The following is a 935000-nucleotide window of genomic DNA, read 5'->3' as shown; positions in this document are numbered from 1 at the left end:
TAACCCAAAACCTAATCCTAACCCTAACCCTAACGTAAATCCTAGCCCGAACACTAACTCTAACCCCAACCCCAACCCTATCACACCCAAACCCTAACCCTCTCACAGGTAATCCAAACCCTAGCCCTAACCCTAAACCTGATCCTATCCCTAACCCTAACCCTAACCACAACCGTAACCATGACCCTGACCCTTCCCCATCGCTAACCCTAACGCTATCACAGGTAACCCTAACCATATCCCTAACCTGTCCCAAACTTTAACCCAATCCCTAAACCTATCGCAGGAGACTAACAATAACCCTAACCCTAACGCTGTGACACCCTTACCCCTAACACTAACCTCTAACCCGATCGATACACCCTAACTCTAACCCTAACCCAAACCCTAACTCTCACCCTAAATCCTAACCCTAACGCTTTCGATTCACCCCACCTACCCTAACCCTATTGATCCACCCAACTCTGACACTAACCCTAAACCCTAACCCTATTGATCCCCCCCACCAACACTAACCCTATCGCAGGAGACAAAACCTAACCCTATTGCAGGTAACCCGCCAATCATAACCTTAATCCCAACCCGAACTGTAACCCAATCGCACTCTAACCTTTACCCTAACCCTAAACTTAATCCTATCTCATTATCCCTATCCCTAACCCTGTCGCAGATAACCCTATCGCAGGTATCCCTAACCCTATTGCAGCCTAATCCTAATCCTATATCACTAAACCTAACATTAACCCTAACCCTAACCCTGGCCCTATCCTTCTCCCTACCCCTACCCCTGCCCCTAACCTTATCATTAACAGTGACACAGCCTAATTAATGCAAAGCACATGTGTTTTTCTTGCAGGTTCCTTCAATAGTGGCAAAAAAATCTATCCCCATCTGTAACATACATGCATATAATACTCATCATTCAACTAATCCTAATTGCTTTTCTAAACTTATTATGAACCCAAACTCAAAGTTCCACCTTAAATTTTGCCTTCGCTAGTGGTCAATGCATCCACCATTAATGATGCATTCGTGACTTCTGTAGTTACAAAGAGAATTACAGCACAAGAACCTCCAAGCCTGCATCGATCCAGATCCTCTACCTAAATGTGTTGTCTACTTTCTAAGGATCTGTATCCCTCTGCTCCCTGCTCATTCATGCGATACACCTTAAATGACGCGATCGTGCCCACCTCTATGACCTCCACTGGCAATGTGTTTGAGGCACCCTTGTACTCAATACCCTGTCTGATGAAGAAAAGCATGCCATTCGATTTCTCAATGACTCTTTCAAGCTGTGATACCACCTTCAGGGAACAAATCGACCTGAACACTCAGATCTCTCTGTACATCAATTTTCCCCACGGCTTTTCTATATAGTTTGCTCTAGAATTAGATCCTCCAAAACACATCACCTCACATTGCTCAGATTGAACTCTATCTGCCATTCCTCTGCCCAACTCTCTAATCTATCTGTTGCATTCTCTGACAGTCCCTACACTATCTGCTATTCCACCAATCTTAGTGTAATCTGCAAACTTGATAATCAGACCACCGATACCTTCCTCCAGATCACAAACAACAGAGGTCCCAGCATGGATCCCTGTGGAACACCACTGGTCACAGGTCTCTATTTTGAGAAACTCCCTTCCACTACTACTCTCTGTCTCCTGTTGCCCAGCCAGTTCTCTATCCATCTAGCTAGTACACCTGGACCCCATGTGACTTCACTTTCTCCATCAGTCTACATGGGGAACCTTATCAAACGCCTTACTGAAGTCGGAGAAAGTGAGGACTGCAGATGCTGGAGATCAGAGACAAAAAGTGTGGTGCTGGAAAAGCACAGTCAAGCAGTATTGGAGGAGCAGGAGAGTTGACGGTTTGAGAATACGCTCTCCTGGTGAAGAGCTTCTGCTCGAAAAGTTGACTCTCCTGCTCATCGGACGCTGCCTGATGGTCTGCGCTTTTCCAGCACCCCACCTTACTGAAGTCCATATTTATGACATCTACAGCCCTTTCCTCATCAATTAACTTTGTCACTTCTCAAAGAATTCTATTAAGTTGGTAAGACGTGACCTTCCCTGCACAAATCCATGTTGCCTATCACTGATAAGCCCATTTTTTCCAAATGTAAATAGATCCTATCCCTCAATATCTTCTCCAGCATCTTCCCTACCACTGGCAGGCTCTCTGGTTTAAGATTACCTGGATCATTCCTGCTAACCTTCTTAAACAACGTGACAACATTAGCAATTCTTCAGTCCTCTGGGACCTCACCAGTGTTCAAGGATATCTGTTAAGGCCCCAGCTGTTTCCTCTCTCAATTCCCTCAGTAACCTGGGATTGATCCCATCTGGACCTGGGGACCTGTCCACCTTATTGCCTTTTAGAATATCCTACACTTCTTGCCTCCTTATGCCAACTTGACCGAGAGGAATCAAACTTCTATTCCTAACCTCAACATCCGTCATGTGCTTCTCCGCAGTGAATACTGATACAAAGTACTCATTAAGAATCTCACCCAATTTCTCTGACTCTATGCACAACTTGTTTCCTTTGTCTTTTGACTGGGCCAATCCTTTCTCTCATAGAGTACAGCATGGCAACAGACCCTTCGGTCCAACCTGTCCATGCCGACCAGATATCCCAACCCAATCTACTCCCACCTGCCAATACCCGGCTCATATCCCAGCTCAGGACAACACTCTCACAGACCTGCAAAGGACCTCTACTGTTCTTCATCCTCAGAAGAATCCATACACTAAACAAATATTGGAAATTAAAGACAGTAAGTACCAAAAACTTTCATGTACTTACCCCCACACTCTGGGTTCCTCAACTGTTCCAGTATCTTCCATTGGCCTCCAAAATCACTTGGGCGCCATTAACCACGCGGCCGCGAACCATGACGTCACTTCCGCCCCCACCGAACTCGCAGCCTCCACGATCGCCAGGAAGACCATCGCCGACAAATTTGCGGCCTCCGCGGGGTCCCCGGCTATCGGGAATAACACCGTTTCTGTCATCACCACAGCCACTTCCGCCCCCTGGGTTGCCATCGCCGCAGCCAATTCCGCCCCCATTGACATCACTAACCTGCACAACCACCATGCCGCATGCATCTCCGCTCCCATGCCGATCTCTGTCACCACGCCTAACCCCACTGCCACGCCGATCTCCGTCACCGCGCCTAACCCCGTCCCCACGCCGATCTCCGTCCCCGCCCCCACACCCAACCCCGCCCCCACTCCCAGCTCCAGTCCCACACCAGGTCCTAGCTCCCAGCCCTGCTGTGTTTTCACCATCCCTCCAGAACTACCCCTCTCTGAGGATGAAAGATCAGTCCTCAGCAGAGGCCTCACCTTCATTCCCCTACGCTCTCACATTAACGAGTTCAACATGCGGCGAGACATCGAACAGTTCTTCCGCCGCCTTCGCCTCCACGCCTACTTCTTCAACCAGGATTCTTGTCCACCCTCTGACAACCCCTTCTCCCGCCTCCAACGCACCCCATCCACCTGGACACCCTGTGCTGGCCTCTTACCTGCCCTCGATCTCTTCATAGCCAACTGCCGCCGCAACATGAACCACCTCAACCTCTCAACCCCTCTTACCCACTCCAACCTCTCACCCTCGGAACGTGCAGCCCTCCACTCCCTCCGTTCCAACCCCAACCTCACTATTAAACCGGCAGACAAGGGAGGCGCGGTAGTAGTTTGGCGCACCGACCTTTACACCGCTGAGGCTAAACGCCAGCTCGCGGACACCTCCTCCTACTGCCCCCTTGACCATGACCCTCACCTCCCACCACCAAACCATCACCTCCCAGACCATCCATAACCTCATCACTTCAGGGGATCTCCCATCCACCGCCTTCAACCTCATAGTCCCACAACCCCATACCGCCAGTTTCTACCTCCTGCCCAAAATCCACAAACCTAACTGTGCCAGCAGACCCATTGTCTCAGCCTGCTCCTGCCCCACCGAACTCATCTCTGCATACATCGACACGGGCCTGTCCCCCTTAGTCCAAGAACTCCCCACCTACGTTCGGGACACCACCCACGCCCTCCACCTCCTCCATGATTTTCGCTTCCCCGGTCCCCAATACCTTTTCTTCACCATGGACATCCAGTCCCTGTACATCTCCATCCCCCATCATGAAGGACTCAAAGCCCTCCACTTCTTCCTTTCCCGCCGTACCAACCAGTACCCTTCCACTGACACCCTCCTTCTACTGACTGAACTGGTCCTCACCCTGAACAACTTCTCTTTCCAATCCTCCCACTTCCTCCAAACCAAAGGAGTAGCCAGGGGCACCCACATGGGCCCCAGCTATGCCTGTTTCTTGGTAGGATATGTGGAACAGTCCATCTTCCGCAGCTACACTGGCACCACCCCTGGCACCTTTTCCTCCGCTACATCGATGACTGTATCGACGCTGCCTCGTGCTCCCATGAGAAGGTCGAACAGTTCATCCACTTTACCAACACCTTCCACCCCAAACTCAAATTTACCTGGACCCTCTCAGACTCCTCCCTCCCCTTCCTCGATCTTTCCATTTCTATCTCGAGCGACCGAATCAACATGGACATTTACTATAAACCGACCGACTCCCACAGCTACCCAGACTACACCTCCTCCCACCCTGCCCCCTGTAAAAACGCCATCCCATATTCCCAATTCCTTTGTCTCTGCCACATCTGCTCCCAGGAGGACCAGTTCCAATACCGTACAACCCAGATGGCCTCCTTCTTCAAAGATCGCAATTTCCCCCCAGACGTGGTTGACGATGCTCTCCAGCGCATCTCCTCCACTTCCCGCTCCTCCGCCCTTAAGCCCCGCCCCTCCAATCACCACCAGGACAGAATCCCACTGGTCCTCACCTACCACCCCACCAACCTCCATATACATCTTATCATCCGTCGTCATTCCCGCCACCTCCAAACGGACCCCACCACCAGGGATATATTTCCCTCCCCTCCCCTATCAGTGTTCCGAAAAGACCACTCCCTCCGTGACTCCCTCGTCAGGTCCACACCCCCCACCAACCCAACCTCCACTATCAGCGCCTTCCCCTGCAACCGCAAGAAAAGCAAAACTTGCGCCTACACATTCCCTCTTACTTCCCTCCAAGGCCCCAAGGGATCCTTCCAAATCCATCAGAAATTCACCTGCACCTCCACACACATCATTTACTGCATCCGCTGCACCCGATGTGGCCTCCTCTATATTGGGGAGACAGGCCGCCTACTTGCAGAATGTTTCAGAGAACACCTCTGGGACACCTGGACCAACCAACCCAACCACCCCGTGGCTCAACACTTCAACTCCCCCTCCCACTCCACCAAGGACATGCAAGTCCTTGGACTCCTCCATCGCCAGACCATAACAACACAACGGCTGGAGGAAGAGTGCCTCATCTTCCGCCTAGGAACCCTCCAACCACAAGGGATGAAATCAGATTTCTCCAGTTCCCTCATTTCCACTCCCCCCACCTTGTCTCAGTCTCAACCCTTGAACTCAGCACCGCCTTCCTAACCTGCAATCTTCTTCCTGACCTTACTGCCTCCACCCCCACTCCGGCCTATCACCCTCACCTTGACCTCTTTCCACCTATCGCATTTCCAATGCCCCTCCCCCAAGTCCCTCCTCCCTACATTTTATCTTAGCCTGCTGGACACACTTTCCTCATTCCTGAAGAAGGGCTCATGCCCGAAACGTCAATTCACCTGCTCCTTAGATGCTGCCTCACCTGCTGCGCTTTTCCAGCAACACATTTTCAGCTCTGATCTCCAGCATCTGAAGTCCTCACTTTCTCCATATCCCTCCAAACCCTTCCTATTCATATACCCATCCAAATGCCTCTTAAATGTTGCAATTGTACCAGCCTCCACCACTTCCTCTGGCAGCTCATTCCACACATGCACCATTCTCTGCATGAAAAGGTAGCCCATTAGGTCCCTTTTATATCTTTCTCCTCTCACCATAAAGCTGTGCCCTCTCGTTCTGGACTCCCCCACACCAGAGAAAAGACCTTGTCTATTTATCTTATCCATGTCCCTCATGATTTTATAAACCTCTACAAGGTCACCTCTCAGCCTCCAACACCCCAGGGAAAACAGCCCCAGTCTAATCAGCCTCTCCTTATAGCTCAAATCCTCCAACCTTGGTAACATCCTCATCAATCTTTTCTGAACCCTTTCAAGTTTTACAACATCCTTCCGATAGGAAGAAGACCAGAATTGCATGCAATATTCCAAAACCAACATCCTGTCCAGCCACAACATGACCTCCCAACTCCTATACTCAATACTCACCAATCAAGGAAGCATAGCAAATGCCTTCTTCTCTATTCTATCTACTTGCAACTCTACTTTCAAGGAGCTGTGAATCTGCACACCAAGGTCTCTTTGTTCAGCAACACTCCCTAGAACCTTACCATTAAGTGTATAGGTCCTGCTCAAAACTCGCTGTATAAGTCCTACTAAGATTTGCTTTTCCAAACTGCAACACCTTGCATTTATCTAAATTAAACTCCATCTGCCACTCCTCAGCTTATTGGCCCATCTGATCAAGATTCCATTGTAATCCGAGGTAACCTTCTTCACTGTCCAATACACCTCCAATTTTGGTGTCATCTGCAAACTTACTGACTATACCTCCTATGTTCACGTCCAAATCATTTATATAAATGACAAAAAATAGTGGACACAGCACCAATCGTTGTGGCACTCCACTGGTCACAGGCCTCCAGTCTGAAAAATAAGCCTCCACCATCATCCTCTGCCTTCTACCTTCGAGCTAGTTCTGTATCCAAATGACTAGTTCTCCCTGTGGATGACTAAAAGGATCAAAGAAAAAAATAAACTATGAGGACAAACTAGCAAGTAATATAAAAGTGACCAATAGCCAAGAATATGAGAAGGAATCACTGGAGAATTGTATCGGAGAAACTAATGGGATGAAAGGCAAATACGTCCCCTGGCCCTGATGGCATGCACCTTAGGATCACAAAAGAAATAACAAGGGCACTATGGATGACAGGTGAAATTGTAGGACGAGCAAAGAGGACAAAGGAAGCGTGCATAATATCTAGGCGACTGAAAACAGACAAAGCTTTGGAAGAATTTCGGGAAAGTAGGTCCAATCTGAAATGAGGAATTAAGAGGGGCAAAAGGATTCATGAAATATCTTTAACAAACAGGGTTAAGGAACACCCCAAAGCATTTTATTTGTAGATAAGGAGCAAGAGGGTAACGAGAGGATGTTGACTGGTTGGGCCAATGGGCTGAGAAGTGGCAGATGGAGTTTAATTCAAATAAATGTGAGGTGCTGCATTTTGGGAAAGCAAATCTTAGCAGGACTTATACACTTAAGGTCCTAGGGAGTGTTGCTGAACAGAGAGGCCTTGAAATGCCGGTTCAGAGCTCCTTGAAAGTGGAGTTGCAGGTAGATAGGATAGTGAAGAAGGCGTTTGGTATGCTTTCCTTTATTGGTCAGAGTATTGAGTACAGGAGTTGGGTGGTCATGTTGCGGCTGTACAGGACATTGGTTAGGCCACTGTTGGAATATTGCGTGCAATTCTGGTCTCCTTCCTATCGGAAAGATGTTGTGAAACTTGAAAGGGTTCAGAAAAGATTTACAAGGATGTTGCCAGGGTTGGAGGATTTGAGCTGAGGGGAGAAGCTTAACAGGTTGGGGCTGTTTTCCCTGGTGCGTCAGAGGCTGAGGGGTGACCTTATAGAGGTTTACAAAATTATGAGGGGCATGGATAGGGTAAATAGGCAAAGTCATTTCACTGGGGTCGGGGAGTCCAAAACTAGAGGGCATAGGTTTAGGGTGAGAGGGGAAAGATATAAAAGAGACCTATGGGACAACGTTTTCACACAGAGAGTGGTACATGTATGGAATGAGCTGCCAGAGGAAGTGGTGGAGGCTGGTACAATTGCAACATGTTCTAATCATTACTTCCAGGGGGATATTTTACTCTGAGGTCATTTGTTAAACCTGCCTCATTAAAGGATCCAAGATCACCTGCTCCCTGGTTGGTTCCATGACATATTGCTCCAGAAATAGTCCCTAATGCACTCTATGAATTAATTATTGTAGCTACCCTTTCCAATTTGATTAACCTAACCAATATGAAGATTAAAGGAATCCATAATTATTGCATTTTTATATACTTTTAATTATTCCTCCAGTACAGCTGCTATTTGGGGTTGTGTTCACTACTCCCTAGCAATGTCTTCTTTCCCTTTATCCAAATGGACTCATCACCATCTGAGCTTAGATTGTTTTATGTTATGCTACCCACCATCTTATCCTCCCTTCCTGGCTTTTTGAAAGGTCAAATATCCTTGAATGTTACTTTCTCAGTTTTGATCTTCACATTAAAAAAATCTCCATAATGGCAATGAGATTGTCAAGTTTTGAGACGATTTGGAGCTCAGGTTGAGGTTCTGTATGCAGGATTGCTCATTGAGCTGGAAGGTTCATTTTCAGACATTTCATCATCATACTAGGTCATCATCATCAGTGAGCCTCCGGCTGAAGCACTTTCATGGCCCACTTTCTATTTATATGTTTAGGTTTCCTTGAGCTGGTGATGTCATTTCCTGTGGTGGTGCTATTTCCTGTTCTTTTTCTCAGGGTGGTAAACAGGATCCAAGTCAATGTGTTTATTGAGTTCCAGTTGGAATGCCATGCTTTCCTCTTTCTCGTGGGGAAGAGAAAAATGAAGGCATTAGTGATGGGGGATTTTGCTGTAAGGGTGACTCCAGGGTAGTTGTTGCCTCCCTGGTGCCAGGGTCATTGATGTCACTGAGTAGCTGTATAACGTTCTGAAGGGGGAAACAGAAATGACAGAGGTTGTGGTAAATGTTAGTCCCATGGATGGGATCCTGCAGGAAGAATGTATGGAGCTAGGAAATAAATTAATAAGTAGGGCCTCAAATGTAACAATCACAGAATCTGTACAAGCTGGATGTGTTGTACCCTTGCCCGATCAAAACAAATATCCTAATGCGGAAATTTGCTGGTATTGTGATAGTGGCTTCAATCTCGATGAAATGTTAAGGAATCAGAACCTGTGCAGGTAGAAATATAGGAGAGACAAAGATGGAAATGAAAGATAGAGAAACAGAATGCAAATAAGAGTTAGCAGCAAATGAGGTTCTACTACAAAAATGAATGTATAAAAATATCAAAAGGACAACTTTTAAGACACACACCCAAGTTTATACTGCATTCGCAGTAATGTCGATGAAATAATATGCAATTAGTTGTAAACAGGTACAACATTTTTGTGATTACAGAGACATGTTGACAGGGTCACCAATGCTGAATGAGAATATTCAATCTTCAGCAAGGACAGCCAAAACAGAAAAGGAGGTGTGATGACATTGTTTGTGAAAGACAATGTCAATGGAATAGCGAGAAAGGATATTGGTGCAGGAAATCGAGATGTAGAATCAGTCTGGTTGGACCTAAGAATCATCAAGGGGTGGAAAATAGACTAGGAATTGGCTGTAGAATTCCAAAGATTAATGGTAAAGTAGGACACAATATTAAATAGGAAATTAGAGATGCATGCACTAAGGTCCTACAGTAATCACAAATGATTTGAATCTACATACAGACTGGATAAACCACATTAGAAATAATAATGTGGCAGATGAATTCTGGGTTGTGTATAAGGTATTTTACTTTAGACCAGAACATTCAGGAACAAAATACAGTACAGGCTATCCTAGATTTAGTTTTGTGCAATGAAAAGGGGTTAATTAATAATCTAGTTATGAGAGTTCCTTCAGGAAAAAAGTAATGAAAGCATGATTAGAATAGAAAATGTATTAGTACAATCTGAAACTAGAATCTTGAATCTAACAAAATTAAATAGGTGTGTTGGCTTGAATACACTTGGTAGCTTCATTAAAATGCTAGTCAGTGAATAGGCAATGTTTAATATTTAAGGAAAACTGTTTGCATTTGAAGTTATACATACATTTTGGGCAGTAAATCACAATGGGAAAAGTGGCTACTCATGGTTAACAGAAGAAATTAAGTAAACTATTAAATCCAACGATCATAAGAACAAAAGAAATACATGCAACAGTTGGTCACTCGGCCCCTCAAGCCTGCCATAACATTCAACAAGATCATAGTTGATTTGCTCCATTTCTCTTTTCCGCTAGCTCATTATAGACCTCAACTCCATATTTCAGAAATCTCTTCTCTTTAAATATTTTCAGTGATCTCTCTAAATTCCAGAAGTTACAACCCTCTGGGAGAAGAAATTACTTCACATCTCAGATTTTAAATGAAGGTTGAGCTCCTCAAAAGCTAAATTCTGGATCCTGATATCTGACTTGCTTGCAGTCACACCTCTTGTCCCTGACCATGATCCAAATTTGATGTTAGGTACCGATATGCACAATATAAGATCTGACAGTATTTCGGGTGATGTATTAGCATTGACTGAAAAAATCAGTTAAGATACAAACTGAGTGCCGGTATTATTAATTGGTCATTTTCAAGTTGGAAAGATGTAACAAGTAAATGGCGAGGACATAATCCTAATTTATCATCTATATTATTGACTTGGAGGAGAAAGAGGCAGTGTGTAATGCATCCAATTTGTTGACGATACAAAAATAGATGAGAGGGCATGTTACCATCATAGAATCTCTTCAGTGTGGAAACAGGCCATTTGGCCCAACAAGTCCACACCTATCTGCTGAAGAGTAACCCATCTAGACCCATTCCCCTCCCCTATTGCTTTACATTTACCCCGATTAATGAACCTAATCTACACAATCCTGAACACTATGGGCAATTTAATGTGGCCAATTCACCTAACCTACATATATTTGGATTATGGGAAGAAACTGGAGCACGCGGAGGAAACCCACGCAGACATGGGAAGAATGTGCAAACTCCACACAGTCAGCTAAGGCTGGAATCAAACCCAGGTCCCTGGCACTGTTTGGCAGCAGGACTAACCACTGAGCCACCATGCTGTTATGATGAAGACACAAAGATATGGATAGGTTGTGTGAATTGGCAAAAGCTTGGCAGATAGATTTAATCTGTAGGAATGGGAATCCATGCACTGTGGTAGGAAAATTCATAGGCATACTATTAATTAAATGGGTGATAGACTTTAAAAATGCAATACAGAGGGATATGGGTATTTTTATGTCTGACCAAATTATGTCTGACTGAGTTTTTTGAAGAAATGACAAAGATTAAACAAAATGTTAGCATCCAGGTGATTCATATAATTAAGAAGGCAAATGGAATTTTGCCATTTGGAATTTAAAAATAGGGAAATTGTGATGCAATTGTACAGAGTGCTGGATGCACAAGGAGAACAGTTTAAAATTTTGGTTTTCATATTTAAGAAAGGACGTACATATTGGAGGAAGTTCAAAACAGATGCACTAGGCTGATCCCTGAGATTTTTGAAAAGCCCAGTTTTCCAGAATCATATTGCTATGCCTGTAACTGCACATAGATTCATCTGACCTCCTACAAAAAGGAATTCTACTAGAGTAGCCAACTTGGAGGACCTTGTCGGGACATTGGCCTATTAAAACTTATTCACTGAATTAATGGATTTTTAAAAGATGTTCATAGCTTTCTTTTCCTGTTTCCTGCATGCTTATGTGTATTTGTGTTTTGCAAAAATTTTATTGCATCAATAAACTATCTTTACAAGAACATTTTCTTATTCAGTATGTGGATGAACCTACTAAAGATGGAGCAAAACCTGACTTGGCAATATGGCAGGACAAGTGACTAAGGTGTCAGTGGAGGAGCACTTTGGGGCTATTCACAGGTGGTTGGAAAGTGGGAGGCCTTCAAAAATAGTCCAGATACAGTATTTTTCTATTAGTGTAAAGGGCAAGGCTGGTAGTATGGGGAATGCTGGATGACTAGAGAATGTGAGGCTCTGGTAAAGAAAATGAAGCACATGACAGATATAAACAGTTGGGATTGAATGAATCCTTCAAGGAGTCTCAGGGCAGTAGGAACATTCTCATGAGGAAAATCAGGAAGGCAAAAAGGGGACATTAGATAGCTTTGACAAATAGGGTTAAGGACAATGCAAAGAGATTCTATAAATACATTAACGGCAAAAGAGTAACTATGGATGAATTGGGCCCTTTAAAGGCTGTTTATGTCTGAAAAACAGGAGATGGATGAAATACTAAATGAGCATTTCACGTTAGTATTACTTTAGAGAAGGATATGAAAGCTGGTAAACTTGGAGAAATAAACAGAAATACCTTGAAAAGTGTTCATTTACAGGGGTACAGGTGCTGGACATCTTAAGGTGGATGAATTACTGGGACCTGATCAGGTGTCTTCCAGAACTTTGAGAGAGTCTAGGGAGGTGATTGCTGGGCCTCTTGCCGAGATATTTGTATCATCAATAGTCATGGTTGAGGTGCTGGAAGACTGGAGGGTGGTTAATGTGGTGCTATTATTAAAGGAAGGTGGTAAGCAAAAGCCAGGGAACAATAGACTGGTGAGCCTGAGGTTGTTGGAGGGGATTCTGAGCGACATGTATTTGGAAAGGCAAGGACTGATTAGGTATAGTTAACATGGCTTTGTGAGTAGGAAATTATGTCTGACTAACGAGTTTTTTGAAGAAATGACAAAGATGATTGATGAAGGCAGAGCAGTGGATTGTTGTCTACATGGCCTTCAGCAAGGCGTTCAACGAGGTTCCACATAGTAGACTGGTCAGCAAGGTTAGATCACATGGAATCCAGGGAGAGCCAATCATTTGGATATACAGGGTGGCGGTAAGAGATTTTACTTTGAAAACAGCAATATGGCTCACCTTTATCCACAAGAGAAAATTATAAATGGTACAAAACAACTATTTTCATTTTAGGAGTTGCAGGAAAAATCACAAAGTACCTTCTGTTGCAATGTTGAATAAACAAACTTTATTTTGAGTGACATATGTAGTGATATCAGGTGTGATCAGGATTTAAGATATAGTCTGTATACCCAAGAGGTAATGCACATTACAGGTTAAAATGTAATGTCAATCAATGACAGAACTAAATAAGATGAGACAATTTATGGTGAAGTGGTGCAGCCTGCCTATTGGCCACAAATCACAACATTTGGGGGGGGGGGGGGGGGGCGCTTGTTAATGAATCTGTATAAACTTAGGCTGATGCTCATTGATTTATTAAAATGTTATGATGCCACCAACTCACTGCTGATCAAATAATTTGGCCCCTTATGCTATTTAATTTAATGAAAATAAGGGCTTTGTATGCCAGGGAATATATGATGGAAGATCCATTTTTGAAGAAAGGAGGGTATGAGGTAGAAAATTGGTCATGGCTTTATATTGTTTTAATGCATTAAAATTATCACCCTATTTGTACAATTTGTTTGGGCACAGCAATTCACACTATAGAAGAAAAATAAATCTCCCTATCATTTTTGCAAGACGATGGCAGTATTTCAAAATGAACCAAGGTTGTAGGCAAACAGCCAAAATTCAGAACCACACTTGTAAAGCTCTGTTTTCCAAGAGGGTGGCATCTGAGAGAGTAGTCAGTTTTAAAAAAAACACTCTAAAATGCACACACATTCCCATCACAATTCACTCATACCAGAGTGAAAGAAAAGACCCCCCTCCCTAAATGCTGTTTATTTTTACATATAATGGTGCATTTTTCAGAGTCCAACATTTTATACTTCGTTATTTTACATTTGCATAGTAAAAGAAGCAAAGAGGGAGACACAATAGTTAAAACTACGAGTTGTTGAGTTTCCAGAGATAAACTCCTTCACTGAGACAGTTTAGTGGAATTGATAATTCTTTGAAGGTCCTTATGATTCTCAGCTGCTGTTGGTCATTATAGGAAGCAGTTGTCTCAATGTTTGTGACTTTTGCATGGAACATATTATTACATCATGACCTGTTGGACGTAAAATAAAACATTTGATTATCTTAGCTCCTGATCAGACACAAGAACCAAACATGGAGATACAGTCGGGATTAAAGACACCTTAAACAGGAACTTCTTAAAGTATCTGACATGTTTTGTTTAGGATCATAGAATCCCTCTAGTGTGGTAGCAGGCCCTTCAGCCCAACAACTCCACACCAACCTTTCGAAGAGTATCCCACTCAGACCCATTCCCCTAACCTATTATCCTATATTTACCCCTGACTAATGCATCTAACCTACACATCCCTGAACACTATGGGCAATTTAGCAAGGCCAATTCACCTAACTTGTACTTCTTTGAATTGTGGGAGGAAACCGGAGCACCCCAAGGAAACCCACACAGACACAGGAGAAGGTGCATAATCCACAGTCTGGGGACTCGTTGTTGGGATTTGAACTGGTTTAGACAGATTTGAATAGATTTGGGATACGAACATTTCAAATCTGGGTCTCTGGCAATGTAAGGCAGTAATGCTAACCACTGAGCCACTGTGCCGCCCCTTAGATGGAAGGGATCCAGCATATACAGCTTTTTCTGAACAACAATGACAGTTAGACCAGGTTAGCAATCTATGAAAAAAATTGTGCACTATGGTCATTTTAGTGTTGTAGTAGTAAAGCAGAGATTATGAATTCAAATTCCATCAGGGCAAGTAATGAAGTTTGACAAGTTTTAGAAACTCAGGAGATCAAAAACATTTATCGATATAAGGAGACATTATGACATTGTTCACATGATAAAGAATACTAGTGTTTCAGATTGCCACCCACTCCCTCCATGCTCAATTTCTCTAATATTGTGGTTCACAATCTGGAAAGGTAGGAGGGAGGGAGGGAGGGAGGGAGGAAAAACAAGAGAGAAAATGATAAATAAAAATCAAGGTTCATTCCTGGCCTTGGATGATGCCACGCAATAACTATTTGCTGACATGGGCTGAATTTGCTCCTTCCGACTGTGACATAATCCTACTTCAATGGCCTCGATGAAATTAGGCAAACAACAAAATCTTTCCTTTTTCTTTGTTCATGGAACATGAATGTTCCTAGCTGGGCTTGTACGTGTTGCTATCCCTAATTGCCCTGGACAAAGTGGTTGGGGGCAAGCTGCCTTCTGAAACCACTGCAGTCCTTGGGCTGTTGGGACATCAACATTGCTGTTAGAAAGGCTATCCAGAATTTCACCTCGTAAAAGTGAAGGAATATCAGTATAATTCCAAGTCAGGTTGAAGGACAACTTCGTGATGGTGGTGTTTCCAACTCTCTGGGTAGTAGAGGTTGCAGGCTTGAGAGCTGCTGATGGAGAAGCCTTGGTGAAGTTTTGCAGTTCATTTTGTGGATAGTCACATTGCTACTACTAAGCATCAGTGTTGAAGCAAGTGAATATTGGAAGTGCCAGGTTCAGTGCAAACTAATTTGGCTGCTTTGCCATGGATGATGACAAGTTTCTTGAGTGATATTAAAGCAGGCCAGTGGGGAGTATTCAATCGCACTTCTGACTTGTGTTTAACAGATGACAGACAGCCAAAGGCAAGATAGGAGGTTGGCTATTGACCAAGGAATTCCTAGTTTCTGGCCTATCCTTGTGGCCACTGTATTTATATGGCTGCTTCAGCTCAGTTTCTGGTAACCAACAGATGTTGAATAAGCAGATTCAGTCATGTAACACCATTGAATATGAAGGGGTGGTGGTCTTTGCCTGGCTCTCGACAACAAAAGTGTTACTATTTACTTTTCAGTCCAATCCTGGATATTGTCCAGCACTTGCTGCATTTGGACATAGCCAGTTTTAGTATCAGAAGAGTTAGAAATGGTACTAAACATTGTGCAATCATCAGTGAGCATTACCACTTCTGACCTTATGATGGACAGAAGGTCATTAATGAAGCAGTTGAAGATGGTTGGGGTTAAGAAACTACCCTGAGGAACTTCTACAGAGATGTTTCAGGACTGAGATGAATGATCTCCAATAACCTTCCTGTGTGTTATGTGTGACTTCAAATAGCTCTGAGGTTTCCTCTTGATTCCCACTGACTCCAAGTTTGATAGGGTTCCTTGACGTCAATACATAGTCAAGGGGAGTCACTTTCACTTCATCCCTAAAATTCAGTTCTTTTGTCAATGCTTGACTCATGACTGTAGAGGTCAGGAGCCCTGGCCTTTGAAAGCTGGTTGATAGAATTGTTACTGACTCTTCTATCACTTTCCTGATGATCAAGTCTACTGGTGGGGTGGTAATTGGCTTGTTTGAAATTGGATTTGATACGCTGTGATGATATTATGGCTTTAAGAGGTTATTTTGTCATATTTTTTTAAAGACAGGTTTTAAGACGGGGTACTGAGGTGTCTATTCAAAATTCAAAGTACGTGAGATGATCTGTTTTCTGAATTTTTCTTTTCCCAAAGGTGTGTTTATGGGATATTACTCAACTGGAACAGTTAATTAGTTAAGCCAATTCTTATTTTTCTGTTTTGTTGTATTTTACCTATAGTGCATGAATAAAGTGTGTTTGGCTTAACGCTGAGTAGCTTGATGAATCGAATTACATCTGGAACACAACACCTTACATTTACCTTGAAAATAAGAAAAAGTTAGGGTCTAGTCTACCTTCTTAACATATGTTGAGGGGGTTTGGTCAGGTCTATAACAATGCTTGTCGAGTAGATGCCAGTGTTGCAGTGGTGTTGGAGCAGCTTTCTAGGGGTACAGCAAGTTCTCAAACACAAGGTTTCAATAGTATTGTCAGAATGGTATCAGTGCCCAAAGCCGATGCAGCATTCAGTACCTCCAATCATTTCTTGATATCATACGGAGTGAACTGAATTGGCTGAAGACTGGCATCTTTGATGCTTGGCACCTCCAGAGAAGCCTATGATGGGCCATCTACTTGGCTAAAGATTACCTTTTACACTACTGTGTTGGGGTTTCCCAACTGTTGAGGATGATAATAGTTGTGCAGCTTCCATTTCCTTTTGGTTATTAAATTGTCCAGCATGATTCACAACGGGATGCAGTAGGTCTGCAAAGTTTAGATCTGATCTGTTGATTTGTGATTGTTCAGTCTCTCTATTGCATGCACGAGCAATTCCGTATTGTGGCTGTCAGTTCTAAAGGCTCAATGCACCCAAAACATTAATATTGCTTTCTTTCCACTGATGCTGCCAGACTTGCTGAGTTTTCCCCCAGCAATTTCACTTCTTGTTACCCTGCTAATGTTTGATCTGGTATAATAAGATTTCATAGGGTCTGCAGTCAATGTTGAGGCCTCCTAGGCCCAACTGTTGCCCGATCATAAACTTTGTCATCACATGAGCAAGTCTGTCTTCAGGGTGATGGTGGTATCTGGATCATTGTAGGGTATGATTCGATGAGTATGACTATTGTTCGTCTATTCTGCAAGACAGCTCACCCAATTTTGGTATGAGCTCCCAGATGTTGGTAAGGGGGACTTTGCAGGATTAACAGGGCTTGTTTTGCTGTTGTCAATTCCAGTGCCATGTGGTCCATCTGATTTTGTTTGTTTCTTTCAACTTTGTAGCAGTTTGATTCAATCGAGTGGTTTGCTAAACTATTTCACAGGTAGTTAACAGTCAACAATGACATAATCAGTAAGGATGGCAGATTTCTTTCCATAAAGGACTTCAGTAAACTAGCTAGGCTTTTACAATAATTGACAGTCATTACATGAGTGCCAATAATCTAGCTTTTGATTCCAGATTTTAACTGAATTCAAATTTCACCATTTGCTATGGATTTGAACCCACATCCTCAGTACATCAGCCTACACCTCTGAATTTCTAGTCCACTTATATTACCACTGAACCACCACCTTTTACTCATCTTTCCTACTCACTTTCAACCCCACATAAGAAATCTAATTTTATACATGTAGCACATGCAATAACTCTTACCTGTTGCCTTGTCGCAAAATTTGCTGAAATTATGTGGGAGGAAAGAAAAATATATGCATTAGTAAAAATAGTTTCAACTACAAAGTGAGAGAGTGCATCACCATAAAGTTCCCTTCTAAAAACCTAATTTCAAAAAACTGCAATTCACCTGAACATCATCTGATTATGAATCAATGGGAGCAATGGAATAGCCATGCTTGATTTGATTCAAAACATTATAATTGATTTGAAAATTACATAGTTCACCTCATGCTGCAATCTCTTCTGAAGTTGTCACAGCACAAAAGACCATAAAACCGTAAGAAATAGGAACTGGAGTAGGTTACTCAGCTCCTCAAGCCTGCTCTGCCATTCAACAGGATCATGGCTGATCTGACATTCCTCACATTGACGTTCCTGCCCTTTCTACATAACCCTTGATTCCTAGACTGATCAATAATTTCTCAGCCTTAAATGTACACAAGGACCTTGCCCCCACAGCACTCTGTGGCAAGGAGTTCCAAAGACTCTCAACCCTCAGAGAAGAAATTCCTCATCTCTTAAATTGGTGGCCTTTTATTCTGAGACTATGCTCTCTGGTTCTAGACTCATCTTCTCAAAACATCCTATAGAAACATCCTCCCATCATTTATCCTGTCAAGCCCCTTTAAGAATTCCACATGTTTCAATGTGATCACCTCTTATTTTTCTAAACCTTAATGAGTAGAGTTCCAACCTGTTTAACCTTTGTTTATAAGTCAATCCTTCCATACAATGATCTGAGAGTTTCCACCTGCTTCTTACTATGATCCAAAGTCCTCACTTGCTTTCAAGAAAACCACCATCATTCTGGTACCAAAGAAAACGCATGCAGCATGCCTCAAGGCCTACTGCCCAGTGGCTCAGACCTCCATAATTATGAAGTGGTTCCAGAAGAGAGTCATAGCTCATATATACTCTAGCCTCCCAGTCTGCCTTGATCCCTTGCATTTTGCCCGCCATCACGACAGGTCTACGGCACAGACTACCTCTCAGTCATCTCTGGAATATCTGGATAACCAGGTTACCTATGTCAGGCTCCTACTTATCGACTACAGCTCTACCTTCAACACTCCAACTCCAACTAAACTAACCGCGAAACTCCGAGACCCAAGTCTCTGCTCCACCCTCTGCAACTGGATCCTCAACTTCCTGACCCACAAACCGAAATTGGTGATTGGCAACAACACATCCTCCACAATATTCCTCAACACCACTGCTCCACAAGGCTGTGTTCTCAGCCTCTTACCATACTCCTTACACACTCATGAACGTGTAGCCAAAAGAAAAGAGATAAAGTGCTTGGTGACATGGTGTAAAGATTATAATCTTTCTCTCAATATCAGCAAAACAAGGAGCTGGTTATTGACTTCAGGAACCAAGCTGGAGGGGACACACCTGTCTACTTCAATGATGCTGAGGTGGAGAAAGTCAACAGTGTCAGGTTCCTAGGAGTGAAGATCACCAATAATCTGTCCTGGTCCACCTAGGTTGATGCAACAGTCAAGAAAGCACAACAACGTCTCTGTTTCCTCAGGAGGCTAAGGAAATTTAGCATTTCTGTGAAGACTCTTACAATTGTTACAGATACACCATAGAAAGCACACTATCCAGCTTGGTATGGCAACTGCTGTGCCCAGTTCCATAAGAAACTACAAAGAATTATGAGCACAGCCCAGTCCATCATGCAGGCCAACTTCCATCTATTGACTCCATTTAACACTTCTCGTTGCTTCGGGAAGGCAGCCAACATCATCAAAGACCCCTCCCACCACAGTTATGATCTCTTTCAACCGCTTCAGTCAGGCAAAAGATACAAGCACTTAGACACATGAACCAACAGATTCAAGAATAGTTTCTTCCTTGCTGTTGCAGGACTTCCGAATTAACTTCTCAAATTTTTTATTTAATGTTGATCTGGCGCTTTGTGCACCTTCTGTGTGGCTGTAAAATTGTATTCCTTATTCTGTTTTATTACCTGCATGCACTTTGTATGGTATGATCTACCTGTGGAAAACAAAACTTTCGTGTCCATGTGATAATAACAAATCAAATCAAATCAAGGATCATTCTAGTGTACTTTCTCTGAACTTCCTCCAATGAAACAATATATTTTCTTAAATAAGGGACATAACCACCCTCAGTACTCCAGATGTGGTCTCCCCAGACCTTGTACAGTTGCAGTAAGACTTCCCCATGAGCCTTCCAAATTACATGCTAGCTTTCTGCTTTTCCTGCACAAATACCTCCAAGTCCCTTTGTGCTGCAGTTTCCTATAGTGTCTTTCCAATTAAATAATATTGCTCTTTTGTTCTCCCTCCCTTCCAAATGAACAACTTCACAATTTCCCACAAGGTATTCCATTTGTCAACATTTTGCCCATTTACTTAACTTATCAATATCTCTCTGTAAACTATTTGTATCTGCCTTTCCACCTATTTTTATATTGTCTGCAAATTTGGCTACAGTATGTTCACTTCCTTCCTCCAAATCATTGATATATATTGTAAACAATTGTTGGGTGAGCACTGATCCCTGTGGAACCCCAGTGGTCATGGGTCTCCAACCTGAAAAATAACTCCTTTTTCCCACTCATTGTTTCCTGTCCATGAGCCCATTTCTTATCTGTGCCTTTATACTATCTCCAACATGTGGGCTTTAATCTTAACCTTTTGTGAGGTACCTTGTTGAACACCTTCTGGAAATGATAGGAAATGACTCTCTCTAATACAGTCACTGTTTTCCAAATGCTTGGCTATTACACCTTTTACAATGGACTCTAGCAGTTTTGTCACTATCAATGTCAGACTAACCAGTTGATAATTCCCCTGTTTTCTCTCTACTTCCTTTTCCTTTTAAAATAATGGAGTTACATTAACTACCCTCCAATCCATAGGAACTGAACCAGAGTCTACTAAATTTTGAAAGATGACCACCAATGCAACCACTATTTCTCAAGCCACTTCTTTTAACTACTCTGGAATACAGATTATCAGGCTATGGTGTTTGATTGCCCTTTAATCCCATCAATTTCCCAAACACCATTTCCATACTCGGGCTGAGGTTATTCAGTTCTTCCCTCTCATGAGACCGTGTTTCCCAGCACTTTTGGGACATTATTCATGTCATAGAACATAGAACATAGAACATAGAAGAATACAGCGCAGTACAGGCCCTTCGGCCCTCGATGTTGCGCCGATCAAAGCCCACCTAACCTACACTAACCCACTATCCTCCATATACCTATCCAATGCCCGCTTAAATACCCATAAAGAGGTAGAGTCCACTACTGCTACTGGCAGGGCATTCCATGAACTTACAACTCGCTGAGTGAAGAACCTACCCCTAACATCAGTCCTATATCTACCCCCCCTTAATTTAAAGCTATGCCCCCTTGTAATCGCTGACTCTATACGTGGAGAAAGGTTCTCACTGTCAACCCTATCTAACTCCCTAATCATCTTGTACACCTCTATCAAGTCACCCCTAAACCTTCTTTTCTCCAATGAAAACAACCCCAAGTGCCTCAGCCTTTCCTCATAGGATCTTCCTACCATACCAGGCAACATCCTGGTAAACTTCCTCTGCACCCGTTCCAGTGCCTCCACATCCTTCCTATAGTATGGCGACCAAAACTGCACACAATATTCCAGATGCGGCCGCACCAGAGTCTTATACATCTGCAGCATGACCTCAGGACTCCGGAACTCAATTCCTCTACCAATAAAAGCCAGTACGCCATATGCCTTCTTCACTGCACTATTTACCTGGGTGGCAACTTTCAGAGATCTGTGTACATGGACACCAAGATCCCTCTGCTCTTCCACACTACCAAGTAGTCTACCATTAGCCCAGTAATCCATCTTTTTATTACTCTTACCAAAGTGAATCACCTCACACTTAGCTACATTGAACTCCATTTGCCACCTTTCTGCCCAGCTCTGCAGCTTCTCTATATCCCGCTGTAACCTGCCATATCCTTCCTCACTGTCTACAACTCCTCCGACTTTCGTATCATCCGCAAACTTGCTCACCCAACCTTCTAACCCTTCCTCCAGGTCATTTATAAAAATGACAAACAGCAATGGTCCCGAAACAGATCCTTGCGGAACACCGCTAGTGACGGCACTCCAAGATGAACCTTTGCCATCAACTACTACCCTCTGTCTTCTTCCAGCCAGCCAATTCCTAATCCAAACCTCCAACTCACCCTCAATGCCATATCTCTGTATTTTCTGCAGTAGCCTACCATGGGGGACCTTATCAAACGCCTTACTAAAATCCATATATACCACATCTACCGCTTTCCCCGCATCTACCTCCTTAGTCACCTTCTCAAAGAATTCAATAAGGTTTGTGAGGCACGACCTGCCCTTCACAAAACCATGCTGACTATCCTTGATCACATCATTCTTATCCAGATGTGCATAAATCCTATCCCTTACAATTCTCTCTAAGACTTTGCCCACAACAGAAGTGAGACTCACTGGCCTATAGTTACTAGGATTATCCCTACTCCCCTTCTTGAACAAGGGAACCACGTTTGCTAGCCTCCAGTCCTCTGGCACTACTCCTGTAGACAAAGAGGACACAAAAATCAAGGCCAATGGCTCTGCAATCTCCTCCCTTGCTTCCCTTTATGAACAAAGAACCAAAGTATGCATTTAATTGGTCTGCAAGCAATTTGTTCCCCATTATAACCTCCCCTGTTTTTGACTGTAGGACTAGGAAAGATTTGTATCAAAGGAATTAAGACTTAACTTTAAGGAACAAGCAAGGAACAAAAGTGCAGTTTGGTAGTCAGCAAGGCAAAATAGTAGATTACAAGTTCAAAGGCATAAAAACAACTTGCGCTTCTTTCAAAAATAATTCCACTGGGAAAGAAGTCTAAGCTGAATATGAAGTTCAGGATTAGTACAAAAAAGTATGGGTGCATTTTTAAAAGCTGATGAGAGGAGAAAGATCAGTTGCAAGTTTTAGGAGAATTGGACTGAAACTGAAGATCGTGGCATTAGCATTGGATGTAGGTAAAGAAAAAAATATATACTTCATGATTACAGTCTTTGATTTGATTTGATTTATTATTGTTACATGGATCTAGGTACAGTGAAAAGGTTTGTTTTGCGTTCAGTACAGGCAGATCATATCATACAAAGTACATAAGAGTAATAGAACAAAGTGAGGAATACAATGTTATGGTTGCAGGGAATGTGCACAAAGAGCTAGGTCAGTATTAAATTTGAAATTTGAGAGGTCAATTCAGAAGTCTAATAACAGCACAGAAGCTGTTGGAAGAGATTATAGTCGGGCTGGAGGGGTCTTTGATGATGTTGGCTGCCTTTCTGAGGCACCAAGTAGTACAGATGGAGTCAATGGATGGAAGATTGCCGTGCATGATTGACTGAACTGTGCTCACAATTCTCTGTAGTTTCTTGTGAACTGGGCATAGCAGTTGCCGCACCAAGCTGTGATGCAACTGGATAGAATGCTTTCTCGGGTGCACCTATAACAGTGGTTACAGTCTTTATGCCTAAATGTCTTAGCCTCCGAGGAAATAGAGGCATTGTTGTGCTTTCTTGACCATCACATCAATGTGGATTGACCTGAACAGATTGTTAGTGATCATCAAGTATAGGAACTTGACGCACTCAACCACTTACACCTCAGCATTATTGATGTAGATTGGGGCGTAACCTCAGCCTTGCTTCCTGAAATGCATGACCAGCTTTTGCATTCTTCCTATATTGAGTGAGAGACTGTTATCTTCACATCATGTCACAAGCACTTGACCTCTTTCCCTTATTCTGTCTCATCACTAAATGTGAGGAGGTTAAAAGGCACATTGAAAATAGGAAAAGCCATCTGCAACGTCTTTCTTGACTTAAACAGCTCTGATTTCCAATGTTTTATCTTTGAGTAGAACACAGCACGCATTTTCCTGCCTTTCCCCCTTTTACTTCCTTTCCTTTATTTTCTCAGATTTTAAAGTGATTTTTCTGCTAAGAAAACATACCTCGGAGTAGCTGAGAGTCGGAGTGGAGTGGGCTGGAAGCTTAGAGCAGTACGGAGCGGCTGGGAGCTGGAGCAGAGCAGGCTGGAGGCCGGAAGTGGCTCCGAGCCAGAATGGGCTGGAGGCCTGGAGCAGTGTGAGAACTAGAGTGAATCAGGCTGGAGGCCTGGAGCAGAGTGGGGATGATTGTTGGACTGGGGTCTGGTACAGGCGGTCAGTGGCATGCGAGGCTTGTCAGACCTCGTGGAAGTCCCAGTTACTGTAATGTTTATTTGTAATTTGTTTATTTGAGGTATAGGGAGAGGCTAAATAGGCTGGGCTGTTTTCTCTGGTGCATCGGAGACTGAGGGACTGGAAGGTTTGAGCTATAGGGAGAGGCTGAATAGGCTGGGATTGTTTTCCGTGAAGCATCAGAAGCTGAGGGTTAACCTTATAGCGGTTTATAAAATCTTGAGGTGCATAGATATGGTAAATAGACAATTTCCTCTGGGGTAGGGAATTCCAGAACCATAGGTTTAGGGTGAGAGGGGCAAGATTTAAAAGGGACCTAAGGGGCAACATTTTCATGCAGAGGGTGGTGCATGTATGGAATATGCTGCCAAAGGAAATGGTGGAGGTTGGTACAATTACAACATTTAAAAAGCATTTGGATGGGTATATGAATAGGAAGGGTTTAGAGGAATAGGAGTCAAATGGGACTAGATTAATTTAGGATATCTCGTCTGTATGGTCGGGTTGGACCAAAGAGCTTTTCCATGCTGTACATTCCTATGACTCTATTATTTATCCTTTTAACTATATCTTATTTCTAACCTATACTATAGATCACTAAGGTAATGCAACTTCTTTTCCCCTCTTTTTGTGTCTAAGATTTGTACCCAGGTACTTTGTACCTAAGATAGTGTCATGAGAGGTAACATTGTAAACTTTTTACTGTATGTGAGTATGTGTGACAATAAAGGATATTTGATTCTATTCTATTCTATTAAAGGCTGTCAAAACAATTGTTGAAATGTCTAAACTGACAAAATAGAGACTGAGCTCTTTTACTGACACCTGTCTGCAGATAATCGAGAAAATCAAAGTGGGAACAAAAACAAAAATAGCATTAGTGAAATAGATAATAACCAAATTAAATTTCAAGGTTACAAACTAAAAGCAAAACAAAGTTCAGTGGAATGGACAACTGATTCTATAATTCAGATCTTTGTCTATCATATATCTACTAAATAGAAGAATGTCTGTTTAGATCTACAAAATATGAGAATTGCTTCTACCCAGTCATCTTGCAACCTGGCTTTCGCACAGTTTCCAACATATACTTGTGGCAGTTCATTAAGGCTTGAGTGCTAATCATGGTAGCTTTAGGATCTGACTGGTATGCAGGGACTGCTGTTTTTCTCACTACTAAATGTTTCCATGACATATACTACCTGTGCTCTAAGAATTTTTGATTGATAACGTTCAAGCTGACCTGACATGTTTAATTTAAAGCAAAAACAAGTTGCTAGAAAAGCTCAGCAAATCTGGCAGCATCTGTGCAGAGAAATCAAAGTTAATGTTTTGAGTCTGGTGACTCTTCCTCAGTTCTGATGAAGGGTCACTGGACTCAAAACATTATTTTGATTTCTCTTCACAGAGCTTTGCCAGCAACTTCTGTTTTTGTTTCTAATTTATAGCATTCACAATTCTTTGGTTTATGCTTAATTTGAAGGCATCACTAACTGTGATCATATTACACGCTTACAATTCATTACCAGGGGAGCAATTTTGCAACCATTAATTTGATACTTTAGCTTTCAGCCTTCCAATTACATAATACAAAGTTATGTTTCAAATTTATTTATCTTTAGTTATGTTCAGGTACCTTACACCTTGGAGAAACAACATAGTTAAAAACTTCAATGAAATGTGTTATGGGTCAAAGGCTGATTTAAATTTTGGCTTAAACTTTCTTTCCTTTCTCTGAGAGTCGATGCAGTCAATCTATGTAAAGCAGTTCATAGTTGTGAGGATTTTAGCATTTGCAGTAATTTTGAACCCGTATATGAAAACTGGTAAAAGAGAAACAAATCCATTGTAATAAATACAGCACAGCCATCATAATACTTACGGTTGCAAACCGGGAAAGAACTGTTGATTTGCTCCATAACATCAGTGAGATCTGTACTTGTGTCCTCAGGTGGAATCAGTAAATCATCTAAAAGCAGGATAATGACAAACCAAGAAAAATCAGAAGAAAATCACACAAAAATGAATCTGATTGCCCTTAATTTCATGGAGAAAAGCACTCTCATCTGACTGTGCAGTCACTAATATCATTGCAATCTTGAGTAACATTACATAATGCCTGTAACATTTTCATAAAAGAAAAAAATGCATAGTATCTTTCACATCCTCAGGATGTCGCAAAGTGCTTTGAAACAATTAATTAGACAGAGATAGATAGGCTCTTCATTAGTAAGGGATCAAAGGTTATAGGAGAGAAGCCCGGAGCATGGAGTTGAGAAACATATCAGCTGTGATTAAATGGTGGAGCAGACTCAATAGGCCAAATTCTGTTCCTAATCTTTTGGATACTAATGAGACTAAAGTCTGGTAAGTCCCTTGGACCTGATGGGATGCATTCTGGGATATTACAGGAGACAGTTACAGAGACAGTGATGCACTTCAAGGATCTGGAGCTTCTGGCAAAGTCCCAAAGGATTGAAAGCCATCAATGTAATACCCTTATTGGAAAAGGAGGGGGGGGGGCATGGGGAAAATATCAGTCTATTATAAAGGATATCATAGCAGAGCAATAAAAATATATAATGTGATGAAGCAGAGTCAGCATGGGTTCATGAAGGGGAAATTATGCTTGATTATTTACTTGAATTCTTTGAGAAGGTAACACAAGATAGATAAAACGGAAACAGTGGGTGCAATTTATCTGGTATTCAGAAGTGTTTGATAAATTATCACAGTTTAGGCTATTTAATAAGAAAAGAATGCATGGTGATGGTAATATATTAGCATGAATAGAGGACTGGCTAACTAATAAATATAGAGAAATGGGATAAGGAGGACATTTTCAGTACGGCGACCTGTAACAAGGGGAGTGCTTCAGGGATCAGTGCTGGGCCCACAGTTATTCACAATATATTTTAATAGAGTCATAGCATCATCAGGATGGACAGCACGAAAACAGACCCTTTGGTGCAACTTGTCCATGCCAACCAGATACCCTAACCTAATCTAAGTCCCTTTGCCAGCACTTGGCCCATATCCCTCTGAACCCTTCCTATTCATATACCCATCCAGATGCCTTTTAAATGTTCTAACTGTACCAGCCTCACCACCTCCTCTGGCAGCTCATTCCATATATGCACCATGCTTTGTGTGAAAAAGTTGCCCCTTAAGTCCCTTTTATATCTTTCCCCTCTCACCCTAAACCTATGCCCTTGAGTTCTGGACTCCCCCACCCCAGGGAAAAGACATTGTCTGTTTATCCTATCCATGCCTCTCATGATTTTATAAACCTCTATAAAGTCACTCCTCAGTCTCTGATGTTCCAGGGAAAACAGCCCCAAACTATTCAGCCTCTCCCTGTAGTTCAAATCCTCCAACCTTGGCAACACCCTTGTAAATCTTTTCTGAACCCTTTCAACTTTCACAACATCTTTCCGAAAGTAAGGAGACCAGAATTGCACGCAGCATTCCAGAAGTGGCCTAACCAATGTCCTGTACAGCCGCAACATGACCTCTCAACTCCTGTACTCAATACTCTGACCAATAAAGGAAAGCATACCAAACACCTTCTTCACTATCCTATCTACCTGCTCTACCTTCAAGGAACAATGAACCTGCACACCCTAGGACCTTACTATTAAGTATATAAGTCCTGCTCTAATTTGCTTTTCCAAAATGCAGCACTTCGCATTTATCTGCCACTCCTCAGACCATTGGCCCACCTGATAAAGATCATGTTGTAATCTGAGGTAACTTTTTTCGCTCTCCACTACACCTCCACTTTTGGTGTCATCTGCAAGCTTACTAATTATACCTCCGATGTTCACATCCAAATCAATTACATAAATGACAAAAGGTAGTAGACCCAGTGCCAATCTTTGTGGCACACCACTGGTCACAGGCCTCCAATCTGAAAAGCAACCCTCCACCACCATCTTCTGTCTTAATGACTCGGAAGAAGAAAATAAACTATATCTATATATATATATATATATATATATATAGAGAGAGAGAGAGAGAGAGAGTGAAGTTTGCAGATGACACGTTGAGCAGATTGGGCCTGTATAATGAACTGTCGGAATAAAGAAGAATGAACAGCAACCTTACTGAAATAAGTAAGATTCTTCAAGGACTTGGGTAGGCACGGAAAGGTTTGTTCCCCTTGTGGATCTTGGATCAGAGAACATAAGCTCAGAATAAGGGGCCACATATTTAAGATCGAGATGAGGTGGAATTTTTTCTCTCAGAGAAGTGGTGAGGATGACACAGAATCTGCAAAGGGATACAGACAGATTAAGCGATTGGGCAAAAACTTGGCATATGGAATATAAACTGAGGCTTATGCATTTTGGTAGGAACAATAGGGGAGCTGAATACGATTTACATGAAGAAAGACTACAGAAAGCGAGAGAACAGAGGGATTTGGGAGTCCTCACCCATGAATTACAGAGAGTCTAATATCCAGGTTCAGCAGATAACAAAGAAACCAACTGGAACATGGCTTTTATTTTCAAAGGACAGGGAATAGATAAAGTCAGGAGGTTTTGCTAAAACTGTACAAGGCACTAGTTAGACAATAGCTAGAATCCTGTGAACAATTTTGGGTCCCTTATCTAAGGAAAGGTATATTGGGATACCAGGTATGGAGAGACTGTCTAATCAACAGACACTGAGCAGATTGGGCCTTTATTTGTTGGATATAGAAGAATGAACAGCGACCTTACTGAAATAACTAAGATCCTTCAAGGACTTTGGTAGACATGGAAATATCTTTTCCCCCTTGTGGATTTTGGACCAGTGAGCATAAGCTCAGAATAAGGGGTCACATATTTAAGAGCGAGATGAGGTGGTATTTCTTCTCTCAGAGGGTGCTGAATCTGTGGAATGCTTTACCAAAGAGGACTGTCGAGGCTAGGTCATTAAGTATACTCAAGGCTGAGATAGATTTTTAATTTTTATGGGAATCTTGTGTTATGGGGAAAAGGCAAGAAAGTGAAGTTGATAAGCATCAGATCAGTTCTGATTCTCATTCAATCGCATAGCAAGGCTGAATAGCATACTTCTGCTCCTATGTCTTATGGTCTAACTGGAAAACAATATCACTTCTGGACCCCAGAATTTAAGAAGTATCAGAAAGTTTTGGAGTGTTATGGTAAGGTGGTAAAACATTATTCACCTTTAAATTTGGTTATGAATGTGTAGAAGATGACAATAGATCATCAGTAGATTGAATGCTCTATGGAACAGCATGTCCCAGCATTAGTGGGATATGAAATGGCATTGCTGTAGAAAATAATTGTCTTTTAAGGATGAATTTTAAACTCTCATCATTATCATTTAATGTTACGCAACATATTGTTAGCAAGATTTTTCTGTTGCTTGTGGATTAAGAAGTATTTTTGTGAATCTTTTCATTCATCACTAACCTGTCTGTGAGCTGAAGTCTTCATTATAGGCTTGACTATTTTCAGCAAGCTGAAAAGATGCAGTTGGGGAAACAGGAGTAACTCCATTCAGTTTGGCTTCTGTCAATGGCTATGAAAAATTTGTAACAGTACAAGTAATACAATAATAATAACATACTGCTTTGAATTTTAATAAGATGCACAGGGATTTATAAATATTCTTGATAAATAGTTATTAAAGAATATAGATAGTTTATTGTCATCATTAGAATGTCATTTGTTATAAACTACATATAATCTTAACTTGGAAGGGCTCTTGTGACACTGGTAGAGTCTCTATCTCGAGGCTAGAAGTCCTGGGTTCAAGTTCCAGTTGTTGAACAGGAATATCATAAGAGGTTGATTGAAATTTTTTAGAATTCTTTATTTAGATCAAGGATGTTCTGTACAATTGAAGAAGAATCATTGAAATGTTAACTCTGTTTCTCCCTCCACAGATGCTGCCAGACTGGCTGTGTTTCTCCAGCATTCTACGCCTATTATGAAGTATTCTTCAGTGGTCACTGACTACAGTGGGAATGCAGCCAAATGAAGTATTCCATCATGACTGATTGCGTCTATTAATGTTAAAGAAAATGCCACCCTCTATACTGAAATGAGGCAGAGACCCTAATATCTAAGTGTTTACTTAGCTCAGGAAAGATTGCTTGATTTACTTTTTAGGTGCGATAGGATTAGGAAAATAATAATTTATCAGATAATTTCCAAGTTTCTTTTAACTCCAAATCACAGGTTAAACTAGAAAAGGGATCAGAAAGACAAACATACAAACAAGGAACAAGAGTAGGCCACTTAGCTCTTCAGGCCTGCTCCACCATTCAGTAAGACCTGGCCTGATCGGATTTTAACCTCAACTCTAAATTCCTGCGTTCCCATAGTCTTTCATCCCCTTGGTCATCAAGAATCTGTCCACCTCTACCTTAAAAAATTAAAGATCTGTATTCTCTGTCTGAAGTGGCAGAAGAGTTGAATTGATACTTTAGATCTGTCTTCACTGGGGAAGACACGAGCAATCTCCCAGATGTAATAGTGGCTGAAGGACCTGAACTGAAGGGAGTTTATATTAGGCAGGAAATGGTGTTGGAGAGACTGTTAGGTCTGAAGGCTGATAAGTCCCCGGGACCTGATGGTCTACATCCCAGGGTACTGAAGGAGGTGGCTCTAGAAATCGTGGATGTATTGGTGATCATTTTCCAACGTTCTATAGATTCAGGATCAGTTCCTGCGGATTGGAGGGTGGCTAATGTCCCACTTTTTAAGAAAGGAGGGAGAGAGAAAACAGAGAATTATAGACCAGTTAGTTTGACCTCAGTGGTGGGAAAGATGCTGGAGTCAATTATAAAGGACGAAATTACGACACATCTGATAGCAGTGACAGGATAGGTCAGAGTCAGCATGGATTTATGAAGGGGAAATCATGCTTGACTAATCTTCTGGAATTTTTTGAGGATGTAACTCTGAAGATAGACAAGGGAGAACCAGTGGATGTTGTATACCTAGACTTTCAGAAAGCCTTTGATAAAGTCCCACATAGGAGGTTAGTGAGCAAAATTAGGGCCCGTGGTATTAGGGGCAAAATACTGACATGGATTGAAAATTGGTTGGCTGACAGGAAACAAAGAGTAGTGATAAACGGCTCCCTTTCAGAATGGCAGGCGGTGACCAATGGTGTGCCGCAGGGATCAGTGTTGGGACTGCAGCTTTTTACAATATACATTAATGATATAGATGATGGTATTAAAAGTAATATTAGCAAATTTGCTGATGACACAAAGCTAGGTGGCAGGGTGAAATGGGAGGAGGATGTTAGGAGATTACAGGGTGACCTGGACAGGCTAGGTGAGTGGACGGATGCATGGCAGATGCAGCTTAATGTGGATAAATGTATGGTTATCCACTTTGGTGACAAGAACAGGAAGGCAGATTACTACCTAAATGGAGTCAAGTTAGGTAAAGGGGCAGTACAACGAGATCTAGGTGTTCTTGTACATCAGTCAATGAAAGTAAGCATGCAGGTACAGCAGGCAGTGAAGAAAGCTAATAGCATGCTGGCCTTCATAACAAGAGGAATTGAGTATAGAAGCAAAGAGGCCCTTCTGAAGCTGTACAGGGCCCTGGTGAGACCGCACCTGGAATATTGTGTGCAGTTTTGGTCTCAAATTTTGAGGAAAGACATTCTAACTATTAAGGGAGTGCAGCGTAGGTTCATGAGGTCAATTCCCGGAATGATGGGACTATCTTACGCTGAAAGATTGGAGCGACTGGGCTTGTATACGTTTGAGTTTAGAAGGCTGAGAGGGGATCTGATTGAGGCGTATAAGATTATTAAAGGATTGGACACTCTGGAGGCAGGAAGCGTGTTTCTGCTGATGGGTAAGTCCTGAACCAGAGGACACAGTTTAAAAATAAGGGGTAGGCCATTTAGAACAGAGTTGAGGAGAAACTTCTTCACCCAGGGAGTGGTGGGTGTATGGAATGCTCTGTCCCAGAAGGCTGTGGAGGCCAAGTCTCTGGATACTTTCAAGAAAGAGTTGGATAGAGTTCTTCAGGATAGTGGAATCAAGGGGTATGGGGATAAGGCAGGAACAGGATACTGATTGAGGATGATCAGCCATGATCATAATGAATGGTGGTGCAGGCTCGAAGGGCAGAATGGCCTACTCCTGCACCTATTGTCTATTGAGGAGGGCAATTCTAAAGGTCACAATTCTGAATAGAAAAATATTTCCTCTGTCTTAAATGGGTGTCCCCTTATTTTTAAACTAGGACACATAATAAAAAATTCTCCCAAAAGAGAAACTATCCTTTCCACATCTACCCAGTTAAGTCCATTCAGGATCTTGAATGTTTCAATTAAGTCACCTCTAACTCTTCTAAAATCTACAGGATACAGGGTTAGCCTGTCTAGCCTTTCCTCATAAAACATTTCAGTTATTGGTCTAGTAAACCTCGTCTGAACTGCTTCCAATATTTTAAAACATCCTTCCATAAGTATGGTGATCAGTAGTATACAGAGTACTCCAGATGCAGTCTCACTAGTGCCTTCTATAGCTAAGCATAACCTCCTTACTCTTACATGCAATTCCCCCTCACAATAAACCATAACAATCTACTAGCTTTCCTGATTATGTGCTATACCTGCATATTAACCTTTTGTGATCTATTCACTCAGACACATATATCTCTCTGCATCTCAGTATGGAAGCAGACCATTTGGTCCATTGAATCCACACCAACTCTCTGAACAGCATCCTTCCAAAACCACCTCCCCAATCTATCCCTGTAACGCTGCATTTTCCATGGCTAATCCACCTAACCTGCACAAGTGTGAGGGGAAACTGAGAAGGGAAACCCACTCAGACACGGGGAGAATATCCAAACTCCACACAGGCAGTCACCCAAGGGTGGAATAGAACCCAGGTCCCTGGCAATGTGAGATAGTTGTTCTAACCGCTGAACTACTGTGTCGCCTTGAAATGTTGGCACAATTCTGTTGAGGGGTGACAAACGGCCATGGGATATCTAAAGGCACTGAGGGTATGAGGTGCTATGGAGAGGGTGGAATGGCATGGATTGACATGGAGGGTATAAAAAGCCATGGAGTTTGGGTAGAATGGGCTTGAACTTGCATTGGGAGAGCATGACGGACTGAGATATGAGTGCTAGTGGGTTTTATGTCTTTTATTTATTATCATAGAATCCCTGAAGTGTGGAAATAGACCATTTGGCCCAACAAGTCTACTCTGGCCCTCCAAAGAGTAACATACCCAGACCCATTCCCCTACCCTATTACCCTAGATTTACCTCTAACTAATGCGCCTAACCTACACATCCCTGAACATGATGGGCAATTTAGCATGGCCAATTACACAACCGGCACCTCTTTGGATTGTAGGAGGAACCCTGAGGAAATCCACGCAGACACGGGAGAACGTGCAAATTCCAGACGGACAGTCGCCCAAGGGTGGAATCGAACTTGGGTCCCTGGGCTGTGAGGCGGCAGTGCTAACCACTGAGCCACCGTACTGCCCACTAACTAGGATAAAACCCCAGATGTTTGTGACTGGTCTTTGAAACAGCAACCTCCACACTCAGGCGACCTATGACTGTTACGAAACTCTTTCCAAGGTCAGTTTTCCTGATTCCAGCTAGCATCTGCATTTCCCATCTACCACCAAAAAAAAATTCCAAAGTTTGGGGTACTCTCTCCGAGGTTGCAAGATCCTATGATCCCGATTCAGGAATGAATAATTGGTTGTAGTTTTTAAAAATCAGCTAAGTTTTCACAGTAAATTAGTTGTTCAGGAATTTAAACTATGTGAACAGATGCTACATCAGTTGGCCTGTTAACCAAAGCAGTTCAATTTTATTAAACAATTACTGTCAGTTTCAGCCAGTTTTGTTAACGATTTAAGGAGCACATAAACTTTTTTTCAAATCTCAGACGTGACTATTAAACAGATATTATCCGGATTTACTTTATTCATATATATTTCATCAACTCGTACATCCCAAACTGTGGGTACACAACAGGAAAATGGGAGCTGTTTAAATTCAGGATTAAATTAAAATTTGAACCAGTTATAAAAAAGGGTCACTGGGTTGGAAATGCTACCTCTGCTATCTGTCCACAGATGTTGCCAGACCAACTGCGTTTCTCCAGCAATTTCTGTTTTTGTTTTAAGTTCATTTTTCCCTCCTGTGTAGTTCATGCTTGCTCCCTTTCTCTTATCGGCAAAAATAGAATCCTTCAGAATTGGGGTGAAATTAGCATCTAGATCCTGTCTTCCATTTGTGAAGGTCTGCACAGTCAGCTAACTCCACAAAAATCTATCCGAAGGATCTAGAATTTACCTCAAATGCTTCATACTATTGTTGAAGTGCAGGTAAAGTATCCTGTAGTTTGTGAGCCAGCAAATTGGCTGCTCAATATAGGAAGTATTTTGCTTGGTTCATTTCATTTAGGTGCCAATTGTTTAGATTTGTAGTAGCTTTAAGAAAGTGACTGCAATGTTTTATTGACACTTGGAACATTCAAAACAACCAAGAGGGTGGTATAGCTGGTCACTAGTGAGAGTTAGAACTAGACATTTCTCTTCTATGCTAGCAGTGACTTTGCAGTTCTGCTCAGGCAGTAGCTTTATTCACATTAAATCAGCTATCTTTAAGAAAAAGGAACATGAGTCACCTAAGCCTAAACAAATGACTCTTAAAAAATATTGACATCACAATGCCAACTTACTATATCACATATGGTGTAATGAAACATTTTATATTACTATTTGGTCAAAAATTAAAATTTGAATTATAATCCATGAAAGACTATTTTAGTCATGAAAATTACCACCCTAAATTTTACAACCTGAACTCCTGCAGCTGGTGGCAAATGCTTGGTCAAGTCAGGATTGGATCAGATTGCTGCATTCCATTTCCATGGTTAAAAAATGTCAGATGACATTCACTGCAAACTTAATAAAATGGCCAGTTCAGTGGATGAAGGAAGGAAAATAATTCCTAAACAATAGTTTCTAAGCATGCTCAAATTCCTTCAGCAGAAAGGAAAATATTCTCCAGCAACAAAAACAGAAATTACTGGAAAACAGGTGTGGCAGCATCTGTGGGGAGAAATCAGACTTAATGCTTTGAGTCCAGTGATTCTTGATCAGAACTGACTGCAGTTAGAAAACCGTGATGGATATAGTGAAGATGTTTGGGGAGAGGGAAGGGGTGAGCAAAGGGGGAGGTGAGTAGATAGATGGAGTCAGCACCAAAGCCAAACACAGAGAGGGGAAGATATAAAAGAGACAGAGAGGCAAAGAGAGTGTTGAGTAAGTCAGGACAAAAAAGAAGCTGAATAAGTGATAATGATGATTAAGAATAGGAGAGAAGTGGTAGGCAACCCGTGTAATATGATAATAGGACTAAGACACGTTCAGAATGGATTTTCTTTGAGAATAGGTTAGCTGTGTTGAAAGCAACCCATGCCATGACGGGATCTGGATGTAGGGTTAGATTAAAAAAATGGAAGGACATGATCATGTGGGATTTTAATCTTTGTATTGGTTGGTTAAACCAAGTCAGTCAAGGCAGCTTTGAGGAGCTGTTCCTAGAGTGCATATGCGATAGCTTCCTCAAAACAGTATGCAATGGAACTCATAAGGGAGCAAGCTATCTGAGACTGGTACAGTGTAATGAGACAGGAATAATTAAGTATCTCATAGTCCAGGATCCTGTTGGAAGGAAAGATCACTGTATGGTTGAAATTAACATACAGATGGAGGATGAGAAGGTAAAGATCCAATACCAGGGTCTTTTGTTCAAACAAAGCAGGCTTCAGTGGGACAAGAGAGGAGTTTTTGTTGCTGGAGGATATTTTCCTTTCTGCTGAAGGAATTTAAGCATGCTTAGAAACTGGGAGCAAAGACAATATGGTGGGATAATTGAGGAACAGTGGAGTAATGCTTCACAGTGCTCAGCAGAAGTCTGTACCAGTGAAAAGAAAGGAAAAGGGATAATCAGCCATGGATAATTAAGGAAATAAAGGAGGGTATCAAACTGAAAGCTAATACATACAAAGTGGTAAAGATTAGTGGGAGATTAAGGGAATTGGGAAATGCTTAAAAGTTAACAGAAAGCCCCAAAAATGAAATAAAGAAAAGTAAGATAGATTAAACTAGCCCAGAATATAACAAATAGATGGCAAATGTTTCTGCAAATATATCAAATGACAAAGAGTGACTAAGCTAAACACTGGTCTTTCAGAGAATGTGAAGGAGATTTAATAATGGGAAATAAGGAAATGGACAAGGTGTTCAATGGGTATTTTGTATTGGTCTTCACAATGAAAGACACAAATAACATGCCAATAGTTGATAACAAGGAGGCTATGGAAGGTGAGGTCCTAGGATCATGATCATGAAAAAGATAGTATTGGGTAAACTAAGAGAGTTAAAGATAGACAAGTTTCCTGGCCCTGGTGGAATACATCCCAGGGTACTAAAGAGATGGTGGGGGAAATAGCAAATGAGCTTGTGGTAAGTTACTAAAATTCATAGGTTTCTGGGGTGGTTCCAGCAGATTGGAAAATATCAACTATGATATCACTGTTTAAAAAAGGGGATAAACAAAAGGTGGGTAACTATATACCTATTAACTTCTGGAGTGGGGAAAATGCTTGAATCAATAATCAAGGCAGAACAGCAACATCTTCATCTAAATTGTCCCAATGGGCAGGTGCAGCATGGGTTCATGAAAGGCAGGTAACATTTAGCTAATTTACTGGATTTCTTTGAGGACATTAAGAATGCAGTGGACAACGGGAAACTAGACGTTGTGGTGTATCTGGATTTCTAGAAGGCATTCGACAAGGTGCCACACAAAAAGCTGCTGCAGAAGAGAAAGGTGCAAGGTGTTACAAGTAAGGTATTAGCATGGTTAGAAGATTGATTAACTAACAGAAAGCAAAGAGTGGGGATAAATGGGTGTTTTTCTGGTTGGCAATCAATGGCTAGTGGTGTGCTTCAGGTTGTGACGCAATTGTTTACAATTTACATTGATGATTGAGAGTTGGGGACCAAGCGTAGTGTGTCAAAGTTCACAGATAACAATAAGGTGAGTGGTAGAGCAAAGTGTACATAGCACATTAGAGTTTGCAGAGTGTTATAGACAGATTAAGTGAGTGGGCAAGGGTCTGGCAGAAGGAGTACAATGTTGGTAAATTTGAGGTCATCCATTTTGGAAGGAATAACAGCAAAATAAACTGTTATTTAAATGGTGAAAATTGCAGCATGCTGCTGTGCAGAGGGACCTGGGTGTCCTCGTACATGAATCAGAAAAAGCTGGATTGCAGGTGCAACAAGGTAATTAAGAAGGCATGGAATATTGCCCTTCATTGCTTGAGGGATGGAGTTTGAAAATAGGGAGATTATGTTGCAGCTATATAACATGCTGGTGAAGTCACAACTAGAATTCTATGTACAGTTTTGATTTCCTTACTTGAGAAAGGATGTATTGGCACTGGAGGAGGTGTAGCTGAGTTTCACTAGGTTGATTCTGGAGTTGAGAGGTTTGGCTTATGAACAGAAGTTGAGTAGACTGGGACAATGCTTATTGGAATTTAGGAGATTGAGGGGGTTCTGATTGAACCATATAAAATTATGAAGGGAATAGGTAAGATGGAAGCATGGAGGTTGTTTCCATTGGTGGATGAAACTAGAACTGGGGGCATCACCTCAAAATAAGGGGAAGCAAATTTAGGACTGAGGTGAGGAGGAAGTTCTTCAACCAAAGGGTTGTGAATCTGTGGAATTCCCTATCTGGTAAAACAGTTGAGGCTATCTTGTTGAATGCTTTTAAGAAAAGATAATTTTTTTATTATTCAAAAACTAAGGGTTATGGTGAGTGAGCGGGTAAGTGGAGTTGAGTCCACAAAAAGATCAGCCATGATCTTGTTGAATGGCAGAGCAGGCTCGAAGGGCTGCATGGCCTACCCCTGTTCCTAGTTCGTATGTTCTAAAGAGTCTGGATGGCTCCAGGGTCCTCAAGTGCAAGTTGAGATGCTGTATTTGTAGCTAGTGCTAAGGTCGCTGGAGCACTGCAACAGGCCTAAGACAGAAATGTTGGCAAGGGAGCATGGTGGTGTGTTGAAGTGGAAGGCAACTTAGAAGCTCAGGGTCATTTTTACAGTCAGAAGGTAGGTGTTCTGCAAAGCAGTCACCTAGTCCACGTTTTGTCTCTTCAATGTCAAGGAGCCAATATCCTCCAGAATCTGTTAATACTACATGAGCAGATCATCAACTTCTTAGTTTCAACTGATTTTCGGTAATGGCTTTAGAATATCTGCACGGAATATTAAGTTTTACTGTAATATATCCAGTCACATGGACAATGGCCTTGAATTTAAATCGAACATTGCTACTAGGCTGCAGCTTACTGCTGCTGATCTCATTATTCATTTCAGCTCAATTTCACACATTCCAACTCAATCCAGCTACGTCTGGAGACAGTTTGCAAGGCAGACCAGCATGTTAATTGATTGAACCACCAAACTTTAACTAACTATAGCGCCTGTAGCTTCACCTATTAGTTCCCATTAAACTGAATGCCTGATTAGTTTGTACCTCTTCCAGGAGTTTTCGCAGTCGACACAGCTGTGACTCCAGTTGTTTGTTGTGGTCCTCCAATATCTGCATTCTGGCCTCAAGTCGCCCTTTGTGTTGTCGTAGAAGCTTAGCCTCAGCCAAGAGCTCAGCATCTTGATAATTTTGCTGAACTGCTGATAAGGGTGGTGATGGGAGGGGTTTTACATCTCGTGGACTTTGCTGTTGCTTTAACCTTTCATATTCAGCCTGCAGATTTCTGTTATGATAAAAGCAATTAGAGTTTCAGTTTATGCTATGGATACCTCTTTCTTTGTCTTGTATTTAGAATTCCAAGTTAAATGTCACATAAACAAGCTTTGAATAACCCATCAAATGTCTATACAGCACTTTTTGCAAAATTGCAGTTTTTTCAGGTATTGACTTTGCTTATGATCACATTTCCTTTAGTGTTGGTGGCTTTCTATTGTCAAGTGACTGACTCTTGTTCACAAGTGAGGCTTGACAGGAAGATCATCGACAGATCATTGAACTGCTGGGACTTGGGGACAGGGGAGAGGGAGGAGTTGAGCAGGCAAAGTCAATCCTATCCTCACTTGACGTTCTAATGTCCAAAGTGACTTAAATTGTGATACTGATTTGAGATTAACAGCGGAATACATAAACTGCAGGTTTCAAGTGACTCTTAACAGGGAACTAAAGTGAGAGCTTACTTTTCCTTGGAAGTGTGCCTATACCATACCTGGAATTACACCCTTCATCTCTGCTTGCACGAATAAGAAAGTGCTACAATAATCATGTTAATTAAGCTAGGTTTGCATCTGTTTAGGTATACATACAGGGCAGCAATATATGTAACATTCACATGTCTTTCTGAAGTTAAATGGGGGCCCATTTAATTATCAGACCCTCCAAGTGCTTCAAATATATGTAAACATAGTCTTACATAAATAATAAATGCCTTTGGTTTGTTGTTGAATATCTGTTTCTTCATATGCTACTGTACATAACCAAGCTGCTTTAGTGATTGTGTACGTGTATAAAGATAGTTTTATGAATAAAATGTATTTTTGAAAATCAAATTGAAATAAATCCAAAATTGCAGGCAACTAGTAAAAGGGTTGATGCACTGGAGTGCTGCTTTGTTGCATTAGAGTACGACTGGAGTTTGGCAAAACAAGGAGCTAGATGATTTGTCACGAGATGAGAGGAAGGGGCAGAGGACTGCTGGGAAGGTGAGTATAATGGTTTAAAATACTTACCTCAGGTGTCGAGGCCTCCATTTGCTGAGAGTTATGAGGGAGGAGTGGAGGACTGCATGGGAAGGTGAGTTATAAAACAAAATGTTTTGAACAGAGAGGCGAAGAGAGAGGGCAGAGAGAAACAAGGGCTGCCAGGAAGTCTTTAAGTGGGTGAGATCTAAATCTGAGACCCTACACCGTAGGACTTCCCTCCCACCCACCTCCTCTAACCTTACTAAGAGTCTGTAAACTCGGTAAGTTTTCAGGTTTTCTCATTTCTTTTTCTTCTCTTCCTTTGTTTAGTCTTGTGCAGGCTTTCAGATTAGCAGGGTATGGCTGATAGGGCAGTTGCATGTTCCTCCTGCAGAATGTGGCAAAGATTAAGATTGATAAGTCCCCAGGGCCAGACCAGATTTACCCTAGACTGCCCCGGGAAGCAAGAAAGGAGGTTGCTAAGCTGCTGGCGAAGATCTTTGCTTCCTCACTCTGCACGGGAGTCGTACCGGAGGATTGGAAGGAGGCAGATGCTGTTCCTCTTTTCAAGAAAGGTAATAGGGAAATCCCTGGCAATTGCAGACCAGTCTGTCTTACGTTTGTGGTCAGCAAAGTTTTGGAAAGAATTCTGAGGGATAGGATTTATGACTATTTGGAAAAGTGTAGTGCGATTAAAGGCAGTCAGCATGGTTTTGAGAGGGGCAGGTCATGCCTCACAAATCTTATTGAGTTCTTTGAGGAGGTGACAAGACAGGTCGATGAAGGTTGATCAGTGGATGTGGTGTAAATGGACTTCAATAAAGCATTTCATAAGATTCCCCATGATAGGCTCATTCATAACATCAGGAGGTAAGGGATACAAGGAGATTTGGCTATCTGGATTCCGAATTGGTTGGCTGACAGAAGGCAGAGAGTGATTCTAGATGGAAAGTATTCTGCCTGGTGGTCAGTGTTGAGCGGGGTCCCGTAGTCCTGTTCTTGGGCTCTGCTCTTTGTAGTTTTTATAAATGACTTGGATGAGAAGGTTGAGGGATGGGTTAGTAAATTTGCAGATGACACAAAGGATGGAGGTGCCATTGATAGTATTGAGGGCTAATGCAGGCTGCAGTGTGACATAGACAGGATGCAGAGCTGGGTTGAGAAATGGCAGATGGAGTTCAACCCGGATAAATGCAAAGTGATGCATTTTGGAAGGTCGAACTTGAACGCTGACTACAGGATTAAAGACAGGATTCTTGGCAGTGTGGAGGAACAGAGGGATCTTGGTGTTTAAGAGTCGCAAGGCTTTGCTACAGCTCTATAAGTCCCTGGTGAGACCATATTTGGAATATTGTATTCAGTTCTGGTCATCCTACTATAGGAAAGATACAGAAGCTTTGGAGATGGTGCAAAGAAGGTTTACCAGGATGCTGCCTGGACTGGAGGGCTTGCCTTATGAAGAGAGGTTGACTAAGCTTGGACTTTGCTCTCTGGAGAGGAGAAGGAAGAGTGGTGACCTGATTGAGGTATACAAGGTAATGAGAGGCATGGATAGAATCAATAGCCAGGGATTTTTTCCCAGGGCAGGACTGACTGGCACGAGGGGATCATAGTTTCAAGATATCAGCAGAAAGGTATAAAGGGAACGTCAGAGGAAGATTCTTTACGCAGAGAGTTGTGAATGCATGGAATGCGTTGCCAGTGGTGGTGGTGAAAGCAGAGTCATTGGGGTCATTTAAGCGACTGCTGGACATGCACAAGGATAGCAGTGAATTGAGGGGTGCGTAGGTTGAGTTATTTTATTTTACAAAAGTGATGCTTAAAAGGGACTTGTGCATCAATTGCTTAGTGTGCATTAGACAGGTTCTGTTTGAATCTTGAAATCTCTCTGATTTAAACCTTATCCATTAACAATATAGTTAAATTAACCTTGCTTATCATCCTGTGTCTTCACACTTACCTCTGTTCCATTATTAAAGAAAATCATCCACAAGTTTATGGCTTCCAAGTTTAACTTCTTCAACAGAAGAAACATCTGACTCCAATTTATCTGAAATTTATTTTGCCTAATCGCCACAAGCTGTTTCACTTGCTCAATACCTGTATTGTCATGGAGCTCCATTTGCTTCTGGGCCTCAAACCCATTGAATTCCAAAACCCCTTACCTTCTGAGCCAAAGTTCTTTAAACAACCAACATTTGATACAGAAATTATTTTACATTATTTTACTTGATTATTAAAGTCAGAATAGTATATAAAACTAGTTTATTTTTCTACTGACTATACCAACTTCGCAACCAACATGGTGACGGAATGTCATACCAATTTAAGTATACATTGCTTTCACCAGAAATTCCTCCTTCTCTGTCATGTTGTCACAACAGGATCCTGTTTTTCAGATAGGCAGCCACAAGGTTGTAATTTCAATTATTTTTGGAGTTTGACTATAAAGGCAAGAAAACCATTGTCTTCATCAGTTGCTGCTGACTCTGTCCAATTATCAGGGAGAAAGTGAGGACTGCAGATGCTGGAGATCAGAGTCGACAGCGTGGTGCTAGAAAAGCACAGCAGGTCAGGCAGCATCTGAGGTGCAGGAGAATTGACATTTTGGGCATAAGCTGCGATAGGATTAGGGTTAGGGTTGAATGTCTATCCAAATAGCAGTCAGTCAGACTCTAGTATCCTTCCTGTGATTAAATCCTTGGTACTGCTTCTCAAAGTGCAGAGCCCACCAGCTTAACATGGGAACAGTTCTTAGGGGGAAGCTGGCAACTTGTAGTAATGTTAAGACCAGGTTTTGAAATTATTAGGGAGATTGCAATAATAAATGAGCAATATCATATATTTAACACAGAAAAATATCATCAGGTACTTCATCGAGACATGGGGAAAATGAATGCTCAACTAAAAAAGCGATTATTTGTAGTAGCCAATAGATCAATTGATAACTGAATTTTATGCAGTACCTCAAAAAAGGAAAGGGGAGATGGAGAGACAGGGGAACAAGTCTACAAACATGGCTGAATTTCTTCAGTTATGGCAGCCGGAAAGGGAGGGCTTGTTCCACAGAATAAACAAGAACCTTCAAAGGAAAAATCGACATAATTGAAAGAATACTTCAAGAGTAAACAATAAAATAAGTCCACCTTTGCTCCTCTTCAAGATTGGCAATGATGCATTCTAACTCACTCCGCTCCTCTTTCTCCACCGATTTGAGGATCTGCACAGGACTCTGGGGCTGACTTATGGGCGATTCTCTCCCCAGTGTCAGACAGTACTGTTGAATCAGTATATGCTCATCATCACTGTATGAAGAAAACAATTATGCAGTCATATTTTTCACAGCTCGTGTCATGCATAAACTGTTAATAGATATCAACAATTCCTGTCCTGCTTGCTATAATACACTATAAATAAATTCAACTGATGTTTAATTATAACATAAAAGCACAAACTTTACTGAGTAAATTATTGTTGAATCCCTATCTATAACCTGAAATTATCGATTTGAATACTCAGTATTTTAAATGGTAATCCATACAAATCATATTTTGTGTTCCTTTCCCAGCTCCAATGACTCAAAACAAAAGGCAACACGAGGTACTAAATACTTTTGGAATCAAAGTATTCAGGAAAGATAAGAGGAAGAAAGAAGGGAGTTAGTTTGCTATACTAAGTATGGAAAACTTTACAATGATAGAGAGAAAGAGAGGGAGAGAGGATGAACTTGGAGGACCATTTATTTACTTGAAGTGTGGCATCACAGACTGGGTATATTTAATAAACCGCGAATTAACGAGGAAGACGTTGCAAAGTAAAGTTGCAGGATAATTACAGAGGGATGGATAAAGGATAGGAAGTGACTTTAATTATCGTAAGATAAACTGAGGTGTTAGACCTGGGATTATGGTGATGGTGGGGGGGGTTGATGTATACAAGAGAATGTTCTTGATTTGTATGTTTCTAGGCTAATAAGGAATGAGGCAACACTGGATCTGCTTCTGTGGAATGAGGTTTGTCAAGTGGATAAAATGTAATTGACGATTCTATCCCTACACCTATTGCAGTGATCACTGTATCATAAGGTACAGATTAGCTATAAAAACAAACAAGAAGAAATCCAGAGTAAAATTAGCATGGCTTTGTGCAGGGCAGATCATGTCTTACTAACTTGATTGAAGTTTTTGAGTATTTGACAAAGGTGATCGATGAGGGTAGAGCAGTGGATTTTAGTAAGACTTCCTACAAGGTTCCACATGGTAGGTTCATCCAGAAGATTATAATACATGAGATCCACAGTGACTTGGCTACATAGATTCAGAATTGGCTTGCCTAAAAAAGGCAGAGGGCAGTGTTGGAAGGTCGTTTTTCAGGCTGGAGGTCCTGGACTTGTGGTGTTCTGCAGGGATCCGTACCGGGACCTCTGCTGTTTATGATATATAAAAATGACATGGATTAAAATGTAGATGGGTGGGTTTGTAAGTTTGTAGACAATACAAAGATCGGTGGAGTTGTGGACAGGTAGAAGGGATATAGATCGGTCGCAGAAATGGGTGGAGAAATGACAGATGGAATTTAATCCGTCAAGTGTGAGGTGCTGCACTTTGGGAGATCAAATGTGAAGGAAAAGTACACAGTTACTGGCAGGACCCTGAACAGGAGTGATATACAGAGAGATCTTGGGGTTCAAGTCAATAGTGCTCTGAAAGTGGGCACACAAATAGATAGGGTGGTAAAGAAGGCATTTGGCATGCTTGCCTTTGTTAGTCAGGGAATTGAGTACAAGAGTCAAGGCGTCATGTTGTAGCTTTATAAGACTTTGGTTAGACCACACTTGGAGTTCTGCGTTCAGTCCTTGTCACCACATTACAAGAAGAACGTGGAGGCTTTAGAGAGTGTGCAAAAGAAGTTTACCAGGATGCTGCCTGGAATAGAGGGTATGAATTAAAAGGTGAGGCTAGAAAAACTTAGGTTGTTTTCTCTGGAGCAGCAGACTGAGTGGAGACTTGATAGAAGTCTATAAAATTCTGTGTGGAAGCATGAGCTTTCAGAGCACTGCTCCTTCACCAGGAGGAGTGAAGGAGGTTGTGGAATATAAGAGACAGAACTTATAGCAAAAGCTTACAAAACTGAAATGATATATTGAAAAATACCTGGATTGTTTGTTAAATCTCTCACCTTTTAGAATGACCATGTTGGTCTCAGTTGGACTTTAACCTGGGGTTGTGTGATTTTTAACTTCATACACCCCAATCCAACACCAGCGTCTCCAAATTATAAAATTCTGAGATGCACAGCTTGGAATTATGGTCAGATTCTTTTTCTCAAAATTGAAATGTCTAAAACTAGGGGGCATGCATTTAAAGGTGAGATGGAGAATATTCAAAGGAGATGCAAGGGGCAAGTTCTTTTTTTATACAGAGTGGAAGGAGTGTGGAACATACTGCCAGGGGTGGTGGTGGAGATAGGGGATACGATAGGGGCGTTTAAGAGACTTTTAGATAAGCACATGAATATGCAAGGAATGGAGGAATATTGACCAAGGCCAGGCATGGGAGGCAATGGTCTAGTGGTGTTATCACTAGACTGTTAATCCAGAGACCCAGGTAATTTTCTGGGGACCTGGGTTCAAACCTTGCCATGGCAGATGGTGGAATTTGAATTCAATAAATATCTGGAATTAAGAGACTGTGATGACCAGGAATCCATTGTCAATTGTTGGAAAAACCAACTGGCTCATTAATCGCTTCCTTCCTTGAGGAAAGCAAACTTCTGTCCTTACCGGTCTGGCCTATATGCGACTCCAGACCCACCGCAATGTGGTTGATTCTTAACTGCTGTCTGGGATGGACAATACTGCTCATTATCCAGCGATGCCCTCATTCCATGAATGAGTTAAAAAAATGGAAGTAGTTTAACTTGGCATCATGTTCAGCACAACATTGTAGGCCAAAGGGCTCATTTCTGTGCTGTACTAATCAATGTTCTATTTGGGGCTGGGCCATTTTCAGAAAGGTGAGAACTGGCACAGGAACACTGGAGTCAGGATTTTCAGGCACAACAGCAATGGAACAATAGATTACCTTTGAGGACACAATAGTTTGGATACAATCTCATGAGGAGGAAATAAAGCCTGAGATCTGTGGATGATGAAAAAGATGAAAACTAAAACAAAGGATAAAAAGCACTCATAGAACAGATGTCAAGTTGATAACACAAGTGAAACCTAGGTTGGATATTGAAAGTAAATGAAAATAAGAGAGCAAAAAATAGTCTGGGAAGAAATCAGCAGCTAACATGAAAGGGAATTTAGCAGTCATCGATCGGTATATAAAAAATGAAAAGGTAGTGAGAAGAGAGTGAGGTTGATTAAGTCCTAAGGAGGAGATTTACACATGGAGACAAAGAACATGGCTGAGGTATTAAATAAGCAATTTGCATTTGTCATTCCTGAGGAAGAAGATACGACCAAAGTCTTAGTGAAAAGAAGTGGTTGAGACTCCGGATGGATAAAAATTAATACAAAGTAGGTACTGAGAGGCTAGCAGTACAGTAAGTATGTAAGTTAGTAGAACAATGTGGGTTGTGTAGAAACAGGTTGTAAGTTTGCTCGCTGAACTGGAAGGTTTGTTTTCAGACATTTTGTTACCATCATCAGTGAGCATTCACTAAAGCCCTAGTGTTCTGTCCCGTTTTCTATTGTGTGTCTCGATCTGTTAAAGTGGGTGATATTATTTCTGGTTCTTGTTCTCAGAGGTTGATAAATGGGGTCCAAATTGATGTGTATATTGATGGGAGTTCTGGTTTGAATGCCAGGCCTCTAGGAATTCACGTGTGTGTCTCTGTTTAGCCTGCCCTAGGATGGATGAGTTGTTCCAGTCGAAGTAGTGTCCTTCTTCGTCTGTATGTAAGGATACTAGTGATAGTGGGTCATGTCTTTTGATGGCTAGTTGGCCTTCATGTATCCTGGTGGCTAATGTGCAGAAACATAAAAAATAGGTACAGGTGTAGGCCATTGGCCCTTTGAGTCTACGCCACCATTCAATATGATCATGACTAATTACAGAATGTCAGTATCCCACTCCCACTTTCTCTCCATACCCCTTGATCCCTTTAGTCACAAGGGCCGTATCCAGCTACCTCTTGCAAATATTTAACAAACTGGCCCCAACAGCTTTCTGAATTAGAGAATTTCACAAGTTCACAACTCTGAGTGAAGAAATGCTTCCTCATCTCAATCCTGAATGGTTTACTCCTTATTCTTAGGCTGTGAAGCCTAGTTTTTGACTTCCCAACATCAGGAACATTCTTTCTGCATCTAGACTGTCCAGTCCCATCAGGATTCTGAGACCCCCTCATTCTTCTAAATTCCAGTGAGTAAAGCCCAGTTGATCTGGTCTTTCCTCATATGTCAGTCCTGTCATCCAGGGAATCAGTCTGGTGAACCTTCACTGGACTCCCTCAATAGCAAGCGACTGTTTCCTTAGACTAGGAGACCAAAGGTGCACTCAATACTCAAGGTGTGGCCTGATAAGGGTGAAAATTATGGGGGCACTTGCCAAGATATTGTTATCCTCATCAGATGCAGGGGTGGCTCTAGAGGACTGGAGAATTGCAAATATTACACTTTTGCTCAAAAAAGCATGTCAGGGTAAACTTAGCAAATAAAGGTCAGTCATTTTAAGTACAGTGCAGGGAAAGCTCTTAGTAATAATAATGTTGTTAAAATGAACAGACACTTGTCGTAGGGTGGAGTAATTAAAGAAAATTAGCATGATTTGTTAAAGGTGAATTATCTTCAACTAATTTGATTGAATTTTTTGATGAGAGAACACAGTGAGATGAGGAAAGTAATATGATAGATGAAATTCCAAAACTGTTTTGGTAAAGTGTGATAAAACTGGATGGATGCCAGGAGACAGACAGTAACAGTGAAAAGCTGTTTACCGGTTGAAGGTCTGCAGTGGCATTTCTAGGGAAATGTACTGTCAGCAAGTTTGTTATAAAGGCATGGTTTGACTTCAGTAGAGTAATGTATTCAATTCTGGACATCACACTTTAGTAACGGCATAAAGACATTGGAGAAAGTACAGAAAAGATTTACATAAAGGGTTCCAGCAAAGAGAGACTCCAATTATGTGGATAGATTGAACAATTGGGAATTGTTCTCCTTTAAGGACAGCAGGTGATGATGAGATTTGATAAAAGTTTTCAAAGTCTTGGGGAGTCTAGACAGTGTAGATAAGAAGAAATTATTCCAATTGGCAAAAGGACCAACAGCCAAAAGGATAGAAAGTGAAGAACAAAAGAACAAACAGCAACAGGACAACACAGTTTTTGATGCCATAAGTGGTTATGATCTAAAATACAGTGCCTGAGAATGTGCTGAAGGCATATTCAACCAAGACTTTCAGATGGAAATTGGATAAAGACCTGAATGAAAAAAAAAATCCAAGACCATGACAGAAAGCAGGGGTGTGGGATTAACTGTTTATTCTTGCAAAGAACAGTAGCAGACATGATGGGCTGAAAGTTCTCCTCTGCTATAACCATCCTATGATTAAAATTCTTCAAATTACTTACATACTTCCTGTGGTTGAGCTACTGTCTGTAAGCAGAGAGCCATTCTTTCTCTCCATCTGTGCCAACCTGAATAAAAGGTACCATCATTAAATTCTAGTAAACAATCAAATTAATCCAAAACCAAAGCAAGAACAGAAATTGCTGGGATAGTTCAGCAGGTCTGGCAGCATCTGCACAGGGAAATCAGAGTTAATGTTTCGGGTCCAGTGACCCGATGGGGAAAATACTAAACGAGTATTTTGCATCAGTGTTTACTGTTGAGAAGGACATGAAAGACACAGAATGTGGGCAAATAGATGGCGACATTTTGAAAAATGTCCATATTACAGAGGAGGAAGTGCTGGATGTTTGAAACACCAAAAAGTGGATAAATCTCCAGGACCTGATCAGGTATACCCTAGAACTCTGTGGGAAGCTTGGGAAGTGATTGCTGGGCCCCTTGCTGAGATACTTGTGTCATTGATAGTCACAGGTGAGGTGCCAGAAGACTGGAGGTTGGTTAATGTAGTGTCACTATTTAAGAAAGGTGGTAATGAGAAGCCAGAGAACTCTCGACCAGTGAGCCTGACATCGGTGGTAGGCAGGTTGGTGAAGGGAATCCTGAGGGACAGGATGTGCATGTATTTGGAAAGGCAAGGACTGAGTAGGGATAGTCAGCATGGCTTTGTGTGTGGGAAATCATGTCTCATGAACTTGAATGAGTTTCTTGAAGAAGTAACAAAGAGGATTAATGAGGGCAGAATGACAGATGTGATCTATCAGTAAGGCGTTCAACAAGGTTCCTCATGGGAGACTGGTTAGCAAGGTTAGGCCTCATGGAATACAGGGAGAACTAGCCATTTGGATACAGAACTGGTTCAAAGGTAGAAGACAGAGGGTGGTGGTGGAGGGTTGTTTCTCAGTCTGGAGGCATGTGACAGGTAGTGTGCCACAAGAATCGGGCTGGGTCCACTATTTTTCATCATTTACATAAATGATTTGGATGTGAACATGGGAGGTATTGTTAGTAAGCTTGCAGATGACACCAAAATTGGAGGCGTAGTGGACAGTGAAGATTGGTACCTCAGAGTACGAGCACAATGGGCTGAGGAGTGGCAGATGGAGTTTAATTTAGATAAATGCGAAGTGCTGCATTTTAGAAAAGCAAATCAGAGGCAGGACTTCTACACTTAATGGTAAGGTCTTGGACAGTGTTGCTGAAGAAAGAGACCTTGGAGTGCAGGTTCACAGCTCCTTGAAATTGGAGTCACAGATAGATAAGATAGTAAAGAAAGTGTTTGGTATGCTTTTCTTTATTTGTCAGAGCACTGAGTATAGGAGTTGGGAGGTCATGTTTCGGCTGTACAGGACATTGGTTAGACTACTTTTGGAATATTGCATACAATTCTGCTCTCCTTCCTATCGTAAGGATGTTGTGAAACTTGAAAGGGTTCAGAAAAGATTTACAAGGATGTTGCCGGGGTTGGAGGATTTGAGCTATAGGGAGTGGCTTCATGGGCTGCTGCTGTTTTCCCTGGAACATTAGAGGCTGAGGGCTGACCTTAGAGAGGTTTAAAAAATTATGAGAGGCATGGATGGGATAAATAAACAAGGTATTTTCCCTGGGGTGGGGGGAGTCCAGAACTAGAGGGTATAGGTTTAGGGTGAGAGGCGAAATGTATAAAAGGGACCTAAGGGGTAACCTTTTCACGCAGAGGATGGTGCATGTATGAAATGAGCTGCCAAACGAAGGCACCTGGATGGCTATATGAATAGGAAGGGTTTGGAAGAATAGAAGTGAAATGCTGGCAAATGGGACAAGATTAGGCTCGGGTAAAGAAACTACCTCTGCCATCTGTCCTATATCTATTACCCCTCAATTTTAAGTTATATTCCCTCGTGCTAGCCATCACCATCCAAGGAAAAAGGCTCTCACAGCCCACCCTATCTAACCCGCTGATTATCTTATTTATCTCAATTAAGTCACCTCTCTACCTTATTCTCTCTCATGAAAACAGCGTCAAGTCCCCCAGCCTTTTCTCTTAAGACCTCCCCTCCATAGCTGGCAACTTCTTAGTAAATCTCTTCTGAATCCTTTCCAAAGCTTCCACATCCTTCCTATAATGCAGTTACCAGAACTGTACGCAAAACTCCAAGTGTGGCTGAACCAGAGTTTTGTACAGCTGCAACATGAACTCATGGCTCTGAAACCCAATCCCTCTACCAATAAAAACTACCACACCGTACGCTTTCTTAACAACCCTATCAACCTGGGTGGCAACTTGCAAAGATCTATGCACATGGACACCGAGATCTCTGCTCATCTACACTGTCAAGAATCTTACCATTAACCCAGTACTCTATTCCTGTTGCTCCTTCCAAAGTGAATCACGTCATACTTTTCCACATTAAACTCCATTTGCCACCTCTCAGCCCAGCTCTGTACCTTATCTATCTTCCTCTAATCTGCAATATTCTTCGACAGTGTCCACAACTCCACAGACCTTAGTGTCATCCACAAATTTATTAACCCATCCTTCTACGCCCTCTTCTAGGTCACATATAAAAATGACAAACAGCAGTGGACCAAAAAACAGATCCTTGTGGTACACCACTAGTAACTGAACTCCACGATGAATATTTCCCATCAACCACCACCCTGTCTTCTTTCAGCTAGCCAATTTCTGATCAAAACCGCTAAATCACCCTCAATCCCATGCTTTCGTATTTTCTGCAATAGTCTATCATGGGGAACCTTGTCAAACGCTTTACTGAAATCTACATACCCCACATCAACCACTTTACCCTCATCCACCTGTTTGGTCACCTTCTCAAAGAGAAGATTTGTAAGTCACGACCTACTCTTGTTGACTATCACTAATCAACATATTCCTTTCTAGATGATTATAAATCCTATCTCTTATAACCGTTTCCAACACATTACCCATAACTGAAGGAAGGCTCACTAGTTTATAATTACCAGGGTTGTCTCTACTCCCCTTCTTGAACAAGGGGACAACATTTGCTATCATCCAGGCTTCTGGCACTATTCCTGTAGTCAATGACGACGTAAAGATGAAAGCCAGAAGCTCTGCAATCTCCTCCCTGGCTTCCCAGAGAATCCGAGGATAAATCCAATCTGGCCCAAGGTACGTTTTTATTCTCTCACTTTCCAGAGTTGCTAACACCTCACATAAGCCTTCTTCTTCCTCTTGACAAGAGATTCAACTTCCTTAGTAAACCACGGCTCCCTCACTCGATCACTGTCTCCCTGCCTGACAGGTATATACTTATTAAGGACCCACAATAGATGTTCCTTGAATAAGCTCCACATTTCAACTGTGCCCATTCCCTGCAGTTTCTTTCTCCATCCAATGTATCCTAAATCTTGCCTAATCACATCATAATTGCCTTTTCCCCAGTTATAACTCTTGCCCTGCAGTAAATACCTATCCATTTCCATTGCTAAAGTAAACATATCCGAATTGTGGTCACTATCACCAAAGTGCTCACCTACCTCCAAATCTAACACATAGCCTGGTTCAGTGCCCAGTACCAAATCCAATGTGGCCTCATCTCTTGTGGCCTGTCGACATACTGTCAAAAGTGTGTTGCTGGAAAAGCACAGCAGGTCAGGCAGCATCCCGGGAGCAGGAGAATCAATGTTTCGGGCTGGAGCCCTTCATCAGGAATGCAGCCTGCTGTGCCTTTCCAGCAACACATTCTCGACCCTGATGTCCAGCATCTGAAGATCCCACTTTCTCCTGTCTACAGACTGTGTCAGGAAACACTCCTGCACACATTGGATAAAAACTGACCCATGTAAAGTATTCAAAGTACAGCATTTCCTATCCAGAATCATCTTTGCAATCCTTTCCTCTATATCTCTGGAACCATTTGGAGGCCTATAGAAAACTCCCAAAACGGTGACGTCTCCTTTCCTATTTCTAACCTCAGCAGACAAGTCTTCAAACATCCTTTCTGCAACCATAATACTGTCCTTGACTAACAATGCTACACCTTCTCCTCTTTTACCAGCTTCTCTGTTTTTACTGAAATGTCTAAGCCTGGAACCTGCAATAACCATTCCTGTCCCTGCTCTATCCATGTCTCCAAAATGGTCACAACATCAAAGTCCCAGGTACCAACCCATGCTGCAAGTTCACCCACCTTATTCCAGATGCTCCTGGCGCTGAAGTAGAAACTTGAAACCACCTTCTTGCTTGCCGGTGCACCTTGTGACCTTGAAACCTTATTTGTGACCTCACTACTCTCAACCTCCTGGACACTGGAACGCCAATTTAGGTTCCCAACCCCTAGCTGCATTAGTTTAAACGCTCCTGAAGAGCATTAGCAAATTCCCCCCCACCCACCCCAGGATAATGGTTCCGCTCTGGTTCAGGTGTAGACCATCCTGTTTGTAAAGGTCTCACCTACCCCAGAATGAGCCCCAATTATCCAGGTATCTGAAACCCTCCCTCCTGCACCATTCCTGTAGACATGTGTTCAATTCCTCTCTCTCCCTATTCCTTTCCTCGCTAGATAACAACTGTTTATTCTAGCTCCAAGTTTCCACCCTAGCTCCCTGAATTTCTGCTTTAAATCCCCATCCCTTTTTCTACCTATGTCACTGTTGCCTATGTGGACCATGACTTGATCTCCCCTTCCCCCTCAAGGATCCTGAAAACATGATCCAAGACATCACAAGCCCTGGCGCCTGGGAGGCAACACCCCAAACATGAGTGTCTCATTCCCACACAGCCTCCTATCTTTCCCACTAACTATGGAGTCCCCAATGACTAATGCTCTTCTCCTCTTTCCCCTTCCCTTCTGAGCAACATTTGGACATGTACTTGCAGAGGACGAATTTGCAAGGTTATGGAACAAGCGTGAGGGAATAATACTAAATTCAAAGAGTCATGACAGTTACCATTGACCAAATCATCTCCTCCTTTGCTTTATAATTCCATGGAAAGATTTTAAACTCTCCTATGTAAGGATTTGCAGACAGGTAGATCCGTAAAATGGTATTACTGACAGCGGAGATGTCAGACAGTCTCCCATCTTTGAGTGAAGTAAGAGCCCTTCAGTGAGAAATTAATGGCCAGTTAAGTGACCCACTTATGCCTCCATTTGACATGCTGCAGAATGAGGCTGGAGACAGGTTGCAACTTGGCAAGTAAGATCACTCAGGCTCTGGTGGGAAAGTGAAGGTTGGGGAGCTGCTTTCCATACAAGACCGGTTTCAATCAAAACATCCCAGCCCCAAGCACCAAGCAATTCCACATTGCTCCTCCCCACCCCGGTACTCTATCTTCCTTGATCTGGCATACCAGCTGAGTCCTAGCAATAACCATTCCATTCAGCTTCAGCAATGAGCACTGTTAGGGCCTGAATATAGACCCAGCAATGATTACTGCTCCCTGTGGTGCCACTGGGGTCAGAGAACTACTGGCCACCAAAATAAGGATGGAAGCCTTACTCCAAGGTAATTAATCTCCCAAATTACATTAAATTATTGTGGGGTCACAGGTGTGGACTTAAGTAGGAGATTTGGCCACTTCTCCTGTATTCATTTATGGGATGTGTGCTTCACTGGCTAGGCCAGCACTTATTATCAAACCCTAATTGCCCAGAAGGTTATAAAGTATCAACCACATTGCTGTGGGTGCGGAATCACATGAAGACCAGACAAGGTTGGGATGTCAGATTGCTGCTCCGAAAAGACATTATAGAATATGGAACATAGAAAAATACAGCGCAGTACAGGCCCTTTGGCCCTCGATGTTGCGCCAATCCAAGCCCACCTAACCTACACTAGCCCACTATCCTCCATATGCCTATCCAATGCCCGTTTAAATGCCCTTAAAGAGGGAGAGTCCACCACTGCTACTGGCAGGGCATTCCATGAACTCACGACTCGCTGAGTAAAGAATCTACCCCTAACATCTGTCCTATACCTACCACCCCTTAATTTAAAGCTATGCCCCCTTGTAATAGCTGACACCATACGTGGAAAAAGGTTCTCATGGTCAACCCTATCTAAACCCCTAAGCATCTTGTACTCCTCTATCAAGTCATCCCTAAACCTTCTTTTCTCCAATGAAAACAGCCCCAAGTGCCTCCGCCTTTTCTCATACGATCTTCCTACCATACCAGGCAACATCCTGGTAAACCTCCTCTGCACCTGTTCCAGTGCCTCCACATCCTTCCTATAGTATGGCGATCAAAACTGCACACAACATTCCAGATGCGGCCGCACCAGAGTCTTATACAACTGCAGCATGACCTCAGGACTCCGGAACTCAATTCCTCTACCAATAAAAGCCAGTACGCCATATGCCTTCTTCGCTGCACTATTTACCTGGGTGGCAACTTTCAGAGATCTGTGTACATGGACACCAAGATCCCTCTGCTCTTCCACACTACCAAGTATCCGACCATTAACCCAGTACCCCATCTTTTTGTTACTCTTACCAAAGTGAAGCAGCTCACACTTACCCACATTGAACTCCATTTGCCAGCTCTGCAGCTTATCTATATCCCGCTGTAACCTGCCACATCCTTCCTCACTGTCTACAACTCCTCCGACTTTCGTATCATCTGCAAACTTGCTCACCCAACCTTCTAGCCCCTCCTCCAGGTCATTTATAAAAATGACAAACAGCAATGGTCCCAAAACAGATCCTTGCGGAACACCTCTAGTAACTGCACTCCAAGATGAACTTTTACCATCAACTACTACCCTCTGTCTTCTTCCAGCCAGCCAATTCCTAATCCAAACCTCCAACTCACCCTCAATGCCATACCTCCGTATTTTTTGCAGTAGCCTACCATGGGGAACCTTATCAAACGCCTTACTAAAATCCATATACACCACATCCACCGCTTTACCCCCGTCCACCTCCTTAGTCACCTTCTCAAAGAATTCAAAAAGGGTTGTGAGGCACGATCTGCCCTTCACAAAACTATGCTGACTATCCTTGATCACATTATTCCTATCCAGATGTTCATAAATCCTATCCCTTACAATTCTCTCTAAGACTTTGCCCACAACAGAAGTGAGGCTCATCGGCCTATAGTTACTAGGGTTATCCCTACTCCCCTTCTTGAACAAGTGAATCACATTTCTGGCACTATTCCTGTAGACAAAGAGGACATAAAAATCAAGGCCAATGGCTCTGCAATCTCCTCCCTTGCTTCCCAGAGAATCCTAGGATAAATGCCATCAGGCCCAGGGAACTTATGTATTTTCACCCTTTCCAGAATTTCCAACACCTCTTCCCTACATACCTCAAAGCTGTCCATTCTAATTAATTGTGACTCAGTATTTACATCGGCAACAATGTCCTGTTCCTGAGTGAATACTGACAAAAAGTATTCATTCAGTGTCTCCCCAATCTCTTCAGCCTCCACACGCAACATCCCACTACTATCTTTGACTGGACCTATTCCTACCCTAGTCATTCTTTTATTCCTGACATACCTATAGAAAGCCTTTGGGTTTTCCCTAATCCTACCAATTAAGGACTTTTCATGTCCCCTCCTTGCTGCTCTTAGCTCTCTCTTTAGATCCTTCCTGGCTACCTTATAACTCTCAATCGCCCCAATTGAACCTTCACGTTTCATCTTTACATAGGCCGCCCTCTTCCCTTTAACAAGGGATTCCAATTCTTTATTAAACCACGGATTCCTCACACGACCCTTTCCTTCCTGCCTGACAGGTACATACTTATCAAGGACACTCAATAGTTGCTCCTTGAACAAGCTCCACATATCAATTGCGCCCTTGCCTTGAAGCCTAATTTTCCAAGCCACGCATCCTAAGTCGTGCCTCACCGCGTAATAATTTCGCTGCCCCCAGTGATTACTCTTGCCCTGCAGTGCACACTTATCCCTCTCCATCATTCGAGTAAAAGTCACCGAATTGTGGTCACTGTCCCCAAAGTGCTCACCTACCTCCAATTCTAACACCTGGCCTGGTTCGTTACCCAGAACCAAATCCAGTATGGCCTCACCTCTTGTTGGCCTGTCTACATATTGTGTCAGGAAACCCTCCTGCACACATTGGACAAACACTGACCCATCTAACGAACTCGAGCTATAGCTTTCCCAGTCAATATCAGGAAAATTAAAGACCCCATAACAACCACCCTATTACTTTCACTCTTCTCCTGAATCATCCTCGCAATCCTTTCTTCTACGTCTCTAGGACTATTAGGAGGCCTGTAGAAAACTCCTAACAGGGTGACCTCACCTTTCCTATTCCTAACCTCAGCCCAAACTACCTCAGATGGCAAGTCTTCATCCATCGTCCTTTCCACCGCTGTAATACTATCTTTGACAAGCAATGCCACACCTCCCCCTTATTAGTGAACCAGACATCCTTTAATGATAATGGTCAGTGGCTATTTTGTCACTATTAGCTTTTTAATTCCAGATTTTTTTTATTGCAATCAAAGCTTCACCATCTGTCACATGGGATTCGAACCCATGCCCTAGACCATTAACTTCGGGTTCTGGATTACTAGCCCAGTGACACCAGCCTCTATATCCAGTCACTGTATGTAAAGACTAGCACCTTGACTGGGCAATGTATTTTCTGTATATGGTGTACAGTTCAGATAAACGTTTTTGATATCAACATTCTGGTGATCTTATGTTAAAAAAAAAACTGGAAGGAATGGAATACATGAATTAAATTCATTCATTACATATCGTGCTTGATCAAATCTCAGGTTAAATTAAAACAGAAAACAGAGGGTCATAAGCTAGACAATAGTGAATTTTGATTTTGATCACCAAGATGCAACAACTAAGTGACTTTCCATTTGGCCAAAACAAGAGAATCCCTACAGTGTGGAAGCAAGCCATTCGAGTCCACACCAATTCTCCAGACAGCATCACACCTAGAACCACCCACCTATTCTATCCATATAACTGCATATCCCATAGCTCATCAATTAGCTTGAACATACCTTGACGCTATGGGCAATTTAGCATGGCCAATACACCAAATCTGCACATCTTTGGACTGTGGGAGGAAATTGGAGCTCCCGGAGGAAACCCAGGCAGATACAGGGAGAATATACAAACTCCAGAGACAGTCACTGAGGGTAAAATCAAACCCAGGTCTCTGGTGCTGTGAGGCAGAAGTGCTAACCACTGAGCCATCCCTACATAAACCAGTATAATCACTTCACACTGTATAGAAACAAATTATAATTTCAATGAAGCAATGTATTTTTTAACCTGTTGGCATAATGTTCTATTCTCGAATGCGTGTCATCTTGAGTCAGTTGTGGAGACAGTGTAAGGCTGCAAACAAATAGCAAAATACTTGATTTCCAATATTTTAAAGATATGAAAGACCAATAATGTTTTCTTATGTTCTTGGGTTTAATAAATTTAATTAATAAATTAGAGAAGTGATGTTATCACAGTCTACTACAACAAAAGTATAAGTTCAGGCAGCAGTCAGGTTGGAACCAACTCTCCATCTCATTATCAACATAAACCAATATTAATAAAATGTTAAGGTGTGGTATTTTCTTTTTGTGTGGTGGTATATAGCAAAATTTGGCAGAATATTCAGGAATTACAACACTGATCACATCAGCTCGAACACTGCTCATGCAGGATGAAATACAGGGAAATTCTTTTAAAAAAAGACCATCTTCTCGGCGTATTATGATACAATTCCATGGTCATCAGATGGGATTTGGATAAACAAAAATTTATTACATTCGATTTGAGTCTGGACATTCAAATACTGGATGCTGTTAGTCTAACAAGTAGTGAAGCAAATGATTGGGATTAATTGATTAATTAATTGACTGGATAGACAGAAAGGGGAGAAACAGATGGGACTGATATGTAGAAGTGAGTGGATGTGCCCTCCTGTGGCAAGGTGGTAGTGTACCTGAACCAACAGATCCAGGTTCAGGCCACATCTGGTCCAGACGTGTGTAATAATACCTTTTGGTTTTCTTGTAGCACAGTGGTAGTGTCTCCTACCCCTGGGCCAAGAGGCCTGGGTTCAAGTCCCATCTGCAACAGAGGTGTTTCATAACATCTCTGAACAGGTTGATTAGGAAAAATGGGTTAAATTGAAAAAAAGTTACACTGAGTAGTCAATAAGCACTATCCATAAAGAAATATTTCTTGGTTTCTTCTCACCAACTAGTATGGATCCAAGTGACAGACATCATAGGTTTAATTATTTATAATAGTAATAATTCATTTCTAAAATAAAGTCCAATTTCCTGTACAATTTGAAGATTAGTGGGAGGATTGGAAAGCCTTTAAAAACCATCAAAGGACAACTAGAAAAATAATAAGGGGACAGTTAGTAATGGGAACAAAGAAATGGCGGAACCTTGCATCATTCTTCACTGTAGAAGACACCAATAGCAGACCAGAACCATAACAAGCCAGAAGGGTGAAGGGCAGATGTGAGTATAGCGGCCAACTCTAAGAAAAAGGGACTGGGTAAGCTGAAAGGTTTGAAGGGGGGTAAATCACCTGGATCAGATGTATTACACCCTAGAGTGCTGAAGGAGATGGCTGAGGGGATAATGAAGGCATTGATGGTGATCTTTCATGAATCACTGGAGTCAGCAAGGGTCCCAGAGTATTGGAAAACGAATAATGTAACACCCCTGTTTAAGAAGAGATGAGGACAGAAGATAGGAAATGATAGGTCAGTTAGCCTGACCTCAGTCATTTGTAAGGTTTGAGAGTCCATTATTAAGGATGAGATTGCAGAGTTTTTGGAAGTGCATGATAAAATAGGGGTGAGTCGCCAAGGGGAGGTTATACTTGACAAATCTGTTAGAATTCTTTGAGGAGGTAATAAGCAAGTTAGACAAAGGAGAGCCAGTGGACATAATCTATTTGGAATTCCAAAAGGCCTTTGAGAAGGTGCCACACAGGAGGTTGCTAAAAAAGACAAGAGCCAATGGTGTTAGGGGCAAGGTACTGGCATAAATAAAGCATTGGCTGACTGGCAGAAGGTAGAGGGTGGGGATAAAGAGGTCTTTTACAAGATGGCAAATGGTGAATAGTGGAGTCCTGCAGGGGGTCAGTGATGGGACCACAAATATTCATGTCATATATTAACGATCTGGATGAAGGAACTGAGGCATTGTTGCTAAATTTGCAGATGACACATAGATAGGTGGAGGGACGGGGAGCGTTAAGAAAGCTGGGTGGCTGCTGAAGGACTAGGAGAAAGGGTAAAGAAGTGGCAGATGGAATACAATGTGGGAAATAGTGAGGTTATGCACTTAGAAGGAAGAATAGAGGCGTGGAGTATTTTCTAAATGGGGAAAGGCTTAAAAATCTCAAGGACAAAGGGACTTGCGAGTCCAGTTTAGGATTTGCTTAAGGTTCAGTTAGCAGTTGGAAGGTAAATGCAATGCTAAATTTATTTCAAGAGGGCTGGAAAACAAGAGCACAGATGTACTATTGAGGCTGTATAAGGCTCTGGTCAGACCACCTTTAGAACATTGTGAGCAATTTTGGGCCCCATTTCTCAGGAAAGGTGTGCTGGCTTTGGAGGAGATCCAAAGAAGGTTTACAAGAATTATCCCAGGGATGACGGGCTTGTCGTATGTAGAACAGTTGAGGACCCTGGGTCTATAGTTGATGGAGTTTAGAAGAATGAGGGGGGATCTCACTGAACCTTATAGAATACTGTGAGGTCTCAGAAGAATGGACATACAGAAGGTGTTTTCACTGGTAGAAGATACAAGGTCCCAAGGTCACAGCCTCAGAGTCAATGAGACCACCCTTTTGTACTGAGAAGAGGGGGAATTTCTTCAGCCAGAGGATGGTGAATCTGTGGTACTCACTGCTACAGAAGGCTATGGTGGCCAAGTCATTGGGTCTATTTAAGATAGAGATTGATAGGTTCGTGATTAGTAAGGGGATCAAATGTTACAGGGAGAAGACAGGTGAATAGGGTTGAGAAACGTATCAACAATTCAATGGTGGAGCAGATTTGATAGGTTGAATGGCTGAAGTCTGCACATATATTTTGTGGTCTTATGGTCTCTGATATGCTCTGTAGCCAGTTCCATATATGTCACTTATATAAATTGAAAACTCAACAGGGAAGTCTTAAATTCTATGGTTTAAATTCTTACAGTTTGCTCTACCCATTTTTTTAAAGGTCTGTCATTCAGGAAATAAAGCTCATATTCCTATGTTTTCCACCATGGACAATCAAACAGCCTGACTAAGCTTTAAACAACTCAACTTGATGCCAAGAGTGCATTATTACAGTAATGAACTATGTTTGAGGTAAAACCACCCACTTGGCATGCTGAATAGAAGATGCATGTACTCACTCATACTGTTCAGGCCACATACTGATAACTGTGACAGGACTGCAAAAAAGAAAACAGGAGGAAATCTCAGAACATTGTTAACACAACTCAATTAAGATGCAATGTCTAACCTTAATAAAGTAAAACCATATGCCTGTAATTGGGACGGAACCAGACTAAGAAGTCACCTGCAAAAGCAAATAACTGCCAAAGGTGAATTCATTAAATCTATTTGAATTACATTAATCTATTATACCTTTGGTAAAATTATTGTCTTGATTTCCATATACACTTTCTAAGATGTATTTATATTATGTTCTCTCTTCCCAAGAAATTATTACTGCTTAACGAAATGAAAAACTAGAGATGATAGAAATCTGAAATAAAAATAGATTGCTGGAGAAACTCAGCAGGTCTGGCAGCATCTGTGCAGCAAGATTTATGCTACTTTATGCTCTATTATGGTTCAATGTATTTACATAACACCAACATATCCTCTGAATAATCTTTCTTCCTCAGCTTTGAATTTCTAGTTTTATATTTCATCCTTTTACTTCTCTTTTCCAGCACAGATAAGGCACGCATCACAAGTCTTGGCAGTCGTTTAGGTCAGCTTCTGTATCACTGGTTTGCAACGCAAAGTGACACCGACGGTATGGGTTTAATTCCTGTACTGTCTGAAGACACCGTGGCACAACTTAGTTATGGCATCAAAGGAATGTCCAAAGCTTTAGACTTTCTGACCACATACTGTGAAGTTTTGGTGTTCAGACAGAAAGTTTAACTAAAGAAACAATACTGGACTCAAAATGTCCATTCTGTTTCTCTCTATATATGCTGCTAGGCCTGCTGAGTTTTCCATTTTTATTTTCAGATTTCCAGCATCTGCAATATCAAGTTAAATTCCATTAATTCTCATGTTTCTATCGACATTGAAACTAACAGTTCTTGATTTAGTTTTTACAGCATGGCATCAAAAACAATCCTTCAATATTTAGACAGGTAAGAAAGTTACAGAGGACATACAGAATTAATTCATTGAGGTGAATTAATTAATCTAACACAAGGCAAGATCCTGCCTATTTTCTGTGTCTATCAGCACCAAATGTCATTCCCTTCCCTGTGCTTCCCATTTTCTGAAGCCATTAACTTATTGGGAAGATTTCCCATATGTCCTAGAAATACAGGAACAGGAAAACACCAGTCAGCCCAAGCCTGCTCTGCCATTCAATTAGATCATAGCTGATCATCTACCTCAACACACCTATCCACATTATTTCTATATCACTTCATGTCATTGGTCTCCAGAAATCTATTAATCTCAGTCTTGAACCTGCTCCATAATTGAGTTTTCACAGCCCCTGGAAAATAAATTTTCAAAGAATTATCTTCCTCTGGGAAACAAAATTTCTTCTCATCTCAATTCTAAATGGCCTGCCCCTTATTCTGAGACTATGTCCACTAGTTCTAGATTTACCTTTTTATTCCTGATGAAGGGCTTTTGCCCAAAACGTCGATTTCGAAGCTACTTGGATGCTGCCTGAACTGCTGTGCTCTTCCAGCACCACTAATCCAGAATCTAGATTTACCAGTGACAGGTAACACCCTGACATCACTAAGCCTGTCACGACTTCTACAAATTTTATGAGATGACCTCATTAATACAGATCTGGTTTCTTCAATCTCTCCTCATACACAATGCTCCCTTCTGAGAGATTAATCTGGTGAATGCTTCTTTCCACTCCCTTCTGCCAAATATATCCCTTCTTAGATCAGAGGAGCAAAACTGTATGCAATACTCCAGGTGCAGTATCACCAAGGCTCTACACATTTGCAGCAAGAGATCTTTATTTCTGTATTCAAATCCTCCTGCGATGAAGAACTACATATTATTTTCCTTCATATTGATTGTCGCAGTTACATTATGGCTTTAGTGACTGGTATGTTTCGGCACCAATAGTTTACAACTGCTTACAATTTAAGAAATATTCTGTTTTCTTTGCCAAAGTGGACTTGTAAAAAATTTACTCATTTGTGGCACATGGGCATTGCTGGCTAGTCCAGCATTTATTGCCCATCCTTAGTTGCCTTTGAGAAGGTGGTGGTGAACTGCCTTCTCGAACTGCTGCAGTCCACCTGCTGTGGATTGACCCACAATGCCACTGGGGAGAGGAATTTCAGGATTTTGACTCAACAATAGTGAAGGAACAGCAATATACTTCCAAGTCAGGATGATGGGTGGCTTGGAAGGGAACTTGTAGGTGATGGTATTCCCATATATCTGCTGCCCTTGACTTTCTGGATGGAAGTGGTTATGGGTTTGAGATCTTTGGCAAATTTCTGCAGTGCATCTTGTAGATTGCAACGCTGCTGCGACTGAGCTTCAGTGGTGGAGGGAGTGCCAATCAAGCAGGCTGCTTTGTCCAGTGTCAAGCTTCCTGAGTGTTGTTTGAGCTGCACTCATCCAGATAAGTGGGGAATATTCCATCACACTCTTGACTTGTGTTTTGTAGATGATGGACAGGCTTTGGGGAGTCAGGATGTGATTCAGTTGCCACAGAGATCCTAGCCTCTGACATGCTCTTGCAGCCACTGTATCTATGTGGTGAATCCAGTTGACTTTCTGATCAATGATAACACTCCCAACGTTGCTAATGGGGGGTAAATGATGGCAACACCACTGAATATCAGGAGAGGTTGTTAGATTGTTTCTTATTGGTGATGGTTATAGCCTGGCATTTGTGAAGCCTGAATGTTGCTTGCCACTTCTCAGCCCAAGCTTGGATATTTCCCAGATCTTGTTGCATATGAACATGGACTGCTTCAGTGTCTGAGGAGTTGCAAACAGTGCTGAATGTTGTGCAATTATTGGCGAATATCCCCACTTCTGACCTTATGATGGAGGTAAGGTCATTGATGAAGCAGCTGAACATGGCTGGGCCTGAGGAACTCCTGCATAGATTTTCTGGAGCTAAAATGCTTGACTTCAAACAACCACGATTGTCTTACCGTGTGTCAGGTATGACTCCAACCACCAGAAACTTTGCCTCCTGATATCCATTAATTCTAGTTTTGCTAGGGCTCCATGATGCCACACTTGGTTGAAAGCAGCCTTGATGTCAAGGGCTAACACTCTCTTCACTTCTGGAATTTATCTCCTTTGTCCATATTTGAACCAAGGCTGTAATGAGGTCAACATTCCAAACTGGGTGTTACTCAGCAGGCTATTGCTGAGCAGGTGTTGCTTGTTAGCACTGTTAATGACACCTTCTATCATTTTACTGACAATCAAGAGTATACTGATGGGGTGGTAATTAGCCAGATTGGACTTTTCCTGCTTTTTATGCACAGGACATTCCTGGGTAATTTTGCACGTTATCAGGTAAATACCAGTGTTGTAACTGTACTGGAACAGCTTGGCTAGAGGGGTGACAAGTTCTGGAGCACAAGTCTTCAATACTATTACCAGAATATTTTCAGAGCACATATGCTTTGCAGAATCCAGAGTTTCCAACCATTTCTTGAAATCTTGTGGAGTGACTTGAATTGACTGACTGGTATCTGTAATACAGGGACGACTGGAGACTGAGATGGATCAGCCACTCAGCACTTCTGGCTGAAGTTTACTGCAAAAGCTTCAACCTTACCTTTTTGCATTGATGTGCTTGGCTCTTCCATCATAAACAAGTCACTAGAGGAGGCAGCTAATTGCCCACCGTGGGCAGCACGGTGGCACAGTGGTTAGCACTGCTGCCTCACAGCACCTGAGACCTGGGTTCAATTCCCACCTCAGGCGACTGACTGTGTGGAGTTTGCACATTCTCCCCGTGTCTGCGTGGGTTTCCTCCGGGTGCTCCGGTTTCCTCCCACCGTCCAAAGATGTGCAGGTCAAGTGAATTGGCCATGCTAAATTTCCCGTAGTGTTAGGTAAGGGGTAAATGTAGGGGTATGGGTGGGTTGCGCTTTGGCGGGTCGGTGTGGACTTGTTGGGCCGAAGGGCCTGTTCCCACACTGTAACGTAATCTAATCTAATCTAATCTAATCTATTCAGGACTGGTTGTGGGGGCACTGCCAAGTTTAGATCTGATTAGGTTTGGTTGTGGGATTGCTTAGCTCTATCATTTGCTGCTTATGCTGTTTAACATGCAAGTAGTCCTGTTTGGTGGCCTCACCAGATTGACATCTCATCTTCAGCTATGCTTGGTGCTGCTCCTGGTATGCCCTCCTGCACTCTCCATTGAACCAGGGCTGATTCTCTGGCTTGATGGTAATGCCTGAGTGGGGGATATGAAGGTACAGATTGTGTTGGAGTACAGTTCTCCTGCTCCTGATGGCTCATGGATGCCCAGTACAGGTATTGAATTGCTAGATCTGTTCAAAGACTGACCAATTTAGCTTCACATGTAATCAAATTATATTATCTTGTGTTCATATATTCCAGCTGTCATGTTCTTGACCATTCATTTAGCTTCTCCAAATCCTCTGAAATGTCCTTGCAGTCTCTTCACAACTTACTCACCCGAGCAGCTTAAACTTGGCCTTCATTAGAGTAGTGTTCAAAACTGGGGATGCTCAAAAGTCAAAAATGTAGGAGTGCACATATACAAGATGGTTTTTGAGAACACTATGTTGAGAAAACAACAAGGGCTATTCTGTAATGAAAAAGTGCAAATTAATGATTTTGTTGTAAAATAGCCTTCAGAAAAGTGTGACCTTAATGATAGAATTCCACATTGAACTTGAAAATGATACAATTCAATTGGAGACTAGGGTCTTAAATCTGAAAAATAGATGTATGAATGTATAGAGGCAAGGGGGGCTCTTGTAGATTGCCAAACATTAAAAGTCATAATGGACCACAGGTAATGGTTTCAGTTAAATAATTAATATATGGTTTACAACAAACATACACACTTCTTTGAGGCATAAAAACCCACCAGGAAAAGTGACATGACTAACTAGAGAAGTTAAAGATTGCATTAGATTAAAAGAGATAACTTAAGGATTTCTATCAACCCAGTTATGTTATTTATTATACACTCTGGAGCATGTGGGACTTAAACTCTGAGTCTCCTACCTCAGAAACTGGGACTACCACAGCACCATAGCAGCCCAGTAGGAGATGGCTTATAAAGTTGCCAAAAAAAGTATTATGTCTGATGATTTGCAACTTTATAAACTGAGCAAATGAGGACTAAGAAATTTTAAAGGGAAAATAGAATATGAAAGTCAACTATTGAAAAACATAAAAACAAACTGTCTAGGAACGTAAAATGGAAACTGTCAACAAAGACTAAGATTGGTCAATCTCAGAGAGACAAGAAAATTGATATTGGGAAACATGAAAATGGCACTGAAACTAAATACTTTATGTCTATCTTCATGAAGGAAGATACAAAAAGAGCTTACCCAGAAATACTTTGAAAGAAGGGAAAGAAATTAGGATAAAAAAGTATACTGGAGAAATGAGTGGGACTGAAAATTGATAAATCCTCTTGGAACTGATGATTTACACCCCAGACTGTTGAAAAAGATGACTGTAGCGATAGCAGAGGCATTGATGGTCATCTTTCAAAATTATCTTGTTTCTGGATTGGAAGGTTGCAAATGTAACCCCAATATTTTAGAAAGGAAGGTAAGAGAAAGTAGGCAATGACCAAGCTGTCAGCCTGACATCAGTGGGAGGAAAATTATAAAATCCTATAAAACTGCTAGAATCTGTTATAAAGGATGCGATCAATGGGACATTTAGAAAATAATGTTTGAGAATCTGCTGAGAGTTATTTTGAGAGTGGAACTAACAGAGCAGCTAAGAGGGAACCAGAACATGTTGCATTTAGAAGTTTAGAAGGCTTTTGAGGAGTCCCCACACAAATTAATAAACAAAGTTACAGCACATATGATAGAGGACAATGCACTAGCATGGAATGAAAATTGATTAATAGACAGAAAACAATGTGTGAATAAAGAGGCTCTTCTCTGGTTGGCAGGGTGTGACCAGTAGAATCCTGTTAGGATTTGTACTTGGACCACAGCTGCTCATAATCAATATCAATGATTTGAATAGGGTAATCAAACGTAATATTTGTAAGTTCGCTGATGACACAAAAATAATTGGGACTTTAGGTTGTGAGTAGAATGCAAAGAGAATTCAAGGGAATTTAGATAGGTGAAAGCAAGAATATGGCAGATAGAATATAATATGACAAAATGTAAATTTAGCCACTTTGTAGGAAAATAAGAAATGCAGAAAGATTGGGTACTGTTAATGCACATAGAGAAAGTAATAGCTTAGTAGTGCTGACTCTGGACTAGTAATCCAGAGACTCAGATAATTCTCTGAGGACCCCGTCCACTGGCAGTACAGACCCAGCAGAAGTTGTGACACAATGGTATACAATAAAAGTTGCCGATTGGGTCCTAAATATCAATTCCGGACCCCATGAGGGCTAATGGGATTAGATTCAGCATAGTACGAAAACGTCCTGTTGATTATCATGTAACATCTTCCTTGCGCAGATGAATCAGTTCTCCAGAATTTTGAACAGCACTTGGAGAAAGCAATGATGGTGCCAAAGACACAGAAGTACTCTGAGAAGACACGGAAGTACTTCAATGTCCACCACAAAGAGTTGCTCATAAGCTCCACGACTGACCAGGTTGATCGGGTCCAAAGGACATCGCTGTTCGGTTGAGTCTTCAGTAGATGGAGAGAGAACCAAGAAGTGGGAAAAACATACTCCACCTAATCTTCACAGGTCTGCCTGCTGCAGATCCAAATGTCCACGACAGATTCGGTAAAAACGATCATTGCACAATCTTTGTTGATACCAAGTCCCGTCTTCACATTGAGAACAGTTTTTGGATTAGTGGTGCTGGAAGAACACAGCAGTTCAGGCAGCATCCGAGGAGCAGTAAAATCGATGTTTCGGGCAAAAGCCCTTCATCAGGAATATTCCTGATGAAGGGCTTTTGCCTGAAACGTCGATTTTACTGCTCCTCGGATGCTGCCTGAACTGCTGTGTTCTTCCAGCACCACTAATCCAGCATCTGCAGTCATTATTTTTACCTACATTGAGAACAGTGTCCATCGTGTTGTGTGCACTTTCACCGTGCTAAATGGGATAGACTTTGACCAGATCTAGAAACTCAAGACTGGACATCTATGATGCACTGTGAACCATCAGCAAAATTTCAACCCTAACATATCTCATGAGCTAACATATTCCCCACTCTATCGTTATCAATCTAAAGGATCAACTCTAGGCTCAATGAAGCAGGTAGGAAGGCATGCCGAAGCAGCCCTAGGCATACCTGAACATGACCGTCAACCTGCCAAGTTATAAAACAAGACTACTTGTGTGCCAAATGACATAAGCAGCAAGTGATAGTCACAGCCAGAGGATTCCACAACAAACAGATCAGATATAAGCTCTGCAGTGCTGCCATATCCAGTTGTGAATGGTGGTGGACAATTAAACAACTCACAGGACGAGTAGGCTCCACAAAAATCCTCATTGTCAATGATGAAAGAGCTCAGAAAATCAGTGCAAAAGATAAGGCTGAAGCATTCAGGGAAACTTCAGTCAGAATCGCCAAATGCATGATCCATCTTGGCCTCCTTCAGTGGCTCTCAGCATCTCAGATGCCAGTCTTCAGCCATTTCAGTTCAAAGAACAAAAAGTTTACGGCCCAGGAACAGGCGCTTCGGTCCCTCCAAGCCTGAGCCGATCCAAATGTACTGTCTAAACCTGTTGGTCAATTCCTATGCATCTGTATCCCTCTGCTTCCCACCTTCTCATGCATCTGTCCAGATGCATCTTAAACAAATCTACCGTGCCTGCTTCTACCACCTCTGCTGGCAACGCGTTCCAAATGCCCACCACCCTCTGTGTGAAGTACTTACCTTGTGTATCCCCCTTAAACCTTCCACCTCTAACTTTGAAAACATGACCTCTCGTTATTGAATCCTTCACCCTGGGAAAAAGCTTATCTCTATCCACCCTGTCTATACCCTTCATGATTTTGTAAACCTCAATCATGTCCCCCCTCAATCTCCTTTTTTCTAGTGAAAATAAACCTAACCTACTCAACCTTTCTTCATAGCTAGCACCTTCCATACCAGGCAACATCCTCGTAAACCTTCTCTGCACCCTCTCCAAAACGTCCATATCATTTTGGTAATTTGGCGCCCAAAACTGTACACAGTATTCTAAATGTGGCCGAACCAATGTCTTGTACAATTTTAACATGACTCTCCAGCTCTTATACTCAATACCCCGTCCGATGAAGGCAAGCATACAATATGCCTTCTTGACCACTCTATCAGCCTATGCAGCAACCTTCAGGGTACAATGGACCTGCATTCCCAGATCTCTGTGCCCATCAACTTTTCCCAAGGATCTTCAGTTCATTGTATAATTCGCTCTAGAATTAGACTTACCTAAATGTATCACCTCACATTTGTCTGGATTGAAGTCCATCTGCCACTTTTCCGCCCAACTGTCCAGTCTATGTCTATCCTCCTGTATTCTCTGACAGTCCCTTATGCTTCTTGTCACTCCACCAATCTTTGTGTCATCTGCAAACTTGCTGATCATACCAACAGTACCCTCTTCTAGATCATTTATATACATTACTAACAACAGTGGCCCCAGTACTGACCCCTGTGGAACACCACTGGTCACCTTTCTCCATTTCGAGAAACTCTCTTCAACTACTACTCTCTGTCTCCTGTTGCTCAACCAGTTCTTTATCCACCTAGCTAGAACACTCTGCACACCATGTGACTTCACTTTCTCCATTAGACTACAATGGGGAACCTCACCTCTCGCCTTACTAAAGTCCATGTACATGACATCAACAGCCGTTCCTTCATCTATCAACTTGGCCTCTTCCTTGAAGAACTCTATCAAGTTGGTAAGGTACAATCTCCCCCGCACAAAACCATGTTGCCCATCACCGATAAGCTCACTCCTTTCCAAATATAAATAGATCCTATCTCTCAGTACACTCTCCAGCAACTTCCCCACCACTGACGTCAGGCTCACTGGTCTGTAGTTACCCTTCTTGTACAGGGGACAATATGAGCAAACTTCCAGTCCTCCGGCACCTCACCTATATTTAAGGATGCCACAAACATATCTGTTCACTCCATATAATATCTATGCTGGGGGCTCTAACAACACTACAACAATAGTACTGAAGATCTGTGCTCCAGAACCGACCAAACTCTTTGCCAAGCTATTCCTGTACTATTACAACACTGGCATTTACCCAACAATGTGCAAAATTACCCATATCTTGTATATTCTGCACACAAAAAGGAGGGCAAATCCAACATGGACAATTACTGCCCCATCAACCTACTCAATCATCAATAAATTATGGAAGATGTCATAAACAGTGCTATCAAGTAGCACTAGCCTTTTGATAACCTGCTCACTGGCACTTAATTTGGTTCCACCAGGACCATTCAGCTCCTGGCACCATTACTACTTTAATCCAAACATGGACAAAAGAGATGAATTCCAGAGGTGAAATGAGAGTGACTGACTGCAAGAGTGTGGCATTAAGGAGCCCTAGCAAAAATGGAGTCAGTTGGAATCAGTGGTGGGTGGGTGTGAGGAAACCTCTCTGTTGGTTCGGGTCATACCTCGTTCATTGGAAGATGGTTATGATGGCTGGTGATCAATCATCTCAGGTCCAGAACATCTCTGCAGGAGTTACTCAGGGTACTGTCCGAGGTCCAACCATCTTCAGCAATTTCATCAAGGATATTTCCTCCATCGTAAGGTCAATTGTAGGAATGTTCACTGATGATTGCACAATATTCAGCACCATTCACCTACTCAGATACCCAAAGCAGCCCATGTCCAAAAGCAGCATGACTAAGATAATATTCAAATTTTTGGTTGACATGTGACAAGTAAAATTCACAGCATGTAAGTGCTGACAATGACAACCACCAACAAGAGACAATCTATCCACCATAGCTAGACATTAAATGGTACAGCCCTCACTGAATTCCTCACTATCAGCCATCACTAATGACCAAAAACTTAACTGGGTGAGTCATAAAACTACTGTGACTACAAGAATAGGCAGGAAGCTAGGAATCATGCAACAAGTAACTCTTGATTCCCCTAAGTTTGTCCATCATCTACAAATCACAAGCCAGGAGTGGGATAGAATACTCTACACCTATGTGAATGAGTGCAGCTCCAACAACACTCGAGAAGCTCGACACCATCCAGAACAAAGCAACCACTTGACTGGCACCACATCCACGAGCATCCACTCCCTCTATCATTGCTGGTCAGTAGCTACAGTATGTTCCATCTACAGGATGCACTGTAGAAATTCACCAAGGCTCCTTAGATAGCACACTCCATGCCCACACCCACTACCATTCAGATGGATAGAGGGTGAAGACACATGGGAACAGCACCACTGCAAGTTCCTGTCCAAGCCGTCCTTATTTGAAAATATATCGGCATTCCATCAAAGTTCTGTACTTCCTCCCTAACAACATTGTAGGTGTAGCTGCACCAAATAAACTGCAGCAGTTCAAGAAGACAGCTACCACCTTCTCAAGGACAACTAGGGAAGGGCAATGAATGCTGGTCCAGCCAGCAACGTCCACATCCCATGAGTGAATTTAAAAAAAAGAATTTTTTAAAAATTCAAGAATTTTCTTTTTAAAATGGGAAGTGATTGGGTAGTGTTAATATTACAAAGGGACATTGGTGTATTTCTTCATAAGTCATTTAAACCTGACGTGCAGGTGCAGCAAGTAATTGGGAAAGTAAATGGTCCAATGGCTGTTACTGCAAGATGATTTGAATACTGGAGCAAAAATGTTTTGCTGCAAATGTATAGATTGTTGGTGAGACCAAATCTGGAATATTGTGTAGTTTTGTCCCCTTGCCCAAGATATGGGAAGATATACATGCCATAGTGCAAAGGTTTAACAGATCCTATGATCGCGAGATTGTCTGACAAGGAAAGATATAAGAGGTCGATGTCATTAATCACTAAGGTTTAGAAGAATGAGGTGACCCAACTGAAACTTAGAAATCTTAAAGGGCTTGACAGGTTAGATGCAAAAAGATTACTTCCTTGGCTTGGGGTTTCACTAGGGGACACAGTCCTAAATGGCCCAACCCCTATTCTGAGACTGACATGAGGAGGAATTTCTTCACTCAGAGGGTGCTGAGTCTTTTGAATTCTCTGTCCCAAAGGGCTATGAAGGTTCAATCATTGAATATGTTCAAGACTGAGATTGGCAGGTTTCTTTAAACATAGCAAGGCAGGTGAACATGCAGGAAAATGGTGTGTAATGAAGGAATGTGTGGATTCTTAACTGCCTTTTTAAATTCCTGAGGAAGGGCTTATGCCCGAAATGTCGATTCTCCTGCTCCTTTGATGCTGCCTGACCTGTTGCGCTTTTCCAGCAACACATTTTTAAGCTCGCCTGCCTTTTTAAATGGCCTGGTAAGTCACTCAATACAAAGACAAATAGGTCAATAAATGCTGAGTTACTAGCCATGACCACATCTAATGAAAGGACAACAAAAATGAACAATCAGATTTAGCCTCAGACAGTTACCAGGGAAGGGATAGAGTTGGTTGTGAGGGAGTGAGGTTTGTGGCACCGATCAAACACAGTGGACAGCATTTAATATTGTCAAACTGTGTTTTGATCAATCACTGGAGCGCCTCCTTTCGCAAGGCCTGCTGCATTAAGTGCCCAGATATAGTAATTAGATTAGATTAGATTACTTACAGTGTGGAAACAGGCCCTTCGGCCCAACAAGTCCACACCGACCCGCCGAAGTGTAACCCACCCATTCCCGTACATTTACCCCTTTACCTAACACTACGGGCAATTTAGCATGGCCAATTCACCTGACGTGTACATCTTTGGACTGTGGGAGGAAACCGGAGCACCCGGAGGAAACCCACGCAGACACGATGGAGTCTGCAACAACAGCAGGGATTATCTCACAGCAGGACCCTCTTTCCAATGCCAGGACTTTAGATCAGGAACTGAGTGCCATCTCCTTTTGCTGAATATCAGCAGCAATGGGCTGAGTCTTTACATGAGAATTAATTATATAGTTAAGGGCTTCAGATCAGTGGTAGGACAGAAAGGCTATTCACAATCTTTCTCTAACCCTAACTCAATCACATACTTATTCAGGGCAGAACTGGGAACAGCAGTGGATCCCCACTGGTTACACTTCTGCTGGATTAAATGCCCACCTGACACCAAACTTGTCACAGGCAAGAGCATTCAATGGTTTCATCTTATCACTTAATTGGAAGAAATGTCGTCTCACCCAATAGTAGATGTTAGATTGGTAATCTGGAATGAGGTAGAGATGGTTGTCATCATGGAAACAGATCTATTTATAAATGCTGTCACTGAAGGGAACCATGTTGAAGAGAAATATGAGGGGTCCAGACAGATGAATGAGAACAGAAGCAATTGGTTGCTAATCTCCGGCTATGATTAGACAACAGAGTGAAGCCTGTCAAGTACAGGTCAACATAACTGGACAAGTATGGAAGGATGAGAATGTGACCAAAAACTGCAGGAACATTTTGAAAAGGACAAGGAGGGATAACTCACTTTTGTCACAATCATAAAGGATGTAATTTATAATTTTGACAAGAACTGTAATTGTACTGTGGCAAGGCTATAGACTTGATCAGGTGAATTCAAATATGAAGTTGCAAGAAAGATAGCAATGAGTTTAAAGCGTTGAGAGCAAAGGGAGTTTGGAAATGAAGCAGAGTAGTTTGTGGGGATGGGGGGGGAATTGATTGTAGTTTTTAAGGGTAGAACTGGAGGAGAGAGAAAAATATTAAGAAAGGTTGCACATTGCAATTAGTGACAGTATCAACCAGCCTTTAGTAGATGCACTTTCTGAGTGAGTAATTACAATGTTTTGAAGGTGAGCGGATCAACAAAATCATTTAAGGCTCACTTGCTGTTGCATTATGCATTTCTGATATATACACAGATGGACAACCTCACTCTCCTGCTAAGCTGCAGAATAAGTAATGCTGCAATATTTGTCATCATACAAATGGGATTTGATACATTAATAAATCTCACACGAACAAACTTACATCTCAAGGTTCTCGCCTTCCAGGACTGTTTGCACTGGCAAATAACCTAAGCGAGGATGTTTGGCAAAGTATTTCTTTGATCTGAACTTATTTTTCAGCACCTTGGTGAAATCACGCACATCTTCACCTGATGTTGTCTGAAAATGTAAAATGAATCAAATTTAGTTAAGAATTAAGATGAACCAGTCAATTCAATTCACTCTATCGCCCATAAAATCCCTACCAAATGTCTTCAAGGATGTGAAATTAAAGAGGATTAAAGTTGACTTTCTTTACAAAAAGAGTTAGACATGCTTGAATGATCCATTTTGAACAATTACGCTTGAGTTTCATCTCAAATTTAATAAGTTTTAATTATAGAGTCATAAAGTCATACTGCACAGAAACACAACCTTCGCTCCAACCTGTCCCTACTGACCATAATCCCAAACTAAACCAGTCCCAGCTGCCTGTGCTTGGCCCATATCCCTCCGTACAGTTCTAACATCCTTCTATCTTCTGGGTACAACAAAGCCTCAAGAGACTTCACCATCTTATGGTCAACTACTAAAACCAGCCAATAGTTAATTTCAAATGATATGTAGATGCAGGATTCACATCAGTGGCCTTTCTGGTTAAATTGCTAATTATTTTAACAATGTATAATTGCTAATTCAAAATTCACCTTATTGGGTTTCATGTTTTTTTTCTGTGTTGTATCAAAGATGAGAATAATACATTACTGAGAAATTATATTGGTTTGGAGAATCAAAATATAGGTGCAGTTACCATAGTCCAAAGGACATTAGGGCTGTTCTCTCAGTGGAGAGAGTTTACTGGACGTGGTTTACACTAAAGATCACCACATCTCAGGCAAAAGAAGAGGTTGAGAAGGAGAATCCTTCATGGTAGCCTCAGCCAGTGTAGGATCTCATGCTGTTTGTGTCGCTCTGCATTGTCAACCAGCCAAGTGAGCCACCAACCCCCAGACAAAATATGGAATTTTTATTAAGGCTGTGCCAGTCTCAGATTTATAGATCCACTGGCAAAAGATATAGCCCAGGAACAGCATACAGATCAAGAAATAAGAGGATCTTGTAGGAAAGATGTTGTAATAAACTTTGGCCTGGAGGATTCTTTTTCATTCATGGGAGTGGATGTTGCTGGCTAGGATGAATTCCCTGTAGAAGGTGGTGGTGAGCTGCCTTCTTGAACAGCTGCAGTGCTGTTTGGAAAGAAGCTCCAGAAAAAAAAAATGGCCAAACTAACACACAAAGAAGAGGACACCACAACACACACCTGGGTTAAAAACCTCTCCCACAGACAGCTCACAGACACGGAAAGAACAATCCTGGCCAAGGGACTCAACTACAACCACAGGGATGCCAAGACAGCAGACTTCCTAGCAGCACTAGAATGCACACTCAGGAACAATGGACTGACAGAAGAGACACAACAAACGGTGAGACAAAGTATCATACCGCTGATAACAAGAAAAAAACAAACACATAACCTCAACACCAAGGAGAGGGAAGCACTAAAATCACTAAGAAATGATAAGAACATAATTATACTACCAGCAGACAAAGGCAGAATGACGGTCATCCTGGACAAAGCAGAGTACATGCAAAAAGCACAACAACTACTTGCAGATACCAACACCTACCAAAAGAGGGAGTTTGACCCCACCCCACAGCTCACCAATAGGATAAACAACACACTGAGGAATCTACAAAAAAACGGACAGATAACCAGGTCTGACCTACAAAGAATGAAACCTGAAAGCAACAACACCCCCAGATTCTATGGACTACCCAAAGTGCACAAACCAGACATCCCACTCAGACCCATCGTATCACTACCAGGGACACCATCACACAAACTGGCCAAAGAACTACAGCAGAAACTGAAACACCTGATCAGCGGATCCAGACAATCTATACAATCGACACAGGAATTCTTGGACATCATCAGAAATATACACATAGACAAGGAAGAAACTATGATCTCATTCGATGTAACGGCACTGTTCACCTCCATCGACAAAACACTAGCCAAAGAAACAATAGCCAACCTGCTGGACAGACATAACAGACAACAGGACGTTGAACCCATCAACAAAGACGGCATACTTAAACTACTGGACTTGTGCCTCACAACACACTTCACATTCAATAACCAAATATACGAACAAATCAACGGAACACCCATGGGCTCACCGATCTCTGGACTCATAGCAGAAGCAGTAATGCAAAGGTTAGAACAAACAGTCTTACCACAACTTCAACCCAAACTCTGGGTCAGATACGTGGATGACACCTTTGTAATAATTAAAAACACAGAAATAGAGAACACACACCAGATCATCAACACCACACTCACAGGAATCCGATTCACTAGAGAGGAAGAAAAGGACAACCAACTCCCATTCCTAGACGTGATGGTACAGAGAACACCGAACGGAGAATTCACCACAAAGGTTTACAGGAAAGCCACACACACAGACCAAGTCCTAAACTATGAAAGCAACCACCCCAACACACACAAATGAAGTTGTATCAGGACACTATTCAAAAGGGCCACAACACACTGCAGCACACCAGAACTACAAAAAGAGGAAGAGGAACACCTATACAAAGTATTCGCCAAAAACGGATACCCCCGCAATTTCATCAACAGATGCCTAAGGGAAAGACAACGGAACGAGGACATGCCGCAACCCAAAGGACTAGCCACACTACCATACATCAGGAGCATTTCTGAACTGACAGCCAGACTACTGCGACCACTAGGACTCATAACAGCACACAAACCAACAGCCACGCTCAGACAACAACTCACCAGAACAAAGGACCCGATACCCAACATGAGCAAAACTAATGTAGTGTACAAGCTCCCATGCAAGGACTGCACAAAACACTACATCAGACAAACAGGAAGACAGCTAACAATCCGTATCCATGAACACCAACTAGCCACGAAACGACACGACCAGCTATCCTTAGTAGCCACACACACAGACGACAAGCAACATGAATTCGACTGGGACAACACTACCATTATAGGGCAAGCCAAACAGAGAACAGCCAGGGAATTCCTAGAGGCATGGCATTCATCTACAGACTCTATCAACAAACACATCGACCTGGACCCAATATACCGGCCACTGCAGTGGACAGCTCGAACTGACAACCGGAAGCGGCAGAGACAGGCCACTATAAATACCGGAGAAAACAGCACAGAAGCGCTTCACAGGAGGCTCCCAAGCACTGACGATGTCACCTAGACAGGGGACGAAACGTTTGCAAGACAAATTCCCAGCTCGACGAACAGAACCACAACAAGCTCCAGGATCTTAACCCAATACCTATGAAAAAACAGTGATATAGTTCCAAGTCAGGATGGTGCATGGCTTGGAGGGAAACTTGAAGGTGGTGCTCCATGCATCTGCTACTCTTGTTGCTTGAGGGGTAGAGGTCACAGGTTTGAAAGATGCTGTTGAAGGAGCTTTGGTGAATTATTGCAGTGCATCTCCTCAGACAATACACAGTGCATCAATTGTGGATCAGTAATAACAGAATGAATGTTGAAAGTGGTGGATGGGGTGCCAATCAAACAGGCTGCTTTGTTCTGGATGGTGTCAAGTTTCCTGAGTGTTGTTGAAGCTGTACCAATCCAGAGATTATTCCATTATACTCCTGAATTGGACTTTCAGTATCTGAGGAATCATGAATGGTGCTGAACACTGCACAATCATCAGAGAACACCCTCACTTATGACCTTATGGTGCAGGGATGGCTTTTGAAGAAGTAGTTGAAGATAGCTAGGCCAAAGATACAAATTTGAGAAACTTTTGCAGTGATGCCTTGGAGCTGGGATGATTGACCTCAAACAACCACAAGTATTTTTCTTTATGGTATGACTCAGCAGACTGTTTTTCACTTGATTCTTACTGACTATGGTTTTGCTAGGACTCCTTGATGCCATAATTGATTAAATAGTGCCTTGACGTCAGAAGTAGTTATCTACACCTGTTATGGACCAGGCCAGACTCCCTCAAAATCTTTTAAGAAGGTAGCCTAGACCCTAACTTTTTCTTATTTGAAAGCCAGATGTGAAGCGGATATTCAAATTGTGATGCAGCTGGTCAAACCACTCGGCTTTAAGCAAAACAGAATTTATTTAAACACCACAGTTGAAACACAAACAAAAGGAAAAGGAATTTAGAATAACTCAACTACTGGAAAACTTAACCGATCTGATACTGCAACTTAACTAAAGAGCAGTTCCAATCCAATAACATTCCATAAACACACCTCTTGACAAAAAGGCAAATTCAAACACAGGTTCTTACAGGCAGGAAGGAACAACTTCCAAAGACAACAAAGAACAAAGAAAATTACAGCACAGGAATTAGCCCTTCGGCCCTCCAAGCCTTTGTCGATCCAGATCCTCTATCTAAACCTGTTGCCTATTTTCTAAGGCTCTGTATCCCTCTTCTCCCTGCCCATTCATGTATCTTTCTAGATACATCTTAAATGATGCTATTGTGCTTGCCTCTACCACCTCTGTTGGCAACGCGTTCTAGGCACCCACCACCCTCTGGATAAAGAACTTTCTGCACACATCTCCCTTAAACCTTTCCCCTCTCACCTTGAACTCATGACTCCTACTAATTGAGTCTCCCACTCTGGGAAAAACCTTCTTGCTATCCACCCTGTCTATACCTCTCATGATTTTGTAGACCTCAACCAGGAACCCCCTCAGCCTCCATCTTTCTAATGAAAATAATCCTAATCTACTCAACCTCTCTTCATAGCTAGTGCCCTCCATACCAGGCAGCCTCCTCTGCACCCTCTCCAAAGCATGTACATCCTTTTGGTAATGTGGTGACCAGAACTGTATGCAGTATTCCAAATGTGGCTGAACCAAAGTCTTATACAGATTTATATAAAGACTTCAGAAAGGAAAGTCAGTCAGGAATTTTCTGCTGAAGTCTGAAACTTTCTGGACTGCAGCATCTTCTGAGTGCTACAGCTAAACCAAACTAGAAAAAACCCAAACTGGGAGAACTGGTCCCTCCTCTGCCATTGTTAAATTAGGTTCTTCCTAGACTCCTGTTTAAAAAAAAACCCAAGGACAAAATAACCTTGTTAAAGTGACGGCATCATCACATGTCTCAGGATTACATTCACAGAGTGCACTTATAGTCTTAGAACTGTACTACAGGAACCAAACGGGATTAGGATATTTTAAACCTGGTAACATGTTCTGAGAAATGATTCATAAATCACATCATAGTACAGGATCGTCTGGGTAAGAATGATCAGAATGTAGTAGAACTTTATGTCAAGTACCAGGATGAGAATTTTGGTCTGAAACTGATTGATGTCTTAAATGCAAAGAGATGATAATTATAGGAAAATAAAAACAAAGTTGGACTGGGAAAATATTTTAGAAGGTAAGACCATACAGAAGCAATGGTAGATGTTTTAGGGGATATTTCATAACTCTAACCAAAATATTGTCAATTTAGAATGGAAGACTCTACAGCTAGGATTCATCATTGTACAATCTGATGCCATCTATTAAAGTTAAGAATGCTATGGATGCATGTTTGCTCGCTGAGCTGGAAGGTTTGTTTTCAGACGTTTCATCACCACAACTAGGTAACATCATCAGTGAGAGCCTCTGGTGAAGCGCTGGTGGTAAAGATTGGACAACTGTGCAAAAATTGAAAACATTTCTTAAGTGAACAAAAGCTGACTAAAATAATAACAACAGAGACATTAGTATAAATACAGTAAAAATGTCTACAAGTATATAAAAAGGAAATGGGTAATGTCAGTGAATATTGACTCCTGAGAGGGCGAGACTGGGGAATTAATGATGGGAAATGAAGGGAATGGCAGAAATTTGGAACCAATATTTTCAATCTGATTTCACAGCAGAAAATACAAAAAAAGGTGCAAACGTAGGAAGCAAAAGGAAGAAGGAACTTACAATCATAAAGGAAAAGTTTGAGGAAAACTGAGAAGACTGAAGGTTTACAAGTTCCTGGATCTGAACCTGGATACCAGGTGTTGAACACTAGAAGATAATTATATGTAAAAAGTCCAAATCCACGTCTTACTGTGAGAGCTTTATTTCTGTTAACCATATTCCAGAAAACTCAACCCACTAATTACTAGTTCCCCATACTTATACAACAAACTCACACTTAATTTATCCTTAATCAATATACACATGACCTGTTCCCTCATTCCATTAGTTCTCAAGCATCCCTTCAGACTAAATTAGATGATAACACAAGCGCTTATGAGAGATGGCTGATTCGATATTGGATGGATTGGCCACAATCTTTCCTAGATTCTGTGAAGATCCTAACAGAACGTGGTAAAGTATAGAGGCTACTTAGTCTAAAGTTTTTCTTTAGGAAATTATTTAGAATCTATTACTGAGAAGGCAGCAGCAAGCCATGTGGAAAATGATAATACAATCAGATACAGTTGACGTAGTGAAAAGGATACATTTATGCATTTGGTGAATCCATTCAAATTCCTTGAAGCAAGAACTCTAATTCCTTATCAAACAAGGCAAATAAAGTGAAATAAGTAGGTGTAGTGCATTTGGATTTCCAGTTTTGGTCTTTTAAACTAGGATATACTTACAACAGCAGTTCTCAGAATGTTCATAATATTAATTCCAGGGATAAAAAGGACTGTCTTGTACAGCGTGATCTGGACAATATTCAGGCTTGGCTGATTACTTGCTGGGTCAAAATCCTGGAATTCACTCTCTAATGGTATTGTGTCTACCTCCAGCACACAGATTACAGCAAGTCAAGGAGGAAGCTCACCACCACCTTCTCAAGGACAACTAGGGACAAGTAACAGCCAGTTAGCTCAGCCAGTGATGCGTAAATGCACAACAGAATTTTTTAGAAGTGTGTCCATATAAGTGACATACAAGTGACCATCTCCAACAAGCGAGCATCTAACCATCTCCCCTCAAAATTACTTTTGCTGAAATCCCAGCATCATCAATGCTGGCAGTTACAATTGACTAGAACATAATTGAATGCAGCATATAAATAATGTTGCTTCAAAACAAGGTCTGAGACTTGGAAACATAAGACCAGATGATACAGGAGCCGAATGAGGCCATTTGGCCGTTCGTGTCTGCTCCATCATTCAATCATGGCAGATTTTTTTCTCAACCTTATTCTTTCACCTTCTCCCTGCACCTCTTGGTCCCCTTATTAATCAAGAGCCTATCTTCAATAGACTCAATAACTTGGCCTCCACAGCCTTCTGAGGCAATGAATTCCACAGATTCACTCCTTCCTCATCTTAGGTTCTAAAGGGTCAATCCTTCAAGTCTGAGGATGTACCATTGGATCTAAGTCTTTACTACTCATGGAAACATCATCTCCACATCCACTCTATCTAGGCCTCTTAGTATTCTGTAAGTTTCAATCAGATCTCCACTTATCTTTCTAAATTCCATTGAGTACAGACCCAGAGACCTCAACTGCTCCTCATGACAAGCTTACATGCCCAAAACCATTCTTGCAAACCTCCTCTGGACTCCGTCCAATGCCAGCACAACCTTACTAAGATATGGGGCCCAAAATTGCTCACAATATTCCAAATGTGGAGTGACCAGAGCCTTATACAGCCTCAGCAGTACATTTATGGTCTTGTATTCTCTAGCCCTCTTGAAATTAATGCTAACATCACATTCCTAACTGCCAACTGAACCTGCATGTTAACCTTGAGAATCCTGAACCAGGACTCCGAAGTCCCATTGTGCTTCAGATTTCCGATGCCCTTCCCCATTGAGAAAATACTCCACACCCCTTCTTTTACTACTAAGTAACTTGTTTAACTAATCAATCTGCCTGCATTGCACACAAGGCAAAGCTTTTCACTGTGCCTCAGTACACGTGACAATAAATTCAATTCAAATCAACTTCGCAGTATCCCACATTGTATTCCATCTGCCACTTCTTTGCCCACTCTCCCAGCTTGTCCAGGTCCTTTTGCGGCCTCTCTGCTTTCTCAACACAATCTGTCCCTCCACCTATGTTTGTATCATCTGCAAATATAGCAACAATGCCTCTCAGTTTCTTCATCCAGATTGTTCATGTATAACATGAATAATTGTGGTCCCAATACTGAGCCCCTGCAGGACTCCACTAGTCACTGGCTAGTAAAAGACCCCTTTATCCCCATTCTCTGCCTTCTGCAAGTCAGGCAATGCTCTATCCAGTGCCTTACCCATAACACCATGGGCCCATTTTATTCAGCAGCCTCCTGAGTAGCACTTTCTCAAAGGTGTTCCTGAAATCCAGACATCACATCCACTAGCTTTCTTTTGTCTAACTTGCTCACTTCCTACTCAAAGAATTCTAACAGATTTATCAGGCATGACCTCCCCTTGAGGAAACTATGCTGATTCAACCCTATTTTGCCATGCACTTGCCAGGACTCTACAATCCCATCCTTAATAATGGACACTAAAATCTTACCAATGACTGAGGTTAGGTTAACTGGCCTATAATTTTCCTCCTTCTGCCTCTCTCCTTTCTTAAATAGGGGTGTTACATTAGCTGTTTTTCAATTCTCTGGGACCCTCCCTGACTCCAGTGATTCCTCAAAGATCACCAGCAATGCTTCACAATTTCTCAGCCATCTCTTCAACACTCGGGGTGTAGTCCATCTGGTCCAGGTGATCTATCCACTTTTCAAACCTTTTAGCTTTTCCCGCATCTTCTCATTAGTTATGACCACTGCATTCACTACTGCCCCGACTCTCTGAAAGTTATGATATGCTATTAGTGTTATCCACCATGAAGACTGATACAAAGTACCTATTTAATTCTTCTTCCATTTCTTCATTCCTTATACTGCTTTTTCAGCCTCATTTTCCAGCAATTCAAAATCCACTCTTGTCTCTCTCTCTCTCACTTCTTATACCTTGAAACAAAACTCTTGCTATCTTCTTTTATATTATTAGTTAGCTTGCCCTCATATTTCATCTTCATCCCCCTTGTTGGTTTTTTAGTTGTCCTCTGCTGGGCTTTTAAAGGCTTCCCATTAATTTTCACCACGTTTTCCCTTTTGCTTTTATGCTGTCCTGAAGAGGATAAATAGGGTGGTCAGTAGGACTTTAAACTTCTGAGTTGGGGGGAAGGGAAAGTGAAAGTGACAGGGAGTATGGAGTTAAATGGAAAGATAAGCGGCAGGATAGCCATATGTGCAGGCAGATTTAAACTTGAGACAGACTGGCAATGCAGCAAAAAGGAAGGATAACTTAGGACATCTTATGACTTCCAATATCTCTAATGATAAGAAAGTTAGCATTAAGGCACTTTACCTGAATGCTCGTAGCATTCGTAACAAAGCAGATGAACTAATGGCACAGATCATAGTGAATGATTATGATGTGGTAGGCATCACAGAGACTTGGTTACAGGGGGGTCAGGACTGGCAGTTAAACCTCCAAGGATTTTCAACTTATCGAAAAGACAGGGAGGTGGGCAGAGGGGGCGGGGTTGCCTTGTTAGTTAAGAACAAAATTATACCTATGGCACTGAATGACATAGCGTCGGATGATGTGGAGTCTGTGTGGGTGGAATTGAGGAACCACAAAGGCAAAAAAAACATAGTAGGAGTTATGTACAGGCCTCCTAACAGTGGTCAGGACCAGAGGCACAACATGTACCGGGAAATAGAGAAGGCATGTTAGAAAGGCAAGGTTACATTGATCATGGGAGACTTCAATATGCAGGTGGACTGGGTAAATAATGTTGCCAGTGGATCCAAAGAAAGGGAATTCATGGAATGCTTACAGGATGGCTTTTTGGAACAGCTTGTCATGGAGCCCACAAGGGAGCAGGCTATTTTGGACCTAGTACTATGTAATGAATTGGCTTTATAAAAAATCTTAAAGTAAGGGAACACTTAGGAAGCAGCGATCATAACATGGTAGAGTTCAGTCTGCAGTTTGAAAGAGAGAAGGCAAAATCAGATGTAATGGCGTTACAGTTAAATAAAGGTAATTATGAGGGCATGAGAGAGGAACTGACAAACATAGACTGGAAGCAGAGCCTAGCAGGGAAGACAGTAGAGCAAAAATGGCAGGAGTTTGTGGGTAAAATTGAGGACACTGTACAGAGGTTCATCCCCAAGAAGAGAAAGATTATCCGGAGAGGGATTAGACAGCGTTGGCTGACAAAGGAAGTCAGGAAATCTATCAAAGAAAATGAGAGATCCTATAAAGTGGCCAAGAGCACTGGGAAATCAGTAGATTGGGAAGGCTACAAAAACAAACAGAGGATAACAAAGAGAGAAATAAGGAAGGAGAGGATCAAATATGAAGGTAGGCTAGCCAGTAATATTTGAAATGATAGTAAAAGTTTCTTTCAATACATAAGAAACAAACGACAGGCAAAAGTAGACATTGGGCCACTTCAAACTGATGCTGGAAGCCTAGTGATGGGAGATAAGGAAATAGCAGGAGAACTTAATAAGTACTTTGCATCAGTCTTCACAGTGGAAGACATGAGTAATATCCCAACAATTAAAGGGAGTCAGGGGGCTGAGTTGAGTATGGTTGCCATTACAAAAGAGAAAGTGCTATAAAAGCTCAAAGGTCTTAAAATTGATAAATCTCCTGGCCCCGATGGGCTATGCCCTAGAGTTCTGAGGGAGGTGGCTGAGGAAATAGCAGAGGTGTTGGTTGAGATCTTTCAAAAGTCACTGGAGTCAGGGAAAGTCTCGGATGATTGGAAGATCGCTGTTGTAACCCCCTTGTTCAAGAAAGGATCAAGACAAAAGATAGAAAATTATAGGCCAATTCGCCTAACCTCGGTTGTTGGTAAAATTCTAGAATCCATCATTAAGGATGAGGTTTCGAAATTCTTGGAAGAGCAGGGTCGGATTAGAACAAGTCAACATGGATTTAGTAAGGGGAGGTCGTGCCTGACAAACCTGTTGGAGTTCTTTGAAGAGGTGACAAGTAGGTTAGACTGGGGAAACCCAGTGGATGTGGTCTACCTAGACTTCCAAAAGGCCTTTGATAAGGTGCCACACAGGAGGCTGCTGAGCAAGGTGAGGGCCCATGGTGTGCGAGGTGAGCTACTGGTATGGATTGAGGATTGGCTGTCTGACAGAAGGCAGAGAGTTGGGATAAAAGGTTCTTTTTCGGAATGGCAGCCGGTGACAAGCGGTGTCCCGCAGGGTTCAGTGTTGGGGCCGCAGCTGTTTACATTATATATTAATGATCTGGATGAAGGGACTGGGGGCATTCTAGCGAAGTTTGCCGATGATACAAAGTTAGATGGACAGGCAGGTAGTACTGAGGAAGTGGGAAGGTTGCAGAAGGATCGAGACAGTTTGGAAGAGTGGTCCAGGAAATGGCTGATGGAATTCAATGTGAGCAAATGCCAGGTCTTGCACTTTGGAAAAAAGAATACAAGCATGGACTACTTTCTAAATGGTGAGAAAATTCGTAAAGCCAAAGTACAGAGGGATCTGGAAGTGCTAGTTGAGGCTTCTCTAAAAGTAAACATGTAGGTTGAGTCTGTGATTAAGAAAGCGAATGTAATGTTGTAAATTATCTCAAGAGGGTTGTAATATAAAAGCACCGTTGTGCTACTGAGACTTTATAAAGCTCTGGTTAGGCCCAATTTGGAGTACTGTGTTCAGTTTTGGTCCCCACACCTCAGGAAGGACATACTGGCACTGGAGCGTGTCCAGCGGAGATTCACACGGATGATCCCTGGAATGGTAGGTCTAACATATGAGGAACGGCTGAGGATCCTGGGATTGTATTCATTGGAGTTTAGAAGATTAAGGGGAGATCTAATAGAAACTTACAAGATAATACATGGCTTGGAGAGGGTGGACACTAGGAAATTGTTTCCGTTTGGCGAGGAGACTAGGACCCATGGATACGGCCTTAGAACTAGAGGGAGTAAATTCAGAACAGAGATGCGGAGACATTTCTTCAGCCAGAGAGTGGTGGGCCTGTGGAATTTATTGCCGCAGAGTGCAGTGGAGGCTGGGACGCTAAATGTCTTCAAGGCAGAAATTGATAAATTCTTGATGTCACAAGGAATTAAGGGCTACGGGGAGAATGCGGGTAAGTGGAGTTGAAATGCCCATCAGCCATGACTGAATGGCGGAGTGGACTCGATGGGTCGAATGGCCTTACTTCCACTCCTATGTATTATGGTCTTATGGACTTATATTGTTAGGCATGGTTGCCTCGTCTTTCCCTTAGTATGTTTCTTCTTCCTTGAAATGAATTTCTGCTGTTCCTCCTGAATTACCCCTGGAAGCCCCTGCCATTGCTGCTTCACCATCTTCCCTGATAGACTCCCCTTCCAACCCACTCTGGCCAGCTCCTCCTTTACATCTTTGTCGTTACCTTCACTCAATTGTAATGCCGTTACATCTGATTCCAGCTTCCCTCCTCAAATTGCAAGGTGAATTCTATCATATTAAGGTCACTGGCCCCTAGGGGCATCTTTACCCTAAGCTCCCTAATCAAATCTGCCTCATTACACATCACTGAATCTGGAATTGCCTGTTCCATAGTGGGCTCTTCTACAAGCTCCTCCAAAAAACATCCTGCAGACATTCCACAAATTCCTTTTCTTGGGATCTGCTATCAACTCAATTTTCTCAGTCCATTTACATACTGAAATCCTCCATGATTATAGTAACAGTGCCTTTCTTGCATGCCTTTTTTATCTCCTGATTTATTGTCTTTCCCAAATCCTGACTACTGCTAGTAGCCCTGAACATAACTCCCATCAGGGTCTTTTTCCCTTTGCAGTTCTTCTACTCTTCCCTCACAGACTCTACGCTTTCCAGCTGTATATCACTTCTTACTATTGATAGGGTTAAGGTTATTATGCAGGGAACACTGTGCAAATTACTCACCTCAGGATTCTCAAAGTCTGTCAACCATCTACAAGGTGCAAGTCAGGATTGTGCTGGAATACTCAAACTTGTCTGGACAAGTGATGCTCCAAGAAGTTCAACACATTCAGGACTAAGCAGCCTATTTGATCTACACTCCACCTCATCCACCATCTTGAACACACTCCCTGCACTATCAATGTACTGTGGTATCAAATACAAGATGCACTGCAGGAAGTTGCCACGCCTTCTTTGACAGCTTCTTCCAAACCAGTCACCTCAAAGGTGAAAGGCTACAAATGTATTGCAATAAGACCACTGCAAGCTCTTTTCTAAGGCTCACATCATTCTGACTTGCAATTGTGTCATCTGGGCAAAATCCTGTAACTCATTCCATAACCAACCATGCGAGTATACTCCACCAGATAGACTGCAGTGGTTCAAGAATGTGGTTCAACCTATCCACTTAAAAGCAATTAAATATGGGCCTTGCTAGCAATGCTGAAATCCTTGGAAGGATTAAAACAAAGTCTGCATTATCACGCACTTTGTTAAAACAAGACAAAAGATGAATGAAGAACCCCACCTAAGACTTTCTTTTCCATATACAGAGTACTATTTCAGTTACATAAATGATTTGGATGTGAGCATAAGAGGTATAGTTAGTAAGTTTGCAGATGACACCAAAATTGGAGGTGAAGTGGACAACAAAGAAGGTTACCTCAAATTACAATGGGATCTTGATCAGATGGGCCAATGTACTAAGAAGTGGCAGTTGGAGTTTAATTCAGATAAATGCGAGGTGGGAAAGCAAATCTTTGCAGGACTTATACACTTAATGGTAAGGTCCTAGGGAGTGTTGCTGAACAAAGAGACCTTGAAGTGCAGGTTCATAGCTCCTTGAAAGTGGAGTCAAAGGTAGATAGGATAGTGAAGAAGGCGTTTGGTATGCAAACCTTTATTGGTCAGAGTAGTGAGTACAGGAGTTGGGAGGTCATTTTGCGGCTGTATAGAACATTGGTTAGACCGCTGTTGGAATCCAAAGACCCACATAATGTGTGGAGGGCTTGGTTCAAATCTTCCCATAACAAATGCTGGAGTTTGAATTAAATGGAAAAAAATCTGGAATTAAAGGTCTGATGATGGCCATGAATGTGTTGTCAATTGTTGGAAAGATCCATTTGGATTGCTAATGTCATTTAGGGAAAGAAATTGCCATCCTTACCTAGTCTATCATACATGTAACTCCAGACCCACAGCAATGTGGCTGAATCTTTCGTGCCCTCTGAGTAATGCCCTTGTTGTGACAATGAATTTAAAAAGAGGTTTACTTTAACCTTCAGAAGGTTCTCAATAAGGTGCCTCAAAAGAACTTAGAATGTAAGGTTAAAGCCCAGAGAATTAAGGTAATGTCCTGAAATGAATAGGGAACTGTTTGGCAGACAGAAAATAAAGAGAAGACATAAATGGATCTTGTTCCAAGTGGTAGGCAGTGACTAGTAAGGTACCACAGGGATAAGTGCTTGGTCCCTAGCTATTCACAATATATATTCATGATTTAAATGAGTGTAATATCTACAGATTTGCTACAGATGACACAAAGCTGAGTGGGAGGGTGAGCTGTGAGGAGAATTCAGAGATGCTGCAGTGTGATTTGGGCAAGTTGAGTAAGTGGTCAAATGCATTACAGATACCAATAATTAACAGGTTATCAACATTGGCAGTAAAAACAAGGTGGCAGATTATTATCTGAGCAATGATAGATTGGAAAAGGGGAAGATGGATTGAGACCTGGGTATCTTTGAAAAGCATTTGTTGAAAATAGGCATACTGGTGCAGCAGGCAATGAAGAAGGCAAATGGTATATTGGCTTTCTTCATGAGAGGTTTCGAGTACAGGAGCAGGGATATCTTGCTGCAGTTGTACAAAGCCTTGCTGAGGTGACACCTGGAGTATTCTTTGCAGTTTTTTTCTCCTTATCTGAGGAGAGACGTTCTGACTATGAAGAGAGTGCAATGAAGGTTTACCGGACTGATTCCTGGGATGGCAGAATTGATGTAAGTAAATAGACTGTATCATTTAGGACTATAGTCACTGAAGTTTAGAAGAATGAAGGGCAATCTCAGAAACCGATAAAATTCTAGCATAATGAGTAAATGCAGGAAAGATGTTACCGATGATCAGGGAGTCCAGAATGGAGAGTGACAGTCTAAGGATACAGGGTAGACCATTTAGGGCTGAGATGAGAAATTTCTTCGCCAGAGAGTGGTGAGCTGAAAAACATTGAGTATTTTCAGCAAGGAGTTAAATATGTTTCAGATAGAGTTAGCTGAGGTGAACTGCATGGATGGATTAGAAGAAATGACAATAAACAAAGAGTGGCAGGCACTTAAGGAGGTAATTCATGACTCAGCAAAAATACATCCCAGCAAGGAAGAAAGATTCTCAGAGAGAGATAAATCAACCAAGGAAGTTAAGGAGACTATTAAGTTGAAAGAAAAAGCATATGTGGAGGCCAAAATCAGCAATGGCCCTGAAGACTGGGATAAATTCAGAATCCAGCAAAGCAAGACAATGAGAGAAAATAAGCAATTGGGTGAACTAGTGAATAATGTAAAAAAAAAGCATAGAGAAGTCAACATGAACATAGGCCCCTTAGAAAATGAATCTGAGAAGACGGTTTTGGGGAACAAGTAAATGGTAGAAGAGTTATTTTCCATCAGTCCATACAGTGGAAGAAACTTCAAAAATCTCATTAATATTGAAGAATACATGGGAGGAGTTAAGTGCCATTACTTTCACTAAAAAAGTAGCCTTAGACAAACTAATGGGGCTAAAGACAGACAAATCCCCTGATAGCTTTGCTTCTTAGGATCCTAAAGGCAGTAACTACAGAGATAATGAATGTGTTTGTTGTAATTTTATAAAGATTGTTGGATTCTGAAGAAACACCAGAAGATTGAAAAACTGCTAATGTGATAATTCCATAAGGAAGGGAAGTAAAAAGTGGGTAACTATAGTCTGATTAGCCTAACATATATTGTTGGAAAAGTATTCAATTCAGTTATTAAGAAAGTAATTGCAGAACATTTGGAAAATCATAATCTAATCAAGCATAGTCAGCATGAAAGGGAAATTGCATCTGACTAATTTATTAGAGTTTCCTATCTAGGCCGTCCTGATGCCAGTCACCCCCAGAGCCACATCGTGGGTAGGTCATTCTGAGCGCTGTTGTCCTGAGATGGGGTGATTGGGATGGGCTGTCCTAGAGGTCGTCGGAAGGTGTCAGAGCGGCCGAGAGCCAGAAAGTGTGCAGGGGCAGGCTGAGGTCCGGAAGGCTTGTGGGCTGCCCTGCGCGTTGCCTTCCCAGGAAAGGGGATGGGCTGTTCTAGAGGTGGCCAGAAGGTGTGAGAGGGCACTTCCACAAGCTGGACGGCACATTGGTGGGCGAGAGCCAGATAGTGGTGCTTAGGGGCAGACCGAGCCAGATGGTCAGTAGGCTGTCCTCAGCGCTGTCACCCTGGGCAGGCACCTAGGTGGGCTATCTAGAGGTGGCTGGAAGGTGCGAAGGGTGGTTAGGGAAGCCAGAAGGTGGGTAGACTGTCCTGACCGCTGTGTCATCTGGGGTGGGGTGGGGTTGGGGAAGCAGGACAGACTGTCCTAGAGGTAGTCAGAAGGTGTGTAAGGGCGGACTGAGAACTGGATGGGGCATAGGTGTGGGCTGCCTGAGTGGCTGGAAGGTGGGAGGGATGGGTGGTGTGCTGCATAGCCGGTAGAGGTATTGGGGGGGGGAGGAGAAGGACTGCATTTTATACACTTTATAAATGTAATTGGACTGTCTTATGTATTTGTTACTATTTTGTGATGATTGAAAGTGGGATTTGAGGTTTGTCCTCATTTCCTGAAAACTGGTTGAATGGTAGCTTAGGGGCTCTGGCTTTGCCGCTCCTCTCCCTTGTAAAATCGCTGTTTTTCTGTATACAGCTGTTAATGTGAACTGTTTTGTAAACGTATTGTTTAAATAAAATACAAAAAAAGGAAAAATGTAAACTGGAGATTCACTGTCTCTCTCCTGCGTGCACACACATCATGGGTGCTGGGGATAATATAAACTCTGCTGCTGTTAGGCGGTAGTGTGGGGAATTATATTAAAAATTATATTTTCCTTGGAGAACTGGCTTTTCAGCTGGCTAGTTGCAACCAGCGGTATTGTTATATTGGAGAAGGTGTGGGAATGGAAAAGGCAATTTGGTGATGGGATTTATTCTTTGTTCCACAGTCAGCTGTTTGGATTGAACTTACCTACCTTGCCTTGATTGCTGTACATGGCCTGAATCTCCATGGTGGACCTGACCCCATTGAGTAGGCTGGTTCATTTTCTGGAGGCTAGGTCCCCGGAAAGGTATTGTGCTGGTTTAAGTGGACTGGATCTTATGGGAGAGCTGGGCCTGCGTGTGCACCCTGGTGATGGAAGGACGACCAGCCATCAGGAGCAAACTCTGCCTTCAGAGGCAGGCTTAGGTTTGGGAAGCGGATTCTGGATTGGATGGCAGACTCTGGGAACAGCCCCTGTGTCAGTGGACTCTGCCCCTTGCAGTTTGCAGTGTACTCTGATGTGTATATCGTTTTTACACTGTATCTGTTTCTTGAACAAGGACTATGATGGGTGGGTGGCTGGGCTCGACCCTTGCACAATGGTTCTTAAGATTTGCACTTTGCTGTTTGGACTGAGCCCATGAGTTAACTGCACCTTCACTAATAGACTGTGTCTCTAAGTGGGCCTGGGCCTCAGTAGAAACTGAATACCTGTGTGTGCTGTGAGGTGTGCATTTAATGCATTCTGGAGTGGACTCTTTTTTTTGATGCTCAGGTTTATCACCTGAACTGTCTTGTGTGTCCCTGGGTTTGGCAGGCCTTACTGTGAGCCGGATAGTGAGTAAGTTGTGAAGAAAGCTGTCACCCTGAGAGTGGATAGGACATCCCACGAGTCGGATGGTGAGTAGGCCACCCCGAGAGCTGGAAAGTGGGTAGGCCGTCCTGAGTGTCGTCATCCCGAGGTGGTAACGGGACAAACTGTCCTACAGCGCACTGGGGTGGGCCCGAGCTGAGTGCAAGGCGCACCAGTGCAGACGGCACACTGAGGGGTGGATCGGGAAGGTGGGTACACCATCCTGATCGCCACTGTTCCGGGGCTGTAATAGGACAGGATGTCCTCGAGATGGATGGAAGCTCCGAAAAGGTGAATTGAGAGTCGGAAGGAGCAGGCTGCCTTTTAGTGGACTATTGGTGGGAGGGTTGGGCGTTTACTGGTTTACCAGGGGTGTCTGTGTAATGTCCTATCACTTGGTTCATTAGACTGTTTTTTTGTGTCCACTGTTTCCTCTTTGCTAAGTTAGGTGGGGTTTGGTGTGGTACACATCTTCCCCCCCAACACCCCTCCCCTTCCCGTGTATTGCTATTTTTATTCTTCACTGTTGATTGTTTGTATTTTTCTGGAGAGTTCAATAAAAAAATTAATAGATTTAGAATTTCCTCAGTCCACCACTGACTTTAAGCAGGCTGGCCACAGTTATTTCACTATTAATCCAGAAACTGAATTCCTGTTCTGGAGACCCAGGTGATGGTGGAATTTGAATTCAATAAATATCTGGAATTAAGAGTCCACCACTACTGATGGCTGAGAAAACCCATCTGGTTCACAAACAGTTCAGGGAAGGAAATCTGCCATCCTTACCTGGTCTGGCTTACATGAGTCCAAAGCCACAGCAATAACTCTCAACTGCCCTCTGACAGAGCCCAGCAAGCCATTCAGTTGCAATAGTCACCATGAAATCTCAATAAAATAACAAAACTAAACAGACCACCCTGCATCGACCTAGGAAGAGGAAACGATGATCCTGTAAACCTTGCAAATGCCTCTGACCATGATAGCATCAGGAAGAGTGACCACCACAAAATCCTCTTGGAGAGAAAGTCTTGCCTTCATATTAAGTACCACCGACTGTCATAGAGGTGTACAGTATAGAACAGAGTTACAGCTGGGGGAAAAGTAATTATGATGCGATTAGGCAAGATTTAGGATGCGTAGGATGGGCATAATTGAAATGTGGAATTTATTCAAGGCAAAGCAACTGCGTGTCCTAGATTAAATATGTCCCTGTCAAGCAGGGAGGAAATGGTCATGCGAGGGAACCGTGGTTTACTCAAGAAGTTGAATCTGTTGTTAAGAGGAAAAAGAAGGCCAATGTTGGGATGAGATGTGAAGGTTCAGTTAGGGTATTGAGAGTTACAAGTTAGCCAGAAAAGACCTAAAGAGAGAGCTAAGAAGAGCCAGGAGGGAACATGAGAAGTCATTGGCAGGTAGGATCAAGGAAAAGCCTAAGGCTTTCTATAGGTAAATCAGGAATAAAACAATGACTAGAGTAAGATTAGGGCCAATCAAGGACAGTAGTAGAAAGTTGTGTGTGTTGTCAGAGGAGATAGGAGAAGTGCTAAATGAATATTTTTTGTCCGTATTCACACTGGAAAAAGACAATACTGAGAAATAAGCTACTGGACTAGATGGGTTGAGGTTCATAAGGAGGAGGTGTTAGCAATTCTGGAAAGTGTGAGAAAAGGCAAATCTCCTGGACTGGAAAATCTCCTGGACCGAATGGGATTTATCCGAGGATTCTCTGGGAAGCCAGGGAGGAGATTGCAGAGCTTTTGGTTTTGATCTTTACATTATCATTGTCTACAGGAATAGTGCCAGAAGACTGGAGGACAGCAAATGTTGTCCCCTTGTTCAAGAAGGAATGATAAGCCTGGTAATTATAGACCAGTGAGCCTTACTTCTGTTATGGGTAAAGTGTTGGAAAAGATTATAAGAAATGGCATTTATAATCATCCAGAAAGGAATAATTTGATTAGGGACAGCCAACACCATTTTGTGAAGGGTAAGTCATACCTCAGAAATCCTATTGAGTTCTTTGAGAAGGAGACCAAACAGGTGGCTGAGAGTAGAGCAGTTGATGTGGTGTATATAGATTTCAGTAAGGCTTTTGATAAGGTTCCCCATGGTAGGTTATTGCACAAAATATGGAGACATGGCATTTTGCAGTTTGGACGAGAAATTGACTAGCTGAAAGAAGACAGAGGATGGTGGTTAATGGGGAATGTTTAGCCTGGGGTTCAGTGACTAGCGGTGTACCGCAAAGATCTGTTTTGGGGCCACTTCTATTTGTCGTTTTTATAAATGACCTGAATGAGGTCGTAAAAGGATTGGTTAGTAAATTTGCGGACGACACTAAGGTCTGTGGAGTTGTGAATAGCGCCAAATGATATTGCAGGTTACAGAGGGACATAGATAAGCTGCAGAGCTAGGGTGAGAGGTTGCAAATGGGGTTTAATGCAGAAAAATGTGAGGTGATTCACTTTGGAAGGAGCAACAAGAATAAAGAGTACTGGGCTAATGATAAGATTCTTAGTAGTTTAGATGGGCAGAGAGATCTGTGTCCATGTACACAGATGCCCGAAAGTTGCCACTCAGGTTGATAGGGTTGTTAAGAAGGCATATGGTATGTTAGCTTTTATTGGTTGAGGGATTGAGTTTCATGTTGCAGCTGTACAAAACTCTGGTGCGGCCACACTTGGAGAATTGTGGACAGTTCTGGTGACTGCATTATTGGAAAATTTGGAAGCTTTGGAAAAGGATTCAGACAAGATTTACTAGGATGTTACCTGGAACTGAGGGAAGGTCTTATGAGGAAAAGCTGAGGGACTTGAGGCTGTTTCATTAGAGAGAAGAAGGTTGAGAGGTGACTTCATTGAGACATATAAGATAATCAGAGGGTTAGATAGGGTGAGACCCTTAAGTGAGGACTGCAGATGCTGGAGTGCCAGAGTTGAAAAATGTGGTGCTGGAAAAACACAGCAGGAAGAAGGGCGTATGCCCAAAACGTCGATTCTCCTGCTCCTCGGATGCTGCCTGGCCTGCTGTGTTTTTCCAGCACCACATTTTTCAACCTCAGATGGAGAAGGCTAGCACGAGGGACATAGCTTTAAATTGAGGGGTGATAAATATAGGACAGATGGCAGAGGTAGTTTCTTTACTCAGAGAGTAATAGGGACATGTAACACCCTGCAACAGTAGTACACTCGCCAACTTTAAGGGCATTTAAATGGTCACTGGATAGGCATATGGATGAAAACTGAATAGTGTTGGTTAAAAGGGCTTCAGATTGGTTCCATAGGTCAGTGCAATATCGAGGGCCAAAGAGCCTGTATGGAGCTGTAATGTTCTATGTTCTAAGGTGATGGTGAGCTGCCTTCTTAAATCAATGCAGTCCTGAAGTCAGTGCCAAGATTTTGACCTTGCAATTGTAAAGGAATAGGCTGACAATGTTTCAAGTCAGGAAAACACTCGAGGTTACATGCATCTGTTGCTCTTGTCCTTCAAGTGGTACAAGTCATCAGTTTGGAAGGAGCATGCCTATTTCACTCTTTTTTATATCTTGTTTAAGCAATTGATTGTGTTGCCTTTGTTCTCAAATAGCCAACTGAAATTGACCATGCCGGTCACACGAGGATTGGACGATTTAGTGAAATGTTAGAAATTTGCTTGGGCTTTGGGAATGTATCCAAGCTCTAAAAAGAAAACTGAAGGACTACAGAAAACTGTTAAACTGAGGTAAAGGGACTGCTTTGGAAATGACACCTCATACTCAATCAGTACTTCTCGCTGGTCTTTATCATACATTACAGATGGTTACTTCATAGAGGTGCTATGTTATAGAAACATTTTCATCCATTTTTCTACTTAGAGTCATAGAGATGTACAACATGGAAACAGACCCTTTTCTCCAACTCATCCATGCCGACCAGATATCCTAACCTAATCTTGTCCCATTTGCCAGCATTTGGCCCATATCCCTCTAAACGCTTCCTATTCATATAACTATCCAGATGCCTTTTAAATGCTGCCAGCCTCCACCACTTCCAGCTCATTCTAACCATGCACAACCCTCTAAACCCCTAAGTTTCACACAGTAATTGATCCACAAGATTGGAACAATTCTATTGAGTGGAATAGTATATTACTTACGGGAGTGCAGTACTCCACCATTGGGTAATGCAACTTGTGTCCCTTTGCTGTGCGTCCTGAAAAGAAACAGCTTTGGCAGATATCATAGTTGAAGTGTTTGAGGCTGCGGTACCTGTAAAGGAAGAACAAGGAGTAACAGAAATGTTCATTTTTGTTTAAATATTTATTTATTTTTGTTCCAGTGAAAAAACAAAAGTTAAATGGTTAAGTTATGCAAATTTTTATTTTAAAGGAACTGACAATTGTTTTGGAGAGAAACAAATGCAAGAACAGTCATACTTTTGATGTTCTGGAAAAGGTGAATTTGAATTGCAGCGATTGTGACATGTGAAGCTGTAAAGGCAGGAATAAAGAAACAGGATATTCCATTTTCACCTAAGACAGCAGAAGGAAAGTTCTCCAGGAGAAGAGGGGAAAAGAAACAGAAATAATATGTAATAATGGCACAGAGACAGTGGTATGGTGGTAATATCACTGAACTAGAAATCCAGAGACCCAGACTAATCCTCTGGGGAAGGTGGATTCACGTTCCAATATTGTACTGACCTATGGAACCAATCTGAAGGTGGCTGGTCAAATGTAAATTCAATTCTTTAAAAAATCTGTAACTGGAAACTATTTCCAGTAATGCTATCACAAAACCACCATCGATTGTTGTAAAAGCCCATCTGATTCACTAATGTCCTTTTGCGAAGTATTCTATTATCCTTCTCCCATCTGATCTAGATGTGACTGCAAACCCACAACAATGTGGGTGGCTTTCAACTGCCCTTGGACATGACCATGCAATCCATTCAGTACAACAGCAATTTGTGAAATGTAATAAATGCTGACCTCACCAGGGATACCCACAGCCTTTGCAAGAATAAAAAAAATTATCGAGATGGCACAAAGAATAGATGTTGGATTAATGGACAGTTCTAAAATCAAAGGACTTGAACCAATGCAGTGTGAAATTGTCAACAGATGAATAGTCAGAACTGAGTACAGAATGGAGGTCATTAATATGATGAGATGGTGCAAGATGAAGGACAGTACCTTTAGAATTCCTGTCATTAAGGCAAACTCTAAGACTGAGCAAGCAGTTAGGATGCTCAACTATATGAACAGAAACTGAATAGCCATGAATATAATGTATTTGGAAACGAGCACAAAGGTACAAACAGCAGGCTCTGTTAAAATCTTTGGAGATGTCCAAGGCAATATTAAATAATGCACAAAGTGGTTTAAGGACAGAAATCCTAATATAAATAGCATTGGCAACAGGAAACTCAATGTCAATTACAAACTATTCCAGAATTTTCCAGGCAATAGATAAATTCAAACAGAACATCAGTATATATAAGGTACAAATATAATTTGGAAGTTAAAGAGATGTAAGGGATCACTTTTCTGAACAATATGCTAACCAAATACAGACTAAAAGTGCACTTGCAATAGGAAACATTGAGGAGATGGTAAATAAAGAAATAGATCTGGAAGCAGCAGTATAGTAGAATTGTAGAGGTTCACTGGCCTCAGGAACCAACACGTGACCTTTATAAAACAATGCCAGGCGACTGACTGTGTGGAGTTTGCACATTCTCCCTGTGTCTGCATGGGTTTCCTCCGGGTGCACTGGTTTCCTCCCACAGTCCAAAAAATGTGCAGGTTAGGTGAATTGGCCATGCTAAATTGCCCGTAGTGTTAGGTGAAGGGGTAAATGTAGGGATTTGGGTGGGTTGCGCTCCGGCGGGTTGGTGTGGACTTGTTGGGCCGAAGGGCCTGTTTCCACACTGTAAGTAATCTAATCTAATCTAATCTAAAAGGAAGGTTCTTTTCCAAAATTATGAGGGGCATGGATAGGATAAATAGACAAAGTCTTTTCCCTGGGGTCGGGGAGTCCAGAACTAGAGGGCATAGGTTTAGGGTGAGAGGGGAAAGATATAAAAGAGACCTAATGGGCAACTTTTTCACACAGAGGGTGGTACGTGTATGGAATGAGCTGCCAGAGGATGTGGTGGAGGCTGGTACAATTGCAACATTTAAGAGGCATTTGGATGGGTATATGAATAGGAAGGGTTTGGAGGGATATGGGCCGGGTGCTGGCAGGTGAGACTAGATTGGGTTGGGATATCTGGTCGGCATGGACGGGTTGGACCGAAGGGTCTCTTTCCATGCTGTACATCTCTAGGACTCTATGATCAAGCTTACAAATATAGGAAAAAAAGCTATTTATTCTTGGTGCTTCTCATTGGATGAATATGCCCGGAAGGTGTTCATCCAAAATTGGCAGATTTTCCCACAGTGGATGTAGGTGAAGGTGTAATCATAGCCTCTGCTGGGGGCAACTGGATCTATACCTCTTCTTTTGTCTTTCCTGCAGTCTCTTTCTTTAGTTACTAAGGTCTCTGTAGCATTCTTGATAATAGCATCTCCAGGCGTCATGACCTATGGCCTGCATGTACCACTGGCTATGGTCGGTGTGTCACACAAAAGGGGCCATTTTCAGGGAAACCTTGAAAGGTTTGTATGGGGCTCTTGTTCCATTTACCAGTCATCAGCTCTCTGTATAATGTGACCTTGAGCAGGTGACTGTCCTCCATCCAGCAGCACAACCTGCACAACACTGCTCGACGTTGGTTATGTTTCCAGGACTACAAGGTTCGTGATGTGGCCCTATCACTGGATCTTGAGGACGTAGTCCTGATGAAAGTGCTCTAGAAGATATACATGATGACCAGACAGGACCCATAACTCAGCACCATACAGAAGAGTTGTGAGGACTACTGCTTTGTATGTTTTCAACGTGGACTGCACTTTGGGTTTGTGTTGCTCCACACTTGTTTGGACAGTCTGCCAAATGCGCTGTTTGCTTTTGAAGACCTCCTGTCCACTACCTTGTCTACTGTGACATCCAACAATATGATAGTCCCCAATCAACTGAATTATGCTCCGGCCAAGAGGAATGCACTGTTTCCTTTTCTAATCCCATTCTCCACTGGTCATATCAAACTCTGCATTTAACCAAGATGGTGATATGGTCAATCATATAATTCTCAGACGGTATCAGCTTCAATATTAAGAACAGATCTGTCAGGTTTCTTCAGTCAACAACTACTAACCAGTTCATCAAAACAAACTTACTTAAACAAAGATGCAAAACTTTCTGAAAAACAGTTTGATTATACGAATTTCTATTTCTAACCTTCTAAGAAACTAACACACACATACACACAGAGACATACACAAGTCTGAAGAAATAAAACTGCAAAGCATTAACTTTGGGCGGCACGGTGGCATAGTGGTTAGCACTGCTGCCTCACAGCGCCAAAGACCCGGGTTCAATTCAGCCTCAGGCAACTGTCTGTGTGGAGTTTGCACATTCTCCCTGTAACTGCGTGGGTTTCCTCTGAGTGCTCCAGTTTCCTCCCACAGTCCAAAGACGTGCAGGTTAGGTGAATTGGCCATGTTAAATTGGCTATAGTGTTAGGTGTAGGGGAATGGGTCTGGGTGGGTTGCTCTTTGGAGGGTCGGTGTGGACTTGTTGGGCCTGTTTCCACACTGTATGTTATCTGAAAAAAAAGTAATCTCATCTTCAAAATACTTTGGCCAAGTAACAGTTCAACAAACAATAAAAGGAGGCCATTGATTTATGGTAATATGTGCTAATGGTATTCTGATTCTGAAGTTAATTTACCAACAAAAGCTGTTGGTACTGGGGTTCTTCTTGGAAAAAGTTGTGTTGTCTGAATGCCCTTTGGTTCAAATGATGGGGTGGATCCTCGAGAAGTTTCGCTTGTCTACTCTGTCCAAACCTGTAATGATTTTGAAAGCTTCAGAATAATCTCTTCTAAGCCTTATCCTCTCCAAGGAAAACAGTCTCAACTCAGCCAATCAATTTTCACAACTGAGATGTCTCACCCCTGGAATTATCATTGTAAATCACATCTGCTCAGTCTCCAACAAATTCACTTTCTTCCTATAGTATGAACGGTTTTCTTTTGCAATGGCTACACAAACCTATTCAGAAGTAACCTTGCTTGAATATTCCCAGCAACAGAAAGGAGGGTGGTCCCACGGTAGTTTGAGTGGTCTGACTTTTCTCTTTTGGTTTTTATAAGGTATCGCATTTTAAAGTTTCTGTGAAATCCTGCCCCTTCCCAGTAGTCCATGAAAAGCTCACACAGCATGGCCTACAGTGTTAGGCCATTATGCCTCAAAGCTTCAGATGAAATTCTATTAAATCCAAGCCTTCGTGGCTTTCAATTAGTTGATGGCAATTATAGTTTTCTCCACAGTTGATCTCTTGTCCAGTCCTTAGACAGGGAATGATTGATGTGATTATTGGCAGTATCATGCACCTTTTCCAAGATGGTCAAGCTTAGAAATGTAGGAGAACAGCTCACCAAAAAGGTGCAATTTACCTTTTTGAAATCCTGTCCAAATTTAATTCACTACTTATGGACAAGAAGCTTTATCAATCATTTTGCAACACTATTACATTCACTTTCATAGTATGCATACATACTGATTACAGGACTGATATAAAGGCTTTTGTGTAAATTCCTAATACTGTAACTGCAAATTAAAGAAGCAACCAGAAGCCCAGTCACAACCTGGTTCTGAATCAGTGTACCTGTAATCAATGTGGCTGGTAACAAAATTCCAAAAGCATGCAGCACTACCTCTCCCAAAAATTCAGACAAACGAGTTGATATCTAATTTGCCCTAATTACTTCTATGACCCATAAATTTGCTGGATTTTTAAAGATTACAGTTGTATTATTTGCTGAAGTTTGAAGTTTCTAATTGAACATCTAAAGTTAAAGCTTTCTTTAAAAACAAATTGCCACTAACTTTCTGCTGGTTTGCACATCTCACCTGAAACCTATGATTGGGCACTCTTTGCAGATGTTACACTTTGCTTGATGTTTTGCAGTTTCAGCAGCTGCCACACGGTGCAGAACAGGCAGCCAGACCATGGACTGAGGCTCCAGTCTCATCCATTCCACGAAGTGTTTAACATCAATCTCTGGTTTGTTCTGGCCCTAGAGGAAAATAAAAGACATTAATAATTATATGAGTTTATGATTTGGAGATGCCGGTGTTGGACTGGAGTGTATAAAGTTAAAAATCACACCAAGTTATAGTCCAACAGGGTTAATTGGAAGCACTAGCTTTTGGAGCGCTGCTTCTTCATCAGGTGGTTGTGGAGGACACGATTGTAAGACACCGAATTTATACCAAAAGTTCACAGTGTGATATAACTGAAATTATACATCGAAAAATATCCTGATTGTTTGATAAGTCTCTCTTCTGTTAGAATGACCATATTAGTTTCGCTCCTTTCATATGTAACTCTCAAAACCTTTTTAAAAAGTTAAATTCTCAAATGAACTTTAACAATTGGTGTCAGCCCAGATAATGTATCGAAGGTGTTAGCACCCCTGTGTGCTGCTGTCTGTGCCATAATGTTTAGACTGATTCTAAAAAATGAATTAACAGAGTCTTACATGGATTTATGCAGTTTTTGAACAAAGTACAATGTAACTCTTCAAGTACAAATTCACCCCATAAACATGTGTGTCTGGGCAGGGGTTTGTGAGAGAGAGTGTGAGTGCAAAGAGGTCTAAGTTTGTGGGAGGGTGCATGTGTGAGTGTGGGAGCGTGTGTGCCGGGGTTGGGGGGGGGATTGTGACAGTGGGTGTATGTGTGTGTTTGAGTGAGTATAAAGTAGTCTAGGTATGTGAGAGGGTGCATGTATGAGTGTGTGTGTGCGTGCGCGCGCGCATGTATGTATAGGAGTGCCTGTGTGAGTGTACAGTGCAATGGTGGTCACCTGTAGTGTGATATGAACCCAAGGTCCCGGTTGAGGCTTAGCTCTCAGCCTCTGCTCAGCCACGTTTTGCTGTTGCCTGTCCTGAAGTCCGCCTTGGAAGATGGTCACCCAAAGGTCCGAGGTTGAATGCCCTGGACCGCAGAAGTGTTCTCCAACTGGGAGGGAACACTCCCGTCAGTTGATGTTGTGCGGTGCCCATTCATCCGGTGCCGTAGCCTCTGCTCGGTTTCATCAATGAACCATGCTTCAGGGCATCCTTGCCTGCAGCGTATGAGATAGACAACGTTGGCTGAGTCGCATGAGTACCTGCCACATACACATGCCCCCATGTGGTGGTATTCATGTCCACACTGTGACACATCTTGCAGCACCTACCGTGACAGGGTTGTATGGAGTTGTCCTGAAAGCCGGGCAGTTTGCTACAAACAATGATCTGTTTGAGGTTTGGTGGTTGTTTAATGGTGAGCAGTGGAAGTTGGGGAAGATCTTGGCAAGGTGCTCATCCTCATTGAAAATGCGTTGCAGGCTGCGAAGAACATGGTGTAGTTTTTTGGCTCCTGGGAAGTACTGGACAACGAAGGGTACCCTGTCGGTTGCAGCACGTTCTGTCTCCTGAGGAGATCATTACGATTCCTTGCTGTGGCACGTCGGAACTGGTGGTTGATACGTTGAGCATCGTACCCCATTCTTATGAGGGCATCCTTGAGTACTTCCAAGTGCCTGTCACATTCCTCCTCATCTGAACAGATCCAGTGTACACGTAGGGCTTGTCATAGGGGATGGCTGTTTTAATATGTTTTGGGCGGAAGCTGGAGAAGTGCAGCATTGTGAGGTTGTCTGTGGGTTTGCGGTAGAGTGTGGTGCTGAGGTGTCCATCCTTGATGGAGATGTATGTGTCCAAGAATGAGACAGATAGTCGAGAGTAGTCCATGGTGAGTTTGATGATGGGATGAAACTTGTTGATATCACTGTGTAGTTTTATCAGTGACTCCTCGCCATGGATCCAGAGGAAGAAAATGTTGTCAATGTACCTGGTGTATAATGTTGGTTGGAGGTCCTGCATAGAGAAGAAGTCTTGTTCGAACCTGTGCATGAAGATATTGGCACATTGGGGTGCAAATTTGGTCCCCATGGCTGTTCCATCTGTCTGGATGAAGAACTGGTTGTCAAAGGTGAATACGTTGTGATCCAGGATAAAGTGGATGAGTTGTAGGATGGTGTTCGGAGATTGGCAGTTATTGGTGTTGAGTACTGAGGCTGTTGCCGCAATACCGTCATTGTGGGGAATGCTGGTGTGGAGTGCTGAAACATCCATTGTGACGAGGAATATTGCCGGTTTCATTGGTCTGTGAGTGCGAAGTTCCCGTAAGAAATCCATAGTGTTGCGACAGAAGCTGGGGATCCCCTGTACAACGGGTTTCAAGATGCCTTTGACATAGCCAGAGAGGTTCTCACACAGGGTCCCACTGCCTGATACGATGGGATGTCCTGGTGTATTGGCTTTGTGTATCTTTAGAAGGCAGTAGAAGTGGCCTATGTGAGAAGTATGTGGGATGAGGGCACGTAGGGAACTCTGAAGGACTGGATCCAAAGTCCTGATCAATGTGTTTAGTTCACAGGTGTGCTCTTTGGTCGGATCAGCCGAGTTTACTGTCTGCTATTCTCAATGATATGGTATCTAATACATTAGCACTGGGCTTTTCAACATTGCAAAAACAATTGGCTTCATGATTAAAAACGACTACTTTTTACAAACATAATAGCCTCAGATTAGTCATGGTATATGTTGGCTTCTGGAACTAAAGGTTATGAATTCAACCCTAAAATGAGCACAGAATCCAGACTAGCAATAAGAGTGAAACTAAGGAGTGTTGTACTACTGAAGGCTAAGTTCCAAAGGAGCATCTTTCCAATGTACAGTTCTGAGGGAGGACTGCATTATTGGAAGATCAATCCTGAGGGAGGACTGCACTGTCAGAGGATCATTCCTGAGGGAAGACTGCACTGTCAGAGGGTTACATTGCTGAGGTGGTGATCCTGAGGGACTGCTGCACTGTAGAAGGGGTAGTGCTGATGGGAATGCTACCATGTTGAAGGTGCCCTCTCAGACCAAGAATAGATCCGCTTTTCAGATGGACATTAAAATCCAACAGTTTCAAAAAAAAGAAACAAGATGTGTTCACTCAGTATTAAGGACAATGTTATGCTTTATGCAAAAGCATTCCAGAAAAGAACAGATTTACTAGTCAATTATTTTGTTGCGAGGTGTGTGATAATGCTGTGTATATACTGACAATTGCATTTGTTGAGATAGGTCATTGTACTTCAAAAAATCATTAATACGAAGGTTTTCAAAAGATTTCTCAGCAATGTCATTGATGTTTTACAAATGTGAGCCCAAGCTACAACTCACTTTAGCAATAAAGTACAGCTAAATATAACTGGTTTTGTATGAATGATGTAGAGATAGACTGTACTTAAAGAACAGTTGGGCATGGACTGGAAACACATACAAAATACAAAGTTTGCTGAATGGATGTTTAGAAAACAGAATAATTGATTAACAATGTGATGCAGACGAAAGGCAAATAGTAAACTGCAACCCGAGAAAATTCCTTGCAATAAGTGTTCTCTATTAGTAGAACACCAATGTTTGTAGAGAGTTCTGGACTGATTAAATACCTTATGGTGGCTAGACAAAAGCTGATAAGTGGCTCAACTTACAGAGTCATAGTCATACAGCATGGAAACAGACCATTCGGTCCAACTCATATGTGCATACCAGACATCCCAATCTGATCTAGTCCCATTTTCCAGCATTTGGCCCATATCTCTCTGAAGGCTTCTTATTCATGTACCCATCCAGATGCCTTTTAAATGTTGTAATTTTATCTGCCTCCACCACTTCCTCTGACAGTTTGTTGCGTACACGCACACCTTCTCCGTGAAAACATTTCCCCTCAAGTCCACTGACACACGACATCCCAACTCCTATACTCAATATTCTGACCAATGAAGTGGAGGTGCTGGAGTTGGACTAGGGTGGACAAAGTCAAAAATCACACAACACTGGGTTATAGCACAACAGGTTTATTTGAAACCACAAACTTTTGGAACCCCGCTCCTTCTTCAGGTAGTTAGTGAGAGACAATATATCAGACACAGAATTTAGAAGTAAAAGAGTAAAAGGTCATACAACTGATGCGAACATATTGAACAAACCCAAATGGCTATTAAGTCTTTAATCAGCTAGAATGGAGGTGCAGGTTTTGATTGATTAACGTGGAAATCCCAGAATTTCTTTCAAGTCACTGCCCAGAGATAACCAAAGGGTTCATCAGTATAAAAGAGTTGACATCGCAACTCAGACAATGCATTTTAGGTGTGAGGCCTTGTTTCAAGCCTGTCTGTGTCTTAACCTAGAGTCAGACTGGTTTTATTTGGAAGAATTTATAAAATGCCACATTAACTGACTGTCTACAGATTGTGTGCTTTTTGAACAAAACAGAATGTATCTGCAAATACAGATCTACAAATATAAATTCACCCCATATACTTATATGGGTGTGTCTCTGAGGGGGAGAGAGAGAGCGCCAGCATGTGTGTGTGTGCTTGAGAGAGAGTATGTGTGAGTGTGAGCGAATATGCGTGTGTGATAGAGTGTGCGTATGAGAGTGTGTAAGAAAAGGTGTGTGTATGAGAGGGTCTGTGTGAGAGAATGTGTGTTTGTGTGAGTGTGTGTGTGAGAGTGTATAATGTGGTGGGATCACCTGTAGTGTGACATGAACCCAAGGTCCCTTTACTACAAATATGAATTGGAGTATGTTGTTCAGCCGCTCAAGCCTGCTCCGCCATCAAATAGGATCTCTATGGCAAAGAGTTCCAAATGCTCCACTGCATACAGTTCTGGTCGCCACATTACCAAAAGGATGTGGATGCTTTGGAGAGAGTGCAGAGGAGGTTCACCAGGATGTTGCCTGGTCTGGAGGGCGCTAGCTAAGAAGAGGTTGAGTAGATTAGGATTATTTTCAATAGAAAGACGGAGGTTGAGTGGGGTCCTGATTGAGGTCTACAAAATCATGAGAGGTATAGACAGGGTGGATAACAAGAAGCTTTTTCCCAGATGGGGGACTCAATAACTATGGGTCACGAGGTCAAAGTGAGAGGGGAAAAGTTTAAGGGAGATATGCAGAGGATGGTGGATGTCTGGAACGCGTTGCTAGTGGAGATTGTAGAGGCAGACAGAATAGCATCATTTAAGATGTATCTAGACATATACTGAGTGGGCAGGGAGCTGAGGGATACAGATCCTTAGAAAATAGGCGACAGGTTTAGACAGAGGATCTGGATTGGTGCAGGCTTGGAGGGTCGAAGGGCCAGTTCCTGTGCTGCAATTTTCTTTGTTCTTTGTTCTCTCATGCCTCTGAGAGTTGAGATTCTTCCCAATTTCAGCCTTAATTTGGCATCCTTTTATTCTGAGACTATGTCCTCTGGTTCGAGACTCCCCCATGTTGGAACTATCCTCTCAGCATTTAAACTGCCAAGCCCCTTAAGACACCTACCAGTTTCAATGAGAAGGGATCACCTCTCATTCTTTCATTTGAATGAGTCAAGTCCCAACCTATTTAACATTTGCTCATAAGACAATCCTTTATTCCAGGGATCACCCGAGTGAAACTTCTCTGAACTGCCCCCAATGAAATAACCTCTTTCCTTAAATAAGGGGACCAAAGCTGTTCGCAGTTGATATGGTCTCACTAGCACCTCTCGCAGGTGCAGTAAGACCTCCCTTCTCTTACATTCCCCTTGAAATAAAGACCAATAATCTATTAACCTTCCTGATTGATTGATGCACCTGTGTGCTAGCTTTCTGTGTTTCATGCACAAGTACCCCTAGCTGTCTTTTCGTGTTGCAGTTTTCTCCAGTTTTTCCCCATTTAAGTAATACTGTTCTTTTGCTGTCCCTTCCAAACTGAACAACTTCACATTTTCCCGTGTTATGCTCCATTTGCCAACATTTCACCCACTTAATTAACCTACCAATATCTCTCTGCAAACTGTTGCATCCTTCTTGCTACTTGTCATTCCACTTATTTTTGTGTCATCTGCAAATGTGGTTCCAGTACATTCACGTCCTTTCTCTAAGTCAGTCATTGGGACACTTGCCATTTCAGGGTAGCAGTGTCAGCATCATAAACTCCCAGGATGGATCCTTTAGCCTGTTTCAATAATGTACTTTGATCTCAACTTTAAAAGGGACATTTCCCTGTGAAATATCCATAGGTCTGGATGTTTTGCATTATAAATTAGTGCTAGATAGAAAAATGTTTGTTGTTGTTGGCCCTTATAAACTGGTGTAGAATACACTTACATGTTGGAAGCAACTGCGGACACTTGGTTCAATGTTGCTGCCTCCAAATGAAGCTACCTCGCCCAGCTGCCGAGGGATCTGGACTGCATCATGAAGCAAAAGGCTCAAGCTTCGTTGGTCGCACAAGTCTGTGGATTCAGCTACTTGTTTGAAGAGATCTGCAAAAGTTATCAACAAGAAAAATACTGATATTTCTCATCTTGTAGGAGGTAGTTGAGAGCTCAATATATCCAATATATAGAAAATAGGTGCAGGAGTGGTCCTTCGGCCGTTCGAGCATGCGCCTGAATCATAGTTCCTTACAGTATGGAAGCAGGTCATTTGGTCCATCGAGTCCACACTGACCATCCGAACAGCATCCACCCACAAACACCTACTCTATCCCTGTAACTTGCATTTCTCATGGCTAATCAACCTAGCCTGTACAGCCCTGCAAATCTTCAATTGTCTTGTTTTGTAAATTATGTCAAAACATTTCGCTAATGAAAGTTTTACGCATATTTAGTATATGTCTTCTTTTCGTTATTTTGTTATCTTAATTCTTTATTTGTGAAAACCTTTTAAAAAATAACTTTTATTTGTTTAAAACAATGGATATTGTACGTTTCTTCAAGGAAATTACTTTGTCAATTTCTTACTCGATTGTAAATTTCAAACCTCTCTAATATTTCCTTGCAATCTTTATGTGACCTGGACGACAGGGCTTATTCATAAAGTCATAGAATCATACAGCATAGAAACAGTCCAACTCCTCAATCTAGTTCCATTTGCCAGTACTTGGCCCATATTCCTCTAAACTCTTCCTATTCGTATACTCATCCAGTTGCCTTTTAAATACTGTAATTGTACTAACCTCCACCATTTCCTCTGGCAGCTCATTCCATACATGCACTCCACTGTGTGTGAAAAAGTTGTCCCTTTTAAATTTTCTCACCCTAAACCAATCTATGGAAAAGACTTTTTCTATTTACCTTATTCATTCCCCTCATGATTTTACAAACCATTATGAAGTCACCCCTCTGGCAATTGGTGGGGGGGGGGGGGGGGGGGAGGAGTTGAGTGAGAGAGAGCGAGAAGCAGAGAGAAATAGGGACCCTTGCTGTTTGTGGAGTATATTAACAATTTGGACTTACACATTAGAGCTCTGATCAAGTCATTTCTTAATGACACAAAAATTGGTCATGTGGTAAGTAGTGATGAGGATATCAATGGACTGCTGAAGAAAATAACAGACCATAGGATCAAAGGCAAAGTGCCACATTGGATTCAAAACTGACTGCCAGACAAGAACAGTAAACTCCAGGAGGATATCAACAGACTGGTCAGCTGGGCACAGCCAACAGATCTCAACCTGGAAAAGAGTGAGGTAATGCAATTGGGAGAGACAATAGACAATAGGTGCAGGAGTAGACCATTCTGCCCTTCAAGCCAGCACCACCATTCATTATGATCATGGCTGATCATCCTCAATCAGTATCCTGTTCCTGCCTTATCACCATAAGCCTTGATTCCACTATCCTTAAGAGCTCTATCCAACTCTTTCTTGAAAGTATCCAGAGTCTTGGCCTCCACAGCCTTCTGGGACAGAGCATTCCGCACACTCACCACTCTCTGGGTGAAGAAGTTTCTCCTCAACTCTGTTCTAAATGGCCTACCCCTTATTTTTAAACTGTGTCCTCTGGTTCGGGACTCACCCATCAGCAGAAACACGCTTCCTGCCTCCAGAGTGTCCAATCCTTTTAATAATCTTATACGTCTCAATCAGATCCCCTCTCAGCCTTCTAAACTCAAGCGCATACAAGCCCAGTCGCTCCAATATTTCAACGCAAGATAGTCCCGCCATTCCGGGAATTGACCTCGTGAACCTACGCTGCACTCCCTCAATAGCCAGAATGTCTTTCCTCAAATTTGGAGACCAAAACTGCACACAATATTCCAGGTGCAGTCTCACCAGGGTCCTGTACAGCTGCAGAAGAACCTCTTTGCTTCTATACTCAATTCCTCTTGTTACGAAGGCCAGCATGCTATTAGCTTTCTTCACTGCCTGCTGTACCTGCATGCTTACTTTCATTGACTGATGTACAAGAACACCTAGATCTCGTTGCACTGCCCCTTTACCTAACTTGACTCCATTTAGGTAGTAATCTGCCTTCCTGTTCTTGTCACCAAAGTGGATAACCACACATTTATCCACATTAACCTGCATCTGCCATGCATCCGTCCACTCACCTAGCCTGTCCAGGTCACCCTGTAATCTCCTAACATCCTCCTCACATTTCACCCTGCCACCTAGCTTTGTGTCATCAGCAAATTTGCTAATATTACTTTTAATACCATCATCTATATCATTAATGTATATTGTAAAACGTTGCGGTCCTAGCACTGATCCCTGCGGTATCCCACTGGTCACTACCTGCCATTCCGAAAGGGAGCCGTTTATCACTACTGTTTGTTTCCTATCAGCCAACCAATTTTCAATCCAATTCAGTATTTTGCCCCCAATATCATGCGCCCTAATTTTGCTCACTAACCTCCTATGTGGGACTTTATCAAAGGCTTTCTGAAAGCCCAGGTCCACTACATCTACTGGATCTCCCTTGTCCATCTTCAGAGTTACATCCTCAGAAAATTCCAGAAGATTAGTCAAGCATGATTTCCCCTTCATAAATCCATGCTGACTCTGACCTAACAAGGCAAGGGATCACACTACGGATTACTGAAGATACCAGGATACTGCTTGGGTTGAGAGTTCTCTTGGAATCATAGTATGTAGAAGACGGCCCATGGCCCATCGAGGCTGTATCATTACAAATATGGAACTACCTTCGCTTGTCCCACTTTCACACACGACACCATAGCATTTTATGTTTTGACATTTCAAGGGCTCTTCCAAGTACTTTTCAAAGGTTGTGAAGTTTCCTGCTTCAACTTCCAGACCTTTACCACATTATGGATGAAAACTTTTCCTCAATTTCCTTCTAAACTTCCTGTCTTTCATTTTAAAATTATGCCCTCTTGTTATTGATGCTTTAACGATGGGGAACAATTCTTTCTATTCACCCTTTCCATGCCTCTCAATGTTCTATGCCTCTATCAGGAACTGCTCCCTACCCCAACCTCATCTGCTTCAAAGAAAACCACCTGAACTTTACTAGCCTCTCTTCATAGCTAAAATGCTCCATCACATGCAACATCTTTTGTATCCCTTCCAATGCAGTTACATCCTTCCTAATGTATGGTGACCAAAAGTGCACACACTATTCCAGCAATGGCCTAACCAAAATTATAAACAGTTCCAACGTGACCTCCCTACGCTTATAATCTATGCCATGACTGATAAATACTGGATTAGTGGTGCTGGAAGAGCACAGCAGTTCAGGCAGTATCCAACGAGCAGCGAAATCAACGTTTCGGGCAAAAGCCCTTGATTTCGCTGCTCGTTGGATGCTGCCTGAACTGCTGTGCTCTTCCAGCACCACTAATCCAGTATTTGATTTTCAGCATCTGCAGTCATTGTTTTTACCATGACTGATAAAGGCTGTCCCATATGTCTTCTTGACTACCCTACCTATTAGTCTGACCTGACCCCTTCAGGGATTTGTGAACAAGCACCCAAGGTCCTTCTGCTCCTCTAAGCCTCCTAGTGTCCTATGATGCATTAGATTTAGATTTAGGTTTTATTGTCATGTGTGCTCAAATATATGGTATGAGAATACAGTGAAAAGTGTACAATGTCGCCACACACGGTGCCATCTTAGGTACAAAGTATCTATGTGCAAAATCTTAGTTACAGAAGTAGAGAAATAAATAAGCTACAAAGTTCAGCACTGAGGTCTTCATAGTATAACTGTAGAAAAATAAAGAAATAAAAGTTAAGTCCAACATTACATTCCTTTCTTAAGCCATGGGCTTGCAGACACTCCAAGCTGTGCTTTCCCAAAGAGGGCTTACTCTCCTCCAGCCGGGCTATGAACCGCCCATGCTTGCCAGTCACTCTCGCCACTGCTGACCTTCATTGGGCACGCCAGGCTTTGCTGCATTAAGTACTCGCTTGTCTTATTCCTTCTTTGGGTTAAATTCTATCTGCCACTGTCCTTCCCATCTGACCGATCTAGGTCTGAGCTACGAGGAAAGATATGATAGGCTTGGGTAGCTTTCCTTGGAGCAGAGAGGTTGAGAGGGAACCTGGTAAAGGTATGTAAGATTTTGAAGGGCATAGGAAGGGTCGCTGGAAGGTGTTTTTTAAAATTCTAGACAGGTCAATAACCAGGGGGCACAGATTGAAGTTCAGAGGTAGAAAGCTAAGAGGAAAGTTGAGGGGAACTTATTTCACACAGTGTGGTGGGAATCTTGAACTCATTGCCTGCAAGTGTGAATGAGTCAGAAATTCTCCTAATATTTAGGCAGCATTTAGATATCCACTTGCATTGCCATAGCCTCCAGCGCTTATGGGCCAAAAGATCAAAAATTAGATGAATGTAGTCAGATTGTTGTTGACCAGTGCAGATACAATGGACCAAATGGCCTCCTTCTGCACAGCAAACATCTATGAATCTAAAATTACACAGCTTTTTCTTGAGGCATTTCTCCGCTTGCCTGACTCTTTGTAAATGTGAGGCTCACAAAATGAATCCTTTTATTAAGAGTTTCCATCTCGCTGAGAAAACTTCAGGCCAATTTACATCTGACAACCTGCTCTGACAACTGTGCTCACATTTTGATAGCTGCGACAATCCACAACATTCTAAATCAATCAATGATATTCCAGAAATGGTAATTTTTGCAAACTACCAAAGTTCACAGATGCTTTGAAAATACAGAGGAACTAAATCTGGATGTATCAAAAACTAAGTAGTTCTTCTTTGGACCATTGTCATATGTACAAGTTTCAATGAAATATGCCTCTTAGTTTTGAGATATATTGTTGTCAAGCAGAATAACAAATGGGCAAAAATATTACCTCAATTGAAATAGTGATAATATTTAGAGTCATACAGCATGCCTACTTATTTTTCCCAGTATTCTAATGATGAAAACATTATTGGTAACAAAAACAGCTGTGAAGGTTAGTGTCTTTGGGAAACAGAAGCATCATACATACTTAATGTATCATATATGTAGCAGACATGTACTGTGCAGGATCTGCAAGGAGCAGGTTTTGACTTCCGTTCATAGCAGTAGTGACTAAGTAGAGAAATATACTAATGCAGCAAAAGTTTTATTAGCTGGCACCTATGGGACCTGGAGTATGCTGGATGATCAAATATTTCAGTTGATCAATAGGTCCACATTCATCAATATTACACATCATTGTTATACTTTATTTACAGCATAAATGATTTAAATAATAATGCAACTTTGACTTACTGGCAGAAAGCCTTCTCATTTACACCCTCACCTGACTACCTGACATTGCAGAGATTATGGGAATACAGTAAACATCTAGTATTTCAGATATATAATTTTTGTCAGTTTATCGGGTGTGTCTGTTTGTTGAAACAAAGTTTGCTGTACCTACAACTTACATGTGTATTGGCAATGACTGACTCAATACTTACACTTGTATTTTTCCTCCAGGTGACCCTTGGATAGACACATCAAGCCAATTTTCAAAGACAGCACTCTGATTCTTCCACTCCTACCCCTGAAAAAGGAAGTTGCAGAATGTCACTGATAGGCTTTACTTATTTGTGTTCGACTGGAGTGAACAAAGTTAAAAATCACAAAAACTAGGTTATAGGCCAACAAGTTTATTTGGAAGTGCTTGTTTTTGGAGTGTTGCTCCTTCCTCACGTAGTTGTGGAGCAGGATCATAAGACACAGAATTTATAGCAAAAAATTACAGTGTCATGCAACTGAAATGATATATTGAACGAACCTAGATTTCTGTTAAATCTTTTAGAATGGGTTGCGGATTTTGGTTCATTAATATGTAAATCCCAGAGCTACTTTTAAGTGACTTAAAGATCAGCCATGTTGTTTTCCCTATCTGAACAGGCCAGCAACATATATATTTTTAATACATATATATATTAAATAAAATATATAGAGAGATTGCCTTAGTAATTCTTATATAATTAACTTGTACATATTTCTTTTGTTATGAAGTCAAAAGAGTGGATGTTTACTTTAAGAGAGAGGGTGCTTTACCGAGCTGAGAGATTTTGACAATCTGACAGAGATAAACTGAAGGATGACCTATCTGGAAAATACCACAATGGCATAGTTAGTGTTCTTCAGGATATTGTTGGGCTGAAAAATATGTTATGAAAGAGACTGAAAGGCTGGGTTTGTTTTCCTTGGAGGAGATGCTGAGGGGGGCATCTGATTGAGGTATAAAAATTTATGAGACGCATAGGCAGAGTACATTGTCAGAATCTTTTCCCCATGGCAGACATGTCTAAGACCACATGTTTAAAGTGAGGATTAAATAGTTTAGAGGAAATCTGAGAAAAACTTTTTTTCACTAAAAGGGTGGTAGAAATATGGAACGCACTGTCTGAGAGGGTGGTGGGAGCAGGTACTCTCACAATAGTTAAGAAGCATCTGGATTAGCACTTAAAATGCCAGGTCATAATAGGCTATGGACAAAGTGTAAGTAAATGGGATTGGTGTCGTTTGCCGTTTGTTGGTCAGCATAGACATGGTGAACCAGAGGCCTGTTTCTATGAGGGTAACAGGACAATTTACTCTACATCTGGTTGTATGTTCTCTGGCATTAACTGGGTGATGTTCACACTGTGTACTTTATACGTGTCATTCTCCAGCACTAATACTTGCCACAGTGAAGAGATAGTCAATATTTGATCCTGCACGGATCTGACCAGATGGAATCAAAGTGTATCAGTTTCGATTTTATGATTTAAAACAGAGGTCACTTAACCTTTCAACTATTTTATCTGTTTAGAGGGGTGACCTTATAGAGGTTTACAAAATTATGAGGGGCATGGGTAGGATAAATAGACAAAGTCTTTTCCCTGGAGTCCAGAAATAGAGGGCATAGGTTTAGAGTGAGAGGGGAAAGATATAAAAGAGACCTAAGGGGCAACTTTTTCACGCATATGGTGGTATGTGTGTGGAATGAGCTGCCAGCGGAAGTGGTGGAGGCTGGTACGATTGCAACATTTAAGAGGCATTTAGATGGATATATGAATAGGAAGGGTTTGGAGGGATATGGGCCGGGTGCTGGCAGGTAAGACGAGATTGGGTTGGGATATCTGGTCGGAATGGACGGGTTGGACCGAAGGGTCTGTTTCCATGCTGTACATCTCTATTACTCTATAACTGAAATGAAATTAGAACATAACGAAACCTTATGTCAATATATTAGGGTTGATTTTAGTGAATTGACAATCTTCACATTTACTTAGCTGATCAAACATTTATCAAAATCCAATATGTAGAATGCAGCTTAATGCACTTTAGGACAAGCTAAAGCATATATGCGACATTAAAGTGGAAATCATACATACGTATCAAAGACGTTCAGCAGCCAGTTTAAACACATGTCGACACAGAGTGGCACATTGACCAAGTCCTTGTGGTTTTGTTCCAAACCGTCATAAATGGTTGTTAAACAGTTGATTACTTCAGTCACATTCAGAAGTTGCTCATTTTGTGTCAATTTGTGCTGTTCGAAGATGCGTTGTGCTGTGTGCAACTCCAACAGATCCACTACAAAGGATGAAGAAAACGAACTTTGATTATGGTTTAACTTACTGGAGCTTTTTAATAAAATTAATTCTTTAGTTGATCTAGAAACAAATATTATGATTCAGAAAAGTATTCTGGAATGACAGAAACAGGCTGTTTCATTCTCAAATACAATAAGTCAAATCTGACTAGGGAACTGTCAGTGATGCTGGTCACATTCTGTAGTTCTATTTGTAACCTCTGCAGAGCAATATGGAGGAACAGTAGCTTTGTATGCTGTGAAGTTCTCCTTAATATTTGTGACGCAGGATTCAGAACAATTTAACCTAAAACATCTATCTCTTTCCAACTATATGCATTCACACAATGTCCAAATCCAAGTACTATCTAATTAGCTCTTTCCCAGGTTTCAAAATCGTGCATCTTCCAATCCCTACTTTCAAAATAGTGTGTCATCCAACCCCTACTTTACTTCTGGCAATCAACATTCTTTTAAATCACAGTTTACGTCACAGCTATTAATTTTTTATTCAGACATTTTTGTTAATATTAAAAAGTGCTCTGTTCTCTAGGTCTTGACCTAATTTTCTCTTGTAATTTTGTTGTTTTTTCATACACCTGGTGCATTCTACAGTGTCTACCAAAAACAAATAGTAGTTGAAGCAAGCCTCAGTTCAATGCTAGTTCACATGATGCCAAGATAACCTGGCAAACTTTGTCAAAACACCAAATGACAATTGAATCACTCTAAGTGTAGCAGAACCAACGTAAGTGGTGGTGGTGGAGCGTTGTTTTTCAGACTGGAGGCCTGTGACTGGTGGAGTGCCACAAGGATCGGTGCTGGGTCCTCTACTTTTTGTCATTTACATAAATGATTTGGACGTGAGCATAAGAGGTACAGTTAGTAAGTTTGCAGATGACACCAAAATTGGAGATGCAGTGGACAGCGAAGAGGGTTACCTCAGATTGCAACAGGATCCTGACCAGATGGGCCAATGGGCTGAGAAGTGGCAGATGGAGTTTAATTCAGATAAATGCGAGGTGCTGCATTTTGGGAAAGCAAATCTTAGCAGGACTTATACACTTAATGGTAAGGTCCTAGGGAGTGTAGCTGAACAAAGAGACCTTGGAATGCAGGTTCATAGCTCCTTGAAAGTGGAGTCGCAGATAGATAGGATAGTGAAGAAGGCGTTTGGTATGCTTTCCTTTATTGGTCAGAGTATTGAGTACAGGAGTTGGGAGGTCATGTTGCAGCTGTACAGGACATTGGTTAGGCCACTGTAGGAATATTGTGTGCAACTGTGGTCTCCTTCCTATTGGAAAGATGTTGTGAAACTTGATAGGGTTCAGAAAAGATTTACAAGGATGTTGCCAGTGTTGGAGGATCTGAGCTAAACGAAGAGGCTGAACAGGTTGGGACTGTTTTCCCTGGAGCATCAGAGGCTGACGTATGACCTTATAGAGGTTAACAAAATTATGAGGGGCATGGATAGGATAAATAGACAAAATCTTTTCCCTGGGATCGGGGAGTCCAGAACTAGAGGGCATAGGTTTAGGGTGAGAGGGGAAAGATATAAAAGAGACCTAAGGGGCAACCTTTTCACACAGAAAGTGGTACATATATGGAATGAGCTTCCAGAGGCACTGGTGGAGGCTGGTACAATTGCAACATTTAAGAGGCATTTGGATGGGTATATGAATAGGAAGGGTTTGGAGGGATATGGGCCGAGTGCTGGCAGGTGCGACTGGATTGGGTTGGGATATCTGGTTGGCATGGATGGGTTGGACCGAAGGGTCTGTTTCCATGCTGTACATCTCTATGACTCTAAGTGAAATCTAACGGCAATGTGAGGAATGAAGCTCTCAGAGATATACATTAATGTGACTGAAATCATTGATCTTTTCGGCTTCTTGCCCTCTCATGGGCAGCGAATGCCTGGTCCATGAGCACTTGCTGCTAAAAAAAAAATCCTCCTTACATCCCCCTTGATCTTTTCCCTAAAACTTGAATATGTCCCCTTGTCCTTGTAACATCATCTGTTAGACAAGGAGACACAACTTTTCCATGTCTGTCCCAATGTATCAATCCTTACATCTCCATTAAACCTCTCACCAAATCGTCTTTGCTCCAACAAAACAGCCTCAGCTAAACCTGTCAATAAAATGTTACATTTCTGAAACAAGTCGGGTAAACTTCATTGTTATTACTCATTGTTATCCTCATTATTATTCTTGAAGTTTAGTGACACATCTGGGTGCAATACTGCAATCATATTTCAAGGTTCAGGATAGCTTATTGTCTTTTACATTGCATGAGCTAGATTATACACCCTAATCCCACAGATATGAAGATGTGAGGGAACACACAAAATATAGAAGGTATTGTGTGCGTGTGGGGAAGATCTGGGGAAGTGTCAAGCAGCCTGCCTACCCTTTGGCCTGCTGAGACCAAATAATGGCCACTTAAGGGATCCCCTCTATTGTGTGGGGACACAGATACCAATCAGGAAGACAGTCAGCTTTATTGCACAATTGGGTTTAGGAAAACTGGGTTGGTGGGGGAACCTGTTTCACAGACTCCTTGGCCTGATTCGAGGCACTCCAACCCCTTAAACTCTCATCCAGCCTTTTGAACACCCTGAATAACCCTTGACCATTCCATACCCCTAGGGGCCCACCAGCCTGACCACAGCAACTTCAGATTCTTATGGGGTCTAATTGGTCTGCAGTTCTATAAGGTACAACTTCCATCTAGGACAGCGGCCAATGTCCTGCCTCCAGCTACTTTGAAGGTAAACTATAAGTAATAGGAAAAAAACACAACCATAACATCTTGTTTAAACAAATAAAAAGAAAATAAGAGGACAAAGTGAACACAGACCCCAATGAGGCTGAGGAGATAACAATGGGAAATCAGGAAATGGCAGAGGAAATGAATAAATACCTTGTAGCAATCTTCACAGCAGAAGACATTAATAACATTTCAAAATTACTAAATAATCAAGGGGCAAAAGGAAAAGAGGAAATAAATGAAATAAATATCACGAGAGAAAAGGTCCTCAGGAAACTAATGCACCAAAAGATCGATAGGTCTCCTGGACCTGGTGTGTTGTATACTAGGATATTAAAAGATGTTTCTACAGAGTTAGTGGATACTGGTAGTAATCTGCCAAATATTGTTAGATTCTGGAAAAGTCTGGAGGACTGAAATACAATCACACCTTCATATGAAAGGGATGGAGACAAAAAAAAAGTAAGTGCTCATTGGGAATGTGTTATAATCTATTCTAAAAGATGCAATAGCAGAGCATTTGATGTGGCAATACTTTGGCTTTAAGAGGTGTATTTTGTTTTGGTTTGTGGTCTGTTCCAAGCCAATAAGGAAGCAGCTTGTGAGGATTTGGGTTTTTTTAATGTAAGTTCAAACAACAGAAGCAACATGAATTGGTGCAGCCAGGCTCCCACAGAACCAAGGTTTTAGTTTAGATTTCAACAGGTGTTGGATTTCAAGCTGGCTGTGGAAGCTGTCATATCTCTCTCTCTGTTACAGCTAAAAGCTGGGGTGCTCTTTCTGCCAGTAGAATCGCATGTGAGACAATCTGTTTTACTGACCTTGCCTTTGCCAAGGATGCGTTTATGGGATGTTACTATATTGGAACAGTTGCAGTTTGATAGTTAAGTAACAAATTATTCTATTAATTTATTCCAATTCTTCTTTCTATTGTTTGCATTTTAACTTAGCATAAAGCATGTTTTGCTTAAAGCTGAGTGAGATGACCAACTGAATTACATCTGGAACACAGCACCTTATGCTTGCTTTAAATAGGATAAAAGTTAGAGTCTTGGCTATCTCCTTGATATATATGAAAGGGATTTAATCTAGTCCAAAACAGTGAAAGCAAGTCAAATAATCAAGCAGAGTCAGCATGGTTTCATGGTGGGGAAATCATGATTGACAATTTTTTTAAAAATTCTTTGAGGCATTAGCAGGCAGGATAGATAAAAAAGAACTAGTAGATGTAATATGTTTGCATTTCAAAAAAGCACTTGAAAGAATATTGCATCAAGTTTACCAAATAAGAAAGGAGCATATGATGTTGGGGTAGTGCATTAGCATGCATCGAGGATTGGTCAAAGCAATTGAAAAGAGGGAGTTAGATAAAGGGAGGCATTTTCAGCATGGTATCTTGTAACTAGTGGAGTGCCACAGGGATCAGTCCTGGAGCCATAGTTATTGTGAATAAAATATTACTGACTTATATATTGGAAGCAAAAGTACTATCACCAGGTTTGCAGATGACATAAAAATAGGTGGGAAGGCTGTTCAATTCCAAAAAGGACCTGGAGATTGAAAAACTACTGGAAAAACCTAGCAGGTCGAGCAGCATCTACGAAGAGAAAACAAAGTCAATGTTTCGAGTCTAGTGATTCCGTATTAATGACCGTTAACAGGTTTCCTTAGCTGTAGTGGAATGATGGCTCATTCCCCATAGCAGACTTCCTGCTTGTATGGACAGTTTTAAGCTACCATGTGACATATGGTTTCAGTTCTGGGATTGTTCCTGGTTTATCTTGCCACAAAGTACCACATCCATCACTTCCGGTAGTAGTGGGTCATTTTGACTGTCTCTCTTAATTTGTCCTGCCGTTACAGACTGTTCCCTACTTGTTTGAAGTAGAAAACGTCTACATAAGGACAGCTTGTCGTCAACCCATTTGGCAAAGATAATCTAAAATGCATCAACACTCTCTCCTAAATAGGATTGCCAATAGTGTATAAGTGCCATCAGACAGTAGCAAGACTCACCTCTCCACACGCTTGCTGCTATAGAAGGTATCCCTGAATGAGGCACAAATATTGTGGCTAATGGTTTGTGCTCTGTTGTTGGGTAAATCGCCTAAACAGATATTGGTGCAATCGCCCAACGCCAAAAATGTTTCCTGCAGATTCTCTCTCTATTTGTGCATAGTTCATTGCTGCTTTGTTCAATTATCTTGATGCAAAAGCCATTGTTTTTCTTCATCATTTGGCATGCAAACTGAACAACGTTGGATCAAAATGGGTCAGGACTTCTGACTTCAGTGTTAAAAGTTCTTTCACGTCAATCATCCTATGTCCAATTTTTGTCTTGGCATATTAAAGTGTGCAACAGCATGTGAATGGTTGCAAGATTTGGGACAAACCTGCCATAGTAATTTAGGAAGCCCAAAAGCTATTGCAGTGGGTTTACATTTTTTAGGTGTTGCTAGTTCAGTTATGGCTTTCACTTTTGAAGGGGACAAGAACAGAATTGCTGGAAAAGCTCAGCAGGTCTGGCAGCATCTGTGGAGAGAAATTAGAGGTATTCATCGAGTCCTGCCAGCAGGTTTTGAGTTATGTGACCCCACCTCAGAACTTCAAACACTTCTGTTTTTGTTTCTGATTTACAGCATCCGCAGTTCATTTGGTTTTTACTTTTGAAAGGAACTTGTGTAAACCCTGAGCATCAGTGATATGGCCTTAATATCCTACAGAAGATTTTTAAAAATCATATTCACCTTTCCTCACTTCTTCAAGTCTCTGATTAGTAGTATCTAATTTGCAAAGATGCTCTATTTAGGCTCTCCCTTTGACTAAAATATCATCTTGGTAACACTGGACTCCTTCTAATTCACTAAAATGGAGACATGGGATTGAGGATGATTTAATAATTTGGATGAGAAATTGGCTAGCTGACAGAAGACAGAGGGGGATGGTTGATGGGAAATGTTCATCCTGGAGTTCAGTTACTAATAGTGTACCACAAGGATCTGTTTTGGGGCCACCGCTGTTTGTCATTTTTCTAAATAACCTGGATGAGGGCATAGAAGGAGGAGTTATTAAATTTACAGATGACACAAAGATCATGGACAGTGCCAATGGATGTTGCAGGTTAAAGAGGGACATAGATAAGCTGCAGAGCTAGGCTGAGAGGTCGCAAATGGAACTTAATGCAGAAAAATGCGAGGAGATTCACTTTAGAAGGAGGAACAGGAATAAAGAGTATTGGGCTAATGGTAAGATTCTTGACAGTGTACATGAGCAGAGAGATCTTGGTGTCCATGTACGTAAATCTCCGAAAGTTGCGACCCAAGTTAATAGGCGTTGTTAAGAAGGCATATGGTGTGTTTGCTTTTATTGGTAGGGGGATTGTGTCTCGGGGCCAAGAGGTCATGTTGCAACTATACAAAACTCTGGTACAGCCACACTTACGAGTATTGTATACAGTTCTAGTCAGTGCATTATAGGAAGGATGTGGAAGCATTGGAAAGGGTGCAAAGGATGATTTCTTGGTATGGAGGGAAGGTCCTATGAGGAAAGGCGGAGGGACTTGAGGCTGTTTTCGTTAGAAAGGAGGAGGTTGAGAGATTACTTAATATAAGATGACCAGAGGATTAGATAGGATGGACAGTGAAAGCCTTTTTCCTCGGATGGTGATGGCTAACACAAGACGACACAACTTTAAATTGAGGGGTGATAGATATAGGAGAGAGGTCAGAGGTAGTTTTTTTTACTCAGAGAGTAGTAAGGGCGTGGAACACCCTACTGGCGACAGTAGTAGACGCACCAACTTTAAGGGCATTTAAATGATCATTAGATAAATATATGGATGATAATGGAATAGTTAGGTTAGAAGAGCTTCAGATTGGTTTCACGTTTGGTGCAACATAAAGGGCCAAAGGGCCTGTACTGCACTGTAATGTTATAAACTCTGATCCATGGCATGTTGGAATAATCCAAGCACAGATGTGACTCCAAATGGAAATCTTTTGTATTTGAATACTACTTTATGTGTTACAATCATCATGTGTTTCTGTGATTCTGGACTTACACTCATCTGGAGAAAGGCTTGACTAATGTTAATCTTACTGAAAAGCTGACTTCTAGCTAGTCCAGCAACTAGACCATACATACAAGACTTAGGACCTGGTTCCAGATTAATAGCAAACTTAAAATCACTATAGATGCATATCTATCCATCAGTGGTATGATAGATATGGCCCAATCATTTATGGATTCAAGGACTCATCTTGATTAATGTTGCTCAATTAAATTGTGTCCTAGAGATGTGTATCATAGAAACAGACCTTTTTGGTCCAACTCGTCCATGCCGATCAGATATCTTATATTAATTTTGTATCATTTACCGGTATTATGCCACCCACTGCGTTGAAAAAGTTGCCCCTGATTCTCCCTTTTAAATCTTTACCTCTCACCTTAAAGCTACGCCCTCTAGTTTTGGACTCCCCTGCCTTGGCTGTTCACCGTATATATGCCCCTCATGATTTTATGAACCTTTATAAGTTCACCACTCAGCCTCCGACATTCCAGTGAAAATAGCTCCAGCCTATTCAGCCCGTCCTTAAAGCTCAAATCCTTCAATCCTGGCAACATCACTGATCCAGTCTTGCAACATATCGTTTGACCCTTGTCCTTGATTTTCAATTCGACAGAGATCTTTTCCATGTTTCCCAGATCCCCTTGAAAGTAACGGCATGATTCTTTAAAATTTGTAATAAATCAGTCTCAGAATCTAACAAGCTATTTCCTTCAACCCAGTTGAGTTTGTTTTTGTTTTACAGCCATGTTCCTCCCAATAAAATTAGTAGATTATTAAATGCCCTCATTGCACCATTAGATTTTCTATTCTCTCTTCAGTTTCAGTCATTTTGTTGTATGCTGTTCATGTTTCTTTCTCAAACATGCACATTCAACCGGCCCTTTTGTGCTTCAGTTTCTGCATACAATACTTTACACCTGCAATTTGCTGCTGTGTGACATGTTTTTCCACATCAATGGCAATTTTGAGTCTGTGTTGGTGCTCGGCTCTCAACCACCACTATTCCTACTATTTCTTCAACTTGGAAGAGCCGGTGTTGGACTGAGGTGGACAAAGTTAAAAATCACACACCAGATTTAGCCCAACAGGTTTATTTGGAAGCACTAGCTTTCAGAGTGCTGCTATTTCTTCATAAGTTTTAGAACCCGGCTTCTCTGGCTATACCAGACTCCTTAGGAGGTTTAAGAGCATCCCCCTCATAATTCCAAGAACGCAGGGATAACTATACCTGCTTCAATTTTATGAGCTTGAACAAAATAATGTATTCTCTGCATGTTGGAGTTTCAGTTCTCTTTATTTTAAAAGATTTAACAGCCGAGCATTTGGAAAACAGTGACAAGATCAAACAGAGTCAGCACGGATTTACGAAAGGGATAAAGAGAAATCATGCTTGACAAATCTACTGGAATTCTTTGTGGGTGTAACTTGTTGAGTTGATGAGCGTGAGCCAGTGGATGTGGTTTATTTGGACTTTCAGAAGGCTTTCAACAAAGTCCAATATTATAGGTTAGTGCTTAAAATTAAAGCTCATGGGATTGGGGTAGTATATTGAGATGCATATAAAACCTTTCAGCAAGTAACAAAGAATAAATAGATCTTTTTCCAAATAGCAGGCAGTGACAAGTGGGGTGTCACAGGGATCAGTGCTTGGATCCCAGCTATTCACAACAGATATATCCATGATTCAAGTGAAGGAATGAAATGCGATATCTCCAAAGTTGCAGATGACACAAAGCTGGATGGGAGGGTGAGCTGTGAGGGGGATGCACAAGATCTGACAAGCTGAATGACTGGGCAAACACATTGCAGATACAGTATAAAGTGAATAAATGTCAGATTATACATTTTGGGAGCAAAAATAGAAAGGCAGATCATTATCTGAATGGATATAAATTGAGAGATGGATAAGTGCAACGAGATCTGGGCAACCTTGTTTTTCAGTCACTGAAGGTAAGTATGTAGGTGCAGCAGGTGGTAAAGATGGGAAATAGTATGTTGGCCTTCATTGTGAATGGATTTGAGTCCAGTAGTAGGGATGGTTGCTGCAATTACATAGGGCCTTGGTGAGACCCATACCTAGGATATTACTTGCAGTTGAGATCTCTTTACCTGGGGAAACATAGAGTCATACAGTCTACAGCATGGAAACAGACCCTTCGGTCCAACCCGTCCATGCCGACCAGATATCCCAACCGAGTCGAGTCCCACCTGCCAGCACCCAGCCCACATCCCTCCAAACCCTTCCTATTCATATACCCATTCAAATGCCTCTTAAATGTTGCAATTGTACCAGCCTCCACCACATCCTCTGGCAGCTCATTCCATACACGTACCACCCTCTGTGTGAAAAGGTTGCCCCTTAGGTCTCTTTTATATCTTTCTCCTTTCACCCTAAACCTATGCCCTCTAGTTCTGGACTCCCCGACCCCAGGGAAAAGACTTTGTCTATCTACCCTATCCATGCCCCTCACAATTTTATGAACCTCTATAAGGTCATCCGTCAGCCTCTGACACTCCAGGGAAAACAGACCCTGCCTGTTCAGCCTCTCCCTATAGCTCAGATCCTCCAACCTTGGCAACATCCTTGTAAATCTTTTATGAACCCTTTCAAGTTTCACAACATCTTCCTGATAGGAAGGAGACAAGAATTGCACGCAATATTCTAACAGTGGCCTAACCAATGTCCTGTACAGCTGCAACATGACCTCCCAACGCCTGTACTCAAAACTCTGACCAATAAAGGAAAGCATACCAAACGTCTTCTTCACTATCCTATTTACCTGCGACTCCACTTTCAAGGAGCTATGAACCTGCAGTCCAAGGTCTCTTTGTTTGGCAACACTCCCTAGGACCTTAGCATTAAGTGTATAAGTCCTGCTAAGATTTGCTTTCCCAAAATGCAGCATCTCGCATTTATCTGAATTAAACTCCATCTGCCACTTCTCAGCCCATTGGTCCATCTGGTCCAGATCCTGTTGTAATCTGAGGTAACCCTCTTCGCTGTCCACTGCATCTCCAATTTTGATGTCATCTGCAAACTTACCAACTGTACCTCTTATGCTCGCATCCAAATCATTTATGTAAATGACAAAAAGTAGAGGGCCCAGCACCGATCCTTGTGGCACTCCACTGGTCACAAGCAACCAGTCTGAAAAACAATGCTCCACCACCACCCTCTGTCTGCCAACTTTGAGCCAGTTCTGTATCCAAATGGCTAGTTCTCCCTGTATTCCATGAGGATCTAACCTTGCTAACCCATAGTGAACATTTTCAAATGCTTTACTGAAGTCCATATAGATCACATCTACTGCTCTGCCCTCATCAATCTTCTTTGTTACTTCTTCAAAAAACTCAATCAAGCTTGTGAGACATGATTTCCCACGCACAAAGCTATGTTGACTATCCCTAATCAGTCCTTGCCTTTCCAAATACATGTACATCCTGTCCCTCAGGATTCCCTCCAACAACTTGCCCACCACCGAGGTCAGGCTCACCGGTCTATAGCTACCCCTTACTGGAGGGGCAATGCAATGAAGGTTTACCAAACTGACTCCTCGAAGACAGGACTGACATATGAGAACAGGTTGAGTCAGTTAAGATTATATTCACTGGAGTTCATAAGAATGAGAGGGCTTCTCATAGAAATCGACATTCTGACAGGACTAGACAGGATAGATGGAGGATGGATGTTCTTGATGGCAGGGGAGTCCAGAACAAGGAGTTACAGTCTAAGAATATGGAATACAACTAAGATGAGGGGAAATTGGTGAGCCTATAGACTTCAGTATCACAGAAATAAGTCAATGCAAAAACATTGTATGATTTCAAAAATCAGTTGGATTTAGCACTTGGGGCTAAGTGGATCATAGGATATGAGGGTAAAGGAGGAACAGGTTGCTGAGTTGGCTGATCGGGCATGATTCTAATGAATGACAAAGCAGGCATGAAGGGCCAAATGACCCATTTCTGATCCAATTTTCTATGTTTCCATGTTAAGTAAGTGGCCAAAAAATTGGCAGATGGAATATAATATATGGTTATGCACTTTGGCAGGAAGAACCGAAGAGCTATATATTATTTAAGGAGAGAGAGATTGCAGAAAGCTGCAGTACAGGAGGATTTGGAAGTCCTTGTGCATAAATCATAAAAAGCTAGCAGCCAAGTTCATCAGCTGATAGGGAATGTACTGCTGCCCTTTGTTTTAAAAGGAATAGAATATAAGAATAGGAAAGTATTGCTAAAACTATATAAGACACTCGGCAGACCACAGCTCAAATACAGTCAACATTTTTGGTCCCTTATTTAAGGGAAGAAATACCAACATTTGAGGCAGTCCAGTAGATTCACTAAGTTGATTCTGCTTATGAGAGTTTTTTTTATATAAGGAGAGGTTGAGTAGGTTCGACTTGTATTCATTGGAATTTAGAAGATTGAGAGGTGACCTTAGTAATACACACACAATTCTTATGGGACTTGTCATTATAGGTGCAGAAAATTTGGTTCCTCTTGTGGGACAATCTAAGACCAAAGGGCATCATCTTAGAATAAGGGGTCACCCATTTAAGACAGTAGTGAGAATGAATTTCTTTCCTCTGAGGGTTTTAAATTTGTGGAATTCTTTACTTCAGAGGGCTGTTGACATGGGTCATTAAGAATATTTAAAACTGAGATAGACAGCTATGATCTGATTAAATAGTGATATAGATTCAATCGGCTGAGAGGTCCTACATCTTATGACTTTACAACCTCTACATTCCTGGGTTCTTCAGTCATTCAGTCTTTGGAAGGATGTCATTGCGTATTTATTGATTGCCACTGTCCATTTTGCCAAAGTGCCCAACTTCACATATCCTTTCGTTTTTCTTTTGGCATTTCCCATGTTATAAGGGGTCAACACAACGCAAACTGACTACAATTCTTTGTAATCATCATTTCTGGAATTGGTAGACATATCTGCAACTAACCCTACCCACCAATCCGGGCTGGGGTTTGGCTATGACACATGTTTACTTTCATGCACTGGATACTGGGTTCTTCTGTCTGGGAGCAGGAATCATACCCAAAGTTTCTGAATCAGGAGGAAGTCCACTGCTGACTGAATCACACGATATTGTGCACCACTTCACATTGCGGTGTATTGAATTCTATCTGCTACTTCATTGCCCATTCTGTCAGCCAATCTATATTCTGTTCTTCAGTCGATCAGAATCATCCTCACTATTTGAGCTGTAAGTTTGACAACAGTGGTAAATTTTGAAAGTTTATTATATTACTTTCGTTGAGGTGTGCAATGATAATAAGGTAACTAGGATAATCATAATCATTGAATCATGCAATATATAGGAGACCCTGAAAACCACAGAGTCTGCACTGTCAAAGATACAATACAAAATATACTAGCCCCACTGGCCCACAATAGGTCATTGCCTTAAACTTAATGACACTTCAAGTGCTTTTTAAAGATTGTGAGGTTTCCCGCCTCAACTACCCTCCCCTTCTGGATGAAAAAGTTTTTCCTTTAGTCACCTCTAAACCTCCTGCCTTTCACTTAAAAATTATGCCCCCCTTGTTATTGAGTGTAAAGTGTATAGTGTTGGATTTCTTCATATGCATTCAGCAGAGCTTATTATGTAAACACATAAAAGGTCCAACAAGGGACAGGCCTAATTCTTGGGAACAAAGCCGCTGAGGTGTTAAAGGTGATGGTGGGGAGGATTTTAGTACTAGCAACCACTGTTATGAAAAAGAAAATGATGGTTTAAAAAAATTGATTTTGGCTCAGAGGAAGGTAGATGCTATTAGGATAAGGCAAGATCTGACCAAAGTAGAACAGGAACAGCTACTTTTGGCAAAATCTATAGTAGAACAGTGTGATTGAAAAGAAAATGGGGAGAGTACAGGCGCAACACGTTTCCCTTGTGGTGAGATGTCAAAATAACAAGACAAAGAACTCTGGATGTCTAGGTACATTCAGGATTGGGTAACAAGGAAAAGAGAAGCTTTTAGCAGGTTCAAAAGGAACAAAGTACAGAAAGCTCAGGGGGATCTTAAGAAAGCAATTAGGAGAGAAGACAGGAGGCAGGAAGAATTTGGGAGATCCCAAGATATTCTACAAGCTATATTTAAGGGAAGAAGATAACCAGAAGAAGAGTGGAGCCCATTTTTAACCATGGGGACAAACTTTACGCCTTGCTGCAGGACACTGGTAGAGTGTTTCACTTCAATCTTCACTCAAGTGGAGGAGGATGTAGGTACAGAACTTGGGGAGAGGAACTGCGAGGTACTTGAACAGATTGACATAAGGAGTGAGGTTTTGCCAGGCCTAGTAGATAACTCTCTAGGTCTGGATGAGTTGCATCCCATGCTGCTATGGGAGAAATTACAGGTAGTCAGGTCTGTAGATTTTCAGAAGGGTTTGATAAGCTACAATACATTAGGCTACTTAATAAGAGAAGAGCCCATGTTGTTTGAGGCAGTATACTAGCATGGACAAAGGATTGGCTCACTAATAAAAGACAGAGTTGGGATAACGAGGGCATTTTCAGACTGGCAACCTGTAACTAGTGCAGTACCACAGGGATTGGTGCTGTGGCAACAATTATTTTTTTAAAAATCTTGGATGAGGAAAGTGAATGAGGAAAGTAGCAGGTAACACAAAAATATGTGGGAAGCTTATTGGTAAGGATTAAACCACAAGCCTGCAGAAGGATATGGACGGGCTAACCAAGTATGCAAAAACCTAGAAGATGGATATAATGTAGGGAAATGTGAGGTAATACACTTTAGCAGGAAGAATAGAAAAGTTTATTATTATTTAAATGGAGAATGACTGCAGAAAGCTATAGAACAGAGGGATTTACAAGTCCTCGTATACAAATTGCAAAAAGGAAGCATCCAAATTCACTACATAATGGGGAAGGCAAATGGTAATGGAATATAAAAGTTTTATCAAAACTGTACAAGGCAATGGACAGACTACAGCTGAAAAATATACTCACAGTGGAAGAGGCCCAAGTAAGGTTCATGAGGCTGATACCAGGTATTCTTTGCCACAGAAGGCTATTGAGGCTGGGTCATTAAGTAGATTCAAGGTTGAGATAGACAGGCCTTTAACCAGGAAGCAAATGAGTGATTCTGGGGAAAAGGCAGGAAAGTAGGCTTGTGAGTTCAGTTATGCCACAGTCTCATTGAATGGCAGAGCAGATTTGATGGGCTAAATGGCCTATTTCTGCTTTTTTGCTTTATGCTCATATTGCAGCTAAGTAGTTTGTATGGATTTTGAAAATGTCTTTGACAAGGCCCCACATAGGAGACTGATAAAGAAGGTAAAAGCACATGGCATCCCAGGATATCATGGCAACATAGATCTAAAAATGGCTTAGTGGTTGGAGACAGAGGGAGGTCGTAGAAGGTTGCTTTTGTGACTGGAGGTGTCCAATGGTGTACCACAGTGATTGGTGTTGGGTCCCTTACTGTTCATGGCATAGATATACACTGGATAAGAAGGTTGTGACATGATAAGTAAGTTGTGGATGACACAGATATTGGCCAGGTGGTTAAAAGTGTGGAAGAAGGTCTCAGGTTACAGGAAGATATAAATGGATTGGTCAGATTAGCAGATCAGTGGGAGACAGAATTTAACCGTGAAATATATGAGGTGATGCACATTGGAACAAGTCACAAGACAAAGGGGTACTCAATGAATGGCAGGACACTGTGAAGCTTAGTTGAACGGAGGGTTCTTAGGGTGCTTGTTCACAGAACCCTTAAGGTGGCAGGACAGGTTAATAGGATGATTAAAAAGGCATACTGAGAATTTGCCTTTATCAGTCATGTCTAAAAGGTTGTGTTGGAGCTGTGCAGAATTTTGGTTAGGCCAGAGCTAGAACACTGTATGCAGTTCTGGTTGCCACACTATCGGAAGGATGTGATTACATTGGAGAGGGCACACAGGAGAGGCACCAGGATGCTGCCTGTAACTGGTGCAGTACCACAGGGATTAGTGCTGAGGCCACAATTATTTAAAATAAATATCTTGGATGAAGAAAGTAGCAGGTAACACAAAAATATGTGGGAAGGTAATTGGTAAGGATTAAACCACAAGTCTGCAGAGTATATGGACAGGCTAAGCAAGTGGGCAAAAACCTAGCAGATGGAATATAATGTAGGGAAATGTGAGGCAATGCATTTTGGCAGGAGAGACGCTGCATAAGCACAGGTTGTTTTCTTTAAAGCAGAGAAGACTGAGGAGGGACCTGATTGAGGTGTATACGATTATGAGGGGCATGGGACAGGATGGATAGGAAGAAGCTGCTCCCTTAGCTGAAGAGTCAATAACAAGGAGGCACAATTTTAAGGTGAAGGGCAGGAGATGTAGAGGGGATTTGAGGAAAAGTATTTTCACCCACAGGGTGATGGGAAGCTAGAATGCACTGCCTATGAAGGTAGCTGAGGCAGGAAAACTCACAACATTTTGAAAAACTCCTGGGATGAGCACTTTAAATAACATACCGTTCAAGACTATTGTCCAAGTGCTGGAAAGTGGGATTATTGTAGATAGGTTTGCAGAGACTTGATATATTCCCAATTCAAATCATGTCCAAAAAACAGTGTGCTGGGGACACTGCTACTAATCATTCTCCGGTCTGTTCACCACAAATTATTGCTTCTGTCCTTCAACCAATCCTTTTTAACTAAATTTGACATAGACCTACCTATTCCATGAGCCTCAATTTTATAAACCAGCCTTGTATGTTCACCCTTCCCCCTCATCCTTATCTCAGAAAGATTGCATTGCTTGAGAAATAAGGAGTAAAATATTCCAGCATGATAGCTACACTCTGCTGGTGACAGCATCACCAGTGAAATGAATGCAATATGTTAAGTGCCCGATATCAATTGTTTTAAAACTGGGCTCTACAGTAAAGACTTTCCACAAACCAAATCATCTCCGTTATAACTTCAGATCAAACATTTTGGAAAAAAAGCATTCTAACTAAAGTTAGCTTCAGTCATGATAAATTAAATGCTACTAATTAGAATGAAAATATTCTCCAACCAACCTTGCTCAGCACTGCCTCTCTGCACTGCTTGGCTGGAAAACTGTAGTTAACAACAGGTATTCACTATTCATCACCCAATGGAAACAACTCAGTCATGAATTTTTAATTATTTCAAATTGAAACTCTTAACATTTAATCATGAATATGTGATGTTAAAAAAATACAAAAGAATCCCACTTTTTTCTTGATTGATGAGACCAACAACAGAAAAGCATTATTTGGAAGAAGTGAATATACTTTAGTTCCATTGTCAAACACCAATCCAGGGATATTGCATAGAAGGGCAGATACAGACATCTCCCTGATAGCTGTAAGGATGTATTTGCTGGCTTTTTAAAAAGTTAATTAGAACACTCTTTGCATGTAGCCCTTTGTATTATGAATATGTAATGAATATAGACAGAGAGTACAAATTAATCTGAAGGTGTTCAACCAAAAAGGTTCAAGAACTTTTGCCTTTCTTGAAGGTGAGGCATTGGAGAGAGCTCATATTTAGATGGAAATATGCAAAATCCATCAGTCTCCTGGAAAATCATCAACAGTGATGCAAAAGATGCACTTCTCTTCAAATGGATCTAATGAGGAAATCAGTTAATGTTCTAGAACATATAAGAACATACCAACAAGGAGCAGGAGTAAGCCATTATTCAACTATATCACAGCTAACCTTTTGCCTCAACATTATTTTCTACACATTAAATCTACATGTCCTTTGATAGCTTTAAGATTTAGAACTTTTCTTCATCAGTAGCAAGGACAGCATTTGCTGCCCATCTATAATTGCTCGTGAATGGAGTTGCTCGACTTTCTCAGAGGGCAGTTTAAGTGTCAATCACATTATTGTGGATCTGGAGCCACATGTGGGTCAGAAGAAATAAGAATGGCAGAGGTTTTTTTTCCTAAAGCACATTAGCGAACCAATCAAGTTTTTAAAACAATTGATGATACTTGTAACCATCATTGAGACAAGCTTTATTTATGACCATGTCAATTTGGAGCAGGAGTTGGTCACTTGGACCCTCAAGCCTGCTTCACCATTCAATAAGATTACGGCTGATTTTTTTGCAATCTCAACTCCATACTCCCACCTACCTCCAAAATTACATTGAATTGAATTGAATTCAAATTCCATCAGCTATCACAGTGGAAGTTAAACCTATGCTTTACAATATTATCCTGGGCCTCTGGATTACTAATCCAGTGACAGTAATAGTACCTCATTGATTCCCCCAATCTGTCATACAGATGAAAAGCATGGAAACAGACCCTTCAGTCCAACCTGTCCCTGCCGACCAGATATCCCAACCCAATCTAGTCCCGCCTGCCAGCACCCGGGCCATATCCATCCAAACCCTTCCAATTCGCATACCCATCCAAATGCCTCTTAAATGTTGCAATTGTACCAGCCTCCACCACTTCCTCTGGCAGCTCATTCCATACACGTACCACCCTCTGTGTGAAAACGTTGCCCCTTAGGTCTGTTTTATATCTTTGCCCTATGCCCTCTAGTTCTGGACTCCCCGACCCCCGGGAAAAGACTTTGCCTATTTACCCTATTCATGCCCCTCAATTTTGTAAACCTCTATAATGTCACCCCTCAGCCTCTGACGCTCCAGGGAAAACAGCCCCAGCCTGTTCAGCCTCTCCCTACAGCTCAAATCTTCCAACCCTGGCAACATCCTTGTAAATCTTTTCTGAACCCTTTCAAGTTTCACAACATCTTTCCGATAGGAAGGAGACAAGAATTGCACGCAATATTCCAACAGTGGCCTAACCAATGTCCTGTACAGCCGCAACATGGCCTCCCAACTCCTGTACTCAATACTCTGACCAATAAAGGTTTGCATACCAAACGCCTTCTTCACTATCCTATCTACCCGTGACTGCACTTTCAAGGAACTATGAAGCTGCACTCCAAGGTCTCTTTGCTCAGCAACACTCCCTAGGACCTTACCATTAAGTGTATAAGTCCTGCCAAGATTTGCTTTCACAAAATGCAGCACCTCGTATTTATCTGAATTAAACTCCATCTGCCACTCTCAGCCCATTGGCCCATCTGGTCAAGATCCTCCTGTAATCTGTCAATCCCCTTTTTGAACATACACATTGGCTGAGCCTCCACACTTTGAGACACAGAGTCCCCAAATTCACCTTTCTGAGTGAAGAGATTCCTCATATTTTATTGTTATTAAACTTTATTCTGAGATTGACCCAGTTTCTAGATCTCTGATCTCGATTCAAAATTACAATAAATTGGCTTTGCAAATGCACTGTAATATTACAGAGTGCCAAGAGATTGATTATTAATGTCTTAAGGCCAAGAGAAGAAACATCAACTTTGATTTTTCTTTAATGAAGTGCTGCTGCTATTATTGCAGAGGCTACAAACCCCACCCCCCCAAACACTTTCATTTTAATTTCAAACTTTTCATATCCAAGGGATAATTCTGTAACTTTCTGGTCTAACATAGAACAGTAGAGCACAGTACAGGCCCTTCGGTCTTCAATGTTGTGCCGACCTTTTATCCTACTCTAAGATCAGACTAAACTACTCTTCATTGTACAATCTTCCATGTGCCTACCCAAGAGTTGCTTAAATGTCCCTAATATATCTGACTCTATTACCGCTGCTGGCAGTGCATTCCACACACACCACCACTGTCTGTGTAGAGGACCAACCTCTGACATCTGCCCTAAACTTTCCTCCAATCACCTTAAAACTATGCCCCCACGTTTCTGCCATGGGACAACAGTCTCTGGCTATTCACTCTATCTATGCCTGTCAATATCTTGTACACCTCCATCAAGTCACCTCTCATCCTTCTTTGCTCCAATGAGAAAAGCCCTAGCTCCCTCAACCTTTCTTTATAAAACATGCCCTCCAGTCCAGCAGCATCCTGATAAATCTCCTCTGCACCTCTCTAAAGCTTCCACATCTTCCCTATAATGAGGCAACCAAACCTAAACACAATATTCCAAGTGTGGTATAAACAGAACTCCACAGAACTGCAGCATAACCTCGCGGGTCTTAAACTCAATCTCCTGCTAATGAAAGCCAACACACCATATGCCTTCTTAACAACCCTATCAACTTGGGTGGCAACTTTGAGGGATCTATGGACATGGACCCCAAGAAGTGCATCCTATCCAAACTATGCCTAGTGTCTAATCTTAAAAATGAGCCTAACTTTTAATATATTTTAATATCCTCACTATGCAACAAATCTATTAAATACTTAACATAGGATTCAGGTCAAGTTTGTTTTTTTCACTGATTGTTTAACTTCCTGGGCAGTCCCCCACGATTTCTCAGGAAATTATTAGTCTATCTCTATATCAGAACATTCTTCAAAAAGCTAATACTTTTTGCCAGATCTTGATATAAAAACTAGAAAGTTTTAGTTCACATTGAGTTACATCACACAAAACTACACTTGAACTTTTTGGTCATTTAAATCATTTGACAAGTAGATTCTATAAAGACAATCTACAAGATCAAGTAATGTCTGAAATGCTGTACATTTACTCCAAACAGTCAAGTTCAGTTTTGTTAGCTCCCACAAATCTTAGACAGCATGACTCTGGGTATAAATCAGCTCGGTCTGCTCAAATCAGCAAAATGCTTCTCCTTTTCTCATCCAAACAATGCCCAGGAGCAACAAAATGTTAAAGCACTGCAGTTTCCACATGCAATACCCAGCTCTATCTCATCATCCCTTCATTCAATTCTTCTGTTGTCTGTACATAATCAGACACTTTCCAATTAAATCTTGGACAGAATGAAGCCATTACCTGTGATCCTTGAAAGAAGGTCTGCTCACTAGCTCCCAATTTTCATTGTACTCTTTGTGTTAAAGTTGACCCAGAGTTTAATTTCTGACCACAATATACCTGATGTCAAAAAATCTACTTAATTTCATTTCTGTAACATTTGGGCCTGTGCAAGTCAATTAGCTTTGAAACCCTTAAGCATTGATTAACTCTAGGAATGGACATTCCAATGCATATCAAGTTGGCCTCCCAAGTTCTACTCTTCTTAAACATCAGGTCACCTAAAAGCCTGTTAACTGTCTTAACATGTGCAAAGTTCCATTCACCCATCACCCCTGCGTACTCTGATCTATAATGATTGACAGTTAAGCAATACCTTAATTTTAACATATCTATGCTTACTTTTACATCCCTCCGTGACCTTGCACCAACCCCGTACCTCCCTCCGCCAAGTATGTAATCTCTGCCAAACTCATAACCCTCCTCGGCACACTCCCTCCTTCATTTCCAACTTCTCAAACTCAATTAGTGCTGTTCCATCACCTCTTGGACAAGGTTTTAATCATTTGCCTTCAGATCCCTTTCAGTGACTAAGTACCAGATTTTACTTGATAAAGTTTCTATTACATGCCTTGGGATATTTTATAGGAGAAAGTGAGGACTGCAAATGCTGGAGATCAGAGTGTCAAAGAGTGTAGTGCTGGAAAAGCACAGCCGGTCAGGCAACACTCAAAGAACAGAATCAACGTTTCAAGCATAAGCTCTTCACCAGGAAGTGGGGGGGCAAGGGGGCTGAGGGACAAATGGGAGGCGGGCGGGACTGGGGTTAAGATGGCTGGGAATGGGATAGGTAGATGAACGCAGGGGTGAAGGTGATAGGTCAGCGAGGAAGGTAGAGCGTATGTAATGGAAAATTATCCATTTACTGTGAAATTAATTATCCATTTACTGTGAAATTTAAAGAGAATGCTTTTTTTTTCAAATCAATGCTTACCTGAGCTTTGTAAACGATGCTTTGATGAAGGTGTGCAGTTAGCTTATCTCTGTTTGAATTCTGTAAACATTCAACTCGACCTTGCGATAGTCGAACTCAGCGAAAGCTGAATAACTTATGTCTAGGACCGGGGATGAGAGGATAACAACTTGAGTTTCCCCAGTCTCTGCCCTTGAGAGTGTGATAAGGAACGTTATAAGGCAGGCAACTGTGTAATGTTTCAGTAGTCTTTGCATTGAGACATCTGACTTAGTGTAAGGAGTCAAAATCCTGCAGGATTTTTAATAAAGATCCTTTCTTTGCTCTTGCTAATAATTGAGTCAAGTTGATTTAATTTCCACGACACGTATAAGTGCCTATCACCTATCCGCTCCATCCTCCCCACCGATCAATGACCATCACCCCCAACCTTCATCTGCCTGTCGCATTTCCAGCTATCTTACCCCCAGCCCCAACCCCCTTCCATTTATCTCTCAACCTCTTTGGGCCACTCTCTCATTCCTGGTGAACAGCTTATGCTTGAAACATTGATTCTTCTCCTCCTCGGATGCTGCCTGACCGGCTGTGCTTTTTCAGCACCGCACTCTTCAACTTGGGATATTTTAAATATAAGTTGTTGTTGCAATTACTTTTCTACATAGTTATATTCTGGGCTTATATACTCCATGAAACTCATGATTAAGTTTATGCATTTTTCTGTTATAAATGTGTAAATGGTACAGTGACTTCAGGCAAAGGGATGATATGAGGTCAAATGCCAAAGTTGCACTCTTGGCTATTAGTTTCATGAAGCTGGCATCTCAAATTGGTCTCCCTTTTATTTGAAGAAAGTTTCTGTAGTCTCTCAAGTACTTTACGAATTGTACTTTTGTTGTTAACAATTTCCAATGAATGTCAACCATTACTTGTTTTTTTTTATTTCAACATTCCTTACATTCTCTTAATTTCTTTTGCTAACCCTGATTTGACCTTAAACTATTCCTCCTTGTCAGTCCTACTCATCAGTCCTTCATGCGCTTACTTTCCAATCATTAAGGAGACACCCTATTGCTTTCCTTAATCATTCTAGTCCAAGATGCCTGACTGCCCTTGCTGTACCCTTATCAGATTACACTTTCAGCAACTTTATAAACAAAAGTCTTTTGAGTTAAAGGTTGTAAGGCCATGCCTAACTAGTGTCTCAGCCACTGCAAAAACAGGCTAGTTTCAATCAATGATATCTGACAACAGACATGCAAGGAAGCCTGCAACAAAATAAAGCACAAAATTACAGATTCTGGAACATGTGGAGGTACTCACAACAGAGCGCTTTCTGGAGTCGGCGGATCTTCATTGCTGTCCGGTAAGCAGAAAAACGCACGTTGTTTAAATCACCTGCATTTGAAAAATATTTAAACTGTTTTTTCCTAATTTTCAGTACAACCATTTCAATTAGAACACATTCTCAACTGCCGCTCCAATGAACAGAGGGGGATGAATAGCTGCCAAAAAATATAAGACACAGTAAAGGGAAATGATAACAATTAGTTCAATTATTGTTCACATCTTTTCTGGAATGAGAACATCTCTGGGAGGACTAACTTCATTACTCATTCCTAACTGGCCTCATGTAGATGGTAGAAAGCTACATGAAATTCATGTCATAACTTGCAAGCATTATCTGGTGAATAGAAGGTGAGAGATAATAGTTGGTGACTCATGCAAGTCTCATTGCGGGCTTTGAGGCAGAAGGGAAAAGAGACAGATAATTATCCTTGGTGAAACGTTTAGATTTTTACCACCTGGTTTTACAGGGTTATGAGTGGCCTTGGATCTAAAATGGTATCTGTGGCTCACGTGCACACATCAAGTGCAAGTTGCCATGGATGCCATTCTGATAATTCTGTGTTGGATGCAGTGAATACCTGATGGAATGATGTCGAGTGCTGCCATGTTACAGCTGAATGCTTAATGTCCTCAATGTCACATAGCTAGATGTATGTTCACCAGGAACATGAATAGTCCCTCTGCCAGAGTTATTTAAAGACATTATCAGATTAATTCCTGATGGATTTATACCAATTACTGCCAAATTGTACAGGTTGGTACTTTCCAGACTTCTTTTAAGTTGCTAAAGTCCACAGCAGTAGATGCTGTTTATTTGGATTTGAGTAAATCCTTTGACAAAGTTCTGTACGTTAACTAATTAGTAAAGTTGTCACATGGGATTCACATAGGATAATTTTGAACTTGCCAACTGGATACATAATTGGCTTAATGGCAGGAGACAAGAGAGTATTGGTGGAGGGCTGCTTTCCAGACTTGACGCCTGTGACCAGTGGTGGTCCACAGAGATTGGTTCTGGGTCCTCTTTCGTTTGTCACTTTTTAAAATTATTTGGATGAGAATATCAAAGGAATGGTAGGAAGTTTGCGGGTGACACCAAAATTGATGGCACGGTAGACATTGAAGAACGTTTTCTAAGATTACAAAAGGATCTTGATCAAATGGTTCAATGGGCTGAAAAATGGCAGATGGAGTTCAATCTGGATAAATATGAGGCACTGCATTCTGGTACAACAAACAAGGGTAAGGCTTATACAATTAATGGTAGGGCCTTGGGTAGTGTTGTAGAACAGAGGAGTGCAGGCACATATAGTTTGTGTCACATATAGAAACGGTGGTTTAAAAGGCATTTGGCACACTTGTGTTCATTGCTCAGTCCTTTGAGTATAGGAACTGGGACATTATGTTGAGGTTGTACAGGACATTGGTGAGGCCTCTTCTGGAATATTGTGTCCAGTTCTGGTCACCCAGTTATAGGAAGGATATTATCAAGCTGGAGAGGGTTCAGCAAAAATTTACCAGAATGTTGCCAGGTATGGAAGATTTAAGTTATAAAGAAAGCCTGGACAGGCAGAGACTTTTTTTCTCTGGAGCGTAGGAGGTTGAGAGGTGACCTGACAAAAGTTTACAAAATAATGAGCAGTATAGACAGAGTTAATGGTAGTGTCTTTTCCCTACAGTGGGGAATTTCAAGACTTAGGGACCACATTTTTAAGGTGAGGAGAGAGATTTAAACAAGACATAAGGGGCAATTTTTTTTACACAGAAGGTGGTTCGCATGTAGAATGAACTTCCTAAGGAAGTGGTGAATGCGGATACAATTACAACATTTAGAAGACATTTGGATGGATACATGAATAGGAAAGGTATGGAAGGATATAGACCAGGAGCAGGCAAGTGGGACTATCTTTGTTTGGGACTGTTTGGACCAAAAGGTCTGTTTCTGTGCTGTATGACTCTATGTAGGTTCTGAAGGACTTTGTGCAAACCTCAAGGTTACTACGCAAATCATTCACAGACATGGATGCAGTCACAGACATTTGCAGAAAACCATGTCTGTCAATGCCCAATATTGTGGCAACCGTCATAACGCCTCCAAGTTGTAAGTCTGCTGTGCTAGCCACTTTGAACTATCATAAAAAACCAAAGGATAGCTACTGAGCTACACAGTCTACCCACAAACAACTTGTTTCTGACTCTGATCTGCAACCTATTCACATCCGGGCAGAACATTCACAGTAAAAGCCACGCTGCCACATGAAGTGTGACAGGGCAGGTGCTTGTCTTGCTGAAACAAATTTTCTGCTATGAGGATAACTCGGGGGAGCCTTTCAGCACTTGGCAGAGGTAGGAATACACATACATGAATGACTGGGACTGCAGTAGGTGAGAATGAAGGCGTTCAAAGTTCTGCCAGGGCCATTCAGCTCCTAGCGTCATTACAGCCTTAGTTCAAACATGGTCAAAAAAGATGAGGGAGTTGGGTGAGTGTGACCATCCTTGACATCAAGGCTGCATTTGACCAAATGTACAAAATTAAAACTTACACAACACCAGGTTATTGTCCAACAGATTTAATTGGAAGCACTGGCTTTCAGAGCGCTGTTCCTTCATCAGGTGGTTGTCAAGTGCTTCCAGTTAAACCTGTTGGACTATAACCTGGTGTTGTGTGATTTTTAACTTTGTATACCCCAGTCCAACACCAGCATCTCCAAATTTTGACCAAATGTGGCATCTGGGAACCCGAACAAAATTCTTTTCAATACAAAAGTGTGTGTGTTGGGGGGGGGGGGGGGGGGAACTCTCTGCTGGTTGGAGTCAGATCTAGCACAGAGAAAGATGGATGTGTTTTTTCAAGGTTAGAGTCATGGAAACAAACCCTACAGCATAAGTTAAAAATCACACAACACCAGGTTATAGTCCAACAGGTTTAATTGGAAGCACACTAGTTTTCGGAGCATCACTCCTTCATCAGGTGATTTTCATCAGGTGAAGGAGCGATGCTCCAAAAGCTAGTGTCCTTCTAATTAAACCTGTTGGACTATAACCCGGTGTTGTGTGATTTTTAACTTTGTACGCCCCAGTCTAACACCGGCATCTTCAAATCATGCCTACAGCCTAACACCTCATGCATCCAGAGAATATGACATCAAAGGTTCAGCTTCTTAAAATGGTGCCTAATTCCTCATAATGAACCTCCTACTTTGTCCTGCCTATGTCATTGGTACCTACATGGACTACAACAACTGGATTCTCCACCTCCCGCTGAAAGTCTTTCTCAAGGCCCAAGCAGATAAGACCACAAGATATAGGAGCAGAATTAGGCCACTCTGCACACTGAGTTTAGATCAGAGTGGTGCTGGAAAAGCACAGCAGGTCAGGCAATATCCGAGGAGCAGGAAAATCGACGCCTCGGGCAAAAGCCCTTCATCGGGAATAGGCTCTATTCCTGATGAAGGGCTTTTGCCCGAGGCATTGACTTTCCTGCTCCTCGGATGCTGCCTGACCTGCTGTGCTTTTCCAGCACCACTCTGATCTAAACTCTAGTTTCCAACATGTGCAGTCCTCACTCAGCGCAAACGCAGTGTACAGTCATTCACTCATGGCTTACTTGTTTCTCAACCCCATTTTCCTGCCTGTAACCCTTGATCTGCTCACTAATCAATAAGCTAACCATCTCTGTCTTAAATACACTCAATGACTTGGCTTTCACACAGTCTTCTGTGGCAATGGGTTTCACAGTTATGGACTCTCACTCTTTGCTGCACAGAATAGTCTCAATCCCTCTGATAATACTACGTTGCTTTTATCATTGAATGGTTCCCTCGATCAGTGCAAAAGTCAATTTGCGGAAACACTCTGTAGCTCTTGCCCTCCGGTTCCCCTGTCTGCCTCATTCAGGGTCGTGTAGAAACCCAGAAACTAGGAGCAAGAGTCAGCCAATCAGCCCTTCAAGCCTGGTCCACCATTCAATAATGGTTAAATGATCCTCTATTTCAATGCCATTTTCCCAGTTTCACCCCTACATCTTGATGCTTTTAACATCTAAAAATGTATTATAGAATCACAGAATCCTTACAATGCAAAACAGGCCATTCGGCCCACTAAGTCTGCACTGATCTTTTGAAGTGCATCACATCCAAGCTTGGACCTCACCCTTAGCCCACAACCTTGAATTTACCATGGCTAATCCACTTAGCCTGCACATGTTTGGATTGTGGGAGGAAACCAGAACATCTGGATGTATTCTGCGTAGACAAAGGAAGAGTGTGCAATCTCCACACAGACAGTCATCCAAGGCTGGAATAGAACCCAAGTCAGTGGCACTGTGAGGCACCAGTGCTAACCACTGAGTTACCGTGCCATCTATCTTGTTCTTGAATATATTCAGTGACGGCCTCTGTAGCCTTCTGTGGTTGAAAATTTCACAGATTCACTTTCCTTGAGTGAAGACATTTTTCTTCATCCTTGACCTAAATGGTCTACTCCAAATCCTGAGACTGTGTTCTCCGCTCCTGGAAACCCAAACTGGAAAAGCAGCTTCCCTGCATCTAGTTTATCCAGCTCACTTGGAGCTTTTTATGTTTCAAACAGATCCCCTCTCATCTTTCTAAACTCTCATGAATACAGGCTCAGTCGAACCCATATCTCCTCGTTGGACAGTCCTGTTTTTCCAAGTATCAACCTAGTGAACCTCTGCTGTAACACTCTCCTGTCCCTGATCACTGACCAAATCAGACAACCCAATCCTAAGGACCGTGACAGCCTCTTAGTACAAATAATCCACATAACTTTCCTGCTCCCTGATGTATCCCAGCATCTACAATGCAGCCTCCAGCTCATAAACATGAACTTATTCAAACATCAAATGTTTACAGCAAACATGCTTGCACTGGACCAAACTGGCAGGCAGGAGCTCCCACATGCTGTGTCTGAGTTCTAATTAACTACCTATCTATTTTTATTCAATTATAGATATTTACGTGTGTTTCATATATCTTATTAACTTTAATTCCAGTTGCTATGTTATGTTGAACCTTAGGAATAGAATAAGCCAGATTTATTACTGGATATTCATCAAATAGCTAGCTGCTTCTCCTCTAGCATTGAAAGGATCAATTACTGAAGGCTGAAAAGTTAGAAAAAGCAATGGCGCACCTCTTTCCCTTTCTCCCTTAATTATCCTGTTGCAGCACTCAACTGCAGTCAAATGCTAAGTTGCACTAAGATGGCTAATGATACATGCCTAACACAAAATGCTTAGCTAACCCAATTAAGAAGAAAGAATTGATCTGCAACTTTGAATAATCAAGCCCAAGTGCTCTTCCAATGGTGAACATGTTAAAATTCCACTTCAAATTGGGAACTTCTGAATTCAAACTGCAGATTTCAGTCAAATGCTAATAAATCACAAATAAAATTAGACTTGTACAAAGGGATAAGACTTCCTTACCCACCAACCACCAGTATTCAGTTCAGTGGATGGAAAAGGTCAAAATCCAGGTTAATACTTATCATTCAAGCAATATCACAAATTAACTAGTCATTATAACAATGCTGTTTGTGGAAGTCTTCTTTGCATATATTTGTTGCTGCATTTCCTACCTTACAATTATACTTCAAAAAAATTACTTCATTGGCTATACAGTGCTTTCAGTTGTTCAGAGTTTGGGGAAAGTGAAATATAAAGTTCTTTGTTTCTTGTGTTTATCCTATATTCTCAGTCACTTCGAGTTAGACATTATTTCAAGTATTTTTTGCCTACATGCATGCATCTAAACAATCCTAAACACACAGATATATCCAGAATGCATCTTCCTAATTTTTGGGGTTACAATGATCTAGTAGCGACACAGAATCCTCAGAGTCCTATTTTCAATCTACTTACCTAATGAGTGAAACAGTTGAGTCATTTTTGGATGGTCCCAACAAGTACTCTGAGTCTGGTGGCTAGATAGAGAATGCACAGAAATGAACATTAAATATAGAAGCTTACACTAGAAAACTCTGCAAACATTTCTTACCAGAAGTATAATGTATCAATATACTAGGATCAATGGCAAACAACTCAGAAGTGAAATCAGGAAGCACTTTTATTTTAATTTTTAAAAAATAGACAAAATCTCACAAACTCTCTCCTAAAAGAATGTGGGTGCTTTTTATTTCCCAATTCATTCAAATGACATGGACCTCACTGGCTGGGCCAGTAACTATTGCCTTAGTTACCCAGAGGGTAGTTAAGAGTCAACCACTTTGCTGTGTGTCTGGAGTCACATGTAGGCCAGACCAGGTAAAGATGTAGATTTCCTTCCTGAAAGGTCAGTGAACCAGTCTGACAATCGATAATGGTTTCATGGCCATCATCAATTCTCAATTCCACAATTTTATTGAATTCAAATTCCACCATCTGCCATAGTGGGTTGCAACAAAGAGGACTGAGGAAGACAAGAGTGGTGGATGTGATCTATATGGACTTCAGTAAGGCATTCAACAAGGGTCCTTATGGAAGACTGGTTAGCAAAGTTATATCTCATGGAATACAGGGAGAACTAGCCATTTGGATCCAGAACTAACTCGAAGGTAGAGGACAGAGGATGGTGGTGGAGAGTTGCCTTTCAGATTGGAGGCCTGTGACCAGTGATGTGCCACAAAGATTGGTGTTGGGTCCAATACTTTTCATCATTTATATGAATGATTTGGATATGAACATATGAGGGATAGTTAGTAAGTTTGTAGATGAAACCAAAATTGGAGATGTAGTAGACAGCGAAGAAGGTTACCTCAGAGTATAATAGGATCTAGATCAGATGGGCCAAAGGGCTGAGGAGTGGCAGATAGAGGTTAATTTAGATAAATGTGAGGTGCTGCATTTTGCAAAGGCAAATCAGAGCAGGCCTTATACACTTAATGGTAAGGTCGTAGGGAGTTTTACTGAACAAAGAGACCTTGGTGTGCAGGTTCATATTTCCTTGAAACTGGAGTCACAGGTAGATAAGATAGTGAAGGCGGTGTTTTCTTTATTGGTCAGAGCATTGAGTATAGGTGTTGGGAGGTTATGCTGCAGCTGTAACCTACATTTGGAATATTGTGTGCAATCCTGGTCTCCCTCCTATCGGAAGGATGTTGTGAAACTTGAAAGGGTTCAGAAAAGATTTACAAGAATGTTGTCAGGATTGGAGGTTTTAAGCTATAGGGAAAGGCTGAAAAGGCTGAGGCCATTTTCCCTGGAGCGTGGGATCTGTGCAGAATTTCCTCAAGATCCCTCTGCTCCTCTAAGCTACCTAGTGTCCTGCTATTCATTAAATAGGCCCTCATCTATTGTTTATACTAAAGTGTATTACATTAAACTTATCAAAGTTAAATGTCATCTGCCACTGTTCTGCGCATCTCGCCAAAATAGAACATAGAACAGTACAACACATTACAGGCCCTTCGGCCCTTGATGTTGTGCCGACCTTTTATCCTAGTCTAAGATCAGACTAAACTACATACCCTTCATTGTATGATCTTCCATGTGCCTATCCAAGAGACGCTTAAATGTCCCTAATGTATTTGACTCTGTACCACTGCTGGCAGTGTATTCCACACACCCACCACACGCTGTGTAAAGAACCAACCTCTGACATTTCCCCAAAACCTTCCTCCAATCACCTTAAAATTATGCCCCCTCGTGATAGCCATTTCCATCCTGGGAAAAAGTCATTGGCTATCCTCTCTATCAATGCCTCTCATCATCTTGTATACCTCTATTAAGTCATCTCTCATCCTTCTTCGCTCCAATGAGAAAAGCCCTAGCTCCCTCAACCTTTCTTTGTAAGACATGCCCTCCAGTCCAGGCAGCATCCTGATAAAACTCCTCTGCACCCTCTCTAAAGCTTCCACAACTTTCCTTTAATGAGATCACCAGAACTAAATACAATATTCCAAGTGAGGTCTAACCAGGGTTCTATTGCGCTCTTAAACTCAATCCTCCAGCTAATGAAAGACAACGCACCATACGCTTTCTTAACAACCCTCTCAACATGGGTGGCAACTTTGAGGGATCTATGTACATGGACCCCAAGTCCCTCTGTTCCTCCACACTGCCAAGAATCCTGCCTTTAACCCTGTAATCTGCATTCAAATTCGACTTTCCACAACGTATCATTTCACAATTTTCCAGGTTGAACTCTATCTGCCACTTATCAGTCCAGTTCTGCATCCTGTCAACATTCCCATTGCAACCGACAACAGTCTTCCATGCTATCCATAAGTCCACCAACCTTCATATCGCAAACTTATGAATCCATCTTTCCACTTCCTCATCCAATTAATTTATAAAAATCACAACGAGCAGAGGTCCCAGAACTGATCCCTGTGGAATACACTAGTCACCAAGCTCCAGGCTGAATAATTTCCATATACTACCACCCTCTGTCTTCTATGGGTCAGCCAGTTCTGTATCCAGACAGCCAGATTTCCCTGTATCCCGTCTCTCCTTACTTTCTGAATGAGCCTACCGTGGGGAACCATATCAAATGACTGCTAAGCTTCATGTACACCACATCCACTGCTCTACCTTCATCAACATGTTGTGTCACATCCTCAAAGAATTCAATAACGTTTGTGACGCATGACCTGCCCCTCACAAAGCCATACTGACTATCTCTAATCAAGCGATGGTTCTCCGAGAAATCATAAATCCTGTCTCTCAAAAGCCTTTCCAATAATTTGCCCACCACAGACCCAAGACTAATTAGTTTGTAGTTCCCGGGATTCCGCCCTTTCCGCCACCTACAAACAGACCCCACCACAAGATATATTTCCCTCCCCACCCATATCTGCATTTCGGAGAGACTATTCCCTCTGCAACGCTCTTTTTAAGGCTATACCTACCCACCATCCACTCCCGGCACCTTCCCCTGCCATCGCAAGAAGTCCAAACTTGTGCCACACCTCCCACCTCACCTCTGTCCAAACCCCAAAGGATCCTTCCACATCCGACAGAAATTTACTTGTACTTCCACACAGCATCCTCCGTCATTTCCACCAATTACAAACAGACTCCACCACCACAGATATATTTCCCTCCCCACTCTTACCTGCATTTTGAAGAGACCATGCCTTCCGCAACTCCCTTGTTAGGTCCATGGCACCCCGCCAACCCAACCTCCACTCCCAGCACCTTCCCCAGCCACCGCAAGAGCAGCTAAACCTGTGCCCACACCTCCCCCCCTCACCTCCATTCAAGGTGTCAAAGGATCCTTCCACATCCAATAGAAATTTACCTGTACTTCCACACACGTCTTCTGCTGTGTCCGTTGCACCCGATGTGGTCTTCTTTACATTGGGGAGACAGGATGCCAACTTGTGGATCATTTCAGAGAACATCTCCGGGATACCTGCTCTAACCAACCTCACTGTCTCGTGGCAGAACACTTCAACTCCTCCTCCTACTCTGCCAAGGACATGCAAGTCCTGGGCCTCCTCCATCGCTATACCCCAATCACACATACCTGGAAGAAGAACACCTTATCTTCCGCCTTGGGACTCTCGAACCACATGGGAGCAATGTGTATTTCACTCATTTCTTCAGTTCCCCTCCCCCCATCTTATCCCAGTCCCAAACTTCCAACTCAGCACTGCCCCCTTGACCTGTCCATCTTCCTTCTCACCTATCAGCTCCACCCTCTTTTCCGATCTATCACCATTACCCCCACCTTCATCTACCTATCGCATTCCCAGCTACCTTCCCCTCCCAGCCACACACTTCTCCCATTTATCCCACAGCCCACTTGGCCCGCAACCCTCATTCCTGATGAAGGCCTTATGCCCGAAACATCGATTCTCCTGCTCCTTGAATGTTGCCTGACCGGCTGCACCTTTCCAGCACTACAATTTTCGAATCTTATCTCCAGCATCTGTGATCCTCACTTTCTCCTGGTTCCCAGGATTATTCCTATTTCCTTTCTTGAACAATGGAATATTATTTGCCACCCTCAAATCATTTAACACTACTCCAGTGGTCAGTGAAGACGCAAAGATCATCCCCAAAGGTGTAGCAATCTCTTCCCTCGTTTCTGTAGTAACCTTGGCTATAATCCATCCGACCCAGTGACTTACCTATTCTCATGGTCTTAAAAATTTTTGGCACATTCTCCTTCTTGGCATCAACCTGTTCGAGTATATTAATCTGTTTCATGCTGCCCTCACAAACATCAAGGTCCCTCCCAGTAGTGAATTCTGAAGCAAAGTATTTATTAAGGACCTCTCCCACCTCCTCCAACTCCAGGCACAAGTTCCCTCCTCTATCCCTGATCGGCCCTACCCTCACTCTGGCCATCCTCTTGCTCCTCACATAAGTGTAGAATGCATTAGGATTTTCCTTAATCCGACCCGCCAAGGCTTTTTCACACTCCCTTCTAGTTCTCCTAAGTCTATTCTTCAGTTCCTTCCTGGCTACTTTGTATCCATCTTGAGCCCTGTCTGATCCTTACCTCCTCAACCTTAAGCAAGCTTCCTACTTCCTCTTCCTTCTCTCCAAATCTCTCGTCATCCAAGGTTCCTTCACCCTAGCATCTCTTCCTTGCCTCAGTAGGACAAACCTATCCAGCACTATCAGCACGTGTTCCCTAAACAACCCCCACATTTCTGTCATGCATTTCCCTGAGAATATCTGTTCCCAGTTTAGGTGCCCCCGTTCCTGCCTAATAGCATGGTAATTCGCCCTCTGCCAATTAAATACTTTCCCATACCATCTGCTCCTATACCGCTCAAAGAGTATAGCAAAGGTCAGGGAGTTGTGATCACTATCACTGAAATGCTCTCCCATCGAGAGATCTGGCACCTGAATGCTTTGTTGCCAAGCACCAAATCCAGTATGGTCTCTCCCCTCGTTGGCCTATTTATGTATTGAGTCAGGAACTCTTCTTGGACACACCTGACAAAAACTACTCCATTCAAACTATTTTAAGCGAGGAGGTTCCAATCCATATTAGGGAAATTAAAGTCACCTATGACTACAACCCTGTTACTTCTGCACCTTTCCAAAATCTGCCTCCCAATCTGCTTCTCTGTGTCTCTGTTGCTATTTGGGGGTCTATTGAAAACTCCCAATAAAATGACTGCTCCTTTCCTTTTTCTGACTTCCACCGATACTGACTCTGTGGACAAACCATCTTCGATGACCTCCCTTTTCTGTAGCTGTGATAATATCCCTGACGAGCAATGCCACTTGCCCCACCTCTTTTATTTCCCCTTCTATTCCTTTTGAAACATCTGAACCCTTGAACATCTAGCAACCATTCCTGCCCCTCTGATATCCAAGTCTCTGCAATGGTCACATCATATTTCAAGTACTGGACAAGATGTTTCCACTAGTAGGAGAGACTAAGACATGAGTGCAAAGCCCAGAGTCGAAGAGACAATCCTTTAGAAATAAGGCAAGGAAGAATTTCTTCAGTTACAGGATGGTGAATCTGTGGAACTTATTGCTGCAGGAAGTCAAGTCACTAAGTGTCTTTAAGACAGAGAGAGAGATAGGTTCTTGATTAGTAAGAGGATCAAGGGTGATGGAGACAGGCAGGAAAATGGGGTTGAGAAACATAACAGCCATGATCAAATGGCCCTAATTCTGCTCCTATATCTGGGCTCTTTTGAAGAAAAAACTCAGAAAATAAAAAAAAATGAAACCTATTTGGCAGAGTGCAGTTAATTATCTGCTTTAAGATGGTCAGAACTGAAAAGACATCAGCAGTGTATCTAAGACAGGCTTCCAGATGGTCACTGCAGTGACTCTGTCCATCATCTACAAGGCATAAGTCAGGAACACAATGGAACACTCTCCACTTGCCTGGGCGAGTACAGCTCCAACAATACAAGAAGGTCAACACAATATATTTGGAGTCAGGAAGTTTCAACAAAACCTTTTGGATGAAATTTTGTGATAATCATGGATCAAAACCCCTACTTGGACAAGCCAGATTTGGCAGCGGGCTCTAATATAAAGTGCTTAAAATTACAAGTTAGAACATCATCCAGGAGGGCAAATAGCAAATGCAGATACATTGAGCTGCCTCCCATTAGCAGATACACTACCAGTGGTACTCCTAATGGAAGAGTCTGTAATGGTATTAAATTTTCTGGACACACTCCCAGTCAGAGCTGACAATATCAGCCTGGTGATGATGGGTGAAACTAAAGGGCCATCACAAAAAGAATTGAAACTTTTATGGACCTGGAAATACCAGCACACTGCAGAGGACGCCATGTTGTTATAGGCAGCAAGAGTGATTGTCCCGAGCAAATGTCCCCACCAAATACCAGCTGAATTTCACCCAGGCCATCCAGAGGGCTCTAAAAAGAATATGTTGATGAGAAGTTATGTCTGGTGGCCAGGCCTGGATTGGTGGAGCAGTACCCAGAGTGCCAACAGGGACAAAAATCACCACCTGCAGCTCCCTCACATCTGTCATTTATTCAGGTCCTTTCATGGGTTCAATGTTCTTAGTCTTTGTAGACACCCACTCAAAGTGGCTGAACATGCAGAGCTTCCATTTGCCAAACATTGGTATGGCAACAGAAAAACTTTGTGCTTCCTTTCAATACATCGAGTCCTGGTTAAAGATAATGGACCATTGCTTACAAACAGAGAATTTGGACATTTCCTAGAGTTGAATGGGATTTGACAAAAGAGGACAGCTCCATACCATACATCATCTAATGGCCTGCCAGAAACAGGAGTCCAAACTTTGAAGGACGGCTTGTACAGTCTTGCCTTGCTAGATACCAAGCTGTCACAGTTCTTATCTGATTATAGGGCCACCCCACCAATAGCACTGGTAGAGTTGCTAATGTGTAGAAGACTCTGCACCAGTTAAGTCTGATCAGCGGTGTTGTTGGGGGGCTGGGTGGTGGGGTTCCAAAAGGTTGCTGGAACCCGTGGGTTCACTGTCTCCGCTAAGTGTTGATGAGTCCTTTGAATCAGAGATGGACATGATTGACATAGCTGCTTCAATGCCTTTGCTGTTGGAAGAGGAGAATAAAATTTAACTGAGGCACTTTTGCTCAAGAGGCGACCTCCTATGCATTGCACGTCACCTGTATCAAAGTTAGAGAAGCCTGACCTTATGCTAAAATGGCCCAGGAAGCTTATCAAGAGAAAGGACCAGTCGATGTCCTCAAACTCAGAGGGGAAGGGATATAGTGATTGTAAAGAGGTCAGTCTCATAAAATACAAAATCCTGGATTGGACCAGATGAACAGCCCCAATCAAGGAGCTATGGCTGACAGACAAAAACGGGAGTGTCAGAGGTATTAATTCTTGAATCTGACTCTGAATGAGGCAATACTAAAGTCAAGGATTGCTCATGTGTAAATAAAGAGTGACTTGGTGACAGGATACCAGCCTCTACGGAGTTACTTCACAGCTCACCATCATTTACACATGCTTGTGTTTCCACATGCTTTCGTTAATCATTTCTCACTTCTTAAGTTTCTTTTATGGAACAGTCCAACAAGGAGAAATTTCTTCAGGATACTTTCATTAACTCAAAAGCTGGTGTTAAAAAAAAGAACACTATTATTCTGAGCCAAAAGGAAGCTATATACTTCAAGAGATGACACTTTTGGCACACCAGCCTTCATTGGTCAGAATATTGAGTATAGGAATTGGAATGTCATGTTGCAACTATACAGAACATTGATGAGGCCACAAATGTAGAAATTGATGGAAACGCACAACGGATCTGGAAGCATCTGTGGAGAAAAAACAGAGTTAACATTTCGGGTCAAAACTGACCCTTCCTCAGAGCAGAGGTTTCGCTCCACAAATGCTGCCAGGCCTGTTGAGATTTTTCAGTGCCCATTTTTTGACTCTTATTTACAGCATTTGCAGCTCTTTCAGTTTTTATTGGTGAGGCCATTTCTAGAATACTGCATACAATTCCGGTCATACTCCTCTCAGGTTATTGTTAAAACTTGAAAGGATGCAGAAAAGACCTACAAGGATGTTGCTGGGACTGGAGGGTTTGAGTCATAGGGAGACACTGAATTGGCTGAGACTTTTTTCCTTGGAGTGTCAGAGACTGAGGGGTGACATTATAGAGTTTTATAAAATCATGAAGGGCAAGGACAGGGTAAATAGCCAAAGTATTTTTCCTTGGATATGGGACATCCAAAAACTAGAGAGTATAGGTTTAAGCTAAGAGGGGAAAGAGTTTAAAAGAACCTCCAAGGTCTACTTTATCACAGAGAGGGTAGTGTATGTATAAAACGAACTGCCAGAGAAATTGCTGGAGATGGGTACAATTATAACATTCAAAAGACATCTGGAAGGGTACATGAAATGGAAGAATTGACAATGATATGGACCAAATGCTGACAAATGGGATTAGCTCAGATTGGGCTGTCTGGTCAATGTGGCTGAATTGGATGAATGGGTCTGTTTTCTATGCTTCAAGACTCTATAACACAGCCTCATGTCTGAGACATTTCAGTCTCTCCATGTAGAATAAACAATCAGGTTTTTAAGTCATGACAGCTTTCAAACTTACTCTTGAAAACAGATGATAGACAAAATTATGTAAACTCATTCTTAATTTGTCGATATATCTTTCTTAGGTCAAACAAATATTCCACATTTATAATTTGAGAGTTTGTCATCTTTTTCAAACTTTCATGGTTTTAATAAGTTCCAAGTACTCTGATCCATAGTTCACTAATCCCCTCAACCTTTCCAATTATAACTGCATTGTTAGATTACTGTGCAAAACATATTTACATCTGAGCTCTTTAAATTTTATAGGATTGAGCAAAAATCCCCCTGTTCTGAAATACTGGACAAAGTTTTGGATTTTCTAGATTAACTTTTAAAAGTAAAAAAACAGCTGGTCTATGGGAAAATACACAGTCACAGAGATAGCTGTCTAAAAGCCTTGTTCAACTCGAAAATCCAATTCGCACCTCAACACTAACAGAACAATCATAAGAAAATGAGGATGGCAGGTGCTGGTGATCAGAGTCAAAAGGTGTGGTGCTGAAACAGCACCGCTGGTCAGGCAGCATCCGAGGAGCAGGAGAGTTGACTTTTTGAGCATAAACTCTTCACCAGGATGGTGAGTTTATGCTCTAAATGTTGACTCTCTTGCTCCTCAGATGCTGCCTGACTGGCTGTGCTTTTACAGCACCACATTTTTTTGACTCTAACAGAATACTCAACCAGGCCCAACACTATCTCAACCCAGACTGACTAGAGCTTCGGCAGATATCAGATATTCAACTTCAACCAATATTCAGGCACAGTAATACTAGACATTCCATTTAATCAAAATTCATTCTCACCTACTCTAAAATATCAGGAAGCCAACTGACCTCAGAAGGCAACACTAGTAACACAATGGCAAGCGCAGGTTTGGTGCAAAGATAGTGGGCCTGCAATTAGTACAACTGCAGGCTATGATCTGACCTGAGAGAGCTGTCCTCGTAGCTACCACCAGGAGTGGAATCCCACATAGCTACTGCCCCAAGAGCGATCCTCACAGCCATCTCCAGAATGGGGATCACAGTGTAATTCTGCGCAAGAACTATCTGCACAGCTATGTCCGAGAGAGGGATCCCAATGGCAATCCTGCAACCTACTGACACAGGCTAGTTACATACCAGGGGAACGAATGGCGACTGACCACAACCAGCAGACCTGAGCATCGACAACCTCTGAAAACTACCTACCCGACCGACACCACAATGCCTCAGGCACATCCTGAGGTGAAAACCAACTCACTAAAACCACCAGAAAACAAAAAGAACCAAGTACTCACCCTATAAATCCAAAACATGTCCTACCGCATCAGCAGACTCAACCCAGGCTGAAGACCTACACCGTCCGAAGTCTTCAGTGAGGCACTGGGTACAGCAAGCAGGTACATCTATCTGTACTTCCAATTGCGAATCGCCCCTAGTGGTGAGCTTAATTCCTGAGACCCCAAAGTTTCCAACCTAGCTAGCCGGGAAGGGGAGGTGAGTGGTACAATGCAGGGAAGCTCACGGGAAGGAAGCCTAATAACCGTTCCTATGATAAAAAACTGCTGTTTTGTTCTACTAGTGTTTAATCCATATTCAATTTAACAGTGTATCTAATGACTGTCGCCTGTATAATTGTGTTGATTTCATTGTTTTATTGCATTTGCCTTTTATTTCTTGTATTATACTTACCTTTTTGTAGTTAAATAAATGCAGAGAATCTTTTGCCCTGAAACACCTGTCTACTGCTTCTGCATTTTACAGTCCTGAAATAAGTCCAGTGTCAGAACTAGGGATCTGGAGCGATTTGAACCACCTAAAAAACGGCAAATTACTAGTCGTAAACCAGAAACCCTCCAGTTTCAAAATATTCCTGCAAAATCTGAGAATGAAGAAGAAGCCTTTTCATGGAAATTGCGGTGGTACATATTATTTCTCCTTTGACTTCCAGTCACTATTAGATACCAAGTTATTGTTACACAAGGGAAAGTCAGAAAATTCACAAGACAAGATTAACAACTGGGCAACAAATGGCAAACTTAACTTACCATTACCAATTATATACAATCAGTCCCTCCTGGAATTTTAAATTTTACCATTACTACATTCAAAAATATATGTGCACAGTATTACTCTGTATTCCTAAATACATTAATAGTTTGAAATGAACAGATAATAATCTCTTTCAAAATGGCAAGTAGTTAAGAGCTAATATAGCAAGAGTGCTGCTGCTGATTGCTGAATCAGTATGAAGGGGGCACAGACTCAGGATTTTATTTTAAATTCACTCATGGAAGCCAGCATTTATTACTTGTCCCTGGCTGTGCTTGAGAAGGTAGTGGTGAGTTGCATTCTTGAATCACTGCAATCCACTTGCTGTAGATTGATCAACAATGCATTAAGGAGGGACTTCCAGGATTTTGACCTAGCGACACGGAAGGACTGACAACATATCTCAAAGTCAGGATGGTGAGTGGTTTGGAGGGGAGCGAGCAAGGTGCTGGTGTTTCCATATATTTGCTGCCTGTATTCTTTTTGATGGAAGGGGTCATTGGTTTGGAAGGTGCTATCTAAGGATCTTTGGTGAATTTCTACAGTGTAACTGGTAGATAGTACACCCTGCTGCTACTGTGCATCAGTGGTGAAGGGATTGGATGCTTCTGAATGTGGTGTCAATCAAGCAGGCTGCTCTCTCTTGGATGGCATCAAGCATCTTGAGTGTTGTTGGAGCTGCACCCATCCAGGCAAGTGAGGAATATTCTATTACATTCTTGACTTGTGCCTTGTTGACAGTGGACAGGTTTGTGAGTCAGGAGGTGAGTTACCCAGTCTCCACTATTCTCTGGGGGATAGAATGCCACAGATTCATTGTGTGATTTTTAAGCTTTACTTCTTCCACAGTTCTAGATTTCATACTGAAATGCTTTTATCAATCATCACAAAAGAAGATATCTATTCATTCCTGTGAGCTGTGCTCAGAAATTTGACTCCATTTTGCACTGTAATTATATGGGCAGAGTCATCTTTGCTTCTTACAATTCTTGCTCCACTCCCATGCTGGGTTTGTGCATGTGCTCTAATCACAATAAACACAGCCTTCTTCTTATCAGTGTTTTAAATGGAACAGCCTACATTTTAAACCGTGTCACCTAGCTTTTCAAAATGAAGAAAACTCAAGGTTAGTGTATGTTGTGAAATTCTGAAAAGTGTAATTTTTGTTAATGGCTTCTTCTTCCAGTTTCAGGACCCAAATCTGCCACAAATTAGGGGCATGCATTTCCTTTGAACATCCCCCCCTCACCTTAAATGCATGCCCCTAATATTCAACACTGGGAAAAAGGTTCTAACTGTCAACCCTATCTATGCATCACATAATTTTATAGATTTCCATCAAGTCTCCCCTCATCCTCTGGTGCTCCAGAGGAAACAGCCCAAGTTTTTCTAGCATCTCTTGATAGTTAATCCCCTTCCATCCAGGTAGCATCCTGTTAAATATCTTCTGCATCCTCTCCAAAGCCTCCACATCCTTTCTGTAATGTGACAACCAGAATTCAATGCAATACTCCAAGTGTGCCCTATCCAAAGTCTCATAAAGCTGCAACATGACATCGTGACTCTTATACTCAAGTCCCTGACCAATAAAGCGTAGCATGCCACATGTCTTCTTTACCATCCTATCTACTTATGTGGCCACTTTCAAGGAGCTATGGACATGAACCCCATGATCCCTCTGTACATCAATGCTGATAAGGTTCCGGTCATTAACTGTATACTTTTCCTTGACATTTTACCTCCCAAAGTGCAGCATCTCACACTTACCCATATTCAATTCTATCTGCCACTTCTCCACCCATATCTGCAACTGATCTGTATCTCACTGTATTCTTTGACAAACTTCTATACTATTCACAACTCCACCAATCATTGCATTGTTTTCAAACTTACTAACCCACCCACCTACATTTTCATCCAAGTCATTTATATATATCACAAACAGCAGCGGTCTCAGTACAGATCTCTGTGGAACACCACTAGTCATGGACCACCAGCTAGAAAAACACCCTTCCACGACTACCTCTGCCTTCTACGGAAAGCCAATTCTGAATCTACGCAGCCAAGTCACTGTGAATCTCATGTATCTTAATCTTCTGAATGAGCCTACCATGACGAAAGCCTGACTAAAACAATGTAGACAACAACCATTGCCCTACCCTCATCAATCATCTTTGTAACCTCTGTGAAAAATTCAAGTTAGGAAGACATGATTTGCCGGTGAAAGCAATGCTGACTGCCTCTATTTAGGCCATGCTTTTCCAAATGTGTGTAAATCCTATCCCTAAGAATTCTCTCCAATAGCTTGCCAACCAATGATGTGAGACTCACCGGTCTATATTTTCCTGATTATCCCCATTTCCCTTCTTGAACAGAGGTAAACTATTACCTACTCGCTAGTCCTCCAGGACCTTTCCTGAGGCTAGCAAGGATACAAATATCTTAGTCAAGGCCCTAGCAATCTCCTCTCTTGTCCCTCTCAATACAAGATACCCAATACCACTTGTTTCTTGATCTCAAAATGCCCTAATATCCTAGCATGCTCCACACTAATCTCACGAGCCTCCATATCCTTCTTCTGGCTGAATACCAATGTGAAGCACTCATTTGGGATCCTGTACCCATTCTCTGTATCAAGCACAAGTTCTCTCCTTGATCCTTTAGTGGTACTACCGTCTCCCTAGTTATCCTCTTGTTTTTACTGTATATATAGAATGCCTTGAGATTTTCTTTAACTCTACATACTAAGGTCCTTTCATAGCCCGTTCTTGCTCTCTTAATTCCCGGCTTGTGCACTCTTAATTCCTGCCTTGAGTTCTTTTCTGCATTTTTTATATTCCTCACAGGCCATGTCCGATTTTAGCTTCCTAGAACTTACATATGAAATTCACAACCTCCCTTGTTATCCGAAGCTCTCTTACCTTATCATCTTTGTCTCCTTACTGGAATACACCAGTTTTGAACTCTGATAGTTTTGAACTCTACTAATCAGATTGTAATTCTGAGTTATACAATCAGAATTGTATAACTCTGATTATACAATTCACACATCTCAAATGTGGACTTGCTCGATAACAGCTCCACCCAATTAACACTTCCTAGCTTCTGCCTAATACTTAGGTAAATTGCCCATCCACAATTTAGTACCCTCCTGCAAGGTCCTGACATATCCTTATTCACAACCATCTTACATCTTAAGGAGTTGTGATCACTGTGCTTAAGAATTTTCTAATATTTCAAAACTTCATTCCAAAATAAAGTAAAATCATCCTCATTGCACAATATGAATACAAAAAAGTAGAAATTGACGGCGTCTGTCCTTGAACCCTACCCCTCCAACCGCAACAAGGATAGAACTCCCGGTCCTCACCTTTAACCCCACTAATCTCCGGACACAGGGCATCATCCTCCAACATTTCTATCACCTACAGTCAGACTCCACACCAGAGATATATTTCCCTCCACACCCCTATCTGCATTCCACAGAGAGCATTCCCTCCACGACTCCCTTGTTAGGTCATGCAACTTCACTTCACCCCCCCCCCCCCCCTCCCCCCACCCAACCCACACTCCACTCCTGACACCTTCCCTTGCCACTGTCCCCACACCTCATCTCTCACCTCTGTCCAAAGCCTCAATGGATCCTTCGACATCCGGTAGATATTTTCCTGTACCTCCAAACAGCTAATCTACTGTGTCCATTGCTCTTAATGTTGTCTCCTCTACATTGGGGAGACAGAATGCCAACTTGCGCAATGTTTTAAGAGAACATCCCTGGGACACACCAAACAACTCCACCACCCCGTGGCCTAACACTTCAACTCCCCCTCCCACTCTGCCAAGGAATTGCAAGTCCTGGGCCTCTTCCATCGCAAAACCCTTACCACTCGACTCCTGGAGGAAGAATGCCTCATCGACCGCCTTGGGACCCTCCAACCACATGGCATCAATATTGATTTCACCAGTTTCCTCATTTCCCCTTGCCCCATCTGATCCCAGATTCAACCCTCCAACTTGGCACCGCCCTCTTGAACTGTCCCATCTATCCATTCCACTCTCTGCTCTGACCTAACACCATTACCCTTGACCTGCATCTACCTATCGCTTTCCCAGCTACCTTCTTCCAGCCCCAACCCCTCACTGCACCCCCCCCCCCCTTCTATTTATCTCTCAGCTCCCTTCCCCAACCCCACATTCCTGATGAAGGGCTTATACCCAAAATATCAATTCTCTGGATGCATTAATATAAGAAAACTTACTTGATGTAATATGGCACTTTATTGTTGTGTGATACAGCTCTCTGCCAAGGCAACTGAACGGAGGCTAAAGAAATGAAAATAGAGGATTATAACTAAAAAATGCCAAGTGTATACAAAGGGCACCCGGCTGTTATTATAATGCACATCTTAACTGCCTGAGGACACAACTTAATTTTTATACTGAATGTAAACAGCAAAAAAAGTGTAGAATTTTGCTGAGGTCATAAATTTATTAATAATCCAGTAGCACAACTAACAGAACTTCACTCGAATTGTAGACTGCATGGTTTGCTTTTACATTTACATTCACGCACACACTTAAAATCTTCATGATTTGGAAGTGCCAGTGTTGGACTGGGGTGTAAAAAGTTAAAAATAAGCACTAGCTTTCGGAGCGCTGCTCCTTCATCAGGTGGTTGTAGAATATAGGATCTTAAAATCCTCAAATATTCTTCAATATTACTATACAAAATTAAAATACACCAAAATGGAGGCGCTATATTTTTGCAAGTGTGACTTACTAGAAAGAAAGTGTTGTGATGAAGGACCAAAATCCCGGTATGCCTCTTGTAATTGCTTGATCCGATCCTCAACAGCAACCTAAAATTAAAAAAAGGAGCCAGAATTGGTGCATTCCCTTTACAACTACAGTAGCAAAGGAAGTTGTATCTCTTTGATCTCAATGAATAAATTGTTGTTAATATTGACAGAATCATAAAATGGTTGTGACACAGGGTAATGAAGGCTGATTTGAAGAAAGGGGAAACAAGTTGCTATTAAAAAGGAAGAGGTGTTTGAGTCTTAAAAAGTATGAAGGGAGATAAGTCCCTGGGTTCTGATGACATTTATCTCAGAATATTGTGGGAGGTAAGAGAACAAATTGCTGGAGCATTGACAGACATCTCTGTATTCTCTTTGGCCACAGTTGAGGTCCCAGGACTGGAGAACAGCCAATGTTGTCCTATTGTTTAAGAAGGATAGCAGGGATAATCCAGGAAATTACCGGCCTATGAGCCTCACATTGGTGGTAGGGAAATTACTGGAAAAGATTCTCAGAGACAAGATTTACATGTATTCAGAAGCAAATGGACTAATTAACAGACAGGTTAATTAGTCCTTGTATGGGGAAGGTCATGCCTCACTAACTTGATTGGGTTTTTTTGAGGAGGCATCGAAGATGATTGCCGAGGGAAACGTGGTTGACATTGTCCACATGGACTTCAGTAAAGCCTTTCACAAGGTCCCTCATTGCAGACTGGTTCAAAATGTGAAGTCACATCGTATCGGGATGAGCTGGCAAGATGGATACAGAACTGGCTTAGTCATGGGAGACAGAAGACAACAGTGGAAGGTTGTTTTTTGGAATGGTGGGTTGTGACTAGTGGTGTTCCATTGGGATCAATGCTAAGACCTCTGCTGTTCATGGTTTACGTAAATGATGTGGAAGAAAACATGACTGGTCTAATTAGTAAGCTTTGGACAATACAAAGATTGGTGGAGTTGCGGATAGTGAGGAGGATGGTCAGAGGATATAGCAGGATATAGATTAGTTGGAAACCATGGGCGGAAAAATGGCAGATGGACCTTAATTGGAACAAGCATGAGGTCATGCACTTTGGAAAGTCAATTATAGGTGGAAATTATATAATTAATGGCAGAACTCTTAGGAGTATTGATATAAAGAGTAATCTGGGTGTACAGAAGGTAGCAGTACAGTTAGATAAGTTTGTGGGCGGCACGGTGGCACAGTGGTTAGCACTGCTGCCTCACAGCGCCAGAGACCCGGGTTCAATTCCCGACTCAGGCGACTGACTGTGTGGAGTTTGCACGCTCTCCCCGTGTCTGCCTGGGTTTCCTCCGGGTGCTCCGGTTTCCTCCCACAGTCCAAAGATGTGCAGGTCAGGTGAACTGGCCATGCTAAATTGACCGTAGTGTTAGGTAAGGGGTAAATGTAGGGATATGGGTGGGTTGCACTTCAGTGGGTCGGTGCGGACTTGTTGGGCTGAAGGGCCTGTTTCCACACTGTAATGTAATCTAAAAAAATTAGTAAAAAAGGCTTATGGCATGTTTGCCATCACTGGAAGGGGCTTTGAGAATAAGGATAGGCAAGTTATGCGTTCTAGAACTTTAGTTAGGCCATGCTTGAAAAATTGCATACAGTTCTGGTCACCACACGACCAGAGGGTACAGAAAAGATTGACCAGGATGTTGTCTGGTATGGGGGACTTTTAGCTATGAAGAGAGGTTGGATAGACTGGGTTTATTTTCACTGGAACCCAGGAGGTTGAAGGGTGACCGTCTAGAAGTTTATAAGATTGCAAGTGAATGGATACAGTGGAAATTTAGATTTTTTTCCCTCAGGATGGAGGGGTCAATTACCAAGGACACAGGTGGGGGTCAGGGAGTTGGGGGGGGTGGGAAGCGGAGGAGTAGTTTGAAAGAGATGTGCAAGGCAAGTTCTTCACACAGAGTGGTGAATGCCTGGAACGTGATGCTAGAGGTGGTGGTAGTGGAACAGACAAAAGAGCTGCATTCAAGAAACACCTGGACCAATACATTGAATAGACCGATACGGATTCTGTAAGTGAAGATGGTTTTAGTATGGAAGGGCAAAATGTGTCGGCGCAGGCTTGGAGGGTCAGTGGGTGTGTTCCTGTGCTGTACTGTTCTTTGTTCTCAGTTTAGATTCTGGTACCTATCTGCCTTTATGTCTCCCAGACCAATATCCCCAGAAATGAAGCACTGGACATGCAAGACCTGCTGCAATGGGTGAGCCACATTGTTCACATGGTGGACACAATATTCCTCAAATAAGTGCTCTACTCCAAGTTCCACAATGGTAAGCAATCTCTAGCAGGGTATAGGAAACACCACTAGGACATCCTGAAAGCCTCCCTAAACAAATGCATCACCTTCACTGACATGAGAAAATTGCTTGCCCTAGAATATACAAACTGGAGAAGAAGCATCTGTGAAGATACCAAACACTTCAAAAGTTGAGTAGAGCACATGGAGGCAAAGCACAAGCTTCAGAAAGAATGCACAAAATCCAGAGTTTCCAATCCACCTGCCTCATGATCTGCGGCAGAATCTGCAACTCCATGACTGAAGTGCTCAGCTCCCCCACTAACAATAGCATACAAAATAAGATATATGTACTTGTGGCGCAGATTGAAATTGCAGTATGATGTGGTGGGCGTCATGGAGATGTGGCTGCAAAGGGATCAGGACTTGGAGCTAAATATCCAAGAGTATCCATCCTATTGAGAAGACAGGCAGGCGGGCAGAGGGGGTGGGATTGCCTTGGTAGTAAAAAATGAAATTAAATAAGTATCAATAAACGATGTAGGGTCAGATGATGTAGAATCTGTGAATGTCGAGTTGAGGAACCACAAAGGGAAAAAAATACCATAAGGGGAGTTATCTAGAGGCCTCCAAAAAGTGGTCAGAACTTGGGGCATAAGATACACTGGGAGATAGAAAAAGTGTATAAAAAGGCAAGTTTAGTGATCATGGGAGCTTACAATATGCAGTTGGACTGGGAAAATCAGTTTGGTAGTGGATTGCAAGAAAAGGAATTTGTGAAATGTCTATGAGATGGCCTTCTGGTGGAGCCCACTAGGTAACAGGCAATACTGGATTTAGTGTTGTGCAATGAGGCAGACGCGATCAGTGAGCTTAAGGTGAAGGACTCCTGAGGAGGCAGTGATCATAATATGGTAGAATGTACTCTGCAAATTGAGAGGAAGAAAACAGAAGCACATGTAACAGCATTACAGTTGAGTAAAGGCAACTGCAGAGCATGAGGGAGAAGCTGACCAGAATTGACTAGGAAAGGAGTCTAGCAGGAAAGACAGGGGTACAGCAATAGCAAAGGTTTCTTGGAGAGGGTGCTGGAAAAACTGAAAGGTCTGAAAATGGATAAATCACCTGGACCAGATGGGCTACACCCAAGAGTTCTGAAGGAGATAGCTGAAGAGATATACTGGAAGCTTTAGTAGTGATCTTTCAGGTATCACTGGAGTCAGGGAGGGTCCCAGAGGACTGGAAGATCATTAAAGCATCCATTTCCCTCTTTTGAGATGCCTCAAAAGAGGTCATGCCTCACAAATCTTATTGAGTTATTTGAGGAGGTGACAAGACAGATTGAGCAGTGGATGTGGTGTATATGGACTTCAGCAAGGCATTTGATAAGGTTCCTTATGGTAGGCTAATTCATAAAGTCAGGAAATAAAGGATACAGGAAGATTTGGCTATCTGGATTGAGAATTGGTTGGCTGACAGAAGGCAGAGAGTGGTTGTAGATGGAAAGTATTCTTACTGGAGGTCAGTGTTGAGTTGGCTCCCGCAGGGCTATGTTCTTGGGCCTCTGCTCTTTGTAGTTTTCATAAATGACTTGGATGAGGAGGTTGAGGGGTGCGTTAGTATATTTGCAGATGACACAAAGGTTGGAGGTGCCATTGATAGTATCGAGGGCTAATGCAGGCTGTAGTGCGACATAGATAGGATGCAGAGCTGGGCTGAGAAATGGCAGATGGAGTTCAATCTGGATAAATGCGAAGTGATGCATTTTGGAAGTTTAAACCCGAATGCTGAATATAGGATTAAACACAAGATTCTTGGCAATGTGGAGAAACCAAGGGATCTGGGTGTGCCAGTACATAGATCCCTCAAAGCTGCCACCCAAGTTGATAGGGTTGTTTCGAAAGCATATGGTGGTTTAGCTTTCAGTAACAAGGGGATCGAGTTTAAGAGCCCCGAGGTTTTGCTACAGCTCTACAAGTCCCTGGTGAGACCACACTTGGAATATTGTGTCGAGATCTGCTCGCCCTACTATAGGAAAGATACAGAGGGTGCATAGAAGGTTAACCAGGATGCTGCCTGGACTAGAGGACTTGCTTTATGAAGAAAGGTTGAATAAGCTCGGACTTTTCTCTCTGAAGCGAAGGAGTAAGAGAAGAGACCTGATCGAGGTATACAAGATAATGAGAGGAATAGATAGAGTCAATAGCCAGAGACTTTTCCCCAGGACAGGATTGACTGGTACGAGGGGTCATAGTTTTAAGATATTTGGAGAAAGGTGTAGAGGAGACGTCAGAGGTAGGTTCTTTACACAGAGAGTTGTGAATGCATGGAATGCATTGCCAGTGGTGGTGATGGAAGCAGAGTCACTGGGGACATTTAAGCAACTGCTGGACATGCACATAGATAGCAGTGAGTTGAGGGGTGCGTAGGTAAAGTTATTATACTTTACATTAGGAGTAAGCCCGGCACAACATCATAGGCCTAAGGGCCTGTGCTGTGCTGTACTTTTCTATGTTCTATGTTCTAAAAGATGGGAAATTATAGGCCAATTAGCCTGACTACAGTCATTGGTAAGATTTTGGAGTCCATTGTGAAGGATGAGGTTTCTCAATACTTGAAAGTGCATGGTAAAATAGGGAAAAGTCAGCATGGTTTCATCAAGGGGAGGTCATGCCTGAAAATCTGTTAGAATTCTTTGAGGAGATAATGAGTAGGTTAGACCAAGGAGAGTCAATCAAGGCCAAAAGGCCTTTTATAAGTTGCCACACAGGAGGCTGCTGAGTAAGATGGTGTTAGAGGCAAGGTACTAGCATGGGCAGAAGATTGGCAGAGAATGGGCATAAAAGGGTCCTTCTCAGGATGGCAGCTGGTGACAAGTGGTGTTCCGCAAGGCTCAGTGTTGGGACAACTTTTCAATTTATACATGAATGATGTAGATGAAGGAACTGAGGGCATTCTGGCTATGTTTGCAGATGATACAAAAATAAATAGAGAGACTGGTAGTATTGATGAGGCTGGAGGCTGCAGAAAGATTTAGACAGGTTAGGAGAGTGGGCAAAGACGTGGAAGACGAAATACCACGTGGGAAAGTGTTAGGTCATGCACTTTGGTAGGAAGACTAGAGACGTGGACTATTTTCTACACAGGGATAAAATTCAGAAATCTGAAGTAGAAAGTTGGGAGTCCTAGTCCAGGTTTCTCTGAAGGTTAGCTTGCAGATTGAGTCAGTAAATTAGATTCAAAGAAATTAGATTCCCAGAGTGTGAAAACAGGCCCTTCGGCCAAACAAGTCCACACCGACCCTCTGAAGAGAAACCCACCCAGAGCCATTCCCCTCTGACTAAAGCACCTAACACTAGAATGGCCAATTCACCAGACCTGCACATCTTTGGACTGTGGGAGAAACCAGAGCACCCAGAGGAAACCCACGCAGACATGGGGAGAATGTGCAAACTCCACACAGACAATAACCCAAGGCTGGAGTTGAACCTGGGTCCCTGGCGCTATGAGGCAGCAGTGCTAACCACTGAGCCACTGTGCCACCAGTAGTTAGTAAGGCAAATACAACTTTGTCATTTATCTCAAAAGGTCTAGAATATAAAAGCAAGGATGTACTTCTGAGGCCTTCCAAGGCTCTGGTCAGACCACATTAAGAGTATTGTGAGCAATTTTGGGGCCCATACCCCGAAGGAAGGATGGATGTATTGGCACTGGAGAATCACGAGAATGATTCTAGGAATGAAAGACTTAACATATGAAGATTCGTTTGAGGATTCTGGGTCTATACTTGATGGTGTTCAGAAGGATGAGGGGGGAATCTGATTGCGGCATACAGAATACTGAATGGCCTGGACAGAGTAGATGTTGGGAAGATGTTTCCATTGCCAGGAGAGACAAGGGCCTGAGGGCACAACCTTAGAGTAAAGGGAAGACTCTTTAGAACGGAGATAAGGAGAAACCTCTTTAGCCATAGAGTGGTGAATCTGTAGAATTCATTGCTACAAAACTGTGTGGAGGCCATGTCATTGAGTATACTTAAAACAGAGATAGATAAATTCTTGATTGCCAAGGGGTCAAAGGTTATGGGAGAAAGCAGGAAAATGGGGTTGAGAAACCTAACAGCCATAACTGAATGGCAGAGCAGACTTGATGGGCCGAACAGCCTAATTTCTGTACCTATGTTTTATGGTCTAATATCAAATATCCAAGCAACAGAATTGTTCGGGACCCTGAAACAAATTGTGACCACAAAAGTGACTTCCCATGCCTCCACGCTTGAATGCAACAGCAACATTCAGGATGTTCCAGAGGCACAGAGCCAAAAGGCGACCTGCAGTAGGACAAGCAGCACAGTGATGTGAGGGACTACAAGCAACAATGATGAGTGCTGAACATGAACCATCTGAAAAGAAACCAGAAATATACAACTTTCCCACAGAATGGGAAAATAAATTTCTGTTCATAACCACAAACATTAAGAGCATTTGCCTTGTATATCACTGAAGTATATTGATAAGTTAAAAGGGGAGGTTGCAACGAAAGGGTTCCAAAGGTGCATAGACATTTCAAGGATAGCTTTCCCTTGAAGGACATGCTTCAGATAAAAATATTGATGAGCTGAAGGCCGCATGAAAGCTTAACAATCATTTTTCCAAAGCTGCAGCAAAAGCATCATTTCATATTTGCCATCTTCAGACAAAACACAAATCATTCACAGATCGTGCAGTAATTAAAGAAGCAATGACTGCAGTTGCAGCTTCTTTATTCAGAGAATTTAAGAACAATAAGAAATAAGAACAGCAATCCAGTATGTCTCTTGGTACATCCACAGATGAAAGACGAATAGAATCTTTATCCAAATATGCCTTTCAGCAAGTACAGCAGGATGTGAAGGACTGTGAATGCTTCCCAATGAAATTTGATAAACACACTGACATTGCTAACACAGCCGAGCTAATTGTTTTTGTGTGCATGGTCATCAAGGACACAACTACTGAAAGGGATCTTCTCAACTTTTGACACATAGAACAAGGGCTGAGGATATCTACAGTTAATTCAAAGCATATGTGCTTCAGGAAAAACATTCCTACCAAGAAGGTAGAACATTACAGCGTAGTACAGACCTTTCGGATATTGATGTTGCTCCAACTTGTGAAACCAACCTGAAGCCCATCTATTCTATACGATTCCATTATCATCCATATGTTTATTCAATGACCATTTACATCCCCTTAAAGTTGGTGAGTTTACTACCGTTGCAGGCAGGGTGTCCCCACACACTTACTACTCTCTGAGTGAAGAAACTACCTCTGACATCTGTCCGATGTCTATCACCCCTCAATTTAAAGCTATCTCCCCTTGTGTGATTTGGAGATGCCGGTGTTGGACTGGGGTGTACAAAGTTAAAAATCACACAACACCAGGTTATAGTCCAACAGGTTTAATTGGAAGCACACCAGCTTTCGGAGCAACGCTCCTTCATCAGGTGATTGTGGAGGGCTCGATCGTAACACAGAATTTATAGCAAAAATTTGCAGTGTGATGTAACTGAAATTATACCCTTCACCATCCGAGGGAAAAGTGTGAAAAGTTAACACACTTAACAACTCTATCAACCTGGGTGGCAGCTTTCAAAAATCTATACGTATGTACACCGAGATCTCTCTGCTCATCCACACTGCCAAGAATCTTACCATGAGCCCAGTATTCTGTATTCCTGTTACTCCTTCCAAAGTGAATCACCTCACGTTTCCACATTAAACTCCATTTGCAACCTCTCACCCCAGCTCTGCAGTTTATCTATGTCCCTCTGCAACCTGCAACATCCTTCTGCACTGCCCACAATTCCACTGACCTCAGTGTCATCTGCAAATTTACTAACCCATCCTTCTGCGCCCTCATCCAGATCATGTTGACTATCCCAAATCAGTCCTTGCCTTTCCAAATACATGTACATCCTGCCCCTCAGGATTCCCTCCAACAACCTGCCCACCACCGACATCAGGCTCACTGGTCTATAGTTCCCTGGCTTGTCCTTACCACCTTTCTTAAACAGTGGCCAACCTCCAGTCTTCCGGCACCTCACCTGTGACTATTGATGATACAAATATCTCACTAAGAGGCCCAGCAATCACTTCCCTAGAGCCCCACAAAGTTCTAGTGTACATCTGATCAGGTCCTGGGATTTATCTTCCTTTGTGTGTTTCAAGACATCCAATACTTCCTCCTCTGTAATATGGATATTTTTCAAGATGTCACCATCTATTTCCCTACATTCTATATCTCCCTATTCCATAGTAAATACTGTTGCAAAATACTCATTTAGTATCTCCCCCATTTTCTGCGGCTCCACACAAAGGCCACCTTGCTGATCTTTGAGGGGCCCTATCCTCTCCCTAGTTACCCTTTTGTCCTTAATGTATTTGTAAAAGCCCTTTGGATTCTCCTTAATTCTATTTGCCAAAGCTATCTCATGTCCCCTTTTTGCCCTCCTGATTTCCCTCTTAATTACTCCTACTGCCTTTATACTCTTCTAAGAATTCACTCGATCTATCCTGTCTATACCTGACATATGCTTCCTTCTTTTTCTTACCAAATCCAATGTGGCCTCGCCTCATGTTGGCATATCTACATACTCTGTCAGGAAACCCTCATGCACACACTGGACAAAAACTGGCCCATTGGAAGTATTCGAACTACAACATTTCCAGTCAATATTTGAAACTAGTTTCCATCACAAATGATGGTACATCAGCCATGCTTGCCACCAATGTGGGCTTTGTTGAATTTTGCAGAAATGATTCTGATTTTGTCTGTTTTGGCAAACATGACTATAATCCACTAACAAAGATTAATTACTTCATAACTTATTAAGGTTACACTAAAACAACAGCAGCTAATGCAAGAAGCAGAAATGAGTAGCTCTGGGACACTGTAAGACCATGTTCTCCAAAGTATAGGTCACAATCAACCAGTCGATTGCAGGATCTCTGATCATCAACATCGCTGCCTGCCACATTCCCTCAGCTTTGTCGATCATCACGCCACTGTATAAATTCTGCTACCGGAAACTGCGTGACTAGGCAAAGTTGCAATTAGACATTAATGATCAAAGTTAAGGTGAATTGTGAAGATTGTAAGCTCGGTTTGAGCAAGAGCTACAAAGAACAAATCCTCCAGCCTGATGTGAGGTAGTTAAGTCAAGGGGAGGTCCTGCAAGGATTTTTTGATCTGCTGCCAGAAACCGTCACTTTTCTTAAACCGAGGAACGAAATGTGCAGTGAGCTGTCAATGTGAGGTGGCTTGACTTTAGGTTCCTTGCAGATGTAACATCAAAACTGAACAGGTTGAACTACAGGGAAAAGACAGATTTAGCAAATATAATGTGTGTCCATGCTTCAAATTCTGGTTTAGATTAGATTAGATTCTCCACAGTGTTGAAACAGGCCCTTCGGCCCAACAAGTCCACACCGCCCCTCCAAAGAGAAACCCACCCAAACCCATTCTCCTACCCTATATTTACCCCTGACTAATGCACTAACACTGTGGGCAATGTAGCATGGCCAGTTCACCTGACCTGCACATCTTTGGATTGTAGGAGGAAACCGGAGCACCCGGAGGAAACCCACGCAGACACAGGGAGAATGTGCAAACTCCACACAGACAGGCGGGAATCGAACCCAGGATCCTGATGCTGTGAGGCAGCAGTGCTAACCACTGAGCGACTGTGTTGCCCACCATAACGAACAAAACAAATCTGAATCCTCAGACAGATGCATGAAAACTATGCTACAATAAATCATCATGAACTATATTCAGGCCTTTCATGAAGCTAAATATTTTAAAAATTCATTTGTGGGACTTGGCCATCACTGGTTGGCCAGCATTGATAGGCCATCCCTATTTGCCCTTGAGAAGGTGGGGGTGAGCTGCCTTCTTAAATCGTTGCAGTGCACTTGTTGTGGGTTGACCACAATGCCGGTAGGGAGAGAATTCCAGGATTTTGACTGAATGACTAGGAAGGAACAGTGGTATACTTCCAAGCCAGGATGGTGCGTAGCTTGGAGGGGAATTTGCAGGTGCTGGTGTTCCCAAGCACCTGCTGCCCTTGCCCTTCTGGGTGGAAGTGGTCGTGGGTTTGGAAGGTGCTATCTAAGGACCTTTGGTGAATTTCTGCAGTGCTTGTAGATAGCACAAACTGTTTCAACCGAGCGCCGGTGGTGGAGGGATTGAATGTTCGTGGATGTGGTGCCAATCAAGCAGGTTGCTTTGTCCTGGTTGGTGCCAAGCTTCTTGAGTATTGTTGGAGCTGCACTCATCTAGGCAAGTGGGGAGTATTCCATCACACTCCTGACTTGTGCCTTGTAGATGGTGGATAGACTTTGGAGTGTCAGGAGGCGAGTTACTTGCCGCAGTATCCCTAGTGTCTGACCTACTCTTGTATCTATTGTGTTTATGTGGTGAGTTCAGTTTAGTTTTTGGTTAATGTTGACCCCCAGGTTGTTGACAGTGGGGGATTCAATGATAGTAATACCACTGAATATCAAGGGGTGGTGGTCAGAGCGTCTCTCATTGGTGATGGTCATTGTCTGACATTTGTGTGGCGTGAATGTTACTTGCCACTTGTTGGCCCAAGCCTGGATATGGCTCAGATCTTGTTGCATTTGAACATGTACTGCTTCAGTATCTGAGGAGTCGCGAACACTGAACAATCATTAGCGAACACCCCACTTTTGACCTTATGACAGAGGCAAGGTCATTGATGAAGCAGCTGAAGATTGTTGGGCCTAGGACACTCCCCTAAGGGACTCCTGCACAGCTGCCCTGGACCTGAGATGACCGACCTTCCACAATGACAATCATCTTCCTTTGTGTCAGGTATGACTCGAACCAGTGGATGTTTGCCCCTTGATACCTCATTGATTCCAGTTTTGCCAGGGGTCCTTGATGCCACACTCGGTCAAATGCAACCTTGATGTTAAGGGCTGTCACTCTCACCTCACCTCTGGAATTTAGCTGTTTTGCCCATGGTTGAATCAAGGCTGTAATGAGATCAGGAGCTGAGTGACCCTGGCAAAATCCGAACTGGGTGTCACTGAGCAGGTTGTTGCTGAGCAGGTGCTGCTTGATAGCACTGTTGACGACTCCTTCCATCTCTTTACTGATGATGGACAGTAGACTGATTGGGCAGTAATTGGCAGGGTTGGATTTGTCCTGCGTTTTGTGTACAGGACATACCTGGGCAATTTTCTACATTGTCAGGTAAGTGGCAGTGTTGTAATGGTACTGGAAGAGCTTGGCTAGGGAAGTGCCATGTTATGGTGCACACATCTTTAGTACTATTGCTGAAATGTTATCAGGGCCCATTGCCTTTGTAGTATCCAATGCCTCCAACCATTTCTCGACATCATGTAGAGTGAATCTAACTGGCTGAAGACCAGTATCTGTGATGATGGGGAACCATTGCAGAAGCCAGAGACGGATCATCCACTCTACATTTCTGACTAAAGATTGTTATGAATGCATTAGTCTTATCTTTCGCACTGATGTGATGGGCTCCTCTAACATTGAGGATAGGGATATTTGTGGAACAGTAAGTTCTTTAATTGTCCACCGCCATTCACGATGGGATGTGGCAGGACTGCAGAGCTTAGATTTGAAACTTTGGTTGTGAGATTGGTCTATCACTTGCTGTCTTTGCCATTTGGCATGCAATCAGTCCTGTTTTGGACAACTGACAATGGTTTCATGATTATCAGTCGACTCTTAATTTCAGATTTTGTTTTAATTGAATTCAAATTCCAAAGTCTGCCATAGTGGAATTTGAACATAGGTCCCAGGGTTTCTGGATTGATAGTTGAGCAATAATACCACTTGGCCACTGCCTCCCTCCTCAATGATAATCTGTATTCATCAAGAACTATTGTATATACCATAATAAAAGATAAATGTTACGATCTGATTTCAAAATAATTAAATTGCAGTTTTTTAAATACTTCTCATTTCAATTACTTTGCTAAATATTTTCTAACTACCATCTCATCTATTTTATTGGAAAACTGATTAAACCTAAGGAGTAAGTGTTCTTACTTTTCAGTGACAAATCAGATCAGAAGACATAAGTTGAAATCCAATTAATTAATGAGTCTTTATCAGGTTGGAAACCCATAACTAGTGGAGTTCCTCAAGGATCAGTACTTTGGCTACAATTATTTATCATCTTTTACATAACTTGGAGAAGGGGACAAGGTTTAATGCATCCAAAGTTGTTGATGATATAAAAACACATGGGAGAGAATGCTGCCATCAGGACATAAAGAATTTGCAAGGGGATATACAGGGTGAGGAAGTGGGTAAAAAATTGGCAGATGAAGTTTAATGTAAGGAAGTATGCTTTGGTAAGTACAAACAAAAGGTAGACTAGTACTTAAATAGAGGGAGACTCCAACAAATGCAGGCAGGAGGACTTAGTTGTTCTAGTCCATGAAACACACATTAGCATGCAGGTGACTGATTGATTGATTGTTGTCATTTATATTGAGATACTGTGAAAAGTGTTTTGCAGATATAGGCAGATCATATTATACCAAGTGCATCAGGATAACAGAACAGAGTGCAGCATACAGTTTTACAGCCGCAGAGAATGTGCAGACAGCATTCAGAATTAACATTTGAGGGGTCCGTCCAAAAGTCAAATAACAATGGGAAGAAGCTGTTATCAAAACTATTCATACAGATATTCAAATTTTTATATCTTCTCCCTGAAGGAAGACAGTATAACAAGGGTGTAAGGGTTTTTTGATTATGTTGCTTACTTTCCTGAGGCAGTAGTATGAATACATGGAATGGATGGAAGGCTGTTTTGCATGATGGACTGGGCTGTGTTCATAATTATCTGTAGTTTTCTGCAGTCTTGGGAAGAGCAGTTGCCATACAGCTTCAGATAGGATGCTTTCTGTGGTGCACCTATAAAAATTAGTAAGAGTTCTTGTGGACATGCTGAATTTTCTTAGCCTCCTGAGGAAGTAGAGACATTGTTGTACTTTCTTGACCATCACATCGGCATGGGTGAACCAGGACATATTGCTGGTGATCATCACTCCCAGAAACTTGACACTGTCAACCATCTCCATCTCAGCACCATCGATGCAGACAGGGGCATGCCCTGCCCACCACTTCTAATGACCAGCTCCGTTGCTTTGCTGATGTTGAGAGATTATTATCTTTACACAGGCCACCAGGCACACAATATCTTTCCTTTCGTTGTTTGAGATTTGAACTACAATAGCTTATAAATGAAAATGGGGCGGAATTTGGCCACACAGTCATAATTGCATAAGGAGGGTAGTAGGGGCTTGAGTATGCAGCTTTGTGGGACACCGGTGTTGAGGATTATAGTGGATGTGGTGTTGTCACTATCCTTACTGATTATGGTCTATAGGTCAGAAGTCAAGGATCCAGTTACAGAGTTGGGAGCCGGGACCTAGAGTCTCAGAGTTTAGAGATGATTTTGTTTGGAATTATAATGTGAAAGATGGAGCTGTAGCTAGTAAGAGCCTCATGTGGGTATCTTTGTGGAACTGTTGCGCTAGTAGGCAAATTGCAAAGGATCAAGGCACTTTAGTAGGGTGGAGTTCATGTAAGCCATGAGGTAAAAACAATGACTGCAGATGCTGGAAACCAGATTCTGGATTAGTGGTGCTGGAAGAGCACAGCAATTCAGGCAGCATCCAAGGAGCAGCAAAATCGACGTTTCGGGCAAAAGCCTAAGCCATGACTATGGTGACGCAAGGAATTAAGAAGGCAAATGGGATTTTGGCATTTATTGCAAGGGGGTTTTAGTTCAAAAATAGCAAGGCTTGTTGCAATTGTACAGGGCCTTGAGAGGTTCACACTTTGGAGTACTGTGTACAGACTTGGTCCTTAAATATAAGAAAGATACAGTTCAAAAGAAGTCCACTGGGCTGATTCATGGGATGAAGGCGTCGATTTATCAAGATGGCTAAACAGACTAGGTCTTTATTCATTAAAGTTTAGAAGAATGAGGGGTGATCTTTTTCAAACACAATATTTTGAGGGGGCTTGACAGGCTAGATGTGGACAAGATGTTTTCATTTGTGGGGAAATTTCAAACTCAGCGACACAGCTACAGAATAAGGAAACATTCATTTAAATCCGAGATGCAAAACTATTTCTTCTCTCAGGGGTAGTGATTGTTTAGGATACAATTGTGGAAGCTAGATCACTGAAAGTATTTAATGAGGAGGTAGACAGATTTTTGAAATAGAGAAGTTAAGGGCTCTGAGAAGCTGGCATAAAGGGGGAGTTGAGTCCTGGAGCAGATCAGCCATGAACTTATTGGATGTCGGGGCAGGTTTGAGAGGTGGAACATCCAGATACTGGTCCAATTTCTTATGTTTGCATCTGCTTTCCTGGACTGAGGTGGAGTTTTATTGTGCCACATGGACAACTAGCTACTGGCACAGAATGAGGTGGAACTTATTTTCCCAATAAAACATTTAATGAGGCTCTATGGGATTAAGAAAATTTTCATATTCTGCTTTGCTGACATCAACCAAAATCTGCTCAATTCAAAGAAATAAATGCAGTCCATACAATGTTATGTCATTTTTCCCTTCTGTGCATCAAGTACACCTTTTTTTTCATAATTCTTTAAAGTATGTTTTTCTCAGGGACTTAAAATGTATGAAACAACACATAATACTGAAGTGTGCAGCAGATACCACAGTGGTCCACCTCCAAATTCTTTCAGATAGATCGAAAAAGTACCTGCTACCTGCAGCTTCATCAGAAGATATTAAATTATTCCACTGCGCAACCATTTCAGCAGAGTGGTTTGGGTGTTCACATCTCTCACTATTTATTTGGATTTGGTTCTGTGATTAACATTTAAGGTGCAGACTAGACTGGCACATTGTATCTTTGAAAAAGAATTATTACAAAACTGAATACTTACATAAACCATGATAATGATATATTAATTAATTGCCGACAAGAGAGGGTTCTTTATTTTGTACTTGGGTTTGCAGACAAATTATTTACTTATAATTGTAGGACAGTACATACTTTCTAGAGCAGATTAATTGGCTCTGAAAATGTTTTCCCTGTTACCTGAATAAGCTTCCATCTCATATTTAGGTCATCAAGCTGGTGAGAAATCTTTGGAGATAAAAAGACATCAAGTGGAGATAACTGACTAGCCAGATCATTTAATATTTTCACTTCTTGCTTCACCGGGGCAATTTCTTCTTGAAAAGCCTAATGGAGAGTAAGCAAACAAAATCTGAGAAACATGTTGAAGTTAATTATTAAACATCAATAAGAAATTAGGTTAAAACTAACATCCTAATATTAATACAGAATACAAAAGTGTCTGGTGAAAATGACATTCCATGATTAAAATCTTGAATTAAAAGTAACAGCAACCATGAAACTATCATAAATTGTTGGAAAAGAAAAAATGAATTCACGAATACAATTGAGGGAAGGAAATCTGCCATCCTTAGCAGCGCTGGTACATGACTTCAGATTCACAGGAATGTGGCTGACTTTTTACTGGCTTCCAAAATGGTGTACCAAGCCGTTCCTGGATGGGAAACGAACGCTCGCCTTGCCAGCAATGCGCTCATCCTGTGAAAGAATTCTTCTTAAAAAGTGAATTTAATAAGTGTGGCAGCATAGTTGCTCAGTGGTTAGCCCAGCTGCCTCACAGCACCAGATATCCGGGTTCAATTCAAGCCTCAGGTGACTGTCTGTGTGGAGTTTGCACATTCTCCCATGTATGTGTGGGTTTTCTCTGGGTGCTCTGGCTTCCTCCCACAGTCCAAAGATGTGCAGGTGAGGTGAGTTGGCAGTGCTGAGTTGTCCATCGTGCTCAGGGATGCATAGGTTAGGTGCATTGGTCAGGGGTAAAAATATTGGATAATAGGACTTGGAATGGATCTGGATGGTTTACTCTTGGGGGGAAGTCAGTGTGGACTTGTTGGGCTGAAGGACCTGTTTCCACATGGTAGACATTCTATGAAATAGGTAAGACAACAGAACAAATCAACTCAACAGGACTTTGAGGGGCAATACTACCTAGTCCTGCTCCCATTTCTTACATTATGTTCTCTCAATGCAGAATTGTATTTGAAGATATGTATATCCCTGCCTGATGCACATCATATATAATGACATCCTGACACATAGTCTTAGAGTCATACAGCACTGACACAGACCCTTCGGTCCACCAGTCCATGCTGAACATAATCCCAAACTAAACCAGTCCTACCTGTCTGCTCCAGCCTATATCTCTCCAAACCTGTCCTATTCATGTATCCATCCAAATTTTCTTTTAAACATTGTAAATGTACTCATATCTACTACTTCCTCAAAGTTCATTCCACACGTGAACCAACCTCTGTGTAAAAAAAACCCTCTTATGTATTTTTTAAATCTCTTTCCTTTCACCTTAAAAACGTGCCCGTGAATCTTGAAATTCATCATCTTTGGGAAAACTCAACTACCATCAATTCTATCTACCTCTCATTATTTTATAAACTTCTATCAGGTCATCTCTCAACTTCCTACACTCCAGTGCAAAAAGTCCCAACCTCCCCAACCTTTTTTATAACTCAAGCCGTCAACATCCTGGTAAATCTCTTCTGGATCCTTTCCAGAAACCCAGTCCATTAACCAGCTCCAATTCAAGCCACTTAAAAATCAGCATCCAGACATTGGGTTAGGTTTGCCAGAGGAAGTGCAAACTTTTCCTTTTTATACATCTCACCAAACAAAGAGTAGACAATTAGGATTGATGTGTAAAGGGTTTTAGGTTTTGGTAGGGCAAGTCAGGGCAGAACTTTTACACTTAATACTAAGCTCCTGGGGAGTGTTGCCAAACAACCTTGGGGTGCAGGTTCATTGTTCCTTGAAAGTGCAGTTTAATGAAGAAGGCGTTTAGTATGCTTGCCTTTATTGGTCAGTGCATTGAGTATAGGAGTTGGGAGGTCATCTTGCGGCTGGTTAGGCCAATTACTGCACTCAGTGCTGGTCTCCCTGCTATAGGAAAGATGTTGTGAAACTTGAAAGGGTTCAGAAAAGATTCACAAGGATGTTGCCAGAATTGGAGGGTTTGAGTTATAGGGAGAGGCTGAATAGGCCAGAGCTATTTTCCCTGAAATATTGGAGGCTGAGGGATAACCTTATAGAAGCTTATAAAATCATGAGGGACCTGTATAGGGTTAACAATCAAGATCTTTTCCTCAGAGTAGAGGAGCCCAAAACTGGAAGGCATAGGTTTAAGGTTTTAGATTAGATTACTTACAGTGTGGAAACAGGCCCTTTGGCCCAACAAGTCCACACCTACCCGCTGAAGCGCAACCCACCCAGACCCATTGCCCTACATTTACCCCTTCACCTAACACTACGGGTAACTTAGCATGGCCAATTCACCTAACCTACACATTTTTGGACTGTGGGAGGAAACCGAAGCACCCGAAGGAAACCCACGCAGACACAGGGAGAATGTGCAAACTCCGCACGGTCAGTCGCCTGAGCCAGGAATTGAACCCGGGTCTCTGGCGCTGTGAGGCAGCGGTGCTAACCACTGTGCCACCGTGCCGTCCATAAAGTGAGAGGGCAAAGATCTAAAAAAGACTTAAGGGGCAACATTTCCACGCAGAGAGGGGCACACATAAGGAATGAGCTGCCAGAGGAAGGGGAGGAGGCTGGAAAAGTTATGACACTTAAAAGGCATCCAGATGGCTAAATAAATAGGAAGGGTTTAGAGGGATATGGGCCAAATGCTGGCAAACGGGACAAGTTTAGTTTAGGATATCTAGTTGGCATGGATGAGTTGGACCAAAGGGTTTGTTTTCATGCTGTACATCTCTATGACACCCAGGAATGTGTAGGAATAATGCTTAAAGTTAACCTGTGAAATCCCACTGCTTTGGAGCAGAGTATCCACAAGGGTCCTAATGTTTATTCATGCAAGACAACATGACGTTATAATAGCAGTGGTTTGCAATGTTAACTGGAGACCATTGGGAAGAAACATATTGTGCATCAGTGGCAGCTTTACCAATTCATTACTGCTCCAGTTTGGTGTTAAAAATTGATAATGCTTTGTCGTACTGTGAATTATTTTGTCCAGATATTGAATGTTTGTTGTGGTAGGTTAAGTTAGTTGCCCAAGGAGCAGCTGTATTATTGTAAAGATATTTCAGTGAAGTTCAGCTCTCTTACCAAAACTGAGACGAACAGTTTTTTTTAAAAAAAGCTAGTTGTTGAATATCTAGAAAGTGTCTTCAATAAATAGACAATAATAAACCTCAATCACCCTCCCTGAGAGTGCATTCCACCATGTCCACACCCATCAATCTTACCGCATCTCATTCATGTCCCCCTCAACCTTCCCTGCTCTGAAGAAAACAACCCAAGCTTATCCAGACTCTCTTCATAGCTAAAATGTTCCACCATAAGCAACATTCTGGTGAATCTAGCTGCACTGCCTCCAGTGCAATTATATCTTTCACATAGTGCAGTGATTGGGAGATGACCTTATCGAAGCTTATAAAATCATTAAAGGCATGCATAGGGTGATTAGCCAAGATCTTCTTCCCAGGTTGGGAGAGTCCAAAACTCAGGACAAAGGTTTAAAGTGAGAGGGGAAAGATTTAGAAAGTACCTGAGGTTGAACTTTTTCACGGAGAGGATACGTGCATATAGAACGAACTGCCGGAACACTTTGTGGAGGCATGCACAATTACAACATTTAAAAGGCACCTGGATGAGTATATCAATAGGAAGGGTTTAGAGCAATATGAGCCAAATGCTGGCAAATGGGACGAGGTCAGATTGGGATGTTTGCCCGGTGCAGATAAGTTGGACTGACATCAAGAGATGATAGCTAGATTCTCCCTTGTTGGAGATGGCCATTGCCTGGCAGCACTTGTGTGGTGCTAATGTTGTAAAGGTAAAAACAATGACTGCAGATGCTGAAAACCAAATACTGGATTAGTGGTGCTGGAAGAGCACAGCAGTTCAGGCAGCATCCAACGAGCAGCGAAATCAACGTTTCGGGCAAAAGCCCTTCATCAGGAATAAAGGCAGTGAGCCTGAAGCATGGAGAGATAAGCTAGAGGAGGGTGGGGGTGGGGAGAGAGTAGCATAGAGTACAGTGGGTGAGTGGGGGAGGAGATGAAGGTGATAGGTCAAGGAGGAGAGGGTGGAGTGGATAGGTGGAAAAGGAGATAGGCAGGTCGGACAAGTCAAGGAGACAGTAACTGAGCTGCAAGTTTGAAACTAGGATGAGGTGGGGGAAGGGGAAATGAGGAAGCTGTTGAAGTCCACATTGATGCCCTGGGGTTGAAGTGTTCCGAGGCGGAAGATGAGGCGTTCTTCCTCCAGGCGTCTGGTGGTGAGGGAGCGGCGGTGAAGGAGGCCCAGGACCTCCGTGTCCTCGGCAGAGTGGGAGGGGGAGTTGAAATGTTGGGCCACGGGGCGGTTTGGTTGATTGGTGCGGGTGTCTCGGAGATGTTCCCTAAAGCGCTCTGCTAGGAGGCGCCCAGTCTCCCCAATGTAGAGGAGACCACATCGGGAGCAACGGATACAATAAATGATATTGGTGGATGTGCAGGTGAAACTTTGATGGATGTGGAAGGCTCCTTTATGGCCTTGGATAGAGGTGAGGGAGGAGGTGTGGGCACAGGTTTTACAGTTCCTGCGGTGGCAGGGGAAAGTGCCAGAATGGGAGGGTGGATCGTAGGGGGGTGTGGACCTGACCAGGTAGTCACGGAGGGAACGGTCTTTGCGGAAGGCGGAAAGGGGTGGGGAGGGAAATATGTCCCTGGTGGTGGGGTCTTTTTGGAGGTGGCGGAAATGTCAGTGGATGATTTGGTTGATGCGAAGATTTGTAGGGTGGAAGGTGAGCACCAGGGGCGTTCTGTCCTTGTTACGGTTGGAGGGGTGGGGTCTGAGGGCGGAGGTGCGGGATGTGGACGAGATGCGTTGGAGGGCATCTTTAACCACGTGGGAAGGGAAATTGCGGTCTCTAAAGAAGGAGGCCATCTGGTGTGTCCTATGGTGGAACTGGTCCTCCTGGGAGCAGATACGGCGGAGGCGGAGAAATTGGGAATACGGGATGGCATTTTTGCAAGAGATAGGGTGGGAAGAGGTGTAATCCAGGTAGCTATGGGAGTCAGTGGGTTTGTAAAAAATGTCAGTGTCAAGTCGGTCGTCACTAATGGAGATGGAGAGGTCTAGGAAGGGGAGCGAGGTGTCAGAGATAGTCCAGGTAAATTTAAGGTCAGGGTGGAATGTGTTGGTGAAGTTGATGAATTGCTCAACCTCCTCGCGGGAGCACGAGGTGGCGCCAATGCAGTCATCAATGTAGCGGAGGAAGAGGTGGGGAGTGGTGCCAGTGTAATTACGGAAGATCAACTGTTCTACATAGCCAACAAAGAGACAGGCATAGCTGGGGCCCATACGTGTGCCCATGGCTACGCCTTTGGTCTGGAGGAAGTGGGAGGATTCAAAGGAGAAATTGTCACGGGTGAGCACCAGTTCGGCCAAACGAATGAGAGTGTCAGTGGAAGGGTACTGTTGGGGACGTCTGGAGAGGAAAAAACGGAGGGCTTGGAGGCCCTGGTCATGGCGGATGGAGGTGTAGAGGGATTGGATATCCATGGTGAAGATAAGGCGTTGGGGGCCGGGGAAACGGAAGTCTTGAAGGAGGTGGAGGGCGTGGGTGGTGTCTCGAACGTATGTGGGGAGTTCCTGGACTAGGGGGGGATAGGACAGTGTCAAGGTAGGTAGAGATGAGTTCAGTGGGGCAGGAGCATGCTGAGACAATGGGTCGGCCAGGGTGGTCAGGCTTGTGGATCTTGGGAAGGAGGTAGAACCGGGCAGTGCGGGGTTCCCGGACTATGAGGTTGGAAGCTGTGGGTGGGAGATCTCCTGAGGTGATGAGGTTCTGTATGGTCTGGGAGATGATGGTTTGGTGATGGGGGGTGGGGTCATGGTTGAGGGAGCAGTAGGAAGAGGTGTCCTCGAGTTGGCGTTTGGCTTCAGCGGTGTAGAGGTCAGTGCGCCAGACTACCACTACCTACCACTTGTCTGCCCAAGCCTGGATATTGTCATGGTCTTGCTACATTTGAACATGGGCTGCTTTAGTATCTGAGGGGTTGCAAATGAACATTTTGCAGTCATCAGTGAACATCCCCACTTCTGACTTTATGGAGGGAAGGTGAAGCAGCTGAAGATGGTTGGGCTCCGGCACTAGCCTGGGAAACTCCTGAAGGGATGCCCTGGGCGTGAGAGGGCAGAGGTCCAACAGCCACAACGATTTTCCTTTGTGCTTAGTATGACTCCAAACAATGGAGTTCTTTTCCTTACCTTACAGGAATCTATCTCCAGCTTAAAAATATTCAATGACTCCAGCTCTGTCATCTTCTGAGGCAGCTTGTTCTACAACGTCATACAACTCTCGCAGAAAAAAAAGTTCTGTTTATCTGTCCTGAATTGGTAATCCTCATTTTGACAAGTGTTCCTAGTTCTTGACTCACCAAGTGAAGGAAATGTCCTTTCCACATACTCCTCGTCAAGACCATTCAGAATCATATATACTTAAATCAAATCACCCTTTCACTCTTCTGAACTTCAGCAAAAACAAGCCTAGTCTGTCTAATCTTACTTCATAAAACAACCCATTCATTCCAAGCATTAATCTAGTAAACCGGAACCTGAACTGCCTCCATTTACAGTCTTCCTCAAATGAAGCAACTTGTACTGTACACAGTATTGAGCATGGCCTCAATGCCATCTATAATTGATGCAGAACATCCTTACTTTTATGATCATTTCCTCTTGCAATAGCATACAGCATCCATTCACATTCTTAATCACTTGCAGTTAACGAGAAAGGCTGGTACAAACAATATATCGCATGATAATCCTAACGGAATGCATTTTCCAACACTTTAAATGTATAGGTAGATGTGTCTCAGTATCTTCTCATTTTACCCCAATTTAATCTCATTATAAAAGGAGTATATGAACTGATTAGGGATAGTCAACATGGCTTTGTGCATGGGAAATTATGTTTCACAAACTTGATTGAGTTTTTTGAAGTAACAAAGAGGATTGATGAGGGCAGAGCAGTAGATATGATCTATATGGACTTCAGTAAGGCGTTCGACAAGGTACCCCATGGGAGACTGATTAGCAAGGTTAGATCTCACGGAATACAGGGAGAACTAGCCATTTGGATACAGAACTGGCTCAAAGGTAGAAGACATAGGGTGATGGTGGAGGGTTGTTTTTCAGATTGGAGGCCTGTGACCAGTGGAGTGCCACAAGGTTCGGTGCTGGGTCCTCTACTTCTTCTCATTTACATAAACGATTTGGATGCGAGCATAAGAGGTACAGTTAGTAAGTTTGCAGATGACACCAAAATTGGAGGTGTAGTGGACAGCGAAGAGGGTTACCTCAGATTACAACAGGATCTGGACCAGATGGGCCAATGGGCTGAGAAGTGGCAGATGGAGTTTAATTCAGATAAATGTGAGGTGCTGCATTTTGGGAAAGCAAATCTTAACAGGACTTATACACTTAATGGTAAGGTCCTAGGGAGTGTTGCTGAACAAAGAGACCTTGGAGTGCAGGTTCATAACTCCTTGAAAGTGGAGTCACAGGTAGTTAGGATAGTGAAGGAGGCATTTGGTATGCTTTCCTTTATTGATTGGAGTACTGAGTACAGGAGTTGGGAGATCATATGGCGGCTGTACAGGTCATTGGTTAGGCCACTTGTTGGAATATTGCGTGCAATTCTTGTCTCCTTCCTATCGGAAAGAAGTTGTGAAACTTGAAAGGGTTCAGAAAAGATTTACAAGGATGTTGCCAGGGTTGGAAGATTTGAGCTGTCGGGAGAGGCTGAACAGGCTGGGGCTGTTTTCCCTGGAGCGTCGGAGGCTGAGGGGTGACCTTATAGAGGTTAACAAAATTATGAGGGGCATGGATATGGTAAATAGACAATGTCTTTTCCATGGGATTGGAGAGTCCAGAACTAGAGGGCATAGGTTTAGGCTGAGAGGGGAAAGATATAAAAGAGACCTATGGGGCAACTTTTTCACACAGAGAGTGGTATGTGTATGGAATGAGCTGCCAGAGAAAGTGGTGGAGGCTGGTACAATTGCAACATTTAAGAGACATTAGGATGGGTATATGAATAGGAAGGGTTTGGAGGGATATGGGCCAGGTGCTGGCAGGTGGGTCTAGATTGGGTTGGGATATCTGGTCGGCAGGGATGGGTTGGACTGAAGGGTCTGTTTCCATGCTGTACATCTCTATGACTCTATGAGTATATCTGAAAGTGGTCTCATCACAAGAAAGACAGACTTGCTCCATGAAAGCTGTCTAAATACATCAAGTAAACAAAAACATGAAATGGTTCTAGAAATTTCTGCAACATAACAATTAAATAAATGACTGCGTCATGAACACAACAGTTAACTGTTGCAACTGCACATCACAACTTGGAAAACAAGCAACACTGATTTTCTACTTTCTGTAAATGTGATTTTGAAAAGTTTTCATAACGCAGCACCACCGTGATTTTAAAAGGTGTAGAGTTTGAATTTAACCTACATCTAAACTATTTGCAGAATCTTTTAAATAAAACAAATTAAAATTGCCACATCAGCCCTAAAAATAGACAATATTATATATCAAAAAGCAGTGAAGTTGGAAAATGCATCATGATGCTACTTGAAGAAATCAAGGTAAATCTGTGTGGTACTGCTTTACGTCTGCCGCTTCAGCAAAACCCAATCAACTTTTAATGAAAATAACTGCTCAAGAGATATTCAAAGCAATGGCTGCTGTCTTTCAAAACCAAATGTCAGATTTTGCAGATAGTCCTTACCCTGAAAAAATACCAAATATGTTTATATGTAAAGAAAAAAATTCAGAGATGAAACTATTCAAATAATTTTCATTGGCACAACAAATATTCAAACTACAAAAGCATATGTATATGAAGACTTTGTGCTCAAACTTCTCACAGACACGTACAGCCAACAAATGTGAGAGACTGATATCCATTTATTTGTGGATCACCAATTCTGCTGCTGAGAAAATGGACCTACCACGCGATGGCAAATAAACTTAAATTTCGCGATGTAAATTCAAAGAAGGCAGCACACTGACAGCCATCCCTCCCAGAACTCAACACACAGTTGTAGAGTTCTGTTTTCACAAGTTGGAATTGTGTACATAAAGCACAACTCCTTCTTCAGTATATTTTCCTTCCATAAATCTGCTTTGAGTTGATATGCATAGAATTAATTTTATACACATTTAAAAGACTGTAAGTTCAAGGGCCAGTTCCAGCACTTTGTCTTGTATCTTCCTCTGCATCAAAACAGAACAAAGTGAAGACTGTAAGTCACATTTTCAGGTTTTAGTGACAAGGTGAAGTGTTAGAACTGCTCACTTGATGTTTAAATCTCTTAAACATGTATTTATACATGTATGTGAAATACATGGAAAGACTTTGAGAAAGGGATTAATTTTGTTGCTCTAGGAAAGAGCTGGTACAGATAAAATATGTTGAATGGCCTCCTCCCATGCTAACAATATCCATAACTCTTCTTGGCCCTGCTAAATTAAAGTGGGTATCCTGTCATTATGACTGTGAGATAGCATATTATGAAAGACAGTTTAATGGAGAAATCCTTTGTTATTAATGACACTTGTTAGCAGTAGACTTCCTTCTGAAGTCAAATGTTCAACATATCCCTGTGAGACTGATTTGGTTCCAAACAGTTATTAAATGTGGTTTCAATCCTAGCATGACTTAATAATAAGGCAAATTCCTAAAAGTTTTAAAATGAGAATGTCAAGTGAAGTATTTCTAATCTTGAGCATTTACAAAAGAAAAGATTATAACAACGGGCGCTGGCAGGTGGGACTAGATTGGGTTGGGATATCTGGTCGGCATGGACAGGTTGGACCGAAGGGTCTGTTTCCATGCTGTACATCTCTATGACTCTATAATAGTACAGACACACAGCAAAGACAGAGGCAATGCCTAAATGACTGTGTCTTACACCATGCAACTAATCCCCCTTATGGATGAAAGGTTGACCTTGTTCTCTACCTTCAGAATCACCCAGTCAATATCACCTTACCACGACTTATTCTATCTACCTGGTGTTCCACTTAATTATTTTCCGTCTTGCTCAAACCCTAATGTAATTCACTTAAATTTTCAATAAAATAAATTTCGAGATAGTGAGGACTGCAGATGTTGGAAAGTCAGAGTTGATAAAATATGGAGCTGGAAAAGGTTGAGCAGGTCAAGCAGCATCAGAACAGCAGGACAGACTACATTTTAGGCAGGACCATTCATCAGGACTGGAGAGGGGGAAGGGGCCTGAAAATTAAATAGAGGGATGAGGAAGGGGCTGGGGGAAATTTAGATGGGATGGCAAGAGTTGGATGCCTACCTGCATCCTCCTACCGAAATCCACCTATCACCATTCCACTTCTCTGCCCCCCAGCCCCACCTCCTCCCTCTATTGATTTCTCAGCCCCCTTCCCCCTCCCCAGTCTTGATGAAGGACTGTACAATAAAATAAATTTAATCTTATATTCTACAATTTTAAAATGTCCTTTTAAGGCTCCAATGATTCAATTAGTATACTGAACAAAATGAACACCTGCAAATGTTTTGTTAATACTTGGAGAATACAGTGGAAAATCAAGACATATTGATTGCACAGGTTGGCATAACATCAAGGGCTGAAAGGTCTATACTGAGCTGTAATGTTCTGTATTGACAAGTAAACAAATTACTAAATTTTGTTTTCTTGTCAGTAATACCCTTTGAACAGGACAGAAGTTGCAGGACTATGCAGAGAAACCAATTAAATATTGGGAAGACCAATGTTTGTGGTCCCCATACCAATCTCCATTCACTCCCTACTCACTGCAATGATCCTCCTTACAGTCTAATATGAAGCTGGTCTGAGCACAACCTTGGTGTTTTGTTTGATCCCACGAATGGCCGACCACATGTTCATGCAATTAGTAAGACCGTCTTTTCGCATCTCAGTAACACTGCCTACCTATCTCTTGTCTTGGCTCATTAGTTGTGAAACCTTCATCTGTAACTACATTACTTCTGGACTTGACTATTCCAATGCGTTCCTGCTCGAGTTCCACATTCTCTCTATAAATATGAAGTCATCTAAAACTCCACTGCCTGAGTCTCGTCTTGAACCAAATCCTATTCACAGTACTTGCACACTGACTAACATTGTTAACAGTAATAGATCAAGTAACTTTTAAAAAAAATTCTCGTTTTGTTTACAAATCCTTCCTTGGCTATGCCGTCCCTATTTTGGTAACATTCACCATTCCAACCATTTTTTAGGATATCTGCACTCCTCTAATACTAGCCTGTTGCATGCCCTTGATTTTAATAGAGCCACACATTCGATAGCCTAGACTCTAAACCCAAGAACTGACTTCATGCACCTCTTGGCCTCTGTACCTTATCATTTTTTAAACACTTTTTAAAACCAGCATCCTGGATCAAGTTTTTAATCATCTGATCTAAGAGCTTCTTATACAGCTTAAGTTGTATTCTGGGATCATTAATACTTTTTGAGATACCTTTGATTGTTTTACTCCATTAAAGAGGTTATATAAGTGGTTGAAGTCATTGCAAGGGGGGGGGGGGGGGGGAAGGGGAGGGGGAGGGGAGGGGGGGGGAAGGGGAGGGGGAGGGGAGGGGGGGGGAAGGGGAGGGGGAGGGGAGGGGGAGGGGGGGGAGGGGAGGGGGAGGGAGGGGGAGGGGGAGGGAGGGGGAGGGGAGGGGGAGGGGGAGGGAGGGGGAGGGGAGGGGGAGGGGAGGGGGAGGGGGAGGGGGGGGAGGGGAGGGGGGGGGGGGGAGGGGAGGGGAGGGGAGGGGGAGGGGAGGGGAGGGGGAGGGAGGGGGAGGGGGAGGGAGGGGGAGGGGGAGGGGGAGGGGGTGACTTGGGAAATTCTTCCAAAGGACTGCGATAAACCAAATAACCTCCTTCTACACTGGCCAATTCTGTTTCCACGAAAATGAAAACGATTTTTAAGACTTGGGAAGGTCCTTCATAAACGTCACTTGACAGATGCCTTTTGGGCAGAGGAGAGCTGCTGAGATGATAGAGCAAGAGTGAGAGGTACCAGTAGTGATTATATGCTGAACACAATCAAATGTTATGAAGTTGTTGAAAGATGTGGGTTTCAGCATTTTTGAAACTTTGATCATTTACCTTTATTTCCACAAAACATGAATAGGGGCAGCAGTTTGTTGCATGGCCATTCAAACCTACTCCACCATTCATGATGATTGTGGCTGATCCTCTACATCAATTAAACTTTGCCACTTTATGCTCATATCCCTCAAGTCTCATCCTCTTTTCAAGATATTTATATATTCAGGTGTAATCTCCCTTTCATTAACTTAATGAGAATTCACACCAATTATTGAACTCCTAATACTGACCCAATTGAGATCAATAAATTCAGCTGAGATCAGGAATTGACCTAGTCTGGGTAGTTGAGCTAGTTAATGCTTTTAAAATGTTTTCTGTGCAAGAGCCCTGGTGAGAAACATTATTAAAAAATAATCAATACAATTGCATGAATTGATCTCCAATCCTAAACCCTATTCAAGCTCAGCTGGCTAGATGGTTGGTTTCTGGTACTCAGGAACCCAACAGCATAGGCTCAATTCCTGCACTGCTGAGGTTTCCATGAAGGATTCTCAACCCATCTTCTCCCTGAGGCATGGTGATCTTTAGGTTAAACCACGATCAGTCATCTCTCTCTCTCTCTAATTAAGGAGAAGCCATATGACCTGGTAAGACTTTAACTTTAGTCCTGATAACATTGCAACCAGCAGATAACTCATCTGATATCACTGAGTAATAGATTCTTCAATTGTACTACTATAATTAGATAGCATGCTCAATGAAGTAGTATTAATTTGTAAATTAAGTCAACAACCATACAATCAATACCGTTTAAGTAGTCATATTATTGATTGTCTAGATGCAACATTTTGAATATATCTGTTCATAAATGAAGGGTAATGTGATTGCACTTACTGTGGCTTTGTCAATGTGATCCTGTAAGGAGTCAATAAGCAGGTCACCCACAGGTTGCCATTCAGTACGGACCCCTTCAGCTGTTATCACATGAGCCTCAAGATCATCCATAGCTTTCTGCAGTTCCTGAAGTTTCTCCAATGCCTTTTGCACCTGTTTCTGCCAGTTGCTTGCATGGGTGTTCAACAGTTCCCAATTTTCCTTCACTTCTGTTGATTGTTTGCGAACAGCTTTGGCAATTCTCTGGGCTCTCTCTTCCGGGGTAGATTCTGGAAATGTAAAATGCAAATATTCATCAACCATCATGACATCGATCTATAAAACTTAAATTTCCTTTATGAACTCCTTTCCTTTAAAAGCTCTCTAAGCACCTTCTCCAGGAACTAGGGTAAGTAGTATTAGATTGAAGGTTTTGTTACAGACAAATCAACGGTAATCTTGTGATGAGCTAGCAATTAGTGGAACTGTTAATGGAAGAACAGAGAGAATCAATACAAAGCCTAATACAATTCTTCAGGTATTTGAAATTTGTGACTACTAAGGAAATTTTTTAAAAAGAAAAGGATTAGAGTGACTAAACAAGTACAATACTCAACAAAGTTTTTCAGAATGTCTTTTACAGCTATGAAACAAACATCTAACACAAACCAACTTTCATCATTCAGGAGTGGCAAACTAGGATAATAAACCCTAAGTTTACCCTGCAAAGATTTCTCTAGGACACTCAATAAAGTTGGCGAGAGACATAGTTCCACACAACTTCATAAATCTGTTTCAAATCTCATCTTTTGAAGCACATACATAATTTTTCATTGTCAATTAACATTGTAATGTTGATTACACAGAGATAACATTTTAAGAGACCGATAGGCCTCGTATTGTTCATCCAATTATATTTGGCATGTCCGCGTTCAGTGCTTCTGTAACAAGTCCAATCCTAGTAAGTGGAGCAAATGGCAAGGTTAACATTTCAAAATATCTTATACATGTTTGAATACTGAAGGGTGTCAAAATTCAAACTGATTCAAACTACTGCTGCTGCTAAACTCTAAAGAGTCACAAACAGCAAGCAATTTTAAATAATTATGTAAAACACTCAACTGTATCATTTGATCTGAGAAACATTATAAGGCCAAACGATAATACTGCTCATGCATATTTAAATAAAAATCAATAATGCTCAGAAAATACTCTGGCAGCAACCATAGAAAGAAACGATGTTAATGACATTCATCAGAATTGGAAAAAGTCAAAGTAAATGCATTTATGCAAGGTGGAGGGATCACGTGGAGGAGAACGGAAAAAGAACAAACAGGAAGATCACTTCATACAAACTTCTGCTCATTATGGAAAGTGAATGAGAAAAATACATACAGAAGAGGCATTAATGCATGATAGTTTATATTAACTTGTCTCTGAATCTACCAAGCACTGAAATCTTTGAAATATCATGACAACGTTGAGACATCTGGAAAGCTCAGGGCCCAAGGAACGGTTCCAAACTATATGCAGAAACATAATGAAATAAAAACTGCATGGCAAGAACAGTAATATAAAAGTTAACGGTACTATTTCAGCAAGCTGTAGCTGGAAGATACATGGTTTGAAGTACAAAATTAACTATCTGTTGCTTGATGTACCAGTCTTCAGAATGAGGAAGAGATGAAGCTTAGTAATGACTTGTCTTACGAAGATAAATCTGAGCTAATTAATCTTAGTAAATAAAACAGTTTTACTGTCAGCTAACATACAGAATGCTGGTTTACAAAAAGGAAATCTGCATTGATTGACTTCAAGAAAATAAAGTGAAAGCTATTTATCTCAAATGTTGATTACAGACAGAATTGAAAATGAAAGATGAAGTGACAAAATTGGAGGCACAATTTCAAAACTGACATTGGGTATTAAGCAACTGAAAAAGACCATCCAGAACTGGCACCGTTACAAATGACCAGGACAACGCCTACTCCATAAAAATAAGAAACAGAAGACAGCTAAAATACAAAAATGGCTACATTGAATTAGAATTACAAAATACTTAAGTTAAACAATTTTACTTCACACATATATATCATTTGCAACAATATCCATTTAATATCAGTTCTTTCAACTATTGCAGCATTTTGACATTAAAAGAATATACTATCACAAGTATTACTTGCAATAGAAAACCCAGCATGTTCTGAAATCCTTTAAACTGCAAGTATTTTAATCCAAGAGTGCTCTTGCATTATCCTTCAGTTCCCCACTCATTGGATATGTTCTGTTGTGCTGTAATGCTTCAATATGGGACCAGGCATTCACTTTGCACACTTCTAACAGAGGCAGCACTGACAAATTACAACCTTCTTTCTGTGGGCTCTGTTTTTCTCTTCTCAGTGATATTGCATTAAAGATCAATAACATTCACAATTTCCTCAGTCTGAACATCTTCCATGTTAAAATGTGACCAGTAAAAGTGCTGCATTGCCTTCAAGTTAATAAAGATCCAACAAATCTGCTGCTTACAACACTCATTGCAAAATTTAAACATGAAATGATAACATGGAGAGGGGGATTTTGGAAATGGAATACATGTAATCATGTGGAAGGATGACACCTCCTACAGTTCTGCCTCGACCCAGATTAAATCCACGATGAGAAGGCTTGTACACAACTTCCCGACCTCACTGAAAGCTGAGTCCCCAATTGAGCAACTGACACACACTTACATCATTGTTGTGGTTCTGTTTGCCGAGCTGGGAATTTGTCTTGCAAGACATTGCAAGACAAATTCCCAGCTCGGCGAACAGAACCACAACAACGAGCACCCGAGCTACAAATCTTCTCCCAAACTTTGAGCACTTACATCATCCCACAACAATTGGTATTGACTCAGCAGTGGACAGAGGAATCACCATCAACGAGTGTGACAGGCCTTCAAATGCATTCATTGCGCAATACTGAAAAGGGGAAAGGGTGTGCTGAGAGTCACTCTCTTTCCACTCTCACCATCACTCACGGGATCTAGCAATAATTGTAGGCCTTGGTTGGGTGCCATAGTAGTGATGAGGGAGATGGCACAGGGCAGAGTGACACTAGGCACACGGACACACAAGTTGGCCACTGAGCCATCAGTTGGCCAACTTGACACACAAGATAGCAGCTGGATACCAACATGGAGAGAAACAACAGAATAGATACAGACATTGCCTAGGGCTACCAATGCACCCACAAACCAGTTGATTAGTTTAAGGTGGGTGGGGGACAGAATACACATGAGTAATGAATACTACCTGCTGAAGTGTTTGGGTCCAGCCAATACCTCTTATAGAAATGTAAAAGCCTGACACAGACTCAGTACAAAATGCTAATAGCCAGAGCTGCAGTAATCGTTCTTCTCAGGAAGAGCTATTAGCACCCATTACTACATTGAAACTGACAATGTCTACACTGAAACTAACAATGACCATGCGGAAATTAACAAAGGCTGCGCTGGAACCGACAAAGACTGAATTGAAACTATAAATAAATCTGCAATGATTGCCATAAACAAACCACGTTACAAAGACAATAATCTCATCACTGACCTATTGTATCACAAGATGTATAAAAGTTTCTTGACATGTGCTCCGGGTCGCAGCTGACCCTTGTGCTGTTAGTGTCTTTCTCTCCCCAGAGCTCTGGTATTTCCTTGCACAATAAACTCTGCCAATGAACCCCGATTCTGACCTCAAAACTGGTGTTTTTCCCCACAACAGTAGCAGTGGCCATCGCCTCCCAAGTGACACTGCTGCTCAGTTCAGCTGCTGGATTCTGATTAGCCAACAGCTCATGGCATGTGAAATTCCACCATACCTGTCACTGGCCTATCAAGTGCCAGAGGGAAGCAAGATCTGGCTGCCTACCCATGAAGGGAGTAAGATCAGCATGGCCTTCCCCACGAGAGGAGTAAAATGGGGCTGGGCTTTTCTTTGACAGCTCTACAAGTCAGCGAACTAAACCCTCGTCACTTCCACAGGATTCCATCTAGAATGTGAATAGCTGCCAATTCGTCATCTGCACAATCCATGCAACTTCTTTGCCTCCTATTTACAGCTGGACCTGCAGGCAAACTTTCAAAACCACTGTCCCAGAATAAACTGTCAGATTTTTTGCATAAAAGGCCTATTTTCGAGCTAGCAAGTCCAGGTAAATCAATCTCTCACAGCCTTTGATGCTGGAAATCAGTCAAGTACAAAGTTGCAACTTATCAGGGATATTTTATTACTGGAATTCAATTAAGTCGAAACTAAACAAAATTGGTATAATTGCAAGAGATAGACAGCAGTGAAACAGGGTTGTTTTTTGGATTGGGGCCTGTTATGATTTTGTTCCACAGGGATCGTTGTTGGGTCTATTTTTGTTTGTCATTTAAGTAAATGATTTAGATGAAAATATAGAAGGCATGGATATCAAGTTTGTGAATGGCACCTAAATTGGTTATATAGTGGACAGTGAAGGAGGTTATGATCATGATCAATTGGGTCAATGGGCTGAGGAGTAGCAGATGGAGTTTAATTTGGATATTTCCAAGGTATCGCATTTTGGTAAAACAAACAAGGGCAGGACTTATACAATTAAAAAAAGGGTCTTGGGTAGTGTCTTTAAAAAAAAGACACCTAGGGGTTCAGGTCCATAATTCTTTGAAGTTTGTGTCACATATAGGCAGGGCAGTTGAGGAAGCCATTAGCAAGCTAGCCTTCATTGCTCAGACCTTTGAGTAGAGGAGTTGAGCTGCCATATTGAAGGTGGACAGGATGTTGGTGAGACCTGTTCTGGAGTACTGTGTCCAGTTCTGGTCACCCTGTTAGAGACAGGATATTATTAAGCTTGACAGGGTTCAGAAAAGATTTACCAAGATATTGCCAGGAATGGGGGGGTTTGAGTTTTAAGGTCAGACTGGAGAGTCTGGTACTTTTTTCACAGGAGCATAAGAGATTGCAGGGAGTCCTAATGGATGTTTATAAAATAATGAAGGGTGTAGATAAGGAGAATGCCAGGGGTCTTTTACCTAGGGTGAAGGATTTCAAAACTAGGGGGCATATTTTTAAGGTCATAAAATCATAGCGACATAGAGTTCTACAGCACAGAGACAGGCCTTTTGGCCCAAACAGGTCCATGCTGACCAAAATGTCTATCCACGCTAACCCCGTTTCCTTGCTCTCGGCACATATCCTTCTAATCCTTTCCTATCCATGTATTTGTCCAAATGTCATTTAAATGCTGTTAATGTACCTGCCTCAACCACGTCTGCTGACAGCTCATTCCATATACATACCACCCTCTGTGTAAAAACATTGCCCCTCAGATTCCCTTTTATTCTTTCCCCTTTTACCTTAAACTGATGTCCTCTAGTCCTCAATTCCCCAATCCGGGGAAGACGACTGAATGCTTTCACTCTCATGATCCATGCCTCTCATGGTCTTGTACCTTTAAGAGGTCACCCCATCAGTCTCCTAAACTCTAAAGAAAAAAGTACTAGTTTGTGCAATCTCACCCTGTAACTTAAGATAATCGAGTCCAGGCAACATCCTTGTAAATTTCTTCAGCACTCTTTCCAGTTTAATAACATTCTTCCTATGACAAGGTGACCAGAACTGTGGACCTGAAGGCCCCACATGAAACTGCTACCTTGATTTGATTTGCCAAAATGCAAGACCTCATATTTATCTATATTAAACTCAATTTGCCATTTTTCGGCCCACTTCCTCAACTGATCAAAGTCCTACTGCAATTTCTGATAACCTTCCTCACTGTCCATGATACCACCTATTTTAGTGTCACCAGCAAATTTACTAATCACGTCTTGTATTCTCATCCAAATCAATGATACAGATAACAAACAGAAATAGGGCCAGCACCGACCCCTGAGGCATTCCAATACTCACAGGCATCCAGTCTGGCAAGCATCCTTCCACTAGTACTCTCTGCTTCCTACCATCAAGCCAATTTTGTATGCAATTTGCCATTTCCCCCAGATTCCACCAATCTAACGTTTCAGAGCAGCCCGTGTGGAACCTTATAAAAAGGATTTACTGAAATCCATATCAGTACTGCCGTGCCCTCGTCAACCTTCCTGGTCAGTTCATCAAAGAACTCTAAATTTGCGAGGCACGATCTCTCATTTACAAAGTCATGCTGACTAATCCTAATCAAACCCTGTTAGTTGCATGTATATTTTATCTTTCAGAATCTTCTCAAGTAACTTACCCACCACAGATGTTAAGGTGAAAGGAGAAAAAAAATTAAAAAGACATAAGGGACAACATTTTTTAGACAGAGTATTTCGTATGTGGAATGAAGTTCTAGAGCAAGTGGTGGATGTGGGTACAGTTACAATGTTTAAAAGACATTTGGGTAAGTACATGAATAAGTTTGGAGAGGTATGGTCAAGTGCAGGCAGGTGGGTCTAGTTTAGTTTGGGATTATGATTGGCATGGACTAGTTGGACCAAAGGATCTGTTTTTGCTACATGACTTTATGACTCGACAAATATAATTTTATTTAAATGCAAGTGCAACTTCTTTGGCATCGCTTAAGGGGAGGTCATGGACAAAAGAGCTTTGTATCTAGTCTGGTCCCATTTCTTTATGGTGAAGTATCCCCTGTCAGAAAGGTGGCCTAAATAGCCAAATCTAGGAAACAAATGCAAGGTTGGGCTCATTGAATTGAGGTTAACTACAGATCAACATCAAATATTGGGCTCAGATTCAGAAGGACCTTGCATTGCTTGACATACTATTGTTTCACACCACTTCAACTACTGAATATGGTGGATTGCTTTACAAGAAAAATAGTGAAGGGCTCTTTTATGTCATTTTGTAATTTACAACAGATTATCAAGGTCATTGATGTATGAAACTTGAATGAATCAAATTCCATTTTATTTTAGGAATTTAGTGATAATATCAGAATAGACCTTTGTAATTACAAGCGTTGTGATCCATTGATGGTGAGACTCGACAATCCAGATCTCAATTTCTTTCTCTTTACTATGGTATTCAATTACTGAACAAACTCACAACATAATGCTTACATATATTTTTAATAAAAGAACATGGAAAGTTATTAAATTAAAAGCTATGCCTTTCCCTTCTTATAACACGTAATATAGATATATAAATCAAACTTAAAACTTATGCATAATTCCTCCAGTTTAGAATCCAAGCTCACAAACAACAATAATAGATGAATACTAAGAGGGTTAGACCCTAAGACATAGGAACAGAAATTAGGCCATTCAGCCCATCGAGTATGCACCGCCATTCAATCAAGGCTGATAAGTTTCTCAACCCTATTCTCCTGCTTTCTCCCTGTAACCGTTAATCCCCTTTGATACTTAAGAACTTATCTGTCTCAGTCGTACATATACTTAATGACCTGGGCTACACAGCTTTCTGAAGCAATGAATTCCACAGATTCATCACTCTCTCTGGCTGAAGAAGTTTCTCCTTATCTCAGTTTTAAAAGTTCTTCCCTTTCCTCTAAGGCTGTGCGCTCAGATCCTAGTCTCTCCTACCATCGGAAACATCTTCCCAACATTAACTTTGTCCAGGCCATTCAGTATTCTATAAGCTTCAGTTAGGTCACCCCTCATCCTTCTAAACGCAGAGTAGGGGATTTTAATTTTCCCGACATAGACTGGGCCTGCAAGAGCGCTAAAGGCCAAGATGGGATGGAACTTGTTAAGTGCATTCAGGGAAGTTTCCCCAAGGAGCATATCAACAGTCCTACTTGGGAAGGGGCAAAACGCGACATACTTTTGGAAAATAGGGCAAAACAGGTGATAGAGGTAACAGTTGGGGAGCGCTTTGGGAGCAGTTACAATAAGTCTTTTGATTTTATAATAGTTATGGAGAGGAACAAAACTGGTCCACAGGTTCACCTTCTAAAGTACAGCAAGACAAATTTTGATGAATTAGACAGGAGCTAGCAGGGACTGATTAGACTAGTTTGTTTGCAGACAAAGGGATCTCTGGCAAGTGGGAGGCTTTTAAAAGTGAGATAGCTGGAGTTCAAGGTGCTTATGTTCCTGTGAGAGCGAATAGGCAAGGAATAGGGAACTCTGGATGACAAGAGATATTGAGGCTCTGATCGAAAAAAGGCGGCAGCATGGCTCAGGTACAGGCAGTTGGAATCAAGGGAATCTCAGGAGGTATATAGGGGATACAGGAATTTACTGAAGAAGGAAATCAGGAGGGCAAGAACGGAATACAAGACAGCCTTGGTTCTGAAGATTACAGTGAATCCAAAGAGGTTCTTTAAGTATATTAAAGGAAAAAGAATAACTAGCGAGACGAGGATCCCTCAAGTGCCAAAATGGACAAATATGTGTGGAACTGCAGGAAATGGGTGAGACCCACGATGAATATTTATCCTCTGTATTTACTGTGGAGAAATTCATCAAAACTTGGGAAAGGTAGTGGTGATTCCTTGGGGCCAGTCCATATCACAGTACAGGAGGTGCTGGACAAACTGCAATGTATGAAGGTGGATAAATCTCCCAGTCCTGACCAGATATATCCAAAAACACTCTAACAAGAGATTAGAGAAGCTATTGCAGGAGTCCAGGCTGATATACTTGCACCATCATTAGCCACAGGTGAGGTCCCTGAAGATTGGAGGGTAGCGAATGTTGTATGCGTTTTCAAGAAGGGCTGCAAAGAAAAACCTTGGAACTACAGACCAGTAAGGTAGGTGAAAACAATGACTGCAGATGCTGGAAGCCAGATTCTGGATTAGAGTGGTGCTGGAAAAGCACAGCAGTTCAGGCAGCATCCAAGGAGCAGGGAAATCGATGTTTCAGGCAAAAACTCTTCATCAGGAAAGACCCACTATAGACCAGTAAGATTGACGAGGGCAGGGCAATAGATGTAATCGATATGAATTTCAGCAAGGCCTTTGTTAAGCAAAAAAGTATTCTAATTAATTAATGACCATAACTTAAACCCTTGGTTCTTCAATTCAACCTCCACTCTCTCAGACAGTCAAGCAAGTATAATTAAGGGATAAATCAAAGGAAAAAAAATTAAGTATAACTGGCCAGTTCACTTAAACAGATTCCACGATCTATAGTGTCACAAGCCATGAGATTTTATATTAAGTATTTACAGTATCAATACTGTAAATCAGAAACAAAAACAGATATTGCTGGAAAAGCTCAGCAGGTCTGGCAGCATCTATGGAGAGAAAGCAGATTTAATGTTTCGGTTTGAGTGACCCTTCCTCTTGCTTAGCTTTTCCAGCAATTTCTAAAATTGTATCTTGCTTGGTTTATGAAAACACCAATGCATGCTAATAGCTTCCAATGGACTCTGAGGAATATTGACTTAATACTTGTAACTGAGGTTCTCTGAACGTGAAATAAGTTGAAACGGGAAGTCAACCAATCAAACCTCTGTTTGTAGCTTTAACAGGAACAATTCTTCTGATTTAAAGACAATTCATTCTTAGTCATGACATAGAAACTTCAAAAAGGGAACAGACAGGCCTGGACCTAACATTCAGAAATTAACCTTGGCGGGTGGAAGGAGAATCATTTTGGGGAGCGTTTTGGAGGTTCTGACTATACCTTAATTAGACTTAAGAGTACAGTGGAAAAGGATAAGGATGGGCCAAGAATAAATTTTGAAACTGGGCAAAAGCTAATTTTATAAAGATAAATATGATTTGCCCAAGTGAGCACATTGCAGATAACTGTCAGAACAGGAGAAGTCTTTCAAGGAGAAAATAGCAAGAGAACAGGACAAATAAGTTCTCATAAAGACAAAGGGTGGGACCATGACTCCAGAACTATGGATACCCATGGACATAAAAGTTAGGATTAAGAAAAAAAACTTATGGCAGGTACAGAGGGTTCAATAAGGCAGTCCCTAAAGGAGTATAAAATATGCAGTAGGGAGCTTAACAAATAAAGTAGGAAAACAAAGAAAATGCATAAGGAAGTAGTGGCAGACAGAACTAGATTTTAAAAAATACATATAAAGAGCAAGGGAATAACTAGGGAAAGAGTAAGGCCCATTAGGAGCCAATAAAAAATCATCTGTATGTGGACCTGGAAGAAATGGATACAGTTTTCAATTAATACCATGTACTGGTCTTCACAATGGAAAAGGATGATACATGTATAAACATCAGGGCAAAGGTACAGGTTAGATAATGTTACAAGAAATTGAGAGAGAAAAGGAGGTACTAGCAGGTTTAGCAGTGGAAAAGTCTGGAGGTCTGGATGAAGTACACCTTAAATTATTGTGAAAGGCATAAGAATAGTGCAGAAATTAAGTTGGTAGGTCAATTTCAATATCATTAGACAGGATGTGGCACACAGGTTGAGAACAGCTTCAGAAGGGGAACAGGGTTAATCCAGGAAATTACAGGATGGTGAGTCTTACATCAGTGATAGGGAAACTAATGGAGATGACTCTTAGGGACATGATTTACTTGAATTTGGAAAAGAATGGACGTTTTAGAGATTAGATTAGATTACTTACAGTGTGGAAACAGGCCCTTTGGCCCAACAAGTCCACACCGACCCGCCAAAGCGCAACCCACCCAGACCCATTCCCCTACATTTACCCCTTCACCTACCACTACAGGCAATTTAGCATAGCCAATTCACCTAGCCCGCACACCTTTAGACTGTGGGAGGAAACCGGAGCACCCGGAGGAAACCCACGCAGACACGGGGAGGATGTGCAAACTCCACACAGTCAGTCGCCTGAGGCGGGAATTGAACCCGGGTCTCTGAAGCTGTGAGGCAGCAGCGCTAACCACTGTGCCACAGTACGTTTTTGTGTGGGGGAGGTCTTAACTCTCAAATTTAATTGAGTTTTTTTGAGGAAATAACAAAGATGTTTGATGAGTGGAGGACAGTGGATGTTGTCGACAAGGACTTGACTAAATCATTTAATAGAGTTCACAGAATCCCTACAGTGTACAAACAGCCATTTGGTCCATCGCATCAACAGCGTCCCTCCAAAGAGCATCCCTTGTCCAGACCCACCTGCCTGTCCTATTCCTGTAACCCTGCACTTCCCACGGCTAATCCACCTAACCTGCACATCTTTGGATTGTGGGAGGAAACTGGAGTACCTGGAGAAAATACACACAGACACAGGAAGAATGGGCAAATTCCACACAGTCACCCAAGGGTGAAATTGAACCAGAGTCCCTGGTGCTGAGAGGTAGCAGTGCTAGCCACTTTGTCACCAGGCTGCCTACCTAAAGCTTTTGACAAAGTCCCTCATGGTAGGCTAGTCCAGAAGACGTAGTCACACGAGATCCAAGGTGAGTTGGCAAGTTAGATACAAATTTTGCTTGGTTGAAGAAGACTAAGGGTAGTTCCAGAAGGATTTTTTTCTCACTCAAGGGCCTTGACCAGTGGTGTTCTGCAAGGATTAGTATTAGGACCTCTGTTGTTTGTAATACTAGTAGTTCTCCTATAATGCGGTAGTTGCATTCCCGTGCAATACAGAGTTACAGTAAATTACACAATATAAATAATGGGGCCTGTGGGAAAAACAAGGTTGGGGAAAACCGCCAAAAATATCAGTAAAAACCAAAACAAAAATAACACATTATCCTAACACAAATGATGGTACAGCCTGAGTAAGGCTGTAAATCATATATTTTAATGAAATAATAAAGTAAATGTAACCCTTTAACACTAATACCACTGACTACAGCACTATACCTTTCATGAAGCTTTTCACCAGAAAGCATGCGAGCTGACTGACCATGTGGTTCCAATGTGGACATCCAGTCTTCCTCAAGATTCTCTCCCAGTTTGAAATAAAATTCCTTCTAAATGTAGACTACAGTTCCCAGTTTCAAGCTAAGTTACAAGTTGTAGAGCTGATTGCATTCCTATTTTTGCTGAACACAGTGAATTTGCATTTTGCAGACAGAGGATCCTGAAACCGGGTTCTGTTGTTCAGCTAGTGCCGGGGATGGAATTGCATAACAGCTAACAGGAGTTCGCTTTATAAAGAAAAGGTCTGCAATTCACAAATCGCATTACAACCGCCTTATATGAGAAATTATTTGGATGGAAATGTAGGTGATCTGATTAGTAAGTATGCAGACAATGAAAATTGGTGGAGTTGTGGACAGTAGGTAAGTTTGTCAAAGGAAAAGCAGGATATAATCATTTGGAAAGATGGGCTGAGAAATGGCAGATGGAGTTTAATCTGGACAAATGTAAGGTGATACATTTCAGGTGGTCAAATGCAAGAGGAAAGTATTCAGTAAATGGCAGGACATTTAGGAACATTGATATACAGCGCGACCCTGGTATGCAAGTCCATAGCTCTCTGAAAGTGGAAACCAGTGGTAAGGTGCGAAAAAAGGCATACGGCATATTTCTCTTCATCGGTCAGGCCAGTGAGTGTAAAAGTTGGCAAATCATGTTGTAGCTATATAAAACTTTAATTAGGCCATATTTGGAATATTGTGTGCAGTCCTCGTTGCCACACAATGGGAAGAATACGGAGATTTTGGTGAGGGTGCAAAAGAGGTTTACCAGCATGTAGCCTGGATTAGAGAGTATTAGGTATAACGAGAGGTTGGACAAATTTGGACTATTTTCGCTACAGCATTGGAGGCTGACCTGATAGATGTACATAAATTATGAGAGGCAAAGATAGGCTGGACAGTTGGAGTCTTTCCCCAAGGGTAGAAATGTCAAATACTAGGGGCCATAGGTTTAAATTGAGAGCAGAAGTAGGTTTAAATGAGGTGTGCAAGATTTTTGTTTACAGAGGAGGAGGTTGAAGCAGACACAACTTCAACATTTAAGAGGCATTTAGTCAGACACATGAACAGGCAGGAAGTAGAGGAATGTGGACCAGGTGCAGACAGATAGATTGGTTTTGGAATGGCATCATGGTCAGTGCAGACATGGCGGGCTGAAGGACCTGTTTCAGTTCTATACTGTTCTATGCTCTACTCACAGATAAATCTACATTTGGAAAGACTTCTAAACATAGCACACAAAGGGCCAGTGTTTTCCTTGAAGAATGAAGGGGAAGGACAGCAAGTCCAGGGCACCTTGGATATCAAGGGATAATGACAGTTTGATAAACAAAAAGAATGAAGCATTTGTTAAAAAGAGACCATTAAAATCAGCGGGCAACCTTCAGTTACACAGAGTGTGGAAGGCAGGCTACTTAAAAAAATAAAATAGCAAGGTAACAAGGGGTCTTTGGAAAGGTAGGATTAAGGAAAAACCCAATGTATTTGGGAAGGATATTAAGAGCAAGAAGATTGTCAGGGAAAGACTGGGGCCAATTACAGACCAAAGTAGAAATCTATGCATGGAGCCGGGTGATCGAAGGTGAATCAACTAGGAGAAAGTGAGGACTGAAGATGCTGGAGATCAGAGTTGAGAGTGTGGTGCTGGAAAAGCACAGGGGGTCAGGCAGCATCCTAGGAGCAGGAGAATGGACGTATTGGGCATATGCCCTTCATCAGGAATCCTGATGAAGGGCTTATGCCCGAAACTTCAATTCTCCTGCTCCTCAGATGCTGCATGACCTGCTGTGCTTTTCCAGCACCACACTCTCGATTGTAGGTGAAGCCTTAAATGAGCATTTCTCATCTATATTCACAGAGCAGAACACCATTGTGGCTAGAGATTTCAGTTGGGATGCTGAAGTTCTAGACCACATTAAGACCATAAAATATAGGAGTAGAAACGAGGCCATTCAGCCCATCGAGTCAGCTCCACCATTCAATCGTGGCTGATAAGTTTCTCAACCCCATTCTCCCCGTAACCCTTGATACTCAAGAACCTATCCATCTCAGTCTTAAATATACTCAATGACCTGGCCTCCACAGCCTTCTGTGGCAATGAATTCCATAGATTCACATTCTCTGGCTGAAGAAGTTTCTCTTTATCTCTGTTCCAAAAGACTCTAAGACTATGCCCTCGCATTCCAGTCTCTCCTGCCAATGCAAACATCTTGGGCATCAGCCCAAGATGCAAACATCTTCCCAACATGTACTCTGCCCAGGCCATTCAGGATTCTGTATGTTTCAATTAGATCCACCCTTGTCCTTCGAGTGTAGACAGAGTCTACAAAGAACAAAGAAAATAGCAGCACAGGAACAGGCCATTCGGCCCTTGAAGCCTGCGCCAATTCAATCTAAACCTGTCACCTATTTTCTAAGGATCTGTATCCTTCCCATTCACGTATCTGTCAAGATACATCTTAAATGATCTCATGCCCACTTCTACCACCTCTGCTGGCAATGCATTCCAGGTAATCACCACCGTCTGAGTAAAGAACTTTCTATGCATACTTACCTTAAACTTTTCCCTCTCACCTTGAACTCGTGAACTCTAGTAATTGAGTTCCCACTCTCGGAAAAACCTTCTTGCTATCCATTCTGTCTATATCTCTTATGATTTTGTAGACCTCAATCAGGTCCCCCGTTAACCTCCGTCTTTCTAATGAAAATACTGTTGATCTACTCATCCTTTCTTCATAGCTAGTGCCCTCCATACCAGGCAACATCCTGGTGAACCTCCTCTGCACCATCTCCAAAGCATCCACATCCTTTTGGTAATGTGGCAACCAGAGCTGTACACAGTATTCCAAATGTGGCCAAACCAAAGTCTGATACAACTGTAACATGACTTGCCAATTCTTATACTCAATACCCCTCTAATGAAGGAAAGCATGCCATATGCCTTCTTTCTTTTTTGTAAATATATTTATTAGCAAATTTTTTTAAACATTACCAACATATAAAATTATTGAAAAATACAATCAATAACAAATATCAGTATAATAAAAAGAAAAAAACACAAATTACAATACAACTACTGTCTCCTAACTATTAACCTACCCTCTAATACAAAACAAACCCTAACACTGTGCAAAGCAACACCAAATAAAAGAAAGAAAAGCAAAAAAACCAAAAGAAACCACAAAATACAGAACAGCTATGCTCGGTGCAAACATCCCAAACAGAGGAACGGGAGCATTGTATATATACCCTTATTAACTCAGGAGACCCTCTCTAGGGCCCAAGGCTTGACAAATCTAACCATCCTGGTTAAACAAATGCCCTAGTTAAGACAACTGACAAATCTGTTTCCAAATAACTCAAGCAGGACTGCCATGTCTTATAAAAATAGTCTGTTGTGTGGTGCACCCATGTTTGTAAAAAAAGTCCAAGGGAATGTGCTCCATTATTAATTTCTGCCGTCCCAGCAAGCCCGGCAGGTTCTCAGACACACAATTCATCAGAATATTCTTCCATACACAGTATGCAAGAATATTAAATAGTTTCTTCCCATGCCCGTCTAAAGATGGTAAATTCAGTAGACCTAAGAGGAGAGATATCGGGTTTACTTTGACTTCAGTCCTCAATACCCTCCCTATCTGTCCCGCCACAGCGCTCCAATAAACATGGAGCCTGTGGCATGTCCAGAAGCAATGGGTAACAATAACTACACTTATTTTACATTTGGGGCACACTGAAGATGCCCCTTTTTTAAACTTCGCCAAACAGTCTGGTGCCAGATGAGCCCTGTGCAAAACTTTTAACTGCGTATCACATGTCCTGTTACAGATTGAGATCTTTCGAGTATTCTCCCATGTTTCAGAAGAGATCTCCACTCCTAGCTCTTGCTCCCAGACCTCACATAACCGGTTAATATCCTGCCAGGCCATGCCACCCAGCAGGCGATAGAAGGCACGAACCGAAAGGATGCTTGTGGAGCATAGCAACAACCTCTCCATATCGGGCTTATAGGGCTTAGTGAGAAGCGTAGTCTTCTTCTGGATGAATTCGCTAACCAGATAAAAACAGAAAAGGTCTTTGCTGGGTAACCCGTATTTGCAGCTCAATTGCTCAAAAGACATCATAACCTCCACCTCAAACAAGTCTCCCAAACTAGAAACTCCTCTCGCTGCCCATAGTTTGAACCCTGACTCCATCATTCCTGGTCGGAACCCTGACATGCCAACTATAGGTATAAGTGGCAAAGTCTTGAAGAAACAACTCTCACTCTGACGCATCACACTCCAAGCCCTGACAGTACTAATGACAATGGGGTTCCGACAATGGTCCATAACTGTCCTCATCTTATCCATGAACAACAGGTTAATAAGAGGGCACTTTGCTTGGGAGGCCTCAATATCCAGCCATATTGAGTTTGGATCGTTACCTACCCAATCGCAGACAAAGGACCACAGGGAACTCAATTGATACCTCCTGATGTCTGGGAAATCAATTCTTCCCCCTCCTTGAGGCAGCTGCAATTTAGTAAGTTCAATGAGGGGCCGCCCACGATGTCAGACAAAGGAACCAAACCACCCCATAAGTTTCTGTGGCACTGTCGTGGGAAACATTATAGGGAGCATACGCATGGGATAAAGCAAACGAGGAAGAACATTCATCATAATGAGAGATATTCGGCCCGGCCATCAAATTGGAAGAGCCTCCCATCTCTGGAGATCTCGCCTTATATTGTCGAGCAAGTGAGCAAAGTTAGTCCAAAGTAACAGATCAAACTTGGGGTTAATAAAAATGCCTAGGTTCGAAACCCTGCCCGTGACCACTTAAAAGGGAACTTAGGATCGCCTTCAACTTCTGGCACATCCTTAAGGTTCCCCCAAAGGCATAGCCTCCGATTCTGCAAAGTTAATCTTATATCCTGAAATAGCCCCAAATGAATTGATATATTGTATCAAATGGGGTACGGAAGTCATTGGGTTTGATAAAAACAGATGGACATCATCCACATACAGTGTAATCTTGTGTGCCCTCAATCCCATTCCGGAGCAGTTATGTGGACGTTCTGACGAATAGCCTCTGCCAGCGGCTCTATCACCAACGTAAACAACAACAGTGAGAGGTGGCGGCCTTGCCGACTGCCCCGACCAATCATAAAATTCTCAGACTTCACCCCGTTGGTGATGACCACGGCCAGAGGGTGGTGATATAAAACCTCCACCCACCTCGTAAAGACTCCACCCAACCCAAACTGTTCTTAGACATAAAAAAGATACAGCCATTCCACCCAGTCAAATGCTTTCTCTGCATCTAAGGAAATCACCAACCCTTGAATCGATCGTTGCTGGACCACATTCAGCAACCTTCTAATATTATTAGAGGACCTATGGCCCCTTATAAAGCCTGTCTGGTCCTCTTTAATAATATAGGACAACACCCTTTCCAATCTCAGCGCCAGGATCTTGGACAGAATCTTGAAATCTGAATTTAATAGAGAGATGGGCCTGTATGAGGCACAATCCTCAGGAACCTTCCCCTTCTTAAGAATTAAGGAAACATTAGCTTCTGTCAAAGGTGGTGGGAGGCATTCATGTATATAGGAGCGATTGTACATCTCCAACATCAGCCCTGACAGAATCCCTATAAACTTCTTTTAAAACTCACCTGGAAGTCCATCAGGGCCATGCGCTTTCCCACTCTGAAGTTGCCTAGCTGCTTCCTGTATTTCCTGAACTGTCAAGAGGGCATTAAGGAGAGAGGCCTGTTCCAAGGTTACCCCTGGGAGGTCAAGGTTCCTAAAAAAGATCTCCATTTTAGCCATCCTGTCTTCGCAACCTTCAGACCGATACAATTCAGAGTAAAAGCTCCAAAAAGCCTCATTAATTGTTTTAGCATCGTACATAAGGACCCCGGCGCTGTCTCTGATTGCAGTAATGGATTGGGGAGCACGCTTTTTCCCAATCAGGTATGCTGAATACTTCTCTGGCCTATCCCCATATTCGAGCAGCCTCTGTCTAGCAAAAGCAAGTTCTTTCTTTGCGTTTTGTGTCAGTATTGAATTCAAGGCAGCCTGAAGGGCCGTGATCTGCTTTAGCTTAGTCACCAAAGGCCGCGCAAAATGTGCCGCCTCCGCGGCTTTCAACTGCGTCTGAAGTAGACGCTGCTGTTCCTCCTTTTGTCGTTTCTGGATAGCCGAATAGGAAATAGCTAATCCCCTAGCAAAGGCCTTCGCAGTCTCCCATAGCATAGACAGACTACTAGGCCTGCCTGAGTTGATAGTCAAGAATTCCTGAAACTCCTTCAAAAGGTATTCCACAAATGTGGAATCCTTAAGGAGAAAAGGGTCCAAACACCAGTGCCGCAAACCTAGCCCTTCGCTCTTGGCCTTAACCTTCAAGTATACTGCCGCTTGATCAGAGATAGCTATATTCCCAATTTTACAACCCATAATCGAATCCAGAAGGGCCGAGGGAGCCAGAAAGAGGTCAATCCTCGTGTAACATTTATGTGGGCTTGAAAAAAAGGGTGAAGTCCCTGCCGGTAGGGTGAAGACATCTCCAAATATCCACCAGCCCCATCTCCCCGCATAAGTCAACCACCTGCTTGGCCTACGAAGAAATAGTTGGGGACCCACATGGCATCCTGTCCACTGTCGGATGCAAAAGACAATTAAAATCCCCTCCCTATAATAATGTGCCGTGTTCCAAAAGCACTCAACTTAGAGAAAGCACTAATCAAAAATTTGAGAGGACGCGCCGGAGGACAGTAGATGTTTAAAATGCCATATTCCTCCCCATGTATCAGGGCTTTAAGTATCACAAACCATCCCTACTCATCTTTCACCTGCTCTAATAATGTGAATGGAAGATTTTTCTGGATAAGTACCGCCACTCCCCTACTTTTAGTAGTAAAGGATGAAAAGAATACCCGGTCATAACCCCCTGTTGTAATTTCAGGTGTTCCCCATCAAGATGGGTTTCCTGCAACAAAGCGATATCAACCCTTTTCCTCTTAAGGCTAGAAAGCACTTTTCTCCTTTTAACAGGCAAATAACTTCCCTTAATGTTCCAGGTGCATCATGTAATAAGACACTTCGCCATATCCCCTTTCAGACACCCTTGAACCCCTCGGAGGGAGAGCCCTGTTTACAAAGCGCTGAGCATAAGTAAATAAAGACTCATAGAATCAAAAGCTATATATACCAAAACTACCCTATCATAACTATTAACAACTATTACTACCAAAAAACTACAAAGAAAACCAACTATAAAACCCTGAATGGAAGACTCTTCCCCGTGTCCATAGGGGGCACTCACCCTACCCATCCCCTCCTTCACAGCTCCTTCACGTCTGGACTGTGCCCCAGATTTTGGCCAGAAAAAAAACAAGGAGATGATCCTTAAATCAACAGAAAAAAAAGACAAAGTCAGGATGAGCACTCCACCTATCCCTGGCTTCATGTCACCCTTTTTGTGACTAAAAGAGAAGCAGAACAAATAGAATAAAAAGGGAGAGAGACAACAAAGAACATCCACAAAATTTCCCATCAGAAAATCCAGTTATTAAAAAAAATTGGAACAACTTATTCCAAAGTCTTTTCCCCCCTTTCCAAAAAGGAAATTATTAGGGAAGAAGAAAGGAATAAAAAAAGGAAGGGAAAACATGGGGAAAGATAGAAAAGAGAACAAATATTAACCGTATTCTTCACACCAATCTGTCTATTTTAAAGTGTCCACAAATATTTTAGCTTTATTCGCTGAGTCAAATGTATAAACTGAGTTCTCACGGCTGAAATGAAGTACTGCGGGGTATCTCAGGGAGTACTGGATGCCCAGGTTCCTCAGCCTCTTTTTAACTTCATCAAAGGACTTCCTCTTTCGGATTACAGCTGCAGAGAAATCCTGGGAAAAACATGATTTTTGACCCCTTGTACAGCAGCGCCTGCGGATCTTTTCCCAGGGATCTGGAAGCTTCTAAGACTTTTTGCTGGTCCTTATATGAATGGAAGTGCACTAGGACCGAGCGGGGGCACTGCACTGGGTCTGACCTGTGCACTGTAACCCGATAAGCCCTTTCAATCGGAAGCCTGCTGGACTCGATGTGAAGGGTCAAAACCTTTGGCAGCCAGTTTTCAAAGAAGCAAGGCCCGCACCTCTCACTCCAGCACCTGGATCTGACTGGATGAGGACTTCATCGCAACTTCCGAGGCCTTAGTTCGACCCTCCACCTACTCCAGCCTCTCCTGCTCATGCTTCACCACAGCCAATTCCTGAGAGTCTGTCAGGTCCTTGGGGGGGTTCAGGAAAGGCTGCTGCTGCTGTCTCTGGAATGCCTGGTGCTGTAGGGGAGTATCCTCCCTGCTGCTGTTTGTTTGCTCCTTTTCCCTTTGGCATCTGTCCCACTCCCAAATATTAACAATTATGTGTTCTGTAAGGTTTTAAACTAATAATTCCACCACATAAGTTGGCCAGGGATGGCAAAAAACACCAGTATGCCTTGGCTGTTAGGCAGAGTTGTCCACAGCAGTTCTACAGAATCGCCGCCATCTTGCCGAGTCCCAACATATGCCTTCTTGACCACTCTATCAATCTGCGTTGCCACCTTCAAGGTATAATGGACCCAACACCCAAATCTCTCTGTACATCAATTTTCCCCAGGGCTTTCCCATTTACCATATAGTTTACTCTTGAATTGGATCCTGTAAAATGCATCACACCTCATTTGCCCTGATTGAACACCATCTTCCATTTCTCTGCCCAATTCTTCAATCTATCCATTCTCTGAGTCCCCTTCACTACCTGGTACTCCACCAATTTTAGTATCATCTGCAAACTTGCTAATCAGACCACCTATACATTCCTCCAGATCATTTATGTACATCACAAACAACAGAGGTCAAAGCATGGGTCCCTGTGGAACACCACTGGTCACAGTTCTCCATTTTTAGAAACTCCCTTCCACTACTACTCTCGGTCTCCTGCTGTCCCACCAGTTTTCTATCCATCTAGCTAGTATACCCTGGACCCCATGTGACTTCACTTTCTCCATTAGTCTACCATGGGGAACCTTATCAAACGCCTTAATGAAGTCCATGTATATGACATTCCCTCATCAATCAACTTTGTCAATTCCTCAAAGAATTCTGTTAATTTGGTAAGACATGACCTCCACACAAAACCATATTGCCTATCAATGATAAGCCCATTTTCTTCCCAATGTAAATTGGCCCTATCCCTCAGCAGCTTCCCCAACGTTGTAGTCAGACTCACCAGTCTATAATTACCTAGATTATCCTTGCTACCCTTTTTAGTGAAGGGGACAACATTAGCAATTCTCCAGTCCTCCAGGACCTCATCCGTGTTCAAGGATACTGAAAAGATATCTGTTACGGCCCCTGCTATTTCCTCTCTCATTTCCTTTCTGTAACCTGTGATAGATCCCATCCAGACCTGGTGACTTGTCCAGGTTATGTCTTTAAGAATACCCAACACTTCCACCCTCCTTATGCCAACTTGACCTAGCATAATCAAACAGCCATCCCTGACCTCAACATCCGTCATGTCCCTCTCCTCAGTGATTACCGATGCAAAGTACTCGTTAAGAATCTTTCAGACAGAAGGCGGCGTTGGGCAGGATTTGGTGGGGTGGGGGGGAAGAGGGGGGGTCAGTGTTGAGGGAGGGTCGGATGGGGCGTGGTTCAACAGGTTTGGGGGGCAGACAGAAGGTGGGGTTGGGGGGTGGCCGGGGGTGGTCAGGGACTCGTGCTGTGTGTTCCTGCTTATCTCTTGAACGGTGAGCGGACATAGCAAGTGCTCGCTGTGTCAATCCCATTGAACTGATTGGGACAGGAGTGGGAGGCTTCATCAATGCTGCAGGTCCCTAACACATAAGTTTTTGTCTGCTCAGAAACAAACACCGAGATAGAGAGAGGGAGCAAAGCAGGCTGAGCAAGGAAAAGGGAAATTTCAGAAAACTCCGAGCCCCAGAGGAGAGGCATTGAATCAATTAACCAAATTATCAAATATCTGAGTGAAATACTGCCCGTCCATCTCTTTTGGATAATCGAGGTTCCTCTGTATTCATTATGTAAATCTTTCCTTTATCAGACCTTCCAAACTGCATCACTTCACACTTACACTCTCAACTTGGATGACCGGATTTAATTGTTATCCAGGACAGATACTGTAGTGCTGTCAAATCAGGAAATAATTGGATTCATTAATGATTCTCCCATTTCCTCAAAGTCAGTTGATCTTCTGATTCTAAGGCTAAGGCAGCATTTTGGGATGGCTAATTTACAACTAGTGGTATCCACGAAACTGTGCTCTGCAAATAAAACATATCAATACATCTCCAAAATATGGTTGGATAGTAAAAAGTGCAAGCTTTTTGCATTTGAACGTGGTAATTAAGAACATTTTGCAGAAGGTAAAGTTGTGTAACTTTTTGTGAAAATGCAAAAATAGATTTCAAGATGCTGTTCTATAAAGTTTCTAGTGATTCAAAGTTACCACAATTATTAGGTAAATGGAAACATTTTCCATTGTTTCCACAACAACCAGATCTAAGTAACTGCCACGGAATCTTCCATCACTTGTAACAGGTTGCATTTTTAATAACAATGTGAAATGGATATGAGCTCCTGCATTATTTCTCATTCTCCAGCTTAGCATTAGTTTATTTCTAATGTCTTAGTCCTCTTTCATGCCAAGTGTTATACAGAAAAGTGCTTCTTTCTGCAATAAATTAAGTGGCTGACCTGTTTTAACATGGAGGTGTCGGCGTGGCTCCTCTGGCCCCTCTATGGGCTGATCTGCAAGGAATAAGCGAGCTGAATCCAGGGCAGTTACAATCGTCACCTCCTTATCCATTAGTTCTTGTCTGAGTGCCTGCATGCAAAATTTCATTAAGAAATTATTACAGCTTGAAAGTAACACCTTACACTTCCTTTTAATAAATCCAATCAATCTGCACTGTCAGAAATAACATACACTATCAAAAAGAATAGATTGCACTGACATAGTCATTCAGTGAGGTTTTTAATATTGAAAGTACCTATAATGCAAAAAGACCAATTATTAGAGCAACATTAAACATCAGCCAGGCAAAGCTGACACAATGTTGTTAATGGCCATTATAAGGGCCACATTTATCAGGAGGGTGTTCTTAATATTAAATGAACTAATTTGTGGATGGGGACAAAGGAAGAAGGAAGGCATATTTGTTAAAAAAAAAGATTGACAAATCACATGAGTTGGCAGAAGTGAGAATTGAGAAGATGATACCAAGATGCTTCAAGGGGACTTCGACGAGACGAAGTCAGTGGGCAAAAAATTTTGTTTGAATCACTTTTTTTTTTAAAAATGTGGCTCATGCTGGGTTTGTCCTCCCCTTCACCAGCTCTCATCTGTGGCTCCAAGGAATTATTAGCATCTGACAGAAGCCACTTCATTGTAAAATCATTTTGATAGTTAGGCCAAACCAGGGGAAGTTAAACACTGGATCTCTTACCCTTGGTGAAGACTGATTCTCCTAGACTGAAATTATAAGACCAATCTGAAGTACCATGGTCAGAAGCATAGAACTATGTTGTGGAACTTCTGGTTATTGGGACAATTCACTCCAGATACTCCCAGTTTAGAATACTGAAGAACTTGCAGCTTCTTGTGTTGTTGTTTCACTTTCAGAAAAAGAGAGCTTGATTTTTGTTTTTTTTGAGATGCACCCAAACAAATAAAAAGCATTCTGAAAAGACATAGTTGGTTTCTTGCGATTGAGAATAGGAATTGTTCACACAACAATGAGGGGAAATTTAGAGGACAAAATTCCATAAAATGGAATAGGGAATGTTTTTACTGCAAATGGCTATTAAAGCGCTACTGCTTCAGCTAAAAGGGAACTGAGTGAAATATTTACAAGAAGTTACAATTAAAACAAAAGGAACAGGTAGAGAAATTGGTTGAAAAGATTTTTTCTTCCCTCGAGTTAGGAGGGTAGCACTTGGCATCAGCAAGACAAAACCAATTCTCCTCAGGGCAATTTCTTTTAGTCAATTAGAGAAGTGCAAATGTGATTCTGTTGTTTAAAAAGGGTGCAAAGAAAATGTTCCTCTTTCTTCAGTGGTGGGAAAATTGTTAAAATCAATCTGAGAGATCAGATGAACTCACTTAGAAAGGCATGGATTAGTCAGGGATAGTCAGCATGACTTTGTTAAGGGAAGTACTGGATTAGTGGTGCTGGAAGAGCACAGCAGTTCAGGCAGCATCCAACGAGCAGCGAAATTGACGTTTCGGGCAAAAGCCCTTTATTCCTGATGAAGGGCTTTTGCCCGAAACGTTGATTTCGCTGCTCGTTGGATGCTGCCTGAACTGCTGTGCTCTTCCAGCACCACTAATCCAGTATTTGGTTTTCAGCATCTGCAGTCATTGTTTTTACCTTGTTTACTTTGTTAAGGGAAGGTGATTCCTGACAAATTTGATTCAATTCTTTAAGGAAGTGACAAGGAGGATCAATGAGGGTTGCACAATGGATTTGTCCACATGGATTTTAGCAAGGCAATTTACAGTACCCCACGTGACAAGTGCAAAAGAGTAAAAGCCCATGGGATACCGAGTAATGTGTTGACTAATCGGCTTAGTTACAGGAAACAAAGAGTAATTGTTGATGGGCAGCTCTTGTGAACAGAAAGCTGGTGTTTCACAGGGCTCTGTGTTGGGACCTCTGTTTATTTTATATTTGAACAATTTGGACTTGAACTGGGGTGGGGGTCATAATTGGTAAATTTGCAGACGACTCAAAAATGGCCGTGTAGTGGATGACGTAGAGGATAGCTCTAAGTTCCAAAATCTAGATGGGTTGGTAGAGTGGGTATGAAAGTGACAGATCGAATTCAATTCTCATAAGTGCGAGGTAATTCTTTTAAGGAGGTCAAAAAATAAAGGGAATACACTATAAATGGGAATATGAAGGGGAGATGAAGTGAGAGATCTTGGCCTATAAGTGAACAGGTTTCTAGAGATAGTGCTACAGGAAGACAAGGTTGTGAAGAGGGCATATGGAATCTCTTCCTCATTGGCAAAGATATAGAATACAAAAGTAAGGATACAATGATAAATATGTAGAGTACTGGTGAGCCCACAACTGCAGTATTGTGTGCAGTTGTGATCATCACATTACAGGAAGGGCATAATTACTCTGGACTGGGTGCAGAAAAGATTTACTAGAACATTGCCAGCGATGAAAACACTGTAAATATGAGGAGAAATTGGAAAGATTAAGGTTGTTTTCATAGATTTAATCTAAGTGGCTGAAGAATTAGAAGGGATGTGGAGAAAATCGTTTTTACGCAGAAGGTTGTGGGTGTCAGGAATTTGTTGCCTGAGTTGGTGTTGGAGGTAGAGACTCTAAACTCTTTTAAAAAGTACTTTACGTGCTGCAGGATAATGTGCGTTTGACAGAAGATAAGACTGGAAAGAGCACTGGGTGTCTTTGGGACGGCATGGACAAAGATGGCTGAATGGCCCCCTTCTGTTCTGTATTATTTCTGCAGCTCTATGTGGGCAGTGCAATAGGGCCACCATACATTGATCACCCGTTATCACCGTTGAAAAGGTATTGACCTAGCTTCATGGACTGCTACAGTCCATTTGGGATAGATATCCTGCACAAGGCTGACAGGTTGGAATTTCCAGGATTTTGGCTCAGCATTTGATCTGATTTATTTGATTTATTGTAGTCATGTGTACTGAAGTACAATGAAAAACTTTGTTTACGAGCAGTACAGATAGATCATATGGTGCTGAGACAGAGCGAGGCATAGAGATTACATGACACAGGAGATGTGCAAAGCAAGATCAACATTATCTGAAGTTATAGAGCCCTTTCATCAGTCTAACAACAAGGAAGAAGCTGTTTTTGAACCTATTTGTGTATGTTCAAGCTTCTGTATCTTCTGCCTGACAGAAGAGGTTGTAGAACAGCATTACTGGAATGGGAGGGGTTTTTGATGATAGCAGCCTTTCCGCAGCAATGAGGTGTAAATGGATGCCATGGATGGGAGATTGGCTTCATGATGGTCTGGACTGTGCACACAACCTTCTATAGTGTCTTATGGTCCTGGGCAGAACAGTTATCATACCAGATCATTATGCTCCATGACAGCATGCTTTCTATGGTGCATCTGTAAAAGTTGGCAAGGGTCCATATGGACAAGCTGAACATCCTAAGCTGCCTGAGGAAGAGGAGACATTGTTGTGCCTTCTTGACCGTCACATCTATTTTGGAAGTCCAAAGTAGGTTGTCAGTTATTGTCAATCCTAGGAACTTTATACTCTCAACCTCCACTTTTTTGATGTAGATAGGGGAGTGTTCTCCTTACTTCTTGAAATCAATGATCAATTCTTTTGTTTTGATGACATTGAGAGACAGGTTGTTGCCATTGCACCATGACATCAAGAACTGAAGGAACAGCAGTATATTTCCAAGTCAGGATGCTGTTTGTTGTAGAGGGCAACTTGGAGTTGGTGGGGTTCTAGTACACCAGCCACTCTTATACTTCTAGGATAGCAGGAAACCCTGGGGTTGGAAGATATTGTTAAAGAAATCTTGCTGAGTTGCTGCAGTACATCTTGTAGATGATGCACACTGATTACCCAAAGCATTGGTGATTGAATGAATATCTGAAGTGTACCATGGAGTGCAAATTAAGCAGACTATGTCCTCCCATCATACTGAGGTCTTGGATGTTATGGAGCTCCCCTCAGCCAGGCATGGACAGTGTTCAATTAGATTCCTGATTTGTGTCTCAGAGATAGTGGAAAGGCTTTGGGCAGTCAGGGGTTGAGTCACCTGTTAAAGAATACACAGCATCCTGAACTGTTCCTGGCTCCACAGTATTTATCAACCATGTCAAATTAAGTTTCTAGTTCATGTTCTCCCTTAGGATGCTAAAGTTTGGAATTTCAGGGATGGTCATTTCATTTAACACAGGTGGCTGTTTACTCTCTCAGATTGGGCACAGTCATTGTCTGACACATGTGTGGTTTAGGAGTTAGTGGCCATTTTCCACCTGAAGCCTGAATGCTGTCTTGCTGTAGGTAAACAAGGACTGCTTCATTATTTGCAAATTAAATTATTCAATCATTAGTCAAAATTCTTCCCTTCTGACCCTAAGATGGAATGCAGATCAGTGATGAAACAGCTGGAGGAGGTTGGGCCAAACACATTACCTGCTCCAACAACATCCTGGAACTGGGATGATTGAGATTCTACAACTACCACTATATTGCTTTGTGCGAGGTATGACTCCAAACAGTGAGAGTTATACGTTCCATTTCCACTGACTTCAATTTTGCTCACAATCCTCGATGACACACTTGGTCAAATGCTATGTTCATGTCAGGAGGAGTCATTCTTACCTCACCATTCAGCTTCTTTGTTCATGTTTGGACTAAGACTGTAATGTGTTTCAGAGGCGTGTAGTCCTGCCAGAATCCAAACTAAGCATTGCTGAGCCATTTTATTCTGTGTAAGATTGTTTTTTATTTGTTCGCATGTTCATCACTAGCTAACATTGTGCAATTATTAGTGCTCATCCCTAACCTTCATTCCTGAGTTGACCATTTTCTCATTCTTCCACTGTGAAAGTGAGTAAACATAATTTAGATATATAAATGGAAATAGTTCTGTTTAGACTTCAAATCCAGAACTTCCAAAATACACACTTTCTGTCTCAGTGAGACTTCAAATTTTTTCCTTGGAACCATGCAGCCTATGCACAGCACAAAGAAAAAGGGTCATATAGTGGCTGATGGGTGACCTCAGTTTAAGTGTTTTAATCAGTTGATTTTGATCAACAAACAAGTAAGTATACAAACATCCAAGTGTTGTTTGTCATGAGAAACATAAACCCTGTATTGTGAGAACAGAGAAATAAAACATTATATTGTATTATCCTACATCACAAGGCAAAGGGATCCTTTTATCAAATTGAAAGAAAGAAAACATATAATGTTGCAAAGGTTAGTGATAAGCCAGAGGATTGGGAAAGTTTTAAAAACCAAAGACAACCAATAAAAAAGCTAAATTTTGAGGGTGAACTTGCAAGTAATATCAAGACAGGCAACAAAAACTTCTTTAAATATATAAAAAGCAAGGGAGGCCAAAGTTAACACAGACCCTTTAGGGAATGAGGCTGGGGTCATAATATTGGAGAACCAGGAAATAGCAGAAGAATTGAATAAGTTATTTGCATCAGTCGTCATAGTAGAATACACTAACAGTATTCCAAAATTCCTACATAATCAAGGGGCAAAAGATAGGGGAGGATAAAATACAATAGCTATGCCTAGAGAAAAGACATGAAGGAAACTAATGGGGTTAAAGACTGTTAAATCCCCTCGACGTGAAGGGCTGCATTAAAGGATATTAAAAGTAGTTGCTACAGTGATAGTTAATGCGCTGGTCCAAATCTTTCAAGAATTGCTGGATTCTCAAAATGTCCCAGAATCCATAGGGTAAGCATGGTGGCTCAGAGGTTAGCACTGCTGCCTTTCAGTGTAAGGGACCAGGATTTGATTCCACCCTCAGGTGACTATCTGAGTGGAATTTGCACGTTCTCCCTGTGTCTGTCTCGGTTTCCTCCAGATGCTTCCGTTTCTTCACATAGTCCAAAGATGTGCAGATTATTGCCATGGGAAATGTAGGTATACAGGGACAGGGCAGGGGGTTGAGTCTGGGTGTGATGCTCTTCAGAGGGTCGGTGTGGACTCGATGGGCTGAATTACCAGCTTCCACACTGTACGGATTTTATGATTAATACCTTTATTTTATAAAGGTAAGGAGACAAAGAAAAGATAATTATTGGAAAATGCAAGAGTCTATTGTAAAAGATGCAATAGGAGATCATAGTTAATACAAAGAAATAGTGCATGACAAGTTTATAAGAATTATTTGAGGAGACAAGTAGAATATAGTAGAGAAAAGGGAACGAGAGCATGTAACATTCGAAAACAGGTTTGTAAAAATAATTACACTTAAAGCTATTTAATAAGACAAGACCACATGGTTTTGGGGAAGAATATTAGCATAGATAAGAGGATTGGTCAAATAATAGAAAACAGTGAATTGGGATAAGGGGGACATTTTCAGGATGGCAACCTGTAAATACTGAAGTGCTACAGGGATCAGTGCCAGGGCTGTAATTTTTGTGAATAAATATTAATGACATGGTGATGAAAATGAATGTACTATTACCAAGTTTGTGGATAACACAAAAATAGGTGGGAAGACAAGTGCTGAGAACGACAGAGTGCCTGCAGAGAGATGTAGACAAGACAAGACAAGACAGGCTGAGATAGATGGATTTTAATGAGTAAAGGAATCAAGGGCTCTAGGAAAATGGCAGGAAAGTGGAATTGAGGATTATCAATTAAGTCATGAGTGGCAGAGCAGTCTCAATGGGCTGAATGGCCTGCTTCTGTTCATACATCATAGCTGAAGAGTAAAATCTACAGACAATGGTAATCGAATCTAATGCAATATGGTAAATCAGCAAGAACATATGTGAAATTGCATAACCGAAAGTCAAAGCACAAAAGCCACCAAGGTAGCATATTCTTTGAAATTCCTCTTAATTCCAAACCAAAACATTGCAACAAAAACTTGCTACTGTCGAAACAAGAATGCAAATATTCATGTGGCTACTTTCATGAAGCGAAATATCAATATGATCTGTCACCACATCAGTGCTAAAATAAGCAATGCTGCAGTAACAGGTCAAATACAGACAATAGGGATGTTTATTAATAATTATGGTAGGGGATTTTAATCTTCCGAACATAGACTGGAACTGCCATAGTGTTAAGGGTTTAGATGGAGAGGAACTTGTTAAGTGTGTACAAGACAATTTTCTGATTCAGTATGTGGATGTACCGACTGGAGAAGGTGCAAAACTGGACCTACTCTTGGCAGGGCAAGGGACTGAGGTGTCAGTGGGGGAGCACTTTGGGGCCAGTGACCATAATTCTATTAGCTTTAAAATAGTGATGGAAAAGCATAGACCGGATCTAAAAGTTGAAGTTCTAAATTGGAGAAAGGCCAATTTTTTTGCAGTATTAGGCAAGAACTTTCAAAAGCTGATATTTACAGGTGAAGGGGTGGCTAGAAAATGGGAAGCCTTCAGAAATTAGATAACCAGAGTCCAGAAACAGTATATTCCTGTCAGGGTGAAAGGGAAAGCTGGTAGGTACAGGAAATGCTGGATGACTAAAGAAATTGAGCGTCTGGTTAAGAAAAAGGAAGCAAGCATATGTCAGGTATAGGCAGGAGAGATTGAGTGAACCCTTAGAAGAGTATCAAGGCAGTATGAGTATACTTAAGAGGGAAATCAGGAGGGCAAAAAAGGGGACATGAGGTAGCTTTGGCAAATAGAATTAAGGAGAATCCAAAGGGTTTTTACAAATACGTCAAGGACAAAAGGGTAATTCAGGACAAAATAGGGCGCCTCAAAGATCAGCAAGGTGGCCTTTGTGTGGAGCCACAGAAAATGGGGGAGATATTAAACGAGTATTTTGCATCAGTTTTAATGTGGAAAAGGACATGGAAGATATAGAACGTAGGGAAATAGATGGGGACATCTTGAAAAATGTCCATATTACAGTGGAGGAAGTGCTGGATATCTTGAAATGCATAAAAGTGGATAAATCCCCAAGACCTGATCAGATATACCCTAGAACTATGTGGGAAGCTAGAGAAGTGATTGCTGGGCCTCTTACTGACATATTTGTATCATCAATAGTCACAGGTGAGGCGCCAGAAGCTTGGAGGTTGGCTAACATGCTGCCACTGTTTAAGAAAGGTGGTAAGGACAAACCAGAGAACTATAGACTGGTGAGCCTGACATCGGTGCTGGGCAAGTTGTTGGAGGGAATCCTGAGGGACAGGATGTACATGTATTTGGAAAGGCAAGGATTGCTTAGGCATAGTCAACATGGCTTTATGCGTGAGAAATCATGTCTCACAGACTTGATTGAGTTTTTTGAAGAAGTAACAAAGAGGATTGATGAGGGCAGAGCAGTAGATGTGATCTATATGGAGGTCAGTAAGGTGTTCGACAAAATTCCGCACGGGAGACTGGTTAGCAAGGTTAGATCTCATGCAATACAGGGAAAACTAGGCATTTGGATACAGAACTGGCTCAAAGGTAGAAGACAGAAAGTGGTGGTGGAGGGTTGTTTTTCAGACTGGAGGCTTGTGACCAGTGGAGTGCCACAAGGATCGGTGTTGGGTCCACTTATTTTCGTCATTTATATAAATAATTTGGATGCGAGCATAAGAGGTGTAGATAGTAAGTTTGCAGATGACACCAAAATTGGAGGTGTAGTGGACAGCGAAGGTGGTTATCTCAGATTACAACAAAATCTTGATCAGATGGGCAAATGGGCTGAGAAATGGCAGATGGAATATAATTTAGATAAATGCTGCATTTTGGGAAAGCAAATCTTAGCAGGACTTATACACTTAATGGTAACGTCCGAGGGAGTGCTGCTGAACAAAGAGACCTTGGAGTGCAGGTTCATAGCTCCTTGAAAGCGGAGTCACAGGAACATAGGATAGTGAAGGTGGTGTTTGGTATGCTTTCCTTTTTTAGTCAGAGTATTGAGTACAGGAGTTGAGAGCTTTTGTTGCAGCTGCACAGGATATTGGTGAGGCCACTGTTGGAATATTGCGCGCAATTCTGGTCTCCTTCCTATCGGAAAGATGTTGTGAAACTTGAAAGGGTTCAGAAAAGATTTACAAGGATGTTGACTGGGTTGGAAGATTTGAGCTATAGGGAGAGGTTGAACAGGCTGGGACTATTTTACCTGGACCGTCAGAGGCTGAGGGGTGACCCTATAGAGGTTTACAAAATTATGAGTGGAAAATAGGCAAAATCTTTTCCCTGGGGTGGGTGAGTCCAGAACTAGAAGGCATAGGTTTAGGGTGAGAGGGGAAAGATATAAAAGAGATCTAAGGGGCAACCTTTTCACACAGAGGGTGGTATGTGTATGGAATGAGCTGCCAAAGTGGTGGAGGCTGGTACAATTGCAACATTTAAGAGGCATTTGGATGGGTATATGAATAGGAAGAGTTTGGAGGGATATGGGCCGGATGCTGGCAGGTGGAACTAGATTAGAACAAACAAAGAACAAAGAAAATTTACAGCCAAGGAACAGGCCTATCGGCCCTCCAAGCCTGAGCTGATCCAAATCTACTGTCAAAACCTGTCGCCCAATTCCTAAGCATCTGTACCCACCCCTCTGCTCCCCACCTGCATCTGTCCAGACACATCTTACATAAACCTATCGTTCCTGCCTCTTCCACCTCTGCTGGCAATGTGGTCCAGACGTTCTTTTTGAAGTACTTGCCACGTGGATCCCCCTTAAACTTTCCACCTCTCACCTTGAAAGTATGACCAGTTGTTATTGATCCTTCACAAACAACAGTGGCCCCAACACTGATCCCTGTGGAACACCACTGGTCACCTTTCTCCATTTCGAGAAACTCCCTTCAACTACTAGTCTCTGTTTCTTGTTGCTCAACCAGTTCTTTATCCACCTAGCTAGAACACCCTGCACACCGTGTGACGTCACTTTCTCCATTAGTCTACCATGGGGAACCTTATCAAACACCTTACTAAAGTCCACGTATATGATATCAACAGCCCTTCCTTCACCTATCAACTTGGTCACTTCCTCAAAGAGCTCTACTAAGTTGGTAAGGCACGATCTCCTCCGCGCAAAACCATGTTGCTTATCACTGATAAGACCAAACTTTTCTAAATATAAATAGATCCTATCCCTCAGTACCCTCTCCAGCAACTTTCCGACCTCTGACGTCAGGCTCACTGGTCTGTAGTTACCCAGAATATCCCTACTACCCTTCTTGTACACGGGGACAACATGAGCAACCTTCCAGTCCTCCGGCACCTCACCTGTGTTTAAGAATGCCACAAGGATATCTGTCAGGGCCCCAGCTATTTCCTCTCTCGACCCCCTCAGCAACCTGGAATAGATCCCATCTAGTCCAGGGGATTTGTCCACCTTAATAACCTCTAGCCTACCCAACACATCTTCCCTACTTATGTCAATGTGATCCAGACTATTCAAACTTCTATCTCTAATCTCAAGATTCATCATGTTCCTCTCCTTAGTGAACACTGATGCAATGTAATCATTCAGAATCTCACCCATTCTCTCAGGTTCAACACACAGCCTTCTTTCATTATCCTCCAATGGACCAATCCTTTCTCTAGTTACCTGCTTGCTTCTTATATAAGAATAAGGTGCTTTGGGATTCTCCTTAATTTTGCTTGCTAAAGCTATTTCATGACCTTTTTTAGCCCGCTTGATTCCTCATTTAAGACTTGTCCTAATCTTCTGATATTCCTCCAGGGCCTGTTCTGTTCTTAGCTGCTTAGACTTTATTGGATGCTTCCCTTTTCCTCTTGGCTAGTGATCAAATTTCTCCTGTCATCCATGGTTCACAAATCTTGCTGTTCCTATCCTTTGCCATCAACGGGACATGCCCATCCTGCACTATCTTTGAAAGCCTCCCACATATCAAATGTGGACTTCCCTTCAAATAGCTCTGTCCAGTCCACATTTCTGAGCTCCTGCCTAATTTTGATATAATTGGCCTTGACCCAGTTTAGTACTCTTCCCTGAGGACCACACTCATCTTTATCTAAGAGTATTCTAAAACTTACAGAATTGTGGCCACTGTTCCCAAAGATATCCCCCACCACAACTGGTCGGCATGGAAGGGTTGGACTGAAGGGTCTGTTTCTGTGCTGTACATCTCTATGACTCTATTGCCTTGCTACCTCTAGGTTAGGACATAATTTGGGATGGTCATAGTGTACAATGGGCCATTGACCGCAGGTAGGACTTGTTATCTATGATTGTACCGGGCTGTTGCTTGAATTATGCACAGATCAGCTCTCCCAATTTTGGCATACATCACCTGATGTTGATGACACTGACACTGCCAGATGTATAATTAACTGTATTAAAACTTGCTGAACTGACATGATTACATTTGCTCTGGTGTGTCCACAGCACTCACCAGAGCTCTGGATAATATTATTGTTATGCTACTATATCTTTCAAAGCAACCTTCTGTTTTCTTCAAAGCTGAACAATTTTGGACAAAGTTTCTCTTTCCCATTTCATCCTCTTTACATTTTTCATATGTTTGTCTTGCCTTTGCAAAACCTCATTACTGTGTATTTACCTGCTGCCCATAAATATAGGACTACCTTTTAAAAAATATGTTGCTACACATTCTCATTTCTCACTATTCCCATTCTGGTTCCAACATCGAACCCAATTTGTATCACTTATAAACATAATCAGAGCAATAAATCAATATTGATTCCTATAGCATACCATTTTCTGATTAGAAAAAGAGCAGATTGAAATTATTTTGGATTTCAAAATATGAGTTAGGGAATAAACTGATTACATTCACGACAAATAGAAAAAATGCTGAATAATTCAAAGCAAACCCTGTTTCTGGCCACAAGCATCCAGATAGTTTATTTCAATCAAACTCAGGTGAATTTTCTGAAACTTGGCAGAGATGTACAGCCAATTTGATCACAGCAGGAAAGAATGAAATATTTACATTTATGTAGTTTCTTTCATGATTTCAGGTTCTTCAAAACAGCTAATTACTCAGTTTTGATATGTAGTCAATGTTGTAATCCTTAAAATGTAAAGCTAATTTCTATGCGTAGGAAAAGGACCAATCAGCCCCTCGAGGCGAAAGTGAAGACTGCAGATGCTGGAGTAGAGGTCGAGAGTGTGATGCTGGAAAAGCACAGCAGATCAGGCAGTATCTGAGGAGCAGGTAAGTCGATGTTTTGGGCAGAAGCCCTTTATCAGGAACTGGCTGTGCCTTTTCAATCAGCCCCTCGAGCCTATTCCATCAATGAGGTCATTGGTGATCTGTGTCCTAATGACATATATCTGCCTTTGGCCCATAAACCTGTGCTCAGCAAATATTTATCTATTTCAGATTTAAAGTTAACAAATGATCAAGCAAAAATTGTCGAACAGAGTTCCAAATTTCAACCACCTTTTATGAATAGAAGTGCTTCCTAACATCTCTCCAAAATGGTCTGGCCCTACATTTTAGATTGTGCCCCCAGTTCTAGAATCCCCAACCAGGAGAAGCAGTTTATCAGGTTCATGTAGTAATTAATTTTTTATCTACTTTTCACGTGCAAATTGAAGCATAATAGTTGGACGAAACACTCTGAAACCATGGAATGGGATCTTTTACAATCATTAGAAAGGGTGAACAGCAATGTTTCTTCTCAGCTTCACAACTGTACAGTAAACAGGTAGAAGGCCTTGCAGGCCATTCACAAGTTCTGCCTTTCAAAACATGTGCATGCATAGCCTTGCAAAGAAAAGGTACCATGTACTTAAATAAATAGGCTGCACCCAATGAAAACAAAAATGGAGGAACTTTCCTTTTACTTATTCAAGGGATGTGGGCTTCTTGGGATTAGTGTTACCAGCCGAGGAGCAGGAGAATCGATGTTTTGGGCCGAAGCCCTTCATCAGGATTCCCAATGAAGGTTTTATGGCTGAAACATGAATTCTCCTGCTCCTTGGATGCTGCCTGAATTGCTGTGTTTTTCCAGCACCACATTCTCAATTCTGATCTCCAGCATCTGTAGTCCTCACTTTCTCCTCATACGTTAAAAGGTCAACCTGCAAGTTTACCTTGAAAGAATCCCGGACTAGAACTCTCAAGTCTCTTTGCACTTCAAACGTCTGAATTTTCTCCCCGTTTAGAAAACAGTCCATCCCTCTATTCATCCTACCAAAGTGCATGACCTCACACTTTCCCATGTTGTACTCCATCTGCCACTTCTTTGTCCACTCTCCTAACCTGTCCAAATCCTTCTGCAGCCTCCTCATCTCCTCAATGCTACGTGTTCCTCTACCTATCTTTGTATCATCCGCAAACGTAGCCAGAATGCCCTCAGTTCCTTCATCTAGGTCATTAATGTATGAAGTGAAAAGTTGTGGTCCCAATATTGAGCCTTGCAGAACACCACCCATCACCAGCTGCCATCCTGAGAAGGACCTTTTTATTCCCACTCTCTGCTTTCTGCCAGATAGTCTAGTATGGTAACACTTTGCCTTTGACACCAGGTGCCCTTATCTTACTCAATAGCCTCCTGTGATGTGAAGTAACTATTCAGTTCCTCAGCCATTTCCGACGTCCCCACTATTATCTCTTCGGCATCATGTTCTAGTGGCCCACTGTCCACTTTTGCCTCTCCTTTGCCCATTGCGTATCTGAAGAAACTCTGACAGTCTTCCTTTATATTATTGTTTTGCTTAACCTCATATTTAATCTTCTCCTTCCTTTTTTTTGTCGCCCTCTATTAGGTCTTTGTGAGCTTCCCAATCCACCGGTTTCCCACTGCCCTTCACCACATTATTTGGTTTCTCTTTATCTTTCATGCTATCCTTAGTCAGCCATGGTTGCCGCAACCTCCCTGTAGCATGCTTCTTTTTCCTCAGGCTGAATATCTGCTGTGTCTCCTGAATTACTCCCAGTAAAAAGGAACGATGGTCATTTTAAGAACTGGTACAGACATGGTTAATTGAATGGACTCCTTCTGTGCTGTAACAGTGATGCTGCGATCATTTGGTCCAATATCTGTCCCATGCCATGATCCAAGTTTTGCAATGAAACTCTACACATTGTAAGGTACCTTATGTCAGCCCACAATTTAAGAAAGGAACAAATTAAAAAAACAGGGAACTATATTCCCAATAAGCCTAACATCAGTAGGACAGAAAATGCTGGGACCTAACAGAAACAACGTGATATACGGATACTTGTATAACAAATATCTGATTGGATATTGTCAGCATTGATTTGCAAATGGTAAATTGTGTTTGAGTAATGTTCGAGTTTTTGAGGATGTTACTAACAAAATTGATAAAGGATAGTTGATGGATGTTGTATAATTGGATTTTCAGAAGGCTTTTGATAAGATCCTCTCCAGAAAGTTGATTAATAAAATTAAAGTACAAGGTGCTGACATGGATTAAGGATTGGCTAACAGACAGAAAATAGAGTAGGAATAAATGGGTCATTCTTGTGTTGACAGGTGAGGTATCAGAAGGATCAGTAATGTGGACCCTAACTGTTCAGAAGTAATGAAGTCTTGCTTCAATTGTATAAGAGATTAGTTAGATTCCACCTGCAGGACTGTGTGCAGTTGTGGTTTCCTCATCTCAGGAGATATACTATTACCATAGTAGGAATGTGATGAAAGTTCACCAGACTGGTTACTGAAATAATAGGACAGTCTTACGAAGAGAGATTGGGCAGACTGTGCCTGTATTCTCCACATTTTCAAAGAATGTGAGATGAAAACTGTATTGAAAATTACAAAATACTTAAAGGGATAGATAGGATAGAAATGGGCAAGATTTTTCCCATCTATGGGGAGTTACAACCAAGAGACAATTTAAAAATAAGGGTGATGCAATTTAGGATCAAGATGAGATTTTTTTTTCAACTCATTGTTGTGAATATTCAGAATTCTCTACCCTAGAAGGCTGTGAAAACTGTCTTTAAGTACTTAAAGGTTGAAAACTTTAGGATTACCAGTGGTATAAAGGCTATTGAAATAATATGTGTAAAAGGTACTGAAATATTCAATTAGCCAAGATGTACTGGATTGAATGGTGGAGCTGGCTTGATGGACTGGATGGCCAACTTTTATTCCCAAATTCCTACATTCCTAATCCCTTTTTTTGTATATTAGATGAATGCTGGAAATTCTTCCGAGTGCTATGACTTGCTAATTAGGCCAATGATACATAGCAAATCAAATACCAGTTATGTGCATATGGTATCACAGCCACGAATAATTGATAACAAGTAAGCAAACTTCTTTAGTCATGTGTAAAATCAATTACAATCATTTACAGCAGTACAATCTTCAGGGGTAATTGACAAAGCAATTCACCCTTCTAGGCAGTAACAGAAGTGTCGCTATAGAGTACTGTGACGATGCTGCTCTTTTAATAAGGTTATGCTGTCCTTGGCTTTTTTTCAGAGTGGTCGTAAAAGCAGTGGATCTGAAAAGTCTAGGTTTGAAGGGTTTAAGAGCTCATTTTATTATAACTAACAGATAATGCCTCAGACAAAAGGCTTTCAAGTTTTAGAAAAAAACACTGGTACAATGAAAGGGAAAGAGGCTAGTTCTCGCAGCTCAGTTTTTCTTTGGTTTGATTTAGTTTGGTGTTTAGCAGTCTGGCTATTCACTGAAAGCCAGACTTGAACTGCTGGTCCAAGAAACAGCTACATGGAAGAAGGCATTTCATGCTGAATCCATCTGCCATATCTCTCTCTCTCTCCTGTGATACACTGTGTTTGATTTTACCTTTTGTGCCAAGGGATGTTTATAGGGATTATTGCAAGCATTTGGAACAGCATTATTAAGTTGGGGTAATCTTTTGGGTTTTCAAATAGGTTAAGTTATTCCATATTCTGTTCTCTTTTGTTTGTGTTTCATTTGGTAATCTTGCAAATAAATTCTGTTTTTTTTCAAAATAAGTTGTTTGACCAGCTGCATCACTCCTGGAATATCTGCATTACACCTGCTTAAAACAACAAGCAAAGTTAGGGTCCAGGCTACTTTATTGAAATGTTTTGAGGGAGTCTGACCTGGTCCATAACAGTACCCTTTGTCATTCAGTACCTCCCTGGAGCGAGAAACAAATCCATGTCCTTCGCAGCCTTCAACATGCCATCAATGACATCAAACATCTTGCCAATGCCATCCCTATACTTCCACTTCTCGCTTTCAAACAGCCACCTAATATCAAACAGACCACGATTCAGCAAACTACCTAGTTGTCAGGAGGACAGTGACCACAACCCTGCCACAGCAACCTCTGCAAGATATGTCAGATCATTGACATGGATACTACCATTACATATATCACCCATCATGTACACAGTATGTACTCATTTAACTCAGCCAATGTTGTCTACCTCATACACTGCAGGAAAGGATGCCCAAAGGCATGCAATACCAGCGAGTCCATGCAGATGCTACGACAATGGATGAATGGACACCATGCAACAATTGCCAGACAGGAATGTTCCCTCCCAGTTGAGGAACACTTCAGTGGTCAAGTATATTCGGCCTCTGATTTTTAGGTATATGTCCTCCAAGGTGGCCTTTGAGAGACACAACAACGCAAAATTGCCAAGCAGAAACTGATAGCGAAGTTCCATATCTAGCCTCAACCATGATCTTTGGTTCATGTCATGCTAAATGTAATCCCATTGTTCTGTTCTGTTTTGACAGAATACCTTGATAACTTGTTTTTATCTCTCTACCTTAATTAGTTTGTATAGTTTGGATGACTTGTTACTTTTAGTCATGCAACTCTTATAGTTTTGTTATTCCAGCCCTGTGGTTTGTCTCTAGCACCATCCTACTTTTGATTTTTTTCTAACTACTGCTCTGGATCTTAGGTCATCTCTTCAGTGGCTATTCCAGCTGTTGACAGTTTACTCATACCATTTGACACTTTTGATCACCTTCAAAGACTTGTTATTCAGCCTGTCGACATTTCACTTACACTATTTGTATTTATCTTTTGACACTCTTAATCACCTGGAATTAACTTGCCATTATTTCTCTGCATATAAATTCTATGCCTGTGCACTTTCCTCCACTTCACCTGATGAAGGAGCAGCGCTTGAAAAGCTTGTGATTTCAAATAAGCCAGTTAGACGGTAACCTGATGTTGTGTGTCTTTTGACTTCGTCCACCCCAATCCAACACTGGCAGCTCCACATCAGTAGCACTTTATGCAGGCCTCATTGACAGCTAAAAACTGTATGCCAAGAAGACAATAAAAGACGACAATAGGAGTAAAAAGTAGGCACTTTAGTAAGGGTGATATGCAATAGAAACTCTACTTTGTTTGCCAAGTTTTAATCAGCACCTGCAAGATACTAATGGATAAATAAAGCAAAACTACAGGGAGAGGTCGGAAAAGAAGAGTTACTGTCAGCTAACGAGTACACTCACCCGACAATGATCATGTTGCTGCAGTAGAGTCTGAACATCACCTCCAATGGGCATCTGTTTTGTCAGCGCCTCGTTCTTGAGCTTTAACCACTTACATAGTTCTTCTAATGATGTGAGCAACCGGTTCCAACGTTCTGTGTTGGCTTCCAAATGAGCCCTGCAACAAATCGGGAAAGCAATCAGCAAGTCAGGAAACAGCGACCAATTAAATCTACTTAACATTCTTTCGCACTTAAGTCAATCAAGTAAAAAGCATTTTAAAAAAATCAAATTTTTATTTCAAATGATAAAAATTTAGGTTATTTGCTGAATTCTTTGTTCACAAATTACCAACAGTTCTGTCAAAATGGCAATGCATTTCCAATGCTTTAAACAGAATGGCTCCACAAAATCCAATCCCATTGGAAAACAGTAGCTGTTTGAAGACCTAGCACAAAGCAGGATGGTTGTCATTATTTTAGGTTAATCATCTCAGCCACAGACATCACTGCAGGAGTTCTCAGGCCCTGTTCCAGAATCTAAAGGAGGAAATCAACCCACATGAAGTAACAAAGAAGATTGATGAGGGCAGAGTACTAGATGTGATCTGTATGGACTTCAGTAAGGCGTTCGACAAGGTTCCCCAAGGTTAGATCTCATGGAATACAGGGAGAACTAGCCATTTGGATACAGAACTGGCTCAAAGGTAGAAGACAGAGGGTGGTGGTAGAGGGTTGTTTTTCATACTGGAGGCTTGTGACCAATGGAGTGCCACAACGATCGGTGCTGGGTCCTCGACTTTTTGTCATTTACATAAATGATTTGGATGCGAGCATAAGAGGTACAGTTAGTAAGTTTACAGATGACATCAAAATTGGAGGTGTAGTGGACAGCGAAGAGGGTACCAACAGGATCTGGACCAGATGGACCAATGGGCTGAGAAGTGGCAGATGGTGTTTAATGCAGATAAATGCAAGGTGCTGCATTTTGGGAAAGCAAATCTTAGCAGGACTTATACACTTAATGGCAACGTCCTAGGGAGTGTTGCTGAACGAAGGAATCTTGGAATGCAGGTTCATAGCTCCTTGAAAGTGGAGTTGCAGGTAGATAGGATAGTGAAGAAGGCGTTTGGTATGCTTTCCTTTATTGGTCAGAGTACTGAGTACAGGAGTTGGGAGGTCATGTTGCGGCTGTACAGGACATTGGTTAGGCTACTGTTGGAATATTGTGTGCAGTTCTGGTCTCCTTCCTATCGGAAAGATGTTGTAAAACTTGAAAGGGTTCAGAAAAGATTTACAAGGATGTTGCCAGGGTTGGAGGATCTGAGCTACAGGGAGAGGCTGAACAGGCTGGGGCTGTTTTCCCTGGAGTGTCGGAGGCTGAGGGATGACCTTATAGAGGTTTACCAAATTATGAGGGGCATGGATATGGTAAATAGGCAAAGTCTTTTCCCTGGGGTCGGGGAGTCCAGAACTAGAGGGCATAGGTTTAGGGTGAGAGGGGAAAGATATAAAAGAGACCTAAGGGGCAACGTTTTCACGCAGAGTGTGGTACGTGTATGGAATGAGCTGCCAGAGGATGTGGTGGAGGCTGGTACAATTGCAACATTTCAGAGGCATTTGGATGGGTATGTGAATAGGAAGGGTTTGGAGGGATATGGGCCGGGTGCTGGCAGGTGGGACTAGGTTGGGTTGGGATATCTGGTCGGCATGGACAGGTTGGACCGAAGGGTCTGTTTCCATGCTGTACATCTCCATGACTCTATTTCCTTGGCCTATCTCCTTTAGAGCCCGGAGATGTAGATTAATACGCCCTAAGAATTTATTAGCTTTCAATCACAGTAATTTTTACAGCACTTTTACTTTTAATTAATACTATTTTTCTTTAATTCCTCCTTTCCAACAAACCCTTGCTTCCCTAGCACTTTGGGGAAGATTTTTGTGTCTTCTTCTGTGAAGGCAGAACAAAATTAATTGCTTAGCTGCTTTGAAATTTGATTGTTCTCGTTATCAAATTATCAATTCTCCTGTTTCAGTCTGTAAGGAGCCTACAGATATCTTCACTAATCTTTTCTCTTTACATACTTAGAATCTCTTCCAGTCTGCTTTTATGTTTCTTACAAGTTTACTCTCATACTTTAATTTTCCACTCTCAACCATACCTTTGGTCCTCCACAGCTGAGTTCTGATCTGCTCCCACTCTTCAGGCTTGCTACATTTTCAAGTAATTTTATGTGTTTCCTCTTTGGATCTACTACTATCTTTTTTTTTGTTAATTTAGTCTGTATGGGCCACTTTTCCTGCATACATTTGTTCCTTAAATATTAACCTTTGCGTGATAAACATCATGACTTTTAATGAAGTTGTCCAGGCTATCACAGCCAACTTGCCTTCACATTTCCCTTTCTTTAGATTTTGGATCCTAGTTTTGGATTGAACTACTTCACCCGCTACCTCTATAAAGAATTCTATCATGTCAGGGCCACATTCTCCTAAAGTATCTCTCAGAATAACATCATTAATTAATCCTCTCTCCTTACACAAAACTAAATTGAGGATAGTTTGTCCCAGTTGACCCTTCAACACATTAGTCTAAAAATCTATCTTGTTCACATTCCATGAATTCATCAGCCGCAGCATTATTGTTAATCTGGTATACCTAGTCAATATGCATCTCTAACTTACGGTTTAATGCTGTCTCCTACCTCACCAATAATGCTTAGAGGCCTAGAGATAACTCTCACTCAAGTTTTTCACTCCTGGTTGCATCTTAGCTCCACATGGAATAATTCCACTTCTTGATTTGCTGAGCTGATATTCTTTCTCACTATTGCCAACGATTTCATCTTCTGGAAATTTTCCCTGTCCTTTCATAAGATTAAATATCCGCAGCTGTTCAGTTCCCAGCTTTCGTCACTCAGCAGCAAGTCTGCGTAATCACTAATATCTTATGCCTGTTAACAACTATTTGCTCTGTTAATTTATTTTATTGCGAATGCTGCAAACATTCAGATATCATAGCTGTAGACTTTTTGTACCCATATATGCTGCTAATCCTGGTTTTGTCTGTCTTTCACTTTTGGATTCTACTTTTCTATCTGTCATTTCTGTCTTTGTTTCCGTCCCTCATCACCCCACTCATTTTCACTTCTCCGCCACACTATTTGAAACAGTGTGTCTTTCAGGGCTATTTCCAAAGGCAGTTAAAAGTTAATGGTAAGGGGATTTTTCTTGATTAGTAAGGGTTACAGGGAGAAGGCAGAAGAAAGGGGTTAAGAAACATATCAGATGTGATCAATTGGTGGAGCAGACTTGATGGGCCAAATGGCCCAACTATGCTCCTATAGCTTTTGTTCTTATGGTCACACCACACTGCTCAGAATCTGGAGTCACGTCACAGGTATGAGACAAGGCAAAGTTGGCAGTTTTCCTTCCTTAAAGGGCATTAGGGAAGCTGATGCATTTTCACAGTCAACACTGGTTATAGACTTTCTTAAATTCAAATTCCAATATCTACCAAGCTAAGATTTACACCTGGGTCCCAGAAATGCTACCCAAGTCACGTTCCTTTGCAATGGATGCCTGTGAAACTTAGATAAAGGAGAAAGTGAGGACAGCTGATGCTGGAGATCAGAGTTGAGAGTGTGGTGCTGGAAAAGCACAGCAGGTCAGGCAGTATCCGAGGAGCAGGAGAATTGATGTTTCGGGCAAAAGCCATTCATCAGCAATGATGCTTGTGAGCCAAGGGGGTGGAAAGATAAATGGGAGGGGGTTGGGGCTGGGTGGGGGGAAGGTAGCTGAGAGTGTGATAGATGTCCCACCTATATTCAGGACATCACCCACGTCCTCCAAGACTTTTGTTTCCCTGGCCCCAATGCTTCATCTTCACCATGGACATCCAGTCCCTATACACTTCCATCTGCCATTGGGAGGGCCTCCAAGCCCTCCATTTCTTCCTCTCCTGGCATCTCCACCAGTGCGCCTCCACTGATACTCTCATTCGTTTGGCTGAACTGGTCCTCATCCTCCATAATTTCTTTTTTGAATCCTCCCACTTCCTCCAGATGAAAGGGGTAGCCATGGGCACCTGCATGGGCCCCAGCTATGGTTCACTGGTTACGTGGAACATCCATCTTCCGCAGTTACACCGGCACCACTCCCGACCTTTTCCTCCACTACATTGATGACTGCATCAGTGCCACCTCATGCGATGAGGTTGAAGAGTCATCAATTTCACCAACACATTCCACCCAGACCTTAAGTTCATCTGGACCATCTTGGACCTCCCTCCCCAACAACGGTGACAGACTCAACATGGACATCTTCTACAAACCCACTGACTCCCACAGCTACCTGGACTACACCTCCTCCCACAATGCCTCCTGTAAGAACCCTATCCCTTATTCCCAATTCCTCCACCTACACCGCATCTGCTCCCAGGAGGACCAGTTCCACCATAGAATACAGTAGATGCCTCCTTCTTCAAGGACCGCAACTTCCCCTCCCACATGGTCGATGATGCCCTCCAGTACATCTCACCCACTTCCCGCACCTCCGCCCTCAAGCCCCACCTCTCCAACCGCAACAAGGACACAACCTCCCAGTCCTCACCTTCCATCCCACCAACCTCCGGATACATCGCATCATCCTCTGCCATTTCCGCCAACTACAAACAAACCTCACCATCAGAGATATATTTCCCTCCCCACCCCATGCGCTTTCCATAAAGACCATTCCCTTCGCGACTCTCTTGTCAGGTCCATGCCCCTCACCAAACCCCTGGCACCTTCCCCCTGCCATTGCAGAAATTTCAAAACCTGCGTCCATACCTCCTACCTCACCTCTGCCCAAGGCCCCAAAGGAGCCTTCCACATCCATCAGACTTTTACCTGCACTTCCACACATCATTTACTGTATCTGTTGCTCGTGATGCGATCTCCTCTACGTTGGGGAGACAGGACACCTACTTGCAGAGTGCTTTAGAGAACATCTCCACAACACCTGCACCAACCAAACCCTCCGCCCCGTGGCCGAACACTTCAACTTCCCCTCCCACTCCGTTAAGATGATGCAGGTACTGGGCCTCCTCCAACGGCAAACCCCAACCATCAGACACCTGCAGGAAGAACGCCTTAACGTCCGCCTTGGGACCCTGCAACCAAATGGCATCAATGTGGATTTCACCAGCTTCCTCATTTCCCCTCCTCCCACCTTATCCCAGATCTAACCTTCCAACCTAGCACTGCCTCATAACCTGTCCCACCTGTCCATCTTCCTTCCCACCTAATCACTCCACACATCTCTCCACCTTATCACCATTACCCCCACTTCCATCTACGTATTGCATTCTCAGCTACCTTCCCCCCAACCCCATCCCTCCTCCCATTTAACTCTCCACCCCCTTGGCTCATTAGCCTCATTGCTGATGAAGGGTTTTTGCCCGAAACATCCATTCTCTCGCTGCCTGACCCTGCTGTGGTTTCCGAGCACCACACTCTCAAAACTTAAATTTAGTTAGCTTGAACTCATACTATTCTGAAGACCTAAAATGCTGAATTCCGCAACATGCACCTAACCCAGAATTTTGGCTTCCTCCTTAAGTCTTCTGTGGGGCAGCACGGTGGCTTAGTGGTTAGCACTGCTGCCTCACAGTGCCAGGGACCCGGGTTCAATTCCTGCCTCGGGCAACTGTCTGTGTGGAGTCTCCCCATGTCTGCGTGGGTTTCCTCCGGGTGCTCCGGTTTCCTCCCACAGTCCAAAGATGTGCAGGTTAGGTGAATTGGCCATGCTAAATTGCCCGTAGTGTGAGATGGATTAGTCAGGGGTAAATATAGGGGGTTGGGTTTCTCTTTGGAGGGTCGGTGTGGACTTGTTGGGCCGAAAGGCCTGTTTCCACACTGTAGATAATCTAATCTAATCTAAAGTGAGAGCTGTTCTTACCTCATAAGAACTCCCTGTTTTACCTCAGGTTCTCTGTCAACTTTGACACTGGTGTTCTGCATTTGGTCCAAAGCATGGCAATGGATAGTAAACCCACTGCAGTTTACTGACCTGATATTGACAGATTTAGTCTTTAGGTCACCCCATCGCTGGTTCATATCATCAAGTCGATGCTGGAGCAAGGCAGCTTCCTCTGAATTTCCCAAAACCTTCATCATTCTATGTCTGTTGCCATCAATACTCTTAAAGATGTCATTGTGAGCATCAATTTCAGCCTGGATATCCTGAAGAAAGCAATATTGTCAAGACTTTTTCTCTCTTCAGACACGTAACTGCACATTTTTAACATGTGTGCAATCTTTCTGTGTTGAACATACAATGGAAGCATTACAGAAAATCTAGGACTCAATTTTAAATGTTATAAAAATACACTATAATTTAGGCACCAACTGACACCTAGAATATACATTTGACAGAACACCTTGCTGTATTCTCTGCACTGCAATAGCAGATGGAGCAGTGATAGGATTACGCTTTTCCAAATTGTACCAACAAAACTAAGCGCAGAATTAAGGATTCTGTAGACTTTGCCACTGCAACATTTTTCTCTTTCCACATTAGGGCACTTAGGGCTTGTCAAAAACTGACAAGTGGGCCAAATTCCAGCAACTTTATATTAATGGTTCATACCCACTTAAAACTGCAAATTATCCAACTTATTTCACAACATCACAACTGCTGAACAAAAGATTTTCATCACACCACACTAGGCTTAACATCAACTCAGGTTTTAGGTGAAAGTACATGCCTCATTTTACGTTAAGACCAAGACTATGTTTTCTAAATTAGTCTAAACCAGTACAGAAACATTATGTCTTTTCATATTTCAAAATAAGAAGAACAGCAGATCAATTGTATTTAGAACCATGATGGGGACGGGGCACAATGCCCTTCAAAAGATCGATGCAGACCTGATGAGCTGAAGACCTTTTTCCACACTGGAGGGATTCTATGATGTGAGAAACATTAATCTCTTCACATTTTTAGCTGCCCACTAATTCAACAAGGTTACTGAAAAGTAATGCTTTAGAAAGAACTTTGAAGTATGCCAACACAGCACTGAAGACCAAGCAATACAAGGAGGATATATTTAAATTAAGTTAGAAATCTATAACTGTAATGCACTTATATCTGCAAATATAAAAAGTATCCGCATCCATCTTCCAGTCAATGGACCTTTAGATATATGAAGCAAAAACAATAAATTGTACTCAGGTTTTAATCACGTTATCTTCCTGTTCTCTGTGTTTACCCAAAGAGCTACATATTTCCAGACGATTGTTTCCATTTTGGATTTCCAGCATTTACCGTTTATTTGTAGCGTACATCAGCAGTAAGCCCTGGACAACAGCCAATATTTGTCACTAAGTGACAAATAACATACAAATACCAGGCAATAAACATTTCAAAAGAAAATCTAACCAAGTACTCGTTTAAATTCAATGGCATTAACATCATTAAGTTCCCTACTATCAAAATCTTGAGGGTTTCCATTGAACCATGTTAAAGCTGTGACAGCAACAGCAGGTCAGAGGCTCGGCATTCTGTTACCTCTATTCACTACATACAAAGCATAAGTTGGGAGTGTGATGGAATACCCTCGTCTTGTCTGGATCAAATAAGCTCCAACAATACTCGAAGAATTTCAAAACCACCCAGGATAAAGCAGCCCACTTGAGTGGCAGCAATTCCACCACATTCACCTTTACCTTGAGGCCAACCAGGAATGGTCAACAAATGCGAGCTCAGCCAGCAAAGTTCACATCCCAACTCACTGCAGCAACTCATCGGAGGCCCTCTAACAGCAAATCTGTGACCTCTACCGTCTAGAAGGTCAAGGCAACAAACATGACAACGCCACCACCTGCAAATTTCCCTCCAAGCCACACACCATGCTGGCTTGGAAATATATCGATATTCCCTCACCGTGACGGGGTCAAAATCCTAGAACACCTTCTTACACAGAACCATGGTTTTCCTGACATTCCAAGGTAATCAGGCATTGAAGAAGGCAGCTCACCACCACCTTTTCCAATGCAAATAGGAATGGGTAACAAATGCTGGCCCAGCCAACATGCCGTGAATGAGTCATTTGGAAACATGTGATGGAGAACATGTAGACCCTGTATTTGCATTATTCATTTGAATTAAATGCACTGCAAGAAGTGGTCAATCCAAGTAATTAACCTAATGGGTTGCTGGAACTGCAATCATCCAGGCAGTTGGACAGTATTCCATCACTAATCACAGGGAAGGCGATGACCTAGTGGCGTTCTTGCTAAACTATTAATCTAGAAATTCAGCTAACATTCTGGGGACCTATGTTTGAATTCTTCCATGGCAGAATTTGAATTCAAAAGAAATTTTAAAAATCTGGAATGAAGAACATAGAACACAGAACAATACAGCACAGAACAGGCCCTTCGGCCCACAATGTTGTGCCGAACATTTGTCCTAGCTTAAGCACCCATCCATGTACCTATCTAATTGCCGCTTAAAGGTCACCAATGATTCTGACTCTGCCACTCCCACAGGCAGCGCATTCCATGCCCCCACCACTCTCTGGGTAAAGAATCTACCCCTGACATCCCCCCTATACCTTCCACCCTTCATCTTAAATTTATGTCCCCTTGTAACACTCTGTTGTACCCGGGGAAAAAGTTGCTGTCTCCTATTCCTATTCCTCTGATCATCTTATAAACCTCTATCAAGTCACCCCTCATCCTTCGCCGTTCCAATGAGAAAAGGCCTAGCACTCTCAACCTATCCTCATACGGCCTATTCTCCATTCTAGGCAACTTCCTGGTAAATCTTCTCTGCACCCTCTCCAAAGCTTCCACATCTTTCCTAAAGTGAGGCGACCAGAACTGCACACAGTACTCCAAATGTGGCCTAACCAAAGTCCTGTACAGCTGCAACGTCACTTCACGACTCTTGAATTCAATCCCTCTGCTAATGAACGCTAATACACCATAGGCCTTCTTACAAGCTCTATCCACCTGAGTGGCAACTTTCAAAGATCTATGAACATAGACCCCAAGATCCCTCTGCTCCTCCACCTTACTAAGAATCCTACAATTAACCCTGTATGCTGCATTCTTATTTGTCCTTCCAAAATGGACAACCTCACACACGACAGGGTTGAACTCCATCTGCCACTCCTCAGCCCAGCTCTGCATCATATCTAAGTCCCTTTGCAGCCGACAACAGTCCTCCTCACTATCCGCAACTCCACCAATCTTCGTATCGTCTGCAAATTTACTGACCCACCCTTCGACTCCCCCTTCTAAGTCATTAATAAAAATTACAAACAGCAGAGGACCCAGAACTGATCCCTGCGGAACTCCACTTATAACTGGGCTCCAGGCTGAATATTTACCATCTACCACCACTCTCTGACTTCGACCGGTTAGCCAGTTCTCTATCCAACTGGCCAAATTTCCCACTATCCCATGCCTCCTGACTTTCCGCATGAGCCTACCATGGGGAACCTTATCAAATGCCTTACTAAAATCCATGTACACTACATCCACTGCTTTACCCTCATCCACATGCTTGGTCACCTCCTCAAAGAATTCAATAAGACTTGTAAGGCAAGACCTACCCTTCACAAATCCGTGCTGGCTGTCCCTAATCAAGCAGTGTCTTTCCAGATACTCATAAATCCTATCCCTCAGTACCCTTTCCATTACTTTGCCTACCACCGAAGAAAGACTAACCGGCCTGTAATTCCTGGGGTTATCCCTATTCCCTTTTTTTTGAACAGGGGCACAACATTCGCCACTCTGCAGTCCCCTGGTACCACCCCCGTTGACAGTGAAGACGAAAAGATCATTGCCAACGGCTCTGCAATTTCCTCTCTTGCTTCCCACATAATCCTAGGATATATCCCGTCAGGCCCAGGGGACTTGTCTATCCTCAAGTTTTTCAAAATGCCCAACACATCTTCCTTCCTAACAAGTATCTCTTCTAGCTTACCAGTCCGTTTCACACTCTCCTCTTCAACAATATGGTCCCTCTCATTTGTAAATACTGAAGAAAAGTACTCATTCAAGACCTCTCCTATCTCTTCCGACTCAATACACAGTCTCCCACTACTGTCCTTGATCGGACCTACCCTCGTTCTCGTCATTCTCATGTTTCTCACATACGCATAAAAGGCCTTGGGGTTATCCTTGATCCTACCCGACAAAGATTTTTCATGCCCTCACTTAGCTCTCCTAATCCATTTCTTCAGCTCCCTTCTGGCTATCCTGTATCCCTCCAACGCTCTGTCTGAACCTTGTTTCCTCAACATTATGTAAGCCTCCTTCTTCCTCTTTACAAGACATTCAACCTCCCTCGTCAACCAAGGTTCCCTCACACGACCATCTCTTTCCTACCTGACAGGTACATACATATCAAGGACACGTCGTATCTATTCCTTGAAAAAGTTCCAGATTTCCACGACATCCTTCCCTGACAGCCTATGCTCCCAACTTATGCTCCTCAGATCCTGTCTTACAGCATCGTATTTACCCTTCCCCCAATTGTAAAACCTACTCTGTTGCACGCACCTATCTCTCTCCATAACCAAGGTGAAAGTCACAGAATTGTGGTCACCATCACCAAAATGTTCACCCACTAACAAGCCCATCACTTGTCCCGGTTCGTTACCGAGTACCAAATCCAATATGGCCTCCCCTCTGGTCGGACAATCTACATATTGATGAATCTACTGATGACTGTGAAACTGTTGTCAATTGCTGGTGAAACCCATCTGGCTCACAAAAACCCTTTAAGAGAGGAAATCTTCCATCTTCATCTGGTCTGGTCTACATGTGATTCCAGACACACAGCAATATAGTTGTCTGTCAACTTCCCTGTGAAATAGCCTCGCATGCCTCGGTTCAGAGGCAGTTAATGATGGGCAATGTCATGTCCAGCCCATGACCCACTAGTGAATAATGATGAAAAAGATGGTGGACAGGTATTGGGAAGAGAGGAGGCAATGTACTCACTGCAGAATTCCTATCATATGACCTTCCCTTATAGCCACAGTATTTTGATGACTGATTCAGTTCCGAGTAAATGGTAACTTGACAATACAGAAATTCAGCAAGCAGATTATTCCTTTGCAAATGCTACAACATAGCACTGTCAAAGGCTGCTTCTATCACTTTGCTGAAGTTGTGATTATAACATGATAGATACCATTATTCAGTTCGAGAATGAGAAATCTGGATCAGAAACGACTGTACTTAAAAAAAAGGGAATTACAATGAAATAAGAATAGAATTAGCTAAAATAGGCTGATGGATAGATTAGTGGTATGACCATAAGCAAGCAGCGCAGACATTTAAGGAGGTCATTCATGAGTCTCAGCAAAAATATATCCCAGTAAGGAGGAAGGATTCTAAGAGAAGGATAAACCAACTACGGCTAAACAAACAAGTTAAGGAGAGTACTAATTTGAAAAAAAAACATATAAAGAGGCAAAAGACAGCGGTAGCCCCGAAGTGTGGAATGAATTCAGAAACAAGTAAAAAGATAATAAAGAGAGAAAATAAACTATGAGCACAAGCTAACGATGAATATAAAAACTGACAGTAAAAGCTTATTTCTGTAGACAAAATGGAAGACAGACACTGGATACTTCGAAAATAAATCTGGGGGCCTGGTTTTGGGAAATAAGGAAATGACAAAAGATCAAAAGGATATTTTGCATTAGTCTCTATTGTGGAAGATACTTTGAACATTCCATTACTACCAAAGAAAACAGGGGAGGGCTTGAGTACCATCACCACGATTAAAATAGTATTAGACAAACTAATGGGATGAAAGGTATGTAAGTCATCTGTCCCTAATGGCTTGTATTGCAAGATCCCAAAATAATTAGGTATAGAGGTAGTGGATACATTGGTTGTAATTTTTCCAAAAATCATTGAATTCTGGACAAGTAGCAGAGCACTGAAACCTGCTAAAGTGACATCTATTAAAAAAGGGAGGAAAGCTAGCAGCGGAGAGTAAGTCGTTGACTAATTCAAGGTTGATTAATAGATTTTGAACTTCTGGAACCAAGGACTATGGAAGGCAGGCAAGAAAGTGGAGTTAAGGCCCAATCAGATCAGCCATGATATTTTTGAAAAACTCAGCAGGCTCAAGGGGCAAATGGCTTATTACTATTTCTAAGATCTAAAGTGCGCTGTTAAGGAGCTCCCATGCCAGAATTAGGTTATTTTTAAACGCACAATTAATTCTCAACCCTTATTTGCCAAATATTAAGTTGGCAGTACAGTGGTTAGCACAGTTGCGTCACAGTGTCAGGAATCTGGGTTCAATTCCACCTTTGGGCAACTGTTTGTGTAGATTTTGCATATTCTCCCTGTGTCCGCATGGGTTTCCTCCGGGTGCTCAGGTTTCCTCTCACAGTCCTCAGATGAGGTGAATTGGCCGTGCTGAATTGCCCATAGTATGCAGGCTACATGGATTAGCTGTGGAAAATCGGGGTTACAGGCATAAGATAGGGAGATGGGTCTGGGTGGGTTGCTCATTGGAGAGTCGGCGAGGACACGATGGGCTGAATCATCTGCTTCCACACTAAGGATACTATGATTGTAGCATAAACTGGATTGTACCTAGAACATAATATTCAGTCATACATTTGATCTACTGTTTTGCTGTGTACCATGTTTGACATAATTAGGACACAGTATGAAAACTATATGAAATCTGATGCAAATGCAACCAAGCTGATTTACATAGTGTGTTGAACTGTGGAGACATTACTTCAAATAAACAAAACCTCTCTCCAGCTCGGCCTGCATCTTGTACATGAAGGAAACAAGCTCTGTACAAGAACTCAGGATTTATCAGCTAATAATCCTGTTATGTAACAAGTTACTCCTGCCCCATGTTTATGCATCAATTTATTAACGCCATAAAAGCAACATATTTGTGTTTTGCAAACAGATACAACCCCACTTCACAGTCATTCTGCCTTTGCATACTGATTTCACTAAATAAGTAATTTAGCACCTTTCTCTCTTACTCTGAAACTGCAATAAAAGACAACAAAACTCTCTGAAAATTCCCCTGTTTAACAAGATAAACCTTATTCTAATAATTCCATAATTGGTGCCATAGAGGCACCAAGGGCAGGAGTTCAGAAAATGAAATGCCAGTTCAATAACTCCAGGTACCTGACAGCAAACAGATGCAAATATAAGCACCATCCACTCTGGTCCAATTTTACAATGCTGTGATTAAGGTATTCTTGTTAACCCATACTGTATTGATTTCTCTCAGTAAATTAGCAGGGGAAATTAGGGCACAGCAATAGGTCAGCGGAACTAATTATAAACTCTCAGGCGTATAATTCAGACATTGAATAATTCATGCAGCCAATGGTGAAAAGCTAACAAGTTCCAGAAAATTGACAAAACTCCCATATATTGTGGTCCCCACTGTTTCCAGCTGGGAATAATGGCCAGAACAGATTTCCTCTGATATTCTTGCATTTCTCCATTTTAGTTGCAAATACTATTTCAAAAAAATTATAATAATGATAAATGTGGCACACAAGCATTCAATCAATGCATTTACAATTGGTGAATAACTGTCCTCCTCCGCCTTCCCCCTCAACTAAAAGTTGTAGAGATTTGTGGGGTTTAATGCAGAGTCTATTTAAGAATGACAAGTGATATTTGCTTTCAGATATTCACTGTAGAATCATTAAATATTGCATTTCACAGTTTAATTAAAGACAGAGATCTCCATAGAGGGTATGCTTTCTGTAATCGTGGCAGACATCCCTGGTAATTAACTAAAACACAAATAAACCACTTCACCAACTTATCCCAACATTTGAACACTTTGTAGCTCTCTATAAACTTAAATGTATTTTGACTTTTATTCCTGTGATACATTCATAAAACTCCATTATGTGTGGAACTAACACAGTTGTTAACCCACTTTGAAAGGGATCAACAATATACTGAAGTAGTATACAAAGAGAAAATGTGCGGTGGAATTAACCAGTGCATCAACAGAAATTAAACACAAAATGCAGAATATGAAATGAAGAATTAAATATTAGGCCATAAGATAAAAATCATTTCTTCTTACTATACCTGTTCAATCTTTCTTAGCAACTCCTGCAAGCTGAAGTTCAGGCCAATCATCGTTATGTCTCACCTTGACACAGCCTACATCTTTCTGCAATAGGTTATCCCATTACTGCTGTTGTGCTGCAGTTTTACATCTGCAAGAAGATTCAACTCCTGCTTTAACCTGTCCTAATTTTTCTCTTATACACTAAATCCATCAGGTCTTTGTTCACATATTGGCAGTTTCACACATCCATCAATTCAAAAGAACTTGTCCAAAGATACCTAGATCCAGGATGCTCAGTAGTCTTCTGCAGCTTTTAGTCATCTTCCATAGCGCTTTCATCCTCTTGGGCAGTTCTCACCTTAAAGTTTAGTCAAAGACTTCACTAATTCTAGTTTCTTGTGATGGCCCAGCTATTTTTTCTTAATACACCCAATGATGGGGTCTGTCTGAATCAAACAGTTGGTCTAAACCGCTGACCAAAAGGTCACAGGAGAAATTTTCGAAAGCACTTTCTGTGTAAAGATAACAAAGACAATCCTCCATTGGTGTCTATTATAAAATTTTATATCCAAACAATCACATCAAATTGGTCAGTCGCAGGGCAAGGAGGACCACAGCAAGAAGTAGGACTACTCCCACTGATCTGAAAGTTAATACTTGTTCATGCAAAAACACTTGGTTTTCCCAACTCCCTCCCTTTGCTAGAGGCTGAGAGTTCAGTGATCTGTGTCTGCTCGTCCGACTGTGCTTCCCTCCCTCTTACTAATGATTACTGCACTGCCTAGTTTAGTATAGGACCCTCAGCTAATATTCAACTGCTGCATTAAATGTCTGCAGTAATCTTCTATTCCCAGCTGCTGTTTATTATTTTAATCAGCATTCTGCCGCCTCCCTGTTCTCTGACGCTAGATACACTCCTATTTCCTGAGGCCTCATTTTTGGCAAGACTTCAGTCCTGGAGAAATAAGGAAAGGGCCAGACCCTGATTTCACAAAGAGTAAACATACACACAAAAAACATTTTGCAGTATACTCCTGCTACTGACTTTAAGCATAATACTCTCTCTATTTAAATGAAAAGCAGAGGTAAGTTTTCAGGTACTCAAAGATTTGTTTATTTAAAGTTTCAGTCAACGGAACATTGACGTTCATTGCAGTACTGAGCTGAAAAATACTTCTGTTATTTGTGACTAGCATTCTCATTTATTTACTTGCTAATCAGTTTCTTTTACTTAGAGATAAGAAAGGTAAAATGGGCATCGACCCAAAGGAGCATAGGGCTTTGCTCTTATTCTCAAGAGATGACTTGTGGTGAGTTTAACCTGAAGATCACTATGCCCCAGGCAAAGGCTTAAGTTGAAAAGTTGGAAATTGCATGGCAACCTCAGCCAATGCAGGAATTAAATCCTGGTTTTGGCATCACTCATAAACTAGCTGCCCAGCCAACTAAGCTAACCAAATTCCATTGTGTTCAACAATACTTGTACATTTAGTGGCACTCAAGGCTTGAAGCTACATTTGCACAGATTGCAGATAAGGATACAAAATTCAATTTCTGGAGGTAATATTCAGTCAAAATTAGAGAAACCCATGTCGTGCAATGGAACTCAGGCATCTAACTGAATTGAGTGAACCTTAACATGCTGTAAAAATAAATGACACGATAAGTCCAATGAAAAAGGATTTTACTTTTAAAAGCTCCACTTTACTGAAGTTGTCAGAGTAAAAAGTATTAAAGTTACCTGTAGGTATAAATTCATATACAGCTGAGAAAGGGGTGGCACAGTGGTTAGCACTGCTGTCTCACAAAGCTTTGCTCTATTCACTGCACCATGGTAAATACTGGATCTGAAATTTATTTGCAAATGTTTTTTCATCATTAATAATCTGTCCAGTCAGATGGGGTTACTGTACATTTCCTATGCATTCCATATAAGCAAAGAATCACAGAGTGAAAGGATTTCTTTGTGTGTTTTGTCAAACGCCCTACTCCACGGCCCCACCACCCCAGAGGGCAGGCGGGGCGAGATGCTCTTCAGCGAGTCGTTGTGGGCTGAATGGACTGTTTCCACACTGTGGCAAAAGTGAGGACTGCAGACTGCACACTGTAGGGATTCTACAAATAGTTGAGGCTCAAACACAAATTTTTGCATGATTGCACTATAATATGTGCCCATAATTTCTGCTCTCAATCCCCTTCCATGCCATGATGTTGAATGGTGGAACAGACTCGATGAGTTTAATGGCTTACTTATGCTCCCAGATCTGATGTTGGTATGGTCTTCCATTCTCCCTATTTCCTAACCAGGCCAATAATTTGCCTTTGCTTCCATGAACTCATACTTACCTATCCTCACTGACCTAACAGTTTCCAGTTCACCAGTGTTATCAATTTTTTAACATTTTATCTTTGATTAAATCCCTTTATGAGATCAGTCTGGAGGGATTATGGTGTTGAAGGTGGACTGTAGTCGATGAGCAAGATTTGACGTAGGGGTCCTTGTTGTCCAGATATTCCTGAGATAAGTGTAGGACTAGGGAAATGGCATCCACTTTGGACCTGTTAGATCAGGAGGCAAATTGTAGAGGATCGAGGTAAGCTGGGAGACGAGAGTTGATGATTCTGCAGGTCAGAGCGACTGGGTGGGAGTCATTTAGGTATAGACAAAAACGCAAAATAAAGGAGGCAACTTTTTTTCAAACAGAGTTGTGTTCACTGAGTTTTTGGAGAGGCATACATGTGGATGGCTCAAGGTTGTTTTCCCTAAACTTTATACACCAGAAGAAATTATACACATGGAAGGACAGTTTTTTTTTAAAACACTAAAGAGATTTTTTAAAATCGCGAAGAAGAGGTTTTTTTTGAAACAGAGTTGTGCTTATGGAGCTTTTGGAGAGGCCAATACGTAGATGACTCTGGAGTGAGACTTTTTAAAAATCAGACGGTTTTTAGCTGTCTTCTGACCTACTTCAGTTGTCATTTTTAATTCAATTGTTCAGCGAAGTGGTTGATTTTATTTAATATTTAATTTTTTTAATATTCTGCATGCTCGATTTCCTTTATGATGTGGAGGTGCAGGTGTTGGACTGGAGTGACAAAGTTAAAAATCACACACCACCAGGTTATAGTCCAACAGGCTTATTTGGAAGTACTAGCTTTCATAACACTGCTCCTTCGTCAAGGTGGTTGTGGGGCAGGATCATAAGACATAGAATTTATAGCAAAAGTTTACATTGTGATGTAACAGAAATTATATATTGAACAAACCTAGATTGCTCTTAAATCTTCATCTTTTAGAATGAGTTACAGGTTTCGGTTCATTAATATGTAAATCCAAAAACTTCTTTTAAGTCACATTCTCAGGAAAACTTAAAGTTTTATAAAAAAAGTGACATCTCAGCTCAGACAGTGTATTAAAGGTGTGAGGTTAGAGTCTGTCTGTTCCCAATCTTGAGTCAGACTAGTTCTATTCCCAAAGTAGGAATTTATAAAATATAACATGGATTAACTGCCTGCAGATTGTTTCTTTTTGAGCAAATTAGAATGTGTCTGCTAATACAATTCTGCAAATGCAAATTCACCCCCAGACTTACAGAATGGGTCACAACATTGGCCAAGTCACATGAATATCTGCTGCGTACATGGTGGGTGGTGTCCCCACATGTAATGGTGGTAACCAGGTCGATACTCTGACATGTCTTGCAGTGGTTGCCATGTCAGGGTTGTACAGTGTTGTGGTTGATGCTGTCCTAAAGGCTGGGCAGTTTGCTGCGAACAATGGTTCTATTTAAGGTTTGGCGGTTGTTTAAAGGTGAGAAGTGGAGGCATGGGGAAGGTCTTGGCGAGGTGCTTATCCTCATCAATAATGTGTTACAAGCTGCAGAGAACATGGCGTAGTTTCTCTGCTCCTGGGAAGTACTGGACAACGAAGGATACCTTATCAGTTGCATCCCGTGTTTGTCTCCTGAGGAGGTCATTACATTTTCTTGCTGTGGCATGTCAGAACTGGCGATCAATGAATTGAGCATCTTACCCTACTCTTATGAGTGCGTCCTTCAGATGTCTATCACGTTTCTCCTCATCTGAACAGATCCTGTGTATGCGGAGGGCTTGTCATATGTGTAACAAGAGTGCTGAAATGTCCAGTGTGATGAGGAATGTTCTGGTTTGACTAGTCCGTAGGTACTGAGTTTCTGTAAGAAATCTGTGGTGTTGCGACAGAAGCTGGGGGTCCTCTGTACATTACTCATCACAATGGACGTTTCAGCACTCTACACCAGCATCCTCCATGATGACAGCATCGCTGCATCTGCCTCAGTACTCAAAACCAGCAACTGCCAATCTCTGAGCACCATGCTACAACTCATCCACTTCATCCTCAAACACAACGTTTTCACCTTTGACAACTAGTTCCTCCTCCAGACACACAGAACAGCCATGGGAACTAAATTTGCAACCCAATATGACAATATTTTCATAAACAGGTTCAAACCAGACTTCTTTGCTGCACAGGACCTCCAGCCAGCACTATACACCAGGTATACTGACGATGTTAAAAATCACAATGCCAGTTTATAGTCCAACAGGTTTATTTGGAAGCACTAGCTTCCGGAGCACTGCTCCTTCATCAGGCGGTTGTGGAGAATAAGAATGTAAGACACAAAATTTATAGCACAAGTTAACAGCATGATGTAAATGAAATTATATATTGAAAAAGACCTGGGTTGTTTGTTAGGTCTCTCATCTTTTAGAATGACCACGTTGGTTTCGGTTCTTTCATATGTAAATCGCAAAACTTTGTAAAAGTTACATTCTCAAGTGAACTTTAACAATTGGTGTCATGTCGGCCCAGGTAATGTATTGAAGGTGTTAGTTTCCGTGTGAGGCTGTGTAACTAAGGTCAGACTGATTCTAATCTAAAAAACGGATTTCCAGAATCTTACATGGATTCCTGCAGTTTTTGAGCAAAGTGCAATGTAAAATGCAGAATTTTACATTTTGGCCATTCAGCCTCAGATCTTCGGGTGACCAAGGTAGACTTTGGGATATGCAACAATACAGGGTGGCTGAGCAGAGGCTGATAGCCAAGTTCAGTACCAATGGGGGATGGCATCAACTGGTTCCTTGGGTTCATGTCATACCTCAGGTGACCCCACTACATGATACACACACACACACACACACATTCTTGCATACATGCACACACATAAACCACCTACATTCTCACCCTCTCACAGGCTTATACTCAGTCACACTCATGCACACATGCAAACACAAACATTCACATGCACTCACACTCATGCACGCACACACACATATAAGGCTATGGGGTGAATTTGCAGTTGCAGAATTGTATTTGCAGACACATTCTATATCGCTCAAAATCTGCAGGCAGTCAATCCATGTAACATTTTATAAATTCCTACTTTGGGAATAGATCCAGTCTGGCTCAAGATTGGGATACAGAAAGACTCTAATCTCACACCTTTAATGCATTATCTGAGCTGAGATGTCACTTTTTAAAATATAAAACCTTAAGTTATCTTGAGAATGTGATTTAAAAATAGTTCTGGGATTTACATATTAATGGACCAAAACTTGTAACCCATTCAAAAAGACGAAAGATTTAACAGCAATCGGGGTTTGTTCAATATATCATTTCAGTTACATGACACAGTGGTCTTTTGCTATAAATCCTGTGTCTTGTGATCCTGCTCCACAGTTACCTGATGAAGGAGCAGTGCTCTGAAATCTCGTACTTCCAAATAAACCTGTTGGACTATAACCTGATACTATGTGATTTTTAACTTTGATAATCTTTGGGTAAGGAAAGGTAGTTTGTTCATTTAGATACAAGATTCTATTGAAAGCAGCTTCCTTTTAGGCTTAATGTCATTTGAGGGCATACAAGAGGCACAGAGTTACTTGTTTAGTAGATTTAGAGAAGTGATTACACAGCAGCATCAGTCAGATAGATCAATAACTGTCAGGAAAGGTGAGACTTCGTTTCGAAGTCTCCTGTAGCTATTCCTTTTATCAAACAGATATTTAGTTTTGAGTACAATTTAAATAGATAGTCTTTCAAAGGAAAATAGAACAGGCAATCAGTTCTCGGGCACTAAAAATGAATCTTGTGTTGGGCCGGGTTTGAGAAAATTTAAAAGAATAATTGTTATAAAGGACTGTCCTGTCAAGGGCACAGACAGGAGGTTCTGCAGCAGCAAGCGTGAATCTAAGGTAGTATATTGCTTTTGTGGTGTCAGGATTAAGGGCATCTCAAAAAGACTGAAGCATATTGTTATAGGAGAGAGTGAACCTCAAAAGTGATCATCCCCGGTGCCAATCACAAATGAGTGAAGGAGTAAAAGGATAAAGGGGAGAAATCAATAGCTGAAGACGTGGTGTGATGTTCAGGGATTCAGATTCTTGGATCATTGGGATCTCTTCTGGGGCAGAAAAGACTTGTTCAAAAAGAATGGATTTCACCTGAACTGGAAAGGAAACAATATCATAGTGGGGAGATTTGCTAGTTCTATGGAGAGGGCACAGTGGAGAGATCCTAAGTAATACAGCACATAGAAAGACAGATGAGGATGGTTATAAATCTGAAAAGAACAAGTTAATTATAAAAGACAGATCTGAGCAAGTCAGAGAATGAAGTAACTCTGAAGAATCTAATGGAGAGCTGGATTCAAATACAACCATGGTAACTCGTGGAATTTAAAGTCAATTCATAAATCTGGAATTGAAAATCTGGTCTCAGCGATGATGACCATCTGGTTCACTGATGTCCTTTAGTGAAGGAAATCTACTATCTTCACTGGACTGGTCTATATGGAACTCCAGAATCTTAAAGGACTCTTAACTGCTTTCTCAAATTGTTACTCAGTTCAAGGGGCAATTAGGAATAAGCAACAAAAGCTAGCCTTGCCAGTGATAAATACGACGCATGAAAGATTAAAGAAGACTAAAGATTAAAGATTATCCCACCAGATAGATACCAGTTCTGATGGTGAAATACTGCATCATCTTCATCATGTTCAGAGAATTAGAAATATATAGAGATTTACAGGTGTGTAAACGCCACTGCACCACCACTTTAAAGTCCAACTTCACAAACAAAGGTTTCAGCCCTGATGCTAATTCCTCTGAGACTCCTGCTCCTGAGCAGTTCAGAGCACTCATCATCCTGTGGTTAGATCAGAACATATATTTTAAGAAAACACTGTGCCAGGATTAGGTAAGTGATTCATCCTGTACTAAAACTATTTTTGCATCGTGCAAAGCTTGTGTTAGGACTCATGGCTGCAAACATAGACGTGCTAATAGGTCTTCCTGGCAGCCATTCATTTCGCTTGCAGCCAGCTGTATGATGCCTATCCTTAAAGAGCTAGCTCATCAGCTTAGTTCCATAAATGCAAAGGAAAAATTGAGAAAAGTAGTTGCAGGAAAGTCGTGTATCAACTCTGGTCTCTAATAACTGAATGTAAGAAAGACTAAAACCTTGTGTATCAAGCATTTTTTAATGTAATTTAAATAAAATGTATTCTGAAAAGGAAAGTAATCGTTGATGAAGAGCAGATGCGTTTCGCATACTTTTAAAATTTAACCCTTGTTCAGAAGAAAAGCACATTTTTCATATATTATGCAGTATGACCAGTATTATAAATGGACATTTCTCATTTTTGCTGATTACTGAGACATTATTTAACTTCATCATCTATATGTATGACAAGGTTATTCATTCAGTAGTCACAAAGCAATGTCTAAATTGACTGCTCAGAATAGTGTCCTGTTATCAGTCTTGTCTGTGCCATATACAATAACTTGAATTCAAATAAGATTTACTCAAGTGAGTTCAACTTTGGATATGTTCCTGTAAATACTTGATTAATTAACACATCACTAGATTCAATAGAATATAGAGATATATTCGTTTGGCATTGTATATTTCAATACAAATTTCTGTATGTGTCCACAGTCTCAATGCAAATGTTTCCAGTCCATTATTAATGCAGCATTTTAAGGTCCAGCTATCACATATGTACAATGAGAAAGCGCTGTTTTTAAAAGAAAAAGCATTTGAAAGCGTGGCTGCAGTTTTGAAAGCAAGTGACCTGTTGCAGACATCATGTAAACAACTAATTTCAGTTTGAGTTGCAAAATAAAAACAAGAACTCCTGTTAATAGGCCCAGTGGTTAGCACTGCTGCCTCACAGTACAAGATACTTGGGTTCAATTCTAGCCTCAGTCAACTGTTAGTGTGGAATTTTCACATTCTCCCTATATCTGTGTGAATTTGCTCCGGGTGCTCTGGTTTCCTCCCACAGTCCAAAGATAGAAGTGGAGGTGAACTGGTTATGCTAAATTGCCCATAGTGTCCAGGAATGTGCAGGCTTAGGTGGATTAGCTATGGGAAATGTACAATTTCAGGGACCCAGGTCTTTTTCAATATATAATTCCAGTTACATCACACTGTAAACTTTTGCTATAAATTCTGTGTCTTACCATCTTATTCTCCACAACCGCCTGATGAAGGAGCAGTGCTCCAAAACCTAGTGCTTTCGAATAAACCTGTTGGACCATAACCTGGTCTTGTATGATTTTTAACTTTGTATACCCCAGTCCAACACCAGCATCTCCAAATTAATATTTTCTCTTTTTTTAATTTCAGATTTCTAACATCTGCAGCATGTTTCCTTTATTAAATAAAGATAAACTGTTCCTGCTCATTAATGAATTGAGAACTAGGGGGCACAGTTTAAAAGTGTTTTGCAAAAGAAGCATATAAAGAGGTGAGAAAGAACTTTTCTTTAAACTGAATAGTTAGGATCTGGAATGTACTGCCTGGAAGTGTGAAGGAGGCAGGTTCAATTGAGGTATTCAAGAGGGCATTTTATGATTATTTATACAGAAACAATATGCAAGATTATGAGGAAAAGGGAGAAGATTGGCATTAAGTCAAATGTTCAGACAGCCAATGCAGGCATGATGGGCCAAATGGCTAACTCCTATACTGTAACAATTGTACAATCCAATCATTTCATACAATTTGTAAAATAATGTACTATTTTTTAAAAATCCTAAATGCAGCACTTTAAACTTATCCATGCAAAATTTTAGTTGCTAGTATGACATCCTTGTACGTATACAAATGTATTTTCTAATTTCTGATCTCAGATTTAGTCACACCCTCCCCTCCACCAGTTTGTCATTGTGAGAGAATTTAAAAATGAGCAGTTCACATTAAACCTATGAGACCATGCTGTTTGTGGTATCAACAAATAATCAGGATTTCAACACCCATTCCTCAGACACCCCATCATGTACTCTAACCAGCTCCAATCTTGACACTACTCCTCAAATGAGAACTTGCTGCTTCAACCAATTTCAATCCATTCTTGCGTTTTGTTTTAATTCCACCATATTAAGCTTCAACAGCCCTGTTATGTGGAACTTTATTGAAGTTTCTTTTTAAAGCCTAGGTATACAGGTATATCTGCTATTACATATGTTTCATGAATGCAAATCGGCTGTAACACAATTAACGAATTGTGAGCACTGTTTGGATAATGCAAACTTTCTACTGTACAGAAATAGCGATCTTCTAGAGCATGATTTTCTGTAGTGTGGGGTGCACAACTATCATGTTATACCTGCATATCAAATCAGCTATAATCTAAATGAATAGCAAAACAGATTCGTGGGTCCAGATAACCTTAAATTATTTGTGGCTTGGAATTTCCACAGTCTACCTGGGTTGTCACTTCCCTTAAAGGTCAAACTGGTTGGTCAACCAGGATTGCTCCATTCCAAACATCCATACGGGCCAATGTTAATTAGGTTCGCTGTTAGAAACCATGAAGTACACTCCTAATGATCATTTCTTGTATTTTACTCAGAACTTGATTAAGTGTAAAAGATTTTAAGTTTTCTGGATCTTCATTTGAAAGTTAACTTGTTTCAAATTTGCAAAACCAAGATCTTCCCAGAATATAATGTCCGTTTAACAATTACCAGCACCTCAAAAATAAAATCCCTTGTCTCCCTCAACACCTGGAATACATGCTTTTAAAGCCACTTTCAGAACAAAAGACTGCACTCTGAACAAAGCTTTGGGTTAATGGAAAGTATTTTATTTAAAGAATGTACTATCTTCTCAAACTCTTCGCCTTGCTTTCCTTTTTTCATCTCTAAATTGATGGATTGCCACAGCAGAGATCAGGAACCAGAGACAAGAGTGATCGTCATCATTATTATCCCAGAGTCCAACAGACTAGCTACTCCTAATGATGAGATGATTTAACATGGCCCCCAATTATTAGTTCAATCTAGAACTCTTTTGTTAAAAACAGACACGATATTTTAATTGCATCAGGAGCAGATTAAATGCAATCAGTTATTTTAACACACTCTCATCAGTTTTAATTTTTTTTTAGTTACTTCATTACTATGCATTATTTCTTTATTGCATCAGGAGCCAGGCAACCAACAAATCATCTGATGTACGCTATCACTTGCAAGTATGTACCTCAGACCAGGTTCAATCTTGATTTTCTCTCTCCTTCTACTTTCAGGAATCCCAGTGTTTCTTTGCCTTCCAACTGACCGATCAGTGTTTAAGCATATTGTTTTTAATACTGCAAAACATTACTTTTGAGCATAATATCCCCAAAATATGAATCTAGCAAATTAACAACTCAGGCTAATACAAAGCAGGAGCCACAAGAAATTCAAGTGGTGTATGCCAGCTAGAGTTGTCAGAATTGAGAGTGCGGTGTTAGAAAAGCACAGCCGGTCAGGCAGCATCTGAGGAGCAGGAGAATCGACGTTTCGGACATGAGCCCTTCATCAGGAATCCTTATGCCCAAAACGTCGATTCTCCTGTTCCTTGAATGCTGCCTGACCAGCTGTGCTTTTCCAGCACCACACTCTCGACTCTGATCTCCAGCATCTGCAGTCCTCCCTTTCTCCTAGCTAGAATTATCACATTAGTAACTCTTATTACAATTGCTAGCAGACTCTTGACACCCTCCAGGCATTGTTTAGAGAATCCTTTCTTCCAATTACTGTGTTAACAAGCAAAATCAGAAAGTGGAATTGTATTCTATTTGTGTCAAATTTCAGAAGTACATTGGATTTGATGGTAAAGAAAGAAACTAAATCAGATACAACAGCCTCAGATAATCAGACAAGTTTTACTTGAACTAACTATAGTGTCCAAGGGAAAGCACAGCACCAACCAAAGATGACTGCCAAACTACACAACCAAAAAACAAGCAGAATTTAAGATAAGGAAAGTCATGATTAAACTGCTCTCAAGAGAATGAGCCTTGAGAACTCCATCCAGTTGGCACTGGGATACAGGGAAAAATCCAAGGAGCAGAAGAATCGACGTTTCAGGCATAAGTCCTTCTTCAGGAATGAGGAGGGTTAACCAAGCAGGCTAAGATAAAAGGTAGGGAGAAGGGACTTGGGGGAGGGGCGTTGGGAATGCGATAGGTGGAAGGAGGTTAAGGTGAGGGTGACAGGCCGGAGAGGGGGTGGGGGTGGAGAGGTAGGGAGGAAGATTGCAGGTCAATTGCAATCTTCTTCCCGACCTCTCCGCCCCCACCCCCTCTCCGGCCTATCACCCTCACCTTAACCTCCTTCCACCTATCGCATTCCCAACGCCCCTCCCCCCTACCTTTTATCTTAGCCTGCTTGGTTAACCCTCCTCATGCCTGAAGAAGGACTTATGCCTGAAACGTTGATTCTCTTGCTCCTTGGATGCTGCCTGACCTGCTGCGCTTTTCCAGCAACATATTTTTCAGCTCTGATCTCCAGTATCTGCAGTCCTCACTTTCTCCTACAGGGAAAAATGCCAAGTCTGGAGGAACAGCACAGCATACCCACAAAGCAATTCAGATTGTTAAAGGCTTGCTGTATAAGAAATTAAAGAAGTTTGACTTCACTGCTTACAAACTGGCTGGTGAAAACAAATCAGGCATTTCTAAGTGAAGGTTTAACTCCAACAACATATGCTCTGAAGAACCAAAACAACAAAACAAAATTTAAAAATCAGGTGAATTTATTTCACTCTGCTCTTTAATGTACAAGTGTTTTGTTTGTCAGTTTCTAAACAAAATGCAAGATATAAAACGGCTGTCTACATACAAAGATTTTCATCATGTTTTCGTATTTAGCCAGAATACATTAGTTATTAGAGGATTAAATTAGTCTTTTATGACAAAGCTGCTCATAATGTTTGTCTAAATTGCAACAGGTTAGCACTTTGGTAATGCTGGATGTGCAGAAATGCAAATTTTGTGATATTACTAAACATAATCATTGTGCTCATCCATTTACAAACCAAATGTTTTCAAAGATATTCTGCACAATTAAAAAAAAATCTCTTTATTACTGCATGTTTAATCTTTCAGGGTAATGCTTCTAAATAGTTTGTTTTTGCATGTTATAATTTTCAAATCAGATAGAGAGCAACAGTATTTCCTCCAACACAAGTATTTCCTCTAAGTATTTCCAAACAACACAAAGACAGATTTGATCTTTTTTTATGGCACAGAAGCAGAACAGTTGCTGTCAGTCTCCGAATGTCAGAGTCTCTCGGGTAATCTGACAGCATACCCACTACAACATGACACTCAAGGCTCTACACAAATCAAATCTTCTCATTACTTCTAATTATTTTATGCAAATATTTGTACAGAAGAGAATTTTACAATCAGACTAGTTGAATGAATTCTTTTAGAGAAAAGCTGACAACGAACACAGAGTACACAGGCCTGACAAATTATTTAGGTCTCTGCCTACAAGTTCTAACTATTTCTTCATGAGAACCATAAATCTTTATGAATCACTAGATTTCCTTGACTACCTTGTCAGTATTTCGTAATAAAGCACATATAAATCAAAATCTTGGAATTTCCTCTCTAATGACATTGCATGTCTACCGACATCATATGGACAGCAGTGGTTTATGAAGGCAACTCACCACCACCTTCTAAAGTGCAACTCGGGACAGGTAGCGAATGCTGGCCCAGCTAGTTGCCCATATCACACAAGCGAATAAAAATTGTATACTGAAATAAAGGCACACAGTAGTAAGTCTAACTTCAGGTGAGCAAACTATTCGAAGCAATTCCGAGGAACAGAATTCATCTGCACTCAGAGACAGGACAGTCATGGTTTTGTTGAGGGGAGGTCATGTCTGACCAACTTGATTTAATTTTTCGAAGAGGTAACCAGTTATACAGACAAGGGCATTGTATTTGATGCAGTCTACTTGGACTTCAGCAAGGCTTTTGATAATATCCTGCATGGGAGATTGATTGTGAAGAGTCCTACTCTCTGAGGAAATTTGGCTATTTGGATCCAAAATTGGTTGAATAACAGGAAACAGAGGTGACGTTTGAGGGGTGCTTTGGTTGCTGGAAGCCTGTGTTCAGTGGGGTTCTGCAGGGATCAGTTTTGGAGCCGTTGCTGTTCATGGTATGTATGAACAATTTAGAGTTGTGTGCAGTGAGATTGATCAGTAACCTCACTCAGTAAGCTCGCAGATGGTAGAAAAATTGGTGGGGTGGTAAATAGTGAGGAGGTAGCTTTAGATTACAGGAGGATATAGGCAGGCTGGTCAGATTGGATGATCAGTGGTAAAAGGAATTCAACCTGGATACATGTGAGATGATGCACTTCAGCAGGACAAATAAGGCATAGGAAGACATGATGGAAGGTGGGATTCTGGACAGCACCGAGGATTCCAGGATCTTTGATTCACTAGTACCTAAAGGTATCAGGTCAGGTGGATAAAGTAATTTAGAAGACACAAAGGATACTTGGGAGAAAATGAGGACTGCAGGTGCTGGAGATCAGAGTCGAGATTGTGGTGCTGGAAAAACGGATCAGGCAGTATCTGAGGAACAGGAGAATCAACATTTTGGGCATAATCCTTTCACCAGGAATTTTCCCTTCTTCCTGATGAAAGTCTTGTACCCGAAACGTCGATTCATCTGCTCCTTGGATGCTGCCTCACCTGTTGGGCTTTTGCAGCACCACACTCAGAAGGGATACTTATCTTTGCTAGCCAAGGCATCGAGTTTAAGAGCGGGGGTGGTGGTGGGGGTGTTGGTGTTATGCTGGAACTATACAAAACTTAGGCTACAGTTAGTGTAATGTGCACAGTTCTGAAATTACAGGCGTGTACAGGTCGTAACTACAGGGGACATTGACGAGGATGTTGTCCTAGGTGGAGACATAGGTTTAAGATACAGGGCATGAGGTTTGGAAGGGATGAGAGGAAAATCATTTTCACCAAGACGGTAATGGGAATTTGGTACTCATTGCTAGTAAGGGAGGTTGAGGCAGAAATCCTCATAAGATTTAAGAACTATTAAGGTGTGCACTTGCTATGCCAAAGCATTCAAGGCAATGGACCAAATGCCGTAAAACAGAATTAGAATAGTCAAGTGGTTCTTTTCCACTGACACAGACTCAATGGGTGAAAGGGCCTTTTTCTGTGCTGGAGACCTCTATGAGACTAGAATCAGGTCATAAGCATAATAGGTTATTCATAATAATAATAATTTTGGTTGAAGACATTGGTTGAAAAATTCAAATTCTACTACCGAACATGCCCATTTCAAGAAAATAGCTCAGTATGATGCCCCAAGTGAGCAGTGATTGGAGAAAAGGATTCAATCTTATTACCGTTAGATACTGTTTCAACAAATCTCCTGTGCCATGTTAATGCTAATTGGAACGTATGTAATGGATTATAAAGTAATTTGAATGAAAGAGGGAGCACAAGGCAGGAATATGGGTATAAGTTAAATAGTTGAGATTATTTTAGGGACACAGATTTACCAAGCTTTCACTGGACAAAGAGTTCACTAAAGATGGTAGTCACAAATCTGTAAACATGATTGGCTCAAAAACAATCAGCTCAGGATCACACTGTGTGCTAAACTAAACCTTTTAACATTTTTGACACATGCAATACAATTCAACTGAGAGCTATCACTGTTTCTAGAAATATATACAGATATGGCTGTAAAAACTGCACAGCTCTGAATAAAAGTTAATCAAATCACTACATTTCCTTGAACATAGAGCCATAGAGTGACAGTCATACAGCACAGAAACAGCTCATGCCAAACATAATCTGAAACAAAACTAGTACTTTCTGCCTGCTCCTGGTCTATATCCCTCCATACCTTTCCTACTCATGTGTCCATCCAAATGTATTTTAAATGTTGTAATTGTATCCACATCCACCATTTCCTCAAGAAGTTAAGTGACAACTTGACTGAAATTATCTGCATTGCACAAGAGTTAGTTATAAGTCAAATACGGACAACTCCCATTCATATGATAATATCATGCAACCGATAAAACAGATTAACATTGAATAACCCAGGTAACAGGGGAGGCGGGGGGGGTTGAGTGTGGAATTTTAACGGAGCTATACAAATTGTACTAAAGGTTGTGCTAGGTTATGTAAATTAATGTTATGATGGGAACAGCATGGATTCCTAACTCCATGTGGCTGAAGTTAATGTTCTTTTGTGTCAAAAATCCAAGCATGAACGTCAGATCCAGTGATACAGATAGTAATGAATGTTGTGATGTTCAGTGGATATACATGAGCACAATCATTCCTGCTATCAAACAGCACTTCCTAGACAATAACCTGCTCACTGATACCCATTTTGGGTCCCACCAGGGACACTGTTGCTCCGAACGTTATTACAATTTTGGTCCAAACATGGACAAAAGCTGAATTCCAAAGCTGAAGCAAAAATTACTCCCCTTGACATCAAGGCAGCATTTGATTCAGCTTGGCTCAAGGAACCCTCAGAAAACTGGAGCCAATGGGAATCAGGTGGGAAATGCTTCACCAGCTGTAGATGTGGACAGCAAAATGGAGGACAAATGTGGCTGTTGAAGGTCAATCAGTTCAGTCCCAGGTCATTGCTGCAGAGTTCCTCAGTATAGGGTCCTAGATTTAACTAGCTTCAGCTACTTTATCAATGGACATAAATTCCTTCACAAAGTCAAAAGTGGACATGGTTACTGATGGCTGCAGTCCATGTCCAGATATAGCAAAACCTGGGCCACATTCACACTAGGACTGATAAGTGATAAGAAAGGTATGCACCACAAATGTGTCATGCAATGACAATCTCTAATGAGGGAGAATCTAAATCTCTTTACTTGACATTCAATTGTATTATCATCATTGAACTCCACCATGATCAACATCCTTGGAGTTACAATTGACTTGAAATTCAACTGGATCAGCCATATAAATACTATGGCTAAATAAAGATTGTCAGAGACTGAAAATTCTATGTCAAGTAACTCACCTGCTGTCTTCCTAAGGCTCGTCATCCGTCTATACAATATGGTCAGATGACACCAGGTTATGGTCCAACAGGTTTATTTGATATCTCAAACTTTCGGAGCATTGCCCCTTCATCACCTGATTGTGAAAGCTTGTGTTTTCAAATAAACCTGTTGGGCAATAACCTGGTGTTGTCCGATTTCTGACCTTGTTCACCCCAGTCCAACACCAGCACCTCCACATTATAATATATGATAGAGCATTCAAGAAGTTCAGCACAACACTCTTTTCGTCAATATTCACATTGGAAAAGGGCAATGTTAGTGAGAATACAGAGATACAGGCTACAAGATTAAATGACATTGAGGGTTGCCAAAGACGAGGTTTTAGCAATTTTGGAAGATCTGAAAATAGTTAAGATGAGATTCATCCTCGGATTCTCTGGGAAGCCAGGGAAGAGATTGTCGAGCCTTTGGCTTCAATCTTTATGTCATCGTTGTTGACAGGAGTAGTGCCAGAAGACTGTTCCCTTGTTTAAGATGGAGAGTCAGGACAACCCTGGTAATTATAGGCCAGTGAGCCTTACTTCGGTTGTGGGTAACGTGTTATAAGAGATAGGATTTATAATCATCTGGAAAGGAATAATATGATGAGGGATAGTCAACATGGTTTTATGAAGAGTAGGTCATACCTCACTAACCTTATTGAGTTCTTCGAGAAGATGACAAAACAGGTGAATAAAGGTAACGCGGTTGATGTGGTGTACACGGACTTCATTTGATAAGGTTCCACATGGTAGGCTATTGCACAAAATAAGGAGTTTTGGGATTGAAGGTGATTTAGCGGTTTGGATCAGAAATTGGCTAGCTGAAAGAAGGCAAGAGAGTGGCGGTTGATGGGAAATGTTCATCCTGGAGTTCAGTTACAAGTGGTGTGCCGCAAGGATCTGTTTTGGGGCCACTGCTGTTTGTCATTTTTATAAATGATCTGGAGGTGGGCGTAGAAGAATGGGTTAGTAAATTTGCAGATGACACTAAGCTAGGCAGAATTGTGGATAGTGTTGAAGGATGTTGTGGGTTACAGAGGGACATAGATAAGACGCAGAGCTGGGCTGAGAAGTGGCAAATGGAATTTAATGCTGAAAAGTGTGAGGGCAATTCACTTCGGAAGAAGTAACAGGAATGCAGAGTAGTGGGCTAATGGTAAAATTCTTGGCAGTGTAGATGAACAGAGAGATCTTGATGTCCAGGTGCTCGAATCCCTGAAAGTTGCCAATCAGATTGAAGGGGTTGTTAATAAGGCATATGGTGTGTTGGTGTTTATTGGTAGGGGGATTGAGTTTTGGAGCCCACAATGTCATGCTTCAGCTGTACAAGACACTGGTAAGGCTGCATCTGGAGTATTGCATGCAATTCTGGTCATTGCATTACAGGAAGGAAGTGGAAGCTTTGGAAAGGGTTCAGAGGAGATTTACTAGGATGTTGCCTGGTATGGAAGGAAGGTCTTACGAGGAAAGGCTGAGGGAACTGAGGCTGTTTTCATTGGACTGAAGAATGTTGAGAGGTGACTTAATCAAGATATATAAGATAATCAGAGGGTTAGAGAGGGTGGACAGTGAGACCCTTCCTCCTTGGATGATGAAGGCTAACGCGAGGGGACATAGATTTAAATTGAGGGGTGATAGATTTAGGACAGATATTGGGGTAGTTTCTTCAGTCAGAGTAGTAGGACCACGGAACAGCCTGCTGGCAACTGTTGTAGACTTGCCGATGTTAAGGGCATTTAAATGAGCATTGGACATTTATACCAATAATAATGGATGGTGCAGGTTAGATGGGCATCAGATTAATTTTGCAGGTTGGCACAACGTTGAGGACCGAAGGGCCTATACTGTGCTGTAACATTCTATGTACGAGGACAAGGCAGCCCACCCAGTACATTCAATATTTACTCCCTCCACCACTGCCCCATTAACGAGCATTGTTGTAACTCACTAAGACTCCTTTAACACTGCCTTCTAACGTTGTGACCTCTACCATTTCAAAGGATAAGGGAGCAAATGCATGGGAAGACAACCAACAGTAATTTCCCCTCCAAGCTACAACTACCCTAGCTTGAAATTATATCGTAATTCTATCACTACTGCTGGGTCAGACTCTTGGAACTCCCTCCCTAAAAACATTGCAGGTGGTCGTGCCCCAGATAGACAGCAAGAGTTCCAGAAGGAGGCTCACCATCATCCTCTCAAGTGTATAAATGTGGGCTCAGCTAGTGATACTCTTAACCCATGAAAGAAGAACAAGGAAATCAAGGGGAATTCACAAGAGGTTACCGCTAGAGATCTGCAAAGGATGCAAAAAGCTGCAAGAGCTCAGCTTTAGCTGTGCTGTTAGTTTTTATTAATCCATATATGAGATGTGGGTGTTATAGAGTCATAGTGTACTATAGCATGGAGACTTGCCCTTCAACCCAAACTGGTCAATGCAGACCAAAACGTCTATCCACGCAAACCCCATTTCCCTGCAATTGGCCTATATCCTTCTAATTCTTCCCTATCCATGTATTTGTCCAAATGCCTTTTAACTGTCAATGCACCCACCTCAACCACTACCACTGGCAGCTCAGTCCTTATGCTTGCCGCCCTCTGCGTAAAAAAAGTTGCCTCTCCAGTTCCCCATTATTCTTTCCCCTCTAACCTTAACCTCTAGTCTTCGATTCCCCAATGTTGAGAAAAAGGCTGAGTGTATTTACCCTACCCATGCTTCTCATGATCTTATACACCTCTATAAGGACCCCCCTCAGACTCCTAAGCTCTAAAGTAAAGAGTCCCAGCATGTCAAACTCTCCTTATAACTCAGAACATTGAGTCCAGGGAACATTCTTGTAAATTTCTTGTGCATTCTTTCCAGTTTAATAATACCTTCTGGTAACAAGGTGACCAAAACTGAATACAATACTCCAAATGTGAACTCACCATGTCCTGTACATCTGTAATATAACTTTCTATACTCAGTGCCCTCACAGATGAAGGCCAGTGTGCCAAAAGCCTTCTTCACTGCCCTGTCGACCTGTGACTCCACTTTCAGAGAACTGTGAACCTGAATTCTAAGACCCCTCTGTTCCACTAGACTCCTTAAGAGCTTACCATTCACCATCAACCTCCTACCATGATATGACTTTTCAAGATGCAAGACCTCACACTTATCTATATTAAACTCCATTTGGCACTTCTCAGCCCACTTCCCCATCTGACGAAGGTCCTGCTGCAATTTCTGAAACCATCCACAATACTGCCTATTTTAATGTCACCAGCAAACTTACTAATCATGCCTAGTACACTATCATCCAAATCATTGGTATAGAAATGGCACCAGCACTGACTTCAGAGGCACTCCACTAGTCACAGGCCTCCAGTCTGACAATCATCCTTCCACTATCCCAGCAACTTACACCTTTTTAATCATATCTGTAATAATCAGCAGTTTCTACACAACTTGCTCAAAGACTTCAAAACATTATTGGTTCTAGTCTAAATTTTAAAAGTTATAATTTGGAGCAAAAAAGTATATAGCTATTCATAAATAATAGTGCCATATACTGTCAGTACCTGTACCCTGTTAATAGGTCAGGCCATTAGATAAGTCAGTTATCATGTAAATTTGATCCTGTTTTCAAAGATACCACTCAATCTCTTCAAGACAAGTCTGACTAAATATTATTAACAGTGCTGATAATCTGGCAGCTTCATGACTGTTTCCTTTGAAGATTACTGAACAGGTGAAAAGGACCAGAATAATTTCTACTCAGGCAATTGTCAAAATTCTTCATTTCACAGGAACTGAGAACATTTTAGCAATATGCAGAATAACATTCTCTTTCTAACTTGATCTTTCTGAGGCCCCTTAGCCTGCTTTATTATATTGGAGGTAATATATAGTTGGAGGGAATTCAGTAAGAGATTGATTCACAATCCCAACACAAAATGATGCCAAAGGGCAATATTCAGAACATGAAAACATACACCATTTTGTGTTTTGCAATAACATTGCCGTAAGAGTTTAACACAAAAGGATGCTTGGATGCCATCACTATACAGAGGAACTTTGAATATCTGAATACCAATTATCCAAAAATCGGATTATCCAAAAGAGATCTCAAGGTCCCAATGGAAACATTACATCAAACATTACATTACACTGTTTCCAACAGTGATCACGTCTTCTGTTTACAGTGATTAAACAGGCACTGTCTCCAAATGACTGACTGCCCGCCCTCTCTCTCTGCCCACACTTTTCCTGGAGTTCTACAGAGGGGTGTACCCTAAACCCCACTTCCCCAGAAAACCTCTCCAACATTGTCCTGTACAGGGCAGAGATGGAACCTGTCAAACAGTTGCAGTAAAAAGTTGTGTGGCTATGTGTGTGTGCTATTTGGAGACTTACCCAACAAAGACAACTGCAGCAGTCTTGTTGGTGTATAGTCCAGCTGCCCAGGAGAGGGGGCAGGTGTGTACGGGGTTGGGGGGGGTGGTGGGCACGGTGTTAGATGGGGTTGGGGGCGGGGAAGTGTTGGGGGTAGGGGGTGGTGTTGGATGGGGTTCTGGGGGCAGGTAGAGGGTGGGGTCTCACATGCTGTGTGCTGATGGAACGGTGTGTTGGATGGGGTGGGGAGGGCGAGGGGCTTGTGTGCTTTGTGCTGGGGCGGTGGGGGCAGGGTCTCACGCACTGTGTGCTGCTGCAGTCTCCTGAACAGGGAGCAGACTTTAAAAACTCCGTGCCCCAGAGGAAAGGCATTTAATCGATTAACCAAATAATTGAATATCTGAACGAAATAGTGCACGCACATTTTGTTCGGATAATCAAAGTTCTCCTGTATATAGCTCTTATTTTGGGCAAATGATTTATACCTAAAGCTGTTTTCCAAAGTTCCCACTTTCTGCTTCACATTACCAAGTTGGCAGGGATCCTAGAACCAATTAAACATTTCAATTTGGCATCAGCTGTATTGTCAATTGACACTAGAGTCATAAAGTCGTACACCACAGGAGTAGACCCTTCAGTCCAACTTGTCCATGCCAACCAAGTTTCCCAAACTAAACTAGTTGCCTGTGTATGGCCCATATCCCTCCAAACCTTTCCTATTCACAGGTGTAGTGGACAGCAAAGAAGGTTATCTCAGAGTACAACAGGATCTTGATCAAATGGGCCAATCAGCTGAGAAGTGGCAGATGGAGCTTAATTTAGATAAATGCAAGGTGCTGCATTTTGGGAAAGCAAATCTTAGCAGGACTTATACACTTAATGGTAAGGTCCTAGGGAGCGTTGCTGAACAAAGAGACCTTGGAGTGCAGGTTCATAGCTCCTTGAAAGTGGAGTTGCAGGTAGATAGGATAGTGAAGGCGGCATTTGGAATGCTTTCCTTTATTGGTTGGTGTACCGAGTATAGGAGTTGGGAAGTCATGTTGCGGCTGTACAAGACATTGGTTAGGCCACTGTTGGAATATTGCTTGCAATTCAGGTCTACTTCCTACTGGAAAGATGTTGTGAAATTTGAAATGGTTCAGAAAAGATTTACAAGGATGTTGCCAGGGTTGGAGGATTTAAGCAATAGGAAGAGGCTGAACAGGCAGGGGCTGTTTTCCCTGGAGCGTCGGAGACTGAGGGATGGCCTAATAGAGTTCACAAAATTATGAGGGGCATGGATAGGATAAATAGAAAAAGTCATTTCCCTGGGGTCGGGGAATCCAGAACGAGAGGGCATAGGTTTAGAGTGAGAAGGAAAAGATATAAAAGAAACCTAAGGGACAACCTTTTCACGCAGAAAGTGGCACGTGTGTGGAATGAGCTGCCAGAGGAAGTGGTGGAGGCTAGTACAATTGCAACATTTAAAAGGCATCTGGGTAGGTATATGAATAGGAAGGGTTTGGAGGGATATGGGTTGGGTGCTGGTAGGTGGGACTAGATTGGGTTGGGCTATCTGGTCGGCATGGACAAGTTGGACTGAAGGGTCTGTTTCCATGCTGTACATCTCCATGACTCTAACTGTTGTAATTGTACCTGCATCGAACACTTCCTCCAGCAGTTCATTCCAGATGCAAACCACCTGTGTGAGAAAAAGTTGCCCTTCAGGTCCCTTTTAAATCTTTCTCCTCTCACCTTAAAAATACATCCTCTAGTTTTGAAGTCTGCCACCTCAGGGAAAAGATCTTGTTTATTCACCTTATCCATAGCCACCATTTTATAAACCTCCATCAGGATGCCTGCCAACCTCCTACACTCTAATGAAAAAGGTCCCAGCCTATTCAGCGTATCATTATAACTCAAACCGCCAGTGCTGGTAACATCCTAGTGAATCTTTTCTAAACCCTTCTCCAATTTAATCATATCCTCCCTATAGCAGGGCAACCAGAACTGCACACAGTACTGCAAAAGTGGCCTCACCAACGTCCTGTATAACCTCAATGTGACATCCTAACTCCTATGCTCAATTGTCTGAGGCTGAAGAGTGACCTTATAGAGGTTTATAAAATCATGAGGGGTATGGATAGGGTAAATAGACAAGGTCTTTCCCCTGGGGTGGGTAAGTCCATAACTGGACAGCATAGGTTTAGGCTGAGGGGAGAAAGTTTTAAAAGGGACTATGGGACAACTTTTTAAGCAAAGGGTGGTGCACGTATGCAATAAGCTGCCAAAGGAAGTGGTGGAGGCTGGTACAATTACAACATTTAAAAGGCATATGGGTGGGTATATGAATAGCAAGGGTTTCAAGGGATATGGGCCAAGTGCTGGCAAATGGGCTAGATGAATTTAGAAAATACGGTCAGCATGGACGAGTTGGACCGAAGGGTCTGTTGCCGTGCTGTACATCTCTATGACTTTCTGACTCAATGAAGGCAAGTATGCTAAATAACTTCTTAATCAATCTGTCTAACTGTGATGCAACTTTCAAAGAATTATGTAACTGAATCCCTTGGTCTTTCTGTTCGGCAACTCTATCCAGGGCCCTACTATTAACTGTATAAGTCTTGCCCTTATTTGTTTTACCAAAATGTAATACGTTGCATTAAACTCCTGCCACTCCTCAGCCCAATGGCTGAATTATTCAAGATCCCTTTGTAATTTTAAATGCCCCAAAATTGATCATTTAACTTCAGCAACATTAAAAAAAATTATGAAATAATAAGGTCATCTATCAGGATGCCTTTTTAAATAAAGTTGTGAAGTGAGGGCCTTGGAAGCAGTTGTAAATTTGGAAGGTGCTAAGTATCTTCGATGAATTTCTGCTGTGTATCTTGCAGACAATACACACTGCTGCGACTGGACATTGGTGGTGGAGGCAGTGGATGTTTGTGGATGTGATGCAAATCAAGTGGGCTGGTTTGTCCTGGATGGTATCAAGTTTATTGAGTTTGGTGGAGCTGCATCCATCCTGGCAAGTGGAAAGTATCCATCATATTTCTGACTTGTGCCGCATAGATGGTGGACAAGCTTTCGGAAATCAGGTGGCGAGTTATTGCTGCAGTATTCCTAGCTTCTGACCTGCACTTGAAGCCACTGTGTTTATGTGGTGAGTTCAATTGCACTTCCAGTCAATGGACACCTTAAGGATGGTGATAGAGGAGGATTCATTGATGGTGACACCATTGAATGTTATGGGGCAGTGATTGGATTGGTTCTTATCAGGGATGGTCAATGCATGGGATTTGTCTGGTACAAATGTTACTTGCAACTTCTCAGGCCAAGCCTGGAAATTGTCCAGATCGTGTTGCATTTGAACATTTGAGATAGAACATAGAACATTGCAGTGCAGTACAGTTTCTTTGGCCTGTGGAACCAATCTATCCTACACTTTTCCATTTTCTTCCATATATTTATCCAATGACCATTTAAGTGCCCTTAAAATTGGTGAGTTTAGATCAGAGTGGTGGTGGAAAAGCACAGGTCAGGCAGCATCCGATGAGCAGGAAAATCGACGTTTCGGGCAAAAGTCCTTCATCAGGAGTAGAGGCAGGAAGCCTCCAGGGTGGGGAGATAAATGGGGGGATGGGGCTGTGGAGAAGGTAGCAAAGAGTACAATAGGTGAATGGGGGTGGGGATGGAGGTGATAAGTCAGAGAGGAAGGTGGGGGAACGTAGCAAAGAGTAGTGAGTTAAAATTGGTGAATCTACTACTGTTGTGAGCAGTGCGTTCCACGCCCCTACTGCTGAGTAAAGAAACTACCTCTGACATCTGTCCTATATCTATCACCCCTCAATTTAAAGCAATGACCCCTCATGCTAGCCATCACCATTCGAGGAAAAAGGCTCTCAATGTCCATCCTATCTAACCTCCTGATTATCTTATATGTCTCAATTAAGTCACCTCTCAACCCTTTGCTCTGTAATGAAAATTTCTCTCAATTCCTTCAGCCTTTCCTCATTAGACCTTCCCTCCATACCAGGCAACATCCTTGTACATCTCAGTCAGGAGACCGATGCAGTCATTTTAGGTCTTTTCAGTCCATGAAAGTTTCTGATCTACAAATGAGATGGTGGATGTTACATCAAAATAGCCTGTACTTACCTTAATTCTAACAGTACTACAGATCTAGGAGAAAGTGAGGACTGCAGATGCTGAAGACCAGACTCGAAGAGTGTGGTGCTGGAAAAGCAGAGCTGGTCAGACAGCATCTGAGGAGCAGGAGAATTGGCTTTTCGAGCATAAGCCCAAGGGGGCTGCGAGATAAGTGGAAGGGGAGTGGGGGGAGAGATGGCTGGGATTGCGATTGGTAGATGAAGATCATAGTTCGGAGAGGAGGGTGGAGCCAATAGGTGGGAAGGAAGATGGACAGGATGGACAGGTAGGACAGTTCAAGGTGGGGTGGGGGGGGGGGGTGATGCAAGTTAGAAGGTTGCTTCCGGGATAAGGTGTGGGGGGGGGGGGGGTGGAGGTGGGGGGGGGGGGGTGGAGGTGGGAAGTGGGGGCGAGGGAAGGGACATGAGGAAACCCGTGAAATCCACATTGATCCCATGTAGTTGGTGAGTCCCACGGTGTCATTTCCACCACCTACAAACAGACCTCACCACGAGGGATATATTTCCCTCCCTCCCCCTAACTGCATTCCAGAGAGACCATTCCCTCCATGACTTCCTTGTTAGGTCCACAGCCCCCACCATCCACCCTCCACTCCTGACACCTTCCCCTGCCACCCCAAGAAGTGCAAAACCTGCGCCCACACCACCCCCTTCACATCCGTCCAAGGCCCCAAACAATCATTCCACATCAGACAGACATTTACCTGAACTTCCACACACGTCATCTACTGTGTCCACTGCTCCCGATGTGATCTCTTCTACACTGGGGAGACAGGACACCAACTTGTAGACCGTTTCTGAGAACATCTCTGGGACACACACACTAAACAATCCTACTACTCTGTGACCAAACACTTTAACCCCCCCAAGGATGTGCAAGTGCTGGTCCGCCTCCACTACCAAACCCTAACCATCTGATGCCTGGAGAAAAAATGCCTCATCTTCCACCTTGTGACCTTCCAACTACACTGTATCAATGTAGATTTCACTGGTTTTATTAATTTCCCTTCCCCGCCCCTCATCCCAGATCCAACCTTCCAATTCAGCACCGTCCTCTTGAACTGTCCTACTAGTCCATCTTCCTTCCACCTATCCACTCCACCCACTTCTCTGACCTATCACCTTCACTCCCCAACTTCATTTACCTATCACATTCCCAGCTACCTTCCTCCCAGCCCCAAACGCCTCCCATGTTTCTCTCAGGCCCCTTGGGCCACAAGACTCATTCCTGATTCAGGGCTTATGCTCGAAACGTTGATTCTCCTGCTCTTCGGATGCTGTCTGACCGGCTGTGCTTCTCAAGTACCACAGATCTGACAGCTTTCCAACTCTAGATCCTACATAGAGCCATATACCGAACTCCACAGGATATCAACTCACAACTTTAGCTGTACATATGGTTTGTGACAATCTGGAGACTAAGTTTTATTTGCATTAATTCAGTTCGGTCAAGACTCGGTTCATTAATTCCTCTTCAAGCATTTCCCTCAATTTCACAATACACACTCAAAACATTTTAAAAGAGGCAGCAATAAATATAATTTATCTAAATCTTTTTGGCACTGTCATTCATATTTACAGTACTGCAGCACTTCTTCCATTTGACAGTTTGTCATTACAAGGACATGTCAGCGCAATCAGGAAGACACTCATCCTGATTTTCAACTTGACTAAAAATTAAGATGCTCAAAAAAAAGTGAAACAGTGAAGTGTTTTTTGCAATTATGTTGATGCTTTTCATTTATATTACTTCTTCCAAGTATAATTTGAAACAAATGAGAGTCTAGGCTGGGTTCAGATGGGTGCTTTTGATGGATTGCTTCAAGCTTGTCACTATTATAACTCAATCAGAATGGAAACAGCTTCTAGCGTCTCATCTTCATAACAAATGCAATAAACTTTTCCAGTTAATTCATAAATGCCAGAGTTGAGAAAAGACACTGCCTCAATACCAAACTATTTATTGACTGGTGTTTAAGATGAAGAAATAATGCTTGAATAAGCATACAACACAGTGAAATCATCAATAAAGTATCAAAAGTAAAAGATGAACAAAAGTGGGATTGTCACCAGTTATGAGAAGACAATGAGGTCTGCAGATGCTGGAGGTCAGAGTTGAGAGCACAGCAAGTCAGGCAGCATCCGAGGAGCAGGAAAATCAACGTTTCAGGCTGGAGCCCATCACCAGGAATGAGGCTGGGAGCCTCAGGGGGTGGAGAGAAAAATGGGTGGTGGGGTGGGTCTGGGGAGAAAGTAGCTGAGAGTGCTATATTTGAATAGAGGTGGGGGTAAAGGTGATAGGTCAGAGAGGAGGGTGGAGTGGATAGGTGGGAAGAAAGATTGACCAGTGGGACAGGTCATGAGGGCAGTGTTGAGCTGAAAGGTTGGAACTGGGTGACCACCTGGTCAGGTCCACACCCCCCAACAAGCCACCCTCCCCTCCCGACACTTTCCCCTGCCACCGGAGGAATTGCAAAACCTGCGTCCACACCTTCCCGCTGCCCCACCACCACCTTACCTCCATCCAAGACTCCAAAGGAGCTTACCACATCTATCAAAGTTTCACCTGCACTTCCACACATCATTTATTGTATCTGTTGCTCCCAATGCGGTCTCCTCCACATTGGGGATACTGGATGTCTTCTTGCAAAGCGCTTTAGAGAACATCTCTGGGACACCCGCACCAATCAAACACACTGTCCCATGGCTGAACATTTCTCCCCCTCCCACTCTCCGAGGACATGCAGGTCCTGGGCCTCCTCCATCGCCACTCCCTCACCACCCAACGCCTAGAGGAAGAACACCTTATCTTCCGTCTCGAAACCCTTCAACCCCAGGGTAGCAATGTGGACTTCACCAGTTTCCTCATTTCCGTTCCCCCCCCCCCCCCCACCTTACCCAGTCCCAACCTTCCAGCTCAGTCCCACCCTCATGACTTGTCCCACCGGTCAATCTTCCTTCCCACCTATCCACTCCACCCTCCTCTCCGACCTATCAACTTTACCCCCACCTCCATCCACCTATTGCACTCTCAGCTACCTTCTCCCAGCCCCAAACCTCTCCCTAATATCTCTCAATCTCCAAGGCTCCCAGCCTCAGTGCTGATGAAGGCCTCTGGCCCAAACCGTTGATTTTTCTGGTCCTTGGATGCTGCCTCACCTGCTGTGCTTTTCCAGCAACACGCTCTCAACACTTGTCACCAATTATAATGATTTGGATGCAGTCAAACCTGAATTAAAACTGTCAGGTAGGTGAAGAAACAAAACTGTGATGCTGACAAATGCTGCCATGTTAGTTGAGAATGCCCCAGCAACCACACTGCAAAGAAAATGTAGACGTGGTGGAGTTATGAAATTGGGACAGAATGCTGTGGAGCAGAATTCTGAGTCTTTACCAAAAATGTACGGATTCAAGAACAAAGAACAAATAGAATTACAGCACAGGAACAGGCCCTTCCACCCTCCAAGCCTGCACCAATCCAGATCCTCTATCTCAACCTGTCGCCTATTTTCTAAGGATCTGTATTCTTTTGCTCCCTGCCTATTCATGTATCTGTCTAGATACATCTTAAATGACGCTACTGTGTCCACCTCTACTAACTTCCACGCATATCTCCCTTAAACTTTTCCCCCCTCACCTTAAACTTGTGATCCCTAGTAATTGAGTCCCCTACTCTGGGAAAAACCTTCTTGCTATTCACCACATCTATATCTCTCATGATTTGGAGATGCCGGTGTTGGACTGGGGTGTACAAAGTTAAAAATCTCACAACACCAGGTTATAGTCCAACAGGTTCAATTGGAAGCAGACTAGCTTTTGGAGGGTCGCTGGTGAACCTCCTCATCATTTTATCCAAAGCAACCACATCCTTTTGGTAATGTGGCAACCAGAACTGTACACAGTATTCCAAATGTGGTTGAACCAAAGTCCTATACAACTGTAACATGACCCGCCAACTCTTGTACTCAATATCCCATCTGATGAAGCAAAGCATGCCGTATACCTTCTTAACCACTCTATCGACCTGTGTTGCCACCTTCAGGGTACAATGGACTTGAACATTCAGACCTCTCTGTACATTAATCTTCCCCAGGGCTTTCCATTTACTGTACAGTTCACTCTGGAATTGGATCTTCCAAAGTGCATCACCTCACATTTGCCCAGATTGAACCTCTGCCATTTCTCTGCCCAACTCTCCAATCTATCAACATTCTTCTATATTCTCTGACAGTCCCCTTCACTATCTTAGTATACTCCACCAATCTTAGTGTAATCTGCAAACTTGTAAATCAGGTCACCTATACCTTCCTCCCTCCATGACTCTCTAGTTCAGGAAGGTTGAAAATAATAATTACTTTTCACTTTAGATGTCAGAGAGTCTGTACATTTCAGCATGTTGTTTTCATTTCTGATTTCTAGCTTTTGTTGTTCCCTTTCATTTTAGTTCCCGACAAACTCATTTTTCTCATGGACTTCAGTTAAAGAATAATTTATCAAAAAAATCACGATAATTTTAATAATTATTTCACAATTTTCCTGAAAGGCTGTTACTTTGCTGGAGGTGAACCCAAACAATTCCACCACACTCGTTTTTTTCAGCTGCATTCTACAATTGTGGGTGGCAGGTGGTACATTAATTCAGCAAAACACATAATTCTCAATCAAAATGTCTTTGCTCAGGATTTTCTGGCCCAAAATCTCTTCAGCGTACATAGATTTCATTCATTGCTTGTGTCAGGAATTATTGGTGCAACAGTGATTGGGAGAGTAATCTTTCAATATTCCTGTACTGATTTAGCTATATAAATATGGTTAGCTGCCTTTTGATTATTCCTTTTCTGCCTCCTCCATCCAATAGTCACTCATCATAAGGTGTTTAGTGCACGGGAAATCACAGGTGTTCCACTACTCCATGGTATCGCCGTCTGTTTGTGTTTTCTAATTTGTGGGGCAAACAGGCAATTATTTATTATATCAAGAAACAAAACAAGTACTGTATGAGTTTAAAGAACCTTAGAAGTTAAGCAAATTCCCTTTACACCCCAGTTTTACCCTGAAACTTTAAGGGCATTTAAATGGTCATAGATGCATGATAATGGAATAGTGTAGGTTTGAAGGGCTTCAGATCGGCTTCACAGGTCAGCACAACATCAGGAGCCGAAGGGCCTGTACTGTGCTGTATTGTTATATGTTCTATGCTAGAGCGGGGAGATTAAAGACTATTGACATTTGAACATTCAAACCCCAGGAACTATGTTAAGCAAGAAACTGTAAAAGTTTGTTCAGCACGTTCAAAGAAATGTTAGACAATTAAATGTAAAACTAAATGGATTTCACAAAACTAGATGAAAAGAGATGAAGATCATAAACTGTAAGATTCTAAGATACAGGTGCACAATTAGGCCATTTGGCCCATTGCATTGACTCTGCCATTCAATCACGGTTGATAGGTTTCTCAACTCCACTCTCCTGGCTTTTCCTATAACCTTTGATTCCCTAACTAATCAAGAACCTTTCTAGTTCTATCTTAAATACACTCAATGACTTGGTCTCTATAGCCTTCTGCATAAATAAATTCCAAAGAATCACTACCCTTTGGCTTAAGAAATTCCTCATTTCATTTCTAAAGAGTCATCCCTTCACTCTGAGGTTGTGCCCTCGGGTGCTCCTACTAGTGGAACTATCCTCTCCAGGTCCACTCTAACTGAGCCTCTTAGTATTGTGTAAGTTTCCATTAGATTCCCCTCAATTGTCTAAACTCCGAGTACATACCCAGAGTCCTCAACCTCTGCTTGTATGGCAAGCTCTTCATTCCCAGAATCATTCCTGTGAACTTCTTCTGGACTGCCTTCAAGGGCAGCACATCAATCCTTAGATACGGAACTCAAAACTGCTCACAACAATCCAAATGGGGTCTCACCAGAGCCTTATCTAACCTCAACAGGTATGCTTATAATTTGTTAAAGGCAATATTTTAAATTAATTAAAACATCTAAAGAGTTCCATTTTATCCAGGATAAACCCAGTCCTCAAAATATTTAGCCACAAAAAAGTGCAAATATTAATGAAAAGCTAACTAAGAAAAGGGATTCTGGGTCAGAGGAGATCCTGGGTAATCCAAGATGGAGGATGAGAAAAAAATTGTGACTGTAAGAGCTGCTTCTTTTTAGAGGTATTTTATGTGTTGGAGGTGATTTCCCTGAAATCCAGGAGCAGTAATTACTGTTTTATATACTTTTGCATTGTTTTGGAACTTTGGGGGATAAAAGATCAAAACAATGCACTTTAAAAAGGAAGACGACGAACAAAGGCATGGACCACACGGTCAGAGAAAGAAGCCTGACTGCTGTCTGAGACAGTAGTGAATCTGCAAAGTTACTACCTTTGCTGTTTGAGTTTGAGTATCTGTGGACATTGTAGTGCATCTAGGAAAAATTAACAAATAGCGTAATTCAGAGCTGACCTTGTTGGAATGTCTGTGGGAGAGCTCACAACACAGGAACAAATAAGTGCACAGTTTTTGTTTAAATGTAGCCTTGCTGTAAATCTACAACAGTGAACATAGCGGGTTCTTTCTTGATTATATGTTTTATTGAGATCTGTCTCTTGGTTAAGTTTTAAAAATATAAGCCATAAGTATTAAGTTAGCCTCGAGCGGAGATTTTTTTAAGCAATAAGACAGTGCTGTTTTGTGGGTCTATAGATTGTGAAAGAGCAAAGACGGCCTTTAGTCAAGTGATATGCTCGTCCTGTCAGATGTGGGAGTTTAGGGAGAGTTTCCATGTTACTAATGATGATGTGTGCGTGACATGTCTTTGGTTGCAAATCCTATCAAATTGCATGGATCGGATGCAGTATCAGTTAGAGGCAATAAGGAATTTACAGGAGCCAAGGGATGTGATGGATGACATTAATAGGGAGGGAGTCATGATTTGGAGATGCCACCTGATGAAGGAGCGGCGCTCCGAAAGCTAGTGCTTCCAATTAAACCTGTTGGACTATAACTTGGTGTTGTGTGATTTTTAATGTAGGAAGGGAGAAAAGCCACAGATATGGTCAGGTTGATGGGGTAACTCCAGGAAAGGTAGGAGGGGTAGATAGTGTAGGAGTCTTCTGTGGCTATCCCCATTGCAAACAAGTATGCTGCTTTGGAAAATATAGAGGGTGATGGATTCTCAGGGGAATGGAGCATGAACAGTCAGGTTTCTGGTACCGAGAACGACAGTAATATAATTTTCCAAGCAATCGACTGTGATATGGGACTCTTTAGTTGGATGCACGCACAGATGTTTCCATGATTGGCAGCGAAAACCAGGGTGTTGCCTCCCTGGTGCCAGGATCAAGTACATCTTGGAGAGGGTGCAGAATGTTCTCAAATGGGAGAGGGAATAGCAGGAGGTCATTGTACACATTGGAACCAATGACATAGCAAGTGAAAAGGATGAGATTCTGAAAGGAAAATACAGAAAACATTAGGTAGGAATTCAAAAAGGAGGTCCTTGAGGTTGGTAATATCTGGATTCCTCCCTTTACTACAAGCTAGTGAGGATAGGAATAGGATGATAAAGCAGATGAATGCATGGCTGAGGAGCTTGTGCAGGGAAGGGTTCACATTTTTGGATCATTGAAATGGCTGGTAGGTGTAGGGAATGTTGGATTATTAGAGAAATTGAGGTTTTAGTTAAGACAAAGAAGGAAGCATATGACAGCTACAGAAAGGATAGATCGAGTGAATCCTTAGAAGAATATAACGCAGAGGGAAATCAGGAGGGCAAAAAAGGAACAAGAGATAGATTTGGCAAATAGGGTTAAGGAGAATCCAAAAGGGTTTCATAAATATATTAATGACAAAAGGGTAACTAGGGAGAAAATTCCCTTAAAGATCAGCAAGGCAGCCTATATGTGGAACCACAGGAGATGGGAGAAATATTAAATGAGTATCTTGTTTCAGTGTTTACTGTGGAGAAGAACATGGAAGATATAGAATGTGGGGAAATAGATGGTGATATCTTGAAAGATGTCCATATTACAGGGGTGGTGGTACTGGATGTTTTAAAATGCATAAAGGTGGATAAATCCAGGATCAGGTGTACCCCAGAACTATGGGAGCGGGGGAAGTGATTGCTGGGCCCCTTGCTGAGATATTTGGATGATCGATAGTCACAGATGAGGTGCTGGAAGATCAGAGGTTGGCTAACTTGGCACCACTATTTAAGAAAGGTGGTAAGAAAAAGCCAGGGAATTAGACTGGTTAGCCTGACATCAGTGATGGGCAAGTTGTTGAAGGAAAACCTGAGGGACACAATTTGCATGTAATTGGAAAGGCAAGGACTGATTAGGAATAGTCAACATGGCTTTGTACATGGGAAATCATGTCTCATGAACTTGATTAGAGATTTTTTTAAGAAGTAATAAAGAGGATTGATGTGGGCAGAGCGGTGGACATGATCTATGTGGACTTCAGTAAGGTGTTCGACAAGGTTCCTCATGGTAGACTAGTTAGTAAGGTTAGATCTCATAGAATACAGGGAGAACCAGCCATTTGGATAGAGAACTGGCTTAAATGTAGACAATAGAGGGTTGCTTTTCAGATTGGAGACCTGCGACGAGTGGTGTGCCACAAGGATCAGTGCTGGGTCCACTGTTTTTCATCATTTATATAAACGATTTGGATGCGAACAGGAGGTACAGTTAGTAAGTTTGCGGATGACACCAAAATTGGTGGTGTTGGGAAAGCGAAGGAGGCTACCTCAGAGTACAACGGGGTCTTGGTCAGATGGGAAAGTGAGGACTGCAGATGTTGGAGATCAGAGCTGAAAATGTGTTGCTGGAAAAGCGCAGCAGGTCAGGCAGCATCCAAGGAGCAGGAGAATCGGAGATGACCTGAGGTGTGCAGTGAGAGAGGGACTCACTGAAATCCTTGTAGAGGGAGGAAGAGAGCTTCTTCAAGGAAGGCATCCTTGTAAGAGGATTCGCAATAGGTTAAAATCTTCGAGGAGCTCCTTGGATGCTGCCTGACCTGCTGCGCTTTTCCAGCAACACATTTTCAGCTCTTGATCAGATTGGCCAATGGGCTGAGGAGTGGCAGATGGAGATTAATTTAGATAAATGTGAGGTGCTGCATTTTGAAAAGGCAAATCAGAGCAGGATATATACACTTAATGGTAAGGTCTTGAGGAGTGTTGCTGAACAAAGAAACCTTCGAGTGCAGGTTCATTGTTCCTTGAAAGTGGAGTTACAGCTAGATAAGATAGTGAAGGCAGCATTTGGTATGCTTTCCTTTATTCGTCAGAGCACTGAGTATAGGAGTTGGGAGGTCATGTTGTGGCTGTAAAGACACTGGTTAGGCCACTTTTGGAATATTGTGTACAATTCTGGTCTCCCTCCTATCGGAAGAATGTTGTGAAACTTGAAAGGGTTCAGAAAAGATTTCTAAGAGTGTTGACAGTGTTGAAGGATTTGAGTTATAGGAAGAGGCTGAATAGGCTGGGGCTGTTTTCCCTGGAGCGTCAGAGGGTGCGGGGTGACCTTATAGATGTTTACAAAATCATGAGGAGCATGGATAGGATAAATAGACAAGGTCTTTTCTCTGGGGTGAGGGAGTACAGAACTAGAAGACATAGGTTTAGGGTGAGGGGGAAAAATTTATAAGGGATCTAAGGGGCAACTTTTTCACCCAGAGGGTGGTGTGTATATGGAATGAACTGGAAGTAGTGGAGGCTGGTATAATTACAACATTTAAAAAGGCATCTGGATGGGTATATGAATAGGAAGGGTTTACAGGGCTACGGGCCAAGTGCTGGCAAATGGGATGAGAATATGTTCGAATATCTGGTCAGCATGGATGAATTGGACTGAAGGGTCTGTTTCTGTGCTGTACATCTCTCTGACTTTATGACTCTAAAACAATTAGATAACCTTAAATACTTTCCAATTATTACATCTTCAACAGAATTTCAAATTGAAGTAAATAGTCTAAAGTTGGTAACTCATGACAGTTAACATTGTGAAAGTTCAGAACCTGGGTCCAATAAAATAAACCACAGCCCAGGATCCCAAATAATCATCTGGATGGTCATTAAAATATTTTGATATAACAGCTAGAAAGCTTAGGAGTATTGTCTAAAATCCAAGCCACATGCCGCTAGTCAGCAAGCATTAAATTTATTATCTCAACATGTAAAGATCATTGATGAACGTTCCACTGCAGTACATTATCTCAAGTCGTAGTCACGCAGCACGGAAACACACCCTTCGGTCCAACTCATCCATGCCGACCAGACAGCCCAAGCTGACCCAGTCCCATTTGCCAGCATTTAGCCCGTATCCCTGCAAACTCTTCCTATTCATTTACTCATCTAGATGCCTTTTAAATGTAGTAAGTGTACCCACCTCCACTACTTCTCCTGGCAGCTTGTTCTATACGTGCAGCACCCTCTGCATGAAAAAACCCTCACGTCATTTTTAGATCTTTCTCTTCTTACCTTAAACATATGCCCTCTAGTTTTGGACTCCCCCACCCTTGGAAAAAGACCTTATTCACCCTTTCCATGTCCTTCATTTTATAAACCACCAGAAGGTCACCCCTCAGCCTCCGATGCCGCAGGGAAAAAATGCCCCAGTCTCTCCTTATAATTCAAAATCCTCCAGTCCCGGCAACATCCTTGTGAATCTTTTCTGCATCCTCTCAAATTTAACAATATCCAGGCATTGCCAAGCAGGTCATCTTGTAAAAAGTGACTCTCTTTTCATATCTGTCACAGAAAGTTCCCTATGACTGAATTCTGATAAAATTTAACCAGTATTAATGAATTGGAAGGAAATAAAATCATAATGCTCAAATTGTCCACTTAGAAACAATAACACTGAATCTGTTTGTCGTTCAGAAAATATCTTGTTAACTCCTCCAAACACTTGGGTGATTTTATGAAAATGAATTTGCAGTAGCCACAAATTTAAAAGGTTATACTGTTCAAGGAAGAGCTCTTGGCAGATTTATGGTAAAATAAATTATTATATAAATAAATTTCGAAATCTGTGTGGTAACACATTAGAACATACACTCTTTAATTATCTATGAGGCAGTTGAAACAGAAACCATTAAAACTAAGCATTCAATTAAAATTATTGTCATTCTTGATTAAATCATAATTACAATAGATTTCTGATCACATTTCCCTCCCAGTTGGCTGCTCACTTCCTCAAACTCTTATCTGACTCTTCTCCATCACTGCTCCCAATGCTGCTGTCTGTTTAGTTCACAGATGTGCTTACAGCAGTGAAAGAGCAGCCAGCAGCAGCTTTGTCATCTTGTCCTCCAACCATAACACAATGGAGCTCATCACACTGTGGTGACGGTGGGGGGTGGGGCAGAGGTGCTACTGCTGGAAACTAGGTGGACATATTTTAGCGTCTGATAATCATGTGACCCATCCTCATGAAACACAATAAAGATAGGCAGACATTGTGGCCGAATGGCTACATCTAGGTACAGAAACTGTATGGTGATATGACAAAGCCTGCTGAATGAGAAGTGAGAAAGAAAATGTGAATACAGTCAATAATTTAATGTCTGCACACAGAGTGCTATGACTGTCATGATTAGGTGGTAACATCAATTTTACTATAAAGGTTTATTCTCCAATGCATCACAAATTACCTTACAACAGATCTGTTTGTTACATTATAAGATGGATAAACTACAAGACTGCTGAGTTGGTTTGGATTTTACGTTGTCCAATTCTATTCTGCCCAGTGTATTATAATTTAGAAACAGACATACAGTTGTTGGTTCGATCTTGATTAGAAGTTGCTCCATTTTAAACAAACCTTAGACAAAATAACTTTGATAAAAGGATGTCAGTTATATATTGATAAGAAATCACTACAAATCTATTTTTTTCAGATGAGACAAATATTTTTCAAGCCCAGCAATTAATTTTTATATATAAAGTAATTCCATGATAGCTCTACAATCTGTTAACTGTGAACAAGAAATTAGAACCAAATAGTTTTTTGATATGAAAATGATTTTTTAATCATAGTCATAGAGATGTACAGCATGGAAACAGATCCTTCGGTCCAACCTGTCCACGCCGACCAGATATCCCACAACCCAATCCAGTCCCACCTGACAGCACGCTGCCTATATCCCTCCAAACCCTTCCTATTCATATACCCATCCAAATGCCTCTTAAATGTTGCAATTGTACCAGCCTCCACCACATCCTCTGGCAGCTCATTCCATACACGTACCACACTCTGCGTGAAAAAGTTGCCCCTTAGGTCTCTTTTATATCTTTCCCCTCTCACCATAAACCTATGCCCTCTAGTTCTGGACTCCCCGACCCCAGGGAAAAGACTTTGTCTATTTATCCTATCCATGCCCCTCATAATTTTGTAAACCTCTATAAGGTCACCCCTCAGCCTCCGATGCTCCAGGGAAAACAGCCCCAGCCTGTTCAGCCTCTCCCTGTAGCTCAGCTCCTCCAACCCTGGCAACATCCTCGTAAATCTTTTCTCAACCCTTTCAAGTTTCACAATATCTTTCCGATAGGAAGGAGACCAGAATTGACATCCTTCACAATAGCCAGACTTTTAACTGTCCCACTGTATCCAAAGAATTGGGAAAAATTATAAACATTTTATTTGAAAGATAAATTGGAAAATTGAGGTTTGGGCTGCTGCATTACAGGAAAATAATTTTTTTTTATTTATAACCTGAAGTAAAGATGAACTGTGTGGTGTTCAATCCCTCGTTAAACATGTAACATTTACTAAAATCAGATTGGATACTTTTGAGAATCAAACTGGCATCGAGGTGTCTTTGGGTTGAACCAAAAATGAAATCGCCCAGCATCAGTTTTTAGATTTGTGTTAAGTAGCTGCTTGTCACAAAACTCAAAGGAGAGGGCGCAGATCTACAAACCACCTGCAAGCAGACCAGCACTTTCTCAATCTCCACCTCTGCAAGTGAAAAAGTAACACTCAAAAATTCTACACAGAAAGCAAATTTCTGACCCAAGTCCAGACATAGGTCCAACTGATTAGCTATCAAATTGAGGCTTGATGTGGTCATCAGTGACGTGACAGCAATCCCAAAAACCAAAGGAATTGTGAGAAGGTCACCTCATGCAACCCTTTTTGGTTTGGAGTCCTTATCTACAAGGTTTGTTCCATTTTACTGATATCTTCCATCCATGATATTTCTGAAAAACTATTTGTCTTGACCTACAAATGAGGATTATATGCACGTTTGCATTTGAAGGCAGAGTAGTTTAAGTTTACATGTTAATAATTAATAATCCATTTTGTCACTTGTTAAAGAATACATTTGTAATAATAAATGCATTTTATTTCCCATTCATTGATGAAGGCTGGTGCAAGTTTCTTTTAAGTTTAATAGCGGTAACAGTCAGACATTAATCATCTTTGGGATTACTCTCGTCACGTTTACAATTAATCATGGAATAGTGGAGTTCAATTTCCAGTACACTCTTCCAATAAAGGATGTGAAAAATTTCATGCCCCAAGATAATGCTGTTCAATCTAAGACCATATTGATATAATCAATTAAATACCAATTATTTTCATTAAATGTACTGAAGACAAAAATAGATTTTCATTCTCTCAGGTAATCGAGGGATGTAGGGAGCAGGCAGGAAAGTAGACTTGAAGCCCAAAATGAGCCATGATTATAATGAATCAGTATAATCTCAATGCATCACACAGTCTATTCCTGCTCCTGGTTCTTGTATTCCTTTACAATAGGATTAGATTGAATCTGAAGCTAAATTGAAACTAAGCACAGCCATATCCCAGCTGAAACTGTAGGAATGGATGGAAGGGATACACTGTCTAAGTATTTTAAAAAGTGTTTCTTTATTTGTGAGAAGATTTGTAGCTCGGGTGCTCGTTGTTGTGGTTCTGTTCGCCGAGCTGGGAATTTGTGTTGCAGATGACAAGCAACATGAGTTCGACTGGGACAACACTACTATTATAGGACAAGTCAAACAGAGAACAGCCAGAGAATTCCTAGAGGCATGGCATTCATCCACAGATTCAATCAATAAACACATCGGCCTGGACCAAATATACCGGCCACTGCAGCGGACAGCTGGAACTGACAACCGGAAGCGGCAGATACAAATCACGATAAATGCTAGAGGAAACATCACAGAAGCGCTTCACAGGAGGCTCCCAATCACTGAGGATGTCACCTAGACAGGGGATGAAACGTCTGCAACACAAATTCCCAGCTCGGCGAACAGAACCACAACAACAATGCTTCTTTATTGTCCGCAGGAGTATATCAAAATATTCTTGACAGCTTTTAGTGAATTTCCTTTCCTGATGAAGAGCTCGAAACATCAATTCTCCTGCTCCCCAGATGCTGCCTGACTGGCTGTGCTTTTCCAGCATCACAGCTTTAACTGAAAGGCCATTCCAACTAATATCAAACAGGCACCAACAAATCTTGGAAACAAAGCTAGGAAGTAAATCTTTAGCAGAATATTGCTGTTCTACTTTATGAAGTACCATTGTTGAGTAAAACATGGATACAACACAAAGTTCCCAAGTTCTTGTCTTGATTAAATCATGCTTTAAACAGCTTCATTCACTATTCAGGTTTCATACACAGTCCCTTTAAATCCTTTCACCATGGACATGGCAAAATTCATAGTCTTATTCTCATTCTCAGTGTGCAAGAGTCCACAACACGAATAACCCATAACTCTGCAATCTCAGTGAAATATCACGCAGAATGCATGAATAGTGGTTGTCATGTAAAATAATTAGAAAAGTTAGAATTAATATTGCTGGTGAAACTCCAAAGGCTGATCGGTCACATTGCATGCATCTTTGTACACATGGGAATTTAATAAATAAGATTTGATTTAATTTATTATTATCACGAGTACGAGACACAGTGACAAGTATTATTTTATGTGCTAACTAAACTGGGGTGATATGGCATCAGGAAAGCCAATGCTGGACAGAAGACTCTGCTAAGTGAGAGGGTTTACTTCAGGGAATGAAGTTTGATTTAGAAATCATAGGAATGGTCCTGCATGAATAACAGACTTGGTCGAAGTAAGGTCAGGTTCACTGACATATAATGTTTGGGTAGATGCGACAGTCCTGAACAAGTACATGGACCATATGAAGGCTGTAACCTCGCAAACAATGCAGGACCCCAACATGCCTGGTTCCTCAACAGCCTATCTGACAGTTCCAGAACACGTGAGGTCTCCCTCTCCATTAAGCATTGAAGATACCTCAGAATCGGAAATGGACATGGTAGATGTCACTGCCTCGACCCCTTTGCAGCCTGAAGAATAGCTTGAATTCTTGCAAGAGAATCCAGGCGCAAGAGGCAAGCTGCTGTGCATGGCTCTCAGCCCGTATCAGAAAAAGGGTTGGAAGAATCTGACCCAGTGTTAAAACATCCCAGGAGGAGCTACAAAAAAACAGTTTCTGTCCATGGACTCAGAGGCGGAGGGATATAGTGATTGTAATGAGGTCAGCCAGATGGACCTCACAGAATAAGTTCCTGAATGGGGCTGTTATCTGGTCCAATCAGGAAGTCCCGGCTGACCTATAAGAACAGGAGTGTCAGACATCCTGCTTACTCTGAGAGAGTTGGTTCAGTGTCAAGGACTCTCCACATGTAAATAAAAGGTGACTTGGTGACAGGTCAGGTCCCTCTTAAGAACAAAATTTTATAACCCCTTTCATGGAGACATATGAAAAAATTCAGAATTTTTAAATCAACTAAATAACAGAAACATTTCCAATTGGTCAGTGAGCCTCCAGGTCATAACTTTAAGACCATCAATAAAAGAATGCAGGAATGTGACAGGACCTTTTTTGCATTAGAAATTCCTTTAGAAATAGAATACCACAAAATGCATAACAACTTTAAAAACAGAGATGCAAAAGAGTAAAAACTGAATAGGAAAGGAAAAGAATGAAGTTACATTGCTGTGCTTTCTGAGAGATAGCGGGCTAATTGAATACTTACTGCAATGAAACTGTAATGGCAGAAATAAAAGAAGCATCAGCCAATAGTTGTCTTTTAGCTTCCCCATGTGATAAAAAGCTGTGATTCGAAAATGTCAGAAGCTTTCCATTACTTTCACAGATTTCCCTCACTCTATTCACCACAGTAATCCTTATGTAAAATAACACTGAAAATTTAATAAACATACTTTGTTTTTCCCATCAATTGGATATTTAGTTCCTTCCACAATATCTGTTATGCTCATACTCAAATTAACGCTTGAAGCTATCTGGCAAGGGAATAAATGTCTGCAAACATCTACCTCACAGAAAAATTTGCAAACATTTAGAAAAGGAAAGAAAAAAATGATTTTCACATATTTCTATGACCATTGTATCAGAATATCATGATAATCTTCAAATTTCCATGTTGCAGAAAAGAGTTTTGACCCAGATCTATAACTACTTTTTGTTCCATTGGGAGCATTCTGCCCTGCTCCCTTTCATAAGCATGTACCACCCTTGCTGATTGGGGGTCAGCATGTGAATATGAGCAATGAAAATTCAACTGGGATAAATCCAGCCCAAAACAGAAAGCTGAGAATGCAAAAAGGACTCTCACATCAAAATAAATCATATTCAAATTGGGATGCAGCCATACCATGTGGACTGCAGTGGCTTACCATCACCTTCTAAAGGGTAATTAGAGATGGACAATGGACATGCTTCATTAATGATTTAAGAAAAATAACTGCAATATGTCTGTCATTTTTGTTGCATTGAAGCAGTCATCCACTCCCCTCCACCCAGGTTGGAGACTAGAGGTCAAAGTTCCAATCCAGAACTTGAGTACAAAATGATGGCAATATGGAGGGAATGCTGCTTTGCTGATGTACCTACCCTTGGCACTGTTTCTCTGAACTAGTGGCTTTGGTCTTCTGAAAGACATCACCTTGGGCTCTTACTTTGGCCCTGTATACTGCAATGAGATTTCAGCCTAGAAAATAATAACCTCAGTCAACAAAGTAACTTTTAAAAATTCTTTAATGCAATATGGGTGTTGCTGGCTAGGACACCATTTATTACCTAATTATCATGGGCAAAGTGCTGCTGAGCTGCGTTCTTAAACTGCTACCAACCTGGAGGTATAGGGACATCACAATATTGTTAAGAGGAGAGTTCCAGGATTTTGACCCAACAACTGAAAGAATAGTGATAAATTTCCAAGTCAGGGTGATGAATGATTTGGAGGACAACTTGCAGGTGATGGGATTCCCACAGACCTGTTACCCTCATGCTTCAATATGTAGAACTTACAGATTTAGATGCTGCTGTTGGAGGAGGAGTGTTGAGGAGTTACTATCTTCTTGACGATACACACCATTGCCACTGTGTGTTAATGGTGAAGTGTGTGAGTGGTTGAAGGTGGCAACCCGTGTGCCAATTAAGCGAACTACTTTCTCCTCAATATCCATTGACTCTAGCTTTGCTCGGGCTCCTTGATGCCACACTCAGTCAATGTGGCCTTGATGTCAAGGGCTGTCAGTCCCACCTCATCTCTTGACTCTAGATCTTTTGACAATGTTTGGGCCAAGGGTGCAATAACACTAGGGGCCACATGAAGCAATGGAATTCAAACTGAGTGCCAATAGCAGGTTATTTCTTTGCAGTGCTGCTTATTAGTATTGTCATTGACCTTCTCAATTACTTTGTTGGTGATTGCAAGTGTACTGAAATTAGTCAGGTTGAATTTGTCCTGGATTTTGGAGACAGTACCTGACAGAACCTGGACAAGTACCTGACAGAACCTGGACAAGTCTGCACACTCTCAGGTACATGCCAGGTTGTAACTATACTGGAACATCATGGCCAAGGGTGCAGCTACTTCTGGAGCATAAGTCCTCCAAATTGTTGGAGTGGTGTCGAGATCACAGTCTTTGCAGTGACCAGTATCTTCAATCATTTCTTAACATCATGTGGAGTGAATAAAATTAGTTGAAGAACAGCAACTGTGATACTGGAGACTTCTGAAGTAGTCCGAGTGGATCAACCACTTGGCTCTTCTGGCTGAAAATGAATGCAAATACTTTAGTATTTTCTTTTGCACTGCTGTGTCGTGGTCCCCTATTATTGAGTAGGGGGGTAATAAAGGAGCTTCCACTTCACAACTGGAGTTGCAGGACTGCAGAGCTTAGATCTTATCCATTGGATGTGGAATCATTAGCCCAATCTAAGGCATGCTGCTCGCACTGTTCAGTCTGCAATCAATCTTGTCAACCAGGTTGACACCTCATTTTTGGTATGCCCTTCTGCACTCTTTGTTGAAGTATGGTAATATCCCAGTTTGATGGTAATGAGTGATATGCCAGGCAATAAGGTTGAAAAATGTGGTTTGCTATGATCCCAGGTGATTTTGCTACTTGAGATGTCAGATCCTAAAATTAAACCTAGCTTGACTGATCATGTGTTTTCTTTTCCCCAGCTAATGTGGTAGTTGGTCACAGGTATACTCACAAGAGGCTACAGATGGTTTTTTAAAAAATAACATAATTACAACACAATATATTATAATGCAAACATGAAAACAAAATTCCAATGTGTTTTCCAACACTATCATTAGAGGTGGAAATTCAGAAAAATTATACTCTTTTCTCAACTCTAAGTTTGTCCTTAACTGAATCCTTCCAATTTTTCTTCCTTCGCAAAGATTTTACAATTCCTGAGTCCAATGGAATGACACTTCTGATGCCTAAACCTTTTCAATTCTAACAACTTGATTTCTGTCCCAAACTCTCCTTGCCTGGAATTTCTCAAACTCTAAAAACACACTGCAGTTGCAGTGGCTGGCTAATGAATTGAACTGTTGTGAAATGTGTTAACGGAGAAAATAAAAATTAGCTTCCGAGCTCAACTGGTGATTCTTTGCAAGTGAATTCTGAACTCTTTGCTCTGAAGTCAAAACATAACTAATGGCTTAATCTGTGTGTCATAAATCCCAAAATTTAAACATCCAATTCCATCAACAGTTTTGAGGTTCTTCTTTGAACTGGTGCATTAAGGTCACTGTTCCAAAACAACTTTTTTTAAAAAACCATTCACAGCACTAACACACATCCATACGCCTCTCTTTTAAAAACAATCCAAATTCTAAAAACATTAATAATACATTTTGCAAACCTTCACAGATTGAACATTATTCTGCTGTGCTGATGGACTACAGTAGCTCATGTATGTCCAGTTTTGAATTGTTAAATCTGTTTGATTCTGGTGATTGTGTCACATAACACAATGGAGAGTATCTTCAATCCCTTAGTGGTAGGCAGTGAAATACTGGCAATGTGACTGGACCACCAGAACCTCAGGCTAATTTTCAGAGGATATAGACTCAAAACCCAAAATGGCAGACAGTGAATCCTGAATTCAATGGAAGTCTGCAATAAAAAGGCTACCTAGAAAATATGCATTAAATCATTGTTAATTGCCATTTAGTTCACTAATGCACTATACAGAAGGAAATGAGTCATTCATACCTGGTCTAGGATACATGCAACTCCAGTCTCTGTATTCATAAAATCTAGAATCATACAGTACAGAAGAAACGCTTCTGTCTAGCTCATACATTGTACTTTACTCTTCACTGCCCTCCAGATAATTTGGAATGGGCAATAAATAGTGGCCTAGCCTGCAACACAAAGCTTGTACAGAAAATGTACTGATATTGTCTTCCAAGAGTTGTTGACGTGCACGCCATCAAGAAGCTGAATTAATATGAACAGAAATACAATACTTAGCTCAGTGACCCTTAATTGAGCTCTCTGATAATGGTCAGACTCAGAATCTCCAAGCTGGTAACCTCAGCATCATTAGTAATCAAGGCAAAGTATGCAGAGGTACATGCTTTTAATCATAATGCTGTGTCACTGGTCAAGTTCACAAAAGGGGCCACAATGATGATTAAAAAATCTCAAAACTGGCTGTTTGTTTGTTTGTTTGAGTGTCATAACCCAAGCTTGTTATGTGCTGAGCATATAGAAGGATTTGCATTAGAAGAAATTAATTTTAATAAGTGGCTTTCCTCAATAGAAGTACAGAACAGTCTCAGCAGCCCTGAAGGGAACATTATAAAGATTCACTTTAGACTTTATGTTTGTTTTACTTCTGTCCTACAGGGGTTATGCATGTAATTTTCATCAAAAATGATGAGCTGCTCTAGGCTGGCATAGATTGAAATCCTAGCAAATTGGTTGTGGCTTGACCGCTAGAACATAAATATTGCAAAAAGACCCATTCAAGCCTTGGCTGTTTTATTAACTGCAATATTATTTGCTCTTAGAATTGCTGTCAAACGTCATCAGAAAGAATCTTTCAAAGGAGTCAGTTGAGAATACAATACTGCAAAGATAATTTTCTCTTCAAGCTGTCAAATCTTTTTATTTTGAAGGGTAACTGGTGGACAACAATAGTGATATACAACAAAGAAGAGACACAAAATTCTAAAGGTGAGGGTAGAGTAGTGATGTCACTGGACTCGTAATCTAGATCTCCAGGCAGGTGTCCTGGGGACTTGGTTTCAAATCCCACTACAGCAGACAGTACAGCATATTCTCTCTCTCCTACCGTCCCCTTAACCCCTCAATACCTTGCCCCTAAATATTTGAAATTAATTCATTTCATAAAATTACAGGAATAAAAATAATGTACATTCTAGACATTCAAACGTCAAGCTTCTAGTTAGATATGTCACAACCAGCCAAGATCTGACCTGACCAGAATTAATAAAATTTTGATCCATGTTGAAAACAAAGCCAGTATTATGACAATAGATCAGAATTTCAAAATGTGTGCACATCTCTTTTCACTTCTAATTTCAAGATCTGTCTTCCTTTTCTAAAAAAAAGATTGCCACAGAAAGTATAAACTGCAGCTATAAATTCACTGAAAAAAAATCCTAAGAGAAGCCAACGTAATGTCACAGCTGAAAAGAATCAGGGAAATTTCAAACAGGGAGATCGAACAAGAGAAGGTGAGGGACTAACTACATCTCTCTCAGCAGACAATCACCTCTTGAAGACATGTCTGTTTTACCCTCCAGAAATGTATGAAAAAGAGGTCCAAAACTGAATGCAACAATAAGTCTGTGACTATCTCTGGAAAATGTAAAAAGGAACTGAAAACATATATGGACCAGAGTACTGAGCGACACAGCTTTATGAACAGCCATTTTTAACAACCCTGTCCTACCGGTAAAGATTAGATTCTCTACAGAGTGGAAACAGGCCCTTCAGCCTAACAAGTCAATACCGCCCCTCTGAGTAGAAACCCACCCAGACCCATTCCCCTACCCTATATTTTTTACCCCTGACTATCACACCTAACATTGTGGGCAATTTAGCAAGGCCAATTCACCTGACCTGCACATCTTTGGATTGTGGGAGGAAACCGGAGCACTCAAAGGAAACCCACGCAGACACGGGGAGAATGAGCAAACTCCACACAGACAGGCTGGAATCAAACCCAGGTCCCTGGTGCTGTGAGGGAGCAGTGCTAACCACTGAGCCACCGTGCCGCCCCAAAGGGAATTATCCTTTCCCACTCCAAGTGCTGGCAGCCAGTTCAAAACTAATCACAAGGAACTTTGATTACAAAATCAAGAATATCAAAATTGCCTGCTCAACTACCAAGCTCAACAATACTGGTCTCATCCAATCACAGCTGCAACATCTTCATATTTGCCCTTCACAAAAATTCAGAGGTTGATCTGTATTTTGCTTTTACTTTTATCTTTTTTGGACGTATCGCTTACATTGTGCACGTGTCTGTTGTGTTGCTACTTCTTCTTGCACCCACAGTCATCCAGTTATACTGCACGGAAACAGACCTTTCAGTCCAACTCTTCCATGCCAACCAGATATCTGAAATTAATCTAATCTCATTTGCCAGCAATTGGCCCATATCCCTGTAAACCGTTCCTATTCATGTACCCATCCAGATGCTTTTTAAATCACTTCCTCAGGCAGCTTGTTCCATACACGCACCACTCGCTGCATGAAAAAGGTGCCCCTTAGATCCCTTTTATATCTTCCTCCTCTTACCTTAAACTTAAGCCCTCTAGTATTGGACTCCCTATCCTGAGGGAAAAAGACCTTGGCTATTCATTCTATCCATGCCCCTCATGATTTTATAAACCTCTATAAAGGTCACTCCAGAACTTTATGAATGCATGAAACTGACAAAGTGGATACTCCTTTATTGCGTTATTCCTTATTCTGTTTACTCCAGGTTTCCTAACTCTCTTACTCTTTCCTTGTACAGCTAGTTCTCCTATTCTTGTGCAATCCTGCATTATACAAAAATCACACTTTAGAAACAGTGCTTAAAGTATTGGTGATGTAATCATGTTATAGCCAACACATGTTTTAAAAGTTCACACTTTAGGAACAGTGTCCACAATTCAATTGTGTTACAGCGAATTCATGTTAACAAAACGTGCGTTATAGCAGAACAACCTGCATGCTGCAGCTCAGTAACCTGTGTTTCTCATAGAGGCATTTACCATGCTGCTAGAGAAGAAAGTTGTTTCATTATTGAAATAAAGATCAAAGCCAAAACACCAAGAGACACCACACTGCAGAATGGGAAAGTGAGACAAAGTCACTGTCACTAGGAGAAATGTGACTTCACCAATATGAACCACTCCAAGGTCAGCCATAGCACAGCTCAAATTGAATGCAGAGGTCAACACAAATTACTGTGTACATTCTGCAAAAACAAATCTCATTTCTAATCTTTGTTTGGTCCCAGTTTCTTGAGTTATTCAACAGCTTTCTCCACTTTCAATGGACTTAACCTTGGAGAACTGTGCTCCACAAATGATGGTTAAAAACTATCACTATCAGAAACTGGTCATCGACAAAACACTCACTTTTAAGGAATATTGCTCTTTAGTTACCATCAACGTTGACAGTAGACAGAACAATCTCACCTCAGGTTTTATGAAAAGGCATAATCTACTCCAGGTTTTCAACTTAATGATTAACTAAGCTTTTATCATTTCTGTCAGTATCAATCTACATTCAAATGGATTTGCTACAACTAAGTTCAACTTCATATTTACTACTGAACTTCATACACATCAGAACATACAGCAATACTTTATACTTTTACTATCTAATAACCATGTTCAGAGTATTCCTTCTAATGTTATTCAATATAATTTATACTGAAAAATAAACTGAAATTATTAAACACTGCATCATAATAATTTACCATTTGTTACAATATATAGATATGTTTGCAATGCTTTTAAATTGTGTTCAAATCACACATACAAATGGCTTTAAATTACATTATTTTGCTACCAAGATGACTTAATTTTCTCTGAAAAGAGACAATTACCTTTTACAACCTATACTAACATAATCTACTTGTTAATTTTAATATTTAATCATTTTTTGACATGATATAGAATCATAAGGCATTCTCCTGTATTCTAATACACACTCCTCTTTCAAGATATGCACAGGTTTGTCAACAAATTGCCTTGCTCTGAAGCACTTTATTGCAGAAGAGACAGTCCTTTTAGATATATGCTTAATATATATATAATGAAAGTAACATTTTTAGTAAGGATTTGGCTTCAGAAAAAGGCAAAACTGAAGTCTACAGACAGCTGATAGCTTTGGTTGAAAACTGAACACATGAGATATTAACTGAAATTAATTAACTACTTACTTGGTGAGAATATCAATCAACTCAAAAATAACCACTAAATTTAATAGCTAAAATTAATCTACTTATAACATTCGATTCAATCTGAAACCAAAATATAATTCTCTCCAACTTGGAGAATCACTTTATAGACTCTAAACTTTAAAATATGGCAAAACTATCAGGAAATAAGCATCTTGCCTGTATTAATCAGCATTGACCCATTATCAGTTTAACAGTAAGCAAGACCAGACATCACCAGCTGCATTTAAAAAGCAGTATATCAAATGAACTAAGCATGTATAATCAAATACATTTGGGTACAGTAGAATAGAGGAAATGTGTGTTTAGTTCAGTAATACAGAATTGGGCACACCAAGATCTCCACAAAACCACACAGAATTTTATCAATAATTACATCTAAACATCCAAAGTCATTCACCTCATTCAGCACCAGCTGTGAACAAATTATATAAAAGATGCGACGGCTTCTGATAGACTCACCTTACGTAGTTTCTGATAGCGTGGAGAGGAAATTGCCATCCTTTGCAATCGCTGCAAAAACATTACAACTTTCTGCAGAGATGTTGTCACTATAGCCATCATTGTAAGTTTGCCAGTCATGTTAAAGCATCTTAGAATTTGCATTATAAATAAAGTGCAAAAAACATTTCCTTATTGTCAATGGACTTGATTTATTACATTTCAGCATGCTCACTCTGCATCTTCAAGAGAAGCTTGAAGAAGCTGCAAGCTTAATGTACTCAGGATGAGGTGAAAGGTTGCCACAGAATAGAATTAGCCAGTCACATCCAGTGCATCTGCCATACGCCACTGAAAAATAAAGACTGATGTTCAGCTTGCTTGCTGCAGCACAACCTTGTGAAACAGGATGACTGGGAGAGAGACAGAGACAGAGAGAGAGAGAGAGAGAGAGAGAGAGAGAGAGAATTGGGTTGCCTGGGTGGGGGGGGGGGGGGGCACAGAAAGCAGCTGAAAGGGAAAAAAAGGGGTAGATACACACACACACACAAACTTTATCCTTTGGGAAAACCAATTCAACCTCTAAAAATAATACAGCATCCCAACTATTATTTCCTGGGACAGAAATGGGTTGCGAAAAGAAAGACAGAGAAATTAAGCTGAAATGTTTAGCCTCATTTTAGGCAGAAATCTAAATCTAAGTTTGGCACCTCTGCAAAGCAGTATAATAAATTTTGGGACAAATACCTGTCATACAGTACCTGCTTACAAAGTGAGGCAATACATCACAAACAGGCAAATCTTAAACCAAGTATGTTCATTTTCTTCATTTAAAAAGTAACTCTACAGATCTCTGAATAGTTTAGTAACTGTATTCTATTGATCAAACCAAGCTCAGATCACTTAAGTTGCCACATTATCCTATTGAAAATGCAGACTGCTAATACTTTTACTTTAAATGTATTATTTTAACATTATTGAAAATTAAACTAGCTTCAATGGTCAGTATGAGTTAAATAAAAGTACCTTCATTTTGTTTAACATTGGGCCAAGATTCTACAGCTTGATGAAACTGATTTATGGATTATACATGGGACAAGCCCATGTTACTAGACTAAATAATTTTATTATTTCCTCTCCTCTTTGACTTTCCTACCTTCCTGATTCATTGAATCTGACAAAGAGAAACAGATCATTTGATTGTTTCCACTTATTCACTGAAAGAACTATCCAACAATCCCTTTCTCAGGTTCTTTCACCAAGACTTTTCGAAATTTATTTTTTCCAAGTATGCACCAAATTTTCTGTGAAAGTTACTCCCATATTTCGCTCAGCAATGTACTCTAGATCATATACTTGTGGTGTTAAAAAGAAATCATTCTGTCAATTACCTTGAACCAGTTTATACTGGGTGTAGAGGCAGTTATTTAGTTAATCAAAATCTGGAATAAAGAAGCTAGCCTAAGAGCAAGTGCATAACCAATTATTATAAAAGCTCATCTGGTTCAATCAGATCCTTTAGGAGAAGGAAATTTGCCATTTTAGTTGATGCTCATGTGACTACAGAAATGGAACGCAGATGACTCTTAAATGCCCTCAGGAATGGGCAAAAGTTGTTGATATAGGAGAAAGTGAACTGCAGGTGCTGGAGATCAGAGTCGAGAGTGTGGGGTGCTGGAAAAGCACAGCAGGTCATGCGGCATCTGAGGGGCAGGAGAATCAATGTTTCAGGCAGAAGCCCTTCATATATATTGATATAACCAGCGACAAATCTAGGGTTTACCAATGACTGGGAACTTAACTGAACCAACTTGTAAATACATGTGACAACAACCTAGGTTAGAGGCTGGGCATTCTTCAGCAAGTAACTCAACTCCCACATGTCTGGACTGCGATTGGAATACTGTCACTTGTCCAGGTGCGTACTGCTGTAACAACACGTAAGAAACTCAAAACCAATCAATCAAAAGCTGTCACTTCATCGGCATCCCAACCACCTCTGGCATACAACGGATACCATCTACATGATGCACAGCCATAATTTCAAGGCTCCTTTAACAGCATCTTCTAAACCCATGACTTCTGCCATCTAGATGATGATGATTAATAAAAACATAGACGTGCCATCACCTACAGCTCTCTCCAGATCACAGAGCATCCTGACATGGAACTATATTGCTGTAACTTAATTGTCACACGGTTAAAAAGTGTGAACTCAGTACAAGCACTGGATGTACTTACATTTCATGAAGTGCAGCATCTCAGGAAGGCAGCTATCACTACCTTCTTGAGAACAATTAGAAATGGGCCTTTGTTGGCCTTTCCAGTGACACAGGTGCACAAGAATTAAAACTAAATAATGATTTTGAGCCTCCAGATGGGAACAGAGAACAAAACTAAAAAACAGTTGTTACGTCTACTATTTGCAGCAGTACATCATTAATAATAGCTGAAGGAGAGTCTCACAAAAGTTCAGCTAGCATTTCTTAAACAGAAAAATTTAATTCACTTCACAAACAAGCACCGTAAATGGTAAGTGCATTAACATTGCAGGGTATGGATATGCGAGACATAGAACTGGAAGCTCAGATTCTGGGTATAGAATTATGTACAAGTAATTATTATGTCAGTTTAACAACAACCTATATTTGTGTAGCAAAATCTCTCAAGGCAAAGTATAACTCCAAAATTTTATGAGAATGGATATTGTCTATGAGGTGAGTCAATACAGTTGTATTTGTCAGCAAATCTGGATTTAACAAGAGAATGGCAATGCAGGAAATAATGTAGCCAACATTATCTCAAAAAATAGGACAACTATCTGGTGAGCTTTACATATGTCTTCTCTACATTGGTGAGACCAAACCTAAACTGAGAGCAGATTTCACCAAACATCTCAGCAGGGCCAGCAGAGGTCGATCTGACCTTCCTGTCACCACCCATTTTAATTTCCCTTCCCACTCCCTTTCCGACATGACCATCCTGGGCCTCCACCATTGCCCCAGCAAATCAGACCACAAATTAAGGGAACAACACCTTATCTTCCACCTGGGCAGATTACAGCCTGGAGGACTCAGTTCTCCAACTTCAAATAACTTTAGTTTCCATCCCCCGACTTCCTTCCCAGCCCCTGCCCCTCCCTTCCATTCCATTCCACTGATCGACCCTTTCCTCTAGTAACCGACCAGATTCATTCCTCCCACAGACCAATCAGGTCGTACTCTCTACCTATATTCACCAAATCTACCTCATCACCGCCATACCCTATCCCACCATGCCCCCTTATCTGCAGCTCACCTTACACCCACCCCCAGTCCTGAAGAAGGGTTACACCTGAAATATTGGCTGCTCCACCTCCTGATGCTGCCTGGCTTGCTGTGTTCTTCTAGCCTCCTGTTTGGCTACCTTGAATTCCAGCATCTGCAGTTTTTTTTTGTCATGAGCTTTAAATTTGGCTACTCCCATCAAAAATACTAGGTCTGAAATATAAGAAGTAACTTGCATTGATAAAGCCCTTATCATGGTACTCAGAATCAATAATTCCTTTCAAGTGCACCCATATAGTACTTCAGGACAACGGGTCTTGAAGCATTTCTCAAAATGAAATACATTGATATAAACAAAGTTTACTTTTACTCATCCACGTTTTACATTTCAATAATATTTGCACTATGCAAGCTTCATCAAAATACACTGCCATTGGGGACAGCGGTTCATCCCTTCTCCTTTACTGCCCAGATGTGTGTCCCTTGTGAATGCTTTAAAAACTTTAACTGGCTTACTTTAGAGTAGACACAACACTTCAGGTTCAGAGAGAAAGCTATTAAACTGACACTCTATGACTCTTGGCTGAATACTCCATTCAGCTCACAGCAATAAGCACCTTTTGTGTGCTGGATGTCAAACTGGAGCTACCAATCATTATGTTATTCAATACCAGCTGACTCGAGAGCTGATTAATGACTCACTATATCAACCCATCAGCCATGAAGTTAATCTCTGTGGACTCAACAGAAATACTGATTGGGTCTATCATGGTGTCAGATGACCATGCTGATTATTTATCATGAAATGTTATACTTGATTCAGTTCAAAGCTCACTCTAACCTTTTATAGACACTAAGATAACAAGAGAGGACATGACAGCTGATTACTCTGTATAGACCTGCAATGCTCCCTCACTAAAAGAAATACAGCAGTCTGGTGAAAGGTTATCTCAACATGATCTGAACCAACATGCTTGATTCTCTCTCCATAAATGCTGCCTGATAGCAGAGTTTTTCCAACACTTTTTGTTTTTATTCAAATTTCCAGCATCTGCAGTATTGTATTTTTGTATATAAAGCAGGGCTGTCTCCCTCATCATTCAAAGATGAATATGAAAGCATTGAAAAATTTAAAGTCAAAATTATAAAGGTCAAACAACAAGAAAAAATAAGCCTTAATTGCTTCAATGCATGGTGACTATACTGTGCATATCAGGGACCATCATGTGAACTAATCAATAAAATTCTCAGAATGCTGAAAGCTATTTAGATATCAGCAGTGTGCAGCAATCAATTCAATGCATGCACAGAAAAATGACTCAAGCTTGAAGATGCAGAAGATAATCCTTGTATGAAGACCACCTGCTATTAGATGGCAATCCTAAAGCTGGAAATTACCAACAAACTCACTACAGCTAACCAATATGCCTGGTAAGGCATGTAAAATGAAAGGTCAGCTCTACCCATGAATCCTTCACAATGCATTAATTACTTCCCTGATTTGTATGCTTGTGTAGTACAACTTCACATCTAAAAGGTCAATGGTGTACTTATCTTGATATGAATCACACAAGCATGTCATGGAAGGGCATCCTCCTGTCTTCAATTGAAAGCAAAATATATTACTTTAAGTTATAGGTATTTACACCAAGTGCATTAGCAAATTAATATATAGGGTATTAGATAAAGGCAAAAATCCATTACATCTTGGGAGCTTATTACTCCTGCTTTAAATCCTGCATTTCTGAGCATCTGTTCAACCAGTGAAGTGTTTCTTATTATTTAGTCGTAGTACTTGCACAACACAATTAGCTTTTGCATGAAATATAACATGGTAAACAGTGCCCAGAATCATTTTGAACCTTTCCCACTTAATTGCTAATATACAATCTGTTCACGTACAAAAGCAACACCAGATATTCTCATTCAAGATTCATCATGAGTGCCAGTGATGCTGAGTGTATAAACAGGCTCATCAGCTGGCTCTGTGGCTGCTGGCCTTTCAGTGAACCCAGAGCTTTCAATGTCATTACAGTCCACAGATGTGATGGGGAAGCTATCCACGTCGAGTTGAGAGTGAATCCAAACATGTCAACTACGACCATACATGGAAGATTTTACCTTACGCAGCCCACAGCAGCATGGGTTTAACATTCAGAGGTTGAAATCTACATCTATAGAACATAGAACATAGAAAAATACAGCGCAGTACAGGCCCTTTGGCCCTCGATGTTGCGCCAATCCAAGCCCACCTAACCTACCCTCCATATGCCTATCCAATGCCCGTTTAAATGCCCATAAAGAGGGAGAGTCCACCACTGCTACTGGCAGGGCATTCCATGAACTCACGACTCGCTGAGTAAAGAATCTACCCATAACATCTGTCCTATACCTACCACTCCTTAATGTAAAGCTATGCCCCCTCGTAATAGCTGACACCATACGCGGAAAAAGGTTCTCATGGTCAACCCTATCTAAACCCCTAAGCATCTTGTACTCCTCTCTCAAGTCACCCCTAAACCTTCTTTTCTCCAATGAAAACAGCCTCAGCCTTTCCTCATACGATCTTCCTACCATACCAGGCAACATCCTGGTAAACCTCCTCTGCACCCGTTCCAGTGCCTCCACATCCTTCCTATAGTATGGCGACTAAAACCGCACACAATACTCCAGATGCGGCCGCACCAGAGTCTTATATAACTGCAACATGACCTCAGGACTCCGGAACTCAATTCCTCTTCCAATAAAAGCCAGTACGCCATATGCCTTCTTCACTGCACTATTTACCTGGGGAGCAACTTTCAGAGATCTGTGTACATGGACACCAAGATCCCTCTGCTCATCCACACTACCAAGTATCCGACCATTAGCCCAGTACACCATCTTTTTGTTACTCATACCAAAGTGAATCACCTCACACTTACCCACATTGAACTCCATTTGCCACCTTTCTGCCCAGCTCTGCAGCTTATCTATATCCCGCTGTAACCTGACACATCCTTCCTCACTGTCAACAACTCCACCGACTTTCGTATCATCCGCAAACTTACTCACCCAACCTTCAAGCCCCTCCTCCAGGTCATTTATAAAAATGACAAACAGCAGTGGTCCCAAAACAGATCCTTGCGGAACACTGCTAGTAACTGCACTCCAAGATTAACCTTTACCATCAACTACTACCCTCTGTCTTCTTCCAGCCAGCCAATTCCTAATCCAAACCTCCAACTCACCCTCAATGCCATACCTCCATATTTTTTGCAGTAGCCTCCCATGGGGAACCTTATCAAACGCCTTACTAAAATCCATATACACCACATCTACCGCTTTACCCTCGTCCACCTCCTTAGTCACCTTCTCAAAGAATTCAATAAGGTTTGTGAGGCACGACCTGCCCTTCACAAAACCATGCTGACTGTCCTTGATCACATAATTCCTATCCAGATGTTCATAAAACCTATCCCTTACAATTCTCTCTAAGACTTTGCCCACAACAGAAGTGAGACTCACTGGCCTATAGTTACTAGGGTTATCCCTACTCCCCTTCTTGAACAAGGGAATCACATTTGTTATCCTCCAGTCTTCTGGCACTATTCCTGTAGACAACAAGGACATAAAAATCAAGGCCAACAGCTCTGCAATCTCCTCCCTTGCTTCCCAGAGAATCCTCGGATAAATGCCATCAGACCCAGGGGACTTATGTATTTTCACCCTTGCCAGAATTAAAGTGAAATGTAGAAATGGATTGCACAGAGAAGAAATCCAAAAGCTCTGGGTCAGGTGCGTGTGCATGTGTATATAGAAACTTTGCAGCAGCCACCAGGAGTCCATGAGAGAGGCCCAATGCAGCTGAGTGGTTGATGTTTTCTGAATTTTATGAGATACCTTTTGTCAGCAGGGCTACAACTTTAAACATGATCAGAAAATATGAAACTAGGAAGATGACTGCAGTGTCTCCACACACTGCATTAACATGAAGATTCACATCTGCAGTTCTGAAGAATGCCTGTTCTTTTAATTTATTCTGACATGAATCCAAATGCTGCTTCACAAATAGGATCCAACCACTTAAATGCTGCATGATCCCAACACATTGCATCCTTTTTCCTCTATTTGCACATATTGGACAAAAGTAAAGATGGCTACAGTACCGATATGATTAGACCATTGCTGGTTAGATAGGTAATTTGTAGGGTTGCTAGAGGCTGTTCAATTCAGATACATATGGTATATTCAGCCAGGAAGCATTTAATTAAAAAATTAGATGTAATTCTGGTACAATTGGAGTTCAGTTCAAGTGCTACAGTTGATTTGTGGTTCAAAGAGCCAAAACCCAAACATGCCAAGACTTGAAACTCTCTTGTTGGGTACAAGCCAGGTATTAAGGTTATATTTTCAAATTTATTCTGTAAATAAAGGTATATGTAATCTCAATTGTTATGGCACAGGAGGAGGCCATTTGGTTAGTATGGCTATTTGCCTTTAATCAATGTCTTTTCTGGTTTTCTAAGCAAATATGAATCCTCTGTTTGCTACTTCATTAAATGCAAATCAAGAATAGCTACATTATAGGTAAGAGGGTGGGACGTTTGTTTCAAAACATTATCTCCAAGAAGGAGATTGAGACAGTTTTCCTGAACAGCCTTAAATTTTCCTGGGAAATTGTTGTGGTGGAACTTTTGGTGCTACATTCTAATACTAACCTGAATGTTTGCTGTCCAAGTACCATCAGAAATGGAAATACATTTCAAATGTTTGAAGTACTTAGTAAGATGGCTCCAATTTTCATGCTGTTCTTTGCATATTTCTGATAGATGTAAAACTTTGAGGTGTTTTGACAGTTTGAGGCAAAAGAATCTGAGATATTGAAGAGTGCAAAACTTTGTGCCTAGCTGTCTAAACAGTTAGCATAGTGCTGATTTCTCATCAGCTGCTCTACTATCAAGATGGAACAAGGGGATGAGAGAATGAGAACCCTCTGTGGATGTTTAACATTTCACTTACACCGCAACCTACATCATTTATTGCTGATTACTATATTTGTCCTGCACAGCATATATTAAAAACCACACAAACGCTACATATAAAAAGAGCAATTGAGTTTTTATAATGTTTTAGAATAAAAATTAATGTTTTCTAGAGCAATAAATAATAAGGTATTGAACAGATGATGCTTAAAATTTAATAGAATGAAGATGACTAGAAGCATGGAAGGTAATTTTGCAAAGGACCTCAAAACAAGTGGTAAGTTTCATACACTAAAGAGTGTTGAAGTCTAAAGCAGCAGATGAAGGACAGCATTGTACTTTTTAAATGGTTACTTGTAATCTATTATTTATTGTTTTCAATTTAAAAAGCCTCAATTTCACTAAGACATAGTTAAAAACAAAGTACAAGCTTTCCAAGCGCTGCTCCTTTATCAGGTAGCTTGTTCTTCCAAATAAACCTGTTGGACTATAACCTGGTGTTGTGATTTTTAACTTTGTCCACCCAAGTCTAACAGAAATATCTCCACATCATCACTAAAACATAACACTGTACTTTGGATGTTGAAATTCTGAAATAAAGTCAGGTTTCTTTGCTCTCTCTCTTTGCATCATACCAAATTCCATACGCAATAAATTATCCTCTACCATTTCTACTAGCAAACACATCTGCTCGTCCTCTCCCTTTTTAGCATTTTGAAAGAAATATTCTCTCCATCATACTACGGTCAACTCCTCTTTAAATTTCCTTCACCTCTCGGACTCAATTTACTTACACTTTTTTCAGGTTATTTGCTGCTCATAATGGGGTCTCCGAAAGTCCATAAGACATAGGAGCAGAACTAGGCCATTCAGCCCATCAAGTCTGCTCTGTCATTCAATCACAGGTGATATGTTTCTCAGCTCAATTCTCCTACCTCCTCCCTGTAACCCTCAGTTCTCTTACTAATCAAGAACTTATGTGTCTGTCTTAAATAAATTCCATGATTTGGCATCCATAGCCAATGAGTTCCACAGATTCACCACCCTCTGGCTGAAGAAAATCTTTGTCATCTCAGTTCTAAAATGTCGTCCTTTCACTCTGACATTGTACCTTCAGGTCCTACTCCATCCTACTAGTGGAAACACCTTCTCCATGTCTAGTTTGTCCAGAACTCTCAGTATTCTGAGAGTTTCAATGAGATCCCCCCCCCACCCTCATCATTCTGAACACCATTAAGTACAAATCCAAAGTTCTCAACTGCTCTTCACATATCAAGTCCTTCACTCCCGGATCTTTCACATAAACCTCCATGGATGCCCTCCAAGGCCAGCCCTCCTTCCTTAGATGTGAAGCACAAAACCACTCAGAACATTCCAAATGCTGAATAGTGAGGAGACAGTTGCAGATTGGGTGATCACTTCATCTCTTCACAGAAATTGTCTGTTCAATCTACAGCGTGACCATGAGCTTCTTTTAATTTTCAGCTTAATTCTCAGCCCGGCTCCTGTTTCAATCTGGTCATTGGCCACTTAGACTGTTCCAACAAAGCTCAGTATAACCTTGAGGAACAACATCTCAACTTTCAATAAAGCATTTTATAGACTTCTGAACTCATCACTGACTTCAACAGTTTCAGATCATAATTACTGCTGCCACTCTTTTAGACAACAAGCATTGATTAGGGTTCTGCTATTCTCATTTACCCATCTTTTGATTCTTCCTTGACCCATTATCACACCTTTTTGCCTTGAGCCTTCATTGCTCACCAATTAGTCACTCCTACTTCCAACTTAACATAGATATTCCCTTAGGTTCTTCCATTCCCTCATTCCCTGCCTTTGTACTTGTTTAAAACCTGCTACATTTCTAAAATATTCAAGATCTGATGACATGATATTGATTGGAAATGTCAAATCAGTTTCAGTCTCCACAATTACTGGTTGACTGAAGTACCTGTACAATTTTCTGCTTCTAGTCCTCCGAATAAAGTTTTTTAAAATTCATTTGTGGGACTTGGGCGTTGCTGGCTGGCCCAACCATTGATGGCCCATCCCTATTTGCCCTTGAGAAGGTGGTGGTGAGTGGGTTGCTAGGCAATTTCAGAGGGCAGTTGAGAGTTAACCACATTGCTGTGGCTCTGGAGTCACATATAGGCCTGACCCAGTAAGGATGGCAGATTTCTTTCCATTAAGGACATTAGTGAACCAGATAGGTTTTTCCAACAATTAACAATGGCTTTATGGTCATGAGTTGACTCTTAATTCCAGATACTTTAAATTGGTGATTGAGAGAGTGGGTTTGGGGCGAAGGAAGTTGAGCCAATGAAAAGCTGTAACCCCATACATTTACAGCTGCAACTGTACAGAAGTAAAATACAGTGAATGAGGATACTTTGAAATAAATACAGAAAATATTGAAATACTCAGTTTGTCAAGCAATATATCTGAAACAGAAAAAAATACAATTAACATTTCACTATGACTTTTTATGAGAATTGTATCTTGATCAAGATGTGGATGATAAAAATTGGCACACAAATTGGAGAATTTTTCAGTACAGCCCAATTCACATACTGACAAATGCCAAAAAGCACAACTACCTAATTCTACCTCATGTTCAAATATTTACCCATTTCCCTCTTAAAAGCAATTTTGGATTCTGTTTGCACTACGGTTTCTTACAGAAGATTTTACTTCTTTCAACCAACTTATTCTCTAATCATTCTTTTGAAGATGATCTTAAATACATGCCCTTTAATTACTGATTCACTGCCGAATGCAAATAGATTTGTAAATTTAGAATTTCAGAACATCTCAACATCATGTCCATTTAACTGATCTCATTTGGGAAGATGATGGCCTAGTGGTATTATCACTGGACTGTTAATCCAGAGACAAAGTAAAGACTGCAGATGCTGGAAATCAGAATCGAGAGTGTGGTGCTGGAACACCACAGCCGGTCAGGCAGCATCTGAGGAGCAGGAGAATCGATGTTTCGAGCATAACGTCTTCATCAGGAATAAGGTTTGTGGGCCAAGGGGGCTGAGAGATAAAGGAGAGAGGGTGGGTTTGGGGAGAAGGTAGCTGAGAATACGATAGGTAGGTGGAGGTGGGGGTGAAGAGGATAGGTTCGAGAGGAGGGTGGAGTCAATAGGTGGGAAGGTAGAACAAGTCAAGACGGCAGTGTCGAGTTGAAAGGTTGTATCTCGAATGAAATGGGGGGAGACGGGAAATGAAGAAACTGGGGAAATCCACATTAATCCCATGCAGTTGGAGGGTCCCAAGCGGACTTCCTCTAGACATTGGGTGGTAAGGGTTTAGCTATGGAGGAGACCCAGGACCTGCTTGTCCTTGGGGGAGTGGGAGGGGAAGGTGAAGTGTTTGGTGTTCTCTAAAGCATTCCCCTAGTATGCATCCTGTCTCCCCAATGTAGAGGAGACCACATCGGGAGCAACTGATACAGTAACTGACATGTGTGTAAGTGCAGGTAAAACTCTGATGGATGTGGAAGGCTCCTTTGAGGCCTTGGATGGAGGTAAGAGGAGATGGTGTTGGTGGAGGTTTCACAACTCTTGTGGTGTAAGGGGCAAGTGTTGCGATGGAAGGGTGGATCTGACAAGAGAGTCACGGAGGGAATAGTCTTTATGGAACACGGATGGGGGTGGGGAGGGAAACATATCCTTGGTGGTGGGGTTTATTTGTAGGTGGCAGAAATAGCAGAGGATGATGTGATGTATCCGGAGGCTGGTGGGGTGGAAGGTGAGGACCAGAGGAGTTCTGTACTTGTTGCGGGTGGAAATGGCAGAGGAGTTAGTAACCTACAAACAGACCCCACCGCCAAGGATATATTTCCCTCCACACCCCTATCCGCATTCTGTAAAATCCATTCCCTCTACGACTCTCGTCAGATCCATGCCCTACCATCCCACTCTCCCCTCTCAGCAACTTCCCCTACCACCGCAAGAATTGCAAAACCAGCGCCCACACACCTCTCCCCCTCAACTTCGTCCAACACCCCAAAGGAGCCTTCCACATCCATCAAAGATTTACCTAAACTTGCACACGCCATTTACTGTATCCGTTGCTCCCGATGTGCTTCAGAGAACATCTCCCGGCACACACACAAAACAACTCCACCGCCCCACTGCCAAACACTTTAACTTCCGCTCCCACTCCCCCAAGGACATGCAGATCCTGGGCGTCCTCCATCGCCAAACCCTTACCACCGGGCGCCTGGAGGAAGAACGCCTCGTTGTCCGCCTTGGGATCCTACAACCACACGACAATGTTGATTTCACCAGTTTCCTCATTTCCCCATCTCCTACCTTATCCCAGATCCAACCTTCCAACTCGGCACCGCCCTCTTGATCTATCTATCTTCCTTCCCACCTATCGGCTCCACCCTCCTCTCCGACCTATTACCTACACCCCCACCTTCCTCTATCTATTGCATTCCCAGCTACCTTCCCCCCAGACCCAGCCCCAGTCCCCCCTTCCCCCAATCTCTCTCATTTATCTCTCAGTCCCCTTGGCCCACAAGCCTCAATCCTGCTATGGGCTTATGCTCGGAACTTCGGTTCTCTAGTTCCTCGGATGCTGCCTGACCGGTTGTGCTTTTCTAGCACCACACTCTTGACTGTTAATCCAGAGACCTAGGTAATGTTCTGCAGACCAGAGTTTGAATCCCACCACCACAGATGCTGGAATTTGAATTCAACAAAAGTCTGGAATTAAGAGTTTTATGATGACTGTGAATCCATTGTTGATTCCATTGTGGAAAAATTCACCTGATCCACTAATGTCATTCAAGGAAGAAAACTGCCATCCTTACCTGGTCTGGCCTACATGTGACTCCAGATCCACAGCCATGTGGTTGACTCTAAACTGCTCTCTGGGCAATTTGGGATGGGCAAGCAATGCTGGCCTAACCAACGACGTCCTCATCCCATGAATGAATACTGTTAGACTCAATTTCTCTAGATTACAGAAGTAACAATCCATAGTCTTATACTCACAGTTTAATATATCAAATTGCTAGAAAAAAGGACAGCTGGGTCAGCATCCATGAAGATAGGTTCATGCTTTAATAGGGTCATGTCTGCATTTTTCGTAGGCCAGCTCATTGCTGAAAATTTTCTATTTTTTTGTTTTGATCTCCTGCATTCAAGTGATTATCTCTATTTCTTCTAGCAATTTCAGTTCATTAATCTTATCTTTCAATTGTCTTTGAAGAAAGCTTACATCTTTTACATCTGTAACCAATTAGTGATGTAAGCATAAACCCAGTATCTATTGCACAGTCAGTTGAAGGATTTTGGTGGGGGTAGATACATTTTTTTGTGGTTGACCAGTAAGTACAGTTCCTACTGGGCTGTTTTAACTACTACTAAGCAATGCAAAGCATTACAGTGAAGAAACAATCTCAGTTTTATAAATGCCTAATCTACCCATCTGTAAAGTACCTATAAAACACATTAAAACCTGAAAATTTAAATTTTTTCCTATTAACATATTAGGTTTGCCAAAATTATGTGAAGCTTTTAAAAGAACATACCAATTTCACAGTTAAAAATTACAATCTTCAAAAGGAAAACTAAAATGGATTTAAGTTGTTTTGTCGATGAAACACTAGTATGCTTGTCAAGTTCACTGGCTCAGATAGACATGAAACCATCTGGCTCCTCCAGCTGATAAACACAGGTATTACACTGTGAAATGATCAAAACCTGCTGTAAATTATGAGGGAAAGGCAGTTTAACTAGTGTTAGTTATGTGTATAAAATGGGTATAAATAGGCACAAATATTTCCTCTGATGAAAACTGTCCTTTTTTTATATAGCATTTATACCATTTACAAATACTATATGTTAGTTCCTTGATGCATCATTCACTGCAGTGACGCTTTAACACAATCTGAATGGTAGTGCTATAAAATGGTTACAGTTTATTCTATATATTACTGAGAGTTGAAAACTGTCACTTCAACTTCTGCAAATTTCCTACAATCACTGATAAGCAATCTCATGCAGTTATACAACAGAACATTTCTGCATGGAGTAATAACCTCGTCTCCATCCTTAAGTATCAGAAGTTTAATTTCCTTCAAAATATACATTTGCCACCAGTTTAGATCTCAACTACCTAAGGGATAATTGAATTAATGTACCAGACTGATCAAAAATCTGAGCTGTTCGACTTGCATCTCTCATGGTCGTGTTATTATATTTAAGAATAGCAGCCGAATATACGGGAAGGGCATAGAGAACATTCAGCAATCAGATGTACTTTTAAAATATTTAAAGAGGACTCCTAACACTCCAAAATAATCTACAAAATGTAAACATATCTCAGATGAAGTTAATAACTGCATAATCAACCAGATGATCAAAATCAGAATCAAAATCATGTACACTTCAGTATTACTGAAAAAGCTGTCATAGATAATCAAATATTCCAGTCTTTACTTCAAAGTGTACTTACTTGCAATCTGTGTTTGAGTTCCTTCACGTCAGCACTATCCTGCAGTGTGTCTTCTTTTTCAACTGCACTGGCCAAAATATCAGCTGCACTTTCAGTATCCTGCAACCACCGAAGACATCCCTCTAACTCCTGAAGCAAGTTCTGTAGCTGCTTTAGTTCACTCTCCAGCTTTTCAACTCTCTCACTGGCTCTGAGGGAAGCAACAGGACAGCAGAATTTGAAGTCTGCAGACCACAACACAGAACAGCAGAACAAATGGCATGATGCACACTGCAGAACAGGACTGAAAAACTGAGAAATCATAGAAATATTAAAATTCTCATTAAGAATCTGCAAATTTAATTAAATTTTCAAGCAGCACCTTTGATTTATGATGGAAACTATCACACTAAAGCATTTCTTTTCATACCAATTGGAATTAAATATTAGTTTTGACATTGGGTAAACCTGCCCTATTAAATCTCATGTCACCTATTTTTGCCACCATGTTCCTTACTCTACCAGTTCTTAACCAGGCCTGGTCACTCTAATTATACTATTTTTACCATATACAGTTCCATAATCTTTCACTTTTTTTTTCAACTGGTACAACCACTAGCCTCCTAAACAATATTCATAGAGCAAGGCAAAGGCCATTTCCAAGAAACAGGAACCTAATCACATCATCTTGATATTCAACAGTTTTGTAATCACTGAAACCTCACTATCAACATCTGAATGGCAAGGCCCAGTCATATGAATACTAGGGTTTCAAAAGCATGTGAAGGATTGGTAATTCTGCAATGGGCAATTCACCACATGACTCCAGATCCTGCCCACAATCTACAACAGTACAAGGCAGCATTGTGTTCTGAGGTTTTACACCATAACATGTACGCTGCCACCAATACTTGAGTGGTATTTGTCACTCCAGGTTCCATGGGTTCTAGTGTAGATGAGGACAGCCACTTCTGGTCAAATTAAAAGAGATTTTCTTTCAAGGTATAGTTTCTCACACCTCTGCAACTACTTATATCGCACAAGATCTGGTACACAAATAACTATTTGGTAGCAGACAGTAAAAACTGCAGATGCAGGAAGTCAGAGTCAATAGATGTGAAACTGGAAAAGTATCCGAGGAGTGGGAAAGTCACTGTTTTGGGCCAAAACCCTTCACAAGGACTGGGGTGGGTAAGTGGAGCCCAGAAGTAAATAGAGGGGAGGTGGGGTAATGGTAGGTGGGATGGTGATTGTTGAATGCATGTCGGGGGTTATGATGATCGGTCAGTTGGAAGGGTGGAGCAGATAGGAGAGTAGGAAAATGGACAGGTTAAAACAGGTCAAGGAGGTGAAGAGGAGGGGTGGGGTTAGACACGGGATAAGTCTGGGGGAGGAGGCACTTCGAAGTTGGTGAAGTCAATGTTGAGGCCATTGGGCTGGAAGCTTCCTAGGTGAAATATCAGGTGTTGTTCCTCCAGTTTTGTTTGGCCTCACTGTGACAGTGGGGGAGGCCAAGGCTGGATATGTCACCTGGGGAGTGGGAGGGGGAATTAAATTGGATGGCAACTGGAAGGTTAGTGTGTGTAAAGCGCAGATGCTCTATGAACCAGTTCCCAAGTTGGTGTTTGGTCTCCCCCATATAGAGACCACCTCACAGGCTTCAACGGGATGCAATAGATGAGGTTAGATGACATGCAGGTAAATCTCTGTCAGATCTGGAAGGATTTGTTAGGGCCTTGGATGAAGTGAGAGGGGAGGAGTGGGGTCTACTGTTGCACCTCTTGCAATTGCAAGGAAAGGTAAAGGGTGTGGTGGAGACGTTGGTGGGGAGTGTAGTGTTGATGAGTCATGGAGTAAACGGTCTCTGTGGAAAGGAGACGGGGTGGGGAAGGAAATATCTTTTTGGTGGTGGGGTCAGATGTACATGGTGGAAATCTTGGAGGATGATGCGCTGGATTTACAGGTTGGTGGGGGGAGGCGCAGGATGGTTTTTAAGCACAAAGAGGGCCCTATCTTTATTGTTGTTGGGGGAAGGGGGCTTGAGGGCAGAAATGTAGGCGATGTGGGGGATGCAAATGAGGGAATCCCTAATTAGAGGACAGGAAACTACAATCCCTAAAGTGGGATGATATCTGGAATGTCCTGGAGTGGAACCCTCATCCTGGGAGCAAATGTGGTGGAGGTGGAGGAATTGGGAGTTTTGGAGAAGGGTTGGTGAGAGGAGGTGTAGTCAAGGTAGCTGTGGGAATCAGTGGGTTTTGAAATGGATATCCGTGCTGACTTGATGTCTGGAAATGGAAACGGAGACGGAGAGATCCAGGAAGGGGAGGGAGGTGTCAGAAATGGTTTAGGTCCTCCCCTCTCACTTCTGTCCAAGGCCATAAACAATCTTTTCAGATCTGACAGACACTCACCTGGACATCATCTAACTTCATCAATTGCATTTGTTGCTCTAGACATGGTCTCCTCTATATCGGGGAGACTAACGCAGACTCGGGGATCGGTTTGCAGAGCATCTGCACTCTATACCGACTAACCGAACCCGACTTCACGATTGCCATCCACTTCAATTCCCCTCTCCAATACCCCAGCAACATGTCCATCCTTGGCCTCCTCCACTTTCCATTGAGGTCAAATGGAAACTGGAGGAACAACATCTGATATTTCACCTGGGAAGCCTACAGCCCAATGGCATCAACATTGACTTCACCAGCATCAAAAGTCCCTCCTCACTCAGCCTTAGCCCATGTCTTACCCCACCTCTCCTGCTCATCTCCCTAACCTGTTCTAACCTGTCCATCTTCCTACTCAGCTATCCGTTCCACCCTTCCAACTCACCGTCCCACCTACCCTTCTCCAGCTCCACCTGCCCCCTCTATTTACTTCTGGGCTCCCCTCCCCAGTCCTGCTGAAGGGTGCTGGCCCAAGGCATTGACTTGCCTGGTCCTCGGATGCTGTCTCACATGTGCTAATTATTTTGTAGCACTGATCTTCAGCATTGCTGAAAGATGATGCTTTATATCGAAGCTTTTCCTCTCACACTCATTGGGACTATTTGCAAGAATGCCAATTTGCAAAGAGAAAATAACATACTGTATGGCAGGACAAACACAGATTGTTTGTCCAGTGGACTCTCAGTGGTACAGGCATTACCATATAAAATGCACCACTTTTATGGTGACCGACAGTTAACTGTAAAGCTTTATTTAAATTTTAATTTTAAACCAGGTAGGTTGACTCAATTAATCAAGGCATTTTCCTGAGAAATGAAACAGAGAATGGTTGTCACCTATTTTGTTGATGTGGAATAGGTATTATGCATGTACAGGTTTCTGTCTGCAAAGAACAGGAACCTGTATGCTAGTAAATGTAGCTTCTAGTATGTGCAAGCCTGCCCGAGAATCATAAAACAATTATCAGCATAATTCTTTGCAAGTTCAGGATCATTTAGCAAATGGAAAAAAGTAGGATTTCATGACAATCTGACGGCTACATGGTAACTTTCACTGGCACACCTATTTAGTTCCATATTTTGTTTTTAACTGAATTCAAATTCTTCATAGACCAAGTGGGAACTAAACTCCAAAGCTGGACTATCAGCCCGGGCCTCATAACTACTATTGCCTGTATCATAACCACTGCACTAGCACATCCTTCCCAAATGTAGCACACCTTGCAGCGATAAGATTCATGTCCACAGTTACACTTACGGTAATTTGTGTTTTAACTGCATTACTGAGCAACTGAGAAAAGACCAGTGAAAACAAATTCCTGATCAGTGACTTCACAGATAGCAACACAGTTGGACAGTCATGTAGCAGCACGTACAAGGACCAAGTTAACAATTAGCTGTCTCGGGCAAAAACACAGGGCACAACAATCAGATAGAGGCAGAGAAAATAACTGAGTAAAGATGAAATACCTGAACTACAGACATTCAAAATTTGATCCCAGTCTGTGAAATCATCTCATCTCACCTTTGATTGATATTATTCCAGGAGGTATCAATGCCGTCTGTAACCTCTTTCACCTTCCGAGTATCATCTGCTGCATAAACTCGGAGTAGTTTACTGGACAAGTCTTTGAATGATGACACTGTAAACTGCCCTTTGTGTAATTCTTCTAAGAATTGCTGAAAAACAGGTAGCACATGACACGGAGATGCATTTTGTTCCAAAGCACAAACAAGCTTAGAATTATGTCTAAACTGTCCTCCCTGTACTACCATTTCTTTCTCATACAAATGCTATAGTTCAAATTACAATTCCCAACTATTTCTGCTCATTCAGAAAACGAAACAATATTCAAAAACAGTAACTATTTTTTGCATTTTTCCTAAATAGAGCAGTTTCCTCGGCACTAATCACAAAAGTGATTCACCCAATCATCACGTGACATGCATTGATCTCAACAAATACCATTTATTGGTATCCTGGGGGAGCAGGGAATAAGGGCAATTTCTCTGTGAGCTGAGTATAACAAAATTGTTAACAATATATAAAATCTTGCTTGCAATTTAATTACAAAGGGTTAAAGAATGAAGCAAATCAAAATCGGCTTTTGTACCAAATTCAACTCTTTACTTATCCCAAATGAGGGCTGCAATTCTATTCGGCAATATTTTATAGAGGATGATCTTTGTACTGTAAATAACATAAATACACAAGATCACTTTTCAAATTGTCAATTGTTATATTTTCATTATCATTGTGTCAAGGAGATGAATACACAGTCTTAAAGGAACACCACAGTGTGGTCTTGGGGCAGTTAGCCATGCTTTTCATAACAGCACAAAAGCATATCGCAGAAAAAAGTTTTTAGTTTGTGTTAATAATTTAATGATTTGCTAACCACCTTCATTAACCAGAATCAGCAACACACATGGGGGACAAAATTATTGAAATTTTATCAGTTTGTGTGGTTCAACAAAAAGTTGCTCTGAAAGACTAATAGCCTGTAGCTTGTGCAGGAATTAATAGGTGATGACTGTAGCTGTGACCCACTTTAATTGTTAAGGATTTGTAAAACATTCTTTGAGAGACTTGGTTTGTCTCACATTACACGGGCTCTACCTTTGAAAAGTAAGTGAATTAGTATGAAATGGGTGGATTGCCCCTTTGCTCTCTTCATATCCATGTCACATATCGCTGTTTGAATTGATCCAAAATGTGCTGAAGTAATAGAAATGAGTGGTTAATTTGGCACTTATTTCATTGAATAGAATTTGAATATTTTAATCATTTCAAAATAAATACCACAGAATTGCTATGGCACAGGAGACTATATGACCAATTATGTGCACATTGGCTCTCTGAATGAGTATTTCCCTTTGTAATTTACCTTCGCCATGTAAGTGAACAATGTTCCTTTTCAGTCTAGTTTCCTTTTGAATGCAATGAGTGAACCTGCTTCCAACACACTCTCAGACTGTACATTCCAGACACTAACCACTCGAGTGAATTTGCCTCCACTAAACTTTCAGCTAGTGCATTCTAGATCCTAACTACTCAAGTGATTCTTCCTCGACAACACTCTCAGATCATTCCAGATCCGAACAAATATTAACCAGGTTTGCACTGCAGGGAAGATTTCCAGTCATACTCTCACCATGAAGGGCGGTTCTGGAGTTGGAAGTTACCAGCTGAGAACAAAATAGAATAGAAGTAAACCTTTGGGAGTTAAAAATTATTTTGGACTAATTCTGGGAGAATTGAAAGTCTACTTAAAGGCTAACATAATATTTACCTGATGGCATTTATTTCCATGTGTTCTTTCCTTATATTAAAAGTTTTGTTTTATGTTTTGAAGTATCGGTTTTCTACAATAAGCATTTAATCACTCGTGCTTGTAGTCTGTTACAAGAAATGTGAAATCTTGTACCATTCATTCAGCAATTAACTATAAATTAAAAGTTATCAGTCTCTATGGGACTCCTATCACAGTCTGCAGTGGTCAAGATGCTCCATCTACTGACAGAATCTTGAAATTTACAGTACATCACATTTTCTGACTCAGCCAATTAACCACTTTACAATGAAGGCCAACCCATTACCTTGCTTTGTGCCAACTGTGGGGCAAGTGGCTCTGAAGTGACATGGAGCACCGACTGCAGGTGGATTTCACTCTGACCAACCAGTCGCTCAGTTGCCTGCAAATCCTCCTCCCAATGTATGCTGTCACTGAGCAATTCTTCCAGCTGTTGCTGCCGTGCCTCCAATCTGTGCTGTGTGTTGTCCCATTGGTTCTGCACCCTCACCACTGCACAGAAACATCAAAAGGAGGTAAGTATATGCAGGAGACGGAGTACTGCATTTAAAAGCACACAGACACTAATTCTAATGTGACTGATACTACAATCAGTCTTCAAAAAAACTTTCCTAAATCAGCAAACAGTAAACTTAGACACATACAAGATCCTGAGGGGTCTTGGCAGGGCAGCTGTGGAGAGATGGTTCTTTTTGTGGATGAATGTAAAACTAGAGATCCCTATTTAAAAACCAGGTATCACCCATTTAAAACAGAGATGAAGCAAAAAAAATTCTCAGAGGGTCATGAGTCATAGAGACGTACAGCAGGGACAGACCCTTCAGTCCAACTCGTGCATGCCGACCAGATATCCTAAATTAATCTAGTCCCATTTGTCAGCACTTGGCCCATAGCCCTCTAAACCCTTGCTCTTCATATAACCATCCAGACGCCTTTTAAATATTGTAATTGTATCAGTCTCCACCACTTCCTCTGGCAGCTCATTCCATACATGCACCACACTCTGCGAGAAAAAGTTGTCTCTTTGGTCCCTTTTAAATCTTGCCCCTCTCACCCTAAACCAATGCCCTCTAGTTCTGGAGTCCACCAACCCAGGGAAAAGAAGTTGTCTATTCACCCTATCCATGACACTCATGATTTGAGAAACCTCTATAAAGCTGTCCCTTCAGCCTCTGACGCCCGAGGAAAACAGCTCCAGGCAATTCAGCTCTCCCTATAGCTCAAAACCTCCAACCTTGCCAACATCCTTGTAAATCTTTTCTGAACCCTTTCAAGTTTCACAACAGTTTTTGGAAGTCTTTGAAACTCTCTTTCTGAAATACAGTGGAAACAATATCTCGAATATTTCCAATCAGAGGAAGGCACATTCTTGATTACCAAGCAGTTAAGAGATTATCAGGGGTAGGCAGTAATGAGGATCTGCGGTTGCAAAGAGATCAGTCATTACCTTACTGAATGGTGAAACTAGATTGAGATGCTGAATGACTGACATCAGCTCCTAGATCATATATAAACCTCGTTTGGGAACATGATAGTAATCTGACCGACATTCATTCACCTCTTGGTTATTTTAATTCCCTTATGTCAGCATTACCCAACTCTTAGCATCAGAGTCAATCATGCCTTCACTTCCTGAAGTTGCGATGCCTGGATCTCTGTACATCTTCTAACAGGAACTATGGAGAAAATTGTTATCGAACAGCTGAAGCACTGCTATATTTTTCAAATTACCATTTCAAACACAATTTCGGAGTTCATACTTTACAGTTATTTGTGGAAGACCCTCACTCACATCGCTCAGTAATTGCAGCTCGCTCCTCCAAATCAGCCGTTTTATTCTTCAAGTTCTGAGCCAGTGTAAAAATAGCATCGAGCTGTGGTCGTCGCTGTTCCAAATCATTCTTTGTAGTCTGTTCTCAAAAAAAAATCGATGTGTGAGTATAGACAAAATCAAACTGTTCTGAATTATAGACTCAATTAAATGACTGCAACCATCGTTTAATGTGATAATGTTGCTGAATATGTAACAAATAGTTACATGCAGTGAATATGCACAAAGGAAACAAAATTAATACTGAAGATTAAAACTGAGAAAAGTCAGAAATTACAAGTTAGCAAGGTTTGTGAAGGTTTGTAGCTCAGGTTGAGGTTTAGGGTGTAGCAGGAGACAACAGCTTCGTTTCACTTGGAGGTCGCCACTGATGATTTTACCTAGCCAGGTAATGAAACGTCTGGATATCAAACCTACAGCTCAGTGAGCGAACCTACACCCTATTACAAGTTAGGTTGAACAGGTAGGACCAGCACAAAAAACTTAAATTTTCCATCAGTGCTGAACCTCAAAATATCTTTATACAATGCTGTGGCTGCAAGTTTCTCTGTGGCTCCCAACAAAGAATCTTCCGTATCACTTCTGTGGTATTTAGAAAACTGCGGAAAAAAACCAAGTAGGTCCCCAGGAGTGGGGGAAGTATCTGGCAGGGATTGGAGATGAACAAAATTCTGTAAACAATTAAATCATCCTGCCAGATATAACTCATATAGTGGAGTACAGCAATCGCTCAGACTGCTATAAAGAAAACAAACCAAACTCAAGTTTAACTAATCTAATCCGCTGTTCTAAATCCTGCTCCAAACCATTAGCAGTCTCCATCCATTACCAACCTGTAGCACAATTAAACCCTGCACTGCTCAATGTTGATGCTAAATCCTGTCTATCTCCAACATTCTTCCATCCAGTTCACCTCCATCCCAAAACCTCTATGACTAAATCATGTCCCAGATCTGCTTCCACTGATTGGTCTCTTTCTATTTGAATTTGGAAATCCAGTTGAAGGATATTACTGGAGTTCGTATTTACTCAGTTTTATTCACAGAGTTAAACATAATACTCATAACACTGCTATAACTGGATAACATGGTGGAAAAATCAGGGATCTTCCACTTGGACAAGGAAAATTGTTTTCTTTCTCAGATGATCATGAAGCTTAGGAATTCTATTCCCCAGAGATCTGTAGAGGCAGTCATAAGAGTTATAAAGCATGGATACAACATGGAAATAGATCTTTCTGTACAACTTGTCTGCGCCAACCAGATATATCCACAACTGACCTACTCCCATTTGCCAACATTTGGCTCATACCCTTCTAAACCTTCCTATTCACGTATCCATCCAGATGCTTACTGAATATTTTTAAGGTAGAGCTCGACAGATTCTTGACTAACAAAGGTGCCTAAGGCCACCTCTGGTATTCGGGAATAAAACGTTGCCGCAACAACAGATCAGCCGTGATCTTATTGAATGATGAGGTAGGGTCAAGGGGCCAAATGGTCTACTTCCATTTTGTTTTGCGTACATTTGTAGATAACTCAACTCCACCATAGGTTCAATAAATGTTCTTTCATACCTTCAGGCGTACAATTGTTTCATTAATCTCCTCCAGATCTCCAACAGTAATTAAGTTTGATTTGATCATCTGATCAATGAGTGTCAGCCAGTCAATGAGCTCCACAGCTGATTTATCCAGATCTGCCGGCATCAATGATTCAGAATTTGAGGGGAAGTCATCGCGTAGACCCAACGGACTGACTCCAGGAGACGGAGGCATTGCTGACACCAGGGTGACTGTTTGAACAGTGGAGTGAACTACTAAAACATAGAAATACACAAACAGAAAGAAAGGAAAAGTTGATTGGACTTATCCACAATCATGCAATCCATTAGACAATGAAACCTTGAACACCATCTTCCCAACCATTCCAATTCCCTCCCTAAATCTCTCCATCTCTCCCCACTTTTAAAACATTCTTTAAGACCTACTACTTTAGATTAGATTAGATTCCCTACTGTGTGGAAACAGGCTTTTCAGCCCAACAAATCCACACCGACCCTCTGAAGAGTAACCCACTCAGACCCATTTCCCTCTGACTATTGTACCTAACGCTACGGGCAATTTAGCATGGCCAATTCACCTGACCTGCACGTCTTTGGGACTGTGGAAAGAAAACTGAGCACCCAGAGGAAACCCACCCAGACAAGGGGAGAGTTTGCAAATCCACACAGACAGTTACCTGAGGCAGGAATCGAACCCAGGTCCCTGGTGCTGAGAGGCAACAGTGCTAACCATTGAGCCACCTTTGATGTAGATTTTGGTTGTCTGTCCCAATACCTCTCTATTTAGCTTGGTGTCCAATTTCACTAAATAGCATTACTGTCATGATGTTAGAGGAGCAATATAAATGCAAGTCATTCAGGTAGGGAAGCAAATTGTTGGGAAGTACAAGTAGTAATTCAGTTGATAAACTAAACAAACAATTTTTGGAAGAATGTGTGTAAAATTTTTCTAAAACTCCTTAAGGCTATCAAGTGTGCTCTACATATTCTCGAAACACATGACATGACAGTTGACTTAAATAATTTCTTTTCCTCCAAACACCCAATTCATTGACGGAACATAGTAAGTTCATTTCTGCATTATCCTACCAACACACAATCACCTGTTCCAAATTCAACAAACTTATTAACTTACTTTACCTCTGATGGCCTGTGGCAACTAAATATTCATCACTCAGGGGCAGCACAGTGGCTCAGTGATTAGCACTACTGCCTCACAGCACCAGGGACCTGGGTCCAATGCCAGTCTCGGACAACTGATTTTGTGGAGACTGCACATGCTCCCTGTGACTGCGTGGGTCTCCTCCCACAGTCCAAAGATGTGCAGGTTAGGTGGATTGGCCATGTTAAATTGCCCATAGTGTTCACGGATGTACAGGTACAGGCTAGGTGGATGAGTCAGGTGAAATGCAAGGCCGCAGGGATAGAGTAAGGGGTGGGTCTGGGTGGGCTGCTCTTGGGACAGTTGGTGTGACTCAAATGGGCTGAATGGCCTGCTTCCACACTGTGATGGTTCTATGACACTCGCATAATTTCAGCCCATCTTCGCGTACATGCTTGATTAGAAACATTTTTCCATTAAAAAAAGATGTCAAAACAAATGGACAAGGATTTAGATTAAGTGGTAGAAGGCTAAGAGGAAAGTTTCACCCAGTATGTGGTGGGTGTCTGGAACTCATTGCCTGAAATGATGGTTGAGTCAGAAACTCTAGTATCATTTAAGCAGTACTTAGATATTCATCTGCATTGCCAGAGTTGTGTGTTAAGAGCTGGAAAATGGGATCAGTGTAATCAAATCTTTGCTAGGTGGTGCTGAAAAACATCACTGAGTCTCTGTGACTAGTCCAAAGCTTACTATTGTGACAAAACTATGGCTTTAATAGGTACATTCTATCCTCCTCTTTTTTAAAATAAAGAAAGGTTGCGAGAGAGTTACAGAGCAGTCTGCTCCAAAGCTGATAAAGTAAACTGCTTGTGAAGCGTTGGAGTTTTTTTTGAAAAATAGAACAATAGAACCATCCTGAATGGGTGAGATCAAGCTCCCACAGAACCAGGAGTTTTAGTTATAATTTTCAGTAGTTATTGTTGCTGGGTCTTGAAACTCAGTTTGGAAGCTGTAGCACATCTCTGCCTGCCTCCATCATACAGAGTTTTCTCTTGGTGTTTTTTCCGTTCTGGACTAGAGAATTGCTGTGAGACAATTTCTGAGCTGACCTTTTGCCAAGGGTAAGACGACCATAAGACCATAAGAAATAGGAGTAGAAGTAAGGCCATTCGGCCGATCGAGTCCATTCTGCCATTCAATCATGGCTGATGGGCATTTCAATCCGCACTCTCCCCGTATCCCTTAATTCCTTGCGAGATTAAGAATTTATCAATCTCTGCCTTGAAGACATTTAATGTCCCAGCCTCCACTGCGCTCTGTGGCATTGAATTCCACAGGCCCACTACTCTCTGGCTGAATAAATCTTTCCTCATTTCCGTTCTAAATTGATCCCCTCTAATTCTAACGCTGTGCCGAGTCCTAGTATCTCTGTCTGACGGAAACAATTTCCCAGCGTCCACCCTTTCTAAGCCATGCATTATCTTGTAAGTTTCTATTAGATCTCCCCTCAACCTTCTAAACTCTAATGAATACAATCTCAGGATCCTCAGACATTCATCATATGTTAGGCCTACCATTCCAGGGATCATCCGTGTGAATCTCCGCTGGACGCACTACAGTGCCAATATGTTCCTCCTGAGGTGTGGGCCCAAAACTGGACACAGTATTCTAAATGGGGCCTAACCAGAGCTTTATAAAGTCTTAGTAGCACCTCACTGCTTTTACATTCCAACTCTTTTGAAATAAATGTCAATATTACATTCGCTTTCTTAACCATGGACTCAACCTGCAAATCAACCTTTAGAGAATCCTGTACTAGCACTCCCAGATCCTATTGTACTTTGGCTTTATGAATTTTCTCATCATTTATAAAATAGCCCTTGCCTGTGCTCTTTTTTCCAAAAGTGCAAGACCTTGCATTTGCTCACATTGAATTTCATCAGCCATTTCTTGACCGTTCTCCTAAACTGTCTATATCTTTCTGTAGGAGAAAGTGAGGACTGCAGATGCTGGAGATCAGAGCTGAAAATGTGTTGCTGGAAAAGCGCAGCAGGTCAGGCAGCATCCAAGGAGCAGGAGAATCGACGTTTCAGGCATGAGCCTGAAGAAGGGCTCATGCCCGAAACGTCAATTCTCCTGCTCCTTGGATGCTGCCTGACCTATATCTTTCTGTAGCCTCCCCACCTCCCCAGAACTATGGGCCTGTTCATATCATCAGTGAACTTTGCCAGAATTCCCCCAGTCTCTTTGTCCAGATCATTTATATACAAAGTGAACAGCTGAGGTCCAAACACTGAACCCTGCGGGACATCACTTGTCACCAGCTGGTATTCCGAAAAAGAACCTTTTATCTCAACTCTCCGCCTTCTGTCAGACAGCAAATCCTTAATCCATGCCAGTAGCTCACCTCGAACACAATGGGCCCTCACCTTGCTCAGCAGCCTCCCGTGTGGCACCTTATCAAAGGCCTTTTGGAAGTCTAGGTAGATAACATCCACTGGGTTTCCCTGGTCTAACCTACTTGTTACCTCTTCAAAGAATTCTTACATGTTTATCAGGCATGACCTCCCCTTACTAAATCTATGCTGACCTGTTCTAATTCGACCCTGCACTTCCAAGAATTTAGAAATCTCATCTTTAATGATGGATTCTAGAATTTTACCGAAACCGAAGTTAGGCTAATCAGCCTATAATTGTCCATCTTTTGTCTTGATGCTTTCTTAAACAAGGGGGTTACAACAGTGATTTTCCAACCGTCTGGGACTTTCCCTGACTCCAGTGATTTTTGAAAGATTACAACCAACGCTTCCGCTATTTCTTCAGCCATCTCCCTTAGAACTCGAGGATGTAGCCCATCCGGGCCAGGAGATTTATCAGATTTTAGGCCTTTTAGCTTATCAAGTACTTTATCCTTTGTAATGGTCACCATACTCAACTCTGCCCCTTGACTCTCCTTAATTGTTGGGATATTACTCATGTCTTCCACTGTGAAGACTGACAAAGTATTTATTAAGTTCTTTATCTCCCATCACTAGCCTTCCTGCATCAATTTTTAACGGCTCAATCTCTACTTTTGCCTCTCGTTTGTTTCTTATGTATTGAAAGAAATTTTCACTATCATTTCTAATATTATTGGCTAGCTTACCTTAATATTTGATCCTCTCCTTCCTTACTTCTTTCTTTGTTATCCTCTGTTTGTTTTTGTAGTCTTCCCAATCTTCTGATTTCCCAGTGCTCTTGGCTGCTTTATAGGCTCTCTCTTTTTCTGTGATAAATTTCCTGAGTTCCTTCATCAGCCATGGTTGTCTAAATCCCTCAACCCCCCACCACCACAACCACCAGGTAATCTCCCTATTCTTGGAGATGTACCTCTGTACTGTGTCCTCAATTACACCCATAAACTCCTGCCATTGTTGCTAAACTGTCTTCCCCACCAGGCTCTGCTTCCAGTCATTTTTGTCAGTTCCTCTCTCATGCCCCATAGTTACCTTTATTTAACTGTAACACCATTACATCCGATTTTGCCTTCTCTCTTTCTAACTGCAGACTGAACTCTACCATATTATGATCGTGTTTACTGGATGTTACTATATTAGAACAGTTGCTATTTAGTTGCAAAACAATCTATTATTCCGTTAAGTTTTCCAATAGAGTTAAGTTATTCCAATTTCTTGTTTCTTTTCTTGTATTTTAACTATAGTGTACAAATAAAGTGTGCTTTGCTTAACATTGAGTAGTTTGACCAATTGAATTGCATCTGGAATGCGACACCTTACACTTAGTTTTAAAATAAGAAAAGATTAGGGTTTAGACTATCTTCTGAATATATCTTGAGGGACATGGTCTGGTCCATAACAAATTGGGGACTTTTGTCAGGTTCAAAGTCTCAAATTACAAGTTGGGTTCAGGATTGTTGGACTCAAAAGCAGTAAGTGGTTTTCTTTATTTCAAGTGTTTAATTCATTTGGTTGAAATAGGGTGTGCCTTGTGTAGTAATGGTTCTTTCAGTGATAAAGAGATCCCTGGAGGTAGAAGAAGTCACTTCGGGAGTTTTACCTAAAGTAAACAAGGCAAAGATTTCCGAACTGGCAAATAAGCAGGAATTGAGGTTGCCAGTGTCTGAGAGGAAAGGAGAGGTAATTGTGGAAATCATCCAGCATTTACAATTGCCAGGAATGCCATTGGAATCTGTGGAAGTGGCTAAATTTCAATTGAAAATGAAGCAGCTTGAACATGAAAAGCAAATGAAATAGTTTGAATTATAATAAAAAGCAGAGGAAGAAGAAAGGCAGAGGAAGGCTCTAGCAGAAGAAAGGGAGAAAGAGACAATTTTTGAAACTCAAGTTGGAACTGAGAATCAAAGTCAACTTGAAATGGTGTAGGTAAAGGTGAAAAATAGGAGTAGTGATGAGGACAGTAATGGAAAGCAAAGCATTGTAACCAAAGGTTTGGTGGGGATATATTTAAATATGTCCAAGCATTGCCAAAGTTTGACGAAGAGGATATAGAAGCTGTTTTCAGTTCAGTTGACAAAGTGGCTAAATAAATGAAATAACTGACGACCATGTGGGTATTAGTGATCCAAACAAAATCAGCAGGTAGAGCTAGGGAGGTTTTTGTATCACGAACACAGGAGGTATCTGGGAAGTATAAGGAAGTAAAAAATGCCATCTTAAGTGCATATGAACTAGGACCAGAAGCCTTTGAACAATGTGCTCGGGATCTAAGGAGGGAACCTGGTCAAATATACATTGAGTTTGAAAGGATCAAACAAAGTAATATTGAAAGATGGTTAAAGAGCATTGAAAATAGATCAAACATATTATGCTCTTAGACGATTATTTTGGAGGCATTCAAAAAATCACTCCCTTAAGTAGTGAGAACACATGCAAAACTGCAGAGAGTTAGGACTGCAAAGTTAACAGCAGAAATGGTAGATGATTATGAGTTAGTTCACAAATCAAAGTTTACCTTCTGACATCAATGCCAATCTGTGAGGGATAGAAATCGGGAAAAATAGGATAAGCTGGTAAGTTTTGTTGAAGTGGTAATGGAAAGCACTATGGGAGCTAAGAAGCTGCAAAAGTACAACCTGATCAGGGGTAGGTTGAGAAGAAAGTGCTTGATCTCTTTAAAGAATTGGTGGCTCAGTGGTTAGCACTACTGCCTCACAGCACCAGGGACCCAGGTTCAATTCCAGCCTTGAGCGACTGTCTGTGTGGATTTTGCACATTCTCCCTGTGTCTGAGTGGGTTTCCTCTGGGTGCTCTGGTTTCCTTCCACAGTCCAAATATTAGATTACTTACATTAGATTACTTACAGTATGGAAACAGGCCCTTCGGCCCAACAAATCCACACCGACCTTCTGAAGAGCAACCCACCCAGATCCATTCCTCTGCGTTTACCCCTTCACCTAACACTATGGGCAATTTAGCTTGGCCAATTCATTTAACCTGCACATTTTTGGACTGTGGGAGGAAACCGGAGCACCCGGAGGAAACCCACGCAGACACGGGGAGAATGTGCAAACTCCACACAGTCAGTCGCCTGAGGCAGGAATTGAATCTAGGTCTCTGGTGCTGTGAGGCAGCAGTGCTAACCACTGTACCACCATGTGCAGGTTAGGTGAATTGGCCATGCTAAATTACCCATAATGTTCAAGGATGTGTAGGTTAGCTGCATCAGTCAGGAGTAAATATAGGATAACAGGGTTAGGATTAGGAGAATGGGTCTGGGTGGGATAGTCTTCAGACAGTCAGTGCAGACTTGTTAGGCCGAAGTGCCTGTTTCCATACTGTAGGGATTCTATGATTCTATGAACTTACTTGCGAGGGTAAGGTTTACTAATGTCTGTTAAGAACAGCATGTTAAAATAATTAAAATTTTAAGAGAAACAGGGCAAATCAATCTTTGGTGGTGAGAGGAGGAGGAGATATGATATTCAGAAGGAGTATTGCCAGAAAAAAGTAGTAGTATGTGGAATTTCTAGTGAGAAGAGCAGTGTTCCATTATGTAAAGTGAGGTTCGATAGTCCAGTGAAGATTGATGAAGTGGTGGTTGGAGTAATAGAGAAATTCTCAGTTCCAGGAATACAGCTTATCCTGGGTATTGATATAGCTGGATCACAGGTAGGAGTCATGTCTACTGTGGTTCAAAAGCCAGTGGAAAATCAGCCAAGGTCTTATAGGAAGTACACCCTGGGATATTTCCTAACTATGGGCTAACAAGGTCACAAAGCTACAAGCTGAAGCAAGAGGAGAAATCAAAAAATGAAGATAAGGAAATTGAAGTACAATTGTCAGAGATCATGTTTGATCAAATGGCTGAGAAAAAAAACAAGAACAGGTGGAGGACTAAGTGGACATTTTTAGTTCAGAGAAATTAGCAGAAAGGTGAAAATCTAAAGCAGTTACATCAAAAATACAAATATGAACTTGTATCACCAGTGAGTTAATAAAAAAGGAGCCGGTGTGGGTAGCACACGAGTTACCAGTAGGTGGTCATGGGGAAAGTAAGGAAAACTCGAGCCAAAATACGAAAACATTTTTATTGGCCTGGACTGCATAAGGATGTCGTTGAATTTTTCTAGACATGCCATATGTGTCAGGCAATTGGAAAACCTCAAGCAGTGATGAAACTAACATCTTTAATACGCATTCCCTCATTTTCGAAACCTTTTATAAAGGTCTTAATTGATTACATGCGACCCCTACCTAAAACAAAAAATGGGAATCAGTATTTGTTGACAATAATCGATGTGTCCTCTAGATTTTCTACTATGCAATATCATGGCTAAAAGGACTGGAGAATTATTACTCAAATTCTTTTACTGGATATGAACTACGTTCAGAGATACAATCAGATCAAGGGTCAAATTTTACATCACAGTAATTCAAGAAAGTTACGGATAGCTTCAGAATAAAACAATTCAAATTCATTGGATACCATCCAGACTCACAGGGAGCATGAGAACAGTGACATCAAACTTTAAAGGCCATGTTGAGGGCTCATAGATACAACTAGCCAGAGCCAGGATAAAGGAATTCCATTTGTACTTTTTCGCAATTCGGAGTGCACCTAATGAATTTACGAAATTCAGTCCATTTGAATTAGTTTTGGGGTATGAAGTAAGAGAACCACTGAAATTAATTAAGGAGAAATTAGTGAGTCAAGAGTTCAGAGACCATGTATTTGGGCTTTGTTTAAAATGTTAGGGAAAGATTAAATCGAGTGGGTGAAGTGGCAAGATAACATTTAAAAGTAACACAGTTTGTGATGAAATATGAAGTAGACGAGAAATAAAAAAAATCACGATTTTGCTCGTGTTACTTTCAATAGTACGTGAACTTTTAAAGGCAAGATATAGTGAGCTTTGTCAGATGAGGTAGACTATTTAATAAGAACGCCAGATAGAAAGAAATCTCAAACTATGTGCCAAGTGAATATGCTCATAAGTTATTTTGGTTGGGAAGGAAAGCAAAAAGAGAATGTGTTACTCATCACAACACAAAGTGATGAACCAAGTTCAGAAGATTCTTTTAGTTAAATTGAACAGATAGAGCTCTCAAAAAATTGGATAAATTATTGAAAAATCTTCCAGAGGAAAACTGAAATTAACTAAAAAATTGTTGTTACAACTACATATGGAGACATATGTGGTAGTAAGATAGGAAGTGATAATCTAATTACAAATGATGTAGATATAGGAAATGCTGTTCCAAGTAAGCAACCTCCTTATGGACTTAACCCTCTAAACTTGGCACAGGTTCAAAAAGAGATTGAACACATGCTCAAAGACAATACAATCAAAGTGAGTTGCAGTGAATGGAGCTCAATCATAGATAGTAATAGTGCCAAAACCAGATTGTACCCAATGATTATATGTGGACTATCACAAAGTCAATGCAGTTACAAAATTTGATTAATGTTTGGAAGACTGTACGGAGGTGAGACAAGCAACTAATACTTCAAAGTTGGACTCACTCAGAGACTACTGGCAGGTATCTTTATCCAAAAGAGCAAGAGAAATTTAGGCTTTTGTGACACAGAATGAATTGTACCAGGTTAAAGTCAGGCCATGTGGCATGAAAAATCTGCTAGCTGCATTTCAAAGACGAACCAATCAAGTCATTTCAGGATTATCCAATTGGGTGGTCTACACTGACAACTTGGTGATTTTTAGTCACGCGTTGAAGGAACATTTTGAGCATCTACCAGGACTGTTCAATTGATGTCAGGAGGCAGGCTTGGCTAACAGCGAGTTCGCAAAAGTCTGTAAGTCACATTCCTGAGCCGATCCAAAGGTTTAGACAGTACATGTTGGTCAATTCCTAAGCAGCTGTATCCCTCTGCTCCCCACCTACTCATGCATCTGTCCAGACACATCTTAAATGACTCTACCGTGCCTGCCTCTACCACTTCTGCTGGCAACGCGTTCCAGATGCCCACCACCTTCTGTGTGAAGTACTTGCCATGTGTATCCCCCTTAAACTTTCCACCTCTCACCATGAAAGCATGACCTCTCGTTATTGAATCTTTCACCCTGGGAAAAAGCTTGAAAGCTTGTCTCTATCCACCCTGTCTACCCTACATGATTTTGTAAATCTCAGTCACGTCCCCCTCAATCTCCTTTTTTCTAATGAAAACAAACCTAACCTACTCAACCTTTCTTCATAGCTAGCACCTTCCATACCAGGCAACATTCTCGTAAACCTTCTCTGCACCCTCTCCAAAGTGTCCAAATCCTTTTGGTAATGTGGCGACCAGAACTGTACACAGTATTCTAAATGTGGCCGAACCAATGTATTGTACAATTTCAACATGACTTGCCAGCTCTTATACTCAATACCCCTCCAATGAAGGCAAGCATACTATATGCCTTCTACTCTATCCACCTGTGCAGCAACCTTCAGGGTACAATGGACCTGCTCTCCCAGATCACTCTGCCCATCAACTTTTCCCAAGGCTCTTCCGTTCATTGTATGATTCACTCTAGATTAGCCTTGCCTAATAGACTGTTGCAGGTTCCAGGGTTTAAATGTTTTAGTAGGGTCAGAGGTGGGGGTAAAAGAGGGGGAGGTGTGACATTGCTTGTCAAAGATAGTATTACAGCGGTGGAAAGGACGACGGATGAAGACTCGCTATCTGAGGTAGTTTGGGCTGAGGTTAGGAATAGAAAGGTGAGGTCACCCTGTTAGGAGTTTTCTACAGGCCTCCTAATAATCGTGGAGATGTAGAAGAAAGGATTGCGAGGATGATTCAGGAGAAGAGTGAAAGTAATAGGGTGGTTGTTATGGGGTCTTTAACTTTCCTGATATTGACTGGGAAAGCTATATCTCGAGTTCGTTAGATGGGTCGGTGTTTGCCCAATGTGTGCAAGAGGGTTTCCTGACACAATATGTAGATAGGCCAACAAGAGGTGAGGCCATACTGGATTTGGTTCTGGGTAACGAACCAGGCCAGGTGTTAGAATTGGAGGTAGGTGAGCACTTTGGGGACAGTGACCACAATTCGGTGACTTTTACTCGAATGATGGAGAGGGATAAGTGTGCACTGCAAGGCAAGAGTAATCACTGGGGGCAGCGAAATTATTACGCGGTGAGGCATGACTTAGGATGCGTGGCTTGGAAAAGTAGGCTTCAAGGCAAGGGCGCAATTGATATGTGGAGCTTGTTCAAGGAGCAACTATTGAGTGTCCTTGATAAATATGTACCTGTCAGGCAGGGAGGAAAGGGTCATGTGAGGGAGCCGTGGTTTAATAAGGAATTGGAATCCCTTGTTAAAGGGAAGAGGGCGGCCTATGTAAAGATGAGGTGTGAAGGTTCAATTGGGGCGATTGAGAGTTATAAGGTAGCCAGGAAGGATCTGAAGAGAGAGTTAAGAGCAGCAAGGAGGGGACATGAAAAGTCCTTAGCTCGTAGGACTAGGGAAAACCCAAAGGCTTTCTATAGGTATGTCAGGAATAAAAGAATGACTAGGGTAGGAATAGGTCCAGTCAAGGATAGCAGTGGGAAGTTACGTGTGGAGGCTGAAGAGATTGGGAAGACACTGAATGAATACTTTTCATCAGTATTCACTCAGGAACAGGACATTGTTGCCGATGTGTATATTGAGTCACAATTAATTAGAATGGATGGCTTCGAGATATGTAGGAAAGAGGTGTTGGAAATTCTGGAAAGGGTGAAAATAGATAAGTCTCCTGGGTCTGATGGCATTTATCCTAGGATTCTCTGGGAAGCAAAGGAGGAGATTGCAGAGCTGTTGGCCTTGATTTTTATGTCCTCGTTGTCTACAGGAATAGTGCCAGAAGACTGGAGGATAGCAAATGTGATTCCCTTGTTCAAGAAGGGGAGTAGGGATAACCCTAGTAACTATAGGCCGGTGAGTCTCACTTCTGTTGTGGGCAAAGTCTTAGAGAGATTGTAAGGGATAGGTTTTATGAACATCTGGATAGGAATAATGTGATCAAGGATAGTCAGCATGGTTTTGTGAAGGGCAGGTCGTGCCTCACAAACCTTAATGAATTCTTTGAGAAGGTGACTAAGGAGGTGGACGAGGGTAAAGCGGTAGATGTGGTGTATATGGATTTTAGTAAGGCGTTTGATAAGGTTCCCCATGGTAGGCTACTGCAAAAAATACGGAGGTATGGCATTGAGGGTGAGTTGGAGGTTTGGATTAGGAATTGGCTGGCTGGAAGAAGACAGAGGGTAGTAGTTGATGGTAAAAGTTCATCTTGGAGTGCAGTTACTAGCGGTGTTCCGCAAGGATCTGTTTTGGGACCATTGCTGTTTGTCATTTTTATAAATGACCTGGAGGAGGGGCTTGAAGGTTGGGTGAGTAAGTTTGCGGATGATACGAAAGTCGGTGGAGTTGTTGACAGTGAGGAAGGATGTGTCAGGTTACAGCGGGATATAGATAAGCTGCAGAGCTGGCAAATGGAGTTCAATGTGGGTAAGTGTGAGCTGATTCACTTTGGTATGAGTAACTAAAAGATGGGGTACTGGGCTAATGGTCGGATACTTGGTAGTGTGGATGAGCAGAGGGATCTTGGTGTCCATGTACACAGATCTCTGAAAGTTGCCACCCAAGTAAATAGTGCGGTGAAGAAGGCATATGGCGTACTGGCTTTTATTGGTAGAGGAATTGAGTTCCGGAGTCCTGAGGTCATGCTGCAGTTGTATAAGACTCTGGTGCGGCTGCATCTGGAGTATTGTGTGCAGTTTTGGTCGCCATACTATAGGAAGGATGTGGAGGCACTGGAACGGGTGCAGAAGAGGTTTACCAGGATGTTGCCTGGTATGGTAGGAAGATCGTATGAGGAAAGGCTGAGGCACTTGGGGCTGTTTTCATTGGAGAAAAGAAGGTTTAGGGGTGACTTGGTAGAGGTGTACAAGATGATTAGGGGTTTAGATAGGGTTGACCATGAGAACCTTTTTCCGCGTATGGTGTCAGCTATTACGAGGGGGCATAGCTTTAAATTAAGGGGTGGTAGGTATAGGATAGATGTTAGGGGTAGATTCTTTACTCAGTGAGTCGTGAGTTCATGGAATGCCCTGCCAGTAGCAGTGGTGGACTCTCCCTCTTTATGGGCATTTAAACGGGCATTGGATAGGCATATGGAGGATAATGGGCTAGTGTAGGTTAGGTGGGCTTGGATCGGCGCAACATCGAGGGCCAAAGGACCTGTACTGCGCTGTATTTTTCTATGTTCTATGTTCTAAATGCATCACTTCACATTTGTCCGGACTGAACTCCATCTGCCACTTTTCCGCCCAACTCTCCAGTCTATCTATATCCTCCTGGATTCTTTGACAGTCCCTTATGCTTTCTGCTACTCTACCGATCTTCGTGTCATCTGCAAACTTGCTGATCACACCAACAGTGCCCTCTTCCAGATCATTTATGTATATCACAAACAACAGTGGCCCCAACACTGATCCCTGTGGAACACCACTGGTCACCTTTCTCCATTTCGAGAAACTCCCTTCAACTACTACTCTCTGTCTCCTGTTGCTCAACCAGTTCTTTATCCACCTAGCTAGAACACCCTCCACACCACGTGACTTCAGTTTCTCCATTAGTCTACCATGGGGAACCTTATCAAACGCCTTTATTTATCTTATAAACGCCTTTATGGCAAAAGCCATCCCGAAACGTCGATTTCGCTGCTCCTTGGATGCTGCCTGAACTGCTGTGCTCTTCCAGCACCACTAATCCAGTATTTGGTTTTCAGCATCTGCAGTTATTGTTTTTACTGCCTTTATTTATCTACCAACCTGGTCACTTCCTCAAAGAACTTATTAAGTTGGTAAGGCACGATCTCCCCCGCACAAAACCATGTTGCTTATCACTGATAAGCCCATTCTTTTCTAAATATAAATAGATCCTATCCCTCAGTACCCTCTCCAGCAACTTTCCCACAACCGACGTCAGGCTCACTGGTCAGTAGTTACCCGGAATATCCCTACTACCCTTCTTGTATTGTGGTCACTATTACCAAAGTGCTCACCTACTTTGGGGGACAACATGAGCAACCTTCCAGTCCTCTGGCACCTCACCTGTATTTAAGGATGCCACAAAGATATCTGTCAGGGCCCCAGCTATTTACTCTCTCACCTCCCTCAGCAACCTGGAATAGATCCCATCTGGTCCAGGGGATTTGTTCACCTTAATAACCTCTAGCCTACCCAACACATCTTCCCTACTTATGTCAATGTGGTCCAGAGTAATCAAACTTCTATCTCTAATCTCAAGATTCATCATGTTCCTCTCCTCAGTGAACACTGATGCAAAGTAATCATTCAGAATCTCACCCATTCTCTCAGGTTCGATACATAGCCATCTTTCATTATCCTTCAGTGGACCAATCCTTTCTCTCGTTACCCGCTTGCTTCTTATATAAGAATAAAATGCTTTGGAATTCTCCTTAATTCTGCTCACTAAAGCTATTTCATTACCCTTTTTAGCCCCTTTGATTCCTCGTTTAAGACTTGTCCTAATCTTCCGATATTCCTCCAGGGCTCGTTCTGTTCTTAGCTGCCTCGACCTATGTACACTTCCCTTTTCCTCATGGCTCGTCATATAATTTCTCCTGTCATTCATGGTTCACAAATCTTGCTGTTCTTATCCTTTGCCATCAACGTGACATGCCCATCCTGCACTATCTTTGAAAGCCTCCCACACATCAAATGCGGACTTCTCTTCAAATAGCTGTGTCCAATCCACATTTCCGAGCTCCTGCCTAATTTTGATATAATTAGCCTTGGCCCAGTTTAATACTCTTCCCTTAGGACCATTCTCATCTAGTGACCAGATCCCCTTGATGGCATACAGTCACAAAGACGTACGGCATAGAAACAAAACCTTCAGTCCAACTCATCCATACTGACCAGATATCCTAACCTAATGCAGTCCCATTTGCTAGCCCTTGGCCTATATCCCTCCAAACCCTTCCTATTCATATACCTATCCAGATGCCTTTTAAATGCGATAACTGTACCAGCCTCCACCACTTCCTCTGGCAGCTCATTCCATACATGGACCACGCTCTGCGTGAAAACATTGCCCTTTGGGTCCTTTTTTATTTTTCCCCACTCACCTGAAACCTATGCCCTCTAGTTCTGCACTCCCCGTTCCAGGGAAAAGACCTTGTCTATTTATCCCATCCATGCCCTTCATGATTTATTAAACCTCTATAATGTCACCCCGCAGCCTCCAACACCTCTGGGAAAACAGCCCCAACCTATTCAGCTGCTCCCTATAGCTCAAATCCTTCAACCCTGGCAACATCCTTGTCTATCTTTTCTGAACCCTTTCAAGTTTCACAACATCCTTCCAATAGGAAGGAGACCAGAATTGCACGCAATATTTCAAAAGTGGCCCAATCGATGTCCTGTACAGCCATAACACGACCTCCCAACACCTGCACTCAATGCTCTGACCAACAAAGGAAAGCATACTAAACGCCTTCTTCACTATCCTATCTGTTGTGTTTAAATAAGGTGGGTGAACTTGCGGCATGGCTTGGTACCTGGGACTTTGGTATTGTGGCCATTTCAGAGACATGGATAGAGCAGGGACAGGAATGATTGTTGCAGGTTTCGGGGTTTAGATGTTTCATTAAGAACAGAGAAGATAGTAAAAGAGGGGAAGATGCTAGTCAAAGACAGTACTACGGTGGCAGAAGGACATTTGAGGACTTGTCTACTGAGGTAGTACGGACTGAGGTGAGAAACAGGAAAGGAGAGGTCACCCTGCTGGGAGTTTTCTATCAGCCTCTGAACAGTTCCAGAGATTAGATTAGATTAGATTAGATTAGATTACTTACAGTGTGGAAACAGGCCCTTCGGCCCAACAAGTCCACACTGACCCGCCGAAGCGCAACCCACCCATATCCCTAAACTAAGATTAGGGCCGATCAAGGATCGTAGTGGAGAGTTGTGCGTGGCGTCAGAGGAGATAGAAGTGTTAAATGAATCATTTTGTCAGCATTCACCACTAGAAAAAGACAATGTTGTTGAGGAGAATACTGAGATACAGGTTACTAGACTAGACAGGATTGAGGTTCACAAGGAGGGGGTGTTAGCAATCTGGAAAGTGTGAAAATACATAAGTCGTCTGGGCTGGATGGGATTTATGCTCAGATTCTCTGAGAAGCAAGGGAGGAGATTACAGAGCCTTTGGTTTTGGTTTTTATGTCATTGTCTACAGGAATAGTGCCAGAAGATTGTGATAGCAAATGTTGTGGGAGAAAGTGAGGTCTGCAGATGCTGGAGACCAGAGTTGAAAAGTGTGGTGCTGGGAAAACACAGCAGGCCAGGCAGCATTTGAGGAGCAGGGGAATCGATGTTTTGAGCATAAGCCCTTCAAATGTTGTCCCCTTGTTCAAGAAAGGGAGTAGAGACAAACCTGGTAATTATAGACCAGTGGGCCTTGCTTCAGTTGTAGGTAAAGTGTTGGAAAAGGTTATAAAAGATAGGATTTATAATAATCTAGAGAGGAATAAGTTGATTATGGTTTGTCAACACAGTTTTGTGAAGGGTAGGTCATGCCTCACAAACCTTATTGAGTTCTTTGAGAAGGTGACCAAACCGATGGATGAGTGTAAAGCCGTGGATGTGGTGTATATGGATTTCAGTAAGGCATTTAAACATCTCCCACGGTAGACTATTGCACAAAATACAGGGGCATGGGATTGAGGGTGATTTAGCAGTTTGGATCAGAAATTGACGAGCTGAAAGAAGGTGGAGGGTGGTAATCATTGGAAAATGTTCATCCTGGAGTTCAGTTACTAGTGGTGTACTGCAAGGATCTGTTTTGCGGCCACTGCTGTTTATCATTTTTAAAAATTACTGGGATGAGGGCATAGACGGATGGGTTCGTAAGTTTCTAAATGAGACTAAGATTGTTGGAGTTGTAGACAGTGCGGAAGGATGTTGCAGGTTGCAGAGGGACATAGATAAGCTGCAGCACTGGGCTGAGAGGTGACAAATGGAGTTTAGTGCAGAAAAGTGTGAAGTAACTCACTTTGGAAGGAGCTACAGGAATAGAAAGTATTGGGCTAATGGTAAGATTCTTGGTAGTGTAGATGAGCAGAGAGATCTCTGAGTCCAGGTACATAGATCCCTGAAAGTTGCCACTAAGATTTATAGGGTTGTTAATAAGGCAAATGGTGTGTTAGCTTTTATTGGTAGAGGAATTGAGTTTTGGAGCCATGAGGTCATGTTGCAGTTGTACAAAACTCTGGTGTGGCCGCACATGGAGTATACGTACAGTTCTGGTCACCGCATTATAGGAAGGATGGGAAAGCTTTGTCAATGGTCCAGAGGAGATTTACTGGGATGTTGCCTGGTATGGAGGGAAGGTCTTATGAGGAAAGGCTGAGGGAATTGAGGCTGTATTCATTAGAGAGAAGAAGGTTGAGAGGTGACTTAATTGCAACATATAAGATAATCAGAGGGTTAGATAGGTTGGATAGTGAGAGCCTTGGCCCTCGGATGGAGAGGGCTAGTATGAGGGTACACAGCTTTAAATTGAGAGGTGATAGATATAGCACAGATGTCAAAGGTAGTTTTGTTACTCAGAGAGTAGTTGGAGTGTGGAACGCCCTGCCTGCAACAGTAGCAGACTCACCAATTTTAAGGGCATTTAAATGGTCATTGGATAAACATATGGATGATAATGGAATTGTGTTAGTTAGATGGGCTTCCGATTGGTTCCACAGGTTGGTGCAACATTGAGGGCCGAATGGCCTGTACTGTGCTGTCATGTTCTATGTTCCATGTTAGTCTGAATGGGTGCAATCGAATTCCCACCGGTCCAGAAATTTTAGTTTTAGTTTTCAGTCGTAGTTGCTGCTGTGTCTTGAAACTGGGTTTGGTACATGTTTCCCTGCTTTCTCTTGACTTTTCTTTCCTCCTGGGTTAGAGAATTGCCTGTGAGTCAATTTATTTTCTTTTTGTGAACTTGCCTTTTGCCAAGGGTGTGTTTATGGGATGTTACTATATTGGAACAGTTACTGTTTAGTTACAAAATGATCTATTATTCAGTTAAGTTTCCCAATAGAGCTAAATTATTCCAATTTCTTTTTTTTTATATTTTAACTGTTGTGTATAAATAAAGTGTATCTTGCTTAATGTAGAGTTGTTTGACCAACCTAATTGTATCTGGAAAACATCATCTTATACATATCTTTAAAATAAGAAGTTAGGACCTCAACTATCTTCTGAATATATTTTGAGGGGATTTGGTCTAGTCCATAATATCATTCTGGATTAGAGTGATGCTAGAAAAGCACAGCAGTTCAGGCAGCATCCGAGAAGCCTCTCTAATCCAGAATCTGGTTTCCAGCATCTGCAGTCATTGTTTTTACCATAATATCATTCCCCAGGAATAGTTTTCCTTTACTTGTACTAAACCTTTCCGTCTAAATTTAAACCCATGTGCTTTTCTTCACCCTAAAGTTTGTATTAACATTGACTTGAAACTCTATTTTTCTCCTAAAGATCTTAAACTATATCAAGAAACCTCCCAAAATGGTAATTCATTTCTTGTTTGAATACATTAGATTAGATTAGATTAGATTACTTACAGTGTGGAAACAGGCCCTTCGGCCCAACAAGTCCACACCGACCCGCCGAAGCATAACCCACCCATTCCCCTACATTTACCCCTTTACCTAACACTACAGGCAATTTAGCATGGCCAATTCACCTGACGTGCACATCTTTGGACTGTGGGAGGAAACCGGAGCACCCGGAGGAAACCCACACAGACACGGGGAGAATGTGCAAACTCCACACAGTCAGTCACCTGAGTCAGGAATTGAACCCAGGTCTCTGGCGCTGTGAGGCAGCAGTGCTAACCACTGTGCCACCGTGCCGCCCCACATCTTGGATCCTTGTCTCCTTCAATGAATAAGTCATACAATCTTATTTATCAACTTAATTCCCCGTGAATTTCCCTAAGGCCAATATGTTCTCATTGTATAGGATATTCAAGATCTTCACATGAACCAGCATGTTATGACTTGTTTCTATTTCTGCTACCCTTACAGCTCCAGACAGCCTCCCCCTACTCTCTGGGCAGAAAATCAATTCCTCACATCCCCTCTAAACATCCTGTCCCTTGCCTTAAATCTATTCCTCCTAGTCATTGACCTCTCGAGCAAAGGAAAATGTTCCTTCCCGTCTTCCCTACCTATGCATGCCCCCTATAATTTTATATATCTCAATTATGACCCCTCAGTCCCCTCGACTCCAAGGAAAACAATCCCAGTCTATCCAATTTCTCTTCACAACCAAACTCTCCAGCTCAAGCAAAAGCCTGGTAAATCTCCTCTGTACCATCTCCTGAGCAATCACATCCCTCTTATAACACGAATTCCAGAATGGCACACAATACTCTAGTTGTGGCCGAAATAATGTTTTATACAGTTTCAGCTTCACATCTCTATTCTTAAACTCAATGCCTCGGTTCATAAAAGTAAATAAACTTCATGGCTTCTTAACCACTTTAACTAGCTGTCCCACTACCCTAAGGGACCGATAGATACACGCATTCGGTCATTCAGCTTCCCAGGGTCCTGTCATTATCATATTTCACTTCCCCTGCTTCAACTGCCCAAGTGCATCACTCACACTTAAAAAGATTGAATTTCATTTGTTCACAATCAGCCCATCTGACAAATCTGTCTAGATCCTCCTCACAAAGCAGCATCCCATCAATCTTTCTATCATCTGCGAACTTACTGATCAATCCTCTTATTTTCAAGTCTAAGTTATTTATATAAACCACAAACAACACTGATCTTTGCGGAACCCCACAGACACAGCCTTGTAATCACAAAAACACTTTAAATGATCACACTCTGGATTCAAATTGCCAAATTTCCCTGGATTTCATGGTTCTGACCTTCACTATCAGTCTCCCATGAAAGACTAATCATGACATGTCTAAACAGGTTGATGAAAATCACTATTTACTGTTGTACTGAACCCATCTTGTTCATTAGTGTCCTTTGGGAAAGGAAGGAAAATAGCCATCCTCACCTGGCTTGGTCTACATGAGACTCCAGACCTGCATCCATGTGATTGACTCTTAACTGCCCTAGCAAATCACTCAGTTCTATCAAACACTAAAAAGGGAAAAAAATGAAAGAAATCAGACGGACCACCTGGCATCAGTTAAAACAAGAGACAACAACAGCAACACAGCCTTGTCAACCTTGCAAAGTCCTTCTTGTTAACGTCTCGGGGCTATTGCTAACATTGGGACAGGCTCGTCAAGCAATAGCCCTTCCAATTCACAGAATCATATCTTATACAATGTCCCAAAACACCACTATTAGCCCACCAGCAGGACAAACACAGCAGCCAACTCTACAGCTGGAATGGATTTGCCCTGGAACATCTCAACATTGAATCTGGATCCTATGAGGTTTCATTAACTTCCTGCTGATCACCACTTGCCAACATTTACCCATATCCCCACACATCCTGCTCATGAGTCAGTACTCCTCCATGTTGAACACTACTTGGAGGAAGCACCGAGGGGGTAAGGACACAAAATGACGGGGCCTTCAATGTCCACAACCAAGAGTGGCTTAGCAACACTACGACTGACCAAGATGGTTCAGTCCTAAAGGACATGGTGGCTAGATTGGGTGTGCAGGAAGTAGTGAGGGAACCATCAAGAGGGAAAACAATTATTGCAGAGATAAAGTTTCGCCTGTATATTGAGAATTCCTTACATCATGTTGTGTGGCAATATCACCAAGTTGAACGTGATAGACCGCAAACATTTCGCGTAGCTCAAAACTGGGCATCTATGAGGTACTGTGAGCCATCAGCAGCAGCAGAAATATAATCAAACATAATCTACAACCTCATGGCCAAGCAGATGTCCTACTCAACCATTATCATCAAGCCGGCAATCAATCATGGTTCAAACAAGAGTGGAGGAGGGCATACCAGGAGCAGCAACAAGCAGACCTGAAAAATGATGGGTCAACCTGCTGAAGCAATAAAACAGGACTACTTGCATGACTAATGACATAAGAAACTAATGATAGACAGAGCCAAGCATTACACAACCAATAAATCAGATCTATGCTCTACTATCCTGCCACATCCAATCATGAATGATGGTGAACAATTAAACATCTCACCAGAGGAAGTGGCTCCACAAACAATCTCACCGTCAATGATGGGGGAGCCAAGCAAATCAGCATAAAAAATAATGCTGCAGCATTCTTTAGCCAGGTGTCAAGTTGAAAATCCATTGCAGTTTCCTCAAAAGGTTCCCAGCATCACAGATGCCAGTCTTCAGCCAATTGATTAATTACACGTGATATCAAGAACAGCTGACGGCACCAGATATTGCTGTGAGGCCCAACAACACATCAGCAATAGTACTGAATACATGCACTCTAAAGCACGTTCCAACCCTAGTCAAGCTGTTCCAGGACAGCAGTCAACTACCCAACAATGTAGAAAATTGCTACGATATATTCTATACACAAAAAGCAGACAATTTACAACCAATCAGTATAATCTCAATAATCAGTTAAATGATGGAAGGTATCATCAACAGCATTATTAAGCAACACTTGCTTAGCATAATTTGCTTACCAAAGCCCAGTTTGGTTCTGCCAAGCCTTTCAGCTCCTGACATCATTACACCTCTTTTCAAACATGGACAAAAAAGTTGAATTCCAGAGGCGAGTGGCTGCCCTTGACACTAAGGCCACTTTTTTAAAAAATTCAAACATGGGATATAGGCGTCACTGGCTGGCCAACATTTATTGCGCATTCCTTATTGCCCTTGTAAGATGGTGGTGAGCTACCTTATTGAACTGCTACAGTCCATGTGCTGTAGGTTGAGCCACAATGCTGTTGGAGAGAGAGTTCCAGGGTTTTGACCCAGCAACAGATAAGGTACGGCAATACATTTCCATGTCAAGATGGTGGGTAACTTAAGAGGGGAACCTGCAGGTGGTAGTGATCATCTGTATCTGCTGCCCTTAACCTTCTAGATGGAAATGGTTGTAGGCTTGCTGTAAAAGGAACTTCAATGAATTTCAGCAGTGCATCTTGGAGATAATATATAAGAACATGAGAATCAGGAGCAAGAGTAGGCCATCTGGACCTTTCAGCCTGCTCCACCATTCAGTAAGATTATGGCTGATCTTTTCATGGGCTCAGCTCCACTTACCCGCTCTCTTAATTCCTTTACTTACCCATAATCTTAATTCCTTTACTGTTCAAAAAATTATCTATCTTAGCTTTAAAAACATTCAACGAGGAAGCTTCAACTACTTCACTGGGGCAGGAAATTCCATAGATTCACAACCCTCTGGGTGAACAAGCTCCTTCTCAATTCAATCCCAAATCTACTCCCCCTAATTTTCAGGCTATGCTCTCTTGTTCTAGTTTCACCTCCAGTGGAAACATTCTCACTGCTTTTATCTTATCTGTTCCATTTATAATTTTGTTTGTTTCTGTAAGATCCCCCCCTCATTCTTCTAAATTCTAATGAATATAATCCTAATTTACTCAGTCTCTCCTCATAAGCCAACTCTTCAGAATCAACCTAGTAAATCTCCTCTGCACTTGCTCTAGTACCAGTACATCTTTTCTCAAGTAAGGAGACCAAAACTGCATGCAGTACTCTAAGTGTGGCTTCACCAGCACCATATACAGTTACAACATTACCTCCCTGTCTTTAAACTCAATTCATTTGACAATGAAGAACAAAATTCTAATTGCTACCTAAATTACCTATTGCACTTGCAAAACAACCTTCTGCGATCCATGCACAAAGACACCTCCAACAGCAGCATGCTGCAATTTTTTTTTAACCATTCAAGTAATAGTCCTTTTTACTGTTATTCCGACCAAAATGGATGACTTTACATTCATAAACATTGTATTCCCTCTGCCAGACATTTGCCCACTCACTTAAACTATTTATATTCCTTGGCAAACTTTCAAATTCCTCTGCCCACTTTGCTCTACCACTCACCTTAGTGTCATCCACAAATGTTGACACACTAGACGTGGTCCCAATGCCAAATCAATCGCTGTAATGCTCTATGTTCTATATCTAGATAAACTGTGAATAATTACGGTCCCAATACTGATCCCTGAGGCACATTATTAGTCACTGATCGCCAAGCAGAAAAGCACTCTTTATTTCTTATTACCCAGTCTTCGATCCATGCTCATACATTGCCCATAACATTGTGCATCTTTATCCTCTGCAGCAGCCATTTGTGTGGTACCTTGTCAGGTGCCTTTTGGAAATCCAGATATATCACATCTCATGAGCCCCTGCTGTCCACCACACTCTTGGTCTTTGAAGAATTCCATAGATTACTTAGACATGACCTGTCTTTCATGAACCAATGCTGCAATTGCCCAATGTGAGAATTTTTATCTAGATGTCTAGCTATTTGTTCCTTGATAATAGATTCAAGCATTTTCCCCACCTCAGAAGTTAAGCTAACCAGCCTATACTTCCCTACCTTTTATCTACTTTCTTTTTTTAAACAGTGGCCTCATATTTGCAGTTTTTCAATCTGCTGGAATGCCCCAGTGTCCAATGAATTTTGAAAAATTATCACAAACACATTTGCTAATTCTGCCACCATCTCTTTTAGTACCATGGGATGCATCCACACAGGGCCAAGAGATTTGTCTATTTTAGCTCCTTTAGCTTGCCTAACATTACCTAACATCACGATAATGATCATTTGCACGTACTCATCTAGCTTAGATGAGAGAGAGAGTAGATGTGACGTCAATCAAGCTGGCTACTTTGTCCTGAATAGCTCAAGCTTCTTAAATGTTATTGAATTGCACACTTCTAGGCAAGTAGGAAGTATTCCGTCATACTCCTGACTTGTGCCTTGCAGTTGGAGGACAGGCTTTGGAGAGCTAGGTGGCGGGTTACCTGGTGCAGTATTCCTCTTCTGTGAACTGCTCTTGTACTCACTGTCTTTATATGGCAAGTCCAGTTGTGTTTCTGATTAATGACAACCCTAAAGATGTTAAAGGGGGGTGGGGGGATTCAGAGATGGTGACACTATTGAATGTCATGGGTGTTGGTTAGATTTTTTCTTATTAGTGATGCTCATTGCCTGGCATTTGTGAGGTGTGAATCTTACATACCATTTGTCTCAGCTGGTTATATTGATAGCTGATACAAAAGAATATGCTTGAGGTTGACAGAGATCAATCATTTCATCTCCAGGAAATCTTTGCAGGAGATCCACAGGGTAGTGTCCTAGACCCAACCAACTGCTTCATCAATGACATTCCCTTCAGCACTTGGTCTGAAATGAGGATGCTTGCTGAGCGATTGCAGGATGTTTAGCATAGCGGGCTGATGGAGAAAAAGAAGTCGCATGGGGCCCAGGTTGCATTAGCCAGATGGATAGAGAACTGGTTTTCTCTTGATGCCCAGAGAGTAGTAGTGGAAAGGTGTTTCTCAAAATGGAGACCTGTCACCAGTGGTGTTCCACAGGGATCTGTGCTGGGACCATTGTTGCTTGTGATATACATAAATGATTTGGAGGAAGGTATAGGTGGTCTGATTAGCAAGTTTCCAGATGACAAGAAGGTTGGTGGAGTAGCATACAGTGAAGGGACTGTTAGAGAATGCTGAACATAGATCAATTGGAGAGTTGGGCAGAGAAATGGCAGATGGAGTTCAATCCGGGCAAATGCAAGCTGATGCGTTTTGGAAGATCCATTTCAAAAGCGAACTATACAGTAAATGGAAAAGTCTTGGGGAAAGCTGGTGGACAGAGAGATCTGGGTGTTCAGGTCCATTGTTCCCTGAAGGTGGCAACACAGGTCAATAGAATACTCAAAAAGGCATAGGGCATGCTTTCCTTCATCGGAATGGCTATTGAGAAAAAGAGTTGGCAGGTCATGTTACAGCTGTATAGGACTTTGGTTCGGCCAAATTTGGAATACGGTGTACTTTTCTGGTCTCCACATTACTCAAAGGATATAGATTGATTGGAGAGGGTGCAGAGGAGGTTCACTAGGATGTTGCCTGGTATGGAGAGTGCTAGCTATGAAGAGAAATTGAGTAGATTAGGATTATTTTTATTAGAACGGAGGAGGTTGAGGGGGGTAGCTGATTAAGGTCTACAAAATCAAGAGGGGTATAGACAGAGTGGATAGCAAGAAGCTTTTTCCCAGAATAAGCTACTCAATTATTTGAGGTCACAAGCTCAAAGTGAGAGGGGAAAAGTTTAAAGGGAGATATGCGTAGAACATTCTTTACACAGAGGGTAGTGGGGGCATCGAACATGTTGCTAGCAGAGTTTGTAGAGGTGGGCATGATAGCACCATTTAAGATGTGTCTAGAGCAGCAGAGCAACAGAGCAGCACGGTGGCTCAGTGGTTAACACTCCTGCCTCACAGCACCAGGGTCCCAGGTTTGATTCCAGTCTTGGGCAACTGTGTGGAGTTTGCACATTCTCCCCGTGTCTGTGTGGGTTCCCTCCAGGTGCTCAGGTTTCCTCCCACAGTCCAAAGATGTGCAAGTCAGGTGGATTTGTCATTCGAAATTGCCCATAGTGTTAGGTGCGTTAATCATGGGAGATAGGTCTAGGTAGGTTACTCTTCGGAGGATCGTTGTGGACTGGTTGCATACTGTCGGGAATCTAATCTAAAAACAAGCATCTAACTATTTGTGGGCGGCACGGTGGCACAGTGGTTAGCACTGCTGCCTCACAGCGCCGGAGACCCGGGTTCATATCCCGCCTCAGGCGACTGACTGTGTGGAGTTTGCACGTTCTCCCCGTGTCTGCGTGGGTTTCCTCCGGGTGCTCCGGTTTCCTCCCACAGTCCAAAGATGTGCAGGTCAGGTGAATTGGCCATGCTAAATTGCCCGTAGTGTTAGGTAAGGGGTAGATGTAGATGTAGATGTAGGGGTATGGGTGGGTTACGCTTCGGCGGGGTGGTGTGGACTTGTTGGGCCGAAGGGCCTGTTTCCACACTGTATCTAATCTAATCTAATCTAGACAGATACATGAATGGGCAGGGAGCAAATGGATACAGACCCTTAGAAAATAGGCAACAGTTGGGCCCTGTGGCCCAACATTTCAACTCCCCCTCCCACTCTGCCAAGGACATGCAGGTCCTGAGCCTCCTCCGCAGCCGCTCCCTCACCACCCGACGCCTGGAGGAAGAACATCTCATTTTCCGCCTTGGAACACTTCAACCCCAGGGCATCAATGTGGACTTCACCAGTTTCATCATTCTCTTCTCTCCCCCACACCCCCGCCCACCACACCTTACCCCAGTTCCAACCTTCCAGCTAGCACCGTCCCCATGACCTGTCCTACCTGCCTATCTTCCTTTCCACCTATCCACTCCACCCTCCTCTCTGACCTATCACCTCCATTCACCTATTGTGCTCTATGCTACTTTCTCCCCCCCCCCCCCAACCCCCCATTTATCTCTCAACCCTGCAGGCTTCCTGCCTCTATTCCTGATGAAGGGCTTTTACCTGATACGTAGATTTTTCTGCTCCTTGGACGCTGCCTTTTCCAGCACCACTTTAATTCAGACTCGGGTTTCCAGCATCTGCAATCCTTGTTTTTACTTAACAGATTTTGATAGAGGATCTGGATCAGCGCAGGCTTGGAGGGTCAATGGGGTTGCTCCTGTGCTGTAACTTTCTTTGTTCTATCATTGGATCAAAATTCTGCAACTCAACTTCCTAATGGCATTATGGATCTACTTACAGTTCATAGATTGCAACAGTTCATAGATTGCAACGGTTCAAGACAGCAACTCACCACCACCTTCTCAAGGACAACTAGCAATAGACAATAAATGGGAGCCCAGCCAGTGATGCCCACATTCAATGAATGAACTGAAAAAAAGTTGTACCTCCTCAACTCCTGAAGCACCCTGTGTCCAAATGTGGAACACCTGTATCCAAGCCTCGGCTGACAATTGGTAAATAACATACATGCCACACAAGTACAACACATTGGCTGTTACAAACAGAATATAACCAAAATCGCCCAATATTAAAATATTAGAAATTACCATTGACCAGAAGCTAGAGCAGCTGCAACAGCAGTCCAGAAGCTGAGAAATGTGGGTAAATCCTTCTTGATTCTCCAGAGCTTGCTCACAGTCTAAAGTCTGCAGTCTAATGGAATACAATTCACCTGTGTGGATGAGTACAGCTCCAACAATACTCAAGAAGCTTGACACCATCCAGGACAAAGTAACCTGCTTGATTGGTACACCATAAACTCGTAAATCTGCAATCCCTTCGCAACTATGTTCCCTCAAGTTTCATAGCTGCAATACACCCTGTCTCCTTGACAGCACCTTCACAAACCCACGATTGCAGAGAAAAATACAAACTTGCAGTTCCACGAGCAAATGTGGCTGGGGGCTCAAGCTCAATTTTGAATTTGATGGATAGACAGCAGGAGGATTTCCTCCAGGTTACTGCTCATGGAGGAAATTTATCATTCCTCTAATCATTGAGGTCGAAAGTATTCAGCAAAATCAGCTGGGAAACCAAGAAGATTGTTGGCTATCTGCTGAAAGCCTGCACAAGGAGCTGAATAATTTAGTCATAAGGCCTGGAAAGCAAAATAGAAAACCACCCAAGCCAAAAAACCTCCTGGAAGGATTTTTTTTTTTAATCATCACTCTGAAATTACCTGGAACACAAGGGAGCATTGGAATGAATTCTAGAGGACTGTGACGTATCATTTGGGTCATCCCTAAAAGCAGAGAATCAAACTTCATGATTCTTTTAAAAAAATAAGTTATCTTTTGCATTGGAAGAAATTATCCAAAAGTGAAACTGCTTTCATAACAAAGATCATTGTAAATTTTAAGATAATAGTAGATCAGAAAAGTACAAGGGCATCATAAGATAATTCCACCTCTCTAATATCCTCAATAATACTTAATCTCAACATTTTTACACTGCCCACTTGTATAATTTAGCAGAATTGCCACAATTTCGAGCAAAACTAAAGTCCACAGAATTTCTCAATAATTTATAATTTTCATTACTTGGGAACATGCTATTTTTATCACAGGTATTTAAAACACATTTACATTGGTTATAGGTACTTTTCTAGATGAGAAGGACACAAATCAAAATATAGACAAAGACACTGGGCTTTGGAACATGGTCGAAATTGGAAAATTATTTTTACTCCCTGGGAACAGCAAACCGTTCGTACCCCATCCCCCCCCACCCCACACAGTTGTATCCTACTTTGTGACAGCTCTGACGTTATTCGGATGAAAATATAATACAAAGATTATGTTAGCAGCTGTTCAGTACAACTGACAAAAGAATGCGTTCTTAAATTAAAGATCCTGCTCAAGAGCTGAATTGTATTTTGACAGAAGGATTAAAACAAATTACCATCACAAGAGAACAAACCGCAGAGTCATGGGGGAAGACAGACAAACAAAACAATTGTTCCCCCATGTACACTTTTAGTGAAACAATTTTTTGAAAGCATACATCTATGATATTGGTTGAAATTGGCAAAATTATAAAATGGTCTGAATTCGGCAATTTAATGGTTTGAAGGTCTGATCTGATGAAAAGTCGTTGACTTGAAATATTGTCTTTCTTTCATGTGAATCTGCCACATTTGCTGTTCTTCAGTTTTTAATTTAGATTTTGAACAATCATAGTATTTGCTTTTACCCTACATATTTAAGAGGTGTTCTCACCTTTAACCTTTGGTTGTGACATATGCTGACTCCATCCCACGAAGCACTGATCATTAAGATCTTTCAAAATATTGTTGAGAGTTTTCCAGTCAGCAGAAAGTTGTGCCACCTTACTCTACAAGATTAGATAGAACATTTTCATTAACAGGGAAGTAATTGGTAGCCATTTTTCACCATCCTAACTTCACTTGCTCAGAATTCTGCCTAAATTAGAAGAGGTTTGCTGCTTTTTACAATGAACCTCAGCCAAATATACAAATTAAAGGTCTTTCCCAGCTATTCCCCAAGTTTCTATACTGATAAACCCAATGGCCTAATTTTCAATTTGTGGCACAAGCACTAAAAACAGCCTTTCTGAACTGCCATGTACATCAAATTCTAGCACGGCAAAACAATGGATATAAATGGATGTGAAAATAAAACCGAGCCACCTGGATTTTAGAGTTGGATGGTTATACCTCCAAACCACGTATAACCCATCAATTGCAATTTCGACTAAAATGAACTGACAAATGTCCTTTGGAACACAGAAGCATTAGCATATATCTATAACAAGCAAACAGCATGCTGGCCTCTATTGCAAGAGGTTTGAAATACAAAAAGTTTCCATAGTGTTTCCATGTCATTATCTAAGATGGCAGCAGAGCAGGCCTTTCCTACAGAAGTTCCTCCACTCTGCCTGTTCTTTTTCTTTCTACTTTTATTCCCTTTTTTCCTTCTTGTCTTCGCTTAGCACCAGAGGTGAGTTCTACAGCAGCAACAGGCATGGGCAGCAAGTCCCACAGCAGCGAGCACCGCAACAGCTTGGGGAAGCAGCCCCAGAGCAGCGCACAGGCAGCAAGTCCTGGGGTGGAGATCAGCAAGGAGGTGGTTATCTTGGAACTTACCTTGGAGCAGCTGAGTGCCAGTACAGAGTGGAGTGGAGGTTTGGAGTGGAGTGGAGGTTTGGAGTGGAGTGGGGATGGCTGTTGGACAGGGAATGGCGCAGGCCATGTGTAGAGACCCTGCGCTAAGCTGCTACAATGTAATGTTTATTTGAAGTTTCCTATCTTACTGCAATTGTCAACCCTTTAATGATGTTCTATGTTTAACTTATTTTTCAACTCTGTCAAGTAATACAACTATTTTTATTCCTCTGTTGTATCCAAGAATTGTACCGAGGTACTTGTTAGGGAACTGGAGCTGGATGAACTTCTGATCATTCGGGAGGCAGAGGGGGTTATTGAGAGGAGTTACAGGGAGGTAGTCACTCCTCAGATACAAGAAAAAGGCAGATGGGTGACAGTCAGGGGACGGAAAGGGAACCGGCAGGCAGTGCAGGGATCCCCTGTGGCCATTCCCCTCAACAATAAGTATACCGTTTTGGATACTGTTGGGGGGGGATGACTTAACAGGGGAAAGCAGTGAGGCATAGGGATCCAGTACAGAGTCTGTCCCTGCTGCTCAGAAGGGAAGGGGGAAGAGGAGCAGAGCAGTAGTCATTGGGGACTCCATAGTTTGGGGGACAGATAGGAGGTTCTGTGGGGACGAGAGACACTCACGGTTGGTGTGTTGCCTCCCAGGTGCCAGGGTTCGTGATGTCTCTGATCATGTTTTTGGGATCCTTAAGGGGGAGGGGGAGCAGCCCCAAGTCGTGGTCCACATAGGCACCAATGACATAGGTAGGAAGAGAGATGGGGATTTAAGGCAGAAATTCAGGGAGCTAGGATGGAAGCTTAGAGCTAGGACGAACAGAGTTGTCGTCTCTGGTTTGTTGCAGGTGCCACGTGCTAGTGAGGCGGGGAATAGGGAGAGAGAGGAGTTGAACAGGTGGCTACAGGGATGGTGCAGGAGGGAGGGTTTTGGATTCTTGGATAATTGGGGCTCTTGGATAATTGCAGGTGGGACCTCTACAAGCAGGATGGTCTTCATCTGAACCAGAGGGGTACCAATATCCTCGGTGGGGGGCGGGGGGGGGGGGAGTTCGCTAAGGCTCTTGGGGTGGGCTTAAACTAATCCAGCAGGGGGATGGCAACCAAAATTGTAGTTCAAGTATAGAGAAAGTTGAGAGTAGGAAGGTCCAAAATCAAGTTTCAGGGAAACAAAATGGCACCGGCAAGCAAGAAGTTGGTTTCAAGTGTGTCTACTTCAATGCCAGGAGCAACCGGAATAAGGTGGGCGAACTTGCAGCATGGATTGGTACCTGGGACTTCAATGTGGCCATTTTGGAGACATGGACAGAGCAGGGACAGGAATGGTTGTTGCAGGTTCCAAGATTTAGATGTTTCAGTAAGAACAGAGAAGATGGTAAAAGAGGGGAAGGTGTGGCATTGTTGGTCAAGGACAGCATTGCAGTTGCAGAAAGGATGTTAGGAGACTCATCAACTGAGGTAGTATGGGCTGAGGTTAGAAACAGGAAACAAGAGATCACACTGTTGGGAGTTTTCTATAGGCCTCCAAATAGTTCCAGAGATGCAGAGGAAAGGACAGCAAAATAATTCTCAATAGGAGTGAGAGAGGCAGGGTAGTTGTCATGGGAGGCTTCAACTTTCCAAATATTGACTGGGAATACTGTAGTACGAGTATATAGATGGGCCAGTTTTTGTCCAGTGTGTGCAGGAGGGCTTCCTGACACAGTATGTAGACAGGCCAACAAGGGGTGAAGCCACATTAGATTTGGCATGGTGTAACGAGCCCAGCCAGGTGTTAGACTTGGAAGTAGGTGAGCACTTTGATGATAGTGATCACAATTCAGTTATGTTTAGTGATAGAAAGGGATAGGTGTATACCACTGGGCAAGAGTTATAGCTGGGGGAAAGGCAATTACGATGCGATTAGGCAAGATTTAGAAAGCATAGGATGGGGAGGGAAACTGCAGGGGATGGGCACATTAGAAATGTGGAGCTTATTCAAGGAAAAGCTCCTGAGTGTCCTAGATAAGTATGTACCTGTCAGGCAAGGAGGAAGCTGTAGAGCGTGGGAGCCATGGTTTACGAAGGAAGTGGAATCACTGGTCAACAGGAAGAAGGAGGCTTATGTTAGGATGAGATGTGAAGGCTCAGTGAGGGCGCTTGAGGATTACAAGGTAGCCAGGAAAGGCCTAAAGAGAGAGCTCAGAAGAGCCAGGAGGAGGCATGAGAAGTTGTTGGCAAATAGGTTCAGGGTAAACCCTAAGGCTTTCTATAGGTATTTAAGGAATAAAAGAATGACGAGAGTAAGATTAGGGCCAATCAAGGATAGTAGTGGAAAGTTGTGTGTGGAGTCAGAGGAGATAGGGGAAGCACTAAATGAATATTTTTCGACAGTATTCACCTTGGAGGGAAGTGAGGGGGGAGGTGTGGGCGCAAGTTTTGTATTTCTTGCGGTTGCAGTGGAAGGTGCCAGGAGTGGAGGTTGGGTTGGTAGTGGGTGTGGACCTGATGAGGGAGTCGCGGAGGGAGTGGTCTTTCCGGAATGCTGATAGGGGAGGGGAGGGAAATATACCCTTGGTGGTGGGGTCTGTTTGGAGGTGGCAGAAATGACGAAGGATGATACAATGTATCTGGAGGTTGGTGGGGTGGTAGGTGAGGACCAGTGGGGTTCTGTCCTGGTGGCAACTGGAGGGGCGGGGTTCAAGGGCGGAGGAGCGGGAAGTGGAGGAGATGCGGTGGAGAGCATCGTCAACCACATCTGAGGGGAAATTGCAGTCTTTGAAGAAGGAGGCCATCTGGGTTGTTCGGTATTGGAATTGGTCCTCCTGGGGCAGATGCAGCAGAGGCAAAGGAATTGGGAATATGGGATGGCATTTTTACAGGGGGCAGGGTGGGAGGAGGTGTAATCTAGGTAGCTGTGGGAGTTGGTCGGTTTATCGTAAATGTCCGTGTTGAGTCGGTTGCCCGAGACAGAAACGGAGAGGTCTAGGAAGGGGAGGGAGGAGTCTGAGATGGTCCAGGTAAATTTGAGTTTGGGGTGTAAGGTGTTGGTAAAGTGGATGAACAGTTCAACCTCCTCGTGGGAGCACGAGGTAGCGCCGATACAGTCATCAATGTAGCGGAGGAAAAGGTGGCGGGTGGGGCCAGTGTAGCTGCGGAAGATGGACTGTTCCACATATCCAACGAAGAGGCAGGCATAGCAGGGGCCCACGCAGGTGCCCATGGCTATTCCTTTGGTTTGGAAGAAGTGGGAGGATTGGAAAGAGAAGTTGTTCAGAGTGTGGACCAGTTCAGTCAGTCAAAGGAGGGTGTCAGTGGAAGGGTACTGGTTGGGTCGGCGGGAGAGGAAGAAGCAGAGGGCTTTGAGGCCTACGTGATGGGGGGTGGAGGTGTGTAGGGACTGGATGTCCATGGTGAAGATAAGTCTTTAGGGGCCGGGGAAGCGAAAATCATGGAGGAGGTGGAGGGTGTGGGTGGTGTCCCAAATGTAGGTGGGGAGTTCTTGGACTCATTTACTTCATCTGCTGCACCCGATGTGGCCTCCTCTACATTGAGGAGACAGGCTGCCTACTTGTGGAACGTTTCAGAGAACACCGCTGGGACACCTGCACCAACCAACCCAACCGCCCCATGGCTGAACACTTTGACACCCCCTCCCACTCCGCCAAGGACATGCAGGTCCTTGGCCTCCTCCATCGCCGGGCCACGGCAACACAATGCCTGGAGGAAGAGTGCCTCATCTTCCGCCTAGGAACCCTCCAACCATAAGGGATGAATGCAGATTTCTCCAGTTTCCTCATTTCCCCTCCCTCCACCTTATCTCAGTCCCAACCCTCGGACTCAGCACCACCTTCTTGACCTGCAATCTCCTTCCCGACCTCTCCGCCCCCACCCCCTCTCTGGCCTGTCACCCTCACCTTAACCTCCTTCCACCTATCGCATTCCCAACACACTCCCCCACGTCCCTCCTGCCTACCTTTTATCTTAGCCTGCTTGGCACACCTTCCTCATTCCTGAAGAAGGGCTTATGCCTGAAACATCGATTCTCCTGCTCCTTGGATGCTGCCTGACCTGCTGCGCTTTTACAACAACACATTTTTCAGCCATGGAATGCTTTGCCTGCAATGGTAGTAGATTTGCCAACTTTAAGTGGACTTAAGTCGCCATTGGACAAACATATGGAATAGTGTAGATTAGATGGGCTTCAGATTGGTATGACTGGTTGGCACAAAATTGAGGGCCGAAGGGCCTGTACTGCGCTGTAATGTTCTATGAGAGATTTGGTCAGGAGATGGTATCAGTTATGCTGATACTTCTTAAGGCACCAGGTCTGGATGGAGCAAAGTAACTATCCAAGGATATAGAGGCAAGTGGGAGTTGGAACTAAAAGTGGCAATAGGCAGTTTCGGTTGAGATATTTCAGGGGATAATGGATTATCTGAAAACGAGAAATCTTCAGGGGACAGTGAGTAAATAGGGACAGTAAATGGGGCGGCATGGTGGTTCAGTGGTTAACATTGCTGCCTCACAGCACCAGGAGCCAGGTTCCATTCCAGCTTTGAGCGACTGTCTGTGTGAAGTTTGCACATTCTCCCCATGTCTGCATGGGTTTCCTCCGGGTGCTCCAGTTTCCTCCCACAGTCCAAAGATGTGCAGGTGAGGTGAATTGGCCATGCTAAATTGCCCATAGTATTCAGGGATGAGTAGGTTAGATGCATTAATCAGCGGTAATTATAGGATAATGGGGTAGGGGAATGGGTCTGGGTAGGTTACTCTTCGGAGGGTTGGTGTGGATTTGTTAAGCTGAAGGGCCTGTTTCCACACTGACGGGATTCTATGATAATGAACTGAATGTAGCACCTCTGTGCTACAACCATTGGTGATTCTTATATTTGAGATGAAGGTTCACCGGATTGGTCCCTACAGTGACAGGGTTGGTCCAAGAGCATGATCTCCAGTTCTCAAAAGAAAGATTTCCTCATTGCCAAGCAAATGTTCAGAAAGAAGCTTGACAGGGTAGAAATCAGTTATTTCCTCAGTTACAAAATCTAGAATATGGAGGCTCGGTTTCAGGCTAAGGGACCAATCACTTAGATGCATTTATCACCCAAGTTTGAAAGATTCACAAACTCCCAACCCCAAAGGATTTTTTTTGTATTTACACATAGGCATTGGTGACTGGCCAGCATTTATTGTCTGTCCCTTGTTGCCCTTGAGAAGATGGTGAGTTGCCTTCGTAAACTGCTGCAGTTCACGTGCTGTTGTTTGACACACAATGTTCCTGGAATGCCAGGATTATGACCCAACACTGAAGGAAGAGCGATATATTTCCAAATCAGGATGGTGAGTAGTTTGGAGGGGAACTTACAGGGGGTGGTATTCCCATGTATCGACTGTTCTTATCCTTCTTGGTGTAAGTAATCATGGCTTTGGAAGGCACCATCTAAGATGCCTTTGTGAATTTCTGGAGCCGCTACTGAGTATCAGTGGTAGATGCTTGTTGATGTGAATCCATAGAATCCCTGCAGTGTGGAACAAGCCCTTCAGCCCAATAAGTCCACACCAACTCTCTAAAGAGTAACACCCCCAGATCCATTCCCCTACCATAATATCCTATATTTACCCTTGACTGATACACCTAACCAACACATCCATGAACACTATGGGGAATTTAACATGGCCAATTCACCTAACCGGCACATCTCTGGATTGTGAGGGGAAATCCACACGACACAGAGAGCATGTGCAAACTCCACAGACAGTTGCCGAAGGCTGGAATCGAACTCTGGTACCGCGCGCTGTGAGGTAGCAGAGCTAACCACTGGGCCACCGTGAACAGCCAACACAGTGTGGTGTCAATCAAGTGGGCTGCTTCGTCCTAGCTGGCATCAAACTTTACGAGTGTATTTGCACCCATCCAGGCACATGGGGAGTATTCCATTACACTCCTGACTTGTGCCTTGGAGATCATGGACAGGCTTTGGGGAGTCAGGTGGCGAGTTACTCACCTTAATATTTCTAGCCTCTGACCTCCTCTTGTAACCACTGTATTTATATGATGAGTCCAGTTGAGTTTCTGGTCAATGGTAAGCCCGAAGGATGTTGATAGTGGGGAATTGAGTGATAATAACACCACTGAATGCTAAGAGAGTGTAGTCAGATTGTCTCTTGTTGGAAAGAGTCATTGCCTGGCATTTGTGTGGCAAGTCATTAAGATTGTGGACACTCCCTTGTTGAATGCATTAAATGCAGAGATAGACGATTTGTGATTTCTCAAGGAATCAGAAGAAATGGGAAGCAGATGGGAAAATGGAGTTGATGTCACGAGAGTAATGAATGCTACAACTACTTTATAGGAGGTCAGTAAGCTCAGTTGGTCAGTTTGCAATGCAGAGTGATGGCAACAGTGTGGGTTCAACTCCTACACTGACTGAGTTTACCATGAAAGATTCCTCTTCTCAACCTCTCCCATCGCCAGAGGTGAAATAACCATCAGGTTAAACCACCACTAGTCACGTGTCTCTCTCTCTCTCTCTCAGAAAGTAGTTCTACGTCTCTGTAGGTTTATGATGCCTTTACCACTTCTTGCATTTATGTGTAGAATTGGTCACCCAATAGAATAAACAATTTCCAATTCTGACCATGGCTCTTCCAGTTTACTGCCCAAAACATTAACAGATTCATACAGCATTTATAAGAAGCAGGTAACTAATATATTGAAAATGGACAGGACACTGTGCTGCAACCAACCACTCTAAGAAGTCAGACAATCACCATGTTTACTTGATGTATAAAAGGTGCCAATTTTGAAGAAAATAACAATAACCAGAGGGGCAAGGTGCCCAAACAAGATGTCACCATTGAAGGAGGGAGTCAACTAACCAGGATCAGAGGAAAGTCATGGAATGGTTAAAGACTGTAAAGCATTACTGTACAAGAGAGAAGAGATCAAGCATCATTTTGCACAATTATGCATTCAGACAATCATTCCAGCAACTGAGCAGACTGACAGAATGAAGATTGGCAAAACTTCAGTCATATTTGCACAAAAATCAAAGTAACTGGAATAATAACCTATCAATCTGTACACTGGCATCCTTTCCACACAGGACATTACTGCCTATTTCCCCTCCCACCACATCTATGTTTTCCCTCTACTTCCCTGTCACAATATTATTCCATTTCTCATTCTCTGCCTCTGCCTCCTTGCCCTATCTCTACACAGAATCGATAAATAGGCCCACAGGATTGTGGTCTGTCAATGACAATTTTCCATTTAGTCAAAGATTTAAAGAGAAACCACTTCCCCAAGAAGATATGATCAAAGCCTGGAAGGAAGTTGTATGGCAACACAACCACCTCCCCTGGAGAGTGTTCACCATCTCTTGCCTCCCAATTCTAATTCTATTTCCCTCTGCTATTGTCCACTGCAGTCTCGGTCTTCCCACTCCTGGGACCTAATTACTCACTTACACCATTGCCTGACCTGACCTGAATATTACAGCTTATGAGATATTCCTTGCATGTTTCCAGAGAAACTGAAGAAAATTTAACAGAGCTGGATTTATTAGCTACAAAGTGTTTCATTAATATTAAGAACATAACACTATATGAATATACTAAACATTGTGGAATCCCTTTTTGGAATCTAATGCTTTAACCTGCTTAATTGTAGAAAATCCAAACAATTGACTCAAAATCCGTTAAACAAGCTGGAACATGGAAGAAATTGCCCATTACTTATTTGGATACAAAGATTGCATGCTCCACTCATGGACAGTGGGATGTGGATTTTCCAGCTGAAAGTTATTGTGTACTATGTTTCCACTCACTGGCATCAGATTTTAACTATGGAACCCTTGAGAAAAGCATCACAAAGAACATTTTCCTGACTAGTAGTCAGATGATCAATGCAAGACAATATTAATAGAGGCTTTCAGAATGATAGTCTATGAGATTGATAGACCAACTACTATCATACAGGAAGACCATTAGTTGAGTATTAGGAATCTTACTCTTAAAAAAGGCCTGTTTTAAGATTTAAGAGCCCTGAATTAATCAGGCCTGTTAACTGTAAGTTTATTTCAACCAGAAATAAAAAATTCAAATTTCAAAGCACACTTTGTACTGTTAAGACACAGGGACAAACAGCCGAACCAAATCTACTTCTAATTTCGCAACACGTAAAACTAAAACTCTGAAAAGCAGCACGATGATAATGACCACACAAACTGATGTAAATTTGGGGATGAACACTGATCAGGACAGTGGGGTAACTCCTTGCCTTTCTTCAAAAAAGTGCCATGGAATATTTTGCCTCAGTTTAATATTTCCTTTTAAACTTGACACATCCAACAGTACAGCATTCTCTGACTACTACACTAGAACATCAGTCTATATTTTTGAGGTCGCACCCAAGACAATGATTTGAATTTACAGCTGTCTGACCCAAAAATGAGAAGGCTCCGAATAGAGCCACAGCTCACATTAATTCAAGGCAATGTTCCTGTGTGTGGTCTAAGGATGCTGCATTGAATCCAGTTAAAAATCACATAACACCAGGTTAGAGTCCAACAGGTTTTATTTGAAGCACTTGCTTTTGGAGCGCTGCTCCTTCATCAGGTGGTTGTGGAGAATAAGATTAGATTAGATTAGATTACTTACAGTGTGGAAACAGGCCCTTCGGCCCAACAAGTCCACACTGCCCCGCCGAAGCGCAACCCACCCATACCCCTACATCTACCCCTTACCTAACACTACAGGAAATTTAGCATGGCCAATTCACCTGACCTGCACATCTTTGGACTGAGGGAGGAAACCGGAGCACCCGGAGGAAACCCACGCAGACACGGGAAGAACGTGCAAACTCCACACAGTCAGTCGCCTGAGGCAGGAATTGAACCCGGGTCTCTGGCGCTGTGAGGCAGCAGTGCTAACCACTGTGCCACCGTGCCGCCCTTCTATAAATTCTGCTATATCTTGCTATAAATTATGTGTCTTACAATCTTATTCTTCACAACCACCTGATGAAGGAGCAGCTCTCCGAAAGCCAGTGCCTCCAATTAAACCTGTTGGACTCTAACCTGGTGTTGAGTGATTTTTAACTTTGTACACCCCCATCCAACAGGGGTGTCTTCAAAGCATTGAATCCAGACCACAGTCCATCTTAAAGTATGGGGCATCTTGCAACAAATTGTGTGCCAGTCAGAAATACCACTATTTACCTTTTCTTCAGGGAGCAAATGACTTTTCCTGTCCAACTCCAAAGCTTTAGCGAGAGTAGCCTCAATGTCAGTTTGGTGGCTCATCACAGCAGCTTCTAATAACTGAAACATTGAGTCAACATTTAACACAATATTCCTAACAGGCAGAAAACAAACTCTTTCGCAAAATAAACACTGTTTTTTCTTAAAAAACAAATCTCTACTTGAAATGACTTGGGCATTTTGTTTTATATTTCTATCCTTTGGGAATACCTATACTACAGGGACTGTAACATGGCTATATCCACATGCATACTTGAATCAAGGGCAGTGCAGTGCAAATGAGACTGCTTTTTAATTTTCCATCTCACCAATAGTTGTGTGTCCATTTCAGAGCACCCACAACGCAGGGAGGTGATGGCCTAGCGGTATTGTCACTGAATTGTTAATCTCGGGACCCAGTTATCTTTCTGGGGACCCAGATTCAAATCCTGACATGGCAATGGTGGAATTAGAACGCAATAAAAATCTGGAATTAAGCATGCAATTGTCATTTATTGGAAAAACCCATCTGGCTCACTAATGGCCTTCAGGGAAGGAAACCGCCATCCTTACCTTGTCTAGTCTACATGTGACTCCAGATCACAGCAATATGGTGGACTCTTAACAGCCCTCTGTGTTATTTGGAATGGGCAATAAATACTGGCCTGGCCAGTGATGCCCACATGCTATGAATGAATTAAAAGAAAATTCACAATGCTCCCTCATCAAGACTGCAGCAGCAGATCCATATCCCAGCTCTGACGCAACAGCTATCCCTTTTCCAATTCACAAGTTATCAGTGCACAATTTAACATGAATAGTTCCCAGAGTTCAATCTCTCTCAGCAAGTCTACACCAAATTTTCTGCATAGCAAAAACACTAACAGTAGCATCATGCATGTATCTGTGCCAACATGACGATGCACTAGATACTCCAAATATTTTCACGAAGGCAATGAAAAATACTGAACTACATTGCAAACATACAAGTTTTATATCTCAGTTTGTTCTCCTTATGGCAAGAGAATTCTATCAAAGAATTGAACTGGTAAGGGGAATTTAACCAGATGATGCAGTGTTCGGTGTGGATTCAGTTCTCTTCCCATCTCTGCCCAATGCTTTTTGGCATGAGAAGTCCTATGGACAGACATTCCCACTCAATACAATAAATGCCCACTTCAGGGCCTCATCCCACCACCACTGGTTGTCATCAAGCATTGGACGAGGCAGTAGCCACACAGGAAGTTTCAAAAGCAAAGTATCTTGTTAGAAACAAGAAAAGGAGGGGTCACCCTGTTGGGAGTTTTCTATAGGCCTCCGAGTAGTTCCAGAGATGATTCTCGATAGGAGTGAGAAAGACAGGGTAGTTGTCATGGGGGTCTTCAACTTTCCAAATATTGACTGGGAACACTATAGCTGAAAATGTGTTGCTGGAAAAGCGCAGCAGGTCAGGCAGCATCCAAGGTGCAGGAGAATCGACATTTCAGGCATGAGCCTTGAAGAAGGCCGCGCTTTTCCAGCAACACATTTTCAGTTCTTATCTCCAGCATCTGCAGTCCTCACGTTCTCCTGGGAACACTATAGTACAAATCCTATAGATGGGTCAGTTTTTGTCCAGTGTGTGCAGGAAGGCTTCCTGACACAGTATGTAGACAGGCCAACAAGGGGTGAAGCCACATTAGATTTGGTACTGGGTAACGAGCCCGGCCAGGTGTTAGACTTGGAAGTAGGTGAGCACTTTGATGATAGCGATCACAATCCTGTTATGTTTACTTTAGTGATAGAAAGGGATAGGTGTATACTACTGGGCAAGAGTTATAGCTGGGGTAAAGGCAATTACGATGCGATTAGGCAAGATTTAGGAAGCCTAGGATGGGGAGGGAAACTACAGGGGATGGGCACATTAGAAATGTGGAGCTTATTCAAGGAAAAGCTCCTGAGTGTCCTAGATAAGTATGTACCTGTCAGACAGGGAGGAAGCTGTAGAGCGTGGGAGCCATGGTTTATGAAGGAAGTGGACTCTCTGGTCAAGAGGAAGAAGAAGGCTTATGTTAGGATGAGATGTGAAGGCTCAGTGAGAGCGCTTGAGGATTACAAGGTAGCCAGGAAAGGCCTAAAGAGAGAGCTCAGAAGAGCCAGGAAGAGACATGAGAAGTTGTTGGCAAATAGGTTCAGGGTAAACCCTAAGGCATTCTATAGGTATTTAAGGAATAAAAGAATGACGAGAGTAAGATTAGGGCCAATCAAGGATAGTAGTAGGAAGTTGTGTGTGGAGTCAGAGGAGATAGGGGAAGCACTAAATGAATATTTTTCGACAGTATTCACTCTAGAAAACGACAATGTCGTCGAGGAGAATAGTGAGATACAGGCTACTAGACTAGGTGGGATTGAGGTTCACAAGGAAGTGGTATCAGAAATCCTGCAGAGTGTGAAAATAGATAAAGGCCCCTAGGCCGGATGGAATTTATCCTAGGACCCTCAGGGAAGCCGGGGGGAGATTGCAGAGTCTTTGACATTGATCTTTAAATCGTCATTGTCTACAGGAATAGTGCCATTAGATTGGAGGAAAGCAAATGTGGTTCCCCTGTTCAAGAAGGGGAGTAGAGACAAGCCTGGTAATTAAAGACCAGTGAGCCTTACTTCGGTTGTTGGTAAAGTGTTGGAAAAGGTTATAAGAGATAGGAATTGTAATCATCTAGAAAATAATAAGTTGATTAGGGATAGTCAGCAAAGTTTTGTGAAGGGTAGGTCGTGTCTCATAAACCTCATTGAGTTCTTTGAGAAGGTGACCAAACAGGTAGATGAGAGTAAACCGGTTGATGTGGTGTATATGGATTTCAGCATATGTATATGTTCGATAAGGTTCCCCACAGTAGGCTATTGTACAAATGCGGAGGAATGGGATTGTGGGAGACATAGCAGTTTGGATCAGTAATTGGCTTGCTGAAAGAAGACAGAGAGTGGTGGTTGATGGGAAATGTTCATGCTGGAGTCCAGTTACTAGTGATGTACCACAAGGGTCGGTGTTGGGTCCACTGCTGTTCCTCATTTTTATAAACTACCAGGATGAGGGCGTAGAAGGGTGGGTTAGTAAATTTGCAGACGACACTAAGGTCGATAGAGTTGTGGATAGTGATGAAGGATGTTGTAGGTTACAGAGAGACATAGACAAGCTGCAGAGCTGGGCTGAGAGGTGGCAAATGGAGTTTAATGCAGACAAGTGTGAGGTGGTTCACTTTGGTCAGAGTAACCGGAATGCAAAGTACTGGGCTAATGGTAAGATTCTTGGTAGTGTAGATGAGCAGAGAGATCTCGGTGTCCAGGTTCACAGATCCTTGAAAGTTGCCACCCAGGTTGACAGAGTTGTTAAGAAGGCATACAGTGTTTTAGCTTTTATTAATAGAGGGACCGAGTTCCGGAACCATGAGGTTATGCTGCAGCTGTACAAAACTCTGGTGCGGCCGCACTTGGAGTATTGTGTACAGTTCTGGTCACCACATTGTGAGAAGGATGTGGAAGCTTTGGAAAGGGTGCAGAGGAGATTTACTAGGATGGTGCCTGTATGGAGGGGAGGTCTTACGAGGAAAGGCTGAGGGACTTGAGGCTGTTTTCGTTGGAGAGAAAAAGGTTGAGAGGAGACTTAATAGCGACATATAAGATAATCAATGCATTAGATAGGGTTGGGTCAGTGTGTCTGACATTGAGAACAGGTCCTCCTGACAGCCACCCTACTAACCTTTCATCTGACCCCTCCCCTTTACCTACATCCCATCTTCACTTTCCAAAGGCATTTGGAGCTCACTGATCCTGGACTTTTGGTCACAGCATTGCTTCACTGCTCTAACTGGCCATCAGCTCTTTGCGGTGCCAAACTGAGTCCTTGATGTTGGGGAAAATCTAGTCAGAGACTACAGAATTCAGAGGACCTTTCTAAAGGAGGTGATATAGGGTCCTCAACAGCTCTTCAGCAAGCAATCAAGAGCCCAGTCATAAAGATAAAATTCTGCCCTATATCTGTTTTTCAGTGGAACTTACCTGAAGTTGTGTACCTCCTGGTGAAGATGGTCCTCTGTGCTGGAGCTTCAGTCTTGTAACTACTGCCCAGTTGGACAACTTCTCCAGGTTTTCTTTGAAGTCAGCATAGTCCTGGAGGTGAATCTCAATTTCTTTCACTTTAACAGACAGTTCTTTGTACATCTAAATAAGAAAACAAGACATTGCATCAGAAAGAAAATTTTTCTGTGTCCAAAATAAGTCATATCTGACTTGAAACATTAACTTTCTCTTTCTCTCCACAGATGCTGCCAGACCTGTTAAGTTTCTCTACCACTTTCTGCTTTTAAAATTTGAGAGTCTGTAATCATCAGACAAAACATGAGCTACATACAAGGCGTATGGAATAACAGTAAAACTAAAGTAAATTTCCTTCTGAATTTTCTAGAATTAAATATGTCTTACTGCAATCAGGAGGAAACAAGGACTGCAGATGCTGAAGATCAGAGTCAAAAAGCGTGGCACTGGAAAAGCACAGCAGGTCAGGGCAGCATCCAAGGAGCAGGAGAGTTGACATTTCAGGCATAAATCCTTCGTCAGGAATGGTCGGGGGCGAGGAAGAAAGAGAGAGAGAGAGAAGGGGGCTGAGGAATAAATTTATCTCTCAGCCCCCTTGCCACCCCCACCACCTACATTCCTGATGAAGGGCTTATGCCAGAAATATCGACTCTCCTGCTCCTCAGATGCTGCCGAACCTGCTGTGCTTTTCCAGCACCACACTTTTTAACTTTTACTGTGATCATACAGTCAGTAACAGATTTCTCAACCCATCCTTGTAGTAACATTTGCTATCTCAAAATTGTCAGTCAGTCCAATTTTTAACACAACATTTATAGTGCAGCATTTTCAAGCAATTTCATTATTTACAGATGCTCAATCTTTCTTTCTTTCACTTTAAAAAGCACAGTATAGAGTATAACACAAATCTACTGCATGTATATTTTTAAGTGATTTTAAAATTGAGAAAAGCTCAGAACAAAAAAAAGAGTAGGTTTTAATTTCAATTCTTTTTCATACATATTAAATTAAATAACTGAATGGTTCCAAATATCGGCACAGCCCTTTTACTTGTTCACAGGTTAAACTAAAATGAACACTGGAAATTGTTGGGCGCAAATGATGCTGGAAACTGGAGCTTCAGGCTCAACAAAACTTCAAGGAATACACTTGCTGTGCCTTTCAGCAGAGATACTTTCAGCACAAGAAAGTGAATGTTAATCCCTTATTGCAACTCATCATGAATTATGATGTCATTTTTAAAAAAAACTTACCTTATTCCAGTTTGAATTGATAATTCTATGCTTTGCAGAAAGTTTGTCTCTCTCTTGTAGACTTAGGTTTTTGTCTGAAAGTATATCCTGTGTAATGCTGTTCATCATGGTTAAATTGTCACTGCGCAACTTGAGGTCTGTTGCTGCAACCTGTGAATAATAGTCACAGTACATAATGCAACAGTCAACAAAGAGACCCTTACCAAAGCTGCAATGCTACACAGCAGTCTTTTTTGGCCAATCTGAAAATCAAGATTTAGATTAGAAATATAAAATCAACCTCAATAAAGTGTCCTGAAAACATCATACTAGACTCAAAATGTTAGTTCTTTTTATCTCTCCACAACTGCTGCCAGGCCTGAATACCTCTAGGATTCCCTATGTTTGTTTCAGATTTTCCGTGTCCACAATATTTTGCTCTTAAATAAAATATTGTTGAGTCAAAATCCTGGAACTCCATCCCTAACAGCATTGTAGATGAACCTAGACCAAAGGGACAGTATGGTATAAGAAGACAGCTCATCACCACCTTCTCAAGAGCAATTAGGGATGATCAATAAATGCTGACCCAGCCAGCGTCTCCCACATTCCACACAAGAGGTGAAGAAATGGAGCACAGCAAGGAATATCTAAAAAGAACTTCAAGATAGAGAACTGACAGTGTGGTGCTGGAAAAGCACAGCAGGTCAGGCAGCATCCAAGAAGCAGGAGAATCGACATTTCTTGCATAAGCCCTTCATTCGGAATGATGAAGAGCTTATGCTTCAAACACTGACTTTCTTGCTCTTCAGATGCTGCCTGGCCAGTTTTGCTTTTCCAGACAACACTCTCAACTCTGATCTCCAGCATCTGCAGTCCTCACATTCTCCTTCAAGATAGAGAATATCATGAAACAGGAAAAGACTATTTGTGACTCATGCCAGGCGAATCCCTCAAAATAGTTTGGGATGGGGGCGGGGTGGGGGTGGGGGGACAGGTGGTGAAGTGAGAAGAAAATTAGACTGGAAAGGAAAGAACACGAAAATCGAAGAGTCACCATAAAGGGGAACCCAAAAATGTTCTACTGGAATACAAATAGAAAGTGGTTAGTCAGAGATGTAGTGGGGCCTACTGGGACAAAGAAAGAATCATGTGCTTAGGCTAGTACACTTTGGCTGTTCGTTCTATCAATGTTTTAAATAAGAAGAGGACGGCACTTTTAGAAATATTGATAGAAAGAGAGACCCCTGATGGAGTAAAGATTCACAGTACAAACTGCCTATGTTTAGACTGGTTGTCTCTTGATCTGAATAGCCTGCTAGACAAAGTGCTTGCAAAGCTTTAATTTGGGGTAGATTAGAGAGTTGCAAATGTGACACCTTTGTTCAAGAAAGAGTGAGATCCTGAAAGTTCAATACTAGGAATAGACAGCATAAATGAATTAAAAGCAGTGTTTTATTCTGAGGATTCATATCAAACTCGAAAATATTAAGAAGCTGCCAGAGTCATAGATGTCTACAGCACAGAAAAAGGTCCTTCAGCCCATTGAGTCTGCAACAATCATATACATCCATCTAACTATATTAATCTAATTTTCCAGAACTTGACCCATAGCCTCATGAACTTTGGCATTGTAAGTATACATAGAACATAGAACAGCACAGCACAGTACAGGCACTTTTGGTCCTTTATGTTGTGCCAACCTTTTATCCCAGTCTAGGATCAAACTGACCGACATAACTTACATTTTATTATCATCCATGTACCTATACAAGAGTCACTTTCATGTCCTTATTGTATCTGACTCTACTACCACTGCTGCCAGTGCATTCCATGCACCCACCACTCGCTGTGTAAAGAACCGACCTCTGTCATCTCCCCGAAACCTTCCTTCACTAATCTTAAAATTATGCCCCCTCATGATAGCCATTTCCATTCTGGGAAGAAGTCTCTGGTTATCCACTCTATCTCTGCCTCTCGTCATCTTGTCCACCTCTATCAGGCAACCTCTCATCTTTATTCGCTCCAAGGAGAAAAGCTCTCACTCTCTCAACCTTTCTTCATAAGACATGCCCTCCAGTCCAGGCCGTATCCTGGTAAATCTCCTCTGCACTCTCTGTAAGCATACCACATCCTTCCTATAAATGAGTGACCAGAACTGACACAATATTCTAACAGTGGTTTAACCAAGGCTTTATAGAACTGCAGCATAACCTCGCAGCTCTTAAACTCAATCCCCCTGCTAATAAAAGCCAACACCATACGCCTTCTTAACAACCCTATCAACTTGAGTGGCAACTTTGAGGGATCTATGGACATGGACCCCAAAATCCCTCTGTTCCTCCACAGTGTCAAGAATCTTGCTTTTAATCCTGTAATCTGCATTCAAATTTGACCTTCCAAAATGAATCATTTCATACTTTTCCTGGTTGAACTCCATCTGTCACTTCTCAGACCAGCTCTGCATCCTGTCAATGTCCCATCACAACCTACAACAGTTCTCCACACTATCCACAACTCCACCAACCTTCGTGTCATCGGCAAACTTACTAACCCACCCTTCCACTTCCTCATCCAAGTCTTTTGTAAGAATCATAAAGAGCAGAGATCCCAGAACAGATCCATGCAGAACACCACTTGTCACCGAGCTCCATGCTGGATACTTTCCATCAACAATCACCCTCTGTCTTCTATGGGACTGCCAATTCTGTAGGCAGACAACCAAATTTCCCTACATCCCATGCTTTCTTACTATCTGAATGAGTCTAACATGGGGAAACTTATCAAACACCTTGCTACAATCCATGCACACCACATCCATTGCTCTACCTTCATCAATGTGTTTTGTTAAATCCTCAAAGAATTCAATAAGGATGGTGAGGCATGACCTGCCCCTCACAAATCCATGCTGACTATCTCTAATCAAGCTACAGTTTTCCAAGCAATCATAAATCCTGTCTCTCAAAATCCTCTCCAATAATTTGCCCACCACTGATGCAAGACTGATGTAACATTTAGAAGTGTACTTCTAAATATTTCTACCTCTGCACCCTGACAGAGCACTAATGATACAAACTTGATAGACTTACATTTTAGTGTCCACAGTCAGATTACTGTTATTCCACATTCTCTTCCTCAGCTTAGAGGACTGCAGCTTTGCAAAGTGGATATTGATTGATTCATGATGGTTGCGGAGCAGACATGCGTGAAGCTGCTTACAACCTCTTGCACCACACTGTCAGTGGTGACAGAAGGTGGTATGGAAAAACCTGTGCACATTTGTCTCAAATCTCAGGTGACAAAGGCTAAACAGCTTGCTGTGAGTTCCATTAGGCAAGTAGACACCCTCTATAACAAACAGACTAGAACAAACTGCCCTACCAACCATCAAACCAAAAACCTGGATCCGCTACGTAGATGACTCCTTTGTCATCACAAAACGAAACAAGATAGAAGAGACATTTAACATAATCAACACCACCCTCACAGGCATAAAGTTCACCAAGGAGGAAGAAACCGACAACAAATACGCATTCCTGGACGTCACAGCCGAAAGAACGGACAACGGAGAACTACAAACCTGCATATACAGAAAACTGACAAACACTGACCAAATACTTAACTACACCAGCAACCATCCCAACACACACAAATGAAGCTGTATCAGAACACTATTCCAATGAGCCACCTCACACTGCAGCACAGACGAACTTCGGAAAACAGAGGAGAACCATCTTTACAACTTATTCAAGAAGAACGGATACTCAAAAAATGCAGTCCACAGATTCCTCAAGAACAAACCACGACAGCCAGAAACCCTAACCACCTTATCATACATCAAAGAAGTCTCAGAAATGACAGCCAGACTATGAAGACCCCTTGGAATCCTAGTAGCACACAAACCGACCAACACTCTCAAACAAAAACTAACAAACTTAAAAGACCCAGTACAACCCATGGACAAAACCAACGTCATCTACAAATTTCCATGCAAGGACTGCCACAAACACTACGTAGGACAAACAGGAAGAAAGTTAGCCACCAGGATTCATGAACACCAGCTAGCCACAAAAAGACACCACCCTGTCTCCCTCGTAGCCCTACACACGGAGGAAAAAAAACACCATTTTGACTGGGACAACATATCTATCCTGGGACAGGCTAAGCAAAGACATGCCAGAGAATTCCTAGAGGCCTGTCACTCCAACCACAACACCATAAACAAACACATTGACCTAGATACCATCTACCAACCCCTCAAAAAACAAACAGGAAATGACATCACCACAAACCCCAGGAACCTCATCCAGGACAAACATATAAATAGAAAGGAGGAGACAGCAGCTTCGCTTCACTTGGAGGTCGCCACTGATGATGTTACCTAGCCAGGTAATGAAACGTCTGGATATCAAGCCTACAGCTCAGCGAGCAAACCTACCCCCTAACCCTCTATATGCTGCTTTCTGATGAAAAGGGATAAAACGTCCCCCTTCTTTTTAGCCACCAATTTGCATCAGTCAGAACAAATATGTTCCTTTTACTTTTTGCATGCAGCCATCACACATCAAATAAGATGCAGTTAGACTATAAAACCATAAGAGGTAGGAGCAAAAGTAGGCAATTCAGGCAATCCTTGCCACTCAATAAGATCATAGCTTACCTGACAATTCTCAGCTCTAGTTTCCTGCCTTTCCCCTTAACTCTGAATTCTCTTAACTCAGTAAATATCTGTGTATCTCAGTCTTGGAAATACTTAATTATCCAATCTCCAGAAACCAATGCAGTAAAGAATTCCAGCTTTGGCAAAGGGTCAGTTAGACTCGAAACATCAGCTCTTTTCTCTCCTTACAGATGCTGCCAGACCTGCTGAGATTTTCCAGCAATTTCCCTTTTGGTTTTTAAAGAATTCCACTGATTCGCTGCCCTCATCTGTCTTACATGGGATCAGCTGTGCACCAGTTGATTGTTGAGTGCCATTTTCCATCTTCACTTAAACCTTATGGTACAACACTCACTGTTTTCTCAATATTTCCCAATGACATTTGATTTGGTGGCTCACCTCATTTGCAAGAATTAGGCATAGCAGTGCCTCCTCACTGTTGGACCAGACACATATTGTTGCAGGCAAGTCCCCTGAACACAACTGACAAACATTCATCTCTCACTGTCCCCACACTACCACTGTCCCAGTCCATTTTTGGAAAATATTTGTTGTGACTGATGCAAATTGATGGCTAAAAAGAAGGGAGGCAATTTATAAGTCCATAGGTAAATATCTCCATTATACCACACTATATTGTTGGCACCCGTAAATTTTCTTCCAGGTTTGGTAATCTATATCCTTCCAACTAATGGCTGGTCTATACATTACAGCAAGCAATGTAACTGCAAAATTTTTGTTTGTTGGCTATCACCAAATTGTTTGATCCTTGAACCCTCTGCGATACTCTCCTTAACAAAAAAAAAACACCATGCCTTCTCCTTTTCTCCTTTCCTTTTTTGAGCACCTTGTAATTAACACTCAGTGGATTATCAACACATCATAATCCACATGGCACTCTGGGTTTGTAATTCTTCAATTTTACGTGCATTCACATACATGCAACATAACTCTCATTTGGCTTCATTATTTTGTGTGTTATTCGGACTCCAACAACTTGCTATTCTCTATTCCTGTGTTACCTGTCTCTCCAAGTATTTTGTACACTCCGATATTACACTCTAATATTCTTCCCCAATTCTCACATATTACTGAATACAAAACGTACATCTTAAACCTCTAAAAATGCACGTAGATTGAATAGCTCTGTAAAATTGATAAGGAAACATCAGATCAAGTTTCCCTTTGTACACTCCCCGTGATCTGCCTTGACGGGCAATAACAGAAAACAACCTGCAATTTTCAGACAGACTACTTTTAGCTGTTCATCATTACGCAATCTCAAAGACAAAGTCTCTTTTTTGAAAAACTGTTAAAATATAAAATATAAAGTAGGTTAATCACAGATTGAAATACCTTCAATTCCTCCAGATCATGTGCAGTCGGCGGTGAATGCACAGCCCTTAAAGAGTTCTGTACCGTATCCAACCACAAACCAAATTCATCCATCTGATTCTTTAAATCAGAGCATTGTTGGCTATCTCCACCCAACCTAAGAGATAAAAAAAAACGTAATACTTAACAACTACAGAACCAAGGAGGTCTGCATTTAAAACAGCATATAAATCAAAGGATGCTAATTCTGGTTACTCATGTCAGCACTGCAACCCGGACCTTCAAATATTCAACTCAACTGCCTTCTCTTCTTACGAAAACAACACTGCTGTTTGAATGGTAGGTCAACATAATATATTCTCTATCAAAATGAAAATTAAGTTTTATACACAATTTTTCACAATTTAAAAGTTCTAATCTACACTATAAAACAGAGAACTCCAATCACTCACAGAGATGGTTAAATATAAAAGGTTTCTAGTAAAGATGCACTCTAATTAATAGTCATACACTCCTCTGCAAAGCAAAGTTTTCCACCATGATTTCTTTCACGTTGCTCCAAACACTTGTTGGTTTAAAAAAATGGTCATTTACCTACGATGCCGATCTTTGATCTCTGAAGAAATGGCTGCCCAGCGTTTATTTAATCCATTGAGCTTCTCCTGTAGGAGACATCCATCTGCTGTTGAAAGATCCTGTATGATATCTCTGCCAGAGGCATTTAAAGTAATATATACTGGCTGGTGACTGCTGAGACTTTCTTCCAGCTCCTTGCAGGGAAATAACAACATTATTCCAGAAAGGATTCAGATCATGGACAATCTCCTACTCCATCCAACAGAATTGGTCAACAAGTCATTCAATAATACAAGCTCTAAAACCAAAATGAGGTGCCAACCCAATAAAGTTTAAACACAGGACGATATACATAATATAAACCATATGGACAAAGAGAGGACTGCAGATGCTGGAGATCAGAGTCGAGAGTGTGGTGCTGGAAAAGCACAGCCCATCAGGCAGCATCCGAGGAGCAGGAGAATCTATGTTTCCAGCAGGAAATGAGGCTTGTGGGTCAGAGCTGAGAGATAAATGGAAGGAGAGTGGGGTTATGAGGAGGTAGCTGGAAAAGCGATAGTTGCTGAAGGTGAGGGAGAAGGTGATAGGTCAGAGGGGGCAGTGATGGATGGGTCCAGAGGGCAGTGCTGAGTAGGAGGCTTGGGACTGGGATAATGTGGGGGGAGGGGAAATGAGGATGCTGTTGAAACCCACTTTTATCCCGCATGGTTGCATGTCCCAAGGTGGAATATGAAGCATTCCTCCTCCAGGCATTGGGTGGTAATGGTTTGGTGGTGGATGCGGCCCAGAACCTGCATGTCCTTGACAGAGTGGGAGAGGGAGTTGAAGTGTACAGCCACGGGGCGATGGGGTTGATGGGTATGGGTGTCCCAGAGATATTCTCTGAAACAATTCGCAAGGTGTCCTGGCTCCCCAATGGAGAGGAGACCACATCGGGTACAACAAATGCAGTAGATGACATTGGGAGAGGTACAGATAAATTTCTGACAGATGTGGAAGGATCCCTGGGGGCCATGGATGAAGGTGAGATGAGTGGTATGGGCACAGCTTTTCCACTTCCTGCAGTGGCAGGGAAAGATGTCAAGAGTGGGTTGTGGGCTAGTGGGGGATGTGGACCTGACGAGCGAGTCACGGAGGGAATGGTCTTTTTGGAACACTGATAGGTGTGGGGAGGGAAATATATATCTGGTGGTGGGGTCCGTTTGGAGGTGGTGGAAGTAGCGGGGATGATGCGTTGCATGCGGAGGTCGGTGGGGTGGAAGGTGAGGACCAGGGGGGTTCTGTCCTTGTTGCATTGAGAGGGGTTGGGTTCAAGAGCAGTAGTGTGTGAAGTAGAGGAGATACACTGGAGGGCATTGTCAACCACGTGAGAAGGGAAGTTGCGATCGTGGAAGGAAGAGGCCACCTGGGACTTTCTGAGTTGGAATTGGTCATCCTGGGAGCAGATGTGGCAGAGGCGGAGGAATTGGGAATAAGAGATAGCATTTTTACATGAGGTAGGGTAGGAGGGAGATGTGGTTTAGGTAGTTGTGGAATCAGTGGGCTCATATGTCATAGGAGATCCCACAACCAACAGACCAGATCAAAACTGTGATCCTGCCACAGCTAGTCAAGAAAAGTGGTGGACAATGGAATAATTAACAAGGGGAGAAAGCTTCACAAATTTCCCAATGCTATGTTATGGAAGCCCAGCACATAATAGGGCACATGGCAAGGCAGAAGCATTTGTAATCATCCAAGTGTATTCAGGTACCAGTTTTTAGCTATTTAGTTTACTCCACGAGACATCAAGAAATGTCTGAAAGTATTGCTACAAGCCCTACAACAGTCTACTAATATGACCAAAAACTGTAGTGCTCCAGAACTCCAATATCCTAGCCAAGTTGTTCTAGTACAACTACAACACTTCTACCCAGCCAGCAAAGTAGAAAACTGCTCAGGCTATGTCTGTACACAAGAAGCAGGACAAATTCAAACAGGCCAATTACTGTTCTATCATTCTCTCTATCATCAAAATCATGAAAAATGTCATCAAAAGTGCTATGAAGCAAGATGTTGCTCGGTAGTAATAAGTTCACAGACACTCAGATTGAGTTTTGTCAGGATCATTCAGCTGTTGACGGTATGGCAGCCTTGGTCCAAACATGCACAGAAGAGGTGAATTCCAGAAATTGAGACTGACTATCCTTGACATCAGGGAGCACTTGAACAAGGGTGGGCTCATATCTCAATAAAAATCAAGAAAAACCCTTCAGTGATTTGGGTCATACTTTGCACAAATAAATGTTTTTGTGCTTGTTAGAGGCCAATCATCTCTGCCCCAGGACATCACAGTTGCTCAACATTATGTCCTTGGGCCAATCAACCATTTTTGGCTTCACTAATGACCACCCCTCCAACACAAGATCAAAACTGGGCAAGTTCACTCATCATTGCGATGATCAACATTTGCACTCATCATTGCGATGATTAGTATTTGCAACCTGAGACCACATAGCTTAGGAGTAAATATAGGTAATTCAACCCATCAAGTCTACTCCACCATTCAATAAGCTCATAGCTATCAGATTATCCTCAACTCCACATACTTACTTTTTCCCCATAATGTTTGATTACCTTACTGATTAAAATTGTGTCTGTCTCAGCCTTAAATATACTAAATGACCCAAACTTTACCATAATCTGCAGGAAAGAATTCTACAGATTCACTACTGCCTGAGGAAGGAAATTCCTCATCCTTCTCCTGACTGAACAACCCATTACTGTGAAATTATGCTCTCTGGGCATAGACTCTTACACAAGGGGAAACAAACTATCAAGTCCACTAAGAATCTTCTATGTTTCAATTTTTCCATGATTTCAGGGCCAATCTACTCAACCGCTTCTCATAAGAAAATGCCTCAATACCTGGGATCAACGTGGCGAACCTTCTCTGGACTGCCTCTAATGCAAATATATCTTTCCCTAGGTACGAAGACCAAAACTGGTGTGGTCTAACTAGTGCTTTGTATCGTTTAGCATGACTTCCTTATTTTTATACTTCATTCCCTGTGAAATAAAGGCCAATACTGTGGAAACTCAATTATTCGAACGACACGGGCAGGGAGTATTTTGTTCCAATAATGGAATGCCAGGTAACGCAGTTTAGCCAAACGTCGGGACCTTGCAATCTTGCCAGATAATCCGAAATTCGAATAATCGAATACCGGATAATCGAGGTTCCTCTGTAATCCATTTGCCTTCCTTATGATCTGATGGGTGAATGTCTGCCAACCAAGGTTCTAAAGAACTATCATAACAATCTTGAAACATTAACTCCGTTTCTTTCTTCCTACCCTAATTATATCTTACATTCTGTATTTTCTGATCCAAGATATTTTCTTGCTATCATACTTATCCCATCCCATACAAACAAAGTTATCCCATCACCTTTTCCTTCCTGTCTGTCCTTACATAAAGTGACAAATCCTTGAACATTTAGTTACCATCTTTGATCCCCTTGTAACCATACCTCTGTAATAGCAATAAGGAACTTAACCATTAACCTGCATTTTTGCAAACAATTCAATTATTTCGCTCCAAACACACGTACGTTCAAGTAAAGAGCCATTAATTTTGCCTCAAGTACTGAAGAAGTCCATACCAGCATGCACCAATACTTGGGCAACATTCAGGCTTTGGCTGAGAAGTGGCAGGCATCATACATGTCACATAATGACAGAGCCAGGCAATGAGCATTTCCAACAATACACACTTTAACAATCTCCCATTGTCATTCATCATCATTATTATGGTGTGTTCCTGAGCATCAACATCTTGCACTTACAATTAACCACAAACCAAAATGGAAGGGACACACAAGTATACTGACTACAAGAGCAGGTCAGAGACTGGAACTTTAGAGAAGTAAATCACCACCTGACTTCCCAAATTATGTTCAGGATCTCAAAGATACTGGCTAAGAATATGATGAAACCGTTTCCACTTCGCTCTTTAGTAAGGCAGAATTGTTTTAGGGATGAGGGAATTTAATGCAAGGTCAGGTTGGAGAAGTTCAGCTTGTGTGATTTACATAGAGCAGGAAATAGTAAGGTATGAGGTGGGGTCAGAAAAAGTTATAATGCAATATATTCAAAGTTGGGTTGCTGTGTATGTATTAAATGTATAAAGTGTTGTATGTAAAGTTGGTTAGATGCAAGTGCGGATACCAGCTGGGAATCAGAGGTTGTGACAATAACAGAGGTCTGGTTCAAAGACGATCAAGACTAGGTAGGAGCAAACATTTCTTTGTATAAACTGCTCAGAGAAGGTAGAGAAGGCAAAAGAAGAATGGATGAGGAGGGGAAGCAGTATTAATTAAGCAGGACATTTCAGTGCTGGAGATGGGCATGCCTCAGCAATGAAAGTCAGAGGAGAAAGTGAGGACTGCAGATGCTGGAGATCAGAGCTGAAAATGTGTTGCTGGAGAAGCGCAGCAGGTCAGGCAGCATCCAAGGAACAGGAGAATTGACGTTTCGGGCATGAGCCCTTCTTCAGGAATGAGGAAAGTGTGTCCAGTAGGCTAAGATAAAAGGTAGGGAGGAGGGACTTGGAGGAGGGGCGTTGGAAATGCGATAGGTGGAAGGAGATCAAGGTGAGGGTGATAGGCCAGAGAGGGAGTGGGGGCAGAGAGGTCAGGAAGAAGATTGCAGGTTAGGAAGGTGGTGCGGAGACTGAGACAAGGTGGGGGGAGGGGGAAATGAGGAAACTGGAGAAATCTGAGTTCATCCCTTGTGGTTGGAGGGTTCCTGGGCGGAAGATGAGGCACTCTTCCTCCAACCGTCGTGTTGCTATGGTCTGGCGATGGAGGAGTCCAAGGACCTGCATGTCGTTGGCGGAGTGGGAGGGGGAGTTGAAGTGTTGAGCCACGGGGTGGTTGGGTTGGTTGGTCCAGGTGTCCCAGAGGTGTTCTCTGAAACGTTCCGCAAGTAGGCAGCCTGTCTCCCCAATATAGAGGAGGCCACATCGGGTGCAGCAGATGCAATAAATGATGTGTGTGGAGGTGCAGGTGAATTTGTGGCGGATATGGAAGGATCCCCTGGGGCCTTGGAGGGAAGTAAGGGGGACGGTGTGGGCGCAAATTTTGCTTTTCTTGCGGTTACAGGGGAAGGTACCAGGAGTGGAGGTTGGGTTGGTGGGGGGAGTGGACCTGACGAGGGAATGGTCTTTTCGGAACGCTGATAGGGAAGGGGAGGGAAATATATCCCTGGTGGTGACCCACCCCCACTCCGGCCTATCACCCTCACCTTGATCTCCTTCCACCTATCGCATTTCAAATGCCCCTCCTCCAAGTCCCTCCTCCCTACCTTTTATCTTAGCCTGCTGGACACACTTTCCTCATTCCTGAAGAAGGGCTCATGCCAGAAACGTCGATTCTCCTGCTCCTTGGATGCTGCCTGACCTGCTGCACTTTTCCAGCAACAAATTTTCAGCAATGTGAAAGTTAGAACCTATTTGGTTAGAGCTAATAATCCACAGGACTGTCAAGTAGAAAAAAAAAGTGTAAAAATTACACTGTATGTAACAGGGACTTCAATCATCCAAAGGTAGACTAGGATAGCCGTTGAAAAGGGCTGAGAAAGGCAGGAGTTTCTAGAACGCATTCAACTGAATTTTATATATTAGCACACTTCCAAGTTTCAGAGAAGAATTGCAAAAACAAATTCGAAAAAGCAAAAAAGAGAACATAAGAAGAAACTGGTAAGTAACATAAAAGGAAATCCAAAAGTCGTTGATAAGCATATAAACAGTAAAAGGAACAGTGCAACCAATTTTTTGCCGAATTGAGGATTCACATATGCAGCATGGTTGAGATATTAACTGAATATTTTTTATATATTTGCACCAAAAAATAAAATGCTGTCAAAGTCATAGCTAAAGATTAGAAAATCAAGACATATGACAAGTTTAAAATTGTTAAAGAGAAGTTATTAGGCTGGCTAAATGCAAAATTGATAAAGCACAAGGACTGATGAGATATTAAGAATTGCAGATGCTAGAAGCCAGAGTCAAAAGATGTGAAGCTGGAAGAGTACAGCAGGTCAGACAACATCCGAGGAGTGGGAAAGTCAATGTTGCGGGCTGAAACCCTTCAGCAGGACTGGGGACAGGGAGGGACCCTATAAGTATATAGAAGAGAGGGGTAGGGGTGGGGCTGGGGGGGGGGGTGGGGAAGGGTCAGTGGGATGGTGATAGGATGCAGGTGGGGGTGTTATTGTGATTGGTCAGTGGAAAAGGTGGAGTGAATCAGTGAGTAGGAAGATGGACAGGTTAGCAGGTGAGGAAGAGGGGTGGGGCTAAACATAGGATAAGGCTGGGGAGGAGGGATTTTGAGGGACTGGATGTGATACAACCAATATGAAATTAATTGAGAGATACTGGCTATAATTTATTACATTTTTCTTAGAAACTGGGATGGTGCCAAGGGAACTAGAACATTGAAATTGTTACTTCCTTATTTAAATCAGAAGATAAAGGTAAACCCTTACAATTACATGCCAGTCATTTAACTTTAGGATGTGATTTGGGATGCAAACAACAGTCATTGGCCAAATACAGGTTAATTAATGAAAGTCAACAAAGACTTGATGAGCTAACAAAGGATGTAGATGGTGATAACATAATTTATGTGACGTACAAGGACTTCTCTTGAAGATGTTTAAAAATGCTATCAAGAGACTTTTGAAGCAAGTAAGAACTTATGGAAGAAAAAGGAAAAATAGCAAACCGGATACAAAATCAGCTGCATGACAAGAATGTGGTGAACAATTGTTTTTCAGACTAGAAGGAGGTGAAATGACTCCACAGAGGCCGGTATCCCATCGCCAAGTCATCCTTTACTTATACGTGGAAAGTCCTAGACAGTGATCCAGCTTCCTTAGAGCCAGCTCTCAGAGTGAAAAGAATCTCTTGACACTCCAGTTTTGATCCATCAGCTAGGGATTCCTGATCAGACCAGATTAACTGCCCCAATCAGGGAACTCTCATTCTATGAGATCCACTTAGCTGACCTCACTTCAATCACTACAGAAAGTTTCAAGCAGACACTCTCAGTAGTCAGAATTAGGTCGCCTGCATTTCTTGATTTATTTTTATTAATTCCACAGATTTTATGTACAAGGCAAAATTTCAAAATTTACAGATGATACAAAATTTATAAGCTTTATGAATGGTGAGGAAGACACTGTTAAACTTCAAAAGGATACAGACAAGTTAACTGAATGGACAATGACTGACAGATGAAATTTAATGCAAGCAATATATCTTGTGGGTGCAGAATCCAAGACACCTAGGTTTATATGCATGTAAGTCATTGGGGTTGGTTACTAAAGCAAAGCAAATGGGATCCTGGGCTTTATAAATAGGGCATAGAATACAAAAGGAACTAAGGTGTCATGAATTACATCAAACACTGGTTTGGACTAGACTGTTAAGCCATAGCAATGTTTCCAGGGCTGAAGAATTTCAATTAATTGGATGGTTTAGGAGGTTGGCGCTGCCCTTCTTGGAGAAGATCCGACTGATAGGAGTTTTGAGTGTTCAAAACATGAATGGTCTGGACAGGTTAGACAGATCCACTATCCCCATTGGTGGAAGGATCAAGGGTACATTGAATTAGGGCGATTTGCAAAAAAGCAATATCAACACAACAAAATATATTTTCATTCAAGGCCTATTTAGAACGTAAAGCCTGAGGTTGTGATGTCGCTAGGTTCAATCCTAATTTTCAAAACAAAAATTGGATCACAATACGAAGTGAAAAATTCTGTACATTATGGAGAGAGAGAGGAATGCCACTCGATAAACTGTTCCTGCAAAGAGCTGCACAGACAGGGCCAATTTGCCTCCTTCTGTCATGTAACCATTCCACGGTTCTATGAAATAACAAAGACAAACAAAAGGTGTTCCTATGATACAAGGAAGAGGGGAAGGATTCTGATGGAACCAAATTCAATGGCCACTTTCAAAGGAACCTAACTCAGTAATCGAAAGGGGACTACCAAGTATCTTCAGAAGGGAGGGGGACTGATCAATGCGCTACTTAAAATTGTTCGCACAGGCATATGGGTCAAGTGGCCTCCTGTTCGGGATGATTCTGCAAAGGTCACAGGCCTTAAATGTTAATTTTGTTTCTCTCCACAAATGCTGACTGCCAACAGTGCCTAGTACCATAATTTAATTTTATATTTGAAAGAAGAGAGATCCTAAGTGAGAGGGAGAAAGAAACATGCAGAAAGAGAGAACAAGATACACACAACCTTCACCCAAGGGAGAACCCTTCCAAGAGAGTGAGAGCGAGAGAGAGCATGCAAGAGACAGGCCCCTACAGAGCATGAGAAAAAAAACACACTTTGCCCAACTAGAGAGAGAACTCCCCAACAGTGCAAGGGATTATAACACCTCTCCCCCACCAGCCAAGGGGGCAAGAAGGGCAAGATATGCTCAAATTCTCCAAGAAATATGCACACTACTCCATCTGCACACTATACAGCCTTTGCCCCAGCCATCTGTCTAAGACATGCTCATTCCCACCAACATTAATTTTCACATTCTCACCCACAGCAAGAGAAACAAACACTGTCTAAACGTGAAAAATTCCACTCCTCTGCAAGCCACGTCCCCCAGCCCAAGAACCAAATAACAAGACAATGAGGTAAGAAGAGAGAGAATATGAAAACGTTTTGGCTGATCAAACAGTTTAATGCAAAACCAAAACTTGCATCTGCTGGAAATTTGAAAGAAAAATGAGAAATCTGGATATACTCAGCATATCTGGGAGCTTCTGTGCAGAATTTCAGAATGCGATTTTGCATCTGAACTGGGAAAACATAGAAATGTAATAGTTCTTCAGCAGGTTAGTTGGTGAGGTTTCTTCTGGAGGACTGTGTCCAGTTCTGCCTTGTTATAGGAAGGATATTATTAAACTGGTAAGGATCCAGAAGAGATTTGCCAAGATATTGCTGGTATGGAGAAATTGCAATACAAGGAGAGGCTGGATAGGCTGGGACCTTTTTTCACTGGAGTGAAGGAGGTTGATGGATGACCTTAGAGAGGCGATGTAGATAATAAGGTGTATAGATGATATGAGTGGCAGGTGTCTTTTTCTCTAGGTGGGGAATTTCAAGACCAGGAGGCATATTTTTCAAATGAGAAGAAAAAGGGGCAATTTTTTTTTACACATAGTGGTTCATGTTTGGAATGAACTTCCAAAGGATATGATGGATGTGGGTACAATTAAAATGTTTAAAATACTTTTAGACAAGTAAATGACTAAGAAATGTTTGGAGTGAAATGGGCCAAGCATAGTCAAGTGGGGCTACTTTAGTTTGGGATTATGGTCGGCATGGACTGGGTGGTCCAAAGGGTCTGTTTCTGCTGTAATGACTCTACGACACCAGGAGAAATGGGAAAAGCGGTCACAGGGTTTTGCTGTGCTCTCTTAAATGTTCAACTCCACAATTTCAAGGAGTTGTCGAGATCCATATTGAAGGAAGCAGTTTCATACAAAATGACATCTAATAATAAGCTTGTGGGTTGCAATCACCAGTTCGAACAAGGCCTTAGGAAATCTTCATATTTTTGACATGATTTGGAGATGCCAGTGTTGGACTGGGGTGTACAAAGTTAAAAATCACACAACACCAGGTTATAGTCCAACAGGCTTAACTGGAAGCACACTAGCTTTCGGAGCAACGCTCCTTCATCAGGTGATAGTGGAGGGCTCGATCGTAACACAGAATTTATAGCAAAAATTTACAGTTGTGACATAACTTAAATTATACATTGAAATATTGATCGTCTGTTAAGCCTTTCATCTGTTAGAATACAGTGATAGTTTCACTTTCATGTGTAAATCACAAAACCTTTTTTTTTAAAGAGTTGCATTCTCGGGTTAGCTGTTAACAATGGTGATAGCTAGACAATATGTTGAAGGCGTTGACCCCCTGTGTTCTCGGTCTATGCCATGATGTTTAGATTGATTGTTATCTCACTTATTAGATTACAGAGTTTTACATAAATTCATGCAGTTTTTGAGCAAAGTACAATGTAACTCTGCAAGTACAAATTCACCCACAAAATATATGTGTGCATATGGGTCTTTGTCTGTCTGTGTGTGTGTGTCTGTCTGGGATGGGGGTTGTGAGTGTGAGAAAGTGTGTGTGTGTGTGTGGTGCAATGGTGATCACCTGTAATGTGACATTAACCCAAGGTCCCAGTTGAGGCCCTCCCTATGGGTACCGAACTTAGCTATCAGCTTCTGCTCGGCCACCTTTCTCTGCTGCCTGTCCCGAAGTCCACCTTAGAGGATGGTCACCCGAAGGTCCGAGGCTAAATGTCCTGGACCACTGAAGTGTTCCCCAACTGGGAGGGAACCCTCCTGTCTGTTGATTGTTGTGCGGTGCCCATTCATCCATTGTCGTAGCCTTTGTTCGAGCACCCCACCCCAGACAGACACACACACACACACACACACACACAGACAAAGACCCACATGCACACATATATTTTGTGTGGTGAATTTGTACTTGCAGAGTTACATTGTACTTTGCTCAAAAACTGCATGCATTCATGTAGAACTCTGAGCTCAAAAACTGCATGAATTTATGTAAAACTCTGTTATCTCACTTTTTAAATTAGAATCAATCTAAACATCATGGCATAGACAGAGAACACAGGGGGCCAACACCTTCAACATATTGTCTAGCTATCACCATTGTTAACAGCTAACCCGAGAATGCAACTTTTAAAAAAAAGGTTTTGTGATTTACACATGAAAGAAGTGAAACTATCACTGTATTCTAACAGATGAAAGGCTTAACAGACAATCAATTTTTCAATGTATAATTTCAGTTACATCACACTGTAAATTTTTGCTATAAATTCTGTGTTACGATCGAGCCCTCCACTATCACCTGATGAAGGAACGTCGCTCCGAAAGCTATTGTGCTTCCAATTAAACCTGTTGGACTATAACCTGGTGTTGTGTGATTTTTAACTTCTTATTTTTAAATGTGTGAAGAGAATGATTGGCAAGAAACTCACCTGTTGGTGAATCCTGGCTTCCTCCAAGTCCAGGCTACCATTTTGGTCTCGGGCAACAGACAATAACTGCTCAGCTTCCATCACCCACTGATTCAGATCATTTAAGTCACAGTGAAATTGTCTCCATTCCTCCACAGCCTTATCGAAACGGCTACAAAAAGACAGAAGATTCACATCTCCGAGTTAGATTTTTTAACAGTCACATAACCCCCAGAGAGAGAGGAAGAGTGAAAAATCTTCAAAAGATCAGCAGAAACACTCCATTTTAAAACTTGGTTTACTCAATAAACTAGATGTAACAGGAATCCCTCATAAGTATCTATATTGTTACTCTCAGCATTGGAGAATATGCAGAAACTTGTTGGGCTGGAAAGCCTCTATCTGTGCAGTTGATAATCCTAATATATAATAAAATACATGTCTATATATAGTACCTGTTTTACCTGTAGAAATTCTCATTCAGTCAGCACATACAATGATCCTGTCATATCAACAATTTGTATTTATATAGTGTCTTTGATTCAATACATGGTCCAGGCCCATGATTGGGAGTGTCATGAAGTAAAATTTTAGACTAAATTTTAGACTATTAAGGTCTATGACCAAAACTTAGGCAAAGAGTTAAGTTGTTAAAAAATATCTTAAAAGGAAAGAATGGGAATGGGAGAAAGAGAAAAGTGGGGAGGCAATGGCCTCGTGGCATTATTGCTGGACTATTAATCCAGAAACTCAACAAATGTTCTGGGTACCTTCAATCAAATCCTGTCATGGCAGATGGTGGAATTTGAATTCAATAAACCATCTGGCACTCAAAGTCTAATGTATAACCCTTACAACATCATCTAACGTTGACCATGAAACCATTGCCGATGGTCAGAAAAAAACCATCTGGTTCACTCATGTCCATTAGGGAAGGAAAGCTGTCAAGGTTAGAGTGGTGCTGGAAAAGTACAGCAGGTCAGGCAGCATCCGAGGAGCAGGAAAATCGACATCATCTTTACCTGGTTTGGCCCAGCAATGTGGTTGACTTTCAATTGCATTCTCAATTGAAATAGTTGAATCTTAATTAAGGATGGGCAATAAATGCTGGTAATCCAGAGCGTGGTCCCCAGAGAGCTGAAAGCACAGCGGATGGCAGAGGGCTCAAAGGAGGGGCTACTCAAAAATCCAGAGATGGAGGAGTGCAGATAAAAGGGCTATAGAGGTAGAGGAGATTATAGAGATAAGAGGAAATGAGGTGACTTTCAAACGAAGGTAATTTTATGTAGTGAATTCCTTTGCTAGGAACCAGTGAAGATCAGCATGAACATAGTTGATACGCATGAAGAAGAATTCCAGTTTATAAAGGGTAGAATTTGAAATGTCAGCCAGGGCAGCACTGGAATAGTCAATCCTGGAGTAACAGAGACACAGATGAAATGTTCAGCAGCAGGGGAGCCAAAGAAGGGGCAGAGCTCCCTGATTATGAAGACAGAAACAAAGTCTTTCTGACAGATATAGGATTGGAGTCTTTTCTCAGGGTTCAATAAGACACCAAGGTCGTAAATGGTGTGATTCAGACTTAGATAGTTGCCAGAGAACTGAATTATTGCAGGGACTGAAGACAATAAAGAAAAAACAAACAACTCCAGCAACATCTGTTTTTGTGACTGAAGACAAATGTCTAGTTTTATGAAATTCATACTTGTTGAAAAAACAGTCTAATTTAAAAACAGTGGACGAGTCAAGAGAAATGGTGGTGAAGACAAGGAGCAGTACTTTATCTTTGTTACAGTCACATTGGTGACCACACTTAGTACCGACACACGCAGATGACAAGCAACATGAGTTTGACTGGGACAACACTACTATTATAGGACAAGCCAAACAGAGAACAGACAGGGAATTCGTGGAGGTATGGCACTCATCCACTGATTCAATCAACAAACACATCGACCTGGACCCAATATACCGGCCACTGCAGCTGACAGATGGAACTGACAACTGGAAGCAGCAGATACAAACCACTATAAATGCCGGAGGAAACATCACAGAAGCGCTTCACAGGAGGCTCCCAAGCACTGAGGATGTCACCTAGACAGGGGCCGAAACGTCTGCAAGACAAATTCCCAGCTCGGCGAACATAACCACAACAACGAGCACCCGAGCTACAAATCTTTGCATAAAGGTTGAGTCACATTGATATTCAAACAAATCTGTTTCATCCAAATCTATTTCGTAATAAGGCCATAGGACAAAGGAGAAGTGGTTGATGAGATAATCCTCAATTGCGCTTTCCTTTCTTTCCACCATAGCCCTGGATTCCCTTACTGATTAAAAATCCATCTCAGCCTTGAATGTACTTCATGACCTAAACTCAACAGTTTTTCTTGGTAAAGAAGTCTACAGATTCACTACCCTCAGAAGAAATTGCTCCTCATCTCTGTCTTGCAGCCTCTTATTCTAAGATTATTTCCTCTCATCCCAGACTGTCCCATAAAGAGAAACAATCTCTCCACATTGACCCCAAGTCCTCTAAGAATCCTGTATGTTTCAATAAGGTCACCTCTCATACTTTTATATTCCAACAAGTACAGGTCAAATTCCAACTCTCCATGAGACCAAGAAATAAGAACAGGAGTAGCCAATTGGCCCTCGACCCTGCTCTGCCATTCAAAAAGATCACAACTGATCCAATATTGCTTATGCGCACTTTCCTGCCTTTTCTCTGTAACTCTTGATTTCTCTACCCTCAAATAAGATCTCTCAAATACAACAAAGAACTGCAGAGGCTGGAAAACTAAAACATCTTGAGAAGATGTTCATAAGGGTGACTGGACTCGAAAAATTCATTCTGCTTTCTTTCCTCAGATGCTGCCAGACCTGCTGAGTTTCCCCAGCAATTTCTGTTTTCATTTCAGAATCTACCTAACTCAGCCTTAAATATACACAATGACTCTTTCCCCACAGTTCTATGTGACAAGTTCCAAAGACACTCAACACTTTGAGAAGAAATTCCGCCTCATCTCAGTCTTAAATTGGCATCCTGTTTTTCTGAGACAATGCCCTCCATTTTTAGACTTGCCCATGAGGGGAAACATTTGCTCAGCATTTACCCTGTCATGCCCATTAAGAATCCTATATACTTAATTCCTCATAAGAGGGGCCATCCATACTCCATACCTGGTATCAGCCTAGTGAACATTTTCTGCACTGCCTCCAATGCTAAAATATCTTTCCTTAGATAAGGGACCCAAAACTGTTTTACTGATTACCAGGTGTGAGCTGATTAGTGCCTTGTAACAAACCTTCCCTATTTTTATACTTATTTCATTTGAAATAAAGGCCAACATTCCATTTGCTTTTCCCACTACCAGCTGAAACTAGATGCATGATTCAAGCATGAGGACTCCCAAAATTCCTGTATTCCACACATTTCTATTGTCTTTCTCCATTTAAATAACATTCAGCTCCTCTACTTTTCCTTCCAAAGCGCATCAACTCACATTTCCCCCACATTATATTCCAACTGCTAAGCTTTTGTCCAATCACTTAACCAATCTACATCCCTCTGTAGATTCAGCGTCATCCTCACCACATACCTTCCCACCTATTTTTGAGTCATTCACAAACTTGACAATAGCACATTCATTTTCCTCACCCAAGTCACTAATACTTTTTGGTTTAGTACTGTTTAAGAGAAAGTGAGGACTGCAGATGTTGGAGATCAGAGCTGAAAATGTGTTGCTGGAAAAGCGCAGCAGGTCAGGCAGCAGCCAAGGAGCAGGAGAATCAACGTTTTGGGCATGAGCCCTTCTTCAGGAATGAGGAAAGTGTGCCAAGCAGGCTAAGATAAAAGGTAGGGAGGAGGGACTTGGGGGAGGAGCATTGGAAATGCGATAGGTGGAAGAAGGTTAAGATGAGGGTGATAGGCCGGAGTGGGGGTGGGGGCAGAGAGGTCAGGAAGAAGATTGCAGGTTAGGAAGGTGGTGCTGAGTTCGAGGGTTGGGACTGACCAAGGTCTTTTGCAAGTCTGAGAGTGTTATCCTGAGCTCGGGTAGGGCTGATTGCAGGGAATGTAGGTAGCCTTTGCAAGTCTGTGAGTGTGTTGTCCTGATCTTTGCAAGTCTGTTAACCGCCTCAACCTCTCCACCCCTCTCACCCACTCCAACCTCTCACCCTTGGAGCGTGCAGCCCTCCACTCCCTCCGTTCCAACCCCAACCTCACTATCAAACCGGCAGACAAGGGAGGCGCAGTGGCAGTTTGGCGCACCAATCTTTACATCGCTGAGGCTAGATGCCAGCTCGCGGACACCTCCTCCTACTGCCCCCTTGACCATGACCCCACCTCCCACCACCAAACCATTCATAACCTCATCACCTCAGGGGATCTCCCATCCACCGCCTCCAACCTCATAGTCCCACAACCCCGCACAGGTGCATTTCTACCTCCTGTTCAACATCCACAAACCTGACTGCTCCGGCCGACCCATTGTCTCAGCCTGCTCCTGCCCCACCGAACTTATCTCTACATACCTCGACACGATCCAGTCCCCCTTAGTCCAAGAACTCCCCGCCTACATTCGGGACACCACCCACGCTCTCCACCTCCGCCATGATTTTCGCTTCCCTGGTCCCCAACGCCTTATCTTCACCATGGACATCCAGTCCCTGTACACCTCCATCCCCCATCACGAAGGACTCAAAGCCCTCCACTTCTTCCTTTCCTGCCGTACCAACCAGTACCCTTCCACTGACACCCTCCTTCTACTGACTGAACTGGTCCTCACTCTGAACAACTTCTCTTTCCAATCCTCCCACTTCCTCCAAACCAAAGGAGGAGCCATGGGCACTTGCTTGGGCCCCAGCTATGCCTGCCTCTTCATAGGATATGTGGAACAGTCCATCTTCCACAGCTGCACTGGCACCACACCACACCTTTTCCTCCGCTACATCGATGACTGTATCGGCGCTACCTCGTGCTCCCACGACGAGGTTGAACAGGTCATCCACTGTACCAACACCTTCCACCCCAAACTCAAATTTACCTGGACCATCTCAGACTCCTCCCTCCCCTTCCTAGACCTTTCCATTTCTATCTCGGGCAACCAAATCAACACGGACATTTACTATAAACCGACCGACTCCCACAGCTACCTAGACTACACCTCCTCCCACCCTGCCCCCTGTAAAAACGCCATCCCATATTCCCAATTCCTTCATCTCCGCCACATCTGCTCCCAGGAGCACCAGTTCCAATACCGAACAACCCAGATGGCCTCTTTCTTCAAAGACCGCAACTTCCCCCCAGATGTGGTCGACGATGCTCTCCACCGCATCTCCTCCACTTCCCACTCCTCCACCCTTAAGCCCCACCCCTCCAATCGCCACCAGGACAGAACCCCACTGGTCCTCACCTACCACCCCACCAACCTCTATACACATCGTATCATCCGTCCTCATTTCCGCCACCTCCAAACGGACCCCACCGCCACTGATATATTTCCCTCCCCTCCCCTCTCAGCGTTCCGAAAAGACCACTCCCTCCGTGACTCCCTCGTCAGTTCCACAACCCCCACCAACCCAACCTCCACTCCCGGCACCTTCCCCTGCAACCGCAAGAAAAGCAAAACTTGCGCCCACACCTCCCCCTTACTTCTCTCCAAGGCCCCAAGGGATCCTTCCATATCCGCCACAAATTCACCTGCACCTCCACACACATCATTTACTGCATTCGCTGCACCCGATGTGGCAGCCTACTTGCGGAACGCTTCAGAGAACACCTCTGGGACACCCAGACCAACCAACCCAACCACCCCATGGCTCAACACTTCAACTCCCCCTCCCACTCCACCAAGGACATGCAGGTCCTTGGACTCCTCCATCGCCAGACCATAGCAACACAATGGCTGGAGGAAGAGCACCTCATCTTCCGCCTAGGAACCCTCCAACCACAAGGGATGAACTTAGATTTCTCCAGTTTCCTCATTTCCCCTCCCCCCACCTTGTCTCAGTCCCAACCCTCGAACTCAGCACCACCTTCCTAACCTGCAATCTTCTTCCTGACCTCTCTGCCCCACCCCCACTCCAGCCTATCACCCTCACCTTAACCTCCTTCCACCTATCGCATTTCCAACGCCCCTCCCCCAAGTCTCTCCTCCCTACCTTTTATCTTAGCCTGCTTGGCACACTTTCCTCATTCCTGAAGAAGGGCTCATGCCCAAAACGTCGATTCTCCTTGGATGCTGCCTGACCTGCTGCGCTTTTCCAGCAACATATTTTCAGCTTTAGTACTATTTAGTTTAGGCCACAGCTGGACATTGCTTCTAGTGCCTAGCATATTGGTTAGTTATATGAAAAAACTAGAACAGTTTCAGTGTAAATTCACTGGGATTTTGCGAGGGGCTAAGTTCACCAAAGGCTCTCAAACTTCTGCACTTTGTTGCCAACTCTTTAGTCCTAGCATTTAATGTGTGTTCCTACTTGATTCGTGCCTGGGATAAAATGGTTATTCTAAGAAGAAAAATTCAACAACTTAGGTCTATGCTCATTAGAATTTCAAAGAATGAAAGATGAGTTTATTGAAATATAAAACATCTTACAATATCCTAGCTGATTTCAATGCTGGACAGGTCAGATCCCACAATAAAACCTGGCTTGATAGATCCCAATTTCTTTTCTAAACCAGGGAGATATTTACTGAATATATTCACATGAGTCTGTCAATGTACTTTTAACACAAGGAATAAAACATTTATTAAATTACTTTACATGGGCTATTATAAAATATATTACATTGGTCAAAAAAAGTTGGATTCATGATAAACATTCAAAAAAGAATTCAAGCTCACACCACCCTGTTTTCCACAACAAAATCCTTACAAGTTCCCAAACCTCAGTGAAAAGTTCTAATAGCTCCACACTAACACTTCTTGCTCAACAGCAACCAGTTTCCTTTCAGCAAATTTCTATGCATTCACTAGATGCTATTTTCTTCAACTAGTTTCTGTTCCTGAGAGACTTTAATAAACATCTAACATAAACTATGATCTTAATTTGATAGTGATGAGCTTCTCAAATGTTGCTGGAGCTGTACCCAATCAGACAAGTCAGTATCACACAGCACGGAAACAGAGCTTTCAGTCCAAACAGTCCATGCCAATCATAATCCCAAACTAAACTAGTCCCACCTTCCTACTCCTGGCCCATATCCCTCCATACCTTTCCTATTCATGTATCCATCCAAAGGTCTTTAAATGTTGTAATTGTACCTACATCCACTACTCCCTCAGGCAGTTCATTCCACATGCAAACCACCCTCTGTGGAAAAAACTTTGCCGCTCATGTTTTTTTTAAATCTCTCTTCTCTCACCTTACAAATATGCCCCCTACTCTTGAAAACCCCCATTCTCAGAAAAAGACAACTGCAGAGCATTCCATCACACTAATGGATTTTACCTTGTAAATGATGAACAGGTACTGTGGAGACAGGAGACTGGTTACATTCTACAGTAAGCATAGCCTCTGACCTGCTGTTGTAATCACAGTATATATATATCTGGTCCAGTTCAATTTCTGTTCAATCATAATTTCCAGGATGCTGATAGTAAAGGATTATGTGATGGTAATGCCATCGAACATCAAAGGAGATGAACAGATTCACACTTGTTGCAGATCGTCATTGCCTGGCAGTTACGCTATGTGAAGGTTACTTGTCATTTATCATTATTCCTTTCATAATCTTAAAAGGATGCAATAATATTATCTCCAAGCCCCCTCTTCTTCAAAGGAAACAAACCCAACTTCCTTACAGTTTAAAAATTAATACCCAGAATGATCTTTCTTACCACATATTAGCCACAAAAGCAAAGTATGTGTCCTGCAATTAGGTTATTTTAAATACCAAAGTACTGCAGAGGAATGAGGTTAATACTTGAAATAACCTGTTTAGATCTGGATTGCAATTCTATGATAAAGTTTCTTCAGCCTCTCAGGGGAGTATAACAGCAGCAGCCAGGCTGCATAACCACAAATGGTTCTGTTGTAGAGCAGAGTCAGGCAAGATCCAAGCGAGCAATTATGGTTGGAGACTCGATAGTTAAAGGCACAGGCAGACGTATGTGGGGCCGCATTTGAAACAACAGGAACTTGTGTTGTCTCCCCGGTGCCTGCATCCCTTGCAGCGGATGAACGAAATTCTTAAGAGGGAGGGTAAGCAACCAGAGCTGTTGTGCACATTGGCACCAATGACATAGGCAGAATGAGGGATGAGGTCCTGAGTAGTGAGTAAAGGCAATCAGGAATGAGGCTGGTAATCGCCAAGTTACTACCACTGCCACATGCCAATGAGGCAAAGAATAGAAAGATAGGAGAAGTGAATGTGCAGCTAAGGTACTGGTGCAAGAAGGAGGATTACAGGTTCTTGGATCATTGGGAACTCTTTTGGGGCAGAAGTGACTTGTACAAGAGGGACGGGTTGCATCTATACTGGAGGGGAACAAATATCATCACAGGGAGGTTCGCTAGAGCTAACTGGGAGGGTTTAGAGTGGCAGGGGGCTGGGAATCAGAGCAGCAGGGCAGCAAGTGGAGGAATTGAGGGAAAAGTACATGTTAGGACCAGTAAATCGGAAAGGAAGGACAGAGATGTTTTAGATGAGACAGAGAGGAAGGCAAAGCAGGTGGAGAAGTTGCATTACTAATCAGGAAGAATGTTACACCTGCACTCATCCACTGGAGCGTTCCTCCACTGTTGGCTTTTATAGCTAAACAAATAGAATATAAAAATAAAGAAGTATTGTTGTAACTATGCAAGGCATTGGTGAGACTGCACCTGAAATATTACGCACAATTTTGGTCCCTTTATTTGAGAAAGATGTAGTGGCATCGGAGGCAGTTCAGAGGAGATTCACTAGATTGATCCAAGAGATGAGGGGTTTGTCATATGAACAGAGATTGAACAGTTTAGGCCTATACTCTCTGGAATTTAGAAGAATGAATGAGGGAAAATCAAATTGAGGTACTCAAGATGATATAAGGTATGGATAAAATTGATGTGGCGCAGATGCTTTCTCTTTTGAGGCATTCTAGGATGAGGTAGTCTTAGATAAGGGGTAGCAAATTTAAAACAGAGTTGAAGAGAAACTATTCTCCCAAAGGGTTGAGAATCTGTGGAATTCGCTACCCCAAAGTGCAGTGTATGCTGGAACAGTGAGTAAATTTAAGGAGGAGTTACCACAGATTTTTAATTGATAATGGTTTGAAAGGTTAAGGGGAGAAGGCAGGAAAATTAGGGTGAGGAGCATATCAGCCATGATTGAATGGCAGAGTCGACCTAATGGGCCAAATAGCCTAATTCTCCCCGTAGGAGAAGGTAAGGACTGCAGATGCTGGAGATCAGAGTCAAGAGTGTGATGCTGGAAAAGCACAGCCAGTCAGGCAGCATCCAAGGAGCAGGATAATCAACATTGCGGGCATAAGCCCTTCATCAGGAATGAGGCCCCTGTAACTTATGAACAAGGATGTCAAGATAAGGGACCTTTGGATAATGAGGGATATCATGAATTTAGATAAAAGGAAAAAAACATATATAAGGTTTAAAAAAGCTAAAATCAGATGGGGCCAATGAAAGCAGGGAAGATTTTAAGCAGGGAATTAGGAGAGCAAGAAGGGGCCATGAAATGACCTTGGCAAGTAGGGTAAAAGAGAATCCCAAGGCATTTTATAGATACATTATAAACAAGAGGATAACTAGGGAGCAGGGAGGACCACTCAAGGATAAAGGAAGGAACGTGTGCTTGGAGGCAGAGGATGTGGGTGAAATCCTAAAATAGTACTTTGAGCCAGTCTTCACCAGAAGGAGGATATGGTGGACAGTAAGATTTGTGTGTTGCATGCTAATAATCTAAGGCATTTTGAGATTGAGAAAGAAGTGGGGTTGGGTCTCTTGAAGAGCATTAATGTGGATAAGTCCCCAGGGTACAATGTTATCTACACCAGGTTACTGAGAGAGGTGAGAGAGGAAATTATTGGGTCCTTGACCAAGATCTCTATATCGTCATTTGTCACTGCAGAGTTCCAGGAGAACTAGCTAGTAGTTAATGTTGTTCTTCTTTTCACAAAGTTGGCTTCCCCAGAGAAGGCAGAGGGTAGTGGGGGGAAGTTGTTTTTCAGGCTGGAGGTCTGTGACTAGTGGTGATCCGCAGGGCTCCGTACTGGAACCTCTACTGTTTGCTATACATATAAATGACTTGGATGAAAATGTAGATGGGTGGGTTAGTAAGTTTGCAGACATTACAAAGATCGGTAGAGTTGTGGATCGTGTAGAAGGTTGTCAAAGGATTCAGCAGGACATAGATCAGTTGCAGAAATAATCTGTCTAAGTGTAAGGCGCTGCGCTTTGGGAGATCAAATGTTAAGGAAAAGCATACGGTTAATGGCAGGACCCTTATCTACTCTGATGTACAGAGAGTTCTTAGGATTCCAGTCCATAGCTCCCTGAATGTGGCCACACAAGTAGATAGGGTGTTGAAACAGGCATATAGCATGCTTGCTTTTATTGGTCAGAGAATTGAGTACAAGACTCAGGATGTCATGTTGCAGCTTTATAAGACTTTGGTTTGGAAGATGTGGAAGCTTGGGAGAGAATGCAGAAGAGGTTTACCAGGATGCTGCCTGGATTAGAGAGTATGAATTATAAGAAGAGGTTAGAAAAACTCATGCTATTTACTCTGGAGTGGCAGAGGCTAAGGAGAGACTTGAAGGAAGTGATGGGTGACAGTGAGGGGGACTGGGAGGAAGCAGCCAGTGCAGGGACCCCCTGTGGTCGTTCCCCTCAAGAACAAGTATACCGTTTTAGATACTTGTGGGGGGGACGACTTACCAGGGGTAAGTAATGGGGCTCAGGCCTCTGGCACGGAGCCTGTCCCCGCTACTGAGAAGGGAAGGGTGGAGAGGAGCAGAGCAATAATAATTGGGGACTCGATAGTTCGGGGCACAGATAGGCGGTTTTGTGGGAACGAGAGAGACTCACGTTTGGTATGTTGCCTCCCAGGTGCAAGGGTACGTGATGTCTCTGATCGTGTTTTCCGGGTCCTTAAGGGGGAGGGAGAGCAGCCTGAAGTCGTGGTCCATATTGGCACCAATGACATAGGTAGGAGGAGTGCTGAGGATGTTAGACAGGCTTTTAGGGAGCTAGGTTGGAAGCTCAGAGTTAGAACGAACAGAGTTGTTGTCTCTGGTTTGTTACCCGTGCCACGTGATAGAGAGTCGAGGAATAGGGAGAGAGAAGAGTTAAATGCGTGGCTACAGGGATGGTGCAGGAGGGAGGGATTTCGGTACTTGGATAACTGGGGTTCTTTCTGGGGAAGGTGGGACCTCTATAAACAGGATGGTCTGCACCTGAACCTGAGGGGCACCAGTATCCTTGGGGGGAGGTTTGCTAGTGCTCTTGGGGGGGGTTTAAACTAACTCTGCAGGGGCATGGGAACCCAGACTGTAGCTTTAGGGTGCAGGACCTGGAGTGTAGGGAGGTTAGGAATATGGCATCAATCTTAAAGGAGGGTGCCTGTAAACAGAAGAGTGGCTTGAAGTGTGTATACTTTAATGCCAGAAGTATACGAAATAAGGTAGGTGAACTCGCAGCGTGGGTTGGTACCTGGGACTTCGATGTTGTGGCTATTACGGAGACGTGGCTAGATCAGGGACAGGATTGGCTGTTGCAGGTTCCAGGGTTTAAATGTTTTAGTAGGGTCAGAGGTGGAGGCAAAAGAGGGGGGGGTGTGGCTTTGCTTGTCAAAGATAGTATTACAGCGGTGGAAAGGAAGATGGACGAAGATTTGCCATCTGAGGTAGTTTAGGTTGAGGTTAGGAATAGGAGAGGTGAGGTCACCCTGTTAGGAGTCTTTTACAGGCCTCCTAATAGTCCTAGAATCGTTGAAGAAAGGATTGCGAAGATGATTCAGGAGAAGAGTGACAGTAATAGGGTGATTGTTATGGGAGACTTTAACTTTCCTGATATTGATTGGGAAAGCTATAGCTCAAGTTCGTTAGATGGGTCAGTGTTTGTGCAATGTGTGCAGGAGAGTTTCCTGACACAATATGTAGATAAGCCAACAAGAGGTGAGGCCATACTGGATTTGGTTCTGGGTAACGAACCAGGCCAGGTATTAGAACTAGAGGTAGGTGAGCACTTTGGGGACAGTGACCACAATTCGGTGATTTTTACTCTAGTGATGGAGAGGGATAAGTGTGTACTACAGGGCAAGAGTTATAGCTGGGGGCAGGGAAATTATGATGCGTTGAGGCATGACTTAGGATGTGTGGATTGGAAAAGTAGATTCCAAGGCAAGAGCGTAATTGATATGTGGATCTTGTTCAAGGAGCAACTATTGAGTGTCCTTGATAAGTTCGTACCTATCAGGCAGGGAGGAAAGGGTCGTGTGAGGGAGCCGTGGTTTAATAAGGAGTTGGAATCCCTTGTTAAATGGAAGAGGGCGGCCTTTGTAAAGATGAGGCGTGAAGGTTCAATAGGGGCAATTGAGAGTTATAAGGTAGCCCGGAAGGACCTGAAGAGAGAGCTAAGAGCAGCAAGGAGGGGACATGAAAGGTCCTTAGTTGGTAGGATTAGGGAAAACCCTAAGGCTTTCTATAGGTATGTTAGGAATAAAAGAATGACTAGGGAAGGAATAGGTCCAATCAAGGATAGTAATGGGAAGTTGCGTGTGGAGGCTGAAGAGATTGGGGAGGCACTGAATGAATACTTTTCGTCAGTATTCACTCAGGAACAGGACATTGTTGTCGATATGAATACTGAGGCACGAATAAGTAAATGGATGGCTTTGAGATATGTAGAGAAGAGGTGTTGGAAATTCTGGCAAGAGTGAAAATAGATAAGTCCCCTGGGCCTGATGGCATTTATCCTAGGATTCTCTGGGAAGCAAGGGAGGAGATTGCAGAGCCATTGGCCTTGATTTTTGTGTCCTCTTTGTCGACAGGAGTAGTGCCAGAGGACTGGAGGCTAGCAAACGTGGTTCCCTTGTTCAAGAAGGGGAGTAGGGATAATCCTAGTAACTATAGGCCAGTGAGTTTCACTTCTGTTGTGCGCAAAGTCTTAGAGAGAATTGTAAGGGATAGGATTTATGCACATCTGGATAAGAATGATGTGATCAAGGATAGTCAGCATGGTTTTGTGAAGGGCAGGTCGTGCCTCACAAACCTTATTGAATTCTTTGAGAAGGTGACTAAGGAGGTAGATGAGGGGAAAGCGGTAGATGTGGTATATATGGATTTTAGTAAGGTGTTTGATAAGGTCCCCCATGGTAGGCTACTGCAGAAAATACAGAGATATGGCATAGAGGGTGAGTTGGAGGTTTGGATTAGGAATTGGCTCTCTGGAAGAAGACAGAGGGTAGTAGTTGATGGCAAAGGTTCATCTTGGAGTGCCGTCACTAGCGGTGTTCCGCAAGGATCTGTTTTGGGACCATTGCTGTTTGTCATTTTTATAAATGACCTGGAGGAAGGGTTAGAAGGTTGGGTGAGCAAGTTTGCGGATGATATGAAAGTCGGAGGAGTTGTAGACAGTGAGGAAGGATATGGCAGGTTACAGCGGGATATAGAGAAGCTGCAGAGCTGGGCAGAAAGGTGGCAAATGGAGTTCAATGTAGCTAAGTGTGAAGTGATTCACTTTGGTAAGAGTAATAAAAAGATGGATTACTGGGCTAATGGTAGACTACTTGGTAGTGTGGAAGAGCAGAGGGATCTTGGTGTCCATGTACACAGATCTCTGAAAGTTGCCACCCAGGTAAATAGTGCAGTGAAGAAGGCATATGGCGTACTGGCTTTTATTGGTAGAGGAATTGAGTTCCGGAGTCCTGAGGTCATGCTGCAGTTGTATAAGACTCTGGTGCGGCCGCATCTGGAATATTGTGTGCAGTTTTGGTCGCCATACTATAGGAAGGATGTGGAGGCACTGGAACGGGTGCAGAGGAAGTTTACCAGGATGTTGCCTGGTATGGTAGGAAAATCCTATGAGGAAAGGCTGAGGCACTTGGGGTTGTTTTCATTGGAGAAAAGAAGGTTTAGGGGTGATTTGATAGAGGTGTACAAGATGATTAGGGGGTTAGATAGGGTTGACAGTGAGAACCTTTTTCCACGTATGGAGTCAGCTATTACAAGGGGGCATAGCTTTAAATTAAGGGGGGGTAGATATAGGACTGATGTTAGGGGTAGGTTCTTCACTCAGCGAGTCGTAAGTTCATGGAATGCCCTGCCAGTAGCAGTAGTGGACTCTCCCTCTTTATGGGTATTTAAGCGGGCATTGGATAGGTATATGGAGGATAGTGGGTTAGTGTAGGTTAGGTGGGCTTTGATCGGCGCAACATCGAGGGCTGAAGGGCCTGTACTGCGCTGTATTCTTCTATGTTCTATGTTCTATGAAGTCTATAAAATTATGAGATGCATAGATAGGGTTGACAGTCAGAATCTTTTTCCCAGAGTTGAAATGCCTAAAAATAGGGGGCCAGCATTTAAGATGAGAGGGGGAAAGTTCAAAGGACATGTGAGGGGCAAGTTTTTGTTTTACACAAAGAGTAGTAGGAGTGTGGAACGCACTACCACGGAAGGTGGAAACATGTGATAGGGGTGTTTAATTGATTTTTAGATAAGCCTATGAATAAGCAACAAATACAGGGATATGGACCAAGGACAGGCAGCAGGGATTAATTTAATTTGGTGCCATGTTCGCCACAACATCATAGGCCGAAGAGCCCTATCCTGTGCTATCCTGATCTATGTTCCAAATGTTAATCAATATAATGCTAGATTAATTAGGAGTCACCAAGCAAACTCAGAGTGCAGAGTTTCCTCATCAGTTATGTATAAAACTCTCTCAGCCCTATTTGGGATTTCACCAGCAGTTTGCTGCTCATCAGGACAAATTCAAGCTCACATTTAGAGATTGAATCTTTTCCCTTCTCCAGATTAAGAACATTGACACATATAGCTTGACGGCAAAATCAATCGTACAGTTATCAAAGTTTCCATGCTCTTTGAATTAAATTGAAGGTCACGAGAGACTGTTACAATTTTTCATTACATTATCTATACAGCACCCAAATATGAAAGTGGCATGAAAGTAAACCTGCTGACCCTCTGCCAACAGATGGCACTGCTTCCTTACCTTTTGCGATCATTATACATTCTATTCACTCGATCCCATTGTGCATGAAGCTGCGTTAGTGTGTCACCTATTTGAACAACATCAGCTGCAGAAGCTTCAAGGAGGGCATCAGGCTGATTCTCATGAATATCTTCAATTTGGTCTCCAAGTTTCTCCAGCATGTCCTTTATATTCTTGAAGAGATATAAATGGTCAATTAATTTATGCTGCTACCAGTGAAGGACATTTAGAAAACCAAAGGTACACTGGACAACACAAATATTGCAATCTTATTAACCAACTACTGAAATAAAAGCTGAATGACCTCTGGTGCTCAGAGACACTATCTATTCATAATATATTCTTCACTAGCAGATCTAGACAACATCAACAAGTGAGGGACAAATTTTTTAAGCACATTCTTCTGATTATTTATCTTTGATTTAGCATTTTGCCTGAGAGCAAACAAACTGTAACCTATGAATTGAAGTACTATACTAAATGAACTAACAAGACCAATGGTTTGTACACCAGTTGAACTTTCTTATGAGGAAAAATAGTACATTAATGTCGAGCTGGAATCAAGCAAGCATAATTCCTTCACAGGTTTTGAATGAAGAAAGTTTATGCATTTAATCTTCAGCAATTACTGTATTGAATATAAATATCAGAAGCTCCAGTAAATTAAATGTCACACTTACGTAATTACCATTCCCACATTAATACATCCCCAATTTCTTGGTTCACTCAGACAGCTTTAGCATTGGTTTGCATATTAAGAGTTAGACAGCTAAAGCTCCAGTCAACTCAACCTATGACCATATTTTCCTCTCTTTATGAAGTATCCGAGATCTAACCATTTCAGTTAAAGCAAGTTATAACCATTATGTCCATATTCTGCAAAAGGAGAAACTCAAACAGATCCTGTAAACCTAATGTTTGATCGTTAGCATCTTTAAAAATATGAGCATTTTCAATCTTTTGAAAATCAATTTGAAAATCAGTAACAAAGAATGAAAGTGAACAGAAAAGGGATTAAAAAGTCACTAATCAGAACTGAAGAAGTGTCAGTGAACCAGATACTCCAGAACCCAGTTAACTCCACTTTCTGTCCAAAGATGCTGCCAGACCTGCTGGGTCATAGATATGTACAGCATGGAAACACACTTGTCCAACTTGTTCAACCAGATATCCTATATTAATCTAGTCCCATTTTCTAGCACTTTGCCCATATCCCTCTAAATCCTTCCAATTCATATACCCACCCAGATGTCTTTTAACTGTTGTAACTGTACCAGCCTCCACCACTGCCTCTGGCAGATCATTCCATACACACACTCCCATCCATGTGAAAAAGTTGCCCCTTAAGTCCTTTTTAAATCTTTCTGCTCTTACCCTAAACCTATAAATCCATGCCCTTGAGTTCTGGACTCCCTCACCCAAGGAAAATACCTTGTCTATTCACCCTATCTATGCTCCTCATGATTTTATAAATCCCTATAAAATCAGCCTCCAACACTCCAAATAAAACAGTCACAGTCTTTTAAGCCTCTCCCTACCTCTCAGGAAATTCCATTTTTGTTCCAGATTTTTAATATCTGCAGTTCTTTCTTTTTTTTTTGAAAATCAGTGGCCTGCATTTATGTTTCAGTCACATTGGCACACATGTCCTAGCTGCATCATGATTTTTGGATGTCATTAGTAACACCACTGAGTGGTCATGATTTGGAGATGTCGGTGTTGGACTGGGGTGTGCAAAGTTAAAAATCATACAACACCAGGTTATAGTCCAACAGGTTTAATTGGAAGCACACTAGCTTTCGGAGCGACGCTCCTGCATCAGATGAAGAAGCAGCGCTAGAAAAGCTAGTGTGCTTCCAAATATAACCTGGTGCTGTGTGATTTTTAACTGTGTACAACTGAGTGGTGTCTTTGAAAAATGATTCTAGGGTTCAATTCCCGCCTCAGGTGACTGACTGTGTGGAGTTTGCACATTCTCCCAGTGTCTGCGTGGGTTTCCTCCGCGTGCTCCGGTTTCCTCCCACAGTCCAAAGATGTGCAGGTCAGTGAATTGGCCATGCTAAGTTGCCCGTAGTGTTAGGTGAAGGGGTAAATGTAGGGGTATGGGTGGGTTACGCTTCGGCTGGCCGGTGTGGACTTGTTGTTCCGAAGGGCCTGTTTCCACACTGTAAACTAATCTAATCTAATTATCCATAGCAACCTATGAAAATTTACAGAATGTATTTCTGTGGCACCTTGGAGCAAATGAATTCAATAAATGTATCCAAAGCAAAACTGCAACTAAAGTAACTTTTCAGTTTTACAAATGTACTTGTATTAAAAAAAACACACACAAGGCTTCAACTAAATTCATCATAAAAAGCTGACATCATCTCCATCTCTCCCGCCTGACACTGGTCACATCCAGAGTAAGGAACAAATTCTAAGGAAACATTAATATACAGGAAATTGCTGATTCAGACAAACGTAAAGCTAAATGTTTGTTTTTCCCACATGGAAATTTAGATATTTCACTGCAGCATCCTTCAAAACATGTTCAAACTGCAACACTAATCTATTTCTCTAATCAACCTGTTCAGAGCAGGTGGGATCAGAATCTGGAGTCTGTTAGTCCACTACCACTGTGCCACAACACTGCAACATTAAAACCTACTAAGTTCCCTCTGAGGGGTACAAAAGATCCTATCCATTACACTTTAAAGCCATAAAGACTAGAATTCCCTCATCTGGTCTAAATTAGCCGATTGAACATAGAACAGTATAGAACGGGAAACTCAACTCTCTTAGCATTTGGTACAGAATTAGATGAGAAAAGAAAAAAAACCATTAGCATGCAAGTTTAGGAGAAACATTTCAAAAGCTACAGTGAACTCAGGCTGTCTTACTCAAAACAAATTGACAATTGCAAGTTATTATCTGCCATTTGTCATATTTAATTCTGAATTCTCTAACACCAGAGTGCCTAAGTGGATAATTTCACCAACACAATATGGTGGCTCAATAGTTAGCACTGCTGACTCATGCACTGGAGTCCTAGGTTCAATTCCACCTCAGGCAACTGTTTGCGTGGAGTTTGAATGTTCTTCCCGTGTCTGCATGGGTTTCCTCCAGGTGCTCAGATTTCAAGCCATAGTCCAAAAATTGTGCAGGTTAGATGGAATTTGGCATAGAAATGAGACATTACGGACTAGGGGACTAGGTGTGGGTGGGATGCTCTTTGGAAGGTCATGGAGATATGATGGTCCAAATGACTATTCTGCACTGGAGGGATTTTGTTCCATGAACACTTTACAACTGAACTAAACAGGTGTTTCCTGAATGACCATTCCAAGAGGTTTGGATTTGCAGTTTCCAGTATGAACCAGTAAACTTGCAGCTTATTGTTAGGAAAGATATCAATTAGCTTTCTAAAAAAGATGGACATGTGATTGAAAATTTAGAAATATTACAGTAAGTTCCGAGGAATGCCACTTGATCCAAAACATTATCTCTGATTTCTCTGCACAGATGCTATTGGACCTGCTAAGCTTATCCAGCAATTTCTGTTTTTGTCTAAAAATATTACACCTCATTTATGTTCAAATCTGGGTTATGAAATGGTTACCAGCACTCAGAAGTTTTAATCCATACTGGTAAAGAGAATTTCGTAATATTTCATGATGGTTTGAACCAAAGAGATAAAAAGCCACTAATCGGTGACTATCTGGTCCCTTTTCTCAGCCAGAGTATCATGCTTTCAATAGACAAGTGAAATCAGTGACACCTCAGATACACAACATTCAAATCCATGTTCCCATTAGTGTTCTGATATTTCAGGTTGTTGGTATCAACAACCCACAATTCTGATTTAGTCATGAATAAGGCACCAGCACCAAAAAATCCAAACTTTCAGGGGCATACATTTCAAATTGAAAAAGCTGAGAAGTAAAAAAACACAAAGCTTAATTAGATCAAACTACCTTGGTCTGCAGGTCACCTTTTAGATACTCCTTCCTGTAAGAACTTTCTGACCATATTCAGTATTAATAAGCCTGTTCTTCTGTCAGTTATGAAACACAGCTGAAATTCCTTCATCAAGTCATGGCTTCACAACTATAACATTCATGTCATCCAAGAATCTTCATGCAGAAATTTCAAGTGCATTTTCTTCAAGAACAGACCAAACAGCATAACTTATGGTTAGGATTACTACCATTTGCAAGAATCATTAAACTAGTTTGACTGTTTGAGCTTTGGAGCTTTTCATCACCCATAGTACAGCTGTCTTTTCAAAATAACACAGAATAAAAGGTGCTGTGTCACTTATTCCACATTCAATTCCAAACCCAAGAGACTGAAGATTTAAAAGAGGGCAGTCGTCATGGTTCTACTGTAAAAGAGGGTTGTCGCCATGGTTCTAATGTAAAAGAGGGTAGACACTATGGTTCTACTGTAAAAGAGGGTTGTCGCCATGGTTCAACTGTAAACAAGGACAGTTGCCCTGGTTCTGCTGTAAAAGACAACAGTTGTCATGATTCTACTTTAAAAGAGGGTTGTCGCCATGGCTCTAGTGTAAAAGAGGACAGTTGCCATGGTTCTACTGTAAAAGAGTGTAGTCATCGTGGTCCTACTGTAAAAGAGGGTAGTCACCTTGGTTCTACTGTAAAAGAGGATGGTTGTCCTGGTTCTACTGTAAAAGAGGGTAGACGCCATGGTTCTACTGTAAAAGAGGATAGACGCCATGGTTCTACTGTAAGAGAGGACTGTTGCCATGGTTCTATTGTAAAAGAGGGTAGTTGCCATGGTTCTACTGTAAGAGAGGACTGTCGTCATGGTTCTGCTGTTAAAGGGGGTAGTCCCCATGGTTCTACTGTAAAAGAGGACAGTTGCCATGGTTCTACTGTAAAAGAGGACAGTCGTCCTGGCTCTACTGTAAAAGAGGGTAATCACCAGGGTTCGACTGTAAAAGAGGACAGTCGCCATGGTTCTATAGTAAAAGAGGGCAGTTGTCATGGTTCTGCTTTAAAAGAGGGTAGTCACCATGGTTCTTCAGTAAAAGAGGACAGTTGTCAAGGTTATAAGACCATAAGACCATAAGACATAGGAGTGGAAGTAAGGCCATTCGGCCCATCGAGTCCACTCCGCCATTCAATCATGGCTGATGCGCATTTCAGCTCCACTTACCAGCATTCTCCCCGTAGCCCTTAATTCCTCTAGACAACAAGAACCTATCAATCTCGGCCTTGAAGACATTTAGCATCCCAGCTTCCACTGCACTCCGTGGCAATGAATTCCACAGGCCCACCACTCTCTGGCTGAAGAAATGTCTCCGCATTTCTGTTCTGAAATGACCCCCTCTAATTCTAAGGCTGTGTCCACGGGTCCTAGTCTCTGTACTGTAAAAGAGGACAGTCACCATGGTTCTACTGTAAAAGAGGGTAATCGCCATGGTTCTACTGTAAAAGAAAGTAGTCACCATGGTTCTACTGTAAAAGAGGGTAATCGCCATGGTTCTACTGTAAAAGAAAGTAGTCACCATGGTTCTACTGTAAAAAAAGGGTAGTCGCAATGGTTCTACTGTAAAAGAGGACAGTCGCCATGGTTGTACTGTAAAAGAGGAAGTCGCCATGGTTCTGCTGTTAAAGGGGGTTGTCTCCATGGTTCTACAGTAAAAGAGGACAGTTGTCATGGTTCTACTGTAAAAGAGAGTAATCATCATGGTTCTACTGTAAAATAAAGTGGTCACCATGGTTCTACTGTATAAGAGGGTAATCACCATGGTTCTACTGTAAAAAAAGGGTAGTCGCAATGGTTCTACTGTAAAAGAGGACAGTCATCATGGTTCTCCAGTAAAAGAGGACAGTCACCATGGTTCTACTGTAACAGATTATAGTCGCTATGGTTCTACTGTAAAAGACGGCAGTCGCCATTGTTCTACTGTAAAAGTGGGAAGTCACCATGGTTCTACTGTAAAAGAGGGTGGTCGCCATGGTTCTACTGTAAAAGAGGACAGTCGTCATGGTTCTACTGTAAAAGAGAGTAGTCGCTATAGTTCTACTGTACAAGAGGACAGTCCTCATGGTTCTACTGTAAAAGAGGGTATTCACCATGGTTCTACTGTAAAAGAGGACAGTCCTCATGGTTCTACTGTAAAAGAGGGTATTCACCATGGTTCTACTGTAAAAGAGGGTAGGCACCATGGTTCTACTGTAAAAGAGGACAGTCACCATGGTTCTACTGTAAAAGAGGACAGTCACCATGGTGCTACTGTAAAAGAGGGTATTCACCATGGTTCTTCAGTAAAAGAGGACAGTTGCCAAGGTTCTACTGTAAAAGAGGACAGTCACCATGGTTCTACTGTAAAAGAGGGTAGGCACCATGGTTCTACTGTAAAAGAGGACAGTCACCATGGTTCTACTGTAAAAGAGGGTATTCACCATGGTTCTTCAGTAAAAGAGGACAGTTGCCAAGGTTCTACTGTAAAAGAGGACAGTCACCATGGTTCTACTGTAAAAGAGGGTAATCGCCATGGTTCTACTGTAAAAGAAAGTAGTCACCATGGTTCTACTGTATAAGAGGGTAATCGCCATGGTTCTACTGTAAAAGAGAACAGTCGCCATGGTTGTACTGTAAAACAGGTAGTCGCCACGATTCTACCATAAAAGAGAGAGTCACTATAGTTCTACTGGACTATAGGATGCTCTCTCATTAGAGTGATTTAACCTGAGGGTCACTATGCCTCAGGCGAAGGGAGAGTTGACAAGGTTGAGTTTTCATGGTGGTGATCCTCTGACAGTGCAGAATCTGAACCCATTCTCTTGGTATTACTCTGCATTGACAAGCAGTTATTGAGCTAACTGACACCCATTAAAGATGTGGATAAAAGCAAATTACTGCGGATGTTAGGGTCAGTTAGACTCAAAATATCAGCTCTTTTCTCTCCTTACAGATGCTACCAGACCTGCTGAGATTTTCCAGCATTTTCTCTTTTGGTTTCCCATTAAAGATGTAATGTTTATGGTCAGATTGTCAAACAAAACTAACCAGTTTATCTCCTAACTAAAGTCTCATTTCTGACTAGGAGTCTATGGAACATTTACCCGCAGTACTGCAGAAAATGCATGGAAATGGCAGATACGTAGAGCAAAATATTTTTCAGCTGCCACTGCATTAAAGCTATCCAGTACGAAACATTCTGAATTTTCTGACTAAGACACCTATCGTCCTCATTAAGCTCGATCTTAAACTTGCGCAGCTTGCGTTGCCCTCAAAGTACAACTAACTGGAAGGTCTTATTACAGAAGTCAATGTTTTCACTCAAGGTCACTTGTACTCTGACATTGGTCAACAGTCAGCCATCCACTCCAAATGGAATCTTATTATATTCAATATTCTACTGAAATAAATTACAAATAACAGGGAATAGCTTCATTAAAACAATCCATCATCACACTGCAATTACCCTGCCAAGTCTGTCTTCAAAACTGATAGTGCAATTAATGCCGTCAGTACAAACATTTTTACAGGTTTTAAAAAAGCCCAATATAGAAATAACTGAGGTAAAAATCACTTTTATAGCTTTGACTATGAGCTTCAACTAAAAGTTGAGTTTCCTTGGCTGCTTTCAAGAGGACTGGAGTTGACAATCAGTCACATTAAAAGCCACCTCATCTGAAAAAGGTAGATCTTATCCATGAGAAGCAATCCAACCTTTATAAGATTGAGAGTACATATCAAGGTGTCTCAAGTTCCTGCTTTCTCCATATTGTGCAATTAAAACCCTTTCTTCTGAATGCAGTTCAGTCCTTCAATTTTCACCAACTCAATTTATCCTTCCTTTCATCTCTGCGTGGGTATTATATTCTCCCCTCTACTCAGCTGGTCTTTATCTATTCCTTTGTCCAACTCTTCTCTCTCTTTGGGCTCTAACTCTGCCCGCTGTTTACTCTTCCCACCTCCCCCACTCTATCTTTAACAAGAAAACCATGCTTTTCGTAGCTACCGTTAGTTCTAAGGAAGGGTCACTGGACCCAAGACTTTAACTCTGATTTCTCTCCACAGATATTACCAGACCTGCAGAAATTTTCCAGCAATTTCTGTTTCCATTTACATTCGTATTAGCTTGTGTTCGTAGTAATTTGATGACTTCAGTATTGCAGAACTGCAACTGCTAGACTATTGCAATAATCTAGTGAATAACCTTGCAGCATTGCTCAGTTATCTACATCATGCACAGTTTTATACCAAAGCAGTTACAGCATTTGTCACACAATATATTTCATAATTCAGGGTAGTGCTAGCCTGCTAAAATAATGGACAGCTGTCTCAATGTGTCAATACTTGGTAGTATTAACTTCACCATTTTACTTATTCATAAAACAAGTTTCAAATACTTTTCCAGTATATTCAACGCACCTTTAAGGAATCTTCCTGTCTTGAGAAATCCTCATATTTTCCATTATTCAATTCTGGTGCATTCAATACTAGTTCAACATCAGTCAGAGCAAGTAATGCCTTGTTTACGGCCAGAAGATAATCTGATGGGAAATACTGTGAAGTCATCCCTGCACTGGTGGCATAATGAGCAATGATAACTTGCACTTCCTGAAGACAAAGATAGCAGAATGAAGTTGACTTCAACAAAGTAATAATCAGAAATGGCTAAATTTTGCATCTCTCAGTCAGTGGTGCTATCTGTTTTGTAAACTGACAGTTACCTTAGAAAAGCAGTGAAACACCCTGAAAAGTCTCAGTGCAACTTTTGACAATTTATACATTTTAAAATAAATTATGCACAATTTCGACAGTTTTAGACAATGAACTCAGTTTTCCATTTTGATTTATCCCATGTCTTGTTTGTGCTTTTATCATTTATTTCCCATCAATAACGTGATTATTACCATTAGCATTCCCTTTGCCTTTTGGTGTGGATAACGTCACCATCTGTTCCACTTACTCCTCCACTCACTTTGGCAACAACATAAAATCCTTCATATTCCATCCCCCTTCAGCTCCAAAAAGGAGACATACTAGTCTCAAAATGTGAACTCTCTCTCTCTCTCTCCCCACAGGCGCTGCAGCATATGCTGAATTTGCATTTATAAAATAATCTTATCTGACAATTTTGGGTTCATGTAATTTAAGTAAATTAACTTACTGGACGTTTCAAAGGGTGCGTTTGATAATTAGAAAAAAGAGTTTCTATCTGACACCAGCGCTTTTCCACATTAATGGGGTCCTGCCCTGAAGAGGCACGATACTGTATTAGATCTTGTGCCTTCTGTGTTAAGACATTGAAGTCTTCCCGTCGTTGTTCAAAGTCTTGGGTCAGTTCCTGAACAAAAAAATCAACTTTTGAGTCAACATCCTTGGATTATCTCATACACTACTTGTGTTACAATATTACTGATCTTAGTCTATTCACAAAATACTCATCAGTCATATGACATTTTGAGTCCTAATTAATATTGACTGAAAACCACAACACTATTTGTGAAGAGCAAATATCCTGTATTAATTTAAAGAAGTCACAAAGAACAAAGCTACAACACTGGTATCTATGCCACAAATGTAGAAAATTGCCCAGGAAAGTCCTGTTCTATCAGTCTACTCTCAGTGAGGAGCAAAATGGTAATGTCATCATCAACAGTGTGTCAATTAGTATCTGATTAAATACAACCTGCTCACTGACACTCAGTTTGGATTTCACTAGGGCCACTTAGCTCCTGACTTTATTAAAGCCTTGTTTCACATCTGGATAAAAGAGCTGAACTCCAGAGGTTAAGTGAGAGGGATTGCCCTTGACATCAAGGCCACAGTTGACACAGTGTGGCATGAAGGAGACATAAAATAATCAGGGATAAATCTCTCCACTGGTTACAGCCATACCTGGCATAAAGGAAGATGGTGTGGTTCTTGGACATCAGTTATCTCAGCTCCAGGACATCTCTGCAGGAGTTCTTAAGATTAGTATTTCAGGCCGAACTACCTTCAATTGCTCTATCAATGACCTTCCCTCCATCATAAGGTCAGAAGTGGAATGTTTACTGATGATCGTACAATGTTCAGCACCACTTCAGGATAAACAGATACTGAGACAGTCCATGTCCAAATGCAGCAAGACCTGGACAACATTCAGGTTGACAAACAGCAAGTGACATTCATGCCAGACAAATGCCAAGGAATAAACATCTCCAACAAGAGAATCTAATGAGCTAGAGGGAGAGACTGAACAGGCTGGGGCTGTTTTCCCTGGAGTGTCGGAGGCTGAGGGGTGACCTTACAGAGGTTTACAAAATTATGAGGGGCATGGAAAGGGTAACTAGGCAAAGTCTCTTCCTTGGGGTCGGGGAGTCCAGAACTAGAGGGCATGGGTTTAGGGTGAGAGGGGAAAGATACAAAAGAGACCTAAGGGGCAACTTTTTCACACAGAAGGTGGTACGGGTATGGAATGAGCTGCCAGAGGAAGTGGTGGAGGCTGGTACAATTGCAACATTTAAGAGGCATTTGGATGGGTATATGAGTAGGAAGGGTTTGGAGGGATATGGGCCAGGTGCTGGCAGGTGGCACTAGATTGGGTTAGGATACCTGGTCGGCATGGACGGGTTGGACCGAAGGGTCTGTTTCCATGCTGTACATCTCTATGACTCTGTGACTCTAATTGCCCCTCGACATTCAGTGGCATTATCATCACTGAATCTTTGACAATCAGCCCTCTGGAGGTTACACTGACTTATAAATGAATTGCACCAGCCATTTAAAACTGTGGCTACAAGAGCAGGTCAGTGGTCAAGAATCCTTTAGTGACTAACTTTCTCCCCTCTCACTTTGAACTTGTGACCCCTAGAACTCAATTACTAGGGGTCACGAGTTCAAAATGAGAGGGGAAAATTTTAGGGGAGATGTACGTGGAAAGTTCTTTACACAGAGGGCAGTGGGTGCCTGGAACGTATTGTCAGCAGAGGTGGTAGAGGCAGGTATGATAGCATCATTTAAGATGTACTTAGTCAGATACACGAATGGGCAGGGAATAGAAGAATACCGACCCTTAGAAAATAGGCAACAGGTTTAGATAGAGGATCCGGATCAGCGCAGGCTTGGAGGACCGAAGGGCCTGTTCCTGTGCCATGATTTTCTTTGTTCTTTAACTCATCTCCTGACCCCCCACATCATGTCCACAATTTGCAACACACGTCAGGAGCATGATGAAATTTTTCCCACTTGCCTAATGAGTGCAGCTCCAACAATACTCAACTAACTTGACAGCATCCTAGTGGAAGCAGCTCACTTGATTGGCACACATCCAGAAACATTCATTTCCCTCCACCAATGGTGCTCAACAGCATCTACAAGATGCATTGCAGAAATTCATCAAAGTTCCTTAGTTAGCCAATCCACGACCTCTACCATCTAGAAGGACAATGGCAAATAATACATCAGTACACTGCCTGCAAGATCCCCTCTACACTGTCACCACCCTGACTTGGAAATAAATTGCCGTTCCTTCTGCATCGCTGGGCCAAAATCCTGGGACACTTTCTCTAATGGCATTGCAGATACCACAAACTGGACTGCAGCAATTCTAGAAAGTAGCTCACCATTACCTTCTCAAGGGCAACTAGGAATGGACAATAAATGCTGGGCATGCCAGCGATGCTCACATCTGTTAGTGAATTAAAATAAACAAAAGACATACATTAAAAGGAGCTTAATTTTTACCTGTAATCTCTTCTGGTCTTCTGAGCTAGAAGCGGTGAACAGTTGCTGCTCAATGTCATCAAGCCACTGTAGGAACTTGTTTTCCTCTCTCTTGTACTGCAACCATCTAGGTGACTGCCCTCCTACTTGCTCCTTCTGCATTAACTTTGTTGCCTAAATACCACAGCAAATAGATAGTCTTCAACTCTATTTGGAGGTCATCCCGAGTAGATAAAGATAAATCTCTTTTAAACAATCAAATTACGTACAAGCAACTTTGGAGCTGCATACAAAGATCAATCACTAACCACAGACAGCAATGTGATTAACACCAGAGATACAAATTATTCTGAACACTCCAACATGTACCTTAACAGAGGCATGTTTTGTCTGTAATAGGATTAGTTTTTTGCGGATTTGTTTCTGTTTCCTATCATTATCAGTCAGTTGTAACAGTCGCTCTCCTTCTTGTAGCATTTCCTCCACATCTGCTTCTTCTTCATCCACCTGAAAAAGTACATTTTTAAATAGACAGGCCGAACACCAACATACATGTTGCTATACACACAAGGTAGTAGACATGCATTTGCCCACTCATCCACTCAAGCCCACACGGGCATGTTTACATGTGCCCACATGAATACAGTAGACTAAAACTCCCACATTCACATAAACAATCTGGAATCAGAAGAGTGTTTCCGTGCTTAGATTCACATGTAAATAGAACAATGACCAAACTCAAAATCTATAGCATCCATCTACCAGACCAGCTGTCAAGGAAAGGCCGCCAGTATTCTCAAAGATCCATCCCACCCTGGCAATGTTTTTCTACAACCTCTACCATCGGGCATGCACCAGCCAGTTTCGTAACAGTTTCTACCCTACTGTTGTTAAAATACTGAATGGACTCACAAACTCTTAACATTTGCCTGTACTAGTGTTTTGTTTTTGCCGCTGTTTACCTATTGATTTACTTACCTATGCTACTTAACTATGTGATCTGCCTGTATTGCTCACAATACAAAGCATTTCATTGTAGATAAAAACAAGGACTGCAGATGCTAGAAACCAGAGTCTAGATTAGAGTGGTGCTGGAAAAGCACAGCAGGTCAGGCAACGTCCGAGGAGCAGGAAAATCGACGTTTCGGGCAAAAGCACTTCATCAGGAATAGAGGCAGGGTGCCTGCAGAGTGAAAAGATAAATGAGAGGGGGATGGGGGTGGGGAGAAAGTAGCATAAAGTACAATAGGTGAATGGGGGTGGGGATGGAGGTGATAGGTCAGAGAGGAGGGTAGAGTGGATAGGTGGAAAGGAAGATAGGCAGGTGGGACAGGTCATGGGGAAGGTGCTGAGCTGGAAGCTTGGAACGGGGGAGAGGTGGGGGAAGGGGAAATGAGGAAACTGGTGAAGTCCACATGGATGCCCTGGGGTTGAAGCTTTTCATTGTGCCTCGGTACACGTGACAATAAATTCAATTCAATTCAAATCACACTTACATCATATCTTAAATGCAAATAAAGTCTAAGGGGCTTCAACGCAGGAAGAAAAAACAACCTGAGGCTTTGAAGGACAGCCGAGAGAATTAAACAAAGGCCGTACTTAGTCTAATTGTGGCAACTTGGTTGAGATCCATTAGTTCAGTAACAAGCTGAAGTACACCAGAGACAGCCTGATGTGAAAATCTTACAGCAAGCAGAGCTTTCCCAAAGAAATACACAATTCATGCAGATCGGTTCTAAGCACATAACAATATTTTCATAGATTTATGCATCAAGTATATCTGTATCATAATGTATTTTGAACATGATTAGATACTTAGCATAATCTCCAATGATACTGCAGTATATAAAAGTTCAACAATTCACTATATTTTACCTTTTCATCATCATCTTGGATCTCCTCACTACATTGTAACCTTCTCTCCAGGTCTTCTAGCTTGTTTTGAAGCTCAGCTTCAAAGCGATCCAGATTGATGGATGAAACCTGGTTGGTATCCATACCTGGGCTTGACCCATTTTCATGACGTGCGGGGTCTTTAATTGCTGCCTCCATCTAGAGTCACATATATAAAGTAGTTATTCACATTCAATTTATACTGAAATTTTGCAATATAAATATTGTTTGATGTATTCAAAGTACATGGGTGATAAATTTTCTCATTGACAAAACTATAATTACCATTATTACAGCTCTTGAACATTTACATTTAAGCAAGAGAAAAGAAATACTAGATAAAGTTGTAACAGATGTGAAAGTAGCAAGTCAATTGGTAAGGTAGTGAGACTTGCAGATGAACAGGTCCTAATATATAGCATATTACAAGTTCCACAGACACCAATGGATAGCACGGTGGGCAGCACGGTGGCACAGTGGTTAGCACTGCTGCCTCGCAGCGCCGGAGACCCGGGTTCAATTCCTGCCTCAGGCGACTGACTGTGTGGAGTTTGCACGTTCTCCCCGTGTCTGCGTGGGTTTCCTCCGGGTGCTCTGGTTTCCTCCCACAGTCCAAAGATGTGCAGGTCAGGTGAATTGGCCATGCTAAATTGCCCGTAGTGTTAGGTAAGGGGTAGATGTAGATGTAGGGGTATGGGTGGGTTACGCTTCGGCGGGGCGGTGTGGACTTGTCGGGCCGAAGGGCCTGTTTCCACACTGTAAGTAATGTGGGCGGCACGGTGGCACAGTGGTTAGCACTGCTGCCTCACAGCGCCTGAGACCCGGGTTCAATTCCCGCCTCAGGCGACTGACTGTGTGGAGTTTGCACGTTCTCCCCGTGTCTGCGTGGGTTTCCTCCGGGTGCTCCGGTTTCCTCCCACAGTCCAAAGATGTGCAGGCCAGGTGAATTGGCCATGCTAAATTGCCCATAGTGTTAGGTAAGGGGTAAATGTAGATGTAGATGTAGGGGTATGGGTGGGTTACGCTTCGGCGGGGCGGTGTGGACTTGTTGGGCCGAAGGGCCTGTTTCCACACTGTAAGTAATCTAATCTAAGTGATGAAAGGGAATGAAAATTAATGTCAAAAAGGTGGAAGTTATGAAGATGGAAGCAGTATTGTCAGGAAACAATAATGTTCAACATCTGAAAAAGTTATTACAATTTAAGTATCTGAGAAGTATCTTGTTAGAAGACAGTATCTGCCACAAAGAAACTAAAGCAAGAAAAGCAATGGAAAGAGTGCATTCTCCAAATTACTCAGCACTGAAATGATTAGAGGTGGCAAGAAAACGACAATCAAGTCTGTGATTTGGAGGACTTCATGTACAGGGCTGAAACATAGTGTGTGACAAACAGACACCCAAAAGCTGTAAAATGTATTTCTGCAAAGATCAGAATGAGGCCCCACTCACTCCCCCAAATCCCTCAATTCTCTAAGGCATTAAAAATCCATTTGTACAAATACTATCAACAATGTAAAATACAAATTTCCAATGCACAATGGGTTTAAGTTCAACCTGGAAAGCAATTGCTTGGATTGATGAACAAAGAATAAAGAAAATTTACAGCCCGGGAACAGGTCCCTCAGCGCTCCAAACCTGAGCCGATCCAAATCTACTGTCTAAACCTGTCACCCAATTCCTAAGCATCTGTATCCCTCTGCTCCCCACCTACTCATGCATCTGTCCAGACGCACCTTAAATGAATCTACCGTGCCTGCCTCTACTACCTCTGCTGGCAACGCGTTCCAGGCACCAACCACCTTCTGTATATACTCCCCTTAATCCTTTCACCTCTCACCTTGAACGCGTGACCTCTCATTACTGAATCCCTCACCCTGGTAAAAAGCTTATCTCTATCTACCCTGTCTAAAACTATTCATGATTTTGTAGACCTCAATCAGGTCCCCCCTCAATCTCCTTTTTTCTAATGAAAACAAACCTAACCTACTCAACCTCTTTTCACAGCTAGCACCTTCAATACCAGGCACATCCTTGTAAGCCTTCTCTGCACCCTTTCCAAAGTGTCCACATCCTTTTGGTAATGTGGCGACCAGAACTGTGCACAGTATTCTATATGCAGCCAAACCAAACTATTGTACAACTTTAACATGACCTGTCAGCTCTTATACCCAGCTCCCCGTATGATGAAGGCAAGCATACTATATGCCTCCTTGACCACTCTATCCACCTTTGCAGCCACCTTCAGGGTACAATGGACCTGAACTCCCAGATCTCACTGCTCAGCAACTTTTCCCAAGGCTCTTCCATTTACAGCGTAGTTCGCTCTACAATTAGACCTCCCAAAATGCATCACCTCACATCTGTCTGAATTGAACTGCATCTGCCACTTCTCCGCCCTACTCTCCAGTCTATCTATATCCTCTTGTATTCTTCAACAGTCCCCTATGCTTTCTGCTACTCCACCAATCTTCGTGTCATCTGCAAACTTACTGATCAGACCAACAATGCCCTCTTCCAGATCATTTATGTATATTACAAACAACAGAGGCTCCGGCACTGATCCCTGTGGTACACCACTGGTCACCTTACTCCATTTTGAGAAACTTCCTTCAACTTTTCTGTCTCCTGTTGCTCAACCAGTTCTTTATCCACCTAGCTAGAACACCCTGCACACCACGTGACTTCACTTTCTCCATTAATTTACCATGGGAAACCTTATCAAACGCCTTACTAAAGTCCATGTATATGACATCAACAGTCCTTCCTTCATCTTGGTCACTTCCTCAAAGAACTCTATTAAGTTGGTAAGGCACAATCTCCCCTGCACAAAACCATGTTGCCTATCACTGATAAGCCCATTCTTTTCCAAATATAAATAGATCCTATCCCTCAGTACCTTCTCCGGCAACTTTCCCACAACCGACGTCAGGCTCACTGGTCTGTAGTTACCTGGAATATCGCTACTACCCTTCTTGTACAGAGGGACAACATAAGCAACCCTCCAGTCATCCGGCACCTCACCTGTGTTTAAGGATGCTACAAAGACATGTCAGGGCCCTGTTCTTAGCTGCCCGGACCTTAGCTTCCCTTTTCGTCTTGGCTAGTCACACGATTTCTCCTGTCATCCACGTTTCACAAATCTTGCCTTCCTATCCCTTGTTTTCAAAGGACATGCCTATCCTGCACGGTCTTCAAACTACCTTTGAAAGCCTCCCACATATCAAAGGTGGACTTTCCTTCACATAGCTGTATCCAATCCACATTTCCCAGCTCCTGCCTAATTTTGATATAATTGGCCTTTGCCCAGTTTAGTTCTCTTCCCTTAAGACCACTCTCATCTTTATCTATGGGTATTCTAAAACTTACAGAATTGTGGTCACTATTCCCAAAGAAATCCCCCACTGCAACTTCTACTACCTGGCCTGGCTCATTCTCCAATACCAGGTCCAATATGGCCCCTTCCCTGTCGGACTATTGACATACTGCTCTAGAAAACTTTCTTAGATGCTCCTTACAAATTCTGCCCCATCCAGACCTCTGACACTAAGTGTATCCCAGTCAATGTTGGGAAAATTAAGATCTCCTATCACCACCACACTGTTGCCTCTACATCTTTCCATAATCTATCTATTTGTTCTTCTACCTCAAGCTCACTATTGGGAGGCCTGTAATACAGCCCCACCAATGTAACCGCACCCTTTTTATTTCTCAGCTCCACCCATAACACCTCACTGCTCAAGCTCTCCATAGTGTCCAACTTTAGCACAGCCTTGATATCATTCCTGACCAGCAATGCAACTTCTCTCCCCTCTTTTACTTCTCTCCCTATCCTGTCTGAAGCAGCTATATCCTCGAACATTTAGTTGCCAATCATGCTCTTCCTCAATCAAGTCTCTGTGATCGCAATAACGTCATACTCCCAGGCACCGAGCGAAGCCCTAAGTTCATCTGCCTTACCCACTCTGCTCCTTGTATTAACGTACATGCACTTCAGGCTGCCAGTTCTTTTGCATTCATCTGCTTTCTGCCTATGCTTCCCCTTGGTAATGCTAACTTTGTGATCCTTACAGTCTCCAGTTTCCACCTCACTGTCTAGTAGTCTTCTCTTCTGATTCCCAGCCCCTGCCACATTAGTTTAAAACGTTCCCAACAGCAGTTGCAAAAAACTCCCCCAAGGACATTAGTTCCAGTCTGGTTCAGATATAAACCGCCCAATTTGTAATAGTCCCACCTCTCCAGAACCAGTCCCAATATCCCACAAATCTGAACCCTGCCCTCCTACTCCTGATGCATCCCAGCTATTCAAGAAAACCTAAACTCTACACACCAAGGTCAGAAGTCACATGATACAAGGTCATAATCTAACAGGTTTATTTGAAATCATTAGCTTTTGAAGCTCTGCTCTTTTGTCAGGTGAGGTGAAGTTGCAGCACAGTGGTTCAGTGGTTAGCACTGCTGCCTCACAGCACCAGGAACGCGGGTTCGATTCCAGCCTCAGGCGACCATCTGTGTGGAGTTTGCACATTCTCCCTGTGTCTGTATGGGTTCCTCCAGGTACTCTGGTTTCTTCTCACAGTCCAAAAATGTGCAGGTTAAGTGAATTGGCTACTCTAAATTGCCCATTGTGTTCATTAGTCAGGGGTAAATGTAGAGTAATAGGGTAGGGGAATGGGTCTGGATGGGTTACTCTTCAGAGGGTGGGTGTGGACCTGTTGGGCCAAATGGCCTGTTTCCCCACTGTGGTGATTCTATGAAGTGAAGCACACAGGCACAGAATTTATAGCCAAAGAGATCAAAAGATCAAATAGCGTGAATGGAGTGTCAAAAGCTGATTAGCAAGTGAAGGGATGACATTTTACCCAATAAATTGACACAGAGAGACAATTACAAAAAAATTAAAAATAAGATGGTGCTAGAGACAAACCAAATGACCAGAATAACATAGTAGCTATAAGAATTGCATGCCGAGGGTCTAACAAGCAATCCAAAACTGTACAAACTAATTAATGTGGAGAGATCATAAGTTATAAAATCCCTGCAGCATGGAAACAGGGCATTCGCCCCAACAAATCCACACTGACCCTCTGAAGAGTAACCCACCCAGATCCATCCCCTTACCCTAATACTCTACATTTACACTTTAATGCACCTCATCTACACATCCCTGAACACTATGAGCAACTTAGCATAGCCATTTCAACTAACCTGCACATCTTTGGGCTATGGGAGGAAACCGGAGCACCTGGAGGAAACCCACGCAGATACAGGGAGAATGTGCAAGCTCCACACAGTCACCCAAGACTGGAATCGAACCCTGGTCCATGGCACTGTGCTAACCATTGAACCACCATGCTGCCTTATCAAGGTGATGGTGTCAAAATAGGAAATAAGGAAGATCTTACAAATACAGAACAGTATGGAGAGGTTACATGTATTGTAATATGAACCCAAGATCATGGTTGAGACCATCTGCATGGGGACGGAACTGGCAATAGTATTATCACTGGACAGTTAACCCAGAGGCCGAGATAATGTTCTGAGGACCTGGGTTCAAATCCCGCCACGGCAGATGGTGAAATCTGAATTAAATAAAAAGAAAAAAAATCTGGAATTGAAAGTCTAATGATGACCATGAATCCATTCCGATTGTCGGAAAAACCCATCTGGTTCACTGATGTCCTTGAGGGAACGAAACTGACATTGTTACCTTGTCTGGCCTACATCTGACTCCAGACCCACAGCAATGTGGTTGACTCTTAACTGCCCTCTGAGCAATAAATGCTGCCTAGCCAGCGACACCCTCTTCCCACAAATATTCTGCATTGTTGTGTATCTTAAATGCCGCCTTGAAGGATGCTCACTCGAAGACTGGAGGCTGAATGTCCTTGACCGCTGATGTCTTCCGCGACTGGGAGGGAATATTTCCATTTGGCAACTGTTGTACAGTGTCCATTAATTCTTCGACGTAGCATCTGCATGGTCTTGCCAATATACCAGGCCTCAGGACATCCTTGCCTGCAGTGTCTGAGGTAGACACATTGGCCAACTCACATGAATATCTGTCGTGTACATGTTGGACCCTAGGTGATGGTGTATGTCAATGATATGGCATATCTTGAGAGATTGCCATGGCAGGTATGTGTGGTGTTGTGGTTGATGTTGTCCTGAAGGCTGGGTAGATGGCTGCAAATGATGGCCTGTTTAAGGTTTGATGGATGAGTGCATTGTGCAACAATTGCCAGACGGGAAAGTTCCCTCCCAGTTGGGGAACACAGATTAAGGACATTCAGCCTCCAATCTTCAGATAAGCATCCTCCAAGGCAGTCTTTGAGATACACAACAACACAGAATCACCAAACAGAAACTGATAGCCAACTTCTATACCCACGAAAACGGTCTCAACCATGATCTTGGGTTCATGTTGTGCTCCTGTTCTGTATTTGTAAAATTTTCCTTACTGTCCTGTTTTGACACCATCACCTGATAACTTGTTATGATCTCTCTACCTTAATTAGTTTGTACAGTTTTAGATTTCTCATTACTTTGGTTAGACCTTCGGCATATGACCCCTATACCTATCATGTTATGCCAGCCATCTGGCTTGTATCCAGCACCATATTGTTTTTAAATTTTTGTAACTATCTCTGATTATTAATCAGATAAAACATCAACCCTTCACTTGCTAGTCAGTTGTTGACACCTTACTCACACCATCTGACACTCTTGATCACTTGCAAAGACTTGTTATTCAGCCTGTTGACACTCCACTTTGCATTTGTACGATCTTTTGATTTTTCTACCTATAAATTCTGTGCCTATGTGCTTCTCTTCACTTCACCTGATGAAGCAGCAGCACTTTGAAAGCTTGAGGTTTCAAATAAACTGTTAGACTATAACTTGGCATTGTGTGTCTTTTGACCTTGTCAACAACAGTCCAACACTGTCACCTCCACTTCATGTCTACATATCAATGAAGAGATTCCTTATTTCAGCTGGGTAGCTAATGAGTTTTTGCAGTAGATTTGCAAATACAATCTCACATGACACACCATGGTATTATGGCTACCTAAAATTCAACAAAGGAAGCTAAGTTGAATCACCCATACAAGCATGACATTTTCTCACTTAAGATGACAAGCGGAAAGATTTAAATACTTAAAACGTTAAAACTACATATACACATTGGATTAGGCTATCCAAAGCTGGAAAATTAATATATGTTACTAATCATATTAAATAATTACTATAGGTCTATAGCAATTACTATATTTACTGTAACAGATTGCACTGTCTGTAAATTGGTCCAAGCACCAATAATCATGCCATTTCTGCCTAACATTAACTTTTTGTCCAAAATAAGGCTCATTATCTTCATAGGAAAATGTGCATCCTCTTTTCCCTATTACCCTAGAAATCAAGCAAAAATACCCATCACATTTTCTAATGATAAAACAAACACATTATTCAGTATTCTTATGTTGGAATTTCTGAAAAGAAAAACATATTGCTGAAGATTTCACTTTAACTCATCAGGAAAAATGCAAGAATATGCAATTTCAAACCACCAACCATTTATACCACAGCAGAAAAGGGTACAGATTGATTGGCAAGTCATAGAATTTTACAGTACAGTCAGCCATTCAACCCATCATGCCTGTAGCTCCAGAAAGAGCTACCCAGCTAGCCCCACTCCCTAGCCCGCTAACTACTTCATTTTCAAACCATATCCAGCTCTCTTTTGAAATGTTGTATGGAATCCATCTCTACCATTGTCTCAGGCAGCATATTCTAAATCCTAACAACTCTTGAGTAAAAACAGTTTCTCCTCACCTCACTCCTAGTTCTCTTAGAATCATAGAATCCCTATAGTTCAGAAGCAGGCCAGCCTTCTGAACAGCATCCCACCCAGACCCACTCCTATCCTTATATCCTATATTTCCCATAGCTAATTCACCTAACATACACATCCCTGAACACTATAAGCAATTTAGCATGGCCAATTCACCTAACCTGCATATCGCTGGACTGTGGGAAGAAACCAAAGCACCCAGAGGAAACCCACGCAGACACAGGGAGGACATGCAAACTCCACACAGTCACACGAGAGTGGAATCAAACCCGGTCCCTGTTGCAGTAAGGCAACAGTGCTAACCACTGAGCCACCATGCCACCTCTATCTTGCTGACAATATTGAAATTGTGATCCTTAGTTACTGATATACCAACTAATATAAACAGAAGATCATTCTTCACCCTGTCAAAATTGTTCATAATTTTGAATGCCTCAATAAGAACATCTCTGAATCATCTCTGCTCCAAGGAGAATAAACACAATCTCTCCAACATCTCTTTGCGTCTCAAACCCTTCATTCCTGGTACCTTCAGGTAAATCTCCTCTGAACTCTCATCAGGGCTTTAACATCCTTTCTTAAATGAGGTGCCCAGAACAGATCACAATAGTCCAAATACAATCTGACCAATGATTTGTAGAGGCATAGCATCACTTCTCCACTTTTACTCTCTAAGTCAAGTCTGATTGGCCGAGGTATTGCTATGGAGAAAGCGATGAGGAACCATAGGCTCCTGAGTTTGCCGATCATTTAGAAAAAGGCACAACATTTGACTATATTCCTTTCATTTTCAAAGAATGGGTCACTATGCATCAACATATGTCACTTCTAGCAAGTGTTAATCAGCTATGTTACAAAATTGATTGATTACTTTAAACTGATGGTTAGCATATCTATTAACAGTCAGAAGTGTTGTACGAGCACTTCCAAACTACAGAACCACTTATTACAAATGTTTTATTTGGGGTTTTGTAATTACAGGCTTCACTGATGAATATACACATTGAGATTTATATGCTGTAATCAGCAATCTTGTAAAATAGGGCTCCTAGCCGTTTGCTCACTTTGCAACCCTGATGCAGAAATACAGCACAGCACAACTACACTTCAGAACATTGACCATCCTAATCAGATCATTGCCCACCATGCATGGTGCAAACTCGTAAATGTCATAAATCTGGCAGTCTCAAATCAAAGAAGGTAAAACTGCGTTTGTAAACACAGCTTTCTTGGTGGATCCATTATAGATGTAGTCATTTATTAGGGTACCTGAATAAAGAAATTTTGAAGCTAAAAGCAAAATTAATTTAAATGTCTATCAGACATTTCAACTAGATTTTATTGCCATAAAGATAAATAATATAGGGCGGAGCGTTTGTTAGAATTCTGTGAAGTTGTCAGTGGGATTTTTGCAGAAGAGCACTAGGTCAGAGCTAGAAGCAAACAAGCTATCAGGTGTAAGCACTGAGTTCAGCAGGCAGGGGAAAGTATTTGCCAACAACTGTAAATATCTGAGAAAGAGCCGAGTAGAGCTATTAAAAATCAAAACGTTTTTAGTTTCATGTTAAGCAAGTGCACGGGAATTGAGTGAAGTCAGGTTTGAGTTGATAAGTCCAAGACTTTACAAGGCAGTTGCAGAACAAGCTTGATGTGGAATCCAAGAAAGTGGGATTAGTATAGATGGGCTGGTACAGACTCAATGGGTCAAAGGGCCTCTTCTTAGTGTATCACTCTATGATTCTAACCTGAAAAGGACATCCAAGAATTTCTGAGGCAAGTCAGCATAAAATAGAATGTTCAGTTGAGCATTTTAGTCTAAAATGTCCATAGCTGTGTTTTAATGTGGTTTTCAAAGTAAAATGCAAATAAGTACTTAAGTCAGTATTTATTTAGAGTATTTGTTTGAAGTAATTGTGGTGTAGTAATAGTCATTTGTTTATGAAACTGTGGAACCTTGAGGATTCAATATTTTAATTCCTCTTTAAACATTCACAAAGTTCACTATGGGATCATAATAGTTTAATTGGTTGGAAGATACTTTGGGATGTCTCCTAGTCATAAAACGTACTAAATGGGCCAGGAGGTCTGGGTTCAAATTCCGTCTGTTCTGAAGGTGCATCATTATATGTCTGAATAAGTTAATTAACAAATTTAGAAAGCACAACATGAATTCAGGTCTGTCTTTCTTATAATATACAAGTCTCCTCAGAACTGATATTTATAATTGTTTTAAGGCCAAAAAGTCTGTAAACGGTTGAATACCAACAAGCATGTCCAAATTCATTCAGATCTCAAGGGGTCAAAACAGCCTAAATTTTCTCAAGACTATTTCTGTCCCAATATACAATATGGGGGGGAGATACAAGCTCTGAAATATGGTTCAATTCAGAACAAGGTGCATGCTCAATAATTCTGAGACATGTAGCTACAGCTTGCAAATAGTACAGGATTAATGATTATCAAAGGAAATTTAGTTAGGGAACAAGATGCTGAAGGCGAACAGTCACTTTGGTCACACTGCCATCTGAAGTTACACAACTCAACCAAACATTCTGGGTTTTCTGAACAGAACTGACTTGTCAAAAAGAGATATTCCAGCAGTCTTAGTCAGACATGTTTTCTGAGGTCACAGCTTCCTGTGAAAGTCAGTCTAGAACATTCACTGGAGTGTTTTTTTAAAAATGACTGGACCCAAGCTTTCAGTTTGTAACTTTTGGTCAAGTCAGAAAATTTGTGTTTTGAAGAGAATGGCACAAATTATTTTTCATGGCAATAAGTGCCCTCTGCAATAATCATATCAAATGGTTGGCACTCCAAATAAAAACATTTAAACTAAAAATTTAATCTCATCTGATGAGCAGACATTAAGCACAGTCTTGAACAGCTAGAGTTGACATTTCAAAGCATCAAGAGAAATAAATTTGTCTCAATTGCTGAACTTCTGTAGATTATTGACAGCCACAAAAATGTGCTTTTATAACCACTCACTTTTGCAGATTTGATGTGCTGAGAAACTCTCTCAACATTGCGATTCAGTTCAATTAGCTTTGGCTCCACCACTTCACGACACATGGTACCATTATTTTTCATGAGGGAAACAGCTTGGTCATGTATATCATCAACTTGCAAACTGATTCCATCCAGTTCAAATTGAAAACGCTGCAAGACAATTTCAACAGTTACAATGATCTAAATTTTGAAGAATGCCTGTGCAGATTGATAGAACTCACTTGACAAAGTTCACAGTGAGTATTGAACATTCCGTTCCTAATTCATCTGTTTACATATTCAGCAATTACTGCAAAGGTGAGAAATACTAAGACATTTGTTCAGTTATATTAAACCAAATGTATTCCATAAATTGGATTACTAACTTCTTCGTGAAGAGATTGCAAGCATGTGTACTACACATTTTAAGATGACAAATAGTCACACTAGGAAGTCAACAACCTTAAGCTAGGTGAATGAATGGAGTTCAACTTTTCTGGTCATAACACTCCACTCTTAGGTTTATTTAGATTTATAGAAATATGTAGGAGGTTTATGTAAGTATGTCTCTTTTCCACTAACGTGGAGAGGTTACAGGGGCTAAATTAACATGAAGATGACATTTATTCAATTATGGTATCAAGAAGCCCAACCAAATTTAACACATTGATAATCAGGGTGGAAGTTGTCCCAAGCAGAAATAAAGATTCCCATTTGAGAATTGATCACTTCAATCTCGGACTTTTCTGGAGGAGTTCCTCATCATAGTGATGTAGGCCTAATCATCGTTAATTGCTTCATCAGTGATCTTCCCTTCAATATAGGGTCAGAATTTGGGATGGGCACTAGTGGTTACACAGTGTTGAATATCATTTTCAATTCCTCAGAAACTGAATCAGTTCCCCAGCCATATACTTCATGACTAGGAGAACTTTCAGGCTCTAGCTTGTAAATAACAAGTAATATTTTCAGTACATATGTGCCACACAATGCCAAGTTATAGTCTAACAGTTTATTTGAAACCTCAAGTTTTGAACAGGAGAATATTAAAATCTCCTCTTGAAGTTCAACAGCACTGTCACCAATACCCCCTCACCAATGTCCTGAGCATTACCATCAAGCAGAAAAAAAACTGGACCATTACTCCCTGATCCTCTCTGGCTACTGGTGTGAAAACTGGAGGACAGCTAACATTAGATTGTTTAAAAAAAATTTAAAAAGGAATAGACAAATTATTCTTGCTGGAGGGAAAACTATTAGAAATAAATTAGGGTTGGATAAATCTTCATTTACAGAGAACATGGTTGGTCAAGGTAAGATTGTAAGCCAGCTAACGGGTAGTGGATTTGATGCGGTTTTATGGCAAGATTTTCAATAAGACCCCATTTGGCAAAATAATCATAAAGAAGTCCACATGGGATCCAAGGCAAAGAGGCAAGTTGGATCCAAAATTGGTTTAGAGGCAGAAAGCAAAGGATAATAATTTAATAGGAATGACTGTGACTGGAAGGCTGCTTCCTGTCTGGTTCCACAAAGCTTAACAGTAGGTCACTTGCTTATGGTATATATTGATGTTTCAGACTTAATGTAGACAGTACAATTAAGAGTTTGGCACAGTATATAAAAAGTGGTTCTATACTTGATAGTGATGATCAGAACAGTAGCAAATGGAGTTCAGTCTGGATAATTATCATGTAATTTATTAACAATACACAATAATTGGTTTATACTGAGAAATGTGGAGGGACCTTGAAGTGAAGTCCATAGATTCCAAAAGGTAGTTAGACAGGGAGATATGGTGCTAAGAAAGAATATAGGAAACTTGCTTTAATAACCAAGGCACAGATTATGTAAGCTGAGAAACTTTGCTGGATTTATTTAAAACAACACTGGTGCATTACAGGAAACATTTAATTTCATTAGGAGAGGATAGAGTGGAGATTCACAACAATGTTTTCTACGACTGGAGAATTTCAGTTATCAGGCAAGACTCGATAAGACGAGGTTATGTATGTGAAATAGAGGAGGCTTGTTGGGAGATTTAATTTAAGTCCATAAAAATTATGTCTAGATGGAGTAAATAGGAAGCCCCGATATCCCCTAAATTGAGGAATCCACAATCAGCACAATAAATTTATATCACGGCCTGGGAGATCAGGAGGGAAACTGGAATCACTGACTAATAGGGAATCTGAAAGACTGAGAACCCCCAAACGCATTTCAAAATTACTCAGATATACAGTTGAATAAATCACAACCTACAAGGCTACAACCAAGAGCTGGAAAGCCAGATTAAGGTAGGTGAGAACCTATCAGCCAGGAAGGACATGCCGACCAAATGATCTCCTCTTGCGCTTTAAATTTGTATGAAATTGCTGAAGCTGTTCATGACTATTCAACTGGCTCATGACAGAGAAAAAAACATTTCTTGATATGAAATCATTACACTGAACTTAGTAACACTGTTAAAAAGGAAGAAAGAAATCAGAAGCCAATTGCCTAACAAGGACCTACATACCAAAAGTATTACAGAAAGGCAACAAAAGCAACATAGTTCAGTGACTGCCGTAACTGAGAGGGATATTATCCCACTGACTATTTATCGACTGACCATGTCCATTTTCGCAAGGGCTGAATCAAAGAATAAATCTGTTACAAATACTTGTCGTAGTTTGGGCCTCCCTTAGTCTCTGTACATTGCTAGGAATGTTGGCACCATTATTGGCCAGCTTTTATTGACTATCCTTAGTTGCCATTTAACTGATTGGTCTTTTAGGCCATTTGAAAGGCTCATTAAGAGCCAACTACATTACTGTAGGCAAGGATTTCCAAGAGGCATTCAATGATGTACCACATATTAGGCTATCTGCAATTAGGGGAGTGCCTCATGGATCAGCGTTGGATCCACAATTATTTCCAAGATACATTAATGACTTGGTTGAGGAAAATGAATGCATTATCGCCAAATGAGTGGATGACACAGGAATAAGTGAGAAGGCAAATAGTGAGGATGACACAAAAAGTTTACAGAATATTGTCAGCTTAAGCAGGCAAATACTTATATTGTGGGAAAACATCAGGTCAAGTACTTCGGTAGGAAAAATAGAAGAGCTGAATTGTGACAAAGGATGTTGCAGAGGGACATAGATAAGCTGCAGGGCTAGGATGAGACATGGCAAATGGAGTTTAATGTGGGAAAATGTGAGGTGATTCACTTTGGAAGAAGTAACAGGAATACAGAGTATTGGGCTTATAGTAAGATTCTTGGTAGTGTAGATGAGCAGAGAGATCTCGGTGTCCAGGTACACACAACCTTGAAAGTTGACACCCAGGTTGATAAGGTATACAGTGTTTTGGTTTTTGTTGGTAGAGGGATTGAGTTTTGGAACCATAAGATCATGCTGCAGTTGTGTGCAAAACTCTTGTGTGGCCACATCTGGAGTATTGCACACAGTTCTGGTCACTGCATTATTGGAAGGATGTGGAAGCTTTGGAAAGGGTTCAGAGGAGATTTACTAGGATGTTGCCTGGTATGGAGACAAGGTCTTATGAGGAAAGGCTGAGGGACTTGATGCTTTTTTTTAAAGAGAGAATAAAGTTGAGAGGTAACTTAATTGAGACATATAAGCTAATCAGAGGGTTAGATAGGTTGGACAGCGAGAGCCTTTTTCCTCAGATGGCAATGGCTAGCACAAAGGGTGCTTTAAATTGAGGTGTGATAGACATAGGACAGATGTCATAGGGAGTTGCTTTACTCAGAGTGTACTAGAAGCTTGGAACGCACCACCTGCAACAGTAGCAGACTCGACAATTTTAAGAGCATTTAAATGGTCATTGGATAGACATATGGACGAGAATGGAATAGTGTAGGTTAGATGGGTTTCAGATTGAATCCACAGTTTGGCGCAACATCGAGGGCCCTAGGGCCTGTACTACACAGTAATGTTCTATGAGTTGTGGAAGACTGAAGAAAGCTGCAACAGAAAAGGATCGGAGGGTCCTACTGTATGAGTGACAAAAAGATCATTTCCACGTTCAGGGGATAACAGGGAAGCAAATAGAATATTGGTCTTTAATGTAAAAACATAAAAATGGGGAAGTCTTGCTAGAAGTATAAGTCACTAATTAGGCCACATCTCGAATATGGTCAGCAATTTTGGTACCCTTTTCTGAAAGGAGGAATACTGCCAATGGAGACAGTCAAGAGAAGGTTCACTAGGTTGAGCCTGGTTATGGAGTAAAAACAATGACTGCAGATGCTGAAAACCAAATACTGAATTAGTGGTGCTGGAAGAGCACAGCAGTTCAGGCAGCATCCAACGAGCAGCGAAATCGACGTTTCGGGCAAAAGCCCTTCATCAGGAATTTAGGTTGGGCCTGCAGTCATTGGAATACAGAAGAATAGAAGTGACCTTATTGAAACTCTTGGGGCTCCCTGGAAGTGGCCACGCAAGTTGATAGGATGGAGGAGAAGGCATATAGCATGCTTGCCTTTATTGGTTTGGGAATGGAGTACAAGAGTCAGGATATCATGTTGCAGCCTTATAAGACTTTGGTTAGGCCACACTTGGAGTACTGTGCTCAGTTCTGGGCACCACATTACAGGAAGGATGTGGAGGCTTTGGAAAGAGTGCAGAAGAGGAATACTAGGATGCTGCCTGGCATACAGGATATAAACTATAAGGAGAAGCTAGAAAAACTCAGGTGTTTTCTCTGGAGCGATGGAGGCTGAGGGGAGACTTCATGGAAGTCTGCAAAATTAAGGGATGCATTGGTAGGGTTGATGGCCAGAATCTTTCTCCCAGTCAAAATGTCTCAATCTAGGCGGCATGCATTTATGGTGATGGTGGTGGTGGGGAGTTAGGGAGGTGTTCAAATGAGCTGCGAGGTCAATTTTTGTTACACAGAGAGTAATCGGAGTATGGAGCACACTGCCAGAGGTAGTGGTGGAGACAGATGTGTTTGCAATTAAGAGGCTTTTAGATAAGCATACGAATATGCAAGGAATGGAACAATATGGACTAGGGACAGCAGAAGGGATTAGTTTAATTTGGAGTCATGTTTGGAACAACATCGTGGACCAAAGGATACGTTCCTGCATTGTATAGTTCTATGTTCTATGAAACATACAGGATTCTTAGAGTACTTGACAATGTTGATGCAGAAAGGCTGTTTTCCCTTATGGGAGACCAGAGGGCATCATCTCAGAGGAAGGATTCACCCTTAAGAAAGAAGCAGGTAAAACATAAGTGTGGAGGAATTTCTTCTCTCGGGGGTAGTGAATCTTCAGAATTCTTTACTGCAGATGGCTGTTGACACTGGGTCATTAAGAATACTCATGACCGAGATATACAGATTTTTAATCAGTGAGGGGATCGAGCATTATCGTGAAAGGCACAAAAGTGAAGTTAAGCATTTTCAGATTAGTCATGTCACTGAATGGTGGCCATGATGTGGCAATGCCAGTGTTGGACTAGGGTGGACAAAGTCAAAAGTCACACAACACCAGGAATAGTCCCAACAGGTTTATTAAAATCACAAACTTTTAGAGCACTGCTTCTTTACCTGATGATAGAGCTGTGCTCTGAAAGCTTGTGATTTTAATAAACTTGTTGCGTTACTTCTGAGACTGAATGGTAGAGTAGACTTGATGGGCCAAATGACCTACTTCTATTCTGGATTTTATAATTTCTTCCTGAAAGGAAGAACATTTGTGAACCTGATAGATCTTTAGGACAGCTGCTACATGGTTACCATTAAGTGATCTTTAAATTCCAGATTTCTTCCTTATTGAATTGAAATTTCACCATCTGCCATAGTGAGATTCAAATCCATATTCGAGAACACTAGCCTGGGGTTCTCAATTACTACTCTAATTACATTATCACAAGGCCACCACCTCTCCCTTTCACATGGCCCATGACTGGCAACACTTTCTCTATCCAAGAGAATCAGAAATCTACGTAATGTTATCTCATTGGAGGTTATTTTCCAATGCTTAAAAATCATCTGCAACACAAAAAGAATTTACATCAAGATGATAGGGTAGGGAGGAAATACACAACCAAACAATATTTGTCTGCAAGAACATATTTTGGGGAAACACTTCAAGATGCAAATCTCCCCCAGTACAGAAATCTGCCAACTTTATTATGTTGTCACCTTAAGTATTTCTTCTCTTTCACAGTCTGGTTTCTTAGCAATCTCATCTAACAGAATTTCCGTTTGATACAGCCAGGTGCTTATGTGTGCAACATTTTGATCAAAGCCTTCCATTTGTTTTTGATAATCCTACAAAGGAAGATGTTACAAAACAATTCAGAAAACCAATGTGAAAATTATGTTGTGCTTTTATCCATCATAATGCAGAAAGTAATAGGAAATCATGCTTTGACTTGAGAAAAATATTTAAGATGGTAACAGTACAAGGTATTCACTATGAGACAAGTTTACAATAATACTTCACTATAATTGCATGAAAGATTACCATATTTGAATTAAATATGCATAGATATAATCTAGAGAGGCTAGTTTTCCGAAGATCTGAAAGCTTTGAGATACAACGGAGAATTTTCTATAACATCTGACCATTATGCTAAAAAAAGTTATGAAAGAAATTCTGAAGTTCATAGTGTCATGTCCCACTTTTCTATAACTTTTATTTGCTCATAGATGTGGGCATCACAGGAAGGCCAGCATTTAAAACCCATCCTGTATTGTCCACAAAAGGTGCTGGTGAACTGATTTCCATAAACATTGCAGACTGATTGGTGTAGGAACACCCCTGATGCTAAGTGGAAGAGTAGTCCAAAAGTTTAATGCTGCAACAATTAAAGAACAGCAATATACTTCCAAATCAAATTTAGACTATCTCATAGATGGTACACATTACAGAGACTGTGCTTTGGTGGTGAAGAGTCTGAATGCTGCTGAAGGTAGTGGTTTTGTTGTCAATCAAGTGGATAGCTTTGTCTTGGATGGTGTCAAGCTTCTTGAGCTGCACTCATCCAGACAAGTGAGGAGTATTCCATCACACTCCTGACTTGTGCCTTATAAATGGTCTTTGGGGAGAGAGATGATGATTTACTCACTGCAGAATTTTCAGTCTCTGACCTGCTCAGGTAACCACAGCATTTGTATGGCTGACCCAGTTCAGATTCTGATCAATGGTGTAGCAAGCGATCCAAAATGGCAATGCCATAGAATGTCAAGGTTGGTGGTCAAATTGTCTCTTGTTGGAAATGGTCATTGCATGGCACTTGTGTTGCACGAATGTTACTTGCTATTTATCAGCCAAACTCTGAATGTTGTTCAGGCCTTGTTGCATAAGGACACAGTCTGCTTCAGTATTTGAGGAGTTCTGAATGGTGCCAAATATTGTGCAATCATTAGTAAACGTCCCTACTTCTGACCTTACGATCGGGGAAGGAGGAATAAAAGTAGTTTTCAGTAAGCTAGGAAGGAGATTGAAAAGCAACATGTCTGAAGTGTAGTCTCATGATTAGTCTCATTTTGGAAAGAAGGTACTGAACCCAAGAGGGACCTCAGATTCAACAGAAGCAAAATTAATAAAAGTATAGGAGTATTACAAAAAATTAGACACAAAGGAATGGCATGCACCAAATAGAATCATAATGGAGAATAACACAAATAAAGGCTGAATTAAAGGCACTCTATTTGAAAATGCAGAGCATTCTAAACTAAGGTCAGTGATTTGAATACAAAAATCGAAGCAAATGGGTATGATTTATTCTCCATTACAGAAACATGGCTACAAGGTGACCAAGATTAGGAACGGAATATCTGAAGATGTGCTGAATTTAGGAGGAAGAGACAAAAAGGAAGAAAAGGTGGAGCATCAATCCTCATCAGGGACAAAATCAGTACATTAGCAAGACAGGATCTTAGATTGAAGGGTCAAGATGTAAAGTCAATGTGGGTTAAGCTAAAAAAAAGCAAGGAGCAGCAAACATTATTTATGAAGAGTATTGCTTATACAGCACCAAACTGTAGTGCTGATGTTGAGCATGCCATAAGTACTGAAATTAGAGATGCATATAACATAAGGACATAAGAACTAAGAGTAGAACTAGGCTATGTGGCCCTTCAAGCCTGCTCCACCATTCAATATGATCACAGCTGATCTTTTTGTAGACTCAGCTCTAATTACCCGTCCTCTCAAAGTAACCCTTAATTCCTTTACTGTTCAAAAAAAATCTATTTTAGCTTTAAAAATGTTTACAGAAGTAGCAGCAACTACTTCCCTCAGCAAGGAATTCCAAAGGTTTACAACCTTCAGGGTGAAGAAGTTCCTTCTCAATTCAGTACTAAATCTGCTCCCTTTAATCTTGAGGCTATGCCTTCTTGTCCTCGTTTCACCTGTCAGTGGAAACATCCTCTCTTCTTCTATCTTATCTATTCCCTTCATAATTTTATGTGTTTCTATAAAGATCCCCCCTCATTCTTCAAAATTCCAATGAATATAATCCCACTCTACTCAGTCTCTCCTGATAATCTAAGCCTCTCAACTCCAGAATCAACCTAGTGAAAGTCCTCTGCACCCCCTCCAGTGCCAGTACATCTTTTCTCAAGTAAGGAGAACAAAACTGCATACGGTACTCCAGGTATGGCCTCACCAGCACCATGTATAGCTGCAACATAACCTCCCTGCTTTTAAACTCAATCCCTTTCACAATGTAAGGACAAAATCCCATTTGCCTTCATAATTACCTGTTGCACCTGCAGACCAACCTTCTGTGATTCTTGCACAAGGACACACAGGTTCCTGTGCACAGCAGTCTGCTGCAACTTTTTCCCATTCAAATAATAATCTTTTTAACTGTTACTCCTACCAAAATGGATGATTTTACATTTATTAACATTGTATTCTATCTGCCAGACGTTTGCCCACTCACTCAATGTATCTAAGTTCCCCTGCAAAGTTTCCCTGTCCTCTGCACACTTTACTTTGCCACGATTCTTAAGTGTCATCTGCAAACTCTGACACACTGCACGTGGTCCCCAACTCCAAATCATCTGTATAAATTGTGAATAATTGTGGCCTCAACACCGACTCCTGAGGCACACCACTAGTCACTGACTGCCAACAGAAGAGCACTCATTTATCCCCACTCTTTGCTGCCTGTTAGTCAACCAATCTTCTATCCATGCTAATACTTTACCATTAACACACTGCATCTTTAACATATGCAGCAGCCTCTTGTGTGGCACCTTGTCAAAGGCCTATTGGAAATCTAGGTACATCACATCCACTGGGGCCCCCTTGGCCACCTTGTTCATAATGGCTTCATAGAATTCCAAAAGATTTGTTAAGCATGACCTACCCTTCATGAACCCATGCTGCGTCTGCCCAATGGGACAATTTCTATTGAGATGCCTTGCTATTTCTTCCTTGTTAATAGACTCAAGCATCTTCCCCAAAGGTTAAGCTCACTGAACTATAACTATACATCTTTTGTCTACCTCCCTTTTTAAAATAGTGGTGACATATTTGCTGTTTTCCAATCTGCTGGGACTGCCCCAGTGTCAAGCAAATTTTGGAAAATTACCACCAGTGCATTTGCTATTTCTCCCGCCATCTCTTTTAGTACCCTGGGATGCATTCCATCAGGGCCAGGAGACTTGTCTATCCTTCGCTCCATTAGCTTGTCCAACACTACCTCTTCCAAAATAATTTTTTTTTCTAGGTCCTCACTTACTTTCATCTTTTTGTCAATTACTGCCATGTTATTAGTGTCTTCCACCATGAAGGTGGTTACAAAGTACCTGGTCAATGCCTCAGCCATTTCATCATATCTCATAACTAAATGCCTTTTCTCATCCTCTAAAGGATCAACATTTACTTTAGCCATTTTTTTCATTTTTTACATTTACAAAAACTTTTGTTATCTGCCTTTATAGCCTGTGCTAGTTTTTTTAATGTTCTTTCTTACTTGACCTTATAGCACTTATTGTGGTTTTCTGTTGATCTTTAATGTTTTGCCAATTTGGATGTAGGTTTGCTCACTGAGCTGAAAAGTTCATTTCCAGACGTTTCATCACCATATTAGGTAACATCTTCAATGAGCCTCCGAATGAAGCAAGGGTATTTATATTTATATTTATATGTTTGGGTTTCCTTGGGTTGGTGATGTCATTTCCTGCTGTGACATCATTACATATGGTGATGTCATTTCTTGTTCTTTTTCTCAGGGGGTGGTAAATGGGATCGAAGTCAACGTGTTTGTTGATAGAGTTTCAGGTTGGAATGCTATGCTTCTAGGAATTCTTGTGTATGTCTCTGTTTGGCTTGTCCTAGGACGGATGTGTTGTCCCAGTCGAAATGGTGCCCTTCCTCATCTGTATGTAAGGATGCTAGTAGAGTGGTATTGTCTTTTTGAGGCTAGTTTATGTTCATGTATCCAGGTGGCCATTTTTCTGCCTGATCGTCCAATGTAGTGTTTTGTTACAGTTCTTGCACGGTATTTTGTAGATGACATTAGTTTTGCTTATTGTCTGTATAGGGTCTTTCAAGTTCATTAGCTGCTATTTTAGTGTGTTGGTGGGGTTGTGGACTATCATGATGCCAAGGGGTCTGAGTAGTCTGGCAGTCATTTCCAAGATTTCTTTGCTGTAGGGGAGAGTGGCTAGAGTTTCTGCACGTGTTTTATCTGCTTGTTTGGGTTTGTTCCTCAGAAATCGGCGGACTGTGTTCATTGGGTACCCGTTCTTTTTGAATACACTGTATAGGTGATTTTCTACTGCTCTGTGTAGTTCCTCTGTGCTGCAGTGTGTGTTGGCTCATTGAAATAATGTTCTAATGCAGCTTCGTTGGTGGATGTTGGGATAATTGTTTCTGTAGTTCAATATTTGGTCCGTATGTGTTGTTTTCCTGTAGGCGCTGGTTTGAAGTTCCCTATTGGCTGTTAGCTACATTGTGACATCTAAGAATGGCAGCTTGTTGTTGTTTTCCTCCTCTTTTGTGAATTTTATGCCAGTAAGGGTATTATTGATGGTCTTGAAGGTTTCCTCCAATTTGTTTCGTTTAGTGATGACAAAGGACTCATCCACACTGTGGACCCAAAGTTTGGGTTGGATAGTTGGCAGAGCTATTTGTTCAAATCTCTGCATTATTACCTCTGCTAAGAACCTTGATATCAGAGTTCCCATGGGTGTTCCATTGGTTTGTCTGTAGGTTTTGTTGTTGAAGGTGAAAGTTGGTGGTAAGGTGTAGGTCCACTAGCTTGACAATACTGTCCTTGCTGATGAAGTTGGTGGTGTTTGGTGTATGTATCTTTGGTTCTTCTAATAATGTAGTCAGTGTTTTCTTGGCCAGGTTGACGTTGATTGACGTGAATAAGGATGTTACGTCAAAGGAGACCATTATTTCATCCTCTTCTATCTTGGTGTCTTTGATGGTCTTCAGGAATTCCTGGGCGGAGTGGTTGGAATGGCGTGAATCTCCTACTAAGTGTTTTAGTCTTTGGTGTAGCTCCTTGGTCAATCTGTAAGTTGATGTTCCAGGTAGCGAGACTTTAGGTCTGAGGGAGGCTCCTGGCTTGTGAATTTTGGGTAATCCACAGATCTGTGGTGTGTTGGATCTGTCTGGTTTCATTTTTTGGAAGTCAGTCTTATTTATTTCTCCAGATTTCTGAAGTCTTTTGAGTAGGGCTGTGAGTCGGTTCTCTAGGTATGGGGTCGCGCCTATCGCCATTTGTTGGTAAGTTTTGGTATCTGCAAATAGTGCATTTGCTTTCTCAATGTAGTCTCTTTGATTTAAGATGACTGTCAAACGTGCTTTTTCTACAGATAGGCTAACAATTTCTTTTTAGTCTTTCTGTGCTTTCCTTTCTTTTGTATTGAATGTATTTTGTTCCTTTTTCCTGCTTAATGTTGGTACGATTACCTTTCTGGTGGTTTGCTGGGTTTCTTCTGTAAGTTGGTTGTCTTTCATTATTGCTTCTCATGCTGCTAAGAAATCTTTCTTTTCCACATTCTGGAAGTTGTAATTTAATCCTCTTACTAAGACGGCTTTTTCAGTGTCTGTTAAGGGTCGGTCAGATAAGTTTTTTATCCACGCTTCTGTGTTGTCAGTGTTGTTATTTTGTGTAACAGACAACAAGCAAAACTAATGTCATCTACAAGATACCTTGCAAGAACTGTAACAAACTTTACATTGGACAAACAGGCGGAAAACTAGCCACCAGGATACATGAACATCAACTAGCTACAAATCGATATGACCCACTCTCACTAGTATCCTTACACACAGATGAGGAAGGACACCACTTCGACCGGGACAACATATCCATCCAAGGACAAGCCAAACAGAGACACGTATGAGAATTCCTAGAAGCATGGCATTCCCACCGAAACTCTCTCAACAAACACATTGACTTGGATGCCATTTACCACCCCCTGAGAAAAAGAACAGGAAATGACATCAACGTAGGAAATGATGTCACCACAGGATTAATATCACTAACCCAAGGAAATCCAAACACATAAACAGAAAGCGGGCTACACCACCAGTGCTTCATTCGAACGCTCACTGAAGATGTTACCTAATATGGTGACAAAACATCTGGAAACGAACCTTCCAGCTCAGCGAGCAAACTTAAATTGAGAACCTCAACCTAAGTTACAAATTTTCTCAAAACTCACTTTTCCCAATCTTCTAGTTTTTGGCCACTTTGTATGCCTCTCATTCAATTTGATCGTCTCCCTTATTATTTCCTTAGACACCCATGGCAAGTTACCCATTTTTTTACAGTCCTTCCTTTTCACTGGAATATATTTTTGATGACTGCTTTGAAAAATTGGTTTGAAAGTCCTCCACTGTGCATCAACTGTCCCACCAAAAAATCTTTTGCTTCCAGTCTACTTTCGCCAGGTCCCCCTTGTGCAAGCATAGGATCCTGGGATTGGATTTTATCTTCACACTCCCCATTTGTATTTGAAATTCAACCATATTGTGATCTCTCCTTCCAAGGGGATCCCTAAGCATGAGGTCACTAATTATTCCTGCATCATTACACAGGACCAGATCTAGGATAGCTTGCTCCCTCGTCTGTTCCATTACATTTTGTTCAAGAAAACTATCACAGTTACACTCAATGATATCCTCCTTAAGGCTACCCTGACTAAGCTGGTTTGACCAATTGACATGTAGATTAAAATCCCCCATGATAATTTTCATTGGTAATATCATAATAGGTGGCTTCAATCTATAAAGACTGAATTCTCTGCAACAAGAGTTGTGGAAGCTCAGTTGTTGGGCACATTCAAACAGAAATTAATAGGTTTATGGAGACTAATGAACTTAAAGGGTGAAGATAGTGTGGAAAGTAGCACTGAGAAGACGATCAGCTTGATGGACTAAATCAATATTTCTGAAACAGGCTGACCTGCCATTTTACGGCTCTTAACTTTCTAATTCTGAAATTAGAAGTACACCTGGAATGACCATTGATGTTTCAATCATGTGTAAATATCTTGGGTGATCAAGCAACTTCTGAATTTCAGAATTTCACTTATCTTACAGTTTGAAATTCAATTCTCAGAGAATGGGAATCATGAAAGTAAAGCTTTTCAAAACGTTTAACTGACACAAATTCGGTTCCATCACTCTATGGAACTAATATTAAAGAGGTTTTCAGTGAACAGTCAGGAGATGAACAGCTCTAAGTACTACACTGTTGCTGGAATCTGAACATTTTCTTTTGTTATAAAATGTTCAGAAGCAGTTGAGTAATTATGGAGTAGTAATAGGTATTAGTCAAATTGAATCATACACTTATCAGACTCGGAATCTAAGAAGAGCCTCTAAAGGTCTTATTCCTACAGGTAGATTTATGGCCTCCAGCAATTGCAATGATCTCATGTAAATCATCACCCAAGTATTCCACGATCAGTCAAACATAGTTGATGTGAGTTATCAACCACTTGCTATGACATTATTTATCAGCTATCTAACAAGGCTGTCGTGAATTACCTATGAAACATATACTGTGATATTACTTACCAGCAGTTTGTCACCCCACCCCTGTGTCAGAGTGTGGACCTTGTTCCAAGCAGCATTTAGTGTGCACACTTTATCCTCCAAAACATGACTGCTGCCTTCTATCAGACTCTGCAGTGCAGCACTATTCTCAGTGATATTACCCAGTTCAGTTTTCTTCACCTCCAATTCTTTCAGAATTTGCTTTAAAAAGAATTGTATGTTTTTAATAAATACACTTCACAGCAATTAAATAAACAGCCAATTGTTTTAGTCAGAGAAGTCAGAATTGGATTACGGCAAATAGCTATTCAAAACCTTATAGGCAGCCTCCCAAACCCATAACCACTACCCCATCGAAAAGTGTAGCAGGTACATAGGAACACCACTATCTACAAGTTCTCTTCCAAGTCACATACTTTCTTGACCGGTGCTGGGTTATCAACCCGAAGCTGCACTTCTAACAGCAGTGTGGGTGTATCTTCATTACATGGGATGCTGTAGCTCATCACCACCTTCTGAAGGCAGTAGTGGATGGCCTTGCTAGCAACAGTCACAATACAGGAACAAATAAAAAAAGTACTCTGGTATGATTTTATGATAAAGATTTGAACTAAACATGACAAGGTACCACCTGATAACTGAGGTCTGCCTGTGTGACTCGTCCTTCGGACACATCACTGAGAGTATTTCACACTTCATTTACATTTACACCAATCTCCTATTGATGTGAACTACAGCCCTAGTTTGTTGCATTATCTGCTATCTTATAATTGATCACAGTAACACATGCCAAGTAGAAACATTACAAGCGGGAAGGTAGATGATATTGTGTACCTTCATTCAAGGATAAATATGCTTGAGAAAAGTTTTAAGGTCACTTTTGGTGAAGACTGAAGCAGGGTGCAACTTTTAAAAATAACTTTCTTCATCTTTTAAACAAATACCATTGCATAGCTATTACTTCCTTCGCGACCATGGAGTGGGATGAGGTTTGTATGCTGAATTAACACCAGCACAGATATGTAAGGCAAATGGTCGACTTTTGTGATCTAAATACTTTGTAACGTATCTCAAAGCTGCCTATTCTTATTCTGTTCCCAATAAGTAGGCACACAATTCGTTTGGATTAAACACCCAACCTTTGCCAAGAACAATACATAAGAAGATAAAAGCATTAAGAATAAGAAGGAACATCCATTCTTTTTTCTGTTCTTTCATTCTATTTGTTCATGATCAATATGTATAAAGAATGATGAAGTGTTTTTGAATTTTCACCGAAAAGTAGTATGTAAATCAAGGATACTTTAAATTACAATTTATGCCTGAGACACTCCATTTCATGACAGCCAAGTGCCAACTTGAGGACAAAATGCAAAACCCTTTTTAATCCTTATTTTTAAAGAAACAAAAATACTCACTCTGGTCCACTTGATCTCTGAATCTAAGTTAGCAGGCATTCCACTGGAAGATGATCTTTGAATCACTTCATCTTCTTTAGCTGTCAACCATTCTGAAAATGACTTGGCCTCTTTCTTCCACTTGTGAGATAGATGCAAGGCCTTTTCCAAATCCTGCTTACCTTCAGTGACCTAGAGAAGAACAAAACATGAAAGATGGAATTATCCGAGGAAAGAGGCCTTGGTGAGATGGAGTTAGGGTCTCATTGTTGTGAGACCTAAAAACCTCATTCAGGAGGCTGTACCACTGAACTTGAGCCACCCTTGGAAATTCTTTTGATGTTATACACACTTCTCACAGTTGTTTCGATCATTCATCTGAGCAAGGCCCTGTGTCCCATCAAATCGGAGATCAAATCATCGTTGTTTAATCTAATTGAAGTTTAAAATGATAAAAGATGGCTAGAAAAAAGCCATTTAAAACTGAAATCAAAAACTAGAAAGCAAAGAAATTTGAGATATTGAACATATTCCCTCTTGCTGCTAATGCTCTGACTTGCAACCTCTCCCAACTCTTCCAGTTGCCCCCTCATCGATCTTTCTCTTGCTGAACCTCCAACTTCTCACTTCCCCTCCTGAATCCAGATAGTGAGCAAGGGCTCTGGACATGAGTAGTGAGAGTCAGGAAGTGCAGCTCCATCATCAACAGCAAATTATAGGACAGCAATGTGAGGGAGTCAAAGAGGCCACAATTCAGAACATAAGATGATGACAGCAACTTAGGTAACTATATATGCATCTTTTCAAATCTTTTCTACAATTGTAATGAGTAAACAACCACAACAGCTAAATGTGTTAAGCAACCATCCATCAGTGAGCTGTAAACAATGACATCACCTGTGATGTAAGGTGTGAGATTACTTTATATTTTAACATGATTTCTTTCAGAGTTTGGATCTTGAACTAGTAGCAAATGGGTTGATCTGTGGAGTTTATGGAGGAGTTTAATAATTCAATCATAAGAAAGATCTGAGAAGATAAGTTTTGAAGTAAATTGCAGCCTCAACTATTTACACAATTTACATAATATTCTGCAGAAATCTGAAAAATTTCCCATATATCTGCCCCATAATTAAGATGCAACTGACAGCCTTACTAGATGGATTAGTTAATGACTAAATGGTCATCAGGATCCTTAATTCTTGTGCCCTGCTGACCCCAAACCTCAAATAAACAACAAAAAAATTCTTATTTATATAGTGTCCCAAGCACAATAAAATGTTCTTCACAAGGCCTCATTTCAACAAACTTTGACAGCAGACTACATGGAGATATAGGGTAGGAGACCAAACATTTGATCAATGTAGCAAGATTGAGTAGTGCCTTAAAGAGGGGTAGAAAGGCAGACAGTTTTGGGACAGAATTCAACAACGTGGGCCTCAGTCAGCAGCTGACTGAGGCCCAAGCAGCAACAACAGGGTGATTAAAATCAGGATTGCTCAAAAGGCCAAAATTAGACTGTGAGAGGTTGTTGAATTGATGGACATTACAGGGTAACTGAAGGGCAATGTCATGGAGGAATATGAAAACTAGGATTTGAATTTTAAAGCTGAGAAATTGCTTTACTGCAAGCTAATGTAGGTCAAATGGAACAGAGAAGGAAATCTAGCACAAGTTCAGACATAAGTAGATGAGATTTTGTTTTAGTTGGTCAGGTGCACTGCAATAGTAATATAGGGATAACAGAAGTATGAATAAAATTTCCAGCAGTAAAATGAGCTGAGGCAAAGCTGATGTCAGATGATAGCTAAGAACAGTTGTAGTGATGCTACAGATATGAGGTTGGAAGGTCAGCTTGAGGTCAAATATTATATCAAGGCTGTGAACAGTCTGCTGGCATCACCCCTTTTTAATATTCAATATCACTTTGAAAATTTTCCACCGGTCAGTGCACCCACATGGATTTGAAATAGACAAACTTTACCACTTTTTTTTGGAGAGTTAACTAAACTAGATGAGAAAATGTCAACCAATCGGGGTTCTAAAAAAAAGTCATATCATATTTAAAACATTAAGCCTGTTTCTCTTGCCACAAATGCTGCCAGACCTGCTGAGTTTTTCGATCATTCTCTGTATTTACAGATCCACATTACTTTGCTTTTATTTGAATGTCAACCAATGTTGTTTATATAGTTTTCCAGAGGTATTCACTACAGTCTGTCAAAACAAACTGTTGAAGCTCATAGAATTGAAAATAAATTATTTTAACCCAAGAAATGACAGCAGGGGTAGGCTGGACAGTCCCTCAAGTCTTCCTCATCATTCAACAAAATCATGGCTGATCTATCCCAGGTCTCAACTCCTCTTTAGTTCCAGCTCCTCATAGCCTCAACTCCCTAATATTTCAAAACTCAAACTATCTCCTTTCTAAATATAATTAGTATGGTAGCCTCCATAATTCTCTAACATGAAGAATTTTAGACATTCACTGCCCTCTGAAAGAAGAAATTTGTTCACATCTCAGTTTTAACTGAGTACAGGTTGTTCTGCTATAATTTGACAGTTGTGTTCCTCTGCAACCTCGCACTGTAGAAAATTGCACAGTAGAAGATCGCTAATAGAAAATCGCTATACCCGTTCAGTGGAAAGTTTACGTTATCCAAACGTCCACAATTCATCAATTGCATTATAGCCAATTTGCACTGACAAAACACGTGTTAAAGCAGAACAACCTGTTGTCCCTTATTCTGTAATTATGTCTGCCAGTTAGAAAATCCCCCCTTAGTGGAAAGATCTTCTCAACATTTAGCCTGTCAAACATTCTCAGAATCATGTATGTTTCAATAAGATCATCTCTCATTCTTCTAAAGTGTAATGAATAAATGAATCTTGTTGAACTGCCTCCAATGCCAGTAAATTCTTTCTTAAATATTGGGACAAAACAATACACAGTACTCCTGGTTTGGCCTCCCCAGCACCCTGTGCAGGTTGTAACAGCACTTCCCTATTTTTGAACTCCAATCTTCTAGCTTTAAAAGGTAAAAATTCTATTTACCTTCTCAATCACTTGCTACATGCAAACTGTTAGCCTGTGTGGTACATTGGTTCAGTGGTCCAAGACAGAGTAAGAAAACTGCATAGATACTCCACTGCACAAATGACTCGCGGTGTACCACAAGTAACCAAGTCAGGGCCTCAACTATCTACTGATTTGTTAACATCCATAATCGCGAGATGGAAAGCCACATATCCATAGTTGACAATGATACAATGAGAGGCTGTATTGTAAACACTATGGATAAAAACACAAGTGACAAATATATTGATTTAAGCAAATGGGCAAAAATAGTCAATAATTTTCATGCAGCTAAATGTAAAGCTGTCTGTTTTGGACGTAAAAAGAATGGAACATAGTACGTTCTACATGATTAAAAAAAAGCTAGAATTAGTGAAGGCAAAAAAAAAAGAAATCTAGGTTGATTTTATATTTTTTCATGGGATGTGGTCATTGTTAATTAGGCCAGTATTCATTGTCTATCCCTAATTGCCAGGGAGAAAATTGGGGTGAGCAATTAACTGCTGCAGTCTTTGGAGTGTAAGTACATACATCGCGCTTTTGAAACAGAGTTCCAAAATTTTGACCCAGCAACAATTAAGGAATGGTAGCAAAATGGTTTCAAGTCAGAATGGCACATGAACTTGAGGAGAACTAGTTCATGTTCAACTAGAGGAGAACTTGCATATGATGAGTGACCCCAAGTATCTGCTTCCCTTGTCCTTCTAGGTGGTAGAAGTTATGGGTTTAGAAGATGTCGTCAAAGGAACCTCACAGATGGTACACATTACAGAAACTGTGCTTCGGTGGTGAAGAGTCTGAATACTGAAGATAGTTGTGGTGCCAATCAAGTGGGTTGCCTTGCCTGGATGGTGTCAAGCTTCTTGAGCACTGTTGAAACTACACTCAAAGATAAGTGGGGAATAGTCCATCACACTCCTGACTTATGCCTTGCAAATGGTCTTTGGGGAGAGAGATGATGGTTTACTCACTGCAGAATTTCCAGTCTCTGAACTGCTCAGGTAGCCACAGCATTTATATGGACTGATCCAGTTCAGATTCTGATCAACGGTGAAACAAGCGATCCAACAATGGCCACGGGATAGAATGTCAAGTGTGAAAGGCAGGTTATCTTGTGTTGGAAATGCTCATTTCATTTCACCTGTATGGCATGAACGTTACTTACCGTTTATCAGCCAAAGCCTGAATGTTACTAGGGTCTTGTTGTGTATGGGCATGGACTGCTTCAGTATCTGAGTCGTGAATGATGCTGAACATTTTGCAATAATTAGTAAATTTCCACACTTCTGACCTTACAACAGGGGGAAGGTGATTGGGTAGGAAGGGAGAGAATGCAACAAGATTTCAGTCAGCGAGTTGTAGTGTTTGTAACAAGGTCAGCCAAGTGGACCTCATTGATTAGGAGTTCTCTGATTGGGGTTGTTAATCTGGTCTAATCAGAAAGCCCTGGCTGGCAGATAAAAAGACGTTCACTGTTTCTCTGTATACAGCTGTTAACATAGAACTAGAACAAAACAGTGCAGAACAGGCCCTCGATGTTGCGCTGACCTGTGAACAATGTTAATTGTTTTGTAAACTGTGAATTGTTTATTAAAAAAATGACTGTCAGATACCCTTCTCACTCAGAATTGGCTCTGAGGAAGCTGGATCAATATCAAAGTATAAATAAAAGGTGATTTGGTGAGGGGATACTTGCCTCTGTGGTGTTATTTTAAAGGCAATGGGAGAAATGCATGCTCCTGAAGAAATTTGCTTGCTCAGTTGCCTTTGAGTTGAGGTAAGCACTTCTGGTATCATGCTGTTATTTTGGAAGCTTGACTCATTTGATCCTGCTGTTGAAAACTGGGCCCAGTATGTGGAAATAACGCGTTATTTATTTCCTGGTCAATGACGTTAGGGCAGTTGAAAAACAATGAATAACTCTCCTGACAACTTGTGGACCCACAGCTTTTTCAGTTATTAGGAGCCTAGCTTTCCCTAAGGGACTACGTACTCAAACCTTTCAACATTTAGTTAAGGAACGTTACAACCCTAGGCTCCCTCTAATTCTGAGACACAATGGCTTTACTCAACAATTTGAGAACCGGAGCAATCCATATCATGATTTTTGACAAGGTTAAGATGACTGGCAGAGGTGTTGACTTTGGTTTAAAGAGATGCTGAAAAACTGTTTGAAACATGGGATTAATGACATAACCATGCAAAAGCACCTTCAAGCTGAAGACCAACTGAATTTCAAACGGGTACTACAAATGGGTTTATTATTAGAAAATGTGGTAAGTAGAACATCTGAATTGCAGGGTCGTCCAATGGAAGTGGACACTCTTACCAGTTCAACTGAGCTTGAGGAAATCTACTTGAGTGGATTACATTGCTTCACTCAGGACATATCCTGAATAGAGGGACTCTAGGTAAACGCAAAACCACAAAAAGCCAAGCTTCAGCCAAACGGTTAAAATTTTCTTAACGATCTGAGCTGACAAGAAATTGTAGTTGCTGCAAGTATGCAGACTTGAGACAGCAAAACAGTCTCCAGTGAACCTAAAATAAAGTCAGAGAACTCAAAGGCCAGCATCCAGGAGAGGGCATACCCTGGAAAATCCATCTTAATCTGGTTTGGAACAGTTAAGTTGCTTATCAACATCTAAATTATAACCAATCAAAATAAGCATCTGGTCAAATGGTCACCCAATTCTAAAGGAGGTCTATAGCGGCACAGCCGTTTCAGTAATTGAATGTTCTGGACCAGACCAGACCCCTCAACATTTCAAGAAGGTAGCTCAGACCTTAACTTTGCTCGTTGTTTAAAGCAGGTGTAAAGCAGAATTCCAGGAGAGAATCAGCTGGTCAAACCACTTGGTTTTAAACAAAACAGAAGTGATTTACAAGATTACCGAATAAAACACAAACAACAGAAAAAAGAATACTGAATAACCTATCCTATCCAAAAACCCAACAGACTATCCCAACTTAATGATGCTGTTCCAAGATACTTGCAACAATCCCCACAAACACTTCTTGGCACAAAAGGTAAATTTAAACACAAGTTCTTACAGAACAGAAGTCAGACAGAGAGAGAGAACCAGCCGAGACCTGCTTCTATGGGACCAGCAGCCTTTCTTTACACTACTGCTTACAACAACCAAACCAGAATAAAGCTGAGCTGGGAGAACTGGCCACTCCCCTTTCATTGTAGATGTGTTTTTTTTTAAACTTGAAAGCTTTCAGCCTGACGCAGTATCTGTTAGCTAATATTAAATTGGCCCAAAAACCCATCCAAATTCAGACTTTTCGGAACCTGTGTTTTCAAGAAAAAAAACCAAGGACAACATAGCCTTATTAAAGAAGCAGCATCATCACATGTAGAACTAGTTTTTAAAAAATTCACTCTGGACTCCAACCCTTAAGTTGGCGCAAGACTTTGGCCAGACTGAAAACCTATACTGATTAAGGGTACAACTTCAGTTCAGGTCTCTTATGACATGCAGCTGGTTCAGATGCCACTGACTGCAGTAAAATATTCTTGCCCCAAGACTAATTGAGTGAAATTAGAATTATAGAATCCCTGCAGTGTGGAAGCAGGCCATTCAGCCCGAGTCCCCATCAACCCTCTGAAAAGCAGCCCAACCAGATCCATCCCCTTATCTTAGCATTTCCCATGGCTAATCCACCTAGCCCCTATCCCTGGACACAATGGGCAATTTATCATAGCCAATCCACCTTTTCTGCACATCTTTGGACTGAGAGAGGAAACCAAGGCACCAGTGGAAACCCACATAGACATGAGAGAATGTGTGATCTTCACACTGTTGCCCAAGGGTGGAATCAAACTCGGGTCCCTGGGTATGTGAGGCAGCAGTGCTAATCACCAGGCGAGTGTTCTGCTCAATTAGTTGAGAATGATTCAACTAGATTGGCTCAATATTCTCCAAATAGATAATGCATGCCTGAGTAAAGTCCTAATTAAATACCGAGAAATCTTTAAGAAAATCTAAGGACAATCAAAGGAGCCAAGGCCGGCTTATATGTTGACCAGGAAGCAATTCCAGGATTCTGCAAGGCCCACCCAGTGCCATTTGCCTTACAGGCAAAAGTCGAGGCAGAAGTTAATGCTGAGAAGCGAAAGAATCATCCAATGATCTGACAGAAGAAAGAGTCTAAACGTTGATGGCAGGCTTAAAGAAACAGTCTACAGCTTCACAAGACACCAAACTGTCACAGTTCCTATTTAATTATAGGACTTCATGCAACTACAGGGTTAGCTCCAACAGATTTGTTATTAGGGAGAATACTCCGCATCAGGTTAACTCTAATCTTCCTGAACCTGGGGAGTGGGAAGGGTGAAATGGCCTCAGGAACACCAATGCTGGACACAATGCTCTTGCTAAGTGAGAGGGATAGTTTACCTCAGGGGCGAAGCTTTGTTCAGGAGCCATGGGAACAGCCATGCATGGGGAACAGGCATAGTCTACGGGGGTCAGGTGCAGCAAAGTATAAAGTTTGTGTGGGTGCAATGGTCCTGAACAAGCAAGCACACCATTTGAAAGCTGCAAACTCACAAATAGTGCAGAAACAAAATGCACCCAGCTCTTCAACTGCCTTTCCAACCGTTCCGGACACAGTGGGTCCTCCACCTCCGTCAAGCATTGACCATACCTCGTAATCTGAAATGGACACGGCCGATGTCATTACCTTGACGCCTTTACTGCTTGAAGAGGAGAACAAATTTCTTCTGAGACACTCTGGGCAAAAAAGCGAGCTACCGTTAGTTATACGCTGTTCATTTCAGAGGCAGGCTTGGAGGAACCTGACTCATGCTAAAACGTCCCAGGAGGCGCTTAAAAAAAGACACCTCTGCTTGGGGCTGTTAATCTGATCAATCAGGAAGCCCTGGCTGACAGATATAAACTGGGCTGTGAAAAATGAAAAAAAAAACTGGACTGTCAGAGGTTCTGCTCACTCTGACAGCTGCTCTGAGAGAGCTGGATCAGTGTCAAGGACTCTCTATGTGTAAGTAAAGGACAGCTTGTGTAAATAAGGATAACAGCTTCAGTGGGTTATTTCACTAGGAAGCAGATTGAAAAGCTGGACCCCTAAAGAGTAGTCTCAGGATTACATTCAGAATAGCAAGGAGGTATTGAACCTAAGAGGGACCTCAGATTCAATAGGAGCAAAATTCAGGATATCTAATTGGCATAGCCAAGTGGACCAAAAGGCCTGTTTCCGTGCTATACATCTATGACCATAATAAAAGGTATAAGAATAGTACAAAAAAAAGATAACAAGTAATGCCAAGCATCAAATAGGATCAAAATGGAGGGAGCTATTTGCAGAGATCCAAACTGTAGGTTTAATATTGGGCATACTAGATATCATGAAATTATAGATGCATGTAATGTGGATGATATAATAACAACAATAAGGACAGGTGACTTCAATTTGCGCATAGGTTGAATTCACAGAGATCCTCAAACAGCATCTTCCAAACTCATGACCACTTACATATAGAAGAACAAGGGTAGCAGATACATGGGAACACCACTGCCTTCAAGTTTCCCTCCAAGCCACTCGCCATCCTACCTTGGAAATAAATTGGCATCCCTTCACTGTCGCTGGGTCAAAATCCTGGAATTCCCTCCTTAATGGCATTGTGGGTCAACCCACAGCAGGTGGACTGTAGCAATTCAAGAAGGCAGCTCACCACCACTTCTCAACTAGGGATTGCCAATAAATTCGGGCCAGGCAGCTAAACCCACATTGCACAAGTGAATTTTAAGAAATTCTCCAACTCACAGGCTGTGGAAGCTAAGTCATTAAGCTTGTTCAAGATAGTAATTAATAGGTTTCTGGAGAACAATAGCATTAAGGAATATGAAGATGCTAGCAAAAGGGCCTTGGTGAGTTAATATAGTGCATCTTGTCGATAGTACGCTGTAGCTATACTGGAATTGCTTGGCTAGGGGTACAGTTAGTTTAGAAGCACAAAACTGCAATTGCCAGAATCTCAACAGCGTTTCCAGTATCTAGTGCCTTCAGCTGTTTCTTGATGTCATGTGACAACTGGCATTTGTGAAGCTGGTGACCTCAGAAAGCGGCCAAGATAGATCATTAAATATCACAAACAGGTACCGAACATAATCAATAAGGTGAATGAAATGGAACACAAGAACACAGGAGTAGTCCCTTCCAGCCTGCTTCACCATTCAATAACATCATGACTGATCTAGTTGTGTCTCAGCTCCACTTTATTGTATGCACTCCATTATTCTTAACTCCTTCATCTATCAAAAATCAATTTCATTCCACCTTGAATACATTTCAAGACCTGGCCTCCGTGACCTGCTGACAAGAGAATTCCATCCTCTAATGACCTTGAGAGAAGGAAAAACCCTCATCTTTAACTTAATAGTCAAACCTTTTATTCTTAACCAAAGATGTGCAGGTTAGGTGAATTGGCCATGCTAAATTGCCAATAGTGCTAGGTGCATTAGTCAGAGGGAAATGGGTCTGAGTGGGTCACTCTTCAGAGGGTCGGTGTGGACTGGTTGGGCTGAAGGGCCTGTTTCCGCACTGTAGGGAATCTAATCTAAACTATGTTCCCTGGTTTTAATCTCCCCCAAAATGAAACATCCTCTAAGCATCCACCCTATACAGTCACCTCAAGGCCTTGCATTTGAATAAAATCATCTCTGATTCTTCTAAACTCCACTGGATACAGGCCTAGCCTGTTCAACCGCGATTCATTGGCTAAGCTCTTCATACAGTGAAAGAGATGAGTGAAATTACCTGAACTACTTCTAAATCGATTATATCTTTTTCAAATATGGAGGCCAAAATTGTATACAGTATTTCAAACTGCCTACTTTTACATTCCATTCCCTTTGTAACAAATGGCAACATTCAATTTGTCATCTTAATCATTTGTCATACCTGCAAACTAACTATATGTGATTTATACACCAGGACAGCCTGATCCTTCTGAATCACCATATTCTGCATTCTCTCGCCAAGTACACATTTACCCAAATTATACCTCATCTACCAAATTCTTGCCACCCACTTAACCTGTCTATATTGTTTTGCAGATTCTCTACCTTCTGATAACATATTTTCCTATCAATTTTGGTACCATCAGGAAATGTAGCTATCATACTGTCAGTTTGCTCATCCAAATCCATTGTCATTGGTTGTATGATGATGCTACCCTTTTAACAAGGTTATTTTCGAGAGGGGTCGTAAACACAGGTGCTGACATGTCTGAACTGGCTATTTTAATAATGGCTAACAGTCCAAGTTTATAATCTGAGGCGGCCTTTGGAGGTTTTTTTTCAAAAGCAGGCTGTACAATGAAAGAGGAGTGACCAGTTCTCCCAGCTCAGGTTTTTTTTTGCTGGTCAAAGAAAGCTGCTGGGAAGAAAGGTTTCCTGATTCAAGAGGTTTTCTGGATGACTCTCTGACATCTCTCCTGGAAGAACCTGTGTTTGAATTTACTTATGTGCCAAGAGGATGGTGCAGGAAATCGGAACACCTCTTTGTTAAGTTAGATCATGTCAGTCAGGTTTTCAAATCATTGTTATTCTAAACTCTGTTTTCTTTTGTTTGTGTTTAATTTGGTGGTGTGTAAGCAGATTCTATTTTACTTGAAGCCAAGTGGTTTGACCAGCTGCATCACTCCTGGAATATTCACTTTAACATCTGCTTAAAACTAGAAAAGTTAGGGTCTGGGCTATTTTCTTCATTTTTGAGGGGGTCTGGCCTGGTCCATAACAGCATGGATTCCTGTGGCACTCCACAATCTGCAGTATATCAATCTGAAAATGATTCATTTATCCCTCTCCTGTTTCCTGGTCACTCTCAAATCCTTTATCAGTGCTAAAATGTTACCACTTATACCATGCCCTCTTATCTTTTTCAACCACCTTTTGATATGCCACCTTATCAAATGCCTTTTGAATTTCTACATATCAACACATCTACCAGTCAGTTCCTCTCTATCCAACACAAATGGTACTTTGTCAAAAAACTCTGAGTTAAATACAATTTCCCTTTCATAAAATCATACTTCCAGAACTGTCTTATTAACCTTTACTATTTCTTATTTATACCCAAACATATTGGATCTCTGAAGTTTTGATCGTCTCTCAATACTGAAGCAACAGCATCCTTAACAACAGAGCCACCCAACCGTGTCCTTCCGTTTTCCTGTCTTTCAATAGGTCAAATACTTTTCAACATTCAGCTCCCAGCCTTGGTCACCTTCCAATATATATTTATAATGCTCATAGAGTCATACAGCATGGAAATAGATCCTTCAGCCCAACTTATCCATGCCGACCAAGGAACTATGAGCCTACATCCCGAAGCCCCTCTGATCGGCAACACTCCTCAGGGCTCTACTGTTAACTATACGTCTTATTCTGGTTGGTCTTACCAAAATAAAACACCTCACATTTTTCTAAATTAAGCTCCATCCCGCCATTCCTCAGCCCACTGGACCAGCTGATCAAGATCACGTTGTACTCTTAAACAACCTTCTTCACTGTCCACTATACCAGCAGAGGTATATGCTCAACTCTATTTCCTCAGTTCGATAACCAGCTCCTTAGTTTTGCTGACATTGAGGGAGATTGTTAATTGCACTGTGCCACTAAGCTCTTTCCTGTACCCTGTCTCAGTGGTACTTCAGATCCACCCACTACAGTGGTGTCACCAGCAAGTTTATAAATGGAATTAGAACTGAATTTGGCCACGCAGTCATGAGTGTATAAGGAATTTGGTAAGGGGCTGAATAGGCAGCTTTGCAGGGCACCGGTGTTGAGGATTAATATGGAGGTGGTAATTTCCGCAGGTCAGGTGCTGGGGATTTATCTATCTTCATGTGTTTTAAGACCTCGCGCACCTCCTTTTCTGTAATATGGACTCTTTTCAAGATATCACTGTTTCTTTTCCCCCAAGATCCCCAGCTTCCATGTCTTTCTGCTCAGCAAATAGTGATGCAAAACATATGTTTAGGATCTCGATCATATCCTGTGGTTCCACAAATATACGGCCTCATTTATCTTTAAAGAGCCCTATTCTCTTCCTAGTTACTCTTTTTCCCTTAATATACTTGCAGAATTTCTTTGGATTCTCCTTAACCTTATCTACCAAAGTCATCTCATGTTCCCTTTTTGCCCTCCTGATTACACTGTTAAGTTTACTTCTGTACTCTCTATACTCCTCAAGGGATTCATTTGATCCCAGCTACCTATACCTGACATGTGCCTCCTTTTCTTGACCAAAGGCCTCAATATCTCTAGTCATCCAGTGTTCCCTACACATGCCAGCCTTGCCCTTCACAGTAACAGGAATAGGTTGTCCCTAAACGCTCAACATTTCACTTTTGAATATATCTCGCTAGTCAGTGTGGAGGAACAGAGGGATCTGGGTGTGCAAGTACATAGATCCCTCAAAGTTGCCACCCAAGTGGATACGGTTGTTAAGAAAGCATATGGTGTGTTGGCTTTCATTAACGGGGGGTCGAGTTTAAGAGCCACGAGGTTTTGCTACAGCTCTACAAGTCCCTGGTGAGACCACACTTGGAATATTGTGTCCAGTTCTGGTCACCCTACTATAGAAAAGATACAGAGGCTTTGGAGAGGGTGCAAAGAAGGCTTACCAGGGTGCTACCTAGACTGGAGGGCTTGCTATATAAAGAAAGGTTGAATAAGCTTGGACTTTTCTCTCTGGTCAGAAGGAGTAAGAGAGGTGACCTGATCAAGGTATACAAGATAATGAGAGAAATAGATAGAGTCAATAGCCAGAGACTTTTCCCGCAGGATTGACTGGTATGAGGATATTAGGAGAAAGGTATAGAGGAGACATCAGAGGTAGGTTCTTTACGCAGAGAGTTGTGAATGCGTGGAATGCGTTACCAGTGGTGGTGGTGGAAGCAGAGTCATTAGGGACATTTAAGGGACTGCTAGACATGCACATGGATAGCAGTGAGTTGAGGAGTGCTTGGGTTAAGGTATTCTATTTTACATTAGGATTAAACTTCAGCACAACATCGTGGGCCAAAGGGCCTGTTCTGTGCTGTACTGTTCTATGTTCTATGTCCCTTTATTTACGAACAGCCTCCCACAATCAACTTGTTAAAGTCCCTGTCTAATACCATCAAAATTGGCCAAGCCCCAAATTAGAACTTTAACCTGTGCACCTCACTTTTCCATAACTACTTTAAAACTAATAAAATTATGATCACTGGTCCCAAAGTGCTCCCCCACTAACACCTCAATGACTTGTCCTGCCTTATTTCCCAAGAGGGGGTCAAGTTTTGCCCCTTCACTCGTAGGGCCATCTACATAATGGTTGACAAGGTTTTCCTAAATACACTTGAATTTATCCCCAACCAAGCCCTTAATACTTTGGCAGTCCACTTCCTACAGATTTACCTCCATCTGTGCTAACAATTTATGATAAATACTGGCCCATATATCAAGAAAAATAGAATATTATAAAATTCATGCTTCGGCTATACAAAGCTATATTTAGGCCACACTAGACAATTGAGATTAGCTCTGAGCACTACATGTTAGGAAGGAGAGAGTGCAACAAATTATATTAACAAATTATATCAAGGGTTAAATAACCAGGATTATACAAACTAAGATTACATTTCCTAGAATTTAAAGCATTCAAGAGAAATCTTATTAAACTTGACAACACATTAGGAGAACAAATAGGGTAGATACAGGAAAACTATTTCTGCTGATTGGAAAATCTAGGCTACAAGTTAGATTCAGACCTTTTAAGAGTGACGTTGGGAAATATTGCACAGAATAGTTAGGAATCCTTTTCTGCAAATGACAATTGATGCAAAATCAATTATTAATTTTAAAATGGAGATTGATACATTTTTGCCAAGCAAATGCATTAAGAGATACAGGGCATAGATGGCAATATATTCAGTGACAGAGCAGCCATGATCTAATTGAATAGGAGAACAGGCTCTAGGGGTTAAATGGTTTCTTCCTGTTTCTATGCTTCTACATTCCTACTTGATAAAAAACATTATCTGTTTCTATCTCTGCAGACGCTGCCAGACAACCAGAATTTCACAAGCACTTGTTTTTATTTCAGATCTCCAACATCCACAATATTTTGCTTTAATCAGATCTCCGCTTGGCCTCAATCACTCTATCACCATAATGGAATTACTGCAGTGTGCTAGTTTTGATGTATTATTTTATCCACCATGGTTCCACAAATTAAGCCCCTCTTACCTGCCTTTACTGTAAAGGTCCACAACATCTCTTATCTTAGCACACTTACAAAATGGCAACTTTGTCAATTTTAGTGCGCCTGATGCTATCTCAACCATTGGCCACTCGATACATTTGAACCTATACAGAATCAACTGGTCATCCAGCAACGAACATGATCCAGTCCTTATATGTGTCCATTCAACTCAGATTAGAAGTAAAGATCTTAACTAATGTACCCCTTTACTACCAAACAGCTGACAACTCTGACCATCCCCTACAACTCCCTAGCTCTGCTCCATCTCAAACTACTATTCTACAGCAGGAACCACTTAAGACAGAACTGCGCCCCTGTCAAACATAGGAATTTCCTGTGATGTACAAAAACAATGAGACATAAGTCACAAATATCATTGTACTTGCAAGCCTTTACTCAGTGTACATAGACAATTCTTCCAAAACCACCTCGCAGCATATTTGAACATGCCCAAAATAATCATGCAGCAAAGAAATGTTAATTTTAATTCAACTGGAATTAGTCAGCTCCCAAAGCAATTTTCCCCTCTGCAAGATCTGAGACAAATGCTCTTACAAGATGCAATTCCACATTGCCCAGGAAAATTTATCACGTGTGTATTACAGACACTGATTATCTCTCAAATCAGTATTCATAAGGAGAAACTGATTTATTCTCTTACTGCTTCCTCTGTCCCTAGCTGTGATATTATTCAACTAAATGTCTAGCTGACATCAAGTACTCCTGAGTACCTTCCACAAGTCAGCAAGACAGTTCATGCTGACAGACTATTTGTCAACACAAACATGGTCATCCAGCTTCAATCCTAACAAAGTTCAGACAGACACATGTTTCAATTGTGGACAGCAATCATAGCGGGAAACCTGGCTTACATGTCTTTATTCAGATATAAAACTACCGTCCCACCGTCCCTCAAAATGACCCCAACAGAAATATCCAGTTGAAGGCCATTCCAACGGTGGACTAAGAACCAAAGAAAGAAGAAAATGGTGATCATAGTCCTGGACATTTCGATCATATTGAACATATTTAAAGAGATTGAAAGAATTGCTTTTTGTCATACAGAGCACTATTCGCGGCAGTCTGGAATCTCAGGGCGTTGTATTCAGACAGTCAACATACAAAATGAAGATTTCAGTTAAGACATGTTCAGCATAGGAATGACTTGCTAGTTTTAGATTCCCACAGCACTTTTCAATAGCTTCTATACTAGTAATTAAAAAACTTCCTGTTTTACCTCAAGGAGTTCAAAACTTGTAACCATATTTGATAAATGCTTTATTTTATGTTGATGTTACAGTATTCTCTTTATTTCTACGACAATAAAAAGTAAATTGAAAGCAGATATCTGGGCTGTACTGAAGTAAAGTAACTGTCAAATTAAGCATCCCCATTTTTAAATGACATAACATCTGACTATCTTCCATCATTGTTACCAGTTGTTACTAAATCATCCCAATATCTGTTTGCACTATTTGCTCCACTTACCTGTGCTCCCATTTCATTGTACAAGAGTTTCAGAGCTGTTAATTGCTCATCCATTAATTTGGGGTTGTCAGTCTGCTGTTTCTGAACAATTTGTCGCCCAGTCTTTATTACTGTCTCCACCTCAAGCTTCACTTCGCTCAGTGTTTTATACAGTTTCTAAATAAGAGAAAATCTTTTGATTAGCCAACGTGGCAACAGAAGATACCAACAACAAAACTAAATTACGCATGTAATCTAGATGTGTTTATCTGTGCGGGGGTTGAGTAGCTGATGGGAGGGAAGTAATGTTCCAATTGAAGAGTATAATAAAGTTCATCCTTAATTCAGTGATTGCGACAATTCCATTTACTTTCAGATCACAATTTGCAAAATGCACGCAGGATAATTGTAAATAAGATGTCGAATTGCAATTAAAATATTCATAAAGGTGCTCTGGCATTTTCTAAATTGGAATCATTGTGTATCGATTATGAAAAACAGATGAATGTTCAATGTTTTATAAACTAAGTCTAAAGTGTAGTATTCAGAAAAGTAAATGCAACTGAAAAGCCAATTATCTGTAAATTAATTTTAAAAGAAATGTATTTTTAATTAAATAGTTAGTTGGTGATAAAATTGACAGTCAGCAGGGTAGTATATTTCTCCTGCGGAACAGGTGGTAATCAGACCATTTGAACATTTCTAAAGATGACGACTGCAGGAAGTTTATCCAATTACAGCTGCTGTCACACTGCATGGATTGATTGGAGCAACAGTGGGACACACATAGCAGCATGCAGGGGGCAGAAAGCCTCATAGACAGGAGTTTCAGAGATGTAGTGCACCCAATGTTCAGGCAGAGACATAGGCGGCCACCAGAAAGGGGAGGAGGCACCAGTGGCTCTCCCCTCTCTAATAAGTACACTATTTTGGATATCTAGGGGGAATGCGGGGGAAGAGAAGATCCACTCAGGGGATGGCATCAGCATCAGCCAGAATGGTGGCTGTTATACAGCAGGGAGGTTCGAAATGCAGAATAGCAGTAGCAATAGGAGACTCCATAGTCAGGGGTTCAAGCTTTTGTGGCCACGAAAGGGACTCCAGAATGTTCTGTTGCCTCCTTGAGACCAGAGTCAAGGAAGCCTCTGAGCAGCATATTCTCAAAGGGAAGGTGAGCATTCAGATGTTGTGGTACACACTAGTACTGACAATACAGGCATGAAGAATGATTAGGTCTTGCAAAGTGAGTTCAGGAAGTGAGGTAGTAAGTTAAATAACAGGACCATTTGGCTTGTAGTCTTGGAATACTCTCCCTGTGCCACGTGCCAGTGAGGCTAGGATATGAAAATAGTACAGATAGATATGTAGGAGGGAGAGCTTCAGATATGGATGCCTTGCAGGGCAGGTGAGACATGTACAAGGAGGATGGGTTGCACTTAAACTGGAGAGGGCACCAATATCATGGTAGGGAGGTTTGCTAATGTCACTCCAGAGGGTTTAAACTAGTGTAGCTGGGGGCAGGAACTACAGCAAGTGAAATGACCAAAGAGGACTTAAAGATTAAGGCCAGTCAGGCTCAGAGGAAGAACAGACAAGGACAGGTTCCTGAATTTGGCAGGACTCATGTTCTGAAGTGTATTTGTTTTAACATGAGGAGTATGACATGTAAGGCAGATGAACTTAGAGCTTGGATTAATATATATAACTATGCTGAGACAGTGACAAGGCTAGCAGCTTAACATTCCAGGATTTAGATGTTTCAGGTGTCAAAGGGAAGGTTCTAAAAGAGGTGGGGGAGTTGTGTTACTGACTAGGGAGAATATCACACTGAGGGATGACATCTTGAAGAGATCATCCACTGGGGCCATATGGGGAGAGCTCAGAAATAGGAAGGATGCATCACTTTTGATGGGGATGTACTTAAAATCAGTGGGAGATAGAGGAATACATACATCTCCAAACTATAGAAAAACATATGGAGTACTGTGTCCAGTTCTGAGCTGCCCAGTTATAAGAAGGATATTATTAAGCTGGAGAGGGTTCAGAAGAAATTTACCAGGATGTTGCCAGGTATGGAAGTTTTCAGCTATACAGAAAAGCTGAGACCTTTTACCACTGGAGTGTATGAAGTTGAGAGGTGACCTTATAGAAGTTTATAAAATCATGAGGGGTATAAATACGTTTTTAATGGTGGGTCTCTTTTCCACAAGATGGAGAAGTGCGAGACCAGGGGGCATATTTTTAAGTGAGAGGAGAGAGATTTTATAAAAGGCATGAGGAGCACATTTTTCACACAGATGAGGAAGAGATGGATGGGGTGGGCGGGGGAGGGGGGTGAAACGCAGTTACAACCTTTAAAAGACACTTCGATAAGTACATAGATAGGAAAGGTTTGGCTGGTTATGGGCCAGGAGAAGGCAGGTGGGACTAGTTTAGTTTGGGATTATGGTCAGCATGGACTGGCTGGACCGAAGAGTCTGTTTTCGTGCGATATGACTCTCTAAGTATGCACATATGTGAAATACAATATACAAAAATGAGATAATACAAACAATGAGAAGCAAAAAGATAAATTTCTAAAAAAAAATCCAGGAGGCAGATTTAACATCTTGAGCCCAATAAGACTCTTCTTTAGGCAATAATAGACTTGTTGGACTACATAGCCTATTAGTTTAACAATATTTCATGCTGCTTACCATACAATTATCCAATTGGGGCTGTATTTCCTCAGGCTCAACACTCCTCATGTCCAATACATGCAGTTCTGTTCGAACGCTGTCCAACACATGTTTACAATCTAACATGCGCTGCTCAAAATTTGCTGGCTTCTGGAAAAGTTGGAATTTTGTTGACACTTCTCGAAGTTTCCTCTGTTAATTATACAAAATGTCAAACTAGTAAAGACTGTTGGGCTGCACGGTGTCTTTTGTTAGTTTACGAAAGAGTGCATAGAGCAATCTAGGAATAGCACAGAAATATCAGAAAATGGAAGTATGCAAACTAACGGAGTGACAGATTTAAACTATATACAGAGCCTCACGGCACATGGTCAGCAGCCCATAGTGACCAAAAACTTTCTGTGCATTGCATACAAAAGCGTACACATTTACAAAGGTAAACATAAATGAGAATAAAGTGAAAACCCAAACTACCGTATAGAGTCCTCAGTGCAGCAAAGGCCTATAGAAAGAAATATAGGGACATAGTGATACACACATGTAAGAAACAATTAAGGAAGTATTAGTAGCTGAAAATGTCAACATTTATACAAAGAAGCACTGAAAAACATACAACTGTATTTAAGCTTTGAAGAGTATCACAGAAGTTTCAGAATTAGAATAATTTTCAATTTGTATCAATTAAAACTCTAAGATACACGGCCTGGCCATCGTCACTCAATGTGCAGAAAGTTGAGAGAGTAAAATAACGCTGATTGGAGACAAAAGAAACAACTGACTTAAATCTAACTTTTTTTTGTGAAAGATCAATATCACTGGGCAGTTTAGGAGTTCTTCCAAGAAAGCCCTCTAAGTTTATCACATTAGATGTCAAACCTCCCAAACAGCTTTCTGACCTTAGAAGTAGGAAATCATTTTATTTCCTCACATGCATTTTAGTTACAGTTTAAGCTGGCGGAACTCATTTTTCGTTATAGTTTGAGTACGGGAGAAAATCAGCCATACTCATACTTGGTCAAACTAATCCAAAACAGAAGAGCATGACAAGTATATATAAGCATAGTCCTACAAAATATCAGCATTCAAATTTTCCAATTTCATCCTCTCATACATTCCTCCCATACCTCTCATAATACTCTAATAATACCAACCCCTCCCTATTTATTTAGGCCACCTCATTCCTTCTATCCCATTCCATCTTTCTAATCCCTTCCATCAATGCAAGTTCATTCTTTCAATACAACTCTGTTCACACTACCCCACTGCACTATTCTACCCCTCCCAACAATCCCAATCCCTGCTCTTGAAAGCCCATTGCCCAATCTCCACTACATGCCTTTTATGTCAAATCTTCAGCAAACAGCACCACCTTTATCCCTCCAGTTCCTGGTGCACAACTTCTCAGTCCCATGCCTTTCAGCCAGGATATCTTTGAGCTCTACTTACTGTCCAATGTTATTTTTCTTCATGAACCCCCCTATCTCTAACTAATTTTACCACCATTGCTGCTATCAAACATTGGCAGCCACATACAGTCTTGATCCAACCAGTCCATGCTGAACATAATCATAAACTAAACTAGTCCAACCTGCCTGCTCCTGGCTGACATCCCTCCATACCTTCCCTATTCATGTAACTATTTAAATGTCTTTTAAATGTTATAATTGTACCCGCATCCAACAATTCCTCAGGAAGCTCATTTGAAACTCGAACCACTCTGTGTCAAACATTTGCCTCGAAAGTCTTTTTTAAAATCTCTCTCCTCCCAACTTAAAAAGGTGTCTCCTTGTTTTGAAATGTCCCATCTTAGAGAAAAGACAACTACTATTAACTCTATCTATACCTCTCATTTTTTTTAATAAAGTTCTGTCAGGTCACCTCTCAACCTCCTATGCTCCAGTGAAGAAAGTCCTAACCTATCCGACCTTTGTATATAACTCAAATCTTCCAGACCCAGCAACGTCCTGGTAAATCTTTTCTAAACCATCTCCAGCATAATATTATCTTTCCTATAACGGAGCAACCATAACTGGACACAGTATTGCAGAAGAGGTCTCACCGATGTCCTGTACAACTACATACTCAAGTGCCTCATGTGCAGGCTCCACCCACTAAAACAACCTACCGGTCAATCAAAAAAGTGTGCATAAACAAAAACTATGTTTACCATACATTACATAAATTTAAGGATTACTAAAGCTAGTTCGGAGTTGCAACAAAAATTGAATTTGTAACATGTATGACTTTGTCTGTATGATTTTAAATACAACATGGACACAAACCCTTCAGTCCAACTCATCTCCACTGTCCAGTCATCCCAACGTGACGCAGTCCCATTTACCAACATTTGGCCCATCTCTCTCGAAAGCGTTCCTATTCATACACGCATTCAGATGCCTTTTAAATGTTATAATTAAACCCACCTCTACCACTTCATCTGCCAGCTTGTTCCACACACACATCACACTCTGCGTGAAAATGTTATCCCTCAGGTCCTTTTTAAAATATTTCACCTCACAGCTTAAATTTACAACCTCTAGTTTTGAACTCCCCCACCCTAAGGAAAAAAAGATCTTGGCTATTCACCCTTGTGATTTTATAAGCCTCTGTAAGGTCACCCGTTAGCCTCCAACATTTTGGGTGAAAAGCACCCCAGCTATTCAGCCTCTCCCTATAGCTCAATTTCAACAATACCCTTGTAAATCTTTTCTGCAGTCTTTCAAGGTTAACAACATACTTCCTATTATAGAATCATAAAATCCTTACAGTGTGGAAACAGGCCCTTCAGCTCAACAGTGGTTAGCACTGCAGCCTCACTGTGCCAGAGACCCGGGTTCAATTCCCACCTCAGGCGACTGACTGTGTGGAGTTTACACATTCTCCCCGTGTCTGAGTGGGTTTCCTCCGGGTGCTCCGGTTTCCTCCCACTGTCTAAAAATGTGCAGGTTAGGTGAATTGGCCATGCTAAATTGCCCGTAGTGTTAGGTGAAGGGGTAAATGTTGGGGAATGGGTCTGTGTGGGTTGCGCTTCGGAGAGTCGGTGTGGACTGGTTGGGCCGAAGGGCCTTCTTCCACACTGTAAGTAATCTAATCTAATCTAAAGTCCACACCAACCCTCCGAAGAGTAACCCATCCAGAACCATTCTCCTACCCTATTATTCAACATTTACTCCTGCCTAATGCACCACACCTACACATCCCTGAACACCATGGGACAATTTAGCTTGGGTAATCCACCCTAACTTATACATCTTTGGATTGTGGGAGGAAATCGGAGCTATTGATGGGCAATGAGAATTTAACCAACATTCCTGAGATTTTTTTTCATATTAAACATATATATATAAACTCATAATTTGTTTCAAGCATTCCAAAACGCAGCATTCAAAGTCTCAATCTTCAGTTAATCCATTCGTACCTGAAGCAAATCCAATTGAGGCCCACCACGAGAGTGAGGTTTGCTATCTAAGAAAGGCAGGCCCCTCATATTTTTCATCTTCATTTCCTCTAAGCTGGCTTCATAGGCTGCAATATCTGTTTTAATTTTCTATTAACAATAGAAAAAAGAATAAGATCGTAAGTCACACTATAACATCCTTGCAGAAAGAAACCAGGGTAAAGTATGGTTCCTCAAATCACAACCAGCCAATCAGCACATTTTTACGTTATGACACTAGCTGACTATTGAGGATACAGTTGGCAATCACAAATTTTCTTATTAACCTTAGGTTCACATTAAAGTTGAGATCCAAATCGCTGTTGATATGATGAGATGGGACTTCCAGAGGCACTTGATAAACTGCCACACAACAGACTTGAGAGAAAGTAGCAGCTCATGGAGCCAAAGGGACAGCAGCAACATGGATACAAAATCATTGAGCGATAAGAAACAAAGAGTAATTTCTGGCTGGAGGAAAGCTTATAGTGGAGTTAAACACAGACAAGTATCGAGACCTTTACTTTTCCTGATGTGTATTAATGACCTAGATCTTGGAGTGCATGACAATATCAAAGTTTGCAGATAACTAAAAACTTAAAGCAGTGTAAATTGCTAGAAGGACTGTATAGAACTCACAAGGTCATTTAAAGTCACTAAAGTAGATGGATAGGTGACAGATGAAGTTCAATGCAGCAAAAGGTGATGCGTATTGAAAGCAAGAACATGGACAGAGAACATAACAAAGGGTATAATTCTAAAGAGGATGCAATGGCAGAAGCCCCTGGGTGTACATGTAACAGATCATTGAGGTGGCAGAACAGGTGGTGAGAGCAATTAATAAAATATACAGTATCCTGGGCTTTATTAATAGTGGCTTAGAATACAAAAATAAGGAGTTAACATTGAATTTGAATTACACTTTTGTTAGACCTCAACAGAGTATTGTGTACAATTATGGGCACCTTTCTACAAAAAGAATGTGAACACATTGAAGAGAATGCAAAATAAATTAACAGTCAGGGTTCCAAAGATGAGAAAATTCAATTATGAGGACCATGTTGAATTCAGAAATCTTCTCCTTAAAGAGAACAATATCAAGAGAAATCTTTTAGAACTTTTGAACATTATGATGGGGCTGGATAGAGTAGATGGGGATAAACTGTCTTTGTTTGTAGAACAGGCATAAGAACAAGAGGAACCAATTTAAAGATTTACCTTAAGACCATACGTCACAGGCCATTTAGCCCATCACGCCTGCTCCGCCATTCAACAAGATCATAACAGATCTGAAAGTCCTTTAACTCTACTTTCCTACTTTTATCCTGAAACTCTCAATTTACTGATTAAAGATCAATTAAACTTGGCCTTGAATATATTGTTCGACAGCCATCCGTAATAAAGAATTCCACAAATTCACTATGCTCAGAGAAACTCCTCATCACTGTCTAAATGGGTGACCCCTTATACTGAGATTATGCCCTCTGGTCCTAGGCTTTTCCACAAGGGAAACCAACAACTGTACATCTACCCCGTTAAGCTCCTTAAAATGTTTCTATGTTTCAAGAAAGTTGCCACTCATTGTTTTAAACCCAATAAGGAGTGGCCCAGCCTGCTCAACCTTTCCTCATAAGACAGACCCTCCAAATCTGGGATCAACTTAGTGAACCTTACCTGGACTGCCTCTAATGGCAGGGGTTCTGCAGACTGGACAGGCTGAATAACCTCCTTCTGTGGCATATCACTTCTGTGATTCTACTGAGGGTGCAGGGACATTTTATTGATAAAACTGCGGTTCCACAATAAAGTAGACATTGCAACAAAAGGATGAAACCGACTGGAGAATTTCAGCAGATCTGGCAGCACGTTTGGAGAGCAAACAGGCTAATGTTTCAAGTCCGATTAACATCGCACTTCAGAATTGTATTAGGGTTCCGTTTTATATCAGATCTTCAGCATCTGCAGTTCTTTGGTTTAGTTTACTACCTTCAGACAGCTTTGATTAAAATTAGTATCAATTCACACTTCATGGTTGAAATATTCACAGAACTGTTACAGTACAGAAGGAAGACTTCAGCCCATTAAATCTGTCAGCTCTGCACTTAGTACCATTTCCCTACCTTCTTCAGGTAGACAACCCTTTATCCAAAATCTGAAAAGCTCCAAAGTCCGAAGGATTTTTTGTGAAGTTTTTTCTCATTAACAAGGTTGTTTGGTGTGCAAACAGTTAACCCAAGTCGACATCCACTCGATGCGTGTCACTCAGGTGCAACATGGAGAACGTGGCCCAACACTGGCAGGCCTCAATTCTGTCTCCAAGGCCTGCTTTACTCAGTGAGTTTTGCTCCTCTGGTAAGATTTTTTAAAATTTCACCATCAAACTCTCACTTACTCTGAAAAATTCTGAATTCTGAAAACCAGCTGGTCCTGAGCATGTTGGATAAAGGTTTATGCACCTGTACCAGTAACCCTGCATATGTTTCCTTTGAAAGGTTCTGACCTGAAATGTCAACTGCCCTTCTCCTCTGATGCAGTTGGACCTGATGTGTTAACCCAGATAAGTCTAATACCATTTTGAATGTTTCGAATGAACTTGCCTCCACCACACTTGCAGGAAATTGCATTCCTGATCATGAAACACTTTCTGCACAAAGAACACCTCCTTGTATCAGTTTTGCTTCCTTTACCAATGATTTTAAATCTGAGGCATCACATTTTTGATCTTTTCACAAGTAGAATAGTTTCTCTCCAACTAGCTTGTCCTGAACCTTCAAGAATTTGAATATGTCTATCACAACTTCTTTCTCAGCCTTCTTTTCTCCAAAGAAAATTGCTGTAACCTCTCCAATCTTTCTTCATTATAGAAGTTCCTTATTCTTAAAACCACACTTGTGAATATTTTTTGCATTGTCCCGAATGCTTCACATCTTTCCTAAAGCACAACACCCAGAACTGAAAGTAATACTCCAGCTCAGGCCAAACCTGTATCTTGTATAATTTCAACATACCCTACTTGTTCCTGTATTCTATGAGTTAAAAAGTGTGGCGCTGGAAAAGCACAGCAGGTCAGGCTGCATCCGAGGAGCAGGATAATCGACGTTTCGGGCAAAAGCTCTTCATCAGAATTATGTCCAGCATCTGCAGTCCTCACTTTCTCCTGTATCCTATGACTCTATTAATAAAGCTCAGTATACTATATGCTTTATTAACTGCACCTTCAACCTGCCCTGTCACGGTCACTGACTTATACACAAATATACCATAGAATAATTTTTCTTGCCTTCTATAAGATTTCTGAAGGACAACGTTTTGATTTTCAGTAGATCGTGCTTCAGCCTCACCAACTCCTTCATTAGATGATATAATCACTTAGTAACAATATCTTCTGTACTTGTGATGGCATATGGGGGCATTCAGACTCTTACATAATGGCCTAGTGGTATTATAGTTAGGCTGTTAATCCAGAGATCTAGGTAATGTTCTGGAGACCTGGTTTCGAAACCCGCCACAGCAGAACTCTAAAATCTAGAAGCAAGAGTCTAATGATGACCGTGAATCCATTGTCGATTGTTGGAAAAAACCCATCTGGTTCACTAATGTCCTCCAGGGAAGGAATCTGCCATCCTTACCCAGTCTGGCCTACATGTGACTCCAAACCCACAGCAATGTGGTTGACTCTCAACTGCCATCTGGGCAATTAGGGAAGGCTTGGCCAGTGACGCCATCATCCCATAAATGAATTTAAAAACTCCTTCATTAGGAGATACAATCATTTAGTAACAATACCTTCAATAATTGTGATGACATATGGGGGATTTCAGACTCACACATAAACCAAATTAGAATAATGCAACAATATCCAGCATTCAAGTTTCATTGTTCTATTATTTAAGGCACAGTTAACACACTAGGAAACCACTACTTGTATTGACACAACAGTAATTAACTTTACACAAGACAACAGGCATAAGTTGGCATTAAAGCAAACTGATTGACCTTTCTATTATAAAAAGCCATCACACTACTCTTTCTGCCGGCCAGTGAGGTCACAGCTAAATATTTGCATGTCTTTGTAAGTCATTGCACCACAAATAATTCAGTCTGCAAAACATTTTGTGTCATGATAACATGTAAACACAAACCTTTACGAAATAGAACTATTCAACGTTAAATTATACAACTGACATAGATGTCACTATAATAAAAGCATGACTGTTCCCCCATATAGTAGTTCCTGAACTCTTACAGTTTAAATCTAGAGGCTACACAATAATTTGCCAAGAATTTATTAACTCAGTTTCCAAGAATACCCTTTTTGAAAAATTTTAAAATGTTTTTCCCATCTTGCAACCCCTCAACTCCTCCAGACCCTCTCACTCTGCCTTTGCAGCTCCTCTTCCTGTGTCCCCATTATAGCTCCTCTTGTTGCAGGCTCACATCTCTAGCCTTTCCAGTCCCCACCCTCCTACTGCTACTCGACTTGGATCCTTGCCCTCACTGGCCTTGCTCCACATCCTCAACTGCTAGCCTCACTCTTTATCCACCCTGCAATTCTCACCAACACCACCACCACCTCATCTTGCTCCAGCTCTCACCTACAGGCTAGCTCACTGGCCTCTCTCACCTTCCCAGAAGCCTCACTTCCTGCCTCTCCCTAGTACACAAATGCGCCAGTCCCAGCAACAGTCTGGTAAATCTTTTCTGAACTCTCTCCAACTTAATAATATCCTTTCTATAGCAGGGCAATCAGAACTGTGCACAATACTCCAAAAATGGCCTCACCAACATCCTGTACAACCTCAACCTGACATCCCAACTTCTATATTCAATGGTCCCAGCAATGAAAGGTAAGCATGCTAAACGCCTTCTTAACCATCCTGTCCACCTGATACACATCTTTCAAAAAACTGTGCACCTGAACTCTTAGGTATCTCAGTTTGACAACAACACACAGGGCCCTGCCATTAACTAAAGGGGAACAGACAGCCACTGCTGCAACTGCAGTCATGATTCCAGGATGGTGTAATGCCTCCATGGTGCCAGGGTCAAGAACATTCTAAGGATGGGCAAGGTGATCAGCCAGGGGTTGATTCTGTAACTGCACCAATTGCACTGGCAGAAAGAGGAATACAATCCTGCAGATAAGGTTTATGGAGCTAGGAGTGAAATTGAAAACCAAAGCCTCAAAGATATTAATGTCTGTTTATTCCCATTACTGAGCACTGAAACAGGCACTTTGAACTAATGAATATGTATTGTTGTAGGATAGCCCAAAATGGCCATGGCACATGGGATGGTGTCAAGTCCTTTCATTAATTATATAGATTAAATGAAACATTTCTGTAACCTGAGCTTCTTGTGGCATTTGTAAGGCATCTATGCGATCTGTTAAATACAAGGTTAACTGCTTGTCCAACAATCCAAGTGACTCCTGCAGGTCATGTATTCGCTGTTCATTTTCTTGAGACATTTGTAAATGCTGCTCCAATGAGATTTGCTTGTTCACAGCCTATAAAACAAACAAGGTGTTATGATCCCAGATGAGGATAATATTGGAAGTCAGATCCCAGAATGAAACTTGGCTTAAAGAAGTTGCTTTTTTTTCAGTTAACCATGTGGTGATTAGTTATGGGGACATATTCACACAAGGCTGCAAACTTTCTTCAACAGAAACAAATTTATCACACAAAAGAAATGAGCAAAAATCAAAGTTATCAGAGTATATGATAGTTAGAATGATGTCAAAACATACAGCATATCAAAGTTTCAATGTTTCCTGACACGATCCATGACAAAAACTCTAGTATTGAGAAATAACACCCCCCTCAACCCCCTCTTTAGGGATCTCTTTAACAAACGACTGACAGCTTCTTTCCCATGGACTGAGGAAACAGTTTGATGAGTCTTTTCCAAATCTACCAAAGTGAACTCTTCACAAATGAGAACATAAACTTCATCATTTCTAATAACCTGAAGGTTTCTAACCAAATTCTACTGATTTGGAACTTTGACAGTTTAAACACTTCAGCTGAGGTAAATGAGTCCCTGAAGTACTCAGGGGAAAACAATCTAAACTGGCTCCTGAACTCAACACAGGTCTCTTCAGATCTGTTTTTTTTATATTACAAACTTGCTCATCTAGTTTCTTCTGAAATGAAAACAAAGCTATTACAGAGACATTATAGCTTTATTTTAACTGTCATACACCAAAAGCATTAATACCTCTCCATTAGCAGCAGGTCAGGCAGCATCAGAGGAGCAGGATGAAGGGTTTTTCCTGCTCCTTGGATGTTGCCTGACCTGCTGCGCTTTTCCAGCACCACACTCTTGACTCTGATCTCTCCATTCGCACCAGAGAGGGACTTGCAGTCACCTGCTCCATGACACTTAGTGGGTTAGCTCACTATGCTAAATAAAATCTTTGATCATGTCTCTTTTAAAAGAAAACTCTAAAAATAAGCCAACACCACTCTCAATATATCCAGAATACAGTTTCCAAAAAATAATATTGATAGAAATTATAGACCTTTCATTATAGAGGACAAAGACACTTAGTTAAAATTCACTACAAAGAAGCCTTATTCAAGGCAGAGTTGGGGGAATCTCTCAGGATATTGCTTACAACTGTGGGATACAGAAAACAAGATTTTCAGGCTGGAACCTATGATGATCCTACATCACATGTGACACTGTATCCTGTACTCTGTTCTGTTACACTGATGCAATTGTATAGTATGATCTCTTTGGAAAGCACATAGGACAACACTTTTCACTGTACCTCAGTACATGTGACAGTAATAAATCAAATTTTAAAAATGACAAATCAGAATAAAGAATCACTGGGCAGTAGTGTTAATTTCGATACAGGTTGAACAGATCAAGTTTGAATTTCAGAGGATTGAAAAACAGTTTTTGAAAAACTTTAATATAATCTTAAAAATACAAATAAAGAGATAAAATCTAGCAGGTTTAACAATTGTGAGGACCAGATGTATTTGAAGTGCAGTATGGTTAGCATCGGTCAACGTCAAAATCCAACTGACTCAAGCAGTCAAATGGTTAAACAGAACCAGTGTTACAAGAATAACAGGTAACAAGCACAGTCACAATTACAGTAATATTCCACAAAAACTTGTCTCCAACTAGATACATTTTGAATAAATTTTGTCGACATTCAACATAATTTCCATAACCAAATGCAGAAATTCTCTTTTCTCTTCAATTCATAATTTAAAATTTTAAGTAGGTTTAGAAGGTTAAAAGGATATGTTCCAACATATCAAAAGGAAAACTTCAGCACACAAGTGAGGTGGCAGAATACAAAATCCAATTAATATGGAAATACATTTTGCCTCCAATTTAGAACACTCAAATACTGATTTGATGCTTGATTTATTACTGAGTTCAGCAGCCTCATAATCTACCAGTCATATCCCACGTCTTTCATTGGGTACCCAACAAACTTGCAATCCCATTATTTTCTTGGCAGTCTGTTAACTTATAACAAAAAAAGTAAATAATCAAGAATAAAATACTTCTCCACCAATCTTAATGAATAGACAAGCAGCAACATCAAGGTATTTAAGATAGCAGATTTGGACAAACGTACTGCGGAGGACCTCCTACCTGATGACTGAGCTCTTCGTACCGAGCATTGAATACCTCCAGTTTTTCACTTATAAGTTCATCCAATATTCCACCATCAATCAGCGTCTGACCTAGTTCACGGATTTGTGTTCGATTATCTGCTGGATGACGGAGTACAGACTCGAGGGACTAAGGGATGGAGAATAAAGTACACAGCAAAATAGCTGAAATGATTCTCCCAGCTAAAACATGTCAGAGGTCAATGAAATAAGTGCAGTGAATAGCATGAGTCATGGGAACCTTATTAGCTGGAGACAATTTAACAAATACATCATTACTAAACAGAACTTGAACTTTATGAATTAAAATATCAGTCCTATCTAACAACTGCAGTATTTTTAACTATGTCATCACCAAAGTAGACAATGCCACTGCAAAATCTCTGTGCAATACTTGGGCATATTCAGAGAAGAACATGTCACTGCCTTAATGGAAAGAGCACATTGTTCTATAAAGGTCATCAGATACAACAGTCTCCAAGTGCAGAACACTATGTTCTTTCAAGAACATGTTCATAACAACATAATGTTCTCACTTTTTTTTATTGACTACAATAATCATTGTCGATAAATGTGGAAAAGGAAAAATGTTTCTATTTCAAAGTAAGATTTTTGTTCGAGATTTGAAGCATTTCCAGACAATAACTTACTTAAATATCATTTATTATATGCATGTTTATGTATGTTGGTTAGCAAAGTTCAGTGCTTCATTTACAAGCCCCTCATTGATGCAGCAACTAGGCTTCTATGCAGTCTGAGCTCTGAACACAGCTTCAAGCAATGCTTAGATACAACTGCAGAAACAGTATGAAGCAGGTTGATAGTATGGAGGTTGTGGGTAGTGAGGCATTATGGGTGCAACTGAGAAATAAGAAGGGTGTAGTTACATTATTGGGGCTGTATTACAGGCCTCCCAACAGTGAGCATGAGGTAGAAGAACAAATAGCTAAACAGATTATGGAAAGATGTAGAGGCAACAGGGTAGTGGTGATGGGAGATTTTAATTTTCCCATCATTGACTGGGATACACTTAGCGTCTCAGAGGTCTGCACAGGGTAGAATTTGAAAGAAGCGCCCAGGAGAGTTTTCTAGAGCAGTATGTCAATAGTCCGACAAGGGAAAGGGCCACATTGGACCTGGCACTGGGGAATGAGCCAGTTGCGGTGGAGGATTTCTTTGGGAACAGTCACCACAATTCTGTAAGTTTTAGAATACTCGCAGATAAAGATGAGAGTAGTCCTAAGGGAAGAGAACTAAACTGGGCCAAGGCCAATTATATCAAAATTAGGCAGGAACTCGGAAATGTGGATTGGACACAGCTATTTGAAGTGAAGTCCGCATTTGATATGTGGGAGGCTTTCAAAAATAGGTTAAAGATAGTGCAGGATAGGCATGTCCCATTGAAAGCAAAGGACAGGAAGGGCAAGATTCGTGAACCGTAGATGACAGGAGAAATTGTACGACAAGTCAAGAGGAAAAGGGAAGCGTACATAAGGTCTCGGCAACTAAGAACAGAACAGGCCCTGGAGGAATATCTGAAGAGTAGGACAAGTCTTAAACGAGGAATCATGTGGGCGAAAAGGGATCATGAAATAGCTTTAGCGAACAGAATTAAGGAGAATCCCAAAGCATTTCACTCTTATATGAGAAGCGAGCGGGTAAATAGAGAAAGGATTGGTCCACTAAAGGATAACGAAGGAAGGCTGTGTGTCGAACCTGAGAAAATGGGTGAGATTAGAACATAGAACGTAGAACAGTACAGCACAGAACAGGCCCTTCAGCCCATGATGTTGTGCTGACCATTGACCCTCATGTGAGGTAAACCTAATGTACGAACTCTTAAATTTCTGTGACCATATGCATGTCCAGCAGTCTATTAAAAATCCCCAATGACCTCGCTTCCACAACTGCTGCTGGCAACGCATTCCATGCTCTCTCAACTCTCTGCGTAAAGAACCCGCCTCTGACATCCCCTCTACACTTTCCGTCAAACAGCTTAAAACTATGACCCCTCGTGTTAACAATTTCTGCCCTGGGAAAAAGTTTCTGGCTATCAACTCTATCTATACCTCTCATTGTCTTGTACACCTCAATTAGGTCCCCTCTCTTCCTTCTTTTTTCCAATGAAAAAAGTCCAAGCTCAGTCAACCTCTCTTTGTAAGATAAGCCCTCCGTTCCAGGCAGCATCCTGGTAAACATCCTCTGAACGCTCACCAAAGCATCCACATCTTTCCTATAATAGGGCGACCAGAACTGGACACAGTATTCCAAGTGCGGTCTAACCAAAGTTTTATCGAGCTGCAACAAGATCTCACAGCTCTTAAACTCAATCCCCCTGTTAATGAAAGCCAAAACACCATATGCTTTCTTAACAACCTATCCACCTGGGTGGCAATTTTAAGGGATCTATGTACCTGCACACCAAGATCCTGCTGTTCCTCCACACTGCCAAGAATCCTGTCTTTAATCCTGTACTCAACTTTCAAGTTCGACCTTCCAAAATGCATCACCTCACATTTATCCAGGCTGAACTCCATCTGCCACCTCTCAGCCCATCTCTGCATCCTGTCAATGTCACGATGCAGCCTACAACAGTCCTCTATACTGTCAACGACACCTCCAAACTTTGTGTCGTCTGCAAACTTGCTAACCCATCCTTCAATCTCCTCATCCAAGTCATTAATAAAAATTACAGTACAGGCCCAAGAACAGAGCCCTGTGGAACACCACTCACCACTGACTTCCAGGCAGAATACATTCCTTCCACTACAACTTGCTGTCTTCTGTCGACCAACCAATTCTGTATCCAGACAGCTAAATTTCCCTGTATCCCATTCCTCCTGACCTTCTGAACGAGCCTACCATGGGGAACCTTATGAAATGCCTTACTGAAGTCCACATATACAACATCCACCGCTCGACCCTCATCAACTTGTCGAGTAACATCCTCAAATAACTCAACAAGATTTTTGAGGCATGACCTGCCCCTCACAAAGCCGTGTTGACTGCATTTAATCAAGCCATGCTCTTCCAGATGGTCATATATCCTATCCCTCAGAATCCTTTCTAACACCTTACAGACAACAGACGAGAGACTGACTGGTCTGTAATTGTCAGGGATTTCCCCATTTCCTTTCTTGAAGAGAGGTATTACATTTGCCTCCCTCCAGTCCTCCAGTATGACTCCGGTGGAGAGCGAGGATGCAAAGATCTTCGCAAGTGGCGAAGCAATCACATTTCGTGCTTCCCAAAGCAGCCGAAGACAAATCTGGTCTGGCACTGGCGACTTGTCAATTTTAATGTTTGTCAAAATTTTCAACACATCAGCTTCCTCAATCTCTATCTGTTCCAGCATGCTTACATGCTCCTCAATGGTTTCATTCACTACAAGGTCCTTTTCTTTAGTAAAGACAAAAGCAAAAAACTCATTTAGGGTTTCCCCTACCTCCTCAGACTCTATACAAGAGTTCCCTATGCTAGCCCTGATCGGCCCTACTCTTTCTTTGATCATTCTCTTATTCCTCACATACGTGTGAAATGCCTTTGGATTCTCCCTAATTCTTCCTGCCAAGCCCCTTTCGTGCCCCCTCCCGGCTCTCCTCAGACCATTTTTGAGCTCCTTCCTCGCCTGCCTGTAATCCTCAAGAGCTGAGCAAGACCCTTCCTTCTTCCACCTTACGTAAGCTGCCTTCTTTCTTTTGACAAGAAACTCCTCCGCTCTCGTCATCCAAGGTTCCTTTATCTTACCCCTTCTTGCCTGTCTCAGAGGAACACATTTGTGCATCACTCGCAACAACTGTTCCTTTAACAGTCTCCACATGTCTATAGTGCCCTTTCCACGGAACAATTGCACCCAGTCCATGTTCGATTAGTGGTGCTGGAAGAGCACAGCAGTTCAGGCAGCATCCAACGAGCAGCGAAATCAAAATTCCGGGCAAAAGCCCTTCGTTGATTTCGCTGCTCGTTGGATACTGCCTGAACTGCTGTGCTCTTCCAGCACCACTAATCCAGTATTTGATTTTCAGCATCTGCAGTCATTGTTTTTACCCAGTCCATGCTTCCCAACGCACGTCTGATAGTATCATTGTTTCCTTTTCCCCAATTAAATATCCCCCCCCCCCCATTGTGCCTGCTTCTCTCCTTCTCCATAGCTACATAGAATGTGAGGCAGTTGTGGACACTATCCCCAAAATGCTCTCCCACCGCAAGATCTAACACCTGCCCCGGCTCATTGCCGAGCACCATATCCAAAATGGCCTCTCCCCGCGTCAGCCTGTCAACATACTGAGTTAGAAAACCCTCCTGAACACACCTTACAAAAACAGCTCCTTCCTAAACATCTGCTCGAAGGAGGTTCCAATCAATATTGGGAAAGTTAAAGTCACCCATTACAACTACCCTACTACATTCACACTTTTCCAAAATCTGCCGACCTATGCTTTCTTCAATCTCCCTACTGCTTTTGGGGGGTCTGTAAATCCTTAATGAGGTGACTGCTCCCTTACTGTTCCTAACTTCCACCCATATTGACTCAGTAGGCAGACCCACCTCAACAATGGTAACTTCTGTAGCTGTGATACCCTCTCTGATTAGCAGTGCTATACCCCCTCCTCTTTTTCCACCCTCCCTATTCTTTTTAAAAGTTCTAAACCCTGGAACATCCAGCAACGAATCCTGCCCCTGAGAAACCCACGTCTCTGTTATGGCCACAACATCATAGCACCAGGTACTGATCCATACTCTAAGCTCATCACTTTTATTCCTGATACTCGTTGCATTAAAGCAAACACACTTTAAACGATCCCTTGGTTCTTTCCCAGGAAATTCCTTCTCACTGGCTGCGCTACCTCTTGCTATTGCCTCGTCTCCATCAACTCTCACCTCCGGTATACAGCTCAGGTTCCCACCCCCCTGCCATACTAGTTTAAACCCTCCTGAACAACTCGAGCAAACCTTCCACCCAGGACATATGTCCCTTTCCAGTTCAGGTGCAACCCGTCCTTCATGTACAGGTCCCACCTTCCCCAGAAGGCATTCCAATTATCTGCATATCTGAAGCCCTCCCTCCTACACCAGCTGCGCAGCCACGTGTTAAGCTGCGCCCGCTCCCTGTTCCTCACCTCGCTATCTCGTGGCACCGGTAGTAAACCCGAGAACACTGCTCTGTTCGTCCTGCTCTGCAGCTTCCACCCTAACTCCCTGAAATCACTTTTTATATCCACGATCCTTTTCCTGGCTATATCATTGGTGCCAATATGTAACGATTTCTGGCTGTTCGCCCTCCCCTTTCAGAGTCTTATACACCCGATCGGAGACACCCGGACCCTGGCACCAGGGAGGCAACAAACCTTCCGGGAATCCCGATCCTGACCAGTGCCTCCACATCCTTCCTATAGTATGTCGACCAAAACTGCACACAACATTCCAGATGTGGCCGCACCAGAGTCTTATACAACTGCAACATGACCTCAAGACTCCGGAACTCAATTCCTCTACCAATAAAAGCCAGTACGCCATATGCCTTCTTCACCGCACTATTTACCTGGGTGGCAACTTTCAGAGATCTGTGTACATGGACACCAAGATGCCTCTGCTCATCCACACTACCAAGTATCCGACCATTAGCCCAGTACCCCATCTTTTTGTTACTCTTACCAAAGTGAATCAGCTCACTCTTACCCACAATGAACTCCATTTACCACCTTTCTGCCCAGCTCTGCATCTTATCTATATTCCGCTGTAACCTGACACATCCTTCCTCACTGTCAACAACTCCACCGACTTTCGTATCATCTGCAAACTTGCTCACCCAACCTTCTAGCCCCTCCTCCAGGTCATTTATAAAAATTACAAACAGCAATGGTCCCAAAACAGATCTTTGCGGAACACCACTAGTAACTGCACTCCAAGATGAACCTTTACCATCAACTACTACCCTCTGTCTTCTTCCAGCCAGCCAATTCCTAATCCAAACCTCCAACTCACCCTCAATGCCATACCTCCGTATTTTTTTGCAGTAGCCTACCATGGGGAACCTTATCAAACGCCTTACTAAAATCCATATACACCACATCTACCGCTTTACCCTCGTCCACCTCCTTAAAGTTACCTTCTCAAAGAATTCAATAGGTTTGTGAGGCATGACCTGCCCTTCACAAAACCATGCTGACTATCCTTGATCACATTATTCCTATCCAGATGTTCATAAAACCTATCCCTTACAATTCTCTCTAAGACTTTGCCCACAACAGAAGTGAGGCTCACCAGCCTATAGTTACTAGGGTTATCCCTACTCCCCTTCTTCAACAAGAACTGAATGATCACTTTGCATCAGTGTTCACTGAGGAGAGGAACATGAATCTTGAGATTAGAGACAGAAGTTTGATTAGTCTGGATCACATTGGCATAAGTCGGGAAAATGTGTTGGGTAGGCTAGAGGTTATTAAGGTGGACAAATACCCAGGACCGGATGGGATCTATCCCAGGTTGCTGAGGAAGGTGAGAGAGGAAATAGCTGAGTCCCTGACAGATATCTTTGTGGTGTCCTTAAATACAGGTGAGGTGCCAGAGGACTGGAAGGTTGCTCATGTTGTCCGCCTATACAAGAAGGGTAGTAGGGATATTCCGGGTAACTACAGACCTGTGAGCCTGAGGTCAGTGGTGGGAAAGTTTCTGGAGAGGGTACTGAGGGGTAGAATCAATTTATATTTAGAAAAGAATGGGCTTATCAGGGATAGGCAGCATGGTTTTGTGCTGGGGAGATCGTGCCTTACCAACTTAATAGAGTTCTTTGAGGAAGTGACCAAGTTGATAGATGAAGGAAGGGCTGTTTATGTCATATACATGGACTTTAGTAAGGCGTTGAAGGTTCCCCTTGGTAGACCAATGGAGAAAGTGAAGTTACATGGTGTACAGGGTGTACTAGCTAGGTGGATAAAGAACTGATCGAGCAACAGGAGACAGAGAGTAGTAGTTGAAGGGAGTTTCTCGAAATGGAGAAAGCTGACCAGTGCTGTTCCACAGGGGTCAGTACTGGGGCCACTGTTATTTGTAATATACATAAGTGATCTGGAAGAGGGTACTGTTGGTATGATCAGCAAGTTTGCAGATGACAAGAAGATTAGAGGAGTAGCAGAAAGCATAAGGGACTGTCAAAGAATACAGGAGGACATACATAGACTGGAGAGTTGGGCGGAAAAGTGGCAGATGGCCTTCAATCCAGACAAATGTGAAGTGATGCATTTAGGCAAGACTAATTCTAGAGCGAATTATACAATGAACGGAAGAGCCTTGGGAAAAGTTGATGGACAGAGAGATCTGGGAGTACAGGTCCATTGTACCCTGAAGGTTGCTGCACAGGTGGATAGAGTGGTCAGGAAGACATGCAGTATGCTTGCCTTCATTGGACGGAGTATTGAGTCTAAGAGCTGGCAAGTCATGTTAAAATTATACAGGACGGGGGGATCCAAGATGGCGGCGACCCAGCAAGTCTGAGTCTATAGTGCTCTTCCCAAGACTTGGGTAAAGTAGGTCACCCACCCCCACCACACTCACCAAATCATTCATAATAGCTGTTAAATTTAATTAGTTGCTTAGTATTACATTTAAGCAGTCTAATACTTAGTAAAAATGACCAAAGGGAAGGGAGCCTGCAGCTCTTAGCAAGCAGGACCCCCTCCCCCACCCTCTCCAGCTGCAGCAGAGGTGTCCACAGCCGCCCCGGGGGACTTACCTACAGTAACAAGCCTTGTGGAGATGAGCTGCAAACTGGACATGAAGATCGACGCTTTTATCGAGGAGTCCCGAAATCAATGGGACTCACCCTCGGCCGCGCTGCAGAAGCATGACCGAGACATCCAGGAAATCGAGCGTCGAGTCAGAGGGACTGAGTTAAAGGCCGCGACCTCCAAAACTACAGCTCAATCAGCCGTGGACTCTCAAACAGCGAGTCCGGACCTTAGAGAATCACACTGACGACCTCGATAATCGAGGTCGCCGAAAAAATATTCGCTTGCTAGGCCTTCCTGAACGGGAAGAGGAAGGCCAGCTTACAGCATACCTGGAGCAGTGGCTGCCACAGCTTTTAAATCTGGAGGCTAGATCAGGCCAGGTAAGGGTGGAATGGGCCTACCGGGTTGCAATACGCGGGCCCGGCTCGAACCAGCGCCCACGCCCGGACCTGTTCCAGCTGCAGAGCTATAGGGAGAGGCAGATACTCCTAGAAGCTTCTAGAAATCTTGGAAAAGACCCCCAAGCTATGATCTATAAAGGATCCAAAGATCATGTTATTCCAGGACTTTTCTCCTGGTCTGAAAGAGGAAGGCATTCGACGAGGTGATGAAGCGTTTAAGGGACTTAAATATTCAGTACTCCTTACGCTACCCAGTGACGCTACGCTTTAACCATGAAGGATCAGTGTATAACTTTGGATCACCAGAAAAGGCTAAGGAATTCTTGGACTCTCTTAGATAAATTCTAAGAGATAATGGATGTTGGTTTACCTTTCCCCCTGCTTTGGTTTATATCCCCCCCTTTTTCTTTCTGACCTTACTGTTTAATATTATCATGGGGGGTGGAGAGAGGGATTTGATTTTCTCTCCCCCCACCCCCCGCCTCCACTCCGCCGGGGTTGTTTCTTTTATTATTTTATGTATATATGTGTGTGTGTATGTATGTATGTGTATGTATATATATAGATATGTGTGTATGTAATATATATATATTATATATATATATATATATATATATACGCTGGGGGGTTTGGTTAGTGTTGGTGGGGGGAGGTGGTTACCTTATTCCATATTACCTCTGTCTTTAGGAGCGGGGTTGTTTCTCCCTTGTTATTTTGTATTGTTATATTTAATTATTATTTGTTGAGGTTGTAATTTTATAGATATATGTTTATATATGGTATTAACATTACTCAATATATCCAGGTGTTGGTATGGGTGGGGGTAGGGTGCTCACTGTTAACTCTAGCTTTGTATTCTATCTGAATTCTCCTCATTTTATTGAAGAGCGCCCGGGTCAAGGGTGGGGCACTGGTTGGGAGAGGATATGATGGACTTTTGGAAAGGAAGTGACACCTCCTGGGAACAAGGGGGAAAATCTCCACTTAGATACGTTTTATGTTTTTTTTATTTTTAGAAATAGTTTTTTATTATACTGTTGTGAGTGTATTAGAGAGCCTTTATTTTTGTAAATTTTATATGTTCTATGCTCAGGATGTTCTGGATAGGGTTTCCCCTCCCGAGGGGTCTCGGATTTGCCCAGATGATTATGGTTGATCAGTCGGTTAAGTGGTGCACCTGGAATGTCAAGGGGAGTAATTCGCCAGTCAAAAGGAAGAAAATATTATCAAATCTTAAGAAAGAAAGAGTTGATATAGCTCTCCTACAGGAGACACACCTGTCGGATAAAGAACACTTGAAATTACGACAGAGTGGATTTGATCAGGCCTTTTTTTCTTCTTTTAGCTCAAACAGCAGGGGAGTTGTTATTCTTGTTCGGAAGAATTTCCCTTTCAAAATCCTAAATCAGATAAAAGACGAATCTGGATGATATATTTTGATTAAAGCCCTCATAAATGGTGAGGAATATGGGATTTTAAATTTGTACTGCCCCCTCCGCACACCCCTTTAAATTTATAACGGAAGCCTTTTCAAAATTGATGGCTTTTGGTGCCCATCATACAATTATAGGGGGAGACTTTAATTGTATTATGGATCCGGAAATAGATAGGATTCCTAAGAGTACTGCAGGAGGATCTCCCAGATCTAGACAATTGGTGGATCTGAACAAAGAATTAGGATTAGTAGATGTATGGAGATGTCTTCATCCACAGGGCAGAGATTTTTCTTTCTACTCCAATCCACATAAATGCCATACCAGAATTGATATGTTTTTTGCCCCCTCGTTTTTTTAAAATTCCATATCATCCTGTAAAATAGGTAGTATAGCAATTTCTGACCACGCTGCTGTATATATGGAAACTAAGGCAAGGAACAATGGGACATCCCCTCGGCATTGGCGTATGGACCTCTTCCTAATGAAAGATAGTAAAGAATTTTAAACTTTTTTAGAAATTAATTCAGGTACGGCTAGCAACCCATCAATGATGTGGGAGACCATCAAAGCTTACACGCGAGGTTTGATCATCTCCTACTCAGCGACCCAGAAAAACATGAAGGGAGAACAACAGCGTCTGCTTGAAGCCCACTTAAAAGCAGCTGAAACTGCATACGCTGATAGACCTTCTATTATTAAATTGCAAAGGATTATGGCTCTTAGGACAGCTCTAAACACTACGCTTACTCAAACGGCTAAGAGGGAAATATTATTTGCAAAACAAAGGTTATATGAATATGGCGACAAACCGGGTAGATACTTAGCATTTCTTGCAAAGAAAAAAGAGGCCCCTCAGACCATTACGTCTATCAAGGGAAGTACGGGTATTTTGACTCATGATCATAAAAAGATTAATGTAATCTTTAGAGAATTTTATTCTGAGTTATATAAATCGCAGGATTGTGAAGATAGGACTAGGAGGATGCAGTCATTTTTTAAAAATTTGACCATTCCGGGTCTAACTCCGGAACAGGTATCGGTCCTAAATGCTCCTCCAACAGTCCAAGAAATACTTGATGCAATTAGGCAACTTCAGAGCAGTAAAGCTGAATTCTATAAAAAATTTACAGAAATATTGGTTGGTCCACTTATGGACATGTATAACTATGCATATAGTCAGGGCTGTCTCCCGCCTTCGCTGAAAGAAGCAAATATCTCTCTTATCCTTAAAAAAGGAAAGGATCCAGAAGATTGTACGTCATACAGACCAATATCCTTTCTAAATGTAGATTTTAAAATCCTTTCTAAAACGTTAGCACTGAGACTAGAAAGGGTACTACCACATATTATAAAGGAGGATCAGACGGGGTTTATTAAGGGCCGGAGATCATCCAATAATATTAGAAGGGTTTTGATTATGATTCAAGCCTGTCATCAGGGAAAGATACCAGGAGTAGTAGTTTCATTAGACACGGAAAAGGCATTTGATAGAGTTGAATGGTCATATTTGTTTTACACATTGGAAAGGTTTGGCATTGGAAAGATGTTTACCAAATGGGTCTCAACACTGTATAATGATCCCAAAGCAGTTGTGGTTACCAATGGATTAATCCTCTGATGTCTGTACCTCGCCTAATCCAAGTTATTAATACATTTAGCGCATTCTCAGGCTATAAAATTAATTTTTCAAAATCGGAGGCTATGCCAATGGGTGGCCTTGCTATGATACTCCACTTAGTGGACGGATCCCTTTTTCCCTTTTGTTGGTCCCTGGAGGGTTTCTTATATTTAGGTATTTTCATTACCCCAGTATTTGGTCAGTTATACAAGGCTAACTTTGTGCATTTACTGGAAAGGATAAGGCAGGATCTCCAGCGATGGGGAGACATTCCAATTTCCTGGCTGGGTAGAATAGCACTAATTAAAATGAATGTCCTGCCCCGTCTCCTATACCCTATGAGAATGTTTCCGGTGATGCTGCCGAGGCTGGCACTACGTAAATTATATGGCTGGTTGGGTTCCTTTATCTGGAATCATAGACGGCCCCTCATTAAGCTGAAGAAGCTACAGCTTCCACAGACAAGGGGAGGATTGGACTTCCCAGATTTTAGGAAATATCAGTTAAGCTCCCTATTAAGTTACATAGCTGATTGGGTCTTGTCTGATCCACAATCAATCTGGTTGGACATCGAGGCCTCTCAAGTAAAATACCCACGTATTAACCTTTTATTTTCAGACAAGAGGAAAATCATTACGGATCACTATGAAAACCCTATAATACTAAACACAATTAAGGCTTGGAATATAATGCGGCAAAATAAGGGTAATTCACATAAAACATCCCCCTATGCACCGATAGTGGGAGCATGGGGATTCCAACCGGGGTTTACAGATGCCACTTTTAAACTCTGGAGATCCAGGGGTATCTCATGTCTAGGGGACCTATTTAAAGAAGGGGTCCTGATGTCTTTTGAACAGCTGCGTCAGAAATTCGGATTACCTAATGGAGACCTCTTTCGATACCTCCAAATTCGAGACTATATACAGAAGAAGACTACGTTATTAGATAGTCTTTATAAATCAGATAGAGAATGTAGTGTCCTACGACCAGTGGGGGTACCCTCCGTCAGTACTATTTATCATTTACTACATGAAGAAGTATCGGGAGATATGGATAATCTGCTTAAAACATGGGATCAGGATTTGGGACTAGAAATCTCTATAGAAACGTGGAATGATATTTGGGAAAACGCTAGAAGAATTACTATCTGTAACAGAACCCAGGCTAGGCAGCTGAAGATACTTCATAGGGCCCATATAGCACCGGTTCAATTGGCAAAATTTAAGGCAGGAGCATCTCCAATGTGTCCCAAATGCAAAATAGAGGTGGGCACCCTTGTACATTGCCTATGAACCTGTCATAGGATCCGTAGATATTGGACTAAAGTAGCAAGTACCCTGACAGAAATTCTAGGAACGGAAATTAAAGTGGACCTTGTATCTCTCCTTTTGGGCTTTTCGAACTTTCCCTCCCTGGATATGCACGGGAAGAGATTATTTTCTATTCTCTCTTTCTGTGCAAGGAAAAATATTTTGGTGAACTGGGTGGCTGAGGGCCCCCCTGGAACTTCAAACTGGCACAGATTAATTATGGAATGTATTCCCCTTGACTTCCTTACAAATATGGTGCACCGAAAGACCGAATTATTTTATAAAATATGGCAGCCCTTCTTGAATTACATAAATACAGATATTTCGGCTACCCTAACAAGGGCTTTTATTTAATTGAGATTACAAACCTGGCTGGTCCGGGGCCCCTTAGGAGAGGAATCCCGCACGAATAGGGGTTTTATTACATTTGATGTTAACACATTCCAAGCATGTAAGAGACTTCAATATACACTCTGGTTAGTTGTAGGTTAGATTAGTAGAAAGTTGAGTTTTGTTTTTGTTTCTTTTTCGGTATTTTTTTCTTTTGTTAAATTTTGGCTATTGTATATTTGATTTAATTGTATATCAATGTTTGTATTTGAGAGTTTTGTTTATTTTTGTAAACTTGCAAAAATGTTAAATTTCTAATAAAAATATCTAATCCAAAAAATTATACAGGACGCTGGTTCGGCTGCATTTGGAATACTGTGTACTGTTCTGGTCGCTACATTACCAAAAGGATGTGGACAGTTTGGAGAGGGTGCAGAGAAGGTTTATGAGGATGGTATGGAAGGTGCTAGCTATGAAGAGAGGTTGAGTAGGTTAGATTTATTTTCATTAGAAAAAAGGAGATTGAGGGGGACCTGATTGAGGTTTACAACATCATGAAGGGTATAGACAGGGTGGATAGAAACAAGCTTTTTCCCAGGGTGAAGGATTCCATAATGAGAAGTCACGCTTTCAAGGTGAGAGGTGGAAAGTTTAAGGGGGATACACGTGGCAAGTACTTCACACAGAGGGTGGTGGGCATCTGGAACGCGTTGCCAGCAGAAGTGGTAGAGGTAGAGATTAATTTAAGATGCGTCTGGACTGATGCATGATTAGGTGGGGAGCAGAGGGATGCAGATGCTTAGGAATTGACAGACAGGTTTAGACAGTACATTTGGATTGGCTCAGGCTTGGAGGGCCAAAGGACCTGTTCCTGGGCTGTAAATTGTCTTTGTTCTACTAATGTCAAAGCTGTTGTGCAATTGAAATGAGTTACCCTTAATTAGGAAGGGCATCACAGCTGCAGAAGAGAAGGTTGTTGAGGAGGGTTTGTCCGCTGAGTCAGTATGGGTGGAAGTCACAGGAAAGGAGCAGTCACTTTATTGGGTATTCCCTATGGACCCTCCAATAGTAGCTGAGAGATGGAAGAACAGATTAGACAGCAGATCTTGGAAAAGTGCAGATGTAACTGAGTTATTGTTATGGGTGACTTCATCTTCCCCAATATTGATTGGATCCTCCTTAGTGCGGATGGTCTGGATGGAGCCAATTTTGTAAGATATGTCCAGGGAGGTGAGGGCCTAGCGGTATTATCACTGGACTGTTAATCCAGAGACCAGGTAATGTTCCAGGGACCCTGATTCAAATCCCACTATGGCAGATGGTGGAATTTGAATTCAATAAATATCTGGAATTAAGAATCTAATGACTACTACAAATCCATTGCCAATTGTCAGAAAAGCCCATCTGGTTCACTAACATCCTTTAGGGAAGGAATCTGCCATCTTTACCTGGTCTGGCCTACATGCAATTCCAGATCCACAGCAAAGTGGTTGACTCTCAACTGCCCTCTGGGCAATTAGGGATGGGCAACAAATGCTGCCCAGCCAGAGATGCCCTCATCCTGTTACAGAATAAAAAGTAACATAGCCATGGAGAGGGATAGGAAAAGACAGTAAGGGAAGGTATTTAGTTGGGGATGGGGAAATTATACTGCTGTTAGACAGGAGCTGGGGAGTATAAATAGGGAACAATTGTTCTACAGGAAATTCACAACAGAAATGTGGAAGCTGTTTAAGAAGCACTTATCACAAGTGTTGGATAACTTTGTCCCACTGAGACAGGCAAGGAACGGTAAGGTGAAGGAGCCTTGGATGACAAGAGCAGAGAAGCTTTTCGTCAAGAGGAAGATGGAAGCTTACTTAAGGGTTGAGGAGGCAAGGATCTGGCACAGTTTTAGAGAATTACAGGGTAACTAGGAAAGAACTCAAAAATGAACTAAGGAGAGCAAGGAGGAGGCACAAAAAAGCCTTGGTGGGAAGGATTACGGCAAACCCAAAGGCGTTCTACATTACATGAAGAGTAAGGGAATGATCAGAGAAAGGGTAGAGATGATCAGGAATAGTGGAGGGAACTTGTGCCTGGAGTCTGAAGTGGTAGGGAAAGCCCTAAGTGAGCTTTTTGCTTCAGTATTCACGAGAGAAAGGGACCCTTGTTGATAGTGAGAACACCACAGACCAGGTTAATAGGCTTGAACAGACTGATATTAAGCAAGTGGATGTGCTGGAAATTCTAGGAAGCATCAAGATACATAATTCACAGGGCAGGACCAAGTATATCCAAGGTTACTATGGGAAGCAAGGAATGAGATTGCTGTGCTGCTGGCGATGATCTTTGCATCCTCACTCTACACGGGAGTAGTACTGGCTGATTGGAGGGAGGCAAATATTGTCCCTCTGTTCAAGAAAGGGAATAGAGGAATCCCTGGGAATTACAGACCAGTCAGTCTTATGTCTGTGGTAAGCAAGGTACTGGAAAGGATTCTGAGAGATAGGACTTATTACAAATTGGAAAAACATAGTTTGATTAAAGATAGTCAATTAGGCTTTGTGAGGGATAGGTCACGCCTCACAAGTGTTATTGAGTTCTTTGAGGATGTGATGAGACAAGTTGATGAAGGTTGAGCAGTGGATGTGGTGTATATGGATTGCAATGAGGCATTTGTTAAAGGTACCCCACGGTAGGTTCGTTCAGAAAGTTAGGAGATATGGGATACAGAGAAATTTGCCTGTCTGAATAATGAATTGGCTGGCCAAAAGAAGACAGTGAGTGGCAGTGGATGGAAAGTATTCCGTCTGGAGGTCGGTGACCAGTGGTGCCCCAAAGGGATCTGTTCTTGGGTCTCTACTTTTTGTAGTTTTTATAAATGACTTGGATGAAGAAGTGAAACGGTGGGTTAGTAAGTTTGCCGATGACACCAAGGTTGATGGTGTTGTAGATAGTGTCAAGGGCCGTTGCAGGCAACAACAAGACATTGACAAGATACAGAGCTGGGCTGAGAAATGGCAGATGAAGTTCAACCTGGATAAACGCAAAGTAATTAGTTTTGGAAGGTCAAATTTGAATGCTGAATACAGGATTCTTGGCAGTGTGGAGGAACAGCGGGATCTTAGGGTCCATGTACATAAATCCCTCAAAGTCGTCAATCAAGTTGATAGGGTTGTTAAGAAAGTTTTGGCTGGTGTTTTGGCTTTCATAAGAGCTGAGAGGTTTTGCTGCAGCTCTATAACCCTGATTTGACCACACTTGGAATACTGTGTCCAGTTCTGGACGCCTCATTATAGGAAGAATTTAGAGACGGTGCAGAGGAGATTTACCAGGATGTTCCCTGGATTGGAGGGCTTGTCTTATGAAGTGAGGTTGAGTGAGCGAGGGCTTTTCAAACTGGAGAGGAGCAGGAGGAGAGGTGACTTGATAGAGGTGTACAAGATAATAAGGGGCATAGATAGAGCAGTTAGACAAACTTTTCACCAGAGCAGAAATGGCTATCACAAGGAGTCATAATGTAAAGGTGATTGGAGGGAGGTATCGGGAAAATGTCAGAGGTAGATTCTTTACACAGAGAGTGGTGGGTGCGTGGAATGCAATGCCAATGATGGTCGTAGATTCAGAGACATTAGGGCCATTTAACCGACTGCTGGACAAGCACATGGACGGCAGTAAATTCAGGGGTGTGTAGGTTAGGTTGATCTTGGATTAAGATAAATGCTCAGCACAACATCGTGAGCTGAAGGGCCTGTACTGTGCTGCGCTGTTCTATGTTCCTCTGTAATATCTGACTTGCCTATACAGAAAATATTTGCATTTAATTTAAGAGAACTATATTTCAAGTTGCATCTTTAAGTTTTAATAAGCATGTTACCTCAAGGGCCTCACTGACAGCTTCAGCACCGTCTGGTATATTTTCTGTGGTGTACAACATCTCCTCCAGATTCTTTAACCAATTATTTTCTATGTCCAAGTAATGGAGCAACTCACACCAGCAAGACCATACCTCCTGTGGCAGAGAGAGAAAAGTGGAGAACTTTACTTACATTAGGAAAAAAAGATTTTAAGTTGGTCAATGGTCAGTACAGTGGATATTTTGACAACCAGGATACAATGAATAGCTTGTGCTTGAAGAAAGTGAACTTCAGTTGGTATTGGGAGTGGCTGCAGTGAAGGAAAAGCTACTGAGTCATGAAGAAAGATACAAACAGGTAACTAGTTGACAGTTCTGCCAATGTACATTCTGCTTAAATAGCCCTAATATCTCTGAATCTACTACCATCATTGGCAGTGTATTCCATGCACCCACCACTCTCCGCATAAAGAACCTACCTCTAACATTTTCCCGATACCTCCCTCCAATCACCTTAAAATTATGACTCCTGGTGACAGCCATTTCTGCTCTGGGAAAAAGTTTGTCTAACTGCTCTATGTCCCCACCCATTGGTACATGACTGGTTGAAAGACTTTAATGCATCAATTATATCATCTACTGTCAATACTGAGAGACCACTGTTAATGCATCTTCAAATTACTATTATCAGTGCACAGCAGCCTTAAGTAGTTCTGATTAAAATTCTTTATAAATATTTTAACATTTATTCTTTCACCAAAACTATTCCTTTCATTTTCGGATATCTTTATACATTAAAAACTGAAATTAGCAATGATCTGATTGAATGCAGAACAGGTTCAAAGTGCTAGAAACTCATGTTTCTAATTCTCATGTTAGAAATGCAGTTCTGAAGTATTGTTTTGCTAGAAACAACCTACAGCTGGTTTCTATCTAATCTGGGTTTCTGGAATTGTTTTTCACACAATGAGCAAGAGAGAAATCCACACTTCAATTCAATTTCTCCTCACACCGAACTGACTGGTTCATCCTTATTAAATATGCAGCAATCCTTTTCTAATTCTTTCATGGGATTTAAGCATCGCTAACAAGGCCAACATTTCTTACCTCACAGTGGTAAAAGAGGCCCTTTGGCCCAACAAGTCCACACCGACCCTCCAAAGAATAACCCACTCAGACCCATTCCCCGACCCTATATTTACTCGTGACCAATAACCCACACTATGGGCAATTTACATGGCCAATTCACCTGACATCTTTGGATTGTGGGAGGAAACCGGAAGCACCCGGAGGAAGACCACGCAGACACAGGGAGAATGTGTAAACTCCACACAAAAAGTTGCCCGAGGCTGGAATCGAACCCAGGTCTTTGGCGCTGTGAGGCAGCAGTGCTCACCACTGAGCCATCATGCTGCCTAACAAAAATTCTAGAATGAGTGGCTTGATTAACTACTTCCGAGGGCAATTAAGAGTCAGCCAAACTACTACTTGCAAATCACAAGTTAGCCAAACTAAGTTCACTGTGACCCATTAGTATTTTTAAGACAATTGATGGCAATGTAATGTTCTCCATTACTGAGAATTTTTATTTTAAAATAAAACAATTCCTGAATTACTAACTGAATTTAAATTCCACCAGCTGTCACGATGGAGTTCAAACCTTTGTCTATAAGACCATAAGACATAGAAGTGGAAGTAAGGCCATTCGGCCCATTGAGTCCACTCCACCATTTAAACATGGCTGATGTGCATTTCAACTCCACTTACCCGCATTCTCCCCGTAGCCCTTAATTCCTTGTGACATCAAGAATTTATCAATCTCTGCCTTGAAGACATTCTCTGTCACCAGAACATTAACCTAGCCCTCTGGATTACTAGACCAGTGACATTACCAACGTGCGACCATGTTACCAGGGTGAAGATCTCTACAGTTTACACACAATTGATTCATGGACATCTGCAAAAATCTAAACAGATGAAAATTCAGTTCTCAACTGAAGGAAGGAACAACTTCAGTGCTGGAATTTCATGCGCATTCAAAGTTACATTTTTCTGTGACCAGTAATACTCCTCGGTTGTACGAGTCGATAAATTGTGGCACTGGAACAGCTAGTCAGGCAGCACCTGAGGAGCAGGAGAGTCGATATTTCAGGCATAACCTGCTATCAGGACTCCTTGGTTGTACGAGCAACACCAAAATCAATGCTATTTGCTCTAACCCAGTGAAAAAATTCAACTGTAGCAAATTTTCATTTAGATGTTTCTAGACACAAGCTTAAATGAGCAGGGTTACATTTGATAGCCACCAGTTTCTCAAGTTCAGAGCTTTGGAAAGCAACATTATTAGCTTTAAACATTACAATAACATTCCCCTCATACCTGTGATGTTGAAAAATATGTTTTGTGGCTCCCTCCACTTCAGAGTCTTTGCTCCAACATCTCATGAGTGCCAATTGGCAGAGATAACAAGTTTCAGCCCATCACTAACGTGATGCAACCCAAAGGGATGCACAGACAGCTTAAACTGATTTTTCGGAGCATCCACTCTTGGGTATCTCTGCACCCATAAACAACAAAAAATGATTTTCATCCTATCAAACTACACTAATACTAGCATCACTTGAACACATTTTGTTTAACCCAAGTATAATCACTACCCTCACCTTTAAAGTCAAATATTTTCGTTCAATCCTATCACAAAGCCTCTTGTAATTCTCCATCATCGCATTAAGATCCCTGGACATCTGTTCCTGATCACTGGGTGGAACTTTTTTAAGAACTGAATTTATATTGTCTTTCAGAATCTTCACTCTAACTTCCTTCTGCAGCACCTCCTCTTTTGCTCGCTGTGTGTGGGGGAAAGAGAGAGAAAAAGAAATGTTGTCATTTGTGCAAGAGAAAAAGCTACTCATTCAACCCTGGTGCAAAATCCTTTCTTAACCCCATGTCCTTATGTGTGCACCTTTCAGAATTAAATTACATTCTGGCTCAATAGCTTTGATTGAGGTACAGAAACAGCACTTGCCCTGCAGCACAGCCCAATATTTGTTAACAGCAGGAGTTTGACCCTGTTCCCTTGCTGCTCTGTAAGGCTCCTGACATTAATTAAAGCAAATCTGAACTAAAGGAATTACAATGCAGAAATTTCCAATATTAATTATTCTTGGAACCAACGCATTACATTTTACCTTCATCTCCTCTAAAGCAGTCTCTAATTCTTCAGGTGACTTATATTCAAAGTCTTTCTCTAAATATTCTTCTTCAGCTTGCATAGTCCACTCACGCATTTCCACAAGATCTTTCTTCAAGTTCAATGTCTTCTCATAGCCTTCAGACAATCTTGCCTGCTGAGACATAATCTGCAAAAACAAAGAACAATACAGCACAGGAACAGGGTCTTCAGCCCTCCAAGCCTGCACCAACACGTTTGCTCTTCTGTACTAAAACTGTCTTCACTTACAGGACCTGTATCCCTCTAATCCCTTCCTATTCACGTTTTTGTACAGCTGCTTCTTGAATGCTGCTATTGTGACTGTTTCCACCACCTCCTCTGGCAACACGTTCCAGGCTCTCACTACATTTTGTGTGAAAAACATGTCTTGTATATCTCTTTTAAACTCCCTACCTCCTCCTCCAAATCTGACCCACCCAACCCCACACATTGAAACTGTGTTCCCTAGTAATTGACCCCTCCATCCCAAGAAAAAGCCTCATACTTTCCATTCTATCCATGCCACTCTCAATCTTCTCAATTTCTGTCACGCTGCCTCTCAACCTCCTGCATTCTAGTGAAAACAAACCTAGTCTATCCAACCTTTCTCTGTAGCTATAATTCCCCATACCAGGCTACAACCTGGTAAACCTTTTCTGTACCCGCTTGAAAGCATCCACATCCTTCTGGTAGTGTCACGACCGGAACTGAACACGATATTCCAAGTGTAGCCCAACTAAAGTTCTATAAAACTTGCCTTTCCTTATTCTCAATGCACCTTCCAATGAAGGCAAGCATGCCATAGGACTTTTTTACCATCTTATCTATTCTGTGCTGTCACTTTTAATGATCTGTGCACCTGCACGCCAGGTCCCTCTGCATATCAATACTCCTAAGGGTTCTGCCATTCACTATATAATTTCCACTTGTACTTAACCTTACAAAATGCATCATCTCACATCCTCCAAAACATAAAAACATTTTCCTGTGACTACATGCAGCAGTTTGCAACCTTTAGTGACTGCACTCCAACTCTGCAATCACAATAAATCAGAAAAACGATCAATCCTCTAAATTACTGTATTAAGAGGTGCATTAAATAATTGCTTAGGAAAAACATTGAAATCTGTCACAACCCAGATGATAAATTAATAGATATTTTAATCAGGGAAGGTTTTGACATTCATACCCAACAATAAATATATGTAAAAGTTCAGTGAAATACAGTCAGAACAAGGTAAGGGATGTTACCAGATTACTTGACACTTTACATTAAGGTCATTATGCCAGGGGCATCACTCCTCGTTGCAGACTATTCCATGAGGGGCAACAGGTGAGACATACTCTGAGCTCAAATCTCTTGATCTCTTGGCTGGGCCTTGAAAAAACCTTCAGCCTCGAAAGTGACAGCACTGCCTATTGTGTTATAGGCCTTGGATACTGGCTGAGGTGGTGCTGGTAGCTGGTACTGAATAAGCCATAACATTGTAAGAATCAGGATGGGAGATGACAAACACTGGACAGGAAGAATCATAAGGCTAAACTACAGAAAATACAATTAGAAAAAGGTCTGATCTCATGGATTAAACTCGCTCACTCTTGGGTATGCATTCGACATTTACAGGGACACTACTCGCACAGATTCAAGGAACAAATAGTTTTGTTCTGGCAGGAAAGTTCCATCATTATTCACACCACCTGACATACTGGAGAGCCATGAATTAACAATCGATGAAACATTTTACCCCTTACCTGGTTGCTCACACTTTCAAATCGTGTATGGCAATCAACCATACGAGATATCACAGAATTGGAGATGGCTATCATTGGCTGTTTTTTCAATGATTCATGGATCTCATTCATTGATGTCAAATTGGACTCTACATTCTGAATTTCTTTCACAAATGTCTGTATTTAGAGACAGAGATCAACAGTTAAAAAATTAATCGAGCAATTATTGTCTCTTTCAGATAAATATATATATCTTTAAAAAACTGTTGTATCTGTAACACAATAATTCTTTATGCTTTTTCACATTTTTGCAACAAGTCCTTCAAATAAAGCTTACCAACAGGACACCCTAATCTCTAAACTAAAGAACAGCTTGTTGACAATAAATTATAGCCAAGAATAAACAACCTTTAATTATGCAAGATTTTCTAAAAGTAGTAAGAGTAATTCGGCATCATTACAGATAACAGAATGGTTGTTTGCCAAAATGCGTAATCATTATTCTCTCAGTCACACAATGTAATGCCATTGAAAAATTGATCTAAAGCACCAAATTCTACAATGCTTACAGATTCTAACAACTATCCTTTCTTCCTTGAGTTACAATGTCTGGACAATGTTAGTTAAGGCTGATGGGCACTGCAGTGCCCCTATATTAAATTAGCAGATTCTCAGGTTGAATGTTCCGGGACCTGACCTTCTATAAATCCCACAAACTGGTGACAGAGCATAATGATGGTCAGAGGGAATAGAAGTTATAGAAAGGGTTGATCTAGAAAAAGAATGAGTTGAGACAAGTCAATATCATTGAAGGTCAGAAATTGTTTTTATAAGTTAAGGTGTACGTGGGTACAGAACAATTTCTTTCCAGGGTTACTTCTTCATTTTCCCCTTTCACATTTTCATTCCTCATAACTCATTTATGAAGTGATGCAGTCACATAACAACAAGACTTTCCATATTTGAGTTGCCATATGGGATAGCTGTTCTCTCGAAAGCAGAACCTTGAAAATTCATCAACGTACTAAACAATTACCAACCTTCCATTAAATTAAAACCACAACACACAAGGAATGCATTCATTTATTTGAGACCCCGGTATTTAAACTGGCAAAACCTAACAGATGCAAATAAGGAGCAAAGTGTTTTTTTAAAATAATGAACACACTGCTACACACAGAAATCGTCATACTAATACCTGATGCTTTTCCTTCCAATGTTCAGTACATCAAGCTGGAAGATTTGAGTCAGGTAGGAAGTACTCTTCACATTTTCACATTTAAATTGAACAATTGACAGAATTTTTCACAATTAGCTGAATATTCCTTTATTGATTGGTTTAAAACTAGTTATCTCCTTTGCAGCCTTCCACTCCCTCCCTCTTGCAGCTTCCATCTTCCCCTCAACTCCAACACCCAGCCTTTCCTCACCACCCTTTAGAACATAGAACAGTGCAGTGCAGCCCTTCGGCCCTCGATGTTGCACCGAACTTGTAACCAATCTGAAACCTATCTATCCTACACTATTCCATTTTCATCCATATTTTTATCCAATGACTATTTAAATGCCCTTAAAGTTGGCGAATCTACTATTGTTGCAGGCAGGGCATTCTCTGAGTGAAGAACCTACCTCTGACATCTGTCATATATCTATCATCCTCGATTTAAAGCTACACCCCCTCATGCTAGCCATCACCGTCCGAGGAAAAAGGCTCTCACTATCCATCCTATCTAATCTCTGATTATCTTATATGTCTCAATTAAGTCACCTCTTAACCTTCTTCTCTCTAACGAAAACAGCCTCAAGTCCCTCCAGCCTTTCCTCATAAGACCTTCCCTCTATACCAGGCAACATCTTAAATCTCCACTGAACCTTTTTCAAAGCTCCCACATGCTTCCTATAATGTGGTGTCCAGAACTATATGCAATACTCTGAGTGCGGCTGCACCAGAGTTTTGTACAGCTGCAACATAACCTTGTGGCTCTCAATCCCTCTACCAATAAAAGCTAAAACACCTATTAACCTGGGTGGCAACTTTAAGGGATCTATGTACATGGACACAGATCTCACTGCTCATTTACACTACCAAGAATCTTTACCATGAACCCAGTTCTCTTCCAAAGTGAATCACCTCACACTTTTCTGCATTGAACTCAATTTGCCACCTCTCAGCCCAGCTCTACAGCTTATCTATGTCCCTCTGTAACCTGCAACATGCTTTAACAGTATTCACAACTCCACTAACCTTAGTGTCATCCTCAAATTTACTAAACCATCCTTCTATGCCCTCATCCAGGTCATTTATAAAAATGACAAATAGCAGTGGCCGCAAAACAGATTCTTGCAGTACACCACTAGTAACTGAACTCCAGGATAAACATTTCCCATCAGCCACCACCTTCTACCTTCTTTCAGCTAGTCAATTTCTGATCCAAACTGCTAAATCACTCTCAATCCCACGCCTCCATATTTTGAGCAATAGTCTACCATGGGGAACTTAATCAAATGCCTTACTGAAATCCATATACACCACATGAACCACTTTACCCTCATCCACCTGTTTGATCACCATCTCAAAGAACTCAATAAGGTTTGTGAGGCACAACCCACCCTTCAGAAAACCATATTGACTATCCCTAATCAAAATATTCCTTTTGAGATGATTATAAATCTTCTCTCTCGTAACCTTTTCCAACACTTCACCCACAACCGAAGTAAGGCTCACTGGTCTATAATTACCAGGGTTGTCTCTACTCCCGTTCTTGAACAATGGGACAATACTTGCTATCCTCCAGTCCTCTGACACTATTCCTGTAGACAATGACGACATAAAGATCAAAACCAACGGCTCTGCAATCTCCTCCCTGGCTTCCCAGGGAATTCTAGGATAAATCCCATCTGGCCCAGGAGACTTATCTATTTTCACACTTTCCAGAATTGCTAACACCTCGTCCTTGTGAACCTCAATCCTGTCTAGTCTAGTAGCCTTATCTCAGTATTCTCCTCAACAGCATTATCTTTTTCAGTGTGAATACTGACAAAAAAATTCCTTTAGCACTTCACCTCCCCTTTACAGTCTCCTCCTCTCTCCACTCCTTGTCTTCTTGCTCTCTCTCTCTCTCTCTCTCTCCAACGCGGCAGCTTTGTTCTCTTCTCCATGACTTGCTGCAGCTTTCTCCTTTTCCCCATTCCATTTACAGCCTCCACATCACCCCCAATCTAATTACCTTACAGTTTCTTCTTCATCGCCTCCTCATTTCCCAATCGGATAATTCTTCGGATGGTGCAGGTGACCTGTCACTATTCAACCTCCTTGCAAACCTCCCCTTTGCCCCTACACCAATTGCAGACTCCCCACCTGGGCCCCACCATCCCTAGCAGGGTCCTTCTCCACTTCCAACCCCACCCTCTACTGGCACACAGCAACCTCAATGGCTCCCTGGTCTCAGAATCCCCAAAGGCTCATTCATGTATGTCTTGTTCTTCCTCCCTTACTCATTCCACCCATTGTTCCTCCAATCATAATCTGAACATTTTTGTGCATTTAATGCTGATAGATTCACAATGAGCCTATCGGCATCAAGCATAGGAGAAAACAAGAAAACAAAAATAGAAAGATCTACAGATACGGTAAATCAGAAACAAAAGCCGAAGTCACTGGGAAAGCTCAGCAGATCTGGCAGCATCAATGGAGAGAAATCAGAGTTAACATTTCAGATCAAGTATCCCTTCCTCAGAATAGGCTTCTCAGAAAGGGTCACTCAATCCGAAACGTTAATCGATATCTCCCACAGATACTGCCAGACCTGCTAAGCTTTTCCAGCAATTACTGCTTTTGTGTAGGAGAGTACAAGCATGCGATTGGAGATGCAGCTCATTAAATTTCCGCCTATTCCACTTATGGAGGGATGCTTTCCCAATGGCCTACCACATCGATAAATTTATGTCAGCATGTTGAGCACTTCAGGGGTGAATACATCTAGTTCAGCATCAAGTCATATTTAGACATAGGAAGGAAATGAAAGTGGAAAACTGCATATTAGTGAAATTAATAGGAACAAAATTGCTGATCTGGAAGATTTTAATCATCACTTGCAAATTAGGACAAAGACAGAATAAATACGGGAATGGGAAAAGAATGTTTGAACTGCATAGAGGAGCATGCTACTAGTTTCTGAATTAGTGGTGCTGGAAGAGCACAGCAGTTCAGGCAGCATCCAAGTAGCTTTGAAATCGACGTTTCGGGCAAAAGCCCTACTAGTTGGCCTACCGAATGGATGGGTTGTTGTATCCAGTTATGAATAATTAAACAGAGCAGGCCAAAATACTAGGTGAACACGTAGTTCTGGACCAGTGACCACAATATAAGCTTTAAGATTCAACTTTGGAAAAAAAGTACAAAAACCTCAATACAGAGGAACCTCATGATCCGGCATTCGATTATCCGACTTTGGATTATCCAGCAAGATTGCAAGGTCTTCATGCTTAGCTAAGCTACGTTGTCCAGGAATTGATTAACCAAATGAAATACTCCTCACCCGTGTTCTTTGGATAACCAAGGTTCCTCTGTATTAGGCCGGTGTACCATATATTTCAGAAAGGTGAATAAGTAAACGAGTGATGTGGAATGAGCAGTTCTAAAAAGGAGTCATACCAGACATGAAACATTAAATCAGCTTCTCTCTCTCTCCACAAATGCTGCCAGATCTCTGAAGATTCTCCGACATTGTGTATTTGTTTCAGCTTTCTACCATCCACAGTATTTGTTTTTACTGGAATGAGCAGTTTTGCATCGTTTTAAATGCAAGGATTTTCAAGGAAAAGGGCTGGAGAAACATCCTCTCACATAATAATGTAGTTGTGAAATGCACTGCAGGGTTAATGGTGGGGGAAGAAATTGGCTTAACATTTATAATTAAGTTGGAAATATGGACAAAAGAGAAAGAAAATGTGAAGGGATCTGGAAACAGAATGAGGGTGACTAGAATGGGAGGCTAGCCTCACACCAACACAGCTTGGGCCAAATGGAACACTTCTGTGTCATAAGGTCTCCACATTTTCCTAAAAAGCCCTTTTTTCTGATAGCAGATCTGTTCATACCATGCGCTGTTCCACCTGCTGCCAGAACTCCTCTTTTTTGCCTGACGTGATGGTCTCCTTGGACAAGAAGGTCTCTGCATTATCTACCCATGCTTCCACGGCATCTGCATGTTTCTGCATTGAAAGGAATGAGAAATGTTTGTCTCAATAATCATCAAAAATAAATACATTTGATTGGGGTTTCAATTATCATTTCACCTAATATGGCGGATGGGAGTTTTCAGCAAGCTCGGAGGGAACATGGATGTACATGTCGAATCTGGAACTGAAGAAAAAAAATGATTCTCTTTCTTATGATTCTCTTATTTCTCTAATACTTTCCTCTCCAGAAGGGAGACTAAAAAGAGATACCCCTCTCCAGTACCATGTTAAAGCAACCACAACTCACGTGACTCTTGACAGTGAGCTTTGGAAAGCTTTTATTAAATCACATGGAGCAAAAGTAATCTATTCAGTTCTGCTATTAGTTATCTCTCTGAATTGCCCCAATCTTGCTTAATGGTCAGGAAATTCTTGGATCACATTTTTAGTAATCGAACATGGAAATTCACTTTCTCATCAATCTCAATGACAGCAGCTGTCTAGGAAATCACTCTACTGTACTTAGAACATAAAAAAGGACAAAAACCAGAGAATCTCAGGATAAATAATCGGGCTGAAGTACAAAATATATATATTCTTTATGCCTCCCTTTATCTTACCGGTGTTATAAAAAAAATTTATGTCAAACCATCAATGGTGCACTAAACTTTAAGAAAATGCAACTAATTAAGTTTTTCTTTTTAAATTTGCATACATAAATCACAAATTTTAGCATGGAAAAATCTTTTAAAATGTTTTTTTAAAGAATCATACAACTGCAACAATGGTTACTTTGGATCCTGCAAGCCTTAATATTTTGTACACAAGTTTACGGCCATTCAAAATTAACAAAGATACAGGAAACAAGTGGTGAGAGTGGCAGACAATTCAGGAGTGGGCCAAATGATCACAAAAATTTCAACTTAGTTATTTTTCAACATCTAACCAAAATAAATTAGTCATGTACAAATTTGTTTTAAATCAGCACAACATTCCGCTAATGTTTTAGTGATATCAAAATCACAGAATCCAGATAGTGCAGATTTAGCCTATCAAGTTAGGAAAGGTTCTCTAAAGAGCCTCCACAGCCCTCTGTGGTATAGAGTTCCACAGATTAACAACCCTCTGATTGAAGAAATTCCTCTTTACCTCAATTCTAAAGGGTCATCCCTTCCCTCTGAGGCTGTGCCCTCAGGTCCTAGTCTCTCCGACTAATGGAAATATCTTCTCCACATCCAATCTATCCAGGGTCCTCAGTGTTCTACAGGTTTCAATGAGATCCTGGTTCATCTTTCAAAAATACAAGTACAGACCCAGAGTGCCTTACCACTCCTCATTAGACAGTATGGCAAGCCTGTCATCCCTGGAATCATTGTTATAAAGCTCCTCTGGGCCCCTACCAACACTAGCACATCCTTCCTTAAATGATGGGGTTCAAAAACTGCTCACAATATTCGAAATGTGGTCACACCAGATTCTTACACCCCTCCATCACAAGGTCAGAAGTGGGAATGTTCACCAAGGGTTGCACAACGTTCAGCACCATTCATGACTCCCTAGATACTGAAGTAGTCCATGTTCAAATGCAACAAGACCACGACAACATCAAGGCTTGGGCTGAAAGTGACAAGTGAGAGGCAATTTTTTTTTTTACACAGAGGGTGGTTCACATGGGTAATGAACTTCCTGAGGAAGTGAAAAATGCAGGTACAATTACAACAGTTAAAAGACGTTTGTACAAACGGAAAAGGTATGGAGGAATGTGGGCCAGGGGCACAAAGGTGGGACTCGTTTAGAATGCCTTGTACTCCCCCTGTACTGCATCAGAAGCAAGCCAGTTTAAAAATGTAAACATACACTATAAGCATTGGCTTGATTCTTTCATTCAGCACTGAGAGAATGCTGCAGCATCAGAAGCTATATCTTGCACAATCGCATTCCTATTGTTTGTCCTTGGCAGACTGAGTCAAGAGTGTGGTGCTGGAAAAGCACAGCAGGTCAGGCAGCAGCCAAGGAGCTGGAGAATCAACGTTTCGGGCATAAGCCCCTCATCAGGAATTATGCCCGAAACGTCGATTCTCTTGCTTTTCGGATGCTGCCTTCCCTGCTGTGCTTTTCCAGCACCACACGCTCAACTCTGATCTCGAGCATCTGCAGTCCTCGCTTTCTCCTTGGTAGACTGAGGCCTTATTCAACATTAATTCTGTACAGTCTCACTGACCTGAAATTGCTGCAGTTTGGATATAGTGTCTTCAAGCATCTGACAGTCACCCTGAAGTTTTGTCATCAGCCTTCTCCACCGTGTTTGAATTGCTTCCAATTCTAGGTTATATGTGTTCTGAGAAGACATCAGCTCCTCCCCCATGCTTTCAGTCTCAGCTGTGAGCTTATCCATTTCAGGCTGATGGCTTGTCAAATCATCTCGTAGAATCTGGGATGCGGGGAAAGGAAGGATGTGGAGGAAGGAAGGGGTGGGAAAGGAGAAGGTGTACAGGGAAGATAGAGGTGGAGGGAAGGGGGGTGGAGGAGAAGAGGGGGACACGGGGGGGGGCAAAGAAGACAGGGGGCATCAGTAGGTGGGGGGCGGGGAAGGTGATGAGAGGTGGGAAGAGGAGAGGGGAGGGAGAGAGAGAGAGAAAAAGGGATGAGGGGAGAAAGACAGAGGAATGAAAGAAGGCAGAAATAAGGGAGACAGGAATGAAGGAGAGATAAAAAGAGAGAGATTGGGTGGGGGTAGAGAGAGAGAATGGAGGGAGGGGTGACAGAAAATGGGGGGAGAAGTGAGAGGAAATGGGAGGAGGGGAGACAGAGCACGGTGGGGGGCAGAGAGAGTGCATGGGAGCAGAGAGAGGGATCGGGGAGCAAAGAAAGCACGGGGAGCAGAGAGACCATGGGGGGCAGACAGAGAGCACGGGGGGCAGAGAGAGCACGGGGGGGCAGAGAGAGCACGGGGGGGGGGGGGGGGGCAGAGAGAGAGCACAGGGCGAGCAGAGAGAGCATGGGGGAGCAGAGAGAGCACAGGGGAGCAGAAGAGAGCACAGGGGAGCAGAAGAGAGCACGGGGGGGGGCAGAGAGAACACGGGGGGGGGCAGAGAGAACACGGGGGGGCAGAGAGAGCACGGGGGGGGTGCAGAGAGAGCACGGGGGGGCAGAGAGAGCACGGGGGTGCAGAGAGAGCACGGGGGGGGCAGACAGAGAACGGGGGGGCAGAGAGAGCACGGGGGGCAGAGAGAATATGGCAATGTGGCAAGAGAGAGAAAGAATGGGGTGGAGAGAGATAGAGAGGAATGAGAGAGACAAAGAGGGAAGTACGAGAAAGAGGAGTAGGGAAAAGGGAGTATGAGAGGGAGGGGTAGAGAGTAGAAGGGTGGGGAGTGGAGGGAGTGGTGGTAAATGGAGAGAGGTGGGGACAGAAAGTAGAGTAGAGAGAAAGAAAATAGCAAGCAGGCAAAGGAGGAGTGATGGGATAGGAGAGTGTGCAACCGGAATGAAGAAGCATGTAAGGGAGTGAGCAGGGAGAGCACAAACGTGCAGGAGAAAAGGAATGCAAAGGAGTAACAGAGTAGGGAAGGATTGACACAACAGGAAAATGAAGGGACAAGAGATAGAGACAGTAAAACGAGCATGTTACTGAATGATCTGTTCTAGCCAGGGTTGAGCAGTGATATTCTGTTTCTGAGCTAATTCAAAAGGCCAAACTAATAACCAATTGAGTAATCTTGTAAAACACGTCTTTTAGGATTCTTAGAAGATGCTTTACTGCATCTCTATTAGCATGCAACTCCATTAGCATGCATCTCCAAGATTGATTGCTTACTCTTTACTCCCTCAGGAAAGAAACAATCCAGAGTAAAACGTTCTTGAATTTGATGAACTGACACTCACTGAAAAACCTTTCATACTTAGGAATAAATGTAACTAAGCAAAGTAGCCACAGTGCATTATAAACTTCTGATGATAACGAGGTGCTCCTTACCGCTGTGTATTTTAATGTATTCTGAGCAGCTTCCAGTGTAATAACTGTATTCCAATCTGATATAACTTGGGCCTCGGATCGGTCAAGCAATGTTTTCAGCGACTTTACAGCATCGACACTCCAAGGACTTTCTAACCCTTTCAATGAGGGAGATTACAAAAAGGCTCAGTGAAGAACTAAACTGCAGCAACAGTTATTAGCATCAAAAAATCAAATAACCCCAACGCAAAATTAAAGGAAATATAACATTGCTGTGGGTGCTCTAATGCTTGGGACAACATCACTAATTTTAAGTCCACCAATGTTACAATGTATTCATCCTCCTGGGAGCAGATGCGGCGAAGGCGAAGGAGTTGGGAATATGAGATGGCATTTTTACAGGGGGCAGGGTGGGAGGAGGTGTAATCTAGGTAGCTGTGGGAATCAGTCGGGTGTATAGTAAATGTCCGTGTTGAGTCGGCCGTCCGAGATAGAAATGGACAGGTCTAGGAAGGTGATGGAGGAGTCTGAGATGGTCCAGATAAATTTGAGGTCGGGGTGGAAGGTGTTAGTAAAGTGGATGAACTGTTCAATCTCCTCGTGGGAGAACGAGGTAGCGCTGATACAGTCATCGATGTAGCGGAGGAAAAGGTGGGGGGTGGTGCCAGTGCAGCTGTGGAAGATGGACTGTTCCACATATCCTACGAAGAGGCAGGCATAGCTGGGGCCCATGCAGGTGCCCATGGCTACTCCTTTGGTTTGGAGGAAGTGGGAGGATTGGAAAGAGAAGTTGTTCAGAGTGAGGACCAGTTCAGTCAGTCGAAGGATGGTGTCAGTGGAAGGGTACTGGTTGGTTCGGCGGGAAAGGAAGAAGCGGCGGGCTTTGAGGCTTTCGTGATGGGGGATGGAGGTGTACAGGGATTGGATGTCCATGGTGAAGATAAGGCGTTGGGGGCCGGGGAGATGTGAAAATCATACATAGGAGAAGGCTATTGACCAATCAAGGTTGGTTTAATTTATTATCGTCACATGCACAGCGCAGTGGCTCAGTTGTTAGCACTGCTGCCTCACAGCACAAGAGACCCAGGCTCGATTCCACCCTTGGGTGACTGTCTCCATGGAGTTTGCACATTCTTCCTAAGTCTGTGTGGATTTCCTCTGGTTGCTCCAGATTCCTCCCACAATCTAAAGATGTGCAAGTTAGATGGATGGGCCATGCTAAATTGCCCCTTGGGTGGGTAAGCTTTGGGAAATGTAGGGTTACAGGGATAGGTCTGGGTGGGATGCTCTTCAGAGGATCAGTGTGGACTCAATAGGCCAAATGACCTGTTTCTATACTGTAGGGATTTTATGTACCAAGATACAGTGAAAAGTATTGTTTTACGTGCTAACCAGATAAATCATACTTTACCTAAGTGCATCGGGGTCATAGAACAGAATGCATTACAGTGCCACAGCAACAGAAAGGTGCAGAGAAAGATCAACTCTAATATATGAGAGGTCCATTCATAAGTCTGATAGCAGTGAAGAAACTGTTCTTAAACCTATTGTACGTGTTTTCAAACTTTTGCTGCCCATGGAAGAAGGTGGAAGAGAATATAACCAGGGTGGCAAGAGTCTTTGATTATATTGGTTGCTTTCCTGAAACAGCAGGAAGTATAGACTAAGTCAATGGGAGGAAGGCTGATTTTTATGATGGACTGGTCTGCATTCACAACTCTATGTAATATCTTGCGGGCTCGGACACAGTAGTTGCCATACCAAGCTGTGAAGCATCCGGATAGGATGCTATCTATGGTGCATCTATAAAAATTGCAAAGAGTCATTGTGGACATGCCTAATTTCCTGAAGCCTTCTGACGAAGTAGAGGTGTTGGTGCAGTTTCTTGACTGTAGCGTCAACATAAATGGTCCCTGATAGATCATTGGCGATGTTTACTCCCAGGAACTTGAAGCTCTTGACCGCCTCCACCTCAGATAGAGCCTACTCCACCATTTAACACTACCAAACCAATCTGATCGTAATCCTAACTCCACTTTCCTGCCGTCCCCAATAACCTTGTACTCACTCGTCAATCAAAATACTACCCGAACCATTGACCCAGCCTCCAATGCCCTCCCTATAAAGGAATTACAAAGACCAAAGACTCTTGAAGAAGAAATTCCTCTCCCCTGCCCTGTTTCAAATGGGAGATTCTATTTTTTATTGTTATTCATTGTGCAATGTGGGCAACGCTGGCTGGCCAACATTTATTGCCCATCCTTAGTTGCCCTTGAGAACGTGGTGGTGAACTACCTTCTTCACCTGCTGCATTGCACCTGCTGCGAGTTGACCTACAACACCATTAGGGAGGGAATTCCAGAATTCTGACCCAATGACAGTGAAGAAACAGCGATATATTCCGAGGTCAGGACAGTGAGTGCCTTTGATGGTAATTTGAAGCAGTAGTGTTCCCATATATCTGCTGCCCTTGTCCTTCTAGATGGAAGTGGTTTTGGGTTTGGAAGGTACAAAGAACAAAGAAAATCTACAACCCAGGTACAGGCCCTTCAATCCTCCAAGCCTGAGCCGATCCAAATGTACAGTCTAAACCTGTCGGTCAATTCCTAAGTATTTGTATCCCTCTGCTCCCCACCTACACATACATCTGTCCAGATGCATCTTAAATGATTCTACCGTGCTTGCCTCTACCACCTCTGCTGGCAATGTGTTCCAAACACCCACCATCCTCTGTGTGAAGTACTTGCCACATGTATCCCCCTTAAACTTTCCACCTCTCACCTTGAAAGCGTGACTTCTCGTTATTGAATTCTTCACCCTGGGAAAAAGCTTGTTTCTCTCCACCCTGTCTATACCCTTCACGATTTTGTAAACCTCAATCACGTCCCCCCTTAATCTCCTTTTTCCTCCTGAAAATAAACCTAACCTACTCAACATCTCTTCATAGCTAGCACCTTCCATACCAGGCAACATCCTCGTAAACCTTCTCTGCACCCTCTCCAAAGTGTCCACATCCTTTTGGTTATGTGGCGACCAGAACTGTACACAGGATTCTAAATGCAGTTAAACCAACGTCTTGAACAATGTTAACGTACACAATACCCCGTTCGATGAAGGCAAGCATACCAAATGCCTTCTTGACCACTCTATCCACCTGTGCAGCAACCTTCAGGGTACAATGGACCTGCACTCCCAGATCTCTCTGCCCATCAACTTTTTCCAAGGTTCTTCCATTCATTGTATAATTCGCTCTGTAATTAGACTTGCCTAAATGTATACCTTACATTTGTCTGGACTGAAAGCCAACTGCCACTTTTCCGCCCAACTCTCCAGTATATCTATATCCCCCTGTATTATCTGACAGTACTATCTGAGGATCTTTGGCAAATTTCAGCAGTGCATCTGTAGATAGTACACATTGATTCTACTGAGCATCGGTGATGGAGGGTGTGATGCTTGTAATGCCAATCAAGCAGGCTGCTTTGTACTGGATGTTGTCAAGATTTTTGAATGTTGCTGGAACTGCAATCATCCAAGCAAGTGGGGAGTATTCTATCACATTCCTGACTTGTGCCTTGGAAATGGCAGACAGGCTTTGGGGAGTCAGGAGGTGAGTTACTCACCACAGTATTCCTAGTATCTGACTTGGTCTTGTAATCACTTTGTTTATGTGGTGAGTCCAGTTTAGTTTCTGGTCTAAGGTAATATCTAGAATGTTGATAGTAACACCATTGAATGTCATGGGGTGGTGGTTCAATTGGCTGTTATTGGCGATGGTCATAGCCTGGCATTTGTGTAACACAAATGTTACTTGCCACTTGTCAGTCTAAGCCTGGATATTGTCCAGAGCTTGTTGCATTTGAACACGGTCTGTTTCAGTATCTGAGGAGTCGCAAATGGTGCTGAACATTGTCCCTATAATGGAGGGAAGGTCATTGACGAAAAGGCTGGAGATATTTGGGCCTAGGATACGACTCTGAAGAACACCTGCAGAGATACCCTGGAGCTGAGATAACTGGCCTCCAACAACCAAGATCATCTTCCTATGTGTCAAGTGTCACTCCAACCACTGGAGAGTTTGCCCCGATACCCATTGGTTCCAGTTTTGCTAGGGCTCCTTGATGCCACACTCAGTTGAATGCAGCCTTGCGATCAAGGGCGGTCACCCTCACTTCACCTCTGGAATTCAGTTCTGTGGTCCAGATAGACCATTTAGGACAGAGATGAGGAGACATTTCTTCACCCAAAGAATGGTGAGCCTGTGGAATTCATTACCACAGGAAGTAGTTGATTGCAAAACATTGAATGCACTCAAGACACGGCTAGAGGTAGCACTTGGGGAGAATGGGATCAAAAATTTTATTTTAGATTACCTACAGTGTGGAAACAGGCCCTTCAGCCCACCGAAGAGTAACCCACCCAGACCCATTCTCCCTCTGACTAATGTATCTAACACTATGGGCAATTCAGCATGGCCAATTCACCTGACCTGCACATCTTTGGACAGGAGGAGGAAACTGGAGCAGCCGGAGGAAACCCATGCAGACATGGAAGAATGTGCAAACTCCAAACAGGCAGTCGCCAGAGGCTGGAATCGAACCTGGGACCCTTGTGCTGTGACGCAGCAGTACTAACCACTGCGCCACCGTGCCACCCATCAGGTTATGGGGAGAAAGCAGAATTAGGTACTGAGTTGGACGATCAGCCATGATAGTGATGATAGGCAGAGCAGGTTCAAAGAGCCTCCTCCTGCTTCCGTGTTTCTGTGTTTGAACAAAGGCTGTATCGAGGTCCTGGCAGAACACAAACTGGGCATCACTGAGCAGGTTATTGCTCAGCAGGTGCTCATTGACAGCACTGTTGATGATACTTTCCATTACTTTACCGATAATCAAGAGTACACTGATGGGCTGGTAATTGGCCGGGTTGAATTTGTCCTGCTTTTTATGTACAGCATATACTTGGGCAATTTTCCATATTGTCAGGTAGATACCAGTGTGTAACCTTGCAGTATCCAATGTCTCCAACAGTTTCTTGATATTACATGGAATGAATCAAATTGGCTGAGAAGTGATATCAAGTCACCCCTCATCCTTCGCCGTTCCAATGAGAAAAGGCCTAGAACTCTCAACCTATCCTCATACAACCTATTCTCCATTCTAGGCAACATCCTGGTAAATCTCCTCCGCACCCTCTCCAAAGCTTCCACATCTTTCCTAAACTGAGGTGACCAGAACTGCACACAGTACTCAAAATGTGGCCTAACCAAGGTCCTGTACAGCTGCAACATCACCTCACGACTCTTGAATTCAATCCCTCTGCTAATGAATGCTAATACACCATAGGCCTTCTTACAAGCTCTATCCACCTGGGTGGCAACTTTCAAAGAGCTATGAACATAGACCCCAAGATCTCTCTGCTCCTCCACCTTACTAAGAACCCTACCATTAACCCTGTATTCCACATTCTTATTTGTCCTTCCAAAATGGACAACCTCACACTTGACAGGGTTGAACTCCATCTGCCACTCCTCAGCCCAGCTCTGCATCATATCGAAGTCCCTTTGCAGCTGACAACAGCCCTCCTCACTATCCACAACTCCACCAATCTTCGTTATCGTATGCTGCTTGGCATACAAGTCACCCTGTTTGTTGGCTTCACCAGGTTGCCACCTCATCTTCAGGTTTGCTGGCTGCTGCTCCTGGCATGCCCTCCTGCACTTCCAGTAAACGAGGGTTAATTCCCTAGCTTGATGGCAATGGTTATGTTTGAGATATACCAGACCGTGACATTCCAGATTGTGCTGACGTACAATTCTGCTCCTGCTGATCGCCCACAATGCCTCATAGACACCCCGTCTTGAGTTACTAGTTCGAAGTCTGTCCCATTTAGTACAGCGATAATGTTGCACAACACACCGGAGGTCATTCTCGATGTGAAGAATGAACTTTGTTTCCACAAGGACTGTGCAAAGGTCATTCTTACTGATACTGTCACATTCAGATGCATCTGCAGCTGGCCGATTGGTTAGGATGAGGTCACATATGTTTTTCCCTCTTGTTGGTTCTCTCACCACCTGCCGCAAACTCAGTCTAACAGCTATATCCTTTGGGACCTAAACAGCTCAATCAGTGTCACTGCTGCCGAGTCAATCTTGATGGTAGACCATGAAAGTCCCCACCCAGAGTATATTTTGTGCCCTTTGCCATTCTCGGTGCTTGCTCCAAGTATTGTCCAACTTGGAGGAGTATCAATTCATCAGTTGAGGGAGGACCATACATGGTAATCAGCAGGAAGTTTCCTTGTCCATGTTTATTTGGAAACCATGAGACTTCATGGGGTCTGAAGTCGATGCTGAGGATTCCCAGGACAATTCCCTCCTGATTGTATTCAAACTGTGCGAAAGTGAGGACTATAGATGCTGAAGATTAGAGTCGAGAGCGTGATGCTGGAAAAACACAGCAGATCAGGCAGCACCTGACGAGCAGGAGAGTCAACGTCTCAGGCAAAGAGCCTCATTCCTGATGAAGAACTTTTGCCCAAAACGTCAACCCTCCTGCTCCTCGGATGCTGCCTGACCTGCTGTGCCTTTCCAGCACCACACTCTCCACTGTATTCAAACTGCGTTGCCACCTCTGTCAGGTCTGTCCTGCTGGTGGGACAGGACATATTTAAAGTATATCCACACTGTGCCTCCTTATTCTTGATTGCCCAATGAGGGCCAACATTGTCCCAGCATCTACCCTTGCTGCAAGTTAAGTTGTAGACAAAAGTGTTTTGGAAGCCCTTAAGTTCGCAGAGCTAGAATGTGAGACACCAGTGAGGAGTTCAAAAGAATAATCAAACCTAAAGGTAACATAGACATGGATAAGGGTTTCTGCAAAAAAATATTTGAGTCAAGGGTGAAGTTGGATGACATTCTGGAGGTGGAAATAAGCAATCTTAGACATTTAGTGAAGATGCAGTTGGAAGCTCATCATATTGTTCAATATGACACCAAAATTGCAAACATATTTGTTTCAAGTTAAGAGTTTCAGGAAAAGGAATAGAGTCAGTAGTTAGGGAAAGGAATTTGGAGTGAAGAATGAAAACAATAGCTTCCAAGTATTTAATTTACTGAATTGAAATCTGCTCATCCAATACTGGATGTCAAACGAGCAGTCTAACGATTCAACAACAGTGCAGTAGTTGTAATGGGGTGGTCAGGTAGAGCTAGGCATCAATGTACGTGCAAACTGAAACTGTGATTTTGGATGTGTATTCGAGGGAGAAATTGGAGATGGCCAAGAATAAACTGTTGAGACATAAAGTAATGGCGATGGAATCGGTGGGGGGGGAACCATTGCAAATTATTTTCTGATTACAATTTGATACATAAAATTAGAAGCAGTCAAGAGTAAAACAAACTTTCCAAACCCAAGGAGGGGTATGAAGTTGGTGTAGCACAGATTTGAGGAATGATTGGAGAAACTTGATTGCAATCCAGTGAGTTTAGAAATCCGGCACAATTAAGGTCTTATAAATGATAAAGGGATGTGGTCAGGTAGATACATAGCCACTATGTCCTCAAGCAGATCAATTTAGAATAAAAGGGCATTGTGTTAAAATGAATGATACGTCAGCACTTTTTCACCCAAGAATTACAATGGAAACATGGAACTTTCTTCCTAAATACTGTGGATGCTGAGGATCAAGTGAAACCAATAGGTTTTTGTAAGATGTTGATAAAGAGATATGGAACAAACAAATATAAATAAAGCTGAGGTACAGAACAACAATGATCTCACAGCAGAGCAGCTAATTAGCCTATTCCTGTTCTTACATCCATCAACACTTCAACAAACTGAAACACAGATATGACAAAAATGCATCAGTTAGTAAGAAACGTGACAGTAACTGCACAGTTTTCTTCAGGATAATCTTATGCAGACTCACCGAATTGTACATGGTGCTTGCTCTGTAGTTTCTGCAGAAGTGACCTGAATCGGTTATTGAAATTATTAAGGTCTTCCTGGAGGAAGCTTGGAGCTTCAGGTTCATTGCTAAGGACTTCCCCATGAGCTAGCAATTTCTTTACTAGCGGAGCTATTTCATTCAGTTGGCTGATTTCATACTGCAGAGAAAGAAAGTATAAGGTCTAAAACAACAATCCATTTTAATGGAGCTACATCTTTCTGTACTGTAAAAGAATAAGCCAAATTGTTTATTTTGTAAATGCTTCCTTCCAACCTAACCAATTTTATTGCCAATTTAATTGCAATTGTAGGAACCAGAATAATTGGTATCAAGACCAAGAAATGAGCTGCAAATTACTGCAATAATAGAGATTAGTTGTAACATAAGAATTAATTTAATTTCCTTTCATATTTAGTTCAATTTTGATCCAGATTTGATCCAAGATCAATGATGTGCACTCTATCTCTGGTGTGCAAGGATGCTTGCCAAATTACATTATAGTTTTCAAGAATGAGTCTTCAATATTCCTAATTCCAACCAGAATTTACGCATTAAGTAAATGCAGTAGGCATACGACGATAACCCATTGTTCCTTTTTCTTTCCTTTCAAAGAGTGTTAAGAGTGACTGGCTTGACATTTACTTTCATCTTATCTCTCAAACCAGATTTCCTACAGATGTACCCATGAACCCATATAATCCTACATCTGCCAGCAAGGTCAAAACAGGTAAAGTACAGCTGACTAAAAAGAGCACACTGGTATGAAAGCTGTACTTTAGAAACTGAGCACACCACTGTTAACTTGGTGACTTTAAAAAATGGTCTAACTGAAGAATAATTTTCAAAGAAAGATCATTGAGAGGCCATTAAAAGCGTGATAGCTAGAGTTCAAGTTCTATCCATTCCTGAGAGGGTGAAGAGAAAGTTGGCAGGAACAGGGAACCCTGAATGACAAGAGATATTGAGGCTTTGACCGGAAAAAAGGAGGAGTGGTTCAGGTACAGGCATCTAGGATCAAGGGAGTCCCTGAGGTATATAGGGAAAGTACAAAGGAACCTCGATTATCCGAATCACGGATTATCCGAAGAAGATCTCAAGATTCCGATAGAAACATTACACCAAAGACGTGTTTCCAATACTGATCCTGTCTTTTGTTTATGGCTTAGTGAAATGCTGCAGAGAATAGTCGTGGAGTGCCCATCCCCAAATGATCGATCGATCGATTGATCTCTCTCTCTCTCTCTCTCTCTCTTTCTCTGGAGTTCTACATAGGGGTGTACCCTAAACCACCCTTCCCCTGATAATCTCCCCAATGTTGTCCTCTACAGGGCAAAGGTGGGACTTGTCAAAAGGTTGCAGTAATAAGTCATATGTGTGGCTATTTTAAGACTCACCATCCCAAAGGCAGCAGCAGTCTTGCTGTTGGTGTCCAGTCCAGCTGCCTGGAGGGGAGGGGGGGCGCGGGGGGGAACAGTGGGTGGGAGCAGCCGCGCAATGTGCTGCTGCCTAGTCTCCTGAACAGGGAGCGGACTTAGCAAGTGCTCGCTGTGTCAATCCCATTGAACTGATTGGGGGGGGGGGGGGGGGGGGAGGGGGGGGGTCAACAATGCTACAGGTCCCTTACATTCAAGTGCGTCTGCTCAGAAACAAACCCTGACACAGAGACAGAGACAGAGAGAGAGACACAGAGAGTGTGTGTGTGTGTGTGTGTGTGTGTGTGTGTGTGTGTGTAAGGCAGACAGAGCGAAGAAGAAGGAAACTTCACAGAGGAGAGGCATTCAATCGATTATCCGAATAACCCGCCCATCTCATTTATATAATTGAGGTTCCTCTGTAGTGGTTCAAAGAAGATAAAAATTAGGAGGGCGAAAAGGGGACATGAGATAGCCTTGGCTGAGAAGATTAGGGTGAATCCAAAGAGGTACTTTAAATGTATTAAAGGAAAAAGAATAACAAGAGAGAGAATAGGACTCCACAAGCACCAAAGTGGACATTTATGTGTAGAACCGCAGGAGTTCAGCGAGATCCTCAATCAATATTTCTCCTCTGTTTACACCATGGCAGAAGACATGAAGACTTCAGAACTTGGCAAAGGTAGTGGTCATATCTTGGGGGCAGTCCATTTCACAGAAAAGGAGGTATTGGATGTATTAGAATGTATGAAGGTGGATGAATGTCCTGGGCCTGACAAGAAATATCTAAAACACTGCAAGAGGCTAGAAAAGAAATGGCTAAGGCCTGGCTGATATTTTTGCATCATTGTTAGCCACGGGTGAGGTTTCAGAAGACTGGAGGGTAACAAATATTGTGCCACTATTCAAGAAGGGCTGCAAAGAAAAGCCAGGGAACTATAGACCAGTATGCTTAACACCTGTGTGTTAAGTTACTCGAGAAGATACTGAGGGATAAAATATACATGCATTTGGAATGACAGAGTTTGATTAGGAATAGTCAGCATGATTTTCTTCATGGGAGATCATGCTTCAAGTTTGTTAAGCGTTCTTTGAAGTAGTGACCAGGAAGGTTGATGAGGGCAGAGCGGTATTTGGATTTCAGTAAGGCCTTTGATAAGGTGCCACAAGGTAAGCTTCTCTGGAAGGTTAGATTGCATGGAATCCGAGGAGAGCTGGCAAATTAGTTACAAAATTAGCTTGATAGTAGGAAACAAAGGGTAATAGGGGAATGATGCTTGTCAGACTGCAGGCCTGTGACTAGTGGAGTGCCTCAGTGCTGGGCCCATTACTGTTTGTTGTCTGTATGAATGATTTGGATGAGAACATACAAAGCATGATTAGTAAGGAGAAAGTGAGGACTGCAGATGCTGGAGATCAGAGTTGAGTGTGTGGTGCTGGAAAAGCACAGCAGGTCAGGTGCATCCGAGGAGCAGGAGAATTGATGTTCTGGGCATAAACCCTTCATCAAGAATGACACCTGTGGGCTGCGGGGGGGGGGATACTGAGAGATAAATTCGAGGAGGATGGCGTTGGGGGACAAGGTAGCTAAGAATGCAATAGGTGGAGGAGAAGGCAATAGATCATTGAGGAGGATGGAGCAGATAGATAGGAAAGGCAATGGACAGGTCAAGAGGGCGAATTAGAGGCTTGGGACTGGGATAAGGTGGGGCAAGGGGAAATGAGGAAACTGATGAATTCCACATTAATCCCCTGTGGTTGCAGGATCCCAAGGCAGAGAATGAGGCTGTCTTCCTCCAGGCGTCAGGTGGTTAAGCTTTGGTGATGAAGGTGGCCCAGGACCTGCATATCCTTAGTGGAGTGGGAGGGGGAGCTAAAGTGTTCAGCCACAGGGCAGTGGGGTTGGTTGGTGCGGATGTCCCAGAGGTGTTCCCTGAAATGATCTACAAGTTGATATCCTGTCTCCCCTATGCAGCGGAGACCACATCAGGTGCAACGGATACAGTAGATGACATTTGTGGAGGTACAGGTAAATTTTTGTCAGATGTGGAAGGATCTTTGGGGCCTTCGACGGAGGTGTGGGGGCAGGTTTTGCACTGTCTGCAGTGACAGGGGAAGGTTTTGAGAATGGGGGGTGTGGATCTGACAAGGGAGTGGGAATGGTCTCTCTGGAATGCTGACAGGGGTGGTGAGGGAAATATATCCCTAGTGGTGGGGTCTGTTTGTAGGTGGCAGAAGTGGTGGAGAATGATTTGATGTATACAGAGGTTGCTGGGGTGGAAGGTAAGGACAGGGGAGGTTCTGCCTTGTTGCACTGGGAGGGGTGGGGTTCAAAGGCAGAGGTGCAGGAAGTGGAGGAGGTGCGCCTGAGGGCATCATCAACCTTGTGGGAGGGGAAATTGCGGTCTTTGAAAAAGGAGGCGATCTGGGATTTTCTGTGGTGGAACTGCTCATCCTGGGAACAGATGTGGCAGAGGCAGAGGAATTGGCAATAAGGGATGGCATTTTTACAGGAAGGAGGAGATGTTGTCCAGATAGCTGTGGGAGTACAGCAGGTAGGGTGGGAGGAGGTATAGACAGGAGACAGGGCGGGAGGAGGCGTAGACGGGAGGCAGGGCGGGAGGAGGCGTAGACAGGAGGCAGGGCGGGAGGATGTGTAGACAGGTTTGCTGATGACACTAAAATAGGTGGTATAGTGGACAGTGGTGAAGGACCATGATCAGCTGGGAAAATGGACCAAGAAATGGCAAATGGAGTTTGATATAGATAAGTGTGAGGTCTTGCATTTTAGAAAGTCAAATCAAGATAGGAGTTTCATGATGAATGGTTGGGTCTTAAGGAGTGTAGTGGAACAGAGGGACCTTGGAGCTCAGGTTCACAGTTCTCTCAAAGTAGAGTCACAGGTAGAGAGGCACCGAAGGGGGCTTTTGGCACACTAGCCTTCTTCAGTCAGGGCGCTGAGTATAGGAGTTGGGAAGTTACGTTGCAGTTATACAGGACATTGGTGAGGCCACACTTGGAGTACTGTGTTCAGTTTTGGTCACCCTGTTGTAGGAAGGATATTATTAACTGGAAGCCTACAACACATTATCGATGAGGATAAGCATCTTGCCAAGGTCTTCCCTATGCCTCCACTTTTCTCCTTTCAACAACCATAAAACCTTAAATGGACCATTGTTCGCAGCAAACTGCCCAGCCTACAGGACAACATCGACCACAACACCATACAATCCTATCATGACAACTGCTGCAAGATGTGTCAGTGACAACATGGAAACCACCAGTATATGTGGGGACACCACCCTCCAAGTTCGTGGCATGGTATATTGGCAGGACCAAGCAGATGCTACAACAATGGATAAATGGACACTGCGCAACCATCACCAGACTGGGATGTACCCTCCCACTCGGGGAACAGTTCAGCCGTCAGGGACATTCGGCCCATGGATCTTCAGGTGACCATCCTCCAAGGCGGATTTCGGGAAACGCAACAACACAAAGTGGCCGAGCAGTGGCTGATAGCCAAGTTCGGTAACCATGAGGACCTAGAGTTCATGTCACACTACAGATGACCCCACTACACTGTACACTCTCTCAGACACACACACTCTTACATACTCTCACACTCATGAAAACACTCTCTCATATACACACACACACACAGTCTCACAGGCTTATACTCATACACATACACACACAGCTGAGCACACGCAAATACACACACTCTCATGTGCATTCACACACTCACATGCAGACATTCACACACAGTCTCTCTCTCTCTCTCAACCACGCACACGCACATATAATGCTATGGGGTGAATTTGCATTTGCAGAATTGTATTTACAGACACATTCTCTTTCGCTCAAAAAGCAAATAATCTGCAGGCAGTCAATCCAAGTAACATTTTATAAACTCCTACTTTGGAAATAGAACGAGCCTGACTCAAGATTAGGATATAGACAGACTCTAACCTCACACCTTTAATGAATCGTCTGAGCTGAGATGTCAATTTTTTAAATATAAAACTTTAAGTTATCTCAAGAATGTGACTTCAAAGTAGTTTGGGGATTTACATATTAATGAACTGAAACCTGTAACCCATTCTAAAAGATAAAAGACTTAACAGCACTCGAGGTTTGTTCAATATATCATTTCATTTGCATGACACTGATCTTTTGCTATCAATTCTGTGTGTTATGATCCTGCTCTATAGCTACTTGATGAAGCAGTGCTCTGAAAGCTAGTACTCCCAAATAAACCTGTTAGATTATAACTTGGTGCTGTGTGATTTTTAATGTTACTAAACTGCAAAGAGTGCAGAAGAAATTTACAAAGATGTTGACTGGACTCAATGGTCTGAGTTATAGGGAGAGTTTGGATTTTTCTCTTTACAACATAGGGAACTGAGGGGACCTTATAGAGGTGTATCAGATAATGAGAGGTATGGATAGAGTGAATGCACTCAGTCATTTTCCTAGCATTGGGGAATCGAGGACCAGTGGGCATCAGTTTAAGTTTCGAGGGGAAAGAATAAAAGGAAACCTGAAGAACAACTTTTTTACACAGAGGGTGGTACGCATATGGAATGAGCTGCCAATGGAAGAGGTTGAGGCAGGTACATTAACAACATTTAAAAGACATTTGGACAAATGCATGGATAGGAAAGGATTAGAAGGATATGGGCCAAGTGCAGGAAAATGGGGTTAGCATGGACATTTTGTTTGGCATGGACTAAGTTGGGCCTGTCTCCGTGCTGTAGGATTCTATGACTATGACACTGAATGAGAACAGGTCGGAAAGTTAATCAGAATCTGTGTAACTATCAATTAATGGAGATGTGAGCCAATTTTATCTAACTCATTAATGTGAGTCAGCCTGGCCAGAAAAGAAAAATGAAAAAGGAACACAAATTAATTGAAACTAGAGTGAGAAAATCAACAGTAATCAACTACTGCTTTCAGAATACTGCCTCGGCATCCTCTGATTGTTGGAATTCAGTTCATTAAATTCCAATGTCATTCCAATGTGCCAGCACCTCATATACAAACTGAGTGAATGCCAAGACACCACTAACTTTGCAGCATGCAACAGGGAATTTCAATCGGCAGATATCCAGAAAACACACTGGTGTTGTAGAGCATTGTACAGCTGCAGCCACAGCGGATATACACATGGCTCAGTATTTGCTCATTTCAATGGTCATCCAGTGTAAAGACTGAACTCAGTTGAACACCAGATTATTTTCAGCCTTCCCTCCATCTGGTATAACATCAATGCATCCCCACTTGTTTTAACAATGTGTAACGCTTGTCACTTATGCTCGCACTGAATGTCATCTTCTATTAGTCTGCCTATATGCAAACGTTCTCCACAAACTTGCCCATTTACATGGTTATTTCTTCAGCCTGAACTGTACTCTTAATTCAGTACCATTTGTGAATTTAAATAACTTGTGCATACAGAGATATACAGATGTGCAGCATAACAGACCCCTTGGTCCAACTCATCCATACCGACCAGATATCCTAACCTAATTCAATCCGATTTGCCAGCACTTTGTTCCATAGACCTCTAAACTCTTCCCATCCATGTACCCATCCAGATTCCTTTTAAATGTTGTATGTGTACCAGCCTCTAACACTTCCTCTGGCAGCTCATTCCACACACACACACACACACACACACACACACACACACCCACCACCCTTTGCATGAAAAAGTTGCCCCTTAGGTTCCTTTTAAATCTTTCCCTTCTCACCCTAATGCTAAGCCCTCCAGTTCTGGACTCCTCACCCCAGAGAAAATACTATGTCTATTTACTTTACCCATGCCCCTCATGATCTTGTAAACCTCTATAAGGTCACTCCTCAGCCTCCCACGCTCCAGGGAAAACAGCCACTATCTATTCAGCCTTTCTCTATAGCTCAAACCTTCGAACCCTGGCAACATCCTTGTAAATCTTTTCTGAACCCTTTCAAGTTTCACAACATCCTTCTTGTAGGAGAGCGAGCTGAACTGCACCCAATATTCTAAACGGGGCCTCACTAGTGTGTTGAATCCAGGCTGTTTATATATACATATTCACTACATTTTCAATTTCCAAATAACAGTCTCATACATGTGCTGAAGCTTCTACACCCTCAGCAAACTCATTACAAGCTACCCCAAGTCATCCATAACATCAGAAATTACTTTATTTGTCCATTTAAGCTCACATTTATGAAGTCTATGATTATTTGTACTTTAGGGCAATACAATTGAGGATTCAAAATAAGTACATGCCCCCAAAGTTTATTTCTTATTTCCCTGAATTATTATTTTCTGGGTACTAATTCCAAGTTAATTTTTAATGCTCTTCTTCGTCCTCTTCAATTAAGCTATGTGACAATACCCCAAGCATAGGGCAGGATTTTAGGGGCAGTATTGGCTGCTTTGGATCACTGCCTTACGCAAAGGTCTTTACTCCCTACTCCCCTGCTTCCCTTCTCCTTACTCTGCTCTCATGCTTTTAACCAACAGATCAAGTGAGAAAACATTTTGGAATCATTGGTGTCGACAATAACTCACCTCACAGGATTCCTTCAATGCAGCACTATTTGCACATTTCAGCCAGTCTTCTTTGGATTGCAGAGTTTTTTCAATGTCTTGCAGTTCCGAATAAATACAGTTAATGTTCTCTTGATACTGCAATTTTCTATTCAGCTTGTCCATTTGCTGGTTATTATCTTTCCATTCTACTGACAGATTTTCCAGTACGTGGTTTACTTCCTCTGTTGGTAGTCCTTCTGCAAGAAGTTTACATTGTATATGTATATGTACACAATGGTGAGCAACATGGCTCAACACACAATGAAATCTACATTATATTTTCTGGATGAGTAAACTCAAAGCGTAGTTTAGGGGGATAGATTTAAATATAAAAACAACACTTTTCAATTTAATTGCAAGTAGGAATTGAGAATCTCATCGCTCCATTTCTAAACTCATCTTGTTAGTAACACAATTAATTAATCTTCCCTTCCTATCAATTAATAAAAAACAAAGAACTGCAGATGCTGGAAATCAGAAACAAAAATAGAAATTGCTGGGAAAGCTCAGCAGGTCTGGTAGCATCTGTGGAGAGAAATCAGAGTTAACGTTTCATTAAATGAAGTGCTGAACAAGCGACAATAGACACAAAACGTTAATTCTGCTTTCTCTCCACAGATGCTGCCAGACCTACTGAGTTTTCCCAGCAATTTTTGCTTTTGCTCCCTATTATTTAATTAGGTTTGATCCAAGACTTTAATTGTATTTGAAACTATCCCAATCTCATATAATATTGTTTTATACGCTCCATCTTCAGAGCAAACGGACAGCTCAAAAAAGGTGGTACATTTTCTGGCCCTAATCCCAAATTGCATAGCTGTCACATGACACAAAGGCAGCAATATCATCCTTGATGGCAATCCAAACCATTAAAGTTGCCAGGGAGAGTCGTAAAGAGACAAAGTCAACTCATGGAGTCCAACTGAAACAGTTTCATAGCAAAAAATCTGAATGACCCAGAAGAAGCATTTCTAATGACAAGGGTACCCATTACCAGTGTACAGACATAGAATCATGCAGCACGGAAACAGACACTTCAGTCCAAAGACATCCCAATTTGACCTGATCCCATTTATCAGCATTTGGCCCATCTCTCTCTCAATCCTTCCTATTCTCATTCTCATCCAGATGCCTTCTGAATATTGGAATTGTACCCACTAGTTTAAAACATATTCATTTACTTTAGAGTAAAACAGAGCAGACTAACAACAAATTCAGAAAATAACTTTCAACCCATTCAGGGATTTTTGCTGTAACAACAATTGTACAATGTTGATCAAGTCAGAATGACTGGTCAAAAGTTCATAGAGACTAAAACTCCAACACTCAACATATTGCAGGAAATTATCCTGTGCTAGAAAGGGAATATATTCATTCTTAGAAGAGCTACCAAGAAACAACAAGAATGAGACTTTGAGAAGCTGTCAGGTGAGAAATGAAAAACATCCTCGTTAGGCAATTAACTCCAATCAAAAGTAAATTACACTGTCAATTACCAGCATGCCTGTTGCATAGGTAAGATAATCATGCAAACTAGAATTCACATGTCCAAATATGAAAAAGCATTTTACACAATAAAAATCCATTAAATTTAGAAAATAATTGATATCTTTTATTACAAGCCAAAGGTATTTCTACCATCAGGGTTGGATTATTTATTGTTTTTATATAAAAGAAAGAACATGAGAGTAAAACCAATGAAAAGTTAATCCATTTAATATTTTCTCTGATTTCATGATCAGAATCATTACACAACATGCGGCTCAAACGCTCCAAAGTGAACACTTCCTGCGTTCCACAGTGACACAGGAGCTTCAGGGTTGTATATAAGAGCTGTAATCAATATAACTTAGATCTGAAGTTACTAACAGAAAATTAGGAGTTCACCATTAATAAGGCTAAAAGTAGATTGTTCCAAAAACGCAAGACAGCACAATTTAAACAAATCAGGTCAATGAATAAAAAAAAGTACACACTCAAGACCAAGTCATTTAGCATTAAGGCAAGTCTTGAGGGCAGGAATCATAAGATTCAAAGACTGCAGTTTGGAGTCTTATCTACTCCAGATTTGCTACTCAATAAAGTCATTCAAGGTCCAATTCTTTTAACACTTGAGAACAAGGATTTGAAGTATGTTTACTATATGTAGACTTGATGTGGTTTTACCTTTCTCCATTGATTCAAGCAAGACTTGTCCCACCAGCTTTAATGACTTTGATTGTCTGTCTTTTTCAGCCTTCTCCTTTTCCAGAACCTAAAGTCAGCAAATTATATCAACAAATTTAAGATCACTGTATTTACACTCCACTGATTTATTAAAACATTAAAATTGTTATTCTTAGTGTCTCCACCCATTAAGACATTTAGTACTATTAATATAGTACAATTTCTCACATTTTCCAGGAAGCAGCAGGAATGCACACTGCTGATTTCAATTTAAACTGTCCATTTTCATTTTGACGTTACAATCTTTGGTACCTCTGGTCTTAGCTTTAGTTTGAATCCAATGACAAGAATATTGGACAGTCCGAGTGGTGAAATGCAACTTAAGCGAAGGCATGCCCCCTTTTTTTAATCATGAATAGAAATCATGCCCCTGAAGATGCATCTTTTTCCCTCAATGAGGCAGAGCTTTGAAATAGACCTTAAATTACACAGCTCTCTCTTTCAATCCCTGATCCATCCTCCTTCCTCTGCAATACTCACCAACTCTCCCTGCCCCAACATTACTCATTATCCACCCTAACCCAGCTAATACTCACCACCAAGCCCCTTCGAGGGCATTTCTCACTTTACCAACAATACTCACCACCTACCTTCAAAATCTCTCATTTCTATACCCCACCCGACTAGCAACAGTCACCACTGCTCGAGCATGTATGTCAGCTCATTCCCTCATCCCACCTCCATAAAACTGTCCTCCTGGTTGGGAAAATATTGCCAGGATTTGGGGGGGTGGGGTACACATTGTTAGGAAGTGGGGTGAACCTTGTCTGAGGGGCAATAATGTTGAGCTGTGTCAGGGTTGCTATGGTGCTGCAATATCTTGGCACTCCAGTTGAATTACTTAGAACTCTTCAACAAGCTTTGCAACTACTGGAGGAGGTTCAAAACCATGTTACAAAACAGCTCAAGTCTCTGTGGTTCTTGCTATCTGATATGACTGGAAGGTATTACGGAGCAATCTAGCAAGGTAAACCAGAAAGCTCTAGAGGTCTACAGCACAGAAAAAGGCCCTCCAGCACATCGAGTCTACACTGTTCACAAACAACTACCTAACTATTCAAATCCCATTTTCTGGCACAATACTTTAAATGCCTCAGCATCTCAACTGTGGGTCTAAATACTTCTTAAATGTAGTGAAAATTTCTGGCTCGACCACCCTTATAGGCAAAGAGTTCCTGACCCCTACCACTTCTGGGTGAAAAACAACTTTCAAACATTCCCTCTGACCCCCATGTCCCTTACCTTGAACCTATTTCCCCAGTCACTGATCAAGGGGGAAACAAAAGCTCCTTCCCATCTATCCTACCCTTTTAATTTTATACATCTCAATTATGACCCTCCTCAATCTCGTCTCCTCCTAGGAAAACAATCGCAGTCTATCCAATCTCCCTAACCCAGGCAACATATTGATAAATCTCACTTGAAAGCTTTCCAGTGCAGTCACATGCCTCCTATAACATGGATTTCACAATACTCCAGCCATGACCTAAACAGCAGTTTATACAGTTTTGCATCACCTCCCTGCTATTAAACTCAATGCCTCAGCTAATGAAGGCAAGGATTCCATATACCTTACTCACCACTTTATCTACCTGTCCCATTACCTTAAGGGATAAGTGGGTTTGCACACCTAGGCCACACTGATCCTCGGCTTTTCCCAAAATCCAATGTTCCCTTGTTGAATTTGCCCTGCCAAGTACAGCACATCACATTACACTTATCCAGACTGGATTCCATTTGCCGCTGATCAGTCCATTTGACCAGCCTGTCCATGTCTTCCTGTAATCTAAGGCTATCCTCCCCACAAGTTACCAACCCACCAATTTTCCAATCATTCACAACCTTATTTATCCACCCTCCTACATTCAAATCTAAATTATTTACATAAGCCACAAATAACAAGGGCCCAACAGGAGTCCCTCCAAAACTCCAATGGATATAGACTTGCAATCACAAAAACACGCCTCAACCATCATCCTCTGCTTCCAGCCACTCAGCCAACTCTGGATCCAATTTGCCCAATTTCCACAGATCACATTTTTTACTTCATTCACACGATGAAGGTGCCATATTTATTGCCCATCCCTAATTGTGCAGAGGGTAGTTAAGAGTCAATCTTATTATTACGAGCCTGGAATCACATACAGGCCAGACCAAGTGAGGATGCCAATTTCCTTCCCTGATGAACATTAGTGAACCAGATAGGCTTTTCCTGGCAATCAACAACGGATTCACTGTCATCATTAGACTATTCGTGCCAGATTTTTTTTTGGTAAATTCTAATTCCTCCAGATGCCAAGGCAGGAATCAAGCCCTGGTCCCGAGAATATTGCTTGGGTCTTTTGATTAACAGTCCAGTGGTAATACCGGTAGGTTGTCACCCTCCCCACATGAACTCTTAGCTTTGCTATCCATCTCCTGTATGTAACCTTATCAAAAGCCTTGCTGACATCCAAGTAGACTACATCAAATGCATTGCCCCCATCTAAACATGTGGAAAAAATTCAATCAAGTGGGTCAGGCATGACCTCCCCTCAACAAAACCATGCTGACTATTGTTGATTAATCATTGCCTCTGCAAGCGTAGGTTAATTCTGTCCCTCAGAATTGCTTCCAATACTTTCCCTACCACTGAGATTAGATGCCCTGGCCTGAATTTCCTGGTTTATCTCTTGCTCTCTTCCCGGATAACAGTATTCCAGTGGCTGTCCTTCAGTCCACTAGCATCTCTCCTGTGGCCAGACTGGAATTGAAAAATTATTGCCAACACCCCTGTTTTTACCTCCCTTGCCTCACTCAACTGGAATACATTTCAACCGGCCTTGGAGGCCTGCCAGACCAGTCAGAACCTCCTCTGTGGATGCCAACATCTTTCATTATATCATAGTCCTTCTCCCTGATTTCTAAACCCACATCGTCCCTCTGACTAGACAAAGTATTTGCTGTTTTACACCTTGGGTGTTACAACAACATACTGGTCCTGTACTCCCCCTATGTCCTTCTTGAATGTATTCCATTGCTCTGATACAAATTTACTGAAAAGTTTAGGTTCACCCAACATACAAACATTTGACTTACAAATGTGATCCCAGATGAGAGTACAATTTTAAATACCTGGCATAGGAACATTTCATGTACTTATAAACAGCGACTGTACCTTGGCCTACATTGTGCTCAGACTTGCATAAAAGTCAACTTACAAAAGGACTCGGGAAAGATACCTGTTCACAACCCAGGGACTGACTATCAATTCCCAGTCCATTCTGGCCAAATCATGATCTTATTAAAATGGGCCTTTGCCCAATATAGAACTTGGATTTTAGACCCATCTTTGTATTTTTCCATAACAATTTTACATCTAATGCAAAATGCTTCTCCACTGATTCTTCAACCACTTGCTAGGCTTCATTACCTAAAGTTAAGTCCAGGGCTTTCCCATCTCTTTGTAGGGCCTTCCAACACTGGCTTAAAAAGCTCGACTGGATGGATTTTAAGAATTCCATTACCTCCAAACCTTTCATGCTATGACTAGTCCAGTTAATGTTGAGACATTTGAAATTCCCCACTGTCTACCCTACCACTTTTACAGTTCTCTGAAATGTACTTTGGGGCGCGGTTGGCTGGGAAGCTCTTCAGAGGATCAGTGTGGATACGATGGGCCAAATGGCATGCTTCCACACCGTAAGGAGTCTATGATTCTATATCTGCACTTCTATTTCTCTCAGACTGTTAATGGGGCTACAATCCACTCCCAGCATCATGATTGTTCATTTTTGGTCTGAAGTTCTACCCATATGTGGCTTCATTTGAGGAGCCTATTGGTATGATGGCTCAGTGGTTAGCACTGCTGCCTCACAGTGCCAGGGACCCAGGTTTGATTCCACCTTGGGTGACTGTCTGTGTCAAGTTTTCACACTCTTCCTGTATCTCCATGCGTTTCTTCCCACAATCCAAAGATGCACATGTTAAGTGAATTGGCCATGCTAAATTGCCTATTGTGTTCAAGGATGTGTAGATTAGGTTCATTGTCAGGGATAGATATAGGATAATAGGGTAGGGGAATGGGCCTGGGTGGGTTACTCTTTGGAGGGTCAGTGTGAACTTGTTGGGCTGAAGGGCCCATTTCCACACTGTAGGGATTCTACATCATCCCTCCATTACTGCTGTAACTGATTTCCTGATCAATATTGCAACGCACCCTCCACTTTTACCCAAAGACCTTATATCTGGGAATATTGAACAGATAATCTTGCCTCTTTCGCAAACGTGCATCAGTGACAGCAATTACACTTTTCACCCCTAAGTTTTAATTGTTGCCCTGTTCATCAGATTCTTTGCAAGAATAAATACACCATGCCAAACACCTTTGTGCCCCAACAGCTTATAATAACTGTGCCTTTTTGACTCCCTTGCTGGCTCTTTTAATTTTGGTCATTCATTGCCCTCCGTTGAACATTCTCTTTGAATCCCACATTCCCACCAAATCAGTGTAAATCCTCAACAGCACTAGCAAACGTACCGGCAAGAAAACCCGTCCCATTCTGGTTCAGGTGAACCCATCTACCTCGTACAGGTTCCACCGCTCCCAAAAATGGTCCCCATATCCCAGAAGTCTGAAGTCCTCCCATTCTGCACCACCTCTCCCAGCCACGCATTCATGTGGTGTCACCTGTTTTTTCTTACTCATTAGCACATGGCACCAGAAGTATTTCAGAGACTACTACCTTTTGGATCCTGTTCTTTAATCTACTTCCTAGCTTTCTAAATTCCACCTGCAGGACCTCATCTCTATTTCTATCTATGTCGCTGGTATCAATATGTACACAATCACTTTTGGCTTGCCCTCCTCTTCCACAATGCCCTGAAGCTATTCAGTGACATCCCAGACCGTGGCACTAGAATGTCAAGATATCATTTTGGAGTCTCTTTTGCGGCCTGTCTGCTTGCCTTGCAATTGAATCCCTTAGCACAATGGCCATGCTATTCCCCTACTCTCCGTGTGAGGATTAAATACCATCTAGATGGAAATCTTTTTAAAGTCATTATTTAAATGTATTTTCTTTCAAACAAACAAGTCTCTATAATTAAAATCTTACCTTCATTTTTGCCTTCATGTCAGATATATTTTTCTGCCTGCTGAAATCATTGAACATCATGGCATCGACCTCACACTTTGATTTACCAATCCAACTCAGCAGCTCACCTGCATCAGCATCAAATCTAGTGATAAGGTTATTGTGTGTTAGCACAGCCATTAGAGACTTTGGATAAAGCTTTCAATTGTGTTACAGAAAATAATGATTTAATTAAGTGATCTGATATCTGTAATACTTCTCTTATTTTCTTCTTATATTAGAAAAAGTTGCAATATTACAGCAAAATGCACACCTTTTCAAATTCTGTGCTGGGTGAGAAGGATTGAGGTCAAACATAGTAATAAATTAGCCAGGAGTCCACTCTAGAAATATATGCACAATGTTGGCTAATCACAGGGTTGGGTTTGGCTTTGGAGACTCTAGATTACAAGTAAACAATGGTACTGAGTGAATGATAAACGGATGTGAACTCATGTGGGACTTCACCCTTACTTGATTTGTCACTTTCAGACTTCTGGGATATGGGGACCATTTTTGGGAGCGGTGGAACCTGTACGAGGTAGATGGGTTCACCTGAACCAGAATGGGACGGGTTTTCTTGCTGGTACGTTTGGAAGTGCAGGGGGCGAGTTACACGAGACAGTAAGGGTTATTTGTATGCTTGAATTAGAAGTAGATGGCATTTAAGTCCTTTTATTCATTGACATCTCATGTAGATATTGTTCTGAATGTGGTTAAAATTTTAGTAGGATTACACGTTCTTCTACCAAAGATGGTGTGCTAATATTAATGTTTTATTAAGTATCCTTTTAGCTGAAAATGTGTTGCTGGAAAAGCGCAACAGGTCACGCAGCATCCAAGGAGCAGGAGAATCGACATTTCGGGCATGAGCCCTTCTTCAGGAAAGAAGAATCCTTTTAGCCTGCTTAAGATTACACCCAAGGACAATCTCAAACGAAATGACTGCTCAAAAACAAAAACACAAATACTGGAAATAAAAAGATCAGCCAGCTTTGTAAAGAGGACATATTAGCCCTTCATTTTATTTAGGTTCCAATGAATACTTAAACCTGGAATCATAACTTGTACTTTCAGTTTTCTGATAATGATTTTCAGAATTCTTTCCTTTTTTTCTCATTTCTTGATTCTTTTAAAAAGTTCTGATTTAATGAAAATGCATTCCTATCAAGATTTACAATGACGTTACTGGGATTGGAAGATTTCAGTTACGAGGAGAGGCTGCACAGGCTGGGACTTTCTTCCCTGGAACACTGAAGATGGAAAGATGACCTTACAGAGGTTTACAAAATCATGAAGGGTATAGATAAGGTGAATAGCAACGGTCTTTTACCTAGGTTAGGGGAATTCAAAACTATAGGCCATGGTTTTACGATGAGGGGGTAGGATTTAAAATGGATGTTAAGAGGCAACTTTTTCACACATAGGGTGGTGCATATATGGAATGAGCTGCCAAAGGAAGTGGTGGAAGCTGGGACCATTACAACATTTAAATAGCAGGTTAATAAAAAGGAAGGATTCAGAGGGATATAGGCCAAACACAGACAAATGGGACTAGTATAGATTGGGAAACCTGGTGGCCATGCACGAGTTGGACCGAAGGGTCTGTTTCCATTTTGTATGGCTCGATACCAAAACAAGGTTTTGGATTTTTTTGCTTTACAATCAGTTTTACCGTGAAGCATCAATGCCCAAAACCTGCTTGCCTTTTTTTCACATGGAAAACAGTTTTTAAAAAAAACCTCCTCATACCTTTTCTTGGACTCTACATCCATGCAAAGTTGTCTTTTCTTGGGTGGTGGAAGAGGTACCAATCCCTGCTTCTGAACTGAACATTCTGTTGTTATTTCTACCATTTCCACAGGGCTGATCTGAGTTAGTCCCAACTCAGACGGTGCCTGAGACACCTGCTAGATGGGAATTGGTTTTGGGATAGGGTGGAAGGAGAGGGACAAGCACATTTAATATGAAATGTTCCACTCTATATTCACAGCCAATACATACCTGATACCAATAATGCAGTGTTAGAATCATTAGTATGAAACTAAATTCTACTCATCCTCAAAGCTCAGTTCGCTGATGCGTTTTTAAAATTCATTCATGGGATGAGGATGTCGTTGGTTAGGCCATCATTTATTGCCCATCCCAAATTGCCCAGGGGGCAGTTAAGAGTCAACCACATGGCTGTGGGTCTGAATTCACATTAGGCCAGACCAGGTAAGGATTGCAGTTTCTTTCTCTGAAGGACATTAGTGAACCAGATGGTTTTTTTCCAAAAATTGACAATGGATTCATGGTCATCATTCGACCCTTAATTCCAGATTTTTGTTGAATTCAAATTCCACCATCTACTGTGGCGGGATTCAAACCCAAGTCCCCAGAGCATGACCTGAGTCTCTGGATTAACAGTCCAGTGATAAGACCACTAGGGCATTGCCTCCCCTTACATACAGGCTCCAAAATTTTTAATTTTCTTTAACATCCAGGCTATATTAGTTTAGGATGCTACTCATCCCAAATCCTTGTGTACATTACTCCCTGTCTCCAGCAGTATTCCAAAGGGATCGGTTCTGGGTCCTCTTTGGGTTGTCATTTATATAAATGATTGGATGAAAGTATAGAAGGCATGGTTAGGAAGTCTACAGATGGCAACAAAATTGGTGGCATAGTAGACAGTGAACAAAGTTTTCTAAGATTACAAAGGGATCTTGACCAACTGGGTAATAGAGTACAGCACACAAATAGATCCTTCAGTTCAACTCGTACATGCCGACCAAATATCCTAATCTAATTTAGTCCCATTTTCCAGCACTTGGCCCATATCCCTCTCAACCCTTCCTTATTCACATACCCAACCAGATGCCTTTTAAATGCTGTGATTGTACCAGCCTCCACCGCTTCTTCTGACAACTCATTCCATACACGCACCAACCTCTGCGTGAAAAAAGTTGTCCCTAAGGTCTCTTTTAAATCTTTCCCCTCTCACCCTAAACCTAGCATTCCAAACGCGTTCTTCACTAACTTATCTACCTGCAACTCCACTTTCAATGTCAATGGGCTAAAAAGTGGCAGATGGAGTTCAATTTGGATAAACGTGAAACATTGCATTTTGGTACAAACAAACAAGGATAGGGTTTATACAATTAATGGTGGGGCTTTGGGTGGCGTTGTAAAACAGAGGGACCTAGGAGTTCAGCGCATAATTCTTTGAAATTTGCATCATACATAGAAAGGGTGGTTAAAAAGGTATTTGAGACAGTTGTCTTCATTGCTCAGGTAAAAACAATGACTGCAGATGCTGGAAACCAGATTCTGGATGAGAGTGGTGTTGGAAAAGCACAGCAGTTCAGGCAGCATCCGAGGAGCAGGAAAATCGATGTTTCGGGCAAAAGCCCTTCATCAAGAATACAGGAGTGCAAACTCCACACAGACAATTGCCTAAGGCGGGAATTGAACCCTGGTCTCTGGCTCTGTGAGGCAGCAGTGCTAACCACTGTGCCACCGTGCCGCCCGCAGTTTTAATCTTGAATTGGCCAGGGTGCTACTTCATAAATGACTCCTTTTCCATTCTACTCTGACATCTTGAAGTAGGAGAGGAGGTTGACCTGGAATAAATACTTGGTGTGGCTCTATAATAGTGCGCAATGCAATTGGGTTGAAGCATCATTGTTCATATAGTGTAGAATGGTTGTATTTAGAATGTAAAAATAACATTCTCTTCTCTTATGCCTTATAAAAATATAGGAAACCGGTGGATGTTATTTACAATATAAATGGAAAATAATAGGTTTCAGAGTCATACAGCACAGAAACAGACACTTTGATCCAACCAGTTCATATTGAACATAATCCCAAATTAAACCACTTCCACCTGCCTGATCCTGACCCATATCCCTCTAAACTTTTCCAAATCATGTACTTATTGAAATGTCTTTGAAACGTTGTAATTATATCCACATCTATCACTTCCTCAGGAAGTTCATTCCACACGAGAGCCACCCTCTGTAAACAGTTTGCCCCTCATATCCTTTTTAAATCTCAGTCCTCTAACCTTAAAAATGTGTCCCCAGTCTTGAAATCCCCCATCCTTTGGAAAAGACAACTACCATTAACTCCATCTACACCCCTCATTATTTTATAAACTTTTATCCGGTTGCCTCTCAAAATCGCATGCTCCAGTGAAAAAAGTCCTCGTCTTTTTTTAGTAACTCAAATGTTCTACAACTGGCAAGATCCTGGTAAATCTCTTGAACACTCTCCAGCTTAATAATATCCTTCCTATGACTAGGCAACCAGAACTGGACACACACTTCAGAAGAAGCCTCACCAATGTCCTGGAAAACCTCAAGATAATTTCCTGTACACAAAGGACTATGTGGGTTTCCTCTGGGAGCTCCGGTTTCATCCCACAGTTCAAAAATGTGCAGATTAGGTGAATTGGCCATGCTAAGTTGCCCATAGTGTTAGGTGAAGGGGTAAATGTAGGGGAATCGTTCTGGGTGGGTTGCTTTTCGGAGGGTCGGTGTGGACTTGTTGACCCAAAGGGTCTGTTTCCACACCAAGTCATATAATCTAAAAAAAGTAATCTAATCTAAAAAAAACTGATGGTGAGCATGGTTCAAGAACTGGGAATTGCAACATATCCAATCACAAGACCCTAAGAAGTTAAGAGCATTAAGTTGACCATTCAGCCCATCTGATAACCACCATTTAATGAAATCATGGTTGATTTGATCAATCTTGACTTCACTTTCCTGCCTATTACCTGCAATCCTCAATTCCCCTACTGATTAAAACCCAATACTAAAATTATCCGGCTTAGTACTGTTGCAATGACTGCCACCTTAGGACCATTATACAATACCGCCACAACCAAGCTAAGGCTACCCCCAGATCAAAGCACTCTAGGACCCCAAACAGGTACAGCCATTCTATCCAGTCAAACACCTTTTCCACATCTAGGGAGACCACCAAACCTGGGATCAATCTTTGCTGGCATAGCTGCACTATATTCAGTACCTTCCTGATATTGTTGGAGGAGCAACAGCCCTTAACAAAACCCATCTGATCATCCTTTATAATATGGGGAAATACCTTTTCCAACCTCAGGGCCAGCACCTTTGACAGAATTTTAAAGACGACATTCAACAGTGCAATTGGTCTGTATGAAGCACATTCTTTGGGGTCTTTCCCCTTCTTTAAAATAAGGGAGATATGAGCCTCCCTAAGAGAGGGTAGAAGACAATCCTGTGTATATGAATAGATATACATTCCCAAATGTGGCTCCACCAACACATTTATGAATTCCTTACAAAACTCACTCAGAATCCATCTGGCCCTGGTGCTTTGCCACCCTGGAGTTGCGTTATTGCTTCCTGCACATCTTGTATTGTCATAGGTGCATTTAACAGGGAGACCTGTTCCATGTTTATATTGGGGAGGTTCAGGTTCTCAAAAAAGGATTGCATTCTCACTGCACCGTCTTTGCCATCCTCCGACCGATATAGCACTGCGAAGTATTCCTTAAATCTAACATTGATCTTCTTCAACTCATGGGTAACTGTGCCAGCCTTCTCTCTAACAGGCATAATGGATTGGGAAGCATTTTTCTTTCTACCCAGATATACCAGATATCTACCTGGTTTATCTCCAAATTCAAACAATCTTTGTTCAGCAAAAGAGACCTCCTTTTGTTTTGCCACCTGTGCGTGCAATGAGTCGAGAACAGCCCAGAAAGCAGTGACCTGCTGCAGCTTGACCAAAGAAGGCCCATCACAATATGCTTCCTCAGCTACCTTCAGCTGAATCTCCAGCATCTGTTGCTGCTCCTCCCTCTGCCTCCTCCTAGTCATTGAATACAAAATGATCATGCCTCATAAATATGCCTAAAGTATTGCCGGATTACTGGCTGTACAGGAGTTGATATCCCAGAAGGCCGTGAACTCTCTTGCAATGTACTCAACAACTTTACTATCCCTGAACAGTAATAGGTCCAGGCGCCATTGCCATGTATCTATTTCGCCACCCTTGATTTTAACATCTAAATACACTGGCATATGGTCCAAGATAATCACATTCCCAATTTTGCAAGCCAATGTTCTGTCTAAACAAACCGACAGCACAAGGAACATGTCAATTTGCGTGTGGCACTTTCTGTGCGTTGGAATAAAAAGTAAAGTCTCTTTCATGAGGGTGGAGATGCCTCCACACATCCATTATTCCCAACTCCTCACACAAGACCACCAACTGTCTAGATTGCGCACTTGTACCTGCTGGGCCCCTTGGCATCCTGTCCACCCCAGGATCCATTAGGTGATTAAAATCCTCTCTTATGATCGTGTGGTGCACCCCAAGATTCATTAATTTAGCAACTGCATCAATTAGAAATTTAAGAGTGTTTGCCAGGGAACAATAAACATTCAGGATACCATAGACTTCTCCATGTATTACAGCTTTAAGAATGATGAACCGTCCATGTTCGTCCTTAATTTGCTCAGTTACCTGGAATGGTAGATTCCTTCTTCCCAGTATAGCCACTCCTCTACTCTTGGAGCAAAAGAAGGAGAATATTCTATCATAACCCCACCTCCAACACAACCCCGTTGCAGTTTTAGATGCTCCTTATCAGTTAAATGCAGCAGGGCAATGTCAGCCCTTTCCTTCCTAAGGCTTGTCAACACCTTCTTTCTTTTATTGGGGGACTGGCTCCCTTTTACATTCCAGGTGCATCACCGGAACAAATCACTAGCCATGGTCGTCCAGGGCAGCCTGTTGTTCCCCAAGAGGAAGAAGCTTATCTGAGGTGCGGCAAGTGAAAAAGGCATTAACTCTATGAAGTCTAAAAACTACTCCTAAAAAACTACAACTAAAAAAAAACCAACCACCACATTTAACTTAAACAAACACCCAAATAAACTCCAACTCATTAGAGATCATCCCCCTCCCTTGCCCATAGGGGACAATGCTCCCAATCCTTGCAACCATCCTGGCTCCTTCCAGCTGAGGCCACACCCTAGTCCCACGCAATGGACCGATAAAGAAAACACGTTACAGGGGAACCTTGATTATCCGAATGAGATGGGCGGGCACTATTTCATTCGGATAATCAATTATTCGGTTAATCAATTAAATGCCTTCCCTCTGGGGTTCGGAGTTTTTAAAGTCTGCGCCCTGTTCAGGAGACTGCAGCAGCACACAGCGCACGAGGCCCTGCCCCGAACACCGCCCACCACCTCCCACCTGTCCCCCAAACCCCTTCCAACACCGCCCCATCAGCACACAAGATCCCACCCCCAACACCACCCCGTCAGCACACAGCGCACAAGCCCCCTCCCCCCACCCGTCCCCAGAACCCCGTCCAACCCTGTTCGACACTGTCCCATCAGCACAAAGCGTGCGAGACCCCGCCCCCAATACTGTCCCAGCACAAAGCGCAAAGCTCCCGCCCCCCCACCCACTCCCCAAACCCCATCCAGCTCCGCCCCCGAACCCCGTCCAAAACCACCCCCTCCCCCAACCTGGTCTAGCCCTGCCCCAACCTCGTCCAACACCGCCCCGCCTGCCCCCGCGCCTCAAACCCTGTGCAACACCGCCCCCTGCCTGCCCCCACCCCCAACCCCATCCAAAACCGCCCCCACCCCAGTCCAACATCCCTCCCCCCCTCTCAAGCCAGTTTTCCCTGCCCCCTCTCCGGGGCAGCCAGACTGGACACCAACAAGATGCTGCAGCTGCTGCTGTTGCCTTTGTGGGGTAAGTCTCCAAATAGTGCATGCACGCACATGCGCGCATACATACACATACACGCAGCCACAGCCACACACAGACATGCAGCCACACCACACACACAACCTTTTACTGCAACATTTTGGCAGGTTCCTCCTCAGCCCTGTACAGGACAATGTTAGAGAGATTATCTAGGGAAGGGGGGCATAGGGTACACCCCTCTAGAACTCTAGGGTAAGTGTGGGGAGACAGAGAGGGCGGGAGGGCAGTCATTTGGAGACTGTGCCTGCTTAATCTCTGTAAACAAAAGACGCGATCACTGTTGGAAACATGTTTTTGATGTAACGTTTCTATCAGTACCTCGAGCTCTCCTTCAGATAATCCGATTTTCGGATAATTGGTATTCGGATAATCGCGGTTCCTCTGTATTTATATTCTGAGAGTTAACAATGGACGCCCACTCTCCCCCATACATCTCAACCACAGGTATAGCCACCTTCAATCCAAACAAAAGAGGACAGCAGCAAAAAAACCAAGACAATAACTAACCAACTGAAATGATAAATAAATCAGGTTTTACACCAAGGTAGTATAAAATCTATAAAGCAGATAAACACAAAAAGGGGAGAGAAGAGGAAAAAAAAGGGGCAGAAAAAATAAACAAAACTGTACCATTGCCCTTAATGGCATTCCTTCCCGACTTGAGTTCTTTATTTCAAAGATTTTACAAAATCCTTTGCCCTTTCTGCTGAATCAAAATTATATTCCCTCAGTGAGCAGAATGCCAACACCGCCGGGTCCTCAAGGAATAATGAGTGCTCAGATCCCTTAATTTTATCTTAACTTCATCAAATGCCTTTCTCTTCCTAATTATGGCTCCTCAGAAGTCTTGAAAAAATATTCTTCTTGAGCCTTTGTATGTTAAAGCCTGTGGATCTCTTCCCAGTCTTCTTGGTGTTTCAATCACTAATTATTTTTCTTTAAAGTGCTGGAGGCACACTAGGACCGGGTGGCGGTGCAGGTCCAGCGCGGACCCGAGCATTGTGATCCGGTGAGCCCACTCCACACTCACCAGGCCCGACTCCAACCCCAGTCCCAGGAACTTCGAGAGCTACTTCTTCAGTACAACATAGTCCTCGCCTTCCTCGCCCTCCAGGAGACCCATGAGTCACAGTTTTTCTTCTACTTTTGTTTTCCAGGTCATCCACTTGTTCCTGAAGGACCCAAACATGGTCTTCCAGTATTCGGATCCTTCCTCCCGAGACCTGTGCCATGTCTCCAATGCCGTGGTCCTCTGCTCTACTGCTTCTAGTCTTCGGTCCACTGTTCGAATCTCCTGCTCAAGCTTTTTCAGCATGGCAGATATTGACTCCATCTTTGCTTCAATCTATTCTCGGAGTTAACCAAACTCCGAGGATAAATGCTGCTGCCCCATTAAATCCAAAGGAGCCATCCCAAGGGTTTGAGCAATAGCCCCAGGCACCCCTGATACAGTAGGAGAGTGCCCTGCCTGATGTACTCCTTTCACTCTTTTTTCCTTTATTCACTTTCATCCTGACCTTAGAGCTGTCAAACCACAATTTTAGCAGTTCCAGATGTTCAGTAACTTTATATTAACGATTTTTCTCCTGGGGTGGTTAATGGAGGGGGGGTGGAGTGAGTGGCAAAGGTCCACCTTGTCAGGGTATGTCACAGAGCCCAGCACAGCAGACCACCGCCATCTTGGATCTCACTTGGATCTGACACATTTTCAATTACTATTTAGTTGTAAAGGAAATAATGATGCTTAAAATAGAAGTTGAGATAAAATGCTCTATGAGCCTGTAATACAATCAGGTGATTCAAGTGGCTAAGCAAACAAGAAAGCTGTGGCCACCTGATGAAGGAGCAGAGTTCCAAAAGCTAGTGCTTCCAATTAAACCTGTTGGACTATAACCTGGTGTTGTGGGACTTTTAACTTTGTACACCTCAGTCCAACACCAGCACCTCCAAAATATGACTTCCATCAGAAGTTGGGCTCAAGAAACAACCTTGTGAAAAAAAACATCACTAGAAAGAATGAGAAGAGGGTACAAATTGGTTTGAGCATAATTGGCAGGAATGCAATAAGTACAATTAACCATCAATCTATAAAGTTTGAGAATTAAAATGAACACAAAAAGAAATGCATGCATGTGTTCAAGTGTGCTCTGTTAACAACATGCCATTTGTAAATTACTTTCATGCCTAAAGGAAGAGATACAGAAATGGCACTTCACAGCATTGATTATTTGCTATTGCTAAGTGAACAACAAGAAAAATGTTTACATCAATAACACTGCCTTTGGAGTATGAAGTCAAGCAGTTCAGGGAACAGAGCATCTGCAGTCCTCACTTTCTCCCAATTCAGAGAACAGGGGTATATAAAAAGAGAGCAAATTAAAACTGGTAAAAAAAATGTGAAGATTTCAAGAAGCTGTTGAGTGGTAATTCAAGGTAACAAAATCCCCAAAAATGACACTGAAAACCAATGAAGTGAAACTACTTGACTATTCAAAGGCTAACACTATGTAAAGTGTCTGTGAATTCAAACAAATAGGACAAATACTTCTGCAAATACATGTAGAGTTCTGCTTTGAGTAGGAAAGAAAATGGACTATCGCAAATTCTGCAAAGGTCACTAACTACAAACCAAAAATGTCATTTCTGAGTATCCAAACTACCTGGCAGAGGGGAAGACCCAGAAAGACCCAGTTTAGGTTGTACACATAAGTATTCTTCAGTTTTTGAGCAGAGTCTACAGCCAGGCAACAACCTTCTCTCAACCACCATTTCATTAGTTGTCAAATACAAACCAACTTCCATTTGCAATTCAGTTCCAAGTAAATTACATTGTTCCAAGAGAAGCCTCAGAATGTATTCGAAATGACAAAAAGTGCTTATTTGGTGCCCAAAACTCCAATTGTTCCACTTGCATTTTTAGTTTCTGGCCAATGTAACAATTAAACAATTCAGTTTGATGCTGTTCATACCTGTTTGGAGTAATCTTCCAGCTGATGCACCAAATTGTCCCATCTTTGTGACAGCTCTTCCATATCACTGTTAATGTTCTTTGATAAATTACTATTTTTGAGTAAATCCGCTAAATCTTGATCAAGTTCATCCAGATGGTCCAATGTAGGACGCTTCATTTGTAGATCTTCCTTCAAAATCTAACACAACATACATAACAATTATCAATGCATTCCTTTGGAATAAGGTATTGTGCATAGACTGTTTTTATATATTCTGGAGCCATCTGCTTTGTCTCACAGCAATGCAGAGATGAGACTTATTGTAAGTCGGCAACAAGTCCACTAACAGTGCTTGAAAATATTTCAGCAATCAGAATTTCTACAACTGTTCATAGCTGAGGCTTCTCAGATCTTTTGAGAAGCTTTCGACAGTTCTCAAAGTTAAGTCAATCAAGGACCGTGAACACAGATCAGTCGACAGACTAGTATAATCCGATACAGATCAATTAAACCGTTCAATTTACCTAAGATTTCAGTAGATATGCTTCGAGGCTATTTAGATGACGAAACTAATTAAGGAAGCACAACATTTAAAATTATGAGTCACTTACTAACGGAATTAAACTATTCCACTATCCCATTTATGCAGCTTTTCTCACCAAGGATCAGAATTTAAATTGTTGCTCCTCACTTCTAAGTTTTTTTTAAACCAGTAAAAATCCTATTCCTCTCTTCTCTGCCATAACAAAAGGTAATGCTAATGAAGTATTTTACACTCAGCAGATTAATAGGAAAACAGTAACATATTAGGAAAGCAGCTAACACATTAGGACTTGTACATGCTTCTTTCCAAGCAGCACCTAATACACACATAAAACCTGAAACACAAAAACCATTGTGATGCGCTATATTATGGCACTGAAAAGCAAACATGAATCATAGAACATTTACAATACAGAAGATGGTTAAATTGTCCATTTTGTCTGCACATGTCTCTGAAAAAGCATTTCAGCTAGTCCCATTAGGACAATCTTTACCCCATAACCCTACAAACATTTCCTCTTCAGATGATTATCCAATTCCTTTATTAAAAGCCACAATTAGAATTGTTTTCACCACAATTTCAATTAATGTATTCCAGATCATAACCACACACTGCTTGAAAATTTATACATCATGTTCTTTTTCCATTCACTTTCGATCACTGACTTCTAGCTCTCTATCACGCACTACTGCAAACAGTTTCTCTATCACAAGTTTAAGTAATTCTATTAAATCACTTGGTTTCCAAAATCATACCCCAGACTCCAAAAGCTATCTTTTTTTTTTAGTTTGCTCATGGGATGTGGGCATTCTGTCTGGGCCTGTAAATATCACTATACTACCACCATCCCTTTCTTCTCAAGCGAGTGAGGTCTCTCATTCCTGGAACCACACACTTGAATCCTTTTTTGCACCCTTCTTTATGGCTTCATATCTTTCTTAGAGCACAGTACCCAATATTTGTTACAATAATCCAGATGAGACTAAACTGGTTTATTATACAGGTTCACCATAATGTCATTGTTTTGTACTATCTACATTTTTATTTGCGAAGCTCCATCTGCCTTGTTTACCATTTTCTCAATATGCTCTGTCACCTTCAACAATTTTTGCATAAGTATCCCCAGGTCCCTCTGTTCCTGTTCAGCCTTTAAAATTGTATCTTATGTCTCTTATCTTACCATTAGCCTGTGTCCTTCTTTGTGAAAGCTTTCCTACTCCCAGTGTTGAACTGACTGACTGATTGCCAAGTTATCCTTACAATCTTTTTTCAACAAATCCTCTGCACAATCTGAGCACCTCGGGTAGATTATATTAGAAGTCATAGTTGTGAGTATGTTTGCTGAGCTGGGAAGCTGATTAGCTGACATTTCATCCCCTGTCCAGGTGACAGCTTCAGTGCTTTGGAGCCTCCTGTGAAGTGCTGCTGTACTGTCTTCTGGAATTTATTTGGTTCTATTCCCACTGCTTCCGGTTGTTCGTTATAGTGGCTGGTACATTGGGTCCAGGTCCATGGATGAGTGCCATGCTTCTAGAGTTTCTCTAGCTGTCCCTTGTTTAGTTTCTCCTATGATTATGGTGCTGTCCCAGTAGAAATTGTGGTCCTTGTCATCTGTGTGTATGGCTACTAGGATCAGCCAGTCATGGCATTTAGTGGCGAGCTGGTGTTCATGGATGTGGATTGCTAGTTGTCTGCCTGTTTGTCCTATATAGCGTTTCATGCAGTCTTTCCATGAACCTTGTAAGTTATGTTTGTCTTGCATATGATGGGCATTGGGTCTTTCTTTATTGTGAGTTTTTGCCTGAGCATGACTGTCGGTTTATGGGCTGTCATGAATGTGAGTGTCCAAACAAGTCTGGCTGACAGTTCAAGAAAGGTTTTTTATATAAGGTAGAATGGTTACTGAGTTAGGTCGTGGCATGTCCTCATCGCCTTGTCTGTCTGTTAAGCATCTGCGGATGAAGTTACGAGGATATCCATTCTTGGCAACGACTCAGTAGAGGTGCTCTTCTTCTTTTCATAGGTTGGGAATGCTGCAGTGTTGTAGCCCTTTTGAACAGGCTCCTAAGGCAACTTCTCTTGTGTGTGTTTGGGTGGTTGCTGTTGTAGTTCAGGACCTGGGCCATTTGTGTGGTTTTCCTGTACACTTCTGTGGTGCATTCACCGCTCTGTGTTCATTCTACCATCACATCCAGGAATGGGAGCTGATTGTTAGTTTCCTCCTCTCTCGTAAATCTGATCCCTGTGAGCATGGCGTTGATAATCCAGTGTGTGCTCTCTATTTCTGTTCTCTTAATAAACCAAAAGCATCATGCACGTATCTGATCCAGAGTTTGGGTTGGACTTGTGGGAGGGCTGTTCGTTCCAGTCTTTGAATCACTGCTTCTGCTATGAGCTTAGAGATGGGTGAGCCAAAAGGTGTTCCACTGATCCGCTCCTATATTTGGTTGCTGAACATGAAGTGTATCGTCAAGCACAGGTCTAGTAGTTTGAGCATGCAGTCCTTGTTCATAGGTTCCCCGTCACATCGCCTGTTCTATTTGTCCAGGAGGTTGGCTAACATATCTCTTGCTAGAGTTCCTCCAAGCACTCGGATTCATGACAGCTAAGGTCAGACATCAACTCACCAGAATGAAAGACCCTATACCCATCATGTGCAAGACAAACATAATTTCCATGATCCCATGCAAGGACTGCATGAAACACTACAGAGGACAAAAGGGCAGATAACTAGCAATCCGCATCCATTAACACCGACTAACCTCTAAATGACACGACGAGCTGTCCCTAATAGCCATACACACAGATGACGTGGAACGCACAATGATTGGGCAACAACGACATAGGAGAAGCAAAACAGCGGACAGCCAGTGAATTTCTAGAAGAATGGCACTCATCCACAGACTCCATCAACAAACACATAGACCTAAACCCAATATACTGACCACTATAACCAGCAACCGGAGCAGCAGGAATGGACCAAATAAATTCCAGAAGATACAGTAAGCAGCGCTTCACAGGAGGCTCCAAAGCACTGAAGATGTCAACTAGACAGGGAATGAAATGTCTGCAACTCAACTTCCCAGCTCTGCAAACATACCCACAAGACAACTGGCACCCAAGCTACAAATCTTTATGCAAATCTTGAATTAGATTAGAAGGTCCAGCCAGTCCAGTCAAACTGATATACAGCAGTTATATGCCAACAGAAGTCTTTTTGTTAGAAGAATTGAAGATGAGAGTAATACTCTTGCTGTATCAAATTTCTGTCCAACTTGTCCATGCCAACAAAGTATCCTAAATAAATCTAAACCCATTTATCACCACTCAGTTTCCAGTTCATATCCTTCTGAAACCTTCCTATTCACATACTCATTCAGACGCCTTTTAAATATTGTAATTGTACCAGCCTCCACCACTTCCTCTGGCAGCTCATTCCATACACGCACCACTCACTGCGTGAAAAAGTTGCCCATTTAGATCCCTTTTGTATATTTCCCCTTTCACCCTGAATCTATGCCCTCTATTTTTGGATTCCCCAGGGAAAAGATCTTATCTATTTACTCTATCCATTCCCTCATGATTTTATCCCATAAGATCACCCCACAGCCTCTGAGGCTCCTGGGAAAACATTGTATCTAAACGCTTTCCTACCACTCAAATTGAATTCATTGGTTTATAATTGATAGGATTTCTTTTACAACTTTTGTGAACAAATATACGTTTTTGCGATTTTTCAATCTTCTGGCAACTCTCTAAAGTCCAGGATAAGACTGAATGAATATGGCCAGTCCACAATTTCCATGCCCATTTCACTGAAAATTCTTAAATACATTTCATTTGGTTCCAGTGCCTGTCAACTCTGTGGCAGCAATCTCTCCAACACTATTTCGTCAATATTTCTGAACCTTTCTAGTGACAAGAGTTTGCTCCTCTGGCTTCATGGTCAACACAGCATCGACCTCTTTGGTAAAGACACTTCCAAGTATTCATTTAGTACCTCAGCCGTGTTCCTTGTCACCACATGTAAATCCCCTATTAGTTCCCAATGAGCCCTAACCCTCCCTTTACTACTCTTTTGCTATTTATATGCTTACAAAAGTCTTGTTGTTAGAAGAATTGAAAATGAGTGTAATACTCTTGCTGTAACTGGATACAGCCTTGCTGAGACTGCATGTGGAGGATGCTGTACAGTTCTGGTCTCCCTACAAGGAAGTATGAATTTGCCAGAGAGGCACTACAACAAAAGTTCACAAAACTGATTCCTGATATTGCAGGAAAGGGAGAAGGAGAATTAAGCAGACGAGAAATTGCAACATTATATTAAATTTGCAAAATGTGTACAGAGCTGAAGAGGGTAGATGTAGGGAGAGAGGGATCTGGAGCCAGGGAACATCATCTTAGAATAGGAGTAGGCCATAGAAGGAGGAGGTTCTTCACTCAGAGGAACAAGTCTGGAATTTTGTACCACAAAGGAGTTGAGAAGGCTTCATCACCGAATACAATCAAAATGGATATCGATAGGTTTCAAGAAAATATTAACTTCAAAAGATATCAAAACAGTGCAAGAAAATAATGGCAGCATATGGTGAGCACTGTTGCCTCACAGCACCAAGGATCTGGATTCGTTTCCAGCCTCGGGCAACTGTCTTTCTGGAGTTTTCGTACTCTCCCTATGTCTGCATGGTTTTCTTCCAAGTGCTCCGGTTTCCTCCCACAATCCAAAGATGTTCAGGCTAGTTGAATTGGCCTTGCTAAATCCCCCATATTGTTCAGAAATGTGTAGGTCAGGTGGATTAGTCAATGGTAAATGTCGAGTAGTAAGGTAAGGTAATGGGTTTGGGTGGGTTACCCTTTGGAGGATCGGTGTGAACTTGTTGGGCCAAATGGCCTGATTCCACACTGTAGGGATTCTATGAAATAGCATTATGGGTGAAGATCAGCTTTCACCTAACTGAATGGCGGAGCAGGCTCAAAAGGCCATCTAGCCTACATCTGCTCTTATTTCCTGTGACCAAAAATTTATCATACACAATGAATCAAAACTCTCAGTTTGCACAATGCAGAGCGACAAAATCAAAAATGCACAGCATTCATTTTCTCTATCAGACATTATTTTCCCTCTTAGAGGAGAGTTTCCATTACCAGCACATTATTCAAGTGACCAGTTTTCATACAAATCTCTGAGAAATGATTTTCTCACTGGAGAGTGCTGGTGGGGGTCAGACATTGAGCCTGGTTCATACATAAATAGCAACTTTTAATTAGGAGTCGCAATAAGCTATTGGGCCCCTTGAGCCTGCTCCACCATTCTAAGATCCTAGCTAATGAAATTATAGCCTCAACTTACTTTGCTGGCTGGACTCAGGTACCCTTTGATTCCCTTGCTGGTCAAGAGTAGATGTACCTCTGCCCGAGAAATATTTAATGACCCTGTCTCCACGGATATGAACTCTACAGACTCATGAGCTGCAAACTGGAAGTATCTCTCTTCATTTGCAACGCCCATTGAGATTTTTCTAAGTTCCTGCCATAACTTCCTTAATAACAGATTCCAACATTTTCCCTATGACAAATATTAAGTGGACTGTAGTTCGCTGGTTTCTGTCTTCCTCCTTCCTTGAAAAATAGTTACGTTCACTATTTTCCAATCTCTTTGGACAATAAATGAGGTTCAACTTTTCAAGAAAGATGGTAGAAACCATCAGATAATCAGAGAACAGTGATTCCCATATCAGTGGTAGAGAAACTACTGGAGAGAACTTTGAAGCAGAGAATTAATCTCCAATTAGATGGGCAAGGTTTGATCAGGGATAGTCAGAGAGAGACTTGTCAGAGAGAGGTTACGCCAACAACTTTGATTGAATTTTGAGAGGAAGTGACCAAGTGACTAGATGATTGTAGTGCAGAAAATTAGTTTTTTTGGATCTCAACAAAGCTTTTGTCAAGGTCACACATGGGAAATTTATAAAGAAGATAAAAGAACATGGGATCCAGGGTAATTTGCTATGTTGGATCTAATAATGACTTAGTGGTAGGAGACAGAGGATATTAGTGTAGGTTGTTTGTGTGGCTGGAGGCTGGTATTAAGTAACAAGCCATATGATCAGTTCTGAGTTCTTTATTATTTATGATACACATAAATGATGTAGATGGGGATGTGGGAATGGGGTGATAAGTACATTTCCAGATGTCAAGGTGGTTGGTCTCTGGTTCTCAGTGAGGAAGAAGATCTTATGTTACAGGACAATAAAGACAGATTGATCAGTTTGGTCGATCAGTGGCAGGTAAAATTTAAACTGGTATGTGTGAGGTGGTGCATTTTGGAAGAAGCTACGAGAAAAGGATATGCACAAGGAATGGCAGTACACTAGGAAGCTCAGATGAACAAACCAATCTTGAGGTTCTTGTCCATGTATCCCTGAAGGTGGCAAGACAGGTTAATGGCCAGTTAAGATGGCCTTTTCTAGTCATGGCATAGATTATAAGACCTAGCAAGTCATGTTGAAGTGCTATGAACTTTAGAAAGGTCAAAAATGGAGTACTGTGTACAGTCTGGTCACCGGACTATAGAAAGGAAGTGAGTGCACTGGAAAGGGTGCAGAGGAGATTCACCAAGATGATGCATGGGATGGAGCACTTCAGCTATGAAATAAGACTGGATAAGCTCAGGTTGCTTTCTTTCGAGCAGAGAAAGCTGACAGAGAACCTGATTGAGATTATAAGGGCATTGACAGGGTGGATAGAAACTAGCTCGGCTCAAGTGTCAATAACAAGGTGGCATACTTTTAAGTGAAAAATATGGGATTTAGAGGGAAGTTTTTTTCAAAACCCAGAGGATGGTGGGAGTCTGGAATGCGTTGCCTGGGCAAGTAGTTAAGGCAGGAAACCTCACAACCTTTAAAAGGTACTTAGATGAGCACTTGAAATGTCATTGCATTTAAGGCTATAGGCCAAGTGTTGGAAAGTGGGACTAATGCAGACTTAAAATAGTTTTTGTGGGTGTAAACCTGATGGGTTGAAGGACCTCTATCATTCTATGATTCTTTCCAGAATCTAGGGAATTTCTGAAAATTAAAATCGGTGCATTTACTAACTTAGCAATGGTTTATTTAAACACCATATGGTGTCATTCTTCAGGAACTAGGGATCTGTCAGCTATTTATCCTCCAATCTTCACTCAATGTCTACACATGTTGAATCCTCAGAGAGCATGGTGGTTAGCACTGCTGACTCACAGCGCCAGGGACCTGGGTTCAATTCCAGCCTTAGGCAACTGTCTGTGCGGAGTTTGCACATTATCCCGGGTCTGCATGGGTTCCATCCAGGTGCTCCGCTTTCCTCCCACAATCTAAAGATGTGCAGGTTAGGTGAAGTGGCCATGCTAAATTGCTCATAGTGTTCAGGGATGTGTAGGTTAGGTGCATTACTCAGGAGTAAATATAGGAGAATAGGGTAGGGGAATGGGTCTGGGTACGTTACTCTTCAGAGGTTCAGTGTGGACTTGTTGGGCCCAAGGGCCTGTTTCCACACTGTAGGGAACCTATGATATTCTATGATTCAATGAAACTTGAATAAACAGGAACCAGGATTATTTTACTCCATCACTAGTATGAACAAATAAAAGCAACTTGAGTTCATTTCCAAAATCAGATACATAAACAAGGCCCACTTACTGCCAAACTGCAAATATTCTCTTCAGTCTTGCGCTGATCCCTAAAGCTGCTGGTTTGCATTGCAGTGAGAACATCTTCCTTCTCAGTCAGCCAAGCCTTAAGTAGCTGCTACAATAAAAAAAAGGACAAAATACTTTTTAAATTGATTTTCCCCCATCACCCCTGTTATGGACTGAGACAGACCACTCAAAACGTTCTTAAGCAGACAGCTCAGACCATAACCTTGTAATTTGTTTCAGTAAGTGTACAGTGAAAATTACCCGGATTAACTTAGCTCGGTTGACTACTAGATTTTAAAACAGACAAACATTTATTCACAAAATTACACAATGAAACACAAAGAACAGAATAAAGAATCCCTACAGAACTCAGCCTATCCAACTGGACTTAATTATGCTGTTCCAAATATACACAACAGTCCCAATAACCAAACTCCCTATAAAAACCACTACAAATGGAACACATGCTAACAGGTTGAAGTTGAAGGGCAGAAGGAGAGACATAGAGTTTCCACATAGTTCCCTGTTGAACTTCTCACCAGTTCAAGACTGAACTAAAACTGCTCAACTCAACAAGAGAGCTGACCATTCCCCTTTCATTATACAGGTCACTTCTAAAACATAATCACTTTGTCCTGATGTGTCATCAGTTTACATGTAAACAAAAGACTTCTCAAAATCCTTTTCATCTCGGTACCAAACCAAACTCATCGGAGCCTGGCCTGGTTTATTACCCCTCTGAAAATAACTCAAGGACAGAGTCTCCTTGAGCCAAGGAAAAGCTTTTTTTAAAAAAGGGCCTACCTTTGTGACACCTCCCCTCTTAAAAAAAAAAGAACCATCAGTACCAAAAGATGGCTTTACTTTTAACCCTTCAAACCCCATTCAGTAGTCTAAACATACATATACACTATACTATCTATAAACATGCACAACTACATGCAAATTCAGGCCACAGCATAACCACCACCGAACGCTTCTGTATCTCATTCGAGTCTCTATAACACATAGGCAATCATGTTTACGTGACCTGCACATGCACAGTTGTCAAATTGAATGGCTGCAACAACAAACTCCATCTAAACACTCTGGCATTTTTGTCCTTAAATTTTTCCACAAATATCAATGAGTTGTGACCAGTGTATACGATTGTCTTAGATGCATTGCTGGTAATATAAACATTGAAATGTTGTAAGGTCAACACAAGCTTAAAGTCTCTTTCTCTACTGTTGAATATTTCTGTTGATGAACATTCAACTTCCTGGGTCTTTTTATCCCCTCGTCATCCTCCTGCAGGAGCACCGCACCAATTACAGGCAGTGATAGCCACCTTGAAAGACTTTGTGAAATACATCGTGGCTAATACTGGGGCAATGGTTAACACAGATTTTAGGTTGTCAAATGCCTTTTGACAGCCCATTGGCCACTGAAATTTCTTGCCCATTTTTAACAATTCAGTGGCAGTCACACTGCTAAAGTTCGGCACAAACGTTCGGTAAAATCCACTCAAATCCCAGGAACCGTAGTATCGGTTTTTTTGTCGATGGCATGGGAAATTCCCCAATTACTTTTATTTTTGCATCTCATGGAGCCATTTGTCCATGTCCAATAACATGGCCCAGGAAGATGACTTGAGCTTTGGAAAATTCAGTTTTAGCTAGCTTTACCACCAAGCCTGTCTTCCGAAATCGATCGAACAAGTCTGATAAATGCTGTAACTGTTCCTTCCATGTGTGACTAAAAATCAGATCATCAATGTACACCATACAGTTGGGTAATCCAGCAATGACCTTATTAGTCAGTATCTGAAATGTGGCCGGAGCATGTTTCATACTATATGGCATGACTTTGAACTGATATCGTCCATTTGGTGTTACAAAAGCCAAAATTGCTTTTGCTTTCTCTGACAGAGGTACTTGACAGTAGCCTCTGAGCAAGTCCAACTTAGAAATGTAAGTTGCTTGCCCCACTTTTTCAACAACAGTTGGCCAACCATGGAATTGGATGTGCATCAGTCTTTGTAACGGCGTTGACTTTGTGACAGTCCACATATAACCATTGGGTGCCATCTGGCTTTGGCACCATGACTATAAGTGAGCTCTAGTCACTGTGACTCATTCAGATTATGCCACCTTGGAGCATGCGTTCCATCTCCTTCTGAATCTGTGCCAACTTTAAAGTGCAATGCTTATAAGGATGGTGCTGAATTGAACTGCATCTCCTATATCTAAATCATGCATAATTAGGTTAGTACTTCCCATTTATTTCCACGTATATCCCTATGTGATAGTAATAACTCTTTCAGGTAATTTCGATTTTCTTGTGGAAGGTAACTCAAGAATTTATCCCAATGTTTGACAACTTTCTCATTGCCCAATTTGATTTAAGGAATATTCAATTCAGAATCCTCTGAATTTGGCTTTTCCTTTTGTGCTAACACCTTCTCCTCTTGCTTTCCTTCCCTATCAAAATACCTTTTGAGCATATTCACATGACACACTTGTGAGATTTCTTCCTGTCTTGAGTCCTTGTCAATTTGTTCACCTCACTCAATTTCTTCTCAATTTGATAAACCTTGCTTATAAAGACTCACCTGTTACTGGAAGTAACACCTTATCCCCAATTGCAAAATTGTGAATTTGTGATTTCATATCTGACCCTTTTTCATTGTATGCTGTGATACTTTTAAATGCTGTCCAGCCAACTCTCCAGCTCTATCTAATCGTTCTCTAAAATTTGACACATAGTCCAAATGGGTGGTCTCTGAATTCTGACTTATTAATTTCTCCTTAAGCAATTTTAACAGCCCTCTTGTTTCATGCCCAAAGCTTAATTCAAATGGACTGAATTTAATCAATTCATTCGATGCATCGCTGATCGCAAAAAGTACAAACTGAACTCCCTTATCACAACCATGTGGATAATGTTGACTATCAACCCTTAACATGGTCTTTAGTATTTGATGCTATCTCTCTAGCGCTCCCTGTGTTTCTGGATGGTATGCAGTAGATTTGAACTGCTTTGTTCCCAAGTTATCCATAACCTCCTTGAAAGCATGGATGTGAGGTTTGATCCTTGATTTGACTGGATCTCTATCGGCAGTCCGTATCTAGTAAAAAAATTAAGTAATTCTTCTACAATCCTTTTTTGCGCTGATATTGTATAATGGGATTGCCTCTGGAAATCTAGTCGACACATCAGTTATTGTGAATAAATAATTATTCCCAGTTTTTGTTCGAGGTAGGGTACCTATGCAATCAATCAAGATGCTTGTGAAAGGTTCCTCAAATGCTGGAATAGGTATTAAAGGTGCAGATTTTCCGATTAACTAACATGTATGGCAGGTCTGGCAAAATTCAACTACATCCTTGTATAGTCCAGGCCAGTAAAAATGTCTTTGTACTTTAGCCGGTGTTTTTCTCACCCCTAAATGCCTCCAAGAGGTAGCTCAAGCGTCACTTGCAGCACCTCCTTTCTATACCGTACTGGCAAAACAATGCGATGAATCTCTGCCCATTTCTCATCTGCTTGAATGTGTGATGGTTTCCCTTTCCTCATTAAGACAACATTTATTAAGTAATAACATAGGAATAACATTCTCTTTCTCTGTATGCCTTTTGTTTTAACTCCTCATCTTTCTGCTGTAATTTAAGCAGCTTATCAGAACTAAAAATACTGGCATGTTTACCTATCTGCTCCTTCTCTGTTCCACTTACCTGATCGAAGACATTTTGGATAACACTATGTCAGATTCCTCATCTGTGCCTTTTGATCACTCTTGCTTCAACATGTGCCTCTGTGATCTTATGATTACACAGTCGGGGAAAACTCCAAGTCATCAGTTGCCTGCGTCTCTACTGGTTTTTCAACTAGAGTAGGCAGCACACCTACTGGTGAATCAGCTATATGATTTGCAAGGACAAAGTGTATTCCTGGAACTGAGAGCTTGTCCAGTACTCCTACCACAAATTCTCCACTCTTCTCTGGACTCTAGCCTCACTTAACAGAACTGAGCACTTTTTGTCTCACCATGAATTCCTGTTACTTGCACCTTTTCTGGCAATAGTCCCTCAGGAGTACATATCTCCTCATCCTTCAGTATTACAGGCTGAGAGGATCCTGTGTCCCTTAATATTGTAACCTCTTAACCTACTGCTCCTGGCCAATGTGAATAAACTTCACCTTTGCATGTATATTTTTTTAAGCAGAGCTGGCACTTCCTCCTTAACCAACCTTTGATCGTCCTGTACACTCTGAGGCAGTTGTCTAACTTCCCTTATGCGTTTTGTTACTAGTTCAACAAAACTTCCAGGCTTGTCTGGTTTTCCTATATCTGGCTTTGTCCCAGCCGACCAACATGGTGACTTTGTGTGGCTCACTTTATTACAAAGAAAGCATCAGAGCTTTTTAACTTCTTTGTCCTCCTCAAGGGTTTCTTTTTTACCCTGTGGTAAGTTAACCTTATGATCTTCACAGAGAGCCACCTTTTCCTTCCCACGTGAGGATTTCTCTTTGCCCCAATTTCTATCTCTCATGGACTGAAATTGCTTCTGGAAGCCAAACCATGTTTTATGGACCAGTTCATAATCATCAGCCACTTCAACTGCTAACCTTACCATTTTAATTCCCTGCACTTCGACAGGAATGCAGACTAATTCCTCAGTGATCCTACCTTCAACCTTCATTTCCAGCCTTTTAAGCTGACTTTCTTCAAGTGTCAGTTTTGAAGTTCAAAAGCTCTCCCTTTTCCCCTCTCTTTTTTCTCTCTTCTGCATTTAGTCGTAACTCAAACTGTTTCATTTCTGCTGCCCTTTCCTGATCTCTCACCTCTAACTTGAGCTGCTCCATTTGCAATTGAATGCTTGCCATTTCTATAGATTCTGAAGGTTTCTCCAGCAAGTTTGAATGCTTAGCTTCTGCTGTAATTATCTCCCCTTTCCTCACAGAAGCAGGCAGTTCCAATTCCAGCTTCTCTGCTAATTCTTGCAACTTGGTCTTATTCACTTTTTGCAAAACTTCCAAAGTCACCGTATCCATATCCAAAAGGATTTGGGGACTGAAAGAGCCATTCCTATCCCAAGCTTTGTCGATCCAACAAAACCAACACCTGAAATACAGGCACTAACACCTACCGCTCACTGTTTAAAATCATGCAAAGAGTCCCCAGTCTGTTATGGACATTCTTAAGCAGGCAGCTCAGACCATAACATTGTAATTTGTTTCAGTAAGTGAACAGTGAAAATTACCCGGATTAAGTTAGCTCGGTTGACTACAAGATTTTAAAACACACAAACATTTATTCACAAAATTACACAATGAAACACAAAGAACAGAATAAAGAATTCCTACATAGCTCAACTAAAGCACACTGGCTCAGTGGTTAGCACTGCTGCCTCACAGTACCAGAGACCCGGGTTCAGTTCCTGCCTCAGGCGACTGTCTGTGTGGAGCTTGCACATTCTCCCCATGTCTGTGTGGGTTTCCTCCGGGTGCTCCGGTTTCCTCCCACAGTCCAAAAACTGTGCAGGTTAGGTGAACTGGCCATGCTAAATTGCCCATAGTGTAAGGCGAAGGGGTAAATGTAGGGGAATGGGTCTGGGTGGGTTACGCTTTGGCGGGTCAGCGTGGACTTGTTGGGCCGAAGGGCCTGTTTCCACACTGTAAGTAATCTAAAACTGACAGCTAATGAAATAATCATTAATTGACATTTCTAAAATAACTTAGCCTATCCAACTACACTTAATTATGCTGTTCCAAATATACACCACAGTCCCAATAAGCAAATTTCCTTTAAAAACCACTACAAATGGAACACATGCTTACAGGTTAAAGGACAGAAAGAGAGAGAGAAGTGTTTCCACACAACTCTCTATTGAACTTCTCACCAGTTCAAGTCTGAATCAAAACTGCTCAGCTCAGCAAGAGAGCTGACCACTCCCCTCTCTTTATATAGGTCACTTCTAAAACATGATCACTTTGGTGTGAGGTCTCAACTGTTTACAAAAACAAAAGGCCTCTCAAAACCCTTTTCATCTCTGGACCAAACCAGACTGATCGAAGCCCAGCACAGTTTATTACCCCTCTGAAAAAAAATTAAGGACAGAGTCTCCTTGAGCAAGGGAACAGCTTTTTTAAATACAGGGACTAGCTTTGTGACACTCCTCCAAAATATCCCAGAAATTATCACAATTTCAAAATAACACTATTAATAAATATATAGATGTGTCTTTTTTTAAAAGACACTTTTTTTGAAAAACAATTGCCCATTTCTTTCACCCACCTGATCCTCTGATAGTTGCTGCCACTTTACAAAAATATCCTGCAGCAGGCGCCATCGCTCTTCTGTCCAACGACAAACAGCTGCCCAACGCTCACCCAGCGACTGCAACAATGACAATCAAAAATTAACACATGCCCATTGGATGAGTTCTGCATATGTTCAGCAAACTTAGTAGTGAATATCTGAGCCACACACACGAGGGACGCAAATCACTTCCAGGAACTGAAATAAATTTGTGATGAAGTAAGTGACAGTTTCATGATAAATGAACCATGTCTGTCTGGAAGTTTTATAGTTAGTCTCAACTGCATATGTTTAAAAATTGAAAATACAACTTAGTTACACACTTGGTAGCCTGCAATATGCTGAATCTTTTCCCCAGTTATTTTCAATTATCTTAAACAAGGGGTTAAAATGCAAACGACATAAAAATTAGTGGAGTTGTGAATACTGAGGAAGGTTGCCCAAGGATATAAGATACAGATGAGTTGAAAAGTTGGACAGAGAAATGGCAGGCAGGGTTTAATCCAAACAAGTGAAAGGTGTAAACAAAGACAGTAAATGGCAGGACCCTTAAGGGCACTGATGTGCAGAGAGAGCATATCCATAGCTCCTTGCAACACAAGTGGATAAGATGGTGGATGGAACGAAGTCAGCCAGGTGGACCTCACAGAATGAGTTCCCAGATTCGTCCTGCTAATCTAGTCCAATCAGGGAGCCCTGGTTGACAGGCATCATTAATCATCACGATTGTCAGTCCCTCGCAGATATGGACAACTCTCCTCCACTCTCAGGGTGAGTCCGTAGATGCCGGTACAAACCGATGCGTTACCACAGACTCCGTTACACTTGGAGCCAGTATCATCAGGGGAAGGGGTGGCATTGGTGTGGCAGCACACTCCTTTCAGTGTTTTCGCCTGGCTTCCACGTTTTCCCAGTTGCAAGACTCTAGGCACTCCTTCCCAGTTACTCCTCCTCCACTTTGGACAGTCTTGGGCCAGTGATTCCCAGGTGTCTGCCGAAAGGCTGCACTTCACCAGTGAGACCTTGAGTGTATCACTGAAGCACTTCCTATCCAGCTGGGGCTCAACTGCCATTTTGAAGCTGACAGCACAGAGGAGGAAGTGCTGGATGTCTTGAAATGCATAAAAGTGGATAAATCCCCAGCTGGGGATTTGGGGGCGGCACAGTGGCTAGCACTGCTGCCTCACAGCACCAGGGTCCTAGGTTCGATTTCAGCCTCGGGTGCCTGTCTGTGTGGAGTTTGCACATACTCCCCGTGTCTGCATGGGTTTACTCCAGTTGCTCCGGTTTCCTCCCACAGTCCAAAGATGTGCAGGTTAGGTGAATTGGCCATGCTAAATTGCCCGTAGTGTTAGGTGCATTAGTCAGACGGTCAGAGCTGAATTTATCTGAGCTCTGATCTCCAGCACCTGCAGTCCTCATTCAGCTCTGATCTCCAGCATCTGCAATCCTCACTTTCTCCTAGTTGCACTAGTCAGAAGAAAAATGTGTCTAGCTGGGTTACTCTTCGGAGGGTCTGTGTGGACTGGTTGGGCTGAAGGGCCTGTTTCCACACTGTAGGGAATCTAATCTAGCTCCTGATCAGGTGTACCTCAGAACTCTGTGGGAAACTAGGGAAGTGATTGCTGGGCCTCTTACTGAGGTATTTGTATCACCAATAGTCACAGGTAAGGTGCTAGACGACTGGAGGTTGGCTAACGTGGTGCCACTGTTTAGGAAGGGTGGTAAAGACAATCCAGGGAACGATAGACTGGTGAGCCTGACCTCGGTGGTGGGCAGGTTGTTGCAGGGAATCCTGAGGGGCAGGATGTACATGTATTTGGAAAAGCAAGGACTGATTAAGGATAGTCAACATGGCTTTGTACGTGGTAAGTCACGTCTCACAAACTTGACTGAGTTTTTTGAAGAAGTAACAAAGACGACTGATGAGGGCAGAGCGGTGGACGTGATCTATGTGGACTTCAGTAAGGTGTTCTACATAGTTCCCCATGGGAGACTGATTAGCAAGGTTAGATCTCATGGAATACAGGGAGAACTAGCCATTTGGATACAGAACTGGCTCAAAGGTAGAAGACAGAGGGTGGTGGTGGAGGGCTGTCTTTCAGACTGGAGGCCTGTAACCAGTGGAGTACCACAAGAATTGGTGCTGGGTCCACTACTTTTCATCATTTATATAAATTATTTGGATGCGAGCATAAGAGGTATAGTTAGTAAGTTTGCAGATGACACCAAAATTGGAGGTGTAGTGGACAGTGAAGAGGGTTACCTCAGATTACAACGGGATCTTGATCAGATGGACCTTTGGGCTGAGAAGTGGCAGATGACATTTAGTTTAGATAAATCTGAGGTGCTGCATTTTGGGAAAGCAAATCTTAGCAAGACTTATACACTTAATGGTAAGGTCCTAGGGAGTGTTGCTGAACAATGAGACCTTGGAGTGCACGTTCATAGCTCCTTGAAAGTGGAGTTGCAGGTAAATAGGATAGTGAAGAAGGCATTTGGTATGCTTTCCTTTATTGGTCAGAGTCTTGAGTACAGGAGTCGAGAGGTCATGTTGCGGCTGCACAGGACATTGGTTAGGCCACTGTTGGAATATTGCGTGCAATTCTGGTCTCCTTCCTATCGGAAAGATGTTGTGAAATGTGAAAGGGTTCAGAAAAGATGTACAAGGATTTTGCCAGGGTTGGAGGATCTGAGCTGCAGGGAGAGGTTGAATAGGCTAGGGCTGTTATCCTGGAGCTTCGGAGGCTGAGGGGTGACCTTATAGAGTTTTACAAAATGATGAGGGACATGGATAGGACAGATAGATAGATAAAGTCTTTTCCCTGGGGTGGGGGGTCCAGAACTAGAGGGCATAGGTTTAGGGTGAGAGGGGAAAGATATAAATAAGACCTAAGCGGCAACATTTTCATGCAGTGGATGCTACGTGTATGGAATGAGCTGCCGGAGGTGGTGGTGGAAGCTGGTATAATTGCAACATTTAAAAGGCATCTGGATGGGTATATGAATAGGAAGTGTTTGGAGGTATATGGGACAGGTGCTGGCAGGTGGAACTAGATTGGGTTGGGATATCTGGTCAGCATGGACGAGTTGGACCGAAGGGTCTGTTTCCGTGGAGTACATCTCTATGACTCTATGACCTGCGAGTGGAGTCTCATGTCAATTATGCAAATAACGTGCTAGTCCATCGCAGCCAATCAAGGGTGGTCTTTCCTTCATTGCTGGGGATGTTGGCTTGGTTGAGGACACTGGTGCATCTTTCTTCCCAGTGGATTCGCAGGCAGCATTGGTGGTACTGCTCCAGTGCCTTTATGGGTCTGCTGCAGGTAGTCCACATCTCAGAGCCATGTAGAAGAGTGGAAGCAGCTCTGTAAACCATGAGCTTGGTGTTGGATCTGATGTTGTTGTCCTCAAACACACTTTTCCTCGGGCAGGTGAAGGCTGCACTAGCACACCCCAAAGGTGACGCTGGATTTTTTCATCATTAGCTATTTTGGTCAATAGGACACCTCCAAGGCATTGGAAGTCGCCAACGTTCTTTAAGGCCTCCCCAATGAGGCTGATGATTGGGGGTTCACTCAAAAATGCTAGGCCAGATGGCGGAGGACCTTAATCTTGCATATGTTCGGGGTGAGACCCATGCACTCTCATGCCTCACTCTCATGCTAACGACGGTCTCAAATACATCCACTGAGATTGCACATACATAAGCATCATTTGCATACTGCAGCTCAATGACCTTGGTTGGGGTGACTTTAGTTTTGGCTTGGAGGTGGTAGAAGTTGAATAATTTCCCACAGGTTCTATAAGTTAGCTCCACTCCAGCAGGGAGCTTGTTGGCAGAGAGGTGAAATATTGCAGCAAGATAGATCAAGAACAGTGTTAGGGCAATGGTGCAGCCCTGCTTGACACCTGCCCAAAAGGGGGATGGGTCAGTGGTGGAGCCATTTGACATTACTATGACTTCTGTGTTGTCAAGCAGGCAAAGGATGGCGAAAAACTTCATGGTGCAAGCAAAATGAAGCTCTACAATGCTTCCCAATTGATGGTATCAAAGGCCTTGATAAGGTCAAAGAAAGCCAAATACAGGGATAGGTAATTTTCTCACCCTTAGTCCTGCAGCTGTGGCATGGTGAAAATCATTTCTGTTGCACCCTTCCATTGCCAAAAGCCACAGTAAGATTTCAGGAAGAGTTCCTCAGCCACGGGGAAGAAACAGTTGAGGAAGACCTTGGCAATGATCACAAGGGAAATTCCCCTTAGTTACCATAGTTGGACTTGTTCCTCTTTTTGAAAACGCTCACAACTATGGCATCTTGGAGCTTTCCTGGAATACTCTCCTCCTTCGAGATAAGGCAGACAAGGGTGTGTAGTTGCAGCAGGAGCTCTTTTCTTTGCACTCCAATGCCTCAACAGGGATACCATCTTCTCCAGCAGCTTTGCTGTTCTTATGCTGGCAGTTGGCCTTCTCTACTTTGTGCAAGGCTGAGGTGTTGCTGAGCTCAAGGCATGTAGTTTGCTGTGGATTGCATTCAAGGATGTTTGGATCAACAAGAGAGCCCTGGTTGAGGAGGTCTCTGAAATGCATCATGGTCAGCACAGTCATGGTGGGCCAAAGGGTCTGTTTCTGTGTCATCATGTTCTATTTTCTAGATAAAATGGCCATGAGTACCTACAGTATCACTGGTCAGTATGAGCCCACTGAAAGAGAACAGATCTTTGGTAGCTTGTTGGAGGTAATAGTTCACACCAAACTTAAATCAGTCTCCTCAAAATGTTGAATCAAGAGATGATAAATGCAATGCAATAGATGGAATGGTAGGATGGGAAGCATCAGTCAGAGAAGCAACGAACCATAATCCAGTAGGAATCATAAAGAGTACAAGAGAATGCATGAACAACATAATTAGAAGCACTGACAGCCTGTAAAGATATGAAGTCAATAAAATATTAGTAGCAATGCAAAGTCACTGTAAAAGACACACAATTGTTTGAGGCAGATAGAAAGAGAGACACACACAAGCACGGAAAGAGAATGAGCAAACGAAGAGAAGAAGTGGAAAGAGACAAACACATTCACACAAAGTGAAGGAAGAAAGAAAATTATATTTATACAGAGCAAGAAATGCATAATACGAGTAGATAGTTGCACCTAACTCAGTATATTCACTGCTTTCAGCTATGGTGGCACAACTGACTTCAGAAAGGAGAACACTCCCCCATCTACATTAACAGAGTGGAGTTGAGGGTGGAGAGTGTCAGGTTCCTCAGAGTGAAGATAACCTACAACCTATCCTGGACTTCCCACATAGATGCAACAGTCAAGAAGGCACAACAATGTTTCTTCTGCCTCAGGAAAAATGGCAAGTCCATAAGGATTGTCACCGACTTCTACAGATGCACCACTGAAAGCATAGTTCTGGTGCATAACAGCCTGGTATGACAAATGCTCTGCCCAGGACTGTAAGAAACTACAGAATTTTATGCGTGCAGATTCAAGAACAGCTTCTTCCTGACATTATTAGACTGATGAATGGACTCTCTAACCTCAAATAATGCTGACCTTGCTAATGTTGATCTTGCCTAGGACATGTCTTGTGCAACATAACTTGTATGCCTCTGATCTGCACATTCCTATTTACTATGATCTGTCTGTGCTGTTCATAAACGAAGTTTTTCACTGTACTTCTGCACACCAGGATGCTACCTGGATTGGCGGGTTTGCCTTATGAAGAAAGGTTAAATAGGCTCGGACTTTTCTCTCTGGAGAGAAGGAGGAAGAAAGGAGACCTGATAGAGGTGTACAAAATAATGAGAGGAATAGATAGAGTAAATAGCCAGAGACTTCTCCCCAGGGCAGGATTGACTGGTACGAGAAGTCATAGTTTGAAGATATTAGGAGGCTGGTACAAAGGAGACATCAGAGGTAGGTTCTTTACGCAGAGAGTTGTGAATGCATGAAATGCGTTACCAGCGGTGGTGGTGGAAGCAGAGTCATTGGGGACATTTAAGCAACTGCTGGACATGCACATGGATAGCAGTGAGTTGAGGGGTACTTAGGTTGTTACTATATTTTATATTAGGATTAAATCTTGGCACAACATCGTGGGCCAAAGGGCCTGTTCTGTGCTGTACTTTTCTATGTTCCATGTTACAATAAATCAATCGACCAAAGAACCTATAATTTGGGATGGGGATAGAAACGAAAAAGGGGAGACATTGCATTGATTAGTGGTTCTTCACAGAATGTATGTAATGAATATGAGAATATGATTGTCAGATGAAGTTCGGTCTGAAATAGCCAAAATAATGGTCAGATAGGAATGGCATTTATGACAAAGAGAATATGCCAGATGCAAAATTATGCAAATATTTATTTGCTTGTATCTTATTATGAATGTGAAAATAATCTATGTTCAGTAGTTGCATTTTGCTGTAATACAATATATATCGGGGCAGATGACTGTACAGTTTAATACCAAAACCTCTTCAGTCATATATAGTCATAACCCTAAAGCATCAGCCTAGCAGTTTCAGTTCTCTCACCTTCTTTATACTGTTAGTCTTTCATCAGGAGCAGTACTTTCACCAGAGTCTAAAGATCGTGGGTCCAAGTTCCAATCTAGAACTGAATCCAGGTTAATCATTCAGTGCGCTGAGAGTGTGCTGCAAACCAGCTTTGCCTCTTTTCGAGAAAGAATTAAGGCACACCTCTCTGTTCAGATAGATGTCGGAAATACCATGAAATAGCAGAGGACTTTTCTTGGTGTACTGGTCAACATTTATTCTTTTAGGAGAAAGTGAGGACTGCAGATGCTGGAGTAACACAAGTTGTTTATAATGTTGCTATTTGTGTGAACTAATTAGCTGCATTTCAAAAGGAACTTATCTTCTATTAACCTCTTCGAGTGGTCAAATGGAAGTGTTTAGAAAAGTTATTTTCACACAGTGTGCAGAGGACTGTGAACATTTGCTAGGGACATATGTAGTCTAAGTGTATGGGGAAAGGTCTGGCAGAAAGAGTACAATGTTAATAAATGTGAAGCCATCCATTTTGGTAGGAATAGCAGTAAAAAGTACTATTACATGAATGGTAAAAAAAAAATTGCAGCATGCTGCTGTGCAGAGGGACCTAGGTGCCCTTATGCACGAATCACAGAAGATCATCTGCAGAATCAAAGGTATTTAAGAAGGCAAATGGAACTTTGTCCTTCAGTGCTAAAGGGATTAAGTTTAAAAGCAGGGAGGTTATTTTGTAGCTGTAAATTGTGCTGATGAGGCTATACCTGAAGTATTGCATGCAGTTTTGATCTTCTTACTTGAGAATTACTGGCACTGGAGGGGATGCAGAGGCAGTTCATTAGGTTGATTGCAGAGGGGTTTGGATTTTGAGAAGACACTGAGATTATATTCATTGGAATTTAGAAGAATGAGGAAGGATCTTTTAGAAACATGTAAAATTATGAAAAGAATAGATAAAAGTAGAAAGGATGTTTCCACTGGTGGGTAAAGCTAGGACAAGAGGGCATAGACTCAAAATTAGGGGGAGCAAGTTTAGGACCGAATTAAGAAGGAACTTCTTCACCCAAAAGATTATTAATCTATGGAATTCCCTACCCAGTGAAGCAGTTGAGGCTTCCTCAGGAGATATTTTTAAAGATAGATCATTTTCTGAACAGTAATTAAGGGTTATGGTGAGAGGGTGGGTAGGTGGAGCTGAGGCCACGAAAAGATCAGCCATGATCTTATTGAAAGGCGGAATGGGCTCAAAGGGTGAGATGGCCTACTCCTGCTCCTAATTCTTATGTTCTGTTGCAGAAGTGTGGAGAATACATGTACTATCTGCTCTTGAATATCATTCAACAAATTCTATCAGCTTCATGTTTGCTGTATTACTAGGCTTGTGAAGTCAGCCCCTACAAGAAGTCAGTTACCTGCAACTGGTCCTCCAATGCAGCTGTAGCACTCTCGCCACTGTTCTCATCCACTACCACAACCATGTGTGTCAGAGAGTTCACTTTCACCTGCTCTGTCTCCAAGTCACTTTGCAATAGCTGAAAAAGAATGTAATACACCAGCGCATGGTTATTAATTTTATTAATATTCATAGAATCCTGCAGTATAAAAACAGGCCATACTGCCCACCAAGTGTACACCAACTCTCTGAAGAGCATCCCACCCAGACACACTCCCTGCCCTATCTCCGTAACCCTTGTTTCCCATGGCCAATCAACTTAACCTACACATCCCTGGACACTATGAGCAATTTAGCACAGCCGATCGACCTAACCTGCACATCTTTTGACTGTGGGAGGAAACTGGAGCAGCCAGATGAAACCCACACAGATACGGGGAGAATGTGTAAACTCCACACAGACAGTCACCTGTGACTGGAATTGAACCTGGTGTCCTGGTGCTATTCAGCAACAGTGCTAACCACAGCCACCGTGCCACACCAAATAATACAGAAGCACCTTAAATTAACAAGAACAGGTCTGGTCTAAATTCATCATAAAAGTCAAATGTCAAGTGGGGATTAACTACAAAATTCTTACAGAACATGATAGGGTGTGTCTAGAAACACTGGTGAGTCTCGAAGCAGGGGATGTAATCTCAGAAATTGATACCAGGCAATTCAAGATAGAGATGAAATATTTCTTCACTCAGAAGAAGGGAATTCTTTGGAAATTTCTATCCCAGAGGCTGAGGATTCTCAAAGGATTGAACATGTTCAAGACAGAACTCAGTAGATTTCTGGAAACTGAGGACATCAAGAAATATGGGGATAGTTGAAAAAAATGGCATTGAAGTAGATGATCAACAATGATCAACATCAACCGTTGGAAAGGATTCCTGCTATTTCTTATGTTCCTAAACCCAGATCAGACTCTGATCTCCAGCAACTGCAGTCCTCACTTTCTCCCACAACACCATAGGGTACAGTCAACTGATGCAAAAATGCAGTGCAAGACAAGGCTTAAATAGATAAAGATGCAGATTAAGAGCTATGAATGGTCTGGATACACAGCAACTATACCTGCAACTGAGTATCATAGTAATAATGTATACATGGAGACTAGAACAGGCTAAAAATAATGATGATTCTTAATATACAGGTTGGACACATCAATAAAATAAGTCCTGAGTTTCAGCACAGGATACCGTCATCAAAAGATATTACCAAGAGTCATCACCACCAACTCTCTTTATCAATGACTGGAATTTCTCAAGTCAAATACACTTACTTTATGTTCATCAATCTGCCGTTTGAAGGACTCAAATTCATTTACTGCAGAGTGTGCTTCCAGCTTTTGAATACGTGCTTCTGTCTGAGTGAGCCAATCTGATAGCTGGCACAATTGCTGCTGCTGCAATTCCATGAGAACCTCATGAAGCCTGAAACATCAATGAATTTGGAATTTAATCAGCAACATGCAATTCAGAAAAGGCAGGATACTAAACTCAGGATTTGGATTATGTGGTGGGAGGGCAGGCAGTGGTGTTCATAAGGCGTCACCATTATTTTCAAATAAAAGAACATTTCACCAAGACCTTGTTGACACATAGATTACAGGCGTATCCCTATAATCTTCAAACTACACACATTGACAGACTTATGAAGAGTTTAGAGAAGTTGGTTTGATCTTCCTCCAAAGGTGGTCAGAAGGACATTTGACACAGATAATAAATATCTTAACAAATTTTGATAGAACAAATAAGGAGATCATGTTTCTAAGGGCACAACAACCAGTAAGTAGAGGACATAGACTTAGGTTAATTGACAAAAGAAGTTGTGGTGTAACTAGGAGAGGTTTTTCTGAAATCAATGGGTTATGATGATCTCCAATATACTGCCTGAAAGGGGGATGAATATGTTACTACATTAAAGCAGCAGCTAACTTCAGAAAATCAAAGCTCAGTGGTCATGAAAGGCACTTTACAAATGAAAGTCTTCACTGGATAAATACATTGAGGGGAAATCTGAAAGCCTATGGTGTAGAGGCAGGTACTAATCAGTCAGCTCTTTCAAAGAGCCTATGTGGGCACAGAAGTCTGAATGGTGGCTCCCTTCACTGTATCATTCTCTGAAGAACAACAAATACTGCCACCAAACACAAATAATACACATTTTTAATGTCCTTTAAGAATGCCTAGTTACAACAGACTGCGCCAATCAAACTGTCAGCGTTTCTGACATTACGCAACTTAAAATGACAATAAAGTCAGTTTGGACATTTGCACATTGTGCAGAATAATGTGAAATCCAGAAGTTGTTATTTACCCTCCTTCACAGGGTACATTGTAGGGGTTCTCAAAGACTACATTCTTTTCTGGAATCAAGAACCTACAGGTGGCTCATAGGTTAGCACTACTGCCTCAAAGTGCCAGGGGCCGGGGCATTCTCCCCAGTCTGCGTGGGTTTCCTCCAGGTGCTCTGATTTCCCCCCTACAGTCCAAAGATGTGCTGGTTAGGTGGATTGGCCATGCTAAATTGCCCACAATGTGCAGGCTAATTGGACTACCCGTGGGAAATGCAGAGTTACAGGGTTTTGGGGGGAGGGGAATGATCTTCAGAGGGTCAATGTAGTCATAGAGATGTACAGCATGGAAAAAGACCCTTTGGTCCAGCCCGTCCATGCCGACCAGATATCCCAACCCAATCTAGTCCCACCTGCCAGCACCCAGCCCAAATCCCTCCAAACACTTCCTATTCATATACCCATCCAAATGCCTCTTAAATGTTGCAATTGTACCAGCCTCCACCATATCCTCTGGCAGCTCATTCCATATATGTACCACCATCTAAGTGAAAAAGTTGCCCCTTAGGTCTCTTTTATATCTTTCCCCTCTCACCCTAAACCTATGCCCTCTAGTTCTTGACTCCCCAACCGCAGGGAAAAGACTTTGCCTATTTATCCTATCCATGCCCTTCATAATTTTGTAAACCTCTATAAGGTCACCCCTCAGCCTCCGATGCTCCAGGGAAAACAGCCCCAGCCTGTTCAGCCTCTCCCTGTAGCTCAGAGCCTCCAACCCTGGCAACAGCCTTGTAAATCTTTTCTGAACCCTTTCAAGTTTCACAACATCTTTCCAATAGGAAGGAGACCACAACTGCACGCAATATTCCAACAGTGGCCTAACCAATGTCCTGTACAGCCACAACATGACCTCCAAACTCCTGTACTCAAGACTCTGACCAATAAAGGAAAGCATACCAAACGCCGCCTTCACTATCCTATCTACCTGCAACTCCACTTACAAGGAGCTATGAACCTGCACTCCAATGTCTCTTTGTTCAGCAACACTCCCTAGGACCTTACCATTAAGTGTATAAGTCCTGCTAAGATTTGCTTTCCCAAAATGCAGCACCTCGCATTTATCTGAATTAAACTCCATCTGCCACTTCTCAGCCCATTGGCTCATCTGGTCAAGATCCTGTTGTAATCTGAGGTAACCCTCTTCGCTGCCAACTACACCTCCAATTTTGGTGTCATCTGCAAATTTACTAATTGTACCTCTTATGCTCGCATCCAAATCATTTGTGTAAATGACAAAAACTAGAGGGCCCATCACCGATCCTTGTGGCACTCTATTGGTCACAGGCCTCCAGTCTGAAAAACAACCCTCCACCACCAACCTCTGCCTTCTACCTTTGAGCCAGTTCTGTATCCAAATAGCTAGTTCTCCCTGTATTCCATGAGATCTAACCTTGCTAATCAGTCTCCCATGGGGAACCTTGTCGAACGCCTTACTGAAGTCCATATAGATCACATCTACTGCTCTGCTCTCATCAATCTTCTTTGTTACTTATTCAAAAAAACACAATCAAGTTTGTGAGGCATGATTTCCCACACATAAAGCCATGTTGACTATCCCGAATTAGTCCTTGTCTTTCCAAATACATGTACATCTTGTCCATCAGGATTCCCTGCAACAACCTGCCCACCACCGAGGTCAGGCTCACTGGTCTATAGTTCACTAGCTTGTCTTTACCGCCCTTCTTAAACAGTGGCACCACGTTTGCCAATCTCCAGTCTTCCGATGGGCCAAGTGGCCTGCTTCCACACTAGAAGGAAGCTATGATCCTAATTCTTTGTCTCACTCTAAAATCCCATAGAAAGTCACACCTTGTTAAAATTGAAGTGTAAATGGGTTTTTAAACATTTGTTAACTTCATAATTACTGATTACTTTGCCTCTGCAAAGCTAAAGCAATGTTTTTGCAATATATTCCATGAGCAAAATCCAAGACAATAACAGAAGCTTTGGACAAGCTGATAGATTTGAGTCTGCATGAACACGATTCACTAAAAACACAGGTATAAATCTAATCAAATAGGCTTCTGGAATACTAGCTCCTACCTCAAGCCTGGAATACATTGGAGGAGGTAATGCTTTAGTTGTAGACAGCCTTGGTCAGATCCCATCAGGAGTACTGTGGATCTCAGTAGCTTAGACCTTATGACCTTATTTGGAAAATCAAAGATTAAGGGGAATGCAAAATGGATGAAAAACGTCAGATCAGCCATGATCCTACATAATTGTGGAGGCGGCTCAAGGAGCTGAATGGCCTATTTTTATTCTTCTTTCTTATGGTCTTCATGGTTACTCTCAAGTCAGAGACCTAGAGTGAAGCTTTTTTTTTAAATTAACATTTAAAGCCTTTCTCCAGTCCAGTGACAGCATGCATTAATTCAACAACTGCTATAAATAAGGAGCTCAATTGGCTGGACGGCTGGTCTGTGATGCTAATGCCAATAGTGCACATTAAATTCCCACTCCAATTTTGGTTATATGAAGTATTCGTCTTCTCAACCTCTTCTCATTCCTGAGAGGTGATGACCTTCAGGTGTAACCACCACCAGTCATCTCTCTCCAAAGAGAAAGCAGCCCTATGATGCAGGAGGACTATTGTTACAAAGTCGAAAGAGTATATGCTCACTTTAAGATAAAAAGCGTTTTCTGAATTTTAAAGTAAGTTTCAAGTACAGCCACAGTGATACAGAATAGCTAAGAAACAGGCTGTTCCAAAATGGATACATGTAGGAAATAGCTGTTACATAGATACCTGAGCTTTAGTTGCTGTTTTGACAACAATTCAAATTTAACCAATTAATTTATTTAAAGTATGCCAAGGATACAAAAACCCAATTGAATTTGAATTTATTGCATTGACAATATCAGACCAATGAGACAAAATTATGTCAGGGGTATAAAACAAAGGCATTTTGAAAATTGGTCAGAGCAACTGCCATAGAGGTGAAGAGCAAATGCCATCCGAAGAAATAAACATCTCGCTCTCAAAGAAATTTCAGAAGGCACTATCTATCGAAAGGTACGTTTTCCTGTAAAAGCAGTAAAAAGTAGGGAAAAAACTGCAGAATCTGAAGACTGGAAGGAAGACTGCAAAAGAGGCTGCATGGACTTTGAGAAATTAAGTTAATATAATGTTTAATAATTGTGCTATTGGAATAGCGTATTAATAGAATTGTGTTGAACTAAGGGGTAGCAATTAGTTAGGGTAATAAGTGTTTGGTTTGCTAATAGTTTTCATTAGTGTTCCCTGTTTAGGTTTAAACAAATTAATTGTTACTTTTATACAGTGGAAATCAGGGATTTTCTTTCGTTCACACATTTTTAACAGATTATGAGGCGAGGCAAGCTTCTCAAAGTGTTTGGTTTTAATTATACAGGCAGGAGGCTGGAAGAACTCAGCAAGCCAGGCAGCATCACGAGGTGGATCAACATAAGTTTACAACTCACTTGGCTTGTCTGTCCATGCTGGCAACTCTCAGGCTTTCCCATCTGGAATTAAGCAAAGACATTTGTTCTCTGATCTCATTTTCCTCCTCTTCTGTGAGATTACCCTGTGCAATGAGCTGGTTCCCAGCCTGAAGTACATTACCCACATTACTCTGATGTGCAGTCAGCTCCATCATAAATCCCTGAATCAGAAAGGATAAAATGGCAGTCAAAAAGAGTGAACAAAATCCATCATTGACCAATCTTAAAGTAATCATATCCACCAATCATTCTAAAACGAAATAATAAACATCATTTTGATGCACAAAGATAACTACAGCATTTTAGTTTACTATGGATTTACAGATTATGCATTTAGGTTAAGTCTTTTAAAAATAAATCAGTTTCCATCCTCATTCACGTAGGTTTTGGACTCAATAAAATGATTTTGAAACCCAAGTGAATTGCTGTAATTTTTTTTAAAGCCATATTGTCCTTTGGACCCATTATGAGCACAGAAAATCAGGTGTAATAAAGGCATTGAATTATAAACATCCTACAGCCTTCCTAAATGAGGCAAACTAAACTATTTTCCAGACAGTCATTCTACTACATAACAAACTCACTTAGTGTACCCTGTACATAGAGTCATAGAGATGCACAGCATGGAAACAGACCCTTCGGTCCAACCACTCCATGTCGACCAGATATCCCAACCCAATCTAGTCCCATCTGACAGCACCCGGCCCATATCCCTCCAAACACTTCCTATTCATATATATCCATTCAGGTACCTTTTAAATATTGCAATTATACCAGCTTCCACCACCACCTCTGGCATCTCATTCCATACAAGCACCACCTTCTGGGTGAAAACGTTGCCCCTTAGGTCTCTTTTATATCTTTCCCCTCTCACCCTAAACCTACGACCTCTAGTTCTGGACTCCCTCACCCCAGGGAAAAGACTTTGTCTATTTATCCTATCAATACCCCTCATGATTTTATAAACCTCTATAAGGTCACCCCTCAGCCTCCGATGCTCCAGGGAAAACAGCCCTAGCCGCAACATGACCTCCCGACTCCTGTACTCAATACTCTGACCAATAAAGGAAAGCATACCAAATGCCTTCTTCACTATCCTATTTACCTGCAACTCCACTTTCAAGGAGCTATGAACGTGCACTCCAAGGTCTCTTTGTTCAGCAACACTCCCTAGGACCTTACCATTACGTGTATAAGTCCTGCTAAGATTTTCATTCCCAAAAAGCAGCACCTCGCATTTATCTAAGTTTTATTTGTAAAAATCAAAAGAAATATTTAACTCCTGACTGCAAGATGTTTACTCTACTAATAGCAACTGTTAACATTTCCATGAAATTTACACTTCTATGTTGGATACGAATGGTGATTCTACTGAAACATTTCAGGCTTCCAACGTTTTAATTTTCACTGTCTTAATTGGTTCACTAACGCACCCATACACACAATACCTATACCACTGATATATTGGAGGTGATGATTAGCTGTTGGAATCTTTGGTGAATTTCTGCACTGCATCGTGTCGATGATGCACACTGCTACTACTGAGCATCAGTGGTGGAGGGAGTAGATGTTTGTGGATATGCTACCAATCAAATGGACTGCTTTGTCCTGGATGATGTCAAGCTTCTTGAGTGTTGTTGGAGCTGCACTCATCCAGGCAAGTAGGAAGAACATCACACTCCTGACTTGTGCACAGTCTTTGGGGAACCAGGTGGTGAGTTTCTTGCTGCAGTCAGTAGCCTCTGACCTGCTCTTGTAGTCACTGTGCTTATGTGGTGATTCCAGTTGAGTCTCTGGTCAATGGTAACCCCTAGGATGTTGATAGTGAGGGAATTCAATAATGGTAACACCATTTAATGTCAAGGATACAGTGGTAAATTATCTCTTACTGAAGACGGTCATTGCCTGACAGTAATGCAGCGCAAATATTACTTGCTACTTGTCAGCCCAAGCCATGGATTTGTCCAGATCTTGTTGCTTGCAAACATGGACTGCTTCAGTATCTGAGTCGTCACAAAATATACTGAATGTTGAGCAATCATCAACAAACATCCCCACTTATCACCTTATAATGGAAGGAAGGTCATTGATGAAGCAGCTGAAGATGGTTGGGCCTAGAGCACCACCCTGAGGAATTCCAGCAGGTGTCCTGGAGCTGACCTCAAACAACCAGATCTATCTTCCCATGTGCCACAGGATCCAACCAACACAGAGTTGGCTCCCTAATACCCATTGATTCCAATTTTGCTAGGGATCCTTAATTCCACACTCAGTCAAAAGTGGCCATGATGTCAAGGGCTGTCACACTCAGCTCAAATTCAGCACTTACATCCATGCTTGAACCAAGCTGTAATGAGGTCAGGAGCTGAGTGGCCCTGGCAGAACCCAAACTGAGCATCACTGAGCAGGTGCTGCTTGATAGCACTGTTGATGACACGTCCCATCAGTTTACTAATGATCAAGAGGAGACTGATGGGGCAATAATTGGCCAGATTGGATTTGTCCTGCCCAGGACATACCTGGGCAATTTCCCACTTTGTCAGGTTGATGCCAATGTTGTAACTGTACTGGACAGCTTGGCTAAGGGAGCGGTAGGTTCTGGTGCACAAGTATTCAACTTTTACCAGAATGTTGTCAGGGCCCATTGGTCTGGACTGCAAAGGTAATCTGTAAGATGACTGAAGCCCCTTCCCCATCACACAAGTAAAACATTCTCTTGATTAAATGCTGCATTTACTGTTTAATGTTCTACCCATGACATAGTCTTTAACTTTACTATTTTATCACTATTCTTTATATGTACTCTATTAGCAGACGAGGGCTCCACTACATTGATGACGGCATTGGCGCCACCTCGTGCTCCCGCGAGGAGGATGAGCAATTCATCAACTTCACCAACACATTCCATCCTGACCTTAAATTTACCTGGACCATCTCTGACACCTCCCTCCCCTTCCTGGACCTCTCCATCTCCATTAATGACGACCGACTTGACACTGACATTTTTTACAAACCCACTGACTCCCACAGCTACCTGGATTACACCTCTTCCCACCCTACCTCTTGCAAAAATGCCATCCCGTATTCCCAATTCCTCCGCCTCCACCGTATCTGCTCCCAGGAGGACCAGTTCCACCACAGAACACACCAGATAGCCTCCTTCTTTAGAGACCGCAATTTCCCTTCCCACATGGTTAAAGATGCCCTCCAATGCATCTCGTCTACATCCCGCACCTCCGCCCTCAGACCCCACCCCTCCAACCATAACAAGGACAGAACGTCCCTGGTGCTCACCTTCCACCCTACCACTCTTCGCATAAACCAAATCATCCGCCGACATTTCCGCCACCTCCAAACAGACCTCACCACCAGGGATATATTTCCCTCCCCACCCCTTTCCGCCTTTCCGCAAAGACCGTTCCCTCCGTGACAACCAAACCGTCCCGTGGCCCAACATTTCAATTCCCCCTCCCACTCTGCCGAGGACATGGAGGTCCTGGGCCTCCTTCACCGCCGCTCCCTCACCACCAGACGCCTGGAGGAAGAACGCCTCATCTTCCGCCTCGGAACACTTCAACCCCGGGGCATCAATGTGGACTTCAACAGCTTCCTCATTTCCCCTTCCCCCACCTCATCCTAGTTTCAAACTTCCAGCTCAGCACTGTCTCCTTGACTTATCTGGACTTGTCCCACCTGCCTATCTCCTTTTCCACCTATCCATTCCACCCTCTCCTCCCTGACCTATCACCTTCATCCCCTCTCCCACTCATCCATTGTACTCTATGCTACTTTCTCCCCACCCCCACCCTCCTCTAGCTTATCTCACCTCGCTTTAGGCTCACTGCCTTTATTCTTGATGAAGGGCTTTTGCCCGAAACGTCGATTTCAAAGCTCCTTGGATGCTGCCTGAACTGCTGTGCTCTTCCAGCACCACTAATCCAGAATCTATTAGCAGACGTACTGTCGCCATTAAAATTTGAACTTGCTGTTCTGCTCTGCTTGCCTTCAAAATGTTATGTTTGTGTAGTGATTCCGTTGAGTTTCTGGTCAATTTTTGTTTCAAAAATATACTTTATTCACAAAATATTTTGATGATCTGTACAATTAGTGGTGCCATTCATAGGTGCACATTGCATTTCTGTACATACAGAGATCGGAATTAATCATTCGTATATACAGGTCTGTACGTTTACCATCCATATATTTAGCTGAGACGTCAGTGGAGTCCACTTACTGAGTGGGCCCCCTGTTCTTCTTTGGCAGGCAGACATTACACGGTGGTCTTTCCCCACCCCCTTGGCGGCAGCTGCCCCAAGCTTCAGCGTGTCCTTCAACACGTAGTCCTGGATCTTGGAATGTGCCAGTCCGCAACACTCAGTCGGGGTCAGCTCCTTCAGCTGGAAGATCAACAGGTTTCGAACAGACCAAAGAGTGTCTTTGACCGAGTTGATGATCCTCCAGGCACAGTTGATGTTCATCTCGGTGTGCATCCCGGGGTGAGTTTCTGGTCAATGGTAATCCCTTGCATGTTGATAGTGAGGGAATTTTGAAACTGCTCTCCAGCCTCAATTTTGCTCTTTAGATTTCTAAACCACCTTTCACTTGATCCTATTTCTCTCATTTAAATTTATAATATCCACAGTACTAACAAGTGTTAGCTGCCATTTATTTTGCTTCTTTCCAGCAAGGATTTAGCTATCTTCTACTACAAGAACAAAGCAGGATAGTTCTGGATAGACATGCAATATCTGTATATACCTCATGAATGTGAAACTGTTCCTTCACCTCCTCAACGTCAGAGGATATGTCATCTTGCATATGAAACGCGTCCTCAGCTGACAATAGCCATGTTAGAACCTCCTCCAAAACTGCCTGATAACCATCCAAGTCCACATCCATCTCAGGCACTGTACTGGAAGTTTCAGCCCGAGAGTTGAGGGGCTTCTTTTCGGAGGTTACAATCTAATCAAAGAAGAAGAAGAATCCTTTACACATTCATGTTTACTCAGTCATAAGTTATGAACTTTGGAATATCTAAATTATCAACTGGGATCACCAAAATCTTTATTTTAGCGACTGTACTGGTGTGTACACAATACTGCTTCAAAGCCCATAAAAAACCTACAGATATTTCAAGTCACAAACATAAACAGATTCCAGCACTCCCTGAGTTAGAAATACATATACACAGAGCAATCAAAACTACCCTTTGCAAACTCCAGTCTCTGAAAGCTCAGTCAGGGCAAAAGAGAAACAAATCAACAATAGAACTGAGCAGTCCAGGTTTTAAATGTTGACAGCTAAAACTTAAGGGTCACTAGATCTAAACACTGCCAAAGGGCCATCCTGAATTCAAGTTTTCATTTATGCTCACTGACTCCCTCATCTTCTGATAAAAGCTGAAGTGATCTAATGCCTATCAGTCACCTATTTAATACTATATCCATTAGAATCAAAATGTATAAATTAGATTAGATTAGATTCCCTACAGTGTAGAAACAGGCCCTTCGGCCCAACAAGTCCACACCGACCCTCGGAAGAGTAACCCACCCAGACCCATTTCCCTCTGACTAATGCACCTAACACTATGGGCAATTTAGCATGGCCAATTCACCTGACCTGCACATCTTTGGATTGTGGGAGGATACCGGAGCATCTGGAGGAAACCCACAGAGACACAGAGAAAACGTGCAAACTCCACACAGGCAGTTGCCCAAGGCTGGGACCCTGTTGCTGTGAGGCAGCAGTGCTAACTACTGAGCCATCGTATAGTTTTCATAATTTTTGCGTGACGGCACTTAAATATAAATCAGTGCTTTCCTGTATGACTTAGGAATGTAACTGAAGGTTCGATAAATAGTAAAAGGAAAAGTTACAAGAAATATGAAAGATTTCTTAATGTACAATCTACAATATACATGAGCTAATGTTCAGCAATATTGTACATCTGCCTAACAATTGTGCAAACAATACAGTGGTAGCAGGATAAGCACAGCACTGTTGAGGTACCTTATAAACCAATGCTCTCGTTCAGCAATATACTCACCTCATCCCTCTACTCCTACCATGTATTTCATTAGACACATGATAACAGGCTGTTCCATACCTGTTGACGTGATAAAGGACCTTCTGCACATTCAACTTTGTACTGCCTTGGTAGGGTCTCCACTTCAAGAATGTCCTCCATTGTGACTTGTTGAGGGAGTACCTCAAATAAAGAAGTCACATACATGATGATGGATTTCTTGTCAGGAAGGCAAACAGCAATATCTAGAACAGAAAATAGCTTGGATCAGAAACAGCAATCTAGACAACATCACAGAGATATAAACAATTTTGGGGCTTTGCACCTTCTCCTATCTCCTCACCCCAACCCCACACAGCAAGCCTAGTCATCACATGGACAGCTAGTACAAACAACCTGTTTTTAGTCACTAATGGTCCCCATTACCTAGTCCAACTGCCATTCCAACCAATTCATGCAATGTCAGAGGAACTGCAGGTGGACACACTTTCTGCAGATATAGTTGTCAGGGACATTTGACTTCTCCCTATCTCCCACATCTCATAGGAAGAGCATACCATTCGCTGACTGCCATTACTAATCCTGTTGTAACAACTCGATTAAATAAAAAGGGAAAACCTTACCTTACTGTGCCTTAACGCTGCTTATCCTCCTCAGTGAAGCCAAAAGTCCTGAAAAGCAGCACTTTAACCTGACTGCTGGGTCTCTGCTGTTTCTCAGCCATAAGAAATTTTCTCACAGATCCTCTCTCTACTTTTTGGTTCAAGGAGGGAGGGAGGAAAGGAAACACTACAGTTATGTAACATTTGTGATTTCATTACTCGTAGTCACTGGGACCTCTACGACACCCTTCTCAGTCGTGGTAAGATAGCCGTCTTCTCACAAGATCCACCTCTGTTGTTTCTCACTACTGATCTTTGTTGGATTCCCTTCCTGTTGTTGAACACCAGGTCCTCCACAATCACCTTCTCAGTGCTGGTGAATGAGCCAACTGCTACCAGAATCCTTTTCGGTTGTTTCTCACTGCTGCCCTCATCCATCATTGAGAGTCATAGAGATGTACATCACAGAAACAGACCCTTCGGTCCAACTTGTCCATGCTGACCAGATATCCTAACTTAATTGTGTCCCATTCGCCAGCACTGGGCCCATATCCCTCTCAGCCCTTCCTATTCATATATCCATCAGAGTTTTAAAACTAATAGAATTATGGTCACTGGCACCAAAGTGCTCCCCCACTGACAACTCAGTCACCTGCCCTGCCTTGCCTTATGTCCTAAGAGCAGGTCGAGTTTTGCACCTTCTCTTGTGGACACATACACATACTGAATCAGAAAACTTTCTTGTTTCGATACACAATCCTTTATCAAAAATTCCGAAATCCGAAAAGCTCTGAAATCCCAAGTTTTTCTCGTGAAGTATGAAGCATCAGTCATGTCTGCATAACAAGGCTTATTTGGCGTGCGAAGTCGACACCCACTTGACCCATGTGGCGGTTTGGCCCAACACTGGCAGGTGTCAACTATGTATTTTTTTCACGATGTAACTTCACTGTGAAAATGCAAAAAGAGCTGCAGATACACCTATGCGTAACAATAATAAAAAGAAAAGGAAGCATCTGACAATATCAATAACACAGAAAGTGGAGTTATTACAGAAGCTTGATTATGGTGTGTCTGTGTGGCATCTTACTGAAGAATATGGTATCAGAACTACCATTGTATACAGAGTCATAGAGATGTACAACACAGAAACAGACCCTCGGTCCAACTCGCCCATGCCGACCTGATATCCTAACCCAGATATCCCAATCTAGTCCCATCTACCATGGTGAATCAGAATCTTTACTGAACACACCTGACAAAATCTGTTCCATCCAAACTACTAGCACTAAGGAGGTTCCAATCAATATTAGGGAAGCTGAAGTCACCCATGACAATAACCCTGCTACTTCAGCACCTTTCCAAAATCTGCTTCCCAATCTGCTCCTCCATGCCTCTGTTGCTGTTGGGGGATCTATAGAAAACTCCCAATAAAGTGACTGCTCCTTTCCTGTTTCTGACTTCCACCCATACTGACCCTAAGTAGACAAACCCTCCTCGATGATCTCCGATATGATTCAAAGAAAAAGAAAGACAAGTTACTGAAGTTTTATGGTAACAGTGATGACGATAAACTAATGAAAAATAGGAAAACACTGCATAGGGCAAAAACTGAAGATCTTAACCGTGTGTTGATGGAGTATATTCAACAATGAAGAAGTGAATGTATGCCACTGACTGGTTTATTGGTCATGAAACAAGCTGGAATATATTAGATTAGATTAGATTAGATTAGATTAGATTAGATTACTTACAGTGTGGAAACAGGCCCTTCGGCCCAACAAGTCCACACCGCCCCGCCGAAGCGTAACCCACCCATACCCCTACATCTGCATCTGCATCTACATCTACCCCTTACCTAACACTACGGGCAATTTAGCATGGCCAATTCACCTGACCTGCACATCTTTGGACTGTGGGAGGAAACCGGAGCACCCGGAGGAAACCCACGCAGACACGGGGAGAACGTGCAAACTCCACACAGTTCGTCGCCTGAGGCGGGAATTGAACCCGGGTCTCCGGCGCTGCGAGGCAGCAGTGCTAACCACTGTGCCACCGTGCCGCCCAAAGGACTCTAGAACAAGGACTTGTGACTATGGATTTATGACTATTTTAAAAAGCATAGCGTGATTAAAGGCAGTCAGTATGGCTTTGTGAGGGGCCTCATTGAGTTCTTTGAGGTGGTGACAAGACAGGTCGAGGAAGGTTGAGCAGTGGATGTGGTGTATCTGGACTTCAGCAAGGCATTTGATGAGGATCCCCGTGGTAGACGCATTCATAAAGTCAGGAGGTATGGGATACAGGGAGATTTGGCTATCTGGATTCAGAATTGGTTGGCTGACAGAAGGCAGAGAGTGGTTGTAGATGGAAAGTATTCTGCCTGGAGGTCAGTGTTGAGTGGTGTACCGCAGGGCTCTGTTCTTGGGCCTCTGCTCTTTATAGTTTTTATAAATGACTCAGATGAGGACGTTGAGAGATGAGTTAGTAAATTTGCAGGCTGCTACACGACACAGACAGGATGCAGAGCAGGGCTGAGAAATGGCAAATGGAGTTCAACCTGGATAAATGCGAAGTGATGCATTTTGGAAGGTCGAATATAGGATTAATGAAAGGATTCTTGACAATATGGAGGAACAGAGGGATCTGGGTGTACAAGTACATAGATCCCTCAAAGTTGCCAACCAAGTGGACAAGTTTGTTAAGAAAGCCTATGGTATTTTGGCTTTCATTAATAGGGGGATCGAGTTTAAGAGCTGCAAGGTTTTGCTACAACTCTACAAGTCCCTGGTGAGACCACACTTGGAATACTGCTTTTTTTGGATTAGTGGTGCTGGAAGAGCACAGCAGTTCAGGCAGTGTCCGAGGAGCAGCAAAATCGACCTGTTGGGCAAAAGCCTTTTGCCCGAAACGTCGATTTTGCTGCGTCTCGGATGCTGCCTGAACTGCTGTGCTCTTCCAGCACCACTAATCCAAAATCTGGTTTCCAGCATCTGCAGTCATTGTTTTTACCTTGGAATACTGCATCCAGTTCTGGTCGCCCTACTATAGGAAAGATATGGAAGCTTTGGAGAGGGTGCAAAGAAGGTTTACCAGGATGCTGCCTGGACTGGAAGGCTCGTCTTATGAAGGGAGGTTGACTAAGCTCGGACTTTTCTCTCTGGAGGAGGAAGAGGCGTGACCTGATCGAGGTATACAAGGTAATGAGAGGCATGGATAGAGTCGATAGCCAGACACTTTTCCCCAGGGCAGGACTGACTGGCACGAGGAGTCATATTCTTAAGATATTAGCAGAAAGGTATAGAAGAGACGTCAGAGGTATGTTCTTTATGCAGATTTGTGAATGCATGGAATGCGCTGCCAGCGGTGGTGGTGGAAACAGAGTCATTAGGGACATTTAAGCGACTGCTGGACATCACATGGACAGCAGTGAGTTGAGGGGTGCATAGGTTAGGTTATTTTATTTTAGATTATGAATAAGCCTCGGCACAACATCATGGGCCGAAGGGCATGTTCTGTGCTCCATTTTTCGATGTTCTATATCATAAAGAACTGAACATTGAAGGCAAGCGTCAACATTCAGAAGGTTGGCTGCAGAAATTTAAGAAGCGTAATGGTGTAAAATATCTGAAAATCTGTGGTGAAAAGGATTCTGCTGACCATGAAGCAGCTTAAAATTATATTGATGAATTTGCCAAGATAATATCTGATGAAAGCCTTAGTCCTGAACAAATTTACAATGCTGATGAAACAGATCTCTACTGGCACTACTTCCCTGGAAAAACAATAACAACAGCTGATGAGAGAGCACCAACAGGTTTTAAGGATAGTAAGGACAGGTTAACTATTCTTGGATGTGCCAATGCTGCAGACACACACAAGGTGAAGTTGGCAGTGATTGGGAAAAGCAAACATCCGAGATGTCTGAAGGTGTACATAATTTACCTGTACATTATTATGCAAACAAGAAAGCATGGGTAACCAGAGAAATGTTTCTCGACTGGTTCAGTAATCACTTCTTACCAGCGGAACAAGCTCTTTGCAGGCAAGCTGGACTGGAAGAAAACTGTAAAATTTTATTGTTCCTGGACATCTGCTCCACGCATCCCTCTGCCAAACTTCTTGCAAAAGTAACATTTTTAGCATTTACTTGCCTCCTAATGTGACATCTGTATTATAGCCTTGTGACCAAAGACTTTTACGCTCCATGAAGAACAAGTATAAAGACTATTTTTTAAACTGTATGCTTGCTGCAGTCAACAGAGGGGTAGGAATCCAAGTCTTCCTGAAAGAGTTAAGTGTTAAGGATACCATTTATGCAGCTGCTAATGCTTGGAAGGATGTTGATAAATCAACATGAACAAATGCTTGGCACAGATTCTGGCCTACAACGATGTTCGATGTAAGTGAACCTAAAGATGAAGACTTTGCAGGATTTCGTATCATCGATGAGAAAAGATGAAAGAAAACCCTGTAAATTACGCACCAAGTTTATCGGACTGAAGTGTAAATGAATTACAGGAAGCTGACATTGAAGAAATGCTGAACATTGACAATAATGCACCCTGTTGTGCATTCTTGAGTGATGGGAAAGTTGCTGAAATGGTTTCAAATACGGATCAGCGTGAGGATAGTAGTGATGACTTTCTGAACACAGTTGAAAAAATCCCCATAGACGATCTGGTGAAAATGTGTGATCAGTTAATTGCTGGCCTTAAACAACGTTCATTTATCAGTGAGCAAGAGATTATGGAAATTTACTCAATTAAAGAGAGATTGCTTAGACAGAAATATACATTAATGAGACAGATGACATAAAGTCTTTAAAAATGCCATCTGCTGTAGTGCTGAAGCTGTGTATGTTTAAGTTTTGCCAAATGTTTTTCTTGGAATGGTTTTTCTGCAAATAAAATGTCCTCAAGTATTTATGGTCTATGCATTTCATTTTTGAGTACATTACTCTATAAATAAATTGCAGGAGTATTTCTAGTCTTTATTTGTCCCACTTAGTGTGAACATTACTACATTTTTGCTGCAGTATTGATGTTTGATTACGGGGTGCTGCCCTGGACCTTACAGGGGGCACTACATTAATTCCGAATTCCGAAAAACAGCTGGCCCTGACGATTTCGGAAAAAGGATTGTGTACCTGTCCATACTTATCAAATTCCTCTCTATCGAAACCCTTAACACTATGGCAGTGGGATACAAGTCAGGAATTGAACAGATTATCTATCACCATCCAGGAAAAAGGCAAAGTAAGATTTGTGCCTCATCTGTTACCTTCAACCTTCACTGCCTTTGTTCCTGTAACACCATCTGCCCAGCGTATTCCATCTCCAAGGTGCACTACAGCAACCCAGCAAACCAAACTATCGTACATTGCAATACTTCAAGTCATTCCATCTAAAAGGAGAAGGGCGTGGTAACATCACCATCTACAAGTTTCTCTCCTGCTTCAGACACTATCATGACTTGGAAATGGATCATTGCTGCTGGTACAAAATAAGGCCAAAATACCGTAGGACATAAGAGCAGAAATTAGGCCACTCACCCCACTGGGTCTGCTCTGCCATTCAATCATGGCTGATAAGTTCCTCAACTCTATTCTCCTACTTTCTCCCCGTAACCCTTGATACTCAAGAACCTATCTCCCTCGGTTTTAAAAATACTGAATGACCTGGCCTTCACAGCCTTCTGTGCACTGTTCTAAAAGGTCTTCCCTCTATTCTAAGGCTGTGTCCTTGGGTCCTGGGCTTTCTAACCTATCAAAATATCTTATCTACTCTGTCTAGGCCATTCACTATTCTGTACGTTACAATTAGATCCCCCCCTCATCCTTCTAAACTCCAGTCAGTATAGACCCATATGTTAAACTTCTCATTCTCGTGAACCTCCTCTGAATATGCTCCAAGCCCAGTATATCCTTCCTAAGATATGGGGCCCAAAACTGTGCACAGTATTCCAAATGCGGTCTGACCAGAGCCTTATACAGCCTCAGAAGTACATTACTGTTTTTGTATTCAAGTCCTCTCAAAATAAATATCATCATTGTATTTGCATTCCCAACCACAGACTCAACACGCAAGTAATCCTGGATTAGAACTCCCAAAGTCCCTTTGCACTTCAGACTTCTGAATTTTCTCCCCATTTAGAAAATAGTCCATCCCTCTATTCTTCCTACCAAAGTGCATGACCTCACACTTGCCCACATTGTAGCTCGTCTGCCATTTTTTTGCCCACTTTCTTAACCTATCCAAATCCTTCTGCAGTTTCCCCGCCTCCGCAATGCTAACTATCCCTCTACTTACCATTGTATCATTTGAAAACTTAGCCAAAATGCCCTCAGTTCCTTCCTGTAGATCCTTAATGTGGAAAGTGAACAGCTGTGATCCCAACAAAGAGTCTTGCAGAAAACCACTTATCACCGGCTGCCATCTTGAGAAGACCCTTTTATGCCCACTCTCTGCTTTCTGCCAAACAGCCAAGCTTCTATCCATGCTAGCACCTTGCCTCTAACACCATGAGCCCTTATCTTACTCAGTAGCCTCTTGTACAGCACCATGTCAAAGGCCATTGGCTCTCCTTGATCTAACCTGCTTGTTACTTCCTCAAAAGAATTCTAGCAGATTTATCATGCATGACCTCCCCTTGATGAAACCATGCTGACTCTGCCCTATTTTACACTTCCAAGGATTCAGAAATCTCATCCTTCACAATAGATTCCAGGATCTTACACACAACCAAGGTTAGGTTCATCGGTCTGTAATTTTCTGTCTTTTGCCTTTCTCTTTTTAAACAGGGGTGTCATGTTAGCGATTTTCCAGTCCTCTGGGATTCTTGCCGATACTAGCGATTCATGAAAGATTACCACTAACACATCTGCTATCTCCCTTTGAACTTTGAGGTGTAGTCCAAGTGGTTTATCCACCTTCAGGCCATTTAATTTTTCTAGCACTTTCTCCTTGGTGATTGCCCCGACTGCTCTGCTCCCAACTCTCTTTGAATTTTTGGTATATTAGTTATGTCTTTCCCCATGAAGACTGACACAAAGTAATTACTCAGTTCCTCAGCCATTTCCTTGTTCTCCACTACTATCTCTCCAATATCATTTTCCAGCAGCCCAATGTCTACTTTTGCCTCTCTTTTACCCTTTATATGTCTAAAGAAACTCTTACAGTCTTCCTTCATACTGCTGGCTAGCTTACCCTCCTCATATTTAATCTTCACCCTCCTTAATTCTTTTTGTTGGTCTTTCTAAGCTACCCAATCCTCTGGTTTTCCACTACCAAATCATAGAATACATGAGCTAACAGCAGTGTAACAGTACCTTCATCATTTAAACTGCAGCATTTCAAGATAATAGCCCACCACACTATTTTCTAAAGAATAATTAAACAGGTATGCAATAAATGCTGGCTTGCTTGCAACACTCTATCCCACGAAGGAATTAAAAAAAAACCATCTCAGTTAACAAATTGTTCAAGTCTGAAAATAATTAGTCAAACAGTTGGAATAACATACTTAAAGAATACTGGACTATAACTAAACCCATCATGAATAAATTCAAATATTATCACTGACAGTTAATGCCTCAAATGGTTGATGTAACATGCAATTGGGCAGCCCATTTCAAAGCTGTGAAAAGCCAATTAAGTCAATACAAATAATTTCAGGCTCCATGGGAGAATCACTTTTTTTTTATTAATCTATTCACAATCACCAGTAACAAACCATTAAAGCAACACTTGATTGGCACAAATAGACCCCCTATTTAACAGTATTAAAATTTCAGATTTAACTTGGTTACAACTTATATTGGTATTGAAATATTGTCACTTAATGCAGACACAATAAAATTGAGAAAAAACAATGTCAATATATGTGTTCACATGGAAGGCAGTCCAAAGAAGGTTTCTTAGGCTGATACCAGGTATGAGGGGGATTTTATTATGAGAAAAGATTGAGTATGTTGGGTGGGTAGTCAATGGAGTTTAGAGAAAATGAGCAGTGACCTCCATTCCATTTGTCACAGAACAGCACATTCTGAAGCCAACCAGACAGTGGGCTACTAGACAGGGTGCAATACAATAAATAGGATTCATTGACAACCTAATGGCAAAGGCACCGCTAGGTAGCAGCGATCATGATATAATTGAATGCTACATTCTGTTTAAGGGAGAGAAGAGTCAGCCGTAGACTAGTAATTTAACTTTAATAACAGGCAATTATGAGGGCATAATAGCAGAGTTGGCTAAAATGAACTAGTAAATTAGGTTAAGGGATAGGTTGCAGTGGCAGATGTTTAAGGGGATATTTTACAATATGCAGTATAGATATATCCCAACAAGAAAGGAAAATAGGAGGATCCATAATATGTGATTAACCTAAAAACTTAATGATAGTGTCAAACTCAAAAATATAAATGGACAAAGATCTGTGCCAGGTCAGAAGATCTTACAGAATACAAAAACAGCAAAAACTAAATACAGAAAGATCCATAAAGAAGGAAAAATAGAGGATACGAGAAAGCTAGCTAGCAATATACAAACAGACAGTATGAGCTTCTTTAAATATTTTTAAACGAAGAGTTATTAAAGCGAGCACTGTTCTTATTGAAAGTTCATCTGAGAAATTAACAATGGGGAATAAGGAAACGGTAGATGAACTAATCAGATATTTTGTATGCATTCACTGTAGAGGATTGAAAGTAACATCCCAGAAATGACTATTAATCAGGAAATGGAAAGGAAGGAGGAACTTAAAAAAATTACAATCACTGGAGAAGTGCTACTAAGCAAATTGTTGGAGCTGAAGAATGTGGTGCTGGAAAAGCATAGCCAGTCAGGCAGCATCCGAGGAGCAGGAGAGTTGACGTTTCAGTCATAAGCTCTTCATCAAGATGAAACAGCAACTAGCCTGCTCCTTGGATGCTACCTGACTGGCTGTGCTTTTCCAGCATCATGCGCTCTTCAACTGTGATCTCCAACATCTGCAGTCATCACTTTGTCCAAATTATTGGAACTGCAAGGTGACATGTCAAGGTCTTCATGGACTTTAATCTAGAGTCGTAAGGAAAGGGCTAGTAAAAGATCAAAATGTCATACAACTGATGCAATGTATTAGGCAAACCTAGATGGCTGTTAAGCCTTTAATCACTTAGAATGGGGCTGCATGTTTCAATTGATTAATATATAAATCCCAGAATTTCTTTCAAGTCACAGCCCCGAAATAACTGAAGGTTTTATCATTGGATTGGAAAAAAAGGCGAAATAAAACCATAAGAAATAGGAACACGAGTAGGCCTTTTGGCCCCTCCAGTCTGCTCCAACATTCAATTGGATCTTAGCTGATCCGACATTCTACACGTTCATTTTCCTGCCTTGTCTATGTAACTCTTGATTCCCCTACTGATCGAGAGAGAGAGACAGCGAGAGACAGAGTGTTGTGTGTGTGTGTGTTTACACACTTGATAGAGTATGTCTGCGAGTGTGACAGAGTATATGCCTGTCAGAGAGTGTTGCACGTGAACGTGTGTGAGAGAGACACTTAATCAAGCAGGCATGCACACACTCAGACTCACACACTTTCTCTCCCCCCCCCCCACCTCCCCACCCACCCACCCCCACCTCCCTCACACACACACACACACACACACACAAGTCTATGGGGTGAATTTGCATTTGCACATACATTGTATTTTGTCCAAAAAGCATGCAGTCTGTAGGCAGTCAGTCAATGTGACATTTTATAAATTTGTACTTTGGAAATAAAACAAGCCTGATTCCAGGTTAAGACAAAGACAGACTCAAACCCTCCACATTTAATGCATTGTCTGAGCTGACAGGAGGAGCGGGGGGAGAAAGGAGGGTGGGGGTGCTCCTGTTTTGTAAATTTTGGGTAATCCGTAGAAGCGTGGTGTGGTGAATCTGTATGGTTTCATTTTTTTTGGAAGTTGATCTTATCTATTCCTCCAGATTTCTGCAGTTTTTTGAGTAGGGCTGTGATTTGGTTCTCTAGTTGTGGTGTCAGGTCTATTGCTACTTGTTGGTTAGTGTTGAAATCTGCAAGTAGTGCATTCGCTTTCTCAATGTAGTCTCTTTGATTTAAAATAACAATCAAGTATCCTTTATCTTCCGGTAGGATAACAATGTTTTTATCTTTTCTTTAGTCTTTCTCATGCTTTCCTTTCTTGTGTATTGAGTGTGTTTTCTTCCTTTTTCCTGCTTAATGTTGTTACCACTACCTGTCTGATAGTTTGCTGGATTTCTTCTGTGAGCTGGTCGTCTTACAGATACCAACACTAACCAACAAGTGGTGATAGACCCAACCCCACAAGTAGAGAAACGAGACACACATGAAAATTCCTAGAAGTATGACATTCCAACTGGAACTCTATCAACAAACACATTGACTTGGACCCCATTTACCACCCGCTGAGAAAACAAACTGGAAATGGCGTCACCATGGGAAATGACGTCACCGCCAGCGACTATAATTCTATTAGTTTTAAAGTAGTGATAGAAAAGGATAGACCAGATCTAAAAGTTGAAGTTCTAAATTGGAGAAACACCAATTTTGACAGTATTAGGCAAGAACTTTCAAAAGCTGATTGGAGGCAGATGTTCGCAGGTAAAGGGATGGCTAGAAAATGGGAAGCCTTCAGAAATGAGATAACGAGAATCCAGAAAAAGTATATTCCTGTCAAGGTGAAAGGAAAGGCTGTAGGTATAGGGAATGCTGGATTACTAAAGAAATTGAGGGTTTGGTTAAGAAAAAGAAGGAAGCATATGTAAGGTATAGACAGGATAGATCAAGTGAATCCTTAGAAGAGTATAAAGGAAGTAGGAGCATACTTAAGAGGGAAATCAGGAGGGCAAAAAGGAGACATGAGATAGCTTTGGCAAATAGAATTAAGGAGAATCCAAAGGGTTTTTATAAATACATTAAGGACAAAAGGGTAACTAAGGAGCCAATACAGCCCCTCAAAGATCAGCAAGGCGGCCTTTGTGTCAAGCCGCAGAAAATGGGGGAGATACTAAATGAGTATTCTGCATCAGTATTTACTGTGGAAAAGGATATGGAAGATATAGACTGGAGGTAAATAGATGATGGCACCTTGCAAAATGTCCAGAGTACGAGGAGGAAGTGCGGGATGTCTTGAAACGGGTAAAGGTGGATAAATCCCCAGGACCTGATCAGGTGGACATGACAACTATGTGGGAAGCTACAGAGGTCATTCTTGGGCCGCTTGCTAAGATATTTGAATCATCGATAGTCACAGGTGAGATGCTGGAAAACTGGAGGTTGGCAAACGTGGTGCCACTGTTTAAGAAGGGTGGTAAGGACAAGGCAGGGAACTATATCTCGGTGGTGGGCAAGTTGCTGGAGAGAATCCTGAGGGATAGGACGTACATGTATTCGGAAAGGCAAGGACTGATTCGGGATAGTCAACGTGGCTTTGTGCGTGGGAAAGCATGTCTCACAAACTTGAGTGAGTTTTTTGAAGAAATAACAAAGAGGATTGATGAGGGCAGAGCAGTAGATGTGATCTATATGGACTTCAGTAAGGCGTTCGACAAGATTCCCCAAGGAAGACTGATTAGCAAGGTTAGATCTCACGGAATACAGGGAGAATTAGCCATTTGAATACAGAACTGGCTCAAACGTAGAAGACAGAGGGTGGTGGTGGAGGGTTGTTTTTCAGACTGGAGGCTTGTAACCAATGGAGTGCCACAAGGATCGGTGCTGGGCCCTCTGCTTTTTGTCATTTACATAAAAGATTTGGATGCGAGCATAAGAGGTACAGTTAGTAAGTTTGCAGATGACACCAAAATTGGAGGTGCAGTGGACAGCGAAGAGGTTTACCTCAGATTACAACAGGGTCTGGACCAGATGGGCCAATGGGCTGAGAAGTGGCAGATAGAGTTTAATTCAGATAAATGCGAGGTGCTGCATTTTGGGAATGAAAATCTTAGCAGGACTTATACACTTAATGGTAAGGTCCAAGGGAGTGTTGCTGAACAAAGAGACCTTGGAGTGCAGGTTCAGAGCTCCTTGAAATTGGAGTCGCAGGTAGATAGGATAGTGAAGGCGGCGTTAGGTATGCTTTCCTTTATTGGTCAGAGTATTGAGTACAGGAGTAGGGAGGTCATGTTGTGGCTGTACAGGACTTTGTTTAGGCCACTGTTGGAATATTGTGTGCAGTTCTGGTCTCCTTCCTATCGGAAAAAAGTTGTGAAACTTGAAAGGGTTCAAATAAGATTGACAAGGATGTTGCCAGGGTTGGAGGATGTGAGCTATAGGGAGAGGTTGAACAGGCTGGGGCTGTTTTCCCTGGAGTGTCGGAGGCTGAGGGGTGATCTTATAGAGGTTTACAAAATTATGAGGGGCATGGATATGGTTAATAGGCAAAGTCTTTTCCCTGGGATCAGGGAGTCCAGAACTAGAGGGCATAGGTTTAAGGTGAGAGTGGAAAGATATAAAAGAGACCTAAGGGGCAACTTTTTCACGCAGAGGGTGGTACGTGTATGGAATGAACTGCCAGAGGAAGTGGTGGAGGCTGGTACAATTGCAACATTTCAGAGGCATTTTGATGGGTATATGAATAGGAAGGGTTTGGAGGGATATGAACTAGGTGCTGGCAAGTGGGACTAGATTGGGTTGGGAAAACTGGTCGGCGTGGACGGGTTGGACTGAAAGAGCTGTTTCCATGCTGTACATCTCTATGACTCAATGGCAACGCCAACCCAAGGAAACCCAAGCATATCAATAGAAAGCAGGAAAGCATTTGAGTAATGAGGTATTATGGGTGGAGCTGAGAAATAATAAGGATGCAGTTACATTATTGAGGCTGTATTACAGGCCTCCCAACAGTGAGTGTGAGGTAGAAGAACAAACAGGTAACCAGATTATGGAAAGATGGAGAGGCAACTGGTTGGTGGTGATGGGAGATTTTAATTTTCCCAACATTGATTGGGATATGCTTAGTGTCAGAGGTTTGGATTGGGCAAAATTGGTAAGAAGCGTCCAGGAGAGATTTCTAGAGTAGTATGTCAATAGTCCGACAAGGGAAGGGACTATATTGGGGTATTGGGGAATGAGTCAGGCCAGGTGGTAGAAGTTGCAGTGGTGGATTTATTTGGGAACAGTGACCACAATTCTGTAAGTCTTAGAATACTCGTAGATAAAGATGAGAGTGGTCCTAAGGGAAGAGTACGAAACTGGGCCAAGGCCAATCAAATAAAAATTAGGCAAGAGTTCAGAAATGTGGATTGGACACGCTACTTGAAGGGAAGTCCACATTTCAAAGGTAGATTAAAGATAGTGCAGGATAGGCATATCCCGTTGAAAGCAAAGGATAGGAAAGGCAAGATTCGTGAACAGTGGATGACAGGAGAAATCATATGACTAGTCAAGAGGAAAAGGGAAGCGTACCTAAGATCCAGGCAGCTAAGAACAGAACGGGCCCTGGATGAATATCGAGAGAATAGGACAAGTCTAAAACGAGGAATCAAGTGAGCTAAAAGGGGTCATGAAATACCTTTAGCAAGTAGAATTAAGGAGAATCCCAAAGCGTCTTATTCTTATATAAGAAACAAGTGGGTAACTAGAGAAAGGGTTGGTCTCCTAAAGGATAAGGAAGGCAGGCTGTGAGTCGAACCTGAGAAAATGGGTGAGATTCTAAATCAGTTCTTTGCATCAGTGTTCACTGAGAATGGAGGTGATGAATGCTGAGATTAGAGATAGAAGTTTGCTTACTCTGGATCACATTGACATAAGGAGTGAATATGTGTTGGGTAGACTAGAGGTTATTAAGGTGAACAAATCCCCAGGACCAGATGGGATCTATCCTAGGTTACTGAGGGAGGCGAGAGAGGAAAGCTGGGGCCCCAACAGATATCTTTGTAGCATCCTTAAATACAGGTGAGGTGCAAGAAGGGTAGTAGGGATATTCCAGGTAACTACAGACCACTGAGCCTGACATCCGTGGTGGGAAAGTTGCTGGAGAAGGTACTGAGGGATAAAATCTATTTATATTTGAAAAGGAATGGGCTAATCAGTGATAGGCAATATGGTTTTGTGCGAGGGAAGTTGTGCCTTACCAACTTAATAGAGTTCTTTGAGGAAGTGACTAAGTTGATAGATGAAGGCAGGCCTGTTGATGTCATATACATGGACTTTAGTAAGGCGTCTGATAAGGTTTCCCATGGTAAACTAATAGAGAAAGTGACGTCACATGGTGTGCAGGGTGTTTTAGCTAGGTGGATAAAGAACTGGTTGAGCAACAGGAGAGAGTAGTAGTTTAAGGGAGTTTCTCGAAGTGGAGAAAAATGACTAGTGGTGTTCCACAGGGATCACTGCTGGGGCCACTGTTGTTTGTGATATACATAAATGATCCGGAAGCGGGCACTGTTGGTATGATCAGCAAGTTTGCAGATGACACGAAGATTGGTGCAGTAGCAGAAAGCATTGGAGACTGTCAAAGAATACAGGAGAATATAGACAGACAGGAGAGTTGAGTGGAGAAGTGAATATAAGAGCTGGCAGGTCATGTTAAACTTGTACAAGACTTTGATTCAGCCACATTTAGAAGACTGCATCAAGTTCTGGTCGCCACATTACCAAAAGCATGTGGACACTTTGGAGAGGGTACAGATAAGTTTTACGAGGAGGTTGCCTGGTTTTGAAGGTGCTAATTATGAAGAGAGGTTGAGTAGATTAGGTTTGTTTTCATTAGAAAATAGAAGATTGAAGGGGGACCTGATTGAGGTCTATAAAATCACGAAAGGTATAGATAGGGTAGATAGTGATAAGCTTTTTCCCAGGGTGAGGGATTCAATAACGAGAGGTCATGCGTTCAAGGTGAGAGGAGGAAAGTTTAAGGGGTATATACGCGGCAAGTACTTCACACAGAAGCTGGACAGATGCATGTGTAGGTGGGGAGCAGAGGATACAGATGCTTAGGAATTGGGCAATAGATTTAGACAGTGGATTTGGATCTGCTCAGGTTTGGAGGGCTGAAGGGCCTGTTCCTGGGCTGTAAGTTTTCTTTGTGCTTTGTCCATCAATCCAAGCGGTTCCTTTCCAGGTTGAACTTAAATCCATTGTGCACTGGAAATTAGCATTTTACACTGTTGATAGGTTACCTCTTAACCTTCTTTTCTCTAATGAAAACAGTCTCAAGTCCCTCAGAAGACATTCCCTCCATACCAGGCAACATCCAAGTAAATCTCCTCTGAACCCTTTCTAAAGGTTCCACATCCTTCCTATAATGCAGCGGCCAGAACCGTATGCAATACTCCAAGTGTGGCCACACCAGAATTTTGTATAGCTGCAACATGACCACATGGCTCCGAAACTCAATCCCTCTACCAATAAAAGCTAACACACCATATGCCTTCTTAACAACGCCATTAGCCTAGAGGTGAACTTTCAGGGATACGTGCACATGGACACAGACATCTCTGCTCATCCACACTACCAAGAATCTTACTATTAGCCCAGTATTTTGTATTCATGTTACTCCTTCCAAAGTGAATCACTTCACACTTTTCCACATTCAACTCTATTTGCCACCTCTCAGCCCAGCTCTGCAGCTTATCTGTGCCCCTCTGTAACCTACAACATCCTTCTGCACAATCCACAACTCCACCGATCTTAGTGTAATCCACAAAGTTACTAACTCATCCTTCTACACACTCATCCAGAACAATTATAAAAATGACAAACAGCAGTCGCCCCAAAACAGATCCTTGCTGTACACCACCAGTGACTGAACTCCAGGATGAACATTTCCCATCAACCACCAACCTCTGTCTTCTTTCAGATAGTCAATTTCTCATCCAAACTACTAAATCACCCTCATTCCCATGCCTCCGTATTTTCTCCAATAACCTACCATGGAGAACCTTATCAAATGCCTTACTGAAATCCACGTACACCACATCAACTACTTTACCCACATTCATCTGTTTGGTTAACTTCTCTAAGAACTCAATAAGATTTGTGAGGCACGACCTACCCTTCTCAAAACCATGCTGGCTATACCACATCAAATTATTCCTCTCTAGATGATTATAAATTCTATCTCTTATAACCGTTTCCAACATTTTACCCACAATCGAAATAAGGCTCACAGACCTATAATTACCAGGATTGTCTCTACACCCCTTCTTGAACAAGGGGACAACATTTGCTATCTTCCAGTCTTCTGGCACTACTCTCATAAACAATGATGACATAAAAATTAAAACCAAAGACTTTGCAATCTCCTCCCTGACTTCCCAGAGAATCCTAGGATAAATCCCATCCAGCCCAGGGGACTTAGCTATTTTCACACTTTCCAGAATTTCTAACACCTCATCCTGTGAACATCAATCCCCTCTAGTCTAGTAGCCTGTATCTCCATATTCTCCTCGACAACATTGTCTTTTTCCAGTATGAATACTGATGAAAAATATTCATTTCGTGCATATCCTATCTCCTTGGACTCCACACACAACTCCCCACTACCATCCTTGATTGACTAGAGTAAGATTAGGACAATTCTTTTATTCCTGATTCACCTATAGAAAGCTTTAGGGTTTTCCTTGATCCTATTTGCCAACAATGTCTCGTGCCCCCTCTTGGCTCTTATTAGCTCTCTCTTTAGGACCTTTGTGGCTGACTTGTAACTCTCAAGTGCCCTGACTGAGCCTTCACAACTTATCCTAACATAAGCCTTCTTCTTCCTCTTGACAAGGGATTCAACTTTTTTGGTAAACCACAGCTCCCCTTGCTCAACCACTTCCTGCCTGCCTGACAGAATCAAACTTATCAATGACACACAACAGCTGCTCATAGAATTAGCCCCACATTTCAATGCCAATCCCCTGCAGTTTCCTTCCCCATTCTACGCATTCTAAATTTTGTCTAATCGCATCATAACTGCCTTTCCCCCAGCTATAACTGTGGTATATAGCTATTCCTTTCTATCGCTAAAGTAAACATAACTGAATAGTAGTCACTACCATCAAAGTGCTCACCTACCTCCAAATCTAACACCTGGCTGGGTTCATTACCCAGTACCAAATCCAATTTGGCCTTGCCTCTTGTTGGCCTGTCTACATACTGTGTCAGGAAACCCTCCTGCACAGGTTAGCTGCAATAGTCAGGGGTATATATAGAATATATGGTGGGGAAATGGGTCTGGGTGGTTTGATCTTTAGAGGGTCAGAATGGACTTGTTGGGCCAAATGACCTGTTTCCACACTGCAGGGATTCTATGATTCTATGAGAACTAACATCAAAGAGTAGCTAACCTTCAGGGTCCAGCAGTCTTTCTATCTCCAAGTGCTTTTTAGCCATGTCAAAAGCATGTTCCAGGCGATTCACTGCAGACATTTTCGTAATTTTATCCCAGCTGAACAAACCTGGTCTGGGAGAGAGGCACAATCTCAAAACATTGCTTAGTTTAAAAAACAAATTATGCAGATGAATAGTTTTAAGTTAGAAATGATCCTGACCATGGCTAGATCTCAGCGATAACTGAATTACAAAATACAAGCAGGTCCCATGGCTCATTTCCGGATCAGTTCTCATTTTTGGCAAGAAATTGCCACACAAGACAAAGCATCATCACTATTCCCTCACTAGTACCTAGTGGCACATGTGTGTGGATGTCAGGTAATGACAGGCCCATGTCATCTGGGTCAAATGGCCTAACAAAACCCGCCAATTAGGTGAGCAGAAGATCAACAATGCTCATAATACTTCTTGTATCCTCTTATACAAATCATATGATAGGTTTGAATATTTAGAACAATTGTTTATTTGAGTGGCTTGTATTCTTAACTAAATGGTAAAAGGAAAAAGAGAAAACTTGAAGCTCAGTTCTATATTTAAGCATTTAATTTCTCTTCTGGTTAAGATTAGCTTCGTATAAATATAGAAAGTGTAAGAAATCAATTCATTAGAAGTGGGAAAGAATGGCTCGCTTTTCAGATAATATAACATTTCCTCATTACTATCGTAGGGATCAGGGGAATTTTGAGTGAAAGTAGAATTAAGTACAAAGTATTCATTGTTTAAATCTTTACAAATAAAAAGCATAATTTCACACAATTCTACATGACAGTTTGAGTGTCCTGTAGCTGATGGAATCTCTAACCAGAACAGTTATCAAATGTAATGAAAAATAGCAAATGTTCAGCTCCGTGTACTTGACAACAGCAACAAATTTTTTTTTTTAAGTTTAACCAATTTTTTTATCAACCTGTTCAGAGACGTTATTACACATCTCTGGTGGATATGGGACTTGACCTAGGCCTCTTGGTCCAGGGGTAGGGACACTATCACTGTGCCACAAGAGGATCCCAACATAAATAGCCATTTTTTATTCAGGCCATTTTTCTAATTAACTTATTTAAAAATGTTAATACACACCTCTGGAGCAGGTGAGACTTGAACCAAGGTCTCTCACTCCAGGGGTAGGGACACAACTACTGCAACTCAAGAGGATGCCCAACTGTAGAAAGTAACTCTACAGCCCAATAAGGTTCAGGTTCATTCGTTAGTCTTCCTTGAAGAACTCAGAACATTACAGCGCAGTACAGGCCCTTTGGCCTTCGATGTTGCACTGACCTGTGAAACCGATTCTGAAGCCCATCTAACCTACACTATTCCGTTATCATCCATATATTTATCCAATGACCATATAAATGCCCTTCACGGTGGCGAGTCTACAACTGTTGTAGGCACTGCATTCCACGTCCTTACTACTCTCCGTGTAAAGAACCTACCTCTGACATCTGTCCTCTATCTATCACGCCGCAGTTTAGAGTGATGTCACCCCGTGTTAGCCATCACCATCCAAGGAAAAAAGTTCTCACTGTCCATCCTATCTAATCCTCTGATCATCCTGATTGTCTCTACTAACTCACCTCTTAACCTTCTTCTCTCTTACAAAAACAGACTCAGGTCCCTCAGCCTTTCCTCAGAAGACCTTCCCTCCATACCAGGCAAATTCGGATAAGTCGCCTCTGCACCCTTTCCAATGCTTCCACATCCTTCCTATAATGCGGTGACCAGAACTGTATGCAATACTCCAAGTGCAGCTGCACCAGAGTTTTATACAGCTGCAACATGACCTCATAGCTCCCAAACCCAATCCCTCTACCCTAATAGAGCATAACACAGCATATGCCAACTTAACAACCCTATCAACCTGGGTGGCAATTTTCAGGGATCTCTGCACATGGACACAGAGATCTCTCTGCTCATCTACAGTGCCAAGAATCTTACCATTAGCCCAGTACTCTCTATTCTTGTTACTCCTTCCAAAGTGAATCACCTCACACTTATTCGCATTCAACTCCATTTGCCACCTCTCAGCCCAGCTCTGCAGCTTATCTATATCCCTCTGTAACCTACAACATCCTTCCGCACTGTCCACAACACCACTGACATTCATGTCATCTGCAAATTTACTAACCCATTCTTCTATGCCCTCATCCAGATCTATTATAAAAATGACAAACAGCAGTGGCCCCAAAACAGAATCCTTGCTGTACAACACTAGTAACTGAACTCCAGGATGGACATCAATCCCACCACCCTCTGTCTTCTTTCAGCTAGCCAACTTCTTATTCAAACCAATAAATCACCCTCAATCCACGCCTCCGCATTTTCTGCAACAGCCTACTATGGGGAACCTTATCAAATGCCTTACTGAAATCTATATACACATCAACTACTTTATCCTCATCCACCTGCCTGGTCAACTTCTCAAAGAACTCAATAATGTTTGTGGAGCATGACCTACCCTTCACAAAATCACGTTGATTATCCCTAATTAAATTATTCCTTTCTAGATGATTCGAAGTCCTCTTTCTCATAATCCTTTCCAACATTTTACCCACAACCAAAAGTAGCATTTGCTGTCCTCCAGTCTTCTGATACTATTCCTGTAGACAATGACAACATAAAAGATCAAAGTCAAAGGCTCTGCAATCTCCTTCCTGGCTTCCCAGAAAATCCTAGGATAAATCTCATCCAACCCAGAGGACTTTTCTATTTCAACACTTTCCAGAATTGCTAACACCTCATTCTTACAAACCTCAATCCAGTCTAGTCTCGTAGCCTGTATCTCAGTATTCTCCTCGACAACATTGTCTTTTTCCAGTGTGAAGACTGATGAAAAATATTCATTTAGCACCTCTCCTATCTCCTCGGATTCCACACACAACTTCCCACTACTGTCCTTGATTGGCCCTAATCTTACTCTAGTCATTCTTTTATTCCTGACATATCTATAGAAAGTTTTAGGGTTTGCCTTGATTCTACCTGCCAAACACTTCTCATGTCCCCTCCTGTCTCTCCTTAGCTTTCTCTTTGGGTCGTTCTTGGCTAGCTGGTAACTCTCAAGCACCCTAACTGAGCATTCATGTCTCATCTTTACATAAGCCTCCTTTCTCTTGACAAAAGCTTCAACTTCTTAAGCAAACCACAGCTCCCTCACTCAACCACTTCCTCCCTGCCTGACAGGTACATACTTATCAAGGGCACGCAGTAGCTGTTCCTTGAACAAGGTCCACATTTTAATTGTGCCCATCCCCTGCAATTTTCTTTCCCATCCTATGCATCTTAAATCTTGCCTAATCACATCATAATTGCCTTTCCCCCAGCTATAACTCTTGCCCTGCGGTATAGATGTATCCCATTCCATTGCTAAGGAAACTTAACCGAATCGTAGTCATTATCACCAAAGTGCTCGCCTACCTCCAATTTAACACCTGGCACTGTTCATTATTCAGTACCAAGTCCAATGTGGCCTAACCCCTTGTTGGCCTATCTACATATTGTGTCAGGAAACCCTCCTGCACACATGGGACAAAAACTGTCCCATCTAAGGTACTTGAGCTATAGCATTTCCAGTCAATATTAGCCAAGTTCAAGTCCCCTATAACAACTACCCTGTTACTTTCGCTCCTATCCAGGATCATCTTTGCAATCCTTTCCTCTACATCTCTGGAACTTTTTGGAGGCCTATAGAAAATACCCAATAGGGTGACCTCTCCTTAAACTGTTTCTAATCTCAGCCCATACTACCTTAGTAGACAAGTCCTCATCAAACGTCCTTTCTGCCACTGTAATACTGTCCTTGACTAATAATGCCACACCTCCTCCTCTTTTACCTCTTTCCTGTTCTTACTGAAATATCTAAATCCCGGAACCTGCAATAACCATTCGTGTGCCTGCTCTACCTATGTCTCCGAAATGGCCACAAAGTCCCAGGTATCAACCCATGCTGCAAGTTCACCCACCTTATTCCCGATGTTCCTGGCATTGAAGTAGGCACACTTCAAACCAGCTTCCTGCCTGCCGGTACACTCCTATGACCTTGAAACCTTATTTCTGACTTCACTACTCTCAACCTCCTGTACCCTGAGCTACAATTACAGTTCCCATCCCCCTGCTGAATTAGTTTAAATCCTCCCAAAGAGCTTTAGCAAACCTCCCCCCCCAGAATATTGGTACCCCTCTGGTTCAGGTGTAGACCACCCCATTTTTCAAGGTCGTACCTACCCCAGAATGAGCCCCAATTATCCAGATATCAGAATCCCTCCCTCCTGTACCATTTCTGTATCCACGTGTTCAACTGCTGTGTCCCTATTCCTCGCCTCGCTAGCATGTGGCACAGAGATAACAACTCTTTTGCTCTAGGTCTAAGCTTCCACCCTGGCTCCCCGAATTTCTGCCTTACATCCCAATCCCCTTTCCTTGAATTGAATAATCTCAACCAGGTAATTATTGGGATACTACCACCCAACAAAAAGAGTTCAGGAATTAATAAGTTATCTTACAAAAGGAGTTGGTACAGGCTCAGCTTATATCAGTGGTAAAAATAGGTCTTTTTTCTAATTGACAAGATGTAACTAGTGGGATGCCACAGAGTTCAACCCTCAGACCCCAACTAAGTATAATCTATATTACTAATTTGGATGCAGGGAAAGAAAGTACTACAGTTATATATGCAGATGACACTAAAATAAGAGAGAAAGTAAGTTTCAACAAATAAGACATTTTTCAATAGATATGGATAGGTTAGGTAAACGCATCAAAATTCAGCAGTTAAGTTTAACATGGACAGGTATAAAGTTATCCATTTTGATCAGAGGAAATGAAAGGCAACGTTTTATCTAATGGGAGAGAAACATCAGAGTGTTTTAGTGCAGAGGGATCTGTGTGTCCTCAGGTATGAATCTCAGAAAACTGGTATGCAGGTACAGCTGGTAAAAAGGAAGATAAATGCAATTTCAGCATTTCTTGGTAAAGGAATAGGTTATAAACTTCGGGAGGTGTTGCTGCAACTGAAAAAGGCATTAGGGAGACCACACCTGGAGTACTGCATACAATTCCTGTCCCCTTTCTTGAGGGAGCATATCATTGTATGAGAGGCAGTTCAGAGAAGGTTCACTAGTTTGATTCCAGAGGTAAGGGATTTGTCTTATGAAGAGAAATTTTGCAGTTTAGGCCTACACTCTCTGGAGTTTAGAAGAATAAAATAAGATCTAATTGAGGGATATAAGATGCTGAAATTAAGGAAGACCTCTGTGATATGATACTGTTGTGCTATCTCTATCCGTTTGTACATTACTATTTATATATATATATATATATATATATATATATAGTTGCTTTTGTAAAAGATCTTTAAAAGTTTTTAATAAAAATAGTTAAAAAAGACCTCTGCCTTTCTGATAAATTATGATCATGACCGGGGTTTGTCCAGAAATGCACAACCATACTTTAAATCTGATAGCTCCGAGTAGGACACAATAGTTAGGGAAAGACAGGCACGACCCCTTTCTCACAGCAGTCAATTGTTGTACTCAATGATTTAAAAGGTTCAACATTATAGACAGTTACAACAGGGTGTCAGGTCGTAAGACGCCTGGGGGAGGTGTAGTTGAGGGCATGCATGGTAATTATGGGAATGGTCAGTTGAATATGCGCTCATATGATATGAATTATTTAATCCCCTCACTTTTCCTAAATAATAACTTACTTAAATACAGTGGAACCCTCTGAATTTTTCAACTTAAGGGATACTTTCAGAGGGTTCCAGACGTAAGGACTTGCCCATCATAACCTTCCAACTCCCATCTGGTGCTGCAGCAATTGAACAGCAGAAAGTCCCTGCCAATGGTTTCAGTCTTACCAATTTAACTGGAGGAAATTTCTGCTCATTAAATACTAGGATGTCAGATAAGCAGTCTCATATTTTATTGAAGGAATTGACCTACAGCTGAGTGTGGCAGCAATATGAAAAAGAATAGACATCCTTCAGATGATGTTGTCAAGTGATAATCGAAATAAAGTAATGGATATCAAGGTTAACATTTCAACCAACAATCATTTTGTGTTACATTTCGAAAATTGTCCAATGCAAATACCATTTTCCTATCTTAAAACACAGATATTTACTTAATTATTGATCAATACCTACCTGTGCCTATGAAGGATGGCATTGAAAGCAAGCCCATCAGCCCAGCTGGTTGTAAAATTCAGAACATTTACTTGTTTGTAAGGTCGGGTTGACTGACGGACCCAACTCAGCAGAATCTTCTCACTGTTTGTCTGATGCAGATCTGACATAATAGTTTTCATTATATCCTTGACCTGTATGAAAATGATACATGATTAGTCAAGTTAAAATAACTCATAATCAAGACTGAAGTTAAACTATACCAATATCTGATTAGATTAGATTACTTACAGTGTGGAAACAGGCCCTTCGGCCCAACAAGTCCACACCGACCCTCCGAAGAGCAACCCACCCAGACCCATTCCCCTACATTTACCTCTTCATCTAACACTACGGGCAATTTAGCATGGCCAATTCACCTAACCTGAACATTTTTGGACTGTGGGAGGAAACTACAGCACCCGGAGGAAACCCACGCAGACACGGGGACAGTTGCCTGAGGCGGGAATTGAACCCGGGTCTCTGGCGCTATGAGGCAGCAGTGCTAACCACTGTGTCACAGTGCCACCCAGAAACTCTGGAAGGTAATAACAAAATGATTGCTCAGTCTTTAAGTAAACATTTAGTTCTTTTAAGGAACATCTTATTCATTCTATCAACTACCCATTAAGTCAGGATGACTCAGTCAAGTTTATTTGGACTGCATGAGATAGTGACCATGTCATTCATAAGTAGGAGATATTTGTTAAAATCTGTTTGGCAGTAGAAACTGCAGCAGAACCTTTCAGTAGATAGGCAAGCACCCATAATAAGCCAAACCATTAAATGCTTACTCACCTGCCAGTGTAGAATTATACTCCAAATAAGTCCAAGTGTCAGTTTATGGTTTCCATCCACAATATCAGTTCCACCAATATTCACCAGTTCAACCTGGGGAAAAAAAGAAAGTAGTATGAGTTTTACATCACAACAGAAACTGAAGTCTTTTAAGATTAACCAAGTTCTACATCTATTTCAAAAGTCAACCTCAAAGGGCAAAAACACTGTATCCATTCACAGTTCATTTCAAAGGAAAGCTACTTCATTGCATGTAAGTATTGTTTACTCATGTAAGTATTGTGGTATGAAATGAACAAACAAAACATGCAATTCCATTCACAACACAATCAAGACAAAGTTTTTAAGAATGAACTGAAATGATGAGAAAGAGACTTGGGAGTCCTAGCAAAGGAGGTCAATGGGAAATCCCTTCAGTGAAGAGAGTCATACATAAAGCAAAGAACATGGAGGTGGTATTAGGGATCAATTAACTCCACTCTATAATATCAGTACAGAAGCTTCACAATGAATCACACATCACTCAGCTACATTTAGGAGTTTCATAAAAGTTTTTCTCATTAATAAAATCAGGAATGGAACTATATATAATTCTACAATATTCAATCCATTCAAAGTTCCCCCATTAATCTTAGTATACTGCATCAGGTGCTTGATGTGGTCTTTACATCGGGGAACACGAGCGTAAACTTAGGGAACAGTTTGCCAAGCGTCGCAGCCGGGTCCAAAGGGGCCGGCCAGACCTCCCAGTCACCGTCCATTTTAATTCCCCTTCCCACTCCCTTTCCAACATGACCATCCTTAGCTACCTCCACTGCCACAATGAAGCAGACCACAAATTGGAGGAATAACATCTCATCTTCCACCTGGGCAGCCTACAGCTTGGAGGACTCCACGTTGAGTTCTCCAAATTCAAATAAACTCCTTTCCCATCCCCCAACTCCCTTCCCAGCCCCTCACCCTCCATTCCACTCCTCCTTGCCGCCAACCAGGCCGTACCGTCAACCTGTCTTCATTTCCTGATGAAGGGCTTTTGCCCGAAACGTCAATTTCGCTGCTCGTTGGATGCTGCCTGAACTGCTGTGCTCTTCCAGCACCACTAATCCAGTATTTGGTTTTCAGCATCTGCAGTCATTGTTTTTACCCTGTCTTCATCTATCCCCACTTCACTACCCTGTCCCCGCCACCCCCTTTATCTGTAGCTTCCCCTATGCTCACCCCTAGTCCTGAAGGGTTACACCCAAAACTTTGACTTCTCCACCTCCTGATGCTGCCTGGCTTGCTGTGTCCTTCTAGCCTCCTGTCTGTCTCTTTTGGACTTCAGTTTTATTTTTGTCTCTCCCGCAATAATCAAGCAACCAATGGTATCTGACAGCAAGATTAAGAATACAAGGTATCAGGTGTTAACCACCTTAAAACATCAAAAAGCAGTTACTTACCAGTCCTTGTCCTTTAGTGTAACCACCTTCACAAAGTCCCTCAGCAAATTTTGAGAGTCAACATTAACCAAATTGCCAGCCAAGTTAAAGTCATCACACACGAGACTGCGTGTAATTCACTGGTCATGGCCATGATTATAGAGTCAGAGACGTACAGCACAAAAACAGAGCCTTCGTCCAACTCATCCATGCCGACCAGATATCCTAAATCTAGTTCCATTTGGCCCCTATCCCTCTAAACCCTTCCTATTCATATACCCATCCAGATACCTTTGAAATATTGTAATTATACCAGCCTCTACCACTTCCTCTGGCAACTCATTCCATCCACGCACCACCCTCTACATAGAAAAGGTTGCCTATTGGGTCCCTCTTATATCTTTCCCCTCTCATGTTAAACCTATGCCCTCTAGTTTTAGACTCCCCCACCCTGGGGAAAATACCTTGTCTATTTCTCTTATCCATGCTCATCATGATTTGATAAATCTCTACAAGGTCACCACTGAACCCCCAACACTGCAGGGAAAATAGTCCCAACCTATTCAGCCTCTCGTTTTGGCTCAAACATTCCAACTCTGGAAGCATCCTTGTAAATCTTTTCTGAACAGTCTCAAATTTCAAAAGTCCTTCCTATAGCAGGGAGACCAGACTTGCACGCAACATTCCAAAAATGGCCTAACCAATGCCCTATACAACCACATGACTTCCTAACTCTTGTACTCAATACTCTGACCAATAAAGGCAAGCATATCAAATGCCTTCTTCATTATCCTATCTACCTGTGAGTCCACTTTCAAGGAACTATGAACCTGCACTCCAAGGTCTCTTTGTTCAGCAACACTCCCCAGGACCTTACCATTAAGTGAATAAGTCCTGCCCTGAATTGCCTGCCCAAAATGCAGTACCCTATGTTTACCTAAATTAAGCTCCATCTACAACTCCTCGGCCCAATGGCCCACCTGATCAAAGGCAGATGACTGGTGGTGGTTTAACCGGAGGGTCAGCACACCTCAGTCAAAGCTGAGAAGGTGAAACCTTCATAGTAACCTCAGCCAGGTACAGGAACTGAACCCCTGTTGTTGCATCACAAATCAGCCATCTGGTCAACAGAGCTAACCGATCCCCAGAACTGTGTATAGCCTCGTCACATTACAAGGAGGACAAAACTGCTCTGGAAGTGGTGCAAAGGTGGTTTACTACAATACTTGAAAAATCCTAGCTTTGCAAACAAATGGATGGCAAGGTTGTTTATCTTAGAACAGGGAGGCTAAGGCGTGATTTATGTGAGATGTGTAAAATTAAAAGAGGCCCAGGTAAGTAGACAGGGAAGGCTGGTTTCCTCTAGAGGAGAAAACAATTAGATTTCGGGGAGATAGTTCATAAGTTCATAACGTACAGGGGCAGAACTAGGACATTCAGCCCATCAAGTCTGATCTACCATTCAATCTTGGTCGATTAGATGGCATGAATTAGATAGAAAATGTTTTTATCCAGAACAGGTTGGGCATCTGGAATTCATTGCTGACTAAATGGGTGCCAGGAATTTGCAACTCAATTTGGTGGTAATGGAGGCAAAAGCTTCTCATTCTGGAAAAGCCTGCATAAAAGCTGCCTGTGCGCGAAAATAAGCCTTCAGCAATAAATGCAAATTTTGATAAGAGTCTGGGCTTGTTAAAAACAGACTGTCAAGGAAAAGAAAATCCCTTTGGTCAGAAAATATGTTTTCATACTGACCACAGCTTTCGCCCAACAAAGAAAAACTGGACAGGAATTTCCAACCACATTAGTCAAGATAAGACCATAAAGTATCAGAGCAGAATTAGACCATTTGGACCACTGAGTTTGCTCCACCATTCGATCATGGCTAATATGTTTCACAAGCTCATTCTCTCCATAACATTTGATTCCCTTAACTATCAAGGACCTAGCTGTCTCTGTCTTAAATACACTAAATGACTTGGCTTAGAAGGCCCACTGCTGCAATGAGTCCCATAGATTCACCATCGTCTGGCTGAAGAAATTTGTCTTCATCTCAGTTCTGAAGGGTCATCCCTTCGCTTTGAGGCTGTGCTCCTAGGTCCAAGTGTCTCATACTATTCAGACCTCTCAGTATCCTTTAGGTTTCATGTCCACTAAAGGTGGCAGCCACCAGCTGCAGAGATGAAGACTTCAAGAGCAGCAAACTGCTCTCGTCCTCAGTTTTTTTAAAATAAATAGTTAGTTATGCACATCTAATTATTATTTCTTAAAAGGTTCCCCGTCCCACCAAACCCTGTCTACTCAGACATTCCTGCCATCACTACCCCTCCAATCCTCATAGCCTCCACTAACACCCCCTCATTCCTAGTTTTCAACAGCCAACCCCCTTCCCCATAGAGCTTCACCACCGGACTTGACACTCTTTACCCTTTGTCTATTCTTTACTCCTCTGCCCGTGACCCTTTCTCTTCACTTTCCATCCTTCTCCTCCTCCTTTCCTCAGCCCGTTCTCCAGGCCCTTTAACCAGGCTACAGCATTACTTTGAGGCGGAACAGAGCCTTGCCCTGGGTCCTCACTTTTACTAATTCATCACCCTGACTCTCCCTTGGACCCCTACTCCCCTCCAGGACCCTCATTCTCCCCAACACCCTCATTGCCCCTTTTCACATGCCAGACATCCCATTCCCACCCAGAACCTACAGTCCCTTTGTCCCATTTGCTTTAGCAAATCACCCACTAATCGGACATCACGAAAATCCCACATCCCTGCCTGACCACATTATTCTAATTCACCTCCAGGACTCCATCTCATCGCGAACCCTCAATCATCCTCCCTGACCACCCACTCATCACTTCGCCTTCCATTTGCACAACTCCTCTCATGGACGACAGCCTCCTCAACCAGACTCTCCCTTTAGTCACTAACTCACTCACCACTTGGGTTCAGAGTGTTCTATAATCTATAATATAATCCCACCCAAAACAACATCAAAATCTTTCAAATGCGAGTTAGAGATGTTGATAGAGTACAAGCCAGATAACTAAGAATGGAAATTTACAAGCATTCTATTGTTAAATATGTCTTTTGCCTATTATCAAATGACTTTGTAAATTATAAAATTGCAAGTGAATGCACATTCCTTAACCACTGGTTTCATGTTCAAATCAGATTACACTTTTAAAATCTTCACATGATGGTTATTTTGCTTCTGAAATACTGTAATTATAATCCACGTTTAAATTTTCTTTTCATTAGGCAATTTTAAAATATCCTGATGTCTAATACTGCTATCCCTGAATTACCCTGAATTTGGTTCTATCAATTAACAAACTCAGATACAAATGAAAAATGTGCAATTTGATATCAAATACAAACAATAACGGTTCACTTTTTCACTTATGATCCCAACTTATGATAATACTGATCCCAGAGTGAGATCTGTCTTGATAAAACAGAAGTTTTAATTTTTGTTTTTTGCTGAGCTTAAAGTCATTAATTGAACAAAGTCCCAGAGGACCATAGGTCATTAGAGAGAGAGAAAGTTAGCTGGTGGTGGTTTATCTGAGGGTCACTACGCCTCGTTCAAGGGGCAAGGTTGAGAAAGTGGGACTTTCATGATAACGTCAGCTGCTATGGAAGTATGCCATTGGCATCACACTGCACCGTAAATCAACCATTCAGTCAAATGAACCTAGGCAAACCACCATATAACTGAACATAATCACAAGAGGCAACAGGTGTACTTTTCAAAGAAATAATGTACAAATTTGTTAAACAAAAGAACAGCATGAACTATATTACATCATACAAGAGCTATTTGAAATGGAATTTATTTAAATTAAAATGGCTCTGTGGCTCAGAAGGGAAGATGGGAGAATTGGAGAGTGTTAGTGATAGGGGATTCACTGATTAGAGGAACAGACAGGAGATTCTGTGGTCGTGAATGAGACTCCTGGTTGATATGTTGCTCCCAGCTGCCAGGGTCAGGGATGTTTCTGATCGAATCCACAGGATTCTTCAGGGGGAGGTCGAGCAGCCAGAAGTTGTGGTACACATTGATATCAATGACACATCTAGGAAAAGGACCTGAAAATGGAATTAGTTTGGAAACTAAAAGGCAGGACGAGCAGAGTAGTACTCTCAGGACTGCTACCAGGGCTAGTGAGGCTAGGAAGAGATAGCGAGTGCAGATGCACATATGGCTACAGAGCTGGTGAAGGAAGGAGGGCTTCAGATATGTGAATCATTAGGATATTTTCAGGAGAAGGTGGGTCCTGTACACAGAGGACAGGTTGCACCTGAACTGGAGGGGCACCAATATCCTGGGCGAAAAGTTTGCTTGAGCTCTTCGGGTGGGTCTAAACTAGTTTGGCGGGGGGGTGGAAACTGGAGCTACACATCAGAGGATGGGATAGCTGGTTAACAGGCAGACACAGTATGCAGAGAGTCTGCGAGGAAGTTGATAGGGCAAAGTTGCAGTCAGGGTGATGAATTGAAGTGTGTCTATTTTAATGCAAGAAGTGTCAGGTGTAAGGGCGATGAACTTAGAGCATGGATCGGTACTTGGAGCTACAATGTCGTGGCCATTACAGACACTTGGATATTACAGGGGCAGGAATGGTTGTTGGATGTTCCAGGGTTTCAGATGGAATAGGGAGGGAGGTAAAAGAGGTGGGGGAGTGGCATTGCTAATCAGAGATAGCATAACAGCTGCAGAAAGGGAGGTCATCAAGGAGGATTTGTCTAACTGAGTCAGTATGGGTGGAAGTCAGAAACAGTGAAGGACAGTCACTTCATTGGGAGTTTTCTGCAGACCCCCAATAGCAACAGAGACATGGAGGAACAGATTTTGGAAAGATGCAGCTTAACAGTTTATTGTCATGGGTGACTTCAACTTGCCTAATATTGATTGGAACCTCCTTAGTGCAACTAGTTTGGATGGAGCAGATTTTGTCAGGTGTCCAGAAAGCATTCCTGACTCAATATATAGATTGGCCAACTACAGGGGAGGCCTTTTTGGATTTGGTGCTTGGCAACGAACCAGGTCAGGTGTCAGATTTCTCGGTGGGAGAGCATTTCGGTGACGGTGATCACAACTCCCTGACCTTCTCAATAGTCAAGGTGAGGGATTGGAGCAGACGCTATGGGAAATAATTAATTGGGGGAAGGGGACTTACAATGCTATTAGGCAGGAACTGTGGAGCACAAATTGGGAACAGATACCCTTAAGGAAATACACAAAAGAAATGCGGAGGCTGTGTTGGGAGCACTTGCTGATAGTGCTGGATAGGTTTGTCCACTGAGGCAAGGGAGGGATGGTAGGGTGAAAGAACTTTGGATAACAAGAGATGAGAACATCTAGTCAAGAGGAAAAAGGAAGCTTACTTAAGGCTGAGGAGGCAAAGACCAGACGGGGCTCTAGAGGGTTACAAGGTAGCCAGGAAGGAACTGAAGAATGGACTTTAGAGAACCAGACGGGAGCATGAAAAAGCCTTGGCAGATAGATTAAAGAAAATCACATAACGTTCTGCACTTATGTGAGGAATAAGAGGATAGCTAGAATGCGGGTAGGGCCAATCAAGGATAGTTGAGGGAACTTGTGCCTGGAGTCAAAGGAGGTAGGGGAGGTCCTGAATAAATACTTTGCATCAGTGTTCACTAGTGAGAACAAAGAAAATTTACAGCCCAGGAACAGGCCCTTCAACCCTCCAAGCCTGAGCCAATCCAAATCCACTGTCTAAACCTGTTGCCCAGTTCCTAAGCATCCATATCCCTCTGCTCCCCACCTACACATACATCTGTCCAGGTGCACCTTAAATGAATCTATCGTGTCTGCCTGCCTCTACCACCTCTGATAGCAACGTGTTCCAGGCGCCCACCACCCTCTGTGTGATGTACTTGCCGCGTGTATCCCCCTTAAACTTGTCACCTCTCACCTTGAAAGAGTGACCTCTCGTTATTGAATCCTTCACCCTGGGAAAAAGCTTGTCTTTATCCACCCTGTCGATACTCTCCATGATTTTGTAAACCTCAATCAGGTCCCCCCCCAATCTCCTTTTTTCTAATGAAAACAAACCTAACCTACTCAACCTCTCTTCATAGTTAGCACCTTCCATACCAGGCAACATCCTCGTAAACTTTCTTTGCACCCTCTCCAAAGCGTCCACATCCTTTTGGTAACATGGCGACCTGAACTGTACACTGTATTCTAAATGCGGCCGAACCAATGTCTTGCACAATGTTAACATGACTTCCCAGCTCTTATACTCAACACCCCGTCCAATGAAGACAAGCAAACTATATGCTTTCCTGACCACTCTATCCACCTTGTGCAGCAACCTTCAGGGTACAATGGACCTGAACTTCCAGATCTCTCTGCCCATCAACTTTTCCCAAGGCTCTTCCATTCATTGTACAATTCACTCTAGAATTAGACTTGCCTAAATGCATCACCTCACATTTGTCTGGATTGAACTTCATCTGCCACTTTTCCGCCCAACTCTCCAGTCTATCTATATCCTATCTATATTCTTTGACAGTCCCCTATGGTTTCTGCTACTCCGCCAATCTTCGTGTCATCTGCAAACTTACTGATCATACCAACAGTGCCCTCTTCCAGATCATTTATGTATATCACAAACAACAGTGGGCCCAGCACTGACCCCTATGGAACACCACTGGTCAGCTTTCTCCATTTCGAGAAACTCACTTCAACTACTACTCTCTGTCTCCTGTTGCTCAACCAATTCTTTATCCACCTAGCTAGAACACTCTGCACACCACATGACTTCACTTTCTCTATTATGTTTACCATGGGGAACCTTATCAAAGTCCATGTAAATGACATCAACAGCCCTTACTTCATCTATCAATGTGGTCACTTCCCTCTAAGAACTCTACTAAATTGGTAAGGCACGATCTCCCCCGCACAAAATCATGTTGCCTATCACCGAAAAGCCCATTCTAGTCTAAATATAAATTGATCCTATCCTTGATCCTATCCCTCAGTACCTTCTCCAGCAACCTTCCCACCACTGACATCAGTCTCACTGGTCTGAAATTACCCAGAATATCCCTACTCCCCTTCTTGCACAGGGGGACAACATGAGCAACCTTCCAGCCCTCCGGCACCTCACCTGCATTTAAGGATGGCACAAAGAGAGGGACCTTGTCATTTGTGAGGACAGCGAGAAACAGGTTGATATGTTTGAACAAGTTGATGTTGAGGAGGATGTGCTGAAAATTTTGAAAAGCATCAGGATAGATAAGACCCCTGGGCCAGACGGAATATACCCAAGGTTACTACGGGAAGCGAGGGAGAAGACTGACTACGGCTTTGGCGATGATCTTGGCGTCCTCACTGTCCATTGGAATAGTACCAGACGACTGGAGTGGCAAATGTTATTCTTTTGTTCAAGAAAGGGAATAGGGATAATCCTGGCAATTACAGACCAGTCAATCGTACCATAATGGGCACATTACTGGAGAGGATTTTGAGATACAGGATTTATGATTATTTGGAAAAGCATAGTTGATTAGAGATAGTCAGGATGGCTTTGAGAAGGGCAGGTCATGCCTCACATACCTTATTGAATTCTTTGAGGATATGACAAAACACGTTGATGAAGGTAGAGCAGTGGATGTGATGCACGTGGACTGTAGCAAGGCAATTGATATGGTTCCCCATGGTAGGCTCATTCAGAAAGTAAGGAGGCATGGGATACAGGGAAATTTGGCTGTCTGGATACAGAATTGGCTGGCCCATAGAAGACACAGGGTGGTAGCAAATGGAAAGTATTCAGCCTGGAGCTCACTGACCAGTGATGTACCACAGGGATCTGTTCTAAGACTTCTGCTCTTCGTGATTTTTACCAATGACTTGGATGAGGAAGTGGAAGGGTGGGTTAGTAAGTTTCCCGATGACATTAAGGTTGGTGGAGCTGTGGATAGTGTGGAGGACTGTTGCAGGTTGCAACGGGGCATTGACAGGATGTAGAGCTGAGCTGAGAAGTGGCAGATAGAGTTCAACCTGAAAAAGTGTGAAGTGATTCGTTTTGGAAGGCTGAATTTGAACACAGATTACAGGGTTAAATGCAGGAGTCTTGGAAGTGTGGAGAAACAGAGAGATTTTGGGGTCCAGGTCCATAGATCCTTCAAAGTTGCCACCCAATTTGATAGAGTTGTTAAGAAGGCGTATGGTGTGTTGACTTTCATTGGCAAAGGCATTGAGTTTAAGAGCCGTGAAAAATTGTGCTGCAGCTCTATAAAGCACTGGCTCAACCACACTTGGAATATTGCGTTCAGTTCTTGTCGCCTCATTATAGGAAGGATAAGGAAGCTTTACAGAGGGTGCAAAGGAGATTTACCAGGATGCTTCCTGGACTGGAGGGCAAATCTTCTGAAGAAAGGTTGAGGGAACTAGCCTTTTCTCATTAGAGCAAAGAAGGATGAGAGGTAACTTGATAGAGCTCCACAACATGATGAGAGGTATAGATAGAGTGGACAGCCAGAGACTTTTTCCCAGGGTGGAAATGGCTATCACAAGGGAGCATAATTTTAAGATGATTGGAGGAAAGTTTTGGGAAGATGTCCGAGGTAGGTTCTTTACACAGAGACCGGATTAGTGGTGCTGGAAGAGCACAGCAGTTCAGGCAGCATCCAACGAGCAGCAAAATCAACGTTTCGGGCAAAAGCCCTTCATCAGGAATAAAGGCAGTGAGCCTGAAGCATGGAGAGATAAGCTAGAGGAGGGTGGGGGTGGGGAGAGAGTAGCATAGAGTACAATGGGTGAGTGGGGGAGGAGATGAAGGTGATAGGTCAAGGAGGAGAGGGTGGAGTGGATAGGTGGAAAAGGAGATAGGCAGGTCGGACAAGTCAAGGAGACAGTAACTGAGCTGCAAGTTTGAAACTAGGATGAGGTGGGGGAAGGGGAAATGAGGAAGCTGTTGAAGTCCACATTGATGCCCTGGGGTTGAAGTGTTCCGAGGCGGAAGATGAGGCGTTCTTCCTCCAGGCGTCTGGTGGTGAGGGAGCGGCGGTGAAGGAGGCCCAGGACCTCCATGTCCTCGGCAGAGTGGGAGGGGGAGTTGAAATGTTGGGCCACGGGGCGGTTTGGTTGATTGGTGCGGGTGTCTCGGAGATGTTCCCTAAAGCGCTCTGCTAGGAGGCGCCCAGTCTCCCCAATGTAGAGGAGACCACATCGGGAGCAACGGATACAATAAATGATATTGGTGGATGTGCAGGTGAAACTTTGATGGATGTGGAAGGCTCCTTTAGGGCCTTGGATAGAGGTGAGGGAGGAGGTGTGGGCACAGGTTTTACAGTTCCTGCGGTGGCAGGGGCAAGTGCCAGAATGGGAGGGTGGGTCGTAGGGGGGTGTGGACCTGACCAGGTAGTCGCGGAGGGAACTGTCTTTGCGGAAGGCGGAAAGGGGTGGGGAGGGAAATATAACCCTGGTGGTGGGGTCTTTTTGGAGGTGGCGGAAATGTCGGTGGATGATTTGGTTGATGCGAAGGTTTGTAGGGTGGAAGGTGAGCACCAGGGACGTTCTTTCCTTGTTACGGTTGGAGGGGTGGGGTCTGAGGGCGGAGGTGCGGGATGTAGACGAGATGCGTTGGAGGGCATCTTTAACCACATGGGAAGGGAAATTGCGGTCTCTAAAGAAGGAGGCCATCTGGTGTGTCCTATGGTGGAACTGGTCCTCCTGGGAGCAGACATGGCGGAGGCGGAGAAATTGGGAATACGGGATGGCATTTTTGCAAGAGATAGGGTGGGAAGAGGTGTAATCCAGGTAGCTATGGGATTGGAGCAGAGGGATTGGAGCATCTCTACCTACCTTGACACTGTCCTATCCCCCCTGCCTTTATTCCTGATGAAGGGCTTTTGCCCGAAACGTTGATTTCGCTGCTCGTTGGATGCTGCCTGAACTGCTGTGCTCTTCCAGCACCACTAATCCAGTATTTGGTTTTCAGCATCTGCAGTCATTGTTTTTACCTTCTTTACACAGAGAGTCATGGGTGCATGCAAAGTACTGCCAGCAGTGGTAGTAGAATCAGCTACATCAGTGACATTGAAGCAACTCTTGAATAGGCACATGGACGATAGTAACATGTAGGGTATGTAGGTTAGTTTGATCTTAAAGTCAGATAAAAGGTCAGCGCAACATCAAGGGCAGAAGTGCACTATGCTGTACTGCTCTATGTTCTATGAAACATTCAGTGCTTTTAACCCAACAATAACCTGACAGGCACCCAAACCTCAATGAAGCGTAGCTCATCCATTCAGGCTCAAACCTGTTGTTCAGCTGGCTTGGCTGTAATCCATTTCCTTTTCAGTAGGTTTCTATGATCAATGCTAGTTGCTTCATCTAATATATCTTCCCAAGACCTTTGCACAAGCTGCTAACTAGGTCATTATAACTCCTGACCATGATCCCCTAAACTCATGTATTTAACAGCTTTGTAGGGTGTTTTCCTCTCTGAACACTGCCTTCTGCTTCTAGAGTTCCTTTCTGAGCAACTCAGGACTACTCCATGGACCTGCCCTGACTGTTTGGAATGTTTAGAAATGCTAACAATACTTCTTCTGCTATTGACCGCCTCGCCAATCTTCCCTCCCTCAAAACTGTTAAACTGAAGTTCGCAAACACCTCAGCAATTACGTCCCAAGCAGCTTGCTGGTCATTTAGTTCAAACCACACTGCTCTCTGGAAATGCAATTTTTAATTCACTGTTCAAAATGACTTTCCTATCTCTAAAATAAACAAGTCATACTTCACAGAACTGAAAACTGAAATATATTTACTCCACTTCAGAACCTAAATTCCCAAATCGTAACATTATATTATCAGCCTTCATCAGAGACAAAAATATTTCAAGTGGACACACTTGTAAAAAATCCTTAAATACTCCTCAGTTCTATAGTAAATCAACATTTATAATTTATGAAGAAGAATTATGAGTTTGAAGAAATAAGACTGTGACGTATTATCTTCAGCTGCAAGATTAAGTCATTGAACTTAGAAACTTAGAGCTCCTTTTCACAATTGTTTTATTCAAAGAAGTTTTTACTGCAGGTGAGAAAAGAAGAAGATAGAGTACCAACAAAAACTTTCTGCACTGTCTGCTTTTCATTCAAGATCACAGGTACAATGCAACACTTGCAACCATTGCATTACAGTTTGGATAAAATGTTATGTCAAGCTCCCATACGCACATGATCATTTTAAAGTAATCATCATTTTTCATACATTTTAAATTAAACAGATTATTCAATGAAGAACTATTGAATTAGTTGTTTCCAGAGAAAAAAACTTCAATAATATTGTGTAAACTTGAACACATCCTTTCAAAAGGTTGAAACAAAAAAAACAGGCCTGTGCATGTCACATCGATGGTACGGAAATTAGTGGAAAACGTTCTCAGGGACAATATCTATACGCATTTAGAAGCAAATGGACTTATTAACAATAGACAGCATGGTTTTGTACTGGGGTGGACATTCCTCACTAATGGGTTTTTTGATTTGGAGATGCCAGTGTTGGACTGGGATGTACAAAGTTAAAAATCACACAACACCAGGTTATAGTCCAACAGGTTTAATTGGAAGCATTAGCTTTCGGAGCTCTGCTCCTTCATCAGGTAGTTGTGAGGAGGTGATGAAGATGATTGGTGAGGGTAACACAGTTGATGTCGTCTACATGGACTTCAGTAACGCCTTTGACAAGGTCCCTCTTGGCAGACTGGTACAAAACGTGAAGTTACATGGTATTGGTGCGAGCTGGCAAGATGGATACAGAATTGGCTTAGTTACAGGAGGCAGCGGGTAGCAGTGGAAGGATGCTTTTCTGAATGGAGGACAGTGACTAATGGTGTTCCATAAGGATCAGTGCTGGGACCTCTGCTTTTCATGATCTACATATACGATTTGGATGAAAACGTAGCTGGTCTAATTAGTAAGTTAGCAGATGATACAAAGATGGGTGAAGTTGTGGATAGTGAGGACTATTGTCAGAGGTTACGGCAGATTGTAGATCAGTAGGAGGCATGGGCAGAAAAATGGCGTTTAATCTGGACAAACGTGAGGTGATGCACTTTGGAAGATCAAGTACAGGTGAATTTATACGTTGAATGGCAGAAGAGTTAGGAGTATTGATATGCATAGGGATCTGGGTGTGCAGGTCCACAGATCACTGAAGGTGGCAGCACAGGTAGATAAGGTAGTAAAAAAAGGCCTGTGGAATGCTTGCCTCCATTGGAAGGGGCATTGAGTATAAGGATAGACAAGTTATGCTGCAGTTTTATAGAATTTTAGTTAGGCCACACATGGAATATTATATACAGCTCTGGTCACCACATTACCAGACGGATGTAGATGCTTTGGAAAGGGTACAGAAAAGGTTTATCAGGATGTTGCCAGGTACAGGGGATTTTAGCTATGAACAAAAGATGGATAGACTGGGTTTGTTTTCACTGGAACACAGGAAATTGAGGGGTGACCTAATGGAAATTTATAAGACTGTAAATGGCATGAAGAGAGTGGAAAGTATGTGGTTTTGTCCCCAGGGTGGAGGAGTCAATTTCTCAGGGACACAGGTTCAAGGTGCAAGGGGAGAAATTCAAAAGAGATGTGCGAGGCAGGTTTTCACACAAAGGGTGGTGAATGCCTGGAACACATTTCCAGAGATAGTGGTGGAAGCAGTCACAATAACAGTGTTCAAGAACCATCTAGACGAGCACACAAAGAGGAAGGGAACAGAGGGATATGGACCCTGTAAATGAAAACAGTTTTAGTATGGAAGGGCAAAATGCAGCGGCACATGCTTGAAGGGCGGAAAGGCCTGTTCATGGGCTGTATTGTTTTTGTTCTTTGGTGGAAAAACACAGCAGATCTGGCATTATCTATGGAGGGAAGGCAGAGTTAATGTATTTTATCCAGTGACCCTTCTTCACAACCAGCTGACTACCTTCATATTAAATTTGCTCTGCATCTACGAAGTCTTAGGTTTTTATCCATGTAATCTACCCAGCCCCAACGGACCAAAAGTAGCTAAAACATTTGCTAGTCTGGGCTACCTGTGCCATGGAGCATCAGTAGTCTCTTTAAAATCTTAAAACGAACTTCACAGTGATTGCACAGACCACACATTGCTGACTCAAATGAATTTTGGATCTTTCAGTTTGCAGTTTATCTATCAAATTAACCACAATACCTCCTGAGACTATAACAGTCAAGCAACATAAGAGATAAACAGAAATCAGACTCAGTTGCCAGACTTTAAGAGCAGAAGCCACAAGTTAAACATTATAACGGTAAGCCATGCAAAAAGGTGGTTCTCAAGGTTATAGAGTCATAGAGCTGTACAGCATGGAAACAGACCCTTCGGTCCAACCCATCCATGCCGACCAGATATCACAACCCAATCTAGTCCCACCTGCCAGCACCCGGCCCATATCTCTCCAAACCCTTCCTATTCATATACCCATCAAAATGCCTCTTAAATGTTGCAATTGTACCAGCCTCCACCACATCCTCTGACAGCTCATTCCATACACGTACCACCCTCTAAGTGAAAACGTTGCCCCTTAGGTCTCTTTTATATCTTTCCCCTCTCACCCTAAACCTATGCCCTCTAGTTCTGTACTCCCCAACCCCAGGGAAAAGACTTTGCCTATTTACCCTATCAATGCCCCTCATAATTTTATAAACCTCTATAAGGTCACCCCTCAGCCTCCGATGCTCCAGGGAAAACAGCCCCAGCCTGTTCAACCTCTACCTATAGCTCAAATCCTCCAACCCAGGCAACATCCTTGTCAATCTTATCTGAACCCTTTCAAGTTTCACAACTTATTTTCGATAGGAAAGAGACCAGAATTGCATGCAATATTCCAACAGTGGCCTAACCAATGTCCTGTACAGCCGCCACATGACCTCCAAACTCATGTACTCAATACTCTGACCAATAAAGGAAAGCATACCAAACGCCGCCTTCACTATCCTATCTACCTGCAACTCCACTTTCAAGGAGCTATGAACCTGCACTCCAAGGTCTCTTTGTTCAGCAACACTCCCTAAGACCTTACCATTAAGTGTATAAGTCCTGCTAAGATTTGCTTTCCCAAAATGCAGCACCTCGCATTTATCTGAATTAAACTCCATTTGCCACTTCTCAGCCCATCGGCCCATCTGGTCCAGATCCTGTTGTAATCTGAGGTAATCACTGTCCACTGCACCATAATTTTGGTGTCATCTGCAAACTTACTAATTGTACCTCTTATGCTCACATCCAAATCATTTATGTAAATGACAAAAAGTAGAGGACCCAGCATCGATCCTTGTGGCACTCCACTGGTCACAGGCCTCCAGTCTGAAAAACAACCCTCCATCACCACCCTCTGTCTTCTACCTTTGAGCCAGTTCTGTATTCAAATGGCTAGTTTTCCCTATATTCCATGAGATATACCCTTGCTAATCAATTAGTTGATGGTAAAAATTTGTCCATGCTGAAATGTATCCTAAATTTGATACATCCCAATTAAATTTTAAGGAAACAAAGATTAGATATTTAAAACAACTTACATTATTCTGCTGTAGCACATGCAGCACTCGGGTGACGTTGTTGAGAGCATGTACCCTGGTAGTGCCACGTTCTTTGGTCTATTGGAGGAAAGAAAAGTTTTTAAAAAGGAAACGTGAGAAACTCTCTTTCAAAATTCCATGGATTCTGGAATGGCATTTACAGATTGAAGGGTTGTAAATTTAACTTCATCTAAAAATGGGAAGACAAAAAAACAGGGAACATATAAACCTGTTAGTTTGAACAAATAAAATTACAGAACAGGAACAGGCCCTTTGGCCCTCCAAGCCTGCATTGATCCAGATCCCCTATCTAAACCTATCGCCTATTTTCTAAGAGTCTGTATCCCTTTGCTCCCTGTTCATTCATGTGTCTGTCTAGATACCGAGTCATAGAGTCATAGAGTCATAGAGATGTACAGCATGGAAACAGACCCTTCGGTCCAAATCGTCCATGCCAACCAGATATCCCATCCCAATCTAGTCCCACCTGCCAGGACCTGGCCCATCTCCCTCCAAACATTTCCTATTCCTATACTCACTTCAGATGCCTTTTAAATGTTGCAACTGTACTAGTCGCCACCACTTCCTCTGGCAGACCACACTTTTTAAATGACGCTATCATTCCTGCATCTACCATCTCCGCTGGCAATGTGTTCCAGGCACCCACCACTCTCTGCATGAAGAACTTTCCATGCCTAACTCCCCTAAAACTTTTCCCCATTCACCTTGAACTTGTGATCCCTAAGAATTGAGTCCCCCACTCTGGAAAAACCTTCTTTGCTCTCCACCCTGTCTATACCTCTGATAATTTTGTAGACCACAGTCAGGTTCTCCCCTCAACTTCCTGTTTTCTAATGAAAATAAGCCTAATCTACTCAACCTCTCTTCATAGCTAGTGCCCTCCAGACCAGGCAACATCCTGGTGAACCCCCTCTGCACTGTCTCCAAAGCATCCACATCATTTTGGTAATGTGGCGACCAGAACTGTACACAGTATTCCAAATTTGGTCGAACCAAAGTCTTATACAAATGTAACATGACCTGCCAGGTCTTAAATTCAATACCCCGTCCCATGAGGAAAAGCAAGTGTCTGCCTTCTTGACCATCCTACTGACCTGCATTGCCACTTTCAGGAAAAAATGGACCTGAACACCCAGATCTCTTTGTACATCGATTTTCCCCAGGACTTTTCCATTTACTGATTAGTTCACTCTAGAATTGGATCTTCAAAAATGCATCACCTTACATTTGCCTGGATTGAATTCCATATATCATTTCTCTGCCCAACTCTCCAATCTATCTATATTCTACTGTATTCTTTGACAGTCGTCCCCTTTTACTATCTGACTACTCTAATCTCTGTCATCTGCACACTTGCTAATAGACCACCCATACCTTCATCCAAATGTTTTTTATATTACAAATAACAGTGGTTATAACACAGATCCCTGTGGAACACCACTGGATACAGTTCTCCATTTTGAGAAACTACTCTCTGTCTCCTGTTGCCCAGCCAGCTCTCTATACATCTAGCTAGTACACCTTGGACCCCATGTGACTTCAGTCTACCATGGGGAACCTCATCAAATGCCTTACTTAAGTCCATATATATTACACCTATAGTCATTCCCTGATCAATCACTTTGTCACTTCCTCAAAGAATTCTATTAAGTTAGTAAGACATGAATTTTCCTGCACAAAACCATGCTGCCTATCACTGATAAGCCCATTTTCTTCCACATGGGAATGAATCCTATCCTTCAGTATCTTCTCCCACATAGAAAATGTGAACTTACCTTCAAACAGCTACTCCCAAAATACATTCCCCAGCTCCTGCCAAATTTTGGTATAGTTGGCCTTCCCCCAGTTTAGCACTTTTCCTTTTGGACCACTCTTGTCTTTATCCATGAGTATTCTAATACCTAGGGAACTGTGATCACTATTCGCAAAGTAGTCCCCTACTGAAACTTCAACCTCCTGGCCGGGCTCATTCCCCAACACCAGGTCTAGTATGTCATCAGTAATAGGGAAAATATAAGAATCTACAATGAAGAATGTGAAATTATTCCGATTGTGTTATGACACAACCAGACAGGCAAATCACATCAGTCTTTCTACCCCCCATATTCGCAACACAGTAAAATTTAAATCTTCGAAGACCCTCAAAATTGACTACAATGTTTTGAACCAGACTTTTGAATAACCAATCCCAAACTCTATGAATAATCAATCCCAGACATCAGCTTGTGACTTAAACAAAAGACTTAGCAATTTTTTAACAGTATAGTAAATTTAGCACAGCAAAAGTTAAACAAAGTCATCTAATGAGTTTAGCTATAAACCAAAAAACCTTTGATTTCAGCCCCATTCACACAAAAGACAGATGCACAAACACACAATTAAGAAATAAATACAAGAAAATAAAAAACTGAACAGATAACTTAAGTGGTTTTCACAACGTGTTGTTCCACAGGCATAGATGGCAGTTTCTTGAATGATTTTTCTAAAAATATTGATCAGGATAACCTTTACACTTCATTCAGATAAAGGCAGTTACACTTATTACTTAATTTTCTGTTCAAAGTTTGGGACAAGATTTGTAGCTCGGGTGCTCGTTGTTGTTGTGGTTCTGTTAGCCAAGCTGGGAATTTGTGTTGCAGACGTATCATCCCCTGTCTAGGTGACATCCTCAGTGTTTGGGAGCCTCCTGTGAAGCGCTTCTGTGATGTTTCCTCCGGCATTTATAGTGATTTGTATCTGCCGCTTCTGGTTGTCAGTTCCAGCTGTCCGCTGCAGCGGCCGGTATATTGGGTCCAGGTCGATGTGCTTATTGATTGAATCTGTGGATTCAATTTTCTATTCTGAGATTCCAAAAGCTGCTCTTGGGAGGTTAGGCAGGAAGCGTTCAAACCTTAATGCTGTAGCATCTATATGCGGATTCCTTTTTACAGAAAAAAGTCCAAAACCTGATTCAAACTCTGATCACTCCCTGACAGACTAACCATTCCCTCCATGGAGATACCAGTTACCATTCAACAGCTGCCACCTGTTTGCGCATAATGTCTTTTTTAGACTGGTTGGAACCAATTCCCAGGTATTGATTTTGTTAGTAGCCAACTTCTATTATCTCTTTAAACATAATGCTCTCCCCTCGTGATGAAGCACTTGCAGAACCTCAATCAGGAACCAACCAGTAATTAACTTCCATGCTTGACCTCACGAATAAACAAAATCTTTTTGGCCTGTTTTCCTTTTCACATAAGCTGTTACTCACAACCCTAAAGTCGCCATTTGCTCACAGTTCCCAGATCCAAACCAAAACTTGATAAAAGAATAAAATGAAAATAGTGAAAGATCAGCAAGGGCTCTAACAATTGAACAAAGTCAACACTGATTTATGAAAACATGGAGTCAAAATGGGCAATTCAGCCACTGAAACCTGACCCGCCATTTTATGCAATCATGGCTGATCTCTTCTTGGCCTCCACTCCATTTTCCTGTCCATTCACCATAACCCTTCAACACATTACTAAATAAAAATCTGCCTATCTCCACCTTAAATTTACTCAATGGCACAGCATCCAATGCACTCTGGATAGTGAATTCCACAGATTCACAACATTAAGAGAAGTAATTTCTCCTCATTTGTTTTAAATCAGCTACCCCTTGTCTTAAAACTACAACCTCTGATCCTAGATTGCCCTAAAAGAGGAAACATTGTTTCTACATCTCCACAAACACCTGATGAAGGAGCAGCACTCTGAAAGCTAATGCTTCCAATTAAACCTGTTGGACTATAACCTGGTGTTGTGTGATTTTTAACTTTGTACACCCCAGTCCAACGCCGGCACCTCAAAATCATTTCTACATCTAATTTGTCAATCCCCTTTAGCATCTTAAAGGCCTCAGTTAGATCCCCTGTCATTCTTCTTAACCCCAGACAACCTGCCTAAACTGCTCAATTATTCTTCATAAAACATACAACGCATCTCTGGAATCAATCTAGTGAACCTCCTCCGAGCTGCCTCCCATCCTTCCTTGAATATGGGGACCAAACCTGTATGCAAAATTTCAGGTGTAGTCTCATAAGACTGTAAGAAAAAGGACAGAGTTAGGCTATTCAGCCCTTTTGTGTCTGGTCTGCCATTTGACCATTGCTAATATGCTTCTCAGCACCATTCTCCTGCCTTCTCCTTGCAACCTTTAATCATCTTTCTAATCAATACACTCAATGATTTGGCCACCACATCTTTCTGTGGCAATGAGTTCCACAAATTCGCTATCCCCTGACTGAAAATTCTTCCTCATCTTAATTCTCAACACTTGTCTCGTCACTCTGAGGCTGTGCCTTTGGTCCTCATCTCGCCTCATAGTAGAAACATTATCTTCACATCCACTCTATGGTCTGTGGTCAGCAAAGTTTTGGAAAGAATTCTAAGGGATAGGATGTATGACTATTTGGCAAAGCATAGTGTGATTAAAGGCAGTCAGCATGGCTTTGAGAGGGGCAGGTCATGCCTCAAAAATCTTATTGAGTTCTTTGAGGTGGTGCCAAGGCAGGTCGATGATGGTCGAGCAGTGTATATGCACTTCAGCAAGGCATTTGATAAGGTTCCCCATGGTAGGCTCATTCATAAAGTCAGGAAGTATGGGATACAGGGAGATTTGGCTATCTGGATCCAAAATTGGTTGGCTGACCGAAGGCAGAGAGTGGTTGTAGATGGAAGTATTCTGTCTGGAGGTCAGTGTTGAGTGGGGACCTGAAGGGCTCTGTTCTTGGGCCTCTGCTCTTTGTAGTTTTTATAAATTACTTGGATGAGGAGTTGAGGGGTGGGTTAGTAAATTTGCAGATGACACAAAGGTTGGAGGTGTCATCGATAGTATAGAGGGCTACTGCAGGCTGCTTAGCGACATAGACACGATGCAGAGCTGGGCTGAGAAATGGCAGATGGAGTTCAACCCAGATAAATGTAAAGTGATGCATTTTGGAAGGTCCAACTCAAATGCTGAATATAGGATTAAAGACAGGATTCTTGGCAGTGTGGAGGAACAGAGGGATCTGGGTGTGCAGTACATACATCCCTCAAAGTTGCCACCCAAGTGAATAGGGTTGTTAAAAAAGCATATGGTGGGACTCAGCAAGATGGCGGTGATTCTGTAGGACTGCTGTGGACAGCTCTGCCTAACAGCCAAGGCATACCAGTGTTTTTTTTTGCCATCCCTGGCCAACTTATGTGGTGGAAATATTAATTTAAAACCTTACAGAACACAAATTTGTTAATATTTGGGAGTGGGAAGGATGCCAAAGGGAAAAGGAGCAAGCAAACAGCAGCAGGGAGGACACTCCCCTACAGCACCTACAACACCAGAGACTGCAGCAGGAGCAGCCTCTCCTGAACCCAACAGGGACCTGACAGACTCACAGGAATTGGCTGCGGCTATGGAGAGACTTACCTTGAAAGTTGCGGCTGCGATTGAGGAAATCCATGGGGAGATTCATGCCCAGGTCCAACCTCAATGGAATCAATTTAGGTAAAGGGCAGTACAGAGAGATCTGGGTGTTCTTGTACACCAGTCAATGAAGGCAAGCATGCAGGTACAGCAGGTAGTGAAGAAGGCTAATCACATGCTGGCCTTCATAACAAGAGGGACTGAGTATAGAAGCAAAGAGGTGCTTCTGCAGCTGTACAGGGCCCTGGTGAGACTACACCTGGAGTACTGTGTGCAGTTCTGGTCTCCAAATTTGAGGAAAGACATTCTGGCTATTGAGGGAGGGCAGCGTAGGTTCATGAGGTCAATTCCTGGAATGGCAGGATTACCTTACACTGAAAGACTGAAGCGACTGGGTTTGTATACCCTTGAGTTTAGAAGACTAAGAGGGGATCTGATTGAGACATATAAGATTATGAAAGGATTGGACACTCTGGCAGCAGGAAACATGTTTCCGCTGATGGGTGAGTGCCGAACCAGAGGACACAGCTTAAAAATACGGGGTAGACCATTTAGGACAGAGATGAGAAGAAACTTCTTCACCCAGAAAGTGGTAGCTGTGTGGAATGCTCTGCCCCAAAGGGCAGTGGAGGCCCAGTCTCTGGATTCATTTAAGAAAGAATTGGATAGAGCTCTCAAAGATAGTTGAATCAAGGGTTATGGAGATAAGGCAGGAACAGGATACTGATTAGGAATGATCAGCCATGATCATATTGAATGGCGGTGCAGGCTCGAAGGGCTGAATGGCCTACTCCTGCACCTATTGTCTATTGTCTATTACATCCATGCTGCAGAAGCATAAGCAGGAGTTCCAGGGCCTCGGGGAGCGGCTGGAGGAGGTGGAGAGTCAAACTAAGGCCTCGGAAGCTTTGATGGAATCCTCATCTAGTCGGATCCAGGTGCTGCAGCGAGAGGTGCGTGCCTTGCGAGACTATATCGACGACCTCGAAAGTCGAGGCCGGAAGATAAATCTTTGAATTTTCGGGCTCCATGAAGGTGAGCAGCCAGTCAGTTTCTTTGAAAACTGGCTGCCAAAGTTTTGGGACCTTCACATCAAGTCCAGCAGGCTTCAGATTACACTGCACAGGTCAGGGCTGGTGCAGCATCCCCACCCGGTCCTAGTGCACTTCCACTCATACAAGGACAAGCAAAAGGTCATAGAAGCTTCCAGATCCCTGAGAAAAGATCCACAGGCGCTGCTGTACAAGGGGTCAAAAATCATGTTTTTCCAGGATTTTTCAGCAGCTGTAATCCGAAAGAGGAAGTCCTTCGATGAAGTTAAAAAGAGGCTGAGGAACCTGGGCATCCAGTACTCCATAAGATAACCCGCAGTACTTTGTTTCAGCCGTGAGAACTCAGTTTATACATTTGACTCAGCGAATAAAGCTAAAATATTTGTGGACACTTTAAAATAGACGGATTGGCCTGAAGAATACGGTTAATGTTTGTTCTCTTTTCTATCTTTCCCCATGTTTTCCCTTCCTTTTTTTTATTCCTTTCTTTCTCCCTAATAATTTCCTTTTTGGAAAGGGGGTAAAAAGACTTTGGAATAAGTTGTTCCAATTTTTTTTAATAACTGGATTTTCTGATGGGAAATTTTGTGGATGTTCTTTGTTGTGTATCTCCCTTTTTTTGGTTGTTCTGCTTCTCTTTTAGTCACAAGTAGGAGTGTCATGAAGCCAGGGATGGGTGGAGGGCTCGTCCTGACTTTGTCTTTTGATTTAAGGATCATCTCCTTTTTTTTTCTGGCCTAAGGCTGGGGCACAGTCCAGATGTGAAGGAGCTGTGAAGGAGGGGATGGGTAGGGTGAGTGCCCCTATGGACACGGGGAAGAGTCTTCCATTCAGGGTTTTATAGTTGGTTTTCTTTGTAGTTTTTTGGTAGTAATAGTTATTAATAGTTATGATAGAGTAGTTTTTGTATATACAGTTTTTTGATTCTATGAGTCTTTATTTACTTATGCTCAGCACTTTGTAAGCAGGGTTCTCCCTCCAAGGGGTTCAAGGGTGTCTGAAAAGGGATATGGCGAAGTGTCTTATTAAATAGTGCACCTGGAACATTAAGGGAAGTCATTCGCCTGTTAAAAGGAGAAAAGTGCTTTCTAGCCTTAAGAGGGAAAGGGTTAATATCGCTTTGTTGCAGAAAATCCATCTCGATGGGAACTCCTGAAATTACAACAGGGGGCTATGACCGGGTATTCTTTTTGTCCTTTACTACTAAAAGTGGGGGAGTGGCAATACTTATCCAGAAAAATCTTCCGTTCACATTATTAGAGCAGGTGAAAGATGAGCAGGGACAGTTTGTGACACTTAAAGCCCTGATACATGGGGAGGAGTATAGCATTTTAAACATCTACTGTCCTCCGGCGCATCCCCTCAAACTTTTGATTAGTGCTTTCTCTAAGCTGAGTGCTTTTGGAACACGGCACATTATTATAGGGGGGGATTTTAAATGTCTTTTGGATCTGACAGTGGACAGGATGCCTTGTGGGACCCAAACTATTTCTTCGTAGGCCAAGCAGGTTGTTGACTTATGCGGGGAGATGGGGCTGGTGGATACTTGGAGATGTCTTCACCCTACCGGCAGGGACTTCACCTTTTTTCCAAATGCACATAAATGTCACACAAGGATTGACCTCTTACTGACTCCCTCGGCCCTTGTGAATTCGATTATGGGTTGTAAAATTGGGAATATAGCTATCTCTGATCATGCAACAGTATATTTGGAGGTTAAGGCCAAGAGTGAAGGGCTAGGTTTGCAGCACTGGTGTTTGGACCTTTTTCTCCTGAAGGATTCCAAATTTATAGAATACATTTTGAAGGAGTTTCAGGAATTCTTGACTATCAACTCAGGCACAGCTAGTAGTGCATCCATGCTAGGGGAGACTGCGAAGGCCTTTGATAGGGGATTAGTTATTTCCTATTCGGCTAGCTGGAAATGACAGAAGGAGGAATAGCAGTATCTACTTGAGATGCGGTTGAAAGCCACGGAGGCAGCACATTTTGCGCAGCCTTCAGTGACTAAGCTACCGCGGATCACAGCCCTTTGGGCTGCCTTGAATTCAATACTGACACAAAACGCAAAGAAAGAACTTGTTTTTGCTAAACAGAGGCTGCACGAATATGGGGATAGGCCAGAGAAGTATTTAGCGTACCTGACTAGGAAAAAGCATGCTCCCCAATCCATTACTGCAATCAGAGACAGAGCCGGGGTCCGTACAGATGATGCTAAAAAGATTAATGAGGTTTTTCGGAACTTTTATTCTGAATTGTATTGGTCTGAAGGTTGCGAAGACAGGACTGCTAAAATAAAGACCTTTTTTTTTAAGAACCTGGACCTCCCAGGGGTAACCTTGGAACAGGCCTTTCTCCTTCATGCCCCCTTGACAGTTCAGGAAATACAGGAGGCAGCTAGGCAACTTCAGAGTGGGAAAACGCATGGCCCTGATGGTCTTCTGGGTGAGTTTATAAGGAGTTTATAGGGATTCTGTCAGGACCGATGTTGGAGATGTACAATCACTCCAAATGCATGAACACCTTCCACCATCTTTGAGAGAAGCTAATATTTCCTTAATTCTTAAGAAGGGGAAGGTTCCTGAGGATTGTGCCTCATACAGGCCCATCTCTCTATTAAATTCAGATTTCAAGATTCTGTCCAAGATCCTGGCGCTGAGATTGGAAAGGGTGTTGTCCCATATTATTAAAGAGGACCAGACAGGCTTTATAAGGGGCCATAGGTCCTCTAATAATATTAGAAGGTTGCTGAATGTGGTCCAAGTTTATCAGCAACAACTGATTCAAGAGTTGGTGATTTCCTTAGATGAAAAGAAAGCATTTGACTGAGTGGAATGGCCGTATCTTTTTTATGTCTAAGAACAGTTTGGGTTGGGTGGAGTCTTTGAGAGGTGGGTGGAGGTTTTATATCGCCACCCACTGGCCGCGGTCATCACCAACGGGGTGAAGTCTGAGAATTTTACAATTTGTCAGGGTAGTCTGCAAGGCTGTCCCCTCTCACCATTGTTGTTGGTGATAGAACCGCTGGCAGAGGCTATTCGTCAAAACATCCACATAACCGCTCCGGAAGTGGGATTGAGGGCACACAAGATTACATTGTACGCTGATGATGTCCTTCTGTTTTCATCAAACCCAATCACCTCCATACCCCATTTGATACAATATATCAATTCATTTGGGGCTATTTCAGGATATAAGATTAACTTTGCAAAATCAGAGGCTATGCCTTTGGGGGAACCTTCAGGATGTGCCAGAAGTTGAAGGTGGCTCTAAGTTCCTTTTAAGTGGTCACGGGCAGGGTTTCGAACCTAGACATTTTTATTACTCCCAAGTTTGATCTGTTACTTGGGACTAACCTTGCTCATTTGCTCGACCATATTAGGCGAGATCTCCAGAGATGGGAGGCTCTTCCAATTTGATGGCTGGGCCAAATATCTCTCATTTAGATGAATGTTCTTCCTCGTTTGCTTTATCCCATACATATGCTCCCTATAATGTTTCCCAGGTCAACGCTGTGGAAACTTATGGGGTGGCTTGGTTTCTTTGTCTGGCATCGTGGACGACCTCACATCAAACTTACTAAATTGCAGCTGCCTCAAGGAGGGGGAGGAGTTGATTGCCTAGACATCAGAAGGTATCAATTGAGTTTCCTGTGGTCCTTTGTCAGCGATTGGGTAGGTAACGATCCAAACTCACTATGGCTGGATATTGAGACCTCTCAAGCAAAGTGCCCTCTTATTAACCTATTGATCATGGATAAGATGAGGACAGTTATGGACCACTGCCGGAACCCCATTGTCATTAGTACAGTCAAGGCATGCAGGGTGATGCATCAGAGCGAGGGTTGTTTATCCAAGACTTCGCCAGTTACACCTATAGTTGGCATTCCAGGGTTCCAACCAGGGATGATGGAGTCAGGGTTCAAACTATGGACAATGAGAGGAGCTTCTAGTTTGGGAGACTTGTTTGAGGGGGAGGCTATGTCGTCTTTTTAGCAACTGAGCCACAAATACGGGTTGCCCAGCAAAGACCTTTTCTGTTTTTATCTGGTTAGGGATTTCATCCAGAAGAAGACTACGCTTCTCACTAAGCCCTATAAGCCCGATACAGAGAAGTTGTTGCTATGCTCCATAAGCACCCTTTCGGTTCGTGCCTTCTATCGCCTGCTGGGTGGCATGGCCTGGCAGGATATTAACCGGTTATGAGAGGTCCGGGAGCAAGAGCTGGGAGTGGAGAGCTCTTCTGAAACATGGGAGAACATGTGGGAGAATAGTCAAAAGATCTCAATCTGTAACAGGACATGTGATACGCAGTTAAAAGTTCTGCTCAGGGCTCATCTGGCACCAGACGGTTTGGAGAAGTTTAAAAAAGGGGCATCTTCAGTGTGCCCCAAATGTAAAATAAGTGTAGGTATTGTTACCCATTGCTTCTGGACATGCCACAGGCTCCATGTTTATTGCTGTGGTGGGAGAGATAGGGAGGGTATTGAGGACTGAAGTCAAAGTAAACCCGATATCTCTCCTCTTAGGTCTACTGAATTTACCATCTTGAGATGGGCATGGGAAGAAATTATTTAATATTCTTGCACACTGTGCATGAAAGAATATTCTGATGAATTGAGTGTCTGAGAACCCACTGGGCTTGTTGGGATGGCAAAAGTTAATTATGGAGCACATTCCCTTGGACTTTTTCACAAGCATGGTGCACCACATAACAGACAATTTTTATTAGACATGGCAGCTCAACTTGAGTTATTTGGGTATAGATTTATCAGTTATCTTAACTAGGACGTTTGTTTAACCAGGATGATTAGATTTGTCAAGCCCTGGGCCCTGGAGGGGGTCACCCGAGTTAATACGGGTATATATACAATGTTCCCATTCCTTTGTTTGGGAGCCTTGCGTCAAGCATAGCTGTTCTGTACTTTGTGGGGTTATTTTTGCTTTTTTTTGGTGTTGTCTTGCAGTGTTAGGGTTTGCTTTGTATTATAGAGTAGGTTAGTAGTTAGTAGATAGTAGTTGTATTGTAATTTGTATTTTTTTCTTTTTATTATACTGATATTTGTGATTGATTGTTTTTTTCAATAATTTTATGTGTTTGTAAAGTTAAAAAAAATTGCTAATAAATATATTTACAAAAAAAAGCATACGGTGTTTTGGGGATCTAGTTTAAGAGCCGCGAGGTTCTGCTGCAGCTCTACAAGTCACTGGTGAGACCATACTTGGAATATTGTGTCCAGTTCTAGTCGCTCTACTTTCGAAAAGATAGAGGGTGCAAAGAAGGTTTACCAGGATGCTGCCTGGACTGAAGGGCTTGCCTTATGAGGAAAGGTTGAATGAGCTCGGACTTTTCTCTCTGGAGAGAAGGAGGAAGAGAGGAGACCTGATCAAGGTGTACAAAATAATGAGTGGAATAGAGAGAGTCAATAGCCAGAGACTTTTCCCCAGGGCAGGATTGACTGGTACGAGGAATCATAGTTTGAAGATATTAGGAGGAAGGTATAAAGGAGACGTCAGAGGTAGGTTCTTTACACAGAGAGGTATGAATGCATGGAATGCGTTGCCAGCTGTAGTGATGGAAGCAGAGTCATTGGGGACATTTAAGCAACTGCTAGACATGCACATGGATAGCAGTAATTTGAGGGGTGCGTAGGTTAAGTTGTCATATTTTACAATAGGAGTAAACCTCGGCATAACATCGTGGGCCAAAGGGCCTGTTCTGTGCTGTACTTTTCTATGTTCTATCTATGTTCTATGTTCTATCCAGGTCTCTCAGTATTCTGTAAGTTTCAATTAGATTCCTCACTTCATCTTTCAAAACTCTTATCAAATACAGACCCAGGGTCCTCAACCAGTCCTCATACGAAAAGACCTCCATCCCCAGGATCATTCTTGTAAACTTCCTCTGGACCCCCTCAAATGCCAGCACATCCCTCCTTAGATACAGGGCCCAAAACTGCTCACAATATTCCGGATGTGGTCTGACCACAGTCTTATACAGCCTCAGCAGCACTATTTCCCACTAGTGTTTTGTACAGTTGTAGCAACACTTCCCTAAGTTTATATGCTACTCCTTTAGCGATAAATGCCAAAATTCCATTTGTCATCTTTATTAACACTCTACACACATATTAGTTTACTGTGAATCATGCACAAAGACACACAGATCCTTCTGCACTGAAGCATTCTGAAGTTTCTCCACTCAGATAGTAAGTTGCTTTTCTGTTCTTCTGACCAAAACGGATAACCTCAAAAACTTATCCATGTTAACCTGCCAAATGTTGGCCTATTCACTTAACTTATCCACATCCACTTGGAAAATTCTTATTTCTTCATTGTAACTTACAGATGACACCAAATAGGTGGAAAAGTAAGTATGACTGGAGTACCTTCTACCCTTGCAGCTAAGTCTCCCTCTCCAAGACGGTGGCAGAGTAACAGGGCGGAGCTGAGGCTTGTCCATGCCTGTCTGCTTTCCTTCTCTTTTGTTTTATTTATTTCTTTTTGCTTTTGCTCTTTTCTCTTTATTTTCTTTAAAGCCTGGAAAGTGGCAAGTGAAGGCGGAGGCCTCCAGCAGCAGTAGCAGCAATGTCAGAACGAGCCAGACACAGCTCCAACCCAGCCCGGGGTCTCCTGACAAGCAAGGAGCAGGTCCCAGGCTTACTCCCCATCTCGAATCCACAGGCTGAACCAAAGCTCCAGGTCTGCAGCTCGGCCCGGGCTTCTAAAGGAGCATAAGCATCTGCGAAAGGGATGAATTGAGGACCCCAATGACCTCCAGCAGCAGCTGGAGGAGCTGTGAATGGGCAACAGAAGGTACGGAATCCGTGCACCCCCAGGCCCATGGCTCTAGCTCAGATGCAGCAATTGCAATTGTGGTGGTGGAGGCCTGATACAGAGACCCCAGAGCCTGTTACAGAGATCCTAGGGACCATTACAGACACCCCAGAGCAAATCACAGAGACCCAAGAGCCCACTTCGGAGATTCTAGCTGATTTCAAGCAGCAAATGGGGGAGCAATGAAGGACAAACAAGAAGAAAAGAGAAAGATGAAATCTATTGCAGCAATATTTTGCACGATATTCAGTGTTTCAAGATGGTGCTGGAGCATGGTAACACTTTGCATATAAACACATGAAAAAACACTTTTCATTGTATATTTATGTACATGTGACAATGAATCTAAACTGCATCTAATCTAAGTTATTAGCACAGTTTGTAAATAGTTAGGACCTGAGGACTGATCCCTGTGGAACCCACTAGTTACATCATGCTCAACAGAAAAACTCCATTTATCCATACACCCTACTTTCTATTGGTAAGCAAACAGAATAATGCAGGTTGTTCATTATAAAGTGCTTCATTAACGCAAATTAGATAGAATGTCAATGACAAATCATTTGGACACTGTTTGGATAATGCAAACATTCTACTGAACACTTATGACAACACAGTCTATTAGCGATCCTCTCCAGCACGATTTTCTATGGCGCGAGGTTGCAAAGGAACGCAACTGTCACGTTCTCTAAGAATGACCTGTAAATTACCCAACCCCATCTCATATTACCATATATACTACAATGACAAAATATCCATATTGCTTGTTATACCTTCAAAAGAACTCCAGCAAAGTAGCCAATCATGATTTATAAAACATAGAACATAGACATAGAACATAGAACAATACAGCACAGAACAGGCCCTTCGGCCCACGATGTTGTGCCGAACGTCTATCCTAGATTAAGCACCCATCCATGTACCTATCCAAATGCCGCTTAAAGGTCGCCAATGAATCTGACTCTACCACTCCCACGGGCAGCGCATTCCATGCCCCCACCACTCTCTGGGTAAAGAACCCACCCCTGACATCTCCCCTATACCTTCCACCCTTCACCTTAAATTTATGTCCCCTTGTAACACTCTGTTGTACCCGGGGAAAAAGTTTCTGACTGTCTACTCTATCTATTCCTCTGATCATCTTATAAACCTCTATCAAGTCACCCCTCATCCTTCGCCGTTCCAACGAGAAAAGGCCGAGAACGCTCAACCTATCCTCGTACGACCTACTCTCCATTCCAGGCAACATCCTGGTAAATCTTCTCTGCACCCTCTCCAAAGCTTCCACATCTTTCCTAAAGTGAGGCGACCAGAACTGCACACAGTACTCCAAATATGGCCTAACCAAAGTCCTGTACAGCTGCAACATCACCTCACGACTCTTGACTTCAATCCTTCATAAAACCATGCTGACTGTGTTGGATTGTATTCTGACTTCAAACATCCTGGTATTATTTTTTAATAATAAATTCTAATAATTTAAATTTACTGTCTGCAATGTCCTACTTTCTATCTTCCTTCCTTCTTTAATAAGGAATATTGTTACGTTAGCATTTATCTCACATCTAGGGCATTTTGGAAAATTATAATCAATGGATCCGCTAGCTGTGCTGCCACTTCATTTAAGACCAGAGTACAGAAGAACCTCAATTATCTAGCATTCGATTATCCGAATATCAGATTATCTGGCAAGATCGCATGGTCCCATGCTTGGCTAAACTACGTTATCCGGCCTTCAATTATCAGGAATTTGATTAATCCAACCAAATATTCCTTGCCTGCGTCCTTCAGATAATTGAGATTCCGTTGTACATAGGCCTGGCGACCATTCTAATTTTAATCCCAATCATTTACTCAGTATTTCTTCCCTAGTAGTGATGATTGGTCTAAGTTCCTCCCTTTCCATAATCCAGGATGAAGGACGGGAAAAATTTCTGGCTGTAACAGCTGCTCCTTCAGATGTTAAAGTCAGTGCACGAGAGAGAGAAAGAAACTGACACTGCCTTTACTGTTTGAATTCATGAATCACTGGGCATCGGAGTTCATCTGGGAAAATTAACAAACAGTGAGATTCACAACTGATCTTAGAGGAACTTTTGGGCGAAATTCACAGCACAGAATCAGATCAGTTAATTGTTGTTTTAAGTGTGGCCTACAAAAAGTCTGCAGTAGTGAGTAGAGTGGGTTCTTTCCTAATTATATGTTTTTAGAGATATGTCCCATAATTAAACTTAAAATATAAGCCATAACTATTAATTTAACCTGGGGCAGTGTTTGTAGAGGAGTAAGACGGTGTTACTTTCTGGGTCTGTAGATTGTTAAGGAGCAAAAATAGCCTTTGGTAGAGTGATATGTACTTCTTGTCAGATGTGGGAGTTGAAAGAGAGTCTAAGAGTTACTGTGGATTATATCTGCCATAAATGCTGCTGGCTGCGAATCTTATCAGATCAAATGGATCGGATGGAGGGACAGTTAGAAGCAATGAGGAATTTGCAACAGCAACAGTATCTGATGGATGGCAGTTATAGGAAGGGGGGGAAAAGTCTCAGATACAGTCACATACATGGGTTAACTCCAGGAAGGGTAAGAGAGGTAGGCAGCTAGAGCAGGAGTCTATTTGTGGATATATCCGTTTCAAACAGGAATGCTGTTTTGGAAAATGTAGAAGGTGATGGATTCTCAGGGGAATATAGCACAAATAGCCAAGTTTTTCAAACTGAGACTGGCTAATGCAAGAAAGGTACGTCGGGTTCCAAGAGATCAATCGTATTAGGGGATTCTCTAGTCCAAGGTACAGACAGACGTTTCTGTGGTCAGCAGCAAAAAATCAGAATGGTGTGTTGCTTCCCTGGTGCCAGGATCAAAGATGTCTCAGAGAGAGTGCAGAATGTTCTCTTGGGGGAAGAGGGGCCTGCAAGAGGTCATTGTCCACATTGGAACCAACGACATAGGAAGGGAAAAGGTTGAGATTCTGAAGGGAGATTACAGAGAGTTAGGCAGGAATTTAGAAAGGAGATCCTCGAGAGTAGTAATATCTGGATTACTCCCAGTGCTACGAGCAAGTGAGGGCAGGAATAGGAGGATAGAGCAGATGAATGCATGGCTGAGGAGCTGGTGTATGGGAGAAGGATTCACATTTTTGGATCATTGGAATCGCTTTTGGGGTGGAAGTGACCTGTACAAGAAGGACGGATTGCACCGAAATTGGAAGGGGACTAATATACTGGCAGGGAAATTTGACACAGCTGCTCGGGAGGATTTAAACCAGTACGGTTGGGAGTTGGGACCCAGGGAGATAGTGAGGAAAGAGGTTATTCTGAGATTGGTACAGTTGAGAACAGAAGCGACTCAAACAGTCAGGGCAGGCAGGGACAAGGTAGGACTAATAAATTAAACTGCATTTATTTCAGTGCAAGGGGTCAAACAGGGAAGGCAGATGAACTCAGAGCATGGTCAGGAACATGGGACTGGGATATCATAACAATTACAGAAACATGGCTCAGGGATGGACAGGACTGGTTGCTTAATGTTCCAGGACACAAATGCAACAGGAAGGATAGAAAGAGAGGTAAGAGAGGAGGGGGAGTAGCATTTTTGATAAGGGATAGCATTACAGCTGTGCTGAGGGGGGACGTTCCTGGAAATACATCCAGGAAGTTATTTGGGTGGAACTGACAGATCAGAAAGGGATGATCACCTTATTGGGATTGTATTATAAACCCCTGAATAATCAGAGGGAAATTGAGAAACAAACTTGGAAGGAGATCTCAGCTATCTGTATGAATAATAGGGTGGTTATGGTAGAAGAGTTTAACTTTCCAAACATAGACTTGGACTGCCATAGTGTTAAGGGTTTAGATGGAGAGGAATTTGTTAAGTGTGTACAAGACAATTTTCTGATTCAGTACGTGGATGTACTTGCTAGAGAAGGTGCAAAACTTGAACTACTCTTAGGAAATAGGGCAGGGCAGGTGATTGAGGTGTCAGTGGGAGAGCACTTTGGGGCCAGCGACCATAATTCTATTAGATTTAAAATAGTGATGGAAAACAATAGACCAGATCTAAAAGTTGAAGTTCTAAATTGGAGAAACGCCAATTTTGACGATATTAGGCAAGAACTTTCGGAAGCTGAATGGAGGCAGATGTTCGCAAGTAAAGGAATGGCTAGAAAATGGGAAGCCTTCAGAAATGAGATAACGAGAATCCAGAAAAAGTATATTCCTGTCAAGGTGAAAGGAAAGGCTGGTAGGTATAGGGAATGCTGGATGACTGATGAAATTGAGGGTTTGGTTAAGAAAAAGAAAGAAGCATATGTAAGGTATAGACAGGATAGATCGAGTGAATCCTTAGAACAGTATAATGGAAGCAGAAGTATACTTAAGAGGGAAATCAGGAGGGCAAAAAGGGGACATGAGGTAGCTTTGGCAAATAGAATTACGGAGAATCCAAAGGGCCTTTACAAATACATTAAGGACAAAAGGACAAAAGGGTAAGAATAGGGTCTCTCAACGATCAGCAAGGCCTTCTTTGTGTGGAGCCGCAGGAAATGGAGGAGATACTAAACTAGTATCTTGCATCAGTATTTACTGTGGAAAAGGACATGGAAAATATAGACAGTAGGGAAATAGATTGTGACACCTTGCAAATTGTCCAGATTACAGAGGAGGAAGTGTTGGATGTCTTGAAACGCATAAAGGTGAATAAATCCCCAGGACCTGATCAGGTGTAATCTAGAACTCTGTTGGAAGCTACAGAAGTGATTGCTGGGCCTCTTGCTGAGATTTGTATCATCGATAGTCACAGGTGAAGTGCCAGAAGACTGCAGGTTGGCAAACGTGGTGCCACTGTTTAAGAAGGGTGGTAAAGACAAGCCAGGGAACTATAGACTGGTGAGCCTGACCTCGGTGGTGGGCAAGTTGTTGGAAGAAATCCTGAGGGGCAGGATGTACATGTATTTGGAAAGGAAAGGACTGATTCGGGATAGTCAACATGGCTTTGTGCATGAGAAATCATGTCTCACAAACTTGATTGAGTTTTTTGAAGAAAGAGCAAAGAGGATTGATGAGGGCAGAGCAGTAGATGTGATCTGTATGGACTTCGACAAGGTTCCCCAAGGAAGACTGATTAGCAAGGTTAGATCTCATGGAATACAGGGAGAACTAGCCATTTGGATACAGAATTGGCTCAAAGTTGGAAGACAAGAGGGTGGTGGTGGAGGATTGTTTTTCAGACTGGAGGCCTGTGACCAGTGGAGTGCCACAAGGATCGGTGCTGGGCCCTCTGCTTTTTGTCATTTACATAAATGATTTGGATGCGAGCATAAAAGGTACTGTTAGTAAACTTGCAGATGATACCAAAATTGGAGATGTAGTGGACAGCGAAGAGGGATACCTCAGATTACAATAGGATCTTGACCAGATGGGCCAATGGGCTAAAAAGTAGCAGATGGAGTTTTAATTCAGATAAATGCGAGATGCTGCATCTTGGGAAAGCAAATCTTAGCAGGACTTATACACTTAATGGTATGGTCCAAGGGAGCGTTGCTGAACAAAGAGACCATGGACTGCAGGTTCATAGATCCTTAAAAGTGGAGTCGCAGGTAGATAAGACAGTGAAGGCAGCGTTTGGTATGCTTTCGTTTATTGGTCAGAGTACTGAGTACAGGAGTTGGGAGATCATGTTGCGGCTCTACAGGACACTGGTTAGGCCAATGTGGAATATTACGTGCAATTCTGGTCTCCTTCCTATCAGAAAGATGTTGTGAAACTTGAAAGGGTTCAGAAAAGATTTATAAAGGATGTTGCCAGCTATAAGGAGAGGCTGAACAGGCTGGGGCTGTTTTCCCTGGAGCGTCAGGGCTGAGGGCTGACCTTATGGAGGTTTACAAAATTATGAGGGGCTTGGATAGGGTAAATAGACAAAGTCTATTCCCTGGAGCGTCAGAGACTCCAGACTAGGGGCATAGGTTTAGGTAAGAGGGGAAAGATATAAAAGAGACCTAAGGGGCAGCTTTTTCACACAGAGGGTGGTACGGGCTTGAAATGAGCTGCCAGAGGATGTGGTGAAGGCTGGTACAATTGCAACATTTAAGAGGCATTTGGATGGGTATATGAATAGAAAGGGTTTGGAGGGATATGGGCCAGGTGCCAGCAGGTGGGACTAGATTGGGTTGGGATATCTGGTCAGCATGGACTATTTGGACCGAAGGGTCTGTTTCCATGCTGTACATCTCTATGACTCAATGACTCTATTATATGTTAAAATTAGGATGGTACTCGTGTTCTTCACCATGAATATTAAAGCAAAATATTGCCTTAATGACTGTGTCATATGCATGTCCACTATTAACTCCCCACTCTCATTCCCCAAGGAACCAGCATTCACTTCAGCTGTTCTCTTCCTCTATATAGTGTTAAGTCATGGTGGTAAACCCTTCTGCTAATTAAACAAAACACACAGAAAAGCTCACAATGCTTTGTAATCTGTTAAAGTACAAATGACAGACAACTACACAAATTCCACTATTTAAAGAAAATATATCAATTTTATTCTTTAAATCTAAAAGTGAACATTAAATAGCAACTACAGAGGAACCTCTATTGTCTGGCGATCGATTAACCAAATTTCGGATGATCAGAACAAGATCACAAGATCCTGATGTGTGGCTAACTACGTTATCCGGCATCCAATTAACTGAACGAAATACTCCCCACCCAAGTCCTTCAGATAATTGAGGTTCCTCTGTACTTACAACTCTAAGCCTCCTTTTTCTTTAACACTTGTTATCTACCTCCTACTCCACACGAATGTACTGATCAAATAAAAGCCCCTATAAAATTACAGCAACTTAATTTTCAAAACCGGACAGTGGTTGTCATCTCTGATGCCTGTCTTCCTCCGTTTGTAGATCCCCCGAGGTCATCTTAGGTCTTCTGCTGCAAACATGCTTCATTTGAAAGAAGTACCTTTGATAGAGTGTGTTTTTTGGGCAGTCTCTCAATGGCAGTTGGCAGACTATCAAAATGTCTGCTTCTTTTATACCCCAAACATCGGATGTCTCATTGATTCGATCTTGTCAAAACCGTAAAATTCAAATTCAATTGGGTTTTAGTATCGTGGGGCATAATTTAAACTGATTGGTTAAATTCGAACTGTTGTGAAAACATAGCAACCAAAGGTCAGGTATTTGTTTCACAGCCAAATGTCACATATTTTCAATTTTCCAGTAGGCACTGAGACTGCCAGTCATATGATAGGAGCCTGCATTCACTCTCTCAAAAGTATAGTACAAGCCTTTGACTTCAGAACAATAGACATATAGGAAGTTTTGCTGTCCGTTTTTATATTTTGCAGTAATTTTCCATTATAATTTACCTTTGCTTCTTTTATTACTTGTTTTGTAAGCTTTTGATAATCTTTGCAATATGATAAACCTGAGTTTTGTCTTAATATTATTTTTAACTTCCTTGTTTAGCCAAGACTTTTTTTCTCCTTCTTACAATCTTTCTTTCTTTCTGGAATATTCTTTAGCTGGGATCAATTGACTATCTCCTTCAACATCTGCCAGCATTCATCAACTATTCTACCTTTCAGTCTTCCCTTCCAGTCCACTCGAGCCAAACCTATCCTCATACCTCTATGTAACTTCACAATGTTAGTGTGGGACTCCAGTTTCTCATCCTTCAACTGAATTTGAAATTCTAGCGTGCTATGATATCCTGAGAGGATCCTTTACTAGGAGATCATTAATTAATCCTAGCTCAATACACAATACTAAATTCAGAAAGACAAATTTTGCTTTACAACCTTGTTAGAATTTTCTGAGGATGTTACAACCAGAGTAGATGGGGGAAACCAGTGGATATTGTACATTTGGATTTTCAAAATGCTTTTTGATAAGGCTCCACACAGGTTAATAAAAAAAATCAAAATATACCGCTTGGAATGAGGATTGTCATATGGAAAGAAAACAGAGAATAGGAATAAATGGATGACTCTCTGGTTGTGACCAAAGGGATATTACAAGGAACAACGCAAGAACCTAGCTGTTCACAGTTTTTATCAAGATATGGGCACCAAATGTAATATTTCCAAGTTTGGAAATGACATAAAACGAGGTGGAAGTGGACGTCGTGAGAACGCAAACAGGTTTTAAAGGAATTTGAACAGGCTGAGTGGTCAGTAACATTAGACATCGAATATAATATGGATAAGTGTCAGGTCATTGCACAGCACAAATAGTTTCAACCAGTTTTTAGGATGTGTGGGGGAGTGATGTTTGTCAGGACAGGAAGCCAGAAAAGGGGTATAAAGTAGAGGTTTCCAGTTCTGATGCACATTGCCCCATTTGTGTGAGCAATGATGCAGAGTGAAAGCTGTGATGACACTGAAGAAATCCCACAGACAGGACTCATTAAAGGCAGTTCCTACTCCTGCTTAACCAATTGTGGGAAGACTTCAACAAGAAGAATAGTGCTCCGGTGCTTCACCAGTACCCACTTATTTAAGTTCTCATATGCCAAATGCTGTCCAAGATAGGTCCCGAAGAGTGTCCAGCCCCAAGGGAATTAAATCCCAACAAAAGGCAGCATTTTCAAGAGTGGAGACAAGAGGAATAACTAACAATTTAAGAATGCTCATGGTGGAAATGTAAGCAAACACTGCACTTGTGTCCATCCACTGCATCACCAGCATCATATTGGTCTTAAAATAGATAATCAACCCAGGAAGTACCTTGTCTCACAGTAAGTGAATCAATTATTCCGTGCTAAATGTTCGAGAATTATAAAGCAATTTATTACCAATGAGTGGGTGGGATGAAACAATCTTAATGTAACTGGTAATTACTTTAAAGAGCATTTATGACTTCTATTTCAAGAGGGGCAGAGGAGTGCAATATTAATAGATTGAGAGCCTCGGAGCAACATTATTACTACTGATACAAAACGTCTTCAGTGTAAACATAAAAACTTCAAAACCATCTGTCCAAGTGTAAATTTTAACTGTAAAAAATCGTCAAGCAGCCTAAAGAAATTTCATACCTTTCAAAATAAAAGAAAACTGAAAGAACTGTGGATGCTGTAAATCTGAAACAAAAATCAGAAATTGCTAAAAAAGCTCAGCAGGTCTGGCAGCATGTTTTGCGAAAGGATCACTAGATCCGAAACAGTAACTCTGATTTCTCTCCACAGATATTGCCAAACCTGCCAAGCTTTTACAGCAATTTGTTTTTATTCCGTAAATTTCAACTTCAATAGATGCAGGCAAAGATCAGTGGAAGCTTTAAACATGGCTAGCAAGGAAGTTCTTACATTGCCCAGGTCAAAACTATCCCCAACTGAAATCATCTGTACTTTAAGATACTCACTGGAGTTGAAGTTCTACAGATGACCAAGTTCCAAGGAAGAGTACAGAAACTCAGTGCCTACAAGTGATAACTGTTTAACTAAAGATTTCAAAATAGGAAGTGTCCTATTCTTTATCACATGCACGCTATCTGCAAAGGAAACCCACCAACACACATCCCGTGAGTCCTTCTAGAAGATCTAAGAGTTTTCGGCCATCTCGGAGGTCGACAAATAGATCCTTGATTGATGGCTTTCCACCCTGAAGCAGAAACACAAAAACAGAAAGTGACTATTTTTAAATATTGTGGCACAGAGGTGCACTACGAAAGAGTTTTCGGAACTTAAATTCATCAGTATCCTGATCACAACTGCATGTCAAATGAAGTATGCCGGTTTGTACAAAAATGATCTCCACTCAAAGTAGACTTCTAAAATCAATATGAAAGCTAAAAGTCACACAACACCAGGTTATAACTCAACAGGTTTAATTGGAAGCAGTAGCTTTCGGAGCATTGTGTGATTTTTAACTTTGTACACCCAGTCCAACACCGGCATCTCCAAATCATAACCAATATGAAAGCCTTTTCTTAATGCAATACAGTACAGTTGTGCAAACGGATGAATGAACAAAAATACTGACTTTTCCAACAAATGTTTTGAATAGAAATATTATATCCTAGTCATGCTATAAAGTATGATGTAAACAGATTAAAGTGTGGCAGCCAAAAATAGTCTCTTTTTCCACGATGACCTTAGTCATTTTCAGGGTAAAAACTCACTTTCAGAACAGGTCTTTGATTCAGCAAATTCTTGTTCCGGTATAGTTAATGATTTGTGCGAAGAAATTAAAATTAATCCTACATCTTATTCAAAATCAGTCACCTATCTGACACAAGTAAAATGGAGCCACGCTCAGCGGTCATTCTCGAATTTGGTAGCATTCCCCTTACAACTCTCAGAATTCTCTCGTTTAGTGTCAGTTTGTGACAGGTTTGTTGATTACAATGGGCCCAGCCTAACTTTATTGGCTAAGTTTGTTGTCACCTCCCCTCATTGCTTTGGATCCAATTTCACTTCTTGCTTTGGGTGGTTTTATTTCATCAGAGGCACATATAAACAACACAAGGACATTAGATACTACATTAAATATACTGTTGTCACATAGAGTCATAGAGATGTACAGCATGGAAACAGACCCTTCGGTCCAACCCGTCCATGCCGACCAGATATCCCAATCCAATCTAGTCCCACCTGCCAGCACCCAGCCCATATCCCTCCAAACACTTCCTATTCATATACCCATCCAAATGCCTCTTAAATGTTGCAATTGTACCAGCCTTCACCACATCCTCTGGCAGCTCATTCCATACATGTACCACCCTCTGTGTGGAAAAAGCTGCCCCTTAGGTCTCTTTTATATCTTTCCCCTCTCACCCTAAACCTATGCCCTCTAGTTCTGGACTCCCCAACCGCAGGGAAGAGACTTTACCTATTTATCCTATCCATGCCCCTAATAATTTTGTAAACTTCTATAAGGTCACCCCTCAGCCTCCTGACACTCCAGGAAAAACAGCCCCAGCCTGTTCAGCCTCTCCCTATAGCTCAAATTCTCCAACCCTGGCAACATCCTTGTAAATCTTTTCTGAACCCTTGCAAGTTTCACAACATCTTTCCGATAGAAAGGAGACCAGAATTGCACACAATATTCCAACAGTGGCCTAACCAATGTCCTGTACAGCCACAACATGACCTCCCAACTCCTGTACTCAATACTCTGTCCAATAAAGGAAAGCATACCAAACGCCTTCTTCACTATCCTATCTACCTGCGACTCCACTTTGAAGGAGCTATGAACCTGCACTCCAAGGTCTCTTTGTTCAGCAACACTCCCTAGGATCTTACCATTAAGTGTATAAGTCCTGCTAAGATTTGCTTTCCCAAAATGCAGCACCTCCCACTTATCTGAATTAAATTCCATCTGCCACTTCTCAGCCCATTGGCCCATCTGGTCAGGATCCTGTTGTAATCGGAGGTAACCCTCTTCGTTGTCCACTACACCTCCAATTTTGGTGTCATCTGCAAACTTACTAACTGTACCTCTTATGCTCACATCCAAATCATTTATGTAAATGACAAAAAGTAGAGGGCCCAGCACCGATCCTTATGGCACTCCACTGGACACAGGCCTCCAGTCTGAAAAACAACCCTCCACCACCACCCTCTGTCTTCTACCTTAGAGCCAATTCTGTATCCAAATGGCTAGTTCTCCCTGTATTCAGTGAGATCTAACCTTGCTAATCCGTCTCCCATGGGGAACCTTGTCGAACGCCTTACTGAAGTCCATATAGATCACATCTACCGCTCTGCCCTCATCAATCCTTTTTGTTACTTCTTCAAAAAACTCAATCAAGTTTGTGAGACATGATTTCTCATGCACAAAGCCATGATGACTATCCCGAATCAGTCCTTGCCTTTCCAAATACATGTACGTCCTGTCCCTCAGGATTCCCTCCAACAACTTGCTCACCACCGAGGTCAGGCTCACCAGTCTATAGTTCCCTGGCTTGTCCTTACCACCCTTCTTAAACAGTGGCACCACATTTGCCAACCTCCAGTCTTCTGGCACCTCACCTGTGACTATCGATGATACAAATATCTCAGCAAGAGGCCCAACAGTCACTTCTCTAGCTTCCCACAGAGTTCTCGGGTACACCTGATCAGGTCCTGGGGATTTATTCACTTTTAACCGTTTCAAGACATCCAGCACTTCCTCCTCTGTAATCTGGTCATTTTGCAAGATGTCACCATCTATTTCCCTACAGTCTATATCTTCCATATCTTTTTTCACAGTAAATACTGATGCAAAATATTCATTTAGTATCTCCCCCATTTTCTGTGGCTCCACATAAAGGCCACCTTGCAGATCTTTGAGGGGCCCTATTCTCCCCCTAGTTACCCTTTTGTCCTTAACATATTTGTAAAAACCCTTTGGATTCTTCTTAACTCTATTTGCCAAAGCTATCTCATGCCCTTTTTGCCCTCCTGATTTCCTTCTTAAGTATACTCCTACTTCCTTTCTACTCTTCTAAGGATTCACTCGATCTATCCTGTCCATACCTTACATATGCTTCCTTCTTTTTCTTAACCAAACCCTCAATTTCTTTAGTCATCCAGCATTCCCTATACCTACCAGCCTTTCCTTTCACCCTAACAGGAATATACTGTCTCTGGATTCTCGTTATCTCATTTCTGAAGGCTTCCTATTTTCTAGCCATTCCTTTACCTGCGAACATCTGCCTCCAGTCAGTTTCCGAAAGTTTCTCCAGTTTAGAACTTCAACTTTTAGATCTGGTCTATCCTTTTTCATCACTATTTTAAATCTAATGGAATTATGGTCACTGGCCCCAAAGTGCTCCCCCACTGACATCTCAATCACCTGCCTGGCCTTATTTCCCAAGAGTAGGTCAAGTTTTGCACCTTCTCTAGCAGGTACATCCACATACTGAATCAGAAAATTGTCTTGTACACACTTAACAAATTCCTCTCCATCTAAACCCTTAACACTATGGCAGTCCAAGTCTATGTTTGAAAAGTTAAAATCCCCTACCATAACTACGCTATTATTCTTACAGATAGCTGAGATCTCCTTACAACTTTGTTTCTTAATTTCCCTCTGACTATTTGGGGGTCTATAATACAATCCCAATAAGGTGATCATCCCTTTCTTATTTCTCAGTTCCACCCAAATAACTTCACTGGATTTATTTCCGGGAATATCCTCCCTCAGCACAGCTATAATGCTATCCCTTATCAAAAATGCCACTCCCCCTCCTCTCTTGCCTCCCTTTCTATCCTTCCTGTAGCATTTGTATCCTGGAACATTAAGCTGCCAGTCCTGCCCATCCCTGAGCCATGTTTCTGTAATTGCTATGATATCCCAGTCCCATGTTCCTTACCATGCCCTGAGTTCATCTTCCTTCCCCGTTCGGCCCCTTCCATTGAAATAAATCCAGTTTAATTTATTAGTCCTACCTTGTCCCTGCCTGCCCTGACTGTTTGACTCACTTCTGTTCTCAGCTGTACCTGTCTCAGATCTATCTCTTTCCTCACTATCTCCCTGGGTCCCACACCACCCCCCCACCTTACTAGTTTAAATCCTCCCAAGCAGTTCTCGCAAATTTCCCTGCAAATTGTGAGTCTTCATTGATTGGACCCAACAGAAATTTAAAATTAACATGTAGACTATCCAATTTGGTACTGAACAAAAAACAGACCAGTTAAGGTGCCAAGTTCAGTTTCAGCACCTTGTCAAGTTAGCAAATCTCACCTGGAACAATAGACAGAGTACCAAATGTACCCAATAGGTAAAAAGGGGAAATTCAATGTTTTCATCTTTGGACATGGACTTCAGGTGACATCAGTGCTGCAAACAGCTGCTCCACCCTTAGAGAGTGAACAGTAATCCACAATGAAAAATGAAAGGCAAATGTCGAGAATGACCAAGTAGACAAGGTAACAAAGTCAAGCAACATTTGTGGCACCCTATCCAATTAACTTATTTCTTTTAGAAACACATGATGCTATTTTAAAAAAAGGCCCAAATTATCAAGCAAATAATTCCAGTAAATGAAGATGACTGAAAGCTTTTTCAAAAAAAATATAGGTTTATGATCAAAAAAAATCAGTCCTGTTTTATTCATTCCAAAATTTTTACTTCTCAAAAGACTTTGTGTCTTATACTCTACAGTGAATGTCTTGCATGCTTCAACAGGGAATTCTTTCAAAAAAAAAGGAAATGCATAGTGAAAATGTAAGCAAACACTGGACGATATTAGGGCAGGTGACTCACTTCCATAAAAAAAGTAAAATCCTACAGATGCTGGAATTCTAAACTGAAAGTAGAAAGTGTTGGAGAAACTCAACAAGTGTGGCAGCATCTGTGGAGAGAGAAACAGAGTCATCTTTGGTTCTGAAAGGTCATATTAGACTCTAAAGGTTAACCTTATTTCTCTCCTACAGATGCTGTCAGATCTGCTGAGTTTCTCCAACACTTTGCTTTGACTGACTTCGACGTTCAAGCATGCTACACAAACCTGCCTCATGAACATGCTGTGCTACTTCCAGACTTGAATGGTCCAAACATCTGAACCACCTGTGTGTACACAGAACATGAAGGGCTTTTGCCCAAAACATCGATTTTCCTGCGCCTCGGATACTGCCTGACCTGCTGTGCTTTTCCAGCCCCACTCTAATCTTAACTCTGACCTCCAGCATCTGCAGCCCTCACTTTCGCCCTGTACACAGAACATTCCATGAGCTTAGTGCTTCAGTGCACAGCCCTGTCCCAGGAGGTAACTGTGAGAGATTATGTGGCTCACAACTAAATTTTAAACCATGCTGTTTGCGATTTGGTACGACAGCATTGCTCAAAACTGCAGTCTCAATTAAACTGAGCTCTCTTCAAAGGATTAAATTTATTCAGACACTGGTACAATATCAGAAAACTTCACAAAACACTGTTTTTGCTACTTCTGGAAAACAATCACATGCACCAGTCAAAGAGTGCAATTCCCACTGGCCTTAACATTTACACGTTCAATCTACCATGCCATATTGCAGCACTTGGATTAGGTTGTACAATTATTTAACCCAATTCACTGGTTATACAACCATAGTTAAACATGGTTTCTCACGCATAGCACTGATTACAGTATCAGCCCCATCATTCTGTGCATCGAGAAAAATAAAATGGGGTGGAGTACATTGGGAAAATCTTACTGAACCATTCTTTCCAAGATATTAGTCTGTCCATTTGTTTGTTTACAAAGTGTAAAAGACATGTTCATTCTAGAAACCATTATCTGCAGGAAAGGAATGGGATTATCGTAGCAGGATTTCAAAGTACAGATTACATGTGGCCCTCTACACCAGTCAACTTGTACTGATACTTCTTGTAATAAAGAACATCTTTAATCTGCATGCAGATGGGGAAATCAAATAAGTAACAAAATCGTAGAGGAGGAATTTCTGGTGTGCGTACCGGGTGATTTTCTGGACCAATAAAATGAGGAAGCAATGAGAAGACCAGGCCATCCTCGACTGAGTATTTTGTGATAAGAAATGAGTAAATGGCAATCTAATTATGCGAGGTCTCTTGGAACAAGTGGCCATAATTTGGTAGAATTTGTCATTAAGGTGGAGTGACATAGTCGATGCTGAGACTAAGGTCCTGAATCTAAATAATAGATATTACAATGGCATGGAATGCAACTTAAAGGGATGATGATGGAAAAGCAATGACAAACATTCAAAGAGCACAAGTGAACGGCAACAATTGCTCATTCCTGTCAGGCACAGAGTAAAATGAGAAAGGTGGTCAAACCATGGCGTACAAAGGAAATAAGAGACAGGATTAGGATCTGAAGAACAGGCAGACAGAAATTGGCCAGAAAAAAAAACAGACCCAAGGAGTGGAAGCAATTTAGAATTCAGGAAAAGTGGACAAAAGGATTGATTAAGAAAGGAAAATTGAAGTACGATAGCAAACTTGCAGGAACATAAAAACTGACTGTATAACTTTTTGTAGGTATGTGAAGAGAAAAAAACTGAACACAAATGCAGGTCTTCTACCTTCAGAAACAGGGAGGTTTATAATAGGGAATTAAAAAATGGTTGACCAACTACATACATAGTTTGGTTCTGTGTTCACAAAGGACATAAATAACATACCAGCAATGTTCAGGAATACAGGATTTAATGAGAGGGATGAACTGAAGGAAATCATTATTCGCTGGGGAAATTGATGAAATTGAAGACTGATAAATCCCCAGTCGCAGATAATCTATGTCTCAAAGTATTTAAGGAAGAGGCCTTAGACATAGTGGCTGCATTAGTGGTCATCTTCCAAGACTCTGGAACAGTTCCTACAGATTGTAGAGTGAGGTTAATGTAACCAATCTATTTAAAAACAGAGGATGAGAGCAAATCAGGAATTATAGATTAGTCAGGCAGATATTGGTAGTGGGGAAAATGCTAGAGTCCACTATAAAATACTTAATAGCTGAAAACAGTGTGAGGATCAGACATAATCATGCAGTCAAGGCCAAAACATTGCATGAATTCCAGTGGAGTTGGATATAGTACTTGTGCTAAAGAGATCAAAGGATATGGGGGAAAAACTATTGAACTGGATTATCAGCCATAATCACAATGAATGGCGGAGCAGGCTCAAAGAGCCATCTAAGACATCAACATGTAAAGTTAAAGCACATGGGATTGGAGGTAGTGTTTTGAAATGGACAGAAATCTGGTTTGCAGACAGGAAACAAAGAGTAGGAATAAATGGTTTGTATCCAAATGGCAGGCAATAACTAGCAGAGAGTCACGGGGATCAGTGCTAGCACCCTAGCTATTCACAATACATATTCATGATTTAAATGAATGAACTAAAAGTAATATCCCCAATCTGCAGATGACACAAAGCTGTGTGAGAGGGTGAACTGTGAGAAGGATGCAGAGATGCTTCAGTGTGATTTGGACAAGCTAAGTGACTGGGCAAAGGCATGACAGATGTAGTATAATGTGACTAAATGTCAGTTTATCCATTTTTGGTAGCAAAACAGAGAGGTGAGTTATCTGAACTGCTATAAATTGAGAGAGGGGATTGTGCAATGAGGCCTGAGTGCCCTCACACACCAGTCATTGAAGATATGCAAGCAGTCAAGGCAGAAAATGATATTTCAGCCGCATAGCAAGAGGATTTGAGTACAGAAACAAAATGGTTTGCTACAATCATACATAACGTCAATAAGTGGAGAGTGTGGTGCCAGAAAAGTACAGGCAGCATCTGAGGAGCAGGAGAATCAATGTTTCAGACATAAGCCCTTCATCAGAGATGACCTCAAGACCAGACTTGGAATACTGTGTGCAATTTTGGTCTCCTTGTCTGAGGAAGGGCATTCTTACTATGTAGGGAGTGCAGCAAAGCTTTACCAGACTGATTTCTGGACTGACGTATGAGAAGGGGTTGAATCCATTAGGATTATATTCACTTGAGTTCAGAAAGACAAAGAGAAACCTATAAAATTCTAATAGGACTAGCCAAGGCAGATGGAGGAAGGATGTTCCCATCAACAGGAGGGTCAAGAATCAGAGGACATAGCCTAGGAATATGGGGTAAACAACTTACGACTAAGATGAAGCGAAATTTCTTCACCCAGAGAGAGGGGAGCCTGTGGAATTCACTATCATATAATGCAATCGAGGCCAAAACATTGTACAATTTCCAAAGGAATTTGATAAAGCACTTGGGCTAAAGGACTGAAAAGGATATGTGGGAAAAACTTGAGTTGTATGATCAGCCATGATCATAATGAATGGCAGAGCAGGCTCAAAGGGCCAAATGCCCTAAACCTACTTCTATGTTTCTGTGCACTTCCATTTATTTCATCAGCCTAGAGGTTCAGGAAGTGATTTATTTTTTAATATTAGTGTCACATTGTTGGATGTTAAAAGAAAAAGTTATTGTATTTCCATAGCATTTTCCATATCTTGATATCCCCAAATGTTTACAGCTAACACTATTTCCAAAGTACAATCATTGTTTTAATGTAACGATATGCCACGATGAATTTGCTTTTGCAAAAGGGTCATAAATTAATTTCATTAATTAAAATTAAATTAATGAGTGCTCCAAAACAACTGATCAGATGAACCATTTTTGTTGCATTTTTAGTTGAAGATGAATATCAGAAAGGTCAGTGTAGAACTTGCAAGTCTTTCAATAAATAGGTGTTGCAGAATATTTTTCACCTCATTCAGGCAGGTGAAGTTTCAGATTCCATTTCTTTTCAAGGATCAAAGCATCAAGGTGGATCACATGTTCAAGTCCTGGTCTTAAAGTTGAACCCAAAACTTTCTAACTCTGAACACCATAAAATGGTAATATCTTCAACCAGAGATGCATAAATTGACTAAAACGTTACATAGGTTTTCTGCGCAGTTTGAGTAAACAACTTGCAAATTACTTGTCAAATGTTTCAATTGATGTATCATGTACATTCTACCATGCAGTTAGCCTAGAAATAAATTAGTTGGCTGGAAATTTAGTTATAAAGTTTTTTTTGGTTTAAAGAGCTCCAAAAATTCTAAAAACAAAAAAAAAATAAACAGTGCACTTTCACATGGGAATAGATGAAAAATATTTTGGGAGACATACTCCATGCTGAACTGTATCCAGCCACATTCTTGGGAAAATTTGTTTTTCTCAAGGCAGATTTAAAAAAAACTCAAATTCCTTAAAATCTATTTCCCACCCACCCAGACATTTGGCTCAATTAATAGTTCTCATATGAACATCATGTTTCAACTTCTTTCTCCTCCTCGTTCTCTCCCAATTCTCCCAAACCCTACACACACGGAAAAAAAATTCAGAGGAAACAATGCATTGCAAACCTAACATATTAATTAAATGCGCACTCAACTAGTGTGTCACAGCCCAGTGCCTGCACTAGTATAAGATTTGTTACTAACAGTAACAAGTATTACAGCAACAGCGCAGTGCCAATGCTAAAAGATTAGTACGTTGGAGTCCCAAGCTAATGTCCTAGAAGCTTGGGTTTGAATCCCACAATGGCAGATGTTAAAATTTGAATTCAATAAAAATCTGGATTAAAATGTTTGCCTAATAATGACCACATAACTACTGTTGATCGTCATAAAAAACCCATATAGTTCATTAACATCCTTTAGGGAAGGAAATTCATCATCCTTACCTGGTCTAACCTCCATGGAATTCCACAATCACAATAATGTGGATCTGGCGAATAGAGATGAGTACTAAATGCTGGCCTAGCCAACAACACTTACATCACATGAACAAATGGCAAAAAGTTAGGCTTATCTGATTGAAGCAGCATCCAACACACACTTCAAGCAGTAGAAACACAACTTAAAGTTTAGGTTAGATTAGATTCCCTACAGTGTGGAAACAGGCCCAGTGGTCCAACTAGTCCACACCGACCCTCCGAAGAGTAACCCACCCAGACCCAATTCCCTCTGAGTAATGCACCTAACACTATGGGCAATTTAGCACGGCCAATTAACCTGAACTGCACATCTTTGGACTGTGGGAGGAAACCGGAGCACCCGGAGGAAACCCACGCAGACGCAGGGAGAATGTGCAAACTCCACACAGACAGTCATCCAAGGCTGGAATCGAACCTGGGATGCTGGTGCTGCGAGGCAGTAGTGCTAACCACTGAGCCACCGTGCTGCCCATAAATATACTTCAAATTTCAGAATTTTCCAAAGATATCTGAAAGTTGTCAAAAAATGAGAGGATAACTCTACTTCATCCATCACTGTGCCATACTCTACTTGAAGAACAGAAAGAAAGTTCATTTACAGCTTGCCAGATCTCTTAATAAGAATGGATAGTGAGTGGTTACACCATGGGAATTTATTTTTTATTCACTCGTGGGGACATGGGCATCAGACCATAAGACGTAGGAGTGAAAGCAAGGCCATTCAGCCCATCGAGTCCACTCCGCCATTTAATCATGGCTGATTGGCGTTTCAATTCAACTTATCCGCACTGTCCCCGTAGCTCTTAATTCCTTGCGAGATCAAGCTCTGCCTTGAAGACACCTAACATCCCAGCCTCCAATGCACTTCGTGGCCCATCACACTCTGGCTGAAGAAATGTCTCCCTATTTCCGCTCTAAATTGACTGCCTCTAATTTTAAGGCGATGCCCACAAGTCCTAGTCTCCCCGCCTAACGGAAACAACTTCCCAGCATCCACCTTTTCGAAGCCATGCATTATCTTGTAAGTTTCTTTTAGATCTCCCCCCCTGCCTTCTAAACTCTAATGAATACAATCCCAGGATCCTCAGCCAATCATCATACGTTAGGTCTACCATTCCAGGGATCATCCATGTGAATCTCCGCTGGACACGCTCCGGTGTCCTTCCTGAGGTGTGGGGCCCAAAATTGGACACAGAGTTCTAAATGGGGCCTAACTAGAGCTTTATAAAGTCTCAGTAACACATTGCTGCTTTTATATTCCAACCCTCTTGAGATAAATGACAACATTACATTTGCTTTCTTAATCACAGAGTCAATCTGCACATCAACTTTTAGAGAATCCTGGACTAGCACTCCCAGGAGTACTTTGTACTCTGTACCTTGGCTTCATGAATTTTCTCACCATTTAAAAAATAGCCCATGTCTGTATTCTTTTTTTCTAAAAAGTGCAAGACCTTGCACTTGCTCACGTTGAATTTCATCAGCCATTTCCTGGACCACTCTCCTAAACTATCTAAATCTTTCTGCAGCCTCCCCACCTCATCAGTACTACCTGCCTGCCTGTCTAATTTTGCATCATCAATGAACTTCGCCAGAATGCCTCCATCTCTTCATCCAGATCATTAATATATTAAGTGAACAGCTGCAGCCCTAATACAGAACCCTGCGGGACATCACTTGTCACTGGCTGCCATTCTGAAAAAGAACCTTTTACCCCAACTCTTTGCTTTCTGTCAAACAGGCAAATGTGAGGACGGCAGATGCTGGAAACCAGAGTTTAGATCAGAGTGGTGCTGTAAAAGCACAGCAGGTCAGGCAGTATCCGAGGTGTAGGAAAACTGATGTTTCGGGCAAAAGCCCTTCATCAGGAATTACTGTCAATTAATTTGTCAAACAGCCAATCCCCAATCCATGCCAGTAGCTCACCTCGAACACCATGGGCCCTCACCTTACTCAGCAGCCTCCCATGAAGCTCTTTATCAAAGGCCTTTTGGAAGTCTAGATAGATGACATCCTCTGGGTTTCCCTGGTCTAAACTACTTGTTACCTCTTCAAAAAATTCTAACAGGTTTGTCAGACACGACCTCCCCTTACTAAATCCATACTGACTTGTTCTAATCTGACTCTGCACTTCCAAGAATTTAGAAATTTCATCCTTAATGATGAATTCTAGAATTTTATCTACAACCGAGGTTAGGCTAATCGGCCTCCAGTTTTCCATCTTTTGTCTTGATTCTTTCTTGAACAAGAGGGTTACAGCCACGATTTTCCAATCATCTGGGACTTTCCCTGACTCCAGTCATTTTTGAAAGATCACAGTCAGCGCCTCCACTTCTTCCTCAGTCACCTCCCTCAGAACTCTACGGTGTAGCCCATCCTGGCCAAGAGATTTATCAATTTTTAGACCTTTTAACTTTTCTAGCACTTCCTCTTTTGTAACGGCTATCATACTCAACTCTGTCCCGACTCTCCTTAATTGTTGGGATATTACTCATATCTTCCGCTGTGAAGATACAAAGTACTTATTAAGTTCTTCAACTATTTCCTTATCTCCCATCACTAGCCTTCCAGCATCAATTTGATGCAGCCCAGTTTCTAGTTTTGCCTCTCATTTGTTTCTTATGTATTGAAAGAAACTTTTACTATCATTTCTAATATTACAGGCTAGCCTACCTTCATATTTGATCCTCTCCTTCCTTATTTCTTTCTTTGTTATCCTCTGTTTGTTTTTGAAGTCTTCCAATCTTCTGATTTCCCAATGCTCTTAGCCACTTTATAGGCTCTCTCTTTTCCTTTGATAAATTTCCTGACTTGCTTTGTCAGTTATGGCTGTCTAACCCTTCCCCGGATAATCTTTCTTTTCTTTGGGATGAACCTCTGTACTGTGTCCTCAATTACACCCAGAAACTCCTGCCATTGTTGCTCTACTGTCTTCTTCGCTGGACTCTTCTTCCAGACGATTTTCGTCAGTTCCTCTCTTATGCGCCTGTAATTACCTTTATTTAACTGTAACACCATTACATCTGATTTTGCCTTCTCTCTTTCAAACTGTAGACTGAACTCTACCATATTATGATTGCTGCCTCCTAAATGTTCCCTTACTTTAAGAAGTTTTATGAAGTCTGGCTCATTACATGGAACTAAGTCCAGAATAGCCTGCACCCTTGTGGGCTTCATCACAAGCTGTTCCAAAAGGCCATCCTGTAAGCATTCCACAATTTCCTTATCTTTGATCCACCAGCAACATTATTCACCCAGTTCACCTGCACATTGAAATTCCCCATGATCACCATGACCTTGCCTTTCTGACATGCTGTATCTATTTCCCAGTACATCTTGCACCCCTGGTCCTGACCACTGCTGGGAGGTCTGTACATAACTCCCATTATGGTTTTTTTGCCTTTGTGGTTCCTCAACTCCACCCACACAGACTCCACATCATCTGACCCGATGTCACTGAGTGCCATAGATTTAATCTCATTCTTAACTAATAAGGTTACCCCGCCCCCCTGCCCATCTCCCTGTCTTTTTGATCAGTTGTAAATCCTTGGATGTTTAACTGCCAGGCCTGAACCCCCTGCAACCACATTTCTGTCATGCCTACCACATCATAACCATTCATGATGATTTGTGCCATTAATTCACCTGCTTTGTTCTGAATACTATGAGCATTTAGATAAAATGCCTTAATGCAAATTTTCTTATCCTCATGATTTCCAACATCTCTCGTAATATGTCCTAAATTATCATTCCTTTTTGCTTCATTCCTAGCCTGCCTTGAACTTAAACTCTGCATATATGCTAACCTTTTATTTATCTTTCTACTTGACTCCATAATCCCTGTTGCTTTCCCTTTCCCTTCCCCCCGCCTCACAAGTTGCTGGCTGGTCAGCATTTATAGCCTGTCCCTAGCTGCCTTTGGACCAAGTGCCTTGCAAAGCCATTCCAGAAGGCAGTTGAGTCAACCACATTACTCTGGGTCTGGAGTCAAATGTAGGTCAGACCAGGTGAGGATGGCAGATTGCCTTCCCTGAAGGACATTAGAGACAATTTCTGACAATCAACAATGGATTTATTTCATTGTCATCAGAGGATTCTTAATTCCAGATTTTTTTGTATTGAATTCAAATTCCATCACCTGCCATGGCAGGATTTGAATTTGGGTTCCTAAAACATGAGCTGAGTTTCTGGATAAGACGACTATGACATTGTCTCCCCAAAGTGGAAAATAAACCTGCCAATTTCCAGCACATAATGATCCCTTTAGAAACAACTATACTAAAAAGTTCAACTGTGTAGACAAATATGGGATTCTACTTCCAAAAACAGCAGATGACAGGTCACATTATGCCATTCCAACTTCAGTATGACATACCAATCTACCCATTGGCGTTACAGCAATGTCATCAGAATTTTAAAATTCATTCACAGGATGAGGGAGTCGCTGACTATGCCAGAATTTATTGCCTTCCCTAATTGCCCAGAGGACAGTTAAGAGTTCACCACATTGCTACGGGTCTGGAGTCGCATGGAAGCCAGACATGGTAAGGTTGGCAAATTTCCTCCCCAATGGACATTAGTCAACCAGATGGGGTTTTCCCACAATTGGTAATGTTTCATTATTATAATTCTAATTCCAGATTTTTATTGAATTCAAATTCCACTGTCTGCCATGGGAGGATTCAAACCCGGAGCCCCAGAACATTATCTGGGTGTCAGGATTAGTAGGTCAGCAATAATAACCTCGGTGACAACCAAGTGGCATGTAAACTAAGCCACATATTGAATTAACACTAACATCATTGTTCAGTTCATTCCATTAAGTTCTGCATACTACAATTATCTTTAATATACTTGTGTTGCCTCAATATTAGAAGAAGAGGTGCCCCAGATAACAATGACCAATTTTCATGTTGCATCTTAACGTTACCTTTGCAAAGCGTGCATTGATCCATTTTGTGAAGGTTTTTTTCTGAACACCATCATGTTCATCTAAGAAGAAAACAGATGTAATGAGTTAGCAATCATTAAAATTGACTCACAAAGTCATGGTAACTAGAACTTAAAATACAGACATAATATTCTGCTACAATGGCAGGCTTCATACTTCCATAAGCAATACACATTTTTTTAATGTCTGTTTCCTCCTCTTCTTTCCTCACACACCATAAATGAATATAACGACTCTCTTATCTTTAGAATGTACAAAAAAAATGCTATTCCTGCTTTGCAATGGTAACACAGAAATCTATGACTAAAGTTGGCTAAGACAGCTGCACCCATTTGCAAATTTGCCAATAAATAAACATCAAGTTAAAGTTTGGACCAACCACTAAGAATAACATAAGAAATTGCAGTAGACCAAATGACACAATGAGCCAGCTCCATCTTTCAATAACGGTCATGAATGGACTAATTCTGTCCCTACTCTTCACCCCTTGAGCACCAAAAAAGCAGGGAACACGCTCTTTGCAATATACTTTAGAAAACTTGAAAATAAATCTTCGTAATGCATGTAAACCCTCTATGGAGCCCAGGCAGCCCAGAGGAGGGCATTGTAGAAATACTGAACACGTAATTGCACATATTAGGCAGACAGCAAATCAAATCCCAAATGATTTTGTTTTCAGCCTTCTGTTGATACAATTGAGTAGTTTACTCCTTGTGTTCTGGCAGTTCTCCTGTTTCTTTCTAAAAGCCTATTCTTAATAATCAAGTAGAGGGGCAGAGAGAGCAAACGCATGAGGGGGAGAGAAGGAGAGAGCGTGCACAAGAGGGGGAGAGGGAGGGAGCGCACACAAGGGGGAAGGAGAGGGAGGGAGCGCGTACCAGGGGCCGAGGGAGGAAGCACGCATGAGGGGGAGAAGGAGGGAGTGCGCACACATAAGGGGGAGAGAAGCGACAGATTTGATTTGTTAAGCAAAGTGGAGTTAGGTCACAGACCAACCATGATTTCATTGATTAGTGGAACAAGCTCAGGGGTCTGAATGGTTCAGAAGTAATTCTTAACAGTTCAGATTATTTTACAAAATGATTTCTAATATTGGGTATAAAGCCAAAAATCACACAACACCAGGTTGAAGGAGCGTCACTCCAATAGCTAATGTGCTTCCAATTAAACCTGTTGGACTATAACCTGGTGTTGTGTGATTTTTAACTTTGTACATCCCAGTCCAACACCGGCTTCTGCAAATCATGGGTATAAAGCAGATTTCATCCAATGAATGTGAATGGGCCACCATAGACATCGTTGACCTGGCACTAAGGGAATCTGCAGCATCCAAAATCTTGAAGTTGGTGACCTTATCTTCAGCTTTTCTTGACAGGACCTGTCTGAAAGAGTGAAGTTGCAAACTATTCAGTCTTTTCTCCTGTCAAGTAATATGTTGTCCAATCTCACCACTATGAAGGAGTGCACTGATGATAAAAGCATGGTAAACTATCAGTTTGGTGATCTGAGTCAATCTGTTGTTACACACTTCTCAGCTTGGACATAATAGCTGCAGCTTTTACATTGCAAGTGTTAATTTCAGCATCTAGTGATAGATTGCTGGGGATTGAGGAACGATATCTGAAGCTCTCAAAACTATCCAGTGTCACTTTGCTGATCAATGCAGTCTGGCTTCAAAGGTGGGATGGGCTGGGACATTTTTCACTGGAGTGTAGTAGGTTGAGAGGTTACCCTCGACGTTTACAAAGTCACGAGGGGAATAGATAGTTTGGTAGGTATTTTCCCTAGAATGGCAGAACAAAGAGATTTTTAAAAATATGAGGGGCAAATTTTTTACACAGAGGGTGGTTCACATGTGGAATGAACTTCCTGAAGTAGTAGTGTGTGGGTAAAATTACAACTTTTAAAACACACTTGGAGAAGTTCATGAATAGGAAAGGTTTGGAGGGATATGGGCCAGGAGCAGGCAGGTGGGCCTAGTTTAGTTTGGGATTATAGTCGGAACGGACAGGTTGGACCGAAGGGTCTGTTTCCATGCTGTGTGACTCTATGACTGTGTGACATTTGCATTCCAGATGCTGATGGTCAAAATCAAACTATTAACAGGTATGGGAATCGGTCTATTTGTCACTGATGGTGTCTCAGCACAGAATACTGCTGGGGGAGCAGTGAAGTAGAACAAAGCTCAGATGAGGGCTTGCCACATTTCTAACGTAGTGGACATGGCTGAGTTTTTAGCCAGTTCTGGTAGGTAAGCACATACACTTTGTTGATGAGCTAAAGACATATGACAGTAGCAAAGGTGGGATATGATGAAGAGCGTCAGTGTGAAACACAACACTATTTAATACCATTTTGAATCTCAAAGGGTACCAATGTTGCATCATCATAGCTGATCTTATACAAGGAAAGAGAATATCGCATTGAGCGGCTTCATGGGTGGCCAACCTTTTCCAGCGACTTAAACAGACTACCTCTGCTCACAATGCAGAAGTGGGTACTACAGATGCTGGAGATTAGAGTGGTGCTGGAAAAGCACAGCAGGTTAGGCAGCATCCGAGGAGCAGGAAAATCAATGATTCGGGCAATTCCTGATGAAGGGCTTTTGCCCAAAACATCAATTTTCCTGCTCCTCGGATGCTGCCTGACCTGCTGTGCTTTTCCAGCACCACTCTAATCTTACCTCTGCTCACAAATCCAATGCATTCCGGTACAAGCAACAAACTTACGAAAGGCAGCAAGGCTGCTGAAATAACCACTCCATTAGTATTCAACAATTTATATTTATATACCACCTTTAACGTAGCAAGACGTCCCATGATGCCTCACAGGAGCATGATCAAACAAAATCCACATTTATGAATTAGAATTAAATTTTACATTCTCATGTACTCAAATACAGAAATACAGGAGTACAATGAAAAGTCTACAAAATCGCCATTCATCCATGTCACCTTGGTTATAAAACCATAATTAAAGAAAATAACAATAGTTTTTAAGAAACCAACAGATTAAAAATAATTGTAAAAGTAATTTTGCAAAAGTTGGTGGCAGTTGCATTGGTGGTTCAGTGGTAGAATTCTCGCCTGCCACACGGGAGGCCCGGGTTCGACTCCCGGCCAATGCATTGTAGCATCCTTTAAAGGGCGGCACAGTGGCTAGTACTGCTGCCTCACAGCACCAGCATCCCAGGTTCAATTCCAGCCTCGGGCGACTGTCTGTGTGGAGTTTGCATATTCTCCCCATGTCTGCGTGCGTTTTCTCCGTGTGCTCCGGTTTTCTCCCACAGTGACAAAGATGTGCAGGTCAGGTGAATTGGCCATGCTAAACTGCCCATAGTGTTAGGTGCATTAGTCAGAGGGAAATGGGTCTGGGTGGGTTACTCTTCAGAGGGTCAGCACGGACTTGTTGGGCCGAAGGGCCTGTTTCCACACTGTAGGGAATCTAATCTAAAGGAAAAAGACCCAAAAAGAAAGACATCCAGATCTTAAAGTCTTCAGCCTGGAATCTCAGAAAACCTGCAAGTTATGAATCAGTTGCCGAAAGGAGCCACATTCTTTGGTTGCTTCAAATATCACTGACTACAGATGTGTGCGTTTTTATGCAAATAGCAGTGCAGATCTAGGTTGAGTCTGTTGTTGGAACAATCACTGCAACATACTAAAGATGCTGTCACATTGCCTGGAGCAAAACAGTAGCAGATACAGGAAAAGGTACAGCAATGCTTTGCTTTCTTTCTTCCACAGATGCTGGAGATCAGTTAAAAAGTGTGGTGCTAGAAAAGCACAGCAGTCAGGCAGCATCTGAGGAGCAGGCGAGTCAACATTGAGTATAAGCTCTTCATCATTCCTTCATCATGCTCAAATCGTCAATGCTCCTGCTCCTTTGATATTGCCTGACCAGCTGTGCTTTCCCAGCCCCACACTTTTGACTCTCTTTCTCCCACAATCTGATATACCAAGACCTCTTTCTCCCACAATCTGATATACAGACAAAAGAACTGCAGATGTTAGAATCCAAACAGACAGGCAGGAGGCTGGAAAAAGGGCCTAGTTTACCACAGGAAAATTTTCAAAGCAATGATAAAATACGAATGCCAAAAATGGGTTCAGAGTTTCTGTGACGGGTTCACGTTGGATATTATGTGCCAAAATGCAATTTTCTAATGGCAGTTAATGGGTACAAAAGTAATTCATTAACTCATTCATGTGACTGGAATCTTCCATCAAAAAGTCCAAAAAACTAGCAATGCAATTTTCTTACTTATTATACATGACTTAAATGAAAATTCCACTGTAACAGTTAAAATCCATTTGAAGATTCTTGCACAAAATACACTGAAAAGGAGAGTTAGGAAATTTCAATTTTAATTACTGTGGACTCCAATGATGATCTGAGTTTGGAAACTTCATGTGACATCTTCCCGAAACAGCTTTGAACATCATTTGTTTATGCAAAAACAAATGTGTCTGTCAAACAGGGATGGACTTGGGAAACATCAGATAGTTAACCACACTTCATCACTGAGAATGGCAGCAATGACAAATCTAGAATTGTGACTGTTGTAAGAAATGAAAACATAAGGAATGAAAGAGAACGATCAACTGGTATTCGTATACTATCTTTCATGACCTCACCACTTCTTAAATATTCCCCCTCACTGGGGTAGCATGCGCAAAGTTAAGGCCTTTTATTCCTGGAGTTGTCTCAAAAGATAAAAACATTATCAAAAGTTCTTAAAATCCTAAGTATACTTATCAGATGGGTCCACATTAACAGAAAACATGGACTAGGTTTCTGTAGTTAACAAGAAATACTATTTATTACAAATGCATAGATTCTAAACACAGGTAAAGACTACAAACTGTTGACAACTCTCTAGTTAAAATTCTATCCCCTTCTAAACGCTACTATACAAACAAATAAGAATTGGTATTATGGGTGAAGTAGGGGGGAGAAAACTGGGGAAACAGTTCAGTACCATCAGTCCTCAGGATTCGATGGAGTGTTCCTTTTGTTTCTAGAGACTTTTAATTCTCCAATCTTTTCCTTCAGGTTTTCTCACTTCTTTGGAGGCATATAGCAATGGTTCACTGATTACAAATTCTCAGACTTTTGGTTAAAAGCAACAGCCTACAGAAACTGGTGAGAGAAAATAAACTAGTTTTCTTCAGGCTTTAGATATTTTACAGGAAAGAGCAACACACCAACCACCTTTTTAAACAGTGTGAAGGCTCCTGCCAGTGCTGTTCACAGCCACAAACTGTTCAGCTACCCAGAAACCAATCAGATCATTCTCAACCTGATGCCTTTGGCATCCACACTGGTGGCTACTCCACAAATTAATCAACATCTTATCATTAGCTGAATCTCATTGGGTAACACCCTCTTGGGTTGGCCCATCTACAAAAAGTTTCACCCATTGCTTTACAAATCAACAATGTAAAACAGTAACCTTTATTGTTTGGAACGTGCAGCAATATTTTACAAAATCCTTAGTTTTAAAGCAAGCCGTTTCCATTATAGTCCACAATAAATATCCGCAGAAACACCCTAAAGGTCACCCTAGGAAAAGTTTGGGGAATTAAAACCCACTAACTCTTGGGTAATTGAGTAATGCTGAAAAAGGCATTTTAAGTTGCCGATTCTATTCTCACATTATCTACTGTTCTGTTTAAAAAACATTTGGATTGGCTCTGAATCGCAGAGGTTTGAATGGATACGGGCCAAGCATAAATAGGTGGAACTAGTTTATTTTTCAATGAATGTACGATAAAATCACCTTCCACATGCACTCTCAGACATATCCTTTTCATTCAACCAGGGATTACCCACTACTGTGGTTGACAAGGCCTTTAACCATGTCTGGTCTTTTTCTCACACATTCGCTCTCATCCCTTCTCTTGTCTACCACTACACAAACAGGGTCCCCCCTTGTCCTCACTTTCCGCCCCAACAGCCTTTGTATCTAAAGGATCACAAGCTGCCATTTCCACCACTGCCAGTGGGACACCACCACCGCACACATTTTCCCTTCCCTTTTGAGCATTCTCTTAGGTTATTCCATCTGGGAAATCCTGGCCCACTACTCTGAAGACCTCCCCTTTAAGTTGGTCTCCTTGTGAACTGTCCTTATGAGTTCAACACGAGAAGCTTTGAAAACAATGTCGTTTTCCAGCAATACTGAAGCTTTACCCAACAACAAACAACTAAACTCTTAATACACCAGTAACTCCTCTTGACTCCTAATGCCCTGTATTTGACATGACCCCTCCAGATATAATAGCCTCAATTACACCCAACCTAGAGACAAATAAACCTCAACGAACCACACTGCAACCAAAACCAACTCTCCAAGTAATATTCTCTCTCTTCTCGAGCCCCTGAACCTAAGAGCCTCCTTCTTCCCCCATCCTCAATCATGCAGCCTCCACCTCTTTTCCAACTCACTGAAGCATCCTCCCTGCATTTAAAAGTTCCCTCACAGATTTATCATCCTGACTTAAAAATATACGATCTTTCCTTCATCAATGCAATATCTGGAATATCTCACCTAACAGCACCTGGGGCGTGCCTGTCCCACACAACTGAGTATGTGGATGTACCTCCTACAGAAGGTGCAAAACTTGACCTACTCTTAGGAACTAAGGCAGGGCGTGTGAGTGAGGTGTCAGTGGGGGCGCACTTTGGGGCCAGCAACCATAATTCTATTAGTTTTAAAATAGTGATGGAAAAGATATAAAAATTGAAGTTCTAAAGTGGAGGAATGCCAATTTTGACGGTATTAGGCAAGAACTTTCAAAAGCTGATTGGGGACGACTGCAAAATGGGAAGCCTTCAGAAATGAGAATGAGAGTCCAGAGAAAGTATATTCCTGTTAGGGTGACAGGAAAGGCTGGTAGGTATAGGGAATGCTAGATAACGAAATAAATTGAGGGTTGGTTAAGAAAAAGATACTTAAGAGGGAAATCAGGAGGGCAAAAAGGGGACATGAGATAGCTTTGGCAAATATAGTTAAGGAGAATCCAAAGGTCTTTACAAATATATTAAGGACAAAAGGGTAACTAGAGAGAGAACAGGGCCCCTCAAAGATCAGCAAGGCCGCCTTTGTGTGGAACTGCAGGAGATGAGGGAGATACTAAACGAGTATTTTGCATTTTACTGTGGAAAAGAACATGGAAGATATAGAACGTAGGGAAATAGATGGTGACATCTTGAAAAATGTCTGTACTACAGAGGAGGAAATATTGGATGTCTTAGACAATAGACAACAGGTGCAGGAGTAGGCCATTCAGCCCTTGGAGCCTGCACCACCATTCAATATGATCATGGCTGATCATCCTTAATCAGTATCCTCTTCCTGCCTTTTCTCCATAACCCTTGATTCCACAATCCTTGACAGCTCTATCCAACTCTTTCTTAAATGAATCCAGAGACTGGGCCTCCACTGCCCTTTGGGGCAGAGCATTCCACACAGCCACCACTCTCTGGGTGAAGAAGTTTCTCATCTCTGTCCTAAATGGTCTACCCCGTATTTTTAAGCTGTGTCCTCTGGTTCGGCACTCACCCATCAGCAGAAACATGTTTCCTGCCTCTAAAGTCTCCAATCCTTTAATAATCTTATGTCTTAATCAGATCCCCTCTCAGCCTTCTAAACTCAAGGGTATACAAGCCCAGTCACTCCAGTCTTTCAGCGTAAGGTAGTCCCGCCATTCCAGGAATTGACCTCGTGAACCTACGCTGCCCTCCCTCAATAGCCAGAATGTCTTTCCTCAAATTTGGAGACCAGAACTGCACACAATACTCCAGGTGTGGTCTCACCAGGGCCCTGTACAGCTGCAGAAGAACCTCTTTGCTTCTATACTCAATCCCTCTTGTTATGAAGGCCAGCATGCTATTAGCCTTCTTCACTACCTACTGTACCTGCATGCTTACCTTCATTGACTGGTGTACAAGAACACCCAGATCTCTTTGTACTGCCCCTTGACCTAAATTGATTCCATTTAGGTAGTAATCTGCCTTCCTGTTCTTGCCACCAAAGTGGATAACCATACATTTATCCACATTAAACTGCATCTGACCACTCACCTAACCTGTCCAGATCACCCTGTAATCGCCTAAAATCCTCCTTACATTTCACCGTGCCACCCAGCTTAGTGTCATCAGCAAATTTGCTAATGTTATTACTAATACAATCTTCTATATCATTAATATACATTGTAAAATGCTGCGGTACCCCATTGGTCACTGCCTGCCATTCTGAAATGGAGCCATTTATCACTACTCTTTGTTTCCTGTCAGCCAACCAACTTTCAATCCAAGTTAGTACTTTATCCCCAATACCATGCACCCTAATTTTGCTCACTAACCTCCTATGTGGGACTTTATCAAAAGCTTTCTGAAAATCCAGTACAGTACATCTACTGGATCTCCCTCATCCATCTTCAGAGTTACATCCTCAAAAAATTCTTGAAACGCATAAAAGTGGATAAATCCACAGGACCTGATCAGGTGTACCCTAGCTTCCCACAGAGTTCTAGGGAAGTGATTGCTGGGCCGCTTGCTGAGATATTTTTATCATCAATAGTTGCAAGTGAGGTGCCAGAAGACTGGAGGTGGCAAACGTGGTGCTACTGTTTAAAAAAAGGTGGTAAGGACAAGCCAGGGAACTATAGGCCAGAGAACCTGACATCGGTGGTGGGCAAGTTGTTGGAGGGAATCCTGAGGGACAGGATTTACATGTATTTGGAAAGGCAAGGATTAATTATGGATAGTCAACATGGCATTGCGCATGGGAAATCATGTCTCACAAACTTGATTTTTGAAGAAGGTAACAAAGAGGATTGATGAGGACAGAGCAGTAGATGAGACCCACATGGACTTCAGTAAGGCGTTCGACAAGGTTCCCCATAGGAAACTGGTTAGCAAGGTTAGATCTCATGGAATAGAGAGAAAATTAGTCATTTGGATACAGAACTGGCTCAAAGGTAAGAAGGCACAGAGTGGTGGTGGAGGGGTGTGACCATTGGACTGGAGGCCTGTGACCATTGGAGTGCCACAAGGATCGGTGCTGGGTCCACGATTTTTCATCATTTATATAAACGATTTGGATGTGAGCATAAGAGGTATAGTCAGTAAGTTTGCAGATGACACCAAAATTGGAGGTGTAATGGACAGCGAAGAAGGTTACCTCAGATTACAACGGGTTCTTGATCAGATGGGCCAATAGGCTGAGAAGTGGCAGATGGAGTTCAATTCAGATTAAGGTGAGGTGCTGCATTCTGGGAAAGCAAATCTTAGCAGAACTTATACACTTAATGGTAAGGTCCTCAGGAGTACTGTTGAACAGAGAGACCTTGGAGTGCAAGTCCACAGCTCCTTGGAAGTGGAGTTGCAGGTAGATAGGACAGTGAAGGTATGCTTTCCTTTATTGGTCAAAGTATTGAGTACAGGAGTTGGGAGGTCACGTTGCGGCTGTTCAGGACATTGGTTAGGCCAATGTTGGAATATTGCGTGCAATTCTGCTCTCCTTCCTATCGGAAAGATGTTGTGAAACTTGAAAGGGTTCAGATAAGATTGACAAGGATGTTGCCAGGGTTGGAGGATTTGAGCTATAGGGAGAGGTTGAACAGGCTAAGGCTGTTTTCCCTGGAGCGTCAGAGGCTGAGGGATGACCTTATAGAGGTTTATAAAATCATGAGTGGTATGGATAGGATAAATAGATAAAGTCTTTTCCCTGGGGTCGGGGAGTCCAGAACTAGAGGGAGTAGGTTTAGGGTAAGAGGGGAAAGATATAAAAGATACCTAAGGGACTATGTTTTCATGCAGAGGGTGGTTCGTGTATGGAATGAGCTGCCAGAGGAAGTAGTGGAGGCTAGTACAATTGCAACATTTAAAAAGCATCTGGATGGGTATATGAATAGGAAGTGTTTGGAAGGATACGGGCCGGGTGCTGGCAGGTGGGACTAGTTTGGGTTTGGATATCGGGTCGGCATGGGCAGGTTGGACCGAAGGGTTTGTTTCCGTGCTGTACATTTCTATGTCTCTATAATTCACTGCCATCTTCTCATGGACAATAAAGGATGGGTAATAGACAATGAAAAGCATCCTCTCATCTGAGAACAATTTTTTTTAGAAACAAAGATGATAGAATAACAGAGGGAGAAAAGCCCTTCTCATCCATGTCTCTTATAGCACCTCCCATTTCTGGTCCTCTATTCACTCTGCTATGTTCTCTGCACTTTGCTTTGTTCTCTGAACATAAACCTACAAATTTAGTTGAGCTTTGAACTTGAAAGTGTAAAAGCATGTGGGAGAAAAGTATTTAAAAAATGAACATGCAATGACAGATACAGTGACAATAATAGTGTGGGAGAAGAGAAAGTGGAAATTATCATAATAAAAACCGTTAGTTAGTTAAACATGAGACTGCTGCAGCCAAACAGAAACAGTTGTCTTTATACACTGTCAAAGGGGTCCAACTAGTCAAGCTAGCATTTACCTGTATATAGATAACTGAAATTGGTCCTCAACATAATGTCACTTTACTGTCAGAATTTTGAAGTAATTCACAATGGCTGTAATTCAATCTAATATGCAAGACAACCACAAGTTAAACACTAAGAAGTAAAATTCTGGTGAAATTTTACTTTTTAGAAAGAGAAATCTGATCTTACTGAAAGGACAGGCATTTACATTTTAATAATTAGATATTAATACCACCTTCTTACTTGCAGTCTTTAGAATGGAGTTAAACTTTGCTGGCACACCCAAGTGCTTTGCTTAATTAAAACTTTCAAAGTGTCAACTATTCTAGCCTCAGGTTTTCTACATGTCATCTGCTATGCAAAAATTTGGGAACAAAGATAGGAATTAGCTTTTCAGGGAAAGGAACAATAGTGTAAGGGATCAGAGATTTAATAAATTCAAGAATGACCCCAAGCTCTGGACTGTCATCTGATATAACTATCGCTCATACAAGCAAATACTAAAATATCATGGTAAGCTCAACAAATCTAAACAATTTCCATAAGGAAATGTCACAGTCTGGAAAAACAGCATTGATCCACATCTGATTAGCAAGCACCATTCCTATCACAGCTCACCATTCCTGAAACCGTCATCATTTCCTTTGTTCGCTCCAGGTTTGAATATTCCTATCATTCTAGGCCAAACTCTCAAATTTAGCCTCTGGAAAATTAAAACAATTCAAAACTCTACCCAAATCTCACTAAACTCAGTTCCTCCAACACACTTGTATTCATGGACCTACAGTGGCTCCTAGTTAAGCATTCCCTCAATTTTTGTAATTCTTGTTTGCAAATTTCTCCTGGCCCTTATCTCCCCACACCCCACAACCTTCTCTGCAATCTTCTCTAGCCCTACAACAATCCAAAATGTCTGCACTCCATTAATTCTTATTCTTGATTCAATTTTAATTGATCCACCATTTGTGGCCATGCTTTCAGCGGTCAAGGTTTCACTCTAAACCTCTTCATCACTCTCCCTTTCTTTCTTTCCTGAATCTACAGCTTTGACCATTCTTTCGATCATATCCCCAAATATTTTCTTATGAAAAATGCCTTAAAAGATTGTACTGTCTTCCAGGTACTATACAAATATAAAGTGGTGATGACAGGCATGTTACTAGATTTACTATTGAGTTAAGATTTAATTTGGTTTGTTTTCACATGCTCCTAGGTACAGTGAAAAAGTTTTGTTTTGCAAGCAGAACAAGCAGAGTTAGCACTAAGTGTAGGAAAATAAAATGCTGTCATTCAAGAAAATAAACCAGCTAAGTTTGCAAAAGATTATTTTTACTCTCAATTACACAAAATACAATACTTCAGTGTATCTGAACATACAATTTAGGGGAAGTAGGCAATTCAGTCCTCTATCATTCAAAAAGGTCATGGCTGATCTGTTTGTGTTTTTAATTTGACATTCCACCTACTCTCAATAACTTTCAATTTCTCTGTCTCCAAAAGTTTGTCAGCCACACCTTAAAGAAATTCAATTTCACCATCTCCACCACATTCTGAGGAGAAGGGTCACTGAACTCATAAATGTTAACTCTGCTTCTCTCTCTACAAACATTGCTAGACCTGTTGAGTTTCTCTGGCACTTCCTGTTTCAGACTTCCAGAATCTGTTGTTCTTTGTTTTAATTCAGAAAAAGATTTCTATTCATCTTTGCCCTCAGACTACTTGAGGTAATAAACTTGCAAGACTATAAGGATAAAGAGGAGAAATGGAATTGAATGGATACTGCAAGTAGTCCCAGACAAGAATAGATAAAAAGAGAAACATAACATGATTCACTGTGTTGACACGTTGCCAGTAAGTAGAAGGTTAACCCACATAAATATTCTTAATAAATACTAGCTCTCTCCTCCACTAGAATGCAACTGTTAACATATTTTCTTATTAAAAGTCTCAGATTTCTCAGATACATTTTATGTATTATCACCATTCCAAAACTTAAAACATTTGTCGCTGCAGCCATGAGTTAAGATTTCAAAAGCATTTAAACACAGTTATTTTTAAATATGCAATGAAACAGCTATAATGGAAACCTAATTAGAAAAGCTCAACACCAATTGGGATTCTTCGTAATGAAGAAAACATCTCACTTGAAGGAAAAAATATTGTATTTTCACTCATACAAAGACTGTCCAGTTTGGCATGCACGAGAAAATAGCATATTTCTGTTGTGATTTTAATCACAAGGCCACAAGCACCAGTAACAGTCTAAGTGGCAGCAGCAATCCTAGTATTAAATCAGCAAATTCATGATTACTCTTGATATGACAGCAGAAGCTACAGCAGACATTAATCAGATCACAAAATTTCAAGTTAATGCATGAAAAGTAAGAAAAAGTGGAAAAGGAAGGCAAGACTAAAGGACAATAGATAAAGGCCATATTTAACTTCGGTAAAGTGATGAACTAGTCCCTAATTTTTCTAAAGCTTTACTGCACTCATGTTCATATCACACCTCAGCCCATTGTTTGAGGAGTTTGTCTAAACTGCCAAAAGCCTTAAGCTTAAATTCAAACAAAATAATCTACTGCACCTTTCTATTTAGAGGAGCAGCTGTAACTCATACGCTATAAGTCAACAGAAAAGATACTATACAAACAAATGATTCTTTACTTTCACAGGCCAGCCTCTCCTCCCACAATGCTCATGCAGCCACAGGGACTGAAAGCCAACATTTAAGCCAATCTGATCAATAAGGCACCAGAATTGAATATTGAACAAAATAAAATGTATTATCTCCCATGTGCACTTTTCCATTCTTCAATGTGCAAGATGTGCTTGCATTCAAAAGGCCAACAGGAAATTTAGTTGTGGCCAACAGAAATAAGAATCCCAGAAGTCTCTTCACACGTTCACAACAAATTTCTTGGCATTCATCTGCAGCTGCCAAATAACTGTATAAAGTACTCTATCAAAACATCTGCTATTGAAACAGGCCAAATACCCTTGAACACAGTTTTTTGCTCCTAGAATTTCATACTGTAGGTGCGTCACTTGTTAACTGGTTTTGATGCAGGACAAATACCAAAATATTGATTCCTAGCAAAGAGTCATAGAGATGTACAGCACGGACACAGACCCTTCGGTCCAACTCGTCCATGCAGACCAGATTTCCCAACTCAATCTAGTCCTACCTGCCAGCACTTAGCCCACATCCCTCCAAACCCCTCCTATTCATATACCCATCTGGATGCCTTTTAAATGTTGCAATTGTATTAGCTTCTACCACTTCCTCTGGCAGCTCATTTGTATGATGTTGTTCACTAATTTCACATAATACTGCAAATTAGAATAAAGAACACCCATTCAACCCATTAGGTGTCTCTCCTAATACTCCCTCCACTGGAGCTCTGTGTTCTAGAAATATCCCATGTATCTCTTCAGATTTGTTATTTTCAAACGGGACAGCATGGTGGCTCAGTGGTTAGCATTACTGCCTCACAACACCAGGGACCTGGGATCGATTCCCGCCTCAGGTGACTATCTGTGTGGAGTTTGCACATTGTCCCTGTTTCTGTGTGGGTTTCCTCCCACAATCCAAAGATGTGCAGGTCAGGTGAATTGGCCATGCTAAATCGCCCATAGCGTCAGGGGTAAATGTGGGGTAGGGAAATGGGTCTGGCTAGGTTGCTCTTTGGAGGGTCAGTATGGACTTGATGGGCCGAAGGGCCCGATTCCCTACAGTATGTATATATACTGTACTACATACTGTAGGGAATCTAATCTAAATTCTTATTCAGTTATCTTTTAAATATTACAGTCCTAATTTATTTTGTTCTTAAAGGTGATGCAAACACAAGCCACAACACAAGCCTGACCCCATCATATTCCAGAGTGCACATGCTCCATGCCAACTGGGGCCATATCAAAAGCTAGATTTGTTGCCACTTTTCCCCTCCTGAACTGGAGGCAGAGTATATTTTAAAAGGCAAAACAATCCACCAGTTACATACTAACAAATCTGTACCATTACTGCAGTACAAAACATACTTAGGAGCAATAAATGCTGGCTACAGAGCAATAGGTTTATGAACATAGCCTTCAGATCAGGAAATTTTGCTCTCATGCCAGTACCTTTCCTGTGTAAGAACGCAGACAGCACAAAACCACTAATGCTATACCACCAGCCTCTGAAGCTTCCCTGGCAACCATAAATGATCAATTTTAATTATAACAGACATGGGTAGCCATTCATATTGCAGTACTGATTGGGTATTAAGTCAGGCAGCACTGATACTGTACATTTTTTGTAACATTACTCTCTGGATGTGTGCTTCATTGGATCAGGCCAGCATTCACTGCCCATTCCTGGTTGCTCTTGAGAAAGTAGTGGTGAAACTTGCAAGTGGTGATGTTCACATGTATCTGCTGTTTTTGTCCTTCTTGATGTTAGTGGCCGTGGGTTTGAAAGATGCTGTCTAAGAATCTTTGATGAATTTCTGTAGTCCATCTTGAGATGGTGCAAATAACTGCTACTGCGGTGGAGTGAGTGATTGTTTGTGGATTGGTGCCAATCAAATGAGTTGCTTTGTCCTGGATAGTATCAAGCTTTATGAATGTTATTGAAGCTGGACTCTTCTTTGCATGTGGGAAGCATTCCATGTCATTCCTGATTCATGTGGACAGCAGGCAGGCTTTGGGGAGTCAGGTGATGAGTTACTAGCTGTAACAATTCCTAGCCTCTGACTTGCTCTTGGAGCCACAGTACTTGTATGACTAATCCAGTTCAGTTTCTAGTCAATGGTAAAGGCCAGGGTGTTGATAGTTAAGTATTCAGTGACATGGTACTATTGAATGTCAAGAGATGATAGTTTTGGACATGGACTGCTTCAGTACCTGGGTCATTGCGAACATTGTGCTGTCATCAGTAAACCAAAAGGATGGCAGGAAGGTCATTGATGAAGCAGCTCCAGATGGTTGGGCCAAACGACACTGCCCCAGGAAACTCCTGCAGAGGTGACCTGGAGCTAAGATAACTGATTTGCAACAACTGCAAACACATACCCATGAGCCAGATATGGCTACAGCCAGCAGACAGCATCCCCCTCCCCAGTTTCCATTAATGCCAGTTTTGCTGCAGGTTCCTTGATGTCATGGACAGTCACTCTCACATCACCTCTGGAAGTCAGCTCTTTTTCCCTTGTTCAACCAAGGCGCTGATAAGGTTAGAATCTGAATAGCACTGGTGAAAGCCAAACTGAGTGTGAGTGAATAGATAATTGCTAAGCAAGTGATGCTTGACAAGAATAGACTGATGGGGCAGTAACTGGCCAAGCTGGATTTGTCCTGTTGAGTGTACAGAACACATCTGAGTAATTTTTCACATTGCTGATAATGTGTTTCTGGAAAAGCGCAGCAGGTCAGGCAGCATCCAAGGAGCAGGAGAATCAACGTTTCGGGCATGAGCCTTTCTTCAGGAGCCCTTCCTGCTCCTTGGATGCTGCCTGACCTGCTGCGCTTTTCCAGCAACACATTATCAGCTCTGATCTACAGCATCTGCAGTCCTCACTTTCTCCTCGATAATTTTTCACATTGTGAGGTAGATGTCAGTGCTGTAGCTGTACTGGAACAGCTTGGCTAGGGGACAAGTTCTGGAGCACAGGTCTTCAGTACTATTGCCGGAATGTTGTCAGGGCCATAGCCTTTGCAGAGTCCAGCACCTCCACCAGTTTCTTGATATCACATGGAGTGAATTGAAATTGCTGAAGGCTGGCATGTGATCGTGGGGAGCTCTGGAGGAAAGCAGAGATGGATCATCCATTCAGCAACTTTGGCTGAAGAATGTTACAAATACCTCAGCCTTATCTTTTGCACTGATGTACGCCCCCATTATTGAGGATGAAGATGTCCGTAGAGCTTCCTTCTCCAGTGAGATGTCGAATTGTCCACCATTACTTATTTATACCCAACGTGGCAGAACTGCAGAGCTCAGATCTGATCCACAGAATGTGGAATTGCTTGACATCTCATTTTCAGTTATGCTTGATGAAGCTTTGGCATGTCCTCCTGGACTGTCCATTGATCCCCTGGCTTAATGGTAATAGCAGAGTGGGGATATGCTGTGCAACGATATTATACTGGTGATAGCGCTGTGCGGGACAGTGTGGGTAAGACATGATTTTACACGTTACACTTGCTTGACTGTCTGTGAGACTGTTCTCCCAATTTTGGCAGTCACCTTTGGGTGACCATCCTCCAAGGCGGACTTCGGGACAGACAGCAATAAAAAGTGGCCAAGCAGAGGCTGATTGCAAAGTTCGGTACTCATTGGGATGGCCTCAACCGTGACCTTGGATTCATGTCACACTACAGGTGACCACCTTTGCACTACACACACACACACACACACACACACAAACACTCCTAACAGACACACAGACTCCCACACTCACACATGTACCCCCTCACAGACCTGCACCCCTTTACACTCACACATGCATACATAGTCTCTCACAGGCACTCAAAACTGCTCAACCCCTCCCCGCCCCCGCCCACCACCCACCCACACACACAGGTTTGTGGGGTGCATTTGTATTTGCAGAGTTACATTGTACTTTGCTCAAAAACTGCATGATTCCATGTAAGATTCTGTTAATTTATTTTTTAGATTAGCATCAGTCTAAACATTATGGCACAGACAGCAGCACACAGGGGTGCTAACACCTTCGATACATTATCTGGGCTGACACCAATTGTTAAAGTTCACTTGAGAATGTAACCTTTTAAAAAGGTTTCGTGAGTTACATATGAAAGGAGTGAAACTAACATGGTCATTCTAACAAAAGAGAGACTTAAAAACAATCAAGGTATTTTTCAATGTATAATTTCAGTTACATCACACTGTAAACTTTTGCTATAAATTCTGTGTCTTACAATTGTGTACTCCACAACCACCTCATGAAGGAGCAGCGCTCTGAAAGCTAGTGCTTCTAATTAAACCTGTTGGACTATAACCTGGTGTTCTGTGATTTTTAACTTAGCTCAGGTTAGTTCAGTTCTACTTGCATCTGTTCAGTTTCCCTTGCTTTTCCTGGTGTCTTGAGCCTATATTTTCTTGAGCCTGGGTGGCATGGTCGCTCAGTGGTTAGCACTGCTACCTCACAGCGCGAGGGACCCGGGTTCAATTCCAGCCTCGGGCGACTGTCTGTGTGGAGTTTGCACATTCTCCCCGTGTCTGCGTGGGTTTCCTCTGGGTGCTCCAGTTTCCTCCCACAGTCCAAAGATGTGCAGGTGAATTGGCCATGCTAAATTGCCCATAGTGTTTGGTGCATTAGGTAGACTGGGGCTGGGTGGGCTACTCTTCGGAGGGTCGGTGTGGACTTGTTGGGCTGAAGGGCCTGTTTCCACACTGTAGGGAATCTAATCTAATCAATATCAAGTACAAAGTCATTTTCAAGTTTATAGTCCAAACCTAGCCCATGTAGCACTTTCTTGGATCGGAATCCTGACACGACACCATGAGTTCTCACTTTACCCATACCATACCAGGACGTGACCTGGTCATAGTCCAACAGGTTTAATTGGAAGCACTAGCTTTCGGAGCGCCGCTCCTTCATCAGGTGGTTGTGGAGGACACAGTTGTAAGGCACAGAATTTACAGCAAAAGTTTACAGTGTGATGTAACTGAAATTATACATTGAAAAATACCTTGGTTGTCTGTTGAGTCTTTCATCTGTTCGAATACCATGATAGTTTCACTTCTTTCATGTGTAAATCACAAAACTTCTTTTTAAAAAGTTGCATTCTCAGGTTAACTGTAACAATTGGTGTTAGCTAGACAATATGTTGAAGGTGTTAGCCCCCGTGTTCTCTCTCTGTGCTATGATGTTTAGATTGATTCTAATGTAAAAAGTGAGATAACAGAGTTTTACATGAATTCATGCAGTTTTTGAGCAAAGTACAATGTAACTCTGCAAGTACAAATTCACCCCACAAACATATATGTATATGTGTGCATGTGTGCATGTGGGTCTGTGTGTGTGTGTGTGTGTGTGTGTATGTGTCTGCCTGGGTTGGTGGGGTCGTGAGTGAGAGGAGAGAGTAGAGAGAGAGAAGAGAGGAGAGAGAGAGAGAGAGAGAGAGAGAGAGAGAGGAGAGAGAGAGGGGGAGAGAGAGAGAGAGAGAGGGAGAGAGAGAGAGAGTGTGTGTTTGTATGTATGTGGGTGTAGAGTGTCTTAAGTCTGTGAGGGGGTGCATGTGAGCGTGGGAGTGTGCGTGTCTGGGGTGGGGGGGTTGTGAGTGTCTGTGAGAGAGAGTGTATATATATATGTGTGTGTGTGTGTGTGTGTGTGTGTGTGTGTGTGTGTGTGTGTGTGTGTGTGAGTGTAGAGTGGTCTAAGTCTCGGAGAGGATGCACGTGAGAGTGTGGAAGTGTGTATGTCTGTGTGCGTGTCTGTGTATATGCGTGTGTGTGTGTATATAGGAGTGTCTGTGTGTATAGTGCAATGACGGTCACATGTAGTATGACATGAACCCAAGGTTCCGCTCGAGGCCCTCCCTATGGATATGGAACTTAGCTATCAGCCTCTGCTCGACCACTGCTCCCTGTTCCGAAGTCCGCATTGGAGGATGGTCACCCGAAGGTCTGAGGTCGAACGTCCTGGACCACAGAAGTGTTCTCCAACTGGGTGGGAACACTCCTGGCTGTTGATTGTTGTGCAGTGCCCATTCATCCGTTGTCGTAGCCTTTGCTGAGTTTCCCCAATGTACCATGCCTCAGGGCATCCTTGCCTGCAACGTATAAGATAGACAACATTGGCTGAGTCACATGAGTACCTGCCATGTACATGGTGGGAGGTGTCCCCACATGTAATGGTGGTATCCATGTCCACACTCTGACACATCTTGCACGCCTACCGTGACAGGGTTGTATGGAGTTGTCCTGAAAGCCGGGCAGCTTGCTACGAACAATGATCTATTTGAGGTTTGGCGGTTATTTAAAGGCAAGCAGTGGAGGTGCGGGGAAGGTCTTGGCGAGGTGCTCATCCTCATTGATAATGTGTTGCAGATCACAAAGAACATGGCGTAGTTTTTCAGCTCCTGGGAAGTACTGAACGACGAAGCTGTCGGTTGCAGAACGTGTCTGTCTCCTGAGAATGTCATTACGGTTCCTTGCTGTGGCACATTGGAACTGGTGGTCGATGAGTTGAGCATTATATCGCGTTCTTATGAGGGCATCCCTGAGTACTTCCAGGTGTCCGTCACGTTCCTCCTCATCTGAGCAGATCCAGTGTACACGTAGGGCTTGTCCATAGGGGATGGCTGTTTTAATATGTTTTGGATGGAAGCTGGAGAAGTGTAGCATTGTAAGGTTGTCTGTGGGTTTGCGGTAGTGTGTTGTTGAGGTGTCCATCCTTGATGGAAATGCACGTGTCCAAGAATGAGACAGATAGTCGAGAGTAGTCCATGGTGAGTTTGATGGTGGGATGAAACTTGTTGATATCACTGTGTAGTTTTATCAGTGACTCCTCACAGTGCTCTGAAAGCTAGTGTGCTTCCAATTAAACCTGGTGTTGTGTGATTTTTAACTTTGTACACCCCAGTCCAACACCGGCATCACAAATTAGGACGTGACCTGTTTGTTAGCACTCTCCATTTGCAGCTGCTTCACTTAAATATGTTAGCCCCGTTTTTAAAATGTCATAATTCAAAGTCTTATGACCATTTGCTCTTTGAAAACAATTTGTCAAAAGAAAATAGCGTTTTAATGTATAGTGCCTTCACAAAAGTTAAAATGCTAATGATCTAGCTTTAATATTGTTTTCCCACAAACTGCAAACAAGCCTCGCAACTGGAAAACACATATCCATTGTGTTGGATTCTTTCATCTATTTCTGGTTGTGAACAAAGGGTGATAAAAACAGACATTGGCATTCAGATGCAAAAAAAGCTACAAGGAGATCAGGTGTTTGTAACAGAAAGTGTGTAAGATTAAAACACATGATACTGAAATTTTTATATTTTAAATCAAGAAATGCATGCTCATATCCTGTATTACTCCACAAATACACCACAGTCTGTCTTGATTGAAAGAAGGCAATATTAACCATGCTATTTCTCAGCATATGTTACACAATGACACTCCAGCAGCAAGATATTCAAACCATTTAGGAGATGACCAGCAATGCTGCACCAGAAATAATACAAGACCCTGTAAATTTGTAACAGTGTCTTCCAGTTCAATAATTCTTACTTCAACAACATGTTGGCAAATGTAAGATTGATAATCTTCTTGTCCGTTATCTTACCTTGGAACGCAGTACTCTCCCTACTAATGTTACTCAGTGCTTTGGAAGTCCGTGCATCCGCCCCCTACCATTGCTGACAACCAGGAGAGTTACCCCATTCTTGCTGGTAATAACATTTCAGCTTTCTCTTCTACCTCAGGGTAGAAAACGTTTTGATTGTTGGTACTTCATTTAGAAGTTGCCTGACTGTTTCCTGGAATTCTTGACCCCGCACCTTGTTTAAGGGTATATCAAACAACAGGCAACACCATAACATTTGACAAGAAGATTAATATCTGTTCTGTTCAGATTGCTCTGATGATGCCACTTTTGGCAGGGGGTCTCAAATATCCACCATTTTCCGCAACCGAGGATCCCCCGCCACTGTGATTGACAAGGCCCATAGCTATACCTGACCCACTTCCTGCACTTCTGCCCTCACCCTTCCTTTTCCCTCCCACAACACTGATAGGACCCCTCTGGTCCTCACTACCCATGTGACCAGCATCTGCAAGACCATAAGCAACCATTTTCATCACCTCCAGCAGGATGCCACCACCAGAAACATATTGCCCTCCGTTGTCAGCATTTCACAAACATCATTCTCTCCAAGACATCTGTCCCAATACCGTCCCATTCCCCAAGGCACCTTCCCATGCAACTACATTTGAGTGGGAGCAGCGGCCGAGGAAAAACGAACCCGGGAGACTACAGCTAAGGTAAGACAGTTTGTTTCAAAATTACTTACCTGTAGCGGGCAGCGGTGTTTTTTTTTTTCTCTCTCTTCACAAAAGGAGCGGGAGCAGCAGAGGAAGTGACGGCAAACAGAGGGGCAGCCGGGAAGGAGAACGGTGAGTATAAATACTCACCCTTTAATCACCAATGGTCATTTGAGTGGGAGCAGCGGCCGAGGAAAAACGAACCCGGGAGACTACAGCTAAGGTAAGACAGTTTGTTTCAAAATTACTTACCTGTAGCGGGCAGCGGAAGTGAGGTTGGAGCGCATAGCTGGGCGGGAAGGCAAGTGATTAGTATTTGAGTGGGTGTGTTCTAGACCCCAGGTCCTATTTTCGTAGGGCCTCCCTCCCACCCTCCTCCTCTAACCTAACTTTAAAGTCCACAGGTTATTGACTCAGTGTTCTTGTTTTTGGAGACAGTGTACAGTCATGGCAGCGCAGGCGGTGGAATGTTCCTCCTGCAGGATGTTTGAGGTAGGGGTGACCACCGATACTCCTGCCGACTTCGTGTGCAGGAAATGCAGTCAGATCCTGATCCTCACCGAACGAGTTAGGGAACTGGAACTGGAGCTGGATGAGCTGAGGATTATTCGAGAGGCTGAGAGGGTGATCGATAGAAGCTACAGGGACATAGTTACGCCGGAGAACAGAGGTAGCTGGGTAACAGTTAGAGGTGGGAAGGGGAAGAAGCAGGCAGTGCAGGGTTCCCCTGTGGTCGTTCCCCTAAAAAATAAGTATACAGCTTTGGAAACTGTTGGGGGGGACAGCCTTGCAGGTGTAAGCTGCAGTGAAGGGGTCTGCGGCTCTGAGATTCAGAAGGGAAAGGGGGAGAAGAGGAGAGCGCTAGTTATAGGGGACTCTCTAGTTAGAGGGACGAACAGGCGGTTCTGTGGACATGGGCGAGACTCTCGGATGGTTTGTTGCCTCCCGGGTGCTAGGGTCCGAGACATCTCGGACCGTGTCTTCAGAATCCTTAAGGGGGAGGGTGTGCAGCCAGAAGTCGTGGTACACATTGGCACCAACGACATAGGTAGGAAGAGGGGTGGGGAGGTCATTCAAGAGCTCAAGGAGTTAGGCTGGAAGCTAAAAGCTAGGACAGACAGAGTCGTCATCTCTGGGTTGTTGCCGGTGCCACGTGACAGAGAGGCAAAGAATAGGGAGAGAGTGCAGTTGAACACGTGGCTGCAAGGATGGTGTAGGAGGGAGGGCTTCAGATATTTGGACAATTGGACTGCATTCTGGGGAAGGTGGGACCTGTATAAACAGGACGGGTTGCACCTGAACCAGAAGGGCACCAATATCCTGGGGGGTAGGTTTGCTAGCACTCTTCGGGGGGGTTTAAACTAATTTGGCAGGGGGATGGGATCCGGACTTGTAGTCCAGCAAGTAAGCTAGCTGTGTGTCAGGATGTCCAAGACTGTAGGGAGGCTGTGGAGAAGGTAGCACTGACATGGACTACTTGCGGACACAGAGATGGGCTCAAGTGCGTATACTTCAACGCAAGGAGTATCAGAAATAAGGTGGGTGAACTTAAGGCGTGGATCGGTACCTGGGACTACGATGTTGTGGCCATCACGGAAACATGGATAGATGAGGGACAGGAATGGCTGTTGGAGGTTCCTGGTTACAGATGTTTCAGCAAGATTAGGGAGGGTGGTAAAAAAGGAGGGGGGGTGGCATTGCTAACTAGAAATGGTATAACGGCTGCAGAAAGGAAGTTTGAGGGGGATCTGCCTATGGAGGTAGTATGGGCTGAAGTCAGAAATAGGAAAGGTGTAGTCACCTTGTTGGGTGTTTATTATAGGCCCCCCAATAGCAGCAGAGATGTGGAGAAACAGATTGGGAAACAGATTTTGGAAAGGTGCAGAAGCCACAGGGTCGTAGTCATGGGCGACTTCAACTTCCCAAATATTGATTGGAAGCTCTTTAGATCAAGTAGATTGGATGGGGCGGTGTTTGTGCAGTGTGTCCAGGAAGCTTTTCTAACGCAGTATGTAGATTGTCCAACCAGAGAGGAGGCCATATTGGATTTGGTACTCGGTAATGAACCGGGACAAGTGGTGGGCTTGTTAGTGGGTGAACATTTTGGTGATGGTGACCACAATTCTGACTTTCACCTTGGTTATGGAGAGAGATAGGTGCGCACAACAAGGAAGTTTTTACAATTGGGGGAAGGGAAATTACGATGCTGTAAGACAGAATTTGAGGAGCATACGTTGGGAGCATAGGCTGTCAGGGAAGGATGTGGTGGAAATGTGGAACTTTTTCAAGGAGCAGATACGACGTGTCCTTGATATGTATGTACCGATCAGGCAGGAAAGAAATGGTCGTGTGAGGGAGCCTGAATGTCTAGTAAAGAGGAAGAAGGAGGCTTACATAAGGTTGAGGAAACAGGGTTCAGACAGAGCGGTGGAGGGATACAGGATAGCCAGAAGGGACCTGAAGAAAGGGATTAGGAGAGCTAAGAGAGGGCATGAAAAATCCTTGGCGGATAGGATCAAGGATAACCCCAAGGCATTCTATGCGTATGTGAGAAACCTGAGAATGACGAGAACGAGGGTAGGTCCGATCAAGGACAGTGGTGGGAGACTGTGTATTGAGTCGGAAGAGATAGGAGAGGTCTTGAACAAGTACTTCTCTTCAGTATTTACGAACGAGAGGGACCGTATTGTTGAAGAGGAGAGTGTGAAACGGACTGATAAGCTAGAAGAGATACCTGTTAGGAAGGAAGATGTGTTGGACATTTTGAACAACTTGAGGATAGACAAGTCCCCCGGGCCTGACGGGATATATCCTAGGATTATGTGGGAAGCAAGAGAGGAAATTGCAGTACCGTTGGCAATGATCTTCTCGTCTTCACTGGCAACGGGGGTGGTACCAGGGGACTGGAGAGTAGCGAATGTTGTGCCCCTGTTCAAAAAAGGGAATAGGGATAACCCCGGGAATTACAGGCCAGTTAGTCTTACTTCTGTGGTAGGCAAAGTAATGGAAAGGGTACTGAGGGATAGGATTTACGAGTATCTGGAAAGACACTGCTTGATTAGGGACAGCCAGCACGGATTTGTGAAGGGTAGGTCTTGCCTTACAAGTCTTATTGAATTCTTCGAGGAGGTGACCAAGCATGTGGATGAGGGTAGAGCAGTGGATGTAGTGTACATGGATTTTAGTAAGGCATTTGATAAGGTTCCCCATGGTAGGCTTATGCGGAAAGTCAGGAGGAATGGGATAGAGGGAAATTTGGCCAATTGGATAGAAAACTGGCTAACCGGTCGAAGTCAGAGAGTGGTGGTAGATGGTAAATATTCAGCATGGAGCCCAGTTACAAGTGGAGTTCCGCAGGGATCAGTTCTGGGTCCTCTGCTGTTTGTAATTTTTATTAATGACTTAGAAGAGGGAGTCGAAGGGTGGGTCAGTAAATTTGCAGACGATACGAAGATAGGTGGAGTTGTGGACAGTGAGGAGGACTGTTGTCGGCTGCAAAGGGACTTAGATATGATGCAGAGCTTGGCTGAGGAGTGGCAGATGGAGTTCAACCCTGCCAAGTGTGAGGTTGTCCATTTTGGAAGAACAAATAAGAATGCGGAATACAGGGTTAATGGTAGGGTTCTTGGTCAGGTGGAGGAACAGAGGGATATTGGGGTCTATGTACATAGATCTTTGAAGGTTGCCACTCAGGTGGATAGAGTTTGTAAGAAGGCCTATGGAGTATTATCGTTCATTAGCAGAGGGATTGAATTCAAGAGTCGTGAAGTGATGTTGCAGCTGTACAGGACTTTGGTTAGGCCACAGTTGGAGTACTGTGTGCAGTTCTGGTCGCCTCACTTTAGGAAAGATGTGGAAGCTTTGGAGAGGGTGCAGAGAAGATTTACCAGGATGTTGCCTGGAATGGAGAGTAGGTCGTACGAGGATAGGTTGAGAGTTCTCGGCCTTTTCTCGTTGGAACGGCGAAGGATGAGGGGTGACTTGATAGAGGTTTATAAGATGATCAGAGGAATAGATAGAGTAGACAGTCAGAGACTTTTTTCCCTGGGTACAACAGAGTGTTACAAGGGGACATAAATTTAAGGTGAAGGGTGGAAGGTATAGGGGAGATGTCAGGGGTGGGTTCTTTACCCAGAGAGTGGTGGGGGCATGGAATGCGCTGCCCGTGGGAGTGGTAGAGTCAGAATCATTGGCGACCTTTAAGCGGCATTTGGATAGGTACATGGATGGGTGCTTAATCTAGGATAGAAGTTCGGCACAACATCGTGGGCCGAAGGGCCTGTTCTGTGCTGTATTGTTCTATGTTCTATGTTCTATGTTCTATGTTCTATGTTCTATGTTCTATGTTCTATGTTCTACAGCAAGTGCGATGCTTGCCGTCCTCACTATCCAAGGCTCCATATACACCTTCCACTACACTGGAAATAAAGCATAATCTGGGTGACCACTTTGCAAAGAAAACACCATTAAGCTATCCTAAAGCTCTCCATGAAGCTCAACAACATTGACATTAATGACTGACAGGAGTTGGTTACCAATCCTTCAAAATGGCGACAACTTGTCTATGAAGCTGGAACATGCTTAGAGACAAAACACCTGAATGATGATGCATAGAAATGGCAGAGGAAAGAAAACGATGCAAATTCCAAACACAGGATTCCCCAGCTTAGCGTTCATCCTGCCCCATATGTCAATAAAATCATGAATCAGCCAGTTCGGTCATATCAATGCCTATGGCAGAATCCCATAGGCCTGGGTAGACATTATTCGTGAACCAAGGGACAGCTGACAATAAGTTACTTATCGACCTTAGCTGCATTTCCAGACATGTATATAAATATATTGAAAAAATTGAATAGGTCAGATGTCAAACTTAACACAGTTTTAACATAAGCTAAATTTGTGGCAGCTTTTACTGTAAGATGCAATGCAGAAATTCACCAAAGATACTCAGACAGCACCTTCCAACCCATGACGATTTCCACCTAGAAGGACAAGAGCAACAGATAAACGGGAACACCACCACCTTCAAGTTCCCCGCCAATCCACTCACCATCCTGACTTGGAAATACTTTGGCGTCCTTCACTCTCATTGAGTCAAAATCCTGGAATTCCTTCCTTAATGGCATTGAGGATCAACCCACAGCAGGTGGGCTGCAGCGGCTCACGACGGCCTTCTCAAGCTAACTAGGGACAGGCAATAAATGCTGGCCAGCCAACCACATCCACATTCTATGAAATTAATAAATAAAAAAATCCTGTCCCAGCCATGGCACACCTGCATACTTCAAAGTACATTCCCCATTTTTAATTGTCTTATGCAAATGTGTTACTCACAAACATTAGTATTAGCTGTGGAATGTATATAACCTCCAAACATAGATCACTTACTTCGAGTGTCCCCCCTCTACTATCTCCAGCAATGGGCTTAACCAGCATTCAATTTCAATTTCAAGGATATTTAAATTTTAGGAACATAGGAACAAGAGGAGGCCATTTAGCTCATTGATGAGCTTGCCTCACCTTTCAATACATTCACAACGGACTGAAAATTTTAATGCTTTTTGCCCACATCTCAATAACCCTGGAAGCCACTGGTCTTCAGGAATCTATCCACGGCTTTGTGCGTGGGAAATCATGTCTCACAAACTTGATTGAGATTTTTGAACAAGTAACAAAGAGAATTGTAGAGAGCAGAGTGGTAGATGTGATCTATATGGACTTCAGTAAGGCGTTCAACAAGGTTCCCCAAGGAAGACTGATTAGCAAGGTGAGATCTTACGGAATACAAGGAGAACTAGCCATTTGGATACAGAACTGGTTCAAAGGAAGAAGGCAGAGGTTGGTGGTGGAGGGTTGTTTTTCAGACTAGAGGCCTGTGACCAGTGGAGTGCCACAACCATCTACGTTTTGTCATTTACATAAGTGATTTGGATGCGAGCATAAGAGGTACAGTTAGCAAGTTTGCAGATGACACCAAAATTGGAGGTGTAGTGGATAGCGAAGAGGGTTACCTCAGATTACAACAGGATCTTGACTAGATGGGCCAATGGGCTGAGAAGTGGCAGATGAAGTTTAATTCAGATAAATGTGAGGTCATAGAGTCAGAGATGTACAGCATGGAAACAGACCCTTCGGTACAACCTGCCAACCAGATATCCCAACCTAATCTAGTCCCACCTGCCAGGACCTGGCCCATATCCCTCCAAACCCTTCCTATTCATCTACTCCAAATGCCTCTTAAATGTTGCAACTATACCAGCCTCCACCACATGCTCTGGCAGCTCATTCCACAGGGAAAGCAAATCTTAGCAGGGCTTATACACTTAATGGTAAGGTCCTTGGGAGTGTTGCCGAACAAGGAGACCTTGGACTGCAGGTTCATAGCTCCTTGAAAGTGGAGTTGCAGGTAGATAGGACAGAGAAGACGGCGTTTGGTATGCTTTCCTTTATTGATCAGAGTATTGAGTACAGGAGTTGGGAGGTCATGTTAAAGCTGTACAGGACATTGTTTAGGCCACTGTTGGAATATTGCGTGCAACTCTGGTCTCCTTTCTATCAGAAAGATGTTGTGAAACTTGAAAGGGTTCAAAAAAGATTTACAAGTATGTTGCCAGGGTTGGAGGATTTGAGCTATAGGGAGAGGCTGAACAGGCTGGGGCTGTTTCCCTGAAGCGTCAGAGGCTGAGGGGTGACCTTATAGAGGTTTACAAAATTATGAAGGGCATGGATAAGATAAAGAGACAAAGTCTTTTCCCTGAGGTGGGGGAGTCCAGAACTAGAGGGCACAGGTTTAGGGTGAGAGGGGAAAGATATAAAAGAGACCTACGGAGCAACTTTTTCATGCAGAAGGTGGGATGTGTATGGAATGAGCTGCCAGAGGATGTGGTGGAGACTGGTACAATTGCAACATTTAAGAGGCATTTGGATGGTTTGGAGAGATATGGGCCAGGTGCTGGCAGGTGGAACTAGATTGGGTTGGGATATCTGGTTGGCATGGACGGATTGGACCGAAGGGGCTGTTTCCCTGCTGTACATCTCTGTGACTCTATGTCTACCTTAAATACAGAAGAACCTCAATTATCTGAATGAGGTGGGTGGGCACTATTTCACTCAGATAACTGATTATTCGGTTAATTGATTCAATGCCTCTCCTCCAGGGCTCTGAGTTTTCTGAAGTTTCCTTTTGCCTTGCTCCCTCTCACTGTCTCAGGGTTTTTTCTGAGCACACCTGAAGCATTGATGAAGCTCGACCCCAGCCACTCCACCCCTCCCCCCATATGTTCAATGGGATCGACACAGCAAGCACTTGCTAAGTCCGCTCCCTATTCAGGAGAGTAGGCAGGAGCACACCGCACGCGAGCCCCTTGCACCCCCCATCCACCGCCCCCCCCCCATCCAACCCCTATACACAGAGGAACCTCAACTATCTGAAGGACACAGGCGGGAGAATTTTGTTTGGTTAATTGAATGCCGGATAACTTAGCTTAGCCAAGCATCAGGACCTTGCGATCTTGCTGGATAATTTGAAATTCAGAAAATTGAATGCTGGATAATCGAGGGTTCCCTGTACATAAAAACGGAGCTTCCATTGCCCTTAGGGATTGAGAATTCCAAAGGTTCACATCTCAGATTAAGTGGCTTCCCCTTTACTTGTACATTGAGCACTTTGCTGAAAGAATCCCCAACCAGGGGAGCATCTTAACCACCTGCATCCTGTTTACCCCTTTAAGATTTTATAAATTTCAATGAGGTCATCTCTCATCCTTTGAAACTCTAGAGAATACAGGCCCAATTTGCCCTTCACTCTTTAAAAGACAGTCCTGCAATTCCAGTAACAAATCTGGTCAACCAACATTGCTCTCCTCTCATAATAAAATCTTTCCCAAGTTAAGGAGATGAAACTGCAAGCTGCAAATTTCTCAGCCCCCTTGGGCACTTTCCACACACCCCTGATGAAGTGCTTATGCTTGAAACGCCGATTCTCTTGCTTCTCTGATGCTTCCTGACCAGCTGTACTTTTCCAGCAACACACGTCTTGACATTTTTCTGATTATTGTTCACAAACAGAATCCCAAAATAGAAAAAACATAACTTGGCTGTATTGTATTGAATATTTCTATAACTTAGGTCAATTAATTCTCTATATATGCAATCAATAAATACCATTCCATACTTGCACAAACTTGCAAGCAGATGTTAACTCTTCACTTATCAACTGTAAAACAACCAGGTTTAAAATGTACAGAATTTTATTTCCTGTTTTTTGCTTTTTAGAAAGACGCACATTTTTTGAATGTTTTGAACAGCTGCAAAACACTTCCAGCCCCATTACCAGCAGTCAACAAGCATTGCTGATCATATCAAGAACATGCCAAGACCAAGGAAATAACCAGTTTTAATTTTTATAAGCACCTCATCACTGTACTCCACATAACACACAATGTCTTTTGCAATCATGCCACAGTTCTTTTGGCACAAGGGTACCCATCAAGTATTGGTTGCCAAATACTAACAATACATTCCACCAGGGCCGCTTAGCTCCTAACCTCAATACAATTTTCAGTGCAAAAGTGGACAAACTGAGCTTAATTCATGAGCTGAATTAAATGAATGCACTGGACATCAAGGAATCTTGGGAAAACTGGAGTCAATGGGGGTCAGTTGGGAAAGTCCCTACTGGTTGAATTCATACCTGGCACAAAAGAAGATGGCTGCTGATTGGTTGAGGCCAACCATCCCAGCCACAGGACATCTCTGAAGGAGTTCCTCAGGATAGATATTTTTCTAATCAACCAGTTCAGAGGTAGTATTACAAATCTTTGGAGCACCCACACCTCCTTGCTCATAGATAGGTAAACTACCACTGCACCACAGCAGCTCTAGTCCCTCAGGTTAGTGTCAAAGACCTGACCATCTTCAATTGATTCATAATGCCTCTGGCTCCATCACAAGGTCAGAAGTGGAGATGTTTGCCGATGACTGCAAAATGTTCAACAACACCCTTCATGATTCTTCAGATGCAGAAGCAGCTCTAGTGTAAATGTGGCAGGACCTGGACAATATCCTGGTTTGTCCAGGTCCTGCCACATTTACACTAGAGCTGCTTCTGTGTTAATAAGTGGCAAGTATCATTCATGCCACATGAATGCCAGGCAACAACCATCTCAAAGAGGAGATCCTAAACATCACCTTTTTTTTATATCAAATGGCATGACCATTGTTGCATTTCCCACAAATAGCTTAGGGTTTGCCATTGACCAGAAACTAAACTAGACAAACCATTTAACTACTATGGCTACAAGAACAGGCTGGGAGTTCTGTGGGAGTAACTCACCTATTGACTGCCCAAAGATATCCATTATCTTACAAGGCACAGTTCAGAAATATGATGGAATGCTCTCCAAATGCATGGGTAATCAGAGCTCCAAAAACATTCAAGAAGCTTGATACTATCCAGGATAAACTAGCCTACTTGATTCACATCTTACATCCCACCATGACAGTGCCAGCACTGTGCACCATCTACCTGATATTCTGCAGGAATATGCCAAGGTTCCTTCAAGAGTATCTTCTAAATGCACATACTCGGCCAACTAGAGGGACAAAAGCAGCTGATGCATGGGAACACCTTGACTTGCATGTTCCCCTTCAAGACACTCATCATTCTGACTTGGAACTAATTTGTCATTTGCTCACTTTTGTTGGGTAAAAATTGTGGAACTCTCTTCCTGCAGCACAGCAAGTACAGTCGGTTCTGCTATAATGCATGTTTCTTCAACGCAAATTGTCTATAATGCAATTGTAAAATTTAGATCACTATTTGCAGAACGCAAACTTTCCTTACCTGCATTGGTAATAATGCGATTCTGGTCCCATAGGTTTAAACAGTGCTGCTATTATGCAATGTTCTTATAACGCAGGATCACACTGGAACAGAACTATCGCGTGACATCAGAACAGACTGTATATCTATAGCAAATGAACTGCAGCAATCCAAGAAGGCACCCCCTTCTCAAGGGCAACTATGGACAGGCAATAAATGCTTGCTTAACTAGCAACACCCACATCCCGTGACAAAATTTTTAAAAATGTTCAGTACATGTGAAATTAATATCATTATTCTGCAATTTAGTGTAGTCCTATTTACAAAGAACGTAAATTGATGCATTTTACTATTGTGTGGCAGAGGGTAGGAACCAGAGCAGTAGTCAGACGGGGAGTGATTAAGAGAAGGTAGACATTAAGTCAAGTAACTCTAATAGGAAGAACGGACTAGTGTACTGAAGTGTATCTATTTCAATGCAAGGAATATAACAAGGCAGACAAGCTCATGTACTGACCCCCACACAAAAACTTTCATGCACTTACCCCCACACAAAACCTTTCATGTACTTACCCCCACACTCTGGGCTCCTCAACTGTTCCAGAATCTTCCATCAGCCTCCAAAATCACTCGGGCGCCATTAACCACGCGGCCGCTGCAGTGCCCGCTGCAGCAACCGCCGCCGCGAACCATGATGTCACTTCCGCCCCCACCAACCTTGCAGCCTCCGTGATCGCCACCCAGACAACCGCCTCCACGATCGCCAGGAAGACCATCGCCGACAGATTCGCAGCCTCCGCGGGGTCGAAGGCTATCGGGAACAACACCATATCTGCCGTCGCCGCAGCCACTTCCACCCCCAGTGACATCACTCACCTGCACAACGACCACACCGCACGTGTCTCCGCCTCCACGCTGATATCTGTCACCACGCCTAACCCCATCCCCACGCCGATCTCCGTTTGCACGCCTAACCCCTCCCCCACGCCGAACCCCACCCCTGCCCCGATCTCCATCTCCGCCCCGATTCCCCCCCCACGCCTAACCCCGCCCACACTCCTAGCTCAAGCCCTGCCATGTTTTCACCATCCCTCCAGAACTACCCCTCCGAGGATGAAAGAGCAGTCCTCAGCAGAGGCCTCACCTTCATTCCCCTATGCTTTTGGATTAACGAGTTCAACACGTGGCGAGACATCGAACAATTCTTCTGCCGCCTTCGCCTCCGCGCCTACTTCTTCAACCAGGATTCTCACCCACCCTCTGAAGACCCCTTCTCCCGCCTCCAACACACCCCATCCACCTGGACACCCCGTGCTGGCCTCTTACCTGCCCTCAATCTCTTCATAGCCAACTGTCACCGCGACACTAACCGCCTCAACCTCTCTACCCCTCTCACCCTCGGAACGTGCAGCCCTCCACTCCCTCCGTTCCAACCCCAACCTCACTATTAAACCGGCAGACAAGGGAGGCGCGGTAGTAGTTTGGCGCACCGACCTTTACACCGCTGAGGCTAAACGCCAGCTCGCGGACACCTCCTCCTACTGCCCCCTTGACCATGACCCTCACCTCCCACCACCAAACCATCACCTCCCAGACCATCCATAACCTCATCACTTCAGGGGATCTCCCATCCACCGCCTCTAACCTCATAGTCCCACAACCCGCACCGCCCGTTTCTACTTCCTGCCCAAAATCCACAAACCTGACTGCCCCGGCCGACCCATTGTCTCAGCCTGCTCCTGCCCCACCGAACTCATCTCTGCATACATCAACACGGGCCTGTCCCCCTTAGTCCAAGAACTCCCCACCTACGTTCGGGACACCACCCACGCCCTCCACCTCCTCCATGATTTTCGCTTCCCCGGTCCCCAACGCCTTATCTTCACCATGGACATCCAGTCCCTGTACATCTCCATCCCCCATCACGTAGGACTCAAAGCCCTCCACTTCTTCCTTTCCCGCCGTACCAACCAGTACCCTTCCACTGACACCCTCCTTCTACTGACTGAACTGGTCCTCACTCTGAACAACTTCTCTTTCCAATCCTCCCACTTCCTCCAAACCAAAGGAGTAGCCATGGGCACCCACATGGGCCCCAGCTATGCCTGTTTCTTGGTAGAATATGTGGAACAGTCCATCTTCCACAGCTTCACTGGCACCACCCCCCACCTTTTCCTCCGCTACATCGATGACTGTATCGGCGCTGCCTCGTGCTCCCACGAGGAGGTTGAACAGTTCATCCACTTTACCAACACCTTACACCCCGACCTCAAATTTACCTGGATCGTCTCAGACTCCTCCCTCCCCTTCCTAGACCTCTCCATTTCTATCTCGGGCGACCGAATCAACACGGACATTTACTGTCAACCGACCGACTCCCACAGCAACCTAGACTACACCGCCTCCCACCCTGCCCCTTGTAAAAACGCCATCCCATATTCCCAATTCCTTTGTCTCTGCCACATCTGCTCCCAGGAGGACCAGTTCCAATACCAAACAACCCAGATGGCCTCTTTCTTCAAAGACTGCAATTTCCCCCCAGACGTGATCGACGATGCTCTCCACTGCATCTCCTCCACTTCTCGCTCATCCGCCCTTGAGCCCTGCCCCTCCAATCGCCACCAGGACAGAACCCCACTGGTCCTCACCTACCACCCCACCAACCTCCATATACATCGTATCATCCGTCGCCATTTCCACCACCTCCAAACGGACCCCACCACCAGGGATATATTTCCCTCCCCTCCCCTATCAGCGTTCCGAAAAGACCACTCCCTCCGTGACTCCCTCGTCAGGTCCACACCCCCCACCAACCCAACCTCCACTCCCGGCACCTTCCCCTGCAACCGCAAGAAATGCAAAACTTGCGCCCACATCTCCCCCCCTCACTTCCCTCCAAGACCCCAAGGGATCCTTCCATATCCGCCACAAATTCACCTGCACCTCCACACACATCACTTACTGCATCCGCTGCACCTGATGTGGCCTCCTCTATATTGGGGAGACAGGCCGCCTACTTGGGGAACGTTTCAGAGAACACCTCTGGGACACCCGGACCAACCAACCCAACCACCCCGTGGCTCAACACTTCAACTCCCCCTCCCACTCCACCAAGGACATGCAGGTCCTTGGACTCCTCCATCACCAGACCATAGCAACACGACGGCTGGAGGAAGAGCGCCTGATCTTCCGCATAGGAATCCTCCAACCACAAGGGATGAACTCAGATTTCTCCAGTTTCCTCATTTCCCCTCCCCCCACCTTGTCTCAGTCCCAACCCTCGAACTCAGCACCGCCTTCCTAACCTGAAATCTTCTTCCCGACTTCTCCGCCCCCACCCCCACTCCGACCTATCACCCTCACCTTAACCTCCTTCCACCTATCGCATTTCCAACGCCCCTCCAAGTCCCTCCTCCCTATCTTTTATCTTAGCCTGCTTGGCACACTCTCCTCATTCCTGAAGATGGGCTCATGCCCAAAACGTCGATTCTCCTGCTCCTTGGATGCTGCCTGACCTGCTGCGCTTCTCCAGCAACACATTTTCAGATGAGCTTAGAGCCTGCGTTTGTACATTGTTATATTTAAGACTGAGATAGATAGTTCTTGATTGTCATGGGGATCAAGGGTTATGGGGAGAAAGCAGGAAATAGGGTTGAGAAATGTATCAGCCATGATTGAATGGCAGAGCAGACTTGATGGGCTGAATGGCCTAATTTCTGCTCCTATGTCTTATGGTTTTCTGAAACTATAATTTTGCAGCCATTTACAAAATCTTGGTTGAGAGAACGGCAGCACTGGCAGCTCAATGATCCAGGATTTAGATGTTTCAGGCATGATAGAGAGTGATGTGAAAAGGGTGGGGGAGTTGCATTACTAATTAAGGACACTGTCACAGCTGCTCCAAGAGAAGATATCTTGCAGCACTCATCCAGCAAGGCCAAATGGGTACTCAGAAATAAGAAAGGTGCAATCACTATAATGGAGTTATACTATCGGCCTCTCAATAGTCAGCAGGAGATGGAGGAAGCAGATCATAGAAAAATTTAAAGATTTTAACTTTCCCAAGTGATTTTAACTTTCCCAATATTAACCAGAATCCTGTAGTGACAGAGGCTTAGATAGGGCAGAATTTGGTAAGTACATCCAGGAGAGTATATGAATAGTCCAACGAGGGAAGGGGCCATACTTGACCTTGTACTGTGGAATGGGCCTGGCCACGTGCTCGAAGTTTCAGTCAGGAGCATTTTGGAAACAGCATTCACAATTTCATAAGTTTTCAAATTGTTATGCATAAGGATAAGACTGGTCCTCAAGTGAAACTATTAAATTCGGGAAAGGCTAATTACAACAGTGTTAGGCAATCTGGAGAAAAGAGGTTGGTGGCAGCTACTTGAGGGTAAATCCACATCTGACATGTAGGGGTCTTTTAAAGGCCAGTTGGTCAGAGTTCAGGATCAGCATGTTCCCGTGAGGATAAAAGATAAGTTGGCAAGATTGGGAACCTTGAATAACATTGAAAGTTTAGTCAGAAATTTAGTTCAGAAAACTGAAATCAGACAAAGCCCTTGAAGAATATACAGGAAGCAGGAAAGAAATCAAACAAGGAATTAGGAGGGCCAAAAAGGACCATGAAACGTCCTTGACAAGTAAGATTAATGAGAATTTTATACATGTATTAGGAGCAAGAGGGTAGTTTAAGCAAGTGGGTGAGGCCCTTAGTTTGCATTGATATTCACCTCGGAGAAGGGCATAGATGATGCTAAGATTAGGAGGGATTGTTGATAGTCCAGGGAATGTCGATATTAAGGATGGGGTGCTGGTAGACGTCTTGAAAACATAGAGGTTGGTACAGAAATTCGAACATATGCACCAGCAGGGTCAACACAGTTTATGAGACTGATGAATGGACTAACTTCAAATAATGCTGATATTGTTAACGTTAATCTTGTCTAGTGCATGTCCTGTGCAATGTAACCTGCCTTACTCTGTCCAAGTTTTTTCTCACCTTATGATCTGTATGTCCTTGCTTACTATTATTTGCCTGTACTGCTCACAAACAAAGCTTTTCACTGTACTTGGATACATGTGACAATAAATCAAATCAATGAATCTAGCTCAAATGGCAGGATGGATCTATCCCAGAATAGAAGGGGAAGCAAGGGAGGAGATTGCTAGGACCGTGACAGAGATCTTTGTAACCTCTTTAGCCACAGATGAGGCCCCAGAAAACTGACTCAATGGCCAATGCTCTTTTGCTTAAGAAGGGCAACAGGGATAATGTAGGAAATTATAGGTCTATGAACCTTATATCAGGAATTTATTGGAGACAATTCTCACATTTAAAAAAGAATGGATTTATTAGGGATACAGTGTGGCTTTATACAGTGGAGGTCTCGTATCTCAAATCTAATTGAGCTTTTTAGCAAGTGACAAAGATGATGACGATAGTATAGTGGAGGGTATCGACATGAACTTTACTAAAGCATTTGACAGGTCCTTCATGGTAGACTAGCCCAGCAGCTTATGTCACATGGGTAGCACGGTAAGTTGATAAGTTGGCTAAAAAATTGGTTTGGTCAAATAAAGCAAGTCCTGGATCACTGGGACCATTTCTGGGGAAGGTAGGAGATATACAAGCAGAAAGGTCTACGTCTGAAGCAGAGTGGGATTAACATTCTTGCAGGACAGTTTGCTAGCGATGTTGAGAGGAGTTTAAACTAATTCGGACTGTTTGCAGACGAAGGGCACAAAAGCATACAATAAAATAATCAAGTCACAGGGAATGCAACTGCATTAATTTTAAAGGGAGTGAAGGTAAGCTGATGGTCCTTACTTCAAAGCCAGGAACGTCACAGATAAAAAGAATGAGCTCAGGATGACATATGGAAGTGTGATATGGTAGCCAGTTACTGCAGTAAGGAGAGGGGGAATCTAATGCAGCTTCGGGAGTACAGCTTAGGAATAAGAAATAGGGGCAGCCACATTGCTCAGTGTTTATTATAGACCCGCAGGACAGTCAATGGGAAATTAAGGAATCCATTTGTGCACAATTCACGGAGGTGTGTAACACTAATAACTAAAGGACAATTATTGCATGTGATTTCAACTTTCCCAATATTAACTGAGATAAACATATGTTAAGGGCTTAGATTGAGTGGATTCCTTAAAATATGTACAGGAGAATATTTTAGGCCAATGTGAAGATGGTCCAACAGGGACAGAGCAGTACTGGATCTAATTCGGAGGAATGAAACTGAACAGGTGGTTGAGATAGTGGTGGGGGATAGCTTTTAGTGACAGTGATCACAACATGGTACAATTTAAGCCTATCATGAAAAGAAAGAGACAAGTTGCAAAACAACTATTTGGATTGAGGAGTGCAAACTCTAGTAAAAAAAAGGCAGGATACAAGGATGTTGCCAGGGTTAGACAGTTCGAGCAATAGCGAGAGGCTGAATGGGCTGCGGTTGTTTTCCCTGGAGCATTGGAGGCTGAGGGGTGACCTTATTGAGGTTTATAAAATCATGAGGGGCATAGGGTGAATAGCTAGGGTCTTTTTCCTGGGATGGAGGAATCCAAACCTAGATGGCATAAGCGTAAGGTGAGAGGGGAAAAATTTAAAAGGGATCTAAGGGGCATGTTTTTCCACACAAAGGGGGTTGCATGTATGAATGAACTGCTAGACAACGTGGAGGAGACTGGTACAGTTACAACATTTAAATGGCATCTAGATGGGTATATGAACACCAAGGGTTTAGAGGGATATGGCCAAATGCTGGCAAATGGGACTAGATTTATTTAGGATATCTGGTCAGCATGGAAGAGTTGGACCAAAGTGTTTGTTTCCATGCTGTACAGCTTTATGAATCTATGACTGTATCTGGCCAAGTTAAACTGGGAACAGCTACTAGTGGGGAAATCTACACAAGAGCATTGGGGGGGGGGGGGGGGGGGGGGGTTACATTCAAAATTTCTCTCTGTGTCATACAACTGAGTCAATGGCAAAAAGGCTACTTTAGTAACTGGAAGCCCATGTGCATTGGGGTACCACAGGTCTCTATGCGAGGTCTCCTCTTCTTCGTCATTTATATAAACGACACAGATGACTGTGTGGGGGTGGGAGGGGTCAGAATATTAAATTTGCAGATGACACAAAGATTAGTCAGCTGGTTAACAGTGAGACTGAATGCCTTGGGCTATAAGACAAGTAAGGATGGTCTAATGGGCAGATAAGTGGCAGGTGGAATTCAACCCTGAAAAGTGTTAGCAAAAACCTTTTGGTGGAAGCAATTTGACAAAGTAGTATTCAATGAATGGCATGACACTAGGAGGTTCTGTGGAAGAAAGGAACATTGGAGTTTGTCCACAGATCTCTGAACACAGATGGCATATTAGTAGAGTGGTGAAAAGTCTTATGGGACACTTCCCTTTAGCAATACAGGCACAGACTATAAAAGCAAGGGATCCATATTGGAGTTGTAGAGAAATTTGGTGAGGCCACAGTTAGAGCAGCGTTTGCAGTTCTGTTCACCACATTACAAGAAGGGAGTGCATTACAAGAGGATATTCACCAGGATGCTACCGGGACAGAAAATTCAAGTTGTGAGGAAAGGTTGGATAGCATAGGTTGTTTTTGTTGGAGCACAGAAGACTGAGGGGCAATCTGATTGAGGTGTACAAAATTATGAGGGGCAAAGACTGAGTGGATAAGGAGCAGTTGTTTGCCTTGTTTGAAGGGTCAGTTATGAGGCAAGACAGGTTCAAGATGTGGGGTGGGGGGGTGGGGGGAGGGGGAGTGTTGAAGGGGTGATGGTGGTGAGGAAAACCTTTTTTTACCTAGAAGGTGGTGACAGTCTGGAATACTGCCTGGGAGGGTGCTATGGCAAATTGCCTCACATCCCTTAAAAAAGTTCCCTGATGAGCTCTTGGCACGTCATAACATTCAAGACTACTGACCAAGTGCTGGTAAATGGGATTAATTTGCAGGTCAGGTGTTTCTCAAGTGTTGGTGCAGACCTGATGGGCCAAAGGGCCTCTTTGGCATTGTATGATTCAAAGGGTAGCTGTTGAGGGGTGCTTTTCTGACTGGAAGTCTGTGACCAGTGATGACCTTCAACGATCATTACCAGGACCCAAGATGTTGTAATATATATATAAATGATTTGGATGGCAATATAGGTGATATAACTACTCATTTTGCAGACAACACAAAAATTGCTAAGTTATGTATAGGGAGGAAGGTTGTCAAAGCATACAGCAGGATATAGATCAGTTGGAAAATTGGGCAGAGAAATTGCAGGTGCCATTTATTCCAGACAAGTGTGAGGTGATACATTTTGAGAGATCAATGCAAGAGTAAAGTATATTGTAAACAGCAGGACTCTTAGGAGCACTGATATACAGATAAATATTGGAGTGCGTGTCCATAGCTCCCTGAAAATGGCAAAACAAGTGGCTAAAGCGGTAAAGATGGCGTACGGCACATTTGCCTTCATCAGTCAGGGCACTGAGCATAAAAGTTGGCAAGTCATATTGCAGTTACACAAAACCTTAGTTGGGCCACATTTTTATGCAGGCTGGATCATCACACTACAGAGAAGATGTGGAGGCTTTGGAGAGGGTTCAGAAGGCGTATAGGACATTGCCTGGATTGGAGTGTATTAGTTATAAATTTTTTAATTCATTTGTGGGACTTCGGCTTCGCTGGGTGGCAGTATTGATAGCCCATCCCTATTTGCCCTGAAGAAGATGGTGGCGAGCTGCCTTCTTGAATTGCTGCAGTCCACTTGCTGTGGGTTGACCCACAATGCCAGTAGGGAGAGAATTCCAGGATTTTGACCCAATGACTATGAAGGAACGGCAGTATATTTCCAAGTCAGGGTGGTGTGTGGCTTGGAGGGGAACTTGCATGTGGTGTTCCCAAGTACTTGTTGCCCTTGTCCTTCTCGATGGAAGTGGACGTGGGTTGGAAGGTGCTGTCTAAGGACCTTGAATGAACTTCTGCAGTGCATCTTGCAGATAGCACACCCTGCTGCTACTGAGTGCCAGTGGTGGAAGGATTGAATGTTTGTAGATGTGGCGCCAATCAAGCAGTTTGCTTTATCCTGGTTGGTGTGAAGCTTCTTGAGTGTTGTTGGAGCTGCATCCTGGCAAGTGGGGAGTATTTCATCACACTCCTGACTTGTGCCTTGTAGATGGTGGATAGATTTTGGGGCGTCAGGAGGTGAGTTACTTGCCGCAGTATCCTAATCTCTGACCTGCTCTTGTAGCTGGTGTGTTTATGTGGTGAGTCCAGTTGAGTTTCCAGTCAATGATAACCCCAAGAATGTTGACAGTGGGGGATTCAGTGATGATAACACCAGTGAATGTCAAGGAGCAGGTGGTTAGCGTGTCCCTTATTTGTGATGGTCACTGTCTGGCATTTATGTGGCATGAATGTTACTTGCGACTTGTCAGCCCAAGCTTGGATATTGCCCAGATCTTGCTGCATTTGAGCACGTACTGCTTCAGTATCTGAGGATTCACGAACACTGAACAACCATCAGCGAACATCCCCACTTTTGACCTTATGACAGAGGGAAGGTCATTGATGAGGCAGCTGAAGATTGTTGGGCCTACGACACTCCCTTGAGGGTCTCCTGGAGCTGAGATGTCTGACCCTCCGCAGCCATCTTCCTTTGTGCCAGGTATGACTCTAACCAGCTGAGTGTTTGCCCCCGATACCCATTGAACATAGAACATTACAGCGCAGTACAGGCCCTTCGGCCCTCGATGTTACGCTAACCAGGCAACATCCTAGTAAATCTCCTCTGCAGCCTTTCCAGAGTTTCCACATCCTTCTTATAATGTGGTGACCAGAACTGTACACAATACTCCAAATGTGGCCGCACTAGAGTTTGTACAGCTGTAACATAACCCCATGGTTCTGGAACTCAATCCCTCTATTAATAAAAGCTAAAACACTGTATGCCTTCTTAACAACCCTGTCAGCCTGGGTGGCAACTTTCAAGGATCTGTGTACCTGGACACCGAGATCTCTCTGCTCATCTACACTACCAAGAATCTTACCATTAGCCCAGTACTTTGCATTCTGGTTACTCTGACCAAAGTGAATCACCTCACACTTGTCTGCATTAAACTCCATTTGCCACCTCTCAGCCCAGCTCTGCAGCTTAGCTATGTCTCTCTGTAACCTACAACATCCTTCATCACTATCCACAACTCCGCCGACCTTAGTGTCGTCTGCAAATTTACTAACCCACCTTTCTACGCCCTCATCCAGGTAATTTATAAAAATGACGAACAGCAGTGGACCCAACACCGACCCTTGCGGTACACCACTGGTAAGTGGACACCAAGATGAACATTTCCCATCAACCACCACCCTCTGCCTTCTTTCAGCAAGCCAATTACCGATCCAAACTGATATATCTCCCACAATCTCATTCCTCCGCAATAGCCTACTGTGGGGAACCTTATCAAATGCCTTGCTGAAATCCATACACACCACATCAACCAGTTTACTCTCATCTACCTGTTTGGTCACCTTCTCAAAGAACTCAATTAAGGTTTGTGAGGCATGACCTACCCTTCATAAAACCGTACTGACTATCCCTAATCAAATTATTCTTTTCTAGATGATTATAAATCCTATCTCTTATAACCTTTTCCAACACTTTACCAACAACTGAAGTAAGGCTCACTGGTCGATAATGACCAGGGTTGTCTCTACTCCCCTTCCTGAACAGGGGAATCACATTTGCTATCCTCCAGTCTTCTGGCACTATTCCTGGAGACAATGACGATTTAAAGATCAATGTCAAAGGCTCGGCATTCTCCTCCCTGGCTTCCCAGAAGATCCTAGGATAAATCCCATCCAACCCAGGGGACTTATCTATTTTCACACTCTGCAGGATTCACAAGCAGGATTCAAAGATGCCTCTTCCTTGTAAACCTCAATCCCACCTAGTCTAGTAGCCTGTATCTCAGTATTCTCCTCGACAACATTGTTATTTTCTCGAGTGAATACTGTCGAAAAATATTCATTTAGTGCTTCCCCTATCCCCTCTGACTCCACACACAACTTCCCACTACTATCCTTGATTGGCCCTAATCTTACTCTCGTCATTCTTTTATTCCTTAAATACTTTATAGAAAGCCTTAAGGTTTACCCTGAACCTATCAGCGAACAACTTCTCATGTCTCCTCCTGGCTCTTCTGAGCTCTCTCTTTAGGTCTTTCCTGGCCACCTTGTAACCCTCAAGCTCCCTAACTGAGCCCTCACATCTCATCCTAACATAAGCCTTCTTCTTCCTCTTGACCAGAGAGTCCACTTCCTTCATAAACCATGGCTCCCACGCTCTACAGCTTCCTCCTTGCCCGACAGGTACATACTTATCTTGGACACTCAGGAGCTTTTCCTTGAATAAGCTTCACATTTTTAATGTGCCCATCCCCTGCAGTTTCCCTCCCCATCCTATGCTTTCTAAATCTTGCATAATTGCATAGTAATTGCCTTTCCCCCAGCTGTAACTCTTGCCCAGTTCTATGTATACAGCTAACCCTTTCTATCACTAAAGTAAACATAACAGAATTGTGATCGCTATCACCAAAGTGTTCACCTACTTCCAAGTCTAACACCTGGCCGGGCTCATTACCCAGTACCAAACCTAATTGATTCCAGTTTTGCCAGGGCTCCTTGATGCCATACTCGGTCAAATGAGGCCTTGACATCAAGGGCTGTCACTCCCACCTCACCTCTGGAATTCAGCTCTTTTGTCCATCTTTGAACCAAGGCTGTAATGGGATCAGGAGCTGAGTGACCCTGGCAAAACCCAAACTGGGCATCACTGAGCAGCTTGTTGCTGAGCAGGTGCTGCTTCACAGCACTGTTGATGACCCTTTCCATCACTTTATTGATGATGGATAGTAGAATGATTGGGCGGTAATTGGCCAGGTTGGATTTGTCCTGCTTTTTGTGTACAGGACAGACCTGGGCAGTTTTCCACATTGTCGGGTGGATTCCAGCATTGTAACTGTACTGGAACAGCTTGGCTAGGGGAGTGGCAAGTTCTGGAACACATAACATTCCAGCAATAGGACTGAAGATATCAGAGCCCATTGCACATAAGTCGCCCTGTTTGGTAGCTTCACCAGGTTGACACCTCATTTTAGGTCTGCCTGATGCTGCTCCATTGAACCAGGGTTGATCCCCTGGCTTGATGGTAATGCTTGAGTGGGGGATATGCCAGGCCATGAAGTTTCAGAATGTGCTGGAGAACAGTTCTGCTGCTGTTGATGTTGGACAAACTTGGATTATTTTCACCAGAGCATCTGAGAATGAGGGGTGACCAGATAGAAGTATATAAATTATGAGCGGCAAGGATAGGGTGGATAGTCAGGCAAGGATAGGGTTGATAGTCAATCTTCTTTCAACAGTGGAAATGTCAAATACTAGGGGCCTTAGGTTTTAAGTTAGAGCGGAAAGTTTAAAGGAGATGTACAACAGGGTTAGCGTTCGAGTTAAGGTTAGTGTTAGAGTTGGATTTAGGTCAAGAGCCTGTGATAACCAGGTATCCATTGACGATTGTTGGAAAAACTCATCTGGTTCACTAACTTCCTTTAGGAAAAGATCCTTAGCTGGTCTGGCCTACATGGGACTCCAGACCCACAGCAATGTGGCTGATTCTTAACTGCCCACTGGGATGGGCAATAGATGCTGGGTAAAAACAATGACTGCAGATGCTGAAAATCAAATACTGGATTAGTGGTGCTGGAAGAGCACAGCAGTTCAGGCAGCATCCAACGAGCAGCGAAATCAACGTTTCGGGCAAAAGCCCCTGATGAAGGGCTTTTGCCCGAAACGTTGATTTCGCTGCTCGTTGGATGCTGCCTGAACTGCTGTGCTCTTCCAGCACCACTCATCCAGTAATAGATGCTGGGTATCCAGCGATGCCCTCATCCCGTGAATGAGTATATAAAAAGAAGAGGATGGCAGGTGCCTGGAACTCGGTACCAGGGCAGGTGGTAGAAGCAGATCCAACATCAATGTTTTACAGACACTCAGACAGACAGATGAACGGGCAGGGAATAGACAGATATGGACCATTTGCAAGAAGATGGGATTAGCTGAGAATAGCATCATTGTCGGTGCAGACATGGTCGACCGACCAATAAGCATGTTCCTGTGCTGTAGTTTTCTATGTTTTTATAGTAAATACCCTCACCAACCTCTTCTCACAGGCACTGACTATATATAAGCACATGATGGCTGGGCCATATGCCAATTTCAACCTCCATTTAATACTAGCACAATTATGACTAGTGTGTTGGAACATGATAAAGAAAATAAGGTGCTAATAATTAACTTTGAGTTGCACGAAGAGTACGATTATGCTTTTTAATTTAAAAAGTTGATTAAGTAGGCGCAGAAGAATTTATTCCTGGTTGAAGTGCTTTCGTAAATACATGAACCATTCCTTCAAAAACGCAAGCCAGCATGACAAAGCAGAATCACCCTACTCACAAACTGAATCCTAACATTTGTCTCAAATATCTTCACTCAAAATCAAACATAAAAGGGGTTCAAAGATATTTCAACACGTTAGTTCAATGGTCTATCAACATTTTGGAAAATTTAGAAGATACATAAGCTGCCATATAGATGAAAACCTTTTCATCTCACTGTTTGCTTGCACTGGCACACAAGCAAGGACAATATTCTGTGCTTTTATATCATTTTATACAAACTGAACAATTGGAATCTTCTAGATTTCCATGGCTCCTTTGCAACACTGGAGAGCAAACAAGTTCTAAGATGCTGTAATTAATTCAGCTTGCCCGCTCCAAGGTTATAAATCAATCTGAAAGGTCACCAGCTGCATTGAGAATCACTGTGTTACTTTCAGTAACATTAAAAATCTCTTCACACAAAGCACTCACTGCTCAGTAACCCAGAAAGCTAGACAATATGTCTATATTCACTAATTGGGGCCACATACAGACAAAATTCACGGCACATTTCTACCAGTATTTCTTTTGGGGGTGTGGGGGTGCAGGTGGGCAGGAGGGAAATCTGGCAATGGAACACATCATTTTAATATTTTTTCCAGAAAAAAAGCTACTCATTAATAAAGAGAGTGCTAGTCTTACTTTGAAGGACACTACTTTCACTCAATATAGAATAGGCACTTATATGTGACATAAAAGATTATTAAAAACCCACACTGTAATAACTGTATCAAGCTACTGTGTCTAATATGTCAAAGAATAATGCTAAGGATTCGATGAGAGCTGATGACCTCAATTCAATTGTTATCACTAAAGGGGGAAGTGTTGAGCAAACTTACAGTAATAGAGATGTATAGCATGGAAACAGACTCTTCGGTCCAACTCGTCCATGCTGACCAGATATCCTAACCTAATCTAATCCCATTTGCCAGCACGTGGCCCATATCCCTCTAAACCCTGGTCCTGATGGAATGCATCCCAGGGTGCTGGAAGAAACGGCACAACTGGTAGGTGCGTCAGTGGTAATTTACCAAAATTCACTGGTCTCCAGGCAGGTCCCGGCAGACTGGAAGACAGCGAATGTCACACCACTGTTAAAAAAAAGGGTGTAGGCAAAAGGCAGGTAATTATAGGCCAGTCAATGTAACATCTGTAGTCAAGTAAATGCTAGAGGCTATCACTGAAGAAGATATACTGAGACATCTGGATGGTAAGGGTTCCATCAGGCAGACGCAGCATTGTCAAACACAACTTTCCCTTCCTGGATCAAAGTTAAAGAATTCTTTGAGGATGTAACAAATGCCATGGATGGAGGGGAACAGATGGATGTTGTATACTTGGATTTCTAGAAGGCATTCTATACAGTGCCGTATAAAAGGCTCATCCATAAAGTAAGAATGCATGGACTTGCGGTGCATGTACTAGCATGGATGGAGGACTGGTTAGTCAATAGAAAGTACAGTTGGGATAAACGGGCGTTTCACTGGTTGGAGATCCATGCTAAGCATTCGTTCATGATATATATAAATGATTTGGAAGAGGAGACTGTGTGTAAAATATCCAAGTTTGCTGATGACAATAAATTGAGTGGAAAGGCAAACTTTGCAGAGGTTGTGGAGGATCTGCAGAGAGATTTAGATATGTTTAGTGAGAGGGCATGGGGCTGGCAGATGGAGTACAATGTTGGTAAATGTGAGGTTACCTAATTTGGAAGTAAAAATAATAGGACAGAATATTATTTAAATGGTGAAAGATTGCAGCATGCTGTTGTGCAGAGGGATTTAGGAGTACTCGCACGTGAATCACCACAAGTTGATTTGCAGGTGCAAAAGGTAATAAGGAAGGCAAACAGAATACTGGCTTTCATCGCTAAAGGGATTGAATTTAAGACCAGGGAAGTTCTGCTGCAATTGTACAAGGGGTTGGTGAGGCCACACCTGGAATATTGTGTGCTCTTCTGGTCTCCTTACTTGTGGCTTTGGAGGCAGTGCAGAGGAGGTTCACCAGATTGATTCCAGAGATGAAGGGATTATCCTATGAGGAGAGGTTGAGCCACTTGGGACTGTACTTGTTAGAATTTTTAAAAATGAGGAGGGAATCTTATAGAAACATATAAAATTATGAAAGGAATAGATAAGATAAAGGCAAGCAAGTTGTTTCCATTGATGGGTGAGTTTGGACCTGGGGACATGGCCTCAAGATTAAGGGGAGCAGATTTAGGACAGAGATGAGGAGGAACTGCTTTTCCCAGAGATTAGTGAATCTAAGGAATTCTCTGCCCAAGGAAGTAGCGGGGGCAGCTTCATTAAATATATTCAAGACACAGCTGGATGGGTTTTCACATGTTTGGGAAATTAAGGGTTATGGGGATAATGCAGGTAGGAGGAGATGAGATGATGAATAGATCAGCCATGATCTTAATGAATGGCAGAGCAGGCTCGACAGGCCAAATGCCTTCCTCCTGCTTCTATTACTATGACACTATTATAAGAAGCCCCACACTCAACAAGAGACTTGTTGCTAAAAACACCAAGCCTTTTGCTGTAGTTAACCTGCCAATGACCTTGCAGTCTGCTCAAAGAATGAGATCATATTTACACCGAGATTTGAAAACCCTCAGTCCTCCAACACTATTCACTGAAAGCAACAATGTGTCAGAGAAATCTTTAACATTTCAGGCTGCCTCAGTTCAGTTCCACACCAATCAATTTGCAGTTATAACAATGGATTCAAATCTCCTGTCTTTAGCTGAACGGAAGGCTGAACTAAAACATCAAGCCATATGCATAACTGCTTCCTAATGGTTGCTCAACTTTTACCAGGTGCTGCGTTAGGTGTTGAGAACAGACAAGAGTAGAATCACTCAACATCAGCAACCATCGAAGAATCCCTCTTACTGTGTGGGCAATCAGAGGAGAGAGAATAACTATAATAAACCAATATCCCAGGACAACCACTATGTTTATACACCTTTACTACAGAAAGGCGCCCCAAGGATCATCAAGGGATCACTAGCAGACAAAATCTTACACGAAGCCACATTATGAAATAAACGTAAAGGTAAAATCGCCATTGTCCCAGAGCACGATAGGGCTGTTTTATCTTTACAGAGACCGTCGTGGTGATTTAGCCTCCACATCATGCCTCATGCAAAGGGAGAGTCCTTCATGGTAACCTCAGCCAGTGTGAGAATTGAACCCACTCTGTTGACATCAGTCTCCATTGTGAACGAGCTGTCCAGCCTCTAAGCACACTTGGGAGAATGATGTTACTGCTATTACTGAGATTTGGTTGAGGAAAGGGCATGATTGGCAACTAAACATCCCAGGATATCAATGCTTCAAGTGGGCAGAGAGAGAGGTAAAAGGGGTGGAAGGGTTGCATTACTGGTCAGAGATTCTGGATTAGTGGTGCTGGAAGAGCACAGCAGTTCAGGCAGCATCCAAGGAGCTTCGAAATCGACGTTTCGGGCAAAAAGCAGTGAGCCTGAAGCATGGAGAGATTATCTCTCCACGCTTCAGGCTCACTGCCTTCATTCCTGATGAACGGCTTTTGCCCGAAACGTCGATTTCGAAGCTCCTTGGATACTGCCTGAACTGCTGTGCTCTTCCAGCACCACTAATCCAGAATCTGGTTTTCAGCATCTGCAGTCATTGTTTTTACCTTACTGGTCAGAGAGGATATCACAGCTGTGGTAAAGGAGGACATTATGGAGAACTTGAGCAGTGACGCAATATGGGCAGAGTTCAGACATAGGAAGGATGGGGTAACAATGTTGAGGCGGTATGACAGGCCTCTCAACATCAAGCATGAGATAGGGGTACAAATATGTAAACATATTATGGAAAGGTGTAGGAGTAACAGGGTGATGGTGATGATAGGAGATTTTAAATTTTCCCAACAGAGACTGGGATTCACTTAGTGTTAGAGGTCTAGGTGGAGCAGAATTTGTAAGATGCATCCAGGAGAGTTTTATGGAGCAGTATGCAAATAGTCCAACTCAGGGAAGGGGCCACACTGGACCTGGTATTGGGGAATGAGCCCAGCCAGGTTTCAGTCGGGTATTATGTTGGGAATAGTGATCACAATTCCTTACGCTTTAGAATTCTCATGGACAAAGACAAGAGTGGTCCAAATGGAAGTATGCTCAACTGGGGGGAAAAAGGTCAACTGTAGCAAAATTCGGCAGGAACTGGGGAATGTGGATTAGGAGCAGCTATTTGAAGGTAAAACCACATCTGATCTGTGGGCCGCTTTAAAAGAGGTTGATTAGAGTGCAGGACAGACATGCCCCTGCAAAAATGAGGGATAAAAAAGACAAAATTAGAGAACCATAAACGTCTACATGGGTTTCCTCCAGGTGCTACAGTTTCCTCCCACAATCCAAAGATGTGCAAGTTAGGTGAACTAGCCATGCTAAATTGCCCAAGTGTTCAGGGATGTGTAGATTAGGTACATTAGTCGGAGATAAATGTAGAATAATAGGGTAAGGGACATGGGTCTGGGTGGGTTACTCTTCGGAGGGTTAGTATGGACTCGCTGGGCCAAAGGGCCTGTTCCCACATCGTAGGGATTCTATGATTTTTTCACTGGAGTGAAGGAGAATGAGAGGTGACTTGATAGAAGTGTACAAGATTTTGAGAGACACAGATAAATGGATTGCCAGAGACATTTTTCCAGGGCGGAAATGTCCATCACGAGGGAGCATAATTTTAAGATAACTGGAGGAAGGTTTAGGGGAGATGTCAGAGGTAGGTTCTTCACTCAGAGTGTGATGGGTGCATGGAATGCACTGCCGGCAATGGTAGTAGAAACAGATACATTAGGAACATTTAACTAAGTCTTGGATAGGCACATGGAAGTTAGTACAATGAAGGCAATGTAGGTTAATTTGATCTTGTGCTGTAGCTGTATGATGTGGGAGCTGGCTGATCCTATTGTGACTATATCTGCAGCAAGTACTGGTTGCTGGAAGAACTCCGGATCAGAACTGATGATCTGGAATCTTGAGCTTCAAACTCTGCGGCACATTGGGAAGGGGAGAGTTACCTGAACACTTTGTTTCAGGAGCCAGTCACACTCGATAGATTAAGTAATTCAAATGCAGTGAGTGCTCAGGGACCACAGGGTGTGACTGTAAGTGAGGCGGGTAGTGGCATTTGGAGTGCAGGAGCCTCAGCCCTTGACCTTGTCCAACAGGTCTGAGATTCTTGCTCCCTGTACAGATGTGGAGAAGGGCTGTGGACAGGATGAGCCAGCTGACAACAGCACCAGGGTACAAAAGGCCATTCAAGAGAGGGGAGCAAAAAGACAAGTAGTTGTTATAGGGGAATCTATAATTAGGGGGACAGGTAGTATCCCATGCAAGCTGGATCAGGAGTCCTGCACGGTGTGTTGCCTGCCCGGTGCCAGGGTGCAGAACATCAACTGGCTTGAAAGAATATTGGAGCGGGAGGGGAAGGATCCGGTTGTTGTGGTCCATGTTGGCATGAACAACTGAGGCAAAGCTAGGGTGGAGGACCTGCTTGGGGATTATCCAGCACAAGCAAGGAAATTGAAGTACAGGTCCTAAAGGGTCATAACCTCCTGATTACTGCCCGAGCCACATGCCAAATGGCATAGGAATAAGAAAGTTAGGGAAGTAAACATGTGGCTAAGGGATTCATGTGGGAAAGAGGGATTCCATTTCATAGAGCATTGGCATCAGTTTCAGAGCCGGGGATGGTCTCCACCCGAACCGATCTGGAACCAGTGTTCTAGCGAAAAGGATAAATAGGGTGGTCAGTAGGACTTTCAAACTTCTGAGTAGGGGGAAGGGAAAGTGAAAGCAACAGGGAGTATGAAGTTTAGTGGAAAGATAAGCAGCACGATAGCATGCGGGCAGGTGGGTTTAAGCTCAAGACAAACTAGGAATGCAGAAAAAGGAAGGATAACTTATGATTTCCAATATCTCTAATATTGATAAGGAAGTTAGCATTAAGGCACTTTACCCAAATGCTCGTGGTATTCGTAACAAAGTAGATGAATTAACGACAAATGATATGATGTGGTAGGTATCACAGAGACGTGGTTGCAGGGGGTTCAGGCCTGGGAGTTAAACATTCAAGGATTTATAACTTATCAAAAAGACAGGGAGGTGGGCAGGGGGGGGGCGTAGTGTTGCCTTGTTAGTTAAGAATGAAAATAAATCTATGGCACTGAATGACATCAGATGATGTGGAGTCTGTGTGGGTGGAGTTGAGGAAACACAAAGGCAAAAAATCCATAATGGGAGTTCGGTACAGACCTCCTAACAGTGGTCAGGACCGGGGCACAAGATGTATTGGGAAATAGATAGGGCATGTCAGAAAAGCAAGGTCATGGTGACCACGGGGGATTTTAATATGCAGGTGGACTGGGTAAATAACGTTGCCAGTGGAGCCAAAGAAAGGGAATTCATGGAATGCTTACAGGATGGCTTTTTGGAACAACTTGTGATGGAGCCCACAAGGAAGCAGGCTAGTCTGGACTTAGTGCTATATAGTGAGCCAGACTTTATAAAAGATCTTAAAATAAGGGAACACTTCAGAGGCAACAATCATAATATGGTAGAGTTCAGTCCGCAGTTTGAAAGAGAGAAGGCAAAATCAGATGTATTGGTGTTTACAGTTTACAGGGGTTTCTGGGTATAACTGAGGACACAGTACAGAGGTTCATCCCAAAGCAAAGAAAGATTATCGGGGGGGGGGGGGGGGGGGGGAGGAAATTAGACAGCCATGGCTGACAAAGCAAGTCAGGAAATGTATCAAAGAAAAAGAGAGAGCCTATAAAGTGGCAAAGAGCACTGGGAAATCAGAAGATTGGGAAGGCTAGCAAAACAAACAGAGGAAACCAAAGAGAGAAATAAGGAAGGAGAGGATCAAATATGAAGGTAGGCTTGCCAGTAATATTAAAAATGATAGTAAAAGTTTCTTTCAATAAATAAGAAACAAAACGAGAGGCAAAAGTAGACATTGGGCCACTCCAAATTGATGCAGGAAGGCTAGTAATGAGAGATAAGGAAATAGATGAAGAACTTAAACACTTTGGTGTCAGTCTTCACAATGGAAGACATGAATAATATCCCAACAATTAAGGAGAGTGGGGGCAGAGTTGAGTATGGTAGCCATTACAAAAGGAGAAAGTGAAGACTGCAGATGCTGGAGATCAGAGCTGAAAATGTGTTGCTGGAAAAGCGCAGCAGGTCAGGAAGAAGGGCTCATGCCCAAAATGTCGATTCTCCTGCTCCTTGGATGCTGCCTGACCTGCTGCGCTTTTCCAGCAACACATTTTCAGCCATTACAAAAGACAAAGTGCTGAAGAAGCTAAAAGATCTAAAAATTGATAAATCTCCTGGCCCAGATGGGCTATATCCTACAGTTCTGAGGAAGGTGGCTGAGGAAATAGCAGAGGCGTTGGTTGTGATCTTTCAAAAGTCACTGGAGTCAGGGAAATTCCTTGATGATTGGAAAATTGCTGTTGTAACCCCCTTGTTCAAGAAAGAATCAAAACAAAAGATGGAAAATTATAGGCCGATTAGCCTAACCTTGGTTGTAGGTAAAATCCTAAAATCCATCGGTAAGGATGAAATTTCTAAATTCTTGGAAGAGCAGGGCCAGATTAGAACAAGTCAACATGGATTTAGTAAGGGGAGGTCTTGCCTGACAAACCTGTTAGAATTCTTTGAAGAGGTAACAAATAGTTTAGACCAGGGAGGCCCTGTGGATATTATCTATGCAACCTTCCAAAAGGCCTTTGATAAGGTGCCTCACAGAAGGCAGACAAATAAGGGAAGGGCCCTTGCTGTTCGAGGTGAGCCACTGGCATGGATTGAGGATTGGCTGTCTAACAGATGGCAGAGAGTTGGGATAAAAAGGTTCTTTTTCGGAATGGCAGCCAGTGACAAGTGGTGTCCAGCAGGGTTCATTGTTGGGGTGCAACTGTTCAATGATCTGGAAGAAGGGACTGAGGGCATTCTGGCGAAGTTTGCTGGACAGGCAAGTAGTACTGAAGAGGTGGGGAGACTGCACAAAAATTTAGACAGTTTACGACGGTGGTTCAGAAACTGGTTGATGACATTCAACGTGAGCAAATGTGAGATCTTGCACTTTGGAAAAAATAGTACAGGCCTGGACTGTTTTCTAGAGTCATAGAGATGTACAGCATGGAAACAGACCCTTCAGTCCAACCCGTCCACGCCGACCAGATATCCCAACCCAATCTAGCCCCACCTGCCAGTACCCGGCCCATATCCCTCAAACCCTTCCTATTCATATACCCGTCCAAATGCCTCTTAAATGTTGCAATTGTACCAGCCTCCACCACATCCTCTGGCAGCTCATTCCATACACGTACCACACTCTGCGTGAACTCTTTATATCTTTCCCCTCTCACCCTAAACCTATGCCCTCTAGTTCTGGACTCCTCGACTGCAGGGAAAAGACTTTGTCTATTTAACCTATCCATGCCCCTCATAATTTTGTAAACCTCTGTAAGGTCACCCCTCAGCCTCCGACGCTCCAGGGAAAACAGCCCCAGCCTGTTCAGCCTCTCCCTGTAGCTCAGATCCTCCAACCCTCGCAACATCCGTGTCAATCTTTTCTGAACCCTTGCAAGTTTCACAACACCTTTTCGATAGGAAGGAGACCACAACTGCACGCAATATTCCAACAGTAGCCTAACCAATGTCCTGTACAGCCACAACATGTCCTCCCAACTCCTGTACTCAATACTCTGACCAAATGCCTTCTTCACTATCTTATCTACCTGCGATTCCACTTTCAAGGAGCTATGAACCGTCACTCCAAGGTCTCTTTGTTCCGCAACATTCCCTAGGACCTTACCATTAAGTGTATAAGTCCTGCTAAGATTTGCTTTCCCAAAATACAGCACCTCGCATTTATCTGAATTAAACCCCATCTGCCACTTCTCAGCCTATTGGCCCATCAGGTCCAGATCCTGTTGTAATCTGAGGTAACCCTCTTCGCTGTCCACTGCACCTCCAATTTTGGTGTCATCTGCAAACTTACTAACTGTACCTCTTATGCGCGCATCCAAATCATTTATGTAAATATAGAGAGCCCAGCACCGATCCTTGTGGCACTCCACTGGTCACAGGCCTCCAGTCTGAAAAACAACCCTCCACCACCACCCCTCTGTCTTCTACCTTTGAGCTAGTTCTGTATCCAAATGGCTAGTTCTCCCCGTATTCTATGAGATCTAACCTTGCTAATCAGTTTCCCATGGGGAACCTTGTCGAACGCCTTACTGAAGTCCATAAAGATCACATCTACTGCTCTGCCCTCATCAATCTTCTTTGTTACTTCTTCAAAAAACTCAATCGAAGTTTGTGAGACATGATTTCCCACGCACAAAGCCATGTTGACTATCCCAAATCAGTCCTTGCCTTTCCAAATACATGTATGTCTGTCCCTCAGGATTCCCTCCAACAACGTGCCCACCACCGAGGTCAGGCTCACTGGTCTATAGTTCCCTGGCTTTTCTTTACTGCCCTTCTTAAACAGATGCACCACGTTTGCCAACTCCAGTCTTCCGGCACCTCACCTGTGACTATCGATGATTCAAATATCTCAGAAAGAGGCCCAGAAATCACTTCTCTAGCTTCCCACAGAGTTCTCGGGTACACCTGATCAGGTCCTGGGGATTTATCCACTTTTAACCGTTTCAAGACACCCAGCACTTCCTCCTCTGTAATCTGGACATTTTACAAGATGTCACCATCTATTTCCCTACAGTCTACATCTTCCATATCCTTTTCCACAGTAAATACTGATGCAAAATATTCATTTAGTATCTCCTCCATTTTCTGTGGCTCGACACAAAGGCCGCCTTGCTGATTTTTGAGGGGCCCTATTCTCTCCCTCGTTACCCTTTTGTCCTGAATATATTTGTAAAAACCCTTTGGATTCTCCGTAATTCTATTCACCAAAGCTATCTCATTTCCTCGTTTTGCCCTCCTGATTTCCCTCTTAAGTATACTCCTACTTCCTTTATACTCTTCTAAGGATTCACTCGATCTATCCTGTCTATGCCTGACATATGCTTCCTTCTTTTTCTTAACCAAATAAACGGTGAGCAAATTCATAAAGCCAAAGCACAAAGGAATCTGGGAGTGCTAGTCCAAGATTCTCTAAAGGTGAACTTGCAGGTTGAGTCAGTGGTTAAGAACCAAATGTAATGCTGTCATTCATCTTAAGCAGGTTGGAATATAAAAGCAACAATGTGTTTCTGAGACTTTATAAAGCTCTAGTTAAGCCCCATTTAGAATACTGTGTCCAATTTTGGGCCGCACACCTCCGGAAGGACATATGGCACTGAAGTGTGTCCAGTGGAGATTCACACAGATGATCCCTGGAATGGTAGGCCTAATATACGATGAACAGCTGAGGATCCTGGAATTGTATTCATTAGAGTTTAGAAGGTTGAGGGGGGTTTTAATAGAAACTTACAAGATAATCCATGGCTTAGAAAGGGTGGACGCTGGGAAGTTGTTTCCGTTAGGCAGGGAGACTAGGACCTGTGGACACAGCCTTAGAATTAGAGGGGGGCAATTTAGAACAGAAATGAGGAGATATTTCTTCAGCCAGAGTATGGTGGGCCTGTGGAATTCATTGCCACACAGCGCAGAGGAGGCCAGGATGTTAAATGTCTTCAAGGCAGAGATTGATAAATTCTTGATCTCGCAAGGAATTAAGGGCTACAGGGAGAGTGCAGGTAAGTGGAGTTGAAATGCCCATCAGCCATGATTAAATGGCAGAGTGGACTTGATGGGCCAAATGGCCTTACTTCCACTCCTATGTCTTATGATCTTAGATTAGGATAAAAGGCTGGCACAACACTGAGGGCCAAAGGGCCTGTACTGCGCTGTACTGTTCTATGCTGTATGTTGCATGTTGACAGGTGAAATTGTGAGATGAGCGAAGAGGTAAAGGGGAGCATACATAAAGGACTAGGCAACTGAAAACAGACGAAGCTTTGGAAGAATGCCAGAAAAGTAGGACCAATCTGAAATGCGGAATTAAGATGGCTAAAAGGAGTCATAAAAATTCTTTAGTAAACAGGGTTATGGAAAATCCCAAAGCCTTTCATTCATAAATAAGGAGCAAGAAGGTAACTAGAGAAAGCGTCTGCCCACTCAAGGACAAAAGAGGAAAGTTATGCATGCAGTCAGAGGAAATGGGTGAGATTCTTAATGAGTACTTTGCATTGGTATTCACCGAGGAGAGGGGCATGACGGAAGTTGAGGTTAGGGATAGATGTTTGATCACTCTCAGTCAAGTCAGCATAAGGAGGGAGGAAGTGTTGAGTATTCTAAAAGGCATTAAAGGTGGACAAGTCCCCAGAACCTATCCCAGATTACTGAGGGAAGTAAGAGAGGAAACAGCTGGGGCCTTAACAAATATCTTTGCAGCATCCTTGAACATTGGTGATGTCCCAAAGGACTGGTCAATTGTTAATGCTGTACCCTTATTTAAGAAGAGTACCAGGGATATTCCACATAATTATAGACTGGTGAGCCTGACACCAGATAAAGGGAAGCTGCTGGAGAAGAAACTGAGGGATAGGATCTATTCCCATTTGGAACAGCATGGTTTTGTGCAGGAAGGGTCATGCCTTACCAACTTGATAGAATTCTTTGAGGAAGTGACAAAGGTGATTGATGAGGAAAGGGGCTGTAGATGTCATATACATGGTAAGGTGTTTGATAAGGTTCCCCATGGTAGACTGATGGACAAAGTAAAGTTGCATTGGGTCCAGGTATACTAGCTAGATGGATAGAGAACTAGCTGGGCAACAGGAGTCAGAGAATAGAAGTGGAAAGGAGTTTCTTAAAGTGCAGAACTGTGCCTACTGGTGTTCCATAGGGATCTGTGCTGGGACCACTGTTGTTTGTGACATAAATAAATGATTTGGAGGAAGGCAGCGGTGGTCTGATTAGCAAGTTTGCAGATGACACGAAGATTGGTAGAGTAGTAGATAGTGAAGAGAACTGTCAGAGAATGCAGCAGAATTATAGATAGATTGGAGAATTGGGCAGAGAAATGGCAGCTGGAGTTCAATCCAGGTAAATGCAAGGTGATGAATTTTGGAAGATCCAATTCAAGAGCGAACTATACGATAAATGGAAAAGCCCTGGGGAAAATTGATGTACAGAGAGATCTGGGTATTCAGTTCCATTCAGGTCAGTTCAGGCAACGCAGGTTGATAGAGTGGTCAAGAAGGCCTAGGGCATGCTTTCCTTCATCAGACAGGGTATTGAGTACAAGAGTTGGCAGGTCATGGTACAGTTGTTTAAGACTTTGGTACAGCCACATTTGGAATACTGCATGTAATTCTTGTCACTACAAAGGGATGTGGATGCTTTGGAGAGGATGATGCGGAGGCTCATCAGGATGTTGCCTGGAATGGAGGGAACTAGCTATGAAAAGAGGTTGAGTAGTTTATGATGATTTTCATTAGAAAGGAGGTGATTGGGGGGGACCTGAGTGTGGTCTACAAAATCATGAGAGGTATAGACAGGGTGGATAACAAAAAGCTTTTTCCCAGTGTGGGGGACTCAATTACTAGGGGTCATGAGTTCAAAGTGAGAGGGGAAAAGTTTAGGGGAAACATACGTGGAAAGTTCTTTATGCACAGAGTGGTGGGTGCCTGGAATACATTGCCAGCAGAGGTGGTAGACGCGGGCACAATGGTGTCATTTAAGATGTATATAGAATAGAAGCCCTACAGTGTGAAAATAAGCCCTTCAGCCCAACAAGTCCACACTGACCCTCTGAAGAGTAACCCACCCAGACCAATTCCCCTCCCCCCTATTATCCTACATTTACCTCTGACTAATGCACCTAACCTACATATCCCTCAACACTACGGACAATTGAGCATGGCCAGTTCACCTAACCTGCACATCTTTGGGCTATGGGAGGAAACCAGAGCACCTGGTGGCAACCCACACAGACACGGGAACAATGTGCAAACTCCACAGAGTCTCCCAAGTCTGGAATCAAACCTGGGTCCCTGGCACTATGAGGCAGCAGCACTAACTATCGAGCCACCGTGGTGCACATGAATGGGCAGGGAGCAGATGGATAGAGATCCTTAGAAAATAGGCAACAGATTTAGAAAGAGGATCTGGATCATTGTAGGCTTAGAGGGTCAACGGGCATGTCCCTGTACTGGAATTTTCTTTGTTCAAACCCCATTAGGAGACAGTTAATTTTAGGGAGAAAAAGTGGAGTAGATAGGCAAGGGGAATTAGGGAGAACATTCCAGAGCTTATGCATTCAGATTACCAATGATGGAATGATTAATACTAGGAAAACCTGGGAGGTCAAAAACTGAAATGGACGAACCACATTAATACTGTGGCTACAACAGCAGGTCAGAGACTGGATACTCCGCAGTGAATAGCTCACTCCTGACTACCGTAAGTCTTTCTATCTTTTACAAGGCACAAATCAGAAGTGTGATGGAATATGTACCCTCACTGAAATGTATGAGTAGACTCCAAAACACTCAGCTTGACACCATTCAGGACAAAGCACCCCATTTGATTGGCACCACATTCACCAGCTTCAGCATTCCTCCCCCCCACCTCCCCCACCCCCCCCCCCCCCCCCCCCCCCCCCCCCCCCACCTTTTCCACTGACAAAATGACAGTGATGCATACCATCTACAACATACAATGCTCCTTGACCAGCATCTTCCAAACCCAAAGTCCTCCTCGAAGTCACTCATTGTTCTGACTTGGAACTATATCATTGTTCGTTTGCTGTTGCTAGTTCAAAATCCTGAAACTCCCTGCCGAACATCAGTATGAATGATCCTAGACAGCAGGGCACCATCACTTCCTCCAAGGTAATTAAGGTAAAAAAAAACTGACCCAGCCAGTGACACTCATTAATGAATAAAAGATGTCACAAATAGTTGCTGGGCTGGAAGAGACTGAACAGATAAGGAGGGAGCAAGGCCAAGGCAGAATCCAATAAATAAGATAAATTTTACAAATTGATATAATAACCAGCTGTCAAGGAGAAAAAAGGTGATCTAAGAACAGAGTAGAAGCAGAGTTCTGTATGAGCTAAACTTATGGACAGTGCAAGGCAGGCAAGAAATATTCAAGTCCAGGGGACAGAAGACGGGCAGCACAGTGGCTCAGTGGTTAGCATGCTGCCTCTCAGCACTAGGGATTCGGGTTCAATTCCAGCCTTGGGCAACTGTCTGATGGAGTTTGCATACTCTCCCTGTGTTTGTGTAGGTTTTCTCTGGGTGTTCTGGTTTCCTCCCATAGCTCAAAGATCTACAGATTAGGTGAATTGGCTGTGCTAAATTGTCCACAGCATTCAGGGATATGTAAGTTAGGTGCATTAGTCAGGGGTAAATATAGGGTATCAGGAATGGGTCTGAGTGGGTTACTCTTCAGAGAGTTGGTGTCAACTTTAGATTAGATTAGATTACTTACCGTGTGGAAACAGGCCCTTCGGCCCAACAAGTCCGCACCGACCCGCCAAAGCGCAACCCACCCAGACCCATTCCCCTACATTTACCCCTTCACCTAACACTATGGGCAATTTAGCATGGCCAATTCACCTAACCTGCACATTTTTGGATTGTGGGAGGAAACCAGAGCACCCGGAGGAAACCTCAGCAGACGCGGGAGAATGTGCAAACTCCACACAGAGTCACCGGAGGCGAGAATTGAACCTGGGTCTCTGGCGCTGTGAGGCAGCAGTGCTAATCACTGTGCCACCGTGCTGCCCACAACTTGTTGGGCCAAAGGGCCTGTTTCCACATTGTATGGATTCTATGATATTCTATGAAGACAATTTCAGCAGTAGATCAGCCGAGGCAGAAGTGGAATCAGATCCTGTTATGATGGCGGATGTTGACATTCCCATTGCTTGCACACGTGGTTAGAAGCTCATTTCAGGTTCAAATAAAACAAAGAAGTTTCCGTCACAGACATGTGCTAAAGAAAACAAGAAAGCTGCTTGATAGCAAGGGAATGGAGTTTGTAACAAGGATTTTAAATGAGATACATAGTGTGAAACAAGGTGAAATATTCAAAGAAGGAGAAGGATCCTTAAGAGGCAGAGAACAGGCAGGTGTAATTTGGTTTTAAGAGTCACACCTATGGTTTCTTGCAGGTATGTGGATAGAGCACACAACACAACCTTCAAATAAAATTAAGGAATATATTTGATGCTATAATTACACTGAGTCTAAAATGCGCACGCACCCCAACTGTTCCATTGAACATCCCAGTTTTAGAAGTTCTGCATCAGATAGTTCGATCTCTTGAGCCTATTCTGCATGGGAATAAGGTCAGGTATTACTTCCAAATTATCATTACTCAAGTTAAAAACTGCTGTGAAACAAATATCACTTCTCACCAATGCTAAAAGTGTGCTGTAAATGCAGGTTGCCTGAAGCCTCAAATCTTTCAATCCTTAATATCCGCACAAAAAATCTTTCCAGCAGGGTAGTCATGTATGAGTTTGGGACTAGATTTATGAGTGCTCAAGTTTTGAATTTGGTCCCCAAAAAACTGTATTTCTGTTATCTTTCTTGAATTCGATTTGTCCCAAAGGCAATGAAGTACATTGCAAATAGTATTCTGTGTTGAAATTTAGGAACTAGGCCTTTACAGAGTTCTTACATAAACTGATTACAATATACTGCCTCTTTCAAGAAAACTTCTTGTAAAACTTGCATACTTACCACCTAATCCACTGGAAACATTTACATATTTGTTGCAAGGAAGAATAAAAGGAAGAATTCTCCATGATAAAGGCTTCACACTTAGTACATTCATCTTTTACGTTCTGCTCACAGAAAAACATGCAGAGGAAACGGATGTTTAACATCACTCAGTGCAAGCTGGGAGAGCACAGGATAAACACAAGCTTGCATTGCAATCAAAAATAGACAACCACAAACCAGAATTAGCACCTCACTCTCTCCATAGTTTAGTGTTTCTGAGGTGTTGCTGTATTGGTCTGATAGTACTAAACTAGTTAATCAGTTTACTCAGCCTAATTATAGGTTGCCCAAAGTTTTTAACCTAATTCATGTCTCTAACTATTGAGATTTCAATGGTGCAAAATGAGTGATGTGTGGAACAGCTTGAAAGAGAAAAGCACACAGATCAATATAAACAAGCTATTCCAAACTGATGATTCCTCCCCAAATTTGAAAACTGCCATATTTTAATTGTAATTCATCCTAAAATATTCAAATGTAAGTTTTATTTATAAAGTTCTTTGACATTTTGAACTGAAAGCAAATCTTAGCAGGACTTCTACACTTAATGGTAAGGTCCTAGAGAGTGTTGCTGAACAAAGAGACCTTGGACTGCAGGTTCATAGCTCCTTGAAAGTGGAGTCGCAGGTAGATATGATAGTGAAGGCGGTGTTTGATGTGCTTTCCTCTATTAGTCAGTATATTGAGTACAGGAGTTGGGAAGTCATGTTGCGGCTGTACAGGACATTGGTGAGGCCACTGTTGGAATATTACTTGCAATTCTGGTCTCCTTCCTATCGGAACATAGAACATAACAGTGCAGTACAGGCCCTTCAGCCCTCGATGTTCCACCACCCTCTCATACTAATCTGAAGCCCATCCCACCACACTATTCCATGTACGTCCATATGCCTATCCAATGACGACTTAAATGCACTTAAACTTGGCGAATCTATTACCGATGCAGGTAAAGCGTTCCATACCCTTACTACTCTCTGACTAAAGAAATTACCTCTATCTGTCTGATACCTATCTCCCCTCACTTTAAAGTTGTGTCCCCTCGTGTTTGCCGTCCCCATGCTTGGAAAAAGGCTCTCCCTGTCCACCCTATCTAACCCTCTGATTATCTTGTATGTCTTTATTAAGTCACCTCTCAGCCTTCTTCTCTCTAACTAGAACAGCTTCAAGGCCCTCAGCCTTTCCTCGTAAGACATTCCTTCCATACCAGGCAACATCCTAGTAAATCTCCTCTGCACCCTTTCCAAAGTTTCTACATCCTTCTTATAATGCAGTGACCAGAACTGTACACAATACTCCAAGTGTGGCCGTACCAGAGCTTTGTACAGCTGCAGCATAACCTCATGGTTCCAGAACTCAATCCCTCTATTAATAAAGGCCAAAACACTCTATGCCTTCTTAACAACCCTGTCAATCTGGGTGGCAACTTTCAGGAATCTGTGTACATGGACACTGAGGTCTCTCTGCTCATCTGCACTCCCAAGAATCTTACCATTAGCCCAGTACTTTGCATTCCAATTACTTCGTCCAAAGTGCACCACCTCATACTTGTCCACATTAAACTCCATTTGCCACCTCTCAGCCCAGCTCTGCATCCTATCTATGTCTCTCTGCAACTTACTACATCCTTCATCATTATCCACAACGCCACCGACCTTAGTGTCGTCCGCAAATTTACTAACCCACCCTAAACCCTCATCCAGGTCATTTATAAAAATGACGAACAGCAGTGGACCCAACACCGACCCTTGCGGTACGCCGCTAGTAACTGGACACCAAGATGAACATGTTCCATCAACTACAACCCTCTGTTCTCTTTCAGCAAGCCAATTACTGATCCAAACTGCTATGTCTTCCACAATCCCATTCCTCCGCATTTTGTATATTAGCCTACTGTAGGGAACCTTATCGAAAGCCTTGCTGAAATCCACATACACCACATCAACCGTTTACTCTCATCTACCTGTTTGGTCACTTTGTCAAAAAACTCAATAAGATTCGTTAGGCACGATGTACCCTTCACAAAACCGTGCTGACTGTCCGTGATAAGATTATTCTTTTCTGGATGGTTATAAATCCTATCTCTTTTAATCTTTTCCAACACTTTACCAACAACTGAAGTGAGACTCACTGGTCTGTAATTATCAGGGTTGCCTCTACTACCCTTTTTGAACAGGGGAACCACATTTGCTATCCTCCAGTCCTCAGGCACTATTCCTGTAGACAATGATGATTTGAAGATCAATGCCAAAGGCTCAGCAATCTCTTCCCTTGCTTCCCAGAGGATCCTAGGATAGATCCCAACCGGCCAAGGGGACTTGTCTATTTTCACACTCTGCAGTGTTTCTAATACCTCTTCCTTGTGAACCTCAATCTCTTCTAGTCTAGATGCAAGTATCTCTGTTTCCTCCTCACCAACATTTTCATTTTCTATAGTGAAAGATGTTGTGAAACTTGAAACGGTTCATAAAAGATTTACAAGGATGTTGCCAGGGTTGGATCTGGAAATGCCAGTGTTGGACCGAGGTGTACAAAGTTAAAAAAAACATAACACCAGGTTATAGTCCGACAGGTTTAACTGGAAGCACACTAGCTTTCGGAACGTCGCTCCTTCATCAGGTGATAGTAGAGGGCTCAATCCTAACACACAGAATTTATAGCAAAAAGTTACAGTGTAATGTAACTGAAATTATACATTGAAAAATTGATTGTTAAGTCTTTCATCAGTTTGAATACCATGATAGTTTCACTTCTTTCATGTGTAAATCACAAAACCTATTTTTTAAAAAAGTTGCATTCCCAGGTTAGCTTTTAACAATGGGTGATAGCTAGATAATATGTTGAAGGTGTTAGCCCCCTGTGTTCTCGGTCTATGCCAAGTTGTTTAGATTGATTCTAATCTAAAAAGTGAGATAATGGATTTTTACATGAATGCATGCAGTTTTTGAGCAAAGTACAATGTAAACCTGAAAGCACAAATTCACCCACAAAATATATGTGTGCATATGGGTCTTTGTCTGGGTTGGGGGTTGTGAGTGAGAGTGTAGAGTGTCTTAAGTCTGTAAGGGGGTGCATGTGAGAGTGTGGGAATGTGTGTGCCTGTAAGGGTATGTGTAGGTGCCTTGTGTGCGTCTGTGTGTGTGTGTGTGTGTGTGTGTGTGTGTGTGTGTGTGTGTGTATAGGAGTGAGTGAGTGAGTGTGTGTGTAGGAGTGTCTGTGTGTGTGTGTATAGTGCAATGACGGTCACCTGTAAGGTGACATGAACCCAAGGTCCCAATTAAGGCCCTCCCTATGGTTACCGAACTTAGCTATCAGCCTCTGCTCGGCCACTTTTCGCTGCTGCCTGTCCCGAAGTCCGCCTTGAAGGATGGTCGTCCGAGGTCGAATGTCCTGGACCACTGAAGTGTTCCCCAACTGGGAGAGAACACTCCTGTCTGTTGATTGTTGTGCGGTGCCCATTCATCCGTTGCTGTAGCCTTTGCTCAGTTTCCCAATGTACCATGCTTCAGGGCATCTTTGCCTGCAACGTATAAGATAGACAACGTTGGCTGAGTCACATGAGTACCTGCCATGTACAAGGTGGGAGGACATGACAGGTACTCATGTGACTCAGCCAACGTTGTCTATCTTATACGCTACAGGCAAAAGATGCCCGGAGGCATGGTACATTGGGGAAACCGAGCAAAGGCTACGACAACAAATGAATGGGCACCACACAACAATCAACAGGCAGGAGCGTTCCCTCCCAGTTGGGGAACACTTCAGTGGTCCAGGACATTCAACCTCGGACCTTCAGGTGACCATCCTCCAAGGCGGACTTCGGGACAGGCAGCAGCGAAAAGTGGCTGAGCAGAGGCTGATAGCTAAGTTCGCCACCCATAGGGAGGGCCTCAACAGGGACCTTGGGTTCATGCTGGATTAATCGTGCTGGAAGAGCACAGCAGTTCAGGCAGCATCCAACGAGCAGCGAAATTGACATTTCGGGCAAAAGACCTTCATCAGGAATAAAGGTGTGTCCTCCTTCTTTAGAGACCGCAATTTCCCTTCCCACATGGTTAAAGATGCCCTCCAACGCATCTCGTGCACATCCCGCAACTCCGCCCTCAGACCCCACCCCTCCAACCGTAACAAGGACAGAACGCCCCTGGTGCTCACCTTCCACCCTACAAACCTTCACATAAACCAAATCATCCGCCGACATTTCCGCCACCTCCAAAAAGACCCCACCACCAGGGATATATTTCCCTCCCCACCCCTTTCCGCCTTCTGCAAAGACCGTTCCCTCTGTGACTACCTGATCAGGTCCACACCCCCCTACGACCCACCCTCCCATTCTGGCACTTTCCCCTGCCACCGCAGGAACTGTAAAACCTGTGCCCACACCTCCTCCCTCACCTCTATCCAAGGCCCTAAAGGAGCCTTCCACATCCATCAAAGTTTCACCTGCACATCCACCAATATCATTTATTGTATCCGTTGCTCCCGATGTGGTCTCCTCTACACTGGGGAGACTGGGCGCCTCCTAGCAGAGCGCTTTAGGGAACATCTCCGAGACACCTGCACCAATCAACCAAACCGCCCCGTGGCCCAACATTTCAACTCCCTCTCCCACTCTGCCGAGGACATGGAGGTCCTGGGCCTCCTTCACCGCCGCTCCCTCACCACCAGACGCCTGGAGGAAGAACGCCTCATCTTCCGCCTCGGAACACTTCAACCCCAGGGCATCAATGTGGACTTCAACAGCTTCCTCATTTCCCCTTCCCCCACTTCATCCTAGTTTCAAACTTCCAGCTCAGCACTGTCTCCTTGACTTGTCCGGACTTGTCCGACCTGCCTATCTCCTTTCCACCTATCCACTCCACCCTCTCCTCCTTGAGCTATCACCTTCATCTCCTTCCCCACTCACCTATTGTACTCTATGCTACTCTCTTCCCACCCCCACCCTCCTCTAGCTTATCTCTCCACGCTTCAGGCTCACTGCCTTTATTCCTGATGAAGGGCTTTTGCCCGAAACGTCGATTTCGCTGCTCGTTGGATGCTGCCTGAACTGCTGTGCTCTTCCAGCACCACTAATCCAGTATTTGGTTTTCAGCATCTGCAGTCATTGTTTTTACCATCTTCAATATATTGTCTAGCTATCACCCATTGTTAACAGCTAACCTGAGAATGCAACTTTTAAAAAAAAGATTTTGTGATTTACACATAAAAGAAGTGAAACTATTATGGTATTCAAACAGATGAAAGACTTAGCAATTTTTCACTGTATAATTTCAGTTACATCACACTGTAAATTTTTGCTATAAATTCTATGTGTTAGGAATGAGCCCTCCACCTCAACTGATGAAAGAACGACGTTCCGAAAGCTAGTGTGCTTCCTATTAAACCTGTCGGACTATAACCTGGTGTTGTGAGATTTTTAGCCAGGGTTGGAGGATTTGAGCTATAGGGAGAACCTTAACAAGCTGGGGCTGTTTTCCCTGGAGTGTCAGAGGCTGAGGGCTGACCTTATAGAGGTTTACAAAATTATGAGGGGCATGAATAGGATAAATAGGTAAAGTCTTTTCACTGGGGTCGGGGAGTCCAGAACTAGAGGGCACAGGTTTAGGGTGAGCGGGAAAAGATATAAAAAGAGGCCTAAGGGGCAACTTTTTCACACAGAGGGTGGTATGCGTATGGAATGAGCTGCCAGAGGAAGCGGTGGAGGCTGTTATAATTGCAACATTTAAGAGGCATTTGGATGGGTATATGATTAGGAAGGGTTTGGAGGGATATGGACCGAGTGCTGGCAGGTGAGACTAGATTGGGTTGGGATATCTGGTCGGCATGGACGGGTTGGACTGAAGGGTCTGTTTCCATGCTGTACATCTCTATGACTCTAAGTAAATGAAAGGGACAGGAGTCCTTAGACTACATTCAGTATTCTTCTGCTGCACAATCTATGCAAGATTTACTCCCTTTCTTTATATTTATTCATTTACAGGATGAGGGCATCGCTGGCCAGGCAACATTTATTGCCCATCCCTAATTGTCCACAGGGCAGTTAAGAGTCAACCACACTGCTGTGGGTCTGAAGTCACATGCAGGCCAGACCAGGTAAGGATGATAGTTTTCTCCCTAAAGGACAGGAGTGAACCAGATGAGTTTTTCTCAAACAATCAACAATAGATTTCATGGTCAACATTAGACTCTAAATTCCAGACATTTTTTTTTATTTCAACTTCCTCCAGGATTCGAACCTGTGTCTCCAGAACATTATCTGGGTCTTTAGAATAAACAGTCCAGCAATGACAGCATTAGGTCATTGCCTCTCCTATTCCAATAACCTATTTTGCAATAAACATTATGGATTAAATTGATCTATTAATCCATTCTTTTTCCCCAGCTTTGTTACTAAATATCACCACAGCTTTCCTGATCTAAACACATCCTAGTTTGTCTGTTTCTATTGAGCCAATAACTAGCATTGAAATTGCATGGTTGAATGTATTCACCAAGTTCAGAAAAAAAAGAATTGGACAGCAGAAAAGTCCATTTATTCCATCGGGACTGTGCTGACTGACTGAAAGCGTCATCCAAGTAGCTCTGTTTCCCTGCTCCTTCATAGAGTCAGTCTTACAGCACAGAAACAGACCTTTGATCCAACTCATCCATGCCAAACCCAAGCTTGCAAAACTAAATCACCCTCACTTGCCTGTGTTTGGCCCATATCGAAACCCTTCCTATTCATGTACCGATCCAAATGCCTTTTAAATGTTGTGATTGTACCCCTTTCTACCACTTTTTCTGGCGCCTTGTTCCATATATGCACCGCCCGCTGTTTGAAAATGTTATCCTTTGGGTCCCTATAAAATCTTCCCCCTCTGACCTTAAACCAATACCCTCTAGTTTTGCACTCCCTTTACCCTGGGGTAAAAGACCTTGGCTATTCACCTTATCTATGATCCTTGCGATTTTATCAACTTCTGTAAGGTCACCCTTCAACCTCCTATGCTCCAGAGAAAAACGTCTCAATATCTCCTGCAAAATGCTATTCCGTATTCCCAATTCCTCTGCCGTATCTGCTCCCAGGAGGACCAGTTCCACCACAGAATGCACCAGATGGCCTCCTTCTTTAAAGACCATAATTTCCCATCTCATGTGGTTGAAGATGCCTTCCAATGCATCTCATCCATGTCCCACACCTCCGCCGTTAAACCTCACCCTTCCAACCACAAGGAGAGAACCCCCCTGGTCCTCACCTTCCGCCCCACCAGCCACTGCATAAACTGCATCATCCGCTGACATTTCCACCACCTACAAACAGATCCCACTACCAGGGATGAATTTCCTTCCCCATCCCTATTTGCTTTCCACAAAAACTGCTCCCTCCATGACTACCTGGTCAGGTCCACACCCCCCAACCCACCCTCCTCTTCTGGCTCCTTCCCAGCCATCGCAGGAATTGCAAAACTTGTGCCCACACCTCCCCCCTCACCTCTATCCAGGGCCCCAAAGGAGCCTTCTACATCCATCAAAGTTTCACCTGCACTTCCACAAATGTCATTTATTGCATCCGTTGCTCCCGATGCGGTCTCCTTTACATTGGTGAGACTGTACGCCTTCTTGCGGAGCGCTTCAGGGAACATCTCCGAGACACCCGCACCAATTAACCCCACCGTCCCATGGCTGAATATTTCTACTCCCCCTCCCACTCTGCCAAGGACATGCCGGTCCTGGGTCTCCTCCACCGCCACTCCCTCACCACCTGATGCCTGGAGGAAGAACACTTCATCTTCCGCCTCGGAACACTTCAACCCGAGGGCATCAATGTGGACTTCAACAGTTTCCTCATTTCCCCTCCCCTACCTTACCCCAGTTCCAAACTTCCAGCTCAGCACCATCCTCATGACCCGTCCCACCTGTCAATCTTCCTTCCCATCTATCCTCTCCACCCTCCTCTCTGACCTATCACCTTTACCCCTTCCTCCATCCACCTACTGCATTCCCAGCTACTGCCTGACCTGCTGTGCATTTCCAGCACAGCTCTAATCTTGACTCAGCATATCAGCCTGTCTTTTTAACTCAAACTTTCAAGTCTCAGTAACATCCTTGCAATCTTTTTTTGCACCCATTCCAATTTAATGGCATCCTTCCTATAGCAGGGCGAGCAGAATTGTACAGTATTCCAAATCTGGGCCTTACCAATCTAGCAGAATTACCATAAGAAGCAATCACCAGCTCCATCTACATCTAACTACTTTCAAAGGTAGTTAACATCATTTGTCAATTCTTCTTGAGACTTCAACTGATGTCCAGCTGTGAAGTCACAAGTAAACTATTAATAAGCTAAGCGTCACCTCAAATTCAGATATGTTAATATTTAAAGCATAGCAGGAGGGGTATGAGAAGAGACCAGGAAAGTGAGATTAGCTCCGTGTGGTGTCAATGACTGTGCTATCAAGCAACACATGTTCAGTAATAATCTGCTCAGAGATCCTTAATTTAGAACTCCTGACAGTGAACAAATGGTGATTTACTTCCAAATCTAGATGGTGAGACATGCATGGCATGGCATTCCATATGTTGCGTTCCTGTCTACTAGGTGGTAGAGGTTGTGGGTTTGGAAGGTGACAATGAATGCGCCTTTGCTGATTGTTGCCATTGTGTGACAGTGCTAGGGTGAAGGATACTTAAGGTGGTGGATGGACTGAAGTGAGCCACTTGAGCATGATTGATATTCTGCTGCTCATTGTTGTTGGTGCTGCACTCATCCAGACAGTTTGAGAGTAATCCATCAAACTTACCTGTGCCTTGTAAATAGTGAATTGACTTAAGGGAGTTAGAAGATGAGTTACTTGTTGCAGTATTCTCAACGCCTGACCTGCACACATGAATACAATATTCATGTGGCAGAACTAGTTAAGCTTCTGGTTGATGGCAACCCACAGGATATTTCAGTGAGATTCAGTGATGATAATTCTGTTGGATGTCAAGGAAAAATAGGTGCTTTCTCTCTTGAAAATAGTAATTTCCTTGCACTTATATGGCATGAATATTATTTGGTACTCATGAGCTGAAGCTTGCATGTTGTTCAGATCTGGCTGCACGTGAGCACAGATTGCATGAGCACCTCAGGAGCTTTGAAATGTGCTGAATATCATGCAATCATAAGCAAACATTCAAAGTTTGTGTAAGGATTTATAGCCAGTTGTCGTAGTGTGGGAATGTTTGCCGAGTTGGGAAGTTGATTTACAGACGTATCATCCCCTATCCAGGTGACATTTTCAGTGCTTTCAAGCCTCCTATGAAATTCTGCTGTACTGTCTCTTCTGGAATTTATTTGGTTTCATTCCTGCTGCTTCTGATTGTTCGTTGTAGTGGCCACTACATTGGGTGTAGGTGTATGTGTTTGTTGATGGGAATCCATGGATGAGTGCCATGCTTCTAGAAATTCTTTGGCTGTCCTCTGTTTGGCTTGTCCTATGATTGTTGTGTTGTCCCAGTCAAGTTTGTGCTCCTTGTCATCTGTGTATGTGTAGCTGCTAAGGAGAGCTAGTTGTGGCATTTGGTGATGAGTTGTTGTCTGCCTTTGTCCCATGTAGTGTTTCATGCAGTCTTTGCAAGAAATTTTGCAAAATTATGTTTGCCTTGCACATGATGGGTATAGGGTCTTTCGTCCTGGTGAGTTGTCTGTGCGTGGCTGTCGGTTTATGGGCTGTCATGAATCCCAGTGGTCGAAGAAGTCAGGCTGTCAGTACAGAGATGTTTTTTATGTAAGGTAGCGTGGCTAGCGAGTTAGGTCTTGGCATGTTCTTGTCGCATTGTCTGACTGTTAGGCATCTGCAGATGAAGTTACGGGGATAGCTCTTCTTAGCAAATACTCTATAGAGGTATTCTTCTCTTCATAGGTCGGGAGTGCTGTAGTGTTGTAGCCCTTTTGAACAGGCTCTAATGCAGTTTCTCTTGTGTGTGTTTGGGTGGTTTCTGTTATAGGTCGGTGTGTGTGGCTTTCCTGTACACTTTTGTGGTGCATTCACCGTTGTGTGTTCTCTCAACCGTCACATCCAGCAATGAGAGTTGATTGTTGGTTTCTGTCTCACTCGTAAATCTGATCCCCGAGAGCATGATGTTGATAATCCGGTGTGTGTTCTCAATTTCAGTTTTCTTAATGATTACAAAAGTGTCGTCCATGTATCTGACCAGAGTTTGGGTTGGATCCAAGCAAATATCACTACTTCAGATAAAAGCAAGATTATTGATGAAACAGCTGAAGATGATTCAGCCTAATACAGAACCCTGAGGAACTAATATGGCATAGTACAACATTAAGATGATTCACCCTCAAAAAACACAACCACGCAACCATGAGAGAGAACAAAACAAGAGTACGTGAGCACGAGACAACAAAACAAGAGCACGAATGCGAGAAAGTGCGCGAGACAGAACAAAAAAACCAGGGAGATAACGAGAGAAAGAGGGGGAACGAGACAGAGGGAGAGGTAGAGGGAACGAGACAGAGAATGAGAGAGAGAGAGAGAGAACGAGAGAGAGAGAGAGAGAACGAGAGAGAGAGAGAGAACGAGAGAGAGAGAGAGAACACGAGAGAGAGAGAGAACACGAGAGAGAGAGAGAACGAGAGAGAGAGAGAGAACGAGAGAGAGAAAGAGAGAGAGAGAGAGAGAGAGAACGACAGAGAGAGAGAACGACAGAGAAAGCCAGAGAGACAGAAAGAGAGAGAGACAGAAAGAAAGAGAGAGAGACAGAAAGAAAGAGAGAGACAGAAAGAAAGAGAGAGAGACAGAAAGAGAGAGAGACAGAAAGAGAGAGAGAGAGACAGAAAGAGAGAGAGACAGAAAGAGAGAGAGACAGAAAGAGAGAGAGACAGAAAGAGAGAGAGACAGAAAGAGAGAGAGACAGAAAGAGAGAGAGAGAGAGAGCGAGCGAGCAAGAGAGCGAGAGAGAGAGACAGAACGAGAGCGAGAGAGAGAGACAGAACGAGAGCGAGAGAGAGAGACAGAACGAGAGCGAGAGAAAGAACGAGAGACAGAACGAGAGCGAGAGAAAGAACGAGAGACAGAACGAGAGCGAGAGAAAGAACGAGAGACAGAACGAGAGCGAGAGAAAGAACGAGAGACAGAACGAGAGCGAGAGAAAGAACGAGAGACAGAACGAGAGCGAGAGAGAGACAGAACGAGAGAGAGACAGAGAGACAGAACGAGAGAGAGACAGAGAGACAGAACGAGAGAGAGACAGAGAGACAGAACGAGAGAGAACGAGAGAGAGAACGAGAGAGAGCGTGCGAGCGAGAGAGCGAGACAGAACGAGAGCGAGAGAGCGAGACAGAACGAGAGCGAGAGAGCGAGACAGAACGAGAGAGAGACAGAGAGACAGAACGAGAGAGACAGAGAGACAGAACGAGAGAGAACGAGAGAGAGCGTGCGAGCGAGAGAGCGAGACAGAACGAGAGCGAGAGAGCGAGACAGAACGAGAGCGAGAGAAAGAACGAGAGACAGAACGAGAGAGAGACAGAGAGACAGAACGAGAGAGAGACAGAGAGACAGAACGAGAGAGAGACAGAGAGACAGAGAGAGAACGAGAGAGAGACAACGAGAGAGAGAACGAGAGAGAGAACGAGAGAGAGAACGAGAGAGAGCGTGCGAGCGAGAGAGCAAGACAGAACGAGAGCGAGAGAGCGAGGGCGAGCGAGCGAGGGCGAGGGACAGAGGGACAGAGGGCGAGCGAGCGAGGGCGAGCGAGCGAGGGCGAGCGAGCGAGGGCGAGGGACAGAGGGCGAGGGACAGAGGGCGAGGGACAGAGGGCGAGGGACAGAGGGCGAGGGACAGAGGGCGAGGGACAGAGGGCGAGGGACAGAGGGCGAGGGACAGAGGGCGAGGGACAGAGGGCGAGGGAGCGAGGGCGAGCGAGCGAGGGCGAGCGAGCGAGGGCGAGCGAGCGAGGGCGAGGGACAGAGGACGAGGGACAGAGGGCGAGGGACAGAGGGCGAGGGACAGAGGGCGAGGGACAGAGGGCGAGGGACAGAGGGCGAGGGACAGAGGGCGAGGGACAGAGGGCGAGGGACAGAGGGCGAGGGACAGAGGGCGAGGGACAGAGGGCGAGGGACAGAGGGCGAGGGACAGAGGGCGAGGGACAGAGGGCGAGGGACAGAGGGCGAGGGACAGAGGGCGAGGGACAGAGGGCGAGGGACAGAGGGCGAGGGACAGAGGGCGAGGGACAGAGGGCGAGGGACAGAGGGCGAGGGACAGAGGGCGAGGGACAGAGGGCGAGGGACAGAGGGCGAGGGACAGAGGGCGAGGGACAGAGGGCGAGGGACAGAGGGCGAGGGACAGAGGGCGAGGGACAGAGGGCGAGGGACAGAGGGCGAGAGACAGAGGGCGAGAGACAGAGGGCGAGAGACAGAGGGCGAGAGACAGAGGGCGAGAGACAGAGGGCGAGAGACAGAGGGCGAGAGACAGAGGGCGAGAGACAGAGGGCGAGAGACAGAGGGCGAGAGACAGAGGACGAGAGACAGAGGACGAGAGACAGAGGACGAGAGACAGAGGACGAGAGACAGAGGACGAGAGACAGAGGACGAGAGACAGAGGACGAGAGACAGAGGACGAGAGACAGAGGACGAGAGACAGAGGACGAGAGACAGAGGACGAGAGACAGAGGACGAGAGACAGAGGACGAGAGAGTGTAAAACAAGGTAATTAGCCATCATCCGCATCTGGCCATATGGTCCTAAGTTAACTAACTAGTCTCAAGAGACATACACTCATACATAAATATATTGCATTTTGCTACGTATACCCAGATAAGGAAAAAGCCAACATTCTCAGTTTCTCTGGAATATTTTGAATAACATACCTGATCTCCATCTGATGATGTCACCGAACTCATTTGGTGGACTGTTACAGTCAATATATCTTCCCACACTTGCGACTTTGGCCATGATATTTTAATGCTATAACAGACTGTCAAGGCCTATATCCACTGCTGAATCACAGCAGAAAATCTGACAACCTTCAATGGTCCTTTTTCTCCAGAATTCCCTTGTTTCCTATGCCTCTAGTTGGATCCTCACACCTAATTGATTGACAGGAAATAATAAATAATACATCATGAACTAAAACATTTTTTAAATAAAAAGTAATTGTAAATGTAGATTCTATACATTTGAACTTTAATTTCTGAAACATATCAACAAAGTGAGACCAGTGGAGTGCCACAAGGATCGGTGCTGGGTCCACTACTTTTCATCATTTATATAAATGATTTGGATGGGAGTGTAAGAGGTACAGTTAGTAAGTTTGCAGATGACACCAGAATTGGAGGTGTAGTGGACAACGAAGAAGGTTAACTCAGGCTACAACGGATTCTTGATCAGATGGACCAATGGGCTGTAAAGTGTCAGATGGAGTTTAATTTAGATAAATGTGAGATGCTGCATTTGGGGAAGCTAATCTTGGCAGGACTTATATAGTTCATGGTAAAGTCCTAGGGAGTGTTGCTGAACAAAGAGACCTTGGAGTGCAGGTTCATAGCTCCTTGAAAGTGGAGTTGTAGGTAGATAGGATAGTGAAGAAGGAGTTTGGTATGCTTTCCTCTATTGGTCAGTATATTGAGTACAGGAGTTGGAATACTGCATGCAATTCTGCTCTCCTTCCTATTGGAAGAATGTTGTTTAACTTGAAAGGGTTCAGATAAGATTTACAAGGATATTGCCAGGGTTGGAGGATTTGAGCTATAGGGAGAGGTTGAACAGGCTGGGGCTGTTTGCCCTGGAGCGTTGGATGCTGAGTGGTGACCTTATAGAGGTTTATAAAATCATGAGCGGCATGGATAGGATAAATAGACAAAGTCTTTTCCCTGGGGTGGGGAGTCCAGAACTAGCGGGCATATGTTTAGGGTGAGAAGAGAAAGATATAAAAGAGACCCAAGGGGCAACTTTTCCACGCAGAGGGTGGTACGTGTATGGAATGAGCTGCCAGAGGAAGTAGTGAATTAGTGGTGCTGGAAGAGCACAGCAGTTCAGGCAGCATCCAACGAGCAGCGAAATCAACGTTTCGGGCAAAATTCCTGATGAAGGGCTTTTGCCCGAAACGTCGATTTCGCTGCTCGTTGGATGCTGCCTGAACTGCTGTGCTCTTCCAGCACCACTAATCCAGTATTTGGTTTTCAGCATCTGCAGTCATTGTTTTTACCCAGAGGAAGTAGTGGAAGCTCGTACAACTAGAACATTTAAAAGGCATCTGGGTGGGTATATGAATAAGAAGAGTTTGGAGGGATATGGACCAGGAGCTGGCAGGCGGGATTGATTGGGTTGGGATATCTGGTCGGCATGGACAAATTGTACTGAAGGGTCTGTTTCTGTGCCATACATCTCTATGACTCCATAATAATCAATAGCATCTTCTCTACACAGTTTTAACAACAAATTTGTATTTAGAAAGTATATTGCACATCCTCAGGATGTCAGCAGGTATCAAATAATTCTTTTTAAATTGGTCACTTTTATCTAGGCATAGGTTGTACCCAGTTGTGCAGGGCATGATCTTATAAAAAGTAAATGAAATAAATATTCACAATCACTTGTGGTGGTCTTGGTTGAAAAACAAAATTTGGTCAAAACAAGAAAGAACACCTGGTGGTGCTTTGAAAAACTACGATGGAGTTACTTACTCATCTGACTATGGAATTTCGGAGGATCAAGATATACAAGCACAGGCAGAAAAGTGGAGCTGAATCCCAAGATCAGTCACGATCATATTAAATAGTGGAGCTGCCTCTGTGGGATGTATGGTATTCTGCCTCCCTTATTTCTTTTGTTCTCAGTGCATAATACAAGTTTCCATCAATTTTCGAATTCTGTGCAAAGTCAAGAGAGGGCAGTAATAACGTGAAATCAGCTTTAGAGGTGACAGAAATCTCTTCCCAATGCTACTCTTTTTTTAAACTAAATGTTATTAACTAAGACTTAAACAATCACTTCCAAAATGACTATTTCCGAGTTATTCATTCAGTTTAATAGAAATTCATTGATAAAAACATACATTATTTTATTTATACATATTGTTTATCTGTATAATGACAAATTACAACCTATAACAAAAACTAGCCAGTTAGTCCCCCCATCTAATTTACACCAGTATTTGAAACACACAAGTCTCTTTCACTGTAATTACCATAGCCCCATATCCATTTATTCCCTTTTCCCTCATGTCTGTTCACATCAAGTTTAAATGTATTTTCACTAATGAGCAAATAAATCCCTCCTTTATTCAATGTTAATGGCTGCCTCATTATTCTCAACTTCACCATATCAATCCAGAATTGAAAAGACCTATAACATTTCTCTTCTTAGTCCGTAATGCCAGCCTGTGCAAGGTATCAACCGTGGATCAGCTTGTGGCACTCAAACCTCGGAATTCGAACTCTGCTCCAGAATCTTAACACAAAATTCTAGGTTAGAAATCCTTTGAAATACTGGAGGTATTATCTGAATTCCCAATCTCTGCTCCTCTATCCCACAGTTTCTCATTTTACAAAGAGGAAACCGTCTCCTAATTCTTCCTAGCGGATTCAACTACCCCTTAATTTGTAAGGTGAACACTGAATGTCATTTATTAATCTATTTTGCAAGTTTGTTTCTGTTTCCTTGCATTTTGGCAATGCATTCACAACTCTGTGTGTAAATTACCTACCTCCAATGTCTCCTCTATACTTTTCCCCTAATATCTTAAAACTATGACCCCTCGTACCAGTCAATCGTGCCCTGGGGAAAAGTCTCTGGCTATTGACTCTATCTATTCCACTCATTATCTTGTATACCTCGATCAGGTCACCTCCCTTCCTCCTTCTCTCCAGAGAGAAAAATCCTAGCTTATTCAACCTTTCTTCATAAGGCAAGCCCTTCAGTCCAGACAGCATCCTGGTAAACCTTCTTGGCACCTTCTCCAAAGCCACTATCTTTTCTATAGTAGGGCAACCAAGGACTTGTAGAGCTGTAGCTCATCCATGCCAACCAGATATCCCAACCCAATCTAATCCCACTTGCCAGCACCTGGCCCATATCCCTCCTAACCCTTTCCATTCATATACCCATTCAGATGCCTTTTAAATGTTGCAATTGTACCAGGCTCCACCACTTCCTCTAGCAGCTCATTCCATACATGTACCACCCTCTGCGTGGAAAGGTTGCCCCTTGGGTCTTATATATATCTTTCCCTTCTAACCCTAAACCTATACCCTATAGTTCTAGTCTCCCCGACCCCAGGGGAAAGACTTTGTCTATTTAGCCTATCCATGCCCCTCATGATTTTATAAACCTCTATAAGATCACCCCTCAGCCTCCAACGCTCATGGGAAAATAGCCCCAGCCTGTTCAACCTCTCCCTATAGCTCAAATCCTCCAACCCTGGCAACATCCTTGTAAATCTTTTCTGAACAATTTCAAGTTTGACAACATTTTTCCAATAGGAAGGAGACCAGAATTGCACGCAATATTCCACCTTGTTGTGGTTCTGTTCGCCGAGCTGGGAATTTGTCTTGCAAACGTTTCGTCCCCTGTCTAGGTGACATCCTCAGTGCTTGGGAGCCTCCTGTGAAGCGCTTCTGTGCTGTTTCCTCCGGCATCTATAGTGGCCTGTCTCTGCCGCTTCCGGTTGTCAGTTCCAGCTGTCCGCTGTAGTGGCCGGTATATTGGGTCCAGGTCGATGTGTTTGTTGATAGAGTCTGTGGATGAGTGCCAATGGCACAGACTCTATCAACAAACACATCGACCTGGACCCAATATACCGGCCACTACAGCGGACAGCTGGAACTGACAACCGGAAGCGGCAGAGACAGGCCACTATAAATGCCGGAGGAAACAGCACAGAAGCGCTTCACAGGAGGCTCCCAAGCACTGAGGATGTCACCTAGACAGGGGACAAAACGTTTGCAAGACAAATTCCCAGCTCGGCGAACAGAACCACAACAACGAGCACCCGAGCTACAAATCTTCTCCCAAACTTTGAATATTCCACCTTGCCAGAAAATTTTTAAATTCTGATGCAACATTCTCCTGATTCCATGAAGCCTCCATGAGAGATGGAGATTCAAGATAGTAACAGCTTTAGCCTGGTCCAACATTTAAGTAACTTCACAAGTGACACCCCTGCCCATCAGTTCTCTGACCCTTCAGACAGCCATCAACCTGACCACATTCTCCAAACAATCCAACTATCTCGCTTCTCCCCTAAATGACCAGCCCAACTACCCACCTCCATGACCCAGACCAACTGACCACACCTTCCCCAAAATGTAACCTGCCCTGCCCTATTTTGGTAACTGCCCCCCACCTTCAAACACTGTATTCATCTCTGCTGCAGTAATATCAGAATGCTACAACCATTCCTATCTTCACTAAGCACAGGAGCCAACAATCAGTTGCATTTCCTCTTTCAAGTTGCTTAGCAGAAATCAGATGAATCACAAATATTCCAGCATAAAAACAGGCCATTTAGCTCCTCAGATCTAACTACTGTCGCTTGCTAATCTTCATCTTATGTAGTTCCTCCCTATTCACTCCCTTTAAAATTTATGATTTTAAATGACTTTGTTACTAGAACTGATGTCAGTTCTATAGCCTTAACATCTGAATGGTCTTCACAAACCCAAGACGTAGGACTACATAAGAGTGGCTACCAGTCAGGGTGGAGACCAGACTTCACTATGTTAGTCAAAGAGTCACCACCAATGAAAAACAAAAGCAGAATATTTTATTCCAAAATGTATATTACGGTTAACACAAGAGTTTGGGGAATATGTCAGGTTATCCAGAATGTAACTTGAGCACTGTCAAATCCTGTTAGTTTTACAAGTTCAAGCATATTCTGATTGAACAGATAGAATCATAGAGACACACAGCATATCCAACTCATCCATGATTAGATTGGATTGGATTACTTACAGTGTGGAAACAGGCCCTTCGGCCTAACAAGTCCACACCAACTGCCGAAGCATAACTCACCCAGACACATTCTCCTACATTTACCCCTTCACCTAACACTACGGGCAATTTTAGCATGGCCAATTCACCTAACCTGCACATTTTTGGATTGTGGGAGGAAACCTGAGCACCCGGAGGAAACCCACACATACATGGGGAGAATGTGCAAACTCCACACAGAGAGTCGCCTGAGGAGGGATCCATGACAACCAGATATACTAAATTAATCTAGCATCATTTGTCAGCATTTGGCCCATATCCCTGCAAACTCTTCCTATTCATATACCCATCCAGACGCCTTTTAAATGTTTTAATTGTACCAGCCTCCAACACTTCCCCGGCAGCTCATTCCATACATGCACCACCATCTGCGTGAAAAAGTTGCCTTTTAGGTCCCTTCCCCTCTCACCTTAAGCCTATGCCTCTCGCTTTGGACTCCACCCCACCCCATGGAAAAGACCTTGGTTATTCACTCTATCCATGCCTCTCTAAGGTTACCTCTCAGCCTCTGACACTACAAGGAAAATGGCTCAAGCCTATTTAGCCTCTCCCTACAGCTCAAACCTTCCAACACTGGCAACATCCTTGCAAAGCTCTTCTGAACCCTTTCAAGTTCCTACAAATATATTTTATGACTGAGACTGGATTAATCCCAGTATTGTTTTTAAAATGCATCATATCCATCTTCTCACATTGAATGATTGGGAATACTGATTCAATGCAGAATTCAGGCCAGCACTTCTACTGTAGAACTGAAGAGTGCTGCGCTGTCAGGTTTATGATCTTTTGGACAATGAACTGAGGCATTACCTACCCTCTTCGGTGAAGATAAAAGATCCTATGATACAAATAAAAGGAAAAATACAGGAATTTCTCTCCGTATCCTGTACAGATTACCTGCTCACATAACACACATAGCAGTGAAGTATCATGTTTTGCACAATTTGGTTGCCATATTCCCACAATATAAGGGAAAAAGCACTGAGATATCCAAATGTTGTGCAAGATGCTATGCACACACAAGTTTTTTTCTTTTACCTCTGGGTGAAGCTGGAAATTTAATAAAAACAGAAATGTGGGAAATACTCAACAAATCGGGGAGAAACAGAATTGATGTTTCACTTGAATATGACTTGAAAGTCTGTGAAGAATCATGTACAACTCAAAAGTGAACTTTGTTTCTCGCCTCACAGATGTTACCAGATCTGCTGAGTTTCTCCAATGTTTTGTTTTTGTATTGTAGAATCATCACAACTACAAATGACTGCCTGTACCTCAAAATACTTCAGAGAATCCCTACATTGTGAAAGCAGGCTATTCAGCCCATCAAGTCCACACTGCCCCTCCCACACAGACCCAACTCTCTTTCTTTCCTTGTAACCCTGCACTTCCCATGGCTAATCCATCTACCTGCACATCTTTGGACTGTGGAGGAAACCCAAAGGAAACCTCACGGACATTGGGGAAGTTCACTGGAATGTAGGAGGTTGAGAGGTGACCCAATGAAAGTTTATAAAATAATGAGAGGTAGAGAGTTGATGGTAGTTGTCCTTTCCCTAATATGGGGAATTTCAAGACTATGGGGCACATTTTGAAGATGAGAGGAGAGAGATTTAAAAAAGACTTCAGAGGCAATTTTCTTTACACAGAGGGTAGTCCATGTGTGGGATGAACTTCCTGAAGAAGTGGTAATGTGGGGACAATTACAACGTTTAAAAGATATTTGGATGGATATATGAATATGACAGGTTTGGAGGGATATGGGCCAGTGGGATTGTTTAGTTTGTGATTATGTTCAGTGTGGGCTGGTTGGACCGAAGGGTCTGTTTCCATGCTGTATGACTCTATGACTACCAGTCAAGGCTGGAATCAAACCCAAGTCCCTGGGGCTGTGAGGCAACAGTGCTAACTACTGACCCACTGTGCCACCCCTTATTAGATATATTAGGTTAACTGATTAAATAAAATTATTATATTGTTATTTCTCCCAACAATTTTACGCTAAGGATGTCAGCATAACTCCATAATTCCTAAAGTATACTATGAATCAAGGGTGGACAACATGGTTTGATGTATAAACAATAGAGTGAAACATTGACAATTATAGATTTGATACTAGCAGTCATAACTGGAAATAGTGAATTTAAGACAGCCCCATAAAACAGATTACTGTATTAATTTTTAAGTATATTTGTTGTGGATTGCCCCCCCCCCACCAATCCAGAAATATACCTATTGATGTAACTGTGCTGGAATAGCGAATGCATTAAAATTAGGCCCACAGTCCACCTGGGAGCTCCTCAGCCTAGACTACCCAGTCCTTTAAGTAGCAGCTATCTGAGTGTGTTCACACTGATACCTCCTATTCATCATATTTTCCAGTTTGAAACTGTGGGATTCAGGGCTTGGAAAGGTGGATGCAGTGAATTAATCCTAAACCAAAACATCGACAGCTGTTACAATCAGCAATTTGCAATAAATTAAGATAAGGACTTTCCTGTTCCTCTTTCCCCCACCTCACTCCCTAAACACTGAAACTTGAGCCACGTCATTCAGCTCAAAAAGCCAGAATCACAGGATCTGCTTGAAAGCCTGAGCTGGAGAAACTGCAACATCATGCCCTGAAATGCACGCCGATCATAAATAATGGTGACCTTTGGCCGCTGGGAACCAAAACACACATCATGTCAAATCACCAAGTAAAAGGGGGAACTTACTTAGTACTGGCAGCAGTCCAGTAAATAATGGGACACTGCATAATGGCCCTTTAACACATCACACAATCTCTAACAAAACAGCAAATAGTTACCAGAAAAGGGGAATGCTACACTCCAAGGTCACAGATCCCTATTCATTGCATACATTAATAGAGAAAAAATATATTTCAAAGCAAGTCACAGAGATGTGCAGCATGGAAACAGACTCTTCAGTCCAACCTGTCCACGCCGACCAGATATCCCAACCCAATCTAGTCCCACCTGCCAGCACCCGGCCCGTATCCCCATATCCCTCCAAACCCTTCCTATTCACATACCCATCCAAATGCCTCTTAAATGTTGCAATTGTACCAGCCTCCACCACATCCTCTGGCAGCTCATTCCATACACATACCACCCTCGGTGTGAAAAAGTTGCCCCTTAGGTCTTTTTTATATCTTTCCCCTCTCACCCTAAACCTATGCCCTCTAGTTCTGGACTCCCTGACACCAGGGAAGAGACTTTGTCTATTTATCTTATCCATGCCCCTCATAATTTTGTAAACCTCTATAAGGTCACCCCTCAGCCTCTGACGCTCCAGGGAAAACAGCCCCAAGCCTGTTCAGCCTCGCCCTATAGCTCAAATCCTCCAACCCTGGCAACATCCTTGTCAATCTTTTCTGAACCCTTTCAAGTTTCACAACACCTTTCCAATAGGAAGGCGAGCAGAATTGCACACAATATTCCAACAGTGGCCTAACCAATGTCCTGTACAGCCGCAACATGACCTCCCTACTCCTGTACTCAATACTCTGACCAATAAAAGAAAGCATACCAAACGCCTTCTTCACTATCCTATCTACCTGCAACTCCACTTTCAAGGAGCTATGAACCTGCACTCCAAGGTCTCTTTGTTCAGCAACTTTCCCTAGGACCTTACCATTAAGTGTATAAGTCCTGCTAAGATTTGCTTTCCCAAAATACAGCACCTCGCATTTATCTGAATTAAACCCCATCTGCCACTTCTCAGCCCATTGGCCCATCTGGTCAAGATCCTGTTGTAATCTGAGGTAACCCACTTCGCTGTCCACTACACCTCCAATTTTAGTGTCATCTGCAAACTTACTAACTGTACCTCTTATGCGCGCATCCAAATCAGTTATGTAAATGACAAAAGGTAGAGGGCCCAGCACCGATCCTTGTGGCACTCCACTGGTCACAAGCCTCCAGTCTGAAAAACAACCCTCCACCACCACCCTCTGCCTTCTACCTTTGAGCCAGTTCTGCATCCAAATGGCTAGTTCTCCCTGTATTCCATGAGATCTAACCTTGCTAACCAGTCTCCCATGGGGAACCTTGTCGAGCGCCTTACTGAAGTCCATACAGATCACATCTACTGCTCTGCTCTCATCAACCTTCTTCAAAAAACTCAATCAAGTTTGTGAGACATGATTTCTCACACACAAATCCATGTTGACTATCCCTAATCAGTCCTTGCCTTTCCAAATACATGTACGTCCTGTCCCTCAGGATTCCCTCCAACAATTTGCCCACCACTGAGCTCAGGCTCACCGGTCTATAGTTTTCTGGCTTGTCTTTACCACCCTTCTTAAACAGTGGCACCACATTTGCCAACCTCCAGTCTTCCGGCACCTCACCTGTGACTATCGATGATACAAATATCTCAGCAAGAGGCCCAGCAATCACTTCTCTAGCTTCTCTAACTCAACGTATACTGTGTCTTGCAAACGTCAAAACTACACAGCTAACATTAAATCCCAGCAGTTTCTGTAATTTAAGAGTTTAATCTTTAGTTAGGAGATTGAAATAATTTTGGGAAAAAAGGAAAAATAAAAAATGTGACCACAACAGTGGGGCCGTATTAAAGGGGTAAGCCTGGTTAGCAACTAAGGAACATACAGTTTCCCAAAAAAGTGTTCTCATTTCATTACATGATGAATCTCTGAGGCAGTCATATTTGATTTTTTTTTCAAATTTCAAATCAACTGCCACAAATTTCAGCGAAGTTTGTGCTGGGAAACATACACATTATATCACTTATTATGGTAGCATCCATGTTTTAATTTATCTTGTACATTCAATTTCACTGTGTTATCTTCAATTTGTTTTATTGAGTCAAATATTACTGAGCCTCAATACTTTTCACAATATGTCGGTGTTCTCTAATACAGCCGATCAATGCCTGGTTTTAATTACAAGATATTTTCCAACTTAAACTTTACAAATCAAAACTTTCACACAGGTTTCTTACTAAGAAATTAAAAACAAGCTCTGAGCCAGCGTGCATCACAACTAAAAGGTCCCCATGCAAAAAGTGCATACTAGGCAAAGACAGAAAGTTACACACTGAAATGTACTTCTTCAAATAGCTCTAAACATTGCCCAACTTTGAGTTCTGAAGCTCTAACTAACCCAAGCAGCAAGCATTTATCATTGTAACAAATGCAGGCTTCCTCTTTGTCGACTAAAGAAAATTCAATATAGTTAACATACAAAAGAACTTCAAACTCAACCAAAAATACAAAATCCATAGCAGATATTTCCCAGCAACGCGCAACTTCCCTTTCTGTTGTTCACTTACCAGCCTAGTCTATTATTGAGTACCCACCATTTCCTTCCTTGCCAAATGTATCCATTTGCCAAACTCCCTGCAAGGTGCACACCTTTTACTGTCAATGCTACCATAGCAATTCACTTCTCTCCCTCCATGCCTACCATCTATGCTCCAAGTTTAAATGCAGAAGCTACAGCTGCAGCTGTTTGAACCTTCCAGGCCTGTAGGGAACAGCTAACAGCTCTTTTCCTCTGATTAATTAATAGAGATGACTGAACCAGCACCAATTAGGGAGCTGCCCACTCCCAGGCCTAAGACATTTGAAGAGCTGGGACTGGTCAGAAAGTGGAAGTCAGCAGTGAAAATGGAAATCAGTTTCAATCTGCAGGACATCAACATTTTGTTACCTTAACAGAACTGTTGCCAAAATGAGAATCGTCATTGACAATACACCACAAAGAAAAATGAGGGAAAGATAATTTGAAATCATTCTCCACCATCTCTTCATTTACTTTCTTGTTCAAAGACCTAAAGAAAGAACTTCACTATTCAATCACACTGTCAGTCGAGCTCAGTCAAATGTAAGTGAGACATCATAAATTTGCTCATTTAGATCAAGGAACAAAATCAAAGATTAAACTGATCTGACCAGTATCTGTAATCACAGCTAGCTCAAAGTGAGGTAATGAATTCCACAGATTCATCACTGTCTGGCTAAAGATGTTGCTCCTTATCTCCATTTTAAAAGGTTTTCCCTTTCCTCTAAGGCTGTGCCTTCGAGTCCTAGTCTCCCCCTACCAATGGAGACATCTTCCCAACATCCACTCCGCCCAGGCCATTCAGTATTCTGTATGTTTCAATTAGACACCCCGCATTCATCTAAACTCCAGTCAGTACAGACCAAGAATCCTTAAACATTCCTCATATTTTAAGCTTTTCATTCCTGGGACCATTCTCATGAACGTCCTCTGAACACACTTCAAGCCCAGTACATCCTTCCTCAGATATGGTGCCCAAAACTGTGCACAATACTCCAAACATGGTCTGACCACAGCCTTCTCGAGCCTCAGCAGTATATTCCTGCTTTTATATTTAAGTCCTCTCAAAATAAATACCATCATTGCATTTGCCTTCCCAGCTACAGACTGAACCTGCAAGTTTACCTTGACAGAATCCTGGACGGGAACTCCCAAGTCTCTTTAGAGTTCAGACTTCTGAATTTTCTCCCCATTTCAAAGATAGTCTCTCCCGCTATTCTTCCCACCAAAATGCATGACCTTACGCTTTCCCAAGTTGCACTGCATTTGCCACTTCTTTGTCCATTCTCCAAACCTGTCCAAATCCTTCTGCAAACTCCTCGCATCCACAATGCTACCTGTCCCTCTATCTGTCTATGTACCAGCTGCAAACTTCACCAGAATGCCCTCAGTTCCTTCATCTAGATCATAAGTGTATAAAATGAAAAGTTGTGGCCCCAACAATGAGCCTTGTAGAAAACCACTTGTCACCGGCTTCCATACTGAGGGCCCTTTTATCCCCACTCTCTGCTTTCTGCCAGTTAGTCAAATTTCTATCCAAGCTAGAACCTTGCCTCTCACAGCACGGGCCCTTATCTTACTCAGTAGCCTCCTTGTGGCACCTCGTGGAAGACCAGGTAGATAACATCCATTGGCTCTCCTTGATCTAACCTACTAAATACTTCTTCAAAAACTTCCAGCAGATTTGTCAGGCATGACCGCCCCTTGATGAAACCATGCTGACTTTTCCCTATTTTACAATACTCTTCCAAGTATTCAGAATCTCATCCTTCACAATGGATTGGTTTACAGAAGTCTTACTGAGCATGTGGAAAACTGTGAGCAGTTTTGGTCCCCTTATTTAAGGGGAAATATTTCACTGGATATAGTTCAGAAAATGCTCATTCAAATGATCCTCTATATGGAGGACTGCTTTATAAGCAAAGACTAATAAATAGGTGAGGACTCTACTCACTGCAGTTTAGAAGGATGAGGGGTGATCTCATCGAAACATATATAATTCTTAAAGGACTTGACAGGGTAAATGCCAAGTGGATAATACCCCTCATGGGAGAGTCTAGGACTAGAGGGCATAGTCTAAGAATAAAGAGGCATTAATTTAAGACTGAGATAAGAAGAGATTACTTCTCTCAGGAGGTTGAGCATGTTTAGAACTTGTTGGCACAGAGAGAAGTGGGGGCACAGTCCTTGTGCATATTTACGGCTGAGATAGATAGACTCAAGCATTACAGAGAAATGGCAGAAAAGTAGATGCAAGAACCCTGCTGAATGCTGAACACTGAACGGCTAGAGGAGCCAACCAGCCTACTCCTGTTCGTATTTTTTACAGTCTTATACTTTGTTATGTCCTAATTTTGAGTTCTGCAAATATGGACATGGTCAAAATCAAGATTACCAGAACCCTTGCCCATGCACATTCCCACCAACAGATCACACTTCCATTAACTGGATTCATTTTGTTGTTGGACGGGCATGGGGAATATGCTCCCTGTAGCCAATATATCATGGGATTAATGGCCAAATTAGTTCTACTCTCATACAGGACATTTCACAAACGCCACCATGTTCTGCACTGATCAAGCCCTTATTCTGCTGAATAAACTGGAATTTCACAATTAGCAATCAAAATGCTGTGACCAGCAAGATTTTACTGAACTAAGTACTCAGGAGACTTCCAGCCGGCAGTGCTTTGCCATGGGTGAACTGCACATGACATTAAATCCTGGAGACTGAGGAATTCAGAAGTGGTTGGGTTAAGAAGGCAAAGGCAATAGCAAGGGTCAGTTTAGCAGACTTCTATCTATCCAGCACATAAATTTCAAACTGCAAATACTGCAGTACATTTTCATAATTTGTAAGATATTAAACAAAAACACAAAGAAACCCATACCAAAGAAAGAAATCCTGAGAAAGTTCACTTCCAAATGAGGAATGTGTATTTTCAAACATCTGCATTTATGTAACTTAACCAAGATTAACTATCACAAATTATTATGAAAAACATTCATTCCAGCGTTCGGGTATCCAATGCTCCCAGAACCCCAAGCAAACATGCTTCAACCAAGTATAAGTTACAATCGAAAACCAGTGGACATGGGTGGGGGAGTGTCACTAACAGCACAAATGCTGTCGCAGCCAACAATCCCAAATGCATATTTTTTAGCAGAAGTGATTGAACAGCAATCAGAAATACAGTTTAAACCTTTCCCTTTCCTAGCCCAGGGATACCAGGGGCCCAAAGGAGCAGTCCAGCCACCAACTTAACTGAGGTTTGATAAGCTAGTAATAGTGTACATGTTAGATCGAATTGACAACATTTCTAGGTTAACGTTCAGTTTCACATTGTACGGTACTTACTGACAGCCAAAAGTCTTCAAATCAAGCAACCTTCAGCGTAGCACAGGTATACATTAAGACCTGCCACTAATCCTTTAGTCAGTACGCAGACAGTTTGATAACTCCACATTCGAAGTCTGATGCCAGAATGAATTTGGTCTGTGGTGCTTAATTTCTACCACTAGGGAGCATAGAGAACGAAGCCGAGCACTAAAGCCAGAACACTGAAATGATTCATGTGGATCAGCCAACACCCACTCCAGAAAAAAATAAGATTCGATGAAAGCCTGAGTTTAAAACAGGAAAGGTTTCCCTGCAGCAAGAATTGTTTAACTACCCCAGTTTGGTACTGAGGCCCAAGCAGATTAACTTTTCCTAAGTCAGTACTGCTTCTGTAACTAAATGCTAAGGGATGGTAATGATGCCGAGACAACTTTTCTCTTCACTTTTTTTTCTCCCACAGTCTTTTCTTCCTCTACCCATCAGGACAGGGCAGTATAACATTTTTTTTAAACTCAACACAGTTCACAACTTCAGTAAAGCCTTAGAACACCATACAGTGTTGTGAATCACTGTGTGGATATTTGTGCTGCACAGTTCCTAAACTGCTGGCTCCATTTGGTAACTTCTGACTACCTCTCTTTTTATGTCTGGAGTTTATTTAATGAGTTATTCCAGAGTTTACAAAGTAAGTTAAATTGCACTGTATTTGAATTTTTGTTAAAGAGAAAAAATTTTTTTTGGAAAAGCTAAACCTTAAATTGGAAAATAATAATAAACAAGTGATATTAAGCAAAAGACAGACCATAACTAATTAGTTAGTTCACAACAACTGTTTGTTTTGTCACCTTTAATTCCTGGATATTAGCATGCTAATTTCATTCAAATACTCTGGAACAGACATTTCGAATGATCCACAACCTTTTGAATAAAAAAACCTCATCTCAATCCTAAGTGTGTCCTCACCTCTTATTCTGAGAACACGAGGTTATAGTCCAACAGGTTTAATTGGAAGCACACTAGCTTTCGGAGCGACGCTCCTTCATCAGGTGATAGTCACCTGATGAATGAGCGGTGGTCCGAAAGCTAGTGTGCTTCCAATTAAACCTGTTGGACTATAACCTGGTGTTGTGTGATTTTTAACCTTATTCTGAGACTATGACTTAGTCTGGAATCTCTAGCCAGAGGAAACATTCTCCCTGTATTTTAGAAATTGGCTTATTCTCTTTGGAGCAGAGAAGGTTAAGATCTAATTAAAGTGGTCAAAATTGTTCACAATTCTGAGAGGATAAAGAAGGATATCTTGTTTCCACTGTTTGGTATCTCAATAATTACGGGTCACAATTTCAAGATTATCAGCATGACAGCTTGGAGGGAAATGAAGAAAAATATCTTTATTCAGAGTTGTTAGGATTTGGAATGTGTTGCCTGGGAGAGTGGTGGAGGCTGGTTCAATAGGAGGCTTCAAAAAAAAGAACTGGATTAATATTTGAAATTTAAAAGGGCTATGGAGATAAACCTGGAGAATGGGACAAGCTGGGAAGGTCTTTCAGGAGCCAATACAGACAGTGGGACAAATGGCCTCCTTCTATACTGTAAATTTTTGTGATTCTAGGAATAAAAAAGTAAATTCAAACCAGTAAGAGACAATATAAGCAAACATAAAAGATAAGCAAAATCGCTAATGATAGAAGTATCGTAGCCCAAGGGGTTCTACCATCTGTCTCATAAAACACAGAATCATACAGCACAGGAATTGGCCTTTTGGCCTACAACTTTGCATCAAACACGATGCCATATCAAACTAATCCCCCGGTCCATATCCCTCCATTCCTTGCACGTTCATGTGCTTATCTAAAAGACTGAAAAATTCCTAACATATCTGCTTCCACCACCACCACTGGCAACAATTTCCAGATTCCTACCACCGTGTAAAAGAACTTGCCCTCACATCTCTATTGAACTTTTCCCCCTCACTTCAAATGACATTTCAACTCTGGGAAAAAGATTCTGGCTGTTAATCCTATCTACACATCTCAATTTTATAAGGTCAAAAGTCACATGACACCAGGTTATAGTCCAAGAGGTTTATTTGGAATTGCAAGCTTTCGGAGTTCTGCCCTTTTGTCAGATGAAGAGAGCACCTATGCACAGAAATTATAATCAGAAAGATCAAAAGATCATACAAATGATGTGAGTGGAGTGTCGACAGGCCGATTAATATGTCTCTGCAGGTGATCAAAAGTGTCAGATGGTGTGAGTAAAGTGTCAACAACTGAATAACAAGTGAAGGGATAACCTATAATCTGATTAATTAAGGCAGAAAGATAATTACAAAAAATTAAAAACAAGGTGGTGCTGCAGACAAACCAAATGGCTGGAATAATCTATTATTAGGTATAGGAGTCACAGATCAAGGGTTTAACCAAAGCAACAAGTAATCTAAAACTGTACAAACAAATTATGGCAGAGGGAGCTCAACAAGTTATCAATGTGATCATGTCAAAACAAAATAGTAAGGAAGATCTTACAGAACAGTATGGTGGGGTCACACAAAGAGCAATATGAACTGAAGATCACAGTTGAGGCCACCTTCATGAGTACAGCACTTGGCTATCAGTTTCTGCTCGGCGATTTTAAGTTGTTGTGAATCTTAAAGGCTGCCTTGAAGGACATTTATCCAAAGATTGGAGGCTGAATGTCCTTGACCGCTGAAGTGTGCCCTGACTGGGACGGAACTTTCCTGTCATGTATACTACCCTTACTGGTGGAAACACCACCCACCACATTCATGGCAGATACTCATGTATCTTGGCCAATTCTGTCTATCTCATATGCTACAGGCAAGGAAGCCCCAAGGTATGCTATATTGGTGAGACTAGGCAGATGTTAAGACAACGGATGAATGGACACTGCAGAACAATCGACTGACAACAATTTTCCCTCCCAGTCAGCAAACACTTAAGCGGTCATGGACAATCTTCGGGTAAGCATCTTCCAAGGTGGCATTTGGGATACACAACACAGAGTCACAGAGCAGAAACCGATAGCCAAGTTCCACACCCATGAAGACAGACTCAAACGTGGTCTTGGGTTCATGTCATGTTACATTTGACCCCACCATATTGTAAAATCTTCCTTACTATCCTGTTTTGACACAATCACCATGATAACTAATGACCTTATTACCTTCACTAGTTTTACAGTTTTGGATTACAGGGTAATTGTTACTTTGGATAGACCCTTGACATACAAATCTTATACCTAACATGTTATTCCAGTCATTTGGTTTGCCTGCAGCACCACCTTACTTTTAATTTTTTGTAATTATCTCTCTGCCTCAATTAATCAGATTATAGGTCATCCCTTCACTCGTTATTCAACTATTGACACTTTACTCATACCATCTGACACTCTTGATCACCTGCAGCGACACATTATTCAGCCTGTCAACATTCCACTCACATCTGTACGATCTTTTGATCTCTCCTGATTATGAAGTTTGTGCCTGGGTGATCTCTTCACTTCACCTGACAATAGGGCAGAGCTCCAAAAGCTTGTGATTTTAAATAAACCTGCAGGACTATAACCTGGTGTTGTGTGACTTTTGACCTTGTCCACGCCAGTCTAACACCGGCAACTCCACATACCTTTATAGAAATCAATCAAATCTCCCCTCTGCATCCGCCTCTTCAGAGAAAACAACCCAAGTTTTTCTAGCTTCTCCTGAAAAGCTCATGCTCTCTAATTCATTCAAGGTTATCTGTATGGGCATTAAACAAATGGCAGAAGAAAATCAAATCAACCACCTACAAATACTACTCTGGTAAAATTAATATGTATTATGAATGTACAGTAGCAAAATGAAATATTAAAAACTTGTAAGGTGTGATTTTCTCTTGCACTATTGTCAAACCAGAGAGAACATGTCAGAACAATGGATTATTTAAAATAAGCAGTTTTGAATAAAACATTTTTGCCTATTGATAACATTGTTCTGACGTGTTCTCCATTTTTAATACTTCACAGAACTATTTATTTCACCTAATTAAAATTATTAGGCAATTTTTATTTAGCACAAAAATGTCAAATTATCAAGAATGACTGTGGTGCTTTTAAGATAATGAAATGTCACAAAACATATCGGAAGTAAAAATAACTGCAGAATGTTGCAATGCTACAATCAACAAAGTATTTTAACATAGTCTTTGATATCATTAAGCTAGTAATATATTACACTCCAGACAACCACCTCTAAATCAGAATTAATGCTGCATAAGTTGAAACCTGATAGCAAATGAAGGACTTTCATACCACAGCAGAATCAGTTTGATTTGATGCATTGAGTACAAAATGTCAAACAGCAAAATCTCATTCCATGTCCAACAAAAAAAGTCAAATCAAAAGTGAAACAGGATTCTATTCTCAGTGAGGCTAGAATCAATAATTCTTGTAAAACACACTTTGGCAGCATAAAACGGCAATATAAGAAATAAAAAGGTGACATTTTTCACTATGACTTCCAGAAACACCACAACTTCTCATTTTTGTTTGGAAACTAAAAGCAAATTACTTGGTATTTGAACACAAATTGTTTTGTGGTTTTGGTAAAAGCCATTGCTACACCTTCATAACTTAAGCCACAAAGGATAACAGTATTGTCTTGAATAACCTTGTAGTTATACAAAATGTTTGGAAATGAAAAGCAACCCAAAACATTTTACAGTGCAACAAAATGAAACAAGAAGTTTGGTAGTTGGTACCAAAAATAGTTAAATGAGAAGGTTAAGGAGAGTCAATAAAGAAAGAATGATAAATCAAAGCAAAATACTGCAGCAGCTGGAAATCAAAAATAAAATCTAAATGCTGGAGAGCTTCAGCAGGTCGAGCTTTCGGAGCACTACTCGTTCATCAGGTAGCAGGGGAGCAGGACCATAAGACAGCATTTATAGCAAAAGATTATAGTGTCATACAACTGAAATGACATATTGAACGAATGATATATTGTTTGCTTAATATATCATTTCAGTTGCATGACATTGCAATCTTTTTCTATAAATTCTGTGTCTTATGGTCCTGCTCCACAGCTACCTGATGGAGAAGCACTCTGAAAGCTAGTGCTTCCAAATAAACCCACTGGACCATAATATGGTGTTGTGCAATTTCTAACTTTGTCCACCCAAGTCCAATACCAGCTCATCCACATCATCAGCAAGTCTGACAGAATCAGTGGAAAGAAAAAGAGGGTTAACATTTCCAATGCATTTACCTTTCTTCAGAATGGGGTACATGAAGAGAGGAGCTGGGCACAGAAGACAATGGGGGAGGGAAACAGAGACAAGAATTTAATTAAGTTGGCTGTACAGATGGTTTACAGACGGCTGTAAAATTTGCCACTGATGGAACAACTTGATGTTTTTATTTCAGATCTCATTTTATATTTAAATTTTTTTATATTCATTTATGGGATGTGGGCATGCTAGCCAGGCCAGCATCTATTTCCCAACCCTTATTGCCCAAAGGGTAGTTAAGTGTCAACCGTATTGCTGTAGATCTGAATCACATATAGGTCAGACCAGGTAAGAAATGGCAGTTTCCTTCCCCGAAAGACATTCGTGAACCATTTGAGATTTTTTCTGACAATAATGGTCATCATTCGACTCCTAATTCCAGTTGTTTATTGAATTCAGATTCCACCATCTATCATGGCAGGTTTCGAAGCCTGGTTCCCAGAACATTAGATTAGATTCCCGACAGCGTAGAAACAGGCCCTTCATCCCAACAAGTCCACACCGACCCTCCGAGGAGTAACCCACCCAGACCCATTACCAGGGCCTTTGGATAATAATCTAGTTATAATATCACCAGGCCATCAGGTCACCTGAATATATTTGAGTATTACATTTATTCTTCATCTTCCCCCAAGTTCCTGAATCTATACGTTATTTACATCTCCTATTTCCTACACGTGTCAGACATCAGCATTGTGGATATTTTGCTATTCTCTCTGACCTTGGAAATCGAGAAATCTCTGCCATCCAGTTTTTCACCTGCACTCAATAAATCAGTGTTCAAGTCATCACTGAATGTCAGCTCTATCCATCACGTACATATACATAGCTTGACGTATAGTTCAAATTCTTTTTAATTTCTTAAAAGGGACTAGTCCTAAATTTTTGGTTGTGCATTAGTCCCATCTTCTATATCTTTGGACAGCCAGTGCCCGCTAGTACATCACCTCCACTTCCTGCACCTCGAACCCATCCCTCCAAATGCACAAGGATAAAACGCTCTTGAATCCTCATCTTCTACCCCACTAATCTCTGGATACAGCACATTAACCTCTGCCATTTCCACCGCCAGAGATGTATTTCCCTCCCCACCCCTATCTGCATTCCGCAGAGACCATTCCCTGCATGGCTCCGTCATTAGGTCCATGCACCCTAACAATGCACCCTCCACATCTGGCTCTTTCACTTACCATTGCAAGAGGTGTAAAACCTGCACCCACACCTACCCCCTCAGCTCCATCCAAGGCCACAAAGGATCTTTCCACATCTGGCAGAGATTTTCCTCCACCACTTTAGCTACTGTGTCTGTTGCTCTCGATGCAGTCTCGTCTACATCAGCGAGACAGGGCGCCAACTCGCAGAACATTTCAGGGAACATCTCTGGGACACGCACACCAATCAACCCCACTACCCTGTGGCCGACCACTTCAACTCCCCCTCCCCCTCCCACTCCCCCAAGGACTCTCCTGGCCCTCCACCAAATCCAAGCCACCCAATAACCGGACGAAGAACGCCTCACCTTCCGCCTTGGAAACCTTCAAATACAAGGCATCAACATTAACTTCATCAGTTTCCAAATCTCTCCTTCCCCCCCCCCCCCCCCACCTCTTCCCAGATCCAACCCTCTAACTGGGCACCGCCCTCTTGACTGTCCTACCTGTCTACCTTCCTTCCCACCTATCTGCTCCACTCTCCCAACAACCTAAATCCACCTATCACCTTTCCAGCTACTTTCCCCCAGCCCTATCCCCACCCCCACCCTCCTATTTATCTCTCATTCCTGATGAAGGGCCAAAACATCGACTGTCCATCCTGCTCCACGGATCCTGTCTGACCTGCTGTGCTTTTCCAGCACCACACTTTTCAACTCGGACTTTCCAGTATTGCTGTCCTCACTTTGAGTGTAAAGGGGCAGGCAAGACTCAGGATTCAGCTTCTGAACCTTGTAAAGGCGGAAATTAACTGGAGCAAGGAAGCAAGCCATGGAAGGGGTGCTGAACCCAACTGTCTGTCTCACTTCAGTGGTTATGTCCACACCCTGGTATCTTTTAAGAGGGAGCATGCGATGTCTGCTGGCACACTTCAAGCCGTGACTGATGGGCACTGAGAAGCCCCTTCAGAACAATATTAAAATTTGAATTTCTCAAATTTCAGTTGAATTTTTTTTTAATTTTGTTAAACTTCCCCATAGGGACTATTCATTCAAATTCAGTTTAATTTGACTGGTTTATATTTTAAAATAGGATGCTAGTTCCTTTTTCAGATTGCTTTCCTAAACTTTTGTATATCCAATCCATTCCACTGAGGGACTCGTACCATGGAAACTAAGATATCCTTGTTTCTCCTTATAATGCCACTCTCCATCTCCAAAAGAGATGATCATACTTGCTAAGTACTTTACTCTGGGATTGTCTCTTCACAGTTCAGATCCTTGAACCACATTAGCTTGCTTGTTTGCAACTCGACCAGGCTCCTTCAACAAACATGTGATCACATCATCTAGCAGGACATAGGCAACAGATAAGTGGGAACACTACCACTCACAAATTCCCCTCCATGCCACTCACCAATCTGACTTAGAAACATATTGTCATTCCTTCAGCATTACTGGGTCAAAATCCTGGAACTCCCTCCATAACAGCATTATGGGTCTACCGACACCAAATGGATTGCAATGGTTAAAGCAGGCAACACATCTTCGCAAGAGCACTTAAAGATAGGCAGTAAATACAAGCTTTGCTGGCAACATCCAATTGCACTTGAATGAATAATAAAACTCAAAGCATTCCTGTACTCAATGAAACATCTGCCCATGTTTTGCTACTTTTCAGCTTATAGAACATAAATCATAGAACAATACAGCACAGAACAGGCCCTTCGGCCCACGATGTTGTGCCGAACATTTGTCCTAGTTTAAGCACCAATCCATGTACCTATCCAATTGCCGCTTAAAGGTCACCAATGATTCTGACTCTGCCACTCCCACAGGCAGCACATTCTATGCCCCCACCACTCTCTGGGTAAAGAACCTACCCCTGACATCCCCCCTACACCTTCAACCCTTCACCTTAAATTTATGTCCCCTTGTAACACTCTGTTGTACCCGGGGAAAAAGTCTCTGACTGTCTACTCTATCTATTCCCCTGATCATCTTATAAACCTCTATCAAGTCACCCCTCATCCTTCGCCATTCCAATGAGAAAAGGCCTAGCACTCTCAACCTATCCTCATACGGCCTATTCTCCATTCTAGGCAACTTCCTGGTAAATCTTCTCTGCACCTTCTCCATAGCTTCCACATCTTTCCTAAAGTGAGGCGACCAGAACTGCACACAGTACTCCAAATATGGCCTAACCAAGGTCCTGTACAGCTGCAACATCACTTCACGACTCTTGAATTCAATCCCGCTGCTAATGAACGCTAATACACCATAGGCCTTCTTACAAGCTCTATCCTCCTGAGTGGCAACTTTCAAAGATCTATGAACATAGACCCCAAGATCTCTCTGCTCCTCCACATTACTAAGAATCCTACCATTAACCCTGTATTCCGCATTCTTATTTGTCCTTCCAAAATGGACAACCTCACACTCGACAGGGTTGAACTCCATCTGCCACTTCTCAGCCCAGCTCTGATTCATATCTAAGTCCCTTTGCAGCCGACAACAGTCCTCCTCACTATCCGCAACTCCACCAATCTTCGTATCGTCTGCAAATTAACTGACCCACCCTTCGACTCCCTCTTCTAAGTCATTAATAATAATTACAAACAGCAGAGGACCCAGAACTGATCCCTGCGGAACTCCACTTATAACTGGGCTCCAGGCTGAATATTTACCATCTACCACCACTCTCTGACTTCGACCGGTTAGCCAGTTCTCTATCCAACTGGCCAAATTTCCCACTATCCCATGCCTCCTGACTTTCCGCATAAGCCTACCATGGGGAACCTTATCAAATGCCTTACTAAAATCCATGTACACTACATCCACTGCTCTACCCTCATCCACATGCTTGGTCACCTCCTCAAAGAATTCAATAAGATTTGTAAGGCAAGACCTAGCCCTCACAAATCCGTGCTGGCTGTCCCTCATCAAGCAGTGTTGTTCCAGATACGCATAAATCCTATCCCTCAGTACCCTTTCCATTACTTTGCCTACCACCAAACTAAGACTAACCGGCCTGTAATTCCCGGGGTTATCCGTATTCCGTTTGTTGAACAGGGGCACAACATTCGGCACTCTGCAGTCCCCTGGTACCACCCCCACTGACAGTGAAGACGAAAAGATCATTGCCAATAGCTCTGCAATTTCCTCTCTTGCTTCTCACATAATCCTAGGATATATCCTGTCAGGCCCGGGGGACTTGTCTATCCTTAAGTTTTTCAAAATGCCCAACACATCTTCCTTCCTAACAAGTATCTCCTTTAGCTTACCAGTCCGTTTCATACTCTCCTCTTCAACAATACGGTCCCTCTCATTTGTAAATACTGAAAAAAAATTACTCATTCAAGTCCTCACCTATCTCTTCCGACTCAATACACAGTCTCCTACTACTGTCCTTGATCGGACCTACCCTCGTCTCGTCATTCTCATGTTTCTCACATACGCATAAAAGGCCTTGGGGTTATCCTTGATCCTACCCGACAAAGATTTTTCATGCCCTCTCTTAGCTCTCCTAATCCATTTCTTCAGCTCCCTCCTGGCTATCCTGTATCCCTCCAACGCTCTGTCTAAACCTTGTTTCCTCAACCTTATGTAAGCCTCCTTCTTCCTCTTTACAAGAGGTTCAATCTCCCTCGTCAACCAAGGTTCCCTCACACGACCATCTCTTTCCTGCCTGACAGGTATATACATATCAAGGACATGTCGTATCTGTTCCTTGAAAAAGTTCCACATTTCAACGACATCCTTCCCCGACAGCCTATGCTCCCAACTTATGCTCCTCAGATCCAGGCTTGCAGCATCGTATTTACCCTTCCCCCAATTGTAAAACCTACCCTGTTGCACGCACCTATCTCTCTCCATAACCAAGGTGAAAGTCACAGAATTGTGGTCACCATCACCAAAAAGTTCACCCACTAACAAGCCCATCACTTGTCCCGGTTCGTTACCAAGTACCAAATCCAATATGGCCTCCCCTCTGGTCGGACAATCTACATACTGAGTTAGAAAAGTTTCCTGGACACACTGCACAAACACCGTCCCGTCCAATCTACCGATCACTGCAGCTTACCCCTGCTAGGCCGTCGCCACCAACAGTATCCAAAGCAGTATACTTATTGTTGAGGGGAACGACCACAGCAGATCCCTGCACTGCCTACTTCCTCCCCTTCCCACCTCTAACTGTTACCCAGCTACCTCTGTTCTCTGGCGTAACTATGTCCGTGTAGCTTCTATCTATCACCCTCTCAGCCTCTCGAATAATCCTCAGTTCATCCAACTCCAGCTCCAGTTCCCTAACACCATCTGTGAGGACCTGGAGCTGGCCGCACTTCCTGCAGATGAAGTCAGCAGGAGCATCGGTGGTCACCCATGTGGACTTGCTGTGGACTCTCACATTCTCAAAGGATTCTGGCAAAAGTAGAGACTTTTCCGTGGTTTTTCTTGGCTGGTGTTCCTTCACGCACTGTTCCATTTCACAGTCATTTTCTTCACAAAAGGTTTTCAACTGCTAAGTATAATAACTCAAATTCCAAATGGGAAGGAACATCATTTATCATTAAACGTAGTCAGCATGGTTTTGTGTGAAGAAAAGTCATGTTTCACAAATTTGATTGAGTTTTTTGAGGAGATTACCAAAAATGTTGATGATGGTACAGCAGTCGACATTGTTTATTTGGATTTTAGTAAAGCTTTTGACAAGGTTCCGTATGGTAGACTAATTAGTAGTTAGGTCATGTGGGATTCAGGGTGAGCTTGCCAATTGGATACATAATTGGCTTAAAACAATCAACCACCAACAGTAAATCACCCATATAGCCAATTAGATATTTGCACACAAATTCTAAAAACGGTTGGGGCACCAACACCCTGGAGTCGTTCAGGGAGAGGTGGGCGCCGCAGGGAGCGGAGTGCATCATTTCTCCCTCCAACTCTATTTTGATTTAGTCCCTACCCTCCCCTTCACTGTTTTGCTCACACAGCATTGCCCTGTGGTTTGAAGGGCAGTGCTTGTCACTGGCCACTCGGGTGTTTTTCCTATCTTCCTGGTGGTGGAAATCGAATAAAGATTTATGCACTTTGTGTCTTTTCACTGTGTCTCACACCTGCACACACACACCATGGGTGCAGGGGATAAAAATAAGCACTACCGCACTTAGGTGGTAGTAAACAGAAAAAGAAAAAAAAAACAAACTCGAGGGTCAAAAAAAAAAAGAAAAAGAAAAAAAAAAGGTAAAAGAGCTCTTGTGAGGAGCACTGCTTATCACTGGCCACTTGGGTATTTTCCCCTTTTGAGAAGTGTGTGTGTGTGTGTATATATATACACACACACACACGTGCAAGGACTCTCCTCCTTGAAGGGGACTGCCTCACTGCTGCTGCCTCGGACTTGCCTTGGGGCCCCTCCCCAGGACCTCCACCACCACCACCACTGAAAAAAGAAAAAAAAAAAAAAAAACGGTTGGGGCACCAACACCCTGGAGTCGTTCAGGGAGAGGTGGGCGCCACAGGGAGTGGAGTGCATTATTTCTCCCTCCAACTCTATTTTGATTTAGTCCCTACCCTCCCCTTCACTGTTTTGATCACACAGCATTGCCCTTTGATGTGAAGGGCAGTGCTTGTCACTGGCCACTCGGGTGTTTTTCATATCTTCCTGGTGGTGGAAATTGAATAAAGATTCGTGCACTTTGTGTCCTTCACTGTGTTTTACACCTGCACACACACACACACACACACACACCATGGGTGCTGGGGAAAAAAATAAGCACTACCGCAGTTAGGCGGTAGTGTGGGGGTTAAAAAAAAAGATTGGTGCACTTTGTGTCTTTCACTGTGTCTCACATCTACACACACACACACCATGGGTGCTGGGGAAAAAATAAGCACTACCGCACTTAGGCGGTAGTGTGGGGGTTAAATTTTTAAAAAAAGAAAAAAAAAGAAAAAGAAAAAAAAATAAAAACGGTTGGGGCACCAACACCCTGGAGTCGTTCAGGGAGAGGTGGGCGCCGCAGGGAGTGGAGTGCATTATTTCTCCCTCCAACTCTATTTTGATTTAGTCCCTACCCTCCCCTTCACTGTTTTGATCACACAGCATTGCCCTTTGATGTGAAGGGCAGTGCTTGTCACTGGCCACTCGGGTGTTTTTCATATCTTCCTGGTGGTGAAAATTGAATAAAGATTCATGCACCTCGTTTCTTTCACTGTGTCTCACACCTGCACACACACACCATGGGTGCTGGGGAAAAAATAAGCACTACCGCAGTTAGGCGGTAGTGTGGGGGTTTTAAAAAAAAAGAGAAAAAAAGAGAAAAAATAACAAAAATAAAGGTTTGGGTTTGTTTTCTTTTAAATCCGCAAGTGATCTTACACACAACTGAACAGCTTTCCTACCACCAAATGATGGTAACTTTTAGGTGTTTGTTTTTAACCATTACCACTACCAATAAATCACCCACGTAGCCATTAGGTAATTTTAGGCTAAGGCGAAAGTGAGTACTGCAGATGCTGGAGATCAGAGTCAAGATTAGAGTGGTGCTGGAGAAACACAGCAGTTCAGGCAGCATCCAAAGTGCAGAAAAATCTACATTTCGGGCAAAAGCCCTTCATCATGAATCTTAGCTTCATTCTCATGAAGGGCTTTTGCCCAAAACGTCAATTTTCCTGCTCCTCGGATGCTGCCTGACCTGCTATGCTTTTCCAGCACCACTCTAATCGTAACTTTAGGCTAAGCCCATTACAGGCAATGCAAAACATCAGAAGACAGGGAGAGGGAGGGAGAGCAGGAAGGGACCTGGGTGTACTTTATACATAAATATTTTCAAACAACCTATTCAGGGGTGCTCTTACACATGTCTGGAGCAGGTGGGACTTGAACATGGGCCTCTTGGCTCAGTGGAATGAACACTACCACAGACAAGAGTCTGTCTTGGAGCAAAAACAGGAAGTTGCTGGAAAAGCTCAGCAGGTCTGGCAGCAGCTGTGGAAAAAGAAACAGAGTTAGCATTTCAGATCCAAAAACATTAATCAGAACTGATTGTAGCTGGGTAAAGTTTAGTATATATGCTAAAGATTGGGTGGGGGAGAGGGAAGGAATAAACAATAGATGAAGATGAAGACTAGACTTCAGAGAACTAAAGTTAGGCAGACACAGAATTGTGTAAAAGGTCAGCCTGGGAGAATAAATAGCTGCTAATGGGAACTATTAATGGCTGTGGTAGCAACCCAGGTAATGACAAGGCCTGATGTATGGATGGTGGGGTGGCAACATGAGAGAAAATGCTCAAGCCCAAAAATTGTTGAACCCGATTTTGATTTCAGAAGGCTACAGGATTCCCAAGCAGAAAATTAAGTGCTGTTATTGTTGGTTGCACTGAGCTTCCCTGAAGCACTGCAACAAGCCAAAGACAGATGTTGGCCAGGGAACAAGGTGGTGCTTTGAACTGGCAGGTATCTAGAAGTTCAGTGTCACCACAGCCAGTGATGGTGCTGGCTCGAAGGGCAGATTGGCCTATTCCTGCACCTATTGTCTATTTCTACCAGCAGAACATAAGTGCTCTGCAAAATGGTCGCCCAGTCTCTGCTTCTTTGGGGCTCATGAAGGGCAGGTCATGCTTAACTAATCTTTCTTCAAAGTCAAAGTCAAATTGTCATACGGCACGGAAACAGACCCTTTCGCATTCTATAAAGACATTACGAGCACAGTAGACAACAGGGACCCAGTAGTTGCGGTATACCTAGATTTCCAAAAGGCATTCGACAAGGTGCCGCACATGAGGCTGCTCCATAAGCTAAAGATGCATGGCGTTATGGGTAAAGTATTAGCATGGATAGATAATTGGTTGACTAACAGGAAACAAAGGGTAGGATTAAATGAGTGCCATTCTGGTTGGCAAACACTACCTCCTCTCCTGCTCCTTGGATGCTGCCTAACCTGCTGCGCTTTTCCAGCAACACATTTTTTAGCTCTGATCTCCAGCATCTGCAGTCCTCACTCTCTCCTCGTTAATTTTAACCGACTGCGAATCCTCTTGCAAGGATGCCTTCCTTGAAGAAGCTCTCTTCCTCCGATTCCTGAAGAAGGGCTTATGCCTGAAACGTCGAGATTCCTGAAGAAGGGGTTATGCCCGAAACGTCAATTCTCCTGCTCCTTGGATGCTGCCTGACCTGCTGTGCTTTTCCAACTACACATTTTTCAGCTCTGATCTCCAGCATCTGCAGTCCTCACTTTCTCCTAATCACTACCTGTGCCTCAGGGATCAATAGACAATAGACAATAGATGCAGGAGTAGGCCATTCTGCCCTTCGAGCCTGCACCGCCATTCAATATGATCATGGCTGATCATTCCTAATTAGTATCCTGTTCCAGCCTTATCTCCATACCCCTTGACTCCACTATCTTTAAGAGCTCTATCCAATTCTTTCTTAAAAGAATCCAGAGACTGGGCCTCCACTGCCCTCTGGGGCAGAGCATTCCACACAGCCACCACTCTCTGTGTGAAGTAGTTTCTCCTCATCTCTGTCCTAAATGGTCTACCCCGTATTTTTAAGTTGTGTCCTCTGGTTCGGCACTCCCCCATCAACGGAAATATGTTCCCTCCTGCCAGAGTGTCCAATCCTTTCATAAGCCTATACGTTTCAATCAGATCCCCTCTCAGTCTTCTAAACTCAAGGGTATACAAGCCCAGTCGCTTCAGTCTTTCCGTGTAAGGCAATCCTGCCATTCCAGGAATTGACCTCGTGAACCTACGCTGCACTCCCTCAATAGCCAGAATGTCTTTCCTCAAATTTGGAGACCAGAACTGTACACAGTACTCCAGGTGTGGTCTCACCAGGGCCCTGTACAGCTGCAGAAGCACCTCTTTGCTTCTATACTCAATCCCTCTTGTTACGAAGGCCAGCATGCTATTAGCCTTCTTCACGACCTGCTGTACCTGCATGCTTGCCTTCATTGACTGGTGTACAAGAACACCCAGATCTCTCTGAACAGCCCCTTTACCTAATTTGATACCATTGAGGTAGTAATCTGCCTTCCTGTTCTTGCCACCAAAGTGGATAACCAGACATTTATCCACATTAAACTGCATCTGCCATGCATCTGCCCACTCACCTAACTTGTCCAGGTCACCCTGTAATCCCCTAACATCCTCATCACATTTCACCCTACCACCTAGCTTTGTGTCATCAGCAAATTTGCTAATGTTATTGCTGATACCATCTTCTATATCATTTACATATATTGTAAAAAGCTGCGGTCCCAGCACGGATCCCTGCGGTACCCCACTGGTCACTGCCTGCCATTTCGAAATGGAGCCGTTAATCACTACCCTTTGTTTCCTATTAGCCAACCAATTCTCTATCCAATCTAGTACTTTGCCCCCAATCCCGTGCGCCCTAATTTTACTCACTAACCTCTTGTGTGGGACTTTATCAAAAGCTTTCTGAAAGTCCAGGTACACTACATCCACTGGATCTCCCTCGTCCATCTTCCGAGTTACATCCTCAAAAAATTCAAGAAGATTAGTCAAGCATGATTTCCCCTTCATAAATCCATGCTGACTCTGTCCTATCCTGTTACTATTATCCAGATGTGCCGTAATTTCATCCTTTATAATAGACTCCAGCATCTTTCCCACCACTGAGGTCAGACTAACTGGTCTATAATTTCCTGCTTTCTCCCGCCCACCCTTCTTAAAAAGTGGCACAACATTAGCCGCCCTCCAATCCTCAGGAACCAACCCCGATTCTATTGAACTCTGGAAAATAATCACCAGCGCATCCACGATTTCCCGAGCCACCTCCTTCAGTACCCTGGGATGCAGGCCATCAGGTCCCGGAGACTTATCAACCTTCAGACCTAACAGTCTCTCCAACACCAAATCCTGGCAAATAGAAATTCCCTTAAGTTCAGGTCCTTCAGCCACTGTTACCTCAGGGAGATTGCTTGTGTCTTCCCCAGTGAACACAGATCTGAAGTACCCATTTAATTCCTCTGCCATTTCTTCGTTCCCAGTAATATATTCCCCTGCTTCTGTCTTCAAGGGCCCAATTTTTGTCCTAACCATTTTTTTGCCTTGGACATACCTAAAAAAGCTTTTACTATCCTCCTTTATATTCTTGGCCAGTTTACCTTCGTACCTCATTTTTTCTCTGCGTATTTCCTTCTTACTAATCCTCTGTTGTTCTTTAAAAGCTTCCCAGTCCTCCGTTTTCCCGCTTATCTTCGCTAAGTTATACTTTTTCTCTTTTAACCTTATATGTTTCTTTACTTCCCTTGTCAGCCACGGCCGCCCATGTCTCCTCCTGGGATCTTTCTTCCTTTTAGGAATGAACTGATCCTGCATCTTCTGCATTATACACAGAAATATCTGCCATTGTTCCTCCACGGTCTTCCCTGTTAAGGTATTAAACCATTGAACTTTGGCCAGTTGCTCCCTCATAGCTCCATATTTCCCTTTATTCAACTGAAATATTGTCACTTCAGACTGTACCCACTCCCTCTCAAATTGCAGATTGAAGCTTATTGTATTATGGTCACTACTTCCCAATGGCTCCTTCACTTCGAGGTCACTGACCAATTCTGGTTCGTTACACAATACCAGATCCAGAATCGCCTTATCCCTGGTCGGCTCCAGCACCAGCTGCACTAAAAATCCATCTCTGAGGCACTCCACAAAGTCTCTTTCTTGAGGCCCGATACCATCCTGATTCTCCCAGTCTACCTGCATGTTAAAATCCCCCATAACAACTGTAGTAACATCTTTGCGACAAGCCAATTTCAGCTCCTGATTCAACTTACCTCCAACATCCAGACTACTGTTTGGGGGCCTGTAGATGACTCCCATGAGGGTCTTTTTACCCTTAGTGTTTCGAAGCTCTATCCACACTGACTCTACATCCCCTGACTCTAGGTCCGCCCGCGCAAGGGACTGAATATCCTCCCTTACCAACAAGGCCACCCCACCCCCTCTGCCCGTCAGTCTATCCTTACGATAACACATGTAGCCTTGAATATTCATTTCCCAGGCCCTGTCCCCATGAAGCCACGTCTCAGTTATCCCCACAATATCGTATCTGCCAATTTCCAAAAGAGCCTCAAGCTCATCCACCTTGTGTCTAATGCTTCGTGCATTCATATATAGAATTTTTAATTTGTTACTGCTCTCACCCTTCCCCTCAACCCTTATTTCACTCAACTTTACAGCATGATGCCTTTTCCAGTTTTCTGCCTCCTTGATACAGTTGTCTTTCTTGACTTCTCTTGTTCTAACTACCCCTTCAATTTCCTTTTTAAACATCCAGCTTGTCCCCTCCCCCCCGCTACTTAGTTTAAATCAGTGTTGGGACCACAATTATTCACAATTTACATAGATGGTTTGGAGTTGGGAACCACATGTAGTGTATCAAAGTTTGCTTATGACACTAGGATGAGTGACAGAGCAAAGTGCGCAGAGGACTGTGAAATTTTGCAGAGGAACAGATACATTGTGTGTGGGGGCAAAGGTCTGGCAGATGAAACACAATATTAATAAATATGAAGTCACCCATTTTGGTTAGGGTAACAGTAAAAAGGACTATTACTTGAATGGTTAAAAAGTTGCAGCAGACTGCTACGCAGAGGGACTTGGGTGTCCTATGCATAAACCACAGAAGGTTGGTCTGCAGGTACAACAGGTAATTAGGAAGGCAAATGGAATTTTAGCCTTCATTATTAAAGGGATTGAGTTTAAAAGCAAAGAGGTTATGTTGCAACTGTACAGGGTGCAGGTGAGGCCACACCTGGAGTACTGTGTGCAGTTCTGATCTCCATACTTGCGAAAGGATGTACTGGCACTGGAGGGGGTGCAGAGAAGGCTCTTTAGGTTGATTCCTGAGTAGAGGGGAGACTGAAGGGAGGGGAGTAGAGGGGAGTAGAGGGGAGTATGAGGAGAGACGGAATTTAGAAGAATGCAGGGAGATCTTATAGAAATACATTATGAAGGGAATACATAAAATAGACGGAGAGAGGATGCTTCCACTGTCAGGCAAAACTAGGACAAGAGGGCACAGCCTCAAAATTAGGGGAAGTAGATTTAGGACTGAATTGAGAAGGAACTTCTTCACCCAGAGGGTCATAAATCTATGGAATTCCCTGCCCAGTGAATTAGTTGACACTAGATCAGTCAATGTTTTTAAAGATAAGATTGATACTTTTTTGGACAATGAAGGAATTAAGGGTTACCGTGAGAGGGCAGGTAATTGGAGTTAAGGCCACAAAAAGATTAGCCATGATTTTGTTGAACGGCGGAGCAGGCTCAAAGGTCCAGATGGCCTACTCCGGTTCCTAGTCCTTATGTTCTCCCCAATGGAGAGATATTCTCAACTCAATGTTGAGTTCAATCATTTTAGAGCTTGAGCACTTTCTCACATGTCTTTACCCCAACCCCCACATACCAGTCCTTGTCATCACATGGGCCGGTACCACAAATAACTCACCGTCAACCACTAATGGCCCCCTTGAGCAAATATTCATTCTTCCAAATTGACCTTTACACATTACTTTATCTGCCCAAATATTGTTTTCTCTCTCTGAGCATCATCTCCACCTAACATTTTCTCTTCCCCTCTGACTTAACACATCCCACCATCAGTATGTATAGCAACCTTTTCCCAGCTACAGCCAGATCAGAAGAAGGGTCTCTGGACACAAAATGTTAACTTTGTTTTTCTCTTCACAGATATTGCCAGACATGCTGAGTTTTTCCAGCAATTTGTTTTTGTTTTAGATTTAGACCATTCACAGTTCTTTGGGTATTTTTTAAATTTACAGTCCCTCCTGAGTTTGCTTTCTAAAGGACTTTTTTTCATACATCCAAAAGAGCATTTTGTTTTAAATATTCAGAAGTGCTCTTACACATAATCAAACAGCTTTCCCAAAACCAAATCACTCATTTGTTCTGGTTTTTAATTATTAATCACCGCACAGTCAAATAGCAATTCACATGCAAAGCCCATTATGGGGAATGCACACCATCAAAAGTGAATGCAAGTCATTGCCTATTATCAAAGGAGCTCATAATCAATGAGCTCCATAGGGAGATTAATGAATGATTCCCCATGGGCCTTAAAGGGGTTATTGCACTAGGTTTTTTTCTTTCTCCAGTTGCTTAGTTGTGTTCTGCTGGATTTTGTCCTCAGTGCTGCTCCTGTTATTTTCTTCCTGCTGCTGGGTCAGTCACTTCCTGTCACTATCTGCCACTATCTGCCATCATGGTGGTCTGTCTTGGAAGACATTAGGTGTCTTGGGTGAGGATCCAGAGAGACTGCCAAGTCGAAGCATTTAGTTTAGATTACCTTCTAATTAAGTATTCTGCTATTTATACTATTAAGCCTGGCATGTGGCTGCATACAAAATAATCTCTCCCCAGAATCTGCTGTTAAGTGATCTATAACATTGCTGATTGGCCATTTACAGATTTCAGTATTAACCCTTTACATTCCAGGGACTCGATACAGTAGATGGAAATAAACTGTTTCAATTGTGAAGGATCAAGAAAACAGAGCCATTGTTTCAAGATAACTGGTAAAGGAGGCAAAGGCAACATGTGTAAAAACATTTTATGCAAAAAAATCTTGCCGGATTTGAAATTATCCTTTAGGAATGAGTTGGGTGGATGTGCAGGAAAATCTCCAACAGATTTTAAATGATCCTAAGGGCCCTGGTCGGCAGTTGGGAGGGGGGGGGTGGTACATGTTTCGCACGTCATGCGGCAGCAAGGGAAGGTGCCAGTAGAGAGTGGGTTGTTGCAGTCGTGGACCTAACAAGGGTGTCACAGAGAGAATGCAGATAGAAGTGGGGAGGGAAATATATTTTTGTTGGTGGAGTCTGACTGTAGGTGGCGAAAATGGCAGAGGAAAATGCACTGTATCCAGAGTCTAGTGGGGTGTAAGGTGGGAGCTGGCGCATTCTATTCTTGTTGCGGTCAAAAGGATGGGGTCTGAGGATGGAGGTGCAGGAAGTGGAGGAGATGTGATGAAGCTCATTGCAGATCATATGGGAGAGAAAATTGTGGTCCTTGAAATAGGAAGAGATCTGGGATGTCCTGGAGTGGAATTGCTCCTCTTGGGAGCAGATATGGCATTGGAAGTAAGGAATTGCATTTTTACGGAGGGGGGTGGTGTAGTCCAGACAGACGTGGGAATCAGTAGGTTGAAATTAGATGTCCATGTTAAGTCAGTTGCCACAGAAGTCCAGAAAGGAGGAGGTGTCAGAGATAACCCATGTGCATATGCAGTCAGGGTGCAAGCGTTAGTGAAGTTGATGAACTGTTCAATCTACATCATCCTACAGGATCGTTTCAAATCCAGTGGAGATTTTCCTGCACAGCCACCCACCTCATCTACTACATCTGCTGCTCTTGATGTGGTCTCCTCTATATCAGACAGACAGGACATAAACTCGCGGAGCAGATCTGGAACATCTGTGGTCCACGCGTGACAAACAACCCCACTGCCCTGTGCCCAACCACTTCAACTTCCCCTAAACTCCCCCAAATCCTGGGCCGCCTCCACCACCAAATCAAAGCCACCCATCTTCCTCCTCGTGACCCAACAACCATGCGCCAATACTGACCAGTTTCCAAACCTCTTCAACCCCCACCTCATCCCAGATCTAACCTTCCACTTGGCACCACCCTCTTGATCTGTCCTACCTGTCCATCTTCCTTCCCACCTATCCACTCCACCCTACCCGTTGACCTATCACAATTACCTCCCATCTACATCCACCTATCACCAGCCCCACCCCTACCCCCTATTTATCTCTCAGCCCCCTTTCTCCTCCACATTCCTGATGAAGGGCTTATGCCTGAGACATCGACTGTAGTGCTCCTTGGATGCTGTGCTTTTCCAGCACCACACTTCTTGACTTTCCACAGATACTGCCACACTCAATGAGTTTCTCTAGCAATTTCTGCTTTTGTTTCAAATTTCCAGCATTTGCAGTTTTATTATATGCAGCAAGTTGTTAGGGTTTGGAATGCAGTGCTGGAGTGCGTGGCAGAGGCAGGTTCAATTAAAATATTCAAAAGGGAATGGATCAATACCTGAAAAGGTAAATTATACAGCACAATGGGGAAAAATCAGAGCTTGGGTACAGTAAGGACACAATGGGCTGCCTGGCCTCCTCTGTTTATGATGGATGAGATTGAAAGAGGTGGAGACAAGGCTGACCTGAGCTCTGCCATCCTCTGGAGTTAGGCGGAATGGTTATGCAGATGCTGGAGATTAGAGTCAAGATTAGAGTGGTGATGGAGGGCTTTTGCCCAAAACGTTGATTTCCCTGCATCTCAGATGCTGCCTGACCTGCTGTGCTTTTCCAGCACCACTCTAATTTTGACTCCATCCTCGGAGTTAAACATCCTAATCACAAGAACTAATATCAGCTGAGAAACCAAAATGAAAACTGCATTCTAGATTTATATGCCAGCAGGGAAACAACCTGCTAATATTAGTCAAATGATGATGATTGTTTTACAACTCAGAACAGTTTAAACAGTAATCGCACAACTCTGATACAACATAACGTAACAAAACCATGTTAGTTGTTTCATAAGCATTATCATTTCCATCTACTCCCACTTCACATGCACAGAATTGTGGCTGATGACCACAACCACAATTCTATCAAGTCTACTGTTACCATCCATGTTAAATCAACTGACAAGGACAGAAAATGCTGATAATAAACATATGTCAACAAAAAGAAGACAACATCCAGCTTTCTGTTCCTGACCAGGTATTTGCAAGGAAAATACAACTTCATCTTTTCTATTCTTAATGTAAACCTGTACATCATTTCAGCATTCTTTATTCATATTTCAGATTCTATCACGATTCAGATCTTCATATTGACCCCAATTCATGGTAGACCAAAGCCCAGTATCAGTATCAGTGATTCCTCAATGTCTCATATGTAACATTTGAGAGTTAAGACCTCCCCCACACAAAAACATACTGTGGCACAGTGGTTAGCACTGTTGCCTCACAGCACCAAAGACCAGGGTTCAATTCCCACCTCAGGTGACTGACTGTGTGGAGTTTGTACGTTCTCCCCGTGTCTGTGTGGGTCCCCTCTGGGTGCTCCGGTTTCCTCCAAGGATGTGCAGGTTGGGTGAATTGGCCATGCTAAATTACCTGTAGTGTTAGGTAAGGGGTAAATGTAGGGGTATGGGTGGGTTGCGCTTTAGGCGGGTCAGTGTGGACTTGTTGGGCCGAAGGGCCTGTTTCCACACTGTAATGTAATCTAATTACCACCTGTGTGTTACCTGGATACGGATATACGACCCCTCCGCCCCAGAGATGCCGTCTGACGCCGAGACGCCCACTGACCCCTCTGCTTCCCCCCCCTGACCTCAGATCCCGTGGTGATATTTTACGGTTCAGTCGCTGCCGGTCTTACTTTGGTTGTGGTTGTGGTTGGGTCGACCAGCAGCCGGAGACCGAAACCAGAGTCCGCTCTGTCTCTCGGTTTGGCCTTTCGCGCGGTTTCCGCTTCTGGAAAATCCTGCGTCTTCCCCGCGGCCGCGGCTCCAACATGGCGCCCGGAGCACGTGACCAGGCCTGTCAATCACATCGCGCCAGAGAGGTCATCCCAGGGTCAACTCTCAACTCAGGGGTCAGCACAAGGTTTGGCATAAGGTCACCCCATAACCCAGGGTCACGTCCACAAAATAGGATAAACCCAAGGGTCATCACAGGGACCAACACAGGGTCAACCTACAACACAACATCATCCTTGTGTCAACTCAGGATCAGTCCCTACCCATGATCAATCCAGGGATCAGCCACAGGGTCAACCATCATAGATAGGCAAGAGGCTGGAAGAACACAGCAAACCAAAGAGCATCAGGAGGTGGTGAAGTCGATGTTTCGGGTGTATCCCTTCTTCAACTGGGGTGGGTATTGGGGAGCTGCAGATAAAGTGGGAAAGGTGGTGAAGTGTATTAGGTGAAGACAGGTTGAGAGTACCATATGGTTGGTCAATGGGAGGAATGAACCTGATTGATGGCAGGGAGGAGTGGACGGGTGTGGGAGAGGCTAGGAAGGGTGGTTGTTTGAAATTGAAGAACTCAATGTTGAGTCTCCCCCCTCCCCACCATGCTGTAGGCTGTCCAGACAGAAGATGAGGTGTTGTTCCTCCAATTGGCGGTGTACTTCATTGCAGCAATGGAGGAGCCACATCTGCTCGAACAAGGAAACGTTCCACTCATTCCATTCCCTGTTCCACTGTTCTAAATCCCCCTCCCAACACAATAAAGTCATAGACCCCCTTGTCCTTACCTACTACCCCACTAGTCTCCACATCCAACGCATCACCTTCAATACTTTCACCAATTCCAACAAGATCCCACTACCAAGAACATCTTCCCCTTCCCACCTTTCTGCCTTCCACAAGGACCATTCCCTTTGACCATCATTGGTTTGCACCATTCTTCCCACTGATCCCCTAGGTACCTTCCCCTGCAACCGGAAAAAATGCAAAACCTGCCAGTACACCACCCCCCCCCCCCCCCTCACCTCCATCCAGGGCCCCAAACAGCCCTTCCAGGTGAGATAGAGGTTCATCTGCCTCTCTCCCAACCTAGTTTACTGCATCAGGTGCTCCCAATGTAGTCTTCTCTACTTCGGGAGCCTGAGCGTAAGCTTAGGGAATGATTTGCCGAGCATCACAGTTGGGTCCGCAGGGACCGACCGGACTTCCCAGTAACCGCCCATTTTAATTCACTTTCCCACTTCCTTTCTGACTATCCTTGGCCTCCTTCCTTGCTGCAATGAAGCACACCGCAAATTGGAAGAACAACACCTCATCTTCCGCCTGGGCAGCCTACAACTTGGAGGACTCAATGTTGATTTCTCCAATTTCAAGTAACCTCCTTTCCCATCTCCCGACTCCCTTCCCTGCCTGTCCCCCTCTTTCCACTCCTCCCAACCACCAACTGAACTCATTCCTCCCATTGACCAATCAGATTGTACCCTCTGTCTGTCTTCACTTATCCCACTTCACCACCCTGCCCCCGCCACTCCCTTTGTCTGCAGCTCCCTTACACTCACCCCCCCCAGTCCTGTAGAAGAGTTACACCTGAAATGTCGACTTCTCCACCTCCTGATGCTGCCTGGCTTGCTGTGTTCTCCCAGCCTCCTGCCTGTCTATTTGGATTCCAGCATCTGCAGTTTTTTTGTCTCTAACCAGGGTCAACCCACAGTACAGCATCATTCCAATGTCAACACAGAGTTCAACATGCAATCTGTGGTCAATACAAGGGTCAATCTGCAATCTAGGGCCAACCCAAGGTCAGCCTGCAAACCATAGCTAACTACACTGGTTGCAGATTTCATTCCATGTCGTGACTAGAATACACAAAATAAATAATCAGATCCAGTAGATCTGGGAAAAGAAAAAAAATCCTCATTGGAGTTTCACTAATCAATAAAAATTGAGGTACCACAAGTTTTAATCGTTTTGTTATGCACGATGTTCACTGTGACAGCTTTAGAAGGTTTCAGGAAGATGGGCAGAACAGTGGCAATTGGTATTTAAATCTGATAAGTGCAAGGTGCTGCACTTTCACAGAAGAAACAAGATGAATTTAATGAATGGCAGGATACAGGATAGGTCAGATGAACAGAGGGATCCTGGGGTAATTATTCACAGATCCCCGAAGTCGGCAGAGCACATGAATAGGATAGATAAGAAGGCATGTGGGACATTTGCTTTCATCAGTCATGGCACAGAGTATAAGTGTAAGCAGATAATGGTGGAGTTGTACAGAGCAGTTGGACTACAATGTGCAGTTCTGGTCATTGCACTACAAGAAAGATGTGATAGCACTAGATGGGTTACAGAGAAAGTTCACCAGGATGTTGCCTAGCATGGAGAAATTGAGCTATAAGGTGAGACTCGATAGGCTTGGATTGTTTTCTTCAGCTTATGTCCGAATCTTCGATTCTTCTCATCCTCGTATGCTGCCTGACCTGCTGTGTTTTTCTAATGTCACACCTTTCGATTCTGATCTCCAGCATCTGTAGTCCTCACTTTCACTTTGTTTTCTTCAGAGCGGAAAAGACTGAAAGGGTACATGATTGAGATTAATAAAATGATGACGGATATGGACAGGGTGAATAGAGAGTAGCTGTTCCCCTTGTTTGAAGAGGTCAATCACAAGGGATCATGGTTTAGAGTAAGAGGCAAGAGATTCAGAGGGGATATGAGAAAAAACATTTTCATTCAGCAGGTGGTGAGAAAATGGAATGCAAACCTCACAACCTTGAAAAAAATATTTGGACGAGCACTTGAAGTATCATAACATTCAAGGATATGAGACAAGTGCAGGAAATTGGAATTTGCGTGCCTTTACTGGTAGTTATTGTATTGCAGACTCAATGCGCCAAAGGGTCTTTTCTGCGCTATATGACCATATGACTCTCTGTTATCCCTAAGTATCAAAATATATTCGCTCCCACTCAATATAATGTTCAAACATAAAGAAAGAATCATGCAGTTATGAAGATTATTGCATTTGCTGAACAACTAAAATAAAATCCAAAAAGGAAATGCATTGCAAATCAATTCCAAATCCATAAAAACAGAAGGCTGACATTTTAGGTACTGTACAATTCTGATAATTAAATCACTAACCTCAGCATATTCAAACTGATTCGTAAATTATAATCCTGCTTTTTGTCTTTATAACTGTTGTCTGACCTACTGCACATATCCAATAACCTGTGTTTTTGTTTTACCAGTACTTATAACAACAGCAATTTGCATTTATATAAACTGCCTAAATCATAGGAAAAAGCCCAATTTCAATTTTGGCTCAATTTCTTAATGTTCCACCTCCACCTACTCCCAAGGGTGTCACATCTATGTCAGAAGGCTGTGAGTTCAAATACCACTCCTCATTTTTTTGCATGTAATCTGAGCTGACAATAATCCTATGGGAACACTGCACTGCCAAATATATTGTCTTTTGAATGAATCATCACAGCAATGCCCAGTCTGCTTGTTTGGAGTTCTCTGTCCTGACATTCCTTGCCGAAAACAGATTTATTGGTTGTTTATTTTATTTGCATTTGGTGGGAGCTCACGAAATGTAAGTTAGCCGCCATAGTTCTTAGTGAAATCAGATTTTAAAATTACTTCATTGCTTGTGAAAAGCAATTTGGAACAACTCAAGGACTTGGAAGTCTTTAAAGAAGTATATATTCCTCCTTTATTCAAAAGTTACAAATTATTGGCAAAGTTCATACAAAATCCTAAAACTCGCTCCCTAATGACATTGTGGATTTACCTACCGCATATGAACTGCAGCGGTTCAAGGAAGCAGCTCAACACAATCTACTCCAGGGCAATAGAGATGGGCAATAAATGCTGGGTCAACCAGAGATTAGATTAGATTACTTACAATGTGGAAACAGGCCCTTCGGCCCAACAAGTCCACACTGCCCCGCCGAAGCACAACCCACCCATACCCCTACATTTACTCCTTACCTAACACTATGGGCAATTTAGCATGGCCAATTCACCTGACCTGCATATCTTTGGACTGCACATACTGTGGATAAATTTTTGACAACGCGTCATGTTCTTGATATGAGTTGTCAGCTGTGGCTCAGTTGGCAACACAATTCCCTCTGAGTCAGTCAGATGGGCTGTTCAGTCCCATTCCAGGACTAGAACTGAAAAATGGAAGCTGCCACTTCAATGCAGGAATGAAGTGCTGTCTTTTGGATGAGACATTAAACCAAGGATCCATATCTTCTCTCAGATGGGCATTAAATATCCTGTGGCACTGTTGATAATGTGAGTTCAGTGCACCAAATTCAGAATGTCCCCTAGTAACAAACAGTTGGGCAGTTACCCTGGGGGCTCAATAGTTAAATGTGTAAAATGGCACCATGCCTCACAAACCAGAAAGATCATACCATTGAATCCTTGGTATATTGTTTCCTTCCATATCCTTAAGCTACTGAAGGACAAATACCAATTAAAATCCTGCTTATACTCATTATCCAATAACATAAATCTGCCCTTAAAATTTGTAGTCACAGAACCCAAAGCGCAGTAGACCCCATACCCGCAGGGGATACGTTCCAAGACCAAACACAGAAGCACAAAACTGCGGATTAGTGCAAACCCATTCATTTAAATGGGAAGCGTACCTTCCCAGCAGCCTCTGCTCTCTTGGTTCCGGAACATTCCCACGGGTAACTGAAACCATGGAAACTGGACCCACAGATATGCCCTGTAATGCATACTGTAGGATTGTGAGAAAGTGGAATGCATTGCATCAGAGAACATAGCTGCAAAGTCAGTTGGAATGTTTGAACAAGGAATGACTACTTACTTTGGACATAAAGGTCTTTAAGGATATAAAGAAAGTGAGGGGAAGTGGGATTTTAAAAGAAGATCTGGCATTGATAATGAAAATAGAAGGTGCCATAAGCTGAACATTTCTCTTTATATTTGAAGAAGAAGACATTGTGAATCCCCTTCCCCAATCTCATTAACAATATCATGGAATACTTTGGAATGTAGAAGTTTTGGTGACAGGTTTATCAAATATTTTAAGGGCAGATGTGGATGGATTCTTGGTATACAAGGGAATCAAACTTGTCGGGGTAAATGAGAACGTTGAATTCAGAACACAGGTAGGTCAACCATGATAACAGAACTTGATAATTTCTTGATAGTAAAGGGATCAAGGGTTACAGGGAGAAGGTAGGAGAATGGGATTGAGAAATATCAACAATGATCGAATGGTGGAGCAGACTTGCTGAGCTGTAAGGCCTAATTCTGCTCCTATGTCTTATAGTGCTATGGTCTTATTAAATGGCATAGTAAGCTCAAGAGGCTGAACAGTTTACTTCTGCTCCAAGTTTACTTTGCAAGTAATATTAAGATCCTGACTATCAATTTGCATAGTCAATGCAGAGCTCTAAAATTCTCTATTGATATTATCGTCAAGTTAAGGTGAATTCATCAACCAGAATCTTACATTTGCTTACGTGCACATGAATTGAACTTCCTGCAGGGGCATTGTCTTCAGAGTTTGGCAATACCTGTATCCACTTCACTACAAACACACATTGGTGTAAACACTTGTGACGTTACTAGAAACAACACCTTTGAGATTTTGGCTATCTTCACTTTCTAAACAATATGAAACCTTTGTCAAAAACTTTTTCATGAAAACAATGACCCTTTAGTTTTATTGCACTTAAGCGGACAGGAAATTGAAAAAAATGCTTTATTTTCACACATATATGCTTCAGCTCCCAAGACTGGATTTTTTTACACTACAATCTTATTGTTCTTCACAACATAAGTTTGACACTTCCTTCCCCTGTTTTCCTGTTGCTGTAGAAATGAATCATTGTAGCAGAGTTAGTGGTGAGTCACATTGAACCAGCAGTAGATTTTTGATCCATGTTAAATACACTAATTTTTAAATTTTTCCATAGAGTCTGTGTGAAGATTAGAGGTTTAAAAGGTAACAATGGCACAATCACCATTATAGGTCAAAGTTAAAAATCACACAACACCAGGTTATAGTCCAACAGGTTTAATTGGAAGCACTAGCTTTTGGAGCACTGCTCCTTCATCAGGTGGTTGTGGAGGACACAATTGTAAGACACAGAATTTATAACAAAAATTTACAGTAACTGAAATTATACATTGAAAAATACCTTGATTGTTTGTTAAGATAATATGTTGAAGGTGTTAGCCTCCTGTGTTCTGTGTCTGTGCCATAATGTTTAGATTGATTCTAAACTAAAAAGTGAGATAACAGACTCTTACATGAATTCATGCAGTTTTTGAGCAAAGTACAATGTAACTCTGCAAATACAAATTCACCCCACAAATATATGTGTGTGCATGTGGGTCTTTGTGTGTGTGTGTGTATATGTGTGTGTGAGAGACTGGGGGTTGTGAGTGTGAGAGAGAATGTAAATTTGTGTGTGTGCGTGAGTGTAGAGTGGTTTAAGTCTGTGAGAGGATGCATGTGTGAGTGTTGGGGGGGTGTGCATCTGTAAGGGTGTGTCTGTGTGTGTGTGTATGTGTGTGTAGGAGTGTCTGTGTGTGTATAGTGCAATGGTGGTCACCTGTAGTGTAACATGAACCCAAGGTCCCGGTTGAGGCCCTCCCTATAGGTCTGGAACTCAGATATCAGCCTCTGCTTGGCCACTTTTCACTGCTGCCTGTCCCGAAGTCCGCCTTGGAGGATGGTCACTGGAAGGTCCGAGGTCAAATGTCCTAGACCACCGAAGTGTTCCCCAACATCAGCAGTCCAGGACATTCAACCTCGGACCTTCGGGTGACCATCCTCCAAAGCAGACTTCGGGACAGAGAGCAGCAAAAAGAGTCTGATAGCTAAGTTCGGTACCCATAAGGAGAGTCTCAACTGGGACCTTGGGTCCATGTCAGAGTACAGGTGACCACATTGCGCTATAAACACACACAGACAGTCCTACACACACACAAATGGACACGGACACACGTATAAACAGACATGCAGACAGATACTCACACACATTCCTACAGACACACACACTCCCACACTCACACATGCACCCCCTTACTCTCCAGACGTCCCCAACAGTACCCTTCCACTGACACTCTCATTCGTTTGGCCGAACTGGTCCTCACCCTTAACAATTTCTCCTTTGAATCCTCCCACTTCCTCCAGACCAAAGGCGTAGCCATGGGCACACGTATGGGCCCCAGCTATGCCTGTCTCTTTGTTGGCTATGTAGAGCAGTTGATCTTCCGTAATTACACCGGCACCACTCCCCATCTCTTCCTCCGCTACATTGATGACTGCATTGGCGCCACCTCGTGCTCCCGCGAGGAGGTTGAGCAATTCATCAACTTCACCAACACATTCCACCCTGACCTTAAATTTACCTGGACTATCTCTGACACCTCGCTCCCCTTCCTGGACCTCTCCATCTCCATTAGTGACGACCGACTTGACACTGACATTTTTTACAAACCCACTGACTCCCATAGCTACCTGGATTACACCTCTTCCCACCCTATCTCTTGCAAAAATGCCATCCCATATTCCCAATTTCTCCGCCTCCACCGTGTCTGCTCCCAGGAGGACCAGTTCCACCACAGAACACACCAGATGGCCTCCTTCTTTAGAGACCGCAATTTCCCTTCCCACGTGGTTAAAGATGCCCTCCAACGCATCTCGTCCACATCCCGCACCTCCGCCCTCAGACCCCACCCCTCCAACCGTAACAAGGACAGAACGCCCCTGGTGCTCACCTTCCACCCTACAAACCTTCGCATCAACCAAATCATCCACCGACATTTCCGCCACCTCCAAAAAGACCCCACCAACAGGGATATATTTCCCTCCCCACCCCTTTCCGCCTTCCGCAAAGACCGTTCCCTCCGTGACTACCTGGTCAGGTCCACACCCCCCTACGACCCACCCTCCCATTCTGGCACTTTCCCCTGCCACCGCAGGAACTGTAAAACCTGTGCCCACACCTCCTCCCTCACCTCTATCCAAGGCCCTAAAGGAGCCTTCCACATCCATCAAAGTTTCACCTGCACATCCACCAATATCATTTATTGTATCCGTTGCTCCCGATGTGGTCTCCTCTACATTGGGGAGACTGGGCACCTCCTAGCAGAGCGCTTTAGGGAACATCTCTGAGACACCCGCACCAATCAACCAAACCGCCCCGTGGCCCAACATTTCAATTCCCCCTCCCACTCTGCCGAGGACATGGAGGTCCTGGGCCTCCTTCACCGCCGCTCCCTCACCACCAGACGCCTGGAGGAAGAACGCCTCATCTTCCGCCTCGGAACACTTCAACCCCAGGGCATCAATGTGGACTTCAACAGCTTCCTCATTTCCCCTTCCCCCACCTCATCCTAGTTTCAAACTTCCAGCTCAGTTACTGTCTCCTTGACTTGTCCGACCTGCCTATCTTCTTTTCCACCTATCCACTCCACCCTCTCCTCCTTGACCTATCACCTTCATCCCCTCCCCCACTCACCCATTGTACTCTATGCTACTCTCTCCCCACCCCCACCCTCCTCTAGCTTATCTCTCCATGCTTCAGGCTCACTGCCTTTATTCCTGATGAAGGGCTTTTGCCTGAAACGTTGATTTCGCTGCTCGTTGGATGCTGCCTGAACTGCTGTGCTCTTCCAGCACCACTAATCCAGTATTTGGTTTTCAGCATCTGCAGTCATTGTTTTTACCTTCAACATATTGTCTGGCTAACACCAATTGTTACAGTTAACCTGAGAATGTAACATTTTTTTAAAAAGTTTTATGATTTACACATGAAAGAATTTCAGTTACTTCACACTGTAAACTTTTGCTATAAATCCTGTGTCTTACAATTGTGTTCTCCACAACCACCTGATGAAGGAGCGTCGCTCCGAAAGCTAGTGCTTTCAATTAAACCTGTTGGACTATAACCTGGTGTTGGGTGATTTTTAACTTTGTACACCCCAGTCCAACACCGGCATCTCCAAATCATTATAGATCAATGAATAGAGGCAATATCTGTGATAGTTATGCACAAATCTTAGTGTAAATGTGAAAGGGGAAAGTGACAGTATCATAGAATACAGCCCAGCCAATTAACACACAGCAAGATCCCAAATTAACCTTGAGAAGAACAGAATTAAAAAAGTCTTTATGGTCACATGCATTTGAAAGAGCACAATGAAAAGTTTGTAATGTCGTCGTTTTGACACCACCTTAGATACAGGGTACCTAGGTACACATACCTTAAGTGTTTGTTACAGAACTGAAAGAATAAAAAAAAGTAGGAGTACAAAGTTTTAAAAAGTACTCATTTTACTCAAAGTCCAGAATAAGAACAAAAAGTATCTTTAAAAAATACTCAAATTATAGTCCATTTCACTGAGTCTGTGCCTGTTGGGCTTCAGAACACAAGGCCTTGCTGCCCCCATGCACTGGCCTTGGCCCGAGACTTGCCCCCTAGGCTGGTCCGGGCTCAGACTGCCTCCTGCTCTGGGCTCCAACCTGTGACTCGCCTCTGGTACTTGCCTACCACACTGGCATGGTCTCCAACACGTCTCCCACACCAGCTGGACTTGGAGTCGCCACCATTCTCTATATCTTCCAGGTAAGTTCAAGACAATAAAGGTTTGGTGGAAGTGGGCAAGTACTATTTTGTCACTTAAATCAATTCCAGTCTCAAGGTAATTCCTCAAAGTATGGTCCCATCATGGCTAAGCAGTTAAAAAAAACTGTTAAGAAATAACTTTCAGCCTTATTTCTTTATTTTCTACTTAAAACTAATAAGGTCTGCAATGCGTAACTTTTGACCTTATTGAATTGAATTGAAGAATCAAATTGAATTGAATTAAATTTATTGTCATGTGTACCGAGGCACAGTAAAAATCTTTGTCTTGTGAGCAATACAGGCAGATCACAGAGTTAAGTAGCATAGATAAGTAAATAGCAGGTAAACAGCGGCAAAAACAAAAACACAGGTACAGGCAAATGTTAAGAGTTTGTGAGTCCATTCAGTACTTTAGATTAGATTACTTACAGTGTGGAAACAGGCCCTTCGGCCCAACAGGTCCACACCAACCTGCCAAAGCACTACCCACCCAGACCCATTCCCCTATATTTACCCCTTCATCTAACACTGGGCAATTTCGCATGGCCAATTCACCTAACCTGCACATTTTTGGATTGTGGGAGGAAACCGGAGCACCCGGAGGAAACCCACGCAGACACGGGGAGAATGGTCAAACTCCACACAGAGAGGGCGGGAATTGAACCCGGGTCTCTGGCACTGTGCCACTGTGCTGCCCATTCTAACAACAATACGGTAGAAACTGTTTTGAAACATGCTGGTGCATGTGTTCAGGCTTCTGTATCTTCACCCCAATGGTAGAGGTTGTAGAAAAACATTGCCAGGGTGGGATGGATCTTTGAGAATGCTGGTGGCCTTTCCTTGATGGCGGGCCTGGTAGATGGGAGGTTGGTCTTTATGATTGTCTGGGCCGGGTTCACCACACTCTGTGACCTTTTCCGATCTTAAATGATAATTGCCATACCAGGTAGTGATACATCCAGACAGAATGCTGTCAATGGCACACCGATAAAAGTTGGCAAGTGTATTCGCCGTCATGCCAAATTTCCTCAGCTGCCTGAGGAAGAAGAGACGTTGTTGGGCCTTTGTAACCAGTGCGTCCACATGAAGAGTCCAAGAAAGCTGTTGGACTATGACCTGGTGTTGTGTGATTTTTAACTTAGTATAGCATAAAACATACAAAATAAGAGTCCAAGAAAGCTTGGACTCTTATTTTGTATGTTTTATGCTATACTAAGTTAAAAATCACACAACACCAGGTCATAGTCCAACAGGTTTAATTGGAAGCACACTAGCTTTCGAAGCGACGCTCCTTCATCAGGTGATTCGGGAGGGCTCGATCGTAACACAGAATTTATAGCAAAAATTTGCAGTGTGATGTAACTGAAATTATACATTGAAAAATAGATTGTCTGTTAAGCCTTTCATCTGTTAGAATACAGAGATAGTTTCACTTCTTTCATGTGTAAATCACAAAACCCTTTTTTTAAAAGTTGCATTCTCGGGTTAGCTGTTAACAATGCTGATAGCTAGACAATATGTTGAAGGTGTTATCCCCCTGTGTTCTCTGTCTATGACCTGATGTTTAGATTGATTCTAATCTAAAAAGTGAGATAACAGAGTTTTACATAAATTCATGCAGTTTTTGAGCTCTGAGTTCTACATTGTACGCCCCAGTCCAACACCGGCATCTCCAAATCATTATGCTATACTATAATTATTGCAATGTTTAAATTTTAACTTTGTTCTTTCTTTCTTCCTTGTTCTCAAGATTCTGTACTTCGGTACTTGTACTTAAGATAGCACCTTGTATGGCGACATAACACACTTTTCACGATACTCCTGTACTTTTGTATTTGACACATGTGACAATAAAATTAAATCAAATCCAATCAACTGAGGTTTGTTTAATCACGTTGTCATTTACAAGATGAAAACTATAGAAAATTATTTCCATTGCGTGCTTACACAAGTAAAACAAGGTTTATCTGAATCAACACCTTTTTATTGCAAGAATTATCCATTGATAAACACAACACTGACAAGAGAAGTAAAATCAGCAAGTGTTGGAAGTGTAGTCAACATTTAAAGTTAAAAAGAGATATCCTTTTAGTTTGAGACTCTCCATTGGTTCTGATGATCGACCTTTTCCTGAAATGTTATGCAAAATTTCACCTTTTCTAATATTGACTACTTCCAATTTTTTTTACATTAATTTAGGTTTCTTTCTCCCTTCAATTGATCATAGGCTCCTGTTCTGGAACAGAAAGTATGCATTGACACTCATGCTGCAACTCCTTGGGAATATTCTGGTTAATGCTTCAATGTACTCAACCTCGAATTTAAAAATTTCAATTAAATATAATTTCAATTAAAAAGAACTGACCATGATTCCTCAATGGCTCAGAGAGTTTGTTGAGGGAGTAGCTAAATCCTAAAGGTCAAGTTAATTAGCTGGCCATCACCTGTGCAATGTAATTAGTCAGAACATTTTTAGACTGGGTTGCAGAAAACCTCAGGGATTATTTTCTTGTTGTTCGTCTACAGGCTCCTAGCATCCAATCAAGTTGCAACTTGTTTACTCATGCTGTGAACCACACAATTTAGAAATGGGCATTTGCACGAGGTATGAGAGGGAACCTAGCATCAATGGAACAGTTTTGTAATTAGTCACCATGACACAAATGTCCTTCCCACTAAAAATTTGATTTCTTGCTGTGACCCTATGCCCCTCAAGTAGAAATAAACTACCAGCACCTTTCCTGAGAAGGCATGATTCAAGTTTGAGTCTTTAATAAGTCTTAATACCCCTATCTACTGTCCTACCCTCCACAAATGGAAGAAGCAAATGTATCCAGACATTTAACCAAGAAGACTGTGTGATGGATTGACTTAAACATAGCACTGTATTTATATAACACACAGACATGTGGAAATAAGGAAATAGGAAGTCAAGAATGAAAGATTTGTCTTTATTAGTCCCTTTCACAAGCTCATGATATCTCAAAGCATTTCAGAGTCAATGAAATACTTTAAAAATGTGAAAAAATATTCACCCTGTGACCACTGTATCTGTCGCTGTGTTGATTCATCATAAAGTCACCCAATTACTATCCATAATGCCCTATTGAGCCGCCTACCCTCCAATCACTGCCCTCATTTGCTCACCTGTTATCTAAAACACACTTTGGCTCATCCACTGTCCACAATTCCTTCATGGAGTCACCTTTTCTCTGTGTCTCCCACGGTCCCTCACTAATTCAGTTCCACTTTGAACATTCACTGTTGGATTGGTTTCAAGGGTTGTGACTCTAAATTGAAAATTTGACCTTATTTTAGTCTACTCAAATGTTCATCTTTGATGATAATTGCTAATAGAAGGACAATCCCAGAAAAGAACTACATCCATCCACTTCCAGCCGCCAATCCAGGAAGTGGGGAGATAGGTAGTGAAAGGACAGGATCTGTATTAGTGGTGCTGGAAGAGCACAGCAATACAGGCAGCATCCAAGTAGCTTCGAAATCGACGTTTCGGGCAAAAGCCCTTTATCAGGAATAAAGGCAGTGAGCCTGAAGCGTGGAGAGATAAGCTAGAGGAGGGTGGGGGTGGGGAGAGAGTAGCATAGAGTACAATGGGTGAGTGGGGGAGGGGATGAAGGTAATAGGTCAAGGAGGAGAGGGTGGAGTGGATAGGTGGAAAAGAAGATAGGCAGGGAGGACAAGTCTGGGCAAGTCATGGGGACAGTTACTGAGCTGGAAGTTTAGAACTAGGGTGAGGTGGGGGAAGGGGAAATGAGGAAACTGTTGAAGTCCACATTGATGCCCTGGGGTTGAAGTGTTCCGAGGCAGAAGATGAGGTGTTCTTCCTCCAGGTGTCTGGAGGTGAGGGAGCGCCGGTGAAGGAGGCCCAGGACCTCCATGTCCTCGGCAGAGTGGGAGGGGGAGTTGAAATGTTGGGCCATGGGGCGGTGTGGTTGATTGGTGCGGGTGTCCTGGAGATGTTCCCTAAAGCGCTCTGCTAGGAGGCGCCAAGCCTCCCCAATGTAGAGAAGACCGCATCGGGTGCAACGGATATAATAAGTGATATTAGTGGATGTGCAAGTAAAACTTTGATGGATGTGGAAGGCTCCTTTAGGGCCTTGGATAGAGGTGAGGGAGGAGGTGTGGGCACAGGTTTTACAGTTCCTGCGGTGGCAGGGGAAAGTGCCAGGATTGGATGGTGGGTTGTTTGCGGGCGTGGACCTGACCAGGTAGTCGCGGAGGGAACGGTCTTTGCGGAAGGCGGAAAGGGGTGGGGAGGGAAATATATCCCTGGTGGTGGGGCCTGTTTGGAGGTGGCGGAAATGTCGACGGATGATTTGGTTTATGCGAAGGTTGGTAGGGTGGAAGGTGAGCACCAGGGACATTCTGTCCTTGTTACGGTTGGAGGGGTGGGGTCTGAGGGCGGAGGTGCGGGATGTAGACGAGATGCGTTGGAGGGCATCTTTAACCACGTGGGAAGGGAAATTGCGGTCTCTAAAGAAGGAGGCCATCTGGTGTGTTCTGTGGTGGAACTGGTCCTCCTGGGAGTAGATACAGCAGAGTCAGAGGAATTGGGAATACGGGATGGCATTTCTGCAAGAGATAGGGTGGGAAGAGGTGTAATCCAGGTAGCTGTGGGTGTGATGGTGGGGGGAATGGGGGTGGAGTCATAAGCAGGGGTAATGTTTCCCTTGGGGTCCTGGGGGGTAGGGATAGTGACAGTGGGGTCTGCGGGGGGCATGTCAGCAGAATGCAGGTGAGTGGCGCTGGTGTGGGCGGATGTGGTGGTGCCCACGGCAGTAGGGGTGGCGGAAGTCACTGAGCCTGTGGCATCAGCAATGATGTGAAGGGCAGAAGTGATGTCAGGTGTGATGCATGAGGAATTGTGAGGGGTGGAAGTGGTTGTGGAAGTGGCCATGATGGGGGCGGAAGTGACATCATCAATCAGCGTGGGGGTGGCAGCTGCATCAGCCGCATGGCTAATGGTGGAATAGGTTCCGAGGCCAGGAGAATCTTCTGGAATGTTTGAGGAGCGCTGGTTATGGAGGTGAGTGGATAAAAGTTTGTTGTACTTACAGTTTTTGATGTTTGAGATGGAATTGAAATACTGTTTGTTGAGAGTATGAATTCTCCTGAGGATGTAGTACAGAGTGGGTCCTTTGCAATTCTGAGAGAGTGTGGCCCTCAGCTGAGGCAGGGCTGACTGTAGAGAGGTTAGGTGCCGGCGCATTGCTGCATGCGGAGGATCTTGAAGGAGAACTGTTGCTGGTGTTTTTGAATCTGTAGTCTGTACTGTTTGTCCTGTTCGGGTCCGAACTCTGCTGGTTTAACGGTGGTCCGGAGTCCATGTGAGTTGGTTACGGAGGCAGGCACTGAGGAAGCGAATGTAGCTGTGGTACCGAGTTTGTTTCACAACATGGTTGAAGAGCTTCAGGGCAGAGGAAATGACCTGGGAGTTGCAGTGGGAGAGGGACTCCCTGAGATTCTTGTAGAGAGAGGAGGAAAACTTCTTCAAGGCAGGCATCCTTGCAAGAGGATTCGCAGTAAGGTTAAAATCAACGAGGTAAAAACAATGACTGCAGATGAAAGAACAGGGCTAACTGGTTGGTTAATAATATCTAGTAGACATTTGCTTTTGTGGGATCAAATCCTACTCTGGTAGCTGGATTGCTATCATCAATCAGTAAGGGCATGTGGTTAGGGTCAAAAAGTGTGGTGCTGAAAAAGCACAGCCGGTCAGGCAGCATCCAAGGAGCAGGAGAGTCGACGTTTTGAGCATAACCTCTTCATCAGGAATTAGTCACATTCCTGATGAAGAGCTTATGCTCAAAACATCGATTCCCTTGCTTTGTCTGACTAGTTGTGCTTTTCCAGCACCACACTTTTGACTCTCATCTCCAGCACCTGCAGTCCTCACTTTCTCCAAGTAGTTAGGATGTTAGACTTAACATCCAATGGACAGATATCTGCATGAGTTTGACCCTCACTGCTGGTAAGTGAACTTTCACCCTTATCGAATGTATAAGTCCAGATGGCACAATCTCTGAGCAACAGGTTGCCACTTCAAGACTGAAATGAGCAGGAAATTATTCTCCCAGAGGGTGGTGAATCTGTGGAATTCTTTGTTGTAGAGGCTGAGTCATTAAAGATATTCATGGCTGAGATAGATAGATCCTTAATCAGTAAAGGAATTAAGGATTGCAGGAAAGTGGAATTGGGAAATACCTGATCATACAAGATCTCACTGAATGGTGAAACAGTCTCAATGAGCTGAATGGCCTGATTCTATTGCCACGTTGAATGGACTTATGGAAAAGAAACTAGAGCAGAATTGTATTGAAAAATGCTGTTTTTTATTGACATAAAATATAGCATGACAGATGTTAAAATCTCTAATTCGTTCAGGATCTACCTGCACTGTTCTTGTTTATGACATCTGAATCTTCTGATTAAATTAGAAACCTGTAAACAATTCTCAAAGATCCACTGTTTTAAATGTAATAACAGGCTCCTGTTGGCAAACTTGAAAATATACCAAACAGCCCTAGGATGTAACTTATTGTTGGCTTCATAATGCCACCATTTCCCAGCAAGCAATCAACCCCAACTCAGCATTTTGACTCCAAATTTATGATAACGCAATTCACCTGAAGTGACCCCACTGAATTCAGTCTGTTCCTAATCCTCTGCTGGAGCAGTAACTGTCCTCACAGTAGACCATTCCATCTCTGGAGAAAACCAGTGCCAAATCAAATTTATGCCTAATTTTAGTACTGACAATGAGACAAAGACAGGAAGGTTAACGTATTGACATTAAGCTAATTTCACTGTCATCTCTAATTGTCCTTGAGAAGGTGGTGGTGAGCTGCCTTTTTGAACCACTGCAGTCCTTATGCTGTCAGTTGACCCACAATGCCCTAAGGGAGGAAATTCCAGGATTATGACATTGAAAGATTGGTGCTATATCTCCAAGTCAGGATAGTGTCCGGCTTGGAGGGAAAATTGCGGGTGGTGGTGCTCCCAAGCATCTGCTGCCTTTGTCTTTCTAGGTGGCAGTGGGTTTGGAAGATGCTAGCTAAGAATCTTTGGGGTGAATTTCTGCATTGTAACTTGTAGATAATACACATTGCTGCTACTGAGCATCAGTGATGGAATAGGATGGATGCTTGTGGATGTGGTGCCAATCAGGTGGGCTATTTTGTCCTGGATGGTGTCAAGCTTCTGAGGGTTGTTGGGGCAGTACTTTTGCAGATAAATGAGTATTCTATCACTCTGCTGACTTGCACCTTGTAGATGAAGTATAGATTTTGAGGTATCAGGAGGTGAGCTACTCATGGAAGGATTCTTAGCCTCTGACCTACTTTTGCAGTCTTTCTATTGTTATGGCTGGTGCAGTTCAGCTTCTTGTCAATGATAACCCCCAAAATATTAATATTGGGAGATTGAGTGATGATAATACCATTAACTGTAAAAGGGCGCTTATTTAATTCTTTCATGTTGGATATGGTCATTGCCTAAATGTTGAGGCCTAAATGTTATTTGCCACTTTTGGTCATAAGCTTGGACATTATAAATAAAAGCAAAATACTGCAGATGCTGGAAATCTGAAACAAACATAGACAATGCTGGAGAAACTCAGCATTTTCTAGTCTACATTCAAGCAGGAGGAAGAATAAAATAAAAGCAAGGGTCAATGTTGTATTAAAATATGCCTGGGGAGCTCAGGCCTGTGATTTGCATATCCTGTGCTATGTGGGAAATCTGGGGTGCTCCAGCTTGAATAGTTGATCATACAAACAGATTATTGGAAGGAGTGAATATTGAGTTTGGTAGCAGAGCAACTGATCAAACTCTGTTCAGAGGTCTCCATCATAGAGACGTACAGTACGGAAACAGACCCTTCGGTCCAACATGTCAATGCCAACCAGATATTCTTCATTAATGTAGTCTCCTTTGCCAGCATTTGGCCCATATCCCTCTAAACTCTTCCTATTCATATACCAGTCCAGATGTCTTTTAAATGTTGTAATTGTACTAGACTCCACCACCTCCTCTAAAACTCATTCCATATATGCACCACCCTCTGCATGAAAACATTGTCCCTTAGGTCCCTTCTAAGTCTTTTCCTCTCACCTTAAACCTATGCCCTCTAGTTTTGGACTTCCCTACCCAAGGAAAAAGACCTTGACTATTCAACCTATCCATTCCCTCACAACTTTACAAAATTCTATAAGGTCACCCCTCATCCTCCGAAGCTCCAGAAAAAAATAGTCCCAGCCTATTCAGCTTTTCTCTATTGGTCAAACCTTCCAATCTTAGCAACATCTTTGTAAATCTTTTCTGAACCATTTCAAGTTTACCAAAATCTTTCCCATTGTAGGGAGACTAGAATTAAACACAGTATTCCACAAGTGGCCTAACCTATTGTCCTGTACAGCCATAACATGACCTCCCAATTCCTAATCTCAATGCACTGACTGATAAAGGCAAGTGTTCCAAACATCTTCACTACCCTGACTATCTGCAACTCCACTTTGAAGGAGCTATGAAGCAGCACCCCAAAGTCTCTTTGTTTGGCAACACACCCCACGACCTTACTATGAAGTGTATAAGCCCCGCTCTGATTTGCTTTTCCAAAAGTCAGCTCCTCGCATTTATTGAAATTAAACTCCACCTGCCACTCCTCAGCCCATTGGCCCAATTAATCAAGATACCCTTGTAATCTGAGGTAAACTTCTTCGCTGTCCACTACCCTTCCAATTTTGGTGTCATTTGCAAACTTACTAACATATCTCTGATGTTCACATCCAAATCATCTATATAAATGATGAAAAGCAGTGGACCCAGCACTGACCCTTGCGGCACACCATTGGTCACAGGTCTCCAGTCTGAAAAGCAACTCTCCAACTCACCCTCTGTCTCCTATCTTTATTTTATCACTATTCAAAGTTTGTGAGAAGATTTGTAGCTCGGGTGCTCATTGTTGTGGTTCTGTTCGCCGAGCTGGGAATTTGTGTTGCAGACGTTTTGTCCCCTGTCTAGGGGACATCCTCAGTGATTGGGATCCTCTTCTGAAGCGCTTCTGTGATGTTTCCTCCGGCATTTATAGTGGTTTGTCTCTGCCGCTTCTAGCTGTCCGTTCCAGCTGTCCGCTGCAGTGGTCAGTATATTGGGTCCAGGTCAATGTGTTTGTTGATAGAATCTGTGGATGAGTGCCATGCCTCTAGGAATTCCCTGGCTGCTCTCTATTTGGCTTGCCCTATAATGGTAGTGTTGTCCCAGTCAAACTCATGTTGCTTGTCATCTGTGTGTGTGGCTACTAAGGATAGCTGGTCGTGTCGTTTCGTGGCTAGTTGGTGTTCATGGATACGGATCGTTAGCTGTCTTCCTGTTTGTCCTATGTAGTGTTTTGTGCAGTCCTTGCATGGGATTTTGTACACCACGTGGGTTTTGCTCATGCTGGGTATCGGGTCCTTTGTCCTGGTGTGTTGTTGTCTGAGAGTGGCTGTGGGTTTGTGAGCTGTTATGAGTCCTAGTGGTTGTAGTAGTCTGGCTGTCAGTTCAGGAATGTTCTTGATGTATGGTAACATGGTTAGTCCTTTGGGTTGTGGCATGTCCTAATTCCGTTGTCTTTCCCTTAGGCATCTGTTGATGAAATTGCGGGGGTATCCATTTTTGGCGAATACATTGTAGAGGTGTTCTTCTTCCTCTTTTTGCAGTTCAGGTATGCTGCAGTGTGTTGTGGCCCTTTTGAACAGTGTCTTGATGCAACTTCTTTTATGTGTGTTGGGTGGTTGCTTTCGTCGTTCAGGACTTGGTCTGTGTGTGTGGCTTTCCTGTATACATTTGTGGTGAATTCTCCGTTCGGTGTTCTCTGTACCACCACGTCTAGGAATGGGAGTGGTTGTCCTTTTCTTCCTCTCTAGTGAATCGGATTCCTGTGAGTGTGGCGTTGATGATCTGGTGTGTGTTTTCTATTTCTGTGTTTTTAATGATTACAAAGGTGTCATCCACATATCTGACCCAGAGTTTGAGTTAAATTTGCGGTAAGACTGTTTGTTCTAATCTTTGCATTACCGCTTCTGCTATGAGTCCAGAGATCGGTGAGCCCATGGGTGTGCCGTTGATTTGTTCATATATTTGGTTATTGAATGTGAAGTGTGTTGTGATGCACAAGTCCAGTAGTTTAAGTATGCCGTCTTTGTTGATAGGTTCAACGTCCTGTTGTCTGTTATGTCTGTCCAGCAGTTTGGCTATTGTTTCTCTGGCTAGGGTTTTGTTGATAGAGATGAACAATGCCGTTACATCAAATAAGACCATGGTTTCTTCTTTGTCTATGTGTATATTTCTGATGATGTCCAAGAATTCCTGTGTCGATTGTATAGATTGTCTGGATCCGCTGATCAGGTGTTTCAGTTTCTGTTGTAGTTCTTTAGCCAGTTTGTGTGATGGTGTCCCTGGTAGTGATACGAAGGGTCTGAGTGGGATGTCTGGTTTGCGCACTTTGGGTAGTCCATAGAATCTGGGGGTGGTGTTGCTTTCAGGTTTCATTCTTTGTAGGTCAAACCTGGTTATCTGTCCGTTTTTTTTTGCAGGTTCCTCAGTGTGTTGTTTATCCTATTGGTGAGCTGTGGGGTGGGGTCAAACTCCCTCTTTTGGTAGGTGTTGGTATCTGCAAGTAGTTGTTGCGCTTTCTGGATGTATTCTGCTTTGTCCAGGATGACCGTCATTCTGCCTTTGTCTGCTGGTATTATGATTATGTTCTCATCATTTCTTAGTGTTTTTAGTGCTTCCCTCTTCTTGGTGTTGAGGTTGTGTGTTTGTCTTTTCCTTGTTATCAGCGGTACAATACTTTGTCTCACTGTTTGTTGTGTCTCTTCTGTCAGTCCATTGTTCCTGAGTGTGCATTCTAGTGCTGCTAGGAAGTCTGCTGTCTTGGCGTTCCTGTGGTTATAGTTGAGTCCCTTGGCCAGTATTGTCCCTTCCGTGTCTGTGAGCTGTGTGTGGGAGAGGTTTCTAACCCAGGTATGTGTTGTGTTGTCCTCTCTGTTGTGTGTTAGTTTGGCCATTTTTTCTTTTAGTGCTTTTTTTTTGTGGTGTGTGGTCCTGTTCTATGGACCGGGTCCATTTCTGATTGGTGGTTTTTGAAATTAATTATTTTTTGGCACGCAATTTCTTGTCTGTATTTGTGTAATCTGTTGTGTGCGTCTGTAATCATTACCTGGATCATCCTGAATCCGCTCTGTCTGGCTGTGTCTCTGGCTTGTGGGTTATCTGTTCAAGACACTGTTCAAAAGGGCCACAACACACTGCAGCACACCTGAACTGCAAAAAGAGGAAGAAGAACACCTCTACAATGTATTCACCAAAAATGGATACCCCTGCAATTTCATCAACAGATGCCTAAGGGAAAGACAACAGAATTAGGACATGCCACAACCCAAAGGACTAACCATGTTACCATACATCAAGGACATTTCTGAACTGACAGCCAGACTACTACAACCACTAGGACTCATAACAGCTCACAAACCCACAGCCACTCTCAGACAACAACACACCAGGACAAAGGACCCGATACCCAGCATGAGCAAAACCCACGTGGTGTACAAAATCCCATGCAAGGACTGCACAAAACACTACATAGGACAAACAGGAAGACAGCTAACGATCCGTATCCATGAACACCACCTAGCCACGAAACAACACGACCAGCTATCCTTAGTAGCCACACACACAGATGACAAGCAACATGAGTTTGACTGGGATAACACTACTATTATAGAACAAGCCAAACAGAGAACAGCCAGGGAATTCCTAGAGGCATGGCACTCATCCACAGATTCTATCAACAAACACATTGACCTGGACCCAATATACTAACCACTGCAGCGGACAGATGGAACGGACAACTAGAAGCGGCAGAGACAAACCACAATAAATGCCGGAGAAAACAACACAGAAGCGTTTCACAGGAGGCTCCCAAGCACTGAGGATGTCACCTAGACAGGCGACGAAACGTCTGCAACACAAATTCCCAGCTCGGTGAACAGAACCACAACATTTTAGCACTATCTTCAAATTATTAGATAATTTAAATATTTAGTGTCAGGTACAGCAGAACACCCCAAGAGAATCTGGAGACAGAGTGAAATCTCACTAATGGACCTGCGGATAGACAAAGCCATAGGTCTAAAGCAAAATACTGCACATGGTGAAAACTGAAATAAAAAAAGAAAATGCTGAAATACTCAACAGTTTGGGTAGTATTTGTGAAGAAAAATGCTACCTCAGAGTACAACCAGGATCTTGATCAGATGGGCCAATGGGCCAAGGAGTGGCAGATGGAGTTTAATTTAAATAAATGTGAGGTGCTGCATTTTGGAAAGGCAAATCAGGGCAAGGCATATACACTTAATGGGAAGGTCTTAGGGAGCGTTACTGAACAATGAGACCTTGTAGTCCAGGTTCATAGTTCCTTGAAAGTAGAGTCTCTGGTAGATCAGATAGTGAAGAAGGCATTCAGTATGCTTTCCCTTACTCATTAGAGTATTGAATTTAGGAGTTGGGAGGTCATGTTGTGGTTGTACAAGACATTGGTTAGGCCACTTTTGGAATATTGTGCACAATTCTGGTCTCCCTATCGGAAGGATATTGTGAAATTTAAAAGGGTTCAGAAAAGATTTATGAGGATGTTGCCAGGGTTGAAGGGTTTGAGCTATAGGAAGAGACTGAATAGGCTGGGGCTATTTTCCCTGGAATGTGGGAGGCTGAGGAATGACCTTAATGATGTTTATAAAATCATGAGGGGCATGGATAGGGTAAATAGACAAGGTCTTTTTCTTGGGATGGGGGAGTCCAGAATTAGAGGGCATAAGTTTAGGGTGAGAGGGGAAAGATTTAAAAGGGACCTAAAGAGCAACGTTTTCAGCAAAGGGTGGTATGTGTATGGAATGAGCTGCCAGGTGATGTGGTGGAGGCTGGTAATTACATCTTTTAAAAGGCATCTGATGGGGATGTGAATAGGTAGGGTTTAGAAGGATATGGGCCAAGTGCTGGCAAATGGTCAGCATAGCCATGTTGGACCAAAGAATCTGTTTCTGTGCTATACATCTCTATGACTCCAATGGTTTAATGCTTCCACTGTTGATCAATCCTTTTACAGTGGGTAAGCACTCACCATTATTGGTGATGTCTGTGTTATCAGTTAATGAGCTGTCTGCTCTCCTCACAGCTCAGTGAGTTTCTCTAGTCAGTGGTTCAGGGGGGCAGACTACATCTGGTTTGTATTCAAAGAGCTGATCTCAGTCAGATGTACAGAACAATTAGAAGTATAACGTCATTGAGCAGCAAAGTCTCAGTTAGTGGCAATATCAATGAACTTGAACAAGTTGGTACTTGCCTTCTTATAGTGCAGTGGTAGTGTCCCTACCCCCGAAGACCAACTGACCCAAGTTTAAGTCTCACCTGCTCCAGGGGTCTATGATAACATTTCTGAGACAGCTTGATTAGAAAAAAGGTGAAATAATATTTTTTTAAAAAGCAAACTTTTTGTAGCCAAATACCGTGACAGCATAGTTGAGAGTTGGGAAAAATACCACGTAATTTACAATTTCACCCATTAACCGTAATCCAGCATTCGGCAAATTAGTCAACATTTTTAAAAAAGCTTGTGAAAAATATGCAACTACTTGCATTTATTTGTTATTTCACAGAGAACTGTACATTCTTTCTGGTTACGCTTGTCTCTGAACAGGAAGTTATTTAAGGCCGGAAACCCAATACTGACACAGAATTCAACTTGCTGCCCTCTGCTGCCATTTGTGACGAATGAGGACTGTGTTGTAATGTGGAACACTCAACACTGGGAGTCAATGTTCTGTTATCCACAGGATAATTCTGAGAACGTTCTGGACAAATTACCATCTCCTGAACCCAACATCTTGAATTTCTAATTAATTGCATCCAAATCCAGATACGATCACAGGTTGACCTTAATTTACAAAACTTATATTTTTAACATTAATCCAGCGACGCCCTCATTCCGTGAGTGATTTTAAAAAACACCGTTTCCTACTCACTTCATGTTTTAAGGTTTATATTTTACTAAGTACTTTTTTTTACAGATGTTGCAGGTTTGGATGATTAAGCAGCGTGCATTTTAAAACATTTAAAATAATTTTAATTGTAAACACATTGTAACTTTCCTTACATAATATGGGAATAGACTCTATTAAAGTATTTATTTAATATGATAAATACTATAAATTAAAGAGTAGCGGAAACATTTGAAGGGTGACTGAAGAATATCCCTGATGAGGTGAAATATCACGCTGAAAAATGGGAGACGCTGGCCTCAGTGAAGAAAGTACCGAATACTCTGGGAGCATTTTTGGGAACATATCCACGTAAAGGTGAAGCATGAAAAATATCGCACAAACCTCCATACAACTTTATCTACCTGACCCCTTCGAACAGCAACTGCCCTGCACATAACAGAATGTGTAGATCAAACATTAGCCATTTCAAACCGGCGTTGGAACAAGACATCTTCAATTCCAAGGTTAAAACTCACACAACACCAGATTATGGTCCCACAGGTTTATTTGTAAGTACAACCTTCCAAATAAACTTGTTGGACTATAACGTGGTGTTGTATAATTTTTAACTTGGTAAAAACAATAACTGCAGATGCTGGAAACCAGATTCTGGATTAGTGGTGCTGGAAGAGCACAGCAGTTCAGGCAGCATCCAAGGAGCAGCAAAATTAACGTTTCGGGCAAAAGCCCTTCATCAGATTTCGCTGCTCCTTGGATGCTGCCTGAACTGCTGTGCTCTTCCAGCACCACTAATCCAGAATAATTTTTAACTTTGTCCATCCAAGTCCAACATCGGTACCTCCACATCATCAATTCCAAGGGTCTGACTTGGTAGAAGATTATGAATGAATGAATGGACACATTATGTAAAAATTATTTAATAATTCTGCAGAATTCTCCGGGAATGTAAAACATAACAGTGAAATTTCATAAACACTTTAATAAATAGACAATAACATAGATTTTATTTTATAAAATAATTCAGAACATTAAACTTGCACTGTTTGTAGACGAGCGTTTTGATATATTTTAAACTTTGACATCAAAAATGTAGATGGATATTTAAAATGCTATTTTATATAATTTTAATGATTCACAAATCATAAGGATTCTAAATGTATGACAAAATGTGTATTTTTGGAGCAATATTTTGTACAGTTTTTAATGCCATCTTTTTTCAAGTAAGCAGTGAGTTAAAAATTGAGGATCAGTTCGAATTTGCTGTAACACAAAAGAACTACCAGGAGTGGGGTTCGAACCCACGCGGACATATGTCCATTGGATCTTAAGTCCAACGCCTTAACCACTCGGCCATCCTGGTCGGTGATAGTAGGTCTACTGGAACATGGCCCCATGATGTTGATAGTTACAAACGTTACTTCTGATGAGTTTTTAATGTATTGATTGGGAGTCCCCAAACCTGCGGTATCGCCGGGAATCCCGGCCCCGGGCCCGCGCCTGCGGGACAGCGATCGTGTAACCCGGGACGCGAGGCCCAGAAGCAGTTGTACCGCGCCCCGCCCACGGTTCCCGACTCCGCCCACCGACTCAAGTCCCACTCTTTTATCCAGGCCCCCACCGACTAACTCAATTCCCGCCCCCGCATCCACGCCCCGCCCACTGATCTCGTATCCCTCCAGTAGATCATATCCAGACTCCGCCCTAGCGAACAGGGCCCGCCCACAGAACAGACCCCCAGAGAACTGGCCCGCTCGATCGCTCTGGCTGCGTGCCATTAGTCAGGCCTCGTCCGCCAGACCACACCCACCTCATGGGTAAACGTCGACGCGCCCCGTTATGTAGGCCCCGCCTCCCTATACTAGCCTGCAATGGCATTTCCTGCCACTTGGTGGCACTTGTCCTATAATAAAAAATTAGAATTAAAAACAGCAGAAAGACAGCAATTTGGGCTGTTAACAATAACGCGTTACTTCGAGTTACACCACACAAAAAGTTTCCCTCCGTAACCATAAAACGTTAAAATGTAGGAGCAGAAGTAGACCACTCAGTTATCAGTCTGTCCCATTTTAGATGAAAATTCCAGTTTATTTGATAATCCGAAACCTCACGTCTTTTCCATAAAAGTTGATTCCCACACATAAAAACCTGAATTTTTATTATCCTATTCTCAAGCACTCTGTGCAGTAAAGAACTCTACAGACTCACTACCCTCAAGAAAGAAATTCCTTCTCATCTGTTTTTTTAAAAAGTTAAATGACACGCAACAGCAGGTTATTGTCCAACAGGTTTATTTGAAATCATCAGTTTTAAAAGCACTACCCCTTCGTTTACTTTAAAAGGGTGAACTCTTGCTCTGAGATTACATCCTCTGGCCCTAGACCCTCCCACAGTGGGGGCCAATCTCTCAGCATTCACTCTGTCAAGTGCCTGAAGGATCTTAAAAATCACACACCAGGTTATAGTCTAACAGGTTTGTGGAAACACTAGCTTTCAGAGCGCTGCTCCTTCATCAGGTAGCTGTGGAAGTATAACCACTTGATGAAGGAGCAACACTCCAAAGCCTGGTGTTGTGTGATTTTTAACTTCGTACACCCCAGTCCAACACCAGCATCTCAAAATACTGAAGAATCTTGAATGTTTCAATAAGATTGCCTCTCATTCTAATGAACTCAAAAAGCTCAGCCAGCTCGACCTCTCTTCAGAAAACAATCCCTCCAAACCTACCGAAGTGGCCTAGAGTTAAGTTTTTTGTGTGTCTTACTGCCTTTTTGAATCGCATTCTTGATGAAGGTCTTATAGAGTCATAGAGATGTACAGCATGGAAACAGACCCTTCGGTCCAACTCGTCCATGCCGACCAGATATCCCAACCCAATCTAGTCCCATGTGCCAGCACTTGGCCCAAACCCCTCCTATCCTTCCTATTCATATAACCATCCAGAAGCCTTTTAAATGTTACAACTGTACTATCCTCCACCACATCCTCTGGCAGCTCATTCCATACACATACCACCCTCTGCGTAAAAAAGTTGCCTCTTACGTCCCTTTTATATCTTTCCAATCTCTCCTTAAACCTATGCCCTCTAGGTTCTGGATTCCCCCACCCCGGGAAAAGACTTTGTCTATTTATCCTAGCCATGCCCCTCACAATTTTATAAACCTCAATAAGGTCACCGCTCAGCCTCCGATGCTCCAGGGAAAACAGCCCTAGCCTATTCAAACTCTCTCTATAACTCAAATCCTTCAACCCTGGCAACATCCTTGTAAATCTTTTCTGTACCCTTTCAAGTTTCACAACATCTTTCCAATAGGAAGGAGACCAGAATTGCTCACAATATTCCAACAGTGCCTAACCATGTCCTGTACAGCTGCAACATGACCTCCCAACGGCTTCTTCACTATCCTATCTACCTGCAACTCCACTTTTAAGGACCTAAAAACCTGCACTCCAAGGTCTTTTTGTTCAGCAGCACTCCCTAGGACCTTACCATTAAGTGTATACATCCTGCTAAGATTTGCTTTCCCAAAATGTAGCACCTCACATTTATCTAAACTCCATCTGCCACTTCTCAGCCTATTGGCTCATCTGATCAAGATCCCATTGTAATCTGAGGTAACCTGCTTCGCTGTTCATTACACTTCCAATTTTGCTGTCATCTGCAAACTTACTAACTATACCTCTTATGCTCTAATCCAAATCATTTATATAAATGATGAAAAGCAGTGGAGCTAGCACTGATCCTTGTGGCACTCCACTGGTCACAAGCCTCCAGTCTGAAAATAAACCTTCCACCACCACCCTCTGTCTTCTACCTTTGAGCCAGTTCTGTATCCATATGGCTAGTTTTCCCTCTATTCCATGAGATCCAACCTTGCTAACCAGTATCCCATGGGGAACCTTGTCAACACCTTACTGAAGTCCATATAGATCACAGCTGCCTTCGTCTTTATGCTCAAATCATTGACTCTACTGTTCTTCGGATGCTGTCTGACCTGCTGTGCTTTTCCAGTGCCACACTTTGAGACTCCTCCATTTTGAATAAGGGTGTTGCATTGGTTGTTTTCCAGTCCTCTAGATCTTTTCCAGAATTTAAGGATTCTGGACAGATTACTACCAGTGCATCCACATCTCTGTAGCTACTTGGTTTAATATCCCAGGATACATACTACCAGGTCCATTTTCCTGGTATCTTTCTTCAGTGGATGTTATTGCACTTATTACCCCACCTTTTTATTTCCATTTCTTTGCCCCTAGCTTATTTAGAACGTAATTCATGTCCTCGACCTAGGTGTTTACACAGATGTTAAGGAGTTGGTCAACTGCTGGATGAGGACCATGTTGTGCATGGGCTTTAGAAAACATTCCATGGAGTGGCACATAATTAAGTATAAAAGCCACTGAGTGGACATCATTAGAACACACTAGAAGAACACCCATAGATGGCAAAATCTAGGCTAGAAGACTCACCATGGAAAGGTTAAGATATAGATGGAGGCCTCAGCTTATTGTCTGTACTGACTGAATAAATGAACTACTCATTCTAATCACAACAATCAGCTAGTGCTCGTAGCCTTGCAGGTTACAAAATTTCAGTTGCAAATTCCAGTTTCTTTTAAATGAATTGAGGGTTTCAGTCTTGAAACCAAAATAAGCAGTGAATTCCAGACACCCACCATCAATTAGTAAGCCTTCACATAGAACACATGAAGAAGACAGATTAGTGCTTACTAATTAAAGTGAGAACCTGGTATATCTCAAATATTGTCTTATGCTCTTTGGCCTGCCCTAACCTTGTTGGTCTTCCAAAACAAGGAGTTGACCCTTAGTGTTAGTTGAAAAGGGTGTCACTGGAAAAGCACAGCAGGTCAGGCAGCATCTGGAGAGCAGGAGAGTCAATGCTTCGGGCATGAGCCCTTCATTAGGGATGGCCAAGTGTTGCAGAGTGGCACATTCCAAAGTCTAAGACTACATGCTGAGGGACACACTAACGTGTGGAGCAGCTGGCATCAAGGCACAATGGGGAAAGACCACAGTCTGAGGTTTTCCTGCTGAAGGTAATTGAAAGTCTGTTCAGTTATTGGACTCTCCTAGTGTATCAAATATATACAAATATCAGTATTGTATGTGTAAGAGAGATCTTTGATTTTGTGTACAGTCAAATTCCAACATTTTGTGTATTTACTTCATATGCAAGTGTGGAGAACAGAATTGCTTTGTGTCAATGTAGATTTACAAAGAGTTTTTTTAATAAATAAAGTATATTTTTGAAATTAAAACATAGTCTTGTATGTGTAAGAGATGCCTTCGGTTTTTTGGATAGAGTCAAACCTCTTGATGTTGCCACTGTACAGAACCAAACTACAGTTATACAACAAAAGCTCTTGGCTGAAGAATGCACTAAAGCTTGGGGCAACTGCCACTAAGGTGCAGTGAGGAAAGACCACTGCCTGAAGTCTTCCTGCTGAAGATAAATGGGAGTCCATTCAGTTATTGGACCTTCCAAGAGGCTCAAGTATATAGTTTTCTCTGTGTAAGAGACATGTTTGGTTAAAGTCAAACTCCAATGTTTGTTGGTTTTCTTGATATGATACTGTACAGAACTGTGTTTGTGACTATGTACAAATGCAAAAATATTTTTGAGTACAGTATATATTTGAAAGCAAAAAGATTACCACATGAAATAGTATTTCATATTAATGTATAATAAGATATTCTTTGTCTTCTTGCCCAGTTTTGTATTGAACACAAGCTCAAAGAATGGCATTTAACGACATGACATAACAGACTGAGTCAGCACAATCTGGTTCTACACTTGATGAAAATTAAGTATTTTCAATAAAGCATTATCCATAGCTTGAGCTAGATCAGCATTTATAGTCCATTCCTAATCAGCCTTTAGAAAGACAATCCTTCTTGAACCACTGCAGTCCATGTGCTATAGGCACTATGCTGTGAGTGAGACAGTCCTGGATTTTGGTCTTGTCACAGTGATGAAGCCATGATATAGTTCCAAGTTAGGAATGCACTTGACTTCAATGCTAGTGGTGATCCATACGTTTACTGCCCTAATGCTGCACTACTGGATGTTGCTCCCTAAGGAGTCTTGGAAAGATATTGCAGTGTACCTTGTGTTATACAAACTCCTGCCATTGTGCACCACAGATACCCACAAGGAGCAGGTACCACTTTAATCAGTGTTCGCCTAAACACACATTGATAATTCACAGGAAATGGTGAAAATCAGAATCTGCAGGCAAAGTTTGTAAATCTACTCTGGGGCAGTGAATTGAGAAATTGTGCATTTGCACATGTGGTAGTTACAGATTGATTTGTTACATTGGGATAATTTACTTGCAGTCAGTGTCAGTTAATAACTTTGTACATTTATCACCTTTAATAATTGCTATACCCTTTCATTTCCAGAATATTACATTTCCTTGTAGGTATTGCTGCAAAATTATTTAAATTATTAAGGAAAATGTTATTATTCCTATTATGTAGACTCGCACACAAAAAAAATACTCAGTGGGATAAGGTACTGGAGTGATACAGTCTGAAGAAGAGGCTGCACTTTCAGGACTGGAGTATATAATAGAGAAAAGGGAAGAGTGAGCAGTGGACTGATTGAGATCTGTACAATTGTGAAAGGTTTCCATAGGGGACATGTTGTAATAATGTTTGCCAATTGAACAGTAACATAATCACCAATAAACCCAGAAAGGAATTCAAGAGAAATATCTTTACCATGATAGTGATGAGAATGTAGAACTTCCTACTGAGGAGCAGTTGCAGTGATTTGTATTGATGTACTTAAAAGGAGACCAAGTATACATGTGACAGAGAGAAAAATAAAAGGATATACAGATATGTTTAGATGAAATGAGAAGGGAGAAGGTATATGGGGAGCAGAAAATCCATCACAGTTCAGCTGGGATGAATACCTGTTTCTCTGTCGTGAACCCTTTGCAAGAACATATCTTTCATCTGAACACAATCTGTCGCAAGTATTGACATTTAGTTGAAATGTATCTTGCACAGTAATCACCAAAAGTATGTGTATGTCTGCAAAATAAACTCTGCTTGCAGAGTCACATCATCAGCCACAGATCTGACACAAACTGTACCAGCTGCATGGATGAGTGAAAACCAACATGTTTCCTGCTCATTTTTCAGTTTGTTTCTCATTGGTAAAATGACTTGTGAAATCAGCACAACACCAGCACAATTTTGCAGAGCTACTTTCATAGCCTGAAGGCATGTACACTAACTACCTGCCATCTGATTTGCTGTAGTCCCCTTACCTTGTCTGCACTTTAAAGATAAGACTTCCCCAATATATTTGAAAAACTTTAAAACTGTTCAGGCTACATGAGCAGTTTATTAATTGCCTCTTGATTGTGCGTAGCATTGAGAGACACATCCACATCAGCGAAACTTCTGAGACAAAATGTCATGGGCAGTTTCTCTTCCCCTCAACAGTTTGTTGCAGAGGTGAAACCTTGTTCTAGTCAAGCTGTGAGGAGTTGGTCTTAACCTCAGCAGCATAGGGAGACTGGAGATAATCAGTTAAGGTCTTTCTTTCTCTCTTACTATCCTGTGAATTTTGCTGGGGTCAAAGGACAATTTGTTGCAATTTATCTGGTCACACACATGGAGAAAAGCTGCTTCAAATATGATGAAGGGTGATGAAAAGCTGGGTGAATTGCAAGGAACACTTTTAAGGAGTAGACGGGGAGAAGTGAAGGGGGGTGCATAGTCAAGGGAGCTAACTAGCTGAAGAAACATCACCAATCAGCTGAACTAGACAAAGTTAAAAATCAGGCAAAAGTGGGTACTGCAGATTCTACAGATTGGAGTCAAGATTTGAGTAGTACTGGAAAAGCGAAGCAGGTCAAGCAGCATCCAAGGAGCAGGAAAATTGACATTTTGGGCAAAAGCTCTTCATCAGGAAGTTAAAGTTAAAAAGCACACAACACCAGGTTATAGTCCAACAGATTTATTTGGAAGGCACTAGCTTTTGGAGAGCACCCTAGTGTTCCAAATAAACCTGTTAGACTATAACCTGGTGTTGTGTGATTTCTAAATTTGTTCACCCCAGTCCAACACCGACTCCTCCACATCTGAACTAGACAATTCAAAATGTAGAGATTAGGCGAAAGTGAGGACTGCAAAATGTAGCACTGAACTGTTGAAAGTGAGGAAAAAAAATCAGAACCTGAATTCATCAAGTCAAGAGAGTTTGATGAATATTAATGAGTCATGACAGAAGATAAGATTGCAACTCTTTTCAGTATGAAGAACTGTTCGCCAACATGGGAATTTGTGTTGCAGATGTTTCCTCCCCTGTCTAGGTGACATCCTCAGTGCTTGGGAGCCTCCTGTGAAGCGCTTCTTTGATCTTTCCTCCGCCACTTGTAGTGGTTTGAACCTGCCGCTTCGGGTTGTCAGTTCCAGCTGTCAGTTGCAGTGGTCAGTATATTGGGTCCAGATCGATGTGTTTATTGATTGAATCTGTGGATGAGTGCCATGCCTCTAGGAATTCCCTGGCTGTACTCCGTTTGGCTTGTCCTATAATAGTAGTGGCGTCCCAGTCGAATTCATGTTGCTTGTCATCTGCGTGTGTGGCTACTAAGGATAGCTGGTCGTGTCGTTTTGTGGCTAGTTGGTGTTCCATGACAAGCAGATGACAAGCAACATGAATTCGACTGGGACAACACTACTATTATAGGACAAGCCAAACAGAGAACAACCAGGGAATTCCTAGAGGCATGGCACTCATCCACAGATTCAATCAATAAGCACATCGACCTGGACCCAATATACTGACCACTGCAACGGACAGCTGGAACTGACAACCGGAAGCGGCAGATTCAAACCACTACAAGTGGCGGAGGAAAGATCACAGAAGCGCTTCACAGGAGGCTCCCAAGCACTGAGGATGTCACCTAGACAGGGGACGAAACATCTGCAACACAAATTCCCAGCTCGGCAAACAGGACCACAACAACGAGCACCCGAGCTACAAATCTTCTCTCAAACTTTGAATATGAAGAACATTTTATCCAATATCAATTATCTTATTTTCCTTTGCACCTTCTGCAGTATTATCAGAGCTTTGCTCCAATAGTGATGTGTTGACCTAATTTGCAATACTCAAGCTGTGGGCTAAGTCAGTATTGCATACTGTTAGAGCACAACTTATTGGATTTTATATTCTATGCCTCAGCTAAATAAGGAAAGGGTCCCATATATCTTTTTAACCACCATATTGACTTTTCTTGCTACCCTTAGAGATCTGTGAACATAGTGTCAAAAGTCCTTCTGTTCCTCCACATTACTCAATGTCTCCTTTTAAACACTATCATTTAATTTTATCTTGATTATGGACTAAATTGGGAGAAGGACTGTATTACAACAGAAGATCAAGGAAGGTATTGTTGTACTTTTAAATTGCAAGTTACTGAAACTCATTCCAAGTTATATTTATACCGTTGCTTTGCAAGTAATGAGGAAAAGTGCAGGGAGTGATGGTGCAGGATGAGTTTGCGAAGTGAGACTCAGCTGGCCATACGACCATAAGACTGTAAGACCATAAGATATAGGAGTGGAAGTAAGGCCATTCGGCCCATCATGTCCATCATTCAGCCTACTTACCCACCATCTCCCCATAGCCCTTAATTCCTTGCGAGATCAAGAAATTATCAATCTTTGCCTTGAAGACACTTAACATCCCGGCCTCCACTGCACTCCGTGGCAATGAATTCCATGGGCCCATCACTCTCTGTCTGAAAAAATGTCTCCTCATATCTGTTCTAAATTGACCCCCTCTAATTCTAAGGTTGTTCCCACGGGTCCTAGTCTCCTGGCCTAGCGGAAACAAATTCCTAGCATTCACCCTTTATTGCCATGGATTATCTTGTAAGTTCCTATTAAATCTCCCCTCAAACTTCTAAACTCTAATGAATACAATCCCAGGATCCTCAGCCATTCATCATATGTTAGGCCGACCATTCCAGAGATCATCTGTGTGAGTCTCGGCTGGACATGCTCCAGTGCCAGTATGTCCTCCTTGAGGTGTGGGGCCCAAAATTGGACACAGTATTCTAAATGGGGCTTAACTAGAGATTTATAAAGTCTCAGAAGCACATCGCTGCTTTTATATTCCAAACCTCTTGAGATAAATGACAACATTACATTTGCTTTCTTAACCTCAGATTTAACATGCAAGTTCGCCTTAGAGAATCTTGGACTAGCACTCCTAGGGATCCCTTTGTGCTTTGGCTTTATGAATTTTCTCACCATTTAAAAAATAGTCCATGCCTGTATTCTTTTTTCCAAAATGCAAGACTTCGCATTTGCTGACGTTGAATTACATCCCCACCTCTTCAGTAGTATCTGTCTGTCCCCTAACTTCGTATCATCTGTTAACTTCGCCAGAATGCCCCAGTCCTTCATTCAGATTATTAATATATAAAGTGAACAAAGCTGACAAAAGGTAATTGATTAATTTGAGGAATTGTAACCAGTTGAGGATGCCAACGGTCATCAGTTTGACGACAACTCTGATTGGTGCCTTGACAGTTGAACAACTTGGGTTTGAATGATGCAGTGAAAACATTTTGGACTGCTAGGTAGAGATATGGCATCTCTTGTGCAATAAAAACTCCTACAGTCTGAAGGAAGCCAGTTATTTTGTCCCACTAGTTGCTGTAAGCTACGACTGAAGAGAGTTTGTTAATGTACTAATCACCTCCAAAGAAGTGATAGGAACCTGGAGAAAAGAAATTGAAGAACAATAAGTGCTGGCAAAGTAAAACGATCATCTCATTGAACTCAGTTTACTGGTGCTATTGAACTGTGGCTTCCAGTTATTTTTCCCCTCTGCCTACAAAACCAATGTTTTTAGTTTGACTGTATGTATACGTGTGCATGTAGGGAGGATGTTTAGAGGAGGGTTCAAGTTTAATTAGTAGCGTTATATAGCTCAGATGGAATGTTGTACACCAGACCACATCTCCACCTGTTGCCAATTTCCATTTTAAAAACAGAGGAAAGACAGAAACACACTCAAAGTTCTGTTTGGATTGAATACAAATATTTTATTAAAAATGTAGCTCACTAAAATAACAAAAATATCCTAATAAAAAGAAATTACCATACTGTCATGCAACACAAGTGTTTTCTGGACTGTCTATCTCTTTCCATTGGGAAATCAGTAAGACAAAAAGAATTGATGAAAAGACATAATGCACAGATCAGACTCTGTCTGTGGTTAGTAACTCTCTCCTAGTGCCTAATGTCAGCTCACCTGTTGAAATGCCCTCTCCAGATACTCCTGGCAAACTTCACACCTTTAGTGAGTGTTCCACTTGAAGTCCCTACATCCTGATGTCTGGTTTGAAGCAAACTTTTCTCAAAGAGAACAACGTTGATGGAGAAATTCCCGAAGTTTCCGGCTGAGTCATTTTCAGCACCCATTCCACCGAAATCACATTATGATGACAAGATTAGTGACTGGAGATAAATCTCAGTGACGCAGTTATCCCTGCCCCATGTAACAGAGAATCATTTGTTTTAGGAAATTACAATAATGGCATCTGGTTTCTGTTTTGAACATCACTGGGTAGTAATTCCTATTACAACATGAATTAATAGAAAAACTAGTCTCCTTTGAAATAAGTATTTTATCTTCAAAGCAACTGAGTTTTGTATTTTTAGCTAGAGTTTAAAGAAGATTACACACAATCAAATTAAAATATTAAGAATCAGGTTGTATTCAAAGTTTTACAAATAAACACAAAATCTATAAATATTTACAATATGGTTTAAAAAAATTGTTCATGTTCTCCGTATCCTGAAAGGAAAATTAATGACATTGTATATATACACTACTTCTTCATTGAAAACAAAATATTTTCTGGATCTGAAATCCAAACTCATAGAAAGAAATCAGGCTTGCTGTGATGGCGAGGTGTATTTTGCAGATACTATGAATGTGAATAATTTAGATTAAATTAGAATAGATTCCCTACAGTACGGATACAGGCCCTTTGGCCCAATAAGTCCACACCAATCCTCCAAAGAGTAAGCCACCCAGACCTCTTCCCCTACCTATATTTTCCTCTGACTAATGCACCCAATACTACGGGCAATTTAACATGGACAATTCAATTAACCTGCACATCTTTGAACTGTCGGAGGAAACCCACGCAGATGCAGGGAGAACGTGCAAACTCCACACAAATTTACGTTTGTGTTTTAAAATCTTGCTTCTCCTCTTCCTACATCAATCTCAGACACCTATTAATTACAATTTTTTTTACAAAACTGCTCTTGACTAGGGATCAATTTGATATGTAATGTTTGTTTTGATCCTGATTGGAACAGTCTTGAACATTAAACTAGAATTTGAAACCAGGCCTCTAGTGCCAATGAGTGCTTTAACTGAGACCAAAGTTATACTGCTGTGAAATTGGTAGTGTCAGACCTGGAGTAAGATTCTAACCAGAAGCAGAAATACCTCCCTTCCATCATTTGATGAATTTTATACTGGACCCTGCATGGAGCTAAAATGACATGGCAAATTGCTTTTGGCTGTGGGGAACTTTGACATTCTAAGCAAGCAGAATAAAATATTGGGGAACTCCACAGCAATGCCTTCACAGGATTCTTCAAATCCAGTGGCAAGTACATTGTCCTCTCCCAAACCAATCGGCCCAGCAGAAAGGGGCTAATAATTAAAACCCAGCTTCATTGGGCAGGGCATTTTGTTCATGTGCCTGTCACTAAGCTCCCTGAAGTAACTAAAACAGAAATTGGTGAAAAAGCACAGCAGGTCAGGCAGCATCTGTGGAGAGAAATCAGAGTTAATGTTTCAGGTCGAATGACGCTTTGTCAGAAATCTGAATTCGTCCCCAGAGTTCTAAGGAAGGGTCACTTGACCCGGAATTTAGCTCTGATTTCTCTCCATAAATGCTGCCTAACCTTCTGAGCTTTACCAGCAATTTCTGTTTTTGTTGCTGATTTACAGCATCCAGAGTTCTTCTGGAATTTATTCAGTTTTCCCTGAAATAACTGTTTGACTCAGAACTCACTCACATTCGGCTCGGGACCCCCAGGAGGACAACAGAATAAAAACAGAATTTCTGAGCTGCCCTGACAGCCTCCCTGAAAAGGTCAGGCATTCCCAAACAACTCTTCAAAGGCTCTGGGGGGCTGTGAACAATCTCAACACAGGAAGGTTTGTTCAGGAAGACACTGAACATTTTAAGACACGTCATTGGGAGCATGCAGAAGTGAAGCGGAGGTGTCAGAGAGAGTGTACAATCCTCCTAACCAATCATCTACCTGACCCTTCGAGGACCACCAGCCCCAGACATGTCAGAGATGATAGATTGATAAGCATTTCAGAACCCATCTTTCCAGAATGGAAGCAAGTCACCATCTATCCCAGTCCTGTCTATGAGGCAGGACTGACTGCTATTAGTAAATTCCCAACAACCACTCTATCAGTCACAGGGAAATAGATTACATGAGTCTCAAACTGCTTTCTCTCTAATTTGCCTTTGGTTGATTAGCCAGGATCAGCGATCAACACATGAAGCCCAGGAGGATGGTTACATTTTGTGGCCTGTGTTGTTACATTAATTAGGGCTCATTCAGCCCCATCTAGCACTCTCACCATTAGCAGTCAGCCTAAATCACTCTGGAATCAGAGTTCTGAAGAAGGGTCACTGGACCTGAAATGTTAACTCTGCTTTCTCTCCATAGAAGCTGCCAGATCTGCTAAGTGTTTTCCAGCAATTTCTGTTTTTTTTTAGGTTTCCAGAATTTTCATTTCTTTGTTTTAAATTTATCAAAGGCACTTTCATAATTTGGCATTGCTGGGATTTGAATTTGTGATCACTGGACTTCTGTCCCCTTATTGGTTATGAGTACTTTCACTTCAGCCCCTGTCTGTGTCCTGCTGCAATGGACGTGATTATGAGGAGTAAGGTGATCATCTCAAATGTCACATGGTACAGGTCTTCATAATCCTTCCTCCTGTTCTTCATTCTCTGCCCTCTCACTCACCTCTGGCACTAACTGTCCTCTGACCAAAATGAGGAAACAAAGATTCAGCGGGAAGGGAGAAAAAATCCTGAGACCTGGAGCTATGACCCAAAGCAAATAAAGCACAAAAGGAGCTCTTGTTCTAAACACACAATAGAACTTACCCAAACTCAGCTGTGATGAAAAAGGCTGGTCTTTAAGAAGTTTAAAGCATCACCGATTAACAGCAAGGGGCAACAGACCCTATGGAAGTCTTAGCACCATCTTCTTAGATGAACCAGAGAGGGCCATTGACCCACATCCTGGGAATAGAAGAAAACTTCAGTCATCTTGATTGGTGGAAGATTTTCAATGTGATGCATTCCCTCGTTTCAGTTCAGGACAGAGACAAACAACTCCAGGTCTGTGATAAAGCCTGGCTTTTGAGAAACTTCAGATGATGATTCAAAACTAATGAACATTCGGCAAAATGCATGTGGGAAGGAATTTTCAATTCTGGAGAGTGGTTATGATGATTTGGGAGAGTGGATGCCCTACATGTATAGCTGTAGGAGGCAAAGGAAACTCTGCAATACAACTTCCTTTCTAATTGATGTGGTCTCTGGTGGAAAGGGACAAAATCTAGCTTTTGATTCAAAATCCAATGTGAAAGTATCTGTTTGGAGATGAGAGTATTTCACTGGATTGACATAATGATGGCAGGCACACGTTCTGTCAGAGGCAACAACAGCAGAAGATCTTTCGACAAATATTGTTTCTCTTGTGTTCCACAGCTTTCTTCAGCTGCACTTTGGCCTCCCCCATGTAATCTTGAACCTTCTGCACATTTATCTCGATGTTGTTGAGGGTCTCTGATTGTTCCTCCACCAAAACTGCCATCTGCAGGAACAAGTCATGGATCTCACGGACGCGACACTCCAACTTCAGCAGCTCCCGGTGCCGCTGCTCAATTTCTGACAGAGCAGTGCGTGCCCCTCGCACTTCGCTCAGCAGGTTTCCGGAGAACACATCCCACTTCCCCTGTTCTATCATCTCCTCCATCTCGTTGTTGGAAATGTCTTTTCCCATGATCTCAAGCTGCCGTTGGATCCGGGTCTTGCAGTTTTCCCGCTGCTTCATCTCCTCCTTGTTATACTCCGACATGGCGTTGTGGAAAGTGTGCAAGACAGCAAAGTGCTGTGCCTGGGCAATCCGAACAATGGCAGCATTAGGCCCATGTGTATTCGTTATCTCGTTGATGTAATTGTTTAGGTCCTGCAGCCTCCGGTGGATCTTCTCACCCCGACTTTTTATATCTTTTGCAATAGAGTTTGAATCCCGCTTTATGCTGCTAAGACGTCTCATCGAGGTCAGGAAGCGAGTGTTCTGCTTTCCTAGACGTTTAATGTCCACTTTCAGGCGCCCATTTTCCTCTTGGATTTGTTGCACTTCTTTGTGAAGCACCTGCAGAATGAAGTCACATTCAAATACCAAGCCTTCACGAGTGGAATCCACCTCATCTTCGGTCTCTGCTTGCTGTTGGGACAATTTTGAACATTCGATCAATTCTTCAAGTCTGTCCTTCATTGTTCCTGAAAGAAACCAAAATAATCAAGATCAGAAAAACCAAAATGACAGGAGCAACTCAGCGAATTTACATTATTCAGTAAATATATTTTAAAAAACTTGCATCCTTGTAGCTCTTTGGAGATCCTGAGGACAAGTGACGGTGTTTTACAGAAAACAAACTGCTTTTGAGATCCACTCATTTATCATTTGGAAACGGAACAGATATTCCTTTAGATTAGATTACTTACAGTGTGGAAACAGGCCCAACAAGTCCACACCAACCCATAACCCACCCAGACCCTACATTTACCCCTTCACCTAACACTACAGACAATTTAGCATGGCCAATTCACCTAACCTGAACATTTTTGGACTGTGGGAGGAAACCAGAGCACACCCACGCAGACATGGGGAGAACGTGCAAACTCCACACAGACCGTCGCCTAAGGTGGGAATTGAACCCAGGTCTCTGGCGCTGTGAGGCAGCAGTGCTAACCACTATGCTGGAAGATTCCACAAGAAGTAGTGAGATAAATCTTTTTATGTTTTTAGTTAATGTTTGAATGTTGGCTAGAATTATGGGAGGGCTGCTGTAGTGTTCTTCAAATTCACCTAGAGAAACTTTCCCATCCACCTGAGAGGGTTGATCACCTTCAGTTTCGGATCTTATCACAAAGGAAACCTGACAGAATATTCCAGTGCTGCACTTCCACAGAGACCCTCAGTACTTACCCACCAACAGTATGGGACGCTCTGCATTGACCCTCTGACAGTGCGGCACTCCCTCAGCACTGACCTACCAATAGTGCAACACTCCCTCAGCACTGAGCCTCCAACAGTGCGGTGTTCCCTTAGTGCTGACCCTCTGACAGTGTGGCACTCCCTTAGCACTGATCCTCTGACAGTGTGGCATTTCCTCAGCACTGATCTCCGACAGTGCAGCACTTCCTCAGCACTGACCCTCCGACAGTGCGGCACTTCCTCAGCACTGACCCTCCAACAGTGCCGCACTCCCTCAGCACTGACCCTCCGACAGTGCAGCACTCCCTCAGCACTGACCCTCCAACAGTGCCGCACTCCCTCAGCACTGACCCTCCGACAGTGTGGCACTCCCTCAGCACTAACCCTCCGACAGTGTGGCACTCCCTCAGCACTGATCTTCTGACAGTGTGGCATTCCCTCAGCACTGACCTACGACAGTGCGGCACTCCCTCAGCACTGACACTCTGACAGTGTGGCTCTCCCTCAGCACTGATCCTTTGACGGTGTGGCATTCCCTCAGCACTGACCAACAACAGTGCGGCACTCCCTCAGCATTGACCCTCTGCCAGTGTGGCACTCTCTCAGCACTGACCTTCCAACAGTGTGGTACGCTTTCAATACTGACCCTCCAACAGTGTGGCACTCCCTCAGCACTGACCCTCCGACAGTGCCACACTCCTACAAGGATTTTCTTTATCTCTGATCAAGGTGGCCAAGTGGTTAGAACTTTGGACTCAAGATCCAATGGATATTGGTCTTTGTGGGTTTGATAGCAGAGTTTTTGTGGATGACACTGTGGCTCAGTGGTTAGCACTGCTGCCTCTCAGCACCAGGGACCCAAGTTTGGTTCTAGCTTCGGGTAACTGTCTGTGTGTAGTTTCAGGTTATCCCTTGTCTGTGTGGGTTTTCTTCAGGTGCTCCGGTTTCCTCCCACAGTCCAAAGATGTGTAGGTTAGGTAAATTAGCTATGGGAAATGTGGGGTCACAGGGATAGGGTCGCTCTGGGTGGGATATTCTTCAGAGGGCTGGTACAGGCTTGATGGGCCAAATGGCCTCTAACGTGCACAGTGAGTTTTCCATGAAACAAAACTTTGCAGCAGAAAAGTTATAAATGACCTCACCTGAATAGCAGTATCCTGTAGTTTTGATATCTTGTGTTTTCGAGCTCTAAGATGTGCCCAATCTGATTGCATATCAAGCAGGTGGCCTGAAAAAGATTACAAGTAAACCATATAAGTATAATGTGAATTTATATAGTGCATTGAACACTGAAAAATGCCCAAATCTCCATAGTTTTTATGATTATCTGTCAGTTTATCCACTAACGAACAATCTGTGCCTCCTATTTACGACAGAGTGTATTTAGGACAGAGGTAGCGAGGTTCTAAATTAGGATTAAGGATTCTAGGGAGAAGGCGTGAGAATGGGGCTGAGAAATATTTTGGCCATGATCGAATGGTGGAGCAGTCAAATGGCCTAATAATGCTCCTATAAATTATGGTCTATTACAAAGTATTAGCCTTGAATTTTCTGAGCAATTGCTCAGAGGTTTACCTTAATCTACCACTAGATTCTCAGCTGTAGCAAACAATATCATTTTACTGTCTTGTCAGGGGTTCTAACTTGTAAAGTTCTGTTTTGGGAAGGACTTTTATGACACAAGACATGGAAATACTCTGCAGGTCAGGCACTACGTGGAGAGAGAAATAGAACTAATGTATTAGGTCAATCAAGAGAAATGGGAAAAGCTTCCCCAATGGTAGTTTCTTAAATACATAACACTTTAATTTTCATACCTTAGAGAGAGAGCAGATTTAACTATTTTTGACAGTTTTATGTTATTGTAATGAAATTGGTAGGAAATTTAAGTTCGACTTGAACAATATTTTGTCAGTATTAGTGAAGTCCTATAACGTTAGGACTGAAAGAGGGAACCCACACTGTGTCCATGGGCAGCAGGACCCTGGGTGGCATTTGACTGGTGTCAGCCCAATCCAGCATCATTCATTGTCCTTTAACCAGATTCTGATCTAGTTTCCTGATTGAAAACTGCTGATGTATAAGAGTAAGGGAGGGACCTGTGTTTTATATGATTGCAATCAGCAATTTCAGGAGCTAAAGAAGAAAGGGGACATTCTAAACAACTTAATTCAATCTTTAAGCATGGGTTTCAGAATTATTCATTGATTCAACTCTCTTGGTCTGATATAACATCTACTTAGACCCAATCCCACACAGTTAAATCCACACTAGCTGCATCAAGGCGTCATTATCCAAATAAGCTAATGTACAAGATCCCAGAGTGGGAATTGCACAACAATGGAAAGATGAGCCATTTATTACTTTTGGTTAGTAAGAGGAATAAGTTTAGAGAGAGGTTGCTTCCTTGTTTGAATATTTCTGTTTCATCTCTTTTCATGATTAAGGAAGTCTCTTTGTGTTCTGCACCTTCTTTAAATTCAGAGACAGGAACCAAGTTTACCACGGTCCAAACTTTGGTCAATTTATTGACAATCTTTGATACTGAGGTTGTGGTTTTGTCAGAGCCCATAATGCTAACTGTTGCTTACTTTCACATAATACTGAGCGACTGCTGTACTGTTGGAATTGTCATTATTAGATGAGATATTGAGCCATGGCTGTAGGTGGCTGTATTCCAGGATATTCCCCTCCCTCAATCAACTGCAGCAATAGATGACTTGGTCATGATGTCATCTGATGTTTCTCGGAGCAGCTGAAGATACATTGCCACCCTGTCTTCTACGTTACAACTATATTTCAAAAAAATACTTTGTTGCTTTTGGGATATCCAGAAATTGTGTTATACAAGTAAACTTTTCTATTATATTGCCTTATGGGAATGGGGAAAACAGTCTGAACAACCAACATCATCCTTACTTACAGGATATGTACAGTTTCTGCTGATTGGCTTCCTTTCCTAAGACAGTTCACATCAGGAGCAGGGTATCTGGAGTATTGGCTGGGCCTCCCTCTCCCCTTCACGTTTTCACACCAAAAACTGCAGTTTGGGTACTCTTTAGCTTCACACAGCAGAGCTTGGAAATAACAAGGTAAAATTATCAACACACTTCACTAAAAGGACAGAGCTCCTTTAAAAGTTAATCTGGGGGTGGTGAACTAAAGAGTCAGTACCTTGTGACAAACATACACCAGCACTCTTAACATTATCAACCTCCTGGATTTCTCTCACCAACACCATCAATCCACACTGACTACCATCAGCTCAAAAAGAGGATCGTATCATCTTCCCAGGGCAATTAGGGCTGTGCAATAAATTCCATCTCTTATCCTTCAGAAGAATGGACAGTATCGTCCTACTCAATTAACATTGAAAAAGTCATAAAATAAGATAAAATTGTGAAAGCGTTTTTTCACACACTTCACTGTCTGTGTACCTTCAAGTGATTTATTTGGACAACTGAAGTTATGCTTAGGATGGCAGGTTCTCCAGATGAGATCTCTTCCCATCTGATGACATTACTATACATTTGATCGACCAGGCTATTGTAAAATATGCCTCAATTTGTTAAGTTGACCATTTAAAAGTCTTTGCATCACACCGAACAACCAGCCAGCAGCTAATAGAACATAGAACATAGAAAAATACAGCGCAGTACAGGCCCTTTGGCCCTTGATGTTGCGCCGATCCAAGCCCACCTAACCTACACTAGCCCATTATCCTCCATATGCCTATCCAATGCCCGTTTAAATGCCCATAAAGAGGGAGAGTCCAGCACTGCTACTGGCAGGGCATTCCATTAGATTAGAATCTATTTCTAATCTTAGCTAAGATTAGAATCTATTTCTAAAATGAAACACATTAAAGTATGTATTTTCTCAGCGCGAGCTATTGCTGTTTTGAGAACAGGAAACGTTGGTCACTCACCCAGACAGCCCTCAGAAAGAGTCCGGGTCGTGGAATGAGAAAGCAAGCTGAGTTCTTGAAACAGACCTGGTTGTGTTGCACAGTGTGAGCTTCAAGCCCCTTGCACCTGCATCCTTCTTACAATTTGTTAAAAGCAATTCACAGTTCAGATTCTTCCAAGCACATCTCACTCACTTGATGTGCAATGCAGCAAAGAGGTCACTTCAGAAACCCTTATGTCTGGCGAATTGTCGTCCTTTTCTATTTGGTTGAAATTGAAGATAGAGCAGGCCAGTGGTCTTGCATAATCCCCTTGAAATACTGCAGTCTGGAACACCCAGTCACAATGCTGTCCAGAGTCAGACTGCACAGGCTCATATGGGAGGTTATTATTGTACCATGTGACTAAAGTACCATTCTGGGAAGTGACACTGAGATAAAGAAATAGTTTCCTTTCCTGTGGGCGAGTACGGTTGATCACTGAATGTGTATTGTCAAATAGCAAGGGAAAGAGACTGTAGTTCCTGGTACAACGAACTCCTAACCACAGAAAAACCTCATTCACTCAGAATTTCCCCTCTACAGTGTGTCAGATATCAATGCATAATCATTGTATGATTTAACAACTCTACAAAATGTCTCTCACATTGTGTCATTTGAATAACTAATTCATGCAGAATGTTGTGAGTAGGGGGCTTCCAAATATCTCACAAACACAATGCTAAGGAAGTCTCCAGTATGAAAACTAATACCTCTCCCTACGTTGTCATTCACTCCAGCTCTACAAACTTTCAACCTTCCACCATTAGTGGCCATGCCTTCAAATCTCAAGGTACTAAACTCTAGACCTTCCTTCCCTGCAGCTCTCCATTTCTGTTTCTGCCTCTAAGACTCTTCTTAAAACCTACCTCTTTGACTAAGTTATTTTTGTCTCCTGCTCTAATATCTCCTTATGTGGCTTGGTATCAACTTCCTTTTTACAAAAAAAAATTCTTACCATATACAAATATAACTTGTTTTCATCGCTGTTTGTTCTCTCTATCACTTATATGTTAGACTTAAATACTTAAGAAATGGGGTTGGCCGAGGTAAAGGTATTTTTAAAGATTGTTGAAAGACAAAGTTAAAAATCACACAACACCGGGTTGTAGTCCAATAGGTTTATTTGGAAGCACTGGCTTTTGGAGCGCTGCTCCTTCATCAGGAAGTTGTGACAATCACCTGATGAAGGAGCGATGCTCCGAAAGCTAGTGCTTCTAAATAAATCTGTTGGACTATAACCTGGTGTTGTGTGATTTTTAACTTTGCCATAATCTCTTCCTTACTGATAAATGAACGTTGTTCAAGGCCAGCAATTAACTGATCACACATTTTCACCAGATCGTCTATGGGGATTTTTTCAACTGTGTTCAGAAAGTCATCACTACTATCCTCACGCTGATCCGTATTTCAAACCATTTCAGCAACTTTCCCATCACTCAAGGAATGCACAACAGGGTGCATCATTGTCAATGTTCAGCATTTATACAGTCATAGAGTCATAGAGATGTACAGCACAGAAACAGACCCTTCAGTGCAACTTGTCCATGCCGACCCAATCTAATCCTACCTGACAGCACCTGGCCCATATCCCTCCAAACCCTTCCTATTCATATACACATCCAGATGCCTTTTAAATGTTGGAATTGTACCAGCCTCCACCACATCCTCTGGCAGCTCATTCCATACATGTACCACCCTCTGAATGAAAATATTGCCCCTTAGTCTCTTTTGTATCTTTCCCCTCTCACCTTAAACCCTCTAGTTCTGGACTCCCTGACCCCAGGGGAAAGACTTTGTCTATTTATCCTATCCATGCCCCTCGTGATTTTATAAGCCTCTATAAGGTCACCCCTCAGCCTCCGACGCTCCAGGGAAAACAGCCTTAGCCTATTCAACCTTTCCCTAAAACTCAAATCCTGCAACCCTGGCAACATCCTTGTAAATCTTTTCTGAACCCTTTCAAGTTTCACAACATCTTTCCAATAGGAAGGAGACCAGAATTGCATGCAATATTCTAACAGTGGCGTAACCAATATCCTGTACAGCCGCCACATGACCTCCCAACTCCCGTACTCAATATTCTGACCAGTAAAGAAAAGCATACCAAACGCCTTCTTCACTATCCTATCTACCTGCTCTACTTTCAAGGAACAGTGAACCTGCACTCCAAGGTCTCTTTGCTCAACCACACTCCCTACAATCTTACCATTAAGTGTATAAGTCCTGCTAAGATTTGCTTTCCCAAAATGCAGCACCTCACATTTATCTAAATTAAACTCCATCTGCCACTTCTGAGCCCATTGGCCTCTTCAATGTAAACTTCCTGTAATTTATTTACACTTTTGTCCGATAAACTTGGTGCGTAAGTTACAAGGTTTGCTATGATCCTTTTCTCTTCAGTGACACAAAACCCTTAAAAGTCTTCATCTTTAGGTTCATTTACATCGAACCTCGTTGTAGGCCAGAGTCTGTGCCAAGCATTTGTTCATGTTGATTTATCAACATCCTTCCAAGCATTAGCAACTGCATAAATGGTATCCTTAACACTTAACTCTTTCAGGAAGACTTGAATTCCTACCCCTCTGTTAACTGCAGCAAGCATACAGTTTAAAAAATAGTCATGATTTGGAGATGCCAGTGTTGGACTGGGGTATGCAAAGTTAAAAAGTCACACAATACGAGGTTATAGTCCAACAGGTTTATTTTTAATAGATATTTTTATTGAAAATTTAACATGTTTTTACACGTTTACAAAAGAAAACTAAACATTGATATACAATTAAATCTTAAATAAATAATAACCAAAATCTATCAGAGAAAAAGAAATACCAAGAGAAAAAAAACAAAACTCATCTAACCTACAACTAACCAGAGTGTATGCTTAAATCTCTTAACAAGAGAGATAAAAAAATCAACGCTTAACACAGAAATTTAGTAGTGGTATATATACTGGGAATTTGTTAACAACAGATCACAACAAAACCTGTATTCATGTGGGATTCATCTCCCAAGGGGCCCCGGACCAGCCAGGTTCGCCATCTCAATTAAATAAAAGCTCTTGTTAGGATGACCGAAATATCTGTATTTGTGTAATTCAAGAAGGGCTGCCATATTTTATGGAATAATTTGGTTTTTTGGTGCATTATATTTGTAATGAAGTCAGGGGGAATATATTCCATAATTATTCTGTGCCAATTCGAAAGTCCAGGGGGGCCTTCAGCCACCCAGTTTACCAAAATATTTTTCCTTGCACAGAAAGACAGAATGGAAAATAGTCTCTTCCCTGTCATAATTTCAAGTGTTCTTTATCCAATAAGTGTGTCTCCTGTAGGAGAGCTATATCAACCCTTTCTTTCTTGAGGTTTGCTAATATTTTCTTCCTGTTGACTGATGAATTACTCCCTTTGACATTTCAGGTGCGCCATTTAATCGACTGATTAACCATAGTCACCGGGCAAGTCCGAGACTTCTCGGGAGGAGAAACCCTATCCAAAACATCCCGAGTATAGAGCATATAAAATTCACAAAAATAAAGGCTCTTTAATACACTCAGATCAATATAATAAAAAACTATTTCTAAATTAAAAAATATAAAACGTATTTAAATGGAGATTCTCCCCTTTGTTCCCGGGGCCATCATTTCCTTTCCAAAGGCCCATCATATCCTCTCCTAACCAGTGCCCCACCTTTGACCCAGGCACCCCACGACAGGATGAAGAAAATTCAAATATACTACAGTGCGAGAGTTAACAGTGAGTACCCTACCCCCCACCCACACCAACACCTGGATATATTTGGTAATGTTAATACCATGTATGAACATATATAACTATAAAATTACAGTCTCAACAAATAATAATTAAATATAGTAATACAAAATGACAAGGGAAAACAACCCCGCTCCTAAGGACAGAGATAAAATAGGATAAGGTAACCACTCCCCGCCCCCCCCCCCCCCCCCGCCCCCCTTTTCCACCCACCACCTACATTAACTAGACCCCCGGCCTCTATATATACTAAAAAAAGGGGGAGAAAATCGCTAAGTGAAGAACAGATAAATAAACCCCTCTCCCCACCCCCCGGAGATAATATTAAACAGTAAGATAATAAAAGGAAAAAAAAGGGGTTAAATCGGGGGGAGGGCAAAACAACATCAATTAACTCTTACAATTTATCTAAGAGAGTCCAAAAATTCCTTGGCCTTCTCTGGCGATCCGAAGTTGTACACGGACCCGTCATGGCTGAAGTGTAGCGTAGCTGGGTAGTGCAAGGAGTACTGAAAGTTTGAGTCCCTTAATGTTTCTTCGCTTCGTCAAACGCCTTCCTCTTTTGAACCAAAGCTGGGGAAAAGTCCTGGAATAACATAATCTTGGATCCTTTATAAATCATGGCTTTGGGAACTTTCCCAAGATTTCTGGAAGCTTCCAAGAGCATCTGCCTCTCCTTATAGCTCTGCAGTCAGAACAGAACCGAGTGGGGGAGCTGGTTCGAGCCAGGCCCACGCACTGCAACTCGGTAGGCCCTTCCACCCTTACCTGGCCTGATCCAACCTCCAGATTTAACAGCTGTGGAAGCCACTGCTCGAGAAACGCTGTAAGCTGGCCTTCTTCCCATTCGGGAAGGCCCAGTGATTCTCGAGGTCATCGATGTGATTCTCTAAGGTCCGGACTTGCTGTTCGAGAGTCCGGACCTGATCCACGGCCGATTCTGCTATAGTCTTCGAGGTTGTGGCCTTTAGCTCCGCACCCCTGACTCGGCACTCAATTTACTCAATGTCTTGGTCGTGCTTTTGTAGCGCGGCGAAGAGCGAATTCCATCTGCTCCGGGACTCTTCGATGAAGGCATCGATCTTCGCGTCAAGTTTGGAGATTATTTCCACAAGGCTCGCCACCGTAGGCAAATCCCCCGGGGCGTCTGCGGACACCTCAGCTGCAGCTGGAAAGGGTGGGGGGTTCCTGCCTGCTGAGAACTGTGGGCTTCCTTCCCTCTAGTCATTTTTACAGGAGATTAGATTGTTTAAATTCAGTACTGAGCAACTAATTACATTAAGTAAAAACTATTTTAAATGCTTTGATGAGTGTGGTAGAGGCGGGTGGCCCACTTTGCCAAAGTCTTAGGAGGAGCACTATAGACTCAGACTTGCTGGGTCGCTGCCATCTTGGATCACCTCCGTCCAGCAGGTTTCATTGGAAACACTAGCTTTCGGAGCACTGCTCCTTTATCAGGTGGTTGTGGAGGACACAATTGTAAAACACAGAATTTATAGCAAAAGTTTACAGTGTGATGTAACTGAAATTATACTTTGAAAAATACCTTGATTGTTTAAGTCTCTCATCTGTTAGAATGACCATGTTAGTTTCACTCCTTTCATATGTGACTCACAAAACCTTTTTAAAAAGTTACATTCTCAGGTTAACTGTAACAAATAGTGTCAGCCCAGATATATGTTGAAGGTGTTGCTGCTGTCCCTCCCAAAGCCTGCCTTGAAGGATGGTCACCCGAAGGTCCGAGGTCGAATGTCCTGGACCACTGAAGTGTTCTCTGACTGGGAGGGAACACTCCAGTCTATTGATTGTTGTGCAGTGCCCATTCATCCGGTGCTGTAGCCTCTGCTTGGTTTCACCAATGAACCATGCCTCAGGACATCCTTGCCTGCTGTGTATGAGACAGACAACGTTGGCTGAGTCGCATGAGTACCTGCCTTATATGCTTCAGCGTCTAGGACGTTCGACCTCAGACCTTCGTGTGACCATCCTCCAAGTCGGACTTCAGGACAGGCAGCAATGAAAAGTAGCCAAGCAGAGGCTAAGTTCAGTCCCCATAGGGAGGGCCTCAACCGGAACCTTGGGCTCATGTCACACTACAAGTGACCACCATTGCACTATACACACACACAGGCACTCCTACTCCTAAACACACATACGCACTCCTACACACACACGCACTCCTATACACAGCCATACACTCCCACACTCACACATGGACCCTCTCACAGACTTAGACCCCTTTACACTCACACAGACACATATACACACTCTCTCACAGACACTCACAACCCCTCACCCCAGACACACACACACACACATATATATGTTTGTGGGGTGAATTTGTACTTGCAGAGTTACATTGTACTTTTCTCAAAAACTGCACAAATCCATGTAAGACTCTGTTAACTCATTTTTTAGATTAGAATCAGTCTTAATATTATGGCTCAGACACAGCACATAGGGGGCTCATACCTTCAACAAGAAGTTTGGCAGGGGGATGCGTGGAGCAGATGTCCAGGAGCAATAAAATTTTACAGTTTTCTTCCAGTCCAGCTTGCCTGCAATGAGCTTGTGCCACTGGTAAGAAGTGATTACTAAACCAGTCAAGAAACATTTCTCTGGTTACCCATGCTTTCTTGTTTGCATAATAATGTACAGGTGAATTATGTACACCTTCAGACATCTCGAATGTTTGCTTTTCCCAATCACTGCCAACTTCACCTTGTGTGTGTCTACAGCATTGGCACACCCAAGAATAGTTAACCTGTCCTTACTATCCTTAAAACCTGTTGGTGCCCTCTCACCAGAAGAAGAATTCAGCAGAAGAATTTTCACCACAGATTTTCAGATATTTTACACCAATATACTTTTAAACTTTCTGCAGCCAACCTTCTGCATATTGGCACTCACCTTCAATGCTCAGTTCTTTAAGATATCTTGTAGCTTGTTTCATGACCAATAAACCAGTCAGTGGCATATGTTCACTTCTTCGATGTCGAATGCACTGTGTCGAACACAGCTAAGATCTTCAGTTTTTGCCCTATGCAGTGTTTTCCTATTTTTCATTAGTTTATTGTCATCACTGTTACCATAAAACTTCAGTAACTTGTCTTTCTGTTTTTTTCAATCATATACAGTGATAGTTCCAACACCATATTCTTCAGTAAGATGCCGCACACACACACACCACAATCAAGCTTCTGTAATAACTCCACTTTCTGTGTTACTGATATCGTCAGATGCTTCCTTTTCTTTTTATTATTGTTACGCATAGGTGTATCTGCAGCTCTTTTTGCCATTTTCACAGTGAAATTATATAGTGAAACAAATACATAATTGACGCGTGCCAGTGTTGGGCCAAACTGCCACATGGGTCAAGTGAGTGTCGACTTCGCACGCCAAATAAGCCTTGTTATGCAGACATGACTGATGCTTCATACTTCACGAGAAAAACTTGGGATTTCAGAGCTTTTCGGATTTCTACCTGTACGAAGCTTCTGCTAATAACATAAAACAGTGTTGAGAAGAAGAGAGAGAGCTAGGGAGCACAGTTTAACATTTTGAGGGTCACCAAAACTCTTTAGTCAAACCAGAGCCTGCGAAATGTTAATGCAGAGAATTGGGCACTGAGTTTTGGTTGCTTGTCACACAATACAATTATGTTGAATGTTCCAAACTCTCCAATTGTAGCTTTAATTACTTGGCTACAAGGTTATGCAAAATTCAGGCCTAAAGTGATAAAAACAGGCCTTAAAAGAAATTGATGAGTGAAGATGTATTTTACATTGAAACAGTACTTAGCAAAAGTCCAATTCTTGATAGTCAGCTCAGCTATGGGAATGGTGAAGCTCAAAGAGTAATTCCCTTATGGAAAACTCTGGATAAATAGCCTGCCTGCTGTAAATTAATTAAAATGTTGGATGCTGGAATCTGAAACCCAAAAGAGAAAATGCTGGAAAATCTCAGCAGGTCTGGCAGCATCTGTAAGGAGAGCAAAGAGCTGACATTTCGAGTCTAACTGACCCTTTGTCAAAGCTTTGACAAAGGGTCAGTTAGACTAGAAACTTCAGCTCTTTGCTCTCCTTACAGGTGGTAAATTAATTAAACTTTGTCCAATCCTTGTTGAATTGGTGACAGATCAGGATAATGGCAGAAGGGACTGGAGAATTAGACACAATTAGACAAAGTTTATGGTGCTTTATAAGCAGGCCTGCAAGAAAGTAAGAACAGAAAACTTTGAAGAAAAAGTGAAGGCTATTACAGTGAGAACAATCTGCTTCTGACTAATGCTTTATTGCTGGTCTGTGACAAGTTACAAACACTAGAGGAGAGCAACCTTGGCAGCTGAATGGCCTGCTACTGCTCCCTGTCCACGGCCAGTTACAGGAAGGCACTTGAACTATTTCCTGGGGAGATATATAAATCTCTGCCTGGAGTTAGCGTGGGAGAATTCCTATGGAAATTCAAATCAAGACTGGTCTCTGTAACAGTTTATTGGCAATCACTGGTGTACAATGTGAATTGCCTGTTTTAATTTCTATCAGCAGAAGATTGGCTGTGCTGAGTTCCACTTCTACAGCTGTTGCCCTGCACCACACATCCACTGCCAGTAAGCAAATGAGCTCCACTCAGGACGGATGACAACATTGGGCACTGAGGGAAGGGTAATAATAAAATTTACAAAACATCCCAATATTTCCCATATTCAGCTGTTTGAGGTCTAGACATACAGAGTTATTCTTTGAAAAACAGAGCATCAATATACTGTCTCAATGAGAAGGATACAATGATACCTGTTTCCCAAAGTGCCCCAATCAGACAGAGAGAATCCACAGTGAATACCCTGAAGCAACTGGGGCAAGGTGGGAGGGAGTGGTGGTGATATGTGAGAGTGGCAGTTACAACAATATTCTCAATGACAAGCAGTCTCTACAAACATGTAATTTCATGGGAAGCAGGGAGATCACTCAGTGGTGAGGAAATGAAATAACTCCTAGGCTTTGGGGAGACCCCAATTTAAAGAAGCAGTTAGTCTCCAGCTGGTCTAAAGCAGAAATAAAATGGCAATCTTTTGGACCAGCTGAGTTGAACACTTGGAGCAGATGAAAGTCAAACTGGGCAAGTGTGATCTCAACATATTTGGACCTGAGGAAGACTAGCTCCACAAATCAGGGGGCGGCTGAGAGTCATCGCAGTGGAATTCTGGGACACATTGCCACTGTCATCATGTCTGTACAGCAGGACAGAGAGAACCTCGTGTTAAGGTGTGGTTAAACCTGAAACGCTACATTGATGTTTTCAACCCTGTGTCCTCCTGTGACCAAGATCCACTCACGTCAAACCAGTGTTCTTCTCTGACCATTGCCTCCTGCTGGCTGACTGTCACTTACAGGATGAACAGCGGGCTGGTAAGGGAACATGGAAGCTGAACACCAAGCTGTTGACCCCAGGAAACATTGATGAGCTCAAGAGGGATTACGTAGGTTGGAGAACCGTGAAGCCCTTCTTTGAGTCCCCAGCGGACTGGTGGGAAACAGTAAAAGGGAACATTAAGAGGTTCTTCATCCTCAAAGGTGTTTAGGAGGCGAGAGAGAGGCGGGGAAAACTGTCCTAACTCCAGGAAAGTATGCAGAACCTGCTCCTGCTGCAGACGATGGGGGTCAATGTCACGGAGGACCTCAAGGAGGTGAAGGGCCAGCAAGCCTCGCTCTTTGCCTCGGAGGCCTCCAAGATAATCTTCCGGTCCAGGGTCCACTCGGTGGAGAAGGACAAGATGTGCTCACGTTTCTTCTTCCAGAAGGTGCACAAAGACAGCTCCGTGCTCAGCAGCCTGAAGGAAGAAGATGGCTCGATAACGTCATCTCAGGCTGACATCATGAGGATCAGTAAATCCTTCTATGCCAGTCTGTATGGTTCAAAGCCAACTGACAGCGCGGCCTCCCAGTCATCCCTGTCCTCTATCACGGAGGTCTTAGACGACAGAACACGGGAGAGGCTGGACCAGCGGCTATCTCTGGACAAGCTGACCAAGGCCCTCGAGTCCTTCAAAAAGAATAAAACTCCTGGAAGCAATGGCTTACCAGTCGAGCTCTATGATGCTCTGTGGGACTTGATTGGCCAGGACCTGCTGGAGATGTGTGTCAGTATGCTTCAGGCAGGTACCATGAGTGAATCCATGAGGAAAGGCATCATCACCCTCATCTACAAGCGGAAGGGGGAGAGGGAGGAAATCAGAAATTGGAGACCCAACCTCACTACTGAATGCGGATTACAAGATCTTGCCAACCAGGTCAGATCTGCTCTGGGATCGGTGATCCACCCTGACCAAAACTGTGCTGTACCGGGCAGGAAGATCACTGAGAGTCTCACACTCCTCAGGGATACGATCACTTACGTGCAGGACAGGGGGTTGGACACCTGCCTTATCAGCCTGGACCAGGAGAAAGCCTTTGACAGGATATCACATACGTATATGAGAGATGTTCGCTCCAAAATGGGCTTTGGGGAGGGAATCTGTAATTGGATCAGACTGCTCTACACCAGTGCAGTCAGTGCAGTGCAGTCAGTGCAGTCTGTCAGTGCAGTCTCAATCAATGGGTGGGAATCAGATAGCTTCCCAGTCAGATTTGGAGTCAGGAAGGGCTGTCCTTTCTCTCCTGCCTTGTCTGTGTGCTGCGTAGAGCCATTTGCCGAGTCCATCAGGAAGGATGCAAGCCTGATAGGGGTGACTATTCCTGGCAGTGGGGGCCTACAAGTTAAGGCCTCCCTGTACATGGATGACGTTGCCGTTTTCTGCTCGGATCCACTGTCCGTGCACAGACTCATGTGCATATGTGACCAGTTCGAATGGCCCTCAGGGACCAAGGTAAATCGAGGCAAGAGCGAGGCCATGCTCTTCGGGAACTGTGCCGACCAATCCTCGATCCCCTTCACAGTCAGGACTGACCACCTGAAGGTGCTGAGTATTTGGTTCGGTGGGGCTGGGGCGCGTGCCAAGTCTTGGGAGGAGCGTATCAGGAAAGTGAGGTAGAAACTAGGCAGATGGAAGCTACGGTCGCTCTCCATTGCGGGTAAAAACCTGGTCATCAGGTGTGAGGCACTGTCATTGCTGTTATATGTGGCACAGGTCTGGCCTATTCCCAGAACCTGTGCTGTCGCAGTCACCCGGGCCATCTTCCATTTTATATGGAGATCAAAGATGGATCGGGTCCAAAGGGACTTGATTTATAAAGATCTGGGCAACGGGGGAATAAACATGCCCAATGCCACCCTCACCCTGATGGCCACCTTTCTGTGTGGCTGCATCAAGCTGTGCGTGGATCCCCGGTACGCAAACACCAAGTGTCACTACGTACTGAGGTTCTACCTGTCCCCGGTGTTGCGAAGGATGGGCCTGGCCTCACTGCTGCGGAACGTTCCAAGTAGTTGGATGGTTCCGTATCACCTGTCCTTCGTGGAGAAATTTATGAAGAAAAGCACCATTGACCACAAGTCCATCAGGAAGTGGTCAGCACGTAGTGTCCTTGAGACCCTTCGGGAAAAGGAGAGGGCGGATCCTATCGAGCGGTTCCCTGAGCAGACTGTCAAAGACATTTGGCAAAATGCCTCATCGCCAGAACTTTCCAACAAGCACCAAGACGTGGCTTGGCTGGTGGTGAGAAGGGCTCTGCCTGTGAGATCCTTTCTGCATGCCCAGACTCTCAGCTGCACCGCACGCTGCCCTCGAAGTGGCTGCGGGGGGGATGAGACTGTCACACACCTCCTTCTGGAATGTGCCTATGCAAAGGAAGTCTGGAGAGGAATGCAGTGGTGTTTGTCGAGGTTCGTCCCGAGCAGCGCCGTGATGCGGGACTCTGTGCTCTACGGTCTGTTCCCCGGGACGCACACCAAGACGATCATCAACTGTGACTAGAGGATCATCAACTCGGTGAAAAATGCTCTTTGGTCTGTCCGAAACCTGTTGATCTTCCAGCTGAAGGAGTTGACCCTGACTGAGTGTTGCAGACTGGCACATTCCAAGGTCCAGGACTACGTGTTGAGGGACGCGCTGAAGCTTGGGGCAGCTGCCGCCAAGGCATGGTGGGGAAAGACCACCGTGTAATGTCTGCCTGCCGAAGAAGAACAGGGGGCCCACGCAGTAAGTGAGCTCCGCTGAAGCCTCAGCTAAATACATGGACGGTAAATGTACAGATCTGTATATACGAATGATTAATTCCGATCTCTGTATGTAAAGAAATGAAATGTATATGTACATATGGCACCACCAATTGTACAGATCATCAAAATATGTTATGAATAAAGTATATTTTTGAAATTAAAAAAAGGCTCTGTGAAGATGATGATTGGTAAGATCAAGGTGGACAAGGGAGCAGCCAAAAAAAGACTGGACCAGTGTTAGAGTGGACATGCTGAGGCCTTTGGTCGAGAGGTTTTGCATCAGGAGGCTGAGCGAGGGTGCGGGTAAGGGCTCTCGCAATCTACTTTCTTTCTGTCTGGACTGAAAGCAGTAGGGATGGTAATTAGGGGTGTGGGAGATCAGGGTGACTTCCGGTGACTACACCTGTGAGAAGTACACCTGTCTGCAGCTCTTGACAGGCCACAGGGAACTGGAACTGGAACTGGAACTGGATTCACTCAGGATAATCCGGGCTGCAGAGAATATTATTGATAAGAGCTAGAGTCAAGTGATCACTTCGAAGATGCACAATGCAGGTTGCTGAGTAACCACCAGAAGAGGTAATGCGGGAAGGCAGCTAGTACAGGGTTCCTCTGTGGTCATTCCCCTCAATAACAGGTGTCCCACTTTGGATACATTGTGGGAGGGATGACCTTTCAGGGGCTAGGAGGAGCAGTTGGTGGTGGTGTGAGGTGACCTCTCAGGCGCTAGCGGGAGCAGTCAGTGTTGGGGTGGTGATCTTTCAGGGGCTTGCAGTTGAGGGGGTGACCTTTCAGGGATAAGTAGTCATGAGCGGGGGGTGACCTTTCAGGGGTGAGCATCAGCAGTCAGGTCAGTGCCACTGTGATCAGCTCTGAGGCTCAGAAGGAAAGGGTAGTCAGACAGAGTGAAACTGGTAGGAGACTCAGTCATGAGGGGATCGACAGGAAATTCTGTGGCCACAGCAGAGACACCAGGATGGTGTTGCCTCCCAGGTGCCAGGGTCAAGGATGTCTCTCAGTGGTTGCAGAACATTTCTGAAGAGGGAGGGTGATCATTGGTGGTCAGAGGTCATTGTGCACATGGCTACAATTGACATAGGTGGACAAAGGGATGTGGTCCTGTGATATGAGTATAGGTAGTTAGGTAAGAAGTTAAAAAGAAGGACCTCAAAGGTAGTGATCTCTGGGATTACTCCCAGTGTCATGCGCCGGTGAGGATAGAAATAGAAAGATAGGCCAGGAGAATGTGTGGCTGAGGAGGCTGGTGTAGGGGACAGGGTTTCCAGTTCTTGGATCATTGGGATCTCTTCTGGGGATAGAGGTGACCTGTACAAGAGGGACAGGTTGCATTTGAACTAGAGGAAGACCAACATCCTTGTGGGTAGATTTGCTAGTGTTACCGGGGAGGGTTTAAACTAGTTTGGCAGAGGGTTGGGACTCTGAATAAGAGAGGGACCATTGACCAGTCAGGGGAAAATACATCAGCCATCGAGAGCAAGTTTTGTATTCAGGATATTCAGGGGCACAGTCAAGGGAGGGAAAAGACTTCTGGTTTAAAGTGCATTCATTTCAACGCACGAGGCCTGACTGGTAAAGCAGATGGATTGTCTCTGGGGACTGGGATATTACAGCCATAACAGAAACATGGCTGAGAGAAGGGCAGGACTGGCAGCTCAATGTTTCAGGATACAAAAGCTACAGGTGGGTCAGAAGGACAAGTAAGTGAGGAGGGGGAGTTGCCTTTTTAATAAGGGAGGATGTAACAACAGTGCTTAAAGAGGATATTCTTAAGGGGTCATCAAATAAGGACATATGGTTAGAACTTAGAAACACAAAGGAGATGGTCACTTTGTTGGGACTGTACGATAGACCCCCAAATAGTAAGTGGGTATTAGAGGAGCAGGTATGCAAAGTGATTGCAGATACCTATAGGAATAATAGAGTAGTATTAGTAGGAGATATTAACTTCCTTTGTATTGACTGGGCACTCAGAGTGAAAAGGGTTTGGATGGGGTGGAATTTGTCAAATGGGTCCAAGAAAGTTTCCTAAATCAATATGTAGAGGGTCCTATTCGGGAAGGTGCAACATTGGACCTCCTTTTAGGAAACAAGGTTGGGCAAGTGACTGAAGTGTTAGTCGGAGAGCACTTTGGGTCCAGTAACCATAACTCTCTTAGTTTTAACAGAGTTGTGGAAAAAAGGTAGGAGAGGTCCACAGATTGAGGTACTAAAATGGAGCAGGGCCAATTTTGGGGCCATTAGGCAAGATCTAGCAGAGGTCGATTGAGTGAGTCTGTTAGAAGGAAAAGGAATGGCTGGTAAATGGGTGGCTTTTAAAAGTGTGATATCAAGAATCCAAGACCAGTATGTCCCTGTTCGGGTGAAGGGAAAAGCTGGTAAGTTTAGGGATCCTTGGCTGACAAGGGATATTGCGGCTCTAGTCAGGAAAATGAAGAATGCAGACATTGGGTTTAATCTATCGGGCTCAAGGGATTACTAGAGGACTATAAAAAGTGTAGGAGCACACTTTGAAGATGGAAATCAGAATAGCAAAAAGAGGGTATGAGATGAATCTGGCAGATAAGGTTAAAGATAATCCCAAGAGGTTCTACAGCTATATTAAGAGCAAAAGGGTGGCTAGAGGGAGAATAGGTCCCCTTAAAGATCAGCATGGTCATCATGTGTGGAGCCACAGGAGATGGGGAAGATTTTTAATGAATATTTCTCCTCAGTGTTTACTGAGGAAAGAATCATGGATGTGAAGGAAGTAAGGGAACCAAGTGAGGATGTTTTGGACTGCATACACATTACCAGGAGAGGCGATGTTTGCAGCCTTAAAGCACATTAAGGTGGATAAATCCCCTGGGCCTGATCAAGTCCATCTTTGGACATTGTGGAAGGCTAGGGAAGAAATTGCAGAGGCCCTTGCAGAGATTTTTGCTTCATGTTTAGCTACTGATGAAGTTCCAGAAGACTGGAGGGTGGCTAATGTAGTTCCTTTGTTTAAGAAAGGTAGCAAAGACAAGCCAGGAAACCACAGGCCAGTGAGCCTAATGTCAATGGTAGGCAAGTTGCTGGAGAGGACACTGAGGGACAGGATCAACCAACATTTGAACATAGAACATAGAACAGTACAGCAGAGTACAGGCCCTTCAGCTTTTGATGTTGTGCTGGCCTTTTATCCCACTCTAAGATCAGACTAACCTATATACTCTTCATTGTACAATCTTCCTTGTGCCAATCCAAAAATCACTTAAATATCGTTAAAGTATCTGACTCTACTAACACTGCTGGCAGTGCATTCCACCCACCAACCACTTTTTGTGTAAAGAGCCTGCCTTTTGACAGGTCTGATTAGGGATAGTCAGCATGGATTTGTGCACAGGAAGTCATGTCTGACAAATCTTTTAGAATTTTTTGAAGAGCTAACCAAGAGGATAGATGAGAGTAGGGAGATGGATGTTGCATATGTGTACTTTAGTAAGGCCTTTGACAAGGTCCCACATGGCAGACTAGTCATGAAAATTAGGTCGCATGAGATCTAGGGAGAGCTAGCTAACTGGATTCAAAATTGGCTTAATGGCTGGAAGCAGAGGGTGATGGCTGAAGGTTGTTTCTCAGACTGGAGGCCTGTGACTAGTGGTGCGCCACAAGTGCTGGTGCTGCGACCTTTGTTATTTGTTATTTACATAAATGATCTGGATGTGAACGTACAAGGCATGATAAGTAAGTTTCCAGATGATACAAAATGAGGAGGTATCGTTGATAGCAAGGAAGGTTATCAAAAATTACAGAGGGATCTTGATCAGATGGGGAAATGAGCTGAGGATTGGCAAATGCGATTTAGTACAGATAAGTGTGAGGTGTTGCACTTTAGAAAGTCAAACCAAGGTAGGACCTGTACAGTAAATGCTAAGGTCCTGAGGAGTATTGTGGAACAAAGGGACCTACATAGTTCATTGAAAGTGGCATTACAGGTAGACTGGGTGGTGAAAAGGCATTTAGCATGCTGGCCTTCATTAGTCGAGGCATTGAGTACAGGAGTTGGAACATTATATTACAGGTGTATAAGTCATTGGTGAGGCTGCACTTGGAGTATTGCATACAGTTTTTGTCACCATTTAATAGGAAAGACATAGTTAAACTGGAAAGAGTGCAAAGAAGATTTACGAGTTGCCAGGACTAGTAGATCTGAGTTGCAGGGAGTAGTTGGCCAGGAAAGGACTTTATTCCTTGAAACGTAGGAAAATGAGGAGTGGCCTTATTGAGGTGCGTAAAATCATGAGGAGCATAGATAGGATGAATGCATAAAGTCTTATTCCCAGGGATGGCAAATTGAAAACTAGAGGGCATAGGTTTAAGGTGAGAGGGGAAAGATTTAAGAAGGACCTGAGGGGCAACTTCTTCAAGCAGAGAGTGGTGCAAATATGGATTGGGCTGCCAGAGAAAGTGAGGTGCTGGAAAAACACAGGAGGTCAGGCAGCATCCAAGGAGCAGAAGAATTGACATAGATTGGGGGCGGTACGGTGGCACAGTGGTTAGCACTGCTGCCTCACAGCGCCAGAGACCTGGGTTCAATTCCCGCCTCAGGCGACTGACTGTGTGGAGTTTGCACGTTCTCCCCGTGTCTGCGTGGGTTTCCTCCGGGTGCTCCGGTTTCCTCCCACAGTCCAAAGATGTGCAGGTCAGGTGAATTGGCCATGCTAAATTGCCCATAGTGTTAGGTAAGGGGTAGATGTAGGGGTATGGGTGGGTTGCGCTTCGGCGGGGCGGTGTGGACTTGTTGGGCCGAAGGGCCTGTTTCCACACTGTAAGTAATCTAATCTAATCTAATCTAGAACATAGAACATTACAGCGCAGTACAGACCCTTTGGCCCTCGATGTTGCGCCGACCTGTCATACCAATCTGAAGCCCATCCCACCTACACTATTCCATTGAAGGGGGGTGATAAACCGCCCTGTGTTTACCGTGGAGCAAGGCCCACATCGGGAGAGCCAGCAGTATCCATTTTAAAGCAAACAGTATTCATTCTAAAACAGCAGCTGCCAGCCTGACCACATGATCGGGAGAAGGGGCCCCAAAGACAGATCCGAATACACACCAGACCAGACACTAGTCAGGACTCCAGACAATGGTCATGACTCACAGATCGAAACCCACCTTATAATCTCGTCAAGGCTCCAACTGACACACACCCATAACCTGATCATGCAAAACAGTCCTACACAAAAGGCAAACGAACAGGATGAATCTAACAGACACTTTGGAAGTAACAAAGGGGGGTGCTAGCCTCCAGCCCTCACGGAGAGACAAGCAGATAGCACCCGAACCCATTTACGTAAAGGTAAACAGCACACCTTTTGTGTATACTGCCGACTCTCCGAGGACGGCAGGAAGCTTGACATTCACACATACTCCAGCCATGATTGCCACCATTCACACTCATTCATACCCAATCTCCTACATCCTGACTCATGAAGTATATAACTTGTAACATCGCGCGTGGAACAAGAGAGCGATCGAGATTCGGACCTCGGTTGGTCTCCGCCGGCGTTAAACACTTTAATAAATTACCGATTGTCGAACCGCACTCTGGGCTCGGACTGAGATCATTTCATCTGCGCTAACACCATGTACATCCATTTGCTTGTCCAATGATGACTTAAATGTACTTAAAGTTGGCGAATCTACTACCGTTGCAGGCAAAGCATTCCAAACCCTTACTACTCTCTGAGTGACATTTCAGTTAAAGATGCTGCCTGACCTGCTGTGCTTTTTCAGCACCACACTCTTGACTCTAATCTCCAGCATCTGCAGAAATCACTTTTGCCTGCCAGAGAAAGTGGTTGAGGCAGGTTCAATAACAATATTTGTTTTTAAAATTTGGATAGGTACATGAATGGGAAGTGTTTAGAGGGATATGGACAAATGCTGGCAATTGGAATGAGCTGAGTGGTCAGCATGGATCAGTTTGGGCACAGTTTCCACACTGTATTACTCTATGACTCTAAAATGGGATTATTATGAGATTTGAAACTATGGAGCAGCAGGGGTTTCAACCTTTGACTGTAGGAATCACTTACAGCAGCAAAGAGTAATTTCCCAAGAGAAATTAATGGAAATTAAATTGTGGGGAATTTTAATCAGACCACATCTGGAGGACCATGTCCAGTTCTAAGCAGTACACTACAGGGAAGAAATGTTCAAAACTGAGATTAATAGATTTTTGTTGGGTTTGGAGAACAGTAGATAAAAATCAAAGTTGGTAAATAGAATTAAGATCGAGATCAGCCAGTATTTAGGAATACAGAAGCAAGAAAAGGTCATTCAGTTCCTTGAGTCTGCTCAGCCAGTGGCTCATCTTTATTGCAGTTCCCTGAGATGGAACATAGAACATAGAACATTGAACACAGAACGTTACAGCACAGTACAGGCCCTTTGGCCCTCAATTTTGTGTCGACCTGTGAAATTAATCTGATGCCCATCTAACCTACGTTCCATTATTATTCATATGTATGTCCAATGTCCATTTAAATGCCCTTAATGTTGGCGAATCTACTACTGTTGCAGGCAGGCCATTCCACGTCCCTACTACTCTCTGAGTAAAAAAACTACCCCTAATAACACCCCTCAATTTTAAATCTATGTCCCCTCATATTAGCCTTCACCATCCGAGGAAAAAGGCTCTCACTGTCCACCCTATCTAACCCTCTGATTATCTTATGAGTCTCAATTAAGTCACCTCTCAACCTTCTCTCCAACAAAAACAGCCTCAGTTCCCTCAGCCTTTCCTCATAAGATCTTCCTTCCATACCAGGCAACATCCTCGTAAATCTCTTCTGAACTCTTTCTAAAGCTTCCACATCCTTCCTATAATGTGGTGGCCAGGACTGCACGCAATACTCCAGGTGCAGCCGCACCAGTGTTTTGTACAGCTGAAACATAACCTTGTGGCTCTGAAACTCAAATCTCCCTACCAATAAACGGTAACACACCATATGCCTTCTTAACAACCCTATCAACTTGGTTGGCAACTTTCAGGAATTTATGCACCTAGACACCGAGATCTACACTGCCAAGAACTTTACCATTAGCCCAGTACTCTGCATTCCTGTTATTTCTTCCAAAGTGAACTACCTCACTCTTTTCCGCATTAAACTCAATTTGCCACTTCTCAGCCCAACTCTGCATCTTTTCTATGTCCTTCAGTAACCCCTCCTTCAGTATTATCCACAACTCCACCGACATTAGTGTTATCCGCAAATTTACTAACCCATCCTTCTATGCCCACATCCAAATCATTTGTAAAAATGACAAACAGCAGTGATCCCAAAACATCCTTGTGGCATTCCACATCAGCCACTTTATCTTCATCCATCTCTTTTGTCACCTTTGGAAGAACTCAATAAGCTTAGTTAGGCACAACCTACCCTTCACAAAACCGTGTTGACTATCCTAATCAAATTATTCCTTTCTAGATGATTATAAATCCTACCTGTTATAACCTTTTCCAACACTTTACCCACAACTGAAGTAAGGCTCACTGGTCTATAATTACCAGGGTTATCTCTACTCCCCTTCTTGAACAGGGGAACAACATTTGCTATCCACCAGTCTTCTGACACTATTCCTGTCAACAATAATGACGTAAAGATCAAAACCAAAGGCTTTGCAATCTCCTCCCTAGCTTCCCAGAGAATCCGAGGATAAATCCTTTCAAGCCCAGGGGTTTTATCTATTTTCAGATCTTCTAAAATTTCTAAAACCTCCTCTTTGTCAACCGCAATTCCACCTAATCTAGTATCTTCATATTCTCACTAACTAACACTGCCCTTTTCCAATGTAAATACTGACGGAAATTATTCATTAAGTGCTCCCCCGTGTCCTCAGATTCCACGCACAACTTCCCATTACTATCTTTGATTGGCCCTAATCTTACTCTAGTCATTCTTTTATTCTTGAAATACTGCAGAAGGCCTTAGAGCTTTCCTTGATCCTATCTGCCAGCAACTTCTCACGTCCCCTCCTGGCTCTTCTTAGTCCTCGTTTTAGATCTTTCCTGGCTAACTTATAACTCTCAAGCCCCTAACTGAGCCTTCATACCTCACCCTCATTTAAGCCTTCTTCTTCCTCTTGACAAGAGCTTCAACTTCTTTAGTAAACCATAGCTCCCTCTCTCGATAACTACCTCTCTGCCTGATACATATATATTTATCAAGGACCCGCAGTAGCTGTTCCTTTCCCCCAGTTATACCTCTTTCCCTGCAGTATACACCTATGTAAAAAGGTAAAAGCAAGGACTGCAGATGCTGGAAACCAAATTCTCGATTAGAGTGGTGCTGGAAAAGCACAGCAGTTCAGGCAGCATCTGAGGAGCAGGAAAATCGACGTTTCAAGCAAAAGCCCTTCATCAGGAATAGAGGATAGAGTATATACCTATCCCTGCCCATTGCTATTGTAAATGTAACCAAATTGTGGTCACTATCACCAAAGTGCTCACCTACTTCCAGATCTAACAACTGGCTCAGTTCATTCCCCAGGAACAAGTCCAATATGGCATCATCTCTTGTTGGCCTGTCTACCTACAGTGTCAGAAAACCCTCCTGCACACATTGAACAAAAACTGACCCATCTAAACTACTTGAACTATAGTATTTCCAGTCAATATTGGGGAAGTTAATCTGTTAAGCTGGAAGCAATATCTGTTACAAAGCGTCATAAAATATTTTTATTGTTTGAGGACTTATGTCTGCTAGTGGAGGAAAAGTGGACTTTACTTATTCAATTCTATAAACAGGTCAAAAAGTCATTTTGGCGGGGAGGTGGAGTGATGGTGCTGCTCTTAGCAATCTCAGGCACTCAGGGTCAGGGAGAAGTCCTGAGATGCTGACACATCAGTGAGAAGAAAGCTCCAGAGGCAGAAGGCTGTGGAGATCTCTTACAAGGAGGGCATCACACAAGGTCATTGAAGTCACAAGGTTACAGAACCCATGTTAAGGAAAAGTGAGATGAGTTAGTGGCATTTTAAGAGCCTCAGGAAAGACATTAGCTGAAGAAAATAGCATCGAATGTACTGAACAGCAATGTCCCAAAATGAAACCAATCATAGCTGTGCCAGCCAGGTGAGAGCTTTAACGTGAAGATAGGGGTCACTCTACACTGAGTGCCTGTAAGATTATTTGTAGGGTAAAAGGGAGAAATCTTTTTTTCTGATGTTGTAATAAGATTAAACTGCAAGACAAAGGAGCAGAAGCAGGCCATTTGGCCCATCAAGTTTATTCTGCCATTCAATGAAATCATGACTGATCAGATAATCTTCAAATCCATTTTCCTGTTTTCCCTGCAAAACCCTTGATTCCCTTACTGATTAAAAATCTGCCTTAAATATACTTGATGACTCAGCCTTGGCAGCCCTCTGCAGTAAAGAATTTCACAGATTCATTATCCTTTGAGAAAAGAAAGTCCTCACTGGTGTCTCAATTAGACAACTTATTCTGAGATAATGCCCTCTGGTCCTAGGCTCTCCCTTTCCTGATGAAGGGCTTTTGCCCGAAACGTCGATTCTCCTGCCCCTCAGATGCTGCCTGACCTGCTATGCATTTCCAGCACTACAGTTTTTGACTCTGATCCGCAGCATTTGAAGTCCTCACTTCCTCCTCATCATTGTAACCTTACTGCGAAGCCTCTTCCATAAGGGGAACCAACCTGTTCACATCTAAAACAAAATTAGAAATTGTTGGACAAGCTCAATACGTCTGGCAGCATCTGTGGAGAGAAAGCAGTTTTAACATTTTGGGTTCAGTGACCCTTCTTCAGAACAATTAACTTGATTTCTCTCCACAAATGCTGGCAGACCTGTCCACATCTATCCCGTCAAGCCCCCTAAGAATCTTATATTTTTCAGTAGGGTCACCTTTCATTCTTCAAAACTCCATTGAGTCCAGGTCCAGCCGACTCAACTTTTCATCATTAGAAAATCTTTCCATGCCTGGGATCAATTTTGTGAACCTTCTAAGGACTGTCTCCAATTCTGTTTTTTTCTCTCGAAGGTGTCCAAAACTCTTTGCTGTGTTCTAGGTGTGGTCTAAATCATGGCTTGTTTAATTTTAGCAAGACGTCCCAGGACATTTATTTAAATAATATTCAGCTCTTTTATTCGTCCTGTCAAAGTGTATGACCCCACATTATAATCCATCTGCCAGGTTTTTGTCCACTCACATAACCTTCTAATCCCCCTGTAGACTGTTGCCGAAATGCTGCTGAACGCCAGGATCAACAGAAGAGTTCAACAAATCTGAGCAGGGCTTTGTGCACAGTATGTAATGGATAGTCACCTCATCAACACAGCCTGGTGTACCTGAAGCCTGAGGTCATCAAATGGCTGCTGTGATCTCGGAAATAATCTGCAATAAATACTGGACTTGCGTCTACTTATATCCACATCCCAGGATTCGTTGTGTTAAAAGGGCAGAAGTAAATGCTGATGTGTGAAAAACAAAAGGTGAAACTGCAGGATAATTTGGTTAATAAATCAATGCAACATTACTCACAGATCCTTGTAGCTTGAGGGGTGCAATATCCTGTCAACAGGTTGGAGGGAAACAGTTGGAGGATCCTCACACGCTGAAGTGCAATTTCTCCATTTCCAAGCAGTCCCAACGCCCTGAGCCACAGATTCCACCTTCCGTCGGTGTCTGCAGCATTTACAGTCCTGACTCCCACCCTGACGTAAACAGCTCAGTTACCTCACCCTGGGCTCTAGGAGGAGCGAGGCACATGGAATCTCCTGGAGCAGGTAGTGAGACTGCGATTCACAAAGTTGCTCAGTTAACTCTGTCTGGATTGTGAAAGGGGCGGATTCAGACAAGTTGGGAATGTTCTCACAAGCACAAACAAACCACTCAGACATTGGAGGTAGTTTCAAATGGCATTTTGATTCAAGGTGTGCACAACTACGGTTATTGTACATTCCTGACAGCCTCTGAAATGCAAAGTGAGGGACTGCAGTCTCTTGTTCGCCCTCAGCTTGGTCGATCTACTTCCTTGAAGGATATTTGTGAAACAGTTTTTAACACTAATATGGTAACTATCAAAGGTAATTTTTCTGCTGCCAATTAACCCACAAATTGCCAAAGCATTTAAATTAATTTCATAAGTTGCGCAATTAGACAAGCTCAGAGTTGTGAATCCAGTTCCAGTGCCTCTGGGCTATTGTCTCTTCATACGGAAGGCAGCATTACCAATAACCCACATCATTGTGCAAGAACTTTGCAGCAGAATCGCCTGCTCAGTGCTGTGTGGGACTCTTAAGAAGCTTTACTGGTTCTGATGTTGGGTAATGACGCTAATCTGTTCACTGCGGTATGTCCCACTTTCTGTCCCATTTCAGAAAGATGAGTTCACAATTCCACAACCAAGACCAGGGCATGAAAATCTAAGCGAACTTTAGGCCCTGTGCGGTGCTGAGTGAGTGTAATTGGACTGAGACTATTTCAAGATCTCCTGACTCTATTCCAAAGGGCAGGCAGGTTATCCAGTGAGTTCTGGTCCATGGTGTTCCACCCACCCACCCCAGTCAACATTAAAAACAGATGATCATGTCATTGTCATTTTAATGTTGTCGGATCTGACTGTACAAATTGACAGATGCATTTCCTATTTTACTGCTGTAATTACAATTTCAAAAGTATTTAATTTGTCCATCAACATCTTATAAAAGGTGCTGTGCAAATGTGAATCAGAGCATCAAAGAGTTATATACAATTCACCACAACATAAAGAAGTGAAATCAATACTTTATTAGTTCATTTTTGAATAAAATTTATTTAGGGGTGGCTCAGTGGTTAGCACTGCTGCCTCACAGCACCAAGGTTCTAGGTTCAATTCCAGCCTCCGGCGATTGTCTGTGTGGAGTTTGCACATTCTCCCTGTGTCTGTGTGAGTCTCCTCCAGGTGATCCGGTTTCCTCCCACAGTCCAAAGATATGCAGATTAGGTGAATTGGCCATGCTAAATTATCCATAGAGCATTAGTCAGAGGGAAATGAGTCTGGGTGGGTTACTCTTTGGAGGGTCAGTGTGGACCAGTTGGGCCGAAGGGCCTGTTTCCACACTGTAGGGAAACTAATAACTAAAATTTAAACCAAGTTAAGGCTTTGGCAAATATAACTGGGGGCAGGATCTTGACTGGTTAGTGTCAGTGTCAAGATTAGAGTGGTGCTGGAAAAGCACAGCTGGTCAGGCAGCATCCAAGGAGCAGGAAAATCGACGTTTCAGGCAAAAGCCTGTCATCAGGAATGAGGCAGGGAGCCTCCGGAGTGGAGAGATAAATGGGAGGTGGTGGGGCTGGGGAGAAGGTAGCAAAGAGCACAATAGGTGGATGGAGGTGGGGATGAAGGTGATACATCGGAGGGGAGGGTGGAGCAGATAGGTAGGAAGGAAGATTGGCAGGTAGGACAGGTCATGAGGATGGTGCTGAGCTGACAGGTTGGAACTGGGGTAAGGTGGGGGAAGGGGAAATGAAGAAACTGGTGAAGTCCACATTGATGCCCTGGGGTTGAAGTGTTCTGAGGCAGAGATCAGTATTAGCATCAGGGTAGGTGAGTGTAATCATGGAGAGGTGGAATGCTGGGGTCAGAGGGAGAGTGGGGTGAGGGAGGGTCATATGGAAAGTGAGGTGACCCAGCTGCCTAGAATGGGTGGGTTGTGGTATGAGGCAAGATTGAACAGGCTAGACTTGTATCCGCTGGAAATGAGATTATGAAGTGACTTTATTGAAACACAAGAAGGGGGGGGGGTGCTACAGAGAGGATGTTTTCTCTGTTTGGAGAATCTAGAACTAGGGGGGGGTCACTGTTTAAAAAAAGGGGGAGTTGCCCATTTAAAACAGATGAAGAGACATTTTTGTTTCAGATGGTCATGGCTTTTTCAAACACTCTGCCTAAAAATGTGATGGAAGCAGAGTCCTTGAATATTTTAAAACAAAAGGGTGAAAGGTTATCAGACTAGGTGGGATGGTGGATTTGACATCAGTCAGATCAGCCAAGATTTTATTGAATGGCAGAGTTGACTTGACGGGGTTTAGTGGCCTATTCCTGCTTTTGTTCATCTCTTTGTGCCAATTCTCCAAGTTATGATACCCATTGAGAAAGAGATTGAATCTCCTAACATCTTGCAGAATCACAGAATTGATATGACAAAGAAGGAGGCCTCCTCAAATGAGAATCATTACCTCGTGCTAATCTCCTAACTTTTCCCCATATCCATCCTTGCACACTATTTCCACCCAAATAACCATCTAATATCTCTCTTAAAAGCCTCAGTTGAACCTGTCTCCACTACATTTCCAGGCAGTGCATTCTATATCCTAACCCTGCACTGTGAACAAGTTTTTATCTCACATCACCCTTGCTTCTTTTGCACATCTCTTCAAATCTATGCCTTCTCATTCTTGTTCCTTTTATAAGTGGGAACAACTTCTTCTTACCTACTCTGTCCAGCTCACTCAAGATTTTGCAAACTTAGCCGTTTTCTCTCCAAGGTGTACAATCGCACTTCTTCATTATATCTTCATAATTGATGTTTTTCATTCCTGAAACCTTCTTGTAAATCACTTCTGTACTCTCTCCAATGTATTGACATCTTTCACATAATGTGGCTTCTACAACTTCAGCTGATATAAGTCTTATATAAGTTCAACATCACCCCCTTTGTCCTGTACTCTCTGCCCCTGAGGACACTGTGTGCTTTATTAATTGCTCTACTCTGGCCTGACACTTCTAATGATCTGTTCACACAAACACCCAGGTCCTTCTGCTCCTGCACCCCTTTAGAGTTGTACGCACTATTGTATATTGTTTGTCTATGTTCTCTCTATCAAAGTACATTATCACACACTTCTCTGCATTGAATCTCATCTGCCATCTATCCACCCACTCCACCAACTTGTCAATGTCATTTTGGAGTTCCACACTGTCTTTTTCACAGTTTACAATTCTTGCAAATTTCATGTCATTTTTAACATTGCTACTTTCTGGACTTTGCTCTGAATTTCTATGGAAGTTCACTCAATCTCTTGAGACAATACTGCAGGAACATGTTTTAGATACTTGTCCTCTCGTGTACTTATAAAACACGAAAAACAATTCGCCGTGGATTCTTGGAACGTATATTGGGAGCCCACATTTGCCACCCATGATGCTCAGTGGCAGCAACGTATACCAATTCCAAAATGCAATGCAGAAATTCCCAAGGCTCCTTAAACAACACCTTCCAAACTCATCACCACTACCATCTAGAAGAACAAGGGCTGCAGATTCATGCGAACACCTCACCTTCAGAGTTCCCTCCAAACCTCATGCCATCCTGACTTGGAAATATACCATCATTCCTTCAGTATCACAGGGTCAAAACCCTGGAGCATCCTCCCTAACAACATTGTGGGTCAACCCACAGCAGGTGGACTGTAGCAGTTCAAGAAGGCAGCTCACTACCACCTTCTCAAGGGCAACTAGGGACTGGCAATAAATGTTGACCAACCCATAATGTCAAATCCACTAATTTTTTTTGCAAAAATGAACTTAGTCATCACAGCCAGCTTTCTGCACAAGTTATTGTGTTAGGGCTTCATGCACTTCTATATTTATCTTGAGTTACATATTGTAAGCATAACCTCCTAATCCAGCAAGTCTATTTTTAGTGTATGGTTGTTTTGTGGGTTCAAGCAGATGCTCAATTAATATCCACCATCTACAGAAAATAATATGCAATTAACAGAGTATGCTCCCAGTAAGGGAGACATTCTGCTGGAAGTTTCGATTTGACCTATTTATTTCCTGTTTTCACAATGTCTTTAAATGTCATCGCTCCCCCATTTGTTAATGCATGAGGTGAGGAAATAAATACAGGCAGCGGATGAGTTCGTCTATCGTAACCAATAACTCTTAGTTCCTCTTAACCCATCACATGGTTCAATATTATGATTCCAGATGCAACACCTTGACCTGAGAGACAGGGTTGATCTTCTAGCTCTGCAAAATCACAATTACCAATTCATTCCATCTACCTGTAAACTGTTGGTTACTGACACTGCCTTTTCATTAATGTGCTCACAATGCCAAAATATTGCTCCTACATGCGCACACATATAAGCTTATGGGTGGATTTGTTTTTGCAGAATTACATCTTATTTTGTTTAAAAACTGCATGAACCAATGTAAAACTCTGTAAAACTATGCTGAGGGTTTGTCAGTCTGACATAGCATTGGGACACAGACAGACTTCACACTTATCGTTTAAAAAGCTGAGCTATTTTGAGAATGTAATTTAAAAGAACTTCTGGGATGTACATATCAAAGAATAGAAACCAGCATATCCCATTATAAAAGATTAATATTTTAATCTAAAATTATTTACTGTATCACATCTCCATGACACGGGAATCCTTTGGCTATAAATTCTGTGAGCATGATCTTATCCTCCACAATCACCTGATGAAGCAGCAGCGCTCTGAAAGCTAGTGCTTCTAAATGAACCTGTTGGACTATAACCTGGTGTTGTGGGATTTTTAATTTTGTCCACCCCAGTCCAACACCAGCACCTCCAAGTCAATTTCAAAATGAATTTGAAAGTTTGGTGAGAGAGAAATTGGAAATATTCCCGGAAACTTTGCTCAATATATTTGTCGCAGTTTCCTGGTTAGTCATATGTAAAGCAGGAACTTATTGGAGGTGAGGTTCTAATCTTGATTGAAATACCAATGAACTTAATTCTTAGTCCTTCGGCTGTAAATGATGGATTGAGAACAGACTACTGTGATGCTTTATGTTATTAAATAGGTGTGATAATTTTGATTTATTGTGTGGTGAATGAAGAGAGTTGCATTTATGTGAACTCCTGGATGCCTGAAAGCACTTTACATCCCATTAGCGATATTGTAACAATGACAACGTTTTAAAATTGTGAAAAGAATACAACAGATAAATTGCGAATAGACTGTTAGGGTAGGTTTTTCCCTTTAGGTTTCAAGGTCCCACACTTGGCCTCAAATGGGCACAGAAGCTTGCACAGTCTGGGGAATAGTTTTGGGATTTTCAGGAAATGGCAAATTAATGGCCAGAGGGCAGGTTTTCCGTTTAATTAATTTGAGTGAATGGACTCATTCATTGAGTGAATTGGAGAGCCAAATGGGAGGGCCTCCAATAGCAACAGAAAATGCTGGAAATACTTAACAGTCTTGGCAGCATCTGTGGAGAGAGAAGAACAAAGATAACATTTCAGATCACAACCTGAGATCACATCAGAATATAAAAAATAAACCAAACAGGAGCAAGTGTAGCCATTTGGTCCCTCAAGCCTGCTCTGTCATTCAATACAATCATGGCGGATCTGATTACTCCACATTCCTATATATTCCAACAATCTTTCACTCCTTACTAATAAAGAAACCATCTCAGTTTTGCCTTAAAAATATTCAAGGAACTCTGCTTTCACTGCCCTTTCAGGAAGAGTTTCAAAGACTGTCTGGTTCTGGTTGCCCAGTTATAGGAAGGATATTATCGAGCTGGATAGGGTTCAGAAGAGATAAACCAGGATCTTGTTGGGTATGGAAGATTTGAGTTATAAAGAAATGTTGGATAGGCTGGGACTTCGTTTCACTGCAGTATAGGAGATTAAGTGGTGATCTGATACAATTTTATAAAATAATGAGGGACATAGGTAGAGGTAATGGTAGTTATCTTTTCACTAACATGGATAATTTCAAGACTAGGGGGTACATTTTTGAGGTGAGAAGAGAGAGATGTTAAAAAGACATAAGAGTCAAATTTTTTACACAGAGGGTGGTTCACATGTGGAATAAACTTCCTGAGGAAGTGGTGGAATTGGGTACAATTACAGCATTTAAAAGACATTTGGATGGACACATGAATAGGAGAAGTTTGGAGGGATCTGGGCCAGGAGCAGGCAGGTGGGACTTGTCCAGTTTGGGATTATATTTGGCATGGACTGTTTGGACCGAAGGGTCTATTTCCGTGCCGCATGATTCTATGACTCATGTCTTTCAGAGAGGAAGAAAAGCCACATAATCTCTGTTTTAAAATGATGATTTTTAAACAGTGATCACCAAATTCTAGATTCTCCCCTAAGAAGAAACATCCTCTCAATGACCCCTCAGGATCTGATACGCTTCAATTAAGTCAGCTCTAATTCTTCTAAACTCCAATGAATACAAGCCCAGTCTGTCCACCATCTGTCCACCGTTTGTCCACTGTCTGTCCACCTTCTGTCCACCCGTCTGTCTACTGTCTGTCCACCTTTTGTCCACCATCTGTCTACTGCCTGTCCACTATCTGTCCACCTTTTGTCCACTGTCTGTCTACCGTCTGTCCACCGTCTGTCTACTGTCTGTCTACTATCTGTCCACTGTCTGTCCACCGCTTCTCATAAAACAATCTACTCATTCCAGCTGTTAATTTGACACATTGTCTCTGAACTGCTTCCAACACATTTACATCCTTCCTTAAATCAAGATGCCAATATCATGGTGAAAGGGAAAAAAACCTTTTCACATCATAACTGTTCAATGATCTGGAATGCACTGCCTGGTTTAATTGAGGTATTCAAGAGGGCACTAGATGTAGCAGGTCAATAGCTTGAAGTCCTGATGCTAATTTGGAGAGTTAGTGCAAACAAGTTGGACTAAATGGCCTCCTTCAGCACAGTTATAATTCTGTGATACCACACACAGTACTCCAGATGTGTTCTCACTAATGCCTTGTATAACTGAAGCCAAATTTCCCTCCTCTTATATTCAATTCCCTCTCACAATAATCCACAGCATTCTCATACCTTTCCTGATTATATGCTGTAACTGCATACTAACCAGTTGTGATTCATGCACTAGGACATTCAGAACGTTTTGCAAATCAGAGTCTGCAATTTCTCACAATTCGGATAATATGCTTCTTTTTCATTCTTTCTGTCAAAATTGGTAGTTTCACATTTTGCCACATTATACTCCAGGGCCACTCACTTAACTCATCTACAACTCTTCACAATTTATCTCCCTATCTACCTTTCAATAACCTGTAAATTAAGCAACTATTCCTTTGAACCTCTTCAGAGTCAAAAGGTGTGGTGCTGGAAAAGCACAGCAAGTCAGGCAGCATCCGAGGAATGTTGATGAAGGGCTTATGCTCGAAACGTCAACTTTCCTGCTCCTCGGATGCTGCCTGACTTGCTGTGCTTTTCCAGCACCACACTTTTTGACTCTGATCTCCAGCATCTGCAGTCCTCACTTTCTCCTTTGAACTTCTTCATTAAAGCAATTGGTATTAATTGCAATATGTTGTAATTCAGTACCAATTTGGCACACAGCTTGTTACATCTTACCAACTTGAAAAACATCCATTTATGCCTACCCTCTGCTTCCTGTTAGCCAGTCAATTTTCTATCCTTGCCGATTTGCCCCTCTCCCCTATGAGCTTTTATTTTCCACAATAAGTTTTCATCTGGCACTTTATCAAATGTCTTAGTACAGTAAAACCATTGGTTCCCCTCTTTATCCACAGAATGTGTCACTTCCTCAAGAACCTCAATAGATCAGATAAACATGATTCCCTTCCAAATGGATTTCTTTGCAGCTTTGAAGCAGCCACAGGATGCTTAAAGTGTCAATGCAAGGACACTGTACAAGGAAAATGCCATAAAAGGTCGAGCAGTGTGGCCATACTTCCACAGGATAGCCTTTGGTCTGGCAATGGAAGGCCAGTTCCAGTCAGCTGCCCTGTTCCCTGATGCCTCTGAGAACCTGCAGGCTGACTGGAAAACTTCAGTTTGGTTCTTCAATGGACTGAGTCATCTACCATCTGCATGTGGGTCTGCTGGCCCATCCACCCTGCATTGTACCTTAGAAAGTGGCCTGGGCAGAGAATGGGACATGGGATTGGAGCCAGGGAACCGGTACGCTGCACATTTACTTGACTCTGTGCCCAACCCAACTGGAATCTTAGCTTCTAGGGTTTAACTTTAGTTTCCATCATGTGGGAACGGTGTAAAGTGCTGAACTGGGGCTGGAGTGAGGCAAGTGTGCTCTCCCCATGACACCATTTTCTGTCAGAGTTTATTACAGCCTGACTCCCCACAAGGGGATCCACGACCACCTGGATCCTAGCCACAGGAGACCCAGGTAAATTCTGGACAATCTGCTGGGGTGAGCACCAGGAGACAAAAGGAGATTAAAAATAGAATAATACAATGTCCATGTTTACATTCAGCAGCCTGTAGAGTGGAGCTTGAGCTTAACCAGCTGACAGCACTGCAAGTGACCTTACAGCTGACACACTGTAGGAGTAAATGATTCCTTACAGATTATGCATGGGTATATGAATAGGAACGGTTTAGAGGGATATAGGCCAAATGCTGGCAAATGGGACTAGATTTATTTGGAATGTCTGATCAGTATGTTGTGTTGGATTGAAGAATCTGTTTCCGTGTTGTACATCTCTATGATTCTATGTCCAGATGTGTAAGTCGTGTCTGACATGATGTATCATTTGCAGGAAATCCCAAAAAGAGTTTAGAAAACTGACTCATTTATATACAAAACTGACACGGGAGAGACAAACGAAGACCACAATCCTTTCTTGGAACCAATTCCCATCCCTGAAACGTCCAGCTCTAAGTCGTCCCAGATCTTTTCATTCTTCCAACTCTGCTTTCTTGTGCAAACACTCTAGCTCTTCACTCCATCATTGGCAGCTCTGTTTTCAGCTGTCTAATTCTCTCTTAAATCCTTCAAGAGTTTCCATAAACTCACTGATTTTGGCTGTCCCTCCTTATTGTTCTTTCCATGGCTCGGTCTAAGTTTCTCGATGATTAGATGCCTATGAGGTGCCTTAGGATACCATTGCTGCATTAAAAAGGGCTACAGAAATGTAGATTGTTCATTATTTAATTTTACTAATTTGGTCCAACCCATGGAACTAGGCATCAGGTGACAAGAAGTTGAAAAGCTTTTGGTCCACCCAGTGAAGCATATCAGTGATCGCAGACACATAGGCAGCATGCAGGGATGTATTCACAGAGGTGTGACTGTTATTCTTCTCTCTATGTACTGGCTCACGTTACATATCAAATAACTCATTAACCTCACAGTCCAATGTCACATATTCATTTCAATGTCACATTCTCCACTATGGTTGGGGAGCTTTCATTTGAAGCGTGAGTACAATGTTATTAAATATAAGGCTGCTTCAACAAAGATGTTCCCTCTCTCATCTCTCTTACGTGCTCTCTCCTCTCACCTCCCTCCAACCCTTTTCTCTCTTATTTGCTGCTTCTTCTCCTCTCCCCATCACCCCCATACTTTTCCCATATTCCTCTTCCTTGTATATAAACTGGAATCCACTCAGTTGGCTCCTTGTGACACCTTCAACAAACATCCCTTGTCGGAAAAGCTTGGAAATGCCATTGATGCTGTATGTTTGGACCAATGACAGCATGGAGCCACAGGATGTTTCCAGGCAATTGAGAGGGAACAGTAGGTTGTGGGAACAGTTGTGTTCCAATGGATGCTTGGGCTAAACAGTGAGTAAAACACAAAACAATTCTAGATTTCCTGATGCAGCAGAATTTGAAATGACAAACACTCAGAGTTAAAGCAATTAGGATGTAGGAAACAAAGCCAAAATTAATTCTGGATGAGTAGGAGAATTAGGAGAATGTGGCAGAGAAAGGAAATTCTCACACATCAGATTTCAATGAACTTCAGATTTCTTGTCAGATTTTTCTGGTAATTGGTTTAGCAAATGCTGCAAGTTCTCTTGTGGGGGTGTGGTTTACAGGAACTTGTGTGAAATCCTCCCTACTGCCCTCACCAGCTGTACCCAACTGCCTCTAGACCCAATAGATAATATTGGAAGGAAAATAATATATGAACTAAAATTTCTGAAAAAAAGTACCTATATATTATGTAGTGTGACCTGTGGTGGTTTTATCACATAGAGTGACTGTTCAAGGTAAAGGGACAATTGTATGATCACTGTGTGGGGTTTCCCGGTCATTGGTGGTGCTTCCCTTCCCAACCCCATCACCATTCACACCTCAAATGAGATCCCCCAATGTCACAAAAAGAAAGGACCCAAATACCATAGGAGCGAGTTACATTTCTTCAAAAGAAAGAACTGTAGATCAGCAATGCAACCACAGGCTGTGGTCATGTTTGTATTTTGTTTAAATCTGGTCTTGTAATTTATCATACCCTGTGATTAACTTATTCCAGTTGATCATTTCCATCCATTTGTTCTTCTCTATATCATTCAGTGAATTTGTGCTAATTTGCTTTTACTCAGTGGCTCAGTAATATCTCCCACATCACATACCACTGCTTGACTCTTAGCCAATTAAGCCGTTGGGTAACCATGATTGTAACAGAATAGTTTGAGTGTGTTTACTGCCTTTTCAACATGACTACTTATTTCACATTTTTTCATCTATTAATTAATTGAAATTGATGATACTTTAAAGAATATTATAAATGTGACATGTGATCAAATTACCAGCTTAAACTTTATAAAAATTCCTTGAATTCACTTATTTTCGTTGGTAATTTTTGGTACACTATAGCAAATTAAATTTTATTTTCATCTTCAAATGTAAGAATTCATTTTTATATCAGTGCTTCCTGACAGACCACACCATCCTGCCTGGACTGGATCACTGTTCTTCCACTGGGTCAAAATTGTGAAACTCACTTCCTCACAGCACTGTGAATAACTCTGAATACATTCCCAAGGACTGCAACAGCTCAAGGAAGAAGCCTATCACCTCCTTCTCTAGGGCAATGAGGCCTGGACAATAAATGTTGGCCTAGCCAGCATGCTCACATCCCATGATCAACTTTCTTTTAGTCCTCAATTGAAACAAAAAAAATAATACATTTAGGTATTACAACTTCAGGAAGAAAAAGAATTACAAAATTGCAATCACTATTACCAGTGCTTCACAGTCATGATTTTGAGGTACTCACTTTATTGCCATTGTTGTACATGGCCACAAAACACAGGAGATGCTACATGTGACCACATTTACTGAGTTTTCCAACCAATTCCGGTTTCACTCTTTTCAGATTCACAACACCTTCATAGCCTGATGAGCTGACCAGCCTTTCCATCAGATAGTGAGGATGACACTAAGAGTCTACAGAGAGATATAGACAGGTTAAGTGAGTTGGAAAACCTTGGCAGATGGAATGCAATGTGGTAAAATGCAAGGCTGTGCACTTTAGCATAAAGAATACAGGAGCTGAATATTATTTAAATGGAGAAAAACTGTAAAATACTGTAATACAGGAGGAGTTGGTGACCGTGACCTCATGCATGAATCACAAAAAGCTAGCTTACAAGTTAAGCAGGTGATGGGGAGAGAATTGGAATGTTGGCTTTATTTCAAAAGGAATGGAGTATAAAAATAGGGAAGTCTTGCTAAAACTATATAAGTCACTAGTTAGAACAGCTTATGTCCTCTTACCTAAGGAACGATAAGAGGAGGCAATTAAGAGAAGGTTCAATGGGTTGATTCTGAGAAAGGAGGCATTTTTGTATAAGGAGATGTTGAATAGGTTAAGCTTGCATTCACAGGAATTTAGAAAAATAAGAGGAGATCTTAATTGATTATGTAAGAGTTATAGGGGATTGGACAGGGAGGTTGTTTTCCCTTGTGGGAGATACGAGGACCAGAGGGCATCATCTTACAATCAGAAGTCAACCATTTAAGATATAGATGAGAAGAAACTTCTTCCCTCAGAGAGTAGTGAATCTGTGGAATGCTTTGTCACAGAGAGCTGTCAAGACTGGGTTATTAAGTATATTTGAAGTTGAGACAAACAGATTTTTAATCAGTAAGGGAAACAAGGGGTATGTTGAAAAGGCAGGAAAATGAAGTTGAAGATGATCAGATCAGCCATGATCTCATCGAATGTGGAGTGGTCTCGATGGGCTGAATGGCTGAATTCTGTCCCTACTTTTGATGGACGTACAGAGCTCTGCAATGTGGTCAATGACTGGCACTGTCTGGGAATCAACCAGTTCAGCATGGCTCCAAAATCTAGTTACTCATTCAACAACAGAATGTTTTTAATCTCCTGTTAAACCCGAAGTCATTATGACCTTAAAGAGAAAATGTCTCCATTCAACAACAAAACCTTATACTTACGTGGAATTTCAATGTAGTAGAACACTTCCAAGATGCTTTTGATACATCAAATTCTTCCACTGGGGAACTTAACTTCATGAAATAAAAATAAGGGTCAGTGTTTTAACTGCAGAAATTATTGAATGTTTGCTTTAAATCATTGCTTATCTGAATCAATCACAGACTATGTTCACTATAAAGGAGCTAAAATTACAGGTATCAGGATGTTTCTATGACACTGCCCTTTCATACTAATTAAACAACAAATTTATTGAGAGACAAACAAATGGCAAGTAAGAGTGTACAGTTGAAACTGACAGGGTCCAGGAAATAAATTGACAAGTTTAGGAGAGAGATTAAGTGAAATAGTATTTTGGAGAATTGGTTTGAACAGCAGTGAAGTTAATATTTCTTGGCACCTCTACTGTGCAGTTTTCCCTATGTTTTGCTTTGAATTATTGACTTGGATTGTGTTCTCAAAGGAGGAAGTAGGATTTGAAATCCCAACCTTCTGTTTTTAACAGATCTTCCCAGCTGCTGTCGAACCCAGTGCTTCAGGATTGTTTGTGTCTTTATTGTGGAATCTTGCTTTGTGCTTTGTTGCTCTTGGCTGGGAAACCAGATCAATTTAATCTCCGAGGAAAAGAAAGAACACTTTTACATTCAAGTGACAAATCCAATGGAGCAAAGGATTGACCAAGAAACAAAATTCACTGTGGAGTATGTATGGTAATGGGGATCAGAAAACACTAAATGATTCATTTGCAGGTTTGACTAAGAGATTGTATCATGGTCCTGTCATATCTTTGAAGTTATTTGATATTGTACAATCCAGATAAATCATAGGTAACAAACCTAAATGCCTGATGGGAAAGCAAGGAGTAATGTTTCTAATGCTGTGAGTTGTAGTTTTGAATGAGCTTTGGGAAGTATGATGGAGGTAAACTGAAAATAATTTCCAAAAGAGAACTAGAAAATACTTGAAAAGACAACATTTGCAGGGCTATAGGGGAGAGCAGGTAAGTGAAGCCAATAGGATAGCTCATTTAAACAGCCAGCACAAGAATGAAGAGCTAACTGGCTTTCTTCCTGTTGTATATCATCATAAAATCTATACTGTAGGATGAATTTTGCAATACTGCACATATGACAGATATCATGAGATCATTCATCAGAGAAAAGGGTAGAGACATGAATCTACTGTCACTTTCATTTTATTGAATGGGAATTTATCAACTGAGGCTGTAGCAGGGACATAGGTTTTACCAAACTTATCACCATTTACCAGCAGCGTCTGCATACAGACCCACTCACAATGTGGAGTACCTGTTTGGGGCACATGAAGGCTGTGATCCAGGACCAGCCTCTCTGGAAAATACTGAAGAAATATTTGGCTCCTGACATTTTCAGCAACTTTTATTGCTCTACAGTTAAGATTCTGGTGGAGGGGGATCCAAGATGGCGGCGACCCAGCAAGTCTGAGTCTATAGTGCTCCTCCTAAGACTTTGGCAAAGTGGGCCACCCGCCTCTACCACACTCATCAAATCATTTAAAATAGTTCTTACTTAATGTAATTAGTTGCTCAGTACTGAATTTAAACAATCTAATCTCCTGTAAAAACGACTAGAGGGAAGGGAGCCCGCAGTTCTCAGCAGGCAGGAACCCCCCCCCTCCCCACCCTTTCCAGCTGCAGCTGGGGCGTCCGCAGCCGCCCCGGGGGACTTACCTACGGTGGCGAGCCTCGTGGAAATAATCTCCAAACTTGACGTGAAGATCGACGCCTTCATCGAAGAGTCCCGGAGCAGATGGAATTCGCTCTTCGCCGCGTTATAAAAGCACAACCGAGACATCAAGGAAATCGAGCGCTGAGTCAGAGGGGCGGAGCTAAAGGTCGCAACCTTGAGAACCAAGGTCGTCGAAAGAATGTTTGTTTGCTGAGCCTTCCTGAATGGGAAGAAGAAGGCCAGCTTACAGTGTTCCCCGAGCAGTGGCTTCCACAGCTTTTAAATCTGGAGGCTGGATCAGGCCAGGTAAGGGTGGAATGGGCCTACCAGGTTGCAATACGCGGGCCCAGCTCGAACCAGCGCCCTCGCCCGGTCCTGTTCTGACTGCAGAGCTATAAGGAGAGGCAGATGCTCTTGGAAGCTTCCAGAAATCTTGGGAAAGATCCCCAAGCCATGATTTATAAAGGATCCAAGATTATGTTATTCCAGGAGTTTTCCCCAGCTCTGGTCTGAAAGAGGAAGGCGTTTGATGAAGTGAAGAAGTGTTTAAGGAACTTAAATATTCAGTACTCCTTGCGCTACCCAGCTACGTTACGCTTTAACCATGAAGGGTTCGCGTATAACTTTGGATCGCCAGAAAAGGCCAAGGAATTTTTGGACTCTCTTAGATAAATTGTAAGAGTTAATTGATGACGTTTTGCTTTCCCCCCACTCCAGTTTACACCTCCCTTTTTTTAATATTAATCCCTTTCTTTACCTCATTGTTTAATATTATCTTCGGGGGATGGGGAGAGGGGTTTATTTATTTGTTCTCTATTTAGCGATTTTCTTCCTTTTTTAAATATATATATAGGCTGGGGTGTCTAGTTAACGTAGGTGGGGGGAGGTGGTTACCTTATCCTATTTTATTTCTGTCTTTAGGAACGGGGTTGTTTTCCCCTGTTATTTTGTATTACTATGTTTAATTATTATTTGTTGAGGCTGTAATTTTATAGTTATATATGTTTATACATGGTATTAACATTACCAAATATATCCAGGTGTTGGTGTGGGTGGGGGGTAGGGTACTCACTGTTAACTCTAGCTCTGTAGTATATTTGAATTTTCTTCATCCTGTCGTGGGGTGCCTGGGTCAAGGGTGGGGCACTGGTTGGGAGAGGATATGATGGACTTTTGGAAAGGAAGTGATGCCCCCTGGGAACAAGGAGGAAAAGCTCCATTTAAATACGTTTTATATTTTTTTAATGTAGAAATAGTTTTTTTATTATATTGATATGAGTGTATTAAAGAGCCTTTATTTTTGTGAATTTTATATGCTCTATGCTTAGGAAGTTCTGGATAGGGTTCCCCCTCCCAAGGGGTCTCGGACTTGCCCAGACGATTATGGTTAATCAGTCGGTTAAGTGGTGCATCTGGAATGTCAAGGGGGGTAATTCATAGAACATAGAACATAGAACAATACAGCACAGAACAGGCCCTTCGGCCCACGATGTTGTGCCGAACCTCTATCCTAGATTAAGCACCCATCCATGTACCTATCCAAATGCCGCTTAAAGGTCGCCAATGATTCTGACTCTACCACTCCCACGGGCAGCGCATTCCATGTCCCCACCACTCTCTGGGTAAAGAACCCACCCCTGACATCTCCCCTATACCTTCCACCCTTCACCTTAAATTTATGTCCCCTTGTAACACTCTGTTGTACCCGGGGAAAAAGTTTCTGACTGTCTACTCTATCTATTCCTCTGATCATCTTATAAACCTCTATCAAGTCACCCCTCATCCTTCGCCGTTCCAACGAGAAAAGGCCGAGAACTCTCAACCTATCCTCGTACGACCTACTCTCCATTCCAGGCAACATCCTGGTAAATCTTCTCTGCACCCTCTCCAAAGCTTCCACATCTTTCCTAAAGTGAGGCGACCAGAACTGCACACAGTACTCCAAATGTGGCCTAACCAAAGTCCTGTACAGCTGCAACATCACCTCACGACTCTTGAATTCAATCCCTCTGCTAATGAACGATAATACTCCATAGGCCTTCTTACAAACTCTATCCACCTGAGTGGCAACCTTCAAAGATCTATGTACATAGACCCCAAGATCCCTCTGTTCCTCCACCTGACCAAGAACCCTACCATTAACCCTGTATTCCGCATTCTTATTTGTTCTTCCAAAATGGACAACCTCACACTTAGCAGGGTTGAACTCCATCTGCCACTCCTCAGCCCAGCTCTGCATCATATCTAAGTCCCTCTGCAGCCGACAACAGCCCTCCTCACTGTCCACGACTCCACCTATCTTTGTATCATCTGCAAATTTACTGACCCACCCTTCGACTCCCTCATCTAAGTCATTAATAAAAATTACAAACAGCAGAGGACCCAGAACTGATCCCTGCGGAACTCCACTTGTAACTGGACTCCATGCTGAATATTTACCATCTACCACCACTCTCTGACTTCGACCGGTTAGCCAGTTTTCTATCCAATTGGCCAAATTTCCCTCTATCCCATGCCTCCTGACTTTCCGCATAAGCCTACCATGGGGAACCTTATCAAATGCCTTACTAAAATCCATGTACACTACATCCACTGCTCTACCCTCATCCACATGCTTGGTCACCTCCTCGAAGAATTCAATAAGACTTGTAAGGCAAGACCTACCCTTCACAAATCCGTGCTGGCTGTCCCTAATCAAGCAGTGTCTTTCCAGATACTCGTAAATCCTATCTCTCAGTACCCTTTCCATTACTTTGCCTACCACAGAAGTAAGACTAACTGGCCTGTAATTCCCGGGGTTATCCCTATTCCCTTTTTTGAACAGGGGCACAACATTCGCTACTCTCCAGTCCCCTGGTACCACCCCAGTTGCCAGTGAAGACGAGAAGATCATTGCCAACGGTACTGCAATTTCCTCTCTTGCTTCCCACATAATCCTAGGATATATCCCGTCAGGCCCGGGGGACTTGTCTATCCTCAAGTTGTTCAAAATGTCCAACACATCTTCCTTCCTAACAGGTATCTCTTCTAGCTTATCAGTCCGTTTCACACTCTCCTCTTCAACAATACGGTCCCTCTCGTTCGTAAATACTGAAGAGAAGTACTTGTTCAAGACCTCTCCTATCTCTTCCGACTCAATACACAGTCTCCCACCACTGTCCTTGATCGGACCTACCCTCGTTCTCGTCATTCTCAGGTTTCTCACATACGCATAGAATGCCTTGGGGTTATCCTTGATCCTATCCGCCAGGGATTTTTCATGCCCTCTCTTAGCTCTCCTAATCCCTTTCTTCAGGTCCCTTCTGGCTATCCTGTATCCCTCCACTGCTCTGTCTGAACCTTGTTTCCTCAACCTTATGTAAGCCTCCTTCTTCCTCTTTACTAGACATTCAACCTCCCTCGTCAACCAAGGCTCCCTCACACGACCATTTCTTTCCTGCCTGATCGGTACATACATATCAAGGACACGTCGTATCTGCTCCTTGAAAAAGTTCCACATTTCCACCACATCCTTCCCTGACAGCCTATGCTCCCAACGTATGCTCCTCAAATCCTGTCTTACAGCATCGTAATTTCCCTTCCCCCAATTGATAATTTCCCTTCCCCCAATTGGTAATTTCCCTTCCCCCAATTCACCAGTCAAAAGGAAGAAAATATTATCAAACCTCAAGAAAGAAAGGGTTGATATAGCTCTCCTACAGGAGACACACTTATTGGATAAAGAACAATAAGTGGAGTCAGCTATTACGAGGGGGCATAGCTTTAAATTAAGGGGTGGTAGGTATAGGACAGATGTTAGGGGTAGATTCTTTACTCAGCGAGTCGTGAGTTCATGGAATGCCCTGCCAGTAGCAGTGGTGGACTCTCCCTCTTTATGGGCATTTAAACGGGCATTGGATAGGCATGTGGAGGATAGTGGGCTAGTGTAGGTTAGGTGGGCTTGGATCGGCGCAACATCGAGGGCCAAAGGGCCTGTACTGCGCTGTATTTTTCTATGTTCTATGTTCTATGTTCTAACACTTGAAATTACGACAGGGTGGATTTAATCAGGCCTTCTTTTCTTCCTTCAGCTCAAAAAGTAGGGGAGTTGTTATTCTTATTCGGAAGAACTTCCCTTTCAAAATCCTAAACCAGATAAAAGACGAATCTAGATGATATATTCTGATTAAAGCCCTTAAAAATGGAGAGGAATATGGGACCTTAAATTTGTATTGCCCTCCTGGCACATCCTTTTAAATTTATAACGGAAGCCTTCTCAACATTGATGGCTCTCGGTGCTTGTCATACAATTATAGGGGGAGATTTTAATTGTATTATGGATCTGGAAATAGATAGGACTCCTAAGAGAACTGCAGGAGTATCTCCCAGATCTAGACAATTGGTGGATTTGAACAACGATTTCAGACTAGATGTATGGAGATGCCTTCACCCACAGGGAGAGATTTTTCTTTTTACTCCAATCCACATAAATGTCATACCAGAATTGATATGTTTTTTGCCCCCTCAATTTTTTAAAATTCCATATCATCCTGTAAAATAGGCAGTATAGCAATTTCTGATCACGCTGCTGTGTATATGGAAATCAAGGCGAGGAACAATGAGACATCCCCTCGGCATTGGCGTATAGACCCCTTCCTGATGAAAGATAGTAAATTTGTAAAGTATTTCTCTCAAGAATTAAAAATTTTTTTAGAAATTAATTTAGGTTTGGCTAGCAACCCATCAATCATGTGGTAGACCATCAAAGCTTACGCGCGAGGTTTGATCATCTCCTACTCAGCGACCCAGAAAAAATTAAAGGGAGAACAATAGCGTCTGCTCGAAGCTCGCTTAAAAGCGGCTGAAACAGCACATGCTGACAGACCTTCTGTTATCAAATTACAAAGGATTACGGCCCTTAGGACAGCTCTAAATACCACGCTTACCCAAATGGCGAAGAGGGAAATATTATTTGCAAAACAAAGGTTATATGAATTTGGCGATAAACCTGGTAGATACTTCATGTTTCTCGCAAAGTAAAAAAAGGCCCCTCAAACTATCACGTCTATCAAGGAAAGTACGGTATTCTGACTCATGATCATAAAAGGATTAACACAATCTTTAGAAAATTTGACTCTGATTTATATAAATTGCAGGATTGCGAAGACAGAACTAGGAGGATGCAATCATTTTTTAAAAACCTGACCTTTCCGGGCCTAACTCTGGAACAGGTATCGGTCCTGAATGTTCCCTTAACAAGCCAAGAAATACTTGATGCAATCAGGCAGCTTCAGAGCAGTAAGGCACCGGGCCCAGATGGTTTTCAAGCTGAATTCTATAAAGAATTTACAGGAGTATTGGCTGGTCCACTTATGGACATGTATAACTACTCATACAGTCAGGGCTGTCTCCCGCCTTCGCTGAAAGAGACGAATATCTCTCTTATTCTCAAAAAAGGAAAGGACCCAGAAGATTGCGCGTCATACAGACCAATATCCTTGCTAAGTGTAGATTTTAAAATCCTCTCTAAAATGTTAGCATTGAGGCTAGAAAGGGTATTGTCACACATTATAAAGGAGGATCAGACAGGGTTTATTAAGGGCCATAGATCATCCAATAATGTTAGAAGGGTTTTGAAAGTGATTCAAGCCTGCCATCAGGGAAAGATACCAGGCGTAGTAGTCGCATTAGATGTGGAAAAGACATTTGATAGGGTTGAATGGTCATATTTGTTTTACACATTGGAAAGGTTTGGCGTTGGAAAGGTGTTTACCAAATGGGTCTCAACACTGTATAGTGATCCCAAAGCAGTTGTGTTTACCAATGGATTAGGTTCGGATAGCTTCAGTGTGGGTAGGGACTGCTGTCAGGGATGTCCTCTCTCGCCATTGTTATTTACACTAATAATTGAACCTCTAGCAGAAGCTATATGAGCTGATCCTAATATAACGGCCCCGAGGATTGGTACAAGTAAACATAAAATTACCCTGTATGCAGATGATGTTCTTCTATTCCTCAGTAATCCTCTGATGTCCGTACCTCGCCTAATCCAAGTTATTAATACATTTAGCGCATTCTCAGGCTATAAAATTAATTTTTCAAAATCGGAGGCTATGCCAATGGCTGGCCTTGCTATGATACCCCACTTAGTGGACGGATCCCTTTTTCCCTTTCGTTGGTCCCTGGAGGGTTTCTTATATTTAGGTATTTTCATTACCCCAGTATTTGGTCAGTTATACAAGGCTAACTTTGTGCATTTACTGGAAAGGATAAGGCAGGACCTCCAACGATGGGGAGACCTTCCAATTTCCTGGCTGGGTAGAATAGCACTAATTAAAATGAATGTCCTGCCCCATCTCCTATACCTATGAGAATGTTTCCGGTGATGCTGCCGAGGCTGGCACTACGTAAATTATATGGCTGGTTGGGTTCCTTTATCTGGAATCATAGACAGCCCCTCATTAAGCTGAAGAAGCTACAGCTTCCACAGGCAAGGGGAGGATTGGACTTCCCCGATTTTAGGAAATATCAGTTAAACTCCCTATTAAACTAGATAGCCGACTGGGTCTTGTCTGACCCACAATCAATCTGGCTGGACATCAAGGTTTCTCAAGTAAAATGCCCACTTATTAACGTCTTGTTTTCAGACAAGAGGAAAATCATTACGGATCACTGTAAAAACTCTATAATACTAAACACAATTAAAGCTTGGAATATAATGCGGCAAAATGAGGGCAACTCACATAAAACATCCCCCTATGCTCCGATAGTGAGAACATGGGGATTTCAACCGGGGTTTACAGATGCCAGTTTCAAACTCTGGAGATCCAGGGGTATCTCCTGTTTAGGGGATCTGTTTAAAGAAGGGGTCCTGATGTCTTTTGAACAGCTGCATCAGAAATTTAGATTACCTAATGGATACTTCCAAATTCGAGATTACATACAGAAGATCATTTTTATACATCAGATAGAGAACGTAGAGTGTTAAGGCCAATGGGGGTATCTTCCGTCAGCACTATTTATCATTTATATCATGATGAAGTATCGGGAGATATGGACAATCTGCTTAAAACATGGGATCAGGATTTGGGACTGGAAATCTCTATAGGAATGTGGAATGACATTTGGGAAAACGCCAGAAGAATCTTCATCTGCAACAGAACTCAGGCCATTCAGTTGAAGATACTTCATAGGGCTCATATAGCACCGGACCGATTGGCAAAATTTAAGGCAGGAGCATCTTCAATGTGTCCCAAATGTAAAATAGAGGTGGGCACTCTTGTACATTGCTTATGGACCTGTCATAGGATCCGTAGATATTGGCATAAAGTAGCAAGTATTCTGACAGAAATCTTAGGAATGGAAATTAGAGTGGTTCCTGTATCTCTCCTTTTGGGCTTTTCGAACTTACCCTCCCTGGATATGCACAGAAAGAGATTATTTTCTGTTCTCTCTTTCTGTGCAAGGAAAAATATTTTGGTAAACTGGGTGGCTGAAGGCCCCCCTGGACTTTCGAATTGGCACAGAATAATTATGGAATGTATTCCCCTTGACTTCCTTACAAATATGGTGCACCAAAAAACCAAATTATTCATAAATTACAGATATTTCGGTCATCCTAACTTGGGCTTTTATTTAATTGAGATGGCGAACCTGGCTGGTCCGGGGCCCGTTGGGAGAGGAATCCTGCTCATATACGAGTTTTGTTACGATCTGATATTAACACATTCCGAGCATATATCTCACTACTCAATTTCTGTGTTATCCGTCGGTTTTTTTTCTCTGAATAATGTAAGAGATTTAATTATACACTCTGGTTAGTTGTAGGTTAGATTAGTAGTTTGTTGAGTTTTGTTTTTTTCCTCTCGGTATCTCTTTTTATTCTGTTTGATAAATTTTGGTTATTATTTATTTAAGATTTAATTGTATATCAATGTTTATACCAGGGGTTTTTTAAAATTTGTAAACTTGTAAAAATATGTTAAATTTTCAATAAAAAGATCTATATAAAAAAAAATTCTGGTGGAAATCCTGTGCAGATTCAGACAATGTCTGGTGTCAACAGATTTCCAAATGTTTCAAGAATAGGCCTCAATTTCTATCAATAACTGAAGACTGGAGAACATTCATGGGATTTTGGTCCCTCACTCCAGTTGTTGGCTTAGGTTCATTTGGAGATCAAACACGAACCATGGCTAAGTTATCACTGGCTCTGACTTAACTTATTTTACCCTATCATCTAACTTATTTTCTTTACTCATGAGACATGGGGTGTTGCTGTTTGGGCCAGTATTTTTGTTCATCTGTAGTTGTCTTGGAGATCTTGTCTACCCCACTTGTCACCATTTCTGTCTCCCTTAACTCCATTCCATTTCCCAATCCCAATTGACATAACACTCAAAGCTGGAAAGTGAGATGACAAGGAAGTAAGTGGCACCTATACTCCCTTCTCCCATCTTGTTTCTTCTCACTTCGCTCCTTCCTCCGACTGCTCTCGTCCTTTCAAGGGTAAGTTAGAATTTCATAAATTGTTAATGAGAGAGATACATCACAAAATATTTGTATGGAATCAATCAGTGAATAAATCAACTAGTAAATATTTAAGAGACTCTGCAAAGTGAGTGCTGATCTGTCATGTTGTGTTTTTTCTGCTGACATTTGGTATGGTAGAGAGTATTTAGGTAGTGGGTAGCAAATGCAGATTAATTGGGAATTTATGCTTGCATCAGGATTGTATGTTTATATATCAATGACAACCTGAATATTTGTGATGTGCTTATTCAAAAGGAAGCAGAGAAAAGGTGAATCTCAGATGGAGGATGAACTGGTCAATGGTCCATTCCAGCCTGTTTATACTGAGACTTTTGCCAAGAGTCTAACCCAGGTGATTATTTCTGCTTCTCTTTTATTAAAACCTGCTGAGAAATTATGTTTGTATTTTTTCTAAATTAATCGATAAATCCAATGCTTAAGTGAACTGTTACTATTGCTAAGGACCCCAGGTCAAATCAGACCAGGTCAAATTGAGGTCACAACCTCACCCTGTGTGGTAAACAGGCATCAAGCAGTGATTTTCCCTAAATTTACCAGTTACTGTTTAGAAAGTGAGCTGTCATTTAATTAAGAATGGTGATGTACTCTCAAAGCTGGAGGCCCAGTATCAGAACCTCTAACTTGGAGGGGAGCTACAGCCTTGCCACTCGCTAAGAGGTAAAGACAGAGATTCCTGTTGTATCATTGTATAGATTCCAGACCTGACAAGCCTGTACTTTAAAACAGTGAGATGACACTGTGACATGTGACATCCCTTCAGTAGCAATTGTTGTCGCAGTCACAGTTAGAGCCAGCTGGCATTTACAATATCTGCAATCTATGTAATCAGTAAGCGCAGAATCTGGGCTATGGTTATTTTTGAGATACTGTAGCAGTCTAAATAGTGAGTTTGTTATAAATTTGAAGATATCTGTCTCAATAAGAACCCAGTCTTTGTGGTATACGTTACATAGGTTAACATATAGGTGCACTCAGCACATATTATACTGGCAAGAAAACTAGAAAATGCTAGAGAAAGTCTCCCAGTATCTGTGGAGAGGAAGAAACAGTGTTAATGTTGCCAGTCTAAAGATTCTTCTTCAGAATTCATGCTGACAAAGTTGTTTCACTCAGAAACATCATGAATGCCCTCTCTGTGACTTTAAAAAATACCTCAGCAGCTGGGTCACAGTGTGACTACAGCCTCGAAGTTTGCCTGAATGCTGATCCCAGTTTACTCAGTGTCTCATCTTTGGATGATCTTTTCATTCCAGGAGCCAATCTAGTGAATCTTCACTGGCTCATCTCCAAGGTGAATGCTTTGGTCAGTGAGATCTCAGTAAAGCCGTACTTGCTGCATCTCAGCCTACTTCAGAAAATGAAGATTTCGACCAAACACTGTTAAGGGTGATAAAGTTAAAAATCACACAACACCAGGTCATAGTCCAACAGGTTTATTTGGAAGCACTAGCTTTCAGAGTGCTGCTCCTTCATCAGGTGGTTGTAGGTGAAGTCTAGGTGAAAGTGAGTTGCAGATGCTGGAGATCACAGTTAAGATTAGAGTGGTGTTGGAAAAGCACAGCAGGTCAGGCAGCATCCGAGGAGCAGGAAAATCAACGTTTTGGGCAAAAGCCCTTCATCAGGAAGTCTGCCCAGCAATGGAATACTATTGCTCAACCTAACTCAGGAGCTGCTATAATATGGTAACTAATCACTGATAGGAAGTCATGAGAATTATTACTAGGACATTAAAAGTAAAACATCTCAAATGTCTGTTCTAACACCCATTGAACTTCTTGGTGTTGCCAGGAAATCAGCCTCCTCAAAGAACACTACTGATCGACAGTTAACAATGCACTCCCATTGACACAGGACCTTAAAAAAACCCTAGGATTATCTGAAATGCCATAGTCACCACTGGAAAACATCCCATACTCTGCAAATCAGTGACAGCCGCACCTTGTCCTATACATTGTCAAACACTACCTGGTAATTAACCCAAGCAGCAAAGTCCCAGGTTTCAACCATCCAGGAAAAATTTGGACAATCCTCAAATGTTTGAGGATGGAGGAGGAAGAAGTGGTCATTTGCTCCATAAGCGTAACACAACGAGCAGCTGGAATTGTGACTATGGCCGGTCAAGTCTGACCATCGACCACAGACTGAACTCTTGCCCTGAGAGACTAATCCCTGGTGGTATCACAGTCATTCACACTGCATCAACTGAAGCTGTTGAAGTGAATATTAATCTTGACACAGAACAATAACTGCATCCCCAATAGAAAATAACAAATAATCAAACCATTATACAGCTGTACCTCCTGCTGGGAGCTCACTAGCTGATCTGGGCACAGGATATGTGAGATCTACATTCTTGTTAAATGCTAAATACTTTACAATAAAAAAGAACTCTTGATCAACATCATATCACACTTCTTGTTTCAAAATCAGAGTGTTCCAGAGCCAAAGGATCAGATTATTGAAGGAGAAACCAGCAGTGTCTTCATTCCAGGCTTGGCTACAAAAAAGAAGAATACAAAGAAGAATAAAATTGCAGTGAGCCCAACTCAGAGTACACAGAAAAAATTGTTTGAAAAAGTGCAAGATCAAAGAACTCTTGAAGTTACACCAAATGAGGGTAAGCAGAATTAAAGTAAAGCTTCACAGCAAGAACAGGACAAATCATTATGTTGTTGTAGAATGGTTACAGCACAGAAGGAGGCCATTCAGCCATCATGTCAATGCTGATCCTCTGTAAGATTAATTCACAGTGGTGGCACCCTGTCTTTTCCCCACAGCTCTGAAAGTTTTTCCTTTTCAGATGATCCCATTGTCTTTTGAAAGCCCCAACTGAACCTCCCTCCACCACATTTACAGGCAGTGCATTTCAGATCCTAGCCCATCACTGTTTGACACATTTTTCATGGCACTGTTTTGTCATTTGTTAATTACATTAAAGATTTGTTCTCTCTATCCACAAAGTGGTGTAGTTTGATGTCACTGATCTAGTCGCGCCAGAAGCCAGGGCTAATGTTCTGGTGATATGTGTTCATATTACATCATGGCAGATGGTGAAATTTAAATTAATTTAATAAATCAGGAATTAAAAACTACTCTAATAGTGACCATGAAGTTTTTTGTATTTGCTCTTGGGTGAGCATTTATTGCCAATTCCTAATTGCCCTGAAGAAGATGGCAGTGAGTTAATTCACTCATGTCCTTCAGAGAAGGAATCTGCCATCCTTACCTGGTCTGGCCTACATGTGACTCCAGACCCTCAATGTGGTTGATCCTAAATGCCTGCCTCAAACTGCTTCCAAAATCTCACAGAACTGGACAGATCAGCCAACGTCAAACTAGGCACAGGAATTGATCCTGTCACCCCCTGAGAAAGTCATCACACTGAATCTTGGGCTTGAAAGGCAGGGCGAGATTTGAAACAAAATCGTGCAAGAAATCTGATGAGGTTTATCTCAATGTCCGGAACAACGTGCTGCATCTTTATACATTTGCTGAAAGATGAGAGGAATTTCTCATTAGGCAGTAGTGAATTGACAATGAAGTGGATTATAGTTTGCTAAACACCTTATTAATGTCACAATTCACTTTGTTAACATTTAGCTTCCTATCTTACCAAATAAGATCATCATCTGCATTCTTGATATGGCAGACAGACCAGATTTCTGGTGAATGTAGCTCTCCACTGGCTGTGAAGAGTCTCCATATTGTTCAGAACTAAACCGCATCTCATGTCTCTCTCGTCCAGAGACACTGGCGTCTGAAATGTGCATGCTTGCATTATCCATGCCTTTCTTGGCTGTGCCAATTAGCACAATGATACAAAACAAGCAGTATCCATGGGTCAACAGTCTTCAGTCAAAGGGGTGTACATCTGCTATATGGCAGTGTGCTGTGTTAATCTCACACCTGCACCATATGCCAGCAGTTTATGCAGCAAACTGCCAAGTGCAGCAAGCAAACAGCCATGTCTCAAAGTCTTGGGGAAGGGGTCATGGAATCATACAGCACAGAAACAGACCCTTTGATCCAACTCATCCATGCCGATCAAGTTTTCCAAACTAAACTAGCCTCACTTGTCTGAGTTTGGCCCATATTGGTCTGAGTCCTCACCAAAGTCCATGGAGGCACCCAGCAGTCTGAGGGTGTTGCACTTAAATGCACACAGTAAACAAAATAACTGAGATTGGTGGCTATGATGTTGTGGGCATCACACGATTGCAATGGTATTGCGAATGAGAACCAAATACCCAAGAATTCACATCCTATCAAAAGGATTGGCAGAGGGACCAGGGTTGCCTTGCAGTGAGAAGCAATTGCAGAATCATAAGATGTAGAAACTATGAGAGTAAAGTTGAGAAACCACTAAGGAAAAAAGACCTTGACGGGAGTTGTGTAAATTCTTCCTAGCAGTAGTCAGTATGTGGGTCAGAAAATAAATCAGGAGATGGAAAAGGCATGCAGGAAAGTTACCATTACAATAATCATGAGGGACTTCAATATGCAAGTGGCCTTGAAAAACCAGGTTGGTAGTGAATCCAACGAAAACTTGATTGAGTTTTTTGAAGAAGTAACAAAGAGGATTGATGAGGGCAGAGCAGTAGATGTGATCTTTATGGACTTTAGTAAGGTGTTCAACAAGGTTCCCCATGGGAGACTGGTTAGTAAGTTTAGATTTCACGGAATACAGGGAGAATTAGCCATTTGGATACAGAACTAGCTCAAAGATAGACAACACAGGTTGATGGAGGAGGGTTGTTTTTCAGACTGGAGGCCTGTGACCAGTGGAGTGCCATAAGGATCAGTGCTGGGTCCTCTACTTTTTGTCATTTATATAAATGATTTGGATGTAAGCATAAGAGGTACAATTAGTAAGCTGGCAGATGACACCAAAATTGGAGGTGTAGTGGACAGTGAAGAAAGTTACCTCAGATTACAACAGGATCTTGATCAGATGGGCCAATGGGCTGAGAAGTGGCATATGGAGTTTAATTCAGATAAATGCGACGTGTTGCATTTTGGGAAAGCAAATCTTAGCAGGACTTATGAATTTAATAGTAAGGTCCTCGGGAGTGTTGCTGAACAAAGAGACCTTGGAATGCAGGTTCATAGCTCCTTGAAAGTGGAGTCGCAGGTAGATAGGATAGTGAAGAAGGTGTTTGGTATGCTTTCTTTTATTGGTCAGAGCATTGAGTACAGGAGTAGGGAGGTCATGTTGCAGCCTTACAGGACATTGGTTAGGCTACTGTTGGAATATTGCGTGCAATTCTGGTCTCCTTCCTATCGGAAAGATGTTGTGAAACTTGAAAGGGTTCAGAAAAGATTTACAAAGATGCTGCGAGGGTTGGAGGATTTGAGTTATAGGTGAGGCTGAACAGGCTGGGGCTGTTTTCCTTGGAGCATCGGAGGCTGAGGAGTGACCTTATAGAGGTTTACAAAATTTTGAGGGGCATGGATAGGGTAAATAAGTTTAGGGTGAGAAGAGAAAGATATAAAAGAGACCTAAGGAGCAACTTTTTCACGCAGAGGGTGGTACGTGTATGGAATGAGCTGTCAGAGGAAGTGATGGAGGCTGGTACAATTGCAACATTTAAAAGGCATTTGGATGGGTATTTGAATAGGAAGGGTTTGGAGGGAGATGGGCCGGGTGCTGGCAGGTGGGACTAGATTGGTTTGGGATATATGGTTGGCATGGATGGGTTGGACTGAAGGGTCTGTTTCCTGGTGCTGTACATCTCCATGATTCTATGACTCAATGAAAAGAAATTTGTGAAATATCTACGAGATTTTTGTTTGAGCAGTTTGTGGTAGATCCCCCGAGGGGATGGGCAATTCCTGATTTGGTGATGTGTAATGAGGCAGATTTGATTAGGGAACTTTAGGTGAAAGAATCCCGAGGGGGCAGTGACCATAATATGATAGAATTCACCCTATAGTTTGAGAGAGAGAAACCGGAATCAGATGTAATAGTATTACAATTGAGTAAATGTAATTACAAAGACATGAGAGAGGAGCTGGCCTGAGTTGATTGGAAGGGGAGCCTAGCAGGGAAGATGGTGGAACAGCAAAGGCAGGAGTTTCTGGGGGTAATTTGGGAGGTACAAGGGGGGTTCGAGACAACCGGCTGACAAGGGAAGTCAGGAACAGTAGAAAAGCAAAAGAAAAAGTTTGGTATAAATTAGTGCCAAGCCAGAGCATTGGGAAACCTTTAAAAACTAGCAGAGGACAACTAGAAAAGCAATATGTGGGAAGAAGATGAAATATAAAGATAAACTAACTAGTAATGGAAAGGAGACTGCAGAGATTCTTTTGATATATAAAAGGTAAGAGAGAGGCAAAAGTGGACATTGGATCACAGGAAAATTAGGTTGGAAAGTAGCAATGCAAAACAAAGAAATGGTGGAGGAACTGAATAGATACTTTGTATCAGTCTTCTACCGGAAAACACCAGTAACATACCAGAACTTCAGTAGAGTCGGGGGTAGAAGTCAGCGTAGTGCCCATCATTAAGGATGATTGACTCTATGACTCTAAGTGCTCAGGGAGCTGGAAGGTGTGACTACAGCCTAGAATTCTGAAGGAGATAGCTGAGGAAACTATATAGACATTGATGATGATCTTACAGGAATCACTGGAGTCAGGGAGGGTCCCATAGGACTGGAAAATGGCTAATGTCACAGCCCTGTTTAAGAAGGGAGGGAGGCAAAAGAAAGGAAACTATAGGCCGGTTCACCTAACCTAGGTCGTTGGTAAGATTTTAGAGTCCACTATTCAGGATGAGATTGCACAGTACTTGGAAGTGCATGGTAAATTGGGGTGAATCATCATGGCCTGATCGAGGGCAAGTCATGCCTGACAAATCTGTTAGACTTCTTTGAGGAGGTAATGAGCAAGTTAGACAAAGGAGGGCCAGTGGATGCAATGTATTTTGGATTTCCAGGAGGTCTTTGACGAGGCTGCCAAACAAAAAGGGCCCATGATTTTAGGGGCAAGGTATGGGCATGGATAGAGCATTGGCTGACTGGCAAATGGCAGAGAGTGGGTATAAAGGGATCTTTTCAACTGGTGACTATTGGAGTTCTGCAGGGTTCAGTGTTAAGACCACAACTATTCACATTATACAGTAACAATCTGGATGAAGGAACTGAGAGCATTGTGTCATCTGTAAATTTAGCAACAAAGATAGTTGGAGGGGCAGGTCATGCTGAGGAAGTGGGGAGGCTGCAGAAGGACTTGGGCATGCTAGGACAGTGGGAAAACAAGTGACAGATGGAGTTCAATGCGCAAAACTGTGAGATATACACTTTGGTAGGAAGAATAGAGTTATGCACTATTTTGAAATGAGGTAAGGCTTTGGAAATCTGAAATACAAAAGGACCTTAGGAGTCCTCATTCAGAATTCTCTTAAGGTTAACATGCAGGTTCAGTTGGTTGTTAGGAAGGCAAAGGCAATGTTGGCATTCATTATAAAAGGGCTAGAATACAAGAGCAGAGATGTACTGCTGAGACTGTAAAAGGCTCTGGTCAGACTGTATTTGGAATATGCTGAGCAGTACTGGAGTTCAGGCAGCATCTGAGGAGCAGGAAAATCGATGTTTCGGGTAAAAGCCTTTCATCAGGAATAGAGGTAGAGTGCCTGCAGGGTGGAGAGATAAATGAGAGGAGGGTGGGGGTGGGGAGAAAGTAACATATGCCTGAGACAATGAGGAATATCTTCATTGAGGGATGGTGAATCTGTGGAACTCATTGCCACAGACCAAGTCATTGAATGTATTTCAGACAGAGATAGGTTCTTGACTAGTAAGGGGATCAAGGGTTACAGGGAGAAAGCAAGGAACTATTCTTGGTCTCATGCATGTAACACACGTATAGCTTCTAGTCTTGTTGAATAGGAGCCCAAAAACAGCATTTATTTATAATGATAGGGCCAGAAAGAGTAGGGCTACACAAAAATATCTTTAGCTGACCTTAGTCTTTTGATTATGAACCCATCACCTAACTGTCTCCAACTATTTTCAGCACAAAACAGATAAAGTTTTCTAAAAATCACAAGTATAGGTAAATTCTTGTTACTTGCTCTGATTTTCTGCTTCAGTTTAATTATCACATACACACATATATATGAAACATAATTGATAAATTAAATTTTGAATTTAAGATTTGACAATTTAACATTTACCTTTTGGAGAGTGCAAGAACTTGTGGTAGGAATCCCACATGGTGTTTACTGCCGAGGAACATTTTTCCAGCATTAATCCTTTGGCAATGCTTTTCATTCTCTTCATCAAGGTGTCTGTGAGACTTCAGAGAGGAATCCATGTCTGTGCTCTGAACACAAATTTAGAAATGTGTGAGATGCCATTTCTAATGAATAAAATATTCTGGTGAAAGCTTTCTTAATATACAGGAAAAATAGATTCTATTTTAATTTTTACATCCTTTCTCTTTTCACAGAATTAGTTTGAACATTTATGTCAGCTTCTCAGCTCCAATCCATCACTAAAGCATAGCTCACAGATCTCTATACTTACTGACCATTTTCAAAGATGGTTAACCTGAAATCAAAGAAAGGTACTATCTTCTTCCCTGAGATAACTGGGACACAATGTGATCTCTAACAGGAAGCTCATCAACAAAGAAATGAAGTTTTAGGGATTGAAAATAAAGGCCGAGCTTTTGCTTGTCCCAGGAACGTTGATGGATGGATCTTGGCCGATAGCTAAGTCAGAACTGAAACTGAGGTGGTACTATGGATTTTGATACCCCACCCCCAAGACACATTAACAGTAGGTTCTGGGTGTTCGTACCCTTCTTGTACTTATAATTATGATCCCATCCCCACTGTAAGACCCTGAACTTACCTGTGTCCTGGTCTCCAGCATTTTGGGCAAAATTTAACAAGTGGCAAAGAATGCGTTCTTATTGATGCTGTGTATCCCCCAGGTGCATTAACTGCGTTGAAAAGAAGTTTCCATCCCTCTTGCAGGCCTCTCCCACCCCCAGGAAGGTGCAGACAGATTGGGGGTGAGCAGGAGAATGGTGGGAAGATTATCTGAGTATTTTACAGACCCTTCACCTACAAATCCAGTTATTAAGTTCTACCCTTTGACTCTGGGTACAGTTTATAGTCCCAGCAGTGGCCATTGCTCCTGGCCATGTTCCAAAGACTACACTCTGATCCGAGATGGGACTTCCTCCTGTGTGATGGGTTGACAACTTGCTGCATCCAATGATAGTGGGGTATCCCTGACTGCTAGGAACACATTTCTTGCTGTAATCTCTGGTATCGGGCAGAATATTGCAACCTCAATGAAGGTGGGTCCAGATCCAGACTGGTGAGGCAACTGTAAGTTCCAACCACATCAGTGACCCTGAGAATGAATAAATAAAACCAATGAGCTTATATATGAATATGAATTATATATGAATATGGGTATATATTGTATGAATCAGTAAAAACAACCAAGTTATTGGTGCTCCAATAAAATTCCCCTGAGATCAGTCAGTGTTACACACTATTAGAGCATCAGTGGGTGACAAGTATTCAGGTCTCTATGTTCCTTGAAAATTAATGACATTAATGATTTCCCTCTTGTTTCTCTTGGTGCCATATCAGTGTATTAGGAGTCACAAGATCTCCAGCACTGTGAAACTCATAAAGTGATTCATGCATCTTTCACTTCACCTTTTGCAGGTTGCAAGAAGAAAAATAAAAGATTCTTCAGGTAAATGTTGTCAACTTTTGCCTGATTTATGATTTTGTGAAACATTTTGTAATATTTCTTACTATATATTGTTAACTAAAAAAGGTAAAACATTGTATTAAACTTATATGGATGACAGGTCATAAAATTAGGTGCAATATTTCTTACAGCACCAGGGTCCCAGGTTCAATTCCAGCCTTGGGCGACTGTCTGTGTGGAGTTTGCACATTCTCCCCGTGTCTGCGTGAGTTTCCTCCGGGTGCTCCGGTTTCCTCCCACATTCCAAAGATATGCAGGTTAGGGGAATTGGCCATGCTAAATTGTCCATAGTTGTTCGGTGCATTAATCAGGGTGGGTTACTCTTTGGAGGGTCGGTGTGGACTTGTTGGGCCAAAGGGCCTGTTTCCACACTGCAGGGAATCTAATTTAATCTAAATCTAAATTTAAAAAAGCAGAAGTTATTAAAAAGGGAAAACTTAGAATATTAGGGTGCAAAAGTTAATGTATGAAAACAGATGTTAAGCGTTTTGAGAAATAATTAAAAATAAGTTAACAAAGTAAGAATTGGTCCTGTAAAAAGTGAGATGGTGAATTATTAATTGAAAATAGACGATAATACTATAAGGTGCATGAGCAGAATTAGGCCATTTAACCCATTGAGTCTGCACTATCATTCAATCATGGCAGATATGTTTCTCGACCCCATATCCTGCCTTCTACCCATAACCCTTGATATCCTTACTTACCAAGAACCTATCTATCTCTGGCTTAAATACACTAATGACTTTGCCTCCATAGCCCTCTGCAGCAATGATTTCCACAAATTCACCACCCTCTGGCTTTAGAAATTCCTCCTCATCTCAATTCTAAAGGATCTTACCTTCACTCTGGGGCTGTGCCCTCAGGTCCTTGTCTCTCCTACTACAGGAAACATCTGCTCCATATCCACACTATCCAGGCCTCTCAGTATTCTGTAAGTTTCAATCAGATCCATGATCACATTGAATGGTGGTGCAAGCTCGAAGGGCAGAATGGCCTACTCCTGCACCTACTGTCTTTTGTGTATTGTCTATTATCCCCCTACATCCTTCTAAATTCAATAGAGTACAGACAAGAGGCCTCAATGGCTAATCATTTGACAAGACTTTCATTCCTGAAATAATTCTCCTAAACCTCCTCTGGGTCCCCTCCACTGCCAACACATCTTTCTTAGATATGGTGCACAAAATCAGTTTCAAAATTCCAAAGGTGGTCTGACCAGAGCCTTATACAGCCTCAGCAGTCTATATCTGTGCTTGTTTTCTAGCCCTCTTGAAATGGATGCCAACATTGCATTTGCCTTTCTAACTGCCAACTAAAACTCCATAATAACCTTAACAGAATCCTGAAATACGATTTGCTAGTCCCTTTGCTCTTCAGATTTTTGAAGCCTTACCTCATTTATAAAATAGTCTACACTTCTTTTCTTCCAACCAAAATGTATATACACTTTCCACATTGTATTCCATCTGCCACTTCGCTCATTCTCCTTGCCTGTTTATGTCCTTCTGCTGCCTTCAAACTACCTGTCCCTTCACCTATTTTTGTGTCACCTGCAAACATAGCAACAATACCCTCAGTTCCTTCATTCAGATTGTTAATGTATAATGTGAATAGTTGTGGTCCCAACTCTGACCCCTGCAAAACTCTACTAGTCAGTAGTTGCCATCCTGGAAAGGACTTCGTTAACCTCACCCTCTACCTTCTGCCAGTCAGCCGATCCTCAATACATACAGTACCTTACCTCTAACACCATGGACTCTTTTCTTATTAGCAACCTCCTCTGCAGCACCTTGTCAAAGGCCTCCTGGAAATCCAAAAAGATCACAGCCACTGGCTCTCCTTTGTTTAAATTTCCTATTACCTTCTCAAAGAATTCCAACAGATTTGTCAAGCATGATTTCCCCTTGATGAAACTGTGCTGACTCAGCCCTATTTTACCATGCACTTCCAAGTGCTCTGCAATCTCCTCTTTAATAATGGACTCTAAAATCTTACCAACAACTGAGATCAGGCTCGCTGGTCTATAGTTTCCTGTCTTTTGCTTCCTTCCTTTCTCAAACAGGGGTGTTACATTAACCATTTTGTAGTTTCTGACTCCAGTGATTCCTGAAAGATCATTGTTAATGCCTCTACAATCTTCTGAGCTATCTCCTTCAGAACTGTGGGGTGTAGTCCATCTGGTCTGGGTAGGTTATCCACTTTCAGACCTTTCAACTTCCCCTGCACCTTCCCCTTAGTTATGGCCATTACGCTCACCTCTGCCTCCTGAATTTCTCAAAGTTCTTGTATGTTGCTGGTGCCTTCCACTGTCAAAAATGATGCAACGTACCTATTCAGTTCCTCCAACATTTCTTTGTTCCCCATTACTACTTCTCCAATCTCATTTTCTAGTTGTCTACTGTCCACTTTTGCCTCTTTCTTACCTTTCAGCTATGTAAAACTCTTGAAATCTTCTTTAATGTTACTAGCTAGCTTACTCCTCACATTTCATTTTCTACCCCTTATTGCTTTAGTTTTCTTCTGCTGATTTTTAAAGGATTCCTAAACCTCTGACTTCCCTCTAATCTTCACCATATTCTATGCTTTCTCTTTTGCTTTTATGCTGTTCACTTACTTCCTTGTGAGCTGAGGTTGCCTCATCCTCCCATTACTAAGTTTCTTCTTCCTTAGGATGAATTGTTATTGTGCTTCCCAAATTGCCATTGCTGCTCCACCGTCTTTCTTACTAGGCTCCCTTTCAATCAGCTACAGCAGCATCTCTCTCACATCTTTGTAGTTACCTTTACTCAATTGTAATACCATTACACTGATTCCAACTTCACCACAAATTCTATCATATTATGGTCACTGCTCCCTAGGGGCTCCTTCACTTTCAGCTGCCTAATCAAGTCTGCCTCATTAAACATCACCACATCCAGAATTGTTTGTTGCTTAAAGGGCTCTACCACATACTGCTCCAAAAAAAGTCTTGTAGACATTCCAAAAGTTCCTTGGCTTGAGATCTGCTACTAATCTAATTTTCTTAGTCCAACTGCATATTGAAGTCCCAATAATGATTATAATTGTGCCTTTTTTACATGCCTTTTCTACCTCATGACTTATTTTCTTCCCCGCATTTTACCTGTACACAACTCCCATCACTTCTATCACCTCCCTTCTCACAGGGGGTGAAAGGTAATCAGAGTAAATGGTAATGCAGAGTAATGAGATCAACATATAACATTCCTTAAGAGGTTTGACAGGGTAAATGCAGAGAGTACGTTTCTCTCAATGGAGAGTTTTGGATCAGAGGGTATAGTCTCAGAATAGCAAGGTGCCAATTTAAGACTGAGATGAGAAGGAATTTTTTTCTTGTAGCAGGTTCAAAGTCTTTAGAACTCCTTGCCCGTGAGAGCTGTTGGCGTAGAGTCTTTGTGTCTACTTAAGGCTGAGATAAATATATTCTTGCTCATTAGAGGAATAAAGGGTTACAGGGAAAGAGCAAAAAATGGACATGAGGAATATCAGATCAGCTATGTTCCTATTGAATGGCAGAGGTGCTGAAAGACCTACTGCTGTTCCCATTTCTTATAGTCTAATCCTTAATTGTACCGACACTTCATTGATGTTAGTTTTATTTGTACTGACTTTGAGCTGATCTGTTGTCCAGTTCCAAAACTTACCTCTACATTTGCTTCATGTCATCCAGCAGGTTCTAACTGGTGGAAGTAATTGGAACACAATTTGCACCAACTGCAAAGTGTGTAAATACACCAACGTACCAGTCCTCTGAATCACCTTGTGAACTCGCTGCGTGAAACATTCTACTATTACTGGAGATGTTTGTTTTTCTTTCTCAGGGAAAAGTAGCAATTGAAATTTGTCTAATGGATCATTAGCTTAATTAAGGTATGTACTCATCACTCCATCTCCTCGGTTCAGCAATTTGTTTGCAAAATATTGTTTTAAGAAGCTGATCAATTGTCCCTTCATTGACATGTCCATGTTTAATAACTACAAAACAAAAGTTATAATTTTGTAATTTCAAGGAGCCAGATGTGACTAGTGATAGAAGGTATATGAAGTTTGTCATTTATACCTTTCTAAATTAATTAAATTAGAAGAATCTTAAGAGATCTGGCTCTGCATGATACTACAACTAACCTAAAACTTGAAAATTATTGTATCTCGGGAGGTAATATTTTATGGTGTCACACCTTTGCTGGGTAGGGGGAGGGGCGGAGGAGGAATAGGGGGGGAGATAAAGAGAAAAGTTATATCCTTGGAGACTTGGGGGTTGGGAGAACACCTTTGGGGTGGATGCAGTGAGATTGGGAGCTGGGGAATGTCAAGTAAACGAAGGGCATTGATGGGGTTGGTTGTGAGGGTTTCATATTATGCTATGGGATGGAGGTGGGGGTGGCAATGAGAAGGTCTATAGCCTTAAAACTTGTCTTTAAACATTTAGACTAAAATGTAATGCTGAATTATATAACACATTTACTGCACTAGAAAATAGACAGGCAGGAAGGCTCAGAAAAGGGGGGCACTTAAAGAATGCAAAAGATAGGGACACCTGGGCTCACCAAGTGATAACAAGATGCTGTAAATCAGTTAAGAACACTTGCCTTAGCATCAGTGAATCTGTGTGAACAGGACATCAAGTGATAACATTCACAGCCGTTCCCTTGTGAAATTAATGACAGTGTTTGATTCTGACCCTGAAACGAAACCTGGTACGATCAAAAGCTTTGTAATTAACGGTCAGATGCTGCCAATTATAATGGATCCTTATCACCCCTTGCAAGCGGGGCAGACAGAGAGAAAAAAAATCTTTGCTGACTTGAGAGTTCAAAAGGACACTAGAGGGAGAGACCATTTTAGTGCTGAGGCTGTTGGTGCCAATAGAAAATTAACTCTTAGTGATAATCTGCTATGAATTGAATTCAATTGCATTTTGGGACTTTATGATGATGTTAAGTAGCCATTATCGGTTATTAAATACAAACTCTGTAAAAGGTAATATTGATGAAGCCTTAACTTACTTGCAGTTCTTACAGATCACTCTACAGACCTTACAGACTGCCCCATTGTCAATTCTAACTATCAGATCTTATATCTTATTTGAATTTGAATCACAAACTTGAAAAGAAGGCATGTTTAATTCGAGACTAATTAATCATTTTAAATACAATCTTGCAGTAACATTTCAACCTCAGGTACAGAATGATTCTGTGCTTAAGATAAAAAGCAGGAATCCGCTCCCAGCTTAAAATTATTCTAAACCTGACATTGAAGAGATTCTGGATTAGAGTGGTGCTGAAGAAGAACAGCAGTTCAGGCAGCATCCGAGGAGCAGTAAAATCAACGTTTCGGGCAAAAGCCTTTCATCAGGAATAAAGGCAGAGAGCCTGAAGGGTGGAGAGATTAGTGAGAGGAGGGTGGGGGTGGGGAGAAAGTAGCATAGAGTACAATAGGTGAGTGGGGAGGGGATGAAGGTGATTGGTTGGGGGGGAGGGGTGAGTGGATAGGTGGAAAAGAAGATAGGCAGATAGGACAAGTCATGGGGACATTGCCGAGCTGGAAGTTTGGAACTGGGGTGAGGTGGGGGAAGGGGAAATGAGGAAACTGTTAAAGCCCACATTGATGCCCTGGGGTTGAAGTGTTCCGAGGCAGAAGATGAAGCGTCTGGTGGTGAAGGAGGACCAGGACCTCTGTGTCCTTGGCAGAGTGGGAGGGGGAGTTGAAATGTTGGGCTGGTGCCCCAGAGATGTTCCCTAAAGCGTTCTGCTAGGAGGCATCCAGTCTCCCCAATGTAGAGGAGACAGCATCGGGAGCAACGGATACAATAAATGATATCGGTGGATGTGCAGGTAAAACTTTGATGGATGTGGAAGGCTCCTTTAGGGCCTTAGATGGAGGTGAGGGAGGAGGTGTGGGCGCAGGTTTTACAGTTCCTGCGGTGGCAGGGGAAGGTGCCAGGATGAGAGGGTGGGTTGTCAGGGGGGCGTGGACCTGACCAGGTCGTCATGGAGGGAACGGTCTTTGTGGAAGGCAGAAAGGGATGGGGAGGGAAATATATCCCTGCTGGTGGGGTCTGTTTGGAGGTGGCGGAAATGTCGGCGGATGATTTGGTTTATGCGAAGGTTGGTAGGGTGGAAGGTGAGCACCAGGGGCGTTTTGTCCTTGTTACGGTTGGAGGGGTGGGGTATGTGGACGAGATGCGTTAGAGGACATCTTTAACCACGTGGGAAGGGAAATTGCGATCTCTAAAGAAGGAGGCCATCTGGTGTGTTCTGTGGTGGAACTGGTCCTCCTGGGAGCAGATACAGCGGAGGCAGAGGAATTGGGAATACGGGATGGACATAATCTGTCGGGAAGCCATTTTATGGTCAAAAGTTTGCCCTCCTTGTTAAGAAGCCATTTCATAAAACAATTGTGTCAGACATGTGAGCTGTACAAGGTTAGCTTATGGACTCTCCAATTAGCTCAGATTGGTATCTCTTTATGATAGCAACTTATCTTTATAGCAGGCTGGATATGTTTTTCCCACCTGATGAATGGCATAGGGCCTGTAGGAGTGATTAGTCAAGCATACACAAACCTGTCAATTAACTTTTCTTCCTTACAAATTATTGTCTTTCACTGTTATCTGTCTAATTAAGAACATGCAATTTTTTTTCAAACTTTTGTATAAAGAAAGCCACTGTATCAGTATATTGGAGTAGTCTGCTGGGGCACTTGAAGAGCTGGTACCCATCTCTCCAAGGTTATTAGAACCTAGTTAGTTTAGCTTGTAGGTATCAGTATTATGTTGTAACAGTGATGCTATTGGTGAATAAAGGGGATAATTAAAATTAAACTTAAGTCTGTCAGAGGTTTATATTCCAGACTTCCAAAGAGTACGATCTCCGGGACAAACCGAGATAGGCCTTACAGGTCTGAGTCCACAAGAGATTCCCTGGGCCGTCTCAAATCTGTACTTTAACAGCGAGGGTGGATGGGGTGATGGATGGGGACGTGAGGGATGGGGAGGGGATGTAAGGAATGTCACAGCAGTGCAAGGTGCAGGGACTGGGTGCAAGGAACTGATGGAACTGTCCAGAATCAGGACCAAGTGTCAGAAAAAGCAATGAAAACCTGACAGCGCTGGAGAAGTTTAGAAAATGTGGCAGCATCTGCAGAGAGAGCTCTCTGAAACACTCCCACCCACTCTCTGTCAGAGACTCTGTTTCTCTCTCTCACACATACTTGTTTTATTGCAAAAATATATTTTATTCATAAAAAATCTTTATATAAATACAGAAGCATTTCTGTACAGTCGTTTCACGTGAAGGACAAAAAGAAATTTGTATTTGACATTTCCTGCAGTTCCAAGAAAATATCAAGGCATTTCTTACTTAAGGGAGGAAAATATTTTAAATACATTTAGTCTCTGTGAGAGGATCTGATAGCTGAGCGTACTTTGTCAGAAAGTCCTCAGACGGTGGTCTTTCCCCACTGCACTTTGGCAGCAGCTGCCCGAAGCTTTAGCGCATCCCTCAGTACATAGTCCTGGACCTCAGAATGTGTCAGTTTGCAACACTCGGTTGAGGTCAACATCTTGGTCTGGAAAACCAACAAGTTTCGGACAGACCAAAGATTGTCTTTCACCGAGTTAATGGTCCTCCAGGCACAGTCAATATTTGTCTCAGTGTCCTTCCCATGGAACAAACCATAGAATCCCACGCCATGGTGCTGCTTGGGTTTAACCTTGACCACGCCATCATTCTTTACAAGACACATTCCAGCAGGAGATGTGTGACAGTTTCTAAACCCTCACAGATACTTCAAGAGCAGAGTGTGGTGATGTAGACCGACCGGGTGTACATGAAGGATCTCACATGGAATGCCCTTTTCACCACCAGCCAAACGATATCTTGGTGCTTATTGGAAAGTTCTGGTGATGAGGCATTCTGCCAAATGACTTTGACAGTCTGTTCACTGAACAATCTGTAAGGATCACCTTCACCTTCTCCCACTGGATCTTAAGGACATTACATTCTGACCACTTTCTGAGTGTTTTTCCCTACAAATTTCTCCAGAAGGGTCAGCTGACATGGAAGGTCCAATCAACACTCCATCCCCTCAGAGCCACCACCCCCTCAAACCCCGCCCCTCTCCCTCACGCCCCACCCCTCAAACCCCGCCCACCCATCAAACCCCGCCCCTCTCCCTCACGCCCCACCCCTCAAACCCCGCCCCTCTCCCTCACGCCCCACCCCTCTCCCTCACGCCCCTCTCCCTCAAACCCCGCCCACCCATCAAACCCCGCCCCTCTCCCTCACGCCCAACCCGCAAACCCGCCCCTTTCCCCTCACGCCCCACCCCTCTCCCTCACGCCCCACCCCTCAAACCCCGCCTCTTTCCCTCACGCCCCGCCCCTTTCCCCCTCACGCCCCACCCCTCAAACCCCGCCCCTCTCCCTCACGCCCCACCCCTCAAACCCCGCCCCTCTCCCTCACGCCCCACCCCTCAAACCCCGCCCCTTTCCCTCACGCCCCACCCCTCAAACCCCGCCCCTTTCCCCTCACGCCCCACCCCTCAAACCCCGCCCCTTTCCCTCACGCCCCACCCCTCAAACCCCGCCCCTTTCCCCTCACGCCCCACCCCTCAAACCCCGCCCCTCTCCCTCACGCCCCACCCCTCAAACCCCGCCCCTCTCCCTCACGCCCCACCCCATAAACCCCGCCCACCCCTCAAACCCCGCCCCTTTCCCCTCACGCCCCACCCCTCAAACTCCGCCCCTCTCCCTCACGCCCCACCCCTCAAACCCCGCCCCTCTCCCTCACGCCCCACCCCTCTCCCTCACGCCCCACCCCTCTCCCTCACGCCCCACCCCTCAAACCCCCGCCCCACCGCCCAATTCTTCTGACCAATCAGGAGGCAGTGACGTTGGCGGGTCATGAGGTCAATGGCGGCCTTCGGGCCTGTCACCAGTTTGAAGCCTCGGACTTGATTTGCGATCCCACCCGCAACAAGGCAGTTTCTGATCGGGCCCAGGTTGTGGAGATGGCCAAGCGGATGAAGACCGAATACATGAAGCAATTCCGGGGGCCGAGCTGGGAGGTTTACGGCAGTTGTTACTCGGCGCTGCTGGAGTATCGCGGCATGAGGCGACTCCTCGAACAAGCCCATGTTCCGTGGATCTGGGACTCGGCCTCAGGATCCAGCTCCGGCTCCTCCACACCCGGAGAACCGGCAGAGCCGCTACCCGAGGACTCTCCCCACACTCACGGCCAGGGAACGGCGGCTGAGCCACCGGCCGCGGCGACAGGTAAACGGTGGGAGCGGGGTGGGGGGGGGGAGCGTAGGGGGGAGCGTAGGGGGGGGGGGAGGAGTGGGGGGGAGCGTAGGGGGGAGCGTAGGGGGGGGGGAGGAGTGGGGGGGAGCGTAGGGGGGGGGAGAAGTGGGGGGGAGCGTAGGGGGGAGCGTAGGGGGGGGGGGAGGAGTGGGGGGGAGCGTAGGGGGGGGGGAGAAGTGGGGGGGAGCGTAGGGGGGGGGAGAAGTGGGGGGGGAGGAGTGGGGGGGAGAAGTGGGGGGGGGAGGAGTGGGGGGAGAAGTGGGGGGGGGGAGAAGTGGGGGGGGGGGAGGAGTGGGGGGGAGAAGTGGGGGGGAGCGTGGGGGGGGGGGGGTGGGGGGAGCGTAGGGGGGGGTGGGGGGAGCGGGGGGAGCGTAGGGGGGGGTGGGGAGTGTGGGGGTGTGTGGGGGGGGTGGGGAGCGTGTGGGGGGGGTGGGGAGCGTGGGGGGGGGTGGGGAGCGTGGGGGGGGGTGGGGAGCGTGGGGGGGGTGTAGGGGGGTGGGTGGGGGGAGCGTAGGGGGGGAAGGGGGGGGAGCGTAGGGGGTGAAGTGGGGGAGCTTGGGGGGAATCGGGGTGGGGGAGCGTAGTGGGAGAAGCGGGGTGGGGGGAGCGTAGTGGGAGAAGTGGGGGAGCTTGGGGGGAGCGTAGTGGGAGAAGCGGGGTGGGGGAGCGTGGGGGGGAGCGTAGTGGGAGAAGCGGGGTGGGGGAGCGTAGTGGGAGAAGCGGGGTGGGGGAGCGTAGGGGGAGAAGCGGGGTGGGGGAGCGTAGGGGGGAAGCGGGGTGGGGGGGATCGTAGTGGGAGAACGGGGTGGGGGGGAGCGTAGGGGGGAAGCGGGGTGGGGGGGATCGTAGTGGGAGAAGCGGGGTGGGGGATCGTAGTGGGAGAAGCGGGGTGGGGGAGCGTAGTGGGAGAAGCGGGGTGGGGGAGCGAGGGGGGGAAGCGGGGGGGGAAGCGGGGTGGGGGAGCGTGGGGGGGGAAGCGGGGTGGGGGGCAGCGTAGGGGGGGAAGCGGGGTGGGGGGAAGTGGGGTGGGGGGAAGCGGGGTGGGGGGCAGCGTAGTGGGGGGCAGCGTAGGGGGGGGAAGCGGGGGGGGGCGGAAGCGGGGTGGGGGGCAGCGTGGGGGGGGAAGCGGGGTGGGGGGAAGCGGGGTGGGGGGCAGCGTAGGGGGGGAAGCGGGGTGGGGGGCAGCGTAGGGGGGGGAAGCGGGGTGGGGGGCAGCGTAGGGGGGGGAAGCGGGGTGGGGGGCAGCGTAGGGGGGGAAGCGGGGTGGGGGGGCAGCGTAGGGGGGGAAGCGGGGTGGGGGGCAGCATGGGGGGGGGGAAGCGGGGTGGGGGGCAGCGTAGGGGGGGGAAGCGGGGTGGGGGGCAGCGTAGGGGGGGGAAGCGGGGTGGGGGGCAGCGTAGGGGGGGGAAGCGGGGTGGGGGGCAGCGTAGGGGGGGGAAGCGGGGTGGGGGGCAGCGTAGGGGGGAAAGCGGGGTGGGGGGCAGCGTAGGGGGGGGAAGCGGGGTGGGGGGAGCGTGGGGGGGAAGCGGGGTGGGGGGCAGCGTAGTGGGGGAAGGGGGGTAAGGGGGTGGGGGGGATTGTAGGGAGGGAAGGGGGGTGGGGGGAGCGTGGGGGGGGGAAGCGGGGTGGGGGGCAGCGTAGTGGGGGAAGGGGGTGGGGGGGATCGTAGGGAGGGAAGGGGGGTGGGGGGGATCGTAGGGAGGGAAGGGGGGTGGGGGGGAGCGTAGGGGGGGCAAGGGGGGTGGGGGGGAGCGTAGGGGGGGGCAAGGGGGGTGGGGGGGAGCGTAGGGGGGGGCAAGGGGGGTGGGGGGGAGCGTAGGGGGGGTGGGGGGGGAGCGTATGGGGTGAAGCGGGGGTGGGGGGGAGCGTAGGGGGTGAAGCAGGGTGGGGGAGAGCAAGCGGGGTGGGGGAGCTTGGGAGGGAATCGGGGTGGGGGAGCTTGGGGGGAAGCGGGGTGGGGGAGTTTGGGGGGGAAGCAGGGTGGGGGAGCGTGGGGGGGAAGCAGGGTGGGGGAGCGTGGGGGGGAAGCAGGGTGGGGGGGAGCGTAGGGGGGGAAGCAGGGTGGGGGGGAGCGTAGGGGGGGAAGCAGGGTGGGGGGGAGCGTAGGGGGGGAAGCAGGGTGGGGGGGAGCGTAGTGGGTGGAAGCAGGGTGGGGGGGAGCGTAGGGGGGGAAGCAGGGTGGGGGTAAGCAGGGTGGGGGGGAGCGTAGGGGGGGAAGCAGGGTGGGGGGGAGCGTAGTGGGAGAAGCAGGGTGGGGGCGATCGTAGTGGGAGAAGCAGGGTGGGGGCGATCGTAGTGGGAGAAGCGCGGTGGGGGAGCGTAGGGGGGGAAGCGGGGTGGGGGAGCGTAGGGGGGGAAGCGGGGTGGGGGAGCGTGGGGGGGGGGAAGCGGGGTGGGGGAGCGTAGGGGGGAAGCGGGGTGGGTGGGAAGCGGGGTGGGGGGAGCGTAGGGGGGAAGCGGGGTGGGGGGAGCGTAGGGTGTGAAGCGGGGTGGAGGAGCATTGGGGGCGAATGCGGCGTGGGGGAGCGTGGCTGAGCCACCGGCCGCGGCGACAGGTAAACGGTGGGAGCGGGGTGGGGGGGAGCGTAGGCGGGGGGTGGGGGGAGCGTGGGGGGGGGGTGGGGGGAGCGTGGGGGGGGGGTTGGGGGAGCGTAGGGGTGGGGGGGTGGGGGGAGCGTAGGGGGGGGTGGGGGGGGGTGGGGAGCGTGGGGGGGTGGGGAGCGTGGGGGGGGTGTGGGGGGAGCGTGGGGGGGGGTGGGGAGCGTGGGGGGGGGGGTGGGGGGAGCGTGGGGGGGGTGGGGGGAGCGGGGGGAGTGTAGGGGGGTGGGTGGGGGGAGCGTGGGGGGGGTGGGGGGGAGCGTAGGGGGTGAAGTGGGGGAGCTTGGGGGGAATCGGGGTGGGGGAGCGTAGGGGGAGAAGCGGGGTGGGGGGGATCGTAGTGGGAGAAGCGGGGTGGGGGGAGCGTAGTGGGAGAAGCGGGGTGGGGGGAGCGTAGTGGGAGAAGCGGGGTGGGGGGAGCGTAGTGGGAGAAGCGGGGTGGGGGGAGCGTAGTGGGAGAAGCGGGGTGGGGGGAGCGTAGTGGGAGAAGCGGGGTGGGGGGAGCGTAGGGGGAGAAGCGGGGTGGGGGAGCGTAGGGGGAGAAGCGGGGTGGGGGGAGCGTAGGGGGGAAGCGGGGTGGGGGGGATCGTAGTGGGAGAAGCGGGGTGGGGGGGATCGTAGTGGGAGAAGCGGGGTGGGGGAGCGTAGTGGGAGAAGCGGGGTGGGGAGCGTAGTGGGAGAAGCGGGGTGGGGGAGCGTAGTGGGAGAAGCGGGGTGGGGGGCAGCGTAGGGGGGGGAAGCGGGGTGGGGGGCAGCGTAGGGGGGGGAAGCGGGGTGGGGGGCGGGGTGGGGGACAGCGTAGGGGGGGGAAGCGGGGTGGGGGGGCAGCGTAGGGGTGGGGGGCGGGGTGGGGGGCAGCGTAGGGGGGGGAAGCGGGGTGGGGGGGCAGCGTAGGGGGGGAAGCGGGGTGGGGGGCAGCGTAGGGGGGGGAAGCGGGGTGGGGGGCAGCGTGGGGGGGGGAAGCGGGGTGGGGGGCAGCGTAGGGGGGGGAAGCGGGGTGGGGGGCAGCGTAGGGGGGGAAAGCAGGGTGGGGGGCAGCGTAGGGGGGGAAGCGGGGTGGGGGGAGCGTGGGGGGGGAAGCGGGGTGGGGGGCAGCGTAGTGGGGGGAAGCGGGGTGGGGGGCGGGGTGGGGGACAGCGTAGGGGGGGGAAGCGGGGTGGGGGGCAGCGTAGGGGTGGGGGGCGGGGTGGGGGGCAGCGTAGGGGGGGAAGCGGGGTGGGGGGCAGCGTAGGGGGGGAAGCGGGGTGGGGGGCAGCGTAGGGGGGGGAAGCGGGGTGGGGGGCAGCGTGGGGGGGGGAAGCGGGGTGGGGGGCAGCGTAGGGGGGGGAAGCGGGGTGGGGGGCAGCGTAGGGGGGGGAAGCGGGGGGGGGCAGCGTAGGGGGGGAAAGCAGGGTGGGGGGCAGCGTAGGGGGGGAAGCGGGGTGGGGGGAGCGTGGGGGGGGAAGCGGGGTGGGGGGCAGCGTAGTGGGGGAAGGGGGGTAAGGGGGTGGGGGGGATCGTAGGGAGGGAAGGGGGGTGGGGGGAGCGTGGGGGGGGGGAAGCGGGGTGGGGGGCAGCGTAGTGGGGGAAGGGGGTAAGGGGGTGGGGGGGATCGTAGGGAGGGAAGGGGGGGTGGGGGGGAGGGAAGGGGGGTGGGGGGGGAGCGTAGGGGGGGCAAGGGGGGTGGGGGGGAGCGTAGGGGGGGGCAAGGGGGGTGGGGGGGAGCGTAGGGGGGGTGGGGGGGGAGCGTATGGGGTGAAGCGGGGGTGGGGGGGAGCGTAGGGGGTGAAGCAGGGTGGGGGAGAGCAAGCGGGGTGGGGGAGCTTGGGAGGGAATCGGGGTGGGGGAGCTTGGGGGGAAGCGGGGTGGGGGAGTTTGGGGGGGAAGCAGGGTGGGGGAGCGTAGGGGGGGAAGCAGGGTGGGGGGGAGCGTAGGGGGGTAAGCAGGGTGGGGGGGAGCGTAGGGGGGGAAGCATGGTGGGGGGGAGCGTAGGGGGTGGAAGCAGGGTGGGGGGGAGCGTAGTGGGAGAAGCAGGGTGGGGGGGATCGTAGTGGGAGAAGCGCGGTGGGGGAGCGTAGGGGGGGAAGCGGGGTGGGGGAGCGTAGGGGGGGAAGCGGGGTGGGGGAGCGTGGGGGAGCGTGGGGGGGGGAAGCGGGGTGGGGGAGCGTAGGGGGGAAGCGGGGTGGGGGGGGAAGCGGGGTGGGGGGAGCGTAGGGGGTGAAGCGGGGTGGAGGAGCATTGGTGGCGAACGCGGCGTGGGGGAGCGTGGCTGAGCCACCGGCCGCGGCGACAGGTAAACGGTGGGAGCGGGGTGGGGGGGAGCGTAGGGGGGGGGGGTGGGGGGAGCGTAGGGGTGGGGGGTGGGGGGAGCGTAGGGGTGGGGGGTGGGGGGAGCGTAGGGGGGGGGTGGGGGGAGCGTAGGGGGGGGGTGGGGGGAGCGTAGGGGGGGGTGTGGGGGGAGCGTAGGGGGGGGGTGTGGGGGGAGCGTAGGGGGGGGTGGGGGGAGCGTGGGGGGAGCGTAGGGGTGTGGGGGTGGGGGGAGCGTAGGGGGGGGGTGGGGGGAGCGTAGGGGGGGGTGGGGGGAGCGTGGGGGTGGGGAGAAGTGGGGGGGAGCGTAGGGGGGGGGAGAAGTGGGGGGGAGCGTAGGGGGGGGGAGAAGTGGGGGGGAGCGTAGGGGGGGGGGAGAAGTGGGGGGGAGCGTAGGGGGGGGAGGGTGGGGGGGAGCGTAGGGGGAGGGTGGGGGGGAGCGTAGGGGGGGAGCGTAGGGGGAGGGTGGGGGGGAGCGTAGGGGGGGGAGCGTAGGGGAGGGTGGGGGGGAGCGTAGGGGGAGGGTGGGGGGGAGCGTAGGGGGGGGAGCGTAGGGGGGGGGTGTGGGGGAGCGTAGGGGGGGAGCGTAGGGGGGGGGGGAGCGTAGGGGGGGTGGGGGGGAGCGTGGGGGGGTAGGGGGGAGCGTAGGGGGGGGTGGGGAGGGTGGGGGGGGGTGGGGAGGGTGGGGGGAGCGTGGGGGGGGGAAGCGGGGTGGGGGGGCAGCGTAGTGGGGGAAGGGGGTAAGGGGGTGGGGGGGATCGTAGGGAGGGAAGGGGGGTGGGGGGGAGCATAGGGGGGGCAAGGGGGGTGGGGGGGAGCGTAGGGGGGGCAAGGGGGGTGGGGGGGAGCGTAGGGGGGGTGGGGGGGAGCGTAGGGGGGTGGGGGGGAGCGTGGGGGAGGGTGGGTGGGGGTGGGGAGGGTGGGGGGAGCGTGGGGGGGGGAAGCGGGGTGGGGGGCAGCGTAGTGGGGGAAGGGGGTAAGGGGGTGGGGGGGATCGTAGGGAGGGAAGGGGGGTGGGGGGGAGCGTAGGGGGGGCAAGGGGGGTGGGGGGGAGCGTAGGGGGGGTGGGGGGGGGGAGCGTAGGGGGGGTGGGGGGGGGAAGCGGGGTGGGGGGCAGCGTAGTGGGGGAAGGGGGGTAAGGGGGTGGGGGGGATCGTAGGGAGGGAAGGGGGGTGGGGGGGAGCGTAGGGGGGGTGGGGGGGAGCGTAGGGGGGGTGGGGGGGAGCGTAGGGGTGGGTGGGGGGGGAGCGTATGGGGTGAAGCGGGGGTGGGGGGGAGCGTAGGGGGTGAAGCAGGGTGGGGGAGCTTGGGAGGGAATCGGGTGGGGAGCTTGGGGGAAGCGGGGTGGGGGAGCTTGGGGGGGAAGCAGGGTGGGGGGGAAGCAGGGTGGGGGGGAGCGTAGGGGGGGAAGCAGGGTGGGGGGGAGCGTAGGGGGGGAAGCAGGGTGGGGGGGAGCGTAGGGGGGGAAGCAGGGTGGGGGGGAGCGTAGTGGGAGAAGCAGGGTGGGGGGGGAGCGTAGTGGGAGAAGCAGGGTGGGGGGGAGCGTAGTGGGAGAAGCAGGGTGGGGGGGATCGTAGTGGGAGAAGCGCGGTGGGGGAGCGTAGGGGGGGAAGCGGGGTGGGGGAGCGTAGGGGGGGAAGCGGGGTGGGGGGAGCGTAGGGGGGGGAAGCTGGGTGGGGGAGCGTGTGGGGGGGGAAGCGGGGTGGGGGAGCGTGGGGGGGAAGCGGGGTGGGGGGAGCGTAGGGGGGGAAGCGGGGTGGGGGAAGCGTAGGGGGTGAAGCGGGGTGGAGGAGCATTGGGGGCGAACGCGGGGTGGGGGAGCATGGGGGGGGAAAGCGGGGTGGGGGGGAGCATAGGGGGAGAAGCGGGGTGGGGGGGAGCATAGGGGGAGAAGCGGGGTGGGGAAGCGTAGGGGGAGAAGCGGGTTGGGGAAGCGTAGAGGGAGAAGCGGGATGGGGAAGCGTAGGGGGAGAAGCGGGGTGGGGGAGCGTAGGGGGGGAAGCGGGGTGGGGGAGCGTGGGGGGGGAAGCGGGGTGGGGGGCAGCGTAGGGGGGGAAGTGGGGGGGGGAAGCGGGGTGGGGGGCAGCGTAGGGGGGGAAGCGGGGTGGGGGGAAGCGGGGGGTGGGGAAGCGGGGTGTGGGGCAGTGTAGGGGGGGAAGCGGGGTGGGGGGCAGCGTAAGGGGGGGAAGCGGGGTGGGGGGCAGCGTAGGGGGGGGAAGCGGGGTGGGGGAGCGTAGGGGGGGGAAGCGGGGTGGGGGAAGCGGGGTGGGGGAGCGTAGGGGGGGGAAGCGGGGTGGGGGAGCGTAGGGGGGGAAGCGGGGTGGGGGAGCGTGGGGGGGGAAGCGGGGTGGGGGAGCGTAGGGGGGGAAGCGGGGTGGGGAAGCGTAGGGGGAGAAGCGGGGTGGGGAAGCGTAGGGGGAGAAGCGGGGTGGGGAAGCGTAGGGGGAGAAGCGGGGTGGGGGAGCGTAGGGGGGGAAGCGGGGTGGGGGAGCGTAGGGGTGGAAGCGAGGTGGGGGGGAAGCGGGGTGGGGGGGAAGCGGGGTGGGGGAGGGAAGCGGGGTGGAGGGGAAGCGGGGTGGGGGGGAAGCGGGGTGGGGGAGGGTGGGGGGGAAGCGGGGTGGGGGGGAGCGTGGGGGGGGGAAGCGGGGTGGGGGGGAGCGTGGGGGGGGAAGCGGGGTGGGGGGGGAGCGTGGGGGGGGAAGGAGGGTAGGGGGGTGGGGGGGATCGTAGGGGGGGCAAGGGGGGTGGGGGGGAGCGTAGGGGGGGCAAGGGGGGTGGGGGGGAGCGTAGGGGGGGTGGGGGGGAGCGTCGGGGGTTGGGGGGGGAAGCGGGGGAAGGGGTGGGGGAGCGTAGGCGGGGGAAGGGGAGGGGAAGCGGGGTGGGGCAGCGTGGGGAGGGGAGCGGGGGGTGTGAAGCGGGTTGGGGCAGCGCAGGGTGGGGTGAAGGTGTGGGGGGGAGCGCAGGGGCGTGGTGAAGCGCGGGGGAAGTGGGGTGTGGGCAAGTGGGGTGTCCGGGGGGGGGGGCAAGCGGGGTGTTTGGGGGGGGGGGTGGAAACGGGGTTGTGGGGGAGCCAGGGGTAGCGGGGTGTGGGGGCGGAGAGGTGCGGGGTTCCTGAGCCGCTGTTTGATTTCTGGTTAAACAGAGACTGAATGTCTTCCTGAAGCCAATGAAAAGGGTAAAGACGAAGAGCCGACAGCGAATGAAAGGCCCCTCCAGCCTGAGGATTGTTGCCCAGTGCAAAAGACCAACTTGCAAACATCAGCAATAACCCCTCGGTCCACGGCAGCACTCGGTACCCCGAAGGAAACTAAAGCTCCGTTTGCGATGTTTGGCTGGGCTGAGAGAGATGCTGAGGTTGGATGTAAGAAGACACACAACGTCAGCGCGTCAGCTTTGAAAGGACAGGTATAAAGATTGGATTAATATCCAGAGAAAATACTGCAGACATTCCTAGAGAATGGGAGCTCTCATTTAAAAAGAATGAATTTCCAACTTCTGATTATCAGTGCAACTCTCCTCTTCTAGGGAGCAGTGGGTGCTGCATCCCTGGGTATTGTTGGCTGGGCCAGCGATGAGCTGCCTTTTTGAACCACTGGAGTCGGTAGGTTGTAAGGACATCCAAAGTGCTACAGAGGAGTCTAGGTTTAATGGGGTGCGAACTGGAAAGTGGATTTGTTTGGATGGATGCAGGGAAGGCATAAAAGAGGTGGTGATATGTTAAATAGCAGAGGAAAGCGTTAGATTACAGGATGGTGTAGATGGGCAGAAATTCCCGTTCTGTTCTGTTCTAACAGTGGCACATGGAATTTGAATATTCTAATAACTCTAAAAAATGTGAGGAGATGCATTTTTAGAGGACAAACAAGGCAAGAGGGGACATGTTGAATGGTAAGACGCTTGGAAGTTCAGAGGAACCTTTGTGTCTTGTTCACATAGCATTTGATAGATAGGGAGGAGATTTTCTCTTTCGTATAGGGGTCAGTAACCAAGGATACAGTTTTACAGTAAAGAGCAGGAGTTTGAGGGGGGATTTGAAAAAAATCTGTTGGGTATCTGGAACTCTTTGCCTAAAGGGTGGTGGGGGCCATAACTCTCAAGACACAAGAAATATCCATAGCAGAAAGGCGCAGGCAAGGTGATGGAAAATGGGATTGGAATAGATGGATGTTTGATCACTGATGTGGACACGTTGGACTGAAGTGCTGTAAAAGTCTTTGACACTAGATCCAGCTTTTGTTTTTTTTAGGGGGGTGTAAATGACACTAAGAGAAACCTTGCCAACAACTACTATGTGAGCAAATGAGGACAAAGGTTATAATTGGAAAGATATTTAAGCTAAATTGTAAACAACACGCATAAAAGGTCTTGGCTAATATTCATTAAACTGTTATCTTTGTAAACAATGCAGTCTTTTTCCATAGTGAACTTTCTCTTTCTGACAGATTTATGAATCTGCAGTACGTGCTCATCACAGGCGTCAGGTACAGAAAGCCGTGTGTACACCTCATAGACGACCCTGTGGTAAAGTGACATCGACCACCCACTTTCGTGCCGGGCAGTGTAAATCCTCTTTAGAACGTAAATCACTTTCTGATCACTTGCAAGTTCGAATGTTGAAGCCTACTGGAGCAGAAGATCCCTGGCTGTCTGAATATATGAGATGTTATTCATCACGGTCACTCTGAGTCTTAGCAGCTTCCTGTTGGATAGAGCATGGGCCAATAGAATAGTTTATTTATTCTGGTCTGTTTTGGGCTCAGTACTGGGCCCTAATTGGAGTGTGTATTATGAGAGCTGATTCATGGATAATGCATAATTAGCAAACACTGGAATTGTTTTGCTGATTTGTAGAAAAGTTCCAGTGATAGTATTGGTGCATTGTCTTCAAATCACAACACATAACATTGACAGGACCACAGAGTCCCACTTCAAAATTGGGACATTTATTTCCTTGTGTTACAATTATTTTCCAAATTGATAATTATTGACTGTTCTGATTACTGTCAAATATGCAATGTGTACTATTGAGAGTTTCATTAGTTTGTAAATGGTAGATTGCACATGAATTTTTGTAGCTCAGTATTATTTTGCACAAATTGCTTAATTGCACTGGTAACCTTTAACTGTAGTTTTGTCATAACAGTATGCACTATCGTATAATGAGTGCACATCTTGTAAAGTTCATTGGGCTCTTTTCTATAGGGGTTCATATTTGTAACCTTTTTACACTTTTAGGGTTCCCTCTTGTCATTGTAGATAATCTGGTCATGATCACATTACTCTTTTGTACATTACAACAGTGACTGCTTGTCAAAAGTACCTAATTAATTTGTAAAGCACTTTGGACAGAAGGAGGTTTGTGAAACGTGCTGTAAATAGAAAGCATTGCTTATTATGATGTGTACCTGCTCAATAAATACATTCATTTTTGTGATTGTGCTCCTTTTTGTTTGCAGGCAGTGACTTTTCTTTTATGCAAATAATCTGCCTTGTGAGGTGATCATAGCATGATTGGAGATTTCGACACAGGATTTACACACAGTGCTTTTCCCTGTCAGGGGACAGGTAGCAATAGCAAGTTAACAACATAGAAAGTAGGAGCAGAAGTAAACCACTTGGCCCTTCAAGCCTGCTGCGCATTCATTAAGATCATAGCTGATCAACCAACTCAATAGTCTGTCCCTGGCCCTATCTGCTCCCAGGAGGACCAGTTCCAATACCGTACAACCCAGATGGGCCTCCTTCTTCAAAGACTGCAATTTCCCCCCAGATGTGATCGATGATGCCCTCCACCGCATCTCCTCCACTTCCCGCTCCTCTGCCCTTGAGCCCCGCCCCTCCTATCGTCACCAGGACAGAACCCCACTGGTCCTCACCTACCACCCCACCAACCTCCATATACATCGTATCATCCGTCGTCATTTCCGCCACCTTCAAACGGACCCCACCACCAGGGATATATTTCCCTCCCCTCCCCTATCAGCGTTCCGAAAAGACCACTCCCTCTGTGACTCCCTCGTCAGGTCCATACCCTCCACCAACCCAACCTCCACTCCCGGCACCTCCCCCCTTACTTCCCTCCAAGGCCCCAAAGGATCCTTCCATATCCGCCACAAATTCACTTGCACCTCCACACACATCATTTACTGCATCTGCTGCACCCGATGTGGCCTCCTCTATATTGGGGAGACAGGCTGCCTACTTGCGGAACATTTCAGAGAACACCTCTGGGACACCCGGACCAACCAACCCAACCACCCTGTGGCTCAACACTTCAACTCCCCCTCCCACTTCACCAAGGACATGCAGGTCCTTGGACTCCTCCATTGCCAGACTATAGCAACATGACAGTTGGAGGAAGAGCGCCTCATCTTCTACCTAGGAACCCTCCAACCACAAGGGATGAACTCTGATTTCTCCAGTTTCCTCATTTCCCCTTCCCCCACCTTGTCTCAGTCATATCCCTCGAACTCAGCACCACCTTCCTGACCTCTCCACCCCCACCTCCACTCTGGCCCATCACCCTCACCTTGATCTCTTTCCACCTATCGCATTTCCAACATCCCTCCTCCCTACCTTTTATCTTAGCCTACTGGACACACTTTCCTCATTCCTGAAGAAGGGCTCATGCCCGAAACGTTGATTCTATTGCTCCTTGGATGCTGCCTGACCTGTTGCGCTTTTCCATACTTTGATCCCCTTAACCTCAACGGCTAATCAAACTCCTTCTTGAAATCAGATAATGCTTTGGCCTTGACTGCTTTCTATAGTAGTGAGTTCCACAGGCTCTCCTCATCTCAGTCCTAAATAGCTTTTGTTGCACCCTTAGATTGATTTTCCTGGGTCTACCCTGTCTAGTCCATTACATCCTTCCTGTGGTGTGGTGTCCAGATTGGCTCTCAGAAACAGATGTTGGTACTAAGCTCCTCAAGTCTGTTCCACCAATCAATGAGATCGTGGCTGATCTGTAGCTTAACAAAAGAGAAGGACAGCCTAGGAACTGGCCCTCCAAACTTGTCCTGATTATCATGCCCTAACTAAAATAAGAAACCTTCTACCCTTATTCAGTCCGTATCTTGTTCTTCTCTCCCTATTCCCGTAACCATCCAAATGCCTCTTAAATGTCACCAATGTGTCTACTTCTAACTCCTCTTCTGGTGGTGTGTTCCAGACTCCCACCATTCTGTGTGACAACCTCCCGCACACATCTCCCTTAAACTTGGCCGCTCTCACTTTGAACCTGTGTCTCCTTGTAATTGAAGCTTCAATCCTCGGGAATAAACCCTATCTCTGCCTCTCAGTTTTATAGACCTTTATCAGGTCTCCTTTCAGCCGCGGACTTTCCAGTGAAAACAATCCTGGTCTTTCCTCATCGAGTCTGGATGGTGAACCTTCTCTGCACACTCTCCAAAGGGAAATGCTCAGTATCAGAAAACAACTCCTGGGAGGTATTATAGTCCAACATCTGGAAGGACTCGACATTTATCGGGAGACCCTGACAGACAGTCAGTATCTGGAGGATTAGCCCCCGGCCCCCGGCCCGGCCCAAGGCCCCCGGCCCCGGCCCCGCCCAAGGCCCCCGGCCCCGCCCCCGCCCCCGCCCCCGCCCCCGCCCCCGCCCAAGGCCCCCGGCCCCGCCCAAGGCCCCCGGCCCCGCCCAAGGCCCCCGACCCCCCGCCCCCCCCCCCCCGCCCCCGCCCCCCCCCCCCCGCCCCCGCCCCCGCCCCCGCCCCCCCCCCCGCCCCCGGCCCCGCCCCCGGCCCCGCCCCCGGCCCCGGCCCCGGATCGACTGTTCTCGCGTCTATTTCTGGGGGAATCTTTAGGAAGACGGATACGTTCCCGGAAGTGACGTAGATTGGAGGCACTGGGCCTACCAATGGCGTCAGATGGTGAAGCCTCGGCTCCGGTTGAGTTGGGTTTCGTGGAGCCGGCGCCCGCGGCCAGGCTACTGAGCTCTCAATTCCCCAGTAAAGTGGGCGGGCGGCCGGCGTGGCTGAGCCTGCAACTCCCGGAGCCCGAGCGGCTGCGGTGCGGCGGCTGCGCGCGGCCGATGATCTTCCTACTGCAGGTGTACGCGCCGCGGGGCCGCGCCTTTCACCGCACGCTCCTTGTCTTCTGCTGCGCGCACTCGCCCTGTCCGCGCCGCCGCTTCGCTGTTTTCCGGAGCCAGCTTGGCCGCGTCAATGAGTTCTACTCGCCCGAGCCCGAGCCCGAGCCCCAGGAGCCGCCGCCCCCGAGGCCGGGCCTCCGTCTCTGCCGCGTCTGCGGAGCCTCCGGACCCAAGAGCTGTTCCCGCTGCCGCTGGGCCCATTACTGCGGGAAGGAGCATCAAAGCCTGGATTGGAAAGCGGGCCATCGAGAGGCCTGTGGCCAGGCGCTGGGTGAGTGATGGAGCCGCCAGTAACTAGCGGTAAACTGTTGCTAAACCTCTAACTAGCTGTAAACTAGTTACTAGGAGTAAAGCGGTAATTATTAGTAAACTCGTAACTAACTGGAGACAGAACCAGGTTGTGTTGAAGAGGAAGGAGTTGAAATACTGAATGGGACAGAATTTGTAAAGTGATATTAAAAAGGGCAGCTGATGAATCATTGGAACTGGATTTGTCCACAAACACTGACCAGCTGCACCAGAGAATCGCAGATACCACAAAACTACTGTAAAACAAAACAGGTGCAAGGCCAAGCCCAGCAACTACAAGTCAGTCAGTTTAACATCAGCAATGGGGAAGCTCGATAGAAACAATAATCCAGGACAAAATTAATCCACACTTAGACCATAAAACATAGTTAAAAATCACAACACCAGGTGATTTTAACTTTATACACCCCAGTCCAACACCAGCATCTCCAAATCATAACCATAAAACATAAGCTGAATGGCCTAATTTCTGCTCCTATCGAATCTGTTCTGCCATTCAATCATAGCTCATAAAGTTAAAAATCACACATGTTATATAGTCCAACAGGTTTAATTGGAAGCACTACCTTTTGGAGCACTGCTCCTTCAGGTGGTTGTGGAGGACATAATTGCAAGGCACAGAATTTATAGCAAAAGTTTACAGTGTGATGTAACTGAAATTGTACATTGAAAAATACCTTGATTGTCTGTTGAATTCAACATCTGTTCGAATACCATGATAGTTTCACTTCTTTATGTGTAAATCACAAAACTTTTTTTAAAAAGTTGCATTCTCAGGTTAACTGTAACAATTGGTGTTAGCTAGACAATATGTTGAAGGTGTTAGCCCCCTGTGTACTCTGTCTGTGCCATGATGTTTAGATTGATTCTAATCTAAAAAGTGAGATAAGAGGTTTACATGAATTCATGCAGTTTTTGAGCAAAGTACAATGTAACTCTAAGTACAAATTCACCCCACAAATGTAAATGTATATTTGTGCATGTGGATCTTTGTGTCTAGTGTGCTTCCAATTATAAACCTGTTGGACTATAACCTGGTGTTGTGATTTTTAACTTTGTACACCCCAGTCCAACACCAGCAACTCCAAATCATAGCTGATAAATTTTTCAACCCCATTCTCCCCCTTTCTCCCCATAACCCTTCATACTCAAGAACCTATCTCTGTCTTAAATATACTCAATGATCTTGCCTCCACAGCCTCTGTGGCAATGAATTCCATAAATTCATTACTCTGTTTGGCTTAAGTAGTTCCTCCTTATCTCCTTTCTAAAAGGTTTTTTCTTTGCTCTCAGGCTATGCCGTTAGGCCCTAGTCTCTCCTACCAATGGAAACATCTTCCCAACATCCACTCTGTCCAGGCCATTCAGTATTCTGTATGTTTCAATTATATCCCCCTTATCCTTCTAAACTACGTCAATTATAAATCCAGAGTCTTCAAATATTACTCATATGTTAAGCTTTTCATTCCAGGGACCTCCTCTGAACACACTCCAGGGCCAGTACATCCTACCTGAGATATGGAGCCCAAGTGACTGTGGAAAGCCAGCTTTTATAGCCACCCCCAGACCATGTCCCCTGTTGTCCTTATCCAATGTGGCCTATACATGACATCAGAGCAACAGTAACATGATTGATTCTTAACTACCTTCTGAAATGGACTAGTGAGCCACTCAGTTTAGGGGCAACTAGGAATTAGCAACAGATGCTGATCTTACTATTGATGTCCTGATTTCAGGAAAGAATAAAACAAAAGGGTGATCTGAGAGCTTCTTTGAGCAAAGTCCAAATGGTCTTCATCCACAACCGTCCTCTTCTGCCTGGTTAAGCTTGTTCGGTTTCACTTTCCTCAACTTTATATAATACCTTGCCCAGTACTCACTCTGAACCGGAAAACCTCATTTTTGCCTCTAATTTGCATCCTTTCTTCAGTTTCTCCTGGTCCATTTTCAGCTCTTCCTTTTGTCAACTTCTCTGTTTCATTTCTGATGATAGCCTATCAACTCATACTCATTATATGTCCAATGACTACCACAGTCACCTTGACTACACTCTCTCAACCTCCTCCTCTAAGGATTTATTGCGCCTGCCACACAGTGTATTTAACTCTTACATTTAGCAAAAGAATTGTGAATCAACTCTTCATAATAAACAATAATGTGATTTTGGAGAACATTTGTAGCTCGTGTTCTGGATCAGATTGTAAGTTTGCTGATTGAGCTGGTAGATTTGTTCTCAGGCATTTCATCACCACGCTAAGTAACCTCATCAGTGACCTTCTGATGAAGTGCTGGTGTTGTGTCCTGCTTGCTATTTATCCTTCTTGGTCTGTTGTGGGTAGTGATAACACTTCCGTTTCTTTTCTGAGAGGTTGGTAAATGGGGTCCAAATCAATGTGTTTGTTAGTGGAATTCTGGTTTGAATGTCAGGCCTGTAGGAATTCACATGCGTGCCTCTGTTTAGCCTGTCCCAGGAAGGATGTATTATCCCAGTTGAACTGGTGTCCCTCTTCGTCTGTGTGTATCGATACTAGTGATAATTCGTCAAATTCAGGTGTGTAATTGTAGGGTTTGCAGCTACCAGGTTTGTTGCAAACTGTCTGGTAGCTGCAGCCCGTCTAAAATCAGCAGCATGTTGAGTAGCGCAGTCACTTTGGTCAAGGCTGGTTTCCATTTCCCAGCATGCTTTAGTCCTTTGAGTGGCCCATATGGCCACAGATTCCATTCTGTTCTCCCAGTTCACCTACCTCTGTCTGCTGTTCCCATGACCAAATGTTCCACAACAGCACTTAGAGTCATGCAGCACAAAATAGACTCTTCTGTTGAACCAGTCCTTGCTGAACGTAATCCCAACTAAATTAATCCCACCTGCCTGTTCCTGGCCCATATCCCTCCAAACCTGTCCTATTCACGTACTTATCCAAAAGGATTGGACACTCTGGCAGCAGGAAACATGTTTCCGCTGATGGGTGAGTGCCGAACCAGAGGGCACAGCTTAAAAATATGGGGTAGACCATTTAGGACAGAGATGAGGAGAAACTTCTTCACCCAGAGAGTGGTGGCTGTGTGGAATGCTCTGCCCCAGAGGGCAGTGGAGGCCCAGTCTCTGGATTCATTTAAGAAAGAGTTGGATAGAGCTCTCAAAGATAGTGGAATCAAGGGTTATGGAGATAAGGCAGGAAGAGGATACTGATTAGGAATGATCAGCCATGATCATATTGAATGGCGGTGCAGGCTCGAAGGGCTGAATGGCCTACTCCTGCACCTATTGTCTATTGTCAATTGTTTTTTCCCTCATGAGGATTGCTCTTCACCTCGGATGAGGGGAGCCTCCAGTATGACTGCCACATTTCCTGTACTTCTGCTCTTACCCCTTCTGTTTCAGAACCGTTGGCTTCCCCTTGTCCTCACCTTCCACCCCACTGGCCTCCTATTTCAAAGGATCATTTTCTGTGACTTCCAGCAAGATGCCACTATCAAACACATCTTCCCCTTCCTCCTTCCAGCTTCTGAAGGGATTGTTCCCTCTGCAATACCCTGTATCACTCTTCAATTACTCCAACATCCACCCCCATGCCATACAAGTTCCCTTCCATCCAAGAACCCAACCCTCCTTCCGATTACTTGCCTACCTATACACTGCTCACAAAGTGGTCTGCTCTATCCTGGGGAGACTGGACAAGTGCAGATTGGATAACTGCTTTTCCAAACATTTCTGCTTAGTTCACAAGTGTAACCTTGAGCTTCCAGTGTCATGTTTTAATTCTGAGTCTTGTTCTTACATTAATCACTGTTATCAGACTGTTCTAGTCACTTTCAGGAACAGCAGGTTTTAGGAGCAGAAGGTCATCTTCCAACTAGGCTCTACAGCTGCCTGAATTGTAACATTTGAATTCAACAATTTAGATTATAATCTCAATTCCCATTTGTTTCTTCTCATTTATATGTATTGGTTTTTCCTTCTTACTTTGACACAGAATTGCACCTAGGAGAAGTGAGGACTGCAGATGCTGGAGATCAGAGTCAAAAAGTATGGTGCTGGAAAAGCACATCCAGTCAGGCAGCATCTGAGGAGCAGGAGAGTCGTCATTTTGAGCATAACCTTTTCATCAAGAATGTCTGATGAAGAGCTTACGTTCGAAACGTTGACTCTCCTGCTCCTTAGGTGCTGCCTGACCAACTGTGCTTTTCCAGCACCACATGTTTTGACACAGGCACATCTTCTCAGATTTTGTCTTGTCCCATTACCCCTGCTTTTGACCCTGGAGAACTAACTCTTCTGTCATTCAATCCCTCCTGCCCTCTAGCCCATCACAGGCCAGCTAAGATTGTTTTTATCTTGTCTCACCCACCTCTTGCATCTCGAGCTTTTCCCAGTTCTAATGGCAAGTCACAGACCAGAAATGACAACTGTTTCCAGCATTTTTAGTTTTTAAAGTAACTATGTTAGGTTTTTCTTGGGGTAACAGAAGGCTGTCATGACCAATTTGAGAAGGTGTGCTGACACTTGACCTGATCTACTCCCAGGGTTGTCACAGAAGTTAAAGACTTAATCAAATTACTTCGTCTCCAATTCTCCTGCCTGATGATTTCCGGTTAACAAAAAACACTGACCATATTTATGCATTTAACAAGAAATTACAATGTATTAAAAACAAATCCTATCTACCCACAGACAAACAAAGTATGAATTATCAACTTAAACTAACTTATAACTCTACCTCCTTTTCAACACCTACACATGCAGACTGACAGACTAAAAGTGTAGATGTTATGATTGGAGAAAAAAAAATGCAGTTCAAATGCACTAGTCCACAGGATTAAGGTGATGTCCTTTTGCTACTTTAGATCTTTATTTCAGATTTCCTCAGTTCTTTACTGAAGACACAAGGTAGTTGACACATTAATTGTTTTGTCTGTAGGCCATAGGCAAGAGGCAGCAACTTATAGGTAAATGGTGAGCGATATTTAGTGATCTTCCAATTTCTTTTATTGCTTACCTGAAAGAAGGAAAAGGATGTTGTCTTTTTTAAAAAAATAATTTGGAGGCTTTCTGCCACTGTCTTGTTCACAGGCTATCCACCTGCTCAGGAGCCAGAGAGTAGTTGTCACATTGAGCAGTCCTGACTGGGGGGAGGGGAAGAGTCAAGTTATATCTGGGCAAACCTGCTTTTTTCTGAACATATGCCTGTGAAGCCAATGAATCCAGTATTCTCCTCCACCACCATGTAGATATGACTCTCAATGTGTTCCAGTAAGTTCAACATCTCTTTTCTCAGTTTCCTTGGTCCAAAGCAGCATACACTTCCTAATTTGGTCCACAATCCAAAAATAGAAAAATAAAAATATATGATCTTGACAAGGGTGATAAGACTAAATCTGTTCATACATTGTACAAGGATTTATAAAAACTCCCCCAAATTTGTGCTGTGTTCATTATATCCTGCTCTGTTAGCACTCTGGGTCTCTAAGCTTCTTGACCATTTTCACAACTCACTGAGCTAGCATTTCTGAATTATGGTGAGAGGCCAGCAGTGATAGGAGTCAACAGATGTATGCAAACAAATTCTGAGTTACCTGCATCAGTACCCAGATGTTCATCTCCATTCCAGGAGATTCTTCTGTGAAAGCAAGGGAGTGGGGAATCCTAGATTCCTCCCTCAGGAGGACCAACATTATCCAACCAGAGGCTGTGGCCAATTCCTTGGGTAGTAGTGTTGTGTTTATTCCTTTGCAGGTAAAGCAGGTAGTTTGTCTTCCCTCAACATCCTTTTCCCAGAGTTTGAACTGGTGATGGAACTTGAGGACTCTGAGGACCAGGAGCGAGAAAATGTGACATGTGGAGAGCCACTGGTGGCAGCAGACCATGGTAAGTAAAAGTTGTATTAGCAATTTATTTGAATAATTGCCTGTACTCTCCTTTGGGATCCTGTCAAGTTAAAGTTAAAAATCACATAACACCTGGTTATAGTCCAACAGGTTTATTTGGAATCAGTAGCTTTCGAAGCACTGCTTTTTCAGGTAATTGTGGAGTATAAGATTGTAAGACACAGAATTTATAGCAAACGTTTACAGTGTGATGCAATTGAAATCATATATTGAAAAAGATCTGGATTGTTTAAGTCTCTCATCTTTTAGAATGACTATGTTGGTTGCACTTCTTTCATATGTAAATCCCAGAGCTTTCTTTTTAAAGTTACATTCTCAAGTGAACCTTAACAATAGATGTCATGTCAGCTCAGATAATGCATTGAAAGTGTGAGGCTGTCTGTGTCCCAATGTTCAGACTTATTCTATTTCTAAAAAAGGGATTTACAGAGTCTTATGCAGTTTTTGAGCAAAATAACATAATTCTCCAAGTACAAATTCACCCCACACACTTATGTGTGTTCAACTAGATAAAAAATCTCAGGCAGAGCCTTTAAAATCAAATATGGCTTTAAACTAGAAAAGAAAGAGATCAGAACTTGTTTGTGTTGGTAACTTTTTATTGTTTTGTAGCTCAAAGTCTAATTTCCAACATTAAATGACTAGTTACTGATAGCCTTCACTAGAGTACAACAGCAATTATGGCATAGATTTATTGTTTATAATTTGTTCTTGCTTGATACAAGTTTTGTTTTAAATTCTAACTCTCGTTTAATATGTAATGATAAATAAAATACCCTAAACTGTTTGAGACCCGAAAGATGCAGGAAGGGGACAAATGAGTAAAGAATTAAAATATTTCTCCTAAACCTGCGCACGTTCTAAAGTTATATCCAAATTCTGGGCGATAAGTAATTCAGCTGGAGAGTATTTTCACTTGTTTTGAGTTTTGTTTCAGTCTTTGAATAGCAGTGACCCCAAACACTTAGTTAGGGAAGTAGCATAGAGGATTGATGAGTTCTGGTAATAACGTATGTCTCTCCTGTTTTGAGATTGTGTGACTGAGGGCCTTGCCCAAGAGGAGCTGGAGGCCATGGCAAAACATGAGTCAAAGGAAGACCGCATCTTTGCAAAGTTTAAGAGGAGGATAGCACTTGCGCCTGATCAGGTACATATGTTCTGTACTGTTTTCTTTCCTCTTGAGTTTGGTTACAATACAGAGCAGTAATCTGTTACACAGAACTGAGGCACAGTAGTTTTATCAATTACCAAATGTGCACCGCGTGCTTGACACTGCAGGGGTTCAGTTCATTTTGAGTACGAGATCAGTCATATCTGAGCTATAGTTCTTGCCTTCCATTTGCTACTTTCTTTGAGTGTCAAAGTGGAGGAATTTCAATAAAAATAATTTGGCACAAAAACATTTCAGCCCATCATGCCTGCAGTGGCTGTTTGAAAGAAAGACTCCCCCATTTGGTGCTGATGCAGGAAGTAGAATACTTTATGGTAAGGTGAGTTTGAATTTCATGATCCTATTTGAGTTTAGAAATGTTCAACAGCCACGGGTAATGAATTTGATTTCACTTGAAACAACAAGGTGGAACTTTTTTGAAGCACAGAATGCACATCTCTATCGTTCCTTGTTATAGGTGTTGCGTTACTGCAGAGGAGGAAGCCCATTGTGGGTGTCTGAGGAGAATGTTCCTTCCGATGTAGATATCCCCAGCTGTGCATGTGGGGCCAAACGTGAATTTGAATTTCAGGTATGAATTATTCTGTTGACCTTATGCAGAGTTCTGTCCAGTGATCCTAAAAAGTTTAGAAGTTTGACTCTTGTACATCATAATGAGTTTAGTGGCCATTCCAAGTGGTATTGGATAACTGATTGCTGTGATTATTGGTAGTTTTCTAAGATGGTGCTTTGACACACATCTAATTTCACTGTGATCACCTCTTATTCTTTCAAACTTATCCTGTTTTGTTGAATCTGTCCTCACAGGACAGTCCGCTTATCCCAGGAATCAGTTGTTATATTGTCTAAGGTGAGCTCATGTATTGTTGGGTAAGGAGACTAAAACTGCACCATCTGTAAGGTGTAGCTGCAGCTAGCCATCTTTACTGCACATTCCCTAATGATAAAGACTAACACATCATTTGATTTCCTATTGGCTTGTTGTACTTGAGACAGCACTAAGTTAATAGCAATAAGAACTTGTGCAATGTGTGAAGTGAACATTAGCCACTAAATTTTCACTTTTACAATTTTCAGGTAATGCCACAGCTTCTGAACCATCTCAAAATGGACAGTTTTGGAGAGAGTTTGGACTGGGGAACACTTGTTGTTTATACCTGTGAACAAAACTGTGACCACGGCAATGAATACAGTGCAGAATTTATCTGGAAACAGGATTTTTCTGTGGATCACCTGTGATTGTTCACTGCATCTCTATCTGCTTCTCTTTTAATTAAGATATTTGCTAAAAAAAATGTAAGGTACTGTACAGACTAATGAATCAGTAATCTCCCCCCCCCACCATTGTCTGTGATTTAGGCAAAAAAGATATTACATTTTAAGGGGCATGAAAGATCCTGTGCCAGGTCAAGCTACTAGTAGAGTTATTGAGTTTTGAGAAGATTTGTAGCTCAGGTTGAGGTTCTGGATGTAGGTTTGCTCACTGAGCTGGAAGATTAGGTAACACCTTTAAGTAAGCCCACTTTCTATTTATATATTTGGGTTTTCTTGAGTGGGTGATGTCACTACCTGTTTTTTTTCCTCAGTGGGGTGGTAAATTGGAACCAAGTCAATGTATTTGTTGATAGAGTTCGAGTTGGAAGGCTATGCTTCTAGGAATTCTCATGTGTGTCTCTGTTTTGCTTGTCCTGGGATGGATGTTTTGTCCCAGTTGAAGTGCTGTCCTTCCTCATCCATGTGTAAGGATGTTGTTTTGTGGCTAGTAGATGTTCATATATCCTGGTGGTTAGCTTATTGTCTGTTTGTCCAATGCAGTGTGTGTTACAGTTCTTGCCTGGTATTTTGTAAATGACATTAGTTTTGCATGTTGTCTGTACAGGGTCTTTCAAGTTTATTAGCTGCTGTTTTGGTGGGTTTGATGCCAAGGGATGTGAGTAGTGTGGCAGTTATTTCCAAGATGTCTTTGACGTAGGGGAGAGTGGCTAGGGTTTCAGGATGTAGAGTTATGATTCAACAAGAGTTGAAGAACCATATTTATTTGTAATAAATAGTCACTCCTATTCATACAGAAACCTGGTCCATGGTTTCTTCTAACCTGGTGCATGCAAATTGTTCAAGTATATAACAGCCCTTTCCCGGATGTCTATGCCGACATTGCATCTGTACTCACTGTAGAGACCAACTACTCACTTGCAACCTCACCCAAATCTTCTGGCTCCACAGTTTGCCACCTCAATCCTTCAAGGGCTTTATTCTCTCTCATATTACAGGCAAGAGTGTAACCAACTTCCAAAATGCCTTTTGATTTTAGAGTTCTTTATTACAAACAGGAAAATTAATTACCATAGGTTTCCTTTTATAAATATCCCCATTTGAAAGAAGCATTTGAGTAGAAAGAACCAGTTTTTAAAAAAATGGGGTCAGTGACTCGGCTACTAAATACTTTGCCCATCAGACCAAGATGCCTTATTCAATCCTACATTAAACAGACCCCCATTCAGATTGGAAGCAGCAAGTTTGTGACCTTTGTAAAATTAAACAACTTTCATAAGCACAAATTAATTCATTTATTTTATACAAAAGTTTAAACATTGTCAGGAGCTACAGAAAAAGCAACCTGCAGGAGTGAAGAATCTTAAAAAATAGGCTGATAACACAGAACAAATCAGGATTGTAGTTTAACATAATGTTCATAGATTGCTTGTAGAAGGAACTCAAAATAGGAATTAGATCTCAGGGTTACGAGATACTCTGACTTTAGCAAGTCCTTCACTTCTGGCAAATAATATTTCAGCTGAACTCCTAAAAATGAAAGATATTTGAAAATAGTAATCAATACACACCAGTCTATCAAGATCAACAAAACGCAGTTGATTAGAGGAAGGATATTACAGCTCTTACAGCCATTCAGGACCTGGCTATAACCTCCATTAGAGACAGTACAGCATACTAGCCATCTGATTGAACAGAAACATATTGCATCATATGGATGAATTAATAATAAAATGAGACTGGGTATATACCCATATGCACTTATCACAAAGCACTTGATATTAAATACTGAATCAGAACAAGCTGTTTCAAGAAGCAGTTGAATATATCACTCACCTTCATCCATGAGCTTTTTAATAACCTTTATCAGTACAGTTTCCTTTGCAGCTTCAATGGGATCATCTTTTGCATCAAAAGACCAACTGCGGAAAAACAAGACAAGCAGAACGTTCTCTGGTGAGTTATCAATTCAGAGTTGAAGAATTGCCAAAGGTTGGTGATAGCTAACCCATGACAACAGCCAGCATGTGAGTAATTAACCACATCATCATCAGGAAAGATTCCAACCAAAAAGTTTGTTTTCATTAACAATTTACAAATATCTTTAAAAATTACACTTGCAACTCACCACGGGAGCTAAGAACATTCATTGGAGGTTGTATTTGTAGTGTGCTTCACCATAGAATGGGAGATGGAAAATGAGGACTTAAGTGATTTGGCTATTCCTACCTCTCATTGTTAGCTTGCAGCATAGTATAGATAATTAAACAACATTACTGTGTTTGTGAATAGATAACTGTTCCTTTTAATACATACATTGGGATGAGGATAGAGAAACCAGAATGCACTTACTTGTCTCTCTGAATAGCTTGGCAGAAGATTTCCAGTTTCAATGACTCAATGTTAGTAGGAGCCTCTAGACCCTCCTCCTTCAGACAGCAAACAGACAAAAAACACACTCAGAACATAGAACATAGAACAATACAGCACAGAACAGGCCCTTCGGCCCACGATGTTGTGCCGAACTTCTATCCTAGATTAAGCACCCATCCATGTACCTATCCAAATGCCGCTTAAAGGTCGCCAATGAATCTGACTCTACCACTCCCTCGGGCAGCGCATTCCATGCCCCCACCACTCTCTGGGTAAAGAACCCACCCCTGACATCTCCCCTATACCTTCCACCCTTCACCTTAAATTTATGTCCCCTTGTAACACTCTGTTGTACCCGGGGAAAAAGTTTCTGACTGTCTACTCTATCTATTCCTCTGATCATCTTATAAACCTCTATCAAGTCACCCCTCATCCTTCGCCGTTCCAACGAGAAAAGGCCGAGAACTCTCAACCTATCCTCGTACGACCTACTCTCCATTCCAGGCAACATCCTGGTAAATCTCCTCTGCACCCTCTCCAAAGCTTCCACATCTTTCCTAAAGTGAGGCGACCAGAACTGCACACAGTACTCCAAATGTGGCCTAACCTCAGCTTCCAAAATAATTCAAGAGCTGCTATACATCTGTCCCAGGAAATAACAGTATAAAGCCTCAGCCGGATGTTCTCCTCCAAATGTACAATATTCTCATTCCACATGCCTGTCCTGTTCCCATTCCCTGTTTGTTTACTTCAACAAACTATTCCTGCATTTTTTCACTGCCTCTCTACCTACATGCAAATAAAAACACCTGCTCACTTTTAAGTCTCACAAGGTTATATTGACGTCCCTTGTTCTAATGCTCTTATTACTAATCAGTTTCTTTCTATCTACTGGAGTCAATTTTAAGTATTCCCATAAAAAGACCCTCCAGATTAAAAAAAAGTCAAAACAAAGATAACCTGGAGCTGATTGAGGATGTTCAGAGAAAGTTGGTGAGTCAAAAAAGCTTCATTGATGCCATCAGGACTGACTCAGTCAAGCAAACACTAAACATAACTTATTAGGCAAGAAGGGCTTCTTGCTGAGATATTTGTATCATCAATAGTCACCGGTGCAGTGCCAGAAGACTGGAGGTTGGCAAATGTGGTATCACTATTTAAGAAGGGCAGTAAAGACAAGCCAGGGACCTATAGACCAGTGAGCCTGACCTCAGTGGTAGGCAAGTTGTTGGAGGGAATCCTGAGGACAGGATGTACATGTATTTGGAAAGGCAAGGACTGATTAGGGATACTCAACATGGCTTTGTACGTGGGAAATCATGTCTCACAAACTTCATTGAGTTATCAATCTTCTTTTTTGAAGAAATAAGAGGGCAGAGTGGTGGATGTGATCTACGGACTTCAGTATGGCGTTTGACAAGGGAGACCGATTAGCAAGGTTAGATCTCATGGAATACAGGGAGAACTAGCCATTTGGATACAACCAGCTCAAAAGGTAGAAGACAGAGGGTGTGGTGGTGGAGGGTTGTTTTTCAGATTGGAGGCCTGTGAAGTGTGGAGTGCCACAAGGATCGGTGCTGGGTCCTCCACTTTTTGTCATTTACATAAATGATTTGGACGCAAGCATAAGAGGTACCGTTAGTACACCAGATGACACCAAAATTGGAGGTGTAGTGGACAGTGAAGAGGGTTATCTCAGATTACAACAGGATCTGGACCAGATGGGCCAATGGGCTGAGAAGTGGCAGATGGAGTTTAATTCAGATAAACGTGAGGTGCTGCATTTTGGGAAAGCAAATCTTAGCAGGACTTATACACTTAATGGTAAGGTCTGAGGGAGTGTTGCTGAACAAAGAGACCTTGGAGTGCAGGTTCATAGCTCCTTGAAAGTGGAGCTGCAGGTAGATAGGATAGTGAAGAAGGCGTTTGGTTTGCTTTCCTTTATTGGTCAAGAGTATGGAGTACAGAAGTTGGGAGGTCATGTTGTGGCTGTACAGGACATTGGTTAGGCCACTGTTGGAATATTGCATGCAATTCTGGTCTCCTTCCTATCGGAAAGATGTTGTGAAACTTGAAAGGGTTCAGAAAAGATTTACAAGGATGTAGCCAGGGTTGCAGGATCTGAGCTACAGGGAGAGGCTGAACAGGCTGGGGCTGTTTTCCCTGGAGCATTGGAGGCCAAGAGGTGACCTTATAGAGATTTACAAAATTATGAGGGGCATAGATAGGATAAATAGACGAAGTCTTTTCCCTGGGGTTGGGGAGTGCAGAACTAGAGGGCATAGGTTTAGGGTGAGAGGGGAAAGATATAAAAGAGACCTAAGGGGCATCTTTTTCACTTAGAGGGTGGTATGTGTATGGAATGAGCTGCCACGATGTGTTGGAGGCTGGTACAATTGTGACATTTAAGGTGCTTTTGGATGGGTATATGAATAGGAAGGGTTTGGAGGTATATGGGCCGGGTGCTGGCAGGTGGGACTAGATTGGGTTGGGATATCTGGTCAGCATGGACGGGTTGGACCAAAGGGTCTGTTTCCATGCTGTACATCTCTATGACCCTAAAAGACAAACAGAGGTGGGAAAATAGGAAGAAAGGTACAGAAGTTAAAACATTATGACTCTATACTAGTTTTGAAGAAAGCTTTCAACACAATGCTCTCCAATGAGAGGGCTTATAGGACAAAGTAAACAGTTGCTTGCATCCAATAATACTGGATATCTTAGCTCCTAAAGAAACAAGACTTCAAAACCCAATTAAGTTTGTCCCCAAAATAGAAGGAATGTTGCATCTCCCTGGGTACAGCATCTGCCTTCCAGATACTGTAGAGGAATTCTACAGAGCTCTAGTTGGTGGTCACCTTCACAGGTCCTGCCTGATTCAAACAAATTGCCACACAGCAATGACAAGGTAACTTGAATGAGAATTTTGATACAATTAAACTAAGTGTTTCTATAAACCAAATTGCACTTTGATTTTAGCTGAGGTTTCCTTAAATTGGCTTCAAGATTCCCTGTTATTCCCCTTTCTGTAGTTTGTTTTATTTGGGAAAGAGGAGTAAGCGAGGGGCAGAGGTAGCACTCCAGTACATAAATGTTTTTTTTACCCTAGGTAACATCATCGGAGAGGTTAAAAAAAAAATCAGCTACAAGAAACTACACAGAGTGATTGTTTGGTATTACAGAATTTAAATATTGCTAAAAACAAAAATAAATTTTGTCAAAACTTTGTCTTCTTATCCTCAGGTCAATTCTTAAGAATATCAATTCAAAGGGGAAGGAGAAAATAATCAGCATTTACACTGGGAGAGGGAATGCTGATTGATTGACAGGGTGCTGCTTGGCTAATACACCAGGTGATGCTGATTAACAGTTGCCACGCATGGTTTAAAATGTTAAACCAGGCAGTTTGAATATGATTGTCAGGGCATTGCTAAGAAATAAACCAGTGAATGGTTGTCAGCTATTTTGTTTAATTGAAGCAGGTGCCATCTTCATGTTTCTGTTGTAATGAACAGGGGCCCTTTGCATTAATAGAGAATTGCAGAAGCTTTATGTCCAGAATTTTTCAGATTTTCCAGAATCAGTTGGGCATTTCAGGAAGGAACAAAATAAAAGAAAAGCTAATAACTAACATTTCAAAATGAATCAGGTCACATGCTAAAACATGGAGCAGACAGAACACCAAAGTACAATGAAATTTATTATGCTTCTACTCAAGTTACATCACTTGTAATGTTACTGTTAGCCCAGTCAGTTAACACCTGTACCTTTTCAACAAATTCCAGGAGATCAAGTGCCTTCTTGAAATCATATTCATTTGCTTTTATGTTGTCATCACTGATGTAAAGCTGCAGAAAATGGATATTAATTTGATTACTAACAATTGATCATAACTTTAAAATGTCAGTCATGTGATGTAGGGGTAATTTGCTTGGCCAACAACTTATAGCTCATTCCAAACTGCTCAAGAGGCAGCGGTTAACAGAACCTTCTTGAACTGCTCCAGTCTATTTAGTGTGGAGGTACCAGTTTCAGTGGGGAGACAATTCCAGGATTTTGATACAGGAACACTGAATGAATGATAATATATTTCCAAGTCAGGATAGTGAGCGGCTTGGAGGGTAGTTTGCAGGTGGTATTCTAATGTATCTGCTGCCCTTGTCCTTCTAGTTGGAAGTAATTATGCGTTTGGAAGGTGCAATCCAAGGACCTTTGGTGAATATCTGTAGTGCTGATAATACTGAGCATCGGGAGTGAATGCTTGTGGATGTGGTGCCAATCAAGTGGGCTGCTTTGTTCTGGATTGAGCCTTGTAGATGGTAGAGGGGGTCTAGGGAATCAAGAGGAGAGTTATTCACTACAGGATTCTTTGCCTCTGACCAGCTCTTGTAGCCACTTTTATATGGCAGATCCAGTTGACTTTCTGGTCAATGGTAACGCCAGGATGTTGCTGTCAGGCATTCAGCAACAGTACTGCCATTGAGAGTCATGGGGCAATGGTTCGATTCTCTCTTGTTGAAGATGTTCATTGCCTGACCCTAGTGTAATATTCATATTATTTGCCATTTATCAACCTAAGCCCAAATGTTGCTCATATCTTGCTACATGTAGAAACAGACAGCTTCACTGTTGGAGGAATTGTGAATGGTGCTGAATTTTGTGCAATCAGCAGCAAACTTTCCCATTTCTGTCTTTCTGATGGAGGGAAGGTCATTGGTGAAGCAGCTGAAGATAGTTAGCAGAAGTGGGTACTGCGGATGCTGGAAATTAGAGTCAAGATCAGAGTGGTGCTAGAAAAACAACAGGTTAGGCAGCATCCGAGGAGCAGGAAAATCAACATTTCGGGCAAAAGCCCTTCATCAGGAAGACAGTTGGGTCGAGGAGACTACCCCAAGGACCTCGTGCAGTGATTTTTGAGAGCTGAGATGACTGACCTCCAATAACCACAACCATCTTTCATATATCTATATTTTTCCTCTTGGCAGTGGGATCAATAACCAGGGATCACAAATTTAAGATAAGGGAAGGAATATTTAGAGGGGACGGGAGGGAAAAATATTTTCACGCAGGAATTCTACCTTTCAGGGTGGTACAGGCAAAAACCCTCAACTGTTTTAGTATTTAGATGTGCAATGCCAAGAAATACGAAGCTATGGGCAGTGCTGGAAAACAGGATAAGATTAATCAGCTGGCTGTTTTGGACTGGGACATTGGGTCCTTTTCTGTGCTGTAGATCTGAATCTGTCACCAGGTATGTCACCACCCAGCAGAATATTTTCCCCCCTCCCTGATTCCCATTGATTCCACAGGGTCCTTGATGCCACACAGTTGCTCAGACCATTACAAAAATAAATTCCTTAATAGGGATTTCTGGAGGCCTGACAACAATGCCCACTATCACCAATCTGTAAAAGCAATTCTTCCGTCAGTTCGATTAGCTACCGTGGGTTCTTGCTGCATTTATATTGGGTAATTCACATAATTAATTAGCTGTGAGGAGCTTTGGGAAAATTTGAATAAGTTTTCATTATTTTCTGGATGAATAACATAATTTAGTATTACTCAAATTAAAGTAACTATGCATTACACATTTAGTCTTTTACTACCAAAATTAACTCCCAATGGGAAGGTCCTAGGGAGTGTTGCTGAACAAGCAGACCTTGGAGTGCAGGTTAATAGCTCCTTGAAAGTGGAGTCACAGGTAGATAGGATAGTGAAGGCAGTGTTTGGTATGCTTTCCTTTATTGGCCAGAGTATGGAGTACAGGTGTTGGGAGGTCATGTTGTGGCTGTACAGGACATTGGTTAGGCTACTTGGAATATTGCATGCAATGCTGGTCTCCTTCCTATTGCAATGATGTTGTAAAACTTGAAAAGGGTTCAGAAAAGATTTACAAGGATGTTGCTAGGGTTGGAGGATCTGAACTAAAGGGAGAGGCTGAACAGGCTGGGGCTGTTTTCCCTGCAGCATTGGAGGCTGAGGGGTGACTTATAGAGGTTTACAAAATTGAGGGGCATGGATAGGGTAAATAGGCAAAGTTTTTTTCCCTGGGATCGGGGAGTGCAGAACTAGCGGGCATAGGTTTAGGGGGAGAGGGGAAAGATATAAAAGAGACCTAAGGGGCAACTTTTTCCACAGAGGGTGGTATATATATGGAATGAGCTGCCAGAGGATGTGGTGGAGGCTGGTACAATTGCAACATTTAAGAGGCATTCGGATGGGTATATGAATAGGAAGGGTTTGGAGGGATGTGGGCTGGGTGCTGGCAGGTGGGAACTAGATTAGGTTGGGATAGAAGTCGACATTGACGGGTTGGACCGAAGGGTCTGTTTCCATGCTGTACATCTACGACGCTATGACAGGAGCGATCTTTCTTGTTCTGAATAGTTAAAACAAAATCTTCATGAAATCTCTTACGTTTCTCTGTTCCAGTGGGAACAATCCCATGAAGTATGTTACTTCTCATAACTAATTCCTATCCTAGTAAACCTGGACTGTACATTCCTTATGGTTTGTGTCCTTTCTGCAAATATTTCAGACATGCTATCCTGTTGACTTTGGACACTTGGATAAATTATGAAGAGTTTTGTGCTTAAAGGTGCCCTCTGTACTTACATGGATCAACTGTAAAGCAGTTAATACAGGCATGGTTTCGATGTTGAACTGTTTCTTATTTACCAGTTCCATTGGCAAGGTCTCTTGATGAAGCAAATACCTCTCCTGTGCTGTCAAATCTGTAAGAAAACGTACAATGAAGGTACTACTTTAGAAAGAGCATGATCAAGGCATTGGAAACATGAAAAAAAGTGTTGCTTGCCAAGCATCAATAAGGAGTTTCACTGCTGTGACCAAATTTTACAACTTTGGATGAAAAACATTCCCAAGTACTGCAGAGTAAATAGTGCCACTACTATTTCTAACTAAGAATTAAGTTAGCTTAGGTCGTTGGCACACTCCTTCATCCATTAGGCTCAGAAAACTAAACCCACTACTATTAATATATGAGAGTACAGCAAGAACTAAAAAGGTGGCCAATAGATTGCTACCCTTTATTATGAAAGGAATTAAAATTGTAGGGCCAGAGAGTTGTACAGCATGGAAACAGACCCTTCAGTCCAACTTGTCCATGCTGACCAGATATCCTAAATTAATCTACTGGGTTAAGCAGCACTAATTTGCCCACACAAAAGAAACGTAGGTAAAAAGTAAAACTACATAAGAACAGTTGTTTTTGTGAAGTGTGAAATTTTCAAAAATATTAAAAATTCCTAATATATGTTTAAGATATTCTTGTTTAGTATATCATATACCCATGGTGAGAAGATGGTATCTATTTGCTTTGCTGAGGAGTCCGAACTAGTCAAAAGTCATAATAGGTAGATAATGGGACAGTTATAAAGGTCTAACACCATACTTAAGACAATCATGTAACCTTTTCTAAAGTCTGTGTGGTTTGACTGTTAGAGCTTAAAGGGCCCAGATTGTCTTACAGAAAAAAAGTACAAGATATTTGTACTTCGAGACAGTGCCAACAAGCTATATGCTAACAGTGGATAGAATGGGAATCTCCAGAGTCCAAGAAAAAGTGTTGAAAATGTCAGATTGTAAACAGCTGTGCATAAAAGCAAAAATGTTATGCTTCAGTTTCAAGGGGCAGGCAATGGCCTCTTGATATTATCACTACACTATTAATCCAAAAGTTCCAGGAAACATTCTGGGGACCCATAACAATATGATTGACTCTGAACCGCTCTCTGGGCAATTAGGGATAGGCAGGGAATGCTGGTCCAGCTACTGGCACTCACACCCTGTGAATGAATAAAAAAATTTATACTGGGCACATCTTGAAAAGTGTATGCCGTTTTGGTCTCCTTATTTAAAAGGAAGATGTAAAACACATTAGAGACACATAGTTGGTTTATTAGATTGAAAACTGAAATGAATGGCTTGTCTGATCAGGAAACATTGGACAGATTGAGCTGGTTTCCACTTAGAGTTTAGAAGAGTGAGGGTTGACTTGGTTGATTCTGAATGGTGCACGTAGAAAGGATGTTTCCGCTTTTGGAGCGGTCCAGAAATATGGAGTCACCCTTTGAACCCCAAACCCTGATCAGACAGTTGAGACACTTTGGAATTTTCTACCATAGAAGATTGTGGGGGGGGGGGGTTCCAATGAATATTTGAAAGACAGAGGTGATGAATTCCTACTAGAATTGAAGGATGTTGGGCCAATCCTGAACTGAACCCCATACCCTCAAGGGAAGGTGACAGCAGTGGAATTAGCTCTGTACTGAGCCCAGTATAAGGTCATACACCTTGGTGAGATACAGTTGGCTCAGTCTCACTACGAATTCTGTTTTAGATTATTTTTGAATACCATGTACAATATTGGTCCCCTTATTTAAGGAAGAATATAAATATGAAGGAAGTCATCTGGAGGTTGAACAGGATGGGATTACATCACTGGACATTTTAAAAGAGTATGAGGTGACATGACAAATACACAAAATCCTAAGGGGTCTCTACAGGATGATTGCAGAGAGGATATTCTACTTCTGGGAGAATTGCAAATTAGTGGTCTCAGTTTACAAACCGATTTAAAACAGAGATGAGGGAACATTTTTTTCTCAGAGGATCATTAGTCTTTGGAATGCTCTTGCTGAAAAGACAGGTGTTCCTTAAATATGTTTAAGGCAGAGATGGACAGATTCTTGTTAAGCAAAAGGGTGAAAAGGGTATCAATGGTAGTCAGGAATATGGATTCAAGGTTCCTGACAGATTAGCCAAGATCTCATTGAATGGTGGAGCAGGCTTGAGGAATGGCCTCCTCCTGCTCCCTGTATATTTAGTCCCATGCTGATCATGCCTATCAGTGTTGTGAAGGTATACCTTTAAAAGAGAGTTGAAAGCTAGCAAGGACTTAGACAGGCACAAAGAGAAATGGAAAATTTACAATGTAACATTGGGTTTTTTTTTTAAGATTAGATTAGATTACTTACAGTGTGGAAACAGGCTCTTCGGCTCAACAAGTCCACATCGACCCGCAGAAGCGCAACCCACCCAGACCCATTCCCCTACATTTACCCCTTCACTTAACACTACGGGCAATGTACCTAACCTGCACATTTTTGGACTGTGGGAAGAAACCGAGCACCCGGAGGAAACCCACGCCGACACAGGGACAATGTGCAAACTCCATACAGACGTCTGAGGCGGGAATTAAACCCAGGTCTCTGGCGCTGAGAGGCAGAAGCGCTAACCACTGTGCCACCGTGCTGCCCATGAGACAAGAAAATTCAAAATCAGTTTAAATTATGCCCCAAGATACTAAACTCCAATCAAGTTTGAATTTGGTATTTTGATAATATTAAAACCAACAAAACAATCTGATGCTTTGGGGTATAAATATTAAACACATTGACCAGGTTGGGGAGAACTGCCATGCCACTAACACCTGCAGACTGCCCACAGAATAGCTCTGAAAGGAAACTTTATCAATGACCTGTGAAACAGAAATTGCTAATAGAACAGAGGAAGATAAAGAGAATATTTGACAGCTGGCTGGTTTTGAAATTTGAACTTTTTTCATAAATCTTAATCAGGGGTTTTATCGGAGCAGTATTGTAGAAGGGAAAGTAAAAGATAGGTGAGAAAAAGGAGTTGTAAATAGTTGTGAGTTAATATTCGATGTTAGACTTAAAGAATAAAGTTTTTAAATTTTTTTGTACTTTAAATAGTGACTTTTGGGATAGATCTTGGCCTCTAATTTTAACAGGTTACAGCATGGGTTAAATCATTTCTGTGTTGCAGGTTTAAATTGGGGGGTGCTGTTTAACTCGGTCATAACACTAGGAACACAGCACTGGAGACTTGAAGTTGTACTGAGAAGGCAAAAGGTATCAAAGTGTTTGACACTTATTATGAAGAACACTGGCATCTATGATTCAGCAGGCACCACAAATCAACATGAGAAAAAAGTAACATTTAAAGAACTGAGTGACTTTACCCTCCATCTTTTCTTGCAAATGGTCATCGGGGAGATCAGAAGCAAATGCGGACAGTTTACTGAGACTCAGGAGAGTTTTCTTCTTTGCAAAATACCGTGTCTCCATATTAGCAAGGTTAAGTAATGTTCTGTAAGCCTGCATCAAGGCAAAATTAACATTAGGTGACTGCTTTCCCATTAAGTAATCATGTCTTATACCCTTCCCAAATCCCCTCAGTTCCCCTAAAACCATGCAACAGCCAAGACAGCAAACAAATCCAAGGCTGCTCAAGAACCACTGCATCAACATCTGGTTAGAGCAAATCTGGTTTATACTTTGGATGGCCAAAAAAATTGCCACTGTTACAAGCAGTGCTTCAGCTTCATAACCTACATCAGAGAGAAGGTCACAACCTGAAAGGCCATCGGTTAACATGCTGGAACTTTCTTCAGCCAACAGCACTGACTCAGGTTAATTGGGGGTGGCCAATTAATGCTGACCATACACTCAAACCCCTCTTGGAGGAAATTAACTAGACCTTTGAGGGAGAATTTCCCTCCAAAAACATCAATGTTTCCCTGTTCAGGTCCATATTCTCAGCTTTTACAAAATTTGATTTTTCTTTCCAAGAGTTCACATTGAAGTTACACATTGAAGATCTAATGCAATACCTTTTCAAAGTTCTGCACGTTAATCTCATGAAGCCAGCTGAGATGTTCATGGGACTGCAAGAAGCTGGCCAGGTTTGCATGCTGGGAGACTGGTGGTGACAGAAGTTTACCCCTTTTGCCCTTTTCCATGTACCAACGAAATAAGAAGTCGGAAAAGTTCTGTTCAAAGAAATGAAAATTTGCATCAGTCTTTCCCTTTATGTGACTGATCTCTGACATTGATAGAAGCCTGAAATTGGTTCATGTCAAACACAAACATGTTACAATGTTCCCTGTGCATGTATTTAATTTATGTCACAGAGCTTGCTGCTTTTTCTATCTTACAATAACAATTAATTCAAAAGTATTGTATTGAATGTAAAATATGTTTTGATGTTCAGAGGCCATGAAAGACTACAAGTACATGCAAGTTGGTTCAATTATTACCAATTTTGATTTTAAAAACTGCAACTCAAAAGGAAAACGAACACCAAGAGGGTAGAAAGGCTGCACCTGATCTGCAAACTGGTTCAGATACCGCTGCAGTCTGGTCTGGTTATCGGTTTGTTCACACAGTTGTATCAGGATGTCGAAATCACAGTACTTTTCTGCTAGTGAAGCAGTCAACTGGTACTGTCCGAGAGAAACTAAAAGAATAAACATTAAAAAGTCACATTTCTCAAACAACACCCTTGGCTCACAGATCAGTTGACTTCAAAGTTCTTGGGCAAATCACACTTTCCCACACTTTCTGTTGTGCAAGGACTCCAGCATCCAGGCATAACTGCAATAATATCAAACAGCTGTACATGACGAGGTATAAGCATCGTGTAGGTGAGATAACACTGGCAAACTTCCACTGTATTCCCTCTATATCAAGTGTTTCCTTCCTTAGACAAGGGGACCAGAACTGCACACAGTACTTAAAGTGCGGTCTCACCAGTGCTCTATACAATTGAAACAGGATTTTGTTGTTCTTGACTGAAATCTTCTTGCAATAAATGTAACATTGTTTACCTATCGAATTACTTACTGCACCTGCACATTGGAGTCATAGAGATGTACAGCATGGAAACAGACCATCCGGCCCAACCTGACCATGCCGACCGGATATCCTTCTATTGCCATTCACTTTAAATCAACATCCTCTCTATTCTGTCCAGCATTCCCATCATGATTTTAAAATGCCTTGTCATTAAATTCTTCTCTCAACTTCTCCAAGCCTACAAAAACCTCAGAAAACTGGACTGTTGTACGTACGTAGTTGTGTCAGAAGATGCGAGCGTTTCTGCGTATATTCCAAATCTAGTTTATTATATCTTTCCTGTTGACTGGGTCTGTCCACTGACTTGAGTTGACAAACATATCCATCCAGATAGAAATCAATCAGTACCACCAGTTGCTCGAGAAGGGCATTGCGTAAATTAGTGTCGACTTGTGGGTACACCTTGTTCAGAGCAATATCAGTTTGCCGTAAAATCACACACCTCACGCCTGATGGACCACTTGATGCTTCAAAGAGTTCAGAATAAACAAAGTTATTGAGATGTAAATGCAAAACTCAAATCACAAATCATTTGTACACTGGATTACAAGTAACAACTGAATGGTTAATAATAGCACCATGTTAGATGACCCTCTCCAAGCATAATTAACGTTCATAAAATCATACAATTATTCCACCATTCCATCCATTGTGGCTGAGCTAGCTCTTTATAAGAAATCTGCAATTAATCCCTAACCCCTGAGCATTTCATATAGGCCTGCAATTCTTTCCTCAAGTATCCATTCTATTTTCTTAAAGAAGCTTCTGTTTAACCTGCTTCCACAGCTTGCAGAGTACGCGGTCCAGATCACAACTCAAAATTTTTGTTTTTAAATCTTCTCTGATGCAAATTTTCAAAATTTCTGTTCACAGACAGACTCTGCTCCCCAACTGGTATCGAGCACCTCTGATGCACAGCACATCACTCTTATTCTAGCGACTTTTTGTTTTGTTTAGTTTGTTCATGGGAAGAGGGTATCACTGGTTGGAGCAATAAGCTGGTATCAACTGCCTTCTAGAACCATTGCAGTCCACAAGATGTATAAATACCCACAATGCTATCAGGGTGAGTTCCAGGATTTTGACCCAGCAACAGTGAAAGAATGGCAATCTAGTTCCAAGTCAGCATGGTGTGGGGCTGAAGGGGTTACCCACTAGTTACTGGAAAAGTGACAATTCAAGGTAGCCAATGAACAAATTTCTCAAGAAATCTGCAGAACCTACACACTCCATCTCTCATGTGCAATGTGTCTACTTTTTAATCACCACATTACTGTCATGGATAGCTATCAACTGCCTTAGCAAACTTAAATTGAGTTCTATTTTAGAAAGCAGGATAGTCATTCCAGACTGAACCACTAAAATCAGTGTAGATATTTTAATTAACGTGTTCAGACATGTCATGACATACCTCTGAAGGAGGTGGGACATGAACCTGAACCAGAGGTATGAACTCTACCACTGCACCACAAGTGTCCTTCTGAAGTCTACTGCATCTTTGGAAAAATCCACTGAAATTATCCCATCAGCAACACAGCCCTGCCTCACCTGTCCAGGGAATGTATTCTGGTTCTTGCTCAGTCTCTTCTTGGAACTTGTAAAATGAGCTTTTATTGTGTCGATGGTGGACAGCCGCGTGCAACATATCCTGCACAATGAAAGAGAAACACTTTTATAAAGACATGGAATCTCAGGCTTTGTAAATAAACAGAGTACAAAAACAAGGAAGTTAGGGTGAACCCTTAAAGACAGTGGTTAGGTCTCAACTGGGAGAATCATGTCTCATTCTAAGCACCACATTTTAGGAACAATGCAAAGGTGTGATAAAGGGTATAGGAAATGTTTACGAGAATGGTACAAGGAATGAGAGACTCAGTTACTTCAATACATTAGAGAAACTGCAGCTGTTCTCCTGAAAAGGCAGAGAGATTTGATTGAGGTGTTGAAAATCTTGAAAAGTCTAGACTATTAGCTCAATGAATCAGATTTAAATCATACGTACAATCCCCATTAGGCTAAAGGCCTTTTCAGACAACAAGGAAGTGGGCAAACTGTTTTATAGAGTCATAAAGTCATAGAGATGTACAGCATGGAAACAGACCATTCGGTCTAACCCGTTCATGCCGATCAGATATTCCAACCAAATTTTGTCCCACATGCCAGCACTCGGCCCATATCCTTTCAAATCCTTCCTATTCATATACCCATCTTAAATGTTGCAGTTGTACGAGCCTCCACCACTTCCTCTGGCAGCTCATTCTATAAAAGTACTACCACCGTCTGTGTGAAAAAATTGTCTTGTAGGTCTCATACTTTTCCCCTCTCATCCTAAACCTATGCCCTCTAGTTCTGGACTCACCGACCCCAAGGAAAAGACTTGGCCTATTTACCCTAGCCATGCCCCTCATAATTTTGTAAACCTCTATAAGGTCAACTCTCAGCCTCTGACACTCCAGGAAAAACAGCCCCAGCCTGTTGAGCTTCTCCCTATAGCTCAAATCCTCCAATCTTGGCAACGTCTTTGTAAATCTTTTCTGAACCCTTTCAAGTTTCACAACACCTTTCCAATAGGAAGTAGGAGACCAGAATTGCACGCAATATTCCAAAAGTGGCCTAACCAATGTCCTGTACAGCTGCAACATGACTTCCCGACTCCTGTACTCAATACTCTGACCAATAAAGGAAAGCATACCAAACGCCTTCTTCACTATCCTATCTAACTGCGACTCCACTTTCAAGGAGCTATGAACCTGCAGTCCAAGGTCTCTTTGTTCAGCAACACCTTACCATTAAGTGTATAAGTCCTGCTAAGATTTACTTTCCCAAAATGCAGCACCTCGCATTTATCGGAATTAAACTCCATCTGCCACTTCTCAGCCCATTGGCCCATCTGGTCCAGACCCTGTTGTAATCTGAGGTAACCCTCTTCGCTGTCCACTACACCTCCAATTTTGGTGTCATCTGCAAACTTACTAACTGTACCTCTTATGCTCACATCCAAATAGTTTATGTAAATGACAAAAGGTAGAGGACCCAGCACCGATCTTTGTGGCACTCCACTGGTCACAGGCCTCCAGTCTGAAAAACAACCCTCCACCATCACCCTTTGCTACCTTTGAGCCAGTTCTGTGTCCAGATGACTAGTTCTCCCTGTATTCCATGAGATCTACCCTTGCTAACCAGTCTCCCATGGGGAACCTTGAGAAACAACTTACTGAAGTCCATATAGATCACATCTACTGCTCTGCCCTGAATCCTCTTTGCTACTTCCTCAAAAAACTCAATCAAGTTTGAGAGACATAATTTCCTACACACAAAGCCATGCTGACTATCCTAAATCGGTCCTTGCTTTTCCAAATACATGCACATCCTGTCTCTCAGGATTCCCTCCAACAACTTGCCCACCAGCGACATCAGGCTCACTGGTCTATAGTTCCCTGGCTTGTCCTTACCACCCTTCTTAAATAGTGGTACCACGTTAGCCAACCTCCAGTCTTCTGGCACCTCACCTGTGACTATTGATGATATAAATATCTCAGCAAGAGGCCTAGCAATCACTTCTCTAGCTTCCCACAGAGTTCTCGGGTACACCTGATCAGGTCCTGGGGATTTATCCACCTTTAACCGTTTCAAGATATCCAGCACTTCCTCCTCTGTAATCTGGACATTTTGCAAGATGTCACCATCTATTTCCCTACAGTCTAGATCTTCCATATTCTTTTCCACAGTAAATATTGATTGAAGATACTCATTTAGTATTTTCCTCATTTTCTGCGGCTCCACACAAAGGCCACCTTGCTGACCTTTGAGGGGCCCTATTCTCTCCGTCATTACCCTTTTGTCCTTAATGTATTTGTAAAAACTCTTTGGATTCTCCTTAATTCTATTTGCCAAAGCTATCTCCTGTCCCTTTTTTGCTCTCCTGATTTCCCTCTTAAGTATACTCCTACGTCCTTTGTACTCTAAGGATTCACTCGACCTATCCTGTCTATACCTTACATATGCTTCCTTGTTTTTCTTAACTAAACCCTCAATTTCTTTAGTCATTCAGCATTCCCTATACCTACCAGCCTTTCCTTTCACCCTAACAGGAATATACTTTCTCTGGATTCTCGTTATCTCATTTCTGAAGGCTTCCCATTTTCCAGCCGTCCCTTTACCTGCGAACATCTGCCCCAATCAGCTTTTGAAAGTTCTTGCCTAAAACCGTCAAAATTGGCCTTCCTCCAATTTAGAACTTCAACTTTTAGATCTGGTCTACCCATTTCCATCATTATTTTAAATCTAATAGAATTATGGTCACTGGCCCCAAAGTGCTCCCCCATTGACGCCTCAGTCACCTGCCCTGCCTTATTTCCCAAGAGTAGGTCAAGTTTTGCGCCTTCTCTAGTAGGTACATCCACATACTGAATCAGAAAATTGTCTTGTACACACTTAACACTATGGCAGTCCCAGTCTATGTTTGGAAAATTAAAATCCCCTACCATAACCACCCTATTATTCTTACAGATCGCAGAGATCTCCTTATAAGCTTGTTTCTCAATTTCCCTATGTTTTCTTAATCTAACAGCTGGTTCTGTTAAAGCTTCTGGTGGCTGGAAGGCCACAGTATGAAAAAGCATTGCTGAACAGACTAGAACAGGAACTCAAGATGCCAACTAGATTTGGACTGGTGGAAATGAGGGCATTTTTGAATAGAATCGCACTTTAAGAGAACTCCACGTCAAACAGGTAAACACACTGTCCAATATTGCCTCCATGAACATGCTCCTGGGTTATGATTCAAAGGACACCATCACGTCTGTACCCGAGAGGTACTTTCCCCACACCACTGGGACTGTCCTAATAACAGTAGAACCATTGATAGTTATGGTGATGTGACAGGAGGAGTGCATAGAAGAGGGATCCTAATCATTGAAATGAATTTTCACTTACTAGGTTTAAGATGCAGGTTACAGATTGAAAATAGAATATGGTCTTCAGGAGAGGAGAGGAGCAACAGAAGCTAAAATCAAAATTTAAATTAGCTCTCCACCTTCTCCTAGCCAGCTGACAGCTTGTGCTACAGGGTCAGAAGCCAACTTGCTCTACACTTCTGAATAGGTCACACAGGAACAGAATGCCAAGGTGGAGACAGAAACAGGATGACACTTCCAATTACGACACGGGGTAAACCCTCCTTCTTAATTTAAAATCAGCAACACAAAAGATTTATCCCATGCAGTAACCTGTAAACATCTGAGTGGCCAAGGACTATTTAAAGTAAGATTAGCAACTCTATTTCTTAAAGTATAACAGAGAATAATTAACTAACCACTATTTAACAGTTCTTTCACTAACCTATTTTTTACATTCCCTTCTATAATACTAGTTTGATAAAACTCCCAATTAAGATTTACAAAACAACATTTCTTATCTCAAAACCAGGCAGCTGTAGGCTCTTGTCTTTGGATCTTCTTGTTAGGAATTTCTGTGTCATAGGTTACTAATCGAAAGGGTACCTTTTTAAGAAAGCTATTTTTCAGGCAGTCTGTTTACATGCTGGGCTTGTCAGTTCTCCTCTCAATTGTTCAATTTCCCCCCGGTCTTATACCCCAGAGCATTGGATTGTGTCATTGGCTTTTAAGATTGTCAATATACTCAATTCAAACTTGATTGGAAATTTTTAAAAATTGGGGTATAATTTAAATTGATTGGCCAAATTCAAATTTGTTGTAGTCTCCAGGCAACGAAGTACTCAAGTTGTTGAACTCAGTGTTACATTCACCTGTTTCCTTATTGAGAATACTTGGTGCTGTGTCCGGTAGTTCTGCTGCTTTTAACTTTCTTAAAAGCTACACCCACATCTTCATAACACTTCCACATAAAAAAGGTTCAGAGGGAAATGGGCCCAATTTAGCTTGGTAAATCTGGTCGGCCTGAACAAATTGGGTTGAGGGCCTGTTACTTATGCTGTATGATTCTATGACTCTATTAGGTGATGCACAAGGGCCCCCATATCAACATAAATTCAACTTTGCCTCAACTTCAGGCCAACTCTCTTTTCTTCAATTGGTCCCTCCCTACTTTGTTTCCAAAGAAAATCAGACAATATATTTCCTCACTGTTTAAACCAACTACATTAAATTCTTGACTCAAACCTGAAAATTCTCAGGATGCTTTACCTTCAAGATGTTGTTAATGCTAATAACCATCTGTGCCCATTCCACAGAGTGTGGGTGGTTCTCCTCCAAAAATTGTTCTTCTTCTTCTAATAAACAGTCGAATGCAGTATCAATCTGCGAGACCTGTCCAGAGAAGAGATGTAAATGTGGTGCCATAATGGATAACCAGAAGCTTCAGGCCAAACTATTTCAGGCAAACTATAAACCACGGAGCTTAATGACCTGCTTTAATATTGATTATAAAATTCAAGGGAGCAACTCTTGACCACTTCCTTTTACACAGAGAAGGCAGACTGAGGAGAGACACTCCTGCAGTGCATGGTTTCAGATGTCACCAGGTACATCCAAACTTCCCAAACCACAAAATGCACCATCCCAACAGCACAGCTAAGATAAGCAATTCACCATCTGTCAACGGTGCACACTCCAATCCTACTAGTAAATTAATAAACTATAAACCATTGTTGCTACTATTTAAATCAAGGATGGTTAAAGTGAATGGAACTTATATTCACAGGGTTGGAAGATAAAGCACAGGCTGCCTGAGAGAAAAATAAAACAGAGAGGAACATATCTGACCAACAGTAAAATCAAAAGACAGATCCCTCTTTCTGTACAAAACAAAAAATGAGGCATCCAGAAGACAGCCTTGTGGGTTTTGGTCCGAAGGCAGCATCTCCCTTCTGTATTCCTGAAGGTTTAAGTTCAAAACCAATGGAATAGAACAATAACAACATTTCAGAAAGAATATATACAAATAACAAAAAAAAATCATTACTTCATTGGTTAATAAAAGGCGCAGCATGGTTGGTGGATTTAGAGCTGTTAGTGGGGTTTTCCATCAATTAGGCAGTGATTTTAAAAAAACCAATTAGAAGTGTAAACTTCAAGATTAAGAAAAGGTCCAACAAATTTACAAAAATTGATAAAATCTCAGATAACTGAGGAAGACAAGTCCTGCTTCGGTTTACAGTGTTTATCATATATAATCAATTGGTAGTATAGGAATACCATCTTATAATCATCAGGACAAATCTGAAAATGCCAAATTTCAAAAGGAGCAATAATTCGTACTGCAGGAGATAAAGGTGCTGAGTTAGTACCATAGTCAAAACCTTAATCAGAGGTGACTTACAAACCAATCAGCAACCTTTTCTTATGTACAGCGAACCATTTATTAATTGGCACTTAACCGGTGACCAGGAATGTGCTAGTTGATCAAAACGTAGATCCACACCCACTAGGTAATAGAAAATGCAGGGAGTATACACATCATGGTTATTTACAGCATAAATCACTTCAATAATAGTGCAACTTTGCCTTCAATAAAATTTCTCAGCAAAGGGCCTGCTCACTTGCACCCTCAACTGAATATTCAGACATCGCAGTAGATTGCAATTTTTTTTTGGAGGAGAAATTAATTTAATTAACTGTTGATATTTTGTGCGGTCATTCGATTGAACAAGTATATTAACAGTGAGGTAAAAACATTTGTAAAAACTATAATAATTGGACAGAACAATGCAGTACACTTTGCAGTATTTCAGGGAGATAATTTTTGCCAGTTCGTAAGGTGCCACTTGAGAGTTTTGTGTACTGTAAATTGTCGTCTGAAAGATAACTTTCTTGTATGTCCTGATGACAGCAAGATGAAAAGCTGCAAGAGCACGTCTCTATTTTCACTAATACACAAGTCTATACAATGCTTAAGAACTTTAGCCTCCCAAACTTTCTAATTCATATTTTTAAAAAAATAGACAAATTCACTCTTACAAATATCAATGTGTTGTTTTCCTCATGGGTGTTAATCATCCCAGTGAAATAACTCATATCCTCTCAACACTGCAACTTAAACAGAGTGTGAAACTCATACCTCCCGGAAGAAAATATCAGCTGGGGTCAGATTCTGAGGAATGCCCTCATTCCTTTTACTCAGAGCACAGTTAATCGCAGCATTTACAACTTCAGGAAGCTTGGTGTGATGATTCTTCAGAACAATGGCAGCAGAAAGTTTCTCAGCATGTTCACACAGCAAGAGGCGGGTAGCCATAGGGATCCCACGCACCAGAACAGTCTCAAGTCGACTTAGTAATTCCACCTAGATTTTAAAAAAATTTAACATATTTGATGCTAAATAACAAGGTTTCTCTGGGGTCCAGTCATTCGTTAACAAAGTATCACAGTAAAAAGAACGTAGCCATCCTACCTCTACTAATACCAGCTTTTTTCCAATTGATACTAATTAAGTGATCATCATAATCCCCACATCATTTTATATGCTTTGTCTTCACTTATCCAATTCTTGATTAAATGACACATCAGTCTATCACAATAACTTCTTGTGGTAAATTATTTTTTTATTTAAAAATGGCTATGGGAACATATGTTTCTTACTTTCCTTTTTACTGGGGATTAGTAGTGGACATCACCAGGGGAGAGAAGCCAGTTGTTGTTTAGAAATGAAGTTTGTTTTGGTTTCAACTTTAAACTTGTGCAAAATACGGCCAAAGTCTGGTGGGTATTTGTCACTGATGTTCTACACAAAAATAAAGTGTCAAACCTGGCAGGTGAATTCAGGTGATTTGATTCTGAGACCTATTTAATAAGACCATGGCTCAGTTGAAGACACCAAAGACATCGTATCAAAGAAGAGGGATGCAAAACTCCTGGCCTACACTCTTTTTTTTTAAGATTACTTACAGTGTGGAAACAGGCCCTTTGGCCCAACAAGTCCACACCGCCCCGCCGAAGCACAACCCACCCATACCCCTACATTTACCCCTTACCTAACACTACGGGCAATTTAGCATGGCCAATTCACCTGACCTGCACATCTTTGGACTGTGGGAGGAAACCGGAGCACCCGGAGGAAACCCACGCAGACACGGGGAGAACGTGCAAACTCCACACAGTCAGTCACCTGAGGCGGGAACTGAACCCGGATCTCGAGCGCTGTGAGGCAGCAGTGCTAACCACTGTGCCACCGTGCCGCCCACAACAACTACCAACAGATCAGGTAATTTGCTTTTTGCTTGAGATTTTGTTGTACAGACATTCGGTTTGCACTTCTTCATGTAACGGTGGTTGGATTTCAAAGTAATTAATAACTGTGAAATATCGTAGGGCACCTGAACACTCAAGTTCTTTATTTGATTTAAAACTCACATCCCGAAGAAACTCCATCAGACAGTAATGGGCTTTCATCTTATCTTCCAGCTGGTGAAGCAGCAGCAGGGAAGTGTTGCTAAAGCTACTTAGATCTGTGAAGAGGACACAACATTCATACAGCTCATCAACTACATTTCTCCAATACACTGCGACAATGAGATTTTAGAGAAAATTTGTAGCTCAGGTTGTTAATAAGGTTGTAAGTTTGCTCCCTCAGATGGCAGATTTGTTCTCATATGTTTCATCACCATGCTAGGTAACATCATTATCCAAAAACGAAGCTGCATTAGAACATTACGAGCCACAACACACTGCAGCACCCAAGAACTATGAGAAGCCAAGGAAACACACAAACAACACATTCAAGAACAACCGATAAGCACAATCTGCCGATTCCTACTCAACAGACTTAAAACGAGACGACACAACACGTCCAGAGATTCTAGTCACCATGCCATACATTAAGGCCATCTCAGAGATGATAACTAGGCTACTCCAGCCCCTAGGCATCATGAAAGCCTATAAACCTACCATCACACTGAAACAGCTCTTGATGAATTTAAAAAGGACTCTGTACCAACAACCACCAAACGAACATCATGTACCAAATACCCTGCAAGAACTGCAACTAACATTACTTTGGACAAATAGGCAGGAAACGAGCCACTAGGATATGTTAGCACCAACTAGCCACCAAAAGACACGATCAACTATCAATAGTATCCATACACACAGACGAAGAGGGACACAAGTTCGCCTGGGACAATACATCCATCCTGGGACAGGCTAAACAAAGATATGCATGAGAATTCCTAGATGCCTGACATTCAAACCAGAATGCCATTAACAAACATATCGATTTGGACCACATTTACCAATCTCTCAGAAAAAGAACCAGAAATGACAACACTCACCACAATAGATAGACACATAAATAGCAAGCGGGACAGAACACCAGCGCTTCATTGGAGACTCACTGATGTTAATTACGGTGATGAAACGTCTGAGAACAAATTTACTAGCTCAGCATACAAACTTCCAACCTGACACCACAATCATCTCAAAGTTTACCATTACCTATAATTAATTACATTATGGTCATAGTTTAAAAGATCTCTTCCATATACAGCACCCAACCCTATCCCTAAAACATTTAAGATTAAAATGTTTGTCAAGTCAAATGACTGGAATTGGTCACATTTGTTTTCATTGGCTGAAACTTTCAATTCCACACATCAGTCATGAAGCACTAATGGTTTACAATGAACTTCCTACAACACTTAGAATAAAAGCCAAGAAAAAGTTGAAATAAAACAAAAGTTCTGGAGAAGCTCAGTAGATCTGACAGTTGAGGAGTCAAATATGACTTGTTCGCAAGGTACGGAAGAGGTGCCTTATCAATACACAAAATATTTAATTTGCAAAGATTAGTTACAACAGTGGGAAAATTTGCTTTTTGCCTTTGTAGTAGATATTTTCTGTTCCTGTGCCTACAGGAAAATACTGGCTGGAAGTTCTGTTGCTGAATCAGGAAGATATGTTAACCAAATCAAACCCCATTAACATACATTTCACACAAACTGAAATCACTTACAACAAAAATGGCAATACTATCTACTTTACAAGAGATGTAGTTGTACACAGACTGGTGCTTTGGCTTGGACTTTTTTTTGGGGGGTGGGGTGCGTGTGTGGAGGTTGAAGAATATTTTTGCATAATTTGGAAGTTTATCCAAGATTGTGATACAGTGCAAACAAAACTTCTCTTTTAGCTTCAGATTCTCAAACAGAGGGGATCCAACACTGCTGGAGATCAGAAATATTCAAGGCTTCAACACCTTACCACAAGCTGATCACAATGATAATATTCAGAGAGATTCAATGGGGTCAGTAACCAGTTATCCTATTTGTGCAGCAATAATGAGCAGTTTATTAAGTGTGATCAAACAGCAACAGGGGTGGTACTGCAAGAGCAGGGGGAACAAGGGGCAGGCCGGATTGTATTTTTTTAAAAAAATCAATTTCTCAGTACATATACAGTAGTCATTTCCACATATCTAATAAACAGTACACTCCAAAGAACTTAGTGCTGCAGGTTTGCAATAAAATCTTACCACTTGGTACAGATTCAGCCCAGCGTGGGTCACAAGCCGGATAGTCATTGATTAGATCGAGACTGATCTGTGCCACAGCCATATCCAGGTCAGAGTCTGGACCTGTGTCAAAGCTATCGGGGAAGATTTCCTCCAACATGTTCTGGGCACCAATGATATCCTTTCTGGAAGTTAAAATGATCAGAGAAACTCAAATTACACACATAGATAGATGAACATTGATTTCACAGGCTTGATTCTTCTGCTTTTTAAGAGCCAACTCTGAATTTCACTGACAAAAGTTTTCACAGGTGATCTACTGCAGTCTAAAACTAAAAGCCCAATAACAACATTTTAAAAAAATTAAGTACAGAAGAACAAGAGCCCATTCCAGTGTGTAAAGTATGGTTGAACCATCCCTCAACCCCATATTTCCAGCCTTTCTAACTCCAAGAAAATTCACTGATTTGACCCACAGCCTGTCTGGTGAGTGTTCAATGTTTTCTTTATCCTTTGTGTTAAAAAAACACTTTAGCAATAGCCTAACTGTAATTTGAAGAAACTGAAGCAGAAATTGCTGGAGAAATTGCAGGCCTGGCAGCATCTCTGGCGAGAAAGCAGTGTTAACATTTTTGAGTCCAGTAACCGTCCAGCTTTGATTTTGGTTTTTGTTTGACTTCTGGCATCTGCAGTTCTTTGTTTCACTGTAATTTAATGATTAGCTTCCACCCTTCAGATTTGTTCATCTGAAGAAAGTTACTCTGAATCCATTCATTGAATCCCTTAAACAGTTTAAACTTTCAACCTTTTGAACTCCAAGGAAAACAGGACAATGTGTGCTTGCAATTTGATGTTCTTGGTGTCAGGAGCAGCATTCTGGCAACTCTGTCCTGTGCATTCTACAGTCAATCAATCAGAAAAAACCCACATGAAACACAGATTCCCACCATCCATTCGTACCTGCAGTACATCACAAAGGCAGTCTTCAACATTTTCGTTTTATCCTCCTGTGCCTCCATCTCTGCTCTTTCAAATGGTTGCCTGGCATCACTCTGAGAAAGAGACCCAATTTTAATCAAATCACCTATGAAACCACAGTAAATATCTGCAACACAAAGCAAACAAGCATCAGTGTCTAGCAGATCAGTGTGTGGGATGTGCCTTGTGCACCCCAGAAGACAGCACTGTAATCAAAGTGCAATTGTCAAAAAAAAGCCATTGTGGAATTTTTTATTTTCTGCATTTAAAATTAGTCATCTACAATTTTACCCATTGTTAAAGTTTCTACCTTGCTATTGGGTTAATATCATTTCAGATTTCCAAAATGTTATTCTTGTAATTTAGGGCAGACAGATGTCACTCATTTCAGGAAGGATAAAATTGCACAAGAGAGAATGCTGAAGAGATTAACCAAGATGCTGACTGGGCTGGAGGGTTGGAGCAATGTGGAAACATTGACTTAGCTGGGGTTGTTTTCCTTGCAGCAATAAAAAGTTGAGAGGGGACCTTGATAGAAGTGTACAAGATTGTGAAGGGCATACATATTGCAGACAGGAAGGCATGCTTTCCATTAGTAGGGGTCAATAACAGGTAAACACTAAGGGGAAATTGAGGAAAGCCTTTTTAATAGATAGGGTTGACCTTGCTGCCTGTAAAAGGTGGTCAAGTCAGAAACAGACGAATCATAGAGTCACAGAAATGTACAGCATGAAAGCAGATCCTTGGGTCCAACTCGTCCACGCCAACCAGATAACCCCACCTAATCTAGTCCCACTTGCCAGCACTTGGCCCATATCCCTCCAAACCCTTCCTATTCATATATCCATCCAGATGCCTTTTAAACTCTCCTGGACCTTACCATTAAATGGAGAAGCCCTGCTCAGACTTGCTTTCCCAAAATGCAGCACCTCACATTTAGCTAAATTAAACTCCATCTGCCATTCAGGCCACTGGCCCATCTGATCAAGATCCTATTGTAATCGGAGGTAACCTTCTTCGCTGTCCACTACACCTCCAATTTTGGTGTCATCTACAAACGTACTAACTATACCCCTAATGCTCACTGCCAAATCATTTATATAAATGACAATGGTTAAGTCTTGGAAATTACTTGCAACAGAAAGCAGTGGGGGCAAAGTCTTTGTTTATATTTAAGGTCTTGAAACATTTGAGCTGTATTTACATATTCATCTGTATTGCCATATCCACCAAGAGTATGGGCAAGAGTTGCAAAATGGGATTACTATAGTCAGATTTTTGTTGACCATTGCAGACATAATGGGCTGAATGCCCCTTTTGTGTTGTAAATGTCTGAGAGCGATTACCACATATCACATTCCCTGGTGGCCATACTGCACATCATACACAAAATTGGCTCAGGTGGCATTGGTGCAGTGGGCTCCATTATAAACAGGCCAAAGCTAGTCCAGAAAGGCTCTGAAACATCATGGACAATGCTTCATAGTCCCGTAGCTAAAGGCTGTTAAGGTTAGTGCAAAGGAAGCTCAAACTCACTCTAACAGTGCACTTTTGCTTTGTGAACAACACAAATTTCCTAATCAAAGACTTGAAAATCTACAAGAAATCATTTAAAGTTACGTCAGTCATTTTGGGAAAGAGCAGTTAATATTCATGCAACCAATCCACAATGAAGATGTATAAAGTGAAGGTGGTAGGGTTCTTGTGACTTAGTAGTAGTGTTCCTAGGACACTTGGGTTGAAGTCCCACCTGATCCAGAGATGTTTAATAAACATCTGAACAGTTTGATTACAAAAAAACAACTTTAAAAAACCCTTGAGAAACATGTGACACATGCAGCATAAAAATATTCTCAACTCATCACTAACCCAACATTGGTTAGTGGCTTCAGTCTCTAACAAAAATGGGAGAATCTGATAGACCAGTTGAGGTCAGATTAGGAATGAAGTCCCACAGCATGGATATCAGATCAACATGGTCACTGAGATTGGTGCAGGAAGCACTGCGTTTCCCCTCTTGGTCTACAAAAAGCTAACTGAATGGATTGTCAAATCAGTCATGTTCCAATTCAGTTCAGTCAGTTCTGATAAAAATTCATTGATCTGAAACTTTAATTCTGTTTCTCTCTCTACAGATGCTATTTGATCTAAGTATATCTAGCATTCTCTGTTTTCATTTTGGATAGTCCATCAGAGTTCATCCCCAAAGAGAAGTAAGCTTCAGCAGCACCACTACCTCAGATGCTGCTAAGGCAAGCGAATCTTCAATATTTTCAGGCAGCATTGACACACTTTCCTTGGGGCGTGCAACAACCAAACCACTGTTCCTGCAGAAGAGCACAGGCAATCCGGTAAAACTTCCAGCTCCCAGGATACCATCACCTGCAAGATTAGTAAGAACATTCAACAACCAGTGCAGAAACTGATACGTTATCAATATTTATTTATATGGCACCATTAATGTAATGAAATACCTCCTGGGACTTGTTACTCGACAAGATTTGACATCAAGCCATTTGAGCAGATATTAGATCAGGTGATCCAAGGAATAAGCTTTAAGGAACAATTGAGGTGTAGTGTTTCAGGAGGAAATTCCTGAGAAATAAGGGAGGGTGCAGCAAATGGTACTTCCAGACACCAGTGTCTTGCCTTTCTGGTAATTACAGATCACAATGAGATTCTGCAGTGCATCTTATAGATGTTACATAGCTGCTGTGCGTCAATGGTGGATAGAGAATGTTTGCAGCTGTGATGCTGATCAAGCAGGCTGCTTTGTCTCAGACGGTGTCAAGCTTGTTGAATGTTGTTGAAGCTGCACTCATACAAGCAAAAGGAGTGATTGTTCCATCACCTCTGACTTGTACCTCGTGATGTGGACAGACTTCGGAGAGTCAGGTGGTGAATTACTTGCTACAGGACTCCTAGCCTTTGATCAGATACTGTGATTACATGATTAGTCCAGTTCAGTTTCTGGTCAATAGTAACCCTCAGAACATTGATGATGGAGGAATTCAATATAGTAATGGCACTGAATGGCAAGGGACAATACTTACATTCTCTTGTAGGAGATGGTCATTGGCTGACATTTGTATGGCATAACTGTAACTTGCCACCTCTATACCCAGACATGGATATTGCCCAGGTCTTGCTACATATGAATATGGACTGCTTCAGTATGAGTTGTCATGAATGGTATGTTGTGCAGGCGGGGGGGGGGGGGGGGGGGGGGGAGAGGGGAAGCGCCCATTGTTAAAGCATCTGAAGATGGTGGGCCTTGGACACACCCTAAGGAACTCCTGCAGAGATGACTGGCCTTCAACAACCACAATCATCATTCTGTACAAATGAAGAGAGGTTCCCCCGATTCACATCGATTCCAGGTTTTTCTCAGGCTCCTTGATGCCACACTCAGTCAAACGTTGTCTTGATGTCAAAGGAAGCCACCTTCACCATCCCTGTGTGTTTAATGTTTTGATAAATAGTAACAGTTTCTGGAATCAATATAAAAGTTAATCTTTCACTGGGAGTTGGGTCATCCTATTCAAATTTTGTGTTGAACATTTAAAAATGTATCATTCATTGGATGAGGGCATTACTAGCTCGGCCAGCATTTATTGCCCATCCCTTATTGTCCAGGGGCTTGTTAAGAGTCAACCACATTGCTGTGGGTCTGGAGTGACATGTAGGTTAGACTGGGTGAGGATGGCAGTTTCCCTCCCTAAAAGGACATGAGTAAACCAGATGGGTTTTTCTGACAATTAGCAACGGATTCATGGGCATCATTAGATTATTCACTCCACATCCAAATCCATTACGTGGCTCTCTGAACTAACAATCTAGTGATAATACAATCAGGATGTTGCCTGCCCTCAATTTCTGGTCATCACAATCTGATCGGTGCTCTTATGGAAAGATTTTGTGGCAGCAGCAATTTACAATATCAAGGACTTACCTAACAACAACATGAAACAGAATGAGCAGCAGCCAGAATAAAACTTCTCACATACAATGGTTACCTCAGTGAATCTGACATCCTACATCCATGATAGTTCCAAAGAACTTGTTCATTTATAACCACTGTGCCTGAAAATATTTAACAACCAGATGGCGATTAAAGCTTTGGTGATTGTATACCTGGCATATTTAGGATAAGTTTCTCCTGGGGCAAACTGGCTCTTCCTGTTCCTGTACAGCACGCAAATACCAAATCATATGTATAGAGATACGCAGCTGGGCTCGCAAAATCTGGAATCAAGAATCGCTGGCATGGTAGCTCCTCTGTCTGAAATGGAGTTGTTAAAATTAATAACAGAAACAAACAGAGAAGGCTGCAGAAATTCACCAGGTTTGGCAGATTCTGTAGCGAGAGAAACAGAGTTAATGTCGAACCTGAAATGACTCTTCTTTGGAATTGTTTCAATTGGCAGAGTCAGTTCAACAAAGAGACTGACTAAAATTATGAAAATAGACTCAAACTTCCCATTGTTATAATCAGCATGACCGGTTTGAAACTTTAACAATAGATTATCTGGGGAAAGACATGCAGCATCATTCTTACAAATACATATTCATATGCAGCCCGGTTTCATCGAATCATACAGTACAGAAAAGGCTCTTTGTTCCATTGAGTCAGCACAAACACAACTATTCTAAATATGTACTAGTTCCATTTCCAGTACTTGGCCTTAAAGTCATGAGATTTCATGTGGTCATCCAAATACTCTGTAAAAAGCTCCCACCTCAACTACCCTCCTAGGCAATGCATTCCAGGCTCCCACTGCCCTCTGGGTGAAAACCATTTTCCTCAAATCCCTTCTAAACCGTCTGCTTTTCATCTTAAAATTATGCCCTTCTGCTACTGAACTTTAAACTGAGGGGAACTGCTGCCTTTTGTCCACCGTGTCAGTGCAGCTTCATCTCATGCACTTTAATCAAGTCTCCTCCCAACCTTCTCTGCTCCTAACAACCAGAGCTTACCCAGCCTCTCTCCACATCGACTGAACGTTCAGTTGGAGCGCGGCTCCTTTCTCCTCTGGACTCTAGGCTTCAAATCCAATATTCCTACACCTGACCTCTCCTCTCCCAATCCCTCAATTACAACAGTTTACATTGGTACCAGCCAGCACTCCCAACTCATTACAGTTATACACTTCAACACCAGTCATTATTTGGAAACCAGTACTGTGAATGCTACATATTGTAAGGTTGAACATTCAAACATTCAACTTTGTTAGGTTATAGAAAATCAAACTGGTAAGGTTTAATTATTTATGTGTCACATAAACTAAATTGCAAAGATACATCTTTAATATAAATTCTGAATTTAAAAAGAAAAGAACCAACCAATATTAATAACTTGCATTTGTAACACTTAAATAAATTCTCACTTCAAAGCAATGTATAGAGAATTGGGCAGCAAACAATTGAGCTTTTCATTCCATTGATCTATTTAGGTATTTAACCTCCTCAGAATTTCTCTTCCTTTATTATATTTAATACAATCCTACATGGAGTTCTTTTCTCTGTCCCATACTTATCTGGCTTCACCTTAAATGCATTTATTCAAATCTCCTCAGCTGCACCCCGTGATACAAATTCCACAAAACAACCCCCACAAAAGCAGATGGTGTACCCAAGTTTTACCTGATATGGTGGACAATACTCAGTGACCTCCACTCTTATTTCATCAGAAATGTGACAGCCTTTATCTTGCAGGGTGGTTAAAATATAGTAGATTAAGCAGGGAGAATCTGCATGGCTCCAGGCTGCTGTCAAAATCACCAGACCCTCTCTGGAAGAGAGACAGGCAACAAGTCTGTGAGAGGCACATTTTTATTCAGTGAGGGAATCAGGGGTTACAGGGAAAAGGCAGCAAAGTGGAGTTGAGGATGATCAGATCTGTCACTCAGTGAAATTATGGCTGGGAAATCTCAATGGGCTGAACGGCCTATGATTCTGTACCTTACGGTAGAATTTAAAATAGTACTCCTTTAAAACAATGGTATGAAACAACAGTACTTAGCTGCAAAAGTATTCCAACTAAAGTCAAGGCTTTAGTTATAGAGCATCTTCAACACCCCAAGGGCAGCTACATGGACAGTGCAACCCAGAAGTATGTGTGCGTGTATTCCCAAGCACTCTCCGTCCTTTAACAAGCAGAAGCAGGCAGAGAACAAGTGGAAAGTGGGAATCTACACTCCAAACCAGGATGAGATGAACACATGGTGCTGATTGTTCAGTTAAGGCAAGAGATTCCAAGGAGAACAGCTGATATACTTTTGGGACATCATCAGAACAAGCGCAAAGTAGCTAATAATTTCTTGCTGACTTTCTGGCAGCCTATGACTTGAGACTGACTAAAATGGGGACGGCTTATTCAGGAAGACACTGAACATTTTAAGACACGTCATTGGGAGCATGCAGAAGCGAAGCGGAGGTGTCAGAGAGCGCGTACAATCCTCCTAACCAATCATCTACCTGACCCTTCAAGAACCACCAGTCCCATATGTGTCAGAAATGGCAGACTGGACATGGGTTCTGAAATTCTGATCAATCCAATCTTACCAGTGCGGAAACAAGATCCCAGGGACTGCCTAACAAAGATCGGGGTTGAATTATGGCATCAATAGAGGATTTTTTTTATGACATTAAGATAAGAACCCCATCCCAAAGTTCAATGATCTAAATAGAATTGGCAGAATTTTCACCAGATGGATCAGGTTGCATTTCTCCTTCAGTGATTCCATGCATTTAGCACTTACCATCATTCCCTCTCTGTATCTAAATTTTCCATTCCATCATCCATGTCAACACAAATTTCCTAGCTCTTTACAACCTTCTTCTCTAATCATCTTGCTGTATGAAACATTCAACCCATGCATCAAGTACACAGAAATGGGGATGTTTTGGAACCAAGGTAAAGGAATTTGTTTCAGTGTTGCTGCCTTTACTGAATAATCCTAACTCTCCCTCAATCATTAACCACTTTCACAATACTCCTCCTCCCCCCACACTGCAAGTCTTTCTCACTGATCTGGTACTGACATCACCTTGAGCTTCTTAACTCTGGTCCCCAATGGACATTATTCAAAAACCCTGCGTCCACTGATCAATCTTTTAAAGCCACCATCTTGTGACCTTCCCTCAAATCTCAAACTAGACTCCCATCTAACCTTTCACTACTGGTTTGAAACCTTATAAATAAGCATCCAAAATACAAGCAGAACAGTTAAGACGTTCATTGGCTGGTTGAACTGGTTATGCAGCTAGATCTGATGTCAGATATGACCAAAATTGGAGGTGTAGTGGACAGCGAAGAGGGTTACCTCAGATTACAACAGGATCTGGACCAGGTGGGCCAATAGGCTGAGAAGTGGCAGGTGGAGTTTAATTCAGATAAATGAGAGGTGCTGTATTTTGGGAAAGCAAATCTTAGCAGGACTTATACACTTAATGGTAAGGTCCGAGGGAGTGTTGCTGAACAAAGAGACCTTGGACTGCAGGTTCATAGCTCCTTGAAAGTGGAGTCGCAGGTAGATAGGATAGTAAAGGCGGCGTTTGGTATGCTTTCCTTTATTGGTCAGAGTATTGAGTACAGAAGTTGGGAGGTCATGTTGCGGCTGTACAGGACATTGGTTAGGCCACTTTTGGAATATTGCGTGCAATTCTGGGCTCCTTTCTATCGGAAAGATGTTGTGAAACTTGCAAGGGTTCAGAAAAGATTTGCAAGGATGTTGTCAGGGTTGGAGGATTTGAGCTATAGGGAGAGGCTGAACAGACTGGGGCTGTTTTCCCTGGAGCATTGGAGGCTGAGGGGTGACCTTATAGAGGTTTATAAAATTATGAGGGGCATGGATAGGATAAATAGACAAAGTCTTTTCCCTGGGGTCGGGGAGTCCAGAACTAGAGGGCATAGGTTTAGGGTGAGAGGTTGGACCGAAGGGTCTGTTTCCATGCTGTACATCTCTACAACTATGACCAGTTGGAAGAGAGCACCTGTTAAAACATGCTTTCACTGAGATGGTGTTGGGAGGATACAAACAAAGAAATTAAATTCACAGAAACGTGCTCTTAATTTTCCAGCCGGGGAAACTGAAGTTAGTCATTTGTTAGTGATGATCCACATGAAAAAACTTTCCAGATGGATATTCAAGTATGACAGAGTTCATCTAAACTTATAAATAAAATATTCTTCATTGGACTGGGAAGCTAATAAAAGGAAAAAAAAATTAAAAGTACTCGCACTAGTGGATAGGTACAGAGGTGTATTTGGCTAATCTTCTGAGGGAAATTTTCTACATTGGGCAATCTGAGAAAATAAAATCCTGTTGAACATTGTGGATAATCATGTCTTGAAGTCATGGTAATGCAGAGAAAAGGTTGCGGAGTAACTTTGCTAGGGTGAAGGAAATGTTGCAAAGAAGAAGAGATTTCCAAAACAGAATGAGTTAAAGAATTCACCAATTTATCAGACTGTTTTTCAAAAGAGAAACAATTGGCCTAGAATATTATGAGACACACATCTGGTGATATGATGAAAACATAGAATATTAAGATGAGACCATGGAATAGTCACTGAGATCTACAGCACAAAAAAAAGTCTCTTTAGTTCATTGAGTCTGCATCGGTGAAAAATAACCATTTAATTCTTCTAATCCCATTTTCCAATAGTTGGCCCATAGCTTTGCATGCTTTGGCATTGCAAGTGCTCAGGAAAATACTTAAATGTTATAAGGATTTCTGCCTCAACCACCGTTTTAGTTAAGCAACTTGAGAAAACAATTCAAAATTGGAATGCACAGCTAGCATTTAATGTTTAATATTTCATTGTGTTACAGAATAGGGAAAAATTTTTCTTTGATTGCTTTACAATATTTGTACATGTGAAAAAATGATTTAATCTTTAAAGAACAGGGAATATGTTATCTGTGTATGAGTATTTGTACTGTAAAATGCAACAAAATGCAGACTATTTTCTTCTTTGATTAGTTTTGGATAGCCTATTATCAAACATTTGAGTGTAGGGAAAAAGATGAGAATCGGTTAAATATTTGGTTAATCACAAATTGTTAAACCTGTTGAATGTTAAGAAGAAATGGGTAGTGGGTATTCATTGTCTAAGTACATTTAGGGAGCACCTGTAACATTGGATGTGGGGCGAGAGGGCAAGACTGAGAGTCAACAGCTTCTCTCCACAAAAGTTGTGCACCTTAATTTCAATTTATCTCCAACTGGCTTAGAATCTATCAACATACATAATTGGCAGAGTTGCCTCATATAGAAGAGTATAATTTGTAATGCTCATAAAGCAAAATTCTCTGCTTGATCATCACAACCAGTCAGGATAGATTCCATTGCTTGCAGGTTACAGTTTGGATCTTTGCCTCCCAGGGGAGGAGATCAAACAGGCCAGGTCAACGACAAACACATTATATTAGTTCTGCAAAGGCAAGGGCTTAATGAATTGAGTTATCATTTCTCAAGCAAAGCTATTATGAAAACAGCCTTGCTGTTATTTTGCTATTTCCTAGCTGGACTGAAAGGATGGAAAGCCTGCACAAATAAACAGTTGAAATTAATTTTACCTGAAACTAAGTAAATGTACCAAAATGATGATAAATCCCACTTACTTGCTCAGCTGCAAGTCCAAATATTTCATATTGATTGTAGACTTAGTGGCTTCATAATTTTCATCATCTCCCTAGGTGGAACAGAAGAATAAAGCATAAAAGTTAAAACCTCAATTCCTTTGAGGGTGGAGGTCAGAGTGTGGAAATTTATTTTCAGTTTTATTTCCCTTTTCTGTTCTCCTGTAACTATCTGCAGTTGAAGTGTTTAGTCAGCAACAAACTGCTGGGACCCAATCAACAAGATATGCAAAAAGCCCAGAAGAGCAGTCACCTTTCCCTCCAAATAAAGCTCATTACTCCCTACCCCAAAATCATATAGTGGACTTGTATTTAGTTTTACCATTCAAATTCAAACCTGCAAATTGGAAATTAGATAGTATGACTGCACACAATCAGCAAGAGATCACAAGACAACTGTTAGGTCAGACACTAGGGTAAAATTTATATCAACACATTAAAAAAAAAATCATATTTATCAATATATGTCCTTCTTTACAGGCACAGCACAATGGCTCAGTGGTTAGCACTGCTGTCTTAGCGCCAGGGATCCGGGTTTGATTCCAGCCACGGACGAATGTGTGGAGTTTGCACATTCCTCCCACAGTTCAAAAACATGCAGGTCAGGTGAATTGGTCATGCTAAATTGTCATAGTGTTAGGTGCATTAGTCAGAGAGAAATGGGTCTGGTTAGGTTACTCTTCGGAGGGCTGCTGTGGACTGGTTGGGCCGAAGGGCCTGTTTCCACACTGTAGGGAATCTAACCTAATCTAAACCCTCAAACTCTACACAAGGTGAATGGAAACAGTCAAGTCTTTCCAATACATCTTACCCAGATAGAATCCCCCAGATCACCTTTCATTGATCTGTTTAAGTCCCAGCTGAAAATGTGGCGTTCCGATGTCTCATCCACTTCCCATTTATTCAGACTCGAATTCGTCAGTGTGTAGAAACACTCGTTTTCCACATCCCACAATACGGAACTCAGCTGTTACAAAAGAAAATCCAACAATACACTAGATCCACAATTCTTACCAAAGCAAACAGCAACAATTTATAATAGTCACATTTTGACTTGTAATAGCAAAAAGTTTCTTCCTAGGTAATAAATTTAAATATTCATTTATTCAATACCCAAAGGGTAAAACCAACAGATCAGTCAGTTGTATGTGGATCCAAACTATCTTTAAGTCTTACCACAACATCAGCAGCTGGTGTCAAAATGCCAAAGAGTGATGAGACTCTGCGCCCAAGTCCCGATAGCATTCCCTGTCCCTGCTGCACAGGGCGAAAGCTCACTTTGCCTGAGCCATCTGGTGTTAATCGTAGCAATTGGTTCTTCTGGGAAGCGAGAATAAATCCACCACCCTAAAAAGAAACCTACAATGTTTAGCCTAAAAATGGTTAGCTTCTGACCACTTAACAGACTTAGCGCAAAGCCAAAGGAGGATCAAGGAACCAGTTAAAAAGAAAAAAGCTCCATCAAATCTTCAAATGCCAAAGTACAGTCCAAATTCACCTGTTTAATTTTGAGTTGTAAGTGATATTTACTTCAGGTGGTCACAATGTGCCTTTCTAACCAGAATTATAATAGTTTGATCTACAAAGTCAGCTTCTCCATATTCTGCAGGAGATCAACAGACTGAAATCTTTTAACCAAAGCAATTTGTGGATAGACAGCAAAACGGGAGCCCAGTATTCCAAGACATTTCACATATGGTGCTGCACAATATTGTTTTCAGTTTTGACAACTCAAAAATACAGAATACCTAACATCCATTGTTTCCTCAGTCAGGATTGGAATGTCTGCTGAAGTGCTGCGTGCCCTTGACGAAAGGTAGCACAGGTATAGGTTACAGACCCTTACAGTCCATTCACTTATTCGATAGATCTCCTATCGTGGGACTCACCGAAACTGCCGTCAGACACTTCCAGTCATTGCCAAAGTCCAGCGCGATTTCTGTGCAGGATTCCTCATGGGTCATATTGGGCCAGTAACATATCACCCCTTGTCTGGAAGCTGCCATCACTGACACAGACTAGAAAACAAAGTGATAGCATTTTAACAGAGATCAGTTGGGCAAAACTTTCTCTGAAGTGCTACTAATGCAATTGTGTTCTTTTCAAAAGGTGGAGATCAAATCTGTACACAGTACGCCAAATGTGATCTTTTCAATAACCTATATAAACTTTAGCAAAACATCTATTTTTATGGTCCACTCTTTTATAATAAACATCACATGTGCCACCCAATCCTGCAGTATCTGTAAGCTAACTTGGTAATCATTTACCAGGACACCCTGATCCTGCTGTACCTTCAGTTCTGCAATCTCTCCCCATTTAAATAATCTGCCACTTCGCTTTGCTTACTGCCAAGATTAACAAATTCATATTAAGCCATTATTTTATTCTCAAGTTTCAGTGAACTGATGGAAGATGTGATTAAGTGTGTGGAAAATCAGTACTTAATCACAAGTGCTCACTAACACTTTGAATTTTGCCAGGGTGTTGCAGCTGCTCATTACATCCTTGCTTTAGATAAAAGAGTTAAGTTCTAGAGAGTAAGTGAGAGTGATTGCCATGGACATCAAAGCAGCATATGACCAAGTGCAACATTAAAGAACCCTATCAAAATTTTTACCCGTTTGATGAATTACCTGGAATAAAGAAAGATAATTATGGTTGATGGCCAATCAACTCAGCCTAAGGATATCACTGTAAGAGTTCCACAAGATAGTGTCCTTGGCCCAACCATTTTCAGCTGCTTCATCAATGTCTTTCCTACCACCACAAGGTCAGACATGGGGATACTGCTGATGACCAACAATGTTTAACATCATTTGTGACTCCTCAGATACCAGAGACATTCATGTCCTCCTGGAGTAAGGTCTGGACAATACCCAGGCTTGAGCTGACAAGTGGCATGTATTATTCACAGACACAGAATATTCAGCCCATCATGACCACACCACCTCTTCAAATGAGCATCATTACCTACTTACAAACTCCTGGTTTTGTCCCAAATGGTTTCTAAGCAAGTAATCATTCAATGCCCTCTTGACTGCCTCAATTAAACCTGCCTCCACCACATTTCCAGGCAGTACATTGCATTCTTTAACTACTTGCCAGAAGTACTTTTTCCACAGCCTACGCCTTCATTTGTCTTCCTTTTGAGGACAGCCTCTCCATATGTATTCTACCCAGCCTACTCGTGATTTTGAAAATCTCCATTAAAATCTCCTCTCAGCCTTCTTTGCTTGATACATTTGCACCAAATAAACGCCACGCAATGACCATATCCAACAAGAGAGAATGTAACCATCCTCCCTTGACAATCAATTGTGTTTTCACCACTGAATCACCCACTATCAACACCCTAGAATTACTACTGACCAGAAACTGAACTGGACTAGCCAATATAAATACATTGGCTACAAGATCAGACCAGAGGTTGAAATTCCAGTGTACCCCTGAATTGCCAAAGCCAGTCTGTTTACAAAACATGACAAGAGGAACGTGAATACTCGCCACGTGTGGACGAATGCAGCCTCAACAACAATGAAGAAACTTGACACTCTCAAGGACAAAGCAGCCAATTAGATTGTAGCATATCTAACAAAACTTTACCACAGGCACAGATAGTCTGTAGTGGACACCAGCTAAAAGATGCATTGTAACACTCAACGAGCTCTTTATAAAGCAGTTTCCAAACCTGTGACCTCTACCACTTAGGGCAAGGGCAGCAGGTACTTTGGAACAGATACAAGTTCCCCTCCAAGTCTCACATCATCATTCACTGTAACTGGGTCAAAATCCTGCAACTCCTTCCCTAAAAACACTGTGGGTGTCTCCAAGGACTACAGCAGTTCAAGATGGCAGCTCACTCTCACATCCTGTCAATGGGCAATAAATGCTGGCACAATCAGCAATACCAGTCTCTGTGAATGAGTAAAGACTCATGCTTCACTTAAAGCTGTGTTTTTCAGGAACAAACATATACTGCTTTATGTGGGGATTTACAGTACATGTTATGCTTTAATAGCAGATGCATGCAGTGTCAAAAAGTAATTTCAAAGTAAACTCAGTTCTGGTCTCTAATTTTAACTATCCAATGACTGAGTCGGTTTTAGTTGTCTTCAATATTTGAAATATTTTTCACAATGTTTTTAAAAAGCATTGGTTAAATACAGATTTTTATAAGACATACTGGCCTGACATTTATCCATGGATTGAACATAATGTCAGCCAGCTTTTCAATCAGCACCAGTTCATTAAGATAACACGAAAGCTGCTATTACAGGACTGTTTAAGACAAATAGTAAAGATGTCTCAAAGGGAAAGCTGGATAAGATCATGAGGCAGAAAAGGGATAGTAGAATATCTTGATGAGTTTTTTTAAGAAATTTAATTCACAGGACATGGACATCACTGGCTGTGCCACACCAATTGTGCACAGAGGGCAGTCAAAGGTCAACCACATTGCTATGGGTCTGGAGTCAAATGTAGGTCAGACCAGGTAAGTATGGCAGGCTTCATTCCTGAAAGGATATTATTGAACTAGTTTGGTTTTTCTCCAACAATCAACACGGTCATCCTTAGACTCTTAATTCCACATATTTATTGGTTTTGGTGTACATTTTGTGAAGCCCCATCAGGATTACACTTTCAGCATCAAAACAGATCATGTGCACGAGTCCTAAAGTAAGAAGACCAGTAAACCAGGAGGAGATGTAGGAGCAAAAGTAATGAACCCCATTGAGTCTGCTCTACCTCCAATGATATTGTGGCTGATCAGACAATCCTGAACTCTGCTTTCCTGCCTTTTCCCTATAAACCTTGCTTCTCCTACTGATAAAAATGTCATCTTAGCTTTGATCATACTTAATCTAACCTCTAATGCAGTAAACAATTGCCCAGATTCACAACCCTCAAAGAAATGCCTCCTCTGGTGTCTTAAATGGACGACCCTGCTACTCAGATTAAGCCCTCAAATCCTACACTTTCCCACAAGAGGGAAATAACCTATGCACAATCTATCCTGTTAAGCCACCCAAAAGTTACAGATTCCAATAAAATCTCTTTGCTTCTGAATTCCAACAAGTACAAGCCCAAAGTACTCAAATTCTCCTCAATAAAATCTCTTCATACCCCAGATCAAACCAATGAACCTTCTCTTGACTGCCTTCAATGCCAATGTATTTCAGTAGATAACAGCTCTAAAACTGTTCACAGCATTCCAGCTGTGGTCTGACTAGTGCCTCGTATAAGAGATTTCCCTACTTTTATGCTCTATTCCCTTGGAAATAAAGTCCAATCGCCCATTTGCATCCCCATTACCCACTGAACCTGGATGCTGGCTTTTTGTATTTCATGCACCAGGATCCTCAAATATTTCTGTAGTTTCCCCACTATTTTAATAATATTCAGCTTCTCTATTCTTCCTGCCAAAATGCCAAACCTCACACATTTTCCCCATATTAAAATACCATCTGCCAAATTTGAGCTCACTAATTTAACCTGTTCATATTCCCGGAGATTCTTTAACGCCATCCTCACGACTTACTTTCCTAACTATTTGTATGTCATCTGCAAACTTGGCTATGGTATATTCACTTTGAAATCATTACTGTATGTTATAAATAATTGCAGTCCCAGCACAGATCTCTGGGGGACACTCCATATAGTTACAGGTTGTCATCTTGAAAGTGTCCCTTTCATCCAAACTGTCTTCGAGATAGCCAATTCTCTATCCATATTAACACATCAACCCAATTACCCTTCAAGTCACCCTAATGTGCAGTACCTTATCAAACAACTTTGGAAATCCAATATATGACACCTAATTACTCCCTATTGTCTAACCTGCTTGTTACCTCCTCAAAAAAAATAGTACATTTGTCAGGCATGATTTCCCCTCCAAGAAGGCGTATTTGTATCATTGATAGTTACAGGTGAGGTGCAGGGAGACTGGAGGTTGGCAAACGTGGTGCCACTGTTTAAGGGTGCTGAGGACAAGCCAGGGAACTATAGACTGGTGAGCCTGACCTCGGTGGCGGGCAAGTTGTTGGAGGGAATCCTGAGAGACAGGACGGACATGTATTTGGAAAGGCAAGGACTGATTAGGGATAGTGAACATGGCTTTGTGCATGGGAAATCATGTCTCACAAACTTGATTGTTACTTCTTCAAAAAACTCAAAAGAAGATTGATGAGGGCAGAGCAGTAGATGTGATCTATATGGACTTCAGTAAGGCATTCGACAAGGTTCCCCATGGGAGACGGATTAGCAAGGTTAGATCTCATGGAATACAGGGAGAACTAGCTATTTGGATACAGAACTGGCTCAAGAAAGTAGAAGACAGAGGGTGGTGGTGGAGGGTTGTTTTTCAGACTGGAGGCCTGTGACCAGTTGAGTGCCACAAGGATCGGTGCTGGGCCCTCTACTTTTCATCATTTGCATAACTTATTTGGATGCTAGCATAAGAGGTACACTTAGTAAGTTTGCAGATGACACCAGAATTGGAGGTGTAGTGGACAGAGAAGAGGGTTACCTCAGATTACAACAGAATCTGAACCAGATGGGCCAATGGGCTGAGAAGTGGCAGATGGAGTTTAATTCAGATAAATGCGAGGTGCTGCATTTTGGGAAAGCAAATCTTAGCAGGACTTATACACTTAATGGTAAGATCCTAGGGAGTGTTGCTGAACAAAGAGACCTTGGAGTGCAGGTTCATAGCTCCTTCAAAGTGGAGTCGCAGGTAGATAGGATAGTGAAGAAGGCGTTTGGTATGCTTTCCTTTATTGGACAGAGTATTGAGTACAGGAGTTGGGAGGTCATGTTGTGGCTGTACAGGACATTGGTTAGGCCACTGTTGGAATATTGTGTGCAATTCTGGTCTCCTTTCTATCGGAAAGATGTTGTGAAACTTGCAAGGGTTCAGAAAAGATTTACAAGGATGTTGCCAGGGTTGGAGAATTTGAGCTATAGGGAGAGGCTGAACAGGCTGGGGCTGTTTTTCCTGGAGTGTCAGGAGGCTGAGGGGTGACCTTATAGAAGTTTACAAAATTATTAGGGGCATGGATAGGATAAATAGACAAGGTCTTTTCCCTGGGGTCGGAGAGTCCAGAACTAGAGGACATATTTAGATGGGTATATGAACAGGAAGGGTTTGGCGGGATATGGGCTGGGCGCTGGCAGGTGGACTAGATTGGGTTGGGATATCTGTTCGGCATGGACGGATTGGACCGAAGGGTCTGTTTCCATGCTCTACATCTCTATGACTATAAGACATGGTGACCTTCACTTAATTTTAATTAGGCATTTCTAAATGTTCTGCAATTACATCTCTTATGATAAACCTTGCATTTTTTCAATGACTCATGAAGCTAACTTTTTCTAAAGGTTGTGACATTGGTAGTTTGCCAATCCTTTGGGACTCTTCCAGAATCTAAGGATTTTTGGAAGATTACAACCAATGCATCCACTCACACTATGGCTACTTCCTTGAAAATCAGACAACGTATCCCATCATGGCCAAGGGACTTACTGGCCTTTGTGATGTTAACTAAACAGTTCATCCAAAATAGTCATTCTCAGCACACATAGGTCCTCACCTGCAATGAACTGTACTCATCTGGATGAGATAAAGCGACCAGGTCTGCAACATATGGGAGATCACAAGGTGGCAACTGGAATTCTTTACATACAGAAAACTGGGGACAGCAGAGAGAAAAAAAGACAATTATTTAAAATAAAGTCTCCAGAAACATGCTGAGTGAAACCTGTAGAGTACAATTTTTGTTTGTATTAAATTTTTCAAAAGCTGCAAAGCACTAGATCCAGGTATAAATGCGAAGATTTTCAATCATAATTTAAATTCATAATTCCTTTTATCCCAAAATTCTCCAAATCGTATCAGCATGTTTCCTTCCTACTTTCTCTAACATCTCAATTGAAGTAAATGGGAACAGCTGATAATCCACGAAGAGGAGGGGGCATCCATTTGCACGGGTGCATGTGCGTCCATATGGCCCACATGGGTGTGTTTGTGGTGGCTCCTAGTTAGGAAGGCTGTCTTCAAGAAGATGCTTGCCTCATCCTGGTCTTTTCTTCTGGCAACATTGGAATGGATGTTGCTACCTGTCACTTTTCATTGTGCTTAACTGAACTAGACAGTATTTACTAAGCATTAAACATTTTATTAAATAGATTATTTTCATGAGTTTTGCAAGGATTTGTAGCTCAGCTTGAGGTTCTGTAGGTAAGTTTGCTGACTGAACTGGCAAGTTCATTTTCAGATGTTTTGTCACCAAAATAGGTAACATCAGTGAGCCTCCAGTGAAGCACTGGTGTTAGTTACCCATCTTTCAATTGTGTTTAGATTTCCTTGGATTTGCCATGTCTGTTCCTGTGATTATGTCATTTCCTGTTGTTTTTCTCAGAGGGTGGTAAGTGGGGTCCAAGTCGATGTGTTTGCTGATAGAGTTCTGGCAGGAATGCCAGTCTAAGAATTCTCATGCGTGTTAGGCTTGTCCTAGGATAGCTGTGTTGTCCCAGTTGAAGTGGTGTCCTTCCTCATCTGTATGCAAGGATACAGAGAGAGTGGGTCATGCCTTTTTGTGGCTAGTTGATGTTCATGTATCCTGGTGGCTAGTTTTCTGTCTGTTTGTCCAATGTAGTGTTCGTTACAGTTCTTGCAAGGTATTTCGTAAATGATATTAGTTTTGCTTGTTGTCTGTATGGGGTCTTTCAAGCTCATTAGCTGCTGTTTTAGTGTGTTGGTGGGTTTGTGGGCTACCATGATGCTAAGAGGTCGGAGTAGTCTGACAGTCATTTCTGAGCGGATCACACAGTGCTTCTCTAGAGGCTGACTGATGTTACCTAATATGGTGACAAAATGTCTGAAAATGAACTTTCCAGCTCAGCAAGCAAACTTACATACAGATTGTTTTAAGGCAAAGGTAGCATACAGGGGTCAGGGGACAAACTTTTATTTAGATTTACAAGCTTAAGTGTAATCCCCATTGATCAAAAATCCCCATAGATCAAATTGCTGTCACTGCTCTGCCTGCTGATATGAATTGCACCAGCGCAGGATCAAATCCTTCCCCCTACAAGTGAACATAGGAGCAGAGGAACATGAATAGGCCACTCAGCCCCTCAAACCTGAATTCAGCACCAGGCATGAGATTGACAAACTCCTTTTGAATGGTTAACAGCATCCAGAGTGAGAGATGATAGAAGTTATTTCAATAGATGTGGAGTGCTTTCCCCTGGATTACAGCACATTGGTTTTTCACCATCTAGCCAAATTAATTAGCACAGGACAGTTTGATATTCGAGGGAAAGCTCAAGATGGCAAACAAACTCATGGACAATGCATGGCTGCAAATAGGATTGATACAACATTATGGCTGGGCTTGCAGTTACCAACAGCTCTTTCAAATGCATCTGAGGTCTACATGGAAGACAAATTTTAAAAAGTTAAGTCAATTACAAAAAGGGATCCATTAGAGAAAGGATGGGGCACAGAGAGGACTCATGAGGACGTTGTCAGGACTGGAGTCGTGCTGCTTTGAGGCAAGACTGGATTGGATGGGATTGTTCTGCCTGGAACAGAGGGGACTGAGAGGAGATTTGATCGAGATGGACAAAAATTGTGACGGGCCTGAATACAGTGAAAAGGACTATTTATCTTAGCAGAAAGGTTAGGGACTAAGAGGTATTGATTTAAAGAGATTGTTGGGAAGATATTTAAGGAAATATGTTTTCACCCAGAGCATTGTAGGGATCTGGAAATCACTGCCCAATAGGATAGTAGAGACAGTCAAATCATTTAAAAATGGTGAATTGATATACATCTAAAGTCTTGTAAAATACAAGCTACAAACTAAATGTGAAAGAATGGCATTTGGCTGTGGGGCTCAATTTTCAGCCAATACAAACACAATGGCCATCTTCTGTTACCTCTATGATTGTAAGAAACTTGTATTTATACATCTTCAGAATTGCCTCAAGCATTTACAATCAGTGAAGCAAATCTGAAGTATAGTCACTGTCCTAAGGAAGGATATATGACAGCCAGATTGTGCAGAGTAAAATTCCACAAACAACAGTGAAAATATCAGATCGTCTGCTCTTCACTGAAGGATACACACTGGCATGTACACCAGGGATTTTTTTCCATGAAGTGCAGTGACATCATTTATATCCATTTGAGGGAGCAGACTAAAATAAGGTTTAACGTTTCATCTGAAAGACAGAACTTCTATCAGTGCAGCATTGATGGGTCAAGTTGATTTTGTACTCAAAGCATCGTCAGACACTTGAACTGATAATCTTTTAGCAATAGTCAGCAATGTGTTGAAACACAAAATGAGTGCCTATTACCTTTGAAATGGGCATCTGACCAATCTTCCAGACAATCAGTTTTTCACCACAAACTAGCCAGGCCCATCCATTTTCACTTATTTTAACACTTAAAGGATCATCTGCTAAAATAAAACGTGGAGTAAATAAGTACATTTCTTGGCACAATCTCACACCTGTTGTAATACATCTACTACAATAATCAGAGCAGCACCTTGCTCCCAAAACTGATGATTTTTTTTTCAGCTACATTGAGAAAATCAATTTAGCAGAGGTAACCTGGAGGAAGATTTCACAGTGTATATTTTGGACGGTTGACGAGTATAATGTGTTATGGGTCCAACCAATGATCCAGCTATTTTGGATCCGGTAATGTGTGAGGAGGAGAAAGGTTAATAAATGCTATCAGAATAAAAGATCTCTGAAGAAACAGTTACCTCAGCATGATGTGGAGATGCCAGTGTTGGACTGGGGTGGACAAAGTTAAAAATTGCACAATACCAGGTTGTATCCAACAGGTTTATTTGGAAGTGCTAGCTTTCGGGGTGCTGCTCCTTCATCAGGCAGCTAGTGGGTGTCTTATGATCCTGCTCCACTAGTTACCTGATGAAGGAGCAGCGCTCCGAAAGCTAGATTAGATTAGACTCCCTACAGTGTGGAAACAGGCCCTTCGGCCCAACAAGACCCTCTGAAGAGCAACCCACCCATTCCCCTACATTTACTCCTGACTAATGCAGCTAATACTACAGGCAATTAAGCATGGCCAATTCACCGACCTGCACGTTTTTGGACTGTGGGAGGAAACCAGAGCACCCGGAGGAAACCCACGCAGACACTGGGAGAATGTGCAAACTCCACACAGACAGTTGCCCGAGGCAGGGATTGAACCCAGATCCCTGACACAGAGGCAGCAGTGCTAACCACTGAGCCACCGTGCCACCCTTCCAAATAAATCTGGTGTTATGCAATTTTTAACTTTCACCACAAAATGGCAGAATTAAGCATTCAGTTTGGGAGTGAGAAACTTGAGTTGGAAACAACCAACAGATTAAAGAACAGCTCCTTCCCTTTCTGTTATTAGACTTATGAGTGAACCACTCATATTAAAGTTGATTTTTTTTCTCTGTAGCTGTAACACTATATTCTACATTCTGTTCTATTACCCTTATAGAAAGTATGACTTGTCTGGATAACATGTAAAACAATATCTTTCACCGTATTTCAGTACATGTGACAATAATAAATCAAATCAAATTCCTGTACTTAAATATAGGTAATCACAACACAACAAGGGCCAGGTTAGCTAGAGCGGACTGGGAAATGTACATAGCGAAAAAGAGGATTGATGAACAATAACATAGTAAAGAAAATAGTTCATGGCTCAGAACAAAGCGAAATCCCAGTGAGGAAGCAACATGAGGCAGGAAATAATCCAAATGTTTAACCAAGGACAGCATTACAATCCCAAACACCCAAACCCAATCCCAAATTACAAACTCAGATTCCACACTCATGCCTGGCTTTATAGAGCATATTTTAAATTGTTTTGGTTTTATTAAGTGCTCTCTCACTGAAACATTAATACATAATGTGGTAGATTTCCCTTCAACAATAAAACAGAATATTTACAGAAGTAGTGGAAATAAAATGAAAACTATGTACTTACAGCAATTTCAACAACAGTTTAAACATTTAGTAAAATTATGAGGTACTCCTACATCAAAGGAAAGATATACCTGGAGGGTTGGCACTGGAGCCAGTCCAGAGAAGGTTTATCAGGTTGATCCCTGTATGGAGGGACTGCCTTATGAGTCAAGTATGTTGGGTCTTTACTGAAATAATTTAGAAGAATGAGAGGCAACCTTAATGATACAAGATTCTAAGGGTACATAGAACAATACAGCGCAGAACAGGCCCTTTGGCACTCGATGTTGCGCCGACTGAACTATTCTCAGCTTGATCCCCCTACACTATCCCAAAATCATTCATGGGCTTATCTAAGGATTGTTTAAATCTCCCTAATGTGGCTGAGTTGACTACATTAGCAGGTAGGGCACTCCACGCCCTTACCACACTCTGCGTAAAGAAACAGCGTACTTGACAGGGTAGCTGGAGAAAGGTTGTTGCTTCACTTTGTGGGAGAATCTTAGACCAAATTACAGAGGAGGAAGTGCTGGATGTTTTGAAATAGTTAAAGGTGGATAAATCCCCAGGATCTGATCAGGTGTACCCCAGAACTCTGTGGGAAGCTAGAGAAGTGATAGCTGGGCCTCTTGCTGAGATATTTGTATCATCGATAGTCACAGGTGAGGTGCTGGAAGACTGGAGGTTGGCAAACATGGTGCCACTGTTTAAGAAGGGTGGTAAAGACAAGCCAGAAAACGATAGACCTGTGAGCCTGACATCGGTGGTGGGCAAGTTGTTGGAGGGAATCCTGAGGGACAGGATTTACACGTATTTGGAAAGGCAAGGACCAATTAGGGAGAGTCAACATGCTTGGTGCATGGGAAATCATGTCTCACAAACTTGATTGAGTTTTTTGAAGAAGTAACAAAGAAGATTGATGAGAGCAGAGCAGTAGCTGTGATCTATATGGACTTCAGTAAGGCATTTGACAAGGTTCCCCATGGCAGACTGATTAGCAAGGCTAGATCTCATGGAATACAGGGAGAACTAGCCATTTGGATACAGAACTGGCTCAAAGGTAGAAGACAGAGGGTGGTGGTGGAGGGTTGTTTTTCAGACTGGAGGCCTGTGTCCAGTGGAGTGCCACAAGGATCGGTGCTAGGCCCTCTACTTTTTGTCATTTACATAAATGATTTGGACGCGAGCATAAGAGGTACAGTTAGTAAGTTTGCAGATGACACCAAAATTGGAGGTGTAATGGACAGAGAAGAGGGTTACCTCAGATTACAACAGAATCTGAACCAGATGGGCCAATGGGCTGAGAAGTGGCAGATAGAGTTTAATTCAGATAAATGCGAGGTGCTGCATTTTGGGAAAGCAAATCTTAGCAGGATTTATACACTTAATGTAAGGTCCTAGGGAGTGTTACTGAACAAAGAGACCTTGGAGTGCAGGTTCATAGATCCTTCAAAGTGGAGTTGTAGGTAGATAGGATAGTGAAGGCGGCGTTTGGTATGCTTTCCATTATTGGTCAGAGCATTGAGTACAGGAGTTGGGAGGTCATGTTGTGGCTGTACAGGACATTGGTTAGGCCACTGTTGGAATATTGCGTGCAATTCTGGTCTCCTTTCTATCGGAAAGATGTTGTGAAACATGAAAGGGTTCAGAAAAGATTGACAAGGATGTTGCCAGTGTTGGAGAATTTGAGCTATAGGGAGAGGCTGAATAGGCTGGGGCTGTTTTCCCTGGAGCGTCGGAGGTTTTCAAAATTATGAGGGGCATGGATAGGATAAATAGACAAAGTCTTTTCCTTGGGGTCGGGGAGTCCAGAACTAGAGGGCAGAGGTATAGGGTGAGAGGGGAAAGGTATAAAGGAGACCCAAGGGGCAACATTTTCACACCGAGGGTGGTATATATATGGAATGAGCTGCCAGAGGATGTGGTGGAGGCTGGTACAATTGCAACATTTAAGAGGCATTTGGATGGGTATATGAATAGGAAGGGTTTGGAGGGATATGAGCCTGGTTGCTGGCAGGTAGGACTAGATTAGATTGGGTTGGGATATCTGGTCGGTGTGGACAGGTTGGACCGAAGGGTCTGTTTCCATGCTGTACATCTCTATGACTCAGAATAAGGTTTTATTCATTTAAGATTGAGTTGGAGAGTTTTTTTTTTTTCTCAGAAGGTAGTGAGTCTATGGATTTCTTCTACGTTGACAGGCTAACGAGGGGAGAGGCCATTTTGGATTTGGTGCTCGGCAATGAGCCAGGGCAGGTGTCAGATCTTGTGGTGGGAGAGCATTTTGATGACAGTGACCACAACTGCCTCACATTCTACATAGTTATGGAGAAGGAGAGAAGCAGGCACAATGGGAGGATATTTAATTAGGGAAAAAGGAAGCTATGATGCTATCAGAGGTGAGTTGGGAAGCATGGACTGGGAGCAATTCCTCCATGGAAAGGGCACTATAGACATGTGGAGACTGTTTAAGGAACAGTTGTTGTGAGTGATGCACAAATGTGTTCCTCTGAGATAGGCAAGAAGGGGTAAGATAAAGGAACCTTGGATGACAAGAGCGGAGGAGCTTCTTATCAAAAGAAACAAGGCAGCTTACGTAAGGTGAAGGAAGGAAGGGTCTTGCTCAGCTCTAGAGGATTACATACACGCGAGGAAGCAGCTCAAAAATGGTCTGAAGGGAGCCAGGAAGGGACACGAGAAAAGCTTGGCAGGAAGGATTAGGGAGAATCCAAAGGCATTTTACACATATGTGAGGAATAAGAGAATGATCAAAGAAAGAGTAGGGCTGATCAGGGCGAGCAAAGGGAACTTGTGTATAGAGTCTGAGGTGGTAGGGGAAGCCCTAAATGAGTTTTTTGCTTCTGTCTTTACTAAAGAAAAGGGCCTTGTAGTGAATGAAACCATTGAGGAGCATGTAAGCATGCTGGAACAGATAGAGATTGAGGAAGCTGATGTGTTGAAAATTTTGACAAACATTAAGATTGACAAGTCGCCAGGGCCAGACCAGATTTGTCCTCGGCTGCTTTGGGAAGGGAGAAATGTGATTGCTTCGCCGCTTGCGAAGATCTTTGCATCCTTGCTCTCCACCGGAATTGTACTTGAGGACGAGAGGGAGGCAAATGTAATTCCTCTCTTCAAGAAAGGAAATAGGGAAATCCCCAATTACAGACCAGTCAGTCTCACGTCTGTCGTGTGCAAGGTGTTAGAAAGGATTCTGAGGGATAGGATTTATGACCATCTGGAAGAGCATGGCTTGATTAAATGCAATCAACACGGCTTTGAGAGGGGCAGGTCATGCCTCACAAATCTTGTTGAGTTATTTGAGGATGTTACTAGACAAGTTGATGAGGGTCGAGCAGTGAATGTGGTGTATATGGACTTCAGCAAGGCATTTGATAAGATTCCCCATGGTAGGCTTGTTCAGAAGGTCAGGAGGAATGGGATATAGGGAAATTTAGCTGTCTGGATACAGAATTGGCTGGTCGACAGAAGACACAGAGTGGTAGTGGAAGGAAAGTATTCTGCCTGGAAGTCAGTGTTGAGTGGTGTTCCACAGGGTTCTGTTCTTGGGCCTCTGCTCTTAGTAATTTTTATTATTGACTTGGATGAGGAGATTGAAGGATGGGTTAGCAAGTTTGCAGATGACACAAAGGTTGGAGGTGTCGTTGACAGTATAGAGGATTGTTGTAGGCTGCAGCGTGACATTGACAGGATGCAGAAATGGACTGAGAGGTGGCAGATGGAGTTCAACCTGGATAAATGCGAAGTGATGCATTTTGGAAGGTCGAACTTGAAAGTTGAGTACAGGATTAAAGACAGGATTCTTGGCAGTGTGGAGGAACAGCAGGATCTTGGTGTGCAGGTACATAGATCCCTTAAAATTGCCACCCAAGTGGACAGGGTTGTTAAGAAAGCATATGGTGTTTTGGCTTTCATTAACAGGGGGATTGAGTTTAAGAGCCGTGAGATCTTGTTGCAGCTCTATAAAACTTTGGTTAGACCGCACTTGGAATACTGTGTCCAGTTCTGGTCGCCCAATTATAGGAAAGATGTGGATGCTTTGGAGAGGGTTCAGGGGAGGTTTACCAGGATGCTGCCTGGAACGGAGGGCTTATCTTACAAAGAGAGGTTGACTGAACTCGGACTTTTTTCATTGGAAAAAAGGAAGAGAGGGGACCTAATTGAGGAGTACAAGACAATGAGAGGCATAGATAGAGTTGATAGCCAGAAACTTTTTCCCAGGGCAGAAATTGTTAACACGAGGGGTCATAGTTTGAAGCTGTTTGGCGGAAAGTGTAGAGGGGATGTCAGAGGCGGGTTCTTTACACAGAGAGTTGAGAGAGCATGGAATGCGTTGCCAGCAGCAGTTGTGGAAGCGAGGTCATTGGGGATATTTAAGAGACTGCTGGACATGTATATGGTCACAGAAATTTTGAGGGTTTGTACATTAGGTTTACCTTACATGAGGATGAATGGTGGGCACAACATCGTGGGCTGAAGGGCCTGTTCTGTGCTGTACTGTTCTATGTCCTATTCTTGACTACAAGAGCTGATGAAGCTGTAAATCATTAAGTATATTCAAGGCTGAGATAGACAAGTTTTTAAATCTGTCAGAGAATAGAAGGTTTCGGGAAAAGGACAGGAAACTGGATTTGAGGATCATTAGATAAACCATGACCTCGTTGAACAGTGGAGCAGACACAATGGGCTGCTTCTGCTCTTCCAACTGATCGTTTCAGTCATTAGGACAGGAATGGATCGGTTTTTGCTGAGACACAGCAGTACCTCATAGGTCTTGGGCTCAACTTCCTGACTCCTGGAAGGGCAACTGCAACAGCAGGGACAGACGCCCATTTGTTGGGATGTGGGTCAACAGATACTGGTCAGCTCAAGAGCTCTGGATTCTTGAAAGCAAACGATTAGGGTTTGATAACACAATTAGTGGGCGGCACAGTGGTTAGCACTGCTGCCTCACACCGCCAGAGACCCGGGTTCAATTCCCGCCTCAGGCGACTGACTGTGTGGAGTTTGCACATTCTCCCTGTGTCTGCGTGGGTTTCCTCCGGGTGCTCCGGTTTCCTCCCACAGTCCAAAGATGTGCAGGTCAGGTGAATTGGCCATGCTAAATTTCCCGTAGTGTTAGGTAAGGGGTAAATGTAGGGGTATGGGTGGGTTACGCTTCGGCGGGTCCCTGTATCATTACTAGGGAAGATTATTTATGCCTACATGTCACTAAAGGGGTAAAATTGTATCCGTGCCTAAGCTGCCCCTGACAAGTAGTTCTAAAAGATAGAAATAATGCAGATGCAACATTCTGCTTGTGGAATTCTGCAGGAGTTCAGTCGATAGTGCAGTGTTCCTTTAAACACGACAAAAGCAATAAACCAAAAATTTAACATTTTACTGTTAAGGTAGAAACTGAAATGCAAACTTTACTGTGTCAGTGAGCACAGAAAACTTTATACTTAAAAATGATTCAAAACCAACAAGTCAATTACTTATACACCATTTAGTTGTTTAATTAAGAAAAAATAATGTTACCTTCAGCTAGGGTTATGGCCTCCATAACCTTAACAGGAAGGGAAGATCCGAAACTCCTGATTTCATAGCTGAGTGTCTCACCCACTGTTTGATACTGTGCTCCTCTGGTTGGGGTTGAACTTGAGGAAAAAAAAATTCCAGTCAAAATTTTCAATTGGTACATTGAAAACAAATGCCATTATACTTGGTCAAAATATATTCTTACTGTTTAAACATAGCAAATTAGTTAGAAACAATAGCAAATATTCGGCACCAAAAAAAAAACCCTTTCTAATTTCAGTGCCAAAGGAATTCACAGGTCAGAATGTCTAACTCTTCTATGGTGAATTTTAGACAATTACAATAGCAACCAGCATCTGAGTAATCCCACTGTATTATAAAAAGAGATTAGACGAGAGAAAGCGCGCGCGAGACAGCGGGGGAACGAGAACGAGAGAGAACGAGAACGAGAGAGAACGAGAACGAGAGAGAACGAGAACGAGAGAGAACGAGAACGAGAGAGAACGAGAACGAGAGAGAACGAGAACGAGAGAGAACGAGAACGAGAGAGAACGAGAACGAGAGAGAACGAGAACGAGAGAGAACGAGAACGAGAGAGAACGAGAACGAGAGAGAACGAGAACGAGAGAGAACGAGAACGAGAGAGAACGAGAACGAGAGAGAACGAGAACGAGAGAGAACGAGAACGAGAGAGAACGAGAACGAGAGAGAACGAGAACGAGAACGAGAGAGAACGAGAACGAGAACGAGAGAGAACGAGAACGAGAGAGAACGAGAACGAGAGAGAACGAGAACGAGAGAGAACGAGAACGAGAGAGAACGAGAACGAGAGAGAACGAGAACGAGAGAGAACGAGAACGAGAGAGAACGAGAACGAGAGAGAACGAGAACGAGAACGAGAGAGAACGAGAACGAGAACGAGAGAGAACGAGAACGAGAACGAGAGAGAGAACGAGAACGAGAACGAGAGAACGAGAACGAGAGAGAGAACGAGAACGAGAACGAGAACGAGAGAACGAGAGCGAGAACGAAGAGAACGAGAACGAGAGAACGAGAACGAGAGAACGAGAACGAGAGAACGAGAACGAGAGAACGAGAACGAGAGAACGAGAACGAGAGAACGAGAACGAGAGAGAGAGAACGAGAACGAGAGAGAGAGAGAGAACGAGAACGAGAGAGAGAGAGAGAACGAGAGAGAGAGAGAGAACGAGAGAGAGAGAGAGAACGAGAGAGAGAGAGAGAACGAGAGAGAGAGAGAGAACGAGAGAGAGAGAGAGAACGAGAGAGAGAACGAGAACGAGAGAGAGAACGAGAACGAGAACGAGAACGAGAGAACGAGAGCGAGAACGAGAGAACGAGAACGAGAGAACGAGAACGAGAGAACGAGAACGAGAGAACGAGAACGAGAGAACGAGAACGAGAGAGAGAGAACGAGAACGAGAGAGAGAGAACGAGAACGAGAGAGAGAGAGAGAACGAGAGAGAGAGAGAGAACGAGAGAGAGAGAGAGAACGAGAGAGAGAGAGAGAACGAGAGAGAGAGAGAGACGAGAGAGAGAGAGAGAACGAGAGAGAGAGAGAGAACGAGAGAGAGAGAGAGAACGAGAGAGAGAACGAGAGAGAGAGAACGAGAACGAGACGAGAGAGAGAGAACGAGAGAGAGAGAGAACGAGAGAGAGAGAGAGAACGAGAGAGAGAGAGAGAACGAGAGAGAGAGAGAGAACGAGAGAGAGAGAGAGAACGAGAGAGAGAGAGAGAACGAGAGAGAGAGAGAGAACGAGAGAGAGAGAGAGAACGAGAGAGAGAGAGAGAGAACGAGAGAGAGAGAGAGAGAACGAGAGAGAGAGAGAGAACGAGAGAGAGAGAGAGAACGAGAGAGAGAGAGAGAGAGAACGAGAGAGAGAGAGAGAGAACGAGAGAGAGAGAGAGAACGAGAGAGAGAGAGAGAGAACGAGAGAGAGAGAGAGAGAACGAGAGAGAGAGAGAGAGAACGAGAGAGAGAGAGAGAGAGAACGAGAGAGAGAGAGAGAGAACGAGAGAGAGAGAGAGAGAGAACGAGAGAGAGAGAGAGAGAGAACGAGAGAACGAGAGAGAGAGAGAGAGAACGAGAGAGAGAGAGAGAACGAGAGAGAGAGACGAGAGAACGAGAGAGAGAACGAGAGAACGAGAGAGAGAGCACGAGAGAACGAGAGAGAGAGCACGAGAGACGAGAGAGAGAGCACGAGAGAGAGAGAGAGCACGAGAGAGAGAGAGAGACACGAGAGAGAGAGAGAGCACGAGAGAGAGAGAGAGCACGAGAGAGAGAGAGAGCACGAGGAGAGAGAGAGAGCACGAGAGAGAGAGAGAGCACGAGAGAGAGAGAGAGCACGAGAGACGAGAGAGAGAACGAGAGAGAGAGAGAGCACGAGAGAGAGAGAGAGCACGAGAGAGAGAGAGAGCACGAGAGAGAGAGAGAGCACGAGAGACGAGAGAGCACGAGAGAGAGAGAGAGCACGAGAGAGAGAGAGAGCACGAGAGAGAGAGAGAGCACGATAGAGAGAGAGAGCACGAGAGAGAGAGAGAGCACGAGAGAGAGAGAGAGCACGAGAGAGAGAGAGAGCACGAGAGAGAGAGAGAGCACGAGAGAGAGAGAGAGCACGAGAGAGAGAGAGAGCACGAGAGAGAGAGAGAGCACGAGAGAGAGAGAGAGCACGAGAGAGAGAGAGAGCACGAGAGAGAGAGAGAGCACGAGAGAGAGAGAGAGCACGAGAGAGAGAGAGAGCACGAGAGAGAGAGAGAGCACGAGAGAGAGAGAGAGCACGAGAGAGAGAGAGAGCACGAGAGAGAGAGAGAGCACGAGAGAGAGAGAGAGCACGAGAGAGAGAGAGAGCACGAGAGAGAGAGAGAGCACGAGAGAGAGAGAGAGCACGAGAGAGAGAGAGAGCACGAGAGAGAGAGAGAGAGAGCACGAGAGAGAGAGAGAGCACGAGAGAGAGAGAGAGCACGAGAGAGAGAGAGAGCACGAGAGAGAGAGAGAGCACGAGAGAGAGAGAGAGCACGAGAGAGAGAGAGAGCACGAGAGAGAGAGAGAGCACGAGAGAGAGAGAGAGCACGAGAGAGAGAGAGAGCACGAGAGAGAGAGAGAGCACGAGAGAGAGAGAGAGCACGAGAGAGAGAGAGAGCACAGCGAGAGAGAGAGAGCAGAGCAGCCACGAGAGAGAGAGAGAGCACGAGAGAGAGAGAGAGCACGAGAGAGAGAGAGAGCACGAGAGAGAGAGAGAGCACTAGCGAGAGAGAGAGAGAGCACGAGAGAGAGAGAGAGCACGAGAGAGAGAGAGAGCACGAGAGAGAGAGAGAGCACGAGAGAGAGAGAGAGCACGAGAGACGAGAGAGAGAGCACGAGAGAGAGAGAGAGCACGAGAGAGAGAGAGAGCACGAGAGAGAGAGAGAGCACGAGAGAGAGAGAGAGCACGAGAGAGAGAGAGCACGAGAGAGAGAGAGCACGAGAGAGAGAGAGAGCGAGAGAGAGAGAGCACGAGAGAGAGAGAGAGCACGAGAGAGAGAGAGAGCACGAGAGAGAGAGAGAGCACGAGAGAGAGAGAGAGCACGAGAGAGAGAGAGAGCACGAGAGAGAGAGAGAGCACGAGAGAGGCACGAGAGAGAGAGAGAGCACGAGAGAGAGAGAGAGAGCACGAGAGAGAGAGAGAGCACGAGAGAGAGAGAGAGAGCACGAGAGAGAGAGAGAGCACGAGAGAGAGAGAGAGAGCACGAGAGAGAGAGAGAGAGCTACGAGAGAGAGAGAGAGAGCACGAGAGAGGAGAGAGAGCAGCACGAGAGAGAGAGAGAGCACGAGAGAGAGGAGAGAGAGCAGACGAGAGAGAGAGAGAGCACGAGAGAGAGAGAGAGCACGATGAGAGAGAGAGAGCAGCACGAGAGAGAGAGAGAGCACGAGAGAGAGAGAGAGCAGGCGAGAGAGAGAGGAGCAACGAGAGAGAGAGAGAGAGAGCAGACGAGAGAGAGAGGAGCAAGACGGAGAGAGAGAGAGAGCACGAGAGAGAGAGAGAGAGAGCACGAGAGAGGAGGAGAGAGAGCACGAGAGAGAGAGAGCAGAACGAGAGAGAGAGAGCAAGAACGAGAGAGAGGAGAGAGGAGAGCACGAGAGAGAGAGAGAGCACGAGAGAGAGAGAGAG

At 42.7% G+C, this 935000-nt stretch overlaps 5 protein-coding genes, 1 long non-coding RNA gene and 2 other non-coding genes across 32 annotated transcripts in view; 3 read left to right on the top strand and 5 right to left on the bottom strand.

Annotated features, from left to right (window-relative positions):
- Window positions 1–9944: 9944 nt before the first annotated feature.
- On the bottom strand, window positions 9945–747192 carry LOC140483389 (utrophin-like). 18 transcript variants are annotated; one of them, XM_072581625.1, is made up of 80 exons: window positions 747054–747192; window positions 712208–712393; window positions 710393–710611; window positions 636910–636971; window positions 622340–622432; window positions 599488–599565; window positions 583491–583583; window positions 582675–582847; window positions 576487–576602; window positions 558666–558829; window positions 557318–557521; window positions 552539–552720; window positions 548021–548171; window positions 546710–546829; window positions 538752–538853; window positions 532473–532580; window positions 524271–524450; window positions 515290–515447; window positions 513520–513643; window positions 508364–508451; window positions 506177–506394; window positions 498176–498353; window positions 490262–490398; window positions 488507–488716; window positions 486205–486318; window positions 481126–481281; window positions 479351–479521; window positions 478826–479008; window positions 476184–476318; window positions 459477–459626; window positions 457198–457359; window positions 451833–451961; window positions 448433–448606; window positions 445758–445913; window positions 429935–430105; window positions 428538–428717; window positions 420677–420805; window positions 414515–414685; window positions 403659–403835; window positions 402153–402290; window positions 401805–401957; window positions 399244–399420; window positions 398502–398690; window positions 390108–390280; window positions 374952–375102; window positions 363888–364063; window positions 363315–363450; window positions 357320–357469; window positions 356031–356192; window positions 351975–352076; window positions 341861–341975; window positions 313524–313765; window positions 311909–312026; window positions 310403–310608; window positions 308328–308482; window positions 304372–304561; window positions 232513–232685; window positions 226484–226640; window positions 209114–209243; window positions 186589–186857; window positions 173564–173710; window positions 158149–158227; window positions 157628–157691; window positions 142708–142769; window positions 136794–136868; window positions 114627–114828; window positions 112713–112798; window positions 107155–107312; window positions 100826–100992; window positions 95963–96074; window positions 73967–74103; window positions 60848–60886; window positions 57747–57812; window positions 48516–48581; window positions 43079–43237; window positions 38740–38977; window positions 29582–29690; window positions 26038–26124; window positions 17897–17919; window positions 9945–13955 (listed from the first exon to the last, which is right to left on the bottom strand). In XM_072581625.1, exons 3-80 carry the CDS (start codon window positions 710475–710477, stop codon window positions 13944–13946), a joined length of 10932 nt encoding a protein of 3643 aa, XP_072437726.1. In that variant the 5' UTR covers window positions 710478–710611; window positions 712208–712393; window positions 747054–747192; the 3' UTR covers window positions 9945–13943. The 18 variants fall into 18 exon arrangements, with proteins under 18 accessions (XP_072437726.1, XP_072437734.1, XP_072437731.1 ...); XM_072581633.1 differs by having other exon boundaries at window positions 29582–29630; XM_072581630.1 differs by having other exon boundaries at window positions 313524–313762.
- trnag-gcc (transfer RNA glycine (anticodon GCC)) lies at window positions 639987–640057 on the top strand. Its single transcript has one exon. It is a non-coding gene; the product is annotated as a tRNA-Gly (tRNA).
- A 24926-nt stretch (window positions 747193–772118) lies between the features above and the next one.
- Window positions 772119–772201, bottom strand: trnal-uaa (transfer RNA leucine (anticodon UAA)). The gene has a single exon. It is a non-coding gene; the product is annotated as a tRNA-Leu (tRNA).
- A 9729-nt stretch (window positions 772202–781930) lies between these two features.
- On the bottom strand, window positions 781931–813983 carry stx11a (syntaxin 11a). 5 transcript variants are annotated; one of them, XR_011961939.1, is made up of 4 exons: window positions 813607–813983; window positions 788325–788410; window positions 785058–786464; window positions 781931–782386 (listed from the first exon to the last, which is right to left on the bottom strand). XR_011961939.1 is itself a non-coding variant. In XM_072581622.1 (4 exons), the coding sequence occupies exon 4, from the start codon at window positions 786457–786459 to the stop codon at window positions 785608–785610; it is 852 nt and encodes a 283-aa protein (XP_072437723.1). In that variant the 5' UTR covers window positions 786460–786464; window positions 788325–788410; window positions 790106–790259; window positions 813607–813983; the 3' UTR covers window positions 781931–785607. The 5 variants fall into 5 exon arrangements, 4 of the variants coding, with proteins under 4 accessions (XP_072437723.1, XP_072437724.1, XP_072437722.1 ...); XM_072581622.1 differs by adding an exon at window positions 790106–790259 and having other exon boundaries at window positions 781931–786464; XM_072581623.1 differs by lacking the exon at window positions 813607–813983 and adding exons at window positions 790106–790259; window positions 791111–791458 and having other exon boundaries at window positions 781931–786464.
- A 23949-nt stretch (window positions 813984–837932) lies between these two features.
- On the bottom strand, window positions 837933–854354 carry LOC140483388 (uncharacterized). The gene is made up of 5 exons (XR_011961940.1): window positions 853688–854354; window positions 850852–850944; window positions 845360–845869; window positions 844678–844826; window positions 837933–838998 (listed from the first exon to the last, which is right to left on the bottom strand). It is a non-coding gene; the product is annotated as an uncharacterized lncRNA (long non-coding RNA).
- A 780-nt stretch (window positions 854355–855134) lies between these two features.
- Window positions 855135–865884, top strand: LOC140483385 (centriole, cilia and spindle-associated protein-like). 2 transcript variants are annotated; one of them, XM_072581620.1, is made up of 3 exons: window positions 855135–855539; window positions 863614–863855; window positions 864893–865884. In XM_072581620.1, the coding sequence occupies exons 1-3, from the start codon at window positions 855275–855277 to the stop codon at window positions 865133–865135; spliced, it is 750 nt and encodes a 249-aa protein (XP_072437721.1). In that variant the 5' UTR covers window positions 855135–855274; the 3' UTR covers window positions 865136–865884. The 2 variants fall into 2 exon arrangements, with proteins under 2 accessions (XP_072437721.1, XP_072437720.1); XM_072581619.1 differs by having other exon boundaries at window positions 855138–855539; window positions 863593–863855.
- A 2387-nt stretch (window positions 865885–868271) lies between these two features.
- On the top strand, window positions 868272–877998 carry pdcd2 (programmed cell death 2). Its single transcript, XM_072581618.1, has 5 exons — window positions 868272–868831; window positions 874604–874735; window positions 875787–875902; window positions 876384–876497; window positions 877004–877998. The coding sequence occupies exons 1-5, from the start codon at window positions 868327–868329 to the stop codon at window positions 877163–877165; spliced, it is 1029 nt and encodes a 342-aa protein (XP_072437719.1). The 5' UTR covers window positions 868272–868326; the 3' UTR covers window positions 877166–877998.
- A 471-nt stretch (window positions 877999–878469) lies between these two features.
- nup133 (nucleoporin 133) overlaps window positions 878470–935000 on the bottom strand; it is a 69584-nt gene continuing 13053 nt past the window's right edge. The window contains exons 2-26 of one of the 3 annotated variants that reach the window (XM_072581615.1): window positions 930834–930952; window positions 923670–923773; window positions 920894–920992; window positions 915191–915319; window positions 914478–914648; window positions 914113–914268; window positions 913284–913354; window positions 909298–909445; window positions 907789–907936; window positions 905888–906036; window positions 903637–903728; window positions 902698–902861; window positions 900582–900676; window positions 899290–899514; window positions 897417–897539; window positions 892801–892900; window positions 891468–891719; window positions 890721–890854; window positions 890229–890387; window positions 889578–889713; window positions 886187–886305; window positions 883339–883419; window positions 879551–879627; window positions 879035–879120; window positions 878470–878728 (exon numbers count right to left, since the gene is read on the bottom strand). In XM_072581615.1, coding sequence (XP_072437716.1) covers window positions 878592–878728; window positions 879035–879120; window positions 879551–879627; window positions 883339–883419; window positions 886187–886305; window positions 889578–889713; window positions 890229–890387; window positions 890721–890854; window positions 891468–891719; window positions 892801–892900; window positions 897417–897539; window positions 899290–899514; window positions 900582–900676; window positions 902698–902861; window positions 903637–903728; window positions 905888–906036; window positions 907789–907936; window positions 909298–909445; window positions 913284–913354; window positions 914113–914268; window positions 914478–914648; window positions 915191–915319; window positions 920894–920992; window positions 923670–923773; window positions 930834–930952 — 3274 coding nt within the window. In that variant the 3' untranslated portion in view covers window positions 878470–878591. The remainder of the gene's footprint in view (window positions 878729–879034; window positions 879121–879550; window positions 879628–883338; window positions 883420–886186; window positions 886306–889577; window positions 889714–890228; window positions 890388–890720; window positions 890855–891467; window positions 891720–892800; window positions 892901–897416; window positions 897540–899289; window positions 899515–900581; window positions 900677–902697; window positions 902862–903636; window positions 903729–905887; window positions 906037–907788; window positions 907937–909297; window positions 909446–913283; window positions 913355–914112; window positions 914269–914477; window positions 914649–915190; window positions 915320–920893; window positions 920993–923669; window positions 923774–930833; window positions 930953–935000) is intronic. The other 2 variants (XM_072581617.1, XM_072581616.1) reach the window with 2 other exon arrangements.

Source organism: Chiloscyllium punctatum, chromosome 11 (assembly GCF_047496795.1).
Source record: "Chiloscyllium punctatum isolate Juve2018m chromosome 11, sChiPun1.3, whole genome shotgun sequence".
Taxonomy (NCBI): Eukaryota; Metazoa; Chordata; class Chondrichthyes; order Orectolobiformes; family Hemiscylliidae; genus Chiloscyllium; species Chiloscyllium punctatum.
This window is presented reverse-complemented; position numbering and strand designations above follow the sequence as displayed.

What these genes read in the sequence shown, in the direction of transcription:
- LOC140483389 (XM_072581625.1), bottom strand. Translation starts at nt 710,477, where the DNA reads ATGGCCAAAGTCGCAAGTGTGGGAAGATATATTGACTGTAACAGTCCA. An exon ending in CAGGAGGTACACAACTTCAG is followed by an intron (nt 352,077 to 356,030) that starts GTAAGTTCCACT and finishes TCAATGTTTCAG; the next exon opens with TTATTAGAAGCTGCTGTGAT. An exon ending in AGCAACATGATCATTGTCGG is followed by an intron (nt 209,244 to 226,483) that starts GTGAGTGTACTC and finishes TTTTGCATGCAG; the next exon opens with GCACTCAGACAAGAACTAAT.
- pdcd2 (XM_072581618.1), top strand. Translation starts at nt 868,327, where the DNA reads ATGGCGTCAGATGGTGAAGCCTCGGCTCCGGTTGAGTTGGGTTTCGTG. An exon ending in TAGCACTTGCGCCTGATCAG is followed by an intron (nt 875,903 to 876,383) that starts GTACATATGTTC and finishes TCCTTGTTATAG; the next exon opens with GTGTTGCGTTACTGCAGAGG. An exon ending in AACGTGAATTTGAATTTCAG is followed by an intron (nt 876,498 to 877,003) that starts GTATGAATTATT and finishes TACAATTTTCAG; the next exon opens with GTAATGCCACAGCTTCTGAA.
- LOC140483385 (XM_072581619.1), top strand. Translation starts at nt 855,275, where the DNA reads ATGGCCAAGCGGATGAAGACCGAATACATGAAGCAATTCCGGGGGCCG. An exon ending in GCCACCGGCCGCGGCGACAG is followed by an intron (nt 855,540 to 863,592) that starts GTAAACGGTGGG and finishes CTGGTTAAACAG; the next exon opens with AGACTGAATGTCTTCCTGAA. An exon ending in CGTCAGCTTTGAAAGGACAG is followed by an intron (nt 863,856 to 864,892) that starts GTATAAAGATTG and finishes TCTTTCTGACAG; the next exon opens with ATTTATGAATCTGCAGTACG.
- stx11a (XM_072581622.1), bottom strand. Translation starts at nt 786,459, where the DNA reads ATGAAGGACAGACTTGAAGAATTGATCGAATGTTCAAAATTGTCCCAA.